Genomic DNA, 1,022,921 nt, shown 5'->3' with positions numbered 1-1,022,921 from the left:
ATGCAGTGGAACAGAAAAGCTTACGGACAATGGGTCTTCTGACTTTGAGTTCCTACTTTTTTCAGTATCTACTTTAAAAAAAAAAATCCCTGGTGATAAAATTTATAAAGCAAATTTACTACTTTAAGGAAATATCTTGTAAACCGATTTTCCACTGGCTATCTTAATGCTTGTCTTGGTATAGTGTAACCACACTAATCTGTATTTTTACCTTCCTACCAATGTATTAAAAATGAGGAAGTCATTCTTTCTTCTGGAGCTAGAAAGATGTGGAGATGGGAGTGGGGGGGGGAATACCATGAATGCCCAAATTTGTCATTGGTTTCTCAAAAAAAAAAAAAAAAGAAAGAAAAGCATTGTTATTGTTATCTAGATTACTCACAAGGCTCTTCAAGATGTTACTATGGTAGTCAACAATAGAGTCAACAATAGAAAACCAGCATATCTTTAAGGGGACCATTTTTATTACATGTAAAAGATTATTTTTAGTGTGAAGTCATTGTACATCCCAGATTTTTTAGACATTTTTAAAGTGGAGGCCGTATCTTGACCTCTCATCAGCCTCTTTTCTATTTCCCTTTCAGAAAGGAAAGAACAGCAAATAAACCTTGGATATTGAGCTTGAATGAGGCTGTCTTTTATCATGAAGTGGCAGGAATTGGAGGAGGCGTGGCTAGGTTCTATGTACCTGGTCATAGGTGAAATTTCTAGCTCAGGCAGTCAAATGGAATAATTGCTCAACCTGAATAACACCCCAGACTTGAATTGCCTGGTATTTCTACTTAGAACTTTAACTTGAGCTCAGAAACCACAGATAAATGATAATCGTTCTCATCGGAAGTTTATGGGCCCTCTGCTGGAGCTGGTGAATGGCATGGGTGTGTTCTCAGTGGTAGAAAACTCAAAGGTAGGGAGGGCCATTGTTGAGCAATGTGTAATTCCTTTCTATAGGTGTAGAAGGCTCTTTGCATTCACTTGCCTTGCTTTCAAAGGCTTGAGTGTTCAGAGGAGGAAAGAATGAAATTTGTCCCAAATCTAACTAGAATTAATGAGAAAATACAGAGCTACCTGATGAGGTCCCTTCACTTTAATGCTGACTTTCCCTTTTCTGCTTATAAATTGGCTGGCATGCCAGCCCAGGGATCCATCTTCTCATGCCATCTATATTGACTGTCCCTGGCAACCAGACGATCGTCTTAGCTGGCTGCTCTGAAGCTACTTTGCCATGTCCATGTTTCTTATGGGGGAAAACTGCTCCACATTTTTGGATTTGCTTTCTCACAATGTATCAATTTATACCATTCATCTCTTCTCACATGTTTCTCCTGATGTTTCTCCTGATTCTAGAGTTGTCAGGAGATTTTACCAATGAACTTTTTTAGCAACAAAAGTCTCTTTTGTTTAAATATGTGGCTAGACAGTGACATAATATAGGGCAGCTTTTCTTCTGTCTCCACAACTGGTCACCTTGTGAAGGGAATAGAGTTTCACCTGACATTCCACCAAACCTCTCAACAAAACAGGCTGCCTTTTGAGTAAAAAAAAAAAAAATTCCTGGTGAGATTGCAAAATCTACAGTCTCTGGATAATTTGTTGTGTCACACATAGGGAGGCAGCATGTACATTTCAACAACTTTTTAATCCTGTATGTTAGAAATACATTTTTGGCACAAACTCAAACCCCATTCGGTTGGGCTGATGAAACTAGTCCACTGCTATGAAAAAGTCAATAAATCAGTGTTTTGGTCAACACCAAGTAAAATATCAGATTATTTGTAAAGTATAGATGCAGATTCCAAATGTATCTTATGATGATGATCAAACAGCATGAAATCAGCCAGTTCAAGTTGTTGAAGTTGTTGGGTTTTAATGGTGCAAATTACTAAATATTAACTGTACTTTTTGAAGCTGTTATCTATCCAGACACTGATGCTTCTAGCAGTGTTTTTTAAATGGTGATTATAAAGTTCTAGTTGTCTTCTGTTTGCACAAATGATACAGTATGGCCAGTTGCACCCTTTATAAGAAACAAATTAACCTGGATCAACAGAAAACAAAGGGGCATAATGGGAACTATCTTTTTTTAAAAGATATTTTTTAAAATGTTAAATGTTGCTTTTGCCAAATATGTTTTTATTATTACCATGGAGGAGGGAAGTGAAGCCAGGGACCATAAAAGCACTAATACAAATTTAATGTATTTTAGATATTTTTAAATTATAAGCAATATGGGATCAATAATGGCAAATCATACTGCATGTTAGTCTTTTCAAGTGTATTTGATGGAAGAAATTCCCAAGTTATAACAGTATTAAGGATATGCCCTAATGCGGTAAAGGGACTTTTTAAAATATCATGGACAACTATCAACAAAATTTTAGATTTAAATCCAATTATTTCAATGCCAAAAACATGAAATGCTGTATTGGCTTGAGTATTGAATGCTTATTTCCCCTCTCATTGTTAGCAAAAAATTGTATTGTTAAAACTGTGGGTGAAGGTTACTGCTTATACATTTGTGCATAGCTGCCATTTGACTTTCACTGGGTGAATCTGTGAACCAATGCTGCTACCACCTGGTATGTAATTTCCCTTTTGGTGGAGCCAATGAAGTAAGAGTAGGTCAGAACACTTGATCTCTTAACATCCCCTTAAGCGATTTTCTTTTTTGCTTTCACTAAACAGAGTCAGTAACATCTTCTGTTGCTTTGACCAAGCTTTCTGAGTAACTTCTACCAACATCCAAAACATCTGTTAGTGCAGGGGAGGAAAAAAAGACCATTCCATTCTTTCCTGTCTATTTCAAAATGGTGGGTAAAAAGGAGAATGTTGGGGGTGGGGAGAGGAATGACAGTCAATATGATCAACTGTGGCCCACATGGCTGTGATACCAGCTAGACATTCCTTATTTAACAAACCAGCATCTCTGAACAGTGGTGTTTTGGGACAACATGGAAGCAGCCTAATATCCAAGTGATTTTGGTTATGTCAAAGAGAGACTGTCCATTGTACATCCTATGTGCCTATCAGTTTAGTAAATGCATTGGGAAGATATATACTATATTTCCTTGAAATAAGTTTTTGCCAGCACACTTTTGGATCTAGATTTTAACTGTTTCAGTAGAGAGAAAAAAATTTTATTTAGCTTGTATCAACTGACCAGCTGTTGAGACTGTGTACTGTATTGCTTATTTCTGACTTTTAGGGAAAAAAATATTTTAAAAACTCACTCAGATCAAAAGAATAGGGAAATTCTTCCCTGAAAAGTTGCGGGATGTTTGTTTGTTTGCTTGTTTTTCCTCTCTATCCCTGCTATTAATAAACCAAAACAAAAGCTGTGAAAACTTGTGAATTTGGGAGAGCATGTGTGTATAGGTTATCTGTGAGCATGATTCAAACAATGGAGTGGTTTGTTTGCTCTAGATATCACACTTTAAACAGGGTGTCCCCCCCTTTTCTTTGTTACCAACATCATGGGTGTAAAGTTGTTTTGTTTACTTTCCAATGCTGGCACAAATGTGTTGGTTCACCTTTTTTTTTTTTCCCATATATCTGTGTATAGATCTTCCTGTTTATTGTTTACTATGAGATTAGTATTATACTTTGAGGTAAAAAAAAAAATCATTTGTATTGCCTGATGAACTATTAGCTTGTAAATTTTTTTTAAGTTTCTTTACCTCAATTAATTTAAAGGAATGGACCAATAAACATATAAAAATGCTCTTGTTAGCTTGAATATTTTGTTTTGTGTTCCTTATATAAAACAGAAAGATGAGTACGTTCTTTTGGTTTCTTACTTTCTTTAAAAATAAATCAGTTATCCACATGTGTTTACTTTCACCTCCTTCCTGTTTGCCTCTCCATACTTCCCCTGTCCACCCCCCCCAAAAAAAAAAACATACACAAAGAAAAAGCTGTGGTTCTTTTCATCCTCTCCATTGCCTTCCTTTATCTTCTTACCCTCCCTTCACTTACTTAACTCTTCTGCTAGATATGAATAATTTACAAGAGAAAAAAGTCCCAGTGCTGCCTGTTTCTTGCTATGTGACAGTGGAGAAATCATTTAATCACAATGGATCAATTTTCTTACATGTAAAATGAAGCATTTAACCTTTCTCACTGTTGTTTTGAGGATCAAGCAAAAATGTATTTGAAAATGATTTGTTATTATAAAGTGATTATCCACACGAGTATTTAATTCCTAAACAATTTGATATATCTAGGTCCTGAATATATTAAAAATATATAATGATAATGATAGTTAGCATTTATGTAATATTTTAAGGTATTTTATGGGCTTTTGAAAAACATCTCATTTTACCTAGGAAGCATGATCATTTCTTATTCTCACTTTACAGACAAGAAACTGAGGTAGAGGTTAAATGATTGGCCCAAGTTCTCAAAGATAAAAAGTGTCCAATGTTAGATTTAACCATAGTTTTCCTCATTACAGATAGGCCCATTATAGGCCTATCTAATACAAAGCATTATAGTCTGCTGAGAGTATTTTATTTCAATACCTGATTACAATGATATTTCCAAGATAGGAGGGTACTCAGAAGAAAAATATATGTATATTAATTGCACATTTAAACTGAAATTTCACTATGGAAATAGATTAGGGGAACACAATTTAAATTAATTGGCACCATTAATAAAGTATATTCAATTCTAAGAACAAAATGCAATAAAAGCCAGGTTGATATCATCCTAAGTGTAAAAGGTGTTTGACATCCTTCCCACTCACCCCCTCCAATTTTCTCCCAGAAAGTGTAGTAAGATTAGAAAGTGCACATTCAGGGGTTAGTTACAGAACAAAATTTCATGTACATGGGGGTTTGTGGACCCTATGATGGGAAGTGAGAGTAGAAGAAATTCATGAGATAGCACCAAAGTATCATCCTTACTTGCAATTTAGGGGAGGGGAAGAATGTCAAAAATGAAGAGACAACTAGATTCAGGGTTCACCTTCTCCACTTAGACTGAGACAAGCCACATAACCTCTCAGAGATTGTTTCCTCTTGTCAGCTGGAGAGACTTGCATTGTCTTCCTTTCAGGGTATGATGAAGTTTTATGAACTCAGAAGTGCCATGTAAGTGTGGTGGTGTTATTGCACTGAAAATATTGGTGTATGATTTCAAATATCATTGCAAGTCCTTTAAGGGGATTATGGTATGGTTCTGGTTCAAGCAGAAGACTTTGTCTTAATTGTCATCAGAATGTTTGAGCCGGAGACACCTAAGTAACTTTATAGATGAAGAAATTGAGGTTCACAAAAGCAGAAGGATTTGTACAAACTCACCACCTCACCCTAGTTCACACTAGACCTCTGGTGGTCTTACTCTTGGTACAATGTTTCTTCTATTACTTTGCACAGGAGATTTTTCTCCTGTTTCCCAAATAATAGTCACCTTGGAATTGCCAGATATAGCATTTATTAGGAGGAAGCCTTTGTAGAGAGCCCCAATCCCTACATCAACGATGACCTATAGCTTTAGTTTTGCAATTTCCTTTCTCTGATATAGCTGAAAAGAAGACAGAGACAGAGACTGGACTTATGATTCCATTGGCAAAGAATTCCCAAATGAGGAAGGTCCCTCTCAGTTCAAATAGGAACCTTCTCTACAATTTATGGTTTCAGTTGTTTAGAGCAATGATGACTGTCAAACTCAAATAGAAGTAGAGGTCACAAAATTATTCATAAGCATCCTTGTGAGCCACAGAGTGACTTAATTTTAAAATGTAACATCTATATTTTATCTTATTTTTATATTCAATATCCACTAGTTATATTTTAATATACATTAGAGACAGATTTCAGTCTAGGTCTTCTTGTCTGAGGACTGCTATCTGTTCATTATACCACACTTCCTCACAACTGTAACATTACTTTGTTATTTGTCAGTACATTACTTTTTGTTTAATCTTCTTGAGACCTTTAGAGACCATTAAGGTTAGCCCCTTTTTTTCAGGCAATTGAGGAAACTAGTTAAAAGTTAAGGGATTTGTCTAAGTTACCTAGATGGTAAATAGTAGAACCTAGATTCAAATCAAGATTCTCTGAGAGGAATGGTCAAGAATAATATATATGTGAGTGGAGAGAAGAGACAAATAAAAGGGATATTGTAAAGGTAAAATTTACAATATTTGACAGTTTGGTATGGAAAGGTGAAGGAAAGGGAAGAATTGATGACAATTTCGAGGTGGTTAGCATTAGTGTCTGGAAATATGACTGGACTTTCAACAGAAATAGGCAAGTATAGAAACGGGGCAAATGAAGGGGACAAGAAAACAGTTTCTATTTTTGATGTGTTGAGTTTGAGTTGTTTATTCAACAACTCAAAAGTAGAGATGATCAATAAACAATGTTAATGTGGGTAGGATAGGAGCTCAAAAGAGAGCATAGAGCTAAATAAATAAGTTCTGGAGTCATCTCCATAGAAGTGTTCTGAATCCATGGGAGTGAAGAAATCTCCAAGATACAATATGTTGACTGGTTTAATCTATATGACATTGCTTGCTATCTTGGGGAGGGTGGAGGGAAGAGAAGGAGGAAGACAAATTCAGAACACAAAGTTTTCAAAAATGAATGTTGAAAACTATCTTAACATGCATTTGGAAAAATACTATTTAAAAAATAATGTGTTGAAAGAAAAGAGAAGAGGTACAGAATAGAGTCTTGGGCTGAATTATGGTGTTATTTTAAATGTAGTTTCTTTTCCAACTTCTTCCTTTGGAATCTTGTTAGTAATATATAGAAAATAAGATTTTAAAAATAAGAATTTTTCCTGGCTTTTCTAAAGGAGTGGGGAGAGATGAAGATGAGAAAAAGAAATGACGAAGAAATATTCTTTATGTTACACCATTATGTTACACTATAACAAAAGAGATCTAAAGGGAGAAGTACTAGAAGATGGATTCATAAGATTGTAATGTTAAAGCTGGGAGGAACCTTAGGAATCCATTTAGTCCAAATCTCTCATTTGTAGATGACGGAAATAAGGTTTACAGAGGAAAGGGGTCTTGCCTGAGGACACTGAGTTCACAAGTAACCGCGCCATAATTCAAAACCAGGTCTTCTGACTCCAAATATAAGACTGATTTCTATCTTGATTCTTGAGATTTGCTCACCATGTGACCCTAGGCAAGTCATCTAAACTCTTAAGAAATTATATCCAGGGCCATCTCCAGTTGTCCTGATCTATATCTGGCCCCTGGACCCTGGCTCTGGAGGAGAAAATGAGGCAGTTGATCATCTTCCCTGATTTCATGGTACTCTTTGAGAACAAAGTGTAAACAACAAGTTGTGGGATTAGTGTTAACTATGATAATAATCTTTACACAATCTATCCCATAGGGTAGTTATGAAGAAAAGACTTTTAAAAAGTCTTGTGCTACGTAAATAGATTACATAGTGAATGTCTCATCTCACAATGCTGAATTTAGTTGAAGATGTAGTGTCTCTCAAAACATTTCTACTGGTATGGTCCTGAATCTTCCCAAACATCAGATTGAAGATTCCAGGCTTTATTGTATGTGATTTTCATCTGAGTAGGGAATTCCCCCAAATACAGATAGGCCTTTGTCCTACAATTTCTGGTTTTAGAAAGTTGCTTAGGATACAGAAGTTATGTAAATCATACACAGTATTTGAGAGAGATGAGACTTGAATGTGGGTCTTCATGACTTCTGCCATACTTTTCTTGATGCAGTTGTTTTTCTTGTTCAGTATCATTTCAGTCATATCTGACTCTTTGTGATCCCATATGGGGTTTTCTTGTCAAAGATACTAGAGAAGTTTAGCACTTCCTTCTCTAGCCCATTTTTCAGATGACGAAATTGAGGCAAACAGGATTAAGCGATTACCCAGGTTCACACAGCTACTAAATAAGGCTGGATTTGAATTCAGATTTTCCTGACTCCAAGTTCGTACTATCTACTGTATCCCCTAGTTGCTCATAAGCATTTACCACTCATTTAAAAAAAAATCCACAAAATAAAAACCCAACTACTTCAGCTTATGAAAGAGAAACCTATTGAGAGAGTAGCCATTTCCACATATATCCTCTCCTCAGTGATTTTCTTTCTTCTCCCTCTCCAAATCCAAATAAAAAGCATTTTTTTCTTTCAGATTCTCAACAGAACTTTGAATCTCTTCTTTGCCTCCATTATTGCCCACCTAGTGCAATTCTTACCTATGTCCTACTCCCTAGCCCACTAGGTACATTCCTTGAGCATAGAGGCTGGTTTTTTTAGCTTCCAACCTTGCACATAGCACAGACACTTGAAAAGCATTGTTGAATCAAATGAAATTAATTCACATTTATTTATGTGCTCAAACACAGTACTTTAGGTAAATTATCATATAGGAAAAATAGTCTCAGCAGATTAAACAAACAAGCCTTTTCAACAAATGCCTCAAAATACAGGATATTTTTATATCCCTGACACACTCTCCCTTACACTTCTCTTTCTAGGAACTATTTGTGCCAGACTAAAATGTCTCTTCAGACCTACTGACATGATTGGTAAATTGTAATCCTTATTTTATTTTACTTATTTAATAAAAAGGCCTCTTATGATGTTGTCATGAATTAGATAAGGTGACCCAAAGAGCCTTTCATGGAAATGATTTTTTACAAAAAATGAACACCCCCAAAGGCCAAGCAACAGCTACCTGAAGACTCCTCAGGTATTGTAGTTGATAAGACCATAGTGAAGATGACAACTAGCTTGCTCCTAAGGTTTAGTCTCCCTTTGGTTTTCTGGGATGTGTGTGTGTGTGTGTGTGTGTGTGTGTGTGTGTGTGTGTGTGTGTGTGTGTGTGTTGTAATGCTGTCTCTGTCTATGACAGCACCTTTGGAAAAGAAAAAAAGTTCCATGGCAACCAATCCTGGATCTAAAAGATTGGGAAACTATATCTTTGGTTTATTTCTAGTATATGGGCCTGAAACAGGGCAGACACGGGGTTATTTCTGGATAACTATCTGCAGCATGGTGGAGGGGGTTGAGTACCAATCTATAACTGAAGTCCTCATAGGAGAGTTGAGAAATACCCCAGGTTTGGCCTTTCAAATTCCTTTTTTTGGGGAAGTTCTCTGTGTCACCAACAAAATCTGACATCTTCCTTCTGAAATTAATTTTTAAAATAGAAGTTTCCTCCACCAGTATAGTGTTTCTCCCCACCCAGTATGGAACCCTTGGAAATAGCTGGTTCATGAGGCTGACCCCAGGTGGAACACTAGTTTCATTAGCAGTTTCCTTTGTCCAACTACTTCTTTTCAAGTGGGACCCACACCACAGGGGATTCTGGTTATGGGTTTTAGACGCTTCCGCTTGGTCATTTCTCAGTGATCTCTCCTTGCTTGCAGGCCACAATCCTGTTGGGTTTGGGGTGGGGGGGATGGAAAAGACAGAGGGAGAGTGTAGAGATAGAGGAAGGAGGAAATTAAAAGAAATGTTATTAGTGACAACAAAGTCATCAAAACAAGTCTACTTTCAAAATACTGCTTTCCATCAAACCATAGTTAATTGAGCTGGGTGTAGGTATGTGTGTGGGAGGTGGGGGAGTGGGAAGGAGGTGAATGAGAAACTGTATCACTAAAGATACGACAAGGATTTAAAAGGAAAAACAGGCCATGGAGGAGGGCGGTCACCTTGGAGGGACACATTGGCCCTGGTTTAGGATTAGACAGCGCCCATTGCTGATATGTACTATACATGTCATAAACTGAAATTAATGACCCCTAGAGGACAACTTCCAAATGCCTAGATTAGCCTGTCAGAGACTGGATCCAACCCCTTCCCTTCTTTTCTCTCCAAGTTTGGACACAATCTGGCCACCCAGCTAGAGTTCCTTCTTAAGGGAAGGAAGGATGTGAAGAAATGACAGTCTTTTGCCAGTACTGAAATGTTGAATTTGGGAGTTGGCTAAAGACAAAGATGATAAAAGATTTAGGTCAGGAAGAGACATGAAATCCCATCCCCTCACTTTACAAATAATGAAACAGAAGCTAAGAGAGATGAAATTAACTTATCCGAAGTTACATAGATTGTAGCAAAGTTTCGGTTTAGATTTAAGCTATCTCCAAATCAAGAATTCTTTCCACTCTCTCATCCTCCTTAGACCTTGCTTAGTTCCCTCAAGGACGATTGCTCTCTTCTGTCCCAGCAGAAATGTACCATCTATGGAGCTGAGTAGCAGGACTTTTGCAGCTGGGGTCAGCCAGACATCCCCAATATGTTCTGATGAAGTGGTTCTGGGGTATTTCTTTTGACACTACTAACTCTCACTGGTTTCAGCAATAGTTATCCAAAATTGATGTCTCTGCAGCAATAAATTAAATATATATGTGCAATTTTGTTGCAAAGAGGTCCAGATACATGGGAAAGTGTGTCAACTTCATTTCTGGAAAGGGCTCTCTCTGAGCCAGTCAGTTTTAGAGAAATCCTGCTAAAGCAAACATTCTGTAACCTGTCATCATCTCTACAGACAGATGTGTATGTGCACATACATATGTGTCTATAGATAGACATATAACTATATGGAGACACATATGGACATACATTAAATACATTTTTTAAATTTCCCAGTTATTCATCAGCATTGTTGACACAGGAGAGTAAATGCTGAATTTGGCGAGGACAAGGGCAAAAAGAGGTGGAGATGAGGAAGTTATAAAAGTTTTTGGCACACAATGGAGAACAATATACTTGTTCAGAGTATACAGTTCAGAGAGCCAATATTTTAAGGCAAAGAGAGCTTAGGGGTAGAAGCATGCCTGCTAAGATACTTAAATCTACAGTTTTAAAATTTGAGAGTTTGAAAGGCTAACAACCCAGGTGCTCCCAGTTACTCTTTGGGAAGCTATTTAGTAATAAATGTGTCACAAAACAGGCATTGGGGGCAGCCAACAGCATCTTTAGGCATTTGGAAGACAGTTATGATAGGTAATATCTGTACCTTATAGATTTGAGACCCGAGACCTAGCTCTGATCCTTATTAGCCCTTGTGACCTTGGCCAAGCCATGGGACTGCTCTAAGTCTCAATTTCCTCATCTGTTAAACGGGAACACAAACTATTGGTCCAACTAGGTGGCGCAATGGTTCAAGTCCCATGCTTTGATTCAGGACATTAGTTCAACTCTGGCCTCAGACCCTTAATAGATGTGTGACTTTATGCAAGTCACTTAATGTATTTGCATCAGTTTCTTCATCTGTAAAATGGAGATAACAACAGCAAAGTCATTGTGAAGACAAAATAAGATGTGTGTAAAGGGCTTAGCATAGTTTTTGTCACATAGTAAGAACCGTGTAAATATTAGCTATTATTATTAGTCTCACAAAGTTAGGAAGAAGGTACTTTGTAAATTGTAAAGTGCTATTCAAGCTTTTATTATCATTATGTTATAAGCCTCCACTTATATCCTCATCAAGCCATATAGCTGGCTTGAGGTTTTAAAGCCTAGACCAGTGTATTTTGAATGTTATACCAAGCTGCAAAGACTTGGAGTGTGAGCTCAGGGATAAAATATAGGTTTAGTCTGGTTCTTGGATCACACCACACACATCACTGGATTTAATAACATTTGGACATATTTTTTATCAGTCCAGGCACTTCTCCCCAATGTAGATTTAAAGTTCTCTATACCTTTTGCAGATTTAATGAACACTTATATATATATATATATATATATATATGTATATATATATATATACATATATATATATGTATATATATATACATATATATATATATATATTTTAATCTATTGACTAATCTATAGGTAATAAGATTCTCCTAACGTAGACTAGTCCTTGGATGACTTATATGTATAATTAGCTCAAGCAGGAAGAGGCTCATCACTTTAGGTAGTCAATAGAAATTAATCTTTTTTCTTTTTTTTTTCTAGTCACTCATTAAATCTTTCAATGTCATTGAAGAATTTAAATCTACATTAAAATAGGGAGTGCCCAGACCAGTGAAATATGGTTTAAAACATTATTAAATCTAAACAGTATAGCAACTAAAGCAAAAAAAAAATTGTTAATACATGTTTGTCCTCCTTTTTTGATACAAACAGAACAATTAGCAAATTAATGAGTGCTTTGCACACAGTGAGCATTCAAACATTTTATACTCACACATCAATTGGAAAAGTACAGCTCAAAAGCTTAGATAATTGACTAGGCATTGGTTATATGGATTAGTACTGGAGTGGATCCACTGAGCCTAGATCCCTACTATGAAATTCAAGTTAGAGAACATTTCAAAAACATTTTTTAATTGGTAATCAAAGCACTTATTCAAATTAATATTAAAAGTTCATTTGCTAATTGTTCTCAGCTCCAAATACAAACTATAATTTGGTCTTTAGTCAATTATCATTTGCATCAGAAAAGGGAAAAAATATGTGATAATGAAATGTTTTTCCTTTTGCTTTGGTTTCCAAAATTAATACTAAACATTAAATACTAAAACATTATAATTATAAAGTAATTAAAATACTATAACTAATGGTATTAATATATTATTTTAATACTAAACATTAAAATATCCCTTCCCTTAAAGATATAAAAGTTCTTCTATAACTTATTATTTTAGAGAGTTACCAGGACACTAAGTAATTTCCTCCCAGTCATATAACCAGTATATGTCTTCCTAATTCCAAGACCAAATCCCTATCTCTGGTGTTATCCAGGACATGAATTCTGTGATTGTTCCCATTGTTACAAATGTTAGCTTATAAATAGGATATTTGACCATGAGACATAATACCACTCTGTGAGAACAAGGGAGTGGAAAGGGGGAGATTGGTTGTCAGGTTTGTGCCCCCATCTTACCACTATTTCCTTTCCTTCCTACTCCATCCTCTTCTGGGAGAAATTCCAAGTCCAATCCCTCTCAGATCTTTTTCAATATTTGTTATTCTGATAATTCCATCCTATGCCAAAGCTTCAACCTTTTTGGAGACATTTCCCAAAACAATATCATAGGATCATAGATCTAGAACTGGAACAAAATCCATCAGCCCTCTAAGCTGGTTGGCCAACCTTTACAGATGAGGAAATTGAGACCCAGAAGGTGACTCAAAATCACAGAGGTTAAAAGCATCAGCAGTAAGATTTGAACCCTGGTCTACAGCCAGTGCTTCAGCCCTGACTCTATTTTCAACTCTAGATTCTCTTTTCAACTCTAGATTCTCGTTTCAACTGATTACTGGTTGTATCTACTTGGATGTCCCATCAGTATCTCATATTCAGCATATTGAAAACTGAATTTTTTTTCATAGTTCGCCCCAACCCAATTTCTCTATTGCTGTTGATGGTGCCCATAAGTTGTCCACTCAGATTCAAAACCTCAAGTATTATGTTTGACCCTCCCAATTCCTTCACTCCCATATCCACTTAGTTGCCAAATCCTATCAATACTATCTCTGACAACATCTTTTACCCTCCTTTTTGCTCTTACTGCAACCACCCCAGTCTAGTTTTTCATTATTTCTTATCCAAGTCATTGTAATAACTCGGTTGTACCTTTTCCAGTCTTGCCCCTTCACTCTGGACACCAGATGAATTTTTCTTATGCAAGCCCCAATCATATACCTCCATCCAGTACGATGACCCAGAACTTCAATGGCTTCATGGGCATTAATTTAACAAATTAGAGATTCAAAGACTTCTGTTACTTGGCATTAATCTACTTTTCTAGCTTTATTTCACCCTTCTCCTTCCTCCATATCATTTACTCTATGCTTCAGCAAAACTACCTTGTTTTTACAATATGCCATGCTTTCTTGTCTCTTTGCTTTTATTTACTTCTTTGCATCTAGAATTAATTCCTCTTCCTATATCACTTCATTTTTACATGTTGAAATAATACCCATCCCACAAAACCCATCTCAAATATCATCTTCTCCCCAGAGCCTTCCTTAATCCCCTCAATCAGAATTATTTTTCTTCCTTAGGCCTAAAAATATGACTTTTTTCTCTTGTGCATTCTGGTTATTAGTATATGTATACACACACACTCATACATACACATGCTAAATTATCAGCTTCACGAGGGCAAGGACCATGTCATTCCATCTTTATATCTCCCCCAGTGTCTACTGCAATGCTCTACATATTTAGCAAACATTGTCCATATTTGTTATATTTTTGCTGAACTGAATTGAATTGGGAAAATATTGAATATGAATATAGAAGAAAAGGTGAATAAATGAAGTCTATCTCAGATAGAATGTTGCCCTTAAATATTGAAACTTTTAAATTGAAGTGCACCCCCCAAACTTTTAGTTTGCCATTATTTTAGCCCAAAAATTAAGAGAGAAAGATATGGTTCTGAGGTCCATTTTCCTAAATAAAGCTTTCTGTCTAGCCAATCTTGTTCAACCAAATCCAGAAGACCTTAAATTTGATTCAGTTTAATTGATCACATAATTTTTAGGGTCTTTTATGTACAGAGCACTGTGGAAGACTCAAGATTTAGACAGGACATAGTCCCTATTTACATAGTCTGATTAGATATGACATATACATAAATAAAAGAGGAGGAATATAAAATGAAGGATTAGAAATATCTAGCAGATTTAAGATTAGTTTGACTATCTCCTACTCCTAAGGACAATTCAGTATGGTAGGTCCAAATAGACTATAAGGTTGTCTGTTTGTTTAAAGAAATCTCATCTTATTTCTTCCAGAAATCAACTATTCATTTTTATGTCATTAAGCTAAGAGCATGTGGCCCTCAACTATCATTTTCTCTGCCCTGAAATGGAGATGTAGTGGCTTTTTAACTTCTAAATCAATAATGCTTTTGTGATTCCCCAATGCCTTTCCTAATTATCTTGACTGTTTTTCCTCCCTTTGAAAAAATGAGTTGTTTCACGATTCAATTTCATTATGAAATTCTAAAATCTGCAAGGGTAGGAATTGTATCTTGCTTATCTTTGTGAGAAGGCACTGTCCTCATCTGTAAAATAATGAGAGAGTGAGGTGAACTAGTTGACCTCTGAGGACTGTTCCAGTGCTTAAGTCTATGCTCCTACAAAAGGAGTACACCAAATCACAATACTTAACTGAACATTGGGTACATCATGAACAGCCCCCCTTAAAATGAATGCTAAGACCCAGTGCCTTGACAATTGGAGGTTAACACATTTTTCAGAGTTGGTGTAGAGGAAGGAGACACAGGGAATAATGAATCCCAGAACAGAACAGAAGTAGTATATATTCATTTATCCCAGAAAGAGTCAATGTTTATGGCATGATACCCAGACAGTTAGTTAATATGCTTGATGACAAATAAACTATTGCTTTTTGGGGAGGAATGTGAGTTATTAAATGTAGGAAGGCTATAAACTGTAGCCACTCTTGAATAAAGATTAAGATGAGTAGGAGGAAGATGGCAGGGCCAGAAAGAAGAAATATTTTTAGCTCCAGGAGGCCAACACCAGCAGTAAGATACAATATTGTATCTTACTAATTCTGGGGAATTACCTGCAAAGGAAGCCTAGATAGTGCTCCATGGAGAAGTCACACATCCTAAATTCGTGGTCCTCCTTGTTCCTTGGACAACTTCAATAAGGATAAACATTTCACAGATTCCCCTCACTCTTGATCTCCCTCCATCCTTCTCAGTAAAATTTTCCCTTCTCCTCTTTCTATCCTATCTCCAATATTAATGGAAAGGATGGAACTACTTGGGGAGAGGCACTAATATAGGATGCTTCCTTCTTATTCAACTTAATTCTTATTAAATATAGCTCAATTGTTCAACAGCAACAACGTAAATGATTAATTTGGGCCAAGAGCCACAAGTACTGATGCGGTCATGTTAGAAATACACACTGTACACAAGAGCAGCCTTAGGCCCCTGCTTGCATTCATGTTACCATTTGAAAACCACTGTTACAGTGTAAAGATTTTGTATCATAGGAGGATGACAGAAGGAAAGCATCATCTGCCACCCTCTCTACTTTTCCTTTTGCCCAGTCAGGATTTTGCCAATATAAGTGAGTATTGTGTGTCTTCGTATGACTAATTCACCCACAGATGACCCTTGTCCAGTAGTATAGCAAGACACAGACTTTATGAACACAGAGTTTATCAAGTAGTGGGTCAACAAATGTCTGTAAATAATAAGCCTGGATAATTCAGGAGAAAGATGCCTCTAAGGCAGAGGTTACTGATCAGTTGATATGAGCTAAAATAAGCTAAGAAAAGAAAAAGAAAGAGAGAAGAGAGAGAGAGAGAGAGAGAGAGAGAGAGAGAGAGAGAGAGAGAGAGAGAGAGAGAGAGAGAGAGAGAGAGAGAGAAACAGAGAGACAGAGAGATAGAGGGAGGAAGGGAAAGAGAGGGAGAGGGAGGAAGGGAGGAGGAAAGAGAAAGATAGAGAGAGAAAAGAAAAAAGAAGGAAAGAGGGAAGAAAGGAAGGAAGGAAGGAAGGAAAATCATGTGATTAAAAAGGGTTTCTCTACTTTTATGCTAGTGTCAGAGTATCTGATTTCAAGGAAGTAGAACTGGGATCCTCTAAATAATTTTTCATTGCCAAATGACTAGGCTGTGAGTCTGTGGTTTTTAATTTACTGCTTGTCTTAGTGGGAAATTCCTAAGTTGCCATACTTTCAGTCTGGGATTTCTGTGGGGAAGAACTTTTCCTTCTTCAGGTAACCTACCCAGGACTTTACAAATGAGATGAAACAAGTGTCCTCCCCACCTCCCCACCCCCAAGCTCCAGGGCGATGAACTCATCTCCATTGCTCTCAATATAACAATAGCAGCATCAATAGAGCAGACCATACAGTGACCCTTACCCAATAGGGATGATGCTCAAGAAGGCAAGAAAGGATGATAGGGCAAAGCAAAAGCCAGTGAACTTATCCATGGTGAGCTGATAGATCTCATTGAATGTTGTAGATGTCACCACTCCAGTGAGGGCCAGTGCCAGCTGCAGTATCACAAACACTTTTCCTATAGAAGGACAGAAGAGGTTACTGAGAAGAACTTTTATCAGGATAACTCAGGAGAGCTTCTACAGGGTCCTTTATTTAAAATATTTTCTCTCGAGAGAAAATTTTGAAACATAAAATCTTACAGAAATGATTGTTGGAAATTATTTTTATGTGTATTTGAAGGAGAAAAAGTATATCCAAAGTACAAAAAAAGGTTATTTGGGGAAGGGGAGAGAGAAGAACCTTAGTAAATGGGGGAGGAATCAGGAAAGGCTTGCTGGAGAAAGTGTTCCTTGAACAGAGTTTTGGGTTTATTTGGGTTTTTTTCTTAACCACCTCCCCAAAGTATTTCCAAATATAAAATAGAATAGAAGTGTATGAAATGTTGATCTCTTTGATAAATATATAATAAATTCAACAAGTAAGGTGAAAAAATAATGTTCCCTCAACTCCTAGGCAATCATAATCCATTTCTCCCAGTAAGCTTTCTTCCTGGACTTTCTGGAGATAAGTTGATAATAGAACCAATAATGGGGCTCTTCAGAGTGTTTCCCACCTTTTCTTGGACTGTGTTGATCAATTTGATTCTTATTCATGTACTGAAGAGTTTAGTGTACCCTGTCTATTCTATCTCATCTTTTCTGAGAGCTTTCCCCAGCCCAATTTAGTAATTTAGTACCTTCCCCTCTCTTAATTAGCCTCCTATTCTATATGTAGCTCATTTGTGTTTGCTTGTTGTTTCCCTCCTTAAATTGTGAACTCCTTGAGGGTAAGGTTTGTTTTTGCCTCTTTTTAATCTCCAGCATCTAGCATAGTTTGGGGTATGTAATAAGACCTTCATAAATGTTGATTGGGTTGGTTGGTTGGCAGCTCCCATGGATTCTCCAAGACCCCAGAGTATATCCTGGGCTTCCCCCTTCCCCAAACTAGGCCAGGTTAATGAGAGCAGCAGTAATCCATGAGCAATAAATATCTCCTCACCATAGGAAGATCCCTTTATGAGCTTAGACAGTGCCGATCGGATGGTCGTTATGGGGATCAGAGCAAACAACATGACAGCCCGGGCTACAACGTGACCAAAAGAGAAAAATTAATGAAGCCTGACTTTGTCTGCTTAGAGCCTCTTTATCAGGGTTCATGTTGACCCAGTCACTTCTGCCTATCCTGAGGACTGAGCTGCTAGGAAGCTGGGTGGGGTCTGTGCCTAATCCTGCTGGCAAGACACCTGAAGCAGCCCCAGGTAAAATGATGTAGTAATCCTCTACGTCCTCATCGAGAACAATAACAAGTATCTATTTATGCTCCCTCCCTCCTTCCCTCCTTCTGTCTTTGTATCCAGTGAAAAACAACACTTGGAGGAGCTGCCAGGAAATGACTTTTTTTTTTTTTTTTCATAGACCAGAAGCTGATGCTAGGTCATAGAGCTTCTGGAATGTCTCTTTAGAGGTCATCTAACCCAACATCCCTCATTTACAGAGAAAGAAACTGAGATCTAGATAAGTTATGGGACTTCTCCAAAGACACACAAGAAGGAGTAGGGGTATAGAGCCAGGGTCATACAACAGAATCATCAATTTGGAGTTTGAAGGGTCCTTAAAAATCACCAAATCTACTCCCCTTATTTCTCAGATAAAGAAACTGTGGCACAGAGAGTAAGTAATTTATACAGCTAGTAAGTGTCTGATGCAGAATTTCCATTCAGATCCCTTGATTCCCAAATCAACATTCTTTCCCATTGGGCTACAATTATATTTTGAATTAAAAAATCTGCTTCTTGGGGCAGCTAATTGGTGCAGTGGATAGAGCACCAACCCTGAGGCCAGGAGGACCTGAGTTCAAATGTGACTTTAGACATTTAACCCAGCCTAGCTATATGACCCTGGGCAAGTCACTTAACTCCAATTGCCTCAGGGGGAAAAATCTGCTTCTTTTCACACATTCAAGCTACTTTTCCTAGTGTTTGATCTAATGGAAGTTGTTCTCAGGAGCAGGTCAGTAGGTCTCTGAGAACTCCTCTTGAGGAGGAGGTGGGGGGTGATGAAAGAGCAAGGTGGGGGAGGAAACTGGAGTTAAACCCTTATTTTCCTCCCTCAGTCAGCTGAATCACAGAAGACCCTTGTTAGGGAACAGGTCTCTGAAGATGAAGCTCCTTCCCATCCTTTCTCCCAATACTTTTCCTTTATTCTTTTTCTCTTTTGTAGCTCAGGAGAGCTGTCTCCCTGTCAAGCTGTGGTATTTCACCAGCACATTTTCAGGAGAACAAAAAACAGTAGCCACAGCAATCAGTCCACTGTTTGGGAAAGGGAAAGGAGAGAAGAGGGTAGGGGCTCGATATGATATAATGGAAAGACCACCAGTTTCAAAATCAGAACAATTGAGATTAAAATCTATCTGCTATTTCCTTCCCTTAACTTCCCTGGATCTTGTTTCCTCATCTGTAAAATGAGGAGCTTGGACTCAATGGCATCTCAGATCCATTTCAGTTTTCAATACATGTCTAAGCATATTATGTAAACACTTAATGAATGCAATAAACAATGTTCATATGAATGATCATAAATGCCTATTCCTTCTAAAGTTTATCCAAACTGCTCTCAGCATAACCAATCTTTTCCTTTGCCACCTAATGATTTTTTATTTTTATTTTTTGCATGTAAAGCCTCACGTGTGCACTTTCTTCTATCTGTAAGAAGCTTTGGGATAACATTCTCCCAAATCTAGAGGTAAGAGCTGCGTGTGTTACCCTGATGGGTTAGTATTGGCAGTGAAGATAGATCTCTAACTATATCTAATTGCCTGTTTTCTTCATACCTGAAGAGTCCATTTCTAAAGAAAACAGGCAATTAGATTTGTTATATTTAGATCTAGCAAACTTCATCCTCATTTGATTACTAATCTCTTGCCTCCAGACCCTCTATGTTTCACCATCCAAACTTTACAATAGCTCAAGTCCCATCTTTCCCATCTTTCTATGGCTATTCTATTCTTCAGGTTTCTTTTCCTCTGATCTCCTAGAACTTATCTCTGTTAGGAATCTTGGCACCCAATCAATTCAGTTCAGTCATTTTTCAGTCCTGTCTGACTCTCTGTGACCCCATTTGGGACTTTCTTGGCAAAGATATCGAATGTTTGCCATTTCCCTCTAATCCTGCTCTACAGGATTTCTTTCTTAATGTGTTACTCTTAACGCGAAAATATGAATATAGAAGCCTCTTTAGGATAGAAATAATATCTGACTCCTCTTTTGCATTTCCCATAGCTGGTTCTTCCCAGCCTGCTCACTTTGTAGGCAAAGAAGCTAAGACCAAGAGAAGTTAAATAATTTGCCCATAACAAGTAGTAAGTGACCGAGTTGGGATTTGAACTCCACTAACCCCCTTTGTACTGTTTGAATTGGAAATGGCCAAACTTACCAATATAGAACATGTAGGTTTCCTTCACAAAGGTCAAGAGTAGTGAGCCGGCTCCAAAGGATACCATCCCTATCATGATCATGGTGGTGTCCCGGCAGCACCTAGAAAAGATCAGGACTCCCAAGAAGCTGGTGATGAAGATGGTGTAGCCAGCTGCCATCCCATAGCCCACTTGCACGTGATTCCAGCTCAGAGGCTCCCTTAACACAAAAAGGGGCATCACATCAACTGTACCCACCACTGCCAAATCATAAATGATGGCCCCTGCAAAGAGCAGAGCAATGATAGCTTTGCGAGGCTCTCCTTTCCCCAGGGAGGGAAGCTCCACCACCCCTCCCCTCTTCTCCGGACGATCGGGGTCCAGAGTGCGGTAAGTGCCTATGGTCCCAGATACAGTGTCCACTACACCAAAGGCTTTACTGGGCTTGACCTCGGGCTCTGGGACTTTGAGGACAAAAAGACTATAGAGGAAAGCAAATGTGGCACAACCCACACTAGAGACAGCAAGGACGACACCTTGCCGGTTGCCCACTCGGAGCAAGTTGAAGAGGTGCCCGGAAGCAATGCTCCCACAGAAGCCTGCCAAGCCCAAGATCAAGTCAATGATGATGAGCCTCACTGAGCGCCGGCCTTTGGAGGAGCTCAGTGAGCCCAGGGCCATGACGCCAGACCAGAAAGCCGTGAAGCCCCCTGACAGTCCTGCCAGGGCTGCAGCCCCATACATCACTTCTACGGGCCAGTCCAACAGGATCTTCAGCATGAGGAGGAGGCGTGAGAGGAGGTAGCCCAAGAGGGGGACACAGATGGAAATTTTCCGGTTGTAGCGGTCGCTGAGCCACCCCAGCCCGTAGGCTGAGAGCAGCGGAGTGAGGCCCACCACCAGGTTGTAGATGATGTAGAAGTTGGAGATGGCTTTCTGCTGAGCATCCTCACTGGCCCCCCTGGGGGTGGAGGAATTGCTGTGGTTAGAGAAACTCGAAAGGTTGTAGTAATTCTTGACCACAAGCAGCAACCCTGCGTCATAGAATGAGGCGGCCACTTGGGCCGAGGCCACCACCGGTTCAATCCAGGTCCTCATCACTCCCGACTCCAGGCAGCTCCTCCTCGAGTGCTGGTCCATGGTGACCAGAGCCTCCCTGAGAGCTGGGGTCCTGGCGGGGGGTGCTGGGAGCTTAGAGGAATGAAGGGAAAGAGACCTGCTGTGGCAGCAGGGAAAATCTCATAGTTTGTTACCTTACCGAGGAGAGGTGAGTGAAGTTCAGGGAAGTGGGAGAAAACGGAGAGAAAGAGCCAGAGATAGAAAGCAAATGCAACTCTCTGAGCTGTGTGTGTGTGTGTATAAAAGAGAGAGAAAGAGAATGAGATAGTGAGTGAGTGACAGAGAGAGACAGAGACAGAGACAGAGAGAGAGGCTGTCTGTATAGTAGACAGAAGCAGCTTCACTGGCCTTAACTTGGCTTTGTTCTTCCCTCCCACTGTCAGAACCCCAGAAGCGGGGAGCTCTATCTTGAGCTCCCCGCCCACAATGGGAGGGATTACTTTTGCTTTCTTCGCTCTGAAAGGCCAGAGGGTAGGAGCCCCCGAAGTGGGGTGTCACTCCGGGGAGGAGTCCTTGGGGAAGGAGCTGGCACGGTTTTCACAGACAAATGCCTGCTAGGGGGATTTGATGCATTCAAAGTTAGATAAATGTATTCAGTGGGACAGGGGTGGAGCCAGGCCAGGAAGGAGCCTTGGCTGTGACTCAGGATGTTCAGCCTGAAAAGGACAGACTGTAGGAAGGAAAAGAGGAATGGATGGAGAAAAAAGGCACAGTGAAATGGAAAGTGCAATGAATTTGGATTGCAAGATGGGGATTCAAATCCCAGTTTTGCTATTTAATCTTGGCAAATTATTTAATATCTGTGGGCTTCAGATTCATGTATAAAATATAGAGGGTTGGATTAGATGGCCTCTAAAGTCTTAGGATAAAAAAGCTGGGACCATCAAGTAAACTCTTTCTCTCTATAGACAAGAAAACTGAGGCCCAGGGATATGTCATAACTTTTCTACAGTCACAGCTAAGTACCTGAGGTAGGATTTAAATTCAGGTCTTCCTGATTTCCAAGTCTAATGTTGTGCCACAGTTCTCTTTTATTGTTCTGACTCAGTTTCCCTAATTGTCTTGCCTCAGTTTCCTTAATTGTTCTGTCTCAATCCCCTTAGTTGCAAACCCCGCCTCCAATTCATTAAGACTGATATAACTCAGGGCTATTTGCTCTAAGGTTATAAATTGTCAATGAGTAAACTCCAAAAGGGGGAGTCCAGACTTTGTGTCTCTAGCCAGACACTTTCTTACTCCCCAGTTTATTAGAATATATGTTCCTACCCCCCCCCAACCTGCCTGGAGATCCCGCTCACCAGAGTTTGGACTCCACCCCTTGCCTTTGTTTAGCTACTGTGTATAAATATGTCATGGAGAACTCATATTGGCGGCTGGACACTGGATTCATTCAGCCCTGGGACCAAACCATGGATCTATTTGGTCCCAGTAAATCTCTCTCTTTCAATAAAATATTAAAAAGTCTCTACTCTCTATCTTGCCTCAGTTTCTCCAGCATTACACTACAATCTTATCAGTGGAACCAAAGTAGATCTCTAAATGCCCACTAGACATTTCTGGTCCATGTGGGCAGGTTCCTGTCCTGAGATTAATTGATCAATGACAATGATGTGAGACGTGGAAGACCCCTACCTGATAAATGTCACTAACCATTGTTAAGTAAATATGTCTATAACTAACCAAGGCTAAGTAAATACACCTGTATATATTGTACTTATGCAGGTCATAGGGTAACACAGGAATAATGAAAATAAAGAAAAAGAATTCACACATTACTGTAAGTTCTTCATCTCTCCATTCCACACAATTCCCCCATGTAACATGTAAATGATTTTTCCTTATATTTCTATGAAGAACTTACGCACTGTTCAAAATAATTTAACATATCTATACATTGTTTATCAAGTTCACCATCAAGATCATCCCTTTACATTCCAATCTTCTTTTTGAAGAATCATCATTTTAATATCATCTCTGTATGCAGTATGTTTGACAGGGACCATTGAACTATTCTGGTTATTAATGTAATTATACAGGTTAGACATAGTGGCAACAGGATAATACCACTGATTGCAATAAGTCCATACCATAAAAGTTGCTTTCACCAACTGTCTTGGAAACAGTTATCACAGAACAGATTGGCATTTGGCAGATATAAAAATACAAAGATAAATAAACAAAGATGACAATATAGGGAATCTGAGACCCAACATTACACACTCTCCTGAATATTTGAATTATTGAATTACCTCCCCTAGATACCTGGGAGGTCTCAGTACCATAATTTTGACCAACCCAATGTGAAGCAAATAAATCAAAATGCAAGAACTTATGGCAAGAGGAAGTCTCTCCCTAACAACCCCAGAGTTATCAATAGTACAAAGGTCCTCATCTCAGCCAGAGAATCCAGTTTGAGATGGAAATTTCACTGTGTTAGGTGGTCTGCAATCATTTGTGCACTTAACACAGCTTATACTTATATAGGGAGTAGGCATGCTCAAGACATTCATGCTGCCCATGCTAGAAGGGGCACCCAAACTCTGTCAGGGACTGCAAAGAAGGGAAAGAGTGGGGCATGAAGTAGCTCCACCTGTCCCTGCTCAGAAGAAAAGGAGCTGCTACTAGGATCCAGAAAGGATCCAGATTTCTGAGCAGAATATGCACAGTTAAGACCATGAAGGCAAGAAAACCCCGAATTTTAGAGGCCTGATCTCAAAATTGCAATGACCTTTGAGAATGCTGAGATACAAGTTAAGAAACTGGGATTACAGGGCTGGAGACTGCCAGTTCCCAAGACAGGTGTATATAGCTTGGAGATTTCCTAAAAACAGGCAATCAGAGTCTGCCAGTCTGCCAGAGCAATTCCAACAGAATAAGGAAATTTCAAAGCTAAAGCATCAAGTAACTATCCCACATATAAAGTTCCTATACATCCATAACAGCAATAATTGCACAATTTAACAATTTCCATCCCAAATCTCAAATACACAGTAATATAGTTATAATTTTAACAATAATCAATTACTTTACCACTCCCCGGAGCAGGGGCAATGGTCTCAATGTAAGCTTGCTTCAGGCTGAGAAATGGGTGAAAGCTCTCAATCCATACAGAGGAAAGGGGTGGCGTGCTGACAGGTACCAAAACTTTAGATGGGCTGAACCATGAACTAGAAGAGGTTCAATAATCTGTAATTTGACCAAGATCTAGAACAACAACAAAAAACCCAAATCTAACAAGGTTAGAACAGTTTGAGATAGAAAGACTTGATTCACCAGACTTCTGCCAAATATGAAGAGCCAGCAGCTAAGTTTGCTTCACAAAGCAAGCAAACAGCTGTCAGCTATATTCCCAATAAGTAGCAGTTAGGTCTCATCATACTAATTGTCCTCTCATTAGCTGGAAACCTTTGGAAAAAAAAAACCACACACTTCAATATCATAAACACAATATCCAGTAACAGATAGATTATCAGACTAAATACTTATTTGCCCAATTATTTAGGATATAATGATTACATATAATCAGGTTTGGAAATAGCAAGGTAAGACATAATTGAATTGCATTAACAGTTCTTATTGACTATTGTTCTGATCATAGAAATCAGTCATAGGAGGAAAAATGCAGATATGACTATAACATAACATAAGCAGTTAAAACTTAACTTTCAGTTAGTAAAATTATTTCCCCCCAATTTCAAAATTATAGTACCTCTTTAAATTACAGTAAGTTCCTAAAATTCTTAATCAAATGTTATTGACAATTACCTATTCCCTGCGCCCTAAATTTAGCCCTCTTAAACTTTCTGTTTTCTAATTCCATGAAAGCAAACTTGCTAATAATGATTTTTCTTTCTTTTCTTGGGACGAAAAAATTTTTTAGAAGCATGCCTAATTTTCCCACAGGTCCAACAGGTCATAGAGCCCTCGTGTTCAGCTATTTACCTCTCTTACTCTATTTTTATTTCTCCTTTCTAATATTTGCAATTTCTTTATTATGTCTGGCCATGAATTAGAGATATCATTTGTTTAATTTATTAGACATGCTAACATTGTGTTAAGTTTTTAACTTTAACACATATACCAATTTAAAATTATTTTAAAATTAATAGTCCTTTAGTCTTTGAAATTTCCTAAAATCTACAGATATTCCATTCAAACTTCTTTTCTTTAGTAAGCCAGGAAAGAGTTAAGCACCAATTCTTGCTTTACCTTGAGATTTTTTTCCTCTGACAGGATTCCACAAGCCTGAGTTCTGATAACAAAGTTACAGGCCCCTTGCTTACAGAAGTTTTAAAGTGATAGCATACTGCTCTTCTATTTTCTCAAAACTTTCCAAACTCTCAATCTATGTTTTTATTTTCTCCTTTCTCTCCCCCTTTCCCACAAAGCTGCTGCAGTCAGCCAGAGGGAGAGGGAGAGAAAGAGAAAAAGATTTTCTTTTCTTGCACTATCCTAATCTTGAGAAGCCCAAAATTAATTCCCCAATTACCTTACCATGATCAAAGACCAATACATTTTGAGCCACTCTGAATTACTGCTCTGAATGAATTCCAATTCCAACAAGTCAGCCTGATATTTTTCTAAACCTGCAACACTAAGGCTGAATTCTTATATCTTACAAGTTTGCTAACTTTTAATACAGAACAGAGAATGCAAAGCAGACACACACACATAGACACATGTAGAACTCTATTTTTATCTTTTACATACAGATTTAAATCTGATATACCCAAATAGTCCTGGGAACATCCTCCCAGTTTCCTTTCCTTCTATATCTGGGAGGTTCATCCCAGGCTTTAAGTCGACTCCCAAGAGGGGTGTCAACTGGAATTCCCTAGCTAACATCCTGTCACAAATTCTTGGACTTCTATCCCATTTTACCACCTTGGACCCAATCCAGGTGTCCATGGAGGTCTCCGTTACCCTCACACCCTGCAGCCACCAAAGAGCTTCCTTAGGCTCAGGTAAGTCCTTTATTACTAGGATCCAAAGCAGTCACAACACAAAATCAAATTTAGAAGAGCTAATCTCTCGGGGTCTCCCTCAACCCAGCCAATAGACTTCCAAGTGCTTTACCTCAAGTTATATGTATATTTTCTTTTAGGCTCATGCAGGCTGTCATGATTCTATTTCCTTCAGTCTTCAATTCTGCCTCAGGTCATTGACTAAGAGGGGAGAGAGGCTGCACACTTAAAGCCAGAGACCCCGGAGAAAAATATTGAAGACTATGGACTTCGGGAAAAAAACCACAGAGAGACAGATTTAATTTTTAGGATAGATAATAAGGGTAATAATTATAATAATGTATTAGGGCAAATTAATAAGCTTCTGATAAGGTTGATTTCTTTGTAGCCAGACTGAACTCTTCAACTATAGAGAGGAACTCATAGTGATGGTAAATGGTAAACGATCATTTTTCAATAAAGTCAAAGAATATTTTGTCCTATTCTTCCCACTCAGAACATAATGTTTTGGAGAATTGGCTTCAAATTGTCTCATTTCTGAGGTAGCTAGGTGGCTCAGTGGTTAAAATATTGGATCTGGAGGAAAACCTAAATACAAATCCAGACTCAAACACTTATTAGTTGTATGACCCTGGTCATGTTAAATAACATTTGTCTGCCCCGGTTTTCTCATCTATAAAATGGAAATAATATTAGCACTTACTTCTCAAGATTGTCATGAGCATGAAATGAGATAAAATTTATAAAGAGCTTTGCAAATCTTAAAAGTATGTACTACACAGTATCTGTGACAGCTGAATTGGGCTAGGAAGGCCTGGACAGAGGTAGCTAAAGAAATGGATGTTGTGCCTGGACAAATAGACAGTCCAATTGAAAGAACAGAAGGTACTTTCAGTTTCAAACTACAAAGGGAAGATCCTAATGAAAGGGTAGGGAATAGGAGTCAAAAGTACTTTCTACTTCTATCAAGTAAGATAGAAATTCTGATAGAAATTCTTTTGACAGAAATCAAAGGGAGCCTGTTTGGTAGTTAATAATAATAATAATAATAATAATAATAATAATAATAAAAAACAGTTCCACAGATGGGAGTATTACTTCTCATTCTTGACAAACAAGCCTTCCTCAAGTAGCCTTTTTTGATCCTTTGCTTCCAAGAGCAAGGAAAAGAAGGAGCCCTCAGTATGGTGGACCTTGTGTCCATTTATTACACTTTGGACCCTGACCGTCCAGAGAAAAGGGGAAACATTATAGAGCTTTACATATTTAACCTATATTAGATTGCTTGCTATCTTGGGGAGGGGAAAAGAGAGGGTGGAAGGGGAAAAAACTAGAAAACAAAGTTTTTTGTTTCTTTTTTTAAATAGTATTTTATTTTTCCAAATTCATGTAAAAATAGTTTTTAACATGCATTTCTATACAACTGTGTGTTTCAAGTTTTCCCTCTCCCTCTCTTGCCTTCCCCCTCCCCAAGATAGCAAGCAATCTGACATAGATTAAACATGTTCAATCCTTTAAACATGTTTCTATATTTGTCAACATTCATTTTTGTAAATCTTTGTGTTCCAAATTTTTCCCCTCTCTCCCTTACCTTCCCCCCTCCTCAAAGACATAAGAGACCTGATAAAGGTTAAATATGTGTGATTCTTTTAAATATATTTTCATATTTGTCATGTTGTGCATGAAAAATCAAATCAAAAAGGGAAAAAAATCATGAAAAAAAGAAAAATAAGCAAATAAATAACAACAAAAAGGTGAAAATACTATGCTTTGATCCATATCAGTCTTCATAGTTCTCTCTCTGGAAGCAGATGGGTCTTTGCATCACAAGTGTATTGGAATTTCCTTGAATCACCACATTGTTGAAAAGATCCAAGTTTATCACAGTTGATCATTACATAATATTGTTGTTACTGTATATAATGTTCTCTTGGTTCTGCTCACTTAATCAGCATCAGTTAATGTAAATCTTTCCAGACTGTTCTAAAATCAGCCTGCTCATCATTTCCTATAGAACAATAATATTCTATAACATTCATATACAATAACTTATTCAGCCATTCCTCAACTGATGGGCGTCCACTCGATTTCTAGTTCCTTGCCACTACAAAAAGAGCTGCTAGAAACATTCTTGCACGTGGGTCCTTTTCCCTCTTTTATGATTTCTTTGGGATACAGACCCAGTAGAGACACTGCTAGAGCAAAAGGTATGCACAGTTTGACAGCTCTTTGGGCAAGAACACAAAGTTACAAAAATTAATGTTGAAAACTATCTTTTTATTTGGAAAAATAAAATAATATTGAGAAAAGAAAAAAAAATATTGTAGACCTCTCTCCCGTGGGGAACTGGAGGAGTACAGCCTGAGGCTTGATTGAGAATATAGGAAAGTTCAGAAGTACATGAGTGACATGCTCTCACCCCATACCTATAACCATCATATCCTGAATCCATCTTCTGAGATTGAATTGAGAGTTCTACCATCTCCACAGGATTTTTTCCCCTAAGGTACTACATATCATCTCCACTTCATCAGCTGCTCCTGGTTGGAAGTAATCTCTCTAGGCTTTAGTTTTTGGTTTTGTTTTTGAATCTGTGAAATTAAGTAGTTGGACTATATCAGAAGCTTTTAACCAAATTTCCACAAATTCCATGGATATACTATAAGGAGTCCATGATTGTTTACATAGAAAAAGATGATACCTGTATTTTAAGGTAATTTTAATTTTACGGTATTTTATACCTTAAAAAACATCATTCTGAGAAGGGATTCATAGGCTTACTGGTTTGCTAAAAGTTTCTCTCTGTCTCTTTCTCTGCCTCTGTCTCTGCCTTTGTCTCTCTCTGTCTCTGTCTCTTTCTCTGTCTCTGTCTCTCTATGTGTGTGTCTCTCTGTCTCTGTCACTATCTCTCTCTATCTTTATCTCTGTCTCACTGTCTCTGTCTATCTCTCTGTCTCTGTTGGTATATGTAACTATATTCTATTTATAAAATGCATTATTTCATATTATATAATAATATATAAATATAAATACTAGTTTTCTCCCCTATTAGAAATATTAATTCCTTGGAAGGAATGATTGTTTTCTTATTTGTATCTTTATCCTTAATAGCTAGCATAAAGAAACTTATGTTGCATGATTTGCAGCTAAGAAGTGTCTGAAGTAGAATTTGAACTTGGGCCTTCTTTCTTTTAAGTCCAGATACCAGATATATCACACACACATCCTGCAGGCCACATGAGACCCATGTTATCCAAACTTACATAATTCTTGCCTCTTCAGTGGGTGAGGGAAAGAGATAGGAGGAGTGGAAAATTTGAACATGAAAATAAAAATAAAATTGACTTTTAAAAAATGTAATTGGACTGATGGATTTGACTTTTTTCAATAATGAATGATTCAGACCAATCCCAATAGATTTGTGATGGAGAGAACCATCTGAATCCAGAAAAAGTACTATGGGAACTAAATGTGGATCACAACATAGCATTTTCATCTTTTGTTGTTGTTTGCTTGCTTTTTTTTCTTTCTTATTTGTTTTCCTTCTTTATTAAAGCTTTTTATTTTCAAAACATATGCATGGATAATTTTTCAATAGTAACCCTTGCAAAACTTTGTGTTCCTTCCACCCCTTCCCCTAGATGGCAAGCAATCTAATATATGTTAAACATGGTAAAAATATATGTTAAATCCAATATATACATATATATTTATATAATTACCTTGCTGCACAAGAAAAATCAAATCAAAAATGAAAAGAAATGAGAAATAAAATAAAATCCAAGCAAGCCACAACAAAAAGAGCGAAAATGTTATGTTGTGATCCACACTCAGTTCCCCAGTCCTCTCTCTGAGTAGAAAGGCTCTCTTCATCACAAGATCATTGGAACTAGCCTGGATCATCTCATTGCTGAAAAGAATCACATCCATCAGAATTGATCATCATATAATCTTCTTGTTGCCATGTACAATGATCTCTTGATATTGCTCATTTCACTTAGCATCAGTTCATGTAATCCTGCTAATCATTTCTTATAGAACAATAATATTCTATAACATTCATATACCATAACTTATTTAGCCATTCTCCAACTGATGGGCATTCACTCAGTTTCCAGTTTCTTGCCACTAAAAAAAGGGCTGCCAAACATTTTTGCACATGTGAGTCCCCTTCCGTCCCTTAAGATCATCTCTTTGGGATAGACGTTTTCCTTTTTGATCTGATTTTTCTTATGCAGCATGATAAAGGTGGAATTGCACCTATTTAAACCTATATTGGATTATTTGCTATGTAGGGAAGAGGTGGGGGAAAAGAGGGAGAAAATTTTGGAATACAAGATTTTGCATAAGTGAATATTGAAAACTATTTTTGCATTTATTTATTTTGAAAATAAATAGCTATTATTAAAAATATAATTGGAAAATAAAACTGCAAAAAAACAAAACAGAAAATGTTAATATATTGTTCTCTACATCAATATGGAGCTTACAGGGATCCTTACTATGGTAGAAGAGGGCCCTATTCTACTTCAATTTGACCCCCCTAGCTTATATAACCTATTTTCCAGATCTGGAGTTTATTGTACCCAAAGAAAAACTCTGTCCTTTCCTTTGAGAAAAGAAAACCCCTGCTCCCTGTTTGTACTAGTAAAGAGAACACTCTAGGCTAAGATGGACATCTCAGTTGAGGGCCAGCCAGTTTTCCTCTGGTTTCCTCAGAGATTGTTTAGGTGTGCCCCTGAAAGCTCGGCTACCACCCCCAAAAGACACCACCAAAATCTTCCCTCCTCTGCTCTTTCCAGGCCCACCCAGGGAGGTGCTGGTTTCTGCCCTGGCCAACTGGGAGTCCTCCCACTCCATTCCTAACCTTGCACTGCTGGAGTCAGGAGAAACCTTTAGCAAGGTTGCCAAACCAGTGGGGTTCCTTTAGAATGAGGAGGGGTAGAATATATAGGAAGAGTGGCCCTAATTAGATGCTGGCATTAAAGACAACAACCTAAACCTGCTGAACCACATGGCTGGAGGAGGTGGAATGGAAAGCAAAGAAATACAAGCCAGACCCATCCCAGTGGACCAAGTAATTACTTAGCCTTTTAGGAGGAACCTCTCAGGTTTTTCCTCTATTCCAGTTGCTGAGGATACTTAAGGATGAGGACTTCATAATAAGTACTATATGCCTCAAATCTAAAATACTGGATCTGGGTTTAACAGGTCCAAGTATTATTAAATTTTCTCCAGACTATAGTTTGCTTAGAAATCCAGGGCAGTTTGGAGATTGTTTTAGGATTTTGAGAGATTTCTGCACTAGTCTACTGCTGGAATGAATTGATTAGAGTTTTGAACTTTGGAGTCAGTAAGTCCTGAGTTCAAATTCTGCCTCAGATACTTACCAGCTGAATGGTCTTGGCCCCCCTACATTATACATAAGGATCCCTGCAGGTTCCATATTGACTTTAAGAGCCACATATTAACATTATCTGTTTTATTATATTTTAATTTTGTTAAAGTTTCCAATTACATTTTTAAAGAATCAATCTTATTTTTATTTTCAGGTTTACTTAACCTTTGCGTGTCCCAATTTCCTTATCTATAAATGAGATTTAATAAAAGCACCTACCTTCCAAATGAAATAATGTGTAAAGCATTTAGCAAATCTTTAAGGACTATATAAATCCTATCACTCTAAGTCATCATCATTATCAATGTATCCTAGCCTTAAAATTGCTAGACCTGAGTTCTTAGAAATTATTCAGTTCCCTGGATTTTGAGGTTATTCAAAGATAGACCTGAGAACAATAAACAGATGGAAGAAGGGGAAAGAGAAAGGGAGCAAGGTCTAGGCTGGAAATCATCTTTCGTTCTCATTTCCATTAGCTATAGTTGGGATGCTTACAGCTAGAGATGGGCTGCTACACTCACATAAGGTTTTTTTGGAGGGTAAATAGTTACACTGATAACGAGGACCTAGAAGTCTATATTGACATAGCTGAATGCAGATTGTTATGAATAAGTAGTTCTATAATTGAGATAGGATGGAACTTCTACATTGGTTTTTGCTGATTCTAGTTTGGAATCATTAGAATGTAAAAATCAATCTGGTTCTTTTCAGGAATTTGAGACTCAGTACTTTTCATTTTAATTAAATAGAAACTAATGATTACATTTTAAAAGATAATTTTTTTATCTTGTTCTCATATCTTGACTGAAATGTCTTGATGGCAGTTTTTAAATTATTTGCCTATATATAAAACCAACAAAATAATATTGTAAAAAATGTTGATAGAATATGTTGTTAAAAAATAATTGTGGATCTGTGAACTAAATCTGTTTGGAAATGTTAGCTAACTTTTATGAATATTAAATGTCATGTCAGAAAACTACAGAAATGTAGTTTTAATATAATAAATTGCAAAATCACAATGTGAAAACAAGACAAAGGTTTGTAGAGAGCCCTTATTGTCTCGTCTGATCTTCATAACAACTTCATGAGGAATTATTCCTGTTTTAATCAATGAAGAAATGGAGGCCCAGAGAGCTTAAATGCCTGCCATCACACAGCTAATAAGTATCTGAGGCAGGATGTAGACTCAGGTCCTGTTAATTTCAATTCTACTGCTCTCCTCATTAGCCAGACTTGCAGGGAGCTGAGAGATGACTATTTGATACTAATTTCCAATGATATGGTTTCACTTTTGGCACAATTCAGTAACATAATTCTCTTTTCTCTTCCTCATCAGTGTCCCCTTGTCCATTGGCAAATAAAATGGCCCCAAAAAGAAATAAAAGCAAAAACAAACAGAAACAAAAAATAAAAAAACCCCTGCCATCTGTTCCTTCTTCCTTCTGTATACCCTCTTTAGATCATTCCCTGGCTTTACATATGTTAGAGAATTGCAAAACAAAGCATTATGTAAGCTCCAAAAGAAATGTGGTCTAACAACAATGATAATCATAACAATAATAATAGCTATAGTTTATATATGACTTTAAGGTTAGCATAGTACTTTACATATGTTATTTCATTTGATTCCCACAACAACCCTGTGAGCTAGGTTTTATTATTACTTTCATTTTACAGATGAGGAAACTGAGACTGAGGGCAATTTAGTGATTTGCCCAGGTACCAAACACACCAGACAGTAAATGTCTGAAGTGGGATTTGAATTCAGATCTCCTTGACTCCAAGTCCAGTTTGTACTTAGTGCCTAAGTCCAGTCCATAAAGACTTCATGGAGGAGGTGACATCTGAAATGGGTTTTAAAGCAGAAATGAGGAATTTAACAGATAAAGCAAAAAAAAAAAAAATTCTAGATATGCATACCAAACAATTTGAATAAATAATAGATAAGAGCACATGTTATGGTCCAGGGACAGAGATTAGACTAATTTCATTTTTGAATGTAGAATGTGTGGAAGAATCTAATAGAAAGGTATAGTAGCAACAGATTATGAAGAAACTTTTTTTCTTTGACATTGGCACATTCATGCCTGGTCTATTGCAATACCCTGCTGGAAGAGCTGCCTACTTCACTACCTCATGTCTGGTCTATTGTAATAGCTTGCTAGTAGACCTACCTGCCTGCCTCAAATAGGTCTCCCCAGATCAATCTACTTCCATTTAATCTCTAAAATGATTTTCCTAAAACAAAAGTTTGACCATCTCACTCCCTCCATTCCCAACTCAACAAACTCCAGTGGCTCCCTGTCATCTGCAGGATGAAATACAAAATGCAATGTCAGGCATTCAAAACCCCTTAGAACTTAACTCCTCTTACCTAGCCAGTCTTCTTATACTTAACTCCCTAACAACTACTCTTCTATCCATTGACAATGGTCTTTTGGCTGTTCCAGGAACAAAACACTCCATCTTGGCTTTTATTTTCTCTGGCTGATCTCTCTCCTTGCTACTTTCTCATCTTCCTACTGCCTACCTTTAAAGCCCTACTACAGGAAGCCTTTCTTAGTCCCTCTTAATTCTAGAGCCTTCCTTCTATTCATTGTTTCCTTTTTGATCCCTACACACCATCCGCCATTCCTGAGATGCACTTTCTCTTCAGCACTGTCTCTTAGAATCCCCACTATCCTTTGAAGCTCAGCTCTAGCCCTACTTCCTATATGATGCCTTTCCCGAACTCTGGCCCTGTCCCCTACCCAGGTGCTAGTGCCTTCCTACACCCATAACCTTGGCATGTTTTCTATCTTCTTATAGGTGTGCCTGCTGTTTCCTTCAATTGAATGTAAATTCTTTGAGGTCAAGAATTTGTTTTAATTTTTATTTGTTTAACTATAGAGTTTAGCACAGTACAAACTTAGTAAGTGATCAATAAGTGCTTTTTGACTGGTTTCAGGTCCTGAGAATCCCCCCATCTAGCCAAGAAAAGCTTCAACATCTTCTATTTTAGGAAAAACTGCTGTGAATTACGTTTTGCTCCACCTCATGGACTATCAAATGAAACTAACTCCATTGAAATTCAAGAAGCATAAAAACCCAAGCCATATGAGAATGAGGTTTTTGGCTTTGAGAGCTTAAGGAATCCTTGACACAAAACATGAGGAAATTCCACTGTGTGATTTGGGGAAGAAGTAAAGAAAAATTAAAGGTGACACCCTCACCATTAAAAAAGAGGGCTAGGGACTGGATCTACAATTGTATTTTTATAAGAAATTCCCAGATACCTTCTCCTTTATCTCAGAGTTGCCTAGAGAAGGGATTGGCAAACTATGGCCCAAAGGGTAAATCCAGTCAGCTGCCTATTTTTGTATTGTCCATATGCCAAGAATGGTTTTACAAAATTTGTTTTTGCACCAGCTATTTATGAGCTTCCCCTTGATGACTGAATTATTCTGCTGTGAAGCCTCATTCGGGCTCTTAGACTAGCAAAATCTTTTCTTGTTATATCAAGATCTTGTATGCTCCCTGATAAACTATGTTATCAGCAAAAAAAATGGCTTTTAGCATTTTTAATATAATTTAAATAATTAACAAGAATAAATAATAATTAACAATTTTAAATTTTAAATATCAACTAAAAATTTTATTATAAAATGCAGAAAATATTCTTAACTGGCAGCATACAGAAAAGCAGGAGGTTGGTTGAACTTAGAGTAGATTTTGCTGACTCCTGGTCTAACAAATTGAAAAGTAAAGTTACTTGGCCAGAGTCACACAACCAAATTGAGTCAAAGGAAGGAAGGATTCAAACCTAGGTTTTTCTGGCTCTGAAGCAAGCCATAGAGATGAGTCTCCTATGCTATACTACCACCATTGAAGAATGTCTAATAAATTTGAACCATGTACACATGTAAACATTTAATATCTCTTTTAAAACTTTTGGTGATCCTCCCCAAAATTAACTTCTTTCAAATTACCTTGTATATATTTTATCTATTTTTATATGTAGTCAGATTGGACTATTTCCTTTTTTTGCCTTTATATCCTCAGAACTTGGCACATAGTAAGCACTTTAAATATTCTTTTCATTAAGTGGCTGATATACTGGCTTAAATGAATTGTTTACCATGCCATTATCTCAAAAAAATTACACACTCTAAAGGGGGAAATGACTTAATACCCAGTGAAAAAACTAAAGCCCTGAGGTAGGATGGAAAGAATCTTAATAATAAAAGTCAAGAGACCTGAGTTTTATTTTTGGCTCTCTCATTAATAAAACTAGTGCAAATCACTTTCTCTGTTTCCCTCAGGTTTCTCAACTGTACAATGTACGATGTACAACTAACTGTACAGTGGGTTTAACCAAATGATCTCCAAGAACTCTTCTTATTCAACATTTTGGAATTCTGTAATTGTCAACACATGGAAATAGAGCAGTTGACCAAAATTTTGGATTCAAAGGAGTGTTGTAGTTAAATTTATTGTATGAAAAGGGTGAAAAACATGAGTCAGCAGAGAATTGAAACCATTAGATTAACCACGTTAATCTTACTCAACTTCCCAAACTACCAATAGACTCATCTTGGCAGACTCCTCTTCCCATTTTTTTATTTTTAAGATTAGAGCTAAGATATCAGAATTCATTGAACTATCTTTCTAAAAAAGGGACCTGAAATTTCTTTCTAGTCCTAAGCATTCATTTTTCAGTAGTTATTAATTAACAATGTTAAAATGGGCTTATGTTAAAATGTATCCACCTGTGATACATACTGATTATGTGGTCTTAGCCAAATCAATTAATCTCTCAGTACTCGAGGTCAGTGTTTCTCAAACTATATGGAAAGAAATTCTAAAATTCCCTGAGTTATTTTTTTTGTTTGTGTTTTAGTGAATCTTATATTGTTTGTTAGTAAGTATTAACAATTTAATTGAATGATTTTTTTAAAAAAGTGATAAGAGGATTTTACAAGAAGGCTGCTGCCAAAATTTTGTTTAAACTGAAGAGTTCTGTTGATATTTAAAAAGTTTGAGGACCACTGCTCTAGACTAAACATTGCAAAAAAAAAGTTTTTAATAAAGGGAGTTTCTATATCTGGGAGTTCCTTATACAAATGAAATCATGAAATGATTCATATGATAATGGAATGATGACTAATGAATAGTATCTAGTCCTTATCTTTATACCTTATAGTAAAGTTTCATTAAACACCTAAATCATGAACACCATATTTAGGCACTAACAAAAATTTAGATTAGGATATAATCCCTACTTTCATTGAGATAATGTAAACATAGTACATTGTAAACTTTAAATCCCTTATTTAAATACCAATGACTATAACAGACTAGTAAAGGATAATACCAACATATCATATTCAAATTATAGTCAAAATCACAATCATACTCAAAATTACTTGACAAAATACTAATGTGAGGGCCAAGGGATAAGGGCATTCCATAGGGGGAAACTCTAGGAGAAAAATATGAGAGAATAGAGCTTGCGTTTGACCCCTGCCCTCTACAAATTAAATTCAAGTAGGCAATCTTCATTCAAATAAAGTTATCAATAACTACTTATTAACACAAATTAACAAATTCTAGGGATACAAAGAAAAGCAAAAACAGTCCCTGTCCACAAGGAGCTTACTATCTGGGGAGGAGGGGGGAGAGAGACAACCTAATGTACAAATGAAATAAAAACAGGATAATCTGAAGAAAATCTCAGAAAGAAAGCACTAACATTAGGGGAGTGATCATGAAAGACTTTTTGCAGGAAGTCAGATTTTAGCTGGAGAAACCAGGAGGTACAGAGGAGGGAAAACATTCCAGGCATGGGGAACATCCAGTGAAAATTTATGATTTGAGGAGATGGAATGTCTTGTTCAAAGAATGGCATGTTGCTGGATCACAGTGTACCTTAAGAGAGAGGGAAGACTAGGGTGTAAGAAGATTAGAAAGAGAGGAGGTGCAAATTATGAAGACTTTAAAAATCAAAAAGAATATTTTATATTTGATCTTGAAAATGATAGGGAGCTATTGAAGTTTACTGAATTGGGAGAGAGGGAAGAAATGACATCATTAGATCTGAAATTTAGGAAGATTAATTAGATAGTTAAATGGAGGATGGATTGTATAGGGAAGAAACTTATGGCAGGAAGAAAAATCAGTTGGACTATTGCAATTGTCTAGGCATGAGAGGATAAACGTATTTCTACATTTGTTATATTGTACACGAAAAATCAGACCAAAAGGGAAAAAAAAACACAAGAAAGAAAAATAGTGAAATTACTATGCTTTGTTCTACATTCAGTCTCCATAGTTCTCTCTCTGGATTTGGTTGGCTCTTTCTACCACAAGAATATTGGAATTACCTTGAATCACCTCATTGTTGAAAAGAGCCAAGTCTACCACAGCTGATCATCACATAATTTTGGTGCTACTATGTACGTTGCTTTCTTGGTTTTCTTACTTCACTTAGCATCAGTCTTTCCAGGCTTTTCTGAAATCATCCTGCTCATTATTTCTTATAGAACAATGATATTCCATTCATTACCTTCATACACTTATTCAGATGGGCATCCACTCAATTTCCAATTACTTGTCACTATGAAAAGGGCTGCTACATTTATACATATATGGGTCCTTTCCCCTCTTTTATGATCTCTTTGGGATACAGATCCACTAGAGACATTGCTGGATCAAAGGGTATACACAGTTTGATAGCCCTTTGTGCATAGTTCCAAATTGCTCTCTAGAATGGTTAATCATTTCATCAACACATTAGTTTTCTAGTTTTCCCACACTCTCTATCTTTATCTTTTCCTGTTACCTTAGACAGTCTGAGAGGTGTGAAATGGTATTTCAAAGTTATCTTAGTTTGCATTTCTCCAATCAATAGTGATTTAGAGCATTTTTTCATATGACTAAAAATGGCTTTAATTTCTTCATGAGATCTTTAACCATTTGTCAATTGGAAAATGGCTTGTATTCTTATAAATTTGAGTCAATTCTCTAGATATTTTAGAAATGAGGCCTTTATCAGAAACACTGGATGTAAATTTTTTTCCCATCTTTCAGTTTCCCTTTGAATCTTGGCTGCACTGATTTTGTTTGTGCAAAATCTTTTTTGATTTAGTGTAATCAAAGTTATCCATTTTACATTTCATAATATTCTTTAGTTCTTGTTTGGCCATACATCCTACCCTTTTCCACAAATCTGAGAGGTAGACTATCCCTTGTTCTCTTAATTTGCTATCACTTTTTATGTCTAAATCATGAACTCATTTTTACCTTATTCTGGTGTGGGGTGTGAAATGTAGGTCAATGCCTAGTTTCTGCCATAGGATTTTCCATTTTTGCCAGTAACTTTTGTTAAATAGTGGCTTCTTATCCCAGAAAATGGAGTCTTTGAGTTTATCAAACACTAGATTGCTATAGTCATTGACTGTTAACATTATGTGAACTTAATTTATTCCACTGATCCACTATTTTATTTCTTAGCTAGTACTATATGGTTTTGATGACTGCTGCTTTATGATATACTTTTAGATCTAGTACTGCTAAGCCACTTTTCTTTGAATCTTTTTTTCATTAATTTTCTGGAAATTCTTGATCTTTTGTTGTTCCAGATGAATTTTGTTATTATTATTTTCTAGCTCTATAAAGTAATTTCTTGGCAGTTTGATTGTTATGTTACTGAATGAGTAGATTATTTTAGGTAGAATTGTTATTTATATTATATTAACTCGCCTACTCATTAATACTTTATTGTTCCAATTGTTTAGATCTAACTTTGTGTGAAAATATGAATTGTGTTCACATAGTTTATGGCTTTTCTTGTCATGTAGACACCCAAATATTTTATATTATCTACAATTATTTTAAATGGGATTTCTTTTTGTATCTCTTGTTCTTGGACTTTGTTGGTAACATATAGAAATGCTGATGATGTATGTGAATTTATTTTATATCCCGCATATTTGCTAAAGTTATTCATTTAGAAGTTTTTTAGTTGATTCTCTAAATATACTATCATATCATCTACAAAGAGTGATAGTTTTGTTTCCTCATTGCCTACCCTAATTTCTTCAATTTCTTTTTCTTCTCTTAATGATAATACTAACATTTCTAGTATATTATTGAGTAATAGTGGTGAGAATGGGCAGAGTTGGCTCTTCTCAACAATGCAGGGATTCAAGGCACTTCCAGTAGACTTGGGATGGAAAAACATAGTGTTTTCACCTTTTTTTTTCTCCTTTCTGTATTTTTTTTTCAGAGTAACCTATATGAGACTTCTTATTGTCATGGAGCAGAGGGAGAAAAAAGGAGGGAAGGAGAAGCATTTGGAATACAAAGTTTTACAAAAATGAATGTTTAAAATTGTCTTTACATGTATTTGGAAAAATGAAATACTATTGGGGGCAAAAAAGAAAGAGAGAGGGGGGGAAAGAGTTGCTTATATCACTGAGATATTAAGTGATTTGCAACTAGCATGTCAGAGGCACGTCTTACAGATTTCAGAACAAAATCTCAATATGCTACACCCCACTGCCTCTATGCAGGAGATAATTCAAGTATTTTTTATCTTTTTTCTCAGCATGTGGCTTTTTCTGTTTAGAGCAAACTGCACCTGAAAGATAGAAACCTGAGATTTTGGCCTCGTCATTATAGCTAAATGGCCCATGAAATGACTAAGGCTCTGCTAAAATTGGAAGAGAATGATGAAGAAAGCAAATATAGTGTTCTCATAAATAATGATATATTCACTTGTGAGAGTTTCCTATCTTTTCATTTCATTATCCAGTTTTGGGTGAATTATTCCTCCTGATTCATTCCAGGGTTGTTGATTGGGACCTGCAGAACAATACCAAAAGTAATTTTTTCTTTACATTAAGAACAAGTAAAAAAAAATCAGCTCCAAATCAAAATAAAATAATAATGATTACAATGAACTCACATAAAAATAGCTCACATTAACAGAATAATTCCCTAATAATTTGTTACATGCCTCTCGGTTGCTCACTCTATGATATTCATTTTTAAGCCTTGAACATCATTGCATTTCATATCTTTTTCAGCCATACATCCATACAATATTTTGGTCAAAAAGAGTCATGTGTTTCTGGGAAACATTTGGAGAAAGAAGAATTTTGCAATTGCCTGAAGGCCATCCAGCCCATTCTTCCAGCCTGATTAATTCTAGAATCAACTCACTATCAATTTGCAGTTACTGAAGGCAATATCAATTGGGGAATGGCTGAACAAATTTTGGTACATGAGTGTAATGGAATACTTATGTTGCCACAAGAAATAACACAAGGGGATGATTTCAGAGAAAGCTGAGAATATTTATATGAATTGATAAGGAGTGAAGTGATTAAATTAGAACAAGTTAGAATAATTAAACTTTCAAGTTTAACTCTGATCAATGTATTGATGCAGCATGCTATCCTTTTCTTGACAGAGAAGGTGAACTTGAGGTGCAGAATGAAACATATTTTTGGACATAGCTATTATAGGAATTTGTTAGGGGTGGGTGTGAAAGAATAAATGTTTGCCAATTGTAATTTTAAATTAATTTAAAATAAAAAATAATGATGAAGAAGCCCTATAGGTTACCTGGCATCAATTTATAATCTGGACAAAAGGCATCCTTCATTCAATTTCCCCCTCCTAAATAGTTAATGTATGTATGCATATGTGTGTAAATATATATGTATATGCATACACAAATTCAAATATATATTTATATATAATATTTATACATTACATATGAAATATATGGTTATATATAATATTTGCATATTATATATAAATATATATACTCTATTTTATTATAGTTTCCTATGTAACTTTGTGTATTTTGTGCATTTAAAAAATTCTGAGATGTCAGGGGCAATTAAGTGGCGCAGTGGATAAAGCACCAGCCCTGAAGGGTCAGGAGGACCTGAGTCAAATCTGGTCTCAGACATTTAACACTTCCTAGCTGTGTGACAAGTCACTGTGGGCAAGTCACTTAACCCCAATTGCCTCAGCAAAAAAATAATAATAATAATAATTCTGAGATGTCCATAGATTTCATCAGACTATCAGAGGGGTCCAAAAGCATAAGAAAAATTAAGAACTTCTACTCTGTAGTGTTCTATTGCTTAATGAAATAGTTCAAAATCATTCACAAATAGGAGGATCTTATCATCCCTAGGGAATACTTCTAGAGGTGAAAAGGCTGTAACATAAAAAAATGGGGAATTTGAAAATTATATCATCAAGGAAATGTATATGAGAAAGAATAGATGGATTGATCAACTTAAAAGAGTAAAGAATAGCAAGTAGGCAACATTATTCAAATGATGTCTTGAGAGAGTGAGGATGACTGCTCCCAAGTTAGATAAGCCTTATATTGACTTTCTGTTGGACGTCATCCAACAACTCTATATTGGAAAAGAGTCACAGAGAATGGGCAAACATGGATTGGTTGCAATCTCAATAATAGGAGGGAAAATTTGCATCAGTAGATAATAATAATAATAATAATAGCTGAAATTTATATAGTATTTTCAATTTATAAAGTTCATTACATATATCATTTCATTTGATCCTGTCAACAACACAGTGAGGTAGATAGTTATATATTCTCCATTTTACAGATGAAACAACTGAGGCTGTGTCTTGGACAGGAGTGTATAGAGTATTAAGGAAAGACTAGCACTCTAGAATGAAGGCTTATCAGATTCTTTTTAGGGTTGCTCATTTATTTTTGATGTCCACTTTTCACCCAGCTCTCACCTGTGACTCCAGGACACTGTAGCCACATCTAATAAAACCTTCCCAAAAGAAGGGGTAAATCAGACTGAGAATAACCAATGGTTTATGGATTAGGGAGGTGTCTACCCCAAGCATTCTTAATGGAATGGGTGCATAAGAATAGTTTCTTCAAAGTCTATGAAGATGGGGGGGGGGGCAGAGCCAATATGACAGAGAGAACATATGAGTCTTTCTGAGTTCTCCTCTACCCTCAAACTAGTTTATGAAACTTGGCCTCTGAATTACTGCTTGACTGTCAGAACCCATGTCTATGAAGGGACAGAATGGGACTAGGCCAGGTGCAGACTCAGGCACATCAGAAAATCTGCAGAGAGAACACTACCACAGTGGCCACTGTGCTCTGGCAGCAAGCCAGTAGATCAGCAGAGAAGTTATAAACATAAGAGGTAAAAACTATAACTTTAAATGCTAAAGTCTCTCAGAACCTGGCCACACCCATCCAACAATGGGAGGGACTTAGCAGGATATCAGCATGCAACTGGGATAATCCCAGTGCAGCCCCTATTGTCCTACCCTCTGCTACACTGCCACTTCCTGTCGTCTATAAAGGCAGCTGGGAAATACCTCACTACCCCATAAATAAATTGCATTGTTTTGTTTTTGTTTTTTTAAATTGGTAAAAAGGCAAAGTGGGCTCTAACTATAGATAGCTTCTATACTGAAAGACAGTAGATTTCATACCCTGAGGAGACTAAAACCAGTTTGTCTCTAGATGAAAACCCAAAGGTAGATATGATCTGGTCCACATAAGGTTCTCATAGTAGAAATTGAAAAAGATTTTAAAAGAGGGCTAGAAGAAAAATGGGGAAAGGAAAGGGAAGAGGGTAAGGCATGTAACTCATTAAAACACAGAGTTAAAAAAGAAAACAACTCCCTGAAAAACAGAATTTGTGAAGTGTAAAAAGAAAATAACTCATTAAAAAATAAAATTGGTGAAATGGAAAAAAAATTCCATAGGAAAAAACAAACTCATTTTAAAACTCAATTGGACAAATGCAAAAAGAAATTTAAAAAGTAAATGAAGAAAATAATTCATTAAAAATCAGAATTGAGGGGGGCATAGCCAAGATGGAGGAGAAGATACACACGAATTTGTAAGCTCCCTTCTTCCCTCAATACCAACTAGTTAAATCAGGCTCAAAAATAATGCTGGACTCATAAAAACCACAAGGATTAGAAGTACAACTTACCAGCTGAAGAGATTCTGGAATTTCAATAGAAAAGGTTGGTTCCAAGGGGAGGAAAAAAAAGATCAGCATGGATAGGGTTAGGTGCTAGCACATTGTGCCAAATGGGCTGGGGAGAACTCTGGGATCAAAGAAGCCACTGAGATAGAGGAATCTGGCACAGGCTAATAGCTCTTCTCTGCTTATAAAACAGCAGATCAGAAGAGAAATCAAGCTACTTGAAAATTTAAAGCCAGAATCTAGATCTACCCCAATCCGGAAGTGGCCTAGCACCAATCTCAGCATGGCTGTGCAGCCACCTTCTGCTGCCCAGGGCTTCTCCTTGGGGTAGTTGAGAGCCTGAACAGTGGGGGACACAGCCTGGGGCAGCCTCTAATCCACATAGTGTGGGGCTCAGCCTGAGGCAGTGGAATTCTAGCAGCAGCGGAACTCCCAGAGAAGGGGAACCTTTGAAGTAGGGACCACAGTTTCCGGGCAGACGCTTCTGGTTTGAGCACAGGGGCTTTTTGGTCAGCTGCTAATATCCACGGCCCCACAAGAGGCTTTGGCTGGGGTTTTTGACGCTTTCACTGTTCAGCCTTAAACCTCAGGGCAGTCACTAGGCCACATAGCAGGGTTTTTCACTGAGCACTTCTCGCAGGGCAGCACAGCGGTGCTAACCACCTCTGAGGCATTTCCAGGGAGGGGAGAGGGGAACTCTCTCCCAGAGCTCTCTCTTAGCCCAGGCACAGGGTTGTTGCATTCTATCCCAGGTCTGCGAGGAAGCTGATAAATAAATTTCTTACCCCAAGGGCAGACCCCCCTCCCCCATAGAGTGTTAACAATGAGTAAGAAGCTGAAGAGAACAATTGACACTTTCTATACAGAGAAAGAGCGGGTATCCAACCCCAAGGAGGCTAACAGCAGAGAGTCTCCAGATAACACCCCAAAGGGGAATGATACCTGCCCCCCCATCACATAACTCTCTCCTAGAAGAGACTATTAAAAAGTTAAGAGAGATTGAAGAAAAATGGGGAAAGGAAAGAGAAGCTATGATAGAGAACAGCAACTGAAATCTGAGTTGGAAAAAATAAAGAATTCACAGGAGGTGCAGGGAAACAAAATTTGTGAATTAGAAAAGGTTAACAAATCACAGGAAAGTAGGATTTCTGAATTGGAAAAGATTAAAAAATTCTCAAGAAAGTAGGATTTGTGATTTGGAAAAAGAAAATTACTCACTAAAAAAAATTAGTGAAATGGAAAAAAATTCAGCAGAGAAAAATAATTCAATTAAAAATTCAATTGGACATATACAAAAAGAACTAAAAATGTGAATGAAGAAAATAACTCATTAAAAATCAGGACTGAACAGATAGAAATGAATGATTCATTGAGAAACCAAGAATCAGCCAAACAAAACAAACAAACAAACAAAAAAAAAAAAAAAGAAGAAGAAGAGCTGGAGAATAACATCAAGTATTTACTGGGAAAATCTATAGACCTGGAAAATAGATGTAGGAGAGATAATCTGAGAATCATTGGACTTCCTGAAAATTATGATGAAAAAAAGAGCCTAGATTCTATTTACAGGAAATCATCAAAGAGAACTGTCCAGAGATAATAGAAACAGAAGGGAAAGTAGGCGTTGAAAGAATTCATTGAACACCTTCTGAAAAAGACCCTAAAAAAAGAACTCCATGGAACATTGTGGCTAAGCTGCAGAACTACCAAACTAAGGAAAAAATATTGCAAGCAGCTAGGAAAAAAAAAACAATTCAAATATCAAGGTGCCACAATAAGGGTCACGCAAGATCTGGCTGCCTCCACATTAAAGGATTGAAGGGCCTGGAACTTGATTTTCCGAAAGGCAAAAAAAACAAGGATTGCAACCAAGAATAAACTACCCAACTAAGTTTAGCATTTTCTACCATGGAAGAAGATAGTCATTTAATGAAACAGAGGAATTCAATTTGTTTCTAAGAAAAAAAAAACAGACTTAAACAAAAAATTTGATCTACATCCACAAGACTGAAGAGAAGCAGAAAAAGGTAAAAAGAACTCTTGAGAACTGTATTTCTGTTGTGGATATACAGAAAGTCCACATGGATAATTTGATTTTACTGACATAACATAAAAAAGGGAAGTAGTAAAGGGAAGGGAATAGAATCAGATAAAGGGAAAGGAGAGATAAAAAGAGGGAAACTACATCCCAGGAAGAGGCATAGAAAATCTACCACATCTGAGGGAATTTAGAGAGGGGGAGAAACATTGTGTGAATCTTACTCTCATCAGAGTAGGCTCAAAGAGTAAATAATTGACATATTTGTTTTTCATAGAATTCTCTCTCACCTCATTAAAAGGTGGGAGAGGAAAAGGGAAAAGGAAAAGGGGAATAAGGGAAGGGTACAAGAAAGGGGAAGGGACTAAAAAGGAGGGGGGAGGGATACTAAAAAGGGAGGGCTGCGTGTCACAAGTGGGGTCCATAAATTAAATACTGGGGAAGGGGTTCAGGGGGGACAAGGGGAAAAAAGAATAATCAGGGGATAATAGGATGGCAGGAAATACAGAATTAGTAATTTTAACTATAAATGTGAATGGGATGAACTCTCCCATTAAACAGAGGCAGATAGCAGACTGGATCAAAAGTCAGAACCCTACAATATGTTGTTTACAGGAAACACAATTAAAGCAGGGAGATACATACAGAGTAAAGGTAAAAGGTTGGAGCAGAATCTATTATGCTTCAGGTAAAGCCAAAAAAGCAGGGATAGTCATCCTTATGTCAGATCAAGCAAAAGCAAAAATTGATCTAATTAAAAGAGATAAGGAAGGAAACTATATCCTGCTAAAAGGTACCATAGACACTGAAGCCATATCAATACTAAACATATATAAACCACGTGGTATAGCATCTAACTTCCTAAAGGAAAAGATAAGAGAGTTGCAAGAAGAAATAGACAGCAAAACTATAATAGTGGGAGATCTCAACCTTGCACTCTCAGAATTAGACAAATCAAACCACAAAACAAATAAGAAAGAAATTAAAAAGGTAAATAGAAGATTAGAAAAACTAGGTATGAAAGACTTTTGGAGAAAACTGAATGGTGATAGAAAGGAGTATACTTTCTTCTCAGCAGTTTATGGAACCTATACAAAAATTGACCATATATTAGGACATAAAGATCTCAAAATTAAATGCAGGAAGGCAGAAATAGTAAATGCCTTCTTCTCAGATCACAATGCAATAAAAACTACATTCAATAAGAAGTTAGGGGTAAATAGACCAAAAACTGAAAAATATCATCTTAAAGAATGACTGGGTGAAACAGCAAATTATAGAAACAATTAATAATTTCACCCAAGATAATGACAACGATGAGACATCATACCAAAATTTGTGGGATGCAGCTAAAGCAGTAATAAAGGGAAATTTCATATCTTTAGAGGCTTATTTGGACAAATTAGAGAAAGAGAAGATTAATGAATTGGGCCTGCAACTTAAAAAGCTAGAAAAAGACCAAATTAAAAACCCCCAACCAAAAACTAAACTTGAAATACTAAAAGTAAAAGGAGAAATCAGGAATATTGGAAGTAAAAAAAAAAAAAAAAAAAAACAATTGAATTAATAAATAAAACCAAGAGTTGGTTTTATGAAAAAGCCAATAAAATAGATAAACCTTTGGTAAATCTGATCAGAAAAAGGAAAGAGGAAAATCAAATTGTTAGTCTTACAAATGAAAGGGGGGATCTTTCTACCAATGAAAAAGAAATTAGAGAAATAATGAGTTACTTTGCCCAACTTTATGCCAATAAATTTGATAACTTAAGTGAAATGGATAACTACCTCCAAAAATATAGGCTTCCTAGATTAACAGAGAAGGAGATAAATTGCTTAAATAGTCCCATTTCAGAAAAAGAAATAGAACAAGCTATTAATCAACTCCCCAGGAAAAAATCCCCAGGACCAGATGGATTTACATGTGAATTCTACCCAACATTTAAAGAACAATTAGCCCCAATGTTATATAAACTATTTGAAAAAATAGGGGATAAGGAGTCCTACCAAACTCCTTTTATGACACAGACATGGTACTGATACCTAAACTAGATAGATCGAAAATGGAGAAAGAAAACTATAGACCAATTTCCTTAATGAATATTGATGCTAAAATCTTAAATAAGATATTAGCAAAAAGACTTCAGAAAATCATCCCCAGGATAATACACTATGATCAAGTAGGATTTATACCAGGAATGCAGGGCTGGTTTAATATTAAGAAAACTATTAGTATAATTGACCATATAATCAAATTAGTAAAAACCATATAATCATTTCAATAGATGCAGAAAAAGTATTTGATAAAATCCAACATCCTAAAACGCTTGAGAATATAGGAATAAATGGACTATTCCTTAAATAGTCAGGAGAACATATTTAAGACCGTCAGTATGCATAATATGTAATGGAGATAAACTGGAACCCTTCCCAGTAAGATCAGGAGTGAAACAAGGTTGCCCACTATCACCATTACTATTCAATATTGTATTAGAAATACTAGCCTCGGCAATAAGAGTCGAGAAAGAGATTAAAGGAATAAGAGTAGGTAATGAGGAAACCAAACTGTCACTCTTTGCAGATGATATGATGGTATACTTAGAGAACCCCAGAGATTCTAATAAAAAGTTATTAGAAATAATTCACAACTTTAGCAAAGTTGCTGGATACAAAATAAATTGACATAAATCCTTAGCATTTTTATACATCACCAACAAAATGCAACAGCAAGAGATACAAAGAGAAATTCCATTCAAAAACAAATGTTGAGAGTATAAAATATTTGTGAATCCATCTACCAAGAAAAGTCAGGAATTATATGAGAAAAATTGCAAAACACTTGCCACAAAAATAAAGTCAGATTTAAATAATTGGAAAGACATTCAGTGCTTGTGGATAGGCTGAGCAAATATAATAACGATGACAATACTCCCCAAACTAAACTATTTATTTAGTGCTATTCCAATCAGACTCCCAAGAAACTATTTTAATGACCTAGAAAAAATAACAACAAAATTCATATGGAAGAATAAAAGGTCGAGAATTTCAAGGGAATTAATGAAAAAAAGTCAGATGAAGGTGGTCTAGGTGTACCTGATCTAAAGCTATATTATAAAGCAGCAGTCATCAAAACCATTTGGTATTGGCTAAGAAATAGACTAGTCAATCAATGGAACAGATTAGGTACACAGGACAAAATGGAGTACAACTATAGCAATCTAGTGTTTGACAAACCCAAAGATACCAACATTTGGGATAAGAATTCATTATTTGAAAAAAACTGTTGGGAAAACTGGAAATTAGTATGGCAGAAATTAGATATGGATCCATACTTAACACCATATACCAAGATAAGATCAAAATGGGTCCATGATTTAGGCATAAAGAATGAGATCATAAATAGATTAGAGGAACAGAGGATAGTCTACCTCTCAGACCTGTGGAGGAGGAAGGAATTTATGACCAGAAGAGAACTAGAGATCATTAACGATCACAAAATAGAAAATTTTGATTACATCAAACTAAAATGTTTCTGTAAACAATACTAATGCAAACAAGATTAGAAGAGAAGTAATAAATTGGGAAAATATTTTTACAGGTAAAGGTTCTGATAAAGGCCTCGTTTCCAAAATATATAGAGAACTGACCTAATTTATAAGAAATCAAATCATTCTCCAATTGATAAATGGTCAAAGGATATGAACAGACAATTTTCAGATGATGAAATTGAAACTATATCCACTCATATGAAAGAGTGTTCCAAATCTCTACTGATCAGAGAAATGCAAATTAAGACAACTCTGAGATACCACTACACACCTGTCAGATTGGCTAAGATGACAGGAACAAATAATGATGAATGTTGGAGGGGATGTGGGAAAACTGTGACACTAATGCATTATTGGTGGAGTTGTGAAAGAATCCAGCCATTCTGGAGAGCAATTTGGAATTATGCACAAAAAATTATCAAACTGGGCTTACCCTTTGATCCAGCAGTGCTGCTATTGGGCTTATATCCCAAAGAAATACTAAAGAGCAGAAAGGGACCTGTATGTGCCAAAATGTTTGTGGCAGCTCTTTTTGTGGTGGCTAGAAAATGGAAAATGAATGGATGTCCATCAACTGGAAAATGGTTGGGTAAATTATGGTATATGAAGGTTATGGAATATTATTGCTCTGTAAGAAATGACCAGCAGGATGACTACAGAGAGGTTTGGAGAGACTTACATGAACTGATGCTGAGTAAAATGAGCAGAACCAGAAGATCTACTATATACTTCAACAACAAAACTGTATGAAGATGTATTCTGATGGAAGTGGATATCTTCAACATAAAGAAGATCCAACTCACTTCCAGTTAATCAATGATGGACAGAAACAGCTACACCCAGAGAAGGAACACTGGGAATTGAATGTAAACTGTTAGCACTACTGTCTTTCTACCCAGGTTACTTATACCTTCAGAATCCAATTCTTTACGTGCAACAAGAAAATTGGATTTACACACATATATTGTATCTAGGTTATACTATAACATATTTAATATGTAAGGATTGCCTGTCATCTAAGGGAGAGAGTAGAGGGAGGGAGGGGAAATTTTGGAAAAATGAATACAAGGGATAATGTTATAAAAAAAATTACTCATGCATATGTACTGTCAAAAAATATAAAATTAATTTTGAAAAATCAAAATTGAACAAATGGAATGAATGACTCAAGGAGACACTAAGAATCAGTCAATCAAAACCAAAAAAAATGAAAAAAATAGAAAAGATGTTAAATACCTACTTGAGAAAACAACAGACATGGAAAATAGATGTAGGAGAGATAATCTAAGGATTATTGGACTCCCTGAAAATCATGATGAAAAAAAGAGCCTAGATACTATTTTTCAGGAAATCATCAAGATGTCATAGACTCAAAAGGTAAAATAGACATTGAATGAATTCATTGAAGACCTACTGAAAGAGATCCCAAAATTAAAACACCAAGAAATATTGTGGCTAAATTCTAGAACTATCAGATCAAGGAAAAAATCCTACAGGCACCCCCCCAAAAAAAATTTGAATATCAAGATCTAGCAGAGTCCACATTAAAGGATGAAATGGCCTGGAAACTGATATTCCAAAAGGCAAAGGAACTTGGTATGCAGCCAAGAATAACTTACCCAACTAAATTGAGCATTTTCTTCCAGGGAAGAAGATGGACATTCAATGAAATAGATAAATTCCATTTATTTCTTTTTTCTTTTTTTTTTTTCTTCCCCTGAGGCTGGGGTTAAGCCCAGGGTCACACAGCTAGGAAGTGTTAAGTGTCTGAGACCAGATTTGAACTCAGATCTTCCTGAATTTAAGGATGGTGCTCTATCCATTGTGCCACCTAGCTGCCCCAATTCCAAAAAAAACAGAGCTAAACAAAAAGTTTGACCTCCAAATTTAGGACTCAAGAAAAACATAAAAAGAACTGTATTTCTTTTATGGGTACACATAAATAGTATATGTATAATTTGGTTTTACTATTTTACTGTTATAATATAAAAAAGGATCTAGAGGTGGAAAGGAAATTGTACCAGAAAAAAGGGAAAAGTGGAGGTACTACATCTCACAAAGAAGCAAAGAAAACCTATTATATCTGAGGGAAAGAAGGGAAGGGGATGAACATAGTGTGAATCTTACTCTCATTAGAATTGGCTCAAAGAGAAAATATTAGACATATTCGATTTACAGAGAACTTCTCCCACCTCATTGAAAAGTGGGAGGGGAAACGCAAAAAGGGAAGGAGTAAGCTAAATAGAAAGGAATAGAGAAATAGTAAGGGAAAGATTTAAGAAAAGGGGAGGAAACCTAAGGGGGAGGGAGGGATACTAAAAAGGGAGGACTGCATGAGGCAAGTGGTGCTCATAAGTTTAATACTGGGGAGAGGGTTAAGGGGGAAAGGAAATAGAAAAGCATAATCTGGGATTAACAAGATGGCAGGAAATACAGAATTAGTAGTTTTAACCATAAATGTGAATGGGAAAACTCCCCTGTAAAGCGGAGGTGGATAGCAGACTGGATTAAAAGCCAGAATCCTACAATACGTTGTTTAGAGGAAACACACTTGAAGCAAAGTATACATACGGAATAAAGGCTGGAGCAGAATCTACTATGCTTTAGATAAAGTAAAAAAAAGCAGGAGTAGCCATCCAGATCTCAGATCAAGCAAAAGGAAAAGCTAATCTAATTAAAAGAGATAAGGAAGGGCACTATATCTTGCTAAAGAGTAGCATAGATAATGAAGCACTATCAATATTAAACATATATGTACCAAATGGTGTAGCATCTAAATTCTTAAAAGACAAATTAAGAGAGCTGCAAGAAGAAATAGACAGTAAAACTATAATAGTGGGAGATCTCAACCTTGCATTCTCAGAATTAGATAAATCAAACCACAAAATAAATAAGAAAGAAGTTAAAGAGGTAAATAAAATACTAGAAAAGTTAGGTATGATAGATCTCTGGAGAAAACTAAATGGAGACAGAAAGGAGTATACTTTCTTCTCTGTAGTTCATGGAACCTATACAAAAATTGACCATATATTAGGACATAAAGACCTCAAATTCAAATGCAGAAAGGCAGAAATATTAAATGCATCCTTTTCAGATCACGATGCAATACAAAAAAAAAAAAAAATCAACAACAACAACAGGGAAAAATAGACCAAAAAGTAATTTAAACTAAATAATTTCATCCTAAAGAATGAATGGGTGAAACAGCAAATCTTAGAAATCTTAGATAACTGTATAAATGTTTATGCACATATTGTATTTAACATATACTTTTACATATTTAACATGTATTGGACTACCTGCTATCTAGGGAGAGGGTGGAGGGAAGGAGGAAAAAATTTGGAACAGAAGTTTTTGCAAGGGTCAATGTTGAAAAATTACCCATGCATACGTTTTGTCAATAAAAAGCTATAATTAAAAAAAAGGCTATGAAAATGTCTGAAGTGGGCACTGTGAAGTACTTAGGGCTTGGTTAGACATCAAAGATGCCAAAGTCATCTAGTGCATCCTGGGCCATTTCCAATCATTTGAGTTTAGTATTATTATTGAACTTTGATGATTCTTGAAGAGAGAGTGAGGCTGATGACTTTGTGCAATTCTTCACTTAAATCCAATTCACGCACAAGTCAAGACATAACCCAATGATGTTATTCATCCTCCTCAAAAATAAAGACTATGTCTAGGGCAGAATTCAAACTCAGGATTTCCTGACTCCAAGTCCAGAACTCTATTCATTAAACTATGTAGATGGCTCAAGATTATATATTCAAGTTGTTATCAGTAATATCAGTTTGCATAATAATGGCAATAATATCCCATATTTATGTGATTCTTTTTAGATAACAAAGCCTTTGCAGTATCTTATTTGATCCTCCAATGTAGGTAGTTCAAAGTCAAACAGCTCTAATTAGATGGTGGTGTCTGACCTCAAGTCTTCTAAAAAGACACCACCAGAATTCTCAATAGGAAGTGATTTCAATGACTATCACATCCTATATATGACAGACTCCTACTACTCTATCTCATTCAACTAATTACCCCACTTTTGCTTGAAGAGTACAGGGAAATTACTATTACTCTCAGAAGTAGACCACTCTACTTCTGAATATCTCTGATTGTTTCAAGCCCTAAACTTGTCTCTTTATAACAATTTTTTGCTCCAAATCCTGCCCTCTGGGACCAAATAAATCAATATATTCATCAATCAGTTTATATTTTATATACCTACCATGTATCAGGCATGCTAGGTGCTAGGAATATGAAGACATAAATAAAACAGTTCCTGCTTTCAAGGAGCTTACATTATTTGGGAGGAGACAGCATATACATATGTAAATATGTAAAAAATAAATGAAAGGTTATTTTGGGAGTAACTAGGGAGAACAGGAAAGACTTCTTGTAGAAGGAAACATTTGAGCTAAGCTTTGAAGGAAATAGGGATTCTAAGTAGTAGAGCTATAGCCAATAAAAAAGATTTGGAAATGGGAAGAATAGAAAGTAGACTGTAGAATGTGTGAAGAATAACAAATAGAGCAGGTAAAGGATAGCAGTTAAGTAGTGCCATGGATAGAGCACCAAGTCTGGAACCAGAAAAATGAGTATACAAGTTGTGTGGACTTGAGCAAGTCATTTCACCCTGATTGCCTCAGTTTCCTCATCTCTAAAATGAGCTGGGGAAAGAAATGGGAAACCACTCCTTTGTCAAGAAAAACCCAAATGGGGTCATGAAGAGTCAAACATAATTTAAATAATCCAACAACAATAAGGTAGTTGGAACCCAGTTGTAAAGAGCTTTATATGCTGAAGACAGGCATTTATATTTATTTCTAGCACCACTGGCATTTATTCAGTAGGGGAATGATGTACACTTGAGAAAAAATCTCTTTAGCAGCTATGTGAAAGTCAAATTGTAGTGGAATCAGATTTGGTAGGGAAACCAATGAGGTCTAGGTGACAGACAATAACAGCCTGAATCAGATTATTGGCCTTAGGAAGAATAGAGAAAAAGGGGACAGATGTATCAAAAAATATTGGGGAAGTGAACTTGAATAACTTGGCAACTGATTAAATACATGTGGTGAAAGAGTGAGAGGGGTGGGGATAAGTTCTTATTTTCTCACCAGCACAATTTAAGTCAGATCTCAGAACAAATCATAACCGCACAGCATGTTTCTGGAAACAATACAGTTTCAGATTCAGTATTACTACGATTGGTCTTACATACTCTCACTTCCTGATTTATATAGATATGCACATTTCTTTTACTTCCCTTTCTCTCTTATCCTTTACAAATAGATCCTACTGGGAAGCACACTCTCATGGCCTCATTTGGTGAATTTTTGAGTCTTGTTTTGATTTGGTTCTTGCAGGAGTGAAGAAGCACTATGTTCTCTCTTTCCTCTAGCTTTTTCCCCATTTTCATTCTCAACTCTTTACCTTTGTTTCCCCCTCCTGAACCAAGAATCAAATCGTCAAATTGGCTAAGATAATAGTTGATAGTATCATTTATAGATTTAGAGCCGTAAGAGACTTCAAGGGTCACTGAGTCTAATCCCTTCATTTTATAGATTAGGAAATCAAGGCTCAGAGAAATTAAATTCCCTAGAGTGACATAATAAGAAAGCAAATATTCTAGATAGAATTCAAACTCTGATCTTTCAAATCCAGTGTTGAATGTATCCCACTGCAGTGCCTCTCAAAAATTTAATATTTTGTTTCTTTCCTAAGATCCTGATTTGTCCTGATCTTGACAAATTAGGAATAGGATAGGGGGAAGGTCATGTTTTTTTCCTTCGTAGTTCAAGTGCCATAATCTTTCAATTCACTGGCTCACTAGACTACAGAGTAAAATCAGAGCTTGGATGAGCAACTCTCTTGACTTTTTCCTTTCCCTGAAGCCCTATGATTGATGAAGCCTCAAGTTTCTATACAATTGTGCCCTCTCAAGGGCCTCCTTTCAGTATGAGGCTGGATCCTTAGAATCATCCAGGTAACACTTGTATGCCAGGCAATTCTTCTCCTTTCATTTTCACTTGACCATATCAAATCAGAGCAGTTTGGCATGGAACAATGGCTGAAGATGAAAGTATCTGGGCTAAAATCCTGCCTCAGCTAATTAGTGCCTGTGTTATCTTGGGTAAACCTCCTAACTTTCCTGGGCTTCAGTTTTCTGATCTATAAAATTAGTATGGCTAATTCTGATTTCCTGCACAACTCAAAATGTGTGTGTCTGTGTGTGGCAAAGACAGAAAGAAAGAGAGACAGACACAACCAAATGGTAATAGCAGGTAGAGATATCAGTGAGGCAACATTTGTGTTTATGAATGATATTAAGAATGCAAGACTCTGATATTGAAGACTGATCTTTGATGCATGTTGGCTACTAGCTCATGCCTCTCTATATATTAAACATGTGCCTAAAGGCATGCCATGATTAGCTTTATAATCTTGGGTCTCACTTTCTTCATTTGTAAAATTAAAAAAAAAAGACTAAAACAAATTATTAATGATGAGGTCTGATTAGGATTAAACTAAAGGTTCATTAATAAAGAAAGATATCAGCTTAAAACCACACTAAGACTTTGGGGAGACCCTGTACTTTTGTGTGTTTATTCTCTCCGTAAGTGAAGAGATGGCTTCACTTTACTTTTGTATTTTAAAATCCTTCTTCCCAATTTCTCCCTGGCTCCTTATTTGTATCTTTAGTGGGTATATGAAATAAAAACTGATGAATAAAATAAAAGTTTTTATTTTTGAATTTGATCATCAATATTGGAGTCCTTCATTAGATAGGATGTCATTTTTTTTTTTGACAAGGCCAAGTGTGGAATTTTATTTTGCTTAATTATGTTTATTTCTTACAAGGGTATTATTTTTATATGAGTTCTTGTTTGTTAAGGAAAAAAATTAATTAAAAATTGGGGTCCTCTTCCTTTCCCTTTCCCCCAATACTTTTTTTTGGCAATGGCTGTTTGGAAAACCAGAGTAAGATGATTCTTATTAGAGTAAGAGCAGTACAACAATGTATTCTCTGAAATGTTACATATTTTTATGTGTGGAAACTGAGCTAGTTTTTTGTAACTTACTGAAGATCATAGTGTGCCTGCTTATTACTGTTTAAGTTTTGCAGTGGCTTTTGTCCAAAAGCATTAGAAACTACTGACGTAAAATGTGAAACTCATTATTTCCTGAATTCTATTTTGGTAATATCTGGCTAAAAGAAGGCCAATATTATTTACAAAAGAGCTATTGTCAAGAATCCTCTAAAACATCTTAACATTTTAGAATTTGATATTGATTAAGAAGTAAGAGTCTAGGGGGCAGGTAGATGGCACAGTAGATAGAGCATTAGCCCTGAAATCAGGAGGACCTGAGCTCAAATCTGATCTCAGACACTCAACACTTCTTAACTGTGTGACCCTGGGCAAGTCACTTAACATTAAATGCCTCAGAAATTAAAAAAAAAAAAAAGAAAGAAAGAAAGAAAGAAGAAGAAGTAAGAGTCTGGACAGTGGGGATAATGGCAGGTATCATAGCATCCTAGATATGAAGCTGGAAAGGACCTCAGAATCCAGTGCAATCCCTATTTTTATAGAGGAAACTAAGACACAAGTAGTTTAAAAGACTCACATAGGTTGGAAACAAAGGTGGGATTTGAACTCAACATGTTTCATGTTACTCAATATATTTAACAAGTGTTCAACATCACTTCATGCTTATGTGCCATTTGACAAGCCTTTTAATCTCTTTTGACCTCAATGGAGACTTTGTTCCACTTGGTTTCATCTTGCCTCTGTATCTTTTTCCATCTTCATCTATGAGAGAAAACAGAAGGGGGTTAGAATTGGAAAACCATAGAACACTAGTATTCCAGAGAGTTTTGGGGATTTTTAAATGAGTTGTCATTATATGGATGATGAGATTATAATCTAATCTTCAGAAATTAAAATCAGTAAGTATAATGGTTACCATAAGTGAGTTTTTTTGTTGTTATTGTTTAAATGTACTTAAATGAATGATAATGCAAGTGAATTGTTGTCATTTAGCTATTTCAGTCTTGTCCAACTCTTTGTAATCTTATTTGAGATTTTCTTAGCAAAGATACTGGAGTGGTTTACCATTTCCTTCCCCAAGGAGGATTTTACAGATGAGCAAACATGGTGAAATGACTTGCCCAGGATTATCTGAGGTTGGATTTGAACGCAACAAGATGAGTCTTCATTTCTTCAGACCTGGCATTTTATTCACTGTTACATTTAGGCTAGAGTTAGATAAAAATCTACTGAATAGGAAGTATAGATTTTTGGAAGTATAGATTTTTTTAAAAATTAGATTTGGGTTTAAGGGTTCTAGTTATTTAGCTAGTGGGATTTCTATTTTTTTGTTCAAAAGAGCTTGACATCTAGGACTGAGAATCTTTTGCTGAAAATGAGAGAACTCAGCCAAAATTATGGAATAATCCATAAGGTAAGGCACTGTATAAGGGCAAATCCTGAGGTTTTTTTCCCCTCTATCTCTAAGGAAGATTTTGGTTGATCCATGTCTGAGAGAACTGTTTTTCTAAAAAAAAAAAAAAAAAAAAAAAAAAAAAAAGCTTAAAAAAAATACCACTCTCTTGGGATCGCTAGGTGGCACAGTGGATAGAGCACCAGCCCTGAAGTCAGGAAGACATGAGTTCAAATTTGATCTCAGACACTTAACACTTCCTAGCTGTGTGACCTTGCAAGTCACTTAACCCCGATTGCCTCAGCAAAAAAAAAAAAAAAAAAAAAAAAAAAAAAAAAAAAGAAAGAAAAAAAAAAAAAAAAAGAAAAAAGAAAACACTCTTCCAATGAGGAATGGTAATATTAAAATAAATGAGTTTTGAGGAAAGATAAGTATTCCAAGAAGGAAGGAGAGGTATATTCCAGGCACATTCATAGGAATCAACAGAGATGGGAAAGTCACACTCTGAGAACAGCTTGGCTTGAATGTAGATTGTATGAAAAAGGAGTAATGTAAAATAAAATTGAGAAGGACATTGAAGACAGATGGTTAAAAAGCCTAAAATATCAGTTTGTGTTTTATCCTAGAGGTAACAAAGACATTTTTTGAACAAGGGATGTGATGTCTGTCTTTAGAAGATAATGTTAACAGCTGTCTGAATACATTGGAGAGAGGAGAGGCTGGGAAAAAATAGTTTAATTAAGAAACTGTTATCATAGTCCACATTGTTTTTTAGAAAGTAATGTTGTATTTAATGTATTGAACTACCTGCCATCTAGGGAGGGGGGTGGGGGAAAGGAGGGGGAAATTTGGAACAAAAAGTTTTGCAAGGGTCAATGTTAAAAAATTACCCATGCATATATCTTGTAAATAAAAAAAAATTTAATTAAAAAAAGAAAAAAAAAGTAAGTAATGTTGGCAGTTGCACAGAGGATAGATTGGGGAAAAGAAGAGATTGGAAAAAATGACGATCGATTAAGAGGATTGCTACAATCTAAATTTTTCTTTAGGAGATAATATTGGCAGCTGTTGTGGAGGATTGATTAGAGATTCTGTGACTATAAATCAGAGTTACTGGAAAGATGGGGGAAAAAGACCTTATCATAATCTGGAAAGTTTGGAGGATTAGTTGTTGGTGCCAAGAAGATAAATTTCCTTCAAAAGGTATTAACAATTTTGTAACTGTTTCACACTGTCACATTGCTTTCCAAAAAGATTGTATTAATTTGCAGTTCCATTCATAATATAATAATATGCTGGTTTTCCCACAGTCCTGCCAAGACAGAATTATCATTTTAAATTATCTTTGCCAAATGAATAGGTTTTTATTTGCATTTCTCTGATTAGAGGGTATAAACAATGTTATTTATAATTTGAATGTTTCTTTTTAAAGAAATGTCTTTTCATAGACATTATTATTGTTAATTTTGACTTCTATTATTCTCTGTAAAGTTATCTTCACAAGATAGATTGTTTCCTTTGATAGAATACAAGCTCTTTGAGGTCAGGGATTGAATCATTTTTTTGGTTTTGTATTGCTCATGTTTAGCATAGTAATTGAATCATAGTAGATGCTTCATAAATTCGTGTTGATTGATTTTGTGAAAAGGGGAATATATTTTCCTTATTTCACTAATATTGACATATACACATGTCTACCTTACATAAATAAAATCTTCCTTACTTCATACTGCTTAACTCTTAAGTTTGGGAATTATCATTGAATCAATTGATTAAAATGCTGATCTTATGACTTGTTGAAATGTTTAAGCATTCTTTGTTCTATCACATTGATTTTTAAATGTCCATATTTTCTTTTTCAAAAGAATATTTAGTAAATTGGATAGCAAATTTTGGGTTCCAATCCTATTATGTTCAGTAATTTGGGGCATGCTACATTTCAGGTTCTACCATTTCTTATATTTGTAGAAATACTTCTGGTAATTAGATACAGTATATTTTATGTGTTTTATAAATATATGATGCTTTTCTACTTAATTGCTTATAGAATAATTTCCTTATTATTAAAGTCTTGAAGCATGACAATAATATGTATAATTGATTAGAATATAGAGTTCATCCCTGCTGATAATCTGTAAATTTTATTTGTAATCTGTTCCATATTTTCAATATTTCTGGGAAACCTTCTTTTATAAACAATCTACTAATTAATTAGCATTTATTAAGCATTTAGTATGCACCAATCAGTGCTCTAAGTGTTGAGAATGTGAAAAAAGGCCAAAAAAAGTCTCTGCCTTCACTGAAAGGAGCTTACATTCTAATGTGATTAAGTAGTTATATGTAAAATACAGAGAAGATGGAAGGTCTTATTTAGAAAGGAAGGAACTAGAAGAAGGCTCCAGTGGGATTGAGTAAGGCCTCCTCCAGAAAGGGGGCATTTGAGCTGAGTCTTGAAGAAAATTGGAAATTCTAAGAGGAGGAGATGAGGAAGAAGAGCATTGCAGAGGTCTAGCCAGGGCAAAAGCATGGAAATATAATGGGAAAATTATTTTCTTCATACTTCATGAGGAAACTATTTTTTAATGTTTGTGAAATGTCCTTCAGATTTATGTTCACAGCTTTGGAGTCATCTTTGAACTCTTCACTCAAAATCACACACATATCTAATAAATTTACAAGTTTTAATTCTCCCTCTTCCACATCTGTCCTCATCTGTTCACTATAATCACCTCCATTCAGGGCTTCATTATCCCTTTGTCTAAACTCTTGCAACAGTCTTTTAATTGGCTTTCCTGCATCTAGTTTGTCACTGCTCTGATACATTTTCAACACAGCAGTGAAATTGACATTTCCAATAATATTAAATTCTGAATGTTACTCAATATTAATCAAAAAGTATTAGAGAATGGGGCAGCTAGGTGGCACAGTGAATAGAGCGCCAGCCCTGAAGTCAGGAGGACCCCAGTTGAAATCTGGTCTCAGACACTTAACACTCCCTAGCTGTGTGACCCTGGGTAAGTCACTTAACCCCAATTGCTTCAGAAAAAAAAAAAGTTAGAGATTGCCTATTATCTTTGGTATAAATACAAACTCATCTTTTTTGTTTGGCAGTTGAAACCCTTAAAAGTATAATTTCAATCTAACTCAAGTTTATTGCTATTATTCTCCCTGCTGAAACCAGCTTCTAGTAGCTCGAGACCATATTGTTAAAGTTTCAGTGAGAGCATTACAGCTCAGAAAGCAGCAAATACTGTGATAGAGAAAATGTTAAATAATGCAGATTAAATGTAAAAGTGTGTGTATAGATTCCTCCTCTCCCAGAGACTTGATTGTTAAACATTAATCAATACATCCAGCTTGTATTTGACATTCTATCTCCTATGCCTGTATTTTTGCAAAGACTGTCCCCTATACCTGTTTAGCCTTTTTTTTTTTTTTCTGAAGCAATTGGGGTTAAGTGACTTTTCTAGGAAGTGTTAAGTGTCTGAGGCCAGATTTGAACTCAAGTCCTCCTGACTTCAGACTTCCTGACTTCCACTGCACCACCTAGCTGCCCCTGCCCTAAGAGTACGCTATACTCTTTCCCTTCACCTGCACCTTTTGGTAACGTTAGATCCCTTAAAGTTCTGGTCCCATGACACCTTCTACAAGAAGCCTTTTATTATTGCCCTCATTGTAACACTAGCTTCCTCCCAGAATTATTCCACATTTTTGGTATATATATTTTATGTAAATAATAATGCATGCTATGTAGCCCCAGCACAATGTAAGATCCTCAATGGTAGGAGTAGGTGGGGGGGAGGGTTTTGCTAAGCACAAAGTAGGTACTTAATAAAGATATGTTGAAATATTAGAATGTCTAGGTTTCTCAAAGTTTTTTTCCCCAAAGCAAATTTCTGCTTCTATTATCCCTTTTACTATTTTGTGTACCTCTTGAATAATAGTATATTTCATCAAATCCATTTTTTCTACATATTCTCCACAGGCATTTCTCAACCTTATTATCTTATCTTCAAGATTCCTTAGAAGCTCTTAGTTGTTTTTTTTTTAAATTTTATTTTGTGATCATTTTTAGTTAATTTCTATATTAATTATTATAGTGCTTTCTATATTAATTATGTTTTATTGTTTTGATTTAATTCTAGCTTTTTTTGATACCTCTGAAGCAATCATTATTACAGTACATTTTTCTTATAGTATTTTTGGGTTTGTTATAATTTGATTGTATATACGTGCATGTATGTGTATGAGGTACTTTTGTTCTCCCTGATTTTAAAGTTTCTTTTGAAGAATTCTTATTCGTGTTGCCTTTTTCTTTTGCCTTTTTTTTTTGTTATTTTTATTGCTGAGAAAAGTATATTTTCTTTTAAAGAAAAGTTGGAAAAGATAGACTTACTTAAGTATCACCTAACTGGTGTCCCAAAAACTCCTTTGCCATTGTCAATTGTCAATTGATTTCATGATGGGAGGTGAAAAAAGGAGTACTAGTTGTCTTGCCCATTAACAACTTTGCTTTGAAGTATGTTGGAATTAGTCTATGGTTCTCTTTGGAAGTTGTGCTTTCCTTGGTTGCCCCAGGATTCTAATTATATAGCATTATAGACTTGGAACTAGAAAAAGTCATCTACTTAAACTTCTTATTCTACTGAAGAAGAAACTAAGGCAATCCTAATTTTTTTTTTTTACAGGACCTTCAGTTAGATTGAGATTAAAGGTGAAAAACAGAACTATCCCAATCTCACTGAATTTTAGAGTATGTTGAGGAGTATAGGGTTTAAGAAAATTGGAAAGATAGGAATAGCCCAGATTATTAAGGGCTTTGAATGCTAAATAATGAATTTTATAATTTATCCTGAAAATGATAGGGAGCCACTGGAAGTTATTAAGCAGGGGAGGGATCAGCTTAGATCTAAGACTTCCTGGTTGAGCTGTTATTTCACCTATAGTGAGAGATCTCCTCTACTCTGTAATTGTCTGATATATTCTCTTATGTATACCATTTCTAATTTTTGTTTTGCTATCAACTTGGATAAATAAATTTTTTTGCTACCTACTATGTGTATTCATTGTAGACCTAGAATTTGTTGGGAAGTTAAACCCTAATTATAAAGTTTGGGTCCTTCTTTTCTGAATGACCAGTGATCTGAACTTTAGCATGACCCTGAAAACCACACTCCCTAGACTAACAATATTTAAACAAACAGGAATAATTCTAGCTTAGTAGCACCTTTCTCTGAAGAGAGCAGAGTGATCCAACTCTATGCATCTTCTTGCTTCCTCTCTGGGTTGAAATTAGTCTTTCATGGAAGAAGGTAGAAAGAAGAAAAGATTAATAATATCTATTCCATCCCTTCAAAACACACAATGAAAATTCCAGGTGGTATGTTTCCTATTACTGTAGTAATAGGAAAATTTGGAAGGAGGAGAGGATCTTTTGTGGGGAAAAATAATAGGTTCAGTTTTAGGCTTATTAAGTTTTAACTTTCTACAAGACATCCAAACCTAAATGTTCAATAGACTTTTGAGAATGTAAGAATGGAGCTTTTAGAGAAGTTATTTATTTGAGACTCATCAGCATAGAAATGATAATTGATTCCATGGGAGCTGATGAGATCACCAAATGAAATAATATAACCCTATAGGACACTCAGCAATAGTAACTTTGTACAAAGTAGTTTTGATTTTAAAAAATGAGATTGAAGCCAGACTCTAGCGAGTTAAGAAAACTGTAAGAGGAATGGAACTGGAAATACCAATTACAGACAACTTTCTCAAGATGTTTAACCACAAAAGGGAGGAGAGCTATGTGACAATAGCAGGGATGAACAGAACAAGTGAAGAGGGTTTTTTGATTATTTCATGATGGCTTTTTTCCTTAGAATAGAAGATACAGGAGCATATTTGTAAGCAATAAAGAAACAATTAATAAGCAGGATGAAATTGAAGATAAGTAAGAGAGGGGGCAGCTAGGTGGCAGCTAGGTGGTGAAGTGGATAGAGCACCAGCCCTGAAGTCAGGAGGACCTGAGTTCAAATGTGACCTCAGATATTTTATACTCCCTAGCTATGTGACCCTGAGCAAGTCACTTGATCCCAATTGCCTCAACAAAATTAATTGATTAATTAAAAAAAAAAAGAAGAAGAAGAAGATGAGTGAGGATGATAGAGAAGACACTGGGATAGACACTAGGATACGAAGATAGATCACTTGTATATGTGTAAGGTTTTGCTTTGATGAGAAGGGCAACCTCTTCATATGAGACAGTGACAAAAGATATCTGGGTGATATAAAATAAGGAGAAGGAGGGTAGAAAAAGGACTTCTTTGCAAATGGCCTTGTTTTTCCCTGTAAAAATATGAGGCAAGGTTCTCAGCTGAGAGTATGTCAGAGGAGGGGTTTTGTAAGATTTGAGATTCTGTAACAAATTTGTAGTGGAACCAGTCGACATGGTTTCAGAATTTTCTCCAACTTTCAGTAGCACATATAGAAGTAAAGGCAATGGATTGTAAAAATGACTCAAAGCTAAGGCGTGGCAAAACAAGATCACTAATAAAATAAGGGGACAAGGAACTTAAGCAAAGGACAGTGTAAAGCAGTAGTTCTTAAAGTGTGGTATAAAGAATCCTGAGGATCTCTCAAATTCTTTCAGAGGGGCTACAAATTCAAAATTAACTATTATTTCTAATGTGATAAATATCTATAAATATAACCCAAATAAACTAAACCTCAGTAATTTTAATAGTATAAAGATACTAAGAACAAAAGTTTGAGAACCACTGGTCTAGGAATCAAGAAAGGGAAAGGAAGAGAATGTAACTAGTTTGGGAATGATAATCTGGGAGAGAATAGAGAGGTTATAGGGTTGGGGTTGAAGGCAGAGAGAAAGGTGGAAGGATAATATATTGTGATCAAATAAGGGAATATCAGAATTCATGAGCATGGGAGTAGAGCATTTGTGGGTGATGGCAAGATCAAGGATTTAATTACTTTGTATGTGGCTAAAGTAGGGCAAAGGAGTAGGTCATGTGATAATAAATTGAGGAACTAACTGTAAGGTTGAGGTGTTTAAATGAATATCAGTAATTATATTGAGGTCCATTAATTTAAGAGTAAGATATGGGTAAAAGAGAAATTCGAGACACTCAAGAAAGTGTGCAGAGGGTCAGTAGGTAACAGCTATGAGAATTTTGATTATATTAGATAGAGCAGATATGACTTGAAGCTTCAGAAGCTTCAGAATCCCTTCCACATCAAAATGCCCAAAAAGATATTGCCAAGTTTCATCTTTCATTTGAGCATTCTATCATCTCTTAATAGAGCAACTTGTTCTTACCTAAGCATGGCTGCTCCCTTCCTATTACACTTTGATCTCTTCTGAATCCTGTAGAGAAAGGGTCTAAGTCACAGAATCACAGGGGTGAAAGGGACGTTAGAGACCATCTAGAGCAGCCTGTACCTGGCTAAAAATCCCCTGTCCAACAAATCAAAGAGTGGCTATTCTCCTTTTATTGGAAAGACCTATAACCTCCAGAAAGAGCACATTCTACTTTTGAATATCTAATTGCTGGAAAGTTTTTTCTTATTTCAAGTCAAAATCTGCCTCTCTAACTTAAAAGCTCTGCTTCTTGTTCGGCTCTTGGGGCTAAGCCCAGAAAATCCAATTCCTCTTCTCCACAATAACCTTTCAAATATTCAGTCAATTACCTTATTGCCCCCAAGTCTTCTTTCCTCCCGCTTATATCTCTAGATTAATCAATTTGTACAAAGCAAAGGACTTATGTTCAAATTCTGCCTGTAATATTTACTAGCTGTGTAACAATGGGCAAGACACTTTCAACCTCAGTACATTAATCCATAAAATGAGTTAATATTTGTAGTATCTGAAGTCCTGAAGTTTTCCTCTCCCAAATCCATTTTCATATATGTGTGTATGTATTTTTGACTAGGTAAAAAAGGTCATTCTGGGCCTCATTTCCTACCTAGCTTTAATCACTGATAAGACATTGCTTCAGTGAACCTGAGACCTGTTAGAGACCTTAAAGGTCCCCTACTTCATCCAGGGCCATTTCCAATAATCCTGATCTATATCTGACCACTGGACCCATATAGTTCAAGAGGGGAAAGTGAGGCAGGTAACTTCACACAACCCTCCCTCACTTAAATCCAATTCACTTGCATGTCATAACATCACCTCCTTGATATCATGGTCCTCTTCAAGAACAAAGGACAAATAAGATTCACCTGCCTCACAGTGTTCTTATGAGCATCTATATAATTTACATAATGCATGTAAAATACATTGCAAATCTTTGAAGGGCAAGATAGCTCAGTTCTTCTAATTATCCTTAGAGACATCATTTTAGAATTATCTCAAGGCTCTCCATCATTCTTGTTACCTTTCTCCTCCAACAAGCCTTCCTAAAATATGGTACTTAGAATTGAACTCAGAATTGAAGTGGCTAGGGTGGAGAAAACCAATATCCCACATTCAGGGCATTATACCTCAATGCAATCCTTATATTGCATTATTTTTTTCAATTGTCATATCACACTATTGATGCATACTGAATCATTTTTTTTTCTATTTTATGCTAATGTACCTGGCTGAGCACCTGAAGACACTGGTAAAAAATACTATTAGCTCTCATTCTACTGGTTCCTTCACATGTTAAACATGTGGCAACTTATGCTCTGGTATCTGTCCCTCTCAGTCATGGCATCCTGGACTTGAAAGGGACCTTGAGAAGGAATTTTGTCTAACATTTACCTTCTTTCAGTCAGATCTTTACCAACTATAGTAAAACTAAAACGTTTGAGTTGACTTCTTGCATAAATCAATGTTTCCTAACATCAAGGAAATGTGCCATGATGGCACATATTTATCAGTCTATAAAAATATTTTCTACTAAAGGGTCTTAATTAAAAAGCTATTGATAGAGGCAGCTAGATGGTATAATGGATAGAGCACCAGCCCTGGAGTCAGGAGGACCTGAGTTCAAATTTGACCTCAGACACTTAACATTTCCTATCTATGTGACCCTGGCAAGTCACTTAATCCTTATTGCCTCACCAAAAAAAAAAAAAAAAAAAAAGAAAAAGAAAAAGAAAAAAAGAAAAAAGAAAAAAAAAGTTATTGGTATCTTTTATTTTAAAATCACTTGAATATATCCCTTCCTCCAAAGCCTACCTAGCAAGTTCTCCTAGGAAAGGAGAAAAAGAGAGAGACAAAGATAGGGTGGGGGAAGAGAAAGCAGTTTTTAAAAATTAATATATTAATTGGGTCTAACTCTATCTGTAATGTTTTATAGACATAGTTTTTTACCTCCACAACAAAGGAAGATGTTTCTTCCACCTTTTTCAGTGTTTTCACTTTCTTCTATTTACATTATTATAATTATTATGTGCATTATTTTCTGTTTGACTTATTTCACTTCTTATTTCTTCATATGTCTTTCCCATGCTCCCTTGAATTCTTCATATGCATCATTCTTACATCATGGACACATTCCATTATATATAGTCACCACAACTTATTTGGTCATTCTCCAATTAATTTACTTAGATCCCAGTTCTTTGCTACCACAAAAAAAACAGTGCAATGAATGTACTAATGTTTATGAAAGCTTTCTATCTATCTTTGACTTTCAAAGGTAAATGTGTTAATAATGGGATCTCTGGGTCAAGGAGATTGGACATTTTAGTTACTTTAAAGCATAATTCCAAATTGTTTTCCAGAATGGTTGAACCAGTTCACAGCTCTAACAGTATATTGGTGTGCCTGTCTTTCTATAGCCCCTCTAATAGCAACTATTCTTATCTCTTGACAATTTCATAGTCACTTGATGGCTGTGAATTGAGATAAGAGGGTTATCTTGATTTTTAACTCTCTTATTCTTAGTGATTCAGAGCCCAGCTTTTAAAAATGTGGTTCACAACCTCATCTAGGGTCTCATAACTTAATATGGGAGTCACAAAATTATGATTTATTATCAGTAAATGATTGGTTTGTATACCTACTTTATATACTTATATACCTGAGATCACATAAAAATTTCTTGGGCAAAAAGGGTTGCAAATGGAAAAACTTTAAGAAACTCTGATTTAGAGCATTCCTTCACATGGGTGTTAATAGTTTGCAAATCTTTTGAGAACTATTTGTCCTTTAACTATACTGCCATCTTCCTTACATTTTTTGTTTGTTTTTAAAGATTAGGTCTTCCTATCTTGCCCAAGATGAAATTATAGGAAATTTCCTAAAGAGCTCTGACTGGCTCTTGTTTTCCATCTGGTCAGTTTCTCTCTTCTTGGTAGCCTAGTCCCTCTCTCATTCTTTCTGCATTCCTCCAGGGATTCATTATAATAATGCTGAAACTAGTGCAGATACCATCAGTGTAGCCCACTGTAGCTCAGAACTCTTAAGTCCAAAAAATCAACCAGCCTCAACCTTCCTGTAAGCAGAGATTATAGCTTTGGGCTTATGTTCCAGACTTTCCCTCTCTCAAAAATAAAAATAAAATCCCCAAATATCCTGATTCATCCTTGTATCTTCCACCTCTGGTTCCCTATTTTGCAAATTTCCTGTCCTCTGCTTTCTGACTTGCTACCAGGGGTATGAAAGGCTGAACAGGTCTGCAGATTCATTCATTCTACAGATTTGATTCATTGGTTGAGATCTGAAATATTTTACTAATCTCCAATATAGCTGGAATTGGGAAGCATTGATATAAAAAATCCAGCACTTCTTTGCAATTCAGCCTCATATCAGGTTGCACAGTTTGGCTTTTAAGTGGTTTCATCACCTTTCAGTAGAACATGGTGCCTAGAAATGAGGAAAACTTTTGGGAAAACTGGTTGATTTGTTATTGTCCTCTAGATGTCACTAGTCCAATGTGGAAAGTCTGATAAAAATAATTATAAGGAATCTTGGATTGGGTAAATTTTCATTAAAAGGAGAGAGGAAGGGAGATTCCCCATAATTCAACAGTCTTTGCTATTATGTGTTGTTTACAAATTGCCAGGGACTCACTTTCTTATATATACTGGGTCTCCATTGCGTTTACCTACTTAATATCTGCGCCAAGTCATTTTACACTCCTTGGACCTGTTTCTTCAACTAAAAAATAGAGGGATTGGATTAGATGGCTTCTGAAATTTTTTTCAGCTCTATGTCTATTCCATCAACATGTCTGGTCAGCCATGTCTTTAAAAGTACCTTCAACACAACTCTACAAATAATATATAGGAACAAATTGTCTGTGGGAGCCCTTGTATGGCTTCCTACATGGTTTGATATGACTTATGGTATTCTTTGCCTGCAATTCCAGTCAGCTGTTTAATGCTTTGAAGTGACAAGAAGCACACAAGACCAGATGGAGCAAATGTTATAGATTCTTCCTTACAGTTCATCTAAAGTATTCATTTCGTTTCTTTGGTAGATAATGAGAATAATTCTTCCAGTTGGTTCAATGCCATCATAGGTATCAGATTCATTAAAACACTCCTTAGCCATCTTTCTTCATTGTTTATAATCATATTTGTGTGGTGCCTCCTTAAGGCTTATAAAGGGATTTCCTGATAATACAGTGAGTTGGATTGTACAAGCTTTATTTTCTTCATTTTCCAGATAGAAAAACTAAGTGAGGTTCTGAGAAGGAAAATGACCTAATCAATGCTATGTTGTTCATTAGCAACAGAACCACGATTATAATACAAATCCTCACATTCCAGTGCTGATACTTTCTCCTTCTGAAAAGATAAACTTAGTTTATTTAATTCTTCCAGAGAAATTACATTGTGAAAATCAATTTTTCACATTGTTTATTCATCTATAATGCAATTCAATTTAAAAAGCAATTGCACTGTGTGCAAGGCATTGTGCTAGTGCTAGGGAGGCAAAGCCAAAAATAGTTGAAGAAAGTTACTTTCTTTTGGAGAGATATAAGTCTAAATAAGTACAAAGAATTAGAGATGATATAAATAATATGGGGAATGGGGAGGCACTAGAAAACTGAATCTTGAAAGGAGCTAAGAGTTGTAGAACTGGAAAGATGTAGAGGGCTGGAACTCTGAGAAGGCAAATATTTTCATATCCTCCTTATCTAGAGGGATAGAATAGAAACAATTCTTAGTGTCTATAATCCAAAGAGGCCATTCTCTAGGCAACTGAGTAGGAGATGGAAGTCCAGGTTGAAGAGTTCCCATAATTTCCATCTGTTCATTTACTTATCTTAAATCAGTCATCATCCTCCATTTTCTAGATTTCTTTTTTTACAACAAATACAAGGGACTTCCAGAGAGATTTGTCAATGCTTTCAATGTGGTTAAGTAGGGCATTTGAAAGCTCAATGTTGGCATCAAGACACAGTGAGAAAACAGGGTGGGAGAACAAGACCCAAAATGCAACAGAAGCTTCCATTGGGCATCGAATGTAGACTAATTCAGGGAAACGGGAAGCGGGGCTCGGCTCCAGGGTCCCAAGCAAAAAAAAAAAAAAAAAATCACTTGGGTCATGATGGCAGTCAATGTTATACCCAGAGAGTGTCTAGAAGTTCAGTACTTTGATATGATCAATCAGCTGAGAAGCAACCTGATGGGAGAAAGGGATTACAATTGGGGAGAACAGAGTTGTATGCAGCTGGGACTACAAAGCTATCATCTGGAGAAGTAAAATCTCTCCTTGTCCACCCTATGGATCACCTTGGATAGGATGGCCAGGATATTTTGGAGCTGGAACTCAACTCAGATCTGCCTGATTCAAGGATAGTTTCAGCACTCTGGACAGCCTTGGCTCTGGTTCTTAATGGTTGAATTGAATTGAGATGAGATCATCTGTGAAAGTGAAAGATTTGAAGTCCTGTGATGATCATTCATAGAACCACTGTAGAGAGTGTGACACAATCAAGAAAGAATTAAAATTAACACAGATTCACCTTGGAGATGTGGCACCGTCTCCATTGGTATTCAGGGGAACTAGAGTAGAAAGAGTAAGATGAGGTAGATGGTGGGAAGGAGTGGTCCAGGGTTGAAGGATCATTGGGTATGAATGACAATAGCAAAAAGGGGTCAGGAAATTCAAGGATAAAAGTCAAAAATGTCATTTAATTATGTGTGTGTGTGTATCTGTATATTTATGTTTTGCAAAAAGCTTTATCTATATTATCTTGTTTATTCCTAAAGATAATCCTATGAAGCAGGTGCCACTCTAGCTAATTTATGAAGAAATTGAGGTGCTGAGAGATTAGTTTACTTATCTGGTGACATATGTCTAATGTCTTATGCAAGATCCAAATTTGGGTCTTTCAGATTTCAAATCCAATATTCTGTCTCCTATACCATGCTATTTTATTTAATTAGTTAGTTATAGGGTCAAGACTATGAATAGTGCAGGTTAGGATGAAATGGGAGAATAGAAATATGGAGAGCATGGGGAATATATGAAAAATAGTATTAGGAGGCAGTGAAGAATTGAGGGAATGACAAAGGATAGGAAATTATTTTTCAAAGTTTTAAATGCCATGTGGTGGATAGCACAAGTACAATCATCCTTGTAGATGGATGGTTAAAACAGAATACAATAGATCATGGTATTTGTTGATGAATTTGGGAGGCTAGGTTGTTAAAGAGACCTCACTGGTATTGAAATCTCCAAGGATGAGGTAAAGAGAAGGAAAATGAACCATTCACTAGAAAGGGAAGTGCTCCCCCATGGAAAGAGTCTGAGATGAGAAGTCCTAAGATGAAGGGAAATTTGTCAATAACAAAACTAAGTATCCAAAGGACACAATATAGAAAGGGCAGAGAAAATATGCTAAAGAAAAGGCAGAGTTAAGGTGGATTAAGAATGATGAAGCTGTTATAGGATATCACCCCTTATTACCTTAAGGCATTTTTTTTACACAATCTTTGAACCTTCTTTTTTTTGTGTGTGAGGGGAAAGAGTGGAATTGTTAGACAGAATTCTGGTCAGCCCTGACCAGTACAGAAGATTATTTCATAGCTCCTATATTATAGATGTACTTCATGTTAGGAAATGTACAGATCACATTTTTGTCAAAGGACTCCTAAAATAAATTTCCCATTGATTTATATTATCGTTTCAGAGAGTCAATCTCCTGACTTTGCACCACTTCATCATGTTCTCTGAGACTTTAGGATACAGCTAACAACATCAAAACACTTAAAATACTAAATATACTGTGCCTGTGCTGCAGTTAGATGACACAGGAGAATGCCAGGCCTGGAGTCAAGGAAACTTGAGTTTAAAGCTAACCTTAGACACTTAATAACCATATGACCCCGGGTGAGTAACTTAACCCTATTTGCCTTTTTCATCTGCAAAATGGGCTGAAGGAGGGCATCTGGATGGTGCAGTTTATAAAACACCAGGTCTTTAGTCAGGAGGATCTGAGTTCAAATCTGGTCTCAGACACTTTAAAAAAACACTTCCTAGCAGTGTGACCCTGGGCAAGTCACTTAACCCTAATTGCCTCAGGGGGAAAAAAAAGAGTTAAAGGAGTAAATGCCAAACACTTCAGTAGACTTGTCAAGAAAACCCTAAATAGGGTCACAAAGGGTGCTTAAACAAATAAACAACATTAAAGCCCTATGCTGGGATGGATCCATTTACAATACAAAATCATTAGTCCTAGCAGAGTTAAGAGTTTATAGGAATGTATTTAGTTCATTTTTCTAAGATGAACTTTATTTTCCTAAAAATCCAACCAACAACCATGAACTAATGAATATTAGTGATAGCCTATGCCAGGTATTAGAAGATATATAATAAAGTCATGTGTTTGGATTATGTTATGTGTATATCTGTCTATGAATCTGGAGTATGATAGGTGTAGGAACTAGTTTTGTTTTTGTTTTTTTAAAAGTTTGTTTGGATTATGTTATGTATATATCTGTCTATGAATCTGGAGTGTGACAGGTATAGGAACTGGTTTTGTTTTTGTTTTTTTTAAAGTTAAGTCACTGGAAAAAAAAAAAATCCATGTTATCAAAGCAGACTCATACATACCTTCTTAGTTGCCTAAAGCACTGAGAATTTGTGATTTACCCAGTCACACAGCCAATGTGTCAGAAGTGAGCCTGGAACCGAAATTTTCCTGGCTCTGTGGCTGGCTTTCTATTTGTTACACCATGGAGTCCCCAAAGTGGGTCATATTATTTTTGTACTATATTGACTTTAAAAATTAGAACACTAAATCCATTCTTATTCAACGTCTACATGCAAAGTAGTGTAAGTAACAAATTCATACTTTATTACATATGATGCTTCTTGAATCTGTTTTTTCCTCCCTACTGTTCCTATCAGAATTAGTAACTGAGGTTAATTTAAATTCTAAGAGCTGAGATTTTTCCTCATGGAAAAACGTACTAGGAGATTTGCAGTTAAAGGACCAATATTCCTCTCTTGGTGCTTACACTTACTTGGTGTGGGACCTAGGAAAAATCCTTTGTTTCCAAGCTTCATCCCCTTCTTCTGTAAAATGAGGATAATGATTACACTGATTGCTTCAGTGTTCTGAGGAACAACTATGGTCACATATAGAAAGTAATGTTATATAAAATACCATACAAATGTAAGTTATTTCAAGTAGTTTTATTTTTAAAAATAAAACTTTAGTTTTGGCCTCCTTTGATTATAAAGCAAGTAATAGAACTCAGTTAATAAGTTAACTAATTTTTAATTTGTTTCTTTTCTCAATCCTTTCCGTGCAAAAAATTAAAAAAGAATAAATAAACTTACACTTCATTGGTCAGAATTACCACTGAAAATGAAATTCAGAAGGCTCACATCAGACACAGGAGGCCCATGATAGAAAGAAGCAGTGTTAAATATCATACTTACTCAAATTCTTTTGAGCTTATAAATCAATAAGAATTTAAGTGTCTTCTAATGTGTAGGCAATGGGATACCAGTACAATTTTGAAGGACTATCTCATAAGAATTCAAACTGATCTTTTAGCAAAGAGTTCCAGCAAAAATACCAAATTTCATGATATTATCAAATAAGAAAAGTAGCATAAAGTAAATCACATCCTTAATAGTTGATTTCAGTTAACAGTTTTATTAATAGGAACTCAGGTTATTTAGAAATAAAAGAAACATGACTTCACAGATCCTCTGTAAGGACAATGAGCTTTACTATAGTCTTCAGTGTAGTAGGCCCAAATAAATGCTGAGTTAATTTAGGAAACTCATGGTTCTCATAGATCTAGCAAATATTAAACAACTCCAATGAACTAAAGTACAAACTGCCATTTTTGAATTGATTTAATTTTCTTCCCTAAGTGCTAGTAGTCCCTTAATAAATGCTATTTGATTTTAATTCAATCAAGCAATATTTTCTAAGGAGCATGCCTTTGGAAAACAAGTGATGAATCTCTTCCCTCTCCACTCTTACAAAATGTCACATAGTCTCTGGCATTTTCTCTGCATTAGTTGCTTTTTTTTCTTGACTATTTTCCTTTATTTCAAGGGGGATTTCAGTGCTGGGGAGGAGGAGGAAGGGTGAGAGGTAAGAATGGAATGAATCAGGTGATTATTAAGGGATAAAAACAAAAGGCAACACCCAGGTAGGTGTTGTACTCAGAAGGGATTCCTAAGTAGAGGACGTGGACTATTATTTACTTTGGGAACCATGTTCTATTTCTGACAAGCTCAGAGGTAGGTGGCTGTACTGAGATGGGATTTCTAAGTTTCTCCAAACCAGTAGAGGACATTGAAAATTATTTACTGTAGGAACCATGTTCTATTTCTGAAAAGTTCATACTCAGTATGTGTTAAGCTCTTGAGTTGGACATTTTATGGATGACATGTGAGAAAAAAAAATATTTTATCTTCAAAGCCTGAAATTCCCAAATTGCCTTCATTTGTTTCATTTCTGTCACTGGATCCATCTTTTCCAGAATAAAGTTGGTGACTAAGATTTAAACAGTAGTCATTTATAGAAATACAACACAGGCTTTGGTTTTAATGAGAAAATAATTATATACTTGCATCGTATGTCTCACAGTCACTATAAAACAGAAGCAGAATAATTACATTTAAGAGATTAACATACACAGAAAGCCAAGTATACAGTATGATTGACAGGTCATAACCAACTACTCATGATTGTTTTGATAAACAAAAGTCTTGTTCCTTTTTTTTTTTTCTTTTTCTTTTTAATGTAATATGAATCAAAAGCAAGACAAAAATCAAAGTTTGGCAGCTCAATGAATAACAGTTGAGGAAATTAGTGCTATAAACCAAAACTGGATATATTCACTGACTCTAATGCTGAAGCTATTCTTCCTTGCAATGAAATTTCATTATATGTTCTTTAGCTGAAGAAAGGTTTTATTTTTTTCCATAGAGATAGCATTTGCATTGTAATAGTATTCCTTCTCTTAATTTCTTATATATGCATGTGTGTGCATATGGATACATACATGTATGTATATGTGTATACATACATACTATATATATACTACACATATATATATGGATACCTATGTGATAACATGCAAGTGATACTGACAAGGAGAATAAACTACATAGCTTGATCCAAAGGACACATAGCCCATGCTTCCTGCTATGAACAGAAGAAAGAACCCTGTTTCCAAAATTTCTGCATGAAAAAACAAAGGGGAGGAAGAAGCATGAGTCAATTTGTGGCAACTGAACTTTTGGGCCTTTGGAAGAATGGGTGACTTATTTAGAGTCAGGCAAGTTATAAACACCAAAGGCTGTATTTAAACTCAGATTCCAGCCAGTGTCATTTCCACTGTACGCTTGAAGTAAGGGGGAAAAGACAGTCTTGATTTCATCAACAATACAAATATTCTATCTATTTGAATATTTTTCTGTGGATATGAAGGAAAGGGAGAGTAAGTAGGACTTACTCTTTTCACTTAAAAAAAAAAAAATCTTTCTTTCCCAATGACCAAATCATCTCTGGATTTCTTACTGATGGAACCTAGCTATTCTGGAGCTATGCACACAACTGGTGCTCAAGAATGCTTGCTTGCAAAATGAATAAACATTCTGGGAAATCCAGATACTCTAAAAGAATTCTAATTTGCAGTCCTCCCAAAGAGGATATTTTTAGGTGAAGAATGAAGAAAAATAGCCAGAAAGGCAGCATCTTAGAGCAGAATAAATGCAAGATGAGGAATCAGGAACCTGAAATTCAAATCATAAACCATTTGATATGACTCTGGGAAAGCCATTTTAACTTTAGTTTCAGTTTTCTAATCCACCAAAGGAAAGCATTAGCCTACATGACCTTCAATTTTCCTTTTAGCTATAAAATTCGTTGTGACCCTTGGAACAAGAAGTATCTTCTGCTAAAGGGTTTAAGCCTGTTAATGCAAACCTAAGCACATTAAGTCTATTTAGAAGCTATTCTTCTACCTGTATATTTTCTCAAAAGTAGTGCATAAGTTTTTTGTAAAAAACAAAAACACCCCCCCCCAAATATTCAAGTTAAGATTAAGCCAGTCTTTAAAAACGTCCTATTGGTGTTTAATTGCTACACTTTGGAATTGTTTGCCGATTTCTATGGACAAGGTAGGACTCAAAGAGATTTTACTTTATTACTTATAGAAAACAAAACAAAACAAAATCCACAGGTCCAGATACATCAGGTTAACAGCAGGTGCAATTTTTGGTTCACATTTCTAAAAATTGGCTTCAAACAAGACAGCTCTTTGGCAGTCCACTATTTCTTTTCCCTTTGTTAATATCATTTTTGCTTACATTCCCTACCCCCCCCTACCCCAAGTTAACACGTATATTATCTACTTAAGAAAACAAACCAAGAATGATGCAGTGTGGACTTTGCCATGTACTTTAAGTGGAAATTGCTCCTTGCTAGAGCAATACATATCATATCATGTGACATACCAGAAACAAAGTAGAAGTGAATATTAATGAGACTAAATTTAATTATTGCCTTAAAAAAATAAAAATACTAGTTATGAAGAAAAGGAAGCAGGTTATTGTTTCCTCATTGTCAGATTTAAAATTTTTTCTTATTTAGATATTATGGCACTCAATTGTAGAATATCACCATTATATTGCTTTAAATGAAAGAGAAAACCAGCATCCTCTAATCTACCTATGAATACAATGCACAAGAATAAATACCACAATCCTTTTTTCTAAATGTCAATTTACAAAAACTGCCTCAAAACATTGCATTTGGGCCTCATGCAAATACCATGTTGGGTCAATTAAAATTACAAATACTGCCTCAACTCAGTGCCTTTATATCCCTTTTCATAAAAAAGAAATTCTCAATCACTCTCATAGCTAGCAAACAGCTCTGAAAAAATAATTTTACAATTCTAACCCAAGGTCATTCTGGAATTTCAACACACACACACACACACACACACACACACACAAAATTTTAGTATTTGTAGTTGACTCCAATCCTTCAAAGTCCTATTTTTATGTGTTTCCATGTATCATTCTGGAAAACACTGGCTGAACAGCAAACATAACCTCTTTCCCTCTCCTATCTCTTTTTCACCTTTTTTTAATCTACTTTCAAGACCTCTCAAAGTTTTCACTTTCTAGAAATACAAAGATTTCCATTTCTCACACTCTCTTCAAGGCCTGCTTTATCATTACAAAATATAGTTATAAACACAGCTATTTTCTTCTTGTTTAATATACCTTAAGTCAAAATGTGCCCGTCTTTATTTTCAATTATTGCCTCTCTAAAAACTATATCTATTCTCCCACCCCTAAACTTTCTGAATCATTTGTTCAATGTGTAAAGACTGTATATAAGCATGGCCCTCTTCCCATCATAAAAATACTTGTTGTCCACTAAATACAGATTTTTATATTAAGAAACATAATTGTGTAAATATGTTCTCAGGAACTGGAGACCAGTCAATATTACAAGCAGACAGGATCCTAAAGCTAAAATAATTCATTTGTGTGGCTCCTCTCCCTGCCATTCTTCAACCTCCTAATCTAAAAGAGATTGTAATAGGAAGAAATACTTTATTAAGTATACTGATTGTAAAATATGGATTGTACATTTTGCAGTAATAGTCCTGATTTTAAAAAGTTAAATTAAGAGAAAGAGAGTAACTTTACCTCTCCCTTGAAAAATTCTTTAAAAAACAAAACAAAACAAAACAAAAATCCTATTTATGGCTGTGAGTAACTGGGGTGAACATGATGTTCTTAGCACAGCATGGGGAATGGGGAACAATGAAACTGTAGGAGGATCCAAAGGAATACCATGTGCCTTGTTAAATTGCTCCTGCACAAGATGTGCTCTTTTGATAGAGCCCCCACCATGGACTGCTTGCTCTTCCTTAGCGCAAAGTTAGGCAGGGAGTCCAGTTAGAAGGAAGCACATTGATTTGTTCAGGTTTCCACCATTTGTAATTACTTTGACCTTCAATAGTTACTTGCTGCAGGCATCACAGCTGTGGCTGTCTTATTGATGGTGGTGATATCCTCCTTTTGGATAAACCCAATAAGTATAGGAATCTTCTCTTGCTCTCTTTTTCCTTTGGGATATGCTGAGAGTTCAGTAGATGAGTTTCCAATTTATTTTAAGTTTCCTCCCAAAGATGTCTATTGCAGTATTTCTGGTCTAAATCACTGAGCTTGTTTATTCCTTAATAAATATTTCATTAAAAAGGGTTACTTTGTTTTCTCTCTCTCTCTCTCTCTCTTTTTTTTTTTTTTTTTGGTTTCTTCTTGTTCCATGCACCAAATGAACTTGATTGAGAAATATTTATTCATCCTCTTCTTCCTCCCGGTTGGCATAAATTCCTGCTTCCCAACGCAAGGCTAATGCACTCTTCCGACGATTCACCCGGGTTGCCTCAAGGACCTAAAGAAAGGAAGGAAAATCAGATTTTCATGATCAAGGACTTCTAAATAAACATTATTCTATTCATTTTTCTTTTTCCTACCCTTGTTTAACCTGAAATCTCATCTGTCAACAATAGCACCAGAGGCCAAATAAACAGGTTTTATGATAACATGGAACTTTTTTCCAGGGGATACCAGTAGGTGAGAAGGATTGAATATTACTTGGGATACTCTGAGGAGTCAATATGTTCTGTGTAATATGATTGCACACATTCTAAGAACAAAGTTATGGGGAAATACTTATTCCTTTGAGGTCTGGCATCATAACCATTCTGGCAAAATATTCTAAACTCAGTTTTTACCTTTTATCATGTTAGGAATGGCTATGTAACATAGCGCACTGAGACGTGGCCTTGAAGCTAGTCAACTACTCTAACCCATGCCAGCTGTGTGATCCAGGGCAAGTCATTTCTTTTCTCCATTCAATAGACAACTCTTTAAAGGCTAGCAGTTGTAGAGAAGGTGCTGATTTGGATAGGCAGGGGGAATTTTCCTCACCTGGGAAATTCCCAATATCATTGAAATCACAGGCTGGATTCTTACTCTATATAATTACCTAAATGATGATAAAACAGAACTTTGAATGTCATAAATATGGCATGATTCTTCTAATGAAGAGACTTTGGGCCTCTTCCTAAACAAGAGGACAAATATGAATTAAACCAACAGGGAGAGTGCTACCGGCAAAATTTGTCAACATCTGTGAACCCCAGAAGTTGTCTTTGATAACACTAGAGAGTAAAATGTGTACATACCTGAATAAAAGCCAGGTACCTTAAAGTAGTTCAATGAATAAGAAGTCAAGCTGATGACCCACTATTTTATTTTCTAACTTGGGAGGAAAAAAAGAAGGGAGAAAGAACTAATTGCTTCTGGGAAAATTATTAGTTACGAAGAGGAAAGACACTAAGTGTTAGCCCAGTCCCAATATCTTTTACCCAAAGTCCAAGAAAAGACTTTGCAGTAATTATAGTAAATAAAATAAAATAAAATAAAATAAAGAAAAAGGCAAGACAAGCAAAGAGGAGCATTCAAGGCAAGATATTAAAAGAAAATATAAGCAGCCAAATGTGATCTCAGGTCAGTAAAGCAACAAGAGCATTTTAATTAGTTCATACACACAAATTTGCATTTGATGTCATAGCCACTTTCACATTTGAAAAAATAATAGCTGACATTTATATGACTCTCTAAAAGCTGTCAGGTACTTTATATGTAACACCTCTTTTGATCCTCACAACAACCCTGTGAGGTAGGCACTATAGTTAGATATACTTTACAGATGAATAAACTGAGATGAGAGATGTTGGGGTCATTAGTCAAGTGGCTATCCTGGGTCATAGGGGCAGTATTCTGATTCTAAGCATCTTTTTAGCAGAACATAATGAGCTGTTAAGCTTATAATGCTGGGTTTGTTTTCTGATTATGAAAGTGAAAAGAACACACTTTTTCAAACAAATTAATGCATGATATGTAGAATTGGATTAAATTTCAGAATGAAGATAAATTGAACCATTTCAAATTACGTTTGTAATGTGACAGACACACTTTTCGAAATGGATGCAGAGGACAATTATGGCTTTACCTTGGAGCGATAGTGCAGAATTTTTCTATTAGAACCCTAGATGGCCATTTGGAAAGGATAGAGAATCAAGAGATTCAAATGAGATGACTGTTTAATCTTTAAATAGTAGACAACTCTTTATCTGTCCTATAAATATGTGAAATGGATGAACACTTTGACTACTGTACTGGAAAACATAAACTATTTTTTAAAAAAACCAATGAAGAAAAGTTTCTAGAATATTATATCTATTATAGGCTGGAATTTCACAAGACAGGAGAGTGGGTCATGTTTTGCACCAAATGAAGGAGCAATATTCACATTGATGAGATCACAGATCCAAGTACATGACATGAAAATTTTAATGCTGTATAATGTTAACAATTTATTTTTTTGCTAATTTAAATATGACTGAGTTTTAAGAATTCCACTTAGGTAACTGATTCTAGATTGTAATCAAACTGTAGCAACTTGAAGCCAATACAGTCTGGAATGTTTAACTTTCAAACTCATTTATTCTATATAAAGTTTAGCAATCTCACTAGTAGATGTTAAGGAAAGTATTACAGAATTAAGATTTCCAATATTCATTAAATGTCTCTGGAAAACAAAGATGTGTTATTCCCTACCCATATTTATAGTGTGATAACTAAAGATTAAAAAGAAAAAAACCTATATGTTTAAAAATTCCTAAATCAGATACAGAGTATAATTGCTTCTATGCTGGAACAATTAAGGATTATTACTATTTTTAAAAAATAATTACCATATATCTGAAGAATAGAGCACACTGTACAAAATTAGCACACCTTCTTATTGATTACTTGCAAAAGCAATTTTATAAATGCAAAAATTGTCAACTGGAGCTGGGGGGGAGGGGCATTGGCTTATGGAAACTTCCAATTTACAAGAGTATAGGTTCAACCTAAAGTTTTCTTTGAGGGTGTATGTAGTTTTCATTTAGATTTACTCATTGCAAAAATAAGGAATTTATAGACATGTGGGACTAGATTAATCTACTACAGGTAAAGTAATTATTGTAAATCTAAGATTGTAGAACAGATTGTCTAGGGAATTTTCTTTAAACATTTCCAAGTGAACTCAAAGCCGAAGGTGCCAAAGGGGAAAAAATAGTTTGGTAGTTAGCAAAGCAGAGCAACAATGAATAAATATCTAGACTGAAAAAGCTCATTAATTAATTTCCATCAGTCAAAAGCATTTCTGCCTACTGGTTAACAATTAAAAGGTACTCTCCCCACCCCCTTCACACTATACAACACAGCACCATTTTGTTCAATACTCCATAGCAATCCTTTCACCCTTTTCTGATATCACTAGAAATTAGAAAAGGGGGAAAAAAAGGTGGGAGATACTGTTTCTCCTTTGGAATTTATTAAGATTTCCACTACAGTTCCTCTCATGTCTCACTATGGCATGGGAATGTCCCAGGTTTCTTAAAGACAGGGATTCTTATACTTAGATCTATGAGTTGATTTTAAAAATATATATATTTTGATAACTATTTTAACAAAATTGATTTCTTTTGTAAGATTGTATTTTATTCATTTAAAAACATTATTCTGAGAAAGGGTTTATAACAGAGAAAAGGTTAAGAAACCCTGCTCCAAAGATTTATCAGGGAAAGCAAATTATGATAAATTTCATCATGTAGGGAAAGGATTTACAATCTTGGGGACACATATCCACAAGATGTTAAGGGAAGCTAACCAAGGTGTGGAATATTCTGTAAATAATTGTATCATCCTATTAAAAGAAATTAATCTATTTTATTTCTCATGTACATATAGAGAATGTATTTTTTTCATACTGAATAAGAAGTCTGTCCATGGGTATTTGGTACTAAAAAAGGTTGCAAACCTTTGAAATTGGAGCCTCATAATGGAATATATAGCTTTTATCAAAATCCAGCCTGTGTAAGTTCAGAGAGAGAGACTCATCAACAGAAGTTTGTCCCCCACTTGCATTCCCTGCACTTACCCACACTGACCCCTATTGCCCCAGGGAAGTTCATGAATGGTTTAAGGTGTGAAATAATCTCAATTTTTAATCAAAGGAATACCCATACCAATTTATAAACTTTCTATAAGCTATAATGTTTCAACTATAAAACTTTCAAACTATAAAATTTTTTTTACTGAGAAACACAATCAACATGAAGCATCAAGCCAAAACAGCATGCATTTATAAAACACCATGCAAGGAGAAACCAAGAAAGGCAAGTTGAAAAGTACCTCAGAAGTAACCTTGCTGTTAGACAGTAATTTACAGGTGTACTGGTAGAGAGGGAAAAGACCAACATTAGTACACTGAATAGACATGCCAACATTAAAACCATCCATAGCTGAGAGCAAGTCTACCTCTATGTGATGGACTGATGCTGTTTGGAAGTGGTTTTAGAAAACATTTCCAAATACAGTCTTTCCAAAGGCTTTACCTGATATTTATTTAAAGTTTTGTGTGCTTTGAGACATTGAGATGTCCTATTTTTTTCTTTAATAAAAATATCAGCTAAGCCATACCTGGTTAACTCAAAATATTTTCCAGCCTTTTGCTTTTTGAATTAACAAGGTTTTACTGTATGTCACCAATCCATTAATGGCTCTTTTGTTTGCTTTTAGTAGAAAAGACTTGGGTTAGATGAATCTCAGGGGATTTTCTTGTTCTTCCAGCCAAAAACCTTCATTTCTCCTTGAATCCTCTACTTCAAACACAGTACTAAAACTTGCATCTTTGATTCCAATGTAAGCTGTGTCTATCTATGCTGAACGTCAGTATAGGCTGAAAATGGACATTTCCAAAGCTGCCATTTGAGGTTATATGACCATGTCTTAAGTAGGTACATGAACAATGTCTCCCTTCCAAATTGTTAGATGAGGACATAGTTGTTGGAACAATGACCAGATGATGTGGGACACTAAATATGAAAAAGCAGCAAAGAGAGTTTCAATATTATCAGAGTTGTTAGGACTTGTACTTCCTTCGTCACAGATGGCTTGTGTTACAGCTGTACTCTTTCTGCAAGGATCATTTATCAAAGGGCCATTAAAAATGGGGATTTTATAATGCTAGGCCACTTTCTCAGGGAAGGCATCAATGCCAACAGTAGGCTTAGAGGAAAACAATAATTAGTTGATAACATTTCATAGTGACATAGCAACCTTTATCCATCTGTAACCCTATTAGGTCTATGCACCAGAGATAAAAGAAAAAAGAAATAAACCTATAATATACAATATTTTTTTCATAGTAACCCCAAACTGGAAAATAAGGGGGAGCCCAGCTCTAGGGGAATGGCTATACAAACTGAAGTATGTGGAATATTCTTTTGTGCCATGAGAAGTGATAAAAATAGATTTTAGTGGTAACTAGCAAGGCCTCTATGAACAGAGGCAGAATGATATGAGAAAACAATTTATAACAAGACAACATTATACAGAAAAGTCAACTCTGAAAGACTCAAGAACTCTTATCAATGCATGATTCTTGAAGACTAATGCTGAAGATGTCTTTTTGCTAGAGAGGTTTTGCACCTAAAAGTATAGAATAAGACATACATTTTTGAACATGGCCGCTGAAGAAATGTTGTTTTGTTGGAGTAAGTATATATTATAAGGCTTTCATTTATTTATTAGTATATAGGAGCAATGGAGAAATGCTAGGCAGTGTTTTACTATTTTACATAAATGAAAGATTTAAAAAGGGCAATTGTAAGGGAAAAAAAATTTAAACTTTATTCAATGAACTGAAGGCTCTCTAGAAATATTCTACCAGAAGGCTGGAATTTATGATATGCTTAAACAGGAGAATACCACAAGAAAAAAAAATCACCTCCCCCAAATCATCTTTCTATGTACCAAGCTGCCAGGAAATATGTGGGAGAAATTACTTGGAAAAAAAAATTAAAAATAAAAAGAATGTATATCTTTAGTCACTATGCTTTATTAAAACCTCAGTACAATTAGGACCACCCATAATTTCCAAAAAAGAAAGATTAAAGCAACTCAGTCCTTCTCTAGGAGTCATTACAACAGCAATGACTGGAGCAGAAAGGGAAATGATATAAGACATGGAGAGGAATGACCTCATACTCCAGAGTAATCGGCCTTGGGACATAAAAGAAGTAAAGCTATGCTAGGAATAGGGCATCTTTAGAAAGATCAAGATATCTTTTGAGGGTGGTGATCAATTGCTATGGGGTACTTGGAAATAACTGAAAATTCAAGGCACTGAGGAAATTTTGAGATAATGTAAATGAGAGGGAAAGGAGAAGAATATATTGTATTAGAACCCCAAAATATGAATGACAATTCAGCTTTTCATTTATAAAGGAATGTTGGGGACTTGACTGAGTGCTGAGTTGAATGAGTCGGAGCAAAAGATTCAATGTTAATAAGATTGAAGTCTAACACTTCCTAGCTATGTGCTAGCTTTGTGGAGCTATGATCTCTAATTCCTATATACATACACATTAATACTACTTTGATACTGATGATGAGAGAATGTGATCAGTCAATAAATATTTATTAAGCACTTACTATGAGCTAAGCATGGTGTTAAGCACTGGATCATATTCAATATATCTGAATTTTTCTAAAATTTTATTCTATTTTTCATTCAATCCTTCTGTCTCATAGTCTCTTTATAAAAAGAATACCTAGGGATGAGGATGAAAATAGACCTGGTGCTTGAGGTTTAGGTGAAATCAATGACAGTAACATGATTGTAACTGAATGTGTATAAGTGGGTCTCTGACAGAGTATAAAGTATTTTAAATTGCTATCTATGTGGCTGTAAAGGGAAAAAAAAAAAAAGTAGGTTCAAGAAGAAAAAAAATCCTTGTGGTCCCCAATGGCACATTTGAAGTTTCTAGTTTACTGATGAGCTTTAAATCTGTCTGAGGTTTAAAAAAAATTTTTTTATTCCCTCCTTCCACTCTATTAGAAAGAGAGGGGAAAAAAAAGCCTCATTACAAATGTTTAGTCAGCCAAAAGATTTCTCATATTGGTCATGTTAAAAGTCTCAATCTGTACTCTGAGTCCATCTCTTCTCGATTAGGAGGTGAGTAGCATGTCCTATGAAATTGTGGTTGATCATTGCATTTGGTCAGAGTTCTTAAGCCACTCAAAATTGTTGCTCTTTATAATATTGTTGTAGAAATTATGCTCTTGTTTTTACTCTGTAGGAGTTTATATAAGTCTTTCCATGTAACCCTTTCATCATTTCTTACAGCACAATTCCATCACATTTCATATATCATAACTTGTTCAGCCATTCACAAATTGGTGGGCACTCACAATCCCTTTTCTAATGAGAAGCACTTTAGATTCTCTATTCTTATTAGCCTTTTGCTCACTTAGAAGAAGAGAGCTGAAGTGCCGAAATTGTTAGTAGTGGTTTTTAGGATAGTGACCTCCAGTGGCCACTTTACTTAAAACAACCCAACAGCTTGGCTACAGTCCGCTTGGATATTCCAGTATTCAGACAACATAATCATCCAGGCTTAGGAAAAGCTAACGTACTAACATACTAACTACTTAGCACTATTCCTTAGTTGTTTTTTTTCTTTTTCTTTCTTTCTTTTCTTTTTTTTAATATGGAGCAGGAATATCATATTTTTACTCCTGGCCTTGAGTTTTTTGGAATTTGAAGATTGTGAAAAAAAGGCTAAGGAAATCCCAAGGGCTCCGGGCTGGTGGCCACTATGCCACAGTGACCACTAAAACTACTAAAACTGGAGTGAACTGAAACCTCATCTTAGCAAAGTCTAGAATGTTTTATCACAAAGAATACTTTGTTAAGTAGTAAACTGTAGAATTTGGTTAGGGGAAAAGAAACCACAACTTTTTTATTTTCCCCTAAGTACATGCATCTAACTTGCACACATATCTAATAAGCCCACCAACCCCCCATTTGAAAATTGAGCTTTCCTCTCAAGAAGCATACAAGATAAACATTCTTTTGAATACAATTCAACAGCCAATTATGACTTTCTATGAACAAATTGATAAGAAGTTACTTGCAAAGCTAGTCTGATTGGTTTGTTTGGGCTTGCAACATCTTCAGCAAGTTGGTAAAGTTAGTTATTTAGATCATTGGATGCAGATAAATTTGTGCTTAGTCACTGATAGTTGCTTAAAAGGAATATCTGAAGGAAGAGAGGAATAGGGCATTGATGGCTATAGCATTAGTTGCAATGGTCCCAGAGCGGGTGCAGGAACTGGGAAGTCACATTTTTAGCTTTCGAAATAGATCATGTGCACAGAATCAATACAGGACAGCCACAGCCAACCCTTATAGGCAACAGAAAGTGCACAGTGCAGTCACCAAGCGGGTTAATAACACTGCTAATCTACCTATTTTCTTTTTCTTTCTTAAAGGGTGGGGCCACAAGTCCAAAAGAGAAAACAAACATATCTTTATCATAATAAGCTTTCAGATCCAATGAATACTTTCAAAGAGAGACTCTTCATATAATAGGAACACAGTGGGGCTAAGTATCTCTTTTGATGACAACATAAATGCCCACAATTCTATGAACAACAAGGTAATATAAACCTGATAATTTATCTATACCTGACATTTTATACATTATCTCAGGTGTGATGATGGTGGAAGCTCTTGGTGGTTTCATCCTTAATGAGAGATGCAGTTATCCAGATGTTTTCTATTGAAATTCTGTTCTGATGAAGCAAAATGAGCTTCCATGGTTAGTCTAGTCTACTTTGGGCATTGTACTTAAGTATATTTAAGCTCCAAAATAGGATTAGCTGGCTGTTCTCTTTCCTCTTCAAACAAATGTGCTTATTTCTGAAAGCTGTAAGGTCTGGAAAGAAACGCACACATGCGCACGTGTGTGTGTGTGTGGGGGGGGGAAAGGGGGTATCAGCTGCCCTGGAGAAACTTCTGCATTAGCATTTACTTAAATAGAAACTGTGAAAAATCATAGCACCAATGAAACAAAACAATTTCAAATGAATTCATTAAGCCAAAGGTGACAGCCCAACACACTTGGTGCTAATTATTTGTCAGGAATGTTTATGAGAATATGAAAGGACTGCAGGAATGTCATGTACTTATTAGTTAGTTGTGGTGGTGGTACCATTACCTAACTCCTGCTCTCAGGTAAGACTTAGCAGTGCTTAAGTTCAAATGGGAGAAACCTTATCTCCAAGTGGGGGCAAAACTTAAAACAGAAACACTTGCTAATGATGCAGATCCACAACATAGACCAGAACAGCAAGAAGAGACCATTATAGTTGGGAGTCTGTGCAGAAGCAGATTACATTTGCCCAAGCACATCCATACCACAGGGGAGAGCATGGGGTATGTTGCCAGGCTTACCTTTCCACAGAGCTGCTTAGGTACTGTGCAAGATTAAAAAAAGAAAATAAATAGGAAGCTGAGTGAAAATAATTTCAAAATTGTTACAGCCTCCAGGAAGGTCTGATTGAAAATGATGCTTCAGAGAATTCTAGAATAGATAGTCTAATGTTAAAGGGTAAGGCCCCTGGGATAATCTCTAGGAAAATGATCTGAATGGGTCACCCATAATCAAGTTAAACAAAGTGGAAAGCACTGAGATGTGTTTAAATTTGAGTTTGAATTTTTGGGTTGCCAAAATAATTCCACTCCTTCCTTTCAGCAAATTAAGTAGAGTTCTAGTCCTACCTTCTTTCTGCTTTTGTGCAATGCTCATGAATATAGAGTCATTCCTTCCTTTCATGATATGCTCCATTTAGAAACGTTCCAATTTTATCAATTATGGCTCAAGGCCCTTTTCAATAAAGCCACCTAGGAAAACTTCAGGACCTTTGGTGACAACCGAAATAATCAGTTTCAATACCTCATGCCAACTGTGTCTCTGAAACATCTCTCAGCATCTGGCTTAACACAGGTATAAAAAAACCTCTTTTTATTTTCTGACTTACTTGAACAAGAATACAATAGGTAAAGGTAACATTGACAAAAGTAAGCCCTATTCAGTGTGGAGGACAGATGCTTCAGAAATATTTCACAGAGGTATTTTAAAACTACTTTTGTGGCATTCATGTTCATAATCCTCTAATGCAGTGGTCTCCAAAGTTTTTGATAATAGCTCCCCATCGGCAAAAAAAAAAAAAAAAAAAATTGAGTATAAACTCCAATATGTATATATGTACTTATAAACTGTGCTAGTATATGAATAATTCTGGACATTATAAAACTTCCAAAAAATAGACATTAAAAATGCTGAGATAAAGATTTTTTAAATATTTAATCCTAGAATCTACTGGACACTATTTTGGCAGTGCTGTGTAGGATTAGTTAGGAGAGAGTAGACTATCAATAGTCCAGGGGAAAGGATATAAGTATCTGAGAAAGAAGGGAACAGATATGAATAATATTGAGGACTGAGAAATGACAAGATGTGATAACTGATTAAGTCCATAGCGGGACGAGCTAATCATATTGTGAATCTGAGTGATTGAAAGGATGCTCATGCTCTTGACACAAACAGGGAAATGAAAGGTGTTTGGGGGGGGAAAGGTAGTGTTGTGGGATCTGAGATGCAGGTCATTATTCATCCATGCTTGTTACACTGCCCTACTCAAAATGAAAATTCTTTCTTGAACCAACCTGCCACAGCCACCAAGTGATTTGGGGGACAAGAATTAGGTATATTGGGAGAATATATGCAGGAGGATTTTCCCAGTGATACCTGTAGCAGTTTCCAATGCCCTGGTAATAGGTTAAAACTGTCCAAAAGGGTCAGCACTAAGCTTAGAAAGGGGTATGTTGAGAACTTATACAGAGTGCAGGGGGGAGGATTGAGGGAGATGGATAGGTGTGGCATGTTGGAGGACAATCCAATGAATACCTATGCGGGTCACAGAAGAAGGACATTATCTTGGGGACCACTTCTTCAAGAAGTCTGATCTTCCTTAGAAGGCTAATTTGTAAAAGAATGCTAAATGTGTGAATTTAGAGCTCACAACCCAAAAGCCAAATACTAAGTAGTTGACTGGATGACCTGGTGACATTGTCAATGCAGAGGTTCCAAGGCCTTAGTTTAGACTTCTGAAGAAAAGCATATGTTACTATCATTTAAAATCATCCTTTCCTACCACAATAAGCACAAAGATTTGAAACCACTACTAACCACGTTTACCAAGTATTCTATCAGGAATAAAACAGACAGTTCAATGTTGGACTTCTGCTTCACACTATTTGGAAAGCCAAAAGTTTACTGAAGGAGTCAAGGAGTGCTCATAATCGAACTATGATGATCCTTAATGGTCCTGGTAGATAACCCAACTCTCCCCCTACATTCTTCTCTCTCCGCTTCTGAATGTACCAAACAGCTAAAACCGAGCTCAAAGGTGTGGTGGGCACAAATTCTGTCAAAGGCCCGGCACTTCCAATGCCCATTCTTCGGTCCTTGGCACTCTGCAGGCAGCGAAACAAAAAAGAAAAACCTCCCCAGAGTCACATGTTGCCAAACTAGTTAAGAAAAAAATAGTCTAAAACTGGGAGGGAGGAAGGGGGAGACCAGACAAACTTAGCCATATCCTTCCCTATGAGGGAGGCCCTTTAGCAACGGCCTTAGAATAAGTGAAAGGAAAGGAAAAACTTACACTGCTCTCATCCATTTTCTCGCGCCTTTTAGATTTGTGTGTTTCGTAATCTTCCATGAGGGTCTGCATCAGATTCTTGGGCCGCTGGGATCCGGCAGCCTCTTCGGGAAGTAAATCAGACTGCAAGCTGGGGCCTTCTGTTGTGGGGGATGGAGGAGGTTTGACTTTCTCTATTTTCCCTGCAACAACAGGAAGAGAAGACCCTTTCTAAGCTGGTCAGCTCATGATTGCCGTCGGATTGAGGAGAAACAATTGGCAAAAGAAACCCTTGGCATAAAGAATGGTAACCCCAAAGCCTCAATACGGAAAGAGAAACAAGCAACTAATTCTGGTAGAGACTAAAAAGCACCTTAAAGATTAAACTGCTAAAAACTTCAAGTCAACTGGTTTTTAATGGTCAGATGAGTAAGTCTGGCAAATGTTTTACACTTCTACACAAAGATACACAGGTCTCTGGGAGAGACACAAGGTGCTTCTTTACTCAGCATATGAATCAACATCGATCTTTTTTTTTTTTTTTCCCCCCTGAGGCTGGGGTTAAGTGACTTGCCCAGGGTCACACAGCTAGGAGGTGTTAAGTGTCTGAGATCAGATTTGAACTCAGGTCCTCCTGACTTCAGGGCTGGTGCTCTATCCACTGCACCACCTAGCTGCCCCCCCACACACACCATTTTTGCTAAGCAGCCTGTGAATGGCTACTGCCCCAAAATGACATAACTTGGAAGATTGCCTCTTAGGAGGAAGAGTTAGGTGTATAAAGCAATGGGCTTGGGATCAGGAAGACTGGATTTCAAATCCAGCCTCAGGCATTTACTAGTTGCATGACTGACCCTGGGCAAGTCATTTAATTAACCCTGTTTGCCTCAGTTTCCTCACCTGTGAAATGAGCTAAAGAAGGAAATGGCAAACCTCTCTAGTATCTTTGCCAAACAAAAGCCAAATGTAGTTATGAAGAGTCTTAAAACTACTGAACAACAATACCCTATGGAGACTGCACAATTGGAAAGGAGTGCAAAAAACAAAAACAAACATACAAACAAAAAAAATTTTTGGTAGGAGAGACTTTCAGGCAAAAAAAGTACTTGAAAGCCTTGGGATAAAGTAGCTGTGAGAGAAACATGCTTCCAGTTGCTATATAAGCAAAACTGCGCAGAGAACAAGGTTTGATAGAAATTAATCCCCTGTTTTCAGGTTATTTTTTTTTCCCATTAAAAGGTACTTTACCTCTCTGTTGCCTTTGATCTCCCAAACTTCTAAATATCTTATCTGCCTGGTTTCTTAATCAGCCTCTCACTTCAATGCGGACAACAATCCTTGAGTCACACTTCAAGGTTGGAAGGTCAATGTTAACATCCTGATGTTTTGTATGGCCACCCCATACTCTCAATCCAGTAAAACTGACACATTATAAGTGAAATGTGTGTGGCTTTGATCAAGGAAAACAAGATGCATGAAAAAGGGACTGTTACAAATTACTTGATAAATCTGGGCTGTGCAGACCAGAGATGTCAAACATATGAAGACAACACTCCCTATTGCCAGAAAAAGTAGATAAGATGTAAGTAGGAAATATTTAACAAAATAAATCATAATGTCAATATGTGTTTTTAAAAAAATAATAAATATGGCAGGCAGAGATCCTTCTGTATGGTAAAATGACTCTGTGTTTATCTGAATTTGTTAGAAAAAGAATTCTGACTTTGTAACTCAGATCATTAATAATCTTGCTATGAACTCAGAAAAGGGCAAGTCTGAACTCTGAATTTCTTGAAAACAACAAAATCATCCAGTAGAAAATACCACTAGCTTTTGGTTCAGAAGACCAGAGTCCAAAACCCAGCTCTGTCATTTACTTGTGAGACTAAGAAATTAAAAAAAAAAAAAAAAAAAAAAAAAAATTCTTAATCTATGAAATGGGGGCATGGACTACATCAGAAGTTCCTAACTTTTTTTTGTTTGAGTCATGAAACCTTGTCAGAATAATTTTTTAAATGAATAAAGCACATGGGATTACAAAAGAAAACAATTATATAGAAAGAGTTATCAAAATTTAAAAGTTTGCATATATTAAAGAGTTTATAGTTTAAGAGTTATAGGGAAGAAAGGTCTCTTCAAGCCTTAAGTCTATGATTCCATGTATGAGAAGCTTGGATTCAAGAAACTGATTAAATGATATTCAACAAATCATTTGAGAAATTAAGGCTTATAAGAGCTAACAGACAGAATGAAGGCACTGTACCTTAGTACCTTCTGTTTTCAATATTTGAAGCATTTAAATTTAATGATAAAGGTGACTTTTTAGCTCTGAAATTCTCTTTCCTAAAACTAACTCTACTCTCTGATTCCTTATTTCTGAGGATGATGCCATCTGAATACCTCCCTGTCACCCATGATGAAAGCTTGGTCATCTTTGACTCCTTCATTTCCATTCCTCCCACATCCAATCTCTCCAATGATAAATTTAGTCACTCCAAACTTCCTATCTCTCAGGTGCTCATTTTCATCATATGATTGTCTCATCCTCCCCAGTATATATATACACACTATAATACTCCCTTCTCTCCCCTTCCTCATCTGTACTTTAACACAAATTTGACATTCCTTTCCCCCCCCCAAAAAAAAAAATTTATAGTGGCTTTCTATTATTCAGAGGATAAAACAGGGATTACTACAATTCAGTTCCAATTTCATACCCTCTAAACACTCCATGGAATTTTCCATTTAAAATGAGTATCTAGTACCTTTTCTTTTACTTTCCCATCTTCATGTGCTCATGTAAGCTGTCTCCACTTCCTCCCCTCCCCCACTGCAGCCAATATCTGAGATGTACTCTTTTCTTATCAGTCTGCTAAAAGCCTTCTCTTTAAGACCATAACGATGGCTCAGGTAGCACTTTTTCCATAATACCTTCAATTTTCTCAGTTAAAAGGGATTCCCTCTTCAAGTTGTTGTTTTAAGTGTACTTTGCCTACATTGCCCTCAATTAGATTATAAACTCCTTGAAGGTGGAGGGGAAAGTATAATTTTTCATCTTTTTATCTTTGATGCAAAATTGCTAATATAAAACTGAAAGAAATTCAGAAAACAAGGATAATGCCTTCATCAAAGGTCAGAATACTGAATATGAAGATTGGATAGCATGTATTTTTTAAAGCATTGAAGGAAATATCTTAAACAAACTACAAAAGTATATGTACTTAGATAATTTAGTAAAACTTAGTGCTCTATCTGGAATCATTCTAAAAACTGGTAAAGGCAGTTAGAATTAGGAAGGCCTAGCTTCAAATCCCATTTCAGATACTTTATTGGCTTAAGTGACCCTCATAAGTTATGTCATATCTCTGGGCGTCAGTTTCCTTATCAATAAAAAGATGTAGTTACTATTGATGGTTCCTTCTAGCTTTAAATCTACAATGCTACAATCCTATGAAAAGTAGTTGAATTATCCTCAATATTTTGCTTCACTGCACAGTATCTGTGATTTTCTATTTCTTTTATATGTATGATTTCACTGTATGAATACGAATGACTTGTCCTCATTTTCTTTCACCAGAAAAAGCAAGGCACAAAGAATTCCAGTAATCTTTTACATTCACCCAAATCCAAATTCCTGAGATTTGACCAAAAGTACCATCCAAAGAATTGTGATGGGTTCAAAGATAAAATTTTGAGGAAAGTTAATAAATTTAAAAAATATGTATCACATGACTTTTAACAATAATTTTCATTTACCTGCTGAGGAGGACTCCTCTTTCAAATGCATTTTGCATTACAATCACAAAAGGTAAAGAATTGGGAGACTTAGGATTCTAGTCTTAGCTCCTGACTATGCAACCTGAAACAAATCACTTTACTTTGTCTTGCAGCAGCAGTTTTATATATATAAAATTAGAAGGTTCAACTGGATAATTCTTAAACTAACTCCAAATGCTAGGGGCCTAAGATTCTACCATTCTGCTTCAATACAGGAAAGCAAAAATTTAGTCCATACTATTAAGTATGAATTAGTGTCCACTAGAGGTCGCACAAACCACAGGTAAAGAAAAACTTTAAAAGGCCTGAGAGGCAGTTGATTTAAAATCGAGAGAATATTGAGAAAACAGTTATGGAAGGCCAGAGTACTTAGCAAGGCCAAGACATCTCCAGAAAAAGGAGTTTGGAGTTTAAATTATTAGCACAGTTTATTAAAGTTTTAGCAGGAGATAGGTTTTTTTTGCACGGCCCCCACACTGTGAAAATAAACTCACTGTAACTTAAAGTGGTATCTTAAAAACTCAATTTGCTAATTGGTCTTTAAACTTTCCCATAGCACAGAAAAACCAGAAAATTTATCTCCCTCAAACCAAAAACAACCTTTACTGATGTTCAACTGGAATTCAGAAATTCATTGCTCTCCCTTTCTCTTTCTTTCTCTCCCCCATCTTCTCCTAATTCCTCCCTTCCTCTCCCCTTTCTCAATCTCCTTTTCTCCCTCTCCCTTTCTCTTCTTTTCCTCTTCCCCTCTTTTTCACTTTATATCACTTTTATCTTCGCTTTCACAAAGAGGAAAAAAAAATGGATGGAGACTGAAGGTAATGTAAGTATGGGTTACTAGCTTACCAAGAATGGTTCTCTAAAATATTTTTCCCCTACTGGATCACCTATGCTGCCGAAGTAAATTCCTCCCTCTTCCACCCTTCTTGCATTTTACAAGGTGACTGCATTCTCCTAGGAGTGACATATCCATGGTCTGGCTGTGTGAGGACAATATCCATTAGTACTGCCTCATGCCAAAGAAGACCCAATTAATTATGCAGTACCATTGTACTGCTGCTACCCACACACAAGTGGGGAAAAGATCAAAATGTGGGTTGTGAATAGTTGTGGCTCTCACTATACTTGAAGAAACACATTAGAAACATGACTTCCATAATAAAAATCTCTTTATAAAATATAAACTGTGTAGTTTGTGATAAGTTTCACTAAGTAAATCTTAATTCTAAAAATCATTTTGATAATTTTGAACTGCGTACTGAAAATCTGATACTTCTACAAGTTAGGGAAATGGTATTTGAAGGTTACATTGAAAGGGAACTATTTTCCTGAATATTTTTCCACAGAAAGTGGAAATCAATTACCTATCATGATATGACCCCCCCCAAAAAAAAACAGCACACTCCATAAGAAAAAAACCAAAGCACAACAACAAAAAACATCAAATCAAACAAAGTCCATTGGATATAAGTAGTTGCTAAATAAACAATTAACTGAATTCTACTTTCTATGTTTCTGACCTCCCCTCTTTCCCTCCCCACATCCCAGTAACACTCTTACTTTAATTTTTATAAAAATCTGTAACATCGTAGGCATGGAAGTGACCTTGTGTTTGGCCTAAATGATGTAGATTTATTGTGAAATGTCTAAGCCATTTAAAAAAAAAAAAAGCCAACAGGAAAGATTCCTTTTTTGAGAGTTTTTGCTGTCTCAAAATGATGTCACCAAATGATTTGGACAAGGATGGTTTAGACAACACAAATTCATTACCAGTAGTTTTGACTGCTATGTAAATTTTTTTAACTATAAAAATGTTTTAAGGAGCAGTTACATGCTACTTAATGCCATTATTTAGTTCCATAAAAATATACAAAAATATATTAAGCAGGTAATTTTCTAGTGTGGGAATTAATATCAGAGTAATAACTTGTACCTCACTCAGGTAAATAAATAAATCAATATAACAGGGAGTCAAGATATTAGACAGAATTCAATTGTGATATATTAATGATATTATTGTGGAACCATGAGGATTCCACCTATAGTTTGAGATGAAAAAGCACTCTGCATACATTATTATTACTTGATACTCTATGAAATGATTATGAAAGTGTTCATAATTACATCTTAGGAGCAAATTTAAAGCCCAGAGGGGCTGAGCTGTTTAAGGTTGAATAGCAAACATCTAGAAAAACTTGAATTCATATCTGAATCAAGATTTCTTGATTTTAAATTTAATAACATCCAGTTCATTCTCATATACTGACTCTGAGGGTAAGGAAAGTGACAAAGAATCATATTTCTCCTAGAGAAATGTAATCCTGGATCATAAGGTCATAATTCCAAAAAAATAAAAAAGAATTTCAATGTGATATAGTGGCTAAAAAAGGCGTCCTTTTTTCATGTTTTATTATTTTATATACATATGTAATTAGTTTATTGTTTTGTTTATTATTATGTGTTAACACATTTCTACAAATTTTTAGAGCTATTTCTACTAACTGGAAATTTAACTGTATCAGGATTTGAAAAAGAAATAAATTTATATTGTTAATCATTATAGTGAATTGCCTTAAATCATATAGAAAGGGAGAATATAAATCTATTATTCTACAGTCACCCAAACCTTTTTGTGCTATGGATCCACCTTTGTCAGTCTGATGAAGCCCATGCTCTCTTTCCCAGAATAATGTGTTTAAATAATTGAAGGAAATGCTAAATCTCAGTTGGAGATTAATGAAAATATATGTACAATGTTGGTTCTATCTAAGTTCATAGACCCCCAGATTAAAAACCCTTGTTTCACAAGAAGAATGCCTTTTACTATCTGGTTTTAAAAAATGATAGCTGCTTGCTCAAGTATCATCTCTGAGAGTTAGCTTTGACATAATCTTTGAGAACCTAGGATTACTACTATACTTCAATAAAACAAAAAGGTAAGGGTCTAAAAATTATTTATCTCAATTTTGCCTCCCAAAATATAGCATTAGATTTATAATGAAATATTTTTAAAATGATTTTTTTTGTATAGGTATTTTTTTTCCATCTTATTCTGAAAAGGCCTTTTTAAAAAAAATAGGGTGTTGAGGACATAGTAAATACACATGGTGGGATAGGGGAAGGGAAACCTCCCTTAAATTAATACATCTGTAAATCTAAAATCATTTTGAGGTTACTTTACAAGCATGATCGACTAATGGTAGATGCTGCCCAATTTCCCAGTCCCATTCACCTCCAACAGTAGATTTTATTAAGAAAAAAAATTTTTCTTTGCAATTAATTTTTACAACCATAATGAAATGATCACATTATGAAATACATATGTGTTTGATTAGGAGCTGAAACCTTCTTTTTCTTTCCCTGTGAAGTAATAGCTTATTCAAAAAAATAATAAATAAATAAAATAGATCAAAGAAGGCAAGAGGCAAAGGGAAAGAAAGAGGCAGCAATTATCGCCACTAGGGATCAGTCATATCCTGTCCAGGATTTCCCATATTCACCAATTGGACATCTGGAAGCCATGCTTTATTTCAATTGAACTCATGAGAAGCAGGGCAAAAATCCCAATAGAAAGAGGAACGCTGACTTTTCTTATGCTGGCTCGAGAACATGTATCTTTCTAGGCATGTGGTTGAATTTATTACTTTAAGCATTTTCATGGTTTAAAAAAAAAAAATTGAGAGGGTTTTTGGTATCGGTAACGCCACGTGACAGTGAGCCAGCCTTCTAGGTAGTCTCTACTCCTCTCATTTACTTGTATTTGTAACCCTTAGCAGTTTCTGTAAAGTAGTGAGCTATTAAGAAAAGTTTTTTTTTTTAAATTCAAAAGTATCTATGTAACAACACTGCACAGCAATTATTTCTATGTCTCTTATGAAGTTGATGACTGCACCACTCTGTAACAACCACATTAAATGAGAGTATGAGTATTTTTTACAAAGCCATAAAGACTACTACATAGTGTCTTAATTCTCAAGCTGTCTTCAGAGTGACATTAGAGAATCTTCCTTTCCTGGTATGGACATTTGGCTTGCTTTGTTTATTCTCTTTAAGTAATTAATGCTTTGTTTTGGATGATATTAATACCTTGGATAACTTTAATGAGTGACTTTGGGAAAACATTTCCTTATGGGAATGTCTTCTGGTTCATCAAATGAAGGGAGTAACTGTATGGTTCTCTTTTGCTCTAAACTTTTTATTATCTTACAAAATTCGATGTCAGAAGCAGACTACATGTCATTGAACAAAATTCCATGGCAAAATTCTGATCCTGTTATTATGAAACTAAAAGCATGATTTCATAATGTACTTTCTAGGAGAGGTTCTTAACTCCTCAGTCCATGAACTTGTTTAAAAAAAAAAAAAAAAGATTTTGCTAACTGTATTTCAATATAATTTGGTTGTACTGAAAGATTTTCCTTTGTAATTCTATGCATTTTATTTTATATATTTAAAAACACAATTCTGAGTAGGGCCCCACAGATTTTACCACACTGCCAAGGGGTTCCAGGAAACAAATAAAGTTAAGAACCTCTGTTTCTAGAGACGAATGGGACAGAAAATTGGACTTAGGAGGAACTTTAGAGGTCATTATTTCCGATTTTACTTAGAGCACAGAATACTCTCTAGAACATGCTTGCAAAGTAGTTATCCACTTTTGGCATCCAATTCTACTTCTTCATCCTTGATTCTTCTGCAGCATTCAACTCTGTTAAGCATCCTTTGAGACCTTGGTCTCTTTGGGTTCCCTGAGTGGTTCCTTTGGAGACTCCTTTTATGAACTGCTATCCATGTCATATTCACTAACCATGTGTACTACAGGGCTTTGTCGTGAGCATTTTTTTCCTCTCTTGATCCACTTCATCTGGTACCATCATGTCTAGGCATATGATACCGAGATTTATAATACGTTCAGCCCTGATTCCCTATTGAATAATTCTGACTGGATGGAACAGAGATGCCTTCTCAAACTCAATATGTGCAAAACAGAACTCAATTTTTAAAAAAGATTTCAACATTAATTTTTGTAAAACTGTGTGTTCCGGGGCAGCTAGGTGGTGCAGTGGATAGAGCACCAGCCCTGAATTCAGGAGGACCCAAGTTCAAATTTGGTCTCAGACACTTAACACTTCCTAGCTGTGTGACCCTGGGCAAGTCACTTAACCCCAGCCTCAGGAAAAAAAAACCACAAACCCCCCCCAAAACCCCCAAAAAACATTGTGTTCCAAATTTTTCTCTTTCTCCCTTGCCTCTCCTCTCTCCAAGATAGAAAACAATCTGATATAGGATAAATATGTGTAATTCTTTTAAACATATTTCCATATTTGTCATGTTGTACAAGAAAAAAATTAGATCAAAAGGAAAAAAATATATGAAAAAGAGACAACAAAAAAAGTGAAAGGACTATGCTCTGATCCACATTCAGTCTCTACAATTCTCTCTCTGGATGAGAATTAGCACTTTCATTCCCAAGTCTATTGGAATTGCCTTGAATCACTGCATTGTTGAAAAGAGAAGTCATTAATTTTGCTGTGAATTCCCTTCCCTATTCTGACCTACTCTGCTTTTGTAATTAACCAATCAGAAAGCATTTATTAAAGATTTAGAATGTATCAATTACTGAGCTAAATGTTGGAGATATGGAAAAAAAATGCCCTTGCCTAAAATGATCTTGCAAAGGGTAAAGAAACATATGTTTATGTATTTACACAAGTATATAAGTGCATGATACAATGTATTAAGGAAAATTTGGACGGGTCAAAACACCAAAGTATCATACAAGAAAATCAAGAAGATGCAACAAGACTAAATCAAGCAAGCTATATTAAAGGGAAGATAATCACAAAATCACAAAGAAGGGGAAGATAAAATCAAAAATAAAGGGGTGGTGAGGGAGAGTGCATAGAGGGTAGTTCACTGTCATCTTGGATGGAGTCTGGTTCACACAGGGAGTGGATATCCTTTCCCAAAATAATAATTCATATTACTTTTCAGCTATCTTATATCAAACACCCCACTAGTAAGAAAGAGGTGTTGGTTCATTACTGATGGTTTTACTCGGATAAGGTAACTTTTGTGGAGCTTCTTTGGCAGTTAAGGGGAGGTTCCTATGTTACTTACATATAGAGTAGAAGGCCAGTTTCTGAGAGGCAAAGGTGAGAAGGCAGAGCATTTTAGCCACAGCTGAACAAGTTCAATGGAACTTGTGTATCACCACCCTTAGAAAACACATTCAGTTAACTTAAAAGAAAGTTTTCTGCATTCTGCCTCAAGATTAGGAAATAGATTCATCTTATACAAGAGCCCTATTCTTTCAATGACTTCAGAGATTGGTATTCTTCTTGCAATGAAAGCATTAGCTTATTCATGAAGAATGAAGTTTTGGAAAAAAAGATTTGTAGGAATATCCTGGCTAGACAGTTAAATCCTAACTGGTAAATTCTCTCTTTTATCATCACCCCCTTCCTTTTCTATCTGAAAAGTCAGTTGCTTCCGAAAGTGATGGGCTTTAGTCCCATAAACATATCTAGCAGTTTCGTTAGTAACTATTTGTAGGCACCAAGCTCAACTCTGAAAATAACATAAGGCCATCCAAGATCACGGAAAGCAAACCCACCAGCCCAGTCAATTTTTTGTAATTCACTACAATACTTCAATGCAAAAGGGCAGTGGGAAATCAGTGTCTATGGTAGGCTCATCATAGCAAATATCAAAAAGATGGGGGAAAAACAACATAGGGAACTAAATTAGGTAAAGAGCTGTTATCTTTCATATCCAAGTCAAGTGCCCTGATTTCAGATGTTTAGCAAACATACAAATTGACTATCACACATCAATAAAATCTTTCTGCTCAATTGTCAGTTGGGGTATTTCCCCATTTTAATCAAGAACCTCTATATGTAATTGTAAACATTGTCTGGCAATCCCTTCTACTCTGAAATGAGACTCATGAAAATCTTAACTCCAACTATCTACAGATGATGAAACTATTATAGTAAAATTTAGTTTTATAAAAGGTTTTATGAAATTCTATATAGGCAACTAGGTGGCAAAGTGTATACCTAGAAACAAGGGGACCTGTTCTGACTCAAACACTGTATTAGTGGACAAATCATTTAACTTTTGCCTCAGTTTCCTCAAATGTATAACCAGGAGAATAATAGTGCCTCCTTCATAGAGTTGTTGTGAGGATTAAATGAGATTAACATATAAAGTGCTTGAAGTACTATTTAAATGCTGTTATTATGATGCTTAGAAGTCATATCTTAAAAAAAAAAAAAAGACAATACAAAAAGATTTTAGTTATTAAACTCTACAGCCACATCCCCTTTGTGGTTCAGTTTTCAGTCATGTACAATCCTCTGTGATCTCATTTTGGTGTTTTCTTGGCATAGATATGGGAATGGTTTGCCATTTATTTATCCAGTTCATTTTTCAGATGAGAAATGGAGACAGAGTTAACTAATTGTCCAGGGTCATATAGCTAGCAAGTGTCTGAGGCCAGATTTGAACTTACAAAGATGAGTCTTCATGATAAAGAGTCTGATCCCAAATCCATGCTCTATTCATTGTACTACCATCCTCAAAAGAAATATTCTCATTGGATAAATGATAAAACTTCGGCGAGTTCAAAAATTGGTATGTTTTTCAGCATGAGAACTGAAATGAATATACTGTTATACAAACAAAGGACAGATAAAAACACCTGCTAGTGGATTTTTTAAAATGGAAAGTGTAACTAAGACAACTAACCACATTTTAGACACTCTCCCAGTCAATGGCACTCAAACTGTCCTTTCTCAAACACAAAGTTCTTAAAACACAAAGCCATTAAGAAAGCCTCAAGCTTTTGGAACTTTAATTAAATCTTTATTCTTCAACTCTTTTCATTATATATTTTTCAAAAATTTGTTTTGTTTTGTAAAGAATTCCTAAAAAAAAAGTATTTTTAAATTGCCAAAAGCTAATCTTTAACTCCCTGTTTTTCTGAAACAGTTCTCATCAATGATGAAACAAAATAATGATATTTAAAGACTTATACATATCTTCACAGCACTTTTGGACAATAAGATGGTAATACATTAACTTTAACAAATACTTACTGCAGCCTATGTCCTCAGACTTAGATTAGCAAAACTGTCCAAAGCATGGGTAAATAGGGGCAGCTAGGTGGCACAGTAGATCGAGCACCAGCCCTTAAGTCAGGAGGACCTGAGTTCAAATATGATCTCAGACACTTAACACTTCCTAGCTGTGTGACCCTGGGCAAGTCACTTAACCCCAATTGCCTCAGCAAAAAAAGAGTTTTAGCCAGATCATCCTCATTTCTTTCTTTCTTTCTTTTTTTTAATTAGACTGGTTGAACATGGTAATGCCATAGAATCTCCCTCACATGCTGTCAAACATGCTATCCTCAAGGACAAGATGGAAAGCGGTAAACTAGACATATTCAGTACTTGTTGAAAGATGAAACCAACGTGGAATCATTAATGGGTCAAATTAGAGGGAGACTGCTAAGGGAGTGATTGCACCATGGATTTCTTCTGGGCTCTGTATCATTCAATATTTCTTAATAACTTAATGCTTAGATAACTAGCATTTAGTAAGTACATGCTATGCATTAGGAATTTTGCTATGTATTGAAGAAAGATAAAAATGAAACATTTCTTCCCCTTCAAGGAACTTACATACTTCTTAAAGAAACCCTGTACATATATAAAAACAAATGTGAAATATATACAAAACACAGACATTTTCACAAATGGTGGGGAAATGTCAAATATGGCTCTTAACCTGGGTTTTGAAGATAACCAGGGCTTCTAAGAGATGATGAGATGGAATATTAGAGGTCCTGTATGAGGAGCATCAAATAGACCAATTTAACTGAAAAAGGGTGTGGGGGTAGGGGGAGAGAGAAGGGGTATAATGTATAGTAAGAATGAAAAGATACATTACGAAAGGCTTAAAATACTAAACAAAAGCCTTCATAATTTACCCAAAAAAAGGGAGAGATTAGAAGGATAAAGGAGTATGTGACATGATCAGACCTGCAATTTTAGGACTATCACTTTGACAGCTATCTGAAGAGTAAATTAATGCAATTCCAATAGACTTGAGATGGAAAGAGCCATCTACATATAGAAAGAGAACTATGGAGATTGAATGTGGATCGCAGCATAGTATTTTTGCTGTTTGCTCGTTTTTTTCTTTCTCAATTTTTCCTCTTTTGATAGGATTTTTTTTCTTGTGCAGCATTATAAATGTGAAATTATTTTTAGAAGAACTGCACATGTTTAACATGTATTGGATTACTTGCTGTCTAGGGGAGGTGAGAGGGAGGGAGAAAATTTTGGAACACAAGGTTTTGCATGGGTGAATGTTGAAAATTATCTTTGCATGTATTTTGAAAAATATAAACGTATTACTAATTTTAAAAATTTGGATTGATGCTGGAGATAGGGAGACTACTACAACAATCCAGGTGAGAGGTATTCTAAAGTTAGAGTGATGACAGCCTTACTGAAGAGAAAGGGAAGAAGACAAGACATCTTGTGTAGGTAAAAGTGACAAGTCTTGACAACTGAGTAAAGGTTGGGGTGATCAGAGGAAAGGAGAATGAAGAGTCAAGTATCACTCTGAGTTTGTAAAGTTAGGGAACTAGAAGGACAATTGTGCCCTTGAGAAGAGGAGTAGGTTTAAGAAAGATGATTTTAAGGTGTCTGGGGACATCTAATTGGAAATGTTTAACAGTTAGTAATACAGGCCTGAACTTCAGAAGAAAACCTGGACTCGAATATATAAATCTGCCAAGAGATCATAGTTAAGCCAAATGAAACTGATAAAAAATTACTGAGACAAAGTACTTGAGATACAGCCCTGGAGCACAGTTAAAGTTATCAATAATGATCCAAAAAAAGGATGAGAACTAACAGGAAGCAATGTCAGAAAATGCAGAAAGGAGAGAATACACAAAAGCACAAAGTGGTAAGTCTTTGGGGCTTTGGGCTATCTGGCTTTGGATAAATTACTTAAGTTTTGGTTTCCTCCATTGTAAAATGAAATTGAACTAAATGGTCTCTGCCATCTTTTCCCATTCTAACATGGTGTAGTAGAGCACAGCAAAAAGGATAAGAAGAATAAGGACTGAGCAAAGGTTACTGCATTTGACAATTAAGAGATTACCAGTATCTTTGGGTAGACCAGTTTTAGTTGACTGATGAGGTCAAAAGCCAAAATGCAATGGGCTGATAAGCAAGAGTAGAGGAAGTGAACACAATGAGGAAAGTGTGTTTTATCAGTTTGGCTGTGAATGGGAGGGAAGGGGGGAAGGGGAGAAGATGGCAGGATCAAATGATGTCCTCAGCAAGGAAGAGGAGAACCTCAGCTTGTTTGCATACAGCGGGGAATGAGCCAACTTGTTGGGAAAGACCACAGCTTAAAGATTAAGGGGAAAAGAGCCAATAACTATATGCCAGAGGACAGAACCAACTAGGGGGTCGGCATTTGTAAGAAAAGCTATTTCTTTTTTCATAGTCTGGAGTAAAGGAAGACAGAATGGAAGATGATGCCTTGAGGCGTAGAACAGGAAGGGAGCTCATGGTAAGAATATCTTCAATTTTTTGATGCATTATGAGGTGAAATGCTCTTCAGAGGACAGTGGGATGGGAAGCTTGAAGGGGAGAAGAGAAAGTTTGAAATAGTTTATGTTTAATGTTTCAATATACATAAGAATAAAAGGACTGCCTTGCTGCATTGCAAACTAAAGAAGCCTCAGTATAGCTTTGTATTTTTTTCCAGCATGATTCAGGAAAATATAAGTAGGAAAGAAGGGTAGGTCAATGGTGGGAGAAACAAAGGTTAGATTTTAGCAAGTTAGGAGTGAAAAAAGGCAAAGGTGCAAGGGATTCAAGGGTAGAGGACAATTCCTTAAACTGTTGTATTAAAGGGGAAAAAAAAGGAAGCAGAGTAAGGGTGATGGTATACTAGAACAATGACAGGTGGAGGAGGAAATGAGGCACAGGAGAAATGAAATGATGGGACGTTCTGCTTGGACACAAGATATTCAAAGTTCATAAAGATAGAGGACAGTTCTAGGTGGAATCAAGCATGTGACTACCCTAAGATGGCCTGAAAGAGAAGGGTCAGTGGGAGCTGATTAAGTAGGTAGGAGGCCAAACTGCCTGAGGGAACATCAGCATATATGCTGAAAGCTGTTAGTAGAGGGGAACAGTGATGAAGGCCATAAAGCTGGTACTGAACTACCTGAGAACCAGAGAGAAGAACTCACTGTATAAATGCTGTATGTAGAGAACTTGTGCAAAAACTATGAGCTATGTGATATGACAGCCAGAAAGGTGACTATGATCAATGAGAGAAAAAGTGGCCAAAATGGCCACTCCATTCAGCCCTAGTTGGACCAATGTAGATTCAGTTCTGGGCACTAAATTTCAAGATGTTTGCTGATAAATTGGAAAAGTCACAAAAAAAAAAAAGGGTGTGTGTGTGTGTGTGTGTGTGTGTCTGTTAAGGGTCATTGGGACTGTGCTATACAAGGATGAGCTGAATGAACTTTTTCCTAGAGAAGAAACTGATTTAGCAGGGACATGGTGGCTATCTCATAGTTGAAGAAAGAGCATGTGGAAGACTTTATTGGTCTGAGAGGGCAGAACCAGAAATAATGACTGAAGAAACAACAGTGAAGGGTGATTCCAACCTCTTGGCAGAGAAACAGTTGTAGGCAGCTAAATGGTGCAGTGGATAAAATGCCAGGCCTAGAGTCAATAAGAGCACCTAAGCTCAAATCTGGCCTCAGACTTTTATTAGCTGTGTGACCCTGGTCAAGTCTCTTCACTTGTTTGCCCCAGTTTCCTGACCTGTAAAGTGAGTTGGAAAAAAAAATGGCAAACCACTCCTGTATTCCTGCCAAGAAAATTCTAATTAGGGTCATGAAGAATTAGACATGACTGAACAACAATCCCATAGTGGAATGGGCTATCTGATATTTGTAGAAGATAGGGCAGAAGGCATTCTTGTTTAGCTGAGGTTGTACTAGGATTAACTCTGAGGTCCCTACCAAGTCTGCGGCTGAAGTTCTTGCCAGCAAATTTTCTTTCATTTGGTTGCCATCACTGATTTCAATAGAACTATACATACATCTAGTTTTATTTGACACATTTCATGCTGTTGAATCATGATGCAAAAGGGGGGAGGGAGGTGAATGATAGAGCCTGTGATATTCTGCAAAGATTTTCCATGTTGTAGATGCTATAGATAAACATTACACAGTGTGTTACAGGGCAAAACTTCTTAAATTGTGGGTTGTAACCCCATAGGGTCATGTAACTGAATGTGAGGGGCTGCAAAATTATGATTTATTATCAGAAAATTTTTTATTTATATACCTATACACCTGAGGTTGTGTAAAAACATCTGGGGTGAAAAGGAACTGTGAGTGGAAAAAATTTAAGAAGTCCTATTATAGGTCCTGATAGTATACACCTGTAATCAGACCCTGTATTATAGGGAAGCTGAGGCTAGGGAATCACTTGGATTCAGAAGTTCTGCTATAATAGATTTAAGGTTAATTGGATTTCCACACAGCTGGGGTGGAGTGGGTACCATGTTGTCTAAGGATCATCAATGAGGTTAATCTTTGAGAGGCAGCTTCACTTTCAGCCTTAGTGATGTGAGGAGGCAATCTTTCTTTTCTTCCACTTTCCAAAATATGTATAACAGATTTTTTTCAGTATGTATTCAATAGTTTTGCTGACTTTTTTCCAATTCTTTGTTCTTTGATGGCAATTTTAGAGGGCAAGGGAATAAGGTATAAAAGAAGTAGAAGATACATAAATTTAAAAAGTATAAAAATCTACTTTAAAAGAAGATAATGTGTATGGTTGACATTATTAGTGAGGCTTATAATCTGATAAGCATGCCCAATTAGTCATCATTTTGCAATGTGAATGCAGCAGGATGAACGGCCATCAACTTGGCATTGAAAATTAAGAGTCTCTAACAAAAACATCTCACATTCATAAGGTACACTAGGGATCCCAGATTTCAACTCGATACTATATCATCCCATCTCCACTTTGTTGTTCAGTTGATTCAGTCTTGTCTGACTTATAACCCTATTTTTAGGACTTTCTTGGCAAAGCTATTGGAAAGATTTATCATTTCCAGCACATTTTACAGATGTGGAAACTGAGGCAAACAGGGTGAAGTGACTTGCTCTGGGTCACACAGCTAGTTGGTGTCTAAGACCAGATGTGAATTCACAAAGATATGTTTTCCTGTCAATTTTATACCCAGCCACTGATTCTCCCCAAATTAAGCTACTTATTAGGGTATTGTATTTTTAGATAAGATACTAGAAAATTATATCAAGAAAAGTCCTCAAGTCTTTTGTTCATCTGGGAAATGTAAGATAGTGTCAAGAGCTGCACCAAACAAAAGAACTTTAAAGTACAATGTATGAACCTGAAATAGTTTTTATATTCAGATTTTAGGGGGAAGTCATCAACAAAAAACAATTACAGTTAACATCAATGGCCAAGTGTTCTAGAAAGATTGAAGGGCTCTAGTTATTCATGGGAATTTTCATCTTATTCATCTCGAAACATTTTTTTAAAACTCTCATAAAAATAATTAGATGATCTCCATATACGAAAGCAATTTATGGTAATGTAGAGATATATTTGTCCTCAAAAAGTGGACAGAAAAAATGCCCCATGGTGTGCCAAAATCAATATGATATATTGAAACACATAATTATGGTTAGAAAGTGACAGTGTGAAATCTAAAATAGGTTGGGTTAAACTTTATCCAGGAAATTAAGCAACAGTCACCTGGGGAAAACACATCAACCACAGTATCCTCACATATACAATCAGTGGTCTGGACTTCTCTTCCATTACTAATACTAATGCACACATACAACATCTTAGGGTAAAAAGGACAATGAACCAAAGCAAGTCACATGAGACACAAACAACAGATTGGGATGAATATTATTTTATCACATAGAACTCTTCAAGTTTGTTTTTTACACACTTACGAATCTATTTTCTTATGCAGAGGGTATTCCTTTCATCCACCGTAGATGCAATGAAACTCCTAAGCGTATAATTATTGATAAGAACCAATCTTGGAGTACTTTAATATTAAAGGATGTATTATGTATATATGCATATGCTAGCATTTTATTTTCCATCAAAAAGCAATGAAGGCTATTTTAAAAGAAAGCTTGAAATGGATTTGAGATGCCTTCATTGTGATAGATTCCTTGACCAGTGTGGGATTGCTTCCCATCAATAATCCCAGTCTCTAGGGGTACCATATAGTGACCAATACAATCCTCCTGCCAGATTTCCTTAACTCACCTCCTGCTCAGATCCCAAGGAGCTTTCTTTTCCAATGAGTGTGGGCTTTGACTGTAGAACAGACATGGATGCTCAGACCCATTGCCAACCACCTTGACATGGATGCTCAGACCCATTGCCACCCCCGTAAGGGCCTCGGCACCTACACTGCATCTGAACTGTCCTTTCTTTCTCCTTACTTTAAGCTGAGATCTCGGGTGTTTAGTTTTTTATTTGTTTTATTTATCCCAGCACTCAGAACAGTATTTACTTCATGGCATATGCTCAATTAAGGGCTTTTTAAAAAATTCCTTTCCATATTGTATTTCAGACACTTACCGGGTGCTGTTTTGTAGCATACTGTTCTGGAGGGCAGGGTAGAAGCATTCTTCACTCTGAGGCTCTGGGTTGTCTGTAAGACTTGCCTCTGCCTCTTCAGCTCCTCCTCTCTCTCCTGGGCTGCTCGGATCTCTTCTTCTATCATGGACAAAGTCCTCTGCTTCCTTGACCTTAGCTTAAAGGGTCCCACCGTCACCTCTGACTCTTGAGTGGCCAAGAGGGAGGCTGTACTCCTCAACTCGGCTGCCTCTGAATACTTGCTAAAGTAGCTTCCTTCTGGCCTGCTCTCCTCAATGTGGACTGGATGAACAGAATGAACAGCAGGGAATTGTTGGGGAGCTGTCTCTTCCCTGAGGTCTCTGGCTTCAGCTGTTGCAATCTTTGGTAATACATCTCTTTTTTCTTGAACAGGAGAAGACACTTGAGGTGGCTTAAATGTGCTCTGAGTTTTCTCTGAGCAGGGAACCACTGCTCCAACTTCATGCTGGGCTTCCCCTGGGCAAATCATTTGTTCAACTGGGTCTTTGCTGGCCTTGCAAACAGCTTTGTCAGCCTGCTCAGCTATGGCTTGTTGGATGGCATTCTGCACCAAAAGACCAGCATGATATTCCAATGGGTCATCTGCAAGCAGGGAATCTCCAAGCATGGAAGAAGGGGAATAAAAACCATGGTCACTGAATGACTTGGACACTGAACCTTCGGCTCGTCCCTCAGAGGGGATGTCAGTCTGTGGAGTTTGGGGCAGAGAAAAATCTGTCAAGGAGTTTTCCTGGAGGGCATTCATTGTCTCATTGGATGCACCACTGTCACTGAGGTTATCCATGCTGAAGTCATTGGACAGGGTTTCCAGCACCGTGGTGCCCTGAGATCTCACTGACAGCTCCTCCAAACCAGAGTCCAGCTCCTCTGGGGGTGAAGAGACATAGACTGACCTTGTAAATGGATCTAAGATGCCAGGGTCCTCGTCCTTCACCACTGTGAAGACAGCCCGGGCACTCGTAAACTCTCCCTCCTCTGCCCACAGCTTGGCTGACAACACGTGTTTTGAAGGGTCAGTACAGGGAGATTCCTTCTCAGGACTAACTGTATTGTTCTGGTTTCCTAAAAGCTGGTTCTCTGGAACACAAGAGGCCTTCTGTCCCTTGGCTGCAGATATCCCATCATCCTCCATCCGCCCCACAACTGAAACTGGTCTTGTGATGGTGGACGGCTTATCTGAGTAGTTGGATCCCAAAGGTCTATAAAAGGGTTTGATGGAAAACAGTCTGGGTGCTCCCTGGCCTCGGCCTCCTGTTTGCCTGGAATTCTCCATCAACTGAAACTGCTTCCTTGCAGCAGAGAAGTCTATTTGCTCTGTGACAACATCTTCCTTCAGACCACTGGATGGGTCTGTAAGTTCAAAAGAGCATACTGTCTGTTTAGGGGAGGCTGGAATTGTGGAAGGCTGGGGTGGCAGCTGCAGTTGTTGCTGCTGCAGCTGCTGTTCTTGTTGCTGCCTCTTCTCCTTGCGTTCCTTATACTTTTTATGTGACTCTAGAGGCTCATCATCCAGTTGTTCCTCTAGGGTGGGTTCCTGGGGAGGGTTCCACCATTTGGCTGCAATGGCAGGATTTTTTTTCACTGCCTGACTCCGGATTAGTTCTCGCCTCTCTTTTTCTAGCTCTATCATCTCCTCTGATGGTCTTACTTTTCGGACCCTATAGGCTTCCTTCTCATTGTTGTCATCCTCAAAAAGTTTGGATGGCTTCTTATCCTCATGGAAGGCACGCAATTCAAATTTTGCTTCTTTCTTCAAAGTGGTGAGAGTGGTCTCCCCATCTCGGAAAGACCCCTTTGAACTGGTTGAAGAACTGGGACTCACAGGGGCTTGAAGGCAATCCCCAAGTACCTCCCTTTGCCCATCTGGAGAGTGACCGTTTGCCCTGAACGTATCTGCCATGATTTCACCTTGGCTCAGCTCTATGAGAGGAGGGGCCTGCCTGCCAACAAGAAGAACTGCTTCCCTTTCAGGGAGTTCTATGTGGTTTGTGGTGTGGACAGATGGACCTGGGTTGCCCACAGTGATGGTTACACCTGGCTCTGGTGAAGATGTCCCATTGTAAGTCACATCAGCAGCAGAGTCACAACAATTGGCCTCTAACACTTCATCTAGATACTGGATCTCTCTGGCCACCTCATTATCCAGGGATTCATGGTGGTCTGAGATGAGGCCATTATGTGGGGAATAAAAAGGAGAGGAACTGTCCATGGAATGTGATGCTGAAGAAACCCCAGAGACGCTTTTACATTCTGCAATGGGGATTTCTATTTCCATGTTCTTGTTGCTAGGGGGAAAAATGCTGGTGGGAGGTCCCAGCAGATTGGCACTATAGTGATCTCCACCTTTTGTCAATCTGATGTTATCCTCAAGAAGCTTGTGGGGTTTCTAAAACAGAAAAGAGAAAGAAAAGTCTGAATTAGATGCTTCTGTTGTATATTTATTTTTATCTAATCACTTCACATAATTTTCTGGAAGAGCTACTGAAATGGTCAAAACATTTTTCTCCCTCTGTTCCTTCAGTCACCCCTATTTCTATGGGAAAACAGATATATTTGAGACATAAATAATATCCAGTATTTCATGTACATACATTGCATATTAGATCTATGACTTGAATAGTTTTTTGAATAGTTTCATGGTTTAAATACTATTAATAGAAGTTTGTTATTAACTAATTTGGTTAATATTTGTTAATTAACTGATTTAATAATTTAATGGTTAAGGAACTAATGTTTTAGCTAAAGAAAATTTAATATGAAGCAATAGAAAGATTGCTGGATTTCTAGTTAGAAGGCCTGTGTTCATTCAACAATACCATATGATGATCAATTCTAATGGACATGACCATCTTCAACAATGAGATGAACCAAATCAGTTCCAATAGAGCAGTAATGAACTGAACCAGCTACACCCAGAGAAAGAAGTCTGGGAGATGACTATGAACTACTACATAGAATTCCCAATCCCTCTATTTTTGTCCTCCTGCAGTTTTGATTTCCTTCACAGGCTAATTGTACACTATTTCAAAGTCCAATTCTTTTTGTACAGCAAAAATACCTGTATGGACATGTATACATATATTGTATTTAACTTATAATTTAATATATTTAACATGTATTGGTCAACCTGCCATGGGGGGAAAGGGTGGGGGGAAGGAGGGGAAAAGTTGGAACAAAAGGTTTTTCAATTGTCAATGCTGAAAAATTACCCATGCATATATCTTGTAAATAAAAAGCTATTAAAAAAAAAAAAAAAAAAAAAAAAAGCCTGTGTTCAAACACTTCTCTGGCATTTACTGTCCCTGGGCTCTGGGGGAGTCATTTAGTCTCTCTAGTCCTCAATTTGCTTATCTTTGAAGTGAGGAATTTAGATTAGATAAATCATAGCTCAGCTCTTTTCAATTCTAAATTCATGATTCTAGAATACATAATTCTTTAAGAAATCTTTTCTTATTCTGAATAAACACAAGCATTAGTACACCTAGAAAGCTAGAACATGTACACAAACCCACAAATACATTCATATTCTCTCTCAATCTCTGTGTGTGTATATGAAATCTCCCTCCTCCCCCCACAAAAAAATGGCCTCACTTATAGTAAAAATATCATCAAGCAAAACAAATTTATCTTAAAATGTTTGTATTTGGAAAGGTACATTCCACTATGTTCCTAAAGTCCATTGTCTCTCCACCAAGGGACAGGAATCTTGCTTCATCAGATTACTGCACTGACCCTTAAAGTCCTTAAGTTTAATTTCCAAGTTATTTCTTTTTCAAAGATGTCATTATATAAATAATCCTCCTGGTTTGGCTTACTTCACTCTACATCAGATCATGCAAGTTTTCCTGAAGCCAAACTTTTCCTTATTTCTTAAGACACAGTAATATTCCATTTACAATCACATTCTGTCATTTGTTTAACCATTTCTTAACTGACAGGTACTATGCCCTTTTTGTTTTCAGTTTCTTTGTTATAACAAAATATACTGCTATAAATATCTTTACACATGGTTCCTTTTCCTTTTTCTTTGATCTCTTTGGAGATACATAGATATTTCTAATTTTTAATAAGTTAAAGGAATTTTAGAAAACTGCCACCCCAAATTGGGGTAATATTAAATATAGCTCTGCCATTCAAGAAAGATTTAAAAAATGTATTACCCATATATAACATTCTTTTTCTTTAAATTTTGATTCCCTCCTATCTGCCCACTGAGAAAGCAAGCAATATATTACTATACATATGATTATATATGTATGTGATTCTAATTATACGAGCGAGATCATATGAAATTCATGAAAACCAATTAAAAACATTTAGACCAGATTTCATCCAAACTACTTGCTGAAGTCAAAAGAAGTGACACAATTCAAGACCAACCTCAGATGACATAGTCCTGCTGATACAGAGATAGTCCCTTCCAACTTTAGAAAAAAATGCCACTGAGTTTAAAAATCGTAACTTCTCAAGAAACTTTGTTCTATTTTCGTTTGTGGAATCAGTCCCTTTTTATAAGCTAGATTTACTGCAGGAGGCAAGAAATTTTAAAATACCACCCAAGGGAACCGTCTGAAAATAGCAAAAGTTTAAAATGAATGGTCCCTTTACATCTAGAGAGACCTTTTGACATGGCTCTATTTTACACATGTACTATTAATACCAAAACTTAAGTCACTAGACAAATCCGTTCTGTTTTCCTCTCATTGCTAACTTTTATGGTGATTATTTTTAGTAACTTAATTAGATTACAGCGATTAGGGTCTGACTGCAGTTTCTCTACTCTTCCAAGTTAAATTATTTTAAATGTTTCATTAAGCAAGCAAATTCATATAGATGATAGTGCTACTTAATATCCTATCAGTTTTCTAGTATTCTCAATTTTGTTATAATTTACTTTTTGTGTGGTGTTATTGGTTTCTCACAGGAGAATGAATAATTTTTAAGATCAGTTTTTGACCCATGTGATCTTAAGATTTAGCCTAAAGATACATTTTAAATTCCAAGCTTAATTGTTTTTATTAAAGGACGTCAAAACATCTGTTTGTTAATTACAGAAATAAAGTCTGTTCTTTAAGATGGGCTCTCCTCCCAACCCCCAAATCTCCTATCTGGTCCAACTTCATTTTCCCTTTTATAGTGTCTTTGATGTCACATGTATTTATAACCCATGAGCATATGCAAATTTTATGAAAAAAAAAAATCAAACAAAAACCAAACAAGCAAAAAAAACTGAGCTAAAACATCTGATTCACAATATCATTTAAACAATATTCTTTTTAACTATTCTTTGTCACTCTTCCTTCTGTAGGAATTGTAGAATAAAGTTTGTTGAAACATCTGTGTGTGTGTGTACGTGTGTGAGAGAAGAGTGACATTTATTTTCCCCTCTATATTCTGCATAGCAGACTTTTATCAGTGCAATTCTATGCAGAGGTCTGTTTAATCTTTTGCTTATCATCTAATTTTACCCTTGTTAATCTATGCAATTTTAAGTTGTCAAAATGATCTAGTCTGTCTTTTATGACTTCTATTATCTCATTTAGTTAAGAATTCCTCCCCCAGGATATAGTGAGATCTTGGCTCTTTCAAATTTTTAAAAGCAAAAACTTTCATATTTTGAAATTACTGTGATATATGGGACTGCTCCAATTATTGATTTTCCTTATACAGAGGATCGTTCTATCAGGGCAGCTAGGTGATACAGTCGATAGAGAGCACTAGTCCTTAAGTTAGGAAAAGCTGAGTTCAAATGTGGCCTCATACAGTTCCCAGCTGTGAGACCCTGGGCAAGTCACTTAACCCCAATTGCCTCAGGGAAAAAAAAAAAAAACTCAGGAAGATGAGTTTTCCTGACTCTAAATTAGCACTCTACTTACTGAGCCACCTGACTGACCTGTATTTTAGCAAGCAGCATAAAGTGATGGATCTGAAGATCAGTCAAAGCGAGTTTAGATGACAGCTTTTACACGATAGAAAATGTTTAATATAGTAGAAAAGGCACCCTAAAATTCAAGTCTCATTACTTCAATTCTAGCCCACAAGCTACAACTAACTGCACATAAAATCTCTGGCTTCTATTTTTCTAGTTGTAAAATAAAGAGACTAAGCCACTCTAAGGTTTCCTCTGAGGTCTAACATTTTTATCAGTTCCAAAGCAGGTCCACCACATTGTAATTTAGTGGCCTGAATCACTCACTTCTGTAATCCATATAATAATTGTTGTTGAATAAATAATAAATTAAAGATAATCTGTTCACTTAAAGAAAAATAAATCTGTCATTTTATATGTCCAGAAAACAAAATGAACATAAAGTTTATCTAGATTCCCTTGAGTAATATACAAAATGTGACCAAAACTTTTCAAAACTACATAGCATCTAATGAGTAGAGATGGAAAGTGAAATAAAGGGCAGAAAAGAGGTCTACATTGATTGACAACTTACTTAAGATATGTCCTCTTACCAGACAATTTAGCTTGTCCATTGGCTTGAACAGACATCAAGCTGGGTCCAGAATTAAAAGAACAAGTTGGATGTCATCTGGGAAATTATATAATGCTTTTAATGACCCCAAGTTGCCTCAAGAAACAGAAACTCAACTTTTTTAATGGCAATATTTTTCCAGTGAAACGCATTTAGGGTTGTGAATCATAATATATCATCACAGTCAAAGAATCAAAATGTCAGGTATCCTAAAGGACTCTGAAGAGATGATGAATAGAGGATTATTGAGATCAAGGAACTAAATGTATGACCCAGCAAAAAGATGGAGCCACAAGGCACTTCTTTTGAATTATGCCCAGCGTTTGGAAGTTTTCTTCTACTTCCCAAATATCCTTAAGACTTACAGCTCTTGCAAACAGCATGACCCAAAGTCTCTTGCAACTCTTGACAAAATATTTTTAAAACAAAACAAAACAACAACAACAACAAAACCCTATCCTGAAACAAACAAGTAATTTTAATCATATTCTGAGGTAAATACAATATGGAGAATACATCTACTATTACAAAAAGAATCATACAGTATAATAGTTCTTAACCTTTTCAAGTCTGAAGACCTTTTTTAAGGAACCAAAACTTTCAGATATTCATATGTTAATAAATGGACTACAGGCAAGGAAGGATTAGAGAATAAGTATTTATTAAGCATCTACTGTGTGCTATGCAAAATTGCTACGCAGTTACAAATATTTTCTCATCAAATCCTAACAGCAATCTTAGAAAGTAGGTGCTATGATTATACCCATTTTACAGTTAAGGAAACTGAGACAGAGGTTACATCATTTGTCCTGGGTCACAAACCTAATGTATGAAGTGGAATTTGTATTCAGTCTTCCCAATTCTAGGTCCAGCACTCTTGTTTCTGTATTACCTTTCTCTACTAGTATTCATTGAGAATTAAGTGACTCTTAAAAACTAAAATGTTTAGTCATACCATTTTTGATACATAAATAATACTTGTTCTCTCCCTCCCAAGTGATTACTGTTTTTTAATATATTGATGCTGTTTTGGGGGAAAAAAAATCTTCACTTTTTAAAGAATCACTGAATTGACAGTAACTTTTGTTCAGTATATCTCAGTCTACCAAAAAAAATCGTGTTTGCAGTGCATATGGATTCGTGGACTCCTTATAGTAAATCAAAACTCTCCCTTTATCTACCCACTGAGCCACCTGACTAATCTCTACCCCACCCCAAATCAACTCAGTAACTTGTAATCAATAATTTACTGATTACTCAATAATTAGTAAGTTGCTGCATTCTCTAAAACCAAGCATAAATGTTCATATTGTCCTCATTATGAAGTATTATCAACGCTAAGAAAGAGGATGACTGTACAGAAATGAAATAGTTGACTTGAGATGATAAAGTTCTAGGAAGCAGAGATTGCCCTAAGCATTGTTCTGTGTAGGCTGGTGTGCCATAAGCAGTCAACACCCACTAACCAACAACAGTTGTGACACAACATGGTGAAAAGGAAGCAGGCAAATTTCCAGAGCTATGTAGTGCTCTCATTGTTACTTCTTATGGTCACTGCAGATGGTATGTAAGGATATAAAATGTAAGGCTGGAATGCTTGTCTTCAAAACTGCCTTTTTCCTTTTACTTAAGTCTACCTTGGGTTGCTAGGTGGCACAAGAGAGAGATGGCCCTTTAAACAGGAAGACCGGCCTTCAAATCTAACCTCAAACATTCAGACAGCAGACCAGTTGCTGGTCACAGCAAACAACAAACAACTTCAACAAAATAAAAAGAGAGAACATGATGTAGTAGACAGGGCACAGGACTTGGGAGACAGAATAATCTGGCCAAATACTGCCTCTAACAATAATAGTATGACTCTGGCCAAGTCACTTCTTAGTTTCTTTGTCTATATAGTAAACTGATGAAGAAAAGGGTGCCCCATTCCTGTATCTTTTGCTAAGAAAAATCCCAAACAGAGAGGTGGACAATTGGGTTTGACTGAAACAATAAAAAATAAATCTATTTTAGAGAACTGTGTAATTATATCATAATAGAAAAGAATACAAGAGCCAGAGAAAGCAGTGTTACTCCTACCTCATCAGTGGTCCTGTCTCACACTCCATAAGTCACCTTCATCCTATGTATCAGCCCTTCTAGCTACAAACAAATGTGCACTGTATTAATTGCACAGTCTGTGAATTTTATCTTCATGTCAATCACCAAAAATAACTTTCTTTGTACTCCATACCAGAAGCTCATTCTATTTGGGCTTGGAAAACCAAATGGCATCCAGCTGAGATTTAACTTGGGTTAAGACTCACACCCAGATTGTTCCAATTGGTGGATTCGACCCCCATCCTGAAGCCAAAACACTATTCCATTTGCAGGCTGATGGCTGATGCATCTTGCAATGAATGCTACATTATTTGCCCTTCTAATTTTTAACAAATCAGAAAAAAAAAAAATCAAGCATTTAGGAGCATCATTCTTAGTCACAGAACTAGAAGACATGTGTCCTTTGCCAAAGAATTTAGTACACCAAAGCTGGGCTACATGTTCTGAACATTTCCATTTTTAAAATAAATATTTCCATTTTTAAAGTCTATGTTTCCGTCTTCAGAATGTCCTTTAGGAACAGAAGCCTATAGTGAATTACACTTCTGCTTTTCAAAGAGTCCCATAGGTATATAAGGCAGCTAAGTAGCACAGTGATAAAGAGTACTGGGCCTTGAACCAGGAAAATGAAGTAAAATCTAGCCTCAGACATTTACTGCACAAGCTACTTTACCTCCCTCTACCTCAATCTCCTTATCTGTAAAATAGGGAAAGAATAACATCAGAGCTGTTATAATATTTGTATTAATACTTAGCACAATGCTTAGAACACAGTAGGTGAATAATAAATTCTTGTTTCTCTCCTACTCCCTAGGTCATTATGAACAGCAAATAAAATCTCTAGTTCCCTCAAATATAAAATAAGAGTAACTTGATTCAAGACCCTTCTAGGTCTAAATGTGTGATCCTAAGATTTAGTCCAGTTAGAAGAAGCAGGTGATTTCATTTCCTAGTATGTTATAAAACACAAACAAAAAACTGGAATGTTTGGTTCCTTTTTAAAAAGTGTTCTTCTCTCTATCCTACTCACCATTATGATCTCTCTTTTGCTTTCTCCCAGCATCCTGCCCTAGATATATATACAGTGACCTGAATTACTCAAATATAAGAGGCCATTGCTATAAAATCAAGCTTCTATTCTCTAAATTAATCTAGGTTACCAAAACCAAGGTATATTAGAAGTTCCCCTTTAATCTGTTTAAAATTCCACTAGAAATATAAACTTACTTTCTGCCAACGAACAGAATATAAAACATGATTTCCTGGCTGCTTTTAAGTCAGGCAGAATGGGCCTTTTTTCCCTTTTTTCTGCTTCTCTTTTAAAATCTTAGTTCTGAAGAAGCACAGGATATAGTGATATAATGTCTAAGGATTCATTTCTTGGGACCTGGTTTGGGTCCCCCTCTAATTGTATCCAAAAGTTTTAGGTATCCCTCTCCTGATATCCAAAAAGTTTTCACATCTGCTAGACTCTACAAAACACAAGATTTATGTAAGTTTTAGCTAAATCATGCCCACGAATTCATGAGGGACTGAAAAGCTCAATTATTTTCTAATTATTCAATCATTTTCAATCATGACACTATTGGAGGCTTTCTTGGCAGAGATACTGAAGTGATTTGACATTTCCTTCTCTAGCTCATTTTACAGATGAGGTAACTGAGGCAAACAGAGTTAAATGACTTACCCAGCATCACATAACTAAGAAGTGACTAAGGCCAGATTTGAACTTGGGAAGATGAATTTTCCGGTCTCCAGACCTGGCACTCTATCCAATGTATCACTTAGCAGCCCCGGTGCTTCTAGCACTCATTAAACAACCAGTATCTGATTCCAATTCATGGGATCATAATTCAAAAGCTAGAAGGCAATTTCCAGCCGGATCATGCATTCCCAAACTTCCCTCATTTTATAGTTCCCCTGAGGAAACTGAGGCTCAAAGAAGTTGTTAAATGATTTGCCCCCAGGTATTTTTCCATACAAGTAAGCAAAGTAGCAGGATGAAGATTTGAACCAAAAGTCCAACTCAAAATCCAGTATCCTTTCCAATATATAGCACATGCTGCCTTTTAGATTGAATCATTGATCTTTTTGGGTAATTTATGAGGTTAATGAGACAATGCATCACTAACTCCCTAGTGTGGTAATATTAAGACAAGAGTCACAGGGAAAAGGCTACTGTTGACAGGAAGAAGGGCTGCAGAGCCAGGAAGTGAAGGGGAGAGCCAGTGGGTAGTAACCTGAACAAAAAATCTATTTAGTCCCAGGGAGCCTTTCCTTTTGGTTCCCTCCCCTTCTTCCCCCCTAAGTGAAACTTCTTCCTTCCTGCCTAAGAAACTACTGGTTTGAGTTGGCAAGCTGAAATCTGATCTGTGCCTCTGAGTCCAAGCTTTCAGGGATATATATATATAGACCCTCATAGATAATTACAGTTGGACTTGCATGATAATGCTGGACATCTCAACTTTAAGACAACAGTTATTCCACAGCTGTTGCATCGAAGCAGAAGCATACAGAAACATGTTGTTAATGTGTTATCAGAAGCTGGTAAAACCAATAGAGCCTCTCAACTTCATTCCAAGAGACTACCATAGGGGTGGGGTTTGACTGGGAAGGAGAAAAAGCATCAAAAAAATTTTAACTTTCTCTTTTTTTGCTCAAATTTTTAAAATATTTGAATAAGATGGTGCAGGTTGGAAATTATTTGCTAGCCTGAAGAAACTCTAAGAACATTTTGAATATATATGTAACGAAAGGATCTACAAAGCAAAATAGCCAAACTACATAGGACTAAGTTGATCATTTGAAAGAATTTTCATCAGTATGATTCTTCTTCCTCCATCAATACAGACTACAACCCCTCCACATTTCATGAGTTGCCATAGTTAAAACAACAACAACTACTTATCAGCCTCATTCTTTGCCCTGATTTGAGTGCCTCCTTATCGATGCTGACAAGTAGCCAACTTAAATGTCAGGAAGCACATCTGGAAAATATCATGGTATTATTTGATTAACACATTTACTACTAGGACTTTTAGAAGAAAAAATTTAATTGTGTGTATGTATGTGTTTATCTTTTAGAGGAGGTGGAAAGGAGGGAATAGGAAAGAGAATTCTTGCCTCCTCTGTATCATAACTATGAAAAGGTCTGTTCTTGTAATTACCCAGATGCTTATTCACTATTTAAGGTGGCTGGAACACTGGTATTACTGAGTTTCCTTTCTGAATGAATGGAGCCATTTCAATTTAAGATCTAGAATTGCTAGTAATATACTTTCTACTTGGTGCTCTCTCTCTCTCTCTCTATATGCATTACAAGCATTCTCCTTAAGAATTCCTATTTGAGTATGAGAAGCAACCTTTGTATGCAGTTTCTAAAGGCCACACCAAAATAAAGAGATGTTATCACAGTGACAACTATGGTTTTTGAAACTCCTGGAAGTGAGTGAGTGTGTGTGTGTGTGTGTGTGTGTGTGAGCGCGCGCGTGTGCATGTATGTGGTGTTTTTAGTTAGTTGACTTTGTTTATAAAGATAAAACAAATTTAGTTTCACCTTCCCTTCCCACCCAGCCAGGGATTCAGCAAATCCCCAGTTTCAAGCAGGGGTTCTTAACCTTTTTTGTGGGTCATGGATCCCTTAGGCAATGTCACTGGAATGTTTTCAATTGCATGAAACAAAATGCTTCAGCTTACAAAGGAAGCCAATTACATTGAAAGTTATGAAAATATCAGGAAAAAAGATCATGGACTGGAAAGGGAAGGCTCAGTATAAGATTTCAAGTGTACACATTTCCTAAATACAGGAGCTATGAAAAGTTGGCATTACCACGAACCTGCTATAGGTAGCACAACACAGCTAAGCTCAGAGAAAGAAAAGACAGCACACTAACATATTCTCTTGGTTAACACTGTGATTACAGCCTATTTTTAGTGTCTTCAAAACAGGGGAATGCACTTGTGTCTAAGAAACAGCCAAAAGGAAAGACAATGCACAATGCCACAAGTGCCAGTCACTTTGTGAGAAATGTCACAGCAAGGAGAATTGAAGGATAATCTAGCACTTTAATGTTTGGAAAGCAATTGATTTCATTTGTAAATTTGGTTGTTCCATTTAAGGAACAACCAAAAATGTAAATTCCTAAATAGAATTAAAAATTTAAATGGTGGGGGAAAAAAAGACTTAAAAACATAAGTCCTTAATATCCTATCCCAAAAAGCCTGGCAAAAGACAAGATCGATTATGGTTGCTTCCCATATCTGGAAAGCCTGTGTGCCCATTTTCTCTTTTCATCTCCTGGAACTATCTATGATTTTAAAGGATATGTGAGAAATTAAAAGAAAGCCACCAGTCTAAGCTTAGCTACACCCCAACCCCTAACCTGATGGTACTAATTACCCTAAGCATGCAAGCCCAGACCGAGGAATTCCACATCTAGCACTACTTAGGACTGAAAGGCAAGGCTGGCCTTTTAGATTAGAAAGAGAAGGACAAAACCACTGGTCAGTCAGCAAATTTACTTACCCCTGCTCTAGCGTGTGCATCCCAAGTGTTCTCAGTCACAAACTGCCTTGGTTTGGGTTTATTTTTTTTTTTTTTTCTCTCCTCAGATTCCTTCACACTGACTGGCTCATCAAGCTAAATTCCTCCCCTAACTCCTTATGCCTCCTCAGTGTGATGTCATAGCCTCCCCCCGCCCCTTTCATTCCCAAGAAGCCCATTCACACAGAGGCATTTCCTTTGCAATCCCTCCTAAGTTTAGGGGGAAAAAAAAAGATTGCCCTTGGAAAACAAAAAGCATCTTTAACCTTTTATTTGCAGTCCAACGAGTGCACGGAGTGGCTAAGGTCCCTCCTACTTCCCCTTCTCACAACTTTGAACTTATTTTCAATTTCTTATCTATGTACATATTTCCCTCCCCCACCCCCCCCACCAAGGAGAATAGAAACTGAAGGCAGAATCTGTGTGTGTGTGTGTGTGTCCATGTCCATATTGCTCAGCAGAGTGACCAGTACTGAGCAAACCCTAAATAGAGAATTTCTGGATGAATCTGAAAGAATCAAAAACTGAAAGTAGCAGATGTCAAGTTTCCAGGCATACTAGCATTGTCTTGGTAATTAATGGATAGCAGTTAGGACACAGGATCGATTTCTTAAATGGTACTAGTGCACTTATGGAAACAATTGGTTAAGTTTACTTTCACTTGCAGCTCTGTCAATTTCTTAGACTTTTGAGTGCTACAGGAATAATCAATCAATAAGTATTTATTAAACCCTTACTTACTATATATAATGTGGCATGCTAGGCAATGGAGATAGAAAAAAGGCATAAAACTACAATCAAATTAAAACCTAATTAAGCTTTTAGGGTAAGGGTTTTGGATGTTGGATTCATAAAATATATGGATATGGATATATGGTTATAATAACCTTTAATATAATTGATTTCCTTTGTAATCCTATGCATTTTGCTTCATGCATTTAAAAAACAAATATCTGTGTTTGTTCAGACTCTGCTAATTCTCCATTTCCTTCTTTCTCCAATTCACTTTACAAATGAAGAAACTGAAGCAAACATAGGGAACATTTATATGATGTTTCCTATGTGCCAGGACCTGTTAAACACTTTTAAAAATAATTTGGTCTGATCCTCACAACAACTCTGTGAAGTAGGTCTTATTACCTTCATTTTATGGATAAAGAAAATGAGCCAAAAATTAAGTGATTTTTCTTAATGTCACGCAGCTTATAAGTATTTGAGAAGGGGTTCAATCAGATTCACCAGGTTGTCATAGACAATCAGGAGAAAGGTAGAGAACACCTTTCTGTGCAGTATTACTATACATGCAACAAAGTGCCCCCAAAGTACTCCACTCTCTATCCTGCCACCTAATGAGTACCAGAATGATCTTGATGATGTTTGATTTATCATAAAGATGTCTAATATCGAACAATGCTGAATGACCAGTACCACCCCTGTACACTGAACCTTCAAATTCTGAACCAAGTTCCTTTGGACCCTTTACTCAGCCCTACAGCTTGGGAGAAGACAGAAAGGATCATATTAACTTTTCCACCTGCCTCTGAGACCCTTTGGAAACGATTTGAATGGGGACAGATTTTCATGGGATGGTTAGGAACCTGGGTGAAATTTCTGAGGCTTATTTTCCCTTCTGACCCAAGTTCTTAAGGGAAGACTGGGGGTGAGGTACCCTACTATCAGTACCTTACTATCAGTTTAGGATCTGGGGTATAAAATGTGTCACCTAAAAGTGGCTAATAGTTGAGAGAGTGTTTTGCTTTTCCCCCAAAAAGTCTCCCATATTTGTTGCTATTTAGAACTAATCCCAAAACTGATTTGCTTGTGTTGAAGAAATTATTTTCATAACTTTAATAAAGAATAGTTCTCAAATGTGTAATCAAATTAGACCTGAAACAGTTATGTTTACTTAAAAATTGACACCAAATTCCACACAAAGGACATTTTTAAAAGAATTACATGACATTTTCATTTTTTAATGACACCAAATCTTTAGTGAAATAACAGTAAACATAATAATCATAGCTAGCATTTAGATATCATTAAGGTTTCCAAAGTTACTTGATTCACAAATCCATACCCTTGTGGATGCGATGTTAATATTTCTATATAAACTCAGGATCACACAATTGGTAAATGTCTGTGATGGAAAACATGTCCATCAACGTAAAATTGACACTGGTACTTCAGATTATTTGAATATTGGTGAAAATACTCAAATTAATTGGGAGGGAAACCACTGAAAAAAAAAAGATTATAGAGGCACCTAGTGATGGTGATTAGATCTGGCTCTGCAGTTAGATGTTCATCTCGTGACAGTCCCACATCTAAAAAGTAGAGAATAACATCTAGGGTTGTTTGCAGGCCAAGTCTTTTGTTAACCTTAATATATTAGTGATATTATTATTGAAACAATTAAACAGAGACAGGGGATGGACCTCCAGTTTCATTGGTATGGGGAATTTTTTTTTTTTATCAATGTAATCAAAACTTATCCGAAATTTATAATGTTAGAGGTCTGACTAGAATCCTTACAAATTAAGTGGCTTGCTAAACAATCCACGTGTCTGAAGAGGGATTTGAACCCAGGTCTTCCTCAGTTTGAACTTGGTTTTCTAACAACTCCTCCATGATGCCTATTGCAAAGCAAATAAAGATATTTTAAAAATACTATTTGTGTTTGTAAAAGGGAGGGAAAATCAGACATGATGAATTTAAGTCTAGAAGGGATCCTTATTGATGACTAAATAGAGAACTTAATATTGGAGGGACCCCCAAATTTGTGGGACACATCCAATCACAGAAGGGAAAGAACCAGGAGGAATGCTTAACCCTCTCTTTTTTCTGAAAGGCAAAGCATAATCCTTAAGGCTTTTTTTTTATTATTATTAAAAAAAAAAGGGGGGGGGGGGGAGGAAACAGCCTAATTATGTAAGTGAAAGTTCATAGGATTTAGAGTTGGCTAGGACAGGAGGATATTTAAAGAAAGTAAAACTCAAAATTTGGTGATTTATCCATGGCTACATAAGCAGTAAATGGTACAGTGAAGACTGAGCCCTGATAGTAAACTATGTGTTCTTTCTACTATAGTTCACTGTTGCTTTTACTAATCACTAAGCACTTATAAGCCTACTATGTGCCAGACTCATAAGTGCTAGGGATACAAAAGACAAAAGGCTGGCCTCAATGATCTTACAATCTAGCAGCTATAATATTAATGACCTTGATTGTCCTTTGAAATTCACACAATACTATTTTTAAAGACCTGAAATAAAACAAGCTTAGATCTTGGCACTATTTCCTTTCAGTAACATTTGTATTTAAATTGTTTATTTTCAAAGGGAAGGAGATGAGGACCAGTTCTGATGACAGAACTGAGAAAAATTAAACTGACAACTTAAATTCCTTTAGCCTCTTCCCTGATGTGTAACAATACAAAATCTGTAATTTTTTAGAATGTAATTTAACATGAAGACTGAATTGCTTGCCCTTCTCCCATCACCTGAAATACAGACTGTGAGGCTGAAGGTAGTTTCTATGAAAACAAATTCGTACTGCAGTCAGCTTAATTTTGCCTGGTGCTCTAACCTGATCTTCAATTTCATTTAGTTCTATTTAGGGTGAATATAGAAAAATGAACTATTTTTGCAATTAAGGAGTATAGTAGGAGTCTACTGCTGTCCTGCTTCAAAATTTCACCTCTCTGCCCTATCCCAATGACAGCTAATCTTGGACTTCTCTTGACCTAGTAACCTGTTTAAAAGAAAATCTCACTAAACTGAATATGAAATTTAGCCATGAAGGGGCATTTAGATCAGTGGTTCTTAACCTGAGGACTGTAAACTTTAAGAATATATTCTGAGAACTGATTTTCAGGTATTACTAAATTTTATCTTTGTAATTCTACATATTTCATTTTAAACATTTTAGAACAATATTCTGAAGAGTCTAGAGATTTTACCAGATTCCCAAAGGGATCCATGACCCAAAAAAGGCTAAGAACGTCTGATTTAGATTTTAAAGAATGCAACTTGTTAACTACCACTGATTGGGAGAATTGCGGGAAATATTTTTGAGACAAGAGGGGAGAATTGAAAACCTCTTGTTTGTTCCTTTTGTACTTCTTCAAAACTCTTACCTATTCTCTCAAAAAAAATAAAATAATGTATGATAAAACCCACAACCTTTTTCACTCTTGAAGCTATTTAAAACAATGATAATAATATCAGAAGATATGGTAAAGTGAAACCTGAACATTTAAAAAAAAAAAAAAAAAAGCTATCCCAGAAAGATATCTTCCCATAGGCTTAATAAAAAACTTTAGGAGTTTTGCGTAGTTCGTAGTTAAGTGAACTGAATTATTGTAAATTCCTTTGTTTAGTATTTTCTGTCTCTTTTTGCCTCTGGGATGACATGAAACACTTGCCCAAAAGAAATCCTTCTCTCTGAGGATTAAATATGTAACTGAAGAGTCTGTACAACAGACAGTGGCCCCAAGCTAAGCTGTGTACCTTCAGAAAAGTCTCCCTAGCAATCCATCCATTCTGGCCTCATCAGTGGTCTAGCAGAACTCTAAAATTTCAGGACTTTTGATTCTCTAGGTCTCCATGAAAAAGGGTCTCATTTTTAACTTTTAAACTTTAATAAACAATGGAAGTATAAAGAGATGGTCTGGGGAGTAGAAAGTATATTTGGGAAAAGTTAATGTAAAAACAAGTTATCAAGGATTTCTTTCAAAATGTGTAACAAGCATAGGGTTAAACACTCTTGCTATCTTCTAAGGAAGAATATTTTCCAAATGCAAAGTATTGTCATTACTATTTGTGGAAGCAGATGATCATTTTATGCAATTCTATCTCCTTAACAATTTCCCTTTTTATGAGAATGATTTGGATCACTGCTATTTGTAGCAATTTGCCTTTTATTGCCTGCCCATTCCCAGAAAAGCTCTTCTAAAGAAACATGTGAATAAACAAAATTTCAATTTGGGAGTCATAAATGTCACATGAAATTACTACACGATTTCATAAGTTTCTCATGAATAGACCAAATCATAGGAAAATCCCAGCAAACTGTTTCTCAATCATTAATAATTATCTGGGAATTTGGGAGACACTTCCATTATCTCTTTGTTTAAATAAATTAAAGTCGTTTTACTTTCTCAAAATATGCAGAGATGCAAACTCTTCCACAGGTCTGAAACACAAATAGTAACACTAAGAATTAGCCTGAATTTGAAGTTATTTTAGGCAGCTATCAGTGAGTGTCCAACTTAAGTTAGTCAGCATCAAGAGCACTGCCGGGAATGCCGGCCACCAGGCCAAGACTTATTAAATCAATGCTACAGCTTTGTCAACACCTGGCTAAGGGCTCTGTTGGCAGATTGAAAGCAGAGCAAAACTAAGACATCACATATTTCATTTAAGGTCTCACATCTAGGAACATTGCCACAGATATTGGAGAGCCCTCTATCTCCCCCTACATGCTTTTGCCTAGACTCTCACACAACCCTACTTTGGTTTTTTTTCTTCTATTTTCCTTTTAAGTCCAACTCAAATACCACTTCTTGACATTTTCTAATTCTTCCTCCCCTCCCTCAAGGTAATACTGCTGTCTTCCTTCACCACCAATTACCTTATTTATATTTTGTATTTACTTATTAGTATACATTTGTCTCTACGACAGAATGTAAGCTCCTCTCACTCCCGTATCAGCATTTCACTTGGCATTTTCTATGTGCTGAATAAATGCCAGTTGATTAAGAGAGGCAATGTTATACATAGAAGAGATGGCTAGCTCTGAAGCTGGATGACCTGAGTGTGAATCTCAGTTCTGTTGCTTATGATCCCTGTAACCTTGACTGCCCTCTAGTTTTTTTAGGTTCCATTTTCCTTATCAATGATGATGATGATGAAACTTTCTTTTATATAAGACAGGAATCTGAGCTTTTCATTTTATTCCCCTACTTTCCTTCATTAAGAAGGTTTCTGCTTGGTTTCAATTCCACAAAATAGAATGTGCTAGGTACTCCATGTTCCCATTCTTGCCACTTTGCCCTTTCATTTTTGATTTTTATTTTGTGTGTAATCGTCCCCCATAAGGTCATAAGCTCCTTGAAGAGAAAGCCTACTTTTGTTAATTGTATTCCTAGCATATGTTACCCAGTAGATGCTTAATAAATGCTGACTGAATCAATTTGATAGCATTTATGATAGTTCTTTAGGTGCTATTATATTCATTTTACAGATGAAGAAACTGAGGCTCTAAGAGGTAGCTTGCTTAGTCACTTAGCTAGCAAATATCTGAGGCAAGATTTAAACTGAGATTCTTTTGGCCTCATTTCAAATTACTAACACTACTGAGTTACCACTATAAAATATGGCATTGGACCTAGACTGCTATCATTACAAATCCAATGATGGAGGGGGGGAGGAGAAGGGGGAAATGAACATATTCAGTCTTTTCAGCTAACTTAGAGGTTAATAAGGATGTCCTGAGCTGAGTTCTAACTGCCCAGCAATAGATTTCTACAATAGCACCATTTCTCAGAGGAGAAAATGACCAGCACCAGTCACAGCTGGAATAAGAAAGCCCAGGTTATACCCAGCTCAGCAAAAGCAAACAAACAAAAACCCTGAACAATACAAGTCTGAAAAGGCAAAATATTCTACATATTTGTCTAGCAGTCTAACAAAGGATTTCACCTTTCAGTGGGAGCATCACAGTACATGGTCTTTTGAAATTATTTTGTGTTTCTGTACTTCTTGCTGTGAAACTTTGAGGTTTAGATGTTAAACATTTCCTGGGTAGAAAAAAACAAATTGCTGTCTTATGATATACCAGGTCATATAGTATGCCAAGTATCTTTTCTAGATGAAACCTTGTTGCTCCTAGATGTGAACAATATCTATGCTTTGTTTTAAGGATTTTTTCATAGTTTTACCTTGTTAAGGAAGGAGACAGTCTGAGTTAAGAGATGCCTGATCCTTCTTAAGTTCCCTCCAGATGGACAAATCCATATAAGCTCAGAGTAAGTTTAGTATAGGTATGGGAAGGAGACTCCTAGGCCACATCAAGATTATTTATTAAGATCTGTTAGTGGTTGGTGGTTCAAAGGTTTTGCAGAACTGCTTCCTTTCCACTCTCATCTTTTAAAATTAAAATTTTAAATTAAAAGTCTTTGTTATAGGAGGATGCCTCCATGAGTAGAAGTGGCTATATTTAGAAACAAATGTGATGCAACAACAAAAGACATCAATAAAAATACTCGAGTGAAATACAACACACTTGTTTTAAGCATTATAACAAGTACCTAAGAAAGGATATTTTTTAAAAATCACCCTCTGCTTATGTTAGAAGTAGCCTCCATTAAAATCACAGCATGAAACAAAATGAAACTTTCAATACGATAGCCTCCTTTATTATAAAAATGATTTGTCATGCTGTCTTTATATTTTAATGAAAATGCTTTTGAGGAAAAAAAATTAAAATTATCTAACGATTTCCTCTCACAGGAACAAAAGGACAAGAAATTGAAGTGAAGCAGGACTGGATTAATTCTCTCCCTTTTACCCCACTTTTTTATTTTTTTATCTAGAGAATGGCAAATCATACCTATGTCACACAGTAATTTTAAATAATGGGCATACTTGAAGCCTGTAGACTTCTTGTTGTTTTTACATTAAATATCCTCACAATCCTTCTTAGTTACATGTATGCACAAACCTCAGGAGGCTTCTCTATTATGCTCAAAAAGAGAGAGAATTAACCCTGACATTTTCCAGAGGCTAATTTTGAAATCTAAACCCTTTAGTTCTCCCTCCCTTCCACATAGCTTCTATTTTATGCTTAAGTCCCTAGGAAGTATTGTTTACTGGTCTTTAGCTTCTTATTTTAGGTCTGTTATGCTGCACCACAATTATAACTCTGTAACAATAAGTAAAATATTTGTTTCATTTGTTTTGGGGTCTTTGATGGGGGGGGAGAGATATAGAAGCTCACTACAAACTAGTGATTCTCAAAAACTTGTGATAGCTTCAGAATCTTATATTTGAAACAAAATATTAGTGAAACTTCTTCAGTAACAAGGTTTAAGAGGCTTTTTAATAATTAGTGATAATAACAGAAACATAAGGCCAATATATTTCAAATGCAGATAATTTAGTGAGGAGCCAACTATTTGCAATCAATATGTGTTTAATAACTAGGAGCAATATCAGAAATTTTCACTCACCATAGAAAGGGGTCACAATAACTTCTCTACTTATAATAAACTAGTAATTTTTAAGGGGGTAGGCATAGATAGGTAGACTTTTTCAGTTCAAATTTTCATTGAAAAGCTAAAGTTTTCTAGTATATATTACAATGGAGTCCTATTGTGTTTTCAAAAAAGCAATGAATTTGATGATCTTGGAAAAACATGGATAATGAGAAACGAAGTTAGCAGAAGAGAACATTGTATATACTAACAGCAATATTGTTTTAAGAACAACTTTGAATGACTAAGTTATTTTCACTATTATAAATACCCAAATAAACTACAAAGAACATATGAAGATGATATCTTCATCCAGGGAAAAAACAGATAAATAGATGTATAGAAAGATTTTATATGAGCACACACACACATTTATTTCTCAGGGGGAAAGGGAGGAGAAGGGGAGTGAGGGGAAAAAAAGAAAAATTAGAGTTCTGCTTTTTAACTTGCTATGTTCTGTTTATAGGGCAGCTAAGTGCCATCATACATAGAGTGCTGAGCATGGAATCAGGAAGACTTCTTCTAAGTTTAAATCTGGCCTCAGACATTTAAAAGTCATGTGACCCTGGACAAGTCATTTAACCCTGTTTGCCTCAGTTTCTTCATCTGTAAAATGAATAGGAGAAGGAAATGGCAAACCACTCCAAAATCTTTGCCAAGAAAATCTCAAATGGGATCACGGATAGTCATATCCAACTGAAAAATTGAAGATGCTTTGTTTATACTTATGTAATTCTGTAGAAACTGTAAGACTTTTAAAAATGTTTAATAAGAAACATTTTATTATATGGCATGTCTTGAGCACTAGAACTTAATCTTCTTGGGAGAGAGATATGTTTTTGTTTCCTCTACTTTCCAGATATGATGCTTTAACTAGATTCCTGCATATGTTTCATTATTGCTCTTGGTTATTATTAGCATTTTTACTTTCTTGCCCCTCCAAATGTTCCAGTTTTCTTCAACAGTAATGGATGTTGGAACAAAAATAATTACAGGGGAGAAAAAAAATCTTGAAAACTACAACATATAAAAATATTGATTATTTCAAAAAGACTCACATGAAATGAAGTTTTTCTGAATTTTCAGGTTTTGGCTTTGAGGTGTTTCTGATGAAAAGACCAGAACTGAGTAGGAGCTCTGAAATACAACAAGGAGTCCAAAGAAATCCAAGAAAGAAAATTCATGGGAGTAATTGGAGGGTGTTACTTGATGATGCAGTGCTAACATTTTAATAGAGAGATAAGAAGCAAGTGTCCCTTCAGAGCTCTAATTCCCCTATTATTAACTAATTAGATTGTTTTCCATTTTTTATTACATAAAACATTGTAAGATTCTTTATTTAAATGTTTTACATATTGTATTTTCAGGGTATATTCCTTATAATGAAATGATTAGTTCAAAGACTATAGTTATTTTTTAACTTTGACTTAATATGTTGCCATATTGCTCTTCAAGTTGGTATCTGGTAAGATAAGTGTATCTATTTTTCTTTAACCCCATAAGCATTGGGTTTTTCATAGTTTTTTCATTTGCATCTATATAATTATTAATTAAACTGAACATTCATTATTCTAACAATATGTGTTGCCTCCTGCTCACAGTGTGATTAAACTGGATCAATTTTTGATTAAACCAGCTAAATGCTGATACAACTTTGTGCTCAACTGGAGTCACAGAATTTTAGAACTGGAAAAAAGAACTTGGTGGCCTGAAAAAAAAAATGCACTCCATTTCCACAAACCTAGTTTGTGGCAATGAGGCAGTAAAGTAGATAGAGTGCCAGCTCTATCTCTCCAACGCTCCAAAGGGTTCAATTCTCCCAGACTGGCCACAAATTTAAAGCAGTGTTCCTTAATTTGTATTATACCAGCTATTGAGGTATTTCTATAAAGCAAGAAAAAAATAAAGTTGTAATAGTAAATAAGAATTTTTTTCTTTGGACTGGCCAAAACCTCAACAGGAAATCTCTAGTGAAGTGCCCTGGGGCATTCTTTACTTAGCAATGTGCTACTTACATTTTTTAACACTGATATAAAGACATTGGTAGCATACTTCTCAATTTTGCAAACTGCAGATGAGACAAAACTGGGATTATTAACAGAGCAGATGACAGAATCAGGATCCAAAAAGTTGTTGACAGTCAAGAACATTAAACTGTCTTTAGTTTAAATTTAGTTTAGATTAAATTCCCGGCTATGCTTAGATCAAAAAATCAATTTCAGAAAGACTAAAATTTCTGAATTAAGAGAGCAGTTTAGATGATGAAAGATAGTAGTGCTTCTGCACCCTACTCTATTCAGATCACAGATGAAATATAGTTTTCAGTGCTGCTTGCTATAATTATAACTGATTATTTGGAGACCAGCCAAGATTACAAAGGGCTTTGACTCCATGTCACATGGGGATCAAATGAAAGAACCAGGGATATTTAGCCTAAAAAGAAAAAAAAAATCTTGGGGATATATATAAACATATGGCAAATATTTGTATATAAAATTGGCCTGGTACTTAACTGTCTATAGAAATCCTTTTTCTTTAGCTTAATTTTGTCATTTTCTAAAAAGAAAAAGGAAAAGGAAGAAGGAAAGGAAAAGAAGGAAAGGAAGAAGGAAAGGAAAAGAAGGAAAGGAAGAAGGAAAGGAAAGGAAAGGAAGAAGGAAAGGAAAGGAAAGGAAAGGAGATAGAAGAGAGAGAAGAAAAATGATGCCTTGAAGAAGCAAATTTTGTCATCTGTTCTTTGAAATTGCAAAGAATATATCACTGATTAGCTAATGTGGAGGACGTTTGTTTGAGCCTCAGTATGTCCAGAATAATCTCTAACTGCACTAGAAACTGACTCTCCTAGAAATTTCAGATGTTTTCCCTGTTTTTCTGGAGGTGAGTAAATACTTTGGTTAGGCAGTAAATTCTGCAGATAACTGGTGACGCCTCCAGAGAATGTCTGCAATGTGCACACAATCTGTTGTCTCTCTGAGTTTCTGAGCACTGTTCAAGCACTTTAAGAACATTCCTGACTTTGATCATTCCTCCAGACAAGTTTTACTAAAGATGGGAATCCTTGGGCAGGAAATAACAGGCAGGAGTGTTCTCTCCAATGCAAAAGACCACAAAACAAACAAATAAACAAACAAACAAACAAAAACCTATAGACTAGAAGCATTCTCATTTGAAATGTTGATCTTCTTATGCCAAGGTACTGTTAATTTATACTTAAATTTTTTTAATCCCAAAAGAAAAAACTGAGGAATAAATCTGCCTCAAAATAAAAGATTTCACCCTCCTAAACAAATGTTCCTTGGTCAGTGCCTTTTAAAACTTTCCACAATCCAGTTCTCAAATATTCTTCTAGTTTCTCTTTATGTTACTTCATTCATTATCAGTTCCAATCCAAATGGTCTGCTAGTTATTTTCTGTTACATGATGTGCAATTCCTCATCTCTCTGCATTTATAACAGTAATTCTTTATATCAGTAATGCTTTTCCCCCTTATTCAATTTAAATTAGTTGAGAATTCAGAGGCATGTATTAAAAACCAAATCAAAATTTTTTGAAGCAGACTTCAAAGAATATATCCATTCTATGATCTAATGTGTCTATATGGTAAGAAAATTAATTGGGGGATACCTAAAATTATCCCCAAAGGGTTATAGTGTGAATTTTTGTAACTAATATAAGTTAGTCAACAGCTGCAGCACTAGAGATTTCTTACAAAAGACCTTGTGTTCATTGTTCCACATGTAATTGAGTTAGTTTTAACTGAGTTATGCCTAAAGAAAAGTCAACACTCAATATTATTACCTCAAATTTCTGCCTCTGGTTGTCAAATATTATTTGAATATTGGCTATGTGTCAGGTTCTATGCTAGTTGCTAGAAGCACAAAAATCTAAAAAAAATAAAGAAAACAAATCATTGTCCATGCCTTCAACTTGACAACAATCTATTTGGGTCAGGGAGAATCCCCATCTACCTATAGGAATAACATAAATGCAAAGAAGAGATTTGGACAACAAATGTGACAGGAAAGTTTAAGAAGGTAAGATGATGTTCAAAGCAAAGTCCACAAGGTTCCATAAAGGAAGAGGAAATTAATTGAAGTTTTAAAAGGGAAGATTTTCAGCCTAAGGTGAATACACCAAGGTGAGAGACAGCAAGATGAACAGAAAAAATTGGTTATTGAATAGTCCAGTTTGACTTCAACAAAGGATAAATGATGAGAAATAATGCTAGGGTCAAAGTTCACAGAGGACTTTGAAATGTCAGCTTCCCCCCCCCCCAATCCTATAGGTAACAGGAAACCAGGTGAATAATGGAGTGTCAAGATCAAATCTGTGGAGTATATTAGGGCACCTTTTGAAGGTCAATGTAAAAGAAGAGAACTAGAGGCAGGAAGATTAGTTATGAAGCTATTACAATAATGCAAGAAAGAAGTGAAAAGAACCTGAATAAGAGTTGTAGTATTAAGCAGAGAGGAAATAAAAGATGTAGGTGTGAGAGAAGCCCGGGTGATAGAATCAACTTGAATTGGCAATTAATTGGATATGACAGGTTTAGAGACAGATTAATCAAAGATTAATCAGAGAATACTGAATTACAAAGGAGGTAGAGGAATGAATGGGTGGTGAGAAAATAATGAATGTAAACTTTTTTTTGTTTTGGGGCTGTTTTTCCCTGCCAGAGGCGACTGGGGTTAAATGACTTCCCCAGAGTCATACAGTTGGTAAGTATTAAGTATCTGAATTCAAATTTGACTTCGGGTTCTCCAGTCTCCAAGGCTAGTTTTCCATCTAGCTGCCCCTAGAAACTTAACAATTAAGAGGAGGAAAAAGAATCGTCAAAATGTAAGAGATTGATAGAATCAAGGGAAGATCTTTTTACGATGAGGTATATTTGAAGGAAGCAAGTAAAGAAACAGTAGCTAAAGGTAAATGAAAGGTAAACACGCTCCTAGGTGAGATGAAAGGGATGGAATCACTGGACCAAATGGATGGTCTTTGTAAAGAGGATAGTCACTTCATTCTTACCTTTGAGCTACAGAGGAGAAAGCAGGCAAACACAGAACAGAAGAATGAGGAAATTCACATTGGATAATTTCAATCTCAATATAGGTGAGATTGTATGTTGCCATGGATTTGGGAGCTTGTAGAAAAGGTTTAGAACAGTTGTTGTAAGAAATGAGCTAGGAAGTAAAGCAGTGAAGAATAAAATGGGCTGTAGAATGTAACGCATGAATATATGCAGTGCTATGTAGCAGTTAGAGTAATGTAGTAGTAAAAAGCTAGTTAAAATTAGAATGCATATTTAGTAGACCAAGTTAACATGGCTTCCTCCAGAAGCTAAGCATTAATGCTGTTTTACTATATAGTTATTATTTGAAATTTGGCAATGTATATGGCAACCCTTGACTCACCAGTAAAATTAGCCAGTTGATGTTTATTATAAGGTAACTAAATTAACTAACAATTCAAAATATTCAATACCAAACAACATTTTGTCTACTTACTAAACTTTTTCAACATTAAACAACAGTAGCTGCTTTTCTAAATTGATGGGGATTTATTAAAATTCTTAGTGATAATAGATGTTCAAAGGAATAAGATGTGATTTATTACTGCTACTGTTGCTTAAAACTGTCTCAAAGAAGATTATCCAGCTATGTGGAAAGGACAGAAAAGACACATCTTACATGGAGGTTTGTTTTTTGATTGTTTATTTTTAAGGGGGAGAACGAGTCCTTAAGTGATAGAATCATAGATTTAGAATTGGAAGTGACCCTTAGTGTGCTTCAAATCAATCCCCTATTTTTACAGATAAATAAACTTAAACCCAGGGATATTGAATTATTTGCCCATAATGACAAAGGTAAGTAATAAATATCAGAAGAAAGATATCAAGTCCTCTAACCCCAGAGCAAGAATTCTTTCCAACAGATCATGGAATCTGTATCAATTTTCAATCACTAAAAAAAAAAAAAAAAAAAAAAAAAAAATCAAGTCAATGATCTACTTCTTGGAAAGCAATAAATTCATAACCTCTAGATTTTTAATGCGACATTTATTTTTCTGATGAAAAAAAAAATCCATCCTAGGAAATTTGAATGCTAAGAGGAGTAAAGTAGAAACCAAGAGACCTTGGTCCTCTTAACAAAAGAAGCCATCAAAAGACTGAAATCTGGGAAAAAATATTAGAAATTATCTAATTCAATCCCATCCTTTTGCAAGCAAGGAAGCTCAGGCTTTGATGGTTTAAGATACTGTCTTAAAAATCCAGGGCTTTAACACAAAGCCTCTTCTCAAAGCCAAAACTCCACCCTAATTTAATAAGGCTGTAATTTATCTGTAATTCACTTTTTCTCATCTATTAAAACATAATAATTTAAACTATAACAAAGCAAACTAAGAGTGTATAAACTAAGGATTGCTTTGAAAGCTTCTGAATTATCTAAGGGAGAGAGGGTCTTCTAAAAGCACAACATTGTTTATGGACAAGCCATAATTATTTCCTATGACAGACCTTAGAATTTTTACTTAAATATTAAAAAAAAATTAATCCTCAAATTATTCTCTCTGATGCAGAAGAGAGAATTTGTTATTCAATCATTTCAAGTCATGTCCAACTCTTTGTAACCCCATTAGGAGTTTCCGTGGCAAAGATACTGGAGTGCTTTGCCATTTCCTTCTCTCCCTACGATAGGGAAATTGAGGCAAACAGAATGTATGGTACTAAAACAACATGGTTCCTAAAGATGATGACAAAAGGCCCACTCCCAAAAAAGTATGACGAAATTATTTCTCTTACCTTCAGAATGGGTTCTGTGGACAGACAGAGAACTTGCCATGGTGCTGTGTACTTAAACATCTTTGGCAAAGGCAGTGGGGAAAAAAGGCAGGAACCTGTCTAGATAGTATTCTTTAAGCCTAGAGTAGTCAAGGCCTTTGGTTGTGTTTTTAAATTTTCAAGTGACCTCTTTTCAGTAGGACTAAAGGGATAGTTTTCATTGAGATATCCCTGTGCTATCTGTTCCTAGGGCCATGCTAAATAAGTAATTCACTAAGAAGCTTTCTTTCCTGGGAAGAGCTTAGCTAGAGCTCAATTAACATGGACAGGGTGATAACCTCTGAACTCAAGTCTTCGGGGCTGTGGTTTTAATTTGACTGTATCTCTCCATCACTCATACATTTCCTTTCTCAAGTTGTTTTTTTGTTTGTTTTTGCTTATTGATGTCCTTATTTTAGTCTATGGGATGCAAATGGTGGATTATTTTTAAATTTTTGTATGTAGAAAGGAGACATTTCCTTTTTTTTTTTTTTTTTTTTCATTAAAGAAGCCTCAGGAAAATAAATTTTGCCATGAAAACTTACCTTGATCACTATTACTAGATATCCTGAAATAGCCATAAATACTCTACCTTTCCAGTGGCTGGCTGCCTTAAAGGGAAAGAACTATTTAGCAAAGAGGAGGAAGCAATTTAATCATGCAGAAGAGCCAATGTAGAACAGTGTGGAAAAGTTTTAGGAGAGATAATGTGGTGGTGTAATGGAAAGAGCATTGTCTTTAGAGTCAGAGGTTACTGTTGTTCAGTTGTTAAGAGTGTGGTTCACATCCTGGTTCTGACACTTTACTTGTACAACCTCAGCCAAATCACTTAACTGGATCAGTTTCTGCATCAGTAAAATGAAGGGGCTTAGACTAGAAGACTAATTAATGTTCTTTCTAACTCTAAATTAAATCTATGATCCTGTAACTGGGAATTGAGAGACAAAGAAAGAAGGAAACAAGTAAGGAAGAAAGACATTATTGGGCACCTTGTAGTGCTTTACAAATGTTATCTCATTTCAAACTAAGAACAATCTGGAGAAGTAGGTGCCTATCACTATGCCCATTTTCCAGTTGAGGTAACTGAAGCAGACAGCAGTGAAGTGACTTGCCCAGGATCATGAATCCCAGCTGTGCCATTAGCTAATTAATTATGTAAGAGCATACATAAATGAATTCACCTTTTCGAGCTTCAGTTTCTTTAGCTGTTTAAAAAAAAGAAGGGGAGCAAAACCTAGTTTCTAAAGTTCTTTTTAGCTCTAACAAGCTATACATCATTGGATAGCGTGAATGAATTATTTTTTCTGAACAGAAGCTGTGTTCTTAAGTTAAGAAGATCTTTATTATAAAACTTTAGAAAAATTAAAAATTTAATCACATTCCTCCAGGTACTGTATATGGCCCCCAATGAAAATTTATAGCATAAGGGGCCTGAGGAAATAATTTGGACCAGAGAACACAGAGATTTAAAAAACAAAAGAACAAAATAAAAATTTATCTAATGTCAATAATGTTGAATTAATTGCATCTCTGGGCAAATTTATATGTACATATTAAAAATTAAACCCCTCCCCTCTTACTTTCCTTCAAGCTTCTGAGACTTTCTAAGGTAAAAAAGCCTTAAAAAAAAAAAAAAAATCAAAATTAGTGCTAAATTTAGAGTAAAATTTCAAAGGCAGAAAGAAGCAGGTTTGAAGTTAAAGAACTTAGGATTATCTTCAACAAAAAGAAGATCCAACTCACTTCCAGTTGATCAATGATGGACAGAAACACTAGAAAATGAACATTGGGAATTGAATGTAAACTGTTAGCACTACTGTCTTTCTACCCAGGTTACTTATACCTTCGGAATCCAATTCTTAACGTGCAACAAGAAAGTTGGATTTACACACATATATTGTATATCTAGGTTTTACTGTAACACATGTAAAATGTATGGGATTGCCTGTCATCTAGGGGAGGGAGTCGAGGGAGGGAGGGGAAAATTTAGAAAAATGTTATATAAAAAAAAATTACTCATGCATATGTACTGTCAAAAAAAATTTTTTATAATTATAAAATTAAAAAAAACAAAACAAAACAAACAAAAAAGAAGTTAAAGAACTTAGTTTCAAATCCTAGCAGTGTGGACAAGAGATCTCCCAAGCCCCAAATTGGGGACTCGATTTTGTCATCAAAAATCTGCAAATTGTTCTTTTCAGTCCACGTGTAGAAATCCATTCAATCTGGAGATCATATGTTTAGGAAGGCCACTGACAACCTAAAAATTATACAGAGAGTGACTAGGCTGGTGAAGGTATTCATGGACATAACTGACTCAGGAACAAATGAAGTAATTAATGGAATAAGTAGTACTGAGAGGGGAAGAGTGGGACGGACACCCAAGCTTAGGGTAAAGGGCCAAAGATTGAAAAGGAGTCACTAAGGAAGTTAAAACAAACAAAGAAAAGAACTGATCATGAAAGACCAATTGAGAGTTATTGAAGAAACCAAGAATATTTGAGTTGAAGAATATTGCCCTCTTCACATTGCTAGATTCTATGAATTACATGAAAGGCTGCCATGTGGGAGGGAATAAGCCCTGTTCTGCTTAGCTCCAGGGGGGCAGAAGCAGAAGCAGTACTAGTAAGCAGATTTGGGTTTGATGTCAAGACACTTCCATAATTATCTGTCCAAAAAGGAAATGGGTGATTTGTGGGGGGTACGGGCAGATTTCTTCTCTCAGAGGCCTTCAAATGAAGACTGGATAACTATTTGTTATACAAGTAAATTGGAATAAAAAGTCTCTGAGGTTCCTCCCACCTCTAAATCCTATATAATCCAATGACTTCATGTATCCCCAAAGTATCTACTACTTCCACCAAAACAGTGCAGGGCAATTTATGAGTCCAGTCCTGCTGTTTTTCAGAATGAGAGGTTTGAGCCACTCCATTTCCAACCTGGGTCAATTAATTTGTCCTCCATAGGCAGCTTTGTGCCCCACCCCCACACTTGTGGGGGTTTACCATGCTGATGCTAGATTAAATGTAGACACCCAACTGGCTTAGTCCACACAAACTCAGAGTTCTTGAGCTCAAAAGATCTGCCAGCCTAAGCCTCCTGTTAGCTGGGATTACAATTATTTTTTAATCACTAGAGAATGTTTTTAGATGCCAAGAAAGTGGCACTCATAAGTTGAAATAGGATTTTAAAATGAAAATTCTTTTTCTAGTGAAAAGGACACACTGGAAAATTTATCACAAAATGTTTATATAACATTCTTATTTTTCTTTGCATCAGTGTTTGGTGGATCTGTACTCATACCTTGTATAGTGACGATCAGTATAAATGAGAATACTATATTATTACATAAGCCTTAATTATCAAAAACTAGGTAGAAATCTAACTGCTAGAATTTTAAACCAGTAATTCCTAAAGTTTTAATGTCTACTTAAAAAAGCAAAATATCCTCTCACTCACACTGGCCAGCCTTTAGAAATTAAACATTCTCCATTAAGAGTAATTTTAAGAACAGGCTAATGATTACAACGATATTGCATTTCTGAGTATAGAAACCTTAGTTAAAGCCTAGAGAGTTAAGGTTATTATATCTAGGTTGGCTAATGTCCATTAGCAAAGGACAGATTGGGAAGCAGATGGCTCTTGTGCTGATAATTCTGTTTATTGAACCTTTTATGTTCACAAATGTTTTGATGTTCTAACAAAATGATAGGTGGTGCTTATATTTACTTATTTTTTTCTTTCTCAAGGGTGACTTAAAAAAAAAAAAACCTTTACTTTGATGTTAAGATCTCCTAAAGAGGGCCCCCACTCAATTGAGTAAATAAGCTATTAACTAAGAACAATAGCTTCAATACAATTTTTTGATTGTTAATGGAAAGACAAAAACCTAACCTTTTGGCTCACTCACTTTTATTGCTAAGCAGTCTCAATATAATTAGGCTGTATGATAACATACAAAATACCCCTCACTACCATCCTGCTCCCTAAGCCTGACTATGTCCCTTGCAGTTTCCATGTCTGAAGTCTCTTTGTTGGTCATTTTAGAAATTTCAGTCGTGTCCAACTCTCCCTGACCCCTTTTTAGGGCTTTCTTGGCAGAAATACAGAATGGTTTGCCATTTCCTTTTCCAGCTCATTTTACACATGAGGAAAACTGAAGCTCACCCAGAATCATAGAGCTATTAAGTGTCTGAGGCCACATTTGAACACAGATCTTTTCTGACTCCAAGTTTGGCAATATGCTATCTAGTTTCTATGACAACAAAAAATTGTCATAAAGTCTTCCTGGATGACACAATCAAGGACATAGAAGATTCCAACCCTGGGGATAACATTGGGAATTTGTTCTCTTTACACTGAAGATGCAATACTATCCTCTTTCAATTCCATGGTAATATGGATGAACACACGAGCTTTCCTTTTTTTGAGTCCCAGAAATAAAACAAGTGAAAATACTACGATTGATCAAGCACCAGCACTGCTTCTTCTAAACTTTAAATTTTATTTAACTTAACAAGGAAGGCTGCACTACACAAATATAAAAGAAAAGGTTTCCTCAATTTCTAAAATGACTGAGAAGAAAATTGGTCCGATTTTTATGGATTGCACAGAGTACAAGTGCCAAGACTATGCCAGTCAATGGTACAGTAAAAGCACTAAATAGAGGGAAGGGTAAAAAGGATAAATAACAATAGGAAAAAACATGCCTTATTATATACAAAGAAATCTTACAAAATGGTACAAAAAACTTTGAATAAAAAACGTAATAAACTATTATGGTAATTAGCTCTTTTTAAGGCTAAAGGCAAAAACTAACACAAAAGTCTCCAGAGATTATTGGGGTTTTTTTCCCCCTTGAGTATTTAGAAAGTTTATTTTAGATGAAAAGTTATGAATTCAAACAGTTCTGAGCCCCCAGTTAGAAAAATTCCTAACAATTAGACTGAAGTTGGGATCTGCATTTGTTTACATTTATATCTATCTCTAGTTAAACAAAATGCCTCTCTTTTAAATACTTGAGTTCGCCTAGTCAATTTGTGATTGAAGCACAATTTAGACTACTAGAAATGTCTGGAAAATGAAATAGCAGATTATATCATATTATGGCTGCATGGAAAGATACTGGAAGAGGAATGGGAAGTTCAGAAAAAGAGCTGACTTCTTGGAACTCCCCTCAGTCCTTGAGTAAGTGTCTCTGCACAGAAATTCACTCTCCTAATTTCTGCCCCTTAGAATTCTTCTCAGAATTATTTCTGGGATCAGTTCAAGTGCCACTTCTTAAATAAGGCCTTTCCTGAATAACTTGCTTATTATATACTTTATATTTATCCATGAACATCAACTAATCAGCAAGGATTTGAGTACTTATGTATTTTGTCTTTGTATCCTTGGAACCTAGAATATAGTACCTGGCACATATCTTAAAGACTGTTTGTTAAATGAATAGTTCAATAACCAATCAAATCACTGAACATGGGTCTTCAATACTATGACTGGCAATTTCATTCATTCAGCGCAGGATTTTGTGTTTACAGCCTTGATTTGTGTTTGGTTTATTCATTCAACAAGTTCCCCACACACACTTTAAATGGAGCTTAAAAATCAACACTAATCTGGTAGGATGCTAGAGATTTTAAAAGATGCATTCCTCTGACTATATTTTCAAGTGAAAAAATGATTTAAATTATCATATGGATTAAATTTTTCCCATTTCTGCTAAACCTTTAAAAATGAAGATAATTGAGAGATGATTATATAGATAGATAAGACTTTAACTTGACAGTATAAAAATACTTAAATATTACTGGCAGACTTTTAATGTATCTCTTCAAGACTGATGCTTAGTGGATGACATTCATGTTGACATTTTTCACCTTGAGGCCTTGCTTTGCCGCCTAATGTGACCTCAGTTGCCCTTAATATCTAAATCCTAATTCCAGCCACACTTTCTTTCACTTATTAGTGAACCTTGCAAGCTTCCAGTATATTTGAAGTACCACCACTTATGCTTTTCTTATTCTGAAAACTTATTCAATTAAATTTTATCACATATGGCTCTAATCACCATTTCTCTAATTTTCCAAATCAAAGTATCCCTCTCTAGCCATGACTTTAGGCATATTTCTATTATATGTACTTCCTATTAGAATGTAAACTCCTTGAGATCATGAATTGTCTTTGCTTTTGTATTGTAACTTCTAGACTTAGTATAGTACTTTGTACATAGTGTTTAATAGATACTTTTTGAACTTGGAAAGACTTAAGAAATGATGCAAATTGCAATGAGTAGAACCAGGAGAACATCACACACATTAATAGAGATATTGTAAGTTGATCAACTGTGAATGATTTAGCTCTTCTCAGCAATACAACAATCCAAGGCAACTCTGAAGGACCTATGATGATACATACTTTTTTTAGCTTTATTTTTAGGGGGTTTTCCCCTGTTTTCTTTAACAACATGACTAATATGGAAATATATTTTGTATACCTACACATGTATGAACTATATCACATTCCTTGCCTTCTCAATAAGGGGGCAGATTAGAAGGAGAAAATTTGTAACTCAAAATTTTAAAAATTAATGTTAAAAGTGTTTTCACATGTAATTAGAGGAAAATAAAAAAATGCTTTTTTAAAGAATTCAATCATTCATTAATAGTTACTATATTATGGTGCTATTCTAGTTATGCCATATTGCATCATCTATGAATGATGATTACAGCAGCCTTAAGTGAATTCCTGACCAAGGATTAATGATAAATTTGCTACCTATCTCCTGGCAGACAAATTATAAACTCAAAACATAGAAAACTACATATCTTTTTGGATGCAAGATAGGAATTTGTCTTGCTTGACTAGGTAGATATGTTCCAAGTTAAATCAATAAACATTTATTAAACCCTGTATACAAAGCCAACCACTAAAGATACACAGGAAGGCAAAAATGTGGTCCCAAAGCTCAAGGAGCTCACAATTTAATGGGGGAAGACAAAATGCAAATAACTATATACAAAAAAGATATAATATATAGGATGGATTGAAAATTGTCTTAAATGGGAAACATTAGCTTCAAGGAAGAAGACGGGGAAAGACTTCTTGCAGAAGTTAGGATTTTAGCTAAGATTTGGAGAAAACAAGAGAATACATAGAGGTGAGGAAGAAAAAAAAAATTCCAGGCATGTAGGAAAGGAAGTAAAAATGCCAAGAAGTAGTAGGGGGAATGCCTTGTGTAAAAAATAGTAAAGATGACAATGTCCCCATAATCTCAGTAGAGTAACAGAAGGGGAGCTAGGTATAGAAGCTATAGTTCCTCCAAAAGGACCAAGACATCAGGGAAGTGAGGCCCTAATATGCAAGTGAACTGGATTTAAATGAGGGAGGGTCACCTGCTTCACTTTCCCCTCCATATTCATCTGGGTCAAGTGACCAGATATGAATCAAGATGACTGGAGATGGACTGAAAAGATAGTAGGGGACCCGGATTAGAAAGGTCATCAAAAGTCAAATGAAGGATTTTGTATTTGATCCTACAGGTACTAGGCAGCACTTGATGATTACTTAATAGAAAGCTTACAAGGTCAGATCTGTTACTTTGGGAAGACCAGAAGACTAGAGAAATAGTCTAGGCACGAGATTGGCAGGAGAAAAGGTACATAGGAGAGAAGTAAAATTGACAGCTAACTGAAGTTGGAAAGTGAGGAAACAAAGAAGGAATGGAGACAATGACAGTAAGAGGAGAAAGTTAAAGTTAAGTTTAGTTTTAAAACAGAGTTCTTAAGATATTAATGGGACAATCTGATTTCACATGTCCAACAGTGTTCTAGAGATGTGAGATCGGTGGTTAGAAGTTAAGGATGGATAAGTAGATCTGAAAACCATTTGCACAGATTAATTAATTAACTAAATAATATTTCTATAAAGATTTTGTTTTCTTTTTTTCGCACTTCAAGAGGGCAGGAAAGGTGGAAAGAACTAGAAACAGGATAGAAAAGAAAAGAGGGTTACTGAAACCTATTTTTGAAAGACACAGAAAAGAAGAGAAAGAAAACCACAAGGAATCAGAGAAGACAGCTTGGAAAATAACAGGCTGAATTAAATACTTAAAAATGAAAGCACATTGTAAAAAATAGATTGGCCATTTCATTAAAATAGGGAGGGGTGAATGGTATAAACTGAGTGAAGACCTCTCAAAAGAATGTGGCCTTGACCTATGCCCTAATTGTGACCTGATACTTTGCAATAACAGGTTGAGCTATAGCTAAAAGCTTCAGATAAACTTGCATGTCCCTGCTGTCTCTTTTCACTCCCTCTCCCTCCCCCCCTCAACTTTTTCATTAGCATTTAAGTACCTATAGGTAAAGTGTGTTCTGAGGTCAATATTCAGTCTCTGGGTAAATCAGGACTCTCTCAGCCAATGGGAAAAAAAATTCAGAAGGGGTCTTCCGAATTAAGGTCCATATGATCCTATGTTTGCCAATTGGGCTTTGCACTCCACCTCCACTGACGCCTTGTCTGTTGGGAGCTGCCCTTTCTCAGGAGATCATAATAAATCTCTGATTTTAATTTAGGGAAAGGTCACTGTCCTGCACAGTGGGAATGAAAAAAAAAAAAACCAAAAAAAAAAAAAAAAAACCCTGAGTTTTCTACAGAAAAAGAACTAGGCAGAATAAAAGTTCTTATAGCAAAACACTTTAAGATCCCAGGAATCATAAAGGCACAGCTTAAGCCAAAAGAGTGCTCACTCAAATGGACAGTTACTACATAGTATGTGAAAGCATATATCTATGCTAAGTGCAAGTGACTTTGAGAAGAGTTGTGGCTACCTTGAGTCCTCTCAATGTGCAAGAAGGATAACAGCCTAATTCTTTTCTTCCCTCTTTTCAAACATAAAATGGTATACATTGCAAGTAAAGACTGTGCAGGTAGTCAAACTGCAATCAGCATTCATCCAATGATTTTATATTTGATAAATATTTTTAGCATTTTTCTTAATCATATTATCCCCATCTTTTATAGATAAAAGGCACAGAATTAAAGACAGGTAAAAATTCTAAGGAGGTATTAAGAAATCTCAAGAGAAGCAGAATTCTCCTAACATTCCAACTTCATCACAAGAGTCAGCCACTCAAAGATGTTTCATTCCACATCTGCGAGCTTTGGCAACCTTCTATCTGTATTCTACCTTCTTAGAATTCCTAAACCAGAATATGTTCCCCAAAGTTTGGATTTAAGAGAGACCCTGAGGCTCCAAGTCAGTGAAGCTGAAAACCTAGGATTTACATTTGTGTAAACACAGGTTAGAAAAACAAAGTCCAAACAATGATAAGATGAGCACTTCAAGGTAAAGTTGGGGTGTGTTTTCAATAAAAACAAGGGGCCCCCAGTTACATTAATGGTTAACAGTTTTTACCATCAAAGTTTACAAACAACTCCAAGAGGCTTAAGATCCTAAATGAAGATTTCTTGGCATAGAACATATCATGCTCTGGGAATAATCTTAAACGTGACAAAAAACAAACTGGTCTCAGACTCCTTTGGAAAACAGAATTATTTTAAGATTATTGAAGATTAATAAGTTAATTTATTAAATTTAAGATACTAAGTTACTAGGATGAATCTAAGACACTATATTTGGACAAAGAGTTGTATTTACGCACTTCATTTTTAAAAATTACATGAAGAAGGGGACAACTAGATTGTGCAACAGACAGGGTCAGGAGGTCCAGAGTTCAAATGCAACCTGAGACATTCAACAGGACCTAGTTATGGGACCTTGGGCAAGTCACTTCATCCCAAATCCTCCCCCCCCTCAAAAAATAGTTGGGGAACTTTCACAGTTAGTTCCTAAGTATAGTCTCCTCCCTCCCACCCTAATTCTGAACTTTCCAAACATCAAATAAAATTAGCATTTCCATATTTATTATAAGTACAAGAGGAGAGGGGAATTGTACATTAATCTGTCATGCTAGATTGCCAATTCAGTGCTAGGATGAACAATAGGCAAGGTGGTCAATTGACTAGTGCTCCAAGATCAGGAGGGACAATGAGGTATAATTTTTAATATTAAATTTTAGAAAAAAAGTTTAAAATAATTTTATAAGCCTCTTTTTATGTCATAAAATCCCATGCATAGTTAGTTCTCAAAAGACAGTTAAGGCTCAGAATTCCTGGTAGACTGTAAGAGAGGAAAATGATAGTGATGGCACAATTTTCAAGGCTTCAATCATATAAATTCCTTGTTCTATTTCCACCACACTGCAAATTACTAAAGCAAAGGAAGGAGGATTAAATTCTAGAGGAGGAGAGATATTTGGGAAGAAACAGAGTGGAGCACAATTGCTACAACCCTTAGATTTTTGTGCCATAGCTATAGAGCATAAGGCTTCTGTTGTTCACTGGAGGAATCCCACCAGTGTCAGGAGGGAAAGAGGAGGGCATTGGTTTTATGGGTAAAAATATGTCTGGGCAGGAAGGGAGTGGGTAAAAAAAACCCTTGCTTGTGATCCCTTGCCAGTAAGGAAATGAGTTACTCCCTATTCAGTAGTGCTCTGGGTGTAAATGCATATGCCTTAGCTATAAAACTGAAGAGATTTCATGAGATTTCAGCAAACTGTTCGAAAAAAATGCAAAAGCTAGACAAGAAATACTATTACAGAAACTTTCACATCCTAACTGGATTCACTGGGGCATCATTTCTTTTTCTTCAAAACTGAAAATAAAACTTAAAAAAAAAAAGAAAAAAAAAAGTAGGGAAATATCACTCCGAATAACTCATTGCTAGATCAATTTCCCAAGAGATGTTGTGAGAACGAAATGGTCTCAGAAATGCTCTCAGCTGCTTTTCCCAGACAGAAAATATGAGATCATCAAGACTAAGTCTTTATCAGGGACGGAGTCTTTTTTTCTTTTTTTCTGGGTTCCAAAAATGTGAGATAATCATCAGCCATTGGCTACCAGTTTCATACACTGGGTCAGTTATGCAAATCTCCCTAATTCATTGGTCCAAAAATATCAACTGACTTCACAAAAACCTGTTAGTTTCTTGCAGCTAAGCATACAAAATTCTAATAACATACAAATTCTTTGGGCTCCATAGTCTGGCTCCAAACAACCTCTTCTCCTTATCTTATCACACTTAAGTCCTAGGCCAGAATGGCCTTCTCCAAACCCACCCAGCCCACTTCTATTCTGGGTCATGCTGAATAAGGCCAAGGATAGGGGTGGGACTTCTGAATTCATTTATAAAAACAAATCCTAATTAGTAAATTCTCCATTACCAAAGTTAGTCACTTCAGTTGCTGGGAATACAAATAGGTTAAGTTTCATCTCAGAAACATCCTCTCCAGACACTGCTGCCCCTCCAGCTGTGAGCCCTCATATCCTCATGATTATTGCAATATGCAGCCAGTAAGTCTTCCGGCCTCAAATCTCTCCCCATTCCAATTCACTCTCCATTAAGTCACTAAAGCAAGGCTCCTAAAACACAAGTCTGATCATGTCACCTCTCTGATTTTACACTGGGGGCTCCCTATTGCCTCTCAGGAGCAAATTCAAACTGCTGTTTGACAATCAAAGCCCTTGACAAACTAAACTCTCCCAGCCACAGCTGACTAATAACACTAGCCAAGACTATCCCCTAGCTCTGGGCATCTTCTCTGGCTGTCCTCCATACCGGGAACAAATCTTCTCCTTCTCCCTTTCTAACTACTGACCTCCCTGGTTTCCTTTAAATTCTAACTAAAATCCCACCTCCAATAGAAAGCCTTCCTTAATCTCCCTTAATTCCAGTGCCTTCCCTCAGTCAATTATTTCCTATTGATACCATATGTGGTTGGCATTGTGTGATCTGTTTGCATGTGGTCTCCCCTGTTAGATTGTGAGCTTAAATTGTTAGGGCAGGGAGTGTCTTTTGCCTTTTTTGCATCCCCAGTGGTCCCTGGCACACATAATATATGTATGGCTCAGAATGGTGAGGGGTCATCATATAAAAAAAAAAGCTGGAGGGATCTCTAGGAGCAAAGCAAAAGTTTATTGTAAGTTCTCTTGAGAAGCAACTGTCTATACAGTAGAGCAAGGCACCTTTTGGGACAGGTTTTACACTTTAAATAGTCCCTAATGCAATTACCATCCCCCCACCGCTGACCATCATCCCCATGGGCTGAGAGTCTTACATTCTAAACTAGGGAACTACCTAAGAAATTGAACTTAACCAATAAGTGCATAGTTGCCCATATTTAATTGAAGTAGGGAGAAAATGATGTTATGGGAGGATAGCAGGAAGGGGACTTAGGTGTGCCCTTGAGTCAATGCTCAAGGACCTTCAGGCCTAGTCCAACTCTGAAGTACATGAAGCCTTGCTCGATTTTCACAACTGTCTTGAGAGATGTCACCTTATCTCGTACATAAATGATTACTGAATTGAATTAAGTGACTCATACAGGGTCCCTGAGCCAGTGGTAAACTTGAAACCTATTCTTCCTAACACCATAGCCAACTCTTTCCTACAAGGCAATACCTTTCTGTTCTTGCATATACTGTTTTATTTTGTTGATCTTTGTATATCTACAGTCACTTAAAAGACCTTATTTAATTTCAAAATCTATATATTGCCTTACCAAAATGGATGCAGCAGAGAAGATCTGGCCTCAAAGTAAATTATCTGGACCTCTGTAGTCACAGTGGCTATTCCTGCTCAGGTGCTTCCAACTTGGCCAGGGATTAAATTCCCTGTATGTATGACAGTGCTCTACCTCAGGGAAGATCTGATTAGGTCAAGATAAGGAAGAAAGAAGTGGAATGTCACCTCCCCCCCTCCATTAAACCACCAATCTCCACTCTATCCCTTCACACACACTCCAATATTAGTTATATAAAGGTAGCTTTGCCCAAAGTTGCAAATTATCTAATGTCAGCTCTAGTTTCACTTCAAAGGGTTAAAGTTATTTTGAAGGTGAAGTAGAGATAAGAGGGGGGAAGATATTTGGGATGCTAGGAAAGAAGAAGATTCCATTCTCAAAGATCCCTATTCAGGATAGCAGGGAAACTATTTCACTTCAGGACTGAAAGGAAAAGTTCTTTGCAAATGAAAAGGGAATCTGGATGGGGCTTTACCACCAAAAGAATAATTTAAGGAAAAATTTGAATCTCAAGGGGATTATATACAAATCAATACGTAAGTGCCACAATAAAAAGCTAGGACACAGTAGCTTACACTTTATAATCTATTCTTTGTAATTGAATTTAAAGGAGCTTCCCAGCAATAGGAAGAGCATTCCGGAGGGGTTATTTGCAAAGGCAACATTCCTAGAGGCAATTGACTTTAAGTTGATAGAATAATTCAAGCCCCTCTCTACATTCCCCTTAGACCAGAACTTTCCGGGTAGTGATTTGTTCATTTGTTTGTTTTTAAAACCAGCTGGTATTTATTATCTTTGTGGCAGATAAGTGGAGCAGTGGATAGAGGAAGCCTGAAGTTAGAAAGACCTGAATTCAATTTCAGCCTCACTTACTAGTTGGATTGGGTGGTACGGAAATGGTGAGGGGTCACCATTTAATTAAAAAAAAAAAAAAAAAAAAAAAAAAAAGCTGGAGAGAGCTCTAGAGAAAAGCAAAGTTTATCGTACATTCTCTGGAGAAGGGGCAACTGACCCCTGGAGCAGACAATCTCTCCTACAGACTAGGGAGAAAGCACCCTCAGGGGCAGGACTGACACCTTTTAATCCCTAACGCAAACACCCCCTCCCACCATTGGCTGAGAGTCTTACATTCTAAACACGAGATCTACCCACGAAATTCAACTTGACCAAAAAGTACATTGTTTCCCTAAATTGTCCCTGAATTGTTATGCCTCAGTTGTTCTGCTTAATTCTGCAAAACCATCCCTCCCTCTTAATCATAAGAATATTTGATAAGGATAAAAGATCTTATATTTTAGTAAATCAGAATGCCTCTCCCCATCCCAATCTATTAGAATATCAGATACCATCTTATCAAGATGCTTCTCCCCTCTCCGGTACCTTTCCCCTACCTTGTCAGAGTCCTGTTCCTGTTCTCAGCACTCTGACTCTGCCCCTGCCTCGGTCTACCCCCAGTATCTGAGCCAACTGTATATATGTCATTAAGAACTCCCATTGTTTGCTGGATTTTTGGAGACAATAGTCTCATTCAGCCTGGAGACCAAACCATGGATCCATTTGGTCCCAGTAAATCTCTTCCTTTCAAATAAAATATTAAATACTCTCTATCTTTTTGATATATATATATATATATCCAAATAGAGGATGTTGTTACTAGTTTCTGGCAACTCTACATACAGTACAGAAGACTTCAGAGTTCAACTCCATGCTTAGGACAATGCTAGACTAATTCTAAAATTATAAGTACAGCTGGAGGGTTTCAGGAAAGCACTGAGAAGTCTGGTGGACAGTAACAGCTGCATCTGTATTTGAGTCAATGATGACATACACAATGCATGAAAGAAAAGCATATTGCCCTTATTTGATTTATCCTGAATAAATCTCTCTGAAATACTCTGACATGTGATGCTTTTCTTTATCAACTTTCTGAAAAGTCGGAAACTAACCAACTATAAGACTTTCATTATTTCATTATTATTCATTATGAGTCATTTTAGTCATGTACAGTTCTTCAGACCTATTTGGAGTTTTCTTGATGAAGATACTGAAATGGTTTGTCATTTCCAGCTCATTTAAAGATGAGAAAACTGAGGCAAGCAGATTGAAGAGATTTGCCCAGGGTTAAGCTGCTAGAAAGTATATGAAGCTGTTTTTGAATTGAGCAAGATGATTCTTCCTGGCTTCTCTGGCACTCTATCCACTGTGCTTCCTAGCTGCCCTTCAACTATTGCTTTGGAAATATAAGGGAGTTCCTGGCCTACTTTCAGATAACAATTTACAGTACTGAGGAGAGCAAAGAGTGAAGATGAGGAGGGATATCACTAATATTAATTGAATTCTTCCCACCCTTGACAACATAGCAGTGAAATACTAGATGCTTCCTCTTGTTCAAAGTTCAGATCCATTAGAGAAGAAAATGACATAATTCAGTATCTTAAAAAGAAAACAATATTCCAAGGCAATCCCAATAGACTTTAGACAGAAAATGCCATCTATATCCAGAAAAAGAACTTGAGACAGAATTAAATCAATAAATCAATACATGCTTTTTAAATCTCTCCCATAGTTTTCCCTTTTGCTCTGATTTTTCTTTCCCAACGTTATTCATAAAGCAATGTGTATTTTTAAAAAAAAATTTTTTTTTAAACGGGGGGTAGGGGGAGAAGCAAACAGATGATACTGGCATGCTATGGTGGGCTTAACAAAGAGTCAGATATGACTGAAGGGCTAGATTATAAAAATTTCTCTTTGGAAAATAATTATATCTACTTAAATATTAGCACTCCCACCTCACCCCCCTCAGTAACATGCTCTGGGCTATTTTTCTTGCATCTTGTTTGTGTCATACAATGGAGCCTAGCTATCTTTCATGTCCTTTAAAAAATTCTTCACATTCCTTTATTTATTTTTCCCTTCCTGGATTCCATAGCGAAGAAGGGGTAGATGAGGTATATGAAGAAGAGAGAGGTGTGAGCCAAGAACAGAAGGAGAGGGAACATCTGGTAGGAGTGTATTTTTTTTTCTCTTGGGGTTTGACACAAGACCACTGCTGATTTTTGGACATACAACATTTTTGCCTGCTCAAGCATTCCCCAATTCCTTTGAGCAATCCTTAAAAATCACACAATAGATAATTATTGCCTGGTAAGAGAAACTGGTTCCTCTCCAGGTCAGATTAGTACAGAGGCACTTTCCTATATCTATCCCACTTCATTCTTCTCTCCCCTCCCTGCCTTTCTCTAAGCTAAAATGGGCTTAGTACAGCCCCATATCAAACTTGAAAATGACACTTCAAAGTGTCTGGCTAAATCTTCAGAGTCCAAGAGTGGGATTTGGGAGATGGCCCTCCCTTGGTAATTCCCTCCCTTGGTCCCTCATTTCAAGTCCCACTTTTCTGTAATTACCTGTGTGGATCACTAAATCCCAGATTTATAACTAGGAGGGAATTTCTAATCCAATCTCCTTCATTCTAGAGATTAAAAAAAAAAAAAAAAAAAAAAAAAAAACAGGCTTGAGAGGTAAGGTGAGGTAAGGTGACAAGTCATTCAGCTTATTAGTGGAAGAGCTGAATGTAACTACAAACTCCACAGGGCTCTTTTCACCACATCTAGCTTTCCCCTCACTATGTTGTCTGAGGGTTTGTTTCTTTTTGGCCTCTTCTGGCACAGAAAACTTTAAAAGTTGAATAAAGGGTATAAAAATGGTGATCAGATCATTACTAATAACTTTTCCAAGACCCTCTGGAAAATATCTTCTCATGGTATGAAGCCAAAACATTTTTTAAAAATTAATATGGGAAAGCGGAAATTGTTAATCTTTAAAAATAACAATAATAAAGAGAGAACTTGATGTAGTACTTGAAATAGGAATAAAAAAAGATAAGGAATAGTGGGAATAATTTTCTTACTCTCCTCCCCTTCCCCAAATACTTCACACCTCCCTATTTCACCCTTTCTCTTTAAGAATGTCATGCTCTAGAGTCAAGACAGATCCTTAGGCATTCAAGATCTGTATATAAGATGCAAAAAGGCAGAGGTCAAGAGGACAGAAGGTAGGGCAGAAGGTGTTTAACACAGACATTCATCTGCCTCTAAGAAATGTAATGAATGTTCTTCCTCACTCAAATAAGGAATTCACGTGTAAAACAGGGAGAATGTTACTTCCCAGGTCAGGCTACTTATGAAGCCAAAACAGATTTATTTTTGTAATATGACCCATTCACTAAAAGGTAATTCACACTTTTTCCTTTTTTTTTTTTTTGTAATTTCTCATTTTACAGTTTTGCTTTCTTATGGTCCCCAATCTGAATTCATAATCGGCTACAATACAATCCATGTGCCTGGGAACAGTCTGTACTTTCTGGATGACTGGAGAAGGGATTTCAAATGCCTTCCTCATTTTGACGAAACTTATAAAGGTAGCAAGGGGATGTGACGACAGTTAAAATCTTTGTGTAGCTCAGAATGCAGTGGTCACCATTTAATAAAAAAGCTGGAGAGATCTCTAAAACAAATCAAAAGTTTATTGTAAATTCCCTCGTAAGAAGCGGGCAATCGCAAAAAAAAAATAATAATAATAAAAAGAGGCACCTTTTGGGACAGGTTTTACACTTTAAATAGTCCCTAACACCCCCTCCAACCACTGACTATCATCCTCATTGGCTGAGGGTGTTAACAGTCTAAACACAGGAACTACCCAAGAAATTGAACTTGGCTAACAAGTACATAGTTGCCCATATTTGACTGAAGTAGGGAGAATAGCAGGAAGGGAAACTTCCACAGATACTTAATTTACCAGTTGTAATTGTGGGCAAATCATTTAACTGCCCTTGGGTTGCTCAAGGACCTTCAGGGCTACTCCAACTCTGACTAGATGAAGTCTTCCTCATTTTCACAACCATCTTGAGAGATCTCACCTCATCTCGTTCATCTTCATTTTCCTCTATGATCCTAGCCATGAAAGCACGAAGTAATTTGTTCAGTGCTAATTAGCAGACCTCCTCCTCATCCCCTTCTTCCTCCATTCCTTCCCTGCTCCCATAGTAATTTAGTTAAGGGAGAAAGCTCAATAAAAATCAGTATTATCTTTCTGGAAAACCTGACAGTCAGAGAGACGGAACAATGGGACCCAGATCAAGAGACACCATTCTGTGCAGGCTACTGTGGAAAGAGAGATGAGAACTGGCAAATTTTATCACTGAAGCCCAAAGTTTGCTATACCCATCAAATAATCCTATAAAGAGATAAACTCCCTGAAGTACTTTTTTTAATTTCCAAGAATGGAAATTTGGAGAGGTAGAAACATAACAATCAGGTTGTACTTAGTAGATTGAGGTTCCTTTCCAACTCAGATTCTATGAATGAAGAAAATTGAAGATGTGAGAGGCAGATTAGATATCCTTTACTGTGAGGTATAGGACCTATATTTGCTATTTTTTTATGGGATATATCCCAAAGAAAAATGAAATATATTTTAAAGTAATTCTTCTGATTGTATAGGACAAGTGCTAGGCCCCTTTCCCAAACTAACTAATCAGAGACATCTGCTGTACTGCAGATCTATTAATTTCTTGACTTTTGATGAAGTCAATTTCTGATGAAATGACCTAATTTTGGATATAGAAAGGACCTTGAAATGAAAATGTGGCCTATCTAGAAGCAGGCAAGTGGTATAGTGGATAAAACACTGACCTTGGGATCAAGAAAACCTGATTTCAATTCATACTTCAAATCAATTTTCCCATCTGTAAAATGGGGAGAATAATGGGACTCACTTTTTGGGGGGTTGCTTAATGGATTTGGCAAGATTCCATATCTAAAGTTCTTTGCAAGAGAAAGCATTTATTTAGTCCCTGCAGAGAGAGTCCCGACACACATCTGGAAGCCATCCCAGGGTTCAAGGTCTAGGAACAGGGATCATGTGACTTAGTCTCACTACTGAGAAAGCTTCATCCAATCACTCTCATTCATGATGACTCATGAAGTGAGGAATTTATGGTTTTTAATTTTTAAAAATATTAGGGATATAATATTTTTAAAACATTACCATGTTTAAAAATATACATTTAAATAAATTTTTAAGTTAGAGGTAGAAAAAAAGTACCAACATAAATGCATGCTGCTTATTTTGTGTAAGTATATTAAGAAAGTGTGTGTGTGTGTGTGTGTGTGTGTGTGTGTGTGTGTGTGTGTGTGTGTTTTGGTAAAGCAATTGCAGTTAAGTGATTTGCCCACGATTACACCGCTGATAAATTAAGTATCTGGGGCTAGATTTGAACTCAGGTTCTTCTGACTTCAAAGTTGGTGCGCTACTCACTGTGCTCTCTAGCTGCCCCTATGCTGATACTTTAAATGAATACTTGTGAATGCTCTGTTTAAAAATATGTTGTGTTTACAGAAAAGTTTATTAGATCCTAAAATTCAACAAAGAGCAGCTAGATGGCAGAAGAGGAGAGAGTACCCAGCCTGGAGTCAGCACTTGGCTTGGCACACAGTAGGGCTTAATAAATGCTTGTTGAGACTGCTTGATCAATTACTTAACAAATTCTGATTTGAAATGACAGACTAAAACTAACAAAATCTAATATCCTATTATTAATTAATTCAAAATGGTACATCGAACTGATTCAGGTAATTTGGGCCATACTTTTGCTTGGAGTGAGAATGACTAAAGATGGAGAAGACAATAGTGACCACACAAGCAGAACTATGCTACTAGCCAAGGAAGACAAATTTACTCTGTGGCCTGTATGTGCCTCCTTCTGTTAATTATTTCCTATTCCTAAGCTTTTTATAGCTTGCTTTGTATAAGTCTGTTTGCATCTTTTCTCCTTGGATAATAAGCTACATGAGGGCAGGCACTGTCTCTGTTGAATCTCCAACACTTGGCACAGTGGCTAGTATACAATGTTATTGAATCGTTTCAGTTAGAATAATATGGGAGACCATTTATTTCCTTCTTCAATTCATCTTACAGATAAGAAAGTAAGGCTAATAAGGGTGACACACAGGCCAAATTTGAACTCAGGTCCTCCTAACTCCAGGCCTGGCATTTTATCTACTGCACCACCAACTGTCCTTGCATATCGTGAGTAATAAAGTTATTGAAACGACTCTAATCCCATTCTGTCTTCCGGGGACCATGAAAATCTTGATGATCCATGTGATTTCTTTTTGTGATTGTTAGCTGCTAACTTCTGTTTATAAAAAACCAAAAACAATCAATTGCTAATCATGTTCTTCATTTTAAAGCTGCACTGCAGATCTATCAATTTCTTGACTTCTGATGAAGTCAATTTGTGATGAAATGACCTAATTTTGGATATAGAAAGGACCTTGAAATGAAAATGTGGCCTATCTAGAAGCAGGCAAGTGGTATAGTGGATAAAACACTGACCTTGGGATTAAGAAAACCTGATTTCAACTCATACCTCAAATCAATTTTCCCATCTATAAAATGGGGAGAATAATGGAACTCACTTTTGGGGGGTTGCTTAATGGTTTTGGCAAGATTCCATATCTAAAGTTCTTTGCAAACCCTGAAGTGGTACATACTTGAGAGCATTTATTATACAACAGTCTGTAAAAATCATCTGATTGAAGTGAATGCATGAGTTATACAGAAACCTTGCTGGATGCCAAGCTCAGCCAAGAGGTTTCTATGGCATATCACCAACCAAAACACTATAAGAACAAGATTAAAAACCAGATTCGTGAACCAGCTTCTTAGCAACCAGCAAAGTTTGAAAAAAATAAATCTTTCATTATCTTGGAAAGTTCCTTGAATCAAGTATTTAATAATTAGGTTTTAGTGATGTAACAACGTGCAACAGAAGGAGGTCTGGACTGGGAATTAGTACACTTGGGTTAGAACTCACAATACTGGGCCTGAGCTCCAGGTTGGCCACTATGTGACTGTGGACAAGTCAGTGAGCTCCTGGGGCCTCAGTCACTTCCTTTATAAAATGGGAGGGAGAGTAGAGAGGGAGTAGACTAAATAATATCTAAGGTCTTTTGTAGCTCTAACAGCCTGAACATATTCAGAGTATGAGTAACTCATTTAAATGGTTTATAGTTCTTTTATGAGTCTCCTGAGGTTTCTAAGAAATCATTAATTTGGGGGATGGGAAAAGTAACTATGCTTTCTCTTTTGCAAAAGTGGCTATTATTCTGTTTCAATTTTGATTTGTGAGACTGAATTGGGGGGTGTCATGAAATTATGATTTATTATCAGTGTCTGATTTATATACCTATTTTATATACAGATATTCCCAGGGTCACATAAAAATTTCTTGGCAAAAAGAGCTTATGAGTAGAAAAGATTTAAGAAGATCTACTAAAAATGAGAGAAACACAACACCTGAAACCCAGGTATACAAAAACAACAATAACAAAAAAAACTATAGTTAATACAGCCTTAATCAGTTCCCAATTTGGGTTTCTCCTCCTATTGCTCACCCAGTAATCATTAATCCAGATTACTCATGATAAAAAGAAAGGAAAGAAACAGTCATTTATTAAGTACTTATTATGTTACAGACATTATGCTAAATGCTTTTATAAATCATTTGAATTTCATAACAATCCTGAGAGCTATTATCATTCTATTTTACAGTAGAGGAAACTGAGCCAAACAGAAATAAAAATAGCTAACATTTATACTGTACTTACCATTATATGCTAGGCACTATATTAAGTGCTTTACAATTACTGTTTATTTCATCCTCAAAATAACCCTGACAGGTGTTATTCTTACCCCCATTGTTATTTGTCCTTCATTTTTTAAAAAATAATAACTTTTTACTTTCAAAATATGTGCAAAGATAGTTTTCAAACCTTGCAAAACCTTGTATTCCAAATTTTTCTTCCTCCCTTTTCCCCACCCACTCCCCTAGATAGCAAGTAATCCAATGTATACAATTCTATACATATACACAATTATCATGCTACACAAGAAAAATCAGATCAAAAAGGAAAAAACTGAGAAAGAAAACAAAAAGCAAGCAAAAAACAACAAAGAAAGTGAAAATACTATGCTGGGATCCACATTCAGATCCACATACAGGCCTCTCTCTGAATGGTTCTCCTCATCACAAGTCTATTGGAACTGGTCTGAATTATCTCATTGTTGAAAAGAGACAATGTGCATTAGAATTCACTTCTTCACTTAATATCAGTTCATGTAAATCTTACAGAACAATAATATTCCATAATATTCATATACCAAAACTTATTCAGCCATTCTCTAACCGATGGGCATCCACTCAGTTTCCAATTCCTTACCACTATAAAAAGGGCTTGTCATTTATTCTTGAGTAGGACCATGACATCAGGGAGGTGATGCCCTGACATGCAAGTAAATTAGATTTAAGTGAGGGAGTGTTGTACAAGGTCACCTGCCTTATTTTCCTCTCCAGGGAATCCCCATTTTACAGAAAGGGAAACTGAGGCAAACAAAAGTCAAATGATTTGCCCAAGACCATGCAACCAGTAAGTGACTGAAGCAACATTTGAATTCATGTCTCTCTGATTCCAGGCTTAGAGCTCTATCCACTGAATAAAGTAGGCTGCCTCCTACTACAAAAAGAGAGAGACAGTCAAGACAAAGGTGAAAAATACAGAAAAATTTTTAGGCCACAATTTACAAAATTTCCATTTAAAAAGTTAAATTTAGTCATTTTTCTGCACTTTGAATTTTATAAAAGAGTCTGAATGTGCAAGCCCATACACATTCAGATGCCAATTTTAGCTGAGTGGTTTGCAACATAAACATCCTTCCTTTGGCATTTCCCACCACCATGCTACTCATTAAATTCCCAATCACAACTATACTGCATTGGCTTAGCTGCAGTGCTAGTTCTGCTCTTTAGATTATCTCCTTATAGCACTTTCCCTCCCAGATATCATCTCTATCTATTTATCTGTTAATTTCCCTTCCCCCCAAAAAAACATTTAAGAGTAAGGATTCTTTCTTTGATTGTCCTAGTCAACCCAGGACCTGAGACACATAATAGATATCCAAGAATGTCAGTGGAATTGAATTCTTATTTAAGGAAACTTTCTGCTAAATTCTGAACTGGGTGAATTTATCTTCAGTGATTTCTTGAAAATCATGCTATCAGTAAATATACACAGCTAGAAATCTATGACCTTATGAAGTGTTACCATGTTGGATAAACTTCAAATATGGGCCTAATGATGGGCTGAAATATTTAATATAATATTTAAATACCAGCTTAGCTAAGTTCAGAAAAGACTCCTCACCAGTTCAGTGAGACTTTATCTTATTAGACTTGGCACAATGGCTATAGTCTATTAAGACCTTTTGTATCTTCACTCCATCATCTTGGAAGCTAACCAAATTATAGTATTACAGAAATAAAACTAGAATATATCTGAGGATGTCTACTTTACCTCCCCCCCTTAATTTACAGATGAGGATGAGTTAACTGGTTCATAAAATGACGCGTGTAATAATGAAACTCAAATTCTCTGACATCAAAGTCATGCTTTACTGTTCCATACTAGAATATTACAGAAGAAGTATTTAAGAAAACACTAAATTATGAATCCCCTAATGCAGAAGCCAATTTTTTGTTCCCTTTAGGTCATCATTCAATAAGACCTCTATAAGGTCATGGATCTGATTTCTCCTTGCCATTAGAGTTCAAACCAGCATGTATAATCAAGCTGTCTAATGAAAACATTAGAACTGCCCTAGATATTTCCATTATGTCTTATCTGTCAGTGTCTTTAAAAGCAGGCAACTGTTCAACATTGGTGTTCAGTATAACTTCTATATAGCTATGGCTAGAAGTAAGCTACAAGTTGAATGATCTTTAGCATTATATGTATCACTTGAAACAGGGTAGACTTCAATCTTGTTGATGTTTTGTACCTCAATCAATGTTCTGTAACTCAAAATTTAAAAGCAGCTCTGCTGGACAGAGAGTCAGAAAGACTCTTGGTCTTCCTGTATTCAAATCCAGCCTCAGACACTTACTAGCTGTGTGACCCTGGGCAAGTCAGCTAATGCTGTTTGCCTCAGGTTCCTCATCTGTAAAATAAGTTGGAGAAGAAAATGGCAAACCACACTTTGCTAAGAAAATCCCACATGGGGTCACAGGTAACAAAAAACAACCAACTGAAAACAACTAAATAACAACAAACTCAAAATTTGGATCCCTCCCTCTATCTCTCCAAAAGATTCTAAGTCTTTAGAACAAAGGTTCTTAAGCTGGGACCTGCGAACATTTTTTTTAAAAAGATTTTTATAACTACATTTTCAATATAATTGATTCCTTTGATAATCCTATGTATTTTATGAGAAGCATTTAACAACATAAGGTTATGCAGTAGCTTTCTATAACTCTGGAAGGATCACCTAATCTCAATTTTCACATTAGATATCCATCAGATAACAACAGGAACTAGCTCACAAGGTTGTTGTGAGGTTCAAATGAGATAACACCTATAAAGTGCTTTGTAAACCATAAGGAACTATAAAAATAAGTATTATTACTACTACTGTTATAATGATGAGGAGGAAGATGAAGAATAGGAGTCCATGACATAAAAAGAGTTAAGAATCTATGATTAAGGCAGTCAGAAACAAACAGTACAGTTTTGTGAAATAGTACAGTCTTGTGAAAAGTAGTTGAATCACAGAATGTTATAATCTGAAGGAACCTCGGAAATCATCTAGATGAGGACTTCTTAAATTTTCTTCACTTACTACTCCTATTCACCTGAGGAATTTTTATGTTATCCCAGGTGTATAAGTATATAAAACAGGTATACAAATTTGTTGTGATACGGGAGCCACCTGCCAGTGGCTGCTGTAGGTCTAACTCAGACCTGTAGAATGGATCTCTTCATGTGAGAGGATGATGATGATACAAGGACACTGAGAGGCAGTTGCATTGTCTGACCTCTCTCCTCTTTCCTCTTGCCTCCAATTGATTCCATTCCCAATCCACAAGGGATATCTGCGTGTGAGTAGATATTTGCAACTCCTTCAAGTGTTATCAAGTGTTTATTGATAATAAATTTAAAATTCATAACACCCCACATTCAGTTAGTTACAAAAGCTATATGGGGTTACAACCCACAGTTTAAGAAGCTGGGTTCTAGTTCAACCTGCCTAGCTGATTCTGGAAGCTCTTCTATAGCATCTCTGTCAGCTGGCCATGCAGCCTCTGAATATTTGCATTGAGAAATGTCTTTTCCACATTTCACTTTCACAGGAAATATGTGAAAGCAGACATTGTTTCTTCTTGTTTCCATTAACTGTCCCTCTCTAGTTCCTAAGATTTGTTGCCCTCTTGCATCTCCTGATACAATTGCCTCTAACAGCATAATTTCAAATAACATGGTTATAGCACCATATTGCATTTGATGACCTAGGAATTCAAGACTTGAATTTTGTAGTGTAGACAACATGCTTAACCTGAATCTGTTTCTTCATCTGTAAAATGAGGACATTCATATTTGCATTATCTATTTCAAGAGTTCTGAATTAGTTATACTTTACTGACAATAAAGGGCTATACTAACACAAGCTATTATTATTATTAAATTTCATTATAATGCAGCAAAATACATTATATTTCTTATTATAAGTGATATGCTGAGATGCAAATCAGTGATGATCCAAAATGGGGGATGAGCCTCTGTGGTCTTGTTTAAGCCCTCCAAGGGAATCCCTAGGTCTAGACACTGGTATGAGCCTCTGGTTTATTTATTTGACTTAGTATAGGGTTCCCTGTAAGGATCTCTCTCCCTACACTAACAGTTTCTAACCAGCCATCTTTTAGCTTAGTCCAGGGTTGGATAAAGAAACTAATTGTTTGTGATTTCTTGATTATTATTCAATCTGATGATCTTTTAAATCTTTGGTGAAATATATATGGAATAACTAGGTTCTCCTGAAACTTTTCACACCAATTTTAGCCAGATTTCTTTTGAAAGATTTATTAAAGATAACTGAGAAGTAATGTTCAAGAACAAAACATGCCCCTGTGAAGCTAAGTTACCATAATGCTTTGTAATAAGTTCAAGAAGCTGATTTATTTACAAATATCAAGTGGGATGAGAAGCCATATAGAAAGGATGGTTTGGTCATACTCAAGCCTATCCCTAAAGTTGGGGAAAAAACATCAAACATACATAGTCTCTTATTAACAGTAGAGGCCAGAATATCATGTTTACATTGAAATAGATGTACACTGATTTCTGTCTTAAGGATATTTAAAGGTAAGAAGAATATGAAATAATTCACATAATCTAAGTGTGCTTCATTGTGACCATGACATCTCTTTGGTACTAGATATTAATAATGTGACCGACTTTCAATTTTCTCTGTATCATTTCCTGGGTATTACAAATATTCCCTCTCATCCTGCAAATTTCTGGTCCACTTCTCTACTATTAGAGGTGGTTTTCAGGGTATATAAACTCTTTAAGAACTGAAAATAAACTGAAGAAGTCCAAGTTACAGAAGGCCTTCTCTATAGTTTTAGGAACAATTCACATCATGGCTTTCCTATGGGATCAAATATTGACCAAAACTTAACATTGTTCTTTCTGAAATGGTGCACACAAAATAATGCAAGCGTCTTAATATTCTAACTTTATACATGCTCACAATTGTAACTTCCTCTAGTCTAGAAATAGCTACATAATCTTATTATTCAAGACTACTATGAATAAGAAGAGAGAGCAGCATTCAAGCACAATCTGAAAATAATAAAGTAACAAGAGCATGTTCCATGTTTCTACTTATTAAAAGCCTATGTTTAGAGTATACATCATGAACTAGAACTTCTTTTTTGTCAAAGCCCATTGTGTTATTTATATTTACTTTAAATCATGGAAAGTATCATCACATAACCTTATTTCACTGATCTTATAATCAATTGAAAAGCATTTAAGATCCCATTAAGTTTTAGGTATTAGGGCTCCAAAGATAAAAATAAAACTCTCTTTGCTCTCAAGGAGATTATATAACTTTGGAGGAAGAAAACAAATACACCTCTCAGCTGAATTTTGTAATCTTTCCATCAAGGCAGTAATCTATAGAACAGTGCAAGCAGATGCCTTTTGAAGTATTTTCACCTTTTTAGGAGAGTGGGATTGAATAGATATTGCCTTCCTTTCACTGCTAGGTTACATTTCCTACCTGCCTAGGCTAGCAGTAGCTTTTCCTGCATAGTGGCAGGAAGAGCAGTCCAAGACATGATAGGAGCTGGACTCTTTGGAAAGGGTCCTAAATAATCAGGCATATTCAAAAGACAGCAAAAGCTACTGAATTCTTCTCTCTGTATCCCATTTAGGAAGAAGAAAAAAAGCAGAGTTATAATTATTTTATAAATATATAATTTTTATATAGTAATATATATAATTTATAATTATTCATTTTGACTCAACTCTGTCTTCCATCACATTTTATCATCTTAAAAGATCCTCACACAGGTTGTCTCTTTGTGCTAGATACAGGAAATATAGTTCTTTATTGCAGGGTTGGGGAAGAGAGGGAAGTAAGAGATATATAATTTCATCCTTTATGAGACCTTACCTAGGACTAAAATATTAATTTTTCCTAGCCAGTCTAATGTCTCTACTGTCAATCTTAATAAAACAAAACAAAAACCCTTCTGATTCTCATTAATTTTAAAGAAATATTATAAGAAAAAATCAAACAGAATGATAATCAACTGAAGAATTCCTATTTTAAATAATCTTTCTGAGAGAAAGAACATTTACAATCTAGATTAAATTCTAGGAAATTTAAGGAGGTATTGGAAGTAAGAGTGGGGTAAGAAAGAAGTGAGAGATAAAAATTTAGATATTACTTAGCTGCCCTGAGGGATACAGATAATGGCATTCAGGGAACAGAAAAGGTCTAAACTAGTCCAGTCCAGATGACCAAAGTAGCCTTCCCTCAGTTTAGACATTCCACCCTCCTCAGAAAAAAAGAATTTGAGCCTAAAAAATTGAACAAAATCTACATATGTTAATTCCATTTTTTCCCAGGAAAATTAGAAACCAACTGCCTTAATCCAGATTTGGCAAAAACCTAAGGAAATATATAAGCCCTCAAAATAATGGTAGACAGAGGACTGGTAAAAATGCCCACAAGGTACATATGGTCAACATTTTGTGTTCACTACTGACAGATTTTAAGGCTAACAAGGCAGTAGAGGACAGCTGCTATTCAGTCATTTTCCAATTGTACCCAACATTTTCATGATCCTAGCTGAGGAGTTTTCTTGGCAAAGATTTTGGAAAAGTTTGCGATTTCCTTCTTCAGTTCATTTTACAGATAAGGGAACTGAGGCAAATGGGGTAAAATGACAACTACATTTGAACTCAGGAAGATGAGACTTCTTGCCTCCAGGCAGTGGACAGAGCCGGCATCAAAGCCAGGAAGAAGTGGGTTTAATTACCACCTCTGACACAAGAGATGGGTAAGTAACTTAACCTTACTGCTAACCAGGTCTCTCTAAAACTACAGTACTACAAAGGAGATTCAGTCTTGAACTTGTAAAGGGAGTTTCTCACCTGGGATTTCCCCATACCAATGAGATCAACAGGTCCAGTTTCAGTTCATTCTTGTGGCTAATGTGCTGATCCTGAATTGCAGTGAGGGAATTTACTTAAGTTCAGTTTGAGAGTTCTCATTATCTTGGTGAAGAAGACTAATAACTGGATTTGAGGATGAATTAAACAAATATAATAAATGCTTTGGTAATAGGAGATTCACAATTTTAAGATATATTTGAAGTAAAAACTTAATAATCTTCTGATTCCTTAGAAATTTCTAAAGGATATCACACTTGGGATTCAGAAAACCCAAGCTGGATATAGCTTACTTGCAAGTAAGTCATTTCCCAATAGCTATCACCCCCTATTTTTATCAGGCATTTAGTATGTATAATACATTGTTTATTTAAAAAAAAAAAAGTTTTAACAATCTAGATAAACTTTTTAAATCAACTGTAAATCATCATTGTTTGACACTTTTAATTGTTAAGTGGCACTCTCATGATCACAGGCTGCATACAGTTGATTAAAATTATTTAAACAAAATAATCTGCTTTGGGATAAATAATCTAATTTGGTCAATTTGGGTAGTAGAGCCAAACATGGAATCTTAGAGTTGAAAGGACCTTAAAGTTAAATCAATGAACACTTACTAAGCACTGAACATGTTCTGGTCAAATAGTTTCAACTTCTACTTTTTGCAGGAATTCTGCCAGGTGGCCAGACATACTTCATTTGATACTGTGTAGACCTACCTTAGGGGTAGCTAAATGGAAAGAGTGCTAAATCTGGAGTCAAGAAGAGCTGAGTTCAAAACCAGTTTTTGCTTACTAGCTATGTGACCCTGGGCAAGTCACTTAACCCTATTTGCCTCAGTTGCCTCATCTGCAAAATAAGCTGGAGAAGGAAATAGCAAACCATTTCAATATCAGTGCCAAGAAAATACCAAATGGGGTCACAAAGAATTGAATACAACTGAAATGAATGAACAACAACATACCGCCCTAAGCATCTATATGTTGCCACTCAAACCAGACTCAACACATAATGCTGCACTGCTTAGCAAAAACAAGACTATAACCACCACTCAAAATAGGATGCTCATAGGGATATTTAAAGAGAATAGATAAAAACAGAAGGGTACAAAGAGAGTGCTATATTTGGAACTAGGGGATCCAGATTTGAATACCAGCTTTGCTGCTTATTATCCATATGACCTTGGACAAGTACTTTACCCTTATACTACTTCCAGATTTCAGTGTATGATTAAAGAGCTACCTATGGATTTTTCCAATCTTCCACAGTTAAAAATGTTTGGTACATAAAGTTTATAAAAGGGAATTAATCTACTCACTTTCAAACCTAAGGCCATTCTTAATCTCTACACATATATCTGTAGCTAAATAGCTTAATTACATTTTATCATGTACTCCAGAATATGTTCAATAACATATATTGGATCATATATTTAGACCAGGAAGAGACCTTAAGGGTTATCTCATTGAAATCTCTTATTTTACATAAAGGAGAAAAAAAAAAAAAAAAAAACAGGTCCAGAGGAATTAAATGATTCCCCCAAGGTCACAAAGATAAAAAGTAGAGAAAGGATTTAAATGAAACTATTCTGAATCCAAATTTGGACCATACAACATATATACACATATGTATCCATATAAACTATGATCAATTCTTAGAATTAAATCTACAAATACTATTAACTATTTAGACAATAAATGATTAAAATAAATGATTATCTGATTTGTCAAAACTATCTTTACATTACAAAAATCCTAAGTAATCTTTATATTTAAGATTTGATTCTTCCTAGAAGAAAAGTATTAGACAACCGAAAGGTACCAAGACATCAGAACAACCATCATTACTTAGAAAACAAACAATTTTCAACAATAAAATTGAAAGTTAATGCTGTATAGCATTTTAATCTAATTTAAGACATCTGGTTTAATCGGTAAATTTGTATTAATAAAAAGGTAAGAAGGATATTTTGTCTTGAAGGCATAATATTTTAGTTTGACAAATATGATCTGTCTAAACATCAAAAAATGCATCTTAATGACACAGCTGGGTTTGAATTTCAGAAGATGTAAATCATTTTCCTAGTTCACAAACTACAAACTTCTACAGTTAAAAAAAAAAAAAAAAAGAAAGAAAGAAAGACCTACCGAAAAGAGAGAGAACAGCATCCAAGTAGCAATCATGACCTTAATACTCTACCTTTAGGTTACAACCCGTTCAAGAGAATGTTTTATTACTAACAATACCCATAGATCTCTTTCTTTCCCCCTTTCTTCTGTATTGGTCTTCATAAACAATAGAGCAGGCATACAATAAGCATGCAGCTGCTGAGTCCCAGGTCACCAAGCAGAAAGTGGGAAGTGAGCTGCTTAGTTTGGTGTGTGAAAATACCTCGGGAACTTGCTGCAATAAGCCAGAAAGAAAGCAATGTAAGCTGACCAGACCTCTCCAGTTCAAAGGTACAGTGTGGAACCATATTAAAGTGGCTTCAAGGGCAAATGAGAAGAAAGGTGTTTATTCTTAACTGCTACTAATTCTCAAATAACATTTTTTTCAGATTGTGACTCAAAAAGCCACCTTTTGATTCAGTCGATAACAGGTCACCTTCATATAGTCTTATACAAATTTCCAGAAGTAGTTTACAGACCTGTACAAAGGCCAATGATAATAATACAAGCACTGAGGTATAACCTTCAAGTCTTTTTCTGGAAAGCCACTTTCTTATTTTGTTTTACATAAGGAAGAAGAAACACAGGGAATTGTATCTACTGTATAGTTCATCATTTTAGCTAAAACAAAAGCTCTTTAAGAAGAGGAAAAGGGGAAAAGAAAAACCTGTTTAGACAGAAAAGAATGGCATATTCAAAGGAAGAAAAGCACTCTGTGAAAGTTGACCTGAAATAAAAGTTAAGCATAAACATCCTTGTTAATAGAGTATGCAAATGTTTCTAACTTGGACAAACTAAAAGTTAAAATTCTACACTATTTTACTAAAATTGTTTAGAACAAGGGATTTTTTTTTTTTTTTGCAAGAATGGAGAGTTTTATAGGAATTGATATAAGAAATTATACTACTGACTAAAAAAGTAACCAGCTGGCTGAGTAAATGTAAAAATAGCCTTTCTTGGTCATTTAGAGTTAGTATAACTTGTAATCTATGAAAGACAGCAGACAAAGCCATCTGAAAATCTGTGTACAAGTCCTTTTTTAATAACTAGATTAATCAATTTCTTGTATATAAATTCATAACCCAAACTGATTCCAGGTGACATTGTAATAAGCAATGAAATCACACTCAACATAAGCCAAGAACAAAATTCAGATCCAATTAAAAACTTCAGTGGGAGAGTTGACAATATCCTCAATATTCATTGCTCTGATGTAGCCTTCAGGCAACTGACAGCATAGTCAAACACAAAGCTCTTTCTCTGAAGACTCAATTCTTACCCCACACAAGAAAAGTTATGCCCAAACTCTCTAAAAATAAGGTTTCTTAATTTTTTTTCACTTGCAATATTTTTTGGCCCGAGGAAATTTTACACTACCCCATGTAATGTAGATATACAAAATATACAAATCAAATTTATTCTACTGATAAATCATAATTTCACGACCCCCCACATTCAGTTACAATACTCCCAAGGGGTCATAATGCACAGTTTAAGAAGCTTTGCTCTAAAACATCATATCAATAATAAAACATTATTTATCCATCAAAATTAAGAAATGCTTTCTTTTCTTTCCAAAACACAAAATTCAACCATCAAAGTTTACGGGTTTGGCCTGTCACTACCTTAAAAACTTAAACTGTCCTTATCAAGCACCTACTATTTGTCAGGTACTTTGCTAATTAGGGATACAAAGAGGCAAAAGACATTCCTTACACCCAAAGAGGAGAGTGTCTACTTAATCTAATCTAATGTAAATAATTATTACCTGGATTAATAGATCCTTCTAAACTGTGACAGCACATAAGTTTCATAAATTACCAATTTAGTTTTATCAATTCCCAATGATGTCAGAAGAAATCATAATACATTGCTGAGAATTCAAAGAAATCATTAGTTTTAGAATTTTTCTACATCAATAGGTCAAGTGTGAATGAACTGTATTGTACTTGTGTCCTTTAACAGTTGTGCTACTAGACAAGTTACTTTTTTCAAATTGTTTCCAGAAAAACTGAAAATTCACCTTGTGAAAGCTCTTAAGTTAAAATAAAAACAATCATATAAACATCACTATATAAAAATGAATATATTTCTCTTAGAAAAAATAATCTTAAAAAGCAAATAGGTTTTAGTTCTTTCCCAAAAATTGGAACTAGTAAGTTCATATAATAACAAAGGCAGGGCAATACAGCACAAAGAGTAATGTATTTTTAAACAAAAGACCTGGGAATCCAAGTCCTAGTCCTGGATCCTTCACTAACAACTAAAGTGAATCACAGAATATTTTGAGATTCCTTATCTATAAAATGGAAATAAATACGGATTGAACTGAGTTAAAAAAACAAACAAACAGAAAATCACTGTCTAATTAACTGACCAGGACAGAACTGCCCAGAATAATTTGTTTCAAGCTAATGTTGATGACTTAATTATAAGGCATAAATTCATAAATTAGCAATAATTACCAGGATAAGGAAAGATGGTTGGGATTCAAGATCCAAGTTCACTCTTCCTGGACCAAGTGCAACTAAATTTCATCCCAGTATGAACCAGTCACTTAATAAACTAGTTGCTTAATAAAGCAGAAGCACAGTCATGAAACATACCACTATGAGAAAGTCTAAGGTCAAATAATTCTCTAAGGTCAAATAATCATGAGTGCATGAGCAGACCTCTCCCTCCACATTCAACAACAAAACATTATTTTTTTCTGGGGTAAAATGAATGCATGCTTTGTTTTTATTTTTAATTATTTAAGACCTATGACAATTTCAACAAGATTTATTTCTAATTAAAGCAGCAATAGCCTAAAGAAAAGTTTGTATTGAAAGTTGCCCTATTTAGAAAAGGAATACAAACCATGATAGCTTTTAGATGGTATATGGATACCTAATAAAGTTGTTTCTAAAATACTATGTTTGGCAATAAGATAATTTCTCTGTAAATATGCACTTTATATATCTATTTTTGAAAAGTCTTGATTAAAGCTCTGGACATCTGAAGTTGATTAAAAATGATGATGTGAATACAAAGACAGTCAATCCATAACATCCAACTTTTGTTGTGTATTGACAACTTTGCAGATTCATAGCTATGTTCAGTAGAAGAAAAAAAAAATAAGAGGACAATTCGTGCAAGTTTGTAAAGCAGCTGGTATCTTACATGGTGCTTCACTGGTCTTATTTATCCTCCTATTATAACGAAGTCATTGTGCATTCATGTTATATTTTCCTGTTTTCTCCCCCATTCGATTATAAGTTCCTTGAGAACAGAGACTTTCTTTTACCTCTTTTTGTATCATCAGTCTTAGCATAATACTGGTGCATAACAGCATAACTTAAATAAATGTTGATTGTGTCACATCTACTTACTAGACTCTAAGCTTTAAGAAAACACTAACTGCTTTGCTTAATCAACAGCTTAGTTTGTCTTTAAAATTTAAGTTACCCTGTGAGGTAAGTAGGTATTACCATCATCCCCACTTTTCAGATAAGTAAACTAAGGAGGGTTAAGTAATTTTGCGCAGTTACACAGTTTAGTCAGAATCTGAGACTGGATCAAAATGAGGTCTTCCTGATACCAAGTCCAACATTTGGTATACCAGCCAAGTGATGTGAAATGGAAATAGTTTCTGATGGAATCATCTTTTTGCATTCTGTGTTTATTGAAATGCTGTGTGTGTGTGTGTGTGTGTGTGTGTAAGTTCAAATTTTAAATAATAATAACTTCAACCCTTCAGAAGTACCTCTAGAACTCAAAAGAGGAAATTTAGCCTTGTTCCAGGACAAAATCTAGACAATGAGAGCAAGGATTTGGGTAAGGGCCACAAGAGCTTATGTTCCATCATTAAAATAGATATCAGAAATGATTTCTTCTTTTACAAGATTCAATAGATTTCTTTAAAATTAGTGAGCTTCTTAGTATACAACAGAACTTAATAAATTTAAAAATGGCATATTATATAAAGCAAGGTATTCCTAGATAATACACAACTTAAAATACCAAATACTGATTTATTTATTTGTTCAGTCATAACACAAGGGGATTTTTAAAAATTAAGAGCCAGGAAGTTAGATGGCAGAATGGATAGAGTACCAGAACTGAAGTGAGGAGGGCCTGAGTTCAAATCTGCTCTCAAACACTTAACACCTCCTAGCTGTGTGATCCTAGGCAAGTCACTTAACTCCAATTGCCTCAGAAAAAAAAAAAAAAAAGGCAGCCACAGTACACTAGGACAAAAGAATCACTTTAACATAGCATAGCTGCACATATTACACATGGGTTGGAATACTGCAGGGCTCAAAAGATATTGTTCTAACAGAAATGGACATAATAAAAGCTTGGAATAAATAGACTTGGGATGGAAAGAGCCATCTGCATCTAAGAGAGAGAACTATGGAGACTGAATGTGATTGAAAGTATAGTATTTTCTTTTTTTTCTTCTTTTTTTTTCCTGAGGCTGAGATTAAGTGATTTGCCCAGGGTCACATAGCTAGGAAGTGGTAAGTGTCTGAGACCAGATTTGAACTGGTGTCCTCCTAAATTCAGGGCTGGTGCTCTATTCACTGTGCCACCTAGCTGCCCCCGAAGTATAGTATTTTCACCTTTTTTTGGTTGCTGTTTGTTTTTCTTTCTTTCATTTTTTTCCCTTTTGATCTGATTTTTTTTTGCACAGCATGATGAAGATGGAAATATGTCTATAAGAATCACATGTGTTTAATTTGATTTACAAAGGTGAATGTTGAAAACTACCTTTGGAAAAATAAAAAAAAATTATATTAAAAAAACCCAACTTGGTAAGCTTACAAGAAAGGTTTGGTCCTTAGGAGATACAAAGCAGGGTTACAAAGAATTCCAACTTATGATTCATTAAACTAACATTTATTGAATACTCCATTTCACCCTCTACCCAGCTGTAAAATTGATCTTAAAGTACAGATCTGTCCATGAAAGAAAATAAACAAGCATATATTTATTTCATTGAACATGTTGAATTTAAGATGTCTAGTGGACATCCAGTTTGAAATGCCTGAAAGGAAGTTGGAGGTGAGACTGGAAGTCAGCTGGGTGATTGGGACATCAATATAGTAATTAAATTATGAGAACTGAAGAGATCACCAGGTAAAATAATATAGAGGGAGAAGTATAGATAAACATGCAACATTTCATGTAAAGACACTGGCAAGTAACCTAACAAAGTGCTAGGTAAAGTCAGAAAGAAAAATGACTCTACAATTAGGCAAGATATTACAAAAATTTGATTTGCGCTTTCAAGAACAGGTAAGAATATAGGAGAAAATCTAAGTATAAGTAGGAAGATGAGTTTGTGCATGATGTACTCAAAGGACAGAAAGTTTGGATGCAAGGTAGCTGTGGAGGGACTTGAAAGCCAGACTTAAGGTCTTTATTCATTAGGCTCTTTCTTGCCTCAGATACTTAATAGTAACCTTGAGTGAGTCACTTAACTAAATATAGCACAATCACATTGCTTAACACAGGAGTGTTATGAGGATCTAAGTGAGACATTGGAAAGGTAGAATTGATAGAACTTAGATTTGAGAGTTGGGAGAGAAAAGAATTACTGATGACAGTGAATTTTCTGATACAGTGACTTAAGTTAGTGGTAAATGTTTAATCACTAGAAACAGGTAAGATATGAACTGCATTTGCTTCATGTAAAAGAGAAAACTAAGCAGATATAATAGGAATTCAGTAACTGGAGAGGTATGAGCAATTCCCAAGAGATAGTGTAACACATAATAATAGATTTGAATGTATGTTTGGAGACCTGCCCACATCTGAAGAAATACATAAAATAATAATTCAATGAAATATTTTCTACAGATGCTACAATTTTGCATGCTTATGCTTCAACAATACAGGTAATAAAAACAACTTTTGAGATTTTTTTTTTAAATCTCAGGAAGAAATATAATATCTATTGAGGTTTATCATCTTGAATGTTTATATTTAGACTGCCAATCAATTGGATAAACAGCAGTTACTACAGTCAACCTCTCTTCAAAGGGGAGTATTTTAAAAGGCTAGGTAATACCGCTACATACAATAAAATACTACATGTTAACAGAATCTCAAGATAAGGATTTTAAATCTTAAACTGATTATATCCTATTTATATCAGTAATGTGACTTAGATACATTCTCCAGAACATCTAAAGTCACTTTCCCCTTACAAGCCTTAGATTATATATATATTTGATTATTTCTGAAAACCTCTGATGTTTATTTTTTATCAAAAAAAGGGGGCCCAAGCTACAAATACAAGGCTGAACTCCTTTCCTACAGATTCCAGTTCTATAATGAATGAATACACATAGTAAATACACATAGACCCATTTATTCTAGTTACAATCAAAACAGAAATAAGAGAAAGTATACATAAAATACATATACCAAACATACTACATACTAGATATACTTTGCTTAATGTGCCTTCTTCTAGTTTAAGACAATGACAAATCTGGCTTGAATCTATGGATCTCTTGGGCAGCGAAATTCAAGTGTTCCATCTCTGTCAAGACTGGCAAGGTTAATAAAGTAATTTGGAGTAAAATATCTACCTAAATGAGATTCTGTAAAAAAAAATTCTGAACTGGGACAAAATTCTTACCCATTCTATTCTTGGGTCTTACCTAAACTATGCTCACAGAGCAATTTACACAAACTCTCATGGGAGATCCCACTAACATCTCTAACACTATAAAAAGTGTTTGTCTTTCAAGAAATTTTATGTCTGGCTAAAAAACATGACTGGTAATGATAAACCCATAAACATGGTAAGATATTAAGATTGACAGAGATTGAAACTTCAGTATTCTGAATAAAAGGGTAAAAATACTGTTTTGGAATTTGTGACCAGATTATTGGTATGGAATCCATATTTAGGAATTATAAATTCATTATATTTGAGTTTAAGTTACAAATGCAAAAAAAGTTATTATATCCAACAAGCAAAATGATAGAAATCCATCCTAAGACACGTTTTAAAATTTGGATTTTGTTTCTGAATAAGTTCCTAAATCTGGATGAGGGATATATATATACATATAGTTGTTGTTGGTTGTTCTGGGGTTTTTTGGCTTTTTAAAATTATATCTTTTTAATTTTTCCAAATATATGCAAAGATAGTTTTCAACATTCACCTTCGCAAAACCTTGTGTTCCAAATTTTTCTCCTTACCCTTCAACTCCTTCCTCCCTTAGACAACAAGCAATCCAATACAGGTTAAACATGTGCAATTCTTCTAACCATATTTCTATATTTATCATGCTGTAAAAAAAAAAAAACAAAAACAAAAACAAACAAACAAACAAAAAACAAATCAAAAGGGGAAAAAGAAAAAAACGAGGGGGAAAAAATCACAAGCAAGTAACAACAAAAAGGTGAACCAAACTTTCTTTTCACTTTAATTCATAAAACTCTTAAAATGTTCTAAAAGCATTTGAATTTTTCTTTGCTATAGCTATTTACTATCCCCCCCCAAAAAAAAACCTACTAATAACCACAATACATAAAGTCAAATAAAATAGATCAAGGCAAATATGACTTAAAAGAGACCTTGTAAACTACCAGCTTAGAAAGAATTTGGCTCAAATTAGTCATTAACAGACCAGAGAATTGAAACAGGATCTTCCCATTGCTGGCATAGTGCTCTTTTCACTATGTCAAATCTGTGGAGATCAAAGTAAAGATTTACTTTACCAACAATTCATGTAATTAGCTACTCAATTCCCCCCCCCCCCCCAGATCCTGTTGAAGAAGGTGCCAGTAAATTATTGTGTGATTAGAAAGTTGACCAAACTTGATACTGTTACACTGAGGGCATATTGTAGATTCAGAAAAATTGCTAAATTACAAATTAGTTATTTATCAAAAGACTTTGTCAGTTTATTTTTTAGAACCTCAGAACAAGCTTCTAATCTATATTCAATCTCTAGCAGGGCTAAAATCCTTATGAATATCAAATGTACAGACTAGAAGTACTAATAAAATTATTTAAAATATTTTTATTTTATTAATTTATTTTTGTATATTTATTACTTATTTATATCTTTATTGCCTTTGAATGCTGGTTTTTGAGGACACAAATGACAATGATAATAATAATTAGCATTTATTTAATGCTCTAAGAATGACAAGGTACTTTATATATATTCTATCATTTGATCTTTACAATGACTCTGGTGTTAATACAGTGACCTCATTTATAAATGAAGAAACTGAGGTTTAAAGCAGTTGTTACACAGATAATGAAGGAGACAGGATTTGAACTCAGATCTTTCCGACTGAGTCAAATACTACTTGTCTTCACCTCTTAGGGTGAAAGACAGGGGATATGGGAGGTAAAAAGGGACAGAAAAATAGAGATTTCTCCAAGGCTTTAGAAAAGGACAATTAAGATCTTCCAAAGGCTTTAATGATTGATAATAGTGGTCCTTTATTCTAAAAAATTCCTCTTAAAAGCAGGGCTTTTTCTTTAATAGAACTGTCATCGATACTATGCCTACAGTTATTAATCACAATTGGGTTTTTATGGCTTGTAATGGAATACAGAAAATTCGGGGGTGGGGAGAATGAGTGAAGATGTAGAACAATAAGGTACAAGAGGAAGAATGAAAATGATTAGGAAGGGAAACTTTTTCCTGGGGTTAATTGGTCAAGAGTTGCCCAAAAGAGGAAAGACGTTAAAGAGAAAGTACAGAAGAGATTCCCAGAGAGGTAAAAGTGAGATGATAGAAAGAAAAAACCTCCCAGGAAATACTGAGGAGTGGAGGTAGAGAAGAGGAGAGAGGAAAGAACAGAGGGGTTCACAAAGGAGGCAGTGAGAAGAGACAGTGATTTAGGCAATGCTACTGTCCCAGAAAAAAATTGGATACTAACCAGATTGGGGGCAGGGGAAGATCTTTAGGGTAGAAGTAAGGATTCAAGGACTTTATTACAAACTATTTTTATATTGGGAATTTTTAAGTCACAATTTCATAATTCAAGACATATCTACATAGAGATATAAATTGTCTAGAAGTTCTGAAGTTATAGGGTAAGAAAAAGAATATCTCCTCCCCCTTAATCCAAATGGAAAAAAAAAAAAGAACATTTAAGGCAAACTAAGATGTATGCATCCTTAAATACATAAATACACACACACACACACACAGAATACAGATTAAACTATGTTTTGGGTTTGGAAACAAACAAAAAGGAAAGTAGAGGTAGGGCAAATATACATACATATGTACATATGTATAGTTTTTATTTAAAACTTGAAATGCAAAATAAGAAAAAATAAAACAGAAACAGAAAAAAAATTGTCATGTGCCCAGCAGAATATCAGGGAGGATTCAAAATTTATAACAATAAATTTTCATGTCAAGAAAGCATATATAATTATAGAACATACTGTATTCAAAACTTTCCATTTTTGCTTTCTTGTAGATATTTTTCAAATAAAAATTAAAATGTATTTAATTTTTACCATTCAAAGGGTTGCAAGGTGTTGGATTTTTAAGGAATCCCTAGTTTTTGTCAGGTTTATGTGAAGTGGGCAAAACTTGAGAACAAAAGAAACCATCATCATTAAAATAAAATAAATCCAGGGCTCAGCTTTCCAGTCCTTAGAAGCCCAACCAAAAAAGAAAATAATAACAACCTCTAGATCAAAAGTCAAGAGGAAGCCCACTAGCAAACAGAGAATTGAATGCTTCTTTCCTTTCTTATGTAAATGACAATGCCCCCAGAGGCAGAAATGCGCATTACTTTCTCCCTGGATCAGTTTATTCAGGCAAGTTTAGTAGAAAGATCTGATACCTAGGAGTACCATACTAAAAATCTCCAGTAATCTTCAGTTTGCATTGTTCTCATAAATTATTTTAAAGGAGTAAAAAAGTTATCAGCAATGAATAAATATGTTTAATAGTAATTTTCTTTATTGTTTTTAAAAGTCAATTCAACATTTTTAAACTCTTACAAATGGGAAGGGATAGAATGAAAATGGGGAGGGGAAATGGGTAATGAACAAATCCCCAGAAAATAAATTGGATTTGTCCCGTGTGAGTATAATTATTATTATTTTCCCCATTGGCCTTTACAAACTCTGATTTTAAATTGACTTTAACTATGAAAATATTTTTTTCTTTATTTTCAGGGGAAAGCCCAATAGTTAACTGAATTTTAAACAAAGATATTATCATTGATAGTTTTGGTGACTGAGATAACCATTTGATAAAGACTGATAATCAACCATATATGGGATAGTTAAAGATGGAAATACTGGGTTTTTAAGACAATTAGTGCTTTCTTTAAATTTACACATACCCACTTCAAAGACAAAAGTAAAAACACCCAGATTTCCTCAGAACTCTTAACAAACCCACCTCAGGACTCTACAGGGCTACCCCAGAAGGTACAGTGTAATCAGAAGTCCATCTCCCCACTCAACCTCTCAAAAAAGCAAAATGGCAAAAACTGTCAATCTAGATCAGATGTTTTACCAGACCTTGCCTAAGATACCTGGGGGAGGGGTCTTTGGTGGAAATCAAATGAGACCCCATATATGAAAATGACATCAGCAAAACTCCAAACCTATTCCTCCTCATAAAGGATTACATATTCATGAAACCTCATTTACTTCCTACAATCGAGTAGAACTGAAACAATTACTGTGAGTGCTCTTGGAAAAATTCCTTTTTACTAGCAACTTTTTAAAAAACCCCATGAATGATCATTTAGTTACTGCCTGCTACTTAATCTTTGAAAATATTATAAATTTAATAATTATCAATAAAAACAATCATAACCAAATTCCAAAGTACTAAATTGCATTCTGCATTCTCAGAAATACATGAAATGTATGAGCCCTAAAACTGGTAAATTAAAACACAAATCATTCTATTTTATTTAGCATTTGGGTGGAACTCTTAACTGCGGATTTGTAAATGAAAAGTTACAAAAAGACATCCTAAGGAAAGCTGAAACTTTGCTAATTTTTTTTCCGTTCACACACACACCTTAGCAACAACAAGGGAGAAAGGAAATTTCTCTGTTCTCACCTCCCAACTGTTGTTACATTTTAACAATTAAAAAAATTTAACAACAAATTGCTTAGAAGGGGTGTAGAAATAATATCTTTTCTATTAACTAATAAGTTTGAATGTGCTAAACATGTTACTACTGAGGTCTGGAAGGTTAGAAGTCCAAAATAAACAAGAATTAGCTTGTGATAGCCAAGTCAGAGAGATAGGAGCTTAGAGTTAGAACTAGGAGAACCTTGGGAGTCACTTTTAAAATTATCATCCCCTCTTTTTAATTAAAAAAATACACACACACACACACATATATACATACATACATATACATATATGTATATAAATTACTGTATATTTGTATATGTGGGTTGTATATATATGTTTTTGTATATGTGTGTGTGTGTGTGTGTGTGTGTGTGTGTGTGTATACACTGAAATATAGAAGTGACTTGCCCAAAGTCACACAGTTAGAACAGGGCAAAGAAGGGAAAGACAGGAAGAAGTTTGAGTATGGTCGTTTGATTAGAAGTGGATATGGAAATATGTTTAGAAGAACTATATATGTTTAACTATGAGATTACTTGTTGTCTTGGGGAAGGGGGAGAAGTGTTGAAGGGAGAGAGAAAATCTGGATCACAAGATTTTGCACAAGGGAATGATGAAAATTATCTTTGCATGTATTTGGGGGAAAATACTATTAAATTAAAAATACTATTAAAAAAAAAAAACTCCAGTGCCCTATAAAAATTATTCCACACTAAATCTAAAACTCAGCTCAGTAATATATTAACACTAGCTTCAATTGGATGTATTTCACTTAGTAAGTCAATATGAAAGCTAATAGAAAAGGAATTCTCTTATCCCTATGTGTAATAGGTTTGCACAGAGCATGCAAAGGGCATTGCTTTCATCCTTCACATGAGTATGTGAGCACTGGGAAGTCCTCAGCATATTCAAATGAGGAGCCATTGGCGGGAAGGAGTGGGAAACACACACACACACACACACACACCACTCTCAAAAGAGATAGTGACATACAGCCATATTTAGAGACAGAAACATATTCAGAGACCAAGAGATAAAAATCAGAGACAGAGACAGACAGTGCTGAATGAATAGGTTTTGAGCAATCTCCTATTGGCAGCTTAACCTGAAAAGCTAATGGCATCAGGACCTTTAAAAGTGCAGTGATTCCCTCCAGTCTTTCCATCTTCTGCTGAAGAATGGAGGAAGGGCTGGCCTTCCTCTGTCCAGGCAGAAATGTTACACTACTCAGTATGTGGTAGCTATAGCCCATGTCCTGCCAAGACAAAAACTGAGCCTAAGCCCAAATTCTGGCTGGCTCCTTTGTGTTGTTGTTGTTTTTTTTTTCCCATAACCTTAAGTGAATGAACATTGTTCCCAAGAGGGATATGTGCAAGTTTGAAGGCCAAGTTGCAAATACGAGTTGTTCTGAGATTCCGGGTTCATTGAGGAGAAGCTGACTGGCTACAGAAGAAGTGAGTCCCTGCATCAGAAAGGATATCCTGTGTCAAAAGGGAAGGCATGTATTTTGAAAGAGAGAATATAATACTGAGATGACACTTGCCATGCCTTATCAAGAGTCCTGAATCACACTTTATGTTTAGTTGTTTTTGGAGTAATTTCCAGACAGCATATGACAGTAGTTAGTACTGTTATTGTTTAATTTGTCTGATAACTGATTACATAGAAATTTTTTGTAAAAAAGGTTAAATTAATTTTAATCATTTATTTGAGTCTTCCTATCAGCACTTCAAAGTAAAAAGGTATTTATAACACCCCAATTATTCTCTATTACCTTTAATTGCATTCTACATGAACAGGAATACAAGACTTCATTGAAATTACCAAAATACAAATACCACTTTAATCCTTCTGCATAAGAAAATGTAAACTTCTTGAGAACAGTATACTAGGACCGTATTCCCAGAAATTAATACAGTGCTTACTACATAAGAGACAATTTAAGGGTAGTGAATTCTAATTTTAAAAAACAATAACACATTTTCATAATTGAATTATAGAAAGGAAATATAACATGTTCATGCTTATGGGAAATTATTAGTAACCAAGATAGGCGTGAAAGCCCTTTCTTAAATTAAACCCACCATACAAGCTTGGGGTGTGTGTATATATATATATATATATATATATATATATATATATATATATATATATATTACATAATATATATACACACCTGTAAAAGCACCTGATGTAGCAATATATATACACATACACACACACCTGTAAAAGCACCTGATGTAGCAATATAAAAATATTTCATAATTAGCATTACCACTCCTAACACCAATGGATCCAAGTTATATTATATACTATCTTGTTTTAAAGCTGACTCCAGAAGTTTGTCAAATAGATGAATATTATTTACTAATGGTTAATTATTACAAAGATTTTTTTAAAAGGGTCAAATTCACTTTTTATAACTTATTTGAGCCTTTACACCATCACTGCAAACAAAAATAGACTGGCGATAAGCAAACAGAATCAGGAAGACACTGTACATAGTCAACAGAAAGATTGTGTGATGATCAGTATGATAGAGTTGGCTCTTCTCAGCAAATCAGTGATCCAGGACAATTCCAATAAACTTTGGATAGAAAATGCCCTCCACATCTAGAGAAAGAACAATAGAGACAGAATGCAAATTGAAGAATATTATTTTCACCTTTTTTCAAGGTGAAGCTAGGATTTGCATTCACATCTTGTGATTAAATTTCAATTCTTTTTTCATCATGCTACTACATGCCCAGTGGAGGAAGTAACCTGAGCTTAATCTCAAATTCCAGTAAGTAATGCTAGACCAAGAGTTCTTACTCTGAGGGTAGTGAATTTTTTGTTTCTCTATTTTTTAATTCTGATGAGTATACTGCAATAGAATTAGTTTTCTTCATAAATCTATTTTTTAATAATCCCCTTCTTTATAATCCCATTTTATTTTATCCATTTTATGCTGAGAAGTCCATAAACTTCACCAGACCATTTAATGGATCCATAATAAAATTTAAGAAGGCCTGACTTTGACAAACTTTGATCTTAAAGTTTTTGTTCTTGCTTAGGACATATTGACAAATTGTAGGGAGCAAGGAAGAGGGGAAGAATGCTTGGTATTACATACACACACACAAAATTGTCTACATATATCAAAGTTTCCTAACTTTTTTCCTACTCTGATTCTCCTTTGAAATACAATTATCATAAAGTTTTCTAAAAAAAAAAAAAAAAAAAAGTTGATGGACCTTAAACTAAGGACTCTTGATGCACCCCAACTAAAAGAATGCAAACTTCTATCCAAAATACACAAAACTATTTAAAGTACTTTTTTTCTAATAGCAAAAAGTGGAAATAAATTTGATGCCCATCATAAGAAGAATAGTTAAAACACAGTGCTGAAATGCAGCAGAAAATTACTGTACTATAAAAAACAATGAGTATGGCAAGGAAAAAAGGAAATAATCATTTGCTAAGTATCTGGTACATGCCAAGCACTGTGTTAAGAGCTTTACAAATATTATTCCATTTGATCCTCACAACAATCCATGAAGGCAAGTGTGCTATTATTAAAATCTTCATTTTACAACTGGGAAAATTATGGCACAATTTAAATGACTGCCTAAAATCCCAAAATTAAGTGTTGAGGATTGAATTTGAACTCAGATCTTCTTCCTCCCTCAGGATCAGTACTCTATCCATTGTGTCACCTTGCTATCTTGGATGAGAAGGCACGTGAACTCATACAAAAAGTAAGCAAAATCAGAAAAACAAATATCCAATAAAAATAACTTCATAAGTAGATAAGTGAGTGTACCTCCTTCAGTTCATTGAAGATGTTGAGGGGTAGATTATGGGTATGGAAGAAGGCATAAAACTCCAGATTTGGATGATGTGTTGATAAGTTTTATTGTGTGTGTGTGTGTATATATATATTTAATATGAAATGGCTCACTGGCAAGAAGTTCTTTCTTGTTATTCAGTTTTCAGTTCTGTCCAACTTTCTGTAACCCCATTTGGGGTTTTCTCAGTAAAGACAATGGAGTGATTTGCCTTTTCCTTCTCCAGCTCATTTTACAGAAAAGGAAACTGAGGCAAACAGGATTAAGTGACTTGCCCGAGTCTGTATGAGTCTGAAGACAAATCTTCTTTATTCCAAGTCTGGAACTCTATTAGGCAGGAAATAGGAATAGGGGAGGAAAATATTGGAAAATATAAGTAATAAAAAAATCAAAGATAAGAATATTATTTGAAAATAGAATAGAAGCTACTTAAGGACAAGGACTGTTTGTTGTTATCTCTCCAGTATCTAGCAGAGTGCCTACTGCATGGGAGGTGCATAAAAATGCTTGATTTGTAACTCTACAATGAATTACATTTTATCTTTTCCACATTTTGTCTTTTCCCCCATTGTAGTTTCAATATTTGGAGAGTGGCACAAGACATTAAATGGAAATTTGGGGGAAGAGTTTTGCAGAAACCACAGATGACACAGGAAAGTTGAATTTAGAAATGCACAAAATATATTATAGTATTATGTAATAATATCAAACCAAATTTTACATTGAGGTATTGTAAACACCCCATAAAAGAAAAAAAAAGTCCAAATTTCTTCTCTGGTATGAAAGAAGGGCCAAAAAATTTACATGTTTTTTTCCAAATTGGGAGGCACCCCATTCCTAAACCCTGAGATGTGTAAAGGATAAGTGTACATGCTCTTCATGTGGTTTCCAACCTATTTGAAGAGACAATGTGTAAGATGAGTTAGAAGACAGGGATTGGCATCTCAGGTCTGTCAATTTACCAATGTGTAACCTTTTGCAACTCGAGTAAAGTGGCTTAATTTCTCTACAACTATTTTCTTCTCTGTAAAACTGGATAATAAAGTTTATGCTAATTACTCACAGGACTAGACATGTAATCAAAGTGAGAAGTGACTGACATACAGCTTTCATTTTCTGTTGATGTCCATATATCAAGAAATCAACAGAATGGTTTCCTGCTTGTGATATACTCCTCATGGAGGATTTATAGGAAGTTACGAACAAGAGGACACAGAATGAGAAGGCGTTGGTGGGTTGGGTTCTATACAAACCCCAGAGTAGGCAAACAATGTATTGTTAAGGGTTAGTCAAAAAATTAAATAAGAAAACTTTTATTCAGGCATTTGTAAACATTAAAAGAGTATATAAATTTAAACTACCACATTTAAATTTCAGCTTTCATATAGCCTTGGCATTTGACACATCCTATATATAAAGGTAGCTAATCCAAGCCCTGGCTTCATTTTCCAACATCACCAATTATCTAAATCTTAGCAAGTTAGGATATCAATATCATAATTGGAGTGTCAACATCATTTTGGGCCTATCTTTTGTGGGTGTTATATTTATATTCATCCACAAATGTCACAGATACAAATTCTAAGTCAAAACAATGTGGTGAAATCACTTTAAATTCTCTGATTTTTTTTTATTATTATTATGTTCTTTATAATTGATTTGTAGGTAGCTTCTTAAAAAAAAAAAAAAAAGAACAGGTGGCACGAAAAGTTAATAGACTTACTTGACAGATTTTTACTTTGCTAGATTTGAAATGTAGTAATTTAAAAGTAATTTAGATTTTGTATTGATGAAAGTAACAATGAACAACCTTTAATGGTATTCCTATCACCTCCCAGGCGAAAGCTTACCATTTTTCCACCCACTTATACACCCATCTGTTCTTTAGTGTTCCTTAGGAACAAAATGATTGCCCATCAGTTTGGTGAGACACTGCTTAGTATAGTTAAAAATGCTGGGTATTTTCTGTGTATATGATGGAGTATATATAGTGAATGAGACTGGAAGAAAAGTACTTAGTGGAATAAAAGATAGCAAAAGGAGTTGGGAAGTCCCATTAAAAAGCATCCAAAAAAAAAAAAAAAAGGCATCCAAATTAGTAGAAATTTGTACAAATTAGTACAAATGTCCCCATGTTGATTTCCCCCCCTTTTTGTACTTTACTTTTAGCAGTCATTTTGTTTAAAGGAGTCCAAACAAATTTTTTAATACAAATATGGGCTTTATACTAAAACTAGGCAGATTAAAAACAGAAAGAAAAAAAAAAAAAGCCCTTAGGCTAATTTCCTTGTTTCACACATTTTAAATAAAATACATATGAGGAAATTTCAGTAATATATCACAGAAGTCAGAAACTAAAAAATTAGCACTCATTTTTTCCCCTCCAAATTGATTTCTTAAACATGGTAAGGTTCATGCTACTAAAAAATAATCATCACCAACATTTTTTGGTGGTTTTTTTAAAAAAATAAAGCTTTCTTTTAAATTTATTTTCTGAGTATTAAAGTTATTATTTGTTTTGGCCATAACAACTCATAAATACTATCTGATTTTTAGTGCAAGAGAAGGTCATCTAGCTAGAACTAGAAAAGATTTAGAGGACATTTAGTTTGCTTTTACTGAAGAAATTGAGACCTGAGATGTGTCTTGCTCAAGTTCATATGGATACTAACAGAACCAGAATTTGAACCCAGGTCCTCTGATTTCAAAAGTTACCACTCTTTGAACTGCAAATGTACTACATTGTACATTAGAGGACTATGTGTATGTAACCACACTGTTGAGATCACAGACCTTTGGAGTTCAGTCCAACTCTTAAAATACAACATTAATACAAGAACTCTTTTTCTAGATGTATTTTTTAAAATTATTTTTAAAAATGTTTTTTAAAAACATTTTAAACAAATGGCCCCCATGTTTCTATTTCCATTTTATTTCTCTAGCTGGTGGCTTGATAGACAAAGCATCCAGCCTGCAGTCAGGATGACTCATTTTTTAGAGTTCAAATCTGACTTCAGATATTTACTAATTGTGTGATCCTGAGCAAGTCACTTCATCCTGTTTGTCTCAGTTTCCACATCTCAGCAATAAGCTGGAGATGAAATGGCAAACCAACCTAGTATCTCTGCCAAGAAACCCCCAAATGAGATTACAAAGAGTTGGATTAGATTGAAATAACCCACTTATACTATCATTCATTTAAATACATCCTCCTAAAGTTCCCCATTCATGCTCAGATATACACCTGATTAACAAAAATGACAATAGAAAGGGATGGACTTCAGATTGTTTCTTTTATCTACAAATAACAAGTGATAAACATAAGCTAATAAGATTTCTAGAAATCATTTTTTAAAACTATTATGCATTCAATCTTAGTTTCACTCGAGTATGGAGTACTACTTCAGGATGTTGGAACCACAGAGAATCATTTTCACAAAGTAGATTTATTCCTCTGATGAGACAATAACCATTTAGTGGTGGGAATGTTACAGGGTGCAATTTGGGAGGGATTGCAAATATGCTATATTGTTATTTTTCATCTAATACAATGTCTTTAAAAAGAAATTAGATTAAATCTGTTACAATGCATCCTGCAATCTACAGTGATTATTACATGCTTAAATATTTTAACAATCTTTTGTTGAATAATTTCTACTAGTGTTTTCAAGCCGGCTTTTGATAGTGCTGCTTGTAATGTTTTTCACCTTCAGCCATGAAATAAAGTCAGGACTAACAAGGGGGCATTATGAAAGAGTCCCAGAGGTACTGAAGGTTGTGTGAGAAAGGCACTAGAGATGTATGATGGAAACAGGGTAATAAAGAAGCCAAGGTATCAAAGACCGACTTTTGCTGGACAACTACCAGGAAAACTTACTTTGATGTATCTGAGCTCATACCCATTGGGAGTATTTGGCAATTCAATTCCATACTTCAATGGAACTATCATCCAATGAGGGTATTTGTTCCAAAGGGAACCTTATAAATGATTTATTGTCTTCCACAGAAATATCTAAAACATTCCTATAGGGTAGGGAGATGATCATTAACATCCCTATTTCACAGTTCAAAAATATATCCTAAGGTGCAGAGTTAAGACAATTTACTTGTCTCAGAGGAAAATAAGTCTCTAACTCTATTCTAGCCCTTTCCTGGCCAGATTACACCACCTCATATTTTAAAATTTTTCACATTGCTATTAAGTCCTATGCTTTGTTTAGCAAGAAGACAGCTTACTAGGGAAATAGCAGCCTCCTCATTATGGGTGTTTTCTGATTGATTTGTTCACAGTTATGACTGAAAAAAAAACCAAGGACTAATCACTCTATCAGCAGATGGGGGGAAAAAATAGCATTAAATAAGCCTATTGATTCTCTAAGACTTCTATCTTATCTGATGAGTATCCCAAAGCACACAAATATGTTTGAATTAAACATGTCTGTGCACCAAGATACTGTCCAAAAAGGAGCCTTAAAACTCTTTTCTGGGCTGGGTATGTATCCCAAAGAGAAGAGAGGAAAAGACTACAAAAATGTTTGAGGCAGATCTTTTTGTGATGGCAAGGAATTGAAAATTGAGCAGATGCCTATCACTTGGGGAATGAATGAATAAGTTGTGGTATTTTAATGTAATGGAATACCATTTTTTTTTTTTTTTTTTGGCTGAAGCAATCTGGGTTAAGTGAATTGCCCAGGGTCACACCGCTAGGAAGTGTTAAGTGTCTGAGGCTACATTTGAACTTGGGTCTTCCTGACTTCAGGGCTGGTGCCACCTAGATCCCCCCCTGGAATATCATTCTTTTATAAGAAATGATAAGCAGGCTGATTTCCCAAAAAAAAAACCTGGAAAGATTTACATGAACTAATCTTGAGTGAAATAAGCAGATCTAGGAGAACACTGTACAATGTGATAGCAAGACTGAGTGATTACCAACTATGCTACACTTTACTCTTCTCAGCAATCTCAGCAAAACAGTTCCAATAGATGTGGGATGGAAAATGCCATCCACATCCAGAGAAAGAACTATAGAGACTGAATGTGGATTATTTTCACTTTTCCCCCCTTTCTTGTGTTTTTCCCTTTTGTTCTGATTTTTCACTGACAACAAGATAATATGGAAATATTTTAAATTATTATACATGTATAAGCTATATCAGATTGGAACTCAAAAATGAATACTAAAAACTATCTTTAAATGTAATTATAAAAGTGAAAAAAAACCTCATATTTGGAACCTGAGAGTCAGTTTGTATGAAAAGAATACTTTCTCTTACCTGGATATTTTAATGATAAGTTGAATACATTGTAAGGGGAAAAAAAGGGGGGAAGACAAAAGTTTTTTTGATTTTACATGAACATATAGATTTTGTTTGAGAAATATAGTAACATTTCATTCTAATCCACATTCATTTCATGTATTAAAAATCCCTTTAACCTTAAAAGATTTTTCTTGGACTTTGTTACTTAAGTAGTTTGTCAATTTCAACTGCCAAATATAACAGAAATGCCACATTATGCTGTCTTTCTGTATAGATAATATAAGAAAAGGGGAGTATAATACAATTTTGTTAATTACTGAGTTGTTAGGGACCGAGAATGCTATGTTAATCAATCATTTAAGAATACTAAGGATATACGAGAGATGTCAATTCTAATTAAATTTTGGTATCAAGCTCTTATGAGCAGAAACTGATAACTGGGTTAAGCCCAGTTTTATCTCTAATCTTTGTTGATTGAATCCCCAATAAAACAGCATTTTAAATGGGGGCAAGATTTTCAGAATTTTGCACAGAAGCCTACAAATGAATAACATTTAAAATATTATATGAAACATATTAGAAAATCCTACCTGGAATAGTAGATAGTTGGCCTCTAAGCTAGGAAGTTTCAAGTCATATATAAGTTAACACATATTAACTATCCAAGTCACTTAGTCATTCTTAGATCTTTTAGTTGGCCCTTTAGGAATCCAGTTCCATTGTCTAGTTAAAAGTAATATGAAACAAAACATCAAATCCCTGTGATGGTTTTATGAAAAACCATTTAATTATAGATTGTTACTTTTTAAAAGATGCTGATGGGGATTTTAGATATTTTCAAGAGCCTTAGAGACTTATTTTTATTTTTTCATTATATCTAATTTCATTTAATATTGATGAACTCCTAGTATTATACTTACCTGCTAAGGGGCAAAGAAAAAGGGTGAGAGGAAGGCAAATAGGAAAAAGCAATGAGAAGATAGCTTTAAGAAGATGCATTTATGAAAGAGGATGAAGGGCATGGAAATATATTGGTTAAAGGGAAAATATTAACAAACTGTTTCTGCATTCTCCCCCCAAATATTCATCTTTCCTTTAAGCCCTGGGAGAATATTTAATAAGAAAAAGGTTTCCCCATTTCCCCCTCTACACCTCCCCAGCCACTAGATGGCACAGTTGGTCCAAGACAATCATCTTGTTTGGGGGTAATTAAGGAGGCAACAGCCAATTTGTATGCTCTTATCTTAAAAAGCTTTTACCTGCTTTGTTCAGTTTATTCCCCATTGCACTAGGCACTCAGTAAAGTTAGATAAATGTCTTTCATCTATTTAACTTGATTACATAGCTTCCATGCTTTTCTGGGAAGGACTAAGTCTTAAAGTTTTTATTTTTAAAATTTATGCCCATTTTCTTGGCACTCTGTGGGCACAGTAAATATTATTTGATTATTATCTCTAAGCCTAACTTCACTGGAGATATCCTGATATCTGGAACACAAAGCTCTGTCTGAAAGGTGAGATTTCTTTGGATATATGATAAGCAGATTATATAGGCTTTCTTGGGCATGAGGCTGGTGGTTTCATCCTTTTCCCACTCCCCCAAAAGTAATCATGTAGTTTGGATAATTATCTGTTCTGGGGGACTCCCAGGAAAAAGAACCTCAGAAATTCTCCATAAATGGTAGGAATTCCTATAACAATGCACAGTGAAAAGAGTATTGTATTTGGAATGAGAAGACCGGGCTGGATCCTGTAAAAATTTCTTACAATTGGAGTATCCTTGGTAAATGCTTAACAGCCAGATGTGGGGGGGAGGGGGGGAGAAGGACTAGAGAAAGTATGGATTTAAGATACTTATTAGATATATTCTGCTTTTTTGGTGTCTTGATTTATATTATAGGGTTTGTGGATTTCCAAAATACTCACAATGAATGGGCTCTCCAATCAGAGCTGAATATAACACTGCTATACACAAGTCTAAATCTATGCTCCTTTGGTACCATGCTCGTTACTTCCTTCACCTTCCCTAAACTCATTATTCTCTCCCTCTTCTCTAGAAATCCTGTATTGGGAATACAATTCAATAAACAATATTAAGTGCCCACTCAGTGTTGTTATTTATTATTTGGGTGAACTTGAACAAGTCATTTAATCTCTGAGCATCTATTTCCTATTTCCTCATCTGTAAAATGTAGGGATTGGGAAAGATGTTTAAAGTATACTTCTAGATCTAAATTTATAAGACTATGGTCCCATTTCCATTTCCATAGCAAAATAAAGTGCTTTGAGATATCTGAGACCAGAATTAAAGATAAAAAGGACAAGAAAAGATGACATATAAATTGGAGGGATCTATGGAAAGGATAAGAACTCTTCCCTAAGGCCCCCCTTCTACTATAAAGACCTACCCTAGCACAATTCACATATATGTGTGTGTGTGTGTGTACACATACATGTGTGTATACGTATGTGTGTGTGTCTGTGTATCTTTATTCTTAGAACAATTACCACCAAGTTTTTGTTTTTAGTTTTGTATGTCTAATCCTTCTATTAAATTCTAAGTTTCCTGAGGGCAGGATCTTACCAGATCTAGTCACCACACAATTTGAACTGAATGACAGAATAAATGAAAAAATTAAAATTCAGTAGGCAAAGGAAACAGGCCAGAGGATAAAATGGATAATGTCATGGAAACTATAAACATAAACTTGGGACAGATTTGAGACATAGTGGAGGATATAAGGGCTTGGAGTGCTGTGTCCATGAGGTCCTGAAAAGTAGGACACAACAGCAAAAACACAAAGAGGAGGAGGAGTACATTCCAGACACCTAGGAAACAACTGCAGGAAAGCAGAAAAATGTAACACTGATTGGGGGAAGTCAATTTGACTAGTGCATGGAGTATAGAGCAAGGAATTAATTGTATGAATTTGTATTGGGCTTTGAATGGCTGGCAAAGCCCTTTACATTTTACTCAGGTTTCCCTTGTTTGGTTAAGGGAATACCCTGGGGCTCCACCTAATTCTACTCAGAACCACAGAAGGTAGCTCTGGGTGTCGCCTTCCTTCCCCCACTTCCCAATCAGGGACATGGTCACATGTGCATTCAGCAAATACTCAACTATGACTGTTCCTTCCCCCAAGGAGTTACAGCCAGCTTTCCCTATCTTACATCCTTTATGCTTGTCACAGTGGAACATCTGTCATCCTTTTGGATGCTGAGAATTGTTTTCATAATTAAATGTATGATGAAAAGAATATTTCAAAACAATGTACACATTGTGATTTCATACAAAAGCAATGTCCACCCACTCTCCCCCTGTTCCGCCTCTCTGCCGCATTGAACACTAATGTGAACTTTCCTCAAAAAAGGGAAAGAATCCAGAGCTGGGGAATACATTCTCAAGTGTTTGGTCTTATGTTCTCTCTCTTTATTCCTTCCTTTTCAGAAGCACACGAATTTAACTAAGCTGCTCTGGCTTTTTTGCCATTCTTTGGAAAGTTGAAATGAACAAATGCAGAACACAGTCATTTTTGCCAGCCTAGTATATTATTATAGTTTGGGGATCACACAGCAGAAACTTAAGTATGTATTTTAATTCCTTTAGAAAGAGGGCATTTCAATTTTGGAACCAATAACTATTTGAGTTAGCCAGTATCTTGACTGATGGATTTTTTTCTCACAAATCCTCAACCATATAAAATAGAGCAAGATGCGACAGTGGCATATTTCTAAAGCTTCCAATCTATGCTGCCTGGCTCTCACAAGCTTTTACGACAGAAAATGAAGCAAGTTGTTGCTTTATTCCTCTGGATGACATCACCTTAAATGAAAACTGATGAAGTCAGCCAAGGAATTAGAAAATCGAACGTGGGCCAACCTGGAAGGCTAAAATACTCATTTGGCCCTCCTCCCCAGATATATACTTCAGGAAAGGGTTATAGCTAAGAAGGGCCATAAAAAATAAATAAAAATTAATTACTAACTATATATCAGGCAGGCAACCTGGCTTATTGGATATAGAATAGGCCTTGAAACCAGGAGCTAGTCCTGGCTGGTATGTTCTGGCTGTGTAACCTCAGGCAAATCATAACATTTCAATGCTTTAGAAACCTCTTTAAGACAATAAGTAGCAGAGGGAGTTTCCTAGCCAAATACTTTCAGTTCCTATTCTTGTTGAGAGTACCACCATCCTCCCAATTACCCAGACTCACAATCTAGCTTTGATCCTCAACTTTTCCCCCTCTCAACTTCCCCAATATACAATCTGTTGCCAAAGTCTGTTAATTTTACCTTTTTAACATCTGTCATACATGTCCCCTTCTCTTCTCTGACAGTTGCTACCACCCTGGTACAGACCTCTATCACCTCACTTCAATAGCTCCTGTTGGCCTCTTTAATCTCTATTTTAGTCCATTCTCCACTTAGCTGTCAAAGTGATCTTCCTAAAGCCCAGGTCTATCCATGTGACACCCTCCCTCCCAATCCATCCATCCATAAACTCCAATGATTCCCTATCAGGTTTAGGATCAAATATAAAATCTCTGACATTCAAAGTCCTCCCTAACTGTCTTCTAACATCTTATATCATTCCCCTTTTAGAACCAGAGATACTGGCTTCCATGCTATTGTACATACTAAATACTCCATTTCCTATTCTGGGCACTGTCACTAGCTGAACTTCATGCATTTTTTCATTTTTTCCAGCTTTTTTTCATTTAGAATCCTACCTTCTCAAAGTTCAATGCCCTTCAATTCTTCACACTTATTTTTATTTATTGATTAATTTTGAGTGACTTGCCTAAGGTCATGCAGCTAGTGTCAAGTGTCTGAGGCTGGATTTGAACTCAGATCCTCTTTATTCCTTACCACCTAGCTGTCCCTTAGAAAAATATTTTCCAATCCTGTATTATTTCTAATATATTTTCTCTGTTGATTATTCTCAATTTATCTTGTCTACAGCTTGTTTGCATGCTGTCTCCCCTCCATTAGATTGGGAACTTCTTGAGAGCAGACTGTCTTGCCTTTTCTTGTATTCCCAGTACATAGTAATCACTTAATATTTATTGATTGACTGCTAGGCACTATACTAGGCTCAGGATACAAAGACAAATATGGAAGTCCCTTTCTATCAAGGAGTTTCTATACTATTAGGAAATAAAACACAGACATAAACATAGTGCAATTTTAAGCTTTGATAAGCTTAAAATAGCTTAAAACTACATTAAGTCTTTTGGGATGTGTTATATGTCTATAGTTATATATAAAAGAAACACAAAGTAATTTTCTTTTTGACTGGAGAGGGAAGGAGAGAAATACTAACAACTAATGAGAACTGTACTTTAAGAATTCTAAGGGGATTGAGTGCATCCTAGATATAAATATTCAAAGGCACTAAAATGGAATATGAAATATTAAATAAAATGATAAAAATCTATGAATGGTTCACTGCTCCTGTAATCTCTTGGACGTTTCTAGCAGCTAGAGCAGAAGAGAGTTAAGTGCCACTAGATCATGATTTAGAGCTGGAAACCACCTTAGAGGTCAACTAGTCCAACCTCTTTTTACTGCTACCAGTTTGAGGTTTCTCAAAATGATCAAATAAAAAACTAAAACTTGAGGTAGCTAGGTGGCATGTGACCCTGGACAAGTCACTTAACCCCAACTGCCTCAGCAGAAAGGAAGGAAGGAAGGAAGGAAGGAAGGAAGGAAGGAAGGAAGGAAGGAAGGAAGGAAGGAAGGAAGGAAGGAAGGAAGGAAGGAAGGAAGGAAGGAAGGAAGGAAGGAAGGAAGGAAGGAAGGAAGGAAGGAAGGAAGGAAGGAAGGAAGGAAGAAAGAAAGAAAGAAAGAAAGAAAGAAAGGAAGAAAAGAAAAGAAAAGAAAAGAAAAGAAAAGAAAAGAAAAGAAAAGAAAAGAAAAGAAAAGAAAAGAAAAAACTAAAACTTCCATGTTTGCATTCATGGTTTCTCATATATACTAGGTTAACTTCTTTTAGATTTTTGTTGTTTATTCATTCCCACTTTATCCACATTTAAAAAACACTTTTCTTTCAAATGCCTATGCTTAACAAAAAAAAATGTTTTTAATTCAAATGGGTAAAATTTGGCAAATTTGGTGACTTACCATTCAGTGCTAATACTTCTTTTTTTCTTTCATTTGTCAGCAAGTTGGAAGATAAAGTGAAATTGAAATGTACATCTTACAAATATCACCTGCATTTACAATCCCATGTACACAGCAGACTTTGTGGACCAACACAAGTCATTCCACTTCCTCTGATGTGGCTGTGAATGGCTAACTTCTTTAAAATTATTCAGCAAGGGGACAGGTAGGTGGTGAAGTAAAGAGAGCACTACCCCTGAAGTCAGAAAAACACGAAATTCAAATCTGGTCTCAGACACTTAACACTTCCTAACAGTGTGACCAAGAGCAAGTCACTTAACCCCAATTGCCTCAAGGGGAAAAATTATTCAGTATTGTGCATATTTGTGAAGAAGCAGAAACCTACCAAAAAAAAAAAAAATGAAGCTACAAAATTTGTTTTATCTGTACTCAAGAAAGGGATAAGATTTTGGTTAATTTGATATTCTGATTAACTCAAAATCCCTCTTTTCAATGAACTACCTTAGCAAGGAAGGTATAGAGGACTAGTTGATGACCAAGAATCTTTAAAAAAAAAAAAAAAATTATTTAAGCTTTTTATTTTCAAAACACATGGATAGATAATTTTCAACATTCACCCTTGCAAAACCTTGTGTTCTAATTTTTCCCTTCCTTTCTCCTTCCCCTCCTCCCCTAAATGACAAATAATCCAATGTATGTTAAACATGTGCAATTCTTCTATATATATTTCCACAATTATCATGCTGCACAAGAAAAATCAGATCAAAAAGGAAAAAAATGAGAAAAAAAAAGCAAACAACAATAAAAAGAGTGAAACAATCCCCACAGTTCTCTCTCTGGGTGCAGATGGCTCTCTTCACTACAAGATCATTGGAACTTGCTTGAATCATCTGATTGTTGAAAACCATATCCATCAGAATGAATCATTGTATTAATCTTGCGGTTGCCATGTACAATGATCTCCTAGTTCTGCTCACTTCACTTAGCATCAATTCATGTAAGTCTCTCCAGGCCTCTCTGAAATCATCCTGCTGATCATTTCTTATAGAACAATAACATTCCATAACATTCATATACCACAATTTATTCAGCCATTCTCCAACTGATGGGCATCCATTTTCTTGCCACTACAAAAAGAGCTGCCAAAAACATTTTTTGCACATGTGGGTCCCTTTCCCTCCTTTATAATCTCTTTGGAATACAAGCCCAGTAGAGACAACTGCAGGATCAAAGATGCACAATTTGATAGCCCTTTGGGCATAGTTCCAAATTGTTGTCCGGAATGGTTGAATCAGTTCACAACTCCACCAATAATGTATTGGCGTTGGTGTCTCAGTTTTCCCACATCTCCTCCAACATTCATCATTATCTATTTTTGTCATTTTAGCCAATATGAAGGGTGTATACTAGTACCTCAGAGTTGTCTTAATTTGCATTTCTCTGAGATTATCAAGAATCTTACAATCTTACAAAATCTTACTTTTTCAACCTTAGAGCTTACTAAATAATAAATATGGTAATGCTGGTAATAATAGCCTCTATTTGTATAGCATCCACTATATGCCAGGCATTTTATAAATATTTAATCTTCAAAACCACTTTGGGAAGATATATTATTATTCAGTTGAGGAAATGGAGGCAAATATGCAAATAGGCAAATATGATCTCTGCCCAAGGTCAAAAAAACTAGTCTCAGCCTCAGTTTCCTCATTTATAAAATAGGGATATAATAGTACTTCTTGTGAGAAACAAATGAGATAATAATTGTGCACATTTCCTGGGAGTGAAGAAGACCTTTTCATGTTAGCTATTATAATTAAATTTCTGAGACTTGACTTAAACTCAAGTTTTCCAAACTCCAGTCCCAGGACTCTATCCACTAAGCCACCCACCTAAAGACATTCAGTACTTCCTCCATTGTTTGACATTCAAAGTCTTCCACCAATTTGATGCCACCTTAATTCAATTCAAATGATATTTCCCTCCTGAAGCCTTCCCTGATGCCAATAGTTGATATGGCCTGTTCCTTTTTACCTTCACATAATTTGATTTGTACCTCTCTAATAACTTATACATGCATTATTATCTATTAGTAGTTGTGTATTTTTGTCTTATTCACATCCTAGACTTTAAATTGTTGATTGGACATGTATTTTCTCATCAAAATGTATACTAGAAATGATAAAGATTTCATTCAAGAGAAAACTCTTATCAGTTTTCTCCTCCTAAACAAAATAAGAATACTATTCCTCAAATCTGATATTTGGACCCAGGTCCCCTAATACCATGTACTTTTTCTATTCTATCAAAATTCCCTGATTAAACATTTTTAGTTATCATAATTTAGTGTCTTCCTCTTTTATACATAATAAATCAACCAGACTATATTTGTCATTTTAAAAATTTCTCTGCATCAGTAAAGTAGTGATGCTTTACATATATATATATATATATGTTTTTAAGATTTTAAACCAAATATCCTCAGTGGGATTTATAGTATTCTAGAGATATAAGATGTACCCAAAAGAAAACCAACACTCAATAGCCTGATAGACTTCAACTTTTTAAAGAATGTACATGGGGGCAGCTAGGTGGTGAAGTGGATAGAACACAGCCTCCCTCGCTCCCCCCAGTTCAAATCTGGTCTCAGACACTTAGCACTTCCTAGCTGTGTGACTCTGGGCAAGTCACTTAACCCCAGCCTCAGGGGAAAAAAAAAAAAAAAAAAAAGAATGTACATTATGTTCATCTATTTTAGGCCTAGTCACCTGCAAATAGATGATGATGGTGATGATGACAACAGTAACAATCAATTAAATTATAAATAACATTTTAAGCTTTGTAAAACTTTTTACAAATATTACCTTACTTGATTTACATTACAACCCTGGGATTTTAAATCTGAGGAAACTAAAGCAGGCAGAAGTTAAAGGACACATCCAGGGTCCATTGTCAGTAAGTACCTATGGCTGGGCTAGACTCAAACCCACAAGGCCAGTACTCTTATCTGTGCTATCTAGTTGCCTATGTTATGACACCAATAACAAAGATACAGTGATAATAGTAATAAAGAGTAAGTGTCATATTTTGTATACAGTAAAGGTATTGGAAAGCTTTAAAAATTTTTTTTATTTGATTAATCATTTTAAATTCCCAATTGCTGGTTTAGAAATCCTGAAAGCAATAATTTAAGCAAAGATAGGCAAATGAGACTTTGGTGAGGTTAAATATCAAAGCTAAATTTAAAGGAAACTAAGTTTAGGGGTTTTATCCCCTAATTGATTGTATAATGATGTTGTGGGAAATTAAGAATGGAAGAATGGAGACAACTCTCAATCTGACATGTTTCCATTTTAAAAGTAAGCACTATTTCCAAATGGATTTTATGACAATGGTCTCTGGAGCTTAAAAAAACATTTTTAAACAGAAAGAACCAAGCAGATCCAACCATTGACCAACAGGATCACAATGAATATAAGGGCCTCCAAACCAGTGAACATTTCTGTTTTTGTTTTTGTGGTTCCCATTTTTTTCTTTCTAAATAAAAGGCATGTGAATGCTAATTTCTTTTTAACTTTCACTATCTGAAACACTTTCAAGCAGCAGATTAGCTTCAAGTGACACACTGATAAATAGGGACTGCTAATAAACTTAGTCTGGGGGAAATGTGCCATGAAATTTTTAAAAATGCACTTTTAGGGGTGTGTGTCATTTTTCAGTCATTCGAAGTTTGCTTGGCAAAGACATTTGAGTAGTGTTGCCATTTCTTTTCCATTTTTTTTTACGGATGAGGAAACGGAGGCAAACAGGTAAAGTGACTTGCCCAGCCAGGGTCATACAGCTAGTATGTGTCTGAGAATGGATATGAATTTAGAAAGATGAATCCTCCTGATACACAGTGAATACACAGATGCCCCAATTTTATTTTTAATTTTCATTTTTAAAGGATAAATATTAGAATCTGCCCTGGACTATTTAAAAGATAACCACCACTACCAAAAAATAAAAACATAGCCGGGTGTTCTTGTGGGTGTAATTCTCCCACATTAAATAATAAAGTTAAATAATACAATAAATGGTATATCTTATTTGCAATTCCTGAGGCTGAGTCAATAGGACAAAGTTTGTCAAAGTGAAATAGATTTGGATGACTTAGGAGAATACAACAAAATTCAGTTAAGGTGAGCCCTATACCAGCTGACATGATTAAGTTATGAGAGAATAGCTATTTCAAAATGTCCATTTCATCTCAAAATAAAGCAATCCTTCTCATCTTGCCCTCAAAATTATTATAATTAGTAAACTGATATCAACTCTGCTCATTCCAAATGCAAACTATTAACATCCCCATCACATATACACAAGTAATGGATAAGCTAGTTAGTGATGTGTTTGTGTGTGAAGACCCCCAGCTTTGCATCTTCACTTCTGTTTATGACTAATTATGTTGCAACCCAAATAGTTACAGGATGTGTGTAATACCCACTCATAAGTGAAACTGTCCTTTAAGGAAATGGCAAATGGTCATGGCTGGAGACAATGAGCTCATGAGTGAACACTGTTTTGAAACCATTTCTGGCCCTTAAACTTCCACACAAGGCAAAGGGGGAAAAAAAAAATAGCAAAGCAAACTCATTAGCAGGTGCAGATTTTTTCCAGGCATATTTTTTACATTTCAAATCCTCTTTATGAAGTCTATGAAGAGTGGGAGTGGGGTAGAGGTGGAATAATTAAAATGTAAACATTTAACTGGTTGAAGGAAGTTTAATCTAAGCCAGTAAAAGTAGCTTTCAAATTCTGGAGGCAGATCTACATATTCATTCTGAGACTGTTAATATCCCAGCATTTAAAATGCTATTTCAGCCAGTTCATTCATGGAATGAAATGCAGCTATTTGGAATACTAGATGTAGACAAAGAGTTAGCTCTCAGATAAGAAATACATTGGAAACACAATGAATAAGAAGTCCCCTTTCAAATGAAAAAACAAACATGCAAGCAAAAAACAATGAGCTACCTCCAAGTTCCTTGCTCACTCAATGTTTCAAACTGCATGGGAAAAAAATGCTCTATAGAATCTTTCAAAACATGGACAGTATTGCATATATAAAAAAAACATCAATACCAAACTATTAGTGTTATATGGGATCCTTCACAAGGTCTACATAGGAAATGTTGCACACTATTTAAAAACTGACAGGCTACAATGCACTATAGACCTTATCAATTAAGGCTCCATTACCTCACTCTGCACCATTCATACTAACACATATCCCTAGCCTCTCTCAGCTTATTTTGGGTGGAGAGTTTACTGCTATACAGCAGGCATATCAACAGTAAAATGCACCACAGAATGTTAGCCAGTTTGAATTCCAGACTTGAGGTTTCAATAACCTAATTTGATATTTCATTCTTCCTGTCTTTTTTTTTCTCTCCTCAGCATATCACACACTACCTCCTGGTACCAAAAGCAAAAGATCCTATTTTTTCTTCTAGCATCATTCAATCCTACAACTGTAACAAATTCTGCAACCTTGCTCCACTATTAATACAGTGTACCCTTATTTCTATTCTTTTCAAAACTGGCACCTGAAATCCAAATGCCTTGTCCCCTCATTTTTACCATCACTTCTCAGGCAAGGCGGGCGCATTCACATTTATTCTATCAGTGTATCACCTAGTAACTACTGGAGACAAAAAAAAAAAAAAAAAAAAAAAGAGTTCCAGTTTTTGATTCCCCCCAAACAACACAAGAACACTTATAATTCTCAATCTCAGGAGAAATTTGCCCATGGACATCCAAGAAAGCTTAGGAAATCACCTTCCTCCCTCAAGGCAGGCAGAAACAAACAGAAAACAAAAAGTCCCTTAATCCAGTCCACTTATAATAGCTATCCCAAACTGCTGTTCCTTTAGCTCTAACTTCCACTAACAATTTCATATCAGGATTCAATCGTCATGATAACTTCTAAAAGATGATAGTTAACGTTCTTTTCTCATATTTCTTTTACTTGGTTATTTTATTTTAAAATATTCTAGCAAAGGAAATAGTGTGGTGGCTGGTACCTGTAAAGCTGCAATATATTACTAATATGTAAGTCAAGTGGCCAAAAAATAACGTAAAGTCCATCACCAAGAACATGTGTGACTAGAAAAGGAGATGGATGGGCAGAATGCTGCCTGGAACCCCTGAGACATTCAGACATTTTCGAAGGGAAGCTTCCAGTCTCATTAACGATAGACTCAGGGAAGTCTTAGAGACGTATGTGGGAAGAATCACCAGGATGAAAATACACAAATGGGCTTCCATTGGTCTTGGGTGAAGTGAATAATCGCACAAATGACAACTTGCACCTGCAGAAAAGACTACTTACACTGATTCTGTGGGGTAAGGTGAGAGGAGGGCTAACTTTGTTTTTAAATAAAGACAGAACTAGGAAGGAGGCCTACGGCACAGTTAGGTGAACCCCCTGTGGAGAAAATTCCTGGGAGGGCAAGCTCCTCTCGCACACAATAAGGGCTGGCCAGGAGGAGTTTTGATCTGTCCCACTATGGGGGGATAGCCGTACCGATGGGATTCCAGATCCACTGACTATTGGAGTATATAGAACTAACTAGCTCAACTACAAACACAATTCGAAATTCTAAGGGTCACTTCTTTCCCGGCAATCCAGGCCACAAATCCACACGTCCTGGAAGACTTCCTTGTATCCCAACACACAGCAGCAGCTCCTTATAAAACTCTTCCGAAACTTGCCCCAGGCAGCCCTCAACCAAGATATGTCTCCCTTCAATCGGACCTCAAAACCTCTGGCCAAGCGGACTGTCCCTAGCTACTTTTATTCCTTCCCTCAAGATATTACAAAAGAGGTTCCCTCTCAATCTCTAGACTCCCTTTCCCTTTACCAGAGAAAGAAGCGGTACAGGAAAGCCCTCTGCTCCCCGCCCCCCACTCCTGGGGAGTTACTAGCTGTAGACTCCCCCTCCTCCCCCAGAGAGAAAGGAGACAGGGTGGGATGCCCCGGACCGGCCGGTCCCCCACACTAAGGGTGCGGGGGAGATCCAGGTGCCCACCGCGAGATACCCACCTCTTAGTTGGGCCTGGGGGATCCCTCGGGTTGAGATTCCAGGTCCCGGGCTGCCACCACCTCCAGCTCCTGGAGCACCCTCTCCTTCCTCTCACTTCCCGGGCTAACAACTCGGGGGAAGCAGTTTGGGGGAGATTGTGGCAACCCCTCTGCGGGGGGCGTTCGCGGCCGCAGCCCGCTCGGCTGACACGGAGCGCCGCGCCGCGGGCAGAGCCGCCGCCGCCGCTGCGGTGTCCTCCTCTCCTTTCTTCCCTCTCCTTAATCGCCTCTCTCCCCCCCTCCCCCCCCCTTCTTAGCCCGCTACTCCTCCTCCCTTCGAGCTCCCGGTCCTCCCCTCCTCGGCCTCTCCGCAGCTACTGAAGAATAAATAAATAAATGAATGAATGGGCGAAGCCCGCAGGGGGCGGCTGGCAGCCAGTCCTGGGGAGGCTTGGCTCGGGGTGGGGTTAGCGCGCGTCCTCCCACCGCCTGGCGGGGAGCCCCGAGGCTGGAGCCGGCGGCCTGCGCGGCTCCCGCGGAATGGGAGATGCGGCGGTCTGCTCCGCTCGGACCGGCCTGCCCCGTGGTGCTTTGTGCTTCTGGGACCCTGCCGGCTGGTGAGGCTCTCCATTGTCCCTGTAACACGTGCGCCTCTCTGTGCTTCTGCACTGGGGAGACCCGGGCATCTGCTTTGGCAGTCCAGGTGGCTTATACTGGGCAATGAGCACTGTTTAAGCACCTACTATGTACCTAGCAATGGAGCTACAAAAAACCCTCTTCTCCAGGATTCTTTGCTTACGTGGTTTTTTGTTTGTTCGGTTTTTTTGCTATTGTTATCCGTAGGCACCTAGCGCTGGAAAAGATCTCCAAGGCCTCGGCTCCTTTTACCTACCAGAAAACTGACGTTCTATAAGAGACTTGTTCACAGTCACAGACACAGATGCGGATAAGGATTTGATCCTAGGTCTTCCGATTCCAAGTCTCCTCTCTCTGAATCTCTATGTCTTCAATAACTTGGGGACAGTCTGTTGAGGCACCCTCCCTTCCGTCCCCCTTCCCCCAACACACACGGGTAAATAGTAGATTTCTATAAATAAGTCATAGCAATGCATGTTTTAAGATTGAAAGATGGCCAACTGTCTCACATGAAAATGTCTTCCTCTTCCCTTACCTCCTATTCACGCTAATACACCTTCTTGCATTCTTTGAAAATTGGTTGTCTGGGGCTTAAAAATGAATCATCACTCAAGGCAAACTTGAGATGGCCAAAACCAAAACAAAACAAAACCCCACCACCTCAAGCCCTCAGCAATCTCCTTTCTGCTTAATAGCCACTGTTGTTCTGAAAGAGGCCCATGGCTTCTGGGAGGTCACTTGGTATGCAAGTGGAATTGGATTTGAATGAAGAAGCGCTGTGCAAGGTTGTCTGCCTTACTTTCCTCTCCAGAGCCATCGGGGTCCAGTGCCAAGATATAGATTAAAACGACTGAGTTGGCACTGGGTAAAATGGGGAACCTTGGCCTTTTTAACCAAGGTCTTCAGCAGGTCGCTCAGTTTGATTGAGGCTTCACCCATTCAGTGAATAAGACTAGGGAGCAATTGAGGCAGAGAATATCTTTCACCTAATCCAAGAGAATGTAAATGCACAAATGGGAGGGGAAGACCCTTTAGGGCTTCTGTCCTGCTATTTACATTAAAGCTGAGTCAATCTAGACCCAAAGACCAAATAGGAAGTGACCTAGGACCTATAGATGACCAATGAGAATCAGAATGATTTTGGTTTAAGGCATGGTCCTTAAGAAATCTAGCCAGTAAACAGGAAGGGAGGGAAAGAAAAGGGATGGAGGGAGGGAGGAAGAGGAAAGAAGAGAGGGAGGGAGAGAGGAAGGAATCTTCCAACTGACCAATTCCATTCTGTGAACCAGTTTTACTCACAGAGGTTGTTGTGACTTCAGAGAGGTGATGCCATGACATGCAAATGAATTGGATTTGAGTGAGGGAGGGATGTGCAAGGTCACCTGCCTCACTTTTCCCAACTGGGTCCAATGGCAAGATATAGATCAATACAACTGGAGATGGCTCTTCCGTGGCAGCTAAGTGGCTAGGGAACAAAGCACCAGCCCTGGAGTCTGGAGAACTTAAGTTCAAATCCAACCTCAGACGCTTAACATTTACTAGCAGTGTGACCCTGGACAAGTCACTTAACCCCCATTACCAGAATGAAGATGAGATAAATTATAGATGATGAAGAATCTCACAATGTTGTTCATATGCAGACTACTATTTTCAGCCAGAAGAAAGCAAGCAAGCAAGCTTAATAGCTACATTCAGTTAAACTATACAAGTATGATTCATTTATCTTCCTATTTGCTATTATAGTTTTAAATGGTCTGAACAATTAAGTACATTTTTTTTCTATAGATGACAATCCTACCATGACAATTCTTACTCTTTCAATTCGATTCAACAAATATTTATTAAATGTCTAATATGAGCAAGATACTGATAAATACAAAAACAAAAACTGTTCCTATCTTCAAGGAGTTTGCTGAAACCATTTAAAAACCCATTCCCCAGAATGCCCAGGCAAAATTTTGGAGTTTACCTATGATCACAGTCATCTAGAACATTGAGATTTTTAAAGATCTATCTAGCTGACCCAGCAACAAGTAAAAAATATTTGACCACAGGTCCTGAACATCCTTTTACAGGTTCTGTCATTTTGTTGAGTTGCCACAGATCAAATAAGTACAGCAGCAATTACAAATAATGGCCATGAGGAGCAGCTTGGTGTCCCAGTGGAGAGAGAAGACCTGAGTTCAAATGTGGCCTCAGACACTTTACATCTAGCTGTATGACCCTGGGCAAGTCACTTAACCCAAATTGCCTTAGCAAACAAAAATAATAATAATGGCTATGAAATAGGATATTTAAAATGGGATCCAATTAATAAGCACTTATTATATACAAGAGCTTGTGCTAAAAGCTGAATGAACAATGAAAACAAGGAAAAAAAATTGGTTCTTACCCTCAAGGCTTTTTTAATCCAATATGTATAGTGAAATCCATATGATGCATTTTTTCCCCATATAATTTACCTCCAGAGCCTAATTCATTTCTTTAGGATTTCTTTTTCCTCATTTAAAGCAAACCTATTTCTTCTTTTTTTTGTTATGTCATTTCTGTTATTTTTAACTATTAGATTTCCATGGAAAGACTTCTGGTTATGATAGCAATTTTTTTGAAAGCTTTTTATTTTCAAAACATATGCACGGATAATTTTTCAACATTGATCCTTAAGGTATAGCCTTGGGTTCCGAATTTTTCCCTCCTTCACCCTACCCTCTCCCCTAGATGGCAAGCAATATGTTAGGAATATTAAAATATATCTTAAATTCAATATGTATAAACATATTTATGCAATTATCTTGCTGCATAAGAAAAATAAAATCCAAAAAGGAAAGAAAATGAGTAAGAAAACAAAATGCAAGCAAGCAACAACAGAAAAAGTGACAATGCTATGTTGTGATCCACATACAGTTCTCACAGTCCTTTCTCTGGGTATAGATGGCTCTCTTCATCACAAGAGCATTGGAAATGGCCTCAATAATCTCATTGTTGGAAAGAGTCATGACCATCAGAATTGATTGTCATATAATATTGCTGCTGTCATGTATAATGATCTCCTGGTTCTGTTCATTTTACTTAGCATCAGTTCATGTAAGTCTCTCCAAGCTTCTCTCTATTCATCCTGCTGGTCATTTCTTACAGAACAATAATATTCCAGAACATTCATATACCATAACTTATTCAGCCATTCTCCAATTGATGGGTATTCACTCAATTTCCAGTTTCTAGCCACTACAAAAAGGGCTGCCACAAACATTTTTCCACATATTATTATTGCATATATTGCAATATTATATGACGATAAATTCTGATGGACATGACTCTTTCAAAGGGTATGCACAGTTTGATAATTTTTTGAGCATAGTTCTAAACTGCTCTCCAGAGTGGTTTGGATCTGTTTACAATTTCCACCAACAATGTATTAGTGTCCCAATTTTCCCACATCCCCTCCAATATTTGTCATTATCTTTTCGTGTCATTTTAGTAGATCTGAGAAGGATGTAGTGGTACCTCAGAGTTATCTTAATTTGCATTTCTCCGATCAATAATGATTTGGAGCATGTTTTCTTATGACTAGAAATGGTTTTAATTTCTTCATATGAACATTGCTCATATCCTTTGACCATTTATATGATGGCGAATTAAAAAGGTCACAAAGAAGCCTCATTCAGCCATATAAATCTTAGAAAATATGTGGAAAAGACCCAGAAAAGGCAATGATAAAGAAAACTAAAAAGAAACTCTTAGATTTGGGAGTGGGTGGAGTTTTTGTAAAAGAGAGATTAAAGGAGCCAGGAAAATAAACCCTAGCCAAGGAAGACAAAGTGAGTTCCAAAATCAAATCGAAAAACAGCCATATTCTCAATGGAGTAGTTTACAAACTCACCCATGGTGCAGTATTCAGATATCTGAAACTACTTCTGTTCTTAGTTTTTGAGAATAGGACCAGTCCTTATAGGTCACTGTTCAGAGAGGCAGTACCCAATAATGCAATATAACTTCTTAGAGCATTGGAAACCACAGCAGAAAACATGAATAACTTCAGCACTTGGGCTCCACTGCCAGGAAGCCTGGGCAGGAAGTTTGGGAGCATCAGGATCACTAGGGATATCTTGTGGTTTATGAGTGACCAATAAACCTAAATCACTCTGGCTCTCCTAGATTGAGCAACAATGAATCCTAGGCCAAGACTCACATGGTCATGGTTTGAGCACAGATTAGCTCAGAGTGAATGTAAATAGCAATTGTTTCTGTTTTGGCCAGAAACCCTGAGGGTCTTCACCTCCCAGATTGATGATATATTTTTCTTAATTAGTTAAAAAGTCCATTATCTGCCTCATTTCTTACCTAGCCTTAATCACAGATTGGGCATTGCCACAGTTAAATTAAGATCTGTTAAAGACCTTAATTTAAAAAGGTCAACACTCCCACTCCCTCCAGGGCTATCTCTAGTCATGCTGATCTATATCTTTCCACTGGATCCAGGTGACTATGAAGGATAAAGTGAGGCATTTGACCTTGCACAGTTTGTTCTCACTTCAATCCAATTCACTTGCATGTCATGACATCATTTCCCTGAGGTCATGGTCCTCTCCAAGAAAGAAGGGCCAACAACATTAGGGACCCATCTAAGGAAAGAACCAACTCCCATTTGAGGATTGTACAAGAAACAGAGAACAGAGCCCACAATGGATTATTAGAACAAGAGAAAAGCCAGACTAAGATAAAGAGTAGGACCTAATATCACAATCAGAAACAAACCATAGATTAAACAGGATTAAACAAAACCTAACTCATCCTGGAGGGCACAAGAGGAGTGGCCCAAGCACAAAATCCCAATCCCAGAACTGAACCTGAAAATAGAAATAAACAAGAAAACACTGATCACAATAAAGAAATATTCGTGGTTAAGAGAAGCCCTAAAGATCTACATTTTAAATGAGAGTAACCTTATAACTACAAACAGAATCTCAGAGAAAAAAAAATCTCTTGGCTTCTAGGATTAAAAAAGTGGCCAAAAGGAATGAAGAAAAAAATTGTTTTTGATGAAATTAGAAATGAAATAGGAATTTAGAAGGAAACTAGAGGGGGGCAGCTAGGTGGCGCAGTGGATAGAGCACAGTCCTGAATGCAGGAGGACCCGAGTTCAAATGTGATCTCAAGACACTTAACACTTCCTAGCTGTGTGACCCTGGGCAAGTCACTTAACCCCAGCCTCAGAAAAAAGAAAAAAAAAGAAGGAAACTAGAAAGCAAAAGGTGAAAAGCCTTACTTGAGTTGTGGATTTTCTGAAAAATAAATTGGATCAAATAGAACTCAATGGTTTGCACTGAGACAAGAAATAATAAATTTCTTTTAAGTCAAAAGATTGAAGATATAGGAAAAAATAGTTAGATATTGCCAGTTAAAATAACTGATCTGGGAAATATGAATCATCTCCTGGAAAAAAAATCAAAACAACAAGCAACCTCATCTACAACAAGCCATAGGCAACACTCAGCATTTGAAAATAAAAAATTTCCCTGGAACTTCAGGAATGGGAAAGGAATCTAAAGGGTTCCCATGTTCCTTCTACTGGCCAACTTTTGTACCACAGACTCTGAAGGCAGTACTTTGGATGGATTCCTAAAAGTGTTCTATACTATTGCATGGGAAATTCATGCACACATAAGCTTATGCATAGTTATTAACAATGACAATGAAATATGATATTTAGTGGATGGAAATTTCTTGTGAATATGTTTTTGTAGAAAAAATGAGGACTTTTAAAGAAACCTCTAAAAACATAGCAGTAGTGGATGATATGTGTGTTCTATTCACCTCCAAAGCTAGAGCTTCATTACTACTCTCCAAAGAGTAGTCCTTTTCCTTCAAAAGAAAAAAAAAATCCTCTCTAAATTAAAATTTCATTTTATTATTAGAAGGTATGTAGCACATGACCTAGATTCTGTTCTGATTTTCCCTTTTGCCTTACAAAAGGGACATGCAACTGGTATTAATTATACAGTACTAGAAATATTCTTTTCTGGAAAAAATATTCTGTATAGCTGATCATTGTATTGGGATACATAGGGGCAATCTGGATTGTTATTTTTTAAGAATTGAAAGAGAGACATTTTGGTATTATAGAAAGAGTAATGCTTTGAAGCAAGAGATTCTGAATTCAAATATTGCCTCTGTATGATTTTGGTTGTTTCATTTAACTATTACATGGCTTAGTCTCTTCATCAATAAAACAAGAGGTTGGACTAAATAGTTTTTAAGGCCTCTTCTAAACTACCTCTAAAGAACTTTTGAGTGAGGGATGGATGGAAATCATGTTCTAGGATGATAATCAGAGCTCAAAAGAATGGCTTCATTATCATTGTTGTTTTGGAGGGAACAGGGAGTCCAGACCTTTGATATAGGAGGTTCATGGGAAGGGATCTTCTCCTTTCACTACAGATAGACAACAATTTGTATTGTTAGAGTTTCCTGGAGTATTCAGAGACTAAGTAATGTACCCAAAGTATCAACCAGGGTATCACTTAAATGGTCCTGACTCAGAGGCTGGCTTGCTATTATGCTACACTGCTTATTTTTTAAAAAAAATTTCTTAATGGCATTTTATTTTCCCAAATACATGTAAAGATAGTTTTCAACATTCGTTTTTGTAAGATTTTGTGTTCCAAATTTTTTCTCCTTACTTCTCTTATACCCTCCCCCCAAGACAGCAAGCAATATGATATAAACATGTACAAGTTTTTTAAACATATTTCCATATTTGTCATTTTGTGTAAGAAAAATCTGATCAAAAAGGGAAAAAAACATGGGAAAGAAAAAGCAAATAAACAAACATAGGTAACAATACTATGCTTTGATACACATTCAGTCTCTGTAGTTTTCTCTCTGAATGAGGATGACTCTTTCCCAAAGAATATTGGAACTGTTTTGAATTACCACATTGCTGAGAAGAGCTAAATCCATCACAGTTGCTCATTACATAATCTTTGCTGTAGGGGCAGCTAGGTGGCGCAGTGGATAGAGCACCAGCCCTGAATTCAGGAGGACCCGAGTTCAGATCTGGTCTTGGACGCTTAACACTTCCTAGCTGTGTGACCCTGGGCAAGTCACTTAACCCCAGCCTAAAAAAAAAAAATAATAATCTTTGCTGTCATTGTATACGATGTTATCCTAGTTCTGCTCATTTCACTTGGTAATTCATGGAAGTCTTTCCAGGCTGAAATCAGCTTGCTCATTATTTCTTATAGAACAATAATGTTCCATTATATTCATATACCATAACTTCATTTAGCCATTCCCCAATTGATGGGCATCTACTCAATTTCCAATTCCTTACCACTACAAAAAGAGCTGTTACAAACATCTTTGAACATGTGGGTCCTTTCCCCTCCTTTATGATCTCTTTGGGATACAGACACAGTATGTATACTACCAATCTGGAAAAACGTTGTTAAGGACATATTTTGTTAATTTGATTCAAGGGAAATGTAGTTAAATAGAAGAAGGAAATACACACTGAGTAGACAGAAATAGGCATGAATGACAATTTTACTTTAAAAAAAAACTTACAAAAGCATTTGAAGCATCGGTTATTCTCATTTTTAGGAAGTGTAAAAAAGCTTAAAAAAAAACAACCCAGAAATTATCAGTCTATAGCTATTGTTTATATTCATTGTTAGCCTACAAAATAGGGGAAAACCAGTTTCAATTACTGCTTGACAGGGTTTTTCTTTTTAATGTAATAAAGATTTTTGTATATGAAAGAAGTTTTTCAGAAGGAATTCATTTAATTCTCCCTGATGTATTTTTCAAATATTCTTGAAGCAAAGAAATGACTATGACTTCCAGGAGAAATCAAACAATTAGGAAAACCACAGATCCCAAGAACACTAAGTAAGCCATCTATGCCACCTCCATTTTCTGCTTTGAAAAACAAGGCCTTTTGCTTCATTTCCAAAATATATAGAGAATTGATTCTAATTTATAAGAAATCCAGCCATTCTCCAATTGATAAATGGTCAAAGGATATGAACAGACAATTTTCAGATGATGAAATTGAAACTATTTCTACTCATATGAAAAGGTGTTCCGAATCACTATTGATCAGAGAAAATAATGACGAATGTTGGAGGGGATGAGGGAAAACTGGGACACTGATACATTGTTGGTGGAGTTGTGAAAGAATCCAACCATTCTGGAGAGCAATGTAGAATTATGCCCAAAAAGTTATTAAACTGTGCTATCATTTGTGTTATCAAAGGGTATCTTTAATCCAGCAGTGCTATTACTGGGCTTATATCCCAAAGAAATACTAAAGCAGGGAAAGGGACCTGTATGTGCCAAAATGTTTGTGGCAGCCCTTTTCATAGTGGCTAGAAATTGGAAATTGAATGGATGCCCATCAATTGGAGAATGGTTGGGTAAATTGTGGTATATGAATGTTATGGAATATTATTGTTCTGTAAGAAATGACTAACAGGATGAATGCAGAGAGGCTTGGAGAGACTTACATGAACTGATGCTCAGTGAAATGAGTAAAACCAGGAGATCATTATACGTTTCAACAACAATACTATTTGAGGATCAATTCTGATGAAAGTGGCTATCTTTGGCAATGAGAAGATCCAATTCAGTTCCAGTTGATCAGTGATAAACAGAAGCAGCTACACCCAGGGAAAGAACACTGAGAAATGAGTGTGGACTGCTTGCATTTTTGTTTTTCTTCCCAGGTTATTTTTACCTTTTAAAATCTTATTTTTCTTGTCCAACAAAAGAACTGTAAGGATCTATATATGTATATTGTATTTAAGATTAACATGTTTAACATGTATGAGACTTCCTGCCATTTAGGGGAGGGGGTAAAGGGAAGGAAGGAAAGTTGGAACAGAAGTGATTGCAAAGGTCAATGTTGAAAAATTACCCTTGTATATGTTCTGTCAATAAAAAGCTATAATTAAAAAAAAGAAAGAAAGAAAAAAGAAAAATAAGCCCTTTTAGGGAAATGTTGTTAGGGGCAGAATGATCTTCCTTTCAAAGTGGCCTTGGTGAGCATTTCAGCTCAAATTATTTCTATCACATCATCTGACCCACTTTAAATGTACCCTTACATAGGCATGATCTTCAAGCAATGTGGAAAATAGAGTTGCTTTAAAGGAAAATAAAGAGAACAGAACAGTGCTGTGAGATCTGGGAAACAGAAAAGAATGAGCAGGTTCACAAAAAAAAAAAAAAAAAAAAAATTCCTAGCACCTTAGGTGTCTGAGGAAAGGGCTAGACTGAAAAAAAAGGAAAAGATAGGATATTGTGTGATACCTATATGTAATGTTCGGGCTAGCTTTCTGGAGGTCTGGGGACCAGCCTTGGTCTCAGCAGAATAATCATCACAAGAAGTCAGGAAAGAGAGAGGGAGGGGATAATTTGGAAATTTGGAAAAATTAATACAAGGGATAATGTTATAAAAAAAAATTACTCATGCATATGTAGCATCAAAAAAATTATAATTATAAAATTAAAAAAAAAAAAAAGAATAGTCAGGAATAAAATCCAAAGTCTTTATTATCTCCTTCACAGTCTGTCTCCTTCACCTGTGGCAGGGTTAGTTTTCTGGGGGACCTTCAAATGGGCTTTGGTCTTCTTAGTGGAGGAATGAAGAAGGCAGGAGAGCCACCAGAATGGTGGGAGATGGAATGTCTGTGGCTGACTTTGTCCTCAATTTATATACTCTATTACAATTAAATCAATTCAGCATACTTAGTATAAACCAATAATTATATCACTAGGGAACCATTATTTATTGTAAGATTAAATCAATCATATGGAACTAGAGAACTATTAATCACTATACTAAACTAGATAACCATTGTCTTATCAATTCCACTGAGTTAACACCTTGTTGTAAGAATCCTTGCCTCAAGAATATTTCTCCAGAGTTCTTGCCCATTACACATATACATATATATGCACATATATACTGGGTATAACACTATGTTAGTTGATTGGGAAAATCAACTTTTTAGCATTTCTTAAAATTTAAACACAATTTATGCTTTACATGCCTTAATAATGCTTTTAAAAAATAAAATTATTATTCATGGAAGCTTCAATGTGTTATATAAGACTAAGTTTGCTACTCTCAAAAAGCTTATGATCTAGCAGGAACAAGAAAAAATATACACAAGTCAATTCAGTGGAAATTAGGATATGATTCATGCCTTCCTTCATTCAATAAGTATTATAAAAATGGCTATTACATCCCAGGCAGTCTACTTTCTGCTGAGAATACAAAGACAAAAAATGAAGAGCATTATAAATATAGGTAAGTATATGATATGTACAAAATAATCACAAAGTAATTACATGTGGAAGAGCTTGTGCTTGGATATAGGAGGTGGAATGCAATGTTTTGAGAACAACAAATTAGAGAACTTAACTGGAATGCAGTATTCAAGAAGGAAAACAATATATGTTAAACCTGGAAAAGTAAGGTGGAGTCAATATTTGAAGGGCTTGTGAGGGTTTAAATGATATTTAAATGATATAAAAGGAATATAAACAATAGGATCACATGAAGAACTTCCAAACTGGGATAGAAAGGAAGGGGAAGGGAGGAAGGCTTTATAGAGGAAGTATCATTTGAACTGCCCATTGATGGATGGGAGAGAGCATGTTAATTGGCAGAGATGGAGAATAGAGATAGGGAAGAGTACACCAATTTTTAAAAAATTAATTTTATAATTATAATTTTTTTTGACAGTATATATGCATAGGTAATTTTTTTTTACAACATTATTACCTTGTACTCACTTCTTTTCTGAATTTTCCCCTCCCTCCTTCTACCCCCTCCTCTAGATGACAGGCAATCCCATACATGTTAAATGTATTACAGTATATCCTAGATACAATATATGTGAGTAAACCAATTTTTTAGGGGAATCAGAAGTTTTTAGTCATTATCCATATGACTATCCATAACAACATCTAATTTATACGCCTGCCCATATTTTTATGTTGTCTCTATTTCTCTCATCTTACTTTTTAAGGGCACAGTTTAGATATAGTGCATATTGTTGATGTTCCATTCAGTTACAGTATTTTTATTGAAGTCAAATGCTGCATTATGATCACTTCAACCATTTTAGAATCAGGTATTTTTATATTCATTTAATTTAATGAAGTTTACTATAGGGATTATATATATATATGCCTGTTCCTACTTATTGATAAAAATATATGCAGGATTTGTCTTGGTTGTTTTTTTTTTTTTTTTGTCAAATTGAAGACGTTCTAATAAACCTTTGAGATTTTGGGCCACCTCTTAAGAAAATATGGATTATTAGTAACAGAACATTTCTAAAGTAAAGAATAAGGTGTACCAGGGAAATATGGGAAGATTTATATGAAATGATACAGAGTGAAGTTAAGCTAAACAATAAAAACAATATATATAACCACTGCAACAAAAATGGGAATAACAATGATTGGAACTGAATGCCATGTAATTATAATGATAGAGAAGCTTTGCCCTAAAGATGAGTACAGAAAATGTATTGGGAAATAAAGTGATATTGTATAAAATCATAGATTACTCAAAAGTAAAAGCATTTAGCATGGTGTATGGCATATATAAGCATATAAGTACATATAAATGTTAGTTATTTATGATAGCTAGGTGGAAAAATGGATAGAATGCCAGGTCTGGAGTCAGGGAGACATCTGCCTGAGTTCAAATCCAGCCTCATATTTACTAGCTATGTGGCCCTGGGCAAGTCACTTAACACTGTATGCCTCAGCTTCCTTATCTGTAAAATGGGCTGGAGAAGGAAAGGGCAAACCTTTTCAGAAACTTTGCCAAGAAAACCCTAAGAATCAAACACGATTGAAAAAGATTTACCCAGAACAACATTGATGATGATGATACATCTGTGATCTCATGAATTCAAAAGTTCTTTCTAATGATGATGATCTTGAGCCATAAATGCCTGTAAAGCCTGTGTAACTCATCCTTGATCTCCCATAAATTTACCACAGAGTCTACCCTACATGGAGGTGGAGGTCTTCCCCTTTTTCTCCTGATATCATAAATGTAACTATGAGACACTACTAATATTATCCCTTCTTCTTAGGATCTAATAATTACCTTCTTTTTTTCTTTTTTTTTTTTTTTTGCTGAAGCAAATGGGATTAAGTGACTTGCCCAGGGTCACATAGTCAGGAAGTGTTAAGTGTCTGGGGTCATATTTGAACTTAGGTCCTCCTGACTTCAGGGCTGGTGCTATCCACTGCACCACCTAGCTGCCCCCAATTACCTTCTTTTCTAACAGTTCTTTTCCTATCACATAATTCCTTGATGACATTTTTTGCTTCCCATTTTCTTTGATTCACTGATTATAAAGTAGCAGCTTATTCACGTCAAAATGTAACTCTCCATGACCCTCTGTATGATGTCCATTTAAAATTCTTTCTTTAAAAAAATTTAAAAGAAAGACTAACTTTGGAAGAAGAAGGATCAGAGCTGGATATTCAAACAAAAGAGAAGATATTTGAGAATGTTTGGCCACCAATAATTCTTGTTACTCATATGATTGACCTAACTTTATCTCTTCTCCACATTTTCTGCTTTAGAGGATCTGAGTAAATTGCTTTCCTAGATGTATCATATTTGTTTTCCTTTCCTATATCTGCATATAAATAATTTTCTATGGATGTTTTCTCAATTACATGTAAAAATAATTTTAACATTTAAAAAATAATTTTTGCGTTCCGAATTTCATACTTCCTTCCTTTTCCTCTTGTACTCCTCTTTCCTTGAAAAGGCAAGCATTTTGATATAGATTATGCATTCTGTACATTAATTCTCTGCTGCCAAAATCCACTAGAGAAAATGATGACCTGATTATATTCACTCAAGCTACTTTAAAAATTTTTTTTTGAGATCTTTAAAAGTCATTCTGGTTCAGTACATTCATATGTACTTAGCATTACAAATTCCAATAGGTATTTTTTTTCTATTTTTTTTTCCATGTTGCTATTCTTTGTTCCACCTGTAACTTTCTTGTTATGCTCCTCAGAATACCAGGGCCCCAGAAATTTAAATTTTCTAATGCCTATATAAACAGTTTCATAAAAAAATTCTGCAATGTCTCACTTCCTAACAAAATAGTTAAAAGACATAAAGGGACCTGGGTATGTATGTGAAGATGGTACAAGTACGGGCCAATACAGGGATAGAGAGAAGATATGTGTGGAAAGAATACTTATTTTGTATCCCAGTTTCTAAGTGCCAGTGGCCCTTAAAGACTCATGTGCTACATTGTCTATGGCTGAGAAGTTAACTTCTGTTTACAACTGAAACATTCTTAAAAATCCAAAGAACACTTCAGAGTTCATGCCCTAACAGAGACAGCTTCAAACAAGTTGCTCTTTAAATATGGCATTGTAAAACTATCTAAAAGCTTAAAGTTAAACAACAACAACAAATAAGCAGACTGTACTTGGAATTTATATGGCTTTAAAAAATCCAAACCATAAGAATTTTTGACCCTTTCTACAGGGGTCAACAAAATGCTTTCAAAGTGAAATTGTAAGCTTTTTTTAAAAAGTGCCATTCTTTTTATTTTTATGAGATATTTCATCTGTAAACAAGAAAGTAGAAAGATTTAGGCTTCTACTCCAAGATTGTTTTGTTGTTGTTGTTGTTTTTCCTTAAAACCTCAAAAAGTTGTTATAGTTTATATACCAGATCATTTTGTTTTCTCAAATATTCCATATGTTTCTCAAGCTCAAAAATAAGCTAACTAAAGATAGAAGGAAACATACTTTTAAAATATAATTTAAATGAAGAAAAAGAGACTACCTTAGCAAAGCCATTAATTTTAAGGCTTTTAAGTCTAGAGGACTTGAATCCTATCTTTGACACTTAATAATGAATATAAAGAAAATATTGATGTTTTAAATTTTAGTCATTTATCAGGTAGTGTCTATATTAATCGATGGTTATGCTGAGTTCATATTTAATAAATAGTCTAAAACTATCCGAAGAGAAAATCATCTTCTTTTTACAAATACTGTTTAGCTTAAATTTATTGTTGTTGAGTCATATCCAACTTTTTGTAATTCCATCTGGGTTTTCTTGGAAAAGGTACAAGAATGATTTGCAATTCCCTTCTCCGGCTCATTTTATGGATGAAGAAACTGAAGTAAATAGTGTCACAAAGCTAGTAAGTATCTGAGGTCATATTTGAACTCAGGTCTTCCTGATTCTAGGCCAAACACTCTATTCATTGTGTTACCTAGCTTCCTAGATTACTTACTGATGCCCAATATCTTTTCCTGAGGGATGGAAAGGGGCCATATGAATGCTGCTTGAGCTTGAAAGCATCCTGAGTGGAGGAGATCCTAATGGTGGAGTTCTCAGTCTGAAAGATGATAGGATCATAGAATTAGAGCTGGAAGAGACCTAGGTTGTAGTGTCCAATGCCCTGGTTTTTGAGCTCAGCTCTAGAGAAGTTAGGTATCTTACTCACATAATTGCTGATTAGTTTCTTACTTGGAAAATAAAACCATTGAGTTATCTGGAAAAATGAAGCTTAATTTAACTTTGAACTTAAGTAATGCCATCTTACTTTTAAGCAATCATAAGTTCTTAGAATTTGCTGGCAAAGCAAAAAGTTTAACAATGTTTATCTTCCCCAAATTCCTGAAACCCTGTATTCTGTTTGAACAGATGTTTCTTTCTATTATTAATTACCTATATATATATATATATATATATATGTATATGTTAATATATAATGGAAATTCTGTTCTAATTATCTACACCAATATCCTGCTTTAACTGTCTGTACCATATATTACCAATATTAATTGTTAAACTATGTATTTATTTTTCTGTACCCCCAATTCCTTCTTAGAGCATAGCCAGTCAGAATAGAATAAGCATCTTCTTTGATTTTTTACTGTGGCTGTTTTTCTTTTCTCTATAAAAATAATTCTTTAGAAAAATCTGGTTGAGTTTTGTCTTTCTATGTGCATTTCTTGTATTTCAAATTAAAGAAATTGTTGGCTAGTGATTGTATCTTGGGGATTTTCTTTCAGGTCCCATAAAATTGGACAGCTCAGATCTGATAGATAGGGGATTTCTTATTTAGAAAATTCAAAGTGTGTTTTAAGAAATTCAGACTACTGGGTGACAATATAAATCTGGGTGGAATGACTATATAGCATCATTTCAAAGTGTATCAGCATAGCAACACATAGTTGCCTAGATTGTAATCTCAAATGAGTAGCACTGATGAGTTATTCCAGTGTTTTTGCTTTCTGATCCTTAAGCATTTTCTATAGAACAAACTAAAGGCTGCCTTACCAAATGTGCCCTGAGAGAAGCAGAGCCCCTTACCCACATCTGAGGAAATTCTACATATAAGTTGTTGTTAAACTTTAATTTGGAGATATACCTGGAGTTACTCAAGATGGGAGCAATGAGCCAAAGAGATATAAAATAGGCCTTTGAGGGTTAGCTCTCAAGAGTAAACCTCTGTCTATTTTAGATCACAGTCTTGAGAATGGGAATGTTGGGTTACATTTCATATATATCATGTGCTTGTAAAATAAATGCATATGCATATGTATTCCCAATAAGAAGTCAATGATTTATGTCTAAAGAACAAAAAAATAACTATAATATTTAAAGGGAGGAAACAAGTTTAAGGAACCATCCAGACACTTGAAAACTGCTTACAACAATACAAAGATTTGATTTAGATGAAGAAAAAAAGAAATTTTTGGGCTGCATTGAAATGACATCTTTTAAGAGGGATTTTCCTGTATCACTCATGTGATAAATTTTATGATGTGCTTTCAAATACTTCTCATATTTAAAGCTTTGTTTTTTCTCAGGGCTACCATTTCTAGATAAAATATTTTAAAATAAAAATGTAAATACAATTTCAATAAATATTTTAAATAAAATTTTTACATTTGAATATTAATTCATTTAAAATATGAATAAACCTAAATACAACAATACCAAAATTTTAAGAAATGTTGGTGGAGGGGCAGCTAGATGGCACAGTGGATAGAGCACCCTGAAGTCAGGAGGATCTGAGTTCAAATTTGGCCTCAGACACTTAACACTTTCTAGCTGTGTGATCCTGGGCAAGTCACTTAATCTCAATTGCCTAAGCAAAAAAAAAAAAAAAAAAAAGTTAGTGGAAAAATAAAAGCTAGAAAAGACCTGAATAGGACAGAATTTTTAAGAATTCTATGTGTAAAAATATGTGACATATTTCCCTCACAGTTTTAAAAAATCATTTAAAAAAGCAACAAACACTATTTTATTTGTGGACAGTGAAACCATCTGAAATAGACATTCACACAATTCCTCATAATGGAAATCTTTCCCAGTTAGTTTTGTTAATATATACATGATTTCCATGTGATTCAGAGAGGATGGTTTCTTTTTGCATGGAAATCACAGTTTCTCATCATCAATCACTCTCTAAATTTTCTCCATCTCTGTTGTATGGAATTTATGAATCATAGGAGTAGAATGATAATGAAAATATGTAACCATATTGCTGAGGATGATAATGGAAGGGCAAACTTCAAAAATAATAACTTAGAGATAAAAACAATTTGAAATCATCAAATAGATATTTGCATTTTTATGTGTAATTTTGCATTTGAAGAATTAATACGGGGCAGCTAGGTGGTACAGTGGATAGAGCACCAGCCTTGAATTCAGGAGGACCCAAGTTCAAATGTGGTCTCAGACACTTAACACTTCTTAGCTGTGTGACCCTGGGCAAGTCACTTAACCCCAGCCTGGGGGGGGGGAAATTAATACAAAGGGAGTCTACAAGGCTATTTTATTTATTTAGAGTTATGAAGCAAGGTAGTTTCCTATTATGTGCCAGCTTGATAGAATCATCTTTTTATTAATTATTTCTTAAAGTTTCCAAGATAAAATTCACTAATAAATTCATAGTGTTAGAGATTAGAGGGAGAAAATCAACTAGTATGTCATTTTCATTTTTCCTACCATAATGCACACTTCAATCAAAATAAAATAAAATGTGAGGTGAACAACTGCAGCTCCTAAAGTTTGTTTTCAACATATCTCAGCACCGATTTTAAAGGTAGGCTTTATAGATTCAAATAATATTGGTCTAGTGCAGGGGTTCTCAAACTACGGCCTTTGGGCCAGATGCAGCTGCTGAGGACGTTTATGCGGCTGCCGGGTTATGGCAAATGAGCTGAGGGCAGAGACAGAGTGTGAGCTTTTGTTTTTACTATGGTCAGGCCCTCCCACAGTCTGAGGGACAGTGAACTGGCCCCCTATTTAAAAAGTTTGAGGACCACTGGCTAGTGCATAGATCCTCATAATCTATTTTATGGGAATACCTTTCATTTTGGGCTGTTTCTGAGAACTTTCCTGTGGTTACACAGCTTTTCCACAGAAAGTTTTCTATTGAATTAACTATAATTAGTTGAAAGTGTGTATGTATGTGTATGTGTGTGTGTAGTTTATAATTGTTATTAAGTTAACTGTAGTTGTAAAGGGGATTCCCTTTCAGGAAGTCTTTGAGGTCAAAACTATTTTCATAATATTATTTTTCATCTATTAAACTATTCCTCCCTTTTTAAAACTACTTATCTGTATGCAGCAAAGATGTTCTTCATATGTTTCAATCAAAACAACATAGTGTAACAGATCAAATGCAGAAACAGATATGAGAAGTCAGCTCAGCTAGCTGTCTTCTATTAAACCAGACATTAAATAAAGATTTGCAAAAATACATAATCTTCTCACTTTTGTTTTGGAAAAAAAAAAGGTTTTTTTTTCCTCACAAAATATGTTATTTATGTTAACATGCAATGGATTTGTTAGTTATTTTTAAATACTAATACTAACTAATACTAATTAGTTATTTTTAAAGGCTAATATTGAAATGGGTTTGTGTCACTGAGGATAATACACAAAGCAGATAATGCAAACTCGGATAATGGAGAGTTAATAGCAGTCTGTCATTGATTCATAGAGAACTGGCTCCTTAGCTAAGCAATGTCAGAGATAGCAGGAGGCCAAATTCAGGAAGATTTCCTTTTGTGAGTTCAAATTTAGACTCATATATTCACTAATTTGTGACTCTGGGAAAGTTATTTGACCATTTGTACCTTAGTTTTTTCATCTGTAAAATGAACTGTGCAAGGATGAACCACTCTACTATTTTTGCCAAGAAAACCCTAAATGGGATCACAAAGAGTCACATAGAACTGAAACGACTGAACAGCAACAGCATAAACAGCTCAAAGAGATGATGATGGTGATGATAGTAACTAATATTTATATAGTGTTTATCATGTCCCAGATATCAGGCTAAGCACTTTAACAGTTAACATACTATCTTTATAATAACCCCAGGAAGTAGGTGCTATTATTATCCTCATTTTACAGATGGCTCAAAATCTGAGAGGATCCTCCATAAGGGAGCAATTTATAGTACAATAAAATGAGCTCTTTCAAGGGATTTTGTGAGACAGTTGATTGAATATTAGATTTGAAGATTCAGATCTGGATTCAAATTCTAACTTAGCTACTTTCTTAGCTGCATGACCTTGAGAAAGGTCATTTAGATTTATATATTTTCTTCATTTATAAAATGAATGGTTTGTAGGAGATCAGGGTGTTCAGCTCCAGATCCATGAACTTGTTTTTTTTAAACATTTTTACAATTGTATTTGAATAAAATTGGTTTCCTTTGTTTTATTTTACTTTAAGCTTTTAAAAGCATTATTCTGAGGAAAGAGTCTATAGGTTTCACTAGATTGCCAAAGGGATCTAGAACACAAAAAAAATTAAGAACTCCTGAATTCTATGATCTCAAAGATTACTTCCAACATTGAATTGACTATGTTTGTAGATGCCACCCTTAATTTTTGCATCTTCTTTTTTAGGGACTTAGGAGAATTCTCATTTGTAGACTTAATACTTTGCTGCATTGCTCTTAGCAATCTCCTTGTTTCTGACTCCAAGAATGTTAAAGTTGGAGAAGGACTGAGAAATTATTCAGGCTACTTTATTCATTGATTTTTTTTTTTTGGAAACAAAACAAAGAATGCTATTTATATTAGGGGAGGCACTCAAATAATATTGAAGGTGAAATAAATGAGAAAAAAATACCTTTTTGGCCAAGGAAACATTGAGAACAATCTAAATGTGCACAATGCAGAAAGGAATGCTGATTACATATTGTCGGCTTTTTCATGGAGATCCTGTTTGCTATCTTACCCTTCCCTCCTTCTCCTGCTCCATTCATATAACAATCACTGTCAGTAATGAAGTCTTCACATGCAAAAGGCAACTCTATATGTAGGTCTGACCATAAAAGAAGCTCAGCAGGACAAATCCATTAAAAGCAAAGGGTAAAAAAAAAAAAGATATAACATGTGACATCTATTCACTCAAGGAAGAAGCTTTCTTGCTTCTTTGTAGCAAAGAACATCTGCCCTTCCATTATAGTTTGCTACTTTTCTCTTACAAATAATTTTTGATGCCCAAAGAAGTAAAGAATCTTGTTTATTCTGCATTCCTATTTCCTGCACGGTGAATGGGGACCTTTTCCCAAAATACTTCTAACAACCAGATTCTTTTAGCTTGTCAGAGTAGGATCTATCTTGCTGCTTCTATGAGACTGTGAATAGAGATTGCAGAGTGGGGAAGAATTGCTTTTAGTATTTGAAATATAACAAAGCTAGTGATGTTTTGTCAGTAAAAGAGAACTGAGTTTGTTAGATTTAATTTTGTAAATAAACTTTTTATTCAGTCTCTCCTCAGTATAAGGAAAAAGGATAATTTCCTATTTATTTGACTTCTTTGATTACTGTTGACTCTCCCCGATTACAATATAAATGTCCCAATACCCAGGTCATTTTATATGAGTATATATATATATATACATATATATATATATCAATAAATCAGTAAAAAGATTTGAGTGTACCAATATTATTGACCCAAAGCTCATTTAAAAAAGAAAAAAATTTGCAAGTGAATGTAATAGATTGTTATCATATACATTTTCAAAAGGGTGGTTTAGATATTTTTACAATGAAACATTAGAGGACTGAATAAAATAGGGGGGAAAAGAGTGAGCAAAGCATGTGTATGTGTGTGTTTTCCTAAAAACTAATTTCTAAGAATATAGCCTATTTCCTAAATAGTTTTAACAATGTTCTTAATGTGCTAATGCTACAAATTCCCATAAAAGTAGAAAGTTCTTACATGTGCTAATGCTCCCAAATTCCCATAAAATAAAGACCATGGTGATTGGAAATATTTATTATTTCTTAGCTTTCAAGATCCAGTATTTATCTGTTGCTTACTGACTGCAAGTTTTTTAATGGATGGTTGGACAAAAAAAACAACAACAACAACAAAAAAAACAACTGGTTCTAGAACCCTTTTATGTTTTTAGTAAAAGACTATTTCTGAAGCATAGGCTTGCCTGAGGACAGTAAAGCTATTCTGCTGACAGATAATTGTAAAACTTATACTGAGGAATCAACCTACCCAGGAATAGATTGAAACCTCTTTTTGTTCAACTCTTCTCACATTCAGCCTCACAAATTCCACTTCTATATCTGAGGGGAATTCAGAGTATCTTAAAAGGTTTGTGATTTTGCCAGCTTGCCTGCTTGGTCTACCACCTTTGATTGCGACATCTCAACAACTTAGTAGACATTCTGAATGTTGCTGTGGCCAAAACATTTATCAGCCTGAGGCCAACCTGGCAATGAGCCTTTCTAAACGCAACTAAGCTGATTCTCAGACCACAAAAATCTAGTTCATCTCTAGGACTGCAATTCACCACATGACATTATTAAAGAAGATGTTTCATAAGAAAAATTGGCCCATCGGCCAAGCACTTAAATACAAGCTTGAAACTTAATGATTAAATTGTTAACATTGTCGTGCCTAAAATTCTGTTAAAAGACAAACATTAAGGATCATGTGGTGAGAGTATATTACAGATCACTGAGCCAAAAGAAAGAAATGTCAAATGAGTCCAGGAAACAGATGGCTTTGGTGTGGAGACAAGGGAGATCTCAACAATTAGAACATTTGCTGGTGCTCTCTCTTTTAAAAACAGAGGCACTAATAATTTCTTGGTTTATATTAATGATAATTTAAATTTTCCAATGGCTAAAGAAGTTAAGACTGAAACTCTGACCCTAGTTCTGATCCTGAGGAGAAATTGGTTGCTGAAAGAAAGGGATGTGAACCTTCAGAGTAAAGCTCCATTTTGGAGTTTTTGATAGAAGAGATGATAGTTGACAGTCTGACTCATAGCAGATTTGGTAGATTTGGTAGAAAACGGGTTTCAAGATTTCAGTGAAAGGCTAGATAGTATCCTATGGGGTTACATTCTATAGGCCAAATAAGTTCCTAGTGGGATGGAAAACTCTCAAGTAGGAAATTTTTACAATATAATCTCAAATGATTCTAATGAAAAGAACGGTCTCCAGAGAATAACATGGGTACATAGGAATCTCAGGGCAACTAGGTGATACTGTGAATAAAGTATGAATTCTGAAGTCAGGAAGGGAGTTCTTAATCTATCAGTTGTCCAAACAAAAACAGAAGGAAGGTAAAACTTAATATAAGTGAAATGATAAGAGATTACTAATTTGCACTCAAGTTCAAATCATCAAGTCTATTTAAAATACTTTCCTTGTTTCTGAAATAAGTGATATATGCCATTGTTGATCTGTTGTTGATGATCCCTTCAAAATCATGGACAATGGGAATAGTGCCATAGGATTGGAGATAGGAAAATGCATCCTAGTTTTTCAAAGAAAGAAAAAATAAGAGATTCTAAAAACTATCAAGACATAATATTGATTTTATTGGGGAAAAAGTAATAGAAGTTGATCTTGTCTACATTTGTAAAAGGAAGTGGTGATAGCTTATTGTCAGCATGGATTCCTCAAGAATAAGTCATGACAATTCAACTACATTTGACAGTTACTAGCCAAGTAGGTCAGGGAGATTCTATAAAGGTGAGATAGCTAGATTTCATTAAAATATTTGAAAAAGTCTCTTATGATGTCCTCACAGAAAAAATAAAGAAAAATTGCCAACATGAGAATGTGATTACATGAACTTGTATGTGGTTGAAAGAGATAGGAAAACATTGTATATAATATATAATAAGAGAAACTGAGTTCAATTCCTTCCTTTGGCATTTACTACTTAAATGGTATTGGAAACTTCAGTTTTCTCAGCTATAAAATGGAAGGTAGGTGAACTAAATGGTGTCTGAGATCCCTTTCAGTACTGGGTCTAAGATCCTATTATCTGATATCTCTTGTATCATGTACATGGCCTTCTAAGAAGCATAAAATTTATGTTCATTATTCTGAAATGTTGTTGGCATTATTCATTTATTTGATAAACCACTTCTTCAAAAACAATATGAGAATAACTTTCAGTCCTGCCCTTCCTCTTTGATTTGTCAGAAATTCCAAATGAGCAAGTCTGAATCAACTTCAGCTGTTTGTCTGATGTACCTTTTAGTTCATCCTGTTCATTCACAGCCTCTGAGTTTCTAGGCTTTGCAACAAATCAATAAAATGCCAACACATCATTACAACTTCTTTTAAAGCTCTGCTAACCACAGTAACAATCATTTGACTTAGTTGAGATTATTTCAGACTAATCACTATACTAGCTTATCTATCCTTTATTAGTTTTCCCTTGTGACAGCATTTTGTTGGCTTTAAAAAAAAAATGCCTATTATACTGATACTGTCAATTCAGCCTTCTAATAACAAAGGAAAGCCAGCAGAGTCAATTCTGCTCACAGATCCTTCTGCACAACCCTTACTGAGGACAAATCCTAATATTACAACTGTTGTTCTTTCAGAGAATCAGAGGTGTCATTATTATTTTTTGCCTGTCAAAGCTGATTCTCAGACATTTTATACACAAAAATTCTTTTTAAATCATAAAAAATCATGTGTGGGCTAATTTAGTTATGTTATCCTTTAAAGGCTAAAGGCAAAAATGTATTATTTAAATAAGAAAAAAAAATCTGAATCAGTAAGATTAGGTTTTAATTCTAGGTCCCCAAGATGGGAGGAATAAAAGACAGGGAATAAAATTATTTGTTCTCAGATTCCAGTGCCTGCCTAGCACAGTGCCTTCCACATAATTGGCACTTAATAAAAATTCTTTTAAAAATAAATTGGATTGAACTTGGCATAACTGTATACCAAAAAATCCAGGGGATCTAAAAAATTATTACATATTTCAATGTATGTGTCTTTATTCATATAGGTAGGTATTCTTGTGAATTGCTGTGATTGCTCAACCATTTATTGATGTTTCTTCCAAAATACTTTGTCTCCACTAATGTCCTCTGGAGATTATCTCATAATTGTCTGGGACCTTGGGGACCACTGAATGGAGGAACCCCTTGGCTATTTAGAGATCTGGCAAAAGAATAAAAAGTCTGGTAGATCCTACCAGAGAGAAAAAGCTTTACAAAATTAGTGATAGATTGTATACTTGTCATCCAAAAACTAGCTTAATTGAGTTTAGGTAGACTCAGCAAAAACTTGAACTAATAAATAAGTTCACCAAAGCTACAGGATGCAAGTTAAACCCATATATATTTATATTTGTATTCTTATATACCACAATAAAGATCAAGAAAAATTAGATTAAAATTCTATTTGCAAAAATAAAAATAATACATACTTTGCATTAACTTCATAACTTTTATGAACAAATACAACTATAACCAGTGTTTGAGAGGATCAGATCAACAGAATAAAAATATCAGTGCTTCCCAAATTAAATTATAGAAAATACAATAAAAAATGAATAGTTTTATAGGATAAGATAGAATACTAAAAACACTGATGTGAAAAAAACCAAACCAAACAAATGGACAAGAATTACAAAAATGGAATGAAAATAGATGACTACGCTTTACTACAGCAGTTACGACCAACAGAACAGAATAGAGATCCCTTATATAGATTCAAATGTATTTTAAAATAAATCTAAGGAAAAATAAATTTTGGGGCATAGAGTGTTTAATAAATGTAGGAAATTAAATAGCTACATGATAAAACACATTCAGATCTTAATAATATCATATTATATCCCATAATAAATTTGAGCTAGGTCAAAAGATAAGCATAAAAATGCTAGAAGAAAATATTATAACAATAAATATTTAAACCACTTGGAAAAGGAAAACAAATTTTTTTTCTACCAGATAAAAATGTTTGGAGAAAAATTAGAGAGAACTGATTATGTAGAAATAAAAAATTTGACAAAAGCAACAAACTTGAGATAAAAAAATAACAAAAATATTTGCAACAATGATGCTAGATAAAGCCTGATAACTAAAAATTACAAAGAATCCATGTAACTTTTCAATAGCAACTTCATGTCTCCAATGCTTTAAAGGATATGGATAGAAAATTTATAAAAGAATATGTAATTTGCCAATAGTTTTAAAAGAAAACTTTATATAAAAATAAAATAAAAATAATTCTAAATCATTATTTTGTTACAAAACTGGTAAGAATGACAAAATTAAATTCTGGTAATTTTTAAAGGAGAAATAGGAGAAATAGAAATATTATTGAGAATCTTTTCAGAGGGCAACTTGACAAAATACTTAAAGGAGTTATGTCACATCCTTTCCCTCAATAATACCACTATGGGGAATATATTCTATAAAAAGTTATAAAAAATAATTTTTTTACAAAGGTATTTATAGCAGTATAATTTGTAATAGTGAAAGTCTGGAAACAACCTAAATATCCAGCAGATTGGGGATAGGTGAACAAAATGTGTCATGTCTATTAAAGGACACATATGAAGAATACAATGATATTAAAGACATGAAACAAAACTGTATGTAAAATGCAGACACTGTATTTTTAGAAGAAAATGTATGCATGATTAAAGATATATGTAGAGAGCAAAAAAGATCAATAGGTTACAAAGGGAAAAAATGAAAGACACAGCTAGGTGGCACGTGGTAATTAATGATATAGTAGGTAGAATGCCAACTTGGAGTCAGGAAAATCTGAGTTACATTATGAGTTACTAGTTGAGGGGGCCCAGAAGATGTCCCTGACTTCAAGGAACTCATAATCTAGTGGGAGATTCAACAAATAAACAAATGTGTCTATAAAAGCTATATACAGAATTAATAGGAAATGGTTATAGAAAGAAGGCATTAGAATTAAAAATGATTAGGAAAAGCTTCCTGTAGAGGATAGGATTTTAAATGGGACTTAAAGAAAACCGGAAGTCAGTACATGAAACTGAGGAAAGAGAACATTGCAGCCTTGGAAAAAAATCCCTAGAGCCCAGAAATGGAATGGCCAAGAATCTAGTGTCACTAGACTGAAGAGCAAGCAGCTAGGAATAAGATATAAAAAAACTGAAAGTGTAATAGGCTAGACCTTGAAGAGTTTTGAACACCAAGCAGATGATTTTGTATTTAATCCTAGAGACATTGGAATTTATTGAGTGGGAGAATAACATGATCACCTACAATAATAATATAATAATGATAGCACCTCTCTTCCATAGTTGCTAAAAGGATAAAATGGAGATGTTTGTGAAGTTCCTTGCAAACTTTTAATCTCTATATAAATTCCAGATATTACAAGTAGTGATATGTTGAAGTTCATGTTTTTATAATTATTTTCAAATGTAAGTAGAATCAATATTTTTTGTTTAAAGAAAAACACATGATTTCTTTAAATGACTAAAATGAAATGATAGCCAGTTATTTCTCCTTAGCTTCCCTGTCACTCTTTGCCTGTGATACAGGAACTACCTGGGCAGTAGTTTTCTAGATCATGTATCTGCAGGAGTCAGAGCTTAAAAAAGATCTTTTTATGGATCTGACAACTTTTATTATAGATTTAGCAATGATGATCTCATACAAGCTCGTTCATCTGCTAATTAGATTTGGATTCCAGAACAACCTATTTTATTAATCTTTGGTCACTGCAGTGCTAACCAGAGTGGGCTGCTTGTCCAGACAGCAGTAGAAGTTATGTGTCTGAAGAAAAGCTGTTTTATGTGGTTCTTTCACTGGACTTCCAAATGGGTGTCTATATCATAGAGTGATGGCTTGAAACTGCTGAAATATATATTATTTGTAAAGATGTAGCCAAATTAATAATGACTCATATTTGTATAGTCAGTAAACACGTATTTATCAAACTTGCTTTTTTTTTTTTTTATTCATTTTTCCAAATTATCCCCTCCCTCCCTCCACTCCCTCCCCCTGATGGCAGGTAATCCCATACATTTTACATGTGTTACAATATAACCTAGATACAATATATGTGTGTAAATACCATTTTTTTGTTGCACATTAATTATTAGCTTCCAAAGGTATAAGTAACCTGGGTAGATAGACAGTAGTGCTAACAATTTACATTCACTTCCCAGTGTTCCTTCTCTGGGTATAGTTATTTCTGTCCATCATTGATCAACTGGAAGTGAGTTGGATCTTCTTTATGTTGAAGATATCCACTTCCATCAGAATATATCCTCATACAGTATTGTTGTTGAAGTGTATAGTGATCTTCTGGTTCTGCTCATTTCACTCAGCATCAGTTGATGTAAGTCTCTCCAAGCCTCTCTGTATTCCTCCTGCTGGTCATTTCTTACAGAGCAATAATATTCCATAACCTTCATATACCATAATTTACCCAACCATTCTCCAACTGATGGACATCCATTCATCTTCCAGTTTCTAGCTACAACAAAAAGAGCTGCCACAAACATTTTGGCACATACAGGTCCCTTTCCACTCTTTAGTATTTCTTTGGGATATAATCCCAATAACAGCAATGCTGGGTCAAAGGGTATGTACAGTTTGACAACTTTTTGGGCATAGTTCCAAATTGCTCTCCAGAATGGCTGGATTCTTTCACAACTCCACCAACAATGTATCAGTGTCCCAGTTTTCCCACATCCCCTCCAACATTCATCATTATTTGTTCCTGTCATTTTAGCCAATCTGACAGGTGTGTAGTGGTATCTCAGAGTTGTCTTAATTTGCATTTCTCTGATCAGTAGTGATTTGGAACACTCTTTCATATGAGTGGAAATAGTTTCAATTTTATCATCTGAGAACTGTCTGTTCATATCCCTTGACCATTTATCAATTGGAGAATGGTTTGGTTTCCTATAAATCAGGGTCAGTTCTTTATATATTTTGGAAATGAGACCTTTGTCAGAACCTTTCCTTTTAAAAATATTTTCCCAATTTGTTACTTCCCTTCTAATCTTGTTTGCATTAGTATTGTTTGTACAGAAACTTTTTAGTTTGATGTAATCAAAATCATCTATTTTGTGATCAATAATGATCTCTAATTCTCCTCTGGTCATAAATTCCTTCCTCCTCCACAGGTCTGAGAGGTAGACTATTCCCTGTTCCTCTAATCTATTTATGATATCATTCTTTATGCCTAAATCATGGACCCATTTTGATCTTATCTTGGTATATGGTGTTAAGTGTGGGTGAACTTGCTTTTTTAATATTTTAAAAATATTTTGTTTTTAATATATTTTATTTTCCCAAATATATGTAAAGATAGTTTCCAATATTCATTTTTGTAGAATTCCGTGTTCCAAATTTTTCTCCCTCTCTTCTTTATCTCCCCCCTCCCCAAACAGCAAGCAATCTGATATGCTAAATATGTACAATTCTCCTAAACACAATTCCACATTTGTCACCTTATACAAGAAAAATCAGATCAAAAGGGAATAAACCAAGAGAAAGAAAAAACAACCACACAAACAACCACCAAAAAAGGTAAAAATACTGTGCTTTGATCCACAGTCAATCTCCAGAGTTCTCTCTCTGGATGAGGATGGCACTTTCCTTCCCAACTCTATTGGAATTGCCTTGTAATGTTACACATTTTTTTAAGAGAGCCAAGTGATCATCACATAATCAGGTTGTTACTGTACTTAAGTACTCAAGAATAAATGCTTGTCCTTGCCCTCACAATGTTCACAGTTAAATGAAGGAGGTATTACTGGTTTATAATGTACCAACCTCATTCCAATCCTATGCAATAAACAGTTCAAGTATTTTTATCAGTGAGGAAACAGATCAAAAGGTCAGATAATCTGTCTGAAACAGATCTTAATTTCCAGATTAAGACACTTTCAAGTACATCATGATGCCTTATGTTAGGTTACCCCTGACATGCATGTTTTAGAATCTGGTTCAAAAGCATATTCCTAACCCAGAACCGAATTGAAAGAAATTCCACATCTGGTCCCTTCATCAAATTCTGTAATTATCTAGAAAGGAAAGCTTCTATCCAGAAGTCAGTCATCTAAACTACTGGTCAATGAATCTGCCACATAACCCTTTGCTTGCCAGACAATGGGTTTTTTTCTACAAAGGAGTAGCAATTTACCTTAACAAAGTTGATAGACTTCTGTAGTTTATTATGAAAACTAAGTATAGGTAGACTTACCTGTACAGTCATTTCTACATAAGTTTCTAATGGACTGAAGGTTTTCTGATCACCACATGGCAGTACACTGTCCCACTGAGATCCTGCAATGCAAAGCATATATTTATAAATAATAAAGTTCTTTGCTTTGGATTAATAACATCTCATTGCATGCTATTGTGGGGGGGGGAGAGAAGAAAAATTACTGGTCAAGTACAGCTTCTCCCCTTAATTAGCTGTGAGACATTGGGCAATTCATTAAGGGGGAAAAACCCTCTGTTCCTTAGTTTCCCTACTTAATAGAAATAAAACTTGCAGTAACAATCTTTCAGGGATGTTACAGGAAAGTCTGTATAAATTGCAAAATAGTATTATAAAGAAATTATTATTCTATAGGTTATAGTTCAGTTGTTACTTTTATATAGTTAATTGATTAACCATAGGAGGATTACCCCTAATAGCTTCCAACAATCGTGTTTTCAAGTTCAAGATCAATTAGTTCTATACTACTTAAACACTTATTTTCCTGGCTTCTCCCTCCCTCTATGATGCAGAGATGTACCTTTAAATCCAAACTACTCAATCATTAGCTGTCAGTCAGATTTGAGAAAGGGCGAAGACCAGGATCAGTATATAAAAAAGATTTTTAGCCTTGAATGGGTTAAAGGAATAAGAATCAAGAGGTAGGAAAGGGGAAACCAGAATGTTTTACAATTCCAGCTTTCACAATATGGTTTTATTATTGAATCTGAAGTAATCTCAAGATCACTGAAATACACATATTTAAATTTAGGTTAAAAAAAAAATCCAAAATCAAGAAGCAAAGATTTGTGGATTACCTTGATGCCTTTGATTACTCATACCTTGCAATGGAATGAATATTTTTAAGATTGACTCTTTTTGTTTTAACATACTCCTTGCTTCTCCCTAGGTACCCATATACATTGCCCTTTCTCCCTTTCCCTCCACATACTTGGATATATTTGAAAAAGCAAATAAGCTGCTTTGGGAGAGGGTGAATTCCCATCAATGGAAATATCTGGACAGAGGGAGAAAGTACATTTGTTGGGAATAGTAATGAAGATTTCTACATAATTAGGAGGTTGAATGAAATGACTTATAAGGTCCCTTCTACATGTGAATTTAAATGAAACAGCAATGCTTCTTTCTTATGTAGTTACATTACATCCAAATTCACAAAATATTGTTGCTTCCATCCTCAAAGTGGGAAAATATTAACCTCATCTCATCAATTATTTTAGAAGATAACACAGAAAAACTTCATTTATTTGGATAAAGTCAGTTTGATACAGCCAAAAAGCCAAAATTAACATCTTAAAAAAAAAAAAAAAGAAATGGCATTTTATTATTAATTTTATTATTTCCAAGTCCAATGACTCTAATAAAATATTGTTTAATAGCATTCCTCAAAGAAGAAACACGAAGATAAGAATACTTTATAATTAGTATATCAAGTATTTGTAAATGGGGTATTAAAAATATCAAAAAGCTTTAGAAAGTTAAACATTATATTTTGTATATGTTTAGATAGAAAATATTTCTTCTGGGGTAGCTAGATGGTGCAGTAGATAGAGCACCAGCCCTGAAGTCAGGAAGACATGAATTCAAATGTGACCTCAGACACTTAACACTTCCTAGTTGTGTGACCCTAGGCAAGTCACTTAATCCCAATTGCCTCAGGAAAAAAAAAAAAGAAAGAAAGAAAAAGAAAATATTTCTTCCTTTTTTAGACCATGCAAGTACAAACTTTAACCTAGTTTCTGTCTGATTATCATAAATTTTGATAGAAGCAGTCTAAAGTTTAACTGTACTTATTTACTCTCTTCTCTTCCTTCCTCATCTCACAGTCCCTTGACTTTATGTCACTCTCCCAACCATTTCCTCATTTCTTCAAGTATCTGCTAAAGATGTAATGCTCCCCTTTATTAAGGGCATGAAAATTAGTCAGGGAGTTTTAGTAACTTGTCACACAATCGACTCTCAGACTGAGTAAAGAGAGAAAATCTTGAGCTAGAAAAGATATATGAAAGGAGTCACCTGGAAAAAAGTGTTTGCTGTGAACTGCTCAATTGAACCATATTTCTTTAATGGAGCTAAAAGGATCTCAAGCTTAGGGAGCAGTACCCATAGTAAGATAATATTTGCTCATGTCAACAAATGCTGTTGAGAATGATCTAACTAAATAAGCATTCATTATGTGTCTAATATATGCAAGAGATTGTAATAGATATTAGGTGATATAAAGACAGTTAGAGGGATGGGGAGGGAAAGATATATATATATATTATAGGAAAAATATCTATATATGTATATTATTATGGGAAAGATATATATATATCTTTCCCTCCGCGCACCTCTCTCTCTCTCTCTCTCTCTCTCTCTCTCTCTCTCTCTCTCTCTCTCTCTCTCTCTCTCTCTCTCTCTATATATATATATATATATATATATATATATATATATATATGAAGAAGATGGATTCTAGAAGAGGAGAAAAAAGATGATGTCAAAATCATTACTTTGGCAACAAGAATTTACATTAAAAAATCCAGTGAGACCAAAAATTAATTGGAAACTAAATAATCTGATCCTAAAGAATGAATGGATGAAACAACAAATCATAGACACAATCAATAACTTCATCCAAAAGAATGACAATAATGAGACAACATACCAAAATTTGTGGGATGCAGCCAAAACAGTTAATATTAGGGGAAATTTTGTATCACTAGATGCTTACTTATATAAAATAGAGAAAGAAAAGATAAATGAATTGGGCTTACAACTAAAAAAGCTAGCAAAAGAACAAATTAAAACCCCTCAATTAAATACCAAATTTGAAATTCTGAAAATAAAAGGGGAGATTAATAAAATTGAAAGTAAGAAAATTATTGAATTAATAAATAAAACTAAGATTTGGTTTTATGAAAAAAAACCAACAAAATAGATAAACCCTTAATTAATTTGATTATAAAAAGGAAAGGAAAAAAATCAAATTGCTAGTCTCATAAATGAAAAAGGAGAAAGAACTTTTCACCAATGAAGAGGAAATTAGAGCAATAAATTAGGAATTATTTTGCCTAATTATATCTCAATAAATTTGATAATCTAAGTAGAAATAGAAGAATATATACAAAAATATAGATTGTCCAGAAGAGGAAATAAATTATTTAAATAGTCCCATTTTAGAAAAAGAAATAGAACAAGCTATTAATCACCTTCCTAAGGAAAAAATCTCCAGGGCCAGATGGATTTACATGTGAATTCTCCCAAACATTTAAAGAACAAAAAAAAATAGGGAAAGAAGGATTCTACCAAATTCCTTTTATGACATTGATATATAAACCAGATAGGGTGAAAACAGAAAAAGAAAATTATAGACCAACTGCCCTAATGAATATTGATGCAAAAATCTTAAATAAAATATTAGCAAAGAGATTACGGAAAATTGTCTCCAGGATAGTGCACTATGACCATGTAGGATTTATACCAGGAATGCTGGGCTAATTCAATTTTAGGAAAAACTATTAGCATAATTGACTATATCAATAACTAAACTAACAAAAATCATATGATTATTTCAATAGATGCAGAAAAAGAATTAGATAAAATCTAACACTCATTCTTATTAAAAACACTAGAGAGTATAGGAATAAATGGACTTTTCCTTAAAATGAGCAATAGCATCTATTTAAAATTATCAGCAAGCATCATACATAATGGGGGCAAACTAGAATGATTCCCAATATAGGGGTGAAACAAAGTTGCCCACTATCACAATTAGTATTCAGTATTGTATTAGAAATTTTAGCTTTGGCAATAAGAGAAGAAAAAGTGATTAAAGGAATTAGAGTAGGATATGAGGAAACCAAATTATCACTCTTTTTAGATGATATGATGGTATTCTTAGAAAACCCTAGAGAATCAACTAAAAAACTACTAGAAACAATTCACAATTTAGCAAAGTTGCAGAATACAAAATAAAGCCACATAAATCTTCAGCATTTTTATATATTACCAACAAAGTCTTGCAGCAAGAGATACAAAGAGAAATTCCATTCAAAATAATTGTCTATAGTATAAATATTTGGGAATCTTTCTGCCAAGGGAAAGTCAGGAACTATATGAACATAATTACAAAACACTTTCTACATAAGTAAAGTCAGATCTAATAAGTTGGAAAAATATCAAGTGCTTGTGGGTAGGCTGAGCAAATATTAGAAAAATTACAATACTACCTAAATCAACCTACATATTTAGTGCCATACTAATCGAACTCCCAAGAAATTATTTTACAGATCTAGAAAAAATAATAACAAAGTTCATCTGGAAGAACAAAAGGTCAAGAATTTCAAGGGAATAAAAAAAAAAAGCCAATTAAGGTGGCTTAGATGTGTCAGACCTAAAACTATATTATAAAAAACAACAGTCATTAAACCATTTGGTACTGGCTAAGAGATAGAGTAGTCAATCAGTGGAATAGGTTAGGTTCACAGTACAAAATAGTCAATAACAATTGTAAGGACCAATGTTGAAAAATTATCCACATATGTATTTTAAAAATAAAAAACTTTATTAAAAAAATCCAGTTTTCCGCTAGCCTCGGCAATAAGAGCCGAGAAAGAGATTCAAGGAATTAGAGTAGGAAATGAGGAAATTAAACTATCACTTTTTGCAGATGACATGATGGCATACTTAGAGAACCCCAAAGACTCTGCTAAAAAGCTACTAGAAATAATTCAAAATTTCAGCAAAGTGGCAGGATACAAAATAAATCCACATAAATCCTCGGCATTTTTATATATCACTAACAAAATGCAACAGCAAGAGATACAAAGAGAAATTCCATTCCAAACAAATGTTGAGAGTATAAAATATTTGGGAATCCATCTACCAAGGAAAAGTCAGGAATTATATGAGAAAAATTACAAAACACTTGCCACAAAAATAAAATCAGATTTAAATAATTGGAAAGACATTCAGTGCTCTTGGATAGGCTGAGCGAATATAATAAAGATGACAATACTCCCCAAACTAATCTATTTATTTAGTGCTATACCAATCAGACTCCCAAGAAACTATTTTAATGACCTAGAAAAAATAACAACAAAATTCATAAGGAAGAATAAAAGGTCAAGAATTGCAAGGGAACTAATGAAAAAAAACTCAGAGGAAGGTGGTCTAAGTGTACCTGATCTAAAGCTATATTATATAGCAGCAGTCACCAAAACAATTTGGTATTGGCTACGAAATAGACCGGTAGATCAGTGGAACAGATTAGATACAAAGGACAAAAAAGGGTACATCTATAGCAATCTAATCTTTGACAAACCCAAAGATCCCAACATTAGGGATAAAAATTCATTATTCGGAAAAAACTGTTGGGAAAACTGGAAATTAGTATGGCAGAAATTAGATATGGATCCACACTTAACACCATATACCAAGATAAGATCAAAATGGGTCCATGATTTAGGCATAAAGAGGGAGATAATAAATAGATTAGAGGAACAGAGGATAATCTACCTCTCAGACTTGTGGAGGAGGAAGGAATTTATGACCAGAGGAGAACTAGAGATCATTATTGATCACAAAATAGAAGATTTTGATTACATCAAACTAAAAAGTTTCTGTACAAATAATACTAATGCAAACAAGATTAGAAGGGAAGTAACAAATTGGGAAAATATTTTTAAAAACAAAGGTTCTGACAAAGGTCTCATTTCCAAAATATATAGAGAACTGACCATAATTTATAAGAAACCGAACCATTCTCCAATTGATAAATGGTCAAAGGATATGAACAGACAATTCTCAGAGGAAGAAATTGAAACTATATCCACTCACATGAAAGAGTGTTCCAAATCACTACTAATCAGAGAAATGCAAATTAAGACCACTCTGAGATACCACTACACACCTGTCAGATTGGCTAAGATGACAGGAACAAATAATGATGAATGTTGGAGGGGATGTGGGGAAATTGGGACACTGATACATTGCTGGTGGAGTTGTGAAAGAATCCAGCCATTCTGGAGAGCAATCTGGAATTATTCCCAAAAAGTTATCAAACTGTGCATACCCTTTGACCCAGCAGCGCTACTACTGGGATTATATCCCAAAGAAATTCTAAAGAGCGGAAAGAGACATATATGTGCCAAAATGTTTGTGGCAGCTCTTTTTGTTGTAGCTAGAAACTGGAAGATGAATGGATGTCCATCAGTTGGAGAATGGTTGGGTAAATTGTGGTATATGAAGGTTATGGAATATTATTGCTCGGTAAGAAATGACCAGCAGGAGGAATATAGAGAGGCCTGGAGAGACTTAAATCAACTGATGCTGAGTGAAATGAGCAGAACCAGAAGATCACTGTACACTTCAACAACAATACTGTATGAGGATGTATTCTGATGGAAGTGGAAATCTTCAACATAAAGAAGAGCCAACTCACTTCCAGTTGATCAATGATGGACAGAGGTAGCTACACCCAGAGAAGAAACACTGGGAGGGGAATGAAAATTGTTAGCACTAATATCTGTCTGCCCAGGTTGCATGTACCTTCGGATTCTAATGTTTATTGTGCAACAAGAAAATGATATTCGCACACATGTATTGTACCTAGAATATATTGTAACACATGTAAAATGTATGGTATTGCCTGTCGTCGGGGGGAGGGAATGGAGGGAGGGGGGGTAATTTGGAAAAATGAATACAAGGGATAATATTATAAAATATATATATATATATATATATATAATAAAAAAAATGTAAAAAAAAAAATCCAGTTTTCAAAACATATGGATAGATAGTTTTCAACATTTACCCTTGCAAAACCTTGAGTTTCAAATGTTCCCTTCCTCCTACCCCCTCTCTAGTTGACAAGTAATCCAATATATGTTATACAGGTGCAATGATTCTATACATATTTCCACAATTATCATGCTACACAAGAAAAATCAGATCAAAAAGACAATAAGAGAGAAAGAAAATAAAATGCAAGCAAACAACAACAAAAAGAATGAAAATGCTATGTTGTGGTCCACATTCTGATGAATTATGTGGATTTATTTTGTATCCTGAAATTTTGCTAAAGTTGTGAATTGTTTCTGGTAATTCTTTAGTTGATTTTCTAAGTATATCATATCATCTGCAAAGAGTAATCATTTGTTTACTGATTAACAACAATTAGAGATTATATACTCTAATTCCTTTAATTTCTTTTTTCTTCTCTTACTGCTAAAGCTAACATTTCTAATGCAATATTGATAATAATGGTAATAATGGTGATAGTGGGCAATCTTGGCGCATCCTTGCTCTTATTGGGAATGGATTAACCCCATTATGTATGATTCTTGTTGATGGTTTTAAATAGATGCTTCCCGAGGATTTTTTAACCTGTGGAGATGGTTTATCTATGCTATTAGGTAAGAATGGTCCTCAAGCAGCCCAGCCATAATCATTTAGAAGCTTTATGAAGAATCATGATCTTAGAATTAATTAACGAATCTCAGTAATAGTTGGTATTATTTAATTTAATTTAACCTACATTTGATTGAATTGTCATGTCACCAACAAGAGGTCAGTCATCCTTGAAGGCTAACTATACTTTCTTTTTTTTAGACTTTCAGTATTAGAGACTATATTCTGAGCAAGTCCATTCTAGTGTTGGAATCATACATCTAATTATAAGGAAGCTCTTTATGAAGAGCTAAACTGTCCTTTTGAACCTCCCACCTGTTACTCTCACTAGTTTTGCTCTCTGGGGCCAGAACAAGCAAGCTGTATCTCTAGTATAATATAAGTTTCTGGAGGTGGGCCTGCTTTTTGTATTTGTATTCCCACCAGGCTTGTACAGTAGGAACTTAATAAATGATTTAAAAATAGAAACAAGCTTTGCTGGAATTCTCTGGCTATAAGAAGTAAGGGGAAAAAATCCTTGGGTGGACCTCTATAATGAATTTATGGGAGGATATGGACACCTTATAAAGGATGGGAAGTCATGGAAAGGAAATCATTGATAAAAACCTCCAAATTGATGGGATCACAGATCAACTAGTGTATTTAAGCTTAGAGAGCCCTCTGCATATCTAAAGACAGCTGTCATGGACTCTTCTTTCTAACATGTAGTACAAAGAACTAAACTATTTCAGCTGTGGTCATGATAGAGAGACAAAGTCCTGGATGCTATACTTTCCTTAATACTTGTTGAATTGAATTTAATAGAATCTTAATAAAGTCTAAAATCATATTTAATTCTTCTGATCTCATATTACAGTACTAACTATTGAATCTGTAATCATCTAAATCTGGTGGATATTTTTTCAAGCAAAGTGCTATCTTGCCATGAGTTTCCCCAACTTCTATTTGTGACACTGATTTTTTTCTGCAAGTATAGGACTTAACATTCATTCCAATTCAATTTCATTTTTACTAGATTTGGCTCAACAATTAGTATTTAGGGGCCGCTAGGTGGCGCAGTGGATAGAGCACCAGCCTTGAATTCTCAGGAGGATCCAAGTTCAAATCCGCTCTGAGACACTTGACACTTTCTAGCTGTGTGACCCTGGGCAAGTCACTTAATCCCAGCCTCAGAAAAAAGAAAAAAAAAAAAACCAAAAACCAAAAAACAATTAGTATTTAAATAACTTATCATCTTGTAAACTTAACTCTTTTTTTTTCAGCAGAAATTAAGTTTATTGCAACATACTTTTATCTCCATGTGAAGGGTTGTTTGAATCTTTTTCACTTATGCAATAAATATAATTTTATATTTGTCATGTGTATGGTTTGCATGGATGTCTACTTTTATTGGCTCTGAAGAAATGACTATAAATCTCAGGTTCATATTTAAGCCATAGTAGGAAGCCAAATACATTTATTTAATCTTGTTGATAGTTTGGGGAGGAAAACAATCTAAACACAGATGACTGAGGGCAAAGCTTAGGGTGGGACATAATAGCTTTTCCCTGTTCATGTTGTTGTTGTTGTTCAGTCATGTCAGACTCTTCATGATCCCATTTTGGGGTTTTCGTGGCAAAGATACTGGAATAATTTGCCATTTCTTTCTCCAGCTCATTTTACAGATAAGGAAACTGAGGCAAATAGGGTTGTGATATACTCAGGGTACATATACAGGTAGTACATATCTGAGATCAGATATGAATTCGATAAAATTAATCTCTCTGACTCCAGGCCCAGCATTCTATCTATTCTGACAAGTAGCTTCCCCTTCCTGCTCATATTAATGCTTAATAAGGAAAATTTTGAGGAATCAGAGAGTTGCAGTGGAAAGTATCCTGGTTCTGATGTTTTTAGATCTGAGTTTGAATTCCAGCTTTGTCTTTTATTATCTGAGCAAACCACTTAACCTCAATAGTCCTCAGTTTATTCATCTATAGGCATTGATGAGAAAATGCTCTAAATCTTTAATAATAAAAGAACTATAAATCAGAACAATTTTTAGTATTCTTCATGAGATAAATAAATTTGCAAAGATGATAAGATATGGCATTGTAGAGTGGTAATAGAAAGCAAGGGCATTGTTGGTGGGGCTTTGAACTGATCCATCTATTCTAAAAATAATTTGAAATTATTAAGATAAAATAATTGAAATATGCAGACTTTTTGACACAGAAATCCATTTCTTCATACTTCATAGAGGTCAGAGACAAAAAGAAAAGCTCTGCTAGATAATAAAATAGTACAAAAGTATTTTTTTGTGTGGTAGTAAAAAATTGGAAACAAACAAGATGACCATCAATTAGGAAATGGTCAAACAAACTGTTATACATGAGTGCCATGTAATATTATTTTGCTATAAGAAATGATGAATACAAAAAAGCATGAAAAGATTATATGAACTGATGAAAAGTGAAATAAGTAGAATCAGAAAAAATATACATGCTATCTACAAAAATAAGTTACCTTCACATTTACACTGTATATATATTAATATACATGTAAATAGCAATATATATACATACATAAGCATATATTTATACTTAAAAGTATATTTATGTACAAATTGTAAAATATACTTTTCTCCTCTATTAGAATGTAAGCTACTTGTAGAGACTGGTTTTTTTTTTTGGTACTTTTATCCTTAAAACCTAGCATGATGACTTCACATATAAAAGGTACCTTAAAAAACACATGTTGATTGATATTACAACATACATGGAAAGAAAGCAATAAAATAATCACAATGAATTCTGAGAAATTATAGTGACCAAATTTTGCTTCAAAGAAAACATATGAAAAGGTATATCTCCCTGCTTTTTTGTGGAAGTGGGGATAAATTATTATGAATATTATTACTGTGGCCATAGAATATCAAACATTTTCAATGTGCTTTAGTGTACTATTATCCCCACTTTTTAAAGTCTTCATTACAAGGAATAATTTTTTAGAAGGGGAAGAGAGAGTAGAAGTGTGGAGATATAAAAAAAATAGTAATAAATATTTTTTAAAAGTTGTGGGGTTCAAATTCCTTTTATGACACAGACATGGTACTGATAACTAAACCAGGTAATTTGAAAACAGAAAAAGAAAATTATAGACCAATCTCCCCAATGAATATTGATGCAAAAATCTTAAAATAAAGATATTACATAAAATCATCCCCAGGATAATACACCATGACCAAATAGGATTTATACTAGGAAGGTAGGGCTGGTTCAATATTAGGAAAACTATTAGCATAATTGGCTATATCAATAATCAAATTAACAAAACCAAAATTATTATCTTAATAGATGCAGAAAAAGCATTTGATAAAATCCAAATCCCATTCCTATTAAAAAAAAAAACCACTAGAGAATATAGGAATAAATGGATTTTTCCTTAACGTAGCATCTATTTAAAACCATCAGTAAGCATCACATATAATGGGGATAAACTAGAACCATTCCTAATAAGATCAGGAATGAAATAAGGTTGCCCACTATCACCGTTACTATTCAATATTGTATTAGAAATGTTAGCTTTGGCAATAAGAGTGAAGAAAGAGATTAAAGGATTAGAGTACGTAATGAGGAAACCAACTTATCATTTTTTTAAAAAATAATTTTTATTATATATTTTTTATAATATTATCCCTTGTATTCATTTTTCCAAATTATCCCCCCCTCCCTCTACTCCCTCCCCCTGATGACAGGCAATCCCATACATTTTACTTGTGTTACAATATAACCTAGATACAATACATGTGTGTAAATACCATTTTCTTGTTGCACAATAAGCATTAGATTCCGAAGGTACATGTAACCTGGGCAGACAGATATTAGTGCTAACAATTTACATTCATTTCCCAGTGTTTCTTCTCTGGGTGTAGCTACCTCTGTCCATCATTGATCACAAGTTATCATTTTTTGTAGTTGATATGATGGTATACTTAGAGAACCCTAGAGAATCAACTAAAAAGTTATTAGAAATAATTCACAACTTTACCAAAGTTGCAGGATACAAAATAAACCCACATAAATCATCAGCGTTTTTATACATCACTAACAAAATCCAACAGCAAGAGATACAAAGAGAAATTCCATTTAAAATAACCATTGATAGCATAAAATATTTGGGAATCTATCTGCCAAGGGAAAGTCAGGAACTATATGAACAAAACCACAAGACACTTTGCAGATCTAAACAATTGGAAAAATATTAAGTGCTCTTGGATAGGTCAAGTGAATATAATAAAGATGACAATATTACTTAAACTAATTTATTTATTTAGTGCTATGCCAATTAAACTCCCAATAAACTATTTTGCTGACCTAGAAAAAATAACAACAAAATTCATCTGGAAGAACAAAAAGTCAAGAATTTCAAGGGAATTAATGAAGAGAAAAGCAAATGAAGGTGGCCTAGCTGTACCAGATGTAAAACTATATTATAAAGCAGCAGTCATCAAAATCATTTGGTACTGGCTAAGAAATAGACTAGTTGATCAGTGGAATATGTTCGGTTCACAGGACAAAATAGTAAATAACTATAGCAATCTAGTGTTTAACAAATCCAAAGACCCCAGCTTTTGGGATAAGAATTCACTATTTGACAAAAAAAATTTTTTTTGGGAAAATTGGAAACTAGTATGGCAGAAACTAGCCATTGACCCACATTTAACACTGTATACTAAGATAAGGTCAAAATGGGTTCACAATCTAGGCATAAAGAATGATATCATAAATAAATTAGAAAAACATAGGACAGTTTACCTCTCAGACCTGTGGAGGAAGAAGGAATTTGTGACCAAAGAAGAACTAGAGATCATTATTGATCACAAAATAGATAATTTTGATTATATTAAATTAAAAAAACTTTTGTACAAACAAAACTAATACAGACAAGATTAGAAGGGAAACAATAAACTAGGAAAACATTTTTACATTCAAAGGTTCTGATAAAGGCCTCATTTCCAAAATATATAGAGAATTGATTCAAATTTATAAGAAATCAAGCCATTCCCCAATTGATAAATGGTCAAAGGATATGAACAGACAATTTTCGGATGAAGAAATTGAAACTATTCCTAGTCATATGAAAAGGTGCTCCAAATCACCATTTCTCTGATCAATAGACAGATTAAGACAACTCTGAACCACTACACACCTCTCAGATTGGCTAAGATGAGAGGGAAAAGATAATGACAAATGTTGGAGGGGATGTGGGAAAACTTAATTAATTACCTATGCATATGTTTTGTAAATAAAAAGATATAAAAAATTAAAAAAATTTAAGTTATGGGTTCTTCTATTGGAACAGAATGATCAAATATCACTCGCAAGTATGGCTAGAAATAGATTAAAATATAACTGGGAAATATTGAACAAATAAAAGTAAAGTAGAACATAGAAAATGTTAATGTGTGGTTTTTTAAGTCAATATGCTACCAGCAGGAATTCTTATGTATACTTTAGTGATTTCTCTGTTTCTATTTGATTTTTGTATTACTGTTTTAGATAACCTATTAAGTCTATATAAGCTCTGGATCTATGATCAATGTTCTAGCCTACAATGTTCTTTCTGGATCCTGATTCTATTAACTCGATCTGTTACTGTACCTTTCAGCTTTGGCTCATCTACAAATCTGTTAGGCAGGACAGCTATAACTTCATCTAATCAAAAATATGTGTCAAATGGAATTCAAAAGATAAATATCTACAGGTACCCCTCTCTAATTTAACACTGTTCCATTACTGAGTGCTGTTTGGCTTAAGTCTGGTCATTTAACCTGTAAGGAACCCATCTCACTGTTTATCTAGCGCAAATCTTTTTAAACTATGGGTCACAACTCCATATGGTATTGTATGGGGGGACTGCAAAAAAAAAATTGGCAACAGTAAAAGGTAGCAAATATTCTGCCAAAATTTAATTCTCTATGTAAAAATAAACAAGCACATCTACCTTATTAATATGCAAATTTGCTTTTGTCTTTAATAAATGGTAAAATTATAGATATTTATACATATCAAAGAATTTTAAAAATAAATTTCTTTATGATTATTATTAGTAAATGTTCAATTTATGAAAAGGGGTCATAAATGGAAAAAGTTTAAGAAGCTCAAATCTAGCTATTTTGCTTCATTTTGACCACAGGATAACATAGGAAACAATTCAAATGCTTTGATCAAATTTAAGTAAATTATATATGCAGCATTCCTTTATCTACCAATCTAATTGTCCTGACCAAAAAAGGAAATAAAGCTGTTTTGGTATGACCTGTTATTGATCAATATGTACTAGATCTTTGCAATGACTGTTTCCTTTTTTTGAAGTTTATTAGCCATCCTTTTAAATAACATATTCCATAATCTTTCCTGAAATCAAAGTCTGGCTCACCCCTTTATGACTGGTAGACTCTATACTCTTCTCTTTTTGATGGGGCACCTGTCTTTCTAGTATCTTTCTCTAGTCTTTCAAAGATCACATTCTTTCTACAAAATCACTAGTCTTTCTATAATCACATCCTCACAGAGGTTCTCAAACTACAGCCCATGGGCCAGATGTGGGCCTCCGGATTATGGCAAATGGGCTGAGGGGCAGAGACAGAGTGTGAGCTTTTGTTTTTACTATAGTCCAGCCCTCCAACAGTCTGAGGGACAGTGAACTGGCCCCCTATTTAAAAAGTTTGAGAACTACTGCATGAACTTCTGTTAGTCCCCTGGGATACAATTAATAACTCATCAAGAACATTTCTACTATTATCTTCTTCTTTTTTTTTTTTTTTGGATTTCACTTCCTAGTAGTCTTGTCCTTTTCATTCCAAAGATCATTCTCCTTTTTTTTTTTTTTTTAATTATAGCTTTTTATTTACAAGATATATGCATGGGTAATTTTTCAGCATTGACAATCGCAAAACCTTTTGTTCCAATTTTTCCCCTCCTTTCTCCCACCCCCTCCCCCAAATGTCAGGCCAATACATGTTAAATATGTTAAAGTATAAGTTAAATACAATATATGTATACATGTCCATACAGTTATTTTACTGTATTAAAAGAATTGGACTTTGGAATAGTGTACAATTTACCTGTGAAGGAAATAAAAAATGCAGGCCGACAAAAATAGAAGGATTGAGAATTCTGTAGTGGTTTATAGTCATCTCCCAGAGTTCCTTTCACTGGGTATAGCTGATTCAGTTCATTACTGCTATATTGGAACTTATTTGGTTCATCTCATTGTTGAACATGACCATGTCCATCAGAATCCATCATCATACAGTATCGTTGTTGAAGTGTATAATGATCTCCTGGTTCTGCTCACTTCACTTGGCATCAGTTCATGTAAGTCTCTCCAGGCCTCTCTGAAATCGTCCTGCTGGTCATTTCTTACACAACAGTAATATTCCATAACATTCATATACCACAATTTATTCAGCCATTCTCCAATTGATGGGCATCCACTCAGTTGCCAGTTTCTGGCCACTACAAAGAGGGCTGCCACAAACATTCTTGCACATACAGGTCCCTTTCCCTTCTTTAAGATCTCTTTGGGATATAAGCCCAGGAGAAACACTGCTGGGTCAAAGGGTATGCACAGTTGGATAACTTTTTGAGCATAATTCCAAATCACTCTCCAGAATGACTGCATGTATTCACAATTCCACCAACAATGTATTAGTGTCCCAGTTTTCCTACATCCCCTCCAACATTCATCATTATCTTTTCCTGTCATCTTAGCCAATCTGACCCCTGTGTAGTGGTATCTCAGAGTTGCCGTAATTTGCATTTCTGTAATTAATAATGACTTGGAACATCTTTTCATATGGCTAGAAATAGTTTCAATTTCAAATATTATTCTCCTTGATAGAGACTTTAAAAAGAACTAAGAAATTTCTCTTCTCCTACTGTTTATTATTATTGTCTCATCAACTCCAAACTGGTCTTCAACCCTTCCTTAATCTCCTTCCTTTCCCCTAATTGCTTTCAAAAAAAAAAAGTTTAACACAGTATATATTGAATAAACATTTAATAATTGATTACCTTTTATATTTTTAAGAAAAAATTTAAATTCATTTATTGATTTAAAACTGACAGATATTTATGGCTAACAAAGAATATAGTTTCCCTATTTTTTTCTTTTGATTAAATCTATTTTGGCACTTTTTAGCATTTTTTCAGAGACTTTGAATCACTAGAATAATACTTTTTCATGAAAGATAATAATCACACAAATCAGACAAACACTTTTTTCTTCAGGCCTCCAAGGAAGTATAAAAGAAGAATGTATTAGGTTTGTATTTCCTTGTAGTGTTAGAAACTGAGATGTTTCGAAGATACCTGTGATATGAAACTCAGTTGGTATCTTTTTGTAAAGGTCTTTTAAAAGTAAATAAAAATCAACTAACAATTATTCTCCTACTGTTTTTCATTTATCTTATGTATGTAAATACACAACCCACATTAAATAAACCAGCCCTAACAAGTAGAGAAAAAGCTCTATTAGCAACTCGCTAGCTTTGATCTGCTTTCTAGAAAATCTTTACTGATTTGTTTCCTTTCATTTGCTGTTGATTTCAGCTGTGAATGTTGTTTTTTGATGGCTGACAAGACTTCTGTAACAAAATGACAGAACAACATAATAAAAATGAAGTGACACTAAGAGATTCTCTCTTTCTTTCACAGATGCAGGCTCACAAAGGGGGAAAAGGAAATAATGGTAATTGAAGATGGAGAGGGATTTGTACTATTGGTTTAGCAGGTAGCAGGGCTTAAGTGCATTTATCCTGGAAACCAAATAAATGCCACATTGTTTAAACAAAGGAGACAGGATGTAACATTTAACAATGGAAGGCATGACAGCTCAGGAGTAGCTTGTGTGGGACAGCAGCTGATGTCAACATTCCATATCAGAACATTGGCCCATTTCCTTAATTCTGTCCCTATTTATAGTTAGAAACCTGTTAAAAGGAAAAAGCTTCATAGTAGAAAGGTTTCAGATTATAATATTTCACTTCCTTGAAGTCAAACCTAAAAAACAGGTATACCATTTTTTCCCCCTTTTTTTGCTGAGAGAATTGGTTAAATGACTTGCCCAGGGGTCACATAGCTAGGAAATATTAAGTGTTTGAGGTCAAATTTGAACTCAGGTCCTCCTTACTTCAGAACTAGTGCTCTATCCACTGCACCATCTCGCTGCCTCAAGTATGCCATTTCTAAAAAAGAGACAAGGATAGCAAATGACAGAGTTTGAAATCAACTGTTATCATTTTCATATGAAGAAATTGAAACTATTTCTAGCCTTATGAAAAGATGCTCCAAGTCATTATTAATCAGAGAAATGCAAATTAAGGCGTTTCTGAGCTACCACTACACACCTCTCAGATTGGCTAAGATGACAGGAAAAGATAATGATGAATGTTGGAGGGGATGTGGGAAAACTGGGACACTGATGCATTGTTGGATCCAGACATTCTGGAGAGCAATGTGGAACTATGTTCAAAAAGTTATCAAACTGTGCATACCCAACACTGTTTCTACTGGTCTTATATTCCAATGAGAATTTAAAGAAGAGAAGGGGAAAAATGTTTGTGGCAGCCCCTTTTTGTAGAGGCAAGAAACTGGAAACTGAATGGATGCCCATCAATTGGAGAAAGGCTAAATAAATTATGGTATATGGATGCTATGGAATACTAGTATTCTATATGAAATGACCAACAGGATGATTTCAGAGAGGCTTGGGGAGACTTACATGAACTGATGCTGAGTGAAATGAACAGAACCAGATCATTATACACGGCAACAACAATACAGTATGATGATCAATTCTGATGGATGTGGCTCTCTTCAACAATGAGATGATTCAAATCAATGCCACTTGTTCAGTGATGAAGAGAGCCATCCACACTCAGAGAGAGGACTGTGGGAACTGAGTGTGGAACATAGCATAGCATCTTCACTTTTTTTGGTCTTATTTGCTTGCATTTTGTTTTCTTTCTCAGGTTTTTATTTTTTTTTCATTCTTTACCCAATTTTTCTTGTGCAGCAAGATAACTGTATAAATATGTATATATAGATATTGGATTTAACATATATTTCAACATATTTAACATGCATTAGACTACCTGCCATTTAGAGTAGGAGGTGGGGGAAAGGAGGGAAAAATTTGGAATAGAAAGTTTTGCAAGGCTCAATGCTGAAAAATTACCCATGCATATGTTTTGTAAATAAAAAGTTTTAATAAAATTTAAAAAACAAAATAGAAATCAACTGTTATTTTTGTAATAAATTAGAATCCTTCTGTAGCATAAGGGATTTAGGTGGCTCAGCGGATAGTGTCTGACTTGGAGTCAGAAGGTCATATTTCAAATTCAAATCCAGCTTCAGACACATACTTGCTAAGTGACCCTGGGTAAATTACCCTGTTGGCCTCAGTTTACTCAGTAGTAAAATGAGCTGGAGAAAGAAATGGCACCCCAAATGGGGTTTTACTGGACAAGAAATGGATGACTGAAATGACTAAATAACTACTACAATAATTATACATATGATATATATGTGTTTTATATACATATATATTATATGTATAATTATTGTAGTAGTTATTGTTCTTTAATCATATATATATATTGCAAAGCTTTCACAAAATAGAAATTTTAAAAGGATGAGATAAAGATAAAATGATATTTGATGTCAGAGTTAATAGGGAAGCACTGGTATTTATAGAATAGAGATAGTTTATAGAGTGAAGTTAGATCATTAAATGTAAACTCCTTGAGGGCAAGGACTATTTTTACCTTTCTTTGTACTCATCACATTTAGCACAGTGCCAATGCACAGAGCAAGCACTTAATAGTATTTGAACTTTGATTTAGGAAAACATTTTGTCAGCTAGGTGGAGGGTGAATTGGAAGAATTTTGGTGAGATAGAAATACTAATTATTAAATGATTAAAGGAGAAGAAATGGAGATTGCATACTAGGTGAACTACATGGATAGCTGATGTTCTCAAGTGACAGGAGAAGGGAAAGTTTTTGAGAAAAAATAATGTAATAAGATCTGTGATGAAGATCATAAGCCATCTGTGCCTGCTCATCTATATGGCTTACTCTTTTTTATCCATAACGTGTAACTGCCCCAGAGACAAGGGACCATCTCCCAAGGAGGGCCTACAGTAATCATGAGGTGATCTGAGGGATAGGAAAGTAGGTATGAAGGAAGTGGGTTTTTCCCAGTGGAAATCGAGCAATTTCTGTGGTAGGAAATTAGCAGGTTATAATTGCTCTGACAACTCCACACCTGCTTCAGAAGAGAGGTTGTGAGCTGGGCCAGTGGAAGGAGGGAAGAATGGAAGAATGGAGGAGCTAGAAGCTAAAGATAGATATAGTTGGGTTTTGTAAACCCTACATTTGCCTAGCATAGGGGAGGGGGAATCAGACTTGCTCTTCTCTGAATTCTCTGAATCTCATATCCCTTTCCCCAAATTTGGAGTCTATTGCTCTACAAGGACTATGTAATATTATTCTCCAAATGGAACAGTAATTTACCTGTTAAGTTTTCTTTCTCTTCATTACATTATAAATCCCTTGAGGATAGAGACTATATTTTATACTCCTTTTGTGTCTCCCTCAGGGTGACTAATGTCTGTTTTGCCTTCCTCCATTTTTATGCCTCGCCCATCTTACTTTATAACATCTACTTCAAATCACAGATGCTCTATGAAGCTTTTCCTGTTTTTTTGTCCTCTGTATCCTTGGAAGTTATTGTATATAGCATTAATTTGCTAATTAATTATGGGCTATCTTGCCACTAATAGTTTATATATGGTGGTCTTAGATGCTGAAGGATAGGAGAAAAATGTAAGGATTTTTTTTTTTTTCCCTCCGAGGCTGGGGTTAAGTGACTTGGTCAAGGTCACACAGCTAGGAAGTGTTAAGTGTCTGAGACCAGATTTGAACTGGGGCCCTCCTGAATTCAAGGCTGGTGCTCTATCCACTGCGCCACCTAGCTGCCACCTAGCTGCCACCTAGCTGCCCCCTAACATGTAAGGATTAATAGGAAGATCAATACAGTGGAAAAAGAAGATGCTAGTATTATTTCCATCAGGTTCTGATCTTCACAAATAAGAATACAGATTGGCTATGTACAGGCTCTTCCAAAAGTTTTATTACCATTTTAAGCTATTAAAGCTCAAAACTGTACTAAGACTTTTGGGTTACTCTGTGTATCTACATAATCCATTTTGCCATGTGTGAGAATTTGCTCTCATTCTCCACTCATTTAGAGCAATTGTTACTCTATAATTTGTAGTTTTTGGAGAGTTGCTTGGGATATTGATAAGTTAAGGGACTTGTCTATTATTATACAATCAGGAAGGGTCTGAGATAGAACTTAAACTCAGGTTTTCTTGACTTTTTAAGTTTGATTCACTCTGCTATGTTGCTTTTTGGCTCAATAACCAAAAAGTCTGATTTCAGAAAAGCCTGGAAAAACTTGCACAAACTGATGCTAAGTGAAGTGAGGAGAACCAAGAGAACATTGTACACAACAATAAGATAATGTGATGATCAATTGTGATGGACTTGGCTCTTTTCAACAATGAAATGAAGGCAATTCGAATAGATTCATGATGAAAAGAGCCATCTGCATACAAAAAGAGAACTATGGAGAGAACATGTTTGAATGTTGATCAAAGCATAATATTTTCACCTTTGCTGTTATTGTTTGTTTGTATTTCTCATTGTTTCTCCCTTTGATCTGATTTCTTGAGTAGCATGACAAATATGGAAATATGTTTAGAAGGATTGCACATGTTTAACCTATATCAGATTGCTTACTGTCTAGGGGAAGTGGGAGGGAGAGAGAAAAATTTGGAACACAAGGTTTTGCATAGGTGAATTTTGAAAACTATCTCTGCATGTATTTGGAAAAATAAAAACCTATTAAAAATAACTATAAAGCCTGGTTATTTTTGGTCTAGATTTTTCTTTTGGTGATGTCCTCAGTGTGGGAAGCTTGATTTACCATTTTAGAGAGTTGCCTGGGGACACAGCAAGGTAAATGATTTGCCCAATGTCACATAGCATATATTAAAAAAAAGACAGAGCTTGATTCTTTCTCTATTTCACTTTCTCAAAAATTGTCTCTCAAACATATAATCACTAGCAATCTAATTAGACTAATCATTTCCTTTCAGCTTGCCATTTCTACCTTGAGTAAAAAAGATGAAAACATTTCCCCTGAATGGATGTATAAGGGTCTATCTAGAAAATATATTCATGGATGAAGTGATGCTAAGTGAAATGAGCAGGAGATCATTATACACAGCAACAAGAAGACTATACAATGATCAATTTTGATGGACATGGCTCTCTTCAACAATGTGATGATTCAAACCAGTTCTAATTGTTCAGTGATAAAGAAAGCCATCTACACCCAGAGAGGTCTGTGGGAACTGAGTGTAGATCATAAACATAGCATTTTTACTCTTTCTGTTGTTGTTTGCTTGCATTTTGTTTTCTCTCAGGTTTTCTCCCCTTCTTGATCCAATTTTTCTTGTATAGCAAGATAATTGTACAAATATATATACATATATTGCATTTAACATATATTTTAACATATTTAACATGTATTGGACTACTTGCCATCTAGAAGAGAGGGTGGGGGGGAAGGAGAAGCAAATTTGGAATAGAAGGTTTTGTAAGGGTCAATGTTGAAAAATTACCCATGTATATGTTTTGCAAATAAAAAGCTTTAATAAAAAAAGTGAATATCGTATCTCTGATGTAAAGGGAAAGAGCAGCTAGGAGGTACAGTGAATAAGTGCCAAGCTTGGAGTCAAGAACACTTGAGTTCAAATTCAGTCTCAAACACATACTAACTAGCTGATTTGGGCAAGTGATTTCATCTGTTTTCCTCAGTTTCCTCATCTATAAAATGGGCTGGAGAAGGAAATGGCAAACCACTCCAGTATCTCTGCCAAGAAACCCCAAATAGGGTCATGAAGAGTTGCACATGACCAAACAACAAACAATAACAACAACAGACTGGGAAAGACTTATACAAAAATGCCAGTTGTAATAGTTACATTTTCCTTAGGTTTATGGAGAGTAGCAGTAAGATAGAGAGAATGTTTTTCTTATGTAAGGTTTAGTTTTAGGTGATGAACAATACAGTTACCCCTGTTCTGACAGCATAAAGAGTATTTAAGTCATTTTCTGGAGGTGTTGGCCAGAGAAACCAGAAATTATTAACTTGTGCTTGACTTAAGAAAAAAAAAGCGTGTGTGTGTGTGTGTGTGTGTGTGTGTGTGTGTGTGTGTACATTTGCAATGGTGGCGGTTAACTGCTTCAATAGTCTTTTAATAGTCTATCAGTGTTAAGTCTCTTCCCAGTCCATTCTATCATATAAAATATAAGCATTATAAATAGAAGATAATCCTATATTGCCACTGCCCTGAATATATCCTAACACTTTTGTAACTCATCTGTCAAAGTACTTTTACTAAAATATAAGTTTAGCCATATCAGTACTCTCATTCCTTAGACCCTCAATTCAACAAACTTCAGTAATTCCCTATTACCCCCTGAAGGAAATATATTATCATATGTTTGACATTTTAAACCTTTTATAACCTAGTCCCTTCATACCAGTTTTCTTATATTTTGTTCTCCTTGATACTCTCTGTAATTCCATGATACTGGAATGCTTGTTGTAATTCATATATGATATTCATCTCCTAACCATACATTTGTACTAAATATTGCTAAATCCCAGAATGTTTTCACTCTTTACTTCAGACTCTTAGTTTCACTAGAAAAAAATTCCACCTTTTATTAGAGACTTTTCCTATTTCTATGGGACTATCTTCTAATTCTATTGCATCTATTTCATCAGTTATTTCCTTCACTAGATTATGAGCACCGTGAGAGCAGGGAAGCGCTTGTCTTTATAGTTCTAGCAATAAGCACTATGTTTGATACATGATGTTTGATAGAGCACTGGGCCTGGAGTCAGGAATACTCATCTCTCTGCAAGTTCAAATATGACCCCAGATGGTGGGTCCTGTTTGCCTCAGTTTTCTCATCTGTAAAATAAGCCAGAGAAAGAAATAACAAACCATTCTAATATCTTTGCCAAGAAAACACTAAATAGGGTCACAAAGAATTGCACACAACTGACACATAATAGAGACTAACAAATGTTTTTTAACTGATGGCAGATTCCTGAGGTTTTTATGAAAGCTTGGTTTAAGAGCTCAAGACACTTAATGTTCATCATTTACCTAATATCCCCTTACCCCCCACCTAACAGATGAAGGGTTAGGATTCAAATTTGAAGCAAAGAAAAATTGACCTACCCTGATGAAGGTTTGTTTAGTTGTTTTAATGGAAATGACTAATTGATGGATAAGGCTCAGGTCTCTAATTGCCATGACCCATATTCTCTTACTATATATTTTTAAATTATTCATCTGACAGTTCTGGTTAAGCAGAGCTTAGGAATTCAAACTTATTTTCCCTTTTAATTGTTTTTGGCTCATGTTTACCCCATGGATGGTAGTGGTGGTGGTGGTAGTGATAGTGTGCCTGTGTATGTTTTTTAAATTTCACTTTGTTCTTAGGAGGATTTCTCAGTAGATTGGTCATTAAAACTCAGAGGAACTTCTAAACAATGATTTCCCTTTAAATGCTAGGCTTTGGGAAACCCCACCCAAAGATGAGCTGATCAGATTTCCTTTGGGTGGGAAGCCGTACTCATGAGAACAGGGGGTTAAGGGAATAAGGAAGGGAAGCAACCCAACCCCTAATTCCATTCCCAAGTGGTGGCTCATCACTGTATTTTTGAATTTTAATGAACTTAGCTCCCAGAGACAGACTGTAGGCCTTATGATAGCATTGCTAGTTTATAGTCATGACTGGACTGCGTATGGCCTAACATTTTTGTGACTTGATTATTTTGAGGTAGTAGAATTTACATCTACCAGGTTGGCCTGAGTTACTCTAGAATTAGGGAGCACTTCCTCCTTTATTCCCACCTCTCACTATCAAAGGTGAAGGAGGCAAATAGAATAGTGTCATAATGCCTCCAAGTTTTTCTCTCTTTAATTCATACACACAAGAAATGCTAAACAGCATTACTTTATGCAGCATTGCCCTTTGAATCTTCTGAAGGGGAGGAATGCTAGATTATCACTGAGATCCATGCATAGACCACAACTCAATGACCCCTATTTTGAATCAGGCATAATTCAAACTGTTCTAAAGGTTGAGGTTCAGGATTGGAACAAAATGAGGTACTTGTAGAACACTACAGCTTGCAAAGAGGGGCCCCAAAAGTTTGGGGTCCTAGACTGTGTCACAAGGTGATTCAAAAGAATTTGCAGGCTTGAACCCATCTCCTAGTCAAGGACAAAGCTTTAGTCTAAGTAATGCCATTGCAAAGTGGGCCTTTGAATTCTAAGGGAATTCAGTAGAGAAACAGAAGCAAGGAGATGCATTTATCTAGCTTTCAATCATAGATAAGGACTGGTTTCCCACTGATCAAATTATTGCTGACAAAATTACTAGTAAGCAATGAATTGAGGAGTGGTCTTATTCACAATTATCTTAGGAGTTTGGTCTGTGGGAGTTTCCTGAGGCCAAAAACTATGTAAGGAGGGGTCAGACATTGGGTATGAGAGTTTCCTGAGGCAGATTTCAATGCTAGAAGATTTAGGACTACTGACTTATTGTTAGAACAGAAGCCCCCTAAGATCAGGGGACTTCTAAGAGCTTACAGAGAATTTACTTAACTTAGGTATAGAAAGGATATTTAGCAAGGATACAGAATTGATTCACTTTCCTTCCTCAGTGTTGGCCATGCTGGTGAACTGGTATGTGGATGTAGTTACAGAAGAACCAGTGTATCTTCATCCCACTCGGAATTGTGTAATTAGACAACCAGAAAGTTAGTTACATCAATGGTACAAGCATTAGCTATGGGATCATATATTTAGAACTAGATAAGATCTTATAATTGTTGTTTAATCGTGTCAATTGTGTATGATTCTTTGTGACCACACGTGTTTTTGTTGGCAAAGATATTGGAATGGTTTTTCATTCCTTCTGCAGTTTATTTAAAGATGAGGAAACTGAGATAAACAGGGTTAACTGACTTGCCTAGAGTCACACAGTAAGTAATGATCTGAGGCTAGATTTGAACTCAGGAAGATGAGTCTTATTGACTTCAACCACTGTCCACTGTGCCACTTACCTACTCTTAAAAGACGTCTTAGAGGCTATCAAATCAACCTCATTTTACAGATAAGGAAACTGAGACTTAGAGAGATTAAGTGACTTGCCCAGGACAAATTAAGTCTTGAGGATGACTTCACTACCTTTTAAAGCAAAACAAGGCTGGCCAGTATGGTACAGATGATGTTCCCACAACAATCTCACTTGAGAGGGAGTATGACAGTACACCACAGAATACTATGTTTAAAATTAGAAAGGACATTAGAGGTCACCTAGTCAAGTTCTCCCTTCCCCCCTTATTTTACAGTGAGGAAAATGAGATCCAGAGAGGTAAGATGACCTGGATAAAGTACTGGACTTAGATTCAAGAAAACTTTGGTTTGAGTATCATATTAGACTCTCACTATGTGACCATGAGCAAATCACTTTACTAAGAGCTTCAGTGTCCTCATCCATCAAATGGGAAGAATAATATCTGTAATAAAATCTGTAACTTATCTTGAAGGTTGTTTAAAAGTATTTACAAATAGATCTTATCAGTATGGGCACATGTATGTATATGTTTCACAAAAATATGTATGTATGTGGGACAATTTTTATTGTGTCTTTTATCTTTTTTTCTTTTTCTTTTTTTCCCCTGAGGCTGGGCCTAAGTGACTTGCCCAGGGTCACACAGCTAGGAAGTGTTAAGTGTCTGAGACTAGATTTGAATTCGGGTCCTCCTGAATTCAGGGCTGGTGCTCTATCCACTGCGCCACCTAGCTACGCCACCTAGCTGCCCCCCCATTCTGTCTTTTTCCAATGGCTTCAAGGGCTATCATCTCATTTTTATCATATTCCCTTTTTCTTCTTCAATACCACATCAAGGAAATATATCCATTTTTCACACAGGAAATAAATAAGGCACAGAAAAGTTAAGTGATTTGCTTGAGATTACTAAAGAAGAAAGTGATAGGGCTGAAGCTGGAAATCATGGCTCTTAGAAAAGAGAAATCTCCATATGGATTTTCAAATTTTCCTATGGCCCTCAGAGATGGGATAATGAAAGCAAGGAAAGTTTATCTTCTTATCACCTTATCTCCTTCTAAACCATTCTACTGCAGATAGCTGGTCCCTTTAACTTAAGCCATATTCTTCACTAGAGGGCTGATAAGGAAGACTGGCCCCAAAGTGCTTTCTTAAGCATCCCTCATTCTTCTTCTATCCCTCAGATCACTATGAAATCTGAATAAATGGGAAAAGACTGCTACACTACTTCACTCATGTTATAGCATGCATTGGGAGGAGAAAAATAATGGCCATGGCTGAGCATGGGATCATGTCTGTTTTAATTCTCAATTATATAGGCTGCCTAAGATAGATTTTCCTGTTGATTCTACCTTAGGCTTTTCCTGATTACTTGGTTACTCTCTTGGCTATATTTTCCTTTTTTTTTTTTTTTTCCCTATCACAACTCCCTGAGCAGTAATTTCCTCTTTTCTCAGTTTCTCCTCACTTCCTGCGGAAATACCTCCCTCCTCCTATGTGTTTGGTGGGAGGAGTCCAGTTGTTAAATGAGCCAGGTTGCCAGCTGGCCCACACAGCTTGCATGGTCAGGAACCATGGGTAGGAATTGAATAATTCCCGGGGGACCACTTATGAAGGCAGCTTGCCCTGAGGTTTATGCTGATTAAGTAGTTTGCTATCCATCCCCCATCCCACAGAAGCAGGCCCAGCTTTACCCTGTTATGAAAAGGCCTAGCCATCTGTTTTGCTGTTGTACCCTAAGGACCATGGGACCTTTTTGTCAGATTTGCAGTGAAACCATCCATATGGGTTATCTCCCTTATTGGGAGATATTTTGCAGTCATATTGCAATATGACTGTCCTTTCTCTTTGTATCCCTAGTATTCAAAAGAATGGTTTATATATAGTCAGTGCTTTATTCATGGTAAGTCACCTTATCCTATAAGGGAGTAAGTATGGGTGCAGATCTCTGCACAGGATTATCATATCTTGTTTGTTTTAAATTTTAAAAAATTTTATTCTGAACTAAGAAATAAAATAAGCATTTCCATAACATGGTAGAATAATAATAATAATAATAAAAAGATTTTTGTAAATGAAACTGCAATTCTATTATGTACTATGCTATTCCTTTTAAATATGATAATAAAGCTTAATATGTAATTTCTTTCTTTTTTTTTCTCCTTCCTCCCCCACACCCTGCCCCCCCCAGATGGCCACTATTAGGCACAAATATGTGTGTACATAGAATTTTATACATATAACACACACATGTTTGTGTGTGTATATATGTACAAAATTCTATACATCCATATACTTATCAGTTCTTTCTCTGGATGTAGATAGTATCTTTCTTCATATGTCCTTTGTAGTTATTTGGGTATTTATAGTAGTCAAAATGACTAAGTCATTCAAAGTTGTTCTTAAAACAGTATTGCTATTACTGTATACAACATTCTCTTAAATTGTATCTCTTATAAAATGGGCCTTTTTATATAACATGTGGAAAACAAACCTGAATAAAGTTTTTTTCTTGCATTACAAAAAGAAAACTACCCCAATTTATTCATTCTGCTCCCCTCCACTCCAATATCTTTATCCAAATGAAATCAGGCATAAATCAGGATAGAGATAAAGGTTAGGTCTGTGATTTCTTTGCTATAGAGAACTCCCAAGTTAGGGAACTCCTTTTTCTGCAATTTATAGTCTCTTAAGACTTGCTAAGGGTCACATTGCTAGTATGTGTTGAATCCAGGTCTTCCTGACTTCAAGTTTGTCTCTCTGCCACATTATATTACCTCTCTCATTGGGCTAAACTAAAGAGACAAATCTGGGCTTGAGATAAGGAAAAACCTCTTTAAAAGAAGAGTTTAAAAAGTAGAATGGGATGTCCTGGTAAGAAATGGAGTCTCCTTACTAAGAATCCTCAAGAAAAACTTGCATGATCACTTGCTGGAGATGGTGTGTGTGTGTGGGGGGGGGGAGTGGAGGGGAATTCTTTAGGTTTAGGTTGTATTAGATGGTCCTGTTATCAATTTTGTTTCCTCAGGCAGGTATAAAGGGATAGTTAGGTGACTCAGTGGGTAGAACACTGGGCCTAAAGTAGGAAGTCCTGAGTTCAAATCAGTCTCAGATATTTACTGGCTGAGCAAGTCATTTAACTTCTGTTTCTCTTAATCTGTTGGGGAAGGAAATGTCAAACTATTTGTTTATCTTTGGCAAGACAGCTCCATGGGCAGTACTGGCAAGCTATAGTCTACAGAGTCTTTGTGATACACAACTCAATAACTAAACAACAGGTCCCATAAAACAAATCCCCAGAATAGCCACATTTAAAGTTGTATATTTGATTCTACACCTTGAGTTTATCCTTCTCTGTCAAGGTGAATAGTCTGCTTCATCACTGGTCTTTTGGAATTATGATTGGTCACTGTATTGATAAAAGTTCTTAAGTATACCAGAGTTATTTTTCTTTTAAATATTATTTTTGTATAAACAATTCTATGGATTCTACTTACTTTACTTTGTATCCCTTCATATAATTCTTTCTAGATTTGTCTTAAAACTATCCCTTTTGCCATATCTTACAATTAAATAAAGTTCTATTATATATTTATATACCACAATTTGATCAACTAGGCTTCAATTAATGAATATCTCCTTAGCTTCCGGTTTTGTCAAAAAAAAATTATAATTATTTTGTATTTATATATACATATATGTATATATTATCTACATACACATTTTTCTTCTTTCTTTGAGATGTTTGGGGTATAGGTCTAGTAGTGATATTTCTGGGTCAAAGGATATATTTGATTTAGTAATTTGTGGAGTATACGTATGTCCAAACTGCTTTCAAGAATGACTAGATTTATTTTTAATTCTAACAATTATTTTTTTCACCAATAGAATATTAATATGCCTGTTTTCACACCTCCCTCCCCCATGATCATTTTCTATTTTTGTCATTTTTGCCAACCCGATGGGTGCAAGGTGGAACCTCATAGTTATTTCAATTTGCATTTCTCTTATTATTAATTGCTTGGAGCATTTTAAAATGACTGTTGAGTGCCTGGATTTTTGCCTTTGAGAACTACCTGTTAATATTCTTTGGCCATTTATCTATTAGGAGAATGGTTTTAGTTCTTACATATTTTAATTAATGTATGTATCTTGGACATTAATGCCTTGTCATAACAAATTTGCTTCAAATATTTTCCCAGCTGTTTTCCTTCTAATTATAATGACATTATTTTATTTGTGAGAAAAAATTTCACATTTATGTAATCAAAATTGTCCTTTTTTTTTCTTCCTGTAATTATCTTTCTCCCTCATTTGGTTATGAACTCTTTCCCTATTCATAACTGGGATGATAGAAATTTCCTTCAGTGCTCCTCCAATTTTTTTCCTTAATATAGCCTTTTACATCAAGGCCATCTTAGTCTGTCATTAAAAAAATCTTCATATGACCTCAAGGCCTTTTCACCTAGTGATACCCTGAAACATTTTTACTAGGTTTCAGCAAGCTCCTAAATAAATTTTGCACTAGCTTGCCAATAGGTCTGTGCAATGAGTGGGAGATGCAGATTGATTTATTTCTGAATGATTAATTGCTGGAGAAAACAGGATCAAAAATAGCTTTTTAGTATACAAAAGTTTAATGAGAAGTAAGAGAATTAAACCGGAGAAAAGCAAGATGTCACAAACTTCAGTTCCATGTGTATGTGTCACAATATTTATTTGATCCAATTCTAAATCTGGTTTGTATGTACTTCTTCTTATTCTTCCACTTTAAGAATCTTATTACTAAGACCATTTTCCCTTATCCATTCTTCCAAAGAGAGGCTAATAGGGTTTAATATAGAGTCACTCATACTTTTTTCAATTTCTGAACTTTCACTTAAAAAAAAAATCAACCTTATTAACTTGGCCCAAGAGAAAGGAGGCAGCATTTATAGAAGGTGTGACAGGGTTGCCATGCTATCAATCTAGGTCAACCTGAAATCCATCTGGTTAAATAATAATAGAATTTAAAATGGCAATCACATTGTATTCTGTTACTCTTTTCACAAAGAGCTAAGAAAGCAAATATTAAAGGTACCACTAGAATAAATACCAAGTCATATTTGAATTGTTAGCCCTAATCTCCTTCTACTAGAATCCTAAAATAAAATTATTGAATTCTATAGCTAGAAGAAAACATTTATAAAGTGTAAAAGCTTATCTAATTTGATGTTTTCATATACATATAATAAAACTGAAGGGACCAGGTAGGGTCTCTTTTTCATGATTTCAATTGTTCAGTAGAAAAAGTGATGGATTTGGAATCTGCTGTTTTTGGTTTCAAGTCCCTGCCTAGCATTTACTTTTTATTTGTTATTGTTGTTGTTATTTAGTTATGGACTCTTTTATAGGGTCATTTCATGACTCTGTGCATCATAGCACACCATGTCCTTCTATCCACCACTATCTCCTGAAGTCCCAATTCATGTTTATTGTTTCCATGATATTATCTATCCATCTCATCTTCTCCCATCTCCTTCTGCTTTCAATTCTTCCCATCTTCAATTTTACAAAGAGTCCTGTCTTCTTATGTGGTTAAAGTATTTAAGCTTCAGCTTTAGTATTTGGCCTTTCAATAAATAGCCTAACTTAATTTCTTTAAGTGTTGATTGATTTGATTCCCCTCATTCCAAAAGTCTTCTTCAGAACCACAATTCAACCATAAATTCTGTGGAGGCTAAATTTTTGCTATAGTTCAACTGTCACAGCCATACATATCTTGCTACTGAAAAAAAAAAAAAAACAACATAGCTTTTACTATCTGGATCTTTGTCTTCAAGGTGATGTCTTTGCTTTTTAGTATGTGTTCTGGATTTGCCATAGCTTTCCTTCCAAGGAGCAAGCATCTCTTAATTTTATGGCTACAGTCACCAATGATATTTGAGCCCAAGAATATAAAATCTGACACGGCTTCTATTTCTTCTCTCTCTATTTGTCAAGAAATGATAGAACCAGTTATCAGTATTTCAGTTTATTTTATATTAAGCTTCAATCCAGCTTTTACACTCTCCTCTTTCATCCTCATCAGGAGACTTTTTAATTCTTTTTCACCTTTTGTCATCAAAGTAGTACCATTTGAATATCTCACATTGTTGATATTTCTCTGAGCAGCCTTAATTCTGGTTTTTAATCTATTCAGCCTGGAATTTTGTATGATGTACTCAGTATATGCTAAACAAATAAGATGACAACATATAGTCTTGTTATATTTTTTTCCCAATCTTAAGTCAATAAGTTGTTTCATGTTGGATCTAACTGTTGCTTTTTGACAAGGTTCCCCAGGAAACAAGTAAGATGATGTGGTATTCTCATCTTTTTGAGGACTTGTCACATTTTGTTGTGATTTACACAATCAAAGACTTTAGGGTACTTCACTAAAATAGAAGTACTCCCTTGCTTTGTGCAAATTATTGTGCTCAGTTTCCTCATGCAAAAAAAAATGTCTTGTACTAGATGACCTCTAAGATATCTTCTAGCTTTAAATACATGATCCTATTAGTCTTTTTTAGTCTTTGAGGTTTTTTTTTTTTTTTTTGGGTAGTGCCTACGAGCAGTCATTTTGTTCTTTCTCAGGATCTCTCTATTTTCTCGATGCAGTCTGTTTCTTATGTGTTGATAGACCAGCTTTTATGCCTTACATTCTTTCTATATTACATGCTTCAAAAATTCTTAAGTAAATGATCTAGGGTTAGAGAAGGGAAAAAAGAACAAAGGGTGAATTTCAAAGTCCTGTGATCTCTCTCTTAGATGCAGGTTTAGGAAAATAAAGTAGTGCTCAAGATGAGTTATAACTATAGTTGTCACCAACCATAGAACTGCACTGTTTAGGTCTTTCATATTTGATATGCCCTAACACCTCAGACTGCTTACAGCCCAATCCAGTGTACAAGACCTTTTCTGAAAGCACATATAATAAAGAACAGAAATATAGACATGATGGAAAAAACAACCAAGGAAAACAGATTCCCCAGTACAGGCTCCTTCATGATTATTCTAAGAGTCAATGCTATATATATAGAACAATGGTTCTCAAACTTTTGTTCTCAGCATCCCTTTATTTTATTAAAAATTATAGAGGATTTTCCCAAAGAATTTTTGTTGATGCATTATATTTATAGATATTTACCATATAAGAAATAAAAACAAATTTTGAATTTGTAGACCCTCTGAAAGTGTTTCAGAGACCCCTCCCCCAGGATTCTCTGGACCACACTTTGAGAACCACTGTTATAGAGTGCTGTGCACTAGTTAGAGGAGACAATGATTCAAATCCCACCTTTGACACTTTGACACTAATGTTATAGTTAAAAAACTTTGGGCAAAACACTTTATCTCTAAAGCTGTTTTTTTCATGTCTGCAAGAGGTATAGTAGAAATATATCTAACATATATTATACCTATATTAATATAATATCTAACAGTATTATAAGGATGAAAGGTGGTAATAATGTACATATAAATAATATAAAATTATATATATATCCTAATGTATAAGAGGCTTGCAAAATTCTATATAAACATAAGCTAGTTTTAATCCCTTTTGTTAATGTATTCAGTTCTATAGTGAAAAAATAAGGACACCTTCCCAGCTGTCTGACTCGACTATCTCTGTTTTATATGCTTAGCTTCAGAGCTGGAGAGATGCTGATGCTTTCATTTAGGCTATTGGCAACAGCTGCTACCTTTCTATTCTCATAATTAAACCCTACTGCCACTCTGATTATGGTAACAATGAGAGTGGAGACCCCATGAGCCAGCTGGCAAGTCAGGAGTACTGACTAAACAAAGGTGTCAGGCTCAATAGCTCATAGAAGAGTTCTATTCCAGAAAATTCTGGGCAATGTGGCTGGTTTCAAGCTCTAAATGCCTTTAGTCTTGGGAACTGACAGGAAAGTATTCTGTGCCTCTCCTCTTCCCTAAATTTCTCCTCTAAATTCAATTTTCTAAAATTGGCTTTAACCATACTGACTTGTTTCTGAACTTCCTCTTCCCTAACAAAGGGTTAGGAAGGTAGGGTAGAGTTGGAGAAGGGTTAGGAGACTGAACAAGTGTTTAGGTGACATGAAATGGAACAGTAGAAGGAAAGAATAAGCAAACATTTATTAGCATCTATTGTTTGCCAGAAATTATACTAAACACTTTACAAACATTACTTCATTTGATCTTCATAATAACCCTAGAAGATTGGTGCTATTATCATCTCCATTTTATATATAGGGAAACTAAGACAGACAGAAATCAAGTAAATTACTCCGGGTCAAACAATGTGTCTGAGGCCAAATCTGAACTCAGGTCTTCCTTCCAGGCCCAGTGTTCCAGCCATGTGCCACCCCTTGGAGATATGATTGTCACTCAAACAAAACATTTCTTTGAAAAATCCCAGTTAGTCTTTAATTGCTGCTTAACATTAATAGATCACAGAATTTAAAATTGAAAAACACCTTGGAAATTATCTCATCATCAATGAGATTCAACCATCTCATTTTGCAGAAGAGGAAAAAGAAGTGCAAGAGAGGTGAAGTCTAATTGCCCACTCTGGGAAGAGCTCGGGCCACACCATGGCTTTGATGTCGCTGTTGTTGGTTTTTGCTCTTTGCCTATTAGATACATGCATAAGCAATGAATTCTGATCAGCTTCTTTTCTAGTGAAGATCACTGTGAACTCATCCATCAATTTTGATTTTCCTGTGGTTACTTTATGTGGATAAGTGAGGTAAACATCCAGACACATCAGCTTAACACATTTTGTGTTCTTACTTCTCTATATCAGATTGTATTGAAGATTTGATACTGTTATTTCTAACTTTTAGATTCTCTGATTCTACAGGATAATGAAATCTGGCCCCAGACACATAGTAACTGTTTGATCCTGGATATATCACTTAACTTTTCTTTTCATTTCTTCACATGTAAAATGGGGACAAAAATGGCACCTTCCTTCTAGGGTTGTTGTAAAGCTCAAATGATATAATACTTATGAAGTGCAGTTGCTGGCATCTTATAAGTGCTTAATAAAATGCTTGTTCCTTCTACAGTTCCATTTCACTTTACCTAACGATTGAGCACTCAGCACTGCCTTTTTCACCATGCTAACCCTTCTTCAACTTTGGTCCTGACTTGCATATGAGAATTATTATTGAATAATAGGAAGTAGAATATAAATTCTAAGTATGGGGAAAAGAAGAATCTTTAGAATTTGGAAAGAAGAGAAAATGATGACAGAAGAAAGCCACAGATGTGGATTGTTGCAACATTTCCCCCAGATTTATTCCTTTTCCTACTGCCTTCTATCCAGAAATGTCTCTTGTGCTCACAGATATATTTAAGATTCTTAAAGCCAGGAGATTTTCTGATCCAGCAAGTTATCCCTGGAAGCTACCAATATGCCTGGGGTACCAGCTGCTTTTTTAATTGTTAATGAGACCTCAGACCCCTCCATTTTCCTAATCTGGAAATGGAATTTACAATTGGGCTCGGATTTTAGTTGAATTTTAAATAATTTTATTAGATAAGAACCACCCTTCCAGTTAAATTTTTAAAAAGGCTACTGATAACCTAGACACTATGCATATGTATCACAGGTCTACAGAAACCCAGGAAAGAGAAAATACAATGAACTAGAAGATTAAGAAAAAGGAATTAGAAAATAAGGCAGGTTCAGTATTTTCCAATCTCTGGATCATCCTTCTGAATATGTAACCTTTCAAAAACAAACAAACAAACAAAAAAACCCACCAAACAAATCCTTTAAAAGGCCTAGAAACAATTGTGTAGTTGACTAGAAAAACATTGATCTCCAAAGGCCAGATTACTAGAGCACAACAAACCATTTAAAAATAAAATTGGCTTGAGCCTCAGGGACCTTAGAAACCTCATTTCAAATAATGAACCATGAACCCTTTTCTCATCAATTTGATTTTCAATAACTGGATTCTCTTTTCCTCTTCAGGATGAAATACTAAGACTTTGGAGTATTTTAGATTTTAGATGCAAGGAAGAAAGAAGGCTCTTCCTTTGAGATGAATTCAAAGTTTTGTAATTGCAGTCATTACTACAGCTCGAGCACCTGTTCCCTGTTGGTTAGATTTCAATCATGTCTGACTCTTTATGACCCTATTTGAGGTTTTCTTGGCAAAGATACTGGAGTACTTTGCCATTCCCTTACCCAGCTCATTTTACAGATGAGGAAACTGAGGGTCAGGGTTATACTACTAGTAAATGTCTACGACTAGATTTGAACTCAGGAAGAAAAGGCTTCCTGAGATAAGGCCCAGCCAAAGGACAGGAAAAAACTCTTGTCACCTTGAGATGAGTTCTAAATTTCACAATACCAGTGATTGCCACAGCTCTAGTGTGAGTACTTGTCCTCTACTACAGTAATTTGCAGGGAGAGAAAATAGTACCAATTGTACTATTAGGAATACAAAGAAAGGCTTTTCCTTTTCTGCTCACAATTTAATAGGAGATAACAAACAGACCACCATGGATAATGAAGCCTTCGGTTGGAGATAACCAGCAAAAGAAGGCATTAGCATTAAGGGGGATCAGGAAGGTTTCTGGATATAAGACTCTCTGTTCAACTCTCCTTCATGTGACATTTTACTATTCTTTTTTGGGGGGTGAGGATGGGAAAAACCTGATTCATTTTATGAGTCTCCTATTTCAAAATGAGATATCATTTTGACAAACTGGAAATGCGTTTTATAAGTTAATGCAGGGATATTTATTTTCCATTTTCTCTCCATCACCATTTGCAAATTGGCCTACTCAACTAATCAAAAAACCTGAGCTTCAATCACCTCTCTTGCTTCCAAACTAAATTTGAAGTAGCTCAAAGAGACAGGATGAATGCTTTATGAAAAAAAAAATTTTGTCAGTAGGTAGCTATTGTAACAGGTATGCTGATAGTCAGTCTTCTTTGGAAGCAAATGAGGTTTCAAAGACTTTGTTTTTATTTATTTATTTTTAAAATTTTCCCTCCTTAGACTTTTGATTAAAGAATCCATTATAGATTTGTGGTAGATTCCATCCTTTGTACTGTTTTGTGTTGTACTGTGTTGTTAGGACTCCATTTTTATTTTTTATTTTTTTGGTTGTTGTTTTTTATTTTTTGGCAAAGATACTAGAATGATTTGCCGATTCCTTCTCCAACTCATTTTACAGATGAGGAAACTGAGGCAAACAGGCTTAAGTGACTTGCCCAGAGTCAGCATCGGCATATTCAAAATGGCATACTGGGATATGCACATGCTAGATAAGTATATTTGAAAAATGGTCTTATCCCCTCTGCTCTCTTCAGTATAAAAAAGTGTTAGTCTTGACTTCTCTGTAGCCTCTCAGATCCTGCTGCCTATTTTGGGCTTTCTTGGAAGGACCACAAGTGCTACTTTGCCTCTCAAAGAAGAACAAGATAAGCCTTGAAAATGTGAAGCCAAATAGCAAATATATCTTTGTACTTTTTAAAAATGTATGCCAGAGGTAGATTAAATATTGTCAACAAGTTGTACTCAGATGCAAGGAATTTCTGTTTTCTGAGATACAGAAACTGATCAAGGGACCCAGAATTTTTCATAGTCTTAGGTTTTTATGTACATTCTCCTACAAGAATACCTTGATATTTGGGTGAACAGTACACCAAGGTAAACTGAGGCTGCCCAAAAAGTGAATTTGTTTCTGCTCTCACAAACAGAGTTTCTTATTTGCTTTAATTTAGGATTCAGTTTACATTCAGTGAAAGGTTGAAGACTGCTCTTCTTTACTTACATAAGGATGTAGAAAGGATTTGGCACCAGGGTATCTAGGTTCAAATCCTACTTATTGATGAGGGCAATAGCCCCTTTAAGATTCCTTGTCTGATCTACAACTTCCTTTGGGACTGATCTTTGATTTACAAGATCTGGTCAAAACCACCCTTTTGTAAAGGCGAGATCCTATCTGAGCCAGTTTGGGCTTATACCCAGCCCCAAACGTATTTGAGCTGGCTTGGATGTTCTCAACCCCCAACTATCTGCTCAGGTTTCCCCAAAACAGTTTCTTCCCTATCTGAAAAGCCCGCCAAGAATCTGGCCTTTGAGGAATCAACCTGGGCTTCACCTATACATCCCCAAGCAGATAAAACAGCCAAGGTGGAATCATCCCTCGGCAGAGTTGAAAGATGCCAGCAACCATGCACAAACTCTTTGTCCCGCCACCATTTGGGGTGTATTTCTTACTCTATCTAATGCCTTTTACTAACCAGATTTTAACCTTGCTTCCAAACCCTGCAATAAACCTCTTTTTATCTTAGGTTTTCGGGCTTGTAAATTCATTTACAGGGGACTCTCGCCACCACTAGACATGATTTAACTTTGTATTCTTGCGCCAAATCCAAGGGGGTTGCAAGGGAGCTCCATGTGACTCCCTGTACCCCAATCCTGCCACTAGACCTCAATTAATCCTATTGAGGTATATATCTCATCATTAGGTATTTACCTCATCACTTATATTACTTATTACCTGTATATAAAGGTAGCTAAGTGGGACAATGGATATAGAATTGGGCCTTGAGTCAGAAAGATCAGAATTCAAATGTGGCCTCAGAAACTTAAAAGCTACATGACACTGGACAAGTTATTTGACCTCTATCTACCTCAATTTTCTCAACTATACAATGGGTATAATAAAAGCATATATCTTGTGTGCTAGTTGTAAGGATCAAATGAGATCATATTTTAAAAAGTACTTAGAGTAGTGCCTGAAAATAATAGATCTTTAATAGACCCTTCCTTCCTTCCTTCCTTCCTGTAAGGGCCCTTTAAATGGGCGGACACAGTGCATCGGGAGATTGAGGCCCAGAAGTAATTTCTGTGGATATTAGGACTGCCCTTGGGCGGGATCCTGGCCATATTGAGATAGTTTTGTAATGGGTGACTCTCTCGCTGATTGGCTGTGTGTGTGACCTCACAGGCCCTATGTAAGCCCACTGCAGGCAGCAACCACCCTCTTTAATCTGGCGTTCTTCACCCTGGCTCCCTAGCCTGGGTGGCCAAGCCAAGATGGGTAGCCAAAAGAGGTAAGGGTTTTGGTAGTGAACACATGGGTCTTCTGACCAGGTGTTCACCAGGGAACCAACAAGTCAGGGCATCAGTTAGGGCATTATGTGAGTAGGTATAATAAAGGCTTTTAAGATTACCCGTGGTTGTTCTTGAGTGCGCTACCGGTTACTAAGCTATAGATTCAAGAGATTGTGGCCAGAGACCTTAGAAGGCCTCAGAGGAGGCGAGCCGGGTAGAGCTCACACTGCAAAGGACAGTGGTCAAAGGTACTCTGGTGGGTCTAGGACAGACTAGTAATTGTAACTACCAGGAGAGCACGTTACACTTCCTTCCTTCCTTCCTTCCTTCCTTCCTTCCTTCCTTCCTTCCTTCCTTCCTTCCTTCCTTCCTTCCTTCCTTCCTTCCTTCCTTCCTTCCTTCCTTCCTTCCTTCCTTCCTTCCTTCCTTCCTTCCTTCCTTCCTTCCTTCCTTCCTTCCTTCCTTCCTTCCTTCCTTCCTTCCTTCCTTCCTTCCTTCCTTCCTTCCTTCCTTCCTTCCTTCCTTCCTTCCTTCCTTTCTTCCTTCCCTCCCTCTCTCCTTCCCTTGAGCAAGTTCCCTTCCCTATTTGGTCCTACTTTTGCTCAAGTACAAAATAAGACAATTCAACTAGGTAGCCACTAAGGTCCCACCCAGATCTAAATCTACACTCCTTGTTTTCACCATCTCCTCAAGAAAGAACATGCTAAAAAAGGACAAAAAGTTTGGAATTTGTTCAAGTAGTTTTTTGGGAAATAACAGCTTGTTTCTTTCTAAAAATGGTCAGAAAAAAATTGGCAGAAAATGATCTACAGCATTTTTAACCCAGCTTATAAAACAGTAATTCTGATCCTCTGAGACATAATGAGACTGCAGTGCTAATGTTTTAAGTCTAAATTCTACTTACCCTGATAAGTATACACCAGGATTCACTTCTGGCTTAACATTTTAATGACTCCTGGATATTAGGAAGAATGTAAGGTAATATAACTTAAGGCTGCTCCAGTGCCATCTTCTACATGACATCCTTTACAACTGCTTTCTTTATTTTGTGTATATATAACTATGTACAAATATATGTGTATAATAATCTATATTTGCATATGTATAAATAAATTGATATATCAATAATATTCAAATATCGGTGTATATATCTATACATCTCTCTTTTAGAGTAGAGAGTATTTCATTTTTAATTTTGTATTAAGCATCTAGCATATTTCTTTCACATAGTAGGTACTTAATAAAATCTTATTGATCATTTGATTGCCCTTGGATAACAATACTTGTGTAAGCTATGTTGTAGTTTCCCTGAAAATCTCTGATACAATTCAAACTTCTGGACTAAGCTTAGGGTGCAAGAAGGGAGAGGAGAAGCAAATAGGAGAAAGGTATCCTAGGAATATGTCCAAATGCCATTTTCTTAGCTTCTGATGTAAACTGGCTTTTCAATTCAGAAGTTCCTGTGGTAGGACTGAACAAATATCCTTGCTACTTCTCAAGCTATCACTCAGACTACTCTTTTTGTAACTTTAAAAAGCAGACTTTGGCAGTATTGTTTGTATGGGGTTTGATGCAAATATTGGTTCATATAATATCCAAGTTTGAAAGGGACCTTAGATAACTGCTTGTTAATTGAATAATAGATACTGGGACCCAATCCAATGTTATTTTTACTACATACTAGAATTTAATATAAAAATCTATCTAAATAAATATATAAATGTTAAAATATTTAATATTAAATATTTGTTATTTAATATTTATATTTAATCAAATTTATTATTTAATATTAAATATTTTGAATTATATAATATCAAATATTTAATTGTTATTTAATATTTATATTTCATTAAATTCAATAATTAAAATTTAAAATTAATTAATATTAGAATATTAAAAACAAATTTAAAATAAATATATGAAATAACAAATATCTAAATATTAAATAAATTATCATCTAAAACCCATCTGAACGAATAAATAAATAAATATCTAAATGGGTGAATAGTGTTAGATTGTTTAAAAAAAAAAAAAAGGACTTGGAAATCAGGAAACCTCAGTCTAAATATTGGCGTTATCAATATTTTGGATTTCTCTAAATTCAATTTCCCCACCTCTAAAATAAGGGGATAAAAGGCAGGTAGGTGGTAAAGTGGATAGAATTCTAAACTTGGAATCAGGAGGATCTGGACTTAAATCTTGCCTCTGACATTTACTAGCTATATGACCCTGCCTCAGTTTTCTTATCTGTAAAATGGTGTATTATAATTGTGAGGACCTGAAGATAACATTTAAAGTGCTTTGAAAATCATAACGCATTATATAAACTCTAGTTAAAATAAGGTAATAAAAATTAGATGAGCTGTCAGATCCCATTCAGTTTTTGATTCTCAATAATGGATATAAAATATTGCCCCCTTTTAATGTGGATATTTTGTTTACTGAAAGGGGGAGGGAAAAAGACAATTATGTGAGAAACAGAGAAAAGCAACTATTCTGAGAAGAAAGCAGCCTCTCTGAGGTAAATGTTGTCATTGTCCTTCGTTCTTGAAGAGGACCGTGACATCAGTGAGGTGATGCTATGACATGCAAAAAAATTGGATTTAAATGAGGGAGGGCTGTGCAAGATCACTTATGGTAAAGATTATAACATTATTTCCCATTACTAGTTTACATATAAGTATATCCTAGAGGTAAATCTAAGTGACTATTAGAGCAACTACTAAATTTTCAGTGTGAGCATTTACACTTCAGAAACTGGCAAATCCTACAAATAATTTTTATTTAAAGTATTATTATAACTGATTAAACTTACAATTGTGTGCATACATCTTTTCCCTACAAAGCCTGGTTGTTAAACTTTTAGCTTTCTTTAAGACTCAACAAAAATTCCTTCTTTCACTAGAAGCCTTTTCCAGCCTCTATAATTCTAGTGTCTTTTCTCTGCTACTTACTTCCTATTTACCAAATTTATATATTGCTTTATATATATAGTATTTGTTTACTTGTCACCCCTCTGGGAAAGTCCTTGAGGGCAGGGACTCTCTCTCTCCTTGTAACCACAGAACTTAATACAGTGCCTGACTCGTAGAAGATACTTAATAAATGATTTTGGTTGATTAAACTTTAACCAGCACATTCCTGTATTACTCTATAAATATTGTTGGAGCTCAGCAGGATCACTGTGGAAAGCTCAGTATTGAAGTCATTGCTCTATTGGAAGCCTGGTAATGTTAAGTGAATAATAATTATAATAAGTGGTATATTCTGTAAGGTTTGCAATGAGCATCACATTCATCATTTCATTTGAGTTGCACAACACTCATGTTTATATATGATTGGGTTTTTTTATTGTTGTTTTTTTTAGGACTTGGAAGTTTATAGCTGTGAAGTCAGGAGCCCCTGAGTTCAAATCCAGTTTCAGACACTTAACATTTACTAGTGACTGAGTAAGTTACTTAACCCCAATTGCCTCCACCAAAAAAAAAAAAAGAAAGAATAGGGAAAAAGAGTATTGGAGCATCTCAGGAAGACCTGAATTCAAATTCAGCCTCAGGTATTTACAAGCTGTGTGACCTTGGCTGGGCAAGTCACTTAACCCTGTTTGCCTATTTTCTCATCTGTAAAATGAGTTAGAGAAGGAGACATCAAAGCACTCCAATGTCTTTGCTAAGAAAACCCCAAATCGACTCACAAATGGTTGAATATGATTGAACAACAACAAATAGGGCATTGGAAAAGAATTATTATTTAAAAGTTGTTTTTAGATATGTTCTACCTAAACCTATTTCCCCCTTCTGATTTGACTATTTTAATCAGTGGCATGTCCATTCACTTAGAATTTTCATGTTCAAGGTCTCTCTAGTCATTCTTGTTGTTACCATCTCAGGCATCTTTTATCATTTCCCCCTCTCAACCCACTTGTCTAGCACAGGTTTTCATTTCCAGTGCCTGGAACTACTGAAATAGTTTCCTGTTAGGTCTTCCTGCCCAGATTTTCTTTACATCATTGTCAAATTAAAATTCCATATTCGAAATCCTAATCATTTCACTTTCCTTAGCAATCTTCAATGGCCCTCAATTTCATACTCCTTTGACTAGCATTAATTGCCCTCCACAATTCTGCAATTTTCTTTCTAATCTCCCTTTCAAAAACAGGATTCATTAGTGAAACTGTCCTTCCAAACTGTCTTTCAAAAATGTTCCCAGACAACTGTTTACAAGTGTAATTAGTAATCTACATTTGTATTTTTTCCCCCTGAGGTTGGGGTTAAGTGACTTGCCCAGGGTCACACAGCTAGGAAGTGTTAAGTGTCTGAGACCAGATTTGAACTCGGGTTCTCCTGAATTCAGGGCTGGTGCTCCAACCACGGCGCCACCTAGCTGCCCCCAATAATCTACAACTGAATTGTTTTCCTTCTCTTTGGATTTAATCTAAATTTCAAAGTTCAGTTCAAACAACTTCTTCAAAAAGTCTCTTCTTTTGCAACAGCCCCCTCTTTTTGTAACAACTTTCACTCCTGGACTTTGCTTTTTAAAATAGAGAAGCAGGGAATGCTTTGGTTGTGAAATGTTGCATACACTTTTACTTTATTACAAGCGATTGTCAGGAAGTGGGAGTAATCAGTATATGTTTATAATATAAAAACAAAACACATCAATAAAAACTAAGTAAGGGCTCTCAATTACAAGTCCAGTACTCTTTCCTCATTGTGTACTGCATCTTTCTGATGTACTTACTATGTGTTATAGTTATGAGTATATATCTTAATGCTCTACTAGATTGTAAATTCTAGGAAAAGAGGATTTACTAATATTTATATATTCTTTAGGATCTGGAACAATCCTTTGTACATAGTAAGTAGCAGATAAATGTTTGTGGAATTTAACTGAATTGCTGAATAGAAAACTGGAATAAAACTTGGAAGATATTTGTAAAGGTGTTTTAAAATTTTCATTCCATGCCATTTTACAGCAAATGTTTTTTTTGTTTTGTTTTTTTTTTTAAAAGGTATTCAATTTCACGAGTTCTCCACTAAGAATAAGTTAAAAGGAGTACAATAAAAAATGATATTTGAAGGTCAAAAGAAAGGTCAGTATATGCCTGTGACACAACATAAAGTCACTAACAGAAATGGCTACTTGAAAAGTAGTCTGAATATAAGAAACCTCTCCTTTCTCCTACATTGTTTTATATTGGAGATCTGGCCTGTTAGCATCTTAAATTCAACAAGTCCAAAATAGAATTCATGATTTTTCTTCCTAAACCTATTTTTCTTCCAAATATTTCTATTATCTATTAATAGATATATCTATTATCATTATCATTAATTACCATTCTTGTCTTTCTTTTTCTCTCTCCTTCTCACCTTTTTTTTTTCCTCTGCAAGAGGCAATTGGGGTTCCCAGGATCACACAGCTAGTGTCAAGTGTCTGAGGCTGGATTTGAACTCAAGTGCTCTTGACTGCAGGGCTACTGCTCTATCTACTTTGTTACCTAGCTGCCCCTATCATTCTCCTTTTTATTCAGCATTCAATCAATTAATCAACATTTATTTAGCTCTTACTATGCACTAAAACCTTTCTATGGTTGAACTTTTTTTGCCACACTCAGTTCTTCACTCACATGTGCTCTCACCTATATAATCAGTTGTCAAATCTTGTTTCTCTCTCCACATATGTTGAATTTGTTCCCTTCTCTTTTCCACCTTAGTTCAGGCTCTCATCTTTGGCATCCTTTCCCCAAGTCTTTCCCTATTGCATTACTTCTTCTATGCAACTACCCAAGTACCTGTAGGTCTGATCATGTTACCTACTACTCAATAAACTATAATAACTCCCTATTATCTCTAGGATCAAATGTATACTCTCCTCTGTTTGGAATTAAAGTTTTCTGCAGCATGGACCCTGGTTATCTTTCCAGTCAAGAAAAGCATCACTCATTCCCATATTAAGTAGAATCTAGACATAAATCAACTTAGTATTTCTCACACACTTTGCTCTATCTCCCATCTCTGTGTCTTTGCACTCACTGTTTCCCATGCCTGGGCAACTTCCTCTTCACTTCTGACTCATGGGATATGTGTTTCTCTTTAAGACTTGGCTCAAGATACTGCAGTATTCTTATTAAAAAAAATAGCATCACAAAAATTGGATGTCTGAACATATCCAACTCAACAATAAGTATTATCTTTTACAGGAGGCCCTTCTTAGTCCCTACAGTTATTGTTGCCTTCCCTTCCAAAGTTGCCTTGCACTTTGATTTGTCTATATCTGATATATACCTAGAGAAGAATACTTCCTTTTCCCTCAGTAGAATGTCAGCTTCTTGAGGATAGGAATGATTTTGCTTTTACTTTTGTATTCCCAGCACTTAATAAAGCCCCTTGTACCTCACAGGTGTTTAATAAATGTTTATTGATTGTTTTTTTGTCCTCTTTATATAATAAAATAATATGATATAATTAATAAGTAGTCTTGACACCTCAAATTTAGATTTATGTGAAGCAACAAAATAATGTCAAAAAACAGGAAGGCCAGAATTACAAGCATCTGAGAAAAGAAAGTTGTTTATTTGTGAAAAGGGAAAAAACAACAACATAGGAATGTATTTCATTTTTTGCATAGTTTGTGAAAATGTGTTTCTAAGTTTAAGGTTTATATTAATTAATTGGAAAAATTGGAAAAAATTAACTGCATGAGAATAAGCAGTATTGTTACTCAGTAGAATATTTATGTTTGAATGCTTCTGGAGAACATAGGGGGGAAAGAGGAATTTATATTAAAGAAGACTTATCAGATAGCTTTTAGTTTAAGATGCTGAGGTGAAAGGTCCGAAGGGACACTAGCTCTCTCATAAACTTGCCAACAATGTTCTAAAAATAAACCAGAGAGAAAATCAAAGAGAAAAACCAGTAAGTTCCACCATCCAACTATCCAACTATACAAGAAGACTGGCAGAAGCCTGCTAGCATTTAAAGTGCAGGAAAACCAACGGAGGGAGGAAGACAGAACCCTGATTTGAGAATGAAAGCCAGTGAGACTTTCACTCTTACATATTAGAGCAAAAGGGGGAAGGGTGGATTTCCCATAGATCACTGCACAGGGAGGCAGGACCTGGCAGTGTTTATATGTCTGGGGCTTTCCAGAAGGCTGGAAGCCAGTACTCAGGAGGCTCCCACTGGAGCCACAGCAAGAGATGGGGCCAACACAATCCCTCATCATACATATTTATGTATTAGACTTATCTTTCTACATGTCTTAACTAAACCACAGGCTCTGAGGAGTGGGACTTCTAATCTTTTTGTATTTCTTAAGACATAAACCATGTTTTGCACATAGTAGATAGTTAATAAATGTTTATTGAACTTAATTGTAATACTGACTAGAAATCTGGGCTAAAATTAGGAAGATTATTCTATAGGTATTTTAGTGTATTTATCTCATGATATTCCATTGTAAATGCCCTCCAAAAATATTTGAATTTCCATTGGTTGGCATTTCTCTATCAAGTTCTAGCACCCATGAACACACTCTAAGAGGTCAGAAATCTATGCTTTTGTGATAATCAATATAAGAAACAGAGCTAGGACAGCACCACCCCTCCTAGGCAGCCTCATTACAGGGCGAACTTTACAGGCAGTGGTATTCTGAAGTCAGTTCAAACCAATGCAGATTGTTAAATGTTCAGTTTAAGAATGAAGCTTTGAAATTGGCAAACACTACAAATTAGGACTTGATTTATTGTTTTGTTGATTATCTAGACTTAGAAATGTTTTGGAAAAAATGTTAATTAAACTTAAAAGTGTATTATGTTTCTCTTTTTCCTTCCTTTCTTCCTTTTTTCTTTTCTTCTTCTCTTCCTCCTTCCTTCCTTTCTTTCCTTATTCTTTCCTTCCCTCCCTCCCTTGTCTCCCTCCCCTCCAGAACAATATCCAAAATTGCACCATAACTTTTGGGACACCTTGTAAAGAAAAAAACAGGTTCTCTATGTTGGATCAAGGACTTATATACAATCCTCATTTAAAATTCTTTTCAGTGGGGGAAAAATTTCATGTTTGTTGATGTGTATCAAGTTCAAAATAATAATAATAAAAAAAGAAGACATCTAATCCATATTAAATAAAAAATGATTTGGGCTTTTCTCTTAGACTTTTTTTTCAATCTAATCACCTCAAATTGCTTTTAAAATATCCTTTTCAATAATTAAATGTGTTTCTAATGAGATTTTTTTTATTCATTTAAGGATTTATTGAATCTCTATTATGTGCTAGGCACTAGGGTATACAAGGACAAAAATTAAAAAAAAACCAACATACCCTGAAGAGATCCTGCCCTCAAGGAGTTTATAATTCATTCAGGAGAACCACACAGAACACAAGTAAACATACAGGACAAACATTAACTCAGTGCCTGCCACTACTCTATATTACTCACAGCTAGTTGTGGGAGGGAACTCCCACCCAGATGAAAATGTAAATCTTTGGTATCTAGTATAAGGGATAAGTTATAGATCTCTGAAGGCTTCGGTCAACAAGAAGCAAAAAAAAAAAAAAAAAAAAAAAAAAAAAAAAAAAAAGTCAACTGAGATTTTAAACTAAGAAATAGCATTCTAAGGCATCAGAAGATCATACATCTGGAAGGGACCTGAAAAGTCATTTAGTCCAATCATTTTACAGATGAGCAAACTGAGTCCTAGAGAGATCAATTAACTTGCTTGTCTATATGGTGGAAGGTACCTCAAAAGAATATCTCAGCTCTATAAGCCTCAGAACAAATATTAAAAGGTGTTAATTCACTTGAATCAGTATTTATGATCTACTCTGTGCCAATAATTCTGTAAGATATTGTGGGGCACAGAAAGAATAAGACATACTTTTTAAAAAGAGGCTACAATACTCTCAACACACAATAGAGCCCAGGAGTTAGCACAAAACTCTATTGTACTGTATTTTTAAAATAATTGTAGTAATGATGTGTTAACTATTTCAAACTATTCCAAAATTACAGATGAGGAAATTGAGGTTCAAATAGATTGAATGAATAAAAAATATTTATTAAGCATTTACTATGACTCAAACAAGAGCTGTTATACTAAGCACTGAGGACAAAAATAGAAAAGATGAAACTACTTCTTCTAAAGGAGCTAATGTTCTAATTGGGGATAACACATATAAGAGAATTTAGTTGCAAGATAAGTGGGATGGTCTAGAAATCAGGAGTACAGTGGTTGATAAGGACCAGGAATTCTTAAGAATCACATTAGCAGGTGATGTGACGGTGTTGGGTCTAGAAGGCAAAGTGAAAGGATTAAATAGTAAGATTTAGAGGTCTTTTATATCACCAGAATTACTATATTGTAAATGGTGAGTCCTGGGTCATTCAAGTGATATGAACAGGCACATAGTTCTTTCCTACTAGATTCCCTTATGGAGTCTTGGGAAGACCAGGATTAGCGGAAGGAAAGGATGGAATGACTTGCTTTTTGCTACAAAGTTATTTAGGATCGAGGCAGAATTTGAATCCAGGTTTTCCTGATTGGGGGCATACTTCCTGTTGAGATTCTTAAAATTTTTTTTGTGGTAACAAGAAACTGAAAATTGAGTAGATGCCCATCAATTGGGGAATGGCTGAATAAGTTATGTATATGGATGTAATGGGATATTATATTTCTATAAGAAATGATTCAAAAAAGTCTAGTAAGACATAAATTGATGCTTAGTGAAATGAGCAGAACCAGGAGTACATTATACACAGCAACAAGAAGATTATGTGATGATCAATTGTGATGTACTTTTTCCAACAATGAAATGATTCAGGCCAATTCCAATAGATGTGAGATGGAAAGTGCCATCCTCATCCAGAGAGAGGACTATAAAAATTGAATGTGGATTACAATTTTTTTTTGTTGTTGTTGTTTGTTTGTTCTTTTTCCCTTCTCGTGTTTTTTCCCCTTTTGATCTGATTTTTCTTGTGTAGGATGATGAATATGGAAATATATTTAAAAGAACTGCACATGTTTAACCTATATTGAATTGCTTCTTGTCTTGGGGAAGGGGAAGGAAAAGGAGAGGGAGAAAAATTTGAAGTTTTGTAACAGTGAATGTTGAAAACTATTTTTGCATATATTTGGAAAAATAAAATACTATTTTTAAAAAATGGAACTTAATATTGAGCCATTATGATAAGTGGGCATGAAGTAGTTTTTAACATGAGGTGCAAGAGATAATGTATTTAATGATGACCATTATCAGCCTGTAAAATTAATTGTGGTAGAGTTTGTTGAAAGGAGGGGAAAAAAGCAATAAGGTTATCCATGATGGCTATGTTCCCAGACTAGTCTTCAAAGAACTGTTTAACTTATAATGTAATTAAATTATCACATTAGTCTAAGTTCTGTGTCTTGAATACATAGAGCATGCTGCCTGGGGGAAGAGGGGGGGAGAAGAAAGAAAAAAGGAAGGGAAAGGAAAAGAAAAGAGAAAATGATAAAGTTAAGAAGAATCAAAAAGGGGAGGGTAAAGGAGAAGTGGGAGGAAGAAGATCAATATGAGCTGATAGAAGATAAGAATTTACTCCTTGGGAACAGGATTAATTCTAGATAAAATTTTAAATTATGGGTTGGATTAAATGACTTCTAGTATGTTTTATGAATGATGTCAAGTTTGATAGTGATGATTATTGTTATGTTTTTATAATAAAATTCAGGCAGTTGGGGATGTAATATGTGGTCAAGGGTCAATGATTTATAGACTGGCCCCATCTTGACATGCAAACTGTGGAGTCAGTTCCTGCAAAGCTCCTCCTATATTTTATAGTTTTTTTCCTCTATTTTTAAACTCATGTATTCTCTAAATATCCCAAGTTTGAAATTAGGGTATCAGAGGGTTAGAGCTGGAAGGGACCTTAAGGTCTGATTTGACCCTGCATTTTGCAGATAAGGAATTTGAGACCTAGAGATTGTGACTTGCAAAAATTCATACAGTAAGAGGCAGGACCAGGGTTCTAACTCAGATTCTTTGTGTCCAATTTAGTGCCATATGACTGGTGAGTTTCTAAGGATGAGGTTCACAGTGAACATTTTAAGTTAGAGATAATTATAGCTATCAAACCCAGGAATAAGACATACTTGGGTAGGACTTTTTAGGTCATTTTTGCAACTTCTCTTATACTTTAGGATTCTAAATAAAGAAGAATCTATTAAATGAGGTTCTAGAGTACCCTGCAGATCTGTACTCTTACCATTCACAAACCCCACTAATGGTCTGCTTCCTATTAATAGTAGACAAAATAAGAGTAGCTCTTATACCAGTAATTTACTAAGATGGCATAGTAAAATGACTACTTACAAAACATTCCTCCCACAAATTCGAGGCACAATATCTCACTAATATGCATAGTATCTGTGGAAATAGTAGGCACAAATTTGGATCACAAAGGTAGTAAAACACACATGTAGGGAAGATATGTGAACAAGGCTACTCATTACTATGGCATTATACAGATCCAGGAAGTCTTTTCTCTCCCTAATGAAATCCCCACAGATCTTTTTTCAATATCTCTGCAAGTCAGGTTGCTCAGAAAAGCACCAAAAGTCTACTTTTTCACCTCTGATTTGATCATTCTTAACCTGATTTTTTCCAGCTGTTGGATGGTGACATGTCACCTTCTGAAAGAGTTCTATGACTGGATACAATGGTTACTGGGGGGAAGGAAACAAAGAGAAATTCCCTCTTTAGAGGCACCTCCTGGCCTGCACTCACCCAGAACTGTCAAATTCATCTAGGGCATAGCTATTTAAAGCCTTAAAAGGGAGAGCACACTTTTGGCTTGCCTAATGAGATTGCTCCTTTTAGTTCTGTCAAAGAAAAATGTTCATAGAAGCTAAAGGGATCAGTGTTAGAAATACTAATGAAACCATTAATAATTTGGTTTATTGAAAAAGTGAATTCTATTTACAAAAGAAAAATACAGAAATGGTTTTATTGGGTTCACTATAAATTACATAAATTAAAAATTTGCTATATATTATATTAAACATGAAAAGTCAGTTGAATATTTACACCTTAACTGGATTTCTGCTAAATTTATACTACTTTAAAATCTTAACTATAAAAGAAATTTTTTTTTTTAATCTTATCAGGTTTCCTAACATGGCATTTTGGGTCATCTTGTTGATGTTGTGATGACCACTTTAATCTGCCTTTAATTTATTAACATCACAAATAAGGAAATGCATATAGATTTTAAGAAGATAATTATATTGCTTCAAATAAAAAAATATCATTTTCAAGTCAGTCAGCCATTTAAAAAGTGCTGTTATTAAATATTATTATAAAGTGCTTACTTTTGATGAGAGATATTGCTAACTATCCCCAAGGTGAGGGACCCTGAGATAAAGAGGGAGAGACCACATGCAAAATATTAATATACATGTCATATATACATGTTACAAGGCAAATTGTAGACAATCTTAGATGGATGGCATTGGCAGTGGAAGAAGAGAGTTGGGGAGATCAGAAAAGGCCTCTTGTAGAAGTTAGAATATGTGCTAAATCTAGAAGAAAGCAAAGAGAGTAGAAGAGGAGTAACCTCTCCTAACCAGTAAAAATGTACAGAATTGGGAGATAAAAGTATTCAAATATAAATATAAAATATAAGTTAGAGATAAATTATTAATATAATTATAAATTGTATTCTAGTAGGCTAGTACTACTCGATTATACAGTATGTAAAGGGGAGTAAAGTATGAGAAGACTAGAAAGGTAGAAAGGTCACTATTGTGAAAAAATGTTAAAGTGGAAGAAGAGAGTTGGGGAGATCAGAAAAGGCCTCTTGTAGAAGTTAGAATATGTGCTAAATCTAGAAGAAAGCAAAGAGAGTAGAAGAGGAGTAACCTCTCCTAACCAGTAAAAATGTACAGAATTGGGAGATAAAAGTATTCAAATATAAATATAAAATATAAGTTAGAGATAAATTATTAATATAATTATAAATTGTATTCTAGTAGGCTAGTACTACTCGATTATACAGTATGTAAAGGGGAGTAAAGTATGAGAAGACTAGAAAGGTAGAAAGGTCACTATTGTGAAAAAATGTTAAAGCCAAACAAAGGAATTTATATTTGTTTCTGGAGGAGATAAAGAGCCATAGAAATTTACTGAATGGGATGAGAAGTGTGTGACATGATTAGGCCTGTACCTTAGGAAGATTATTGGCAGTAGAACGGAGGATGGACTAGAATGAGGAAAGACCTGAAAGAGGGAGAGAAAGGCTGGATAAATTATTGGTTTATCCATCACATAAAATGGGAACTAACTTTTCCACTTTGACTGAATGGGGCATGTATTTCAACTGGACCATGTTTTCAGTGATGGTTTATATATAAAAAGATAATACTTAGAGCATGTATAAGTTGAAAAAATGAGGTAGGCTAATCATGGAGCAAGAAAAAGACATTGGTGGCCCATTCCTGAGTTATGAAAAGAACCATAGGAAAGAATTCAACAGTATCAGATGTTTTTGGGAGATTTCTTAGAAAATAGGGATAGGAATTGAATAGACTGAGAAGGTATAGATTTATATCTATGGAAGAAGTAATCACACTAAAGTCATCATTAGTTAGATTCATAGAATATCATGGTTAATTGTGATCTCAGAGATTAACTGGGTCAACCTATATCTGAGCAAGAATCCTTTTTACACATTTTTTGTTGTTTAGTCATGTCCTATTCATAGAGAGTCCATGGACCATAAAGTCCATGGAGTTTTCTTGGCAAAGACACTAGAGTGGTTTGCCATTTTCTTCTTCAGTGGATTAAGGCAAATAGAAATCAAGTGACTTGACAAAGGTCACACAGCTTGTAAGTATCTGAGTCCACATTTGAACTCAGGTCTTTCTGGCCCAGCAAGCTGAGACATTTAGCTGCCTCCTTCCATAATACTTGACAAGTGACCATGCAGTCTTTGCTTGAAAACTCTAGTGAAGCCAGGAGTAGAGGTGGAGACTCACTCCCTTCTTAGGATTCCCTTTCCAAAGTGTCATCTTCAAAGTGTCAACTTTGACAAAGATACTGTAGTACCTGGCATTAAATGGAGCTAGGAGTAGTGGAAGTAATTCTAGCAGGAGGATGAGAATTGAGAGGCAGTATGTCATATAGAAAGTCAGCATGAGGAACAAAATTACCTTGAATTCCTATACTGCCTCCAATACAGACAGGTTTGTATTTAACTTATAAGTCTGTAGCAAAAACAAACCAATAACCAAAAAACTCCAGTAGCTCCCTATTACCCACCGAATGAAACTCATTTGTCTGGCATTTGAAATCTTTTGCAATTTGCTCCCACCCTATCTATATCTATTATTTTTTCATTCAAAAACTCTCTGCTCTAGTTGATGTATATTGTTCTCAATGATCTGAATATATTTTTCATTCTTTCACTTCATTTCCTTTGTGTTTTTACACATGTCCAGTATTTCCTCCATCCCTATTTTTGCCTACTGAATTCTTACTCATCCTGTAAAATCTAGCCCAAATGCCTCCTCCTCCAAAAAACCCTTGTTCTGATGTACTGGTTGGTAGTAATACTCCTCCATGGACTTCAATAATACTGAAGTGTTTTGTATCTGTCCATTGTACATATCAGTCAACTGGCATTTATTAAAGGCCCACTAAGTGGCATGCATAGTACTGATACATAACATGAATTATAGTTTAGATTTGATCTGCCTAGAGGGAATTTAAACCTCAAGAGAACAGAAAAGATACTTGGTATCTCCACAGCACACATAGTAGAGCGATGATGGTGACTGAAACATTTTTATTCGTGTAGTTTTTTTCTTGTCTTGAAGATGAATAACTCCAAATTTAAATTACATCTTATTGAGTCTTACTGACTGATTTCTACAGTCTGTCAGGAAACTTTAAATTTTACTTTTAAAACGACAGGGATTTTTTGTCTTTAACATACCCCATCAAAGAAGCCTATAGAATTGGAGTAAGAGAAAGTCCATCTACAGTTTCTCCAATCTTATCACTTTTAGATAATAACCTGTGTGTATCATATCAAATATTCTACATGAGATTTATTAAAAATAGAATGCAAGGATAGTCTTTTGTCTCTGCCATTATAATCTCAGTGACTTGAATAGTATCTTGTCCATAATAGCCTCTTTGTTGTTCATTTTTTCTTTTTTTTTTCTTTTCTTTTTCTCTTTTTTTTTTTTGAGGCTGGGGTTAAGTGACTTGCCCAGGGTCACACAGCCAGGAAGTGTTAAGTATCTGAGATCAGATTTGAACTCGGGTCCTCCTGAATTCAAGGCTGGTGCTCTATCCACTGCGCCACCTAGCGGCCCCGTTGTTTGTTTTTCAATCATGTCCAAATCTTTGTGACCTCATTTGGAGTTTTCTTGGTAGAGATACCAACTGGAGCAGTTTGCCATTTCCTTTTCCAGATCATTTTATATATGAGGAAACAGAGGCAAGTCACTTAACAGAGGTTAAGTGACTTGCCTAAGATCATATAGCTGGTTTAGAGTCCCTGGCCACATTTGAACTTAGTCTTCCTGACTCTAGGTCTGGCAGTTCTGGTGCTTTATCCATTGAGTCACTCACATTTAGTGAATTGATTTGAGAGGTTCTAATTTTATCTTTATTTTCTTTCTTCCTTCCACTGTCTATGCTTATCAAATATATTTTTATTTTATTTATTTATTTTTGCTGAGGCAATTGGGATTAAGTGACTTGACTTTTTTTCTCTATATCTCACCTTCAAGGCTCAATTCAAGTTCTTTTTTTCATGAAACTTTTCCTGATAACTCTAGTAAACATCACACTCAATGTGAAATCCCTACATCTCTTCCAAAGCACTCATATGAAGGTTATTCAGTATTGCTTATATGTATTATACATTTATTATATTTTTCCTTATATTGTTATTCAGAGTGAAAGGAATATTATAATCACAGACAATCAGCCAATCTATTTAAAGTCAAGTTAAGAAGCATTTGTAAAACATTTATTAGTTGGTTGTCCTTTATTCTTGAAGAGGACCAAAATGACATCACTATTTTAGAGTTAAGGTCTGACTGGCTGAGCAGACCAATAGAGCTCAGAATGCTCTATCACAGATTGGGCATAAATAGTCCAAATGGACATTTCTAAATTTGCACATCTCAAGTTTCTTTTGAGCTATTTCAATTCTGCTTTGCTTTTAGAGCTCGGTGCCTTCTTTGATGAGGGAAGGCTATGCTAGGCAGTTTATTATTAAGCATTTATCACACACCAGGTACCATCCTAAGCACAGGAAATGCAAATACAAGCTGAAAGAAAGGCATTTCCAGGAATCAAGTAGCTTATTTCCTAAATGGGGAAAATAGTACAAAAGAAGATGCTGAAAAATTGTGACGGTGTAGTGAGAGATAAAGATAGGCTTAGTAATGAAATTCTACAACTTGGGGGAAAATGAAGTTTTGACTGTCATGAGTTTTTTCATTATACTCAGCTGGTAAGAGGTAGGGCAAGTGGGAAACCTGAAGAAAGCATCTCCTTGAACACTAGATATCTGTTAGTTTGTTATTTTTCCCCCTCTTCAACAGAACTATGCTAAAGACAGTTATTAGATAGCTATTTTTGAATATTCTCTTAAGGCCAATTTTTTCTCTTGTTACACTGCCTTTTGGAGTGTGTAGGGGAAAGGAACTCATCCAGGTGATGAAATGGAGCATTTTCCACACACTAATAAATTCTTAATGCCATGTAAATAAATAAATATTCTAATTTGTTTTTAAAATGGGAACAATAGTCAGCTAGGTGGTGCAGTGGATAGAGCACCAGACCTGAAGTCAGAAGGACCTGAATTCAAATCTGATCTCAGACACTTCTTCCTACCTGTGTGATCCTGCACAAGTCACTTAACCCCAGTTGCCAAAGAAAGAAAGAAAGAAAGAAAGAAAGAAAGAAAGAAAGAAAGAAAGAAAGAAAGAAAGAAAGGAAGGAAGGAAGGAAGGAAGGAAGGAAGGAAGGAAGGAAGGAAGGAAGGAAGGAAGGAAGAATAATAGGATTGTTATCAGATAATGAGATAATAATTTTAAAGCACTTAACACAGTGCTTGGCATATAATATGCACTAGGAAACAGCTAGATTTCTCAGTGGAGAGAACATGGAGTATGGAGTCAGGAAGACCTGAGTCCAAATCTGTGCTAGTTGCATGACCCTGGCAGTCATCTATCTTCTGTTTGCTTTATTCCACTAGAGAAGGAAATGGCAAGCCACTCCAGTATCTTTGCCAAGAGAATCTCACAGATATTATGGTTCACAGAAAGGCTTTTAAAATTTTTTTCCACTCATGATTCCTTTTTTTTAATGTAACCCCAAGTATATAGATATATAGAATAGTTGTACAAATCAAACACTTAACTGATAACAAATTTTAATTTCAAGACATTCAATTATGTGGCTCCATATGGGGTTTAAGAAGTTTTACTCTATGGAGTTACAAAAAACATATAAATGTTAGCTATTATTATGTTATTATTGTAACATACTACCATATCTATGAGCTCACTTAAAGATATTTTTTGATAACTGTACTTCAAAATAACTGGTCTTTGTAGTCTTATTAAAATAAAGTTTTATGTATTTAAAAACATAATTCTGAGAAAGGGTCTACAGAATTCCCCAGATTGCTAAAGAGATCCATGACACAAAAACTATTTAAAGATTCCTGTTATACATTTTTACAATCAAAAGTTCTGGTAAAGGCCTCATTTCCAACATATATAGAGAACTGACTTTAATTTATAAGAAATCAAGCCAATCTCTAATTGATAAATGGTCAAAGGATATGAACAGACAATTCTCAGACGAAGAAATTGAAACTATTTCTAGTCATATGAAAAGATGCTCCAAGTCATTATTAATCAGAGAAATGCAAATTAAGACAACTCTGAGATACCACTACACAACTGTCAGATTGGCTAAGATGATAGGAGGAAATAATGGGCAGAATGTTGGAGGGGATGTGGGAAAACTGGGACACTGATACATTATTGGTGGAATTGTGAATACATCCAGCCATTCTGGAGAACAATTTGGAACTATGCTCAAGAAGTTATCAAACTGTGCCCCTTTGATCCAGCAGTGTTACTACTGGGCTTATATCCCAAAGAGATCTTAAAAAAGGGAAAGAGACCTGTATGTGCAAGAATGTTTGTGGCAGCCTTCTTTGTAGGCTAGGAACTAGAAATTGAATGGATGCCCAATCAATTGGAGAATGACTGAATTAGTTGTGGTATATGAATGTTATGGAATATTATTGTTCTGTACGAAATGACCAGCAGGACAATTTCAGAAACACCTGGAGAGACTTGCATGAACTGAGGCTGAGTGAAATGAGCAGGACCAGGAGATCATTATACACTTCAACAACAATACTATATGATGATCAATTCTGATGGACGTGGCCATCTTCAACAATGAGACGAACCAAATCAGTTCCAATAGAGTAGTAATGAACGGAACCAGCTACACCCAGCGAAAGAACTCTGGGAGATGACTATGAACCACTACATAGAATTCCCAATCCCTCTATTTTTGTTGGCCTGCATTTTTTTTTTCCTTCACAGGTTAATTGTACACTATTCCAAAGTCCGATTCTTTTAGTACAGTAAAATAATTGTATGGACATGTATATATAGATTATATTTAACTTATACTTTAGCATATTTAACATGTATTGGTCTATCTGCCATCTGGGGGAAGAGTAGGGAGAAGGAGGGGGAAAACTGAAACAAAAGATTTTGCAATTGTCAATGCTGAAAAATTACCCATGCATATATTTTGTAAATAAAAAGCTACAATAAAAAAAAGAAAAGGAGAAAAAAAAGATTCCTGTTATATAGAATATGAACAGAAATTTTTTAAAGGAGGAAATTACTTTAAAAAGAAAGTATTGCTAAAGGCTGAAGAACCTGATAAGAATAGAATATGAAATCAAAATGACATTTGCACTCAGGTTTCTGAAGTAATCATCAGCGTTATCACAGTTACCTGATTTCCCTCCTGTGGTCATAACCTCTATGATGATTTCAGAAATTCTCTGATGTGAAGGTATATCAAGTTATTCCTTCTAATCCACAGTGTCGTCTGCCCTCCTTGAACCAAATGCCACAGTCACAGGGGAAATGGAACCCATTTTCTTATTAAATGTTAGCATATTAAATGAGACAAGCCCAGCCTCAGAATAAGTCTCCCTGGGGAATTCATAAACAGAATCCAAAATACATAAAGAAAAATGGCAAGGATGTCTCATCTCTAAGGAGGCATTTCTTTTTCTAAATGCATTTTATGCTGCGAATGCACTTTTATGCTGTGTAGCACTGCCTCATTAAAAATTAGAATATTTTACAGCAGTTGATGGGTCACTGCTTACTTCTTAATTGGCTTTGTTTGTAGGGAGAAGGTAGTTCAGAAGCATGCAGAATGATAAATAATACATTCACTTTTAAAAATAGCTTTCATACTGAGATAGATAGTACAATTTTGAATATTGCATAAAGAAGAACAATTATTTTCTTCCTCAATACTTTAGTCTTTTCCTTTAAAATCTGAAGCCAATAACATCTAAAGGAAGTGAAAATGTCCTGTTTTGACAGGCCAACATGTACTTTGCCACAGATGACTGAAATCCAATTCAAATCTTGTTTCTCTTTCCACTTCTCAGGCTAAATTTGAAGTCTCTTTGTGTTTTTGTTTACTAGGGACTCAAGGATACAACAAATCTACGATCAATCTTAGCAAAGGGGTTGGATTAAGCATTGGATAAAATCCTCAATGTATGTAACCAAATCCTTCATACTAGCCGTAAGTTCAAGATTGGAGTCATGAAGGGCTAGATATAGCAGTCAGATATGTTCAAAACTGGTTTCATGTTCAAACCCCAAAGAACAGTCATTGATTGAGTGTTGTCAGTCTTGAGAAATGCCCCAAGATCTGTCCTTGCCCCTTCTTTGTTATAAAGGAGAAAGCATAGAAAACACACTTAGCAAATCATCAGTTAATATGAAACTGGCAGAGAGTAGCTAATATGCAGGGTAACAGGAATTAAGACCTACAGATCAGATCACTGGGTCAAATCGAATAAAATGAATTTTAGAACCACTGCATTTAGGACTGGAGGTAGCAGAGATAATTTAATTCAACCCTCACTTTTATTTTATAGATAACCAAAAGAATGAATAAAGCATAATAATAAAGAATAAAGTATAAAGCACTGATGCTAATTTTTGGGGATACAAGTAGAAAATTAAGGCAGTCTTTGCTGTCAAGGAACTCACATTAAAATTATATGTATACATACATATATATAAGCATTATAATATATTTATAAGTGTACATTATAAAATATTGGGCCATATTATATAATTATAATACTTATAATTTTATAATAAGATATGTCCAACATTTTGTAATATAAAAGTTATGCCAAAGAATTAAATGTCTTTCCCTAACATCTCAAAAGTATTAAGTTACAAGATATAATTCAACCCCTGGTCCTTGGACTCCAAATCTCTGGTTCTTATGCCACAGATAAATGTAACAGAAAATCAACTATGCAAATATATATACAATAGAAGGATGGGGAAAATAAAGCTCAGACAAAAGTTACTGTATAAAAATAGCCTGGGGATTTTAGTAGCTTACAACTTGACAAAAAAAAACCCCCACTAAAAAACAAACAAATGAAAAACCAAAACAAAACCAAAAACCCACCCAACTTTTTTTTTTTTTTTTTTTTTGGTGGATCAGACCTGTGATTTCATTACCATAGGGAGATCCCACTGGGGAACTCACTTTCAATCAATCTCCTACTTTTTTTTCACTACCTTCTTTCAACAAGTTAAAATATGAGTAGAAAATAGGACATGAAAAATTTAAAAAATATATACTTTTTAAATATTGTCCTTGCTGTTTCATTGATATAGGGAACTGATTTCTTAGATATAGGGAACTAACTGCTAGATGGGAAAACTGTCAGATGGTGAGTAGACTAAAAATCCACATGAAGATCAGTTCAGGATGTTTAGTGTGGAGTAGAGAAGACTTAATAAGGGAGCTTCCCAATTGACTCTTTAAATAGTTAGTCCAATTCTATGTGTCCTTTCCTCTGAAATTTCATGCTTACTTGCTCTGTCACAGGTCCCATCTTGCCAAAATAAAGACCCTGATTATTACATTCACCTAGTTACTTTTTTTCCTTCTCATGTGCTTGCAGAAAAGAGCTGAGGTAAGTCACATGCTGATTGGGACTTTACCACATGTAACCTTGATCCTGTCCCCTTCAGTTTTCTCCAGTAGATAGCTCATACTATCTACCCTGCCTGTAAATAGCTATTGCCTCTAATCACTATTTTCTGCCTTTGTATTGGTTTTCTCTGTTGCTTATTTACATTCACAAATATTTTCCATTAAAAAAAACCCAACTCCCCAGAATTCATCATTTTGCTATCATCCCCTATCTTTCTTACTTTTCTTAGTCAAACCCCAACTTTCTTCTCATTCTTCTAAAATCTATTATGTTGTTTAGTTGTTTTCAGACTTATCCAATTTTTTGTTATCCTATGGGTTGTTGTTGTTGTTTGTTTTTTTTTTTTTTTGTTTTGTTTTGTACAAGCCAAACTGTATTTAGCTTTATTAAAGATACTTTTCAAAAGCAATCATGGTAATTAAAGCAGGACATGGGCTATGATCAGTAACAGTATAATTTACATAACAATATATTTCTTGCAAAGTTATTGGAATAGTTTCCCATTTCCTTCTCTAGCTTATGTTACAGATGAGGAAACTGAGTTAAGTGACTTCCTCAGTCACACTGCTAGTATGTTGGAGGCCAGATCTAAACACAGGAAGATGAATCTTCCTGACTTCAGGCCTTGTACTCTAGCTACTTCAGCACCCAGCTGCCTCTAAATCTCTATATTCTGGCTTCTAATCTAATATAGAATTTGTTCTCCCCAGTTACCAATGGTTTCTTAGTTGCTAAACATGATAGTTTTCTTCAGTACTCATTTTTCCTGACTTCTCTATATTTAACATTACTGACTATCCTTTCCTCCTGGAGAGACAAAGGACACTACATTTTTGGTGCCCAACGTGGGGCAAGGACTTATTCGGAGCCCTTCAGAGGAGCTAGCTCCGACCTTGACATTTTGGCGCCCAAACAGGGACCGACACAATCCTGATTCCAGTGGAAAAGCCTCTAATCCAGATCTCAGTGGAAAAGTCTCTCTGACCCAGAAATAAGCGTAACAAGGAAACTTTGTTAAAGAGCTAAAGTAGAATTTCAGTGAAATGGGGCAAATTTTTAGAAAACAGCTTTCTGTTTCTGTTCAAGGAAAATGTTTACCGAGTATTGTCAAGGTTATGAAAAGCCAAGGATTAATTATTATTTTGGAGGAGACCACTGAACTTTTAAAAACTGTGCAGGTCATATGTCCTTGTTTTTCTCTGGAAAAAGAACTGGATCTAAAGGAATGGAAATTAGTAGGAGAGCAATTAGGTGAACACTTCAATTCCAATCCAAACTCCTTTCTTTCAGACTACTTTCCAAACTCAATGTCTCCACATAGGGCGCCAAATTGTAATGTTCTAATTGTCTCTCAATTGTAATCCTTCTCTGGGAGGAGGTTTCTTTTCTTTAAATCCTTTTCTCGGTGAGCAGGCTTCTTGGGAGGCTTCTGGAGCCTCCAGCCAGAGCCAAAGTAGAATCTTGAATCCTCTTCTTCCTGAATCCTGGCTCTGAATCTCTTCAAGCTTCCCTGAAGTTCTCCTGGGAAGTCTTGTTCTTATCCCAATCTAGACTGCTCTCCAGAATCAACGTTGCCTCTTTTTATCCTCCCAAACAATGGGCTTGTGGGTACTCCCAGGGGCTTGTGGGTACTCCTACAACCAATGAACTTGCTCCTTTTAAAGATGTAAACTCCTTTAAATGTGTAAACTCCTTTTCAGAAGTCTAAAGATGTAAACACCTTTTAAAGGTGTGAACTAAAGGTATGAACCCTGAGCTAGAGAATTATTAAGTACTGACTTAGCACCCAGTAAGAACCTAACACAGGATCACATAAAAATTTCTCAGGCAAAAAAGGATGGCGAGTGAAAGAGTTTAAGAAGTCTTGACCACATCCAATAATTGTGAATGTGTCTTAATTTTCTATTCTGGCATTTCTCTCTATGTTCTCTTATATAGGGAGGTAGAAGATGCAACATTTCAGAGGAACAGTAGTAAGGCCAAGTTAACCTGACCATAGAATACATAGAGTGAGTACTATGTTTTAATTTATGAGCTTAGAATGGAGCAAGGTTTGAAGAGCTTTAAATAGCAGGTAGGTAGCATAGTATTTAAAGCACTGGACCTGGAGACAGGAAGATCTGAGTTCAAATTCAGCCTTAAACAATTATCTTTCCACAAATGACTGTCTAGCTATTCTTGAATCCTGGTCTTGTACCATCAACTGTGCTTGGACATTTGAAACAAAATCAACTGAAACACACAGAACTTACTTTTACTTACACCCATCATTCTTCTGAACTTCTCTATTACTATCTAGAATACCTTCATTTCTTCCAATAATAATCTAGTTATTGAAACTTTGATCTTATTCTCAACTCCTTAGTTTCATTCATGTTTTATACCCAATCAGTTATAAAATCTTGTTATTTCTATCTTGTGGCAAATGAAATATCCTGAGAGACAGAGTTCCTGGGTAATTAATAATCAATTTATTAATTAGGGTAGCCAGCAATCAATAATTTAATGGTCACTGGTTTTTCTCAGTAACTAAAGGTAAGTCCATGGAGAACCTGAAAGCCTTAAATACTTTGACAATTGAAAAATTATTGACAATTGAAAATCCTGATTAGTGAACATTCAATGAGAAGATAGACCCGTAGTTTTCAGTTTTTCCCCCTGAGATTATGGCTTAATGAATGATACTTAACCTCCTCTAGTAATCCATCTACAACAAGACTACTCTTGTCAGTTTTCTCCTTCATGAGCTAGGTCACCCTAAGTTCTTATGGAGGGGTACAAGGATGGGGCTCTTTTCTCTAGAGTAAGAACTCATGCAGATTGGATTCTGTTTCTGTTCAAAACAGAAATTAGGTCTTGGTGAGTTCTGTGTAGGATTGAAAAACATGTTCTTTGAGGCTAGGAGTAATCTCATCCATCAGTTATGTCCTTCAGAGACTGACTTTCTAACAAAAACTGTGACTTATGAGGAAATTGAAGAGAAAAACCTGGATCCCAGTTTAACAAATGGTTATTAATATAATAGCTAAATAATAATTTTTCTCAATCTCAACAATGTTTCTCATATATATTTTCTTTTCCCCACTCACATTGCTACCAAAAATAGTTTAGGATCAAATCTTTCCCCCCCCCCCCACTGAGGCTGGGGTTAAGTGACTTGCCCAGGGTCACACAGCTAGGAAGTGTTAAGTGTTTGAGACCAAATTTGAACTCGGGTCCTCCTGAATTTAAGGCTGGTGCTCTATCCACCTAGCTGCCCCAAACCACTTTCTCACCTTCTCATCAAGTCTGTTTTTCATGCCTCAGGGCCCTCTCTATTCCAATCCATATTGCCCCCAAAGCAAATTTCCAAAAGCTCAGCTCTCACCATCTGGTCCCTTTTTGCTTCTCCCACTAATAAACTCCAGTGGTTCCCTGTTACTTCTAAGATAACATTTAAAATTTTCTTGGGCATTGAGAAAAGGGAACAAGCATTTAAGTGGCTCTATGTGACAGGCACCACACTAAACACTTTATAATATTTATAAATTAATACTCACAACAACTTTAGTAGTTGGTTATTATCATTATATTTATTTACATTCAGAGTAAATTGAGGCAGAGGTTGACATGCCCAGTGTCCTACAGCTAGTATTACAGGCTGGATTTAAATTCAGATCTTCCTAACTAGGTCTAGTACTCTAAGCTGCCATTTAAATTAAAAAAAAAATTCTTCATTAATTATTTTATTTTTTCCTGGTTATATACATTTAAATACACATTTCTTTGTGAATCATATTGTGAGAGAAAAATCAGAAGAAAAGGGAAAAATCACAAGAAGGAAAAAAAGACAGAAAAAAGAATTGAACATAGCATGTGTTGATTTAATTCAATCTCCACAGTTTTCTTTCTGCATGCAGATGACATTTTCTATCCAAAATTTATTGGGATTGCATGGAATCACTGCACTACTGAGAAGAACCAAGTTTTTCACAATTTTGCTGTTACTGTGTAGAATGCATTCTTGGTTCTACTTGTTTCACTCAGCATCAGTTCATGTAAATCTTTTTAGACATTTCTAAAATCAGCTTGTTCATCATTTTTTATAGAACATTAATATTACATTACCTTTATATACCACAACTTATTCAGTCATTCCCCAAAATATGGGCATCTATTCATTTTCTAATTCTTAGTTAACACAAAAAGAATATTTTTGCTACAAATGTTTTTATATGGGTCTTTTTTCCTCCTTTACGATTTTCTTGGGATACTAGCTGCCATTTATAAAGCCCTTCAAAGTCTTGCTCCAACCTAACTTTCCAATCTTCTAACACATTACTCTCTTCCATGTACTCTATGGTCAGGTGTTGGCTTTCCTACTGTTTTTCACCTAAAGTATTGCGTCTCCAGTCTCCATGCCTTTGTATTAGTTGACCTCAAAATTATTTTGTATCTCCTCTGACTATAAACCTATAATCCTTTGATTCAGAATCCTATACTGAAGAGGGAATTCCTGGTCAGGTGTGATTTGGCATAGATGCTGCCCTCTAAGATCTTTTTTTAACTCTGCTTTAGCAGAAAGCATTATAACCCAAAATGGGTACTTGAGAAATTCTTGTTAATTATAGCAAATGTAAGATTCCATCTGAAATGCATGAAAGTCAATCATCTAAGTTCCATTTCCCATCTCCATGTCTCTGCATTGGCCATGACCCCATGCCTGGAACACACCGCTTCCTCAGCTCCATCTCAAGAAGTCCCTTGTGTCCTTCAGTTCTCAGCTCAAGCATCACCTACTGCTTGATGTCTTTTCTGACTTCCCTCTCTAATCTACCTTATATTTATTGTGAATATACTTCCTATGTGCATATCATAGACAGCTGAGCTTAGAGGCAGAAAGACATGAATTTAAATATGACTTCAGACATTAGTTGTGTGATCCTGGACAAGTCACTTAGCCTGTGCCTGTGTGTAAAATGAGGATAACAATAGCACCTACCTCCCAGGCTGTCTTGAGAGACTTAGCACAATGTCTGACAGATAGTAGGTACTATTTAATAAACACATTCTCTTCCTTTTCCCTCCCCATAGAATGTCAGATCCTAAGAGCTAACTATTTCATTGTTGCTTTTATATTCCTGTTGCCTAGCATGATTGTCTGATAGGGACTAGGGACTTAATAAATGCTATCTGTTAACTGAAAACCTCAAACAACCTGTAAGCCTAAAATTAGGCAATCATCCACTTGAGATGAAACATGAAAATAGTCAAAAAAGACTTATTTCTATATAATTAAAAAAATTGTTTTTAACAACAGATAATTGGTGTGTAGGTATTCTGTAATGGGTTGAAATGTATGTGTTTCAATAAAGGCTAAAAGCTTCTGTAAGATGTCATTGTTATCATGCTCAATTATGTCCGACACTTTCTGACCCTATTTGGGGTTTTCTTGGCAAAGATACTAGAGTGATTTACCATTTCCTTCTCCAGACCATTTTACAGATGAGGAAACTGAAGCAGAATTAAGTGACTTGTCTATGGTCACACAGCTAATAAGTGTCTGAGACTGGATTTGAATTTGGGAAGATGAGTCTTCCTGACTCTAGATACTCTACCCACCGTGCCACCTGGCTGCTCCCAGAGGGGCCATCCCACTAAGAGATTAAACAGTTTAGGGAGAATACCGGACTTGGAGTCTGAAAGTAAGAGTCAGAACCCAGTTCTTTCACTCTTCTACAATCTGAAATTGATCATGCTACTTTCACCTCTCTGGGCACCTCAGTTTCCTCATCTGTAAAATGCTATTTTTAGACCTCAAGAGCTCTAAGGTTCTTTACGGCCCTAATATGATTTAGGAAGCTCAGTCACATCCCTTGTGATGTCACTCCCACAGAATGACAGGAGGCAAACTTTGCTAACCTTGCCAAAAGCACAAATACGTGTTTCAATAGCTTCAAGCCACATTCAGTTAGTCAAGTGATTCTCTAGGCTAACATCACTTAAATTTCAGAACATGTGTGTTAATTCAAGGGACAACTGTTGCCTAATCTCATTTGGAAACAATCAGAATACTATGCCCTTAAATTTTCTATGAGAAGCTCAAAGTACTTTTTATGCCTTTTTTTTTTTAAAAACAAAATTCTGAATTAAATCTAAATGATTTAATATGAAGGAATAGATGCTATTTTTTTTTTTTTTATTGTTAAGGATTCAGGAACCAAGATGCTAACAAATTAAGTGGCTTTCTCAAGGTCAGAGGTGATAATAGTCCACAATTCATTGGGATTCTGAATGTGGGGTACTCATTTAGAATGATTCTGCAGGCAGAACTTTGTTGCCAGACAAACCCACGACATGCCTGAGGCGGATATTCACTGTTTTACTCAAGATGATACTATTCTGTTCTCACTGCAAGTGTGTCCATCCTTCTGAAGCTGGATTCTCTGTACGCAGAGGCTCTTAACTGGACAGCCAAGAACTTGCTTTTTAAAGATACTTTGATAATGGTATTTCAAGATAATTGGTCTTTTTTGGTAATCCTATGAAACATTCTTCTGAGTTGTCCAGAGAATTTACCAATTACCAAAGAGGTCCACAACACAAAAATCGTTAAGATCTCCTAGTCTACTGTCTGTTTGTTTCACGTATACTAGGATACGGTTTAATTTTGTTTTAAATCCCCTGGTTCTCGAATCAGCTGGGGCTGGAGCCTCTTTTCATGTAGTTAAACATGACAATTGCCAGCTGTGAGGGAATATCATGCTAGGGAGGCTCACTGCCTTTAATTAGAGCTCATTTTTGGTCTTTAAAATGAGAACTGGCTTCTTAGTAAAACAAATTGTGTGATTATAAATAGAAACAACATAGTAGAAAGAGTCTGGAACCTGGCATTGGAACATAGGGATCCGTAACCCAGCTCTGATATTTACTAATTGTATATAAAAAGTATCAGATATTCCACAGGAGGCAATTTCCTTAAAGGAGGCACCAACAGATTGCTTCGGAACCTACCATAGTTCCTCACACAGAGTTGGTGCTTGATGAATAGTTGTTGAATTTAATTTAACTGACCATGGGTACATTCCCAGAAGCAGCTAGTTGGTACCAGTGAACAGAATGCTGGGTCTAGAGTCAGGAAGACTCATTTTCCTGAGTTCAAATATGGTCTCAGCCTTTCACCAGCTTTTGTTGTTGTTATTCAGCTGTTTCAGCCAAGCTCAGTTCTTCATGATTCCATTTGCCAGATTCTTGGCAAAGATACTGGAGTAGTTTGCCTTTCCTTCTCCAACTCATTATACAGATGAGGAAATAAAGGCAAATTGGATCACGTAACTTGCCCAGGGTCATACAGTATCTGAGGCTGAGTTTGAACTCAGATCTTCCTGACTACAGGTCAAGGATTCTACTCACTGTGCCACCTAAATAAATATATATTTATATAACAAATACATGCATATACACACATATGGGTATGTAAAAATACATATACATGCCTATATACACATGCATTGTAAACATACAATGTATGATATGTGTACATATGTCTCTTGAGCTACAAATTTTATACAAATAGAAAGTAGTGGAGTTGAGTCTGATTCTGATGTAGTTTTCTTTTCTTGAACCCATGCAACATATTGATTCTTCCCTATTTCCCTATAAATGCTTCTCTAGAGCTTTTGGCTCCATTCCTAAAATCCTTAAAGCATGCTGATTTCTTCATTTTCATAACCACATTGCTTTGCAGCTATAGGCAATCTCCTGTTATTGGAGGAAATGTAGTCCTACTCCAACATCTCAAACTATGTAGAGGTGCCTCTTGAGTAAAAGACAATTTTAGTTAAGTGTGAATTCTGGCAGCTCCTACTAGAGATATCTATGACTATTGTCCAAGGACCAGCCTAGCTTCCAAAGCTCATTATTATCAAATTGGCTACCTATTATTTCAGGGAAGAAGGGTGGGCACAGCAATTCAAGAAAGAGTTACTAAGATATGGAATGTTTGAGATTTGAGTTTCTTAAAATTGTGAAATCAATATAACAACAAGCAGGTATTAGGGACTAACATGTAACTTAGGATATGAATTCCAAAAACAAACAGTGATGGATGGGAAGAACAATAACAGTTAGGGAAATCAAGAATGGCTTCTTCAGAAAGCTGGGAAAATTTTTTTACAGTCAGTGTTTCTAATAAAGGGTAATTTCTAAAATATTTAGAGAACTGAATCAAACTTAAAAGAATATGTTATTCTCCAATTGATATGAACAGTTTTTAGATGAAGAAATTAAAGCCATTTTAAGTCATGAAAAAATGCTCTAAATCACTATTGATTAGGGAATTGCAAATTAAGATAACTGACAAAAAGATAATAATAAATGTTGGAGCAAATGTAGGAAAACTGGATATACTAATGCATTGTTGATGGAGCCATGAATTGATTCAACTGTTCTGGAGAACAATTTTGAACGATGCCCAGAGGGCAATAAAACTGTCCATATTCTTTGATCCAGCAGTGTCTCTATTAGATCTGTATCCCAAAGAGATAATAAAAGGGATAAAAGGGAAAGGACAAAAATGTTTGGATCAGCTTTTTTTTTTTTTTTTTTTTTTTTTTTTTTTTTTTTTTTAGTGGTGAGGAATTGGAAATAGAGCAGAGGAATATTATTATTCTATAAGAAATGATGAGCAGGCTGCTTTTAGAAAAGCCTGGAAAGGCTTATATCAACTGATGCAAAACCAAGAGAACATTGTACACCATAACAAAAAATTATGTGATGATCAACTGTGATAGACTTGGCTCTTTTCAAAAAGGAGGTGATTCAAGGTAATTCCAATAGACTTATGATGGAAAGTGTATCTGCATCCAAAGAGAGAATTATGGAGACTGAATGTGGATTAAAGTATAGTATTTTTACCTTTTTGTTGTTATTTGTTTGGTTGTTTTTTTCCCATATTTTTTCCCTTTTGATCTAATTTTTCTTGTGCAGCATGACAAATATGGAAATATGTTTAGAAGAATTGCACATGTTTAACCTATATCAGATTGCTTGCTGTCTTGGAAAGGGAGGAGGGAGAGAAGAGGGAGAAAAATTTGGAACACAAGATTTTGCAAAGGTGAAAGTTGAAAACTATCTTTTCATGTATTTGGCAAAATAAAATACTATTTTTTAAAAAAGAAGAAGAATGACTTCTTGAAGAAAGTAGCATTGGAGCTGAATCTTTAAGGAAGAAGCTAAGTGTTTTAAAAGGCCAAAGTGAGGAGAGAATTCTGGGCCTGAAGACAATCTGTACAAAAACATGGAGTTAGAAGATGGAATGCAATATATGGGAAAAACGGAGCAGTCCTCCTTTTGAAATATTAAAATATAATTCTATTTTCTTGGCTACATTGTAAATTCCTGAGGATAGGAACTTACCATATTTACTTTTATTTTTTTACCTATCATAATATCTTGCTCAATAATAGTTTGTTTCTATGAATAAATGATTATATAAAAATGGTTTTTGTTGCAACAGGCATTATACAATTCATATTACTGCCTAGAACCTTTCATTTGTCATAAATAAAGCTTTTTTAAGCTAAGGTCTTCAACAAGTCTCAGTTTGACTGAGGCCCACCCCATTTAGTGATTAAGATTAGTCAGTCCAAATTAAATAATTAAATAAATAGATAAGTCTGGAGAGGAGAAGACCCTCAAGCATTTCTGGTTAAAGCTGAAAAGACTGCTTATTTACATTCAATCTGAGTCAATCAAGAACCAAATAATGAACAAATTGGGCTTGACCTAGGACCTTCTGCTGGCCAGTCAGATTGATTTTGGCTAAAGGCACAGTCCTAAGGAAAGAAATCTAGCTACTAAACCTTAAAATATCTAGGATGATTCAGGGGAGCAAAAGAAAAGGAAAAAATGCTTTTAAGAGCATCTGTAGTTAAGGGTAAGATACCTTAGGGAATTAAGGAAGGAGGGAAAGAAGGAAGGAAGAAGAGAGGGGAAAAGGAAAGGAGGGAGGGGGGGGAAGGAATAAAAGGGAAGGATGAAGGGGGAGGGAGGGAAGCAGAAAGGAAGGAGTCTTTCAACTGACCAAACCTTTGACTAAAGATGGCCGGCAAATTGGAATGAATTTTTAGATGGGATATGAGCAATTTGGTTGCCTAATGGGTTAGAAAATGAATTTCTGCATAAATATAAGAGATTATATCACTTTGTAGAGAATATAAGGTGAAATAATACTTCTTTGTGTTTAAAAAAAAAACTTATAAAATGCAAGTGTAAAACAGTTTTTTGAGACAAAGAATGTCAAGAGGACCAGTTTGAGGACTGAGAATGGGCCAAGGCTGCATAGTATTCGATTCACTAGTTCATTTGTATATAACTGTTTTTAAGGCCTAAGATGTTAAAACTCACTGAATAATGAATGAGAAAACTGTCCAGAAATTATGGAATGGTTACATAAGGACAGGTAGTTTCAGTTCTCATACAAAAAAGGAGTTTAAATGCAGTAGTATCTTTTTTATTTTGAAAAGTGAGACACCGATTCAGATTGTTGAAAGGATGAAGAATCTGGTTGGATTGGTCAAGAGCGGGCAAGAGAGAAGTAAGAGAATGGAGATTCAGCAGAGAGATAAAAAACCCAGCTCTGACAGATCAGTATGAAGTAACTTGAAGACTTCAGTTGCTGTTGGCTGAATAAACACTGAATGCTAATTGGAAGATAGTTACTATCTTTTACCATCTTCAGTCTGAGAGATATGAAATTTCTCAGAGGTGCTGCTGTTATTCTCTGATATAAGTGGGAAAAGTAGAAAGGAGAAAAACAAGCTTAACAACTAGCTGTTTTACTGTTGGATCATCTGGCTGACAACTGAGTGGATAATACAGAATCCTTGCAGCAAGTGAAGAGCTTGGCTGGGCTTGTCTACAATGCTTACAGAGAGAGCCATCCTAATGAACTCTGCTCTGAAGCAGACTATTAGACTACAATAGTCCAACATTTTTTTCATTGTCCTTTTAAGGATTAGTTAAAAGAACCTATCAATATTTTATTATTTCAAGAGTAGAAGAGAAGAACAATTAAAAGAAGATGCCAACATTCTTGAACAAACTGATGACATCAAGGTCTGGACTCCAGAATTTTATCCTAAGCATACTGGTTCTCCTCATTCATGTGAACCTAAATTAGGTTTATGTAGGTACATATTCACTTTTCCCATGAATGGGAGTGAATGACCCAGGTTTATGTATGGAATTGTGAGGTAGTGATAATTTCTGCATCTGTTTTAAATTGAATAACTATAATATACTGTTATTATAGTCATTTCTGATTCACATCCTAATGGCATCATATTTGTAAGTAGTTGATTTTGTATAAATGGAAGCACAGTAGTGGACACTTGAGAAAAATAGTGGTGAGTAGGAAAAGTTATTATCCCTCAACAAAGTTACTTGTAGGTCTGAGTATAGTAGATAGACATGACAATGTGAAGGCAGGTTGGGGTAAGGGAATCCATGAGTGAATGGCTGGTCCATACCCCGTGGGAGGAGTTTATACTGGGCATGCCATATACCCATTTTCACATATTCATTTTGTACATATTCTGTATATACTTCTATATATTCATATTGTCTCTCCTATTAGAATGTAAGCTCCTTGACAGCAAGATCAATCTGTTTTGTCTTTGCATCTCCAAAGCTTCTCCCAGTGTCTAGAACATAAATAATAAATGCTTGTTGATTGTTTGATCGTAGCTACATGATTTTGCCATAAATTGCCAATGCTTTTCATGATGGTGGGGGAAGGAAAGTCCCTTCTTCCCTCCACTCCTCATCATGTGGCTATACTTTGGAAGAAAGAACATGGGAAAAAGGTGAGCACCTCCAAGGCTGATACAGACTTGCATGCTCTGATATCCCATGAATAATGGTGTCCCATCAGTTTCTTTTAAACTATGCCTTAGGACCTGTAATTTCGTCATTTTGATTTAGGAACTTCTTTTATTTGGGAAATGATTACTAGAAGCCTCTAATCTTTAATCTTATCAGGTTGGTAAAGGAACTTTCTGTATCTCTCTCCTACCCCTATATTATTTCATCAGAACCTTGTAACAGCCATCCAGACAGGGCTTCACTTATACTACACTTGAATACTTGTACTACACTTGCCCTCATCTTGCTATTTCATAAAGGGAGCCAAGATGTGCATGCATGGGAGGGAGGAAGGAACACATAGAGTTATTTTGTACTGGTAAAATTTGGGGTACTGGAATTCTAAAAAAGTGGGGCATCATTGCTCTGAGGATATGCAAAGCATGGTTCTTATCAAACAAAAATGATGCCTTTATTCTTTTGCAGTTGTTACAGGCATAATTTGATCCTCCCCCACCCCTTGCCACTCTGTCTTTGCTTGCATTAGCTTACATAGTCTTATCTTGAGGGCAGAAATTATATCTATTCATGGGCTTTGCCAATCCTAGGATCATCAAAGCATAATTCCTCATTTATGTTACTGGGTCTATCATAAATTCAAAAACCAGTTAGTTCTTCAAATGGTTAAAGGACACACTGTAAACAGAGACATCCATAAGACACTTGGCTGAAAGTGAAATGCAGATCCAGATAGTAATCATGTAATCAGTAGGGGCCCAGATCTCAATTCTTGTTTGTGCCTCATGACTTCTTTTCATTGCTTTCACAGGAAGGAAACAGAGCTCCAATTGTTGCAGGGTGGAACGAGAGCCTCTCTTCAGAAACCCACATTTTCATCCCAGGTACGCTGAATGGTATAGATCTGCCAAAATTGGGCAGAGGATACATCTCCTTAGGAGAGTCCTTTGGACGATTTCCTGTTTCCAATCTCCCTAGAAATCCCCAGAGAAAAACACCCTCATGAGCAATCTTGTCACTTCTGTCTCTCAGTTCTATCTGAAAACAGGAAGTGGAAAGAGCCAGGCAGAAATATAAAATGATGACTAAAATAGCTCATAGTAAATTACCTTTTTTTCCTTCTACAATTCAAAATTTAAATTAGCTTGTGGCTATGAGTGATGAGTAGAGGTAACTATGTGGCTCAGGAGATAGAGCACTTACTCTGGAGTCAGTCAGACCTGAGCTCAAATACATTCTTACACTTAATAGCTGTGTGATCTTGGGCAAATCATTTAAGCTCTGTTTACCTTAATCCATTGGAGAAGAAAATGGCAAACCACTTCATATGTTTGTCAAGAAAATTCCATAGATAGCACTGATGTGATATGATCCACAGGGTCATGAAGAGTTGGTCATGAGTGAACAACAATGACAGAACTATGGGGAGAAGATATTGAGGGGAAAAGACCCTCAAAAGCTTAATAATAAAAGTGAAAAAGCATATTTATTAAGTTATCACTAGGCACCATGCAAAGTGCTAAGGAATGAAAGACCAAATGAAACGGGGCCCCTCCTTTCAAGGAGCTTATATTCTTCTGAAAGAAGATACATAAATAGATAAATAAATACAAGATATATACAAAAATACTACAAGGTTTTGGGGAACACTAACATCTGGGGGAATCAGGAATGACCTCATGAAGGAAGTGGGTGCTTGAGTTAAGATCTGAAGGGATTTAGGACTTCTAACAGGAGGAGATGAGGAAGAATAATGTTCCAAATATGGGCATAAAGGTGGGAAATGGGATGTTTTATAAGGTGAGCAGCAAAAAAGGACAATTTGCCCTTAACAAAGACTATATGGGGAAGTATAATCAGTCTGAAAAAGTAGATTGGATCCAAATTGAAACCTTAGCAAGGTTCCTTGAGGATAAAGGAATTTAGCAACAGAAATGTGCAGAATGTACTTTTTGATAGACTAATTAAATTGTATTAAGTTCAATTAAATTAATTCAATTCAATTCAGCCAAATACCAAATAGTACTCACAACTATGAAGCAATAAATGTGTTTTCCTTTAACTTCTTATACTTTCAGAAACCTTTGATTCTTTTTTTTTTTTCTCAAACTAGTTTGATCTGTAGTTCTAAAACACCAGCTAAGATCTCTCAAAACATGGCAGCTATAGAGTAGATAGAGCACTGGGTTTCGAGTTCGAAAGACTTCTCTTCTTGAATTCAAATCCAGTCTCAGTCACTGATTGACTTTGTGAAAGTTACTTCAATCGGTCAGCCTCAGTTTCCTCATCTGTAAAATTATCTGGAGAAGAAAATGGCAAAACAGCCCAGTATTTTTGCTAAATGGGATCATGAAGATTCAGATACAACCTAAATTACTGAACAACAACAACAACAAAAATCTTTCTTCCTCTCTCCTGAGATTTAACATCACATTTACAACTCCCTGATGGATATTTATACTTCCTCCTACTTTATACTCATCATGTCCCAAACCAAGCTCATCATTCAAATCAATATAATAAAATTTTCTAAAACCTATTATGTTCAGGATTAGACATAAAGATAGATAATGATGAAAGAAGAACACATGACAAGTGCATTGGAAATCACAGAAACCTGCATTGAGAAGAGACAAGGGATTTCTAAAAGTACTTGAAGAGTTATAGGGAAGAAGGGTTAATATGATTTTCCTTGGTAATAATGTGCAGAAGTTCCAGACAGTTTTCTGCTAACATATGGATAAAAAACATCTTAAAAGTTAAAATTGTCCCCAAAATAAAATGGATTTCTACATTTTTGGAAGTAATAAAAAAGGCTGGATTTCCTCTTTTGAGGAATGCTATCAGTGGTGTCAAACATGTATTGCAGAGTCATATGTGACACACCAAATTCCTGAGAAAGGCCTGAATTGGAATAAAATGTAACTGGAAAACATTTTGAAAAAATAAATAAAAGTACAATAAAACAGATAATTTGACATTTTAAAAAACTAAATCAATATGTGTAGCCTGTTGGTATCTTCATGTGCAGTGTAGTGGCCCCCATTTGAATTTCATACCACTGTTGTGAATGAGATCATCATTTGAGATGAGGTTTGGACAAAATAACCTCTGGAGTTCTTTCCAACCCTATAGTTGCAATAAGTAAATAATACAGTACAGCTGTACCTCTTTTATTATCTTGATATTTCTGGCTATGATTATACTTTTCTCAAATTGTTAAGTAATTTCTGAATTGAACAGTTCAATGTGATCCTTACTATAATTATAGTTGGAAAAATGTTGTGTATAATCACCCTTAGGGAAAGCTTGATCTATTCTATTGACAGCATTCTTAATCTATTCAATAAACATGAATAAATTAGTGGATTCAAGGATTTTCCTCTAAGGAAACTATGATTTCAAAACTTATTTAGCCACTGACTGTCAAATTGATCTTCCACTGCCACACTTGGCAAAGGATCTGAATATCACTAGCATCCTATCTAAGATGATCTATCTGAGCAATGAACATTTAAATTTTTTTTCATAAAATATGCTCTGGGAATTAATCTTATCATCTACAACGATGTCAACAACAATATTATATTCAGAAGCTAATGTGATCTTAATAATTTTCCATCATCTTTTCCTATAGTAGGAATATAATAAGACTTGGACTGAAATTAATATTCATGTAACAGAGTACTTCAAGAATTTGTGAAGTTGTTAGTGTAAGTGGATCATCCAATAATATATATTACAACATCACTATACCTTAATGGAATGTCTTCAGGAGTTATCATGATGGGGAAAAAATCATTAATGACTGGCTAGCTTTTTAATTTAAGTAGGCTGATCTTCAGAAGACAAATTGCTAGTTCTATACAAGAAATTCTCATATATGAGCAAAAAAGTTTTGGCTATTGTTCAATCATGTATGATTCTTTATGACCCCATCTGGGGGTTTCTTGGCAAAGATACTGAAGAGATTTGCCATTTCCTTCTCCACTTCACTTTACAGATGCAGAAATGGAGGCAAAGAGGGTAAAGTGACTTGCCCAAGATCACATGGCAAATAAGTTTTTGAAGCTAGATTTAAGTTGTCTTCTTGATTACAGGCTCAGCTTTTCATCCACTGTGTCACCTACTTTCCCTAGCAAAAAGCAGAGTAACCCAAAGTATAATTTAGAGACACAAGAAAATAGAGATAAATTCTGACCATCATTAATTAGAGTTGCTTTTATCTAGGCCACAAGTGGATATGCTAGATGTTAACCACTTCAAATATTTTTAGATATAGCTCCAACTTCAAATATGGAAAAGAAATTGTTAGAGTCTTTAAGAGGAATTTCCGGACAAGAACATTTAAATCCCTTTTTACTGGGCTAAGGATAGAAACAAACCCATCTATCAATGATCAATGTCTTCACAGACAAACATCCTTGAAACTAACACATCTTTAGTCCAAAAGATTGAGGAGTTCATAGAAGAAGAGATTTAAGCTATTGTCTTTCTTTTATATTTTGCATTCATCAGGTTATTCCAGAGCTTCATATGGCAAAATGGGATAAAAATGTAGACACTGTTTCAAAAATAACAAAAGGCTCGCCAAACAAAGAAACTATGAACAGTCACATTGGTCAAACATCTGTTCTTAAAGTGAACATCTGTCTTAAGTTCATTGGTTTGGATTAATTAATTCAACTTCTTCATTTTATAAATGAGGAAACAGAGGCCCAGAGAATTAGCTCAAGTCAAAATTTTTTTAGTAGTTAAAGGGGAGAGATTAAAACTAACTTCTCTTACTCCAAATTCAGTGACCTTTCCACTGCACCACAGAACTCCAAAAAGGTACTTTTATGGGAACTCATGAAGTCTCCTTCCTTGAAAGTTTTAAAAATAATATTATTGCAATTGGCCTAGACATCTCAAGTTGTACATAGTTTTATTTTTGGAATCAGAATGGATTAAAATACAGCCTTAAGATTTGATAAATCATGACCAGAAAAAAAATTACTTAACCTTTCTGAGACCTAGCTATATCATGGAGATAAGGACACCTTAGTATTTGACTCAAAGGATTATTTTGTTTTTGGTATGGATTTAAAGAGATAATGCATATAAAATCACTTTGCTGTCTTTAAATTGCTATATAAAAATTTGGTTTTATGATTGTGCTTGAAAGAGGTGATAGACTGAGTCATTCCTTCCAACCTTTTGAGTGTCAGGCTTTTTTTATACTAAGAATGCCATAAATATATAGAGAAAATGATATACAGTAAATCTTCAGTATCTAACCAATAGCTCCCAATGCTCTACCCTATTCCTAATTCCTTTTACCTCATTAGGTCTAAACTTTTGCCTTGACCTAGCTTTTCTGAAAACATTTTTCTCAATTCATCCTTAGGTATTCTCCCTTGTCTCTCAACCTGCTTTACTGATTCTCTGATATTCCAGAATTTGGGATTCTTCCTTTAGATCTGTTTTTCTGGTTCTTTCTCAGGCACCACAAACAGGGTCCTTCTCAGAATTTTTCTCTTTTAAAACCCAAATCAGCTGCCCCTGGTGTACCCCTATTCTGACAATAAATCTATAGTTCTATATTATGAAAACCTATAAAATTCCAGAGTGTCATCAAATAATCAATTTAATGACTATCACAGGGTTTTGCACACAGTAACAATTTAATAAGCATTTTATTCACTTATTCATTTATTCATTCAGGCATCTTCTTAGACTAGGCAGAAGCTAAGACAATTGTCTTTCTTTTTTTGGAAAGAAGATGCAATTCCCAAGGGAATTCTAAGTGAAGCATTTAAGTCTTATAGTGATTTTCACAAGGAAGGTGCTCTTCTAATTGTGTCATTGCTTCCAGGCCAAATTCATGTAGTGGCAAAGCTTCCATAGTGTTGCATGATTATGGAATATAACTATAACTGGAGTCTATATTTTTTTAAAAAGCTTTTCTTCTTCTTCTTAACTTAGAAACCATAAATTTCAGATTTCATTGATTTTTCCCTTAGAGAAGCTTGCTTCCTACTATGCACCATATAATTATTTTTTAAGATTACTACTACTCCTCTGTACAGTTTGAGCAATTCTAAAATATATATATATATATATATATATATATAGTAATGTAATTGATCTTGTAGCTAGCACACAATAGTGCTCTAGTACAGGTGTATTAAATGAACAGGAACTAGTGGTGAACAAAGAAATATGTGAATTTTGCTGAGCAGTAGCAATGGTGGGAAGATGTTTGGGTGAGATCTCAGAGTCCCCTAGATTTTGGTTCTGCCATTTATTATTTGTGTGAGGCAAATCACCTCTCTTCTTTCAAATTAAATTCAGAGATGATTAGCACTAGAAAGATACCAGCACTTCATCATCTGTGACCTTTCCACTGTACCACAGAACTCCAAAAAGGTACTTCTATGGGAACTCATGGAGTCTCCTTCCTTGAAAGTTTTAAAAATAATATTATTTCAATAAATATCTAAAATGAGGCAAACAATACTTATATTATTAATGCAGGAAATTTTTATAAGGATCAGTTGTGCTAATGGTCTCTTCTCAAACCCTCATTTTCTTTGAACTATCCTGATTTTGATGCTGTTAATAGCCCTTTCCTACCGGATATTCTTTTCTCTCTTGGTTTTCATGATAAGGCTCTCTCCTGGTACCCCTTTTATCAATTTGTTCCTTCTCATTCTCCTTTGCTGGTCTTTTATCCCTGTTATGCCCACTACTGGGACTTTGTTCTGGGGTCTTTTCTCTTTTCACTTTATACTATCTTACATGGCAATCTAATTAGCTACTGCAGATTCAAGCGTCATTCCTATGGATACCCATTCATAGTCTTTCTCCTGAGTTATAGTACCTTATTACCAACTGCCTCTTGGACATCTCAAATTGGATGTCCTGTAAGCATTTCAAACTTAATTCAAGAAGTGGACTTGGACTCAAAAGTCCCAATCAGAACTTATCTTTCCAATTAAACCTTCCCTCCCTTCTTCCTAATTTCCTTATTGCTACTGAAAATACTACAATCCTTCCAGTTACCCAGGACCACAACGTGGGACGGTGTCTAGCACAAATTACTTAATCTATGCTTATTGACCTTGAAATTATCCTTGACTTGTATGATATGATATGTAATCTATTGCCAAATCTTGTTGTTCTTACCTTGACTGACATTTTTCATTTAGGTCCCTTTCTTTCCATTCACATAACAGCTACCCTCATTCAGGCCCTCTTTATCACCTCTTACCCAGACTAATACAATGATGCTCTAACTGGTCTCCCTCCATTCTCTACTCAGCAGTGAAAGCAATTTTTCTAAAGTGTAGATATCATTTCCTTTCTTCCCCATCCACTGTCCCCAGCTACTCAAGAAACTTCAGTGGCTCCCTATTATTCCATGATTAAATCCTGTTAGGCATTAAACTTTTTCATAACCTGGCTCCTTACACTTCTTCTTACACTTTAGCCCCTACATGAATTCTACCATTCACCACCAACTCAAAGTTTTCTAGTTCCTTTAAAGCTCAGCTTAAATTTTACCTTCTACTAATGACCTTTTCTGTTCCTTCCACAGTTAGTATCTCTCCTTCCCAGATTACCTTTCATAGATCTTACATGTACCTTGTTGTTTACATGTAGCTTCTCCATTAGATTGTAAGGTCTTTGAGGGCTGGGACTATATTTCTGCCTTTTCTGCATCCTCAGCATTTAATACAGTGCCTGGCTCATAGTAATCACTTAATAAATGTTTGTTGATGGATTAATAATGTGTAGAAGGTGTTTTATGAAGCATTTAATGGTTTACAAAGGATTTTTATTATTTGTGTTATCATTTATTATTATTAATACTATTATAATTATTGATGTTATTAGAAGCCATAAGTATTTAAGATGATTTACTATGGGGTGGGGGGTTTAAAATTGAGAGCACTTTGGAATGCAAAAGACAATATAGGCTAATGAGATCTAAGATAATGGTGGTATAGTGCCTGAGCCTGGAAAGAAGAAGACCTCAGTTCAAATCTGCCTCAGATACTTACTAGCTGTGTGACCCAGTTTTCTCAACTGAAAAATAGAGATAATAATAGCAACTGCTTCACAGGACTATTGTGAGGTTAAATTAGATAATTTAAAATTGTAAAGCACTTAACACAGTGGTTGGCCCATAATAGACACTTAATTAATGCTTATCCCCTTCCTTCTAGTTGTTGGAGATCCCATTTCCATCCCTGAACTTTACTGTGTTTGACTCTTGGTTTCCCTTTTGACTTTGAACATGAACTCTCTTTATTCTCTGATGTAGCAAGCTGCTTATGCGCAAATATTAATTCAAACATGTATATGGTAACTTATCTGCTGGGCTGCTCTTTGGTTGACTATCACTCTTAGATGATGACTTCTAGGAGACTCTGAATCTGTTAACACTTCCTGAATTCAGATGAGGAATGTGCTTTATTAAATAGAAGACCACCAGCTTTGTGATCATGAGACCTAAAATGGAGGCCAGGCTCTACCATTTACCAGCTCAATCAATCACCCGTAGAGAAATCACTTAGGATGGATGCTTTCTTATTTATAAGGTGGGGATGAATTCTGTAGAGGCAGCATGGCCTAGTGGCTGGAAAGAAAGTTGGCTTCCAATCCAGGATGTTCTAGACCTTAGTAGGCATGTGCTGACCGATGTTCCTGGGAAAGTCATTCAGTTTTCAGATCAGATGCCGTCTGCTTTGGGAGATGGAGTTTTCTTTCTTTCTTTCTTTCTTTTTTTTTTAAACTTCTTTTTATTTTTATTTTTATTTTTTTTTTAATTAATTAATTTTTTTTTTTTTTTGAGTTTTCTTATTAAAGAGTTCCTTCTATGAAATCACCACTCTGTCCTTCCCTGCCCTTCTCTCTCCTTCCCCCCAGGGAAGGGTGGGGATAATTCAGAAAATAGTTAAGTTTCTCTACTTCTCTGTCAGATTATTGTGACTGTCCTGGCCTGTCCCAAATCAAGATTGCTCCTTAGAATACCAGTATCAGTATCATTCCATTAGATCTTAGCAGCATAATAATGCCTTATGTCTCTATGAAAGCTCTTTTTGTCTCCCACTGAATTTTTGATAGGAGACAAGGAACTAACACTCTCATTAGGCAAGCCTTGACGCGATAACCCTCTAAGTGTCATTCTCTGGAACAGAAAACAATTGTGCAAATGGAGCTCTTTGAAGGGTGAGCCCCTTCTGCTGATATGATTGCATATGCACCTGTGTGGACTTGCATTCTCTCTCATCCTCTGATATAATGGCATGATCTAGTCATGGGAGCCGGAGGGGAGCGTGTGGGGAGGCTCATCATTTATATTGGTATCAAAGCTTTCCAAGAAGTAGAGATACAATCTAGTACAAAGTTTGGGGCTGTATGAAGGTGAAGGGTTAGCTGCAGGTTTTGCTCAGGTACCAGGAAATCAAGGCTTGGGTCAACAAACAAATATTGTCTTATTTTTTAATGGTTTACTGAAAGTTGATGCTTCCCTAGAGTCAGGAAGACTCATCTTCCAAAATTCCAATCTGACCTCAAACACTAGTTATATGATTCCAGGAGAGTCACTTCACCCTGTTTGTCTCAGTTTCCTTATCTGTAAAATGAGCTGCAGAAGGAAATGACAAAGCACTCCAGTGTCTTTGACAAGAAAACCCCAAATGGAGTCACAAATAGTCAAATATGACTGAACAACAAAAAAAAGGTGGTGAATACTATTAAGTTTTTGTTGGGAAATGCTCTTTTTTTGTTTTTTGTTTTTTTTTTCTAATTGTTTTTATCTCATTTAAGATGCTTTTCCATCTCCCTGGGAAGGCTAGTCACATTTAAATTCAACAAACATTTATTAAGAATATGGTACTTTGAGGTACATGACAAACTCCTTCCCCTCCAATAAACAAAAAGAATGTTCTGCTTTCTTCCTTTTCTGAAGGGGAAATTTCTTAAATTGCTTAAATTGTTGCATATTGTATTCTTAACTCCTCTGGCCTTCCATGACCTTTCTTGTATTCTTGCCACAGGAGCATAAGCCATTCCTTATTTTACAAACAAGGAAAAACGAGGGGCAAGAGGTTGTGATTTGCTAAGAGTGAAATAGTTTGTAAGTACTGTCTGGGACAGGTCTGGTGCAAGGCCCCCTTCCCAATTAGCTAATCAGAGACATCATCAGGTACAAAGAGAAAGCATTTATTTAATCCCTGCAGGCAGAGGCCCAGACCCGGGAGCCATCCTAACTCCACCATGTGTTCCTGGAACCTGGCCAGCTTCTGGCTTGTCCAGAGTTTAAAAGCAAAAGACCGGAGCCTTCTCACTGGATAGCCTAAAAGGATGTAACCAGCATTGACCAATGGCTGCTTCCCACAGGTCATGTCACTTCCTGCAACTTCCTGTCTCCTGTCTCCCAGGATTCAAAGTTCTTCCCTCCAGAGATCATATAACCTCCCCAGAGTCCCAGCTCTGGGAACAGGGATCATGTGACTTAATCCTGAGAAATACTTCATCCAATCAGTCCCATTCAGCACTGGCTCCAAATCCAGCTCTCCTGACTTGAATGTAGAGTTATCTCTTTCCTTGATAGTCAAATATAATAACTGATGTTTTGTTTGTCATACATGCCAGACCCACAGTTGGACATGATTACATAGGCTCACCCATTTTTCTAAACCTGTAGATGATTTGTCATCTCGGAACTTGATCCTGTCTCAGGACATTCTGGTATCTGCACTACACAAACATGGCAGTAGGACTGCTAGTCTTAGACATCCAAATTCCATGTGAAAGGAAAGATCCTACATTATCCAGACCAGTCATTTGATACTGGGACAATTATCAAGAGTTCCAACGGGATTCTGGGTTCACTGGCTTTCCTATTCTCCTTCTTCTAGAAGAGATGTGATAAATGCAACATACAGAAAACTTAATATTGGCTCTCGAATCTTTAGGTTTCATTACAGATGTTAAAAAAAAAAAAAGTTTCATGCCAGTCAAAGAATAAAAATAGTGCATAATTTAAGAAATTCATGGATGGGTTTTTCCAATTAAGTCTTTAAAAATGCTTCTGAATTATTCTGGGAGAGTTACATCTTCAGGGATGTAATCTACTCTTGTGAGGTTGTATAGAACAGTCAATGACTAGAATCCTCCCCTCCTCTATTCTCTTTTCTTTCTTTTGCATAGGTAGACTGTCAATTTCCAGTCTTTATAACTTTCCATACATGCCTGATTTATTTGCTTATACTAAGAGGAAATAGGGTCAAGGACGGACCTGTATGCTCCTAGTGAGGTACTCCTACTAATTAAGACAGGTTGGCGATTTCTCTGTAACTGAGTCTTAGGTTGTGACCAAGAGCACTGAGATATTAAATGCCTAAGGGTCAGAAAGCCAGTATGTGTTAGAGGCAGGACTTGAATCCAGGTCTTCCTGGCTTTAAAGTGAACTCTTTATTCACTAAGCCATATGCCTCCATTTCCCCTAGTAAGGGAGAAATATTAATTCTTTTAAGCCTTGAGTAAGGATCACTTAATTTTTCAATTCTAATACAAAAATAGTTACATTGGTTTAGCATTTTGAAATTTTCAAAATACTTTCTCAAACTATATTGTTAGATCCTCATACTAACTGTTTGAGGTAATTATGTTCCCATTTTGCAGATAAAGAAACTTAAGTGTTGACTCAGGCCAGGGCTTATTTCAATACATCATGCTGCTCCCTGAAAGAGTGAATGTGCTTACCTAAATGTCTATCCAGGAATGACAGTCTCTGGGGAGTCTAAAGCTCATTAAATAGAAAAGAAAATAGAAGTTGATAGAAAGTGAACACTGTTGCATTTGTGAGGTCTTGTGAGCAATGCCCCTTCTCCAGCATCCCTACCCCAATGGGCTCCTTATTTCTCCAGTCTGTTGTATGTACTGTTCTTGTTTACTAATCCCCAGGGTATTCAAATAGCAATCAAGCGTTCTCTCACGTCCAAGTTATATGATGAAAAACCAGTAGCTGCACATTTCCAGGTGCACTGAACCCAGCCCTGCTAACTTCTTGGCACAATGAGCAGGCTTGGTATTTGTCTGCTGCTTCAGTTTCTCCCATCTGTCTGGAAATTCACATCTGGTCCCATAAAATTGCTCTTATAGCTCGGCAGAAGCCAATGAGATCTGCTTTTCATCAGTGTTCAGCTGGAAAACTTGTTACTATTGTTTTGTCTGAATTGGAGGTCTTTATGTACGAACCTGAACTTCATGGTTGATAATGTTCAGTTCACTTCTTCTAAGACAAGCAGGTTTTAAAATTTCTTCCAGAGATGAGGAAAGCTCTGATTTTCGCTTTCAGTCCATAAGCTGAAAGCACACATCAATACGACTTTCCAGGCTAGGAGCTGCCCTTAAATCTGTCCATGTATTCCACTGTGAGGTATACTATTAGTTAAGGACTACCTGAGACTATTTTCTAAAGGACAGAAAATTCCCATTTAACTATTAATTCTCCCTTCTCTTTTTGTCTCTGTCTCTCTTTCTTTATTTCTCTTTCTGTCTGTCTCCCCATCACCTTTCTCCATCTTTCTTAACTCTAGGGATCTGCTTACACATACTAATTATTAAAACTTCTGTATCTCCAGACTAAAGGGTTCTGGTCCACTGGACACATTTTAGTAATACTTTTGGTCCATGGGGAAGATGATTCAGTAAATAGAGCTGTAACCCTGAAGTCAGGAGGACCTGAGTTCAAATATGGCCTCAGTCACATAACACTAGCTGGGCAAGTCAGTTAACGCCAACTGCCTACTCAAAAACAAACAAACAAAAAACCCAACTCCATAATTTTGGTCCAGAAAAACAGAACATAGTAACCAAATTTAACAACTTTAAAATTGAGAAGATATGATAAAGAGAAACAGTAAAGTTTAGTGCAGCATTTCCCAAATTTCTTATACTTAATACTTAGTTAAACTTACACTTTTTTAGTTTCTCCTTTTCACACTTTGGAAAATTGCTGAGCAGTCCAAAGAGATTTTTATTTATATGAGTTCTATCTTTTGATATTTGTCATATGAGAAATTAATAATGATAATTGCTTGCATTTATGTAGTACTCTAAGATTTATAAAATCATTCATAAGTATTCTCAATTTATTCTCATAACCACTCTGTTATTAACACACTGTACAAATGTGGAAACTGAGGCAGGCAGAAGTTATGTGACTTACTCTGCATTATCATCTAATTAGTGTCTGAGGCCAAATGGGAACTTAGGACATCCTGAGTTCAAGTCCAGTGATCTATCCACTGCCTACATTTTTCTACTAATATGAACATAAGCTTTAATCTCAAGTGCCCTTCCAAAAATCCTTAATGACTCTCAGGGGATCTTGGGCCACACTTTGAAAAACCACTAATGTAGTAAATAGAGAGGTGGCTATACTTGGAAAACATGGATCTGACTCTTACACATACCAGCTCTGTGACCACTGGAGATTGTAATTGGAAGAAATTCTTAGTAGAGTGAGTCTACATTTTTTCTACTGAAAAACAAATACTATTTGTGAAAATTCAAAAAGACATTTGATGATGACATAAAAATAGAAAAGGAAGCATTTGGTAAATGGAGGGAGAAAAGTAGCTATGGAAAACCATGATGTGGGGATATCAGGAAAAAAAGATTAATATTCAATGGACAGGATTTTTGGAAAACATCTGGCTTTGTTGGTGTGATAAACGAGAAGTAAATCAGTTTGAGAGTCAGATGATTCTAGACTCAGCTCTGCTACTGAGACACTGTGGGAAAAATTAGATCTCAGTTTGCTCATCTGTAAAATGAGAAGGTTGAACTAGATATTTTGCAGGCCTAATATTCCATGAATCTAAGATATTAAATGGTCTCAGTCATTGCTTGGATACAAGACATGGCAACCGTTGGAGGAAAGCAGAAGCCAGTTGCATGTAGGCTGGTGAATGGGAGAAAGACCTTAATTAATAAAGGAAACATTTTGAAGGCTACTAAATGTAGGTATAAGAATTCCTAATCTAAATAACTGGCCAGAAAACAGTATGGGGTAAATCAACAACTTGGGAATAAATAAAGACCCTTGCTCAACCTTTTGCCATTCAGAAAGTTGAACTCAGTAATAAGCAATTGTCCCTTAGGAGACTGTCCAAGATGGAAAAAGCTTAAGAAAACTTTTTTTTTTTTTTTTTTTTTTTTTTTTTTAACACTTAGTATTTTCTAGATGAGGGAAACAACAGTGGGTAGAGAGCTGGGCCTCAAGAAACATTCAACTTCCTGAGGTCAAATCTGATCTCAAACACTTACTAGCTTTGTGATCCTAGGCAAATCACATCACTGCATGTCTCAGTTTCCTCATCTGTAAAGTGCATGGGGGAAGGAAATGACGAACTACTCTATTATCTTTGCCAAGATGGGAAGAGCCGAAAATAACTGAGCAACCTTCTAGATGAGCCTTGTTATAAAAACCTGAACTTTATCTTTCTCAGCTTTATTTTATGCCCCTCGTTGAAACTTAATAGATAGTTAGGGTAGGGTAGAAGGAGTATTGATTTTGGAGTCCCATAGACCTATCTTCAAGACCCACCTCAGACAGGCTTTATGACCCTGTACAAATAATTCAGTGCTCCAGGCAATTTTTCCAAGACTATAAGTTGCCAGGCAGATGTTAATGTGCACGGGTTAAAGGGAATTTTCGGATGAAAAAAAATTCCCTCTACCAAGGATACCTAGCATCTAAGCCCTTGAACTAAGATGGAGGGAAAAAATTATATTATTTTACCTAACCTCTAATTGAAATTGAGCATTTTTCCTAATTATATAAAAACATTATTCTGAGAAAGAATTTATAGACTTCATCATATTGCCAAAGGAATCTGGAACAAAAAAAGGTTATGAACCCCTGATTTATAACAGTGAAAGATCCAATTAAAAAAATTCCCTTGATTGCACTATATTTAGTGTAGTGGCCTGAATAATGGATTTTGAGTCAGAAGATCATTAATCTATATCATTTTTGTTAACTTGGGCAAGTGACTTAATCTCCCTGGGTCTCAGTTTTCTCATTTGTAAAAAAGAGGGTTTGGGCCTAGATAAGTTATGAAGTCCCTCTCAAATTTAAATCTATGATATTATGATCCTACATCTGGAACAGAAGGAGAACCTAACTTTTGATCTTTGTGGCTTGAGAATAAGTGAATTGTAAAAATAGTTATAATTCCATGTTGCATTCCATATTCCAAGGATCTTTCTCAATCATTTGCATGGCTGGAAGTGGTGCTGGGGGACTGATGACAGTTTGGTGTTGTAAAAACAATATTGATTTTGGGGCCAGAAAGCTATTATTTGAGAGCCCAATTTTGCCACTATTTCTTTGATTTTGCCTGAGATCAGTTTACTTTTCTGAGGCTTAGCTTCTTCATGTCTAAAATGTATGGTTTTGACTACATGCTTAACTCTTTAAAATGTGAAGCATTTTACATAGATTCTTTCATTGGATCCTAACAACAAATCTAGGGGTAGGTGTTAGGATTATTCCCATTTCACAGATGAGGAAATTGAGGTTGAGAGAAAGTTGTACAAAGTGGTCCATGGTCACAAATTAGTAATTGTCCTAGGTAAGATTCAACTTCAGGTCTTCCTGAATCCAAATCCATTGCTCTTTCCCCTATGTTCTTTTGGTATGAAATCTGAGAGAAATAGGTTTTACATTTAATCTGAGTGAAATTTAAACTTAGAGATAAAGGACTTCCTGATGGAAGTAAGTTTAAAATGATCAGTGTAGACAAAATGATCTTCTGGCAAATTTAAAATAGTTTATCTTCTATCTTGTTCAACTCAACTAAGTTACCTAGGATGTTTTTATTTTTGATCCTTTGGTTAGGTATTCTTTTAAAATCTAAAATGTTCTCACTCTGCTTAAGTTGAGTTGGAAAATCATGAAACCACAAGAACTTCATCTTTTTCCCACAGTTTAATATACTTTGGGATAGGTAGGTGGTTGATCCAGGCCTAGAGTCAGGAATATTTGAGTTCTTACTTACTTACTTACCTACAATCCTTACTAGGATTGAAAGAATTGAACAATAACAAAAATAGTATATCTTTGCACATATCTGATTCGCCCACCACTACCTTTCTTTTAATTAGCAAATTATTTGGCATGATCTATTTCTAGAAAATGTTACTACCTATTTCTTGGGGAAGGAAACTCTTATTTTTCTAGTTGATTTGAAGGGAAATGGAACCATGACTGATGAGCAAAGGGAATTTTAAAGCATCTATAAGATAAATGGGTAACGAACCCAGAGACAGGCCTTTCAGCCAACAGGTCATTTTCTGAAGCCAAGAGAGGAATCTATTTGCATGATCAATTAAATACTAATTGCACCTAAAATCATCCTTTTCTCACTTTATATAGTGACTAAGACTTAGAAATAATTTTACTATCTAGCTGGAAGAACTAATTGAATTTCTTTCTGAGAAACCGTGCAACTTCACCGTAAGTATGCACTCACAGCATAAAGTTTGACTCAAAATGTGCTGGGTCTGTTTCCAAGAGTTCATAACATAGGGGCCAATTTTTTTTTTGTTGTTTATATTTTTATTTTTATGTAGGGAAAAATCAAACATACATTTAACCCAATTTGGTTGCAAGTTCCTTAGCTTTTGCCTTTTCCAGCTTGGCAATACAAGCCACTGATTTTGGACCCAGGACATTGCCACTCCAGTGACAACAGATCTCACCATATCTGTCAATGTAATTGGTTTTGATGGCTTCTACCAGCTTAGCTAGGGCTCCTTTATCTTCAGGGTTAATCTGTAGGGGCCAATTTTTTAAAAAATATTTTAGTTGGTGATGATTATGATTCTAATAATAACTGGTATTTATATAGTGCTTTAAGGCTTACATAACAGTTTAAGCATATTATTTCACAATTACTCTGGAAAATAGTTACAACTATTATTAGCATTTGTTCAGGGTTACACAGATAGAATCTTAATCCACATTTGAACTCAGGTCTTCTGACTCCAAGTGCAGAACTCTATCCACTGAACTATCTAATTGTACTTCAGTGTGATTGGTTACTTTTATAATTCTATATATTTTATTTTATGTATTTATGAACTTATTCTCAGAGTACAATAGATTTCACCAGTCTTCCAAAGGATTTCATAACATAAATAGGTTAGAAACCCCTTTAGTCAGGGCTTGAACTATGTAAAAGACCTTAGTTTATAAGATGGTTTTGCTTACTGAGATAGTCCCCAAAGCAAGGATGACCTTTCCACGGGACTCAATTTCTTCCTGTCCGAATCTAGGTGATCTACAAAGAAACTTTCAAAGTTTAACTTTGTCTTTCTTTGGACAAAACTTTAGAGGATCACAGATCTAGAGTTGAAAAGAACCTTAAAAGGCTACTGAGTTCCACCTCTTCCTTTCACAAATGAAGAAACTGAGGATGAAAGAAATCAAGTGACTTGGTCTCATAAATTCTGTTAAGGGTCAGGATTGAAGCCCAGGACTTGGGCTACTGTACTAACTACCTGCTTTAGGCACTAAGAACCAAGTGGCTACTGACTCCAAAAGTCCGAGGAAGAGGAGAGGGCAGAGATATACTGAGAATCTGTAAGCAGAAGACAATAGATCTTTTGTGATCATGTCAGTTTATGGTTATCTTGATCCTTCCTAAAACTTCCCAATATGGCTAGTGCAATAACTCTCAATCCATTTACCATAGAGACTTCACTACAAGAACGCAAAGGAACTGTCCTGCATCAAGGTTTAGTCCTGATTGCTGAAACTCCCAGAACCCGAAGAATATGCCAAGTGCCTAAAATGAGACAAAGTCTTTTCAGTGAGAAGAAAAGGGATGGCTTTATCCAGACATATGGAATAAGAAACTGGTGTGGAATGGCATGAAAAGTAGCAATAAGGTGAATTAGTAATCCTGAGTGAAAGCTAACAGCCATGGATTAGTAGCCAGTACAGAATGCGAATCCAGACATATTTGTTAGTGTTTATTTGTTTACTGAACAGCCTCTTCCATTATAGCATGTCACCCCAATACGGAAGATTTTGGCAAAGTGAGAATTGAAAGAATCCAAGCCCAGAAACACAGAAGTAGGTGCGTGAAAAGGCAGTTTATTTTCTATTAATACTGTACAGAGGAAAAGAGAGAAGCCACAGTTTACAGCTTGACTGTCTCTGGCAGTGTTATTTCTGATGTCTTTTTTGTTTGTTATTAATCTGTAGGAGACAGAACAGTCAATGTATGCTTCAGGTTACAAAGTTCAGCAGCTAGCCCAGAAATTCTAATTCAGTGTGAGCACAACAGGTCCCTTTTCCCCCCTCCCCCAACAAAAATGGATCTATTTACATGTATAAGGCTCACCCAAAATGAGTTAGCTAAAGCTGAAAATTTCCATCAACAACTTACATTCAGTGTAAAGCTGCATTTTACACAACATTTTCTTAAACCCCTGTAAGAATCAAATATATATCTAGGTTTGAAATTTGAGAGGAAGGAAATATGCACTCCCTCTGCCTCCTTCTATACCCCAAATTCCCAATAACCAATCATGAAAAAAAAACAGGAATTACTTTCCGTTTTCTGAAACATTATTTCACTCTACTGGATTCTTTGTGTTCTAATCAGGATTTAGGCTTTGACCGCCACTGCATAAGCTGTTGCTAGCTGCTATAAAATTATGAAGAGAAATTTTCTCTTTAAGCTGAGAGATGTTTCCTTCAACAAAGCAGGCTTTTAGAGATCAGAATTAGCTCCAATGGATAATTGCATAACTTTCCTTTCACTAGACTTGGTTTGCACAAATGCCTCTGATATAGGGGTGCCCATTTAAAATAACAGCTGGGCTTGAGTAGGACTTATTTGAAAGGAGCTCAAATGACATAAAAGAGAAAACATGACAGGGCATGGAAGGACTTCTTTCTTTTATTAAACTGAGTTCCTTGAGAGCATAGGCTTTTTTTTTTTAACCTTTTTAAGTGTTTCCTGCACTTAGGACAGTGCCTGGCACACTGTAACTGGTTAATAAATGCTTGTCATATAGACTTCTGAAGCCACTGGGAGGAATCTATTTGCATGATCAGATAAAATACTAACTGTTACTAAATCACCTTCCCCCCCCCCCCCATTTGTATGCAATGACTAATGAGAAATCTAAATGCTAAATGCATCCTTTAAGTTCTGTTTTCCTCTGGTGTAAGGACACTATCTGTGCTTGGAAAACTGTGTGAAGATGAAATTTGTAGGCAACTTCTTTCAAATGTTTGGATTTTTAAAAAAATAGGTAGTGTTCAATGAGCTACGATGTATTTGGGGAAGATCTGGGGAATTGAGAACATATGCAGTTGGAAATGATAATATTTGTTAAAAAAGAGAAGAAATTTGAGAGCTCTGAAGTGTATTTCACAATAGGATGGAGATCATTCACATATGGAGAATAAGAACTATTCTACTTGACTGTTTTAAAATGTCCTCTTTCTCCACTGATATGTAGGTATAGTACAGTATGAGGATACTGTAATTTGCAGCTTTTACACTGTGGCTTTAGGCATTTACGGACAAATTTTAGGCACAAGATGTTTCTGAAATATGTCATAACAAAATACAGCATGGTGATTTTAAAAAATTCAATCTTAACTATGCTATAACTCCTGAAATAGTTGGAAGAGTTTGACCTAGACACCTCCTAGTCTTTATTAACATATTTAATATTCATAGCTGCCAGAATGTAATTAATTCTTTCAAAGGATCAGATATCACTGTTGGTACAATTAAATTATTTTTTAAAAGTGTTATCTGATCTAATGGCAGGCATAAAACATTTTATGTTTTGGTCAGTGTTTACTAAAAACATTGCATGGTGGGATCAGTGCATGAATTTGGACACCAGCTTTGATATTTACCACCCAGTTTACTGCTTAGGCAAGTCACATAACCTCAACATGTTTTAATTTTCTCATCTGTAAAATGAATTACATGATCTCTGAGGTCTCCTCTAGCTGTATCATTCTGTAGACAATCCCACCACCTGTTTTTATTCAGTGGTAAGGCATGGTCAATAATTTCTCTAACAAAGGTATTTGTGAACCTGTTTCCCGATCCAAGGCCTAGGTGAGCTTTGTAAACTCCACTGCAAAACTGAAATCCTAATAGTGGGATAGAAATGATTCCATTTGTCAAGAGTGCAGTGTTTTAAAATTAAGTTTACAGAATTTGTTATCTCATTAGAAAAATAGCATTCCTTTAAAAAAAATACATAAATGTAAAATACTACATTTCATTACCTTTCTTCACTTATTTCCATAGCACATTATGAATAATATTAGTTAATGAATAACACCCTTCTTTTATATTAGACATCAACATTGGATTTTCTTTAATAAGTCTTCATGCCATTATTATTGTGCTTAATTAAGAAAAGAAAAAAAGCTCTCTTGGACCTAGATCTATACTGTCACTATACTACCAATTCTGGGCAAGAACAACAAAAACAACTGCAAGTTGGCTACTAAATGGTTTTCACTGGCATTACCATATTATGGGGGTGCAGTAACTAAGGTGAATTTCAGCACACCTTCAAAATATCTTCTAGAAACATGAATAAACATTCTTCTAATATTACATTGCAGAACTACTGTGACCACACATTTAGATATAAGAATAAGGGCATGTAGAAATGCTTTCTACTGCATTTTACCACAGATAATGATTTTCATACAGCAGAGAACCCTGGTGGGAATTTTCTATGACTCTCTGAAAAATGAAACTTTACCTTAGTTATTGATTCCTAAATTATAGGAAATGGTAGCATGATATATGACAAGCCTCACTAACTATGTTATCCTTGCTGAATCATTTCTTCTGTCTGCATCCCAATTTCATCTTCTGTAAAAGAAGGGAATTGAGAAGATGATCTCTGACATTCCTTTGAACTCTGACATGCACTCAGCTGGGAATATAAAAAGGTATCCAATTGGGGGGTACAGATGCAAAGATATTGCTTAAACCCTCTATAGATTACTTGTGCTCATAGGATTTTGCATGTGTGTGTGTGTGTCTGTCTGTCGTTCTTGAGAATCCTGGATTTTAATCATAATTCAGAGGAGGCTTGGGCCCTGATACACTAAGGGGTTACAAAAGAGAATGTTGTGTTTATACAGCTTTGGAATACAGCCTGAATTATTGAAAAAGACAGAAAAGAAGAAAAATAAATAGAGTACTAAGGCAAACAGTCAAATGGCCCATCAGACCTATTTTATCATTCATTTAGGTAACTTCACAAAGGCAAATCAGATAAGTTCTGTAAACATAAACCATACAGTACATTAGCCATAGGTAAATGTATAGAAAGCCACCCTGTAATTCTTTTCTTTCTGCACTTCTGTTCTTTCGTCCAAGGGTCTTTTTTTTTTTTTTTCTAAACTTTCTGATAAAAATTCAATGCTTTGCAAAAACAAAACAAAACAAAACAAAACCCAACCAAACAAAAAACTGTCTTAGATGAATAAGGGACAATAGGGCAGGGAAAACAAATAACATGATACTCCAAAGAATATAAACTTAGAAAAAAATTCATAAAATATTAAAAAAAAGTTTCACAGGCAATCATTTTCTTCCTATTTAGTAAAAGTGAACATTGAAAAATGTGTTTTTTATAAAAGTTAAGGCTAACCAGTTCGTTGATGCAGGAAGCATGCAATTCAGTTTATTTCTGATTTTTCTCACCCTATGAGGAGTTTTCATGTAGTTTTGATATTTAACTTTTAATGGAGTTCAGGAGTTGAGATTCTCTCTCTCTTTTCTTTTGTTCTTTTTTTTTTGTTGTTGTTGAGATTCTCTTAAGTAAAAAACAAACCAAAAACTCAAAATGCTTTTCTAAAGATTACACTCGAAAACATATCCTTCATGATGTGAAATATAAATTAGCTCCTTCAGTTCAGGGCCTATTTTTTTGTCTCTATAGATCCGGGACCTAGCTCAGTGTTTGGCATACAGTAGGTGCTTCACAAATGTTTGTCAAATGAATGAAAGAATGGAGCTTTTGTCTGAATCTTGATTGTGCAGGTATTCATGTTCAATTTTTAGAGTGCCTTTTTTTTTTTTTTTAAATAAAAAGAAGTAAATACTTCCTGGCTGTGTGACCCTGGGCAAGTCACTTAACCCCAGCCTCAGAGGGAAAAAAAATAAAAAATAAAAAGAAGTATTATTCAGTGATTTTGGTAGAACTATGAAAATACGTACTGATTACCAAATTATGATCCATAATAAGAAATTTTGGTAATAAGGCAGTGCTATTGGCATTCAACTCAATATAGGTTCAATTCAATGTGATATTCTAACAAAAAATCCTTAATTTTCAGAAAAGACTAGTCTACATAGTATCAGTGAATTGGTCAAAGAAATGGGAAAAATAAATCTTAATCCAGGTTAATTCTTTCTAGTTGTCTACATCACCAGAGTACCCAGGTACTCTGAAATGGGTTAACTGAATGGCAAAGATAACAACCAAATCTTTTGACCAAGTCTTGTACTATTCAGGTGAGTTTATACTTATTTATCTGCTAAAGTGCAAATATGACTTGCTTAAGCACTGGGGTGTTTTTGAAAAATTGTGAACAGGTAGGATTTTGGGTAATCACATTCTATTTTAAATACATAGGGAATCTGATTTATTCTTATGTTGATAGTTGGGAAAACCCAATGCTGTCTTTAAAAACTTTTTCATCAACATACTGGAGATCCCACAAGTAAGGATGTTACTACATAAGTCTCTGGTTGGTAAAACCATATATCACAATCCTTACTTTACAAAACAGAAATTGATATAGAGAGAAATACTCCTTCTCCCTTTCTTTTTCTTTTCTTCCCCCCCCCCCCCCCCCCCCCCCCCGCGGGCCCAGAGTTCCATAGCTAGGAAGTGTTAATTGAATGAGACCAAATTTGAACTCAGGTCCTCTTGATTTCAGGGCTGGTGCACTATACACTAAGCCACCTAACTGCCCCAATATCCCCTCTCTTTAAAAAATACCTATATTTCTACATTTTGGGTAAAATTTTAAAAAATCTTAGTAACAATTGTGACAATAATTATTCATGTTTCTATTATACAAGGTTGGCATTTTTTATTAATATCATTATGCCTTTGCAATTATCAGCACATTTCCTTCTTCCCCTTTCCTTAAGCAGTCAATTTGCACCCTCAATGAGGTATTTTTCAGTAGACTGTTTACAATCTCTGAAATATAAATTATAACAAGGATACTGGATGGAAGACTGTTTTGTTGTGTTGAAAGACTAACTGTTAGTTGTGTGTTTTTTTTTTTTTTAACTTTGTCTGAATTCTAGGGATACTCTATGTTTTATGTAGGTGGTTAATTTTCTGTTTATCATAAATTTCTCCAAAATTAGTAAGAGAGAGAGAGAGAGAGAGAGAGAGAGAGAGAGAGAGAGAGAGAGAGAGAGAGAGAGAGAGAGAGAGAGAGAGAGTGTTTATTTTGTCTTCAAAGCAGATTTTTTCATCACCTGGACAAAAGAATGAATGCAAATACCAAGGCAATAATCATGAATTGCTTTTTATTTTAAAACTAGCATTTCAAAATGTGTCCGAATGGTTTCTAAAAGTATTTGGCTTGCCTGAATGCTATTGAGTGATATGTAATTACCCTAGGGGTTTCAAGCCTCCAAATAGGAAAATTTTGATTTCAATTTTAAATATAGTTTTAGAAAACTGTCCTATCATGACCAGAGGCAACTTTTGTAAGTTAAGTCTACAAATGTAAAATACACTGTTTCTGGCAATGGAAGCACAATTCTACTACCTCCCAATTTTCCTCCTATAGTTTGTTTCTTGAGAATGAAAATTACAAAATTTACCTAAGATAAAAAGAAAAAAAGAATTTAAGAATTAAAGGAATCAAAAAACCTTGGTTCAACTCTTTAGTAAACTGTTACTGTCATGGGGTCTGTAAACATATTTTAAAAAGATTTCTAATACAAGTGATTTCCTTTGTAAATCTATATATTTTATATTATACATTTAGAAGCATTCTTCTGAAGAAGGATTTCATGGATTTCACCAGACTGCCAAGGAGTCTATGATATACATACACACAAAAAGGTTAACTCCTGATTAAAGGAATACCATGTGGCTTTGAAGAGAATGATACCACATATAATGTAGCTCAATACAGAAAATCTAACAAGAGCAACAGGGAAGAACAATTAGGAACTTCATCACTCTTGGGTTTCTTTATATGTCCATTATTTAGAATCTGAAAGCTGAGTGAAATTATGTCTTGATTATAGGTGTTGGCTGTCCCTATTGAGAAGTACAAGATGTATGAAGTTCAAAGACATGAATGATTCTTCCTGGACTTGAAAAAGGAGAACATTTTAATTTTAAAACTATTGACTAATCAGGCTTGTAAGCAATAATTATAAATAGAAACTTAATTTATTTAATTTGCTAATTGTTATTTTTCTCCTCTGGATATTAGTTGACTTTGGGAGACTTTTAGAAGTAGAAAACATTCTCCAAACACTCAAGGTGTTATGTGGGAATAACTCAGGCACTTGTGGAAGTTGGAGTTTCTTCCAGGTCACATTTTTTTACCTGGGAGAATCAGACTCGGCATTTTTAGAAAAAACAAAACAACAACAACAAAAAAGCTAAGTTTAGGTTTCACCTGTTCATGGCTTAAAAAAACAAACAAACCAACAAACCACCCCATATTGGATAGTTCAAAGTCTTAAATAAATTAGAAAGAAAACATACTTTCATGTTGTTCCAAAAAAAAACAAAAATAATATAGTGTCAAAACCAATAAGCCCTGTTTTAAGCTAGTTTATTTCTTTTTAAACTGGATGTTTTCTCTTTTCATATAAGTAGATATCTGCCTATAAATTGCCCTACATGATTATTTTATTGAATTGTAAAATGCTAATTTGTAGAAAGAAATATAATTGAGGTTAACCAAGTTTATCTTAAAGTTTGAGTTAGCATTTTCAAAGGTAGTTATTTTGGCAAATCATATCTTTTAGAAATTCTCAAAGTATTATTCACAAATGGCTGTAACTGCCCCATGAAATTAAAAAAAATGTTTTCAATTTCATTTATCTGTAAAACTAAAGATAAAATAATTGACCTCTTATTCTGGAAAATTGTTTATTAGACAAGGGCTGTAAGTTGCTTCTAAAAACATGAAAGATGTCATAAAGATAACTACATTTATTCTTCTAAAAAAGAATAAGCCTAATGTCAAGCTAAAAAATTAAAACTGGAAATAAAATATGGTTTTGTAAAGTAATATTAAACAAGTTGTTACTGGGGCCAATTTAGCCAATACTGAGTCTATATTTGAAAGACTGCCTTTTAAAAATTTGTATTGGTCCCCCCTCATAAATTGGATTTGATCATTTGAGCTTAGCTCTAGTTTAATATTTATAGAGCTTTGTTGAGCTTTTATTTTGTGGTGGAGTGGGCAAGTTTTCATGTTAAAGTTATTTATAAAACACTCTAACTTAGACAGAAAGAAAAGAACACAGAGGAAAGGCTCAGTTGAATTTGATGTGTATGTAGATTCAGCAGTTAATGCATTTAAAGCACCATCCATGATGGAAGAGAACTATTATAGAAAACAAGCTTAGGTTGAAGACTACTTCAGAAATATGGTCACTTAAGAGAGATTCTTTAAAATAATCCCTTTGTTAAAATGTCAGAAAATAGCCATGAAAAAAACACACAAATGTCTTAATAGAAAAATTTACATTTTTTTTTTTTTGAGATAATAGAAACTAGATTCATGTTTCTGTCCGCCTCCTTCAAGTCTGGAGATAGGTCAATACTTAAAACAATATTTGTTTCATGTTCTTAGAAAATTAAAAAAAATGGCAGCTTTTATACAGAGAGATCAGAAGTTGTGATAGACAGTTCCTGACAGGCAAGTTATGGAATGAGTATCTGAATTTCATTTTGGTTGGACGATGGATAGTTTTCATGCCCAGTTCATTTCAGTTTTCATTGAAGGAAATAAATAGCTGTACAATACTGTAATCTGGAAGCTTAAGTCAGGTTAAAAGAGGATGAAGAAACACCCTCAATCCCTAACACCTAGATATAACCAAGAGTATTTTTGCACTCATGACCTAAAAATGGAGGCCCATGTTAAAAAGATGCATAGGAAAGAAAGTCTTGGGGGAGGGTTAGGACTACATTTTAGAAACATGCCATAGAATAAAAAGCAACCCCCCCCCCCAATTATGTTTCAGGGAAAGGATTTAAGGCTAGGATATATAAAGTGGCTAACTGAATAGCAGACCTCAACAAAACATTTGAGTCAGTTTTTCACACTCACATCAAAGTGCGAGTGAGTGAGTGTGTGTATGTTATGTGTGAAGTAATTCCATATGGAAAAACCAAACCAAACCATAAGATAAATAGAATTACACGCATTTTGCCCTTTGATTGGGAAAACTGGTAAGAAAAAAGAAAAGTTACAGAGAAAGAATACATTTGATGGAGGGGAAAACAAAATAAGAATATCGTGGTTCAGTTTATTGAGGAAAGAGAAATCAAAAGCCATCCATCTGCGAGGCAATGAAGGCGCTTACTTCCAGTTCACAGTATTGCAGTTAGTTGTACAGAGAGGTCTATGTAAGGGACAGAGGGAGCAGAGGCTCCTCAGAAGGAGAGAGGAGAGAGAAGTGGTCACATGACAACACAGCACTGACAGCGTTTTTTCTTTTGGGTACCTGGGACTGGTTCTGTGGCCAGGCTCTCCTCCTTCACCTCAGGGGAGGAGGGCTCTGTGGTGTCTGAGATGGGCTTTCCAGAGACAAGCTCAGCCGCATTTCCATCAATAGTGGACACGTCGGTCACCGTCTTCTCCCGGAGTGACTTCTCATCATCTTCGTCAATGAGCACCAACTCGGCTTTGATGGTCTCGTCATATCCTAGCACCTTTTTGGCCTCCTCTTCGCCCTCTATGCTTTGGTAGCCCATGAAAATCATGGTCACTGGCTGGTCCACGCTCACATCAGGGACTTCAGCTCTAGTGGCTTTAGCCTGTTGTTCTACGCTCTCTGCAGGAGAGTCTTTCCTAGATTTGTGGACCATTTCTAACTTGGCCTCCTTGCAGAGCATCTGTTCCTTTGCGTGGCTGAGTCTCCCATCAGCTATCACAGTCCTCTCCAACACAGCCTTTGCCTCATGTCCTCCTCTTATGCTTGATTGTTCAGCTTTCTGAATAAGTTCATCTACATCCTTTGAATTTAGTTTATGCACTCCATTCTCTACCACGGTACCTCCTGAGTGCACCTCATAGACTACTTTGGTACCGTCATCATAGATTTTGGCTCCTCTCTGATGGACCCCCTCTGGGCCAAGGGTTGATGTAGAGAGAATCTTGGTCTCTCCTGTTTGTTTGTCTTTCTCCACATTAATTTCCATGGCGTACACAGCTTGAATGAAAACAAGAGAGGAAGTGCATGTTACAACAAAAAAAGCCAGTGAACGGTTAATTGCCAAACAGACCAAAAAAAAAAAAATAAAAATAAATAAAGAAGTTATAGTGCCCTATTATCTATCAAGCTAGTTCTAAGTGCCAAGCATCCTGCATGTTAGAGTGAGGTACATATGGTGAATAGAGATGGTTACAGAGAATACGGTAGTATGTGCGTTACAGAGACAAGTATAGTAAGGAGGAGGCACCACACATCAGTAGTGATCAGCCTATCAGTCCTGTGTAAAGGAAGTTCAATTAAGAGAGAGACATCAATGACTGCTTAAGATTCAGTGTCAAGTGATGCATTAAGGTTGATAACATGCAAAGAACTATGGGACTTAACTCTGACTGAAAGAAGAGAGAATTTTAAAAGCACTGAACATTCAAGTGGTCATACTCCTCTGGCTGTTTTCCCTCAGAGACCTTTGCCCATTTCTAATTTCCACTTTTTTCTTCTTTGTTGCCAAGCTCAGGATTCTGAAGTTAGGGGCTCTCTTGGAGTTCTTTCAATTTCTACTCCAAAAGAAAGTAAAAAACATTTTTTAAGGTGTCTTCAGATGACGAGAACGCTTGAGACACTTCCTTTCTAAATAAGTGACTAGAACTTGGGGTATAAAATGCCATCCGCATCCAGAGAGAGGACTATGGAGACTGAATGTGGATCAAAGAATAGTATTTTCACCTTGTTTTTTTATTTTTTTCCTTTCTCGATTTTTTTTCCCTTTTGGTCTGATTTTTCATGCATAACATGACAAATATGGAAATATGTTTAAAAGTTCTGCACATATTTAACCTATATCAGATTTCTTGCTGTTTTGGGGAAGGGAGGGAGAAAACATTTGGAACACAAAGTCTTTCAAAAATGTATTTGGAAAAAATAAAATACTATTGAGAAAAAGAAAAGGTGGCTAGAAGCAGGACAAAACTGAGTTTAGGCTATCCATACAGACTGGAACATGGACAGAACAGTCATTGGAGATCTAGTTGCAGGCTCCAGTTCTGAAGATCACAAATACTTCTTCCCACTGGTCAAAAGGTGAAGAGAATCATAGTTGAACCAGTCACTTGAACACATGTGATGAAGAAAAATCATAAGTATATCATTTCTGGAGGAAGATAAGGGAAGCTGCATGCTAGTCATTTTTTTTTTTTTGAGATTACAATAAAAAATTCAGTTTCATCTTTTCAAGACATTCGATCATTAAAGTTCTACTTAATCCAAGGAAAATCTTAGTATTTTTTTTTTTCCCCTCGAGGACACCCAACCTTTGTCTCTTACAAACAGGCGAAACACACACACACACACACACACACACACACACACACACACACACACACACACACACACACACACACAGCAGTGGTTAAAGAAGCAGATGGAGTGGCAGCTAGGTGGTACAGCGGATAGAGCACTGGCCCTGAAGTCAAAAAGGCCTAAGTTCAAATTTGCCACTTACTAACTTATGTGACCCTGAACAAGTAATTTCACCCTGATTGCCTTAAAAAAAAGTCGATGTATAACTTAGATTTTACCAAACATTCATAATGATTCCTACCTCAGCAATAATTAAGTAGAATGGGTTTTTAGATTTAGTAGATTCCTTATAAAGACGATATCTTAAAAGTTGTGTGTATGTGTGTTTTAAAGTGTTAACTTAGTTTAATAACGAAAGTTATAGTGGATAAAGAGTTAACCTGAAAACCAGGAAAATCCATGTTTAATTCCTGCTTCTAATGTATACTACTTGTGTGACCTGTGTGCAGCAAGTTGCAAAGAAAGTGCCAACATGAATTGATAGGGGAATAGTTCCTCATGTAGAGTTCCCATATCAATGAAATCTCTATCCCTATTCTAATTTTTATTAACTCCTGAGTTCCTCTAGTTAATTTTTACCTAACTACAGAAAATTTTGGTGAATGCTTATTTAACAAAGATTAGAAAAATTGTGAAACAATATAATACCAATGATTCCTCATTTAATAAAACATAAAAATAGGATAACACTTTGATCTACAATCAAGGCAATATGAAACAAAATGCTTCTGCTTTTAATTATACACTTTTATAATTTTTTTGCATGATAACATTTCTATGTTTTCTATTGCTCACAAAGATACCAGCTAAATTGGGAAAAATAAAGATATTTTACAAGATATTTTCCTTAAAATCTGGATCTTTTTAGCATGAATCAGTCTGAAATTTGGTCAAAATGAAGCATAATAGTTTTGTCCAATCTCTGTAAAAAAATCACAAATCTAATCCAACACAAGGTTAACTAGTGGAAGAGGACTTGGTTTGGAGTTGATGGAGCTAGGTTCAATTATCAATTATCACTTAACTGCTTGTGTGACACTGGACAACCTGTTTGGACCTTATAATCTTCATTTACAAAAAGTAAGAGTTGGATTAAAATGCTTCTGAGAGATTCCTTCCTGTTTTTAATCTATGATCTTAAAAATCTTATCAATTTTCAATTGTTTAAGAGTACAGGAAAGCAAGTGCACTCTGGGTAAGTGGGTAGGTTCCAAAGTAAGTCTTCCTAAATAAACAAAATTAACTCTGAGAATCTCAATAATCACCCATAAAGTATAGAACAGTATCATTAAATAATTATTGCTGGAATAGAGTATCTCTGTAAAAGAGACAATCTGTATCACAAAGCAGGTTTGAGTTGGGAAAACAGATGAATTTGAATTTTATTTTTTGTGAATCCTTAAGTGAAAGATTCTTAAGCTTTTTGGTGTCAGGACTCCAAGAGCTTTTGTTGATGTGAGGGTGTATCTATTGATATTTACCATATCAGAACTTAAAGCTGTTAAGATTTTTAAAAAAGTTAATTAATTTAAAATTATAATAAACTCATTACATCTTCACATAAGTAACATTAAAAAAAAATAGGCGTATTTTCTAAAACAACAAAAAAAATTTGGTGAGAAAAGTAGCATTGTTTTACTTATTTTTACAAACCTCTTTAACATCTAACAATAAAATATAAGTACCTTCTCATATCTCTTTCTGTATTGAATTTGTTGTGATAAATTATTTTGGCTGAAGCATATGAAAAATACCTGGTCTCTCATAGGTAAAGAGAAAGGAAATTTTATTAAGCAAATAGAGTCTTAAGTCTTATTACAAAAATCATTTTGATCCCATGAATCCCATGAAAGGTGTCAGGAATAGCCAGGGGTCCATGAAATATATTTGAGAACTTAAAACTTAGCTAATGATTAGAAGAAAAGTGGGAACAAGGACTTCTAATGAAATAGAAGAAAGTAAAAACAGGTGAAAACTTAGTTGTCAGGAAAACTAATGATTAAAGGAGAATGGAGAAAGCCCCTGAAAGGGCATTTGAGGGTTATATCTCCACATGGCTTTTTTCTTGTTTCATAATGGAAAAAAAAAAGACACAGAAGCTGAGAGTCTAGGATGGCTAACTAAGGCTGTCCTTTTTATGAACTCTTACTAGCTTTTAAGTAAGGTGATAAAAGTGTCTATGGATATGATGAAAAGAAGACTGTATAATAACACTCAGTATAAGAAGCATACATTTCAGGGAGACTGAAAGAGAAACAGATTTAAGACCTCCATTTTAATGTAAGAATTCTTTATCTTTCTAATATCATTGATCTGTTTGGCAGACTGATGAAGCTTATGGACCCTTCTCAGAATAATATTTTTAATTGCATAAAATAAAATTTATAGGATAACAAAGGAAACCAAAAATTAGTGAAAATAAAAAGGAGTTTTTCCCCCATTCAAGTTTAGAAACTCCCTAAAATATATACATCAATTCAGGTAATGAACCTTTTATCCATTGTCTTATGCTTATATTTACTGAGAAAGGCAGTTGGGATTATTGCACTATTTAAAGTCTGCTCTTTCCTTCCTTCCTTCCTTCCTTTTCTTTCTTCCTTCCTTCCTCTCTCTCTCTTTTCTTTGCTCCCTCCCTTTTTTCCCTCCTTTCTTGCTTCCCTCTCTCTTTCCTATCCCTCCCTCTCTCCTCCTTTTTCTCCCTTCCTCCTTCCCTCCCTCCTTCCTTCTTCTCATCCTTATCTATCTATCTATCTATCTATCTATCTATCTATCTATCTATCTATCTATCTAATCTTCAAAGACTTGTCCAAGTCCAAATAAGTTTTTAGGCATAAAGTTGTTCTAATATGACTTCACTTTAATTCTACACTGCCAGGTCCACATCATTTGCCATAATAAGCTGCAATTTTGGCCTAAGATGAAGTAACGCATTTTAAAATTTAATGGTTTATTGGATTTTGGCAGTGCAATTCTCGTAGGGGCCTTTTTTGTTTCTCCTGCTTCTAAGTAATGCCAAATTAAAGTTCCTAATTAATAGATCTAATCATGTTATGCTTTTGCTTGAAAATCTTCAATGGCTTCCTGTGTCCTATCAAGTAAAGTTCAATCTACTTCACTGAGCATTCAAACCCTTCCACAAGAGTTATGCTCTCCTACCTTCCCAGGTTTATATTCTTGTAGAATAAGATAGTACCATATAGTACTCCACTATACACATTGTACCCTCTAACTAAGCTGAATTATTTTTTCCCTCAGGATATACACTGAATTTTCCTATCTATGCATATATTATTTCCTGTGCTTAGAGTTTCCTCAACCTCTCTTCACTCAATTATTTTCTTGTTGTTCAGTTATTGTTTTTTCAGCCATGTCTGATTCTTTGTGATCCCATTTGGAGTTTTCTTAGCAAAGATACTGAAATGGTTTGTCATTTCCTCCTCCAGCTCATTTTACAAATGAAGAAACTGCAGTAAACAGGATAAATGACTTGGCCTGAGTCACATAGCTAGTAAGTTTCTAAGGCCAGATTTCAGCTCACAGAGATGTCTTCCTGACTCTGGTCCAGCACTCTATTCACTGTGCCATCTAGCTGCTCCAATGATTTTCTACTCATCATTGAAAGCCCAGAGCAAATGTTAACTCCTTTAGAGAATCTTCTCTCCTTTATCTCTTTACCTTGTCACACTTCCTATCCCTGGATCTCATACTTAATTTTGAGCCAATATAGTTGCCGTGTATTTATTTGTGAATGTGCTTTATTTCCTTACATGGGAAAACTACATGGTAAGCTACATGAAAGAATGGTTCTTTCATCATGCAATATTGTAGAATGTAAAGAGAGCTGAACATGGAGTCTGAGAGTTCAAATCCCAATTTTGCTGTTTACCTATTGTGTGATTTAACCTTTTCGGTCTCAGTTTCCTCATTTGCAAAATGGTCTTTAGGATTCTTTCTAGTTGAGAGTTATAATGATATGAAATGTCTGTAACTTCTCCAGTAGCCAAAATGGTGCTTTTCACATTGGAAATGCATAATAACAAGTGCCTGTTAAAGCCAATATTTCAAGGATCCATGACTGAGCTGGGGCCAATTCTTTGAAGAGATGAAGCAATGAAGGAAGAAGAATTTTGTGGAAGACTTAAAGCTTTACTCTCAGACCATCACTAAGTCACTGGAAACTTGGACTCCACTTCTCAGTCTTCTAGCTCTAATAGGTGAGTCTTTTTAAGGGAACTAGAACAACTCTAACTCTAATTGGCCTGAGCACAGACAATTCAGAAATCTGTAATTATTAACAAATCAAGTCTTGTCTTTTTTTTTCTTGATTGTCTAGACTTAAGAAAGTGTTGATAATTTGGATTAAATTTAAAAACGTGTATGTACAATGAATTTTTTTTTTTGGTAAAACCTGTTGTTTTTTTTTTTTTTTTGTTTTGTTTTGTTTTGTTTTGTTTTGTTTTGTTTTTTAAACATTTACCAGCATACTTCTGACTCTATGCACGTTTTGGGGTTTCTTATACATACCTAGCAATTATATAGTGCTTTAAGATTTGCAAAGGCATTTTCAAATATTATCTCATTTTATCTTCACAACAACCCTGATAAAGTGTTATTATTATCCCTATTTTACACACGAGTAAACTGAAAGAGAAAGAGGTTAAGTGACTTGCCCTGGGTCACATAGCTAGTAAGTATCTAAAGCCTGACTTGAACTCAGGACGGACTGATTTCAGTCTACCCACTGTGCTACCTAACTGTCCCTTGGTAGCTGCTCACCATCCTTTGCATGGGTACCCTACTCTTTCTAGCACCCTTTTATGTGTTATCTTTTTTCATTAAAATGTAAGCTTATTGAGGACAGAGGCCATCCTATTTACTTGTATTTATATTCCAAGAGCTTTTCACAGTGCCTAGAACATAGTAAGTACTTAATAAATGATGTTTCCTACGTTCCTTCCCTCCCTCCTTCCTTCCTTCCTAAGTTATAATTCATTAGCTCTGATAAAAATGTTTTCCTTACTGGGGGTTCTTCATGCTAAGTAGATCACAGATCCATTCCCTCCTCCCTCAATATATATTAATGTGTATGCTGATATCTAGAAATATATTTCTATATACATATATATATATATATATATATATATATATATATATGAATTACTTTCAAATAATTTTCTTTTACTTTTCATAATCTATGAAGTGGCTGAGGAGTTATTTTCATTGCAAAGATGAGGACAGTAAGACACAAAATAGTTAAATTAGTTACTGGCCAAGAGGCCCATAGCAAGTGAATGGAGACTGAGGTAGCATTACATTCCATGGCCTCTGGGTTTAGCTTGACTAATGAATAATGCAGGTGGCTATAAAATATCCCCTCCCCAATATCTTTTATCATGACGATAGCACCCTTACAGAGATTAGGTATATAGTGAGGGTAATATCCAAGTTAGGACTTTAGTGGATGTAAGGTTCCTGCTAAGTAGGAGGGTCAAGGTAAAGACTAGATATTGGGGATTGGGAGAGTAGGAGGAAGTGAGGCAGAAGTAGGTTAGGAGCATGAAGATAAAACTATTCCCCGTGGCTTTAGGAAAACGTTTGTGGATCTTACACCTCACTCCTATTCCTCAACCAGTCTGTTATCTCTGGATACAAAAGTAACTAGATAGAGCACTGGGCCTGGAGTCAGAAAGACAGAATTTAAATTTGGCTTTAGCTATGTACCAGTTATATGAACCCAGGCAAGTCATTGAAACTCTGTCTGCCTCAGGTTTTCTTCACTGTAAAATGGGGACAATACTAGCCTCTACATCAAATGTTACTATGAGGATCAAATGCTATATTTGTAAAGTGTGTAGCTTGGTACCTGGTACATAACAGGTGCTTGATAAACACTTCTTTTCTAATGGATTTGAAAGTAAAAGGGAATCCAATTTAGTTCTATTGGGAATATACAGAAATGGAAAAATCAAGAGTTTCTAATATGGAGGCAATTCACTCAACTTTAAGGGCATACACAAATTAGAATCAACCAATGAGCATCAATGATGAATGCATTGCTATTATATGGTTGTTTTCAATTGTGTCCAACTATTCGTGACATCATTGGGCTTTTCTTGGCAAAGATACTGGAATGATTTTCCATTTCTTTCTCCAATTCATTTATCAGATAAAGAAACTGATGCAAATAGAAGTTAAATGACTTGCCCAGGATCACAGAGTTTGTGAGTGTCTGAGGTTGGATTTGAACTCAGGAACATGAGTCCTGATCCTAGACCCAGCCCTCTATCCACTGCAATGCTACCTAGCTGCTCCAGTGCATTAGCATTATACAAATGTATTCATTATAAAATCTAGCACATCATAGGTATTTGATGTTTTCATGTGAATTATGGAATAACTGTAGTTCTAATGGGAGAGTAAATAATTATGATAATCTCATATTTTGTGGTCAAAATAGCTCCTGAGTTAGATAATACATTCTTTTTTTCTTTTAAATCTCTATTTTACAGATGAGAAAACTGAAGGTTAGCAAGGTTAAGAACTTGCTAGGAAATATACAAAACTTGATTTTAATTCGGAAGGAAGGAAGGAAGGAAGGAAGGAAGGAAGGAAGGAAGGAAGGAAGGAAGGAAGGAAGGAAGGAAGGAAGGAAGGAAGGAAGGAAGGAAGGAAGTATTCTCCTAAGTAATTCAACTCCTTCATTTTATAGCTGAGATTTTGAGGGACAGGGGCATAAAGTGGCATGTCAAATATCTCAGAAATAGCAACAGTAGCTCTGGATTCGATCCCAGGATCTTTGTCCATGTATATAGCCCACTTTTCACTTCATTATTCTTTACTGAAGGCACCATTTCCCCACAGCTTCTCTTGATGCTGGTGATATAAACATAAGGCTATTATTATCTCATTCATTACTCTTTTATTATTATTAATAATAATTCAGAGTGGTGTCTCTCTTTAGAGTCAGATACTGGTCTAGAACAGAGGTGTTGTGTATAGACTAGGCAGATCCCCACCCACAATGCTCCATTGAGGTTTGGGGGGGCAAAGAATAGGTTAAAATGTAACTGGGAGGTATATGATTAAATAAAAATAAAATAAAACACAGATAATGTTAATGACTGCTTTTCTAAATTAATATATGCTCACAGGGACCCTCATGCATAGTTTAGTGGACTGATTTCTCTTTGAGTTTGACACAACTAATCTAGAACAATCAAACTCTTGTTTGTCTATTTATCTATTATTTGTCTGAGTCAAAATTGAATATTATTTAAACTACTTATCTTACAAATTTGTGAGGAAAGTAGTTTGCGAACTTTAAAGTGCTATAGAAACATGTTATTGCTATTTATTTACATTATTTGGATTGCTGAGCTCTCTTAAGTATGAGGGAAGAGATTTATATTTCTGTTATAAAAATCTTGTTTCTACCTAATATCTGTGGTCCAAAGCTCAAATGATTTTTTTTTTCTGGCATACTCTATTTTCTCTTCTTTTTGATATCTTAATCCTCTCTTTGAGGAAGCAATATATTGTTGTTTGGTCTTCATTCTTGAAGATGATCATGACATCAGGGAAGTAATGCATGATATGGAAATAACTTGGATTTAAGTGAGGGAGGAGTATGTAAGGTCACCTGACTACTTTCACCTTCAGAGCCATTTGGAACCAGTGGCCAGATACAGATCACAATGACTGAAGATGGCCCTGGATGCAATGGGAGAACTAGGCTTTTTAAGTTAAGTTCTTCAATAGATCTGTTTGACTGAATGGCACAATAATGAAAGTTAAGTAAGAAAGGAGGCAGAGAATGGCCTCTTTTACCTAGTCAAAAAAAAAATCAATCTGATTAATCACTGATTAGGCAACATGTTACAGTGGAAAGAAAGAACACAGGCTTTCAAGTCAAATTCTCCATTTGATACTTGTTATTATGTTATGTTATACATTATTTATTTATAAAATTATAACAATATTATTTATTATCATTAACTGCATGACTTCACACAAATCACAAGCTTGCGTGACTTACTTTGCTCTGTTATAAAATGAAGAGACTTCCACTTCTAGATTTGTGACCCTTAAAGTTTCATCTGTTGAATCTCCAAGTCTTCTTAATTTTATAACTAGTATTTATATAATGATTTAAAGTTTCCAAAGTGCTGTACAAATTATTTCATTTGATCAATCACCTTGGAGAGTAGATGCTATTATTATCTCTATTTTACAGCTGACTTGTCCAGGGTCATAAAGCTAGTATCTAAGGCTGGATTTGAACTCCAGAGGAATTCAATGAATAATAATAATCATAATGACAGCTAACTAACATTTATGGAGCACTTACTGTGTATCTCATTTGGTCCACACAACAATCCTGAGGGATAGATGCTATTATTATCCCCATTTAACAGATAAAGAAACAGGCAAACAAAGATCAAATGAGTTGTCTAGAATTACACAGGTATTAGATTTGAACTCAGATCTTCTTGTCTCTAGCTCTTTAACTTCCATCAAAAAGCCTTCTTTGGCTCTGGATCGAAACCTTTTGTACCTAAACCTCTATTTTATATTTTATACCTATACTTACAATATATTAATGTGTATTATTATCTGGGATGTATTTCAAACTTTTATTTCATAAGGCCCCATAAGAGCAGGGATTCAGACTTAATTTGTTATCACACTGTTCTACATACAGCAGGCATTTAAAATATTTAAATATTGAATGAATGGAAAGAATGCAGGCACATATACATTTAATTTTTTAAAAATTATATTTCTTTGCACTTGAATGGCACAACCACTGAAAACTATCTGCTCTTATATATCAACTTTTCTCTCTCTCTCTCTCTTTTTTTTTTTCTTCAACTCTTAATCTGTTGCAACTGTAATTTGTTTGAAGGGAGGAGAGGACAATTTGAATGACAGGAAATGACTAAGAAAGGGATCTCTCCACAAATGTTTTTCAAAACAAAGAAAGAAATGAAAAATGAGGCCTATGACCATTGAGATACCCAATAACAAAAGGAATGACCTGTGATTTTTGAACAGTTAATAAATTGTATTGACCTCATAAGAACTTTCTCTCTTCCTTTGGCACTATTACACAAACTCTTGATGTTTCAGGAAGCCACACTTCTCATTTTGCATGTAAATTTTTAGCTATTTAACCTCAGGGTGAGAAGTCCAGGGCTAATCATATCCAGATTTACTAATGACTATAAATTTAAATGAGGCAAATACATGTCCTGCTTGCAGGTTTCCAACTCTGATTTTGTAAGTAATAAATAAATGCTTAACTATGGAAATCTATGTTTTTGCGACATAGAGTGACTTTTAGTTATGTTTAGTAGGCTAGTATGTGAGGGGTTATAGAAATATAGAGGGCAGTTAAATGACAGTGAATAGACTGGAGGGCCTGAAGTCAGGAAGACTCACCTTCCTGAGTAGAGTGTCTTAGACACTTATCATCTGTGTGATTCTGGACAAGTCCTTTATTTCCATTTACCTCAATTTCCTTATCTGTAAAATGAGCTGTAGAAAGAAATGGCAAACCAGTATCTTTGCCAAGAAAACCCTAAATGGGGTCACAAAGAGTGGAACACAACTAAAATGACTGAACAAGAAGAACAAAATAGAAATGTGGAAAAGGGAAGTCAGGCAGTAGATAGAGTGATGGTTTTGGAGTTAGGGAGACCTGGATTCAAGTACTGGCTTTGACATATGTATTAATTGTGAACAGCTTCCTAAGATTGTAAGTTATATTTGAATTGTATATGTGCAATGAAAACTCTTTGAATCATTTATCTCTCCAGCTTTCCCTCCCTTCTATCTCAGTCTATAAAGTAAATCTGACAGTCTATTAGTTTTATATGGACAGGTGGATAGATTACCAGACTTGAAGTCATTAGACTGATCTTCCTGAGTTCAAAATCAGCCTCAGACACTCCTAGCTGTGTGACCCTAGGTAGGTCACTTCATCCTATTTGCCTCAGTTTTCTCATCTATAAAGTGAGCTGGAGAAGAAAATGGCAAACCATGCTAGTATCCTTAACTAAGAAAATCCCAAAATGGTGTCATGAAGAATTAGACACAACTGAACAAGAGTTTTACATGAGCTCCTATATGCATTCACCTTTAGATATAAGCGATAAATGTTTTTGGACTATGACATCTATACCAAATGAATTTATATTTACATATTTTAGTTTATATTTATATTAAAGTGGTTGATACATACTATTAGATCACCTCTATGATCTCTTCTGACTCCCTGATTTTATTTTTCTTTTTATGAGACAGGGCAGAGCAAGGGAATGGAGAGTTGATATGGAAAGCAGGGAAATCTAGGTTCATTTCTACTACTATATTTACTGCCTGTGTGACCTTAGGCAACCTCTAACTGTTTTAGAAAACTTTGTAAGCCAATGAGATGCAGAGAAGATGCCAACCTGCATTAGCAGAAGGATGGTCCTTATTCAAGGGCTCCTCCCAGTGTTATAGATCCAGTCCCTATTCTTTTACAAAAGATTTTACCAAAGAGTTCCTTTACATAGCAAGTTCTCCTAGTACACTGAAAGCATGATTTGATATGTTATTTGTTTTTAATCACTTATGCTCAATTTTACTGAACACATCTACTGTATAAAGGGAGACATACACATAAGTACATAATCTACATAATCTTACTAGTACATTACTTTGGAGACATCCATAAATACAAGAAACAACATCAAAAGGAAAAAAATCACACCATATTCTTTAAAAGGCTAAGACACTTTTCAGAAGCCAATAAGACTTAGAATGACCATACCCGCTTGCCTTTATTTGGGTGGGGGGAGGAAAAGAGGGAGAGGGAGAGAGAGAAATACTATGTGGTGTGTGTGTGTGTGTGTGTGTGTGTGTGTGTGTGTGTGTGTGTGTGTGTGTAGATGGATAAAGAATTCCCAAAGTGTTAGATAATGTGCTAAAATAAGCCATTTAAAAAACTAGACATAGATCTTAAAATACTTTTTTCCTAAAAAAAAAAAAAAAAAAAAAAGTTGAGTTCCAACTGGAGTAAATGGAAGTTATTGAAGAGAGGATAATGATATTTAATTCATACAGACTTACTTTGACACAGAGTGACAGATATAAAGCAGAGTAATGAAAATGGCAGACAAATATGCATATTACAATGGGCATTCTCCACCCCAATCCCTAATATTATTGGTTTCCCTATGTGACCTCCCATCAAATCCCACAATACTATCTTATTTCTTCTTCCCATACATTTCTTGGGAGGGGGTTTGCTTGAGAAAGGATGACTAACAAGACCCTAGCCTGAGAGAAAAGCGTATGGGTAAGAGGCCCAGCATTAAAGTTATCAGGATAAAAGGACCCAGACCTTGGTTTGGCATTTATAAATACAGAGTTCCTCCAGACTTACCAGCTACCCTGCTCGTCCCGTCTTGCTCAGGAGATGATTCTGTTGTTCGTGAATAGAGAATTGGCAAGTCAGGGGGCTGGGTGTAAATGTAATTTACTGCATCTGGTATCAGAGAACAGGGAATACAATTAGGGACAGTGTTTAGAGACTCTGATGGCTTCACTGCTTAGGCAGCAACATGCTCACTTATCAGCCACACACAATAGACATCAGAGCTTCCCAATGAATAATGGGATCAGGTAAACAAAGTGTAGAGCTATTTGCCCAGGGATTGGGATTCAAAAGACTAGCTGAGGTAGGAGGGAACTGGTCCAGATGTGTACAGCCCTGGGACCATTGCATTTGCTCAAATATTTGTTAGGAGGTTTTGGATCTAGCAAAACAGTGACCTCAAAAAGGATATAAAGAAATAAAGGACAGCAAATAAGATTTATTAACCTTATAAGTCCTAGTGGCTTTGATGAATTAGTAATGTCTAAATAAACCTATGGAACATACTATTTGAAAATATATTTTGAGTATATCTTCTATAGATGAAAGGTAATAATAGTTGACTCATTAATACTGATTTTCTGGATATTGTTCAAGTGTTATAGAATTTGTTTTCTGAAATCAACACTGAAGACAATCTGGTTTAACTAGTGAAGATGAGTACTGAGACCAAATGAGCTCATATGGATTTCTACCACAAAATTCAACCTGTGGAAAGGTCTTGAAGTGGCATAGTGTAACTTGGAAGAAAATAGCCTCTCTTCTTTGGCCAACTGTATATGGAAGCAGAAAGGTGGGGTAATAGAGTGCAAAAAGACCATCTTTCTGGTTCAAATCTAATCTGTCACTTACTTGATGTGTGACCCTGGTAAGTCACTTAACACTATTTGCTTCATCGGCAAAATGTGCTAGAAAAGGAAATGACAAACCATTCTAATATCTTTGCCAAGAAAACCTCAAATAGGGTCATGAAGAGTTGGGCATGATTTAAAAATGACCAAAGAATAGCATGTAGAAGTTGGATGAACACCTCATAGGGATTCCTGTTCAAGTGTGGATTGGATTAGGTGCCCTCTGACATGCCTCCCAACCATAGAGGTATTGTGATTCTGAGATGCTGGCAGGGAAGTATTCTGCAGAATGAACTGGAGATACCAGTTAGGAGGCAGTTGGAATAGTTCAGGTTGGAAGGAACAAGGGTCTGAATTAAGGCTTAAGAATACAAGATATGATTGTTCTTTGCAAAACAATGATGAGATTGCAAGTGATGCCTCTTTTTTCTTTAAGTATCACCGCTGCTAGAGGCATAATTGGGGTTTTGAGCCCTAAATTCACATTTGCTATTAAATCTTCTCTGAATTATAATATGGCTTCTATAAGAAGAAACCAGTTTGTGAGAAGAAAATAAACAGAAAATTATTTCTGTTTCATAATCAATGATATTTGATAGAATGGTTTTAAGGTTTCCAAAGAACTTTTCAATTTTGGCACATTTTAGCTTCACAAGAACCTTGTGTATAAGTGCTTCTGTATTATTAAACCCCATTTTACACATGGGCAAACTGAAGATGAAGAAGGTTAAGTGATTTCCCAGAGATCCCAGAGGTAATAAGATGGGAAAGGAGAAGGAAAAAAGTATTTATTAAGTACTTACTATGAGCCAGGAACTGTGCTTAGCACTTTGTAGAAATATTTAATGTGATCTTTACATTTGAGGTAGATGTTATTATCTCTAGCACTAGAGGTGGGATTTGAATTCAGGTCTTTAGGGCTCTAAGTGTAGTGTTCTAGAAATCTAATATAAGATACTCTCTATTTCTGAGGTTAGAAGGAATTCAATACATTTTTGTTTTTTTTCTCCCAGTCCCCCCCAAACCCAAGATTTTCTTTTATCTTTCCATTTCTCTGGGATACTAGTTTATCTTCTCCCTTCTTTTAAGCTAATGTAGTAAAAAATGGGTGGCTTGGAATCAGAAGATGTGGACTGAGATTCAGGCTCCGATAACAGCTGGGCGTGTGGCTTTGGGTAAGTCATTAGTCAAAAAAGTGACAATTTTCTCCTTTGTATAATGAAGAAAATACCCCACCAGTCTGTTGTGAAGAAGTACAGTGTAAGTTGTAAAGTTCTCTATAAGAGAGAGGTACCAGGATCTTTTCTTTAGAACAGGGTTTCTAAACTCTGTTTTGTCATGGACCCTATTGTCAAACTTGTGAAACTTATGGACTCCTTTCCCATGATAATGGATTTTAAAAAAAAATAATAATTAAAGGAAATGGGGAGATTTCTCAGAAAGCCTCTTCATGGACATCTCCTGCAGGAGTGGTGGAGGCATGTCCCCTTGAGCAAGGGTCTTTGAAGGATCCTCGGTAAGACCATGAGTCTTACTTCCTCCAATTTTCCCACACTAATCCTATTATTCAAGCTCTATTAACTCATGGAAATAGTGTGAAAGAAAATAAATATTATATTATATATGATTATTATATTAATATCATAATATATTAAATGAAATATTATAAGTATACACACATGAATGTATTTTAAAGTAATATTTAAATTTGATTATTTTATTTTATTTTTTATTTAATTAATACCCTCTTCACCCCACCTAATAGTGGGTCATTCTCCAGTCATCCTGATCTATATCTTGCCACTGGACCCCTATGGTTCTAGAGGGAAAAAGTGAGGCAGGTGACCTTCCACAGCCCTCCTTCATTTAAATCTAATTCACCTGCATGTCATGGCATCATCTTTCTGATGTCATGGTGCGCCTCCAAAACAAAGGACAAATACCTCCACACTCACCCACTAATAAGTTTAAATGATTTTAGAGTAAATCTGGTAAATATGATGGCCTTGGAAAATAAGACCAAATAGCAAAAAACTTGAAATCAAAGACCTGGGTTGTAGTTATCAGCTAATTTGTGTACATTTCTGCCAGGGAACATGTATGCACAGACTTTTATAGCAGGCACAGCTAGCAGTTTCTGAGTGACTTTGTTAGAGGAGTGAAGATGGGGTCCAAAAGTTCTCAGGTTTCCTTTTGTGTCATCAAACATGCATATGTGAAGTGGAATGAAACTGAACCTCTTTAGCAGCCTTGTTTCAGTTCTCTGGTTATGGGGACAGCTCTGAACTGGTTCCATTAGAACATTAAAGTCTGTGGGGTCTCAATGATTTGGGAGGGAGTTTTAACTTTTTTTCCCTGTACTTTTGTAGAATGTAAGTTTATTAAGGTCAAGGACTTTTTGTGTGCCTTTCTATTCTCAGGGCTTAGTAAAAACATTTATTGAATCAAATCAAAGAGGTCTTTTTTATTATTGTGTGCTTTGTTTTTAATTAAATTTGTGATTTATTGGCATAATCTCATACCATATACCAAAATACGGTTAAAAGGGGTAAATTATTTAGAAATAAAGGGTGATATCATCAATAAATTAAGGATCATGGAAAAATTTACTTCTCAGATCTATGAACAAAGGAAAAATTTATGACAAAATAAGAGATAGAAAATATCACAGGAAGTAAAATGGATAATTTTGATTACATGAAATTAAAAAAAATTTACACAAACAAAACTAATGCTGCTAAAATTAGGAGAAAAGCAGGAAAATTTATTTGATAAAGGCTTCATTTCTCAAATATATAGCAACTGAATCAAATTTATAAAAAATAAGAACCATTCCCCAATGGAAAAATGAACAAAAGATATAAACTGGCAATTTTCAGAAGAAGAAATTAAAGCTATCAATAGACACATGAAAAAAAATGCTCTAAATCACTACTGATCATTATTTTTCAGTCTTTCAGTCATGTCTTTACGACCCATGAACTATACTATATTGTCTACAGGATTTTCTTGGAAAAGATTTAGGATTAGTTTGTCATTTCCTTCTCTAGTATGATGAGGCTAAATGATACAGGGCTAGTAAGTGTTTGAGTTCAAATTTGAACTTAGGTCTTCTTAAGTCTAGGTCAAGCACCATATCATTGAGCCTCCTAGCTACATCTACTGTTAATCAGAGAAATGAAAACTAAATACCTCTCAGCTAACATCTCATTTGTCAGATTAGCTAACATGGCAGAAAAGATAAATGATTAATGCTGGAGGGGATGTGAAAAAATAGGTACACTTATATATTGTTGGTAGAGTTGCAAACTGGTCTAATCATTCTGAAGAACTATGCCCAAAGGGCTCTAAAAGTATGTACCCTTTGACCAGCAAAACCACTACCAGGTCTATATCCAAAAGAAGTCAGAGAGAGATGAGAGAAAGAGAGAGAGAGAGAGAGAGAGAGAGAGAGAGAGAGAGAGAGAGAGAGAGAGAGAGAGAGAGAGAGAGAGAGAGAGAGAGAGAGAGAGAGAGAGAGAGAGAGAGAGAGAGAGAGAGAGAGAGAGAGAGAGAGAGAGAGAGAGAGAGAGAGAGAGAGAGAACACAAAAATATTCACAGCCTCTCTTTTTGTGTTGGCAGAGAAGTGAAAATTGTGGGGAAGGCCCATTAATTGATGAAAAGCTGAACACCTTGTGATATATGATTATTATGCTATAAGAATTAACAAGCAGAATTGTTTCAGAAAAAACTGGGAAGATTTATATGAACTTATGCAAAGTGAAAACAAAATCCATAATGAACCAAGAGGAAGAAAATTAAAGAGCGGGGGAGATGAAGTTTTAAACAATATTGAATTCCTCTTTATTATGAATGATCCTCAGCTAGTAGATGATGGGCCCAGTGTACAGTATTGGGAAATAGCCTTTATTGTAGTTGGACAGAGTGAATTGAGAGGACATATGGAGAGATTGGAAGGGCAAGACAGTTATATTTTTCATGGCCACTTGAAATGATGAAGTCAGCCATCTGTGTTAGTATCAAGTATGGCATGAGGGAGCTCAGCTGGGACTCCTCACTAAGGAGGAACATGAACAATGAACATAGAATAGAGGAGCTTAGATGGAGTTGTTCATGAGATAAGTAACAGTGTTAGCAATGAATATAGGGACAAGTGAAAGAATTAGTATCATACTATTATATTAATAACTAATTATTATGATCCACTCTTTTTTCCTTCTATTTTCTATACAGGTCCAATTCCTGTTAAGGTCAACCCATCTCTGAAGGGCATAGCTGATTGATGAGATTGCTCTTAGCTCTCAAGGAAGAAGTGGAACCCTACCCAACAAGGAGACCTAATTTCTGTTGAGAATATAAAGAAAATCCAGGTGAAGACTTGCCCTGAAGGAAGGTACTCCTCTCCTTGGTCCCCTCCATTGGAATTTAGGCTGATCCAGTTCATGAAGGAGAAAACTAGCCAGAAAGTTTCGGATGGAGATGGTTTCCCTCTGTCCAGATTGCTGGAGGCTGCTGAATCTCATAGTGTAGCCATATATGCTCTCAGCTGAAGACTTTTAGCCCACCTCCTCTTTAAATACCAAGCGATGAGGATTGATGTTTCACTTGCCAAGGGAATTCCATTTCAGAAGGTATTTAAAGAACTATGGAGTTTTGATTACCAAGAGAAACCACTGACCATCAATTTATTGATTGGCAGCTAACCTAATTAAAAAATTGAGTATTAATTATCCAGAAATTCTGCCTTTCAGGGTTTTATTTTCTGTCATTGGTGAACTCAGCTCAGGTTTTGCACCAGAGGTAAGTATCAGGATTTCACCCAGATTTGGTGGGTGTTTAAGCCAGTTTTATGTTACTTTTAATGCTGGTGAATATTGGTCAAATTGGTCTGACCTTGACTGAGTCTCACTAGAGTACATTATGATGAAGAAGTAGATGAAAGGTAAAGTTCTAATTCTAGTGGCTTAGCTGTGGAGGAACAGTTTTTATTGTCTTCTCTCATGTGACATGTGGTTGTTGTTCTAACAGGAGTTTTGTGATGTCTTGTTTTCTTGGTAGTGTTATGTGCTTCATGATGGGGTCCTATGCTAATTTGGAAGTTGGAAATGGAACAAATTCAAGAGGGGTTCTGAGCAGGAATGGTATGTCATCAGATTCATCCTCAGGGTTACAGACTTGAGTTCAATTTCCACTCATTAGGGAAGACTGTCCAGAGTTGGGCATCCCTTTCTAGATGGTGATAAATTTACTAGTAATGATAGAGTGACCTTCCCTTCTCCCAATGATCTGAAAGAATTAAGTAGCAAACAGGTTGGAGAATTATTTACAAGGACTCCAGCAAAAATGACTTTGAAGTTAATTATTCCTCACACAAGAGGGTTTCCTTTCTGTCAAATGCCACTATGGAATCCCTGTCTATTATCAAGGAACAATAGGGAAAAATATTATCTTTACTTGGCCAGTCGTTGAGAGACAGACCTACATCTTTGCAATTAACCAGACAGGGATAGCATGTATTACTGGGAGACTAACCAGGCTTGCCTGGGTGGTACCACTTTAGAAGGATTTAAGTTCATTGTTTGGAAATTGTCCATGATTCCAAGTGGAGTTAATGCTAATCTCTGAATATGCAGAAGAAAAGGGACAGTATGATTTTCATGAAGGAATTAAGATATGGATAGAGGTTGTTCATTAAAAACATAATGCTTTTCAGAAGCTAAATGATAGTTTAGTTTGGAAAGAATCATGTTTAAGGCTTTTTTTTTGGATAGAGTTGAAAAATGAATTCAAGGTAATGGGTTCATAGAATAATTTGGCAGGTTTAATATATATTTGATCAAGCACCTCACTGACTGATTAGAAAGACAGAGGAAAAGTTGAAGATATCACCAAGAAATCACAAAATTGGGCAAAAACATGGAAATCTAGAACTATTAGCTGGGAAGTTGGTGGGATGACCAGATTGCCCAGCCAATAAGAATGTAAGGATTTTTTTCAGTTTTGTCTTAAATAAAGGAATCATGTAGCATTTATGTGGGGTATTCCCCACAAAGGAAATGATAATGTAATGGCTTTGGAGCTATTACTGTTAGGATTCTTACAAAGTGCTAAGTCACTGGAATGAATAGAGACAATAATTATCTAATTCAGTATGATTGATCTGATTCTACAAGGAGATGTTATGGGCCAGAACTTGAAACAAAGTACTAAGTGGAACTGAGGAGACAATGGTTAAATCTAATTTAGCATTGATTGAATCCTACAACAAATAAAGGTTTCCTAGTGATGAAATGATTAGTGTATGCTCAGTGTACAGCATATAAGCAAGGAGCTCCCACAAACTCACAGAAACCCACAATCCCACAGTCTTGGAGATTCAGAGTGAAGATTCATTCCAACTTCCAAGTTTGTGCTGGCTGGAGACATTCGGACAAGAGCTCTTGGGAACTAAGGAGAGAGGAAGGCCTCCAGAAAACTAGCTGAGCCCCAAGTGAAGGAGATAAGATTTTGGAAGAGACAATAAAGGATCTGGACTTTGTAACTACTGGCTGCATTTTGGGATTATTGAATCGAACTGAAACTAAGGCTGCCTCCAGAAGCTCCCCAAGAAACCTGCTCCCAGAGAACAATTATAATTTAAAGAACAGAACATCACACTATTACCAATTTGTATGGTCTGTTAAGGATATGAAAAGGCTTGAAATCTGAAGACAGTTTTTAGAGATTATAAAAGTTAGAAATATTTGAAGGAAGCACATAGCTTATCTGACTGCCATGTATGATGGTCTCCTTATTTTAGGTAATTTATGTACTAGCAATCAAGAAGAAGCCTAAAGAAAAATGCTCTATGTATAAATATTAGCTAGCCTTAGACACTTACTAGCTGCATGACTCTGGGTAAATCACTTAACCCTATTTGCCTTTATTTAAACAGAAGAAAATGGTGGATCAGTAGTATCTTTGCCATGAAAACCCCATGAATAGTATAGTCCATAGGATCATGAGGATTTGGACACAACTGAACAACAACTGAAGAGGCAAATAGGTTCAGTAGATAGAATTCTAGCCTTGGAGTTGAATTCTGCCTCAGACACTTCAAGTCATCTAATCTTTTGGAGCCTCAGTCTCCTTATGTGTAAAACATGAGGGTTGGACTCAATGGTGTCAAAGATTCTATTTGGTTTTAAATCTATACTCCTATAAAAGATAATGATAAATATTGGAGGGGATGTGGGAAAACTGGGACACTAATATATTGTTGGTAGAATTTTAAATTGATCCAATCAGTCTGGAGAGCAATTAGAACTATGCTCAAAGGGCTATAAAACTGCATACTTTGATCCAGCAGTTTCTCTACTGGGCTTATATCCCAAAGAGATCATAAAGGAAGGAAAGGGACACACATGTGCAAAAATGTTTGTGGCAGCCCTTTTTGTAGTGGCAAGGATCTGAAAACTGAATGGATGCCCATCAGTTGGAAAATGGCTGAATAAACTATGGTATATGAATGTTTTGAACTATTATTATTCTATAAGAAACAATCAACACTATGATTTCAGAAAGGCCTGGAGCCTTTCTGTAAGATTCTCACATGAAGTGATGTTTAAGTGAAATGAATAGAACCAGAAGAACATTGAACATAACAACAAGATTATACAATGATCAGTTTTGATGCATGTGGCTCTTTTCAACAAAGAGATGATTTAGGCCAATTCCAATAGACTTGTGACGGAGAGAGCTATCTGCAGTCATAGAGAGGACGGTGGGAACTGACTGTGGATCACAATATAGTATTTTCACCTTTTTTGTTGTTGTTTGCTTGATTTTTGTTTCTTTCTTATTTTTCCCTTTTTGATCTCATGTTTTGGTGCAGTATGATAAATGTGGAAATATGTATAGAAGAATTGCACATGTTTAACATATAATGTATTACTCTAGGGGAGGAGGTGGGGAGAAGGGAGGGAGAAAAATTTGGAACACAAGGTTTTGCAAGGGTGAATGTAAAAAATTTATCTGCATATATTTTGAAAATAAAAAAGCTATTATTTAAAAATGTTTTTAAAAATCTATGCTCCTATGTACTGATTTGTGATATGGGAAGAATTTATGGAAATAAAAATGATGTCAGAAATGATTTTTGTACCAGGGATTTTTACTGACATATTAAAAGTTTGGGGGTAAGTCTATGATTTTTCAATTGATTGGAAAAATTACTTAAAATTCATAGAGGAATTTAAGCTTTGCAAAGCACTTTACAACAAACCTAGAAGATAAGTGCTTTTATTATACCCATTTTATAGATGAGGAACCTGAAGTAGACATACTGGATTTGAACTTGTGTCTTTATTTTCAAAAAGAGGAAGAATGGAATTTTTGTACAACAAATTATCAAAAAGATGGCTAATGAATGTTTAGAAGGGAAATATTGATCACTAAGAACTGTGTGTGTAAATCAAGAACAAGTAATACTATAGTGATCTCATTTTTTTCTTTTGAGAAGGTTTTTAAATTGGTAAATCAGGGGGATGCTATAAAGTTACTAAGGTTCAAAGGCTTACAGATTATTTAGAGCTAGAAAAAGTTATTTCATACAGCACTTTTATTTTACCCATAAGGAAACTAAGGCCCAGAAAAGCTAAACACCTTGCCTCCGGCCATCTAAGTAGTAAGCAGCAGACTAGGAATTAGAATATAATTTTAGGATCTAATGCTTGGAAACACATTTGACAGTCTCTCATGTTATCTTTGTGGACAAGATAAAGAGATGAGGGTTATCTACACAGATCCAGTGTTATGTCATGCTACTGTTTTCAATGTTTGGTCAGACTGGCCCAATACTTATTTCATTTATGAGATTATGAGAGCAGAGCAAATGAATGGTAGGTAAGATTCCAAGAAGCTTGTACTTGTAGCTCAGAAGCTTTGATTGAAGTATATAATAGGCGTGCTGCATATCTGAGAAAGCATTCCTCTTTTTCCCTGGAGAAAGCAGTCAATTTCTTTCCCCATATTTGGAACCTATAGACTGCTTTGGAGCCAAGAGATAAATCATATTTAAAAGGAATTTTGAATGTTTGGCCTCAAAGGTCCATATCTATTTTTTTCATGACCTAATGAAATCCTCCATTACTGGGGAAGATTGTCCAATGGTAGTTATTTTTATGGCAGAAATACTCCTTGAGTTTCGGTGTTTCTTATTAAAAATAAGAACATGAGCACAATAATAATGGAAACTGCCAGTGTCTCAGAATACAATACTAACATTTCCCAGACCACCTCTGGAAACAGTTTTCTTGGGACTCCAAGGTTTGTGAAAGTGATAGATTTTATAAGTCAAGTCACTGAGCAAGGTTTATTGAGGCCTCTAAGGTTCTCTGGTACAAATGAATTAGGAATGCTTTCGTAATTGAAGAATGTTAATACACTAGCTAACATTCGTGACTAGTCAATATGCATAAAGATTACACTAAAACTGACAAAAAAAAGAAATTACCATCAATTTTCCCCAACCCAGTCTCTCTGAGCTTGACTTACAAATAGGGGTGGAGCCCCTGAATATAAACAAGAGCTGCAGCAATCATTTTTTATTTTGTTTCTTTACTTATTGCAGGTGTGTGTGTATGTGTATATGTGTGTATGTGTTGAATTAGCTATGGATAGAGTTTTCAAAAAATACTACCCACCAATTGAGAAAGCAAACAATTTGATAAGGTACATGTGTTACTATAAAGACAGTTTTAACATTCTTTTTTTTTTAAATTTTGAGTTCCATATTTTCTCTTTCTTCCTCCCTCCCTGAGATAGATAGTAAGCAATTTGATATCGGTTATACATGGTCAATCATACAAAATATATTACCATATTAGTCATGTTGTGAAAAAAAAAAGACATAGATTTAAAGGGAAAAAACATGAAAAAAATACAGAAAATAAAAAATAGTAATCTTTGCTCTGCATTCAGAATTCATCAGTTCTTTTTTCTAGAGGTTAGATAGCATTTTTCATCATAAGTTTTTCAATTGCATTGGATTATGGTATTGCTAAGAATAGCTAAGCCTGACCTATTGCTGATAAACCATGCTGCATTTCAGGTCAAGTTGCTGGATGAAATCTATATTCTGGAGTAGTAAGATAACTGTGATCTCCAAGCTGCTATTGATTTATGAAAAATCACAAGGACTAGAAAAGATGCTACAGGACTGGAGAAAGGCAAAAGTTCTAATTTCAGAAGTGTGGTGTTCAGCTATATGTTCGTGAGTTTGATTCTGATTCTTGGGAAAATTCTATGATGTAGATTATTTAAAGAGATGGTTTTCAGTACATAGAAAGGGAAGCAGAACACACTGAAATGCAGCATGGTTTATCAGAATTGTTTGCCTTCTCAATTGGTGGGTAGTATTTGGAATTCAAAATGGTGAAAAGAAAAAGGTTACAATTGTTTTTATATGTAATAGTGATTAATGGGAAAATGTCAACATGGAGAGAAGAAAGGGAGGAAAGAAAAAAGAGGGGAAGGAGGAAAACATGAGGAGAGAGAGAGAGAGAAAGAAGCAAAAGGAGAGGAAGAAGAGGGAAAGAAAGGAGGGAAGAGAGAAATGGAAACAGACAGACAAGAGACACAGAGAGAAAGAAGCACAAAGATAAAGCAGTTACTAAGCACTTATGTGCCAGGCACTGTGCCAATGAATTACTGAATTTTTTTTTGTTTGTTTGTTTTGGTTTTTTTTTGCTAAGGTAATTGGGGTTGTGACTTGCCCAGGGTCACACAGTTATGAAGTGTTAAGTGTCTGAGGCCACATTTGAACTCAGATCCTCCTGACTTCAGAGCTGCTGCTCTATCCACTGCACCACCTAGCTGCCCCTGAATTACTGAATTACCGAATAGTAATTACTATTACTGAATAGTCCCACAAAACTATTCTGACCTCTGTTACAGTCAATACATTTTGTTAGTAACTTGGAGGTGCACATATGCTTATTAGAACAGTAGATGACACAAAATTGAGGGGGATCTTGTTGGTAAGGATAGACAGCAGAATCATGATACCAAAAAATGTTTATACTATAGAACTATAGGCAGAATCTTATAAGATGATATTTAATATAGAGATATGTGTGTGTGAGTATGTATATAAAATGTACGTGTATAATATATATGTACTGTGTAAATCTGAATATAATATAAATGTACATGTATAAAAATGCACATCACTTTTAGGTGATATGCTATGCTAACTTCTTGGGAAACTCATGTTGACTTTAGTTTTTGACATACTAAAACCTTGGATTATTATGAACAACAGAGATATGGTCCACTGATTTGTGGTTTTTTGAGATCCATCTCACATGTCCTGGAAGTTGCTCTAAAATGAGAGTTGATTCCACTTACTAATCTTTATGCAAACCTATCTTTCACATGAGTATGTTATCTTCACCTGATGGAATATAGGAATGTGTACATATATCTATTTGTGTGCACGTGTGAATGTACACACATAAACATAAACTTGGTCAAATTATATTTGGATGAATGTATTTGTTTTGTCATGGCAGCCTTCAGACTGCTGTCTCAGAAGTTGGAACTTTCTCCTAAAGTTCCCTAACTATGATTATTTCATAAAAAGTTTAAAGTCAGAGAAATGTTGTTAATTATAAGAAATGGTTGGATCCAAAATTACCTCTGCTCCCTAGGAACTGAATCATTGAGGGATGAAAAGTATTAAGCCATGAGAAAATAATAAAAATGTCTAATGCCTCACTATTTTAAAATTTCTTCCTCCAAGAACAAATCTACTCTCTTGCCCAAGGCCATATTGCGACCTAAACACTTATTGCATTCTTTGAAGGGCACTTACTTTTCCTATAAAATCTTCCAAGTAAATCTAACTACATATGCAGAGAGAGAGAAAGAGGGGGGGGGTTATTGATTTAATTACAAAAAGAAAATATTCTTCACATAGATTGGACATTTAAAAGCAGATTAAAGGCAATGTAGCATTGTAGTGTTTAGTAGCATGTTAAGTTCAACAGGCCAAAAGCTTAATTATATTTTCCCCAAACTTGGTCCTCTTCCAATAGCTCTATTTTTGCTGAAAGCAACACTGTTCTCACAGTTGTTCAGTATTATAATCAAGTAATTACCATTGACATCATTGTTTCAATTAGTTGCCAGATTCCATTGATTATACCTCCCTAAACTCTCATCTATCCCATATTCTTTATTCTCACTGTAATCACCATCATTCAAACTCTCATCTCCTTTCACCTAGATTACTTTTGCAATAGACTCCTAAATGGTCTTCCTATTTCCAACTTATTTCCTAGTTGTTGTCCTAATAATCTTTTCTTTTTTTTTCTTTTTAAATGCTTCATTGATGCTCTTATATATATAAAAATATACTATTACCTCTTAATGACTCCCGCCCCCACAAAAGAAATCTCCCTTACAACAAATAAATATAGATGAGCAAAACAAATCAATACATTGCCATATCTGCAAATGTATGCTTTATTCTGCTTTTATAGTTCACTATTTGTCTGCTGAGAGGAAGTGGGATGCTTTACCCATTATCTGAAGTCACAGCTAATTATTGCCTCAATCATTGCTCTCTTCTTTGACATCACTGTGGTCATTACATGAGTTCTTTTCTTGGTTCTGCTTATTTTATTCTATATCTTTTCATACCAGTTTTCAAAGAATTATTTGAGTCCTTCATTTTAATAATTCTTTTAACACTCTTCTGTGATTACATCTATTTCCCCCCCCTTTTTAAGGATACCATCCTAAGGAAAGCTTCTTTCTACTTTTCTTGTCTTCCTTACATTTCTCAAAGTACCTTGCCCAGACTTCTCATTTGCACTTAGCTTGTTCCCCCTCTCACATCCTAATGATCTGTATATATTCCTTTCCTCCCATTAATTCCCTCCCTCTCAATTCATTGTGAAAGCCTAGTATTTTCTCCTTATTTGGGTCTTATATAGAGTAGGCTTTTATAAATATTTGTTAATTTGAACTAAATATAATAAAGAGGACTCAATGAACACGATGAAACTGGGAGTACTCAGAGAATTAAAGTGTATTTTGAATTTCACATCTTGGTGTCTCTAACATTTTGTGGTCATGAACTCATTTTTATAATGTCCACATACCAAATTTAAGGACATTTAGTACTTTGCTAGAGGTCATTAAAGAAAGGCGGCAACAGAATCAAGAAAAACATCTTGGTCTCCACACTTTCACTTGCAGAAACACTGATAATTTAGTATGTTTTGACTAAAAGTAGATATATCCTAAATCTTATTTCCACAGTTGATTTGTGAATTTTTCATTTGAAAGTTTCCAAAGAATATAAACAAAGTATAGAAACGAATATAAAAATGTATAGCTTGATGATAACTTCTATATGTCCCTCCATACATATATACACATATATACATATATGTAGATATGTTTTCTCTCCCTAACTGATTCTGTCTTTACATCCCCAGTCTAGCACACTGCCTATCATAAAGAAACTGCTTGTTAATAAATGCTTTTAAAAAGTAATTGAATAGACTTACTTGCAAATATCATGCTATCTAGAAATATGTGGAGCAGGTTTACATGTGTGTACATTTCAAATAAAATTTATAGTCCTCTCCAATTTATAGTCCTGTTCCATTATGGAAAAAGGAATTTTGTGAAAATTAAAAACTACTCACTTCTTAGAGGTTTATGACTTATTTAGAAAAAGTAAAGAGAAGATTTGGGAACACCTATTTAGTGTCTTCTCTACACACACTCCTCCTTCCCAAAACTCTAATGGAGAGAAATGAAAAGATTGAGGGGACTTAGAGCTCCCCAGGAAAAGTGACAGAAGAGAATTTAAAAAGAAAGAGATGAGCAGAGACATAAGCAATTTGTTGGAGTAGAATGAGATTTGAGTGGATTTGGAGTAAAAGGATATGGATTCAATTCCTAGCTCTTGTAAGTATTATTAATATGACCTTGACTCCCTTTGTAAGTCTTGGTGATCCTTTCTAGCTTTATATCAGAACTTTCTTTCTCTACATAGCCTCAGTTTCCTTTTCTGTAAGATGAGGGGGCTAGATGTTCTCAAAGAACTGTCCATCTTCAAAGCTTAACATTTATAATATCCACCTGACAAATTAAGGATATTTAATGCTTTGCTCTAAAAAGAAATGGGAGGGGTTCCCTGACATGGTTTGCTCTTCCCTTTTCAAAATTTGGGGAGCAGAATATGAAAAGGCAAACCCTGGTGTCTGTTCTTACTACTTCAATCCTTTGAACTTAAATCTTGCCAGGTTTAAAAGGCTTTTAATGTTCAAAAATAAGACTTTTTGATAACAAAGAAAGGTTGGAAACTTGAGAAAAGGATGAAACCATACTTAACATCAGAGACCTTTTAGTAAATATTTTTTGAGTTTGAGAGGCTATAAAATTCTAAAAAATGCAACCAGATATGTCATCATACAAACATGATAATAGGGGATGATGCCATTAAGACCATCATCTTTATTTGGTGAGTACTTTTCAGGAGAAGCTCAAGCAATTTATGAAACTGTTCCATTTGCTCCCTATACCTAGTGGTGGAGGGGATTAGGATAATAGAAGAGACTATTAATTTTATTTGGCAAATCAGAAATTGTGTACCGGAGAAGTCCATAATAATATAAGCCAAGATAAAATTCTCTCCAAATAGATATACTGAAAACTTCAAAGCAGCCCCCATCATGAGCTTTCTGACATTTTTCTGCATTTCAGGTACAGCTGTTTTCTTTCATCCTAAGATACTTCCAAACCAGTAAATCACATCTTCCCATAATAGCCACTTGTTCATGAATCCTATTAAAGCAATATTCTTTCCTTCCACTCAACAAATTTGTAGTTCAAATGATAGTAATCTAAAATTTTCTTTTCTTTTTTTAAAGCAAGCAGAAGAAACAAAACACTTACCTCCATCCGTATTGGAAAAGCTCTGTGGAAACAAAAGTAGGACAAACCATTACATTTCTGAAGAACTTCAGGGATTTTTATTTAATCCTGACTTCTCTAGATTCACTATATGCCCCAGATACAGAATTTTAATGAGAACTAGCACTTGGCAGATATCCTCTAGGAGGCAACTCCAATGAGTTGGCTATTATTATTTTGTTTATTTGTGATTGAGACTGCTTTCCTTCTTTTGCCTGGGTTAAGGACAGTAGCCACTCATGTGCTGATCCCAGTATTGTTAGCACAGAACCTTTGACCTGCTCCATATTTCTGGTCTGTACCATTCACCCCTTTCTAGACAATCTGGCATCCCCCTGCTTTTTGGGGCTCACCAGATTGCTGCCAAACTCAGAGTTGACCTCTGATATTCATTAGCCGAATTATAGATTAGAATTTGCTAATTCAAGAAATCCAGCACCTCAGTTTGCCAGGGAATAGGGATTACTCATCAAGAGAAGGCAATGTCTTATAGTGTCATGGTTGAGGTAGGATTCTCTCTGAAAGAAAAAAGCCTTATAAAAAAGATGCTGCCACAGTGTGAAATTGAATGCCTATCATGGTTTCAAACCAGCGTAGGTACTTTCTCCCATTTAATTTTTAGTTGTGAGTGACAATTATACTCAATGAGCAACAGTATATGAAGACACAATGTACAGGAATAGTTTAGTATTAGAAGTAAATAACACTCACAAAAAGTCTGTTTGACATATATTGGCATGGATTTACATACAAAATAGTCACTGTTTTTCATTCAGATGAAGTATAGGGGCAGCTAGGTGGTGCGGTGGATAGCCTTGAATTCAGGAGGACCCGAGTTTAAATCTGGTCTCAGACACTTAACACTTCTTAGCAAGTCATTTAACCCCAACCTCAGGGAAAAAAAAAAGAAAAAAAGATGAAGTATAAATAGTATTTTATTTACATAAATGTTTGTATTACTTTTGCACAGTCAAATCAAGAGTTTTGAGAATCACTGGAAACCCTAGGATTGATAAGTGGTAGCAGGTGATACCTGTGACCTGGATGTTTTGAAAGCCAAAACCTAAGAGCTTTCCTTTCCCTTTCCTTCATCCAGAACCTTCATTAATAGTGGAATGAGTAATACTTAAGGAAAAGGTCTGCTGTATTCAGATATCTTCCTCCCATTGTCCAAAATTCCACTAATTAGAGATAAATTTGGATTGATAAAGAAATTAACCTGGAAGGGGAATGTCAGGATGGAATGGAAGACAAGTAAAAATAAAAATCTAATTTGTAGCTTAAAAAGAATATTCATTTGTGACTTGCTATGGGTTTATTTAATGAGTTTGCTTTAATAGAAGAGAGACATAGAAGTTTTATTGGATATGTGAATGGGAAACACCAAGGGGTAATTCAGAGCAGCTTTTTTCTTGACCATTTAGCTGGTAGTGCTGTTGTTGTAGTTACTGTTGTTTGTCTTTCATTCTCAAAGGGAACTATCAGGGACGAGATGCCAGGACATGCAAATAAATTGGGAGGGCTGTGCAAGGTCACCTGCCTCAATTTTTCCTCTAGAGCTATCTGGGTCCTTGAATGAAATGGGAAACCTTGGACTTTTAAAATTAAGTTTGAGTGAGGCAGCACCCATTCCTTGATTAAAACTAGGGAGCAATTGAGAAAAGAGTCTCATTTTTTCAACATGTCCAAAAAGGATCAGGCTAAGTGGGTCAACAGAGTAGAGGGCTTTGGACAGCCAGAGGGAAGTACAGAGGTAACCAGATTTATGGAGCTAGGGTAGATAAAAAGGACAAAGATAAACTTGGTCTAACTTACAAATTTCCCAGTAAACCTACTCCCATGTCCCCTTTCAGAAAGCCCAGTGAAGTTTTGATTCAACTTCCTGGAATCTTTCTTTAGCCTCCTTCCATCTAGAATGGGAAGGTGGGGCATATGTAACTTATTTAAAGAAAGCTGACTTTTTTTTGGAGGTTAAGACCTAATGATCACTAAAGTCTTTATAGTTCTAATTCATGAGATCCTCTATGAACACAAATTGTTTGAATAAATTTAGCTAATTACCTACAACTCTGATATATTTATCAAGTCTGGCCAGGCTAGATTGCTATTTTAAAGTATTTTATTAATAGCAAGCAATACAACTGTATTTTTTTTTAAACAATAACTTATGTAATTCAGACTATTCACTAATGTAGACTGACCTTCTCTTCAAACATACATAATGAGTGAGGTTTTACCATGTTCTTTTATTTTAATAATAAATTACCCTGAAACACATCTATCACTTGGGTATTTTTGGAAGGGATTCATGGTAGGATTAATGGCCTCTAAGGTTCATTTTGACTTTAAAATTCCATGACTCCATAATTCTTTCTGGATGGATAAATTCTTATAAATCACATTTTCTTCACCTTTTGAAAATCCTTGAAAGATTTCTCTGTTTCCTTTAGTTTCTCTAGGATGATTTGCTCTTTGGCAGATATCTGGGACTCTTCACTTTCTAGGGTCTGTATTTCCTTCTCCAGCCTGTAAAAAACACACAAAAGACAGGTTACTTTGTTATCCTGTTATATATAAAAGAGAGCAATTTCTATTTACTGGGTGAACAATAGTAGCCTTCTTGATTTATCAATCTTACATTTCAGTGAATTATCAGGCTAATCCTTATTACTAGCATTTAAATAACATTTCAAACTTGAAAAATACTTTACACAGATCACATTTGATCTTCAGAACAACCCTAGTTGGTAGGTGGTATTATTTTCCCCAATTTACAAATGAGCACATTGAGGCCAAAAGAAGTAAAGTAACTTGCCCAGCTAATATAAATCATATAGCTAATAAATGTCTAAGGCAGCATTTTAACTCAAAATTTCCAGACTCTGGAGTTCTATCCTTCTATGCCATCTAACTGCTTCATCCTCTTTTATATACATATTATCCTTCAATAAAGTTCTATTCATGTATCTCACTGGATGGTGTGAGGTATTGGTTCTAAAGACTATGTCAACAAAACATAAACTTAGATAGATCCTATCAAATTGGAAAGGTTGCAAGCATGAACTCAGTGAAGGATCGTGTGGCTATATCCAAGTACCAATCTAATAATCTGAAGAAATTCACCCCCATTTGCAGGGGGAAACTTTTTTTGGCCTTAACAACTTAGGAACACTGATGGACTATAGTATAGTATAATGACCAAAAAAGGGCTCATTGATTCTAGATTATGAATGCTTGAATTACAAATTAAAATAATAAAGAATGGAGTTTTGTTAGTTGGGGGGTGGAAATCAGATGTCTTTGTATTTGGATGATACATCTCAATGTAATGTAATGCTGATGCTGTTCCGTCTTCCTGGTGTTCCCTTCTCAAATTATGCTTATCTTATTTGTGCCCTCCTTCAAGTGATATAGAGTAGTAAAGCCAAGTAGTATTTGGGGTTGAAAGACCTGGTTTCACGTCTCTGCTATTTATTAGTGATAGTGACTTGGGCAAGTCATATGATATTTTTTATAATTTTAATTTTATTTATATTTATTATAAATTTATAAATTTATAATTTTTATAATTATTTCTGTGCTTTCTACCTCCTAAGAGTAGAAGGAACTCTTTTGAAAAAGCTTAGCAAACTATGAAGCTAAGCTCTTATTCTAATTAGAACCCAGGTTAAATGCCATCCCTTTCATGAAGTCTTCCCTGATTTTCCTAACTAGAAATAATCTTATGAACACACCTAAATTCAGAAAGAACTTAATACTTTTTCATTTTCAGATTCACATTCTAAGTTTTTAACATATATGTCGTAGCAATTAATCTCTCAATCAGCAAGCACTTATGAGATGTTTACTATACACCAGAGGTACCTTGGAAGAGTGGAAAGAGATCCAGTCTTAGAACCAGGAAGAGCTAGGTTCAAGTCTTACCTCTGACAAATATTACCTTGACAAAGTCAGCTCCCAGGGCTCTATCTTTCTCTAAAAGACTATAACATAAGACTGTGGCCTGCATTAGTAGAGGAAACTTCCTCATTTGAGAATTCCCTGGGTCATTTAAATAATTGGTCCAGACCTTGTCTCTATCCCTAACTATAGATCAAGCACTATGTTAAAAAGGGAAGTAATATTTGTAAATTAAAATTCTAGATAAGTGCTAGATATAGTGTTATTGTTACTATTGTTATTATTATTATTACTAATTGTTTAGAATATAAAGAAAGGCAAAAACAGTACCTAACATCAAAGAAAATTATATATATATATGAGAGAATATATAAATAACTAGACACATAAAGGATATATGCAAAGTACATGGAAGTGAATCTCAGAAGGACAGGCACTAATAGCTAGGAGAATGGGAAAGACAATTTTATCTTTCATATTAGACTGTAATCTCTGTAAGAGGAGGAATAGTTTTTTTTGGATCCTCTTGCATTTCTTAACATGGTGTCCCCCATACAGTGTTATTAAATGTATGTTGAATGAATGAATACCAAGGAAGGAATAAAAGGATGGAATTTCCTTTAGCTCCTTTCAACCTTTGTTTGAAGCATAATTCATTTTTAGCTAAAATAGAAAATAATGTCTAAAGTAAGACTATATAACTCTTTTTTTTCCCCGTGTACTGATCCTCTGACAATTTGATAAAATTTGTGGAACTTTTTTCAGAGTAGTGATTTTAATGGATAATAATAATAATAACAATAATAGCTAGCATTTATAGAGTGCCTTAAAGTTTGTAAAGCTCTTTATATATTAATAGAACAAATATATATGTTAATATACATAAATCACAATTATTTACTAGTGAACATAAATATGCATTAATATATATATTTTAATTAATAATATATTTTAATATATAATATATATTATATAAAATATATATTGATATAATAAATAAATAAAATAAAATATATATATTATTTGATTTTTACAATAACCTTGTGAGATAGGTGCTATTATTATCCTCATTTTACAAATGAGAAAAGTGAGGCATAAAGAGCCAAGGCCACACAGCTAGTGTAGGAGGCAAGATGTCTAGTACTATGTCAGCTAGCTGCCTCAAATAAAACAGATGGTTTACAAAGGAAAACAATTTCACTGAAACATTTATCCAAATAATTTTTTTTTCATAAAACTCAAACTAAGAACCACTGGTCTATTGAGATAAATCACTGTATATATCAGCACTCCCAATATTCTATCAATGGGATGAGGAAAGGACAGCTGCAGTGGCTGATGTTCCACAGGAAAAACTTCCTGATACTTCAAAGTTCCATGGAACTCAAAAAAAGGAGTGATAGTAAGCTATGTCCCAGAGCAAAAGCAGTGGTAATCTGGAGATAATCTTAGTACCTGAGCACCCCTGATGACAAGAATTCAATCCAATCACATTTAGCAGTTCCCTCCCTTCTTTGTAAAGATACCATATAGTATGTAGCATCCACAGCCAGGTGCAGTCAGGTGAGGCATTGGTTGACTTTGTTCAGCAGTATTTTGTATTTTTTTACTCCAAGAGCATTGGCAGGGATCTCAACTGACATCTCAATCAGATCAGGTATCACATGATCTTGTGTAAATTTCTTTGTATGAAGGAGACAAAAGGGAGACTTGGAGGATTTCTTATTTTTAAAAATGTCACCCATAATTATTATTTAACACTTGTTGAAGAATTATGTGAAAATAATATCACTATATTTTATTGTAAAGTTAGAAAAATGGAGGGATAAAAAGGGCAAGCTAGGTGGAACAGTGGATAAAATGTCAAGATTCATCTTGCTGAGTTCAGATCTGATCTCAGACACTTAACAGCTATGCGATCCTAGGCAAATCATATAACTCTGTTTGCCCAAGTTTTTCATCTCTAAAATGAGCAATAGAAGGAAATGGAAAACTACTCCAAAACCTCAACGGGGATCACAAGGAATTAAACACAATTGAACAAGAAGAAAGAGAAGCACTTAATCAAAGTTCTTACTCTTTACTTATCTTTTAGGTAGGTGTATGTATTGTGTTAGATGCATGATATCATACTACCTCATTCATCTAGTTTTATAATTTTAACTGGTATTTTCAACATAAGTAAATTTTCTGTAATAAATTAAATTTATTCTTTTAAACACTAATGTAGAGGAGGAGTGAAGATGTGAAGAAAAGACAGGAACAATTCCTTAAAAAAGATAGGAACTTAATTCTGTCCAACTCTCTGCCAAACAACCTTAACAAAGTCTTCAAAATTAATTCTGGAGCAGCAAAACCCATAAAAGGAGGGAATGAAACAATTTTCTTGCCTAAGACTTAAGGGACGTCTTAAGAAGGACTACAGGAAAGCCTGAGTCAGACAGATCCTGACAAGGCAGTCACTGTCAGGCCTGAAGACCCCAAAGCAGAGATGATTTGCCAGCACTGGAAGCTTCAATGCAGTTTAAACATCTAAACTCAGAGACTCTGGCACAGGAGGCTAGTGTCCAGGCCCTTGGTTCCCAGTGAAAGAAGTACAGGAGTGACCCCTGTACCGCTGGAACAGAATTCAATTTTAAAAGTCAAGAAACAGGATGAAAAATAGTAAGAACAAAGTGGAACACTGCTATGGCAATATAAGATCAAAATACAAATTCAGAAGAGGACAACACTTTCATGCAAAGTCTCCAAGAGAAATATGAATTGGTCTCAGGCCCAACAAGAACTCCTAGAAGTGCTCAAAAAGGTCAAATAAATGAAGGAGAAGAAAAATTGGGAAAATAAATTAGAGTTATGCAAAGCAATCATGAAAAAAAGAGTCAACAATTGATAAAGGAAGCACACCTAAAATATGGGGAAATTCACTGAAGAAAACAATTCCTTAAAAAGTAATATTGGGCAAGTAGAAGCTAATGATCTTATAAGACATCAAAAATCAATCAAACAAAATTAAATGAATGAAAAAAACAGAAGAAATATAAAATATTTCATTAGAAAAACAACTGACTTGGAAAATAGGTCTAGGAGAGATAACAAGCATTTTTGGACTATCTCAAGGATAAGAGGAAAAAAAGAGGCTGAACAGTGTCTTTTAAGAAATTATCAAGGAAAACTGCCCTGATATTGTAGAACTAGAGAGTAAAATAATAATAGAAAGAATCCACCAGTCACCTCTTGAAAGAAATCCCCAAATTATTATAGTCAAATCCCAAAACTCTCAGATCAAGGAGAAAATACTGCAAGCAGCCAGAAAGAAACAATTCAAATGTTGAGGAGCCATAGTCAGAATAATGCAGGATCTAGAAGTTTCAACATTAAGGATCAGAGGAGTTGGAACATGATATTCTGGAAGGCAAAAGGGTTTGGAATACAACCAAGAAATAAACTCTGCAAAACTAAGCAGAAATCTTTCAGAGGGGGGGGAATGGGCATTCAATGGAATAAAGGAATTAATACTAATTTTTAAAAAATTTAATCACTTTGGATGGAAAACTTCCTAGAAAATTCCTTGTTTCAAGTATATGATACTGAATTTTCTCTCTCTTTTTTTTTTTTGATGACAATGTCATCATTATGAATTAATTTGTAATTAAAAAAAAGAAACTTTTTGTAACTAATATCAGAAAGAAAAATAATAATAAACAATAAATAATATTTCATAATTAAATTGTACTGTTGCATTTTAATATCCACAAAACCTTTTGCATTATATAGGACAATCCATCCCTAACTTTAATGAATAATTTTTTTATTTCTTTGTTCCTTTTCAGGCTATCAGCTGTCAATTTTTCCTGCTGGCAGGTTGCCTCTCTAGTCTTCCTAACTTTCCCATACCACTTCCTAATTTGTTATTTCTAATCTGTGGCTGGCCGGAAAAACATAAGGACCTAAATGAAACACATGAGCTTTTAGTGCACTGATCACTCTTTTTGCTGATCTTTTGCTTACTACCCATTCTACTACCATGTCTGAGAACATGATATAAGCTCAATAGTAACAATAACAAAATAGCACAGGATAAATCTCTAAATTGTAGAAAGACGGGAAATTACAGGTTTTTGAAGAATCTTTGATACCACATCATGGAAAAGTGGTAAGTAGATTCTTAAAATCTATGCAATCAAAAAAGGGAGAGGACAATATGGGCAAAATGTTGAACTGATCCAATATGGTCATTCAATTCTTTATTTATCAGTTTGTTTGCAAGGGAGTGTTTGACTCCTGGGGCTGGAGTGGGGATGGGTGGGAGTATAATTTCTGTTTTGGCCAGAAACCCTGAAGGTTTTCCCTTCCCAGATTTATGTATGTATGTATGTATGTATGTATGTATTTTTCTTTTGGAACTAGGTGAAAGAGATCAAGCTTTGCCTCAATTATTATCTGGCTTTAATTAATAAATAAATGGGTGTTGCCTCAAATTGAGACTTGTTAAAAAGCATAGCTTAAAAAAAGAAACAAAAAAACAAACATTAAGGTTTCTCCTTGCATCCAGGGCCATCTCCAGTCATGCTGATCTATATCTGGATCCAGGTGGCTCTAGAGGGGAAAGTGAGGCAGGTGACCTGTGGTATCACCTCTCTCATATCATGGTTCTCTCTGAGAACTAATGAAAAACAATTGAGATTATTGTGACACAAAAACAAAAAACACGTAAAATGTTACCTTGAAATATCCTCAACATTTCCTAAAAATCTTTAGATTTACCTTTAACAGCTAAATGACTCCTTCTGAACCTGATCTGTCAAGTCACCAATCTTCAGAGCAAAAAGGAAAAAAAAAAGTGCACTTTGAGTGTTTCTGTTATATGTGGGGAAGGGATGGTTCTCTTCTATGTAATTTTTGTCTGTGTTTGTGTCTTTGTACAGAATGTTTGTCATGACTATTCTGTGAGCTAGAATTTGTTAGGGGAAAAAAAAGGGAAAGGCCTGACTTTCCTGTGGCTCCAGCTCTGGACAAAGTTGGAACTGCAGGAAAGTCCATTGAGAATAATAATTGGAGAATTTGGCAATTGGTCATTTCAAAATTCCAAAGCAATTTAATTAAATTGGGGCCTCCTGGAGGAGGATAGTGCATAAAGTAAAGAGAGTCTTTTTTTTTTTTTTTTCCTTCAGTTTAGTGAAATTTGTTATTTGAGATATGGTAGCAAAAGCAGTTTTGTATTATTGGGAATTTAAAGCTGTGTTTGATTGGATTTTAAGTTAAAATAGAGGTTATAATATTCTGGTAGCTTACCTCAGGGGAGGTCACATTTGTATTCCCCTAATTAGGTATGTTGCTTTCTAGAAGTATTGGGTAACTTGTAAAATTATGTGTCATGCCTGGATATATGTATAAATTTTATGAAATTTGGTTCAAAGTTGTGAATTTTAAAATTTAAAGTTAAAAATGATTGAAAGACAAGGGACAAGAAAGATTGATTTGCAAAAACAATTAATAGTTTAAATGGTTATTGGTTTGGTAGAAGAATATGTTGGAGAATGAATGAGTACGTAGGCCTCGGGAGGAGATAGAGATGGGACAGGGGAAGAGATGGTGTGAGAGGAGGAAGAAAGAGGAAAATGGCTTGTTGGAAATAGGGTACAACAAGGCGCAAGCTCCTAGTGAATTTGCCATTTCCCTGGGGAAAGGAGATATCCCCATGAGGTTGGGTCCTGTCTTTGGCTGGCAGATTGAATCCTGGGGGACTTGGCATCCTGAAAACGTTAGCTGTGAGAAGTAGCAGTCAGAAAGCCTGGTGGAGTTGGGAGAAATGCCACAATTTGGGGGGAAGGGCAGCCATGTGGAAAGGACCTTGCCAGGTTAGATTGTCAAGTGACAATCTAATTCTCCCTACCCCCATTAAGTGTGGTGTAGCCCCTTTTTTAACACACTGCAGCTCCTTGCTGAATGAAACATTAATTGCTTATATTGTTTAAAGGAACAGCCTACATTTACATAGTGTTAATAATGGTTGTTTTTCAAGTCTATAGCTGCTCTAAAGAGGTTTGTTGGAACTGTAAGTTTTCTGAAAGCAACTTATTTCTACTAAGCTATCCCATCTGTCTCCAGCAAATTATTTAATGCTTATCAAACCTAGAGCAGAATTTTAATATGATCTGATAAGTCGATAGGGCTATTTCCAAAAAGTTTAATAAGGACTCCTCAGTTGGAAGAAGTTGACTTAACATTTTTTTTTAAGAATGAAGAAATTATTAATGTTAAATAATTAAATGTTAATAATAAATGTTAAAGAAAAGTTCTTTCATGTGGAAATAGGATATTCTGTATGAGTTTTAATTGGTCATATTGGGTCATCTTAAAGTTGTATCCATTATTTAAAGGGACTCTGAAGGAGTCCTTTGTCCCTTTGAAAATGTTTCTGTTATGGGCAATATGCAATTTAGAATTTTTTAATGTATTGGGCATTTTGAAAGCAAAATGATCTGTGTAATGTTGAACCTAGAACCATCTACTTATTTATGAAAGATAAGCTGTGAACTTTCTAGGATAAACCTCTCACTATGATGCTTGAGCTAGATTCATCTGAAGCTTTTATTGATGAGAATTGCTATACTAGCGCTATTACTATGTACAATATTCTCTTGATTCTATTCACTTTATTTAGCATTTAAATGACTTTTAAATTCAGGTCATCTTTACTATGAGGGCAGATATCTGTCCCTGCACCATTGTGCCTCTCTCTAACATAGAGTAGTGTAGTAGAAGTCTAAATATGTGGTAGTTGCATCTAAGAGGCAGCTAGGTGGCTCAGTGGATAGAGCACTGGGCCTGGAGTCAGGGAGGCCGATTTCAAATCTAGTCTCAGATACTTACTGTTGTATGACGCTTGGCAAGTCACTTAACGCTGTTTGCCTTAATCCATAGGAGAAGGAAATGGCAAAGTATTGCAGTGTCTTTGCCAAGAAAACCCCAATTAGGGTCTTGAAGAGCCAGATCCAATTAAATAACAACCATACTATCTAAATAAAGTAATAGGTGATTCAGTAAAGAGATGAACCTGAAGTCAGGAAAACCTGAGTTCAAATCTGGCCTCAGATATTTACTAACTATGGGATACTGAACAAGTCATTTAACATCTGATTACCTTGGTTACCTCAATTGTTAAATGGTGGGATAATAACAAAAGGGTTGTGAAGAGAAAATGAAATACTTTTAATATGCTTAACACATTGCTGAGCATACAGTAGGTGCTTACTCAATGCTTGTTTCTTTCCTTCCCTCCTTCCTTCTTTCCTTCCTTCCCTCCCTTCCTCCCTCCTTCCTTCCTTCCTTTTAATTTCCTTCCTTCCTTCCTTCCTTCCTTCCTTCCTTCCTTCCTTCCTTCCTTCCTTCCTTCCTTCCTTCCTTCCTTCCTTCCTTCCTTCCTTCCTTCCTTCCTTCCTTCCTTCCTTCCTTCCTTCCTTCCTTCCTTTTTGTTGTTTTTGTTTTTGAATAAAACTTTAGAAGCTCAGAATTAGATCTCAGCCTGATGGTCCTGTAAAGTGTTTTGGAAACCCTCACTATTCCTCCTCAGCTTTTTCCTAGTTCAACATGTCTATCTCATATCTAAAGCATAAGTTAAGGTTTTGGAGATTTGGGTCAGTGATAGCAGGAAACTGAGAAGGAAGAAGAGAAGAGAAAAGCAAAGAAACAAAAACCTTCAAGATAACTGTAACTAAAACTTCTTCCAAAAAATGAAGTGGGGATAAAGTGCACAGTTTATGTAAAGACAAATACTATATATTTAAATGATATCATTACGTGAAGAAACCTGTAGAACTATATACCTGAATCTTGGGCCAAATCTTAATAGAATACATTGGATTAGGTCAGGAATTAACCTTTTGTATGTCTCAGACCACTTTGGTGATAGACTAAAGGATTATCTAATCTTTTTACAGAATGTTTTTTTTTTTTAATTGAACAAAATAACAAATTTCAATTAGAGATTAGTGAAAATGAAGATATACTTTTTTTAATCAAAGGTCAAATCCCCTAAAATCTATCCTTAAGGAAAGCCTGGGCTCCAGGGCTAAATAGTTGCCCCAAAAGCAAATGGTTCTGGGGCTGACAGATTCTCCCAACAGGACAGGAAATGTCTTAGCTTTTGATTTTCTTATTCCAAATCCCGGATTCCAAAGCTCAATAACCAGAGATAATTGCAATAAGCCTTGAGATGTAGAGTAGACATTTCAGTGCTAAAAATAAAGTCTCAGAAAGATAAACAATTTCTATCAAAGGTTAATTTAGTCTTTAGGATGAGGTAACAAGTATGCCTAACAGCCTGGCACTAGCTTGTTTAATTAATTTCTTTGGAGCTGAAAGAAAAACAGAAAAGGCTATGGGGAGCAATGGTGAAATACTGCAAGGATATGAGCTTAATTCATTTGGCTAAAGTTCATCTGCAAGGCCAAATAGTCTTTGAAATTCGTACCTAACCTCAATATCCTAATCTAAAAATTAGCCTAACCCTTTTCATTTATAGAAGAATGAATGAGTAAAACATTTATTAAGTGATTTCTATGGATAACTAAGTCTGTCACTGTTCTCAAGGAGCTCACATTTTAATGGAGGGAAAGTATACAGTGTTTTTCTTACAACACTCCTATCAGAGCAAGTATTATTAATACTAATTAATAAAATGCAAGTATAATTATCCTTATTTTATAAATATAAAGGCCAAGTTTTAAGAGACTTGCCCATGGCTAAATAGCTCATAAGTGTCTGAGGTCATATTCAAAGTTGTGTCTTTTGACCCAAAGTTTCTGTCCTATGCCACAAGTTTGCTGATTTGTCTGTTATGGGGGAAAAAAATCCAACCCTACTTTTTGTTTTATCCTAGGGCCAAATAATAACCACGAGGAAGTCAAACTTCTAGTTGTTTTGGTGATTTTGCAGTCAAGTGGCCCTAGTGGAGTCAGAAAGAACAAAATGTGGATTCTTAGACTGGTTATCTTTACTTAGGCAGTGTCTTGGACATGTGACCTGGGACAAATCTCTTAATCTCTTCATCTGTAAAATATGGGGATTGATTTGATTTCTTAGATCCTTTGCTATAACTATAGAAACAAAGAATTCAATTACCATTCCGAACCAATTTTAATCCTTTCTCATTTCATGTATAAAATCATTATGGCCTCCTTTCTCATTGTGTTTTTCAATTTCAAAACACCTAATACTCTTCTTTCTTGCATATCACATGACTGGAAAGTTCTTAAAAGAAGCAGAAAATTTTGAAAAAAGAAAGCATCTCATGTGACAATCCTGCTGCCTTGGCTTGCCACCAAATATGAGCAACAATACAGTAAATATCATGGATCCAGTAGAAAGAGATAGTTTTTAGGATGTGTCTTGATGCCTTTTTACCAAGCACAAAAAATAAAAATCATCTTGGGTAAGTTGTTTGCACTTAAGACGTGTTATTATATAGATAGGTCTCACAATGTATGCCCTCTTCTAGCATTCTAGTTCCAATATACTGGGGTGTTTATGGGGCGTTCTGGTCCAGTAGATTGGTAATCAAATCCTTCTCTGAGGGCTCATAATTGTGTTGGAGTGAGCCTGGGTTCTTAAGAGTAGCTCAGGTCCCAGATGGTAAGTCCCACCCAGCTGAAAAGGCTTTGAGCATAAGCCTGGTGAAAGACTAAATGCTAACTGAATATTTCTTATGCAAGAACCATCCTCATTAAGTCTGGAGAGCTTTCTCATAAACAAATTGGTCATAGTCTGATTCATTTTTCATCTAGAGAAATTCGTTGTCAGAAAGTGTTCTAAGGAGTTACAGTTTGTCTTGGCTGCCAATATGATAGTCAAATACTTAGGCTTTTAGTTTTATTTTTTTCTGCTCAATTTTTTATTTCCCAGGAATTATAGTATCCCAGCTCATGGGGCTCCCTTTCCAGGCTGAAGAATAGTTACCAGAAGTTTCTTTCAGTCCTCTGTTTTCCCCTGGGGTAACTTCTTTCAAGAAACATGACAAAAATTATGAGGGTATTTTTTGGGCTTTTCCATCTAGATTTCTTTTGGGAAATAAAGACCCTTTGGCTATGGAAGGTGGTCAACTGACTCAGTGTTGAAACAATGTCCTGCTTTTTTTTTTTTTTTTTTTTGTTATGAACCTTTGATTTGTGGGATCTATATCCCATTGTAAATAGCAGGAAGTTGGGATTCTAGGCCAGTTGTATTAAATGGGACCAGAGGGAATGGATCACTGGATTGCTAATTTTCATGGGTCAGTCACATATCTTTTAATAAACATAACCAATCTTGAAACTCTTTCTTTCCATTGCTCCTTGTGGGCTCAGGGGAAAAATATTAAATTATCAGTCTGCCATATAAAACATTCCACAATATGGATTCCATTTTGCCCATTCTAATTTGACTTCCGATGACTCCTTTTTATGTGTTCTCAGTATGTGACATTCCATTTCTTGCATAACTGTGTATTTTGTACACAAGTTTGTATGGGGAATGTCCTTGCTTTGGAATGTTCTCATTCCTCACCATTACTTCTCAAACTCCTGAGATTCTTTGGAAGTGTGGCTCAGGTGTGGCCTCATACTCCAAGGCCTTCCTGATTCCCCACATATTTAGTGCTCTCTATATCTGTGGGTCCCCTCTTGGATCACTGCCATGTTGTAGCAGAAGGACTTGTGTAGCTCGATTAAACTACAAGCTATACTGTGTGCAGGGTTACCCAAGAAGGACAAGTTCATAGTGGAGAATTCTGACGAAAGGTGATCATCTGTAGAGAAGGAAATAGCAAACCACTCCAGAAATCTTTGGCAAGAAAACCCCAGCAAACTCCCCTTTATTATATCAAAGGCCTTGGGGCATAATAACCCCAGCTTTTCCAGTTCATAAACTCAGTCACTGTAAGTATATACAGCTGTCATCAGACAATATAATCTTGCTTGCCATTACATATATAAATCTTTTATTCCTTCTTTATCCTGAGGCTGTTAGCTTCTTCATTATCTGAGTCCTCCATAATTTTTGTTTAATAGAATTAAATGTGCTAATATTATAATGGGAATCTGACTTAGACATGTAGCTTCTTCCTATACACTGTTGTGTTATCACTGGAAATGACCATAAATAGTAGCAAAAAATTTCTGAAGAAGACAACATTTGAATTGTCAGCAAAAATTTTCACGTGGAGAAGGTCAATCTCTGAAATGAGCTTCAATTTCTTGATTCCATTACAAATGATATTTGTTAGTACAGCAATCCAATTTTTTGTAGTCTTAACATTTATTTTAGTTTTTACTTTAAATGTATTTGTTTTTTTTTTCCTTCTGTAGTCTTTCCATGTTTTCTTCAGATTTTCAATTCAGTTCATTGTTCATATGTTTTAATCATATGTATGACCCCATTTGGGGTTTTCTTGTTAGACTGTGGGGTGGTTTCCTTTTTCCTCTTTTAATTACTAGCATGAAAAATTGCGTCAGGCTCCAAAAAGAAAATTGTACTATCCAGATTAACGTCTCTGGGCTTCTTCAGCTCACTCTACAGATGAGGAAACTGAGGCAAATAGGGTTAAGTGACTTGCCCAGTAAGTATAAGAGGCTGGATTTGAATTCAGGAAGATGTCTTCCTGATTTTAACTCTTGTCCTCTACCTATTGCATCACCTTGATGTGTGAGTGTGTGCATGTATATATAACATATACATACATACGTGTTTATACATATAGATAGATAGATATCTATATCTATATGTATATATATATCTATCTATATATCTATATATATCTATATCTATATCTATATATCTATCTATCTATCTCTCTCTCTATATATATATACACATACACATACATATACTAGAAGGTGATGTGGGGGGAAAATTAAATTCTTTGTGCATACCACTAGACTATAAGATGTTGATAGAGCTGGTGAAAAGTTCTTAATTCCAGTCTGTACTCTGATCTTGAATTGGAATTTCATAATTAGATAGTCAAGTAGGATGCCTAACTTCTCAGTGACTCTGCCAAAATAAGATCCTTCTGAATAGCCTGTGCTACCAGAAGGGAAGATAAGATAAGGGTATCTTGCTTGTTTCTGTGAAGAATTCTGATTATTCAGGCAGCAGCTAATCACCAGCACGAAGCCTCATTAACTTCTTAATAGTAGGAAGAAAAAAATACTTTTGTAGCCTGAAGAATCTGAATACATTAATGATCACCAACATTTATTAACTGATTTTGTCCTTACATTGAAAAGCCAAAATAAGTGCTAGTTTTAACAAGGAAAACTCCCCGCCCAACAACCTCAAAACAAACAAAAAACCAACATTTTAGGATCTACCAATAGAATGTAAGCTCCTTGATCTGAGACTTTAGTTATTTGTTGTTGTTCTTTATATTCCCCAGTATCTAGTATAGTACCACTCCATAAAAGCTGCTTAATAACTTTTTCTTTTCTTTCTTTTTTATTTCCTTCCTTCCTTCCTTCCTTCCTCCCTTCCTCCCTTCCTCCCTTCCTCCCTTCCTCCCTTCCTCCCTTCCTCCCTTCCTCCCTTCCTCCCTTCCTCCCTTCCTCCCTTCCTTCCTTCCTTCCTTCCTTCCTTCCTTCCTTCCTTCCTTCCTTCCTTCCTTCCTTCCTTCCTTCCTTCCTTCCTTCCTTCCTTCCTCTCTCTTCCTTTTATAAATGCCTGTTGTAGCCTTATAAATGTTTGAATGTTTATTGTAACTTTATAAGTATACTCTATGTATATACATATGTACACACGTGTATACCAGTTTGCATACCACTGGGCAGAGAGTATCTCCACAGGGTCCTATTCTGTAGAGTAAGCTGCTTTCTGATGACCTGTGCATGAAAATTAAACAGCATCAACCTGCTTGCTTTACTTTTCAATGAGTGAATCAGTCCAATAATAAATTATGGTACATTTACCAAAAGGATTGTGGCTCCCTTGGCAGATGCCAATAATTTAATCAAATTAGATTCTGCTGGGGGCAGCTAGGTGGCGCAGTGGATAGAGCACCAGCCTTGAATTCAGGAGGACCCCAGTTCAAATCTGCTCTCAGACACTTAACACTTCCTAGCTGTGTGACCCTGGACAAGTCACTTAACCCCAGCCTCAGGGGGGGGGGGTGGAATTAGATTCTGCTATTTGTATCCTGACAGAAATCTGGAGAAACAAGAGGTTGAAAGAGGGTTGTAATCAAACTTCTCGACTGTTGAATGTATGAATGCTCTTGGGTAGCTGGGAACAATGAGGGGCAGGGGTTGTGTAATGCTTCATTGTTTACTTCTCCCCCCCCCCCCCCTTTACAAAGCTGCTCAGTGCTCCAAAAGGAAATCGCAATATTCAAATTTAGGGTGCTATGGAGGTTTCTGATATTTTTAAGAGCTGGGGCAACCAAGCCACACACAGAATAGTAAAATTAGAATTGAGTTCCCACTTGGTCGCCTCTGAGATGTAGTACTTAATCTCTATGGGCTTCAGTTCCCTCATCTATTTGTTTATCTTTTTGGACCAAATCTGTCATTTCATAGGTGTAGAGAATTCTAGAATAAATGGACTACCTCCACTCTGCTCAATGGCAGAGAATTGCCAGTCCTAGGACACTGAAAAATTAAGCAATGGTTTGTGACTAAACCTAGGTTTTCCTAATTCAAGGCTCATCTTGTACTCTTAATCTATTAAACGAGGATAATGCAAAGTGTTAGGAGAAGTGATAGACCTAATGTATGTGAAAGCACTTTTAAAACTGTATCATACTACTAATATGTAGCTTTTCTACCTTCTAAGTCAGGTATTCTTAACTGGAAGGTCTGAGAATTTTAAATACACACACATGCACACAAATATATACACTGATCATATTATCAGTTATAAGTTTGTAAACCATATTTTTGATGCATTAGAAATGTATTCTTTTGAGAAGGGATCCATAGGCTTCAGCACACTGCTCAAGAAGTATGTGACACACACAAAAAGGGGAAGAGCACCTGGTTCTGGTTTATTTTTATTGCTGGCTTAAGGTTAGCATAGAAAAAGTACCAAAAAATGTATGGAGAGAGGGGCTCAAACAGGAACTTTGAGCAGATTCATTTGAATGGCAACCGAGATAGAGACTTCAGCATCAGGGAGGCTTAAGAGATCTCAACTTGGTCAGCATGCATCTATATTATTGTTGAACCTGGAAATCTCCCGTGAGAGGTGTGGGACAACAATCCCACCAAGAAAAGGGGGGGGGAATTTATGGTCAAAGAGTCCAGCATCCCCCATTGCCTGGCTGATGACCCTCAACCTTTGTTCCCTCACTCCTAGAAACACAATATGGAAAATAACAAGCAAGGAAAAGGTGAGCTATTGAAGAGAAGTATGAGATTGCAATGGAAATTGGATTGGAATCCTGGCTGGCCATATAGCACAGAGTCCTGTCAGGAAGAAATGGGCCCTTATAAATGTTGGTCCTGAACAAAGACTTGGATGTCTAATCTTAATTACGTATCTAAATAATAATATTAGTCTCCAGATAGGCAACAATGAAAAAAAAAACAAAAACCAGCATCACCCTTAGCTATCAAGAGTCAATCATCACTGTGACTGGATTATATAAGTGCTTTAGTCAAAGAAGATGAACTGGGAATCATAAGACCTAATTCTTTTTCTCCATTTACTAGTTCCAGGTTCTGGGTTCTAGTTCAACACTTAATAGCTGGTTGAATGTATGGAAATCAGTACCCCTCTTTGGACTGTTTTTCTTCATGTATGAAACAAAAGTTTTGGACTAAATAATCTATGTTTCCATCCAAGTCAACTGTTTATGATTTCCTGACCCACTTTACTCGCAGAGGTCATATTAAAGGTTCCATTCTCCCTCGAGTCAATGGCTCACCACTGCCTTAAAAAATGCTTCATTAAGGCTGAGTTTAGAATAATGGATTGTTAAGGTTGGAAGGCACATTAGAGAACATTTCCCTCAATCTTCTAATTTTACAGATGAGAAGTCTGAGACCACAGACTTCAGGGAACTTAATCAATCTCACATACTAAGAGGTGGCAGAGTTGATATTAGAACCTAATGCTTCTGAATCCTAAAGTAGTATAGGAGCACTTCTCCTACATCATCTAGACTCCCTGGAAACAAATACACATTGGACAGTGTATGATTGTTGATATTGGTGTCTCAACATGGAAACTGATTCTACTCTTTGTTCTTACTTTTGATCCATAATTTTGGAGCAAGGAAATTCAATTCAAGGGAAAATATCTCATCTTCAGTAAGGAAGATGTTAATCGGTCAACATATTATAAATATGTTATAAATTTTGGTACAGAGGAAGAAGCACTCTAAGGTTTGCCATACACTGTCATTATGGATAATTTGTTTCACTTCTCTTGTTGTCAGTTTCTTCATGTGTAAAATTAACAGGTTGGAATCATCATCTCCATCATTTTCATCATAATTAATACTGATATAGTACTGACTATGTACCAGATACTGTATCAAGCTCTTTACAATTATTATCTCCGGGGGCAGCTAGGTAGCGCAGTGGATAGAGCACCAGCCCTGAATTCAGGAGAACCCGAGTTCAAATATGATCTCAGACACTTAACACGTCCTAGCTGTGTGACCATGGGCAAGTCACTTAACCCCAGGCTCAGGGAAAAAAAAAAAAAACAAATTATTATCTCCAAGAATTGACAGGATAACCCTGGGAGGTAGGTGCTAGTACATACAAATACTTCCACCTAAAAGCCTCTTTTTAATGTATAGTGCATTCAAAATAATACACATCCTCTCTTCCATCCAATTTTAAATACTAAAAAAAGGGAAAATTGCTGTGCTCACTGACTCCTTGGAGGAGAGCTCCTCATTAGGCTATATCCCCTACTCAAATTTCTATTTCTTTGCTTTGATGTGACTGGACAAGAGTAGTCTGGGTGAAGTGAATGATGGGAGTCTCCTCTCCCCAATAATCCCTACCCAGACAATAGTTTGAATTTCTATGGGTGGTGTTCTTGCTTCTGACTGCCATTGCATCAGGGTAGGGGGTGGTAGGGAGATGGAAGGAGGAAGGACACAAACATTCTTCATATTTCAAAGGAAGATGTTCTCTACTCTTTCAATAGAACCTATTCTTGAGATTCAGCAGGAGATTGGAATTGATGAGAATCTTGGCTTTTCAACCTTTCAGAATAAAATTTTATCAGTCTCCATCCCTTGTTAATCCAAAAAGGCAGAACACAAGGTAGTAGTGATGGTGGTAGGGGGGATGGGAGGAGAAGGAAATGGGGGCTGGAGGGTCCAAGAAAAAAAGGTAACAAAAATCATAGAGTTCTGCAGTAGGTGATGACAATCAAACAGCTAAGTTTTGTTTATTTTGTTTTTGTAATGATGTAGGTTTTTTTTTTCTTTTTTGGGAAGAATTTTAAAAGTAAAACTATAGGATGACTGAATTAGAATCTTTTATAATGCTGTTCCTTCATGACATTTCTTGATACTCTTAAAATCTACTAAGTTTCTATCTAGGACACTGCTCTGTTCATGTACTAAATTCTTTCACTAAATCGACCTAGATATAGAGAAAAACAGAAGCTATCTTACTTGTTGATTTTAAAATTTTAAACTATTAATATTTTAATTAGCTCAGTGTTTTGAGTTTCATTTATATGTGTGGGTCACTAAGGACTTCTTTAGGCCTTTTAAAATATTCTTGGGGCAGCTAGGTGGCGCAGTGGATAGAGCACCAGCCTTGAATTCAGGAGGACCGGAGTTCAAATCTGGTCTCAGACACTTAACACTTCCTAGCTGTGTGACCCTGGGCAAGTCACTTAACCCCAGCCTCAGGGGGGAAAAAGAGAGAGAGAGAGAAAGAGAGAGAGAGAAATACAAAAAATAAAAAAAAATTCTTATATTTATAAGTGAAAAAAGATTTTCTTTACAACAAACTTGAGAATCTGTCACCTAGAATTTGCTTGAAGAAATCAAAGGAGGGAGAATGCATTGCCTCAAGAGGCAACACATTCCCCCTTTCCCTTCTAGATTGTTCTAATTGCTAAGAACCTTTTCTTTATATCAATTTTAAACCTTTTTTAAATTGCAATTTATATTACAAGTTCTATTCTTTGAGCCAAGAAAAATAAGTCTAATTCCTTTTTAACTTGGTATTCAGTTCCTCAAATACTTGAAGTCAGCTATCAACCCTCCATATCTTCTCCCAATTTTTTTCTTTTATAAGGTTTAACTTTTCTAGTTCCTTCAAATGACATAAATTCAAAGTCACCATTCTGGTTGGCCTTAGGAGTACGAAATCCATTTTATTAATATCTTTTTTTTTTAAATTTAGTTTTAATAGTTTTTATTTACCAGATATATGCATGGGTGATTTTACAACATTGACTATTGCCAAACCTTTTGTTCCAATTTTCCCCCTCCCTCCCCCCCCCTCAGATGGCAGGTCAACCAATATATGTTAAATATGTTAGAGTGTAAATTAAATACAATATATGTATACATGACCATACAGTTATTTTGCTGTACAAAAAGAATCAGACTTTGAAATAGTGTACAATTAACCTGTGAAGGAAATCCAAAATGCAGGGGGACAAAAATAGGGATATTGGGAATTCTATGTAGTGGTTCATAACTATCTCCCAGAGTTCTTTCTCTGGGTGTAGCTGGTTCAGTTCATTACTGCTCTATTGGAACTGATTTGGCTCATGTCATTGTTGAAGATGGCCACATCCATCAGAATTGATCATCACATAGTATTGTTGTTGAAGTATACAATGATCTCCTGGTCCTGCTCATTTCACTCAGCATCAGTTCATGTAAGTCTCTCCAGGCCTTTCTGAAATCGTCCTGCTGATCATTTCTTACAGAACAATAATATTCCATAATATTCATATACCACAATTTATTCAGCCAATCTCCAATTGATGGGCATCCACGTAGTTTGGCCAATATCTTTCTTAATATACACAGTTGTGAATTTGGGTAGCTTCAGGAAGTCCTTAGTTTGGTGCTATATTTCTTAGAGTTGGGACTTAGAGAGCACTGTTTCCTGGGGAACAAGGAAATCTTGGACACCTTTCCCTATGGTGTAGCAAACACTGCAATCCATGTCAAAGAAAGCTCTGCTTTCTTCTTATTTATTTATTTATTTTTTTGGAAAGCTCTGCTTTCATAAACGTCTTTACCTTTCTTTGCCTACAAATACATGGAACAACAGCTGGAAAAGTCACAACCCAGGATCTTATTGCAAAGATATATAAAAGGAAACGAGTACAGAAAGACTTCTGGTGATCACTTTTGAAAGCAACAAGAAAATATATGTCTGGTGTCACTTCATGGTAGAAGTATAGAAATATAGTAGAAGAATACCTTGCACATTTTGGGTTGAAGAAGGACCAAGTTACAGTTAATTAGTACAATGCATTTTTATTATCCATGAGGAAAAGAAAAAATTCAATTAACTTTTTTAAAAATTTAGAGTAAAGTGAGAATATCTGCTTGTAATCATCTATATTTTAAAATGCAGTTAAAAGAAATTACAGTAATTTTTTTAAAAATTGCATCATTTGGAACTATGTTGAAAAAGTTATCAAACTGTGCATACCCTTTGACCCTGCAGTGTTTCTTTTGGTCCTCTATCCCAAAGAGATCTTAAAGGAAGGAAAGGGACTCACATGTGCAAAAATGTTTGTGGCAGCCCTTTTCATAGTGGCAAGAAGCTGGAAACTGAGTGGATAAACATCAGTTGGAGAATGGCTAAATAAGTTATGGTATTCATATACCAAATGTTATAGAATATTATTGTTCTGTAAGAAAGGACCAGCAGGATGAATAGAGAGAAGAAATGATCAGGGGTATGATTTTAAAAAGGCCTGGAAAGACTTACATGAACTGATGCTGAGTGAAATGAGCAGAACTAGCAGATCATTGTACATGACAAAATCAATATTATTATAATATGATGATCAATTCTGATGGACATGGCTCTTTCCAACAATGAGATGTTTGGGGCCAATTCCATTGATCTTGTGATGAAGAGAGTCATCTACACTCAGAAAGAGGACTGTAGGAACTGAATGTGGATCACAACATAACATTCTCACTCTTTTTGTTGTTGTTGGCTTGAATTTTGTTTTCTTATTTACTTTCTTTTTTTATCTGATTGCTCTTGTGTAGCAAGAGAATTATATAAATATGTACATACATATTGCATTTAACATATATGTTAACATGCTGAATTGCTTGCTATCTAGGGGAGGAAGTGGAGGGGAAGGAGGAGAAAATTTGAAACACAAGGCTATTTAAGCGTCAATGTTGTCAAATTAGTCATGCATATGTTTTGAAAAGAAAAAGCTTTATTAAAAAAATTGCATTAACTCATGTCTCATATCCTCCTATCACTAAAAAGTTTTGTTTATTCCATCTTTTTGAAAGCTGAACTATTGATACTAGGGAAGATAATCCTGTAGCACCAATGTGGTGATTCCCTAAATTGACAGTGCCAGGCCAGAGAACCAAGTAACAGAGGGAGACAGGTTACTATTTGTCTATGTGTGTGTGTGACGGGGGAGAGGGGTGTTGGAAAAGGGGAGTACAGAGCTCTATTAAGTTTGAGAGAAGGAGCACAGCATCCAGCTTGGACCAATTCTAATCACCTAAAAGTGACTTGGGGTGCAGAATTAATCTGGTGAACTGTGAAGTGCCCAATGTGGAAGGAAGCTGAGGTATTTTGATATCTAGCTTCCAAGGAAAGCAACATCAGAAGGGACAGCATCAGGAAATAGTGGAAAATCAGAAAAAAAAAAGATGGAAATTACCAAAGATCTTGGGAAGAAAAGTCAAAGACCTTGGACATCAACAGATATATCAATAAGGAAATCATCAACAACAGAAAAAAATATGGCCTCCAGATATCTCTCTAATAAGAGAGTTCAGATATCTATGAATAAATACTACAAAAAAGGAAATTAAGCCAACACTTGATGAGACAGAGGATCATGTGGAATTTGAGGATATGGAATCATAACCCTCTGTTCTTAAATTATTCAATTATGATTATAATTATCATTATCATGAAAGTGCAGTAAAAATAATGAAAAGAAAAAGTGGAATCTTTGATGGCAAGTTTCACCAAAGGAACAAAAAGAGAGAGCAACAGACTGGGGCACAAATATACAGAAGTGAAGGACAATTCAGAAGAAGGAAAAAAAAAAACCCAAAAACCCATTAAAAGAAAATATGCTCATTATGTAAGCAAAACACATTGCTCTTAAAAATAGGATGTGTAGAGATAACATAAGGATCATAAGTACCAGTAGATTATGGCAGGATAAAAAACAAAAACAAAAACAAAAACAAAACAAAAAAAACACCTTGATACCATAATGTGGGAAATAATAGAATATAACTATCCAGAACTACACACAGAAAATGAAATATCAATTGATAAAATTCACAGGATCATTTCTGGAAAAACAACAATAGCAACTAAGGCTGTAAACTCTAAGACACAGAAATTTAACAATTCAATTCAGAAATAAAATTTGCAAATAATCAGGAGAAAGACCTTCTTATATAAAGGAAAGGAAATTCAATGAATGACTATTCTGCATCCACCAAAAATAAACAGGAGGAAATGGAAAAGCAATGAAGAACTATAGAGTTCAGGATGCATCCTAAGGTTACCTACCTGTAAATATGAACTTAGCAATACATGGGGAGGGAGGGGGGAAGGAAGGATATTCAATAGTGTAGATATTCAAAATATTTTGAAATATTTTTAGAAAGAAAATCAGATATAAAACCATGGGCTTCTTGAACACTCCAAACAACAAAAATACAGGAGGACTGAACAAAAGCAGTAATAAAAGAGAGCAACAACAATAGAGTGACAGCAAAGAGACTGGTATCTTTCTTTTCTAAATTGGGGCATTATAGAAAGAACCAATACCCTTACCTATGAATGGATGTTTTTTGTTTTGTTTTGTTTTGGTCTTCAAACTACCTTATTCTCAGGTAGAGTATGTTTAAGAGGGGAACAAGAAAATAGAGAGGAATATATGATGTGATGGGGAAGTGACCTCTGTGGTCTTAAAAAGAGTCAACTGGGGGTCTTGCTTTAGTGGTGGGAGAGAACACCACTGATGAATATTTCTGTGAGTAAAGAGTCAACGAAGGGAGAAAAGGACTTGGTACCAAAGGATTTGGTACTTGAAAAGTCTACTTGCCTTGGGAGGACGATGGAACTCTTGGAGGCACCTGGGAGAGAGGGAGAGCGTAAACCCAGAGAGGAGATTTCAAGGCAAATGGCAAAATGGAGAAGGTAGCCAGGGAAGGGCACACAGAAGAGTGATGTATTGCATATAGAGAGACAGGTGAGTCAGTGTTCTTCCTGACCCCTACAATAATTAGCATTGTTCTGAGAGTGAGGTATAAGGGAAAAGGGGAAACTGGAGAGGCAAACTCTACAAGACAATGGCAGAAACTTCCAAGGGAGGAGAGAGTCTAGAATGGATACTCTGGAAGCTTTGATTACCAGGGGAACAAAGAGACTAGATAATTATAAGAGTTAGCAATAAAAGAATGAGAGTCTAGTGTAGACAGAAACAGAGGATATATTATGAAAAATGTCAGAAATACTTTTTGGAAAGAGGAATTAAAATGAAAATTTAAAAAACAAATAAGACTAGTTGAAGTGGAGCAGAGGAGAGGGGCAATCTTATTTCATTAATTGAGAAGAAAAAAGGAGGAAAGAATTATATAAAAAGAAAAAAAAAAACATGAGCCAAAGGAATTAATAAGCAAAATCTCAAAGAGGTAACAAATGAGAGGAAGGAGTCAGGGATGAGAGCCACTGGGAATAGGCCCACCTTTTTAAAAGATTAAGATAAAGTAACTAAAAGAACAGAGTACTTACTGTGTATATAGGAGAAGGGGAATAAAAATCATAATTTTATTTTATTTTTTTATCATACCTTTTTATTGACAAAACATGCATGGGTAATTTTTCAGCATTGACCCTTGCAAAAACTTCTGTTCTGACTTTTCCCATCCTTCCCTCCCCCCTCTCCCTTAGATGGAAGTTAGTTCCATACATGTTAAATAAGTTAAAGTATATGTTAAATACAATATATGTATACATATTTATGCAGTTGTCTTGCTACACAAGAAAAATCAGATTTAGAAAGAAGGCAAAAATAACCTAGGAAGAAAAACAAAAATGCAAGCAAACAATAATAGAAAGAGTGGAAATGCTATATTGTGGTCCACACTCATTTTCCAGTGTTCTTTCTCTGGTTCTGTTCATTACTGATCAATTGGAACTGATTTGGAACTTCTCATTGTTGAAGAGGGCCACATCCATCAGAATTGATCCTCATACAGTATTGTTGTTGAAGTGTATAATGACCTCCTGGTTCTGCTCATTTCACTCAGCATCAGTTCATGTAAGTCTCTCCAAGACTTTCTGTATTCATCTTTCTGGTCATTTCTTACAGAGCAGTAATATTCCATAATATTCCTATACCACAATTTCCCCAGACATTCTCCAATTGATGGGCATCCATTCTATTTCCAGTTTTTAGCCACTACAAAAAGGACTGCCACAAATATTTTTGCACATACAGGACCTTTCCCCTTCTTTAATATCTCTTTGGGACTATAAGTAGTAGCACTGCTGGATCAAAGGGTATGCACAGTTTGATAACTTTTTGAGTTTAATTCCAAATTGCTCTCCAGAATGGTTGGATTTTTTCACAACTCCACCAACAATGTATCAGTGTCCCAGTTTTCCCACATCCCCTCCAACATTCATCATTATTTGTTCCTGTCATCTTAGCCAATCTGACAGGTGTGTAGTGGTATCTCAGAGTTGTCTTAATTTGCATTTCTCTGATCAGTAGTGATTTGGAACACTCTTTCATATGAGTGGAAATAGTTTCAATTTCATCATCTGAGAATTATCTGTTCATATCCTTTGACCATTTATCAATTGGAAAATGGCTTGATTTCTTCTAAATTTGAGTCAATTCTCTGTATATTTTGGAAATGAGGCCTTTCAGAACCTTTAACTGTAAAATGTTTTCCCAGTTTATTGTCTGCATTAGTTTGGTTTGTACAAAAGCTCTTTAACTTAATATGATAACAATTTTCTATTTTGTGATCAATAACGATCTCTAGTTCTTCTTTGGTCACAAATTCCTTCCTCCTCCATAGGAGGATTTATTTATAATCTCATTTTTTTAATGCCCAGATCATGAACTCATTTTGATCTTTTCTTGGTGTATGGTATTAAGTGTGAGTTAATGCCTCGTTTCTGCCATACTAATTTCCAGTTTTCCCAGCAGTTTTTGTCAAATAGTGAAATCTTATCCCAAAGTTGGGGTCTTTGGGTTTGTCAAACACTAGATTATTATAGTTAATGATTATTTGTCCTGTAAACCTAATCGATTCCACTGATCAAGTAGTCAATTTCTTAGCCAATACCAAATGGTTTTGGTGACCTCTGTATATACTTTTATAGTTTTATAATATAGTTTTAGATTAGTTTTAGATCATCTAGACCATCTTCATTTGATTTTTTTTCCATTAGTTCCCTTGGAATTCTTGAACTTTTGTTCTTCCAGATGAATTTTGTTGTTTTTTTCCCTAGGTCATTAAAGTAGTTTCTTGGGAGTTTGATTGAGATAGCACTAAATAAATAAATTAGTTTAGGGAGAATTGTCATCTTTATTATATTCGCTTGGCCTATCCAAGAGCACTTAATATTTTTGCAATTGTTTAGATCTGACTTTATTTGTGTGGAAAGTGTTTTGTAACTTTGCTCATATAGTTCCTGACTAAAAATCATAATTTTATAAAAAATAGAGGCAGATGAAGGAAGATATAAACCTAATTTTTATAACATGAAATGTAAATAGAATAAACAATTCAATAAAACAAACAACAACAATAAAAGCAAGTGACAGGCTGGACAAGTAAAAAAACAAAACAAAAAAACAAAAATCCTCCAAGCTATTACCTATAGGAAACATCTAAAAAACAAATACATCCACAACTATGCATCATGTGGTATGTTTGTGTATGTCCCAGAGAATATCAAGAATACCAGTCTGTGTGCCAGATGGAAAGAAGGCAAGTTAAAAATTCAAACAAATTGATATGTTAATTCTAATCCCTCTAATCTCAATTATTTACATAAATCGAGTCAGTCAACTTGTTGAACTAGTCAACAAGCATTTATTAGACACTTACTATAACTCATGCGTGGGCAACTGGTGACTTAATGGACAGAGTGCCAGACCTGGAGTCAGGAAGACTCATCTTTCTGAATTCAAATCTGGCTTACTAGTTGTATGATCCTGGGCAAGTCATTTGTTTTCCCCAGTTAATTATTTGCAAAATGTGCTAGAAAAGGAAATGACAAACCATCCCAGTATCTGTGCTAAGAAAACCCCAAATGGGGTTGCAAAGTGTCAAATATGACTATCAATGACTAAATAAAGTTGACCTTTCACTGAAAGTTGGTGTTTTACAGTGCATTTAAGTAAAACTACATGTAATGAAGTCCATAAAACTCTTTTGTTTTGTTTTGTTTATGAGTTTTAGGGAAAAAATCTATTGCAATTAGAATATTATGAAGATCTTAATGATTTAGGCAGTGAGAACTATTTCCATTTCTCCAAAGATCATACACTTGTTTCCATAGTAGTCATATAAATATTTCTCATTTGTGACTCAATTCATTTACACACACACACACACACACACACACACACACACACACACACACACACACAACACCAATCAATTTTAAGTCATGCCACTTTCTTTGGTTTTCTGTTCTGAAAGGTATTTAAGTGGACCTTATATTAACTTTGGGTTTCCAGCTTTACTTATAAAGGACAAGACTTTACATTATCATAAGGCAGGAATAGAAAATGAAAGATCATTTAGTATGAGAAATGGCATGGAAGAAATTCCAACCTTTTAGAAAAGGCCCAAAAATCCCTTATAATTGTAGAAGCAGATATACAAAAAATCCATATTAAATACAGAAAAAATAATTTTGTTATGTTCCCAAAGACTAATGTATATAATGAGAAAAAAAAGGAATGTAGTAGTGGGATGAATTCGCCATTTGTATGTGAATATATAGACACATGTGTATGTTATAATATATGAGTGAATTAAGAAATGGTTTGCAAAGCACTTATTATGTATATATCAAGCACTGTGCTGAGTACTAGGGATACAAATATAGAAGCAAAACATTTTGCTTCAAAGAAGCTTACATTCCAAAAGAGGGAGGCAAACATCTTGGTAGCCTCCAAGATTACCAAGAGAAGGGGAGTTTGGTCTTGGAAGATAAAAAATAGGTGGCAGGGGTAGATAAAACACTTGTGGTGGTAAGAAGATGGATAAGGAAGAAAGCTGAATTGAATAAAAAGCATAGTATGGCTTGGTTTGAGGCCAGCTAGATACAGAGAACTATATTAATTTGTGACTTTGTATTTATTGACAGAGCGATCAAGTCAGTGTATAATCTCTTCATAACATATAAATATTAATGGTCTGATAATTTTTTAAGCAGTAAGTTTATGGGAAGGTAGCAGGGTATAGTAGAAAGAAACCTAGATCAGGAGTTAGAAGGCATAAATTTATGTAATCTAAGCTCAATTTAATCCTAACTCACATGCCTAGAGTTTCTCAAAACCAAGCCCTAATTTCAGGGATGTGCTGGAGCCAGGTGTAACTAGCTTGAGAGAGCAAACTATTAAGTTCACTCTGAGCTTTTGCTTCTTAGAATTGCTAGAGCAATTGCCACAAATCAGAATTTGATTTATTATTCTGTTACTTGTTTAGACTTCCAAAAGTGTTAATAATGCTAAGTAAGCTTTAACTTGTGCATCCATGCATTTCTTCCCCCTCCAGATTGCCTCATCGTTAAACATTTGCCAACACACTCCTGTATTGCTTTGTAAATGTTGGTGGAATTCAGTAAAAATTCAGAAGAAAGTTTAGGGAATGAAGTCAGCATGAGACTAGAGGCCTTGGAACTAGAACTGCACTAATACAGCTCATTTATACAGAATTTGTAAAATACTTTGCGTACGTTATTCTCAGTTGAGATTTCCAACATCCTTGCCTATTTCCCAGCATGTTCATCACCATCTTTTCCTTCTTTCTGAAGTCAAAAAGTATCAAATTAATTGTTGATATGGTTTGGAGGATTTTCTAAAGTTCTTTGTGACATTTCTTTATCTCTTCATTTCCTGCAATAGGTGCTGCAGTTATGCTGGTTTTACTATACCATGGCATAGGGTCTTAAGCATTCGTGATGTTGCTGTCTTACTTTCCTTCATCCCAGTACAGTATTTGTCTCAATTTCCCAGATTCTTGGCATAATGATTCTATCTAGATAGAGAAAACGTTTCATTCTGACTATTAAAAAAAAAAACAAAATAAAACAAACAACAAAAAACTGACAACAAAAAACTTCAAACATTTCTTTATCAAGGATCATTGGGAGTATGAATCTGGAAGTCATAACTAAGAGTCATAACTTAATCTCTTCACATCTAATTTAACTTTAAAAGCCCCCTTTCACTTACACCTTTTCCATGAACTTTCTCTATTATACTTTTTATACTCTATGATAATAACTAGATTGTTAGACATCTTTTTCTTTCTCTTTCTACGAGATTACTCTATCGCATCAAATAGACAAATATCCAGGCAAATATATATTTTTGTTATTCTTTGTTTGGTACAATCCATGCATGACCCCTATATTTTAGGTTATAACCCAGAAATCAAAATAATATTCTCTTTTTTATTATAGTTTTTTATTTACAAGATATATGCATAGGTAATTTCTCAGCATTGACAACTGCAAAGCCTTTTGTTCCAACTTTTCCTCTCCCCCGCCTCCCCCATGGCAGGTTGACTAAATATAAAATGATAAATATGTTAAAGTATAAGTTAAATACAATATATGAATACATGTCCAAACAGTTGTTTTGCTGTACAAAAAGAATTGGACTTTAAGATAGTGTACAAGGAAATAAAAAATGCAGGTGGACAAAAATAGAGGGATTGGGAATTCTATATAGTGGTTCATAGTCATCTCCCAGAGTTCTTTCACTGGGTGTAGCTGAGTCAGTTCATTACTGCTCTATTGGAACTGATTTGGTTCATCTCATTGTTGAAGAGAGACATGTCCATCAGAATTGATCATCATATAGTATTGTTGTTGAAGTATATAATGATCTCTTGGTCCTGCTCATTTCTCTCAGCATCAGTTCATGTAAATCTCTCCAGGCCTTTCTGAAATCATCCTGCTGGTCATTTCTTACAGAACAATAATATTCCATAATATTCATATACCACAATTTATTCAGCCATTCTCCAATTGATGGTCATCCACATAGTTTCCAGTTTCTGCAAAATCATATTCTCAAGCCATTTTAACCAGCTGCTATTCTATTCTAATGTCCTTTAACATCAGGGGCAGTAATGATGAAAATTTTCAATAATGGTGGGTATTTCATAATTCTTTATAACCTTTTTTATGTTACTTTGAATAGCATCATTTGTGCTTACATGGATAGTCCCATGGGTATGGGATTATTGGGTCACAGAAGGAGAGCTAAAGGTGTCCATCAAGATCACTCCCAACCCCATTTTGGAGAAGAGCAGAGGCTATGTGGATTGTCCAGAGGCTTACAGCTAGCAAATTTCTGGGGCAGGATTTGAACATAGATCTTCCTGAATCCCAGTTCCAGTGCTCCATGTACAAACTCGGCATAACTATCTACTGTTCATATTAAGTGACCAAAGGAGGACAGGCTTACCAATTATTAGAAAGGGCTGTTTTAGGTCTCATCTGGAGGAAGAGAAATTATGATTGAGGGTGATAGCAGAAGACCCTTGAAATAAATAAGAGAAATTTGGGATCAATAGGATGCTAGTCAGAGAAAACTGGAAAATTCTTATGTTGCTATTATCTACCAAGGATAGCATGTTAGGTACTGTTTTTGCATTAAAAGAAGGTAGGGTTCTGGCAATCCAAGTTGAAACTTAAAAGTCATTTCCTCAGAGAAATCTATTTATACATGTTAGGTTCTACTTTATACTCCTGGTAGAGTAAGAACCATATTTCAACAAATCTACTGGCATTTATTAAGGGCCTACCATATGCCAAGCAAGTACTCATCCCCTGCCCTCTGGGAAAGACTACATTCAAACAATTTCATATGAACAAGCTTTCTCCAAGCTTTAGGGGAAACCAATGAAAATGTCAGGAGATGGAGTATCATGGAGAGGCATCAACAAGACTAGCATCACTAGATTACAGAATACTTGAGGTAGATGTGTTTGTGGGGATAGTGTAAAAGTAGGAAAGAGAAAGGGGGGAAGTTATAAGGGTTTTAAAAGTAAAACAGAATTAAAAAAAAATTTGATGGGGGCAATAGGGAAGTATTGGAGCGATACTATACGCATGTGTAAGAATAAAAGAGAGACAGACACACAGACAAAAAGACAGAGACACACACAGAGCGAGAGTGAGTGAGCAAGAAAGAACAAGAAAGAGAAAGAAGGGAGAGAGACGGACAGACAGACAGATAGCTACACACAGAGAGAGAAAGAGATGGAGACTAAAAAAGACAGAGACTGAGAGTGACATTGCCAGACCAGCATTTAGGAGGATCCCTTTGAAAAATCAGTGGAAAATATACTCAAACGAAGAGAGACTTGAGGTGGGGGGAATCCAACTGGAAAACTATTATAATAATCTAAATATTAGTCTCATATTTCCCTGCACTAGGGACAGTCAGAAGAGATGATTTATTATTTTGCTAATTGTCTAGACTTAAGAAAATGTTAATGATGATAATTAAGTTTTAAAGTGTGTTCCTGCATTCCTTCCCTCTCCCTGCCACTTGAGAAAATCCTTCATAAAAACCACATAGAATATGGGATATACAATAGATGCTATGAAGGTAGAATCAACAACTTTGGAAGAGACCTGGATGATTCATCAAGGATGACACCTAAATTATAAACATGGGTGATTATAAGGATGGTAATGCTCGTGATAGTAACAGTAAAGTTAAGAAGGGGAAGAGTTTAAAGGAAAAGTCAGTGAGTTCTGTTTAGCATTTTGAGCTTAAGAAGATGATGGAACATCCAACTCCACATATCTAATAGGCAAAGTTGGAAATGTAAGAATGGAAGTCAGGAGAGAGGTTTAGGTTAGATAAACAAGATCTGAAAGTCATCTGCTTAGAAATTATAATAGTTATTTTCTAGCATTAGTCTTCCAATTAGATCTGAAAAATAGTATTTACTTTTCAATGTTTACAAAATTGGCTACAGTCCTGATTCTGAAAAAACTCATCAAAGAAACCACCAAAACATAAACTCTCTAATATCTTGCTTTATTCTTTTAGCATTAAAGGCCAAATTATAATGGACAAAGTGAATAAAAAAATTGATAGGTCCAAAAGTAAGTTTGAAAATGAAAGTCAGAACAAAGGAGGTTGACAGAAAGGAACTGAGTTATGGGTGGTAAACTCAATCTAGAATCATGGTCTCGATATTAGTTGCAGGATGGAAAAAAATGAATTATATTTTACCTCCCCAAGTAATCAATACCTCCAGTCCCATCTTCTACCTGCAGTGCTGCAAGCTACCTGCCTCACTCTTCCTCACCCAGTTCTAGCTGCCATCTGGGTACCCAGTTATGAAACTGGCCATAAAATTTCACTCCCTAAATTTCCCTGTGCTGAATTACCTCCTAGCTATAGGTGCTTTGAGAAACGCAGCTCTTGGAGAGCAAGTTTGGTGTTCCAGATGATGTTCCAGAACGCTGACTTATAAGTAGGAATCCATTTCCTCCCTTTTCATTTTAGGTGGGATAGAGTGAGTTACCCAAGATGAGCTGGTATGGATGCACTGGGATCTTTAATCTCAGCTCTCTCTTCTTCTACATTTCCCTTTAAGCATCTTTCCATTCACATAGGATTACAACCCAATATCATCTTCATTCTCCTTCATCCCATATAACTCATCAGTTGTCAAATTTTATATTTATCTCCACAACATCTCTCCTAACTGTCCCCTCCTCTCTTATAGAGCTACCATCTTCATTTAGCTCCTTATCATCTCTTGCCTAACTATTGAAGAAGACTTAAATTATCTGATTCTTTATGATCCCATTTGGGGAATTTCCTTGGTAGAAGACACTGAAGTGATTTGCCATTTTCTTCTTCTGCTCATTTTATAGATCAAGGAACTGAGGCAGACAGAGTAAAGTGATTTGCTCAAGATCACACAGCTAAGAAGTGTCTGAGGCTGGTCTTTTCTAACTCCAGACTATGCCATTGTGTCACTTAGGTGATTGGAGCTTTTGGCCTAAAGTCAGGAAGACTCATTTTGCTTGTATGGCTAACTCGAGTTCAAATCTGGCCTCAGACACTAGCTGTGTGACCCTGGCCAAGTCACTTAACTCTATTTGCCTCAGTTTCCTTATCTGTAAAATGAGCTGGAAAAAGCAAAGGCAAACCATTCTCATATCTTTGCCAAGAAAACCTCCAAAAGGGATCAACAAGATTACTACACAACTGAAACAACTGAACAACTTATATCATCTTCCACAAGGAATATTTATAACACTTTCCATGTTATTTCTCTAGAAATAGCTATTGGAATAATGGCTTAGAAAGAGCTCAAATCAGACCTTAGACACAGATATAATCCCAGTCAAGTTACTTAATCTGTTTGTCTCAGTTTTCTCAAACATAAAATGGGGATAATAATAATAGCACCTTCTTCTTAGGGTCATCGTGAGGTTCAAATGAGATAGTATTTGTAAAAAGCACTTAATACAGTGTTTTACACTTAGTAAGAATTATGTAAATAATTATTCCCTTCCTTTTTTTCCCCCTTTCCTTCCTTTCCTTTATAAACAAAAATAGTTCCTTATTGACTTCAGAATCAAATCTTATTTCAGCATTATCTCATCCTTCTTCAATTTCTTTTTTTCAAGTTAAGTTAGTAAATAGGATACATGTCTATGGAGTATCTTGAAAGACTTTTTACTTAAAGAAGATAGAGATCAAAAAAGATTGGAGACCATTGTTTTAGAGTACAGGCATGGTAACCTCCAGATTCATCCTCCCAGTGACCCTTTTAAAGGATGTTGTTTTTCAAAAGCTTCCCATGTTGTACATGATCACATGATGAATTCCTCCTGAACATAGAGATATGTCATCCCATGGGGATAATCTCAAGGTTATTCTAAGTGTTCCTGCTTGGTGTTGATCAAGCCAATCAGGAAGCTCCTCCAACTCTGGGTTGTGTTCAATTTATTGTTTCCACCCTTAGAAGTTTCCTGCGATTGTTCTCAATCATTTTTCTTAGTGGTGTGGCTACCATGAACCCTCCTAGTTCTCTCAGTGTTTCTAGGCTTGCCCTATTGCATTTGATTGAGACACCACACTTGTTTGCTTTTGCCTTGAGATGACTTGGCTCTGTGATTTCCCCAAATATATCCGAACTCTGGGATGACGCACCCAGAGTGATAAATGGGATGGAAATTTAAAGGAGGCCACCCTCCTTTAGATGTGTCTCCCCCATGAACATTCTAGCAGAGTAGCGGGAGGTGAAGCCATATCACAAAATGTTAGAAGAATATGGCTCCATGCCCAAAGGAAGTCCTGTAAAAGTCCTGGTGGAAACATAGAGGGAAGGCTATCAAACTGAAAGGTCAATGGCTAATTGTAAGAAGTCACTCGGGGATGAAGATTCATGGAAATGATACCATTTGCTCATTCCTTCCCTACCTACATTTCCCACTCGAGTAGAAGAAAAAAACCCTAAATCTAAGCTCTGTCTTCCTCTCATATTTCAGTCTAGAATCCTGGCTCCAGGAATCCTGGATGACATGAGAAATGTTCGTAGGAGGAGTGTTGGGACTGCTTCATGATTATCCTTCTGCCCTCTGGGGAGAATGCTTGAAAAATCTCTTTAATCCTTTAACTTCATTTGACTTGGAATCATTGAATTGCAAAAGTCTAATTTTGAAGGGATTGGATTCAATGCAATTCAGGTCAAAAGACATTGTTCAAATGGTAGTAACTCATAATAGAAAGATCACCAGTTTTTAAGTCAGAAGGTTGTGATCTGAATTGTGAATTGTGAATGAAGTTCTGCTACTGGGAGCTTCGTGGTATAATAGATATAGTAGATAATTAATCTGAAGTGAAGAAAAACCGAATTTAAATTCTGATACTGATGTTTATAATAGATTGGTAAATCATTTAACTTTTTTCAATCTTTATTTCCTCAGAATGAAGATAGTAATAATTATAAAGTGAGAGAATATAGGGTATTCCAAAAGTAATTTACTAATGTAACTGACACTAATATTGTACTTTTGGGACAACCTATATTATCTCACTTGATCCTGATAATAGCTCTGAAAGTATAAGTTTTTAAAACAACAACAACAAACCCCTTAAAACTGTACTAAGGCTTTTAGAACACCTCATATATGTAAGGCATTTTGCTAACTTTAAATTGCTAAAATACACACACACACAGAAACAAACCCAGAGACAGATAGACAGAGGGAGACAGAAACATAGGGAAAAACACACTCACACAGATACATCCACCCCCACCCATACAGAGAGAGAGAGAGAGAGAGAGAGAGAGAGAGAGAGAGAGAGAGAGAGAGAGAGAGAGAGAAGGGGGGGGGGAGGGAAAGAGAACCTGTGATTTCATTGGTATTGAGAATTCCCAGGTGAAGAGATCAGTAATGTCCTGATTTATCCAGTCACAAAGCCAGGATATGTCAAGAGACAAGATTTGAAGTAAGATCTGGTTTCAAATACATTTCTCTACTATATCACATAGTCTTTTGTAAACATTTTAGCTTTTCTTTTTTCTTGAGGATAACAGAGTTTAGGTACATGTCCAGACTACCTTTGTTGAGGGTTGTCTCTCCCATCCTTGTGGCAAAAGTGGGAAATTCCCTATTTACAATATATAAGTGTATCATTTTGGGCAAATCCCTAAATTTCTCTGTAACTCAGTTTCCTTATATGTGAAATGAAGGTCTTGGAGCACAAAGGTTCTTTTTATTTCTAAATTTACATTCACTATTTGCACAGACTATATAAATACAATAATAACTGGTAACATTTCTTTAGCACTTCAGATTTACAAAGTATTTTATACAGAATTTCTTAGCTGATCCTAATAAGAACTCTGAGATACACGATATAGCTACTATCACGCATATTTAATAGACAAAGAAACCTGAGATGCAGACTTGTTTAATGACTTGTTCAGGATCTTACAACTAACATTAGCTCACTGCTCACTTACATTGGTAAGGAAAGTTTCCTAACCTCTTCGTGAATCCTATTTCCAGTGAAATCACATGCCTATTCTTACTAATTAGATAGTTTACTGCTTTCCTGGAGTAAGGGATAAAGGAGAGGAGAAGAAAGAAATTTTATGGTCCTTTCCCCACAAGGTTACAGAGATTTAAGGGACTCAGAAAAATGATGGGGTCAGTAGAGAATATGTTTTTTGCCTGCAGCTACACAGGTAGTAAGTGGCAGGTAGGAGATTCAAATCTTTGTAGACTTACTAATTCCTATTCCAAGATTCCTTCCACCACACTCTACTGTCTCCCTTACTTAAGGTCTAAAAAAATTAAAAATCATTTGGAAGTCAATTTTCTTCCTTAGTTATCCCTATTTATTTGACTTAAATAGAGAAACTAGCTTTCACTGCTGTGCTTTAGTTTAATCAGTTTTTTAAATTATGGTAGAAGACTTCTTACTTCCATGTTATAATTACTGCACAGTAAGATGTTTTAAGGGCAAATAGAGAACACATTATGATCAATGACCTGGAGTCAGAAAGGATTCAGAACTTAAAAGTTTACTAGCTGTGTGACTTTGAGCAAGTTATTTAATTTATATCTACCTCCGTTTCTTTAACTGAAAAATGGGATAATTTATCTACCTCCCTACCTTGAATGTTATGAGAATCAAATAAGAAAATAATTGTAAAGTACTAGTACAGTGCCCAAAATATGTTAGTTGTTGTTATTAGCTTGCCTGAATTTCAATTGTAAAGGTGGGCTAATAATAACAGCACCTACTCTCAAGGTTGTTGTAAGGATCAAATGAGATGATAATTGTAATACTTATTATACTTATATTATATATTGTAATATTTAGTATACTGCCCAGCACACAGTTAGTGCTATATGAATATTAACTATTACTAGTTATTATTATTCTTAACCTTTCTATGTTTCTTATGTATAAAATGTGGATAATGAGTGCTATACTACTTACATCACAAGGATAATTGTATAATTAAGATATCATTTATGAAATACTTTGCAAACCTTTCATCTGTCAGAAATTTTTATTTTTAAATTTGTAGATTGGACAGAGAGAGGCACTCATATAGTCCCATGCCAGACACTGTGTTTAGTGTTTTAAGGGACAATCAAACAGGAATTTGCTTGCTGCATGCTTGTCTTTTGGAAGAATACAGGAATTTATCATTATAACCTTTTCTGGGGGGGGGGGGGAAGAGTAGGACTGGAATTTACTGTTCTTAGTCATTTATTTCCTGTACCTTGTGAAATCTGGGTGTTTTAGAATCTGTGATTATGCATCATTTACTTTCTCCTTGTATTTTCCTTGAAACCTTTTTTAATAATATCTTTTCTTTTTTTTCTTCTTAAGAGATAACATAAGAAATTCCTTTCCCGGCATGGAAAGTTGGAGGGCGGTCATCCTGAACTGTGGGAAGGTGAATTTCACATTTATTTCTTGCAGAGAGCAAGCTGTGGGATTGAAGCCTAGTCAGGCCATTTCCTGCTTGTGTGTGGCTTAGTCCAAGGGGTCAGGAATTTCACCCTCAGCCCAGAAAACTCGCCAAAGGTTTCAATCCTACTGGTCCAGAATGAGTCAAGAATAAAAGGACTGGGGATCTGCTGGGAGCTCAAATTCATCCCAAAACCCACCTGGCTCCTGTGGATCCAAGAAGCTAACAGATGTGGAACTAGAAGGGATATGAGAGATCTTCTTGTCTAATGCATCCAGAGGAAAAAACTGAGGGGAAGTGTTTGACATGAGACCTTTCCCAACATGGTGAGAAATCAGATATCATTTACACATGTACAACTAAGATATCATTTTGCTGGAGTTAGTGAACAAGATGTATATAATAATACTCTAACTCCTTTTATAAGTTACCTATTGCTTGTATAATACAGATAATATTAATAACTTATATCAATGTTGTAGCTATAGTTTACAAAACAATCACGTGAAGTAAGCAGAATCAATCTTCTTGGACAGATGAGGACAAGGAGATACTGAGAAGTTCAATCACTTACTCATGACAAAATGATGAAACCCTCAGAGACAGAATAGCTTCTGTTGTCACCTTATTTGTCCCCAACCCCTACACTTGTACAACATTCTCTTCTACAACTTCAACAAGCCTCTGCTTAAAGATTTCTAGTGATATGGAATTCACTATTCCCTAGGCCAGCAAATCCTACTTTCAGACAACTCTCATTATTAGAAAGGTTTTTTTCCTTCAATATAGTGAGTCAAAAATCCACCTTTCCATAACTAGCTTCCACCCATTTGGAGGACTGAGCAAAATAATTCAAATCCCATTTCCACATTCCAACCTTTCAAATGCTTATGGACAGAGACAACATCCTGACATAAATGGTATAATTAAAAAAAAAAAAAAAACTTGAGTCAGAAGTAGTCCTGGGTTCTAATTCCATTTCATATATTTCCAGAATAATACAGGGTAAATCAGTCAATAAATACTTATTAATGGCTTAACATATGCCAAGAACTATATTACACAAAGGAAGACAAAACATAAATATTGTAAAATATGTGTGTATACCTGTCAGATTGGCTAAGACAACTGAAAAAGACAGTGATGAATGTTGGAAGGCATGTGGGAAAACTGGGACACGTACATTGTTAATGGAGTTGTGACCTGATTCAACCATTCTGGAGAGCAATTTGAAACTATGCCCAAAGGACTATCAAATTATGCATACCCTTTGATCCAGCAGTGTTATTACTGGGCTTATATCCCAAAGAGATCTTAAAGGAGGGAAAGGGACCCATATGTGCACAAATGTTTGTGGCAACCCTTTTTATAGTGGCCAGAAATTGGAAACTGAGTGGATGCCCATCAGTTGGAGATTGGCTGAATAAATTAAGATATATGAATGTTATGGAATATTATTGTTCCATAAGAAATGACCAACAGGATGAATACAGAGAGACCTGGAGAGACTTATATGAACTGATGCTGAGTGAAATGAGGAGAACCAGGAGATCATTGTACACGGTAACATGATTATACAATGATCAATTCTGATGGACATGGCTGTTTTCAACAGAGATAATTCAGGCCAGTTCCAAAGGTCTTGTGATGGAGAGAGGCATCTACACCCAGACAGAAGACTGTGGGGATCAAATGTGAAATACAACATGATATTCTCACTCTTTTTGTTGTTATTCGTTTGCATTTTGTTTTCTTTCTCATGTTTTTCCTTTTTGATATGATTTTTCTTGTGCAAAATGATAATTGTGGAAATATGTATAGAGAGAGGATTTGCACATTGGATTGGATTACTTGCCATTTAGGGAAGGGGGTAGGGAGAAAAGGGAAAAAATTGGAGCACAAGGTTTTGCGAGGGTAAATGTTGAAAATTATTTATGCATATGTTTTGAAAATAAAAAGTTTTAATAAAAATATATCTATATAAATATGTGGCACTAGAAACATAAAACAGATGCCTTATTGTTGTTCAGTTGTTTTTCAGTCATGTCTGACTCTTTGGTATCCTATTTTGTGTGTTCTTGGAAAAGATACTTAAGTAGTTTGCCATTTCCTTCTCCAGCTCATTTTACAGATAAGGAAACTAAGGCAAACAGGTTCACACAGGTAGGAGGTATCTGAGGCCAGATTTGGACTCAGGAATATGAGTCTCCCTGACTATGGACCTAGTGCCCTATCTAGGTGCAAAAACCCTAAAAAGATGCATTACTAAATTGATATTACTTACATGCTCATATTCTACTTTATAAAATTTTCAATGATTATTTTATGATCATGAATTCTGAAATTCCTCATTTAGATAATTTCCTATTATTCCACCTTTTCATAAATCTTACTCCTCCCATCCTTTCCCCCCTCCTTCCCTACTTCTTGTTTTTTTTTAATTTTCCTCTTCTTCCCTCATCTTTCCCCTCTTTCTTCTCTTTTTTCTCTCTGTTCCCCTCCTGTTTCTTCTTCTCTCCTCTCTCTCCCTTTCCTTTTGCTCTCCCAATTCCACTTAATTTGGAAGTATAAGGACTATTCCTTCTACTGATTATCACACCTTTGGGTCCTTTGTTTATAACTAGGACTATTTCACTTCTCCTCAGGCAACCTGATGCACCATCCTACTCCACACCAGCTCCCAAGGATTCACCATATTGAATTTTCTGTAGATACCCGATCCCCTGTAGCTAAGAACTCTTGAGCTCCAGAGTTCCAATAGCCTCAATTTCCTTAGAATTACAGGTATGCACCTCCAGGTCCAGCAGAATCCCTAATCTTCCCCCCAAACCAAACTCATCAGATCGTGGTTGAAATTACTATGCAAAAATAACTGTTTGGACATGTATACATATATTGCATTTAATTTATACTTTAACATATTTAACATGTATTGGTCAACCTGCTCTCTGGGTGAGGGGGTGGAGGGGAGGAGGGGGAAAATTGGAACAAAATGTTTGGCAATTGTCAATGCTGTAAAATTACCCATGCATATGTCTTGTAAATAAAAAGCTATAATAATAATAAAAAAGAAAGTACTATGCAAGTGCTATGCATCCTTCCAGTCAGTCAAATTTGAAAACTCATTAGAATACTGGACTTTTCAACCTCATCTCACAAATCCACTTCCTGGCAAAATCTTTTTATTATGTAACCTTTTTCTCTGCTCACAGGGCCACTCCCCTATTTCTGGCCCTTATCACTGCACAGTTTGGACTATCACAATAGCCTCCTATTGTGATAGCCTCCTTGTCTCAAGACATTCCCTACACTCCACTCCATCTTCCACTCAGACTACGGCCCCACGGGCCACATGTGGCCTGCTGAGGATGTTTATGCAGCCAGCCAGGTTATGGCAAATGGGCTGAGGGGGTGGAGACAGAGCGTGAGCTTTTGTTTTTACTATAGTCCGGCCCTTATTTAAAAAGTTTGAGGACCACTGCGAGACTATAAAAATTTTGTTCTGTATCCTGAAAAAAAACTAAGGCTTAGACTTTGCTAATTATGACGGTTGAAATTAATTCAACTCAAGTCCCCTCAATGTTTACCTTTTTATTAAACTGTTCCCTATGTAAATTAATGGTGTAAACAAGAATATGCCTTCTACTCAAAAGAAATCGTATGCTTTTGCAGTTTAGTATACCCATTTATAGACAAAAGTATTCAGCTCAAAAACGTTTTCAGGTATTTCTTTAACCGTAGCCACTTACTTAGTACTTTATTAGTTTGCGTTACTCTAAGTAGTTGATGTATCAAATTCTAAAATATTTTAGAACTTAAAAATTCATCACTAATTATTCCCTTCTTTCCTCAGTCTGCAAATACGAATGTTCTTATACTCTGTGATTACCTCTATATATTTAGAATGAGAAACTAGATATAGCCTCCCAGTTATTGTACAATCATATCCTCCCAGCAAACACTGGAAGGATATACAGGTTTCATAATGTCAGTGCAGGGCCTGCCCTCGTCCCTGGAAGATCCTGATCCGTGGGAATGAGAAATTTATCCTTTGGCTATAATGCCCTCTAGAGGCTGACTAGCAAAAATATGTCACCCCAATTTTCAAGGACTACTTAATCTGTGCTTATCACGGGGACTCAGGCATGGAAGTCCAAGTTTGGTGAAGCAAAAGTTGTGAGTTTTCTGGAGTGGAGCACTTACGCTTATAGTTAGCCGCTTAGTCTGTGGGTTGTCTTAACAATGGGTTGTGATGATCGTTTAAAACCTTTTCAACTCTTTTCTTTTCATCTTCATCCTGTCAATCATCAAATCCACCAAGTATCTATCACCTCTCTTTTACGCATCTTACTCTTACCATCAGTGGCTCTTACCATCCCTTGAGAATCTATTATAACAGCTTCTTTATAGTGTCTCTGCCTCCAATTTCACCCTTCTCTCGTCCATCAGTTACCAAAATAATCTTTCTAATGCATGTGGCAGACCCTGGTATTCTCCACCCAGTTCAACAATCCTTAGGGATTTCTCATTACCTATAAGATAAAGTACAAACTTCCTACTCTAGCATATAAAACCCTACACAATTGGGCTCCAATTGATTCCATCCATAATTTAAAATAATGCAATTACTTTATGATCCAGTTGAACTGGATTTCAATTGTTCCTCATGGCATTCACAAAGCATAGCCCAGGCACAGCAGGACACCATGCTCTAGGCATACCCCGGCTGTGCCCTAAACTCATTTTGTTATATTCTATTTCTATGCATTCACAAATATCCCTCACCTGACCCTTTAAATATATGTCTGATAAATAGGGTAGGTAGGTAGTGTAGGTGATAGAATAGTGGATCTGAAGTCAGGACTATTCATCTTCTTGACTGGTCAAATCTGGTCTTAAAACACTTATTAGCTATCTTATCCAAAGGAAATTATTTAGCTCTATTTTTCTTAGTTTCTTCATCTGTAAAATGAGCTAGGAAAGAAAATTGCGAACCATTCCAATCTCTTTGACAAAAAAACCCCAAATGGGATCAGAAAGAACTGAATATAACTGAAAATGATTGAATAACAAAAGGACGAGCTCCAGTGTTATTTTTCCAATGAAACTCTATCAAAGAAAGTGCTACACCCAATTAAAATTTTCATGGATTTCTACCTTCCCCTTTAACACTTCTACTTTAAATTACCTATTTATGTGATTACCATGCTCCCTAATAGAAGGCTATACCCTTAAAGAGGTTGATTCTGTATTGGTTTTCATTTTTCTACCACCAGAATATAGCAAAGTGCTCTGCACACAATGAGTACTTGACAAGAGATGGTTAAATTCTTTTTTTTTTTTTTTTTTTTTTTCCCCCCTGAGGCTGGGGTTAAGTGACTTGCCCAGGGTCACACAGCTAGGAAATGTTAAGTGTCTGAGATCAGATTTGAACTCAGGTCGTCCTCCTGAATTCAGGGCTGGTGCTCTATCCACTGCGCCACCTAGCTGCCCCAGATGGTTAAATTCTTAAGGAGGCAATGCAAAGCTGTCCAAACTATGGTGTATGTGTGTGTGTGTGTGTGTGTGTGTGTGTGTGTGTAGAGATGGGGTGCAGGGAGTAGAGAGGGAGTGAAAAAAAAGAGGGAAGGGGGAATGAAAGAGAGGGGAAAAAGAATGAAGAAAGGAAGGTAGGGAGGAGAAAGAGGGTCAGAGGCAAAAATTCAGAGAGAAAAACAAAAGAAAAGGAGAAAGAAAGGGGAGGGAACAAAGGAAAAAAGGGGTAGAAAAAAGGAAAAGAGTGAGTTCATTTATTTGTTAAGGACAACACTCCCCATTTTATATGTTAATGTATTTTGAGTAATTAAAAATAAATAAATCACAAGATTTCTAACTAAGGTAAGAAAGGGATCGGCCATTTCAAAGCATATCCCCATTTAACCTCAGAATGGGTCTGCTCACGGTGGCCTACACTGTAATAACAGCATATGACAAGCTAGACTAAACAATCTGTAGGTACCAACTAAACTCTATTATGAAGAGGTGGGAAAGACTGGCATACAGGGGCACCCTTGGGGAACAGGGCATGCAAAGTGGGGGAACAGCACATACACATACCAGGTTCTTTATGACAGCTCCAAGAGAAGGATTTGAAATTTGACACACTTGTGGTTGAGTGCTTCTGGCCTTACTTACAGTTCCCTGACGCCACTGACAGCATGGGCTGGCTTTGATAATACTACAAGCAGACTGTACACATGTTCTATTAATTTGGACACCCCATGTGTTCTTAATGTATTTTACAGTCACCCGTTGCCATAAAACCTGACTAGTCAGGAGCCCTGCAGACCTCATGGCTTGCTTCCTATATTCACAGGTATTGTGAAAGTTAAAAAAAAAAAGTTAAGGCACTCCCCCTCAAACCTCAACTTAGTCTGAGCCCCTCCATGCTTCACACAAAAACAGTTTTGAGATGTAATCTAGCAGGATGGAATTTAATTGTCTTTTTTTTTTTTGGCCACTAAATTATAATTTGGCATCTAAATTATCTCTAAAAGGAATTATTGATGATAAAGAATGCAATTGGAATTTAGAGGAGAAGCCTTCTGCCCATGTTCTCCATGTGACAGCCCTTCAAATACTTGAATTCATTCCTGAGTCTTCTTTTTTCCTTCAAGTTAAAGATGCCTAGCTCTCTGACTCTGGCCATTTGATCATACTGTCTATACCATATCTCTCATAATATATAATGCAATTTATCAAAAACTGTACTAAAATCTATATAATAGATAATGCAATTTATCAAAAACTGTACTAAAATCTAGGTAAAATATATCCATAGTATTCACCTCATCTAATAATTTCATGTTCTTGTCCAAAAAAAAAAAGGAAACAAAAGTAGTCTGGGATGATCTGTTCTTGATGAAACCTTGCTGTCCATTTGTGCACACTGCTTCTGGGTATTTAACAACCATTTTAAATATAGCCACTTACTAAGTAACTAGGATTAGAAAATCTAGTCCTAGAAGGAAAGGTCAAGTTTGGCTTTTGAGGGTAAAGTTCAAAATCCAATAGAGGCAATCTTTCAGTTGCTGATGGGGTCATAGTCCCAGAAAATGTGCTACAAATCAAAGGAATGTAAACAGAATCTGATTTCCCCACAGAGGAAAAAATAATACATTATATATATATACACACACATATATATATATATATATATATATATATATATATATATATATATATATATATATAAAATAGGAAATTTACATTCCAGAACTGTTACCTAGCATTTTAAAAGATAACTGCAATATATTTCATCAATTATTTATTAAATTATAAAACATATGAAACTTCTTAAAGTATATGTAAACTAATTAAGTAGAACAGTTTGCTCAAAAATCATATAAATCTAATTTAATTATATTTATTTAAGAAACTTTGCCAGGGAGTATTTGCCTCTGCAGGGTGAGAGGCAGCCGTGTCAGTGAAACAGCAGACAGATTCCATTAGAAGATGCTGGGGCCCGAGGCTTAGACAACTTTGCAGTGCTGGAAAGCCATTACTGGACTTATTTTAAACTTCAATTCCAGGAACAAGAATAAATCTAAGTACTGGGAGATGGGAGGGAAAGAGATATATGTTTGTTGTACTAATTGAAAAACATGACAATGGTGAAAAGTTTGAGGATTTTTAGGTTGATTTTTGTTTTGTTTTAATACACATATGCTTTTAAAATAATACTTAGAAAGTCAAGATGAATTTTGATACAAAAAAAACTTTTCATCTGCCAGGAGACCCTCTAGTGGCCAGTAAAATTATTTCCTCTTCAGTGAGTATTCTTGGGAACTTAGTAAATGTCTGTGGAAAGAAAGAAACTTTTGATTATATATGGATATGGGGGGTATTGGGATTTTGTGTGTGTATGTGTGTGTGCTCATGCACACGTAGTATACAACGTTGTTGCTGTTACTACTTGATATGAGAGCAAATGATAAAACAATGTTGGTAGCTTTCTTTTCTGCTTCCCCAAATACTAGTTTCACATTTTAAATGAAAGCCAATATATTCTAACTGAAATGGCAATTGTCCTTTGTTTTCTGAAACACAATTTATGCATTCCTATATTTAATCTTGAAAATTAATCTAACTTTTAAAAGTCTCATTTTCATAAAATATCAGAAAGAGAAACATGAGTTTATTTTAAGTAAAATGAATGAAATACATACTTTTAACCAAAAATAAAAATGCTTTAGGTACTTAATAACTGTTTTGTTCCAATTTGATTTTTCTTCTCTAAATGTAATACTTTTTAGAGTAAGTTTTAGGTTTTGTCAGTCACTGATTTTTTTTTTTTTTGAAAAAAAAAATGAATTAAAACAACTCCACAAGGGGAAAAACAAACAAACTTTACTTTATTCAACTAATGTTAAAGTGAAGAAATTTAATAGGTAGTTGTGATTACATATTACCTTCTACAAAGATAAATAATTAATTACTCCATAATATTTAAACTACAATATAAAATCTGAAGAAATAAGCATAACATATGAATATTTCAACCATAAAAAATTACAAGGAGACATTATGGAACATTGTATATAATTTTTTTGTGACTCAATTTTTTTTACATTATCTGTAAATTAATAAAATAGCTTCTTACTATATTTTTTCAAGAGCTCATTCTGACCATTGTGCAATTCCTTTGATAATGGATGGAATTTAGATGTGATTTGTGCACATCCTGTACCATCACCTTCTTCATATCGCTAGCATACTTCAGACTAATCCTTAATTTAGACAATACAATGTCATTAGCTGGATCTCATCCTCCTAAGGCTTCCACTATCTATCACTGAGCTGCAATATACTCTATAGCCTTCCTAAGCCAGATGCTAATAGACTATCTATTTCTCAATCTTAACAGCCATGGCTGATTGGAAAGCACAGTAATTATTTTCAAAGGATATGATAATGTTAATCATAGTGGCACTACAGTTCTTATTGTCCAAGATGACTAAGTTAGATCATAAAGACTCCCTCATTTCTGGAATCATCGAAAAGAATCTCAATTTTTTCCTGGCATTCTGATAATTTTAACAAATTTATATAAAATATCATCACACTATCTCATGATAGTCCTAATAAGCTAATGACCAAGCACAATGGCAGAGAACTTGTAGGAGCATTTTATTTGATGCTTTCTTATACTGATGAAAGGGCTTTTTTTTCCAGAGCCAAATCTGATTCTATTCAATGGGGTACAGTCTAGTTTGGATCAATGAATAAACTGCCAGTCTACAAATTAGGTAAAAGATCCTTTCTTCATAAAAATAGGCTGCTGTCATTGAGTTAACAGATTGCACTTTACCCTGCCTGAATTTGCCAACTAGCTACCATTTAAAATAATATCTTGGTATATGTTTCAAGTTCTCCACTCTTACAACTAAGAGACTATCATTCAGCCATAGGGTCAAGATGCCATTTTTTACTTTCTACTGAATTGAGATTTTAGCTCATAATTGTTGTTGGAAAACTACTCAGCTGGAATAAGAAGAAAGATGCTATAGTGTCCTTATATCCAAACTGTCTTTCCAAAGGCCATTTAAATAAGTGGTTAGGCCTTCCAATTGAGAGTCATGTTTGATTCTGCTTCTCTCTACATCATTAAGAGAACAGTGGGAAAGTTGGCCCAGATTGGTTGATGCCAGAAGCCTTACTTCATGATCAACCTAACATCTGTTGCTACAAATAATGGGAGCAGATTCATCTTCCTCATTTTATAGGGGAGTTATAGGGGCTCAATTTCAGCTTTTTTTGGGGGAGATATAACCATGTCTTGGCATCTTTTTATAATTTTCTGTCCAAGAGTTTGTGAGCACTCTTGGGGACCACAACATTTTAAAGGTAGAATGAGATATAGGGTAGAATGAAAATATTTACTGGATCTATTTTCTGCCAAGAAACTAATTTAGACTTGTTCACAAGGTATATAGTCATATTAGTTATCATATCTTTGGCAGAATTTACAATGGGGATTCAGTAAGAATAGGTGTTTTCCTCAGACATTACTGAGATTTCCCTGATTTTGTACTTGCAACTTTATAGGGAATATCTTTTTCCAGAAACCAATAAATAAAGACACAAATTTAGTTCCTTAAAATGTAATCCTATACTGCTCAGCATTTTGGTCAAGAAGGCAGGGGTGTCAGCTATAATGGTGTCAAATCATCTGTGTACACCATGAAATTAATTTATCTATTTTATAAATGATACCCTAGTCTGATTCTCTTTTGGGGCACATATTATTGATTTTCATGTTAAGTTAAAAAATAAGATGCTAAAAGATCAGCTCTTGTCTGGATATTTATGACAGTGTCTGGTGCAGATTGAGTTCTTATCATCCTGGGGAGAATCTTTCTACAATGCTAACTGTCTCATCATGAGTCCATTTTAGTGCTAACCATATTGCCTTGCATAGCATTCAGATGAATGCGTTGCTTAGATGGGGCTAGACATTCCTCAGTTTGTCCAACTTTTGGGGACTGCATTTGATATTGTGGCTTGACATTTCATTCTCCAGAAGAGGAAACTAGGTAAACAGGGTTAAATGATTTGTCTCGGGTCACACAACTATTAAGTGCCTGAGGCCAGATTTGAACTCAGGTTTTCCTGACTTCAGGCCAGGGACTTCACTATGCCATCTATCTGCCCCTAGATTACTCCAACAAATTTTCTTTTTATGTCTGTTTTATCCAAGATAAATTGTGTTAAGAAGTTATATTCCCTGCAGTTGTTAGTAGGCATGAAGTCCTTTTGATTCCTGTTGAAGCAGCCATTTCTCATACTCTAACTGATGAGTTTTTTAGACAGAACAAAAGGTATAAACCTTACCTATGGTGTAATCCAGGAAAATAAATCTCTGGTAGAAGGGTAGATTCCTGTTACATTTTATAAATTAAAATGGTTGTAAGTGACTGCCATTCCTTTGGGGAACATAACTGTATTTATGTTATATATTAAAAACAACGGTTAAAATATGTGTCTCCATATTGAATTTCTTCCAGAAGACTGTACACTGATACTCTCTTTCCATATATCCAAATTCACTTCCAAACATTTGTTAATATTCACATTTTAATACTTCAATAGCATTGTGATCTCTTTAATGTGGGTACTCTCATAATAAACAGAATCCAAATGATGCATGCCTAATTAGTGCTTGCTATTTCCATTCATGTTCTGCAGCAAATTTCTCAAGGGAAGTCCATCTAACAAGATAGGGGACTTCCTTTCAATCTCTTGACATCAAATTTATATGAATGTAGAACAGGGGATTTCCACCAGATACTCTTATTATACACCACTATATGACTGGCTTGTTTTGTAAATATTATACATTTTTTTGGATAAAAAATAATTTTGCTACTTTTCCTGCATAAATTGCTCATCCAAAAAGTGTGGTAGCCTGTTAATGTTTAACATGTTTTTATGACTTCAATTACTATGTACTCACCTACTGGTTGTCCTGTTTTGTTTTGTTTTTTATTTTATTTGATGACATTTCACAGAAATATCTCTATATATTGTTATAATTCAAGTATTTAACATTTTCAATAAGTATAGAAAATTCCATCACATTAATGAATTTTTTAAGCAATATCTCTGTTGTTGGGCATTTTATATTGCATCCATTTTCCCCTGGGCAATTTTGTTTGTTTGTTTTTTTTTCTTTTTTTTTAAGTATGCTAGTTTCTAAATGACACTGAATGGTATCCTATGTTCTCAAACACTATCCGTCTTCCTTATAGTCCTCCCAAATATACAAGAGCAGCTTCAAATTCTCATAGGCACAAGGAGAGCAATGAGACTTGAAAGCTGATAGTTAATGATCCTCCTCCTTTTCTGCATGCTCCTTCTGAAGATTATATATATATATATATATATATATATATATATATATATATATATATATATATATATATATATTTGAGCATAGATGTACCCCAGGACTTTATCTTGTCTTATTTTTTCTGTCTATACTTGGTGGGTGATTTCATTAACTGCCATGGGTTCAACCATCAACTCTATGATGATGACATCTAAGTCTACATATAAAGTTCTTAACTCTTATTTATATCTCTAGACTTGGAGATATAATAGAGCTCTAGTAGGAAGTACCATAGGCATATCAAATTTAATTCACGTAAATTTGATATACTGAGTTTGAAGTCACTTTTTAAATTTTATTTTTCATTTATTAAATAAAACAAGTGTTTTCATAGCATAGTATAATAAAATGATTGCACATCAACTGCTATTCCTTTTAAATATATCATAAAATTACCATGTACATTTATTTCTTTTCTTCCTTTCATCCCACTTAGCAATGATTACCATTAGACATAAATGTGTGTGCATATGTATATACATATATATGTATGCACACATATATGTAATATTATTCTATACATCCTACTATTTATCAGTTCTTTCTTTGGATGTAGATAGTATCTTCCTTCTAGTGCCCTTTGTAGCTAATATAGATGTTTTTAATATTCAAAATGACTCATTTACTAAAACCACTCCTCTTAACTTACCTTTTTCTGCCAAAAGTCACATCATTCTTCTAGTCACATAGATTCTTAATATGGAAATTATTCTTGACTCACCCTTATTCATTTCCCATAACCAATCAATTATAAGTCTTATCAGATCTATTTCCAAAATATCTCTCATATATGTCTCTACTTGGACTATGATTCTAATTCAGATCCTCATCATCTCTTCTCTGAACTGCTACAGAAGTCTCCCAATTGGCCTTCCTGCCTCTAATTGCTCTCCTTTCCAATCTTGTCTACCCCTGGTTGCCAATTGGTGTTGCTAAAAACAGGTTTTGCTCAAAAACTTAGTAACTTCTTCCTGCTTCCAAGATTAAGTACACATTTTTCTCATTGTAATTTAAAGCCTTTTACAATTTAATTCAACCTATTTTTTTTCCAGGCTGATTACCCATTAATTCTTCCCACCCCAGGTTCTCAACACTTCAGCTAAATAGGTCTACTTGTTCTCCACATATTACATTACAAGTCCTGTCATTATGCCTTTGAATAAATAGTCTCATGCCTGGAGAGACTCCATCTTTCCTTGTGCTTCATAAAACTCATCCCTGATTTTCTCCCAAAGTCTCTGGGACTTATGCACGTTATTATCTGTGCACATTATTTTCCTCTAATTCACTGAAAACTTGACGGCAGGTATTGATTTGTTTATTTATTTATTGTCTTTGTATTCCCTGGCTTCACAGATACCTAGTTGAAAGCAGGTATTTCATAAAGCTTGTTAAATAATTCTGTCACTTAATCTTTCTGAGTTTCTATTTTATCATTTCTGTCCCAATTCCAAGTTGTCTCAACTTGTACAAGATTATAGCTATCTTAAGAAAATACCTTAATATACTTTAAGAAAAATCTGAGTCAAAAAATATGAGCTTATAAAACAAATATATTAGCAGGTACTCTTTTATAGAGAGTGGATTCTTTTAAACAGCCAGCTTCTCAGTGTTGATGAATATTTAAGGCATGACATTTGAACACAATGTCTAAAGCAAGTTATGCTGAATTTGCTGACTTCAATGTTTGGTTATGTCACTTCTGAGAGGTCTAAAAGTTAGGAAATAAAGGAGTTAACTGCCTTTTTGCTAATTTCTTCACAACTATAATCTAATCTGATTCTTAAGAAACCTGGGGGACTATATTAATTACTTTACAATTATAGTCTAATTCAATTCTTACAAGAACCCATTTTATGGTTGAGGAAACCGAGTTAGACAAAAGTTAAGTGACTTTGACCAATCACATAGATTAAAAGGAAGGCCTTGAACTTAGGTCTATATGAGACCTAGCTACTTTAACCACTGGTCCAACTAACACTTGTCAAAAGTTAAAGGTAACTACATTCTGAGTCAAAAGTTATGCTGATGTTGGAAGAATTCCTAAGAGGAACTAAGCTGGTGGAATGCATCTGCACCATTCTATTTGGGAGGACTAGATGACTTAAGATACAGGATGCCCACAGAGTTTGGGGATTCCAAGAGCCTCAGATGTCACCCTGGAACTACCTGATGATAGATTTGTTTTGGCTCTCTTCTAGTCAACCTTTGCTAGAAGAAATTATGAAATGGTCTTCATGAACAAAAAAAGGGAGAAATTTTAAAATGGCTGCTGTTGAATAGTCATTATAAATGGGAGGATGAAGAAAGTTAGGATCTAGGAATTTTATATCACAACAGGAGGGGGCAGTGAGGTCATTAAAAAAGTCTGGTAAAATTTCTGGCATAAGAATTAAATTGCATCACCATCACCATTATCATCATCAGGGAGGTAGATGACAAAGTGTCCTGGAGACTCATCTTCCTGAGTTCAAATCTGGCCTCCAATACTAACTCACTGTGAGATGCTGGGTAAATCACTTAACCTTGTTTGCTCCTGTAAACGAAGTATAGAAGGAAATGGTAAACCATTCCAGTATCTTTGCCAAGAAAATTCCAAATGGGGTCACAAAGAATTGGATATGACTGAAAAAGGATTGAATTGGTCCTCATCCTAATCCTCTTGTATCAATCCTGTAACAATAGCTAATACATATTTTATAGAAGAAGAAACTGAGGATTTGAGAAATTAGGCTATAAATCTGTGATCACATATCTTTTAACTAATAAAGTTAGGATTTGAGTTTAGAATTTCCTATTCCAAGTCCAGTGCTGGGAAATCTGACATCCTTGTCTTGGTCTCACTGCATGTGAGCAATATAAACAATCAAAATTTGTTTTGCTGTATTAACCTGTGGCACTGGACTACTATCCACAATAAAAAGGAAGGCATCGTTTCTAAGGCAGAGGTTCTTAAACTGGAATCCATAAATTCACTTTAATTTTTTAAAAAATAATTTCACTTCAATATAATTGGGTTCTCTTGCAATCTTATGTATTTTATTTTATGTATTTAAAGACATCACTAAGAGGATAACAAGGCTGCCAAAGGGGTCTATCACACATATCTATCACACATACACACATAAATAGACACGTAAAACATTAAGTTAGGGTACTGACTTTCTGCCTGAAAACATAATTCAGGGATCAAATATTTTTAAAAATCTGAAATCCTTTAAAGGTCTTCTTATACCACCCTCAAAGTCATATCCATTTTCATCATCACTTTCCAAGTTAGGTTGCAATCCCTAAAAATGAATGATTTGACTTTCACTTATCCTTCTCCTGAATCCTCTACTTAACCTGATCTACATATTACATGACTTCAACTACTTCTGTGTAAGCCATACACTATGGCCCCTGGTAGCTTCATTTCTTCCTTTCTGTTAAAACAAATTTGTTATTTATTTTAAAAAATTCATTTGAATTCTGAATTCTCTCTCCATCCCTCTCATATTCACTGAGAATGCAAATTATACATGTGAAATCATGCAAAAAGGGTTTCCATATTAATCATATTTTTTTAAAATCAAGAAAAAAATAAAGAGAAACAGTTATACTCCAATATTGTACTTAAAGCTTATCAGTTCTTTCTCTCTGCCTCTCTCTGTCTCTCTGTCTCTCTCTCTAGCAATTGGGGTAAAGTGACTTGTCCAGAGTCACACAGCTAGGAAGTGTTAAGTGTCTGAGACCAGATTTGAACTCAGGTCCTCCTGACTTCAGGGCTGGTGCTCTATCCACTGCCCTACTTAGCTGGCTGATGGTATTTTTTCTAATGAGTCCTTTGGAACTATTGTGGATCACTGTACTAATCAGAGTAGCTAAATCTTTTCAGTTGATTATTGTTACAATATTCCTGTTACTGTATACAATGTTCTTTTGGTTCTGCTCATTTTGCAGATGACACTTCCCAGGTTTTTCTGAAACTATTCTGCTCATAAATTTTTTAATAGTACAATATTCCATTCAATTGCATGCCACAACTTTTTCAGTCCTTCCCCAATAGGATGGACATCCCCTCAATTTCCAATTCTTTGTTACCACAAAAAGAGCTTCTATAAATATCTTTGTACAGATAGCTCCTTATTCTTTTTTTCATCTTTTTTGGGATACAGACCTAATATTGATATTTCTAGGTCAAAAAATATATACAGTTTTATAGCCCTTTGGGCACACTTCCGAATTATTCTCCAGAATGGTTGGATTAGTTCAATAACTCTACTAACAGTGCACTGATATCCAATATTTCCACATTCCCTCCAATATTTGTCATTTTCTTTTCCTATCACATTAGACAATCTGATAGGTATGAGGTAGTTCCCCAGAGTTATTTCAATTTGCATTTCTTTAATAAAGAGTGATTTAAAGCATTTTCATATGACTATAGAAAGCTTTGATTTCTTCTAAAAACTGGCAGTTTCATTTCTAAAAACTTCCTTGCTCAAAATTTTATGATGGTTTCCAATTGCCTAAAAGAAAAAGTTCAGAATTCTTAGCTTAGCCCTCAAGGTCCTTCGCAATCTGCTCTCCCAACTGGCTTGTTCTTCTCTTTGAATATTCTATTATGGTCAAACTGATGATTCCACTTCAAAAATTCATTCTGCCTCCACAATCAGAGAGGATGGATGCCAAAACTCTTGGCAAGACCGGCTTCTTTTATAGACACAGAGTAACAGGAAAGCAAGATATGGAACATTCTGCCAGGAAGAGCTGCAGGTGTTTCACAGTGAAAGTAGTAATATTAAGATTAAGGTGCTCTCTACCATCATCCTGTTCTCTTCACTCATGTACCAGAGATAGTATCACCCCAAAACACATAAAAATTCAATCTGATTTGTTTATGACAGGTGGATATGCCTGAAAACCAGGTTGTGCCAAAAAAGCTATCTGTCTGCGTAGAACTTTCATGACACACTGCTAGCTAGCACTTAATGTATAATCTGCCAAGCATTCATGCTCCAGACTCTCGGCTCCCATCTGGCCATACTTTACTGATGACTTTATCATTCAGTGACTCAATGTCCTGCTCCAAAACTATGATCTAGTTTCCAGGGCAAAGTGGTCTAAAGGAGGAATTAAGATATTAGCCTCAGCACTGCAGATAGAATAAATAGATATTATTTGTTAAAGTGAACATTTTGATTGTTTTTTCAACTAAATGTTCTTCAACTAAATGCTAGTCATCTAAATCATTTCACAATATGCCTGCTATATTTCTTGGCTTCTGAGGCTGGAATTTCACTTTGGAGCATGAATGAAATACTGTTTTTCATACTAGATCTCTTTCGTTTCTTTTAAGAAATTATTTTACAGGGGAGAGCATCAAAGATCCATAGCAGTTCAGATTTGAAGCATTATAAAAATTCACAAGTTAAAAAAATGGAAACAAAACTGACTGAGGGAATGGCTGAACAAATTGTGGTTTATAAATATGGTGAAACACTACTGCAGGGTAAGAAAAGATGAATATGAGTAATTCAGAGAGGTGCAGGAAAACTTGTAGGAACTGTTATAGAACGAAGCAAGCAGATCCAGTTGAACAATACATACAGTGACTACAATAATAGGAGTGAAAGTAACACCAAAAGGCAGCTGAATTCCAATAAACTGTAACAATTAGTCTTAGCTCCTGCAAAAAAAAAAAAAAAAAAAAAAAAACCAACACAAAAACAAACAAACAAACAAACAAAAAAAAACAACAACAAACTAAGAAAATATACTTCCATATTCCAGATAGAGAAGTGAAATTCTGTATATGTTTTTAGATGGGTTGTTTTGACCTTTTTTTTTTTTTTTTTAATGCTACGTACGAGAGAGGGTTTTATCATTGGTAGGGGGAGCAGATGATATTGGGAAATGACCATTACAACCTAAAAGAGCAGAAGGACTAATGAAATTCAAACAAATAAAAAATTGTCTATCCTTCTCTGACATGACAAAGATTCTAAAAAGAGGACTTTTTAATAAAGCCATGCAAATTGCTCATTATGAAAATAAGAGTAAAGGAAATTAAAGAAATCCTTTATTATCTGGGTCTCTGCTTAATTTTGGGTTTAGGAAGCATACTTATTAATGTTTATGGAATTAGACTTTAAATCAGGAAGAGATGTCCTCTAGTTTTCGTAAGAGAAAGAACCAAAAGAAGCCTGTTTTTTGTTTGTTTATTCAGAAATTTCAATTATGTCCAAGTTTTGGAAATCCCCTTGAAGTTTTCTTGACAAAAGTACAGGAGTAGTTTGCTCTTTCCTTCTCCAGGTAATTTTACAATGAGGAAACAAAGCTAAAGGAAATTAAATGACTGTCCAGGATCACACAGATAGTAAGTGTCGGGAGCCAGATTTGAATTCAGAAAGATGAATCTTCCTGACTCCAGGCTTGGCACTCTACCTGTTGTATTCCCTTGCTTCTTTAGGTGTTTGGGAATCCCCTTTTCTCAGTTCCGTAAAATTACATTTACAAATTGGCTATGTACAAATTCTACTCTTCCACAAGCCTTGATCATTTCCTTCTCTGAAATCCTGTCATTCAATTAGTGCTACAATTGAACAATTGATTATAATTTAATTAAATCAATTAATTACTGGCGTATTATGAGGCTCAAATGATGTCATGAATATACATCATTTTGCAAATTTTAAAGATCTACATAAATAGCAGTTATTACTATAATTAGTTTTAGCTTATGTTCACCAGACTTCATTCCTCTGCCTCTTATAGGACTTCTGCTGAGTTCAAGCACTGTTTATAGTAGAATATACTGGGACTGGAGAGGGGGGCTGGTAAGATTTTGCACCTGGGGACTCCGGGAAAAATGTATGCATGCAGACTTTTAATTTTAATCTGTATTACTAATATTTCCTTAAGTCTAGCCAACCAATAAAATAAGAAATCAAGCCCTGATTTGTAGGGTTTGAGGTCTTCTGAAGAGCAAATGCTCACTCTTAAAATTAAACAATGGATTCTCACAAACCTGATATGAGTTGACTCTAGCACACCTTTGACTAAATGACTAGATTCAGTGGTAGCTGGGTGATATAGTGAATAAAGAACCTTCATTACTAGGTTTGAGGGATGGCTAGATGGAAGTCAGTTCCTGAGTTCAAATCTTACCCCATTTAACCTCAGTAAACTTATTTATCTATAAAATGAGTGGAGAAGGAAATGGCAAACTACTCTGGAGTAGTTTCTGGCAAGATATGACCCAAATGGGGTCACAAAAAATTGGACATGGCAGAAAAATAATTGAATAGCAATAAATAGCAGGCTTGTTGTATAGCAAGAACAAAAGTATAATGCTCTTTAAACTATTGAGCTTTATATAAATATTAGCTGCTATTATTACTTTGTACAATTTGTTGCATAAGTACTTAACATATTATGAGGTATAATAAGCCCCGTTAAGAAATACTGTTGATAGATGTTCATCTGTCTCATCATAAGATGAGGATAATAACATCACTGACCTCACTGGTTTACTCTTAAGATCAAATGGGATAATATATGAAAAGAGATTTGTAAAATTTAAAGCACTATTTAATTGGAGTTACTATTATTTCTATTGATATTTGAAATGAAATCAATATCAACTAACTTGTTGTTAATAGTATGGCAGAAATATAGAATCTTTTAATGGTTTGAGTTATTATTTGATCAAACCTACAAATCCCACAGCAATTCACACCAAGGAAATTGCATCACATTTTGAGAACTCTCTCCTATAAACAGTTACAGAGATCACACAGAATACACGTATAATTTATAGTCTAAGAAAGATTCTTAAGGCCCAAAGAGGGGTTGACTCATGGCCAGAGTCACTACCAAAGTGGGACTTAAAATCAGATCTTCCAGGACAATATTCCTCATAGTCCAGAGGTGTCAAACGTGATCTACAACACTACTCGGACAGGTCAAATCAGATGAAAATATAATTGAGCAATATTTAACAAAATAAACAAAAAGAAGGTAACACAGAGATAATGATAATATGAGGTTTTCTAAGTGAATATGTGCTTCAGGGATCCTTATGTCCAATTTACTGTTTCTATTTGAAACTGACACAGTATTACACATCACCACTTCTCAAGAATATATTACCCTTTTAAAAATTCACAACCCCTCAGTAATGAAAACAAAGGCTTTCATTTCCAGCCAGAAATGTCTGTGAACAGACAGAAATCATGTGGGTTTGGTGCTAGAGGTCCTAGATGATTTCAGGTTGTTGCAAAGCTAGCTGTGCATTTCTAGGAAGTTCACAGAAATGGGCTGTACTGTCAGCTCTCTTAATTTGGTGTTTTGGGGCTGACTGAACAACTTGTAATAAAATGACAACACAGAATAAATATTTCCTGCTGAAGGAAATACCTGTCAATTTTGTGACTTTGAAAATTAGCAACCCACCCAAACATATTTTAATACATACATACTGACTTAGAAAACCACATATTCATGTCATATCTGTTTTATTGTTATTTTATTAAATATTTCCCAATTACATTTGAATTTAGTTCTCGCTGTACTTGGGACCACTGTGGGCCATGTGTCTGACACTTATGGTGTGGAATACATGAAGATTGCAAGGGAAATAAGGCATTGTTAAACTGTATGATCTCCTTTTAAAAAGTTGTTCAATGACCTTTAAAACATTAAATCTGTATTAATTTTCCTTTAAGAATAGAGAAAGCTACAAAATGAGATTTCACATTACACTTAAGCAACTTATTTTTTCCCTACCAATTTATAGTTTTTTGTTTGGTTATCATGATTACCCATAATTTGTTTTTAAATATAAATCCATGTACTTAAGAAATATTTTTGAATAAACTGTTCCTAAATTTCCAGGCTGTCATGATTAATGAACTCATTATCTGGAGGCAGGTAGGTGACTTGCTGGGTCTGGAATCAGATAGTTATTAGTTGTGTGATCCTGGGTAAGCCACTTAACTTATTTGCCTTGCCTTGATTTCCTCAACTGTAAAATGAGAATAATAATAGCACCTACATCTCAGGAATATTGTGACGATCAAATGAGATACTATCTATAAAGCACTTAGCACTGGAACAATAAGGGAGCTATCTAATTTCTTTTCCTCCTCTCATTTAAGAAAAAAAGATTATAAATAAAGACAGAAAAAGCTGGGACAGAATCTGATTATTCTCCTGTTAGCCCAGTGGATAAGGCAGTGCAGCTGGGCTACTGGGAACAGGAAAGTTCCATTAGCAGACAATGACTTCAAGAAGTACCCTGCCTTGTTCTATGTTGGAATTGCCTCAGTCAATACATATAAAGAAGCAGCACTCATGTTGTTTTCATTTAATGACTCGCCTCCACCATGTTCTGAGAATAATCATCCCAAGCAAGGTAAGTAGGAGGGGAAAAAGAAGACAGGGATTGAGTTGAAGCTGGTCAATGCACCTGTGCCTACAAGTGTCTTGGTTCTCTAAGATTATCTGTGTTCCGCTGTTTGTGATAATAAAATAGCCAGGAAAACAAATAGAATATAAGGAAACCCCTTTTTGTGGACCAGGCTGAGACACTGCTACTCTAGAGATAAAATACTGCTAGCACTATTCAGGAGGGTATCTGTGATCGTGTTGTGCATTCAACTGTTGGAGATTTTAATTACAGATTGATCCAAAAGTCTTCTGGTTTAACAATCAACTCTCCAAAAAAGCACAACACACTTTAAAATTTAAACTGCATAATTTACATTTTCTTCATCTCTTTTTAAGTCTAGACAATCAATAAAACAAATTACACTCTGATTTGTAGCCTTTGCTAATCTGGAAGGCATAAATACTTATTGAAAATTAAACAATCTGCTCTCAGCTGTTCTGTCAAGAGATGGTTCCTGTTCACTTCTGGATTAATTCCTCTTTAATATTACTCCTCTCATGGGACATAGTCAATGAGAATTTAAACAGAGGGGTCAAACTCACAGTTTCAAACTGCCCGCAATAGTTATACTGCTGCTGAATCAGACTGACATATAATTGGGGAAATATTTAACAAAATAAATAAAAATAAAACATAGGTAACATTGTATTTCAAAATTAAGTCAATATGTAACCTTCAGGTATCCACATATATGGATTAATGGAGCCCTAGCTTCTGAGTTTGGTACTACTGATCCAGAGGACAAATATTTCTACTTTATTACATCAGTGATACCCAACTATCTAGGAGTTATAAAACTCTTTATTATTATTTCATATCAATAAGAATCCATCTATCCTTTTAAAATGAGCTTTGTATATGTATATATGTATTGATACATATATAAATCCATACACATACCATATATGTGTATATATATATTTATGTATATAGATACATCAAGGTTCTTTAAAAAGGATAAAGTACACACACATATGCACACACATGCATATTCACATGTACAAATACAAACACGTATCTGCCACATGCAGTATATATGCACGTGTGTGTGTGTGTGTGTGTGTGTGTGTGTGTGTGTGTGTATGTGTGTGTGTATTCACACTATGGGATAAGATAGATTTTTTTAAACTGGACCTGTGATTTATTTGGTGTAGAGGATTTCTGGGGAGGAAATTCCTTCTGCCAACTAAACTGCAAATTAAAGTTTTAGAGAATTATCGAGGACCTGAGCGACTAAATAATTTGTCCACAGTCTCATTACCACTAGGTATCAGAGAAAGGTACCCAAGTCTTCCTGATGCTAAGCACAGATTTTTTCTCACTTTCTCTCAGTTTATGCATATGTATATATATACATATATATATATATATATATGCACACATATATTCACAGACACACACAGATATATAGGTATCTTTTTTTTTTTTGGCTAAATTCACCAAAACTAACCTGAGAATCTCATGCTATACTTTTAGATAATTGAGACTAATCTGGGATGCAGCAATACCTAGAGTTTGCTTGAAGTACCAATGTTCAGTCAAGGCATGAAAGACTCATGCACCAAAAAGGATAGGTATAATAAATCTAGGAGATATAATAGACAACAAACTGACCCCAAAGCAATATGATTCCAGACTAAGTGACCAAAATTTTTCACAAGGACCCTAATTTTCCTTCTACATGGGTGAAGCATTAAACTACTGTGTCTCATTTTGGATTATTAAAAAAGAGAAAGAAATGAAAAAAGAACATGGAGAGGATTTTCAGGAGAAATATTCAGCGGTTAGAACAAGTAGGACTTGAAGGGAAGAGAGAAAATTAGGCAGATGGAGATTATTTAGTTTAAAGAAAATTCTGATGAAAAAATTTAATAACAAGCTTAAGTTTATAAAGAACTTTTATGCAAATTGTGTTTGACTCCACTGAGAAACTCTGCTTCTCATGTTTTGTTCTCAGTGGAGTCAGTCATCATAAGGAATTCAGGCTAGATATCTATTTGCTCCTGTGTAAACACATGACACTGTCAAAACAAATTGTATTTAAGAGCCCATTTATTACAAAATGCTCTGTATGCTAGCTATTAAGCATTCTTTTAAATTTCAAAAGTCAAGTTCCTTTAGGATCAGATAAGATCATAATATGCAAAGCACTTTTTTGGTATTTTACTTGATTCACTTTTTAAAAAATATATATTTTTTTCAGTTCTAAATTTTCTCCCTTTTTCCTGACCTTTCTCTACCATTGAGGAGCAAAAAATGCATATCCACTACACATATGAAACATATTTCTACATTAACCATACCCTTCCCCCACCTCCCCACTCCCAAAGCAAGAAAAACAAAGAAAGAGGAAAAATATGCTCAATCTCCAGTCTGAGTAAGTCCAATCTGGACTCCATCTGAGGTTTGAAAAGGATGTTTCTTCATAAATCCACTGGAATTGTCATGGATCATTGTATTGATTAGAGTTGCTAACTTTTTCACAGATAATTATCTTACAAAATTCTCTATAAACCTTAAAGTCTATATACATTTGAGCTGTATTATTCTTCCATCTCTTTTATGCATCACTTTGGCAACATTGGTGAACTTAATGAATACTCTTCAAAGAATACACCTATCTTTTCATTATTCCCAAATTGAGGTCTAGCAGTGTCCAATTTCTTTTCCCTGTGTTTGCTAGAGAGATTATATAGCTGTCTTCCCTCTTTTTGCTCAAGTGAGGCTATGATTCTCATGGCAAGTACCCTTAGCCTGGCATTCCTGCTGAAATCCCTGAGTGTAACTAAAATAGAGCACAGAACCCTGAATAAGAACCTTGTCCTAGAGCCCACATGTAATACATGTACAGGAGATTGCTGAGAGTCTCAGTGGGGGATCAAGTTGTTCTGTCACTTCAGTGTCATGACTGCTCATTTTCCCTTCCAAAATTGGTCTGTAATAATAGCCCATGTGTTTCTAGTGATTTCTTAATCCCCTTGTGTTGGAAACTTGATACTAAATGGGAATTATGAACATCCCATACTTTAAAGCAGCTAGTTGTACCTGCCACTAGGAACATGCTTTAACATTTTCTATTTCTAGAACTGAATATCCTAGAACCCCCAAATTACCATTTACAATATGGATTGTACTTAGTTTTTGTTTTGGTTTTTTTTTTTTTGTTTTTGTTTTTTGTTTTTTTGCTGAGGCAATTGGGGTTAAGTGAATGTATTTAGGTTTTAAGAATTCTTTCACATCCATTATCTGATTTGATACTCATAATAATAATTGTGTGAGGTAAGCTCACTAGCTATCATAAACCCTGTATTACAATGATGGATAAGGGTTTGGTTTTGGAGTTAGGAAGACAGAGGTTCAAGTCTCTCTGGCATATACTAACTGTGGGATTGCTAGCAAGTCAATCAGCATCTCAGTGCTGCAAATAACTCTTTGATATGAGAAGTTATATTTAAGTTACTATAATCTACATCAGTGGAGAGAGTTTCCACACTAGGAACTTCATATGTTAATGAAATGACAGATCCTGATTCAGTAAGTGATTGTGAAGAATGTAGGTGGGGTATGTGGATACAGCTATCTATGCACACTTAAGTCGTATTTTATATAAAAGAAAGTGGGCAAATCCATCTTTCTTTCCAGAATCAAAATGTAGGACAAATGGGAGAAAAAAACTGTGGTATTGAACTATTCACCACTTTGAGCATCTATAGATAATGCAACTGAGTTTTACATTTTAAAGAGCTCTTCTTCCTACACCCCATCTTCCTTCCCTATTTTGCTCCAAACCTTAGCATTGGCAATTTCATTACTAGAAAAACCTATTCCAGTTAGTGTAAAAAAGTTCTACTTAGTCTGCTACATTCTCTACCCACCAAACCAGAGAGAGGATGGGATATGAGGTGAGCAGGACAAAGTGTTCCTGATGCACTGATTCTTCTCTGCTGTGCGATTTACCATCAATGTGAGATACTTCCTTCTCCTCACAACCTTGTTACCATGCTCTAGACCAGCCTGTGCCCCAAATCAGCCCCATTGCCTGTTTTTAAATAGCCTGATCACTAGGAATAGCTTTTACAGTCTGATGTTACCTCATGGTCATAGATTGCTTACCTTCTATTCTGAGTCAACAACTTACTGAATAAGATGATTATCTGATCCAATTAAAAGGCAAAATAATATTCATTAAGGGCAGAGAGAGATTCCTTCCTTATTAACAATACGAATGATTTTTCTTTCCTCTGTTATCGCATATTTTGTGCCTGTTCTCTGTTCTGTACTACAATCATTGTATTTTTATATATATCATAATATTGCATATATGTGTATGAATGGTGTATCCATATGGTAAAATACATGATGGCAGGAATTATGTCTTAATTATCTTTTTTTAAAAACATCATACTAACAAGCATAACTTTTTCGTGGTGTATGTAGAAGTGGTATAGTTGATAGAAAACTATGCCTAGAGCCAGAAAGACCTGAGTTCAAAGCTGCCTCAGGCACTCAGTTTCCTCAACTGTAAAATGGGGTTAATAAAAGCAACTACTTCCCAAGAATGTTCCGATGATTGGATGAGATAATATTTGTAAAGACTTGGTATAGGACCTAACACATTTGTTATTGTTACTTAGTTGTTAAGTTGTGTCTGACTCCTTGTGACCCCATAGACCATAGCAGGCCAATCCTATCCATGTGGTTTTCTTGGTAAAGATACTGAAGTGATTTGCCATTTCCTTCTACAGTTAAATGATTTGTCACAGCTAGTAAGTGTCTGAGGCCAGATCTGACTCAGGTTTTTCTGACTCCAGGCCCAATGCTGTACCCACTTGAACCACCTAATCATCTCCTTGGTTCATAATAGACATTATATAAATGCAAGCTATAGTTAACAAGTGCTTATAGTTACCGAATGAATGCTTGTATAATTATATTGGACTCAGGACATGTCAGTAAGTTTCTATGTGTATTGATCATGAGAATATTACTAGTAAAAATATTATTAATCTAGATTGGCAGAGAGACAGTTTCAAACATGTTTAATCTATAAAGATCAGTCTCATGGTAACTAACACATTATATGCCTATGCTGAAAGAAATGCTATACTGTAAAATACATGATGGCAGGAACTATATCTTAATTATCTTTTTTTTAAACATCATACTAACAAGCATAACTTTTTTGTGGAGAAGGTAAAAGTGGTATGGTTGATTAAAAAACTAAGCCTAGAGTATCAACTACTTTCATTGTAAAGAGTCTGGAGTAGTTATTAGCTTAATTATTCCTGAATTCAAATAAAATAGTTATGTGAATAGTACAATTGTTCCTTTAATTTTGTCATTTCAAATATTTTCTCAATTATATAATAAATACAGCTTACGGCACTACAGAGGTTTGTGAAACCTCCTCAAGTTATAACAAAATTTCAGCAAACTAGAATGCTTAAAGAATAAGCAATGTGGCAATGGTATGGGGTCAGAGGGCAGAATAGAGATTGATCTCTCCAGTGTGGCTAAAATTCTCTTTATTAAAGAAGTGCTTGATATCATATCCAGTTGCACATTCTCCTGAGAAGCATTATGCTTTCTATAAATGTAATTATTGAATAAAGCCGGAAGGAGCCTTTTCCCAAGTGATTTCTAAATCTCTGGAAAATTATTATCTTAAACATAACAAAGTATTCACTGACATTTTCATCATTCAAAAATGATCTTATGTGTTACTAATCAGATCAAATGAGGTAATTTATATATTTATAAATTTATAAATGAGATAAAGATAATATATGCAAAACACTTTGTAAAACCTTGAAGCATTACATAAATGCTATTATTGTTATTAACAAAATATACCACAGATGGCTCATAAGCTATTTTTTTTTTTTTTTTTTTTGGCTGAGGTAACTGGGGTTAAGTAACTTGCGCAGGATCACACATCGAGGAAGTGTTAAGTGTCTAAGGTCAAATTTGAACTCAGGTCCTCCTGATTACAGGGCTGGAACTCTATCCACTGCGCCACCTAGCTGCCCCACTCATAAGCTTTTGCTCACTTGTATATAAATTTTTTCTTGGGATTTGAAGAAAGATTTCCCTTATGATTTCAATAATTTGTGTTTGCATATTTTAGAACTTTTTTCCAAAGCCTGCAAAATCTTTAGCATCTTCAATTTTGCAGGAAACTAGATGATACATAGTGGCTACAGTGTTGGGACTAAAATCAGGTAGACAAGTTCAAATCATACCTCAGAAACTTACCAGCAATGTAACTTGGGGCAAGTCAGCTTCTTCAGCTGTAAAATGAGAACAATAATGGCACCTAGGGTTATTGTGAGGATAAAGTAAAGTAATATTTGTAAAGCATTCAGCACAATTTAACACATGAAATATCGACATCATTTTTGAATGATGAAAATGTCAGTGAATACTTTTAGCAAAGTTGAAGAAAATGATCATTTTCCAGAGTTAGAAATCACTTGGGAAAAGGCTCCTTCCAGCTATGTACAAGTATATGCCATGTAAGTATCAGTAGATTTAAAAGTAGATGCTATATAAGTGCTTGTTATTGTTATTGTTATTATTATTGCAAATTTCTCCAAGCTTTCCTCAATATTTATTTAACTTTTATTAGAATTCAAGGTATCAGAATCTATGTTGATATGAGATTGACAGTTTTGTATATTATTTGAATTATAAGATTCAATTTCTAATAAAATCTCATTTATAAATAACATAAGAGAATGACACTTTGGTGATTAGGTTGAGACTGAAATAATGCTGAAAGCCAAAAAACCAATAAAAATATTATAGGACACTGACCCAATTTCCTTAGGATGGAAGCTATAATTTTCTATTCCTAGACAAGCTTTGTTCTCTTCAGGTATGCTGTGATTCTGGGATGACCTGACATAGCAGATAGAAAGATGATAAAACTGATTTTTAGATAATCTCATTTCTTTTTTCTTCCATGCAGAAAAAGGCATGCTGGAAAAAGTAATAATGTTAACATTTATATGTTTAATCACTGCAGTTTTGTTCAACTCTTTGCACCCCCATTTGGGGTTTTCATGGCAAAGATACTGAAGTAGTTTGGCATTTCCTTCTCCAACTCATTTTTACAAATGAGGAAACTGAGGCAAACAGGGGCAAGTCACTTGCCCCTGGTTGCACAGTTAGCATCTGAGGTCATATTAAACTCAGATCTTTACAACTCCAGGTTAGTACTCTATCCACTATTTCACTTAGCCTACCCCCAAGATTTATGTAGTGCTTAGTATGTCTCTGACACTGTATTAAGTTTTTTACAATTATGATATCATTTGATCCTCACAACACCCTTGTGAGACAGGTGTTATTATTATACCAATTTTATAGATGAGGACACTGAAGCAAACAGAGCTTAAGTGACTTGCCCTAAGTATAGGCCCAGTACTCTATCCAAGGTACCATCCACATTTATGAGAAACCTATTTCTCTCATTTTCAGGAACTGGCTTCTAGCCTCTACTCACTGACTACAAGAAAGTTCCAACTTCTTTACTTTCTGCTCTTTTTTTTTTCTGCTAGCAGAATATGTATTGCCCCCCTTTCCACTTTTATTGTAGCTACTAACAATTTCCAACAATTTCTGATCTCTTCTTTCTCATGATTTTTTCCCTTCCTTTTTGCCTTAGGCCTCCTGACATTTCCCCCACATTTCTTGGCTTTTTGTGAAAAGACTGCCCTTTTAGAAATGATTTCAGTAAACCCAAGTGTTCTTTTCCTTCTTTGGGCTGAATCACAAAATCATAGAGTACTCACTCACTGAGCATAATCTTTAGTTTTCTGATTCATCTTAGCTAGTTGTAAGTTGTTGACTGCTTCTCAGTCATGGTCTTCTCAGTCAGCATTTCCATGGGATGGAAATGCTTGGAGACCTAAAGCTGAAATTGTATGCATATACAATGAAAAAAACAACCCTCACACAATACAGTTAACTTTAAAAGCAAATGTTTACACTGGGCCTCCACAGCAATGTTGGAAATGAATCATTATACTAGGAGTGCTCTAGGGAGGTGAGTGGTGCTCTCTGACTTGTCATTTCCTCATGTAAGCAACTCTCAGTGGAGTAAATCACTCCAATGATAAAGATGAGTAAGTCTTGGATTACTTCTAATATTGGAGAGATGTTCATCTCTGAGTTTTGTGAGTCTTCCATAGTTCCACAACTTGTCTCAGAAGCAAGACATGAACTTGTCTTCCTGATTTCGTGGAGTCAGGACTTTTCACTATCTACTACAGTTTGCTGATTCACAGGAACTATTTTAGCTAAGAATTAAACCAGTCAAGTAATTTTATTCCAATGACCTGATCAAGAAAAATCCATTCTACTTTTACTCCTACCTCCCCTTCAAATTACTTTGAAAAGAAAAGAAAGAATTGTCAAATTTTTAAAAGGTCTTAAAAAGCTGCCAATGTGATATCATTCAAACTGAAAATTTGAAGATCAAGGCCATAAAAGTACTTTAAGGCAAAACATGATGAGGATAATGATGACTGTTCTGAATGTAGTAAATGCTTGGTTACTATATGATGTTCTCATTCTGCATAGAATATACAGAAAAGGTGTGGCTTTGTTGTATTGCCTAAAGTTGATAGGGAATAATAATGATTTTATTTGATTCACAATTTGGGGGGGTATTTAAAAGGTAAAGTTATTTTCTGCAAGCTCATTTCCCCCTACATGGCTTTTTACTATACTATTTTGTGAGCAATAGTAAAGGGCCAGTTGGGTAGCAGTGGATAGAGTGCCAGGCCTGAAGTAAAGAGGGACTCATCTTCTAGAGGTCAAATCCCTCTTACTAGCTTTTTGTTTCTGGGCAAGTCACTTAACCTTGTTTGCCTCAGTTCCTCATCTGTAAAATGAGTTGGACATTGTACTATCTTTGGTAAGAAAGTCCCAAATAGGGTCATGATGATTCAAACACATTTGAAAAACAACCCCAAAACAAAGGGGAGTAATATTGCTCTGAAAATCTTCCATCATTTTTCTGGGCAATGTTTTCTGAATTAATATGTTTTATAACTCTATATTCCACTTGGCTGACATGTTTCTCCATTTGGCAAGAAGATTAAAGGTTTGCTGGATGGGGTAGTTTCGGGGCTCTTCTGGCCTCACTGGTGACTATTTTATATCAGTTAAACTTCTCCAAGAAATGGTAATTAAATAGACAAGGTTATAGCTTCTATAATTACATGAAGAGTTTTCTTCTCATCTTAATCCTTCTAATTTGGTCTTGATTTTGACCTCTGTTTTAACTAGTCGATGATTTGACTGGACACAGCCAGTTCTGAAATATTTGCCATGCTGGTAACCAGTCATTTCTTGTCCATTTAATGTTTAGTCAATTTCAATTCTTGTGATATCACTCAAAGATCTTTATATTCAACAACACAAGTATGGATGACAGTTATGAAGCTTTTAAGTACTCTACATACTCTTGACTTTTTTTCTTTTCAAAATCTATTAGCATTTTTCAACATTAAAAAAGTCTTTGTTCTTAAGTAGCTATACGTCAAATCATATGGTGACTTGATTTGAAGCATCTTGTCAATTTTGTTTTAGAAAATATTTCTTTATCCTCTGCAATAGCTGCTGACACATAAAGCAATTCTTTTATTTATGACCATTGTAAGCAGTACATGATCAGTGTAATCCTTAAAAGGTTGCTCAGACACCCAAGAGGCTACCAAATCCCACTGCTGTTTCCAGTGAGCAGCCGACTCTATGGCCTGGGCTGCTTGTATGCAGGGACTATAGCTCTCAGTGTATTTACACCTGCTGTTTTGTCACTCACCTGTTGCCACAGGGCTTTCAGATAGGTAGAAATGGCAGAATGGTCATCAGATGTCTTTTGACTCATGCATAAATTGGATTTAAGTGAAGCAGAGTTACACGAAGTTGTCAGCCTCACTCTCTGTTCCAGAGTCATAATTACCTAGTGGCAGGACAGAGTCAAGACAACTGGTGATAATTCGAGGTGTGGTGGATGAAACTGATGTCTTCGATGTCTAACCAAGCTCCAAGCACTCCACAACACCTGTTTCCCTTGCCTTCATTGCCATTGGAGCAAATTATTCTCATCTGCCTAATTAGCCAGGCGAAGTTTTCACATGCTTGGAGTAGACACCTCCCTAACTCACTGGAGAGTTTGAAACCCTTTAATTACACTCAACTCTACTACAGAGACCACAACTCAATGGGCTGGCCACATTGTTAGAATACTAAATGTACATGTGCCAAAAAGATTTTTATGGAGAACACACATAGGGTAAGTGCTCACAAGGTGGTCAGAAGAGGCGACAAAGGACACTCTCAAGGTCCTCTTAAGAACTTTAAAATTGATTGTGCTACAAGGAAGACACTGACACAAGACTGCCCAACATGACATATCCTCATCAGAGAGAAAATGGGCTCTTTATGGGCAAGGCACAAAATTATTTGTATCTGACCAATGGCAGAGCATTTTGAGTTTGTATTAATCTGATCAGACCCAGACACACTGTACCTCAACTCTAATATAGCGATGTCATTTTGGGGCCCCTTTGAGAATGAAAACCAACAACCAACTAATGAAGCATGATGCCCAAGTGTCCTATATGTGGTGTTTTTTATTGCCTCTAGGTGAGCAATTACACCGCTTCTTTCAGTTCCTTTATTCACTTTAGTAGAAGAATCTATGAAACTGAAAAATTCTGTTTTCTATCTTTATTTTTTTATATCTAAAGCTTTTTATTTTCTTAGTTTATAGCTAGATTGTCAATATTATTGACAATTGAAAGATTAAAAATGTTTCTTTACAAATGGTGAGGTCCTTCAGCCTTTTCATCAAAACAAGTCAAATTCAAATCTCTCTCTGTCATATATATGTTTATCCCCAGGCAAATCTCTGAAACTGTAAATTACAAACAAGTGGCAGGTATGTATTGATGGAAGGCATTTTTCACATTGTGAGTTTCCTATATTGATGAAATCACATTAAAAACTAAACAAAACAAATAATAATAGCAACAATAACTAGCATTTATATAGTGCTTTGAGTATAAAATGCTTTATAAATATTTCATTTGATTCTAACAACCTTGGGAGATATGTAATTTATTATTTATTATCCCCATTTACAGATTAAGAAACTGAAGCACAGAAAGGCTAAGTGACTTCTTCTTGACCCCCCAAATTCAGCTGCCTCTTAAAAAACCCTGCCCTTTTGTAGCCTGTTAATCACTGTGACAACTGCTAATATCATAAAATAAGATGTGCAGTTTACTTTGCATATTTCTCTCAATATTAACTAGTCAATCTAATGTGCCATAAATTATAATAATCTGTTTTGATGACCTTCAAGTTTAGCTGTCCACAGTTTCACTGACTGAAGGACTTTTTTTCTTATGGTCTATTTTTTTTTTACATTGAATCTTTACACAATTCCTTATGCTTTTTCATCAAAAGCCTGCAGGGCTTGCTACAATAATTTCTCAAAAAATGAGTTAGGTAATCTCTTTGAGACTTGAGTCCCCCATCCAAAATATCTCTGCAGATCATTAAACTCTCATTACTCTATTATATGCATTCAGTCCTCTAGCTGGTATTGTTGGCACTGAATGAAGACAAAATCTTTAGTTCAGCTTTGTAAAATATGCCCTCAAAGGCTGCAGATTTCATCCAGTGATCAAATATTGATGAATATAATAAGTGTAGCAGCCATTTGGAGAGTGCTTTTGAAAATTTCAAATCGCTTTACATATATAATATTTCATTTAAAACTTATGACATGGTGAAGTGAACAGTCTGGATTTTATTATCCTCATTTTAGAGATGGAGAAACTGTTGTTCAGAAAGAAATTTAAATGAGTTGTCCAAGATTAGTGAATTACTCAGCATATGATTTGAACTCAAGTTTTCTGTCCTTGAATGTGTCCTTCTGTAGGCTGTTAATATCCACTGTGACAACTGCTAATATCATAAAATTAATCTTGTAAATTTTTTGAGGAAAAAACCTTAAAAAGAGCTATACTGCTGTGTGTGGGCTGCCTAATGTTGGGAAAACTGGCTATTAATGCACAGATGTGGAATATACCAATTTTCCATTCAGTGCTATAAAATAACAGAGTGTCATGCAGTTAAAAATAACCACCATGAATCATACAATGAATTCCAAAGTCTGTTTCCCTTACAACGGAGACTCAAAAAAGTATTTGTATGAATTTACCAAATCCTTTTGTGGCTGCCTTTTCTAGGACAGACATTTGGAATTGATTTTAGTTTATTTTTGTTGTGAAATTCCTGCAACATTTTTTTAAATGTATGTGCATGCTTAATGTTATTAGGATACATTTGGGAATACAAACTTTCCTTGGGATTTTTTGATTATAAAGATATCAAACAAGAACAATAGATAAGTAATGTACTAACAGTCAACAAGCATTTATTAAGTGTTATGTATTAAGCCACTATGAGTCAGGCCCTGTGCTTAATGCTAAGAATACAAAAGAAAAGTAAAAACACAGTCCCTGTTCTCAAGGAGCTGGCAGTCCAAAAGAGAGATCACAAGTAAAGTGTGATGCAGTGAAAAATCATCACCATAAATCATACAAAGAATTACAAAGTCTATTTCATACCCTTCTGCAGAGATCCAAGGAGTTACAAATTCACCGAACTTTTCTGTGGCTGGGAACTGATGGGGAACAGCCTGTTTGCAGGTAAATTTAAATTTAAGGATATCCAAGAAAGACCTTAACTATATTATATAAATAAATAAGATGCAATGATTGGTTGGAGAAATGACTTTTGCAAAGGAATCTGACTATGGGGTTTTCTATAAATAAACGTGGGTCTGCTGGTAGGATAGAGTGGGACTTGAGGGAGGGAGACAGATGGAAAAATGTGAAGGCTTCCTACAAGTGCTTTGTGAATATTGTTTGATTTAATACAGGTCACTGAAAAAATTGGAAGCTAAGTGGCATAATGGGTAGAGTGTTGAACCTGGAGTCAGGAAGACTCATCTTCCTGAATTCAAATGTGGCCTCAGATACTTACTAGTCATGTGACCCTGGGCTAGTCATTTAATCTTCTTTTTCTTGGGGATTTTGGATGATAAAGATATCAAACAAGAACAACACAAAGAGTCACAAAGAGTCAGACATGATTTAAAAAATGACCAAAAGAACTGTCAAATTTAGAATTATAGGAATGGTTAATTTTTTGAGCTACAAGGAATCTCAGAAGCCATCTAGTAAAGCTCTCTCATTTTATAAATGGAGAATGAGAGAGTTTAAGTGACTTGCTGCATTGTCACCAAAATATGATGTGACAAATGTGGGTTTTGGACCCAAGCCTTTCTCATTCTAAATCCATCCATTATATCACTCTGGGCTTATCACACATGATCCCTGATTTCTTCTATAAGCTGCATACCCAATAATAAATAAAACTACCTCTGACCTAATCCATTCAAGTTACCCTGTGCCCCAAGGTTCACCAGGATGGGAGAGTGTAAAGAGTTAATAGTAGTCTCTAATTTTCCAATTCAAGTATCCTTTCAACACTGAAAGTGTAGTGGACCCTGAAGTTAAAATTCTATAACACAGCTGTGGTTAACAACCCAGCTTTATTCAATTCCACTTTCCCAATATTAGATCAATTGGGTATCTTCAGTCAGGCACAACAATTGATAGTTATGCCTTCATCTTGGGAATTCTTTGTAAGATGCTAGTTGAATTAGTACTTGTGACAATGCACATTTACCTCATTTCAGTACTGACTTCTATTCAGAATATACCATCAACTTCAGGCCTGAATTAGTTAACATGTTGAGTTTCCATGATTTCCTCCCCATCTTTATGAAAAAATTCCAGTATTTTCTGTCAAGGTTTTACAAATAAATGCCTTATAGTTATATACCACTCACAGTTCTATGCAGCCTTTGATCCAGTAGTCCTGGCCTCTTTACTATTTCTTAAAGGAGAAACTCTATTTCCTGACTTCTGGCATTTTTGCAGGCTATCCCCATATCTTGGTTGCCTGCCATCTTTCCTCATCCATGTAAATTTTAGTGCCTTTCCTCTCTTGATTATTTCAAATTTATCCTATCAATGGCTCATTTGTACATAACAGTAATTGTTCCTTTTATCATTTCTCCCATTAAACTGTGAGTTGGTTGGGAACATGTCTTTTCCTTTCTTTGTATCCCATGGGCTTAGCATATTACCTGGCACATAGTAGGTATTTAATAAATGTTTCTTGACTGACTGACATATCATCAGAAGCCTGAATGAAACCTAATAGAAATCCCTGGGGGACTCAAGATGAGAAAACCAGAAAGCAAACCTCAGGACAAGAAGTCAAGTGAACACAGACTCTCATGAGTTGAACTTGAAATTCACCAGGAAAGTTCCCATTATGCAAACATGTGGCAGACAAATGATGTAGTAGAGATAGCATCTTTAAAAAATCAGCCCAAGCAGGTGAGGAGCCCTTCTTGGCTTTTCCAAAGTGAAGGGGAAAAAAATGTTAAAACTGAACAAAAACGTGTACAAATTTTGATTTCGTCAATTTGGAACTTATGTGTTCAGCAAGGCCAATTTTCCTTCTGGCCACTAGAGAGAGCCAGGAAAATTACCTAGTTGTTTGGTATGTGCACGTATTATACTTGGAAAATATGTCAGAAAGAATAAGAATCTAATTGTACATGGCACTAAATGAGTTTCATTCTTCTTCTTCAAACTTTCTAATTTATTTTCAGGCCACAAATTTTTTCGTTCTGGCTTCAAATCCTTGAAGAGGAGAGAAGATTTCCTTAAACATCAAATTTTCCTTCACTTCTTCCTTATTTACATGAGTTGTTAGTCTGTTTTTAATTAAGGTAAAAAAAATTAGCTTGAGGGCTGGTCTCTTTCAGAGAGAATAACTATCACAGAGAAACTTTCATCTAGATAAATAGTTCTTAACTTGGGAGGGACTTTATGATTAGTGTCTGCTGACTAAGGAAATAACAGCTTTATATGTGTTATAATATTTGATCCCCAAAACAACAATCCTGTGAAGTTAAGTAGGGTTTCCACAAGTGTTTGTGAGTGGTGTTGAATCTTAGTATAAGGGTGAACTATCATAGTCAGTCAAAAAGTATTTATTAAGGACTCACTATGTGACAGCTGAAATGTACAGCTCTCCACTTCAAATGTTCATATGAACTATTTGCTGCTGTGTGGACCTGAGCAAGTCACTTACCCTCCTGCCTTAGTTTATTCATCTGTAAAATGAGCTGGAGAAGGAAATGGCAAACAGTTCTAGTTTCTCTGCCAGTGTCTTTGCCAAGAAAAACCTAAATGGGGTCATGAAGAGTCAGACATGATTGAAAAATAACTGAAAAGGTGGCTAGGTGACACAGCTGACAGCATGCTAGGCCTGGAGTCAGAAGACTATATTTTAAATCTAGACATGTCAACAGTCACACAGCTAATACACCAGAGGTATATTTAGAATCCAGGTCTTCCTGATTCCAAGTCCAATAATTGACCCATTTGTTTTAAAAAAGCCATTATTTATGCTGCAACTTTTGCTGATGACAAGGTTGATAACAATAACAGTAGTTGTTTTGCTATACATGTGTATGCAGTTCCTCTTCTAATAATCCTGTGAGACCTTCCTTCCCCCCTCCCCAAGAACATCAGGGCTGAGAGTCATTAATGTATATTCTACTTAAAATTCTACTTATATATATGTGTGTGTGTGTATATCATTAACAGAAAGAGAGGGTTGTATGTGAAATCCTGAATCTGTTATATGCAACTTGCTTATGAAGCGAGCTGCTAAGTGGCAGAGTGGATAGAGTGTTAGACTTGAAATTTGAGGTCAATTCCTGCCATAGACATTGATTAGATCTGTGACCCCCCAGACAAGGATCATTTACCCTCTCAGCCTCAGTTTCCTTTGTCTGTAAAATGGAGATAATAATAGCACCTGCTCTTAGGGTTGTTGTGAAGATCACTTAAGGTAACACATACAAAGTGCTTTGCCATCCTTAAAGTGCTATATAAATGCTAGTTATGTAAATTCAAAATGCAACTTTCAAATCTGTTCTGCTTGTCTGTGATTCTTCTTGGCTTTAAGAGGGGCATTTTCCAAAGTGTTTTTATTGTCTTTAACGCCATGTCACATGATTTAGAGTAAGTTAGAAGCAAAGAAAAAGATTTTTTTCTGATTTTTTTGGGGTATATTTTCTAAATGTTATTGGCACTTCTTTGTTATTAATATTTTCTCTCTAAGGCTGTATAAGTTTTAGAATGGGCTCTTAATTAACTGCCATTCCTCATGCATGATAATTTGAGTTTTTCCCTTTAACTAATATTGGTTGGTGACAGATTTGTGTTTATGCACCATCCACATTCTTTTGTTCATTTCCTTTTGTGACCAAGACCAAAACCATGCATTTTTCAGATAGCTAGCTGAAATTAGTGATGTAATATAGTTAGTGGGTTATGAAAAAGACAATGAAACTGGTCAATGAATTATTTAAACAGTTACTGAATGGGAAATGGACAACAGAAATGATCTTGACATTGACTATAATAATTTCATCCAAAAGTCAAACTTATGTAAATTTACTGCCACAATAAAAGCAATCAGAAGGAACTTTGATCAACAAACATTTGACTTACTTGCCAAATATAAAGGAATACATAATACAAAGGAAAGCCCAAATTAGAATATAAACTAGTCTATAAAATCACACAGAGAAGCATCGTGGACAGTTACAAATAAAAATATGTACATATTTCACAAAATATGAGAATGGACGAAAATGAATCAGGACAGTATCAAAACTGGGGGTAACTAGGTATCATGGTGAATAGTTCATTTGGAATCAGAAAGATTTATCTCATTTTTCTGAGTTCAAATCTGGCCTTAGCTACTAATTATCTGCGTGTCCCTGGGCAAGTCACTTATTCCCCATTTGCCCCAGTTTCCTCATCTGTAAAATGAGCTAGAGAAGGAAATGGCCAATCACTCCAGTATCCTTGCAAAGAAAACCCCGACTAGAGTCATGAAACAATTGAACACAGACACAACATAGATTAGAGCTTGAAGGGACCAGATTCCCTCTTACAAACTTCCACCACAGTTTTCATCACAAATCCCACTGTAAACTAAGTGTGTTGATCTGAAACTCACTTTGAATATGTGCTGACTACTTGACGGCTCTGTTGGAGTAATGTGTAATAATGATTTATTAAATCCAACTGCCTTTCTTTCATGCTTTGGTAATAAGATCTAAGAGAAATAAACAAAAATGACTTAAAAGGCAATATATTAAGTGATGTCTATATGTCCTTTCACCACAAGAGTACCAATTCCCTTTGGCACAGATAATGCTGAATGTTTTGAGGATTATGGTAATAAGGAACAGTAGAGGTTTTTTTAAATCACCTATACTATGTGCTAAGCACCAAGATAAGCACATTATAAATATTCTCTCATTTGATCCTCACAACAACCCTAGAAGATAGGAGCTATTACTTCCCACATTTTGGAAACAAGAAAACTGAGGCTTAAGTGAGCTTTGGAGGCCACATCTGAACTCAGCTAGCTGTTCCTCACTCCTATTTCAGCACTCTTTGCCCTGCCTTTTAAATAAAGCATAGGGACTAGGAACAGGTCATATATGTGTGTTATGTCAGATTTTTACAAAAATAATAAAAAATTATAGCTAAAAGGGATGTTGGAGACTTTCTAGTTAAATTCTCATTTCATAGGTAAGGGAAGAAGGGGGAAAGGAAGCAATAGGACATTGAGGCTTAAAAATTGAGGTCCTATTGAGGCCGTAGAATTAGTTAGCAGCATATGATGATGTCATCACACCAAGGAAGCCCAGATGTATCAGTAAGTCAGCCAGCCACTGGGAGCAGCTGCTTCCAATCCCTTCTCAACATCACCACTAATCAACAATTGCTATATAAGGCAATATCAGAACACTGGCTTCTACCATTAATGTTGACATAGGCCCAATTAGCTCTGGAGAAGTCAGAGCTTGTCTACAGCACACAAAAGGCAGAACTTGGTGAGTTAGAATTAGACCATGAATTCAGGGAAGTTAATATAGCCGCAGCATCCTTGGGCTGCCATCCTCTTCCATTCTCCTATTTGTGAATTAGAACTGCTCCCTAGAATTTCCTTCCACACAATTCAAAGCTCAGGAGGCTAAACATGTATGTTTCTGTTAGGTAAAACAAATACTATTTTATCTGTCTTTTGGGTTATGGGAGCAAGCTGAAGCTATGACCTATGCTTGTCACAAATTAGTCTGTGATATCTAGCTATTGAAGTTCAGTTATTTTCATTCATGTTTAATCTTTTTGATCATCTCTCTTGGAAAGTATATTAGAGTAGTTTACAGTTGAGGAAACTGAGGCAAACAGGTTTAAGTAACTTTCCCAGCGCCACAGAGATAAGTGTCTTGGCCAGATTTTAACTATGAGGACAGTCTGGTGCTTTATTCACTATGCCACATAGCTGCCCAATATCAGTCACAGGTTTTCTAATTGGCAGGTTTCTATTGAAACACATTTGTCTGAAGTGTTGACAATCTTTGACATGAATATGTCAGATTATCAGGGAACTGAAAATATAATAAAACGAAATTGATTATCTTATCAAAGAGGAAGGAACTGATGGGTTGTATAGGCCGGACAAGATGCCCACTGAAGACTTTTCCAAATCTCAGATTCAGTGATTGTAAACACAGCTGTCATTTTGGATCAGTTATTTTTATGTAATTCGTTCACTGACTGATCAAGGCAAATGCTAAAACAAAAAACAAAACACCTCATCAAATTAGAAGAAAAGATAAAGATGAAGAAGCTCCTCTTATAGCTTCCCTTTCTAGAAGGCTCAAAATGCTTGCCATCTCTTCATTTGTCAGTAGCTTCTCTGCTTAGTTTTAACTCCACTGTCATCCACAATGCCTCTCTGAATACTCTTTAGTATTCTTTCCCCCCTTTCAGCTTCCTTGTATGTACTGTCATCCCCCATTAGAGACTGTAAGCTCCTTGAAGACAAACGCTATTTTTCATTCTTTTTATTTGTTTGTCCAGAGCTTAGCTTAGTGGCTGTCACACAATAAGCACTTAATAAATGTTTATCATATTACATATGTGATTTTGGCAACTTTAACCTAACTTTGACAAACTATCAACTCCTCAAGAGAAAACATATAAAAATAAAGATATTAACACGATCACCATTTCCTAAAGAAATGATATCAAACAGATACTACAATAAGGAAGCTAAAAGAGTGCAGAAATCTCCTTAGCCATTAAAAATTCATTTTCCCAAGAAAGTAGAAAAACATGACATTCAGGAGCAAAAACATCTAAAATATTCTAAATATGTGCTAAACACCACAATGGAGGACCACTGAAAATTTATAAGCATAATCACCTCACTGAATTGTGATAGGAATTTGAAGAAAAAAGTAAGCTAAAGTCTCAAGAGATTGTCATGAAACCTAAAATGATCCAGTTTATGCAGAGAGGACCTGCAGTTAAAACAGAAGAAAAATACACCGACACAAAACAAAAAGAGAAAGTAACATTTCCATGATCTCATTAAAAATCACATATTTACTCTTTTTGCCTGATTATCTTTCTTATTTTGTCTTCATTCATAATCTACTGTTACAATCCAAAATTAGGCCTCCTGTCTTGGATTCCTATTTCTTTTTTATTTCTTACTAGTGGATTTTTTTTCTACTCTCAACAATGCAGCTCTTGCATTTGATCTCACTAGAAATGAAGCTTTGCTCAGTATAGATTTTTCCCAGCCTTCTTGCTTTGTTCCCCATGCCATGAAAAGGCTCTTGTATCTGGGTTGGGATAGCTCACTAATTGATTTTTATAGATACAAATGAATATATCTTTATGATTACAAACATTGCTGAGATATGTGAAAAATTTAAATTCCTACTGTGTTTATTGTTTCTTGATGCAATCTTCTTGAGAGATCACTGAAGGGATTAGAACAAGTAGCTAACTGTGGGAATTGAGTGAATCACAGACTCCATTTTGTAACAATTTAGAAGCTAAGTTTACTTTATATCCAATTACAGGTCTAGTCAAAATTCTGTCTTGTGAGAACATTTTATTCAATTGTGGAAATTGAGAGAAAACATTATTGAATTAATTGAAACTAGTCCTGCTTTTCTGGGAAGCTGGATCACCTTTACCTGTTACTTAGAGACTCTCAATTAAGGACTTACATTATACTGGCCAGAAACCCAGTCAGATCCAAAGACTGATGCAAGGAATTTTCTCATAATTGTACAGCTCAAGCAACTCACATGTCTTCTCTTAAAAACTGGGCCATACTAGTTATTATTTCCATGCCAGTTATATAGTTCATTTGATTGACATAGTTCACTTGGGGACAATAGGAATCTCTTTTTCTTTTTTTTTTTCTTTTCTTTCTTTCTTTTTTTTAACTTTTCTTATTTCACTTGCATACTCTCCCTCCCAACTTGGAAAGTCCTTAATCTTTTCTCCAAGAAGAAATCAGATTACCGATATATCCTATTTATTTGTTTTCTTTTAATTAGCTGATATTTAATTGTTTTTCATACATAAAAGTCTATTTTGCCCTGTATTCAAGGTCCAGTGCCAAATCTTGGAGTGGAGGTAAGTAACTGGTATGCATTATTTAGTAAATTGATATACTGAGAAGCTTGAACCTTTGTTTCCTGTTATTTTATCGTTTATTTTTTTTTTAACATTTACTTTAAAAAATTTTTTTTATTTTCAAAATATATGTATAGTTTTCAACATTCACCTTTGCAAAATCTTGTGTAACAATTTTTTTCTTCCTCCCTTCCCCTTACTCCCTTTCCTAGAGAGTAGGTAATCCAATATATATATTAAACATGTACAATTCTTCTATACATATTTTCACAATCATTGTGCTGCACAATGAAAAGGAAAAAATGAGAAAGAAAACAAAATTCAAGAAATGAAAATACTATGTTGTGATCTACTCTCAGTCCCCAGAGTCCTCTGTCTGGGTACAGATGGCTCTCTCCATTGATCATTGGAACTGACCTCAATTATCTCATTGTTGAAAAGAGCCATTTTCATCAGAATTGATCATCATATAATCTTGTTGCCGTGTACAATGATTTCCTGGTTCTGCTCATTTCACTTGGCATCAATTCATGTAAGTCTCTTCAGGTCTCTCTGAAATCATGCTACTGATCATTTCTTATAGAACAATAATATTCCATAATATTCATATATCCTAACTTATTCAGCCAGTCTCCAACTAAAGGACATCCACTCAATTTCCAGTTTCTTGCCACTACAAAAAGGGCTACCACAAACATTTTTGCACATGTGGGTCCTTTTCCCTTTTCAACGTGTCATTTTATCTTTCACCCACCACACTTGTTATTGTTGTTTGTCTTTCAACCTCAAAAAGACCAATGGCATCACAAGGGAGATGTCTTGATTTGTGAGTGGATTAGATCTATGGAAAACAGAGCAATACAAAGTCATCTCTCTCCTCCAGAGTTATTAAAGTTGGGAGGCAAGACAAAATTCAAGACAATTGCCTGATGCAGCTCGTGACCTTGGTTTTGGTCTTTGTCTGAGGTCACACCTATTCAATGACTAAGGGCTAGGTAAGAATACAAAAGATGTCTTAATTATAAAAATAATTAATCCAACTCACCACAGTAACCCAATTTTGGGGTTTTTCTTCTAGTGCTTACCATAATGTTTGGCACATAGCAAGTATTTAATAAATAAATGTTGACTGGTTGAAAACATTTATTTAGCAGAGCAAAATAAAAATTTGAATGCTTACCTCACAGCAATTGTATGTCAGAATTATATAGAATTCTATAACAAAGTTAAATAATATAAGAACACTGAGACATTGTTTTGTCTCTGCATCTCCAGTGCCTGGTATATAGGAGGCATAATAATAATAAATGATTTTGATTGAATGGTTACAATGATTACTTTGTTTGACTAGTGATATCAAGCAGGGTATTAAACAGGAAGAAGCATATTCACCAAAAGTGAACCAATGGAAGATGAGCTGTTTAAAGATCAAATAAAATAACTGAATATTATTATTATAGTGACTCTAAAATTATAATGTCTCTAAATCTGCCTATTTGCAGATACACTAATATATCAAGATCCAGAACCTGAGCAACTTACTTACGTTTTTTAGGTCTCAGTTTTCTTATCTACAAAATACTGTGATTAGATTGTGCTACCTTTTAGGGGTTTTTTTTGGCTCTAGATATATGATCCTATGAAAAACCTAAATCTACAGTAATACAAAAGAATTTCCCTTGACTATCTAGACAAAGCAAATAAAGTGGATGGAAAAACATTTCGTCTAGATTACAACAGGCTATTTTATGGACAACCTTGTTATATTTATATGTATGTTAGATATATGCTATTGTGATAATGAGGTAGACCTAGAATTGAACAAGAAAGGTAATTGTGGGTGATCTCGTTTGGGAAAAGTAACAGTGCTTTCATTGATCTCTTTGCTGCTAGAAGCTAATCTTTTTGATAATAATATTCATCTGGCAATATTATATGGTTGTAAATCATGGAACATCATAAATTTATAAAGATTAAAATTTCAGATAGCCCAAAGAGCAATGAAAAGATGTAGAATGGAAGTAGGATTAAGCATGTTACCAATAATAATTTGAATTCCAAAAGTGGAGTAAAAATTATCAATGGAAAATAGCATGATGAAAAGATAAGGGCTGAACTAGATAGAATGCTGGACCTGGAGTCAGGAAAACCTAAGTTTAATTAATGTCAGAAATTTACAAAACATTGTGTTAACACTGTCATTTTATCCTCACAACAATCTTGTTATAATACACATTTTGCAGAGAAGAAAACTGAGACTGGGAAAGGTTAAGTGACTTAATAGCTAAATAATTGGCACTTTGATTCAGGGCTTTTCTGTCTATAAGTGCAGCATTCTTTCCACTATTATCAGGCTGGGTCTAGTTAGTTGATGAGAGAAGTAGAATGAAGTATACCAAAATATCTAACATTATCCAATCCTATGCAATATTCTAGAATATAATAGGAGCACATAAGAGATAAAAAGTCTTACAGGTTAGAGTAAGGAAAAGTCGAAATGAAGGTGAGTTGCAGAGTAAATCAATGAAGGCTTCATGGAAGAGGTGGCATTTGACCTGAGCTTTGAAGGGTAAGTTTAGCATAGCTTTGAAGGATAGTTTCCAAAAGCAAAGAAGAAATGGAAGTGAGAGGCAGAATAAGCATTTGATGCAGAAGAGAATGTTATGAGACATAGACTCAAAAAAGCATGCTCTAAGCTTCAATGGCTTAAAGCTGTGGTAAGACTGAGCATATCCTGTAATGTGATAAATTCAAGATGAAATTTTCAAAACTAGCTCAATTGTTTCTCTTTCCTTCTGGCTTTCCTTATATTCTCTTCTATGCATTTTTTTTACATGAGGCAAGGAGAATTCTATCTCTAGTCTTACTCTTTTCCATCTCTCCTAAATTATTTTTAAAAAGGAAAAAATCATTGTAATAAATATGCATAGTCAAGCAAAGCAAACTCCCACATTGGCTGTGATCCAAACTGCGATTTTGTAGCTTGAATCTATCATCTCTCAGTAAGAAGGTGAACAGCTTGCTTTACCATTGGTTCTGTGGCATTGTGGTTAGTCCCTGCATTGATAAAAGTTATTAAATCGGAAAATGTATTCTTCAGGGAGTCCTATGCATAGTTTGCTTTGCTTTTAAGATCCAATTGCAAGTTATTTTCATTGCAACATGTTAAAGTTTAAAATGAGACTTTGAAGTATCATTTTAATACAGTTGCTTGAATGGGGGAAAAAGCCACAGTTGGTTCAATATTACAGCAAATTGGAATGAAATGACTTTTCATCCTCTGGAGTAATGGCAGAAAGATTCTGTTGATTGGAGTTAAAACTTTAAATAGCCATTTCAGTAGTGGAACAAATAGAAGCAAAGTGAAGCAAAATAACGATATTTATATAGCATTTTATATATTATCTTACTTGAGCTTCACAACAACTCTGGGTGACGGAAATATTATTAGTTTCATTTTATAAGGAAGCAATTAAGCCTCAGAAAAAAAAAGAAGTGACTTTTCCTGATCCACATTTGCCGTAGTAAATGACAAATGGAGAACTCAAACCCAGATCTTTTGTTTATAAGGCTAATATTTATTCTGTTGTTACCAACACTGGGGAGGCAGGAAAATGTATCTCTGTATATATCTTATAAATAAGTAGTGTATGGTATTTCCCCATTAAACTGTTGAGTTTCTTGAAAGCAAGGATGTTCCTAGTGCTTAACACAAAGCCTGGAACCTAATTCACCCTTGTTAAATGATAAATAGCTAAGGCCCTCCCCGCCTAAGCTGGTCTATTTTCCCCTCCCAAATAGAAGTACAGGTATCCAAAGAACTGGAACTTGGTTTTTAATGAGACTTCCCATAAAAAGTCAGTCAGTGACAAAAAAGTCACTGATTCTCAGACTTGATAGATGCTTGACTTCCAAAGCCAAAATGACCTTTTGATACAGCACATCCTTTATATTGTACATTTTCTTTATGGAGATAAACAGAACTGTATCAACCTAAACCTTTATCTTTGCATGTTATTTTAAGATAAATTTTTTAATGTGTTGGATGGGTAATGACTATCTCATTTTGTACTAATCTTCAATGGTAACTACTAGACACACTCAAATCAGGCCTGACCTAGGATATTACTCAAGGTTTTCAAAGACAGAAAGGTCACATGTATAACAAAATACTAATAAGAGAACTTTTTTGTGATAGCCAAAAAAAAAAAAAAAAGTCAAAACATAGTAATGCCCATTGATTCATTGATTAGGAAATGGCAGAAAAAAAATTTGAGTGTATATTATTTTATTTTAAAATCTAAAAATATATTTTTTATTATTTTTAAATCCTGAAAAATTATATGAGCATATCATGCCATTGTGCGTGAATAAATTATGAATATGTGGAAATTTGGAGAAAAGCAAGATTCTGAAGATATTGCACTAGTCAGTAAAAATCTCTGGAATTCTTCAATTTGATATGCTGGAAAACTGTTCTAATGTGAAGATAGACAAAAGGGATCCAATGGGACTCATCAAGTAGGTGGTTTAAGCCTCCCAAGGGAGAACATTCAGGAACCACTACAATGGCAAAGGTAAGTGTACTAGAGCAGAACCAAGAATGTCACCACTCAAGTGATATTGGGGATCAAAAGGAACATGCCAGGAAAGCACAGCAGGGGAGCTATGTAGCTATGACATCCCATCCTCAGACTAAACTTCAAGACAGAACAAAAGTTATGTGCACAACTTCCTGCATTATTGTGACATCAAAATAAAATATCACATCAACAAAAACATAGTTCCCCCTTCCACAGTTTGTGTGTATATAAGGGGTTTAAGGGCACAGCATCGCTGTTGGAAAATTCAAGTAAAACTTTTTGGTCCCTCTCTTCACACTAGAGGAGTCTGAATTTTTTCTTTTTAAATTTGAGTTGATATTATATAGTACTGTACATATATTTTATGTATTTCTGAGTTTCTAAACTTTTTCCGTGTCATCTGCTAACATGTGTGTCATCTACAGCTTCTCAAAAACTTCTCCAATATTCCCATTTGATTTCTTATGTCGACCTGTAGATATGTTGAAACCACAATGAGGAAAGTCATGATATGGGAAGGAATAACTGTACACAAGTTAGATCAAAGTCAATGTAAATGGTGGCAGGACTGGGGAAGTGGAATCCTATTTCTTCAATGGTCGCCAGGAGTCCAATCCAAAACACAATAGAAGCCAATATATATGGTATATTGCATATACCATAAAGCTGTATTGAATACAATGAATGAATTTTAAAATTATTCATATTAATTTGGTAGGTTATAAGATTAAATATAATAGAAAGTTAAATTTTTTCAATTAAAATTTTTTTCCTTAATATTTTCTCCAATTTCCCCCATTTGTCTGCCTTCCTAAATTTCTTCACTTTTCAGGATTTCAATGAACTCACTAGGATGCTTTGTATGCTGTATGTGGCAGAAGTTTATCACTAAAAGGACAAATATTATCCAAATAGAGATAATCAGTCATATAAGAAGACAATCTTAAATTCTTGTTATATACCAAGTATAGAGGAAACAAAGAAAGGTAAACTGTTGTTTGTCCTGAAAGAGCTCACATAGTAATTAATTAGGGAGAATTCCAGAGATTAATTAGGGAGAAAATTCTAGGGAGAAAAAATGTATATACAAACTAAACTTATGATTTCATAAATTTAGAAATTTTTCAGGTAAGGAAATCCTATCAATTCAGGCATATTCTGTTAACTGCTGTTTACTTCAGTTTCTTCATCTGTAGGATGAAGTTAACACTAGTACCAAGAATAAAATGAGATAGTAATTATAAAGCACTTAACACCTGACCCATAATAACCACTTCATAAATGTTAATGATGATCAAATGAAATAATATATTAAGGTATTCTGCAAATCTCAAAGTGCTATATAAATGCTATTATTATTATTATTATTATTATTATTATTATTATTTTCTTAGAAAGTTATCTGGGAGCATTCAAAAATTAAGTTACTTGTCTATGGACACATATGAGTATATGTCAGAGGCGGGTCTTAAATCCTGATATGCTGGAATGGCTTTCTATTCTCTATATTATGTGGACTCTTATTAATTTAAATTCTGAATAATTATTTTCACTGGAAGCCTCTGTGTGTGTTTGGTAGTTTTCTTTTCAGAGAGATTTAATTTTACAGGAGCAAGCAATATTTTTTTTAAGGAGGAGGCATATTTATATTCAGGCCAATATGGAATTATAATTGCATGGGAAACAAAATAGACTTTTATAGCACAGTATTTTGCCAAGGAGAACTAGAGACCCCATATCTTTTCCATAATGAGCCTAACACAATGTGAAATACAGAGGGATTCATTTATGCCATAAATTATTTTCTGTTGCTTATCATTAGTGGGAGGAATTCAGTCTACATTTTTGGAAAGAGTCTGCAAAGAAAAGGAAAACGGTGGCCAATGTCTGAAACCCAGCTGTCACCACAATGGCAAGAATAAAGTGTATGCCACTTTAACAGACCTGAAAGCAAACTTCCTTTTAAGTCATTTTCACAGAGCTTTTCTCCTTCCCCCTCCCCTTTCTTGTAAATGTTTCCAGTAATCCTTGGCTTGAATCATTCTCTCTAAGATTTTGGCAAGCAGTTTAAGTGGTGAGCTGAGTTGCCATTGAGGAAAATGAAACACACAAAGTTCAACAAATCAGATCTTTTAAGATTCAACCTTTCCTCATCTTGACCAGTTGTTTCAATTTTCCAGGCTTTTCTGGGCTTCTAAATTTTTCTTCTAAAATCCTACATGTTTCCTCTTTCATAAAGTTGATTTGCTATTCTACATTGTTGAAGGAACTGACTTTCTGTCTTAGAAAATTATGCTTTGCTTTTCTTTGCGTTTGCTGAAAACAAGGTTTGTTTGACAAGATTGCTCTTTGATTTATTATAAAAGGTGGGGCTGGGGTTTTAGGGAAAAAAATCATAAAGTGGGCCAAAATTTGTCATTGGAGGCCATGACCTCACTATTTCAGGCCTTTTCCCTGCTTCAGTGCTACCCTTTAAAATATCATGCTGTATTTCTTCTTCCTGTTTTCAAAATGTGTTCTCACATCTTTTATTCACATTAAGTGGGAATGATAAAAAAAAATAGTCAAAAGCACAGTATTATAGCTATCTTAAGGAGATTTACATATTGATAGAGATCAAAACCTTAAGCTAAGAAATGTTAGAATTGGAAAACTTAGAGGCCATCTAGTTTAACCTCTTCATTTTATAGAGGAGGAAACCGAGGCTGAGACAATCAGTGATTTGTCCAACCTGTCACAGGGGGCAGAACACAGTGGAAGAAGAGCTCAGGCCCCATCACTCTGAGACCAATGTTCTTTCTTTATAATATTTATTTAAAAATTTATTTTAAAAAATTATTAATTATAAATTTTCATTTTGAACATAAGATATTTATAAACTAAACTGAATTATTACACTTTTTTAACAAAGAAAATTCTGTCTTCTCTCTGTCATCTCTTTACCCTCCAACTGAGAAGAAAAAAAATGATTATAAACATGTATAGATAAACAAAACAAATTCCTACACTTCCAAAATATGTCTCAGTCTGAAATCTCTTTCATCCCTATGTTGGGAGACAAGTTTCATCCTGAATGCTTCATTGCAATAATGAAAGTTTCTAAGTCTTTCAAAGTTGTTTGCTTTACATCACCGCTATCTTAAAAACAGCCCTCCTGGATTCTTTCACTTCATTCATACAAGTCTTCTCAGGTTTGTTTGAAATCATTCCCATCATTATTTCTTATAGCTCAGCAGTATTACTAAATGATCATCACAATCACATAGCTTAATCTACCATCCCCCCAATTGATGAGCACCACCCATAGTTTACTATTCTTTGCCCCTGGAAAAAGAGCTGCCATAATATTTTTAGACATAGAGCAGTGGTCCTCAAACTTTTAAAACAGGGGGCCAAAACAAAACCTCACATTCTGTCTCCGCCCCTCAGCCCATTTACTGAGGCGGGCGCATAAACGTCCTCAGCAGGCCATAGTTTGAGAACCCCTGCTTAGAGTTTATTTTGCTTAGGACTTAACTTTCCCTTAAACTATTCTCCTTATTTTTCTTTCTTTTTTTCCCCTTTTCTTCTTCTTTCCCTGTTGAGTGAAATGCATTTTTGTACACAACTGTGTATCTATGCACATTCTTCTCTCCTTTGACCAATCATAATGAAAGTAAGGTTTAAGTGTGAGCTCTGGTCCCACCCCTTTCCTTATTTGATAGATTTTTCCTAGTGCATGGATTAAGTGAGGTAATTTCTCCGATCTTTCCTCTTCCTTTTCTTCCTCGAGTATATTCCTCTTCTTTCTTTCTAGTTGTCTTTTAAGATTATAAAAATGTAGCAGGTCTCTTATGCGCTTCTTGGTACCTTTCAGGTGGTAGGGGGTTGGTTTTTGAATTCAGGAAAATATTATGAAAAGGAAGTTTCTGGTACAGTAGTTGTTCTGAAACTCTATTATCTGAAACTGACAGCCTCCTCCTCACTCAATCCAATTACCTTTTTGGGGTCTTTATCATCCTTGACCACTCTGAAGCAGGTGATTCAGTGGCCTATTTATTCCCTGCTCCTTTTCAATCCTATCTTCCTTCTGTCTTCTGTAATATTATATTCCTACTCTTTAGATGTCAAATTATTCCTTTATCTTCTTGAATATTCCTCCTGCTACTGAAATAAGAATGCCTGCTAAGGTACTGTCAAGTGCTGTTTTTTCCTCTTCTTTTCACATTCTTCTTAATTATTTTATCTACTCCTAAGGCTTGACCTCTTTGGAAACTTTCCAATCTCCATCTCTACTTCCAATTTTATCTCAATTTTTCCTGACCTGTATTTTCCATGGCCACCTAGTTACTCCCTAGCATCTTACCTACATGTTCAAAACTCAACTCCTGGTTTTCCATTAAAACGAGCCTCTCTTTCTAACTTTTCTATCTTTAAGCTATGTTACTATCCTTCCCATCACCAAGGCTTGTATCCTTGAGATCACTTCTTTTCTACACGTCCTCCTTCCCACCCACACATCCAATCAGCTGACAAAATCCATCAACTATGTATGTTTGAGACATTTCTTGAATGTATCCCTTCTTTATATTTCCTACTGTACCCATATCAATCCAGATCCTGATCTCTTCTTGGCTTGATTACCGGAATAACCTACTAATGATTTTCATGCCCTCCTATCCCTTATTTTATCCTTCCTTCACACTGCTTGACTAATCATTTTCCTTCTACACTGTTTTGATAATATTTCCCTCCTTCTTTTAGCCCTTTTACTAGCTCTTCATTATCCACCAAGTAAAAATTAAACTTCTGATTCTGATATATAAGAACATTCTCAATCTGGATCAATTCTACTTGTCCAACCTCACCAAAGACTACTTGCCTTCATGCACTCTGTTTTAAAGCTTATTAAAATATGTTCCTTGTTGTAATCCCTTTGCCTTTTTGGTATAATACACTTTAGTCAATTGTTTACCAAATCTAACCCTCCTTAATCCAGATTTGCCCCAAGGTCATTTACCCAGTCAGTAACTTCAAATTCTTAGAACATTTCTGAGAATCAGGCCTTTCAAGAGTCAAAACAGACATTCCCAAAGCTGTGGAACAAAGATGGTTTATATCTTTCCACAGGAAAGTCATTCATCACATCAGTGAGAACCCATTTATTTTGATTTAAAACATGATTCTAACATCTAGGTGGGACAGTAGGTACAGTGCAGGCCTGGCATGACTGGGCAAGTCACTTAATCCTATTTCTTCATATGTGAAATGAGTTGGAGAAGAAAATGGCCAACCACTCTAATATCTTTGCTAAGAAAACCCAAATGGAATTTTGAAGAGTTAGAAAGAATTCAACAACAATCTATGTTTTTTATAGTTATCTTGTTTCCCAGCCTTCTGAAACAAAAACTGAAAAGAAGTTTGTGGATGGTATTTTCTGGAGTAGAATTTTTTTTTTTTTTTTTAATGATCCCTACCATATTTTTTTTAAAATGTTAAAGTATATGTTAAATACAATATATGTATACATATCCATACAGTTATTTTGCTGCACAAGAAGAATCGGACTTTGAAATAATGTACAATTAACTTATGAAGGAAATAAAAAATGCAAGCAGACAAAAACAGAGGGATTGGAAATGCTATGTAGTGGTTCATAGTCATTTCCCAGAATTCTTTCGCTGGGTGTAGCTGGTTCTATTTATTGCTGAACAAATGGAACTGATTTGGTTCATCTCATTGTTGAAGAGGGCCACGTCCATTAGAATTGATCATCATACAGTATTGTTGTTGAAGTGTTTAATGATCTCCTGGTTCTGCTCATTTTACTCAGCATCAGTTCATGTAAGTCTCTCCAAGCCTCTCAGTATTCATCCTGTTGGTCATTTCTTACAGAATAATAACACTCCATAACATTCATATACCACAATTTATTCAGTCATTCTCCAATTGATGGGCATCCACTCAGTTTCTAGTTTCTAGCCACTAGAAAAAGGACTGACACAAACATTTTTGCACATACAGGTCCCTTTCCCTTCTTTAAGATTTCCTTGAGATATAAGCCCACTGCTGGGTCAAAGGGTATGCACAGTTTGATAACTTTTTGAGCATAGTTCCAAATTGCTCTTCAGAGTGGCTGGATCTGTTCACAATTCCACCAACAATGTATCACGGTTTTCCCACACCCCCTCCAACATTCCGCATTATCTTTCCCTGTCATTCTAGCCAATCTGACAGGTATGTAGTGGTATCTCAGAGTTGTCTTAATTTGCATTTCTCTGATTAATAATGAAAGCAGAATTCTTCTTCACCTTTTTTGCTGTTAGGCATCCCTCCAGCAATCTGTTGAAATTTATTTCTTCTCAATAATGTTTCTGAATGCATAAGATTAAATACAAAGTAAACTAATAATACTGAAATACAGTGATTGATATATTTAAAAAATTTACAGAACTCCTTAGTTAAAATTGGGCACAATGACAACAATTGAACTAGAAACTTGAGAGGACAGCAGAAACTGACTAAAAATCTACAAAAAAAAAAAAAAAAAAAAAAAAAACCAGACTTGGGAACTTCAAAAGTCATGGTAACCTGAGGTCAATTAGCCTTACCTATCTCAATAAATTCTGAATGCATTGAATATAGCACAGTATAATATAATGATGATTCATTGTCATCAAAAAAATGTTAAATGCTCTTCAATATACCCTGACTAACAAAGCAGAGAAGAATACAATATGTTCAATAAAGTTTTCTATTCAAAAGAGTTTAAGTGTAAAAAAAAAAAAAAAAAAAGCATTTGTTCTTAAAAGATATACTCTTCAGTTTCATGGAAAATTACCTATTTTCCTTAACAATTTCACATAAAATAGTCCAATATAAATTGAAGCCAAAATTAGATTTAAGAGTAAAGAAAGAAGGGGGAAAGGGGAAAACCACAGATTCATTGGTTAAATAGTGTCTATTCCACACATGAAACTACGTACCTGTGAATATTATCTTCAAGTTTTTTAACTCTCAACTCATCTTCCTCAGATTGTCGCTTTCTAGCTTCTTCTTCTTCGGCAGTACCAGCTGGCATTCCTTGTAGCAGCCATTTTTCTCGGAGTGCTTTGGACTGTGGAAATGAAGAAAGAGAAAGGTATTGAAATGATTTTCTTAAACTCACCATTTTCTTTTTATCTACATTATGGAAGTCCTTATATATCAGAATCAGAATTTATTTTTTATTTGGGAGAGAGAAAGGTAGAATCACATTTTCACTCTTTTTTGGAGTGGCAAAATTTATAGAAATTTATAGCAGCTGTGTGCCCAAACCTCCAGGCAAACATTAAGGAAAGAAAAAAAAAAAACTTTAATAGCACCTTGGAGACAGCTGTGCCCAAGGCTCAAAATTCACAGATGTTCATGTTGTGCTAATCCTCAGAGCTTTTGCATTGGCGACAGAGCTATTCTAACCATTCCATCTTGTGATTGTATCAGATCTCCAGTCTGGTACATCAATGAAAGCATTTCCTATGCCTTGTTTTTTTATAGAAATAGAAATCTGATTCTTCAAGCTGGTTGTGTTTGTTGGTTTCTGTGTACCTTGGTTTCCCAAGGTTTTCCTAACTCACTGTCCAAGATCACAAAGGTAGTAAATAGCAAGGCTGGGATCCAAAAGCTTAATTTATAACATCCAGCACTTGTTGTCTAGTTTCAATCTGCTTATTAAAAGTGAACATATGTGTTGATGAGGTTGGGAAGAAATTAAGCAAGTTGGTTAGAAGAATGTTTGTCAAGATATTGAGAAAAGACTATTTGTTGCCACTGGATGTCTTTCATGAAATTCTGCTCCCTCATTTTCTTCCCTTAAAGTCTCTTTCCATTTTCTACACTCTGACTCTATTTGCCTTTGATGCAACACACTTCCATCCACAGCATTTTAAAGAATATCCATGAACTGTCTGATTCTTTGCCTAGTAACACAGGCATCTAGTTAAGTGCCTTCAGCTTCAGCTGATTTAGATCAAAGTACTATAGACATGGTACCCATTGGGAATGCAGACTAGTGGGCATATGTATGTACAGTTTTAAATGCATATGTGCACAATCTTTTACCACTCCATCTTCTTGTGGCAATGATTTCATTTTGAAGAGGCACCAATAAACTTCTCGGTTTGGGGAGACAGGAAATGATGATCTAATAAAAAGAAATTTATGTCCGTCTCTATGAAGGCTGTTGGGAAGGTGTTTTGACAGCATGAAAAAAAAAAGCACAGTTGTTTTCTTCTTTTGGGAGACTGTCAAGGAAAATTAACAATTCAGACACATTTAACTTCAAAGGCTTGCTTAACCCACTGCAGGTTTATTTATTTATTTATTTTAATTTTAGCAGGAGACTGATTTAGGCTGAAATATAACTGTACTCAAACATGCTGAACAAGGGCAACCATAGAAATAGTTTATGGAGAGCAAAAAGGGAACAATTCTCTCTCTCTCTCTCTCTCTCTCTCTCTCTCTCTCTCTCTCTCTCTCTCTCTCTCTCTCTCTCTCTCTCTCTCTCTCTCTCTCTCTCTCTCTCTCTGTGTGTGTGTACCAGCTGGTTCAGTTACCCAGGTTTCAATGGATTTAAACATGATGAAAATGGTAAAACAAAGGGTCATGTTAAGCTCATCTTTCAATTTTTACAAATTTGAAAATCTTATAAAGTCTTTTCCAAAGAGTTCTCTAGATAATAGGTAAGATTGGAGCTACAAAAGATTAAAGCTTTATATCAAGCAATCTGTGTTTGTACAGTTGTACAGGGGAAAGCAAGTCCATAGATCCACTAGGAAAAAAACTTAGAAAACTCAGGAAATCACTGCAGAGAGCCAATGAGGGGATAGCTCATTCTTCACTCCATGTATCAATCCACATTTGTATAGCATGTGTACCTACATGTATCCTTATGTGTGTATAAGAGAGAAGGGATGGGAAGTGTATGTGGAGGGAGAGACAGAGAGAAAAAGAAACAGAGAAACAGAGAGAGAGAGAAAGAGTAAGAAGGATAGAGAAAGAGAGAGAGGGAAACAGAGACACAGAGTCACAGAGAAACACATAGAGAAAGAGAGAGACAGAAAGACAGAGACAGAAATAGAGAGAGACACAGAGAGACACACACACAGACAGATATGGAAGGAAGGAAAGAGGGAGGAAAAGAGGAATGGAGGGCTAGAGGAAAGGAGAGAGAAGATTCCAGAAGTACTTTGATGACTCATCACAGGCTGCTTTCCCTACTTCAGTTAAGTCTGAACCAACACTACCCAGTCTGATAACCCAGATACCACATTTTAATAAATACTATTCTTAGAGTATATATGCAGAATGAGATATATTTCTTTAAATATAACCAACGAGGGATTTTTCTTTTGCTTGATTTTGCATGGAATTTGATATTTTTCTTTTTCCAATGGGGGTGGACATGAGAGGGAGATAAAATAGATTTCTGTTCATTAAAAACATAAAATTTAATTAAAGAAAACCTCAAGCTACCTTAGATCCTGAGCATTATTCAGAAGCCTCAAAAAGAGAGTTAGAATGTATTGGACTATTGAAGATAATGACAAAATATGAAAACAATTACATCTTGATAGAAATCAAAGAACTTGGTATGGCAGTCATTCAGAATTCAGCAGAAATTTAAGCAATAAGTTAAGGATGTAACATTAGAAAAACAGGAGATGATAGATTTTTGGCAATTACGGATTTGAAATCTTAAGTAGTATTCTTTTTTCAGCATATCTAATAATTTTGTAGAAGCTGATAATTTTCTGGGATATAAAGAATCTACAAATAAATGCAAAAGCTCTTTTTGTGGTGATAAAGATTTGGAAATTGAGAGGATGCCCCTCCATTAGGGAATGGCTTAATAAGTTGTGGTATAGGAATGTAATGGAATACTATTACTCTCTAAGAAATGAGAAGCAGACAGATTTCAGAAAAACCTGGAAAGACTTATGTGAACTGATGCTGAATAAAGTGAGCAGAGCCAGAAGAACATTACATACAATAACAACATTTTACATTGATCAGTTATGATTGATTTTGCTTTTCTCAGCCAAACAATAATCCAAGATAATTCCAAAAGAAAGAACTATGGAGTCTGAATGAAGATCAAAGCATACTATTTTTACTTTTTAAAAAATTTCTCATGCCTTTTCCCTTTTTTTCTGATTCTTCTTTCACAATATGCCTAATGTGGAAATATGTATAACATGATTGTACAAATATATTCTATATCAGACTATATCAGTCTTAGGGAGGGTAGAAGAGAGGGACTGCAGGATAAAAATCTTAGAAAAATGAATGGTGATAGCTATCTTTATATGTCATTAGAAAAAATAAAATATTAAGTGGAAAAATCAATAAATGCAGAGAGACATGTTAAATGTTTCACAACCTATAACAATACACTGTATAATTACAAAAGAGAATATGAATGAAGAACACCGACTAAATAATATCGTCTTTAATAAAAATATCAAAGAAGACTATTAGAAATAATAAATAATTATATTAAGGAAAGTTATTAACAAGAAGTTCACATACTCAGATTTGTGGAGTGGAGCTAAAGCAATCCTAAGGGAGCTCTTTATATCTTTAAACACTTATATTAGCAAAAGAAAGAAGAGGAAGATCAAGGATTTGAACATGAAACTAAAAATGCTGAGAAATTAACAAAATAAAATCAGTTTTTACTTGAGGGATTGAGGAATACTTCATAGAAGAGGTGACATTTGAGCTAGTCCTTGAAGAAATCTAGCAATAAAAAAATGACAGTTTGAAAAGTATATAGAAGTAGATGAAGGTTTTTTTTAAGATAAAGATTGTGAGACTGAAAAAAGGCTAGGGGAAAAAAGAAGTAAGGATAGGGGATCAATTGAAGATTCCAGAAAAAAACAAGACTAATATGAAAAAAATAAAGTGGGCTTATATCCCAAAGAAATACTAAAGATGAGAAAGGGACCTGTATGTGCCAAAATGTTTGTGGCAGCTCTTTTTGTTGTAGCTAGAAACTGGAAACTGAATGGATGTCCATCAATTGGAGAATGGTTGGGTAAATTATGGTATATGAAGGTTACGGAATATTATTGCTCTGTAAGAAATGACCAACAGGAGGAATACAGAGAGGCTTGGAGAGACTTACATCAACTGATGCTGAGTGAAATGAGCAGGACCAGAAGATCGCTGTACACTTCAATGTTGTATGAGGATGTATTCTGATGGAAGTGGAAATCTTCAACATAAAGAAGATCCAACTCACTTCCAGTTGATCAATGATGGACAGAAACAACTACACCCAGAGAAGAAACACTGGGAAGTGAATGTAAATTGTTAGCACTACTGTCTATCTACCCAGGTTACTTATACCTTCGGAATCCAATACTTAACGTGCAACAAGAAAATTGGATTTATACACATATATTGTATCTAGGTTAATATGTATGGAATTGTCTGTCATCTGGGGGGGAGTAGAGGGAGGGAGGGGAAAATTTGGAAAAATGAATACAAGGGATAATGTTATAAAAAATTACTCATGCATATGTACTGTCAAAAATTTTATAATTATAAAATTAATAAAAAAATAAAGTGGCTTAGGTATCAGGAACACAAGTAAGTCTAAGGGCTTAATATTATTAAATGGAATGACAGCTCTTTTTCTCAGATTGAGGGGAACAGAAAAGTGTATGTATAGAAAAAAAGATGTGTAGAACTGGGGGTGAAGGTAGAAATAAGCATTAATTTTGGATACCTCTAATTTTCTTGGTGGAAGAGGCAAAGTCTTTAAGAGTGAAAACACTAATAGTTCAAAAAGAGAGAAGATATTCTGGAACAGGGCATAATGAGGAGTTTGCTCAGCTTTCAATGAAAAGTGCATACAAAGATTTGTGAACGATTGCAGGCCATTGAGGAGAGATATAGTTGAAGAAAGTACAATTTTGTACTGGGCTAATTTTCTTTATTTGGCAATGTTCCTTGTTCCAGGAACAGAATTATAATGATAATAATAATTATGATGGTGAGGGTGAAGAACCAGTACAATATGCATGGTCATGTGTAATACAAGTAGTGAAATAGGCACAATGAAACTCGAATACCATGGAATCTAGGCTAAAGGGATTCCTATATATATATATTTATATTTATAGGCAGAGTAGACTAATAGACAAGATGAAGTGAGAGGAGTGGAATGATTTGCTGCTGGTTTTTCCATATATAAAATGGAGAGAACACTTTACATTAATTTCATATGTAAAATGGAGAGTTATTGCAAGGATCAACAAATAATCTATTTGGAGACATCTGCAATAAAATATAAAACACCATTCAAAGACATCAACATTGCTTATTCTTAAAGCTTAAATCAGAAATGATTTGATGATCCCATTTTCAAACATATTTACACTTCAGTTAGCTTTGAATGCCCTTAAGTAATTTTCCACACTTCAGAGATATTTGACTAAAGGAATATAATCTCACAGCCAAAGCTTTCATGTTACAAAAGCCACTTAGGTCAACCACAGATTGTGCTATTAGGTATGTTGAAATTTACATGTTATTCTAATGGACTCAGAACTACAGTAGCCCCAAGCCAGATCTCTTACCCCAAATAAAACAAATTAGTTCTTAGATGTGGAATTGATCTGTGGCATTTAAACTCTATCTTGATTAAAGAGAAAAGACTAAAATCAAATAAGCATGTATTTTGAGGTTCTATACCTCTGCCCTTCCCTGTTTTACCTCCTTCAGTCACTCCTTCTTTCTTTTTCTCTCTCATAAGACTAAATTACAGACATGTCATTGCAGTGGCATTATGTTCACTGAAATGAGTACCATTTATAGGAACTGAGGATGTTTAACCTGAAAAAGGAAAAGTACAGGATAGACATGATCACCATCTATAGGTATCTGAAAGGCTGGGGGATTAGGCTTGGTCACAGAGAGAAGGACTAGAGGCAATAGGCAATACTTGAAAAAAATAGCATTCATGCAAGAAAAAATTCTTTAGATTAAGAACTATCACAAAATAGAATGGACTGGCATAAGGGATAATAGGTCCTACTAATGCATTATTGGTAGAATTGTGAACTGATTCAACCATTCTGGAGAGCAATTTGGAACTATGTCCAAAGGGCAATCAAAGTCTGAATACCCTTTGATCTAGCAATAGCATTACTAGGTCTGTATTCCAAAGAAATAATAAAAAGGAGAAAGGACCAAATATATAAAAACATTTTTTTTGTGGTGGCAAAGAATTGGGCACTAGAGAATGGCTGAAACAGTTATGGATATGAATATAGAAGAAATGTTCCAGATAGAGTTTTTATTATTATCTATACAACTTTATTATGCCATATTATATATATGTATGAACATATACTAATTTATACATTATAAATTATACTTGCAATTTCTAGTATTAGAGATGTTCCAGGATGTACAGTTATCCCTTCTACCCTGCAGGTATTAGGGGCACTGCACCCTTATAATCTGGAGGATTCACATAAACATTTTTGGTCCTGCCTTCACACTTCTTAGAAAAAGTTTGAATTATTCCTTTTTTAATTTTTATTGTAAAATTTGGATTCTTATTATATAAAACTATACATATTTTTATGCATTTCTGAGTTTCTAACTTTTTCTGTGTCATATGTTGGCTTTTACATGTTGCCTGCAGCTTCCATAAAATTCCCCAAATATTCCTATTTAATTTTACATAATGACCCAAGTTATATAGAAATAATGGAGAAAGTTGCAATGTGGAAGAGGTAATTATATTGAGAAGTTAGGTCATTTGACTCATAGGTGATATGTGTCAGAGGGAGGACTGAAAACTCAACATCTTCCTTTTTCCAAGGGTAATCTTCCCTCCACTGTGATATGATGCTTCTCTTAGAGGTCTACTACAAGTGAGATTCATTACAATGAAATCAAACTGAGTCTTTTACAGAAGTACTATTTGTTATAATAGGCTTTAGACTCTCTTTCATTGGTTCTCACAACTCACCTGACAATCAGGGAAAGGATAGATTATGATTACCCTCATTTGAGGGAAAGAGAAAGAAAAGACACCTTCCTCAGATCTCTGAGTGGATCAGAGGCAGAGTTAGCATTAAGTTTCTGGAAAGCCTGCTTTTTCTGCTCACAGAACTGCAAAGGAAAAGTTGAATAAGACAGCATGAGCCTTTTCCCAGGAAGTCTAATGAAAAAATGAATGAAGAAATGAGGGAAAGAAGAAAGAAAGTGAATTAAGAGGATAGGGAAATGAGAAATGAGATAAGAAGGAAGAAGGGAGTATTGGTACTGAGTATAAAGAGATAGGAAGGAATGAAGGCAAGAAAGCAGAAAAGGCATGAATTCAGGGTATATTTGGGAATTGGGATGGGTTAAGCTTGTAGCACAGTTGTCAGAAAGGGCTATATGGGGTCACTGCCATACCCTACTGAGTAACTTAGTTCTACAGATACATAATGAGGATACTGGCCATTCTGCTTGAGTCAAAAAAGTTTTTCTCATACAATTTAGTATTTGTTTATTTCAGGCACAAGAGGAGATGGATTATGTTCAGATGGATGTCCAGAAAGCAAATCGCCATTAGTTTGGCCTAATTTGAGGGTCTTTCACTGTTCCATTATTTCTTAATAATATGGCTAGGTTGCTGTTCAGTTATTCAGCTATGACCCCAGGGAGTTTATCCATAGGGTTTCCTTGAGAAAGACACTGCAATAGTTTTCCTTCTCCAGTGTGTCCCCATTTTACAGATGAGGAATTGAGGCAAATAGGAATTGTGACTTGCTCAGGGTCCCACAGCAAGCAAAGTGTCTTGAGGCCAGATTTGAATAGAGATCTTCCTGGCTTCAGGTCCTATGCTCTATCTACTGCCCTACCTATCTGTCCTCTCTTCATGGCTATAGGAAAGAGCTTTTCCTTCTACCCTGTGAATCCTGAAAAGTTTTTCATTTAAATATATCTTTAAAATTTTTTAGGATTTTTAGGATTTTCATTGGAAACCCATTTTTCCATTGGTTTTGAGTCATAAACAATGTCAAAATGATGAATGAATTAATTCTCTTTCCTTCTTAGAATTACTTTATATAGATTCCGTATTAACTTCTGTATTAATATAGGTTATATAATCCCCCTCCCAATTCCTGTAGAATAGAAGCTTCTTAAGAGCAGAGACAATGTCATTTTTGTCTTTATATCCAATAACAGAGTAGATACTTAATAAGATTGGGTTTATTAATTGTTGAATTTATTTCTTCTGCACAGAGTTGCACTAAGATTAATTGACTTGATCACACTTGACCAGTGTGACCAAGGTCACATTACCAGGATGTTTCAAGGAAAAGACTTGAATCCAGGTCTTCCTAGTTCAACACCAGCTTTTTATCCATTCTATCATGCAGCCTCATGTCCAAGCTAACATCCTCAAAAGAAGCAATCACGGACCTCTTCCATCTAATGGAAAAACTTATCCCCTTTGATTACACTTTGAATTTTGCCTGAGCTGGACCTATATACGTTTCATTTTCAAAAATGATCATTTGTGAATTGAACAAGAAAAATCCTAAATCGCTGGGAAAATGTGAAGCCTGATCAACTTTATGTGGTTTTACTAATCTGTTTAAAATTATAATTTTTCCACTGGAAAACTATTTCCTCTTTCTCCCACCTTCCTCACCACTGAATTAAAAAAAGAGAAAATCCTTATAACTAATATGCGCCATCAAGCAAAAATAATTCCCTCATTGGCTGGGTCCAAAAAAATCTCTATATCATTTTGCCCCTTGAGTTAACGATTGCTCTTTCAGGATGAGGCTATAACATACTTAATCACAAATTCAATCATCAATGGTCACTATATTGATCAGAAATCTTTTAGCTTTCAAACTTGTATTATCATTGTATAAATGATTCCAGCTCTACTCATTTTGCTCTGTATCAGTAGCATCAAATGCTTTTTGTAATTCACCAAAAGTAGAAATCAAGAGGAGGCTGAAGAGGTCAAACACTGATTTAGGCTCAAGTTAAGTCTTGAAGCATATTCTGAATCTAATAGAAACACTGCTGTACAAACTAAGTTACCTAAAGCTATTCATGAAAGTACTTTGGCTACATTTTTAAGCTTTCTCTACATTTTGGGGGCAGGGTAATAAATTTCATTTTGCTCTAAAATTGATTGTATGATATGGGAGACACTGACACAGGACCACCAAGCATAATGTACTCCCATCAGAAAAGGTGATGTGCTCTATAAGCAAAGCAGAATTGAGTTAGCCCAAAAGAAACACAAAATGTGCAAAATTAGAGAAGCCACCCTAAATGTTCACAGGACTAGTTACATCTGACTTGTGCAGAACACTTTGAGTTTGTATTGGTCTGATCAAGTCAGACACACTGAAATTTGACTTTCACATAATGACATCATTTTGGTCTTTTTGGAGAACGAAGAATAAGCCCCCAAATGTGCACCCACAAATTCTAAAGTTATAATTCTCATACACAGGCATACCTCATTTATTGGACTTTGCAATTGTTTTTCAAAATCAAAGATTTTGGCAAACATACATCAAGCATGTCTATCAACACCATTTTCCCAAAAACATGAATTCACATCATGTCTCTGTGTCATATTTTGTTAACTTGGAATATTTCAGACATTTTTACTATTATTATATTTGTTATGGTGATCTGTGATCAGTGCTCTTTGATGTTCCTCTGGTATTTGTTTTGGGGCACCATGAACTTTACCCATATGAGATGACTAACTTAATAAATATTTATCTGTTCTGACTGTTGCACCTACCTGTTTTCCTGTTTCCCTCTTCTCTGACTTACCTATCCTGAAACATAATAATACTAAAATTAGATCAATTACTGACCTTGCAATGGCCTCAAATGAAAGAAAGAGTCAAACAACATGACAAACTTCATCCTTGTCTTATTTTAAGAAATTGCCACAGCCACCCCAACCTTTGGCAATCACAACCCTGCTCAGTCAATAGCCACTGACATTGAGGTAAGACCCTCCACCAGCAAAAAGACTATGTATGACTTATTGAAGACTCAGATTATGGCTAGCATTTCTTAACAATAAAGTATTTTTAATGAAGGTATGTATATTTTTTAGACATAGTACTTGCACAGTTAATATGCTACAGAATAATGTAAACATAACTTTTATATGCACTGGGAAACTAAAAAATTAGTGTGACTTGCTTTATTGTAGTGGCCTGGAACTGAAACCACGACATGCCTGTATATAAAAAGAAAAGAAAATTGTTGATTTGAACTTTCAATGACTCCTTTCCAGTTCTTTATGTATTAAAATAAAAAACCCTACAAATGTCACTTCAGACCCCCTCAGAATTAGATTTCTATTTATGTTTTTAGCTTTATTTCACATTATGCTTTGACACCCCCCACACACACACATACACACACATTCTATAGCCCAAACTTCTGTAGAGTGGAAATCTCTTTTTTAATTAAATTTTTTTTATTATAATAGCTTTTTATTTTCAAAATACATGCAAATATTTCAATATTTGCTCTCTCAAAACCTTGTGTTCCAAATATTTCTCTCTCCCTTTCTCCTTCTCCCTCCCTTAAATAGCCAGTAATCCAATATAGGTTATACATGTGCAATTCTTCCAAACATATTTAGAATGGAAACCTCTTGAAAGGCAAGAGACCATTTCATTTTGTCCCAAGTTCATTCACAGGTCTGACTGCAATCCGAATAAGCACAGAACTTGACATGGGTCATTTCAGTCTTCCTCAGGAAAGCTGAAAATTCTTTCTTCCTTGGCGTTCACCAGGTTTAGTTTTAGACTTAAGTGCGGACCCCAAAATAATGTCAATCTTACTACAGCTCAGAAATCCCCAAGCTGATACAGCCTCTTCTGTAGCAAAGGTGATGGGCATATGCCATCATGACTGGCTATTATATTTATCTGTGTGTGTACATGTTTTATTGGAGAAGGATATGGCAAGCTACTCCAGTATCTTTACCATGAAAACCCCCCAATGGGGTTACAGAATCAGACACAATTGAAATGACTGAACAATGACAACCTATTTTATCTCACTTCAAAGAAGTACCTTTCTTGAAGCCTGGGACTGGCATTTTTATTTATTCCCCAGAGCTAGTACAGTGCTTTGAACAGTCATAATGACAACTAAAATTTACACAGTTTGCAAAACACTTTACAAGAATTATCTCATTTTGCAGATGCCCATAAATTGGGGAAATGGCTAAATAAGTTATGCTATATGAAAATAATGGAATATTATAGTTCTATAAAAAATAATGAACAAACTGATTTTAGAGAGGCCTGGAAAAATTTATACAAACTGATGCTGAGTGAAATAAGCAAAACCAGAAATACATTATACACAATAATAGCAAGACTGTGTAATGATCTATTATAATAGATCTGATTTTTCTCAGTGGTTCAATGATCCAAAACAATCTTAATAAACTTTGGATGGAAAATACCATCCGCATCCAGTCAGAGAACTATGGAGACTGAATGTAAATCAACACATGCTACGTTCACTTTCTTTTTTCTTTTTCTTCACTTTTCTTTTTCTCTTGTGATTTTTCCTTTTTGTTCTGATTTTTGTCTCCCAACATGATTCATAAGGAAATATGTTTTTTTTTAAAAAAAGAATATACATGTGTAACCAAACAAAAATAAATTAAAAAAAGAATTAGCTCATTTTGTCTTCAAACAACCCTGAGAGGAAGGTGCCATTATTATCTCCCTTTTAAATAAAAATGCCAGTCCCAGGCTTCAAGGAAGATACATTCTTTGAAGTGAGATAAAATAGGTTGTCTTTGTCAATATGTTCCTCATTGAGAGGAAACTGAGGCTCAAAGAGATTAAATGACTTTCATAGGGTCATACAACTAGTATCTGAGGTTAGATCTGATTATTCAGATCTTCCTGATTCCAAGTCTAATACTTCATCTACTGCTGCCCTTAATAGGTTTTGTTATTTGTTTTCTTCTTTCAAGGCAATTAGGGTTGTGACTTACCCAGGGTCATACAGCAGTATCTGAGTCTATTAAGTATCTGAGTCTAACTTTGAACTCAGGTCCTCCTGACTCCAGGGCAAACTCTCTTACACCATATAACTGGCCCAGAACTAGTTTTTTTTTAACCTTATTGTGAAAGGGTTATAGTCCAAGTTGCTAGAATAGAAATAGGAAGTAACATTGGCTCAGGGACAAAAAAAAAAAAAAAAATGTTGCTTTTTTTTTTTTTTTCTCTTTCCCAATACATTCTCTGATTAAATAAGTCCTTTCATCAAAGGGACTGCTTGAGTATTTTTTGTTTGTTTATTTGAATTTACATTTATGGGGACATTGGAGTTCTGAATATTCAGTCAACTCCAAATTGTTTCATTAATGGCAAACATCATTTCATCTAATTATGGATTATATGTGAATCATTACTCTTTCTTCCTTTCTCTCAAATGCTATTTTCTATAAGATTCCCAAAGGACAGTGACTATATTTTCTATTTCTTTTGTATACTGAACATGATCTAGTATGGCATTAGTCACATTAAAAGCATTTGATAACAGTTGCTACATTAATCCTTTTTGTCCCTATATCATGGATCAGGGACTTTACACAAACCTCGAAAGCAGAGATTTTTAACCTGAGGTTCATGAATTTGTATCTTTAGGAAATATTTTGATAATTTTATTTCAATATTCTGACAGCTATATTTCAATGTAATTTGTACTCCTTTGTTATTTTTTATCTTGTGCATTTACAATCATTTGGAAAGGAGTCTACGGGCTTTGCCAAGCTTTTAAAGGGGTTTATCACATACAAAAAATGTTAAAAATCTGTTGTAAATGCTTATATTCACCTAAGAAATGATGGAGGTAGCAGAAAGTTCTGACAATAAAGTTCATTAATTGGCTACACAGAATCACTGTCAGATCAATCAGCCATTTATTATGAGCCTACTATATGCTAGGTACTGCAGTATTGGTATTTTTCAGTCCTTCTGAGTGGTGGCCAATTCTTTGTCATCCCATTTGGGATTTTCTTGGCAGAAATACTGGAGTAATTTGCCACTTCCTTTTTCAGTGCATTTTACAGATGAGGAAACTAAGACAAACAGAATTAAATGAGTTGCCCAAGGTCACACAGGTAATAAGTGTCTGAGGCCATATGTGAACTCAGGAAAATGAGACTTCCTAACTCCAGGTGCTATCACTAAGCCAGCTTGCTGCCCCAGGACTGTGATAAATTCTGTTCATGAAAGGCAAAAATTAAAGTCATCAACTTCTAGGAGCTTACATTATACATATGTAAATATATTATTTAAAAGTCCATGGTAATTTGGGGGCACTAATAGCAAGGACTATAGGAGAGGGATATATGTGTGTGTGTGTGTGTGTGTGTGTGTGTGTGTGTGTGTGTGTGTGTATGCATATTTCTAAGGGAGGGGAAATAAGTAGGAACTACATTCTAGGAGTAGGGGGCAATTTATACAATGGGATGGAGAAGGTGAGGGATGATTACAGGGAATATATTAAAAGGGAATAACAGGACTGAAAAGGTAGGCTAGAACCATGTCATTGAAATGGGCTTTAAATTGATTGTACTGTACCAAGAGCACTGTTTCTATAATCAGAAACCTATATTCAAATTCCTTTCTCCTAATAAGCTAATACATTCTAAACAGTCAACAAGTCTGATTTATAGGTGTTTTCAAGAATTGTTTTGACTGAAAAATTCATGATTCTGTAGCCAATCTCTATATGATCTTCTCTGAATTAGTCAAACTAGACTAGGATGACAAAAACACTGATATTTTCTATTATCAATTCTTCCTGAAGCCTTTGAGAATTAAGGGTCACCTGTACTCCTCAGTGAGGCATTATGGTAGGAATTTAGTTGAATAGGCTAACAAAATTGGTGAGATTCTTTCTTTCTTTCTTTCTTTCTTTCTTTCTTTCTTTCTTTCTTTCTTTCTTTCTTTCTTTCTTTCTTTCTTTCTTTCTTTCTTTCTTTCTTTCTTTCTTTCTTTCTTTCTTTCTATCTATCTATCTATCTATAAAGAAAATCGGACCTCTTTGGGGAACGCTGCTTTAAAATAATTTATCACAATTTACATGTTGCTTTTTATTTTTGTACAATCTGTGATTTCTTCAATGAGTAGAATTAATTCCTAGTAGTGGAAATTCCCACTTCTAACACACAATGCCAATTCACTTGTTACTGAGAGTTGTGGGACTTTCTGGGGAGTCATGATTCCATGATCACAAGTGAAACTAGTATGTCATGGATAGAATTTGTACCAATGCCTGCCTAGGTCCAAAGCTGCTCCCTCTATCAACTATACCAAGCCTCTTATAATTAAGCTTTTGACTTGAAAACAATGTAATAATCTCTTAAAGAATTCACACATTTTCCCTCCAATCTTGTCCATAACATTTTCTTAAAAACACTTTTTTTCCCCCCATAAACTTTAGTCCCTGGAAGAAATGTCACAAATCTCCACTTAGCTGAAACTGATAGGTAGTCTATCATTCCAACACATTTTTCCAGCATCCTCATTTTGAACTATTACTAGGACACTAATTATAGATGGAGTTCTAGAAAGGGGAAATTAAGGAATTAATTGGGTTAGGTTCCTTGCAGCTCTCAGATTGCCGAGGCTGCAGGAACTAATAGATTAATATTTCATGTTGAGGTCTCTCATTCTTAATAGTTGTTCTCTATTTGGTGCTAAAGGAATTTATGACTGACCAAATGCAAAGTGAGACTAGTCTAATATGCCAGTCCATTCACTGTATAAACCAACATTTGGAAAATTAAGTGAATCAAAGAAAAGACAAAATTATTACCAAAAGTTGTATGCTGCCTATTTTCACTACTGAACAGTTGTTTAATATAAATTATTCATGATAACCTCCTAGTGAAAACTAATAAGAGTCCTACAAAACATTTAAAAAAGAGAATGTTGGTTTCATAATAGTAAAATCTAATTTCAGTGCTCTGTTATTTGCTTTGTTTTTACTAAGAAAGTTTATTTATTTTGGTGAAAAGCTAATATTTTTTAACACTTACTAAAGTTAAAAAGTTGAATTTCATTTGAGTTGTAATACAAAGTAGTTGAGCTCACTATAATGTAGTATGGTACAAGGGGAAAAATACAAGAGTTGGAGCAAAAAGATTTGATTACAAATTCCAGACCTTCCCTTTATTTGCTATATGATCTTACACAGGTCACTTCTAAGCCTCAGAGTCCTCAGTTCTAAAATGGGTAAGAGCAGCATTTGTTGTCTAACTCTTTGTGACTCCATTTGTCACAAATGGCAAAGTTTCTTGGCAAAGGTACTGAAGTAGTTTGCCATTTTACATATGAGCAAACTGAGGCAAACAAGTATAGTGACTTGTCCAGTGTCACAAAGCTACCAAGTGTCTGAGACCAGAGAAGATGAATTTTCCTAACTCCAGGACTGCCACTCTGTCCACTGAGTCATACAATTATTCAATGGCATTTGTACTATCAATCTTAAAGAAAGCAATTTATAAACGTAAGCTATTGAGAAATGATGAGCTGTTAATAGACTATTGGTTCTTCTGTGCAAAGGAACTACCCCCACAAATTCTTCTGAGTCATCTCATTGTCTAACCAGAGATGTTAAATTTGAGGTCAATGGGACACAATCAATCTGTAAAACTGTGTGCAGCCCAAACCAGATTAAAATGTATCTGGGAAATGTTTAACTAAATAAACAGAAGTACAGTATAACATATATCATGTTAGTTTGTGATTTTTAAAAAGTCACTACACAACCACAGGGAGGTTTTTTTTGTGTTTGACACCACTGGTCTAAAATTTTGAAAACCAATGACCACAGCCACAGGGAAGAGGTTGTAACTGATAATAAGCACAAACATTTTCCTGACAAAAAGTTTAAAATAAAAAGTTTCACAGGAAGAATTGGATCTCATTTTTTCTTTTTATATACGGGGAAGAAATGTCTAAACTACAGAAAATATTGTTCGCCTTTTATTGAGCCTGTTTTGCTGCAGAAGGCACCTGAGCTAATGTCTGAATAGTTAAGTACTTTCTGTCTAGATCACATCTCCCAAAAGTATTTAGAACAAAGATCGCATGGATTCCTTGGGTGCTCTGCATGAAGCAGCCACACATATCACTATGTGGAGGGAGCTCTGGAGGACTAATATGCAGAGAAATAGCATAATTGAGGAGTATCTCTTCCCATTTCCAGACCTTCAGAGCAGGGCAGGGAAGCTCCCCATGTCAGTAACTTACAGAGACCCACAAAAAGGAGCCAGACAGGTAAGGAGGTGGCACTGGGGAGCACTGGCCAGTAGAGAAGAAAGCAGCTTAAAGTGTGTAGTTAATGATATCTAGTACAAGCTACCCTTCCCAGTCAGTTGTCCTGGCCTATGTTTTACCACTGAACTCATGATTCTGAGAGAAGGGAGCTGATGACTTTGCACAGCCCTGCCTCACTAAAACCAATTCATTTCAAGACTTTATCTTCCTGATATCATTGTTGTTCTTCAAGAAGAAAGGACAAACGATAACATCCTAATAAAAACCATCCACAGGTTGCATGTAACTTAGAAAACCACATTTTAACATTATCTATGTCTTACCATATTTTTATTTACTTTGTTAACTATATCCTAATTATGTTTTAATTTGGTTCAAACTCACTGGGGAGTGTTGTGTGTTTGAAGCCTATGTTTCAAAATAGGTGCAATTTGGTAATTAAATAAGTTGATTAACTATTTTAATTGTTCACTACTAACAGGGTGAGGAGATGGAAGATTTTATTGAACAATGAACTTCTTGGTTATCTCTTTCTTGTAGTTTACAGACTAAGGAGAACAGAAAAGGACTCTAACCTAAGAAGCAAGGTTTGCCTTAGTAGATGAAACTGATAAGAGTTCATAATATGGATATATGTTTAAAATTGTTGTACATGTATAACCTATAATAGATTGATTTCTGTCTTGGGGAGGGGCAGATAAGGAAAGGAGAAAAAAATTTGGAACTCAAAATCATACAAAAATGAATGATAAAAAGAATATGTAATTAGAAAAATAAAATACTTCTGGAACTTAAAGGTAACAATCTATCACAGGGGATCCAAATCGTGGAAAAAGGCTAAAGTATATAGATTCCCAAAATGACCCCCATTACTCTGTCTGCTACCAAAGCTGAATCATAGATGCTCTTTTCCTCCAAAATCAATGATGTCTTTTTAGTACTGATTAAATTTCCCCATGTATCCTCCTCTGCAGTAAGAGCCATTCTATATAACAAAGTTGTTTTTTTTTTTTAAAGAAAGAAAGGGGGGGGGCAACAAAACCTGATCAATAAATTGAAGAAATCTGAGAATATAAGCAATGCTCCATACCCAAAGGACCTCTCTTCAGGAAAGGAGTTGTGAAAAGTACCTTCTTTGATATTTTTTTTCAAATGAGACTCTTAAAGTTTCCTTTATATCTTTAGAATCTTAATGTAGTCTAGAGCATGACTGAAAATACTATTGCATTACAGTAAGGTGTTCTGATATTTAACATGTCCTAGTTAACACGGGAGATGAAAAATCAGTGAGCTTTCAAGGTGTATTTCTAGCCTATTATTATGCAGATAGAACTGCAGGCTAAATGAAGGCTGCAACAGTGGTAAGCAATCACTGCAAGAACTGATTTGTATGCATGATCACTTTACACCGCGCAGGTACAGCTGGCCACTTTGCTATCTCCATTCTTGGTGAGCTTTGCTGCCTACATGCTTCCTGACTTTTGCTGCCAGTTATCACAGAAGTTTTAGATTGAGATATGGAATACTCAAAAGGCAAAGGCTTGCCCAAGGTCACAAAGAAAATAGCAAAGCTCATTTGTGCTCTTTCCTTGAAACTATATACAATGTATGCAACATTCAAGCCAATATACAAATATCAAAATCTCAGACAAAAATCGAGCATAGTTATCTGGTCAAATAACAAAGAGGGAAAATATATTTTTCTTTTCCCTTATTTATTTATTCATTCATTTATTCATTCATTCATAAGAGGCAATTGGAGTTAAGTAACTTGCCCAGGGTCATACAGCTAAGTAAGTGTCTCTTGAATTTGAACTCAAGGCCTGACTTCAGGGCTATTCTCTGTCCATTACCCCTTTTTAGCTGTCCCTGTTTTCTTTCTAAGAAAATTATATTATTTTAAAGGAGAGACTAGAGAAACTAGACTAGAGAAACACACACAAAAAAAGATCTTGGGAAAACAATAAATTAGGCGGAAGGAAGAAGGGAATAAGGTGGTTACTAAATCACCTACTATAGGTCAAGTATTGTCCTAATGCATGTCTCATTTGAAAACAGTCTTGAAAGTAAAATCATAGCTGACAGGATTACAAGTAATATATATTTTTCATGTTTGATCCTCCTGACTCCAGGGCTGGTGCTCTATCTATTCTGCCATTGAATTGTCCCATTTTTTCATATTTGGAAAGCTGCATTAGAAGCAGGAATGCTCTCCCCTCCTTTGTTCTATTGATCTCTTTGGTTTCCTTTAAGTCCCAACTAAAATCCTGTTTTCTACAGAGAATCTTCCCTAAATCCTCTTAATTCCAGTGCTTTCCTTTTTTAAAATTATTTATTAATTTAAATATTTAATTTTTCCTACTTATCCTGCTTGTTTTGTATGTATTTATTTGCATGTTGTCTCCCCCATTAGATTGTAAACTGTTTGAGGTTTTTTTTGGTTGCTTAGTGTTTCAGTCTAACTCTTGATGATCCCTTTTAAAGTTTCTTGGCTGAGATGCTGGAGCTGTCTATAATTTCCTTTTCTTGTTCACTTTACAGATGAGGAAACTGAGGCAAGCAGGGTGAAGGGACTTGTCCAGAATCACATAGCTAATAAGTGTCTGAGGTAAAATTTGAATTCAGGAAGATTAGTCTTATCAACTACATAACTAGTTGCTCTGCCTTGTATCTCTCATGCTTATCACAGTGCCTGGCACATAGCAGATGCTTAATAAGTATTTCTTGATAGATTAATAGGAAAGAATAAATAGACCTTTCTCTCTATGCCCACTTCTTTGGAGTTCACTAATAACAATGAAATTCTCTCTTCCCTGGGGATGCTGAGGCCAGTCTTATTTAAAACATTTTGATAAAGTCATCTGTAATAAGGAATGCAAAGGATACACTCCAAGTAAATAGATAATACTAAGCTCTTCCAAGTAGTAAGATGTCAAACCATTGGGGGAAAAGGACAGGAAAAACTGTAAAAAATAGCAGAAAAGTCCAACTGAATTTCAATAAGGGTAGAGTAAATGTAATTTAAAATAGAAAATAGTTCAAATTATTCTTACAATTTAAGATGGGAAAAGAAAAGAGCAACCATGTGCAGACTTTTATAAAAACAATGGCACTCTATGAAAAGGGCGAACAAAATGCTGTATGTTGTCAGAAAAAGTTTTAGAAATTATTCAAATGACAAGGAAGTCCACAAAGTGTTTTGGAGTCTTGTTTTTCCTGTGTGCAATGCAATTCTCCAAACAAACTAGAAATAACAGTGCTACCATTGTATAAAAACATGGCATCTCTGTATCTAGAAATTAATCCTATTCCTCTTATACTCTATCAGCACCGGAAGAAGAAAAAAGACATTTGCATTTTTTTTTCCAAGCAAAGTTCTTGAATTTCTTTGAGTTCCTTGTGTTTTTACTCTTTTATAGGGACACAAATCTGAAAGCTGTGGGCCAAGGTTTAAGACCTGAATCTGACTAGCTAGCTGTGACCTTGAACAGCTCACTTTCCCTTGCTAAATGTGTTTAGGCTGTCTTTAAGAACAAAATAATGTTCGAGGTCACTTGGAATCTTGGAAAAATGAAAAGTGGTAGAGTGGAGTTGTGATTTCATTGTTATTATAGAATTGTTTTTCAGTTGTGTCCAATCGTTTGGAGTTTTCTTAGCAAGGATACTGGAATGATCTATCATGTCCTGCTCTAGTTTATTTTACAGATGAGAAAACTGAGGTAAAAAGGGTTCAATGACATGCCCAGAGTTACACAGCTAGTAATGTCTGAGGCTATATTTGAACTCATGAAGATGAGTTTTCCTGACTCCAAGTCTGATAATGTATCCTCTGTACCATTTGCTGCCTTATTATTTCATTAGCTAAAGGGATTTTTGTGGGAGAAAATTCTTTCTGCTAAATGCAAATGTGCACTATAATCTAGAAGAATTACTGGAGCACTAAGCGATTAATAATTTGGCCATGGTCACTCAGACAAGATATGTCTGAAGCAGAACCTAAATCAAAGTCTTTTTGAGTCTAAAATCAGCTCTCTATTTCTTTATGATCCTTCCAACAGTTGTGAGCCTGAATAAAATTCCTAACAAAAATTGAAATCTTATTAGTAAAGAGTAGTTTTATGATCAGTTCTTCAAGAGCAGATCATAACCCATTAATCTCATTTATTTTTTTGGATAGGGTACAGACCTTGTAAATTGAAGTAATGGTGTAGAAATAACACATCTAGTTTTCATCAAGCATTTGATAAGGTCTTTCATTATATCCTTGTGGACACGATAAAGTGGTAAGAGCTTTATGTTAATAGACTAGGCAAATATGAGTTGTGTGGCTGAATCTTAACCATAATAATTAATAGATTGATATCATCCTAGAGGTACAGTTAGTGTGGAGTCTCTACTCCAAGGGATCTGTCTTTGATCTTGTTCAGGGAAGGGGCAGCTAGGCGGCACAGTGGATAGAGCACCAGCCTTGAATTCAGGAGGACCCGAGTTCAAATCTGGTCTCAGACACTTAACACTTCCTAGCTGTGTGACCCTGGGCAACTCACTTAACCCCAGCCTCAAGAAAAAAAAAAAAAAAAAAAAAAAAAAAAAAGATCTTGTTCAGGGTCAGCATGTTTATCAATGACTTGGATGAGGGCATAGATGGACAGACAGTCCATCCAATTTTGATATGACAAGAAGCCAGAAAGGAGAGTTCAATGATGAATAACAACATAGAGCATTGTACAATGGGTCAAATCTAGAAAGATCACATTTTATAGGAATAAATGTAAAGTCTACATTTAGGTTAAAAATCAATTGTACAAAATGCCATTTGTGTTGGGGAATGAAGAGGAATACAGGGGTAACTATGATTATGTAAAAACAAGACATCAGTAATTATTTTTTAAAAAACAAATTGCATAAGCAGAAGATGGGGGAAGCATAACTAACCAATAGCGCATGTAAAAAATACCAGAGAGTTTAGTGAATTGCAAGCTCAATATGGATCATCAGTAGGACTTGAAAAACAAAGACTCCTGAAATTTTAGGCTATATAGTATCCAAAGGAAAATGATACTGCCTTTCTATTCTGATTGCATTTGGAGTATTTAGAAGAGATATTGAGGATATTCAATGAGTTCAGAGAAGGGGATATAAAACTACATGAGGAAAGACTATAGATATTTGTCCTAGAGAATACTCAATGGACAGGGACAGACACAATATGTTTTGAAAAATGGAAGCTGTGAGTAAAAGATGACGACAGACAAATTTTGGCTGAAAATAAGGAAAACTTCCTACCAATTTTAGCTGTCCAAAAGGTAAATAGGGCTTACTTGGGAAGCTGTAGGTTCCCTTTCACTGAAAGTTAGTTGGATGGACAATTTTGTGATGTTATAGACCGGAAATTGGAACTCTGAGTTCCTACTAGTCCTGAGATTCTGTGACTCTTAATTCTGAATTTCTGAAATTAATTCTGAAATTCTTAAGCACAGTAACTTCCTCAAAAGAAAAAAAGATGAATTTGCTAAAAGTCATTGTTGTTATTGTAGTTGAATTGTTTTCAGTCTTGGCTGACTCTATGTTACCACTTTGGGGTTTTATTTTTATTTATTTTTTTAACAAAAATACCAGAGTGGTTTAGCATTTCCTTCTTTAGCTCATTTTACAGGTGAGGAAACTAAGGCAAACAGGGTGAAGTGATTTGCCCAGGGTCACATAACTAGGCCTCTAGCTCTAGTTCTAAGACTCTAGAACTCATGTTCTATCCAGTGGACTGTCATATGTTATTCTTTCTTTATCACATATTTGCATTTTTAAAAAAATCACTGGTATAATTATTTTTTGTTTTTAAAAATGAATAAAAGGGAATGCTAGACAGAAATATTCACATTTAATTTCTCAAATCAGTAATTAACTTGTCAAAAATCCTAGTACAGACAATGAAACACAACCTTGAAAAAGGGAGGAATAGAGATACGATCCTATTAAATGTGTACACACACACACACACACACATACACACAGAAACCCTGAAAAATCAAAACTAATTCCTCTGTTACTATCACAACTAACAATACTTATTCAACAAAATTTAACGTAACATTTTGTATTAAGTATCTCCTATTTACAGGGCAGTATTCTAGGGGTGCTGGGAAATAGATAAATAGTACACTGTCAATTACAGATGATGCCATTTTGCACATCTGATGTCGCAATAACTTAGGATGAACAGCAGAAACATTTTACTAAAGAACCCATTGCAGTCTCAGTAAAATGGGAACTCATGCTGTTCCACAGGAATGCAGTTGCTTTATTCTCTGATAATGCAGGAGGCAACATTTTGTCACTAGTAGGTTCTAGGGGACAGTGGTAGAGCTTTAGCCTAGGCTTTAATCAACTACTGTGCTTAAATGTTAAAATGTTAGAAAATGTTAGAAAAATGCATTTTGCTTTTCCCCACCCCCACCCCGCCTTTTTTTTTTTTTTTTTTTTTGGCTGAATGATGCAAGAGTGATAAAAATGTATTTTGGGTACAAGTGAAATCTAACATACCAATCCAGCCTCTGATGAGCTACATTTTATCCTAGAAAATGATCACATTTAAATCAGAAACATATAAAAGCATTAACATGAAATAACCAGAAATAATCCTCTGTATCAATCATTGTTAGCCTTCCATTTATGACATCAAGAAGTTATTTATTTTAAAATGCCTTTTTAAAATAAAGCATTATTTTGTTCAATGCATTTGTAAGCATATTTTGACACACCCACGGACACAGCGTTTACACTGAAAGCATAAACACATGGACAGTGGCTCATTGGAACTATATGCTTTCAATATGTGGTATTCCTATCTCATGTTATTTAACAATTGTATTTCATATGCATGCATAGAAATCCTCCCCCACCCTATCCACATGCACAGAGTCATCTCTTCATCCTTGCTGAAATCCAAATGTTTCCCTAACAATGCACTCACTGCATTTGAGAAACACCCAAGAAAAAGCCAAGTGGTGATTTTATAATTAACTCGACCCAGCTCTGTCCCTGAAACCTCCTTCATGTCAGTGCAGGCTCTTCCTGGCTTTCTGAATGTGTGATCTGCATGTCTAATAATGAAGAGATTTCGCCAGCTTTTGCTTCCTGGCATCAGCCTCTTACCTTGGAATGCTGCAGCTGAAGGATCTGTTCCTCAAGCTGCTGCCTCTTGCCTTCTATTTCAGTCTGTCTTTTTCTTTTTTCCTTTAAAAATAAAGTGAGAGTGCCTGTAAGACCGGGTAGGTGTTGGTTCCAACAATTTCAAAATAGCAAAAAGAAACAGAGGCAGAGAACATCTGTACACATGCTTCCAGGGATGCTGGGCACACACGCAATGTCACCTGCTTCTGTCTGCAAGCATGTTGCGAATAGCAGCGGTCTCGGAACGTGTCTGCTCTGGGTAAGCTACTTGTTCAGCAAGTAGGAGGAATCCTCCCCACTCAGCCTCACATCAAGAAGCCTCAGTTTAATCCAGAGCAAAAGCAGACAACTTTAACCCACCCTGTTCACTCCACAGTCATGTTCTGAGTCTTCTGTTAATATTCGTTATTGAACAGTGTGTGATTTATTCAAAGAAAAATAATAAAAGACAGGGGTCTTTTATTCAAATAGATTTCAAATGCGACAGATAAAAAATGGGAAATTTTATGGTGATGGTTCTGTTCAAGCAAGATTTAAAGAATCTCATTTCCTCTCCCAATAAAGTAAAATTAATTGTATTAGGCAAAGCTACTGAAAATATTTACTCACTAAGAAATAACAATGAACTACCAAAGAGATGACAGAATAGGTGTTTGACAACTTTTGCCTTTGAGGATTATACTGAATAAAGGAACTCCAGAGTCCAACCATTTACTCCAAGTTCCAAATATTTTTTTTAAAGTTCAAATCCAACCTGAGATACTAACTGTGTGATCCCAAGCAAGTCACTTGGTTTCCTCATCTATAAAATGAGGTAGGGAAGGAAATGGCAAATCACTCCAATATCTTTGCCAGAAAAGTCCAAAATGGGGGTCACCAAGAGTCAATCTGAAACAATCTAACAACAAAATACCTCTCCCTAAGGCAGCTAGATGGTACAGTAGCTAGAGCAATGGTTGACGTCAGAAGGATCTGAGTTCAAATTCAAACTCAGACACTTAACACTTACTGTGTTACCCTGGGCAAGTTACTTAACCCCAATTACCTCGTGCCTTCTCCTTACCACCACCCCCAATCAAATCCAAAACACCTCTCTCAAATCCTATACTAACAGATGGTATGAAGGCAAAGCTAGGTTTGTAAATCGCATGCTTAGAAGAATACAAGTTCTAAGAAGTGTAACAAATCTTTCATTTTTTAAAATTAATAGATATTTATTTTCTCTTCTGCCTCCTCCTTATGAAAAAAGAACAATAAACAAATACACATAATCAAACAAAACAAATTTCCAGGTAGATTAAATTCAAAAATTTATGTCTCATTCTGCCCCTTGATTTCACCTCTTTGTTAGGAGGTGAGTGATATATTTTATCAGAATTCTTAGGTCTTTCAATGTCATCTTACAGTGCTGTTATTGTCCAAATTTGTTCTACATAAATTCATTTGAGTGTTCACAGGTTTCTCTGAAACCATCCATTTCATTACAGCACAATAATATTCCACTATTTTCGTATGCTACATGTTCTTTGACCATCCCCCAATTGGTAGGCACCCCCTGAATTTCTGGTTCTTTTCCACTACAAAAAGAGCTGCCAAAATATTTCTGTACATATAGATCCTTTCCTTCTTTGATCTCTTTGGAGTATAGACTTAATAAGTAATATTGCTAGATGAAAGGCCTGCACAGTTTAGTAAGTTGAGGGGCAAAATTCCAAATAGTCTTCCAGAATGATTAAACTGATTCATAGATACACCAATATTGAAACAATATTCCTCTTTTTCCCATAGCTCCTCCAATGTTTGTCATTTTCCCTTTTTTTGGGTCAACTATGCCAATCTAGTATATGTGAGGTCCTTTAAAGTTTGAACGACTTAGACTATAGGATTAATGAGTGTGATCTTAAAAAGTCTAGTTAAGTTTGAAAACACTAATAATAATTATTATTATATTATTGTAGAGTTTTATATATGTGTATTTATACATGCATATATCTCTGTATATATATATATATATATATATATATATATATATATATATATATATATATACCCACAGTGGTGAAATATTGCAATCATGTAATATTTGAAAAGATACTTGATTTTCCTTACCTTAGATATTTTAAAATGTACTCATAGAAAATTCATCTTTCCATCCATGTGAATATAGCTTCTCTTGTAATTCTCAATTGAAATGATTTTAAAAAGAATTTGAACTGAACCAATTTAAAATGGTATGGGTTTTATTTTGCCATAGTTTGGGTTTCCTTCCTTCCTTCCTTCCTTCCTTCCTTCCTTCCTTCCTTCCTTCCTTCCTTCCTTCCTTCCTTCCTTCCTTCCTTCCTTCCTTCTTCCTCCTTCCTTCCTTCCTTCCTTCCTTCCTTCCTTCCTTCCTTCCTTCCTTCCTTCCTTCCTTCCTTCCTTCCTCCTTCCTTCCTTCCTTCCTTCCTTCCTTCCTTCCTTCCTTCCTTCCTTCCTCCTTCCTTCCTTCCTTCTTCCTCCTTCCTTCCTTCCTTCCTTCCTTCCTTCCTTCCTTCCTTCCTTCCTTCCTTCCTTCCTCCTTCCTTCCTTCCTTCCTTCTTCCTCCTTCCTTCCTTCCTTCTTCCTCCTTCCTTCCTTCCTTCTTCCTCCTTCCTTCCTTCCTTCCTTCCTTCCTTCCTTCCTTCCTTCCTTCCTTCCTTCCTTCCTTCCTTCCTTCCTTCCTTCCTTCCTTCCTTCCTTCCTTCCTTCCTTCCGCAAGGAAATTGGAATTAAGCAACTTGCCAAAGTTACACAAGTTAACGCCAAGTGTCTCAGGCCAAATTTGAACTTAGACCCTCCTGACTCCTGAACCAGTGTAGTTTCCAATACTGCTTAAAATAGCTCACTGCACTGTAATAGCTTCCTTTATACACACATGCACAGTGATACACTAGAACTTCAGATTAAGACAGTTTACTGCCATATTGGATTTCCTGGCTAATAAAATGGAAGCCCAGACACTCAAGAATCATTCCCAAAGACAGACTTTCATCAATGATGTTATCCTGCTGAGAATACTGGAATTCTACAATCTCTCAAAAAAAAAAAATAACAAACCTGAAGATGTGAATGATTTAAAAGGTTATGATGAGAGGCAAAAGTAATTTTCAGCTTGTTTCCAACTATAATGTGCAAAGAATGATATAAGAATCATCAAGGACATTTCTTTTCAGAAAAGAGGTGGGCAAGTCATGTTAAGAGTGAGGGGTGTCAAATGGACAATTTGAATATTTATTGCATTAGTGTCCAGCTTTTATATCAGAGGAGGAAGAAAGAATAAATGTCTTTTAAATGGTTAGTCTGTGTCAGGCACTATGTAAATAAACTTCTTTGCAGATATTATCTCATTTGATCAGAGGCAGAACCTGAATTCAAAACTTTCTCATTGTCAAGATCTTATCTAAGTCCCTACTAACATATATACCATTGACAGCAGCTGGGAGATCAAGAACAGAAACCAATTAAGGGGAATATAATTTCATTTTAGATATCTCAATCTTTTTTGTTTTGGAGGCAATTGGGTTAGGTGACTTGCCCTGGGTAATACAGATAGTAAGTTTCTTGGGTCAATTTGAACTCAGGTCCTGACTCCAGGTCTAGTTCTCTATCCATTACACCACCTAGCTACACCAATCTTGAGGTCATGAAGGAACACTCCAAAAATAAAGGCCAGTGGGCTGCTTAAAACTAAGATACTAGATCTAGTTTAAGAGAGATAGATCAGGTTTTATTAATAAAGATTTGTCAATTATATTCCTAAAGCTGATAATTAAAATTGATTTTATGTAAGGGGAAAGAGAAAGAGAAAATAAATACCTTGCCAGATTTTAGAAATGAGCCTGGGTAGAGCATGAAAGGTCTAAAAGAGAATGCTTTTGGAGAAAGCATTTTAATGACTCTTTCTCAGAAAGATCATAATGTCCATAGTTAATGCTAACTTTTTTAACCTTATAATTATTATATGGCAGAGTGGAAACAGGAATGGATTTGGAGCTAGTATCAACTGGGTTCTTATCTTGATGCTGTCCCTTATACCTGTGTGATCTTGGGGAAGAATTTAAACTTTCCAGAATCTGGTTTCATTTGAAAAATGAGATTTAAAAAAAAAAACCCTTATGCTCTCTTCCAACTCTAAATCCAGGTTGCCATGATCCCAATATTGTATCTGTTTTAGAACACAGGATTAATACAATTTAATCCTATGTATACCACAAGTCCTTTAATTATTACCCTTCTGTTTTAAATAAAGTAGAAATTCTATAAGAACTTTAATGTCAATTTCAAGTGACACTAAAAAAAGTTAACAAGAGTTTCATTTATAATGGCCCAGATTCACCTATTAAAGGAATTCAGTATGGTTCTAACCTGGATTGTGGTTAGAGAAGAAGTAAGTTTCATTGAGATAGGATGTACTGGCTCTGTCTCAGGCCTCTGTATCTTTCCAATCAGTGAGAAGTCATGTTCTCTTGGAACTCAGGTAGATCAGACCACTTCCAAAAGGAGGCAGGCCATAATCTCATGTTGCCAAGTTGCTAGGCAAAATTTCTTGCTCCATTACCCTCACTAGCTTGAAAAAGCTCAAGTTACTCAACAGGCCACCAGGCAAATGTTCAGTTGTTCTCCCGGAGTTAGTCTAATACTGGTACAGGGCCCAAAAAGTATTAATAGGAAAGACTTTGGTTTTTTTTTGAAACCAGGTTTTCCTGACTCTGAAGCTAACTCTCTAGCTACTACATTATAATGTCTTTCAGGAAAAGCTTAGTAAGAAAATGGAAACTTATGAAGTGGGATGTATTTTTAGTAGAAATTATGGCTGGATAAGAAGCTGGGAAAGCTTCAATTCTAGCCCCAGCCACTTGTATTAAGCCAAAAAGTGACTTCCCTTTTCTAGATTAAATTTTCTTCATCTACCTGTGTGACTTCATGAAAATCACTTAAACTCCATATATCTCAATTTCCTCATTCAGTTCTAAATGTAAACCTAACTTCCCTATCAAGCAAGGGGAGGTTAGCCTGGACAGGTAGGTAGTATAGTGGCTAAAGAATGGGCTTTGGGGTCTGGAAAATCTGAATGTGGATCTTACTTCAGATATTTATTATTTAAGCCCTCAACTTCTTCATTTCTAAAATGAAAATAAGACTATCTCACAGAGTTGTTGAGAGGATCAAATGAGGTAATATATGTAAAGTACTTTTAAAAAATTTAAAGGCTACATAAATGTTATATATCTGGCTTCTAAGGTCCTTTATAGCTCTAAATTTATCATACTCTGAGCTATAAAATGAGGAAAATGGAGAATATGATCCCTTGAATATGATCCCTTCTATATCAAAAGTGCTATGATTTTTTTGGCAGTGCTTAAAATTTCATAAGATAGGCCTTTATCTGGGGTATACTTTTATATTAATTTTTTCCCATTAGCCAAAATCTGCTTTCTCTCCTTCCCACTTCCTACCTCAATTGAAAAATAAGGAAAAACAACCCCCTTGTAGTATGTATAGTTATGTAAAATAAGTAGGAATTTGGTACCATGTTTCGTCATGAATTTTTTTAGAACTGTGACTGTTCATTGTATTAATCAGAGTTTCCTAAGTCTTTCAAAAAATTAGTATATATTTTTTTTCATTTTGGGGAAACTTTTAAAGAGATTTTGGTTCCTTTTGTGCTTTCCTAACCAATACCTTCTTTAATGTTAGTCAAACTATCTCATATCATTCTAAACCTTTGTCCTTCTCCTTTGGACACGTTCCTGATTGACACAGACCTCTTAAGATATGAATGGAGTAATCTTCAAATAGCTAATTCTTTCTTACAAGGAAAATACATGCAGTTACAAATAAATGCAATTTATAAATTACTGCCAAATTTCATTTGAGCTAATATCTTTCTCCTTTGCTCTTTTTTGGAAAACAAGATTGCTAAGAAAGATTTTACCTCCTTTTCATCATGTTGAAATAAAGGTAACAAGCAATGAAAAGGTTTCCTGAAGGTCCACAGATGAAGTAGCTTCTTACTATCTTGAAGCACAATACAATATCTGACCTGTAGAAACTCTGTTGAGGAATAGCTTACTATGAAGAGTTTTATTCCTAGCTGGTTTTGTGGAAATAATTCAACCTTGAACCAAAGAAGGAGAATGAGGAAAAGGAGAAGAAAGAGGAGAAGGAAAAGAAAAGTTCCTGAATAATCCACAAAAGTCAGTTCCTATTAAAAATATGAGTTTTCTGCATACATCAGGAATGCTTCAGCGGCCTCTAGAAACCAATGTCATTTGTCTGGCAAACTGGGGATCAACCACCTCTTAGTGACTACCAAATCACAATAAAATAAATCAAATGTTTATTTAACATGTATTCAATAATGTAGCTTAAAGAGAAAAGGATAGTGCTATTTAAATGCTAAATGTTTATATAATAAGAGCCATTAGATAAGTAAATTGATGTTATACTGGAAAATTCAATATTCATATCTAGCAATGCATGAGTTTGACTATATTCTGTAAGCAATGATACCCTATTTCCACTACAGCATAATCCTTAAGTGTGACACTTAAAGCCTTTCACATCCTGGCTCTCACATATATTTCCAAACTTCTTTATATATCAATTCTGTCCTCTACACACTTTTAAAATCCAGATAAAATGGTCTCTTTACTCTCCTATTCCCATCTCTGTGTCTTTGCAATGACTATTTTTCATTTTTGGAGAGCACGCCTTCCTCAGCGCTAAATCTATGATCTATTATTTCATTTGTAGAACATGACCTATTTACAAAGCTAGACTCAGAATTGGAATAGATATATAGAAACATGTAGATTAGATACACATATAGATACATGTAAAGTTTCTATATGATATATATAGGTACATATAAAAACTATTCTGTAGGAGAACCCAGATGGAGAACCTCAGACACTTAACACTTCCTAGTTGTATGATCCTGGGCAAGTTACTTAATCCCAACTGCCTCACAAAAAATATTGCGCTCTCTCTCTCTCTCTCTCTCTCTCTCTCTCTCTCTCTCCATATATATATATATATATATATATATTAATACATCATATTTTAGAGGTGAAACAGAATTTAGAAAACTAATCCAACTCTTTCATTGTGTAAACAAAGACCCTGAGATACAAAGAGGCTTTATAAGTTAATTAGCAGTTATTTTTAAAAAAGTCTTTTTCAAGGATGATCTAGTCTTTTAGATTCCTGAATGTTGGAGCATAATTCACAATGCAAACAAGAAATGGTGATTCCCATTTAGCAGTCTGCAGAACACCTGGGTTTGTGATAATGTTCCAAGAGATTCATATTAAAAATTAGATAATGGTGCCAGTAAATTATTATATGTAATATATATGTGTATATATATATGTATGTGTGTATATATATATGTGTGATGTGTGTGTATATATATATATATATGTGATGTGTGTGTATATATATATATATATATGTGATGTGTGTGTATATATATATATATATATATATATATATATATATATATATATATATTTATATATAAAATGACCCTGGGTTTAATAACACATTTTTTTATTGTAATCAAAAGGTATTCAGGGAACAAAAAAAAGTTGGGTAACACTTAAGTAGAGCAAGATTCCCTCTCTTCTTTCTTTTCTTGTATGTTTCAGTCCTGGTCCTTAGTTAAAACAAATTCTACAGACACAAGAAGAATCAGGCATAGTCTAATATTGAGAAGACAAATGTAATGTTTTCTACACTGAATCAATCTACTTTTCAGCTTAAGAAGAGGTGGGAGATTAATCTCTTCTGATAATAGTTGTCTGCATTCTTTTATGACTGCGACAGTTATTTCTCTTGATCCAATTTGTGACTACAGACCTGTCTTCCATCTTTCTTAGCCACTTAGGATAGTTTGACCCGTTTTTACTTGCTTCAAAGAAAGAGCTAAGGTTGCACCTCTCAGAAGCTAACTGTTTTGACTTACAATAGTGTGACAGAAAAGCCTGATCCAAGTAGAATATAAATTTTTTCTCTTCTTTTGACACTCAACAAATAAAGTAATACGTATTTATTAAGTGTGTACTATAAATCTTATAGAGAACTAGCACTTTACCACAGACAAACACTTTGGAGTTAATTACCTGATTGTCCATGACTCTTACAAATGGCATGCAATGAGTGCTACAACACAAACAATTCAACTAACATAAGGGGCAGCGGTCCAGAATGGTCAGGGTGCTGAATTTGGAGAATGACTTCTCTTTCTGAGCTCAAATTTGGCCTCAGACACTTACTAGCTGTGTGACCCTGGGCAAATCACTTAACCCCAGCCTCAATTTCCTCATCTGTAAAATGAGCTGAAGAAGAAAATGAAAGACATGACGAAAAATCCTATCCATACTCAGAAAAGGAACTGATTTTGTTTGAATACAGAGTGAAGAATACTCTCTCGTTCTCTTCTCTTTCTCTCTCATTTAATTTTCTTGAGGGTTTTCATTTTCATTAAAGTAGGAGATCTATGTTTTCTTTTACAACTTGGCTTTTATGGACTTTTATGCATAACTTCATATGTGATTTCTTAATTGTGAGTGGGGGAAAGGGAGAGAACATAGAACTCAAAAAATTTAAAAACAAATGTAAAAAGAAATTTGTTTTGAATGTAATTAAGGAAAATACTAAATAAATAAAATTAAGAAAACCCAAAACAGGGTCACAAAGAATTGGGCATGACTGAAAAAGGACTTAATAAAAAGGACTTCTAAAGGTATGGGGAAGTTAGTGGATAATGCTGGGAAGAAAAAAAGAAAAGAGGAAAGGATCAAGGAAACTCTTTTTTAAATACACGAAAGAATGTAGAGAGAAGTTCAGAAGGGGATAATGACAGATTCATTGCTATTGTTCTCAATTTAAAATGTACTTAAAAATAAAATAAATATAAAACTGTTCTTTCCCTGTTCTTTATATATTGAAATTCTCATGTTAGTTAAGCTCATAATAAAAAGAATTTAAAAAAGAAATTCAAGCACAAAGTCATTAATTTGGCTACTAATAATCTTAATGAAGACAGATCAAAATAAATGAATGATTGGGGACTTTTTAAAAAAAGAGTGTAAACAGAACATTTAGCCAAATCTTGGTTAACACCCTATTCTCCAGAAGTGAGAATGGAAATGGATTATGTGATGATGTAAGAAACAGAAGAGCATTTTAAGGGTTGGACATAAACCTCTGCATGATCATGTTTACAGTATTACTGGATCCCTCTCTCAGCTGCCTTGCAATTGAAAGGACAATTAAAATAGTTGGCTAGGTTATTCCCCATTTCAGGGAATTTATGCTCACCTGCATGGAATATGAGAAGAGGACAGAGAAAGAGGCAATTTCCTCTGCCCAGGACAGTACCATGACAAGTAACCTTCAGTTGTAGGGTCAAAAATAGAGTCCATTATATTTTCATGGACTGACATTAATGCTTTTCCTTTTTCCTTAAATGAGCCTATTCCTTTAATCATCATTTATTTCTAGGTCTTCTTTGTACCCCTTCAGACTTATAATAAGTTTTCCATGTCATTTTTGTTGAGTGAGTTTCCTAACTGGGGCTATGCTAAAAGAAGACATCAATTTTTCTTGCCAACAGGCTGAAAACTAATTAATCTATAAAATAACCACCACTTCTCTTCTTTGGAAGTCGCCTGTAGGGACAAAGACTGATTAAGACTATGGTGAGCAAGGCAGCATGGAAGATTATGTCATAATTTATGCAAGGTTGCTGAATAGCCTTCTTGGTCAACTTAGCTGCAGTTTTATATTATTATCTGGTCAGTTATCCGTTTCCCCTACAATTAGAGCAAATTCACCATATACAGCCGTGTGTATAAATGTTACTATAGGTGAGATTCAAACCACAGAGACATGTCACGGTCAGTATCCTCCCCAAAAAGCTTAAACAGGAGCTTATGCTTCCTGTAGTAATTATTGTATTTATAGAATGTTTTAAAATTTCAAAATCCTCTCATTGTTGTTTGATTTCTATGACAGCCCTTTAACATTGCATAGAAATTACCCTTTAGTTTAGAAGTGAAGGAACTGAGGCTTTAGGAATTTTTACTGGCATATCCTCCATGTTTAGAATGCCCTTCCTCTTCGTCTTGACTTCTCTGGTTTCCTTCACGCCCCACTTTCCACAGGAAGACTTTTCCCAATCCCTCTCAATTCTAGAGCCTTCCTTCTACTGACTATTTTCTACTGGTTTTATATAAAGCTTGTTTGTTTGCACATAGTTTTCTGCCCCAGTAAACTGAGGTCCTTGAATGCAAGAACTATCAGGGACTTTTTTTTTTTTTTGCATTCTCAGAAGCACTGTGTCTATAAAATAATAGGTGCTTAATAAATATGTATTGGCTAACTGAGGATTGCCCATATAGCAAATAAATGGCAGATCCTAGGCAGACCAAGATGCAGGTCTTATGTCTTATATAGTAACACCAACAATGCCAATTTGCTTTCTTTATCCAAATCTTTGTATTTCATCAGTTTTTTTAAACATTATTTTAATTGCTCTTCACAATCTTGATACTGCCTGATTTCTAGTGTAGGAATTTCCTGATGTGGAACTCCCACCCTTCTTGTAGATAGACAACTAAACGGTTACATAACAGTCTTTGAGAACTACTTAGGGTTGTTGTGAGTCTCAAAGGAGATGATAGATGTAAAGTGTTTTTACAAATCTAAAAGTGTTAAATAAATATGCATTACTATATATAATATATAATAAATATACATTACTATTATTAGAATCATTGTCTCTCCAAATTGTCCTCATCAACTTGTTGGTTCACTTGTTTACCCCAGCCTCTATCCTGACATATCTAAACCCATATATACATATATACACATATATAGAAAATGATCTTTATATATAGGACTCAAAAAGTACCATTTTAAAGGGGTACATTACATCACCATTGTCCATACTGACCATACGAATGTAGAATACATTCAGCTTGTCCAACAATTTAATCAATACCAGATCTAATTTTTGTATTAAATTCAATTTCATGACTACTACTCATGTCCTGAATTCTGTAATTGAAGAGATGTGTTCTTAGGAAACACATTCATTTGGTGTTTTTTGTTGTTGTTCAAGTCATGTCCAACTCTCTGTGACTTTACTGGGATAGATACTTGGGTGGCTTGCTATTTCCTTCTCAAGCTTATTTTACAGATGAGGAAACTGAGGCAGACAGGGTTAAGTGACTCATCTAGGATCACAGAGTCTGTAGCTGGATTTGAATTTATAAAGATGAGTCCTCCTGATCCAAAGCCCAGTGTTTTATCCACTGTGTCACCTAGCCGGTCCAGAGGCACTAGCAGGATAAGGAAGCTTTCAGGTCCAGAGTATAAGTCCTTGCTCCACTTAATATCTGTGTGGTCTTCTCTGATGTCCTTTTCTTTGAGAGAAGCAGCATAGAATAGTGAATGGAGAGACCTCAGCCAGGAAGCCTTGGATTTTAATCCTGCTTCAGAGATTAACTAGTTCTAGAGAAGTCATTTAATCTCTCGGATTCTCTTCTGGTCTATCATATCACTCATCTTATGTCCTTGGATTTCAGGGCTCTTCGTATACTTCCATACTGCTTGGTTTCTAATTTATCTTCATAAAAGGGCAGCCAGATGACAACGGAGGTAGAAACCAGCCTCAGACGATTACTAGCTGTTTGGCCTTTGGCAAATCACTTAAAACTCCTAGTCTCAGTTTTCTCATCTGTAAAATGGGAGTAATAATAACATCCACCACAAGTGCTTTGCAAACCTTGAGGTACTTTATAAATGTTAGCAATTATTCATTACTCAGACTGTGGCCTTTGTCCCTGCTGGTAATTGCTCTTCTCCCAAGTATTGGTTTGGGCAATAATTTGCATATATTAGCTCTGAATTGAGCAGAATAGTCTTGAGTACTAAGAACAGGTACTGGTGAAAGTCCACTCTCTAAAGTAAATTAGAGAATTCATGAGACAACTGAATTGAATGCCAACAAGAGCTGGGCTAAGATATTTATGTGCTTTCATAATTGCAAGGTTTAATAATTGTAACTCTCATAATGTCCCTCTCTGATACAGCTGCTGGATACATTAATTGTTTAAGGAGCCATGATTGCAATATACAGGTAATCCCTGCACTAAATAGCAACTAGATACCTTAGTATCTACCTTATACCTTAGTTTATACCTTAGTAAATGGTGTTTGTGAGTTGCTATGACTGAAACAAATTCATCCCTTAGTGGCTCACATATAAGCATCTCTGAACTTAACTAAGTTAGTCTCAGATAGCAGAGAAAGTCTACCACCAGGCTAGTAGGGAAAATGGTTCTAGGTTGGTAGGATCTACCTCAGCATCCCTCACATTACAAATGAAGGCAGATTTTTTTTCAGTATTAAAATTATGTACCTTTATAAAAACAAACTTTTAAAACTTCATCATTCCCTGCCCTCTTCCACTTTCTGATTCACCTCTTATTCACCTCTAGTTTTGAATCAATTATTTGGTAGACTAACCACACCTAATACTAAATGAACAATACCAACCTCTTTCCCATTGGTCTCTCACAGAGAAACTAGGAGGGGCCAGGGAAGAAAAGGCATGGCTATAGATATGGGAAACTTAAAACAAAATAAAAATCTAGTATGAAGCATTATACCATGCTTATAAGAAAAAAAAATATATATATGTAAAATTACAGAGAAAAATAGCATCCTTCCAGATAAATTTCAGTTTCTTTGGGAAATTTGTTATTAAGCTTCCTTTATTTCTTGATATGCTATTTCTAGATAACATTGCACCCCCATGTTGGAATTTTTAAATGACACAATCTGGTAGTAAACTTTAAAAAATCAATTCCCCACAAAATTAGGAATCTTGACAGTCCCCCTTCTTCCTCCTCTTAATCCTCCTCCCAATGAACTTAACAGGTAGATCAAGAACTGAAGCCGCTTTTAAAAAGAACCACATTTTGTTGATACTATTTATTATTATATCATCCTGATTCTAAATTTATCACTCCCTTTTTCTTTGTCATAATGTCATCTCTTATAAACAAAGCTAAAATTTTTTTTAAAAAAATAAATTCAGCAAAATCAACATATTGACCATGTCTAATAGCCTGAGACACCCATAGTATACTACCTATGCAAAGAGAAGAAAGAAATATATTTCCTCAACTGTCTGAAGTCACTTTTCTATGAAAGCAATCTGAGGGTCTGCTAATAATAAAGTAAAGGGCATTTCCAACAATCTAGGACAAATTGTCCCCTGTTAGGGAAAAAAAAGAAAAGAAAAAAACTCAGGATTATGGCTTATGCCTGTCTTTTACACATCTTTGCTGGGTAATCCCAGGCAAATCATCTGAACCTATGGAGTCAAAAATAAAGCTTTTTGAAGATAAATCGCAGAGAAGATAAGAGTTTTCTCATTATGAGTTCTGTACATCAACAATATCATGGGTCCATTTCTTCTTCTTGTCCCTAAGTATATATGTATGTCTACATATGCACACACATATATTGAGTGATTACTTCTATCAGCTTCTGCTGAGAAGTAAAAGGTAGTTTTCTTTCCTTAATGTGCAATATTGCAGTAACACACACCCGGCACTACTCTTACAGGGAGACAGGTTGCCCGACTCCCACAAGTCTCCACTTCCCCATCTTTCTCTTCCCTCACTGAATAGCAGGCTCTCATGTGACTAAGAACCTGCTTTCCTCTTTCTCCTCCTGTGCTTCAAAAGTGGAAAATTTAATTGCACCAACACTTACAAGATTGCTGCCTAGCACCAAATACTCCTTGTACACGATGGCCCCCAGCATCTTCTGAGACTGTGTTCAGAACACATGGGAAACCTGAGCGCAGGGGAAGAAAGCACCAGACTGTTGGACAGAAATGCTACCTGAACTCCAAGAAACCCCACTTTACGGCTTAAACAAAAAAGATTTTAAAAACCCAGAATTACCTCCTGCTGTCTCCTGTCCCTGTGTCCCTTCTTTCTTCTACAACATTCCCGTCATCCTTTTCTTTAAGGTTTTCACTCCAAAGGCACTAATTGATGCAAGCCAGTTCAGAGCCCCAAGTGGGGTAGTGAAAGTGACTTCTAAGTCAGGTGTTAGTGAGCTTGGCAGGCTGGGTTCTGCTTCCAATCTCTAGGGGATGAACGTCCTCAAGGGATCTCCTGAAAGGTGTCACAACAGTACAAACCCAGTGCTATTTCCCCCAGCTACCTCCCTTATGGAGAAGGAAAACAAACACCCATGGAAAAGATCACAAAATCGTGCATCAGAATGATGTTTATAGTTTACTTTGATCAATTTCTTTGAAAAATTTTTGAGTATAAAGTCAAGAGCTATGGCAGAGAATGAATAATAGGTGCTTTTGACAAAAATCACTTGTCCTCTCTGGGGTTTCAATCACCACATCTGTAAAAATGAGAAGGCTGACCAGATGATCTGGGAGGTTCTTTCTTATAATTGATGCAGCCTAAAGGAAAAAAAAATGGAAGGCTCTACCACTACTCTACCAATTGATGAACCTCTCTTTAGTCATAAAAAGTGCAAAGAAGACTGAAACTAGAACCAGACAAGTACTTTATTTTATTTAACTCAATTCAATCCAACAAATCTTTACTAAGCGCTGCTTATAAATTCAGGTGCTAAGGTTGCAAAAAAAAAAAAAAAATTAACAGTCCAGCCCCTACCTCTAATGGAGCTTAGAGTCTACTGGGGTTACAACCTGTAACCAGATTAGTAAATATAAGGTAATTTGAGAAGGGAGATAGAACTAACAATCAGGGGAATGATGAAAGGCTTCTAATAGGAAGAGGCAACTAAGTTGAACTCTGAAAGCAAGCTGAAGATTCTGAGTTGGGAGGTGGGAGAAATGCACTGTAAGTTTTTTTTGGGGGTCAGCCTGTACACATGAATGAGGAAAATGTGTAAGGCTGAGTTCAGGAACAAAAATATATCAATTTTGAGGGAATATAGAAGCAATAATAAGGGAAAATTTGGAATAAGGCTGTATAATCTCACTTAGCTTGCTGTAGTGGCATGGTGGATGGAGTGCCAAGAAGACTCATCTTCTTAAGTTAAATCTGGCCTTAGATATTTCCTAGCTGTCTGACCCTGTTTCCCTCAGGTTCCTTTTTTATAAAATGAGCTGTTTTTTTTTTTTCATTTTATAAAATGAAATGGCTAAATTACTCTGATATCTTTGCCAAGAAAATCCCAAAGTGGGGTCACAGAGAATCAGAGGCAACTGAAAAAAGACCGGAATATCTTGTTTATTTAATGTTGTTTGCATGTTCCCTCCCCTGTGAAATCATGAATTCTCCGAGAGGCCAGCCGGCATGTTTTGACTTTCTTTGCAGCCCCAGCACTTAGCATGGTGCCCGGCATAGAGGAGGCATTAACTTAATTTGACTTTAAAGATGATCTACATAGAGAAGCATGAGCTTTGCTCTGCTGGGAAATAGTGAGCCATCAATGGCAAAGTTCTATATACATTTTGAGAATTAATGTTTCTAATTACTATTACTCAAGGGGTTCTTTGCTTTTAAAAAATCCATCTATAGAATGACATCTACAGCAGAGATAAACTTGAATCAGTGGCAAACACATACACGCACTCATACACACCCACCCACCCACCCACACACATCCACAGAGGATTATTTATTTTACTGTTGAATTAACTATAGGGTTGCTCTCATGTCATGAGTTCCCCCAGTACATTTACAGAATATTGACTGATATATAACTATTTGGGAGCAAACTGCTATGTAAAAAGAAGTGAATCAAAAATGTAAGAATGAATGAGTTCAGCTGCCATTTCCCTGGAGGTTTTCTTGAGGAGTTAATGAATCCCTTTCTTTACGGCTAGACTACTTTTTTCTCAATAAAGCCTGCAAGTGATAGGTGCTTGATCTCTCTCCCTCCCTCTCTCTCTTCTCTCTTCCCCCTTCTTTCCCTCCCTCCCTCCCTCATCCCCTTTTTCTCCCCCCCTCTCTTTGTGACTCTCTCTCTCTCTCTCTCTCTCTCTCTCTCTCTCTCTCTCTCTCTCTCTCTCTCTCTCTCTCTCTCTCTCTCTGTCTCTCTCTCTGTCTCTCTCTCTCTCTCTCTCTCTCTCTCTCTCTCTCTCTCTCTCTCTCTCTCTCTCTCTCTCTCTCTCTCTCTCTCTCTCTCTCTCTGTCTTTCTCTCTGTCTTTTTTTCCTCTCTGTCTTTCTCTCTGTCTGTTTCTCTCTGTCTCTGTTTCTGTCTCCCCCCCCTTTCCGCTGCAGGCCTCCCCCCCGAGATTTCCATCCACTATAGAATGGTACAAAAGGGCTAGCAGCAAAGTGGGGGGAATTGACCACAAATGGAAATTTTATCCCATTGCACAGGGTCATATTCATTGACTCTTCAGCTACAGAAAAACACAACTTAGCTCATATATCATACATTAGCCGCCTCTACCATGCTATACTTGCACATGTGATTGGCTCAGGACAGTATCTAGTTGAGATGCTATTTTGGGGTTTTATTAGTGAGAAATGGCTGTGGATGACTGTATGGAAAGCCAGATTTTGGAGTCTGGAAGTCCAGCAGCATTCAAGTTTTGCCCGTAATATGTAATCCTGACTACACGACCCTCTACAAACAGTCCAGGAAACTAAGCCTATAATTTGCAGAATAGGTGCCAATCTACATTGGTAGAGGGAGTTTCTTTACCAGGAAGTTCCTTCATAAATGAAATTATGGAGCTAGCAAAAAAAAGGGTGGGACATGAGACTAAAAGATCATTTATGCACAGAGTTAACTCAATTCAATCCAATAAATCTTTACTAAGTGCTGCTTATAAGTTCAGGTGCTAAGGTTGCAAATAAAAAAAAAAATTAACAGTCTAGCCCCTGCCTCTACTGGAGCTTATGCACAGAGTTAATCAGTCATATGAGGTTGCCAAAGTAATTATTATCCGCATGTAATAACAAAATATTAAAGAAAATGAGATACTGTGCTTATGGATTCTTGACAGCTTGGTGACCATGAAAGACCATAAAAGTTTATATAAGATATCATGAATTTTTTTCTTGTTGTTGGAAGAGGGAACTATTTTTTTTTTTTAAATTTGGAAACCAGACCCTAGATCTCTACTATCTATAACTTGCACAGGGTCACCAGAGCATGCATTCATACATCATATTTATACTTAAGCATATAAGCATATAATATATATATATATATACATATACACACATGTACACACTTACACACCATGTTTATATGATAATGTATATACATACATGTATATATGTCTATATTTTTATATGTATATAAACACATTGTGCATATATACAAACTTACAAATGTAAGGATGTATAAGATGTTTCCTGAAACGCTGGTTTTACTTTTGCCTTAGCATTTAGCACAGTAAATGGAATATAGCAAGTGATCTATATCTATATCTATATCTATATCTATATCTATATCTATATCTATATCTATATCTATATCTATATTTTACTGCTTAATAAATGCTTGTCCATTCGTAGCTTGAATATGATCTTACTAAAAGGATAACCATGTAACAATTAAAGGACCAGGTTCTAAACTGGTCCTTAGACCCCTCCATGACCTTAGAAAGGACACCTGATTATTGTTGTTTGTTGTTGTAAGTCTTATGTTTTAAATGGTGATCATTCCCAATTAAATGACAGGGCTGTTGATGTTTTTCTTTTCTTTTTTTTAAATTAAATAATAGCTTTTTATTTTTAAAATATATGCAAAGATAATTTTTAGCATTTACTCTTGCAAAACCTTGAATAGTATGAACGTCAGAGCTAGGGCATGGATAGTTCTTCCCACTTCCATTCTCTTCCCTCTACCCCATCTTGCCATTTGGGACTTAAAACTATTAAGTAAAACTTTTCTTAACCAACCTTTAGGAAGAAGAGACTAGGGAGCTGCTTCTAGAGGATCTCCCATCTCACCATTAGAATAGTAATTTGCAGGGGAATTCCTGGGCAAACACACAAATACTCAATGAGCCATTTGAGAAACCAGAGATACAATGGGACTCGCTGAATACACTTCAATTCACAATATCACAATCCTCATGCTCAGAAAGACACTCTTTCTCTCTCTCTCACTCATTGTCCTTTGTATTTGGAGATAATGTCCCTATCCTTGTATACAAATACTGCAAAGCCCAGATGTCCAAACTACAGCATTTTCCATGCTGAGAATACATTCTAACAATCCATGAAATCTTCCTTAAACAGTTCCATCATTTGGGAAAATTTTTGATTGTTTTGTTTTATAAGCCAGAGGCAATGCCCATGTTCAAAATGAATCGGAATTTTGGAATTTTAAGCAACCTTACAGATTACTAGCCTGATTTTATATATGAGAAAATTAAGGCTCAGAGTGGTGGAATCATAAGAATTCCTGTATTGAAAGAGACCTCAGGAGACCTCTAAGTCAACATGTGAATTGTCTAAAGTCACAAAGCTAGTAGTCATTGGAAGAGTTGAGACTGGGACCCAAAGGTCTCCTACTTCCAGGTCCAGTTCATTGTGTTTTCATCATCTAATTCTATTCTGCCCGTGCCAGATTGCTTTATGTTGTGCCCAGAGAGAGCTCTTCAATCAATGCGACGTTATTCATGTTCTTTTCATTTACCACAGCATTTTGGATCAAAGAAAAGTTGCCTAAGGTTCACCTGTCCTTAATTTAACTTCATAATCATATGAGACTGTTTTCTGTGTTTTGTTTTGCCCCTTAGCCTTTTTTCTTTAAAGAAGCCATACTATCTATCCAACCAAGAAATTAGAGAAAAAAAAGTCATTAATGGCTGCTATGTGTTTTTTTAATTGTGTATTTACTCATTTAAGTAAAATTTAAAATTATGATAATTATCCAGATAAATCTGGCAAAACAAACAAGCTTTGTGGGAAATTTCATGGCATAGGATCATCTGTGGGCCCAAATTAAGTTAAATTACTTTCTTGGGGTCACAGTGGTAAATGCCAGTATTAATGTGAACTCCAATCTTTTGACCCCAATTCCAGTGTTCTTTCTGAAGTAATAGTCTGAGTATTCTGCAAAAAACTGATACATTCCATTAACACACACTCCATAATGTTCTTTGAATCATGAGATTTCATATCAATGTGCTATCTATCTTTCTACCATATCAGGCCTTTGAAATACAAATTTTCATTTGTTGGCTAATAACCACAAGGCTTCATCAACAAATGTAGTCCTGGTATGTGGCTAGGACTTTTCCTTCTTTCCATATATTTGGATTGTGTTTGAGATAAGTATCTTCCATTTGACTGGTTAATCCTCCCTAGGGGCTTGAGGATAATTGGAAATAGGAAATTAAAAGTGACCTTCTGCTACGCAGTTCTTGAGCAGTTCTATGAAGCCAGCCTGCATTCAAGGTTGGCAAGTCAGCTAGAGATATTTTTGGAGAGGAGGGGGATGCCTAAGGCCCTGGATCATTCCTTGATTAATATCTAACTTAATGTGGAATGTTTTAATGCAAAAAAAAAAAAGAAAGAAAAGAAAAAGAAAACAGCCCCTAGCTAGCAGGTGTAATTTCTTTCCCTTCATTATAATACACTGTAGTTCCATAGCTTAGTGACGAACCCTACATGGTTTAACAGTGAGATTCTCCAGTTCTCTTGTCAAGTTTCCCTGCAAGTGAAATATTCTCCAAGAAAAAAAAAAAGAATTATAGGAAGAAATGCCAAGACATGTTGCTAAAGGGAATGCTTCATCTGTTTTAATCAAAGATAAGCATGAGTTATTACAATTTCACCTGTATGTTAGCATTGTAATTAATAATGTATAATTGAGTGCTCCTAAAGCACTAAAAACAGTGTTCTTGAGACAGTTTAAATATTCATCTAGTTACAGAACTAACTGAACTCAATAACCCAGTGTTGGATAAATCTGAAAAAAATAAATTACCCAGCAGAGAATTCTTTATTTGATAAAAACTGAGGAGACTGGAAACAGTCTGGACAAAAAAATTAGGCCTAGGCCAACATATTTTACATCATATTTTACAATGATTTTAAAATACACATGACTAAAATATTAAAATTTATACTCTAAAAATTAGAAGAAAATTGGTTTATATACTTTTCACAGCCAAACAAAAGGATAAAGGTAATTGAAAAAGACAAAATTTTGATTATAATAAATTGAAAAGATTTTTTTAGGCCTCCCCCATTATTCTCCAATCTTATTCCTCCCCAACCCCTAAGACATTTAGGATAAGAAAGAAAGTGATCAACTGGTATTTTAAAAATCAAATATCTCTTAAGATGTATAAGCTAGGTGTATGATCTTAGTCAAATCTCTTAATTTTTTTACTGCTCTACACAATTATAAGCTTTAATGAAGATGCTGATCTGCATCAGGAGAAAACGTTTCTTCACCTGATATTCCTCTTATACCACTGAAACAAAAGATCTAATCTTTATTCCCATTCCTAAGAATATTCAAAGTCTTTTCCTTTTGATCCTTAATATTTTGTTCTAGATGAATTTTGTTGCCTTTTTTTTTAGTTCTATAAAATAACATCTTGGTAAGTTTGGTATGGCATTGAATCTGTTAATTTAGTATTTTAATTTTTAATCATATTGACACAGACTAACCATGAACAGTAGTTAATATTCAGTTATTTATGTCTTTACTTTTGTAAAGAGTGTTTTGAAGTTTTATTTGAATAATTCCTGTGTATTTCTTGGTAACTACTTCCAGGGATCTTATTCATTTTATATTTCTAATAGAATTTATTAACTATTACATATTAATTTGAATAGAATTAATCTTCCTCTTCCTATTATGTTTTGTTGTTAATAGAATGATTGATTATGGGGGATTATTTTATAATCTCTACTTTAATAAAGCTATTTTAAAAATTATTTTTAACTGATTCCCTAAGGTTCTCTAATTATATACCATGTTATATGCTCCATGTGATAATTTTGTTTCTCTTTTGCCCATAGTTAGTTGCTCCATTTCTTTTATTTATCTCATTGCTATGGTTAACTTTTCTAGAATTATATAATGATAGTGGTGATAAGGGACATCTGAATTTTACTCCAAATTTTACTGGAAAGCTCTCCTAACACTTTTCCATTACAAATGATGCTAGCTTTTGGTTTACCATTCACCCTATTAAAAAGGACATCTGGTTATTGTTATAATTTCAATGCTTTTTAAAAAAAACAGAAGTGGGGTATTATATTTTGTCAAAAATTTTTATCTACACCTGTTGATATAATCACATTGTTTTATTGTTTTTAATCTATTTGGTCTGTTTTATTTTTCATCTATTATGTTTTTAATTGTCCCAATGTTGAAACTAGTCTACATTCCCTGTAATGGTAAGGAAATTTCTCAGTTGAAATTTAAAATATTCATAAATCACAGGTCTCATCCCAACTCCTTTCACTTTGATAACGTATGTCATGTGATTCTGCAGACAAGATGGAAAGATGTAGGTGAAATCACATGAATTCAAAACAAGTCCAATGGCCAGACTCAAAGAGTAAGTATTTATGTCTCAATGTCAAGTTGACAACATATTTCTGGGGACATGGTCTGAGGAGCTGTGGTTGTTCCTTAGCTATTTAACTTTTTTTTTAAATTAATGCTTTGGATAAAGCATAGCTAGGATGTTTATCAAGTTAGCTGATGTCACAATGGACAGCTAACATACTAAATCCTAGAGTTGGAGTCCAGAAAGATCTTTCTAAACTTGAAAATTAGAACAGATATAATAAGATGACATGGAATAAGGATAAAAATAGTCTTTTCCTTGATCCAAAAAACTGACTCCATAATTACAATATGAAGAAAACATAAATAGAAATTTGTTTGAATGGGATTGGAGAATCAAGAGTGAGATATGGTAGGAAAATAAAACAAACAAACAAACAAACAAAAAAAAACCCAAAACAAAAACAAAAGCAGCCTAATTTTATTGCATAAAGGGAGGTATAGCTTCCAACAGCAAGACAAGGATAAGTCCCTCAGATTTCTGTCTTGCTATGGCCACATCTGGAATTTACTGGGCTACATTTTCTGAGGAAACAGTGATAAGCTAGAGAAGATCTTAAAGGGAGGCAAACCACAATAAGTAGGAAAAGAAATTGAGGATGTTTAGCCTGAAGGAAAAGAGACTCAGATCACAAGGTATGATATGTCACTTTGAAGACATTTATTCCATTTTGTTCCAAAGTACTGAACTATGTGGAAAGCAGATTTAAGCTTGAGGTAAGGAAAAACACCCTAACAATTGGAGATATGCAAAATAGAATCTACTCTCTTATGGGGTTGGGAATTCACTTGAGTTCTTCAGTCAAAGGTTGGGAGACCACTCACTCACTGGTTATGTTGTCCTGGGGATTCTTTGGGGAGGTATGGATTAGAATAGGTGGCCAAGGTTTCTTCCAATCCTGAAATTTACTGATCCTGTATTTGCTGGGCCAGGCTCCCTGCTTTGAAATGTAAGCCTTATGAAATTCAAAAATCCTTGTGAAATGCAAACAACGTACTTTATTGCTTCAATAAGGTGGCTTTCTATTAAAGGACAGCACAGAAATAAAATATTGCTCCCAACGGTTTCTTCTGTAGCAGTGACAGTGTCATTCTAACATCAATCAGGCTTTTTTTTTTCTGTCAATGTCAAATTTATTACAGTTCTTCAACAACTGAAATTTCCCATTAATGCTTTGGATAAAATAATCTACCAGGGAATATTTCAATGGAAAATGTTATCTAAGTGCATTAGTACTTGAATATGGGTGGGTGAATTTGGTCTGGGTATGTGTATTATTTTAAAAAATATATTTTTATAACTGTATTTCAATATAATGGATTTCCTTGTAATTCTATGCATTTGATCTTGTGCCTACTTTATTTAAAACTAAATACAAAAATGATAAAAAATAGAAAAAAATAAAAATTTTATGCCTTTATAAACATTCTGAGAAAGGGACCACAGGCTTCACAAGGCAAAGGGGTTAAGAAGTCCTGCTATGGGGTATAAGCATATAGACAGTGGATCTCTATGACAATCTTCCAATAAAGATAGCTATAGGACAAATCTTAATCTAATAGTTTTTTTTTTTAACAAAAAAGAGGAATTCCCATGGGTATTAGTTTTCCATTATTTTTCTCAATTCTTGCCTAGTTTTTAGTCACTGAATGAGTGTTACATCAGATAAACTGAGGCTTGGGAAATGATCTTCCTGGAGAAAATCCAGGGTCATCCACTGCATCTTGGGACATCACCAATCATCCTGACTTTTGTCTCATCACTTGTTTTCTATGACTGAAGGAGAGAATGACAAATTTGTGCAACTCTGCTTCACTTAAATCTAATTCAACCATGAGTCAAAGCATCATCCCATGATGTCATTAGTTCTCTTTGAAAACAAAGGATGGACAACAATGGTCTCTAATGTTTATCTATTTGTAAACAGCATCAGACAAACTCAAACAGAAGGATTATTTCCTATTACATGCTGATATCAGGACACTGCAACTTTATCAGGCAAAAAAGTGCTAGAAAATCTAATTCCAGTTCTCCCATTAATTCCCAATTCATTTAATGTTTCTAGGTCTCCGTTTTCTCATTAATAAAATGAGAAGGCCTACATTCAAATTTGTTTGATGCTTATAATCTGTATTACTGTAGACAAGTCACTTAAAATCCATGAGCTTGGTTTCCTCAATTAAACTGTGACCAGATGACCTATAAAGTTCCTTCTAACATAAAAACTTTGTAAAAGAGACAAAGAAAGGATTATTTATCCCTGCTTTGCTGATGAGAAAACTGTCTAGAGAGAGAGTAAATGTTCTACCCAAAGTCCCATAGACAATAAATGTTGAATGTCTATCTTCCAACTTTGAGAAAAGAACTTTTCTCCAAAATACCTTGCTACTTATCCGCTAAGAATGAGAGACCTATTGGGAAACATCAACATAAATTCTTCAGCATCCTTTCCTACAATAGGCACATACACATGCACACACATACATACAGCTACATATACATGTATGTAACATGTATATGTTTATATATGTCTGCATGTTTGTATTTTTTCCTCTTTTTTCACTAGTCTATCGTTTTCCTTCTACTTCATTTCCTGCTCTTACACTCCCCATGCCAATCTGTAGCCTCCTACAACTAGGGGCTATGTATGGGGATATGGGAGTGAGACAAAACTGCAAATGGGAAAAGAGCTAAGAGGTCTTAGTAACAGAATAATGGGACTAATACTCGGTTAAGATTTATACAGGGTATCCTAAAAGTATAAGTAAAAATATGGTTTTTGGTGCTGTTCATCCTTCATAATTGAAGAGAACCATTATTTCTGATGTATTATTAGAGTGAGTAACAAATAATTTGAATACGAATCAAGGACAATTACATTTAAATTCTAAGGCTCAAAATCAAATTTCCTAAAGAGATTTGTCCTGTAATTCACCATACCCAGAAATATTCACCAGGTACCCTTCTTTTCATGGACACTAACTATGGACACATAGCCAAAAGTCTCGCTGTATTATTGTTATTTTCAAATTTAACTGTTACTGATGTCTTTTGATTTTCATCATTTCCATTCCCCATGGCTTCCTTTTTTTTTTTTTTTAACTACCCTTCCAGAGGGCTATTCTTTTCCCTTCACAATCTAAGTACTGTCTGATCCTTTTAACTTCCATGAACTGAACATAAACAAGAACTTTTTTGTATGTGTTGCTTCCCCCAATTAGAATGTAAGCTTCTTTAGAGCTTATATCAGTTTTCTATCTTTATCCCCATTCTTGGTACAGAAAAGGACTGAATAAATAGTTTCCCATCCCACAGACATACTTCTGAATAAGAATGTCCCTTGATTATAGCAATAATGTAATTTATAGTGTAGTGTAGAAAGCACAAATAAACCAGATCTGCATTCAAGGCTTTACTCTGCCGCTGAAGGAGACAGCATACATAGTCAGGAAGACCTGAGTTCAAATACAGTCTAAGAAAATTGTAGTTATCTCTTAATCAATTCACTTCTACTTGCCTCAGTTTCTTTATAAGATGGAGATAATAATAGTACTTCTAACCCAGAGCAGTTGTAAAGATTGCATGATACAGTATTTATGAATATGGACTCTGCAAATTTAAAGCACTATAAAAATGTCAGTGATTAGTAGTAGTTTTTTTTTTTTTTTCAGTTACATCCAACTCTTCGTGTCCCTTTGAAATATAGGAGAAGGGTCACAAAATTATGATTTATTATCAGTAAATATTTTATTTGTATATTTATTTTATATACCTATATACCACGGGTTACATAAAAGTTTCTTGAACAAAAGAGATTATGAGTGAAAAAAGTTTAAGAAGTTCTGCTTTATATAAATGCTAGACATTATTACTGATTTACTGCACAAATTGGAGCAAGCTCTCTAGACATGTTTCCCCTTCAGTATTGAGGGGCTAGGATCAGAGGAGCTGGATGGTCTCTTTCTAGCTCTAAGGCATAGTGGCCAATAACACTCATTTACAATCAAGTGTGGTCATGTTTTAGTATGCCCTTAACAACACTAAGCATGAAAAATTAAAACCACTGACCACGAGTTCCTTTTCCTAATGACACTGGACATTTATAGCACTGGAGCAGTGGAGCTTGTATAGGTGGTAATAATCATTCTGCCAACTACAGAGACTACAATTTCAGCTTCCCCCTACCCCAATTCCACACAGATCATATTCTCCTTGGAACATAATGAAATACTATTTATCTAATAGCTATGGGGCTAAAACATCTGGAACTATAGCCCTCATTCCTGTCGTTAGGAGCTGAAAACATAACAGAAGAGACAGAGCTCTCGAGAACGACAGATTCCAAAGAACATAAAAAACAGGGCAATGCTAATTATAACTTTAAAACAATGCAGAAAATGTGGAGCGCTCATTGTAATGAGTGGAGTGACCAAAGATAGATGCAGTTAGGAAGAGTGCTGAAGGAGGGAAAAGATGCATTCTAGCAGAGAGGAAGGGAAGGACTTTGCTCTTTAGGAAACAGCTTATGTATTATGTATTAGTGGAGTCCTAATAAATATTTTTTGAATGAATCAAAACCTGGAGGAGTGAACAAATAAATGCATTGCTTCCTAAGTTGGATGGAGAGTCCAAGCTAAGAATTTATGAAACGAATAAAGATTGAATTTTCTCTCTCCTTTCCTTTCTTCTTCTCCTTATCCTTAAAGTCACACTTCTTTCCTTCCTCTTTATCCTTTTTCCTAAATTTCATTTCACCTCTTCCCAGTGATCTAGATTAAAAATCTCATCTCTTCTATTTAATAGACAACCTGTCCCATTAGACTGTGAACTCCTTGAACTGTCTTTTGCCTTTTCTTGTATTCCCAAACACAGTACCTGGCACACAGTAGGTGTTTAATATATGCTTATTTACTAGTTGACAATTTATACAAATAATTTGTTTGGGTTGAATTAATGTCCCTCAAAGTCAAAGTGAATAACACTATAACATGGAGGTCAAAAAAGCTATTGCAAACTCAGCATTAAGAAAGGTATAGTATCCAGTACTAAAGACATGAGAGCTTAATTGTGCTTTCTATACAATCAGGCCATATTTAGGATATTGTGTTCAGTTTTGGATTCCATATTTTATTATGCACAATAAGATGAAGGTCATCCAGAAGAGAGTATGGAGGATGATGAGGGTTTTAAATTCATGTCATATTACATTTGGCACATTGGGTAGAGAGGGCCAGGCCTGGAGTCATCCTCCCAAGTTCAAATCCAGCCTCAGAAATTACCCAAATGACTCTGGATGAGTCACTTCATCCTGTTTGCTTTAGTTTCCTCATCTGTCAAATGATCTGAAAAGGGAAATGGCAAAGTACTCCAGTGTCTTTGTCAAGAAAATCTCAAATGGAGAGGATGTGAGGACTGACTTTGGATCACAACATAGTATTTTTACTTTTTGTTGTTGTTGGCTTGCATTTTGTTTTCTTTCTCATTTCTTTCTTTTTGATCTGATTTTTCTTGTACAACATAAAATTGTGAAAATATATATAGAATAATTGCACATGTTTAACATATATCCATGGATTACTTGCCATCTAGGGGAGTAGGTGGTGGAAGGGAGGGAGAAAAAAATTTAGAACACAAAGTTTTGCAAGAGTGGATGCTGAAAACTATCTAGGCATATTTTTTAAAAATAAAAAAAGGTTTAAATAAAAAAAAAACTCAAATGGGGCCATGAAGAGTTGGACTCAATTGAAGAACAATTGAACAAGAAGTAGTGATATTTATCTTAAACAGTCTTGAGTTTCTGATCTGTAGTGAGAGGAAGGATATATCACAATAGCAAAGATTTAAAGCTAGAAAGAACCTTGAGGGATTATCTAGTCCAAGTTACAGATGAGGAAACTGAGGTTGAACATTTTATATAACTTGTCCAAGATATACAAGCAAGAAGAAAGTCTAAGTTAAGATTCCAACTCTGCTATCAGCAAATCAGGTGTTTTTCCATTGTTCTACACTACCTGCTAATGACACAATGCTTATTGATGATGACTTAAATTACTGAGAAGTCACACAGATTAAGATCAGCTCAGCTTTGGCATATCCCTCAAAATTAAATGACTGTGTATATACTTACTGTATGCTTAGACAAAGATAATATTAGTTCTCCCACACCTGAGAATAAATATGGCACTTGGGTTAGCTTATGAGTCATGCTATGGTCATAAGTTTTAATGGGTCTAGGGATAGGTAAGCTCAGTTATCTCTGCTACCTATTACTTGACTTAAATCACCTGCTAAATTTGATATTACAATTTCCCAGCTCTAGCAACACATGCTTCATTCAGAAGGGAGGGGGAGAAATAAGGAAATAGGTGCTATCAGGAACTGAAATACCAGGGAGAAACAAGATACCTAATTATGTAGAGATTGATATGTTTGTTTTCCCCCTGCATGTAATATTCTCTCAAGGCTATCTTTGGCTTGGGATGCTGATTTTAAGATCACCGTGTGGTTGAATTTATAATCCCCACATTATGTAAGAGCATAATGGCTACTCTGGTCTCATCCACAACTGGAGCACTATACCAAGTTTACAAATATCTCATTTTATGCTTACAACAGCCATACAATTTAAATGTTATTATTATTTTCCTCAGGATCATCTAGTTAGTAAAAGAATCTGAGACCACATTTGAACTTGGATCTTTCTGATTCTTTATCCATTGAGAAACCTAGTTCGAATTCTAGGGAATGGTGGTTCCTGGAACCATCACAAAATTTGTGGATTAAGGAATTTATGGGGTTTTTCTTCTTCCTCCCCCCCCCCACAAGAAGTGCTGATATTCACTGGAGGGAGAAGTCATCAGAAACCAAGTTTCTTGTTCCTTGTTTTAAGCCAAGTTCATTCTACTGATCCCAAAGGTAAGTGAAATGGGTGGTATGTTGGTGCTTGGCTTACTCTAGGGAAGAGTAAACTAGTAAATTATTTATCTTTTTTTCTGGAGGGAGAGAAAAAGAAGGGGATGATCAAAAAGGAGAGGGAGAAAAGGAAAAGAAGCAGTAGAATAATGAGGAAAAGAAAAAGGAGATGAAGCTTTTAAAGTTTGCAAAGTGCTTTCATGAGGTATTTCATTTGGAACTCAAGAACAATTCTTGAAGCTATGTCCTATTATTATCCTCATTTTTCAGATGAGGAAATTAAAACTGACAATTTAAAAGACTGGTGCAGGGTCACACAACTAGTAAATGTCCAAGGTTCAATTTTAGAACTAGTTTACCTAAACTCCGGCCCTCTATCCACTGTACTGATGGAGGAAGGAGGAGATATCTGTATGAGGAAAGGAAGGGCAGACACAGACAAAAAAACTTAGAAGAGAGGAAAAGGAAGAGAAGAAGGTACCTAGGGAAAGAATAAGAGAGGGGTAGAGACAAAGGAGAAATGAGGGAGGTGAAGAAAAAAGAGAGGAAGAAAAAAGAAGTGATAAAGGACAGATGGAGGAGGATAGGAAAAATGTGAAGGGTATTTTAAGGTAGCTTTTCACTTCTCTCCATACGAGAATGAAACTGATGATGCTTAAAAATAAAAGGAAAGAATCAATTGGAACATGACAACACATTTTAGTATTGTAACAGAATGAAATATTTCTGGGTTGTAAGTAGTAAGGAAGTATAAGGAATTCAGAAAAACTTGGGAAGAGTTGTATTAACTGTAACATAGCAAAATAAGCAGAACTACAAGAACTATGATTTGTAATAATGTGGAGGAAATCACAAAAAGACGTGTTTCCAGAAGAAAGACTGATGAAACAGATTTCTTGCCATTCAGTAAAGAGGAAGGGAACCTTGAATTCAGAATAAAGCATCCATTGTCAGACATGGTTAATGTGTTAAGTCTGATGAATTATACTTTTCTATCTTGAGAAGGTAATTGGTATGTGACAGCATTGTAAATAAACTCAAGAAGGACATCAATACTTTTTCTTTAAATTTCAAGAAAAGAAATGTTCTACATTATTACATCCTGCTCCAAACCCTAGACTTTACTAGATTTAGGACAGACTAGAAAGAGTCTTAAACCCTTTAAAAGACTTAATTTGAAAGAGCCTTAACAGATTTGTACACAACCACATATAAAAGACATGGTGCTTTTTTTTTTCAATGAATAATACCTATACTTCAGTTTTTTTGTATTATGAGTTAGTCAACTAAATTCAACAAACAATTTATTAAATAACTACAAAGCACAAATTATCTGAATCTGAATGGACACGCACTTCTCAGAGAGAGGTGCCCAAGCCAGGCACAAGCTTATTCTGCCTTTATCCTACTATAACCCTACATTTGCATTTTAGGCTGCTTGCCCAGAAGACAGCCTTCTGCTAAGACCCTCCCAATTGTACTTCAGTGTTTATCAGTCATTCTTTTTTGTTTGAACTGTGATCCCAGTCAATGTGCTACTCCCTTCATTGTCACTGTCACTGTCACAGAATGCAACTAATCCATACTTCTTCTTAGGAAATTTGTTCACACTAAGCTACCCATGCCCGCTTTTCTGAAGAGACAAAAGTACATAGGACTAAAGACTTTCTCATAATTTTCTTTGTTTCATAAATTTCTGTGTCCTAAGAATTCATTACCTAGTTGGTGCACAGCCTATTGGTGATTTAATTTCTCTGCACTTAAACTAGGCTTGTTCCTGGAAAGTAGATAAGTAGATACATCTTTTTGGTCACAGGGACCTCAACTTTAACAAAAGTGAAAATTTCATGCAAGAAAATCTAGAACTTTTCTCTGAAAGCCTGTGGAGAAACCTGATGGTAAAGCAATAAGACATCACACTCAAATAATAGTGCTAAATTAGTGTAATTATACAGAAAGAGGACTTTTCCTTTGCAAATTATTTGTGTCCACTTTCTATGTAATCCTGCTTTCCCCAAGCCTTAAGCAGTTTTTCTGAAGGAAATATCTTCATAAGATGACTCCTGATTGGCTGAGAGCATTCTGAACTTGTATTGTTTTGTGAATAAAGAAGGGTTAAGAGAAAATGGGTTAAGAGAGAGACATAAGGGACAGACTTTTTAGTAGATTGGAATCTCTCTGAAAGTTCAAATCTGTAGGGAACAATAGCTCCCATTATATCCCTTGATTTTATATACCTGTAGTTCTTTCTTTATTTTTTTATTATTATATATTTTTTATAATATTATCCCTTGTATTCATTTTTCCAAATTATCCCCCCTTCCCTCCACTCCCTCCCCCCGATGACAGGCAATCCCATACATTTTACATGTGTTACAATATAACCTAGATACAATACATGTGTGTGAATATCATTTTCTTGTTGCACAATAAGCATTAGATTCCGAAGGTACTTGTAACCTGGGCAGACAGATATTAGTGCTAACAATTTACATTCACTTCCCATTATTTCTTCTCTGGGTGTAGCTACCTCTGTCCATCATTGATCAACTGGAAGTGAGTTGGATCTTCTTTATGTTGATGATATCCACTTCCATCAGAATACATCCTCATACAGTATTGTTGTTGAAGTATACAGCGATCTTCTGGTTCTGCTCATTTCACTCAGCATCAGTTGATGTAAGTCTCTCCAGGCCTCTCTGTATTCCTCCTGCTGGTCATTTCTTACAGAGCAATAATATTCCATAACCTTCATATACCATAATTACCCAACCATTCTCCAACTGATGGACATCCATTCATCCTCCAGTTTCTAGCTACAACAAAAAGAGCTGCCACAAACATATACCTGTAGTTCTAAGAAATGCAGAGAACAATTTGATGAGAATGTTGTCTCTCTTGGTTTGGTCTTCTGTGTTTTATCTTGCTTCCAGTTTCTTGTATGCTCTTTGATATATGAAAATTTGTATAACTTGCCATTTCTTTTTTTCTGATTTCTATAATGCAGAGGTTCACTAGCTACTATGATTTTATTATGATATTTTATGGCATTTTATTTTATTTATATTTGTATAACCAGCATTAGGTAGGGAAGTACTGAACTGTCCAAGGTAAGATAAGAACTATGTTTCCCCTGACAACAATCAAGTGCTTTTTAGTTTGAACCTATCATACCTATTCTATTCTAAATAGAGATATTTGAAAGATTTCAGGTAGATAGAATTTCAACATCATTTCCGCCCCCTCACAATGCTCTTCCCCCTCCCCACTCATTGAAACTAGAGGAGTGATCTCTCAACCTCAGCAGTCCTGGATTGCTGACCATCTCCACAGTTAGCCTATTGATGATGCTGAAACTGCATTCTTCCTACCCTCTGCAAAGATGGGCTAGATCCCAAATCTTGCCTTCCTTGCCATTAGTTAGGAATATAATTTATCTATTTATCTTTATATAGATATTACACAGCAAAACAGAAACTATATACATATATAAACAGATATATGAGGATATATGTATGTGTATGTATGCAATATATACATACATAATCATATCTATAAAAATGCTTCCATAAATATTATTCTATTATACCTATGGTTTCATTATTATAGAGAATTTCCAGGTAAGGAAAGTACCTATACTAAAGGAAGTTTTAAAGGAGCCTTAGAGAATTGCCTAGAGCAGTGGCAGGCAGGCAGCCAGGTAGCACAGTGGAATAGAATTAGGCCTGAAGTCATCTTGCTGAGTTCAAATCTGGTCTAGACACTAGCTGTGTGACCCTAGACAAGTAATTTCACCTTATTTGCCTCAGTTTTCTCACCTGTAAAATGAGCTGGAAAAGGAATTGGCAAGTCATTCCAGTGTCTCTGCCAAGAAAACCCCAATTAGGGTCAGGAAGAATCAGATATGACTGAACAATGACAATGAAGAGATATATAATCAAATTCAAATAAGACAGTCACTACTAAACCAAACTTAAAACATCCCAGTGAACTCTTAGAAAAACCTGCAACTCCATCATTATTCCTCATGGCATCCCTTTTATAACACTCTACATTAGGAAACAGAATATCTGTGTTCATGGCTAACACAGTTTTGTTGGGTTTTTATTATATATATTTATTATATTTGGAGGAATGTAATATATGATATACCCAAAGCCATGTAATAATAAATTATATTAAAATTGAGTTTTTGTATATTGATCTATGTATATCTTTGAAATAAACTTGATTTTCAGGTATGTCTTCCTTCCTAGATCAGAGATCTGAACCTGGACTCAACAAATCTGAATTCCATGCCCTGCCCTGACAATTGCTACTTGTGTGTGACATAAACTCTATGAGCTTTAGTTTCAACATCTGTAAAATGTTTGCTGTGAGGTTCAAATAATTTAATAGCATATAAAACACTATGTAAACATCAACTGTCATCATGGATTTTATGGGCCTATAGAGTAGCAGAATTTAAATAAACCATCTATGCAAAAGTATTTATTTTGTAACCTGCCTCTCTCCTGGTAGCATGAAATTTCTTTTGTTTTAAAATTATAATTTTATTGCTTATAGCCTATTACTTCTTGAGTGTTTTTTTCTCTCTATTCAAATCTGCACGCCACTTATTGCACTAAATTATTTAGCCCTTTTGTACACACCAATTAAATTTTGATGGGACTGTCATTAACCACAATGTAGTATCATGATGCAAGAAACAATTACAGAGTCAGAGAAGACACTGCTGTCCTCTGGAAAGACTTGCCAGCACATCTGAAGGAGAAGATTCTAGGAAATGACACCACTGCCTTGGTAAATTATCTCCATCCCTCTCACTGTCACAAGCAGCATCCAATGAACATAAAGAAAAGGCAGCAGGAGAAGAGGAAAAGGTCAAAACTTGTTTTTATTCTGAAACTGCTCAACTAAAAATCCAAGCCAGTGGCAATTTTTGCACTATGAAACTAGGATTCCCTCCAGAATGCATCTCAATCCTCTCTACTAGCTAGGGCTGGAATGGCCTTTATGGACCTTCTTGATTTCATTTCCTTTAGTTTACTAGCTCCTCCCTCCCAACTCCTCATCTGGTCCCTAAAAACAAGGCAAATATAAAGACTGTGTCCTTAGCTTGGCAGTTGAGTACAGCTTGCTCCTTGGTCCTGCTTGAAACTTGCACTCCACTTTCAATAATAAGACTGGTATTTGGCATACTGCATGGAACACAGGACTTAGGAAAACCTGATCGGCCTTATATGCTTACTAGCTGCATGACCCTATGTAAGTCACTAAAACCCCTAAATGGAGAGATTAACAGCAACTCCTTCACAGGATTACTGTAAGGATGGAGTGAGAATACATCTCTAAGGTGCTTTGTATACATTAAAGTATACCGTAAATGCTATTATTACTATCTATATTGATCCCCAGGGCCCCATTGCCTAACTTGCTCATTGGTTGGGATTATCCTATTACCTCCATTTCCCTGCCCCCTTCCATTCTTCAACGTGCCCAAAGCCCAGCTGGCAAGGATGATTTCCTACTGTGTCTAATACTGTGTCCTGCTACTGATAGCCTGCCTTTGGAACTTCAGGTGATGCTTGCAGAAACATAGAGAACTAGGCACAGAGTCCATTCTGCTGCCACATTTATCCAGCTGATGGCATATTTCCCCCTTGCCTCTTGCTAAATCTTTAAATTCACACTCTTCTCCATCCTTACTATCAAGCAAATCAGGCTCCCAACTTTGTCAATGACTTTAGGGCCCTCTTCCTTATATGTGGGCAACTTATGACTTTTTCAGTGATTTTCAGGGTCAAGGTATTCACACTGCCTTCCAAGGTCTTCCTTTTCACTTTACCCTCTGCATGATCCTTGGGGAATTTAATATTCGTGATAATTCTGCTTATAATACATCACACAATTTGTCAACCTCTTAAAATGCTAAAATTATGACTTAGAGTGCTTACAGTTTCAGGGAAGGGAGAAAAAATAGAGAGGGTTAGAATTTGGAAGTCAAAACCTTAAATAAAAATGTTAAAAAAAATTTAAATCTCACCAAAATTCCATACTTTACTACTGTCTCACTTTAGAATTTTTAATCTCTGACTTTCTCTCACTCCTCTTCCCTTCACACCTTACATATTCAATCAATTTGCAAGCACTGTCAATTTCTTTTCTATAATATCTCTCATATCTCTATCTTTCACTCTAATCCACTCCGACTAGAATAGTACAATTAGAGCTTTTCATAACAACTTTTCCCATTGCAGTTTTGATATCATCGGGTCAGCATAAGAAATTAAGTAGGAATCTGGAAGGGTTTGTGGAAACCACAGATGACATACAAAGACCAGATGATGATACATAAAAAGTTTAGATGCTCAAAAATGCATAAAATAGACATATAATATCAACCCCACATTTTACAATAAAGTACAGCAAATTTCCCTTAAAAGAAAAAAAGTTCCAGATTTCTGGTTCAAAGGGAAGACCAAAATGCAGATTTTCTAGATCACAGAGGCACCAGACCCCTAGCCCCAGCAATATGGGATAACTGTATAAATTTCCATTGTGACATGCCTGAATTAAAGCAATAGCCTTCCTTTAAGTTCTTTCTAACTCCATGTCTCATTCTTTCAATCCATCCATTATTCCACTGTCAGAATCCACAGATCCAGCCAAGTCATTCTTGTGCTCAAAAATCTTCAGTGGTTCTCTAAGGTTTCCTGATTAAAGATTATTCTCCTTTCCTAGACATTCAAGACTCCTCTCCATCACCCAGTGATAGCCCATATGTATACCTGTGAATCATATTACTCCTTCCAGAAAAAATTACAAAAAAACTAGATTGCTCTTTTTCTCAAAACATGACCTGTAGTCTCTAAGTACCTGCTTTGTACAAGGTATAGAAGATACCAAGAGAGGCAATCTCTGCCCTCAAAGAGCATACATTCTGACTGTTTATTCGGACAGTAACCTCTTCATCATTCTTTTCAAACCCATTCAAATTCCCTCTATGAAGATCTGCTCCTGGTCAGTAACAGTCTTCCCCCCTCAGTATTTTTCTTTGGGGATTTTTCTAATCCTGTTCTCCAAAGTTGTTTCATCTTCCCTCATCATGCCTTTGCATAGTCTTAGAATCTACTAGATTTACTCCCTCATCATCCCTGTTTAAAAAACATGTAATCCATAGCTCCAGATTGCCTTTCCCCAATTGCTAGTTTTTCTCCCTTCTTCCTTCTCTCTTTTCCTTCTCCCTACTTCTTCAAATTATCTTGTACTTCTTATATCTCTTACCTTTTCTCTATTCACAATAATTCCAGTTTCTCTTGGGTAGGGACTAGCACACAGTAGGTATGAATTGGTTAGGTTAAATGGCATTTATAAAATATTCTTCATTTTTTGATTACATGTTTTATGTCCCTTCTCCCTTCAGCCAAAAGCACAAAGGAAAGGTGTATGTCTCATCTAAACTTTGGGTCTCTCTTAAGCTCCTAACAGTACAATAAACACGATGGTACATAATAAATGTTGTGGTAAAGCAGCATAAATAGATGAGAGGAAGAGAAAAGAGGGGGGAAAGAATTTGAAACTCAAAAAAATTTTTTTAAATGAATGTTAAAATTTTGTTTCATGTAATTGAGAAAAATAAAAACCCTAAAAAAATTTTAAATAGAATTGTAAAAATATTTTTTGAAAAGTACAGATAAACAGAATTTTAAAAATTATTGCTACATTTCTTTTAGTAGAATAGGGGTTTGCATGATTTAAGTGGAACACTGCCCTAAATCATAACATTTCTACATTGTATGGATTTGGCTCTGCCACATTACTTTAATATATTAGACTTTTCTTGATTGACAGTTTGAAGGTCATTCAAGTCAAACAGGAGAAAGATCATAAATCTTTCAGAAATATGTTTTTTTTCATTCAGAGAAAGAGAGAAAACTAGCTTAGTGATCAAGAAGAACCAATTATTTAGTGATTTCAATAGCAGCTCTTCTAAGCACAGATCTGAGTTTTTATTGATTTTTCAAAGCACTATATTCTCTAGCCTACTTTCAAAAAACAAAACATAGAAGCAATACATATCAAGTAAGCAAGTATTAGCTTTAGAAATATATCTTTTTTTATTCATTTAACCACATTCTGTAAGATTAATTTTATATCCAAAAGGAAAACATCTAACTGCAATAATATAAATTTTCTCTGGAAGATTCAATGAATGGATAACAGGATGTGAGTGAATGACTCCCTAGAAAAGCAAAAGAAAAAAACGCAACTATTAAGCAGCCAAAACCTTATATTTATTAGCTTTCCCCCTTTTCACCCTACCCTTAGCTGTGCTTCTACAGGCATAGAATTACATAAAAACTTTGTAAAAGTAAGCATTTGATATATCTACTGCCCATGTAGAGGAGGCCAGCTCAGTTTTGTTTATCTTTGCTGTATAATACGATGAAACACTGAACACTAAGTACAAGTAACAGGGAAGGAGGGAGAGAAGAATGAAGGGGAGGAAAGGGAAGGGAAGAAGAGGGAATGGAGGGAAAGGGAAAGGAAAAAAGGAAGGAAAGAAGAAAAAAAGGACAGAGGAAAGAAGTGAAGAAAGAGGAAATGAAAAGGAGGAGGAATAGAAGAGAGGAAAAAGAAAGAAGGAAGGAAGGACAGAAGAAGGGAAAAGGTAAAAAAAAGGAAGAAGGGAGAGAAGGAAGCAAAAAAAGGGGGAAAGGAAGGAAGGGAGGGAAGAAAGGAGAAAAGATGAAAAGAAGAAGAGAAGGAAGAAAGGAGAAAAGATGAAGGGAGGGAAGAGAGGAGGAAAGAAGGAAGGAAGCCATATTTAGACTCCAGTCTTCTCAACTTTGGGCCCAAAGCTCTCTCCATTGTACCACTAGCTATCTTCTATGACCAATGTGGAAGGACTATTATTTTATAACCCCAACTCTTGTTTGCATATATAATTAAGCATTATAATATATAAGCCTTTGTCTCAGTATCTAATAAGAACTAGTTCCACACCCTGTGACCTTAAAATATAACCTTTGCTGAAGAGATTTCCAAACAACTAATGAGTCTCATCCATCTACATGATAGTAAAATTTAAGCCTCATATATAAGCAGGGATATAATCAATATATATACTCTTTATCAAATGTCTTTGTTTTTTACATATCTATCCTCATGGACTCCCACTATGGGAAATTCTTATTCTTTTAAAAAATACTTTCTCTGTCCAACAGATCCTCTAATAAACCTGACCAATATGAATTTAATTTCATTCTTCATTCAGATTCATTCCATAAAGAATGAGTATTTTCCCTACTTACTCTAACATCCTAGGATTAAGTGGTCTAATCATAGAAAATTGTCTGCACCCAGATTAATCTGATTATTACATTATTCTACTATTGTTTAAAATGTACTTTTAATGGATTTTCCAATAATAAATTAAATTGAGGTAAATTTAGGCAATTTCTGAAAACTTATTTTATCTCATATTGAGTTTACCCCTTTTACGATGAACTAGCTACCTTTCTAGAGAATATAAATCAATCTCTTCATTTCAGTGTCAAGATTACAGTTTCTAAGCTAATTAAAAGTTGACAATCTCTCCTTAAGCTTTTCTTCTTCAAGATATGAATTCAAGGTTGGTGAAAAAAACAATGTTAAAGATAAGCAGATCACAGTCCGCCTTATACACATACATACACACTGCATGCCATGCCATGAGTCACTATTCTAATGTTAATTCCAAACACAGAAATCAACTTTTAAAAAATGGGCAAGTTATTTAAACTCTCTGTTTCTGTTTTCTTTGTCTATATAAAGAGGCCGCTGACCTTAATGGCCTCATCTAACTCTGTATCTAGACAGTTGGCTTGAGAATCCCCATAAAACAATGGCCGTACCTTCTCTAGCCAGAGAGGAATCACAAATCACAAACCCTCTCACTTTACAGATGAAAACACTAAGATCCAGAGAAATTAAATGGCTCACCCAGTGTCACACAAAAACTAAATCATGTACCTAGGACTTGAACTCAAGTTCACTGGAACCAATCCAGTCATCTAACCACAGAACTATAGGACCCTGAAACACAGAAGAAATCCTGAGGAAGAAATCCCCTCTAGAAGTAGCTCTCATAAATATCCTAAGCAAGCAACATCTCCCAGCCCAGAATTCCAGGCCAGTAGCAGCAGAGACTCCCTTGGGGGCCCCTATGGCAGCAGTAACATCCACCTCCCTCCTACAGTCGACATAAAGTTTTGATCGGCAGCTTCTTTTCCCCTGCCCCGCTTTGTCTCAGTTTGGCCAGACCAGGAGCAGCTGTTTCTTCAAGGGGCTTAACCCCAGAGCATCAGCAGCTGCTGCTGCTGATTTAACAGCCAACATGAGCAGAGCTTGCAGGGCCAGCAAAAGCTGCTCCTGAGACAGAGAACACAGAAGCCCCTCCAATATGGGAGTGCCTCAAGTTGCCAAGAGTAACTTCCCCAGGACCAACAGCAAGACTCCCTACCACCCTGCACTGGAAGCTGAAAATAGGGTTTCCTACACAGCCACTGCCTAGGCCAGAGTATTTACCAAAGTATAACATATTTTTAAAAATCGACCCCAAAGAAAATGGAGCATTAAATGATCATTTCAAAGGAAAGAGTTATTAATAAACTATTCAAATAAAGTTCTAGGCAGATGGCTTGATGGAGAAATTTTTCCAAACCTTGAAAGAACAAATCATCCCTCTATTACATGAATTGTTTCTAAAAATAGACAGCTGGAACACTACCCAATACTTTTTATGAGGCAAATATGGTCTTGATTTTAAAACTTTCCAAAAGACCAAAAAAAGAAAACTTATAGATCAATTTCACTAATTAATATAGTTAATCATGACCAAGTAGGATTTATGCCAGAGATGGAAGGCTGATTCAATATTAGAAAAACAATTACTATACCACATCCTATTAATTAGAAGTATTTAAAAAAATGTCAATAAGCATTGAAAGGTTTGTCATGATTTTAAATTGTTATAACACTGTAAGAAATAAGAATAAAAAGATTCTTTTCTAACATGATATAATATGGAGCAGGAAGAGAGGCTATTTGTGACCATGAGTATGGAAAGAAATATATCTTTTATACAATACAATGTGTGGGAGAGAGGGATCTTGGGGTAGTGGATAAAAAGCTATCTTCAAAGTAAGGAAGACATGGTTTAAAAAACTACCTTTGACACTGACTGTGTAAGCCTGGCAAGCCCTTAGCTGTTCAGTGCTTCACATAACTCTAAGACTATAACTTGAAGAGAAGGGGCCAACCTGCACTGATGAAAGGCCCCTTTTCCTTTCCCAGTGAAATCAAAAGTCCAGTCCCTCTCCCTAACCTTATAATGTCTAAACAACATTGGTAAAACCAAACTTTCTTCTATAGAAAAATCAGATCAGAACTTTGAAAGAAATTCCAGTTTCCATCAGCAGTTATGCTTGGTTTCAGGGAGAATCATAGTTCTTGGTCCCTCATCCCTTACACCTGTTTCCAGTTTCCTTCTGAGGTATTTCCCCTATTAGACTGTAAGCTCCTTAAGGGCAAAATGTGTTTTTCTCTTTTGTATTGCCAGTGATTAACATAAAAACACAAGTGCCTAATAAATGAATTGATAATATAAAATACAATATAGAAGTACAATATAATATAGAAACATTCTATATTAGTGCATAATATAAAATATAGCATTAAATATAAAATAATTTAAATTGAATTGATAAATTGTCAGTGCTCAAAAATAGATATTAAATTAAATTTAAAATTAGGTATATTTGACTTTGCAATACAACAAAAGACATTCATTTATGGAACAATAGTAGGAATCATACATATTTAATCTTCCCATTTGGGCACAGATCCTACTCTTTTTTCCAGAGTCATAGGGTTGATCGTTCAGTTTTTGTTTGTTTTTTGTTTAGGGCAGTTGGAATCTTTTTTAAACTCTACCACCCTGGATTCCTTAGGTCTCTTCAGGAAACCCATAAAATAAGGTTACCATTGTAATCAGAAAACTATCCATCTGGAAGCCATTTTCTGGGCTTGAAGCTTTGATGCCTGAGTCCTGGTGATTTAACCACAACAGAATCTTCCCTATTGCCACAGGCTAGGATTGAATCTAATCTAGAGGTGGGAACTGATAAAGAAATTTTTCTCAAGCCAAAAGGTAGTTACAGAATCATGCCATTGTTTATTTAAGTCTTTTAAGAGCATAGTATCTTTCTACCTTTATGAAGATCACTAAACATACTGATATGTTGCTATTTAGTCATTTCAGAACTAAACAGTTCAGCTGGATAGCCATGAATTTAAGTGGTTAAACTTCATGACACTATTTGAAATTTCCTTGGCAAAGATACTTAAGAATGGTTTGCCATTTCCTTCTCCAGTTCTCCAGGAAACTGAGGTAAACAGGATTAAATGATTTGCCCAGGGTCACATAGCTAGTAATTTCTGAGGCTGATCTGAAGTCAGGAAAATGAAACTTCCTGATTCCTACTGTACCAATCTAGTTACCCTTGATACTGGAAGTATACTGAACAATGAAGATAAATGGGGAAGTTTCCAAAGATCTTTTGTGTACTAGAATAACTGAGGCTATGGGTTCATAGGCTGCAAGCATTTGTGACCTACTTGTGGTTGCTTCCTTGCTTCCTCTCTTCCACTCCCCCGAGAATGATTGTTTTGCAAATATGTTGACCATACATATGGGTTTGCACATTGCTTGCTGCAGCCCCCACCTTTAGCCCTGAGCAGCACATGCTGATGTATGATGTGGGAATCATATGACTCAACCACTTCTTGGCCACACTCATTGGATTCCCCATTTCCTTTTCTCCACTTTAGAATTATGTCAGAAACATTTCAGGCAGCAACTCTTACAGCTCTACCAATTTTAACCCCAGGAAGACCTCTCTATTTCTCTTCATTTCATCTGTGAGGCTCAAACTATCTTAGACATGTGACTGACAAAGTACAGATAGAGCACCTGAGATAATTTTAAAGTAAAATTAGATTAAAGGCATTTTAAAATTAGCCATAAAGCTTTGATGCTAGTTCAAAGTTTCTACAAATTTCCATCTACCTCTTTGTTATTGTTTGGTCACATCCACTCTTCATGATTCCTTTTGAGGATTTTTTTTTTTTTTTTTTTAAACAAAGATACTATAGTGGTTTATCATTTTCTTCTTCAGCTCATTTTACAGATGAGGAAACTGAGCAAACAGCTAAATGACTTGCTCAGGTCACACAACTATTGTGTCTGAAATTTGAACTTAGAGCTTTTCTCCAGCCACCCATTCATATTCCTTCCCTTAATCCAACTTACTCTAAAATTATAGCAGTAATGTTACATTTTCAAAGATTTATTCAGTTTTATTAGGAAGGTCCATTTCAATAGCACTACAGTACTTGTGGAAGAGCTAGCTGGTCACTCAAGAAGAAATGATTTTGAATCCTATCTCTGACACATAATGACTATGTGACTGAAGTCACTGAATGTCCCCAACAGTTCTTGAGAAGAGAATGAAGAGGGAATTTCCTCATCCAGAATTTCTTTTATCAACACATTTACAATTCTGACCCTAAATTACAAATAACATGATTTCCTACCATTTTCCCACCACTGGGCAAAAGAATTTAGCCACATTATGGGTTAAAACAGGCCTTTGTGGCCCGGCCCTGGTAATCTAACCACCATCTATAACATGGTTTCTGTGGGAAACCATGGTAGAATGTTTTCACAAACAAGTAATCTATAAATAAACTTTGGGAACCCAATTCATTTCTAAGATGAAAATCTCTGTAGTCATTTAAAAAATCTGCCTCTCAAAAAAAAAAAAAATCAAAACCCCCAGATGTGACTGACTTTGCTTTTTTAGATGCAAAAGACAGCCACAAAACAAATTAAACTTTTGCTCCCTTTCGATCTGAAGAGTATATAGGTGTTCTGTGGACTGGGGGAGGAAGCTACTGGGGAAACAGAATTCCTTTTAGCACCATTCACAAAAATCTAAAACAAAAAGACCTAAAACCTCAAAATGATCAGAAAAAATAGATTAGATTAGAAAAAAATAGATATAAATGCTCAAACTGGTTCAAACCAGAACTCTGGGTAGTGGGTAAGGTAGCAAAGCTAACAAAACAATTAATTTACAAACACTTTGAAAATATTTGGGGATTAACAGATATTATTTCATTAATAAAAATGACTCTGAAGATAACATTACCATTTGTTTTTCAACTACACCCTGGGGGACTACTAAAACATTATGTGCAACTCATAGTATCAATTCCTACTTGGAAAGAATTTTAACACTTTAATTGTATCTTACATATATGTGTGTATACATATATAGTGTCAAAAACTTTAAGAAACATTTCATTTGATCCTTACCATAGAGTTGAGCTATGTTTACAAGCTGTAAAGGAAGTTATTTAATATTTTTAAATCTTCCTTCATACTTTAATAGCTTTTAAACATTCATCCGTGAAATGGGGAGGATACTTATACAACAGAACTATTTTGAAGGGAATGTTTCCTAGACCTTAAAATTCAATAGAAACATAAGTTATTTGTATTATTATTATTTGGATTCAGAGAAAAGTATGTATATCATAACTAATATGTTTATACTTCAGAAGCATTTTATTGTTTGGCAAAAAGATCCTTTCATAAATGTAAATAAGTAATCGAGTTACCACCTTATGGAGTCAATTCCAAGAAGAGGATAAAGATCACAAAATAGTGTGTCAGCTAGCCAGAGTAATTTCCAGCTATCAAAAACTGTCCTACACAAGGGTATTAACCTGGAGCCCAGAGGGATCCATGAAAAGATTCCAGAGAATTTGGATAAGAAAAAAAATTACATCTTTATTTCCACTAATTACACTTCTTTCAATTACTTTAAAACATTATTCTTTTTTTTCACTTAATATCATTTTATTTTTAAATATTTTTATATTATATGTTAACATTTTTAACATTTATTTTTATAACATTCTGATTTCTTTTTTTTTCTTCTCCCTTTCTCCCCTACCTCCATGAAGCAAACAATATGATATAGGTTATACATGTACTATTATATTAAACATTTTCCCACATTAACATTATTATGAAAGAAGAATCAGAACAAAATGGAAAAATCATTAGAAAGGGAAAAAAGTGAAAATAGCATATTTTAATCTGCATTCAGACTCCATAGCTCTTTCTCTGAATATAGATAGCATTTTCTATTATGAGTCTTTTGGAATCATCCTAGAACATCATACTGTTGAGAAGAACTAAGTTTATCAAAGTTGACCATAATGATGTGGTTATGTACAGTGTTCTGCTGGTTCTGCTTACTTCACTCAGTATTAGTTCATGTAAGTCTTCCCAGGTTTTTCTGAAATCTGCCTTTCATCATTTCTTATAGTACAATAATATCCCATTACATTCATACACCACTATTTGTTCAGCCATTCCCAATTGATGGGCATCTCCTTGATTTCCAATTCTTTGCCACTATAAAGAAAGCTGCTATCAGTATGAAATGAAATATTATTTATATTAGACTGAAACTTATTTCTCATTTTCATAAATAAAGCCACAGAATAGATGCCAAGGAGACAAGAGAGAATGGAGACAATGGCTAAAGAAGTAATAATAATAACAAATTTATAATAACAATAACTGACACAATATTAAAATTGACAAGATCCTTTGCATGCACAATCTCACTTGATATATAACAAGAAAATCCTAACATTTATACACAAAATGGGAGTGCCTGGCAATTGGGTAAAGATCTGCAAGAGTCTTTCTCGCCATCTCTTTTGCTGAATGTTTTCATGAGGCCATCTGAGTAAGATTAAAATTATTAAGGAGTGCAGAGTAAGTCATTTCTTTATTCTGTACAGTGCAAGAGTTCTGGGGATGCAAATATGGGAGTTAATTTCATCAAGGAATAAGTGCATGTCTGACCATTTCATTTTATAAATGAGAAACAAACTTATCTTGGAGATATTATCACATTATCTATGTTACCACATTAATTTGCCTGGCAGAAGACAGAGAAGATGAAACATGAAAGATCAAAGAAAGTAAAGAAAAACTTTGGTGTCCTATAAATCAAGGAAGAAGAGCTCTTCAAGAAGGATGAGGTCAGCAATTTCAGGTGTAACTCATTGAAAAGGACGGGCACTAAGGAAAGACCATTAAACTCAACCATTAGGAGGCCGGGAGAATGGTTATGTTTAGTGATAGGCTCACTTCTCATAAATGAATGGAGACAAAGTGAATGGTAATATTCATTTTTCATTTTTATTTTATGGAATAAAACAAGCATTTCCATAACTTGGGAAAATAAAAAAGATGATTACATATGAAATTGCAAATCTATTGTGTAAAACTTGTTAATACTTTTAAATATATAATAATTTTTTCCTTCCTTCCCCTTAACCTATAAATGGCTACCATAAGATACAAATAGGTGTGTACATATGTAAAATTATTCTATACATACTTCTATTTATCAGTTCTTTCTCTGGATGTAGAGAGCTTCCTTCTTCATATGTCTTTTATAATTAATTTGGATATTTATAATAGTCAAAATTATTTATTCATGCAAAGTCATTCTCAAACATTATTGCCATTACTGTATGTTATCCCTTCCATATTGTGGGGGGGGGTTAAGGATGTAGTGCCCCCCCCTTTAATCTGGAAAATCTGTGGCCCTTTCTTCATACAAGAGAAGTCTAAAGTTTTTCTTTTTCTTTTATGGGGTGTTTATAGCACTGTACTGTAAAATCTGGGTTAAATATTTAGTCATAAACTATGTATAAGTCAAGTTCATTAGGAATCAATTTCAGTTTATTTGAATACATCAGCTTTCCCTCTTTCTTCATCTCAGTTACCCTATTATGACAGAGCCATTCTACATTTCCCCTAAATTAAATGTTTTCTAATACATTATAAGTCTTGGAAGAACCTAAATACCCTTGAATAATTTAGAACTCAGAGTGTGGCAAATTTAATTTTACATTATCATGTTGATCTGCCATCCTCATCCTGGTAAATAGTCCCTTCTTGAACACTCAATGATAGATTTCATATAGTAGAAGGAGTTGTGAAATGTATTAACACTGTTATCTTCTATCCATTTACCTTTTCTTTCCAAAGCAAAATGGAATTATTTCTGAATATGGGATTCTTCAAAGAGATTTATTCTTATTGAAAAAAGCTGCAAACTTCATGTTTCTTCTCACTTTCTGCCTTCAATTAGGTGGAAAAACTGAGTAATGAACCAAATATTTATTAAGTCCTTAGTATTTGCCAGATACTATACTGGACATTGGAGATAAAAGGGACAAAATGAAAAGAGTTCCTGCTCTTAAGAAGCCTGCATGTTATAAGTACGTAAAATACTTAAATAAGTATTTATTAAGTGTTTACTGTGTACCAAGCACTGTGCTAAGGATGAGGGATACAAATACAAACAAAAAGAAAGATGATGTCTGCCCTAAGTTTACATTGTAATGGAACACTATAGCACAAAAATGCTAGCTGAACTGAGGGAATAAAAAGAGAGAAAGTACACACACAGTAACGTGGTATCCAAAATCAGAAATCAGGAAGAGAATAAAAGTTGGCCAAATTGGAACCCTCCCCAAAAATGGAGGCACAGGAGAAATTCATTAATGGGAGAAGTGGGGCATGATGGAGAAATGTTCCATGATGAGAAAGGGGTGAGGTAATGGATGTTCCAGGGCAAGAAGGCCCCAGGTGCTGAGGGAAGTTCCAGGGTAATACTGTAACTGAAGCATAGTGGCAAAGAAAGTCAAAACAGAACTATAACACATACAGTATTTTGCATGTAAATCTACACAGACGATAAATAAAATATAAATTTTGGCATGGGAAGGCATCAACAGCTAAGGAATTAGGAAAGGCATTATGAAAAAGGTGGTATTTTAGTTAGGTTCTGAAGGAAACAAGAAATTCTAAAAATTAAAGGTGGGGGAAAAGGGCATCTTAGGGATGAAAGATGTCCATTGCAAAAGCAAGGAAGTGGATTATGGAACATCATATATGAGAAACAGCAAGAAATCCAGACTACAGAATGTGGAAACAATGACAAATTTGGAAAGGAAGGATTGGCCCAAATTGCAAATGGCTCTAAAAACTTAACAGAGGAGTATATATTTGATCCTTCATTCTTGCAGAAGGTAGATGATAGGCACTAGGAAGGGTTTTTAAGGATCAGAGAGATTGGTTTTATCACACTGAAAGATTAGAGAGTGAGAAAGTATATGACTGTAAGGGTAATATGCTGAACATGATGGAAGGAGGTGGGACCAAGGGACCCTTCATCAATTTTCTTACTAGAGAAGTAAAGGAGAAAAAAATGAAGGATGATGTCGATGAGGTTTTGAGATGTGAAGAAGGAACAAGGAACCTCTCACCTTTTTGCATGATAATAAATGTTTGCTAAATTGAATCAAAGAAAGAAAAATTGGTATCATACTAGGGTAATAAAGTTCAGATTCCAAAAGAAAATACCATCAAAGTATGCAATTTGTTGAAAGGAATGAAGTCCCTGTTTAGGCAAGCTCTGATTAGGTCTTAAGATTGCCATTGCTTTTGTCAATACAGTTTTCAAAAGCATGGAGACATTCTATAATTGACTTTATTTAAAATATCATCTCTTCTACAGAACTCAAAGTTTTGTGGGTTAGGTTGTTTTTTTGTTTTGTTTTTGGAAGCCCACCAAATTGATGGGTTTCCCAAGATAGGAGCTGGCAGGAATTTCCTTTGTGTGAACTATAGAGGCTCTCCTGAGAAGATTTTTTTCCCAATTTTTCAATTTAGTCAAAATGGAGTTCTCTGCCCTGCCAAAACCTGGTATTATCTCATCAAGTAGTAGCGCCTTAAGAGAACCTCATAATTCCAAGGGAAGTAAAAAAACAGGGAACTTGTCTAGAGTTTGCATGGCTAATCTTTTTTAAACATTGCTATATATGACAAACAGTGTTCCACTAACTTAAATTCAATATCAGGGTGTACCTAAGTTTTAGTAAATGGCAGTGTTCAAAGTGTGAAACTGTCTTTCAACAACTACTTCTCCTCTAAACAACCAAAGTTTTAAAAAAAATGAAGGGGGTGGCCAATCACATTGAAACAGACAAAGGGGCCCTGTTTTTAAGCATAAATGAAATACAGCTGGTTTACAGCTGTGCTACCTTTGCTCAATAAACGAAAGCTCAACACAGAATGAAACGCAATAATGCTTTCACCACGACTCTGATGTTAAGGAATTTGGTGTGTCCCTGAGGGTTCCCACATTCAGGGGACAAGCTATTTGTTCCTGATACCTCCTGAATTCTATTTTTAGATTCCCATTACTCTGGGGCTTAGCAGAGATTGAATTTTACTATAAACTTATAAACACTCGTCTTCTCTATCCCTGCTGTTTTCCAGATTAAAGAGAACTGTGATTAATACATTTTTTGTACCACCCTAAAACTTCAAAGATGAAGATGGTTGCCCGGTTTCAGATTAAATTTGGTCTCTCCATCTGCTTCAAGAAGATTTATGTCTCTTTGGTCTAATAATGCTCATAATAGCTAGACTTTCCTATAAGATACTCAGAGACTTCCTGGATGAGGTGTACATAATTTATAGAGACAAGATACTTAGCCTTGTTGGATGTATGACCTAAAACCAGTGTCTTAAAGAAACAAAAACAAAAGCAACTTACAATGCAAAACTGAACATTTTCTTGATACCCTTAGATTTTTGAGCTATCAATTTATAATAATTTTAATTTCTGAAGCAAATTTTATGACACCGGCTTGGATTTATGATACCGTATCATTTTGTGCTTCATTCCCTTCTTGAAGAATTTATCATTTATTAGAAGTCTATTAATGTCCAGAGCTTGGGGGATAGAGAGGAAGGATTATAAGAAAAGAAGAAAGTATTGGGGTAGACTTGGGAGATACAAAGATAAACTCAATCATCCCTGCCCTTGTCAAGCTAACAAGGTAGCAGGAAGAATTCAACCCATGTATAAATAGGCAATAAACAAACCAAAAAACCCATCTCAATAAATAAACACATAGAAATAAACAGATTGGGAGTGAAAAAAATAGTAGACTGAGATGGAACATTATTGAAAATTGTTGATCTTTTCTCTGGAAGTATCTACTCAAAGGTGTATGGACTCCAGCAGCTAGATCACAGTAGTTACTCCTTTATAATAGGATAGAAATTTTGTTTTGTTTTGTTTTTAACTACGTTTTGTAGAAAACTGAACATTCTTGGGATGGTGTGGGAGACAGAAACAAAAGGATATTCCAAAAATTTTAAATCTTAAAAAGTTTTAAGGTGGAAGGTAGGAGAGGGAAATGCACACATATGAGGGGATTTACTATTTTGGAAGATAACAGAAAAGATGCTTAAAAAAAAAGGATAACCATTCTGGAGTGAATCAACAACACAGTACAGCTGTTGTAGTCCAAACAAAGCTGTGAAGCAATAGTAAAAATACAACCTAACAAAACTCAGAGCTCAAATTTCTTCTGCACTGTATTTTGGTCAGACCCATGGTAGTAATGTAATGAAAGCTATTTAGAATTCTAGCTTTGATACTTAATAGCTTTATAACAATGGACAAACCACTCAGTCTAAGACTGAGTTTCCTTTTCTGCTAAACAGAGATAATGATACTTGCCCTACCTACACTTCATGGATTGTTATGAGCAAAACTTTTGTAAACCCTAAATCACAATAACTGTTATTCCATTATTGCTGTGAGCTATTATTTTAATTTTACAATTCAATTAAAGAACTTGGAGAATTAGCAGTACTTCATAAGATAAGCACAAAGACAAGGGGAAAGGGGGAAGAATAAGCCCAACAAAGAAAAATATTCTACATTATGCTTATTTTACTCTGTCTTCCTCCAGAAAGGACCAAACTAGAAGAAATTCTCTAAGTTGTAGCAAGGGACTTTTGGATTAGACATTGGGAAGAATTCCTTGACCACAAGGACTATTCAACATTGAAATGCTATGGCATTAAAAAAGAGGCAATGGGCAGAAACTAGGCATTGACCCACACCTAATGCCATATGCCAAGATAAGATTGAAATGGGTTTATGATTTAGACACGAAGAGTGATATTATGAGCAAATTAAAAAGAACAAATGATAGTTTGCCTTTCAGATCTATGGAAAAGGAAGGAATTTGTGACCAAAGAAGAACTGGAGCTCAATATTGAACACAAAGTAGATAATTTTGATTAATAAAGTTAAAAAGATTTTGTACAAACAAAACTAATGCAGACAAAATTAGAAGGAAAGCAATAAACTGGGGAAAAATTTTACATTCAAGGGTTCTGATAAAGGCCTCATTTCCAAAAGATATAGAGAACTGACCCTAATTTATAAGAAATCAAACCATTTTCCAATTGATAAATGGTCAAAGGATTGAACAGACAATTCTCAGATGAAGAAATTGAAACCACTTCTAGTCATAGGAAAAGGTGTTCCAAATCATTGTTGATCAGAGAAATGTAAATTAAGACAACTCTGAGATACCACCACTCACCAGTCAGATTGGCTAAGATGACAGGAACAAATAATGACGAGTGTTGGAGGGGATGTAGGAAAAATAGTACACGGATACATTGTTGGTGGAATTGTGAATGGATCCAGCCATTCTGGAAAGCAATTTATAACTATGCCCAAAGGGCTATCAAACTGTGCATACCCTTTGATCCAGCAGTGTTTCTGCTGGGCTTATATCACAAAGAAATCTTAAAGGAGGGAAAGGGACCCACATGTGCAAAAATGTTTGTGGCAGCCCTCTTTGTAGTGGCAAGAAACTGGAAAATGAGTGGATGTCCATCAGGTAGAAAATGACTGAATAAGTTATGATATATGAATGTTATGGAATATTATTGTTCTATAAGAAACGATCAGGAGGATGATTTCAGAGAGGCCTGGAGAGACTTACAAGAACGATGCTAAATGAAATGAGCAAAACCAGGAGATCATTGTGTACAACAACAAGAAGATTATATGATGATCAATTCTGATGGATGAGGCTCTCTTCAACAATGAGATGATTCAAACCAGTTCCAATGGTGGTCTTGTGAAGTGAGATATTTATCCCCAAAAGAGGACTATGGGAACTGAATGTATTTCACAATACAGCATTTTCACTCTTTTTGTTGCTGTTTGCTTACATTTGTTTTCTTTTTCATTTTTTTTCCTTTATGATCTGGTTTTTCTTGTGCAGTAAGATAATTCTATCTATCTATCTTGCCATTATTGCCATCTAGGTCAGGGGGTAGGGGAGAATGAAGAGGAAATTTGAAACACAAGGTTTTGCAAGGATCAATGTTAAAAAATTACCTATGCATATGTTTTGATAATAAAAAACTTTAATAATAATAATAATAATAAAAGGCCATGGAATCTTCTCTTCTGGAGGTTTTTCAATTTGTGGTAATCTTTTGTGTCATGTTTAGAATCATAGATCTAGAACTAGAAAAGATCTCAGGGGTATGCTATCCAATGGAGGCCCAGAAAAGTTAGGCAAAAATGTTCATTTACATGGGTAGTAAAAGAAAGAACCATGATGTGAACCCAAGACCTCTGAATCCAAATCTACCATTTTTGCACTATATTGCATCATACTACTCTGCCTGGACATTTCACTGGAGTTTTATTTTAAATTCCTTATAAGAGCAAGAAAGACAGACTTTTATATAATACTGTCCTTTGGCTTTTAAAGATATTATCACAAAAGGCTGCATTTTCATAATTATAAGCTTAATTAGAGTATAATGACTTGCTTAACTCTCTGACCCTCCATTCCTGCTTAAGATTCCCAGTCCATGGAATCCAATCTATAAACTGGAGGTCCATCTGTTAACTGTCTTTACCATATGACCAGCTCAGCATTCCTTTTCACAACAAATCACCTACAGTACATTCACCACCCTTGACCTTATATGGGGCTCCTTATAATTGTGAGGTCATACAAAAATGTAATTCACCTTTTGCTTTCCATTTTTTTTTTTTTTTGAGTAACTGATGACTTTTCTTTCTTTGCTTTTCATTACTGACCAGCATTCTACAATGGCACAACCAAATCCAATTGAATATTGGAATAAACCCATGGGTTTAAAATCAGGGGATTGTATCAGATAATCTTGACAATTTATTTTAGTTTTAGAGTCTGAGTTCATGTTCTTACTTTCAAGAGAGTAGCAGATATTATTTGACCTCACTAGCTATATTATTTAACTTATATGACTCTGGCATGAGATTTATCATTGTGCTCAGCTTTGATTTCCATTCTACATGTCATAGCTAGACAGTTGCCAATAATGACAACTTTTATTTCTGCCATATAAAGAATTCTCAGATGAGGAACCCCCTTTACTATTGCAGGTTAGCACCTTCTCTAAAACTTATAGCCTTAGAGAATTATTTAGAGGATAGGTAACTTGCCCAGTATGTACTGGAGGCAGAAACTGAACCCAAATCTTTTTAACTCTCAGACTGGCTTGCTATCCACTAAGACACACACAAACACACATATACACATCCTTATATTTTTATTCATTTAGTTTGGCTAGATCATGGAAAAATAGGTTGGAAATAAATTGTAGGATAGAGAAATGATTGGAACTATGCTTGAGAAATATTAATTTAGCAGCTCTATAGAGGTTGAATCAGAAGGAAGAAGAGATTAGAGGAAGGGAGACTAATTAGAATATTCTTCCAATTGGCCAGACCCAGAGATGACTGATAACAAGACTGAAATCTTATAACCAAATCACTATATGCAGACCTGAGAGTCAGTAGTTCAGTAGAAAAGTTAAAAGGGCAAATTTTCCTTACCTATGTAATGAAAAAGATGCCACTGACCACATAATGTCATGTTTTGAAAACTCAGAAGTAAAGAGCCAAGACTTTTTGTCCAGATCTTTCATAAGCCAGGGAGAATGCCAGAGACTGCTATAGATTGTTGGCAGCTGAAGCTGATCTCTTAGCATTTAGTCTATAGAACTGATTTACTGATCCCGAGGGCCCCTGAGTCAAATGGGTTCCAATTCATTATAGCACTCCAAGAGAAGGGCTACATTTTAGTACATTTTAAGGTAAATCTCCTCTTGGCTCTTGACAAATGGAGCGTAGTTAACTTTAAATTCAGAGGGTGTTTTTCTATCATTTCCTCTCATAAAACTCTTTTTGGGAAAATATGGATCATTTATAGTCAGCTACTTTATTTACAGTGAGTGATTAGTCAATTTTGATCTTAGCTCCAGGAGAACTCCCTAAGAAAGTTTTCTTAACAATTAGGAAACTTCCCAGTTATCCCATGCCAACTTGAAATAGTTTTCAAAAAACCTTCAATACCAAGAGTTCATGTGACTCATGAATTTTACATTAATTTTCCCCCTACCATATACAATAACAAAGATGGAGAAATTGATTAGAATGGCTCAAGCCAGTTTATATAATCACAGAAAGTAATAGGCAGGTGACAGACACCACATGGTATTAAGTAAGATTTTAAAAGAAGGGGAAAGAAGGGCTTACATCCTTTTTATCCTCTTTATAAGGAATAAAAAAGACATTCAGAGTAGATGGTATTAGAAGTTGTCTGGCTGGAAAATAGTTCATATTCACAGTGTCCTGTAAAAAAGCAAACTTGACATTTATGGAGCGTGCGACTCCCTGGTAGTAGAAAGAATAACCCACAGTTCTTGAGAGGGGATCCATCTTTGCTTCTCCCCTTGCACCTATAACAAAGAACAGCAGAAGAGGAGGAGGAGATCTCTCTCTCTCCTCAGGCCCTCCAAGGCACGGTGTCTTACAGCAGAGCTACTTGTCTAATAGGAGGCACTGCACTAATTGGAATCAGGAAAGAAAGAGTCAGGACAGCTCTCAAGAGTGTGATGACCCTTGGCTGCAGAAAACAGAGCCAGGTATGGATTAAAGAAACAATTAGTTCTGAAAGTCAGGGAAACAAGACGATCAAGTGGCCTGTTTAAGAGAAATATCATACCCATTTTCTGAGGACACCACAAAATGAAAAAGGACATCAGGGTCATTGAGGACCAGAGTATGAATTGCCTTGATCACATATGTGTGCCTTTTTTCCAGAGTATCATAAGTGTATGTATAGGATACATACATACATAATACATGTGTGTATATATACACACATGTATGTAGATATGGATATGTGTTAATTTATGTGAATACACACACACATATATATGTGTGTATATATATATGTATATATATGTGTGTGTGTGTGTATATATATGTATATATATACATATATATATGATATCATACTTTCCATTAATACTCTGTGAATGCCCCAGGTTTATTAGGGAAATGTTTTTTTTTCCTTCCAAGGCCATCTTGGTAAAAGCCTTGCTTCAACTGATACAAGCCAATTTGATGGTAGAAGGAACACTGGATTTCCAACAGAAGACATGAGTTCAATCCTGACTGCCACCCATGTGACTGAAGTTAAGTCACTTCATCTCTCTTGGGGAATTTTTTCATCTGCAAAATGAAGAGTTAACCTAAAATAGTCTCAAAAGATCCTGTGTCTTGTCTAAGGAGCCAAAGGGAAAAGTAGATTTCCTGGCTCATTATTTCTGCTAAAACTACTAGAGCTTTATCTATTGTTCACTAACCTAACTATTCATAAACATCTGCCCTGAATAAATGCACTTAAAATTGTGCTCCTTTCTCCAGAAAATCCTCTGGTGCCTTCGATTCCTTTGAAAAACAAATAAAATGGAAATGAAAAGTGAACCAGAAAGTATATTACATTTTTTTTTAATGGCCCTTTGCCTGATTTCCATTACTCTCATCCTGATCTATTTAGGTCCTGAACATAAAAGACTTATTCTCTACGAAAAAAGAGGAAAAAGGTTGAAATGGTATGAATTATTTCTGAAAGTATCAAATATAGGGATATCTTGGGATTATCAGTTGTCTTAGGAGGGAATCTGTATAATTAACTTTTTTTTGCTATAACTTTTAAGTCTAGACCAAAGCTTCTTAAACTATAAGGAGTCAGATAACCGACTGTGGGGATGATGAAAAATTTGTCAACAATAAAAGTTTTCTGCATACAACGACTAAAAATTAATTCAAAATCAAACATGTAATGAATTTGAGATGTTTCTGGCAGTGCTTGCCTGCATTGCATTGCGTGACTTTATTGCAGTCTTGGTTCTGAACATATAGCATGCACATTTGCATTATGCATACATAAACACTGCCAGAGATTCAAGACAGGGTTGCATAAAACTTTCTCAAGTAAAAAGGGGACATGAATGGAAAGTTTGAGAAGTCCTGAGCTAGACAATCATCCAAACAATCAGGCCTGAATTTGGTGATTTTCAAGATGTAAATGCTCACACTGAAAAGTTTTAACAATTGGTTCTTTTAAAAAAATTTTCAGCAATATTTCATTTTTCCAAATATATGTAAAATAGTTTTCAACATTCATTTTTGTAAGACTTTACGTTCCAAAAATTTTTCCCTTCATTCCTACCCTTCTCCCTCCTCAAGACAGCAATCAATCTGATATAAGTTAAATATGCCCATATTTCCATGTTTAGTTGTTGTGCAAGAAAAATCAGACCAAAGGGGGAAAAACCATAAGAGAAAAAACAAACAATTTATGCAGGGCCACAACACTATTAAGAAAAACAACTTTGAACAACTTTAGGATGCTGTCCACTGCAATGAACAACCACAATTCCAAAGTACTGCAGATGAAGCATGCTACCCCCGCCTATCTCTCCTGCCAGAGAGGTGATACCTATAAAGTACAAAAAGAGACAGCTTTTTTTTTTTTTTTTTTTTTTTCATGGACAATAAAGGTTTTCTTTTGTGCTTGTTCAATTAGGGGACAAGGAAGAGGTGGAATAAAGAAAATGAATGCTTCATAATTGAAAAAAAAATTTTAAATTAGTGATAGGTAAAAAGTTATTTAGTGCTTTACATATAGTAGTGCCTTAACTTCACAAATGTTATTATCCCCATTTTTCACAGGACAAAACTAAGGCTTCCAGAATTAAATGAGCTTTCCATGATCTTAGTTATTCCTAATTCTAAATTCTGCTCTTAGAGGTATCAAATATGTGACCAGTGGACTACTGTGGCCTATAACACTCTCAACTATAGCCTGAATCAGATTAAAATTCAACTGAGAAACATTAACAAAAAAAATATAATAAGACATAAGATAACAATATATTTTAAAACTCACTATTTTAAAACTCACTACAGGTATCCTTATTTTTGATTTTGTGTCCCTCATTTCTATTTGAATTTGATCTTACTACAAAAATATATTAAATATTTTTGGGGGGAGGGAGGGACTTAAGTGTAAGCACATTTAATACAACATTTCATTTTATGGTGTGGAACTTAATTATTCCGCTGATATATAACTGGAATAAAAATATCTTATTGTGTGGCCCCATTGATTCTCTTATTTCAATATTATGTCAGTACATTTCTTAAGAGAAATACTTTAGGAAACTGAATGATGACATCTTCAATGTTCAGGTGGTACCCAGATAGCATAATGGTATTCATTCAAGTGGAGAGTTGTGCATGACTTGGAGTAAAAAAGAAAACCTGGTCCTAGTTATATTCTTCAGGCAAAAATTCAAGATGATTCTGGCAAGTATAAATACAGGTCTTTAAGGGTTCTGCCAAAAGCCAGGTTGTGAACACTATCTCCATGGCAGATTCCTGTAAGGTGATACCATCACTGGTACCAAAGAGATTTTGGTTGGATCAGTTTATGATTTTATTGGCACAGGAACCCATTGGGGTTTGGAGTTGTAGTCCGAGGTTCCACCAGTTTGGTGGTACTTTCTGGCAAGCCCCAAGGGCACTATTTTATTACAATTACAATTGCTAGGATGATAGCCACAGAAGATTAAGGGGCTACAACAGAGTGTTGTTTTTTTGAAATCTTCTCCATTCCATTCCCAAATTTGAAGACATTTATCAAAAACAAATTCCTAATCTAATCAAGGAATTATTTCATAGATTAATTAGGTAGAATTTACATATTAAAAGGTTTAGATCACCAATCCTCTAATCCGAGTTTTCTCCTCCCTTTCTACCCCAAGGGAGTTAATCCATGGAGATTTTCCTTGAGGCAAAATTACACAGATTGGAAGGTAAATCAATCTTCACGTTAGTACCCTCTATCTAGCCAGTCCAACACCTCTAAGCCATGCTTCATTCCACCTAGCCAGTATTATATATCCACTCTTACCAGTTGGCCTGCTAGATACATATATTCCTCCCTGCATTCCCCCCCCCCCATTTTCTAGCTTTTGTTCCAGAAACAAATCTGCCTTCGTTATTGCAAAGGATAACATAATTTACTTATTATTTTGTTCCATTAACAATTCTTGGACCATCTAGACCAAAACTCTATTTCCTGATACCTGCCATATCCTTCTATAGCTCTCTATTCCTAAAGTCTGGAACTGTCTTCAGTTGGCATTGGTATTGGTAACTACAGTACCTAGCAAAAAGCCTAGAACTAAGTAATTGTTTTAAAATGCTTGTTTGTGTGCTTATCAAATGGCATAAATATCTCAGAAATGGAAGGGAAGGCAGAGGTCATCTAATTCAAGTTACACCTGAGTAGGTGTCTCCTTCAGAATGTCTGTGATAAATGGACAAGCTTGCAGTCTTAAGGAGTGAAATAATAAATGGATAGAAATCTTCTCTATATACCATTCCACTAATGCCAGAACCTACTACTTACTAAAGTTGCTCATTCCACTGCGGACAAATCTAATTGTTAGGGAAAATTTCCTTATACAAATTCTAATTTGCCGCTTTACAACTTCTCCCCAAAGTCTAGAATTTGTCCTTGGGACTAGAACTGTAATTTCCTTAGTACATGGAACAATCAGGTGAAGAAATTCCCTTCTACCAATTCAGGACATATATGATGTCATTGTTGTGACCATATCAAAATGTTAGAGAACAAAAAATGTATAAATTTCCTGGTTTTCCAAAGAGGAAGAAAGCAGATTCTTAAAATCAAAAATCGGGAGGAATAAAGATAGGAATGGGATGTAGATTGAATGAATAATAATAATGATAACAACAAAAATACTAGTTAATATTTATATAGTGATTACTATATGCCAGGCACTGTTTTACGTTCTTTACAAATATCTCAGTTGGTCCTCACTCACCATCTCCTCAACTGTGGTGGTAGCTGCTATTATTCCCATTTTACAGATGAGGAAACTGACCCAGGGTCATACAGCTAGTAACAATTTGTTGTCTTATTTGAATTCAGATCTTCCTGATTCCAGATATTCGGGAATAGCTCTTAGGTCCCCACCCCCCAGATGCTCAGAAGAGCAGAAGGTATGATGAGGTGTGAACATTGGATGAAGTATAGATACCCAGTCTGAAGCAATGGAAAAGGGTGTTATGGAGAAGTCCCAAGAAAATGAAGAAATACTTAGCCTGAGCACCTCTCCTTAAATGGAGACTTTGGAAGAAGCTTTTTGTTTCTACAGTTGGATGAATCAGTATATATACCCATTGCTTCTCCAGGAGAAATTCAAAGAATATACTCTACTAAATATAGGTTCCCCCCCCCCCATTTAGAACATTACATTAGTTTTATGGCTGGACAATCTTTAGGGAATAACTTCTCATCAATAGCAATAATTATTTTTAGTGTCTGGAAAAACATTACTAATGGAATGCAACAGGGAAAAAAAGCAGCTATAAAACAGATTGAAAATGGAAGAAATACAATGTGTAAATTGAATAAAGAGTTAGGAGATGCACCAAAAACCATATTAACCCCACACCATTTATCTGGGCCAGAGGTGGAAAACTCTAGGAAACCTGGCCTCATGGCATAATTTCTCATTTAGCAGATGGAGCCATTGGCAACTTAGCTTCTTTTTACCACTCCTTCTTGTTGGTATGTGTACTGTCTCCTAATGACATGTTTCTTTAAATAAACCTCTTTATTAACACCATCATGCTTTCAGATATGTAGAAACATTCCTCAGTCCTTAGGAATGAGATTGGGATAGGAATGGAAAGTCCAAGGGATTTTAGCTTTATATGGAAGTGAGGGAGTGTTTCCATTTAGGTACGTGACTATCAGTGAGTCTACACATACAAAAACTTGCTAGTCTCCATCTTAGACAATATAGGATAGACAAAAATAGGATGCACACTAATTTCTTCTTTTCTTCTTCCTTATCTCATTTTCTCTGGGAAGGAAGAATCACAGAATTTCTGAATTCTAGAGTTGAAACGATTTCAGTAGATCTCTAGTTCAATCCTCTACCCCAAAAGGAAGGTCAAATATAGAACACGAGACAAATGGTCACTGAGCCTCTGCTGCTTCTCGGATCTCATTCCAATGCTAATTCCTAAGAACATTTTTCTGATATCAAATTTAAGTAGGCCCCTGTTTAACTTCTGCCTATTATTCTGAGAATGACTATCTGCCCTACCATTTTCTCCCACGGTTCCCCAGGCCTTCCAATCTGCCCTGCCTTCTGGGGCAAAGCAGGACACGTATAATCCCTCTTCCACATGGTAGCCATCAAAAACTTGAATATAACTATCATGATCCTTTTAATCAACCACTCTTTTTAATAAATGCTTATTGATTAATATGACATGGGCTCATACCCCTTCATCATCCTGGTAACTCTCCTCTGGACACTTTCCAGATTAGCAATGTTCTTTCTAAATGTAGAACTAAACATAATACTGAAGATGTGTAACCAGGGCAGAGTACAGTAGGACTATCACATCTTTTTCCTAGAGGTAATAATTTTCTTATTGTAGTCTCAAATCTTATTATCCTTTATGTATATCATATCATATTATTGACTCATATGGAGTTTCCAATCCAATAAAGTGCCCATGTATTTTTCAAATGAACTGTTCTCTCCCCCTCATCTTGCTCTTATGAATTAAATTTCTTAAACCCAAGTGTAAGTTATATGAATCTAAGATGTCTGGAAGGTGGGCACCCTTGTACTACTACCTTCCCACCTTGTTTCTTCTCTTTTCCCAGGAAAACTAAGAGGTCACCAGAGCCCATCAGAGATGCTTTAACTGCTCAAATGATTTAGGTGAGATAGAGAGGAGTCATTGAATTGATTTCCTCTACTGAGATGAAGGACCACCGGGTTTTATTTTCTGCCTCCTAAGATCCTCTAGGACTTACAATCTGCTCTGCTTCTTTGCCCTCTAGACTCCCCAACAATTTTATCTGATCTACTGATTTAACTGCACCCTGTTAAAGAATTTTTAGGACTTTTGGACCTTTCCATTTATATTGCAGTTGAACCTTCTTTGGGATTATCTCCCCCAAGTAGTACATGGGGTACTGACATGGGGTCAGGACTAGCTCACTTCTTCTATTTGTATTTCTTGGATTTATCACGGGATTTAGAACATAGCTAGTTTAATAAATTCTCATTCATCCATTCATTTATCTTTATTACATTTTCTATCAATCCAATATCCTAGTTTCTTATTATCTTTTTGGACTCTGGCTCTGTTATCCAAAGTATTAGCTATCCTTCTGAGTAATGTGTTATTAAACCTCAAGAATGAGTTTTTCTGCTCTTTGATAGAGGGATGCTAGCTAGGTAGGATGGTCTATGATTGTTATTGATCTGTACTTTCCAAGTTTCTGACAGTAATGGGATTAAAAAGTAGGAGTTTCATTAAAAAAAAAAAAAAGTGTTATGAAAGAGTAATCTGACCTTTTAAGGCAACTCAACTCCATCAGGTCTCTATCTTTAAGAGGTACTGACATCTGGAAGAATATCTATTAGTGTAACTTTCCAGCTTCTACAAATAGAAGGGACAAGACTTTGGAAGAGGAGGTCCTTAGTTATTACTGAAACTTAGTTGAAAGGATTGGGATGAATCTAAATCATAGTCTTAGGGCAGAGGTACAAATTAGACTTTCAATTCTTTCTATCACCTAACAAAAACAGTGAGTAATTTGTTTCTAAATAGACTACAGAAGGGGATTGACAGTTTATGTTAATGGATAAGACAATATAGATGGAAAGAATGAAACAAAATTCCCATTGTCTCTTGTCTCTTATCTGTTGAGAGACATTAAAAAAAATCTGCTATTTTCTCATAAAGAAAAGATCTGGGTTCCATGAGGGCTTAAATTCATAACCCCTAGAACCAACAATAATTTACTTAATTTCTAGGTCACCAAATGGAACAGAAAAACATCTATTAAATTTTTACTGTGTGAAGAACTCCCAGAAAAACAGAATTTATAAATTGGAAAAAGAAAATAACTCCTTAAAATTTTTGCAAAATGGAAAAAAATTCCATAGAACAAATCAACTCATTTAAAAATTCAATTGGACAAATACAAAAAGAAATTTAAAAAAGTAAATGAAGAAAATAATTCACTAAAAATCAGACCTGAACGAGTAGAAATGAATGACTTGAGATGTCAAGAATCAGTCAAGCAAAACCAAAAAAATGAAAAAAAAAATAAAAAAAATGTAAAATGCCTACTTGGGAAAACAATTGACCTGGAAAATAGATCTAGGAGAGTCAATCTAAGAATTATTGGACTCCCTGAAAACCAGGATAAAAAAAAGAGCCTTGACACCATTTTTCAAGAAATCATCAAAGAGAACTGCCCATATGTCATAGAATCAGAAGGTGAAATAGACATTGAAAGAATTCACTGAACTCCTGAGACTCCAAAATTAAAACTCCAAGGAATATTGTGGATAAAATTCAGAACTACCTGACCAAGGAAAAAATATTACAAGAAGCTAGAAAAAAACAATTAAAATACTGAGGAGCCATATAAGGATTATTCAGAATCTAGCAAATTCCACATTAAAGGAAGGAAGGTCCTAGAATTTGATATTCTGAAAGGCAAAAGAACTTGGAATGCAGACAAGAATAAACCACTCCACTAAATGAACCATTTTCTTCCAGAGAAGAAGATGGGCATTCAATGAAACAGGTGAATTCCATTTATTTCTGATGAAAAGACCAGAGCTAAACAAAAAATGTGACCTCCAAATATAGGACTCAAGAGAAGCATATTCAGATTAAAAAGAACTCTTGAGAACTGTATTTCTGTTATGGGTATACATAGAGAATGCATGGATAATTAGATTTTACTGTTATAATTTTAAAAAGGAACTAGAGGTGGAAAGGGGATTATACATGAAAAAGGGGAAAAGTAGAGGGAAAAAGAGGGAAATTACATTTCATGAAGAAGCAAAAGAAACTTATTATGTTTGAGGGAAAGAAGGGAAAAAAAGGAGATGAACATTGTGTGAATTTTACTTTCATCAGATTTGGCTCAAAGAGAAAATATTAGACATATTTGGTTTACAGAGAAATTTCTCTTACCTTATTGAAAAGTGGGAGAGAAAAAGTGAAAAGGGAAGGAGTAGGCTACATAGAAGGGAATAAAGAAATAGTAGGGGAAAGGTGTAAGAATGGAGGAAGGCTACTTGAGGCAAGTGATGTCCATAAGTTAATTACTAGGGAGGGGAGTAAGGGGAAAAGGAAAGAGAAAAGTATAATCTGGGGATAATGAGATGGCAGGAAATACAGAATTAGTAATTTTAACTATAAATGTGAATAGGGTAAACTCTCCCATAAAGTGGAAGCAGATAGCAGACTAGATTAAAAGTCAGAATCCTACAATATGTTGTTCTTTAGAAACACATTTAAAGCAGACTGATACATACAGAGTAAAGGTAAAAGGCTGTAACAGAATCTATTATGCTTCAGGTGAAGCAGGGGTAGCCATCCTGATCTCAGATCAAGCAAAAGCAAAAATTGATTTAATTAAAAGAGATAAGGAAAGAAACTATATCTTGCTAAAGAGTAACATAGATAATGAAGCAATATCAATACTAAATATATATGCACTAAGTAGGATAGCATGGAAATTCCTAAAGGAGAAGTTAAGAGAGCTGCAAGAAGAAATAGACAGCAAAACTATTATAGTGGGAAATCTCAACCTTGCACTCTCACAACTAGATAAATCGAATCACAAAATAAATAAGAAAGAAGTTAAAGAGGTAAATAGAATACTAGAAAAGTTAGGTATGATAGATCTTTGGAGAAAATTGAATGGAGACAGAAAGGATTACATGTTCTTTTCAGCATTTCATAGAACAATACAAAAACTGACCATATATTAGGACATAAAATCCTCAGAATCAAAGTAGAAAGGCAGAAATAGTAAATGTATTTTTTTTCAGATCACAATGCAATAAAAATTATATTCAATAAAAAGCCAGGGGAAAATAGCCCAAAAAGTAATTGGAAACTAAATAATCTCATCCTAAAGAATGAATAGGTGAAACAGCAAATCATAGACATATTTTCATCCAAGAGAATGACAATAATGAGACAACATACCAAAATTTGTGGGATGCCGCCAAAGCGGTAATAAAGGGAAAATTTTTATCTCTAGATGTTACTTGCATAAAATAGAGAAAGAGAAGATCAATGAAATGAATTGGACTTACAACTAAAAATGTTAGAAAAAAAAGCAAATTAAACCCCCCCCCAATCAAATACTAAACTTGAAATTCTAAAAATAAAAGGAGAGATTAATAAAATTGAAAGTTAAAAAAAAAGCTATTGAATTAAGAAATAAAACTAAGAGTTGGTTTTATAAAAAACCTAGAAAAATAGATAAATCTTTGGTAAACTTGATTAGGAAAAAAAGGAAAGAGGAAAATCAAATTGTTAATCTTAAAAATGAAAAGGGAGAACTTTCCACTAACAAAGAGGAAATTAGATCAATAATTAGGAGTTACTATGCCCAACTTTATGCCAATAAATTTGATGGCCTCATTAAAATGCAGAAATACCTACAAAAATATAGAGTGCCCAGATTAACAGAGAAGGAAGTAAGTTGTTTAAATAGTCCCATTTTAGAAAAAGAAATAGGACAATCTATTAATCAACTCCCTAAGAAAAAATCCCCAGGACTAGATGGATTTACATGTGAATTCTACAGATTTAAAGAACAATTAACTCCAATACTATATAAATTATTTGAAAACATAGGGAATGAAGGACTCCTACCAAATTCCTTTTGTGAAACAGACATGGTACTGATACCTAAACCAGGTAGGATGAAAACAGAGAAAGAAAACTATAGATCAATTTCCCTAATGAATATTGATGCAAAAATCTTAAATAAAATATTAGCAAAGAGATTACAGAAAATCATCCCCCGGATAATACACCATGACCATAATTTATACCAGAAATGTAGGGCTGGATCAATATTAGGAAAACTATTAGCATAACTGACTATATCAATAACCAAATTAACAAAAACCATCTGATTATCTCAATAGAAGCAGAAAAAGCATTTGATAAAATCTAACAGCCATTCCTATTATAAACACTAGAGAGTATAGGAATAAATGGACACTTCCTTAAAATAGTCATTAGCAGCTATTTAAAACCATCAATAAGTATCATATATAATGGGGATAAACTGGAACCATTAAATAAAGTCAGGAGTGAAACAAGGTTGCCCACTATCACCATTACTACACTATTACAATATTGTATTGGAAATGCTAGTTTTGGCAATAAGAGATGAAATGGGGAAACCAAATTATCACTTTCTGCAGATGAGATGATCGTATACTTAGAGAACCCCAGAGAATCAACTAAAAAACTTATGAAAAATCCATAACTTTAGCAAAGTTGCAGGATACAAAATAAATCCACATAAATCATCAGCATTTTTATACATCACTAACAAAATCCAATAGCAAGAGATACAAAGAGAAATTCCATTTAAAATAATCATTGAAAGCATAAAATATTTGGGAATCTGCCTGCCAAGGGAAAGTCAGGAACTATATGAGCAAAACTACAAAACACTTTCCACACAAATAAAGTCAGATTCAAACAACTGTTAAAATATCAAGTACTCTTGCATGGGTTGGACAAATATAATAAAGATGACAATACTACCAACCTAATCTATTTATTTAGTGCTATACCAATCAAACTTTCAAGAAACTATTTTACTGATCTAGAAAAAAATAACAACAAAATTCATGTGGAAGAACAAAAGGTCAAGAATTTCAAGGAAACTAATGAAAAAAAAAATCAAATGAAGGTGGCCTAGCTGTACCTGATCTATTATAAAGCAGCAGTCACCAAAACAAACCATTTGGTACTGGCTATTTCTTAGCCAGAGGAATAGGTTAGACAAAATAGTCAATAACTATAGCAATCTAGTGTTTGACAAAGCCAAAGACCCCAGCTTTTGGTATAAGAATTGACCCACACTTAACACCATATACCAAGATAAGGTCAAAATGGGTTTATGATCTAGACATAAAGAATGAGATTATAAATACATTAAAAGAACATAGGATAGCTTATCTCTCAGACCTGTGGAGGAGGAAGGAATTTGGGACCAAAGAAGAAATAGAGATCATTATTGATCACAAAAAAATAATTTTGATTATATTAAGTTAAAACCTTTTTGTACAAACAAAACTAATGCAGGGAAAGCAATAAACTGGGAAAACATTTTTACTTTCAAAGTTTCTGCTAAAAGCCTCCTTTTCAAAATATATAGAAAACTGACTCAAATTTATAAGAAATCAAGCCATTCTCCAATTGACAAATAGTCAAAGAATATGAACAATTTTCAGATGAAGAAATTGAAAGCATTTCTAGTCATATAAAAAGGTGTTCCAAATCATTATTGATCAGAAAAATGCAAAGTAAGACAACTCTGAGATTCCACCACAAATCTCTCAGATTGGCTAAAATGACAGGAAAAGATAATAATAAATGTTGGAGGGAAAGTGGGAAAACTGAGACACTGGAATTGTGAACAAATCCAACCATTCTGGAGAGCAATTTGGAACTATGTTCAAAAAATTATCAAACTGTGCATACCCTTTGATCCACCAGTGTTTCTAGTGGGCTTATATCCCAAAGAGATCTTAAAGAATGGAAAAGGACCTACATGTGCAAAAATGTTTGTGGCAGTTTTTTTAGTGGCAAGGAACTGGAAACTGAATGGATACCCATCAATAGGAAAATAGCTGAATAAATTGTGGTATATGAATGTAAGAAATGACTAACAGGATGATTTTAGAGAGGCCTGGAGAGACTTACATGAATTGATGCTAAGTGAAATGAACAGAACCATATGAAATAATCATATGTTCCAATAAGCAACAACAGATTATAAGAAGATCAATTCTGATAGACGAGGCTATTTTCAACAATAAGATGATTCAAACCAGTTCCAACTGTTCAGTAATGAGGATAGTCATCTACACCCAGAAAGAGAACTTGGGAAGTGGGTGTGGACTACAACATAGTATTTCCACTCTTTCTGTTGTTGTTTGCTTGCATTTTTGTTTTCCTTCTCAGGTTTTTTTTCCTTTCTAGATCCAGTTTTTCTTGGGCAGGAAGATAACTGTATAGACATGTATACATACATTGGATTTGACATATTCTTTAACATATTTAACATGTATTGGACTACCTGCATCTAGGAGTGAGGGTGGGGGGAAAAAGGGGATAATTTGAAATAGGCTTTGCAAGGGTCAATGTTGAAAAATTATCCATGCATATGTTTTGTAAATAAAAAGCTATAATAATATACATATATTTTTTACCATGTGTCATGGATTGTGCTAAGAAGGCACTGGAGATACAAATAGAATTATGAAATATTTTTTATTCTTGAGTAACCCACATTTTAATTAGATGAGAGCATATAAAAGAGAATTCTTTAAAGAAAGACTCTTCCTTGGTTCAGATAATAGGTCACTCCCTATCCCTAACCCTAAAACTGCCTAAAAATCTTAGGAATTAGAAATTGAAGGTTTTCCAGACAAAAATATGACCTTATTCTGATATCAATTTTTCAAAGAATATGCCATAAAATATTAGCAGATTTCAAAGTCTTCAGAAACCTTGAATTACCTGCTACTACTACTAACTTCAAATCTTTAGCAACATTGGATTTCATTAGTATGGGTATTTCTCCCCCTACAACTGCCCATCCCATACTCCTCATTACTTAGCAGAAAATCTTCAAGAGTTGTTTTGGCTAAAAAATTCATCACCCTGAGTGACACTTATAGGTGAAGCTTTCTCAAGAACTCTATAAGAGTAGACCTAAATCATGTGACCCCTATTTCCAGAGGCCTGTAGAGCAGAAAGATCAGGTCTTAGTCCCAGATTGCAGGAAGTTACATGATCTTAAGGCTTAGAGATCTCTAAAGATCAGACCCTAAGTCAGTGACAGGAAATTACAGGAAATGATCTGACCCACAGGAAGCAGGTAACATTGGTGAACATTGGACAATATTGGTTACTTCCTTTTAGTCTATCCAACGAAAGGCTTGGGTCTTTTGTTATTTAACTGGATGTTCTGCTTCTGGTTTGTCAGGTTTACAAGCACATATTGGGAGCTGAGATGTCTCCCAGGTGTGCTTGAGCCTCTCCCTGCAGGGACTAAATAAATGCTTTCTCTCTGTACCTGAAGATTAATTAATTTAGGGAAAGGGGTCTAGCCTCTGTCCCACACAACCCTGTGTCCAATTTAGTTATGAGTCCTTTTGAATTTAGTTGGCTTAGCCTTAAATAGTAAACATATACAGCCTGTTACCAGGCCCACATTTAAAAGCTTTCCCAGATAGGGAGGAACCTAACAGAGCTTTCATTCAACTGGCAAAGCTTCCAAAGAACCTGGGGTTACATATATATCAGAGGGCTAAACTGGGACTCACAAGAACTGGATTCAAATTCTCCTCTTTGTGTGAACATGTGTGAATAATGCAACCACTCTGAACCTTAGTGTCATAATCATAAAATAAGAGGATTGAATTAAATGGTCTCCTAGATCTTTTCCAGCTCTAAATCTATGATTCTACTATAATCCCATGACTGTATGCTGGGACATCAGAACAGGATTTTAGTAGAGGTATATAGAATTAATGAAAGATATCAAACCCTAGTTGCTTAAAAATATTCTCAAGTAAAGAGAATTAGGATATTTTTTCGGAAAGTTTTAAATGGGAAGGGCAGTTTTCAAAGAAGAAATGAAAGTATAGTCATGTAAAAATTGCTAAATATTAATTAGAAAAATGTAAATTAAAACAACTCTGAAGTACTACCTAATACCTATCAGAGTAGCTAATATGAGAGAAAAAGAAAATGGTAAATGGGGGAAAAATTCAGGCAATAAAACATGGTTAGTGGAATTATGAACTGATACAACCATTAGAGAAATCTGGAACTATGCCCAAAGGTCTAAAAGACTGTTCATATCCTTTGATCTAGCAATAACATTAATTGTATATCTTAAAGAGATCAAAGAAAAAGGGGAAAGATCTTTTGCACAAACATATTTATAGCACTTTTTTTGTGATGGCAAAGAATGCCCCACAATTGGGGAACAGCTGAACAAGTTGTGGTAAATGATTGTAATGAATACTGTAAGAAATGACAAGAAGAATGATTTCAGAAAAACCTGGAAAGAGTTACATGAATGTGAAATGAGCAAAATAAGAACATTGTACATAGTAATGGCAATGTTGTACAATGATGAATTGTGTATGACTTAGTTATTTTCAGGAATACAATTATCCAAGATAATTCCAAAGAACTCATGATGAAAAGGGCTGTCAACCTTTAGAAAAAAAGAATTCATATGATAAGTTTTAATGCTGATCAAACCACTCTATTTTTCATTCTATTTTTATTGGGTTTTTTAATGATCTTTTTTCCTTCACAATGTGACTAATAAGAAAATATGTTTTGCATGATTGCACATGAATAATCTATATCTAATTGCCTACCAATTCAGGAAAGGAGGAAGAGAAGAAGGGAGGAAGAGAATCTGGACCTCAAAAATTTTAAAAAATGAATATTAAATCTGGAAAGCAATTTGAAATTATGCCTAAAAGGGTATGAAACTGTGCATATCTTTATTCCCAAAAGGGTATGAAATTGTGCATATCTTTTGATCCAGCAATACCATTACTAAGTCTATATCTCAAAGTCAAAAAAAGGGAAAGAGACCTTTTGTACAAAAAAATTTATATGAGCTGTTTTAATGGTAGCTAAGAATTGGAAATTAAGGGGATATCCATCAAATGAGGACAGGCTAAATAAGCTGTGGTATGTGATTATAATGGAATATTATATATATATATATATATATGACATTATATACATATAGTTATATAATATATAAGAAATTATATAATTTCTATAATTATAAGAAATATCAAGAAAGATGATTTCAGGAAAGCCTGGAAAGATTTATATGAACTGAGGCAAAGTCAAGTAAACAGAACCAAGAAAAAGTTATATATAGTAACAGCAGTACTGTTGTATAAAGAACTGTGAATCTCTTGGCTTTTTTCAGTAATACAATGATTCAAGATAATTCTAACAGACTAATGATGAAACATGCTATCTATGTCCAGAGACAGAACTAATATTGCTTTTATTTGAGTTTTTTTGTTACAAAATGACTAACATAAAAATATTTTACACAACTGCACATAACCTCCATCTGATTGCTCACTGTCTCAGGGAGAAGAGAAGGAAGAGAAGGAGGGAGTATGAATTTGGACCTAAAAACTATTTTTAACTTTAAAAATGTAAAAAATTTATATTTTAAAAATGTATATTAAAATTATTTTATGTGAAATTGAGGGAAAAAGCAAAACTTTTTTAAAAAAGAAAATAAAAAAAAGTGCTTTCTAAGAAACCAAGAAAGGAACATTGAAAAAAAAAATACCCAGTCATCTCATTTGGTGAAGGTCAAAGTGGTTTCCTTTGGTCATTTTTAACTATTCCAAATGAGTCTGGAGAATTGAAGTAAAAAAGAGCCAGAGTATGAAAAAAGCTATTAACTGAAATCCTCCTTTATGATAACTGAATTTTCCAATAAAATTAACTAAGTAAAAACTCTACCTTTGACTATCTAGACTTTGAGTTTGAAAATAGAGCCAGTCTGACTAAAGATTGAAGCCCATCCTATGAGGTCTACAGGTGAAAAAAGCATAATGCTTCCCTGTTCGGCATTATAATTCAGATGTCAATATGAACTTTCATAAAGAGAGAGGGTTTTTTTTTTTTAATTTGGTCCAATGGCGATTTTTCTAATAAAAAGTAAAACATGACACATTATCATTAGCAGCCTAATCACAAGAATACAAGTTGCCTCACAGTAGAAAAGGTCATGCATGCATCTTAAAGAATGTACAAAATTAGAGGATCTATACTGCTTGTTCAGACTGACCAAGGGTGGATCAAACCCAGGCCTTCAGGAAGAATGCAGCCTTGGTTGTGGGGCTGCTGCTGCTGCTCCTGCGTGTGTATGAGAAAGAAAGATATATACACACAAAAATGTGATTTCCTCCTACCACATATGCATCGTCCGTGCCAGACAGAATCTTACCTCTGAATACTTAATCATCTTTTTTTCTTTCTTTTTTTTTTTTTTAGTAAGAAAATAAAACTCAGGCTGAAATTATCTAATGTTAAGCTGTCAGATACACCCACATTTTGATTTTGAATTTCATTCAGAGAATCAGCATGGTGTGGTAGAGGCAGGATTCATGTAGTCTTAATTGACTGACATTGAACAAGTCATTTTATTTCTGGAATTTCAGATTCCTTATCCCCTAGCAGGGGAAGACAGGATTGTGAGGAATGAAAAGGTGGAGTAAAAGGGTAGACTATCCCTTTCAAGAATAAAACTGTGCTTTTATAGTTCTATGGGTTGAACCTGTTAACAGTAACTCAAAAAGGACTGGCCTATTGATTAATATAGGGAAAATCAAAGCAGAATGAAGTACATCAAAAGAAACTTGAAATGTGCAAATTTAGAAATCACACCCTAAGTATTCATATGTACTATTTGTGCCCAACCTATGGCAGAGCATCTTGAGCTTGTATTGGTCTAATTAGCCACAGTCAGACATACTGTTACTTGACTCTAACATACTGATTTTATTGTGGTCCTCTTCAAGAATGAAGGACAACCACCACCATAATCAATAATCTCAATCAATCAATAAGCAAACATTAATTAAATGCCTACTACTTTATAAGGGTATTGTGAGAATCAAATGATACTTTAAAATATCATTTTTATCACACATGTAAAGTGCTTTGCAAACCTTTAAATACTAGATAAACATTTATTACTAATACTAATGTTTTATTAATTTTATAAGTTATAATTTTGGCTAATTTTAATACATGTTATCTATTTAAATTAAATATTTTATTAATAATTATAATAAAAATAAAATAAGTTCAGAAGTTGTATGATTAGGTATTATAGATAATTTGCTTCTCAGAAAATTAGTAAATACCTATTTGACTAAAGTTTCCTTTTCATATTTCAGACAGACTGGTGCCAAACCAAATCTCACATTTTTGCTAGGGGAAAAAAATTGAAAAGGGACAAAGATAAATAGTGCTTTACTTGACCCTAAGATGAAACTGGGGAGTAGTTTATTTGCACCCTGAAGGTCAATCCCAAATTCCTTGATATGGGCTGACTCTACGAAGGCTCCAATATAAGGTGAAAGTAGGCACAGCCCATTCCTCAGACCTTCTGATGTTTGCTTCCTCCCCAGCATGTGCTTTTTGGACACTGGATACAAGCCATGAAAAATTGATACCCTGAAACTTATCAAGATTGAGCAAGATATTAAAAAATGGCTGACATGGCATTCCAAAAGCCTGGATCCAAGACTTGTTTGGCTTTATGACTAATTAGTTGTATGGCCTTGGGAAAAATAATTTAATCTCTCCCAAATCTTAATTTCATCAACGATAAAATCATAATATTCCTGCCAATTTTTAAAATTCTATTAAGGCCCAGAATTTGAGTTGGAAAGAATGTCTGACCAATTAGACCAACATAGATAGATGTAGATACAGATGTGTATATATTAATATATATGTACTTATATATATTGCTTTTATATGCATCTGTGTGTATTCTGTTATATATTTTTATCTATAACAGAAATCCTCATTATAACTTAGCCAAGTAGGCAGTTCACAGGTAGATAGGAAGCCAGGAAAACTACTACTTGTGTAACCTTAGGCAAATCACTTCACTTCTTTTAGCCTTAATTTCCCCATCTATAAAATGGGGAACAACAACTTGGAGGGTTATTGCAAAGAGTAAACTAATATATGTATGTGTATCTCATTTTGTAAAAGCTTAAAACTTTATATAAATGCTAGCTTTTGTTATTTAGTGCAACCCACTCATTTTAGAAGTGAAGAAACTGAGGCAGTCAAATTAATCATGTTTCCCAAGTCTTGTTTTTCCTGTTATGTGTTCTCAGCTCCCTCAACTGACCCTCAAATAACATATAAATTCATGTCCGTCACTATCCTGATTGCTTAGGTTATAAGCATCCTTCCTGAAATATAGTGGCCTCAAATAATATTCCAGATGCAGTCTGATCAATCAGGCCAATCCCCTCCTTATTCCTGGAAGCAATGCCTTTCTCATAGCAGCCAAAGATTTCCTGACCTTTTTTGGCAGTCACATCACACTATTAAGAGAATAGAGATTTGGAGGGGAAAAAATAGAAAGGAAAAGACACATCTAAAGAATCTTAAGATAAATTATAGAATCAAAGTCCAAAAGGAGCTTAAGGGTCCCCAAACTTCTCTCACAAGAAAAAATCAAACTGGTCCTTGAAAAATTCCAGTGCTGAGGACGTCATTAACTTATACAAACATCTATTGCATTTTCATATATTTCTAAATTTTTAGAAAGCTCTTCCTTTTACTGCATTGAAATCTGCCATTTTTTTATGCCTGGTTATTCCAACCAGAGCTAAGAGAAGTATGTTTAATTCCTAGACCTTCCTTCCCGCTAGACTCTCTCCATGGAAAACAGGATTGTTTTAAAATGCAATGCCATTTTGAGTCTAGCCAAACTAGCACAATATCAGATATTCATATTTTAAAATATAAACATGCATTTGGCTCAGGCAGACAAAACATAATGAGAAAAAACTGCAGTAATAAAAACCACATCAAAGTATTAAATAAATGTAAAGTACTTGATATTGTAGCCCAGAAAACTGAAGAATTTGTTAAAGAAGTTTTATTGTGCTCTTTTCAGTAAGGAAATAGTCATTTCACTTTGTTGAGGTCAAAGAATCTCTTTATTTTTCTTAATCACAAATTAAATCACAGGAGAAATGTTTTCTGGAGAACCCAAACCAACAACTCATTCCAGTGTCAGGGATAATTTGTGACCAAAATTGCTGTTTTTCCTTCTTTTCCCTCACCTCCCCAATTTCCATAGGGACTAGAGTGATTACAGTGGATTTCTTTGAAATATTAAAAAAAAAAAACCAAAACAAGCAAACAAAAACACAAACAAAAAAGAAACAAAACAAGACAAAACTCAATAACTCCGCAAGGACTAAAAGTCTTAGCAAGGTGAGTTAGAAATGATCTAGTTGAAACTGAAAAAGGACCATTCATTGAATGTCACATGTTACCATCCTGCTCAATCTTGTACAACAGGTCTGACTTCAAACCTATTAAAGGATAGTATTCCAGTTGTATTCTTAAGCTCAACAAGAGGAAAACCATCTCTGTGCTAAACGCCTGCAATTTAACACTGCTCTAAATTATTATTTAGTTCTCTAGGACTTTTTCAGTTAACTATACAAACTGTTCTTGTATTAACAGCGTATATTTATATACTTTGTGTATATGTGTGTATGGGTATATATAAATATAACTATATAGGATTGCTATATGATTACATAGCATATAATATCTATTATATATACTAAATATACTTATTATATAGATTAAATATAAAATATACTCTATATAACTATATATACTAAATTCCACATTAATTATGTGTAGTACATATATAGTATATGTTTATTACATATATTATATATAAAATATACCATAGCTAATTATATATTACATTATAATATACATTATACAGTATATTAAGTATATAGTATAGTATATTTAGTATATAGTATATTAATTATATATGGCACATGTATACTATATATATTTATTACATGTTATAAATAAAATATATTGTATATAATTATTATGTATACTATAGCCTGCATCAATTATATATGAGAAACATAGTATCAATTATATATTCTACACAGTATATACCAAGTATAAGTATGTTATATAATATATAATTATATAGCAAATATATAGCATATAATGTCAGTTATATATAAAACTATATAATGTACATGTTATACACTATATATATAGTTTATAATTATGTACTCTATGTAATAGCAATTATCCTATATTATATAAGTTTAGATTATATATAATACCAATTATATATTATATATAATTATATTACATATGAAGTATATATTATCAGATATATGTTTAATTATATACTATATATACTACATCATATATTATATATTATTAATTATTCTAAGAAATATCAATATTATATATGCTTATATAGCTATATAATTGATATTATATATGCTAAATCTACATAATATAGCATATAATTGATATTACATAGAGCACATAATTATATATTGTATGTAGCATATAAAGTAAATTATCATAGGTACTCAACTCCAATTTTGATACTGATATTACGTACAGCACATAATTATATATTATATATAGCATACAACTCTATAAAGTAAATTGTTATAGGTACTCTTATCTCCAATTTGCATGAAAGAAATTGAGGTTTAGGGAAGTTAAATTAATTAGCTTCAGTCATTTCCCTAGTAGCAATGTTTAGAACTGGAACTAAAACTCCACATACAGCATTCTTTAACTATCTTCACTTAATCTACTGATAAACTACTAACAGTGCTCCAATATGTTTCCTATTTCCTTGGATGTTAATTAAAAATACTTTTGTCTTGAAAACAAATTACAGAATTTTTGAGCTGGAAGAAGCTTTAGAAATAATTTACTTCAGTCACCTTATTTTATATATAAAGGAACAGAGAAATATATAAGGTCACAGAGAAGCTCCTTTTCAGTCTAGCTTTCCAAAATCATTACTTGGTTGAAGCTGTTCTCTCCAAAGTTAACAGTCTTTCCTAAATGCCAAATGGAATGGCTACTTCTCGGTTCTTATACTTCTTGCTCTCTGTAAAGCATCTAACAAGGATAAACAACCCCCTTTTTCCTACCGTACGCCCCCTTTTTTGGGGGGTTTTGTGATACTGCCCTTTCTTGAATCTCCTACCTATGTGGCTATGGCTAATTAGTAATCACCCCTTATTGTAGCATCATCCAAACCATGACAAGACTACTTAAAGCTCTGGCCCAAGACCTAGTCTTTTTTTCTGTCTGTTGCCCTCACCAGGTCTCATGGGTATGACAGGTCGGAATGGTGGACCACCAGAGATCCCAGAAGGTGAGATCTTGAGCAACTTACCTGTGCCAATCCAGGAATAACAGAGGTTCAAACTTATTGAGCAAGTGCTTTGTAGAAATTACATTTTTTACAGGCTCCCAGATACAATATGGGAGAGGGTGTCCTCAGGTGTGTTTGTATTTCTGTTTTTGCTATATCTTTAAATAAATTTTCCTTTGTGAATTCAAAAAATGAGGGCAGCTAGGTAGTGCAGTGGATAAAGCACTGTACTTGGAGTTAGGAGTATCTGAGTTTAAATCTGGCCTCAGACACTAATTGTATGACCCTGGTCAAATCATTTAATCTTGTTTGACTCAGTTTTCTTCACAATAAAATAGGCTGAAAAAGGAAGTGGCAAACCATTCCAATGTCTTTGCTCAGAAAGCCTCAAGTGAGATCACAGGGAGGTGACAGGACTGAAATGATTCAATAATAACAAAAGAAGAAAATGGGAGGTGAGAAAGTGGAGTCATCTATTATAAAAATATATATTTTTTTAATAATCTGAACTCAAGAAGATGAGTCTTCCCAACTCCAGGCCTTGCACTCTATCCACTGCAATATCTAGTGGTCTTTTTTACATGGGAGCTGCTTAATAAATGCAGCTTGGTTATCTGAATGACAGATAGTGGTAAAGCTGAAGCCAGAACCCAAATTTTTGACTCTTATTCCATGATTCTTTTTATTATATTATACTGAAACTTATAGTTGCCTAGCCCTTACTATCTTATTAACGAAGGAAAAAATGTCATTTAAAGGGCAGTGCACTCAAATTTTTGTTTTTCTCTTTCATGCTTTCAACAAATATTGACTGAAGTTCTCTTATGTAAGAGAGCATTGTGCTTTCTAAGCAATTAGACTAATTAGGCAAAGACTGCAAATCTTCTTAAAAACAGTATTTTATTCTGATTTTATACTATTCCATTTTTGGAAAAATGGAAACATAAGGGTTGAAGGCCTAAAAATCAACTGTTATAGATTCATGTTTTCCTTTTGGCCTGCTGATCCTGCCCTTCCAATGTTTCAAAGCTGATTTAGAAACTTTCAAGTATGAAAAACACAATTTGACAATTTAAAGACAGACCCAGCTTGTTCCAATCAGCATAACTAGGCCAGACATATTCTTCTTAAGTTAGTCTGGCAAGACTTGGCTACTTCACTTAGGGAAGGACTGGTAAACAGGAAGATTCCAAGTAACTAACAGATCTTTAGGTAAGGCCATTAAACAAGAAAGAAACTATATAAACACAGATGTCCATACTTACTGCTGATGGGTAAAATCATAGATACACAGGGTTTTCTGGTCATGGATTGGTCCATTTGTAAAGCATACTTATGTAACTTTTGTTACTGTTGAGTATCAAATTATGTGACAGACAGTGGGCCATTCATGGAGAGTTAGCAAATTCAGGCAGGATAAGTCAACCACTTATTGGACATATGGAGAAAACTTATTTAAGGATAGAGATGCTTAGACAGTTGAGTGCTTCCATTTGCTGAAGTACTTCTTCATCTTCACTGTTCTCTGCCTTTGACATCAACACATCAATTTGGCAAATGTTCTACAAGTGAACTAGGTCAATCTTCCTTAACTCCCAAAAAAAACCCTTTTCGTTCACTCCTCCCATCCCTCAACTTATGTCCCACAATTTTGTACAACATACTGATGTCCCACCTAGGGACATCAGACTCTTAAAATTGTCACTCATCAAAAAACTCTTTGAAATTTTTTATCTCAAAGTTGTCTTACCCAAGAAAGTTCCCTATCTACCATTAAAGGGGTTAAAATTTTCAAACATATGTTTTTCTTTTTGGAACAATTTTTTTAACTCTCAAAGTTTCAAATTTCAGACTTGAATTTAAAAATAAAGTGAACACTCAAATGACTGTTTGGTTATAATTTAGAAGGCAAAAAATAACAAAAATCCCACCCACCTAGCATAGTAAGTAAACCAATATAATTCTGTAAAATGTTAAGGGAAGGCTAAAGTTGGCAAAGAACTTAAAAGTTGATTTACTGAACACCCACAGTAAGATATGCTAATCTGAGGCAGCTGATGGTGATTGAGCACTGAGCCTGGAGACAAGATCTGAAATCATATCCAGCCTCAGATACTTACTAGCTGTGGAATGCTGGGCAAGATACTTAACCTTTTTTCTCAACTATAAAATGGGGATGATAATAGCACCTACCTGACAGGGGTTTTATCAAATTTTATATATATGTGTGTGTGTGTCTGTGTGTGTGTGTGTGTGTATGTATATATATGTATATGTTATATATATGTATATATATGTGTGTATGTGTATATATGTATGCATATATGTATGTGTGTATATATATTTATATATATATATATACATATGAATACAATGCTTTGAATGTAGTAGGCACCATATAAATTCTTATAAAAGAATAATTTTGATTTAAAAAATTTTTTTATAAGATTTTTGGCAGACCCACATCTAGAACCCCAGGAATGCATGAAATGGATTAAAAAAGGAGGAAGGGGACTGATTTTAGCATGACAGAGAGGGCAAAGAAAGGGTGGGTAGATAGTAGATGTGGTCTTTATGCTGGGAGGGAACATCTCCATCTGGGACAAAGATGGGATTAGCCACCCACTTTTCCAAAACTTATTCATGACCTCTTAATCACCAAATTCGTGGCTTTTTTCAGTCCTCATCCTTCCTGGCCTCTCTACATTAGAAACTAGAAGCTCAAACTCTAGCAATGCTCGAACTAAGCTTTTTCTATTTTCCCTCAAAGTGGTTTATCTTTTTTATTTCAATATTTCTAGCCATAATTCCCACATAATCTCATATAACTGAAATATTATTATTTTTGACTCTTTCTTTTCTCATACTTCTCTCCAATCAGTTACTAAATCCAGTCAATCTCACCCCTGTAACATCTTTCAAATAATCTCTATATACATTGGAATTACCCAAATGTAGGCCCTAATTTACACCTGGCAAAATATTGGGACAGTTTTCTAAACAAGTCTTCTTGCTTAAATTTTCTAACCCCATCCAATTTTTCATATTACTGCCAGATAATTCTTCTTATTCATAGAGCTAGTCAAATCATTCCTCAGAAATCTCTTTTCTATCATTAAACTCCTGCTGGACATTCAAGTCTCTTTACAATATAATGGTCACTGTATCAATTCCATGCTAGTCATTTCTTCTATTACTTCTCATGATGGAATAGGGTATATAGGGACAGTCAGTTCTGCTAAAAGATGACAGATGTGTTCCCCAAAAGTATTATGCAAAACTGTACAAATAAAAATCACATGGCTTATGGGGGAAATGGGATTTGGGGTAGAACTCTCCAAATTTTATCAGTGACATTTTTAAAAGATAAGAACCTAATAAAAACAGTAGAATAGTTTTATACATGGTAAATGATAAAGAAATACATAACTACTACAATAAATGGCTGCCAAGAAGTTATTGTTTGGCCTATACTCCAAGCTATATGACCAAGTTGGTTCTCTAGTAGGCCATAGAAGAGTACAGCTTGTGATTTATTGAAAATATGGTACAGTTTTCTGAGTTTTTTCTGTGACAGAAAAACTGAACAGAAGCAAACCGATCTTGTTATGCTCCAAATGTTCCCAAATATATCAATTCAGTTGAAACACATTCTCATTTTCTGAGCAAGCATTGCAGCAGAACTGATTGTACTCAATACTCAAACCAAACTTGATTACTCTGGATTCTCTGAAAATAACTTAAGCTTTTCCACATCTAAACTTTTGATCACAATTGTTCCCGATGCTTCTAAGGACTTCCTCCTCAACCTGATGCATGCCTAACCATCCCTTTTGAAGTCTATTCCAAATATCACTTCTTCCAGGAAGTTATTCCCGTCCTACCCCACACCTCAAAAGTAAAAACTTTCATTCTTCCATCTTTTAAAAAAATTTTTTAAAATTTGTATTTGCTCCTCTTTAATGCATCAATGATTTGTTATTGTAGAAAAGGCAACATGGAATAAAAATGGAAAGCCTGGAGGATTTGGATTTAAGAATTCTATATTCAGATTATCAAACTGATTGTAATATTCTATGGTCATGCCATTAAATATAGCATGATTCTCAACTTCTTCATCTTTAGAATGGGGATTCAATAGCTTCTATTAGAAAGCTAGTTGGCACAATGGATAAAGCAGCAGTCCTGAAGTTGTGAGTTTAAATTTTGTCTCAGACATTTACTAGCTGAGTGATCAAGGGAAAGTTACTTCACCTTGTTTGCCTCAGTTTCCTCATCTGTAAAAATGAGCTGGAAAAAGAAATGGCAAGCCATTCTTTGTCAAGAAAACTCCAAATAGAATCATAAAGAGACTGCAAAACAACAGAATAGTGATAACAACATTTATACTACTTACCTGATGGGACATTTGTGAAACCATAAAGCACTATCTATATGTAATTTATTGTTACCTTTGAAAGGCTGCATGATATAACAGGTAGACTAAGGATGATTTTTTTGGGTTCACATACTAATCTGATACCTTCTGGTTTTCCTGAACAAGTTATTTCTTGGTACAAAGGCAATTCCCTAAGATTATAAATTGCCAAATAATTGCCAATTTACATTGGCAGCAAGAATTTCCACTTTCTTCCTCACCAGACATATCCTATGTCAATAAAAGGAGAGTTCAGAACCATTATTCCTCCCAAAAGAAGTTATTGCCATTGCACATTTTAGTTATATGTGATTTATCTTTCTCTCTAAAAGCATATATACTATGTCTTATTTAAGCTTACTATCTCCCAGAGCACTCAACACAATACTATGCATACAAGAAGTATCGAATAAAGTTCACTGGAACTGAAACAAATTATTGACTATGTGAGATAACTGACTTCCTACTCATATAGCATTCCTAGGATGCTGAAGCATTTGATACATGAAACTTTAAGGCTTTCAGTGATTTTCTTCCAAACTCAAGTTCTTGTTGGCTTGTTGCTAAAATGCCACACTACTCCTGGCTCTAAGGCTATGCCAACTGGCAGCTGCAACTATTAGAAAGAATACCTTGAGCCTATTCTCAGCTTGCCGATTTGATCGTTCCCTTAGGAGTCTAATAAATGAATACAGTAAAGTGGCTCAAAATCAGAATCAATGCATCTTAGATCAAAGATTCTTATCCTTTTTTGTTGCATGGATACTTCTTATGAGTACCTTCTCAGAAAAATGGTTTTAAATACAAATGATTTTAAAGGTAATCAATTTTACTGAAATAAAAATACATTTTAAAATACAAGTTCACAAACTCCCTCTTTCCTCTGAAATCTTAGGAGTCTCTGTCCTAAAAATAGATAATTTTAACAACTTTTTAAAAATATAGTTCTACACAGCTCTAGGATCCTCTAAAAATTATTCCATAAGTCAAAAGACCAATACAACGGAATAGAAGTCCCCTGAAAATATGGGTTATGCCTTTTTAAATCTTTGTGCCCCCAGTGGTTTGTACACAATAGGCATTTAATATGTGTCTGATGAATTGAAATAGCTTTTACAATTTTTCACTAAATTATTTAAATTAAATTAATTTAAGACATTTAAGTTAAACTAATTTATGTTTTCTGTTTGAACATTGAGAGATTAATCATTTCTCCAGAACTGCCTGTTTAAATTTACAGTTAGCAGAAGGGATAAAGGGCAGGCTTTGGAGTCAGAAAACTTGGGTTCTAGTCATGCTTCTGACACATATCTATCTCTGTGCCACTGGCATCTTGTTAAGACTGTAAGTTACAGGCAAGTTGCAGAGCTGGACTGGTGAAGAGAATTTCTACATCTCTAAACCAGGAACTGCTCATACTGATGAATCATAGGTTCAAACCTACTTAACTTCCCACCCTTCAACCCCCAGAATGGAAACTGGTTGAGTAACCTACAATAATGCCACTGAGCACATTGCCTGCCTCTCCACTGACCACCACCAAATTACTCATAATTTTTGTTGTGATTTTGCAACTTGATTTTGTCCATATTATAAGCGTGTCACCAAGCCAACATACAGGATCTTTTATTAATTAAAATCAGATGCATAACTCCTTTCAATTAATCTTCCTCTTTTCTATTCTCTCCTATGCTATATCTCAAAACTCCTTGACTTCATCCCTATTCTCTCTTCCTTTTTTCTAGCCTCTAATTAACAAGTCTCTCCCTTTTCTAATGCACTCCCCACAGACCTGAAAAAGTAATATTGTTAAAGCAAAGATTTGAACATGCTTCCCTTGCTCAAAAATCTCTAGTGCTTCCCTAATGACTAATGCAAAGCTTCTTAAATTGTGGATCATGACTCCATATAGGCTTATGTAACTGAATATGGGGATCACAAAAAATTTAACAAATATCAGTAAAAATCAAATATTTAATTCTTTATGTAAAATTTTATATATCAAACAATTGTTTTAAAATCAATTTCTTTAACATTTATTATCAGTAAATATTTTATTTCTATAACAATTTTACATATCTGTATACTTGGGGTCATATAAAAATTCTCAGATGAAAATGGGTCATGAGTGGCAAAAATTTAAGAACCCCTGATCTAAGATAAAATAAAAATTCCTGTGTTTGTTAAAGCCACTAACAATTTGACTATCATCTACCTTTCTACTATTACTAAATCCTATTCTATGATACACTCTATGGTTCAACCAAACTAGCCTGCTAGACCATCTATCTCTGTCTCTGGATATCTCTGTCTCTCTGTTTTCCTCTTTCTCTCTTCTCTTTCCCTCACTCTCTTCCTTCCTTTCCCTCTGTCCTTCCCCATACATCATTCCATTTTTGCCTGATCTACCTTTGTGAATCTGTCCCCCTTCCTATGCCTGAAATGAACTCTGCCTGTTTGAATTCCTAGCTTCCTTCCCTCAACCCAAAGAACTTATACTTTTTTGCATAAATGTTTGTATTCACTTCTGTGTGTATACATTCCTTTCTTTAAATGAACATTAAGTTCCTTACACCAGGGACTGTTTGCTTTTTTGTTTTTGTACCCCTAATGCTTCATATGCACCTATCAAGTGCTTAATAAACGCACAGTGGTTGATAGATTTCTTATAATTCTTCTCATTGGGCCTAGTTCTACTCTCTGAACCTATAGAAATTTAAATCAACAATTTGGCAAAATTCCATTAAGTAGCTGCTATATATAAGTCACTGGGAATACAAAGAATAAGAAAAGAAAATAAGAAAAATTCAGTCTCCGTGTTCAAAAAGCTTACAATATAATAGGAAGATAAGACCTGGATGCAAATAAATTCTCCTTTACAATATTTGAAGACAGTTATCAAATTCGCCCATTTTTCTATGTTCTTTTCCTTTTCCTTTCCACTAAGTACTAAAAAGTACCAACCTTGCATTGTAAGAGGCAGAAAAAAACAGTGACCTTGGAATCAGAAGACTGGAGTTTAGGTTCTAAATTTGCTATTTCTGAACTGTATTAGCTTAGGTAAAGTCATTTAACATTTTTAGACCTTAGTTTTCCTTAAGAACCCTTCAAACTCAATCATACTACAAATCCCATAAGCGAAGGCAATGATAAAAAAGCTGTTAGCTCCAGGGAAAAGTAGTGTCAGGTAACTTAGAAACTAGAACATTCACATCTCCTGAGAATTGGCTTTGAGAATTGGCTTTCCTCTATATGTTGCCAAAACCTAATCAATACATACTTTGCTGTGGTTGATTTCAGATGGCAGCTACAAATCTCAGTGCATCACAGAGTTCACCATGGCTGGTAGCCTTCCTGCTCCAGGAGGCTGAGGCCTGGAATGTTGAGCTGCATGTTTCTCATGTATGAAGACTGCAAACCTATTTTTAGCTTATGCATTGTTCACATTGCTTATCTTTTATGAGGACAATCACACTATTAAGTTAAAAATCAATATGAATTCTGGATACTTAACTACTATACAACCACAAGTTATCTGAAGTCATATATCTATCTTCATGTTCTTCATAATGGTCAAAAGTCAGTGGCTTCACTAAAAAAATGTTCCCTAAACTACTAAGATGCTTACTCAAGATAAAAAAGAATTTTTCCCAATAATCTTTTTTTCCTATGATTTCCTATCAAACTTTTTGACTTGAATAGGAACTAGAATAAGAATAATAGTCCTAATACAGAAAAAAATTAAAATGAGACAAATTTTTTCTCAAAAAATTGTTTAAAATTTTTATCCATTCACTTCCTTGCTCAACAACTTTGCATATCTCCCTGTTATTTAGTGAATTCAAACTCTTCTGCACAGATTTTAACTAACTACCTTTATCTCTATTCCATTTTTTCCATTTATTGTTACTCATCAACAACCCTTACATATACAATAATATTTTTTCACATCTCCAGATTTCTTATTCCCTTTAACTGCAATATCTTCTCTCAAACTTTCATTGGATTTGTTCCTTTAAAAAAATACTACTTCATACTCACCTATTGCAAGCCTTCTCTAATAATATCCATCCACCTTTATTATACTTTATACTACCCAGTATTTACTCAAGTAGGTCTAAGATTTCCATGATGTGGGTATTCTCTCCAACCCCAACTTGTTCGTTCCTATCTATCCACAAGCTTCTTGTCCATCCCCTCCCTTGTCTGCCACAGGGATTACACACATTTTGGATGTAGTGTTCTACTTCTCCTTGATAATTCCTTCTCTGGAATATGATCATGCCCATCATCTACTATATCCACTGCATTGGGAGATGCTCAAGTTCAATTCTTTGGAGACTACAATGTCAGGCAATCATACACTAAGAGCACTGGATTGGAGTTGAAGGATCTGGTTTAGGATCTGAGCTTTGCTACTTAATACCATTTGTACAATGAACTCCAAAACCTCCTTTTAAAGAAGGAGTCTATTTCTATCTCTTTTCTTTGTTTTCCTATCTAGCCACACTCCCTATCCTTTCCTATCTAGATAATTCCATCATTCTTCCTTTTCCTTCATCCTTTTGAGTGTTGCCTTCCTCCATTAGATTGTAAGCTTCTTGAGGGCAGAGGTGTTTTTCTTTTTTGTATTTATATCCCCACTGCTTAGCACAGTACCTGGCACCTAGTGGATGTTAATAAATGTTTACTAACTGATTACCCAGTGTAATTTTGTACAAAATCACTTAGATCTCCTGTCCTAAATTTCTACATCTGTAAAGTAAGAGGGTAGACTAAATGACCTTTAAACTCACTTCCATCTCTAAATCTGTGAATCTATGTGATCTTAAGAATTCTGTGAGCAATACTAGAAGAATACCAGCATGAAAAATATGGGCCTTTCTTTAGTGACCCAGTCACATGTTAGATTTGCAAAATTTCTTGAATATTCAACCGTGATCTGTGTATCTATGTACTCAAGTAGATTGCAAGCTACTTGAGACTAGGATTGTTCTGTATTTATATTTCCTAGGGGAATACTATGCCTATAGTGTACTTTAAGTAAATGATAAAATAAAACAAAAGTTAGTATAGATGGGCTCCAAATATAAACTTTAAGCACACCTAAATTCTCAGGATTTATTCATCTGTTACAACTAAAGGGTATTCCAGCTTGAAAATTCATGATTTTCCCCCAAAATGCATTTTCCCAAATTGACACGAGGGTTGTACTATAATTCAGTGGAGGAAGGGGAACCAGTTTTGCATGGGATGTTATAGGATGCCTTTGTCATCCTTTCTTGAAGCTCAGACACCACACTTCCTTCCCTACATTTGGTTTCCATTTGGTCTCAGTGGCCTCTTCAAAATGCAAACGTTATTCATTAAGATACAACTGACACTGGACAGTTTACATCCACTGAACCAATTCTTGGAATATTTGTAACAGGATGTGGGCCCCCCAGCTTACCACTAATACCAGTGGGCTTCATGGCTTCCTCATGCCAAGTGTACATGTTAGGATACTTAGTCATATTCTAACTTCATCCATCAGGAATTCTGAATTGCCCACATTGCTCATGGGTAAAAGAAGATACGACATGGTGTATATTTCTCGGCCTGAATGTCTTTGGGACTCATTCCATACTTAATACTATGTAACTTTTCTTGTCTAAAACAAGGAAAGGTAATTATGAATACTCTTCAGCTAAAGAATCATAGCAAGGAAAAATGTGGACACCCTCCACTGATTATCTTCACCATAGTCTGTCTATAGTTTGTTTGCACATGGCTACTCCCATATTGTCTCTCCCATTAGATTGTAAGCATTTTGAGAGTAAAAACTATCGTTTTATTTTTCTTTGTATTCTCAGTGCTAAATCCAATGCCTATCACATAACAAAATACTTAATAAATATTTATTGCCTGATTGACTACCTGGACAAAATGGATTTTTAAATGATCTTGCTTATTGTGACTTCCTCTTGGTTTTGGCAAGAAATAAAGATAATAAGCCATTTTTGGCCTCTGGACAAGAAAATCAAACTGAAAGATTCAAATAGAGAACTAGAAAAGGATATTTTTTTTTTTTGGAGGCAGTTGGAACAGGGTAGAAGATGGGGTAGAACAGGGAAGGACTGATTTGCTTAAAAATTAAAATTGTCTGAGATTAACATAAAATCATATGTTTAGGGATATATGGGAGCTTAAAAATGATTCTGTGTAATCCCCTCATCTTATAGATGAAGAAAACGAGACTGAATTAGTAAAATGAATTGTTCTAAGTCATCATGTGACCTGATTATTTTAGGTGACACAACTATCTGTTATTTCATAGCATGAGTTATCACAGTGTTAAATCTCCCCTATGGCACTTGGTATTTAGAGATAATCTCCCTTGCTTTACTAATGTCTTAATACATAATAGGTGCTCAAGAAATAAAATATTTGTTGTGTAAATTTTGTCATGGTCCTTATCTACTTTCCTAGGAGTCTCCCAGTGCCATCTGCTTATCTCTTACCACTTCAAACTGAATTCTGAGTCCATAGCACAGAGTGCTAATATACTGCCTGACATGGTAAAGGAAATTACTCCTGTCTCAAGAACCTGGGGAAATTTATATAACTTCACTCCAGGTGGTGGAGATTTCTTCCCAAGCTTTCATCTTAATCATGAAGAATTATAAAAACACTAAGTTTTTGCAAAGGGCTTGACATGTGTGATCTCATTGGTCCTCACCCCAAACCTGTGAGATAGGTACAATTTCACAGATGAGGAAACAGGCAAGGGTAAGTGCCTTGCCTAGGGACATAGAGTATTTAATAAGTGTTGCAAGCAGCATTCAAACTCAGGTCTTTTTGATTCCCAATTTAGAAATTCTATTAACCATACCACCTAGCTGTCTCTATGTCCCTGGGGAGCATCCCAGGCTAAGAGATAAGGCTTGAGGGGGGAGGTGGATGAATACCACTATTTCTCCACAAGTTTGGGCTTAATAATAGGTAAGCACTGTCCCTCAGACTGAATTTGCATTTAAAAAGTATGAAGGTGAGAATAAAGGTGGCAGAAAACAACTAGGCAAGAGGTTCTGAACCCTTTTGGAGTTATTGATATCTCTGATGAAACCTATTAATAATCTCTTCTCAGAATGTTTTCAAAAGCATTCCACAAAATTCATGGGATTATAATTCCAAAATACAGTTATCAAAATTTATTAGATTAAGAATCTATGAACTAAATAATTAAATCCCAGTACATACACCCCAAAATGATGTAACCTTGCACAGTGCCACATTGACAGTAATCCTAGAAAGTATAGGACATGCACATGTCAAAATCCATATGTTTAAATTTGCTTATTTGCATTCGGTACAGATAACTCTCCAATTCTACTCACAAAATTATAAAGGCTGTACAAGAGATATACATGTTTTAAAATATATGCATATAAATGTTTATGTAAGATATACATATATAAGATATATAGGAATATAAATGTGTGTGTGTTTATGGGCACACACAAGAAGAGGAAAATCCTCAAAGAGAGTGCCAGCCTCCTTCCTAGAGTAAATCACTGCTTAGATCAGTCTGCCACATTTTGAGACAGTTGGCACCAGAGGACCTGCATTAGCTGACTTGCCTTTCTCCATGTGCAGAAAGCCAGTCTTTTCATGGGCGCCAGCTTTTGCTTAGCCATTTACTTGAAGGAAACCAGGATGCCAAATCAGAAAATGTGACAGCTCTGTGAAGGAGGCCCTCGACAGAAGCCTGGAGCTTCCAGCAGAAGGGATTCCATCGAAGATCCCGCTAAGTCACCCAGTTGTCTGTGCCTTAACGCCAACTCCACTTACAGCCTCCTATTATGCCATCAGTAACAAAACATCAGCTATCTACATGGCACCACGACTTGAATATCTCTTTTCTTATCAAGGGCATCATGCGGGCATCACAGGCTTTGCTCTCAAGTTTTCAAGCCATGAATGACTTCATGCGCCATCAACACAGACACAGCATACATGGATGATGACATAGCTTATTGCGTCCTAGAGACCCCGGTTTTCAGAAATTTTCAGATTAGATGTTGTTGGAGGTGACCCTCTCGATTCAACTGTGGCATCTCAAAAACAGTATCTGCCTTTGAAGAGTTAGGAAAGAAGAATTCCACAAAAACTCCCTCCAGGCCAGAGACTTAAGGAAAAAAAACCAAAACAGCATGGCCTTAATGCTCCTTTCCATCGGAGACATGGCTTAAAACCTTCTGGAGGGAAAAAATATCTGCTGATAAAGCAGTACCCACTACTTCCCTCCAACCAATTAAGACTTCCCCCCTCCCCCAGGTAACTTTTGGAGACATTAATCCACTGTGAGTCTAGCGATTCTTCTGTACTAGGATATTATTAGTCCTATTTTTTCTTTTTTCTTCCCTGCAACAGCAGTAATCATTCCCTCATCTACAAGGGAAATATATAATCCAGCTGTGGCCTTTATAGTAAAAACACAACATCTGTTGATCATTGGTAACACTGGTCCAAGGACGATTAAAATCTCGACAGATTTAGACATTTTAAAACCCAAGTAGCACATGCAGAGACCCTACATTGCACAACTTTTTTGAACTGGCATCTGAACTTTGCCAGAAGGGCTTGCCTCGAAGCCAGTTGGATGAGGTGCACAGCACAGCCGGGCCCTGGGACCTCCCCAATGCTGGGAGTTCTGGGCTGTGGCGTGCCGGGCCATTTTATAAGCAGTACTTTTCCCCTTCAGTGTGTCCTTTTTCATACGGCACCAGCCAAGGGGAGGCTCAGGACTCCCAGCAGCATGCAGACATGCAGCCCAGTGAGGAGGTATGCTACACGTTCGGGAGCCACGTACTTTTTTCCTTTACCTAAGAGAACGGCGGGTAATAAAATGACCCTTTAATTCAGTTTCCCCACCCTCCGAGTCCATGAAGCAAAGCTATCCTGGGCACGGCAGGAGAACATTTGAGAACCATTCCATTCGCGTACCCCTCCCCTGCCATCGGTCCTGAAATACAGCCTCGTCTTTCTAAGCCCTGGATATCGCTCTTAATGCCCCAGTCCCACTGGAGTTGCACATGGGCACATACGAACAGAAACATGCATGCGACCTTTATGCACGCGTCTAAAGGAAAAAGCCAAGCCAATCTCACCAACTTCTTTTTTTCAAGACATGCCAATGCGGCTACTGTGCTGGAGTGCTCCCCCACCTCCTCCCCAGCCCCAAACTCAAGGTCCCCTCCGCTGCCAGACAATAGAGCAAATGAAAGGAGACTAGACTTACAGCTATGGCTTGCAGCCTTTCCTTGTGCAATTCTGCCTCCGCCATCCTAGAGAAGAGGGCACGGGAAGTGGGAGAAAAAGGGGGAAAAACACCGCAGTCACCGAGAGAAACCGAGTTGCCCCGCAGGGGATTTTCGCCCCGAGCCCGGCGCCGCTGCGAGGGGAAGCCCGGCCGCGGCAGGCACCGCAGTGGAGCAGCCGCTCACGGGAAGCTCATTTCCGTCTCTGGACCATCGCCTCCTTGCCTGTCTCCCAGCTGTGCTGCTAACTGCATTTCAGCGCGGCTTCTGGGCTCCGAGGCTGTCACACGAGCCATGGATGTGGGCTGCGAGCAGCTGAGCGGAGGGAGAGCTGGCATGGCTGGGATGGGTTTTTTGCCCTGACGTCTCCGCTGGCTTGCTCCGCCTCTGGGGTGTTGGGTCACCACAGGAGTGGAACATCTAGAGAACGCATAGTAATCAGAACCTGCAGAATGCAGGGGAATGAGACAGCTGTAGGACTTTCTGAGGAAGAGCGGGGGCTGCGGAGGGCGGGGGAGGACGGTGCGCGAGAATAGAACTCGCCAGACAAATTCCTTTGGAAAGGATTCTGTTCTTTAAAGGAAAGAATGGCTTGTTGGGCAATCGAACCGCAGTCGGGGGCAAATAACGTGGACCGTGGCGGGCCGTTATTGCTGTACGAGGGACCTGGGGACGCAGCAGTTGGTGCATGAAAATGTGACCCTGGGCTTAACTGTGGAGCAGGAATGTGGTCCGGTCTATTCCGGGGATGGGAGGATTGAGGAGTGCTCCGCAGCTGGGGAGGATGGGGGGGATGAAGGGTCAGCATCCTCGCTGATTCGGCTACATGGGTACGGCCTGCCCGGCCCTGCCCTGGGGACTTTGCAGCAGATAGCCATGGCTTCAGTCTACCGCCTTTGGCTTTGTATACGTCTGCTCAGGGGAGGCTCGCGGGGTTTATTGTGTTTCTTCTCCCTTCTCTGCAGTAGCCCTGGCATTAGAGTCAAGAGTTTCTGAAGGATGCTCTTCCTTAGACCAGCTGAGGCTGTGCTCATCAGGCCTCCTTTTTCAGCTCCCTCCAGTCAATTTCAGCGTTAATGGTTTGCTTAAACCCTGGAAGTCCAACTACCTCTCTGCGGTGTCCAAAAGAACGCAACAAAAATTGTTGACCTAGTGTTTACTCAAGGCTTGGAAGGAGCGTCGGGTGCAAAGTGCGGAGTTTACCAGGCGCACACATGCTTAGATACACTTAGATACACTTAGATACACTTTCCCCGGGAGGTACCCGGGAGAGAAAACTCTGGATTGCTTTGATTGGTTTGTTTTTTGAGCGTGCCATTTACTATTTAAATATTTATCAGAATTTGCTCTGATGCTCTTCTTTTCACTATTTGAAATGTTTTATTTTGCACACATTGGTCCCGGATAGTCTGCTTCCCAGCAATGCACTGCCTCCTCTGTCCGCTTGCAGTCTCTGGTTTTCTTCAAAGTTTAGTCCAGCACCACCGTCTGCACTAGGCCTTTCTTCCCCAGTACTTTGCATTTAAACTAACAAAGCTTAAAACAGCCTTGAACCTTTGGGACAACTTGTATGTTTTGCCTAAAAGACAAAGCACAAACTTTCATTTTTTTTTATCTTTATACCCCTAATGACTTGCACAATAGACTAGCCCACAGTGTCTAATAAATGCTTGTTGCTTGATTATTAATAAGGAATGGGGAAAGATATTATTAGTCGATACTAATCAACTGTAATAATGGACAAGATGTGTACAAGGAAAATGAAGAGCCTTTGAGAGGATAGTTTTGGAATTGATTTCTAAACCTTGTTGAATGTGATTTTTTAATAAACAAAATGAGATCAAGTCTCGGATTTAATGGAAGAAATTAACAGCCCAAAATATGAAGAGTTGTAGTCTTTTTAATCTCTAATACAGACAAGGTTATTCTTGGCAAATAGATAGATTATCTAGTATTCTCAGAACACTTCCATAACAGGACTGTTATCTTAGTCTTGGAGTCCCTGAAAATTATCCCAATGACAGCATTTCCTGCCTGATGAGTTTCTCATTCCAGCTTGCAAATTAACACTTTCATTCTGTAATCCATTTGTTAGTCATGGTTAGCATGGTTTGTTAATAACGTCCATTTGAGGCTATGGGATAAACCTTACCAAAAACAAAACAAAACAAAACAAAACACTTCTGGGAAAGCAATAAACTAGGAAAACATTTTTACATTCAAAGGTTCTGATAAAGGCCTCATTTCTAAAATATATAGAAAATTGACTCTAATTTATAAGAAATCAAGCCATTCTCCAATTGATAAATGGTCAAAGACCATAAACAGACAATTTTCAGATGATGAAATTGAAACTATTTCCACTCATATGAAAGTGTTCCCAATCACTATTGATCAGAAAAATGCAAATTAAGACAACTCTGAGATATCATTACACACCTGTCAGATTGTCTAGAATGACAGGGAAAGATAATGCGCAATGTTGGAGGGAATGTGGGAAAACAGGGACAGATCATTGTTGGTGGAATTGTGAATACATCCAGCCATTCTGGAGAGCAATTTGGAACTATGCTTAAAAAGTTATCAAACTGGGCATACCCTTTGACCCAGCCATATATCCGAAAGAGATCTTAAAGGAGAGAAAGGAAAGAAACATGTTTGTGGCAGCCCTCTTTGTAGTGGCCAGAAACTGGAAACAGAGTGGATGCTCATCAACTGGAGAATGGCTGAATAAATTATGGTATATGAATGTTATGGAACATTATTGTTCTATAAGAAACAACCAGAAGAATGATTTCAGAGAAGTCTGGAGAGACTTACATGAATTGATGCTAAGTGAAATGAGCAGAACAACAAGACTATACAAAGATCAGTTGTAATGGACGTGCCTCTCTTCAACAATGAGATGATTCAAACCAATTCCAATTGTTCAGTAATGAAGAGAATCATCTACACCCAGAGAGAGAACTATGGGAAATGAGTGTGCACTATAACATAGCATTTTCACTCTTTCTGTTATTGCTTCCTTGCATTTTTTGTTTTCCTTCTCAGGTTTTTTCTTTCTTTCTAGGTCTGATTCTTCTTGTGCAGCATGATAACTTATAAATATGTATACATATATTGGATTTAACACATATTTAAACATATTTAACATGTATTGGACTACGTGCCATCTAAGGGAAGGGGTGGGGAGGAAGGTGGGGAAAATTTGGAACAGAAGGCTTTGCAAGGATCAAAGTTGAAAATTACCCATGCAAATGTTTTATAAATAAAAATCTATAAAAATAATAAAAAATTATATAATTCAAATAAAAAAACAAAAACAACAACAAAAAACCCCACTTCTGACCAACTTAATTGCAAAGCAATAGTCTTAAATCTATCAGCATTTAGTGTGGGTAAAATTACTAATTTTTTTCAAAGCACCATGTATGTATTTTTGTTTGTACATATGTACAATATAATACTTATTAAATTGTTCATATTTATGTAACACTTAAAGATTTGCAAAGCACTTTCCTCACAATAACTTGGATTACCTTGCATCAGAGGTCTAACTTGAGTATTGGTATGCCAATGCTATAGGATATTGAATTTATATTTCTATCAAAGAGTTTTTTAAATGAGTAAAAATTGAGTTTCTCTCCCAATCCACCTCCACTCCACTAGAAAAAATAATTTTATTATAACAAATATGCAAAGTCAAGCAAAACAAATTCCCCCATTGACGTCATTCAAAAAATATGTTTCATTTTATCCCTGAATCTATCACCTCTCTAAATAAAATTATGAAGGCTTAAGAAATTTGTCTTTTGGCTCATATATACTAATGTATTCATAGTAGCATTTTTTTGTGGAAGCAAAATTTGGGAACAGGGGAGATGCTTATTTATTGTGAAATGACTAAACATATTGTGGCACATATTACTAAGTCATAAGAAGTTATGATTATGATGGATTCAGAGTATCATGGGAAAACTTATCTGAAGCAAAGCAGAAAGAAAAAAGCAAAACCAAGGGATCAACATATATAGTGCCTTCAACAACATCAAGGGGTAAAAAACACAAAAAAATGGCTATTCTGTGACTATAAAGATCAAGAAAAAGTGAGAAATTCTCTTTTTCTCCTTCCTTCTTTGCGAATGTGGAGAATTATGGAATAGATTAGAATACCTTATATTTTTTATTACTATGCTGGGTCCTCACCCTGGAAGAGAAGAAAGAAAAATACATGTATATATATATATATATATATATATATATATATATATATATATATATATAAAGATAGAAAGTATTATCGATAGAAAAATATTAAAGATAGAAAGTATTATCAATAGAAAAAATATCAATAAAATTACAAATTGAAATAAGAAAGCAAAAATTGTTTTAAAAAAATCAGTTTCCTACCCTATCATTGTCTTTTACTTTTTCATGTCTTTACACATTCTATCTATCCCTAGAAGCTCTCTGCCCACTTTACATTGTGATCCGCCAAGATCTGTTAGCTCAGGTTTACCTTGCTCCCTTATCAATCAACTCTAGGGTTTCCTAAAACCTTTTTTTTTGTGTGTGTATGTGTAAGAGATCCCTTTTGGCAATCTGGTGAAGCCTATGAATACCTTCTCAGAATAATATTTTAAGTGTAAGAAACAAAATACATAGAATTATAATGGAAAGCAATAATATTGAAAGGCAGTTATCACTTTTTTTAAGTTTATGGACCCCAGATTAAGAAACTCTTTATAGTTACTATTCTTTCTCCTAAATCTTGATTATACTCCTCACTATGACCTTCCTCTATTCGAAATTATAGGCTATAGAGTTTGGCTTTGATTAGCAGGAAAATTCTAGGATTATCATTAAAGGAATGGCTAACAAACATTTAGAAAAAGAAGCAGTGATTACAAAGTGAAGAAGTGATTATAACACTTCATTAAGAACAGGTCATGCCAGATTAACCTCAGTTCTTTCTATGAGAGGATTACTAAAATAGTAGATAAGAGGAATTCTGTGGCTATTATTTCTCTAGATTATAGCAAAGCAAAAAAAAAAATTCATTCTCTGATTTGGCAATAACAAATCAGATGGATTCATATCTGGTTGGATGGCCAGATGAAATTCTCTATGAGATGAAATTCAGTAGGGATAAATGCAAAATCTTGTACTTGGGTACGGTAAATTAGATGTGAGTGAAACATGAATATAGAGCAGTTGTTCTGAAAAAGATCTGGGGTTTTAGTGGACTACAAGCTGAAAATGAGTCAGCAGTGTGAGGTAATAGCCAATGGAATCTTGGATTACATTGAGAAAAGCATAGCTTTCAGAAATGGGGAAGAGATAGTCCCATTATACTTAATAATGCTGTGATGTATGCTTTACATTAAACTTTATACTTTTCAGGGTAACAGATATTTAAGAAGGACATTAATAAGCTAGAGAGTGTCAGAGGAGGACTACCAGGATATCAATGGGGCATTATCCACTTTTCGTCCCTAATTTTCAAACTTCCCCTTAGCCAGTGGTTTCCTTCCCTAATGCCTACAGATGCCCATATCTTTTTTCCATCCTGACAAAACAAAAACAAACAAACAAAAAAAAAAAAAACCAGTCCTTGATTTGGTCCTACCATCCCCTTAAGCTATTTTTCTCTATCTTTTCTCCCTTTCTTAGCCAAACTCCTAGAAAAAGACGCTGTCCTCATTTCATGCTTCCATTTTTGTTTTTGTTTTATTTTTGTATCCCCCTCCTGTCTAAACTTTTTCCAATTATGGTTTCCTTCCTTGCTAATTTATGTTCTCTCTAAGATCTCCAGTGCCTTTTTATAATATATTCAATGATCTTTTTTTCTAGTCCTCATCTTTCTTGATTCCTCTGAAGCTCTGAACATTGCTCATTCTGTGTATTCTTTTCTCCCATGTTTTCATTACTTTGATCTCCTGGTTTTCCTATCTGCCTGATAAATCTTTCTCAGTTTCCTTCTTAGGCTCATTTTTTTGTATTGCTGTACCTCAGGGTTCTGTCCTGGACCATTTTTCTCTCTTGGACCATCTTTTCTTTTCTCTTCAAACTAGCTTTTGGAAATCTCATTAATTTGCTTACATTTTTATTGACACCTCTAAAATAAACATATATTCAATTTTCATATCTCACTTGAGCTCTATTTCTCTATGTCCAATTGCCTTCCGGACAGCTTCACTGTAATGTTCCACAGGCACATCAAATTCAACATGTATAAAACTAAACTCAAGATTTTTCCCTCAATGTTCATCAGCTGAGAATGACTAAACAAATTGTGTTATATGAAAATAACTGAACACTTTTGTGCAGTAAGAAATGATGAATGGGTGGATTTCTGAAAAATTACTGATGTGAGGTGAAATGAGCAGAACCAGCAGAAGAACATTGAACACAGTAGCATTGTGTAATAATCAACTATGAAAGTTTTAACTATCTCAGCAATACACTGATCCAAGACAGTTCCAAAGGATTCATGATCAAAAATCTTATCCACATCTAGGGAAAGAATTAATGGACTCTGAATGCAGATCAAAACATACTATTTTTACTTATTTTTTTTCTTTTGGTCTGTTTTTTTCATAACTGTAACATTAGAAGTGTATTTTATATGATTGCACATATATGACATCAGATTACTTCTGTTTTAGGAAGAGGGGAAAAATTGGAACTCAAAAATTTGTAAAAATGAATATTAAAAATGTCTTTGTGTAAAATTAGAAAAAATAAGATATTATTAAAAAAGATTTTCCCTCACAAATCCTCCCTTCCCCTAATTTTCCTGTGTTTGTCAAGGGTACCACCATCTTTTAGTTACCATGTTTTTCAATCCAGGAGTCAGCTTTGACTTTTTACTTTCACTCACCCCTCTAACCCTGTATCTAATAAGTTGCCAAGTCATTTATGTGTTGTTATGGTCAAATAAGGCTCTCCATGACTGCTTCCTTTTTAGCTAATCTTCTTGACTTTGATGAAGTGGCTTAAACTTAAATGCCTTCTGAGAGCTCTTCATAATCAGCCTCACCTCTCTGGGGCTCTCTGTTTTTTTGTTTTTTGCTTTAACTTATAAATGCCTCATGGCGTAGAGATATTCATTTGGAACTAACTTTGGATCATGAGATCTTAGATCTTAGGGGGCCTAAAACGCCATTTGTTCCACCCCTTTTATTTTATAGATGAGGAAACAGTTATGTGACTTGCAGGAAATATTTAATTGAGCCTAATCTTTCATACTCCAAGTCCAGATTCTTATCTACTATATACATACATACATCAAATCACATGGTATAAAGAGTGCCATACTCTGCTGACCAGTTAATCAATCAATCAACATTTATTAAGTGCCCTATTATGTGCCAGGCAATGTATTATGCCTTGGAAATACCCCAAGAAAGTCCAAGCAAACAAAGAAAAAGACAAAACCTGCCTCAAGGAATTCTCGTTGCATTGGGGAAGAAAACATACAAATAAATGTGTACAATAAGTATAAACAGGTTTAACAGAGGGAAGTCACTAGTATTAAGAGAAGTTGGAGAAGACTTCCCAACAAGGTACTTTCAGCCACAATCTTTTGTTTCTGAGACAAATTCAGGCCAGTAGTAAGAGAGGAAGATCTGGTGGAAAAGAGAGAAAGAAACAGGCTTACCAATAGGAATATCTTTAGAATTCTAGAGTTCCACTGAGAGACTTCACTAACAAGACTCTCATGAGGAGCCACTCAGTGAGGTTTTCCTTTCTAGCAACAAGTCCAGATCTGATTTGAATTAAGTTTACATTGGCTTCTCCCTTTGTTGTTGTTGTTTGGGTTTTTTGAGGCAATTGTGATTTAGTGACTTGTCCAAGATCACATAGCTAATAAATGTTAAGTGTCTGAGGCCAGATTTAAGCTGGAGTCCCTTCTGACTTAAGAGCTGGTACTCTATCCACTGTGCCATCTAGCTGCTCCTGCTTCTCCCTTAAAAAGCAAGAATAAGCTTAAGGATATGAAGTGGCCTTATCTTTTTTTTGCTTTCCCTGTAAGCCAAAGACTGCAGTACCTATGTAATGACGATGCATTCTCATGAAAGTGGTATGCACATTCATAAATCTTATTTATAGTTATAAAATATGTGATGTCAGAGGAAACTTGGAAAATTTCTATAAACTGATGGAGAACTAAACTGATCGAAGTAGGACAATTTATATGTGATGCCAATACATTAGAGAAAAGTAGCTTTAAAAGATTTGAGAACTCTGCCCAACACAATGATAAACCAAGTTGAAAAGAATGAAAATGAAACATGCTACTCACCTACTGACCAAAAAGGGATGAACATAAGGTGCACAAGAGGCAGGGGTAATGTAAAAATTTATTTTGTCAACTATACAATTGTGAATTGAGAGCTTTATTTTTCAGGTGATTTTTTTTGTTATTGTTTTTTTTTTTCCTCAATAAGTAAGGAGGATAATGGGAGGGAAAGATTATTTTTTAAAACACTCGGGTAGGTGGAACCAAGATGGTAGAGAAGAAGGTCCCATCCATAGTTCTTGCATATAGACCTAGAAAATGCAAGAGACCAAATCTTGATGGAAAAAAAAAGAGTCGGGGCAACTCCTTTGGTTCCAGTAAACAGAAGACAGAGAAATCTGCTCAAAATGAGGAGAGGTCACAGGAACATGTTGGCAGGGTACTTACTACCTGTAAAGGAATATCAATAACCATTGTGCCAGTGCACTGCTATTGGAAGGGTACTATCTGGTAGCTGCTTTGTTGCCCATTATCCTATTATGGGTCACTTATTCAGAGCGCAATGAGAAGGGGAGCTATATGTGGTAATGTTCCCTTTTCTGGATAAGGAGTCCAGCCCTGGGCAGTGTACTTAGAAAGAAGGAATTTTAGAAGCCAGCAGCAACAGTGGTGTGACTCACACCCATAGCATAGAGTAGGTCTCTCTTCCAGCAGCTAGTCAAAGCAGAAATCCCAGGAAAGCTGTCCTAAAAGGGAACCAAAGATTCTGCCTCTCTGAACCCATAAAGCTTTCCAACTGGTTATAAGGGTGAAGTGCAGCAGAAATCTGCTTTTGCATAGACTTAAGCCCATGTTAGGAACATGCAGAAGTTCAAAACAGGAAGGCCGAAATCAGAATTCGCCTCACATCAAATATTTTAGGAGCCCTGAAAGCTTACAGAAGCTCAGCTTGTCCTTGAAATCCTGGAATAACACAGCCTCAAGAAAGCAGCAATAGTTCCAAGCCCTTCCCGACACAAGTGTATCAGAACCCAGACCTAAAATCCAAAGTTAGGAAGTAGGTTGGGACAATGGGAAAACAGAAAAAGAACTCCAAAATAATGAGTTATTATGTTGCAGAGATACTCAAGACACTTAAACATAGAAGCGAATGCCTTCAAAACATCAAGTATAGTCTCAAAGAAAAACATAGCTTGGGTATGAACTCAACTAGAATTCCTTGAAAAGCTGAAGCAAGAGTTTTAAAAAGAATTTTAGAATGTTTTTATAAATGGAATGACAGCATACAGTTAGGATCTCACCTGATTTAACAATCATCAATATAAAGAAAAAAGAACTTAGAATATAATATTTTAGAAAACAAAGGATATGAGCCTATAAGAATAATCGACGCAGCAAAACTGGGTATAATATTACAGGATAAAAACAAGACAAAACAAAAAAGATCCTTAATGAAGTACTGGCAAAGACTTCCAAGTATAGGAATACTATAGGGATACAGATGGAAAAATCTGAGTTGTGAAGAAACTTTGATGTTCAAATCCAAGAGTGAAGAGAAACAAACAAACAAAAAATGCTAAACCTGAACAATGACAAAGAACCAAACAAGAATATACAGCTTTCATTCAAATATAGGGACATGATAATACATGACTCCTCTGGACCTTATCATCATCAGAGATCATAGAGAGAATCCAATTAGACAAGGCTTGGAAAGAGTTCTGCCATGTCTTGATCTTTTAAGAAAAGAATGGAAAGAGAGAAAAAGATGGATAAGACTCTGGGTGGTGGGTGTGGTGAGAAAGAGTAGAGCAGGAAGAAAGAAATGAAGGTAAGGGAAAATTATCTCACATAATCAGGGTTCACAAATAGACATCTGTACAAACAAACCAGGAGGAAAGAGTTGTTGGAAAAGAGCAGCTGACATTTAAACTTGATTCTCATATAAACTGACCAAAAGAAGGAAGAATGAAAATACACATAGAGGTACAAAAATACATTTCATTCAATGAGGAAATAGAAGGGAAAGAGGACGGGCTAAAGGGAAATTGGAGAGATTAAGATTAAGGGAGGATTAGTCTTAAGCAAAAATATTTATAGCTTTTTTTGTTTTAGATGGCAAAGAATGAGAAACTTGAGGGAGTTTCCATAAACTGGAGAATGGATAAACACTTATAGTAAATAAATATGATGGAATTCTATTGTACTGAATTCTTATCAACATAATGATTAACTAGGATTCCAACAGACTAATGAGGAAACATGTGGCCCACCTCTTGACAGAGAAGAGAAGGACTCAGAATGCAAAATGAAACTTTTTTTTTTTTTTCTTTTGGACATGACCAACGTGGAAATTTGTTTTCATTGACTATACATATTTGTAATAAGATTTTGAGATGATAGGATTAGAAGGTGAATCTTGACTGACTAAAACAAATAAAAATACTTAGTATGTGAAAAAATAAGATATTAATTATTTAGAAATCTTAATATCAATAAAGATAAATTAGATTCATTCTAGTTTCTGATTCTGATCCCCAAGGCAAAAACTTAAGAAGAATCTTTTCTCCCCATTCTGATCTTTGTTTATTGTAAAAATAAGCAAGTCATCTTGTTTCTCTGCAATGCAGAGGTTATTTGGGTATAGAATAGAGATTCTTAATAGTTTGTGTATCAAGGATCTCTTTGGCAGTTTGGAGAAGCCTATGAACTCTTTCTTAAAATAATGTATGAAATAAAATACATAGGATTACAGCAAAGATTCAAGAAAATAAAGATTTAATTTTTCTCCATCAAAGTTCATAAATGCTCTGAAATCTAGAAGTGGATTTCTAGGTCTGTGGATCCTAGGTTGGGATCTCTAGTATGGTATGGTATGATATGGTATCTCTAAGTCACATTATGGAATCACATAGTGGTTTGAAGTCAAGTCTTGCCTCTGACACAACCAATGTTGTTTGATATTGGAAAGAATTCCCAGAGAACTCTTTAAAATTACAAATTGCCTTTTAGGGACCACTCTGCTTTGATAGAGCTTTCCTCTCTCCTAGAGTTCTGCACCCCATTGAAAACATTGGTCAAAAAGATAGTTCTCATGCAGCTACTAATTATATAGCTTTCTGTAGCCATGTGACTTTTCTGCACAGTAGTAAATTCTAAGTTATCTTCAAACTACAGCAATTAATGGTTATTATATCAAAAGAGAAAGAAGATAGCCTTTATTGCATTAACATCAGTATTCTCTCCATTAGTTTTTTTTTTTAATATATTGGGGAGCGGATAATTACTGAACTATACATCAGTAGGCTAAGAAATTTGTAATATTTGTAATATGTTATGGCAAAAAATTAAAATTATAGCTGTTTTGGCATGTTTGCAAAAGTAGAAAGAGTCAATGTTTATCATGTAGGAGAACATGGAAAGTCAGGTCTACCAATACATTGTTGGTAGAGTAATAAATTGCTGGAAAACAAGTTAGAATTATGCAAGAAAAATAGCTGGTCATATCCTTTGACCCAATGATCTCAATACTAGGCAAATACACTAAGGAGATGAAAGACAAAAAGAAAAATTCTATATATCAAAATATTTGCAATATCACTTTTACTATTAGGAAAAAATGCATGAACATTGGGGAGTACTTGGACAAATGATACTTAAATATAATGAAATATGTGATATCATAGGATCATAACTTTAAAGGTAGAAGAGATCTAAGAGGCCTTCAAGTCTGATTCTCCCACATTAAAGATAAGGAAATTTCATTGACTTGTCCGAGGTCACTTAGCAAATATTGGAGGCAAGATTTGAATTCAGGTTTTCTTATCTGTAATTTAACAGTTTATCTAGTAATCAACCAAGCTGCCCAATCCTCAGAGAAGTATAATCTTATATGAAATAAAATCTTATATAAAGTAATTCAAAAAGAAGAAAACAAATAAAATAATAATTACAATAATGTAAATGCCAATAACACCAAAGATCAATCAAATTGCAAAGAATTGTATGGCCAATCTCTCTCTAGAAAAGTGTTAAAGGAGACATCTTTTTTTTTTTTTTTTTCTCAATGGAAGTAGGAACTATACACAGAGAATGTCTATATGTGTATGTGCAGCTGTGACACTCATAGGATTTTCCATCTGGTGCTGAAAGGGACTTTAAAATCCATGTAGTCCAACCCCCACAGTTTATAACTGAAAAAAAAACTGAGGTCCATTTAGGCTATTTGGATATAGAATAGAGGTTCTTAATCTTTTGTGTGTCAAGGACTGCTTTGGCAATCTGGTGAGACTCAGAGTTGTACAATTAATACTCCTATGAGGTGGAATTTGAATCCAAGTTTTCTTAGCACTTTATCCTCTCTGATGTGGATTTTGATTTAGTATTTTCCATTGTTCCAAGAAAGTGTTCAGTAATAGTGTGAGGAAAGGGAAGTTAAGGGGGAAATAATTGAGATATCAAAACAAACGACAACAATAAAATAAACAAAAATTAGTGATATTATACAGTGATTTGTCTCCCTATCAACAGTTTCTAGATATCTTCCTTCTGTTTCCATTTACTCAGCACATCTTTTCATCTCTTACTTAGCTGCCTATTCCTCTGATCTTGCCAGGAAAACAACCCTTTGTTCATTTACTCATCTTGCTCCAAATTTGCTGCTCCTTTGGGCATCACAAGTTCTGCCTAGAGTGCACCCAAGCTTCTAATTTTTCATTTCATAATAAAATGAAGAGTTCCTGACATCCTACCACCTTAATGTAGGCAAATCTTTATCACCTGGAAAGAAGAGTTAATTATCTTCTCCTTCCAAGTGGAAAAAAATCACTTAACCTGTTTGCCTCAGTTTTCTCATCTGTAAAATGAACTGGAGAAGGAAATGGCAAACCACCCCAGTATCTTTGCCAGGAAAACCCCAAATTAGGTCATGAGGAGTGGAACATGACTAAAAATGACTGAATAATAAATTCTCATACCATTTGTACTGCTTCACATTTCATTCATTCATTAGATCAGTATTTCTCAAAGTGTGATCCAGAAAACCCTAAGGGTCCTAGACATCCTGGCAGGAGGTCTATGAAGTCAAAACAATTTTCATATTATTACTATTTAATTTATAATCTGAAAACTGTCAGTTGATATAGCCTTCACAAACAAAAGCTCTTTGAGGGGCCTTCAACAATTTTTAAGAGTATTAAGGTGTCCTGAGATGAAAAGTTTGAGAACTGCTGAAAGAAATGAAGGCACAATGTCATATATACATATCAATACTTTAAGCATTCCTGATTTCATCACTGTGATTGTTCCCTTCACCAATTCAGAGAGGATTCAAACAGAGATACATGAATAGATTTCAAGGGACTTTTGTTCTTGGATGGGAGGAAAATTAAATTTGTATTTTCATTAACCTTTATTTTTTGTTCTAATTTTTGTATTTTTTTTAGTATATTTAAAAGTTTTAGTATATTTAAAAATTCTGAAAAGGGATTCATAAATTTCACTAATTTGAAAGGGGTCTAGGACATTAAAGATACACAATCTAGTTAAAACCATTTGTTTTCCAGATAAGAAAAATGAATTTCAAAAATAGAAAATGATGCTTCAAGTTACTCGGAGAATGAGTAGCAGAGTTGTAATTCGAACTGCAATAAATTTCATGATCTATCTCTGAAAAAGACAATTCCCTCTTCTCTCCCTTTTTGTGTTTCTCTTTCTCCATAGAGACACATACATATATGCATATACACACATATTATACATCTATTTATATATTTCAATTATATTATATGATAATTATATATTCATATATACTTATTCATATGCTCTAAAATCTACATGTGTAATATATATGTATACATATATATTTGTCTAGACAGAGAAAGAGAGAAAGGAGAGAGAGAGAGACAGGAGAGAGAGAGAGAGAGAGAAAGAGAGAGAGAAGAGAGAGAGAGAGAGAGAGAGAGAGAGAGAGAGAGAGAGAAAGAGAGAGAGAGAGAGAGAAAAAGAGAGAGAGAGAGAGAGAGAGAGAGAGAAAGAGGGAGAGAGAGAGAGAGAGAGAGAGAGAGAGAGAGACAGAGAGAGAGAGAGACAGAGAGAGAGAGAGAGAGAATGTATGCATATATGCCTAGAGCCAGTGATTCTACTATGGAGAATAAAGGAACCCTTGGGACCAAGGAAAACATTTAAATACAGAAATTTTAAATAACAATTTTAAATTACAAATAACAATTTATATATTTGTTTAACAAATAAAAAATAATAGTATAAAGTTAAAATATGAAAAAAAATCAACAAAAATGTGGTAGGAATTTGAGATAGAAAGATAAAGATTGTGGGGGGTGGGTAAGAGAGGTATAAAATGTTACCTAGTTTTCATATAAGGTTGGGGGTCTGGCTTGCAGCCAATTTGGTGACCAACCACCTCTGACCTTAGTTAGGTTGACCTTTGCATAGCAGACATAGTTTCCATCACCAGCACTATCCCTAAAGAGGAGGACCTTGTGCTTCTTTGTCATGACCTTAGAGAACCCAGGGCCACCTCCAGGCCATCATGATACATCAGAATTGAACTATAATTTGTATCTATGTATAAGACAAAGATAAAACTGAGATCTTGTTCTTAAGGAACTTGCAGTCTAATAATATTGCTTTACAAATAATTTTCATGTTTACATCTCATATAACATTCATGAAACACTATGAAGGTCATTAGCACAGATGATTTGCTATGTCTTACATATGAGGAAATAATCTCAGAGATATCTAATAAATTTGGTCTACTTCTATCAGTCTAATTCTTGTTTGCTATGTAATGTATATATTTATTTTTCTAGGAATGTATATACTTAAATCTGTTCTATTTGTTTATCCGTGCTTGTTCTTATGGAGCTTTAAATGTCCCTTTTATGTTTGACCATGTTTATGATGTCTATTATAACCCTTTGATTCCCTGGTTGCTGCCCTGAGAGCGTTGCCATAGAGACACCAGACTGCAGAACTGGATGAATAGACTATGTTGAAGAGTTTGTCTGTCTGGTGATTTTTTAAACTTGGCTTTGGGAATTGTGGGAAATAAGATTGGAAAGATCTTCCATCTTATGTCAGGCAGGAACAAGGGCTGAGGCAGAATTTAGCATGTGCATCCAATCTCTGGGAGCCTGCTCCCCTCACTCCCTTCCTAAGGGACTCTGGTGGACTGTGATTTGTAAGATGGCAAGTCATCAGAATTAGTGGGATGCTCCCTATCCACCCTAACTTGATTCTTGCCTGATTAAGGGAGGAAAATACAGAAGGAGAGAACAAGACACATTTCTCTTGGCTGCTACCTAAAAGCAGTCAGCATCTACTGACCTCATTTACTTCTCCTCTTTATCTCCTTTGCATTCCATGTATGTCTTTGTATCTGATAAATGCAAAAAAAATCAGGTGGTCACCTATCTCTTTGTGTGAATTAAGTGAAGCTTAATAGTGAATTAAGAAGCTATTTTTGCTTTTAAAAGGATAGGAAACATTAACCCTCATGCCAAAGTGACCTAAAATGTTGAGGAGAGGTGGATACAAATCCTGTTTAGATTTCTCAAACACAGGAGAAAGATGTTAAAGCACACTCCTTAAATAGATGCAATTTTCTTATAAATGGGGAACGTATAAGCTCGTCTGATGATTTATATGTCTCCTTGACCTAACATTAGCTTTTCCTTGAGGAACATGAAGCCTAGGGAGGATAAGCCTAATGAGGGAAGCAACCTCTCCTCTACCTGTGTTGTGGAGGGGTGGGAGTAAGGATGGTGATGGTAGGCTACTTTCCTTCACATTATCATGTACCCACCTGGTACCACAGTGCTGATCCTTTCACATGTTTCACCTCCAGGCTTTGTGTGACTTTGCACAATCTGTCCCCACTCCATGCCTAGAATTAACTCCTTACCTTCATCTCTTAAAATCTGTAGTTCACTATAAAATTTAGCTCGAATATTATCTCCAATATGAGATTTTTCCTGATCTGCCAACTTTGTTTCCTGCTTCCAATTAATTTGGATTTCTTTATAAATACATATGTGTACATGCATTTTGTACACACATAAATATATAAAAATATATTTTAACATATTTATGCATCCATATGCTGTACCCCTGGTAAAATGTAAACTACTTAACGCAATGAGTGATTTGCTTTTGTCTTTGTATTAACTGGCACATTGTAATTACTTACAATATAAGTAACTAGGTGGCACAGTAGATAGAATACCAGATTTAGAGTCAGGAAGCCTCATTTTTCTGACTGTAGACACTTACTAGCTATGTGACATTGGGCAAGTCATTTCACCCTGTTTCCCTCTGTTTTCTCACTTTAAAAAGAGCTAAAGAAGGAAATGGCAAATCACTCTAGTACATTTGCCAAGAAAACCCCAATAGGTTCACAAATAGTCAGACAGTACTGGACAACAGCAAATTACTTAAATGCTTATTAATTGATTGATTAATATAACCCTTTTTAAAAAGGATATTAACTTTTTTTTTAATTTGCTTTTATTTTTTATTAATTTTATAATTATAACATTTTTGACAGTACATATGTATAGGTAATTTTTTACCACATTATCCCTTGTACTCCTTCTGTTCCGAATTTTTCCCCTCCTTCCCTCCACCCCCTCCCCTAGATGGCAGGCATTCCCATACATATTAAATATGTTATAGTATATCCTAGGTACAATATATATGTGCAGAACTGAATTTTGTTGTTGTTGTTATTGCAAAGGAAGAATTGGATTCAGAAGGTAAAAATAATCTGGGGAGAAAAACAAAAAAAAATGCTAACAGTTTACTCTCATTTCCCAGTGTTCCTTCTGTCCCAGAATCCTAGCTGATTCTGTCCATCATTGATCAATCGGAATTGGATTAGCTCTTCTCTATGCTGAAGATATCCACTTCCATCAGAATATATCCTCATACAGTATTGTTGTTGAAGTGTATAATGATCCCCTAGTTCTGCTAGTTTCACTTAGCATCAGTTGATGTAAGTCTCTCCAAGCCTCTCTGTATTCCTCCTGCTGTTCATTTCTTATAGAACAATAATATTCCATAACCTTCATATACCATAATTTACCCAACCATTCTCCAATTGATGGACATCCCATTCATCTTCCAGTTTCTAGACACTACAAAAAGGGCTGCCACAAGCATTTTGGCACATACAGGTCCCTTTCTGCTCTTTAGTATTTCCTTGGGATATAAGCCCAGTAGTAGCACTGCTGGGTCAAAGGGTATACACACTTTGATAACTTTTTGGGCATAGTTCCAGATTGCTCTCCAGAATGGCTGGATTCTTTCACAACTCCACCAACAATGTATTAGTGTCCCAATTTTTCCATATCCCCTCCAACATTTATCATTATTTTTTCCTGTCATCTTAGCCAATCTGACAGGTGTGTAATGATATCTCAGAGTTGTCTTAATTTGCATTTCTCTGATCAATAGTGATTTGGAACACTCTTTCATATGAGTGGAAATAGTTTCAGTTTCATCATCTAAAAATTGTTCATAGAGCATATTTACTTAACAGAATCTCTAATTGGTCAAATTTGAGATAGCAAAATAAAAATAAAAAATACAAGCAGCACCAGGTAAGATATATTTAAATAAAAGAAGGTGTGTGTGTGGGGGTGTCAGCCGTAAATGTTTTTCCTAAGGTGTCTACTCCAAGGGTCAGGTCCTTGAAACTGGCCTTGCTTTTTCAGTGATTTTTTTTAACCTTCTATTTCTGAAGTTCTTGGCTCTCTACAACCTCCTTTCCCACCAGCCTTCTAAAAAATTTCACATAGGTTTCCAGTGGAATACAATGAGAGTAAGGAAGAGAAACAGAAGGGTTGTAGTGGTCACCTATGTGTGTAGAACATTTGTGAATTATTAAACACTTATATTTTGTTTTCATAGCTTTAGTCAGCATCACAGCCTTCTAGAGAGGTACTATACCTTACATCTGTATCTTGACTCAGAGACAGAATCACAAGATATATTTTAAAGGACTAGAAAATATAGTACCATAATTCCAAATACAGTAAAAAACAATAAACCTTTCTTCTCTAGAATGCTTAGGAAATTACACTTTCTGAATAAGAGTTCCTCCAAATACATGAAAAGGTTTCCATTTACTGTGCAATTTTAAAAAAATGTTAATAATAACATTTATATGATTTTATTATGTATATTCCTATTTTATTTCAAAAATACTTGAAAATATTTTAACTTTTTCTACATGGCTCTGACTATCATTGTGAATATCATTTCTTGACTAGTGCTATAAATGCAAATGTTGATAATTCAAAGTCATAAAACTAAATGGGTACTATCCTTTGTGACATATTGTGAATAACCTACCCAACTATGCCTCTGACTTTGATTCTAAAACTAATTTGGAAGATTAACTATCTGGATTGACAGATTTACAATTAGGAAGTATAAATAGAGAGCTCCTTAGCTTTTGGTAACTGAACTGATCAATTGTGATATGACAGATATAATAATCTTTGAGTCTCTAGTTACTGTTAGCTGTTTGATGAGTATACATGGGTGCTTCTTTTCTACTAAAGACTTGTAATCCATATAATTTGTTGTTTTAATAATGTATTTTATTTTACAACATAATTATTTCCAAATACAATGCTATGAGCCTTCCTTTATAATAAAGCAAAACCCGCTGACAATGAGAGAACATTCCACACCTATCATCCCTCACCTTTCTACTGCAAAGCAGGAAGGGTTTCCACATCTTTTTTCTGAGCTTTGTATTGGTTGGAAAAATTATTTAGCATTTCATTCATCATCTTGATATTGACCATTTAAAAAAGATAACACCCAGAAGATGAAATATCAATGACTATAAAATATCAGCCTTTTATCTTGTCATTCAGTTGTTTCATTTCATATAACTCTTTGTGATCCCATTTGGGGTTTTCTTGGCAGAAATACTGAAGTGATTTGCCATTTCCTTCTCCACCTCATTTTATAGATGAAGAAACTGAGGTAAACAAAATGAAATGACTTGCCCAGAGTCACCCAGGTAGTGTCTGAGGCTAAGAATACAAGTCATTCCCCAACTGATAAATGGTCCAAGGATATGAACAGGAAATTTTCAGTAGAAAAAAAAATTAAAGCTCATACTCATATAAAGATGCTTTACATCACTATTGATTAGGAAAATGCAAATTAAAACAACTCTGAGATATTTCCTTATATCTATTATGTTTAATAATGTGACAGAAAAGGAAAATGATAAATGTTAGAGAAGATATGAGGAAATTGGAGCACTAAAATGTTTTTGGTAAGATTGTGACTGCTCCAACCACCTGGAGAGTAATTTGGAACTGTGCCTAAAATTTTTAAGTTGGGAAAGAAATGGAAATTGAAGGAATGCCATTAGCTGGGGAATGGTTAAACAAGTTGTGTTACATGAATCTAATGGAGTACTACTGTGTTATAAGAAATGATGAGCAAGCAGAAAAGCAGGAAAGTGAAGTGATGCTGAGTAAATTGAGCAGAACCAGGAGAACATTGTACACAGTAACAGCAACACTGTGCCATGATCAGCTATGATAGACTTAGCTCTTCTTTGCAATATCCAAAACAATTACAAAAGACTAAAATAACCCAAGACAATTACAAAAGACTAATGATGGAAAATGCCATACTTATTTAGAGAAAGAACTGAGGAATATGAATATAGGTCAAAGCATGTTATTTTCATTTTTTCCCCATTTTCTTGTGTTTTTTACCTTTTGTTCTGATTATTTCACAATATGACTAATGTGGAAATATGTTTAATATGATTGTACATGTGTAACATATCAGATCTTTTGCTGTCTTGGAGAGGGGGTTGGAGAGGGAGGAATAGAGAAAAATTTGGAGCTCAAAATCTTATAAAAATGAATGTTGAAAACTATCTTTACATGTACTTGGGAAAAACCACTAATCAGTTGGGAAGGGAGAAGAATTTTGAAAAACATTATAAACTGGGGAAAACCTATTTCTGAGGCCAGATTTGAATTATGGAAGATATAACTTCTTGACTCTAGGTCAGCACTCTACCCATGCTACCTAGCTTCCTACCTTTTAAAAGCAGAGAAGTGATGGGAGACAGAGTGGATGAGATAAAAAGAAAAGTAGACAGAGGGGAGGGATAAGAGTGGGAAATCTGAGGAGCAGCAGCCCTACTAACCATGGTAGCCATGGTAGAGGTTTGACATAGTGTCTAAGGAATTGATCAGAAAGATATGATAGTAGAGAAGAGAGTTTCAAGTGAAAAGACAGAAGATAAAATTAAAAAAATAAAACGGAAAGCTGAAAGAAGAATTGTCTCTACCTTGGGAGGCCTTGAAGACACAAACTGTTTTGCTTTGTGTATTGCCACTAAGAGCAACGAGGACTGTTGTGAAAGCACATCCACCCACACAATGTATAGGTGCTGCTTTTACTGTATATTAAAGGAGCTAGTCCCCCTGAATCCCCAGGCCTTTTATTAGCCACACTATCATGTATAACTGTTACCTAGAGAAAAGGGAATAGGAGGGGAAGGACATTTATATACCTCCTACTATGTGCTACGTGCTTTATAATATTATCTTATTCATTCTTCAAACATTTCTGGGACTTAGATATTATTATCCCCATTGTAAAGGTAAGGAAACTGAGGCAAACAAACTAGGCTTGGAGATATGAAGACTTAAGTTGAAATCTTGTCTCATATACTTATTGGTTTATATAGCCCTGGGCAAGTAATTTAATCTCTTCATCCATAGTTTCCTTAAAATAATACAAATAATACTAATTTCTTCAACAAGTTTTTAGAGCACCAGTCCCAAAGTCAGGAGGATCTGAGTTCAAATTTGATCTCAGACACTTAACACTTCCTAGCTGTGTGACCTTGGGCAAGTCACTTAACCCCAATTGCCTCCGCAAAAAAAATACAAAAAACGAAAACAAAAAAATCCCAGGTTATTGGGAGGATTCTGTGAGATAACATTTGTAAATCACTTTATAAACCTTAACATATTATTTTAATTATAGTTATTTCTTTAAATAGGACAACACCCAGAAGATGCAGTATCAATGTCTATCAAACACCAGCCTTTTGTAGGAATCTCTATGCAGATAAAGAATTTTAACTGAGATTAAGTGACTTGACTAGAGGAAATTGGCTATTAAATGTCGGAGCTGGATTTGAATTCAGATCATCCTGATTCCAGACCCAGCACTCTGTCCACTACTCAACAAGATGCCTTTAGTAAAGATCATATTAATGATCTGGAATCATCAAGGATAGGCTATTTAAAAGAGTTATCTTAATAGGATAAGTAATAAGTGTGTAAGTTCCCTTATTTTTTGAACAATAGGAATATTCTTTGATGAAAAAGGTGGGTAAGTATAATATACATTTTTTTAAAAATATATATTTAAAATACATTAAAATAAAATAGCTTTGGTGCTACATCCTTCATTTAGCTGGGAAATTCTCTTATTCTCAAATTTTCATTTACTGATGATGTTGTTTTGCTTAATATTCCTAGAGCAAGATTTAAATAAATAAGCATATAGTTAAAATAATAGCATGTTAAATTTAAAAAGTAGTTTACTAACATTATCTCATTGAATCCTCACAAAAAGACTGATAAGGTTTCATTTTTTGCAAGTGAGGAAACTACAGATGAAAGGTTGTCACTTTTCTAGAGCTATACACCCAATAAGTATCTGAGACAAGATTTCAATTGAGGTTTTCTTGTTTCTAAGCCCAAGACTATTCACTGAATCTCCTAGCTGCCCATTAAAATTTGATAACTTTCTCACTGTTTCTTAGCAGCTATGATTAATTATCCTTTTCCTTTTTTACCTTCTGCACCTTTTTAACTCCTTCTCTGGTCTAGTATAATATTGAAACTTCCATATACTTATCTACAACCCTGTCGATTTAATGAACCAATACAGTTATTCTTTCCACATCAGGGGGTTTAGGGATTCAGTGCCTAATTGGATCTGATCTGAAAAATCTGCATAAAATTTTTCCGTTCTCCTTACCTGAGAAGAAATATGAATTGTTACAGTATTAAGAGATAAATTATATTGATATTATATAATATTATATCTATCTATCTATCTAAAAATGAATTTCTCAGTTTCTAAACTTTTTCTTTGTCATCTTCTAACTTTTAGGGTCATTTGTGACTTCCTGAAAACTCCCCCCAACTTTCCATTTAATTTCTTATGCTGACCCAAAATATATTAAAACTGTGATGGAGAAAGTTGCAATGTAGAAGAAATAACTGTACTTTCTTCTGTTGTCTTATCCTTTTTCTTTTTCATTTAGAAGAGTGAGAGAAGGAAAATGTCTTTCTCTTTTCCAGTATCCTTTCCTTAATATGAAATCCATTCATCTCAAGAAACATTCTTATAAACCTTTCTCAAAATCTTCATATAATGCAAAGACTGTCTTTTAGCCTTCATTTGTATCATTAGCACTTTGCTCAGTGCCAGACAACCAGTAAATGCTTAATACATGTTTGGTTACATATTTAGCTGATTTCTTGGAAATTTCAGCTTTTTTTTTTCTTTGAGAGATTTTCTTTCATTTCTATACAGCTGTTATTACGGTGGCAAAATCATCTTCGTTAGAAAATAGGCTTAGTCCCTTATAGAATGATTCTGAATGAGTTTTTTCTTTTTCTTTTTCTCTCCCTTCCTCTACTCAGCAAGTCATCTCTTGTAAAACAAACAAAAATAATGGTATAGCAAAACGTACTAAATACAGAGTTTCTGAAAGCACATGCAATATTCTACACCCATTGTCTCACATCTCTGCCAAAAATGGAGAGAACTTACATGACTTTCTTCAAGAGGTTTCTCCATCTATCCTTCTTAGTGAAATTTGCTTTTGCTTTTTTTTAAAGGGACTTTCACACCCACATTCCTTCCCACATGATATTTTTATGTTGTTGCTTGATTATTCAATTGTATATGACTCTCCATGATTCTGTGGACCATAGCATACCAGTACTGTTCATGGGATTTTCTTGGCAAAGATATTGTTTCCTATCTCCTCAAGGGTAACAGAGATTAACTGACTTGCCTAAAGTCATACAGCTTGTGTCTTTTCTTTTTCTTAAAACTTAAACTTAAACTTAAACTAAAACTTAAAAAAGTATCTTCCTTATTAGTAGTTCTAACTCAGCTTGTTTGCATAGTTTAAATGTTGTCTTCTCCATTAAATTGTGAACTCCATTTGCCTTTTTTTTTTTTTAGAATTCTTGGCATGTAGTAGGAGTTTAATAGACTGACTAAGCCTCAGTTTACTACAATATAACTATTTAAACACATTTGAGCAAGGGTTAAACAAAAGAGAGGTTTACATTTTCACACCATCCTGGGAAAGCTTTCAGTCTTGCTTCTCCAAATATCTTCAATCCTTATCAATTACTAGATTAGATTCAGGAGCAGACATATATGCAAAGTCTACTTTCTAAAGATTTACCATCTTTTCTAGCAACATGGGAGTAGTGGAGAGAGTACTAGATTTGAATTTGGATAAACTTTCCTCCAATCCTAGCTCTTCTGCTGTCCTCAGGTAAATCATTTAATTTTTTCTGAGTCTTTTTCATTATATGAGGTTATTGAAGGCTCTTATGATCTCCAACCAAAATGTTTTCCAAATCTAAAACTGGGAGACAAAGTCATTTTGTTTCCAATCAATATCTCGTAGCCAAAACTATGGTTTGAGCTTAGACCAGGGCCCTTCAGGCTTCCAAAGAAAGCAATCTGTCTTTGAATTCAAGGGATGTTATAGGCTAATGAAGGCCAACACAAACTGAGTAATAGTCTCATTAATAAGGGAGAAAATTGCCTTTCCAATCCAATGACATAATGCAAAGGAGGAAAAGGTAAGTAGGTTTTATGTTTCAATTCCCAGGGCTATTTATTGGCTAGAGAAATTATACTTCTTTGGGGCCCTTAACCTCCCTCACACCTCTCCCCTATTGAATACTTTCTTGCAATAAAGGAAAATATTTATGCAAAACCAATTGATATATGCTTCTATGCCAGAATGACACATCCCACATCTACAGTCTCCCATCTTTATAGTGAGAGGAAGGAAATGGTTTCACTATTTGCCCCCTGGGAACAAGATGGTTCATTACAATTCATCATAATACAAATGCTTTTTATTGTTATCATTTACATTATGGTGTATATGATTATCTTGGTTTTCCTTTCTTTGAGTGCATTTATTTTCATGGAAATGCAAGTATTAGTAAAATGGATGGAATGGGGGCGATATGAGGTTAAACAGTGAGAAGAAGCATTCCATTTTTCACTTTGATGTGAGTACACAGTTCTTCTTTGTCCTACCACAACTTTTAATGAAAAAGAAATGAATGAATATAAAATGAAACATGGGGAAGGTTTCCAAAACTCTCTCCCTTTATGGTTTCCTTTCTGGATTTATCAAAATAATTGGTTGGATGTTGCTTTAAAGCAAAACTAGAGTTAAAAAATTGATGACATTTCATGTTCTGTTTTATAATGGTTACTAAGTTCTTTTAAGAATAAACTGTGTTCCACAGGCCTTTTAGTTGCAGGCAGGAAGTCCCTGCTTTTTAGCTGCCATACATCTGGTGGGTATCTAAACTAGAACAGAAACATAGGATCATAAGATCCAGAGTTTCAAGAATCTTCCAGTCAAGTCACACTTCTAATTAATCATGAAACTAAGACCCAGAGATGTGAGTGGGGAGTGACTTCTCTAATGTCACATACACATTAAGGGACAAAATTCAAGATTATTTCTTATTATAGGAGCTCCAGAAAGCTACAGCCTTAACAATCTTCCTATTATTTAGTTCTAATCATTCAATCATACCTTACATATTATTATTGGTTCCCTACCACTTGACCAATCTTAATTCCATAGTTTGGCATTCAAGGCCTTTCATAATCTCTCTTCAATTCAGAATATTATAGGGTTAAGTTTAGACTTCATTTAACCCAGCCCATATCTCTAGAATGAGTCTCTAATACAGCATTCCCATGTGCTTGATAACTTAATAACTTGATAAGTCATTCACAATGTGCTTAAAGACTTTCTTGTCAAAGGAAATCCACAGCTTCCCCAAGGTCTTCCAACTTCCTTTTTCCCCCTAATATTGAGCTGAAATCCATCTTACTACTTCTGCCAAGTTCTGTCCACTGGAGCAAACAAGATAAAAGTCATTCCTCTTCTGTATAACTTCATCCATTGCACCACCTATTACTTCTTCCCTAATGTTTCTCTTTTTTGTGGAAAATATCTAAATAGTTCCTTCATGCTTTTACTGGTCCCCTGAGCATCTTGGATGCCCTCCTTTGGATCCACTTTAATTTATCGGTCTCCCTCCTCAAATATGACACCCCAGATAAAACAAAATTCCACCAGAGATGTGATGATGGCAGAAAACAGAAAGAATATTGTCTCCTTTGGGTTGTATGATGTAGCCAAGTTTTCTAAAACTTTTTCCCCTTGTGACTTCTTTTCATCCAAGATATTTTTATGTGACTCAGGTATAAAAATATATAAAATAGATATACAAATAAAACATTTACTGATAATAAATCATAATTTTGTGACTCCCACATGCAATTACAAGACTCCATATGAGGATGTAACCCATAATATAAGAACCTGGGATCTATCCTAAAAACTTATCCATATTTTTGGCTACTGTATCTCTCTGCAAATAGAACTTGCAGTCCACTAAAATATAGACACAAACCATTTTTATCCAAGTCTTTCTCCTGTACTTGAGCAGTTGAATTTTTAAATCCAACTATAGTTTTCTCTATTTTTCATTTTCTCAAAATTAAATTTTATTTTCTTAAAGTTAACTCATTTAAGCAGTTATTTAGCCAGGACAGGCAAAATTAAGTTGGGATTATTTAGGTCCAGGTCCCTTTTAGCTTTGTGTCATTTGTAAGTTTGAAACTGATAAAACTGAAAAGCTGATAACTGATAAAAACTGATAAAAAATATCAAATAGAACATGGCTAAAGATAGGGAATCCTCCACTAGACACTTTTTTTCTAGTTTGAGATAAATAAAATAATGCCCATTACTTATGGTACCTCATCATTCAACCAGTTCCAAATCCACGTAATTGTGCTTATCTCTCTAACTTGTCTACAATGGTATAAAAGACATTGCTAAATGCTTTACTATAATTCAGTGACATTAAATCAAGAAGTTCAAAAAGGATTGGCTTCCCTGGTAAATCATCAGTAAATCGCCTGCTCTTTATTCTAAAGATTCACTTACCATCTCTTTCATATAATGTGATGTGATTTTTCAGTTTACTCTATCTGCTTTACTTCTTAATTTATTTTTTTGAAAATCAGGATTTTTGTGTATAGCCAAGTCAACATATTGACCATTTGCTATGATTTTTCAAAGATCACCAATAGCAATTCAACATTTATGTAGTCATTGAATGGGCATTAATTACCTCAGGCAAACTGAGATCTGGAAAGTCTTGATTTCTGTTTTGCCACTGAACTTCAATACTCCAGAGGAGAGAGTGAGGGATGACTTAGCCCAGCTCTGCCTCACTTACATCCAATTCACTTGAAGGTAAAGACATCAATGGTGAAGTCATTAGTCCTCTTTGACAACAAAGGACAAAAAACACCCATGAAATTTATGTCACCATCCTGGATAAGTGTCAGAATACACAGCACCCATGAATTTAAATCTGACTTTGGACACTCATCATTTTACCCTGTTTGCCTCAGTTTCCTTATCTGAAAAATGATCTGTAAAAGGAAATGGCCAACCACTCAAATATCATTGCCAAGAAAACCCCAAATGGGATCACAAAAAATTGGACACAACTGAAATGACTGAATAACAACAATGAATAATAAACAATTGGAGAAATCAGAGGAGTCTTTTTGTAAGAGGAAGCTTCTGAACTCTGTCTGAGGAAAGCAAGGATTATAAAAGGCAAACTAGAAAAGAACATATATTCCAGTTTGGGAGACAATGGTATAAAAGTCAGTCAGCCAGTGTGCCTAGCACTGTGCTAAGCACTAGAGATTTTTGTATGGAATAGGGGTGGAGAAGGGCAATGTGAAATTCTCAGCTCTGTGTTTCAGGAATATTGGTTTGACAGCTGTGTGGAATATGGATTAAAGAGGGAGGAAAACTGGATACAGAGAGAGCAATTAAAAAATATGGAATACTTCACAAATATGTGTTATCATAAGAGTTGATTGTACCCAGGCAAGGCACAGATTTCCTAGACCTAAGGGGATAAATGCAGGATGGGAAAGTTTCAACTGTATTAGAAAGTGGCAATTATGGTATTGGCAAAGCCTCATTTCTCTGGCAAGCAGAATGAACACAGTTAAGAGAGATATTTTGGGACATCCAGGACATTGCTACAGCTTCCTAAATTACACTTTCAAAGATGGGTTCTGCCAGATCATAGAGCCAACCAAACCCACACGAAGGAATTAGAGGTACTATAACTTTATCCCTTTTCTATCACTGTTACTATATTTTAGTGAAGCATTTCCTGAAATCTCCAATGATATCTTTGGGGATAAGATGAAGAGACAAGCACAGTTAGGTGGATTTGGAATTGGTTGGATAATTGGACTTCTAATAACTCTATTAAGAACATTACTGCTGACTGTGTAAAACACTATACTAAGCCCTGAAGATACAAATGGAAAAAGCAAGTTTGTTCTCAAGGAACTTATATTCCAATAAGTGCAGGTATAGACATAGCTATAGATATGTGTGTATGTGTGTGTGTGTGTGTGTACATATACACATATATATATTAATATACATATGTTTATATAGATAAATTTATGAAAATATTTATTTATACAAAGTATATGTACATATATTTATCTATATATACACATATAGGAAATATATAGAAAATATACATTTGTATTTATATATGTATATAGGGTGTATCAGTGTTCAGGGAGAACTAGCACCTCTGACATAATGGCTTGTTCAGACCTTTTCAGGGCTACTCAGAGGGAGGACAGAAGGCAGATGCTTCATAACGAGGTGAAATGAAGGACAATGTACATCTCAGTTTTCTAAAACATGCATTTTTTTTCCATGTCTCATGCAAAAACAGATGCAGGCTTTTGACAACTTTGTTAGTATACATCAATCATTTGTCAATGTTAGTACTGGATACAGGCTCTAAAAAACACTATATTTATGCTGTATATATACAACGACACAAATACAGATAAACAATGCATAGACACACTCATCTATGGTTTATTCATATTCATAAGCAATATAATCTCTATTTCTTTCTCTATGATTTAACAATATTTCCCGAAATTCTCTCTTCCTTTGGTTTCTATGACATTGCTCTCCTGGTTCTCTTCCAGCACTTCTGACTATTCTTTCTCTGAGTTAAATGACCTTTCTTCCTTCTCATGCCTATTAATTGGGCTCATTTTCCTCAATCCTTGGCCTTGTAACCCTTGTTATCCTCTGTGACAAGGACATATACAGTTAGGAACAAAAGTTCTGCTGGTTGGGATGGAAATTCATCAGTTATGTTATGACCCAAACACTAAAAAGGAATGTGTTTTAAAGGGATAGTGTTACTTTTCATCTTGCCTTAAAGTGGTAGTGAGAGGCAAGGAGGCTTTGAAAGTACCTATAAAAGAAAGGAAGTAAAGAAAGAAGGAAGGAAGGAAGGAAGGAAGGAAAGAAGGAAGGAAGGAAGGAAGGAAGGAAGGAAGGAAGGAAGGAAGGAAGGAAGGAAGGAAGGAAGGAAGGAAGGAAGGAAGGAAGGAAGGAAGGAAGGAAGGGAGGGAAGAGTTAATTAGCAGTATATCAACCAAAAAAAGCCATCTCCATTGATAATACTGCTAATTGCAATACTCTGTGTGATTATTGTTATAGCTATTAATGGCCATGGACTTATACCTATGATTATATTTAATTTCATTCAACAAACACATCTTAAGCACTTACTATATTCATCCTTACTTTGCCTGTGTGTAGCAAATACAACAAACCCAAAGATTAGTATCCATATGTTTATTGGACAGGGAAGCTCCTACATGTAGTGAATAACTGGGGAGCTTCCTACACATAGTTTTTTTTTAAAGGGAATGTGCTTGCTTGGAGGTATGATTTCAGTGTACCTCCAATGAATTTATGACTTCTACATTTCTATTCTTTCCCAATTTGTGCCTTAGGCTGGTTTAAATGAGAATGCTTTCCCAGATCTCTAAAATATTCAAACTTTCCCCTTAATTTCTACTCATAACTAGTTTTAATCATAGCAGCCAAGGATTTGGTAGAACCAAATTTTCTTTTATATTTCTTCAGTTTATAAATGTTCTTTTGTATAACATGCTAGTAATAAAATATGTGTGAGACCTGGGAAGATTCAGTTAGATATGATGAAGTCACTGGTTCACACCGCTGGATGCCAAGCCTGAAGCAACTTCTTCTCCTGAGCTCAACCTTTTTTTTTTTTTTTTTTTTTTTTAAAGCCTTTTATTTTAAAAATATGCATAGGTAGTTTTCAACATTCACCCTTGCAAAACCTTGTGTTCCAATTTTTTTCTCCCTTCTCTCCAATATTTTCCAAATTGGATTGACAAGTAATCCAATATTTGTTAAACAGCCATTTTTTAAAAGGAGAAATCATCTTATAACAGGGACAAGCTTTGAGCAAATCTCTTTCTACCAGATTAGTGGGGGGAAAGGTAGTTTCTTCCTTCTGCTTTACAGTTTCATCATGCATGTTATTAGTTCTTCTTCACAAAAGAGGAAAATTATCCTTTTTAATGTCAATGTTCTCAGGTCAGATTCCCTCAAGAGCTCACCAGGTCAAGGAGGCAGAGTAAAAGGGAATCTATACCAAGAGACTGGGTTGCCCTATGGCCTTATCCATTTTTCTCCCTTATCGTGAGGGATATAAATAGTAATTTATTGTGCCTAAGACTTTTCTCTCCTAGAGAGGATTCTCCTAGATTCCTTCACCCATAGTCTCAGAAAGTAAAGTTCCAATAAACATCACCAATTGGTGAACTCTAGGCTAATATCTACTTGAATTTCTCACAAACACAGCCCTGCTGGCAGTAAAGGTGCTATGCAAATTTGACATTTCCCATTTCTTGTGCAGACTAATTGAGGTATGGAATATCTTCATGCTTACTAGTTCCTGGGATTTCTTGCTACCTTCCTCACAAGATTTTTAAAAAGTTATATCTTTATTATGCTATTTTTTCATTTCATTTTTGTTTATTAATTCTAATTTTACCTTATTTTAGATGAATGATGAATTGGTATTCAATAGGTCCTTTGCAGTGTCATCCATGATTTATTGATCATAATGGTGATAGTAACAACCATTCTATGTCATATAAGTTTTGTAAAGTACTTTATAAATATTATTGTATTTGATCTTCACAAGAACCCTAGGAGGGGTTAGGTGCCATCATTATCCCCATTTAGAGAAGAGGCAGAGGTTAAGTGACTTGCTCAGGACCACACTGCTAGTAAGTATCTGAGACCAGAACTGAACTAGATCTTTCTGACTATGGGTCCAGATCATCATACACCGTACTATCTTGCTGATTGATGGAGTGGTTCATGTACAATCATCAATGAAAGAATTTAAACATTATTCAGCAAACAATGTTTATTTATAAGCTCATTTTCCCACTTTTATTCAGTGACTCCTCATGACAACATAAATACAGAAGATTTTTCAGGGATTCCTACTTATAAAAAGAAAGTTCTTATATAGTATAATTAAGCTTCCATGTATTCTAATACTATAGCATATCCCTTCCCTATCAAGTTAAATGTATTAGCAAGTTTGGTTCCATTATTGTTAGACATGATATCTGTCTTCAGGTTTTTGAAGAGCTGTCTCATATGGAAAAGGGATTTTAGTTGTTACCTTTCCCCCCAGAGAACACAGTGTAATGAATGGAAATTGCAAAGATGAAAAATTAGGCTTGATGCAATGTGTGGAACAGTGTCATCCACAAGCAGAACAGTCTGCTTTGGGAAGTGATATATTTATTCCCTCTCCTTCGAAGCCTTCAGGAAAAGTCTGTTGGATATGTCTTAAAAGTTAAGTGGCAGAATGAAGGTAGGGACTTGCCCAAGTTCTCCTCCCAGATCCTCCAAATACCTTTAAATAATGACTTTAAACAAATTTTAGAGCATAAGAACCCACAAAAATGGAGTGGAACAATTTTACAATTGAAGGTAGTTTGGAAGGTCATCAGGAGAGGTCTGTTGCATTGGGGTGGCTTTGGAATATAATTGCAACATAAGCCATGCTAGCACAGCCTGAGTTCCAGGAAACTAGGAACAGGCCATGGAATCTTTAAATTGGAAGCAGTGGGCAGTGATCTCCAAACTTCTCAGCTCACAGAGAACAAGGACAAGAGAAATGAGAATGACGCAATAGGAAAAACAAAAAAATGCCTTGAAAAAACAAATTTGATCAAATGGAAAAGGTGGTGAGCTTTTGCTCAATGAGGAAAATAATTCCCTAAAAGTTAGAATTGAACAAATGGAAGCTCATGACTTTATGATAAATCAAGATACAATAAAACAAAACAAAAAGAATGGAAAAATAGAAAAAATTGAAATATATCATTGGAAAAACAACTGATCTGGAAAATAGATTCTGGAAAGATAATTTAAATATTATTGGTCTATCTGAAGACCATTGTCAAAAAAAAAGAGGCCAGACATCATATTTCAAAAATAATCAAGGAAAACTGTCCTGATGTTCTAGAACCAAAAGGTAAAATAGAAATTGGAAAAAAAACTCTTAGGAACATTATAGCTAAATTCTGGAACTCTTAGCTCAAGGAGGAAATATTGCAAGTATCCAAAAAGAGACAGTTTAAATATAGTGGAGCCACAGTCAGAATAACATAAGATTTAGCAGTTTCTACATTAAAAGATCCAAGGGCTTGGAATATGATATTTTGGAGAATAATGGAGCTAGAATTACAATCACAAGTCACTTACCCACCAAAAGGGAATATAATCCTTCACGTTGAAAGGAGGTTATTCAATGAAATAGAGGACTTTTAAGCATTTAAGATGAAAAAAAAAACTTGATTTTTCAAATACAGGATTCAGGAGAAGCATAAGGAGGTAATCAGAAAAGGGAAATCATAAAGGACTTAACATGGTATATCTGCTTACATTCCTATATGGAAAGATGATACTTGAAATTCATAAGAATTTCATTATTATGGCAGTTAGGAGTATATATAGATACAGAAAGCACAGGTGTGAGTTGAATATGAAGAGATAATTTCTAAAAAATAAAGTAAAATCAAGGTAGCCAGATGGTGCAGAGTGCTGGCCTTGAAGTCAGGAGGACCTGAGTTCAAATCCGACTTCAGACTCTTAATGCTTTCTAGCTGTGTGACCCTGGGCACATACCCCCAATTGTCACAACAAAATAAAATAAAACCAAGAGACGTAAAATGTATGTACTGGGAGAAAAAGAAAGGGAGAGGTGGAATGGTGTAAATTATCTGCCATAAAAGAGGCAAGAAAAAGTTTTTACAATGGAGGGGAAGAGAGGGAAGAAAGTGAGAGACATTGTGAACCTTATTCACAGAATTGATCAGAATTGGCTCAAAGAGGAAATAACATGAACACTCAATATGGTTGTAGAAATCTATCTTACCATGTAGGAGAGAAAGAGCATACAAGAAGAAAGAGCATAGAAGAGAGGGTACATTGGAAGAGGTCAAAAGCAAAATATTTTTGAGGAGAAACAGGTTGAAAGGAAAGAGAGAACAGAATAAATAGGGGTGATTTACAGTTAGAAAAAGAAATTATGAAAATAAATTTGAAGCAAGTTTCTCTGATAAAGTTTCTATTTTTTTTTCTTAAGATTTTTTGTGTGTGTGTGTGTGGGGGGGAAGGAAGATCTATGAAGATCTATGTTTTCTACTGCAACGTGACTTTTATGGAAATATTTTGTATCACTCCACATTGGCCTTCTCAGTAAGGATTGTGATGAGAAAGGGGAGCTCAAAATTTTAAAAAACAAATGTAAAAATATTTTACTTGTACCTGGGGAAAATAAAAAATATTAAAAACAGAAAAAAATAAGGAAAACAAAGAAAATGTTTTTTGGAATATGAGTTGGCAAACCTGATATTCTGTGATTCTGTAATGTTTAAAAGAAAAAAAATTTAATTGAAATTTTAAACAACTTTCTTCTCAGAGCATAGCCTGCTCATTATGCAAGTTTTATTGGTTGAAGTAAAGTACAGAGTTTTATCATAGAGGAATTTTCCAAACACAATATCTCTCATATTTGGCAGCAGCTCATCTCTGGAGCCTGGAGCACCTTTCATCCCATTATAAATCCCCATGTGAATGTAAATTCTATGCTTACAAAAATAATTGAACCAGTAACTCCCCATAAGGAGGGTAGACATTAATAGCATATTCAATGAAAATGAAGGGAAGTGAGGAACCCAGATGTGTAGCTCAGCTTTACAACTGAGCATTCTCACCTCTGTATGCTTCTTATATTGTTTTGTCCAAGAGATAGAGAACAGGGTCTACTTAAAAATTGTATTTTATATAAGGACCGTCTTCCTAAATGTATATTTGGTCTTCTTGTTAGAGAAAAATCAAAATATTTTATTGGTGCCAATTACTGAAGGCAGCATAGTATAAGCATGAAGGATTAGATCAGATTTTAGCTTTAGCTCCATCATATCATTAGATAAATTCTCATGGAATGAATGTGCTATTAGAACTTTATTATAAGTTTTGCTTGATTACAACAACAAAATATTTTCAGTCTCTGATATCTTTGGCAAATAAACCAAAGCAAATTGGTTAACCTCTCTGATCATCTCTTTCCTTTTTTAAAAAAGTCAAATTCTTTTTAATAATATTTTTTAAAATTACATGTAAAAACAGTTTTAACATTCATTTTTAAAATAATAGCTTTTTATTTTAAAAGTACATGCAAAGATAGTTTTCAACATCCATCCTTGTAAAATCTTGTGTTCCAAATTTTTCTCCCTCCCTTCCTGCTAATCCCTCCCCAGATGGCAAATAATCTAATATATCTCAAACACGTAGGCCCATAGGCCCAGTAGGCCTCAATGTTGGATCAAAAGGAATAAACAGTTTGATAGTCCTTTAAACACAGTTCCAAATTGTTCTCCAGAATTGTTGGATCAGTTCACAGTTCCACTAATAATATATTAGTGTCCCAGTGTCCCCACATCCACTCCAATATTCGTCATTATTTTTTCCTGTAAATCTTAGCCAATCTGAGAGGTGTGCAGTGGTAATTTAGTCATCTTAATTTGCATTTCTCTGATCAATAGTGATTTAGAGTATTTTTCCATGTGACTAGAAATGGTTTTAATTTCTTCATAATTTCTTCAAAAAATTGTCTGTTCATGTCCTTTGACCATTTGTTCATTGGAGAATGGCTTGTAATCTTATAAATTTGAGTCAATTCTTTATATATTTTAGAAATGAGGTCTTCATCAGAATCCTTGGATATAAAGATTTCCCCCCAGTTTTCCAGCTTCCCTTCTAATCATGTTTGCATTGATTTTGTTTGTACAAAAACTTTTTAATTTAAAATAACCAAAATGATCAATTTTGCATTTTGTATTGTATTGTAGGTCTTCCTTGGCCATAAATTTCTTCCTTCTTCACAGATCTAAGAGATAGACTATCCTTTGTTCTTCTAATTCGTTTATAGTCTAAATCATGAACCCACTTCAACCCTTATCTTGGTATAGGTAAATGTTGGTCAATACCTAGTTTCTGCCATACTATTTTCCAATTTTCCAGCAATTTTTGTCAAATAGTGAATTCTTATCCCAGAAGCTGAGGTCTTTGGGTTTATCAAACACTAGATTGCTATAATCATTGACTATTTTATCTTGTGAACCTAATCTACACCAACTATTCTATTTCTTAACCAGTACCAAATTGTTTTGATGATCACTGCTTTACAATATAATTGTAGATTTAGTATAGCTAGGCCACCTTCATTTGCATTTTTAAAATTAATTCCTTTGAAATTCTTGACCTTTTCTTCTTCTAAATTAACTTTGTTAATTATTTTTTTCTAGTTCTGTAAACTAGTTTTATGGCAGTTAGATTGGTATGGCACTGAATATGTAGATTAACTTAGGTAGAATTGTCATTTTTATTTTATTAGCTCGGCCTAGCCATGATCACTTGATATTCTTCCAATTGATTAGATCTGATTTTATTTGTGTAGAAAGTGTTTTGTAATTGTGTTCCTATAATTTCTGACTTTGTCTTAGAAGATAGACTCCCAAGTAGTTTATATTATCTTTTTTCCCCCTGAGGCAATTAAGTGACTTGCCCAGGGTCACATAGCTAGGAAGTGTTAAGTGTCTGAGACCAAATTTGAACTCAGGTTCTCCTCACTTCAGGGCTGGTGCTCTATCCACTGCACCACCTAGCTGTCCCCATAGTTTATATTATCTACAGTTATTTTAAATGGAATTTCTTTTTGTATCTCTTGTTGCTGGACTTTGTTGGTAACATATGGAAATACTGATTTATGTGGATTATTTTGTATCTTGCAACTTTGCTAAAGTTGAGAATTGTTTCTAATAGTTTTTTAGTTGATTCTTTAGGATTTTCTAAGTATACCATTATATCAACTGCAAAGAATGATAATTTTGTTTCCTCATCACCTACCTATTTCCTTTAATTTCTGACTGTAGGCCCTGATGCTTTGCCCTTCCATATAATTTTTTATGGTCACCACCAAGAAATGCATCATTGTTGAGATTTCATTATATGAAAAACTAATACATTTTTCAGAGAGTTGAATTAATTCTGAAAATTCTTTGTAAGTTTGGGTAAATGTTACTTTAATGATACCATATTTAATATTTTGATCAGTTTTCTTGGTCCTCAGTTTTCATTTCATTCCTCAATATTTAAAGCTTCTGTGATTTTATTAGCACAAGTAGTACTATCACTGACCCAAATTGCAGCCCCTCTGGTAGTAGAAAAGTTTATTCAGTTTTGTGTGGGGCCTGGGTTCAAATCCCAGTCCCTTCTCCTTTGTGGATCTCAGTTTTTTAATTCGTAAAATGAAGAGGTTGGAGTAGATGACTTCTAAAATGCTTCTATCTCTAGGCTTGTGATTTTGTGACTTGGTAGTTTTTGAGAGTTGTAACTGGGCTTGGGGTCAGGAAGACTCATCTTCCTGAGTTCAAATCCTGCCTCAGACACTTTCTGACTGTGATCCTGGGCAAAGTCACTTAACTCTGTTTGCCTCAGTTCCTCATCTGTAAAATGAGCTGGAGAAGGAAATGGCAAACCATTCTAGTAAGAGAGGACATGAAAGAGGTTCACAAGAAATTGGGCAGAACTGAAACAACTGAATAACAACAACAATGGCTGAAAAAGTCACCACCTTATTGCCAACAAGGTGATGAATCTGCCCAAATTAACTAGGTTCATTCATATATAATAAGATGCAGCAATAATAAGAGCTAACATTTATTCAATACTTTAAGGATGAAAAAAGGCTCCTATAATTATTATCATATTTTGTCCTCATGAAAACCCAGAAAGGCAGTTGCTATTATTATCCCCATTTTACAAATGAGGAAACTGGGACTTTCAGAGGTTAATTGTGATTTTCCCAGGATCACACAGCTAGTATGTGTCTGAGACCAGTTTTGAATTTAAATTCTCAATTCTAGGTTCAGGGCTCTCTCTGTTGCCTTAAAGCTTAAAGTTAAAAAGACTTTAGCTTAAAATGGCCAAGGTTTCTCATTGCATCCAGAGCCATCTCCAGTCATCCTGACCTATGTCTTGCCACTGGACCAAATGACTCTAGAGGAAAATATGAAGCTGGTACTTTTCATGGTTCACCCTCACTGAAATCCAACTCACTTGCATGTCATGGCATCCCCTTTATGATGTCATGGTCCTCATCAAGAAAAAAGGACAGACAACAACAACAACAATCTCTTTCCATGTTGCTATGACCTTCTGAAGTGTGCTATCCATTGGCAGGACCTTTGGAAATCCAAAATTATCCCTATACCACATTATATTTTAAAATAGAATCTTAGTGGAATATCCATTGAATTATTTTTCCAAAAAAAATCTTATCATTTGTCCTAAAACATTTGCATGTTCAGAATATCTTATAATGTTTTGGAAGAAATTTGCCAGGCATTGGACGGGTAGTTAGAAGACTTCAACTCAAGTTACAACTGTGATGCTCACCAGATGTGTAGCTTTGGTTTCCTAATCTGTAAAATAGAGATAATAAAACCTGCCTCACCAGGTTGTAAAGATCAGATGAATGAATGGCTATGAAAGAACTTTGTAAAATGTAAAACACTATACAAGTGTAAAATAGCAATATTATTATTATGCACATCATTAGCTTTGAAGTAAGTTAATAGATCAGATAGATGATGCTTCCTTTTTTAAAAAAATAATTTTTTGCTTTCAGGAATGATTCAGTTAGTAAGGTTATTTGGTATATAAAGTTCCTTAAATTATTTTATGCTATAAAATAATGAAGTAACAGGCAGTTCTTCCTTCCACAGAGGATAGAATGCTACAGTTGGAGCAAGGAAGACCTCATTGCAAATCATGCCTCAGATCTAACTGTGTATTGACTTTAATCTATCTCAGTTTCTTCATCTATAAAATAAGGAAAATATTAGCTCCTACCTCCCAGGATTGCTATAAAGATAATGTGATATTTGTGAAGCACTTTGAAAAAAAAAACCTTAAGTACCAAAAAACTCTTAAGTGCCATATATGTGCTAGTTATTATTATTAATAACAAGGATCGACATTTCTGTAGTGCATTAATGTTTGCAAAGTGCTTTGACATACTTAATCTCATTTGAGATTCATAGGTAATATAGGTTTTGTTACTCCCATTTTACAGATTATTAAACTGAGGTCAAAAAAGACTAAGTGCTTTCCCTAAGCTCATGCACCTAATATCTGAGACAAGATTTGAATTTTTTAATATGTTCTTATTGGATCTTATTAAAGTAAATACTATCTCTTGTCAAGAACTCATTATCTGTGTATTTTAAGCCGTAATCCAAAAGCTGAAATCCCATTCTTAAATATCATATTCTTAGTCATTTGCTGCTAGGAATTTACAATGAATAAATTTTTACTCAACTTTGATTTTCATTTGTCTTGAACTTGCACTTTCAAACAACTGACTAATAATATCTGCCATCAGAGAGCTATTTAAAGAATTAAACTATATATTTTACTTCAAAGTCATAAACTTCTGTGAATTCTACATGGAAATCTTTCAAATCCTTGTGTTCTAATAAATCACCAAGACATAATCTAAGTAAAATTTTTCATTTTAGTTTGAATGCAAACAATAAAAAAATTAAAAGGAGAAAATATTTCTCTTTGGTAAGCTATTTGAAAAGCAAAAGATAAGTATTCTCATCACAAGGGCCATTGCCTCTCAGTTAAGAGTCTGAATTTGAATGAGATAGAAGTAGAAAAATGATTTATCCTTTCTTTCCCTACTCCCCTGTTTCAACAAGCCAGGCTGTGAAATAGTTCTTTTCCCTTATAGCCAGGGCATACTTTCTCATCAACTCCCTCTCCTTTTAATGCAGAAATCTTGTTGTATCAGGAGACATCCACACTCCAGGTGAACGTCTCCCTCCTCCTCAAAAAATCCTCCCTGGCCCCAAAAAATCCTATTTAAGATTATGCTTAGAATTTATCTTAATTTTATAGATAAGGAAATTGTAGTCCAAGGTGTCAAGAGTAGGATTCAGATTCGATCATCTAGTTTCAAATCCAGCATTCTTTATCCTGTCTTATGCTTCTTTCTCTGAAGTAGTGTTGTTCTCAATTATCCCTATCTGGGAACAAGTCAGATTTCCATGCCAGCAAGAAGGACTTGTCTCTATGGAACTACTTCCAGAGCTAATGGTCTCTAGAGTGAAGGTTAGTTCTTAGCAGCACTAAGAGAACTGTCTTGAGGGGAAAAGACAATTTGAAGGTGAAGGACTATGGGCCAATATAGAAGAAGAGATTGCACAGAAGTTTTTCCTTGAAAATCATTCAATTATGCTACTTTCTCATCCTCAAATCCAAACTCTCTCCTGTTTTTTGACTTTCTATTGAGATTTGTCTTCCTCCAGTTAATTAATTGTAAAGGACTATTTTTGCTTTTATTTGTATTTATATCCCCAGCACTTAGCATAGTACCTCTCCAATATCTTTGTTAAGAAAACCCCAAATGAGGTCACCAAAAGTCAGACACAACTGAACCACAACAAAAATGTATATGTAAATGCTTATCTTAGAGTTTCTTAACCTTGGAATAAAAATAAATTATTTTTAAGATTCTCTCTCAATAAATAGGTTTTTCAGCTGATGACTCTTATTAAAATTCAAACTGACTGGGCCATTTTTATTAAAGGGAGGGACAGGGGAAGGTTATTAATCCTTTTGTTTTAGGTCTTCATGTTTCATAAGTATGACCATTACAAGGATGAAACAGTGCTGAATAGGGCACTTAGTAAAGAATTATCAAATGCTTGATGCTTGCCTTCATAAAGTGAACATTAACACCTACTTAACACCTGAACTGGTCATCATTTATGATTATAACTTGTGACCAGATCTAGAAAGGTGAAGGAGAAGAGGACCAAATTTCCCAACCTACTAAAGTAGGTTATGTTGTTGGGTAGAAAGATGTACCTACAAATTTTTAAAGTTTACAAATTTGGAATTTCTAGGCTTGCTGAACTGAGAAAAGTGTGATTTATTGGATATCTTCACCCTACATCTTTTTCTATATATCTAATTGGTTTTAGCCATCCATCAGAACACATGCTAGCACACATCTATGCCAAACTAGAGAAATGTCAATTGGAGTAGGAAGAAACAGTTTTTGGAGAACTTTAATAAACAAGTAAAGGGTCTGGATCAAACCACACAAGAAGCATTAAGTCTCTCAGAACCAAGATTATTATATGAAGGAAACTTGTCTACACCCTTTCTTTCATAGTGACAGATAAACCAGGCCTTTGCTAGTTACTCTGCCTGGGTGGTTTGTGTACTAGAGTGTCAGAGCTGGATCTTAATTGATATCAATTGAGCTACAGAAGTTTCCTGCCCCCTCTATCTACTGGATCCCAGGTAGCTTGAGGTGGTGCAGGAAGGTCAGCCAAAAATTTAGCCATGATCAAAGGTAGAACTAGATGAACACACATTGTAAGTATTGGCAAATTGGTAGCTATGTGCAGCCAGGCCAGTTGGAATAGATTCAACTACAGTCTTTAAATATTAATCCATTAGAGTCAAAAAGTCATAACTTAAGCAAGTCAACTTAAGATCTAGAAGGAGCCAGGATATTTTGTCATTGTTTTTGGTGCTGGAGCCATCTATGTTGCAGGCTAGCAAGCATGACCTTAATGTCATAGACCATCCCCTTTAACCATTAAATAAATCCTATGTTATCCAATGGAAACTATTATCATTGCAATAACCCAGTCTGCCCTGCTAAATAGAATAATATTAGGACTTCAAACTTCAAATTCCAAATTCAGAGTGCTTTCCATTATATTATCTCTCATGGGAAGAGACTTAAGCCTACGAGATCATGAAACAACTTTAAGGAGTTTAATCAATCTTCTCAGAAGCATATAGGTAGTATTGTGGATAAATTGTTGGGCCTGAAGTCAGGTTCAAATCTAGCCTTAGATGCTTATTAACAATGTGACCCTGGGCAAGTATTTAAATTCTATCTGCCTTATCTCTTTAACTGTAAAAATAATAATAATAATAATAGTGCCTATCTCCCAGTGTTTTTGTGAGGGGCAATTGAGATAATATTTGTAAAAATATTTGCATAGAGCAGGACACATAGTAGATGCTTTATAAATGTTTGTTTTCTTCCTTCTTTCTATGCTTTTTTCATTTCATGGAGTTACTGGAATTCCTAGAGTTCCAATAACTCCATAGAATTACTGGAATTCAATTACTGGAATTCCTGATTCCTTCTACCGCTTGTCATTTATGTGTTGTTATGGTCAAATAAGGCTCTCCATGACTGCTTCCTTTTTAGCTAATCTTCTAAAATTATATGCTCATATAAGAAGCAAGCAAAAACTTATATGGGATCAAAGATCTAAAGTCTAGGACCAATGGCAAGAGGCATAGTTGTGGTTTCAAAATATATCAGCTTTTGAAACAGAGAAGTACTGATTAGACAACAAGGTGGAATTAAAACAGTCCCAGGGAGGAAACCAAGCCAAGAGTGATCAATGGCTGCCATCATTTCAAGGGCAAAGGTATTGGATTTGAGCTTATGCATACTATAATTTCACATAAGACTCAGGGCAAAAAAAAAAAAAAATCACACTCCTATCCTATTAAGCCCTAATGTTTGTAGAAAATCTTTCTTCCTCAGCACCCCCTAATAGTATGAAAATCTCTCACTTTCTTTATAGTATTTCTTATATTGGAAACAGAGAGATTTCCTGTGCTGGGAAAGAACTCAAAAAAGTGAAGGAAGATACTTTGAAGACCAAAAATAATAGATATCCACCAAGTTGGTAAGCAAATTCACATTCAAGTTAATTCCAGGGTTAACTAGAACAATTTCCTTCTCTCAGTGACTGCCATAGTACAATGTTAGTAACCATCACCACCATCACAATCCTAATAGCTAGCATTTATGTCACTTGAAGGTTTAAAAGCTCTTTACGTGTTATCTCATTTGGTTCTCCTAGCAACCCTGTGCTACTATTATCCTCATTTTTACTGGTGAGGAAATTGAGAATGAGAAGGGATAAGTGATTTGCCCAGAATCACACAGCTAAGAAAGGGATTGAAGAAGGATTTGAACTCACCTAATTGCTTTATATTGATTGGACAATCCTCTTACAGATCATGAGTATCTGCTTCTACCACTTTCTACATGTACTTCAATAGTGTCTAGTCCCTGGTAAACTTTCTAAAGCAATATTATTTAGTATGAAAAACAACACGAATGAGAATTGGACCTTCTTCTTTCTAAATGCAGTATATTATACCCTTCTACTTTTGAGATTTCCCTTGGAATGGATCCAAGATCAGGAAATCAGATTTGCACTATTCTTGGAAACTGTTTCAATTCACTTGCTCAAGAGACATTCTTCCCAGAAGGACTTAAAATATTCACTGTATTATTGAGGATAATTGCAGGGCTGGTGCTGTTATGAAGAACATTCACCCAAGTGCTTTTAGGTTGGGCAATACTATACTCAAATGTTTACTAAGAGGAATAAGAAATCCAAGCTTTCTGGAGAAATACCATAGAGATAATATGGCCTATTGCTTGGAAAGTGAGTGTGTTAGGTTAACTTGAGATGGAATTTGACATAAATACCAATCCCATTTTCCTTTTATTATTATACTTTGACCAAGGGTCTTTTTAGTGAGGAAAAACTTACTGATAAAAAGTAGAAATTGTTGATCCCAGACCTAATAGCAGCACAATATGAAACTAAAAAACAAAAACAAAAAACTAAGCACCATATTGTAAAATACCAATTCTGTTTTTATTTGTCTTTTAATTTGAAACATATAATAAAATCATTCTAAAATATGTCTGTTGGCACCAATGAAAAATTTAGAAAATTTACCTTCTTTCTTTTTTTGCAAAGCTAGATTATAGATGTAGAATATCATATATACTGTCCAACTCAGTTGCTCTGGTGATTCATCTCAGAGAACCATTTTTCCTTCCCTCTTTTTAAAATTATTGTCAGAAGCAATGTTTTTCTGGAGGAAGTGGGAAGGAATATATCTATATCACCTATTTCTATATTAGTATCTCTCCATATGAGTGGAAATAAAGATGATGTAAAAATGGAAGATTGTAATGTCCAGGCTAGCAGTCTGGAGGACCTCAGGATCAGTCTAAATCAAGATCAGTCAAAGTCCTTGGTCTTTAGGAGGAGAAGTGAAGGAGACAGGCAAGCTGCCTCATGGCTTGTCAAAAATGGATCCTGGATTCTGGAGTCTAGAGCCTGAAGTTTTCCCAGATGAGCCTACTACTGAAGGAGAAAGACTTTAATTCTCTCCCTCAGCCCTCCAATCCTTCCCTACAATTACCTCATTACAACATATTCAGCAGGTGCCATTCTTGAGGAGAGCTATCACATCACCATATCATCTAAATATGTTTATAAAATCATTATCTCACATTGAGTAGGTACTTAGCCTTAAGTACTCTGCTGTTTTAGATTCAAGTACACCTTTTCAGAGTTCCAGCCCTCTACAGAAGATACCGTTATGGATTTTAAAAAAATTAAAACATAACTGGTATGACAGACATTCTAAATATGGAAAGATTTGCTTCAGTCATCAAAAGTAACAGAACAGTTCTCTAAAGTCTCAGAAGACCAAAAAGAGCCTGCAATACATGTGTTATCAATTATAGATTTATATAACTTGCTATATTCTTAACTGTTTTCTTAAAATATAGCATAAAAGCACATGTCAGTGAATCAAAAAACACTTATTAAATGCCTACTTTATCCCTATCATTGTACTATAAGCACTATAGAGAAAGAAAAAAAAAAACAATATAGATGCTGAATTCAGGAATGTGCTAAAACATGTCTGTCTCTTGCTTCTTTTACCCATTGTGTTATAAAATACCTAAGTTATTTAAGCAATGAAAATGAGAAAAACTAAAAAGAGAGACAATATTGAGTTCTGAGTTAAGTTGGGAAAAACATGGATTCAAATCCTAACACTAGCATCTGACCTATATCAAATCACTTACTCAGTCCCTGTGTGACTCGGGTGTCTCCATAGTGTGTACCCAATAAATCATAGGTAGATTATGCTCTCTGATGATGAAAGGAATTCCCACGGTTGTCTACCCAACAAGTGTAATGATTTCTCTTCATTGTCAAACTCACTATTCTCATTTTGTAATACCCTGTGTTAACAGGAGCAGGGACTATTACTTGAGTGAGCAAAAACTTGGCCATCAAAATGCCCTATTTTTGTCATTTGAGGAAACTAAATTTCAGTCTTTCTCCCTCCCTCTCCTCCCCCCCCCCCCCGGCCCCACCACTTGTGATATTGGTGTCTATGGTGATGTGGAAACAGTTTTAAATAGGTTATTCAGAAAAGTGGGCTCCTATGAACATCTACAGCATGTCTCTGAAAGAAACCCCTTACAAGAGCATGGGAAAGATCAAAGCATTTAATTAATGTAAATATCAAACTCCTATTTTTGATCACTTCATTTTTTTTTCATCTTTTTGATGAGGTTTATTTAGATAGAGATGATCCACTATCCTGATATTTTTTTGACATACAAAATTCTGCAGACTACCTTGCAGGTGGATAAAGTAACTACTTTTGATAATTGAATAAGAGTATTAGGAGTATTCATTTTCTAAAGATTCACCAAAAACATTTATACCACAACTCCAATTGTAGATAGGATGTCCCTGTCATTGTATACTTCATTCTGTTTTCATTTGTTTTTAATTTCTTCTATTATTGTTATTATTTTCATCACTATTATAAATTATTACTATTATCAGTATTATCAATAAGGATGACAAAATACATGAAATTGAATTTGTAATACAAAAACATATTAGAAATTTCAGACTTGCTAAATTACAATTGTAAGTAAAAGGTTAAAATAATAAGATGATAAAAGGAGCCACAGAATTTTTTACAATAAAAAAAGTCATTTGAAGAAGTATAGAGAGAAATGGACCAATACTACTATTATTATCTTCTATTTAAATGTCTTGCAGAATATTGCATAGATGTATAATATAAAATATTTTGTAATTGAACAAATTAATTAAGCATAAATTCATTCTCCATAAGCTCACTGAAAGCATCCTGAATACAATTTTAGTAGTGCACAGTAAGATGAGGATATATACTTCTAAAATGTTATATGATTTTTGTTTCTTCAACTAGGTCTTCATATTTTGAAGGGATTTTTTTTGCCTGGGAAGATCTATTAAAATGTCCTTAAGTTTTGTGCAACAGGGTTATAATGTGTCTAAGTAATTGTGGGCAATAGTCTGCTCTATGAGAATGTTCTAGTTCTAGTGTAGTTTATTTGTAGAATTCCTAAAGATATATATTTTTTTTACTTTAGGAATTTGTCATCAGTTAATCCATGAAAGATAATGAACATCTGATGTTTAACTTTGAACACCTACTCATTTCTTGCTTAGTATTCAGAAGCCTGGAATGCTGCTTTTATTATTTCCTTGTACAAACTGCATTTATCAATAAGCACAGGCTTTTTAAAAATGACTTTTCTGATGATAAAAACCTGTTTCTGAATCGTCCTCATAAATTCTTTTGTTCCTATAAACATAGCCATATAATAGCCATTCAACACTTGTAGAAGTGTTAGAGGTTGAATTCAGGAGTAGTTTAAAAAGCAGCTCCCCCCCCTCAAAAATACATACATATATATATATATATATACTTTTAGCTTCAAACTGTTTTGCTGTCTAGACAATATGATGTCTAGACAATCAACAGAGCAATAAATTAAGTCTTAATTTGTAGTCACTGATGAATTTTTGAGGTGTAAATACTCACACTGAAAATTTAACAGTAGACTTTAACAGGCTGGGTTAGAGCTGTCTTTAGCACAATCCTAGTTGAGTTCATGTAGATATCATTCTTGGAAGGCCTTTTAATTCTATTTTTGGACCTCAGCCATCAGTCCACTTTTGGTTACATTCCATAAATCCAATAACATATACCTGTTGTTAACCTTTACTATTTGGTATATGCTTCTTTCAAAAAAGGGTTTTTCAGGTAGGTTAGTTATTTTTTATTATGATGCTGAGAATACTTATTAATTTTTTTCCTCTTTTTTGGTGAAGAAATATTCCTCTTTCAGTAGTTGTCTTAAGGTAATGGGCTCAGTTGATGAAAAAGACTTTGTTAGGATACTTTATAAATTGATTATAGTTCATTTTATAACTCCAAAATTATGTATTAATATCTGTATCATGAAGATCTTATTTGCTTTAAATGTGTTCTTTATACCAGGCTTTGATTTAAAGATGTCATAAAATATTTGATCCATTTCTTGCCCCCTTGATATCTTTATGGTTAATGTACTTTATTTGAATATCCTTCAAAATACATTGACCATGAAGATATCAAGGAATTACTTTTTGGCTAAACCTGCTTTTTGCAGGTATTACTTTTGTCCATTGGTTCAATTTAATTTCTAGATTTGAGCTCGAAGCCTTTACTCTCAAACTTTTCTTGGTAACATGTTGTAGATATTACATGTAAAGATCCAAATGCCATTTGTATCTCATTGGAGAAATATTTCACAGATGAAGGAGCTATTTAAAGTATTTTTCACTGGAGCCATATGGCTTGATGTGTTATGTATCATACTAATTAATAAGATATTTGGAAGCTAATAATTTTCTCTAAATGTCATGTTATATTAATTTTTTGACATGCCATCAATGGCATATTTTAAGTAGAAAAAAAATTTTCCATGTAGATATCACATACTCTAGTGTTCTTACAAAACTTGAGTCTTTTTTTAAAATTCTCTTTTTTTTTATTAATTTTATAATTATAACATTTTTGACAGTACTTATGCATAGGTAATTTTTTTACAACATTATCCCTCGTATTCCCTTCTGTTCCAAATTTTTCCCCTCCTTCCCTCCACCCCCTACCCTAGCTGGCAGGCATTTCCATACTTATTAAATATCTTATACTATATCCTAGGTACAATATATATGTGCAGAACTGAATTTTGTTGTTGTTGTTGTTGCAAAAGAAGAATTGGATTCGGAAGGTAAAAATAATCTGGGGAGAAAAACAAAAAATGCACACAGTTTACACTCATTTCCCAGTGTTCCTTCTTTGAGTGTAGCTGATTCTGTCCATCATTGATCAATTGGAATTGGATTAGCTCTTCTCTATGTTGAAGATATCCACTTCCATCAGAATACATCCTCATACAGTATTGTTGTTGAAGTGTATAATGATCTCCTAGTTCTGCTCATTTCACTCAAAACTTGAGTCTTTAAAAAAAAAAAAGTGGTGTGTGTGTGTGTGTGTGTGTGTGTGTGTGTGTGTGTGTGTGTGTATGTGGGAATAAGTTCTGAGTTTACAATTCAGTCTGGAGGCTGCTTGTTTAACAATTAACAAACTATAACAAATTGCTCTTTAAATCCCTCTAAGTCCTCCTTTTGCTCCTCAGTCAATATATTGGGCTTTAAAAAATAAATGTTTTTAGATTTTTTTTCATGATAGAAGCTGTAAATGTCTTATATAAAAAATACTTATGCATGTAATAAGCCTATATCTGGTCAAGGTCACATATACTCAATTTGTGAATACTTCTATTATTAACAAAGGAGGAATCAGGCTGAGAGGAAATGGTCTATCTGAGATGAAGATGATGAAATACTTTGCTAGTAATTCATGGGCCTTTGTGAAGCATTTGGACTTGTAATTAAGATTTTTATCCAACCCTTCCATTTTGAAGAGAGCCCAATTTGCATTTTCATTTTGTTGGACATCTACCATGTACATGATTAGAACATTTCTGCATACTCCTTTCTCAAGAATTTTTTTTATTTCTCTGATGTTTTTTATTTCTCAAGTCAACATAGTAAAGTTTTTGACAGACTTATTTTATTCTCCTTTAATTTTTTGATCTTTTGCTTGCAGTTGCTAATTAAGCAAATCTAAAATTTCAAATTTTTTTTGTTTTACAGTTCAATTTCATGTGTTTCTTTTTTGTCATCCTTATTGGAGAATGTAGCATTCAAGTTTGTTTGTTTGTAAAAAACTATCTGTGTGTACCAGCTAGATGTTAATCTTCTAATCTTCTAATAATCTTCTAATAATTTTTTATTAACCCTAAATCGTTCTCTCAAGTCACTTCTCCCATGATGGCGCTTGATGCCTACCCTCAGGGGTATTCTTTGATAGTTCTACCTCTTTCTAAGGGTCTTTTTTGGCCTGTTGCTGCCACATATACTCTTCTGTGTAGATACTTAAATGTTTTTTATACTTTCTGTCAAATACCATAAGAGAATTTATTCATTCATAGCAGATATCAACTCTTAGAATTATTATTTTGTATAATTGGTTTGCTAATTGGATTAATGTTAATAAACTCAAAAAAAAAAGCTTTTTGAAATTCTAGTCAAAGTATGTCCCTCTCCTTTTCAAAAGTCTTTGTATCTTCAGTGATGTTTTTGTTATCTGTTCAGGGATATGCTGGCAAATGTTTAACTAGCTCTCTGGGAAAAAACGTGCAAGATCCTTTTAAAATTTAATCTAGATTATAAATATTTTCTCCCTTACTCTCTTAAATCTAGACAATCAACAAAGCAATTAATCAAACCCTGATTTGTTGACCTTTGTTACAAATTTATAATGTTCAAGATGAAAATTTAGAAATCAAGTCTTTTAAGCTATTATAAAATGTCTTCAGCAAACTCCTGCATTGGCTCCCATTATTAAGTATAATTTCTGGAGTTTTTTATTAAGCAAAGATTTTTAGTGGTGCGAGATTCTTCAACTTTTCTAGTCTCTAGTCTTATATATATATATATGTATATTTTATTATGGTCCTCACTGTTCAGCAATACATTGTCCTATGACTTAAGTGTACTATTTAGAACAACAACAAAAAAGAAGTTTGAGGTTCTTTGCCTATTGCTAGTGAGATGTTTCCAATTTTGTTCTGAAATAACACTGGTATAAAAAGAATGAATTAATAAATGAAAAGTTATTTATTAAGCCCTTACTATATGCCAAACATTGAGGATACAAATAGAAAATAAGGCAGTCATTATAGTTTATACTATAATTGAAGAAGACTTATACATATGAAAGTAGAGTTACAATTCAGGTAGAAAACAATAGAGATTCTAATGGTGCACCAGCAGGGCAGATGGAAAGGATCAGTAATTCCTTTGGAGTTTATTTCCCTGGCACGTGGCATGGAGTGAACTGGCCTATCACTAATGGGACTGAGGGGAATAGGGTTTATGGGGATTTTGTGATTATGGACTCTCTTGCAAAGATGAGGATAGGGGTTGGTGTTTGGCCAAAGTGGGAAGAAAGGAAGGGAGCATTGGAAGAAAAGGAAGGGAGCATTGGAAGAAAAGTGGATTGTGGGCTTTGGGATACTCTGGGGATAAAAAGGAAGGATGGTCTTACTTGGAACCAGCACTGCCTGGGCACTCTGTAAGGGAGGGAGAAGCAAGAAAATTCATATATTCATTTCCTGGTCACTTGTGGTTTGCCTTTAGTGCTCAGGATGATCAGCTGTTCTGATCCATTTTGCCCTTTTGTTGTGTCAGAACTTGAAGGAGTGCCACTTGCTCTGATGTCAAGCTCCTGACAGTTTTGAGTAGGATCAGACCTCAACCCCGTGCTGCTCCATTTATTTCTCTGACTCTTAGGAAGAGTTCTGACTCAATCAGTGGTGTTACTGAGCCCAGGTGGACAGTTTCAGGATTCTTGCCAGATTGTAGAGCTACTGTAACAGACTTAGGCCATATGCAGTCCTTGCTGTATATCACTCGGATTTATAATCCTTATTTTGCCTCTCCTTCCTTTTCTACTCCACCTCCCATTATAGTATGGAAAATGTTAGATTTCTAAAGAATTACTATTGTTTTCTATTCCAGAAGACTTAAATATAGTAGTGTTTGCTTTAATAAAAATGCTAATACCCTGATCTTAGTGATGTCCTCTAAATAATAATTGAGAAAGTTGTAATCAGGTCTAAGGTAAGACATTCAGGTGTCATTGTACCTGAAAAGATCTCTGAATTTGGAATCACAGGATCAGTCAGGATGACTGATGTGTAATTTTTGACAAAACCTCTCTTGGTCTATTTTGTTAATGATAAGATGAAAAGGCTTCTGCTACTTCAGTAATATTATTTTGGATGAAATCCAAAATGAGGAGTCCTCTTTATCTCAATTATTGTTTACTAAATTTTGTTATCACAATCTAAAAAAAAAGCTTTACATGGATAAACTTAATGATGCTAGAATCATAAAAATAGATTGAGAGAATAATCTTTGAATTGTTAATCTTCAATCATATTCTTAATTTTTGAAAGCTACAATTAAAAAGTACAAACTCTAAAAGCTTCTATATCCACCAATGACAACAAACCCTCTATACTTGTCTAGATTAGTCCATATATCTATCTATTTATACCTGCATGTATCCAAACACTCATACACACACACACACACACACACACACACACACACACACACACATCCACCCACCACCACTACCACATTTTCCTGAAAGGTAGGTAAGTGATGAAATTAAGAGTTCAGGACTTGGAGTTAGGAAAACCTGAGATCAAATTCTGAGTGTAAAAATTTATTACCAGATTAACTTTGGGAAAGCCACTTAATCTCTTAGCTTCAGTTTCCTCACCTGTAAAATGAGAATAATAATAATAGCACCTGTCTCACAGCTTTGCAAATCTTAAGGTGCTATATAAATGCTATCTCTTTTAATTGTTGGGGAAGCTCAGTGGTGCAGTTCATAAAGATCCAGACCTAGAGTTAGGATCTTAGTTCAAACCCAGACTCAAACACTTACTAATTGTATGAACCTAGGCAAGTCACTTAGCCTCAACTCTCTCATCTATAAAATAAGCTGGAAAAGGAAATGGTAAGCCACTCCCCAAAAAACTTCAACTGGGATCACAAAGAGTTGGATATGACTAATTAGGAAAACAAATAATTGTTATATGTAGAAATCTATATTTGTATTATATGTTCATACATATATATGTGTGTGTGTGTGTATATATAATATATATATATACATATACACATCTATTGAGACTACATCTATAAGTACATTATTAGGCTCATATCTGAAGTCTGTCCAAGTTAATTTGTGAGAGCTTGTGGTGTATATTAGAATATTCCATATTCTAATATTTCATATTCCATATTCTAATATATAAAGCATTAAAATAAGATTTTTGTGGAGGTTTTGAACAAAATTTTTAAGGGAGGGAATCATAACATCATAGATTTAGAGCTAGAAGGTTCTTCCAAGACCGTCAAGCCCATTTTATAGATGAAGCAGTTGAGGCTGAAAGAGGGTGAGCCATTTGTCCCTGGGTTACATATCTATCAGGTTTCTAAGGCAGGATTTAATCTCAGTTTTCATGATGACAAGCTCAGTACTTTGGACACTAGCCACTCAATTGGGGGAAAGGTTTTGCACCTGGGTGTGATATCATCAGTATGGGGAAAGTCTACTGTGGAAACTTCCTCCACTGATTTAGATGCAAATTACCATCTCAACTATGCCCAGAACATCAGGAAGTTAAATGATTTGCCCATGCAGAAGCTCTGCTTGAATTTAGGTCTCTCTGATTCAATATCCAGCTCTCAGGCATTGTAAAGTGCTTAGTAAATGGTTGCTGCCATTGCCAGTCAGCCATTTATCCATCCTTCCCTCTGTCTATCCATCCATTCATCTGGCCAGCATTTAAGGAATGCCCTGCTGTCTGCAAGGAACCACAGCTGGCCCTGAGAATTAGAAAGGCATTGAAACACTTGAACTATTCTTAGGCAATTTTTTTCTATTCCATTTGCAATGTATTTTGTGCTATACTCACCCTAAATGTATGGACTAGACTGATTTATTAGGCAAAGAAGAAATTCAATTAGAAAATAAAGCAGGTGTGCTTATTTAGTAGGTCTTTTGCAAGTTTGCTGATTTCCCCAGACTGAAATAGGTTTTCTTTCTGGTTCATTCGATGGCCAATTACAAGATGATTACCTAAGAAAGGACAAAAGCACCCTTGGGTGTACACATCTTTACATACAACTCTCTGAGCCACTATCCACATACATTTCTACAAATTAAACCTCCTGTGAACTATGCTGCTAGACAGGAATTCCCTACAAACAGGTCACATTTTGGAAGAAGAGAAAAGTAATGTCATCATCTCTATTCCAAGGCTAGATCTGCAATGTGTGTATAAAATGTGTTTCTGGGAAAAAAATAGAGAAATCAGCTCTCAATTCAAAGATAATATCCAAACTCTTTCACACTAGTTACAAACTTTCTAAGCAAGCACTTTTCAAAAAACGCACATTAAAAAAAAAAAAAAAAAAAAAAAAAAAAAAAAAAACAGACTACAGATGGGAGAGGGGAAGCATGTGTTACCTCTCGTAATAAGAATGATTCTTGAAGTCATTACATGTTATCCTTGCCAAGTCAGCCGAAAAAAAAAAAGATGAGTGCAGAAATAAAACGTGGCTAGAATCCCCTCAGTGGGGCAAAGAAAATCAAACAGAAACAGCATTCTTTTCACTTGTGAGTGAAACAAAGAACTACAGAAAAATCTAAAGTGGGCATATTTAATGCAAAGTAACAACGGAAAGCAGGACTGTCTGCCTCTGGGGCATCTGGTTTCAATGTAAACATCTTAAAAATGCTTGGGGAAAAGGATGGATGTACATTTGAGTCATTCATCACTTCAAAATATTTACATATGTATGTATGTGTAGAAGTATGAAAGTATTATGTACATGTATATGTATTGCTGTGGGGTGATGGATACTAAAGTTATTTTTAGACAGGTCCCCATAAATGTCAATTTTCTTATTTTGGGCAGATTTTATTTTTGACATACATACATATGCATACATATATACACATAGTCCTTTTTGTGGAATCCATGAATTTGTAGTTAGTACATTTATTCGTTCTTAATGATATCTTAAGTGTATGAATTATTTTTTATATTGGAATAAAATGAGACCCTGGAAGGCCATTTAGTCAACCAAAAACACCTTTGCCTATATTGGATTTGCAATCAGGCTTCCTAAGTTTGAGACACTTGAATTCAGGTGCTTCCTAGCTGAGTGATCCTGGGTAAGTCATTTAACCCTTCTCAGTCTCAATTTCCTCAGCTATAAAATGTGAATAAAATAGTACTAGTAATTACTAGCTTCTAGAATGGTGGTGAGGACTCAGTGAGATAGTATATGTGAAGCACTTTGCAAATCATAAAAGCACTGCTTATGTACATACTGGTATTATTATTAATCAATTAACTAAAGGAAATTTACTTAATTGTTGCATGAAATGGTTATTTAATAAAGACATATATTGAGTATTATCTCAGCTCCTTTAGCTGAGCAAGGCTCCCTTGTCTAACCTGTCCATTGTGGTCCACCAGCCAAATGATAAGGCTCTCTTGGAGATCTTCAAAGATGTTTTGTACTCAGGAATCCAAGAAGTGATGCTAAATACTTGAACTTTTAGGCTCTTGAGCTAATCAAGTCTCAAGGTTGGTTTTAATACCTTTTAAGAAAAAATAAGTCTAATGGTGGAAATGTGTGGGGGGAAGGGGAGAAGTTATGATATTGCTCCTATTACACTTTCCTTGTTTTCAACACAATCTTACTTTATACAATTTGAGATCACTTTTGATTATTTGTTTTATATTATTATGACACACTGCTGATCTGGTCCACCAAATCTACAATTTCCATTTGAATTATTAATTAACTGTATCTCCCTCATGCATTACTTGTAGAGTTGATTTTTTTTTTGATAAAATGAATGACTTAAATGTATCCTTATTAAATTTAATCTTAGTAAATTTAGATCATTTTTTAAGTCAATTGAGATTTTTTTGTACTATCCAGTTTGTATCACCTACAAATTTGATAAGCGTGCCACTCAAGTTAATGCTAAAAAATGTTACCTAATATGGTATCAAAGACAAAATTTTAGGGCATTTCATTAGAGCCTTCTCTCCAATTGATAACATCTAACTACTCATTTAATTTAGTTCTTAATCTATATAAATAGGTCACCCCATCTCTTCATTTAGTCCCAAAAGAAGAACTTTGTTCTGTGTTTTGGTGTTAGAGAAGATTCCTAGTTATTGTTATTATGTCTTGATATTTTATATGGAATATTGCAAGAGAACTGGTCAAATGCCTTGCTAAGATTCAAATATAGTTTGTCTACAAATGTGAGTTGCACAAATTTGGAGCCATCTCTACTCTAAATGTTCAAATGGATTATTTGTGTCCAATCTGTGATAGAATTTCATATCAGTCTGACTAGCCATAGTCAAACACACTGTACCTTGACCCCAATAGAATGATGTTATTTTGGTCCTCTATTAGCAAAAGAACAATTAATTGTTCCCTTATCTGTCAATCAAGTGATCTTGTCAAACAAAATGGAAGTGTAGGGGGAAGATAGAAGAGTAAGTCAGTAAATTTCAAGCTCTCCAGATTTTCCCCAGAAATGTAATAAAATTTCTCCTTGGAGCGAATATAGAGTGGTGAAAAATCAAAAAGACTTGGGGCGGAACAGGGGTCTTCCTGCCGCAAACACAGAATACCTGAAGAAAGATCCCAGGCCAGGATTAACCACTGTGAAGTGAAAACACATTTAGGTTAGCTCCCCAGAAACACCCTGTAGGGAATCCAGGGGCTAGTTAGGTTTCGCTGGAGCCTCAGCAGGAACCACAGAAACCTTCACCTCTTGGACTATGTGTGGAGTCTGAGTCCAGGGAAGATAAGGGGACTTTTGCTGATCAGAAATGCCAGGTCCAGCTGTGCTGCAGAGATGCTGTCCTGGACAAGAAGGTACCAGCAAACCCAGTGAGTGCAGAAACAATGGGGCAGAGATACTGCTGGCTTCTGGCACTTGCAGGAGGGTGGAGCTTTTGGTTTGGGATTCCAGATCAGAGAGAGAGCTGGAGCAAAGCTACAGGCAACATCATCTATCTCCGGATTAGAGGTATTTAGAATAATACCTCTCATTAAAGAAAAAAAATGAATCTGCAAAGAAGAAAGAATCCAACTATAGAAACTTACTGTGGGAATAGGGAAGATTGGGGTTCATCTTCAGAGGACATTGAAGTAAAAAAGACCTTTTACCACAAAGAGTAACATTAAATGGCTCCCTATCCAGGGAGAATTTCTAGAATTCAAAAAGAATTTAAAAGTCAAATGAGAGGCATTGAGGAAAAACTTAAAACTCTTTGGAAAATAGAATTGGGCAAGGGGAAGCTAGTGAAGTTATCAGAGACCAAGAAATAACAAAACAGAATATAAAGAATGAAAAAAAAATAGAACAAAATATGAAACATAAGAAAAACAACAGATCTGGAGAACAGATCAAGAAGAGAAAATACTACCTGAATTGATACTACTTAAAAGCTATGACCAAGGAAAAAAAAAGAACTTTGGTATAATAATGCAAGAAATAAGCCAAGAAAATTATCCTGTTGTTACATGAACTGATGCTAAGTGAAATGAGCAGAACCAGGAAATCATTATACACTTCAACAACAACACTACATGATGATCAATTCTGATGGATGTGGCTCTCATCAACAATGAGGGAATCCAAATCAGATCCAATTGATCTGTAATTAACAGAACCAGCTACACCCAGAGAAAGAACACTGGGAAATGAGTATGGACCACAACATAACATTTCCACTTTTTCTGTTACTATTTGCTTGCACTTTTGTTTTTTTCTTCTCAGGCTATTTTTACCTTCTTTCTAAATCTGATCTTTCCTGTGCAACAAGGTAACTGTATAAATATGTACACATATGTTACATTTAACATATACTTTAACATGTTTAACATGTAAGGGACTGCCTGCCATTTAGGGGAGGGGGTAGGGGGAAGGAGGGGAAAAGTTGGAACAGAAGTTTTTGCAAGAGTCAGTGTTGAAAATATGTTTTGTATATAAAAAGCTATAATAAAAATAAAATTTAAAAATATTGCTACCTCAATGAAAACACATGGGAATATTATTGCCAAATTTTGAAACCCCCTGATTAAAGAGAAAAAATTTTAAGAAACAAAGAATAAAACAATTCCTCCAAGAAGTTCTGGCATCAAATCTGTCCTTTCCTTAGGTACTATATCATGTCACAGTTAACATTTTTGCCACCAATTAGGAGTCATGCTGGCTTCCTCATATAGAGACATGCAAAATGCCCTAGACTTGGTTGGAAACCCAGATTCTACTATGATTAAGATCTTAGTAATCACCACTTCAATTTCTAAATATCTTCAAACTAATACTGAATGTGAAAACAGATGTCCTGGGTTTCTAAGTCTCCTCTGTCAATTTCTACCTGTGTCTGTCTACCTCTATTAGTCTTTGGTAACTTTTGGTCCAAAGTCCTCAAAGCAAAAATTGCAAAAGATGCTTATCTGTTTCCTCTAATATTATAAAAATTTCATTTCCCTTTACAAAGTCTTAATTTGCTTATATACTTAAGATGCACAAAAGGACAAAGAGTTGAATTAGAGTTTGGGGACAAAGATTGTTGGAAACACAGCTTACATTTAGTCTCAGATATCTCAATTCTAACCCATTTTCTTCATTTTACAGAAGAGGAAACTGAGACCTAGAGAAGCAAGAGATTTAACATGCAGCTCAATAGTGGCAAAATTCGGATTGGTATTCAGGTTGGTAGGCACATAACCCCCTGCAATAATATGTATTTACCCAGGCTTGTTATACTTGGACCTGGAGAACAGAACTAAGAGCAATGGATGGAATAAATTAAGGTTTGATGTATGAAAACACTTCTGATAATTAAAACTGTTCAAAATTATAACAGACTGCCTTAGGAGGAAGTGAGGCTTTATTAGAGATCTTTAAAAAACAACAATCTAAATGACTACTTGTTGGGTCTTTTGAAGGGTAATTTTTTTTCAGATATATATGGGTTAAACTAGATGGCTTTAAGGTTCCTTTAAACTTTAAGATTCTATGATTCTGTGACTTCCTTCTCTTGGCCAAAGCTTCTTAAATTACAAGTCTCATAACTGCATGTGGGGCACTGTAGTGGTTTGATCAAAAGATAGACATAGTACCCTTTGATCCAGCAGTGTTACTACTGGGTTTATATTCCAAAGAAATCTTAAAGGAGAGAAAGGGACCCACATGTGCAAAAATGTTTGTGGCAGCCCTCTTTGTAGTGGCAAGAAACTGGAAACTGAGTGGATGCCCATCAATTGGAGATTGGCTGAATAAATTGTGGTATATGAATGTTATGGAATATTATTGTTCTGTAAGAAATGACCAACAGGATGATTTCAGAAAGGCCTGGAGAGAGCTGATGCTAAGTGAAATGAACAGAATCAGGAAATCATTTTAAATTGCAATAAGACGACTATACAAAGATCAATTCTGATGGACCTGACTCTCTTCAACAATGAGATGATTCAAACCAGTTCTAATTGTTCAGTAATGAAGAGGAAATGAGTGTGGACCACAAGATAGCATTTTTACTCTTTCTGTTATTGTTTGCTTGCATTTTTTGTTTTCTTTCTCAGGTTTTTTTTTCCTAGATCCGATTTTTCTTGTGCAACAAGATAATGGTATATATATATATATATATGTATACATATATTGGATTTAACGTATAGTTTAACATATTTAACATGTATTGGACTACCTGCCATCTAGGGAAGGGAGTGGAGAGAAGGAGATGAAATTTTGGAACAGAAAGTTTTGCAAGGGTCAGTGTTGAAAAATTACCCAGGCATATTTTTTGTAAATAAAAAGCTATAATAATAATAATAATAAAGGTATGCATAGTTTGATAGCCCTTTGGGCATAGTTTCAAATTGCCATTCAGAATAATTGGATCAGTTCACAACTCCACCAACAATGTATTAGTATTTGGAATACTATTGCGCTATAAGAAATTATGAGCAAATTGATTTCAGAAAAACCTGGAAAGATTTCATAAACTGATGCTAAGTGAAGTGAGTAGAAATGAGTATATTATTCACGGCAACAAGAAGATTATGTGATGATCAACTGTGATGGACTTGGCTCTTTTCAACAATGAGTTGATTCAAGGCAGTTCCAATAGACTTGTTTTGGGAAGAGCCGTCCACATCCAGGGAGAGAACTATGGGTTCTGAATGTGGATCAAAGGTTAGTATGCTCACCTTTTTTGATCATTGCTGTTTGTTTTCTTGTGTATTTTTCCTTTGATCTGATTTTTCTTGCACAGAATGATGAATATAGACATATGTTTAGAAGAATTGTAAATATTCAACCTATATTGGATTACTTACCATATTGGGAGGAGGAAAGAGAAAAATTTGGAACACAAGATTTTGCAAAGATCAATGTTGAAAATTATCTTTTTTATTTTGCACTCATTTTTTCAATTTATCTTTAATACACATTGCTTCATGAATCATATTGGGAGAGAAAAATCAGAGCAGAAAGGGAAAAACTATGAGATCATACAGAAAATAGAAGAGAAGCCTATGTTGATTAACATTCAATTTCATTGGTTCTTTTTCACGATGCAGATGGCTCTATCCAAAGTGTGTTGGGATTCTTTTGGATTGTTGAACCACTGAGAAGAACCAAGTCTTTTATAGTTGATTATTGCAATTCTTGCTATTATTGTGTGCAATGTGTTCCTGGTTCTTCTTGGGAAACTATCTTTGCATGTATTTTGAAAAATAAAAAGCTATTATTAAAAAAATAATAAAATTCCTATGGTAAATCGTCACAAAACTGAGTTGTGGTGTATAACCTGGTTTGTATTTTTGCTGCTGCTCTGTAATCATACTTTAGTCTTATTGATCCATAATGACTATTCCAAATTTTTACTTCTCTCCTCAAAATTCCAATTACACGTTCAATCTGCACATTTAATGCAGATAATTTCACTAAGAAAATTAAAGGCAACAAATTAAATTTCTTCTGCTCTTCTCTTCCATTCCACAAAACTTCTCAGTATCATTACCCATTTTCTTTCCAAATCATTTTTTAGGGTTTTTGTGAAAAAAAGAGATATTCCTACACCTAATTAGGTTGATAGTTCTGTTTGTGCTAGTGTCCCTTCCAATTCCTCCTATTCCAACAGTTATTCCCTTTATTCATGACATCTATCGCTTGACTGGCTTTTTGTCCATCTGCCTAGAAACATTCTCAAATCAACTTAATCCTGAAATAGTCTTCCTTTGGTCCCCATACCATATTTATCTCTCTTTTGCTGATAATCTTCTTCCAAAAGTTATCTCCACTCAACATCCCTGGTTTTGGACTGTTCCCTGTCTCCTCAATTCCATGCCATTTGATTTTTAGCACTATCATTCCCCTGAACCTACATTTTCAAAGGTCACTAGAGACCTCTTAATAGCCCAATCCTTTGGTCTGTTTAAAGCCATACTTCTTTATATCCCTATTGTATTGGAGAATGCTGATCATGCATTCCTTCTAAATTATTTCTCCTTTTTTTTTGGCTTCAGTAACTTATACAATTTTCTAAACTGGAAAATGGGGATAATAATAGCACCTACTGTGCAAAATCATTGTGAGGATCAAATGGGATATTTGTAAAAGTGCTTAGCATAGTGTCTTGCATGTAGTAGGCAATATATAAATACTTATTCCCTTTCCTTTTTTCTGTAGTCCCTTGGTTCTCCTCCTACCTCACTAAACATTCTTTTTCTCTATTCTTTAAAGTGTCTTTGATCTTTTCCTAATTCTTTTGGGGGAGAGGGGAAAGAAAGGGTGGAATCCCCAGTTTCTATCAATAATAGCCTTCTTTTCTTTTTATATCCCTTGGTAATCTAATTTATTCCTACCACTTAATATACCATCTCTATGCAGAGATCTATATTTTCTAGAATTCATTGAAAAATAGTATGAAATAGGCATCAAAATCACTATAATAACAGTCAGGAAATCTCACTTCAGTCCAATTTCTTTCTGACTCAGTGTGACTTTGCAGAAGACACATAATCTCTGTCTCAGTTTCCTTGTTTATAAAATAGATATACAACTCTAGGAGGACAAAATGAGATCATATGTGTGTTTAAAAAATATAAAGTGCTTTATACAAAGATAGTTATTATTATTACTAGTGCCTTAGTAAAAAAAATCACTTTTTTATTTATTGTAGTAACATTGAATTTCTTTAAAAAACAGTCCTTTTAGTAACTGACACTACACTAATCCAATTCAATAAAAATGTTAACGTATGTAACTAATAAGCCTCCATTAAAGTCCTATTCTGGAGAAGGAAATTGCAAATCACTTCAATATCTTTGCCAAGAAAGCTCCAAACAGATTTTTCTTAGGGTGTTCTGATTTAGCTAGGTCTTACATGAAAGGCACATCCAGAAAAAAATTGAATTTGAAGTCAAAGAATTTGAATTTGAACTTCTCTGGATGCAAGTTTACTCACCTGTAACAGAAGTAGATTTGCTTAAATGACTTCTAAGTCTCTCTCAATTTTAAATCCTATTATTCTAAGTTATTTGAAACCTCATTCCATATACAATTATCCTTTCATGTTTCTAAAGCAATACTATTTATCAATCTTCTCTTAACTCTTGCAAATCAACTTATATTCCTAAACCTATGATGTCTTTGACCACCATGTTTTCTTTCCATTTGGCAAGAAAATCCAGTGCCTGCTGTCTATTAGTTTCTGGATTCTTTCTACCTCTTCTTTTTGGTGACAGTTTTGGATTAAATTAACATCGCTAAGATATGATAATAATGGGTTTACTTTTATGCACTTCTGATTTGGAAGAGTTAAATTTTATTCTTTTTGTATTGGAGTGAAATTGAAGCATGAACTGGCAGTTTCATCTTAGCATTTACCTGAATTTTCTTGCTTGCATTCACAGAACATTAGTTTTGACTAACATTAGTTGGTCAAAATTCACCAGTTTTTAATTGGTCAATTACCCATTCATTTATTCATTTCTTTGTTATTATGTACCTAATCATGCAGTTCAAACTATCTGAGTCCCAATACTACTGCTCCTCTACCTGTGTGATTTTTAACACATCACTTAACTTTCCTGGATATAACTTTTCTTTATGTGTAAAGTGAGACTATTACTACTGATTATAGATTCTTAACTTTTTTTGCATCATGAACTACTTTGGAAGTCTGGTGAAGTCTGTGGACCCTTCTCGAAATAATGATTTTAAATAAATCGCATAAAATACATGGGATTACAAGGCAAAGCTACTATACAGGAATACAGTTATTTATAAATGGAAAGAACAATCACACACAAAATACAGAAGTGAATGTAGAATACTATAAAGATCAAGAATGATTCAAATGTAGAGATATGAGAGGATACCCTTAAGGCATCCTTTCTGGAGGTGGTATGTTCACAAGTGTTGTACACTGAATATGTTATTAGACTTCTTTAATGTATTTATTGGTTATACTGATTGATTTCTCTTCTTTGTCTTGTTTTTTTGTCTTAAAAATACTTTTTTATCATATGGTGATTCTCTGGGAAGGGGGAAAATACTGTGAAAAACTAGGATGACATAAAAAATAAAAAGCATCAAAAACTTTATTTAAAAAATTAAGTAGTTATAAAAATATTTTAAAACAGAATTTCAAGGATCTCCGATAAAGAAGTCCTGCACTAGGAGATCCCTAAGGTCCCTAAATACAAAATTATTCTAGTTTTCCTTTTATTCTTCTTGTCATTTTCATATTTCTATTCACTACTTTTTATCCTACTGGAAAGAAAAAGAAGCTGTGACTTCTAAAATACAAAGGCCTATCTAGTTTTTGCCTACTTAAACTTCCCAGGTCCCCAACCCTTCACATTCCTGAAATCTTTATCATGGTGAAGACTTGAAGGGGCACAGATAGCACAAACCTGGCCCTAAAAGTGGGGTAAATTGTTGCTTGTCATCTGGTCCCAACAGGCTTGTACTTGGAGGGGCTGTCATTCCCTGGTGGTGAAGTGAAAATGCCTTATAAGGGAAAAGCTGAGCAGCCCATTAAGCAGCCTGAAGTGTTCCTCAGTGCAGCAAACCTCCTGGGAATGTACAGCATACCCCTGGCAAAGCTTACAGAATATTTTATGGCAAACTTGTGGAGTAACAGAGCACATATTGTTAATTCTGGATTTCAAACTCTACAAACCACTTAAAAAATAGTGGGACTCCCAGTTCCTATATACTTTTTAATGGGATGAAGGGGACTGGTTGGGCTACAAAATATTGAATGGAATCATAACACAAACTATAAGTCAGGGGGTGTTTATGTAACCAAGAGCCAAATTGGAAGACCAGTCAGAGTAAGACCACTTTTATTTCTTAATCATGGGGATAAGCCAAAGAGAACTTTCCTTTGGCAGTTGTATTGTTGTATACTTGTCTGTAGAGAGAGTTTGTTTGAAATATTTCCCAGTTGTTTTAACAATCTGGCGGCCTTTTTTCTTCTCTAAACTTGTTTACTATTAATAGAGCCTCTGCTTTTAGACCAACTTCAGATAATAAACCTATTGAGTTTTGTTTGTTTTGGAATCAGAAAAACTTAAATTTTACCTGCTGAAAATGTTTTTGGAAGCCAGTGCTGAGAAGTAGAATAGAATGAAAGAAAATCTTTAACAAATCAAATTCTGGAGTAATAGAGTCAGAAAGTGGGAGCTTGCTTCTTATGTAGCTGGAGTCATGGATCAGGTATTTTGTCACTAGACATTTATGTTATTGGGGCAAATTCAGGTGGAAGAATTAGAAGACCATGTTATTGAGAATGCTTATGCTAAAATTTAACTGATGGAAGAAGTGAGGAGAATTTATCTTTCAGGATAAAATGAGATAATATTTATTAGGCTCTTAGCACAAAACCTGGTACATTGGAATAGGAGTGACTGAAAGTCTTATAAAAATTCTTGGATCCACAGTTGATTTTAGGGAGCATATTAAATTAAGAGAGAAGAAATTCCATCTACTAGAGGAAATCCCTAGCACTATTAGACTTTATTTATCTTAAAGCAGGAATCCTTAACCTTTTTTTGCGTGTGTTATGGATTGCTTTGGCAGTCAGGTGAAATCTATGAATCCTTTTTCAGAAGAATGTTTTTATATGCATAACACAAAATGCATAGGATTTCAAAGAACATTAATAATAATGAAAGATCTATCAAAATATTTTCTTTTGAAAAAGTTCATGGGTCTCTGGTTAAGAACCTCTGCATTAATAAAATATTAAAAGCAAAGGCAAGAAGCTTGATAAAGCAACTGAAGGTGATGCTCTATGAGACTTATTTGAAGGGACTATGAATATTTATTTTTTAATTAAAACTTTTTATTTTCAAAATACATATATGGATAATTTTCAACATTCATCCTTACAAAATCTTGTGTTCTAAATTTTTCCCTCCCTTTCTCCTAACCCTTCTTCTAGATAATAAGTAATCCAATATGTGTTAAACATGTGCAATACATATTTTCACAAATATTATACTACACAAGAAAAATCAGATCAAAAAAATGGGAAAGAAAAAAATGCAAGCAAACAACAACAAAAAGAGTGAAAAATACCATGTTGTGATCCACACTTGGTTTCCGCAGTCTTCTCTCTGGGTGCAGATGGCTCTCGTCATCATTGGAACTGGCCTGAATCACCTCATTGTTGAAGAGAATCATGTCTATCAGAATTGATCATCATATAATCTTGCTGTTGCCATGTATAATGATCTCCTGGGTCAGTTCATTTCACTTAGCATCAGTTCATGTAAGTTGGACTGAGAATATTTAAACCAAAGAAGACATAATTTAGGGGAAACATCAGAGATTTTTTTTATCATATTAGCCAATCTGATGGGTGTAAGATGGTACTTCAGAATTGTTCCAATTGGCATTTCTCTAATCAAAAGTGATTTAGAGCACTTCTTCCTATTCGCACATATAGCTTTGATTTCTACATCTGAAAATTTATGGTTTGTATTCTTATAAATTTGGCTCAGTTCTTTATATATTTGAGAAATGAGGCTTTTATCAAGACATTGCTGTAAAGATTATTTCCCATATTTCTGCTTTCTTTCCAATCTGAGTTGCATTGATTTTGTTTTTAAAAATCTTTTTATTTTAATACAATCAAAATGATCTATTTTTCATTTTGTAATGTCATGATTGGTCATGAATTTTTCCCTTCTCCATACATCTGGAAGGTAGACTATTCCTTGCTCTTCTAAAAATCCTTCCCCCGCCCCACTATTCAATTCCTGTGATTAGATTATTTAATATTACTTTTGTCACATAATTTTCAACTATATTATTTCATTTAATAAATGTTTGTTATAATGATCAAAAAATGTTTTAGCTGGTCATTCAATGATGGAATCAATACTACTTTCAAATTTACTACTCTCCACAATCTCCTCTGCACACTAGCAGACAGAACTATCCTGCTCAAATTACAAACTGGCTGTCCTACCAGCCTTTAGCTCTGCCACTGAAGAAAGTAGGCCATAGGAATTCACTGTCTCGCATCCAAAATGCTGGCTTTTAACTTAAGACCCAGACATCAAACAAAACGTCTAGCAGAAATCCTTACTAAAAGAAATCTGAAGTTCATTTGAGTCTTCCCTTTATTTTCCAATTTTAAAAGAGCAGTCATCTGAGATTCAGAAGCCTTGGATTTGAGTCTTGGCTATGACTTAACTAGCTGTAACTATAGGCAATTTTCTTACCCTCCCCAAGCTTCAATACCCTCATATGTACAATGGAGATAATACTACTTAAAGTCTTTTGAAAACTTTAATGCACTGTATGAAAGTGAAATAATCTTGGGGAATCTTTAGTGACATTTTAAGTCTACTATGGGAACAAAAGTAATCTCCCCAAAAAGAGAATGGTTGGAAGCTGGTTCAGTTTCTTTAGAAATTAAAGTGGCTTTTATGGAAAAGAATTTTGTTGAAGGCTATATCCCATGAGTACTGGATATCCATGATAATGCATGAGAAATTGACAAATTGCCTTGTTCCTGAATTTTTCATTATATATTTAATCTCCTTCCCCTCCTCAGAGACTAAGGCAATACAAAATGTCTGGGGAGTAAAATTATACTTTCTGAAGTAAATATCTCTGTGCAAAAGCATCTAAAAATAAATAATAATAATAATAATAACATCCATTCATAGAGATCAACAGGTTTACAAAGGAATTTCCTTATATCAAGACTATTGGTATAAAAGTTTTGGATAAATATTTGGTCTAATCTTGTGGTCACAGATATTATTTCCATTTTATAGAAGAGGAAACTGAAAATAAGAGGTTAAATGACTTGCCCAGATTTATACTAGGAAATAGCAAAATCTGGACTTGAACTCAGGTCTACAGATTGCAAATTACCACACCCTACCATCTCAAAACTGCATTCCTTTAAAACTGATCACCATATCTCAAAGGCAGTTCACAAATGGTCTTTCAACTCTATTTGAAGATTTTTAGGGAAGGGGAGTTTACTGTCCCCCAACCCCAAAAGTTAGCCCATTTGACATTTAGACTTTAGACTTTTAGTCCTTTAGACTTTAGACTTTTAGTCCTTTAGACTTTTCAATCACTTGAATGAACTTATTTCCCCCTTCCTCCATATCTCTAACCTGAAACATACTCTAGTAGCTGAATTATTGATATTTTATTTTGTTGTTAAGTGTATTATTTGTGAATGAAAACCCAACAGGACCATATTATGTGATGGCCTGTCATTGATTATTTAAATAATGTTGGGCCAATCTGCCCTTTTCATGGTAAGAATTCCTCATCTGGGAAATGTGGGGTTTGGACTAGGTGATCTGAGCTTTCTTACAACTCTAAAATCCCATGACCCTTAAAGCATCAAAATTTTTCCTCCATAATCATTCTTGGTTACAACATGTGAATTGAATCTGTTCAGCTGTTGTGTTCCAGCTGTCCACAATTCTGCAGCATAGCTTTACATAGCATTCGATTGTTTCAAAAGCTTTCCTCCTGTCTGTCCAGCTCATAATTGCCCCACTTCTGGCTACCCCAAAGCAGTTGCTGGTGAGTCCTGTTGACAGCTGTTCTCTACACACATAAGCCTTTATCTGTGGTGAACATTCATTTAATACTGGTAAGACTGGCAGTGTTCCAGGACCCTGCTGTTAGATATCAATCTTATTGTCAATTAATGTCCAGTAGTTTTTATAGAGAGCACTGACCAAATAGTCCCACAGGATGAATCTGACACTCCTACGTGGTTGCTGCAGTAGAGGGGAAAGAGAACTGAATTTGCAGTCAAAAGATCTGGATTTAAGTCTCAGTGATTCTAGCTGTGTGACTTGGGGATAGTCTCTTAATTCATTAGATTAAATCAACATGAAGTACCTGTTTTTGTTCATCCTTCATTTTCAATGGGCTCACTGAGCCCTCTCTGAACACCCCATATACCCCTAAGCATCTATTACTTGTAAGTTATTGTGCTAGACCTGGGGATACAAAGGCACGCCTCAACGATCCTCTATTCAAGGAAGCCTTTAGTCTAATAAGGTGAAAAGAAATGTACACAAGTAATTAGGATGTCTGGGGAAATCAAATAAGTGCAAGGATAAGTCTAGGTTAAAAAGGCTATGAGATATCTACGGTTAAATCAGGAGTCATGGAAAGCTCCTAAAGGAAATGGCCTCTGAGGCTGGCCTTAAAGGAAAACAGGGGCTAAAACAGATGGAATTGGGAATGTCGAAGATCTTTTCAAACATGATAGGAAGCTTGAGCAAACCATAGAGATAGAAGTGAGAAGCATGAGAACAAGGGATAGAAAATAATTCTATTAAAGTGGAACATGTGGCAAATACTGGGGAATAGCAGCAGAATTGGAGTCTGATTGTGGTGGGTCTGAAACATATTTAATAAGAAATAGGGAGCTACAAAAATTTTGAGTCAAGAGTTGCTCACTCTAATCACTGAATCTCCTGGATCTGTTCATATTTTATTTATTAAATGGGGATAATGACATTTGCACTACCTTTCTGAATAGGGTTGTTATGGAGATCAAGTGGGTTAGAAAAATTTTAAGTCCAAGAGTGGATAGGATGCTCACTCTAATCACCTAATCTTCTGGAGCTTTATATATTTCATTTATTAAATGGGGATAATGACATTTGCACTAACTTTCTGAATAGGGCTGTTTTGGAGATCAAATGGATCAATACATGTAAACTATTTTAGCCAATACAGTAATCTAAAAAATGGATAAAATCATTGCTTTAGTGACAATAGCTGTCAAATGTATTATAATTTTTGAAAAGGTCATTATGAGTTATTTCATTCATATCTCTTAGTACAGTGAAAATAGTGCTGAATTTAGAGAAATCCAGCTCTATCTTTCTCTTTTTATGTGACTTTGCACAGATCACTTTAGATCTCTAAGACTAAATTTCCTCACCTGTATAGAATAGCTGACATTGCAAGTCTCACCAATTCTAAATCAATGATCCAATGATCTGATTGTTACTTCCTCATGAAAACAATTCATAAAAGCTGAAATAAAATGCAAGGGTTTATTATTACTCTTTATGCTTAAGAATAGGCATATTCCTGGATGCTGAGATTAAGAACAAATTTCCACTGGGACTTTGGCCTTTTGCCTGAAAGCATGCAGTAGATTTTTTTTTTGATAGGAAATGACCTCAACATGGACTAAAGATAACCACTGTGGGAGAAATTTCTACTTAGCTTTCATCATTTTATGTTTTGACAAGTTCTTTCCATCTGAGAAAGACCAAATTCCTTAAAGTTAACTCCCAAGTGCAATCATTTATAAATGAAAAGAAGGTAGACCAAGATAGATCTCAGGAAAACAAAACAAAACAAAACATCACCACCAACAAAAATCAGATTAGGAGTTGACTCTCCCACTTATAAGTTTAATGACAAAATGAATCAAAGAGTCAGAGATGAGGGGAGCTGAAAGGCACTTTACAGGTTAGTTTTACAGAAAAGGAAACTGAGTCCCAGAAATTTGAAGGGATACCTCTATAGCATAGTAAGTTACTGGCAGAATCAAAATCAGAGTTTGGAGCTCTAGATTTCCAAGGCATTCTAAGCTCTTTCCACTATATCTTTTATAGAGATGGCTACTAATATTTTGAAAAAGAAAAAAAAAGTTTAAAAAATGTTTCTCTTTGGGCCTCAGTTTCCTTATTTGCATACTGGACAGTGAGTTTGGATTGGTATATATTTTTTTGAAGTCAGACCTATGCCCTTTAGGCTCCATGGAGAGGGAGTTGGGTGTTATGAAGCTCAAAAAGCATAATGGATATAACTTGAAGTACTTTATAAATGCTTCTTATTATTACTATCATCATCATTATTATTAGCCAATAGTCACCAGGCCTCCAATTTAGTGATACCTTCATTTTTGAGCTTTCTACAGCACTCCTACTAAGCTCAAGAAATGCTTATAGAGTTATACAAGGGTTTACTAGTAAATGTTTAACTGCTCTCCCAGGGGGAAAATATATATACACACCCACACTTTTAACTTTAATCCACATTATTCACACTTAAAAAAATCTAAATAATAAAAAATCCCAGAAAATCAAGTCTGAATTTGTAGCAATTGTCATTTTTGAGTTATACTCTCACAGAAAATATAATAATCTTGCTGTGAAAGCTGGTTAGAATTGGTTCAAGCACACCTCTGGGAACAATAGAAGTGCACTGGTCCCTTTCTAAAAAATAAATAAATAAGAGTATATGCAACCAGAGTCTCATAACAAAGATAACTTTGTCCCCAGAAAGTGGGATACTATAACAAAGAGTACTGGCAGCAAAGGCAGGAAAAGTCACCTACTCTGTGTGCTGTAGGGTGCTATGGGAGACACCTTCTACTGTCTTTCAAGGTCTTTGTTGGGATTCCGCCAATGCCAATTCTTCATTGGATTTTTAAAAATAGAATTCAGAGATTTTCCTCATGTCCCCAGTCACAGTTTCTATATAAAATGAGATTATGTGGTTGCTAAGTTGAAAAGATTGTGTTTTGCTGATAGTGGACCTGTATGTCCATCTCCTTTCTTGAGCCCAGTTCACCAGAGAGTGATAATTGTGAGTGATTTACATTTCCAGCTTTGACAATTAATTAATGAATAAATGAATGGATTTAAAAATATTTATTACTCTGTGCTTACTCTGTGTCAAACATGTGTTTAGCTCTAGAAAGTCAAAGAGAAAAATTCAGACAGTCTCTGTTCTCTCAAGGAGCTCACACTCTACTTCAGACAGACAGCAAACAGACAGTTCTTTTGTATCAGTGAGTTAGATAACAATGCCACAAGTCTGGAGGGTATAAAGACAGGGTGGATAGAAAGCCTTAGAGGATCTTAGGACTCCATTGACTCCATGGTCTTCCATCTTATCTGAATTAAAAAAGTTGTGACTCCTTTCCCATCCATGCAGTGTGAGGAATCAAAAAGAAAGGTTCTGGATAACTGAAACCAGAGAGGGATTAAAGAAAAAGTGAGGAGGAAGTTCAAGAAGCCTGGAGTCTTTGAACAGATTGTTGCCTACTAGAAGGGAACTGAAATTATGTCCTGCTCCAAGAAGATGGCTTCCTTCAGAAAAAATAATGTATGTGCTGACTGGCCATAGATCTGGATCTTAAACTGCTGCTGGGACAGTGTAAAATGGTAAAAGAACAATCTGTTCTACACCCCATAGGCCTCCCAAGAACTTTTTTTTTTTTAGTATATATTCCAAAAGAAATGCTATAAGTCCAAAGGAGAATTCACTTTGAGTGTACATTGACAAAAAAGACTCCCTTAAAAGAATGGAGGGCTTTTCCCTTATGTCCTATGGTCCATGATATAGACAATGTTTCCTGCCTCAGGTACCAAAGTTCTATGGCACAGTTCTCCCTTCCCCCTGTTATGGGGATTATGGGATCATTCAGGAAGTTCTGGTTACATATCCTTTTAGCCAGGAGTCACAGGGTACATATATTCTTCCTTGTGGAACACATGCCCAGCTCATGAGAAACACTATAATTTAACCGGCTGCTACATCCATAACATGCAGTTCCAGCTCTCTCATTCTGTAATACTATGGTTCTAGGAAAAATCTACTTTAGTGAAAGCAAATATGTACAAATATTTCATTCCCCTCCAATAATAATAAAGACATAATCCAAATTATCTCCTGTCAAAGGAAAAAGGTAGAGAGATTAGTGCAGAAAGAAGAGGACAAAAGAGTGAGAGAGACTCATTTGGTTTAAGAATGGGAGAATTTGAGGCAAAAGGCAGGTTTTATTTCTGACCCCATGACCAACCTGCCATATCTGCCCCTCTGTAAAAGAGAAATCATGAGGGGTTATAGAAGCTCTTTGTATTTTTTTTGAAAACAAAGTCATTTTATTATAAAAAATTTTGACAGTATATATGCATGAGTAATTTTTTTATAACATTATCCCTTGTATTCATTTTTTCCATATTATCCCCTCCCTCCCTCTACTCCCTCCCCTAGATGACAGGCAATCCCATACATTTTACATGTGTTACAGTATAACTAGATATAATATATGTGTGTAAATCCAATTTTCTTGTTGCACGTTAAGAATTGGATTCCGAAGGTATAAGTAACCTGGGTAGATAGACAGTAGTGAAGCTCTTTGTATTACTGACTTTGGGAGTGAGAACTAATAATTGAGTTAAAGGCTGTGTTTCATATATAATTTTTGAGATATGGGGATGAAGTGCTGGACTGTCAGAAATCTTATTTGCTCAAGCCCTTCCTAGTTAGAACTAAATGATTTTACGGGAGTTATTTCACTTCAGGAAACTGAGGCTCAGTTTCTTCATCAATAAAATAAAAGTAATGATAATTGTCCTATACATTTTTACTTCACAGGGATGCTTCCTGAGTAATCATTTAAGCATTGTGCTGACTGATGGAAATACAAGGAAAAAACAAAACTACTCCCTACCTTCAAGAAACTTATATTCTAATGGAGGAGAACTCATATACACAAAACATGCAAAGTAGATAAAGGAACTTTAGAGGGGAAAGTTTTGGAAGTTGTGGGGAGGACCAGGAAAAGTTTTTGGCAGAAGATAATAGGAGAGGAGTTTTAAAGGAAACCAGGATTCTGAGACAGAGAAGTAAAGATGAAAAACAAGTCTAGTTATGGGGGACAGTCAATTCAAAAGCCTGGAGGGAGAAAATGAAATATTGCATGTCAGGAACACAAGGAGGAGCAATGGGCCTTGGAGCATACAGTGTGTGGGGAAGAATATTATATAAGAAAACAAGAAATAAACAAAGAGGCCAACTTGTGAAGAGATTTTAATGCCAAATAGGGGAATTTATATTTTGTATAGCCCAAATGATAAGGTATGTGAAAGTACTTTAAATTTTTTAAACTTTGTAATAATCAACCATAAAAATAAAATATCCAAATATTTAATTTAAAAATTATCTTGTATGAAACCACAAACTGCTATTTGCATTTCAAAAATATATATAGTATACATTAAAAAATAGGACTTCTGAGGGTGGAACCAAGGTGGTGGAGAAGACATTCGTTCTCTTTCCAAATCTTATCTTCAGATCCTTCTAGTCTTGTCTTTTTCACTTGGGGCTTGGCTAGCTTTCTTAGAGGTGTATCCCGAACCAAAGGTTCCCGAGAGCTCTTGTCCAAATATCTCCAGCCAGCATGAACATCAAAGAAGGAATGAATCAGACTGCGCCTCCGAGAGTGTGGGATTGTGGGTTTCCCAGAAGTCAATCCTAGTTGTGAATCTCCCAAAGTCCTTTCCTCCGAAGTCCTCTGAATTTCTCATGGGAAGTCCTCTCCTTGACTGAATCCTGGCCTTTTATATCCTCCCAGAGAATGAGCTTGTGGGAGCTCCTTAAAAGTATGCTCTCTTAAAGGTGTGAATTTCATGGAATTCTAGTAAATACATTATTGAACTAAAGAACTGTTAAGTATCAAGCTAAGTTAGGTAATTACTGTCTCTATCCATTCCAGTGACTTAGCACCTTATAAAAATCCTAACAATTAACTCCAATACTATATAAACTATTTGAAAAAATACCTAATTCCTTTTATGATACATACATGGTACAGACACCTAAACCAGGTAGGATGAAAACAGAGAAAGAAAATTATACACCAATCTCTTAATGAGTATTGATGCAAAAATCTTAAATAAAATATTAGCAAAGAGATTACAAAAAATCATCCTCAGGATAATACACTATGACCAAATAGGATTTATACCAGGAATGCAGGGCTGGTTCAATATTAGGAAAACTATTAGCATAATTGACTTTATTGTCTCCTTCAGTCTCCCAGTCTGAATCAATCTCTCCCAAAGTACAGGAGGCAGGAGAGCCACCAGGAGGCTGATCAAAGATGGAGTCTCTGTGGCTGAGTTTGTCCTTGGTTTAAATCCCCTATTACATCAATTGTAGAATTAGATAACCATTGTCTTATCAATTCCACTGAGTAGCATCAATTCCACCTTACTGTAGGATTAAATCAATCATACTGAATTTGAGAATTCACACGCTAAACTAGATAACCATTCTTTTATCTATTCCACTGAGTTAACACCTTGTTGAAAGAATCCTTATTTCAAGTCTATATCCCCAGAGTTCTGGCCCATTGTTTACCTCTCAGATCTGTGGAAGAGGAAGGAATTTGTGACCAAAGAAGAACTAGAGATCATTATTGATCACAAAATAGAAAATTTTGATTATATTAAGTTAAAGTTTTTGTACAAACAAATCTAATGCAGACAAGATTAGAAGGGAAGCAATAAACTGGGAAAGCAAAGGTTCTGATAAAGGCCTCATTTCTAAAATATATAGAGAATTGACTCAACTTTATAAGAATTCAAGCTCTTCTATTGATAAATGGTCAAAGGATCAATTTTCAGATGAAGTAACTGACACTATTTCTAGTCATGAAAAGGTGTTCCAAATCCCTATTGATTAGAGAAATGCAAATTAAGACAACTCTGAGAAACCACTACACAGCTCTCAGCTTGGCTAAGATGACAGGAAAAGATAATGATGAATGTTGGAGGGGATGTGGGAAAACTGGGACACTGATGCATTGTTGGTGGAATTGTGAATGGATCCAGCCATTCTGGAGAGCAATGCCCAAAAAGCTATAAAACTGTGCATACTCTTTGACTCAGCAGTGTTTCTACTGGGTTTGTATCCCAAAGAGATTTTAAAGGAGGGAAAGGGACCCACAGGTGCAAAAAATATTTGTAGAAGCCCTTTTTGTAGTAACAAGGCTAAAAATTTATTTCATATATAAATGTTATGGACTATTATTGTTATGTAAGAAATGACCAGTAGGATGATTTCAGACAGGCCTGGAGAGACTTACATTAGCTGATGCTGAGTGAAATGAGCAGGACCAGGAGATCATTATACACTTCAACAATAATACAATTTGATGATCAATTCTGATGGACGTGGCTCTTTTCAACAATGAGATGATTCAAACCAATTCCAATTGTTCAGTGATGAAGAGAGCCATCTACACCCAGAGAGAGGACAGTGGGAGCTGAATGTAGACCACAACATACCTAGCATTCTTATTCTTTCTGTTGTTGTTTGCTTGCATTTTGTTTTCTTTCCCAGGTTTTTTTTTTCCTTATTGATTCTATTTTTCTTGTGCACAAGATAATTGTATAAATATATATATATATATATATATATAAAACACATATATTTTAACACATTTAACATGTATTGAATGAACTACCTGCCATCTACGGAAGGGGATGAAGAGAAAAAGGGGATAATTTGGAGCAGAAGGCTTTGCAAGGATCAATGTTGGAAAAATTACCCATGCATATGTTTTATAAGTAAAAAGCTTTAATAAAAATAAAAAAAAGAAAAAAGAAAATAAAGGTTATTAATTGGCCAGGTTCTGTGTTAGGTGACAAGAATATAGGAAAAAATGAAACTATATCTGCTCACAAGAAGATTACATTCTATTAATACGTACACTGAAGATTTTAGATCTCCATTAATCTCAATAATTACTAAAGCAATGAAGTATGGGTAAGTTGGTTCTTCTTATGGTATACTTTCTAACTAAATTTAAATTAACTGAAAAATTCCACGAAAATTATTTCCCCTAGTTTTTGATTTGGACCTGTTCATTTTCCAGTTTGCCTTTCCTCTTTTCTTTACATATTTTATGTGACTAACATCTATCTCAGTTCTTTTCTCCATTTAAAAATCTTGATAATTTTATTTTGATATAATAGATACTTCCTCCCAAAAAACTAAATGAATCCCATTACCAAATACGTTCTCTCCTTAACTAATAAGGAGTTATTATTAGTAGAAAAAATTCATGAGAAAAATCTCTTCCTTGCTTCTCTGACCCCTTACAATCTCATGCATTTCTGAGTATTTTTTTTATCTTTTATTGCAGTTATTTTTTCATACTTTGTTGTAGTCAGATCGTACATTTTCCTCATTCAGCATTCTTTACTGTGCATGACTTCATAAAATCCTTTCCTTATTTTAGTTCCATTATGAGTGAAGAAATTATTGTGAAGAGGAGGTCCACAATTTTTCATCAATACCAGCAGTAACTATTGACCAAGTTTCATCAATAGCTTATGATCACAGGAACCCTGAGAATGGTAGAACCTCCCAGATCCTGTTTCCAGTCCAGCCCTCTCAGTCATCATCCAGGAAGGCAACTTTTTGAGGAAAAAGACTAGTTGCCAACCAATGACCATACATAGGGCTTGAAATAGTAAGGTACCTTAAAAGGAGAGATAGGAAGCAGCATGTACCAGGAAAGCTAAACAATTACTGTCACTTTGACCACCTTTTCCTCTCAGAGGCCCTGAACCCAAGAGTCTTAGGAACAGCAATGCTCCCAGCTTAATGACCACAGCCATCACATAAGAAGTAACTCCTGTATAGATGGAGCCTGATAATTTCTGATGCAGATGTTACAGTCATAACTACTGAAGAGCTACAAAAGAACCTTCCTGTCCCTGTCAAATGGTTCAATATCAACAGTTGACATCATTTTATCAGTGGAAATGACATTAAAGAAGAGGCATTATCAACTTTGCCTTTACAACTTAAGGATGGTAATCAAACAATCAATAAACACTTATTTTATTTCTTTTATTTATTTATTTGAAAAAAAAAGGAAGAAAAGAGAAAAACAGAAAAGGAATACAAAATAAAATAAAGTAAAACAAAAGAGAACATTGTTGTGTGCCCAGCAAGACATCAGGGAGGATTCAAAATACATAACAACAAATTACCAGATCAAATATATATAAATAAATAGAAGAAATTATATTCATAAATGTCCATTTTTTTAACTTTCTTGTAAATTATTCTGTAAATATATTCTATAGAATATTACTCTATTCTTTTCCCCCTTTCCACCCCCAAGCAAGCTCCAGTTAAGAAAAGATATATTTATGCATACATATGTAGATACATCTATGCACACACATATGTACACACATACACCACATACATAGGATATCTTTCCTATCCCTGCTGACTTTTTAATTAAATTCTGCTCCCTTACTTATCTTGCTATTACTTAACCTTCCCACACTCAAAGATCCCTCCCTTGTCTTCTCTCATCCTTTGCTTCCTCAACCACGCATCCCTCCCTCCTTATTTCTTTATAGATTTTGGAGGGTGCTATAACCTTCATGGTATGTTTGTAATATTGTCCATTGAAACCATTCCCAATATGAGTAGGTTTTCAAAAATACAAGCCCTCCTCCCTCCTCTAATGCCTCTGTAGCTATTCTTCCTCTGCACCTCATTTGAATAATGTGATTGCTATTAGTTTCCTTAACTCTGCTAATCTTTCTTTTGAGCTATCCTCTTGTTGATGTGAATCTTAAACATATAGTATACATTTCCCATGTAAAACTAATGCAAACAGTTTGTCCATATTGAGTTCCTTAAAATTGATCTTTGATATTGGCTCTTATATGTTAAATTTTCTGTTAAATTCAGGTTTAGTTGATAAAAAGTCTTGAAAATCTGCAAGTTCATTGAATGTCCATTTTTTCTCATTCAAAATTATAGATAATTTTGCTGGATATGATATTTTTAGCCACAGAATCTTATGATTGTTGGTATATATGATTCTAGGACCTGTGGTCTTTTATTATAGTTAATGATGAGTCTCGTATAATTTTAATTGTAGCTCCAGCATGTATGAATTGCTTTTTTCTTGTTTCTTGAAAAATTTTCTCTGTGATCTGGAGGTTTTAAAATTTGGCAATAATATTTCTGTGTATTTTCCACAAAGGATCTTTTTGAGGAGGAAGTTGGTGGGTTTTTTCCATTTCTACTCTCCCCTCATGGTCTATCACTCCAGGACATTTTTCTTGGATTATTTCCTGCATTATTGTGTCAAGGTTCTCTTTTTGGTCACAACTTTCTGGTACTCCAATTTTTCTTATATTTTCTCTTGTCACGTTCTTATCAACATTTGTTTTGCAAATTTGTCATTTTTCTTATAAGACATTTCACATTCTACTCTATTTTCTTATTCTTAATAATCTGTTTTATTGTTTCTTGGTCTCTCATAGCTTCATTAGCTCCCCCTTGTCTAATTCTTATTTTCAAAGAATTATTTATTCATAATCTTTTTTTTTTCGATTTCTTTTTAGTTTTTCCTCAATGTTTCTCAGTTGATTTTTAAATTCTTTTTAAAGTTCTTCTATAAATTATCTCTAAGCAGGGAGCCATTTTACATTACTGTTTGGAGTAAAAGCTTTTTTTCCCCCTACAGTGTCTTTCTATGAAGAGGAACCCAAGTCTTCCCTGGATTCCCATAATATGCTTCAATGGTGGGGTTCTTTCTTCTTGCCAGTTCATTTTTTTTTAAAATAAGAGGCATTAGTGTAAGCACTTCTATCATGGAATGGGAGGATGGTGCCTCAAGCTTCCCTTCCTGAGTAGGTACCCCAAATCAAGAATTACACCCTCCTGAAAGTGCCCACAGTCGGAGCATCCCTGAACTATTTGCTTCTGCATTCATTGGGTGCTGGTTCCTTTTCACCCAGGGTCACATCTCAGCAGCATAACTGGGCCTGCTATTCCCAAACAGGTAAGGTTTACTTCATCTTTCCCGGATTCAAACCATGACTCTACAACCTGTCCCAGGGCTCCCCACTTGATGTTTCTGTGGAGCTAGCGTGGAGATGTTTGTACTTCAGACAAATTAATCCCCAACTTGGGGTCTTTCTTCAGATCTTCTTAGGTTGTATCAGGAGGAGCCCTGTTCTTCCCCAAATCTTCTTAATCTTTCACCACTCTATGTTTGTTCTAAGGCACAAATTTGTTCTATTTGTGGGAGAAATCAGGAGAGCTTAAAACTTACCAAACTACTCTCAACCAAAAGAGAAAAGAATTTAGATACAAAGGACAGAAGAGATATAGGATGATAGCTATTGGGGATGGAAGCATCAGATGAGGGTTTTTTGAGGATGGGGAAGACATGGACACAATTAAATAAGGAGACAAAAAAATAAGTGAAAAACTAAGGATGGCAGAGTGGGAAATTTGTTGAAGGAGACTAATTTACTTTTTGTATTCCTGGCACTTAGTACGATGCTTTGGCCATAGAAAGCACATAATAAATATTACATTTGTTCATTTACAATACATGATCTGCCTAACCATTCCCTAGTTGGTGAACACTAAAATTATTTCTTGTTTACTTTTTTTTTCTACTGCTATTTAATCTCCTATGACATTCATAGTGGCATAGTACATAGAGAACCAGCTATGCAATCAGAAAAACCTGGTTCAAGTCCCATCTCTGATACTTACTAGATAAGCCTAGGATATGATTTTCTATAAGAAAAGTATTTGGTAAAGTCCTATATAACTATGAGCTATTCTTATCATGTGTTAGTGCTCTAAACAAAATTGTAAGATGTTTCAAAAAAGTGGAAAATACTATTTATTACAACTCTGATCTTTAAAAAAAATATGCCCCAAGATTCTCAGGCCCCCAAAATATATTTCTTGACCCATTAACTAAATAGAGACACAGAAAAGTATGTTTTTAACCAAGGTTGTCCAAAAGCCAACAAACTGCTTCTTTGGGAATAGAAAAAGCCCTGATCAGAACAGCAAAAAAAAATTTTTAATAAATAATAGTTACATGTCACAAGTGTTTTTAATAACTTTTAAAATCCAATTAACAACTGAGGAGTAATGGAAGTATTTGAAATTCAACTCAAACTAATTCAAAAAATATTTAAGTTCCTACTATGTAAAAAGAGTTGTGCTTGGTGCAAGAGATTTTTCCTATTAAATTGTTCTCAATCATATCTGACTCTTTGTAATTCCATTTGGAATAGTGGTTTGCCATCTTCTCCAACTCGTTTTACACATAAGAAACTGAGGCAAACAGGGTTAAATGACTTGCCCAGAGTCACACATCTAGCAGGGGCTAGATTTGAATCTTCTTGACTCCAGGTTTAGTATTTCATCCACTGTGCCATCCCTTAAAAGGGCATTAGGAAACTTTGAGGAGAGAGAAACTCATAAAGACCAGGGATGTCTTTATGGCAGTGCAACTGATCTGGGCCTTGAAGAAGTATTTCAAGAGATAAGCAGTATGTTTTTGAACTGACTTGTCCTGCTTTGTGCCCTTCCAGCCTGCCTTTATCTTTCTTTACTAGTTGGAACACACTCTTTCCTCATCTCTGCTTTTTAGAGTTTCTAGTTTTCTTCAAGATTCAGCTCAAGCATCACCTTCTATTGAAAGCTTTCCATTGAAAATATACACTTAAATTGTTAGAAATGTGTTGAATTCAATATTCCCTTCAATAGGGAAGAAGGGAGCAGGTATTAAGAGGGAATACATTTAGTGGGGAAATAGTCATAAGCAAAGCAAACACTGGCCATCTTCAGAAAATGGTGTATGAATGGGGAAAGAAAAGAAATGGGGGGAAAGTAAATAAATGTGTTTAGAAACCAGGTTAAAAGAAAGAGAAAAGTAGTGGAAAAGAAGAAATAGTTTGAACTAAATACAGGTCACTAGTATTTAGTATATTTCTCTCTCAATATTCTTTTCTTTTCTAAAAAAGGGAGTGGGAGCAGAGAGGAAAAAAGTATAAAAGGAAGGGATGGAGGAAATGCTTAGAGGAAAAGTTAACCTAATAAAAGAAAGAAAAAGTCAGTAAAGCCTTTAAGTATAGGGGATTTCAATGTACTACCCCAGATACAGACAAATCAACCAGAAGATAAAGAAAAAAAAACAAAGGATAGAAGTAGAATTTTAGAAAAGTTAGATATTGTGGATTTTTGGTGATTCCTGAATAGGAACAGAAAGAAACATCATGATTTCTTAGTTTACAAAAAAAGTTAAACATATATTTGAACATAAGAACCTTATATATTAATTCAGAAAAGTAGAAATATTAAACATATTCCCTACTAATCATAACTTAATACAAAGTATATTCAATATTATTATTAAATAATTTAATCCTAAAGAATTCTCAGGGTCAAAGAACAAATCACAGAAACAATTTTTAAAATTAATTAAAGAAAAAGAATAGCATAGAGAAATGTATCAAAACTTTTAGGACACAGTCAAAGCAATCACACTTTCATTAACACAAAGCCATGTTTAATCCATCCAACTTGGTAAATCCTCCATTCCCTTGAAACTATTTTGTGTATATGTGCATTCATGTTGTAACTTCTGGGTAGACATTAACTTCCCAAAGGGTGAGGACTCTTGTCTTTGGATCCATAGCATCTAACACGATGTTAAGTATCTTGTATGTGCTCAATAAATGCTTGATGACTGATTGATTCAGTATGAAACTAAATCAATGGAGGAAAGATTGGGATGAGAGGTTAGAGAGATTCTAGAATATGAGAAATAAAGGGATGAACCTTAGTTTCCTCAGCTAAAAAATGAGAGGACTGATGATTTCTTAAGGTTCCTCCAACTCTAATTCCTATATTCTTATGAACCTAGAACACAGTTGGAATCAAGTTAATGAGATCACAATGAGGGTATTAAAAAAACCAGGTTTGCAAGTAGTGAGACATCAGTAAAAAAATGAATAACAGAAACTGCAGATAGGTTAGCTTCACTTCTTTCCTATTTGGCTATTTTGTGAACATAGTCTTGCCAATATTTAAAATGATAGTGTCAAATAGTAACATAAGCACAGAATAAAAATATGACACTAGTTTGCAGACTCTTCAAGCATTTCAAACTCCTTGTCAAATCAACAAACATTTATTAAGCACCAACTATGTGCTGGACACTGTACTAAGCAATTCAAAATACCCTTCTCTCGAACTCAATTGTTCAAATATTATAAAGTAGCTCCTGCTCTTACTCTCTTAGCAAGTTTAATGCTTGCTTTGTATTAACTTCAAGGTATTATTGGTACAACTTTCGCTATTTCCTTCAAGAAAGTTCTGAGTGAATTTTTCAGTCATATATATTTAAGAGAAGAGATGAATGAATAAATGCAAAAATAAATAGATGAATAAATAAAGATTTATCAGCACTTATTATATACAAAGCATTGCTACCAATACAATAATGGATCAGTGTATACAATACACAGTAATAAATTATTATAGTTATCTTGCCTTTTGGTAAACATAAAAATTTAAGCTTTTGGGATAAGAACTCACTATTTGATAATAAAAAAATTGTTGGGAAAAAATGAAAAGTAGTCTGGCAGAACTACATATAGATCACTAATTTTTTTTACCATTTACCAAGATAAGGTCAAATGGATAAATGACCTAGATACAAAGAGACATGTAATAATTAGAAGAACATGGAATATATTAGTTATATTTATGAATTGAAGAAGAAGTTTTGAATAAACAAGAGACAGAGAGCGTTGTGGGATGTAAAATGGATACTTTTGATGAAACTAAATTAAAAGGGGTTTGTACAAATAAGACTAATGTAGCCATAATTAGAAGGAAAGTGGAAATTAGGGAAAATGTTTATAGACAGTTGAGAATATATAGAGAAGTGAGTCAAATGTATAAGACTGAGTCATTACCCAACTGATAATGGTCAAAGCATACAAATAATAAGTTTTTTGATGAAGAAATCTAAGCTATATGTAGTTATATAAAATGCTCTAATCAATAATCATTGAAATTAAAACAACTTTGAGATACCATTCACACTATTAGATTGTCTAAAATGATAGGAAAATGTTGGAGAGGATATGGAAAATTTGGGATACCAATACGTTGTTAATTGAATTGTGAACTGATCCAACCATTTTGGGAAAAAATATGGAATTTTGCCCTAAGAGTTATAAAACCATGTATATCCTTTGACTCAGCAACACCACTATTAGTTCTGTTCCTCAAGGTAATCAGGGAAAAGAAAAAGAACTTACATATTCTAAAATATTTGTAGTAGTTCTCTTTGTGGTGGCAAAAAACTAGAAATTGAGGAGATGCTTATAAATTAGAGAATGGCTGAATCAGTTGTGGCATGTGATTGTGATGGAATACCACTATGCTGTAAGGAATGATGAGCAGGTTAATTTAGAAAAACAAGGAAAGACTTGCTTGAAAAAATGAAGATAAATAAACAGAAGCAAGAGAACATTATAATACAGTAACAGCGATATTGTTTGAGAATAATTGTGAATAGCTTATTCTGAGAATATGAATATTCAAATCATCTAGAAAGGACTTATGAATGAGGATACTATCCACCTCCAGAAAAAGAATTGATATGTAGAAGTACATATTGTAGACGGATCAGTATTTAAAATGTAATAAAACACATATTTTAAAAAGCAATAAAAAAACAAATGCTAGGGATATAAATAAAAACAATTCTTGCTCTCAAGCTTGCATTTGATTAAAGGGAGATAGCACATACTATATGGGTTTTAGCTCTAGGGCAGATGGAAAGGCTCAGTGGCCCTTGGGACACAATAACAAAGTAGATAGTAATACTTTTTGTATTGATAAAATTGATAAAACCATATAAATTTCTGACATTGAGCCTTTTAACAGTGCCAAGGACTTTAGTGGTGAGAAAGACAGAAAAATACATAAAATATTTAACAAGTCAATATTCTTTATATTGAAAAAGATAAATAAGTAGAAGAACAAAACTTGTAATAAAGACAAAGTATATGTTAAAATAAATCCATTGCTAGGCTAAAAAGAACTGAGGAGTGAAAATAGGCTCTTTCTCCTTGAATTAAGTTGACGTGAGGCAGATATAAATGATCTAACATCCTGCATAAAGGGTGAAAGAAAAGTCTCAGGATTTGCTATGGTCAGATCCTTAGAATATAGCTGAGATCATTGTGAAATATAAACATACTACTGAATGTACTATTAGTGCCAGATCAAAGTTTCTTTTAGTCTTCTACAACCCTTTTTTGTGGTGCAAAATAAATTATTACTTGGAATAAGTGACTGACAGAGGCAACTTTCCATTTCCTGCCACAACATCAAAAGAGGCTCTTCCCGAGCTCGTTTTCATAATCACTATCTTTAGTAGTAGAAATGAAAGCAACAAAAGGACTCCAAATGATTTCCAGTTTGACTTCCAAATCAGCCCAGCGCAGCACACATACTCCCTCCAAAAACCTCCAAGGAATAATGAGAGAGCTTCCTGGAGGAGTAGATTATTTATCATGGCTGCTTATGATTTGGGTTGAAAGGGGCTAAGATTTAATGGTTGTGCAAAGCTTGGGGGCACCAAGAGATGAGTGGAACAGAGAATAAAGACTGTTCTAGTGAGACCAGATGTGCACTTCAGGCAGAGAAGGCACTAGCCACCAGTGAGTTGTAAGCATCCTTGGAAGCTCTCTCATTATTTCTTGAAAGCTTGTGAGAAGGACTACTACAGTGACTGCCTCAACTAGAATTTTAGCCAGTCAAAATTCACAATTTCGAGATGGAGGAGACCTTGAAGGTCATCTCATCTAAGCTCTTCATCTTAAATGATGAAAATGAGTTCCACAGAAGTTGGGACTTAGCCAAAGTCACACAGTAAGCAAGAGACAGAGGCAAAATTTATATACTCAGTCCTCCTCTTCTAGGTCTTTGCTCTTTCTATTTCATCTCCCAATTCTGATCATTTAGACCAACCACCTCAATTTTATAGACGAGAGAGCTGATATCCAGAAAGGTTGAAGTGGCTTATCTAAACTTACAAAAGCAACAAGTGACAAGGCATCTAAAGTGCATGTTTTTCTTCGTCTCTAACAGATGAATGAAGGTTGTAGAATCATCTACTTTTAGCATCTCTGCTCTCCATTGCCAAGCAAGGGATCCTACCTTGGATCTGATATCCAAAATTTTCATAAGGAATATGTCAATGTTCCAGACATGCTTGCTTCTGCTGTACTGGGGTTGTGATACTGACTGCTGACTTCAAATTATTGTTTTATAAAAAATGATGAATAGCCTGATTTTAGAAAGGCCTTACATAAACTGATGCTGAGTGAAATAAGCAGAACCAGGAAAACCACCTAGTTGCCTCAGTTTTATTGTCCCCATTTTACTGTTGAGGAAATAGATTGAAGGAATTTTGGTGACTTCTCACAGTCACAAATCCAGCAAGTAACAGAGGCAGGACTAAAATCTAGAGCCTCTAAATCCATGCTCATTTCTCTCTTGCCCATTATGCATGTTAAAAAGTTCAAGATTTGTGAAATACTATTAATTCCCATCTATTTATAACTTTATGGTAGTGAAACTTTGGGAAAAGGCAATAGAAAAGATAATCCAAATGTTTGAAGAAAAATGTACCTTCCTTTTAAAATTCACTTTAATTTTTAAAACGCTAGTTAGCTATATTGGATTATTTGTTGTCTAGGAAAAGGGGGAAAGAAGGAGAAAAACATGGAACCAGGGTTTTGCAGGGATGAATGTTGAATACTATCTTTGCATGTATTTTGAAAAATAAAAAGCTAATATACATTTTTAAAAGTTGACTTTGGTGCAAAGGATTACACTTCTAAAATAGTACAAGGGCCTGCTGTGACCACCTTATGAAACTTTTCTCAATAGTTGCTTGCCATTAATGTATTATCTCAAATTCTGTAAAATTAGATATTCAAATTCCTATAATAATGATATTTTTGAACTTTAACATTTAAATTAAAATTATCTTTATGAGAAAAAATGCTAGTTAGAATTACCTAGAATAATTATCATATACGTAGAAATGAAGATTCATAACTACAAGCAGCTTTAGGGCTCATTTTCCCTTCTGAACATTTCTCTTTCCATATCTTCCCTGTCTTCTTGATAATACTTGAGAATACCTTAACTTTATTTCCAGACCACATCCATATGGTCACCAATATCTCTCTATTCTACATTTGAAACAACTACTTTAAATTCACATGATCAATTAGTGCATTCATCTCTAACCTGAACTACCATAACTAATGTTATATCTACTAACTTAACTTTCTGTACTATATTTTCCTTGCCTTTCAGTTCAGCTTTCACACTGTTACACATTAATAATTCTATTACACTGGTCAGACCATGTAATTCCCCTGATCTAAAACCATTATTCTTCTTTTCCCTCTTCCCCCTTATATATAAGGTAAAGTATTAACTTTCTATCTTATTATATAGGGCATTCCATGCTCTGGGTCTAATTTACTGTCCAATTATACTTTATACTACTCTCAAGTACCTTAGCCTCCAATCATATTAGATCATTCTTATTATCATGCTGCCTTCTCTTGTTTCTGTACATTAGACCAAACCCCATTCTGCCTCTCCAAGTTTATAACAAACCATCAATGATGGTATTTAAAAAAATTAAGTGATGCTTCCTTCCTTAAATTGCTCAGGTCACTCTCTTACACCTTATGTATGTGTTTCATACCCTAAATTACATTTTAGTTATTAGCATCCTGCTTCTTAGAGATCAGTTTTCATTATTGTATTCCCAGTGCCCATCACTTAAGTTAATTCAATGCAATGCATTGAACAATGCAACTCAACATTGATTGGTTGTCTTCTGTGTAGATCACTATTAAAAATGTTTATTGTTTTTAATGATTATTAGAAAAGATTCAGGAAAAGATATCATGCAACCATTGTTAAGATACTGTTCCCTTTGGATCTCCAATTACACCTTAGACCCTTTCTTCCTCAAAAGTACAATTCTAACACGGCAGTCAAAAGCTACAGCTTCATAACAATTTTCAGTCTTGGCCATTTCTTTCTTGAAGCAGCACTTTTCATGGTGATTCCCATTTGTGTGATAAGAGTGATATCTTTTGTTTCTTAAGGGCTTCTTGATCTTCAGACACAAGCTCCTTAATAAGGAGATAAAAGTGTTTCAGAAACAGGAATCAGAAAGTGTCACAAATCTCTCATAGTGCACAAAAATGCACAGTTTGCAAAAACAAGGAAGTCAGCTAAAATCAGCTCTAGATGCATTACCAAACACAGAGGCTATTTTATTAGCCACATAGACTTATACTTCACTTGTACCCCTAGTGACTAAGTCAAATTCAAAGTTGTAGAATTTATTAGAATCTATGAACCATTCTTGTAAAACCAGCAGGGGCTAATGTGGTCAGTTTCTTAAATTGTGAATAAAGGCTACCACTTGCTAGAAATGACTTATCTATGGAGAATATGTTATAGGCCCAAGTCCCAACACTGGCCAATATCCTCAGGAAGGAAAAACAATTAGATAATAAAGGAATTGGGATTCTGTATATGCTTTTATTATAAAAGATTTGTTAACATAAGTAAGACCTTTTCTGTGAATTAATAACTTGTGTTTACACACTGCTTTGTAATTTCCAAAGTCCTTTAGAATAGCTATCTCTTTGTCCTCATAAAAACCCAGTGACTCTCTTTGTCCTCACAAAAACCCAGTGATGTATGGCATAAACACATTATTATTTCCACTGCACTTTTATTATAAAATATTTATTCATTTAAATAAGACCTCATTAATTAATAAGAAGAATTGGCATCTATATTGCATCTTGTTGATTACAAAGTACTCTTTTTTTTATATCTTTCAATTCTTACAAAGAACTCTGAGATACAAACTATACCTGTTTGACAGATGAGAAAATTAGATTTAGAAAAATTAATTCACTTTCTCAAGGTCACACAGCAGGAACTTTACTTCTTGTGTTTTTCCTGTTGTAGACATTCACTAGTATTTATTTTTTGGAACAGTCTCAGTTCCCCAAAGAATCACAAAGGAGAGTGACTATGCACATCAGGACCCTTAGAAGTTCTAATTTCTTCATATTTCTGGATCCACTCAGGAAAGCCCTGTGAGGAAATTAGGAGTAATGTGTAGTAGCAGATAGTAAACTGGAAACATGGGTTGAAATACCACCTCAGTTATTAACTTTGTGGTTTTTACTGTCATTGTAATAGGAATAATAACACAAAGTTGCTATGGGATTCAAATGAGATATGGTATACACTGCATTATATAAGAATGAGCTGGGGGTAGAGCCAAGATGATGGAGAGGACACATGAGCATCTATCTAAGCTCTTCCTTACTCTCAGACTACTTTTTGTGGAACAGCCTCAGAATTAGTACTTGACTGTCAAAACCCATGAAAACTGGGAGTACAATACATTAACAACAGAAGATAATCTCGAGATTCACCAGAAAAGTTCTGTTTTTGTTATCAAGTGGGGACAGAATGGGGCTAGGCCAGGTGCGGAATAAGGCAGGTAAGTAGTGAGAGCTTGGGAAACAGCTCACGCTGAGCAGACCAAAGGGGGCAGGTATGGTCTTAACTGGTGGAAAATTTGTGAGGAGAACTTTACCACAGTGTCAGCTGCTCTGCTTTGGCAGCAAGCCAGTAGATCAGCAGGGAAGCTATAAACACAGCGGGTAAAGATTATAACCCAAAAAAGCTAGTGTCTCTCTGGACCTAACCACACCCACCTAGCACCAGGAAGGACTCAGCACAATCTCAGAGCACAGCCATTGACCTCAGCATAGCCATTGCTGTTCCACTACTGCTTCACTGCTACTCCTGCTGTCTATGGAGGAAGCCTGATAACACCCCACTGCCCTAAAAGCATATTGCAGCTTTTTGTTTGTTTGTTTTTTCAAAGTGAGTAAAAAGGCAAAGCAGGCTCTAAGTTAGATAGCTTCTATAGTGAAAGAGAGCAGACTTCAAACACTGAGGAGACTAAAAGCAAATTGTCTCCAGATGAATCCTCAAATGGTGATATAACCTGGTCCCCATCACACAAGGTTTTCATAGAAGAAATTAAAAAGGCTCTTACAAGAGAGCTAGAAGAATGATGAGGAAAGGAAAGGGAAGCTTGGCAAGAGGGTCTGCCTACTCATTAAAAGGTAGAGTGGATAAAGAAATCAACTCCCTGAAAAACAGAATTAGTGAATTGGAAAAAGAAAATAGCTCCCTAAAAATTAGTGAAATGGGAAAAATTCCATAGAACAAAACAATTCATTTAAAAACTCAATTGGACAATTAAAAAATAAATTTAAAAAGTAAATGAAGAAAATAATTCATTAAAAATCAAAATTTAACACATGGAAATGAATGACTTGAGGAGACACCAAGAATCAATCAAGCAAAACCAAAAAATTGAAAAAATAGAAAAAAATGTTAAATAACTATTTGGGAAAACAACAAACCTGAAAAATAGATTTAGGAGAGATAATCTAAGGATTATTGGACTTCCTGAAAATCATGATGAAAAAAAGATCCTAGACACTATTTTTCAGGAAATCATCAAAGAGAACAGCCCAGATATTATAGAAACAGAAGGTAAAATAGACATTGAAAGAATTCATCAGGACTTCCGGCCAAGATGGCGGCGTGGAGGCAGACAGCTGCTTGAGCTCCTCGTATTCTCTCAGAACTTACTTCATGACAAGCCTCTGACTTAATGCTTGACCCAGAAAGAAATCCACAAATTATCACCAAGAGAAGACATCCTTGAAAGTCGCCAGAAAAGGTCTGTGTTTGTTCGGGGGAGGGACAATCAGACTGGGCGCAGACTGAGGGCAGGCAGCCAGAGCAAGACAGGCAGCTCACACAGCTCAGACCAGAGGGGGAGGGGTGTGATCTCTGCCGTTTCTGTGAAAGGGCTTTTGTCCCAGTGTGGATGCTCCGTCTTGGCAGCAAGCCAGGAGCGGTGGAGAGGGTGTAAACACCGGAGGTGAAGATTAAAACCCCAGAAAGCCAGCGTCTCTCAGAGCCCGGCCACCCCCAACCCCCACCTGGACTGACTCGGTGCGTTCTCAGAGCCTCAGAGCGCAGACTCAGTACAGTCATTGCTGTTCTGTTAGTGGCTCTCTGCTGCCCTACCCCCAGTCTGTAGAGGAAGCCCATTAATAACATCCAGCCCTATCCCCCGCAAAACAGACCAATTGTTTCTCTTGTCAGTTTGTTTTCTTTAATTCCTACTCTGACAAAATGAACAAAAAATTCAAAAGGGCTCTAACCATTGACAGCTTCTGTGTGGAGAGGGAGCAGACTTCAAATGCTGAGGAGACTAGGAACAGACTGTCCCCAGATGTATCCCCTGGGAGGGATATAAGCTGCTCCTCAATACAAAAGAACCTCATAGAGGAAATCAAAAAGGCTCTCACAAGAGAGCTGGAAGAGAAATGGGAAAAGGAAAGGGAAGCTTGGCAAGAGAGCCTGGAGAAGTCATCCCATGCATTCAAAGACAGAATGGATAAAGAAATCAAATCATTGAGAAACAAGATTAGTGAGCTGGAAAAGGTAAACAACTCCAAGGAAAACAGGATTAGTGAGCTGGAAAAGGTAAACAACTCCAAGGAAAACAGGATTAGAGAGCTGGAAAAAGAAATCAGCTCTCAAAAAAATAAAATGGATAAAATGGAAAAAAATTCCATAGAAGATAAAAACTCAATTGGACAATTACAAAGAGATATAAAAAAAGTGAGTGAAGAAAATACATCATTGAAAATTAGACTGGAACAAGTAGAAATGAATGACTCAAGGAGAAACCAAGAGGGAGTCAAGCAAAACCAGAGAAATGAAACAATTGAAAAGACTCTCAAGTACCTTACCAGAAAGACAACAGACCTGGAAAACAGATCCAGGAGAGACAATTTGAGAATAATCGGACTCCCTGAAAAATGGGAGGAAAAAAAGAGCTTGGACACCATTTTCGAGGAAATTATCAAAGAGAACTGCCCAGACGTTTTGGAAACAGAGGGTAAAATAGACATTGAGAAAATTCATCGATCACCTACTGAAAGGGACCCTAAAATCAAAACGCCAAGAAATATAGTGGCCAAGTTCAAGAACCATCAGACAAAGGAAAAGATATTGGAAGCTGCTAGAAAAAAACAATTCAGATATGGAGGATCCACAATAAGGATAACACAGGATCTAGCAGCATCCACATTAAAAGAACGCAGGGCCTGGAACATGATATTCCGAAAGGCTAAGGAACTTGGTATGCAGCCAAGAATAACTTACCCAGCAAGAATGAGCATCGTTTTCCAGGGAAGAAGATGGACATTTAACGAAATAAATGAATTCCATCTATTTTTGATGAAAAAACCAGACCTACATAAAAGGTTTGATCTTCAAATACAGAACTCAAGAGACTTCTAAAAAAGGTAAAAAGAAATCTTGAGAACTATACTTCTGTCAAAAAATATGTAAAGAACATATGTACAATTTGTCTTAGAAACTAGAGGTGGAAAGGAGATTATATCATAAAAAAGTATAAAGTGGTGGTACTACATCTCATGAAGAGGCAAAGGTAACCTATTATATCTGAGAGAAAGAAAGGAGGGAGATGAACATAGCGTGTATCAATAGACATATTCGATTTATGGTGAAACTTCTTCCACTTCATTGAAAAGTGAAAGGGAAGGAGTAAGCTAAGGGGAAGGGAATACAGTAATTTCGAGGAAAAGGGGTAAAATAAGGGGAGGATCTTTAAGGTGGGGGAGGGATCCTAAAAAGGGAGGGCTGTGAAAAGCAAGTGGTGTTTACCAGTTTAATACTGGATAGGAGGGTAAAAGGGAAGGAAAGGGGAAAAGCATAAGCAGGGGTTAATAGGATGGCAAGCAATATAGAATTAGTCCTTCTAACCATAAATGTGAATGGGGCAAACTGCCTCATAAAGAGGAAGCAGTTAGCAGACTGGATTAAAAGTCAGAATCCTACTATATGTTGTTTACAGGAAACACACCTGAAACAGGATGAGACATTCAAACTAAAAGTAAAAGGGTGGAGCAGAATCTATTATGCTTCAGGCAAAACCAAAAAAGCAGGAGTAGCCATCCTCATCTCAGATCAAGCAAAAACAAAAATTGATCTAATTAAAAGAGATAAGGAAGGGCATTATATCCTGCTAAAGGGAAGCATCAATAGTGAAGCAGTATCAATATTAAACATGTATGCACCAAGTGGTGCAGCATCTAAATTCTTAAAAGAGAAATTAAGAGAGCTGCAAGAGGAAATAGATAGCAAAACTATAATAGCGGGAGATCTCAACCTTGCACTCTCAGAATTAGATAAATCAAACCACAAAATAAATAAGAAAGAAGTCAAAGAGGTAAATAGAATACTAGAAAAGTTTGATATGATAGATCTTTGGCGAAAGCTAAATGGAGACAGAAAGGAATATACTTTCTTCTCAGCAGTTCATGGAACCTATACAAAAATTGATCATATACTAGGGCATAAAAACCTCAAAATCAAATGCAGTAAGGCAGAAATAGTAAATGCATCCTTTTCAGACCATAATGCAATCAAAATAACATTTAATAAAAAGCCAGGGGAAAATAGACCAAAAAATAATTGGAAACTAAATAATCTTATACTAAAGAATGATTGGGTAAAACAGCAAATCATAGACATAATTAATAACTTCACCCAAGAAAATGACAATAATGAGACATCATACCAAAATGTGTGGGATACAGCCAAAGCAGTAATTAGGGGAAATTTTATATCTCTACAGGCCTACTTGCATAAAATAGAGAAAGAGAGGGCCAACGAATTGGGTTTACAACTAAAATTGCTAGAAAAGGAACAAATTAAAAACCCTCAGACAAACACAAAACTTGAAATTCAAAAAATAAAAGGTGAGATTAATAAAATTGAAAGTAAAAAAACTATTGAATTAATTAATAAAACTAAGAGTTGGTTTTATGAAAAAACCAACAAAATAGACAAACCCTTAGTAAACCTGATTAAAAAAAGGAAAGAGAAAAAGCAAATTGATAGTCTTGAAAATGAAAAGGGTGAACTCACCACTAATGAAGAGGAAATTAGAACAATAGTTAGGAGCTACTTTGCTCAACTTTATGCCGATAAATTCGATAACTTAAATGAAATGGAAGAATACCTTCAAAAATATAGCTTGCCCAGATTAACAGAGGAAGAAGTAAGTAGTCTAAATAGTCCCATCTCAGAAAAAGAAATAGACCAAGCTATTAACCAACTTCCTAAGAAAAAGTCCCCAGGACCAGATGGATTTACAGGTGAATTCTACCAAACATTTAAAGAACAACTAACTCCAATGCTATGTAAACTATTTGAAAAAATAGGGATTGAAGGAGTCCTACCAAATTCCTTCTATGACACAGACATGGTACTGATACCTAAACCAGGTAGATCGAAAACTGAGAAAGAAAACTATAGACCAATTTCCTTAATGAATATTGATGCTAAAATCTTAAATAAGATATTAGCAAATAGACTTCAGAAAATCATCCCCAGGATAATACACTTTGACCAAGTGGGATTTATACCAGGAATGCAGGGCTGGTTTAATATTAGGAAAACTATTAGTATAATTGACCATATTAATAATCAAATTAATAAAAACCATATGATCATCTCAATAGATGCAGAAAAGGCATTTGATAAAATCCAACATCCATTCCTACTAAAAACGCTTGAGAGTATAGGAATAAATGGACTATTCCTTAAAATAATAAGAAGCATATATTTAAAACCTTCAGTAAACATCATATGTAATGGTGATAAACTAGAACCTTTCCCTGTAAGATCAGGAGTGAAACAAGGTTGCCCACTATCACCATTACTATTCAATATAGTACTAGAAACTCTAGCCTTGGCAATAAGAGCCGAGAAAGAGATCCAAGGAATTAGAGTAGGAAATGAAGAAATCAAATTGTCACTTTTCGCAGATGACATGATGGTATACTTAGAGAACCCCAAAGACTCAGCTAAAAAGCTATTAGAAATAATTCAGAATTTTAGCAAAGTCGCAGGATACAAAATAAATCCACATAAATCCTCAGGATTTTTATACATTACCAACACAATCCAACAGCAAGAGATACAAAGAGAAATTCCATTCAAAATAACAGTCGATAGTATCAAATATTTGGGAATATATCTACCAAAGGAGAGTCAGGAATTATATGAGCAAAATTACAAAACACTTGCCACAAAAATAAAGTCAGATTTAAATAATTGGAAAGACATTCAATGTTCTTGGATAGGCCGAGCAAATATAATAAAGATGACAATACTCCCCAAACTAATCTATTTATTTAGTGCTATACCAATCAGACTCCCAAGAAACTATTTTAATGACCTAGAAAAAATAACAACAAAATTCATATGGAAGAATAAAAGGTCGAGAATTGCAAGGGAACTAATGAAAAAAAAGTCAGAGGAAGGTGGTCTAAGTGTACCTGATTTAAAGCTATATTATAAAGCAACAGTCACCAAAACCATTTGGTATTGGCTAAGAAATAGACTAGTTGATCAGTGGCATAGGTTAGGTTCACAGGACAAGATAGTGAATAAAAATAGCAATCTAATCTTTGACAAACCCAAAGATCCCAAATTTTGGGATAAGAATTCATTATTTGACAAAAACTGCTGGGAAAACTGGAAATTAGTATGGCAGAAACTAGGCATGGACCCACATTTAACACCACATACTAAGATTAGATCAAAATGGGTCCAAGATTTAGGCATAAAGAATGAAATCATAAATAAATTGGAGGAACATGGGATGGTTTACCTCTCAGACTTGTGGAGGAGGAAGGAGTTTGTGTCCAAGGGAGAACTAGAGACCATTATTGATCACAAAATAGATCATTTTGATTACACCAAATTAAAAAGTTTCTGCACAAACAAAACTAATGCAAACAAGATTAGAAGGGAAGTAACAAATTGGGAAAAAATTTTTACATTTAAAGGTTCTGATAAAGGCCTCATCTCCAAAATATACAGAGAATTGACTTTAATTTATAAGAAATCAAGCCATTCTCCAATTGATAAATGGTCAAAGGATATGAACAGACAATTTTCAGATGATGAAATTAAAACTATTTCCACTCATATGAAAGAGTGTTCCAAATCACTACTGATCAGAGAAATGCAAATTAAGACAACTCTGAGGTATCATTACACACCTGTCAGATTGGCTAAGATGACAGGAACAAATAACGATGAATGTTGGAGGGGCTGTGGGAAAACTGGGACACTGATGCATTGTTGGTGGAGTTGTGAAAGAATCCAACCATTCTGGAGAGCAATCTGGAATTATGCCCAAAAAGTTATCAAAATGTGCATACCCTTTGACCCAGCCATACTACTACTGGGCTTATACCCCAAGGAACTACTAGAGAAGGGAAAGGGTCCTGTATGTGCCAAAATGTTTGTGGCAGCCCTTTTCATAGTGGCTAGAAGCTGGAAAATGAATGGATGTCCATCAATTGGAGAATGGTTGGGTAAACTGTGGTATATGAATGTTATGGAATATTATTGTTCTATAAGAAATGACCAACAGGAGAAATACAGAGAGGCTTGGAGAGACTTACATCAACTGATGCTGAGTGAAACGAACAGAACCAGAAGATCATTATACACTTCAACAATGATACTGTATGAGGATGTATGCTGATGGAAGTGGATTTCTTCAACATAGAGAAGAGCTAATCCAATTCCAATTGATTAATGATGGACAGAACCAGCTACATCCAGAAAAGGAACACTGGGAAATGAATGTAAACTGTTATTTTTACCTTCTGAATCCAATTCTTCCTGTGCAACAAAAAATTCGGTTCTACACACATATATTGTATCTATAATATACTGTAATATATTTAACATATATAAGACTGCTTGCCATCTGGGGGAGGGGGTTGGGGGAGGATGGGAAAAAATCTAAATAGAAGTAAGTGCAAGGGATAATGTTGTAAAAAAATTACCCATGCATATGTACTGTCAAAAAATGTTATAATTATAAAATAAAATAAAAAATTAAAAAAAAAAAAAAAAAAAAAAAAAAAAGAATTCATCGATCACCTACTGAAAGAGATCCCAACATCAAAACTCCAAGAGATATTATGGCTAAATTTCAGAACTATAAGACCAAGGGAAGCAACATTTTTACAGTTAAAGGTTCTGATAAAGGCCTCATTCCCAAAATATATAGAGAATTAACTCTAATTTATAAGAAATCAAGCCAGTTTCCAATTGATAAATTATCAAAGGATATGAACAGACAATTTTCAGATGAAGAAATTGAAACTATTTCTAGGCATATGAAAAAGTGTTCCAAATCATTATTGATCAGAGAAATGCAAATTAAGACAACTCTGAGATACCACTACACACCTCTCAGATTGGCTAAAATGATAGGAAAAGATAATGACAAATGTTGGAGGGGATGTGGAAACACTGAGACATTGATGCATCATTGGTGGAGTCATGAAAGGAGCTAACCATTCTGGAGAGTAATTTGGAAGTATACTCAAAAAGTTAACACACTGTGCATACCCTTTGATCCAGCAGTGTTACTACTGAGCTTATATCTCAAAGAGATATTAAAGAAGGAAAGGGACCTGTAAGTGCAAAAATGTTTGTGGGCAGCCCTTTTTGTAATGGCTAGAAATTGGAAATTGAATGTATGCCCATCAATTGGAGAATGGTTGGGTAAATTATGGTATATGAATATTATGGAATATTATTGTTCTGTAAGAAATGACCACCAGGATGAATACAGAAAGGCTTGGAGAGACTTACATGAATTGATGCTGAGTGAAATGAGCAGAACCAGGAGATCATTATACACTTCAACAACAATACTGTATGAAGATGTATTCTGATGGAAGTGGATATCTTCAACATAGAGAAGATCTAATTCAGTTCCAATTGATCAATGATGGACAGAATCAGCTACACCTAGAGAAGGAACACTGGGAAATGAATGTAAATTGTTTACATTTTTGTCTTTCTCCCCAGGTTATTTTTACCTTCTGAATCCAATTCTTCCTGTGTAACAAGAAATTCGGTTGTGCACACATATATTGTATTTAGGATATACTATAACACATTTAACATGTATGGGACTGCCTGCCATTTAGGGGAGAGGGTGGAGGGAAGAAGGGGAAAATTTGGCACAGAAGTGTGTACTGAATTTCTAATTTGCAGAGGGATGGGGAGGTCTTCACTGGTAGTTCCCTATAATAATGAAATCTCAGGTGTGGTTTTTAAAAGATATTATATATACATAAAGCCATATAATGTGTCTTTTTTCTATGATGATGATTTTTACTATTCTTCTCTCCTTTATGAAGTATATTGAAAAGGCAAGACATCAATTTAATATAGAATACTGGGGAATCAAAAATTGATATTAATTTTGAGTTCAGCATTTAGCACTGCACCTAGTACATGGTAAGGGCTTAAATATTTATTTACTGACTGATATGTGTAAAGGTGCAATAAAATGTCAGGTAAACAGTGTGATTAAAATAATTAAAAAATATTTTCCTGAGGTGGAAATTCATAAAAGTGAGAAGCATCTGTGAAGAAATTTCTATGACACAGGAAAGAAGCATTATCCTTGAAGAATACAAAACTCTTCAGTACCCACACAGGCAAATTCACAGGCAGGCACACACACACACAACACACATGCCCTCAATTAGGATGGATCATTTCTACCCTAGCAATGCACTACAGAAGAATTTGAAGTGGCAAATAAGAAAAGTACCATTCATTTTTCATCACAGCGATTTAGAAAAATGATGCTGAAAAGGCACTGTGATCTTTTGCTTAAAATAATATCTGTTGCCCTGTGTGATATTGTATAAGTAATTTAACTAGTCATTTCTCAGTTTCCCATTCTCTAAAATAAGAATATCAAATTGTCCCTCTCATGACCTCAAAGCCATAAGATCACAGCAGCCATATCCTTGGGCCTTTTAGGAGTTATATCCACTCAGAAAAAACTATATAACATAACATGAAACTTAGATCAATAAACCTTTGCTAAAGACTTACTAAAACCAAAGTACTATGACATAGTAGAGATGAGCACTATGTAGACCTTGCTCTCAGAAAGTTTACAATCTAATGGGAGATTTAGGAAATATTATACAAATAAGTGGATTATAGGGTTCATTAGGAAAATGCATAAAAAGTAAAAGAGGTACAATTAAAGTTCATACTAGCCCAATGCATAGAATGGATTGATTGGGATTTGTTCTATAAGTCAGTTGAAGCATACATGAATGTGGGCAGTCATTTAATGTCCATTGGTTAGGCCCAGAGAAAGATTTTTCTCACCTTCACTGTGTAAAGTAAGAAAGAACATTCTTGTTTTCTAAATCGGGATATATTATCAGTCAGCTTCTCCACTTTCTATGTAGCCTCTTAGTCCAGAAGATAAGGAAAAAAATCATCTGCTTACTTTATCCTTGTAAATGGGCCCCACAATTCTTTGAGAAACCTAGTCTTGAAATCCTGGAGTTATCTTTGGTGCCTCTTTATCCTTTGCCCCCAAACATGAATGTTGCCAAGTCCTGCTATTTCTTACTTCCCAAATATCTCTCCCATCTGTGTCCCTTTCTTTCCATTCCCATGACCCAAGTTCAGTCCTTGATTACCTCATGCTTGGACTTTTACAGTAGCCTCTTAACCAGTCTCACTACCTCTAGTTTTATTTTTCTCCACCAATGCTACTATTAATTTTAATGAATTTTAATTCTAATAAAATCATTTCATTGCTCAAGTATTTTTAGTGCTTCTCATTGCCTGCTGGATGAAGACCAAAGTCACTGGTCTTGAATTTAAGTGTCTCCAAAATTTGGCCTAAACCTACCTTTGTGCTTTATCCTCTAGTATTCTCCTATATAATTCAGTTCAAGCCAACCAGCATTTAGTGAGAGCCTAAAGGTACTAGACAAAGGAATGGGAACATAAAGAGAAAATGGGTAAAGTGTTTGCTTTTGAGGGGGTTTATATTTTACTGGAAGCAAAGAACCTTATAGACATGTGTATAAAGTATATATAGTCTATTCAGGGAGAGCTCTAACAGCTAAGATCAGGAAAGGCCTTTTATAGGAGGTACCATGTGAGTTGAGCATTTAATGAATTTAGAGATTTCAAAACATGGAGGCAGAGAGAAAGCATTCCAAGCATGGGGGACAGCTTGTGGGAAGTGTGAGACAGAAAGCAAGTAGTACAGCTTGTCTCTATTGTACAGTGAATAGAAGGGAATAGTGTGAAATACGTGAATCTTTCTCTGGAGCTTAACTGGACTAACTCACTCTTGCTTGTGTATCTTATATTTCATTTCTCGGCACTTTTGTTCAAGGAGGGGAAAAAGGTCTTTCCCATCTCTGTTTGTTAAAACCCTAGGTCATCTTTCAAGACCTTATTCAAATGAGAGCTACTACATAAAGTTTTCCCTGATGTCACATTCCTTTGAATGCGAACTGCTTTTTATTTTTTCCACTGAGGGGACAACTCTAATGTACAACTTACAAGACTATGTTTATTGAGGGAAAGGGATTATGTCTTACTCAGTTTTGCAGCTCCCATAGTTCCTTTCACATAATGATAACACATATAGAATAGTGTGTTTAAATGTATAAAATACATAAAATATCAAAGAATGCCAGTTATATCGAATATAGTCTTCAAAATAAGTATTAACGTTTAAAAGGCTTGCACATGTTAAACTATATCAGATTGCTTGCTGTCTTGGAGAGGAAAGAGAAAAGAGAGGGAGGGAGAAAAATTTGGAACACAAAGTCTTACAAACTAACTTTACATGTATTTGAGAAAATATAATACATGTAAATGTATATTAAAATGTAATGTAAAAATGGATATTAAAATAAAGAGTTCATAGATTACAGATTGAAAATCCCTGCTCAAACTTCTCAGCTTGATATTTAGAGACCTCAGTTTGGCTCTAGTTTACCTTTTTAATTTTTTAAATCAGATTTTTCTTTGTCAGCTAGTAGAGAGAGCACTGTCCCTGGAGTCAGAGAGCCCTGAGATCAAATGTGGCCTGTGGCCCCTATCATTTATCAGCTATTTGACCTTGTGTTTTTCACTTAATTGCTATCTACCTCAGTTTCTTCATCTATAAAATGGGGATAATCATATCTCCACAAGATTGTTATACTTTCCAAGTATAAAAATCAAATGAGTTAATATGTGTAAAGTGCTTAACATAGTTCCTGACATTTGTGTAGGTGCTTAACAATTTTTTTAATATTCCCCCCTCTTCCATCATCTGTTTTACACACACACACATACACACACACACACACACACACACACACACACACACACACACACACACACACATACACACACACACACCAAACTCGATACTTCCCATGTATAAAGTTGCTTTGCGATCTGTTTTCCTAGGCTATAATACTCTTCCTCCTTATTCCTACCTCTTAGGATCCCTTGCTTCCTCCTACAAGATGTCTTTCTCATCAATCCAATTGTTACCACTTCCATCATTTATTTTGTATATGTCTTATACTGACTTCTCTGACCATAAGTCTTGAAAGCAGCAACTGTCTCATTTTTTTTATCTTTATCATCCCAACACCCAGCATTGTACCAGGTATATAAAAACTACATCCTAAAAGTTCTTGAGTTGATACAGAAAGCAAAGACACTGAGTGCCAGAAAGGTAAATTAAAATATACCCTTCAGCTATGTCAAACAATCTATAACAAAATACCCAACAAAACTGTTTATTATGTTTCAGTTTAAAAAGAGGTTTTACATACATTTCAATAGACCCTCACAATGAATCTGGTGCAAAAATTATCCCAGGTGAAAAAACTGAGGTTCAGAGTTAAATTGACTTGACTAAATTCACAAAGCAAATTAAATACCAAAGACAATGCCATTTTTTGTTTAGTTGATTATTCATGTTCAATTCTTTGTGACACCACTTGGGTTTTTTTGGCAAAGATATTGAAGTGGTTTGTCTTTTTTTTTTTTCCCCAGTTCATTTTATAGATGAATAATCTGAGGGAAACAGAGTTAAGTGACTTGCCCAGGTTCACACAGCCAGTCTGCAGCTGAATGTTAACTTAGGCCCTCTTGAGATAGAATTCCAAGAATTCTATCTCATCTGCCACCTAGTTTACTTGAAGTCAAATAGAGTCAAATTTCCAACTCTAAGTATTGTGCACATTCAACTACAATGCATGCCATTTTTGGCTGATGGCAAAAAAGTCATATAGTCACCTTGAGATAAATAACTTTAAAAAGTTTTAATGGTGAAACAATCAGAAGAATATGGAGAATAACATCAGAAAAGAACTTTTGATACTAAGCTAAAATTCAGATTTGATAAAAATAAGTAAAATGGGTTAATGAGAAAGATAAAAAATCATATGCAAAATATTTTTTACTTCAAGATAGGGTGCTCTTGGAGGCGGAGCCAAGATGGCGGAGAGGAAACACACGACTCAGTGAACGTCCTCACTCCCTCACAACCAATTAGATAAATTAAGTCTCAAAATTAGCTCAGGACTGATAGATACCACAAGGACTGGAAGCACGACTTACCAGCTGAAGAGAATCTGGAGTTTCAACAGGAAAGGTCAGTTCTCAGGGGAGGAATAAGAAAGACCAGCACAGACGGTGGGGTAGGGGCACACTGCGCCCATTGCGCTGGGAGGGGCTCTGGGATCAGAGAAGCCACTGAGGTAAAGGAATCTGGCACAGGCTGTTAGCTCTTCTCTGCTAATTATTTAGCAGTTCAGAAGAGAAAGCCAAAATATTTTAAAACTCAGATTAGATTTTCCCCGGACCCTGGGGGTGACTCAGGCACCAGGGGGTGTGGCCTCAGCTACCGCCTGAGAATAGTTAAGAGACTGACAAGTGGGTGGATACGGCCCAAGGCAACACACGCTGCCTAGCTTAGCTGGAGGGAGTGGAACTCAGCTCCAGGAAGTCCCAGAGAAGCGGAACCTTTGAACTAGGGACCGCGGTTTCTGGCAGACACTTCCAGTTTGAGCGCAGGGGCTTCTTACGTCACCTGCTGCAGACATCCACTCCCCACCCGGACACATAGGCTGGGCTTCTTGCTGTCTTCACTATTCTACGCCCTCGAAGCACAGTAGTGCTAATCACCTCTGAGGCACTCCCAGGGAGAGGGTGGGGAACTCTCTCCCAGAGCTCTCTCTTAGCTCAGGCTCAGGAGCCGCTGCATCCATCCCGTCTGGGAGGAAGCTGGTAAAGAAGTAAATAATTTCCTACCCCAGAGACAGACCCCAAAAGATTTTTTTTAAGTATGAGCAAAAAAGCTAGAAAAACTATAGATTCCTTCTATACAGAGAAAGAGCGGGTGTCCAACCCCGAGGAAGTTGACAGCAGAGAATCAGATAACAACCTAAAGGGGAACGATTCCTGCCCCCCATCACATAACTCTCTCCTAGAAGAAGCTCTTAAAAAATTGAGGGAGATTGAAGAAAAATGGGGAAAGGAAAGGGAAGCTATGAGAGAGAATAACAACGTCCTGAAATTGGAGTTGGAAAAAATAAAGAATTCACAGGAGATGCAGGGAAACAAAATTAGTGAATTAGAAAAGGTTAAAAAAACACAGGAAAGTAGGATTTCTGAATTGGAAAAGATAAAAAAGTCTCAAGAAAATAGAATTTCTGAATTGGAAAAAGAAAATAATTCTCAAAAAAAAAAATTAGGGAAATGGAAAAAAACTCAATAGAGCAAAATAATTCATTTAAAAACGAAATTGGGCATTTACAAAAAGAACTAAAAACTGTGAAAGAAGAAAATAACTCCTTAAAAGTCAGGATGGAACAAATAGAAATGAATGATTCACAGAGAACCCAAGAATCAGTCAAACAAAACAAAAAAAATGAGAAGCTGGAGAACAACGTCAAATACTTACTGGGAAAATCTATAGACCTGGAAAATAGATCTAGGAGAGATAATCTGCGGATTATTGGACTTCCAGAAAACTATGACCAAAAAAAGAGCCTAGATTCTATTTTACAGGAAATTATCAAAGAGAACTGTCCAGAGATAATAGAAACAGAAGGGAAAGTAGATGTGGAAAGAATTCATCGAACTCCTTCTGAAATAGACCCTAAAAAAAGAACACCACGGAATATTGTGGCTAAGCTGCAGAATCACCACACAAAGGAGAAAATCCTGCAAGCAGCTAGAAAAAAACAATTTAAATACCAAGGTGCCACAATAAGGGTCACCCAAGATCTGGCTGCCTCCACATTAAAAGATAGAAGGGCCTGGAACCTGATATTCCGAAAGGCAAAAGATCAAGGACTGCAACCAAGAATGAACTACCCAGCTAAGTTTAGCATCTTTTTCCATGGAAGAAGATGGTCATTCAATGAAACAGAGGAATTCTATATGTTTCTAAGAAAAAAACCAGACTTAAACAAAAAATTTGATCTACATCCACAAGAATGAAGAGAAACAGAAAAAGGTACACAGAACCCTTGAGAACTGTAACTTTGTTGTGGGTATATAAAAAATACTCAAGGATAATTTGATTTTACTGATATAAAAGAAAAAAAGGGGAGTGTGGTAAAGGGAAGGAGGTCGGTTCAGAAAAAGGGGAAGGAGTGATAAAAAGAGGGAAACTACATCCCAGGAAGAGACATAGAAAATACACCATATCTGAGGGAACTTAGTGAGGGGGAGAATCATTGTGTGAATCTTACTCTCATCAGAAGAGGCTCAAAGAGTAAATAATTAACATATTTGTTTTTCAGAGAATTTTCTCTCACCTCATTAAAAGGGGGGAGAGGAAAAGGGGAAAGGAAAAGGAGAACAAGTGAAGGGACTTGGAGGGAGGGGGGAGGGATCCTAAAAAAAAAAAAAAAAAAAAAAAAAAGAGGGAGGGTTGCGCGTCACAAGGGGGGTCTGTAAATTAAATATCGGGGAGGGGGATCAGGGGGGTCAAGGGAAAAAAGTATAATCTGGGGATAATACGATGGCAGGAAATACAGAATTAGTAATTTTAACTGTAAATGTAAATGGATGAACGATCCCATCAAACGGAGACGGATAGCAGATTGGATCAAAAAGCAGAACCCTACAATATGTTGTCTACAGGAAACACACTTAAAGCAGGGAGATACATACAGAGTAAAGGTAAAAGGTTGGAATAGAGCTTATTATGCTTCAGGTAAAGCCAAAAAAGCAGGGGTAGCTATCCTTATCTCAGATCAAGCAAAAGCAGAAGTAGATCTCGTTAAAAAAGATAAGGAAGGAAACTATATCCTGCTGAAAGGTAGCATAAATAATGAAGCCATATCAATACTAAACATATATGCACCAAGTGGTATAGCATCTAACATTCTAAAGGAAAAGTTAAGAGAACTGCAAGAAGAAATAGACAGTAAAACTATAATAGTGGGAGATCTCAACCTTGCACTCTCAGATTTAGACAAATCAAACCACAAAACAAATAAGAAAGAAATTAAAAAAGTAAATAGAACATTAGAAAAACTAGGTATGATAGACCTTTGGAGAAAACTGAATGGCAATAGGAAGGAATATACTTTCTTCTCAGCAGTTCATGGATCCTATACAAAAATTGACCATATATTAGGACATAAAGATCTCAAAATTAAATGTAGGAAGGCAGAAATAATAAATGCCTTCTTCTCAGATCACAATGCAATAAAAGCTACATTCAGTAAAAAGTTCGGGGTAAATAGACCAAAAAGTAATTGGAAACTGAATAATCTCATCTTAAAGAATGACTGGGTGAAAGAGCAAATTATAGAAACAATTAACAATTTCACCCAAGATAATGATAATGATGAGACATCATATCAAAATCTTTGGGATGCAGCTAAAGCAGTAATAAGGGGAAATTTTATATCTTTAGAGGCTTATTTGAAGAAAATTGAGAAAGAGAAGATTAACGAATTGGGCTTACAACTTAAAAGGCTAGAAAAAGACCAAATTATAAACCCCCAACCAAAAATTAAACTCGAAATACAAAAATTAAAAGGAGAAATCAATAAAATTGAAAGTAAAAAAACTATTGAATTAATAAATAAAACCAAGAGTTGGTTTTATGAAAAAGCCAATAAAATAGATAAACCTTTGGTAAATTTGATCAAAAAAAAGAAAGAGGAAAATCAAATTGATAGTCTTACAAATGAAAAGGGGGATCTTTTCACCAATGAAGAGGAAATTAGAGAAATAATAAGGAGTTACTTTGCCCAACTTTATGCCAATAAATTTGATAACTTAAGTGAAATGGATGACTTTCTCCAAAAATATAGGCTCCCTAGATTAACAGAGGAGGAGATAAATTGCTTAAATAGTCCCATTTCAGAAAAAGAAATAGAACAAGCTATTAATCAACTCCCCAGGAAAAAATCCCCAGGGCCAGATGGATTCACATGTGAATTCTACCAAACATTTAAAGAACAATTAGCCCCAATGTTATATAAATTATTTGAAAAAATAGGGGATGAAGGAGTCCTACCAAACTCCTTTTATGACACAGACATGGTACTGATACCTAAACCTGGTAGATCGAAAACTGAGAAAGAAAATTATAGACCAATCTCCTTAATGAATATTGATGCTAAAATCTTAAATAAGATATTAGCAAAAAGACTTCAGAAAATCATCTCCAAGATAATACACTATGATCAAGTAGGATTTATTCCAGGAATGCAGGGCTGGTTTAATATTAGGAAAACTATTAATATAATTGACCATATTAATAATCAAATTAATAAGAACCATATGATCATCTCAATAGATGCAGAAAAAGCATTTGACAAAATCCAACATCCATTCCTACTAAAAACTCTTGAGAGTATAGGAATAAATGGATTATTCCTTAGAATAATCAGGAGTATATATTTAAGACCGTCAGTAAGCATAATATGCAATAGAAATAAACTGCAACCTTTCCCAGTAAGATCAGGAGTGAAACAAGGTTGCCCACTATCACCATTACTATTCAATATAGTACTAGAAACGCTAGCCTCGGCAATAAGAGCCGAGAAAGAGATTCAAGGAATTAGAGTAGGAAATGAGGAAATCAAACTATCACTTTTTGCAGATGACATGATGGTATACTTAGAGAACCCCAAAGACTCTGCTAAAAAGCTACTAGAAATAATTCAAAATTTCAGCAAAGTGGCAGGATACAAAATAAATCCACATAAATCCTCGGCATTTTTATATATCACTAACAAAATGCAACAGCAAGAGATACAAAGAGAAATTCCATTCCAAACAAATGTTGAGAGTATAAAATATTTGGGAATCCATCTACCAAAGAAAAGTCAGGAATTATATGAGAAAAATTACAAAACACTTGCCACAAAAATAAAATCAGATTTAAATAATTGGAAAGACATTCAGTGCTCTTGGATAGGCCGAGCGAATATAATAAAGATGACAATACTCCCCAAACTAATCTATTTATTTAGTGCTATACCAATCAGACTCCCAAGAAACTATTTTAATGACCTAGAAAAAATAACAACAAAATTCATATGGAAGAATAAAAGGTCAAGAATTGCAAGGGAACTAATGAAAAAAAACTCAGAGGAAGGTGGTCTAAGTGTACCTGATCTAAAGCTATATTATATAGCAGCAGTCACCAAAACCATTTGGTATTGGCTAAGAAATAGACCGGTAGATCAGTGGAACAGATTAGATACAAAGGACAAAAAAGGGTACATCTATAGCAATCTAATCTTTGACAAACCCAAAGACTCCAACATTAGGGATAAAAATTCATTATTCGGAAAAAACTGTTGGGAAAACTGGAAATTAGTATGGCAGAAATTAGATATGGATCCACACTTAACACCATATACCAAGATAAGATCAAAATGGGTCCATGATTTAGGCATAAAGAGGGAGATAATAAATAGATTAGAGGAACAGAGGATAATCTACCTCTCAGACTTGTGGAGGAGGAAGGAATTTATGACCAGAGGAGAACTAGAGATCATTATTGATCACAAAATAGAAGATTTTGATTACATCAAACTAAAAAGTTTCTGTACAAATAATACTAATGCAAACAAGATTAGAAGGGAAGTAACAAATTGGGAAAATATTTTTAAAAACAAAGGTTCTGACAAAGGTCTCATTTCCAAAATATATAGAGAACTGACCCAAATTTATAAGAAACCGAACCATTCTCCAATTGATAAATGGTCAAAGGATATGAACAGACAATTCTCAGAGGAAGAAATTGAAACTATATCCACTCACATGAAAGAGTGTTCCAAATCACTACTGATCAAAGAAATGCAAATTAAGACCACTCTGAGATACCACTACACACCTGTCAGATTGGCTAAGATGACAGGAACAAATAATGACAAATGTTGGAGGGGATGTGGGGAAACTGGGACACTAATACATTGCTGGTGGAGTTGTGAAAGAATCCAGCCATTCTGGAGAGCAATCTGGAATTATGCCCAAAAAGTTATCAAACTGTGCATACCCTTTGACCCAGCAGCGCTACTACTGGGATTATATCCCAAAGAAATACTAAAGAGCGGAAAGAGACATATATGTGCCAAAATGTTTGTGGCGGCTCTTTTTGTTGTAGCTAGAAACTGGAGGATGAATGAATGTCCATCAGTTGGAGAATGGTTGGGTAAATTGTGGTATATGAAGGTTATGGAATATTATTGCTCGGTAAGAAATGACCAGCAGGAGGAATATAGAGAGGCCTGGAGAGACTTAAATCAACTGATGCTGAGTGAAATGAGCAGAACCAGAAGATCACTGTACACTTCAACAACAATGCTGTATGAGGATGTATTCTGATGGAAGTGGAAATCTTCAACATAAAGAAGATCCAACTCACTTCCAGTTGATCAATGATGGACAGAGGTAGCTGCACCCAGAGAAGAAACACTGGGAGGGGAATGAAAATTGTTAGCACTAATATCTGTCTGCCCAGGTTGCATGTACCTTCGGATTCTAATGTTTATTGTGCAACAAGAAAGTGATATTCGCACACATGTATTGTACCTAGACTATATTGTAACACATGTAAAATGTATGGTATTGCCTGTCGTCGGGGGGGAGGGAATAGAGGGAGGGGGGGTAAATTGGAAAAATGAATACAAGGGATAATATTATAAAATATATATATATATATATATATATAATAAAAAAAAAATCAAGTTAGAAATTGAGTTAGTTTTTTGTAAAATACAGAGTTGTTGGAACCAGAAAATTTTACCGAGTCACTTTTACTTGGTATATACAAATAGTTTTTAATTCTACTTTATGATGGAATAAGGTTTTTCAAATATTTCAAGGCAAACTAAGAAACAGAATATTATAAGAATGGAAAATGTATTGGGTTCAGAATCAGATCTTACATAAACTTTCAATTTCTTCATTTGTGAAATGGGAATTATTATGAAGAAAGGATATATAATATATAATAATGTAATTCTTTAATGAAACACCATATAAATGTGAAGTATTATTACAATAAAATAATAAGTATTAAAAAAAAAAAAGATAGGTGCTCTTAAATATAATTATAGAAATAAATGTTTGACCAAATTTTGATTTAGCTATTTATCAAAGAATTATATATAATAACAACAATAAAACCTTGGGGTCAGGGCCAGTGTCAAACCCTGAGTCAAAAACTTACTTGCCATGTCAACCTAGGTAGGTCACTTAATCTGCCTTAGTTTCTTCATCTACAAAATGGAGTTAATAGTATCACAGCTCTTCTGAGTATAAAATAATATTTGTGAAATGCTTTGAAAACTTGATGTTTATATGAAAATGCTGGTATAATTATTATTATTATTATCTGTTTGACAAATAAGGTACAGAAATTATGAATTTGTAGTTGTAAATCTATAGAGAGAGTAAGTCCTTATTCTGGCAACTCTATTTGGACTCTAAACAAAACAGGTACTTTACAGAGAATATGTTATTGATTTACTATCATAACTTGGCATAAGTTCAATTTTTATATTGGTCAGTAGTGGTCTCTATGTATCTCTAATCAGGTGCAAAACTGCCTACTCTGCCTATGTGAAGGACTGGCTCTGCTCTATGGTCACTATTGTTGAAAATATTTCAATGATCTGTAATTTCATGAAAATGGGTACACTCTTCCTTCATATTTTCTCATCTTGTGTGATCCTTATCTATGCCCATCAATCATCATAGAAGATCCATTCAGCATCCTAGAAATGTCCTTTTCAGTCCTTTGTTGCAAGGGAAGCAGCAATCCCCCTTCAGAACAATGCAGGACATAAATATCCATCAGGACACTCCAAGTGTCCTGGAAATCTAAAAGATGTAAGCTTCCAGGAAGCAGCTTGAGTGTTTCCTTATCTGCATTCTTTGATTTGTGGTCCCCTCAATTTTGGCAGATTCCTAAAGTTTTGAACTCTGACAATCATCCTACCCTTTGTTTTAGTCTCTTGCAACACAAAACCCCATGGTCCCTCTTCTAATGACTCAGCCAAAACTTTACAATATTTCTACTCTCCTCCATCTTCTCTAGTTTGTTTCTATCCTTAGGTATTGGGATTTAGTGGAAGAGACATTGTACTTCCCCACTGAACTGGAAATATATTTTATTTGAACCCTAGCTCTTTCGTTTACTACTTATGTCTATTTACTACCTAAAGTCTATGAACCTCACTTTTTTCATATGTAAAATGAATGAGAGAGGGTTGAACCAAATAGAGTCTTGGGTACATCCCAATTTTCCATCTATAATTAAAAGACCTCTAGAGCCCAGTAAAGATTACTCCTCCCTCTGCCTGCCTTCCAGGGGAGGGGGTGGAGGGAAGGAGGGGAAAAGTTGGAACAGAAGTTTTTGCAAGGGTCAATGTTGAAAAATTACCCCTGCATATGTTGCGTCAATAAAAAGCTATTAATAAAAAAATAATTGCTTATTCTCCTAAAAAACATTATTCTTCCCTGGCTTGAATATTTATTTAATCAGAGGCATATATGCAGGTACCAATACATACTTGATTTGTCCCTCTGTTGTTCTTCTAAATATATGAACAGCAACTGTTTCATTTTGGCCAGAAACCCCGAAGGTCTTTCTCTCCCAGATAGATTACTTTTTTAGGACTAGATTTAAAAAAGACCATTCTTTACTTCATTTTTTTTTTACTGTAGCCTTAATCCTGAATGGGCCATTGCCTCAGTCAAACGTGTTTAAGGCCTTAGCTTAAAAAGGCCAGGTTCTCCTATTGCATCTAAGGCCATCTCTAATCATCCTGATCTATACTTGGCCACTGGACTGAGATGGCTCTGGAGAGTAAAGTGAGGCAGGTGAGCTTGCACAATCATCCTTCACTGAAATCCGATTCTCTTGCATATCATAGTATCATCTCCCTGTTATCATGATCATCTTCAAAAACAAAAGACAAGTAATAACAAACAATCAATTCCCCTCCTATCCTAATTATACATGCTTTTATTTAAAATATATTTGAAAGTTACTCCTATTGGCATAATCTTTATACTGTTCTCCTTGAAATTATTTTATTTATAGATTGTGTTATATAAAAGTGCTATTCAGTAAAAAATATCTAGCCTCTGTTAGTCACAAATGCTTATAATTTGTGCAAAATGTTACTTTCCCAAATCTCTTTAATCTCTCACATTGTAATGCTTTAAAGTTCATGAAACACTTTCTCCTCAATAACCTTGCAAATTAGATATTGCCACTATTATTATTCCCATTTCATTTATCAGAAAACTAGAGTTTGTGTATTGTGTACAGTGTTCTCCTGGTTCTGCTCATTTCACTTTGCATAAATTCATGCAAATCATTCCAGGTTTTTCTGAGAGCATCCTGCTCATCATTTTCTATAATACAATAGTATTCCATCCCAATCATATACCACAACTTGTTTAGCTGTACCCCAAAATGTACCCCTTAATTTCCAATTCTTTGCTGCTACTAAAAGCTTTCATTTCTAAATAAACATTTCTAAAGAGTGTAATGATGTAAAAACTTCCAGAGTATTGGTCTTAAGGCACAAAAACATTAATAAGATCACCAAAAGTATGTGAGACCAAGGAGTACTTCATATTCAAAGATCATCTATTTTTCATTTTTTCTGAGCCTGGGAAACCCATGTACATATGTGCTTTTAATTAATCTCTAGTTGAAACCAAAACACAAGACAATGAACTGAAGGAAGAATTATTTTTAGATTCTTTCCCAAAAAACTGACAAAATGGATCAGATCATTTCTATTTTCCCATTCAAAATCTGCAATTGGAAGAAATCTAAGACATGAAAAGATGTGAATCTTTTGGTCTGTACCTACTGGCAGTCCTTTACAACAACATTGAGATATGATTTACTAACTGTTTTAAAAAATGAATTATTATAAACCAATTCTGACACCTGCATTTTCATTATATCCTAACAAAATGTATTGACATTTTTGTGAAGTTATGATGATGGTGATGATAATGATAACATCTATATAGTGCCAACTATATAAGAACTAAGTACTTTACAAATGTATCTCAGTAAATATAGACAGTACATACCTTAAATAAGGGGAGAATTATTACTTTTTAAATTAGAATCGTTCTGAGATGGATAGATTTATTTTTTCCAGTGTGTCTGAATTGTTTGTAGATATTTCACTCGTTAATCCTCATTTTCCTCATCTGTAAGTTAAGAGATTTTTGGTTTAGGTCATGACAAAGATGCCATTCAATTCTAATATTTTATGACTACAATTAACTATTGCAAAAGTCAATTTCAATTTAACAAATATTTATTATCTACTACATGCTCCAGATACTATGGTAAGGCACTAGGGAGGAAGGGGTGGTGTGCAAAGATAAAAATATTCAAAAGACCATCATAGATATCTGTAATGGGCCAAAACTCTATACTTGAAACAAGGATTCTTACAACAAGGTGTTAAATCAATGGAATTGATGAGACAATGGTTATTTAGTTAAACATGTTAAAAGTTCTCTAGTTCAGTATGATTGAATTAATCTTACCACAAATAATGGTTCCCTAGTGACATAATAATTGGCTTATACTCAGTATGATGAATGGATTTACTTATAATAGAGTATTTAAGAAGGTCAGAATCAGACTTAAAGGGGGATCAAAGGGGACTGGAACAGATTCCAGGAAGACAGAGAACTGGGTTGGAGCACAAGCCCTCGGCCTGAGACAGACTTCAAGACAGAGACCATCATGGTGGTCATCCTGCCTCCCCCACAGAAAACAAGACACAGTTCGGAGGAACTCCAGAAAGCTAGCCTGGGACCCAAGCAAGGAAACTAGACTGTAAAGGAGACAATAAAGAATTTGGACTTTATCCCTGGAGTGGTCCAGAGACCTCCAGAAAACCAACCAGAACATTACGGATTTCTATGAGTTGGATAAGATCAACGATGTTATTTAGTTAAACTTTCTCATTTCACAGTTGAAGAACCTAAGGTCCCATAAGGTAAAGAGACTTCCTAAAGTCATAAGTGGAAGAACCAAAATTTGAACTCAGTGCTCCAACCCTCCATTATATCATGCTGTCTTGCCCAGTTTTCATAAAACCTCTCTGAGATTTAGTCATCAGAACAATAGATCTGATTAGTAAGGGATATAATAAAAGATGTGCTAAAGCTAGCTTTAAATAGCTTATGGAAGAGCCAATTGTTAACTCTTCAGTGTGAATTATTTGCACATCAGAAATCAGCATTTATTGCAAATTAGGGTTGATTTATTGCTTGGTTGATTGTCTAAACAATTGTTCAGTTGTTTTCCAATAATATCTGAATCTGTGTCTTCACTTAGGTATTTTTGGCAAAGATGCTAGAGTGGTTTGCCATTTCCTTCTCCAATTCATTTTTACCGATGAGGAAACTAAGGCAAACAGGGGTTAAGTGACTTAGCAGCTATTAAATGTCTGAAACCAGATTTGAATGCAGAAAAATGAGTCTTCCTGATTCCAGATCTGACATTCTATTCACTATTCACCTAGGTGCCCTTGTCTAGACATAAGAAAATGTTAATAATTCAGAGTTTTAAAGTGTATATGCATATATTTTGGTCCCACCTTGTAAACCTGATTGTTAAACATATACCAGCATGTATCGTTGGTGCTCTATATACTTGAGTTCATCAGTGCATTAGAAGGCTGAGAGATGACTGGGGACCTCATAATAATAATGATAATGAGGATGAGGAGGGTGATGATGAGATGATAAACCTATACATAGAGCTTTAAGATTTGTCAAGTGTTCTATCTCCATTGTCTCATTTAAACCTTACAACATCCCTGGATATAACTTCACAGAACTGTAAGCTACAAAGAACTACTGAAATGGTTAAATAGTTAATAAATACTGAGATAGTTAAAACTTAACTTAAAAAGCTATTTTTTTAGTTTGTTTTTAATTTTGCAGGACTCATTTCCACTTAAATCATGATGTTATGTATGGTTTTAATTTTCAAAAAAATTTTATTAGGACTTAAAAAATAATTTCATAATAAAATTTAATATAATTAGAGATCCTCTTGAAGAAAATCAAATATACCTTTCATAGCTTAAAATTGGACTATGACTTTTGGGGCACTCTATTTAGGAAGAATTGTAGGGAACCAAAGATGAATTTAGTTATCTGAAGTAGTTAAGTGAAAGTCAAACAGGGGCCCTTATAAACCTATTGGGAAGCCCAATAAGAATTTTACAAGAATTTATTTGATTTATTCACCTCAATTTGCCAACCATTCAAGAAATAAAAAAAATTTAAATCCATCTCTTCATGGCTATGCATTTATTTCCAGTGGGTTTTATTTCCTAGGTCTCAGAAGCTACGACGTGTCAATAAACATATATTAAGTATCTTATTAAGTATCTACTATATGCCACTGGGCTAAATGCTTGGGACATAAATACCAGTAAAAACAGACAGTTCTTTCCCTAAAGGGGCTTACAGTCTAATGAGGGAAGACAACATACCAAACTAAATGGAAAAAGGGAATTTACCCCAGGCATAATGGAACAATTTTTAAAAGTCCAAAAGCAAGGTATCTGGTGGAATACTGGAGAGCAGCATGAGAGTTTTAGTAAACTAGTAACTTCACTAGTAAAACCAGTAAAGTTTTACAAACCAAATAAGGTCATTAAATGTCAGAAATTACAAATGATTTGTTTTTCTTAAAGTGTATGTAGGAGGTAAGGGGAGGAGGAATGTCAACATCTGAAATTTCTTGAATTTTAGGACAGGTTTTGTCAAATACAATGGAGGAAAAGTTTGTGAATACTCATAAAGCAATGACTATTTCATACAATAGTCGGGAATTTGTAATATGGGTGTCCCTCACCATGGTTTATTTTTTATCATTATAGCTTTTTATTTACAAAATATTTGCATGGATAATTTTTCAGCATTGACAATTGTAAAACCTTTTGTTCCAATTTTTCCCCTCCTTCCCTCCACCCTCTCCCCCAGTTGTCAGGTTGACCACTACATGTTAAATATGTTAAAGTATAAGTTAAATACAATATATGTACACATGTCCATATGGTTATTTTACTGTACAAAAAGAATCAGACTTTGAAATAGTGTACAATTAACTTGTAAAGGAAATAAAAAATGCAGGAGGACAAAGGTAGAGGGATTGGGAATTCTATGTACTGGTTCATAGTCATCTCCCAGAGTTCTTTTGCTGGGTGTAGCTGGTCCAATTCATTATTGCTCTATTGGAATTGATTTGGTTCATCTCATTGTTGAAGATGGCCATGTCCATCAGAATTGATCATCATATAGTATTGTTGTTGAAGTATATAATGATCTCCTGGTCCTACTCATTTCACTCAGCATCAGTTCATGTAAGTCTCTCCAGGCCTTTCTGAAATCATCCTGCTGGTCATTTCTTACAGAACAATAATATTCCATAACATTCATATACCACAATTTATTTAGCCATTCTCCAATTGAGGGACATCCACTCAGTTTCCAGTTTCTGGCCACTACAAAGAGGGCTGCCACAAACATTCTTGCACGTAGAAGTCCCTTTCCCTTCTTTAAAATCTCTTTGGTATATAAGCCCAGTAGTAACATTAAATGTTAAACATTAAACATTAAACAATGCTAAACAAAAAAAATGCTTTATGCATAGAAGGTACATGGTACAGATGTGATGGATTGGTGAATGGATGTAACTTCTACTACATTTCCTTTTGAGTAATCAACTAACATTTATTAAGCACTTATTACATGCCAGGCACTGTGATAAATATTAGTAATACAGAAGAAAACAAAATTTATATTGTTTCTGTCCTCAAGGAGTCCACATTCTAGTGGGGTTTGCAATACACACATAATTGTGTTCCAACAATATGTATACATTGTAAATGGAAGGTAAGTCAGAAGGAAGGCCCTAACACTAGGGAGGAGACATATATAAGTAACGATTCTTATGGAAAAAAGTTGTACCAACTCTAGTTAATAAAGACTTTCCTTCTTTTTTTGAAATGTGGAGTATTAAAAAGTCTACCATTTTGTGTCATTTCCAGGATTTTCCCCTCAAATAGTTTGGTAATAAATGAAACATAGACTGCCTTAGTTTTATCATTGAGTCAGTCACAAAAGTTGAGAAAGAGTACCAATGAAGCCCTCTCTTTTTTTGTATCATGTCCTATATAGTCCATTTTATTTTGATGCATTTTTGGAGTTGCAATGTCATCAATGTAAATATGTCCTCCAAAGGTACAGATTACAACCATACCAATTTTTTATTATCCCATTAGATATTCTCTGTAAATCCTGTTGATGTGGGAGATTGGGGAGTAACTTAACATCCTCTAAGAAAAATGGAAGCATGGAGATTCCATTATACATGTTTGGTCTACCTCTCTTTCTGGTCTGACAGATTTCTGGTGATTTCCTTTATTCTGAATCCCTTCCATTTGAATTGTCTTAGGAAGATTCTAAAGATTACCTGGCAGGATAAGATACTGGATACTAAGATCCTTTCTTGAATTAAACTGCCAAGCATTCCAGCTCTACTTCAGAGAACACAACTCTGTGGGGCTAGCTGCATTGTTGAATGCAAAATGTACACATGCTAAAAAGACTATTCTAGGATAAGTGCTCACAAGGTGGTCAGATAAAGTAATACAAGGACACTCTCAAGTTCTCTCTTAAGAACTTTAGAATTGATTGTATGATATGGGAGACACTGGCACAGGGCTGCCCAAACCATGCCCTCATCAGAAAAGTTATTGTGCTCTATGAATAAATTGAATTATCCCCGAAGAAGCATGAGTTTACAAAATTCGAGAATCCATCCCAAAATGGTCATCTGGACTATTTGTGTCCAACCTATGTCAGAGCATTCTGAATTCATTTTGGTCTGATCAACCATAGTCGGACACATTGAACTCGACTCTAACATAGTGATATCATTTTGGTTCTCTTCAAGAGCTACCAACCAACCAGTTTCTCCTTTGCCATTCATTGTTAGGAAAATATAGTAATCTATATTAAAGTATAGAACACCTCTCTATGCCTAGAGGGAACTTATAAATGAAATTCTTCCTATTTTATGGTACTCTATAACTCCCAGACATATAGTCTCTTATTTTATAAGTTTTAAAAGTTAGGCTTTTAAGGATATAAAGAGACAATTTTCAGATAAAGACTATTTCTAGTCATATAAAAAGTGCTCTAAGTCACTATTGATCAGAGAAATGCAAATTAAGACAACTCTGAGATACCATTCACACACCTGTCAGATTGGCTGACAGGAAAAAATAATGAAGAATGTTGGAGGGAATGTGGGAAAAGTGAGACACTAACACATTGTTTGTGGAATTATGAAGAGATCCAACCATTCTGGAGAGCAATCTGGAACTGTGCTCAGAAAGTTATCAAACTGTGATCTAGCAATGTAACTTATGGGCTTATATCCCAAAGAGATATTAAAGGAGGGAAAGGGACCCGTGTGTGCAAAAATATTTCTGGCAGCTCTTTTTGTAGTGGCAAGAAACTGGAACCTGAATGGATGCCCATCAATTGGAGAATGGCTGAAAAAAATTATAGAATGGTTGGGTAAATTATGGTATATGAATGTTATAGAATATTATTGTTCTGTAAGAAACAAGCAGGATGAATACAGAGAAGCCTGGAAAGACTTACATGAACTGATGCTGAGTGAAATGAGTAGAACCAGGAGATCATTATACACACCAACAGCAAGACTCTCCAATGATCAATGGACCCAGCTCTCTTCAACAACGAGATGATTCAAACCAGTTCCAATTATTCAACGATGGAGAGAGCCATCTACACACAGAACGAGGTCTGTGGGAACTGAGTGTGGACCACAACATAGCATTTTCACTCTTTTTGTTGTTGCTTGCTTGCATTTTATTTTGCTTCTTTTTTTTTCTTGTGTGGCACCATAATTGTATAAATATGTATACATATATTAGATTTAACATATATTTCTACTATGTTTAACATATATTGGACTATTTGCCATTTAGGGGAGAGCATGGGAAAAGGGGGAAATTGAAACATAGGTTTTTGCAAGGGCTAATGTTGAAGAATTGTCCATGCATATGTTTTGAAAAATAAAAAGCTTTAATAAAAAAAAAAGTTAGGCTTTTGCTTTAAGGATAAGCTTGGGGATCATTAACAACACTGAGCAATTTCTCTGAATCAATCTAGTTTACTATTCTCCATTTTTTTTTAGCGTTGGCACTACTTTCTTATTCCTCTTTAGGGCCCACTAAATATTCATAATGATATTATGTCTGTTACATCTTTCAAGGTATCTTTTATTTTTGACATATGCACATGAGATACCTTGCTAAAGGATATTTTAAGGTGGTATTTTTCTTTATCAAATCAAATGTTTTTTAATAGTCAACGAATAATTAATGCAACGGCACCTCATATTCTCCATATCTTTCAATTGTGTGACTGTTAAGGTGAAAATTGTGATAAAATGTTATTCTTGAAAACCTACCTATTTCTTTCTTTTATCTCCACCAAGGATCATTTTGATTCCTGCATAGGTAAATTTGTTAAATTTTTTTAGAAATGGAAAGTAGTCATATAAGACAATAATTGTTATATTCTCTTGATAATATCTTTTTATTAATAATATATGTGACTACTTCTAAACATTTGATAGTATTCCTCTTTTATGATATCTTGATAATGAATCTCTCAACTCCATCAAAATTGTGTCATCTCTTCAGTTTGTATTTGATTTATTTCAGATACTCTATCCATCTTTATTTTCATTAGTGCCATTTTGATTGCCTCATATGGGTCCATATAAGATAATAAATCTAAAAGTAGTGGCTTCACTGACATGCATAAAAAGTTTCCAATAAAATCTTGGGACAGCTAGATGGTATTGTGGGTAGAGTGCCAGGCCTGGAGTCAGGAATGCTCCTGTACCTCAGTTCAAATATAGCTTCAAATACTTACTAACTTGGCAATTCTGGGCAAGTCATTAAACCTGCTTGCCTCAGTTTCCTCATTTGTAAAATGAGCTGGAGAAGAAAATGGCAAACCACTCCAGTATCTTTACCAAGAAAACTCTAAATGAAAATACAAAGACTCGGACACAACCATAAAACAACTAAACAACAACATAGAATCTTGAAAAGTCTTTTCCATTTTTCATGTATTTCTTCCTCCGTATTTCATCTTTAAATATTCTAAGGATGATTTTCCTTAATAGATAGATTGAGTCTGGGGTGAGACATCAAGTTTTCATTAAACTTGATTTCCCCTTCACTGTTTCTTCTTTTATGAGGCAATTTTTGTGATCTTCCACAGTGTGCATAAGATTTTACAAATGTCTTATAATTTAAATCAATATTTTAATAATATTTAATTTACTATATTATATAAAAATATAATTTAATAATAAATTAAATCAATCTTTCTCTGTCAAGATGAAGTATTTGCTTACTGAAATTGTTTCTCATTAAGTCCCCTCATTGTGGGGGGACCTAATTTACCTGATTTACATTAATTAAAATTAATTATAATATAACTGTAGTCTGTGCCAATGTTTGTTCTTTTAGCCATTTCTAGAATTCAAAAACAATGCTTTATTTAAATGGATCAGGTTACTTAAATGGATCAGGTTGCAGTTATTTCCATTGCTTACCATATCTTAATTGTTATTCTTTCTTCTAACTTATTAATGATTTATAATCTTTGCTCTAAAAAGGTTGTGGTCTGATTACACAGCAGCTTATTTCAAAATGACCCCTGCATAGTAACTTTTTGCCTTTTATGTGCTAAAAATACAACCAATTTAATTTTTTAATTGTATTCAGTGATAATCATGTCTAGAACCTTCAGACTTCTTTTTCTTGAAGAAAGTATTTTTGATAAAAGGTAAGAATCTTTTGTATAAATATAAACTTTTGACCCCTGTACCTTATGATTTTTTAATTAAATTAAATTTATTGATGGTTACACTAAATTCTGAACTGTCTCCCTCCCTACCTTCCCATGCTACACTAGAGAAGATCACTATTATATATATTTATATATATATATATGTATATATATATATACATATATATATATATATATATATATATATGTGTGTGTGTGTGTGTGTGTGTGTGCGTGTGTGTGTATACATATATATACACATATAAATAGTATACACATGTGTGTTTATATATACATACATATATGTGTAAAATCATACTTTGTATACTTCTATTTATCAGTAATCTTTCTCTGGAAGTGAGTGGCTAGCATTTTCTTTCATGTATCTTTGTGATTGATTTGAATATTTATAATACTCAGAATAATTCAGTTGGTTACAATTATACTTCAAATAATATTGCTCCCCTTTGGTTTCTTATTCCTGAAGCATATTTTCCAACATTTTTTACTATATTCCCTTATGTCCATTTTGTATTGAAATTGCTGAGTTCTTAGAAGTATATTAATTTAATTTAAAGGATCTTATATTCTTTACAGAATTTCTCTTTATTATCCCTCATATATTACACAGATACTGCCATATAGTTTGCAATTTTGTGGTGGTCTTTTTGCAAATTCTAATCAAATGTAATACGAGATGATTAAATATTCCATAAAATTGTGTTCCGTATTGTTTTTTGACTCACAATCAAACAAATTCCATCAGTTCTATTGCTTCTCTGAGGAAAATCTATAACCATTCTGTGATTTAGCTATAATTCCCTAATATCTTTAGCCTTCATTTATGGAAAGAATGTCAAGATTGAGACATATGATTCAGTTTATCCAATAGTATGTCCATTTGTTGCTTACTGGACAAGAATTTCACATTTAGAGAATGAATTTAGAGTAACTACAAGTGCTTATAGACAGTACAAAATCTGTATGGTCATTAATATTCTATATTATTACTACAGAAATATAATAAAGGGGTCCCCCTACAGGATTGAGATACATTTGGAATTTTTTTCTCTTTCATGGATTACCACAACCAAATAATTTGCTATTAAGTGGCCAGCCCACTGGTAATGAGTATCTCTGCATCAAATTAAAAAGCAGATGTAATTTAGCATGGAAGAAACTTGCAGAACTTCTATTTCATTGTCCTACCTTTTAAGAACTCATTGTTCATTTTCCATTCATGGTGAGGTAGGCTTTTGTGGGGAAATGGCTCATTTTTCATACTAAATTATTTAAAAAATATTTGTGGGTCATTATACTTAAGTACGCCGGAAAAAGCTTTTAGAAATTCTGTATATCAAAGAATTAGGGAGAGTAGGAGTCAACAGAAGCCACAATATATCTTTTCAAGTATATATGGGTGTAGTATTATGTTAAATATTCTCAAGATCTTATCTTAGAGCTTCAAAGGTCAAAATTTGCTAGTGCAAATATTCCAAATATCCATAAGATTTTTGCTGGAAGGCCACATATAGTGATTCTTCAGTGCACTAAACAATATTGAAGTCCACTGAAGGAGAGAAGTGAAGAAAGGTCACAACTAAGCCTCAACTACCTGCCAATCCTTTGTGTTATTTAGTCAACTAGTTGAGCCAAAGTACTTTCCTTAAAACAATGATATGACCTAAAGATTAAAAAGACACCATAATCCCTTTTGGAATCATAAGATTATGATAAGATATTATCATAAGATAAGGGGTTGGGGCCAAAAATCTTATTGTTTTCATTTCTTCAATTTATGAATTATATGGCTATTTTCATATCTTAAAAGACTCACTCAGTCAAAGGCAAAACTTAAATCCAGATATTCCTTGAGTCTGAATCTGGCTGTCAGTATACTATACTACACAGTCTCTCTGTTGTTGTTCAGTCCTTTCAGTCATGTCCTTTCATTTGGGTTTTTTGGTCTTCAACTATGCTTAACAATACCTTGGACTGTGATTGCATTGGTATAGGGAAATACTGGATGAGGAAATCCCCTTTACCAAAGCAGGTTAGCACTTCCTCTGCAATTTATAGTTTTAGAAAGTTGCCCAGAGTACAGAGAGAGTAAATGATTCCCCTTGGTTAATAAAGCTAGTGCCTATCATAGGTGGGACCCAAAGCCAAGATCTAAGGCTAGCTCTTTCTCCATTATGCCATGATACCTTTCATGACCTAAGTAGCATATTCTCATTATATAGACATGGAAACCAAACCCAGAGACCTGTTTATATAAAGCACTGCAGCTAGAAAACAGGTCCTGTGCTCTTCCCACACTTTACACATATACAGGTCTCCTTTTACATGGTTGCAGGAATGTCAGCTGGTTTGAGCTATCACATCATTTTGTCATTGCAGCCTCCCAATGCCAGTAATATAAAAATTTAGGAACTGTAAAAAACACTGAAATAATTCCTTGGTTTTAATCAAATTCTTTCCTCCCCATCTCCCTTTCATTTTTAATAAGCATGAACTTGGGCCAAAGTAGGGAGAGATAAAGCAGCTATGTGGCATGGTGGATAGAGCATTGGGCCTGGAATCATGGACACATAAATCCAAATTTGGCCTCAAACAACTATTACCTATGTGAGTCTGGCAAGTCACTTAGTCTTGCTTGCCTCAGTTTCCTTATCTATAAAATGAGAAGGAAACAACAAATCACTCCAATATCTTTGCCAAGAAAATCCCAAATGAGATCACAAAGAGTTGGACCTGACTGAAATGACTAAACAACAACAAACAAGACAATGCAGAATAGTCTACTGAGAGCCAGATGCAGAACCAAGGAACATCTGGATTTAAGTCTTGCCTTTGACTGGCCAAGTCTTTTAAATATTCTATTCCTTAGGCAACTCTTTAAGACTATAAGTCAAATATCTCCCTAATATGTCGTCACTGAAAAGTGACACATGTTTACTGATCTCCCTAAGTACAGGAAGTTTCTTCCCCAGAAGTTCCCTCACACCAATAAAATCAAAGGTCTGGTTAAAAAAATAAATAAATAAAACTAAAAAACATTCAAAGTATTGTTAGGTACAGTTGGAAATTCAAAAATGAAAATGACAAAGTTCTTGCCCTCTAGATAATTACAGTTCAGTAAGAGAGATTCAACAAGCACACAGATCAATAAAGATTGGTATCCTAAGTCACTTTCTTTTGAACTTAAAATACAGGACTTTTAAATTTGACTTCCATTCCCAATGATTATTAATTATTTAATGCATCTAAATGCTTTGAAAGGAAACAGAAGAAAATTCATTTGAAGATTAAAATATAAACCAGAAAGTAGAGAACAGTAATTGTCTTATTTTAAATGTGTTTCTTAATTTCTTAAATGAGTTTTTAAACTCAATTTTATTTTAGTTTTAATTTCTAATTATCTTCCTCTCTTTACTGTATTCCAACCCATTGAAAAGACAAGAAAAACAAAATCCCTTACAAATAGGTATAGTCATGCAGAACAAATTCCAGCATTAGTCATATCCAAAATTAGAAAGAAAAAAAAAGAGAAGAAAATATGCTTCACTTTGCATTCTGAGTGCATCGGCTTTCTGTCTGAAAGTAGAGAACATGTTTTTATCTTTTGGAATTGTGGTTGGTCATCGTGTTGATCAGAGTTACTAAGTCTTTCAAAAATAATTATCTTTACAACATGGTTGTTAGTATATGAATTGTTCTCCTGCTTCTGCCCACTTCACTTTGCATCAATTCATACAAGACTTCCCAGGTTTTTCTAAAACCATTCCTTTCATTATTTCTTCCAGTACAATTGTATTCTATTGCATTTGTATACCATAACTTGTTGGACCACATTGATGAATATACCTTGGGTTTGCAATTCTTTGCTAATACACACACACACACACACACACACACACACACACACACACACACACACACACACAGTTGCTATACATTTTCTGTGCACACAGTTCCTTTTCCCTCTTTCTTTGCTCACTTTCAAGGATAGAACTGGTAGCAGCGTTTCTGGGCCAAACAACTGTAAATAGTTTAATAGCTTTGGGGATATATATAATTCCACATCACTTTCCAGAATGGTTAGAGTTCACAGCTCTACTAGTAGGGCATTCATGTTCCTGTTTTCCCATGCCCCTTCAACATTTGTCATTTTCCTTCTTTGTCATCTCAGTCAATATCTTTTAGTTTTTTTAATACATGTTTCTTATTTATTAATGATTTAGAACATTTGGAGGGGTATGGCTATTGATAGTTTGGATTTCTTCCTCTGAAAACTGCATAGTCATATTCTTTAACCATTTATCAATTTAATAATGACTCTTATTATTGTAAATTTGACTCAGTTCCCTTTAGTCTTAGAAATGAGACATTTATAAGGGAAACTTCATAAGAAGAACCTCCTCTCCTACCCTCAACCTTCTGTTTTCTGCTTCTCTTCTAATTTTGGTTTTATTGGTTTTGAGACTAGTGATTTTGGACCTTGGTTTTTGTAACACTTCAATATGTACTCTGTCTCCTACTGTCCCAAAAGGGTTTGTGAAATTAAACAAACAAATAATGAGTATCTATTAAACTCTTGCTATGTAAAAAACTCCAAACTAAGTACAACATATATATGAATAGATGTGATACAGGTTTTGTTCTTTAAAAGCTTACAGTATATAAAGAAAAGGAAGAGAAGTATACACACACACACACACACACACACACATACACACACATACACATACACATACATAGAAGAAAAGGCAAGATAAAGTCAAATAGAAGATCCAGACAAAGTGCTGAGAAATTTGAGAGGGAAGAAATCACTTTGCCTTTGAAAATATTACTGAGAAATATTTTAGATTTAGGCTGATCAGGACCTCTGCCCCAGAGGAAGGGGTCAGGAGAACATGAATCAAGACAGAATGATTAATGAATCTTTGTAAGTGTAACTTTTGACACCAAAGGAAGTCTACCAACCCCATGCATTTAGCCTTATTTGATCTGTTCATGATTTAATTTAATTGCCTTTAAAAAGCATTTAAAGGTACATGTAAGTCTCTCTATCCTAAGATTAGTACATTTTCAAAAGGCTCCAACTTTTGGTGAGCACTAAGTATAAAACCATAAAGCCTCCAATTTGTTTGGGCCAGTTTGGTTTGGATCAGCCTGGTCTGGATAACACTGTCCTTTTAGAATTGGCTCCATATGCATCTTCTGTGCCCTTGGGCCTTGCAAATTTGAGTACCCAGCACGTACCAGTTTTGCACTTATGTATTTTTTGTATAAGTAAGTTTTTGTCATTTTGAATATCATTCCCTATGCCTTTTAGGCCAATTTACTGTGATTTTGTCTTTTTTCTTTGAAATGCTAAACCTGATACAAATTCATCCAGCACTCCATTTGGCAAAGAAGAAAACTGAGGACTGAGGATGTGCAATGACGTGCTACAAAGATGCTAATGGGCATATTGTGTAAAAGGAAAGTGGTCTCAGAGGGGAAGGGACTAGCTACAGGGAATGGGAAGTAAGCCAATAAGAGGAGATCAGGAAGGGCTTCCTAGTGAAGATGGGATTTGAATGAGTTTTGGAAGAAGATGGAGAAGCCAGGAAGCAGGGGTCAGGAGAGAGAGTCCTCCAGGGATGGAAAATAGCAGTGAAAATGAAGAGAGTCAAGAGATGATGTGTGGTACACAAGGAATTTCAAGACCAGTGTCTGAGTCATAGAATATATGAAGGCATAAGAAAACTAGAAAAGTAGAAAAGGGTTTTGTTGTGAGAGGCTTTAAAAATCAAATAGAGGGTTTTATTTAATTTAATAAACAGAGGTAGAAGAGAATCACCAGAACTTGGTACAGATTATCCAACCAAATTCCTCTAAGTTTTTGGCTTATTTAGTCATTTTCAATTGTACCTGACTCCTCATGACCCCATTTGGTTTTCTTCACAAAAATACTGGAGTGGTTCTGAAACTGAGGAAAATAGAGTGAAGTGACTTATCCAGGATCACACAGTAGTAACTATCTGAGGCTGGTTTTGAGCTCAGCTCCTCTAACTCTAGGGCCAGCACTCTATCCACTGAACTACCAAGCTGCCCCATTGAATAATCTATATAGCTCCATAGATTTAGAGCTAGAAGGTTCCAGAGAGGTTAATCAACTTACCTGGGCTGGCGAGGAAAAGGATTTGAAAGACATCTCCTTGAATCCCTACCTCATCAATTATACCAAAGCTGTTTCAATAGTCAATTAGACAAATACTTGGAAATTGCAGCTCTCTAGGTATTAGAAGGAACCTCCCCTAAAAATAAAAAAGCATTTTTAAAAATCCTAACCTGAGAAATCTACCAAGATTTAGCCTCTCAGGCCTCTTTTTTTCCTTTTTAAAAAGCCTCATTTACACATTCTGAATCTGGTAACCAGAGATGTAATAGGAGTGTCTGCACAGGCCATCTGACTTTCAGCATTTCTGTGCTGCATTTCAAAGGGTATGAAAAAGGATGAACACTGCAGGGACTCTCAGACTTTTACCAGGAGGCTCGAGGTGCCTGGCCTAGAGAGACAACTTTGAGAAATGTGTTTGGATTTTTTTAAAAGAGCATCTAGTTAAATATTTGTAACAATAATGGAATCTTGTTGAGTCAAATATGTTCCCACAGTCAGGATTTAGCTTTAGATACCAGATACAAAGCTTAGACTCCCAAAGAAGAATGACAGGTTTGAAACCATACTTACTGCTGAGTTGTCCCTAAATATTTTTAGACAAGACATTTTTCAGACAAGCCATATATGGAAGCTGCTGACCCAGAAAATGGGTCCAGAAACAGTCAAAACATGGCAGGATAATAGTCCCACAAAACTTAACAGGTTCATTTTTTTTACACCTCATCTTTGTCATTAGTAAAATGAACTAAGATATATTCCTCAATCTTATAAATAATATATTATTAAATTATTATTAATAACAATAACAATTATAATTGATATTTGTCTATAATTTGTTATGTGCCAGGCATTGTACTAAGTGCTTTATAATTATCCTCATAACAAATCTGGAAAATAGGTGCATTATTAACCATATTTTATAGATGAAGAAACTAAAGCAAATAGGGGGTTAAGTGACTTGTCCAGGATCATATAGATAGTAGGTATCTGAGCCTGCATTTGAACACAGGTCTTCCTGACTGCAGACCCTATGCATTATCCTTTTTGCCATTTAACTGCCTACATGTTATTAAATGATTCATCACCAGAAAGTTGTCAATTTGATAGTACATATTTTCACCCAAACCAACTCATGAGATCCCAAAGACACACAACTAGTTAGTTATAAAATTGAGGTGACCGTTTAAGAAAAAATGATTTTTAAAAATAAGTATTTCCATGCTTATTCAAATTTTTCAAACCATTGTCCTTTGCCTTTTAGTGAACATGGCTGTTTTCTAAATGGAATGGGAGTGAGAATTAGGGCTGGGATTAAGGGTTTCAGAGAAAATACTTTTAAATCCTTTCTGCTTCTGTATTACACCTTTCACTCCAAACTCACTTGACCTTCAGAAAATAAATTCTAGTTTCTGTTAAATCAAAGTGTCTACCAAGTTAAGCACATTAAATATTGCTTTAGACTAATGAAAACAATCCCATTAATTTTCAATTAGATTTCTACCTACATTACAAATACAAGCAAGTGATTAAATCCCCTAAATAGAATCTCTGTAGGTTTTTTCTTTGAAGAAAAAGAAGATAATACATTTAAAACCCATTGGGAACAGAAAATAAAATTGAAAATATAAGCTCATAAGAAAGTGGAGGTACAAATACTGAGGTGTTAGAACCCACTAATTCACCTGAAATAAGGTATGTATTTAATCAGGTAGTCACTCTCAATGTCTTTAGACAAGTACAAAACTATAAGTTGTCATCATTGTCAATCTGCTTGGGGAAAGAAATGATATCACAAAGGAGTGTTTGATAAATGCCAAATGAGTGACACAACTTTAGGAGTTCAAAAGAAAGAGTGAAGGCTTCTATGTAAGGAGAGGAAATAAGATTTAAGCTAGCCCTACTCATGAATAACTATTGAAAAGTATTATATTATTATTAAAGGCAAAATGGACAACTTTGATTACATTAAATTAAAAAAGGGTTTGCACAAACAAAACCAACAGAAACAAGATTAAAAAGGAAGTGCAAAGCTAGGAAAAAATCTTACAGCCAATGTTTCTGATAAAGGTCTCATTTCTAAAATATATAAAGAATTGTGTGAAATGTATGACATTACAAAGTCATTCCTCAATTGATAAATGGTCAAAGTATATGAATAGACAATTTTCAAGTGACAAAATTCCCCACCTATGATAAAATTATAGGTCTCTCAATAATAAATAGCAACAGCAAAAACATTTGTTCAAAAACTGTATATAATAGTAAAGATAACTTAATGTAAATGAAAATACTAAAATATCTGAGTATCTAGTTACCTTCATGAATAAATAGCCATATTTATAAGAATTTGAAAAGATCCCAGTAGACTAAAATGATAGGTTCAAGCTAATAAGATGAATTTTGTGGAGATAAATACAAAGGTATTTTTTAATTAGACTAAAAATGGATCAAAATTAATGTAAAAAAAGGCCTGGGGCTTTAGTGAGTGGCAAGTATTTTAAAAAATTTGCTTGCATGAATAAAAGTTAATCTAAGAAAAACTTAGCGAACAGCAAATTCAGTATAAGACACCACAACATGACATCCAACAAAGCTAAATGATCTTGTTAAGTTTTCTATTGTGTTTAACTCCTCTTGATCTCATTAGGGGTTTTCTTGGAAAACTGTAGTGATTTACCATTTCCTCCTTCAGCCCATTTTATACATAAGAAAACTGAGGTTTGCTTAGAGTCACACAGCTATTAAGTGTCTGAGGCTAGATTTAAATTCATGGACATGAGTTTTCCTGACTTCAGAACTAGTATTCCCCACTATAGCTGTCCCTATGCACTCTTAGGTTGCATTAAAAGAAATATTGTGTTTAAAATCAGAAGTATGGTGTTTCTGCTGTATTTTGCCTTGGTCAGACTATATCTGGGGTATTCACTTCTGAGTGACATATTTGAGGTAGCAAGGTGGCACAATGAACAAGGCATTGGACTTGGATACAAGAGGACCTGAGTGTTATTATAATATAATAAATTATATTATAAATAATAATAAAATAATAATATTTTTTCAAAATACATGCAAAAATAGTTTTCAACATTCACCCTTGCAAAACCTTGTGTTCAATATTTTTCTCTCTTTCCCATTCCCCCCTCCTTAGACAGCAAGTAATTCAATATAGATTAAACATGTACAATTCTCCTAAACATATTTCCACATTTATCCTGCTGCACAAGAACAATCAGATCAAAAAGGGAAAAAGGTGAGAAAGGAAAAAAAAAGCAAGCAAACGACAACAAAAAAGGTGAAAATACTATATTGTAACCCACATTCAGTCCCCATAGTCCTCTTTTTGGATGCAAATGGCTATCTCCATCACAAAAGATTTGAGTTTTAATCCTGATTTTGGCATGTGTGATTCTGAGCAAGTCATTCAATATCTCTCAGCCTCAGTTTCCTCATCTCTAAAATGGAGATAATTATAATCCCTTTCTTGCAAGAATGTTGTAAGGATCAAATCAGAAAATATATGGAAAGCAAATGCTTTGCTAACTTTAAAACAATATATAAATGTTAGAGACTATTCCTAAAATTTGACAAGTAGGAACTCATCAGGAGGATGACAACCAAGATTAATAATAATATAACATATTATTTAGCTATAATAATATAGCATAGATAATATTAATATAGCATTTACTAAGCACCAGGCATTATACTAAGCACTTTGCAATTTATATCTCACTTGATACTCCTAACAATTTGGAAGATATGTACTATTATTATCCCACAAGGAAGATGGCAGGATATTGGGTACCTTCCCATAAAAGGAAGTGAGGATATTTATCCTGGGGAGACAAAGACTTAGGACACATAAAATAATCTTCTTACATATGAATAGCTGTCATAAAGAAGAAAAAATAAATTTTTTGGTTTGGCTACAAAGGGCAGAAGAAGGGACTATTGGGAAGAATTTACAGAGAAGCAGATATCTGATTATAATAACAAAAAAAAAACCTAATTATTTGAGTTTTCCAAAGCAGAATGGACTCTAAATGGTGGTGAGTATTCTGTCACCCGAGGTGAGTTTAGAACTCAAGTAGGGGCTGGATTAGGTGACCTCTAAGGTCTCTGGAAAGTCAACTTTTTATTGGATATTTCAAACTAAATGTCCTATAGGCATCTCAAACTCAACATGTTGAGAATTTAACCCATAATTTTTCCTCCCAAATATTCCATCTTCTGAATTTACCTATTTCAATAAAGGATTGAAATCCATCTAACCATTCCTTTATCATCCTCATATTGCCAAGCCTTGTCAAGTCTTTCTTTACATCTCTCACATCCATCCCTAATGACTTCATGACTTCTTACTTGGATAACTTAAATAGCCTTTTAATGTAATCAGGAAATATTTGATGAAATATATATATATGTGTGTGTGTGTGTGTATTAAAACCCCAACAGAATCTTTCCTTTAAAACAAGCTAAAAACTATCATTTCTACAGAAGGCATTTCCTGATTTCCCCAGTTGTGAGTGAATCTCTGCCATGGAATTTCTCTATAGTTATTTTCTGCAAATTTTATATTAATGTGGTTATATATTAATTTCTCCTATACTATGTAAATTATGTTGAGGGCAGAAAGAACTCTGTTTTTTTCTTTGTACCCTCAGTGACTGGGGCAATTCCTGACAAAGAGTAAGCATTCTATAAATGCTTATTGAATTGAATTGGTAAAAATAGATCAAAATAATAATTATTATTATTTTTGAGAAAAATAAACTTAAAATAAAAATAAAATATTTGCTTTATAGCAATTCTATAAAATAGCAAATAAAAGTGTAATTATAAACTAGATGCAGGGACAGAGCCAAGATGCCAGAGAGTAGTCAGGATTTTGCCTGAGCTCTCCCTGGCTTCCTTCAAAATCAATACTAAATCAAACCTCTAAATGGATTTTGGAGCGACAGAATCCTCAAATGTTTGGAGTGTAACACATTTCCAGCAGAAGATATCTTAGAAGGACTTCAGGAAAGGTCTGTCTCAGTTGGACAGGGGGCAATATGGCACAGCTCAGGGTGACTCAGGGTGGAGAAGCTCAGTGAAGGAATCTAGTGGGAGGCTTTTAGCCAAAATATAGCAGCATTGGCTACTCTGTCCTATTTCAGAAGGCCAGTAAATCAGCAGACTAGCTGTGAGACCTCCAACACAACTACAAAAAGTAAATAATGAACCTCAGAATTCCAGAGTTACAAGTGGGATTTGGCCAGGCCCACACAGGGAGGATGCCTACAGCACCACCAGCCCCACGACAGTGAAGAACTCCTTCTTTGGGATTTGGAACTATCTCCCCTGTGCCTTAGAAACAAACCTCAACTTGTAAAATAAGCAAAATAGAAAAAAAAAAGAATCCTAACCATAGATAGTTATTATGGAGACAGAGAAGAACAGATCTTAAACCCTGAGGATGCAAAAGGCAAATTGCCTCCAGCTGAAGCCTCAAAGGATGATATAAATTGGTCTTCTCAAAAAGCTCTCTTGGAAGAATTAAAAAAGGATCTTAAAAAAGAGTTACAGGAAAAGAGAGAAAGGAAATGAGAGTTTGCAGAAAAGTTTGGAAAAGGAAACAAAAATTGACTGAAGAAAACAACTCCTTAAAAATATATTGGTGAAGCTATACCCAGTGAAAGAACACTGGGAAATCAGTATGAACCACTATGTAGAATTCCCAATCCCTCTATTTTTGTCCACCTGCATTTTTTATTTTCTTCACAGGTTAATTGTACACTATTTCAAAGTCTGATTCTTTTTGTAGAGCAAAATAACTGTGTGGACATCTATTGTATTTAACACAAACTTCAATATATTTAGCATGTATTGTGTCAACCTGCCATCTGGGGGAGGAAGAACGGGGAAGGAGGGGAAAAATTGGAACAAAAGGTTTTGTAATTGTCAATGCTGAAAAATTACCCATGCATATATCTTGTAAATAAAAAGCTATAATAATAAAAGAAAAAGAAATATATTTGGTGAAATGAAAAAATATATACAGAAGAAAATCATTTCCTAAAAAATAGATTTGGCAAAATAGAAAAAGGAAACAACTCCTTGAAAAATAGAATTGGTGAAATGGAAAAAAATCCAATGAACAAAACAATCCTTTAAAAATAACAATCATCCAAATGCAAAAGGAGGTAAAAAAGCTAACTGAAGAAAATAATTCACTAAAATATGAATTGGACATTAGAATAATTTAATGAGACATCAAGAATCAGTCAAACAAAACCAACAAAATGAAAAAATGTAAGAAAATGTAAAATACCTCATTAAAAGACCAGATGCTCAAAGAACTCTAGGAGATGATTATGAACCACTATATAGAATTTCCTATCCCTCTAATTTTGTCCGCCTGCATTTTTTATTTCCTTCTCAGGTTAATTTTACACTATTTCAAAGTCCAATTTTTTTTGTACAGCAAAACAACTGTTTGGTCATATGTACATATATTGTATTTAATTTATACTCTATCATATTTAACAAGTATTGGTCAACCTGCCATCTTGGACGGGGGAAGGAGGGGAAAAATTAGAACAAAAGGTTTGGCAATTGTCAATGTTATAAAATTTATCCATGCATATATCTGGTAAATAAAAACTATTAAAATTTAAAAAAATAAATTCATGTATACTAAAAAAAAAAAAAAACAGAGGCTCAAGGAAATGAGGTAACTGGTTCTAATTTACTTCAAGCTAATAAATTAGTCATGAACTTCTTTTGGAATAAATTACAGAGTTAAAATTTACAAGGGATAAAACAATACCCATAACCTTCAGTGATTAACAGCAATGGGGTTGGGTTTTTTTTTGCTTCTTCCTATTAGCTACAAATCACTCAATTTATATATTCCTATGGAATCATAAACTTAAATATCAAGTTATTCTGAATACCAGAGTTCAAATGAAACTAAATGAAAATTCAGATATATATATATGTATAAATAGATAGATATATTAACTGATGCAGAGTGAAATAGAACCAGACTAACAAATTTATTTAATGATTGCAACAATGTAAAATTTAATAACCAAAACAAAGTAAACACACACACACACACACACACACACACACAAACACACCAAAAACCTGAAATGAAATACTATGTAAATATTATGACGAAGAAGTTTGACCCTGGAGAATGATTGTGAAAATGTACTATCCTCCCTTGTTTGTAGAGGCAGGAGGACTATGGATAAGGAACTTTGCCAGGCTTAGTTAGTATATGATTAGTGATGCTGAAATGTTTTTTTTTAAGTCTCCATTATAAGAGACAGCTTTCTGGATTATAAAGGGAAGAGGACATTTGGAAATGAAAGTGATATGAAAAGAAAAAAATAACAAGAAAATAAAAATAGCAAATTTTTAAAAAATGTTTTCTAGAATCATAAACCTTAGAGCTGAGTTCTTAAGAAGTCATGGGGTCCAGTACTCTGTGTTCAGATGATTGAAGCATTATTATCTCTATTTTATAGAGTTAATGAGGGCTTAAAAATTTGTATGATTATTTATCATATAACTAAGCTGTAAATGATGGGATTGGGGTTAGGGACAATTGCAAAGAGCACTAGAAACCATATCTCCTAAATCTTGCCAATTTTCTTTCCATCATGTTATAAGGAAATCTGGTCTTCAACACATCTTCTTGGCAAAACTTAGGAGCAAAGGTACATAAACCAAGTTGTTGTTTCTTGGGCTGCTTTATTTGCCCTAGTACATATTTATCTTGAAACTTTATGTGCTTGGCTGTAAGTTTCATCTAGGCTAGCAATCTCAAACTTAAAGTCCCAAGACAACATTGAGCTGTTGGCAGACTTCTCAAGGTTTTATTACAGAGCCCTTTGATTAAAACAAAACCATATGTTTTTTAGAGTAACTTCTTGTTTTCTGACAGCATTTAACCCACAACAGTTTTAAGGTTCTAAGATAAACTTGTAAAGAAGGACTATCATAGCCTATCTTCTTTATAATATTCTATCATATTGCCAAGTAAAGGTCAATTGGAAGATAGCACTTGACTAATAGAGAAAATGTCAGGCAGACCATTACAGCTACAGAGGCAGATACTGTTCTTCCTGTGAGGTCCATGAAGATATATGTGTGTGTGTGTTTGTGTATATATACATGTACATGTGTGTATGTATATGTGTGTGTATATATATATATATATATATATATATTCTCACTCACTTTTCCAGCCTTTGTATTCATATTATAGTTAAAATTATATACACATGTATATAATATAAATGTATATATATATACATACATTATATATATTTTGAAAGACTTTAATGATATAAATAAATAATAATTCGCATTTATATAGAACTTTGTAATCTAAAAAGCATTTTTCTTCATAATAACTCTGTGTCTAGGTAATACAAGCATTATACCTATTTTAATTTGGGGAAATTGAGACTTTTAGAGTCAGAGTGATTGACTTATGGTCAAACAGGTAACATGTTTAGATACACATAAAAGTACTCTAAACAACCAGTAAAGGAGAAAGATATTAATGTACTAGGCATTACTATTTTGAAATAAAAAAGAAATATTAAGTAAGCAAATATGCCAACATATTTCTGGATCAGGTTGATTGCTGTCAAATTAACCCAACTATTACCCATTTTAGAGCTATTAATGTACTGCATACATAATGTACTGCTGCTGGATGGAAATGAGTTATCATGGCTATGGAAATCTGAAATTCTAAGTCATTGAGACAAACTTCATGTTTATGGACAAATCCCTCTTATGATGTCATGAGTCTCTTCTTGAATACCTTCAATGACAGATAAGTTGCCACCTATCAAGACAACCTGTTTCCATTTTCAGACAGCTCTAATTGTTAGAAATAAAATCTCCCTGCAGGAAGATGCTTCTACTTCAGATGAAAATAAATGTCTCTTGTAGTATAGCTAAAAGCCCAAATGTTTCCCCAACCAGCCTTATTCTCCATTTCCTTACATTAGACATTTTATGAGATCAGCCAAGACTAAAGTGTAAAGAGTGGTACACAACTTTTTATTCACAGATGATTCACTCAGTGAATCCTTAGACTGAGATGCAACAGAGGATGGATCACTTCTCTGCTACTTCTGCTAATATTGATCTAACAACTAACTCCAAGAAAATACTGATTCTCCACCAGCCAGCACTGTACCATCCATATGTGGAACTATCAGAGCAAATGGAGAAATTTTGAATACTGTGGATGAATTCACTTAACTTAGCAGTATACTTTATAGGGATGGTCACACTGATAATGAAGTTGACACATATATTGACAGAGCTAGCTCAGTTTTTGGGAGGTTCCAAAAGAAAGAAATTATGGGAAAGAAGAGGTATCAGACTGACTACCAAATGAACATCTATGGTGCTGTTGTGCTGATTCGTTCTATGCTTGTGAAATCTGTAGTATACCATGCTAGGAAACTGAATTACTACCATTTAAATTGTCTTAGGAAGATTATGAAGATCACCTGGCAGGATAAGCTATTGGATGCTGAGGTTCTTTCTTGAGCTGAACTGCCAGACATTCAAATTCTACTGAAAAGAGCACAACTCTTATGGGCTGTATACATTGTCTGAATGCCATATGTACGTTTAACTAAAAGACTTTTACAGAGAACTCACACAAGGAAAGAGCTTAGATAGAGACCAGAAGAAATAATACAGGGATATTGTCAAGGTCCCTCTGAAAAACTTTAGAATTGATTGTGAGCCAGGGGATATACTAGCTGGCACAGTAGTATCCAGCATGGTGTGCCTGCTTCAAAGAATATGCTGTTTTCTGTGAACAAAGCAGAATTGTGGGAACTCAAAAGAAACATGAAATGCATAAATTTAGAGTTGTGCCAGATCTTTGGTAGAACCTTTCAACCTCATATTGGTGTGATTAACAATAGTTGGACATATTGTATGTTGACCCTGAAAGTCATATCATTTGGTTCTCTTCAAGAATGAAAGACAACAATCAACCAACAATAGAAATATTTTATGAGATTAGCTATTATTTTATGAAGATTAAAATACAAATCTGCTTCTTTGAAGAGGACATGTTTTTCTTTAAAAATCAGCAGTTTTTAAGTTTTTTTCAGACACCAAAGAATATTTTTATTGGATTTTATATAGCTCTGAGAATAATTTCAAAATGCTATGCTACAGACCACATAGATTTTTCAATGAAATCCATACTTGAGTTCCAATGAAAGAATCCTCTTCCTCTCCTCAACCCAGTGCCATTCTTCACTATCTTCAGTAACATTAGTTTTCATTATTATAATATTATCTTTAAAATTTAGATGTCCAATTCATTTCTCAATAAGTCTAAGGGAATTACTTTTTCTCCTGCTCTCATGTAAATTCAACAGAGGATAGTCATGTCACTTAGCTTAATGGCATAACAAGCCAAATCCAATATGCATTTATTAGAGGCTTAGTACTACTCTCTCTGTCTCTTTAATTTTATTATTATTTTTCTTTCTAAGAGTTGGGTGGAGGTGGGACAGATGCTGCTAAATTTGGAGAGCTTTTAAAAAGTGAGAGAGAATTCTGGTCAAGATGGCTTCAAAGGAGGCCAGCTCTTTCACATATGCTACAGGAATGATTCAAAAAAAGAATCAGATTAAATACTGATCAAGAGATTCAAAGTAAAGGCTTTATCTTGTCCAGAGTAATACAATAAAACAACCAGATTCTACCAGTCTGGGAAAGGGTTCCACCAAAAAATCCAGCATAATAAGCTTAGGTTATTAGACTTACAGAAATTTTCTGATCAAGAAAACCCTGTGAGATATGAAAGCCCACAGAAAGACTCATATCAAGGGAACCACACTTGGATTAGAAACCTAGAACAGTGCTCTAACCAGGAAAATGCAGCCACACTAACACATATGCTAGAGCAAAAATACACATGTGTATTTCAGAAACAATGAATAAATCAGTTTAAAAGGTGAAAAAGATGCCTGTAGGACTATAAAAAGTAATGAATTTGTCCATACTACTTAGCATTCAAGGTCTTTTAAGTTATGCAAGATATTGAATTCTAGCCTAAGGAATTTGGACTTTTATTTTGTGGGCTATAGAGAGTTATGGAAATTTGGGGTTTGGGGTAGATTATTTGTACCACTACGTGTTTTGGAAGGTACCACTAACTTGAAAGAACCACTTAGTGGTTCACCATAGGTGTAAGGGGAGAAGAAGAGAAGGAAGGAAGGAAAGAAGGAGGGAGGGAGGGAAGAAGAGGGGGAAGTTTTCTGCCTAAAGGAATGTAAACTTTGATGCAGACATTTCACAAGATATTTTTTGGTTTAAAGGCTACATTTCTTTTTAAGGACATTCCTTAACCCTAAATCACTCTGTCTCCCAATGAATGGCCAAGAATAGGTCACAACCCATGGGTCATGTTTGGGCTCAGATTGACTCAGAGTGAATATAAATAGCAATTATTTCTGTTTTGCCCAGACACTGGAAGGCTCTTCCCCTACCAAATTGGTTATTTTTTCTTTTGACCAAGTAAAAGAGACCATACTCTTTCTCATATCATATCATATCATACATCTACCCTTAATCTCTGAGCATTGCCTCACTCAAACTGAGACTTGGGAACAACCTTAGCTTACTTAGAAAGGTCAAAGTTTCCCACTGCATCCAGGGCCATCTCCATTCTTCCTAATCTATAGCTGGTCACTGGACTCAGATGGCTCTGGAGGAGAAAGTGATACTGGTGACTTTACACAGTCCTACCTCACTTCAATCCAACCTTGCATCATCTCCTTGATATCATGGTCTTCTTCAACAGTGAATGACCCACAACATAAGTGCAGAAGAAGGAGGAGGGGCTTGGGCTTTGCTTTGGATCCATTTTTTATGATTTACATATTACTCTTTGGCTCCTTGGAATTTTTTAAATTAAATTTATTCAGTTTAATAAACAGTTAAAATTCTATATTGATATTTTTACATCATCTTCATTTCTAAATTTCTTTCTCCCCAATTCCTTCTTAAGAGAACCATCCTTTGTAACAAAGAAGGAAAAAAGAAAAGGAAAAAAGTAAGTAAAACTAACTCACAGGTTAACCAAATCTGACATTAATGCTTCATTCCACATCTATAGTGTCTTTCACCTCTACAAAGGGATGTATTTTCTTGTCTTTTCTTTGAGGCCAAACAGTCACAATAATTACACAGTTTGTGTTGTCCCCCTTTGCACTGTTATTGTCACTGTGTATATTATTTTCTTAGTTATGCTTACACTTACTTCAGTCCATACCAGTCATCCTGAAGCTTTCTGAATTCTTCATATTCATTATTTCTTATTTTGTTTGTTCAGTTATGTATTGTAATATTCTTCTCTAAAGTGTAATGTTCTCTGGGAGCAGGTTTCTTGGGGGGCTTCTAGGAGCAGCCTTCCTTTTAGTTCAGTAATCACAAGTGCAGCCAGGGATTAAAGTCTAATTCCTTTATTGTCTCCTTCAAAGTTTCATCTCCTTCACTTGGGGCTCGGCTAGTTTTCTGGAGGGCTTCCGGATCTTGGTTTCAGTGTTCTCCACAGGACATCCTGCCACCATTTCACTATCTTCCTTTGTTCTGACCAACTGCCTTCTCTGGCTTCTGAATCTCCTCAACTTCCAAGGGTTTGTGCTTGAGCCTCTAGCCACAGCAAAGGTGGGTGATGGAATGAATCTGTCTCCGCCTCAGAAAACTTCTAGTGAACTTGTCCTTTTTGGCCCGGAGAGCTTCTCCGTTATATGCTCCACACTGAGTATAAACCAATCATTTTATCACTAGGAAACCATTATTTATTGTAGGATTAAATCAATTCTAAACTAGATTTAACCGCTGTCCCCTCAATTCCACCTACTTAGCACCTTGTTTCAAGTTCTAGCCCATAACAATGTATCACTCTTTGTGACCCTCCTATGGACCATAGAATACCAATATTGTCCATTGGTTTTCGTGGCAAAGATTTTGGTGTGATTTGCCATCTCCTTCTTCAGTGAATTAAGGTGAACAGAGGTTAACGACTTGCCCAGGGCAACACAGTGAGTGAGGATAATTTAGCTCCAGTCTTCTTGATTCCAGGCCAAGCATTATATCCACTGGGACACCTTTTTGCCTCCTTTCTTACACCACAGCAATATCACATCATATTCAGGTATCACAGTTTTGCCATTTCTCAATCTATAAGCACTTAGCTTCAATTTTTTGGATTTGTCTTTCTAGTTGCTTATGATATTTTCTCCTTGATTTGGGAGCTCTAAAATTTGGCTATAATATAACTGGTAATTTTCATTTTAGGATCTCTTTCAAAATGTGATTGGGGGGATTCTTTCTATTTCTATGTTACTCTCTGAATTTAAGATATTGGGACAGTTTTCCTTGACAATTTCTTGAAATATTATGTCTAGGTTCTTTTATTTATCATGGCTTTCAGATAGTACAATAATTCTTAAATTATCTCTCCTATTTTCCAGGTAAAATTTTTTTTTAATTTTAGATATTTAATGAAATATTTCAAATTTTCTTCTATGTTTTCATTCTTCTGATTTTCTTTTATTTTTTCTTGAAGCCTTGTGGAATCATTAGCTTTTATTTATCCAGTTCTAATTTTTAAGGAACTATTTTCTTCAAGGAACTTTTATATCTCTTTTTTCATTTAGTCAATTCTGTTTCTTATGGAGTTATTTTATTCAATTAGCTTTTGTACCTCTTTTTCATTTAGCCAATTCTGTTTTTAAAGTAGCCCTTTTCTTTGGTTAATTATTGTGTCTCATTTACTATTAGGCCAATTCTGTTTTTAAGGTGTTATTTTTTGTGCCTCTTAATTCTCTATAGTTTTCTTGTATTGTTCTTATTTCTTTCCCAAATTTTCCTTCTCCTATATTATCTCTTTTTTTTAACACTTCCAGTAATTCTTGCTGGTCTTGGGTGCAATTAGTACTTTTCTTTGAGGCTTTGCTTATAGCTCTTTCAAACAGTTGTCTTCTAAGTGTTTGTCTTAGTCTCCCCACCACTACAGTAGCATTTTATCGTCATGTTATTTTTTTTTTGTTTGTCTGCTCATTTTTCCAGCCTACTTCTTTACTTCAATCTTTATGTTAAAGTTGAGCTCTGTTCATTTAAGGGTGGGGAGGCATTGTCCCAATCTTCAGGCTATTTCATGCTGCTGTTTTCTAGAGTTTGTAAGTTTTTGGTTTTTCCAAAAAAGTATTATCCTGGGAAAGGTGTAGCCATTGCTCTCCTTGTCTATACTATGATCTTTATCCAGAAAGATTTCCTGTTTTCCTGTTGCCACAAATACTAGTGCTGTGACCAGAACTCCTTTTCCCTCATGACAAGTCACAAGAGCTCTTCTCTGCCCTGAAACTGTGACCCACACTATTTATGAGCAAGAGTTGCCTCTCAATATTAGCTGCACACAGTGCCAGCAAAAGGTCCTCTATACTCTCTTTCTAACTAGTTGTCTGATCCACTTACTCTTTCTAGGTTGAAAACTTCCAAAGATGCTAATGCTTTTGTGGCTATGTCTCAAGCTATGTGCTCCTGCTGTGCTCCAGACTTGCACCTACCTCAATGATACAGATCTTTCCTGTACACTTCCTAAGTTGGTTTAGGTTAGAAAAATATCTCCGTCTAACCTCTTGTTGATTCTGCTACTCCAAAATTTAATTTGAGGCATTATTTTCAAATTGTTGGGAAAATTCATTTGGGTCCCAATATACAACATCATCTTGACTCCACCTGCTCCTGAGTTTCTAATAAAACTTCTTATATTTTAACAATTATTTTCAAACCCTACATTTTATACTACTTACATATTTCATTATAATGTAAAGGAAATTGACTTGTAGTATTTGGAGTGTCATTTCATTTCTTTGTTATTACGTATAGCTAAGAATTGGTTGAAAATCCCTTTTTCCTCTCAGAATGGCATGAACAGTACAATATGTGAAATATAATCATCCAAATTCTCAATTTGCCTTATTAAATCAAAAGTAATTAATTTTTTTTCTTCATAATGAAAAGTGAACAAATTAGTGGGTTAAAGGGGCAGAGTAAGGAAATCTTATCTATAATTTTATCTTTGCACTCACTCCCACATACTTTATTTGCTTCTTCTATTTCATGCTCTTCAAATTCTTTTCCATCCATCCACAATTACCCACTTATATCCCCTTACTAACTTTCTCTGTAGATATCTCCCTCTCTAATTCAATTTAACCAATGGTTAGTTTATACAGAGTGCTACACAATAGAGGAAATTTGAAAATTACATAGACAAGATCCTTGCCTTCATGGAACTCATATATTCTTTGTATGAGTCAAAGGTAGGAACTCCACTACCTACAACACAAGAGCAAATAATTTGGAAAAATAAGTAGGGGGAATTGATGATAGTTGTGATGAATTTGATGGAATTAAGGATTGAAAAGACAGTGTAAAGGAAAGGAAAATTTCCCAGCTTTCTCTTTGGAGAGATATATTCTTGTTCTGTTTAGAGTTAGAAGGTCTGGTATAAAAGTATCATAATGATTTATTCAAATGAAAACATTGATGAAAACTATGATTGACTTAGTTCTTCCCAGCAATACAATGAGGAAAGATAATTTCAAAAGACTCATTTGGAAAATGCTATCTATTTCTAGAGAAAGAACTATAAAGTCTAAATGCAAGTTGAAGCATAAATTTTCATTTTGTTGTTTTTTGTGACTTTTTGCTTTTGTTCTATTTCTTCTTTCACAACATGACTAGTGTGAAAATATGTTTATATAATTGTTTGCTATCTTGGGGATGAAAGATAAGAAGGAATAAGAAAAAGAATTTGAAATTAAATCTTATAAAAAATGAATGCTCAAAACTATCTTTTAAAAAAACTATCTTTACATGTAATTGGAAAAATAAAATACCATTTATCAATAAAATGAAATGAAATGAAAGCATTTCCAATGGAAAGTCAACACCACACTCAGTATTCTCAGAACTTTCCCTGTAAGATATAAGTGATGACCTCTGCTGCTTCTCTGCCAACCCCTAAAGAGTGTGTGAGGGGAGATCAAGGTATTTCCCTTGCCTCTAAGATATGAGCTCACCATTCTCATGTAAAACTATTCTGTAATAGAAGCCAGATGCTAAACCAGCTTGGCTTCCTGATTAGCCTTGAGCTCCCTTTAAGAAAAGCATACTTTGGCAAAGATTCTGAAATTTAACCATTGGGTTAACTTTTCAAGTGAAACAAAGATAAATAGAATAACAAGGGCAAACTGATGTGTTGGTAGTGATGACAGACAATATTTTTGAGGTCCTCCCCTCATAGGAAATGAAGAATTCAGTCCAGTAAAAATATAGACTCTTCCAAGTTCTGCTACATATCACAGGAATTGGCTTATAAACATCTGTTTTATGTATACATTACATATATGGCAAATATAAAATATATGACCACATATATATATATATATACATATGTATGTATACACACACACATATATATATATGTATATATATATATATATGTATATATATATATACATATATATATATGCCAACTATGTTGTATGATTAGTGAGCAGCTAGGTTGCATAGTGAGTAGAACACGAAACCTGGAGTTAGGAAGACCTGAATTCAAATCCAACCTCAGACACTTACTAGCTGTATAATGCTGGACAAAGTTCTTAACTTCTCTTTGCCCTCAGTTTTTCATCTATAAAATAGTGATATTAATAGCATTAATAATATCTCTATATATAGTCAATATAATATGATCAATATAATAGTCACTCACAGTTGATGAATTTGTCCTTTTTGTTGCTTTTGTTGAATTGGATTTGAACTTTGTTCAAATGCGTTTATATAGAAGGTGTCTTCAAATGTAGCTAATTATTTCTCATCTCCTCCACAAAGCCTCATGTACCCCTAAAGTATCATATTTCCCTAGAGTTTGGAAAACTTGGAAATAAATTGACAATTGTCTTGAGAAGTAGTGTCAAACTCAAACAGAAATAGGAGTCACTTCACCAAACATAAGAATCTCTGCAGGAGACAGATGGAATTAGCAAATCACATTATTAACTATCTATGGAATATTTTTTATATTTTTCTTTATTTTGTTAACTATTTCTTAATTACATTTTAGTCTGACTTTGTTTGAGAGCAAAGCTTTTTAAACTGTGTATTGAAACTAAATATAGAATCATGTGGGGGATCATTAAAAATTTGGCAACAACAAAAAGTATCAAATTTTTAAAATTTTATTTTTTATTATAGCTTATATGTTATTATTATAGCTTATATACTATTATTATATATTATTATATATTATAGCTTATACAAAACATATGCATGGGTAATTTTCTAACATTGACCCATGCAAAAACTTCTGTTCCAATTTTTCCCCTCCTTCCCTCCATTCCCTCCCCTAGATGACAGATAGTCCCATATATGTTAAATATGTTAAAGTATATGTTAAATTCAATATATGTACACATATTTATACAGTTATCTTGTTGCACAGGAAAGATTGGATTTGGAAAGAAGGTAAAAATAACCTGAAAAGAAAAAAACAAAAATGCAAGCAAACAATAACAGAAAGAATATAAATTTTATGTTGTGGTCCATAATCATTTACCAGTATTCTTTCTCTGGATATACCTGGTTCTGTTCATTACAGATCAATTGGAACTGATTTGGATCCTCTCGTTGTTGAACAGAGCCATGCCCATCAAAATTGATCGTCATGTAATATTGTTCTTGAAGTTGATCTCCTGGTTCTGCTCATTTCACTAAGCATCAGTTTATGTATGTCCCTCTAAGCCTGTCTATATTCATCCTGCTGGTCATTTCTTATAGAACAATAATATTTCATAACATTCATATGCCACAATTTATTCAGCTATTCTCCAAATGGTGGGTATCCCTTCAATTTCCAGTTTCTAGTCACTATGAAAAGGGATGCCACAAACATTTTTGCACATACGTGTCCCTTTCCCTTTTTAAATATCTCTTTGGGATATAAGCCCAGCACTGTTGGATTAAAGAGTATGCACAGTTTGATAACTTTTTGAGCATAGTTCCAAATTGCTCTCCATTTACAACTCCACCAACAACGCATCAGTATTCCAGTTTTCCCACACCCCCTCCAACATTCATCATTATCTTTTCCTGTCATCTTAGGGAATCTGACAAGTGTGTAGTGGTATCTCAAAGTTGTCCTAATTTGCATTTCTTTGATCAACAATGATTTGGAGGACGTTTTCATATGACTAGAAATAGTTTCAATTTCTTCATCTGAAAATTGTTTGTTCATATTCTTTGACCATTTATCAATTGGAGAATGCCTTGATTTCTTATAAATTAGAGTCAATTCTCTATATATTTTGGATATGAGGCTTTTTATCAGAACCTTTGAATGTAAAAATGTTTTCCCAGTTTATTCCTTCCCTTCTAATCCTGTCTACATTAGTTTTATTTGTACAAAACTTTTTAACTTAATATAATCAAAATTTTCTATTTTGTAATCAGTAATGACCTCTAGTTCTTCTTTGGTCATAAATTCCTTCCTCCTCCACAGGTCTGCAAGGTAAACGATACTATGTTCTTCTAATTTATTTATAATCTCATTCTTTATGCCTAGATCATAAAGGCATTTTGATCTTATCTTGGTGTACAGTGTTAAATGTGGGTTAATGCTTAGTTTCTGCCATGCTAATTTCCAATTTTCCCAGAAATTTTTGTCAAATAATAAATTCTTATCCCAAAGGCTGGGGTCTTTGGGTTTCTCAAACACTAGATTGCTATAGTTATTGACTATTTTGTCCTTGAACCTAACCTATTCCACTGATCAACTAATCTATTTCTTAGCCAATACCAAATGGTTTTGGTGCCAGTTGCTTTATAATATAGTTTTAAATTAGGTACAGCTAATTTGATTTTTTTTATTAGTTCCCTTGAAATTCTTAACTTTTTGTTCTTCCAGATGAATTTTGTTGTTATTTTTTCTAGGTCATTAAAATAGTTCATTGGGAGTCTGATTGGTATAGCACTAAATAAATAGGTTCATTTAGGTAGTACTGTCATCTTTATTATATTTGTTCAACCTATCCAGGAGCACTTAATAGCTTTCCAATTGTTTAGATCTGACTTTCTTTGTGTGGAAAGTGTTTTGTAGTTTTGCTCATATAGTTCCTGACTTTCCCTTGGCAGATATTTTATATTTATTTTGTATCCTGCAACTTTGCTAAAGTTGTGGATTACTTCTAATAGCTTTTTAGTAGAATTGCTGGGGTTCTCTAAATATATCATCAAATCATTTGCAAAGAGTGATAATTTGGTTTCTTCATTACCTACTCTAATTCCTTTCATCTCTTTCTCAACTTTTATTGCCAAAACTAGCATTTCTAATACAATATTCCAAAACAATAGTAATGGTAATAGTGGGCACCCTTGTTTCACTCCTGATCTTATTGGGAATATTCCAATTTATCACCATTACATATGATGCTTACTGATGGTCTTAAATAAATGTTATTGACTATTTTAAGGAAAAGTCCATTTATTCCTATACTCTATAGTGTTTTTTTAATAGGAATGGGTGTTGGATTTTATCAAATGCTTTTTCTGTATCTCTTGAGATGATCATATGATTTTTGTTAATTTGGTTATTGATATAGTCAATTATGCTAATAGTTTTCCTAATATTGAACCAGCCCTGCATTCCTCGTATAAACCCTACTTGGTCATGGTGTATTTCCTGGGGATGATTAAGGAGACTGGTCTATAATTTTCTTTCTCTGTTTTTGTCCTAACTGGTTTAGGTATCAATACCATGTCTGTGTCATGAAAGGAATTTGGGAGAATTCTTTCATTCCCTATTTTTTCAAATAGTTTATATAACATTGGAGTTAATTGTATTTTACATGTTTGGTAGAATTCATATGTAAATCTATCTGGTCCTAGCGATTTTTTTAGGGAGTTGATTAATAGCTTATTTCTTTTTCTAAAATGGGACTGTTCAACCATTTTACTTCTTCCTCTGCTAATCTGGGCAGCCTATATTTTTTGAAGGTGTTCATCCATTTCATTTAAGTTATCAAATTTGTTGGCATAAAGTTGGGCAAAATAACTCCTAATTATTGCTCTTATTTCCTCTTCATTAGTGGAGATTTTTTCATTCTTTTCATTCTTAAGACTAAGAATTTGATTTTTCTCTTTCCTTTTTCTAATCAAATTTACCAAGGCTTTCTCTATTTTGTTGGTTTTTTCATAAAGCCAACTCTTAGTTTTATTTATTAATTCAATAGTTTTTTTTACTTTCAATTTTATTGATTTCTCCTTTTATTTTTAGAATTTCAAGTTTAGTGTTTGATTGAGGTTTTTTAATTTGCTCTTTTTCTAGCTTTTTTAGTTGTAAGCCTAATTCATTTATTTTCTCTTTCTCTATTTTATGCAAGTAGGCCTCTAGAGATATAAAATTTCCCTTTATTACCATCTTGGTTGCATCCCACACATTTTGGTATAACGTCTCATTATTATCATTCTCTTGGGTAAAATTATAGTGTCTATGATTTGCCGTTTCACCTAATCATTCTTTAGGATGAGATTATTTAGTTTCCAATTACTTTTTGGTCTATTTTCCCCTGGATTTTTATTAAATGTAATTTTTATTGCATCGCAATCTGAGAGGGATGCATTTACTATTTCTGCCTTTCTGCATTTGAATTTGAGGCCTGTATGTCCTAATATATGGTCAATTTTTGTATAGGTTCCATGAATTGCCAAGAAGAAAGTGTACTCCTTTTTTTTCTCTCCATTCAGTTTTCTCCAAAGATCTTCATACCTAATTTTTCTAGTATTCTTTTTGCCTCTTTAGCGTCTTTCTTATTTATTTTGTGGTTTGATTTAGTTCTGAGAGTTGAGATCTCCCACTATTATAGTTTTGCTGTCTATTTCTTCTTGCAGCTCTCTTAACTTCTCCTTTAGGAAGTTAGATGCTATACCTTGGTGCACCTTAGATGTACTTGGTGCATATATGTTTAGTATTGATATTGCTACTAAAGATCTTTTATGGCAAAGAGATTTTTAGCATCCTTTGATTATCAACTGGTGGTTTGTAAAATCTACCACTGAAACCATTAGAGGGGTTTACCATTTCCTTCTTCAGTTCAGTTTACAAATGGGGAAAGTGTGGTAAACAGGGTTAAGTGACTTTCCCAGGGTCACACAGGTAGTAAATGTTTGAGGCTAAATTTGAATTCAAGAACATGATCTCTATCTTCTGCCCAGACCTCTATCTGCTGAGTTAGCTAACTACCTCAAAGAATATAGTAAACCACAACCACTAAATGGCAAACTACTCTGCCAAAAAAATATGAAATGGAATCACAAAGAGTTGAACACAACTGAAAATGACTGGACAATAACATATTCAGCAAGGAAAGGACAATCCAGGACAATCCAGCTGATGGAGCAAAAAAGTAGCAGTAATGATCAATTGTGAGGCCGGTACCAGCCCTCTCATGCCTGGGCTGCTTTTAGTCTTTCCATGTAAGCAAAGAAAAGCTGGATTTTCTCTTTTGAGAAAAAAGACTAGTTTGAGACTAGCTCTCATGAAACCACATATGGAAGAGAGGAAGAAGAGATAAACCCATATCTGCAAGACTCAGGTATTTCCAAGTATTTCCAAGGCCTGTGTGTCTTACAGTGTTCATTATGTGCTATACATGTTTCCCCAAAGAAGAATTTTGGGTTAGGCCAGGCTGCTGAGTTGCCTAAGAGCTGAAAACTAGAGAATATCAAGAGTGTTGAACTATTATAAATTCAGTCAAGGCTGGATTTTTAACAACATCCTGTGAGTCATTCCCTCTCCTTTAAACCATGTCAGAGTAATAGACAATCAGAAATTACGGGACCTTGACATTATAGAGGAGATAATTAAGGAAAAAAAATTGATTGAATGAAATTCATTTCAATTCATTAATGAGACCTTTGAAGTAAATAAGCAAAATATCTGAAGCAATAAGAGGTACATAGACTCATGAACTCCAAAGATCAAGAATTTACAGAAATATTAGTATAATACAATTTCACATATCACATGAAAGAAATTTTTTTTGATAGAATAAACAACTATAAGTTGCCTTTGGGAATATTTTCCCAGTAGAATCTAAATTGATAGTGTTAGGGACTATTTTTTAAAAATCCTCAGCTGCTAGTAATTTCTGGAACACAGTAGGTGTTTAATGCTTGTGGAATTGAATTGCTGATAGACAATGAATCACTCATGGTCAGGTTGATGCATAACAGCATTCAGATTAACTTTTGTGAGTCAGATTGCCATTCAATCCTATCTTGATCATTCTATTAGCTAGACAAATACTTAGAGTGAAATCTATAGGTTCATACTATAATTTGTGGTTTATTAATCCCAAAACTCATTTACATTTAATTCATTACAACATATATTGGGAGGAAAGAATAAGCTAGGGTTTTAAAAGTACAGGGCAGAGAACAGAACAATAAAAATTATTAAATGGACCAAATTTGATACATTCCTTGTTCTATAAGACATCACAATTCAAGTTCAGCATGGGACCTTTAATTAGTTCAGTCTTTCAGGGAACCAACTACAGTCTCGAATGACTCATGATGAAAGGAACTATCACCTCTAGATAGAGCGGTAATGAACACAGAAGCAAATTGGAGCCTATTTACTTTTTGTACATGGCCAATAGCTAATTTAATTATTTGTTTTGCTTGAGTATACTTCTTTTTAACAAGTTTTATTTTTCTTGTTTTCTCAATGGATATGGGGAAGGTAGGAAGTTTTTTAATGGTCATTTAATGGTTATTTTTGAAAAAGAATAGTTACAATTTTGATTTCAAACCCAAGATCAGGTAAATGATTATGTTTGCTACAGGAAATATTAGATTCAAACTTCCTTAGGGAAATCTGAGCCACTGACACATCCAAAAAAATTAGTGACTATAATTAAACCGCCCCCCTTCTATATTTTGAGGAAAGATTAACATTAAACATTAAAGACTAACAAATAATTAGCTATCGTATTGTCATAGTATTTTTATGATAGAAGAGAGATACATTTTTGTGTGCTAAATAAACACTATTCAAGTCCTTATGTTGTCAATATGAAACATACATATGTATATATAGAGAATTCATGTAAGGCAAGTGCTCACATGGTGGTAAGAAGTGATAAAAGGGCAGTCTCGAGGCCTTTCTAGAAAAATTTTGAAATCAATTTCATGATATAGGAGTCACTGACATAGAACTGCCCAGCCTCATGCCCACATCAAAGAAGGTGCTGTGCTCTATTAGCAAAGCAGAATTGCAATAACTCAAAAAATATGTGAGATATGCAAATTTAGAGAAATCTCTACCCTAAATATTCATATGCACTATTTGTGCCCAATCTGATAGAACTTTCTACGCTCAGATTAGCCTAAAAAACCAGATAAAGTATACACACTGAACCTTAACTCCAACATTGTGATGTCATCTTGGTCCTTTTTCACAATGAAGGACAAAAATCATATAAAGTTTATGTATATACAGATATCTATATCTATATCTATATCTATATCTATATCTATATCTATATCTATATCTATATAGCTAATTAAACCAAACTCCAAGTCCTACTGGAGATATATATATATATACACACACACACACACACACACACATGCATATGTGTGTGCGCATGTGTATATGTAGCCACAAAAGGACTTAGAATTTTAACTTATTTTAATAAATGGTTATAAAACTATTATTTGCTCCATCTTTATTTTAATAACATATGACCATTGCTATGATTTATTTAGTGCATAATTCCTGATCAGCAACTGGAAAAGACCCAAGAAGTTCTCTAGTCCAATCATTCCCCTCCTCAATTTTTATAAGGCCTAGAAAGATTAAATGACATCCTCAGGGTCACACAGGTAGAAAGTGGCAAAGGCAGAATTTGAACCCAGGTCCCTGACTCCAAATCTAATCATTTTTCCTCTGTACCATAATGGTTCAAAATGACCCACTTTATGCTATAGTTTCCAAGAACATAGTGTAGTTGGAGTGGGAGTGGGGAAAAATAATTACTATTGCAGTAATCACAAATCCCATGTAAGACTATTAGGCCTCTCTCCATCCCCCACAATAGGAAAAAGCATAGTTCTTCCAACCAAAATTAAGAAGCATTTCAGGCAAGTTCTTTCTCTATTCTTGGTAACCTCAGCTGGTTCTGGGTGGAGTACAAGAGTGGAACACCAGACTTTTCTTTGTGAGAGATTATTTTTCTAAATCCCCTTTTCAGCTATTCCTTTTGTAGACAACAATCAAATTCTTCTAAATACCCTTAGATAACTGCATACCAGGGGATTCCTGTTAGCCAACCAGTCTCCTTGTGTAACTGCCATGAAGAGTAGACTATACACAGGTAAACATCAGGTCAATTCTTAGGCTCCAAAAAGCACAGAAGCTTCCTTGTTTTTGCTGGAGATCAGTCTGGTTGATGTGTACCTTTTCTATGGGACATTCCAACAATACCCATCAATTATATACACTCCCTGGCATGGTCTGGATTCCCAAGAAAGCAAATTATTTCATTAAATAAATAATGGTACAGAACAATCCAATTAATTTGAATTTTAAATCAGCTCAGTGGAAAAAAGTGCCACATTCTATGTGTATTACTTAGCCCAGGTTATTCTATTGAATCGAAATTTCAATGGTAACAGGCATTTGTGGGAAAATAATTACTGTATTCTCTCTCTTGCCTTGCTGGGAAATTACATCCCTTATCCCAGGGACTAAATTAGATATCTGCATGATACTATTTGATATATGTCCTAATTACTACATTTAATGAAACCTTTTCTGAAAAGTGTATGTATGTGTATGCATATGTATGTGTATCTGTGCATGTGCATATATAAATATATGTATACCGAAGCGTATATATGTATATATATACATATATATATGTATATATATATATATATATATATATATAAAATCAATTTTTGAGCAATGTATATTTTGGGTACTTTTGGAAATATCAACAAAATAGGGAAGTAGATGGGCCCAGATGCCCAAGGCTAAATATTTAGGTAGCTTCAACATATTGAATGTAATAATAATATCATAAATCATAAAAAAAATCCAAGGATCATAGATATAGAATTGGAGGTAATGCAATTTAACTTCTTCATTTTACATATTAAAAAAGAAAAGGAAGTCCAGAGAGACTAGTTAACTTATCCAATGTCACACAGTTCATAAATGAGAGTGTGGATTTAAATCCAGAAACTTTGAAACCACTATACCAGATACCTTTTCATATACATATTATATATTATTTATATTATTTATTAATATGTCTGTTTATATATAGTAATAATATATCTTTATATATATATGTATATATATATATATATATATATATATATATATATATAAATATACATACATACAGTGCTAACATCTACACTGCAACTGTTATTGTTGTTATTGTTTGTCCTTCATTCTTGAAGAGGACCATGACATCAGAGAGATTTATACCCTGACATGCAAGTGAATTGGACTTAAATGAGGGAGGGCTGTGCAAAGTCACCTGCCTCACTTTCCCCTCCAGAGTTATCTAGGTCCACTGGCAAGATATAGATCAACACTCTAAGGACTATGACATTCTTCCATCTGACATGTATCTAAAACTTTCAATATTTGTTGTTTCCTCCAATTAAAATGTAAGCTACCTGAGAGCAGAAACTGCTCACAGCACAGTGTTTTATGCACATAATAATTACTTAATAAATGCTTTACTCATTTATTCATTCATTCAACATTTGGGATGTATGGATGTTTAAGAAAGACTAGCACCTCTGGAGTAAGGGCTTAACAAGCTCTTTTCACAGATACTTATTCAACTTTGGTATCTACTTGCCATCCAGCTCTCACCTGTAGCTCCAACAGCTGTAAGTGTAGTAACCATACCCTAGTAAACTGTCTTCACAGAAAAGTTAAACCCATTTGAGGGTAACTGACAGGTCACAAAAACACTGGTGAATTAGTGTCTACCCCAAGCATGTAAAGACTTCCTTGGGGCTGAATGAAGTGAATGAGAAGTTGTTCCACTGGCCATGAAGATAGCTGAAGAAGGGGTTGTGGACCATTTAAAGTTTGTTCAGACATCAAAGATACCAAAATCATCCACTGCATCCAGGCTATTGTCAGTTGTCCTGATTTTTGTCTTGCCATTGATGACTCTCGAAGAAATATTAAGGCTAACAACTCTCTGTAACTCTGCCTGGCTTAAATCCAATTCAAATGAGTTAAGATACATTCCTTGATGTCCTTGGTCCTCTTTGAAAATGAAGGACAAACAACAACATTCAACAAAAATGCTCTGATTCTAAAAGGTATTGCAATTTATAATGTGATTTCCACAAAATTATCTTTTAAGATTAAAGTACAAGAATTATTCTCCTCCCCTCCCTGACACACATTCTTTCATTTATTCAATTGTCATTCAATAAGCAGGAGTAGCATTTAAACTGAGCTTTAAGAGAAGCTGGAAATCTAATGAGGATGAGGAAGATGAAGAGGGAGAGCATAGGAGAGGGACAAAAAGGTCAGAGATAGGAGTGGGGATATCATTTGAAGAAAAGGAAGTAAGCCCATTTGGTAATATGCAGTGAACTTGAAGAGGTAGAATAGAATTAGATTATGAAGGACTTTAAAGCAAAATACAGAAATTTATGTTGTATCCCACGGACAAGGGCAAGTCCCTGGACATTCTTGAGTAAGGAAGTGACATGGTGGGAGCACTGTATTTTATTGAAGAAAACTGAGGATTGGATAAGTCAAGGAACTTGCCCTCAGTCAATTTATTTATTAAGCATTTATCAACCTGTTGTTTTGTGTCAGGCATGGTGCTAAGCTCTAAGGATATAAAGAAAGGCACATGCAGACACACCTCATTTTATTGTGCTTTGCTTTATTGCATTTTGTAGGTACTGTGGTTTTTTTTTTTTTTTTTTTACAAATTGAACATTTGTGGTAACCATGCGTCAAGAAAGTCTATCTGTAACATTTTTTTCCATTAACATGTGTTCCCATCATGTTTCTATGTCACATTTTAGCAATTCTCACAATATTTCAAATTATTTCATTATTATTGTATCTCTTATAGTCATCTGTGATCATTGTAATTGTTTTGGGCCATCACAAACAGCATCTATAGAAAATGACAAACTTAAACAATCCATGTTTTCTTTGTTCTGACTGTGCTCCACTGACCTGCATGGTCCAGTCCCTTTCCCTCTCCTTGGGTCTCCCTATTCCCTGAGACACAACCATATTGAAATTAGGTTGACAGCTCTTCAGTGATCTTTCAGTTCAAGTGAAATGAAGAGTTAATCCATGTGACAAACTTCATTGTTGTCTCATGTTAAGAAAAGTTACCACAGCCATCCCAACCTTCTAGAAACTACTATCCTGATCAGTTAGCCAATGTCAACACTGAAGCAAAACCCTCCATCAGCAAAAAGATTATAAACTCCAAGAAGACTCAAATGATGGTTTACATTTTTTTAGCAATAAAGTATTTTTCAATTGAGGTATGAATATGGGAATTTTTTTAGATGTACTATTGAACTACAATAGTATTATTACAATAGCCTACAATATCATGTAAACATTAAACTTTTATATGAATTGGGAAACCTAAAAAATTCATGTGACTCGCTTTATTGTGATATTTGCTTTATTACTATAGTCTGGAAGCAAACCTACAATATATCTGAGATATGGCTGTTGCTAGAAAGCAATGGTGCTGAGACTTGAATTCATGTTTCAGATTTCAAGTTCTGTTCTTTTTCTATTAAACTAAATGCCTTCTCAGTTTGGATGCCTCATTCAGCAGATATGCCAGGAAATGGAGAATTTATCATATATGTTCCTTGATATCTTTCAGTAAATTAAAGAATTATTTAAAATACTTTTGTGAATATAATAGGTTGGGGAAATGCAAAATTTTGTTCTGAACCTTTGATGGAAGATTGAGATAACTAAGGCTCCCTTTACCCCCAACTCCCTTAGTATATTGATCCTTAAAATAACAATGTATTTTTGACTGGTTCAGTTTTTTTTCTCTCCCCTAAGGGCACAAGTCATTTTGAAATAGTTTTATTTTACAACTAGAAATGTAAATGGAGATTTTTGTAAATAAAAAAGTCAAATAAACAGAAGCTGAAAAATTATTTTAACTAGGAACAGACAGTACCAAAAGTCTTTACATGGAAGATTGGGCTCAAGAGCTATTTAAAATAAGTTTGCACGTGGAGATGGCTTTTCAACTTCTTGCAAACCTGAGAAGTTCAAGGAGGTCAGTTCAGAGCTTTGTATACATTTAGGAGAGTACTTTAGGGCCAACTGCTGAGATCCTCACTCCAGAGTGATGGATTCAGTGTTATAGTACCACTTCTGAGAGAAAAGACATGCTGACAAGGAATCTATCTACATTATTGCTTTGCAGAAGGCAGTAATTGCCATTCAAATAATGTTTTCCTTCAAAATCTAATTTAATTATAGAGGGATAATGAAACTGGAAACCTGGAAAACACTAAAAATCTTTAGATTGTTCACATTCTTTCATAAAGCAATGGAGAGAAAAGGGAAAATGAATCAGCAATTATATAAAACCTACTTATGTGCCAGGCACAGTGCTAAGTGTTTTTTGCAAATATGAACTCACTTGAAAACCACAATAAAGGTAAATCAAAGAAGCTTCATGTTTTTCTAATTTCTCTCTCATATCTCCTGGCATTACAAGTCCCCTCTTCATTTCACACTAGGTTTGCTACATTGGGAGAGTGGTGGGGAAAGTGCTGGATTTAGAGACAAGAGATCTAAATATTCTAAAGTTACTTCTGCCACCAATTGTGTGACTGTTGAAAAAGTGTTTAATCTTTCTGGTCCTATTTCCTCAATATAAAAAGTGAATTTTTCTACCACTAATGGCAACTAGGTGATGTAGTGGATAAAATACCGGGTCTGAAAACAGGAAAATTTATTTTCCCAAGTTAAAATCCAGTCTCAGACATCTATTAGCTATGTGAACCTGGACAAATCATTTAATCCTGTTTGTCTCAGTTTCCTCATCTGTAATGTGAATTGGAAAAGGAATGATGAATCACTCTAGTATTTTTGCCAAGAAAATCCTAAATAGGGTTATTAAAAGCTGGACAAATAATAACCACAACACTACTATTAGTACTACTACCACCACTACTATACCATCACCACTACTACTTCTATTACTGCTGCTACTACTAGCTAGCTAGCTAGTATTTGAATAGAATTTTAAAGTTTGCCTTAAAGTTTTCAAAGAACTTTACAAATATTTCATTTTCTCACAACCACCCTAGTAGTTAGGTGCTATCATTATTTCCATCTTACAGAGGTAACTGAAGTAGATAACAGATAAGTGACTTAACCAAGGTCAAAGCTATTAAATATTTTTAAGGTAAGATTTGAACTCAGGTCTTCCTGACTCCAGATCTAGCCTGTAGCAAGATTTTCATGATCAAAATCATCATTGTAGATTATAAAGTACTATTTAAAGTGAAAGCTATAGAAGTGTGCCTGATAACTTTACACATTAATTTTTTATATTGTGAATCAATTTTCACCATCTAATGTGCTTGTATTTTTACTGTTTCCCTCAAAAACAAACCTCCCAAATTTGCTTTTTCCATCTGGAATCTGAAACAAGGCAACAAGCATTTTTTAAGTGCTCACTATGTGCCAGGGATTCTGCTAAGGGCTTAGAATACAAATACAAGCAAAAAGAAAGGTAGTCCCTGCCCTCAGTGAGTTTACATTCCATTTCAACATAATTTTCCTCTTTCACTTTCCTTCAGTAAGGATTACTAAATACTCCTAATGCAAAGAACACAGAGTGGGTTGGAGAAGTAGGATTGTGATGACCTTTCACAGTCGGGTATTGGAAGAGAAAGGATTCAAAGGCTAGACCAAATTCCTTGGGCATGCAGTAAGAGAGAGCCAAGCAGTAAACCTTAAAACGAAGAAGTACAGATAAGTAGTAGATGGTCAGGAGATTCTGCCAACATGGGTATTGGAAGAGAAAGGGGAGTGGGGGGCTGACAGAAGAAAAAATACAAAAGAAATAGAAGACATATCCCTTTCTTGGAGAGATTTCAGTCTAATCCATGAAAAGAAATATGCTAAGTATAAGGAAACTTAAGTCACTTGATAAATTAGTGTAATGAAACTTGCTAATTCTCTGTGCTATCTACAGCTTTGACCTTGTTCTATAGGCCTATATGTTGTTTCTGCTCAAGTATTTTTTTTTCTGTCCCCTTCCTTCCCTCACCAAAATCAGTCATCTTTCTCCAACAGAATTATTTTAAGAGATGTTTGTTCCCTGAATATATCCTTCATCTATCTGTCCATTGTAAAATAAATTTGCCTATGTGACAGAAACATGTCTCATCTAGGATTTACATAATATTTTGTTAGCTCTTGATTAATGGGAAAATAATAATCAAGTTTAGAAAGGAAAGACATTTTCTTGGAGTATATATGGCCTAAAGAAAAAAAAAACTCTCATAAAGAAAAAAAAGTCAGATGAATTACCAGAGGAATCTTCTTTTTCTTTTGGTGGAGGGATTGTGATTTAATCAGTCTGGGGAACCTTCTTGTTGTAACTTAAAGTCTTAAAAAGTGATCTGGACACTAAGAGATTAACACAACTAGAATGTGCTAAAGGCTGGACTTAAACCCTGTTCTTCAGGTCCAAATTTTTCATAGCCATGTCAGACTGCTGCTCATCACAATGTTACCCTCATTTTCCCATACATTCCATAGTCCCAGAATAACATGATGAAACAGTTGGGGCTCATTTTGAATTTTATTTTGGATATAGCTGACATGGAGAAAAGTTCTCACGTTATCAGACCGACCTCTTGTGATTGCACAACTGCAGATGCTAATAAAGGGCCTTAGTTATTCTAGCAATTTGCATCCACTCTCAAGCTAAACTCCAAAAGAAAAGTCTGTACATAAGCAGCACAAGATAAAAACTGCCCATAAAAAATGCATATTGATAACAGATAGTGGATGCATATGCATTAGTATATCTGCTTAGAAACTGTGGTGGCAATTGTTTCTTTTACATGTATTATTATAAGAAGTTGGAGGGTCAAGTTGTAAGATTAAGCTCTCAATCAGAGAAGACTTCCCAGATGTGGGATTAATCTATGAAGGATACAATGACTATGGCATGGAAGAGACTCATTTTGGATAAAAATGTACAAAAGCAGGAATCTGGGACATGGGCAAATCAATCTACTGGGAACCATGTCAAGTAGATTAACTAGGATGGTGTGGAGGATCCTTGGAGGAGAGCAATTAGAAATAAAGTCATTCTAATTGATCAGTGGCATAGGTTAGGTTCACAGGGCAAGATAGTGAATAAAAATAGCAATCTAGTGTTTGACAAACCCAAAGATCCCAAATTTTGGGATAAGAATTCATTATTTGACAAAAACTGCTGGGAAAACTGGAAATTAGTATGGCAGAAACTAGGCATGGACCCACATTTAACACCACATACTAAGATTAGATCAAAATGGGTCCAAGATTTAGGCATAAAGAACGAAATCATAAATAAATTGGAGGAACATGGGATGGTTTACCTCTCAGACTTGTGGAGGAGGAAGGAGTTTGTGTCCAAGGGAGAACTAGAGACCATTATTGATCACAAAATAGAACATTTTGATTACACCAAATTAAAAAGTTTCTGCACAAACAAAACTAATGCAAACAAAAAAAAAAAAAAAAAAAAGAAGTAACAAATTGGGAAAAAATTTTTACAGTTAAAGGTTCTGATAAAGGCCTCATCTCCAAAATATACAGAGAATTGACTTTAATTTATAAGAAATCAAGCCATTCTCCAATTGATAAATGGTCAAAGGATATGAACAGACAATTTTCAGATGATGAAATTAAAACTATTTCCACTCATATGAAAGAGTGTTCCAAATCACTATTGATCAGAGAAATGCAAATTAAGACAACTCTGAGGTATCATTACACACCTGTCAGATTGGCTAAGATGACAGGAACAAATAACGATGAATGTTGGAGGGGCTGTGGGAAAACTGGGACACTGATGCATTGTTGGTGGAGTTGTGAAAGAATCCAACCATTCTGGAGAGCAATCTGGAATTATGCCCAAAAAGTTATCAAAATGTGCATACCCTTTGACCCAGCCATACTACTACTGGGCTTATACCCCAAGGAACTACTAGAGAAGGGAAAGGGTCCTGTATGTGCCAAAATGTTTGTGGCAGCCCTTTTCATAGTGGCTAGAAGCTGGAAGATGAATGGATGTCCATCAATTGGAGAATGGTTGGGTAAACTATGGTATATGAATGTTATGGAATATTATCGTTCTGTAAGAAATGACCAACAGGAGGAATATGGAGAGGCTTGGAGAGACTTACATCAACTGAAGTTAAGTGAAACGAGCAGAACCAGGAGATCATTATACACTTCAACAATGATACTGTATGAGGATGTATTCTGATGGAAGTGGATATCTTCAACACAGAGAATAGCTAATCCAAATCCAATTGATCAATGATGGACAGAATCAGCTACATCTAGAAAAGGAACACTGGGAAATGAGTATAAACTGTGATCACTGTTTTGTTTTGTTTTGTTTTGTTTTTCTTCCCAGATTATTTTTAGCTTCCGAATACAATCCTTCTTTTGCAACAACAACAACAACAAAATTCAGTTCTGCACATATATATTGTACGTAGGATACACTATAAGATATTTAATATGTATGGGAATGCCTGCCATCTAGGGGAGGGGGTGGAGGGAAGGAGGGGAAAAATTTGGAACAGAAGGGAGTACAAGGGATAATGTTGTTTTTAAAAATTACCTATGAATATATACTGTCAAAGAAAATGTTATAATTACAAAAATTAATAAAAACAAAATTTAAAAATAAATAAATAAATGAAGTCCTTCCCAACTCTTAAAAAAAAAAAAAAAAGAAAGAAAGAAAGAAAGTCATTGCCATAAGGGATAGAGACACTGATCAGAGTGGATAAAGCTTTTTGTCAGGATTGAAGCTTGGACAGCAATGAGATGATTCTATCAAATTGCCAAGTGGGATTCAAAGCCTAAACCAAATTCCTTGGGCATGCAGCAAGGGGAGAGCCAAGCAGTAAACCTTAAAACAAAGAAATACAGATAAGTAGTAGACAGTCAGGAGATTCTGCCAACATTATTACAGGCTACCAAACAGACATGGTATGGCAATAATTGTCCCAGCAAGCTCTCAGTTACAGAAGCAAGGTAGGTAGAAACAAATGCACTATGAAAGATTAATTACAGACCAGGAAAGGACTCATGAGACCAAGGCAATATTCAGTCCTACAGGAACTAGGATGTTGGACAAGACAAATTTTAAAACTCTCTTCTTTCTTTGGACCAGTGGAATAACTTTTTGAAGATCCTTGGGGAAAAAATAGCTATACTTTGAAGTGTCCTCTTTCACTTAAGGAGCCAAACAGCTAACAACATTATTCAAATCCCAAGCTATAAGAATCAATTGATAAACATCTATTTATTGTGTCAGGCATTGCACTGAGATGTTTATCAATTGATAAACATCTATTTATTGTGTCAGGCATTGCACTGAGTTCTGGGAAAATAAGCATAAAGAGTAAAATAATTACTACTCATAATGAACTTATATTTGAAGGAGAAGACCAATTACTACTCCTTAGGAAAAGCCAGTATTAATCAGCAACCTTCCTAACAACTGACCAACTGTTCAGAGCAATTAGAGAATTGTATGGTACATTTCAGGATTATTTTATCTAACATGTACTTTTCATTCTTGAAAGTTTTCCTTCCTATTTTTCTCCCAAGGGCTGATCTGCTGGCAACTATTCTAGTAATTACTTTCTCTAATTCATACTGCCAGGATGAACTAATTGTCTAATGCCTCTTCAATTTTTCTTGTAGCCTCCCAATGTCAGTATTACATTCATTATCAGGCACGTGCCACACAAGGGAAGAAGTTTCAAAGGCCAGCATTTATAATGTTTAAAGCACTGCTTTGCTTGCTGGCCAATAGCACCCATCCAAGACCTTTTTAAAAATTCCTTCCTGTACTTTCTAGATTTTCAGTAATTAATAATAATAGCTAATACTTATATTGTACTTAATATATACCAGTTAATGTGCTAAGTTCTTTACAATTATTATCTCAATGATCATCATAACAACCCTATGAGAAAGGCACTATTATTTGTTAAGGGACAGGTCAATTCTCTAAGAGCCTCCACAGCTGTGAATCCTAACATCTGAAGGAATTGCAGGGCAGCCTTTGATGACACAGGGGTTGCAGGGAATGAGATAAATTGGAGGCAGAGGGAAGAGGAGAGGTCAGACAACGCAACACTCTCTCAGGTCAGTGTCCTCTCAGTCTCTTTGCATCATCCTCTCACAAGAGGAGATGCTTTTTGCAGGTCTGGGTTAGATCTCCAGCAGCCACTGTCAGGTGGCTTCCATGTATTCTAACAGTTCTCCTGTGTATTCTAACAATTATTAGCTCTCTTTTACAGATGAGGAAAATGAACCAAATAGAGGTGAAGTGATTTGGTTTAAGTCACACATCTAGTGAGTGACGCTGAATTCAAACTCAGTTTTTCCGGACTCCGGAGCCAGCACTCTATCAACTGCATATCTAGCTACTCAGTTATTCTTGGCTATCTCTTCCTGGACTCCTCTCATTTCATTCATTGCCTTGTTAGAGATGGATTTTCTCCTAAAAGACCATAACTTCATTTTGATTAATGCTCCAAACTTTCCCCCTTCTGAGTACTTTTTCATCCATATTTCCTGCCCTCCCTGACGACTGGTTCAAGATTCAGATCAAGAATATTTATCATCCCCATCTCAATGAATACTTGGTCTGAGTGGGACATTCAACCAAGAATAGAAACTTGAATTTAGAACTTTTTATAGATTAGAACTTCTAATCTCTGCTAACAAGATGCCCTAGATAATTATCCTTAAAGTGCAAGAGAAGATAGCATGATTATTTCTCCATGTACATCTTGACCCTCTTTAGGCCCTTTTTCTAAGTCATTTTCAACTTGGCCTTTAGCTATTACAATGAAGTCCTAAGAAAACGACAGATGAATGAAAACTCTCCCCTATTAAGCTGATTTGGGGAATTGATACTTATTTAATCTTCATTTGAGGTAGGGATGCTGTTGTTTATACCCCGTGGTGGTGACCAGAACCATTATATTAAAAAAAAAAAAACAATCAATATTGAAATAGCAAGATATGGGATAATGAAACTTGTGTGCTGAATATTAGATTTTTCTTCCTATCTATTGCTCTAACCTTGAATCTAATGGTTATAATTGCCTCACAAAAGCATACTATGAAAAACTTCATAGGTGCAAGCAGTTCAGGAAAGGAATTTAGAGATCTCCTCTGGACTATCAATATATGCATGCTGTCTTCTTGAGGCAGTGATCAACTACAGGACCTGGATTCAGGAAGACCTGAATTCAAACCCAACTTTCAGCTTATATGACAGGTATATGATAAGTCACTTAATTGCTATCTGCCTCAGTTTCCTATAAAATAGAGATAGTAATAGCACCGACCTCCCAGAATGGTAGCATCAAATGAACTGTCAATAAAGTGATTAGTGCAACAGGGCTAGGTACAAAGCAAGGCTTAATTGCTTCCTTCCTTGTTCCTTACAACTCAGCTGACCTTAGGAGACTGAAGACCTATTTGTATGACCCACAGAGATGTTTTTTCTATCCTTGGGTTTCCTTTCCAAAATACTTTATTATCTCCTTTGTGGTCATTGAGTGTACTAACATACCATTACACTCACTAAATTATGTAAAAAGGTGTAACCTATTAGTCAATCTTAGCTGCCTATCAACCCTTTTCTTAATAGCTCTATCCATATTAATAAATGCTTTGATAAAATCAGAAAAACAATATTAATAGCATTTCCCTCACCGATCCAGTAATTGGGTTTTTTTTTTTTTAAGGGAAAATGGTTATTGTTTGACTTGGACTGCTTTTGTTAAAATCATACTAAGTTGTTTGGGGGGTTTTGAGGACTCTTTCGGTTCTGGCTAAATCTGGCTAAAGAAGAAAGAATGAGAGAGAGAGAGAGAGAGAGAGAGAGAGAGAGAGAGAGAGAGAGAGAGAGAGAGAGAGAGAGAGAGAGAGAGAGAGAGAGAAGAGGGAGAAAGGGAGAGAAAGGAGGGAGAAAGGGAGAGAAAGGAGGGAGAAAGGGAGAGAGAAAGGGAAAAATACATAAGGAGAAGAGATGACTAAGTGAAGATATAACTATCTTTAACTATTTGTAGAGTTTTCATGAAGAATAAACATATTTATTCTAATTTTAAAACAAACAAAAGCTTTCTAATAAATTGAGCTAATAAATTGTGACCTCGGGAAACAGAGAACTTCTTTTCATTGGAAATTATTTAGCAGAATCTGAATGTCGTCTTGCCCGTGGTCCAGTAGAGGGGATTTCTTGTAGAATGAGATGGTAGACTGAATTACCTAGAAACTCTCTTCCAACCTTTGGATAACTTGTATATTCTAGGATTCCTTGTGCTAACACTTAGGTTCCCAAAATGAGAAACAGCTGACTTGTTTAAATGTCAACAGGACATTAAATAATATTTCAATAGGTCTCAACCATTTTGCAGATCATATTCTGTCTGCTGCCCTTATTAGAGGCCACATGAAATACTGGAGGATATCAAAACAAATGTTTCCATATGGCTCAGACTAAGTTGTATGGAAAAAAAGAACTCATTGGGAAGGCTGACTACTGCTTATTACATAAGCTCTCAAGATGACATCTAGGACAGCAATAAAAGGGCCTCCCCTTAAAGAAATATGATAAGATGTTACTTGTCCATCACTGTTTTTCTTTTGTTTTGTTTTTATCAAATGATCTATGAGTGAACTTCTATTTGGTCAATACTCCCAACCTAAATCTGTTGAGTCACACAAAGGAGCACCTTAGCTTCACATTTTACAGACTAATTTGATCACAGAACCCCTTTAGGCTTTAATTATATTAAGCAAACATATAAATACTGATCCAAAGGACCTGAATATATGCCAGGAATAAAAGGTTGGAGAGAGTGCCAGAAAAATTATGGAACAACATAGAGAAAATTAAACATCTTTCTATATCAGCATTGCTGTACATAGGTACATTTGATAAATATGTTGTTCAGGCTTGATATTTTAGAGAAAGAATTCATTACTAGTATTAAAATTTTATGATAATCTTACTATTATCTTTTATTATTTCTATGTATTTTATTATTTAATATTATTTGTTTTATTAATAATAAAAAAAGATAATACTATTATTATCAGTTGCATGAGAGCTCCATGTAATTTACTTTGGGAAATTTGCTTAGATAATATTTTAGAGCATTTTCTTTCCCACACTTAAAAATAGTTGCTTAAAATTTTCCAATCATTCCCAGGAATGGAATTTGAAGAGTTAGAAAACAATGTTTTATTTATAATAAATAAAACTATGTTTTATTTATAGGAATCAAGATTTAGAGTTGGAATGGTCCTTAGAGATCATTAAGTCCAACTTTATCTTCCTTTATCCCCTCCTCATTTTGCACATGAAGAAACTGATTCAGACAGAAGTTAAAGACTTGTAATTGTCTGAAGCAGAATTTAAACCCAAGTCTTCTACTTCAAGTACAGAGCCCTATGCACTATCCATTGGGGTCCATTTTTTGTTTCATCACAGAAAAAGGTAAACTTAATTTCTTGAAAACTATGATAATGGAGCACAAACTCTGATAATTTGTGTCTACCATGTTGATACTTACCATTAAAAAATCATTTATTAGTAATTCTGACTTTTTTATGATTATTATTTGAGCTTGGGAAGGGTTATGAAGAAATGCTTTTTGTAGCAGAGATTTATAGCTCAGCAAGAGCTAAGCTGGGAAGGGAGTCAGATAATTTCAGAAAATTAAACAGAGACACCACTGCTTCTGAACTTCACTAGAATTTATTTGGGATTTATAATAAACTCCTAGAAAATCACAAACCACTTCTACAGAAAAGTTATTCTGGGAGAAAAAACCAGCACACTACTTGGAAGTATTTTTGGAGAGAAGAAGGAGAAGGCAGCTCTGCAAATGCAGTAGCTGGTTTGGTGAGTTTCAATTGAGCATGTGTAGTTGGCCCTTGGACACAAGTATCTAAGTGATGCTGCCATTACCTAACTTTGCCAAAAAGTTCCCTCTCCCCACCTTCACTATGGTAAGATGAGACGTCTATAACAAATTTTCTTCTTCATCATTAACAATTGAACTATACCATAGTTAGTATTCAAGCATCATAATCCCCAATATACTACATGGTTAAATAGAAATTGGAGAAAAAAGATGTGAAAAGCAACTAAATTACAAGAAGTACATATAGAGGAAGTATATATTAGAAGTAACATAATTTTGAGATCATCATTGATTCTTAAGATGTCTGAAAAAAAAAGAAGTGATAAAGAATTGGAAAAAAATTATGGACTTTATTATTACTTAAAAAATATATGATCAAGAGAAGACAAATAGCTAATTACTCTACTTAATTACTTTCTCATCTCCACTAGATTTGCTGCAATTATTAATCTCATAATTTTATCCCACTCCTATCTTTAGAGGAGTAAAAGTAAGTGTAAAGTATTAGAGATACTACCAAATAAAATTGATAGGGTATTTAAATATGGTATAATGGAGAGGAAAGTGATATTTTGGGAAGTTACTCTGATGTAAATGGCATAATATTATTAATTTGTAATTTTTTTATTTGTAAAATTTTTATGAAAATAATCTGTATGAAAATACATTGTATGTATAAGATATCCTTTATAAATGTGCACTAAAAGGACATGCTTTCACAATTTATAGTTTATAGCTAAAAACAATTACAGTCATATGATTGAAGGAAAAAAATTCCATTGTGCTAATTATTGTTTGTTGGTTATGGGGGAAAAAAAGCATTTGTTTTGGGAGAGCTAAAAGTCCTCTTAAAAACTCTCTTATAATAAGGTGCTTATTGTGCAAGATGTAGCAATTGAGATAATTCTGTTTGATGTTTCTCTGATTATTAATATCAAGCAAAGCATAAAACAGAGATATATGTTCACCAAAGATGCTTGCCATGTCATTCTCCAAATGAGAGATTTCTTATGAATAGTTGTTGTCTCTTGGATGCCCTGATTTGTAAATGATACTGGATTGATTCATTGATGCCCTGGTCCATTGTGGAGACTACTAAGTGAGATATATGGTCACACATAACAGTTACATCAAATTACCGGCACATAAAAAAATTTAAGAGGATGAAAATTCAGATTAGGAGATATAGTTGGATAGAGAATCCATAGAACTGGACCATTGGTATATATTTTGGAAAGGCTGTGCAAGCATGGGAGGGAGAGAATAGGCTACATCTTTTGTTGTTGTTATTGAGGCAACTGTGGTTAAGTGACTTGCCCAGGGTCACACAAATAGGAAGTGTTAAGTGTCTGAGACCAAATTTGAACCCCTATCCTCCTGACTGCAGGGCTGGCGCTATTTTTTGGTGGTTTCAATGATCCCAAACTTTTCCCTGAAATAAGGCCTATCTTTTTATCAGAAATGTTTTTAGTAATACTGTACAGATGCACCCCATGAATAAAGGTCTCTGAAAAAAGGTGTCACTCAAAGAGCAATGGAGAAACACATGGTAGCCATGAGTAGATTATAGCATTTTACCAATTAATCTCAATAAAAAATTTTAAAATACTATTCTGCATTCTGAGTATACAAAGCCAAAAAAAATCCCAATTAATTGTTCAAGAGAAGGATAACTAATGAAAAGTCCATGTATTTAACTGATATCCAGGCAATAGCAAGAGCTTTAGAAAAATGCCTCTAACAGGCTGGATGGACTTTTCTGTGGAGAATTTATAGAAAGTCATGGACAACATTCTCTCAAAATAAGAAGGCATGGAAGAGATGTGATTTGCACAAAGAGTACCAACATCCATACATCACAAGTCTACTGAAGTATCTGTGAAGATGATATGTATACTTTTCAAGTTATACCTATATTTTCTGATTCACAATGTGGACCTTTAACATTTTGGAATCCAGAGTATACACAAACACAAACACAGACACATAAAAATATGTATACAAGCATACAAAATTAATAAGACTTGTTCATAAGATCATTACATCATTATTTCTTTAGAATGCAATAGAAAATTCAAATTATAGAACACATTTAAAGAAAATTCATTTTTACTATTTTATGCATAGTATATTTTATAAACTAATGCATAAATTTATTAAGTAAAATAGAGCAAATGATTGAAAATTATAATTCACAAGAGAACTATAGTTTTATAATGTATTTTTAAAAAGAGTCCTAAGTTACACTCTTCTTTTGAAACTTTTGCCTATTAAGAATCATGCTACTATACTTAAGCTTTGACATTTTCTAAGTTAGTAGAGTAAGAATTAATAAGAAAGAGGGCTTCATTTACCTAAGTTTTATTGAGGGTTTGGAGTTAAAAATTCAAAATTTTTCAAACATTTTGGTTAAAGAAAAAAGTTAACAAATGAATATAGCATGAAAGAAAAATGAGAAAATCAAGGAGGATATTGAAAGATTGAGATGTTTACAGTTTGAAGGCATTCCCATGAAATGACATCCATCTTTTCAGATAGAAGTGAAGTCACCTGCTTAGAAGGAGTAGGGAGGAAATGGAGTTGGAGATTTGAAAGTTTGAAACAGTCATTGGAAATATGATCATAAAAGACAAAAGAAATATTATTGTGAAATAGAGATCATTTGAGGTTAGATTGTGTAAATTTGTAGTGGATCTAATAATCAACGTGATTTTCTGATTTCCTGCAGTACCATGTAGCATCTGGAATAAGAACACGGGAGTTTACTGTGATTGAGATATCTAGGTGATGTAGTGAATGAAGTATTAAATTGGAAATGAGGAAGACATGTTTAAATCTGGCTTCAGATACTAGCACCTGTGTAATCCTGGACAAGTCAGTTATCTTCTATCTACCTCACCTTTTTCAGCTTTAAAACAAGGATAATAATAGCTCTTACAGAGTTGATAAAGAAAAGATCAGTTACTTACAACACTTACAGAGAAGTATGTATAAAGCATTTTTATTGTTGTAATAGAATTATCTTTTACAAATTATAGGAGGCAACTAGATCCTAAAGAAATTAAAGAAAGAGGGGGAACTAAATATATACAAAAATATTTCTGGCAGCACTTTTTGTCATAACAAAGACCTAGAAATAAAATGGGTGCCTAACAATTGGGAGATGGCTAAACAAACTATGATATATTAATGTAATAGAATATTACTGTACCACAAGAAATTATGAGAGAGATGGATTCAAGGAAATTTGGAAGAGCTTGTATGAATTGAAGCAGAATAAAATAAGCAGGGCCAAGAATCAGTCAGTAAGTATTTATTATCTACTAGATGCCAGACATGGTACCAATCTGGGAGATATAACTGAAAAAGAAGGACAGTGTCTGCCTTTAAGGAGTTTACAATCTGATAGGAGAAGAAAATACACAAAAAGAAGTTAAAATTGAAAGGGAAAAAAAAACAGTATCTAGTGAAGGTGCATGCTGGAAAAGTCTAGAGGAGTGTAGCCCAATTAAGAAACGAATAGACGACTAGGCTGTGAGTCCTTCCTAAACTGGGCAGGGCTCCTTCCTCCACTTGCCAGAGAGCCAGTGGGTACTAATGAATTGTGAGTGCTAAAGATCTTGTGGGATGATAGTTCCTGATGATGAAATTGCTTGGAGCATGACAAATAAAGTCCAAAGGAATTCAGCCCAGTGAGAAATGAAGAGAACAATTTATACAAAGAATACAACTTTGTCAGAGAAAACAACTATATAGAAGTTAAAAACTATGAGGAATATAATGACCAATCATGACTCTAAATGACCAATGATGAATCATATTTATCTCTTGAGGTAGAGAGGTGACAGGCTAGAGATGGAGAAAGAGACATGTTTTCAGACATAGGAAACATGTAGATTTATTTTTCTTGTCTATATTTTTGTTCAGAGAACAGACAGCATAGTGGTAGTGATTCAAAAATGGAAGAAAAGAAAGAAAATATTCCTAATGAATAAAAAAGTTCAGAATCTCTTTAGGTACAGATACAGATAAGCATGGAAGTAGTAAAATTACCACTTTAAATTTGAAATATTCTCCCTCCAAAAAAACAAAGCTGCACATAATGGAGATGAACAATTTTATATAGAACACTCCTCTTCGCATAGGAAAATGTTCTTTTTTTTTTTTTTTGGATGTTTTTTAAGTTCATAATAATAAAAGGGAAATTAAAAAATGATGATGAGTTTCTTCAAATTAAGCTAAAAACAAGTCAAATTTTATTGCAGCTTTATTTATGGGTTTAATACCACCACATGCCAGATTACTAGATAAAAATAGAAATCCAGACACTTTCTAAGAATACTAAATAAAAGTCTTGCCCACATTTTTTTTCAGAGAATAAAATTCAACTTCATTCCAGGGTTTGTATAGTATTTCAAATTCTCCAACTTCTAAATAAATATTTCTGGGAAGCCACATTTTTTGCAGTGTTTATTTTTAGCAAACATATTTTCCACTCCCCATTGATTTCAATCCAAGAACATCACATCCCTTTAGATTTTTTTTACACACAATTTTTTATCTTCTTTTTTAGTGTCACAAAAAAAATTGAATAGGTATTTTGGCTTACAACTGGAGAACAAGCAAATTAAAAGCTATATCTTTAGTTTGTTTCTTGAAAGAGATAGAACATATTGTGAATATGAATATATTGATTGATAGAACATATTAATGAATATTAATTAGCATATTCTTTACTAATGAATACTTGATTTAATAAATACCTATTTATTAATGAATAACAGCACTACACTGTTAAGAAGGAAAATCACAGGAGAGAAAGAAAGCAAGCATTAATAAAGCACCTATTATATGATAGGCATTATACTAAGTGATTTACAAATATTTCTTCATTTGATTTTCACAACAATCCTAGGTAGTTGCTATTTTTATCCCCATTTTACAGATGAGGAAACTGAGACCAAAAAAAAAGTTAGGTGACTTGCCCAGAGTTATATAGCTAATAAGTGTTTGAGGCTGGATTTGAATTTAGGTCTTCCTGAGTCTTGGCTCAGGGATCTGTGCCACCTATCTGCCCAATTCATCTTTGTATGGTGCCTGATGAATTATGAAGACCTTTTTTTGAACATTTCTTGAATAGATATTTCTTAAATACCTATTATATATTCAGCAATTCACTAAGTGTTAAAAAAAAAAAATAAAAGATGTCAAAAAAGAAAAGAAAAGAAACGATGGCATAGAAGGAGGGAAAGGGAGCAAGCATTTATTTAAGTGCCAGATACTATACTAAATGTGCCACTCAGGTGTCATAGAAGTAGCACACATGTACTGTCCTTGAAAAATTGTATATTTCTCGTTAATTAACTTATGGAAGGGGAAGCTGAAGCTGAAATAAGAAAAGTAGGATCAGATTATAGCCTTCAGTCAGTCAACAAGGATTGATTCAGGGTTTACCATGTGCTAGGCCTTGTGCTTAGCATTAGGGATACCAAAGTCAAGCTGAGAAGCTAATTCAATAGGCAATGGAGTCGAGTGGTGAAGTCATATACAGGGAAGTAACCAAATGAAAGAAATATTTAAGGCTTTTCTTTCTTTCTTTTTTTTTTTTAATTATAGCTTTTTATTTGCAAGATATATGCATAGGTAATTTTTCAGCGTTGACAATTGCAAAACCTTTTGTTCCTACTTTTCATCTCCTTCTCCCCACCCCTTCCCCCAGATGGCAGGTTGGCCAATGAATGTTAAATATGTTAAAGTATAAGTTAAATACAATATATGTATACATGTCCGTACAGTTATTTTAAGCCTTTTCTTTCAGAGATAATCTCTCAAATAGGATGTGATTGGGTTGGAATATTACTGTGGGGGAGGAAATGATAAGTTGGTTGATTTCAAAAAAATTGGTTAAGAATTGGATCTAGGAAGGAAGATTCTACCCACCTTCAGAAAAACAGATGCCAGATAGAAATTACCATACTACAGTCTTACATATATGTGTACGAGTGTTTATCTATTTATGTGTATGTTTATAGATATCTGTGTATATATATGTCTATATATATATCCACACTTAATTGTAATCTTCTTTAGGGTTGTGGGGAGAAGGAAAGGGAAAAAGTGAAAAGTGCACAGCACAGAGCAAAAGAAAACCAACAAGGAAACAAAGAAAAGCTGGGCAACTTTGAAAACAATATATAGTATTTATTATATGTTTCCTTGGGAAAAAAAAAAAGAAGTTTTAAGGTTCTTGCAAAGTGTATCAGAAGTTAAATTGGTTGAGCTTCAACAATATTATAAGGTAGATGCTATTATTAAAGTGCACTATTAGTTTTATAGCTGAGGAAACTGAGGCTGATAAAGTAACTTGCCCAGAGTCACAAAACTAATAAATATCTGAAACATGATTTGAAGTCAGATCTTCTTTAGTATACTCACTATGCTACATAATTCTTTTCCTTATAACTCACCCCCTGCTTCTCTGATAGAGCATGTCAAATGAGAAAAAAGAAAAAAGAAAAAAAAGAAAGAAAAAAAAGATAAACATCAATACTTTCCATGGAATTGTATAATTAAAGTAAGTCTACTACATACTTTTATTTGATAGCTCTCTTTCCCCACCTGAATGAGTTTGGGGCAGCAGAGAATCCCCATAAAGATTAAATAAGGGTTACAAAGAATTTCTTATCCTATTTCAAATAATTGCCTGAGATAATAAACTAAGTCAGCTCTAGATATAGGGGGTTAAATGAAAAGACTTAATCTTAGCCTAAGGCTCTTGTGTTTCCTTAGCTAGATAAGGTTGTTCATGGTCTCTTGACTATACTAAAGAATTGTTAGCTTGTCCTAATCAGGAAAAAACTTTCTAGTTACTGTACTCTAGCAAACAATATTATACAGAGAGGACGATTATTAGCCAGTGAAAATAATCCTTGTAGTAGTTGTTATGAGGAAACCAGTAGACATTATGAGCCAAAGAATTCAGAGACATCCTTCAGGGAGGAGCATAGTTGGAAAGTAAAGTGGCTTATTGGTAGCCTTCTATCATTGGAGTTAGGATTGCTCTTCTGTTTGTACACTTTCTCCATAAGTGATGTGATAAATTATAGAAAAGATATATTAAAATACGCCTCAGAGGGGAAATCCTATTACTTTAATTTGTTATGTGATTAAATATCTTGTTTTGAAAACAAATAAGTCTGGTAGGTCAGCAACCTAGATATTGAAGTAACCAACCATTGCTGTTTAGTTGTTTCAGGAAAGTCCAGGCCTTTGTTGATCCCATTTGGGGTTTTGTTGGCAAAGATATTAGTGTGGTTTGCTATTTCCTTCTCCAATAGTGGAGAAAGACATAAATGAAGTACTGATTTCATCCAGAAAGGTATAAATGAATCTTGAGCAGATCAATCAGTATCAATGGAGATGATTTGGAAAAGAAACTATATAAATGATTGGCAATTTCAAAGTGAAAAAAGAAGCAGAAGGGGAGCCACAGCAGTGATTTGAGAAGACTTGTGTTAGATATGAAGAATACAGATGGAAGCAGTGAGGATTTGTCACAAAGGCTCTTTTCTAAGTTTGTCATCAAACATAATGACTGGTAGATATTTTAGTAGACTATGTTTAAGGCATTGTGTTAAGCAATAAAATATGATGCAAGGCAGGGATTCTGGAGGAGGAGAAGATAGAGCCAAAAATCTTTTCCAAAGGGCTTATGTAAATTCCAACAATTGTTGACTACATTAATTCCCAAAACAATTTAAATTCTTTTTTGTCACTCTACTATAGTGGCGCTAAAACTTTTTATATGGCATGGACCCCTCTGTCAATTAGGTAAAGCCATTGGTCTCTTCAGAATAATGTTTTAAAATAACTGAAGAACATGCTAGATTTTGGTTATGGATTCATGAAAACAAAGATTGTCGATGAGGAGATCCATAGATGGATTTCAGAGGCTCTGTGGACCTGAATATGGGAAGAAATTACATCTTTGAAATTGATGTTTAGAACACTCTTTGTCCTAGGGGAATCCTTAAGTTAAGACAACGCCAGAAACTGATTTACAACTCATTTCTCATATAAAATAAAAGATTGCTTTATTCTTCTATAAGTTTTTAATACAGTAAAATCTTGACTCTAGTTATATTATAAACTTACTAAAAAATTGCTCTTCACTTTCATACAAACTACAATCACAAGATGAATCCCATATTCTCAATTCTGTCATGGGGGTACATAAAGAATGGCCATATAAATTGATAATCATTGCTGTATCTCAGAAGTTAATCCAAAATAAAGCAGGGAGATATGCCTTTGTGCGATTTATTAGAAAACTTATGATGGTGTTTTAAAAATGTAACTAACTATAGAATGGAGCATGAACGGGACTGTTCTAATTAATGGGCTCCTTGATAAGTGGGCTCAAGACTTCCCTATTCCCCTCCCCAGAGTTGGGACTCAAACTACAGAAAAGTTCTGAAACTTTTCATGTGTCATGGATCCTGTTGGCAGTCTGATGAAACCAATGGACTCCTTCAGAGTAGAAAGACCCCTGCTTTCTCCTGACTATGTGACTTGGGACTCTAACAGCTTATTCCTCAGACTCCCATTGACAAAGGAGGGAGAATGGGAAACAAAAATATTTCTCTTTTACCCCAGGTATGAAAGTTGTTTTAATGTGGCAACAAGAGTATGTTCTTTCTAGACAAATCTGAGACTGGACATTGATTCTGCAATAGATGGTTTCTAGCCTTGGAGAAAACCTAGTGAGTTCAAGAAGTTGGAAATTTCAGGATCTTAAAAACTGGTTATCTAGCAGAGGTCAATCTCTGAAATAACTTCTAAGAGATGATGACTACTGCTAGGAGGATGAAGCCCAAAGCAATGTCCTAGCTTCTGAAAGATGTGGACTATTTGAACAGTAGAAAGCTGAATTGAAGACAAAATAACTTTATCAGTGTTTATGATAGAAATATCAATCACCAAGAAGAGCTTAAAATTTCCCACTATTTCAAAGCCAATTATCTCCATTGGTAAGAGAACCACAATAATTCTTGGTTTTAACTTGCTTCCTAGCCTTACCTAAATAATTTTAATAAATTTCTATGGGCATAAACATGTTAAATATGTATAGGATAAGTCTGTGAAACAAGTTCTTTCTTCTATTTTAAATAGGATAATTATCCTTAATGATTTTGCAAAGATTCATATGTTTATTTCTGCAATATCTTGTTAGTTTTTGTATCAAAGCTATCATAGTTCATATTTCATACCATGTTTCCACATACATAAGAAATGTGAAAATAATTTTATATCTGAGTCATCAAAATATTACCATTGTTACATTAATTAGTGTTTTGTGTGTTAATAACAGTAATAAAAATGTTATCTATGAATTGGCCTGAAACCTAAAGAATATTAAATTAATAGTTGATGCCTGACCCAAAAACATATTTATAGTTTGATCTTTCACATCATGTCTCTTTGCTTTAAGTTGTTATAGAATTTAAGAAAAAAATTAATATACAATGAAATCTGTTTTATTAGAAATACTTCAAAGATTTTGCATCTTCTTTGAAGATATTTTCCCCATTTTTTTACCTTTTCTCTGGGTATAAAAAACATTATCTTTGGGGGGGAAAGTGTTTATGGAAAATATTATCATTTCATGAATTGTCTAAAACAGGTTTGATTATTTTAAAAAAGGGAATTTTAGAAAATTTTAAAGTAAGATAAAATTTTCCAGAAAGAGTTTTGAGTTTACAGATCTAAAATCCATGTAATAAACATGCTTCTCTTCAGACATAAGCACACATATAACATATACATGAATATTCTAACCTAAAAAGTGCGCCTGCCAATTTTGAGTCTGGAAAAGTTTTTTTTATGACTTAGTTATAAAACTGAGAAAAAAAAGTTTGACTGGAAAGACTGAAATACTTACCTATAACACTCCAAATTGGCATTAAATGAGGCGAAGATGCCAACATTTTAGAATGGGTGAAAGCATGTTTCTAATTTTATCCTAATAAAAAATGTATGAAAAACTAAAAGTTAAAAAAATTTCCCTAAGAAAATAACAAAGGATTAATTTTACAGCTAGAAAATGATGTTGTTTTTTTGGGTGCCTGCTGACCTTACCATCCTACTTGTTGTCTTCATTTGCTCTCTTTTTATCAAATAGGAACATTCAACTATTTGTTATTTCTTTGACCATTAGATAGAACAATGCCCAAGATATAATATATTTTAAAGGTCCTTTTTATTTTCTATTATAAATTATCACATCACATCTAGTTTCTATGACTGCCAAAATATCCAATACTTTACCTTCATTCAATTTCTGGCCTTATAATGTACTTAATACCATTTTTTTTTCAGATCTACTCATGTTTTGATTGTCAAATGGAGGGCAACTTTATTGGGTGCTAAAGAATAAAGATTGGAGTTATAGAATGGGGATAGGGAGAATACTTGGAGACAGAATTTATTTCATTTCACTGTTTAAAAAAAAAATTTCAAACCTCTAAATACTTTCCATTTTCTCATCATAACAAAGATAACCAGAAGGAATTTAAAAGTACACTTCTATAAAGGGCTCTCAAACTTTTTCTATTCAGATCAAAAGGAACATTTCAGTTCTCATACTGTCCATCAGTAACAGAATCTGTAATGACAACTATTTTCATTATAGAAGTGTTATATAATGTGAGGAATTAAAACTAAAAAAAAATGATATTTGTACAATCTGATAAAGTTTAAATACATTTAGAAAGAAAAAAGAGGCTGAAAAGAATTCTAAGATTTTTAAAGTATGCATAAAATATTTGACTTTTGAGATTATTTGAATATGGAAGAGGATGAATTGCACTGACAATGAAATCTTATCCTCTTGTTTCTATATAATGCATTTCTCATCTCAAGCACAGGCCTTTGTTCAGGCTATCCACCTGTCTAGAATGCATTCTTTCCTAACCTCCTCCTCTGATTTCATCACCTTCTGCAAAGCTCAACTCAAAGGCTATGGCCTAAAGAAGTCTTTCCTGATTTCTCCAAGTCACCCTATCTAGAGATAACAAGTATAGCTATTTATAAGTGTACAAATTGTTTTTCTCTTAGAATGTAAACTCCTTGAAGATAGGAACGTTCTCTATTTGTATTTATATCACACAAATTTTTTTTCTCCACAAAGTGCTTACCATATGATGGGTATTTAATAAATATTTGTTGGTCAAGTAATTTTTCTTAATAGAAACCAATTCCCCCTAAGATAATTATATAATTTATAACTGAAGGCTAAGTTCCCTCTACTAGTGTTGATAGGGAAAGAGAAGATATATTTCAAGAAGACAAGGGACATATACCATATACCATAAAACTAGCAATGCCAGTAATGAACAGAAGGAATCAATAAGCCAGAAAATTAGTGATGAAGACTATAAAGCAAATAAAAGGGATAATAAACAAATTATAATAAGACAGCATTAATTTGGACTCCATTAATTTGGAATTTGCCTTTATTTAGCATATATATATATATATATATATATATATATATATATATATATATATATATGGCCTTATAAAAAGTCTATTCCAGTGGTCATCATAGTATGGAGGTAATCTGGTGGTCTAGAAGGCTGTACCAGAAGTATACATGCTCTGACAGGTTCTGCCAAGCTGTTGTTGTTATTTTTGTTGTTGATAATTCATTTTTCAATTATGTCCAATTCTTCCTGACCCATTTGGAGTTTTCTTGGCAAAGATACTGGAATGGTTTGCCATCTCCTTCTTCAGCTCATTTTACAAAATAAGAACAGGTCTAATTAAGTGACTTGACCAGGATCACACAGATAATAAGTGTCAGAGTTCAGATTTGATTTACTTCAGTCCCAGTACTCTATCCATCACACCATTTACTCCTGCAGGAAAAGCTTCAAATACAGGTCCTAACAAGAATAAAGCCTTGCTAAATTTGGAAAGGAAAAGCCCCTTAAGATTAGCTTAGCCACCAAAAGGGGAATAGTTGTGACCTTAGAAACTCTTAAAACTATCTCCCAAGGCATGAAGGAGTTGTGATCTGTATTGTTGAAATGAGTACTCACACCACTGAAATAATGAATTATTGAAGTATGAAATATCACGTAGATAATACAGTGACAAATATTGAGTGTTTATACGCCATAAAGAAAGAATTTGCCAAGGAAAATCAATAATATAAACAGGAAATCAGGCAGGATGCTGAAGAAACTTGAGGACAAATTACTTCCATGAACTCTTTACTTTAGAACAGAGATTCATAACTCTTTCGTGTGACATGGACTTCTTGGGCATTCTTTCAAAGCCTATGTTTCTCAGAAAAAATTTGAGGCAGGCATTCATCACCTGGACAATTCCACCAGCCACTAATTGTTCTGCCTGGCACAAGCCTACCTTCACACTAGTCCATCTTCCATTAAGGATCAAAGTGATCTTAAAGTGAAGGTCTGGCGATGTCTGCCTGTCTTTCTGATTCTGTCTCTCTCACATGAACACACACACTCACACTCAACAAACTCCAGGGGCTCCTTTCACTCCCAGAATCAAATACAAAGCCTTTTGTTTGATATCTAAAGCTCTTTATGACCTGCTACCTCTCTGCCAGTCTTTCTACACTTCCCTACATATATCCTTCACATGTTATCTGGAGTACAGTGGCTCTGGCCTGTTTGCTGTTCCTCAAACAAGACATGTCTTCTGACTGCAGGCATTTTCATTGTTTGTCCCCATGCCTCAAACTCTCTCCTCATCTCTGCCTCATGATTTCCTTCAGATTAGCGTTATAGTCCTTCCTTCTATAAGAAGTTTTTTCTAATCTCCCTTAATTCAGGTAATTTTACTTTGGCTGATCATCTCTAATTTATCTGGGCCTATATCTTATTTGTACATAATTGTTTCCATATTTTCTCTCTTATTAGACTGAGTTTCTTGATAGTAAGAAATTCTTTTATCTTTCTTTGGATCCTTAGTACTTGAGCACAGTGCCTGGCATATAGTAAGTGCTTAATAAGTGCTTATTAACTGCTGACTAAATTACATGAGATTAGAAAAGAAGCCAATTATATTGAAATACAGTTAATTATCTATTATGTATATATATTTCTATACTATATAACATTATATTATAGATCTATATTGAGAAATTTTTAAATGTTGGAGAGATATAGTTTCTGGATGATTTAATCATTTTATTAACAAGATTAATAAAAGAATGGACATTTGGCCATCTCTCTTAAACCAAATACAATCATGGTGATGAGACCCATAGTTTATATATCCTTTCTAATGTTGGCTGAGAGTAACCCCTGGACAGAGAAATTATCACAATGGGCTTCTTCACTCTAGATTAGAGTCTTTGCAATGTTAGGTGGGGTTTGATCAAGATTGAGGAGAATTAATGCAATCTTATTATCAGTAATGTCTTTCAAGAAAACTTTTAAAAGGCTTTGGAAGAAGGGGAGAGTTCTGAATCTTACCCCTAAATTATTTGTCATTAATAATAATTTCTCACAATATTATCTGTAAATATAATGTATCTATATACCTAAATATCTAAAGGTAGTTATTTTTGTTTTGAAATACAGTTATCTATATATTATGTATAATATACAGATATAGATCTAAAATATGTCTATATATTGAAAGTTATTTGTATATTATATGTAATTATAAATGAGATCTATATTATCTATAAATACAGTGTATTTCTATATATCTAAATACAATCATCTATGTGTTGAAATACAGAAACCTAGATTTACCTATATCTCTATATCTATCTATAAAGAAAGATTTAAATATTGATAGATATAAAACAAATTCTACTATTTCAACAATGTATCCAGAAAAATTTAAGTTGCTTATTTCTTGAGTGTTTGAGGAACAGAAGGATCATTTGAAGAAGAAGTTGAATGCAAGGACTCATGTGTTCCCTCTACATAAATAAAATGTGGGTTACATGTGAAAAGTAAAGCACAGAATGAAGCTCATTGGTTCCCAGTCCTTTTAACAACAATCTCAGATGATTCTCTTAGCTATTTGAAAGAATTGTTAGTGAATGATATCATCAAAGAATCCAACTTTCCATATATTCCACATATAGTAATGGTTCAAAGAAGAGTTAAAAGATTTGAATTAAAAAGGCTACTATACACTGAACAAGAAACTGAAGTGAACAAGGACATGCTGCAAGTCATTTGCTAGCTAGGAGATCATAGACCAGTCACTCTTTAAGAACTTCAGTTTCTCCATCTGTTAAATAAAGAGATTGGATTAAAAAGGTGGTTAGCAGCTTTCTTTTCAGGACAAAAAAATCTGGAAATTAAGGGGATATCCATCAACTGGGAATGGCTCAATAAAATGTGCCATGTATTTATGATGGAATATTATTGTTCTATGGGAAATGATGAGCAGGATGCTCTCAGAAAGAAAAGCAACTGAAAAATCTTCCGTGAACTCAAGCAAAATGAAATGTACTGCCTACAAAGTAATAGTTCCAGAATGACCAGTTGCAAATGACTTTGCTATTCTCAGTAGTTCAATGATCCATGACTACTTTGAAGGACTAATAATGAAAAATTCTATTCATATACAAATTGATTGTGTCTGAATACAGACTGAAGCATTCTCTCTTTATATACATATATTTGTTTAAATTTTACTTTTCTTGAGTGTTTTTATTTTCATTAGGGTGGGAAATCTATATTTTCTTTCACATATATGACTTTTATAGAATTTTTAAAAATAACTTCACATGTAGTTTCTTAATTGTGGAAGGAGAAAAGAGAGAGAACCTAGAACTTAAAGGTTTTTAAAAACAAATCTAAAAAAAATTGACTCTAATTTATAAGAAATCAAGCCATTCCCCAATTGATAAATGGTCAAAGAATATGAACAGACAATTCTCAGATGAAGAAATTGAAACTATTTCTAGCCATATGAAAAGATGCTCCAAGTCATTATTAATCAGAGAAATGCAAATTAAGACAACTCTGAGATACCACTACACACCTGTCAGATTGGCTAGAATGATGGGGAAAGATAATGCTCAATGTTGGAGGGGATATGGAAAAAGAGGAACACTGATCATTGTTGGTGGAATTGTGAATACATCCAGCCATTCTGGAGAGCAATTTGGAACTATGCTCAAGGAGTTATCAAACTGTGCATATCCTTTAATCCAGGAGTGTTACTACTGGCTTATATCCCAAGGAGATCTTTAAAAAGGGAAAGGGACCTGTATCTGCAAGAATGTTTGTGGCAGTCCTCTTTGTGGTGGCCAGAAACTGGAAACTAAGTGGATGCCCATCAATTGGAGAATGGCTGAATAAATTGTGGTATATGCATATTATGGATTCTGTAAGAAATGACCAACAGGATGATTTCAGAAAGGCCTGGAGAGACTTACATGAACTGATGCTGAGTGAAATGAGCAGGACCAGGAGATCATTATAATACTTCAACAACAATATTATATGATGATCAATTCTGATGAATGTGGCCATTTTCAACAATGAGATGAACCAAGTCAATTCAATGGAGCAGTAATGAACTAAACCAGCTACACCCAGTGAAAGAACTCTGAGAGATGACTATGAAACACTACATAGAATTCCTAATCCCTCTATTTTTGTCCGCCTGCATTTTTTATTTCCTTCACAGGCTAATTGTACACTATTTCAAAGTCCAAATCTTTTTGTACAGCAAAACAACTGTTTGGACATGTATACATATATTGTATTTAATTTATATTTTAACATATTTAACATGTATTGGTCAACCTGCCATCTGGGGGGGGGGAAGGAGGGTAAAAATTAGAACAAAAGGTTTGGCAATTGTCAATGCTGTAAAATTACCCATTCATATACCTGGTAAATAAAAAACTATAATTAATAATAAAAAAGTTATATAACTAGAAAAATATTAAATAAATCAAATGCAAAAAAGGAAAAAAAGACAAAAAGGAATTATTAATCCATAAATAAGGATATCTGTGGGATACAAATTGATTTAGTTTTAAAATATATTCTCTGTTTTATTGTATTTTTATTTATTTTGTTAATTATTTTCTAATTATATTTTAATCTGATTTGGATGGCACTTGAATATGCTATGGGCCACACGTTGTCCACAGAGACATTACAGAGTCACCAGTATCTTCTAGGGATGTTATTGAGCCATTCTCACTGTTCCTGCTTTCTCCCCTTGGTATTTGATGTCCTTGCTGAATATGCACCTTCACTTGGTTCTTGCTGCATTTGTAGTGATTTTGGGAATGTTGTTACTTGTGGGATTGTTTTATTGTTTATCTTCCTTCTTGAAGCGAACAAGTGACTACAAGTGAATAGGATTTAAGTGAGGTGGATCTGTGCAAAGTTATCAGCCTTTTTTTCTCTTCCAGAATCATCAGAGTCCAGTGGCAACATATAGGTCAGGATGACTGAAGTTATCTCGGATATAATGGGAGATCTTGACTTTTTTAGGTGAAGGTCTTTCTCAGGTCTCAGTTTATCTGAGTGCCCACTCAGTAGTTATTTTCTCCCAAGGTTTTAGTGCCATCCCTCTCCAAAACTACTTCATACTTTTGTATTTATTTTCACATGTTTTGCATATGATTATGCACATACAGGTTTTCTTTTCCTGTAGCAGAGATCCCCCCCCCCCCCCCCGGCTGGGGTTAAGTGACTTGCCCAGGGTCACACAGCTAGGAAATGTTAAGTGTCTGAGATAACATTTGAACTCAGTCCTCCTGAATTCAGGGCTGGTGCTCTCTCCACTGCGCCACCTAGCTGTCCCATATAGCAGAGATTTTTAACCTGGGAACCATGAATTTGGTTTTTTTTAATATTTTGATAACTGTGTTTCAATAAAATTGGTTTCCTTTGCAATCGTACGTGTTGTGTTTTATTTATTTAAACACATTATTCTGAGAAGAGGTTGGCAGTTTCCATCAGATTGTTAAAGGGCCCCATGAAATTTTTTAAAAAGAAAAAAGTTAAGAACCCTGTCCTACAGTATGCAAGCTCCAAGTGGCCTGGGACTATTTCAATCCTGTCTTTGTATTCCCAGAATCTGATGTAACAGTCACACACTATAAGTGCATAATAAATGATTATTTGTTGTCTAAGCCCCTCCAAAAGTCAACACCCTTGGGCAAAGAACTACTTGCCTTCAGATAACTATATATATATATATATTTTTTTTTAAATGACAATGGAAGAAATACATTTTAGATAGCAGGATGTTCTAACTATGTTATATAATTCATATTCAAGATTTTGTCTAGTGTTCAAAGAAAAATGATCCAGAGAATATTACAGTAGCACACAATGAGAACATGGTCTATTTCTGGTTTTTTGATAGTTCACATGCTAGTCATAAGACTTTATAAATTATATTTTTAAGATACATTTAACCTTCAGAATCCTTCATTATAAATCAATATGCACCTCATTAGGACAAACAGAGATATTACTCTGATGATTTCCCTATAATTGCTTTAACTAGTTCAGGAAAATGAAGTGTTCCTTAGAATAGCACAAAATTGCTAAATGCTATTAATCCTTTTAAAAATTCCATTTAAGAAAATCACTATAGAAAAAATACAATGAAGTATTTAATTACTGTTCTGTATGTATTGAATGAAATGCTTTGGTTTAACATCATTAGGTTTAAGGTACAGATTTCAAACTTTATGTTAATAGGCTGGAAATAAAATATCAGTTTTATTTAGCAACATTTACAAAGGATTTTTAACATGATGCTTGTTCAGATTAATCAAATGAATAGGATGAATAAGGGAGAGGGAGACAGGGAGGAAGGGGAAAAGGAGACAGAGAATATAAAAGATATAGATTTGTAAAAAACCTAAACTAGATCCAATCCAATTTCCTTATTTTATAAGAGTTGAAAAGAGCAAAAATTTGTTTTTAAATTGACTAATCTTCCAGAAATAAGTCAATAAATATTTGTAAAATGCTTACTATTTGTTAGGCATTGTGCTAAGGGATTCAAAGAAAGGCAAAAATAGTCACTGCTTTCAAGGAGTTTACCATCTAATGGGGAAGACAACATGCAAGCTATATTCAAACAAATTATATAGAGGATAGATCAGAAGTAATGTCAGAGGGAAGGCACTACTAGCATTAAGAAAGGTATCTCATAAGAAGTGAGATTTAGCTGATATTTGAAGGAATCCTAGACAGTCAGCAGATGGAGGAGGAGAGAGAGTATTTCAGTGAAAATGCATGGAGTGTCCTATGCAAAGTCATAGCAAGGAGGCCAGTGGCACTAGGTAGTAGAATACATGGAGGGGAATAAAATATAAGACTGAAAAAGTAGGAAGGAGCCACATTATGAAGGGAATTTGAAAATCAGAGGATTTTATATTTCATTCTAGGGGTAATATAAAGCCACTCAAGTTTATGAATGGGGATGGAGAGGGGAAAAAAACTCATAATCAGACTTACAATTTAGGAAAATCAGTTTGCTGAATAAAGCGTGGCCTGGAATTGAAAAAGGCTTGAGGAAGGGAAACTAATTAGAAAATTATTGCATAGCCCATCTATGAGGTGAATAAGGTCTGCATAAGAAGAGAGAAAGGGTTGTATAGAAGAAATATTAGGAAGATAAAATTAATGGAATAGCTATATCAAACAGGAGTGGCCAATAAATACTTTTTGCTGCCCATTCAGTCTTTAAAGTAAGAAAAACATTTTGTTTTCTCTCTTCTGGCTTTCCCTTGGACTTCTCATTGGGAAAAAGGCTCCTCCTCAACCCTTCTCAAATTAGCAGCTTATACAAATCAGTGAACCCATCTTGTGTTTAGGTAAACCTGATCAGAAGTCTCAGGTCCCCAGTTGCCTCTCCTGCACTTACTTTTCCTGAGCACAGGCAAGAAGTCATGAAAAATGGATTTTTGGGGAATGTCTACTTCAAAAGCTCCTAGGTTCCCCCATCAGAGTTGATTGCCCAATAATACATATTTCCTCTAGCTTGTAAAAGCACATATCAGAGGAGATGACCATTAACAAGAGAATGAGACCAAGGCCCTGTCTTGGCAGATTAGCATCAGCTTTCCACTGAACATCATCTATAGGACCACAAACAGAGCTTTTTATCTGTACAAGTATCAATGACAATGAACCCACATAATGATAGATATAGCCATACAGAGCCAGGTATGTGTTTCTATATCTCATTAAAAGAGAAAGAATGAAATTAAGAGCACAAGGTTTTATAGGGGCTGAGATCTATGATTTCATTTATATTAGTAATTGCCATATAAATAAACTCCCTCAAAAACTCACATGGGCAACTTTCTTTGCAAATTTGTAGTCTTAGGGACTAATTTATGGCAAATTTGTCAACATATAGTCCTTGGACTTCATATGGAGCTCCCAACATTCTTGAATGTGGCCTGAATCAGATTAAAACATCATTCATATCTGATTTTATTGAGCTGATATATTAATTTTTTTAAGAAATAGATAAACACGTGTTGGTTTTTGAGTCAAAAGTAGCCCACAAAGATCCTTATTCATAGTTTAGTGATCTCCATTTCTATTTTAATTTGACAACACTGGTCTTAGAGAATTAAAAAATTAAATGACTAGCCCAGGGTCACATAGCAATATTCATCAGATACAGGACTTGACTTCAAGAGTCCCTAGTCCCAAAACAAGTTTTTGATCCACTAAAACAGCAGTTCTCAAAGTGGGGACTGGGGATCCCTATAGGATCCTGAGGACCCTCTTAGGGTGATCTTCAAAGTCAAAACTGTTTTCATTATAACACTAAGACATTATTTGCCTATCAGAATATGTTTCCCTTTTCCAACTATATCTGTGTGAGACCAGATTTTCTTCAGAGACTTCAATCAAAACAATACAGCTCAGTAGATTGAGTACAGAAGTAGATATGAAAATACAGCTGTTGTCTATTAAGCTAGACATTAAAGAGACTTGCAAAAATATGCAAAACAATGCCACTCTTGTGATTTTTTTGCTTTGAAAGATAGTTATTTTTTCATTAAAAATATTTTATATGAACACATAATAGGTTGTTATTAAAGAATAAATATTTTAAAGTACCAGTTTTAATTTCCAATATGGGAAATATTGATAGATATAACCCACATAAACAAAACTCTTTGAGGTTTTCAATAATTTTTAAGTGTGTAAAGAGGTCCAAAAACCAAAAAGTTTTAGATCTACTGCACCATACCATGCTGCCTCAAAACTGTACTTGAACAAAAAGCAGCTATTTTCATGGCCAAAAGACCAACTAGACAATTGTAAGCAGAAGAGAACCTGGGAATCCTTTTTTTCAATTAAATTAAGTTTCTTAATCAACAATTTTAATTTTCCTCTCATTTCCCCTCAATAGCAACGAAAAGAAAATCTTCATAACAAAATGTACATGTTAGTAAATTTTCTCATTGGCCATGTCTCTCTCTGCCCTATGAGTCCATGAGTTATCTGTCAAAAAATAGATAATTTGCTTCATTTTTAGTCTTTTGGAACTGTGATTTGTAATGGCATTGATCAGAGTTCTAAAGTTCTCTTTTTCTTCAATGTTTAAGTATTTACATATGTGTGTATACATGTGACAAGCAATATACACAGAAATATGTCGATATACATCTGTGTGTATATATATGTGTGTATACTTCAATGAACATGCACATATGTTTAACAAAGATTGTTTAAAATTTGTGTCTTCTATAGCTGTCCTCCATCCCCTCTCTATATATAAATATAAAAATGCTTTTTTATTTCTTTTTAAAATTTTTTAAATTAATTTTATAATTATAATTTTTTGACAGTACATATGCATGGGTTATTTTTTACAACATTATCTCTTGTACTCCCTTCTATTCCGAATTTTCCCCTCCTTCCCTCCACCTCCTCCCCTAGATGGCAGGCAGTCCCATACATGTTAAATGTGTTATAGTATATCCTAGATACAAAGTGTGCAGAACTGAATTTCTTGTTGCACAGGAAGAATTGGATTCAGAAGGTAAAAATAACCTGGGAAGAAAGACAAAAATGCAAACAGTTTACACTCATTTCCCAGTGTTCCTTCTCTCGGTGTAGCTAATTCTGTCCATCATTGATCAATTGGAACTGAATTAGATCTTCTCTTTGTTGAAGATAACCACTTCCATCAGAATACATCCTCATACAGTATTGTTGTTGAAGTGTATAATGATCTCCTGGTTCTGCTCATTTCGCTCAGCATCAGTTCATGTAAGACTCTCCAAGCCTTTCTGAATTCATCCTGCTGGTCATTTCTTACAGAACAATAATGTTCCATAATATTCATATCCCATAATTTACCCAACCATTCTCCAATTGATGGACATCCATTCATTTTCCAGTTTCTAGCCACTACAAAAAGAGTTGCCACAAACATTTTGGAACATACAGGTCCCTTTCCCCTCTTTAGTATTCCTTTGGGATATAAGCCCAGTAGTAGCACTGCTGGATCAAAGGGTATGCACAGTTTGATAACTTTTTGGGCATAATTCCAGATTGCTCTCCAGAATGGTTGGATTCTTTCACAACTCCACCAACAATGCATCAGTGTCCCAGTTTTCTCACATCTCCTCCAACATTCATCATTATTTTTTTCTGTCATCTTAGTCAATCTGACAGGTATGTAATGGTATCTCAGAGTTGTCTTAATTTGCATTTCTCTGATCAATAGTGATTTTGGAACACTCTTTCATATGAGTGGAAATAGTTTCCATTTCATCATCTGAAAATTGTCTTTATATCCTTTGACCATTTGTCAACTGGAGAATGGCTTGATTTCTTATAAATTAGAGTCAATTCCCTATATATTTTGGAAATGAGGCTTTTATCAGAACCTTTAACTATAAAAATGTTTTCCCAGTTTGTTGCTTCCCTTCTAATTTTGTTTGCATTAGTTTTGTTTGTACAAAGACTTTTTAATTTGATGTAATCAAATTTTTCTATTTTGTGATCAATAATGATCTCTAGTTCTTCTTTGGTCACAAATTCCTTCCTCTTCCACAAGTCTGAGAGGTAAACTATCTTATGTTCCTCTAATTTATTTATGATCTCATTCTTTATGCCTAAATCATGGACCCATTTTGATCTTATCATGGTATATGGTGTTAAGTGTGGGTCCATATCTAATTTCTGCCATACTAATTTCCAGTTTTTCCAGCAGTTTTTGTCAAATAATGAATTCTTATCCCAAAAGTTGGGACCTTTGGGTTTGTCAAACACTAGATTGCTATAGTTATTCACTATTTTGTCCTGTGAACCTAACCTATGCCACTGATCAACTAGTCTATTTCTTAGCCAATAATACCAAATGGTTTTGGTGACTGCTGCTTTATAATATAGTTTTAGATCAGGTACAGCTAGGCCACCTTCATTTGACTTTTTTTTTCATTGATTCTCTTGAAATTCTTGACCTTTTGTTCTTCCATATGAATTTTGTTATTTTTTCTAGGTCATTAAAATAGTTTCTTGGGAGTCTGATTGGTATAGCACTAAATAAATAGATTAGTTTATGGAGTATTGTCATCTTTATTATATTCGCTCAGCCTATCCAAGAGCACTTAATGTCTTTCCAATTATTTAAATCTGACTTTATTTTTGTGGCAAGTGTTTTGTAATTTTGCTCATATAATTCCTTTGGTAGATAGATTCCCAAATATTTTATACTCTCGACAGTTTTTTTGAATGGAATTTCTCTTTGTATCTCTTGCTGTTGGATTTTGTTGGTAATGTATAAAAATACTGATTATTTATGTGTTATTTTGTATCCTGCAACTTTGCTAAAGTTGTGAATTATTTCTAATAACTTTGTATAGAATCTTTGGAGTTCTCTAAGTATACAATCATATCATCTGCAAAGAGTGATAATTTGGTTTCCTCATTACCTACTCTAATTCCTTTAATCTCTTTCTCAACTCTTATTGCCGAGGCTAGCATTTCTAATACAATATTGAATAGTAATGGTGATAGTAGGCAACCTTGTTTCACTTCTGATCTTACTGGGAAAGGTTCCAGTTTATCGCCATTACATATGATGCTTACTGACGGTTTTAAATATATACTCCTGACTATTTTAAGGAATAGTCTATTTATTCCAATACTCTCAAGTGTTTTTAGTAGGAATGGATGTTGGATTTTATCAAATGCTTTTTCTGCATCTATTGAGATGATCATATGGTTTTTGTTAATTTGATTATTAATATGGTCAATTATACTAATAGTTTTCCTAATATTAAACCAGCCCTGCATTCCTGATATAAATCCTACTTGATCATGGTGTATTATCCTGTGGATGATTTTCTGTAGTCTTTTTGCTAGTATCTTATTTAAGATTTTAGCATCAATATTCATTAAGGAGATTGGTCTATAGTTTTCTTTCTCAATTTTCAACCTACCTGGTTTAGATATCAATACCATATCTGTGCCATAAATGGAATTTGGTAGGACTCCTTCATTCCCTATTTTCTCAAATAGTTTATATAACTAAAGTTCTCTTTCTCTTTAATGTCAAATAAATGGTTCTGATGGTTCTGCTCCTGTTACTTTATTGATCCACATGAATCTTTCCAGTTTACTTCAACAGTGAGCATTTTGTCAGTTCATATATCATATTTCATCATAAACATATAAATTTAGTCATTCTCTATTGAATGGGTACCCCCTTAGTTCCTTAGGTTTGGGGATTGGGTTTTTTTCTTTTTTTTCTTTTTTTTTTTTTTTGCTATTTTAAAAAGAACTGTTATCAATTTTTATACACATTCAGATCCTCTCAGTTAGAAGATATTTCTCCTTCTTAGGAACAATGCAAAGTAAACTTAACAGAGACAGGACATCACTTTATACCCTGTTTAAGCCTCATTATAGTACAAACACCTGAAAAACTCCTTGAGACACATAAATTTTTATCTTCCTTTCTGATGTCTTTGATTCATTCATATTAGCAACACTTAGCATTTATAAATATTAAACTTCATAGCAAATTAAATTTTTTTAAAAATTAAAAATTTTAGCATCTATTATTCTGTATGAGAAATCTTCCCCATATCTTGTTATATAATTCATGGTTTTGAAAATTAAAATTCACCCAGTCAACCAAGTGGCAGACACAAAAAGAGCAGGTGTGACTCTCTCATTAACACTACCTAATTGCAGTACAGGACCCAGATTTTCCTAGCCTCAAGGTTCAGCTATAGAACACAGTCAGAGGTATGCTGGTAAATGTTTAACTACTAGGTTGGAGGGAGGGAATTTAAGTGACATACTTTTAAATTAATCTTCATTAACATTTTCTCCAACACATCCTTAAGTCTAAACAACTAACAAAAGAAAAATCTGGCCCTGATTTGTGGTGTTTGTGAATTTCCAAGGTATAAATGTTTGCTCTGAAAATTTTACAATAGGTTCTTAGGAATCCAATACAATACCAAATATCCACTAAAGTCCAAACACAAAGTTCAGCAGTGTTGACTTCCAAAGAATTTTTTTTCCTTCTCATCTAAGTCTTTTAGAACCTAGCTCCTTTCTTGTACCACTTCCTATCATTTGTGATTCTACCAAGTGATTGGTTCACATACCCCTCCATTATAGTAATGTATATTTAGGATTTACTCATCTGGGTGCATGTCATCAAATATGCAGATGACACTGAGCTGGAAAGTAGCGGTAGTTAACATAGTGGATAAGACCAAAAAGATCTTAGCAGGCTAGAACTCACTCCAGCCTTGGAATTCACATATCACAAATACTCTCTACACCTGCTGCCTCTCTCTATGATTAAAGTACTCCTCCTAGAACCTCCCATTAAGGAGAAACCCACTCAGCTAAGTCTCATTCTGGACTTTCTACCTTGTCCCCAGGTAGAATACTTTCAGGAACATGCTTTTCTCCAACTTTAACTTTCAATTAGATATTGTCTTTACTCCCATTGGACTCTAAGTTCCTTCCTGCACTACAGAAAGCCACTATTTGACATAGATAGATTACTATAACTATATAGTTATAGCTCTGTGTGTGTGGTGTGAAATCACCTTTTGCATATTTCTGTTTATCAGTTCTTTTTCTAGAGATGGATAGCATCTTCCTTCATCGATCCTTTGGAATTAATAGTTTCATAATTAATTCATAATAGTTTTTCATAGTCATTCTTCAAACAAAAATGCTGTTACTGTATATAATATTCTCTTGGTCCTGCTCATTTCATTCTTCATTATTTCATGCAAGTTTTTCCATGTTTTTCCTAAAATCAATCTGTTCATCATTTCCTACAGCACAATTGTATTCCATCACAATCACTGATTGCCTTTTTTTTTCTAATTGAATTTGTATTCCCAGCATTTGGGCAATTAGGTGGCAAAGTGGATAGAGTTCCAGGTCTTAAGTCAGGAAGACCTGAGTTCAAATACAGCCTCAGACCCTTTTATATGAGTCTGGGCAAATCAATTAACCTTGTTGGAGTCAATTTCTTCATCTGTAAAATGAGCTGGAGAAAAAAAGGGCAAACCATTCTAGTATCTTTGGTAAGAAAACCCCAAATGTGGCCACAAAGAGTCAGACACACCAAAACTCCCAGCACTTAGCAAAATGCTAGTACAGAGTAGGTGAATGAATTTAATAAGATGAAAATCAGTAAAAATTGTATATCCTAGTATAAAACATCAAGTTTAAAATGGGGAATACATGCCTCAACAGCAACTTCTAAAAAAATGGTTGTTCAGTTGTGTCTGACTCTGTCTGGACCCCCTTTTGGGGGGTTTTCTTGGCACTTAGAGTGGTTTGCTTTTTCCTTCCCCAGCTCATTTTACAGATGAGGAAACTGAAGTCAACAGATTAAATGACTTAGAGTCACACATCTAGTAAGTTACTGAAACTTCAACTCAAAATGAGTCTTCTTTACTTCAGACCACCTAAAACCCATGAACTATGGCAGAGTGCAAGTTCAATATGTGTTTTCAGTATATTTTCTAAAAACAAAACAAAACAAAATTCTTGGGCAGTTTTAAGAGTAGGCAGGATAGGGAAGTAAGAAGCTCATTCATTGTTTGCTGGCCTCATCAGTCTTTTCAGCATTGTGTGCATTCCTGAGCACCATGGTTTAAGAAAGATATTGATGAGCTGGAGAGTATCATGATTTGTAACAATTTTCGATAAGTTTTTATTAAGCATATACAATAAGTATTTATGATCCCAGGCACTGAGCTAAGCACTGAAAAAAAAGGAAGTGAGCATGTTTATCCTAGAGAAGAGAAAACTTGAAGGGGAGCTAATAATGTCTTGAAGTATTTAATCTTACAAAGGAATTAATCTTACAAAGCAAAACCAGGAGGAATAGATGGAAATTGCAAAAAAAAGTCAGTTTAAAGAGGAAGCCATTCCCATGAAACAAATTTCTTCAAATCATAAAGGTTTGGACTTCCAGGTACCATTCCACCCCCTCCAGTCACCTCTACCCCAAGCCAGTGAACTTCATCAAGAATGGAAGGAAATTGAGAGAGGGACAAAAAAAGAAAAAGGGTGGAGAGAAATCAGTTGTTTTCCACCAGAGCTACTTCACTGGGAAGAGTGATGGGTAGCTGTCCCACAAGTCAGATAGAAGATGCTTCTAGGAATGAGAAATGGTGGTGAGGCTATCAGGTTTATAAAAATTGGCATTCCCAAGGCAAAAGAAAGCTCTCTACCTTGAAGCTATGTGATTTCCTATTTTCTTTCTCCCAGTCCCCCCCTTTTCCCCCCAACCCTTTTACCTTATCAGGGTGGGCTATATCCTTCAATTTGCTTTTGGACAGTAACAGTGTGCTTGTTTAAACAAATTTGAAAATTATAACTGTGAGGGATAGAAAATCCTATCCAAAAATGACTACTCAGAGATCACTCATAGAAAAGCAGAATTATTTATTAGAATCTCGAGAAGCAGACCCCATCCTGGTCTGTGAGCCAGATTCACAGCAGGAGAGAGCCACTCCCTTGAAGGTGCTCACGACTTTTATACATTTCAGACAAAGAACCTCCAAAATCCCACCCTCCATAGGTTGTGATTGGTCATATTTGGTCAGTGGAATGCAGCTGGCAATGTGATTTATAGCTTCTTCGCCACGTATAGGTTAATCCCTATTTGGGCAAAGGAATGCAGCCTAGGCCTTCACATGACTGGGGCCTATAGTCCTGATTTTACGTTAGCTAGCAGTCTCTGATCAATATGTGCTTAATCTGTAAATTCTTCACCATACCTTACTCGACACATTACCAATAAAAATTTTTTTTAAAAAGGTCAGATTGAGTGAAACAAGGTTGCCCACTATCACCATTACTATTCAATATAGTACTAGAAACTCTAGCCTTGGCAATAAGAGCCGAGAAAGAGATCCAAGGAATTAGAGTAGGAAATGAAGAAATCAAATTGTCACTTTTCGCAGATGACATGATGGTATACTTAGAGAACCCCAAAGACTCTGCTAAAAAGCTATTAGAAATAATTCAGAATTTTAGCAAAGTCGCAGGATACAAAATAAATCCACATAAATCCTCAGGATTTTTATACACTACCAACACAATCCAACAGCAAGAGATACAAAGAGAAATTCCATTCCAAACAAATGTTGAGAGTATAAAGTATTTGGGAATATATCTACCAAAGGAGAGTCAGGAATTATATGAGCAAAATTACAAAACACTTGCCACAAAAATAAAGTCAGATTTAAATAATTGGAAAGACATTCAATGTTCTTGGATAGGCCGAGCGAATATAATAAAGATGACAATACTCCCCAAACTAATCTATTTATTTAGTGCTATACCAATCAGACTCCCAAGAAACTATTTTAATGACCTAGAAAAAATAACAACAAAATTCATATGGAAGAATAAAAGGTCGAGAATTGCAAGGGAACTAATGAAAAAAAAGTCAGAGGAAGGTGGTCTAAGTGTACCTGATTTAAAGCTATATTATAAAGCAACAGTCACCAAAACCATTTGGTATTGGCTAAGAAATAGACTAGTTGATCAGTGGCATAGGTTAGGTTCACAGGACAAGATAGTGAATAAAAATAGCAATCTCCCAAAGATCCCAAATTTTGGGATAAGAATTCATTATTTGACAAAAACTGCTGGGAAAACTGGAAATTAGTATGGCAGAAACTAGGCATGGACCCACATTTAACACCACATACTAAGATTAGATCAAAATGGGTCCAAGATTTAGGCATAAAGAACGAAATCATAAATAAATTGGAGGAACATGGGATGGTTTACCTCTCAGACTTGTGGAGGAGGAAGGAGTTTGTGTCCAAGGGAGAACTAGAGACCATTATTGATCACAAAATAGAACATTTTGATTACACCAAATTAAAAAAGTTTCTGCACAAACAAAACTAATGCAAACAAGATTAGAAGGGAAGTAACAAATTGGGAAAAAATTTTTACAGTTAAAGGTTCTGATAAAGACCTCATCTCCAAAATATACAGAGAATTGACTTTAATTTATAAGAAATCAAGCCATTCTCCAATTGATAAATGGTCAAAGGATATGAACAGACAATTTTCAGATGATGAAATTAAAACTATTTCCACTCATATGAAAGAGTGTTCCAAATCACTATTGATCAGAGAAATGCAAATTAAGACAACTCTGAGGTATCATTACACACCTGTCAGATTGGCTAAGATGACAGGAACAAATAACGATGAATGTTGGAGGGGCTGTGGGAAAACTGGGACACTGATGCATTGTTGGTGGAGTTGTGAAAGAATCCAACCATTCTGGAGAGCAATCTGGAATTATGCCCAAAAAGTTATCAAAATGTGCATACCCTTTGACCCAGCCATACTACTACTGGGCTTATACCCCAAGGAACTACTAGAGAAGGGAAAGGGTCCTGTATGTGCCAAAATGTTTGTGGCAGCCCTTTTCATAGTGGCTAGAAGCTGGAAGATGAATGGATGTCCATCAATTGGAGAATGGTTGGGTAAACTATGGTATATGAATGTTATGGAATATTATTGTTCTATAAGAAATGACCAACAGGAGAAATACAGAGAGGCTTGGAGAGACTTACATCAACTGATGCTGAGTGAAACGAGCAGAACCAGAAGATCATTATACACTTCAACAATGATACTGTATGAGGATGTATGCTGATGGAAGTGGATTTCTTCAACATAGAGAAGAGCTAATCCAATTCCAATTGATTAATGATGGACAGAAACAGCTACATCCAGAAAAGGAACACTGGGAAATGAATGTAAACTGTTATTTTTACCTTCTGAATCCAATTCTTCCTGTGCAACAAAAAATTCGGTTCTACACACATATATTGTATCTAAATTATACTGTAATATATTTAACATATATAAGACTGCTTGCCATCTGGGGGAGGGGGTTGGGGGAGGAAGGGAAAAAATCTGAATAGAAGTAAGTGCAAGGGATAATGTTGTAAAAAATTACCCATGCATATGTGTAGCGTGCTGTTGTCTCCAGAACTGCCGGATCACTCTCTGGGAAGAGATCTGCTGTGTCTACTCAAATCTCTCAGACAGATTCTTCTTCCTGTAGTGAACCTTTGTCTCCAGGCAGTTGCTGTTAACTCTTGTCCTTAGAAGTGACTTCCCTTCCTGCAGAGAGCCCCGTCAAGCCTGATGCAATGCAGAGTCTTTTCTTGAATCCTGGCTCTGAATCTCCTCCAGCTCTTATCCTTCTCCAGGCCGATCTGCTCTCTGGGCCCAGTGCTGTCTCTTTTATCCTCCCAGAGAATGGGCGTGGGATAATGCAAGGGCTTCTGGGAAGAACCACCCCAGCCAATGAGCTTGCCCCCTCTATCAAGTCAACCTGAGTTCTCACCTTGTAATTGTCCAGAAAACCTGAATTCTCACCTTGTCACTGTCCAGACAACCTGAGTTCTCACTTAGTAATCCTAACATCTCCCCCTTTCTTTTGATTTAGAACATAGGACAGTCATGACCTTGAAACATAAATCCATCAATATGGGAAGTATTACAGATAATTACATAAATGACCTTGAAACATAAATCCATCAATATGGAAAGTATTACAGATAATTACATAAATTACATAAGCACATAGTAACATAGTAACATAACACATGCTAGAAGTATATAACATAATCATAAATTGAAAATTTATAAATGTCCATAAGTCCATTGTCCATTAGTCTCATCTTGTGTGAGGAAGTCCAATGATTCCTGCTGGTTTTAAAGTTCTTTAACAGTCTTCTTATTATCCATGCTCTTTCAGTGTCAGATGTTTCTTAGATCTTCTCCTTTATTTTGAGGTCTTTCTCTTTTTCTGTCTCTCTCTGATGGATAAGGCGAATATGACTCGTTGGCACCCATCTGATTCCTTCTCCTGCTGAAGAAATACAAGCAAACCCTCTCCCCCAGGCAGTTAACCTATCTGGTCCCTTCCATTCACCACTTTCTGGATCTCTCCACATCACCTGGCGATTATCTAAGGACAGTGGAGATGCTCTCACTGGACACTGCCCTTCTGGTGGATTATAAAACCTGTCTGCTGGAGCCAGTGCATCTTTGTCAAAAATTAGAAAATTAATGGTATAGAGAACTAAATTTAGAAGTTCCCTAGGGCTACCTGTGGCTCCCCCTTTCTTTTGTTTTTGGAGGAGTGTCTTAATATCTCTGTTTCTTCTCTCTACTATTGCCTGCCCTTGAGGATTAAAGGGTATGCCCGTGGTATGTAAAATCTTATACTGTGCACAAAAGTGTGTAAAATGTTTGGACGTATATGCAGGTCCATTGTCTGTTTTTATTGCTTGTGGCACACCCATAATTGCAAAAGCTTGTATAAGGAATTCAGTGACCACTCGGGCTGTCTCTTTTGCTGCTGGCATTGCAAATGTGAATCCTGAAAAGGTGTCTACCACGACATGAATAAAAGATAGATGACCAAAAGATTTATAATGGGTCACATCCATTTGCCAGATTTCATTGGGTCTCAAACCACGAGGATTCTTCCCTGGAGGGAATGTAGGAGCGTGGAAAGGAAGACAAGCTGTACAGCTTTTTACTATGCTCCTAGCTTCCTCTCTTGTGATTCCAAATTGTAAACGTAAAGCTCGAGCAGCCTGATGATATTTAGAATAAGATTCTTGTGCTTCCTGAAATAAAGGACTACTGGCTAACATGGTTAGAAGGCTATCTGCCTTTGAATTTCCATCAAAAATGGGACCTGGAAGTCCACTATGTGAGTGGACATGCAAGATATAAATCTTGCCTGGATGTTTTCTCACTTGCTCTTGAAGTTCCTTAAAGAGCTGATAAATATTAGAGGCTGCAAATTTTATTTGGGCTGTGGCAATTCTTTGTACTACACCTACTGAATAGGCTGAATCAGTAATTATATTTACGTCTCCTGGGTAATAATTAAGAGCTAGCATGATAGCAAATAATTCATTCTGTTGAGTGGATTGAAAAGGAGTCCTGATTACTCTCTTTATGGTTAAATCATGAGAGTATACAGCACAAATATTTTCTTTGGAGGCGTCTGTAAAGATTGTTGGTCCTTTAAGAGGAACCTTAGAAACCTTTTCTTCAAAAATCCATCGCCAATTATGTAGTAGCCGGGTAATCTTTAATGGAGATCCATGTGCAAAATTTGGAGCGGTGGCCAATAAAATTTGCCATTCTGGGATGGTCTCACAGCATACATTAATTTGTGCGTTAGTATAGAATGTGTATATTTTTTCAGGACTTATTCCAGATAATTGTGTTACTCTCTTAATAGCCTTTAATAAAATCCTAGCCACAAGCACTGGGTAAGGTGTAAGGCTTTGTTCTGGTTGTGCTGGGAGGTTCACCCACTCAATCACTCTGTCTCCTTGATGAAGGACTGCTGTGGGTGCCTCTTTTGTAGCAAAAACTGATATTTCCAAGGGTTTTTGAGTGACTCTTTCAACCACATTGGATAAAGCCAGTTCAACTTCTCTCAAAGCCTCTTGTGCTTCTTTTGTAAGCTGGCGTGGTGAATTTAAAGCACTGTCTCCCCTTAAAATGTCATATAGAGGTTGTAGTTGATTGGTAGTTAAGCCTAACACTGGACGCATCCATTGGATATCTCCTATTAATTTTTGAAAGTCATTTAAGGTGTTCAACTTCTCTGTTCTTAAAGAAAGCTTTTGTACTGTGAGTGTCTTAGGATATACTTCATATCCTAAATATTGAAAAGGAGCATGTCTTTGAATTTTTTCTGTAGCTATATGCAGTTTGTAGTACTTTAATGTTTCCATGGTCCTTTGTAGACATGCCTCTAACATTTGTTCCTCAGGTGCACATCCCAAAATATCATCCATATAATGTAACGATATTACTTTTGGAAAGGCTTTTCTTACTGGAGCAAGAGCAGCTGCAACATACATTTGGCACATAGTAGGGCTGTTTTTCATTCCCTGTGGCAAAACTGTCCATTCATATCTTTTATAAGGCTCGGCCAAATTAACACTAGGCACTGAAAAAGCAAATCTTTTCATATCCTCCTTATCTAGAGGGATAGAATAGAAACAATCCTTAATGTCTATAACCCATAGAGGCCATTCTCTTGGCAACTGAGTAGGAGATGGAAGTCCAGGCTGAAGAGTTCCCATAGTTTCCATCTGTTCATTTACTCTTCTTAGATCAGTTATCATCCTCCATTTTCCAGATTTCTTTTTCACCACAAATACTGGGGAATTCCAAGGACTTAGAGAAGGCCGCAAGTGTCCTTGGTCAAGTTGTTCTTGCACTATGTCTAATAAGGCTTGAATTTTATCACTTCTTAAGGGCCACTGTTCTACCCACACTGGTGAATCAGTCTTCCACTGAATAGGAACTGGTGAAAGTGCAGGTAGGCCTTCAACAGCAGCCCTGCCTAAAAAGCCGAAGTGCTTATTTGTAATCCTATCTGCTGTAAAATGTCTCTTCCCCACAGATTGATGGGGATTTTTTCAACCACAAAAGGAGTAAAAGCTCCTGTTTCTCCTTCAAATACCCATCTCAAAGGCCTAGCACTAACTTCTGCTGCTATTGATCCTCCCACCCCAGACATATAGGTGTCTGCTTTAATCTTTGGCCAGTGACCGGGCCAATTGGCACCTCTAATAACTGTACGATCTGCACCCGTGTCTACCAATCCTTCAAATGGTATTCCGTTTATATAAATAGTAAGCATAGGTCGGTCAGCTGTCACAGCTGCTGTCCAATATATTCCTGGATTTTGTTCATTGGAGTCAAAATCTAGGCGACTATCACTAGGTTGCTTATTAGGGGTCCGTAACAATAAGCCTGATGCTACTACTTCTCCTGGTTGATAAATCACACGTTGTCTGCCTGTGTTAGTGACTGGGATATTAGATACACGTTCTCCAGTCTCCCACATCAGTGTATGGATGGACACTGTTTTGTAGGCACTCTCAGAAGGTGAAATGGTCAAGCCTACTGTGCCTGGAGGCAAAGGATCCATAGGCTCAACAGGAACAGATTTCACTTCTCCAGGGAATATCTCGGTAGTCTCTACTGCACACAACTCTATTTTTCCTAATTTCAATCCCTTTCTTCCAACTGATTGCCTTTTGGCTGATTGATCGTGTCTTAAAATTCTCTGGATGTAACCTCGGCTGCCATCATGCCCCACTTGGGGGGGCTGAAGCTGGGCCCCACCTGTCATTTCCCTGTGTCAATCTACATTCGGAGGCCCAGTGGAGGCCTTTGTGACATTTTGGACATGGAGTTTTAGGTCTTCTCTCACCCTCTCTTCTCAATGTATCTCCATATCTACACTGAGCTCTTAGATGCCCAATTTTTCCACATTGAAAACATCGCCAAGTTTCTCTAGAAGGCCCTTGCCATGAGGGACCCTGTCTTTCCACATTCATCATTGTCCAGGTGTAAAAAGCATTTGTTCCCACTGTAGCACAGCGTCTTATGATCTCCTCTAAAGGAGCATCTTTGTCTAATCCTCATATAATTCTTTTGCAAATCTCATTGGCATTTTCCTTAGCCAGATGTCTGGTCATTATTTCTGTAGCTGAATTTTCTCCAATAGTTCTTTTGACAGCAGTTTGTAAACGTCCCACAAAATCTGCAAAAGGTTCATTGGGACCTTGCTGTATTTTAGTGAAAGCCTCTCCGTGATCTTTCTGTCCAGGAAGGACACCCCAAGCTTTTATTGCAGCCTTAGCAATTTGTTCATATATTGTCATGGTATAATTAGTCTGTTCCAAATTCTCTCCATACTGACCTTCACCAGCTAAGTGCTCAAAAGTGAATTGTGTGTTAACTCCTATTTCCAAATTGCATCTGACTTGAATTTTACATAATTCATGAAATTCCGCAAGCCATAATAAATTTTCTCCAGGTTCCAGACATGTCCTTGCTATGGATTTCCAATCATTCGGGGTTAGGACTTCATAAGACAAACCATCTAGTAACATTTTGACATAAGCTGATGTAGCCCCATAAAGGGTACAACCTTTTTTCAAATCCTTAATTTTATTCAAATCTAAAGGTGCATATCTTCTCCTTTTTTTACCTACAGAGTCAGTATTTTCAATCACAGGATATGCATGTATAAAATCACTTATAGCCTGTCCTTCTCTCTTAGCTTTAACCAATGCTTTTTCTAATCTTGTCATAGGCTTAGGCTTCTTCACAGTCAATTCTGTTTGTGTTTCTGCCTCTTCCCCTCTTTCTTCCTCCATCTCTGAAGGTGGGGTTGATGTGGGCCTGTCAATAATCTGTTCTCTAGGCAGGGTTGAAGCTTCTTCAAGAGAATCATACCATAATTCCTCATTTAAATCCTCTTGCTCTAGGGAAAGATCTTGATCTTTCCTTTTTTCCTCACACTTCCTCCTCTGTTCATTTTTAGAACTTTTCCTTCTCCTACAACTTGCTTGATAGTTTAAGGCTAATTGAACTATGTTGTAGATATAAAATACTTCTGCAGAAATTGAACGAGGCCCATTTTTTGCTTGAAATTCTTTCATTTCATATCCCACTAGCTTCCATTTATCTACATCTATCTTTTCTTCCTCTAAGAACCAAGGGGATGTGTGTCTTAATGCAGCCAAGAGTTTAGCAATCTGTACCCAGGTTACAAGTAAACTCTGCTCCTCAATTATGTTGATTATACTCTCTATAGTACCACTCCTGAATGGGGGTGGAGCTGAGGTTGCTTCTGGGGCTGGGGATGAGGCGGCTGAGGTCCAGGGATTGAATATAGCTAACATCTGCCCCATTTCAGCTATAAGAGATTCCTGGTTTAGCCCTTAACAAGTTAAAAGTTCCTTATTTATCTATTAGCACGCTCACTTAATCTTTAACAAAGTTTCCTCGTTACTCACGGTTCTGGGTCAGAGAGACTGAGATCTAGATTGGAAGCTTTTCCACTGGAATCAGGACTGTGTCTGTCCCTGCTCGGGCACCAAATTGTGAAGGTCTGGTCTAGCTCCTCTTGTCAGGATAAGCAAAAGTCCTTGCCCCACGTTGGGCGCCAATTGTTGCGAGCTGTCGTCTCTAGAAGCTGCCGGATCGCTCTCTGGGAAGAGATCTGCTGTGTCTTCTACTCAAATCTCTCAGACAGATTCTTCTTCCTGTAGTGAACCGTTGTCTCCAGGTAGTTGCTATTAACTCTTGTCCTTAGAAGTGACTTCCCTTCCTGCAGAGAGCCCCATCAAGCCTGATGCAATGCAGAGTCTTTTTCTTGAATCCTGGCTCTGAATCTCCTCCAGCTCTTATCCTTCTCCAGGCCGATCTGCTCTCTGAGCCCAGTGCTATCTCTTTTATCCTCCCAGAGAATGGGCGTGGGATAATGCAAGGGCTTCTGGGAAGAACCACCCCAGCCAATGAGCTTGCCCCCTCTATCAAGTCAACCTGAGTTCTCACCTTGTAATTGTCCAGAAAACCTGAATTCTCACCTTGTCACTGTCCAGACAACCTGAGTTCTCACTTAGTAATCCTAACACATATGTACTGTCAAAAAATGTTATAATTATAAAATAAAATAAAAAATTAAAAAAAAAAAAAAAAGGTCAGATTAAAGCCTATTACCAGGAAAAACCTTGATTAAAAAAAAGAAAAAATAGAGATGCCCAAGAGAAGAATGAACTCTCTTAAAAGATGGTAGGTTCTCCTCTCCTAGGAAGTCTAGGAACAGAGATCAGGTTTCCACTTAGTAGATAAATTTCTTTGATATTTGGATTAGATAGCCACTGAAACTCCTTTCAAATGCAAATGATATAATTCTGCTTTTGCCTTTCCTTCCACATCCAATAGAATATAAGCTACTTGAGGGCAAGGACTTTCCCATTTTTGTGTGTTTCTAACAAGATGTTCTCTATCTTCACACTATTTACTCATGCATAAATTTCACAAATGCATCACATTGTTCTGCAAATTTTGTGGTCAATATTTCTTCATACTCGTTGCAAACCTTTTCTTCATGTTCTTTCAGCAAATGTTCACAGATCATCCCAATCTGCCTTAGAGTAAATAGGGGCTGTTCTTTTTTTTAGTGGTGACCCGATGCTGCTGATGAAGTGCCTGGTTGCTGGTCCATTGCATATGGCTGAGAATCAGAACAGCAAGCCTCTGTCTGTTAGAAGCTAGTTTCTAAATGTCTTCTTTTCTGCATACATTTATACTCTTGTTTTATGTTGTACTAGACTAGTATTAGTGCCTAGAACATAGTAGATACTTAATAAGAAATACTTGTTGAATGGAATGTAATCAGATTAAATTTTAAAATGCCTAACATTGATATCTACTTTTTTAATCAGCACAACCATAATACAGACTTCAGAGAGAGATGGACAAAAAGTTTTCTAATCCAAATTTTTCTTTCATTACTTAAAAGGAAAATGTAATTATTTCTACAAGAGTCCTTTAATTTCCTTTCTTGTATGATTTATCTTTTGTTAGAATTTTGCATACAACTACTATCAGGAATTTAATAAAATTTTAAGCAACTTCCAGCAGAAAGGATATAGCTCCTTTCCACCATTCACATCAGGAATGGGTTAAAAAGGGAACTAGATACATAGATACATAGATAGATATAGATATAGATATAAAGCTCTCCAGAATTTATAAGAAATATGAGAGAGAAGAGGATAAAATCAGGCATAGAAGAGTGTAAATTAATGGGAATGGGATACAGATGGAGGGAAAGGCTGAGGAGAAAGAATAAGGGAGGAATCTTTTGCGGGGGAGGTGAAGTGAGATGAAGGAGGTTAAGTAATAGCAAGGCAAGTTAGCAAGTAGAAGTAAAGTAGAAGAGTTAGCAGGGATAGGAAAAAAGAAATATATACAAACATAGTAATAATGATCAGGAGTAGAATTTATTAGAGAAAAAAGGAAGAGAAGTAATCACTGATCTCAGACAAAATCAAAATTTTTAAAAATTAAATAAAAAATGTACATTATATGTTAACCATATTAATAGTTTATATATGTGATTTAATATTATATACATACATGTATATATTGTGTACATATGTGTTTGTATATATAAGTGCATTATATACATGATATGTATAAGAATACATAAGTATATCCATATTTAATTGTATTCTTGGGATTAGGAAGGGGAAAAAAGAATAAAAGGTGAGCAGCAATGAATATAAGAAAATCTACAAAAAAAACTAAAAAAAGAGATAATTGTAAATATGTGTTCTATTATTATATATGCTTTCTTGAAATAGAAATTGTTATATCTTCTGAATCCTCGCTTATGAATGTTCTGCTATGCACATGACAATTTTTTTCCATTTTCTATTTAAGTTTTAAATAAATAAATACATTAAAAAAAAAAAGACCCTGGGATGCAAAACTAGTTCTTGCTTCACTGGTATAAGGATAAGGGAGAATATAAATTTAAATTATACTAGAGTATTATAAATATTAAAGAAACACTCTGTAATTTTAACAAGTCATCATAAAGTTATCCTGAATCCCTCCATCAATTTAATCAGGAGTTACTGTTTGACAGAAAAGGAAATATGATAGGAAGGAACCATAGAAGGAGTCTACAAAATATTAATGAATGTCATGAGTTAGAAAGGACAAAGCATCGGTTTTGGAGTCAATTGACCTGAGTCACTGCTCTGAGTCTTACAAGCAGTGTGAGTTCAGGCAAGTTATTTGACCTCTTTCTAAGCCTTAATTTCTTCTTCTATAAAATGAGATGGCTATATTAGATAACTTTTAAAATCCATTCTAGCTTTCAGCCTATGATCTGAAAGTCAGGGGACCTGTGAAAGATGTAACATACAGATTATCATTCTTTTGCTATAGAGAAAATGCTGTGAATCCATCAGTCTTTATACTTTTAAAGCTTCCATGAACTTTATTATAATTGTGGACAATTTGAGAAAATAAAAGGCACCTGAGAGAACATTTCCCCATATTGGGGTACTCTGAGGGGTAAGGCTTTAAAAATCTCTTCTACTAAATTTACCCCTCATTTCATGGATTTACCAAATCATTTTGGGAAAGGAATGATTTTGGTGGGAGGGGAGAAAGAACATAATATGGAAAATTTTGTTGTTCAGTTATTTTTTCTGTCATGTCTGATTCTTTGTAACCCCATTTGGAGTTATCTTTTTAAAAATTATAATAGACTTCCGGTCAAGATGGCGGAGAGGACACACATCTATTTAAGCTCCGTGTTTTCTTTCAGAATAATTTATCTCATTGATGTGGGTTAAGATTCCTTTCTGATTCCCAAACCCCATGAATTCCAATGGGAGATATCCGGGCTCTCCCAGCCCCCATCGGATCTGAGCCAACTTGGGCTGTCCCAGCCCCCATTCTAATGATCTTCTCAGGCTTCCCACCCCCAAGCACAAACAGTTCCTTATTTAAAAAATCCATTCTAACCCTGGCTAAAACCCAGCCTGGAGCCAACCTGGGACTTCACTCACAAGCCCCTTCAAAATTACCAAAAGTCCCTCATTATAAAAGGGAGAAACTGGAGTCCACTCTTTGCAGGAGTCCCAAACATGGCATCCTTATGCTGGCCATGTCAAGGGTTCCTGCCCACCGGTGCCAGCCCTGGCCCTGGTGTCTTTCTACCTTCTAACATTACTTCCAAACCCCACAATACACCTCTTTTATCAATCTAGGTTTTCGGGTCTGTAAATTCCTTTATAGAGGACTCTTGCACCGCTACTAAACCTCATTTAACTCTGTATCCTTGTGCCGAATCCAAAGGGGTTGCAGAAAAGCTCTATTTGACTCCCTGTACCCTGAACCTGCCACTAGGCCTCAATTAACCCTAATTTCATTTAAGTATTCCTTATCTAATTATTATCATTATGACAAGCCTCAGAATTAGTGCTTGACTGAAAAAAAACACCACAAATAATTACCAAGAGAAGATGTCCTCGGAATTCTCCAGAAAAGGTCTGTTTTTATTCATGGGTGGAGATGGTTTTAGATCTGGTACAAACTGAAGGCAGGCAGCAGGAACACAGCAGACAGAGTAAGGCAGGCAGCTCACAGCTGAGCAGACAGGTGTGGGGTGGGATGAGATCTCAGCCATTTCTGTGGAGAGAGCTTGTAATGTTCTTTTCTCTAAAATATAATCATTCTCTTTGAAGCAGGTTTCTTGGGGAGCTTCTGGAGGCAGCCTTAGTTTCAGTTCAGTTCAATAATCCCAAATGCAGCCAGATCTTTTATTGTGTCTTTCAAAGTCCTGAATCTTTTCCTGAGGCAAGTTAGCTTTAATAGAAGCCTATCTCTCTCCTTGGTTCCAAGAGCTCCCTCTGAGTCTCTCCAGCAAGCTTCAGCTTCTTGTCCTCCCAATGCCTCCATCCAGCACAAAGGTGGAAGTTGGAATGAACCCCACCTCCAAGAGAGTGGGCTTCTGGGAGCTCCTTAAAAGTATGCTCTCTTAAAGGTGTGAATCTTGTGGAATTCTAGTAAATTCATTACTGAACTAGAGAACTGTTAAGTACCATGCTAAATTAGGTAATTATTGTCTCCAGTAACTTAGCACCTTGTAAAAAATCCTAACATCTTCCCCCTTTCTTTTGATTTAGAACATAGGGTGGTCATGACCTCCCTGACTTCTCAAGGAGGTGAGAACCCCCCAAAAGAAGGTGATCATGCTTTTCCTAACTGCTCAAAAAAGAAGTGAAAACATCATAAAAAGGAGGTGGTCACACCCTCCCTGACTTCTCAGGGAGATGAAAACATCAAAGGAAATGGGAAATCAAATCAGATTAGCAGGTTTCTGAAGGGGCTCACTTGAAACAGGTATACATAAATCCATCAATATGGGAGGTATTACACATAATTATATAAATTACATAAGCACATAGTAACATAACACATGAGGAATTATACATATTCATAAGTCCTAGAAATAGTCCAAAAGGAATCCATTGTCCATTAGTTCATGTGCCAGGAAGCCAATAATTCCTGCAAGTTTTGAAGTCCTGCAATAGTCTCATCAATAATTTTTCATCTCAAGGAATCCCTGCTGTTTTTCAAGTCCTGAAACAGTCTCATCTTGTATTAGGGAATCCAATGATTCCTGCTGGTTTTCAAGTCCTGCAACAGTCTCATTATCAGCCATGCTCTTTCACTGTCAGATGTTTCTTAGATCTTCTCCTTTGTTTTGAGGTTTTTCTCTTTTTTTGTCTCTCTCTGATGGGCAAGGCGATTATGGCTTGTTGCACCCATCTAATTCCTTCTCCATCTGTGGAGATACAAGCAAACCATCTCCCCCAAGCAATTGACCTATCTGGTCCCTTCCATTCACCACTTTCTGGATCTCTCCACATCATCTGACAATTATCTAAAGATAGTGGAGCTGCTCGTACTGGACACTGCCCTTCCAGTGGGTTATAAGCCTGTCTGCTAGAGCCAGTGCATCTTAGTCAAAAATCAAGACGTTAATAGTATAAAGAGCTAGATTTAGAAGTTCTCTAGGGTTACCGATGGCTCCCCCTTTCTTTTGTTTTTAGAGGAGTGTCTTAATGTCTCTGTTTCTTCTCTCTACTATTGCATGACCTTGAGGATTAAAAGGTGTGTAAAATCTTATACTATGCACAAAAGTATGCAGGTCCATTATCTGTTTTTATTTCTTGTGGCACACCCATAATTGCAAATGCTTGGATAAGGAATTCAGCAACCACTCGGGCTATCTCTTTTGCTGTTGGCATTGCAAAAATGAATCCTGAAAAGGCATCTACCACAACATGGATAAAAGAAAGATGACCAAAAGATTTATAATGGGTCACACCCATATGCCAGATTTCACTGGGTCTCAAACTTTGAGGGTTCTTCCCTTGAGGGAGCATAGGAGCGTGGAAAGGAAGGCAAGGTGTACAGCTTTTTATTATGCTCCTAGCTTCCTCTCTTGTTATTCCAAATTGTAAACATAAAGCTCAAGCAGCAGGATGAGGCCCCATGTTGGGTGCCAAAATGTAATGTTCTTTTCTCTAAAATATGATCATTCTCTTGGAGCAGGTTTCTTGGGAAGCTTCTGGAGGCAGCCTTAGTTTTAGTTCAGTTCAATAATCCCAAATGGAGCCAGGAGTTAAAATCCAGATCCTTTATTGTGTCTTTCAAAGTCCTGAATCTTTTCCAGGGCCCAGTTAGCTTTAATAGAAGCTTATCTCTCTCCTTGGTTCCAAGAGTTCCCTCCAAATCTCTCTAGCCAGGTTCAGCCTCTTGTCCTCCCAATGTCTCCATCCAACACAAAGGTGGAAGTTGGAATGAACTCTGCCTCCAAGAGAGTGGACTTCTGGGTTTACCCTGGGCTTGTGGGAGCTCCTTAAAAGTATGCTCCCTGAAAGTTGTGAATCTTGTGGAATTCTAGTAAGTACATTATTGAACTAGAGAACTGTTAAGTACCATGCTAAATTAGGTAATTATTGTCTCTATCCATTCCAGTGACTTAATGCCTTGTAAGAATCCTAACAAGAGCTTTAACACAGTGTTGGTTACTTTTCCCTGGCAGCAAGCCAGTAGACAAGCAGAGAAGATAAAAAGAAAGGGAGGGGGGAAGACTATAACCCCAAAAAGCTAGTGTCTCCCAGGACCTAGCTACGCCCACCCACAGTGTCTCAGAACTCTCTCAGAGTCTTAGAGCACAGACACTGTGCAGCCATTGCTGTCCTGCTAGTGCCTCACTGCTGCCCCCTACAGTCTGTAGAGGAAGTTCAGTAATACCATCCAGCATCCCCCTCAAAAAAAAAACAAAAAAAAAAAACAGACCATTTGTTTTTCTTGTTAGTTTATTTTGACTCTTCTTTGAGAAAATGAGCAAAAAATTAAAGTGCACGCTAACTACTGATAGCTTCTATATGGATAGAGAGCAGACTTTAAAGTCTAAGGAGACTAAAAACAGACTGTCTCCAGATGGATCCCCAAAAGGGGATATCATCTGGTCCTCAGCACACAAGACTGTCATAGAAGAAATTAAAAAGGCTCTCACAAGAGAGCTAGAAGGAAAATGAGAAAAGGAAAGGGAAGCTTGGCAAGAGAGTCTGGATAAGTTGTCCCATTTATTTAAAGATAGAGTGGATAAAGAAATCAAATCCTTGAAAAACAGAATTAGTGAGTTGGAAAAGAAAATAGCTCTCTAAAAAATAAAATTGGAGAAATGGAAAAAAATAATCCATCAAACAAAACAACTCACTTAAAAACTCAATTGGACAATTAGAAAAAGATATTTTAAAAATGAGTGAAGAAAATACTTCATTGAAAATCATAATCTTCCAAATCACTATTGATCAGAGAAATGCAAATTAAGACAACTCTGAGATACCACTACACACCTGTCAGATTGGCTAAGATGACAGGAAAAAATAATGATGAATGTTGGAGGGGATGTGAGAAAACTGGGACACTGATGCATTGTTGGTGGAGTTGTGAAAGAATCCAACCATTCTGGAGAGCAATCTGGAATTATGCCCAAAAAGTTATCAAACTGTGCATACCCTTTGATCCAGCAGTGCTACTACTGGGCTTATATCCCAAAGGAATACTAAAGAGGGGAAAGGGACCTGTATGTTCCAAAATGTTTGTGGCAACTCTTTTTGTAGTGGCTAGAAACTGGAAAATGAATGGATGTCCATCAATTGGAGAATGGTTGGGTAAATTATGGGATATGAATATTATGGAACATTATTGTTCTGTAAGAAATGACCAGCAGGATGAATACAGAGAGGCTTGGAGAGACTTACATGAACTGATGCTGAGTGAAATGAGCAGAACTAAGAGATCATTATACACTTCAACAACAATACTGTATGAGGATGTATTCTGATGGAAGTGGATATCTTCGACATAGAGAAGAGCTAATCCAATTCCAATTGATCAATGATGGACAGAATCAGCTACACTCAGAAAAGGAACACTGGGAAATGAGTGTAAACTGTTAGCATTTTTTGTTTTTCTCCCCAGGTTATTTTTACCTTCCGAATCCAGTTCTTCCTTTGCAACAACAACAACAAAATTCGATTCTGCACATATATATTGTACATAGGATATACTATAATATATTTAATATGTATGGGAATGCCTGCCATCTAGGGGAGGGGGTGGAGGGAAGGAGGGGAAAATTTGGAACAGAAGGGAATACAAGGGATAATTTTGTAAAAAATTACCTATGCAAATGTACTGTCAAAAAAAGTTATAATTATAAAATTAATTACAAAAATTAAAAAAAGAAAAAAAAAAGAAAATCAGAATCAAACAAATGGAATTGAATGACTCAAGGAGACACCAAGAATCAGTCAAGCAAAACCAAAAAAAATGAAACAATGAAAAAAATTGTCAAATACCTTCTTGGGAGAACAAGAGACATGGAAAATAGATCCAGAAGAGACAATCTGAGAATTATTGGACTCCCTGAAAAATATGATGAAAAAAAGAGCTTGGACACTATTTTCCAGGAAATTATCAAAGAAAACTGTCCAGATGTTACAGAAACAGAGGGTAAAGTAGAAATTGAAAGAATTCATCACTCACCTACTGAAAACACGAAGAAATATAATGGCCAAATTCCAGAACCATCAGACGAAGGAAAAAATACTGCAAGCTGCTAGAAAAAATCAATTCAAATATGGAGGAGCCACAATAAGGATTATCCAGGATCTAGCAGCATCCACATTAAAGGATTAAAGGACCTAGAATATGATATTCCAAAAGGTTAAGGAAATTAGTATGCAGCCAAAAATAACTTACCCAGCAAAAGTGAGCATCTCTTTCCAGGGAAGAAGATGGACATTCAACAAAATAAGTGAATTTCTTCTATTTTTGATGAAAAAACCGGAACTAAGCAAAAAGTTTAATCTACAAATATAGAACTCAAGAGAAATCTAAAAAGGTAAAAAGAAATCTTGGGAACTATATTTCTGCTATAAAGATATATAAAAGAACACATGCATACATTGTTCTAGAAACTGGAGGTGGAAAGGAAATTGTACCCAGAAAAGGGTAAATGGGGAGGTACTACATCTCATGAAGAGGCAAAGGAAACTTATTATATCTGAGAGAAAGAATGGAGGGAGATGAACATAGTGTATATTGTACTGCCATCAGAATTGGCTTAAAGAGAAAAATTTTATAAATATTCGATTTATGGTGAAACTTCTCTCACCTCATTGAAAAGTGGGAGGGGAAAAGTGAAAAGGGAAGGAGTAAGCTAAGTGGAAGGGAATACAGAAATTGTGAGGAAAAGGGATAAGATAGGGGGAAAACTCTAAGGTGGGGGAAGGGATACTAAAAAGGGAGTACTTTGAAAAGCAAGTGGTGCTCACAAGTTTAATACTGGGGAGGGGAATAAGGGGGAAGGAAAGGAGAAAAGCATAAGCAGGGGTTAATAAAATGGCAAGTAATACAGAATTGGTAATTTTAACCATAAATGTTAATGGGGTAAGCTCCTCCACAAAGAGGAAGCAGTTAGCAGACTGGATTAAAAGCCAGAATCCTACAATATGTTGTTTGCAGGAAACACACCTAAAACAGATTGATACTTACAGAGTAAAGGTAAAAGATTGAAGCAGAATCTACTATGCTTCAGATGAAGTAAAAAAAAAAAAAAAAAAAAAAAAAAGGCAGGGGAAGCCATCCTGATTTCAGATCAAGCAAAAGCAAAAATTGATCTAATTAAAAGAGATAAGGAAGGGCACTATATCTTACTAAAGGGTAGCATAGATAATGAAGCAACATCAATATTAAACATATATGCACCAAGTGGTATCATTTAAAATTCTTAAAAGAGAAATTGAGAGCTGCAAGAAGAAATAGACAGCAAAACTATAATAGTGGTAGATCTCAACTTTACACAACCAGAATTAGATAAATCAAACCACAAAATAAATAAGAAAGAAATCAAAGAGGTAAATAGAATACTAGAAAAATTAGATATGATAGATCTTTGGAGAAAACTAAATGGAGACAGAAAGAAGTATACTTTCTTCTCAGCAGTTCATGGAACCTAAACAAAAAATGACCATATATTGGGACATAAAAACCTCAAACTGAAATGCAATGAGGCAGAAATAGTAAACGTACCCTTTTTAGACCATGATGCAATGAAAATTACATTCAATAAAAAGCCAGGGGAAAATAGACCAAAAAATAATCGGAAATTAAATCATCTCATCTTAAAGAATGACTGGGTGAAACAGCAAATCATAGACATAATTAATAACTTCATCCAAGAAAATGGCAATAATGAGATGTCATATCAAAATGTGTGGGATGCAGCCAAAGCAGTAATAAGAAGAAATTTCATATTTCTAGAGGCCTACTTACATAAAATAGAGAAAGAGAAGGTTAATGAATTGGGCTTGCAACTAAAAATGCTAGAAAAAGAACAAATTTAAAAACCTCAGTCAAACACTAAACTTGAAATTCTAAAAATAAAAGGAGAGATCAATAAAATTGAAAGTAAAAAAACTATTGAATCAATTAATAAACCTAAGAGTTGGTTCTTTGAAAAAACCAACAAAGTAGACAAACCCTTAGTAAATCTGGTTTAAAAAAGGAAAATCAAATTGTTAGTCTTAAAAATGAAAAGGGAGAACTTGCCACTAATGAAGAGGAAATTAGAGCAATAATTAGGAATTGATTTGCCCAACTTTATGGCAATAAATTCGATAACTTAAATGAAATGGAATATGCCCAGATTAATAGAGGAAAAAGTATATAGTCTAAACAGTCCCATTTTAGAAAAAAAATAGAACAAGATATTAACCAACTCCTAAGAAAAAATCCCCAAGACCAAGTGGATTTCCTGTGAATTCTACCAAATATTTAAAGAACAATTAACCCCAGCTATATAAACTTGAAAAAATAGGGATTGAAGAAGTCCTATCAAATTCCTTTTATCACACAGACATGGTACTGACACCTAAACCAGGTAGGTTGAAAACAGAAAGAAAACTATAGACCAATCTCCTTAATGAATATTGATGCTAAAATCTTAAATAAAATGTTATCAAAAAGTTTACAGAAAATCATCCCCAGGATAATATACTATGACCAAGTAGGATTTATACCAGGCAGGCAGGGCTAGTTCAATATTAGGAAAACTATCAGCATAATTGACTATATCAATAACCAAATTAACAAAAACCATATTATCATCTCAATAGATGCAGAAAAAGCATTTGATAAAATCCAACACCCATTCCTAATAAAAACACTTTAGAGGACAGGAATGAAAAGACTTTTCCTTAAAATAGTCAGGAGCATATATTTAAAACCGTCAATAAGCATCATATGTAATGGCGATAAACTGGAACCTCTCCCATTAAGACCAGGAGTGAAACAAGGTTGCCCACTATCACCATTATTATTCAATATTGTATTAAAAACACTAGCCTCAGCAATAAGAGTTGAGAAAGAGATTAAAGGAATTAGAGTAAGAAATGAAGAAACCAAACTTAGAGAACCCCATATATTCTACTAAAAAGCTATTAGAAGTAATTCACAACTTTAGCAAAGTTGCAGGATACAAAATAAATCCACATAAATCCTCAGCATTTTTATACATCACTAACAAAATCCAACAGCAAGAGATACAAAGAGAAATTCCATTCAAAAAAACTGTCGAGAGTATAAAATATTTGGGAATCTAGCTACCAAAGGAATTATATGAGCAAAAATTACAAAACACTTGCCACAAAAATAAAGTCAAATTTAAGTAATTGGAAAGACATTAAGTGCTCTTGGATAGGCTGAGCGAATATAATAAAGATGACAATACTCCATAAACTAATCTATTTATTTAGTGCTATACCAATCAGACTCCCAAGAAACTATTTTAATGACCTAGAAAAAATAACAAAATTCATATGGAAGAACAAAAGGTCAAGAATTTCAAGAGAATTAATGAAAAAAAAAGGTCAAATGAAGGTGGCCTAGCTGTACCTGATCTAAAACTATATTATAAAGCAGCAGTCACCAAAACCATTTGGTATTATTGGCTAAGAAATAGACTAGTTGATCAGTGGCATAGGTTAGGTTCACAGGACAAAATAGTGAATAACTATAGCAATCTAGTGTTTGACAAACCCAAAGGTCCCAACTTTTGGGATAAGAATTCATTATTTGACAAAAACTGCTGGAAAAACTGGAAATTAGTATGGCAGAAATTAGATATGGACCCACACTTAACACCATATACCATGATAAGATCAAAATGGGTCCATGATTTAGGCATAAAGAATGAGATCATAAATAAATTAGAGGAACATAAGATAGTTTACCTCTCAGACTTGTGGAAGAGGAAGGAATTTGTGACCAAAGAAGAACTAGAGATCATTATTGATCACAAAATAGAAAAATTTGATTACATCAAATTAAAAAGTCTTTGTACAAACAAAACTAATGCAAACAAAATTAGAAGGGAAGCAACAAACTGGGAAAATATTTTTATAGTTAAAGGTTCTGATAAAAGCCTCATTTCCAAAATATATAGGGAATTGACTCTAATTTATAAGAAATCAAGCCATTCTCCAGTTGACAAATGGTCAAAGGATATAAAGACAATTTTCAGATGATGAAATGGAAACTATTTCCACTCATATGAAAGAGTGTTCCAAAATCACTATTGATCAGAGAAATGCAAATTAAGACAACTCTGAGATACCATTACATACCTGTCAGATTGACTAAGATGACAGGAAAAAATAATGATGAATGTTGGAGGGGATGTGAGAAAACTGGGACACTGATGCATTGTTGGTGGAGTTGTGAAAGAATCCAACCATTCTGGAGAGCAATCTGGAATTATGCCCAAAAAGTTATCAAACTGTGCATACCCTTTGATCCAGCAGTGCTACTACTGGGCTTATATCCCAAAGGAATACTAAAGAGGGGAAAGGGACCTGTATGTTCCAAAATGTTTGTGGCAACTCTTTTTGTAGTGGCTAGAAACTGGAAAATGAATGGATGTCCATCAATTGGAGAATGGTTGGATAAATTATGGTATATGAATGTTATAGAATATTATTGTTCTGTAAGAAATGACCAGCAGGATGAATTCAGAGAGGCTTGGAGAGACTTACATGAACTGATGCTGAGTGAAATGAGCAGAACTAAGAGATCATTATACACTTCAACAACAATACTGTATGAGGATGTATTCTGATGGAAGTGGTTATCTTCAACAAAGAGAAGATCTAATTCAGTTCCAATTGATCAATGATGGACAGAGTCAGCCACACCCAGAGAAGGAACACTGGGAAATTAATGTAAACTGTTGGCATTTTTGTTTTTCTTCCCAGCCTATTTTTACCTTCTGAATCCAATTCTTCCTGTGCAACAAAAAAAAAATCGGTTCTGCTCACATATATTGTATCTAGGATATACTATAACATATTTAACATGTATGGGACTGCCTGCCATGTAGGGGAGAGGGTAGAGGGAAGGAGGGGAAATTCGGAACAGAAGGGAGTGCAAGGGATAATGCTATAAAAAATTACCCATGCATATGTACTGTCAAAAAATGTTATAATTATAAAATTATATTTTAAAAAAAGAAATAAAAAACAAAAAGGAAAAATGAAAAAGAAAACAAGAAGCAAGAAAACAACAAAATAAGTGAAAATACTGCATTGTGATTCACACTCAGTCCTCATAGTCCTCTCTCTGGGTACAGATGGCTCTTTCAATCATAGTCTATTGGAATTGTCCTGAATCATTGAAAAGAGCCATATCCATCAGCGTTGATTATCACATAATCTTCTTGTTGCTTTGTTCAATGATTCTGGTTCTGCTCATTTCACTCAGCATTAGTTCATGTAAATCTCTCCAGGCCTCTCTGAAATCATCCTGCTGATCATTTTTTGTAGAACAATAATATTCCATAACAATCATATACCATAATTATTCAGCCATTCCCCAACTGATGAGCGTCCAATCAGTTTCCAGTTTCTTGCCACTACAAAAAGGGTTGCTACAAACATTTTTGCCCATGTGGGTCCTTTTCCCCTTTTTTAAAGATCTCTTGAGACATAGATCGAGTAGAGACACTGACAGAACAAAGGGTATGCACAGTTTGATAACCCTTTGGGCATAGTTCCAAATTGCTCTCCAGAGTGGTTGGATCAATTCACAACTCCACCAACAATATATTAGAGTCCCACTTTTCCCACATCCCCTCATTTGGAATTTTCTTGGCAAAGATTCTGGAGTGGTTTGGCATTTCCTTCTTTAGCTCATTTAACAAATGAGGAAACTGAGGCAAGTGGAGTTAAGTGACTTACTTAGAGTTACACAGCTAGTGTCTGAAGTCATATTTGAATTTAGGAAAATGAGTCTTTCTGACTCTAGACATGGTACTCTATCTGTCATGCCACTTAGCTGCCACACTAAGGAAATAAGATGTGTAAAGAAATCAATCTAGCTAACCCCCCTAAAATTATTCATTATATTATGCATAACTAAATTTAATGTGATGAAAAGGATCAGAGGAAATAAAATTGGAATTTTAAGGACAAAAATCCCATGGGGGGAAATAAGACTGAGAGGCATAGGAAATGCTTAAGTATGAAAATCTAAAGACATCTACAAAAATATTTTAAAGGGGAAAAGAAATGGGATCTTTCTGAAGAGGAGTCACCAACCAATTTAAGATTTTTAAAAAGAAAAGCACAAAAGATGGAAGACAAGCCAGGTAACATAGGATGAATATAAAAGCATGGAAGAATCAGATAAAAATAGTGTCAGGAGTGCTTTATCTTAGAATGTTAAAGACAAGAAAAAGAAAAGGATGAATTCCCCCTCTTTTGACTATCTTTCAGCAGATAGTAAGTGGATCACCACTTACTAGGTCTGTAAGAGTGAACATTCCTTTCATATATGAATCACGCTGGATGGTCACTGAAATTCAAACTCTCAAATTCTGTGATTTTGCCAGAGAAGTTCAATTGTATTTATATATGTTTATATTTTTATATATAGTACTATACTATATAGTATTATATAGTATTATATTTTTGCATATATATGAAAATGAAATCTGCTTTTAGTTTCATATTTTGCTATGAATAATGGCTTAATGATTAATACATAGATACCAGATTATTGCTTAATTTATGTCCTCAATTAAGAAGACAGCTACATGCTATTCACTACGTAGAAGAATTTTGTGCACTTTATAGTCATTGATTTAGTAACAAGCTTCAAAGATCTGAAAATCTTTTCAGGCAAGAACCATATGGAATTAACTTGTTCATTCACTCACAACCGTCAAATCTTTGTGACTTTTTAAAAAAAATGGTGGAAAGCTCCTCATCTCCATAAAATATAAGTGTGTCTCCTCACAGCACTAAAAACAAAGTTTCTTTTCTTTTCCTAATTTTTTTGAGGGGGAAGGATAGAAGGGAGGAAGGATCAAAAGCCGTGATTTCATCTATGTAGGACAGGGCTTTTTAAATGTTTTCTACTCACAATCCTTTTTTTACCCATGAAATTGTTATGCAGCCCTAGGTACCGATATATAAAATAGGTACACAAATTAAACATTTACTAATAACAAATCATAAAGAAATATATTTTAAAAACAATTCTTTGATATATGTATAATTTTGCCTTTTACTAAAGATGAAAGTAAATTTGCATATTAATGAGATGGGTGTGATTGTTTATTTTTATATATTTTATGTAAAGAATTAAATCTTGGTGGAATATTTGATACCTTTCCTGTTGTCAAATGCGTAAGCATATTAAAGATGGTTTTGTATAGTGATGTGGAGAAAAAAAGACATCAATATATTGGTTGATTGATTACTCTTTATTCTTTTGTTCCTTCCCCCTTCCATTGCTATCCCTGTCTCCCTTTCAAAAAAAATTTTTTTTTTTAGTGTTCAGGACTCCAGCCTAAATCCCTTTCCAGAGTAAAATTCAAGTAGAAAGTTTGCAATCAGCTTTCTCTAAGACATAGTTTGGTATTTGTGGGTTCAGCTTTAGTAATTCTATAGTGGGAGACTCATTTCTTATTCTAATGTTCTGAGATTGGTGAAGTCTGAGGAAATTAATAACTTTTCCATTTTATTGATCATATGATCTTCTCTATTATTTAAAAAAAATCTTCAGCCCTATTTTTGCTTATTATCCTTTGTCTCTTCTTTTTGAACCCACCTCCCAGAAAGCATTGTGAACACTCATCACCCCTGATATCTAAACTTTTAATCCTCAATTCTTTCCATTTTGACTTTCATTTCCACTTCTCAAAAGAAATGGTTTTCTCTAAAAGTTATGATCATTTAACTAATAAATCCAATTGCTATTATCTGCTCATTTTATTTAACTTTAATATAGCATTAGGTTGTCAAATGCCTTTTCATATTAAAATTTCATATTAAATCTTCCCTAGCTACAATGACACTACTCTCTCACTATCTGTCTCTGACTCTATATCTGTCTGTCTGTCTCTCCTGCCATTTCATCACTCTTTTCCTCTGTCTGTCTTCCTCCTCAAAAGATCTTCTAATCACTTCCTCCCCCAATATGCCCTCCCCTCCTACTTTCCTACAGGGCAAGAAAGATTTTTATACCCAATTGAGTGTGTATGGTATTTCCTCTTTGAGCCAACTCTGATGCCAGTAAGGTTCACTCCCTCTCCTTCCCCTCCTTCCTCTCCTCCTTCTTCTCCCCTTCCTTCTCTCCCTCCCTCTCTCCCTCCCCCTCTCTGCCTCCTGCTTCCTCTCTCCCTCCCCATTCCTCCCTTCCTCTCCTTCCATTTTTCTCCCTCCTTCTCTCCCTCTCCATTTCCATCTCCCTTTCTTTCCCCCTCTCCTTTTCCCTCTCCCTCTTCCCTGTCTCTCCTTACTTCCCTCTTTCTTCTTCCCCCTACCCTATCTCTGTTTCTGTCTTTCTGTCTCTCTCTCTTCTTCACCTATCTGACCACTGTTTTTAGAATCTTTTGCTAAAACATCTTTTTTTTTCTTGTCCAGTAAGTTTCCATCTTTAGATCTTTTCTCTTCTCCCCAAATTCTCTCCCTTAGTGGTTTCATAAGCTCCTGTGGGTTCAATTATCTTCCCAATGAAGCTAACTTTAAAATCTGTATATCCAAACTTTAACTTCTCCTGAATTCAAGAGTGTACTGGAACTAGCTTAAATCCAGCTGATTGTTAAAATATCATTGTGAGCATTTACCTCTTAAAAATCAGTAAATTCTACAAAATAAGGCTTGATGTCTCATTTTGTTGATTGTCCAGACCAAAGTTTAAACAACCTCATATGGGATCTCATAACTGAATGTGGGAGTTGCAAAATTATGATTTATTATCAATAAGAGTTTGATTTGAACCATTCTCCAATTGATAAATGGTCAAAGGATATGAACAGACAATTCTCAGATAATGAAACTGAAACTATATCCACTCATATGAAAGTGTTCCAAATCACTACTGATCAGAGAAATGCAAATTAAGACAACTCTGAGATACCACTACACACCTGTCAGATTGGCTAAGATGACAGGAACAAATAATGATGAATGTTGGAGGGGATGTGGGAAAACTGGGACACTAATGCATTGTTGGTGGAGCTGTGAAAGAATCCAACCCTTCTGGAGAGCAATTTGGAACTATGCCCAAAAAGTTATCAAACTGTGCATACCCTTTGATCCACCATTGCTACTACTAAGCTTATATCCCAAAGGAATACTAAAGAGGGGAAAGGGACCTGTGTGTGCCAAAATGTTTGTAGCAGCTCTTTTCGTAGTGGCTAGAAACTGGAAGATGAATGAATGTCCATCAATTGGAGAATGGTTGGGTAAATTATGGTATATGAACGCTATGGAATATTATTGTTCTGTAAGAAATGACCAGCAGGAGGAATACAGAGAGGCTTGGAGAGACTTACATGAACTGATGCTGAATGAAATGAGCAGGACCAGGAGATCACTATAACTTCAACAACAATATTGTATGAAGATGTATTCTGATGGAAGTGGATATCTTCAACATAAAGATCCAACTCACTTCCAGCTGATCAATGATGGACAAAAACAACTACACCCAGAGAAGGAACACTGGGAAGTGAATGTAAAATATTAACACTACTGTCTATCTACCCAGGTTACTTATACCTTTGGAATCCAATACTTAATGTGCAACAAGAAAATTGGATTTACACACATATATTATATCTAGGTTATACTGTAACACATGTAAAATGTATGGGATTGCCTGTCATCTAGGGGAGGGAGTAGAGGGAGGGAGGGGAAAATCTGGAAAAATGAATACAAGGGATAATGTTATAAAAAAATCACTCATGCATATGTACTGTCAAAAATGTATAAGTATAAAATTAATAAAAATAAGAGTTTGATTTTTATACCTATTTTATATACTAATATATAAAATAGGTATATATACCAATATACCTGGGCTGGTATTAAAATTTCTCCGATGAAAAGAGGTCACAAGTGGAAAAAATTTAAGAAGTTTAGACCATTGGCATCAAACTCAAATAGAAATGGGGAAATGTATATAAGGATCCCTTTAAGCTGCTTTTTTATTAGGAAAACCACACATAATGTTATATATTTTGTTATATTTTATTTATTTTGTTAAATACTTTTCAATTATATGGTTTGGGAATATTGTGAGCTTCATGGGCAGGGTGTTTGATATCTCTGATCTATTATCAATAAAGTGATTTTTTTAAGTATTTAATAAAAATTAAAAATAACTATGCATCATATATACATTCTTTCATCCCATCATTTTAAAACTAGTTGTTAGACATTTATCAACACATTGCTACCTAAACTCTAGGACTCTATAAGATAGATCTCAAAAGGGTGCAAAAGTATAAAACTGCACATAAAACTTTTGGGATACCCTGTATTATTTGCTGCTTGGTGAGCATTTTTCTCTGGATATTCTATAAGCATTTCTAAATTCACATATTTATTCTAGTTCCCTCCCAAAATCTATCACTCTTCCAAATTCTCTCATTATCTTCTAAAGATGCCTTCCCTTTCTAGTCTTTCAGATTTGTAACCTTGTAATCATCAACAACTCTTCCCCTTCCATTCTGTCAGTTCAACTTCCCCAACATCTTCACATCTGTCTCCTTTTCTCCACTTATACAGTCTGGTCTAGTTCATGTCCTCATTAATTCTCATCTGGTCTAATGTAATAAGCCTCCGTTCTGCTTCTCATCTCTTTCATCTCTAATCCATCCTCCATAAAACTACCAAGATGATATTCTGAAATACAGATATGATCATATAACACCTTTGCTCAGAAATCTTCAGTGAACTTCTCTTACCTATAAAGAAAAAAATGTAAACTCTTAGCCTGGCATTTAGATCCCTCTGTGACATGCTTTCCATACCCTTTATAGAAAGCAAGACAACACTACTTTCATATGAAATTTATTGTTGTTCAGTCATGTCTGACTCTTCATGATCCCATTTGGGGTTTTCTTGGTAGAAATACTAACGTGCCATTTCCTTTCCTGCCCATTTTACAGATGGGAAACTGAGACAAACATGGGTAAATGATTTGTCCAGGGTCACACAAAAAAAGGATGTAAATGAGGAAAATAAAATATGCCTACTTCACAATTTTGCTTAGGTCAGGCCTTAAGTACAGATTACTGATTAAAATTAGCTACTATGAATTAAGATGGTTCTCTTATTATTTAAGTGGCAATTCCTCACCCTTTGTTCTAATCATCATCTAGAACTTGTCCACTAATAATAGTTATATCCTCATCGAGGGTCTTTCTGGATTTCTCTTTTCCAGTCTTTCTATACCTTCTTGGTTATCTTATCAGTCCCCACAGATTCAATTATCATCTCTATGTAGTCGAATCCCAGATTTACATATGCAGACTTAATCAATCTCCTAAACACCTGTCTCCAAAGCCTCTTGCCTTTTTATCCTGGATTTCTAGCATATGGTTACATAATCAAAAGAAAAACAGTAATTTTAACTTGTATAGCATTTAAAGATTTATGAATAGATTTTCAGGCAATAGGATAGTCAAATATGCACATTATTATTTCCATTTAATCAAATGAGGAAGCCAAGTTCATTCAGAGAGGTTGGCATTTAATTATATAATTAGTAAGTGTTAGAAACAAGTTTTTAATCCAGGCCACTTAATTCTAAATCAGCACTCTTTTTATTGCACTGTAGGAACTGTTTTTCATTATTACAGATTTGTTATTTAATCTCAACTGAACCATCATTCCTTTTATTCTTACTTAATAAACTATCATGCTTCCCACAGAAACTGTTCCAAATCATTTCCTCTCTTCCCAAGCCTCCTACATATTTCCCTAACCTCCAAATTCTCAGCAATGACCTCATTTCCTATTGACTGAAAAAACCTGAGGTCACTTATTATGAGCTCTTTTGTCTTTCCCACTTTGCTCTTCTAAATGTTTTAATTTTCATCTTTGTTCATCTTTACTCCAGTAACTGAAGAAAGGAGTGGTCCTCTTTTCTTAGGCCAATTTCTCTACTTATCTATTTGATCCTATTCCTCTCTGTCCCATCCATCATTCCATCTCTCTCATCTTTTATTTCTCTCCATCCACAATGCATGGAATATAGTAAATATTTTAGAAATGCTTGATGCTTATGGAAGCAGAAAAAGGTACTGACTCCTCCCTTTTCTCATAAATAAGTCTATGTTTTTCCCACCCTTTAGAAAATTTTATGTGACTTTGTTATCCCATCAGGCTAGTGTCCCCTGTTGCTCTATAGCTACCTATAACTATAACCATTCATTTTCCAATATTGGTAAACTCAGTTTATCAATTTTTTTAATTACGCCATCCAAAACCTATTTTCAATCCTTTTTCCCTTTAACTTGATTTCTAAGATCTATTCTAGCTCTACACCTATAACCTGAGAATTTGCAGCTTTCAAAAACTGTTGACCATCCCTCCTCTATTCCACCCAAACAGTCTATTATCTGTTGGCTTTCATAACACTATTCTCTCCTAATTCTTCTATTTTTGATCCTTAAGGGAGTAGTCCTCCAAGGTTCCATCCTACGCCACTTTTTTTCCATCTTCTCCTTCTCCTCTTTCTTCAAGAAGGACTATTTAAATCAATGTTTGCACAGTGTTTTAGACTATTATACTCTCCTACCCCTATTCCAGCTCAACCAGGACTATTTTTATTTTCACATTCTCAGTATCTAGCATAGATTGTTGTTTGTCCTTCATTGTTGAAGAGGACCATGACATCAGGGAGGTGATGACATGAAGTGCAAGTGAATTGGATTTAAGTAAGAGAGGGCTGGGCAAGGTCACCTGCCTCACTTTCTCCTTCAGAGCCATCTGGTTCCAATGGCCAGTTATAGATCAGGACTGGATACAGTGGGAGACCTTGGCCTTTGTAAGCTAAAGTCTTCAACAGGTCTCAGTTTGACTAAGGCTACCCATTTAGTGATTAAGGCTAGGTAGAAATTGAGGCAAAAAAATTGACCTTTTCCACCTGGTCCCCCAAAAAAGTAACTAAATAAATAAATATGGTAGGGAAAGATCCTCAGGGTTTCTGGCCCAAACAAGACAAGAGTCACATCCAAAGGGTCATTATTACTCTTTCTAGACTGTTGAACGTGGGAAGCCTAAATTCTGAATCCTGAAATAATTTCAAATGGAGTAAACCTTTGCACCAAAGTGCCACATTCAATTGCATCCTAATTTCTAATGTTCCCCTTTTGCTTTACATCCATACATAGTCTAATTAATTTCAGTATACCCAATACTCCTTCTCAGTAAATAATGTTATTATTGTCATTGAAAAACTCTCAAATTGAATCAAATTTGCTTTTTACAAAAGGCTTCATTTTTTACAATTGCAAGCATAAATAAGTATGTCTTGTTTCACTAAGTAGTTTAAACAATTGTTCAGACTTGGCTGCTTTGATGCTTTCAAAGGCAAATCCAAAGGAGAAAATAAGAATTGATGTGTTCCTAAGTTGCTTATAGCCTACATAAAAACAAGTATGAGTGGGAACAGCATTTTAAGGACATCCTAATATACAGGAGCATTCTAGTTCACATTTCATTTAGTGTTTATAGTCAGAAGAGATCTGGAGTTCCAGATAAGCTTATCATGGCAGTGAAGATCAGTAAAGCTGAAGTTGATAAAATACCTGCTTCTTTTCATATCCTCTCTTCCCATGTTGAAGCTTCATGTGCCACTCCAGAATTTGGGCTATATTTTTTCTATTGTGTGACTGAACTTCTGAAAGCAGCAAGCTAAGGAAACTGCCTTTCTAGACTCAAACACAGTCAGAAAAGATAGTTACAAGAATACTAATTAGGAGTGTTTGTACCTAACTCAAATACTACAAACCATGAGGTAAATGGCACGCAGCATACTCATTGTTGATAGAAGGAGTGGGACACTACCAGATGGGAAGTAGGAGAGAAAAAGAGATAAAGAGACACCCATTTGAGGCTTCTTACTGGAGAGACTGCAGGGCCAGGGAGAGGAGAAAGAAGGAAAACAGAGGCTAGCCTGCCATCTGGTAACTTGCTATTTTAACTATTCCCACCAGCTAGTATTTAAACACTATCTTTGCATTCTAAAATTGATGCCTTGTAAAAAAAACACCAGCTGATCTATACTAGTTTTGCCTCTGGGTGCTAAGCTTCTTTGCTCTGTAACTTGGTGCAACTGAATGATAAAAAGACAACATATAAAGTTTACACTGTTGTATGGGTGTCAGGGATGGAGTAACACTTCCAGATAATCCTTCAAAACCAAAACCCTAGGAGAACAGAATTTTTTTACAAGACAGATGTTAGATTGTATTAGAGGTCATCTAATCTACCTATCAGAATTTTTCTACATTGAATTGTTTTGAGATAAAAGGATATATCTTAATTCAAGTTAAAAAAAAAAAGCATAACATTCCAGATACTATTATACATAAGGAAATCTGTCGAATTTCATAGCAAAAGCCAAAACATTAGTAATAATGGGTAGTTTGTATATAGTATCATTTATAAGATTTACAAAGCATTTTTATATGATATTTCATTTGATTCTCATGATAACTATGGGAGGTAGGTTATATTTTATGGATTTTTTCAGATAAGGAGATTGTAGTTGAAAGATTGTAAATGAATTGTACAAGGCAGCTTTGCTAATTCCAAGTGCAGCATTGTAGCCACTGCATCACCTGAATGCCCTACTTAGGATAAAGGAGATAAACAAAGACAAAAAAGCACCCTTTTTATATTTATTTTCTCCATCCATGAAAATAAGCCAGGGGATTCTCTAAAATAGATCCTTGAAGCACCAGGGCAGCTAATTGGACAGCCTGTGCTATCCTTGCCAGTAGAATTAAATCATGTAGGCAATATATGACTTGTCACAGATATTTCTGTGGTCCAAAGGCTGTTTTTTCAGCCTTTTTATCCTTCATCCAAAATTAGTCTTAATTCCTAAGTCTTAAACCCTAGTTCAGACTACTGGGCTTCTCCACTAGAACCTGACAGCTAAAGAAACAGCCTAGACTATCCTTGAATTGGAATCCATGTTAAGTTTCAAATCATTCTCCAAAACCACAATATTTATTAAGTACCTAATCTATGTGAAGCACTATACTGGGTTCAGAGTTTAGATAAGACTGGATCTTTGCCCCCATACAAATTTATATTGGGGGGAGGAAAGAAAGCTTAGGCAAAAGATCCTAATATAATGACAAGTAACAAGTGCATTTCAGAGTAATAAAATAAAAGTGGGATATGAAAAGGAAAGCTACTACCAACTGAAAGTAACAGGAAAGGTTTCCTAAAAGATGTGGTATTTAAGTTGGTCTTTAAAATATTAGTACAACAGCAAAACAACTGTTTGGTCATGCATACATATATTGCATTTAATTTATACTCTAGCATATTTGACATGTATTGGTCAACCTGCCATCTGAGAGGGGGAGGGAGGGGAAAAAATTGGAACAAGGGGTTTGGCAATTGTCAATGTTGTAAAATTACCCATGCATATATCTGGTAAATAAAAATTGTTTAAAAAAATTTTTTAAATAAAAAAATATTAGTACAAATTCAGTAGGTAAAGAGTGAACATCCCAGGCATAAAAAATGCATGAGCGAAAAGCACGGAGATATTATTATTATATGGAAGGGTGTGATCTGGAGCCAAAAAAATAAATCAAATTCAACTCCACTCAGCTGTCAAAATGATCTTCTTAAAGGATATGTGTTCCCCTATTTCCTCTTCCCTAATATACTCCAGTGGTTTACTGTTACCTCTTAAAGTGAATATGAAATCCTCTATTCAATATTCAAAGTCCTTCATAAACTAGTCATCCACCCACATCTTTCCAGTCTTTTTACATCTTATTCGTTTCCACATACTCATGACACTGACTTCCTTGCTACTCTTCAAACAAGATTCCAGCTGTTTTTACCAGTCTTTCCTCCGTGTCTGAAATTTTTTTCTTCCTTGTTTTTACCTTCTGACTTCCCTATGCCAGATAAAATCCCACTCTAAAAGAAGTCTTTCCTCTTTTCCTTTTATGCTAGTACCTTCCCTCAATTGATTATTTCCTATTTATTTGGCCTATATCTTGTTAGTGGGCAGCTCAATCTCACACTGGATAGGGTGCCAGACTTGGAATCAGTAAGAGTCATCTTTTTGAGTTCAAATTTGCCCTAAGAGGGACAGAATGACAGAAGAGAGAGAATAGAATTCACAGGGCAAATACAGCTAACAATATTGATTATGAGAAGAATTTTGAGACAAGTTTCTCTGATAAAAACTCATTCCTCAGAGTATCAGCCTTGAAGTCAGGAGGACCTGAGTTCAAATATGATCTCAGACATTTGACACTTCCTAGCTGTGTGACCCTGGGCAAGTCACTTACCCCCAACTGCCTAAGCAAAAATAAAAAACCAACAAAAAAACAACAACAACAACAAAAAAACAAGATCTCATTCTCCAAAAGTACAGGTAACTGAGTCAAATTTATTTAAAAAAACCATTCCCCAATTGATAAATGATCAAAATATATGAATTATACCCAAAGGTCTATAAAATCTTTGATCTAACAATACTGTTAATAGGCATGAATCTCCAAAAAAAAAAAAAAAAGGATTTAAAAAAGGAAGAAAAGAAAAAGGAGTCTTTATGTACAAAAAAATTTTAGAATCTCTTATCTCAGGGCAAAGAATGGGAAGTTGAGGGGATAACCATTGACTGGGAATGGCTGAATAAATTATGATATGTGATTATGATGAAATGTTATTGTTCTATAAGAAATGATGGGCAGGATGCTCTCGGAAAAACCTGAAAAGTCCTCCATGAACTCAAGCAAAGTGAAATGAACTAGTAATGTTATGGGATGAACATCTGTGAATGATTTAGCTATTCTCAGAAATACCATGATCCAAGACAACTCTTGAGGACTTTATTATGAAAAATGCTATCCATACCAGAAAAAGAACTAGTGGCATCTGAATACAGATAGAAGCATACTTTTTTTTTACTTTATTTTTCTTGAGGGTTTTTTGGGGAGCAGAAGGAACAATCTTCCCCCACCCTATCCCCTAGATGGCAAGCAATTTACTGTATGTTATACATGATAAAATATATATTAAATACAATATATATAAATATATTTATACAATTATCTTGCTGCATTAAGAAAAATCAGATAAAAAATAAAATAAAATTAATAAGAAAACAAAATGCAAATGAATAACATCAAAAAGAGTGAAAATGGTATGTTAAGATCCACATTCAGTTCTCACTATACTCTCTCGGGGTGCAGATGGCTCTCTTCATCACAAGATCATTAGAACTGGTCTCAATCATCTCGTTGGAAAGAGGCATGTCCATCAGAATTGATCATTGTATAATATTGTTGTTGCCATGTACAATGATCTCCTGGTTTTACTCATTTCATTAGCATCAGTTCATGAAAGTTTATCCAGGCTTCTCTGAGATCATCCTGCTGATTGTTTCTTATAGAATAATAATATTCCATAACATTTAGCCATTTTCCAAATGATGGGCATTCACTCAGTTTCCAGTTTATTGCCACTACAAAAAGGGCTAGTCCCTCCTCAATTAATGTATCAAAAATAAACTGAACATCTCATCACATTTGGATGTATTCCAAATCATTCTTTGGTTAATTGGTCTATCATACTAGATTATCAATATAATTATTATTTTTAACTTTCACAGAAAGAGTGCCAAAATTCTTAACCTGAGGAAACTTTACTGCATAAAATGAAATCATAGAATCATTAGATTTAGCATTAGAAGGAATTGAAGAGATTTAAAGAGATTCATTAAGAAGAAGATTTGGAAGTTATTCCTAGCATTAGAAATAAAAGAAGGTACGGATTCTGAACTGGGCCCAAAAGGGCATTAGCAGGTTTTCTTGCCAGGGATAATTGCTGAGAGTATTAAAGGACAGACAAAGATGAGCTTGAACTAGGCTTGTAATTAAAGGGTAAGGAAAGGAGGAAGAATGAGCATCTGTTAAAACACTTACTATTTTACTAAATATTTTACAAATATTATTTTGAGACCTGATGAAAAGTCTAGAGAAAGTTTTTGGGTAGGTTTCATTGTGATAATGTCAAAATATATGGCAAAGAAAGCTTTGTTTGCAATAGTATGGACTTCTGGAATATATTACTAGATAGACAGGAAGCCCATATAAAGTAGGCAATAAAGTAGTCTAGAGCTGAGCCAGATAACACTTGAACCAGAAAAAACTTGAGGAGGGCATATGGAGTTGAGAAGAAATGAGGGTCATTATGAGTACATTAACTGGGTATTTTGTTATGGGAGAAATGAAACATGGCTTCATAGAGGATAGGTGATCTTGAGAATGAAATCAGACTCTTGAAAAAAAAACTATATGTAGAAAATAATGCAATACAGCCAAAGTCATGTGGTTAATAAGCATTTATTAAGTACTTCCTATGGCCAGGCATTATTGTCTCCTTTAATCCTTACCACAACCCTGAGTGGTTGTTTCTATTATTATTCTCATTTTATAATTGAAAAAACTGAGGCACACAGAAGTTGTGATTTGCCCAGAATCATACAGTAACTGCCTTAAGCTAAATTTCCTAACTCCAAGCCCAAAACTCTATTGAAGGTGCCATCTGCCTGCCTCTAAAACACTGGGAATCCCAATCTAAAGGCAAAAAGTCCACAGCTCTCCCTCAATGTGTGTGACTAAGGAACAATCTTGTATCCTAAGTTACTGAAATGTAATCTGTTGCAAAGGGAAATTATGGTCTCAAACCAAATGAAAATAACAAGATATATTAGAAGTCAGATTGTCTACAGTTTCTATTCCACATCTCCAAACCTGCAGGTTTCTTTTGATTGGTTAACTAGGCAGGAGAATTTTTCCACTTGTATTCCTATCAGGAACATGTCACTAAAGGATCATGTTTCTTTTGCACAGTACATGAAAAAATTGTTTTGTGTCAACCAAAGAAATACTGCTTTGGCAATGAACAATGCTGGGGCCCTTCTGTATTTTCTCTGAGGATCAAATTATATCTACTGACCTGGAGGGGAGAAAAGGCAAAGGGCTAAAACAAGTTTGATTTGGTCTGATAAAGGTTTTGCTCCCAGAAAATCATGTTATACTCTCTTGGCTAAAGCAAGATGTAATACAGTCACAAGACTGGAGAGTGTCACTGGGGAATAAAAGAATGAAAGGATGATAAAGTGAAAGACCTAACTGGCTGGAAAAAAAATTACTCTTTTCTTAGGGTTCTTCAATATCAATACCTTAGAGTGAGTGATGCTGCAGGGGCTGTATCTATGAGATGAAGAAAAGAAATACAGAAAGGAAAGGGAAAGGAGAAATCATGACTCATCATTTGGTAGCATTTTTATTTTTGTGACTTGTCATCTTAACTTATCCTTTGCTCTCCCATTCTCTCATACTAGACCCTTCTATTCAATAGCTATAATGCTGAATGTTGGTAAGTCAGCCTTTGTTTCTATATTATTTATTCCATATTATCAAACATATTTCCCTTTTTTTCAGGTTCCAGATCAAATAAAATTCCTAGAGTAGTCTAGTCATGTTTGGGATGGATAAGTAATTACAGCCTTAACCACAAATTGTTTCTTCTAGTCTAAGCTTTTTGCTGAGCCATACTTGCTTTAATTTTTTTTCAGCTGCAGACCAATAATGCTGACATGGTTATGAATAGGAAATAATGGCTCTTGCAGCCACTTAACAGGAAAATGCAAGGTTGGCAGTATAATGCAGAGATAGGAATGAACAACAAACTTGTTTCTATGGGGGAAAAAAATCTTCCCCAAGAGATATAGGTTACTAGTGGGGTAATGACATAAAATGAAATCATCTTACTTCTTTCTCTTCCACCCCCTTCTTCTGCTGCTATAGAAACCCAAATATACACATAAGCCTGAATAAAACAAAAATGAATTAGATGGTTACCAGCGCCACTAAATTAACCCTGACGAATGTCACCATAGCAACATACTGAAGGAAAAGGGGAGAACAAGCAAACTAAGGACATCAATACTCACTCCATTTGTGTGTGGGGGGGTGCCTCCTCTGCTGTATTTGAGCGCTGCAGTCTGACCAGCACGTGGTACTTTTCCTCTGAGTCCTTTTTGTTGTACTCAAGGTGGAGCTCTGATCCTTCTCTTCTTCCTCCTCTCTTTGCCTCCCCCCTCCACATACTTTCTTCTACACAGTGTGTTGAATAAAAATTCAGTATCTCTCACCACATAACTTTGTAAATAAAAAGAGAAGCAAAAAATATATATTAATTTTTTTTAAATAAAAAGGGAAGCAATTGGCCAATAATCCTCATTAGAAATGATAACTGATCTACTTAAGCTTTTTTGGGCATATCAATCAATAACATTTATTAAGTTCCAACTGTGTACAAGGTACTGGGAATATAAAGAATGAAACAATCTTTTCTTTTTTTTATTATTTTATTTTTTTATTCATTTTTCCAAATTATCCCCTCCCTCCCTCCACTCCCTCCCCCCGATGGCAGGTAATCCCATACATTTTACATGTGTTACAATATAACCTAGATACAATATATGTGTGTAAATACCTTTTTCTTGTTGCACATTAATTATTAGCTTCCGAAGGTATAAGTAACCTGGGTAAATAGACAGTAGTGCTAACAATTTACATTCGCTTCCCAGTGTTCCTTCTCTGGGTATAGTTATTTCTGTCCATCATTGATCAACTGGAAGTGAGTTGGATCTTCTTTATGTTGAAGATATCCACTTCCGTCAGAATACATCCTCATACAGTAAACAATCTTTTCTTTAGAGGAACTTGCTTTCTGTTGGCATTAAGACCTAAGACAACCTTTGAGGTTGGCAGCCTCACATTGCGTGGTGGTTTTGGCAAAAAAAAAAAATGACATAGAGCAAGCTTGCCATAAAATATTACTACTGAAGAAACTTTTATTAAGTTCCTATCATGTGCCAAGTAGCATGGTGTAGGGGTTAGAAATCTGGCATTGGATTTGGAAAGACTTAAGTTCACATCTCATCTCTGATGCATCCTGCTGATAGCAGACTCTGAACAAATCACATTATTAACCTTTCATTGCCTCATGCAACTCTCCAGGTGACAAAAAGTCTCTTCCTTGATTAAAGGGAGTTTCTGCACAGATTCCCTGTACCAATGAAATCAAAGATTTAAAAGTCCCAAATTTGTCTTTTTATTTGCAAGGCTCTATCTAATAGGCACTATTGATGAAAAAAAAAATGTTTTGCATTAGCATTTCTTGCCCCCAAAAAGCTTACATTCTTCTGTGGAGGCTACTATAAATAAGTACATAGAGTATTTTGGGTTTTTTTTTTTTTCAGTGACCGCATTTGCAATAGTTTGCCATTTCCTTTTCCAGTTCATTTTACAGATGAGGAAATTGAGGCAAATAAATATAGCTAATAATTATCTGATTTAATTATATAATTATCTGATTTAACTCAGAAAAATGAGTCTTCTTGACTGCAGGCCAGCTACTCTCCCTTGTGCCACCTAATTGCTTCTCAAAAAGAAGAGGGCTAAAATAACTAGTAGAGAAGGATTGGATCAGTACACTATTTATAGACTCAACAATCCAAAGGTAGAGATGGGCACCAGGACCATATCCAATATCCACAAAAGAAATGTGTAATTGATTTATTTTTAGTATTTTGGATTTGGCTGCTTCTGAATTATAAGATTTGAAATTTTATCTGCTCTATGAATGGATACAAAGACAGAAAAACAGTACTTTGAAATGGGTTCCATTATGACTATGCAATGTGGATTTTTATGAGAGCTATACTTGAGGAAAGCATTGAGCTGCAGTGAGGGCAGCTAGGTGGTGAAGTGGATAGAGAACCACCCCGGAATCAGGAGCACCTGAATTCAAATCTGCTCTGAGACATTTCACACTTAACCTCAATTGTCTCAGCAAAAAATAAATAAATAGCTTAAATAGCTCTTGATTCAAAGCCCCAGTGCCTTTTCCACTTTGGTGACCCTTCAAATAATGTACTTGCTGCCAAAAAAAAAATAGTAGATGAGTAAAGTTTTGTGTCTGATAAAAGATAATCTAGACGTACTGCATCTTCCTTTGAAAGATGATCAAGTGTTATTGTAAATTTATGTGGTAATGCATCAGCTGAGCTAAAAGGGAATCACCAGGGAAAGAGATTAAAAAGACAATTTCAACCAATCTTCTCATTTTATGAGTAAGAAAATCAAACCTTAGAGGAATTAAGTGACTTGCCCAAAGTCACACAGTTGGTACAAGAGGGAGCTAAGTTAGAACTTAGATATTCTGATCTTAGTCCAGAGCTAAATCACACTCCTCCACCTTCATTTTTTTCTATTAAAATGAGAAGCATAGTTACTCCCTTTTGCTCTCAAAGAAATGCTATAGAAATTTGTTTCATATTGGTTTAATAAAACCAATAAAATAAATCAATAAAAGAATTTGGATAACTAAGAAGGAAATTGCATAGAAATCCAAAGTATTATTTCTACTTCATTATAAAATAAATTTTGCATGTGGGGACCTATGGTTTTTTAAAGGAATTATTTCTTGTTGAAAAATCTGAAATCTTTAAGGAAATAATATATATTTTTTTAAAAATCTATGTAAATGGTATAACTTCTTAGTATAATAAAATATGCTTTAGGTGAGAGACTTTTTCCCTATCAAAGACCCTTTTAAACTTTAACAACGGATCACTTCATGGTCTTTTGATCATGTAGAAAGTAATCCTCAGAAGGGCAAAGAAGTATCTATTTTCTAGGAGGATAAATGATTTTATTAAGATGACAAAATTGAAAATGAAGGAAGAATCATTAAAGTACATATATTTATTTAATTAGATGATACAGACAGCCGCAGCTATAACACAGGAAAAAAAGTGGTAAATATGCTCACTAATTTGCTGGAGATGGTGATAAGGAAGAAACATTTGTGGTATTTGATACCTAATTCCCCAATACAGAAGGTATGAATAGTAATATGTTATGTAAACTCATACCTTCTTACACACATATTTAAACTCACAAAAACTTACAAAATAGTATTTTAAGGTTTGATAAGCATTTTACATAATTTTCCTTTATAAGTTTGACAACAACTCCATTTACAGATAATGAAACTGAAACTTAAAGAAATTAAGCAACTAATCATACAGCTGCAATTCAAACCCAGGTCTTTCTAACTGCAAATTCATCTCTGTATCTATTATGCCACTTTGCAATGCAGCCATGTGACAAGTTTTAGACATGAAGTAAGGAAGATCCCAACTTCAGATACCGAGCTGTGTGATCTATGTCACAACCTTTGCTACTTCACTTATTCTTATCTGTAAAATGGAAATAGAAGATACATGTAAAATAGAAGATACATCTCAGGATTATGGAGATAAAATGTGATAACAATTATGAAATGCTTTGTAAACCTTAAAGCACTAAACAAATATTTCCTATAATTATGTTACCTCTATTTAATCAAGAAGCATTTATTGAGTACCTACTACTGCCAGGAACTGAGCTAAATGCTGGAGAAAGTAAGTATTATGTTAATTACTTCTTGTTATGGTTGTTGTTTATCCTTTATTCTTGAAGAGGACCATGACATCAGGGAAGTGATACCATGGCTTGCCAGTGAATTAATTTTAAGTGAAGGTGGCTTGTGCAAAGTCACCTGCCTCACTTTCTCCTCCACAACCATCTGGGCCCACATCAGGACAACTGGAGATGCCCCCCTCTAAACACTGGAGATTTAAAGGAAGAAAACAATCCCTGCTTTCAAGGAATTCACAATCTAATGGGGAAGAGAATATGCAAACAGCTATGTATAAACAAGAAATATTTATATGTATATATATATATATATATATATGTTTAAGTATATATACTTATATATGTACACACTCAACTGTTTTACTAGACTCTCTCACTGAGACCATAGATACTCTTACTATATCTTCAAGAGTCAGGTAGAATGCTGAGGACAGTTTTGACTGGCATTTTATTATAGTTACAACTGTTAGTCTAATGGTTTTCCCTTTGGAATCAGGAAGAGCATATGTGAGTTCAAACTCTAAAGGATCTCTAAGATAAAACATAGAGAAGAGAGAGATGAAGAAGGTGAAGAAAGCCCTCTTTCCTGTTATAACTGTTTTAATTATTGTGTTAATAAGATATTCCATAAAGAGAAATTTATGAAACATCTGTGAATAATGGGCTGCTTATATTATATTTTAGCATAACTGTTCTTAATAATAAAAGAACAAAGGAAAATACTTGTTTCTTGAAAGATTGAATTTAATTCTTTGATTGAAGAGATATACGAAGAAGATCCTTGAAAATTTTAGATATTACCTTAAGTGAACTAAATGATGAAATTATATTTGCAGAAGTAGAGTTTGAGGTTATCTTGGCTATAATCTTTTATACAACTAACATTATATATCTACATCTGTTTTAGTATTAAATTCATTGTTAATAAATTATTTATTCAGTAATTTTAATATTTGTTTGATCCTAAGAGATTAAAGAATTTAGTAGACAAAGAAATATGAGCAATTACTAACGGAAAAGCATATTTTTCTAGTTTACTATGTAAATCATATTTAGTAAATGAGGCTGGGACTTAAGCTAACTGATTAATTACTGAGAAAGAGGTTGAAATTGTATAAATACTAAGAAAATATCCAAACATACCTCTGGATTATCCTAAAGCTCAAAATAAGATTAAATATGGAAATAAGTTAAACAGGCTGACAGGGAACCTAATATTGAGACTGACAGCCCCCAAATCTTGTTAATTCTTGCTACATGTACACTAGATATTAAAACAACAAAAATAGGAAGGTTGGGTCTCATGATCTGGCCCTAAAATGAAAGTAAAATAAGAGATCTGAAGAACAAGAGTCTGGCATATGAGTTTAATAAGGGAAAAAATAGAATCATCTAAAATATGAATATAACTGCACAGCAAATTCACTGATAAACTCAATTTTAAAAGATCAAAGAGAAGGCAGATAACTGAGAATAAAGAAAAGAGTCTCTAATTCCCATAAGAAAAGTTTCAGAAAGGGTAAAAACCAGAATTAGCTGAACTTAGAAAAAGATATTAAAGAAAATGACTTTTTAAAAAGCAATTATTTAAGCTTAAGACATCTATTTTACTTGGATGGAAAGACAAAAACATCTAATGGAGAAAGGACAGACTGAATCCAGTCCTATTAATAAAGAGCCAAAAGAGAATGATTAGACAATATGGTATGACAATGGATAATAAAATAGTGAGATCCAAGACAAGTAAAAAGGTGAGAGAATACATAGTTGCCTTCATTTAAAATTTCTTAATTCATGTGAACCAAATTCCTGAGAAGTGAAACAACTTGGAGATATAAGCTGACCATTACAATTTAGTGCTGATTCTTAGAAATTTGTTAGCCCAAATCTGCCATCCTATATCTTGCTCTAGAACATCTGTCCTAATTTTACCCTTTTGGGGCCTGGCAACTTAAAGCATATCTTTTTTCTACATGATATCTCTTCAAATATCTGACATTTCTGCTTCTTCTTGTCCTTGTTTCCTGCTAACTATCAAGTTGCTTAGTTCCCATGAACAACATTTATTTATAAATGACATATATTTATCACATTAATATTCATGCATCATACAAAACAAAAGTTAAAAAGAGTGACTTAAAGATCAAGTAGATAATTTTTTTTAAAAAAAATATTTTGTTAGATGAGAGACAGAGCCAAAATGGCTGAGAGTAGACTAGACACTACCTGAGCTTTTCCTGGATTCGCTCTAGAATCAGGATCAAGCCTCTGAATTGATTTTGGAGTAACAGAACCCACAAATATGCAGTGTATAATTTTCCAGCTTAAGATATTTTGGTCTTTAGGAAAAGTCTGTCTCAATTCAGCAAGGGAGAACAGGGTTCATAATGAAACTTGATACAGGGATGCATGGTCCAGATAATACAGCAATGTTCGTTACTTGGTCCTGGTTCAGAAGGCCAGATCAGCAGAGCAGCTGTGAGACTTCCAATGCAACCACAGAAGGCAAATTGTGAGCCCGTGAACCCCAGCATAATGGACAGGATTGGCCAGGCCACTCAGCACAGTAGAAAAACCTGCATTACAAACCTCAGTGCAGTCAGTGAGAAGCCCCTGTCGCCCTGTAGAGGAAGCTTGGGACAATCTCCCCTGTGCTCTAAGAGCAAACCTCAACCTTTAAAAATTAGCAAAAAAGCAAAAAGACTACAGAGAGAGGGAAGACCAGAAAACAAACCCTGAAGAAGAGAGCAATTGCAAAAAGCCTGCAGACTGGTCTCCATTTCAAAAGAATCTTGGAAGAATTCAAAAAGGATATAAAAAGAGAAAAGAAAAATGGGAAAAAGAAATAAGAACATTGCAGGAGAGTTATGAAAGGTTTGGGGGGGGGGAAGCCAGCACCTCGGAAAAGGAAGCACCAAAAGTGGAGAAAACAACTCCTTAAAAAATAAAACTGATGAAATAGGGGAAAAAAATTCACTGAACAAAACAATTTCTTTACAGGTATAATTGGCCAAATGCAAAAGAAGGTAAAAAAGCTAACTGAAGAAAATAAATCACTAAAAATTAGAATTGGACAAATGAGAATTGGACTCAATGAGAAATCAGTCAAACAAAATTTAAAATGAAAAAATATAAAATACCACATTGGAAAAATAAATGATTGAAAATAGATACAGGAGAGAGAATCTAAGAATTATTGGACTACCTGAAATCTATGATGAAAAAAGGAACTGAATCAGAGGCTAAAATAATCATTAAAAGAATACACCAATCACTTGTTGAAATGAAAATTCCAAAGAATAAAGATCAAGGAGGATTATAAGATCAAGGAGAAAATACTGCTTGTAGTCAGAAAGAAACAATTCAAATATTGAGGAACCACAACCAGGATTATCTAAGACCAGCTTCCACATTAAAGGATCAGAGGGCCTTAGAATATAATATTCTGCAAGGCAAGGTTTATTTAGAGGGTGTGCGGTGACTGTGTTAGCACCCTGGGTAGCTTAGAATCAGCCAGAGTCAGAATAAGCAAAAGTCTTTATTCTTGCTTAGTCTTTAGTGGTAGAAGTGAAGAGAGTGGATGTGTGTGATCTGTGACATCACCACCTCGTGTCTCTCCCGGAAGTGTTCCTGGCTAGTCTCATTGCATCTCCTAGTCCCTCCCACAATTCTCTGTATACACCAAACAGATTGGGCCAGCACAGGGTAGTGGAAAGGGCCATTTTCCAAGTATATTCCTGTAGAGTATTGTCCAATCAGTAATTAGCCTCAAGCGCTCGATTGTCCGACCCCAATGCATTGACTCAAGAGTTTCAGCCCTTTACAAGGGTATAGTTTTAAGTTGGCATCAATGTGATGATATAAAAAAGAAGCTAGGAGTGGGAAAAGGGATTGTACTAAGAAAAGAGGAAAGGGGAAGTAAAATGATATAAATTACACCATATGAAGAAGTACAAAAGGAGGAAAAAGAGGGGGATGATCATCGTTTGAGCCTTAATCTCATCAGATTTGACCCAAAAATGGAATAACATATGTACTTAAATTAGCATAGAAATGTGTCTTACCCCATAAGGTAAAAGGAGAGGAAAGAGAAAAAGAAAGTGGAAAGCTAATATAAGAGAGGGCAGAAGTCAAAGGAGAAAGGAATAAGAAAGGTATGGGACTGAAAAAAGGGAGAATGGATTGAGGAAGATGTTGGTCATAAACAATACAATGGTTAAGGAGAAAAAAGGTTAAAGGTGAGAGAAAAGTATAACTTGAGAAAAATAGGATGGTGGGAAATATAGAATTAGTAATCTTAATTGTGTATGTGAAGGGGATGAATTCTCCCATAAAACATAAGCAGATAGGAGATTGGATTAAAAGCCAGAATTCTGTGATATGTTGTTTATAAGAAACACATTTGAAGCAAAGAGATACATACAAAGTAAAGGTGAAAGACTAGAGCAGAATCTATTATGTTTCAGCTAAAGTAAAAAGAAAAAAAAAAAGGCAAGAGTAGCAATCCTGATTTCAGATCAAGCAAAAGCAAAAATAGATCTAATTAACTCAGAACTAGATAAATCTAATCACAAAATAAACAAGAAGTTTAGGAGGTGAACAGAATTTTTTAAAAGTTAGGTATGATAGACCTTTGGAGAAAATCGAATGGGGGTAGAAATGAATACACCTTTTTGTCATTGGTACCTGACATATAAAAATTGAGCATGATTAGGGAATAAAAACCTTGCAATCCAATATTGAAAGGCAGAAATAGTAAATGCATCCTTTTCAGATCATGATTCAATAAAAATTATGTGTTATAAAAGGCCATAGGAAAATAGACCAAAAAGTAATTGGAAACTAATCTAATACTAAAGAATGAGTGGGTCAAACCACAAACCATAGGCACAATCATTAAATTCATTCAAGAGAATGACCATAATGAAACAACACACCAAAACTTATTAGATGCAGCCAAAGCAGTTCTTAGGGGAAATTTTATATCACTAGATGCTTACATGAATAAAATAAACAAAGAGAAGCTCAAGGAACTGGACATGCAACTAAAAAAGCTAGAAAAAGACCAAAACTCCCCAATAAATACCAAATTCAAAATTCTGAAAATCAAAGGAGAGATTAATAAAAGAGAAAGTAAGAAAACTTTTGAACTAATAAAACTAAGAATTGGTTTTATGAAAAAATCAACAAAGTAGATAAACCTTTGGTTAATTTGATTAGAAATTCTTCTTTAGAAGAATTGCACATGTTTAACCTATAATGGATTGATTGCTGTCTGTGGGAGGGATAGGAAGGAGGAAGAGAAAAAATTTGGAACAGAAAGTTTTGCAAAGGTATTTGTCAAAAACTATCTGCACATATTTGGAAAAATAAAAGAGTTTATATTAAAAAGCCTGGAAAGATTTATATGAACTGATGCTGAGTGGAGTGAGCAAAACCAGAAGAACATTATGTACAGTAACAGCAAGGCTTAACTCTTAGCGATCGAGGACAATTCCAACAGATTTGTGACCAAAAATGCCATTCACATCCAAAGAGAGAATTATGAAACCTGAATGCAGATTAAAGCACAGTATTTTTACCTTTAAAAAATTACTATTTGCAATGCATAAAACCTTTTTACTCTTGCTAAATATATTATTAATAATAGTATTTTAGTACAAGCTATGTGTGAAATGTTTATTTTTAACTATTTCTGGGGAATATAATTATAAATAATAATTAATAATTATACAAATAATTTGATCAATGTAGCTAGACCAGTAGTCAATTTTTTAAAAAAATTTTTACTGAAAGACACACAAGACAATAATCAAATAAATATGTGAAAATCAATATTATGATATTTTAATTACAATAAACAATATTATAATGCAAAAATAATAATCAAAAATAATTGTTTCTGATTTCAGTTGGGCAGAAAGTTTCCATTATAAATCCTTTTAATTTTCTTTTCATGGTTCAATGATGCTAGTGATATGATTCTTTAACTTCATATTCCTGTTTGCTATTTCTCTCTTTTACTCATTGGTCCCAATTCTGTTTTCAGGGCAGTATTGAAAATAGCATGACTCTCTCTCCTCTCCCCGCATCCTGCCTGTTTGTTGAATTGCTTTTGAAGCTAAACATTTCCATTTCCTTTAATCAATTATCTGGTTGTTGGGGCAGCTAGGTTGCGCAGTGGATAGAGCACCAGCCCTGAATTCAGGAGGACCTGAGTTCAAATGTGGTCTCAGACACTTAACACTTCCTAGCTGTGTGACCCAGGGCAAATCACTTAACCTCAGCCTCAGGGGAAAAAAATTATCTGGTTTTTACCTGAGAATTTTTATGTGGGTTCCAAAGTTTCACATCTGTCTAAAGCCACCTTAGGAATGAAAGTATTAACATCTCTAAATTAGTCATTTACCTTTCCAGTCTTCTTCTAGGCAAGTCTACCTGAAAATTCACTATTCCAAGGGCTTGGCATGCTATTATGTTTGGGCAGCACATATCCTACAGATAAATAGTAGATAGATAGATGAAAATATTCATGTGTGAATGAATAATGTATGCATGAATATTAATTCTTGAAGTTCTGGTTTTTGTTAGAATATGGAACTCCCTACAGAAATGTAGAACATAAATCACTTGACTTAATAGATAAATCTTAGATAATCCCTATGCCTAAGAGACTAAGTGATGTGCCCAGTAAATATCATATAACCAGTAAGTATCAAAAGCAAGATTTGAACGCAAGTCTTTTTGACTCCAACTTTAGGAAGCAAAAAAAAAAAAAATTTGACAGAATATTTGACAAATTGTTTTGGCAGATGGAATAACTTTATATTTTTATATGAATGAAATCTAGGTATTATAATTCCACTACTCTCTAATCTTTTCTCTCTTCCACAGTCTTTGTATGGATTCCCACAAGCATTTTATTGGTAGAGATATTAGCCGTTGTTTTTATCATCACTTTAAAATGTGCCTCCTCTTCTGTACAACTTTGATAATCTTGCTTATTAGGATATGTTTAGTATTCTTTTTTAATTCAAATGGTGAAAAAGTTGGTTTGTTTTAAAGAATTCCATCTTACTACCAAAATAATGATGTATATATCCCAGAATAACTAGTTATTATATCTATACTCATGTAGAAAGGACATGTGTTATCCACTGACAAATCTGACCTACCATGGAAGACAAACAATAACTTCTCAGAGATGCCCAAGGACTTCATGAATTTATAAAGGAGATTCTGCTATGTCCCTAAACTTCTCTGGGGGAAAAATCCTGAAAAAGGACACCTAGATAAATCTGTTTGATGCCATGATTCCATAGAGCTACAGCAATGATGAATCCTATAAAGTAAGTATATCTTTGTTAAAGAAATATTTAAAGGGAACTACCAAGCATATGGAGTATTAAGACAAAACATAAAATCTGAAATACCAAAAAGTGGACAATTAACCAAAATTATTAACTCTAAAATGGTTTCTGAATGAAAATGTCTTCTAATGAAAATAGAATATTTAGCAATAATCTTGAAAATATATTCATGCATTAAGATCAGTATCTATCCTAGACCCAATGGGGCCTACATAAACTAGAAGCTACTTGATTTCAACAATTCTTAGCAGAGAGAGAAATTGACTTCTGGTCATTATTTCTGCCATCTCCAAATTAATGTGTTTTCTGGATTCCTTAACCAGTCTGTCTATCAGAAGCAAGTGATCCAGAGTAGAGTCTACAATGCCTCAGTCCATGGAAAAAAAGAAATTGAGAGATCAGGCTTCTTTGTAACTCAGGGGAAAGAACATGGCTAGAAGAAAGTCTTGAGGATTCTTTTTCCTAAGTAAGGGAAAAGCCAAAAGAGGAGCAATGCTAACAGAATGAAAGACAAGGAAAAACAGAGGAGCTCAATAAGTCCAAAAGCCATGCCTACTATCAATCAAATCAGATTATATTTCCATTCGTGTTCCTTTGATACCTCTCTAATTGATTCACTATCCCGTCCATCATAATGGATTTTTTCCTTAATCTTTTCATCCCTCCTCAAGTCTCTCATAAATCTACCTCTTCCCACTTTCTCATGTGAGAACTTTGCCTTATATTTCATTGAAAATATTGAACCACTCCCTAGAAGCTCATCACCTCTTTATCTTATATCACTCATCTTCCTTCTCCTTTACTCCTCTCTCAGATGAAAAGATGGCTCTTCTCTTTGTCAATGTAACGGGTACTGATGATCCCATTCCTTTCCATCATTTCTACTCTGACAAATCTTTAATTTCCATCTCTTGGTTGATTCCCTGTTACCTAGAAGCATATTCATTTCTTCCCCATCCTCAAAAAACATTCTTTTGATCTGTCTGTACCAATTATACCTCACCTCCTTTTCATAGCTAAATTCCTTATAGACTATTTACAACTAATACTTCCTTTCCTCTCATTCTTACCTCTATAACCTTCTCATCAACCAAAAGTGCTCTCTTCATAGCTACCAATGATCTCTTAGTTGCCAAATTTAATGGTCTTTTTTCAAATCCTCATTCTTCTTGATCTCTCTGCATCCTTTTGTATTGCCCATCACCTTTTCTTTTCTTTTCTTTTCTTTTCTTTTCTTTTCTTTTCTTTTTCTGCTGAGGCAATTGGGCTTAAGTGCCCAGGTCACAGAGGTAGGAAGTGTTGTTTCTGAGATCAGATTTGAACTCAGGTCCTCCTGACTTCAGGAGCCACCATTGGGCCACCTAGCTGCCCTTTCAACTTCTTTTAAGAAGGTCTTCTCTCTAGGTTTTTGTGACTCTGTTCTCTTGGCTTTCCTACCAATTTTTTTCAGTCTTCTTTGCTGGAGCTTCTTCCAGGTCATGCCCTCTAACAGTGAGTGTCCACCAAAGCTATATTCTAAACCCTCCTCCCTATTATTTCCTTTAGTAATCTCATTATCTCCCTTTGATTCAAATATATTTATGCAAATGATTCTTAAATCTATTTATCCAGTTCTAACCTTTCTCCTGACCTTCAATGTTGAATTTCCAAATATATCTTGAACAGCATATTCTGTAAACATCTTAAACTCAAATAATTTTCTTTCCCTCCTAAACCTTTCTCTCTTTCCTATAACTGGTAAAAGCATAGCTATTTTCCCAGTTATATGGACTCACAAATTTAAGTATCATCCTAAAGTTCTGTTTTCCCATTCTCTGTATCCAATCTGTGGCAAAGTCTCTGTTGATCTACCACCTTTTCTTATGCATGTCCCTTTCTTTCCTCTAATACTGCATTGATACAGATTCAGTTCATCACCTTGAGCTTGTATTACTGCAATAGCCTTCTAGTTTGTGCCCCTGTCTCAAGCCTCTCCTCTTCAGTCCATTCTCCCTTTAACTATCAAAGTGACCCTTCTAAAGTCTGTGCAGGTACTACACCACCACCATCCTCTCATTCAATTAACCATGAGATATCCCTCCAGAATAAAATATGAAATCCTCTGGTTTTTTAAAGTCTTTAATAACCTGGCTCCTTCTTACCTTTCTAGTTTCCTTATAATATATCTTACTCATACTTGGTGATCTACTGCCACTGGCCTTGCTCTTCCTCAAACACTCCATCTTCTGACTCTAGGCATTTTCACTAGCTATCCCATGTCTAGAATTCTCTCCTTTCTCATCTTCTTCCCTGGCTTCAAAACCTTGCTTCCCAAAATCTGGTTATTGTCTCGGATAAAAGTGTTTCTTCTGTAAGATGCCTTTCCCAGTTCCCTTAATGTTGGTACTTTTTCTCTATGACTATTTGTGATTTATCTTGTATATATTTAGTTGTTTGTATATAATCTTCCCCATCATCATACAAAGTTCCTGAGGATAGGGGCTGATTGTTTTTGTCTTTCCTTGTATCTCCAGTGCTTTGCACATAGTATATAATAGATATATAATAAATTCTTGTTGAAAACTATCAGTAAAAGGAAATAATTTAGGATGAGGAGAGTATCACCTATTCAATGAACAGAAAAGTGCCTTCCTAAATGCACCCCACTTGACTCCTCAGGAATCCTGTTTGAACTAAGATTATCCTACTTTATTCACCATAAAAAGCTATGCCCTTGATATGGGAAAACTGGGACATTAATGCATTGTTGGTGGAGTTGTAAACTTACCCAACCATTCTGGAGATCAATTTGGAACTATGCCCAAAGGGCTATAAAACTATACATATCTTTTGATTCAAAGCTATAAAACTGTACATATCTTTTGAACCACCACTGAGTCTGTATTCCAAAGAAATCATAAAATAGGAGAAAGGACCCATATGTGCAAAAATGTTTGTAGCAGCTCTTTTTTGTGGCAAAGAAACTGGAAATTGAGTGGATGCCTATCAATTGAGGAATGGCTAAATAAGTTATGGCACATAAAAGTAATAGAATATTATTGTTAAACAAAAAAAAATAATGAACAGGCTTGTAAGGGCCCTTTAAATGGGCGGACACAGTGCATCGGGAGATTGAGGCCCAGAAGTATTAGGACTGCCCTTGGGCGGGATCCTGGCCATATTGAGATAGCTTCGTAATGGGTGACTCTCTCGCTGATTGGCTGTGTGTGTGACCTCATAGGCCCTATGTAAGCCCACTGCAGGCAGCAACCGCCCTCTTTAACCTCCTGCTGTTCACCCTGGCTCCTAGCCTGGGTGGCCAAGCCAAGATGGGTAGCCGAAAGAGGTAAGGATTTTGGTAGTGAACACGTGGGTCTTCTGACCAGGTGTTCACTCGGGAACCAACAAGTCAGGGCATCAGTTAGGGCATTATGTGAGTAGGTATAATAAAGGCTTTTAAGATTACACGTGGCTGTTCTTGAGTGCGCTACCGGTTATTAAGCTATAGATTCAAGAGATTGTGGCCAGAGACCTTAGAAGGCCTCAGAGGAGGCGAGCCGGGTAGAGCTCACACTGCAAAGGACAGTGGTCAAAGGTACTCTGGTGGGTCTAGGACAGACTAGTAATTGTAACTGCCAGGAGAGCACGTTACAAATGGCGCCCAACGTGGGGCTCGAACCCACGACCCTGAGATTAAGAGTCTCATGCTCTACCGACTGAGCAACCCCCTACGGGTACTTATAAAACAATGTTTATGTCTAGAATGGGTTGGAAAATTGCTGTTTTAATCACTAGAATAAATAGACAGTGTGTGATCTTTGACCCAGGAGGAAAATATCAGATTTATTGATTCACACTCCTGGAGTACAATTCGGTATCAGAAACTCAAACTTTGAATTTTAGGCAAAAGAATTCAGGGATATAGCCGAGTGTTCTTTTTTCATAAAGTCATTACTGCACAGACTATCCCCAAGATCTTCTCTTCTAAACAAGAGAAGGGAATTTTGGGATATGTGATTGCTTACAATTTTTAAATTTTGATTTTACATTTTTAAACACTTTTGATTTTACATCTTCAAAGTATTTTGATTTTACATTTTAAAGTTATTTTGGTTTTATATTTTTAATCTATTTCGGTTTTACACTTTTAAATTATTTTGGTTTTACATTTTTAAATTCTTTGCATTTTACCTTAGCAATGCACTTCGGGCATACACAGAAAGTGCAGCTAAGTGACAGACTGACTTTTGTCTGGCTTGTTAATCTTTTTGACAACAACTTTGTTTCCACTGTGATGTGGAAAGGCCTGGATGGCATTTGGAAAGGCCCAAGTTGGGCCCTGGGTACATTCCTTCCTAGGTGCAGATCCAGCAGTAGAGTTCATCCCCACCAGAGACATTTGTAACCTGGGGATCCAAGAGGAGGACCAGACAACAGTCCAGAGGGACCAGCCAGATGTCCGCAGCCCTCCAGACACTGATGGCAGCAATGCCCCTCCTGACCATGACACCAGAGACAGCAGACACAGTTCCAGTGTTGCAGCTGAAATGGACTGTTTTGGGTGATACGCAATATAAAGACTGTAAATGGACAATGGGCCTGCTTGCTTCTCCCGTGGCCACTTGCCATATGGTGGCCTGGGAAGAGGCTTTGCCCTATGCTTTCTATTGAAGGACTATGCTTTTAAATTAGTGGGTGAAAAACCAACACACCCACCTGCCATTGTTATTGAGACAATGTTACTGGACATGACTTTGCTTATGTGCACCTGTGAATCTAGAATTGTTCTAGAATTGTGAAAAGTGCAATAGAGAATTGTGATAAACTAGAATTGTTCTAGAATTGTGAAAAGTGCAATTGAGAATTGTGATAAACTAGAATTGTTCTAGGATTGTGACAAGTGCAATTGAGAATTGTGATAAGCTAGAATTGTTCTAGGATTGTGACAAGTGCAACAGAAAATTGTAAGAAACTAGAATTGGTCTAGAACTGTGATAAATGTAACTAGAATTGTGACAACCTACCTACTGATATTTGTTAACTAGAATTGTGATGTTTTACCTTGTTGACTTCCCACCTCAGTGTTGACATCCTACCTCATTGGCATCCAACCTCTTTAGCATATTATCTCGAGTATGACTTTGATGAATGGGTTGAACATTTGGGCCACTGTTGAGCCTGGTTCTCATTGTCATACTTCTGTTTACTGATCTGCTGCTTTGTACCTCCTTGGGCATAACACTGTCATCTCATGGATCAAGTGAACTATATAGCAGGTGCTAAAAGTTTAGCTTGGTGAGATGTGCGGTTCCCGCAAAACAAGAGAAAGGGAATTGTAAGGGCCCTTTAAATGGGCGGACACAGTGCATCGGGAGATTGAGGCCCAGAAGTATTAGGACTGCCCTTGGGCGGGATCCTGGCCATATTGAGATAGTTTCGTAATGGGTGACTCTCTCGCTGATTGGCTGTGTGTGTGACCTCATAGGCCCTATGTAAGCCCACTGCAGGCAGCAACCGCCCTCTTTAACCTCCTGCTGTTCACCCTGGCTCCTAGCCTGGGTGGCCAAGCCAAGATGGGTAGCCGAAAGAGGTAAGGATTTTGGTAGTGAACACGTGGGTCTTCTGACCAGGTGTTCACTCGGGAACCAACAAGTCAGGGCATCAGTTAGGGCATTATGTGAGTAGTTATAATAAAGGCTTTTAAGATTACACGTGGCTGTTCTTGAGTGCGCTACCGGTTATTAAGCTATAGATTCAAGAGATTGTGGCCAGAGACCTTAGAAGGCCTCAGAGGAGGCGAGCCGGGTAGAGCTCACACTGCAAAGGACAGTGGTCAAAGGTACTCTGGTGGGTCTAGGACAGACTAGTAATTGTAACTGCCAGGAGAGCACGTTACACAGGCTGATTTTAGAAAAGTCTGGAAAGATTTACATGTGATGCTGAGTGAAACAAGCAGAATTATACACAGAAACAGCAAGATTGTGGAAAGATCAACTATGACAGACTTGGTTCTTCTTAGAAATTCAGTGACCCAAGGCAATTCTAATAAATTTTGGATGGAAAAGACATCTGTATCCAAAGAGAGAATTATGAAGTGTAAATGTGAATCAACAAAATATTTTCACCTATTTTTTTCCCTCCTGGTTTTTCCCTTTTGTTCTGATTTTCTGTATCAACATAACTCATGGAAATATGTAAAGAAATTTAATGTACATATGTAATCTAATAAAGTAAAATAAAAGGTATCCCTTAAATCCTGTGACCTCTTTGAGGAGTATTCCTATATTGGTAGGCCTATTCAAATAACTAGATATTTTATCAACTCTGATATTGCCAGGAATTACAGAGAATAGCTGAGAAATCCTCATTGTCCATCAAGTAATCAGAATGAGAAGATCATGGTTGATATTAAATTACTAGTCATATATTAGTTCTCAACTTAATACAGTCATATATAAAGCTATCTGACCTATTATACTGTGAGAAGATGAATAAGCTACTTGTTACCTGTTAATGCTTAATTTTATTAATGCTTATTAATATTTATATTCTTGTTATCATTATCATCATCACCATGTATTAAGTCTCTTTACCTAATGAAAGGCAATGTAGTACAGTGGAAAGATGGCCAGCCTTACATTTAGTAAGCCCTAGGTATAAATCTTTTGTGATTCCCAGGAGGAAGTCTTAATTTAACAGGTGCCCCCCTCCAAATTAAGAATGTTAGTGAATCCATGTTTGTTATCTGCATAAATGAGTGCTTTCTACATTGGGAGTTGCATATAGCAATGAAATCGCTGGTCAAAACACCAACAGCAAAATACATATAGTAGTCACTATACCCAGTGTGACTTCATATAGGAAACATAGTATTAAATTTAGAGAATCAGATAGTACCATTTATAGAAAATCATGTATTAAAATGTTTGGTATAGAAAAACAAATGCAATATGAAGGTTATACTATACCTACTAGCTTTAAAAATTTTTACATTTGAGAAATGTGTTTCACAAATTAACACACATAGTATCAAGATGTACACTTTATAAAAGTGTTTATATTTCACTTAAATATAGAGTTTCTGCTAGAAACTGAGTGGGTGCCCATCAATTGGAGAATGGCTGAATAAATTATTGTATATGAGTGTTATGGAATATTATTGTTCTATAAGAAGTGACCAGCAGGATGATTTCAGAGAGGTCTGGAGAAACTTTCATGAACTGATGCTAAGTGAAATGAGCAGAACCAGAAGATCATTATTCATGGCAACTACAAAATGATACGATGATCAATTCTGATGGACATTACAGTGGCTTTCTTCAACAATGAGATGATTCAAAATAGTTCCAATTGTTTAGAGATGAAGAGAGTCAGCTGCACCCAGAGAGAGAACTATGGGGAATGAGTGTGGACCACAGCATAGCATTTCCACTCTTTCTGTTATTTGCTTGCATTCTTGTTTTCCTACTTGGATTTTTTTCTTTCTTTATAGATCTGACTTTTTTTGGTGCGGCAAGATTACTGTATAAATATATATATATACATGTATTGAATTTAACATATACTTTAACATATACTACCTACCATCTAGAGGAGGGGGGTGGGGGGAAGGAGGGGAAAAATTGGAACAGAAGGTTTTGCAAGGGTTAATGTTGAAAAATTACCCATGCATATATTTTGTAAATAAAAAGCTATTATAAAAAAAGAATACTTTAAAAGAAAAAATATAGAGTTTCTGGATTGAATTTTGAGTGTTTTTATATTAAAAAAAAAAAAAAAAACCCAATAACAAAAAACCTTACAACTAACGGAGTGGACTATATATTATCATCTACTAAAATGAGCAAGCCTCCCATCTAGTGTTGACTCCCTAAAATTGCATTCAGATATCTCCTCGAATTAGACAGTCTGAGATTTTCTGACTCAAAAAAATTATGGAATTCTGGAACTGGAAGGGGCCTATTTCACATATTTCATTTTACAAGTTAGGATGGGTTCAGCATCATCCAAATCATTTGGCTTAGATGCAAGGCATAGAGGGAAAACTGCAGAAAGTTAAATATCAGTCTATATGTAATGGAACCCCATGTTTTCATGTAAATATTATTTTTCTGTACTTCTTCATGTAAAGAAATGTGCATATTTCTTGGAAATTGTCAAGTTCAGGATTATGAAAAAACAAAAATATTAAAACAGATTCCAGGTTTTTCTGTAAAGACTTAATTATCTCCCATTAAAATATTTAAAAGTGAAAAAAAATGATACTTTTTACTGATTAAAACAATTTTTAAGTGGATCAATGGCACATATTATGACCATAAGATGCAAAAACAAGTGAACCTTTTTTCAGTTTTTAAAAAACTTTTTTTTTTAGTTTAAGTGTTTAAGAAAAACAAGGACCAAAATAAGGATTCATTATTCAACCAAAAAACTACTAGACAAATTGGATTGTAGTAATGAAAGATTTAGGCTTAGATTGTCATCTCACATTATATACCACTCCATATAAGCTCTAAAGAAGTACTATTCAAAGATAGTACTTATATCTTGACTTAGATATAAAAAGTCATATAGTAAACAGAGGAGTAGAGAATAAGATACCATTGAAAATTACATATGAGGGAAGAATGCTTTAAGTAAACAAAGAAAGAAGAGAATCATAGGAGATAAAATAGATAATTCCAATCGCATGAAACAAAGACACAAACAAGATACATGAAGCTAGAATCAGAAATAAAACCATTAATAGGAAAAAAAATCCTTGTGGCAAAATTTGTTGTATAGGTCTTGTATCCTAGTTATATTGTTATATAGTATTATCTATTGGAAAATGTTTATATATATATGTATATATATATATATATATATATATATATATATATATATATATATACATACATGCATATACAAAACCATTTTCCCATAAATAAATGCTTAAAGGACCAAGCAATTCTCAAAAGAAGAAAAAGAAATAACAACATTAGGAAAAATATTCCAAATCACTAGTAATAGAAATGCAAGTTTAAAATAACTCAAAAGGTTCTACTTCATATTTTATTAGATTGGAAAAAATAACCCCCCAAAAGGAGGAGATTTGACAGTTTTGGTGGAGTAGAGGGTCCTACAGAAAGACAGGAATTATTAGTGGAGCTGTAAATTAGTCCTGCTTTTCTGAAAAACAATGTGGAACTGTGTCCAAATTGTAAATGAGCATTACTATGTGATGTAGTGGATACAGTATTAAACTTGGAATCATATTCATGAGTTCAAATCTGGCCTCAAACACTTATCACCTGTGTGACCCACCCTAGCTAAGTCACTGTCATTTCCGACAGAACATCTTTTAATTCAGTGAGATTATTACTAGGCACATTATACCAAAAGAGACAAGGAAAAAAGCTGAATGTGTACAAAAAAAAAAAAAAAAAAACTCATAGTAACATTTTTGTTCTAATAAAGGAGTATACTATGAGAGAGTATCATTTGGAGATTGGCTAAATTATACCACATTAACATAATAGCACATTATTGGGATATGAGAAATGATCATAGGGAAGGTTCTGAAGAACGTGGGAAGACTTAAATGAACTGATGCAGAAGGAAGTGAGCAGAACTAGAACAATTTATACAATGACTACAAGTTTGTAAAGAAAAACAATTTTGAAAAACTTAAGAATTTTCATCAATTCAACAAGGCTGAGGTCTTAAGGTCTTTAAACCTTAAAGGTTTGATAAACATGCCTCCCACATGCTGACAGAGAAATGATGAGTGAGAAATATATACATTTTCAAACAAGATTAATATTTATACTTGTTTTATATGACAAACATGGAAATATCTTTAAAAGGACTGCACGTAATTAACTTTTATTGCTACCTTGGAAAGAGGGAAGGTAAGGGAGGAAGAAAGAAAAGAAATATTTAGAACATAAAGTTTCATAAAAATGAATCTTGAAAACTATCTTTACATATACTTGGAAAAATAAAATATTATTTTAAAATAAGGAAAATGCTATCCACATGTAGAGAAAGAACTATGGCATCTGAAAGCAGATTGAAGCATACTATTTTTATTATTTTCATTTTTTTTGCAGTTTTTCCATTTTGTTCTGACTATTCTTTCACAGTATGACTAATATGGAAATATGTTAAATGTGATTGTACATGTATAATCCATATCAAATTGCTTGCTATCTTGGGAAGTGAAGAGGGAGGAAGGAAGGAAAAAATAGAAATTAAAATCTTATAAATGTTGAAAATGAAAAAAATAATAAAAGAGAAAGAAATTAAAGGCAAAAATATAACTAAAGAAAATTTTTTAAAAAAACTATCCCTATTTGCTGATAATATGATGACATATTTGGAAAATCCTCAGGAATCTCAACAAATATACTAATTGTTAGCAAAGTTGCAGGCTATAAAATAAATCCACAAAAAAATTAATTGTATTTCTACATAATAGCAAAAAATAAAAATCCAAGAAGCAATAATTTAAAAGTAAATCCCATTCAAAATAATTACAAAAAGCAAAAATCTGAAGAGGTATCATATGCTTTTCCTTTCTATCTCCTCCACGATGTCTCACATAAAAAGATGGCTTGACTCATCCCAACTCCCCAACAAATTGCTCCTTTGGTAATCTCCATTTGAACACTTATATTTAGTTTCTCCTTGTTAATAACTCTGTCTCTACTGCTTACAAATATGTTCATGTCTCCTTCATTCTTAAAAATAAAATTCTTACTTGATCACTCCATCCTCATGGTCATTCTATAATTTCTTCTGCCCTTTATGGCCAAATTCCTTGAGAAGGCTGTATATAATAGGTGCCCCATTTCTCCTCATCTCTCTTAATCCCTAAAAATCTAGCTTCTCAATTTATCATTCCACCAAAACTGTCCTCCTCTCCCTAGTTACCAATGATATCTTACTTGCTGAATTCAATATCCTTTTCTCAGTTCTGATTCTTTTTACCTCTGCAGCTTTTGATATTACTGATCACCCTCTTCTTGAAATTCTCTTCTTTCTAGGTGTTTAGGACACCACTCTCTCGTAGTTTTGTCTATCTGACCCCTCTTCATTTCAGCCTCCTTTATATCAGCATCTAAGTCATTCTCTCTAATTGTAGATGTCCCACAGGGCCTGTCTAAGGCTTTCTTCCCTTCTCCCTCTATACTTCACTTGGAGAACACATCAGCTTATGTGGATTTAATTCTCTCTCAAATCTACCTCTCCTGCCCTAACCTTTTTATTGACCTTTAGTCTCACATCTCTAACTGCCTTATAGATATCTCAAATCGGATGTCTAGTAGATGTTTTAAACATGACATGTCCAAAACTGAACTCAAAATCTTTCTCCATAAACCCTCCTCCCCATTCCTCTAGTACTGCCCCCCACCCCAGGCTTGCAAACTAGCTGACATCCTTGACTCCTCATCGTTGCCAAGGCCTGTGGATTTCAACTTTGTACCATCTTTCCAATATGTCTCCTTTTCTCTGATAAAAAGAAAGAGAATTTTTTCTCTGAGAAAGAATAAGTTTTCTCTAACTTTTTGGAGCAGGCCCTCACTACCTCATATCTAGATTATTGCAATAGCCTGCTGTTGATCTGCCTGTTTCAAGTCTTCCCCACTCTGATGTATGTATGTATGTATGTATAATACCAAAGTGATTTTTCTAGCACATGGATCTGACCAGGTGGTCACCATCCTATTAAATAAACTCCAGTTAATACTATTGTTCTATGAGAAATGATAAACAGGCTCACTTCAGAAAAGCCTGGAAAGACTTACATGAACTGATGCTGAGTGAAGTGAGCAGAACCAGGAGAACATTGTACAAGCAACAGCATAACCTAGAACCCACCCCACTTCTTATACCTCATTTCCTACCACATAGCCTTCCATCCAGTAACCCCTGCCTCCTTGTTGTTCCATCAATATACTTGTGCTATCTCTTGTCTATGAGGAATTTTCTCTGATATGTCACAATGCCTAGAACATTTTCACTCTTTACACCTCCTGGCTTCCTTGTCTTACTTCAAGTCCCAAGTAATACCCTATCATCTACAGGAAGTTTTTCCCCACTCTTAATTCTAGTGCCTTTCCTGAGCTGAGCAGAGATGGGTAACAATGTATGAAATACTATATATAAGAACTGATGCAGAGTGATACTCTTCTTCAATGAGCTTAGTTTTGTTGAATTGGTTTTAATTTCCTATTCTTTGTTATAAGGATACATCTAGAAGAAAGGGCAAGAAGACATATACTCAACATTGTGCTAAGTGTTTAATAACGGGCTCACTGGGGGTAAAATGAAGGCACAATGGACTTTTAAGTTTAACTTGCATCATTAATGGAGGGCTGATTCCAGCAGATTACACCATGCTCCTGAGTATGTTGGGAAATGTAGATGATATTAAAAAATCAACAAAATCTTATTTTAAAAATAGAATCCTTAGAATTAATCTTTCAGTGTTCAAGTGCTACCTACTACACTTTCCTCATTCCTTCAATGAAGGAGTTGTCAATGCCTCTTCACAGCAAAATTACTCTAAATTTACTTTGGATACATTTTTAAATTTACTTATTTATATTTTTTATATTTTTCCCCATAATGGAAGGCAAGTGATAAGGGCAAAGATTGTTGTGCTTTTGTCTCATCTCCTCAGCACTTAATAGTGCCTGGCATATGGTAGTCATTTAGTAAATGATAATCGAATGAATTTAAGAGAATAGAATAATATTTGTGTGTCTTTCTCCATGCTTCATGGTGTCTTTGAGCTCTGCAGGAAAGGTTCTTAGTTCTTGTCCAAAGCTCTTCACAGTACCCTAGGCTCCAAAGCTGGAGAAGATTTGATAAATTAAGCAAATCAAGTCAAGTGAGTTTTCCTCTCTGTTGAGTAGCCAGGATGCAGGGGAAAGGCAAAAACACATCCTTGTTCTCAAGGAGCTGATGTTCAAATGAGAGAGCACATACTATGTGAAATGTAAGGAGAGGGATGCAAATAATGAGGTATATAAAATGTACATACAGAGCAGACAGGATAATCACATTGGGATGGATCGGCACCTTCTTGCAGGAGAGTCTTTGGGCTGAATTGTAAAGGAAGTCAGTCAAGGGAGGAATTATAAGTGAGGAAGGAAAGTGTTCCAGGAATCTGGGATAGCTAGTGCAAGCACTAGGAGTGTCACGTGTAAGGAACAGCACATAAGCCACTATGGGTGGATTGAAGACTATATGAGCCAGTGTAGAAGACTGGAAAGATGAAGAAGCCAGGTTGTGAAGGGCTTTAAATACTCGCATAAGGTTTTATACTTGATTCTAAGTAATAGAGAGTGACTAGAATTTATGGAGTGTGTGTGGTGTTGAGGGGAGGGATTGACATGGTGGGAGAAGCAGCAGGGCGAGCAATTAGGGCTGCTGCAACAGTACAAAGAGGAGGGCAATGGGAGGGAGAATAAGGAGGCCATGATGAAGCTCAGTTGTGGGCCTGAGTGACCGGAAGAATATTTTGCGTTATGTTGAGTTGAGATGCTTATGTGACAACTCATTGGAAAGGTCCGATAAGCATTGTGAACTGTAGCTCAGAAAAAAGGCCAACATCGGATAATTATCTTCATGGGAGTTAATGCGATCATCTGCCAGAAGAATATGAAGAGGGAAGAAAGGAAGTCTTAAGACAAGGGAGGGATTTCCTTGTCGGATGGGTAGGACTGAAGCTAGGAAAAGGCAGCTGAGCATCAGGCAAACCGATGGAAAGCAGAGTCGTTAAAACCCAGAAAGAGTTTACTCCACGACCACAAGGTTGCGGGCAGCGAGAAGGGTGAGACGGAAGACAGGCTGTCCAGATGCGATCAGAGGGCCGTCGTGAGTGACGTGCGGAACAAACTGCAGAACCCATTCCCAGCGTTCCTGGCAGTTGAGGCGTACTTTTAAAATCCAAAGTATTGGTTTTCATTTGTGAGCACTTTCCTTGGCCTCCAACCAGGAATTCTGTTGGTGCTGAGAGATTTTCTTTGGAGACACTACAAGGTTAGAAGCCCCAGAGAGCCAAGGGAGAGGAGGGGAGGCAAAAGGACTCCACGGCTTTGCAATTAATGTCTTTATCTCCTATGTGCAAAGACCTATTTCCTTTCCTTCTGCATGGGGGAAATTGTCTTTTTTTTTCCTCATGTACAAATGAGGCTGGGGTTAAGTGACTTGCCCAGGGTCACACAGCTAGGAAGCGTTAAGTGTCTGAGACCAGATTTGAACTTGGGTCCTCCTGAATTCAGGGCTGGTGCTCCAACCACTGCGCCACCTAGCTGCCCCAATATATTTTCTCTTATAATGAATTGAGAATAGAGAAAAGTTGTATTAAAACCTAAGAGATACGAGGCCCAAGAAAGGTCTTCTAATAAAAAGTGTTTGCCTCAGTTTCCTCATCTGTAAAACTAGCGGAGAAGGAAACGGAAAGCCACGATAGCATCTCTAGCAGGAAGTTCCGAGTGCTAGGGGCGCAGTGTGGGACGGGACAGAAAAGACTGAGCCATAGTGAGAACCTATCAGAGGGCGGGGACGGGGCTTTTGCGGAGGCCTCTGGGAGTCGTAGTTCCCAGAGCACAAGCCGGTGGAATACCGAAGCTGGCGCGGTAACGATGCTGACGCGTGCGCACCGGCCTGCTTCTCACAGTAACCGCCTTCCCCACAGTTGTTCCGGCGGGCGCGTGGTGTCTGGAGAAGTCTGAGGCAGCCCACCCATCCCCGTGCCCCCCTGACCCTGACTTCCCGCGCGTGACAGGGCCTGGCGGGGGCCAGCAGGAGCGTACGTAAGGAGCTCACGTGCGCGACGTTCACTTGGGCACTTGGGTGTGCCCGGGGGTCGCGCGCTAGGTCCCGGGAGGAAAACCTTGGCCCAGGTCAGCTGCCCGGGAGGAAAACCTTGGCCCAGGTCAGCTGCCCGGGAGTTCTGCAGAAAGCTCCCGTTTCGAGCCTGGGCTTCAGGAGACAATAGAAGCGTTGTGAGAACCAAAGGCATCCTCCGCCTTCTGCACAGATTTGCACTCACCGGCCTTCCGTACCTTCCCGTTCAGTCTGCGGGGCCACAGGACCCTTCACACCCCTGGGAGGGAGCAGTGAAAGGATAGAAGAGGAGGGAAGTGAATTTGTACTGTGCTCAGAAGTGGGATTAGGCTTCTCGCTGACAGGTGAATTAAATGGATTGGGACTCTGCCGTTTATTAAGGTTTTTTAACCCAAAGGTCGTGAATTTGTGTTTTTTAAAATTTATAATTGTACTTCAGTATAGTTAGTTTCTTTTAAAATTTATTTTATTTCATTCATATAAAAGCAGTATTCAGAGAAGAGGGCCTTAAGCTTCACCCAACTTCCAGAGGGTACATGACACAAAAGAAAGTATGGCCCTTGTTTCCTTAACACTTGAAATATATTGTTTAACCTAAATATATTTTATTATATATTATTATAAATAATTATATTAAATATTATTTTATTATTATTATATATTATTATTCCTTAACACTTGAAATATATTATTTAACCTAAAATATTAAGTTTGGTTAAGAGTATTTTTCTTTGACATCCAACCTGGAACTTTTTTAATACTGAAACTCCATCAAGGATGGGTAGGTACTTGCTCCTCACTTTAGCCTTAGGGTTTGTTTGTTTGTTACTTTTTTATTAAAGCTTTTTAATTTTCAAAAGATATGCATGGATAATTTTTCATAATTAACTCTTGCAAAATCTTGTGTTCCAATTTTTCCTCCCCCTCTCCCACCCTCTCCCCTAGACAGCAAATAATCCAATATATGTTAAACATGGTAAAAATATATGTTAAATCCAATGTAAGCATACATATTTATACAATTATCTTGCTGCACAAGAAAAATCAAATCAAAAAGGAAAAAAGAGTAAAAATGCAGTGTTGTGATCCACAATCCTCTCTGTGGGGGTAGATGGCTCTCTTCATCATAAGATCATTGCAACTGGTCTGAATCATCTCATTGTTGAAAAGTCCATCAGAATTAATCATTGTATAATCTTGTTTCTGTGTACAATGATCTCCTGGTTCTGCTCATTTCACTCAGCCTCAGTTCATGTAAGTCTCTCCAGGCTTCTCTGAAATCATCCTCCTGATCATTTCTTACAGAACAATAATATTCCATAACATTCATATACCATAATTTACCCATCCATTCTCCAATTAATGGACATCCATTCATTCATTTTCCAGTTTCTAGCCACTACAAAAAGGGCTGCCACAAACATTTTTGTACATGTGGGTCCCATTCCTTTCTTTAAGGGATATTTAGGATATAAGTCCAGTTGAAACACTGCTATATCAAACGGAATGCATAGTTTGATAGTCCTTTGGGCATAGTTCCAAATAGAGCAGGAGTTCTTAAGATCTATGAACTCTTATTGTTATTTAAAAAACAAGAAACTAACAAACATTTTGATCATTGTATTTTATAATTACATACATATATAAATATGATTATATAATTGGTTTCTTTTAAAATCTTTTTTATGCATTTAAAACATTATTCTAAGAAGTGTCACCAAACTTTCAAAGCGTGCATGACACAAAAGAAGATGAATTCTGAGATGTATGATGTAGGACTTGAACCCATATCTTCCTTATTGAGAAACTGACTTTCTAATTACAGAACCAGGTTGCCTCTCAGGACACAAATCACTTGTGAGTACACATAATAAGTTGGATCACTCCTAAATATTGCCTCTGATTCTGTCATAATCAAATAGGTATTTAAAAGAGTTTCCTTTCAGTGCACAAATGAAGGTTGCTAAACTCTTACCTTAAAATAACAAATCAATCCCATTTTTTACATAAAAGTGTTTACTTAGGAATCTTCTCTATCTGAACTGCCTAGGTATTTCTAGGTAATAATAGGTAGATTTCTTGATAAGGTAATTTACAAATAGGGTACCTATCATATATGCAATTAATAACATAAAATTTTAAATGGATTTGTTCATCTCTTTGTAGGTTAAGTACAGTCTTTTCCCAATTTTTGATTCTTTGTTCCACATCTTTACTGTCCTTTTGGTGTCCACTGACATACATTCATTCAGCAAAACATTTTTTCAGTACTCACTTTGTGTGCAAATTATAATACTGGGTGCTATGTCAGATTAATGGAAGAATAAGATAGTCTTTGCCTTTGTAAAGTTTGTTTATAATACAGTGTTTTTAGCTGAGTGACATAGATGTGGTAGAAGGCAGAATCAGTTAACATATTTGTCTCCATCTGTATTTTTTTTAATAGATCAAGAGACTAGGATATATTTAACCAGATCTTTGTATTAGATCAAACAAAGGGTTGAGATATAATTTCAAGTCTGGTTTTTTGTTTGTTTGTTTTTTTATTTGGATGAACTAGAGTGAATTATCCTGACTAAATCTTAGTTTCTTCATCTGCATGATACAAATGAATACACCTGCTCTCCATTAATCACGTTTTCTGTAGTTTGGATATCTACAGTGTCTTAACAGTCTTTACAGGGTCAATTGATATAATTGGTATTTCTGGGTCTCTCCAGCCAACCATGATGAATTTCTTTCTACAGCATTCATCAGGAATGTGGCAGGTATTCAGCCTGAAAGGAAATGGCTCTTTGCTAAGAACATAGATTTGAAGTCCCTAATGATGGTCTCTAATGGAAAGATGATGACCTTGAATAAGATGATGACTCTATATCCCCAAATCCTGGGTCTATATGAACAAGATAAATTACTGCAAGATGTCCTGAAGGAAAGGGTAACTATCCTAGATAAAGAGAAATTTAACCCTGAGACTTCTCGCCAGAACTTCAGATGTTTTCCATATCCAGAAAAAGCTGGACCCCGTGAAGTTGTGAGCCAGCTCTGGGAACTCTGTCTTCAGTGGCTGAGGCCAGAGATTCACACCAAGGAGCAGATCCTGGAACTGCTGGTGCTGGAGCAATTCCTGACCATCTTGCCCAGTGAGACCAGAATCTGGGTGAAGTCCCAGCATCCAGAGAATATTGAGGAGGTGATTACCCTGGTAGAAGATTTGACCCAAATGCTTGAGGAAGAAGGTGAGAGTTACAGAAGGATAGAGAGAGAGTGTGAAATCTCTTCAGGATATGAGAAAAAATAATGTATAACTTGAGGTGTCCTTGGAGAAAGAGTAATAAAGGGAGGAAACAATAAGGGAGAAGGGAGATCCCTGGATTGATAGAGGTGAAAAAGCAAATATCATCTATTTTCAGGGGTTCTAAGAATCTTTTTAGCCTCAACATTAGTTCTCTGTTTTATTTATAAGTTTAGTCCTTTCCTTCAAGTTTTACAAAGTTTTTCACTGTCTAATTTTAGGTGTAAAACCAGGGAATAGTAAAAGGTATTTTATGAACACTCATAGGTTACTTCCAAAGATTTGTTGAAATTGCCATACATCTATCAATGACTGAATATTGAGTTCCATAATACCTTGAAATTATATTTTTATCCTTTGAAGATATCTATGGGCTAAATAATTACAACAGTCCTAATTTTACAAATTGGAAAAACTAAAATAAATATAATAAATTGACTTGCTCAAGTTTACATAAGTAAAACAATAGTTAAGTTTGGTCCCAGGTATCTTTATTTCAACTCTGTTTTTTGTTTTTATGATAAATAGAAGTCATTTAATTTCTCTGAATTTCCACAAAGAATCTAGCAAATATAGGAAATTCTATATTTCCTAACCAAATGGAAATGTTTTAGTTGCATAGTGTTTTGTTACACATTAATGAGGATGTATTATATTAGAGACAGAATTCTGAAATTAAACCATGTATCTTAAATCCCAAACTAGATTTCTGTCCTTGGAAACCTGTTCTGACTGCACTGGCAGACTCAGGATCCCATTATCTTCTTTGAATTTTTCTGAGAGTGTAGTCTAATCTTATTTCTATACTTCTTCCTTCCCAGCTCTAAGTTCTCAGGATTCTGTCCTTTCCCAAGAGGGAAACAGAGAGAGAGAAGGAATGCTGATTGGGATGCCAATAACCAGATCTCAGGTTAGTTAATTTTCTCTCCCTTTCCTGAAGAGTTATCTTGATTTTGAGGGTAGACACTTTTTCTTCCTTTCTCTAGGGTTTTTCTGTCCCCCCCCCAAAAAAGCCTTTAAAAAGAGATCTGAACCCCTTTTATTGGGTTACAGGAGACTAGGCCTATCTTTGTAGATGATGGAAACTAGAGAACAATAGTGATTTACTTATGCTTTCTCTTCTCTATGCAGAATTCACTTCTGTCTGCTTTGTGCTCAGTGCTATGGTAATCATCTTCAAGTTTATTTCATACATATATATATAGTACTTGGATTCTAAGACATGATAGATTCTTTGAAGAACAGAGAATACAGGAAATTCCAAAAGTCTCAGTCCTATTTTAAGTTATTAAAGTTTACACCTACACTGAGACTTTTAGAACACCCTATTTTATTTAATAATAGCTTTTTATTTTCAAAATACATGCTAAAATAGTTCTCAACATCCATACCTGCAAAACACTATTCCAAATTTTCCTTCCTTTCCTCCCTCCCCAATTCTTCTATAATATTTCCATATTATCATGCTGCACAAGAAATATCAAATTAAAAAGGGAAAAAATGAGAAAAAAACAAAAGGCAAGGAAACAACAACAAAAAAGATAAAAATGCTATGTTGTGATCCACATTCAGTCTCCACAGTCAGTTCTCTTTTAATGCAGATGGCTCCATCCATCACAGATCCATTAGAATTGCCATATCCATATGATTACTGCATAATTTTGCTGTTGCTGTTTACAGTGTTCTCTTGGTTCTACTCGTTTCACTTAACACCAGTTCATGCAAGTCTCTCCAGGCCTTTTTGAAATCAACCTGCTGATTATTTCTTATAAAACAATAATATTCCATAATATTCATGTGCCACATGCCATTCTCTAACTGATGGGCATCTACTCAATTTCTAGTTCCTTGCCACTACAAAAAGTATTCCTACAAACATTTTTGAACATGTGGGTCATTTTCCATTTTTTATGATCTCTTTGGGATACAGGCCTAGTAAAAGTCACTGCTGAATCACAGGGTGCGCACAGTTTGATAGCCCTTTGGACATAGTTCCAAATTGCTCTCCAGAATACCACCAACAATGTATTAGTGTCCTGGTTTTCTCACATCTCCTCCAACATTTGTCGTTACCTTTTCCTGTAATCTTAGCCAATCTGAAAGGTATGTAGTAACACCTTGTATTTTTTAAAAAATGAAAGAAATGCAAAGAAGTGCATAATAAAGTACTAGAAGTTGTGATACAGAAGTGCTATATGAGATCAAAGAATGAATGGTGTTATTCTTAAGATACATAAGAAAGCAATTCAGATTTATAAAAATAAACACTATTCCCCAATTAATAGATGGTTCAAAGATATGAAGAGGAAGTTTTTGAAAAGATTATCAACTTTTAAAACTGTCAATTTTTAAAAGAAGCTAACAACAACCATGTTTTTTAAAAATACTCCAAATCATTATTAATTAGAAATAATTAAAGCAATTCTGAAAGGAAAATGACATGTTAATAGAGCTACAGGCTCAGATGTGATAAATGTTCTTGTGCTGTAAAAATGAGAAAAGAAATGATTTCAATTAGACAAGGAAATCTTTATATGAGCTAATGTAGAGCTAATGCAGAATTTATCAGAAAAAAACAATTTCTACTATAAAATATTCTAAAAATGAACAATTTTGGAGAATTATAAATTGATGCAAAATGAAATGAGCAAAACTAGAACAATGTATATAATAACAAGACAATAAAAATAGTATTTATGGTATTAGAACTATGATCAATACAGTGACCATCCATGATTCCAGAGAATTCATAATGAAAGATACTAGGTACCTCCTTACAGAGAAATGATAGATTTTGGATGCAGAATAAAACAAATCTTTGTATTCAGTGAGGGAATTTATTTTCTTGACTGCATTTTTGTTAGAAGAAATTTATTGGGGCAGCTGGTTGGTGTAGTGGATAGAGCACCAGCCCTGAATTCTGGAAGACCTGAATTCAAATCTGGATCTGGTCCCAGACAATACTTCCTGTCTGTGACCCTGAACAAGTCACTTAACCCTAATTGCCTTAGCAAATAAAAAAAAAATTGTTTGTTTTTTTTCCTCATAGTGGGGAGAGTGGGGAGAAAGGAAGGGATAGATTTTTGTTAATTTTTTTCAAGTTTAAAAATGGGGTATTAAAGTTGTGGAATGTTTCATGCTTTTTCAAATAAGTTCACTGAATTATTAGTTTTGCTCATTTGTTTTTCTTTACAAGAGACCTCTCATAAAATGATGATGTTCTATAACTTTTATGTCTTCTGAAACATCTCAGTTCTAAGGTTATATGCACCTTGTTCATGGCCTAGAGTGTCCTGACTCCAGAGTAAAGAGATCAGGTACTCAGCACTTGGTATAGCACTTTACCATCCCTTTCCCCTTTCATGAAGTCCCAGGGAGAATCTTTTAAAGCCTTGGAATAGCTTTTCTATAGTGCCAATCTAAAGCATTTATCAAGATTAACAGAGTCCCTAAAAGAAGGTGGGTACTTTGTATAAAGTAAACTAGAACAATGTTTAACACAAAAGACTTACAAATTCACATTGACAAAGATTTAAAACATTACATAGTAACCCATCATGTTATATTCTCCTAAAAGGTTGATGAACATGTATAGAGGTACAGTGGATAGTGTCAGGCCCAAAAGTCACGAAGACCTGAGTTCAAATCCAGTCTCAAGTATGCAGCAGATACTTTCTAGGCAAGACACTTACTAGTTTTACAGTTTTCTAATCTGTAAAATAAGCTAGAGAAAACAATGGATACTTTAGTATTTTTATCAGAAAAACCCTTAATGGGATCATTAATAGTTGCACTTGATTAAATAACTGAAAAACAATAAACAAATAAGCAAACAAAAACAGAAATAAAACAAATGAAAATTTGACATACTTAGGCTGCTAGATAGGCATTTCACCTTCACCTTGGTGCTCTCCTCTCTCTCCAAGAATCTACTCAACATCTATCTTCTGGTGAGCTAGCTCTTGGCAGGGCTCATCCTCTTGAAAAGTCACATCCTTTTGGGTAATCATCACCTTGACTCAAGAGCTCTAAAACTTCAAAGCTCATGAGGTTCTCACTGAGCCTAGAAAGTGTTCCACATCTCAGAATTACTTTTTGATCACCTGTGCTCAGTAGCAGATGAGTAAAACAGAAGAGGCAGTCAGAGACTTGATATCCACTCTCAACTTTACAACACAAATTTGCTGCCATATTTAAAAGCTATCAAAGATACTAGAGGCAGAAGACAGTGAGGTTAGAAGGGAAAAAAAAGGGGGAATAGAGAATGAGATTGTTATTTCTTTAAAGTTCATTGAGAGGGAGATTCTTCTTGCTCAGGGGCCAGTCTTCTTCAATACATGGAGACCACCCAAAAGCCTCTGGTTGTGACTATCCTATAGCAAGAAGCCCACTCAGTAGAAGGGTTGAAAAATGTTCATTGGCAAGGAAAATACCATATTAGAACACATATGTCACTGAAAGAGATTAAGGCAAGGGATCAATTCTGTTTGCTTCACAGAATGGCTCTTATACTCCCATGCCCCCATGTGTATGTTACCTGTTACATTTGTAAAAGGAGGAATTTTAATTTCTTGTTCTCTGAGGTATTTTCAAGCTTTAAAATTTCAGGTCTATTATTTCTACAAATCTTATTTTCTATAAATTAATCTCAATTCATGATTCTGGTATCAAGTTATGCAAAAATGGGCTAATTTCTTAGTTTGCTATACCTCAGCAAGTAGACTTGAGAGAAAGACATGTTTAGTCTCACAAGGAAAAAATTAATGATTAGGTATCTCAAAATATACTGAACTCTACCTCAAGAAGTAGTGGATGCCCCCTTATTTCTTCAATCTTCAAGCAGAGGCTAAAAGGCAATTTTCCTTCATCCTGTTTGTAAGGGTTGACTGGATGAACACTGAAGATCCCTTTTGACTCATATTTTTTTTTATTTTTTTTCTTTAAAAAGCATTTGATGTGATTAAGTGTAATGCGGCCTAATAAAAAGCTAATTAAGATAGTTTTCATCCATATGTTAAATCAAACAAGATTCTTTTTATCAAGACCAATATAAAATGAATAGAGCACAAAATTCAAATTGAAGATACCTTAAAGATCATTCAGCAAATATTGTGTGAATACATGCTCTGTGCCAGGCTCTGGGTTGAGTGCTAGAATCCTTGTTCACAAAGTGCATATCTTCTATTGAGGAGCATTCTCCAAATAGAACTGTTTTGGGTAACATCATGCTAATTATATAGAACCCCAGAAAGTTATGAAAGCCTAAATGATTATGTCCTGTGCATACGGATGGATAGTGAGTTGGAACTGAATTCCAGAATATAATGGGTTGAGGACAGAGGCCTGTTTTGCATTTAAGAATCTGAGGAGTGGGCAGTGACGAGTATAGAGAGAAATCCTTCTTAGCTTTCAACTCAGAGCATTGCATTAAGACTTTATTCTTGGGTTTAGGATGATCACTCTTCATTGATAATATGTTACAACTGACATAAACAGGGAAATTGGAAATGGTAATTCTCTTGGTTAGAGGGAAATGATGGAGAAGTTGTATTTCTGGGAGTCTCTTGATCAAACATAAATGTGTTTGATGTTTCAGGCATCAATGTCATTCAAGGATGTGGTTCCAGATTTTACCTGGGAAGAGTGGACACAATTGAATCCTGTTGAACAGGCTCTCTGCAGGGAAGTGCTGCTGGAGACTTACAGGAACCTACTTTTTCTTGGTAAATATTTCCATTATTGCTCCAAATCTTCACTTTGAACTTTACAAGTTTTTTAAAACAATGAGATCTTGAAAATATTTAGCTGAGTTTGGTCTTCATTTGTTTAAAAAAAAAGTTCTAACATGCTTTTGGACTAGTCAAGATACTTATTGTATGTTTCCAAATTTTAAAAATCTCTTTGCCTTAGAGAAATGAAAATGAGATGATTTAATTAACTCATTGGTATCCTGGATGTTGCACTTCTCTCCCCCCCCCCCCCCAAGCTCTATTTATAATCTACATGTTAAGCATTTTATACTGATACTGAGTACAGATAACCTCATGGGGAATAAAGGGGTGGCATTTACATTCTCCGAGGAGGAAAAGTTAGTAACTTAAGTACCCTTCTCAACTTAAAACAACTCCATGGATCATCCACTTGGATTTACACTTTGTGCCTTCTTAATTTATCCATTCTTTTTAAATATGAAGGAACCCGAATCTTATTGTAGAATCTCTCTCTTTTTGTATTAGGGGGAAAAAGCAATGTCTATTTTACTGTCCTATGTGCAGGTCTTTCAACCTCCAAACCAGATGTTATCTTGAAGTTAGAGGAGGGAGAAGTACCAGGGATGCTGGACAATGAAGCCCGTAAAAGCATCTGTTCATGTGAGTGAATGAAAACTAGCAGATGGCAATTTATTACAAACAATAGATTGAGTAGGGTAGTTATTAAGGGAGAATACACCTTTGAAATGTTGACTTAGAAAGTTCTCAAAGTGTTTCAGGAGTAAGAAGAGCAGAGGCTGTTTTGAATTCCCATATGTTTTTGCCTTGTCAGCAAATAGTTTATTCTTCTTTTATTTCCAAATTACCTTCTGAAAGGTAATTCCTGAAACCCGACTTCTACCTTTTATTTTATGGGAACTTATTTTAAAGTTCACTGATTTCTTCTGTATTTTCTTTTCATATTTAGCCTCCCTGCCTCCTTTGAAATTACTGAGCAGAATCACAGATGAGTTAAAAGAGACGTCAGAGGCTATCTAGTCCAATTTATACCTGAAAAAGAATTTCCCTTTCTCTGAGGAATTGTCACCTTTCTCCATTTGAGGAACTGTTAAAGAAAAGAAATTCAGGTGCATCTTATAACCTTTTAAGCAGAGATGTTTTAATTATACCTTTTAGGTTAAGTAGAATGGTATTGGTGGATCATGAAATAATAAATAGACTAGTGTAGAAATTTAATCTGACAGTTGGAGGTAAGATACATTGGAAGAGTACACATGTAAGGTGACATTCTACATTCTGATCCTGTTCTCATTTTATATATCTACTGTATATAACCTCTGCCTTTATTTACTTTTCCCCTTTCTCAGCCTCTTCATAGACAGAAAATACATATATATGAGACAATCAATAATGACAATAACTTCCAATTATATGGCATGTTAAAGCTTTTTACTAACCTCTTTTAACTTGAAATTGTTAATTTTTAAGAATCTGCACATCATGTGTATAATTAAGGGAATTTGCTGATTCAGAGTCAGTAAATTTGGTTTTAAGTAATGACTGCCATTTTTGATTCATGTGACTGATCACTTTGCTTTTTTAGACCTCATTTTCCTCACCTTTTAAGTGATGGAAAGGTACTGTCTGACTAAGAAGTAACTAGAGAAGAAATGGAGACAATTAATAAAGTAACTTTTTCTTGTAGTTTGAACAGAAGGAAATATATAGAGGTTATCTTGAAGAGTTGGTGCTTCTACTGAATTTGTTGGATTTTTTTCCCAAGGTGGAGGAGACTTCAGCAAAAAAAAAAAAAAAAAAAAAAAAAAAAAGAGTTAAATTTTCCATGTGGATTATGCATTATTAATACTAATCTAAAGAAAGACAGGGGGAAAGTTTCCCAGGGATTCCATTGTATAAAAGAAAAGGGCCTCAAATTAGCAATATAGCCATGATGTATGTATATATTCTCTAGCTAGCAGTATGAATTCTTTTATGTAAACAGAAAATTGTTACTTCAAATTGAAAAAATTCTACATAGCAAGTATATCTTTTTATACTTTATTTAAAAGGTATAGAACTAGAAACAAGATAATTATGGAAAGAGGCCAGATATATAAAATTTCTGCTCTGTGCTCTGCTGTACTATATGGGCAAGTTACATAATCTAAGTCTTACTTTTCTCATAAGAAAATGGCAATTGTGACAATCGTTGTACTAACATAAGAGGTAATCAGAGATTCCTTTTCTTCAGAATAGTTTGTTAACTTTAAGGTATTTAAATAAATTTAAAGTATTTCACTTTAGACCAGGAGTTCCTAACTCATGAGTCATAGAATCCTTTGGCACTTTAATGAAGCCTATAAGCCCTGTCTCAGAATGTTTTTAAATACCTAAAATAAAATGAAACCAATTTTATTGAAATATAGTTGAGCAAGTTCATAGACCCCAAGTTAAGAATCTCTAAAATATTTTCCTACTTTCTTATTCCATTCCAATGGCAATAAGCTTTTTTTTTTTTTAATCTCCTGGCATCAGGAAAATTTATTTTATTTTATTTTATTTTATTTTTTCAGATTGGCATACTGTGCCTGAAGCAAAAGAGTCAGTTACAAAATGGGACACTTTTGTGAAAGAATCATCTCAGGAGGTTATAATGGAAAGATCCACAAGGCATTGCTCTTGGTACTCTGAATTGGGAGAATCCTTTAAATGTTATGATACATTAGTAAAGCAACAGATCCACCAGGAGAACCTGGTAAAACAATCAGTTGTCACACCTGAACAAACATCAAGTAAGGAAAGAAATTTTGAAAGAATTGATTTTAGGAAAACTTCAGTCTAAGTTCAATTCTAGTTGCGCAGGACAAAGTTCCTATAATAAAGAGTTTCTATAAGTGTGATGTGCATGGAAACAGCTTCAAAACTGATTCATATCTAATTAAATCCCAAGAATCTACGCAGGAAAGAAACCTTTTAAGTATACTGAATGTGGGAAAACTTTCAGCCAGATTTCACAATTTAATGTTCATCAGAAAATTCATTTGGACGAGAAACCCTATAAGTGTAATGAATGTGGAAAAGCCTTCACCAAGAGGACAAATCTTACTCAACATCAAAAATTCATTCTGGAGAAAAACCCTATAAATGTAATGAATGTGGAAAAACTTTTAATAAACGGGCAAACCTTACTCAACATCAGAAAATTCATTCTGGAGAGAAACCACATAAATGTAATGAATGTGAGAAAGCCTTTTCCATCAGATCTCACCTTACTCAACATCAAAGAATTCATTCTGGAGAGAAACCCTATACATGTAATGAATGTGGGAAAGCTTTTACTCAGAAGACACATCTTAATAAACATAAGCATACTCATATTGGAGAAAAGCCGTTTAAGTGTACTGAATGTGGAAAAGCTTTCAGCCTAATTTCACAACTTAATCTTCATCAAAGAATTCATTCTGAAGAGAATCCCTATAAATGTAGTGAATGTGGGAAAGCCTTCACTGTAAGATCACGACTTGTTGAACATCAAAGAATTCATGCTGGTGAAAAACCTTATAAATGTAATGAGTGTGGGAAAGCCTTTACCAAGCGGGCAAACCTTACTCAACATCAGCACACTCATGTTGGAGAGAAACCATTTAAGTGTAATGAATGTTCAAAAGCTTTTAGTTATATTTCACAATTTAATCTTCATCAAAGAATTCATTCTGGAGAGAAGCCATATAAATGTAATGAATGTGGGAAAGCCTTCACTAAGCGGGCAAATCTTAATCAACATCAGAAAATTCACTCTGGAGAGAAACCCTTTAAATGTAGTGAATGTGGGAAAGCCTTCACTATCAGGTCTCGACTTACTCAGCATCAAAAAATTCATGCTGAAGAGAAACTTTATGAACTAGGGAGAGTCTTCCCCACCAGGTCACATCTTACTTAACATCAAAGAATTCATATTGTACAGTAACATTATTAAAAAATGATCAGAAAGGCCTTTCTGTGTGGCAATAGTATAACTTGAGGACACACTCTTTAAGACAAAAGCAGATCTATTAAATAGGAACTTTGTAAATTTAATGACTGCTATTCTGATTTTTAACCAAAGTTCATTTCTGTCTGAAAACACAGAATATCAAAATCTGTGGTTTGAATTAACTGTTCTTAGTTGTGCTTTCTGGGGCCAAGCTTAACATTTCATTTAAAACAAAAACAAAAAAACTAAGAGCTAGAAGAACTACCAGGGTCATCCAGTTTAAGCAATAAGTGAACAAATATACTTTCAGTAACATTCCTAATAAGTAATAATCCAGACTGAGTAAAGATTGATAATGAGGGAAAACCCATTGCCTCCCAAAGCAGCCCATTCCCCTTCTGGAATCTCCATTACGTTTTTCCTTCTAGGTTATTTTTGTTTTTGTTTTTTTGCTGAGGCAGTTGGGGCTAAGTGACTTGCCCAGGGTCACACAATTAGGAAATGTGTCTGAGGCCACATTTGAACTCAGGTCCTCTTGACTTCAGGGCTGGTGCTCTATCCACTGTACCACCTAGCTGCCCCTTCTTCTAGTTTTGCATTACATTTTGCAACTTCTAGTCATTGCTCCTAGTTCTCTCAGGCCAAATGAAAAAGCATAATAATTGATTAGGAAGAGCTTTGTCCTGGCCCTTCTGTTTTCTCCCCATTCTTTCTCAAATATCTCCTTAACTACTATGGATTCAATCATTAGGCTACACGATAGGCCTTCAGATATTTAAAGATAGCTCTCATGTCTGCTTTTTGTCTTTAAGTCAAACCTTCCCATTTACTTCTTATTGGACATGTTATTCTGCCCTTCCAATGTTTTGATCACATTTTTCTGGAGATAATTTAAATTTGCTTATATCTTTTCTAAAATCTGATATTTAAGATGTGGCCTATCCAGGATAGAATATAGTAGAACTATTAGCTTCCTCATTTAAGACATTATTGCACTCTTAATGAAGCACTTTAGTGCCATGGCAACTGTTGTCTCATTGAGTTTTCAGTCTATATATTCCTCCAGATCTTATTCACAGGAACTATATCTCCACACAACACACACATTTCTTAGCTATTTATAAAGTTGGTTTTTCAAACTTAGTTGTCAAAGTTGACATTCATTCTTATTTAGATTCATCTTATTTGATTTATTTTTTTTGTTTTAGTCTATTGAGAGTTTTCTGAAACCGGATTCCCAACTGATGTGTTAATTATCCCTTGTGGTGTTATATCATACTTAACAAGAATACCACCCAGGGGTATTTTCTGATAAAAGTGTAGGGTAGCAGAAGGCCAAAAAACAGATCTTTGAGACACTTTTCTTTCAAGTTAATATCAATCAAATATTGAGTATACTTTAACTGAAAATTTGTGTCCATATCCATTTATTGTACTTTATATATAGATGAATCTTAATCACAAAGACAATATGAATGGTGGTCACAATTACCTACATACTGCACTTTTTCAGTGTCATTTTCAAATTCGCCACTTTTCCCTCTTAGCATTCCATTTATTAGAATGTAAGTTTCTTGAGAGGAGACCATCTAATAAAGGATACAGCATCTAGACAATAAGTGCTTGTTGATTGATTAGCATGGATATTTATAAGACTGGTCCTTGGCCTTCTGCTTTCTCACAGGTCTTTGACATCTCAATTACTATGGATTCAAGATTTTTTTTTAAACCTTTGTATTGAGGACTGCCAAATGCATTATTTCTCTTCTGAATTCTTCAATGTCAACTGCTTATTAAATGGTTTCACATAGTAGTCTATCATAGATGTCATATTAGCCTTTGTAACCCCAAAGTGCTAACTTAGTATTTTGTTCCTAACCTGGGATATCCCACAAATTTGCCTTTTGTCCAAGGCATTACCATTGGTTATTCAATTTCCTAGCTTTAGTGTTGATTCTTCTTTCTTTACCCCATTTTCCCTCCTTGCCAAATCTAATCATTTACCAAATCTTATTGATTTTATAGAGATCATATTTTGTCTTGCATTAATCCCATCTTTTTCATTCACATAGCCATTAATATGAGTTCAAACTCTCATTATCCCTCACCTGAGATGCTAGAAATAACCTAATTATCTTATTTGCCATCTTTAATCCATCCTCCAAAAAGCTGTTAAAACAATATTCCTAAAACACAGATGAAATCGAGTCTCTGTTGCTTAAAAATCCTCAGTGGATTTGTTTCCTTTAGCATGTAATATAAACTCTTTCGTCTGGATACTGTAATTGAGGAGAGCTTTTCAACTACTGGAAAGGGGATTAGTTGCTCATACTTGTCCAGCCATTTAGTAGCTGTAGCACCTCAAAGAAAAGAAAGAACTTCTTACACACTAACAATATATCCTAGCAAAGTTTATTGAGAGATATTTTTGATAGCCAGGATCTTCTATAACTGAAGGAGAATATGTAGACACAGTATTTTTTCTTTCAAGTACTTGTAGAACAGGAATACTTAAATCTATTTTGTGTTGTGGCTCTCCTTTGGTAGTTTGGTGAAATCTATGGACCCCTTCTCAGAAAAATGTTTTTAATTGCATAAAACAAATCTACATGGTATTACAAAGGAAAATTATTTTAAATACAATTATTATATATTTATGTGTATATGCATATATGTATAAATATGTTCTTGGACTCCAGTTTTAAAAACCCTTATTTTAGAAAGAATATATGTTTCTCTAGCTCTATAGGTAGAAAGATTCTTATGCTAGCCATCTGTGCCATGCAAATATATAGCTCCCAAGATCACTTTATGGCACATGTAGCATAAAAGTGGCTTTGCAAATTTCCCCATAGATACACAATGTCTCATCTTTGATGTGTGTTGTTGCAGCTTCACTGATATCCTGATTCCCATGTATTCTGTGGTAATGACTGATGAGGATACAAGGTTTTGTCTATTGTGTCTTATTGTGATCATTGAAAATTAAACTTTGTTGAGACAAAGGAAGAAGAAAAAGAAAATAGGAAGAGTAGCTTATTCCATGATTTGCCTTGCAAATTTAATATTCACTACACAAACAGACTTCTTGTTATGGCCAAGGCTGGCATTTGTGATATATTTTTAAACTATGTAATGGATTATATTCAGCTAAGTCTAAAAATAAGAAAAACCAAAGATGATGTGTATCCACAACTCTGGATTCTCAACTGCTCAACCTCTTAAGCCTGCCATCAAATGTCTAGGGAACAAGTCACAAAACTAATTCCAGTTTCAATCTCTGCTTTAGGCAGTTTCCAGGAAGGCTTACTTACTTACCTACTTAGAGAAAGAGAAAGAAGCCTGTTGGAGTGGATAAGGAAAACAGGCAGCAAAAGCTATGTTCCTGTGAAACAACATGTACAAATGAAGAAATGTTCATAATAATATTGATTATATCTGGTTATGGCAGAAAAGAAAGCAATTCTTACCAAGAATATGCCCCAAACATGTAAAAAGTGACTTGTTTCTGTCACTATGTGGATCTAGGTATGTTCATCATCCTTTTATAATTCTGATTATCATCCATTAGATAAGTCCCTTTATACAATTCTTGTTTCTCTGTATTCTAAGGGTTGATAACAGAGAATATCATATAGTAAAGGCTGCTAGAACAATGGCTTCCCAAGCTGGGATCATGACCTCTGTTTCCACTATTGATTACTACTTCAATATTTGTATGCCAGTAACTTTCACAGTTATCTCATTTTGACATCTTGATTGCATTCCAAATATTGGAAGTTCATGTGATCTTGTTTTTAAGAGGAACTCATGTTTTCTCACATCTTAAGGTCCTCAAAGCTCACACTGCATACTCACACTTTCAAATAAAGTTTTATAAGATCTGAATATATTTAGAATCAAATCAACCTAATAAACTATTACAAAATAAACATTCACTCACGTGAGGGAAAGGGCTCAAATGTTCTTAAGTATAAGGGAAAAGTTAGAATCTTTTTGTATTGTTTTTGGTAGTCTAGCAAAATCTATGGACTGCTTTTGAGAATAATGTTTTTTTTTTCAAATGTATAGAATAAAATATATAGGACTACAAAGGAAACATGTTGAGATGAAAACCCCAAAAAAATCTTCACAACCTTGGAAAGGTTTTTCCATTTTACAACTGAAAGTTAAAGCAGGAATAACATGATCTGTCCAGGATCACACAGCTAAGTGTCTGAGGCCAGATTTGAATTTAGATCTTCCTAACTCCAGGCTTAGTGCTTTAGCCCATGCTCCACCTACTTGGCGCTATAACAAGCAAAGAAGTGATGAATATTTATGAAATACTATGAAGTGCCAGGTTCTGTGCTGGGCTTTGGAAATACAAAAAGAGGCAAAAAAAAAAAAAAAAAATCCCTGTCATCAGGGCTCTGATACTCTTTCCCTTGAATGGGGACCTGATCAAGCCAAGATTTTTAAAACCCTGAAGGCCAAACTGAACTCTGCCCCTGCCCTGGCCCTAATTTAGAAAAGCCTTTTACTCTGTATGTAGATGAAAGGCCAGGCCAGGCTCTTGGACCTGACCCCAGACTAGTCACCTACTTCTCAAAGAAACTGGACTCAGTTTCCCTAGGAAGGCCCTTCTGCCTTAGAGTGATGGCTGCTCTGGCCCTTCTAATTGAAGAAGCCTCAAAACTCACTTTGGGGCAGCCATTGGAGGTCCTAACCCCCTACCAGGTTCAGAGCATTTTAGAAGCCAAAGGGCATCAGTGGCTTGCTGGTGGGAGGCTTACTATATCAGACTCTCCTCTAGACACCCCCAATCTGACTCTCCCGGTGTGTCATACTCTCAATCTGCCACCTTGCTCCCTGACAACTCAGGTGACATCATTCATAATTGTGAGGAAGCTTTAGATTCTGTCTACTCAAGTCGACCTGACCTGAGGGATATCCCTCTTGACAACCCAAAAGGTGAATGGTTTACAAATAGGTCTGATTTTCTTGCAAATGGGGAAAGGCAGGATATTCTGTGGTGACCCTCAATGGCACCCTGGAAGCTAAGCCATTGCCCCTTGGGACTTCTGCCCAGAAAGCTGAGCTCATTGTCTTAACCAGAGCTTTGGAACTGGGGAAGGGAATGAGAGTGGACATCTATACAGACTCCAAATACGCCTTTTACATTTTGCATGCTCATGGGTTTATATGGAAAGAAAGGAGACTTTTGACAGGAAAGAATTCTCCTATTAAATATGCAGGAGAAATTCTACAGCTATTGGAACCTCTCCACAAACCCAGGAAGGTTTCAGTCATATTTTGTAAAGAACACCAGAAGGAAGATTCACTTCAGGCCAAAGGAAATAGGGTTGCGGATTCAGCTGCTAGAGCTGCTGCCCATTCACCCCTGACTATGGCACCTTTAATCCCCCAGTTCCCTGATTCTTATACCTCTTCAAATAGCTCACAGGAACAAGTCCTTGAAGAAGAAAGAGGATATACCCTTTCTCTTTCTGCCTGGTTTCAAACAATCTCAAGCCAACTTTTAATCCTAGGAGCAATTATTTTTGGTCTTCATCAGGCTACATACTTGGGAAGAAATGCTCTTCAATCCCTTGAGAAAAGCATTTTTGCTGGTCACAAACTGGAAGAAATGATCAGGCAGGTCTGCCAGGCCTGCCCAGTTTGTGCCCAAGTAAATCCTGAAAGAGCTGTTAAAACTCCCCCCTCATAAAGCCTGTTCAGAAAAGAGGCACATACCCAGGGGAAGATTGGCAAATAGACTTTACACATATGCTCCCTTGCAGAGGTTTCAAGTTGCTTTTGGTCTTCGTTGACATCTTTATTTAGTGGGTAGAAGCTTTTCCCTGCAGGACTGAGAAGACTCAGGAGATATCAAAGTGTTTGCTAAAAGAGATCATACCTCACTATGGCCTGCAGAGCAACAATAGTCCAGCCTTCACTTCTCAGATAACCCTAAATGTGACTAAGGCACGTAAGATCACTTACCACTTCCATCTGGCTGGGGTCCTCAGGCCTCTGTGAAGGTGGAGAAAATGAATCACACCCTTAAGCGAGTCCTGACTAAACTGTGCATGGAGACTAGAGGATTGGGTGAAGAATCTCCCATTACAGCCTCTTAGAGTCAGCACTGCACCTTGAAAGAATATTAAGCTGAGCCCCTTTGAATTTCTGTATGGAAGGCCCTTCTTACCGACATTCTTGTTGATCCAGAACAGCATCTGGTCACTCAGTTTGCCACACAGCTTGGTATAGTCAAGAAAGCCCTTTCTATATATGCAAATGAGCATCTCCCTAAACCTACAGATGCTCGTAGGAAGACTTCCCTTGTAAATCCAGGGGACATGATATATACCTGAAATCTTGGAAGCCTCAAGGTGCTGACCTCTGGGTATAAAGTAGAAAGGACCATATAAGGTCATTCTTGATGAGGAGTAAATTGAGGCTCTAAGCCGAGATGGATCAGCTCTTCTCCTCCTGGGTCTGATTAACCTCTCCTTCCCCAAAGTAACCAAGTGCAGGTTCGGTAGTGAATGAATTCACTACTCAATGCTGTATCAAAACAAAGTCTTTATTGATAGTAAAGGGATAGACAGGCATTTGGCCTCCAGGAAGACCAAACTGTCTGCAAGGGGATGCCAGTTGGCGGGCACAAGGCTGGTGTAGACTGAGTGCAAGGATTCCATTTTTTAGAACTTCCTTTTATACATAACTAGGGTCATCAAAACAACATTTTCACATAGATGTTATCCAAGAGGTTCCGGAGATATTTGTAAATAAGACAGGAATTTCTCTTAATCTTAATCATTTTCATCTCAAATTATCTCCTTTTAACCCTCCTCAGACAAGAATTTCCTGTTAATTATTTTTATCTTGAACTATCTCTTTTTTCGACCTTATCAATTCTGATTACTCCACCATCAATTAAACTGGAAGGGTTCCCTAGCTGGACTCATATTTCTAGTATTAAAAATGCTGCTGCTGTTACTTCTCCCTCAGATATTTCAGAATATTGTGTAAACCATAGAGGACCTGAAGCTCCTCTTCCATCTCTGAAAACATTCTGGAGAAAAAGGGTGAAATTGCGTTCTTTCTCTCACTGTAGTCTTCTTCCTTACTTTTCACCACTCCAAGGATGAGAACTTTGCTCCTAGAATTTCTCTCCAGCTTTTCTTGTTGTCATTCTGTGGCCCCTGTTGGTAGGATAACTCCTTCTTAGCCTTTCAGCTAGGGAGCTCTGTGGGCAGTGGAGGCATTTGGGATTGTTGGGTGGGCCCACATATAGGACCTGATGCATTATTTGTGAAGGCCCCATTCCCAAATGTCACCATCTCCATCCTGAATGTCACTCCACTTTTAACCTGCTTGTGAGATTTGTTTCCTCCAGGCTCCAAGATAAGAACTTCCAACTACTGGCTCAAGCTGAAGATCATGGGATAACTGACTTGGACACTCAACATTCCCAGATGTTGTTGCTGCCATCTTCAGATCTCGCACTTCTCCTCCTGGCCTGAACCCCCATTGAGCATAGGGACACTCTACACCCTTTGTCAGCTTGAAGCAGCTCCAAAAGATGAGACCTTTGTCCTTTTGCCCCAAATTAATGTGGGATGACTGCTTGAAAGGGGAATGATTTAACAGAACTGTGTTCCCCTGATTTTTTTAGGGGGGGGTGGATCTAGATTAGAAAAAACCCTGAATCTCACCCCTCAAACTCTGGGAAAACTACCTAGTTCCCATGGTAAACTCCCACATCCAATTGATCTGGGAATCATTTTGGTCTGGTAAACAATCACTACCCTTATTGATTTAAAAATTAGCCCCTTCAGTCATCTAGAGATTGCTTTCTAGCCCCGGGCCATAGAAAGCTAAATAAAATCAAGACTCTGTATCCCAACCTTTGCTAATTTCCTAACTAGAAATTAGCCCACTGAGACTTCTCAGTGAAAATTAACACCCCCCCCTTTTTTTTTTTTTGCCAAAACTTTGCTTGAAGATTGGGACTGTCAATTATTTCATAAAACCTGTGACACCAGCCTGGAGACCCCCATCACTATTAGAGTTTCTCATCCCTCAACAGAATCACAAGCCTAGGCCATTTCCCTATAATAAGTATAATTTGACATTTCTGAGGTTTAACCTATGCCTATCAAATTGTAGATGATCATAAAAATAGAAGTATTTGATGGTGGAGGGACCATGAAAAGATAGCACATTAGTGCACTATTAATAAAATGGTGCAAGACTGGAACTCAAAACTTTTTTTTTTTAATGATGAATGTTAAAAATTATTTTTGCAGGTAAATGAAGAAAAAATAAAATGTTTTTACAAGGAGAACATAAGAAAAAAAAAAAAGGAATTATTCAAGAAAAGTCATTAAGTTCATTCCCTTTGACCCAGTATTCCTACTACTGAGCAAATATGAAGATGTCAAAGATAGAAATATTTAATATTTCCTATATGCTAAAATATCCATAGCAATACTTTTAGAAGTAATCAAAAACAGGAAACAAAATCAGTGATCAAGGTTCAAAGAATAATTGAAACAAATTGTGAGATACACATGAAAGGTAATATTGCATTGTAAAGAAGGAACAACTATGAGGAACTAAGAGAAACATGAGTTCAGGATTTTTATTCACTTGTCTTCATTCTGAACTTCATTACAATTACAATTACAATTACAATTAATGGCAAGTGAAGATACTAGAAATGCCGGAGTAATTCAAAGGATTTCTGGTATTCAGTATTCAATTCCCTGAAAGCATAATGGAATGAGCTGGGGGATTTTGTGTGAAGAAAGCTATTTAGGGAAGCAGAGTGATGCACTGCAGAGCTTCACTCTGAATCTCTTTACAATGGTGATTATTTGAGAGATAACAAATGAATGGCAGATAGTAAATACTTAGTAAATGCTAGTTGACTGATATTTAAACACTTTGTTATATTTAAAATATAATATGCTTATGTTATATTTGTATTTAAATACTTTCTTTATGAAATAAGTTGTATAAAGCCTACACTCTTGCCCGCAATGCAAAAAACTCTGGAATTGAAGACAATCTGAGTTCTAAGTTATGTTGTTTATTAACTATTTGACTGTGAGAAAAGCACTTAATGCCTTTGAGAGCCATCAAGAAAATGGTAATAATGATAATTTTACTACCTTGATCACAAGGTTGTGGTAAGGAAAGCACTTTCTCTGCATTAAAGCTTTTATATAAGCATGAACCAATTCATTTTAGACATTTTTCCCATTTTTATTAACTCTTCCTATAATAGTTCTCTTTCTTCTGCCATAAGGAAATTAAATTTTTATATTTTTATTTCTTTTTTCATATATTTTAATAATTCTTTTACACTTTTTTTTACATTTCTTTCAGACTGGGAAACAAAGCTTCAACCAGAGGAGAACATTCCAAAACAGAAAACTCCTGAGTCATCTCAGGAGATAACAGAAAGAACTAAAAGATATACTTCCTGGAACTTCAAACCAAAAGAATCCTTTAAATGTTACAAGCATACTAGTGAAGCAGCATGGTTACCAGGAGAAACATGTGAAATATGAATTTGAGAGAAGCTTCAGTCTTAGATCAATCCCAGTTATACAAAAGAGAGTTCCTATAATGAGAAGTTTCTATAAAAAATATGATATTTATAGAAACAGCATCAAAGATGATTTGCTTCTAATTGAATGTCCAAAAATATTCACAAGAAATAAATCTGTTAACTATAATGAATTTGGGGAATACTTGAACCTGATTTTACAATTTAATGTTCAGATAATTCATTCAGAAAATCAAACCTACAAATCTAATGAATGTGAGACAACTTTTAACAAGCATATATACCTTACTAAACATCAGAAAATTAATTCTGGAGAGAAATCCTATACATGTAATGAATGTGGGAAGACTTTTTTCTTTAAGTCACATTTCACCATCAGAGAATTCTTCTGGAGAAGCCCTATAAATGTATTGAATGTGGGAAAACCTTCACTCAGAGGACACATTTCACTCAACATCAGCACTTTCACAATGGAAAGAAACCATTTAAATGTAGTGAATGTAAAAAAGCTTTCAGCCTAATTTCACAACTTCATCAAAGAACTCATTCTGAAGAGAATCCCTATAAGTATAGTAAAAAATGTGGGAAAGCCTTTACCTTCAGGTCACACTTAACAAACATCAAATGATTCATGTTGGAAATAAATCTTACAAATGTAATGAGCGTGAGAAAACCTTTACTAAGCAGTCAAATCTTACTCAACATGAATATTGGAGAAAACCCATTTAAATGTAATGAATGTGGTAAAATGCTATAACTACTTTTCACAATTTAATTCATTCTGGAGAGAAACCCTATAAGTATAATAAATAAAGGAAAGCCTTCACTAAGCAATCAAACCTTAATCAGCACCAGGATATTTATGCTGGAGAAAAACTCTGCAAATGTAATGATTGTGAGAAAGCCTTTATCAAATGTTCAAACCTTACTCAACATCAGCAAATTCATGCTGGAGAAAAATCCTAGCAATACAATTAAAGCCTTCTTTGCTGCTGTAAATTTGCAGCAATTTATAACTTCCTGAACATTTGAAAATTCAAACAGAAGGATATTATTGTTACTAAAAGTATTTTTATGTTTTATTTATTATATATTTATTATTAAAAGTAATTATGGTCCCAAGAAAATAAATTAGTCGGGGAAGAACTGCTTATTAGATAAGAAATGAAGGAAAGAATAAAGTGGAAGAAAACTAGGTTTAAACCAATGATGTCAAACTAAAATAGAAATGGGAGCCATTAAACTGTGCATAAAGATCCCTGTAGGTTACATATTGACTTAGTTATAAAATGGTGTATTATCAATATTTTATTGTATTTTTATTTATTTTGTTAAATTTTTCCAAATTATATTTGAATCTCTTTGGATTTCATTCAAAAATGTTATGTCATATGTTTGGCATCTTGTTTAAACATATATATAAACAGTATGCCATAAAATAATTCAGAATGGATATATGGATGGATAATATGGATATTAAAAGTATTTTTAAAAACTAAATAAGGTACCTTTCATACTCATGATAAGGGTAAGAATTTTTAAGTAAACAATAATCATAGGTGATAGCAAGAAAAGAGAAAAAATATTTCAATTATATGAAACTGAAAAGCTTTTTCATTAATAAAACCAGTACAACTGGAACAAGAAGAATTGGGGGGAAAGAACTTTACATCAACTATCTGGTAAAAACTTGATAGTTAAAATATGTAGAGAGCTGACACAAATATATAAACCAAGATTTATTCCCCAGTGAATAAGTAATTGCTCCAATTTCAAGTCATTTCCAAACCATTATACTTATACTTATTCCCCAACTTACTAGGCAGTTTTTATAACTGAATTTTCACCTTATTTTGCCAGGAACTGGGCCTCCAGAACATTTTCTGACCCAGTCAGCATGCATGTATCTCTGCTCAACCTCCATTTTCTAGCTGCTCTTTATATGTTGTTTTCACTCATTAGAATGTAATATGCTCCTTAAGGGAAAGAACTGTCTAGCTTCCTCATATTTGTCTCCCCAGCACTTAACATTTTACCATTTATTCATTCACTAATAAAAAAGAGAAATGTAAACCAAAACAACACTAAGATTTTACTACAGACTTATAAAATTGTCATAAGTGAGAAAAGTGGGAATAGTAAATGTTGAACAATTATGGAAAGATGGGTACACTATTAGTGCAGCTGTAAATTGGTCCAACTGTTCTGAAAGCATTTGGAATTAAAATGTTAAACTAATAAAAATGTCCACTTTCTATGACCAAGAGATATCACTACTAAATATTCTAAGGTCAAAGATAGAAAGTTCTCATGTATATCAAAATATTTCTAACACTTTTTTTTGGTAGTAGCAGAGAATTAGAATATACCATTACATTTATATACCACAATTTGTTTAACATTTCCCCAATGAAACAATGTGTGATATGTATGTGCACACACATAAACATGTATGTAAAATGTGTATGTGCATATAATTGGTATATAATACAAGAAATGATGAATATGAAAAATATAGATAAGTAGGGATAGATTCATATTAATGGATTCAAAGTGAAGTAAGCAGAATCAAGATACTTCAACAATGGAAATTAGAAGAACAAAAACTAAAACTAAAGGTTATGAAATTATAATGATCAAGACCAGAAAGAATATAAGAATGTATCTTTCTGCCTTCTTTCCAGAGGCAGAAAACTATAGTTGGAGAATACATCATATATTGTCAGAATTATTTATGTGTTGGTAAATTTTTCTTTTATTTTTTTCTTTTTTGTTCTTAAATATAAAGGATGGCACTCTAGATAGAAGACTATCTTAGAAAATGAAGTTGACAAAAAAAATCAATGAAATAAAAGTAATTATGATAAGTCTTCAAATTGATGGTACACCTTACCATGAAAGTAAGCATACTAAAAAGGAACTCTGAAATGTAATGAATGTGTTGTTCTGTGCTCTGATCAGCTTATACCTTGCACAGAATATCAAACTCTCTCTGCAATTTGAATTCATTGCTCTGAATACTTCTCTAAGAAGGCAAAACAAGTTTTATAACAAGATAAAACCTAAGAACTGGAAAAGACCCCAAAGACCATACAGTCCAATCCAAAGCATCCCTTTTACAAAACATTTAAATGATCACCTAGCCTCTGACTGAAAAATTTTAATGAAGTACAAAACATTGTTTCCAAAGCCCATTCCATATTTCTGTGTCTCTTATTATTGAGAAAATCTTCCTTACATCAAGGCATCAAGCCTAAGTCTATCTCTTTGCAAACTCCATCCATTGCAGTTTTGCTTTCTAAAGCCATGCAGAACAAGTCTATTTTAGTGGTCCTTCAGATAATTAAAAAGTTATGTCTCCACAAATCAAGTCCACATTAAACATGCCTACTTCCCTCTACTGATCTTTATCATATTCTCCAATCTTTTCATCATTATGATCATCCTCTAATGAGTATGCTTAAGCTTTTCTTTCCCAAAATGAACTTTAGATGTGACATAATCAGGGAAAATGAATAGCTGAACTTAATAGTTCTTAATTTTCTTTCACTCAGGACAGTGTGGCTCTCAGTGAATGCAGTCTGTGCTGCCATTAGCTATTTAGGGTGTTTGTTTTTTGTTGTTTTTTTTTTCTGCTAGATCACACTGTTGACTCATATTGAGTTTGCAGTCCATTAATGCCCCTCCATCTTTAAACACCCCTTCCACTTCTTTAGTCATATGTCCCCCATCATGTTTTTTTAAAGTTGCTTTTTTGGAAATCAATTGTAAACTTTTACATTTAGTGCATTTCACCTTTGATTTGTGATTTGACCCACTGTTCTATCTTATTGAGATCAAATTAGAATTAAACCATCTCTATCAGTTTATTAAGCATACCACATGCTTCCTTGCATGTCACTGATTTGTAGAGAGCCAGAACTCTGGAGAAGTATACTTGAAACAAGGTGTTAATTCAGAGGAATTGATAAAACAATGGTTATCTAGTTTAGCATGGTGATTAATAGTTCTCTAGTTCAGTACACGTACTTAATATTTACTATAGTTCTACAAGATTGACACCTACGATGATGTAATTATAATAGAGTATATAAGAGCCAACAAAGACTTGAAGAGAGACATTCATTCCTTCTCCCACCATGATGGTGGCTGGTCTGTCCTTCATTTCTCCACTGAGACCAAGGCCTGTATGAAGGGCCTCCAGAAAGCTAGCCTGGGCCCCAGGCAAGGAGACAGACTGTGAAGGAGACGATAAAGACATTTGGACTTTATCCCTGGCTATTCTCGTGGTGAGTACTCTGCTGAAATGAAGGCTGGTCCAGAGACCTCCAGAAAGCTAACCAGAACATTACTCTGACTGAAAATTTTGAATAATATATATAGAGTCAAGAACAAATCATAGGGATGCTTCATCAGAAGATAATGTTTTTAGGTCTGCCATTTAGCCAGTTCTAAAGCTAGATCAATATCATACATATCAACTCTTTCACAACTAAAATATGAAAAGGAGTAAAGAGGCTATCTGTCCAACTATACCTTCTCATTCTCCTTTGCTACATTACCATACATGTGCTATCTGCTTCCCCGGGACTCCACCCCTAAGTCCTATTCACTTTATGCTCTTTTGATTTCATTAACTTCCAAACGTTCAAGTATCATCTCTCTATAGATGATGTGCATATTTACTTATTTACTCCTGCATCACCAACTACTTATATTGAACTTTCAAAACTAAGCATCCTAAAGCCATCTCAAATTCAATATATCCCCAACATATTGCCATCCAAATCCACTCACTTCCTATCTTTCTTATTATCCATGGTACTACTTGGGTAGCCTCTCAGTCACACAGGTTCACAATTTGAATATTTCATTTTGATTCCTCACCCTCACCTCACATATTCCATCACTATACCATGACTTTTCTACATCCACACCATCCTGCATCTGTTTCCTATTCATTACTCACAGTCACCACTTTAGTTCAGCTTCTCATCACCTCTCACCTAGTATAATGCAGTGTTTTGTTTGTTATCTATTTAATTTCTCCCAACTTTAGTCTGTCCTCTCTATACCTGCCAAAGTAATTCCTTAAGGGCAAATCTGGCTATGTCACTCCCCACTCAAAACTCAAATGGCTTCCTATTGCCTCTGGAGAAAATTAAAAACTCCTCCCTTGCTGTCTCCCAATGCATAGAGCCTACTTAGCCTTGATTTCAAATTCAAGGCCCAGCAGTAGGTTGGTTACTTGATGTATATTGAAAAAATATTAAATCCTCTATCTTTAAATTTATGAGGGAATCAAACTATCAAATATGCTTTACTTCCTGTTTATAAGAAGAGTTTCATATCCTCCTGTCATTAGGATCCAGGTCTACCTACTTCTAGCAGTATACTGGAGCCAGCTTATATTTACTCAAGTGAGCTTACTGTTAACTTTTTAGTGACTTGTTTTATACCTAAGAAACTGGCAAATACTACAAATCAAGTCTTGATTGTTTTATGGATTATCTAAATTTAAGTGATGGAGAAAATATTAAACATACAAATTAAATATAAAAGAATATTATACATATATTTTCCCCCTTAAAGAGCCAGATGTTAAACATTTACCAGAATACTTCAGTCTACTTCTCTATACAACTAACCAATCACCCCTAGTCAATTGGGAAACATTTCTGACTTTTTATCTTTACATTATTCTATGGATTATCTTTCTATTCAATACAACACTTACCTGTTCTATCTGTCAAAGAATACAAACCCGAAACTAATAGGTTTCAGATTTTTTTCTTCTTTATTTAAAAGGAAATAAATCTGCATATTCCCAAGTCTGGAATTTTGTAGTCCCTTTCAAAATCAACTGCAGTATGTAGTTGGCATCTGAAAATGCACATATAACATCAAGTTATGTTAACTTTCTTTCTTTCTTTTTTTTTTTTTTTTTTTTTTTTTTTGAGGCTGGGGTTAGGGTCACACAGCTAGGAAGTGTTAAGTGTCTGAGACCAGATTTGAACTCGGGTCCTCCTGAATTCAAGGCTGGTGCACTATCCACTGTACCACCTAGCTGCCCCAAGTTACGTTAACTTTCAACAACAAAAAAAGATTAAAGAATCCTAGGTAATTGCCATTCACAGAAATATTTATCAGCAGTACATACAAATAGACCTAACATAATGCAAAACATGATTTGACAGACTGTTTAAAAGACTAAAGATATAAATTACATGTAGAACTTAATATATGCACATGTCACAACACAATAAAACAATAAATAACATATCCATATAACAAGCAAAAACCCATAAAGGCATGAAAATTAAGGCAATAACATTAATGAGACTACAAATTATAATATGCAAAAACAGTATATTCACAAGTAACTAACAGCAAAATATGTATAAATAACAAGTAAATGTAGCTACAATATAGGCAAGATATTAGCACAAAAGCAAATTTAAAAAACCAATACATGCAATAATTAACATGCCATAAATGAATATTTGCAATTATATGCAATATATATATTGCATGGGTAAATATAGCATTATCCTTTGGATATATTTGTAACTATTTCACCAGTTTATCCTGGAATATCAAAAATTAATGTCTTGGCAAGATCTCTCCTACACCTATCTTTTCCTCATACCTGAGATAGTTGATTTAGGCTGATCATAATTTTCATAATTATATAAAGGGTCCACAGCAGTTATTCTTTTTTATGTGCTTTTTCTTTCTTTCTTTCTTTTCTTTTTTCCCTGAGGCTGGGGTTAAGTGACTTGCCCCGGGTCACACAGCTAGGAAGTGTTACATGTCTTGAGATCACATTTGAACTCGGGTCCTCCTGAATTCAGGGCTGGTGCTCTATCTACTGCGCCCCCTAGCTGCCCCAGTTATTATTCTTTGTGACCCTAGGAGTCTTTAGAAATAAAGTATGCCCAAAAAATGGTTACTTTCTTTAATTCTTTCTCATTATTTGAACTAATTGTTGAAGTACAGCAAAGCTTCTTCACTTGAAATGTTTGATTTTTTTTTTTTTTTTGCTGAGGCAACTGAGGTTAAGTGACTTGCTCAGGGTCACACAGCTAGGAAGTGTTAAGTGTCTGAGACCAGATTTGAACCCTGACTTCAGGGCTATTGCTCTATCTACAGTGCCCTGAAATGTTTGATTCTGAATCACTATCTGGATCACACAATGTTTGCATGATTTGGGAAGTCTCTTTTCATAGAGCTCCAGTGTTCATATCTATTAATTTTCCTTCTCATCAGATAATCCAAGTAATTTACCTATGGGTAATAAATTGTTATGGATTTTTTTTGGTGGGGGCTCTGCTCATCTTTTAGCTTGTTTTGATTATGGTAAAATTGCTCAGTCTCTGTACAAGTGAATATTGGAATACTTTTCCACTGATTTGCCTATTTTTATGTCCCATGAGCACAAACATTTTTCAGCACATGGCCTTTAGAACTGGATATCTGCATCAACATTAATCTTCCTTGACTAGTAATTTATGCTGTGAATCCACAATAACTTCCATCTATCATTGGAAACCAACATATAACCTGGCATTGATCAATAGATTATTGTTGGTCCCTACTAGTAATTTCCCTTTACATATGTAGTCTTTGAATTTATCAATAACAACCCCTTTTAAAGAACTCTACCTTATATATGGGGTAAAGAGTCTGGGTTTTAAACCTCTGTTGGCAAATGCAACTCGGTTTTTGGCGACCACCATCCTCTTGGTATAGAACTGTTCCTAAACTCTCTGACATCGAAGTGTAATACAAAAGGTTTGGTCTATTTAGGCCTGTAACATTATGATGTTCATAGGTAAGGCAACTGACCAAATTTCTTTTTGTTTCTGAGGCTGGGGTTAAGTGACTTGCTCGGGGTCACACAGCTAGGAAGTGTTAAGTATCTGAGACCTGATTTGAACTCGGGTCCTCCTGAATTCAAGGCTAGTGCTCTATCCACTGCGCCACCTAGCTGCCCCTGACCAAATTTCTGAAATCCTGTTCACATCTGTCTATCCACTGGGCTCAAAAAGGTTCTCCTGATTTTAAAATAACTTTGTATTTCTTGTTCTTCGGCTTCTATATTTCTTCAGGCATAACCTCAAATGAGGTCATTCAGTGGCTTAGAAATGGCAATGTACTTTCTAACAAATTTTGTGATTAATACCTGCCAAATCCTAGAAAAGTCATTAGAGCTTTAAATTTCTGACCATGGCAGAATATTTCTATCTTCTCTGGGTCAGCACTCATACTTTGTTGTAATACTACATAATCAACATACTTGACAAAACTGGCACTTTTCAATTCAAAACTTTGAGACATGTCCTTCTAGCTAAGCGACCATTTCCTCATGTTTTTCCCATGATCTTCCTAAAGACAATGATATCATCAAGGTACACCAGCACTTGCAAGTAATTCTGCTCCAACAATGTTCTCTATTAATCTTTAGAGAGGCAAGATGAGTATCTTATAACCACAAGTATGTAGTCAAACTGGTAAAAAATCTAGCTGAACAGCTGAAAGCAATCATTTGCTATAGGAATCTAGTATTAGTCATTGAACACATAAAATACTAAAAACAAATAGTTGCCTAAAAAAAAAAAGAAAATAATGAGAGCATGGTTTACTGGTCCATTTCAAATTCTTGGTATGGTATACTGGTCCATTTTGATGTTCTTATCCCAAGCCTAGGAGTCTACAAATAAAAGCTTCTTCTATCCTTCAGTAGTTCCCTTTTTAATGGCCAGTTTTAATGGAATATATAACTAACTGGTCTTTCTTTTGATGGTGATATTCATGGGGCCTTGGGTTTATGTCTCACCAGATTTTCTGAGTTTCTTCATCTAACAATGTATCTGCAAGACTATATACTCTTGCTTAGTTTTTTTGAACAATGGATGAGTATATGTTACTCATGTTGTCTCACATGTTACATGTGAGAGGTGAATATATGGAATGGCTTTTTATTGAGCTTTTCCATTAGTGCATATATGTTCATGTGTTGTTTTATTATATTAACTGTGGCATGTTGTTACGGTATCATTTAGGGATGACAGTTGCCTACTCGGTTTAATCTGTTCACATCTTTTTTTAGGAAGATTAATCCTTTCTGTACTAGTGTGACAAGATCTCTAGCCATACCAAAAAATTGGGAGAGAAGTTATTCTCTTTGTGCTGAATGATACTGACAAATTCTGAAAGCACCATATTTTTATACCTCTTTTCAGAGACATAGAACCTTTCAGAATCTTTCAAACATTATAGCTACATGAAGGGCTTCTGTACCTTAGATCCTACAAGTAGTCAAATACAGGGCCTTTGGGATCTTTCCATCAAACAATCCATCTTGTTCCTATCTAATACTTGCCAGTCCTTTAGCAATTTTATTGAACACATGGCCTACATTTATACCAAGTCTTCCCCAGAAAGGACAAGGGACCATGGGTAAAAAAAGTTCCTAAACTAAACCCCTTTATTTTCTGTATCATGCTCATAAATGATACTTCTCTATGCAACCATTAGTTCTGGCTTTAACATGATATACTAGTGAACTCTCTACTTGAGCAGACCTAGTTTGGAGCACTCACACAATTGTCACATTACTATCTGACACAAGAAAGTTAGCTTTCCAAATAAGCACAGGTAAAGCCTGACACAGAAAACATGGCATTATGATTATTCACAAATGAAGAGTATAAATCTGCTAATAATAATCTGCTTAGTATTCTGTGAAAGCCCATGTCTTCAAAGGTTGAACCTCAATTTCTGTGTTATATCAGCTGCATTAATTGCTGCTATATTTCTATAGCGCTTCTAGAACTACTTTTGAAAAAGGATTATTAATCAATTCCCTAGTACTATTCATTCCAATACAGATATTTCACAGTCCTTCAATTCTTTTACGATCATAAATAAGATCGTAGATTTTGAGATGGATAGGATTTCAGAGATCATAAAGTCCAAAATCTTTCATTCTACATATGAGGAAACTAAGGCATAAATCAATTAAATGACTTGCCCACAGGCACAAAATAATTTCTAAAGTCACTTTTGAACTCTTCTCTCCAAGTCTAGTGCTGCATCCACTACACCACAATGGTTCTTTAAGACTTCAATTCCATCCTTAGTTTCATGCAAATATTAGTAATGCTTTGCAAATGCTAAAATTCTATCAAGTGACAGTATCCTTTAAATACCACACTTATATTTTCACAATACTGATTCATAATACCAACCTTTAATGTTTCACCAAAAGGTAATTCATCAACCAAAAAATAATTTAGTCAAACTCCAAGACAAAGAGAATTTATAAAATATTAGCAAAAAAGAATTATACAAATTAGCAGTAATAACAACCAAATGTGTTAACAATTTGTCAATTACCAGCAAATTGGCCAAGCAAATAAAGATGTTACAAGAGCAATAACATTTCACTTGCACATCAACAAGTAATTTTATAACAATATTCACTTTGGCACTATCAAATAAGCATTAATATACAGATGCACATAGAAGTAAAGAAGAATTAAGAGAGTAAAAGTCAATATACACATGCACACAAAAAGAAAATGTTAAATTAAAAAAAAACATACTCGACACAAAGATAAAACTGATAACTTCATTTTTCTAAAAGAAAAATAGATAACACAAAAGTGAACTTCAAAAGAAAATTGCAGATTTCTAAGTAGTCATGACTAACACAAACGGAGGCCCAGATATTTTCCCTGATCTTTACTGTCTCTCAAATCACTCCAAAAGAGAAATTATGCTTAGAAATAAAGCAATTTCACTTCTCCATTTGTCTAGTTCACAGAGCCATTGTGCTATAGTATAAAAACGTTTACCAGTACACCCTAAAATAGATAAAAATATAACTGGAAAAGTTTAACAATAACAAAATACAACATAATTAATGTTAATTGGTGGTTTTCTAAGACAACATGCAGCTCACAGGTTCTTTTCCACTTGGTCTAAAATACAAGGAACTCAAAGGTAAAAACTCCATGAACTTAATGCCTAATTCATGCTTAATCAGAATCTTTTTCCCTATTGTCCATCACACTAGTAGCAGCAAGGATGCACAAGATAAACTGACCCAGGGGCTTGCAAACCCACACTTCTTCCCCCAACATCTTTCCAGTAAGAGATCCAAATTGCAGATCTTTGCTGAGGCTGTAATAACCAGCAGTATATTGTATTGCAACAGAGAAGAGAGAAGAGGAATAGAGAGAACAGGCAGGACAGTGTCTGGGCATGTATAGAGTTCAATTCTATGTTGGCCACCCTCTCTTCCCAGTGCTATGAACACTCAAACTTAAAAAAGCAGAGATCTGTCTAGGCTACTTCATCATCAGCATGGCAATAATGCACTACTAGGCCAAAAAACTGAGGCACAGAGGCAATGGGCAAGGTATTACATATAGGGTAGCACTGTATGATATCTGAAGAAAAAAGAACAGTATCCAATCGGGGTCAACTGTCTCTACAGAATTTAAGGCAGAAACATTAACTGCTGAGACAGGTAGATTGTTCAGTGGACAGAAAACTAAATCTAGGGTCAAGAAAACATGAATTCAAATCTAGGATCAGATATTTACTGTGTGACACTGCCAAAGTCACAGCCTCTTTTTGTATCAGTCTCCTTAAGTATACTTGATAATGAATGAGGATAATAATAGTATCTACATCACAGGGTTATTGTGAGACTCAAATGAGATAACATTTGAGAAGTGCTTAGCACTGTGCCTGGGACATAGCAGGTGCTGAATAAATGCTTATTCTTTCCTTTCCTCCCTTTTCCTTGCTGAATCATGAACTGTTCATCATTGGAGGAGGCTGAGAATCTTTGAGATCCATGTATCAAAGAAACCACCAACATAGGGGAGGGAATCAGAAAGTGAGCAACAGGGAAAAAATGGTTGAAATTCCCAAACATATCAGGAGAAAAGAAAACTCACAAACCTTGAACATAGACAAACAGAGAAGATAACAACAGAAGGAAATATGGTCTTCCAATATAGGAAATGAGTGTAGGCATCTATGAATAAATAAAGTTTAACAAAAGGAAATTAATTTGATGAGACAGGTGACCCTGGAGAGTTTGAGGAGTGTATGGAATCACAGCATGGTCTTCCTGAGAGAGTGAAAGAGAATGAAAATGTGAGAACAGAATTTATGGCCTGCATAGCAGAATTACTTGGCAGAATAGAAAGACTTAAATATATAGTGGCAAATATCCACAAAAATACAAAAGAGAAGACAACTTATTGGGAATGCAAATACAAAGAGTAATCTGGAAGAAGAGAATCTAAAAGAAATTAACATTAAAAGAAAACATGTTCACTTGATCAAAATATATTGATGGTAAAAACAAAATATATAGAGTTAATTTAAGGATTATAGATCTCCTAGGACACAACTCAAAAATCTTGAATATCACAGTGGGAGAAATGATATAAGAAAACAACCCAGAATTTCTGAATATAGAAAATAAAAGTACAATCCAAAGAATTCATAAATTGTCTATAGAAAAAAACCCAAGGCTGCAACTCCAAGGCATATAATCACCAAATTTAATGATTCCATTACAACAAATTCTCTGGAAACTAGAAGAAAGACCTTCAAATACAAAAGAATTTCAACTCTGTCCCTACTTGAAAATGCAAGAGAATGGAATGTATTCTGAAGGACAATGGAGCTCAAGATCCAACCTAACATGACCTATCCTGTAAAAATATACTTAACCACAAATGAAAAAAAAAGATATATTGGGGGCAGCTAGGTGGCACAGTGGATAGAGCACCAGCCTTGAATTCAGGAGGACCCGAGTTCAAATCTGGTCTCAGACACTTAACACTTCCTAGCTGTGTGACCCTGGGCAAGTCACTTAACCCCAGCCTCAGAAAAACCAAAAAAAAAAAAAAAGAAAAAAAAAGAAAAAAAGATATTTTAATAATAAATGAAGGTTAGTTAAATTAAGTCATCCCATCTCATTTTAAGTGCTATACTCTAATACTTCAACCAGGCAAAAACACTTCTTTATTCAATCAGTCAAATCCTTTACTGAAAAAAAAAAAAAAAGTTCAACAATTTAGTTATCCTTGAAAGCCACTAGATAAGCTGAAATGATGCAGAGGGAATACATTTAGATTGGTTAAGAAAACCATATAATATATGAATCATCTTTGACCTGCTTAGGATATATGCCGAGGAATATCATGAGGAAAATGGATACATTACACATACCACAAATTAACAGTACTAAATTATATGTGTATGTGCACACATAAACATTCATATCAGCACTTTTTTGTAATACTGAAGAACTAAAATAAAACTAGGTCCCAATTAAGTATATTCTAACTAGTATTTCACTTGTTCAGAGAGAGAAATTGGATGGAGCATTTGGAAAAGATCAGAAACCTGAAGCAGAAGAATGAGAGTGAAGAGAGTTCCCAACTAGTCATACTTTGCCAAAAGTGGTATGTCTGATAAACTTGTGAGTTACCTCAAAAATTATTTCAATGTTCAAAAGGTAGAATAAATAATATTTCAAACATCCTGGCTAGTATTCTGGGAGGAGAATAAGAAATGGACTAGTATTCTGAAACAGTTTTGATCAACAAGAAAAAATTGATCCTGAAATAGAAATGACAAGAACACTGGAGGCTATATGCTATTGAACCTCAAAGTCTGTGATGCTAGAAATTAAAGCCCTTAATGTGTGCCCTTAATGCAGCTTTCAATGGGTGCAAAAAAAAAAAAAAAAAAAAGAACAGCCTAAATGCATAGCAAAGGAAATTAGCCCATGAGTAATAAAACACAAATACAAAATTAAGATACAAAAATTCTAATGAGGAACTGTCAGCACAGATTGGTAGAGATGCATGGAAATTGTATCACTGAAGTTCTTTTAAAGTTAATAATAGCTGGCATTTTTAAGTGCTTTTAAGATTTGCAAAACACTTTACAAGTATTATCTCACAACTACCTACTATTATTCCCATTTTACAAATGAGGAAAGAACCAGTGGAAGTTAAGTGCTTTGCTCAGGATCACATGGCTAATAAAGGTCTGAGATTGAACTGAGTCAAGTTTCCTGATTCTGGGTCCAACCCCCTATGATTCTCCCACCCACATTATTTTCAAAAGTTCTTAAAGAAGACAAAAGCCAAAGAGGAAAATCTATGTACTCAAACAAAAATGAAAAGCAGAGAAGATAAATCCAAGAAAATACAGAAGACAATCAGGCAGCATTTCAACTAATTTAAGTTACCAGGGCAGTTACATTGTAACCTAGGATGCTAAATGAACAAATGAGTGCTGAGACAGCTAAGCAGTGCAGTGAATATACCACTAAACCTGTAAGCCTAGACTCAGGAAAACCTGGGTTCAAATTCAACCTCAAATACTAGCTGAGCAAGTCATTTAACTCTTTGCCTCAGTTTCCTGAAATAAAAAATGAGAATAATAGCACCCATCTTTAAGTAACTACTATAGGAATACCTATTCCTTTCCTTTCTCTCATTATCTCAGGTAACATCAATAATCTGAATCAATATTTATGGGAATGGAAGACATAGGATTGGAAAAGGATAAGCATTTCAAGTTTCAGAAAGTCAAAAATGTAAAATAATCCAATTTTTATTTCTGGAAAAATCCTAGAACACATTATTAAAGGATAATTTATAAGCCAGAAAGGGGGGGGGGGAATATGCTGTTTAAAGTTGGTGTGGCTTTAAAATAAACAAATCAGCTTATTTACTTTTTTGAAAGGTTACCAAGACCAGTAGAACAAAGAAATACTGTAGATATGAGACAACTTATTTTTCAGCAAAGTATTTTAACTTACTTCATTTGTAATTTATTTTAATTCACAAATATTAAATAAATGCCTATGATTTATAAGGCATTCTTCTGATGTGGAATATATAAGTGCTTTGGGTATAAAGGCCTTTCCATTTATATTACACTTAAAGTGATTTCACTCCATTATAATTAAGTTGATGTTGAATAAGTTGTGTCTTTCGGCTGAAAGCTTTCCCACATTCAACACATTTATAGGATTTCTCTCCAGAATGAATTCTTTGATGTTGAATAAGGCCTGTTCCTGGAGGGAAGACTTTATCATAATTATTATATTTACAAGATTTCTTTTCAGAATGAATTCTCTCATGTCCGATAAGTCTCTTCTGCTGGGCAAAGGATTTTCCACATTCCTTGCACTTAAATGGTTTTGCTCCACCACACTGATGCTGAGTTAAGTGTGTCCTTCCACTAAAAACTTTTCCACATTCAACACATTTATAGGATTTCTCTCTGGAATGCATTCTCTGATGTTTAATAAGGCTTGTCCTTTTAGTAAAGACTTGCTCACAATCACTACATTTATAAGACTTCTCTACAGAATGAATTTTCTGATGCCGAGAAAGGTTTGTCTTTAAATTAAAAGCTTTACCACAAACATTACATATATAAGGTTTCTCTTCAGAATGAACTTTCTGATGTTGAGTAAGGTTTGCCCTATGAGGAAAGACTTTTTCACAATCATGGCATGTATAGAGTTTCTCTCCAGAATGAATTCTTTTATGTTCAGTCAGATAGTCATGCCGTGTGAAGACTCTTCCACAATCATTACATTTATGGGATTTCTCTCCAGAATGAATTTTCTCATGTTGAAGGAGGTTTGGCTTCTCAGAGATAATTTTCCTACAACCATTGAGTTTAAAGAATTTTTCTCCAAGATGACTTACTTGATGTTGAGAAAGTTGTGTCTTCATAGTAAAGATTTTCCCACAATCATTGCACTTATAGAATTTCTCTACAGAATGAATTTTCTGATGCCTAGCGAGGTTTGTTTTTAGAGAAAAGGCTTTCCCACATTCATTACATTTATGGGCTTTCTCTCCAGAATGAGTTTTCAGATGCTGAGAAAGATTTGTTCTCAAGGTGAAGATTTTTCCACAATCATTACAGGTATAGAATTTCTTTCCAAAATGAATTATTTGATGAATATTAAGTTGTGAACTCTGGATAAAGGCATTTCCACATTCATAACACTTAAATAACTTATCTCCACTATGAGTAAACTGATGTTGAGTAAGGTGTGCCAATTGGGTGAAGGCTTTGCCACATTCATTACATTTATAAGGTTTCTCTCCAGAATGAATTCGCTGATGTTCAATAAGGTTTGCCTGTTTGTCATAGGTTTTCCCACATTCATTACACTTATGGAATTTCTTTCCAGAATGAATAGCATGATGAAGATTAAGTTGTGAAATCTGGCTAAAGCCTTTTCCACATTTATTACATTTATGAGGTTTCTCTCCAGAATGAATTTGCTGATGTTCAGTAAGGTTGGCCTGTTTATCATTGATTTTCCCACATTCATTACATGTATGGATTTTCTCTCCAGAAGGAATAGTATGATGAAGATTAAGTTGTGAAATCTGGCTGAAGGCCTCCCCACATTCATTACATTTATGAGATTTCTCTCCAGAATGAATTTGCTGTTGTTCAGTAAGGTTTACCTGTTTATCATTGGTTTTCCCACATTCATTATACTTACGATATTTCTCTCCAGAATCATTGGCATGATACACATTAAGCTGTGAAATTTGGCTGAAGGCTTTTCCAAATTCCTTATATTTCAACCTATACTTCCCTATGTAGATTCTTTGACATTTATTTAGTTTTGAATTATCTTTGAAGTTCTTCCCATGCATATCATAGTTACTAAAATTATTTACTCTCTGTTGTGTAGTTAGGGTTGACTTTAGAATAAAGCATCCCCCAAAGTGGTTAATTTCAGAGTCTCTTGCTTTATTTAAAGTTTTTTCATGTCCAATTGTTACTTGTTTCAAATGTGTTTCCTGGGGGTCCTGCTGCCTTCCTTGTGAGTCATGACTTTTGAAAGTTTCATTGCCCATTTCAGGATCCAGGGAATTGTGCTCTGTAGTTCTTTCTATTACTGTCCTCTGGGATGATTCATCCAAAGAACATTCCCCCTTTGAATCTGACTCTCTGGCTTCAGGTTCGATGTCCTTGTCTGAAAGAAAATTTTAAATATAAATGTCCCCTTAGCTAGAAGACAGAAAGTTGCTATCATAGTAATGGAATAACAAAATATGGCAAATATCTCTTCAAATAACTCATATTCCACATTCTAACAGCAATAAAGTACTTTTCTTATAGAATCACTATGAGTAATATATTTCAAGTTTTATAATCACAAAGAACTCTATTCTACCCACCCTCCACCTTCTCACTACCCAAGAAAACAAAAAGACAGAATTTTGCTTGGCCTAGGACAGAAGTACAATTACTATTCTAAACTACAACAGAACTCAGACAAATGAGAAAGAGTACTGGGACAGGACAATTGAGCTGTATGTCACTTCACAAAGATTAAGGGAAAAAACCTCGTATTCATCTGAAGTTAGTCCTATTCTCCAAGAAGTCACTTGGGGCAGAAATTGAGGCATAAAATGGTGAATTATCCAATGAAAGAGGAGGCTGGCATAGCTGTCAGGTCCAGCAGTCAGGAAAAACACAATCAAAGGAACAGAATTTTAAAAAATAATTGATAAGAACTTTGAGGGGGAAAGACTGAAATCTTTCAAAATTCCAGAAAGAAGAAATTCTAATTAAAGATCTTGAACATCAATAAACTAGCAAGGAAGATATTAATAATAGCAGAAAAAATCTTGAATCTATAATGTTAAGTATCACAAATGGAATAAAAATGATAATAGCTAATTAGAAATACAAATATAGAGAAGTAAAGAATAATATAAAAGAAAAGCAAAAAAACCCACAACATAATTAGCATACAAGCAAAACACAATGATATGGAAGACAGGATATGTAGAGACAATTAAAGAATTATAGGTATCTAAGAACATGAATTAAAAAACAAACAAACAAACAAACAAAAAACTTGAATACCATAATTTAAGAAATAAAACAAAAAAATTACCCAGAACTTACAAACACAGAATACTTCCCACTTGGACTCTATTATATTATATTTTTTTTCTTTCTTTTTTTAATTATAGCTTTTTATTGACAAAACATATGAATGGGTAATTTTTCAACATTCACCCTTGCAAACACTTCTGTTCTAACTTTTCCCCTCCTCCTCCTCCCCTAGATGGCAGGCAGTCCCATACATGTTAAACATGTTAAAGATTATACTATATTTTTCATATAACTGTCAGATTAAATCATAGCATTAATTTCACCTAGACATAACACAATACAAAATACAATACTTTTACACTTTATCTACAAATAAAATTATAACTCCTAAGCTTAAAATAAAATGAGCTGACAGGGAGTTGCCTGTTCCTTTTCATGAAAAATCTTCAAGCAAGGCTGGATTACAAGCAATGACCATGTTATAGAGGGGATTCCTATTCAAGTATGAGTTGAACTAAAAGGCCTCTAAGGTATCTTTGAATTCTGATATTCATCATCTAACAAGGCAAAGAAATTTAATATGAAGATTATGAAAAGATCCCTGGATTTAAATGGAAAAAACTAATGATGACTTTAAATTCAACTTTCATAATATAATATGGGCTAAAAGCTTTCATTTCATAATTTATTAAAATAAAATATCTTCTGAGTATCACTTTTATTGGACACATATTACTTGTTGGTAATGAAAATATATGCAACAGCTCAAACCAATTGGTTTCACTCCTCCTCCAAAAATCTAGAAAGTTTTGAGGAGGGGTTGTTGGAAAAACATTTTTTAAATGTTTTCTCCCTGACTAAACATATGAGCTGGTTATTAATTCCCATTTGATAGTTTTTCATTTACGCACTTGGACAGATGTTTCTTGGAGCTTCATTCTTTAACACACATGGCACTTCTCCATGCTCCAAATGGAAGATCACATCAGGTTTAGAAACGCAAAGTCCTATACATGAAAAAGAAAAGCAAAATTGACATTCACATCAGAGAAGGAATCATATAAGAATATATAAAATTATAATTACAGAAGACTTAAAGGGTACACCATAAGATTTCAGAAGGATACTCAGTAGTGGATTTTTAAAAACTAAAGGGAAAATGGGCACAGATTTGATTTAATTTTAGAAAGACACTAAAGTCCTCATTCAAAGTACAAATCTCCCAATCCCAGAGGCATCTCACATTATACAGACTCTAATCACTGGTGAATTAGTAAAAACTGAGAGTCACAAAGGAAAGATTTACCAAGAAAGGCCAAGTTATTATAGTTTTCCACCAGCACATCCTTATAGAGATCTTGCTGACTAGAGTCCAATTGTGCCCACTCTTCTGAAGTGAAGTCTGGAGCCACATCCTGGAATTTGATGGTTTCCTGAAAGAGCAAACACATTTCTGCTTGCCTGGTACAAGCTCCTTTATAATCCTAGTGATGAAGATAGCAGGACTAAAGAAATTAATAGGGTACACAATAAGTAGTAGACATTTTATTTTAGCCTGCAGACTGATCCTGAATCATTTATAATATATAACTGCTTATTATAAACATGAAAGAAGAATTGTCACAGCCTATACTTTTAAGGAACATGAAATTTAAAAAAAAAATTAACCCTGTTAATCAATAGGAATCTATCTTTCATAATCAGCATTATTGCTTGTTTTGCTGAAGATCCTCAGGTGCACATAGTATATGGACAATGCTATTAAGCTGGTATAAAACTAATTGATGCTTTTCTTCCAAAACTCCATAAGGCCACTGATTTAAGAAAACTCATAAGATGTACTTGACTATTATAAATCATATTGTTTTATGATATTATATGATGAGATATATCAATCATATTTCAATATTAATTTCCAATTAAATACAATACAGCAATTATATTCAACTATGAAAGATTCATTTTTCAATAAAAATACAAGTTTCACATTTTCTAATTAGAAAAATTTTCTCTTCATGTATTTATTAAAACACATACTCAGTGCTAACACTCTGCTAGGAGTAAAGGATATGAGCTTAGGAAAAATCTATCCCTGCCATCCAAAATTATAGTTTTTTGGGAATAAAAATAATTAGGGACAATAAATGCAAAATATGCAATAAAAATAAGAAGTAACTGGAGGGGGATAAGTGTGAAGAGTGCTTACAATAAGGGATACTAGAAAGACAGACTATATGTAGGAGATAGCATTTGAGCTGAAATTTGAATGCATCTAGACATTTATGAAAACTCTAAGTGATGAACAAGAACATTTCAGTCATGAAGAGCAGTCTATGAAAAGATGCAGGTATTTAACAAAAATAACAAAAGGCCAGGTTGACTAACATATAGAGCAGTGGTCCTCAAACTTTTTAAATAGGGGGCCAGTTCACTGTCCCTCAGACTGTTGGAGGGCCGGACTATAGTAAAAACAAAAAACACTCTGTCTCCGCCCCCAGCCCATTTGCCATAACCCCGCGGGCTGCATAAACATCCTCAGCAGGCCATATCTGGCCCACAGGCCATGGTTTGAGAACCCCTGATGTAGAGTTTCCATATAGGACCCTGATTATTTAGGCTTTGATTTCCATTCTTATTTATATATTGTAAAGCCTAGTTTATGTCATCAGTAGAACATAAACTGAGAAACCATGAGATAAATTAGTAAGGAGCATGACCAAGACAGTCTAGTAGGAATGCGAGAGGTTAGTGTTCTATTCATGGCAGAGGCACATGAGGGTGATTAGGGAGGTATAAGATCCTATGAACTGGGAAAGCAAGTGTGGAGGGAGGATAAAGAAGAAAAGGAAATTTGTATTTATATAGCTCCTACTATGTGGTAGGCAATATAGTAAGTGCTTTACAAATATTATCTCATTTGATCAGAAAGATTGTTAAGTTTAGTTAATTAGATGGGGCTTCACAATCTGATATTTGGACCAGACCGAAGGTCACAAAAACAAGTGTACTCCGAAATGGGATCCAAGCATATTATTTAAAACTACAGTCATTTTGGTATTAGGAGATTGTTTTTGATCTTACCAAAGAAGGATAAAGTGGTTGAAGTTTGAAGTATGATCAAGGACAAGCAAAAGTTGTTGTTCAAGGAAATATGACTAGAGAGACTGATTATGTAGAGGAATAAAGGGTACCTACAGTTTGGGCATCCAGGACTAGAAGAATAGAAAAGCTAGGCCTCAGAACTCCAACAGAGGAGTGGGAAAGTAGGAACAAGATACTAGGACTGATGTTCAGAACCTATCTTGTTGATTCACAAATGGAGTACTGGAACCTAAGAATGAGTAACAGAAATGTGAACTGAGTATTATAACTGCTAATTCTTAACAACAAAACATTATCTGACTCAAAATTTCTTCAGTGATAAGAATAGATAAGCTATTGTAATATTTTGAAATTTCTATACGAAAATGTTTCAATCAGATGTTTTCTACAGAAATCATCTTGCTCATCTAATATTCAACCATCTGCCTTGACCACAACCAAATGAATCTTTGGGAAATAATCGTAATTATAAAAGTTTCAAATGGTTCTAGAATCTCATCTATTTGGATGTTCCTTCTAACACTGCCTATCACAACCCATCTACACTGGGCTATCCCCTAAGACTCTTGTTCATATCCTCACATAAACACATCACAAAGGGTTAATCCAAGATGTTAGGGGATTTTCTTTCCTTTCTCCTGACATCTTACTAATATTATTGGGAATTCAGGCTGTTTAGCTCATATTTGTATATTGTGCTTCCCCCCTCTCCTCAAGATTACAGAGGTATTGATATTTTATTTTTATCATTGCTATAATTCAGGTAGCAAGATGGCATAAGGGAGAACTCAGAACTCTCAGACTCAGACACTAACTGTATGACCCTGAGTAAGTGATGTAACCTCTTTGTTAATTCATTGGTAATATGGAGGTAATAATAGCACCAACTTCCCTGGATTGTAAAGATAAAGTGAGACAAATTTCTAAAGTGTCTTGCAGAGGCAGCTAGGTGGTGCAGTAAATAGAGCACCAGCCCTAAAGTCAGGAGGACCAAAGTTCAAATCCAGCCTCAGACATTTAGTACTTCTAACTATGTGATCCTGGCAAAGTCACTTAACCCCAATTGTCTCAGAAAAAAATAGTAATAACTAAGTGTTTTGCAACATTAACGTACTATATAAATTTGAATGGATAGAGCACTTGCCCTGGAGTAAGAGGACCAGATTTCAAATGTAGCCTCAGACACTTACTAGCTGTGTGACTCTGGGCAAGTCACATAACGCTGTTTTCTCATCTGTAAAATGATTTGGAGAAAGAAATGGCAAACCACTCCAGTTATCTTTGTCAGGAAAAACCCACAAGGGGTCACAAAGAGTCAGACACAAGTTAAATGGCTGAACAATAATAAAATCAACATAATCATTATACTGGCAACCTGAGATTTGTAGTTTCTATCTCTTCACTTGCTTATCTCACATATCTTCAGCATTTCATATGTCTGTTTTAATAAAAAAGGATGTTTTTCTTATTTATAGATTAGCTGAGGGGCTTGAAAGATCAGGTTAGCATTGTTCTCAAGATGGAATCATTTCTTGTTCTGAGATTGCTCTAACTGTCCTTTGTTCCAGATAGAGAGCTGTGACCCATAGTGACTGACAAACACTTCTAGAGATGACCACGAACCCCTACAGGATACCATAATTTCTGAAGCTGTCAACCACATCATAAAAGTCTGTTGCATCTTCTTTCCCTCTAAGAGGATATAAGATTTGTGAAGAAGTAAAGGAGGAGGAAGAGAAATGGAATAGAAAGAGAAAATGGAAAAGAAGGAAGAGAAAAAATGAAGAGGAAGAGGAGGAAAAGAAGGGGAAATGGAAGAACAGAAAATGAAAGATGAGGAATGGAGGAAGAGGAGGAGAAAGTAAAAAGGAGGTGAAGAGAAAACAAAGAAAGAAGAGCAGAAGGGGAAATAAATAGGGGGAGGAGAAAGTGAAAAAAGAACATCTACTCTAAGGACTGATTTTTTTTGGACCAATTTTTTGACAGTTTTTTAGTTCCAAAATAACAAAGGTATCTTTATCAATATAGGAAGAACACAAGCCATAATAAATTAAAAGATATTGTTAAAGAAATTATTTTTGCTAACACCTATTGATGGAAGAATCCTATATATTTTTTTGCCATTACAAAGCACAGATAAGTATATCTATCTTGATATGCTTCTCCAACTATAGCAAGAGACATGGCTTCCCTTAATGCCTAATGTTCTTCTCCAAGTTTCAGGGCAAATACATATACACATGAAAAATAATCTTGTGAAATTAAATCCACTTAGTGGAGGTAGAAGCGAAATGTTCCCAACTGCTTTCTCTTGCACCAAATGATATGAAGGAAATGTAAGTCAAAGCAGGCAGTAAAAGCATTTTGCTGGAGTCCTGTAATGATAAGGTTTTAATCTTTTTTTTTTTTTTTTTTTTTTTTTTGTGCTTCTCTAGAGCTTGTATGTGAAAGTCAAATTTTCTATTCAATTCTGGTCTTTTCATCATGAATGCTTGAAAATCCTTTATTTAACTACATATCCATCTTTTCCCCTAAAGGATTATATTCAGTTTTGCTGAATAGGTAATTTTTGGTTGTAACCCTAGCTCCTATGCCTGTGGAATATCATATTTCAAGCCTGCCAATCTTTTAAGTTAGAAGTTTCTAAATTTTATGTTATCCTGCCTGTGGCTTCATTATATTTGAAAAGTTTCTTTCTATTTTCTCCTTCACCTGGGAGCTCTAGAACTTGGCTATAATATTCCTGGTAGTTTTCATTTGGGAATCTTTTTCAGGAGGTGATCAGTAGTTTCTTTCAGTTTCTATTTTACCTTCTGGTTTCAGAATATCAGGACAGTTTTCCTTGATAATTTCTTGAAAAATAATGATGAGGCTCTTTTTTTTATTATGGTTTTCAGGTAATCCAATAACTTTTATTTATTTAATATTTTTTCTCAGTTACATCCAAAACAAAAAAAAAGTTTTAACATTTAAACTCATGGGCATCCCCTCAATTTCCAATTTTTTTCTTTTTTCTTTAATTTTTGCCCTAATAAGAGAGAGCTATTATGAATATTTTTTTTATATATGACACTTTCTTTTTTTTAATCTCTTGGTAATTCATGCCTAGTAGTAGTGTTGTTAGATCAAAAGATATGAATGAATTTATAGTCCTTTGAGATAGATCATATTTTTTGATCATTTATTAATTGGGGAATGGCTCTTATTTTTTACAAATTTGACTCAGTTCCCTCTTGAGAAATGAGGCCTCATTAGAGAACCTTGCTTTGAAATTCTTCTCACAATTATTAATGCTAACAGTATTTACCACCATTTTTTCTCTCTCTTTTCACCCTGTCCCTCATCACAAGTGTTTTGGTACCCCTTCTCCCCAATATGCCCTCTCTTTTATCACCCTTCCCCTGTTCCCCTAACTTATTCCCCTTCTATTTTCTTGCAGAGAAAGACAGATTTCTATATGTTTGTTGTTTTTTCTTTGAACCAATTCTGATGAGCGTAAGATTCACTCACTCTTCTCCTCCCCCTCTTCCCTTCCATTATAAAAGATTTTTCTTGTCTCTTTTTATTTTTAAAAGCTTTTTTATTTTCAAAACATATGCACAGATAATTTTCAACAATTATCCTTGCAAAACTTTGTGTTCCAAATTTTTTCCCTCTCTTTCCCCCATCCCCTCCCCAAGATGGCAAGCAATCCAATATGTGCTAAATATATGCACATTCAGTCCTCACAGGGTACAGATGGCCCTCTTCATCACAAGTCTATTGGAACTGTGTTGCCTCTGTTTTAAAATGTCAAATAATTTGCACTATTACATTTCTCCCTTTTCATTTCTCCAAATACATTCCTCTCTCACTCCTTAACTTCATCATTAAAAAAAAGATATTATCCCTTCATATTCAACTCACACTTATGCCCATCTATTTACACACACATACACACACACATTCCTTCTAACTGCCATAATGAAAAAGTTCTGAGCTACAAGTATTAGCTTCCTATGTAGAAATATAAACGGTTAAACTTTATTTAGTTCCTTATATCACTTTCCTGATGATCTCCTTATGCTTCTCCAGAGTCCTGTATTTGAAAATCAAATTTTCTATTCAGCTCTGGTCTTTTCATCAAGAATGCTTTAAAAATCCTCTATTTCATTGAATGACTATCTTTTTCTCTGAAGGATTTGATGTGTAGGTAATTCTTGGTTATAATTCTAGCTTCACGGCTCTCAGGAATATCATATTTCAAGCCTTCAAATCCTTTAATGTAGAAGCTACTAAATCTTGTATTATCCTGACTGTGATTCTACTATACTGGAATCATTTCTTTCTAGATGCTTGCAATATTTTCTCCTTGATCTTGGAATTCCAGAATTTGGTTATATTATTTTGGGGAATTTTCATTTTGGGATCTCTTTCAGGAGGTGATCAATGGATTCTTTTAATTTTTATTTTACCCTAGAGTTCTAGGCACAATTTTCCTTGATAATTTTTTCTTTTTTTTTCCTTGCTGAGGCAATTGGGGTTAAGTGATTTGCCCAAATCTGGAATTATGCCCAAAAAGTTATCAAACTGTGCATACTCTTTAGTCCAGCTGTGCTACTACTGGGTTTATATACCAAAGAAATACTAAAGCAGGGAAAGAGACCCATATGTTTGGCAAAATGTTTGTAGCAACCCTTTTTGTAGTGGCTAGAAACTGGAAAATGAATCAATCAATGCCCATCAATTAGAGAATGGTTGGGTAAATTATGGTATACGAATGTTATGGAATATTATTGTTCTATAAGAAATGACCAGCTGGATGAATACAGAGAGGCTTGGAGAGACTTACATGAACTGATGCTGAGTGAAATGAGCAGAACCAAGAGACCTCTATACACTTCAACAACGATACTGTATGAAGATGCATTCTGATGGAAGTGGATATCTTCAACATAGAGAAGATCTAATTCACTTCCAGTTGAACAATGATAGAAACAGCTACACCCAGAGAAGGAACACTGGGAATTGAGTGTAAACTGTTTGCACTATTGACTTTCTACCCAGGTTACTTATACCTTCGGAATCCAATTCTTACTGTGCAACAAGAAATTTGATTTTACACACATATATTGTATCTAGGTTATACTGTAACACATGTAAAATGTATGGGATTGCCTGTTATCTAGGGGAGGGAGAAGAGGGAAGGAGGGGAAAATTTGGAAAAATGAATACAAGGGATAATGTTGTTAAAAAAAATTACCCATGTATCTATACTGTCAAAAAAATTATAATTATAAAATTAATAAAAATTTAAAAAAAAAGAAAACAAATTACAAATTGTTCTCCAGAATGGCTGGATTTTTTCACAACTCCACCAACAATACATCAGTGTCCCACTTTTCCCACGTCCCCTCCAACATTCATCATTATCTTTTCCTGTCATCTTAGCCAATCTGACAGTTGTGTAATGGTATCTCAGAGTTGTCTTAATTTCCATTTCTCTAATCAGTAGTGATTTGGAACACTCATCCTTTGACCATTTATCAACTAGAGAATGGTTTGATTTCTTATAAATTAGAGTTAGTTCTCTATATATTTTGGAAATGAGGCCTTTATCAGAATCTTTAACTGTAAAAATATTTTCCCAATTTGTTACTTCCCTTCTAATCTTATTTGCATTAGTTTTGTTTGTACAAAAGCTTTTTAATTTGATGTAATCAAAATCTTCTATTTTGTGATCAATAATGATCTCTAGTTCTCCTTTGGTCATAAATTCCTTCCTCCTCCACAGGTCTGAGAGGTAGACTATCCTCTGTTCCTCTAATCTATTTATGATCTCATTCTATATGTCTAAATCATGGACCCATTTTGATCTTATCTTGGTATATGGTGTGGGTCCATATCTAATTACTGCCATTGTATCTTCTTTTCCATTTTTCCAATTCTACTCTTTTAAAAAAGAGATTTTTTTCTTTATTGACTTTTTGTCCCTCTCTTTCCATCTGACCAATTCTGCTTTTTTAAGGCCCTCTTCTCATTAGCTTTTTGTACTTTATCATTTGACCTAATCTGTTTTTTAAGGTTTAATTTTCTTCAATTTTTTTTTGGTGTTTCTTTTACCAAGTTGCTGACTTATTTTTCATGATGTTCTTGCATCACTCTCATTTCTCTTCCCAAATTTTTCTATACTTCTCTTACATGATTTTCAAAATCCTTTTTGAACTCTTTCATGGTCTGAATCCAATTTTTATTTTTCTTGGAGGCTCTGACTTTATCTTCTGAGTGTGTTTTGATCTTCCTTGTCATTATAGCAATTTTCTATACTCTGTTGTCTGTTCATTTTCCCAACCTATTACTTAATCTTTTAACTCTTTGTTAAAGCAGGGTTGTTTCCAAGACTAAGGAGTATACTGTCCCAGCCTTTAGGAAGTTTGTTCAGCTGTTTTCAGAGTTACTTCTAGGGACTATAAGTTTTTAGTTCTTCTAAAGTGGTATGATCTAAGGAGAGATATATTTACTACTCTCTTGGCCTATACACTGGTTCAAGTGACCACAAGAACACTTTATTCTCCTGGAATGGTGAGGAGGGTCTCTGTTCCATTGTGATTATAAGCTCTGATGTGTTAGTGCTCCTCCTAGCCTTGGGACTGTCCCCTAGGACTGCAACCCAGATTTGCAGCGGGGCAAAGACTGTCTCAGTTCTAGCAAGAAGACCCTCTATTATCTCTTCTGACTAGTTCATTGCCCCCCTTCCTATCTGTGGGCTGAGAGCTCTGGAAGCTGACACTGCTAATTCAGTGGCTCCCAAAAGCCCACTCCTTGTTTACTCATGCCAGGATTATGTTGGCATGGCTAGCATTGAACTGGTGCAATATACCTTTATTGCTGTCCTTCTAAATTAACATGGGCAGGAAAATTGTTTCACTCTGACTTTTTTGTGAGTTCTGTTGTTCTAGAATTTGTTCAGTCATTATTTAAATGAATTTGGAGGGATTTGAGGGAGAAGTCAAGCAAGTCTCTACCATCTTGGCTCCATTCCCTATATTAGTGCTTTATAGAGATTTGTATAGTATTTTACATACAGAAACTCCAGTATTACTCATACAACCCAGGATTTCAAAAGGAAAGGAGGGGAAAAGACTACTCTTCATTTGCTTTGAGTCATTGCCTAATTCACAAAAACAAATTGAAAAATTTCTTGGAAATTCTAAGTTACCAAAACTTAGAATTAGTAAGTTACCAGACAACGCTTTCTTTCTTCAGAAATCAAATTGAATACTACCAGGTAAGTTACATTTCCAAGAATATTGCTGAGAGTAATTTTTACTCCAATCAAGCTGAACTTGCATAACTACCATACTAAATCCAATGGATTCTCCTACCTGTTCCCTATATAAAAAAATTTCTTCTTTTCAAAAAAATTAGCAAGATGTGAGACTTGTGGAGAGTACCTGTTTAAAGAGTAAAGAGGCCTAAGAAAATCCTTTAAATATGATAAACAAAGCAAATGGAAGGTTGATGGCATCAATGGTGGATTGAAGCCTCCTGAGACAGGGAGTCCCAATTTACTTTCCATTCAAGAGGAAGTAAATTCAGAGTATAGGAGGGACATGACCCAGAAATAGGGATGAGCAGACCAATCTATTCCTAACAATCTCACATAACTATATAGTCAGCCTGACACAGTCATGATTACAACATATAGTGCCATCCTGAAAAATAGAAATCCTAAAGTTGATTTTGATACTTCTCTATTCTTTTACCCTTTCCAATGCCTTCTCAAAAACCTTCAAACATTATTCACTGTCCCCTGAATAAAATTTAAAGTGCTCAAATCAATATTCAATATTCTCTGCAAACCTAACTCCCACCATTACTTAATATGTCTCCTACTCTAGGCAGAAAAGTATATTCACTCTAGTTATTATATATGGCATATTCTTTATCTTCTCTGATGTTTGTTCTGTTCTTTTCACTTAAAATCTATTTCCCTATCCTTCTTAGTCAAATACATCCATTTTCTTCATGATCTTCTTCCTATATTGCAACATAGTCAATCTCTCTAATAGCACTTTCTTTCTGCACTCTGCATCACAGGATTTAGTTATATACTATAACTATAGTTACTATAACTATATATACTATTGCCATTATAATGAGGCTATAGTTTCACTGATTCCAAGGAATATGTTTATATTTCTTTTATATCCATCAGAGTGACTACACCTGCAATAAGCATATAATAAATATAAATGAAAGTTGGAGAGAAAAAGGGAGACACAACAAAATAAAGGAATATTCCTATAAAGTCCATCATTCTCAGCATAAAAATACATAAAATCATCCTCAGTATAGGTTCAATTTAATGGAAGAAAACAATAGAAAATTGAACCTTCTAGAACACATGACAACAAATGAATGATAGATATTTTTTGCATTTCCTACATCCAGAATCTCTCCAAAACAGAAATTATCTGCCAAAGATAAAGAAACATCATCAACCTCTAAGATCTAAAGAAGATTTTTTAAAAGCTACAGAAGTTTGCTTGAGCAGTTTGTTCAGAGCCAACCAACAGTCAGTGTAGTGTCACTAATCACAGTGAAGAACCAGTTTGGGCTACAATAGACAACTACTGTTGTAGCATCAGAATTCTGTGTTGCAAAAAAACCCAAAAAACAAACAAACAAAAAAAAACCCTCTGCAAAAGGGAAGGACCCATGTTTAAATTAGGAAAAAAAAAAAAAAAAAACATCATCCCCACAAGCCCATTCTTTTTAAAGCCTCAGAGACTCAAATGGCAGCTCTCTGCTGGTGCTAGATCAGAGAAATAAGGAGCAGGACAGGACACTGAGAAAAAACATTTGGAAAAGGGGTAGGAAAATGTATGGGAGACCTCTGGCAAGCCTAGGGGAAAGAGCTCAGTATCCAATTGAGCCAATTCCATCTATACCCAAAAGTCATTTGGAGCAGAGATGTAGGCTAGCAAACTGTGAATACTGTGAATTGTCCAGTGTGGGAGGAAACTAAGATACTTAAAGATCCAAGGAAATCACCATCAGAGAGGAGGGACTCAAAAGTGAGCAACAGAGGAAAATAAAGAGGAAAAAAAAATCAATGACATTACCAAAGATTTTAGGAAGAAGAAAACTCAGAAGACCTCGAACATAAGCACCTTAAATCATTAGAAAAAACAGTAACAGTAGAAGGAACTATAACATTCAAATGTTGTAAGCAAGACCGTGTAAAAGAAAATTCAGGTATCTATGAATGAATATTGCAATATAAAAGGAAAGCATGCAGCATTTGGTGAAACAGAGAATCCTGTGGAATTTGAGGAGAACATGGAACCACAATACACTGTTCCTGAGTGATTTAAAAGGGAAATAAGAATTATAAAACCAGAATTAATGACTAGCTCAGCAAAAATAATTGGCAGAACAGTAAAGATTGATCGTGATGGCAAGTTTCAGAAAAGAAACCTAGGGAAAATAATTTTGAAATCTATCTAGAAGCAAAAATAATAACATTATAAGATAATATGTTCACATACTTGGATCTCAAAGACAAGATATATACAGACAATAAAAGGATCTTAGACTTCCCAGAACACAAGGGAAAAAAAATCCTCAATCTCATAATACAAAAAAATAATACAAGCAAACTGTTCGTTCCTTTTGAACACCCCCCCCCAAAAAAAAAAAACAAGTAGAAGAATTAAGATTCTTTTAGTTTAAAGAAAAAAGAGGAAAAACCCAAGACTGAAAACTCCAAGACACTTTAATTCAGAAACAAGTTCTGCAAACCATCAAGAAAAAGATTGCCAAAATCAAAGAAAAGGTAATTTAAATAATGCAAAACTATTCTACACCCATCAGAAAATGTAGGAGAGAATGGAATAATGTGTTCCAAAGAGCAATGAAGCTCATGATGCAGGCCTAAAATAAGCACAAAAGAGGGAAATTTTAAAAATTAGAGGATAAAGAGATAAATTAGAAAAGAAAACAAAACAAAACAAAAAACCATATAAATTATAAAAACTAAAATCTGGTTTTTTGAAAAGACTAACAAAATTCATTAATCTTTAGCTAATATCATTAAAAAGAAGAGAATTATTAAATCAAAATAGCAAATGAACAAAGTGAAATCACAACAAAAACAGTAAAAATAAAAATAATCATCAAGATTTATATACAGGTATGTATTAATGAAACTGAAAACATAAAAGAAATAAGGGCAGACCCATAAAAAGTAACCAAATTATACAAAGATCAGAAAAAGATCTTAAATAATCCAACCTCAGATGAGGAAATAGAATTGTACCAGAGAAAAAGTTTTAGAGAAACAGATTCTGGGTAGTTAACCATTTTATTAAACATTCTAGCATGTATAATAAAAAAGGGCTAGTGATATTCTTGAAGGTCAAAGAGCTCTCATGGAACACACTCAACACTTATATGCCCTTGAAAAAATGGGTGTTCTTGAAGGTGGCAATCGCCTCTAATGGATTAACAAGAAAATGAAATGAGCCTATTCAAAATAACAAAACAGGTTACATGACTTAGATCAAGTAATTTACTTCCAAATCATCACCAACTTTGGGCAATCTAGACAAAAGATTTACCCCCTGCCCAACCTGCCTGAGTTGAATCTAATAGGCTGGAATTAAACTTTAGATTAAATTTATTGCAAGGTTTTCTAACTGGCTAAAGCCACAATTACAACTAGGAAAAATAGTCCAGGTGGGGTAGATTTGGAGGAAGGTCAGGGATAATAATAATTTGTTACCGAATAATCATTTCTCTTAGATCTAACTGTACAGGAATCAAGAAAGATAAAATCTTTAATGGATCTATAGAATTCCATCAAACTTTAAAGAACAATTAGTACCCACAATTCACAAATTATTCTTAAAAATTGAGAAACAACTCTGCCAGAATCTTTTTATGAGACAAATATAGTCCTAATATCTAATCCAGGGAAAGATAAAACACAGAAGGAAAACTGTAGGTCAATATTAATGAATATTAACTCAGAAATTTTAAACAAAACTCTGTCAAACAGATTAAATTTTATCCAAGAAATCATTCATTATGACCAAAGAGATTTAATGCCAGGGGTCAAGAATGGTTCAACACTAGGAAAAGAATCAACATAATTAATCATATTAAAAACCAAACCATCAAAAAAACAAATCACATGATCATTTCAATAGATTCAGAAAAAAATCTCTGACAAAGTATAGCATTCTTTCATGCTAAAAATCCTACACAGTTTAGGTACTTAAGAACTTTTTTTTTAATATCATAAAAAGCATCCACCTAAAAGCAAAAGTAATCATATGCAATGGAAAAACCTTTTCCAATAAATACAGAAGCAAAGATGAAAACTTTCTCCACTATTATTTAACATAGTTCTGAAAATGCTAGCAACAGCAGTAAGAGAAAGAAACTCAAAGCATAAAGATAATTAGGAAGAGATAAAAATATCTCTATTTCCTAATGATATAATGGTATGCTTGAAAAATATAGTATTTGAAACAATTAGTAGTTTAAGCAAAGCCATAGGCTATATTATAAAACCTCAAAACCAAGGGCAATTCTGTTCAATAACAAAACCCAAGTGAGCAGGGAGCAAGCTAACCATCTGCGCCCTCACTCTCTGCATGCACATGCCCTACCTCATCTCCAATCATTCCAAGACCTAGAACTTCCCTTGCAAAGCCAATAAACAGTTGTAGTCATTATTTCCAAGTGCCTCTCTTTCCTTGAATAATATGAACCCAAGAAGCAAAAACATAAAGGGGAATATTACAAGTAACTACAAAATGCATAAAACATAAGAGAATCAATTTAGAAAAAGCACATGAAAAAATTGTATAGATTCAGTTACAAAGTACTTCTTAAAGAAATAAAAAACAGGGGCAGCTAGGTAGTGCAGTGGATAGAGCACCAGCACTGAATTCAGGAGAACTTGAGTTCAAATCTATCTAGGACACTTAACACTTCCTAGCTGTGTGATCCTGGGCAAGTCACTTAACCCCACTTGCCTCAGCAAAAAAAAAAAAAAAAAGAAAAAAGAAAGAAAGAAAAGAAAAGAAATAAAAAACACCTTAAATGGCAAGAAGAATATTCAATACTCATGACTAGGCTGTGCCAATATAATAAACGTGCCAATTTTACCAAAGTCAATCAACACTTTTAAAGTTATACCAATCAAATTGCCAAGCACTCTATAGAAATGCATTTGGAAAAACAAAATTTCTGGAATATCAAAGGAAATGATGTAAAGAAACAAGAATAAAGGAGGAATTATTTCTAGACCTCAAAACCACATTAAAAATCAGAAATAATCAAGACCCTTTGGTATTTGTGAGAGAAAGAGAGAGAGAGAAATTAGGAACACATATTAAAGAGAAAATCAGAACCCACAAACATGCTTGACAAAATAGAAAATATAAATTACCTAGAAAAAAACTCTGCATTTACTAAAAGCTACTGGGAAAACCAAAAAGCAGTCTGACAGAAAGCAGATTTAGGATACTTCATACTACTTTCCACAATATATTATAAATGAACATGTGACCTTAACATAAAAGGATCACACGTTTAAAAATTAGAAGAGCAGCATTCTTTATCTCTCACAGCTCTGGGTAAGAGATATTAAAAGATATATTCTTAACCAAAAAAAAAAAAAAGCTAGAAATAATTATAAAAGATAAAATATGTAACTTTGAATATTATATTAAACTGAAAAGCTTCTGCAAAGACAACAAACAATCCATCTAGGAAAAAAAGCAAAATAGTTACTCTCTTCCTAATGTTTTATTTTCTATATTTATTGTATTTGTTAAATATATAATTTAAATAAAAGTATATTTTTAAATATAAAAAAAAGAGAAGTGATTGATGAAAAAAATCTTTCTATCAAATTTCTTTAGTAAGAGTTTGTCATTCAATGTGTATAACCAGTGTTTTGCACAGTGCCTGACACATAATAGGAGCCTAATAAATGTTTACTGATTGATAAACAATAAATATATATCAAAATTAATTTCTCAGTAAATAAGTGATTAAAAGATATGAACAGACAGTTCTCAAAAGAATTGCTAACGATTCCCAACCACATTAAAGATTGTTCCAAATCATTAATAATAAGAGAAATGAAAATCATACAACCTAAAGGTTGTTTCCCAACCTGCAAATTGGCAATGACAAAAATTGGTAATAGTCAATACATGTTGATGGTGCTATTAAATGGTACCACCATTTTGGAAAGCTATGTGGAATTCTGCAAAGATTAAAATGTTCATAATCTCCAACCCATTACTTTGGGTATACCCCAGGAGAACCATCAATACGAAGAGAATCCCCTTATAATCCAAAATATTTATAGTGGCACTTCTTGTGATAATAAAGAATTGGAAAAATAAATAAATAAATGAGCGGATAAATAAATAAATAAAGGGAAGCAACGTAGATGCCCATCATTTCAGGAATGGCCAAATTATTAAATGAAGTATGTAATGAATACAAAGCAGCAAAGAAAGATCTACATGAACTGATGCAGAATGAAATAAGCAGAACCAAGGAAACAATACATATAATAACTACAATAATATAAATAGAAAGAACAACCATTTACCAAAAAAATAAAAGTGAATGCAACAAGATCAAATATCACTCTAATGAAGAGATATGAGAACATTCTCAAACCACTCCTTCATTTGCATGATAAAAAGCAAAATAGTTACAATATGCTCTCTTCCTAATGTTTTATTTTCCATATTTATTGTATATTATTAAATATATAATTTAAATAAAAGTATATTTTTAAATATAAGTTTATAGTTGTTATACTATGTTTTCAGACTTTTGCAATACATTGCACAGATGAACTGATTTTTTTTCTCTTTAAAAAAATACGAGATGGCTCTCTTGGGATAACTACAAAGATGTAGGAAACATGATATCAATAAAAAATTTATTTGGGAAAAAAAAAACACATTAGAAATTTGCATCTATGGCTAGGTCTTTCCTTTGCTGTAGAAAAACTAAAGGGCAAAAGGATAGGAAAATATCTACATTGAACCTCAAGATTGCATTACAGAAAAGACAGAAGACATTTCAACTCACCTGAAATCTGGCTACAGGAAATATGGAAGACAATCTTGCCTTCTCTGTGCCATCATTTACTTTCTCTTGAAGAAAAGAATCCTGAGAAATTAGAGCTAGGTAGACAAGAGGGTAGAAAAATGATGAGTAATTAGGCTATAACAAATTCAAAGCAAATGATAATATCACATGTGATATTATCCACATGGGGCCTTGACTCTTTATGTCCCTATTTTGATAGCAGGTTTTTAAGGACTGGTCTATTGAAATATCCTTTCGAAGGCCTAGACTATCACACTTCTGCAGACAAACTTAATGCATCTAGGATAAAAAGCAAAATAGTTACAATATGATCTCTTCCTAATGTTTTATTTTCTATATTTATTGTATATTGTTAAATATATAATTTAAATAAAAGTATATTTTTAAATATAAAAAAGTTGAAGTGGTTGATTAAAAAAATTATTTCTATCAAATTTCTCTATTAAGAGAATGTGTATTACTATCACTCTCCCTACAGAGATTGTTTTCAAGACACTGAAGCCACCCTTCACTATTTCTTCTTCTTAACAGAGGACCTTGCCTCATAATTCCCAGAAAAAGTAAAGGCCATCTGCCCCTAGCTCCATCTTCCCATTTCACATTTCAAACCTCCTCAAAAGCATGTATCTCCCATTTTCTCCTCCCCTGATCTGGTTTCAAAGGATAATCTCCTTCCTCTTGCCAACTTAAATTTCTAAAAAAAAAAAACTTCTTATACTCTTATTATCCCCTCAAATTATTACTTTATATTTCTCTTCCTACTCACAGTTAAATTCCTAGAAAAAGTTGTCTATACCCATTACTACCTTGAAGTCTAGCTTACATCCCCACTATTTGACAAAAATTGTCTTTCACTGATAATATTTTTAATTTTTTTTTTTTTTTTTGGCTGAGACAATTGGGGTTAAGTGACTTATCCATAGCTAGGAAGTGTTAAATGTCTGAGGCTACATTTGAACTCAGGTCCTCCTGATTTCAGAGCTGGTTCTCTATCCACTGCGCCACCTAGTTGCCCTGCTGATATTTTTATTACTAAATCCAATAAAAAAACTGCTTTTCACTAAAAATCTCTTTGTTTCCAAACCCAATGGGCTTTTCTTAGCCTTCATCCTTCTTGACCTCTTTATGTAATATTTAACAATGTTATCCATCTTTTCCAGAATCCCCTCTTTTCCCTGGGTTTTTGCATCACTTCTGCTGCACTATCCTCCTATTTTTTTTTTTTTAGTTAATCCTTCTTAGTCTCCACCTAATGCACGTGCAAATACCACAGGTTTCCATCCTGACCTTTGCTCCCTTTTTTGGCTTTATACTCCCACTCAGTGATATTTGCTTCCTCAACTCCATCCACCCAGAGACCTCCTTCTCTCCAAGGATCCCTCTATCTACTTTCCCTACTCATACCCTGAAGAGGCCTTGTTCTCTTCCATCCTTCTACAGCTCTCACCTTCCTCCTCAAGCATTTGGGTCAGATCTTCTGCCAAAGTGACTGCCTCCTCAATGTTCTCTGGATGCTGGAACTTTACCCAAATTCTGATCTCACTGGGCAAGATAGTCAGGAATTGCTCCAGCACCAGCAGTTCCAGGATCTGCTCCTTGGTGTGAATTTCTGGTTTCAGCCACTGAAGGCAGAGTTCCTGGAGCTGGTTCACAGCCTCACGGGGTCCAGCTTTCTCTGGGTATGAAAAACCTCTGAAATTCTGGCGAAATACTTCAGAGTTAGTTTTTTCTCTTTGTAAGGTGGTTATCTGGTCCCTGGAATCATTTCTATTTTGTTCATGTTGAGAGCTCTGAGACATGATGATTTTGTTATTCATGGCTGGCATCTCTCCATCTAGGATTGACACCATGGACTTTAAATGCATCTTCTCACTTGAAAGCAAGTTCTCTTCAGATTTAGGCTGATCATCTATACACATTCCTGAAGTTTGCTGTGGGCAGAGACATATCATAGTTAGTTTGTGGTACCAAGATTTGTCAGTCACACCATCTTACCTACAAAGGATTCTGGGGGCACTGGATGGCACAGTAGAGTCTGTGCTGAACTCAGAAAAATCTCAGTTCAAATCCTGCCTCAGACACTTACTAGCTTTGTGATCTTAAACAAATCACTTGCAATTTCTGCTTCAGTTTATCTCAATTCAAATGAGGATATTAATGCAAAATGAAAATTGTGTCCCCCAGGATTGTTATGAAGATCAAATGAGAGTATAATTGTAAAGACCTTAGTACAGTGCCTGGCACATAGTAAGTACTATATAAGTTAACTATTACTATTATTATTTTCAAAATATTTTAGAGATACCCAGTTTTCCAAAGCTAAGGCCCAGCAAGCAAGCAAGCTATGCCCTGAACTTAGTGTAACAATAATCCTTTGCATTCTGGATGATTTCACCCTCTGGCAAAATGTATTGCTTTTACAAGCATCAGGTGTGCACTGGGGGGATTTATGATTTTTAGCTCCCTTATTTACCTGAGAGTCAACATCCATCTTCTCTGACATGCTCACCATCCCTGTTCCTGGTATTCCTGTTCCCAATATAGAACCCTACTTCTATATCCTACAGAATAATAACCCCCCCAAGATTTGAGAAGAACTGTTTCCCCAGGACCCATGGAAAAAGCAACTCAAGACCTAAAAATGATTATATAATGCTCTAACCTAGTATATATACATAAACTTTACCCTTCCTCAGCAAGATAAGTGCTGCTATTGGGCTTATATCCCAAAGAAATACTAAAGAGTGGAAAGGAACCTGTATGTGCCAAAATGTTTGTGGCAGCTCTTTTTGTTGTGGCTAGAAATTGGAAGATGAATGGATGTCCATCAATTGGAGAATGGTTGGGTAAATTGTGGTATATGAAGGTTATGGAATATTATTGCTCTGTAAGAAATGACCAGCTGGATGAATACAGAGAGGCTTGGAGAGACTTACATCAACTGATGCTGAGTGAAATGAATAGAACCAGAAGATCGCTGTACACTTCAATGTTGTATGAAGAGGTATTCTGATGGAAGTGGATATCTTCAACATAAGGAAGATCCAACTCACTTCCAATTGATCAATGATGGACAGAAACAACTACACCCAGAGAAGGAACACTGGGTAGTGAATGTAAACTGTTAGCACTACTGTCTATCTACCCAGGTTACTTATACCTTCGGAATCTAATACTTAATGTGCAACAAGAAAATGGGATTTACACACATATATTGTATCTAAGTTATATTGTAACACATGTAAAATGTATGGGATTGCCTGTCATCTAGGGGAGGGAGTAGAGGGAGGGAGGGGATAATTTGGAAAAATGAATACAAGGGATAATGTTATAAAAAAAATTACTCATGCATACATGAAAAAAAATTATTAAAAAAAAAAAAAAAAGGTGGGGCTTCTACTCGCTGTTTTCCTCACTCAGAAATTAAACATCCATTTGTTTCCTGTCACATGGCCTGTTTTGTGTGGCTCCAGGCATCAATAGGTTAGAAGCCAATTCTGGTCCAGTCAACTAGTTATAGATTGTTACAAAGATTGATAAGTGATTATGGACATATAAATGGCCTAGAAAGTAATTAGTAGCCAACAGTAGAATACTTTGGGCTCAAATACATGTAGGAACTCCTAGTTATAGTGTTTTTATATTTACAGAATAGTTTCCTTACCTTATAATATTGTCAGTACAAGTCTTATTATTTGCATTGTACAGCTGAAGAAACTGATATTTACTTATATTAATGGACTTAACCAAGGTCATACAAAAAAATAACAGAACCAGTTCTTGAACAAAGATCTTAAACAAAAATCAGTGCTCTTCACACTAAAACTGTTAGCTCTCTATAGAAATGCATGTTGAACAGAAAGAAAAGAAACTCTCTTTCCCATATCATCTAAACTACTCAGAATTGAAAAACAAATATAGTTCAATAATCATATATTTTTCTTCTATTAATCTACCATAGAACCTGATAAAATATTTTGCACAGAATGCCAGAACTGTCATTTTCTGTCATTGCTAAATATCATTTGAAATAGACATATCAAAAAAGGTGGCAAACTGTTCTTAACCAGTGAATCCATAACTAGAACAAAATGCATTTATTTACAAAATATCAAATCAAATTAAATTAAATTGAAGGAGCAGGAGAAAACACTGTGCTGGAAATATTTAATTGTTCTGTTCAATACCTACAATATCATGCCAATATGCTAATATTGCCGTTAATAATAACTAAGAAAGGTAGTATTTGGAGAAAGTTCTCTTACCAGAAATACCTAAGTCATTGGCAGTTCCAAGTAAATAGACCTGTGTAAAAAACAACAACAACAACTTTAAATTATTTTAAAGCCAACATCTAACTCCAAAAGTTACACTGAAAGGGTCCATCAATAAACACCTTGTTGAACTGATTATATGCTAGACATGTAATCCCCATTAAGAAATGGGAATGTGAAGAAAGGCAAAAGCAGTCTCTATTCTTAGGAGGAGGCATGTATAGAACTGATGAAACAAACTCAGAAGGAAAAGAACAATAACTTGAGGGGTATCAGGAAAGGCCTTTTTCAGAAGCTGGGATTTGAAGTAAGTCTTTAATGAAAGCAGGGAAAACAAGTTTGGGGAGGAAGACAACAATCCAGGCAAATGCAAAGGTAAAAAGACTGGCTATAAGTGCTGTAGAAAACTAGATATCAAACGTAGTGTGGGAAAGAAACGAGTAGCTGGACAGTCGTGTAAAAGGAATAAAGTGTATTGTTGTTCACTTCGATTGACTTTTTGTGGCCCTTGGACCATATTGTCCACAAAGATAGTTAGTGGTTTGCCATTTTCTTCTCCAATGGGTTAAGGCAAGCAGAGATTGTGACCTGCGCTGCATCACACCATTATTTGTCTAAACAGCATTTGAACTCGGGCTTCTCTTACTTCAACCTAGCACATTACCCACAGAGCAATCAAGCTGCCTCCAAATAAAGTGTGAGATCAGAAAATGTGGTTGCTACAATTGACAGACTCATGCACAGAGGTATCCGCAGCTCAGCGGCTGGGAATTCCTCATGGGGGAGAGCACAACCCTGAAGGAGATATAGCACATCTGGATCTGGGAGAAGCGGCCAGAACATAGTTACCACAGTAACAGTCAGGTTGTTAAACGCATTAGGCGTAAGACTTAATACTTGATCCTAGGGCAATAGGGAGCCATTGGAGTTTACTGAGAAAGGGGGTGGCAACGCTTTTTGACATGACCCAACAGAGGAAACATTTGGAAGCCATTTAAGGTTATTTTAAGAATTCACCAAAGAAAATACTAATATAAGTAAATTCTAGTCCTCAAGAAAAAAAAAAAAAAAAAAAAAAAAAAAACCATTTTTCTGAAACTCAGAAGAGACGGAAGGAAAATATAGGGAAGGCAGGTGCAGCAAAACTGAGCCCAGGGTGGAGTTTGCCTCAGGGGTCACTTCCAGCGAGGAGCGGACAAGTCTGCCTGCACCCTACAAAGTCAGAGACCATCAAGAAGCTTCTTCCCAAATACAGGCAGGATAAAAGATCGACCCTCCCTCCTCTCTTCTTTCTGACCTTTCCTTTTCTACCTTTTTTTCTTGCTTTCCTCTAGTACACCTGGGCAGCCCCTCTCTCTCTCCACGGTGATAAGGGGTCTCGGGCGGAGCCTGAGATTAACCCCGAGAAGACACCTGGAAACCCTGTGTACGGAAAGCAAGTTGGGGCAAAACTAATCATCAAGCAGAATTTGCCTTGAGATTCGGCCTCCGGCATTCACTGGCTCTCCCTCGGGGCACCCCAGCACTGCGCCCCTCCCCCAGCCGGAGAACCTGCCTCACTGCGATTCTCAAACTACTCTAGGTCTTCGAGTCGCTGGGCCCTGGTCACCTGTTGGTTGAGTACCCCCTACTTCACCGCGAGGCGGACCACACTCCATGAGCGCGCATCCGAGAACAACCCAAGTGCGCGCGCATCCAGAGAGGCGTGACCTGAGCCCAGTCTTCCCGGGAACTACGATTCCCAGAAGGCTCAGGCACACACTTTTTAGGAGCCATTTCTGTTACATGAGAAAAAAACCATAAAACAAAAAGCACCACCACCACCAAGGTTTAGTCAGAAAGCTTTTTTTTTTTTTTTTTAATTTTCTCATCTCCAAAATGAAGAAGTTAGACTAAATTTCTTTCCGGTCTCACGTTATGTCATAATGAAATTTCTTACCTCTTAGCACAGTGACTGATAAGTAACTAGCTAGGGGCTGACTTTTAGTCTAAGAAACTAAGGTACACAGAGGTTGTAATTTCACTGAGTCCCACAGCTAATAAGAGTGAGAACGGGGATTCAAACTCAAGTCTTTTTGACAATATGTAATGTTCTGTTGTCTCCAGAGACTGCCCATCGCTCTCTGGGAGGAAATCTGCTGTCTCAACTCAATCACCAACTCTGACCTAGAGTAGAGACTCTTCTTAACCTGCGTTGCCTCCTTTATCCTCCCAGAGAATGGGCGTGGAATAACTCAGGGGCTTCTGGGAAAAAATACTTCAACCAATGAACTTGCTCCTCCTAATCATGCAAGCTCCTCCCCAGAAGTTCGCAGGGGTAAAATTCCCCCCAAAGGCCGGAACTAGAGAATTGTTAAATACAGTCTTTGCACTTAGTAAGAACCTAATATCTCTCCCTTTCTTTTAAGGTCCCCCTTCTAAGGTCCCTTCAGTTCTAAATTTGTTTTGTGATCCTATATTTGTTTTGAGAATAGTGGAAATGTAGTAAGAATATACCTACTTGGGCCACTAGTTAGCGCAGGAGATAGAGCACCAGCCCTTTAGTCAGGAGGATCTGAGTTCAAATGTGACTGCAGACACTTAACACTTCTCCTAGCTGTGCAACCCTGGGCAAGTCACTTAACCCCAATTGCCTCAGGGGAAAAAGGAAGCTATAGCTAGTAGTAGAGGTCACTTTTATGTTTCAGGATAAAAACGAAAGTAGAACTACATTTCCCATGATGTTTTCCTATACCTAAAAGTAGAGTTGTTACACTATTTTAAAATGTAACTGAGGAAAGAAAGGAAAATGGAAAGATAATTAATTGAAAAATGTATATGAAAGGCAACAAAATCAAAATTAATATTTATGCATTTATGAGTGTGAAGACTGTATACAGGTGGGCATACATCCCCCACCCAATTTTTAACCAATGGGCCCATGGGCACACATACATACTTTTAACCTGGGTCACCAAGTCATTCAGTGGGAGTCTCTAGACTATTCTTCCCTCCTATCCATCCCTTTTCCAAGACAGACTTTTAACTCCTGCCAAAAAGGGAAGCAGAAGGTGGAGGCTTCAAACCCCTCAAAGGAGAGGGTACTGGGATAGAATTATATCTGCTCTCATAAATATTAGTAGCCTGGAGGAAGTAATTTTTCAAGCTAATTTCCAATCAATGTTTTATTACTGGAAGAAGGAGGAGTCCAAACTTTATATGCTATGCCTCACTCACTGCATGAGCCAATGCCTCAGTCAAATTGAGACCTGGTTTAGTTTACCTCTCAAATTTGTGGAGGAGAAAGAAATGTACAACCAAAAAGAACTGGAGATCATTATTTATCACAAATTGATAACTTTGATTATATTAAGTTAAAAAGTTTTTGTACAAACAAAACTAATGCAGATAAGATTAGAAGGGAAGCGATAAACTGGGAAAACATTTTTACAGTCAAGGACTCTGATGAAGGTCTCAATTCTAAAATATACAGAGAATTGACCCAAATTCATAAGAATTCAAGCTATTCTCCAATTGATAAATGGTCAAAGGATATAAACAGACAATTTTCAGATGAAGAAATTGAAACTATCTCTAGCCACAAGAAAAGGTACTCTAAATCATTATTGATCAGAGAAATGCAAATTAAGGCAACTCTGAGATACCACTACACACCTCAAGATAATGATGAATGTTGGAGGGGATGTGGGAAAACTGGGAAAACATTGTTGGTGAAGTTGTGAACTGATCCAACCATTCTGGAGAGCAATTTGGAACTATGCCCAAAGGGCTATAAACTGTGAATACCCTTTAATCCAACAGTGTTTCTACTAGTATCTAGGGGAGGAGAAAGAGAGCAGAGAGGAAGGGAAGACAGAAGGGGGAAATGACAAAGAGAGGGAGAGGGAGGAAGGGGGAGAGAGAGAGAGGACATTCAGTAGGAAGAGTTGTGCTTAAGTCCAGCTGCTGATAAATATTCACTATATGTACCTAGCAATTAGTTATTTAATCTCTCTTTGCTCTAGGCAATTCTCTAAGACAGCAAGTTCCAGTAAAGATGACAATTTTATTGTTAAGGAAGTTCTCACAGGAAGCTCTGTACAGTAAAGAAATCACCTATCCAGTCCCTATTCTAAACTATAGCCAGTAGATTATAGGCCTAGCAGAATCTTACTTGTCATAGGAGATTTTGGAACTGAATTGATTTGCTATGGCTGATGACATTTTTCTTTATATCCTTTTGAAAAAAGCAAGTCTCTTCAATATCTAAGATGGGAGTTATATTGGGGGCAGGGGTGTGATGGGATGTGAAGTGGTTATGAGTTCATAAAGGTTAACCACATTGTTAAGGAAAAAGCAAAATTCAAATGAACTTCAGCAATAAGGCACACAAACAGGGTAGCAACACTAAACTCTACTAAACTACTAAATTGCATTTGCTTACTAACTTAAAAGAACCTTTTTGTAAGCAAGGTAAAGGCTTATCTGAACTTGTTGAAATGGTAATTTTTGTTCTCATCATTCAGTTTTAATCTCAAACTCAAAGTGAACTTGCAGATGTGTGATGTCTAAAAAATTTGTCAACGGTCATCAATTGTTTTTAGTACTCAATCTTATGTTTTTTTTATCTAAACTTGTAATTTCATTATTGTAAGATGCTGCCTGGTGAGGGAAAAAAACTTCCTTTTGCCAAGAAACTCTGTCTCTCTGTCTCTGAATGTGTCTCTGCCTCTGTCTCTCTTTTTCTTTCTCTAAAATTATACTTGTAATATGAGTAGAACAAAGAATTACTAGCTGTTACCTGCTTTCAGCCAATAAAAATATGTAACAGTATTTGGGTCTTTTGGGGATAAAGTACTCCCTGACCACTTTTGGCCATACATAGTTAGGGACTATCTAATTCTCAAAACAAGCCATATTATATAGTTTTTTAAAATTGTTTTTATTTATTGTGGGAAATGGAGAGATAAGGTAAAGAACTTACAGGAATGTTTAAATTCTTTTTCTGTATTTTATTATTCATTATTTCTATGTCTCTGTGACCTGCATAAGTATGTTGGGTGCTAGCCAATATTTACTTAAACTTTAGATATATTTACTTGACCTGAAATGATGACATTTATCACTTTTCAATGTTATCAATATTTAGACTATAGTTGAATGCTGTTAGCTTAGTAATCTAAATTTTGAAGGTCCATTGGCATTTTGAAGGTACATTTGAAGGTCTAACATTCAATTAAGGGGAGAGGGCAACTATTTCTCAATGCTCCCCAACTTATGATGTGATACTTTGTAACAGAAACCTTCCATTCCAATCTCTCCAAATAGCAACAACCAATTAGATGCCTCCCCCTCCCCTTTTGAATGCACTCTTACTTGTGATGTAATTTCTTATATAAAAGCTATGTATCTTTACTATTTCTTTAGCTTTCTTACCACAAGTTTTCTCTTTCTTATCTTATGATGGAACAGCTCATCCTCCGGAGGTTTTCAATAAACAACTTTTCTGCCTTCTACTGAGTGATCTCTGAGTAGTCATTTTGAGTAGGGGTCTTCTATATCCCTCACATTATGGAGGTACTGACAAGTTAAATGATCCACCCAGGGGTACATAGTATTGCTAGTGGCAAGATCTGAACCCAAATTCTGACTGTGAGGTGCCATCTTAATCTTCTGTATCAAAATGCCACAGTATGAACTGACTGGAAAAACATACATAATACTGGTTACCTGTGAACCTTTTTAAAAATCTCAGTTATTAAACTATGAACTAGCACAAGAAGTCATTTAGGAAATGTTTGTTTCATTTAAGTGAAATGAATGTGTGTTGTTTGTATAACTTATAATAATCATCTACATTACTTCATTGAATGTAATTTAATAATCCATTTATATGAAAAAGGGGAAAAAACAATCAAATACTCTAAGGAGAACACTTAGGCCCTTTTTTGGTGAGAAGAACAGAACTTCCTATTGCTTAAAAGAAGGTAAGTGAGCCTGTGTTTAACAACATAAATTAGAAATATTCTCATCCTGTACAGACACAATAGCAACAATAAATAGAAAAATCTTACTATATCCTAATCTGGGTAAAGTAGTGCTTTTTGGCATTATTGAGAGCTGATGGTAGTAATGGAACCCGTGTTGGAATTGCTGGCCATAGGTGGCATGCTGCTTTACTCCCCATTTGCCTCCATGGATCTTCTTGAGCAGAGGCAACATGGATATAGTCAATAGTCAATGGTATTTCTCCTTCATTCTCAAAGAGGACTAGGACATCAGGAAGGTGACACTATGAAATGCAAAAAAAAACTGGATTTAAATGAAGGAAGGTTGGGCAAAGTCACTAGTCTCACTTTCTCCTCTGGAGCCATCTGGGTCCAGTAGCAACATATAGATCAGAATGACTAGAGTTGGCACTGGATGCAGTGGGAGACCTTGGTCTTTTTAAACTAAGATCTCTAACAGGTCTCAGTTTGACAATTTTCAGTGATTAAGGATAGTAAGAAATAAGGCAGAGAAGGAGTAGCTAGATGGTATAGTGGATAGATTTTATTCTTTTCCAAGATTCTATTCTATATGTGCAAGATTCTCAATACAATACCTTGCCTTTTAACTAGGTTCACCTTGATGGGAGAGGTTTTTAATTGCTATTCAAGAAATGCACCCATCATCATGAGTTAGCAATTAATATTGGGTAAATCTTTGGCAGCCTACAGCATTGATTTTGGAATTGGTATCATCTAGCATTTGGCACAGCATCTTAAAAGAGAGGGACTAGGGGACATACTCTATTGTGCTGTGCAGTCTTGACTGCTTCTGTAAATGAACAAAGGAAAAAAATAGTTTTGAATATAAAAGCTAATGTGAGATGCATTTCAACTTTTCAGAATTAGATTTTCAAAGAAACATGTGATTTCCCTGAAAAAAGAATTAGGTTAATACTGTTCCTTAGTACCTAAAAATATGAGTTATAAAGAGATTTTGTTGAGCTGGCCTGGGAACCTCACCATGTATAATTTAGTTCCCATAAGAACTGAGTTCCAAAAGGTTTTTTACAAATGAATTTTTTTAATTATAATCTGTTCCTGAGTTGGGATCTGCCAACAGATTATTAAAGATATTTTTAAAGATACTATCTTATACCTTAATAAAAACTCAGTTTCCTTAAAAAGAAAGACATTTAGCTAGTAAAACCCAAGATATCTCTTGAGATTTCAATAATCAAAATTTATATTCCTTAGGGCAGAGCACACTCAGATTTCCCTATGTGGACTAGGGGATGAAAAGGAAAGAAGAAAGAAATAAAAAGGAGAGTGAGATAGGTCTTTATCTGAGCTACTCCTGCATCCTTCAGATCAACACCAAATCAAGCCTATGAACTGGTTTTGGAGTGACAGGACTCACAAATATGTGGAAAATAACAAATTTCCAGCAGAAGATATTGTGGAAGAACTTCAGAAAAGGTCTGTTTCAATTAGGCATGGAAAGGTGGGGGAGGCAGGGAGAGAGATGAACGCGCACAGGTACAACACAGGGACCCAGAGCAGTATGGCATCCACATGCCAAGGAATCTACCAGGAGGCTCTTAGCCAAAATACATTAACTTTGGCTATCCTATCCTGGTTACAAGTCAGTGCATCAGCACATTAGCTATGAGACATCTAGAACAAATACAAAAGGCAAATAGTGGGCCTCTAAACCCCAGAATAACAAGGATCTGGCCATTCCTACCCAGCACCAGAAGGAAGTCAGCTGCACTGGCCCAGGGCAGCCTAAAGCCACTGTTGTCTATAGAGGAAGCATGGGACAATCTCCCCTTTGTCCTAGGAGCAAAACCTCAATCTTTAAAAAAAAAAAAAAAAAAAAAAAAAAAAAAAAAAAAGCAAAAAAAGCAAAAAGAACTCTGACCATAGATAGCTTTTATGGAGAACAAATTTCAAACTCTGAGGATCCTAAAGCAAATCATCTCCAAATGATGCCCCAAAGGATGTTGTGAGTTGGTTCCCATCTCACAAGACTCTCCAGTTCAAAGAATTAAAAAAGGATCTTAAAAGAGAGTTGGAAGAAAAATGTGGGATGGTGGAGAGCAGACATGACTTTTTGTGACCTCCGATCTTCACTGAAACCAACAGTAAATTAAGCCTCTAAACTGGTTTTGGAGTGACAGAACCCCCAAATATCTGGATTACAACACATTCCCAGAAGAAGATATCTTGGAAGATCTTTAGAATAGGTCTGTTTCAAACAGGCAGGGAGACAGTCTGCAAGCCCAGATGGCAGCATAGGGAGCCCAGGGCAAGGACCTGGGACAGGGAGCCAGAGCATTGTGCATCTTGCACCAGGGAATGTTCTGCAAGCCTCTTAGGCTATTCTGTCCTGGTTCCAAACAAGTGGTTTGGCAGATTTGCTACAAAAGGCAAATTGTAAACCATTGAGTCCCAGAAGAACAAGGAACTTGCCCACAATTACCCAGCACTAGAAATCAATCAGAAGAACTGCTCCAGAGCATACTAAAACAGCTGTTACTCCTTTGTGTTAAAAGCAGACCTCTACCCTTAAAAAAAATACTGAGCAAAAAAACAAAAAAACCTCTCACAATAGTCAGCTTTTATGGAGAGACAGACGAACAGATCCTGAGATTCCTAAAGGCAAATCAACTCCAAAGAGAGATATGAATTGGTCCCCAATTCACTAGGCTTTCTTGGAAGATTTCAAAAAAGAATCTCAAAAGAAAGAAGAAAAATAGGGAAAGTAAATGAGATCTTTACAAGAGGATATGGGAAAGGAAAAACAGAAATTTTCTGAAGAAAACTCCTTAAAAATAGATTTAATGAAATGGAAAAAGCATATAATGCCTTACAAAATGGATATGAAAAAAGATACCAACTCTTTGAAAATCAGAATTTGTAAAATAGAGGGAAAAATGCAATGAACAAAACAACACATTTAATAGTCCAATTGTCCAAATACAAAAGGAGCTAAAAAAGGTAACTGAAGAAAAGAATACACTAAAAATTAGAATTGAACAAATGGAAGTGAATGACTCAATAAGACTTCACAAATCAGTCAAACAAAACCAAAAAAAAAAAAAAAAAAAAAAAAAGGTAAAAAAAAGGAGAAAATATGAAATGCCTCCTAGGAGAAACAACTGACCTGGAAGATAGATCTAGGAGTGACAATTTAAGGGTTATTGGACTTCTTGAAAGCCATGATGAAAAAAAAAACCTAGACATTATCTTAAAAGAAACCATAAAGGAAAACTGCCTTGATGTCCTAGAATCAAAAGCTATTTTACCTAAAATAGCTATTGAAAGAATTCACCAATCACCTCCTGAAAAAAACCCCAAAATGAAAATGCCAAGGAACATCATGGCTAAATTTCAGAACTATTGGACCAAGGAAAAAATATTGCAAACATCCAGAAAGAAACAATTTAAATACTGAGGAATCACAATCAGGATTACCCACTTAAACCTTAAAGGATCTAAGGGCTTGGAATCTAATACACCAAAAAAGCAAAGAAACTTAGATTACAGCCAAGAATAAGCTATCCAGCTAAAATGGCATTATCTTTCAGGGAAGTAGATGGCCATTTAGTGATACAGGTGAATTTTATTTTTCTGATGAAAAGACCAGTCCTGAACAAAAAATTTGATCTCCAAACACAGAACTCAAGAGAAGCATAAAAAGGTAAAAAGGAAAGAACTCTTGAGAACTATATTTTTATTATGGGTATATTTAGACAATGCGGGAATAATTTAATTTTACTATGATAATATGAAAAAGAAACTAGAGGTGGAAAGCGTATTGTGCTGGAAAAAGAGGGAAAAGGTAAAATAAGGGAAATTTCATCTCATGAAGAGGCAAAGAAGACCTATTATAATTGAAGGAAAAAAGGGAGTGGGATGAGAATTGCATGAATATTTCTCTCATCAGATTTGGCTCAAAGAGAAAATATTTGGTTTCACAGAGAAAGTGGTCTCACCTTATAGCAGAGTGAGAGGGGAAAGGGGAAAAGAAAGGGGAAAGCTAATAGAAGGGAAAAAGAAGTAGTAGGGGAAAGGTGTAAGAAAGGAGAAGGGGCTTTAAAGAGGGAGATGGAAGTCAGAAGCAAAATTATAAGAAGGAGGGAAAAGGGGAAAGGAAAAAGAGAAGCATAACTTGGGATAAATAAGATGGCAGGAAATACAGAATTAGTTATTTTAACTGTGAATGGGAATGGGATAAACTCTCCCATAAAACAGAAGCAGATCGCAGACTGGATTAGAAGCCAGAACCCTACAATTTGTTGTTTACAAAAACAACAACAACATTTTAAGCAGAGTGATATATACAGAATGAAGGTAAAGGGCTGGAGCAGAATTTATTATTATTATTATGCTTCAGGCAAAGTAAAAAAAGCAGGGATAGCAATCCTGATCTCAGATCAAGTAAAAAACAAAGATATACCTAATTAAAAGAGATAAGGAAGGAAACTATATCTTGCCAAAGGATATCATAGATAATGAAGCAACATCAATACTAAACATATGTACCAAGTGGCATAGCACCCAAATACCTAGAGAAGAAGTTGAGAGAGATGCAAGAAGAAATAGACAGCAAAACTATGGTAGTTGGGGGTCTATGTAAGTCTCTGAAAACTGAATCTCTAAAGCGCACACCTCACCCCCTCTCCTATTAATTGTTACTTTCTGGGTTTTATTTTATTTTTTATTTTTTATCAACTGAGTGCAAGGTCTCTCCTAGGAGATAAGGAAGCAGACAACATTGGTGACCATTGGTCAATGATGGTTACTTCCCTTTAGTCTATCCAATGAAAAGACTTGGGTCTTTTGCTATTTAACCAGCTTTCCTATTTCTTACTTGTCAGGTCAGGCACATGTTGGAAGCTGAGATGCTTCCCAAGTGTGCTGGGCCTCTCCCTTCAAGGAATAAATAAATGCTTTCTCTTTGTACCTGAAGATGTCTCTGATTAGTTAATTTGGGAAAGGGGATCTAGCACCCATCCCACACAGAGGGAAATTCAATGTTGGAGCAAATGGATCCCAGAAAAATACTCCTCAAGATCTGAGTAGGCCCTCAGTAAGATTCAAACTGACCCTATCTGATCTCTGCTATTGTGCCTTGGTAACCAACGTTGTATCTCTGTGGTATTACCAAACTTTGATTTCAGTTCATCTCTGTACCACTCCTACCCACAGGTCATTGTATTTCACTCCTAACTTCTGGACACTAAACAAATATCTCAAGATTTAGCCACTAAAATTTGAGCATTGGTCTGCTTCTGTTTAGAGACCCCCTAACCCCCTTTTCAAAAGATTTTCTTTAACAAATCAAAAGAATGGGGAAAAGATAAGGTCTTAGGTGAGGTTGGCAGAGAAAAAGTGAGATATTGATGAAATTGCTCTCTGGGGCAGGACACTGATAAGAATCAATTTAGCCTTGTGGTCCCACTCTCTGTGGAGGTCTCTCCCTGTGGGAGACCACCCTGTGGATGGCCCCACCTTTCTGTATCCTGTTAAAAATCCTAATCATGACCATGAGGTTAAATTTCCTCCTATAAATCTGTCTATGGCCCAGGCCATCTTTGTTGCAACTCTTTGGGTCAGTCTGCTCCTGGTGTCTTTCCTTAATTGCTCTCCCATACCTCATAGCGTCTTTCTTCTTATAGCTAATTCTTTTAGGGTGCTGCCAGCTAAGATCATGCTCCAATGTTAAAAGCTAATAGAGTTCCATTAGGGAACTTGGCTTTTCCATCATTAATTATTAAAACCCTTTTCTTACTATGTGCTCTCCCAACTCTTATTTCATACTTACTACCCTGGTATCTATTGAATCCCTTCCTTTCCTCTATAACCTCTTCCAAATAAACTTACCTTTTTCCAAAGAAAATTCTTCACATAACTGAACTCCAACATTTGGTGCTCTCCTAAATCTCATTATGTGGTGCCTACAAAGCACATTATTTGGTGCCTTCAGTACATCACTAAATGTTTCAGAGTAGAAATAAAATGGTCAGATATGTGTCTTGGGAAGATTACTTTGGCATCTATATGGTGGATGATTAGGAAAAGAGAAAGACCAAGAGCAGGGAGGCTTTTATAATAATGCAAGTGAGAATTAGTGAAAACCTCTTGAACTGTAGAAATCAAATCATGAATGAAAATAAGCCACAGAGTAATTTTTTGAGGCTTCCTGAAAGGAAAGTAGAAAATGATAAATTCCAAGCAGGAAATAACCAAATTCATGCAATTATAGAATCCTATATGCATTGTAGAACTGACATACATCTATATATCTACATATAGCTGACATTTATAAAGCTGAAAGAAATGATGATTAATAACTAGTGATTTAGGGAGACCCAAAGTTCCCCCTTTTCTTTAAGATCCTGATTTCATGTAAATTAAGACAACTCTGAGATACCACTACATACTTGTCAGATTTGTTAAGATGACAGGAAAAGATATTGATGATTGTTGGAGAGGATGTGGGAAAATTGGGACACTGGTGCATTGTTGATGGAATTGTGAACAGATCCAACCATTCTGGAGAACAAAAAGTTATCAAACTATGCATACCCTTTGATCCATTACTGCTTTATATTCCAAAGAGATATTAAAGAAGGGAAAGGGACCCGTATGTACAAAAATGTTTGTGGCAGTCCTTTTTATAGTGTCAAGAAACTGGAAATTGAATGGATGCCCATCAATTGGAGCATGGCTAAATAAATTGTGGTATGTGCATGTTATGGAATATTATTGTTCTGTAAGGATGAATACAGAGAGGCTTGGAGAGACTTATATGAACTGATGCTAAGTGAAATGAGCAGAACCAGGAGATCATTATACACTTCAACAACAATATTATATTCTGATGGAAGTAGATATCTTCAACAATGAGAAGATACAATTCAGTTCCAATTGATCAATGATGGACAGAATCAGCTACAGATAGAGAAAGAACACTGAGAAATGAATGTGGACTACTTGCCTTTTTGTTTTTCTTCTCAGGCTATTTTTTACCTTTCTGAATCCAATTTTTCTTGTGCAACAAGAGAACTGTATGGATGTACATATATTATATTTAAGATATACATGTTAAAATATGTTTAACATGTATGAGATTGCCTGCCATCTAGGGGAAGGGGTGATGGGAGGGGAGGAAAAAGTTGGAACAGAAGTGATTGCAAGGGACAATGTTGAAAAATTACCTATGCATATGTTCTGTCAATAAAAAGCTATAATTATAAAAAAAATCCTTTTTAAATAAGATATTAGCAAAAAGACTTCAGAAAATCATCCCCAGGACAATACACTATGATCAAGTAGGATTTATACCAGGAATTCAGGGCTGGTTTAATATTAGGAAAACTATTAGTATAATTGGCCATATTAATAATCAAATTAATAAAAACCATATAATCATCTCAATAGATGCAGAAAAAGCAGTTGATAAAATCCAACATCCATTCCTACTAAAAATGCTTGAGAGTATAGGAATAAATGGACTATTCCTTAAAATAATAATGAGCATATATTTAAAACTGTCAGTAAACATCATATGTAATGGCGATAAACTGGAACCTTTCCCTGTAAGATCAGGAGTGAAACAAGGTTGCCCACCATCACCATTACTATTCAATATAGTACTAGAAACGCTAGCCTCGGCAATAAGAGCCGAGAAAGAGATTCAAGGAATTAGAGTAGGAAATGAGGAAATCAAACTATCGCTCTTTGCAGATGATATGATGGTATACTTAGAGAACCCCAAAAACTCTGCTAAAAAGCTATCAGAAATAATTCAGAAGTTTAGCAAAGTTGCAGGATACAAAATAAATGCACATAAATCTTCAGCATTTTTATACATTACCAACACTATCCAAGAGCAAGAGATACAAAGAGAAATTCCATTCAAAATAACTGTCGATAGTATAAAATATTTGGGAATATATCTACCAAAGGAAAATCAAGAATTATATGAGCAAAATTATGAAACACTTGCCACAAAAATAAAGTCAGATTTAAATAATTGGAAAGACATTCAGTGCTCTTGGATAGGCCGATCAAATATAATTAAAATGACAATACTCCCTAAACTAATCTATTTATTTAGTGCTATACCAATCAGACTCCCAAGAAACTATTTTAATGACCTAGAAAGAAGAACAACAAAAGGTCGATAATTTCAAAGGAAGTAATGAAAAAAAAAATTAAATGAAGGTGGTCTAGCTGTACCTGATCTAGAACTATATTATAAAGCAACAGTCACCAAAACCATTTGGTATTGGTTAAGAAATAGACTAGTTGATCAATGGAATAAGTTAGGTTCACAGGGCAAGATAGTGAATAAAAATATCAATCTAGTGTTTGACAAACCCAAAGATCCCAACTTTGGGGATAAGAATTCATTATTTGACAAAAACTGCTGGGAAAATTGGAAATTAGTATGGCAGAAACTAGGCACTGACCCACACTTAACACCACATACTAAGATAAGATCAAAATGGGTCCAAGATTTAGGCATAAAGAACGAGATCATAAACAAATTAGAGGAACATAGGATTGTTTACCTCTCAGACTTGTGGAAGAGGAAGAAATTTGTGTCCAAAGGAGAACTAGAGACCATTATTGATCACAAAATAGAAAATTTTGATTACACCAAATTAAAAAGTTTCTGCACAAACAAAACTAATGCAAACAAGATTAGAAGGGAAGTAACAAATCGGGAAAACATTTTTACAGGTAAAGGTTCTGATAAAGGCCTCATCTCCAAAATATACAGAGAATTGACTTAAATTTATAAGAAATCAAGCCATTCTCCAATTGATAAATGGTCAAAGGATATGAACAGACAATTTTCAGATGATGAAATTGAAACTATTTCCACTCATATGAAAGAGTGTTCCAAATCACTATTGATCAGAGAAATGCAAATTAAGACAACTCTGAGATATCACTACACACCTGTCAGATTGGCTAAGATGACAGGAACAAATAATGATGAATGTTGGAAGGACTGTGGGAAAACTGGGACACTGATGCATTGTTGGTGGAGTTGTGAAAGAATCCAACCATTCTGGAGAGCAATCTGGAATTATGCCCCAAAAGTTATCAAAATGTGCATACCCTTTGACCCAGCAGTGCTACTACTGGGCTTATATCCCAAGGAAATACTAAAGAAGGGAAAGAGACCTGTATGTGCCAAAATGTTTGTGACAGCCCTTTTTGTAGTAGCTAGAAACTGGAAAATGAATGGATGTCCATTAATTGGAGAATGGTTGGGTAAATTTATGGTATATGAATGTTATGGAATATTATTGTTCTGTAAGAAATGACCAACAGGAGGAATACAGAGAGGCTTGGAGAGACTTACATCAACTGAGTGAAACAAGCAGAACTAGGAGATGATTATACACTTCAACAATGATACTGTATGAGGATGTATTCTGATGGAAGTGGATATCTTCAACACAGAGAAGAGCTAATGCAATTCCAATTGATCAATAATGGACAGAATCAGCTACATCCAGAAAAGGAACACTGGGAAATGAGTGTAAACTGTGAGCATTTTTTTATGTTCTTCTTCCCAAATTATTTTTACCTCCCAAATACAATTCTTCCTTTGCAACTACAACAACAACAAAATTCAGTTCTGCACATATATATTGTACCTAGGATATACTAGAAGATATTTAATATGTACGGGAATGCCTGCCATCTAGGGGAGAGGGTGGAGGGAAGGAGGGGAAAAATTTGGAACAGAAGGGCGTACAAGGGATGTTGTAAAAAAAAAAAAAAAATTACCTATGCTTATGTACTGTCAAAAAAAAGTTATAATTATAAACATTAATAAAAAAAATCCTGATTTCAAAAGTCATGTTCCAAGCTCCTCTTGTTGCCTGTGGCAGTTTTGAATGGTCTAATATAAAGGGTTAAGAAAAATCTGATGAGCAACCTGTTCTTGTGTGATAATTAATTTATCTTATAGATTGTCACTTATAGCTTAAATATAGTGAATCTCATAATATGAAATTTTTGGAATAAATAACCCTTATGTAAAAAATATGAAATGTTTGAAATAGTCCTTTTGTGAAAGATAATACTAAATCTTAAAACTATAAATTAAGGTTATGATATTATTTGGAAAAAAACATCCAGATGTGATAGAATTTGTTCTGGCTTCATTTTAAATGAAATGATTATTATTTGGATCAGAAAATTTGTAAGTTGAGTTATCCTAATTAATGTGATTTGTAATATATTAAAGAAAAGTGCCTGACATTAATTTCACAATTCATTATTTTAGAAATATTATTAAAGAATTTGTTCTTTAACTCTTTTGGATTATGGATTTAGTTGCTAAAAGACTGAAGTAAATGTTTAAAAATAAAAATAAAAAATTGGGCCAGCTAGGTGAAGCAGTGAATAAAGCACCAGCCCTGAAGTCAGGACCACCTAAATTCAAATCTGGCCTCAGACACTTAACACTTCCTACCCATGTGACCCTGGGCAGGCTGCATCCTTCTCTTCTGATAGATATCCCCCAAGGGCTGTTGCTGTGCCTGACTCAGACCCCAGGTGGAACTAGGAGGAAGAGAGTAGTGATAAAGAGAAAAGAAATCACTTCTTAACCTGCTTCACTGAAGGCATGAATAGAGGAATTAAGAAGCAGGTTAATTATGACAAGCTTAGGGAGATCACCCAAGGAGCTGAGGAAAATCCTGCCCTCTTTCAGGGCCACCTTGTAGAGGCCCTAAGGAAATAAATCTGGACCCCACTTATCCAGAAGGGACCACTGTCCTCAGCATGCATTTTATTAGCCAATCTGCCCCAGACATATGGAGGAAACGGCAGAAGTTAGCCTTGGGCTCCCAAATTCTCATGGTCCAGCTGTTAGAAACAGCTTTTGGAGTCTTCAACAACAGGGACCGAGCTGCAGCTGAAGAGGAAGACCATAGGGCCAGAGCTAGATATAAAGAGCAGGTCCACATCTTGCCTGCAGCTATTTCTGGAAAACACAGGAGTTGTATTTTAGGTGTAATGGGCAGGGAGACTGGACATACAACTGCCCTCGGAAAAAAAAACAAAACCCAGTCCTTGCCCTGAATGTAACAAGGAGGGCCACTGGAAGACAGACTGCCCACATAGGGGTAGAGCCACTGCCTCAAGTCTTGTCCTCCAGTCTCCTCAGGACCAGGAGTGTCAGGGCCTGGGATTCAGCCGGGACCTCCCTTCATCACTGCCAATGAAACCAGGGTTACTTTGAATGTGGCAGGTAAGGCCTTTGAATTTTGTTTTATATGGGGACCTCTCGGTTTTGCTCTGGCACTCTAGTTCCACTCACCCTCCCCCTATAGGATAATGGGAATTGAAGGGAAATTTAAGAACTGTTTTGAGACTTTCCCTCTGCTTTGTCAGTTTGGTGACCTATTGTTTACACATTCCTTTCTTATCATTCCCTCCTGTCCTGCTCTCTTATTGGGGCATGATTTAATGATGAAACTGGGGACCCAATTTCCTCAGACCTCCCACTGACCTTTTTGTGCTTCTTTCCAGACCTTTCCACATTCTCTCTGAAATCTGGGAGAAAATAGATTCTTTTGTCTGGGATCAGGGGATTCTGGGGAGGGCTACGCATGCCACCCCAGGCTTAATTAATTTGAGGGACCATAAATGTCAATACCCAATAAAACCTGAGGCTAGGGAAGGGTTGCAAGGTCAGATTGAAAATTTTCTTAAGTATAAGCTTCTAGTTCCCTGTGAGTCTCCCTGCAATCCTCCAGTACTTTCTATTAGAAAACCAAATGGAGAGTTTTACATGGTGCAGTACCTTAGGGCAATTAATGAAGCAGTCATTCTGATCCTTGCCATCATGCCTAATCCTTATATCATTCTTACTCAGATCCCAGGGAACACAAAATGGTTCTCCATCCTTAAAGATGTTTTCTTCTGTATACCTCTGCATAAAGACTCACAGTTTCTCTTTGCTCTGAATGGGCGAAGCCAGGGGAACTTCCCCATCAATTAACATGGACAGTTCTGTCCCCGACTTCCAACATAGCCACTGTAATGTCCCTTAAGGCTACTCTGACACCCCGTTGGTGGCCACAACTAGGTCAGCTTACCTGCCTTTGGGCTCCAACCTGGATCACATGGAAACAGACTGACAGGAGGTACAACCATTATGTCTTTATTCAGTCATCCTCTCAGTGGGGGTAGCAGGAAGCAAGAGGGTAGGAGCACAAGAAAGAGTGCATCGAGCTCTGCTCAGGGCTGCCTCTCCTCTGGGATTGCCTATACTCACCCCACTCAGAACTGTGTAGGCGGAGCCCCAGATGGGAGGCTTCTGGAGTTAGTGCTGCATCCCAGGAGGAGATTCAACAAGAGGACATGCTTCTCGCTATCTCAAGAAACCTATAGCAGTTTCTTTAACTCCTGCCAAACACAATCTCCTGCCTCGGAGGCCTTTTACTTCTTGGGCCCACCTTATCAGCTAATGTGGCTTATGGGGTCCATGGCACATCTCAAAGAAAGAGCAGTGCTCATTGTCCCTAACATCTCCCCCTCTTTTATTAATAAGACGAAATGTTCTCATGTTGACGAATGAGAAGCTCTTTCTTAAGCACCTCTCTGAAATTTTTAAGAATACATATAAAGCATCCTAGCAAAGTAGGCAAAAGCAAAAGAAGCAACCATACAAAAATGGATACATAGAGCCCAAGGGATACAACAAAAGGGAATGGGAAAGGAAGTATGTTGGATCCAATCACTAAACCAGTCCAACAATGGTAGTCATCTCTCTGTTATGGCGGTGTTTCTGGCATTTTCCTGGGTCATGTCATCCTCTTCTTCTTCATCCTGTTTTAATAGGGGAAACTTTCCTTGTTCTTCTTTCTGGAATTCAGCAGCCTTCCCTATCAGGATCTGTAAGACATAAATATCACAGCCCTCTCCAAAGTACTAAGGATGGTGGACCTTGCCAATGTCTTTCCTAATCCTTTCAAAAGATCTTTTGTGTGTTCTCCCATGCTTCAAGCCCTGTTTTCATGGGGCCTAGTTTTCTGTCCTCTCTATAAGATTGTGCCAAATGTATCATTCCTGGAGAGAGGACAGTATCTTTGTCCAGGCACAAAAATTTGTAAATATGTAAGGTCTTATCCACATCCACTGGTGTGGGCCATGGGGGTTCTGTCTATTTCCTCCCCCTTTCTGTTTAATAAGGGTGGCCTTCAGAGTGTGATGGGCCTGTTCCACTAGGGCCTGAACCTGTGGATTATGGGGAATCCCTGTAAAATGTTTTAAGGTGAACATGGCAAGGAAGGTGACCATTTGCTTAGAGGTATAAGCTGGAGCGTTGTTGGTATTAGGAACTCCATGAGAGGAGAAGCAACTATAATGTTTAATGACTGAAGAAGTATTCTCACAGGAAGCCACTGTGGCCCAAAGGAATCTAGAAAAGGTGTCAGTACAGACACACACGGTCCACATGTGTCATATCCATTTGCCACAAATCATTGGGGAATAAACCCTGGGCATTAACTCCTTTATTAGGTGGAGGAAGGAGAAACTGAACACACTGAACATACTGTTTTACTATCTATCTGGCTTGTTCCTGGGTGAGGCTATAAAGGCAACGTAGAAAATTAGAGGTTAAGTGGAGAAATTCATGGGCACGTTCAGGGGATGTGGCGACCGTGAGAAGGGAGCATTGTAAAGCACCCTTACATTGCCACCTCATGGGCAGCAAATATGCCTCCTGCACAGCACTGGAGAGAGTATATATGCAGGATGTAAATGGGATGTTTCCTAGTCTGTAAAATCAGCTGCAATTCATCAAGAAGGTTAGCAATTGAAGAATTCTGAGGTTGTAGGACAGAATCTTTAATGCCTCTGAGCACTTGGACAGCATATAAGCTATCTGATATGATGTTAATGAGCTCAGGATACCTTTTACAACTCCTTTTTTCTGGGTAGATTCATAAGGAGTCTCCAACACCAGAATCTCTTTTGAGCACTCATGATAAATTGAGGCCTTGCGGTTCTTAGTGGTGTCAGTAAAGACATTTGTGCCTTGCACAGGCTTATCAACAATTGTCTTACAAGGGGGCTGTACCATAATGTAGGGCAGCAAAGGAAGGAGTAACCATGTACAATGTGGACTTAGTGTAGGGCACTGAGCACAATATGTCCATGGCCAATAAGTTTACATCACGACTTCTCTAGCTCTCAGTTTAAAGAGCAGATACAGTAAGGGTCTTTTCCCTGTTAGACGAAAAACTCTTTTTACTGCCTCAAGGGCAAGTTCTCCCAGCATTTCAATATGGTTTGGTAATATCTTCTGTGGTCTTGTCGTGTACACATATTCCAAAATTTTACTACCTTAATTTAATATCTCGAAAGGACTTTTTTTTTTAATCTACCAAAAAGACACCTCTATGGGACATATGGGGTCCCACCTCACTGTTCCAGATTTAGAAGCGAGAGCAATAATCTTATAAATTGTATCTTTCACAAAGGAGATTAATTTATGAGAGGAGTTTAGATCAGACTCTTTTTTCAAGATGCCATATAAAGGCTGCATTAAAGAAATAGGAAAAGGGCATGAGCCCTTAACCATTGAATTTGTCCAACCAGTTTCTGAAATAGGTTCAGAGTATTCATCTTGTCTAATTGTAGGTTAGGTATCTAATTAGTAACTATAAAAGTCCCCATGCAGAGCCCCAGGTAAATTCTGGGATAATTATGTTGGATCTTTTCTGGGGCTACCACTAGTCCATGTTAAGCAAGAACACTTCTGGTCTCCAGCAGGGCAGAGATCTCTTTTTCACTGCTTATTGAATACAGTATATCATCCATATAATGCATTATCGTGGCCTGAAGCCACACCTTCCTAATTGGTTCTAGCACTTGTGCTTCATAAGCCTGGCACAAGGTGAGGCTACAACACATCCCTTGGGGGAGAACTTTCCATTGGCAGTAGCACAGATCAGGCCCTGCATTGTTCATGTAGGGAATGGCAAAAGCAATTTTTTTCTTATCCTCTGGCTCCAGAGGGATGTAGAAGAAACTATCTTCTATGACTAATACTGTACCTGATCAGCCAGTGGGTACTAGATTAGGAGATGGCATGCCAGGCTATAGGGCTCCCATAGGTTCAATAGTAGCATTAAGAGCTGTAAGGTTCACTAGCGTTCTGAATTCCCCAGATTTTTTCTTTATGATAAATACAGGGCTATTCCATGGACTGGATGTTGATTTTGTATGCCCAACCTTCAACTGTTGCTGCACAATTTCACATAAGGCTTGGGCTTTTTTCACTGGGAGGGGCCCTTGGAATACCCAAACCAGAACATTAGATTCCCATGTTAATGGTGTGAGTATGGTGCCCAAACACCCAATTAATGACCCCAATGACCCAATAAAAATCCTATGGAGGTGGTTATATAAACTGAGGCCCCACAAGCCTTCAATTAATCCCTGCCCCATAGATTGTACCTAAGACCTGCAACCATCAGGGGTCAGAATACACCCTGTTTGTCAGCAAACTGCCAGGGCAGATCTTCTGCTGCAACCCCTTTAGATACAGCAGCTGCGAGGGCATCCATTTGAAAGGCACTGGGGCCAACATTCTCACATCTCTTTCTTATCTCTTCCAGGTCAGGCTCCCCATCTAAAGTAGGAATGGCCTTCCGGCAGTTAGTATTAGCAGTCTTCCCTGCCAATTTCTGTATAAAGAAGCTGGAGACTTCTCCTCTGCCCACTCTCCTCTCAACAGCCGCCTGGAGGTGGGCCACAAAATCAGGAAAAGGTTCATTTGGGCCCTGTTTAATTTTAGTCATTGAGGGCCTCTGCTTTCCAGAAGCTTGAATTTTGCTAAATGCTCTTTGGGCACACTGGGACACAGCTGCATATACTGCTGCATCATATTGCATTTGATCCTCATTTCTTTCATACCTTCCAGCTTTTTTGTATCATATGCCCTAAACTTGTCTCAGAATCTCCAAAGTTTCCACAAGAGGGTGCAAGAGGGAATGGATGGGAGACATATCTCCTCAGGGAGGGTGGGGAATGAGGGAGGCTGCCATGCTTTGGAGATGGAGGTGACCTTCCCTCTGTTTGATTTCTCCTCCCTTGTCTTATCACCATCCTTTTCCTCAAGATCATATGTTTCTGTGTTTACTTCTTTATTCCTCATCTTATCCCTGCCTCCTCCTGTTCCATCATATCCACTTCCTGCTTCTTCCTCACTACCTCTTCTTTTTTGTCATATCCACCACCTTTTGTCTATCCACCTTCATCTTCTTGTTTACTTCTTGATTCTTTCCCATAGCCAACTTTCGCCTCATTTTATGGGAACAGTTGATCCCGGTGAGTACAGGTTTGTGATCATTATTTGTTTATTACTCTCTGTTTGCATTTCATTATCTAGTTTTAATGGATTGCAGCTTGCACCTCTTAAAGTGCCCCCAATCACCTGATAAATGAGGTGATGCTGTTCCTGGATGGCTCCTGGAGTTTCCTTATCATAGGAAGCCAGCTGACTACCTACTACCTCCCACTTTTTAAAATCAATTTCCAATCCTGCTTGCTTTTCTATTCTATAAACTTCTTTCCCTAGTACATCCTGGTCTGGGACCCTCACTATAGTTTGTCCCATACCAAACATTTCACTCACTAACGCAGAGTTCTCCCTTCTATACTTTGAGGTCCTATCCACATAGTCCCTGTTCGGTTGCCACTTATAACATCCATTAAGGGTACTCTATCTGCCCACCCATGGGTGGCCTGTGACTAGGCCAGCTCACCTGCCTTTGGGCTCCAATCTAGATCACACAGACACAGACTGACCAGGTGGTGCAATCATTCTGTCTTTTTTCAGTCATCCTCTCAGTAGGAGTAGCAGGAAGCAAGACTGCAGGAGTGCAAGAAAAAGAGAGCTCTGCTCAAGATTATCTATGCTGCCTTTCTTCCGGGATTGCCTGTGCCCACCCATTCAGAACTGAATAGGCAGAGCCCCAGATGGGAGACTTCTGGAGTTAGTGCTGCATCCCAGGAGGAGATCTAGCAAGAAAACACACCCCTTGCCATCTCAAGAAACTTATACCAATTTCTTAACTCCTGCCAGACACAACCTCCTGCCTCAGAGGCCAAGCCCCTTTTTACCTCCTGGGCTCACCCTACCAGCTGACATGGCATACAGGTTCCATGGCACATCTCAAAAAGAAAGCAGGGCTTCATTGCCCCTTACACCCCATGCATATTCAGACAGCCACTGGAATTGGAAGCTGCTTAAGGGAATTGGAGCTGCTTAACAGTACTGGATGATATTTTAATCTGCAGTCCCACCAGAGAAAGAATCCCTAAATGAAGCCACGAAAACCCTATATTTTCTAGCTTTGAAGGGCTACAGAGTCTCCTTAACCAAAGCCCACTTTGTCTGTCAGTCTGTCAAATATTTGGGCCACAATCTTACCCCCATTTCTCACTCTCTAATTGAAAAGAGACTCTGCCTCAAAGAAATTAGCTATGCATTTTCTTGGGCATGGCTGGTTTCTGCAGAATTTGGATTTCTAATTTTGGGATTATTGCCAAACCTCTCTGATTCTATTCAAGGCTCTGATAATCTTTCCCATGAATAGGGACCTGATCAAGCCAAGGCTTTTAAAACCCTGAAGGCTAAACTGATCTCTGCCTTGACCCTATCTTAGAAAAGCCTTCACTATGTATGTGGATGAAAGGCAAGGGCATGCTCTTGGAGTCAACTCAAGCTCTGGACCCAGCCCCAGACTGCCTACTTCTCAAAGGAACTGGACTCAAGTTTCCCTAGAATGGCTTTTGTGCCTTAGAGAACAAGCCTCAAAATTTATCCTAGGATAACAGAGCATTTTAGAAGCCAAAGAGCATCAGTGGCTTGCTAATGGGAGGCATAAGGATCTCCTACTAGATACTCCTGATCTGACTATCTGGGTGTGTCACACTCTTAATCCTGCCACTTGATCCCGGAAAACACTCAGTCAGGAGACATTATTCATAATTGAGAGGAAGCTTTAGATTCTGTCTACTCCAGCAGACTTGACTTAAAGGACATTCCCCTTGACAACCCAGATGGTGAATGGCTTACAGATGGGTTGAGCTTTCTTGAAAATGGGGAAAGGCAGGTAATTCTGTGATGACCCTCAATAAAACCCTGGAAGCTAAGCCACTGCCCCTTGGGACTTCTGCCCAGAAAACCAAACCCTAACCCTAACCAGAACTTTGGAATTGGGGAAGGGAATGAGAGTGAACATCTATACAGACTCCAAATATGCTTTTCATAATTTGCATGCTCACAGGGCTATATGATAAGGGGACTTTTGACAGCATTACCTCCTGGGCTATTATTAAATATGCAGGAGAAATTCTATAGCTTTACAAGCTGTCTATGGACCCAGAGAGGTTTCAGTGAAACACCTTTTTACCGGTCACGAGCTGGGAGAAACAGATAGTTTGTGCCCAAGTAAATCCTGAAGGAGCTGTTAAACTTCCCCCTCTCCTGAAGTCTGTTCAGAGAAGGAGCACATATCCAGGGGAGATTGGTTTCAAGTTGCTTTTTGTCTTTGTTGACACCTTTACTAACTGGGTAGAAGCTTTTCCCTGCAGGACTGAGAAGGCTCTGTAGCTAAGCCTGCCTAGCTCCTTACAAAGTAACAAAAGCCCAGCTTTTACTTCCCAGAATATTCCTATGAACCCATGGAGGATCTGAAGCTCCTCTTCCATAGAACTCCTGGAAAAAAAAACTGGAGAAAGAAGGGTAAAATTGTCTATGTCTATGTCCTTCACTATAATCTCCTTCCTTCCTTTCTCACCATGAGAACTTTGTTCCTAGCATTTTCTCTCCACCTTTTCTTGATGTCATTCTATGGCCCCTACCAGTAGTTAACTCCTTCTTAGCCTTTCATCTAGGGAGCTCCATGGGCAGTGGGGCATTCAGGATTGTTGGACATGCCATCAGCATCCTTAAGGCAGCTCACAGATGGAATCTGATGCATTTTTTTGGCAAAGGCCCCATTCCCAAATGCCATCATCTCCACCTGGATGCCACCCCACTTTTAATCTGCTCTGAGATTTGTTTCCTCCAGGCTCCAAGAGAATTTCTAATTACTCCTTGGGCCTGAAGATCATGGGACACTCCACATTTCCTGGCCTGAGCTACTGCTATCTTCAAATCTCACACTTCCCCTCCTGTCTTTAACCCCCATTGAACATAGTGACAGCTCTACGACCCTTGTCAGCTTGAAGCAACTACAGAAGACCAGACCTTTATCCTGTTGCCCCAAATGAATTTGGGGGGACTACTTGAGGAGAGAATAATGTAAATTGTGTCCCCTTTAACTTTTGGGGGGACCCTGTGTCCCCTTGTGGGGGAAAAGTGTTCCTGAGTCTCAAACCCTGGGAGGGGCACACTTTTCCCAGACAACACCCAGATAAGTAATCTCATTCAAATGGAAATCTCAGCCTGAGGTATATAGCCAAGGCCTCTGTTGAGCTGGAGATTAGTTCCTCATTCATCAGGAAATTGACCCTGCTTTGGAGCCAAAAGCAGCCTTAACATATCTAGTGCTGTATGCCCAGATATCTTTGCAGAAGTCCTAACAATATTTTGCCTACTACTGAAGAGATTTTCTTCTCAGTGTAAACCCATCTTTGCAAAATTATCCTGCTAGGATTCTTTGCACACTAAGAAAGATGTCTTCTTAGTGCAAATAAATCCCCTTTTGACACAAATTTTGGGTTTGTGAATTCTTTTGCAAAGAATCTGCAACATCAACCAGAGGGGATCTTTTATCCTCAATTCTCACACCTCACCAATATTAGTGATTCCTTAAGATCATGTCTCTCAAGAGAATTAAATGGGGAAATGAGAGAAATGATTATTAATAACCATTTGGCAAGACCCAGAAGTCCCCCTTTTTTTCTAAAGTTCCGATTTCAAAAGTTGTCTCTTTAAGGACTTTGTTGATAATGAGATTGTAACTTTAATAATCTTGTTTAGACCCCACCCATGTCAGGAAGCCATTGTGACCTACTCAGGTTTATGTGGGGATAAATACTTTGAATATATTGCCTAAGGGTGGCTAAGTCAGAAGTAAGTGAATCAAAAGTCATTTTATTTATTATAGATCACTTGACGAGTTATTATTCAAATCCAGGATATCTCAATATTTTTTTCTCACTACATCATGCTGTTTATCTTGCTATTGTTATTGCATATGTAGTTTACTCTTTCTGTTCAGTTAAATCTCCATCAGTTCTTATAAATCAATCCTTGAAAGTAGTTTTGCACAGTGACAAGAAGCAGCAAAAGAGTTCAGAGTTAAACAGGTTAGGTCTGATTGAGATAGACTGTACCTAGGATTATGCAGTTATAAAAGTTGCTAGATTATGAGAGGTTAAGCCCATAGAAAAGCTAAGAACATGATTAGAGAAAAAACCTGATTTAAACCAGGCCTCGGGGGCAAGTTTGAATTCAGATTAGAAAGGTCTTAGATCAGAAATATTATATTAGAAGAGATGAAAAAGTCATCCAATCCAACTTGGATGGATGTTTTCCATGAGAAACTGATGTTAGGAAAAGAAATAGGAATATGACAAGCAGAACAAATCTCAAGTCTAGTTGACTTTAAAAATAAAAATAGGGAGGTCTATTGTGGCATTTATTATTTAATATGATGCTAAAAAAAAAATTCTAGCTAGATATGTTATACAAACTAACAGATTTAAAGTAAAATTAAATTTATTAACTAATAAACCTTACAACTTTTCACAATTTTTAAAAAAAAGTTTTAATATTCTCTTTCTATGCATTAGTTTTACACAGTTTACAAGATTTTCAACATATTCTTTAATTCAACATGAAACTAGTTTTATCACATCAAATATTAAGTATAACTTTGACATATAGCTCACTTTTTCAAGACTAGCTTTGATTAATCTCTCATAAGTTTTCAAAGAGGGACTTAAAGTAGGCAAATTCCCAGGCTACTGATACAAGTTTATATTCCTCACACATAAAGTTTTTCACCTACTGTGCCAAGTCCTATTGTAACATTTTATCTCCATTTTGGGAATTTCTTAATTTTGGAACAATTATACTTCTCACTATGTCAACACATTTATCAAAGTTCATCATTCCCTCAAAGGAGACAATAACACTCCCCACAAATATATTGGAAATAATAAAATCACCAAACTTTTTTATAGGTTGATGATGTTTTACAGTCTGATGAAGTAACCCAAATTATAAAGGTTCACTGGTCTTCTTATGACAATGATTTTGATATAACTTTGAATGAAAAACTGCATTCATTAGTAAAAATTACCTTTATCCAATCTTCCAATATTCCAAGTTTTATATTCTCTTGTCTGTGAGAAATGCCTTTTTCTTTCTAGCAATCAGGTAGTAGCTATTTTTGTATTGTTCTTTTCAATGTTCTTCCAACTTCAAGATGCTTTTTCTATATTATCCAGAAAATCAGTATTGAGCACTTCAGCTGTCAGATTTTTCTGGAGGTCTCTATTTTTTAAAGTTGTATCATAGTAACAGTTTGTCTGTTGATATTGCTTTTAATTTTCTACCTCACTTTCCTTTGTGCTTTAGTGTGATAAATTCTGTTTTCATTGAGGCCTTGAATAAACTTTCAAATGTTTTTCTCACCTTAAAAACTGCTTCAGTATCTTTAATAATCATTGATGTGTGTTCTCTTTAAAAGGTACAACTTTTATACACTTCCTCTGAGCAATATTCATTCTTAGAAACCACAATATTTGAAAAAGAAATTTCAAAATATCAATAAAACACATGCATAGGATGTGAAAGAAATAATTTTCCACAGATAAGCAAACCAGCTCACTCTGGTCAAAGTCAGACATTCTGAATTAATTTAGTGTCAATAAAAATATATTTATGTAACCATACTTTTGCAAAATGAAATTATATCAGAATTATTGCTAGTCTCAAACATTACTATATAGCAATGAGATAAGAAAAATGAAATTGACAAATGTGGGCAACAGGAAGTAAAACTATTTGCAGATTATATGATAGATTAGTTAAGAGATCACCAAAGATTCAACTAAAGTTATTATAAAAAATCACCAGCAGAAGGTAAAGAAAGGAATTCCAATAAGTAAAAAGTGCAAAATATATGGGAGTTAACCTACCAAGACATAATGAAGACTTACGTGAATACCATTACTAAACACTCCTTACAAAAATAAATGAATTAAAAAAAAAAAACTGGAGAGATATTATGTTATGATGTACCAATACAAATTATACTATCTAAATTAATTTTTAAATTTAATGCCATACTAATGAAACCAACAGGTATGTCCAAGACTTTATCTTATTCAATTCTTCCCATTTACATCTAATTTTAGTCGTTCTATATTTCTGTCTTATTAGATGTTTAAGCATATAGTTTTGCTTCTGAAAATCCTGTAAACACTAAGTACTATCCTTTTTTACTCTGAGGAATGTATATTAATGAATATTGCTTGTTATTACATACATGTACACATTTATACAGATATATTTATAAGTAAGGCCTAAATACCCATGTTAGGATCTTTGTGTATCAGAAGTTTATTCCCTCTCCCCTATTGAATCTAAGAAGAAAGAAAAATAATCACTTCTATGTGGCTTTTGATTCTTACTTGAGAGAATAACCTAATGTTACTCTGCTGGCATTTGCCAGCTAATTGGTATGTATCCAATGTTAACTGTTCCTTGTTCTTTTGCTTTTACCCCTATAGCCAACAAAGAAAGTTACCTCCTTTTTGCTCAATAATTATTTTGCAAATGTCCAGCTGAGCTCAGAGAGCTTGGCATTATAGCTAAAACATGGTTAAATGATGGAAGAATTCCCTCTCTTGATCTCATCCATTCCTCTCTCTTACTCTAATCTTCTTCAACCTAAAGATCCCAGAGCAGAGATCTAGAATCACTATCACAGATAATCTTGTACCAATTATTATCCTGGAAACCCCTAAAGAAGAAAGAGTGTCTAGAACAGAAGTCAGATAAGGGACTTTACCAATATGAAAAGAAAGTGAAAAATCTTTTTTAGAACTGCCCTACTACAAAAAAAGCTGTGGAGAGGCCAAACCACTGGCTCAATCTGACAGATTTAGAGGTTAACAATATATCACCTTCCATACCTACTTGACTAATAATAATCTCTTTTGGATATGTAACTCTTAAACTTGTTTCCTTTTCCCCTCCCTAGTATGAATACTTAAGTTACCAGATAATTAGTTATTTGGAGAGGCATTCAATACTAAGTAAAGAAACTAAAATAGCTAAGAAAAACTGATCATTTAAAAATTCCTCAGATTTAAGCAACTCTCATCCTAATGGCTGTTCTGAACAGTCCAAATTTACTTACCAAGGTTAACTTTATGGAACTAGACAAAATGGTAACAAAATATATCTGGAGGTCAAGAATTTCAAGGGAAATGGAAAAAAATAGAAAAGAAGGTCTAACATGATCAAGTCCACATCATATCATAAAGCAGTAATCTACATATAAGAAGACCGCCAGTGGTTCAATGGATAGAGCACTGGATCTGGAATAAGGAAGACCTGAATTCAAATGCAACCTTAAGACACTTTTTAACTGTGTGACCCTGGGCAAGTCACTTGACATATGATTACCCGAAAAAATAGATCCACTGGAGAAGGAAATGGCAAACCTCTCCAGTAACTTTGCCAAGAAAGCCTCAAATGAGTCAAGAAGGAGTCATGACTGAAACAACTGAACAACTACAATCATCAAATAATTTGATGCTGGTTAAAAGAATAGAAAGCTTGATCAATGAAACAGATTTGTTAAGCAAGACTCAACAAGACTCAGAAGCAAGTAAACTTAGTAGCCAAGTTTAGTAAGACCAGGAATACAAAACTACAGGAATAAGAATTCCCTATTCCCTATTTGACAAGAATTGTTTGAGGAAAATTGGAAAGCAGTTTGGCAAAAGTTAGGCTTATATCATATACTATCTATATCTTCAAATAGATGTGACCTAAATATAAAAGATCATATCATAAAAATAAAAATTATCAAAGAATTCAAGAAAGTAACTTACATAACTACATATACTAAAGAGGAAATTCTCAATCAAACAAATAATAAAAGGTAATTATAAAAGATAAAATAGGCAACTGTAATTATATAAAATATAAAAGCTTTTGCACAAAGAATAAAATCAATGAAGCTAGAATAAGAAGCTGTTAACTGGAAAAAACTTTTCATAGAAAATATACAATGTATGTCTGATAACCTAAGATATTTAGGAAATTGATACAATATTTTAAGAGCAGTTAAGAGAATTTTGAGAATTATTCCCCAAAATGATCAAAGGATATTAAGTTTTAAAAGAATGCAAATTACCAGTACCATATGAAAGGTTCCAATTAATAACAAAAATATACTTAAACTGAAACTTTATCCCAAATTCTTGGGATAGCTTGGCAAATATGACCAGACAATCTTGAAGGGGCTCTAGGAACAGTGGTACACTATTAAACTGATGTTATGTTTTTAAAAATAAGAAACTATAAACTTTTATTGTATACAGCTTTTAAAAGTATATATTTAACATAATAATAACAAAGTTGCCCAGCTTGCCTACATTCTCTTCTGAACCTCCTTCTGATCTTCATTAGTACTGAAACTATGAATTGGCCAATTTCATGTCAAATCTTGACTTAGGAAAGCAGCATGGAAGAATAGAAAGAGAATCTGGGTTTAAATCCCAACTTTGATACTTGCTGACTAATTATTGGACAAGCTACTAAATCTGCCTGGACCTTGGTTTTCACAACTATAAAATGGGAGAGACTGGGCAGTCTCTCAGATCCCTTTCCAGTTTTATACCTAAGGTTCTTGGAAGATAGGCAGAAGACAATAACAAAAGAATGAGGTTTCTGCTATTAGACATAGCCAATATATGTTTGTTTGCTTAATTATACTTTGTTGTTATAAGGAAAGGTTCTCTGGTAAGTGGAAGGAATCATTGGAACATAACAATGTAAAAAAGTTTCAATAAATGTAGTACGAAGGATTAGAGATGACCATGAAAGATAAAATAGAAAACTTCAATTTCATTTAAAGCTTAAGAAAGAAACAAGTGATATAAATACAAAAAATATAGGAAGTAGTCTGGTACAGTGGTGAGTACTGGCTTTAAAGTTAAGAGGATATGGATTTAAATCCTGTCTCTGATGCTGGACCTCAATATTCTCATCTTTAAAATGAAGGAGTATCAAATTAGATAGCCCCTGAGATTCCTTTAGTTTTACATCTTGAGTCTATTCACATTTAAACACAGTCTTTTCTTCAAAGACAGGTACTGTACTAGATGGTTTCCGAGGCCCCTTTTATTCTAAATTTATGATTCTACATTGATCAAAGTCATGTGTAGACAAAAAAAGAAAGCATTTGTCCAATCATACACCACTAAATGAAATATAAGTGAGCAAGTCTGTGCATTTCACTGGTATCTCAGCAATATCAGAGAATTTAAATTAGGCTCCAGCACATTAAGTAGAATACCTATGATTCAATTATGGGAAGACATTGTTACAAGAGAACCAAAAGATTGGCAGGTATGGATAAGATACTGTTGAATGCTCATGTGAGATTACAGATCCACTTGTGTATTAGAAAATATATTAATTCACCTAGAGAAAATAGATGAGTTTGAGAAAAAATATGAAATGTGGAACATAAATAATGAAAAAGACCTTCAACTATTTAAACTCTCAACCAATTGTACAGCAGATGATAAATTTGTGACTTGCATTCATACTAACTTCAATCTTCAAAAGGTAAGAAGCAATAGAGGAACTGATCCATCTGAACCTAATTTTGCCCAACAAAGAAGAAGCAACTAACCTTTTGTAGCAGAAATGACAGAGACCTTGGAGACTAATGGTCACTCCTTCCTAGAGTTTGTGTTTGAGGAAATCAAAGTCAAGCAAAATTTGGAATGCAACTGAGATTTCAGCAGAACATACTTCAAAGAGTTAAAAGAAAAAATAAGTAGGATCCAATGACGCATTACTTAGTAGTAGTTAGCCCAAAAGGACCATAAAGCTCTCAAGAATATTCTGAAGACAGAAGGAATTTCCAATGAGTAGTGCAGATACACAGGAATCTCATCACTACAGTTCTTAAATCACATGAAGAACAACTGAGATCGAACACAAAAAAGGACAGCCCTAAAAATGTAAAATCCTAGGATGAGCTGCAACTACCAATGATGCTAAGGATAACAAAAGGGTTGTTTTAATTATATTTTTGGATAAGAGGAAGATCAAAGAAACAACTGCAGCTAAGAGTGGACAGACTAATGGTAATATGCTTTTTTAAATTTAATTTTATTTTTAATGTGAACTTTAACATTTCAATATACAAACAGAAATATAAACTGTCTTACATTTTAAAAATATTAAATTTAACATGATTGAAACAAAACTATTCTTATTTATAACTCTCTAACTTTTTTCTGTTCTATATATTCTTAAATGTTTTATTAATGTTTTTTCCCTTTTGTGCATCATAAATTATCACTATCTACCTTCACTCCACCCCATGTCTCAAAGTGTATGTCTCATTCTGTTTCACTAATGAACTATTTAGTTTATCACTTCAGCCCAGAAGTGAGCATACTTTATCATCAGAAGAGATGATAGTTAAATGACTGACTGATCTACTTACCTCTTATATTGTTTTCTCTTCCAAGAAGCTCTATGGACTGGGAAGACTAGAAGAAAAATTAATAGCAACAAGATAAGTGAGGAAACACTCAAGCAGCATCTAGCTACTCTCAATGAGTTCAAATCACTAGTTGATCCCCACTAGCATACTAAATGAATTGGTAGATCTCACAACTGAGCCACTATCAATAATTTATGAGAGCTTTAGGAAGAAGTTTCACAGGACTGGAAAAGGGCAAAGCATCCCCATTTTCAGAACTAAAAGAGTCTGCAAGCTGATCTATAAATGAATAAACTATTTCTGGGGGGAAAATAATCTTAGGGCACAGTTATCAGTGGGTGAATCATAAGCTAGAAAGGGAAGTTAAACTAATTTAAAATTGGTGTGGCCAAAAAAAAAAAAAAAAAAAAAATGTGGTTTTATTAAGAACCTTTTCTTATGTGACAGAGTAATTAGACTAGTACTGTTAAAACCTGCGAGTACAGCAACCAGATTAAAATGTAATTGGGAATAATACTGAACCAAATAAATAAAAACACAATAGATTAATAACATTACATTTTAAAATTAAGTCAATATATTGGCACAGGGACAATATGTTGGTTACATATCAAAGCTCCCATTTCTATTTGAGTTTGACATCAATAAAAGCATTTTAATTCACTTCAATTCACAAATGTTTATTAAGCTCCTACTAGGTGTAAGGCACTTTTCTCCCAAATGAATTCTCTGATGTTGAAGAGCATATGCTCTTTGGGTGAAAGCTTTTCCACAGTCACTGCACTTAAACGGTTTCTCTCCACTATGAGTAAGCAAATGTCGACTAAGGTGTGCCCTCTGGGTAAAGGCTTTCTCACATTCATTACATTTATATGGTTTCTCTCCAGAATGAATTCTCTGATGTCGATTAAGGTCTGCCCACTTGGGGAAAATTTTCTCACATTCATTACATTTATAGGATTTCTCTCCAGAATGAATTCTTCGATGAATATTGAGCTGTGAAATCTGGCTATAGGCTTTTCCACATTCATTGCACTTAAAATGTTTCTCTCCATTATGAGTAAACTGATGTTGAGTTAGATGTGCTCTTTGGGTGAAAGCTTTCCCACATTCATTACATTTATATGGTTTTTCTCCAGAATGAATTCTCTGATGTTGAGTAAGACTTGCCCTTTGAGTGAAGGCTTTCCCACATTCATTACACTTATATGATCTTTCTCCAGAATGAATTCTTAGGTGAATATTAAGCTGTGAAAATTGACCATAGGCTTTCCCACATTCATTACACTTAAATGGTTTCTCTCCACTATGAGTAAACTGATGCTGAGTAAGATGTGCTCTCTTAGTAAAGGCTTTCCCACATTCATTACACTTATAAGGTTTCTCGCCAGAATGAATTCTGTGATGTTGAGTAAGGCTTGCCCTCTGAGTAAAGGCTTTCCCACATTCATTACATTTGTAAGGTTTCTCTCCAGAATGAGTTCTCAGATGTCTAGTAAGTTCTGCCCACATGGGAAAGACTTTTGAACATTCATTACACTTATAGGATTTCTCTCCAGAATGAATTCTTCGATGAACATTAAGCTGTGAAAGCTGACTATAAGCTTTTCCACATTCATTACACTTAAAAGGTTTAGATCCACTGTGAGTAAACATATGTTGTGTAAGGTGTGCCCTCTGAGTAAAGGCTTTCCCACATTCATTACATTTAAAAGGCTTCTCCCCAGAATGAATTCTCTGATGTTGAGTAAGATTTGTCCTCTGGGTGAAAGCTTTCCCACAATCATTACAGATATAGGATCTCACACCAGAATGAATTCTTTGATGAATATTAAGCTGTGAGATCTGGATAAAGGCTTTCCCACACTGATAACACTTAAAAGGTTTCTCACCATTATGAGTAAACAAATGTTGAGTTAGATGTGCCCTCTGGGTGAAGGCCTTCCCACATTCATTACATTTAAAAGGTTTCTCTCCAGAATGAATTCTCTGATGTTGAGTGAGGCTTGCCCTTTGGGTAAAGGCTTTCCCACATTCACTACATTTATAGGGTTTCTCTCCAGAATGACCAGCATGCTGAAGGTTAAATTGTGAAATCTGGCTGAAGGCTTCCCCAAATTCATTATACATCAATCTATAATTTCCTGTGTAGATTTTTTGACATTTATTTAATTCTGAGTTATCTTGGAAACTCTTTCCATGTGTGTCAAAGCTATAAGGATTAGGAATTGTCTCATTTATTTTATTTGTATTTCCAATGCCTAACACAGTGCCTGGCACATAGTAGGCACCTAATAAATGACTGTTGATTGACTGATTTACTATAGGAACTCTCTGTTGTGTAATTAGGATTGAGCTCAGACTGAAGCATCCCCCAAATTCACTCTTTTCAGAGTCTCTTTCCATACTTAAAGTTTCTTCATGTGTGATTGTTACTTGCTTCAAATTGAGCCTTTCTTGATGACCCTGATACCTCATTAGTGAGCCATAACATTTAAAAGCTTCTTCTAGTCTAGAGTCCCAGGAATTATGCCCCATAGTTCTTTCCATTAGTGTCTCCTGAGATGATTCGTCTATAGTAGTTCCCCACATTGGAATGAATTCCACTTCAGGTCCAATGTCCCAATCTGAAAGAAATTTGAAAATATAAACACCCACTTTGCTAGGAGAAATAAAATTGTCTCAAGAACTAAATAACAAAATGTAGAAAATGTCTCATGAAACAATTTGTACTTCTATAGTCCCTTTAATATCAACAAACTATTTTCCTCATAGAAGTCCTGTGTGGTAATTACTATAATTGTGATCAATATAATTTTCTAGAAGAAGAAAAAGAAATTCAAAGAAGTTAATTAAATGGTATACTCATAGGGGAACAGTTTATAAGGAACATAAATGGAATTTGAACATAGTTCACCTAAAATCAATTCTAAAGTTCTTTTCCCACTAAAGTAATAAGTATATACTTTTTACTAAATACCTTATAGACACAGCTTTAAAAATCTAAAAATACCATTTATAGGCATATATTTTTTGACTGTTCTTATAACAGTCTTGCCATCCAAAAATAATATGCAAAGAGAAAGGAATAAACAAGAACATTAACTGACTAAACAAAGGAAATATTAAGATGAACAAATACTGGATATATTAAGATACTGGAAATATTAAGATGAACAAAGCAGGATATGATCAGAAGAAAGGACTTTTTTATCACACATTTTTCCAAATTATGAAGAAACCCAAATGGCTATTATCAGATATAACAAAATTCCTAGACTATCCCGTTTGAAAAGAGTGATTGTGAGGTTGGAACTCTTTGGTCTATCCCTCAAACCTCTGTACATCTTTTTTTTTGAGCTTTTCCCCTACTTCATTGATTATTGGGGAAGGTAGAAAGAATCTTACTCATGGCTCAGCTCTTCCTCTGGGACCCCTTGCTGGAAAGTATAACTATGTTTACATGGTATTAATAACTGAATATTTGTTTTTATTTTTCAAGTCTGTGGTGGTTGTTTTAAGAACAAAATTTCTGTAATCCTAAAGATCATTTAGATAAGATATTGTATCAAGGTTTTACTGCTTAGTAATGCAAAAAACTTCTAAGAGAAATTTATTATATTTCAGATTAACTGCAAATTCTCTGAAAATGGTTATTTTAAAATTCATTCAGCAAATTATTTTAATATTTATTAAGTACATCATGATCTCATTGTTTACTGCCTCCTGCCACATTAGCGTTAGGAACAATGATTTGTATGTTTTTTTCTTTTTAGATATAAAGCATCTGATATGAGATTGGGCAAATTGAGAGAAAAAAAACTTGGAGGATTATAACTAATATTTCTTGAGTAGGAATCCAGGTATAGATGAGGACCAATATAAAAACAAAAACAAAAACAAAAACATTCCGAGGAACATCAGAAGGTGGTGGTTTATTAATCTAGGTTAAAAAGAGTTTGAAGTATAGCTCTTTGAACTTTATTTGAGGTCAGATCCTTCTAACTCTATTCCCAAAATTAAGTTCCTTTCCATAGGAATTACTTCCACCTATTCCTGAATCTGGCAAGATGTAGAATTCACCCGTGGTTTTCATACCTGAAGTCAGCCAGCTAAGGATGCTTTGTCCTGTCTCAGCTCTTTTTCTCTTATAGCAAATCTTTATATTCAGAGTAAAAGAACAGCTTAAAAAACATGAGCAAAATTTAAGTATAAAATCTTTCTGTTTTTTATCTGAAAATGTGTAGTTATTAGGTAAATGACACTTTCTATTATTAGGTAGATGAATATTTGGCCTCATCTGCCTGTTACTTATATATTTGCCTATATCTTATTAGAAATATATTGGTATAAGGTCTCTAAAACTTTCAAAATGTAAGAATATTTAACTACTGATGGCAGCCATCTGTCTCATGCAGTGTGACTTAAGAGAATTTTAGTGCTAAGTTTCTTTCTAAGAAATGCAACTTAGAGTTTTTCTGTTATATCCATGCAAAAAGTCAATTCTATATAACCTAATAGGGAATAACATGTTTGTCTTGTGTGTCTGTGGCACAAGCATGTTTTTTAAATAACTTATTAGATATGCACAAACCAAGCCATAGGAAAATGGCTTGCTGATACATCCACAAAAGAGGCTGTTATAACACTAATTCAAGTCCCATCCTAAATGGGAATCTCTGGAAACCCCACCCCCAGACAGAAAAGCCATGTTATGTTGTCAAACTCCCAAGTTATTATTTCCCTGCTGATGTCATATCTCCCCAATTAAACCAGTATTTACTCCTGATGCAGAGAAAATTCCTCAGGAGGAAGAGCCAGGTCAGCAAGTCTCTACTAGACTGCCCAGCTCTTTACAGAATGACCAGCCTTCATGTCACCCAAACTATGTCTAAGGCACTTAAAATTTATTATTATCTCCACTCTGCCTGACAGACTCTGTCTTCAGAGGTGAAGATTATGTTTCCTTTAAGCACATCTCTCAGGGATGAGAGTTCTGCTCTTCCCAGTTCTCTCTTAAGCTATCCCTGCCCCATCATGTGGGTTCCTGTCAGTGTTGGATAGGATAAGTTTTGGTCATACTAGGACAAAACCTGATCTCAACCTGTGATCCTCTCTACCCAATGCCTAAATTCTTTTGAACACTCTGGCACATGTGTCCTTGGCCACTCAACCAACCCCTTTACTGTCTAAATGACACTAAGGCCTTGATCAATTCACCTTCAAATGACCAGAACTTGACAGCTTTATTGACTAGTTTCAGGAACCTGCTGTAAAGGGCTGAAATTGAGTTGATGCACTGAAGTTGGACAACCGAGCATTTAAGGCTAGTTACCGATTGGACAATACTCTATTAGATTATGCTTGGAAAATGGCCCTTCCCACTATTCTGTGCTGGCCCAATCGTTTGGTGTATACAGAGAACTGTAGGAGGGACTAGAGGGTGGAATAAGACTAGCTAGAGTCACTTCTGGGAGGGAGACGAAGAGGTGAGGTTGCAGAGATCCTGTGTGTCCATTCCCTTCACTTCTACCACTAAAGACGAAGAATAACGACCAAGGACCTTTGCTTATCCTGACTCTGGCTGATTCTAAGATATCCAGGGTACTAATATGGTCATTACACACCTGACTCAGAACCTCACTTAATAACTCACTTCAGTCACTTCCTGGCGCACTCCTCCAAATCAGCTCTACATCTATTCTCAGCACAATATAGTTTCAGAAAATGAGATTATTGCCCCATACTCCATTTATTTGGAGGAAAAACTGATTGAATCCCCAGTAATTGACTTTGTGCTATTCTCTTCTATAACAAATTTTTTACCTCTATGATAACATTAATTTCAGTTCATCTTCAATGCCATAGACCACTTTATTTCACTCCCAGTTTTTTGGCACTTACTAAATTTCAACATTGGTCTGATCCCCTACTATTCAGGTACCCCCAAGCCTACTTTTCAAAAGACTTAACAAATTAAAAGAATGGGGAAATTGATAAAAATTAATACCTGAGACATGCAGGGAGAAGGTACTAATAGAGATCAGTTTAGTTCCATGGTCTCATCCTCTGGGGTAGCCTCCAGTTAGAAATCCAAGTTATGTCAAACTGAGACCCACCCAAGAAGTCTTACCTTGCCATACACTATCAAAAATCCCAGTCATGTCGCTGAGGTTAAATTTTCCCTATAAAATCTCCTTAGGGCCATCCCATGGCTATTGTCCTCTTCTAGATCATTCTGCCTTGTAAAACCCTTCCCCTTTTCTCTTCCCCCATGTCACATGGTAGCTCTCCTAACTCTGCTATGCTTCCCGATCCCACTTCTCCTCTCAGCTAACATTCTTTTAGGGCACTAAGTCCCTTTCAGGATTTAGCCTGCCAACCAAGGGCATAACCCAACCTCATGGGGTACTCCCTTTCTACTGAGTAATTGTGAATTCCAGAGGAACTTGCCTTTCTATGCTCCATTTCATATTTACCATTCTTGCTGTCTATTGTATCACTTCATTTTGTCTGTAACCTCTTCCCCAAATAAATCTACATTTTGTCAAAGAGAATAGTCACTGTGAATTCTTCACGTGACCAATGCCCAATTTTTGGTGCCTGCCATTATCTGGGTCTATATCACCCACATCATCATCAGTTACATAAAACTGATGTGAATTATCTTGCCCTGTCCAGAAGAAACCCAACTGTTATTACTAGATATAACCAATTCCCTGACCACTCTGTTTAAATAGAGTAATTGTGAAGAGGGAACTCTTTTGTCTGAGCATCTTTAAGCAACCTTTGAGTAGCATATTTTTAGACAGGTCTGGGACTTGGTCAGCCAGGTGTATTCCATGAATGAGAATACCTGCATTCTCTGACAAAAAGGCCCCCCTACTTAGGGAGCAGTTTATCATCTCTCCATCTCTAGAAACGATTACAAAAGGATGAAGAACTATAGAATCAGGAAAACTAAGGCTTTCTGCAAAATGGGGCAAAACACTTCTGTTTCTAAGGATTTTTCCTTAGGCAGAAACAAATTAGGATTGAAAGGTTTCAAACCTAAAAAGCTTAAATTAAAACAGCATTGTAGGATGTTGCTTAAATTTGCTGGAAGGAAATCAAACTCCCTTCTTCCAGCCCCTTTGAAGGTAGGGAGCCCTACTTCTGTATCCCTATGCAGTCCATATGAGGAGGCTTCTAAGTCCCTTTCAGACCAGGACTATGTCCTGCAATATCTCTTTAACTCTATTTCTCTCAAACTCAGAGAATCTACTAAAAAGCTATTAGAAATAATCCACAACTTATATGAATAATATTGTTCTGTAAGAAATGACCAGCAGGATTTATTTCAAAAAGGCCTCGAGAGACTTACATGAACTGATGCTGAGTGAAATGAGCAAGACCAGGAGATCATTATATACTTCAACAACAATACTATATAATGATCAATTCTGATGAATGTGGCCATCTTCAACAATGAGATGAACCAAATCAGTTCCAATAGAGTAGTAATGAATTGAACCAGCTACATCCACTAAAAGAACTCTGGGAGATGACTATGAACCACTACATAGAATTCCCAATCCCTCTATTTTTGTCTGCCTGCATTTTTTATTTCCTTCACAGGCTAACTGTACACTATTTCAAAGTCCAATTCTTTTTATACAGCAAAATAACTGTATGGACATGTATGCATATATTGTATTTAACTTATATTTTAACATATTTAACATGTATTGGTCAACCTGCCTTCTGGGGAAGGGGGTGGGGAGGAAGGGAAAAGCTGGAACAAAAGGTTTTACAATTGTCAATGCTGAAAAATTACCTATGCATATATCTTCTAAATAAAAATCTATAATAAAAAAATGTATATGTATATATATATACACACACACATATATATAATAAAGTTAAAAAAAAAGAAATAATCCACAACTTTAGCAAAGTTGAAGGATACAAAATAAATCCACATAAATCATCAGCATTTTTATACAGCACTAACAAAATCCAACAGCAAGAGATACAAAGAAATTCCATTTTAAATAACTGTCAATAGTATAAAATATTTGGGAATCTATCTGCCAAGGGAAAGTCAGAACTGTATGACCAAAACTTTTATATAAAACACTTTCCACACAAATAAAGTCAGATCTAAACAATGGGGAAAATATCAAGTGCTCTTGGATAGGTCGAGAGAATGTAATAAAGATGACAATACTACTTAAACGAATCCATTAGTGCTATACCAATCAAACTCCCAAGAAACTATTTTATGATCTAGAAAAAAATAACAACAAAATTCATCTGGAAGAACTAAAAGGTCAAGAATTTCAAGAGAAGTAATGAAAAAAAAAAATCAAATGAAGGTGGCCTAGCTGTACCTGATCTAAAGCTATATTATAAAGCAGCAGTCATCAAAACCATTTGGCATTGGCTAAGAAATAGACTAGTTGATAAGTGGAATAGGATAGGTTCACAGGACAAAATAGTCAATAACTATAGCAATCTAGTGTTTGACAAACCCAAATATCCCAATTTTGGGGATAAGAATTCACTATTTGACAAAAACTGCTGGAAAAATTGGAAACTAGTATGGCAGAAACTAGGCACTGACCCACACTTAACACTGTATACCAAGATAAGATCAAAATGGGTTCATGATCTAGACATAAATAATGAGATTATAAATAAATTATAAGAGGATAGGATGTCTACCTCTCAGACCTGTGGAGGAGGAAGGAATATGTGACCAAATAAGAACTAGAGACCATTACTGATCACAAAATAGAAAATGTTGATTATATTAAATTAAAAAGATTTTGTACAAACAAAACTAATGCAGACAAGATTAGAAGGGAATCAAACTGGGAAAACATTTTTACAGTCAAAGATTCTGATAAAGGACTCATTTCACAAATATAGAGAGAATTGACTCTAATTTGCAAGAAATCAAGCCATTCTCCAGTTGATAAATGATCAAAGGATATGAAGACAATTTTCAAGATGAAGAAATTGAAACTATTTCCAGCCATGATGAAAAGGTGCTCCAAATCACTATTGATCAGAGAAATGAAAATTAAGACACACACTGAGATATACACTACCTCTCAGATTGGCTAAGATGACAAGAAAAGATAGTTGACATATGTTGGAGGGGACGTGAGAAAACTGGGACACTGATATACTGTTGGTGGAATTATGACTGAATTTAGAGAGCAATTTGGAATTATGCTCAAAAAGTTTATCAAACTGTGCATACCCTTTTATCCAGCAAAGTTACTACTGGGCCTATATCCCAAAGAGATCTTAAAGAAGGGAAAGTGACCCACAGGTGTACAAATGTTTGTGGCAGCCCTTTTTGTAGTGGTTAGAAACTAGAAAACGAATGGATGCCCATCAGTTGGAGAATGGCTGAATAAATTGTGGTATATGAATGTTATGGAATATTATGGTTCTGTAAAAAATTACCAACAGGAGGATTTCTGAGAGGCTTGGAAAGACTTACATGAATTGATGCTAAGTGAAATAAGCAGAATCAGAAGATCATTATATATATTGCAACAACAAGATTATATGATGATAACTCTGATGGACGTGGCTCTCTTCAACAATGAGATGATTCAAACCAATTCTAATTGTTCAGTAATGAAGAGAATCAGCTACACCCAGAGAGGGAACTATGGGAAATGAGTGTGAACCACAACATAGCATTTCCACTCTTTCTGTAATTGTTTGCTTACATTCTTGTTTTCCTTCTCAGATTTTTTTCTTTCTTTCTAGATCTGATTTTTCTTGTATAGCAAGATAACTGTATAAATACATATACATATTTGGATTTAACATATACTTTAACATATTTAACATGTATTAGACTACCTGCCATCTGGGGAGGGAGTGGGGGGGAAGGAGGGAAAAAGTTGGAACAGAAGGTTTTGCAAAGGCCAATGTTGAAAAAGTACCCAAGCATATGTTTTGTAAATAAAAAGCTATTAATAATAATTTTTAAAAAATAAAATCTACCAAGAGCTTTAATTGCACAACAAAATAAAAAAAAAAAAAAACAAAAAAAAAACTCCAAATATTCATAGTAGCAATTTTTATGATATCAAAAGTTGGAATTTAAAGGGATACCCATCAGTTGGGAAATGGCTAAACAAGTTGTATATATGACTGTGAATGAATACTATTTTGCCATAAAAAATGAATTGAGAAAAACACTACAAGTGATATAAAGTGAAATGAGCAGAACCCTGAGAACAGTATCCATGGTAATATCAATAGTGTAATTGTGATCAATTGTGATTTGTGATCAATTGTGAAGGTCTTAACTACTTTGATCAGCATAATGATCCATGACAATTCCAAAGGAATCATTATGAAAAATGTTATCTACATCCAGAAAGAGAATTGATCAATACTCTGAATTCAGATTTTTTTTTCTTCTTTACTTTTCTCTCTCTTTTTTTTTTTTTTTTGGTAACATGGCTGATTTCAATTTCCTTTAATAAACATTTATTAAGCACCTACAAAAAAAAAAAAAGATTATACAATGATCAACTCTGATGGATGTGACTCTCTTCAACAATTGTTCATTAATAAAGAGAATCAGTTACATCCAAATAGAGAACTATGGAAAATGAGTGTGGACCACAACATAGCATTTCCACTCTTTCTGTTATTGTTTGCTTACATTTTTATTTTCCTTCTCAGGTTTTTTTTTCTTTCTTTCTAGATCCGATTTTTCTTGTGCAACAAGATAACTATATAAATATATGTGTGTGTGTGTATATATATATATATACATATATATATATATATATATATATATATATATATATATATATATGTATATATATTGGATTTAACATATATCATCTAGGGGAAAGGCTGGGGGGAAGCAGGGGAAAAGTTGGAACAGAAGGTTTTGCAAGGATCAATGTTGAAAAATTACCTATGCATATGTTTTATAAATAAAAAAAAACCCAAACAAATGAATGAATGAATATATATTTTAAAACACATACACACAAAAAAACCCTATCTCTCTCTCACATGAACTAAATCCTGGGACTTCCAGCTTTTTTTCTCTTCCTCAGGATATGTCAAATCTCTCCCAGATTGCAGAAAAATCTGACCATTACTCTAAGGACCCTACCCAGTCTTTTGAGGGAACCAAAGCCAATACTGAGCCCCTTTAAGATTCCTTGTCTGATCTCTAACTTCCTTTAGGACTGACCTTTGATTTCAAGATCTGGTCAAAACCAACCTTTTGTATTCCAAGAGGAGAGATCCTATCAGAGCCAGTTTAGGCTGCACCCAGCCCCCACAAATCTGAGCTGGCTTAGGTTTTCAGCCCCCATTCTAATGATCTGCTCAGATCCCCACCTGTGGGGTTCTGGCCTTCGAGGAATCAACCTGGGCTCCACCCATATGCCCCTTCAAGCAAATAAAAGAGCCAAGCCGAAATAATCCCTTGGCGGAGAGTTGAAAGATGCCAACAACTATGCTTTGCATCACAGACTCTCTGTCCCGCCACTTATGGTGTATTTCTTCCTCTATCTAATATTAACCAGACTTTAACCTTACTTCCAAATCCTGCAATAAACCTCTTTTTATCAATCTAGGTTTTCGGGCCTGTAAATTCATTTACAGGGGACTCTCGCTGATGCTAAACCTCAATTAATCTTAATTTTATTGAGGTATAAACCTCATCATTAGGTATATACCTCATCAAAGACCCTCCTTGGATCTGTTCTGGGAAGATGTTAATGTTAAACAATCTGCCCCAGATAAGGAGGAAGCTGCAGAAGCTAGATTTGGTCCCTCAAATATCTCTCTTAAAAACAGCTGTTGGAGTCTTTTAATGATAGGAATCAGGCTTTAGCCCAGGAGAGTAGCCACAGAATTAAAGCAAGATTTGGAGGAAAAAACCCTATTCTTGGCTGCTATTTCCAGGAACTCCAGAGCTCTGTGCTTTATACCCCCAAATCCTTGTCCTGAGTTCAAGCAGCAGCAGCACCAGAGGGACTATCTACAGGGGACGAGCTGTCTCCCCAATCCCCTGTCCTCCACCAGGAGTTTGGGACTTGGTCAAGCTCCCCCTTGCTCTAGTTCCAACACTGACATCAACAGTAGGATTACTGGCTATTCTCAGATGTGGCCCGTAGGATGGCCCTTCTGCCTCAGAGCAATGGCTGCCATAGCTCTTTTAATTGAAGAGGCCCCAAAACTGACCTTGGAACAGCCATTAGAGACTTTAACTCTCCAATAGGTCCAGAGCATCTTAGAAGCCAAAGAACATTAGTGGCTCACAAGTGGGAGACTTACTAGATATCAGACACTCTTGTTAGATAATACCCCCAAACTGACTCTCTGAGTATTCCACACTCTAAATCCTGCCACCCTGATTATCCATAATTATCCATAGATTCTGTCTACTCCAGCAGGCCTGACTTAAGGGAAATTCCTCCTGAGAACCCAGATGGGGAGTGATTTACAGATGGGTTGAGCTTTCTTGAAAATTAGGAAAAGCAGGTTATTCTGTGGTGATTCCCAATGGCACCCTACAAGCTAAGCCACTGCCTCCTGGGACTTTTGCCCAGAAAGCTGAACCAGAACTTTGGAACTGGGGAAGGGAATGAGAGTGATCTATATCCTTTCTCCCTCTAGCTGGTTTCAAATGCCCTCAACTCACCTCTTAATCCCAGAGGCAAGTCAGTAGAAACTGATCTTTGGTCTTCATCAGGCTACAAACCTGGGAAGAAATGCCTCTGATCGGGATCCTTCCTCTCTCCTTAAAACGGATTCAGAGAAGCGGCACATACTCAGGGAAAGATTGACAATGTCTCCTTGCAGGTTTCAAATTGCTTCTGGTCTTTGTTGACACCTTTTAAGCACCATCAGTCTTGCACTCTAGGCTACTTAAGTGCTTCTTTCACTGTATACTATGCCAGCACCTCAAACACAACCCCCACCCCTTCAAGGAGACAAAAGTGGGAATTTGGAGGAAATGGTCTTTGGTTCTTAAAAAAAGACACAGCAATACTAATCCCCTGGGTGGGACACTTAGAACATCCTTTCCAAGCTTACTGGCCAATGAAATTCCTAGCATTTTCTCTCCTACTTTCTTGATTAGCATTCTATGTCCCTGCCAGCAATTAACTCAACTTGTTTCAGCTAGGGAGTTTTGTAGGCAGTGGAGTTTGTTCAGCAGTGTTAGGTGGGTTAACATCATCCTTAAGGCAGCCCATAGACTGCCTTTTTTTTTTTTTTTTTTTTTTTTTTTTTTTTTTGCAAAAGGCCCCATTCCCAAACACTATCTCAATCCTGGATGACACACCCCACTTTTAATTTGCTCTGGAGATTTGTTTCCTCTAGGCTTCAAGCTGCAAGTTTTCAACTGCTCTTCCAGCCTGGAGATCATGGATGACTGACTGGGACATACAACACTCCTTTGATGCTGCTGCTGCTGCTGTCTTCAGATCTCATATTTCCCCTCCTGGCATGAACCCCCAGTGAACCCAAGGACATCTCTACAACCCCTTGCCAGCTTTGCCCCTTTAACCCAAATGAAATTGGGAGTGGCTGCTTGAAGGGGGGAAATGACGGGGTGAACCCTGAAACTTTTCTCCTTGACTTTTGGGGTGAACTCTGAAACTCTCCTCTTCAGGGCAGTTAAGTGGTTTCATTAAAATTAGCCCAGGCCCACTCCCTATTTAACTCAAATTTAAGTGGTCTCATTCAGCTGGAAATCTAGGCCTGGGGACACTGACAATATTGAAGGAATCTCATTCAATTGAAACCCCAGTCTCAGATTTCCTATAAAAGACAATTTTAAATTTCAATTCTTTACAGAAGTCTAAAGTAGTATGCTTTGTCAAGGGACCTCTCTTCTTGGCACAGCTGCCTACCAGGACTCCTGCCCACTATGAAGAAACCTTCTTCTCAGTGATAATCTTTTGTTATTGATATGAGTTAAAGATGCCTTTCTAATTCCCAGCCCCCAAGAATCCCAATGGGAGATATCTGGGCTTTCCCAGCCCCCACCAGATCTGAGCTAACATGGGCTGTCCCATCCTCCACTCTAAGCATCTGCTCAGGTTTCCCCAACCCCCACCCCAGCACAAACAGTTTTTTATCTAAAAACCCATTGAATTCTATTTAATTCTAACCCTGGCCAAAATCGCCAGGAGCCAATATGGGACTCCACCCATGGGCCCCTTAATCAAAAGCCCTCCATTATAAAAGAGGGAAACTGGAGTACACTCTTGGCAGGAGCCCCAAACATGGCATCTTTACCCCGGCCATGCCAAAGGTTCCTGTCCGCCCAGCACCAGCCCTAGCCCTGGCGTCTTTCTGCCTTTAGCCTTACTTCCAAACCCCAAATAAACCTCTTTTATTAATCTAGGTTTTCTGGTCTGTAAATTCTTTTACAGGGGACTCTCATGCTGCTATCAGACATTTAATTTTTGTGTCCTTGCGCCAAATCCAAAGGGGTTGCAAGAGAGCTCTATTTGACTCCCTGTACCCCAAACCTGCCACTAGACCTCAATTAACCCTAATTTCATCTAGGTACTCCTTATCTAACTCTCATCATTATTTTTCTGCCAGAACTTTATCATGAAGAAATCTGCCTTCCTAGCAGAACTGGCTTCTCAGTGCCAACAAAATTAGCTTCCCTTTTGCCATGAAACTTTTCGCGTTCATGAATTCTTTCATGTTGGACTTGTATCTACAACCAACAAGGGGTTCCCACAACTTTCTAAACTGTCACTAATCGCATCAAAAGGCATAAGAGTCATGAAGCTCTAGGTTTAGACACATTCTAGATATGTGACCATGGCCAAAGTGTTCTGAACTCTTAAGAAAACCTTACCACTATAACTCCAGTGGAATTTTTGATCAGCAGTTTCTAAAACCAGGAATTCTCCATATGTATGAAATAGTTTAAAAAAAAAAATTAAAACATAAATTTCATAGCTATCTGAATTCTAAGGTACATAAAAAAGTCCTAAATCAAAAATTAATAGAGGCCTCCTTAGGTATATCACACAGATTTAGGTTTAGATATTAATTGGACTTGATGGCCTCTGAGGTACCTTTCAATTATAATATTCTAGAAAGTAAGTACTTAAGTACTCTGTCCAAATTCTAACTTCTAATTGCTCATCAGGAACAGAGCAGAGGTATGAACTGTGGGGAAAATACCTTATTATCTATTGGTATTATTTGACTCTGAATGCACAGGTTATGTTGACCCCCAAGAAACATACCAGGGTAGTTTTTGTGGCAAGAAATGCTTGGATTGGGACCTTAACCAAAAGTCTTTAGACTTTTTTGCTGACATATATCTCAAGCAATTTATGACCTTATCTGGAAACTTTCAAGTACAATACTCTTGTGTTAACTTAAACTTTGAGGTTTCAGGGAGTAAAGGCAAATCTTTTTCTGGGTCTCCCCTCTGACAAATCAACTTACTAAAATTTTTTTCTAAAAATCTTTTTAGGTTTGGGATTGGTATCAACATACCACAATCAATCAATATATTGGTATCAATATCAACAAAATATTGATTGATATCAATAACAACAAAAAAGAGGTCTCCTAAATCCAAGTCAAAACTCTTTTCCACTAAATCAAAGAGTAGATTTTGTAAAACCTATCTTATAAAAAGCTTTGAAAGGTTAAAAAGGATAGCCTTTAACAATCTTATGAGCCTTGGCATTTAAGGAGAATCTAAAAAGTTAAAGAAATAAAGGTATTGCTAAACTATGGAGATTTTGAGGAAATAAAGATGAAGTATTGCCAAGACAGGATGCAGGACTTCATCAATTCATACTTGGAACCTTTTAAAGTCCCCTGCATATAACTTGTCAGATTAAACTTATTTTAACATTGATTTCAATATCTCCATGATCCACCAATACCTTCCTTCAACCTAAAAAGAAAGAACTACTAAGGTAAAAGTTACTCAGAAGGTAGTAGGTTCCTCTTCATGAAAAATCTTCAACCAAGGATAGTCTACAGGGAGTGGTTATGTTATAGAAGGGTTTCTTGTTCAAATATGGGTTGAACTAGATGGTTTCTAAGGCCTTTCAACTATGACATAGTTGAAAGCATGTGACAAGGCTCAATACCATTTCATAAGAGAAAGAAGTATAACATAAGATGATGAAAAGACCCTAGATTTAAATAGAAGAAACCAGTGATGCCTTTTAAGAACAGTTTCCAAAAATAAATGCACACTGAAGCCCAGTATTAGGGTATAAAGAAAGGAATATAACTAGAGGCAAAGTCCTTCATATATCTGAGTCTCAGTTTCCTCATTTGTAAAATGAGGTGGAGGTGGCCTCTAAAATCCCATCCCTTAACAGTCTAAATATAGGATACTAGGACTGAGTGTTGAGAGATTTGATACATTGGGCAGATATTATTTAGTGATAATGAAAATATAATAGCTCAAACCAACTTATTTCACCCCTTCTCCAAATATCTGGAAAACTTTTAAGGAAAGGTTGTTGGAATAACATTTTTAAAATGTTTTCTCCCTAATTGAACATCTAAGCAAGTGTTGTTGCTGTACATCTGCTGTTGAGTCATCTCTGACTCTTCATGACTTCATTAAGGATTTTCTTGGCAAGGATACCGAGTAGCTTGCCATTTCCTTCTTCAGTTCCTTTTACAAATTGAAGAAACTGAAGTGAACAAGGTTAAGTGACTTACTCAAGGTCACATAGTTATTAAGTGTTTGAGGTTTAGATATGAGCTCAGGAAGAGTCTTCCTGATTCCAGATCCAACACTATCCACTGTATCATCCATGGGAACAGGTTATTATTTGTCCTTCATTCTCAAAGAGGATACAACATCAGGGAAGTGATGCCATGACAGGCAAGTAAACTAGATTTAAGTGAAGAAGGGCTGTGCTAGGTTACTTGCCTCACTTTCCCTTCCAGCAACCTGGATCCAGTGAAAGATAGATCAAGATATCTGGAGAGCTGGGTGACATGAAAGAGCTTGGCCTTTTTAAGGTAAGGTTTTCAACAAGTCTCAATCTGACTATGGCTGCATTCATTCAGGGATGAAGGCTAGGTAGCAATTGAGGCAAAGAATCTTCTCTTTCACCTAATCCCAAAAAAATCTAAATAAAGTAGTAAATAAATAAATTAATCTGGGAGGGGAAAACCCTCAAGGTTTCTGGCCAAAGCAAAAACGTTACTGGTTATTAATTCCCATTTAATAGTTTTTCATTCACTTACATGGGCAGATGTCTCTTGAAGCTTCATTCTTCAACAACCATGGCACTTCTCCATGTTCCAACTGAGAGAACACATCTGGTCTGGAAACTGAAAGTCCTATACATGTAAAAGAAAAGCAAAATGGATAGTCACACCAAGAAAGAAGTCATTCAGAATATAATCCAAACCCTTTAATGGCTAGTAAAGAGAAATATGCTAAGACCACCTAAAGGATACATCAAAGAATTTCAGGAGGATATTCAGTAATGGGTTCTTAAAACTTATAGGGAAAATGGATCACAGAATTGATTTCAGCTCAAAGACATCCAAGTCCTTTATTTTTTCTCATAGACAAATACACATTTCTTACTCCTACAGGTATCTGCACTAAGATCCTGGCAGAAATCCTGGACAAAGGAAAGCAATTGATTGGAAAAAGACATTATCAGAATTAGCAATGAGGAAGTTAATTCTACAAGGCAAAAATCTTTAACTGGGGAAGAATGAATAGAAAAATCTTGCAGATTAGCCCAGAAATGAACCAAGAATTTCTGGCACCTATATAGTAATTCAAAATTCAACTAATACTCTCAACATCACAGCATTTTGAATAATCAGTACAACAAAAATATTGCAAAGTGAAAACTGGGAATCACAAGGAAAAGTTTTACCAATAAAGATCAAGTTTCTATAGTTTTCCGTCAGCACATCCCTACAGAGGTCCTGCTGACCGGGGTCTAATTGTGTCCACTCTTCCCAAGTGAAGTCTGGAACCACATCCTGGAATGTAATGGTTTCCTGAAAGAGCAAATACATTTCTGCTTATCTAGGATTTACTTGTACCTTGTTGCTTATTCGTCCCTGTATCAACTATACTATGAAACTGGTGGTGGGTATATAAAAAAATGTCTTGGACACTGTTCAGGCTGCAGAATCATCCTACATCATTTGTTATTCTATACATCACTTTATGTCATATTTAAAGCACAAAAGGATAATGCAATATATTCTCTATTTATTATAAGGTACTTCATTCTTTAGGAATCATTGAATCTTGTTAGCCAAGAGGAACCTGCATCCCATAAACAATCACTAAAGTCTAGTAGTGCTGAAAGATCTTCTGAGAGGCACAAGGCAAATAAATAGTCCTGTTCATCTTTATTAACTGTCATATAAGTAGTAAAAATAAAAATTAAGTTCACGTACTTCCTTCCTAAACCTGTAGATTTAACAATCGTATTATAATTATAGAAATTCACTCTCAAGGAAATAAAAGGATTTTACTCAATAGAAACACATTTGAGTTGTCTCAGAAAATTTCAGGTGGTAATATACAGAAAGAAAACTATCTCTGCTCTCAAAGACTTAATAATCAACTGAAGAAAAACAAACATACCACATAAGTAAAAGCAAAACAGATACAAATCAAATAAAGACTTCCCTTAGGAATTGGCTCTAGAGTTGAAACCTAAAGGAAACTAATGATGACAAGAAATAGAGACAAGGAGAGCAAGGTACAAGTATGAAGACGTGTAGGTATGGAGGAAATCCTGAAAAAGAGTATTACAAGCAGATGAAACCCAATGCAAAGGGAACAGTAAAAGAAATTAGCTATTTAAAAAAAAAAAAATTTACATCTTTTTGTAATTTACATTGCCAATTTTTTCCCCCCAGAATCCTTACTTTCCCTTTCTAGAGAATCATCCCATACAACAAATTATGTTTTTAAGAGGAAGAAAAAAGAAAAATCAGCAATATGATAAATATATCAAAAATTTGTGAAAATAGACATGGGCCACATCCAACAAACTTCACCTTCTTTGAAAACATGCTTGCTTTTTGTAATTATTATGTTCACTTTATATAGTGAACATAATATAGTTTATATAGTTTCCTGTTTCTATTTACACCTTAGAAGTTGTGTACATTTTTTTCTTGGCTTTATTTCATTCTGTATCAGTGCATGTAAATAGTTCCATGCTTCTTTGTATTCATCACATTCATAATTTCTTATAGCATAGTAACATTCCAATTCATTCGTGTATCATAGCTTGTTTAGTTTCCAATTTTTTTTTTCTGCTATAAATAAATAAGCAGTGCTGCTATAAATATTTTGAGGTATATATAAGGACTTTCTTATTAACTCCTTGGGATATAAAACTAATAATGGAATCCCTGAGTCAAAGGTATGGACACTTTAGTCATTATTTGCATAATTTTAAATTGCTCTCCAAAATGTCTTTACCAATTCACAACTCCACTGGTGATTAATTTTTGTTTCTATTTTCCCACGATCCCTCAACAACTTTTCCATCTTATGTCATCTTTGCCAACATGCAAGTTGTAAAGCAAAACTTTAGGATTGTTTTCATGTGCATTTCTCTTTTTGTTAGTGATATGAACATTCATATGATTGTTGTTTTATAATTTTGTTTATAATTAATTAGTAAGTAATTTTAATGATATACTTATGTTAACAAAGGGATAGTTTACAAAATTTATTGAAATATTTCAAATATTACTTCATTTCCCAATATGCAAATAGTCAAAGGATATAAACAAAGAGTTATTAAAAGAATTATAAACAACAATTATAAACAAATTTTGTAGTCATTTTTAATGGCATTTATTATTATTATATTTTGGGTTTTGTTGTTACAGAATGTTAATTTTTATTGTTTGGTGGCCTGCATCACTGATGCCTCAATTAATTATCTCTACTGATTTCATAAGAAAGCCATCATACCATCAGCATTTTGGGATAGTATACAGTATAATATAAAGACACTTTTCATTTTATTCTCTTGTTGTATTGCTATTGCTAACATTTCTAGACTTATATCAAATAATAAATAGTAAGGAAAGTAGGCATTCTTGCTTTACTCCTGTACTTCTTGGGAAAGCTCTTAAGTGTATCAAGCTTGTAACAAGCATTGAACAATGTGATACACTAAGAGCTTTCCCAATAAGTCTTAGGTATATACTTTGTTATTTTAAAAAAAGATTCCTCTATTGATATATTTGTAGGATTTTTAGCATAAATGAATATTGTACTTTGTTGAAGGCTTTCTCTTTTATTTACTGAAACAAGTATGTGGTTTGGGATATTTGGGTTTTTAATTAATTATGCTGATTATTTTACTAATGTTGAACTATCTTTGCATCTCTGGAATAAATCCATTTTGATCATAATGAAAGATTTCTTAATGATTGTTGTAGATTTCCTACTGGCAGGTTTTTTCAAATGATGCTGGGCCTCTTATCGCTAGGAGTGAGGGCGCAGATGGTTAGCTTGCTCCCTGCTCACTTGGGTTTTGTTATTGAACAGAATTGCCCTTTGAAGCCCTGAGATCCCCAGAAGTAGGTCAGCTGTGAACTGGTAGGGACTGCCTTGTGGGTGGGAACTCTGGTCACACTGACATCCACTTCATTCTTTGTGGAAATGACAGGATTTTAAATTTCTAGATATTTCAAATATCTCAATCTGGAAGAGAAGTTAAACAAAATGTAACAGAAATGTATCTGGACTGAAACTCAAGTCAGCATTGTAGGAAAAGGAAAGGACATTGTAACTCACCTGAAAGCTGGCTATTGGTAACACAGCAGACATTCCCTCCTTTTCTAGGCTTCCCTCTTGAAGAGGACAATCTTGAGAACTTGGAACTAGGGAGAAGAAAGAATAAAAATAAGATCAGTGCTCTTACAAATCAGAAAAATCAGGCTCTTACAAAATTCATAAAAAATGGCGACACTACCTGGAGCCCTAATTTTATATCCTATAATGACAGCACATTCCCAAAGAGACAATTTACATTCAAACATCAGACACACATACAGACACAATCATTCTATGCCTAACCTAATGTTCTATCTGGACTGTAAAATTCAATATTTCTGCCATAATTTTTGGATGAGGATTTATCTCCTTAAGACTATGGGATAAATCAATTTGCTGGCTTTTTAAAAATTACTTCCTAAGAAATTACTTTCTTAAGAAAAATAGTATTTTCAGTTAGACAGAAAATATTATATCATTGCAACACCACATGAGACTTAGGACCCAAGGAGTCAAAATCAAGTTCGGTGTTCCTGAGCAAGTCAAATGATCATATTACACTTTAGTTTTCTCATCTACAAAAGCAAGCTAATTATTCTTATTAAGTTCACAAGACTCTTAAATAAAAGCATGAAGTTATTTAATGGTGAGCCCTAGCCATCACTCTCAGTCATAACCATCCATGTCAGTCCTATTCTAGTCAGGTAACTTCTACCATTCTACTTAATCTTTTCCACTGTACTTCCCAAAAGCCCAATTTTGCTTTTAACAAATTGTCCCTCATATTAAACTTCATTTCATGTTTCATCTACCTAACTCTCACAAAATCTAGCTTTCCTTTTGCATTTATGGTCTTCATACTAGTTCAAATGTAACTTTACTCTTGCCCTAGATTTCATTATTATCCACAAATGTTCTACCTTCATAGTCCATAACTCTTTTTGGGGGGGATCATAATTTTCTATTTTTTCAGTTCTACCTGTGCCAACTCCTTCTCCAGCTTCCTAAACCCACTATCTCTTAACTTCCTGAAACCCTAATTCTCTGTGATTTTACAGGCTATCATTCTCAGGCTTGCCCCATATTCTTCCCCTTGACCAGTAAACCAATTCATTGTCTTCAATATTTAAATCTCATACCCAGTGTTCTATTGCTATTGACCCTTTTCCAAACTCCAGCATTGGATTACTACTTTTTATATGTCACCAGAAAGTCAAACCACCAACCTGAATAGCTCCACTAAAAATATATTATACAATCTCAAGTGGACCTTTCCAGTTGCTTTAACTCTTCCCTGATTTATTATCCCTATCTCCAGAGGATATTATAATCATTCTTTCCACTCTTCAGTAATCCACATCAACCTTTCCCTTCCTTCTCAATAGATGATCTTGCCTTATAACTATAAAACTGAAAAACTATCACTCTTTTCCTTACCCATTTTTGCACTTCAAATCCACTCAAATTATCTATCTCCCTTTCTCTCCTCCTTTGCTCCAGTCTTAATGGATGAGATTGCTTGCTTTGCCAATAACAATCCCTCACTTAATATCCTTTAATATTTTATCCTTGAATTTGTTCCCTTGATAATATGCTCTTAATTTTCAACCTCTCTTCATCCAATGGATTTTTTCTAACTTCCTATAAACAGTCCCAAATTTTCGCTGCTCTTAAAAAATTTTCCAATTATCATTCTCTATCTCACCTCCCCTTTCAAAGCTATACTCCTAGAAAAAGCTATATAAATTTACTGCTCCTACCTTCTCTTCTCCCCATTTACTTTTTAATGCCCCATAATCTGTATTTTATATTCACCACTTAACTGAAACTGTTCTCTCCAAAGTCACTAATGAATTTTTAATTGTTAGATTTGATGCCCTTTCCACAGGTCTCTGCCTTCTTGACTTTGCCACAGCATTAATACTATTGACTACTCTTTAGGGAAATTGCTTGCCCTTTTACAGTTCCCCTTCTACCTGACTAATCAATTTCTTCTCAATTTCCTTTTCTTCTCAATTTCCTTTGCAGCATCATCCCTTCATGTCCCATTTTATCTAAGGCAGTTATATGTACCACAGGGCTCCATCCAATGACTCTCCTCTTCATTCTCTCTATGATCTCAACTCCCATGAATTCAACTGCCACATCCATGCAGATGACACCTATATATATGTATCTAATACTCATGTCTGCTGAGTTCTAGTCCCACATTTCCAACTGCCACTAAGAATTCTCCACTTGAATGTTCTATAAGGCTCCTCAAAACTAACCCACATATTCAAAACGTAACTTTTCTTTGCACCAAACTAATTTCTCCTACTAATTTTCCTATTTCTGTAAGATAACACTTTTCTTCATATTATAAGTCATCTCTGACATTAATATCACTCAACTATCATATCAATTTACAAGTTTTGATTCAATCTCAATATCAATCAAATTTGTCCCTTCTTTCCACAATTCTAGTTCAGGATCATCTTTGTCCCCCTATATCCACTCTCTCTTTTCTTCAAATCTAAACTCCACAAAGCTACCAAACTGCTATTTCTAAAGGATAGTCTAACTATGTCATTCTCCTGATCAAGATACTTCAGTAATTCTTCAGCATATAAACTCCTGTTTAACATGTAAAGTCCCTTCTTCACTATCTAGCTCTTCCCTATTTTCCAGACTAATTACTCCCCCTCTTACAGTCTATATTCCTGCTAACCCGTTCCCTGGCAGTTCCTCATGAAAAACATTCCCACATCTGTGCATTTATATACCCTATCCCCACACAAAATTGTTTCTTTGTCTTTCGATCCTTACAAAAAGCAGCCCATGAAGAATGTTTTCCCATTTTAGCCAAATGCTATACAAATAGGTAAAGGGGAAGGAGGAAGGGGCTGAGAAGGAGCATGCTCCGCTAAATAACGTGCAACCGCAGGATCAACTTTGAGATTAAAAAGGTTCTCATTCCCAGCCCCAGATTCTAGATAGCATCTATCTTGCTTCCCTTCACTCCCTTATCTCTCTGTAGCTCTCACCTTCCTCCTCAAGCATTTGGGTCAAATCTTCTACCAGGGTGACCACCTCCTCAATGTTCTCTGGATGCTGGGACTTTACCCAAATCCGGATCTCACTGGGCAAGATGGTCAGGAATTGCTCCAGCACCAGCAGCTCCAGGATCTGCTCTTTTGTGTGAATCTCTGGCCTCAGCCACTGAAGGCAGAGTTCCCAGAGCTGGCTCACAGCCTCCCGGGGTCCAGCCTTCTCCGGGTATGGGAAACCTCGGAAGCTCTTGCGAAAAGCCTCAGGGTTAAGTTCTTCTCTTCCTAGAGCTGTTAGCTGTTCCTTTGAGTCGTTCCTGTCTAGCTCTTGTCTCCCCGCAATTTGGGGGTTCGGAGAGACGGTCATCATGTTATTCAAAGGCAGCATCTCTCCACCTGGGACCGTCACCACGGACTTCAAATGCGCATTCCCAGGGGAGGGCCACTTCCCTTCGGCCTCAGATTGGACACCTGCATACATTCTCGAGGGCTGCTGTGGGCAAAGACACACACACACACACACACACACATATGTATCGTGATTCACAGGAAGAACCAAGGTTTCCTAGCCTCACACTTTAGGGTCGATAAGAGACGGTGCACACACAAGTAAAAGCCCCGTGAGTGAGCAGTGGGCACCCCGGAAAGCCGCCGGGAAGGTGTTAATCTCACAGCACTGTCTCATAGTCACAGCTGTTCAGTTACACACGCATATATATACGTGTCTATATACACACAGGGACACGTATTTAGTGTCTTTTAATTCGCAAAATTTCTTTACAACTACCTTGTGGGCAAGGTTAACTGATTTACCCACAATTGTACAAGTGAGTACCAGAACTGGGGCCAGAGACGCAGGACTTGAATTCAGTGCCCCTTATCCTGTCCTATGCTGTCTTTTTAATAGAAATACACACATGCAGACAAACACACAAAGAGATTCCTTCTCCCACCACTCCATGCTGCTCATAGCTGAGAAATGCATGCATTTTTCTTGGGATGTAAACTCCGCTAGGACCCAGACTGGGTCTCTTAGTCGAGGACCGTCGCGGTCTCTCCACCCAGTTCCCTCTCCAACCGGCCGCGAGCAGCCACCGCCAGCCCCGCCAGGTCTTCGGGGGAGACTGAGGGGCGCCGCAGCAAGACCTAGGGCGACAAGGCGGTACAGGAGGCAGCTGGGGGCAAAACTCTCCAAGAAGCGAAGTTGGCGTCCAGCCCCGGCGGGCCTCCCTGGCCTGGGGCCCACACGCTGCCCTAAGGGAGAAACCCTTCCGCCACCAGAATCCGATCACTCCGATCTGAGACCCACAGGGCGTCAACAGCTTGCGGGATGGGGGAGGGGTCTCTGGGTTATCGAAACCCTGGGCTTTGGGTCCATCAGAGTTCACTGGGTGACCGACCACACACCAAACCCGCCGTAGGCAGAGCCGACAATTACGACCAGAACAACGGCGGTGCGTGCGCATCCGCGCCCTACCCAAAGTAATAACCCGAGCCGAGTCGCCTGGAACTACGATTCCCAGAATCCTCCGGGCAAAACCGGCTCTGAAGTGCGGAAAAGACTCTGGACTTGGAGTCTTAGGACTTTCTTTTCAGTGTCCGTCCTAGTTGTGGGTCTCGGCTCCTACTGTTAACAGCAACCATCATTTTCCTCTGCAAAAATGAGAATTGGTCCAGATGAGAAACAAGGGGTTCTTTAGCCTTTTTTTGTGATTATTACAGACCCTTTTTGCAATACGCCCAAATCCCGTCAGAATGTTTTTAAATGCCGAAAATAACTACATAAAATTACAAGTGAAACCAATTACATTGAAATTCATTTATCAACCTTCCTCCCTTTTTTTTTTAAGTTCACGGATTTATGATCAGATAAATTCCTCATAAGTGGCACTTTAATTCATCACCTCCAGCATAGATTATTATGACAGCCTCCTACTGGTCCCCCTGCCTCTAGTCTCCTCATTTCAGTCAAAGAAACAAAACAACTGCCCTTCCTGCTCTCAATAAATTCTAGAGGTTTCTTTGTCTCAAGAATAAGACTAAGCTATTTCAGTTATCAAAGTTCTTCTCAACCCACCTATTTTTGTCTCTTGTCTTTAGTTTCTCAAGCAGATTTTCACTCCAGTAAAGCAGACTGATTGAGAATGAATGGGTAAATGAGTTAACAAGAAAGCTCTGTCAGGAGGAAGGGCCATGATTATCCAACTCCCTTTTACAGAGGATGAAAGCTACCATGTCTTCTGTCAATTCAATACAATCTTCTCTAAATTATTTCCTTTTCTTTCAAAAAAAAATTTTAGATGAAGATCTGTAGAGCATATGTATAAGGTATTGGTTATCTCTAACAGAGGCAGGTAGGTGGAATTATTGTGTTCTGGGCCGGGAGTCGGGGAAACCCTGAGCTCATATCTATCTTCAGGTATTTGGGTGTCTGGGTATAGATAAGTCATTTAACCTCTGTTTGCTTTGGTTTCTAAATCTGGGAAATGGGAATAATATTTGCCCATCGTTTAGTGTTGGGAGAATCAAATGAGAGATTTATAAAACATGTAGCACAGTGGTTAGTATATGGTAGTCACTTTATAAATACTCATTCCCTATCCTCTCCACCACGCCAAGGAAAAATTGAAACAATTTAAGGGTTTGTTTTAAGAACAGCTAAACAAACTGTAGCATATCAGTCCATTGTAAAGAATGGTAGAAAAAGCATTGATTCTTCAGTCAAATATAAAATATAAGTTCCCTAAGAGCAGGCATTTTTTATTTTTATATTTTTATCCTAGCTTGACAAAGCAGACATTTAAAGCTTGTTGACTGATTGATTAATACAATGACAAAGTATTATCTTTCTTTTAGCCTGGTCTGTTCCTCTACCACCAAAGCCAGTCATAGGGATATGTCATTGATATGTTGCTTCAGCTTTCCCACTTGTGATCTGAAATTTCCTAATATTCTATTTCTTTAAATTAGTTTATTTTAGACTAGTTGATCAGTGAAATATGTTAGGCTCAGAACAAAATAGCCAATGACTACAACAATCTAGTATTTGACAAACCGAAAAGCCCCACCTTTTGGGATAAGAATTCACTATTTGACAAAAACTGCTGGGAAAATTAGAAAATTGGCCTAGATCCACACCTAATACCAAAATAAGGTTGAAATGAGTTCATGATCTAGAGAATGATACTATAAACAAATTAGAAGAACATAGGATAGTTTACCTCTCAGATTTGTGGAGGAGAAAGGAATTTGTGACCAAAGAAGAACTAGAGACCATTATTGATCACAAAATGGAAAATTTTGATTATATTAAGTTAAAAAATGTTTGTACAAACAAAACTAATGCAGACAAGATTAGAAGGAAATCAATAAACTGGGAAAATATTTTTACATCCAAAGGATCTGATAAAGGCCTCATTTCTAAAATATATAGAGAATTGACTCAAATTTATAATAGTTCAAGCCATTCTCCAATTGATAAATTGTCAAAGAATATGAACAGACAATTTTCAGTTGAAGAAATTGAAACTATTTGTAGCCACATGAAAAGGTGCTCCAGTCATTATACACTTCTTCAACAACAATAATATATGCTAATCAATTCTGACAGACATAGCTCTCTTCAAAAATGATACTATTCAAACCAGTTCCAACTGTTCAGTAATGAAGAGAATCAGCTAGAGAGAGAGAGAGAGAGAGAGAGAGAGAGAGAGAGAGAGAGAGAGAGAGAGAGAGAGAGAGAGAGAGAACTTTGGGAAATGAGTGTGGACTACAACATAGCATTTCCACTCTTTCTGTTGTTTGCTTGCATTTTTGTTTTCCCTCTCAGGTTTTTTTACTTTCTTTATAGATCCAAATTTTCTTGTGCAGCTAGAGAATTTATAAATATGTATACATATATTGGATTTAACATATACTTTAATATATAAATATGTATTGGACTACCTGCCATCTAGGGGAGGGTGTGGGGGGAAGGAGAGGAAAAGTTGGAACAGAAGGTTTTACAAGGGTCAGTGTTGAAAAATTACCCATGCATATGTTTTGTAAATAAAAAGCTATAATAAAAAAATAAAAAAAAAAACAAATGAATACTATAATCTAGACAAAAACAACAACAAAAGGTGCTCCAAATCACTATTAATCAGAGAAATGCAAATTAAGACAACTCTGAGATACCACTATACACCTCTCAGATTGGCTAAGATGACAGGAATAAATAATGATGAATGTTGAAGGGGATGTTGGAAAACTGGGACACTGATGCATTGTTGGTGGAACCGTGAACAGACCCAACCATTCTGGAGAGCAGTTTGGGACTATGCTCAAAAAGTTATCAAACTGTGCATACCCTTTGACTCAGCAGTATTTCTACTGGGGTTATATCCCAAAGAGATCTTAAAAGAAGGAAAGGAACCCATATTTTCAAAAATGTTTGTGTCAGCCCTCTTTGTAGTGGCAGGAAACTGAATGGATGCCCATCAATTGGAGAATGGCTGAATAAATTATGGTATATGAATGCTATTGAATACTATTCTATAAGAAATGATTAGCAGGATGATTTCAGAGAGGCTTAGAGAGACTTACATGAACTGATACAGAGTGAAATGAGCATTACCAGGTGATCATTATATATGGCAATAACCAGACTATATGATGATCAATTCTGATGGACGTGGCTCTCTTCAACATTGAGATGATTCAAACCAGTTCCATTTGTGCAGTGATGAAGAGACCATCTATAGCCAGAGAGAGAACCATGGAAACAGAGGGTAGAACACAATATAGAATTCTCACTCTCTCTGTTGTTATTTGCTTGCATTTTGTTTTTGTTTTTTTTTCCTCAGTTTTTCTTTTTCTTCCTTCTTAATCTGATTTTTCTTGTGCAACCAGATGACTGTGTGAATATATATACATATATTGGACCTAAAATGTATTTCAACATATTTAACATGTATTGGACTACCTGCCAGATAGAGAAGGGGGTGGAGGGGAAGAAGAGGAAAATTTGCAACAAAAGGTTATGCAAGAGTCAAGGTTGGAAAAATTACCCATACATATGCTTTGTAAATAAAAAACTTTAATTTTAAAAAGTTTATTTTAAAATGTAAAAACTATTTTTAAGTCTTAGGTCATATACAAAACCAGCAGCAACTGAGTTTGGCCATTACCAATCCCTGATTTAGACATAAGACATTGATAGAGAAAATGTTAACACAGATTAAACTTAAAAATATGTTGTAAGAGCTGGTTGTTGTTTACCAGCATACTCCTAGATGTAGTCCATCTCAGCTAGGTGACAAATTCAATTGGACAACTAGTTACTGTCTTGCTATCTTTTTCCTTAATTATCTTGGTTATCAACTTCCCATTAGCTGTTTTTGTTCTGTTGTTTTCCATGTAAAAGTCTAGTACAAAAATATTTTGCTTTTTTTTTTGATAACTTCTGGATAACTCTTGGAAGTAATTGCTATGCTAAATGATTTATTTCTGTGAAATGAGACAAATATAATTAGGCACAGTCAGATCTACCATCTTCATTTAACTTTGCCATTTCTTCATAAATCTACTTCCCCAAGAGAAAGAAGTAGACAGTTGAGAGGAATAATGTGCAAAAGATTTAAGGATGTAAGACAAATACCCAATTATCTGGTGAACTCTATTCACTTTACTTCACCTTGCTCCAAATATCTCTATGTACTTTTCTGGATAACCAGAATGGTTATGAATGAAACATCACATGGACTGCACAACTACCGCAGTATTATCCTTAGAATAGTAAAAGAAGAAAACAACATCCAATTCATTGGCTAAATCCTCTATGAAAGATTTTTTGAAAGATATGGAATAATAATAATAATAACTATCATTTAAAAAGTACCTTCTGACTGTTCTAAAAGCTGTGTGTGTGTATACTAGTGTTTATTTATCTTATCTATTTGTCTGTATGTCTTCCAATATCATTTTTGCAATTACTCTAGCAGGTAGGTGTATTATTATCTATTTTGCAGATGAGGAAATTGAGGCAAATAGATTAACTGACTAGCTTAGAGTCATACGTCTAGTAAATATCTGAAGTTGAATTTGTACTCAGAGCTTTCTAACTCCAGACCCCTTGCTCTATCCACTGCACCACCTTGAATTGCACAGGATAGGCATAGATAGTGCTATCTGGACTATTGCAAAGAATATCTTTGCCAGTGAGACTCTCTGATCTTTATGAAATTTTTGGAATATGCAGGCCTTGGCAATAGTATGTATGTATCATTTTGTAGGAAGCAGGCTGACACAGTAGATGAAAAGCTAGACCTGGATTCAGAAATCCTAAGTTCAAATTCAACCTTAGACACTTATGTGATCTTGGACAAGTCACTTAATTACTATCTACTTTGGTTTCCTTAGCTATAAAATGGGGATAGTAATAACATCTACTTCTCAGGGCTGTTGTGAAGGTAAAATGAGATAATATTTGTAAGTGTTTTCCAACCTTAAAGGGTTATAGAAATTTAGCTATCATTATTATTATCTTTAAACTCATTCCAAGATGAGCCTGGTTTCAGAATATTGTCACCCTTGGTTCCTCTTATGTCTGATCTGTTCCTCTCTCCTATTGTAGGCACTGCCAAACAATGATATGTCATCGATGCTCTAGCTTTCCCCCTCATTGTTTGAAGTTTCCTAATATTCTCTTTCTCTAAAAATAATAATACCAATTCTCACTCCTCCACATCCCACACAGTAAAATTTGATTTGAAGTTTCAACAGTAACAGCTACCATTTATATACTTAGAGGCAGCTTGGTTTAGTGAAGAAAATGAAGATGTAGCAAAAAAGACCTGAGTCCATGTTCCATTTTTGACAGCTATAATTGTGTGGTCTCATAACTTTTGGTGTTCTAGACCAGTGATAACACATCAAATAGAAATTAGAAAGGATCTCTGTGAGCCAAATATTGACTTAGTTTTAAAAAAATATCATTTAATCTTATATTGTATTATGTATTTAAAAAAAATTTTCCTAATTACATCTTACTGTGGTTCAGGCCACCAATGTTGTCTACCAGCTTTATGTTTGATACCTCTACTCTAAGCATCTTCCCTCTACACAGTATGATCCATTTATTCTGACCTTCTTGCTATTCCTCACACAAGGCACTTCATTCTCTTACTATACATTTGCACAGGCCAGTAATGTTTTCCTCTTCATCCTTAATACCTAGCTTCCTTGATTTCCTTTAAGACTTTTTATCAATTTTCATCTTCTGCCTTTATTCCCTGTGTTTAACATTAACTGGCATATGTTTAATAAACACTTGTTGACTCTTTTTTCATTTGTTTGCTTTTTTTTGTTTTGTTTTGCTGAGGCAACTAAGGTTATGTGGACTAACTCTTTAAGAATATAAGTTGCAGAGAGGATGTGAATTTGTAGTAGTTGGAAGGATTTCTTCACCTAGAATATCCCAACAAAATAATAGGCTCAGTCCCTATGCCTGACATTTATGCTTTTCTTTATGGTTTGCACTATTTCACGTGATCTTTACAACCCTCTGTGGTAAGTGTTTTCATTAGATAGATGAAAAAACCGTTTCTGAAAGAGGTTAAGTGATTTAACACTGAGAATTACTAGTAAGAGTCTAAAGCAAGATTCTAACTTGAATCTTCATGACTTCAAGTCCAATACTTTATCTGCTTGACTTAGAGTCTAAGATAAATTACAGAAAAAATGTATTTGAAGTTACATCCATGATGTATAATAATAAAGATAATATAATAATATATAATACATAATAATTATATATATATATAATATAATAACATATAATAATAAATAATAAAGATGTATAATAATAAATGTATCATTTTGCCAAGCACAAAATAAATTGGAGTGAATGATTCCCTAAAGTCACATGAGTCACATGACAGAGTTGAGATTCAAATCCAGGTTGCATGAGTCTAAAAATCCAAGGCTGTTTGTATTATGTCACACACTACCTACTCACAACTTTGTAGGATTAGCAGAACATAGAGTGAAAGAAACTCACTTTTTTTTTCATGTAAAACTTCATTTTAATAAAATATAGATTGGATGAACAAATGAGTTTAAGACTAAGGGAAGTAGAACAGAATGTTTTTTTGAAAAAAAATTAACCATTAACAGTCATTGCAAAATGTTTTTGTTAGCAATATGATGACATGATGGATGCTAATATTTTAAATAAAAATAAGTGAAAGACATTTAATATATTTAATTAAGCATTTTAGAGCATGTTGAAATTACTGGTACTGGTTTAAATCCAATTCTGTCTAATGACATTAGAAAACTGCTTAATTCTGATTACAAAATGAGAGATTTTACAGTCTAATGAATTTTTAGTTTTTTTTTTTTAGAATTTTTTTCCCACAGTATATATGCATGAGTAATTTTTTTTATAATATTATCCCTTGTATTCATTTTTCCAAATTATCCTCCCCCTCCCTCCACTCCCTCCCCCCCATGACAGGCAATCCCATACATTTTACATGTGTTACAATATAACCTAGATACAATATATGTGTGTAAATACCATTTTCTTGTTGCACATTAAGTATTAGATTCCGAAGGTATAAGTAACCTGGGTAGATAGACAGTAGTGCTAACAATTTACATTCATTTCCTAGTGTTCCTTCTCTGGGTGTAGTTATTTCTGTCCATCATTGATCAACTGGAAGTGAGAGACTCACTTTCTAATTAGTCTTTTCTGAAAAGAAACAAATTTGTTCAGTGATACTTCTCTTCCAACACTGGAATATCAAATTCTATTGAAGCCTATTGAAGTCTAAAATTCTTCAGGAGCCATTACTCTTTATTTATTTGAGGAGGGCTCCTCAGTTCTATTAAGTTGTTTTTATGTTATCCGACTGCTTCTGAAATTTCAACAATAGTTTGTTTGAATTTATTTATTTCATTTTGTACTTACCAAACCCCCTATAATAAATGAGTATTTCTCTATCCTAGGAAAAACTAAAAAAGGGAATTGCAAATTAACCCCAGTTTTCCCCCAAGCCTGGGATGATTTATATTTGCATATTCCAATATGTGTAGGAGGAGATGTGATTCCTGATTGATAAAAGAGAAAGCAGAGTTAGCATCAATTACACAAGTAAGAGACTTCTATGCATTCTTCAGAATATATGCATAGACAAAAGATAATCCAAGGAGCCAATTTAGAGTGGGAGAGACTAACTTTGAAAAGAAGGATATGCATGGGAAGGTAGCCCCATAGTGTCCCTGGACTTGTTAGAAATTACAGAGCCTGATGAAAATGAACTTCTAGGTGAAACTGTTCTCACTCTTAAGTTTTAGCTGAAATTTTGTCTTATAGCTGAAGAATTCATCCATTCTTTGGATTTTTTGGTATTTTTTTCCTCCAGTTGTTATTACTATTTTGCTTGGATAAATGGTTAACTCAATATTTATAAATGAGTTAACGCAATAATCATTATTTGGTGGAAGATAATAAATGTTGCATATATACAAAGAGCTAACCTCCCTCTTGAGAGAATTAAGGAAACAGCTTTTCAGTAGGATGATTTAAGAAAGGCCTGGAGAAACTTCCTGAACTGATGCTAAGTGTGATAATCAACTCTGATGGAGATAGCTCTTTTAATATTGAGGTGATTCAGGACAATTCCAATATAGTTTTGTGATGGAGAGAGCCATCTGCATCCAGAAAAAGGACTACGGGGATTGAATGTGGATCACAACATAGTAGTTTCATCTTTTTTGTTGTTGTTTGCTTGTGGTTTTTTCTCTCATTTTTTTTTTCCTTTTTCATCTGATTTTTTTTTTTTGTGCAGCATGATAAATGTGGAAGTATGTATAGAAGAATTGCACATGTTTAATATATTGGATTACTTGTTGTCTGAGGAGGAGATGGGGGAAAGGGAGGAGAAAAATTTGAAGGTTTTTAAGGGTGAATGTTGAAAACTATCTTTGAATGTATTTTGAAAATAAAAAGCTATTATAAAAGATTAAATTAAACTTCAAAAAGGAAACCACTTTCATTTTGAACTTATTATCTCTTAGATTACCAATATTTGAAGGGAAAGATGAATATGGCCATCGAATTTCTTTAGCTCTATGCCTTATTTAGAAAATGGAACAAAGAATGTTTAGCTGTTGCAACAATGTGGAGCCTGCTTGTCCTTCTCTTTAAGCTAGTGGAGTGTTATTGTGAGCTTGGGCCTTGGTGCTCCTGTCTGAAAAGGTGGAACAGACCAGATCATACCCAATCCTGCCTCCCACAAACAACATCTATATATTTAGACAATCCATGTAGGCACATATATTACGCATCCAAAAATCTTTTCTATGAACAGCTTGTCTCTTTTTAAAGCTTATAATAAATTCATCATGTTAATTTCAAACCTCTTTTGCTCATTTGTGTACTTCTCACTGTCTTCTGTTCTTTTCTAATCCTTTATCTTTATTATTCACATCTCCCTTGTCTCTAAATCTTTCCCTAAATTTAAAGAACAAAACAAAACAAAAAAAAAAAATCTCTCTACATCAAATAAACATCATCATACAAAACAAAAATTGCAACTACACATAGACCCTATGCAAATACATATATAACAATCTGCATCTTATAATCATCTATTTGCCAGAAAGTGGGTGTTTGGGATGAAGGCACCTACCCAAATTGATTACTCAGAGATCACTCATAAAAAGTAGAATTATTTATTAGAATCTGGAGAAGCAGACCCCATCCCGCTCTGTGAGCTGAAGTTCACAGCAGGAGAGAACCACTCCCTTGAGAATGTTTACAGTTTTTATACATTTCAGACAAAACCCCCAAAATCCCAACCTGTATATGGTGTGATTGGTTATATAAGTCTCTATTCCCCTATTTGGTCAGTGGAATGCAATAGATAAGGTGATATACAGCTTCCTTACCACACATCCTTCTTTGGACAATGGCCTTATCTAAAATCACATGCTTCTGGAGAAGCCAAAACTGAGGCCTTTAAGACTTCAATTAATTTAGCTAACAGTCACTGATCAATATGTGCTTGATCTGTAAGTTCTTCACCTTTTCTATACATGGGTAACATGATTCATTTTCAATAGTAGGTTGCTCTGTATACTTCTTGGAGATGAAATAATAATAGTTAAAATTTATGCACTTTAGGCTTTGCAATCTTTTATATTTCCATGTATTATCTCATTTGATTCTCACAACAACTCTTATTATTCCCATTTTACAGATGAAGAAAATGAGGTAGACAGAGGTTAAAGGACGTGTTCCCTGGGTCATACATCTAATATGTAAGACAGAATTCAAATTCAGGTCTTCCTAACTCCAGGACCCCAGAGCTACTTACTGTATTACCTACCTGACTCTATATGAAGAAGTTAGAAAAGAATTTTACTCTGTTCTGAAAGTCTTATGCTCACTCTTCTGAAAATATCTTTAGAATTTTTAACTCAGATTACTTAGATTCTTCCTAAATGACCTTGGCTACTGCCCTACACTAACCAAACTCATCTTCACTGTATCCACAAATTTCCTTAGACCTGGAATAGTTGTTGCCAGTCACTTATTATAAACACTGGTCAATTATAGATTCTTCAATTCTCCAGTTGAAAATTCTTCAATTCTAGATTCCATAAGAAGCTTGCTGCTTGAACCATGGAATCCCATCATGCACCTTAACTTTCCAGGGATGATTTCTTTAGGATTAATGTATTGTGGAATGCAGATACCTTGACTCTCCCACCTGATGTCCTTAGGAATTTTAATGGACAATTCACCGTAGGCTTCAGATCCTGAATGATTCCCTTTCCTAGTATCCTAGGTTCTGATAGGTGAAATTTAACCTTAACCCAGTCATTTTCAAATTTTGTCCTTCTTTCTTTCCAATTTTAACAATCCCATATATGTTGTGTTACCCTATCAGAAGGTAGTAAGCTCCTTGAGGATAGGTATAATCTTGGCTGCTTGTATTTGTATCCCCATTGCCTGATACATAGTAAACATTTAATAAATATCATCATTTAACAAATATCTTTTCCCTCCCTCCCTCCCTCCCTCCCTACCTTCCTTCCTTCCTTCCTTCCTTCCTTCCTTCCTTCCTTCCTTCCTTCGTTCCTTCGTTCCTTCCTTTGTTCCTTCCTTCGTTCCTTCCTTCATTCCTTCCTTCCTTCCTTCCTTCCTTCCTTCCTTCCTTCCTTCCTTCCTTCCTTCCTTTGTTCCTTCCTTCCTTGACAATATACTTTCCAAGGATGTCCACGTTGATAACGAGATTGACACATATTGCCAGAGCTAGATTAGTGTTTGGGAGACTCTGAAGGAAAGTATGGGAAAAGAGAGATATTAGACTGATTACCAAACTGAAGATCTATAGAGCCATTGTGCTGACCTCATTGTTGTATGCCTATGAAACTTGGACAGTGCACCAGTGCCATGCCAGGAAACTGAATCACTTCTATTTGTATTATCTTAGAAAGATTCTGAAGATCACTTGGCAGGATGAGATACCAGACTCTGAGGTCCTTTCTTGAATTAAACTGGCAATCATTCTACCTCTACTACAGAGAACACAACTCTGTAGGGCTGGCTACATTGTTGGAATGTCAAATATATGCTCGCCAAAAAAATTATTTTATGAAGAACTCACACAGGGCAAGCACTTCATAAGATGGTCAGAAAAAGCAATACAAGGACATTCTCAAGGTATCTCTTAAGAACTTTATAATCAATTGTATAACCTGGGAGACACTGGTACATGATCACCTAGCATAGTGTGCCCTCATCAAAAAAAGTACTGTGCTGTATTAGCAAAGCAGAATTAAATTAACCTAGAAAAAGCAAGAAATGCACAATTTTAGAGAATCCACCCCAAATATTCTTATGGACTATTTGGGTCTGACCTGTGACAGAGCATTCCAAGTTCATATCGGACACACTGTAACTTCATTCAACATAAGTGATGTCATTTTGTTCCTCTTCGAGAACAAAGGATAACTATTAGAAATATGAAAAAAAATATCTTCACAGCTTTGAATAGGCTTGGACTTGGAGGAATGTGTGGCAAAACAATACCTATATCTGGGATAAACCAAACTCAAAATTTTCCCCCAAAGTTGGTGATGTCAAATGAGCAGTGGGTATCTTGGTTCTAATATTTATAAGTCCACCATCTATCAGTAAAGGGTCATCACTAATTAGAACCAATTTCAGCGTATCTGAGATACTAGCTGGGCTCTAATTTGTCCCACAGGACAGAAATCCTGAACTTGAAAAGAGCAAGGATTTCTAAGCCCTATGGTACCAGAAATTGTGAGTTGCTTTAGTCACATGTGTTTTTATATATATTTGCTCCACTATCGTTGTACTCTAAGTCTAAGCCCATTCTTCACATATTTTTGGGAAAGTATTTAGGGGGAAATGTTTTATAGCTGCCATTTGTACTTGACCATATTAGTAGTAATATAGAAATATAGTTTTCCCCTCCAATATTAGTCATTCTCTTTTCCTGTCATCTTAGCGAATCTGAGAGGTGTATTGTGTTATCATGTTGTCTTAATTTGCATTTTTCTAATCAACAACTTCATATGACTAGAAATGGTTTTAATTTTTTCATCTCAAAATTACTCATATCCTTTGACCATTTGTTAATTGGAGAATGGTTTAAATTTGAGTCAATTCTCCATATATTTTAGAAATGAGGCCTTTATCAGAACCTTTGAATGTAAAAATGTTTTCCCAGTTTATTGCTTTCCATCTAATTTTGTCTGCATTAGTTTTGTTTGTTCAAAAACTTTTTAATATAACCAAAATTATCTATTTTGGGTTTAGTAATGAACTCCAGTTCTTCTTTGGCCACAAATTCCTTCCTTCTTCACAGATCTGAGAGGTTAATTATCCTTTGTTTTTTTAATTTGCTTATAATATCACTCTTTATGTGTAAATCATGAACCCATTTTGACCTTATCATGGTATAGAATGGTAGGTATGGATCAATGCCTAGTTTCTGCCATACTAGTTTCCTCTCCCATTACTTTTGGTCAAATAGTGAGTTTTCATCCCCAAAGCTGAGGTCTTTGGGTTTGTCAAACACTAGATTACTATAGTCATTGACTATTTTGTCCTGTGAACCTAACCTATTCCACCAATCAACTAGTTTATTTTTTAGCCAGTACCACTGCTTTATATTATAGTTTTAGGTCTGGTACAGCTAGGCCACCTGCATTTGCATTTTCTCATTAATTCCTTTGAAATTTTTGACCTTCTGTTCTTCCAGATGAACTTTGTCATTTTTTTTTTCTAAATCTATAAAATAATTTCTTGGGAGTATGATTGGTATGACATTGAACATGCCTTTTCCTTTTAAAATATGGATGTGAGCATTTGAAGCATATAGATTTAGTATTAACATTACTTCCTTGTCTATGGTATCTTTTAACATAATATAGTTTCCCTGTTTATCTTTTTAAATTAAATTCATTTTAGCTTTAATCTTGAAATCACGATTGCTACCTCTTGCTTTTTTTGTTTCAGTTGAAGCATAATAAATTCTGCTCTGTGTTTTATATAGTTCTACTCTGTGTATCTTTCATTTTAAATGTATTTCTTTTAAAAAACACATAGTCAGATTTCGGTTTTTAGTCCACTCTAATCTATTTCCGTTTTATGGGTGAATTCATCACATTCAAAGTTATAGTTATATTATTAGCTTCATATTTCTCTCCATTCTACTTTTTTTTTTTTCACTGTATATCCTCCCTCTTAATTCCCTCCCCTCCTAACCATTGGCTCCTTAATATGTACCGCTTCCAAGAAGCTGTTCCTTTTCCTTTCCACTTTCCCTTTCACCGTTCCCTACCCAAAGAACTTCTGAAAAGCACTCCCCAGACATGAATTTCGGGCTGCAACAACTCAGATTGTCTGAATCCAACTTTGCCCGGAACTCTTTCATTCATGACAGGCTTTAGAATCAGTGCCCGTTGGATTCTGGGAATCGTAGTTCAAGCAGGCTGAGTTCAGGCAATCACCATTCCAGGTCTTGACAATAACGCATCTGATGGTGCGGTCGGCCTTACCGTCATGGTAAACGGATCAGCCCCACAGGTACCGGTGACACAAGTGTCTGTCTGTCTGTCCCTGCCCCTGGACTCGTGCAATTGTGTGTACATGTATGTAGGGGGTGTTGCTGGGAGAGCGACGGAAAGTTCCTTTACAGCTGTTCACAGTCCCGGCATCTTCTGCTTCGGGCAGTTTGTCCTCACCTGCTCTCCGTATGTTAATCGTCTCCGTCTCCACCTGATTTAGCAAAGCGCACGCAGGAACAGAGACTGCCCGGAGGAGGAGGAGACCCTGCCGGGTGAGCGGAGGAGGGCCGGAGGTCTGGGCGTGGTGGGAAGGACGGGAGGCAGGCGCCCCGGAGCGGGTGCTCCGCCTGTGGTGAGGTATTGGAAGGAAGCAGGTTTCCTGGCAGACGCTGGTTTGACTAGTGGGCCTTTCTCTCTTCCCTTGGAAATCCGAGGCCTAAAATGTATTGTGAAATGTTTTGCGGGGGCCCAGAGTAAACGTCTTGATGTGCTGTGCTCGAACCCAGGCTTGCTGGCAGGAAGACCCGAGGTCAGCTCCGGTGCCAGATACTTATCACCTGTGTCATTCTGGGCGTGCTATTTAACTTCTCCTATTTCAGTTTGCTCATCTGTGAAATGGGGTGGGGGAAGGAGAAGAAATAGGGGTTTCCAGCTTTAAATCTATAACCATTTGGGTGAGAGACCGGGCCTGTGATCCCGTCAATACATTGACTCCAATATAGTATCACATGCCCTGTGATTCTATCCGTAAGTGCCCCCAACAATTCAAGTTGGCAGCTTCTCTGCAAAGACTCGAGGCCCCAGAGCACTGAGATGGGAGTGACTTCTTGACTCCAGAAGGCCACTTTGGCAAAGGGTGGAGAGGTGCTATTCCATTGGCCTCTTCTTCCTAAGGAACTTTGTACTTTACACCGTTCTTAGTTAACGTAAATCGTTCTGTCCTGCACACATGCCTTTCTTTCCAATGACATTTTTGGTAAGTTATTATAACAGATGCATAGATAAATAAGGTTGGCTCCATGTAAAGTTCACCAACCATGCAAAATGTAGATATTTTTCATCTCTGAGCAGCAGGGTGGGAAATTGGTTAAGTCAGTTAGCCTCATTGAATCTGTTTCTTCATCTGTACAATGCAGATAAATAAGACATACTCCATAGTTGACAAGATGTTTGTAAAGAGACTGTTCTGTAATTAAAATTCTAGGTATCTATGATCTTTTGTGTGAACTTGAGCCAGTGCCGAGAACTTAGCAACATGCTTAATTTAGTGTTTCATTATTGTCTACCACCACTTTTTGGGTCTTTTGTATGTCCACATGTATATAGAGCCTTGAAGTATGAAGATATAACTGGGGCCCCTCCCTCCCTCCAGCTTATTATTATATATTTCTTTCTCAGCTTTACCCAGAAATGTGTGAGGACATTCAGCCTGTGTCTGAGGAAAACTGATTGCTAAGAATGCAGATTTGAAGTCCGTCGGGGTAGTTCCAGTAGAAAGATGCTGGCTCTGAGTAAGATGACCATTCCCTTGAATCCCCAAAATTTGGATGTACAAGAACAAAACAGAACTCTGAAAGTACATACCTCCCTCGATCAGGTAATCACCATAGGAAGAGAGAAAAAATTTAATCCAGAGGCTTCTCGCCAGAACTTCAGGGGTTTCCCATATCCAGAGAAAGCTGGACCCCGGGAGGCTGTGAGCCAGCTCTGGGAACTCTGCCTTCAGTGGCTGAGGCCAGAGATTCACACCAAGGAGCAGATCCTGGAGCTGCTGGTGCTGGAGCAATTCCTGACCATCTTGCCCAGTGAAATCAGGATTTGGGTGAAGTCCCAGCATCCAGAGAACATTGAGGAGGTGGTCACCCTGGTAGAAGATTTGACCCAAATGCTTGAGGAGGAAGGTGAGAGCTGTAGAAGAATAGAGGGAAAGAGAAAGTGTCTTTGGAGTGTTAATGGGGAGAATATACAATACAGGCTTTCAGAGGGGTCCTTGGAGAAACAGTAATAAAGGGATGAAATAGAAGGAGAGAAAGAAGTTTTCTGAAATGGAGGAGGAAGCAGGCACTATTTAGCTTTTTGAGAAGAATAAATAAGAGCCCTTTTAATTCCAGCATTGGTCCTCTTTTCTTGCGACATCCAGTCAGCTCTATCTTACAGGTTCATTAGATGCAAGGCACATGACCACAGAATAGAAAACATTTTTACAATGCTATTCCTGTAAGTGTATAGATATCAGGCACAATCCAACTATTCATCTTCCTGTATACTTTCATAGGGTGTTCTCCAAAACAGTAATGTCAAACTGAAATAGAAATGAAGCCTAAATATACATAAGAATTCTTGCAAGCCACATACTGACATGGAAAATCATATTAACATTATCTATCTTCTATTGTATTTTCATTTATTTTGTTAAATATTTCCCAATTACATTTTACTCTGGTTATGGCAGTATTGCAGGCAGTATTGGCCTGAGGACCACATGTTTGACATCAGCATCCAGGAATATAATGACTTGAGTGTTAGGTTCATCCTATTATTTTGCATTAATAATTCTTTTTATCTTCTAAGGGCCCTTTGAGGTCAGTCATTCAACAAGCATTTACTATGCTTACTATGTGCTATGCTAATCCTAGAGAAGACAAAGCAGTAAAGCATATATAACTATCCCAGTTGTATAGATGGAAAAAATTAAAGTTTAGTAGGATCCTCTGTTTTCCTCAAGGTCACATAGCAAGTTTATATAGGTTAAATTTATTCTCTGTTCCACATTACTACTATAAATAAACTACTTTTTAATAGATAAAAGTGTTCAATTTCCTATAAAGCCATTTTCTGCAAGGATGTCAGCCATTTGAATCATTTTATATTCTATCATTTTGGCATAATGATAATTCCTCATTAAATGGGCATATAACTATGGAAAGATCCAGAATTACATGCTCCAGATGGCATTGGTGACTGAATAGTTAAATCTTAACATTTTCCATGAAGCAGAATTCTATCCTTGGAAACTTGCTTTGACCACAGGAACAATATTAGATAAATAAATAAATAAAAATGTCAGAGCCTTAGGGTTAGTCTTGTTCCATCCTTTCTCCACAGTTTCATGTTCCTGTGATTCTTCTCTTCTTCAAGAAGAAAGCACAGAGAAGGAAGAAATGTTCCCAGTAACCAAATTTCTGGTGAGATGCATTGCCCTTTCCCTTTCTCACTATGGTCATCAGTATACACACCATTTTTGTTTGTTTGTTTACATTTATTTAAAAAATATTTTTATAGCTTTTTATTTTCCAAATATATGCAAAAATAGTTTTCAATATTCACCTTAGCAAAAAACTTGTGTTCCAAATTTTTCTCCCTCCCTTCCTCATAACCTCCTCCTCTAAACAGCAAGTAATCCAATATAGGTTAAACATGTGCAATTTTTCTAAACATATTTCCATATTTGTCATGCTTTGCAAGATAAGTCAGATCAAAAGAGGAAAAAACTACGAGAAAGAAAACAAACAAACGACAACAGCAACAAAAGATGAAAAGATGATCCACATTTAGTGTCCCATAGTTCTCTCTCTGGATGCGGATAGCTCTTTCCATCACAAGTCTATTTGAAATTGCTTTGAAATCTCATTGCTGAAAAAAAACCAAGTCCATCACAGATGATAATCACATAATTTTGTGGTGGCTATGTAAAATGTGCTCTTGTTCTGCTTATTTCAATTAGATCATCAGTTCATGTAAATCTGTTTAGGGTTTTCTGAAATCAGCCTGCTCATCATTTCTTATAGAGCAATAATATTTCATTACATACCATAACTTATTCAACCATTCCCCAATTGATGTGCATTTTTTGCACATATGGGTCCTTTTTCCTTTTTTTTTTTTTTTTTCCTGAGGCAATTGGGGTTAAGTGACTTGCCCAGGGTCACACAGCTAGGGTCTGTTAAGTGTCTGAGACTAGATTTGAACTCAGATTTTCCCTGACTTCAGGGCTGGTACTCTATCCACTGCAATACCTAACTGCTTCCCCTTTTCCCTTTTTTATGATCTCTTTGGGATACAGTTCCAGTAGACACACTGCTGTATCAGCAAACAAAGAGACTGAATATAGATTAAAGCATAATATTTTCACCTTTTTTTGTTAGCTTTTTTTCTTCCCACGTTTTTTCTCCTTTTGACCTAATTTTGCACATGTATAGACACATTTTTCCCCCCTTTTCTTGGGACTTTTGTCTCAAAGGCCATATTCTAGAGATTGGAAACTATTTTCTCTGGGGATATGTGGCATATCCTGATGGCTAAATATCCCATAGAAAAAATTCTGTTTTCTGGTGACATTACCTGTTTGAATCAGCCTTCAATAATTCTTTTAAAAAATTTTAAAATTAAAAACAAACCAATCAAGATTAGAAAGGAAGCAGAAAACTTGGAAAAAAATTTTTATGTTCAGTGTTTCTGATAAAAACCTCATCTCTTAAATATATATAGAATTGACAAAAATTTTAAAGAATAAAGCCATTCTCCAGTTGATAAATGGTCACAGGATATGAACAGACAGTTTTCAAATGATGAAATTAAAACCATCTATAGTCATAAGAAATAATACTCTAAATCACTATTGATTAGAGAAGTACAAATTAAGACAACTCTGATGTACCATCTCATACCTCTCAGATTGGTTAAGATGACAGGAAGAGATAATTATAAATGTGGGACGGGATGTGGGAAAATTGGGACACTAATACATAAGGGGTCCTTATACCAATAGTTAGCATCCTTGGGTTTATCAAACACTTTGTGACTACAGTATATTCAGATGCACTTAATTTGTATCATATTATTTACTCTTTAAGTAGTACTAAAGAATTTTGAAGATTAATGCTTTCTAATATATTTTGAATTATGATACTGGTAGATTCCTTTCCCATTTTTTTTCATTCTTTCCCTTAAGTTTCTTGACCTTTTGCTCATCCAGATGAATTAAATTTTTATTTTATATGGTTGTACAAAATAATTTTCATGTTTTTATTGGAATAGTACTAGATATGTAAATTAATTTAGTAGCACTGTCATTTTTATGACTCAATCATAAATAAAGTATGTTTTAAATTATTTAAATCTTTCTTATTTCTGAAAAGAAGTTTGGAGTTTTGTTGGTTTTTTTTTTTTTTTTTTTTTTTTTAATAGTGGTAGTCATAAATTTCCAGTGTGTTTCTTGGGTAATCACCTTTAATTCATGCTGACGTCATTTCTGTGTTAGTATTCAATTGGAAATTAATATTGAAAGAGTGGTTGACCAACAAAATACAAGTGTGTTAGTTCTTTAGGTTTCAGTGATTTAAGAAGAAAGTGCATACTCATTTAAAGTTTGTAACTATCCCTTAGAAGACAAGAAAACAAGTTACTAACACTCATATGTGTCATATATCCCAGGGTATCACTGAATAATATGAAGTTTTAAAAGCACATTATGAGAGGCAATTTCTTCTGGCTAATGGACTTTAATGACTCAAAATATTTAAGTTCTTAAAAAGCAAGGGGTCCATATTTTTCTTTTGTTCCCCACTAAGTCTGACATAAAATGGTATACACAGAAGATATGCAGTAAACAAATAATTTGTAATCACTTTGCAATCTTAACAATATCAGAATTGTCTTCTATACACCCTGTTCATCTCTCCACCATTTCCTGCAAGGGTAAAGAGGAAATTTACCCTAGAAAAACATCAGTTTGTTTATTTATTTTAGGAATCAGTGACTTTCAAGGATGTGGCTCCTGACTTCACTTGGGAAGAGTGGGAGCAACTGGAACCTGTTCAGCAGGACCTCTGCAGAGATGTGCTGTTGGAAAACTATAGAAACTTAGTTTTTCTTGGTAAATCTTCTCCTGTGTGACTTCACATTTATGATTTTGGATTTTTTTTTAAAACAGCAATCTTTTTAAAGACTTTTGATGTCAAAGTTAGGTTTGTCTTAAAAAAAAGTTTAAAAAAAGTTTTGTCTTAAAAACTCTAGCTTTGTAGAGATCCTTAATATTTTTTTGAATTAAACCATGGGATTTTTTGCTCTGTATACTCAGATGAGAAATCTTTGCCCTGTAGAACTAAAATTTAGACAACAAAATTATTTTCTCAATGTATGATTCTAACCTTTTCCCATCCTTTGATCACCTTTGTCCTACTTTTCTGTCAAGAACCTAGTTCATAAACTTCCAGGTATTTGAGATTAGTGCATTCTTATTAAAAAGAACAAATAGGGGCAGCTAAGTGGCACGGTGGATAGAGCACCACCTCTGAAGTCAGGAGGACCTGAGTTCATATGTGGCCTCAGACACTTAACACTTCCTAGCTGTGTGACCTTTGATTTACTATCAAAGAAATTTACTATCAGAAATTTTTCACTCACTGTCAAAGAAATTTGAACTGTATCCTATAATATTTTTTCCCTTTCAGGATGAATGTCCATTTGTCTTTTTTTTTTTTCCATCAGGGCTCTCAACTTCCAAATCAAAAGTGACCTCCCAAATAGAACATATGGAAGTACCATGGATGCTGAAGAGCGGGGTTCCAAAAGACATCAGTCTATGTGAGTGAATGAAAAGATAACAGCTGGGAATTTACTACAAGCAATATATCAGCTGGTCAGTCAGGGAGAAAACATCTTTGAAATGTTGATCCAGGAATCACTCCCCTAAACTTTCCAGGTATTGGAAAAGGGCAGAGTCTAATTAGCTCTGCTTCGTTCACTTTGCAAGAATTTATTCAATTTTTAAGAAATAGTATTTGCCTACAGCCTTTCATTTTCTCAGTTTCCATTCTCTCCCTCTCTCCCTCTCTCTCTCTCTCTCTCCTCTCTCTCTCTTCTCTCTCTCCTCTCTCTCTCCTCTCTCTCTCTTCTCTCTCTCCTCTCTCTCTCTCTCTCTCTCTCTCTCTCTCTCTCTCTCTCTCTCTCTCTCTCTCTCTCTCTCTCTCTCTCTCTCTCTCGCTGAGGCGATTGGGGAACTCAGGTCCTCCTGATTTCAGGGCTGGTGCTTGATCCATTGCACCACCTAACTGCCTCTCCATTCTCTTAACCCAATTTTCGTATTCGTTAATTTAAGGAAACTGCTCTTAAAGGCATCACTGATTTCTTATATTTAAATCCTGAAATCTTTTTTATAGTCAACTTTTCTGTCTCATGAGATGATCAGAATATTTATTACACTCTATATATTATATAGTAAGCACTATGCAGGGCTGGTCACTTGAAAAACAAATACAGCAAATGAAACACTCTCACTAACAAGAGTTGCATTCTAATACAGGATATATATGTATGGGTATAAATCTACCTACAAGCACATAAATTCAAGGTAGTTTGAGAAGAACAACCTTGGCAGTTGAAGGAATTAGAAAAAATTTCTTGTAGAAGTTGGTGCTTGAGCTGAGTATTGAAAGGTTTCTGTGAGGCAGAGATGAAGAGAAAGTTCTTCCTAGTACAGAGGGATAGCTTCTGGAGACAGGCGATGGAGCATCATGTGTGAGGAAACAGAGATAAATCAATTTTGTTTGTGTATAGTGAAACTAGAAAAACAGTTTTGGTAGTATGATCAGAATCTCAGGTACCAGAATTGAATGAGACCTCAACCTATACCTGAACAAAATCCTTTTTGTTAACATAGTCATTATATTGTCATCCTGCCTCTGCTTGAAGTTTTTTTTTTTCAAATTAATCAACCAATAAGTATTATTAAGCTGTATGAAGTATTGAGAATAGAAATACAAAGAATGAAATATTCTTTACTCTCAGGGAACATGTCACCTCCCTATGCAGTCCATTTCCTTCTTTGGCTCAGAAGTTTTGATTTACTTTACTAGTTGAGAGAAAGAGTTAATCATGATATGATTTATAATTTATATTATCATAGAAATTTAATTTGATGCTTTTATTCATGATATGTTAGAAAAGTACAGGTATACATGGAGGTCTTGCAGTCTGATCTTATCTTGTTTTTACTTGTTCATAATACTTCATCAATTTCTCCTCTGTTTATTTTTCCCCCTTTGGAGCCACTTTAACATAGCAATTCTTTATTGATGGATGTCAATAATGATAATAATTTATATCGTCTTTTTAGGTTTCCAGAACTCTGTGGAATAAGTAGTAAAAAACTTACATTCTTTAGTATATTGGAAAAGTAGCATGAAACTGATTTTTTAAAAGATTTGTATTCAAATCCCAACTCCATTCCTTAAAAGATGTGTGAGTGAGTGGCAAATGAATAAACCACTTTGATTCAAAATTTTCTCATCAACAAAAAAGATGATAATACTTTTACCACTACCCTCACAGGGTTATTATTAGGAAATTATTTTTTCATACTAATGGTACCCATAGAAAATCAGTTATTTTCAGTTATTTCATTATAAGCATGTTCTTCAATTTTATTACATTCCTAGGATAATAAATGCCTTTATCCTTGCAAGGATTATATTTATATTAAAAAACAAAAAACAAAAAACACAACTTTTCCCCCCCTCCAGATTGGGACCCTGGACTTTCTGAAGCTAAGGAGTTATTTCCAAAGTGGAAAACTTCTATAGAAGATTCCTCTCAGGAGGCCACAATAAAAGGATATAATTCCTGGAGATTTGAACTAGGAGAAGTCTTTAAATGTTATGACATGTTGTTATGGCAGCAAGGCCAACAGGGAAATCATTTGAAGCTAGGAACAATCACTCATGAGGAAAATCCAGATAAGGTTAGAGGTTTCAAAAATAGTGAATTTGGGAGAAGCTTTAATCTGAGCTCAAGGCTAATTACACAACAGAGAATTCCTTTAGTAAATAGTTTCTCTAAATATGATACATGTGACAAGAGATTCAAAGATAATTCAGAACTATTTGAATGCCCAAAAATCTATGCAGAAGAGGAATCTTCAAAGTTCAAAGGATTTGGGAGAGTTTTCAGTCAGGATTTACAACTTACTCTCCATCGTACTCATCATTCTAGAGAAAAATCTTATAAATGTAATGAATGTGGGAAAGCCTTCACCAAATGGGCAAACCTTACTCGACATCAAAGAATTCATTCTGGAGAAAAACCCTTTAAGTGCAATGAATGTGGAAAAGCCTTTACTCAGAGGGCACAACTTACTCAACATCATCTTACTCATAGTGGAGAGAAACCATTTAAGTGTTATGAATGTGGAAAAGCCTTTACCCAGAGAGCCCATGTAACTCAACATCAGCTTACCCATAGTGGAGAAAGACCTTATAAATGTAATGAATGTGGAAAAGCTTTCACCAATCGAGGAATACTTACTGATCATCAGAGAATTCATTCTGGAGAGAAACCCTATAAATGCAATGAATGTGGGAAGGCCTTTACCAAAAGGGGAATACTTACTCAACATCAGAGGATTCATTCTGGAGAAAAACCCTATAAATGTAAAGAATGTGGGAAAGGCTTCAACCGGAGTACACACCTTAGTCTACATCAACACACTCATAATCAAGAGAAACCATTTAAGTGTAATGAATGTGGGAAAGCTTACAGCCAGATTTCGCAGCTAAATACTCATCAAAAAGTTCATTCTGCAGAGAAACCTCATAAATGTAATGAATGTGGGAAAGCCTACAGCCAGATATCACAGTTTAAAATTCATCAAAGAATTCATTCTGGAGAAAAACCCTATAAATGTAATGAGTGTGGGAAAGGTTTTAACCGGAAGACACACCTTACAAGACATCAGAGGATTCATACTGGAGAGAAAAACTTGACTATAGTAGGAAATGTTGTTGAATTGAATTGAAATGTTTTGTTGAATTCTAAATAGCTTATGTCTAACAACATTGCCATAATTTAAAAGGCTAGCTACCCTTCAGAGAAGAATATATTAGTTTTGCATGCTTGGTGCTGAACTTTTCATCATCTCTACTTCCCTATTCTTTGTTTTTATTAATTTGAGAAACATACTTTTTCAAATACAAAGGAAAAAAGATTGTATATAATACTGAAAATCAAGTGTATATTAAATTAAATATTGTTTAACATAATCCTGTGTGTTTTCTGTTCTTTTTTGAACTTTCTTTTATGCATGTTTTTCTAACATTTTCTTGATATGCTTCTCTCTTTTTATTTCTCTTCTCACATCATCACTTCCACATGTTTTAGCTCACCCATCCTAAATAAAAAGTTTTCTCTTATAAAAGTGTAATGAAGTAAAATAAATCCACACATTGTCCATATTTTTAAAAATGTTTGTCTTACTTGGTATCTCTGTTTATCACTTTGTTGCCAAAGTGACATTTCATTCCACCTCCTTCCCAGGTTTCTCTGAATCCTTACCTTTTGTCAGTTATGACATCTCAATAATGTTGTTACATTAATTTCCTGTCCTATGCTATAGTAAAGAATACTGCCATAAATATTTTTATATATATAAGTCATTTCCAATGTTGATCTCTTTGGGGTATATGTGTAGTAGAGTTGTTATTGATCAAAATGTAATGACTTCTTGGACATAGATCCAAATTGCTTTCCAAAATCCTCAAACTAATTCACAGCTCCACCAAGAATAGATTAGAGTGCCTTTTTTCCTCCAGCTCCTTTTACAATTGTCATTTCTTTTTTTGCTCATCTTTGCCAAATTAGTGGCTCTAAAGTAGAACTCAAAGTTCTTTTACTTTTCATTTTTCTTGTTATATTTACTGGTTTAGATTGAAAAATTTTTTTCATATTGTGGCTGATTGAGATATATATACATATATATGTGTGTGTATATATATATATACACACACACACATATATATATATATATTTTTTGGAGAACCACCTGTTCTTAGGTTGGCCATTTTTTTTATTGAGAATGACTCTTGTTCTTATATATTTATTGCAATTTCTTATATCCATATAATAGCATATCTTTATGAGAAAAATGTCCTCCAAAGATTCCCCCATTCAGTCATTTCCTTTCTAATTCTAATTGGGTTGGGTGTTTTTTTCGTAGAGAGTTTTCAATTGCATATATCAAAATTATGTATTTTCTTTCCTGTAGTTTCTATCACTTTAGCCGAGAACTCTTATTGTGAAAATTACATCTTTTCCAATTTTTTTTATTAAATGATAATTTCTGAGGGCAGATGGGATGTACAGTACATAGGGACTTAGTGTCAGGAAGAGTCATTTTTATCAACTTTTGAGTTCAAATGTGGCCTCAGAAATTTCCTAGCTTTGTGATCCTGGGCAAGTCAGTTAACTCTGTTTGCCTCAGTTTCCTCATCTGTAAAATGAGCTGGAGAAGGAAATGGCAATCCAGTCTAGTATCTTTGCCAAGAAAACCCCAAATAAGATTGTGAAGTTGGACATAACTGAAAATCACTCAACCACAACATCTAATTTCTGTCAGACTACTTTTTAGTTTTCCCAGCGATTTTTGTCATCTAGGGAAATATTTAACTTATTAGTTGATGACCTTCAGTTTTTTAAGCACTATGCTATTATAATATTTGATTGCTTTTAGATGTTATGTACCTAATATCTTCCATTGGTCATTTTATTTACTTATATTAGTATCAACTAGTATTGATGATTACTGTTTTATAGTATCTGTTCAGATTTGATACTGTTGACCAGCTTCCTACATTATGCATTATTTCACTTGAAAACCTTGATTTTTTTGTTCCATTAGATGATTTTTTTTTTTATTTTTTGGTAGTTTTGTTGAGATATTTGTATTCATATTCATGTAATTCTTGTGCATGTTGATAGGTGGACTCAAGATATTTGAAAATTCCATAGTTATTTTAAATGGAATTTTGCTTTCTATCTCTACAAGGTTTTATTGGTAATCTGTCAGAGTGCTGATGATTTATGTGGATTTACTTTATGTCCTGTTCTTTTACTGTATTGTTTTATTTATTAATTTTTAGTTGAACCTCTAAGGGTTCTCTAAATAAGCCACCATATCATCTTCAAATAACAATTTTTTATCCTCTTTTTTTTGTGCTTCTTCCCTTAATTTCTTTAATTTTTGTCTTAATGTAATCACTAACAAATATATACCAAATGATAGTGGTAACAATGGACATCCTTGTTTTATCCTCTAGGAAGCTTCTAGCATTTCTTCATTATTATGCTAATTCTTGGTTTTAGATATTTGCCAGATTTAAAGAAGGGATCATCTCTTTTTAAGTTTTTTTTAAAGGGGTGTTGTATTTTGTTAAAATTTTTCTACATTTATTGATTTAATAGTGATTTAAATTATTTTTGTTGTTAATATGGTCATAATTTTTTAAATATTGAACCAAACCTACATTCCTGGCATAAATCCAACTTGGTCACAATAAAAATTCTTTTAAAATGTATTACTAAAGTCTCTTTGCTAATGTTTTATTGTACATTGTTTGCATTGAAATTCATTAGAGACCTTGGCTTGTAGTTTTCTTTTATTAGCTTTAGCTTTCCCTGGTTTAGGTGTCAATGAATATTTGTTGCATAGAAGGAGTTTGTCAGGATCCCTTCTTATTTGCAGGCAACTTTTGTAATAATAGGACTAACTATCTTTTGAATATTTGATAGAATTCAATGTAAATTGGTCTGTTTCTGATAATTTTTTTTAATTGTAGGAGTTTATGTCTTACTCAAATTTACTGATTAGACTACTTAAGTTTCCCATTTTTCTGTTAACCAGTTTCATATTTTTATGCATAATTATTTAACTTGTCAAATTTTTTTACTTATAATTGAGCAAAATAGTTTCTGATGGTTTGTTTTAATACTCTTTCCCTGGTCATAAATTCTTTTGTTTCACTTTTTTTTGACAATTTGATTTTCCTTTTAAACAATTGAATTACATAATGTTTGGTGTATCTTATTAGTTAAAACACAAATCTAGCTCCTAATTCTTTTTCTAAAGGATGCTCCTTTAGATGAAAACATAAGACTTTGTGCCACAGTGGGCACAAGAACCTTTTATACCCAGGTTATAATGCAGACTTCTCAAGATCTGAACATGAGAAGACAGGATCCCTTTTGGCAAGGGACTTCCAGAGAGACTCGTCAATGCTTTCAATGTGGTAAAGTAGAGCATTTGAAAGCTCAATGATGTTGGCATAAAGAGAGAGTGAGAAAAAAAGGTGGTAGAACAAGACCCAAAATCCCATGTCCAAAATGCAACAGAGGCTTCCACTGGGCATCAGAATGTAGATTGACTTAGGGAAACGGAAATGAGGCTCTGCTCCAGGGCCCCAGGCAAAAAACACTTGAAGCATTATAGCAGCTGGTGTTACACCCAGAGACTCCTTAGAAGTTTGGTACTCAGACATGACCAATCAGCCAAGAAGCAATCTGATGGTGGAAAGGGATTACAATTGGGGAGAATAGAGTTGTATGCAGCTGGAACTACTGGAGAAGTGAACTGTCCCTGTCCGGCTTATAGATCATTTGCCTTTAGGCACAGTAGGCTTGACCATTTCATCTCCTGAGAATGCTTACAAAGCAGTATCCGTTCATACACTGATTTGAGAAATTGGGGAATGTATAGATAATGTCCCAGTCATTAATATAGGTAGACAATGTATGACTTAGTGACTACTTAGAAGTAGTAGCATCAGGTTTATTGATACACTCTCCTGATAGGCAATCTGATGATATTTACCCAGATTTTAACTCCCAACAGAATCCAGGAATATTCTGGACTGCAGCTTTGTTACAGTTGGCTGACCTATGCTCTCTATCTATGCAAATGGCTTACCATTGAAAAGGTTAGTAGACACAGATGCAGATCATAATCATTAGAGGTGCCAATTGACCTAGTCATTGGCCAAAGATTGGGGCAGACATCTGTATGTCTGGCATAGGAAGATCAATAGCAGCTGAAATTAGTGCGACCCCTTTGAGATAGACATTTGGAGGTGAAACAGGAGTTTTTACTCCTTTTGTAGTTGAAAAAATCCCCATCAATCTATGGGGAAAAGACATCTTACAACAGTTAGGATTACAATTGAGTACTTCGGCTTTTTAGGTAGGGTTGCTGTTGAAGGCCTTTCTGTACTCTCACTTGTTCCCATTCAATGGAAAACTGATACACCAGTGTGGGTAGAACAGTGGCCCTTAGCAAGTGAAAAAAAATTTAGGCCTTATTATAGTATAAGAACAACTTGACCAAGGACACTTATAACCTTCTCTAAGTCCTTGGAATTCCCCTGTATTTGTTGTTTAAAAAATCTGGAAAATGGAGGATGTTGACTGATTTAAGGAAAGTAAGTGAACAGATGGAATCTATGGGAACTCTTCAGCTGGGACTTCCATCTCCTACTCAATTGCCTAGACATTATAGGCCTCTTTTGGTTATAGACATTAAGGATTGTTTCTAATCTATCCCTCTGCATAAGGAGGATATGAAAAGATTTGCCTTCTCAGTTAACTTAGCTGAGCCTTATAAAAGATATTAATGGACAGTTTTGCCACAGGGAATGAAAAACAGCCCTACTATGTGTCAAATGTATGTTGCTGCTACTCTTACTCCAGTAAGAAAAGCATTTCCAAAAGTAATGTTATTACATTACATTGATGATATATTGGGATGTGCACCTGAGGAACAAATGTTAGAAGCATATCCACAAAAGACCATAGAAACATTGAGGAGTAACTACAAATAGCACATAGCTCCAGAAAAAATTCAAAGACATGCTCTTTTTCAATATTTAGGATATGAAGTATACCCTAAGGTGCTTACAATACAAAAACTTTCCTTAAGAACAGAGAAGCTAAACACCTTAAATGACTTTCAGAAATTGATAGGAGATATCCAATGAATGCATCCAGTGTTGGGCTTGACTACCTATTAGTTGCAACCATTATGTGACATTTTAAGGGGAGACAGTGTTTTAAACTCACCGTGCCAGCTTACAAAAGAAGCTCAAGAGGCTTTGAAAAAAGTTGAATTGGCTTTATCCAATGTAGTTGAAAGAGTCACTCAAAAACCTTGGAATATCAGTTTTTGCTACACAAGAGGCATCCGCACCAGTCCTTCCTTCATTAAGGAGACAGTGTGATAGAGTGGGTGAAGCTCCCAGCACAACCAGACCAAAGCCTTACTCCTTACCCAGTGCTTCTGACTAGAATCTTATTAAAAGCCATTAAGCAAGTAGTACAATTATCTGGGATAAGACCTGACAAAATATACACCTTTTATACCAATGCACAAATTAATGTGTACTTTTGTACAAACAAAACTCATGCAAACAAATTAGAAGGGAAGCAACAAATTGGGAAAATATTTTTACAGTTGAAGATTCTGATAAAGGCCTCATTTCCAAAATATATAGAGAATTGACTCTAATTTATAAGAAATCAAGCCATTCTCCAACTGATAAATGGTCAAAGGATATGAACAAACAATTTTCAGATGATGAAATTGAAACTATTTCTACTCATATGAATGTTCCAAATCACTATTGATCAGAGAAATGAAAATTAAGACAACTCTGAGATACTACTACACACCTGTCAGATTGGCTAAGATGACAGGAAAAAATAATGATGAATCTTGGAGGGGATGAGGGAAAACTGGGACATTGATGCATTGCTGGTGGAGTTGTGAACGAATTCAACCATTCTGGAGAGCAATCTGAAATTATGCCCAAAAAGTTATCAAACTGTGCATACCCTTTGATCCAGCAGTGCTACTAATGGGCAATGGCTAGAAACTGGAAAATGAATGGATGCCCATCAATTGGAGAATGGTTGGTAAATTATGGTATATGAGTGTTATGGAATATTATTGTTCTGTAAGAAATGACCAGCAGGATGAATACAGAGAGGCTTGGAGAGACTTACATGAACTGATGCTGAGTGAAATGAACAGAACCAGGAGATCATTGTACGTGGCAACCGCAAGATTAATACAATGATTCATTCTGATGGAAGTGGATATCTTCAACAAAGAGAAGATCTAATTCAGTTCCAGTTGATCAAGATGGACAGAATCAGCCACACCCAGAAAAGGAATACTGGGAAATGAGTGTAAACTGTTTGCACTTTTGTTTTTCTTCCCAGGTTATTTTTACCTTTTAAATCCAATTCTCCCTGTGCAACAAGAGAACTGTTTGATTCTGCTTGATTCTTCTAAAAAAAATTAAATGAATACTGTGAAACCATCCCAGAGAGGAAAAATTTTGTGGCCACAGCTCCAAATTTTACACATGGGTCTCCAATAAAGATAACCCCACTATTACATAATTGGCAATGGATTCTTGAAGAAAAGGTTTCTAAGATTCATCTTAAAGGACCAATTATCTTTACAGATGCATCCAAACATAGCATTTGTCCTGTATGCTCGTGACTTAACTATAAAGGGAGAGTCAGAACTCCTTTTCAGTCCACTCAACAGAATGAATTGTATGCAATCATTCTACTCTCACCTATTATTCAAGAGATATAAATATAATATCTGATTTGACCTATTCAGTTGGTGTAGTACAAAGAATTGCCATAGCCCAAATAAAATTTGTAGCTTCTAATATATATCAACTCTTTAAGGAATTTCAAGTGCAAGTGAGAAAGCATCCAGGTAAGATTTATATCTTGCATGTCCACTCTCATAGTGGATTTCCAAGTCCATTTTTTTAATGGAAATTCAAAAACACCTTCTAACCCTTTTACCAAATATTCCTTTATTTCAGGCAGCCCAAGAATCTCTTTCTAAATATCATCAGGCTGCTCGAGCTTACATTTGCAATTTGGATTAACAAAAGAGGAACTAGGATGATAGTAAAAGCCTATACAGCTTGCCTTCCTTTCCATGCTCCTACACTCCCTGCAGGGAAGAACTCTCATTTGAGACCCAATGAATTTGGTAAATAGATATGACTCATTATAAATTTTTTGGTCATCTTGTCTTTTATCCATGTTGTAGCAGACACCTTTTCAGGATTTATTTTTGTAATATCAGCCCCAAAAGAGACAGCCCAAATAGTCACTGAATTCATTGTACAAGCTTTTGCAATTATGGGTATGCTACAAGCAATAAAAACAGATAATGGACCTGCATATACTTCTAACCATTTTGCACACTTTTGTGCACAGTATAAGATTTTACACACCACTGGCATATCTTTCAATCCTTAAGGACAAACAGTAGTAGAGAGGAGAAACAGAGACATCAAGACACTCCTCCAAAGACAAAAGAAAGAGGGAGCCACAGGTAACCCTAGAAAATTTCTAAATTTAGCTCTTTATACTATTAATTTTTTGATTTTTGATAAAGATGCACTGGTTCTGGCAGACAGGTTGAAGAGATCCAGAAAGTGGTGAATGGAAGGTACCAGATAGGTTAACTGCTTGGGGGAGAGGGTTTGCTTGTATCTCTACAGATGAAAAAGGAATCAGATGGATGCCAGCGAGCTGTATTTGCTTTGTCCATTGGGGTCCACTTCTCGAGATTCTAATAAATAAGTCTGCTTCTATAGTCAATTTGTGTAAGTCTTTTTGTCCCAAACATCTTTAATCAGAGTATTTGCACTCATTTATCCCTCATCTTTTTATCTAACATATATAAATCACTATTTCTTTCCTTTTAATTTCCACTTTATCATGTGCCTTTGAGTCTTTTTTTGTTTTGTGTTTATCTACTACTAAACTGTCTTCTTTATAAAACCTCCCTTTCTCTTCTCATCAGTGCCATTTTCCCTTTTTTAGCTCAGGAAAAAAAAAAAGCAGAAGCAATTAGACCCTTGTGATTGGGACAAACATCTGTTCTAACTAGCACATGTAAGTTATTTAGTCATGGGTACTTTGTAACTCTGTGGACCATTTTGTCCATTGTCTTTTCTTGGCACTGAGTAGAGACACTGGAGTGGTTTGCCATTTCTTCTTCCAAGGAGTGAAAGCAAATAGATTAGATGACTTGCCCAAGGATGCATAGCTAAAAAGTATTTGAGGCCACATTTGATTTCAGGTTTTCCTAACCCTAGGCCTAGCACTCTATGCACTAAGCCAACTAGTTAATGTAAACAAACACAATTTATTTATTTATTTATTTTCTTTTTCTGAGGCTAGGGTTAAGTGACTTGCCCAGGGTCACACAGCTAGGAAGTGTTAAATGTCTGAGACCAGATTTGAACTCAGGTCCTCCTGAATTCAAGGCTGGTGTTCTATCCACTGCGCCACCTAGCTGCCCCTACACAATTTATTTTTAATGGGACTAATAGGATGAAATTTTCTCAGTATTAATACTAGGCCTAAGTCACATGATCCCTATTCCCAGCCTTGAACTCTGGGTTGCAGGGAGTCATGTGATTTCTAAAGGTTAAACCCTTAAGAAGTCACACCTTCAGGAAGTGACATGACCCACAGGAAGCAGACAACATTGGTCAAGGATGGTTGTTTCCTTTTAGTCTATCCAATGAAAAGGTGTGGGTCTTTTCCTATTTAACTGGGTGTTCTACTTCCTGCTGGTCAGGTTCAGGAGCACATGGTGAGAGTTGGGATAGCTCCCAGATGCATCTAGGACTCTCCCTGCAGGGATTAAATAAATGCTTTCTCTTTGTACCTGAAGATGTCTCTAATTAGTTAATCTGGGAAAAGGGGTCTAGCACTGGTCCCACACAATGCTGGAAGGTGCTTCTTCCTATCCTGTATTAGAAATCCCAGAGAGATAAAATTGAAAACTATATGTTCTGAAATAAGAGTAGAAACTCTCTTTTAGAACTGATGCATACTTTGTCCCCACCCCTGTTATCATCATGAGGGATGGTGGTTTGGTGGAGTAGAACCCAGGGTTTACTATCTTATCCTAAACTACCAAGTCTTACATCACTGAACTCTACACACGTGCCTACCCGAAGTGTCTCAAAGTCCTGAAGATCAGGTTAAGGCAGGAGGGGGCGAAAACTCACTTTGCTTCCATTATAATCTCATCTTTTAGCTACTTACTGTCCTCAGCAAAGTAACTTTTGAAAAATGGGCACATCATTTGATACACATTTATTAAGTGGTTATTATGTGCCATCCTTTGTTGTTAATTCTTAGTTCTCAAAAAGGACCAATAATATCATGATAATGGTGTCTTGACTTGTGTGTGAATTGGATTTAAGTGAGAGAGAGTTGTGCAAAATCAGCCTCACTCCTCCATAGTCATGAAAGTCCAGTGTTACTTATGAAGCAAGCATTACAGAGGACACAGTGGATGGGTTGAGTGCAATTAGGATGAAAATTTGAGTATAAACTTTGAACCAGAGATTTCTAGTTTGGGTTTATACTCCAAGGAAATTATCAATAAGATCAAATATATATATAAAACAGTGGATTTTTTTTTTTTAGGAGGTGGGATAGTAAAGAATTAGAAACAAAATAGATGCCCATCAATTGGGAAATGGATTGACTAAACAAACTGTGGAATGACTATAATGGAGTATTATTATACTTTAAGAAATTATGTGTATTATTAATACTGTGAAGCACAGAAAAAGCAATATGAATTTGATGTAGAATGAAGTAAACAGAGCTAAGAAAATCAAATATATACTATATACCATATAAATAGAAAAATAACAAGTATCCACTAAAAATCAAAACTGAATGTTATAAAATTATAAAGATCAATGACTTGAATGAAAAGATGTAAAAGGACATCTCCAAACCACTTCTTTATGAAGGTGGGATGTTCATAGGTTTTAAGACTTTTTTTAGACTTTTTCAATGTACCGATTGTTTATATTTGAAGATGGATTTTCTTTTCAGCCTTGATCTTTTCACTAGGAAAGTTTGAAAGCCCCCTATTTCATTGAATGTACATCTTTTCCTTATGAATAATTATGCTCAATTTTGCTGGGTAATTATTTTTGTTTGTAATCCAATCTTCATTGCCTTAGAAATATCATATTCTAAGTCCTCCAACCCTTTAACTTAGAAGCTATTAAGTCCTGTGTAATTTTGACTGTGGCTCCTTGATAGTAGAATTGTTTTTTTCTGGATGCCTACAGTATTTTCTTTTCTGGTTCTAGGATATTAGGGTATTTTTCTTGATAATTTCTTCAAAGATGTTGTCCAGGCTCTTTGTTGGCATGGTTTTTAGGTAGCTTAATTCTTAAATTCTCTCTCCTGGATCTGTTTTCCAAGTTGGTTGTTTTTCCAATCATTTATTTTACATTTTTTTCTATTTTTTCATTCTTTTAACTTTGGTTGAATTGCTGATGTCTCATAGAGTCATTAGCTTCCATTTGCCTAATTCTAATTTTTAAGGAATTATTTTCTTCAGTTAGCTTTTGTACCTCTGTGTGCATTTGTCCAATTCTACTTTTAAAGGAGTTGTTTACTTTAGGGGATTTTTTCCCCCCATTTGATCTATTTTTTTCTATTTTAATCAAAATTTTTAAGGAGCTGTTTTCTTCAATCAATTTTTTATGCTTCTTTTTCCAGTTTGTTGACTCTTTTTCCAAAAAATTTCTCCATAATTCTCATTTTCTCCTAATTTTTCTTCTTTTCCTCTTACCTGATTTTAAAAATCCTTTTTGAACTCTTATAAAAGGAAGGTTAAGCTTGAGACCAATCCATATCCCTTGATAAAAGGGAGTAAAGAGACCCCTTTTTCTATTTCTTACTCATTTTTTAGCCTATTTTGTGACATTTAAAAGTTGAGCTTTGTTCCTGGGGCACTGTCCCAAGCTTCTTGTGATGGAGGCTATGAGCCTGGTCACTGGCTTTCTGTTCTGGGGCCTGAGTTGCTGGCAGCTTACTCACCTCACTGAGTTGCCCTGGTCTAGTCTGGCCTGTTGTGGGGAGATTTATGGGCTCCTAATTTGCCTTCTGTGCTGGGGCTGGGAGCTTCAGAGCTAGCATGCTATGCCACTGTTCTGCTGAAGAGTCTGCAGAGGACAAAGGGTTCTCATTTTCTGACAAGTGCTGTGGCTAAGAACCATCTGCTGGCTTGTATACACCACACTTGTACTAGGCTGTGTGCTCCCCAAGTGAGAAAGACTTTCCCTGATGTCTTTCTAAGTTATTTTATCTGGAAAATGGTTTCACTTCATCTTTATGTGGATTCTGTCACTCCAGAATCCTTTTAGAGGCTTGATTTTCACACGACAGCTGAAGCAATTTCTTGGCTTCTTTATCCATTTTAGCTCCACCCTTCATATCATATTTTTCCCTCTCTAAAAATACTATTTGTTATAGAAGATTGCTTCTGAGAAGGAATGGGGAAAGGAAGACATCAATAAAACTCAAAAAATGAAAAAAAACAACAAAACAAAACCAAATGTTAATTTAGAAAGGATTTTTTGAGCTATGTCAAAAACATTATGCTAAGTACTGGAGATACAAATAGAAAAGCAAAGCATGCCATTTCAAAGAGGTCACATTCTAATAGGGGGGTAGAAAAACATCATTATCATCATCATGTCATTTTTAATGGTGCTTTTAAGATTTATAAAGTGCTTTATGAATATCTCATTTTATCCCCACAATTATCATAAAAGTTAATGCTGTTATGACCTCCATTTTACAGTTAAAGAAAGTGAAGCAGAAATTAACTAACTTGCTCAGGTAAAGAAACTGGTAAGTATTTAAAATCAAATTTGAAGTCAGGTCCTCCTGAATCCAGGTCCAGCATCCTCTCCACTGTACCACCTAGCTGCCACATGTGGAAGTTTCATATATGAATCAAATAGGAAAAAAACAAATAAACAACTATGTTCCTTCCTTAGAAAAGCAAAATAAATCGTTATCACCTTCCCCTTCTCCATGTAGCCTTGATGTCACAATTTGTAAAACCTGAGAAAGGAAGGCACTTAAGGTTTGGTTTGAACCATTTCTGCTATATTTTGAGATGCCGATATGAACTCAAGAAATTGTGATATTTTGATGGAGTTTAAAGGAAGCTAGCAAGGAATAGGCAAGGAAAGAAAACAACAGGAAAAAAAACTAAAAAAAAAAAACAGAAAAATTTTAGAGTAAACTGGTGCTAGATGAGTTTAGCAGTAACAGAGTTTTCATATATAGTCCCTCTTTTCCTCTTTCACCATTCCCATTTCATTGGCTGTACCTCGGGTGAATTGTATTGATTGTATATAAAACTCAAACCTAAAAAGATTTATGCAAAGCATTTTATTAATTGTCTGGAAGAGAAGAGAGAGTTGGAAAAGATATAGCCATTTTCCCCTTTGCATTTGTGAGTTTTGCTTTACATAGAGCTCAAACAAAAGTACAAGTTGAAGGGCCTGTATGCAGGCAGTTTCTAAAAGGGGTAGTTTCCAGATAAGGTACATAAGTTTCTTGAGATGTTCATTAGCAGGTAAATATAAACATTAGATAAAATTTGGGAAAGTCAAAACTCATTCTCTTGTGATTGTTCGGTTGTTTCAGTCACGTTCAAATCTTCACAATCCCATTTAGGTTTTTCTTGCCAAAGATTGCAGTTGTTTATCATTTCTTTCTCTAACTCTTTTGACAGGTGAAGAACTAAGGCAAACAGATAGACTTGCCCAGGGTCATACAGCTAGTGTCAGATTTGAACTCCAGAAAATGAGTGTTCCTGACTCCAAACATTGTATTCATTCTATTCTAAACCCAAAACAAGACCTAAATGAAGTCCAAGTACTCTGGAAGCAAATTCTAATTCCTCTTAAAGGTATCTGGAGGATCAACATATACATAAAAGCTCTGAGTTAAACAACAGTTAGCTACATAAGAATAGGTTCAAAAAATATAATAATTAATGAAGTTTTCTAAACAATAAAAGAAAGCTTTCCCCCATATGTGTATGTTATAATGGAGGGAAAATGGATCACAGTGGAATAAATTGACTACAAAAACCGTAGGAGGTAAACATGTAAGAGACAGAAATATAGTCCCTCACCTTCCTCCTCTATATTTTTCTGCTACCAGTGCAGTGATGACAAGTCCAAATTATCCTTCTTCATTCTCTTCATCCTAATTTCCAATCTTTGTCTTTTTTTTGAAATGGGGATCTATAAGGAATGGCAGTTTTTTACCCAGTGTTTTGTAATTCCTTATGAGGATTGCAAAATGGTGTGGCTCTTCACTCACCCTGTCGTTCTCAAAGGCTGAGAATGAGGTTTCCAGTAGATTTTAATGCTTTTAATTTCCTGTATTTCCTAAAGCTTGTGGGTGTCCAGGATTTCCCCTCTCTAACTCCTGCCTTTCTCTGGCTTTTGCTGATCTGTTTGAGGTAATTCTAGTTATACTTATTGGCTATAACATTGGGTCCATGGCTTGAATCCTGATCAAATATCCTTTTATGAAAAGTGAATTGAGGTGAACGATACTGGTTTTTCGTGGAACTTAAGACATATTCAGGTTACAAGAGCCAGCATATCTTGGGACTTAGAGCAATATTAGGGAAGAGGCAATGGATAGAAGGGATCATAGACTTAGAGTTGGAAAAGATCTTAGAAGTTACCTGTTACAATCTTCTTAATTTATATGAGGAAATTGAGGTTTAAGAGTGAAGTGATTTGCCTAAGGTCACAGGAAATAAAGAGACAAAGATTGAATTTGAATTCTGACTATATCAAACACTCCACTATAACACAAAATCTCTAGGAGGTAAGGAAATAGGTAGGGTGAAATGGTAATATGGATGCCAATATAATTGTGACCATTTTATAAATTGGAGAGTGACATGATGTATTTTATCATTTTCCAAGTTCTTCTTGAGAAGTAGATATTGTATGTCTGATAGCTAGTCAGAGTTGTTTCTGGAAAAAGGAGCATGCTATGTTTAGACCTGAGTTCCAGACTTCTCCACACTGAATTCTCTAATTACACTCTTCTTTTCTCTCAACTTGGCTTTCTGTTTGGAAGGACAGCAGTAATAGGAAATTAGTGTCATATCTCTTGCCTCACAAATCATCCACAGTTAAGTCCTTCACCTTGAAGCTAGTGGTTTAGAGAACAAAATGCATGAATTATTTTAATTTGATAACCAAATGTGACAAATAAAACAGATTTCAAAACTTGCCTTGGATCTAATTCATAAAGCCAAAGAAGATTTTAATGCTTTCATTTTTAATCAGTCCAGTATATGGAGAGATGTATTTATTTTGTATTTAATAATGAATTAAATTTAACATAATCTAATAAGAATTTTGTATTTAATATGATAATATGATGTTGGTGAAGGAAGGGAAGATGAGAATATCATATTGACATAGCAGAATAGGTTTAAAGGAATATTTTTCTTTTCTTTTCCTTTGTATAATGGGAATAAGACCCTGGAAACATAACCTCTGCAGAGAATGTAAACTACCTTGAATAAATGTAAACAATAAAAAAAATTCCAGCTCTCCCATGGGAGAATTTAAATGTGACCCTGGCACATTTTTGGTGCCATGTCTTCTTGTTTCTATATTCTGTTCTGTTTCTTTGTTCTGTTTTTTTGGGCGGGGGGGAGTTGGCCTGAATTGGGGTCAATGTGTGAATCCATTTTATACTGTAAAATGCTGCCTCTTACAACCAGTCTTTTGTGAGCAAGCTCCCCAAATTATCCAAATAGTAAATGGATTTCACTATTTACTACTTAGCTGTCATGGGTCCCTCTTTCTTCTGTACCATAATATTCTTTTGGAGGATCTTCTGTTCTATAATTGACCTAATCAGTGCAGAACATATTTGCCCTCTTCTAATTAGCATAGTCTACAGAATAGTCCTTCCCCTACAAATATGGTGTCCTTATAATTGGCAAAGTCATCAGGATACCAAAAAAAAAATAGGCTTGGGGAAAAGAGGCTTATGCAGAAAAAATTCCCAGGAGGGAGAAGTGGCACTCCCTTGGGGTAATTCCAATTTGGCCACCCACATCCAAGGGTGGTCTGAGAAGCATAAGTGTGGAGACTCCTGGAAAATGCACATTAGCTTGTGCTTTGACAAGCTTCTGTGGAAAGGAAATCTATATGCAGTTGTTTGCATTGCTTACTGAAAGATTTATAGCCTAGGCAAACATGAAAATATTCAGTGCTGTGGAAACTGAAATATCAGTTTCTTTCTGTGACATAAAGAACAGAATAATCTCAAGGTAAAAGATTAGGTAATGGGAATGTTTTGGGGAAGACAGAAGATGGCATAGAGAAAAAGGAGGAGAGTTTCCTTATAATTTCCCTGGTTTATGCCAGAGGATGTAAGAAAAGGATAATAATTTCTTAAGCTATATGTCTGTGGTTTTTGGTGCCTATGTATTTGTGTCTTTCAGAGCCTGTGGGAATGCTATTGTGTGCATGAAACTTGAGAGAAAAAGACTTTGCTGGCAAATCTTTATGTATTGCTAGTAAGCTTTTTCCTGGGAAAAAGAATGTGAACCTCTATAATTTTCAGAAAGATTATCCCTTTCTCTTTACATTTCTGAATTGTGGCCAAGTTTGGGAATGTAGAAGGAAGATTAGATATGGAGTAAAGGAATTGAGAGCATTTTCCACCCTTTCTCTCTAGAATGAGAGATTTGTTTTACAACTGGAGAAGGTCATATTACTGATTATAGAAATATGGGTTTGGGGGCTGTGACAATATAATTTCAGGAAAAAAAATAGAAACTGCCTGCCTATATTATCAACCCTTTCCCGGTTTACAATAAAGAGAAAAGGTTTGTGTGAATCAAGAAACAAATAAAAGGTAATTTGGTTTGATTGGAACATTTAGTTAGATACTTAGGGAGTCTTACAAACAAAAGTGAAATACTAATCAATTTAAAAATGACATTTTAAATTGGGGTGTGTGTGTGTGTGTGTGTGTGTGTGTGTGTGTGTGTGTCTTGAAATGAGAAACGTTGCTGTAAATCATGTAAGACTCCAACACATTTCTATAATAGACAATGTTCAATTTGAATTTTTAAAACTGTTTTGCTTCTTCCCTACAAAAAGAGAAACTTATTTAAGAAAGCAGGAGGAATAAGTCCAAGCCTTCCTTAGAACTTGTAATGTTCTTGTTGATTTTCTGGAGGTCTTGGAGCAGCCTTTGTTTCAGTCAAGTAATCACCACTAAAATAGCCAGGTGTTAAAGTCCAAATCCTTTATTATCTCCTTCACAATCCAGTTTCCTTTTGTGGCCTGGGTTAGTTTTCTTTCTTTTTTTTTTTTTTCTTTTTTCCTGAGGCTAGGGTTAAGTGACTTGCCCAGGGTCACACAGCTAGGAAGTGTTAAGTGTCTGAGACCGGATTTGAACTGGGGTCCTCCTGAATTCAAGGCTGGTGCACTATCCACTGCGCCACCTAGCTTCCCCTGGGTTAGTTTTCTTGAGGCCCTTCAGAGGAGCCTTGATCTCAGTGGGGGGAAAAGGAGGACAGGTCAGCCACCCCAAGGCTGATGAAGATGCAATGAATCTTTCTCCTTGGCTCTGAGAGTTTGAGCTCCTCTGTCTTCTCTGGCTCTGAATGAATCTGGCTCTGAGTCTGAGTCCCAGCATATATGCTGTATACTGAGTATAAACCAGTCATTATATCACTAGGAAACCATTATTTGTTGTAAGATTAAATCAATCATATTGAATTTAGAGAACTATTAATCACCATGGTAAACTAGGTAACCATTGTCTTATTAATTCCACTGATTTAGCACCTTGTAAGAATCCTTGTTTCAAGTTCAGAGTTCTGGCCCATAACATCTCCTGTTTTCTTTTGTTTTAGAACATAGGTGGTCATGTCCTCCCTGACTTCTCAGGGAGATGAGAACATCTTCCTTGACTCCTCAAAAATGTGATGAAAACATCAAATAAAAGGAAGTGATCATGTCCTCCCTAACGTCTCAGAAAGGGAGATGAAAGGCAGATTAGTGGGTTTCTGAAGGATCTCACTTGAAAGATCTCACTTGAAACAGGTATATATATAGATCCATCAACATGGGAGGTATTACATAACAAACAACATGAATCCGCATGAGGAATTATACATGTCCATAAATCCTAGAAATAGTCCAAAACCAATCTATTGTCCATTACTTCATTTGTCAGAGAATCTAATAATTCCTGTAAGTTTTGAAGTCCTGTAACAGTCTTATCATGTCTCAGAGAATCCAATGATTCCTGTGGGTTTTGAAGTTCTGCAACAGTTTTATCAACAATTTTTCATCTTAGGGAATTCAATGATTCCTGAGGGTTTTGAAATTCTATAACAGTCTCATTATCAGCCATGCTCTTTCAGTGTCAAATGTTTCTTAGGTCTTCTTTGTTTTGAGGTTTTTCTCTTTTTCCGTCTCTTTCCAATGGACAAGGCGAATACAGCTCATTGGCACCCATCTGATTCCTTATCCATCTGTAGAGATAGAAGCAAACCCTTTCCCCCAAGCAGTTAATCTAACCCTTCTATTTACCACTTTTTGGATCTCTCCTCATCACCTGGCAATTACATTGAAGCTGCTCACACTGGACACTGCCCTTCTGTTAGGTTAAAAAGCCTGTATTCTCCCCAGTTGTAATCCCTTTCTCCCAACTGATTGCTTCTCTGCTGATTGATCACATCAGAGTCCTGAACTTCTAAAGACTCTCTGGGTGTAACGTTGGCTACCATCATGTCCCACCTGTTTTTTGTTTGAGGTCTTGGATCTGGGCCCAGCCTCTCATTTCCCTGGATCAATCTACATTCTGAAGCCCCCAGTGGAAGCCTTTGTTGAATTTTGTACATGGGGTTTTGGGTCTTGTTCTCCCATCCTGTCCTCTCACTCTGTCTCTATGCCTACATTGAACTTTCAAATGTCCTACTTTACCACATTGAAAGCATCAACCAGTCTCTCTGGAAGTCCTTTGCCAAGAGGGACCCCCATCTTCCCATGTTCTGCATCATAGCCTGGGTATAAAAGGCATTTGTGCCCACTTGGCACAGCATCTTATGATCGCCTCTAAAGAAGCATCTTTGTGGAGTCCCCATATAATTCTTCTACAAACCTCATTAATATTTTCTTTAGCAAGTTGTTTTATCATAATTCCTATTGTTGCATTATCTCCAATTGTTCGTATGACAGCTGTTTGCAGGCGTCCCACAAAATCAGCAAAGGGTTCATTTGGACCTTGCTCTATTTTTGTGAAGGCTTCCTCTCCATCTTTTCCTGGGAGGGAGCCCCATGCTTTGATCGAAGCAGCAATTTGCTCATATGCTATCAAAGGATAATTAATCTGTGCTAAAATGTCTGTATACTGACCTTTACCTGTTAGTTGGTCAAAGGTGATTTGTATATTAATTCCAGTTTGCCTATTTCATTGGGCTTGTACTCTACATTGCAATGTTTTTCTCTAAAATATAACGTTCTCTGGGAGCAAGTTTCTTGGGGGGGCTTCTGGGAGCAGTCTTCCTTTCAGTTCAGTTCAATAATCACCTCAAATTCAGCCAGGAGTTAAAATCCAAATCCTTTGTTGTTTCTTTTTAATTCTTGTCTCTTTTCTCGGGGCCCAGTTACCTTTAATAGAGGCCTATCTCAATCCTTGGTTCCAAGAGCTCCCTCCAAATGTCTCTGAATCCAAAGGTTTGTCCTTCACCCTCCAGCCAGCACAAAGGTGGAAATTGGAATGAATCTGACTCCACCTCTGAGAGTGGGCTTATGGGCTTCTGTGGGCTTGTGGGAGCTCCTTGCTTATAAGCTCCAATCATTACATCACTAGGAAACCATTATTTGTTGTAGGATTAAATCAAAACTAAATCAGATTTAACCATTGTCTCCTCAATTCCACTTAGTACCTTGTTTCAAGTTCTGGCCCATAATATCTCCTTGTAGGATCAGATCAATCATACTGAACCATGCTAATTTAGATAATTATTGTCTCTATCAATTCCACTGTTTTAGTACCTTGTAAGAATCATAACACTACATAGTTCACTATACTCCGAAAGCCACAAGTTTTGTCCAGGTTCTAAACATGTCCTTGTTATAGATTTCCAATCATTAGGGGTTAAAAATTTAAAAGCCAAATTCTCTACTAACATCTAATAAGATGATGTAGCCCCATAAAGAGGGCAACCCTTTTTTAAATCCTTAATTTTTTCCAGATCAAAAGGAGTTTATCTTCTCCTGGCTTGACCTGAAAAATCAAATTCTTCAATAACAGGGTATGCATTTATTTTAAAATCAGATATATTCTGGCCTTCTTTTTTAGCTTTAACTAGTGCCTTTTGTAATCTTGTCATAGGGGGTTGACAAAGCTCCTGCAAGGGTGATACTGGTGGTGTTACTGTCCTCCCTCTCCCCCTTCTCCCTCCACCCATGAAGGATTAATTGAGGGGGGTAGGTCAGGGGATGCCCTAATGGCTCCTGCTGTGAAGCATCATATTTCTTAATTTCATCAGAATTATATTTAACTCCTTTCTTGTCTAATTCTTCATCCTTTTCACCTAGTTTATCAGTATCCTCCCCCTCCTGTTCTTTCTTCTTTTTTCTTATTCTAATACTTATATAATTTCCTAAAGCCAATTGTATTAAGTTATATATATATATATATATATATATATATATATATATATATATATATATATATATATATATATATATATAAAGTGTTTCTTTAGGAATTGAATCAGTACCATTATCATTGTAATATTTACTTAGTTGCTCTCCTACTAATTTCCACTCATCTGGATCTAATTCTTTTTCCTTTGAGTATCAAGGAGATGTGTATTGTAATGTTTCTAAAAGTTCAATGATCTGCTCCCAAGTTACAATCAAACCTTGGCTTTTAATAAATTTAACTATGCTTTCGATACATTTTCCTTGAAATAAAAAAGGCTCCTTTCTAAACATTTGTCCCATTTCAGCTGAAACACTACTTTAGCTTCTAACAAAGTTTCCTTCTTGTCTGTTTTTGTACTCACCCTAATTTCTGGGTCACAGATGTAGTTCCTTAGTCCCACATTTGGATGCCAAAATGTAATGTTCTTGGTTTTCTGGAGATCTGGAGCAGCCTTTGTTTTAGCCAAGAAATCACCACAAGAATAGCCAGGTGTTAAAGTCCAAATCCTTTATTATCTCCTCAGTCCAGTTTCTTTGTCTAGGGCCTGGCTTAGCTTTCTTGAAGCCCTTCAGAGAAGCCTTAGTCTCAGAGGGAGGAGCAGAAGGACAGGTTAGCTGATAAAGGCTGATAAAGATGGAATGAATCTTTCTCCTTGGCTCTGAGAGCTTGAGCTCCTGCCTCCAGTCCTTTGTCTTCTCTGGCTCTGAATGAATCTGGCTCTGAGTCTGAGTCCCAGCTTATAAGCTCTACACTGAATTTAAACCAATCATTACATCACTAGGAAATCATTATTTGTTGTAAGATTAAATCAATCATACTGAACTTAGAGAACTATTAATCACCATGCTAAACTAGGTAATCATTGGCTTATTAGTTTCACTGACTTAGCACCTTATAAGAATCTTTGTATTAAGTTCTGTAATGGGACAGAACTCCCAGACAGATGACCTATAATAGCTTCAGACTTATGGGGAAAAGAAAAAATTGCTGTGTGGAAAAAGGTACAAGGAAAAGACTTCTCTTTGTTCTCTAAACTTTGCTAGGTTTCTTGAAATCAATTTTTAAAAGGCAGGGTTATACATCTCATCCCTTGAGAAAATCTCTTTTTATAGGTTATGGAGTTATTGTTTAGACAATGGACTAGGTAACTGAGAATTTATAAGTTTATTTATAATACAGAAGTGATGTCTAATAATTGATCTTTATACCAGGGTGAGTTTAAATTCAAGAAGAAAATAAAAACAAATAAAGGATGTTAAGTGAAATCTTTTTTGTTGTTGTTGTTGTTATAAAACCATGAGAATAAAAACAATTCTATCTAGTCTAAACTGTGGTTAATGAAACTTTCTATCTGAGGTAAGATTTCTTAGGACTGTAATTGATATTATTTTGAGTTTTGAATTCAGACATAATTGTTTGATGGGTCACTAAGTTAGTAATCCATCATTCACAAGAAATATCACAAGATATTTAGAGGGAGTGGGATCTTGCAAGTGTGAAGGTCTGTATCTGGGGGGAGGGAGGGGAAGCTGAAAAGGTGACATTGGCCTAGTGGGTGGTAGGATCAATTTAATGCATTTCCTCTATTGTGTTTTTTCCTTTTGTAAAAGAATGTTTTCTACCTAATTATACCCAAGTCTGGCTATGAGATGTAATCATTACTGCATGATTGGCTGTCATTGTAATTCTTACCTAAAATAAAACAGAGCTAAAGTTGCTTTATCTTGCTTTATATAGTCGAGTCATTCTGTGCCCTTAGGCTTAGGCCTGGAGGTGCAGTTTGATGCTGTTATGATCATGTAACTGATTTTTCCTTTTATAGCAAATTTCTATAATCAGGGCAGGTGAACAGTTGAAGTTCAGTATTGCAATACTAAACTGCAAGTGTGTAAGAGCAAGCATACTGTTTTCAATCTGAATGTATAGTTTTTCCATATTTCAAACAACTAAGTAAATTAGTGTTTGGATTTGTCAGTTGCCTGCTAATACTTATATAGTCCTGTACAAAATTAAATCCCTGAAGTAGCTCATTTTTTCAGAATATGGGAACAATTGGACGAAGGTAAAAAAGCTTGTGAAGCAAAGATGTGAATTTATTAATTTATGAGATTAAAGTCAGAAACTCCTTTTGTTTTAAGGAATAGAATTTCATTGCAATCAGTCATCTGTGAACAGTAATTAACATTTGTGCAATATCTATTTCATTGGAATATGGTTAATAACATGTTTTTTAATAGACAAATCTTTTGGTATACAATCCTTTTTATATACAATTGGGAATTACTTAATATATTTACACATTTTATCCAAGGTCGTTGTTACCATTGGAGTAAAGTAAATAAATCCATTTGTATAACTATGCATAGAAAACATTTACTTGCAAAGAATTCTGTTACTTGTTTTCATATATAGGATTAGAACTTTACCACAATTTGGGCACAAATAGTCCATATATATTGTGACTGACCTTGGTCCCAACAAAGTAAGGTCATTTTGGTCCTCCTCTGAGAATGATAGACAATAACCAAACAACCGACCAATCAATCCTCCTAAGGAACTAGCATAATTGGAGTGAACAATTTTGAGAAAGCTGCAAGATCAGATAAAAAAACCTAAATTCTCTAAAGTTTCAAGTTGAATTGTGGGTTCCTAATTTAATGTTTTTCTTATGGCCCATATTTGTGGGCAAGCATCACTCATTGATCTTCTGGTTTCCAAGGGGGCTGTAGTGAATGCAACTGATTATTATGGGTCAACACCTCTTCATTTGGCTTGTCAGAAAGGCTATCAGAGTGTTACACTTCTGTTGTTACATTATAAAGCAGATACAGATGTTCACGACAATAATGGTAACGGCTCTCCATTTAGCATGTACGTATGGTCATGAAGATGTGAGTAGTTATTTTCTGATTAACTAGGCATTGTGATAGTATTATAATTAATAGTCATTTTGTCTTAAAAGTGAAAAATTTCAATGTTCCTTTTGTATTTTGTCATTACCACTAGCTTTTATTATTGCATTAGGCTTCTAAAATATCTTCTCATTTTGAATTTCTTCACCCTGTAAGTTCATAGTTTCAGCTAATTTTTACACATGAACTGGTTAATGGAGAAGTAAAATTTGAAAGGCTGCATTTATTTGAATTGAGATGTTTTTGAAAAAGATTTTAGCAGGATCATTTATGGAGCCTCTACAAGCAAATCTTACTACTAAAGAGAAAGCTATGTCAGAGTGAAGGGGAAGGGGAACTGTTCCCTTTAAGATTGAAATTCTCATTCAATTGAGGAATCCTGCTCTGATCTGTCCCAGCCCCTCACTAAGATATCCAATATAACAGCTTCCTTCAACTAATGTCTTTGCAGATGGACCTAGGTAGCTCACTCAGCTGCCAGGAAAGCAACTCCATTTTCCCATAGATCTGCCATTATAGTAGTTAGTCTCTTGGTAAACTTATTTCCATCCAATTATAAACTTTCATTTTGCAATTAATAATTCGGGAATGAGTGAATTCTTTCACTCCTAAAACCTGCAGCTGATTTAAAGGGGATTCCTAACAACTCTCTTATTGCCACTAATCTCTAGACCACCAGGAATTGAGACCACTCAAACAGCATCAAGAGCTGCTCTAAGAGATGTTTTCAGAGATCAGATGACTATATGGAACATTTGAGATCCCAGATGAAATGTGTTCATTAAACAGATACTGGGAGTGGATTACTAAAACACAAAAGTATTTGAACGTTAGCTAATATTGATGGTCATTATATTACTTTGACTTTTTTTTGTTTCACTATATCTGTATAATGAATTCTTACAGTTATCTTGATGTCATGAATTTATTCTCTACAAAATTAGTTCTTGGTTTTAGGTATTCTTACTATGTTTTGCACTGTGATTAGTCAATCTTGTTATTACATTAATTAGCCACAGAAGATTATGACAGTTGTCCCATTAACAAAAGGGAAACACTAAGAAAATCAAATGATTCTAATTCCATTTCATAATTGATTCTATTCTGTATCATCCTCAGTATATTGTAAAGTTGTCCAAGTTATGTTTCTTTTTTTCTGAATTTAGTTCAGAAATTCAGGTAGCCTGTAATAAATTAAGTTTAGAAATCCAGTTCTCCTACTAATCACCAAATGGCATTACTTCTTCCTCCCTGGGGCATTTTCAATGTGTGCTTGAACTGCTGTTATGAGTAGTTTCCCCAATGTTACTCATTAGTAGGCTCCATTTTCCTTTCCATGTTAATGAAAGTGCTGGTGTACCATTCAGGGAACCATTCAGAAGACACTGTAGGAAATATTGTATGAATAGATCTTGAGGGGTGGAGTGTATAGTAGGAGCCAGAGCCTGAGAATGTGCTTAATGACTACACAGAAAAAGCAAATTACCTTGAGTAAATGTAAATGGAAAAAGATCTGGCTATCTCACAGGGGAACTTTCACATGACCCTAAGCCATTCCTTCCACAGTGCTTTCTTTGTTGTTTCTATATAATATCTGGCCTAACCTGAGGTTGGGGTAGGTTTTATTTTGTCCTATTGCCACACTTCCCCAATTAATCCAAATAAAATATATTTTACTACAAAATAGCATGGGTTGCTCTTTCTTCTGTATCTCAGAGGGTCTGTATATTTGGCTATATATTGGCATAATCAGGGCAGAACAGACCTGCCTCCTTACAACTAGCACAGCCAGAAGTCTTTCCCCTACAAATCTTCCCCTACAAATCTTATCTGCTATTATAAAAACTGATGGTGATAGCTCCATAGTAGAGCAATGAACTAACAGTTGGAGAAATTGTGGGATAAATGACTCATGTAGAATTTGCTAGTGGGTAAAGACAGAATTTGCATGGGTAAAGACAGGCAAGCTTTCTTGCCTATCTTTCTGTACCCATGAATGAATGTACTTTTTGTGTGGCAAGTACTGTGTTGAATGTTGGGAATACACATACATAAACAAAGATAGTCCCTGCCCATTAAGGAGCTTCTATTCTATAGGTGCCCAAAGAGGAGTACTTTGGGCAATACATTGACATATACAATCGATTTGATCACAATTCCAGACCTGAAGTTGGAGGGGGAAAGGGTGCTGATAGATGGGGATAGCAGAAGGTAGTAAGGAGGTTGGTGAGGTGGGGTGAAGTGAGAGGCCAGCCAGTAGGGAAGAAAGCATGGGGAGACCTTTGCTGAAAATGTGGGCCAGGTTAGTCACCATTCAGGATGTGGGGCTCTTGCAGAGAAGGTGTGCAGATGAAAGGAATGAAACCATCAGTGCATAGTCTCTTGGGAGGAGCAAGGTTACTGGCAAGTCCCTGAAAGTCTTTTTGTCCCTTGCTGCTTCATCCAGTTCCCCTTACATTTAGCTCTCTGCTGGGATCTGAGGGTTGGTGACTTTTTAGAGTAGATAGCCAAGAATTTCTTTCTGTCATGAGGAACCATAACCCATACTGTCCTTGTTGACTTTTTCTTTGTTCATTTATACTACCATTGACTGTTTCTATGGCTATCATTCTAACTCTGTTATCTCCTAGACTTCCAAGGTTGCAACCTGGATTCATTCACCTTTGAACACTGGTTTGCCTAAGATCAGGAAAGAAGAAATACTATAGACATAGCCCTTCCTTACTTGAAAGTACAAAGAGATGTGACTTAGCAACAAAAGACAGCCATTCACAATACTCGAAACACTCTGACTTTGGCAATTTCATAGTATTTGGCTTGTGGTTTCTATGACCTTTTAAATTATATACATATATATCTATATAGATATATATCTATATATCTATATGTGTGTGTATATATATATATATATACATACATATATATGTATATATGTGTGTGTATATATATATATATATATATATAAATTTGTAATTCTTAGAATTTTGTCATTGTAAATGCTCTTCCTATGGGTAGTGCAAATGAATTGATAGTTTGCTAAAGAGAGAATTCTTTCAACTCACATTTACATATAATTAATCATTAAAATTCTTTTCCCCTAACTAGAATTAGAATTTTGTGTATTACAATTTTGTTATCCTTCCTCTATAGATCTATGATATTGATTATATGTAGAATTCTAAGGGAGAAAGTTATAAGTACATCCATTTAGCTTGTAATCAAACTTCACATGAAAGAACTAAAGACCACCACCCTGGCTACAGGAAGGCAATTTAGAGAGCAAAATTCTTTGGGAATACTCATATCCATGTTAACTGGCTATAATTTTGTATGCCTGTAATTTTAATTACTTTTTGCCTTCATTCCTAAAACCAATCAAGAAAGAACTCCCTTTTTCTCTATTTTATAGAGAAATAGCCATCTCTGTCCAAATAGCTCCATAGTGCTGAAATAATCAGGTTCTGTATCATCTTTCAATTGATTCTATTTACAGTTAGTTGATTTTGTCCTATAACTGCCCAAGACAAGGTTGTCTTTGAATTTAGTTTAGAAATTCAAGTGGTCTGCAATGAGTTATGTTTAGAAATCCAGTTCTTCTAGTCACTGTTGTATTCTTCCCTAAGTTTGATTCACTATGTTTAACCTTGTAGGTGAACTCAAAACAATGAATATTTATTAGTCACAGGTAGAACAAAGGAGCTGTTGCTGACTCTTCATTCCCAATTTCAGACTGATCATAACTATATTAATATCACCATTCATTATTTCAAACTCTTTTAACTAATAACTCGTTCCCCACTTATGAAGTCCTTTTCTTTGTTCTGTACTCTTCAAACTATAAAAGTTATCTCCCTCACTTGGAGTCTTAGCTTTGCAGACTAAACTCAGATCTATTTATTGGAAAACTTGTGCTTTACTTATAAGTTGATAATACTTGGAACTTTGTTTAGTTTTATTTCACCTTAATTTTAACTGTTACAACACATAAAATTATAGGCAACTTCTCCCACTTTCCCCTTGCTAACTAATTTTGAATAAATTAGGAAACATTCCAATCCCATATTTTCAACCTTTTCAACTAATTACTGTATTTAAAGATCCCAAATCTGGAAGAGGGAGATAATACCATGCTCTCTATCCACCAATTTCCTGAACCCCTCCCCAAAAGGTAGGAGCTCTAACATATCAGAGATTAACAAAAAAAGGACAGTTGTAAAGCTATCTTTAAGCAGCTATAATATCATCTTAATCTGTATGTAGAGCTCTATAACTATAGCATCCTGCTACTTTTCCCAAGGCTTTCATTGTCTGCATAGAACATTTTCAAATCTCTTTTTTGACACATGTATTGTGCATGGGCTTCTTCCTTTTCCCTTTCCAATATAAATGATGGGTTGCCACATAATCATCCATTTGTTAAAGCCTTTGTTGCCAAATGTAACAACTGAGATGCATAGAAAAAATAATCATGTTTCATTTCAAAACTCCAAAAACTCATACAAGAGGAGCTCAAATTTTTCCAGGGAGTGGACTAGACACTAGTTATGGTAGACCTCTTTGTATCATAACTTGGAATGCTGAGTAGCCCAATAGCTACCACAGGTCAGGGTGATCTTAAAATGGCAAGACCTTTGTGAAGTCTCTGTATTGTCATGATTTTTTGTTATGTTTTTGGAAGCAATTTTGCATGTATTTTAACTGAATATATTGGGGAAAAGCACATATTACATGACTTAAAAGAAAAAAGATCTGGAAAATGAAAATCTAAGATATATTTAAGAAAGCTTTGGCTATCTAGTTCACAGCTATAAAGATAAGAATGAAAAATTCTTGGCAAAGATTATACATAGATTATTAGCTGGAAGGGACTTTAGAGTATATGAAGTTCAATCTCATTTTATAAACAAGAAAACTGAGGCTAAAAAAATTGTTTTAGAGTTATAGAGCCAATAAATCTGAGGCAACATTTGAACTCAGATCTTCCTAAATAACCCTGTTACTAAAAAGGACCAGTAAAAACTTAAAGGGAATGGAGAAAACTATCTATAGTTCTGAGAAACCTAACATCAAAGAAAGTAGCAAGCAGTAAAAAAGGCAGAAATATTTAAGGGAGCCCATGACAAAAATCCATAGCTATACATAAGCATGTGTACAATGTACAACACACACAAATACAGTGAGGCAATTATAATTAATTGGGGCAAAAACATTTTTAAAGCATATCAGAGTGAGTATGTCAGATTGTTCAGTGAAAATATACCCAACTTTTAAAAATCAATATTATTTTGGTGACATTTTATGACTATGAGTAATGGAGCTTCAAAAACTTATTTATTGGTGAAGCAATTGTTATTAAGTTATTTGCCCAGGGTCACATAGCTATGAAGTAGTGTCTGAGGCTGGATTTGAATTTAGGTCCTCCTGACTTCAAGGCCAGTACTCTACTGTACCATCTATCTGCCACTGAGTAATGGATTTTTAAAGAATTAAGTAGTAAAAATTACCCAAATAGTGAATACATGGTGAATATAAGTGGCACATTGCAAAAGCAGAAGCAGTGTGAGGGTTGTTATCAAAAGAATAATTGATCTAAAAAAGATAGTCTGGGTGCACCTGGGTGAAACAATGTATAGAATACCAGAATACCAGGAGGATCTGAGTTCAAATCTGGCCTCAGACACCTAACACTTCCTAGCTGTGTTACCCTGGGCAAGTTATTTAACCCCAATTGCCTCAGGGAAAAAAAAAAAGATAGTCCAGTTATGTAACAAAAACAAAAGACAATTGATACTTCTTGACTGGTGGAGCCAAGATGGTGGAGTAAAGTCAGAAAGCTGCTTGAGCTCTCCCAGTTTCCCTCACAAACTACATGAAACCAAGCCTCTGAACATTCTGATGGAATGAAATCACTCTTCAGCTCAAGACAGACTGAAAAAACTTCAAGAAAGTCAGTATCACTGGGGTGAAAAGGATATTTAGCCCAGCTCAGATACACTCTGGGAAATCCAGTGATAAGATCTTAATCACAGCAAATCAGTAATTAAGACCCTCCTGGCTCAGTAGAGGAGAAAATCAGTGGGGCAGCTTTCAGTCCTAGTTCAAAAAGCAAACTCTGGGAAAGTAGGCTATTTCTTGAATAGAATACCTCCTACAAACACAAGAGGCCTCTGTGCTCAAAGCCAAGGCTCAGAGCTGCACAGGAACTTGGGACAGCACCTCCTTTACCCCAGAAGCAGAATTCCATCTTAAAAGTTAAAAAAAAAAAAAAAAAAAGAGAGGAAATACCAAAAGAAAAGAAAATGAGCAAGAAACAGAAAAGAACCTTGATAATAGAAAGCTACTTTGGTGATAGGACAGAACAAAAGTCGAACTCAGATGAGGACAGAATGATCACAGAAGAAATCTCAAAGAGTGAGATAAATTGGTCTCAAACCCAAAGAGGCTTCAGAAATGCTCACAAAAGACTTCAAAAGGCAAATAAGAGATAGAAGAAAAAATGAGAAAAGAAATGAGAGGTCAACAGTTTGGAAAAGGAAGGGAAAAAAAATTGAGGAAAACAACTACTTAAACAGTAGAATAAACTAAATAGAAAAAGAGATACAAAAGATAACTGAAGAAAATCATTCATTAAAAACTAGAACAGGACAAATGGAAGCTAATGACTTTGTAATACATCAAGAATCAGTCAAACTAAAAAGAATGAAAAAAATAGAAGAAAATGTGAAATACCTCATTGGCAAAACAAGTTGACTTGGAAAATAGGTACAGAAGAGACAATTTAAAAATTATTGGTCTAAAGGGATAATGTTATTTAAAAAAAATTACCTATGCATATGTACTGTCAAAAAATGTTATAATTATAAAATTAATTTTAAAAATACCAAAAAAGATAAGAAACAAAGTAAAAGGAATGAGCAGATAGGGTAAGGGAATTTCTTCAGCTTGCTTGTTCTCATCAAAATTAAATAAGTCAGGGTAAAAATGACTATACTAGGATAAGAGGGGGCGGAGCCAAGATGGCGGAGAAGAAACACACTACTCTGTGAACGTCCTCACTCCCTCACAACCAATTAGATAAATTAAGCCTCAAAATAAGCCCTGGACTGATAGATACCACAAGGACTGGAAGCACGACTTACCAGCTGAAGAGAATCTGGAGTTTCAACAGAAAAGGTCAGTCCCCAGGGGAGGAAGAAGAGAGGCCAGCACAGAGGGCTGGGTGCTAGCATACTCTGCCGATCGCGCTGGGAAGGGCTCTGGGATCAGAGAAGCCACTGAGATAAAGGAATCTGGCACAGGCTATTAGCTCTTCTTGCTAATTATTTAGCAGTTCAGAAGAGAAAGCTAAAATACTTTAAAAACTCAGATTAGATTTTTCCCCGGATCCTGGAGGTGACTCAGCAGATCTCGGCACCAGGGGGCGTGGCCTCAGCTACCTCCTGAGAATAGTTAAGAGATTGACAAGTGGGTGGATACGGCCCAAGGCAACACACACTGCCTAGTTTAGCTGGAGGGAGTGGAACTCAGCTCCAGGAAGTCCCAGAGAAGCGGAACCTTTGAACTAGGGACCGCGGTTTCTGGCAGACACTTCCAGTTTGAGCACAGGGGCTTTTCACGTCACCTGCTGCAGACATCCACGCCCCACCGGGACGCATAGGCTGGGCTTTGTGCTGCCTTTACTAGTCAGTCTCAACCTCAGGGAAGCCGCTAAAACACAGAGCCCTCGGGGCACAGCAGTGCTAATCACCTCTGAGGCACCTGCAGGGAGGGGGTGGGGAACTCTCTCCCAGAGCTCTACCTTAGCTCAGGCGCAGGAGCCGCTGCATCCATCCGGTCAGGGAGGAAGCTGGTAAAGAAGTAAATAAATAATTTCCTACCCCAGGGACAGACCCCAAAAGATTTTTTAAATATGAGCAAAAAAGCCAAAAAAACCCATAGCTTCCTACTACACAGAGAAAGAGCGGGTATCCAACCCCGAGGAAGTTAACAGCAGAGAGTCAGCAGATAACAACCTAAAGGGGAACAATTCCTGCCCCCCATCACATAACTCTCTCCTAGAAGAGACTATTAAAAAATTAAGGGAGTTTGAAGAAAAATGGGGAAAGGAAAGGGAAGCTATGATAGAGAATAACAACGTCCTGAAATTGGAGTTGGAAAAAATAAAGAATTCACAGGAGATGCAGGGAAACAAAATTTATGAATTAGAAAAGATTAAAAAAACACAGGAAAGTAGGATTTCTGAATTGGAAAAGATAAAAAAGTCTCAAGAAAATAGAATTTCTGAATTGGAAAAAGAAAATAATTCTCAAAAAAAATTAGGGAAATGGAAAAAAATTCAATAGAGCAAAATAATTCATTTAAAAATGAAATTGGGCATTTACAAAAAGAACTAAAAACTGTGAAAGAAGAAAATAACTCCTTAAAAGTCAGGATGGAACAAATAGAAATGAATGATTCACAGAGAACCCAAGAATCAGTCAAACAAAACAAAACAAAAAAAAAAAAATGAGAAGCTGGAGAACAACGTCAAATACTTACTGGGAAAATCTATAGACCTGGGAAATAGATCTAGGAGAGATAATCTGCGGATCATTGGACTTCCAGAAAACTATGACCAAAAAAAGAGCCTAGATTCTATTTTACAGGAAATTATCAAAGAGAACTGTCCAGAGATAATAGAAACAGAAGGGAAAGTAGATGTGGAAAGAATTCATCGAACTCCTTCTGAAATAGACCCTAAAAAAAGAACACTACGGAATATAGTGGCTAAGCTGCAGAATTACCACACAAAGGAGAAAATCCTGCAAGCAGCTAGAAAAAAACAATTTAAATACCAAGGTGCCACAATAAGGGTCACCCAAGATCTGGCTGCCTCCACATTAAAAGATAGAAGGGCCTGGAACCTGATATTCCATAAGGCAAAAGATCAAGGACTGCAACCAAGAATGAACTACCCAGCTAAGTTTAGCATCTTTTTCCATGGAAGAAGATGGTCATTCAATGAAACAGAGGAATTCTATATGTTTCTAAGAAAAAAACCAGACTTAAACAAAAAATTTGATCTACATCCACAAGACTGAAGAGAAACAGAAAAAGGTACACAGAACCCTTGAGAACTGTAACTCTGTTGTGGGTATATAAAAAGTACTCAAGGATAATTTGATTTTACTGATATAAAAGAAAAAAAAGGGGGGTGTAGTAAAGGGAAGGAGGTCGGTTCAGAAAAAGGGGAAGGAATGATAAAAAGAGGGAAACTACATCCCAGGAAGAGGCATAGAAAATACACCATATCTGAGGGAACTTAGTGAGGGGGAGAATCATTGTGTGAATCTTACTCTCATCAGGAGAGGCTCAAAGAGTAAATAATTAACATACTTGTTTTTCAGAGAATTTTCTCTCACCTCATTAAAAGGGGGGAGAGGAAAAGGGAAAAGGAAAAGGAGAATAAGTGAAGGGACTTGGAGGGAGGGGGGAGGGATACTAAAAAAAAAAAGAGGGAGGGTTGCGCGTCACAAGGGGGGTCTGTAAATTAAATATCGGGGAGGGGGATCAGGGGGGTCAAGGGAAAAAAGCATAATCTGGGGATAATATGATGGCAGGAAATACAGAATTAGTAATTTTAACTGTAAATGTAAATGGGATGAACGATCCCATCAAACGGAGACGGATAGCAGATTGGATTAAAAAGCAGAACCCTACAATATGTTGCCTACAGGAAACACACTTAAAGCAGGGAGATACATACAGAATAAAGGTAAAAGGTTGGAACAGAGCCTATTATGCTTCAGGTAAAGCCAAAAAAGCAGGGGTAGCTATCCTTATTTCAGATCAAGCAAAAGCAGAAGTAGATCTCGTTAAAAAAGATAAGGAAGGAAACTATATCCTGCTGAAAGGTAGCATAAATAATGAAGCCATATCAATACTAAACATATATGCACCAAGTGGTATAGCATCTAACTTTCTAAAGGAAAAGTTAAGAGAATTGCAAGAAGAAATAGACAGTAAAACTATAATAGTGGGAGATCTCAACCTTGCACTCTCAGATTTAGACAAATCAAACCACAAAACAAACAAGAAAGAAATTTAAAAAGTAAATAGAACATTAGAAAAACTAGGTATGATAGACCTTTGGAGAAAACTGAATGGCAATAGAAAGGAATATACTTTCTTCTCAGCAGTTCATGGATCCTATACAAAAATAGACCATATATTAGGTCATAAAGATCTCAAAATTAAATGTAGGAAGGCAGAAATAATAAATGCCTTCTTCTCAGATCACAATGCAATAAAAGTTACATTCAGTAAAAAGTTAGGGGCAAATAGACCAAAAAGTAATTGGAAACTGAATAATCTCATCTTAAAGAATGACTGGGTGAAAGAGCAAATTATAGAAACAATTAACAATTTCACCCAAGATAATGACAATGATGAGACATCATACCAAAATCTTTGGGATGCAGCTAAAGCAGTAATAAGGGGAAATTTTATATCTTTAGAGGCTTATTTGAAGAAAATAGAGAAAGAGAAGATGAACGAATTGGGCTTACAACTTAAAAGGCTAGAAAAAGACCAAATTATAAACCCCCAACCAAAAATTAAACTTGAAATACAAAAATTAAAAGGAGAAATCAATAATATTGAAAGTAAAAAAAACTATTGAATTAATAAATAAAACCAAGAGTTGGTTTTATGAAAAAGCCAATAAAATAGATAAACCTTTGGTAAATTTGATCAAAAAAAAGAAAGAGGAAAATCAAATTGATAGTCTTACAAATGAAAAGGGGGATCTTTCCACCAATGAAGAGGAAATTAGAGAAATAATAAGGAGTTACTTTGCCCAACTTTATGCCAATAAATTTGATAACTTAAGTGAAATGGATGACTTCCTCCAAAAATATAGGCTCCCTAGATTAACAGAGGAGGAGATAAATTGCTTAAATAGTCCCATTTCAGAAAAAGAAATAGAACAGGCTATTAACCAGCTCCCTAAGAAAAACTCCCAGGACCAGATGGATTTACATGTGAATTCTATCAAACATTCAAAGAACAATTAGCCCCAATGTTATATAAATTATTTGAAAAAATAGAGGATGAAGGAGTCCTACCAAACTCCTTTTATGACACAGACATGGTACTGATACCTAAACCAGGTAGATCGAAAACTGAGAAAGAAAATTATAGACCAATCTCCTTAATGAATATTGATGCTAAAATCTTAAATAAGATATTAGCAAAAAGACTTCAGAAAATCATCTCCAGGATAATACACTATGATCAAGTAGGATTTATTCCAGGAATGCAGGGCTGGTTTAATATTAGGAAAACTATTAATATAATTGACCATATTAATAATCAAATTAATAAAAACCATATGATCATCTCAATAGATGCAGAAAAAGCATTTGACAAAATCCAACATCCATTCCTACTAAAAACTCTTGAGAGTATAGGAATAAATGGACTATTCCTTAGAATAATCAGGAGCATATATTTAAGACCTTCAGTAAGCATAATATGCAATAGAAATAAACTGCAACCTTTCCCAGTAAGATCAGCAGTGAAACAAGGTTGCCCACTATCACCATTACTATTCAATATAGTACTAGAAACGCTAGCCTCGGCAATAAGAGCCGAGAAAGAGATTCAAGGAATTAGAGTAGGAAATGAGGAAATTAAACTATCACTTTTTGCAGATGACATGATGGTATACTTAGAGAACCCCAAAGACTCTGCTAAAAAGCTACTAGAAATAATTCAAAATTTCAGCAAAGTGGCAGGATACAAAATAAATCCACATAAATCCTCGGCATTTTTATATATCACTAACAAAATGCAACAGCAAGAGATACAAAGAGAAATTCCATTCCAAACAAATGTTGAGAGTATAAAGTATTTGGGAATCCATCTACCAAAGAAAAGTCAGGAATTATATGAGAAAAATTACAAAACACTTGCCACAAAAATAAAATCAGATTTAAATAATTGGAAAGACATTCAGTGCTCTTGGATAGGCCGAGTGACTATAATAAAGATGACAATACTCCCCAAACTAATCTATTTATTTAGTGCTATACCAATCAGACTCCCAAGAAACTATTTTAATGACCTAGAAAAAATAACAACAAAATTCATATGGAAGAATAAAAGGTCGAGAATTGCAAGGGAACTAATGAAAAAAAAACTCAGAGGAAGGTGGTCTAAGTGTACCTGATCTAAAGCTATATTATATAGCAGCAGTCACCAAAACCATTTGGTATTGGCTAAGAAATAGACCGGTAGATCAGTGGAACAGATTAGATACAAAGGACAAAAAAGGGTACATATATAGCAACCTAATCTTTGACAAACCCAAAGATACCAACATTAGGGATAAAAATTCATTATTCGGAAAAAACTGTTGGGAAAACTGGAAATTAGTATGGCAGAAATTAGATATGGATCCACACTTAACACCATATACCAAGATAAGATCAAGATGGGTCCATGATTTAGGCATAAAGAGGGAGATAATAAATAGATTAGAGGAACAGAGAATAGTCTACATCTCAGACCTGTGGAGGAGGAAGGAATTTATGACCAGAGGAGAACTAGAGATCATTATTGATCACAAAATAGAAGATTTTTATTACATCAAACTAAAAAGTTACTGTACAAATAATACTAATGCAAACAAGATTAGAAGGGAAGTAACAAATTGGGAAAATATTTTTAAAAACAAAGGTTCTGACAAAGGTCTCATTTCCAAAATATATAGAGAACTGACCCTAATTTATAAGAAACCGAACCATTCTCCAATTGATAAATGGTCAAAGGATATGAACAGACAATTCTCAGAGGAAGAAATTGAAACTATATCCACTCACATGAAAGAGTGTTCCAAATCACTATTGATCAGAGAAATGCAAATTAAGACAACTCTGAGATACCACTACACACCTGTCAGATTGGCTAAGATGACAGGAACAAATAATGATGAATGTTGGAGGGGATGTGGGGAAACTGAAACACTAATACATTGCTGGTGGAGTTGCAAAAGAATCCAGCCATTCTGGAGAGCAATCTGGAATTATGCCCAAAAAGTTATCAAACTGTGCATACCCTTTGATCCAGCAGTGCTACTACTGGGCTTATATCCCAAAGAAATACTAAAGAGCGGAAAGAGACATATATGTGCCAAAATGTTTGTGGCAGCTCTTTTTGTAGTAGCTAGAAACTGGAAGATGAATGGATGTCCATCAGTTGGAGAATGGTTGGGTAAATTATGGTATATGAAGGTTATGGAATATTATTGCTCTGTAAGAAATGACCAGCAGGAGGAATACAGAGAGGCCTGGAGAGACTTAAACCAACTGATGCTAAGTGAAACGAGCAGAACCAGAAGATCGCTGTACCCTTCAGCAACAATGCTGTATGAGGATGTATTCTGATGGAAGTGGAAATCTTCAACATAAAGAAAAACCAACTCACTTCCAGTTGATCAATGATGGACAGAGGTAGCTACACCCAGAGAAGAAACACTGGGAAGTGAATGTAAATTGTTAGCACTAATATCTGTCTGCCCAGGTTGCATGTACCTTTGGAATCTAATGTTTATTGTGCAACAAGAAAATGATATTCACACACATGTATTGTATCTAGACTATATTGTAACACATGTAAAATGTATGGGATTGCCTGTCATCGGGGGGAGGGAATAGAGGGAAGGGGGGATAATTTGGAAAAATGAATACAAGGGATAATATTATAAAAAATATATATATGATAAAAAATTATTAAGTAAAAAAAATGACTATAATAAAAAGCTAAACAAAACAAAACAAACAAAAAAATTATTGGTCTACTTGAAGGCAATGACCTTAAAAAAAAAAAAAGAGCCTGTGTAGCAGTCCACAAAATATCATTAAGGAAAACTGCTCCAATATTCTAGAAATAGAGGGGGAAATAATTGAAAGAATCCATGGATCACTTCTGGAAAGAGATCCCACAAGAAAACCCTACAGATCATTGTTGTGAAATTCCAAAATCTCAAGGGGAAAATATTGCAAGCTACCAGACAAAAACAATTCAACTATCAAGGAGTAAATATCAAAAAAGTAATCCTGGTTAATCCTGACCCCAGGTTTGCTTCTACAATAAAGGATCAGAGGACTTGGAATACCATATTCCAGAAGGCAAAGGACCTGGAATCGCAACTAAGAATTAATTATCCAGTGAGATTCAGCATCATATTTCAGAGGAGGAGATGGAACTTCAATAAAGTAAGAGACTTTCAATCATTTCTATTAAAAAAAAAAAAACAGAACTAAATAGAAAATTTAATCTATGAACACAGGAACCGTAGAAAGGTTAAAAAAAAAAAAGGAGGGGGGGAGATATACTTAAAGGTTAAGCTGTTTACATCCCTAGATGTAAAAATAATATCTGTAACTCTTGAGAAGTGAATGTATCACTGGGACAAAGGAGGCCGTCACATGTACTGACTGGGTGGTTGTGAATGGACTATAATGTATGAAAAAGATGGGGGGAAAGGTCTGTACTGAAAAAAGAGGAAAGGGGAAGTATAATGGGACAATTAGTTCACACCAAAAGACTCAAAAAACCCTATTACAATCAAGATATTATTTATCAAGGGAAAAAAGGGAGGGGGATGAGAATTGTCTGAAACTTGATCTCATCAGTTTTGGCTGTAAGAGAGAATAACAATCATTCAGTTGGGTATAGAAATTCATCTAATCCTATAAAGAAATAGGAGAAAGAAGAAAAGGGAGGAACAGGATAGAAGAAAAAGCAGAAACACTAGGGGGAAAGGTTGATAGAAGATAAGGTAGTAAGTGGAATGGGTTAAAAACAAGACAAAGGATAGAATGGAAAGAGAGAACAAAAGCATATGCAGGGGGAAAAATAGGATGAAGGGAAATACAGAGCTGGTAATCATAACTGTGAATGGGAATGGGATGGACTCTCCCATAAAACAGAAGGAAATAGCAGAGTGGATTAAAAAAAAGAATCCTACAATATGTTGTTTACAATAAAAAAAACATTTTACACAGAGAGACATACAGAGCAAAGTTAAAAGGCTGGAACAAAATTTATTATGCTTCAGTTGAAGTTAAAAAAAAAAAGCAGGGATAGCAATTCTAATCTCAAAGCAAAAGTAAAAATAAATCTTATTAAAATAGATAAGGAAGGAAAGTACATGTTGATAAAGGATACAGTAAATAAAGAAGTAATAACAATACTAAATGAGTATGCACAAAGGGTAAAGCAAGAAAATTCCAAGAGATTTTAAGCCTGTTACAGGAAGAAATAGACAGCAGAACTATTCTAATGGGGGACTTCAACCTTCCCCTCTCAGACTCAGACAAATCTAACCACAAAATAAATAAGAAACTAGGAATGTTAATTTAATAGGATCCTAGAAAACCTAGATATGATAGACCTCTGGAGAAAATTGAATAGGGCCAGAAAGGAATACACCTTTTTTTTTTTTTTTTTTTTTCTGGCAGTACATGGCACCTACACAAAAATTGACCATATTTTAGAGCATAAAAACTTCACAATCAAATGCAAAAAGGCAGAAATAGTAAGTGCTTCCTTTTTAGACCACAATGCAATAAAAATTATATTCAATGAAGGGCTAGGGAAAGATAGACTAAAACCCAATTGGAAATTAAATAATCTAATTCTAAAGAATGAGTGGGTCAAACAACAAATCACTAAATCCTAGAGAATCAACTAAAAAACTATTAGAAACAATCCACAACTTTAGCAAAATTGCAGGATACAAAGTAAATCCACATAAATCATCAGCATTTTTATACATCACTAACAAAATCCAAAAGCAAAAGATACAAAGGGAAATTCTACTTAAAATACTTATACTATTGATGCCAATAGTATAAAATATTTGGGAATCTATCTGACAAGAGAAAGTCAGGAACTATATGAGCAAAAGTACAAAATACTTTCCACACAAATAAAGTCAGATCTAAGCAATTGGAAAAATATCAAGTACTCATGGATAGGTCAAGTGAATCATGTTTTGAAAAATAAAAAGCTTTAATTAAAAAAAAAAAAGATTTAAGGACACTGAATGTAAATCAATATATGCTGTGTTCACCTCTTTTTCTGTTTTCTCTCTCCCATGGTTTTTCCCTTTTGCTCTTATTTTTCTCTCCCAATATGATTCATGAAGCAATGAGTTTTTTTAAATAAAATTAACTATAATACAAAAAACAAAAACAAAAACAAAAACAAAAAAACAACTGACAGCCCTCTAGTTTTACTGTTATCCTTGAAATGTTAAGAGAGCTTAAGAAAAACCCCCAACATGCTGAACTGTGGTAAATCAGTTGGAATATGTGTACAAAAATCCCATGGGATGGGTAGGCCTGGACCAATTGTAATCAACATCACTCAAGGGAAATACCCATACCACTGAGATAACAGGCCCTCTGGAGTAAGGGGGTATATTATAGTATGGGAGAAAAAAATTAGACAGAGTCTATAAAGGTTTATAATCTGTCATCAGAGCACAATGATATCAGGAAACTAAATAGCTAGTACTATCTGACAAAAGCCAACAAAGTTAAGTTTTACCTTCCTATTCAATTCATCCTTTAAAGAGTAGAGAAAGCAACAAGGACAAATACTATTTGTATTTGTCACACAAATTTGTATTCTTGACACAATTTTGCCAAAAAGGCAAAAAGTAGTTATAGAAATAGAAATGACGATAACCTTACAAATTACTATTCCATCCAGATGTAATGGAAATGAGAGCGAGACATGAGTCTGATGTTTACCTTTTACTTTAGAAGAAAGGATTTGTGAAATTCAGAGAAAGAATACATGACACTTGATGTACTATTACATTGAAGGGAAAATGAATGCTTTTGAGAATGAGAGTCTGATAAGGCTAAAGAGAATGAAATGTAAGAACAAGGAACACCTTAATGCAGTCTTTAATAAAGACACATATAGGAGATTAAAGTCTCAAGTATTGGAGATTGAATATAAAAGTGTAGCATGATCTTTTAAGAATTATGTCAGGAATGATAATCAAAGAATGAGTTGAAGCTGGCAGCTGGACTCCAGCTGAGACTAGAATTGAGGAAAACAAAAGTATTATTTTAGCTATGTTGGTAAAGGAATAAAGGACAGGATTGTACCTCTATTTTAAAGACTGCTTATAATATATAAGGCTGAAGTATATGAATTCTTATTTTGTATCTCTTCCCTCTTTTAAGACGAATGATCTTTGGACTGGGAAGGATGGGGAAAGAAAACTGGTTAGGTCAAAGTAAGCATCTTGTTACCCTCAACAAGTTCAAGTTACCATATACAAATGAATGACATGTTAGAATATGAAAAGAATTGATAGATTGGACTGAGCCATATCAATGACATTTGAAAAAGTTTGAAAACTATGAGAGGACTCTTAGGATAGAGGAAGGGCAAACATTCTATTTTTTAGAAAAGTTTAAAAAAAGACCAAAAGAACAATATTAAAAAAAAATTAAAAAAAAAAAAGAATCTGAACCTTGAATAGGTGAAAGAGAACAATAAAATGTCTCTCTTTTCACAGTAGAGAAGTTAGAGACGTGGGGATTGCTAGGGCAGAATGTTGTATGTATTGTCAGAGGCAGTCACTATACTGAATGTTTGCACTTGTTTTTCTCGAGGGAATGTCCAATCTGGAGAATTTTTCCCCTAGAAATGACAGTAATATAAAGTTAAAGGACATAAATAGATCATATTTTTAAAAGATAAAAGGCCAAGCCAGTGAGTTTGACTTCTATCTTTTGCAGAAAGTGTTCTAGAACACTTTACTAAGGCATGACTTGTGAACAGTTTCAAAAACAAGTATTATTTAAAGTAAAAATATATTTATCACAACAGGTCATGCCAGACTAAAATGGTTTTTTCTTTTTCTCCTTTTTTCTTTTTTAACTGAACAATTGTAGATCAGAGTGATGCTTTAGACATAAGCTAGATTTTGGCAAAATATTTTACTTTGAATAAACTCAAAAAACATTAGTTACACATGTACCCTATGCAAGGCTTTTATCTCCAGCATGAATTCTTTGATGTTGAGTAAGATTTGGTTTCTGGGTAAAGCTTTTGCCACAGTCATTACATTTATAAGGTTTCTCTCCAGAATGAATTCTCTGATGTCGAGTAAGATTAGCTTGCTTGGTAAAAGCTTTACAACATTCATTACATTTATAGGGTTTTTCTCCAGAATGAATTTTCTGATGTTGAGTAAGGATCACTCGCTTGGTAAAGGCTTTTCCACATTCATTACATTTATAGGGTTTCTCTCCAGAATGAATTCTTTGATGAATATTAAGTTGTAAAATATAACTGTAGGCTTTCTCACATTCATTGCATTTAAATGGTTTCTCTTCAATATGAGTATGCTGATGTTGAGTAAGATTTGACCGTTTAGTAAAAGCTTTTCCACATTCATTACATTTAAAGGGTTTCTCGCCAGAATGAATTTTCTGATGTTGAGTAAGAATTGTCCTTTGGGTGAAGGCTTTCCCACATTCATTGCATTTATAAGGTTTTTCTCCAGAATGAATTATTTGATGAAGATTAAGCTGTGAAACCTGGATGAAAGCTTTCTCACATTCATTACACTTAAATGGTTTTTCTCCAACGTGAATAAGTTGATGTTGAGTAAGGTGTGCTCTTTGTGAGAAGGCTTTCTCACAATCGTTACATTTATAGGGTTTCTCTCCTGAATGAATTCTCTGATGTCGAGTAAGATTTGCCCATTTGGTAAAGGCTTTACCACATTCATTACATTTATAGGCTTTCTCTCCAGAATGAATTCTTTGATGAAGATTAAGTTGTGAAACAGAACTGTAGGCTTTCCCACATTCATTACACTTAAAGGGTTTTTCTTCAATATGGGTATGCTGATGTTGAAAAAGGTGTGTCCTCTGGAAAAAGGCTCTCCCACATTGATTGCACTTAAATGGTTTCTCTCCAATATGAGTAAGCTGATGCTGTGTAAGATGTGTCCTTTGTGTGAAAGCTTTCCCACATTCATCACATTTATAAGGCTTCTCTCCAGAATGAATTCTTTGATGTCGAGTAAGATTCGCCCACTTGGTGAAAGCTTTCCCACATTCATTACATGTATAGGATTTCTCTGCAGAATGATGGGTAGAGCAAAGTTTCAACTGTGAAATAGGTTTAAAGGGTTTCTCAAATTCATTATATGTAAAAGATTTCTGTGCTGTGTAGATTCTTGGGCATTTAGTTAGTTGTGAATTATCTTTGAAACACTTTCCATGAATATTATACTTATAAACACCATTTAGTATGGGAACTTTCTGTTGAGTAATAAGGATTGATCTCAGGTCAAAGTGTCTTTCAAACTCATTACTTTCAGAGATTTCTTCCTTACTCAGAGTTACCTCGTGTGTGATCATCACTTGCTTCAAATGATTCTCTTGTTGGCTCTGTTCCTTCACTAATGGGCCTTGAAATTTAAAGGTTTCTTCTAATTTGGAGTCCCAGGAACTATGTCTTGTAGGTCTTTCCATTATTATCCTCTGAGATAGTTTTCCTACAGAAGTTTCCCATTTTGAAAGTGGCTCCTTTGCTTCAAGATCAGTGTCAAAATCTGAAAGAAATGAAAAAAAAATGTATCCTGTATTAGAAGAAAACTATTGTGTGAATAAGAAATGAAAAATGTCTATTTTGAAATAACTCATATTTCTATAGATGTATGATGGTTGATATAGAACTTTGCTTACAACTATGAGGGCAGTAATATCAATTACAATTATCAGTATTTTTTAGATGAGTAAACTGAGGCTCAAAGAGATTAAACGATTTGTCTATAGTCACATGACCAATAAATAAGTGAGCTGGCACTTAATACAACTCTCCCAAGCCTAAGAGCTCTCTCTCACTAATGTGAGTATAGGTTTTTTTAATTATATTCTTCAAAAGAACTTTGGAAAACCAAAAATGCTGAATTATCCTCATTTGCAGTATTCAATACAAGCTTGGAATTCATGATGAGGTTCTGAAGAAGAAAAAATAAGCAAGGAGATAGGCTTAACAAAAGAAAATGTGATAAAATATCAAGAAGGATACACAGGTAGAGGCAGGATAGAATCTAAAATTTAAATCTATTTTACATCTGACCCTTTTCTACTATATCTTATTATAGCAGCAATATATCATCAGAACACAAGCTCTTGATGCCCTTCATCCTCACATATAAAGTAAATTGAAACTACCAGGCCAAAAAGTATAGAGGAACCTCAAAAAGTAGTGTCTTTCTCTTCACAAGAGATCTTTAAGCATATGCTGAATAGTTACATGTTGTTTAAATCATAGCAAGTTTTCTCATTCAATAAAAATAACATTTATTTGCTAGGCAATGTGCTAAGCATTTTACAATTGTTAACTTGTTTGTTTGCTAACAACAATCCTGAGAAATTAGGTGTTATTATTATTGCCATTTTATAGATGAAAAAACAAGAAGTAAACAGATATTAAGTATCTTGCCCAGCATCACACTGCTAGAAAGTATCTGAGGCTGGATTTGAATTCAGATCTTCCTAACTCCAAGCCCAGTACTCTTATCATTTTGCCTTCTAGATTCTCTTCATATTCAAGAATAGGTTGGACTAGAGGGTTTCTAGTTTCTGGGTCATATTCTGACATTCTGTGATTCTGCTCAACACCATCAAATAAGAAAGAAAGATTGAAAATGAATATGAGAGATGAAACATGAGAGAATATGAATCCTACATTTAGTAAAAGAAATAAAAAATAACTCATAAAATCAGTTTTTACCAAGTAATGAGAGCTAAAGCTAGATTCAAGGAAATCAATTAAGGAATAGGAATTAAGCAAATAGAGACAATGGACACAATATATTAAGACAATAAAATATATAGGCATCAAGCCAGTTAAAATCAACCCTTTCCATTGTCCTGAAACATTTAAAAAAGAGCTTCATGAGTCAAAATTTCAAAGATATTTTCTCCCTGATTAACTTCTTTAGTGTTTATTTGTAGTAAATAACCATGTTAGTTTTTCATTAACTCACATGGACAGATAGCTCTTGAGGCTTCATTCTCCAGTGTCCATGGCATTTCCCCACATTCTAATTGGGAGATCACATCTGGTTTGGGAATTGAAAGCCCTGCCAAGGAGAGAAAAGTCAAATTGATATTTATGCTGTGGGAAAAGTCATTTCAGAATACAATTCAAAGTTTATCATAATCAGGAAAGAAAGAATATGCTAAAACTAAGAACAGTTCAAATGACTTCTGAAAAGTATTTGGCACTAATGTTTCTATATGTATGGAGGACAGATTATGAAATTGATTTAGATTCAGAAAGGAACTTAGATTATCTGCCCTTTCTTCCAGAGGGCCACAAGGACCTCACCCTCAGAGGTATTTGTCTCGGGCCCTTCTTTGGCAAAAAATCCTAGACACAAGGAAGAAAAAGATGGAAACATGGCAGTAGTGGGACAGCAAAGGGTAATGACACTGCCTCATTTTTGGTTTTATAAGGAATAGAGGTGAAAAACATCGAAAAGGTCCAAAAAGTATTAAGAATCCCCAATTTTGAAACTTAAGGCAAAATTCAGATAAGTACTTCTTATATTTCATATTCTTTAGAGAATTAGAACATAAAACAACCATAAATAAAGACTTTGAGTCATAGGAGAAGATTTACCAAGAAAAATCAGATTCCTATAGTTCTCCAGAAGCACTTCCTTGTAGAGATCTTGCTGAACAGGAGCCAGTTGAGTCCACTCTTCCCAAGTGAAGTCTGGATCCACATCTTTGAATGTCACTAATTCCTGAAACATCAAAGACATTTGTTCTTTCCCACAATTAGCTCTTTATTTTTAGGGGAGACTGGCAGTATTGGAAAAATGGAGTATACAGTGATGTTCTCATTATTAAAGGACACAAAATAGCCCCAAATCATTTGTTAATTGAAGAACTATATAAATGCTAGGTGGTATTATTTCATCACATGTAACCCTTGTCAGACTTGGTGGTAGAATTAAAAGAACATCTACAATACTTGATCTTACTTAGATCACCTAGTCCAAATGATACATAGAAGATCTCCTCCATTCTAATATCCCCTTCCACTGAGCTTATGGAATTTCCTGGCTAAAGAGATTAAAAATGCCTTCAGCACTGAACCTTATCTTCACAACTTCAATAGAAAGCCTAGCTCTCCCTAATTCTACTATTTTAATCAATGCTTTTCTCCTGGAAGAAACCCAATTTCTTCTATTATTCCAGAGATAATGTGGAAGTCATTCCACTCTCAGGACCAGGTCTAATCCTCTGACCTCTTTCCACTTGCTTTCCATCTCACATTACTCTCTCCGACTTGCTAATATCAAGCTATCACCGCTAAATAGCAAATTTGAGTTTATTAGATTTTAAGCATGGAGCTCTCCATCTTTCTACTCTACCCCTTTCCTTGTAAGACTTGCATCACATTCCTATTTTTAGTGTTACTCAATGAAATGAAGTTTATTTTACTTCAAATTCTGATGTACCTGTGTTTTCCTGATTTCATTTCTTAACAGTGCAAACTGCAAAATATCTATATATCTTTTCTCAATCTTGTAATTCTTGTCCAAATTCTTCCACAAACCCTTCTAAAGCATCTATTCAATATGTCAGAGACTTTGTTTTCCTGATATTTTATGGAAATGAATGAAAACTCTGAGATATTGATGTATATATTTCACTCTCTTTATGTAGCTGGTCTATCTCTCTCTCTTTCGTTCTCTCTCTCTCTCTCTTTTTGCTCACAGGTATTCTAGTTATTGTTGATGCTGAAGCTAATTACCTTCACTTTTTATCTTTTTTTTTTTTTGAGTAACTGTAAATTTGATATTGCTGGATTTGGTACTTCAATAAAACCAATTACACAAACTACTAGAGAAAATTAGAGAAAATGAAAGAGGATAACTTTAACAACCATAATTATAAGAAGTAATTTGTATGTAGAGAAAAATGTTAGAGAAAAATCACAAGATTGAAAGTCTATTTTGATAATTTAAAATTTTAAAGGTGAACTAAACTATGATAGCTGCAATTCTTTTTTTTTTTTTTTTTTCCCTGAGGCTGGGGTTAAGTGACTTGCCCAGTATCACACAGCTAGGAAGTGTTAAGTACCTGAGACCAGATTTGAACTCGGGTCCTCCTGAATTCAAGGCTGGTGCACTATCCACTGCGCCACCTAGCTGCCCCCATTCATTCTTTAATGTCTGGTTTTTGACTGCTTTGAATCATTCCATAAATATGCAATAATATTTCCTACTTAATATTTTTGTAGCTGCAAGTATTACTCCTTTCATTATGAAACAAAATGACATTGCAAAGTACAAAATCATAGATAATACCCATATTTATATATGCTGTATTGATAGTTCTACTTCCATGCAACATTTCTTCCTTAGTATATTAATTGCTTGTATAATAAGCTTTAGATGTTGGAGATTGGCTCAGGAGATAAACATTTAGGCTAAAAATTTATAAAATAGTTGAACTATATGGACATTAATTTGGAAATACCCAAGAAAAGCTTAATCCTGCAATTCCATTACTGGATACATATCCCAAGAAAGTCGAGGACAAAATACCAAAATATTCATAGCACAAGTGAAATAACAAGAGTCAAAAGAATATTATACACAATAGTTGCAACAATATAAATGAAGAATCACCAAACAAAGCTAAATTGGGTAAATGGAAATCCAATGATGGTACTGGACAACACCACATCTGATGGGGAAGGTATATATTTTCTATATCATAAGAAACAGTTATTTTACCAAGTGTTTTGTTTTGACAATAAAGGGAAGAATTCCTTCCCTCTTAGAAAGAGTGGTGATATAATGGTAAAAGGTATCCAAGAATACATTAAAAAAGCATATTCTGAAATTCTACCGAAACTGATGGAGGGAAACCCTGAAACTCTAAAGCTCCTTGAAGGAGAAATTCTCCTTGAACCCTGCCTCTTTGAGACCTGCCCCAGGGAACCAAGATAAAGATGGGGCTAATTGAGTCCCTGGAGAATTCCAACCCTATTGAATTAAAGATCAAACCTAAAAACTCATTCAATTCTATTCAATTCCAGCTCAAGCCCATCCAACCCCCATCAAGAGCAAACACTAGCCTGTAGCCAAGGCTTCTATTATAAAAAGAGCCAACTTGGGATTCAGTCCTTGCAGAGGACCTAACATGCCATGCCATGCATAGCAGCAACCTCTCCCCACTGAAATAATATTCTTCAGTGTTACCCTCCCTTTATCTTTCTCACTTATTTTCTTAACAAGACTTTATACCTCTCTTTTCTCTACTAGAAACTTTACTTCTCTGCTGAGACTTTGCCACTAAGGAATTCAGTCTTTCTATTCAATGCATAGCAAAGATTGACTTCCCAATGCCAATAATAAACTTCTTTTTACCAATCTAGCTTTTTGGGTTGATAAATTCCTTTATGAAGGACCTCTGCGCTTCCTGAAGGGAGTTCCCATAACTCCCTGCCATGTGCCAAATCCTAAGGGGATTTAGGGGAGCCAAACCTCTTCATTTGGTTCCCTGAACCCCAAACCTGCCACTAACCTCATCATTTAATTCCCTGACCACCAGGAACCCTAATCTCATCATTTGGTTCTCTAACCAGGAACCCCCAAATCTAGAACTCATCAAAACAATAGACTTACAAATGAAATTATAGAATAAAAGAAAAATGTTTTTTAAGGATTATCAGGCAGTATGGATGAAATATAATCATTTCTAAGTTGAAAATGCCTCTTCCAAAAAATGTAGACTTCTACATATTTATTCCTATACCTGAAATATTTTTGTTTACTGATTTTTTAATTAATTTTATAATTATAATTTTTTGACAGTACATATGCATGAGTAATTTTTTTTTTACAATATTATCCCTTGTATTCATTTTTCCAAATTTTCCCTTCTCTCTCTCTACTCCCTCCCCTAGATGACAGGCAATCCCATACATATTAAGTATAACCTATTTTCTTGTTGCACGGTAAGAATTGAATTCCAAAGGTATAAGTAACCTGGATAGAAAGACAGTGCAAACAGTTTACATTCAATTCCCAGTGTTCCTTCTCTGGGTGTAGTTGTTTCTGTCCATCATTGATCAACTCGAAGTAAATTGGATCTTCTTTATGTTGAAGATATCCATTTCAATCAGAATATATCTTCACACAGTATTGTTGTTGAAGTGTATAGTGATCTCCTGGTTCTGCTCATTTCACTCAGCATCAGTTCATGTAAGTCTCTCCAAACCTCTCTGTATTCATCCTGCTGGTCATTTCTTACAGAGCAATAATATTCCATAACATTCATATACCATAATTTACCCAACCATTCTCCAATTAATGGACATCCATTCATTTTCCAGTTTCTAGCCACTACAAAAAGAGCTGCCACAAACATTTTAGCACATATAGGTCCCTTTCCCATCTTTAATATTTCTTTGGGATATAAGCCCAGTAGTAGCACTGCTGGATCAAAGGGTATGCACAGTTTGATAACTTTTTGAGCATAGTTCCAAATTGCTCTCCAGAATGGCTGGATTCTTTCACAACTCCACCAACAATGCATCAGTGTCCCAGTTTTCCCACATCCCCTCCAAGATTCATCATTATTAGTTCCTGTTATCTTAGCCAATCTGACAGGTGTGTAGTGGTATCTCAGAGTTGTCTTAATTTGCATTTCTCTGATCAATAGTGATTTATATCTGAAATATTTAAAACTTTTATTAGTGTTGTTATTTTTGTTAAATCACTTAGATTTGTTTTGTATTGTTGATGAATAAAGCTTAAAGAAAGACTTTAGGGGAAGGTGGCAGAGTAGGTTAGAAAACTTTAAGCTCTCCAAATTTCCTCCACAAAAAAAAAACAAAAAAAAAAACAAAACCCAACCTCCAAAAAAACTACAAAATATTACCTCAGAGCAGCAGAAATAAACATGGGGTGAACAATTGTCCTTCTAAGACATTTTGAGAAGGCTCCAGAAAAGACCCGGAACTCTAGGAGTGGAGGTTTAGCTAAATACTTCCAGGCCCACTCTGCAGAATTAACAAACAACAGGATTGGAAGGCAGTCTCTGCCTTAAGAACTTTCACCTGACAGTTGAATAAGACTGAAGGACCTTCTACTGTCAAGGGATGCCAAGTATAGTTGGATTGAACAGGTATGTTCTTGGCTGTAGCTTCTATCAGGAGAAGGAACTAGCACACGCCTGATGAGTGCAATAGCAGAGGAGTGGGGACCCTGCTGGCTAGGGCCATTTGTAGGAGAACAGAGTCTATAGTTTCTGCTCCAGAGAAGAGAGGACAGTTGTAGTTTTTAGCTACCAAAGGCACTATAAGTAGCTGGGGGGGGGGGGCCCTAGAAATGCTTTAGGAGTAGAGAGGAGAACCTAAGGCTGGGTCCTGAGACAGATCTTAGAAAATAATAGTAAGAAAGACTTGAGTCTTTCCCTTAAATGCTCCCTTGATCAGGGCAGATTTCATATGTGAAATATTATATATCATCAGATACAGTTGCAGTATTGGTTTATTTTGCTTAATTGTTTTTCTTTGTTACAAAAGGGGGTAAAAGAGTATTCTGCTAAAGGAAGGCAATTAGTCTGAAAACAAAATGCATTACTTTTTATCACCACTACTATTTAACAGTCCCAGAAATGCTTGTTTTTAACAAAAGGACAAAAATGAGAATCAAAGGAATAAACAAAAGCAAAAAAAAAAAAAAAAATTAACACTTTTTACAAATTATATGATTTTTCTTAGAAGCTACCATCAGTCAATAAATTAAAACAATGAATTAAGTAAAGTTGTAGGACTATAAAATAAATCCATATAAATCATCAGATTTTGGTATAATTATCAGCAAAACCCAATCAGAAGAGAAAGAAGAAATTCCATTCAAAATAACTAGAGAAGATACGAGAAATACACACACACACACACACACAAATAAAATATATGAAAAAATTTGTATCTACCAACATATAACCAGGAGCTATATGAATTCAATAATAAAATACAATTTTTAGGGGGGAAAAGACATAAATAACTAGAGAAATGCTATCAATATCAGAAAATGACAATAAATTAATTTGCTTATTTAAATGACGATCAAATTTGAAAAGAATCAATTTTTAAGGTAGAACAAATAATAATGACATTTCGTCTGGAGGTACAAAAGATCAAGTTCAAGGGAAGTCATGAGAAAAATAATAAGGAAAATCACTACCAGATCTCAAACAATTTGGTACCAGTTAAAACTAGTTAAAACCTAGTTAAAACTAGGTTGAGCATGTATGTTGAACACAAATCAACATTTCATACCACTATCAAAATAAACTTCAAATGGATTCATGACTTAGACATAAAAGCTTACATCATAAGCAAATTTTAGAAAAGTAAAGAAGAAATCATCTTTCAGTTTACAGAGGAAGAATAACTAAACAAGTGATAAGAGAGTATCACAAAATTAAATGGGCAATTTTGATTATACAAAGTGTAAAAATTTTAGCACAAATATAATGTGGCTACAATTAGGAAAAAAAAGTAACTGAGGAAAAATCTGTGAAGTAATTTTCTCTGATAAAAGTCTTATATGCAAAATATATAAGGAATTGATTCAAATTTATAAATCAAAGAAACAGTGGAAAATAAACATTAGGAAGTTATTCTTAGATTTATAAGTAAATTATCAAAGCATATGAACGGCAAACCCAAGCTAACAATAACCAGAAGAAAAAAAATATTCCACATCACTAATGGTTTGAAAAATGTAAATTAAAACAATCCTGAGGTTTCACTTCATATCTATAAAACTGGCAAATATGAGAAAAGAAAAAAATGATAAAAATTGGAGGGATTATGAGAAAACAGGCACATTGCTAGTAGAGCTATGAATTGGTTGGGTCATTATGGAAAGCAATTTGGAACTATGAACCCAAAGTTATCACACTATAGTTTAAGTTCATCAAAGTTATTAAATCATATCAAAATATATCAACTATGCCACTATTACAACTATACTTTAAAGAAATTAAATAAAAAGTAAAAAGACCTATATATTTTAAAAGTGTTCATTATAGCTCTTTTCATAATAGTGAAAAGCTGTAAATTGGGGGAGGGTATTTACCAGTGAGGATTTAATGGCTGAACAAATTTTGGCATATAAATAATATACTATTTTGCCATAAGAAATGACAAAAAATGGATAGTTTCAGAAGAAACCAGGAAGATGACTATGATTTGATGTAAAATGAAATGGAATCAGAGAACAATTTATAAAATGACATTGTAGAGAAAAAAACAACTTTGAGAGACTTTAGAATTATGATTAATATAAAACACAAGTACAAAGGAATGAAAATGAATTATGTACCAACCTATTGACAGAGGCAGCAGACATAAAATCCAGAATCAGACATGCATATTTGAACATGGCCTATGCAAGAATTTGTTTTGTAGGATGATGCTTACTGAGTGTAAGAATTTTAAAAAAAATTATTGTATTTGGAGTATGGGGGATATGGGAAGGAGAGACTTTTTAAAGGTGTTAATAATATTTAGAAAATATACTGTTATACTTTAATAAACACTGAATATGAAGAATCAAAGAAAGATGTCTATACTTGAGGCAGCTGGGTGTTATAGTTGATAGAGTACTGATCTAGAGTCAGAAAGAACTGAGTTCAAATGTGGTCTCATATAATTTACTCAGGCAAGTCACTTAATCTCTGTTTTTCTCAGTAAAATCAGAGATTATCATGGCACCTACTTTCCAGGGCTGTTGTGATTATCAAATGAGATAATATTTGTAAATGCTTACCACAGTGTCTGGAACACAGAAGATGTTACTTAATGCTAGTTATTATTACACTGGCAGCCAAGATGGTATTTTTAAGAAAAAGAAAGAACTCAATTCACCTGAAATCTATCTACTGGAAGCACAGTAGACTTTTCCTCTTCTATGCTTCCCTTTTGGAGAAGAGCAGGATCTTGAGAACTTACAGCTGGGAAGAAAAAAGGATGCAATAAATATTACATGAAACTCTGCCTTTGTATCTGTGATTATAACATGTTTCCAGGGACAGAATTTTGCTTAAGAACTAACACATAGCTGATTTTACAGTTCTGTCTTCCATACAATTTTGCTACTATAGAATGCTCTACATTTAAAGACAATTCTCAATTATATAGAATGCGGAATGAACAAATTTACCTGTTTCCTTACAAATAGCTTCATATTAAAAGTTAATATCTTGTATTGATCAGCCAGAAAATGTACTCTGTAGGACAGGATGAGAATTAGAAAGCAAGGATCAAAATCAAGCTTACCTACTCTCTGGCTGTATGACTTGGAACAAATCAACTGATCACAGTATATCTCACTATACTTTAATTTTCTCATATGAAAAACTACCTGCTCTCTGTTTGACCCTGAACAAATGAACTGATCATACCATACATTTTCTCATATGTAAAGTTACCTACTCTCTAGCTGTATGACCCTGAACAAATCAATGATCAAATTATACACTAATTTTCTCACAATAATTACATCTGCCTTATTTATCTCATAAAGGCCTTATAGGATGAAAATATATTGTACAGGGAAAATGTTATTGTTGAGCCTCTTGTTCAGTTATTGATTTATGCATGGGTTGCCATAATTTCTTGGAAGGAAGCCTTGTGAGAGAATTTTATAGGAAGAAAGAGAATTTTGATTGTCTATTATATGTGTTCCTTTATAAGAACAGTCCACGAAGAATGCTCTCTTATTAAGTGACCATATACTTTGTACAAAGTAAATTGCAAAGAATGGAGTGGGAAGGATGACAACAGACACAGAAACAATATTGCTATTTAAAAGGTTCTCATTAACTATCTCCAGAGAATATATATAATCCAGAGACTATATATTTTCATCCTGACGAATCCACAAACTTTCTTTTACCTCTGAGGTTTCCCTCTTTCTCTCTGGGTTTTCTATTCTTTTCTTTTTTTTTTTTTTTTTTTTTTTTAATTTTTTATTTTATTTTATAATTATAACATTTTTTGACAGTACATATGCATGGGTAATTTTTTACAACATTATCCCTTGCACTTACTTCTATTCAGATTTTTTCCCTTCCTCCCCCAACCCCCTCCCCCAGATGGCAAGCAGTCTTATATATGTTAAATATATTACAGTATAATTTAGATACAATATATGTGTGTAGAACCGAATTTTTTGTTGCACAGGAAGAATTGGATTCAGAAGGTAAAAATAACAGTTTACATTCATTTCCCAGTGTTCCTTTTCTGGATGTAGCTGGTTCTGTCCATCATTAATCAATTGGAATTGGATTAGTTCTTCTCTATGTTGAAGAAATCCACTTCCATCAGCATACATCCTCATACAGTATCATTGTTGAAGTGTATAATGATCTTCTGGTTCTGCTCGTTTCACTCAGCATCAGTTGATGTAAGTCTCTCCAAGCCTCTCTGTATTTCTCCTGTTGGTCATTTCTTATAGAACAATAATATTCCATAACATTCATATACCATAGTTTACCCAACCATTCTCCAATTGATGGACATCCATTCATCTTCCAGTTTCTAGCCACTATGAAAAGGGCTGCCACAAACATTTTGGCACATACAGGACCCTTTCCCTTCTCTAGTAGTTCCTTGGGGTATAAGCCCAGTAGTAGTATGGCTGGGTCAAAGGGTATGCACATTTTGATAACTTTTTGGGCATAATTCCAGATTGCTCTCCAGAATGGTTGGATTCTTTCACAACTCCACCAACAATGCATCAGTGTCCCAGTTTTCCCACAGCCCCTCCAACATTCATCGTTATTTGTTCCTGTCATCTTAGCCAATCTGACAGGTGTGTAATGATACCTCAGAGTTGTCTTAATTTGCATTTCTCTGATCAATAGTGATTTGGAACACTCTTTCATATGAGTGGAAATAGTTTTAATTTCATCATCTGAAAATTGTCTGTTCATATCCTTTGACCATTTATCAATTGGAGAATGGCTTGATTTCTTATAAATTAAAGTCAATTCTCTGTATATTTTGGAGATGAGGCCTTTATCAGAACCTTTAACTGTAAAAATTTTTTCCCAATTTGTTACTTCCCTTCTAATCTTGTTTGCATTAGTTTTGTTTGTGCAGAAACTTTTTAACTTGGTGTAATCAAAATGTTCTATTTTGTGATCAATAATGGTCTCTAGTTCTCCCTTGGACACAAACTCCTTCCTCCTCCACAAGTCTGAGAGGTAAACCATCCCATGTTCCTCCAATTTATTTATGATTTCGTTCTTTATGCCTAAATCTTGGACCCATTTTGATCTAATCTTAGTATGTGGTGTTAAATGTGGGTCCATGCCTAGTTTCTGCCATACTAATTTCCAGTTTTCCCAGCAGTTTTTGTCTATTTTCTATTCTTTTGTATGTTTTCTATTCTTTTCTATGCTAAAGAGGCTTCCCTTCCTTCAGTAGCTCTCACCTTTCTCATCAAGTATTTGAGTCAAGTCTTCCACTAAGGTGATCACCTCCTCAATGTTCTCTGGATGCTGGGACTTCACCCAAATCCTGATTTCACTGGGCAAGATGGTCATAAATTGCTCCAACACCAGTAGCTCTAGGATCTGCTCCTTTGTGTGAATCTCTGGCCTCAGCCACTGAAGGCAGAGTTCCCAGAGGTGGTTCACAGCCTCCCGGGGTCCAGCCTTTTCTGAATATGGAAAATACCTGAAGTTCTGGCGAGAAGCCTCAGAGTTGAATTTCTCTCTTGTTAGAATGGTAATCTGATCCTTAGAGGCACCTTTTATCAACCTGTCTCCTTCATGTACGTCCAGAATATTGGGGCACAGAGGGACTGACATCATTTTATTCAGAGCCATCATCTCTCCATCTGATATTATAACACTGGGCTTCAGAGTTGTATTTCTGGAGGGAAATTAATTTCCTTCAGATTCAGAGTGGAGATCTGCATACATTCATGAGTACTGTAGAAAGAAATATATCATGGCTATTAGTAAGAGGGACCAATAATCAACATGCACTTATTAATATCATGCCAGGTATTGTAGACAGAATATAATGAATAAAACAATCCTTATTTGCATGGAGTTTATATTCTAGTGGAAGAGATAAATACATTATCTAATTATATGCAGAAAAAATAAAGAGAAAACCAAAATATGTTAAATACAAGGTAGTTTGGGTTCTAGCAGTTGAAGGGATCAGGAAAGGCCTTGTATAGAAGGTAGTGAGCTACATCCTGAAGAGGATTCTTTTTTTTTTTTAATTTTTTTTATTATAGCTTTTTATTTGCAATATATATGCATGAGTAATTTTTCAGGATTGACCCTTGCAAAAATTCTGTTTCAACTTTTCCCCTCCTTCCCCCCACCTCCTCCCCAGATGGCAGCTAAGTCAATACATGTTACATATGTATATGTTAAATGCAATATATGTATACATATCCATAGTTATTTTGCTGCACAAGAAAAATTGGACTTAGAAATAAGGTAAAATTAACCTGAGAAGAAATCAAAAATGCAAGCAGACAAAAACATAGGGAGTGGAAATGCTATGTTGTGGTTCATATTCATTTCCCAGAGTTCTTTTGCTGGGTGTAGCTGGTTCTCTTCATTATTGAACAAATGGAACTGATTTGGTTCATCTAATTTTTGAAAAGAGCCCCATCCATCAGAATTGATCATTATATAGTATTGTTGTTGAAGTATATAATGATTTCCTGGTCCTGCTCATTTCACTCAACATCAGTTCTTGTAAGTCTCTTCAGGCCTCTCTGAAATCATCCTGCTGGTCATTTCTTACAGAACAATAATATTCAATAATATTCATATACCACAATTTATTCAGCCATTCTCCAATTGATGGACATCAATTCAATTTCCAGTTTGTAGCCATTACAAAAAGGTCCACCACAAACAGTTTTGCACATACAGGTCTCTTTCCCTCCTGAAAAGGATTTTTAAGGTAGAGATGGAATTGCTGGAAATATACACAGAAGAGTAAGAGTATCTCCTCTCAAGAAGGTTACATTTTAATTGGGGACACAGTACATATAGAAGGTTTAAGCTGTAAGTTAAATGGAAGAGTCCTATGAACCTTAAGGTGAAATGGCAAAGCAGATGGCAAATGCCTCTTTTAAAATTAAAGTCATTTGCACTGATAAAATCCTATCAGTTTGTGATGCTAAATTATTTGATTGTATCAAAGGCTTTGATGGCAAGAACTTTCTTTTCTGGGTCTTCAATGGCTGTGGTTTTAGCACCTGCTAGAGCAATTAACAGTCTGTATCACTACAGGTATTGTTGCTTCCCAGGATGATGGCAGGGCATTGGGACAGAAACACTACTATTCCCAAAATTCTTGTTTTCAGGGTCCTGGACTATCTCCAAATAAAGAAAGATTTGGGCTATTTCAGATCATGGAAATTGAGTACATTGAAGAAGTGAGGTACTCAGTTTTCATGATATGATTCTGGAGGTAGATGGTGGTTAAGGTGATGGTGGTTGAGAGACCTTCTGGCATATGATACCTCCTGTCTCTCCTTTGGGATACCTTGCTACTTCAGGAAGACTGAGCCATAAGCAGAATTAGTACAATGGGAGGTGCTGCCATTCCTGTGCCTGTTCACATGTGGGTGGCAGTTGGTCAGCAATTGTTGGTTCTAGTGATGAGAAAGGCAGGCTTTTCTTCAAAATAATCTGTCATCCCAAAGATGGCTTTGAGGGTAGCCTGGAAACAGGTCCAATGGACTGAGGGGAACTGCTCAAAATCCCAAGTTATCTTCTTATGTACAAGGGAAGTGGCCCATTGGTGTCTCCTATTTCTCCCAAAGAGCTCCTTCAGAGCTTCACCAGGTTACCCTAGCTGTCCTGTTTTGAGCTAATGGTTGGCAGCTGATGGGCAGGGCTGGTAGCTGCCTTTCCAGATATTGGTCACAAGAGCTTGAAGAGAAACAGAGCTATTGGTGGTCTGTGAAGTGCTTTCTTTTCTAGCACCCCTGTGCCATCCACTAGTGGCAGCTGGACATCAGCTGTTCAGCTATTGCTTATGGTGATGAGGAAAGTGGGTCCTGCTCTACAATTATTATTCTCCTCAATGATGGTGGTAGGGGATGATTTAGAAGCAGGTCTGGTGGCTTGGAAGGCACTGCTATTTCCAAGGTTTTTATATTCAGGGACATTAAATACTTCCATAGGGAATCTGTTTGAGGGGAGAAGAGAGTCAAAGTAGTGGTTCTTTGACTTGGCTGGCATATGTTGCCTTCTGTTTCTCATCTGACATCTTTTTTCAGTTTCCAAATTTTGCCACATCTCTTAAAACTGATTATTTCCTTCCTCTCACACTGATAGCCCCTTAGTTCAACACCTCATCATTTCTCACATAGATTATTATAATAATTGTTACTTCTGATGGGAGATATTTCAGATGCAAAGAACAGAGAGAAAGGTGATTTGGTGGATTACTGAGTGAAGAAGGGAAAGTGATGTATTACTGGAAATATTGCTTGGGAACAAGTTAAGAAGTTATCCAAAAGCTCACAGAGGAGTTCACATTTTATACTAGATGCAATTGTCACTGGAATTTATGAAGAAGGAGAGTAGCATAATCAGACTCATGCTTAAAATAAATCAAAGAAAAAGGAAAAAAATCCTACATGTATAAAAATATTTATAGTAGCTCTTTATATGGTGCAAAAAACTGAAAACTGAAGGCATGTCCATTAACTGAGGAATGGCTGGAAAATTGTGGTATATGACTGTGATGTAATACTATTGTGATAAACAGGATGGTTTCAGGAAAATTTGGGAACACTTATACGAACTGATACAAAATGAAATGAGTAGACCCAGGAAATCTTTGAACATGATAACAAAAAATACTGTATGATGATCAATTTTGAATGACCTAGCTATCTGCACAATGATTTAGACAATTCTGAAAGAATTATATTGAAAAACATTACTCATCTCAAGAGAAAAATATAATGTAGTCTAAATATAAACCAAAGAGTACTTTCTGAAACTTTCATTTTCCTTTTTTTCATCTGTGTTCTCTTTTGCTAGATGGCTAATATAGAAATATGATTCATATGATTGCACATATATAACCTATATCAAAGTATTTGTCTTCTCAGAGAGCAGAGAAGGATCAGGGAAAGAAAGAATCTGGAACTCAAAAATCATTTTTAAAAATTAATTATTTTTATGTGATTGAAAAAAATAAAAACATTCTTAAAAAAATTTAAAAAGTAAGGTGCTTTGATAACAGTATTTAAAATGACATGGAATAAGGAGAGACTTGAAGAAGGGTTAGTTAGGATAAGGGTTCTTAGTCTTTTTTTTGTGTCACAGATATTTTCATTAGTTTGGTAAAGTCTATAAAGCTCAATTCAGAATAAGGTTTTTAAGTGAATTAACACAAATAAAATCATAAGAGAAAGCAATTATATTGAAATTATTATCAAACTTTTTTTTTAAAGTTCATGGATGCCAAGTTAAAACTACCTGGATTAGGGAGATGCTGTGATAATCTAAGATGTCAATGTGAAAGGAAGAAGCAATCAGCTGTAACAGATATGACAAGATTCTGAAACTGAGTGGATATATAGAATGAGTTAAATAGTAGAAAGAGACTAATTTAGAACCTGAAAGACTTTATGAATAAAGGTGCTTTCAAAAGAAATAGGGAAGTTTGGAAGAGGTGAGGGTTTTCTCCCAAGCTCAAAAAGATCCAGTGACTCTCTCTAACCTTCTTGATAAAATGCAAACTCCTTAGTTTAGCATTTAAAGTCCTTCACAATTTGGCCACAATCTACTCCTCCATAATCCCACTTCATACTCAAAGACCAGCCAGACTATTTGATATTTTTCACAGGTGACATTCCATTTCTCTCTACTTGCCTTTGCACAGGTTGTTCCCCACGCTTGGAATATATTCCCTCATCTCTTAAGTATCCCTACCACCTGTGAAAACTCAGTTCAAATGCTACTTCTTACTTAGGACCTCTCAGGCTAGTGTCTCTCCTTTGAAATTGCCTTGTATTTACTTCTTATATATATATTGTGTACTTATTGATACTTACTTCCTCTAAAACAATGTAAAGTCCCTAAGATTAGACATTTTTCATTTTCGAGTTTGTCCTCTGTATTTAAAAATGCTGGTTAACTGACTGGCTGAAATTTTACATTGCACATTACATTTTACATATTTCCACAACCACCTTTGTGGGGTAAACAATAGAAATCTTATTATATGCATTACACAGAAGTGAAAGAAGAAAGTAAAATTTACATAGATTATCTAACTAAAAGTTAATTCAGTAACAAGTAAGAAGAATTAGCACCATGACAAAAATCTCATGATTTCTGGAGTCCAGTGTTTTTTAATCCCAGAGAGTCAAATTCAGTCAAGTACTGGAGCCAGATTAAAATGTAATCAGGGAATGTTTTAAAAAGATATATAAGTATAATACAAAACAGATAATGCTAATTTCTACTTTCTTGTTTTTAATCTGAATTTGACACTATACTTTATACTATACTATGCTGCCTGTATTTAAAAATACACACATACAGATGAACACTAGTTCTGCATTCTAGCACACTATCCTAGCTTATGGCTAAAAAAGTACATATATTTTAACGGGGCCACAAGGACAGAAAAAATGTTTTTCTTCTTTGAAAAATAGCATATGTCACAGTGCTCTGTGCACAGTAGGAACTCCAAAACTATTATATGAATAAATGGGTTTGGCCATAAGCATACCACACGACACACACACACACACACACACACACACACACACACACACACACACACACACACACACACAATTTCTTGAATCAGCCTGCATACATCTATCAGTCAATCAACTGAACCACTACAAAACGGTTCTATTCCCAAGTGAGGGTATGGGAAAGTCCCCCCTCATTGTCCTTTCTCTCCGTCCGACCAGGGGATGAAGTGTTAGTTGAGAATCAGTTAGACCTTAGTTCAAATAGTGTCACTTAACGCGTTGTCTCAGTTTTCTCATTTATGAAATGAAGATAACGGCGCCTACCACACAGGGACTGGGCTGTGTATATGTGGAAATGGGATGTTAAGTGCTCTACAAACTTGAAAGCGTCCTATAAATGCTTATCATTGTCATTTTCTAAGTTCCCTTTCATCTACCCCCATCTCCAAACATAACCAAGGAATTTCTCTCACGACAGCAATAGCTGGGTCCGAAGACTGCAAAAATCCGGGGAGAGACGCCCTGGTTCACAGTACCTGTAGTTTGGGATCCCTCCGACTGTACAGGAAACAAACCCTGAGCCACTTCTAAAGGAATTGTCAATGTTATGGCGACTTTGATGCGCGCGCAGCCGCGCTATTGCGCGTCCGTCATCTCGGCCGGCGTTGACTATCAAAACTTCGTTTCCCAAAGTTCCCCAGGACCCGCACTTTTTCAGAACTACGATTCCCAGAGTGCTCCAGAGCACGTTCCTTTCGGACTCTGTTTTGAAGTACCTCGGAGCTCCGGAATGAGCCTGGGAATTTTTATAGTTCTAATTCCGCTTCAGCTTCTCTTTCCCACTTATCCTTAGTAATACTATTTTGTTCCGCTAAGTCTCGGTTTCTTCTTGACGAACTTGAATTAGATGAACTCTGTAGTCTCTTCCTACTCTTATATGGTAATGAAAGTATAAGGGGAAAAACGATAAGGCTCCAGAAAAGTCTTGCCGATGGGTGGTACAGCTATTAAGTGCAGAAAAAAAAAAAAATCCACTTTTCCCCTCCCCCCGACTCATTCACTCATTTTGCTATATCTTTGTTTTTACATTAATTTTAAAATGTGTTTTTAAATTTCTTAAATATTTCCCAATTACTTGCCAGTTTTTTATAGAGATTTAAAAAAAATTTTGAGTTCCAAATTCTTTCCCCCTTTCTTTGACAAGGCAAGCAGTTTGATATCGATTACATCTGCGAAGTCATGCAAAACATTGCCATATTAGTCATTTTACATTTTTTTTTAAATTGAGGTACCAGTTTTCTTCCTCTCCTCCTTCCTCATTCTTTGGGAATGCAATATATTTGCCTATATATATAGGCAAATATATATGTATATATATAATGTCATTAATATATATATATATATATATATGCATATATATCAATTATATATGTGAAATTATCCATTTCTTCTTATCACCATTTATTACTACAATATGCTGCTCTCTCTGTGGTTTTCAAAAGATCTAAAATAAAATAAAATTAAAAACTCTAAAGTGATCTATACAGAGAGCTTTGATTATTTCCAACAGGGAAAATTAAAACAAACTAACAAACAAAAATAACAACAGAATCCTAAGACTTTGTTTGCTTTAGGAATACTGAACAAATTGTAGATGACTCCTGAGGGAATATGACTAAAAATGATTAAGAATGACAGGATGGGGGCAGCTAGGTGGCGCAGTGGATAGTGCACCAGCCTTAAATTCAGGAGGCCCTGAGTTCAAATGTGGACTCAGACACTTAACACTTCCTAGCTGTGTGACCCTGGGCAAGTCACTTAACCCCAGCCTCAGGAAAAAAAAAAAAAAAAAGAATGACAGGATGAATACTTTAAAATATGCACAAACATATGAAAAAATCCAAATCAAACAAAACTGAATCAGGAGAAACCTAAATGATTATGACAAATGACTATGTTAAACTCATCCTTTTCCCCTACCAGATTCTTCCCTTTTCTTAATTTTCCTATGACTGTGGAGGGTACCACTACCCTCCAAGCCTCTCAGATTCATAGTCTATGGGTCATCCTAGATATCTCATTCTTTGCTCAAACTATTACAAAGTATTGCCAATTACTCTTTCACCACATGTCTTCTATTCACCCCCTTCTCTCCTTTGACCCAATTAACACTGGTATAAATCTTAATCACTTTACCCCCAAATCATGTCAATAGGCTTTTGGTTGGGTTTTCCTGCTTCTTTTGTTAGTTTGTTATTGATTTCTGACGATTTTTGTAGCTTCCCAAGTCATCTTTCATTTGTCTCAGAGTTAAGTTTGGAAATTCAGCTTTCCTGTAAATCACTGATTGTGAGTTAAGAAGTTCAGTTTTTGTACTAATTGTTGTTCTAGTCTTGTTTCAAGGAACTCTGTTATCCTTAAAAGATGCAATCTATTATCTAAGGAAATTTGGTCCCCTATTGAGACTGTCCTTGCAGGTAAACTCAAACAATGAAAATTCTTAGTACTCTGATGGAAGTTGTTGCTAGCTCCTCATTTCAAATATCCAGCCAATCAAATTGTTCTTATGATGCAACAAACTCTGGAGAAGCAGGACAGTCCCTTTACCACAAAGCTTGGAACAGGGAAAGCCAATTTTACAGAAGTAATGAGCCATTAAACAATTAGTCAGGTTTTTCTCTAAGCAGTTGAGTGAAGGTCAAGGGGGTTCTCTCTTAAATATTTTTTCTACTATAAGAGCAAGTCTTTTCTCTTCTCCCAGAGCCTAATGATTGTAAACAGAGCCTTGGTACTGAGTCTTGAATTATCCAAGGTAATTATTCTGAAAAGTCCTCAGTTTCCCATTTCACTCATTGTCTATTCTGCCTTCAATTCTGGATGGTCCTGTGTGGAGTAAGATAAGGTGAAGAACTTACAAGAATGTTAGATTCCTTTTCTGTATTCTATCTTCTCTAGGTCTCTGTGACCTGCATAAGTATGTTAGTATTAGCCAATATTTACTTAGATTTTAGATATATGTATTTAACCCAAGATGATGAAATTTATTGCTGTTAAAGTTATCAATGTTTAGGCAACTAATTGCCTTATGTATGGTTCCTCCTGGAACCAGGGAATCTGCTGTTTTTGACACAAATAACATCCAATTAAGGGGGAGGTACCTATCCCTTAATGTTCTCCAACCCATGATGTAATCCTTTGTAATGAAAACCTATAAAAATTGTATATCTTTTCTGCTAGTTCTTTTAACCCTTCTACTGTGAGCTCTCTTTCCCTCCTCAAGGTGGAATTGCTCATTCTCATGAGAATTTATTAAATAAAACAACTTTTCTGCTTTTCACTTCGAGAGGTCTCTGAGTAGTCATTTTTGGATAGGATTTTAAATCCCTCACAGTCCTTCTGGATGCTATTCCCCCAATTCATGATCTTAGCTTTTTGAAGGTGTTGAGACCCTGTTTACTGGCATATGTGTGCTTAAAGTTTATTTTTATTTTAGCTGTAACAACATGTAGAGACTTAAGATAGTAAGCTTCAGCCCTTTGACCTGAAAGGTTTTGAGCAGATTCTTTATTTTAGATGGAGTTTTTCCCTGAGTGATCTGCTGATCTGTTCTCTGCAATAATAAATTTCCCATTTTCTAGTCCTTATTCAAATGGATAAGGTCTTCTGGGCCTTTGACTTCCAAGATCAATAGCACTTTTTTTTTTGTTGTTCTAGCTGGGATATCATCAAATTTAGAAATTTAAAGCCCTTTTTGTGGAACAAATGCACTCCAGAATGCAATCCAAGTAGGCTTAGATGGCCACTGAGATCCCTTCTCACTCCATACCTATGATACTATGAGTTTGTGATCCCTTTCTTATTTATGGAAGAGGGATAGAGTTTGGACCCGTGATTTTATTGTTGTAGGGTATTCTTGAAGAGGAGACCCCAAAGCTCTTAAAATCCTTAAAGGAGAAAATCTCCTTCAATTCTGCCTCAGTGAGGGACCCCGCCCTGAAGGACAAAGTTTCATCTTTGTTATCTGGGTAGGGTCGGCTCAGTCCTGAAACTCACTGAATTCACTTCAAATTCTAGCTCAAGCTGAAATACATCAAAGAGCCAACTTGGGATTCCACCCAAGGGCCCCCTTTAGCTAAATTTCTCATTATAAAAAGAGCCAAACTAAAATTCTCTCTCTGCAGAGGTTCCAAACATGCTGTGCTATGCCGTGCTAGGCTATGCCATGCCATGCCATGCTACAGGCCTTTATCCACTGGAATACTCTTTCCAGTGCCGTACTCTCTTTACCCTCACCTATTTCCCTAACCAGACTTTATTTCCAACCTTACTTCCAATCCCCATAATAAACCTCTTTTATCAATCTAGATTTTCGGATCTGTAAATTCCTTTGCACCGCCAGAAGGAAGTCTCCAAAACTCCCTACCCTTGTGCCAAATCCCAAGGGGTTGAAGGGGAGCTAAACCTCTCCACCTGGTTCCCTGAACCCCCGAACCTGTCACTAGACCTTATTTAACTCCCTGACTACCAGAAACCCTAATTTCATTTTGGTTCCCTAAATCTAAACCTCATCATTCTCAGACCATGAAACTCCCTATACCTGTGTAAATCAGCAGCTTACTATATAAAATTGTTTCCTTGTTATGTAAACTGTGTCCCCCTTGATCTTTTGGGGTGGGCCTAGGTTAGAGAAACCCTAAAATCTCAACCCCTCCTGGCCTCCTGAAGGGGCCCCACCCTTCTGTTCATAGGGGAAAGTCCCATAGTGATCTCCACCTACAATTTAATTGGAGATCTTGGTCTAGGGCATAATCACCACCCTTTATTGAATTGAAAATTAGTCTGTCAAATTCAACTGGAGATGGCTCCCTAGTCGTGGGCCACAAAAACCCAATATAACCAAAGGCTGAATCTTAAACTTTCGCTAAAAATCCTAACAGGATTTGGCCAGCTGAGAAGTTGTTTCTTCTCAGTGTAAACCCAACTTTGGTAAAACCTAGCTTTGCTAAATTCCTTTTGGAAGAGCCTGATGAGTTGTTTCTTCTCAGTGTAATAAACCCATTTTTGCCACAAACCTCACCTGTATTTGGAATAGAGAATTCATTTGCAAAGAACCTGTGGCACCAGCCACAACCCTCATTTCTCAGACCTCAACACTTGGCCACATGTGTTCTCTGTATGTGTGTCTCTCAACTTGTGAATTTCATGTGTCCATTTTATATACTAATTTTATTTTGTAGAAGAGTCCACCCAAGTTTTATTGGGGGTTAGAAATGTTCTATTCTCGATGAGATGTGAGAATTGAGGGTAAGAGATCCCCTAACAATAGGATTCCCCTTGGCCAGTGGCAGGCTTTGTTAAAGAATTAAAAAATCCTAATGAATATAGATACGTGATTTGTGGCAAAGAATGGGGTTTATTTGCACCAAGAAGATAGCTTGCTAGTAAGACAGACTTCTTAGTGGGCAAGGTCCTCTCAGGAATATAGCAAAGTTGTGTTTCACTGAGAAAATATCTTCATCCCTGGGCCTTCCTGATTAGGAATTAGCAAAGATTCAGGCTTCAGAGTCACCTTTCATTAGCTTTCTGAGGCTTGGGGCTTCAATTCAATTCAAAATTGAATGAGATTACTTAATTGGGAGTTTTAGCCACTTAGAAGGATGCCCCAAACAGAGATCTCCCAGATTACTTAAGTGGGAGTTGCCTTTATGGACAGAAGGATGTGTCCCTTCTAGAGGTTGGGGAAGGTTTGAGACCTCTAAGTTACCCTTTCCCCCACAGATTAAAGGGGACACAATATACATCATTCTTATCATGGCATTTCATTAAATGCTTTTACTTTGACTAATTATGTCCTCCTGAGTTTATTAAGTTTTAATTGTAGGAAAATGGAATTTGTTTGGGGAGGGTAGACCAGAGAGGCTCCACAATATCCTATTAAGTTTTCTTTCTTTGAATAATATCTTCTGATTGTATCCTGTAATAGGGGGGAAAAAAAAACAGAAAAAAAACTTGCAGAAGACACAGACTGCAATCACAGCTTTCACATGTACTAATTACCAATTTTACCAATTTTACATCTTCCTGGCCTCAGAATCTGGGAGACCTGGGTTCAGATCCTATCTCTGGACAAATCTAGCTAGGAAACTTCTCCTAAGCAGTTTTCTAATTAGTAAGACTATTGAGCCGTTGCTGATGTACATGTATATGTCTGGTCTTTATCTGAAATTTACTAATTTTGTTGCCAAATAATGGCAGGCAAATCTTGCAGTAATGTTCATCCTCATGATGTAATACGATTTTGTGGTCCCTTGATTTGGGGGGGCTTCTGTTCTAAAAATAAGTCAATAATACTAAATCTTCTGGCTTTGGAGTCTGCCTCAGACACCTCCCACACTCTCAATCGAAGAACAACAATCTGTCTGATTTTGAGTAGACCCATTCTCAATTCATTACTGACTGTCAGGTAGCTTC

At 35.3% G+C, this 1,022,921-nt stretch overlaps 7 protein-coding genes and 2 long non-coding RNA genes across 23 annotated transcripts; 2 read left to right on the top strand and 7 right to left on the bottom strand.

Moving 5' to 3' along the window:
* Positions 1 to 8,308: 8,308 nt before the first annotated feature.
* On the bottom strand, positions 8,309 to 21,857 carry SLC46A2 (solute carrier family 46 member 2). The gene is made up of 4 exons (XM_074280850.1): positions 20,371 to 21,857; positions 17,939 to 18,022; positions 16,820 to 16,976; positions 8,309 to 9,381 (listed from the first exon to the last, which is right to left on the bottom strand). The coding sequence occupies exons 1-4, from the start codon at positions 21,488 to 21,490 to the stop codon at positions 9,342 to 9,344; spliced, it is 1,401 nt and encodes a 466-aa protein (XP_074136951.1). The 5' UTR covers positions 21,491 to 21,857; the 3' UTR covers positions 8,309 to 9,341.
* Positions 21,858 to 76,433: 54,576 nt separating this feature from the next.
* On the bottom strand, positions 76,434 to 562,052 carry PALM2AKAP2 (PALM2 and AKAP2 fusion). Of its 10 annotated transcripts, XM_074280849.1 has the most exons (12): positions 561,379 to 561,900; positions 472,575 to 472,655; positions 449,040 to 449,170; positions 359,057 to 359,171; positions 356,628 to 356,649; positions 340,830 to 340,931; positions 327,332 to 328,039; positions 229,572 to 229,654; positions 108,415 to 110,839; positions 89,963 to 90,141; positions 82,580 to 82,621; positions 76,434 to 78,722 (listed from the first exon to the last, which is right to left on the bottom strand). In XM_074280849.1, the coding sequence occupies exons 1-12, from the start codon at positions 561,421 to 561,423 to the stop codon at positions 78,624 to 78,626; spliced, it is 4,032 nt and encodes a 1,343-aa protein (XP_074136950.1). In that variant the 5' UTR covers positions 561,424 to 561,900; the 3' UTR covers positions 76,434 to 78,623. The 10 variants fall into 10 exon arrangements, with proteins under 10 accessions (XP_074136950.1, XP_074136941.1, XP_074136943.1 ...); XM_074280840.1 differs by lacking the exon at positions 82,580 to 82,621 and having other exon boundaries at positions 561,379 to 561,897; XM_074280842.1 differs by lacking the exons at positions 82,580 to 82,621; positions 89,963 to 90,141 and having other exon boundaries at positions 561,379 to 561,904.
* Positions 402,783 to 449,030, bottom strand: LOC141550325 (uncharacterized). Its single transcript, XR_012484583.1, has 3 exons — positions 423,606 to 449,030; positions 423,045 to 423,079; positions 402,783 to 403,263 (listed from the first exon to the last, which is right to left on the bottom strand). It is a non-coding gene; the product is annotated as an uncharacterized LOC141550325 (long non-coding RNA).
* A 109,356-nt stretch (positions 562,053 to 671,408) lies between the features above and the next one.
* LOC141554970 (uncharacterized) lies at positions 671,409 to 788,000 on the bottom strand. Its single transcript, XR_012486018.1, has 2 exons — positions 787,891 to 788,000; positions 671,409 to 671,532 (listed from the first exon to the last, which is right to left on the bottom strand). It is a non-coding gene; the product is annotated as an uncharacterized LOC141554970 (long non-coding RNA).
* Positions 788,001 to 813,392: 25,392 nt separating this feature from the next.
* Positions 813,393 to 828,209, top strand: LOC141550322 (uncharacterized). The gene is given in 9 exon segments (XM_074280839.1): positions 813,393 to 813,965; positions 816,369 to 816,860; positions 817,738 to 817,826; positions 822,513 to 822,639; positions 823,192 to 823,287; positions 825,201 to 825,449; positions 825,452 to 825,568; positions 825,571 to 825,738; positions 825,822 to 828,209. Coding segments are annotated over 8 exon segments (2,007 nt in total). The 5' UTR covers positions 813,393 to 813,965; positions 816,369 to 816,445; the 3' UTR covers positions 826,568 to 828,209.
* Positions 828,210 to 837,723: 9,514 nt separating this feature from the next.
* On the bottom strand, positions 837,724 to 877,308 carry LOC141550321 (uncharacterized). Of its 2 annotated transcripts, none has more exons than XM_074280837.1 (7): positions 877,224 to 877,308; positions 875,606 to 875,645; positions 872,788 to 873,271; positions 871,320 to 871,414; positions 855,409 to 855,535; positions 855,014 to 855,109; positions 837,724 to 853,230 (listed from the first exon to the last, which is right to left on the bottom strand). In XM_074280837.1, the coding sequence occupies exons 3-7, from the start codon at positions 873,257 to 873,259 to the stop codon at positions 851,156 to 851,158; spliced, it is 2,865 nt and encodes a 954-aa protein (XP_074136938.1). In that variant the 5' UTR covers positions 873,260 to 873,271; positions 875,606 to 875,645; positions 877,224 to 877,308; the 3' UTR covers positions 837,724 to 851,155. The 2 variants fall into 2 exon arrangements, with proteins under 2 accessions (XP_074136938.1, XP_074136939.1); XM_074280838.1 differs by lacking the exon at positions 877,224 to 877,308 and adding an exon at positions 876,926 to 877,206.
* A 25,087-nt stretch (positions 877,309 to 902,395) lies between these two features.
* LOC141550319 (uncharacterized) lies at positions 902,396 to 933,740 on the bottom strand. Of its 2 annotated transcripts, none has more exons than XM_074280831.1 (6): positions 933,125 to 933,740; positions 932,169 to 932,664; positions 929,164 to 929,249; positions 926,258 to 926,384; positions 925,608 to 925,703; positions 902,396 to 910,987 (listed from the first exon to the last, which is right to left on the bottom strand). In XM_074280831.1, the coding sequence occupies exons 1-6, from the start codon at positions 933,635 to 933,637 to the stop codon at positions 909,021 to 909,023; spliced, it is 3,285 nt and encodes a 1,094-aa protein (XP_074136932.1). In that variant the 5' UTR covers positions 933,638 to 933,740; the 3' UTR covers positions 902,396 to 909,020. The 2 variants fall into 2 exon arrangements, with proteins under 2 accessions (XP_074136932.1, XP_074136933.1); XM_074280832.1 differs by having other exon boundaries at positions 932,169 to 932,661.
* Positions 933,741 to 947,037: 13,297 nt separating this feature from the next.
* On the top strand, positions 947,038 to 957,301 carry LOC141550320 (zinc finger protein 483-like). Of its 4 annotated transcripts, none has more exons than XM_074280836.1 (6): positions 947,038 to 947,536; positions 948,663 to 949,165; positions 950,370 to 950,449; positions 953,013 to 953,139; positions 953,754 to 953,849; positions 955,787 to 957,301. In XM_074280836.1, exons 2-6 carry the CDS (start codon positions 948,763 to 948,765, stop codon positions 957,055 to 957,057), a joined length of 1,977 nt encoding a protein of 658 aa, XP_074136937.1. In that variant the 5' UTR covers positions 947,038 to 947,536; positions 948,663 to 948,762; the 3' UTR covers positions 957,058 to 957,301. The 4 variants fall into 4 exon arrangements, with proteins under 4 accessions (XP_074136937.1, XP_074136934.1, XP_074136935.1 ...); XM_074280833.1 differs by having other exon boundaries at positions 947,039 to 947,283; XM_074280834.1 differs by lacking the exon at positions 947,038 to 947,536 and adding an exon at positions 947,567 to 947,793.
* Positions 957,302 to 997,553: 40,252 nt separating this feature from the next.
* On the bottom strand, positions 997,554 to 1,017,121 carry LOC141550318 (uncharacterized). The gene is made up of 6 exons (XM_074280830.1): positions 1,016,987 to 1,017,121; positions 1,011,177 to 1,011,678; positions 1,008,605 to 1,008,690; positions 1,001,321 to 1,001,447; positions 1,000,683 to 1,000,778; positions 997,554 to 999,239 (listed from the first exon to the last, which is right to left on the bottom strand). The coding sequence occupies exons 2-6, from the start codon at positions 1,011,574 to 1,011,576 to the stop codon at positions 997,654 to 997,656; spliced, it is 2,295 nt and encodes a 764-aa protein (XP_074136931.1). The 5' UTR covers positions 1,011,577 to 1,011,678; positions 1,016,987 to 1,017,121; the 3' UTR covers positions 997,554 to 997,653.
* Positions 1,017,122 to 1,022,921: the final 5,800 nt, after the last annotated feature.

This window comes from Sminthopsis crassicaudata, chromosome 1 (assembly GCF_048593235.1).
Source record: "Sminthopsis crassicaudata isolate SCR6 chromosome 1, ASM4859323v1, whole genome shotgun sequence".
NCBI classification, from domain to species: domain Eukaryota; kingdom Metazoa; phylum Chordata; class Mammalia; order Dasyuromorphia; family Dasyuridae; genus Sminthopsis; species Sminthopsis crassicaudata.
Note: the sequence above shows the minus strand (reverse complement) of the source record. Positions and strands in the feature narration are given on the sequence as shown.

What these genes read in the sequence shown, in the direction of transcription:
- SLC46A2 (XM_074280850.1), bottom strand. Translation starts at nt 21,490, where the DNA reads ATGGACCAGCACTCGAGGAGGAGCTGCCTGGAGTCGGGAGTGATGAGG. An exon ending in AACCTACATGTTCTATATTG is followed by an intron (nt 18,023 to 20,370) that starts GTAAGTTTGGCC and finishes GTCACGTTGTAG; the next exon opens with CCCGGGCTGTCATGTTGTTT. An exon ending in CATAAAGGGATCTTCCTATG is followed by an intron (nt 16,977 to 17,938) that starts GTGAGGAGATAT and finishes GTCCTTCTATAG; the next exon opens with GAAAAGTGTTTGTGATACTG.
- PALM2AKAP2 (XM_074280849.1), bottom strand. Translation starts at nt 561,423, where the DNA reads ATGGCGGAGGCAGAATTGCACAAGGAAAGGCTGCAAGCCATAGCT. An exon ending in TTCAGCTGCAGCATTCCAAG is followed by an intron (nt 449,171 to 472,574) that starts GTAAGAGGCTGA and finishes TCATTTCCACAG; the next exon opens with TCCAAAGCACTCCGAGAAAA. An exon ending in CGGGACGAGCAGGGTAGCTG is followed by an intron (nt 328,040 to 340,829) that starts GTAAGTCTGGAG and finishes TTTTCATTCAAG; the next exon opens with CTGTGTACGCCATGGAAATT.
- LOC141550321 (XM_074280837.1), bottom strand. Translation starts at nt 873,259, where the DNA reads ATGTGTATAGATGATCAGCCTAAATCTGAAGAGAACTTGCTTTCAAGT. An exon ending in TTCCTGTAGCCAGATTTCAG is followed by an intron (nt 855,536 to 871,319) that starts GTGAGTTGAAAT and finishes TTGCTCTTTCAG; the next exon opens with GAAACCATCAAATTCCAGGA. An exon ending in TAATAACTTGGCCTTTCTTG is followed by an intron (nt 855,110 to 855,408) that starts GTAAATCTTTCC and finishes TTTCATGTATAG; the next exon opens with GACTTTGCGTTTCTAAACCT.
- LOC141550319 (XM_074280831.1), bottom strand. Translation starts at nt 933,637, where the DNA reads ATGCGCACGCACCGCCGTTGTTCTGGTCGTAATTGTCGGCTCTGCCTA. An exon ending in TAGAAACTTGATCTTTATTG is followed by an intron (nt 925,704 to 926,257) that starts GTAAAACTTTTC and finishes TTACATGTATAG; the next exon opens with GACTTTCAGTTTCCAGACCA. An exon ending in TTCAAGAGACATCTGCCCAT is followed by an intron (nt 910,988 to 925,607) that starts GTAAGTGAATGA and finishes AATTTCTTTCAG; the next exon opens with ATTGGGACATTGGACCTGAA.
- LOC141550320 (XM_074280836.1), top strand. Translation starts at nt 948,763, where the DNA reads ATGCTGGCTCTGAGTAAGATGACCATTCCCTTGAATCCCCAAAATTTG. An exon ending in TCCCAGTAACCAAATTTCTG is followed by an intron (nt 950,450 to 953,012) that starts GTGAGATGCATT and finishes TATTTATTTTAG; the next exon opens with GAATCAGTGACTTTCAAGGA. An exon ending in TCCAAAAGACATCAGTCTAT is followed by an intron (nt 953,850 to 955,786) that starts GTGAGTGAATGA and finishes CCCCCCCTCCAG; the next exon opens with ATTGGGACCCTGGACTTTCT.
- LOC141550318 (XM_074280830.1), bottom strand. Translation starts at nt 1,011,576, where the DNA reads ATGATGGCTCTGAATAAAATGATGTCAGTCCCTCTGTGCCCCAATATT. An exon ending in TCAAATACTTGATGAGAAAG is followed by an intron (nt 1,008,691 to 1,011,176) that starts GTGAGAGCTACT and finishes TTTTCTTCCCAG; the next exon opens with CTGTAAGTTCTCAAGATCCT. An exon ending in CTCAAGAGCTATCTGTCCAT is followed by an intron (nt 999,240 to 1,000,682) that starts GTGAGTTAATGA and finishes CATTTCTTTCAG; the next exon opens with ATTTTGACACTGATCTTGAA.